Raw genomic sequence first — 1153433 nt, forward strand, 5'->3', positions numbered from 1 at the left:
AAAAAAAAAACAATTTCCAACGCATTCAATGACACTCCGCAAGGCTATGCCAGAGCTAGGAGCTGCTTCCATTGTCACTTGTCACCAGACTAGCAAGTCAAAAAAAAAAAGCGATTCACTCGATTGTACGAAACATGCAGTCATTGATAGATTGACAGATAACGGCTATAATCTTGTAAAAAACGGAGATAGCCGAAATCCACTACGTTTTAAGCAACTGTTCGCTTTCAAACTTAGCCGGATTATACTTCGTTGCCAATCGCCATATTGTAATTACTACAGACTGTTTCAAGTTTATATCAAATCACTGCACGTTTCATACTAGGTAAAATAAATTTCAATTTTTACTTACGGACTCCTTACTGCCTCTTATTACGTAATATTTACATCGTCTTTGCTTGTCACAACAAATAATTCAAATCGGCCATGTCCAATATTTCTTATATAATAGGCTTCAACTCTTTATACTAGGCAATCACGTTTTGTTAAAAAAAAATAGGAAAGGAGGAAATAATCTATTATTTATTGCCTTGATTCCGCTATGGTATGCTTCACTGATTTCTAACACATATAAAAAACAGTCTAGTGATCTTTAATGGTGTATCTACTTGATCATAGTTTTAAAACTCTATAGTATATATTGTATGTCTTTTAAAATACCTGATATTATCTTTGACAATTTTTCTTATTGTACACACAAGCATAAGTTGGCATGTGGCAAAAATTAGTAATGATTTATTGTAACACATTAATTTAATTGAGTAATTAATCAAAAAGGTTTGCTATATCTCAAATATAACTGGTTTATTTAAAAGAAGCTTACAATAACAGTATAAATTATTTCCGAAAATGAGAGATAATTAATTATGTTTACTCGCTATTCATTGGTTCTATAAAGATAATTCGGTAAGTACGTATATCCATGCCACAGTCCGAAGTCAAGGTTAAAGAATACTTTTCTAGGGTATCATGCGCCGGTATGGTGACTTGGATCGGTAATATGGCGTTCGTATGTTGGGATAAAGTCGCTCGCTCTATGCGCGGTATAAGAGACTTCGACGATATGCGATAAGTATTTTCTCCACGCAAAATATGCAGTAACTCTGATGTATTCGTTCCGCCTTCATCTAGTAACATGCCTAAGATTATTTTTCCGGTCGGTGTTTCTGAAAAACAAATGGCATTATCGTGATGTGTTTTAATTCAATTCAAATTCAAATATTTTTATTCAAAATAGGATGTGACATCACTTATTGCAATACAAAAACTACCACCCATTCCAAAACGAATGGCTCAGACCTGAGAAGAATGGGGGCAACAAACTCAGCGGGCTTTTTTTTCATCGAAAAAATATGTTAACAAAGTAATATTGTACAATAAACTTATTATTTAATAGCCTGAGTATCATTAAGTAAGTCATTTATGTTATAGTAACCTTTACCACACAAACGTTTTTTAACAATTATTTTGACTAACATAATACTTTTGTTTTGAACATTTTCTGGGATCTTGTTGTAAAAGTATATACATCTTCCCACAAAAGACTTACTAACTCTACTTAGCCGAGTAGTAGGCATTATAAGTTTATGTCTGTTCTGGTGTTAACATTATGGTTATGACAGTTTCTAGCAAATTCACTTATAAATTCAACATAGAAAAAGATGACCCATTTGATTCTATGCTAAGTGAAAATAGTGACAATACGATCTAAGTTAAATCGCAATACAAAATCATCGTAATAGTCTTTTTTTTATGGAATAGGAGGACAAACGAGCGTACGGGTCACCTGGTGTTAAGTGATCACCGCCGCCCACATTCTCTTGCAACACCAGAGGAATCACAAGAGCGTTGCCGGCCTTTAAGGAAGGTGTACGCGCTTTTTTTGAAGGTACCCATGTCCTATCGTCCCGGAAACACCGCACAAGGAAGCTCATTGAACAGCTAAGTAGTACGAGGAAGAAAGCTCCTTGAAAACCGCACTGTGGAGGACCGCCCCACATCCAGATGGTGGGGATGATATCCTAATTTGTGGCGTGTCGTGCGAAGGTGGAATTCGGCGGCAGGAATCAGGTTAAAAGTCTCCGAAGTTAAAGCATTGTGCTCTTCACACTGGAGTCTTAGAAATGGCAAATTCTATAAGTTTGAATAATTTGTATAAAGCACATATTGATACTGTATACTTAAAATATGAACACACTCAATGATTATCTAATATATAAAATTTTCGTGTCGCGATGTTTGTAGCTAAACTCCTCCGAAACGGCTCGACCGATTCTCATGAAATTTTGTGTGCATATTGGGTAGGTCTGAAATTCGAACAACATCTATTTTTTCATCCCCCTTAATGGTAAGGGTAATCCCTAAATGTTTTTTTATTTTTATTTTTAGATATTTTTTTTTATGATTCAGCATTAAAAATACATACCACTTCAAATTTTCACCCGTCTACGATTAACCCATGGTTTTTAATCACCATTTTTATTTTATTCTATTCCATTCACAAATCCGTTATAGGGTTTCAAGATGAAAATCGAATACAATAATTGTAGTAAGATATATTTGGTAGGTCTGAGAATTGCACGTCAACCATTTTTATAGCCCAAAAATTTTAATTATTGAATTTTTTTTATTACTTCAATTGGCATATAATATCGTATATATGAAAATCATGACCAATTTTGACATTATGTCAATGTGCACCTTAGCAAGTGGCTTAATATTTATAATACTAAGGAGTAAATAATTCTAAGTTTGACTGTATACGAGTTGTCAATGAAATCGGTAACAGTCATAGTAGATTCGCCTTTAGAATTCTTTTTATATGATTTCTAATATAATAGATACTACTACCTCTTCGGAAACAAATGGCGCTCTGAGAGAGAAGAAGCGACGCAAGAAACTCTCGCAGAATTCTTTTTTTGCGCTCTTTTCAATAAAATATACAATATAGTACTGTCATTGTTATTGCTATGAAATAATCATAATCTAGTCCCAGGCTGTCCGATCACTTAGATATTCAGCTGTGAAGTAATAGGATTTACGACAGAGCCATCTTTCAATAAATTTAAATTTATCTAAAGATAATGCCTGAACAGTGGCTGGGACTTTATTATAAAAGTGTATACCTTTACCCTTAATTCTATTATGTATCCCTTATTTCTAGTGTTAATATATTGTAATTCTATGTATATTACTACTCACCAATTAGTTTATCATAAATTTGCATCATGGTTTCCGATGCATACTCCAGTAGTGAGTAACGTAATGCTTTAAGCATTAATTCATTTCTGTGAGGAATTGTTATGACAGTTGTCCTGTAGCATTCACATGCTTCACCGCAGCTACAAGGATCCAAGGGCCATGTTTGTACTTTCGACTGTAGTGTATCTATTGCTAAATCCCAACGAGCCTGTGTCGTTACTTTGATAAAAAATTCGCCCACTTCGCTTCTGAACCAAATCCAAGAATTTCCAACTTGTGTGCTAAGACAAATTAGCTGGAGGTATACTTTTTGCTCTTGCACATCTTGTCCAGTTTCTTTCGGCAAACCGCTTAGTGAAACCTCCTTATCTATAAGAGTCAGACGACGTAAATAGAAACGCGGTTTTACTTCTTCCTGGAACTCCCATGGCAATGTAGGGTCAACGTCCGTTAGGAACAGCTTGAATGTAGCATTCACCTGGAAAGGAGAAGACACCAAGAAATCTACACGGCTAGGACGGTACAAATGACCAGTCACTCTACACTTTCTGAGAGGATTAAGCAGACCAGCGTTACCATGTAGAATAAAAACTATGTACGTGTCGAAAATTCTTGTTTTATTGTACCCATGTACAAGAAGTATAGCTCTTTCTTTCTGGACAAAGTTTGCGGTATATTTTACGCTCAAAAACATTTTCTTCCCGTTTTCTGACGCGGCAACTTTCTCCACATTGAAATTGTTTCTAGTATTGTTGAGAATAATATGGTAGAATGTTAGCGATTCTTGACTTGTTGGACTGATCGCAAGTTGACGTGTTGAAGTTCTCAATATTGGCGGATTGAACTCTACAGTGTCTCTTGGCTTGAACATTGGTAGGGTTACGTATAAATGAATTGAAAAAAATAGCATGAGCAAAAAATTCGGTTGGAGAAAATCTTTACTGCTTATCGGAAAATACAGTCGCAACACATTTATAGCTTCTATTATAAGGCAGGCGTTATTAATGATCATACCTTCTTCGTCAGTCTCATCGATATCACAGAATAATGCAAAATGATTATTCAAAAAAGGGCAGTAATTCATTATAGAAGATATGAAAGCGATACCGTCCGTTAAGTCAGTTGTAATGTTATTAATCACCCTGACTGGTTTGCCCTTACCACGCAACGCTGTATGTTGATGTGCTATATTATCATTGAACCAATCAATGAGAATTTTCAAGACATCTCTCGGTTGGCAACTGATGCAGACACATTCGAAAAAACAACTATCCATCACAAATACTTTGTAGCTTTGCAAAATAAAATCAATCCAGCTTTGTTTATTTAATCTATTAAACAAATTAATATCTGATATCAGCTCCTGGCTTAAAATGATATCAGCGTTAGCCTTGGAAGCTATATTATTAGAATAAATCACAAACTGTTCGTAGCTCAAAAGAAATTTTGCTTTCAAATCCCAAAGATTAGCACCACGTGATCTTAGCAAAATTATTATTTCACGATATGTGTCATGGATTTCCTTGACGTATTTAAATGATTCGTCCATTCCAGTTGCACTGCAAATACAATTTAATTGATTTATTTTTAAAATTTATTATAAAATTTATTACTTTACATTTACTAGCCTTCGCTCCTCGGTTTCGGCTGCGTTCACCAACCGAAAAAAATCTATTAGGCATTCGCGATGGATGAGTGATCGTACTACGGATATTAAGTAATTTTTTTAGGTTCTACTTGAGAAAATACCGTAGTTTTTATGTAAACACAAAATGAATAACTTATTGAGTTGAATGAAAAAATTTATTGAGTTGTCTAGTCAAGACAGACAATCCAGTGTGACAAACACAATTTCTGTTATATGTTTTATGTACTCATATTGTCTTCAAACATAAATTGATTCGATATATCTACATTCTACAGTCATATATAACTGACTATAATCAATAATATGTGAAAATGTTCCAAAACACAATAATATTATAATAATCTGTTTAAATATATATGAATGAAAATTTTCTCATAATGACATCTAAGGGACCTTTCATACTGCTCAGACCATCTTATGTAATAAAAAGGTTGAGAAAGCCGGCGTCATGTTACTGTTCCAAGAGTTGACTTCTAATCGGAGGGACCTACGCTTTTGGCTGTCAGAACCAATTTATTGTACTAATAAAAATTTACTGTACCTGTATTAATACTTACACTACTTTCCTTATATGTTTCATAAGTGGCCCCGCGATTCTTTTAATAAAATTTAGATATGACACATTTATGCCCTTAGATTTCGTACCGGCTTGAGAAGAAATTGACGACGATATTGCGTGAAATGTATCAGGTATAACTGGAAATAAATCTCTTCGGAAGCCTTGTTGAAACATCCATTTTTCAAGAAAATTCGTGCAGGTTTCCATATATTCATAAAATTCTTTTTGTTCCTTAAGAGGATAGAAAGGATAGGGATTTTCTTCTGGTGATACATACAATCTTGAGTGCAAAGTTAGAGGACAGTAGGTAAAAGTAAAACTAACTTCTACGTCACTATAAGATCCACAGCAATGGCTAAAACTTAAGGTTATATTTCGTGAACAAGGTTCGTTGGAGCACACTTTTACATTTACGTACAACAATGTATATGTTAAATCATCAACTGTTATTATTTCAGTGCCCGTAAAGTTTACTGAAATATTTGCTTCTTCTTTTGTACTATATGAGAAATCTTCAATAGGTGACAATAATTCCAGTTTTAAAGTCAGGGTTTGAGTAATTTCTTGATTAGGATAAGCTGGTGCATAAATTAGCCTTGACGGACTTGGAAACATCAACGGGGTTTGCCTTTTTCCAGTGAACGTTAAATTGTAATACGGAATCGTCATTTGCTTGTCTAAATATAATGGTGCAATGGATGTGAATTTTCCATGACTTTTAGGATGAAATCTTAAAACAAACGCTACCGTCATACCTCGATCCAATTCAAATTTTAATTGCGAATCATTACTAACGGTATGATTTTCCTCAAGGCTCAGGTCTAATGAAAAATGGGGCGCCAACTTAGTTGTCAAAATTGTAACATGTAAAAAGTATTTCGATATGTTAGTCATAGTGAACTCAATAAGATTTGAGTGATTGGGAAAGTATTCTATTTCAAAACTATCAACGGAAAATTCGACCCACGGTACTGTAATAACCCCTGTTATACGGCAATAAGTTATGTCCTTGTTCAAGGGCTTTACTTTAGCTTTGGGATTATTTTCATACAATCTAAAAATTATTTTTGATTATATTAGTATTCTTAATTAATCACTCTACTAACCACTCTTTCCGATTCTACTTATGGAATGGAAATAAAGAATAGAATGAGGTATCTCAACAGAAATATGATCGACGACGAAGAGCCGTATCGTTTTATGTTTGCTTTTTTATAAGCTAGTCTGATAGGTTTCCAGCACGTCACTTTATAAAATACCAAGTATTTTTAACTACTTACAAATAAGGTTAAGGTTTTACATTATAGTACAACAACTCACTTCTCATGCTCTCCGATATAATACTGAAGTTCTGTTGATGATGATTCACTAGAAGGTGGTCCTAATAAGTCATTGATTTTGAATGGAATGTACATTTCATATTCTCTTCGAAAAGTATCATATACTTTTATAAGAACAGTTTTTGATTGTCCTGCTTCAACAACAAAGTTGTAAATTCTTTGTCTTTCATTTCCAACAGCAATATAAACATTGAATATATTATCATCACCCATGTTCAATACTTCAACATTTGTTTTTAATGTACTTATATTTTGGAAAACAACTGGTATATACGTTATCATATTGCATGGTATTCTTGACAAGTAAATATTCTTTGGGTGTAGGATGATTTTTGGTTCAACAACATTACCACTCACAGGTAATATAACGTTTTCCTTATTGTTTATTTTCACAAAAATATCAAAGGCAAACTCCAAAATACACGGAATTTTGACACTTATCTGAAAATTAACTATCATTTTTGGCCGAATAGTACCAGACATAGGTTCAATTTTAAACCCAGGAATAAGTGGCTCTACAACATAAAATACAGCTACTTCCCGCGAAGAGTTTTCTAGCCTAGCTTTTTCGAATGTTTCAATATTCAGTGGAATATCCTTAAATAAAATTGCTGGTTGTAAAAACTTTATTGTCAATTTTCTTGTGATAAGACTTAGTTCAATTGGAATAGTAACAGTATTGTAGCTTTCAGATATTAAGTCTACTTCATGAATTTTAGTTTTTGTACATTTGCATATATATAAAACATCACATATCTTACATGAATGTTTGGGTACTGTACCATGTTTCGGTATTATTTCAAATGGTGTATCCAGGAGAAGTTCATCCCATTTAAAGGTAACTGGTAAATTGAAATGATTGTGTACTCGAATCGGCACGGATGTTACAAAGCCCTCCGTTGTAACCATTCCAAATTTCAAACTTCTTTCGTAACATGATAAGACTGGATCTCCAACTTCTAACATGTAGGGTTGGTTCCGTAAATATTTCTGGGCAATCTTGTACTTAAAATTTCCAGTGAATGTACCTTCCTTAACACCTAAGCAATGGACAACAATTTTTTTCTCTGTAAATCCACGAAGGTTTACTTTATGAGTACAATTTTTATTTTGCATATACAACACAAAGTTGTCCTTCAGAAACTCAACACAAAATTCAAATTTAGTTTTATTTTTAATTGTAATTTCATGTTCTCCATAGGTAGATATAGCTACCTTTCCGAAGTTCAGGCAGAAAGGCATAAATACAACGTCAAAGAGGTCATACGCTGTTATCAACTCTACTGGCTTATCACAAAAATTTGGCCGCTGCGTTGGCACTTTGATCGATACATCTGAATAACATCTATCTTTACCAGTACAAAAAGTTTCATGAATCGATTTTTTGGTATGGCATGATTTTGATATTTGCAAATATTTTTTTGAAATTTCTTTACGTTTCAATCGTGTGTCCAACTCCTTACCTAAGTACGTATACAAGTGACTTTTTTCATTTAATTTATGAAGTGATTCTATTTTAACATCAGTGTGTTTCTTATGATATGTAACATTCAAACTAATTTGGACAGTAAACTCAATATAATTATTATTATCTCCTTCAGTATCAATTTTATCGTGCGGATTTCTTATTTGAAATACAATACGATCTTTCATTTTTACTTGATTTGGTTTAACTGATATCTGTATTTTTTTTGAGGAGTTTGGTGGAATGCAAAATTTATTTGGTATTACTTCAAAACCAGATACAAGTGCATACTTAATGTTTGCCGAGTTAAGTTTAGATTTATTCCAAATTCGAATACATTTAGATTTTTTAGTATTCAGCATAATATCACCAAATTCAATCTTTTCTGGCGTATGAGATAATATGCAATAATCAAACTGGCCACTTATGTAATATCTACCAACTTCGGAATGATATTCATTATAACAACATCTGCTTCCATCCACTTTAATTAATCGCAAGTCGAAAACAAACTGATTATCAAAATTTTTATTCCTTTTCGCATTAGAAACGCATTCAGAACTTGGTGTAAATGTGATTTCTACTGATCTTTCGGTATATTGAGTTATTGTAAAGGCTCTATGGAATGCAGATATTTCACGAGCCTCTTCAAATTTCTGTAATTGAAAAGTGTTGTACATGTAAACTTAACTTTGTATGGTTTAAATAATTTGATACAGAAGTAAAAAAATACCACAAGGTTTCCATTACAAATAGTTTTCAAGTAGGCACTTTTGTTAATGTCTGTTTCTACATCCAATACTTGACTAGTGGAGAGGCCGATGAAAGATGTTGGAAATTCCACGATTTTAAAATGTTGAAAAACTTTATCTAGATTGTAAAAACTACAATTATCCATAATTTTATATTATTTAAATACGAAGATAGAAAACTCTTATAAAACAACAATATATCAAAATTTTATAAAAATTCACATCGCTATAATGAAGCTAATTTACAATTAATGTCAATCTGACAATAACAAGATATTGATTCTGACATTATATTCGTGGTAATTTGTGCCAAGAAACATTACTTTTCTCATATGAGAGACATTAAATCTGAGATTCGTATATTCTGATACTATTAATTTAATGTAAAAGTATAAAAATATAAATAAAATGTATACAGCAGAAAAATATATTATTAATAAATCTATACCATAAAGAATAGATAGCATAGAGAGAATAAAGCTCAAAGTATCCAGATTTAAAAGATTTTTTTTTTATTTCAGATTAGGCGAACGTCAAGTGCCAATTCATCCAAACATTGGTATAACCACAGAGTGGGAATGGATACTTATGTATTAAGTATTACGTAATGAAAATTCTACTAGAGTCAGTCTAATTCTACTAGTGTCAATTATTTATTAATAATTACTTAAAATCAATAATTCAATAAATTATTCTATGACAAAGACTGAGACTTTCTTAAGAAAGAAAACGACACGTCTTGTTACACAAGTTAAATTTATAAACGATGTGGGACTGGATTCAAACCTAAAATTTCATTTGTGTAATTAATCCCAGAAGTGAGGGTTATCACTTGAAAAAATATCAAATTGTTTAGATTTGAAAGAGCGACATCTCAAGTCAATTTCCTAATATGTAAATATTGGGATTGAGCAGGTTATCAACTGTAAAGTAGATCCTAAGAAAACAAAACAAGTAGTTGAACAAAACATATCAAGATTTATAAACTTTACGTCACTCGAACGTTTGTCTCGTCGCGGGTCGCGAGTTCGAGTCCCGCATCGTTCATAAATTTTGTTGATAATTTTAATTTGTGTAATTAGTCCCAGAAGTGAGGGTTAAATCTTTTAAAAATAACAAAATGTCTTATTACCTATATCATTTTAATATAGACCAATCTTGGGTTCATATTTTTTACACGACTGTAGAAAAAATAGCACACTTATAGCAAATAGTACTACGACCCTCAGTTGCAGTTCGTGTACAGAACACTAAAGAGGAAACATTGGCTGAGGACTTTTTCGGATTTAAGAATTGTAAAAAATATACCGTCGCGTTAACGCGGGCTGAAACAATCATCAGTGTACATAGGGACAGATACAGCTCCGACTAAAAATCGTGAGTTAAAAACTAAAAAATTTGGGTTTCTTTCTCGGCGGTTTCCTCTTCCAAAAATCTACCAAACTAAAACGAAATTTTGGAAATTTTATCGGTAAGAAATACGTGTCGCTTTTTGCTGTTGGATTTGCGTAATATCAATATAGTAAATGATTAAGCACTTTTTGAAGTACAGTAGCACTTACAAAAACAAAAATATCAAGAAAGACACAGATAATAATAATATTGATCTTATATGAAAATAATTTTGATCTAGGATTTAAACTAAGGTAAAAAGAGTTGAGAACGTTTGTATGGACAAATGGCCACCGTTGTGGAAAATTAGACAAATGTGTGTCTCGCGAACTAAGACTGAAGTAAGATTGAAGTCTGTTTGAAGTAACATTGACAAATAAGTATTTAGTAACTGCGTATTTTGAACATAATTTTTAATTTAACTATGACATTTATAATAATTTTTCTTAATAACGATATGGTCGCTCTTATTTTTAACTTCATGATGCAATTAATTTAATTTAACTTTATTTCATGATGCAATTAATTTAATTTAACTTTATTTCATGATGCAATTAATTTAATTTAACTGTGTTTCATGATGTAATCAATTTTGTTTTATGATGATTATTATGATTTGATTATAATATCTATATGTCAAATATTTGTATGCTCAATAACGGGCACGACTTGGATAGCTAAAATGTATTTAAATAATGTATCTATAATGTATTACCCTAGTCAACAAATAAAGATCTTACTTACTTACTTACTTACTGAGATCTCTAGAGCAAACTTAGACTTTGCTCAGACTTTGCTTACGTAAAACTTAGCTGAGTGTAAGTTTAGTATAATATTTGATCTAAGATTGAAGGTTGGTCTCCGCTGCGCTTCAGCTAGATACCGCACTATCTATGATGATGTGTGCGTGGCTTCTTGAATTCTTCAATGGCATCTTTCAATGTTTGTAACATACGCCTCGTGTTATTTTACAATAATGTTAATAAAATACAAAATGATACTATGTGATCCCAGTGTCTTTCGTATTTCTTGTAGACTTTTTTACAAAGTTTTAGTACGCAGTGTTTTAGTTTCGATTAGCAAAGTTTAACAGAACATGTGGCATGTCAACGTCAGAGACTGGCTCGAGTTCGCTCACTTGGGCGTAGTATTAGTTGCCGTTCTTTGCGACTACGTCTGCGGTATCTAGTTGAAGCACAGCGGAGACCAATCCTTAATCTAATGTTTGATGTCATTTTTATAGTCATTTGGCAGCTAAAATTATACTGAGCTTAAGCTTAGACGGCGCAATGAAAATGTAGAGTTTGCATTTTATCACACTAAACTCAGTTTTACCTGAGTAAACTCTGAGCATATACTAAGTACATTGTATAGATATCACCCTAAGTAGGCCTAAATGACCGCGTCTATTATTTAATTGGGTTGAAATATGATGATAATCTCAAGTTAATTCCTCCACGCGTTGCTGTGAAAAACAATCTTGACAGACGGACAGACAGAAGGTTGGTATCTAAAAATAACGGAACTACAAAGACCTATTTAACTGACTGAAATTGATAATTTACGCCCGAGACAGATACAGATATGGTAGATATATAAAATAAAAATTAAATTCCCTCTTTTTAAAGTGAAAATTTCTTTAGCAGTGTTGAACACTTTTTTTGGGATGGGTATAAAATGTTAAACTCGCGTCAGGACACGTGGCCTGATCAAAAATTCGTAAGACAGTCGTTGAAATTTTGAATGAAAGATTTATACTTCTCACTAATTATAGTTCGGCTCAAACAGTCATTGGATCAGTGGTTGAGTCATTGTAATTGCGAAGACGGAACACCGCGAGGTCGAGGGATCGAATCTCAGTTGTGAAATTTTTTTACAGTTTGTTATGGATGAAAGTTGATTTTTATGAGATATATACTTTTTAATGTAAAATAATGATTGTAATGGTTGTGAAGTGTTAAACTTTTTATGTAATATAAATTGTCAACTTTGTGTCCGATAGCGTAATAAATTAATATTGTATTTATCCACATAAATGCTGGTACTTTTATAATAATAAATAAAGCAATTTGTGCGAAATTATTCCGTAACAATTCCAAAATATTAAAAAATGCACTACGTTAATGTTGAAGTTTTCACTTCTGCCGGCACTCCCGGAGAGCAAACCGTATTTTTTTTATTAGTGACATTCAAAAGTGGCTGTAATGGTCTAATTGAAATAAATATTTTGAGTTTTCGACTTTCGCATAATATATTTTATTTCAATTAAATTTACAGATCTCATCAGATTCCGTTTTTATTTTAATTTTAACCGCATAATTTAAGCCTCCAATAAACGTAAATAACGTAAGGTACGTTGCGGGCGAGGATCGAACCGGGTGCTCCGTGGTGAGAGTCAACGGTTCAACCTATTACGACACCGAAGTATATAAATAACAGTGAAATTTCAAAATCATAATTTAAAAATATTTGTCCTTTAAAGCTACAGTTGAATAGAAACAAAATGCCCTCGCGAACGAGATAACGTGCTAGAGTAATATTGTAGATGGATGTAAGCATCGGGGGTGTGTCGTACGACTCGGGAAAATTAGTTCGGGGCGGGGGGGCCCCGCTGACCCCCTCGCCCGGGGGCTATCCGTTAGGGGGTGAAAACGACATCTCAATGGGAGGGCGGCGCAGTAAGAGCGACGCAGAGGCGGTTCTGGGCGGTGCCGCACGTGGATACAATTTTCCTTTACCACGAAGTGCCTTTGCTCCCCATACTTCACTATCAACCGGAATTTTGTTACCGTCGGAATGTATCCGGGAATTCAGTGTTTACACTGTGATTTAGACACTGTGGTGCATGGGTGTATCTAGATAGTGTAACAAACTTCATGGAAGCAGGATTTCTGTTGGATTTGGAGCGCCGCGACGTGTCAATGGCTTCGGCATTGGAAGCCATGCATCCCCTAGATCCTCCACCGCCCGACGTGCTTCTTGCTTTGCTGGCCAGAAATAAGGCCCTTGAAGGTGAGACTGATGGACAAAAACTTGGCGAGTTTTATAATACGGAATACAACATTTGTTCTTTCTACAAATCCATTATATATATATATATATAATGGATTTCCACGTACGATTACTTCATGGAGTGCAGTAGTCCAATTTGAGAGATAGGATAGTTTCTGTTTCGATTTGGGACCCATAATTATTTTTATTTCGAACTAGCCGTTCCCGCGAATTTTAAAAGGAAATAAATTTAAACAATAAAAAATTAAGTAGCCATAAACCATCTAGGATAAATTTCGCATCGAATGGTGGTAGTTTCATGTCGAAACGATAGTAAAGAGCCTCAAAAAAATACCATTTTTATTATATATATATATATATATATACATTCGTTGTGCATAGATATAATATTTTCTATGAGAGATTTGATTGACGCAGAGTTTGACAGTTCTGCTGTGAAACAATTTCATTATAACAACAGGAGAACATTTTACGAAATAAGTAAGGCATTGACTATTTGACATTTAAGTATGATTGTCGCATCATTTTACATATTATATTGTAATTGAAATGTAAATCGATAGAAATGTAAATCTTGATATAAAAGAGTGGCAATGAGTTTCTTGCTACTTCTCATTAGCTCAACCCTTTACGGTAGATTCAATAAGAAAAATTTTTTTTTGACATTCATAAGTGTCATTTTCGTGACCTACATGAGTAAAGTGATTTTGATTTGATTTGACTTTATATATACTTCATTTATTATGAACAGAACAACGTTTGTCGGGTCAGGTAGTATAATTATATAATAAAACCATAATAAAGTAAAAACTGAAGATTTAATACATGCTGTGTCTTTTATAAACAATACCGAAAACATAAAAGTAGCTTGTACAAATTTTGTCTGTTTATCTGTAAGTATGTTCGGAAAAAACCACTAAATAGATTTAATTAATTTTGCTTCTTTTAATAAGCAGCTAGTACTTACGGCGCCTATTTCTGCCGTGAAGCAGTAATGTGTAAACATTACTGTGTTTCGGCCTGAAGGGCGCCGTAGCTAGTGAAATTACTGGGCAAATGAGACTTAACATCTTATGTCTCAAGGTGAGGAGCGTAGTTGGAGTACTGCTCAGAATTTTTTCAAGAATCCTGAGCGGCACTTCATTGTAATGAGCAGGGCGTATCAATTACCATCAGCTGAACGTCATGCTCGTCTTGTCCCGTATTTTCATTAAAAAAAATTGAAGAGTAACAATGTAGGAATTATATAATTTCAATGGCGGAAACAATAAACGTTATTGATATTAAATAAAGTTCTTGAAGGAGAAATTGGTATGTAGGTAGGTCACAGAACGGGACTGTCATGTGGGGCGATGAAACTCGCTTTTTATTTTAGCGGCGGAAGCTACAATTATGGGCACGTGGCTGCGGCTAGGGCTGTCAATGCACGACAGGGGTGCCGCGTCTGAAGTATTGTTTATATATTTTATCACAAGAACTTTTGTACACTTGTAATTAGAATAAGTGCTTTCGTTGAAACTGCATTATGGATGGTTCATTTTGATTTCGATAAAAAAGATCGATAATTTTATGAAAATCGAATCGCGTAAACATACTAAACTATCTTTTCTAGTGAAGGTTGCAGTTTCGGCGTATTTTTAGACAAAGACTAATAATTATTTGAGGGTATACATAAGTTAATTGAATGATCCGAAAAATGTATTAGGGCAGCATGGAATATATTGAAAAGGAAAAATATATGTATTTGGGTTTTTTATTAGTTACAAAACTGACCCCAAAACAAGTTAGGAAGTTGGCTTAGTGAAAGACGTAGTCGTTTTCATAATAACAGTATTTTTACACGCTTTTTATTAGCTTCACCTGTATGTATGTTTGTTTGTAACCGACTCATTTGGGCGCGATTTCGACCCACTTTAAACGATTTCGTTCAAACTTCGTAGGTTTATCGACGACTGACGACAATACATTAATTTGATTAAATTATTCCACGTAATTATATAATTTTTCTTCTATCGTCGATAAGGCAAGAATTGATGTTTACTTTAAATTTCAACCATTATCTTTTCAAAGCGTGTTTTTTAGTTTTTAAACTGTTTTTGGAGTACGCAATTTCTTTCGGCGTGACTTGGGGGTAACTCAGAATATTTTAAGAAAGTTAAGGAAGTAACGTTAGTACTTCCGGCAGAAAAAATCAATTGAAACAATTATTAACCATTATAATTTAATGGTTTAAAAAATTGTTTCAAATTGCTCAGTAATATTTTCTGTAAACCTTCAAGTGTATTTGTTCATTTATGACTACTTTGTAATAAATAAAAGTTCTCAGTCTGACGTTTGCGACATTCGTTAACTTTTCTTCGTCCATTGGACAGGCAAAAGGTCCGAGCCCATAGAGCCATATTCGTTAATATACAATAACAACGTTATATTGATATGTGTGATATTAATAATTAAATTTTTTTATTCAATAATTTATTAATAGCACGACTTTAATTAATGTAAGTATATATTTAATAGTATAAATTAAATCTTCTTGTCTTTCAACTTTTTAATAATATTTTTTATATTCTACTGGATGTCCTAGAATAGGTGGGACAAACAAGGGCAAACGAAAATAACATATTTTGTCTATGAGCTTTCAGATAAGCAAAAAAAGTATATATACGTATCTGTTAATTATTCCTAAAGTTAATTATAATTAAGTTTTACTTCAATCGCGCGTAAAAATTACACGCACACACTTTTTTATTATTTATCGAATTGCAAATATATTTTTCTTATCATACACATTATTTTGGGGGTCTTTCTTTCTGAGTTGAAACTAACAGCTGCGAAATACCCGGTCCAGTTTGAAAGCCGTGGTCATCACAATTAAAAGAAATCGATTCCAAGTCCGTGGTGAAGTTATCGTGAGAAGCGACAGGATAGATAAAAAAAAATAAAAGACCAAGATCCATATTCAGGCTTTGGTCCTTTAGGTTAGAATAATCGTCGGGGTCAATTTTAAGAGCTTAGTCATCAGTTAAATAGCAATAACAGAGAAAAACAAATTCAAAACACAAATACAAACAGAAGTTCAAATTCAAATATTTTTATTCAAAATAGGATGTGACATCACTTATTGAAAGTAAAAAAAAACTACCACCCACTCCAAATAAATGCCTCAGGCCTGAGAAGAATGGGCGCAACAATTGTTGATTTGTAAGTTGACAATGATCAACAACATAGATGTTGCCAAATAGTAGACGAAAAAATCGAATAAATAAACATCAATTTTCATTCATCTATTTCATTACTTTTAATACTATTATTATTGAAAATTTATTTAAGTAGGCGTTACTTTGCGGAAATCCATAATTATCCAAATGATTTAAGTTTTCTTTAGTGTTAATTCCGCCAACATTTGTTTTTAAACAATTCGACACGTGTTTCGCCTCTACACTAGGCATCCTCAGGACGTGTTGTCTCGCCAAAATCTGGCACGTGGTCTCGCGAACTTAAACGAAACTTAACACTAAAGAAAACTTAAATCATTTGTATAACTATTATTATTAACACTGCATCTAAAGTCTATCTTTATACCAAACTATTATTAACATTTAAACACTTGCAATGTAGAACAGATACTTGTTACTAGATCCAATTAATACTAAACTAATAAAAACACGCCCAATCAAAATAAAACAATAAGCTATTTACGTTATCCTGTTGTTTAAAACCTGTTTGATGACCACAATAATAACACATTATATCGTAACAAATAAATAGATTATTAACCGCTTCAAAATCGATTAAACCAAGGAAATCGCTTAGTAATTAGTAATTGGCAACACCGATTCGTAAACATTCCAGTATGTCGTAACATTATTGTTAATATTGTAAAATATCGCTGCGATATCTTTTTTCTGTATGAAAGTGTAAGAAATTATGAAGTTTTTTTTAGATAAATGTAAATTGCTGGACGTTTTTTTCTTTTAATTCCAGCAGTGAGGGATACCACTTAAAAATAACAAACCGTTTAGATATATTTTATACAATAAACATATTTAAACATAAATACATTATACAATTAGTTAAGGATATATATTTAAAAAATGTTATTATTAGTAACAGCAATAAAGGCTTACTTTATTTTTATTTATTTTACATTATATAAACATCCATAGCTTGGAAACAAACATTAATATTCATCAACAAGAATCCTAAGCGACACTGCATTGCAATGGGCAGGGCGTATCAATTACCATTAGCTGAATGTCTTGCTCGTCTCGTCCCATATTTTCATTATAAATCCAAATTTTTGTACTATCGGGATCCGAACCTGGGACCCCTCAGTAGTCAGGTTCAACACCACTGGGCTATGATTCGTCATTGATACACAAACGTAAATGTCCGCTTTGTTCATAAGGGCTTTTGAACGCATGTAATCAATGTAAGTGCTTTTATTGATTCAATATTGTCGATGGTTCAGTTTGGTTTTGACACGAAAGTATAACAATTAATATTATAACTGTATATCTATCTTTACGAAGAGATCGATACTTTATAAAAACTCTTTAGTCGCTATTTAATTATCAACTTATTGTTTTCATCATCATCAGCCGGAAGACGTCCACTACTGGACAAAGGCCTCGCACAAAGATTTCTACGACGATCGGTCCTGCGTTGCCCTCATCCGATGTATTCCGGCGATCTTGACCAGATCATCGGTCCATCTTGTGGGGGCCTACCAAAACTACGTCTTCCGGTACGTGCTCGCCATTCGAGGACTTTACTGCCCCAACGGCCATCTGTCCGAACTATGTGCCCTGCCCACTGCCACTTCAGTTTCACAATCATTTGGACTATGCCGGTAACTTTGGTTCTTCCACGGATCTCCTCATTTCTGATCTGAAACTCCGAGCATAGCCCTCTCCATTGCCCTCTGAGTGACAATGGGCTTTCTCATAAGGCCCATAGTTAGCATTATAGTAAGTTTTAACCAAAAATAAGGTCCTGCTATGTAAAATAGGCGATAGTCAGTTTACATAACAGAATTATTACATATTATTAAATTTTTCAATTCCTACCTAAAATTTTAGACGTAATCTTATACCTTTAAACGAGCAATTCTTGTATATATATAATCTGAATGTCGAAAATGGCTCCAACGATTTTAATGAAGTTTAGTATACAGGTAGTTTCTGGAGTGAGAAATCAATCTAGCTAGGTTTCAATTTTAAAAATCCGTGTTTTAATGAGAAATAGCTACAATAACATTAGAATACAAAGGTAAATTTCGCAACAATATAAAAGACTATAATAGCTCAGATGGGACATAGGGTGATCCGGAAAGCAGAAGACCCCGGTTTGAATCCAGATGTCCTATTAGTTTTTTTTGTTCGTGTTTTGTACAATCTTAAAAATACGAGCAAGGTCGTCCAGATATTATAATACTTATCAGTGAAAGTATATGAGTGTAGGTTCTTACCGGTGGCGGGGATTGTCAGGCGCGGTGCGAGGGACTACCTCATAATAACTGGCGGTAATTGATAAACCTATACTTTGGCTAACATAAAAACATATGTATATAAGAAAATATTGTGTTTTCGTCAAACTTCGTACATTCCCTTCTAAGTTTGGATAGTCATACCTGAGGTCTGACAAAAAGCCTTATTCAAAGCTCAGACGAACAGCGTGTTCGACTAACGAATTTATATTTAATCCTAGGAAAAAAAGTGGACCATAAACTTAGTAAATAACCGTAATAGACGAACCCTGTGTGAAAGCGAGATAACTATCCATACATAAAAACCTAGGTGTGAGAATGAGACGGATAAGATGAAATCGTTTTGAAACAATTTAGTGTCCATTAGTCTCCTGTCAAATTGGACTGCGTTTTAATTTTGAGTGTTTTTATCGTTATTGTTCTGTGTTTTAACGGATACTAATTAAAAAATGTAATGGTGTCGTGTTCTGTATTAGATTACGTTGTTACTAAATGCATGCTACCGGCCAAACCCAATTTGAGAACAGACTAGTTTTAACTAGGCAAAATTAGTTCACCTTTAGGCGATAGGATAAACCGGTCAAGACTAGGTTAAACTAGTTTCTCCTATCGGCCTTTGGGCAAATCCGTTTAGCAGAGGCTGAACTAGTTGACCCTAACATAAATAAGTACACCACAGGGTACAGGATAGAAGTACAGTCAGGTTTGGCCTAGTTAATACTAGTTTTGCCTCGTTTAGAATCTGCCGGTAACATATTTTTTCACTATATAATTTTCCTAATGTTGATTTAATGCCCTTTTGATAGCTTTATTTATGTACAATGTGTGTGGATTCCGGACTGATTCATCTACATATTATTATCTATAGCTCTTTTAATATTTTTCAAATCATTTATATATTTTTAACTTATTTGTGTAAATTATGACATGTCAGTATATTTGTTGTATCCCGTTACAAAGAAATAATTAAAGGAAAATGTAAAACGATGAACCTATAATGTTTATTTCAAAGAGTAGTAATTAGTTACTTGCTTTAACTTTTGAGATTTATAAGTGCCTATTATCTACTTGACTAAATGTAATTTTATATGATTTAAGTTTTTAGTAATTTTGTTTTTATTGAATATACATTTTATTATTTATTTGACGACCCATAAAGCCGATTGGTTATTAACCCTGACTACTAAGGTAGAGGTCCCGGGCTCGAATCCCGGTAGGTGCAATCATTTATATGATGAATATGGATGTTTGCATCCGAGTAAGTATATTGTATTAAATATGTCGTTGTCTTGTACTCATAGTACATGCTATGCCTAGTTTGGAGCAAGATAATTTGTGTAAAAGTTTAGATTTAAGTCTTGCAGTCTGTAGATTAATAGTGGCGTATTTCCTATTCGGCGAGAGGTACCGGTAGCGTCGATTAATTACGATAAACCATGATTTAATACTCACTTTGAAGAGATTTGAGGAAGTATTTAGTGTAATGTGTAAGGCAGGCGATGTCTCCTATTCTATTATCGCATTAGCGACGGAAGTGGTCACGTGGCGGAGCGCGCGGCGAATCGTTTCCTTCCGGTTTATAATATGATAACGTAAACCCCTCGGTACAAGGTGTCAATAAGCGATTCAGTTCCAATATACACAAGAATAAACAATAACCTTTTTTTTTAATTTTTATTGGTTATGTTTTTAAAGTGATAACCCTCACTTCTAGGATTAATACACAAATAAAATTTGAAAAACAACATTGTTGTCAACTGTAAAGTAAATCCTGTAGATGAAGCCACAAACTGAGAGTTGAACAAAGCATACAAGATTTTATAACGATACGACACTCGAACTGTTAGCTCAGTTGGTTAGAGCACCAGCACGGAACGCCGGTTCGAGTCCCGTATCGTTCATAAAATTTTGTTGTTTTTCAAATTCTATTTGTGAATTTGAAGTACCCTTACTAACAATTTGTCTAAATATGTGTAGTTATACAAAAATTTTCAATGCAGCAATGAAAGTAAGCGTTTTGCAATTTTATTACAGACAGTTAATTCTGCCACAGATCGCAACCTTACTGTAAGTCGTTAAGGAGGAGAGAATTGATCATCATATTCGACTACGACAATAACTTTACCATAAGTATGTTATGGTAGATGACTTAAACATCCTAATAGCATAAAAATATTTGGCCGAGTATCGTTAATTTGCTCCAAAGAATTGAAGAGTTCCCGTACCGTGTCATGGATTCCATAATCGGAAACTCTCATCAAACTACCTTTGAAGTATATCCTTTCCAATAAAAAAAGAATCATCGAAATCGGTTGGCGCGATACTGACTTATTCGTAAATTTATCATATAGGCAGTTAGGCAGTGCCTATCTCGTTATGAACCTAAATAAATATAGCTGTTAAAGTTAATTTAGTTTAATTTGGTTCCGATATTTATTACCAAACTTCTATTGAACACCCACTCATAAAATTTTTCCTTACGCTAGATACTAAATACCTACGGTAAACAATCTTTGCTTATTCCAAAGCTCAACTACGACTAGTTAGATCCACTGTGCCTCTCTTGGTAGAAAATTAATGCACGCCTCTGATCCAAAAAAGCCTTGAGCCATGGGACGATCATAAGTCAAACTTAATACTTAATTGGTTAATATTACGTACTCATACGCACTTTATTACATCTTTATGATGCACGAAAATCGATATGAGTGTGTGTGTGTGTGTGTGTGTAATCGGCAGTTAGTTAGCTAGTTAGATGATAAGTTATCCTGTGAAGTTTGATATCGATCGGACTTTTTTGTTTTTGGCAGTTTTTTGCATGGACCGTAACGTAGGCTATATGTATTCCGGTCATAAGTTTTGCTATTGCATAAAATACGTCTACTTTATCAAGAAATATTATATTATAAAGATCAAGAAGTTATGCATTTGTAGCAGTAATAATGCCTACCCAAATAATATATAACAGTCAGCGTAACTTAAGCTAAGGCCCAAATGCCAGTTTGATCTCGATAAAAGACGAAGTGATTTCACCTACACTAAGGGCTGATTTAACCATTGAAGTAGACCGCGGTTAAAACAATATGAACTATGTTTACGCCTGTGGATGAGCTCACAGATTCAATTCGCGTTCCACGATCACAAACTGAACACGGGTACACCCAAACGCGTTTCATTCCTGACTGCCGTTATTAATTAATTGCCTGTGCAGACATAACGCAATTAATATAAAACTACATTAAAAAAGGCGAAGTAACATCAATAAAATATGGAAATCATTTAAGACCAGTTTGGGTTTTGTACGAAAATGCGTTACTATATAAGTGTGAATTACAGAATCTTATGTCATTAATTAAATAGAATCGTGTTAAATATAACAGTTTTATCGAGCTAACAAGAATTTTATTCATAATGTGTGAAATATTTACTTTGCTCATCCGGGATCCTTATCACTTCGTCCATCCTGTTCATTCGATGGGCATGAGGACTAGGGCTGCGAACCGTAGACTAAAACTTGTATTTAAAAAAAAATGCTTAACCATATCGGCAGGCCGTGCACGCAAAATACTTTATCAACTGCTGGTTTCTTTTTACGTAACATTACTTGAGAACATCTGTTAACAATTTGAGCATACTTTGTTTTTTTAAAGAACAATCTACCAAATTTTAAATTATTGAGTTTATTGTATCGCTTTATTTTATCACTCATAATTTGTTTGCATTATACTTCATAAAATTTGTCTCTGTTCACAAATTTAATAATAAAAAAATTGCACAAGTATGAGTCTATTAAAATATAGATAAGCTTTATGCATAATAAAGACAAAGATAAATTATTCGTTTTTTTTTATTGTTTACGAAGCCTTTGATTTCATTATCGTTATATACATGTGTATAATTGCGTGCGTAAAAAGTACACATGTGAGAAACCTGCATTGTGCACGAACCTGCATATGAAGTCCTGGTACATGTTGCTAGGATGACACATGAATACAATTGCTATGAAAGACATTACTATCACCATGCTTATGTTCTCCTGTTGTCTACATAATAATACGTCGTGCGCATGACGTCAGTATACAGGATGTCCCAAAGTTATGGGACATGAAGGGAAAGTACCTTAAATATCGTAGATAGGGTATTTTACTTAAAGAAGACTTTATGCAATTTTTAAAAGTTAGTCATTCTAGTCGGTTCGATTCCCAGACGAGGCAAGTAATTTTTAGAAAATCTTTGAATGCAGAATTACTAACTTTTAAAAATAATATAAAGTGTTCTTTAAAAATAATGTAAAATACCCTATCTACGATATTTAAGGTACTTTCCCTTCATGTCCCATAACTTTGGGACGCCCTGTATATTAAGGTATATTCGCGTCATACATAAGACAATCTCTTCTTCAACTATGATCGCTTGGTACCAAAACACTGTTTAATGCTTCTTATCTCATTTTACTGTCGCGGTTTTTCGTTTCTACGACTTTTTTTTACTTACACATTTACATTGAAGTTTTCACTTCAAAAATATAAAGTTTCGATTAAATCATTTTTTATCACATTTAAATATCAAACAGCAATAAGTACATTACGATTTTATTCGATACTAATTCTAAATTAAAAAAATGAATAAGTAAATTATTTTATGATTTAACATTATAATATGAGGTATGATGTTATCAATGATAGGGGGTTCGGTTCCCGTTAATTGGTGTTCATCAAACACGCTGCGGGGGACGACATCTGTCTGTCCGCTACTTACCCCATACAATACACATTTACTAATAGTTTTTTGCCTTACCTGTTTAATACGTGGCTATTTCCTATTGAGATTAATATATTTTTACATAAATTATCTTGTCCCAAACTAGGCATAGCCTGTACCATGGGTACAAGACAATGATATATTTATTACGATATACTTTCAGATACATAAACACTTATAAACATCCATGACTTGGAAACAAATACATATTCATCATATAAATGCTTGCAACTACCGGGATTCGAACTCGGTACCTCTAGCACAGTAGGCAGGGTCACTAATCACTGGGCTATATGGGCTGTAAGATCTAATAGTTGCATTTCATTTCTTCTGTAGATACATATTCTTTCTTATGTTGGGTTGAGTTCTTGTGACGTCGTCATGCTCGCTTAAATGACATCGCGAGTCGTTCCGAGGTGAGCCCTACTTGTTTTGGCTATATGATGCTGTCATCGGTACCTTTACTTCACGTTATTAAATTAAAGTTATTCAATATATTAATAGTTATATATAGGGGTATATTACATGTGTGTAATAGTTAATGCGCGCATAATACATATAGCCATTTATTGTATCTGCATTGATCTACTGTACTGAATAGCTCTTGTGTTTTATTTTTTAATTTATTCATATTTATTTTTAACTGACTCGTGTATTTATTGAGTATTTGACGAATGAGTATTTTTGTTGCATCATTTTACATTGATTTTGATTAAGTTTATTTGTAAAATAATTGAGCTTGTATTAATATAAACTGATTTGTACATAATATTATGTAGTCTCGTATGGACTCTAAATCATATTGAGATGGACAAAAAGTTCTGTAGTAAAAAAAGAGTAGGTTTAAGTGGTTTTAAAGTTCTATCAGACCTGAGTTTATTATAATGTTGTTGATTTATTTACTAACATAACATACACAATAATCACTAACTGATTACACTAAACATTTTGTTATGTTTTTGAAGTGATAAACCTCACTTCGAGGATTAGGTAATACACAAATAAAATTTGAAAAGAAAATTTTATGATCGATGCGGGACTCGAACCCAAGACCTCTCGCGTTCCGTGCGAGTGCTCTTCCACTGAGCTAGCCGTTCGAGTTACGTATCGTCATTGCCACGACCTCTGGCGTTCCGAGCCAGTGCTCTAACCAACTGAGCCAAACGTTCGAGTGACGTATCGTCATAAAATCTTGTATGCTTTAATCAAGGTTATGGCTTCATCTACAAGATCTACTTTACAGTTGATAACCTGCTCAATTATTTGCATGCAAGAACCGACTTCAAAAACTGAAAAGTATAAAGTAACTAAAAATTTATTTTAATACACCTTTACTTTTAATATTAATAAAATGCTATTATTTATATGTGCTACCTATTGATAGGTTTTAAGTCGGTTTTTTTTTTACTTTTTAGTGTCATTTAATAATCTTAGTATATATAAATTACGTGACACGTTGTTTGTCCGCGATGGACTCCTAAACTAATGAACGGATTTTAATGGGGATTACTTCATGGAGTGCAGTTTAGTCCAACTTGAGAGATAGGATAGTTTTTATTTCGATTTGGGACCCATAATTATTTCTATTTTCAATATTTGTCTTGTATGGACATATTTTCTATGAGAGAATTTAGTGACGCACGGTTTGACAGTTCCGCTGTGAAACAATTTCATTATTACAACAGGGAAATTACGAAATAATTCTTGATGTTTTGAAATATTATTGGCAAATTCCTATAAAACAGTTTTTTTTATTATGTACAGAACAACGTCTGTCGGGGCAGCAGAGTAATATATAATCAACCTGAATGAAAACTCATAAAAAAGCCGTACATCAAAAAACAATTATATCATCGAAGTAAACAAAAATTTTCATAAAAAATGTTCATAAAATAAAACTACTGGGCCAATTTATATGAACTAAAGAAAATTACGTAAATCGAATCATAAATCTCAGAGTAATCGGTGTACGTACATAAAAAAATTAAAGTTAATAAATCTAATTCTAAGTGTTATTGTACTTCCAGGCAACGACCACATGTAAAATATCACATTAATTTAATTTTATGTGCAACATAAGAACTAATACTAAAATATACCATTACATAATTCGTTTCTATAAAGTAAAGTGAAAATTATTAAACTTGTTAATACTAATAAAAACTTAAAATTACAACAATAATATTAGTAAACAAAATATGAAGTCATATTTAAGTGAACTATTTTGAAGGGAGTCTCCTGTAATTACCAGAATACAAAAGGGCTTCAGAGCACAAAGCGAACTGATCAGCTTTATCCCTTTGTTAGGGTTTTAATCAATCAAAGAGATCCACCCTGCCTCCTGACTGCAAATCATTACATTCAGCAGGCTTCTTGATCTCCAATGATTAATTTTAGCCCATGTGAGATGTGGGTTTTGGTTTTTTTTGACGTAATATTTAACGTTTCCCGTAACTTCATCGTATCATTCCCATTTATAAAACTAATTGTAGATAACCATACAAATGATTTGAGTTTCCTTTAGTGTTAATTCCGCCAATATTTGTCTTTAAAGAATTCGACACGTGTTTCGCCTCTACACGAGGCATCCTCAGGAGATGTTGACTCGCCAAACTCTGGCTCGAGACTGACTTAAATGAGTTTTTTTTTCGCCCAAACAAGGGATAGGGCTACCCTCCGGGATAACGACGGGAGGGAGGTGGTGCTCATGCATACCAACGCAGCCTAAGTTCTCTTGGTGAGAGAGAGGCGCAAGCGGCACTCCCTATGGAGTATCCGCTGAGGTTAAGCTCTTTTATATCCTCGTCCCATGAAATGACGCGCTGTGATTGGCCGGCTGTTGTGACGTATTACTCTCGGAAGAGATACGTAACAATGGTGAAGGGACCAAATTTGTTTGTTCATTCAACAATGTAAACATGTTACTTTTGTGTTTTAATATTTCTAATCTTTTTCTTTTCTTAATTGTGTGTTTAAAGACAAATATTGGCCGAATTAACACTAAAGAAAACTCAAAACATTTGGATAATTATAGATTTCCGTAAAGTAACGCCTACTTCAATAATATTTTTTTTGATAATCATAATGTTAACACCAGGAGCAAACAAACTTATGCCTACTACTCGGTTACGTCGACTTTGTAAGTCTTTTGTTGGGCGATGTACATAATATGCTTTTACAACATTATGTCATAAAATGTAAAAAAACAAATGTGTTACAAATTTATATTGTTACGAAATTTTATAAAAAAAAAAGCTCGTTGAGGTTCTTGCACCCGTTCTTTTCAGCTCTCAGGCACAAATTTTCGACAAAAAATTTTACCTCCTTGGTAGTTTATAACGTTCTATAAGTGATTTTAAGTAATTTTTTGAAGGGCAGTATTTGAATTTAAATTTATGGGAGTTGAAAAGTAAATGGTTTCAAAGCGGAAATAGTTATTAAATTGATACAAAAACGGGTTGCACTCCGGGAGTGACGGCAAAAGTAAAATAAATCGCAAATTAATAATATTTAAAAAAATATGAAAAATTAAAATGTTCTGATTCCCGGAATCTCTATAATTTATAATTCAACAACTACCCCGACAGACGTTGTTCGGTAGATAATAAAAAAAAATCTATTTTATACAAATTTGCCAATAATATTTCAAAAAATCAAGAATTATAATGAAATTGTTTCACAGCGGAACTGTCACACCGTGCGTCACTTAATTCTCTCATAGAAAATATGTCCATACAAAACAAATACTAAAAATAAAAAAATAATTATAGGTCCTAAATCGAAATAAAAACTATCCTATCTCTCAAGTTGGACCAAACTGAACTCCATGGAGTAATCCCCATTAAAATCCGTTCATTAGTTTAGGAGTCCATCGCGGACAAACAACGTGTCACGTAATTTATATATATTAAGATTTGAAGCGGAAAATAGGTCTCCGCTCGGCTGTTATGCCAATCCAATTGCCATACAATTTTACTGATTTTTTGCTGCTTATTCAAGGATTTCCATCTTATCTTTCCGTTTATCTGAGAAAATACGTTTTTAATGCGGAGACTTCTTTTGAAGTTAATAGATGCAGGGGGGAGGGGTGTTCATGTAAGAAAAATTTGCGTAATAAAATTAAATATTTATCTCTCATACTGTAGATATCAGTAAGCTCAGTAAATATTAATTTAGATTTACTTATATTATGAATATAGAAATACAGTGTTAGCAGCGAAAAGGTAAAACAGGTCTCTTTTAATTGTTCTGTGAATGAAAGCATCTGTTTACTTTTTTTATGACAATAAGGGACGAGACGAGCAGGACCTTCATCTGATGGTAATTGATACGCCCAGCTCATTACAATGTAGTACCGCTAAAGATTCTTGAAAATCTCAAATATTATGAGCGGCATTACAACTGCGCTCGCTACGGCGCCCGTCAGTATGAAACTCAATAATGCTAACACATTACTGCTTCGCGGTATAAACAGGCGCCGTTGGTACCCATAATCTAGTCTAATACTACTTAATTCATATAAAAGTTTACAATGAAAGTTTTGTAGACTACTATGTATATTTCAATAAACACACTTTAAATTAATTACAGTTCCGCACAAAAAAATATAAATAGTATAATCATCTACGCAGACAAAGTCGCGGACGAGAAGAAAACTTGTTGTAAAAAAAAATATTTATTATATTGATTCACAATTTACAAGTTACATCTAAGGCATTGAAGTATCGACTAACTGCTATAGCTCTAGCACGAGCTTATATTATGCTTAAGGATTGTACTAAATAAACAATGCTAAGGGTCGTTACTAATTACGTACTGATTAAAATTTAGGAATAATACATAAACAGAGTTATTACGATATAAATGTTAATGTAATTAAGTATTAAGAGTAATTAATATGTATATAAGAAATATTATGTATTAAGAGTAAATAATAGGAATAATCCATAAAAGTATAACTATCGTAAGACAATAACATCGTAAGGCAATACATAACACTATTGTGTCAATCTAAGCTCTGTTTTTTAATTTGAATACAATCTCGCACCTTCCCGCACCTGTTCGTCACTTTAAAGTTGAAACCTATTAATATTCAAGTATAATCAGCTCCTAATTTCACCTCTTAGATATTGTAGAGTAAATGAAAGACATGACCGACCTTTGTTGCTCATTACGCTTCAGTATTAAAAGCACAGACCCTTCTGATAGAATATGTATTTTTACGAGCTCCGGGGCTAAGGCTTGCATGTTTTATGCCAACAATCTCAGTTCCATCGTCGGTACATGCCACCTGAGTACAGCCTGAATAACAGACTGGTAAAATAAATAATAGTACAGGCATTTTATTTATTTTAATAGACACAGCATACAAATCTTTTTACTAATATTATTACTACACTCTTGAATGTCGTAATAATATATATAGCTCTTTGGAACCAGAAATCTGAGTGTATTTTTTCTTTGTTTTTGTATCTTATATCTTCAAACGTGCAATTCTTGTATATATATAATCTGAATATCAGAAACGGCTCCAACGATTTTCATAAAATTTAGTATACGGGGGATTTCAGGGGCGATAAATCGATCTCGCTAGGTTTCAATTTAAAAAAATGTAGTCATATCCGTGTTTTAATGCGAAATTTTACAATACTATAATAGCTCAAATGGGACATTATTTTGGGATATCATTTTTGTTAAAGTTTTGTACATTCTGAAAAATCCGAGCAAGGCTCGGTCGTCCGGGTATTTTATTTTAATAGACACAGCATGTTGTGATAGCTCTGTGGAACCAGAAATCTGAGTGTATTTTTCTTTGTTTTCGTGTCTTGATATAAAGAAGAAATCATATTTACAATAAAAACAGAATCAATTAAAAAAATAAACAAAATTAAATTTTCCTTTAGCTCTTTTATTCATTAATTATGATTTCAATAAAAAAAATATAAATAGTTTTAGAATTTATACATATATATATAAATCCAGTGTCCTAATGTTTATTTCCAGTGAACTAATTTTTATGAGGGTTACTTCATGGATCATAGGATAGTTTTTATTTCGATTTGGGACCCATAATTATATTTATTCCGAGTATTTGTTTTAAATCAAAATATTTTCTATGGGAGAATTTATTGTCGCACGGTCTGTCAGTTCTACTGTGAAAAAATTTCATTAAAACAACAGGGAGCACATTTTATGAAATAATTCTTGATGTTTTGAAATATTATTGAAAAATTCATTAAAACCAGTATTTTATTATGTACAGAACAACGTCTGTCGGGTCAGCTAGTCAATTCCACAAGTGGTACGCTTCTACACGAGGCATCCTCAGTTTCGTGCCAGTGTTTGGCGAGTAATCACCTGTCACATCACGAGTCACATCTCCTCATAACTACTTCAATAAATGTCAATGTTGTACAGTGTCTATGTTGTAGGCTTATACCGTCGCCTGTTGCCATTGGCATTAAAGTTAAACGTATTATTTTAGCATACATTTGTATAGTAAACTTAATGTACGGGTGTTATAATGTATGGGGTTGGGAGAGGGTGGTCGTAGGTTGTAATCAAGAAGAGTACAGTAGTCCCCAAGCGCACCGCCCTCGCTGCGCGGCTTAAACCTGCGCGAACCAACTCGAGGGTAATACCTCAACAACCTCTATTGACTTCATACCGTGAAGAATTTCTATTTTCTTACCATTATATAGAGTTTTTTTATGAAAATAAGGGACGCAGGGGCGTGCATATCATATAGGCAATTAAATATAGTGTTAAACTTAATTTAGTTTATTTGGTTCCGTTATCCTATAACCAAACTTCTATTGAGTCCCCACTCATAAATTTTCCTACTACGACTAGTTAGATCGACAGTGCCTACCTTTCTAGAAAACTAATGCGGCGTGCATTAGTTTTTCATCGTCCTGAAGGGACGAGACAAGCAGGACGTTCACTGCTACGCTGATGGTAATTGATACGCCCTGCTCATTACAGCAGTCAGGATTCTTGAAAAACCTGAGCTGAGCAAAAATTCTGAGCGGCTCTACAATTGCGCTCGCCACCTTGAGACATAAGATGTTAAGTCTCATTTGCCCAGTAATTTCACTAGCTCCGGCGCCCTTCAGACCAAAACGCAGTAATGCTTATACATTACTGCTTTACGGCAGAAATAGGCGCCGTTGTGGTACCCATAATCTAGCCTGCATACTGTGCAAATGAGCCTCCTACTGAGTGTTACACATTTAAATAAAACACTTTTTGAAGGATTCAAACGCGTGTAATTGTAACTGTTTTACGCGTGTCACAACTGCGTTCGCCCTCACTGAAGCAACAACCTGAGAGTTGAACAAAGCATACAAGATTTTATAACGATACGACACTTGAACGGTTAGCTCAGTTGGTTAGAGCACCGGCATGGAACGCCGTGGGTTCGAGTCCCGCATCGTTCATAAAATTTTGTTGTTTTCAATTTTTTTTGTGTATTAATCCTAGAAGTGAGCGTTATCACTTTAAAAACATAACAAATTGCTTAGATTTACAAGAGCGACATCTCAAGTCATTTTCCTACAAATGCAAATATTGGGGTTGAGTAGGTTATCAACTGTAAAGTAGATCCTGTAGATGAAGCCACAACCTGAGAGTTGAACTAAGCATACAAGATTTTATAATAATACGACACTCGAACGGTTAGCTCAGTTGGTTAGCGCACCGGTACGGAACACCGGAGGTCGTGGGTTCGAGTTCCGCATCGTTAATAAAATTTTGTTGTTTTTCAAATTTTATTGGTGTAAGTATTAAATGTATGGTTGTCTTGTACCCATACAGGCTATGCATAGTTTGGGGCAAAAATATGATGCGGAAAAAAAGTTGAAGCGTATTTCGGAGCCGGTTTTACGGCCGTTTTCAATAACGTATCTCTAGTTACGGATACATTGCTGTCCAATGTCCAATATAGTTATAGTCCAATGCTTTATGTCGATAAGTTATTGAAATGTAAGTAAACGTAAAAGGATAGATTTGTCTACCTCTAGTAAGTTAAACTAAGGATAGATAGGTTATTGAAAATGGCCGTTAGTAGATGTCTGTTGGTGATTACTTATCCGAAACCTCTATAGTTTGACTTAGCAATACATTCGAAATACCAATAATTCAGGCAATGACATTTCATACAATACAAATAATATAATTCACTAGCTGACCCGTCAGATGCTGTTCTGTTAATAGAAAAAAAAATGGATATAGTATGTTATACTTAATAGATAGACATATGCCATCGCGGACTTTTCTGTAGATCTATATAAGATACACAATACCACCATGCATCATTTTGTTATATCTCAACGGATTTGGCAGCGTTTTCGTTGAAAGCTCCCAGATGGCTTATTTTTTTCCGACACCTCCAACAAATACCGCTTATATATTCAAAAATATATACAAAAACTTAACAAGTATTATACTAAAACCTTCCTCGAGAACCATGCTATCCATTGGTGGAAACAATATGAAAATCGGTGCTGTAGTTTTTCGGCCTAACAAATAAAATTGGCATAAAGTTATAACTAAGCATGAACCAAGAATATGTAAAATGTTTACAAATAGACATTTTGCTTACGAATGGTTTATTTTGACGTATAACGTTTCCCGCGTTTATTTGCAAGGCAGCTTGTCAACATCAGAATTATCATTGTATTCATAGTGTTGTCAACGATATTGTAAACATTCTGCATATTCTTTGTTTATCATCTGTTATAACTTTGTACTAAGTTTATTTGTAAGGCCGTTTGAGTTTATCGCGAACAGATAGGCAGACAGACGCAACGGTAGACTTTGTTTTATAATACGTATTGATGAAGTAAAATCAATATGCGCATTGTTCTATGCCGATTATAACTTAAATTTACCGGTCAGTATCGCTAATAATAACAAGTTTTTAATAGTTAAACATTAAATGATAAATTGTTAAATTAATATCATGTTTTTTTATAAGCATCGTAGGTACCGATGGCATATAAAAGTATTATTTCGTTTATACAGGATGTAATCGTTAAGAGTGGCGATTATTCCGTAACAATTACAGATATCAAAAATCTTTAATCTGATATCAAAAGTACGTTACCTAATCAGTAAAATGACATCAATAAATAACTTTTTAAAAATCAAACGAGGAGCATCCAAAATTTTGATATTAAACACTTCCAAAATTTTGATATTAAACACTTCCAAAATTTTGACATTAAACACTTCCAAAATTTTGATATTCAACACTATTTGCCGTAGCTAGTGAAATTACAGGGCAAATGAGACTTAGCATCTTATGTCTCAAGGTGACGAGCGCAACTGTAGTACCGCTCAGAATTTTTGCGGTTTTTCAAGAATCCTGAGTGGCACTGCATTGTAATGGGCAGGGCGTATCAATTACCATCAGCTGAATGTCCTGCTCGTCTTGTCCCTTATTTTCATAAAAAAAAATTAATAAACTTCCATATTATAAATAATTTTAGGATGATGATTTGTAGAAATGTCATTGTATCGCACAACAAAGACGTTACCCCGAACATCTGCTTTGAATACAAAAATTTGTAATTTCTTAGAAATATATATTATTCAACTATTAAAATATATCTTTGAGCCGTTTTGTGTCGAGACACTTGGCCCTTGGGGCCCAAAAAAACAAAATTCCCGTTTGATTTAAAAAATAAGTTTTAATGTCATTTTACAGATTAGGTAGCGTATTTTCGATGTCAGCTTAAAGTTTATTTTTTGTATAAGTTTATTTTAAATCGCTTTATAACAATGAAAGTCATCAACGACTACAGCTAACTTTTATAAATTGTTGTAAATTTTAATTAACTTAAGAAATTTTTCAGTTTTACACCAACTGTCTTGATCAAAACAATCTTTTAGGTTGTGGGGAAGTTTACATACCTAATGATTTTTCTGACCGGTATGACTGACAATCATACTTAACGATTACACCCTGTATATCTGCTTGCGTACCTAAAGTTGTGTTTATATCATTTTAAACGTATTTTTTGTCGTCGATCGATTAAGTTTACGTTTTTTATCTTTTTTTTTGGTATTCAGCTGAGTTATATATCGCATAAACTAATAATCATTGAGAATATCCAAAATCTAAACAAATTGTTATTTTTTGATTTGAAAACACTCACTTCTGGGTTTAATTAAACAAATAAAATTTGAAAACAAAGCCACAGCCTGAGAGTTCAATTTTGTTTTCAAACTATAATTACGGTCATTTAGTCTCTCGTATTCAAGATTGTTTCTTTCTTTTTAACATCTCTTTCAACAACAAAAAAATTATGGCATAAATGGCTACCATAACTAATGCCTCTTCATCTCCTCTGGAATTGCGGTCCACTATCCTTATCACTACTACTACTAGCGTATCACTATCCTTGGCTACTATACCCTGGTCCCAGATGCTGTTTGTAATACTCGCGTCAAGAAGATACTACGGTTAGTAAACGCGGCAGGGCTTGACGACGAGCTATAAGTATGAGTGGAAAACAATAGTTAAATTCTGGACGCGGTGTTACTAGGACTCATTAGAACTAGCCAAATAGCCACCCTCTGCAAATAATAGAAACTGTGACATTCATAATGTTAAGACGAGGAAAAAACATAAACTTGTTACGCCTACTACTCGGTTGGGTCGAGTTAGTAATTCTTTTGTTGGGCGATGTATATGCTTCTACAATATGATCCCAGAAAATGTACAAAACAAATGTGTTACGAAATTTTAAAGAAATGTTAAAAAAAGTTTGTGTGGGAAAGGTTACTTTAGCATAAACGATTTTCTTAATGACACCACGGACTGGGAAAAAAGTGAACACCCTCAGGCTTTAATTATAAATGTTTATTGTACAATATCACATTGTAATACATATATTTATATTTAAAAAAAAACCCGTTGAGTTTCTTGCGCCCATTCTCAGGTTTGAGGCAGTCTCTTTTGAATGAGTGGATGTTTTTGATGTTCAATAAGTAATTTTGAATCTTATTTTAAAATAAAAAAAAGAATTTGAAATTTGAATAATCAAACCATAACTAAAACATTTCTCAGTGAATGAGTCATTATTTAATATTTCACGGAAAGTTATTTAATATTACAAGTTCCAGGCCGTTAGGAGGATTTCACTAACATACACATGAGCAGGAGGATTATATTATATGGACGGAATTGAGAATCTAAACCAATCTCAAATTCACTGGAACACACAAAAAAATCATCAAAATCAGTCCAGCCGTTGAGGAGGTACTTCAATTGTGAATCTAAACCATTCTCGAATCCACCTGAACACACACAGAAAGTTTCATTTAAATCGGTCCAGCCCTATTGGAGGAGTTCAGTTACAGCAGACGCACAAAAGAAATATATATATTAAGATATACGGATGAAATTGAGAATCTAAACCAATCTCAAATTCACTGGAACACACAAAAAACTATCAAAATCAGTCCAGCCGCTAAGGCGGTAGTTCAATTGTGAATCTAAAGCATTCTCGAATCCACCTGAAGACACACAGAAAGTTTCATGAAAATCGGTCCAGCCGTTTAGGAGGAGTTCAGTTACGACAGACGCACAAAATAAATATATAAATTAAGATATATGGACGGAATTGAGAATCTAAACCAATCTCAAATTCACTGGAACACACAAAAAACTATCAAAATCGGTCCAGCCGCTTAGGAGGTAGTTCAATTGTGAATCTAAATCATTCTCGATTCCACCTGAAGACACACAGAAAGTTTCATAAAATCGGCCCAGCCGTTTAGGAGATTTCAGTTACAACAGACGCACAAAATAAATATATATGGACGGAATTGAGAATCTAAACCAATCTCAAATTCACTGAAACACACAAACGTTTAGGAGGAGTTCAGTTACAGCAGCCGCACAAAAGAGATATATATATTAAGATTTATAATAAAATGCTTTGGGAGAGTCATTCTTAAACCATATCTACATATGTATTCATATGTGTGTTGAGAGATAAAAGTTGTTTTGTTTAAGTATAACTAAACACATTCGGTCTTACAAATAAACTTGGTATATAGTTATACCTAAGAACACACCAAGATTATGCAAAATGTTTACAAAAAGACATTTTGCTTAAGTTTGATTTATTCTAACGCGTTCTCGATATCGTTTCCCGCGTTTATTTGCAAGGCTGCTTGACATTCGGAAAACTTTAGAATTGTCATTGTATTCACAGTGTTGTCAGCGATATAGTCAAAATTTGCATATTCTTGGTTTATTCTCAGATATAACTATATATCAAGTTTATTTGTAAGGCCGATTATTTTTTGAGGGAAAACTTAGGTATTTACAAAGTCCCAGTTTATAAAAACCTAAAACTTAGCACAAAAACCTTTTAAAATAATCATTAAACATAAAAACACAAAATCATTGAGTGACAGATACGCAATAAATCACTTCATTACAATATTAAAAGACCGGAAAGCGTAATGAATTAAAACTCGAAATAATTATCGGTAAGTCAACATAAAACGCTTTGTAATACCGAACATTTGCGACAACAATTGGACGGTTAATGCATTTCTATAGAACAACAAAAGGTAACCTGTCCGCCTGTCCGACTTGACAGAACGGAATGATTTTAGGGTTATGACTGGCGAGGGAAGCCATGACAATGACAAGTCCCTACAACTTCTGTCAGCGATGCACTTTCAATTCCACAGCAACCCTTCGCTAGCTTTATTCTGGTGTACTAATTTACCCTTTCATACTTCATAGTATTCACCGTGCGTTAGAATGATTTGTTTAATGGTGACAAGTGGCTAGATGAAACATAGGCCTGACCATAGTGATATGTGCAGCTTAGTATAATGCAGTAGCATAGAGGCTTCTTGATAACCCAAATTTCTGGTTAGCATCACGTTTGCGCTCGTCTAAATACAAAAAAGAATATTACATGAAATATAAGTCATGATAATTTAATTTTAGAAAATTAATTGAGATATTACACTACCAATTAACACTAAAAACATTCAAAGCGAAGTGCGATTTAAAAAAAGAGGTAACACTCCGTGTCACCTTACATAACAGTGAGTCACCTAAACAAGCCGGTAAACGTGTAAATACATAGCCCCACGCATACACTTACACTAATACAAGCCGATCGGCCGCCATTGTGAGATTTGCCATCGTCTTTGACAGATCAGGTTGCGTCGCAATAAAATATTTTAAAATTGCCGTCGTGGGTTGCGAAAAAGGGTAAAAACAATAATATAAAAGTATTTCTGGATGTATGATTATTTAAGGGAGAAAAAATTGTGTAACTGGTATACCCCGTAACCACACACACACTAGCATAAAGGTGCTTCACTTGCTAATATCACTGCGCGGAGTCCTTCTTTTTCTACTAGTCCGTGATTAGAAACTAAAATCTTAATATATATAAATCCAGTGTCCTGGTGTGTGTTTTCACTGAACTCCTAAACGAAAGAACGGATTTTAATGAGGATTACTTCATGGAGTGCAGATTAGTCCAACTTGGGAGATAGGATAGTTTTTATATCGATTTGGGACCCATAATTACTTTTATTTCCAATATTTGTTTTTATGGACATATTTTCTATGAGAAAATTTATTGACGCACGGCTTGAAAGTGCTGCTGTGAAACAATTTCATTAAAACAACAGGGAGCATATTTGACGAAAAAATTCTTGATGTTATGAAGTATATTATTGACAAATTCATAAAAAAAAACAGTATTTTATTTACTATGTACAGAACAAAGTCTGTCGGGTTAGCCCACATATTGGTACGATTGTGTGATATTATTGTTAAGTGTCGACGTGTCACTAAAGTCTCAAATCGAGCGTTTAAATAGCGTAATAACTAATACCATTAAGTGATTAATGCAACGACCCGCGTATGAATAATTCCACTGGATGGATACAATGTATGGCTTTCGCTAAACGGCTCCATATTTTCAAAATCCCCATAGAGCAATAATATTCAATGAGGCGAAAGAGACGGATGTATTGTTGTAAACGTTGCGAAGTGAGACGGGAGACACGGAGGGACATCGGATGGCAAATCCTGGAGATTAGCGCGACGATAGCGACATGTGGCCTCCCGGCACTTTGCACTCCCCAGAAGCCCTTCTCTGACATCCCATGAACCATTAAGATCTACTAAATAGTCTAAATCATTCACTCACATTATATTCAAATGTTTAAAATGTAACATTAACTACTGTATAATATGTATTAAACTTACACGGCCTTACAAATAAACTTGGTATAAAGTTACACCTGAAAATAAACCAATAATATTAAAAATGTTTATAAATAGACACTTTGCTTATGTTATTATTAGTTTATTCGGACGTATATCGTTTCCTGTGTTTTATGCAGGGCTGCTTGATATTCGGATAACATTAGAATAATCATTGTATCATTGTTGTCAGCGATATAGTCAACATTTTGCATATTCTTAGTTTATTTTAAGGAATAACTTTTTAAAACCTTTATTTGTAAGGCTGACAGAGTCTAATAAAGAGATAGCAATGTAAAAAAAGTTATTGATACAAGTGTTAATAAATAAATATCTATAATAACAAAAGTATCGGATTATAAAAAAAAAATCACGAGGAAAACGAATAGAAAAAATTCAAATTTTGAAATTTGAAATTCAAAATTGGTGCCTAAATAAACGTAAAAATTATGGCATTCTGTGTGTATACTTCATAATATTATGATATGATAATGTAGATTATACTATTATATGGGCGGTCCATTGAACGAGTGTACCAGACTGTCCGCCAGCAGGGAAAAGTGGAGAATGTTCGTGGGGCGCATCACATCTGTCCCAAAAGATGTCACTTCGCTTATAACCACGACCGCTCTGCAAAGAGTGACACGAGGAGAAGAAGAGAAATAAAAAATAATTGCCTTGAGGCCGATGGAACGCCTCTTCATCTCCTTTGCAATTGCGGCCTCCTAATCCATAAGCGTAACACTATCCTTGGTGACTATACCCTACTCCCAGATGCTGCTTTGCAATATTCGCGTCAAGAAGATACATCGATTCGTAAATGCGGCAGCTATAAATATGAGTGACGAACACAATAGTTAAATTCTGGACGTGGTGTTACCAGGACTGATAAGGACTAGCCAAATAGCCACCCTTTCCAAATAATAATAACGTCACTTCGTGTTGACCACGACCGCTCTGCAAATAGTGACACGAAGAAGAAAAAAAAAAAAAATGATCTCCATTAAAAATTACATATATGTGCTAATTTTCACAGCGACCGCTTGAAAGGAAACATCCATTTTTATTTATAGATCATGGATTGATGTATGAATAATGCGGGCATAACTCTTCAAACAGAATGAAATTGAAAACTTGTTGTTGAGATCTAAAGTGATTTCAAATAGAACACAGTGTCGCTTTAAAGGTGACCACTTGAGCTGTGATACCATCTCGATGCGACAGTGATTGTAAATGTCGAGGTGGAAGCGGGTCACTAGCCGCGGGACTATTGAGATTCATCGGAGCATGACGATCAGACGGTAGGTGCAGAGGCGTCGTATGGTGCCATATGCCACTCGCATTTACTCGCTAGCATTATCGTTTGGAGCTCGACCCTTTGAAGATTGATGACTATTCATTGTACTTATTTTAATGTATTAGAGCATATAAATGTTATTCGTTCATTTTCACTGGCTTAATAATCAATATCTATTATTGATTTTTTTTCATTCGCGTTAAAATGTGTTTGTTTATGCAAAATATTCAGTAAGGTACTAGATAAGAAATTCGTGTAAATGATTACAAATGTTTGCAATTATTTTCATCGATTTTCCAATACAGGCTTTTTTTGTGAAGTTTAATTGATTCTGACATCATTTGTTTTTGATGTTATTCTTCGTTAGGCGCGTTTAGAAAAAATTATGAGAGTGAAATTTTAATGCGTGCACATCACTGTAACACAAAAGTAACAGGTTGTAGTTGGTTCTTAAAATTTTCAAATTTTGCGATATTCGTAATATTTTATTTGCGTTCTTCGTCTGCCGTATTCATTATTCAATAATTGTCAAAGACAAATTTTCAAAATCGTTCTTTCTAATAACATAGAATAGCACGAGTAATAAATAATTTTAATGACTTTTGCTTCGTTAGGCCAAAGAAGTATAACTTCTTGCGTGCACACATAAGTACACGCACACTTTTTTTGAACTGTACCGATGTTCTTAATTCAAATTTGTGAACACGCAATAACTAACATGTCTTGTTTATGAACACAATTATATATGGGATCAGTATTGAAGTTGTATATACCTGTTTTTTTTTTCACAAACAAGAGACAATAAACAGCAGGCAATTCCAAGCATGTCATTCGTTTTTAGGGTCGTTTGCACCCTTGTTATACCATCAAAACACTTGGCACAAAAAGCGTAATGGAGTTTAGTAATGACCCCCTCTGGGCGAGAGCAAAACAAACTCCGTATATTACTTTTGCCTGTGAGCGTAAGTTAAGAGAACTCAATTTGTCAGTTTATAATATTTATTTATTTACTTATTAATGTATAGGAAACAAACAGTATTATGATAAATATTAACAAAAAAGTAAGATAAAAACCACAACACAAAAGTAATACACTTTAACAACTAGTTGCAAGCTATATAAGTTATAGTTATTTTAATATTATAGAAGTATGGCTATAAACTCTGTATTTATAATAAGATTAGCTGATACCCCGCGACGTCGTTCGCGTACATATTTTTACATCTTGGGTCACATTATTGGACTTTTAGTAGGGATCCCTAATTTTTTTGAAAATATAATGTACCCTATATCAGCCGGGGATAATGTAGCTTCTCAACAGTGAAAGAATTATTCAAATCGGTTCAGTTGTTGCGGAGCCTTTTCAATACAAACAAACAAACAATCAAATCGTTCCTGTTTATAAGATAAGAGTACAGATAAAGACCAATTTTTCAACAAGTAAGAACTCAATCTGAATATAAATTTTATTCAGACTGCGACTTTTAAATCGAATACTCCTCTTATATTTTCCTGATAAAATTATATTCTACTAATGTGGTATCATTTAGAACAGGACTTTTTATTAAATCAAATTAAAATCATTTTTTTATGTAGATCAGGGAAATAAGACTTGTGAATGTCAAAAGTTTTCTTTTCTCATTCATAAGTGTCTAATATATAATTACTGTACTCAGTAACTAGAGTTATTGAGTACAGTAATTATCTATATATATATATATATATAATGAAAATTGTATTTGTTTGAGGCTCTTTCACGCCTAAACCACTGATTGTATCGACATGAAACTACCACCATTCGATGCGAAGTTTTATCTTGATGGTTTAAGCCTTTTTATCGTATTTGTAATAAGACGAATAAAATTTAATTTATTTCCTTTTAAAATCCGTTGGAACGGCTAGTTAGAATATATTATGATCAGACCTTACAGGCTTCCTCTTTCGCCAATGCAAGCTGATTAGGTGTTTTAGAAAAATTATCACAGTGAATATAGCCTGTGGAGAATTTGCTCTGAAGCCCCTGAAGATATAAACACGGCCTCTGTGAGGCCATTACAAGTGTTAGAATGGGGTACCTTAAAGTGTCTAAACTTTAAAGAGGATTCACCCCACCTGAACCTTTGAGGATCCTACGCATCTTGAAAGTGATAAGTCTCATGGATGTGTTTTGAAACTCCGGTAAAGGTACTATCGGTCCCTCATAAAAATGCAAATATATGATTAGCTGAGAGCATACACTCAAGCGCTAGTAAGGGCAGAATAGAACCTCCATTTCAAATTCATATAAAAATCATCAACGATAATTTATAAAAGTTTGTAATTTCTAAAAATAAATATTTGTTTGTACTGGCTTATGTCTTAAACGGCTGGCATGATTTTGACGTGAGATTCATTGGCAGACAGCACATGTCAGGCAATTTGTGTCGGACTGGCACTCTGAGGGTCCCGTGCAAATTTATTTATCCCGGCAAACGTTTTTAGAGTTAGACCGTTTCTTGGTCATTGCAACATTACTTTATTTTTCTAAAAAAAAAGAATTTTTCTAAAATAAACGTAGCCTAAGTTACTCCTTATTACATCAGCTATCTGCCAATAAAAGTCCCGTCAAAATCGGTTCAGCCATTTCAGAGATTAGCCGGAAAAAACAGACAGACAGACAAAAATTCTAAAAAATGTCATTTTGGTGTATTTGATGTACCGTGTATATTTTCATATACATGTAGTAAAAAACGGTTATTTCAATATTACAAACAGACACTCCAATTTTATTTATATGTATGTATAGATGTATACTTTTCAGATTTTTTCCCTACACTTGTAGTATATTTGACGATCATATAGCCTAGTGGTTAGTCCCCTGCCCACTTAGCTAGAGGTCCCGGTTTCGAATTCCGGTAGGTGCGTACATTTATATGATGAATATGGATGTTTGCTTCCGAGTCATGGATATTTATGTATGTTCAAATATGTATATTGTATTAAATATATCGTTGTCCATAGTACTGGCTATGCCTAGATTGGGGCAAGATAATTTGTGTGACAGTGTGTCAAAATTATAATATTACTAGCTGACCCAGCAAACGTTGTTTTGCCGATATTAAAATCGCGATATAAAAGTAACTGTTCATCGTAGATGGGTGAAAATTTGAAGTTGTACGTATTTTTTAATGCTGATAATCAAACAAATTTAAAAAAAAGTGTCAAAAAAATAAAAATAAACATTCGTGTGGACCACCCTTTACATTAAGGGGGATGAAAAATAGATGTTGTCCGATTCTCAGACCTACCCAATATGCTCAAAATTTCATGAGAATCGGTCAAGCCGTTTCGGAGGAGTCAATGTTTAACACCATGACACGAGAATTTTATATATTAGACTAGCTGACCCGGCAGACTTCGTAGTTCGTACTGCCTCAATCGATAAATAAAAGACCTTAACTTTTGTATAAACTAAACTTAAAACAAACAAAAGGACTCCTTTTTTTAAGTGTTACCCGTGTTTTAAGGAAGTTTATTTTTTACCTCCTCAGAAAGTTAGAATGATATAAAAATTCTAATTAAGTAGTTATTCATTTTAAACTATTATTTTTATTTGATTTCTGAACGACGGGGGATACGTCGGAGGAAAATCAAAATTGTTGATTTTATATAAAAACGGGGATTTTCATGTATATTCAAACCTCTTAAACCTTCCCTGGACTTTCACAAATAATTCAAGACCAAAATTAGCCAAATCGGTCAAGCCATTCTCGAGTTTTAGCGAGACTAACGAACAGCAATTAATTTTTATATAAATAGATTATTAGTATTAGACGGTATTGCTTGCCAAATTTCATAGTTCTAGGTTAACGATAAAGCCTTGGTATATTTTGATTCTTTTATATGTAAAACTTTTGTGTTTGTATACACGTGGTGCGCTACGCATTTTGACTGCGTTTACGCTTACTAATAATAAAAGTACCAGTCATAAAGCCACATACGAATCAAATGTATCACTAATATTGGGCCTGGGGTGCCCGGGGGAAGATTGACCCTTGCAATTCAATTATCACGCGGGGCTTACATCGAACAGTCGACGCGGGTGAAAGCGATACTTGTGAGAGATTCCTCCATTGTTTTTTCTCGTGGTTAAAACGATACATGGCACACGTCATTGTTATCTTAATATTATTTTCAAACCATTTTTGCCGCTGGCAAAGTTATTTTTTAGGCGTGTAATACAGTTAGTGCCTATCCGTGATTACGAGATTCTTTATAGTGAAAAAAAGGGACGAGACGAATAGGACATTCAGCTGATGGTAATTGATACGCCCTGCCTATTACAATGCAGTGCCGCTCAGGATTTGAAAAACCCAACAATTCTGAGCGCCACTACAATCGCACTCGTCACCTTGAGACTTAAGATGTTAAGTCTTATTTGCCCAGTAATTTCACTATCTACGGCGGAAACAATAATGTTTACACATGAATACTTCACGGCAGAAATAGGCGCCGTTGTGGTATCCATAATCTATCCGGCATCCTGTGCAAAGGAGCCTCCCACTAGTACTGGATACTCTTCTAACTTAGAAATGGTTTCTTATATTTTGTTGAAATCTACCTTTCACTTTTTGCTTTATTAATTCTTAAAATTAAAATAATCAAATTTCGCTCTAAGCATGGCAATATCCAATTATTAATTTATTAGTGTGAGTCATACAAATAATGAATCTAAAATTAATACAAAAATATTAACAGTTAACAATGCTTATGTAAGTTTAATATATATCTATTGGTCAAAGTATTTTGCTTTAGTACCTATGACACACTTTCGGATTCTTTGTAACCAGTTGTTCCATTCTTACAGAGGGGCCTTTTGAATGGCCTCTTGGCACGTATTCACCACCAGTTCAGGGCTTGTAAATCATATTCCTGTAAGCCTACCTAAATCTTCGTTAAATAAAAAAACACCATCATGCCAAAACAAATGATAATCACAAACAAACTAAAATGAAAACGAATCTTGCAGTATTACATTTTCAAATACTGCTATTTTTGAAGTTATACTTCTTTAGGCGCGTTATGAAAATTTGCGCGCGCATCACTGTAACACAGTGTGAAGTTGGTTCTAAGATTTTCTGACGTTTGCGGCATTCGTTATTTTTTTTTGGCTTATTCGTCCATTATTAGGATAGGCAAAGGGTTCAAGCCCGTACAGCCGTATTCGTTATTTAATAATTAATTGCCAAAGCCATCGTTGCAAGTTTAACAAAATCGTTTTTTCTACAAACGTAGAATAGCACAGTAAATAATTTTAAGGATTTTTGCATTGTTAAGCCAAAGAATAATTAAAATAATTCTTGCGTGCATAAATAAGTACACACACACTTTTTTTTTAATGATTGTATTACAAAAGGCCAGTCAAAAACATCCAGTATTACCCTCGTTAATAACTTTACCATAATATTAATCTTATAACGACATAATTTAACAATCAAATGAAAAAGCACCACAGTAAAACTATTCCTTAACCATCTCGAGCATATTCCCGTAAAGATCAGTCAGAAGTAACAAATGAAATGGGGAACAGGTGCGTGTTTCGAGATTCGTTTCGGGTAACGTATTGTTTACCAAATTCAATTACAAAGGAACCGCAGGCTTAGTTTTCCACTTTGATTCCACAATAACCGCGCTAAATCAACCTGCTCGACTTTCGTACCAAAGTTCATTCTTTTTTCGGTATTTTATTTACGTATACGAAGGGTAATAACCTATAATGGTGCTTTATGAGGTTAGATATCGCTGATCTTTGAAAAACGTCCTTTTAATGTAACGACAATTATTATAATATTTTGAATTTTTATTACTTTTGATATGTCGTGTCGGGGAGCTTGTAAATTAAACCACAGACTATCTTTACTTTTGTTTATTACGTTTGTATTCGTGAATTATTACAGAAGTAAGTCTTACTTTTTTTTTTAAATGAAAATAAGGGACGAGACGAGCAGGACGTTCAGCTAATGGTAATTGATAAGCCCTGCCCATTATAATGCAGTCCTCAAGATTATTGAAAAACCCAAAAATTCTAAGAGGTACTACAACTGCGCTCGTCAGCTTGAGACATAAGATGTCAAGTCTCATTTGCCCAGTAATTTCACTAGCTACGGCGCCCGTCAGACCGAAACACAGTAATCCGGCATCAGGTGCAAAGGAGCCTCCCACTAGTCTTTATTTTATTTATACTTACGTACTTATATTTTATAATTTACTAGCAGGCCCGACACAAGTTGTTCTGTACATAATAAATATAATACAGTTTTTTATGAATTTGTCAACAATATTTCATAACACCAAGAATTAATTCGTAAAATATGCTCCCTGTTGTTATAATGAAACTGTTTCTCAGCAGAACTGTCAAACCGTGCGTCAATAAATTCTCTCATAGAAAATATGTCCATACAAAACAAAATATTGGAAATAATACTAATTACGGGTCCCAAATCGAAATAAACACTATCCTATTTCTCAAGTTGCACTAAACTGCACTCCATGGAATAATCCCCATTACAATCCGTTCATTCGTTTATTAGGAGTCCATCGCGGACAAACAACGTGTCACGTAATTTATATATATTGAGATAGCTTACTTACTTATTAGCGAAAGAAAGTAACTCCCACCTATGATATTGTTATTGTCATTACCGTGAAGTACCGTTGAGTCAACTTGATGTAACTAATTACGATTAGAACTGTTTTCCAAGGTTATGTAGTATATGTTTATAAGTGTCAGTATAGCTATTCATGTGATTAGACATTTTAGTGTTTATCCTAACTGTTAAACGTATTGTTTATAACCAAAAATCTATTACTTGTTAATCATCCGATGGCTACCTAGATACCTGATGTAAAGTGATCACCGCCGCCCACATTCTCTTGCAACACCACAGGAGCGTAGCCGACCTTAACCCCCAAAGTGCCAACCAGACATATGTATTATAAACTATATATGTCGTTTTTATAAATAAGCCCAAACACTTCAAAAGCAATAAATTTTATTTTATAACCCGACATTGGCTCGTGCGCCATGCGCGGTGTGGCAGATAAGCACCTCAGGAGTTAAGGAAGGTATACGCGCTTTTTTTTTGTAGGTACGACATGGGTCGTATTGTCCCGGAAACACCGCACAAGGAAGCTCATTCCACAACTTTGTAGTAAGTGGAAGTAAGCTCCGGGAAAACCGCCATACATCCAGATGGTATATCCTAATTTGTGGCGTGTTTTGTGAAGGTGGAATTCAGCGGCAGGAATCAGGCGAAACAGCTCGTCGGAATACTCCCCGTGACAAATGCGATAGAAGATACACAATGAAGCTACGTCTCTACGCAATGCCAAGTGATCCATCCGTTCACAGAGCACTGGGGCTCCGACAATTCGCTCTGCTCTGCGTTGAGCGCGGTCAAATGGATCGAGCTGATATATACAATTTACATTTATACTGTTAACGCACAAAAGAGGAGAAGAAAACTTGACCGGAAATAATTGGTGACTGGGTGGCATTTAAAAAGCGTCGTTGTCGCTGACTCTCACCACGCAGGCCCCGGTTTGATCCTCGCCAGCCACATACCATTGTATTTTCGAATTCATATTATATACGTTATAAACCAAAATAAATATAATGTTAAAATTAATTTAGTTTAATTTGATTCCGTTATTATATAACCAAACTTCTATTAAACCCCCACTCATAAATTTTCCTAAATACCTACGGTCAGCAATTTCCAGGCTCAATTACGACTAGTTAGATCTACAGTACTACTTGGTAGAAAACCAACGCACGCCCGCAGAAGACTCTTACAAAAGAGAGTTTGGGCTGCGGTGGTTCCATACAAATTACAATCCACCTGATTGTCCTCTTCTATTTTTCGAGATCCGCAACAACAGGTGCCAAGAGATGCGTTGTCGAAAGGGACGGTGGGAGTATGCCCTATGCTTGAAAATCCCTAAGTCATAAAAGTAACGCCCTAAAAACAAAACATCACGTAGCCATCCCGGTAAAAGCCACTCGGTCATTAATTGGCAATTATAATAATCTATGACCAATCTTGGCTATTACAGTTGATTTCATATTAGCGTAACGTTGGCGTGTACGATGCTATCTTGTATATGTAGCGGTCAGGGCGCGTCGCCATCTGTCGGGCAGATGTGGCTGACGTCACGCGAAGCCCTATCGCTCCGGTAAGGCACGCGCCCATCTCTAACAGCTGACCCATCCTGATTTGTACGTGCTGTGTTTTATGATTTCCTATTCCATTACCGGTAGTGGTTTCGTGGGTTTAATTACGCTTATGCTCCGGTAAATAATTACATATTGGATTCAGTTCTTTTAGATTTTACCTAAAGATATTTTGAAGTAGAAACTTCTTTAGCCGCGTTAAGCACTTTTTTAATATCTAACGGGTTCCCGTCACCAACATGCTCTTGACTGGCGCACGCGATAACTAAATATTTCAAAAAATAAATATAAATTTATATAGTTAGAAACTTTTTGGATGGATGAAATCTTGTGAGTTTGCGTAACCGAAATGCTTATAGCAGAGTACCTGTAGCTATACAGCTGACGTATTATGCAACATTGATGCTGTGTATATCTTATAAGTGAAATTGAATGGATTTAGTGAAAAGTTCAATGTGTATATAGTATACTGGGCATTGTTGAAATATTATTTTTGTTTTATCAATATGATGATATAATGATAATGTATTATTGAGAATAAGTTTTAAAAATAAAATGAAATTGATAATTTAAATGTTCTAAGTTTTCACTTCTATCGCCAGTCTACACAACTGCCAGTTTTGAAGTGAAAACTTGTTTAGTGGCCTTGAACACTTTTGTTGGGATGGGTATGAAATGTTAAGAGGTAAACTTTTTAATCTAAAATAATTGTTATAGTTCTGAAGTGTTAAATTTTTTATGTCATATAAATTGTCATTTTTGTGTACGATAGCGCAATAAATGAATATTGTATTTAACCACATAATAGATGCTAGTACTTTTATACTGTTAAATAAAGCAATTCGTACGAAATTATTCCCTAACCATTCTTCTCCAGATCTCCAACAGCTGTACATATTAATTTACATCTAACACATGCCTTATAACTAAACATTTGTATGTACTACCAATTATAGGAGAACACATCATTCCATAAAAATAACAGTGGTTAATTTGCATTTAAGGTGACTAAAAACTACTTAAGTATCTTAAAAGTAAGTAATATGATAAGTATTAGTTGGAAGAATATGGTTTTCTGAACAATAACAAATGTTGAATATAATAGAATGTTAAAAACTAATTAATTGGCCAGAGGCTACATTTCTTTAGAAAAAGTGGGAGCCTATCACAACTGAACAACGTTAATGTTCAAGTTTTCACTTCTGCCGGCACTTCCGGAGTGCAACCTGTTATTTTTTTATGTAAGAGGGGGCAAACGAGCAAGTGACTCGCCTTTTGTAAGTCAGAATTGGTGTCAAGGGATATTTGTAGCCAGACATCTTAAAATTAAAAAGAATTCTAAAGGAATAAATTTCGAGAAAATAAATACATTGTATGCCTTTGAATCCTACCAGTATTTACTACATATTATAAAATTCAGGGATTTATAAAGGACAGAACAGTGTCTGTTGGGTCGGCTAGTATCTTAATACTTGTCATTTATCTTAATAAAATTGAATGTAATAATATAATTTGAAACACGTAAACTGCCAACCAACCGAATCATTCACGACATATTGTTCACCCAATCGTTTTTGTAAAACCAACAGCCTTATTAACAGCCTGAATATGAATTTAATTTGAGGAACGAAGCGAACACGCAAAGCCACACTATTAGCTAAAACATTACAAGGACAAATTGATCATCGGGTCATCGCACACTCCTTTGATATAACATACAACCTTGTCGTCATGCTACGAACACCAGCGAACGAAGGTCTTCCTTCAATCAATAAGTGAATTTGCTAGACACTGTCATAACCATAATGTTAACACCCGGAAAAGACATAAACTTATAATGCCTACTACTCGGCTAAGTCGAGTTACTAAGGCTTTTGTGGGGCGATGTATATGCTTTTACAACAAGATCCCAGATTTTTTTTAAAACAAAAGTATTACGTTATTTAGAAGAATTGTTAAGAAACGTTTGTGTCGTAAAGGTTACTTATAACATCAATAAATTTGTTAATGATACCACAGATTGGGAATAGAGCTATTAAATAATAAGTTTAGTAGTACAATATTACTTTATAAACATATGTTTATTTTTTGATGAAAAAAAATCCCACTGAGTTTGTTGCGCCAATTCTGAGGCATTCGTTTTGAAATGGGTTTTGACTTTCAATAAGTGATTTCAGATCCTATTTTGAATAAGAATATCCGAATTTGAATTTGAATCACTCCCAGCGTCGCACGTAGTCTTTCGCTTTTGTTCCATGGTTTTCTGTTTTTCATAGCGATCATCTTCCTTATTAAAGACAAAGTCAAAGTCAAATAAACTTTATTCAAATAGGCTTAACCTAAGCGCTTCTAAATCGTTACTATAAATATTTCTTTTAAGTTACTGAATTTACCATGTGTTCGAAACTCAACGGCCACTCTTTTAAATCTCTCTTCAAAGTATTTTACAATGGCTCTAATATACATAACAGATTAGCTGCATCCAATATACGACTCGTGTTTAATTTATATTAATTATTTCATGAAAAATAAAAAAGAATTAAATGTATATATATAAATTATCGTATATTGGATGCATCAACCTTTAGAGCTTGAACTCATTGTTTGTGTAAGGATGCTTCGTGAACATGATGGCCGTGATTACAGTCACAATTAGTAATTGCATCCAACAAATACAATGATAATTAAATGCATTAAATATGACAGGTTGACCTGGCACCACAAGCGGCACCCAACGAAGACATAATCCGGTCTTACTAACCAAACAGAAAAACTTAAAATCAAGTACCCAACTCTTATGTTCATATTCTTGCTATATATCCTATATGTAATTTTATTTTGCTTGTATTGTAAGCAGTTTTTATTACTTATGATATAACAAAGTTTTTTTCGTGGGAGACTCATTGTATTTTAACAATAATGGGACGAGTCTACCTTTGAATTCACTTTCACTCCTTTCATACATCGTTTACTTAATAAAATTATATTGTAAGTAACATATATTATAGATTGCGCAAATATTTGTGTAGTTGTCCATTCTTTTTCATAGACCTTATATTTATTGATCTGCGTCACCCTGCCTGCTTATTGAAGACTTCATAAACTAGCGTATAGGCATATAGAAGAGCTGACAGCTCGATAATGTGTGTTCATATTTGACCAGAGGACAGGAGGACGGCTAGATTATGGGTACACAATAACATTATCAATTACCAGTGGGAGCCTCCTTTGGATAGGATGCCGGCTAGATGGGTACCACAACAGCGCCTATTTCTGCCGTGAAGCAGTAATTTGTAAGCATTTTTGCGTTTCGGTCTGAAGGGCGCTGTACCTAGTGAAATTACTGGGCAAATTATGCTTAACATCTTAAGTCTCAAGGTGACGAGCGCAAATGTAGTGCCGCTCAGTGTTTTTCAAGAATCCTGAGTACACTGAGGTACTGCATTGTAATGGACAGGGCATATCAATTACCATCAGTTGAACGTCCTGCTCGTCTCATCCCTTATTTTCATAAAAAAATCGAAGTAAAATTAGTCCGTCTCGTCATACAAACAAAAAACAACATCGCGCGTAACCGAAAATCAAGACAACGTTGCAATAAAAATTCTCTCAAACGTCAATAAAAAAGTTTCACTTTAAAAATCCTAATAGTGAACAGAATCCATCTGCATGAGGTACAAATTGAATCAATAAATATCACCATTTATCATATATTATATTTAATATTAATTTAGTTCAAAAAAATGGAGTTTATGAATTTCAAAATTAAGACTTTTACCATTTACAACCACTACGAAAAAGGTTGAGGTTTAACAATAATATTTTATTAAAAATAATGCTGAGAGAGTATCTTACGCCGCTTCTTCGGAGCGCCATTTGTTTCCAAAGCGGTGGTAGTCTTAGAAATGACATCAAAAAGAATTCTAAAGGAATCAATTTTGAGAAAATAAATGCATTTTATGCCTGCTAACATATTATTGTATTCAAGGCCAAAGTTGACACAGGAAAATGTAGGTCGTAACACAAAATCTGCATTCTAATTATACGAGGAGTTATTAGTAGGTTCTGTTCCTGGTACATACGCAATTTGTTAGGAAAATGTTGTAAACGTGACATGTCCGGGGTTTTAATTGAACAATTCGTATAATTTCTGCACATTTTCTGAGTTATTTTTAGACTTTATCTCATAAACAACAAACATAACTGCATTTTGCCCTCTATTTTTCCAACTCGAGTTTATTACTCACAGTTTTATCGTTCCGTGGCGGACATTTTATGTTACTACAAATTTATCACATTCTTTTGATACAGAACTGATTGTAACATTATCTTTATATATATATTTCTTGTGTGCGCGTGTATGTCACTGAACTCCTCCTAGACGGCTGGACCGATTTGGATGAAATTTTTTGTGTGAGTTCAAGGGGATTCGAGGATGGTTTAGATTCACAATTGAACTACCTCCTAAACGGCTGGACCGATTTTGATGATATTTTTGTGTGTTCCAGTGAATTTGAGATTGGTGTGTGTCTTCAGGTGGATTCGAGAATGGTTTAGATTCACAATTAAACTACCTCCTAAACGGCTGGACCGATTTTGATGATTTTTTTTTGTTTCAGTGAATTTGAGATTGGTTCAGAATCTCAATTCCGTCCATATAATATAATTCTCTTGCTCATGTGTATGTTACTGAACTCCTCCTAACGGCTGGACAGATTTTGCAAATTTAAGACGTGTGTACAGGAGAACGTCTGTTGGGTCCACTAGTTAACTTATAAGTTATCAAGTATTCATAGCAAGCTTAGAATAAATACCTTCTAACTGGCTATTTCACTATAAGGCTTTTGAATTACTCGACTTTTCCTTTGGGTACATTTTAATGTTATTGTGTTATGTGTTAAGGCGAAGGATAAGCTGAAAACACTCAAACAAGATGTTTTTAGACAAGTTTTTTGTTGAAAATATAGCATTTGGAGCTATGAACACTATTTTATCCTGTTACACATACCCTTAAGTGTTATTTGTAGGTTCCGAATGCTTGCTGTTGGTTATAGTTAACACTCAAGAACTATTTTGAACTACCACTTTTCTTTGCAGTCAAACAAGTTGTTTCTCAGCATGACGCGTTTGTTTAGTAGTACTCCACTCAGAAAATAATTCTTATAGCTTGTACTTTTTTGTGTAGGTACATTTATTTAGATTAGTTATCAATAATGAAGATTGTAAGCATATAAACTGTTTGCGCCTGTTATCATGTTACGATTTCCAAACAAGAATTTTTTAAATATTGGCTTTGTAAGATAGATGGTGGGCCGGCAGCAGTGAACTCATATCGCTGAAGGCCACGTGGCATTTAGTGTCGCCTTAAAAGGATATCATGTCAGAAAGAAAACTGTTAATTATGCACTGAAAGTTACCCATGGTCTATTTAAGTCGACCATGATTCATGAAAATTTAGATAAAACATAAATGGATTTTTTATTTTTTATCATTGATAATTCAGATGTGGTGATGAGCTGAGCCATTAAGTGAAATATGCATATTATCATGTAAAGATATATGTATATGTGATGTGATGTGATGACATGTAAGGCCGACACTCAATATTATGCGTTTTATTGTACATATTTTAGTACTGAAAATAAGGGACGAGACGAGCAGGACGTCCCGCCGATCGATATTGATACGCCCTGCCCATTACAATGCAGTGCCACTCAGCATTTTTGAAACACCCCAAAATTCTGAGCGGCACTACAAATGCACTCGTCACCTTGAGACATAAGATGTTAAGTCTCATTTGCCCAGTTATTTCACTAGGTACGCCGCCCTTCAGACCGAAAACATTACCTACTGCTTCACGGTAGAAATAGGCGCCGTTGTGGTACCCATAATCTAGCCGGCTGGTAAAACTCTGATTATTAAACAATCGCTTATATTCGAATTACCTCACGACATCTTAGTAGCATATTTAAATTTTAATAAAAACGCTAAAATGAATTCATTGACCATTAATTTCATGTCCTTTGTCCGATAAAACTTCAAGGAAGCGTGACTAAATGCGAGATTTCTGTCGAAGCATGTATTCGAGATTCAATTTCAGCTACCAAACACCATATTCTTGTACGTAAAAAAAGAAGTTTGGCAACTTACGTCAGTCATTCGTCTCTGCTTTCTTCATAATGTAAGTACCTCATTAAAGAGCGAAAACCCGTTCATATTAACAATGTAAAATGCGTTGCATTAAAACCTCATTCCCACATTAAGCGTACCAATCTAATTATGGCATTCTTTTCCAAGCAATACTTGAAACTTTCTTGTCGTTTATAAGAATAAGCGCAAACTTTATGATAATATTTATCCGCAAACAACTGTCCCTACGATATGTCTCTGTACTGTGGAGTGGTAAGTAAACATTGTGGTTCAAAGCTGCGAGAGTCGTTGGAGAGAATTTATTTGTTTAGAGATTTAAATTATTATAACCTCCATTAATTAGCCGGTATGATCTGTATCTATAGATGAGAGATGTATCTGTAGATTTACAACTGTGTTTACGATGTGGTTTGTGTGTCGAATATATTATATATATGTAGGCTTAGATAATACGTGCTTATACGTCCACATAGACAACCGATGAAAATTGGCCAGATTTATTACTTTAGTGTGCGTGACAAGATACGTCGTACACTCGCGATTTGTATGTCACTTAGTGTGTGTGTGCATTGGGTGTGCCAAATTACAATGGGATTACACGGAAAGCACCAGCTTATAGAATTATCAAAATCAGTTCACCAAGTCGAAAGTTTTGAAGTAACAAACATAAAAAAACAAACATACCGGCGAATTGAGAACCTCCTCCTTTTTTGAAGTCGGTTAAAAATAGAGATTGACTGTCATTTTTTTTCGTCGTTTTCACAGCTGTCACAGTCTATCTGGACGTAGAATTGGTCTAAGAATGTAAGTTTCACGCTGTGACAACCGCTTGTCTTGATGACGTCATTTTGTTTTTAAAAAGTAATCACAGAGTAGATCATAGATTTATATTCAAATTCAAATATTTTTATTCAAAATAGGATGTGACATCACTTATTATTTCAAAAACTACCACCAATTCCAAAACGAATGGCTCAGACCTGAGAAGAATGGGCGTAACAAACTCAGCGGGCTTTTTTTTTTCATCGAAAAAATATGTTTACAAAGGAATATTGTACAATTTATCTTATTATTTAATAGCCTGAAGGCGGTCGCTCCATTCCCAATCTTTATCATTAAGAAAGTCATATAATATACTAACGTACAGAAAAACATAGCATGTGTGAGAGAAAAACATCTCTAACGGAGATAAAAGGAGATAGAACAGAGATTTTGAATGAGAAGTCGTAACCAGTCAACTACGCTTGGCATTGACACACACATTGACAAATCAAAATTTATCACACACTGGCTGACCCGACAGACGTTGTTCTGTATATAATAAATAAAATAATGTTTTTATATGAATTTGTGAATAATATATCATAACAATATAACATAACAACAAATATGCACCCTGCTGAAATTGTTTTACAGCAGAACTGTCATACCGCGCGTCATTAAATTCTCTCATAGAAATTATGTATGCACACATCAAAGGAAAAACAAATTTGTTGTTTTTATTTAATTTAGCAGCATTTTCCTATTTATTCACCTTTTAAACCTTCCCTGGACTTCCACAAATAATTCAAGACCAATATTATCCAAATCGGTCCAGGCGTTCTCGAGTTTTAGCGAGACTAACGAACTACAATTCATTTTTATATATGTAGATTATACGCTCGAATATTCTAAGTCTTTGGAGTAGATATAATTATACCATTTTATTCTTCATTGTGATATGATTGCAAATTCACATATTCCAAATTGTTATGCTAATATGCGAAGTGCTTACAGGAGATAGAAATTGTGAAAGTGACATTGAAAGGAGAGTGAAAGTGGGTAATAGGTGTTTATATCGGTATGTTAAGTCCTATGCATGTATGCAGAAAACAGTTGTGATATAAAAGCTCTGGATTGTTAAGTTTAGACAAAGATTAATCCACGAGATAGGAATTTAGAAGTTTTAAGTCAAATGTAACGTTAACGGTAACCGCTGCTTTTAACAAAGACTGCGAAATGTGTTCCACCATCGTATTCCTTGGCGTAGTTAAAGTTAAAGTGTTTTTTAAAAAGTGAAATATCATAGTACAAGAGCACACTCCTAGATTCTGCGGGTATGTGTTTTTTTGATAAAACTAATTTGAAATGAACGTTGAGGGAGAATGCAATGTATTAACGATAGGTTGTAGGCAAATAATTTTAGTATAATTAATTTTCTGATAATAAATTGCAACTATAAGTTTATTTAATAATTTTTACATCGTTTTAAAGGAAATTATGTAAAGAATTAAAATAAAATATGGTATCTAGCTCTCAGCCAGTCGCAACTTTAGGGTTGCCAGGTGTAAATAGGTATGCCTATTATTGTTGATTAAGTGCCTAATTTTTGAATTTAAATACAAAATTGAAGTTTTATATTTACTATTTACGATAAATCTTGGTTGCCAAATTAAAAAATGGCCAATATAAAATTAGTTTTATCAATAAAACACATACCTGCAGAATCAAGCAGTGATATCTTAAGCTATCATGTCAATATCGAATATTTATTTGAAACTTTTGACAGATTGCTATGAACAATAGCTTTAACAGGCGAAGATTGGACTTTTACGGTTAACAGTTAAAATTATGACGTCATCTAATAATTGTCAAATGTTGCAACACATTTTTTGTTGAAGCGGTACTTTATTAACATGTTTTCTATTGCTAAAGTTAGTTAATGCAACCAAGCCTTGGTGATATTTACTAAAAAAGCACACGTAGGGTGATTTAAGTATTGGAAATCGGAATAGAGAAATTGGTTGATCTACTACCATATTTTTTTGTTCATCAAAAATAATTGATAATGAAGGTAGTACGATATTTCGTAAATAAAAATTATAATTAAATTCAGCAAATGTACTCAGCTGACTCTTTCGGCCATTTGAATATTAGCAAGAATCATACTTGGATCTAAATTGACTTACAACTCCAATATTTCCTCGGTGAAACCGAGGTTTGGTTAGCCATGTTTGCCAAATACATTATACCGTTATTGACATAGTGCAATCGTTAATACAGATGAGGGCCCACTTATTAATTTTAATAAGTGGGGTGACTTGCGCTTTGAAGGGGCGACGACAGATCCTTGTTGTTTGTTTTATTAGTTTTGATTTTATGGTTTTGGTTGTTTATTTAGTTTGGAAAACAACGAACAAACGGCAGACATACTTTTAAAATTTAATCATATTTTGGCGCGGAAACTCTGAGTTGAACTTTACCATCTGTGCATGAATTTGGATATCTATTCTATTCTTCGATCGCGCACGATAGCTATTGTGTAGTTGCTTATATTTTATGATTAAGTAACCTGGGAGGCTCCTTTGCACAAGATGCCGGCTGGATTATGGATGGGTACTACAACGGCGCCTATTGCTGCCGTGAAATCTGTTCCGTAAATTTGTGCCGTTTAAATCTTTAGGTAGGTACTAAAAACATATTTAGTTATTTCATAGGGGCTTTGGAATGTTGTGAGATGCTGCGGCGAAATTACTTTATAATGCAACGAACATGTTTCTGCGGTATTCCATTTAAAAAGCATTAATTTTTTGGAGTATTTCTTTTTTCATTCTAATAATCATTCACAGTAATAGCGCCTTGTATGTTTATTCAAGCAAACTTCACATAATAGATTTTAAATCACAGTATAGCTTAGGAAATTTTCATTAATAAATATTTTTAATATTTCGGTACTAACCTAATTATTCTATTACTAACATCTACTGTAGCTTTATTGCTGGTAATGTGGCAACATTCCTACGCTATGACGAAATATCAACTGCCTAACTCCTGTTTGCAGATTTCTTCAGCTGATAGAGTGTTTCACTATTCCCGCCAGTTGGTGGTAGATTTTAACTTTCATTAAGCGATATCATGTGCTATTTTGAATGAAAATATTTGAATTTCAATTTGAATCGTTTTTTACTGCAGTTACTATAGCCATATTAAATAAAGTGTGTGTGTACTTATGTATGGACGCAAGAAGTTATACTTCTTTGTCCTAACAAAGCAAAAATGATTAAAATGACTTATTCCTCGTGCTATTCTACGTTTTTAGAAAGAACAATTTTTAAAAAATCTTTATAAGATGGCTTCGACAATTATTAATTATTAAATAATGAATACGGCTGTATGGGCTTGAACCCTTTGCCTGTCCTAATAATGGATTAAGAAGCCAAAAATAATAACGAATGACGCAAACGTCAGAAAGTTTTAGGAACCAACTTCAACCTGCTACTTTTGTGACACAGCGATGCGCGCGCATCTTAAAATTTCACTCTCATCATTTTTTCATAACGCGCCTAAAGAAGTATTAAAACTTCAAAAATAATAATAGAATTATTAGCTGATTGTACATAAATCACTTCTAAGTTTTCACCTCTGACAGCATTACTGACAAACTGCTGTTTTTTAATAATCAAATTTAAACATAATAATTGTATGAATGCATTGATCTAAATTAATGTCAATGCCTAAGTCAACCCTCACAGATGCAACTACCATGAAAGTGTTGGTGACGCCGCGTGTCGCCCGGGCACATCTGTAAATTACATTTTAATATAATTACAACGCTATATAATTTTTCTGCCTCATCCGTAATCAGATAACAGAGATATTATCGAGTTAAAACCCTCTTCTGAGCAGGCGGGAGGTCAATTCTGTTTGGTGACGATAATTATAATATTTATGACGACACATATAGCCGAATGGTTAGTGAGCCTGACTACTAAACTAGAGGTCCCGGATTCGAAGCCCGGTAGATGCAAATTTTAAATGATAAATATGTATGTTTGCTTTCGAGTCGTGGATGTTTATATGTGTTTATGTATGTCTAAGTAAGTATATTGTATTAAGTATATCATTGTCTTGTGCCCATAGTATTAGAATTTGTGTAAAAGTGTGTCAATATTTATAAAAAAAAACGTTTTTTAACAATTCTTTTGAATATCGTAATACTTTTGTTTTGAACATTTTCTCCGATCTTGTTATAAAAGCATATACATCGCCCCACAAAAGACTTACTAAGTCGTCTTACCCGAGTAGTAGGAATTATAAGTTTATGTCTGTCCCTGGTATTAACATTATGGTTATGACAGTTTCTAGCAAATTCACTTATGTGCCTATGTACATACATTGCATTATCAAGAATATATTGAGAAGCAACAGTCAAGATGTTAATTTCTTTTTGCTCTCAATGATTGTACAAGAAGTGAGAAACTCGTTATCCTATTAGTATGAGCACTTACAAATCATTCTCACACAAATTATAATTCGCATACACTGATGTATCGTACTATATAATTTGTACGATTGAATCCCACAATATTTGAAGGGCCTACAATTATTAGTGATGGCCGCATACGATAACAATTTCCCAGTAACATAATATCAGAGTCGAGGGCGCGGCACGCGTGTCATTGAAAAAATCCTTTGGGGAAACTAAACTTATGGGACGAGCCGGTTTCAACCGGTATTTAGGACCCCGAGTGGATACTTGTATGATATTTATTCATTCATTTTTATTTACTCTAAACGTAAATCTTTAGATTATTTATAAGTATAGATAGAGTCTTGCTGCTAGACAACCGATGAAAATTAACCCTGTTAATTACTTTAGTGTGCGTGACAAGCTACGTCTTACACCCACGATTTGTATGTAGACGTTTTCACAGCTGTCACAGTCTATCTAGAACAGTTAAAATAAATAATAATTATAATATTAACACACTTTTACACAAATTATCTTACCCCAAACTAGACATAGCCTGTATTATGGGTACAACATATAAATATATTATTTAATACATTATACCTTCTTAAACATACAATAAATAAACATCCATGTCTCGGAAACAAACAAACAAATCAAATAAATGTCTCAAGAAACTACAAAATAGTTTTCTTGTGAATCTGTATAGTTATTAGGGGTGCATAAATTACAATAATAATAATTGCTTATAATAATATATGACATGTCGGGAAGAAGAGTATTAATTAATTATATAATCAAGGTCACCCCAAGACTACACAATGCCACCATAATACATAAAATACTTATAAGCTATCATTTTTTAGTTAATTGAAAGCATGACAAAATAAAAAAAATATTTTCTTTAATCATTAAAGAAAATATTTAATATTAATTAATTAACTTACTCATGTGAGGCATTAAGAGTTGCCCTTTGAGTATTATAGTTGCATTACCTTAGAGAACTCTAGAAAGGGATTGCTTGTAACTAATTCTAGTAGGCTCCATAAGATACATAATAGCTTTAAGGGTAAATGTATACACTTTTATGATAAAGTCCCAGTCACTGTTGAGGCTTTATCTATAAATAAATTTAAATGTTTTATTAATAAATGGCTCTGTTGTAAAACTCACTACTGAATACCAAATCTGATTATCTAAGTGATCCGACAGCCAGGGACTAGATAAAGATTATTTTATAGCAATAGCAATGAAAATACAATATTGTATATTTCATTAAAAAGAGCGCAAAAAAAAAGGATGCTGGGAGAGTTTCTTGCGGCGCTTCTTTTCTCTCAGAGCGCCATTTGTTTCCGTAGCAGTAGTAGTGTGTAGTGTATTAGAAATGCCATCCAAAAGAATTCTAAAGGAATCAATTTTGAGAAAATAAATGTCTTTTATGCATATATTGTTATTAAAATGATTTTTAGAAAGACGAAGCTGTAAATTTAAAAGAGTGGCAATCAGTATCACTTCTTCTACTACCCATTACAATACATTGCCACTCAGTGTTCTTGAAAAACCCAAAAATTCTGAGCAGCACTACAATTGCACTCGTCAGCTTGAGACATAAGATGTTAAGTCTCATTTGCCCAGTAATTTCACTAGCTACGGCGCACTTCAGACCGAAACATAGTAATTCTTACACATTACTGCTTCACAGCAGAAATAGGCGCCGTTGTGGTACCCATCTAGCCGGCATCCTATGCAAAGGAGGCTCCCACTGGTAATTGATTCAATTGATTAATGTTATTCTTTCCGCACTTCTTCTCTGCGTAAACTTCCACATTGCATTTTGCTTTAAAAGGGGTGCAATGTATTTCTGCTTGTATTAATAAAGAAGTTTTTCCCGACCGGCTTCGAGTAAAATAGTGCGATAAGACACTTTTGCTGTCAATATAATATAGGCGTTAAAACTATGTTTGGTTCAAAATCCATTTGACTTCTTAAATTAGAACCTTTGATTGATTTTTGCCAATGTATGCGTTAGTTAGTGATTAAATAAACAATTTGTTATGTTTTTAATTAAAGTGATAACCCTCACTTCTGGGATTAATTGTCGCTCTTAGATAAGATGTTACATAAACAATTGTTTTGATTTGAGAGAGCGACATCTCAAGTCAATTTCCATAATAAACTGTAAAGTAGATCTGTAGATGAAGCCACAACCTGAGAGTTGAACAAAGTATACAAGATTTTATGACTATACGTCACTTGAACGTTTGGCTCAGTCGGAAAGAGCGCTCGCACGGAAGACGAGAGGCCACGGGTTCGAGTCCCGCAGCGTTCATTAAATTTTCTTTTCAGTTTTGTGTAGTGGTAAAATAATCAAAATACTATTGCCAAGCGTCGCTGACTGTTTACGACTTATCAATCAAAACTATTTACAGTAAGAATAGACGATTTTTTTTTCCTGCTGTTTTTCCCTCTAGACTGGTTCTTCTCTCCCGTACTCTTAGTTTGTATATACGCTAGTTATATTGTAAGTATATGCAAATTTCCGCGTTGGATAGCACAAAATGCTGTTAGTATTCTTGGTACGCTTCCACGTAATGATAGTTTTAATTTTTAACTGGCTTCAAAATTTTTTTAACAAACAAACAACCGCCTTCAAAAACACTATTCCAAAACTATAGATATGATGTGCACTAAAAAGTATTAAAATAATTGCGTATTTTTATACAATCTAATTAATTAATCTTATTCTAGTTACGATTATTGTAATTTTTGGAGTCGGTGTCATCCAAGATAGGTTTGTCACTACATACATAGTTATAGGTGAGATGTGCTTGAGTCGTGAGGAGGCGAGAGGCGAGAGCGGGTTGCGGCGGAAGGAAACTGATTCCAAAAATAACAGTAATCGTAACTAGAATTAGATTAATTAATTAGATTGTATAAAAATACGCAATTACTCTTATACTTTTTAGTGCACATTATATATATTGTTTTGGAATAGTGTTTTTGAATAGTGTTTTTGAAGGCGGTTGTTTTTTTGTTAATTTTTTTTTATGTAGCCATAGTATTGTAAGTATAGTTATAAGATTTGTTTTGTTTGAATAATAAATACTAATTTAACATTTCTGTATTAACTATTAAAATATGTTCAAAATTACTTATTATAGCAATTTACAATTAAGCCTTATATATGTAGCTCTCAGAAACTTATTTCTACAACCCTATCTTCGTGTTTAGGGATAAAACTTTATTATGCTTAAAACTAATTACATTTGATTTGTGGGGGGATGTCCAAGAAACTGGAAAACGTGGCTATTTGCTATCAAAGAACATATATTTTGGATTGGTTTAATTTATATAATGAACCGCAGGCGTCCGTTTATCAGAAGACTGTGTCTCATAATTTACAATAGTTAAACAGCTGAAATTTTTACAGAGTGTTTGGTAGGGGTTAAAGAATGAAATTGCCGTTTTATAGTAATAGGCACTTCGAATTGACATGAGACCTTCATGGTTTGAGATTTTTGAGTGGAACTTTTTTTCACATGGTACCTTTTAAAAAAGGTGCAATGCAATATTCGATTATCGACTTTCAGTTGTTTTTTTTTTTATTCAGCCTAAGCTGTCTAAACAAGAAAGATGAAATCTTCGAAAATTCGAGTGATTTTTGAATACGAGTTCCGACGTGGAACTAACGCGGTAGAGACAGCTCGCAATATCGATGTTGCGTTTGGAGAGGGGACTGCTAATGAACGCACCGTGCGATCTTGATTTAAACGCTTTCGCGATGGAAACTTTGATTTGAAGGACGAACCACGTCAAAAACCGGGCACACAGGTAAATAACATTTTTTTTTTATATGAGAGGGGGCAAACGGGCAAGAGGCTCACGGGATGGGGAGAGGTGAGGCAACCGCCCATGGACATCTACAACAACAGGTGTATCAAGAAATGCGTTGCCGGCCTTTAAGGTGGGAGTATGCTTTTTTCATGAAGGTCCCTAAGTCGTATCTGTTCGTTAAGACCGCTGCCGGTAGTTGATTCCACAAAGTGGCTGTGCGTGATAAATGCGGTAGAAGATGCAGAGACAACCCACATCTCTACGCAATGCTAGATAATCAAGCCGATCGGAGATGACTTGATCGTCGATGATTCGAGCCGCTCTTCGTTGAATGCGGTCAAATGGAAGAAGCTGGTACTGGGGAGCACCCGCCCAGAGGTGAGAACAGTACTCCATGTGAGGCCGAATTTGCGCCTTATAAAGTTGCAGGCGGTGGCTTTTAGTGAAGTACTGTTTCGCCTTACTGAGTACTTTTACTTTTTAGAGGCCAGTTTGGCCTTCTCTTCCAAGTGACCACGGAACTGAGCGTCGCTCGATATATCAACGCCAAGTATGCCAATACAGGCTGCGGCAGTTAGAGGAGTGATCTCGAATCGAGGGGATACGACAAAGGGAGACTTTTTAGTGGTGAACGCACAAACTTGTGTCTTCTTGGGGTTGAATTGGACTAAATTTTGTCGGAGTCTGTTCCGAGACTTTGCAAAGCATAGTCTCGATTTCAGACACAAGTTTGATCCGGTTTTCGTCGACGCTATCCCGGGACATGTTGGCACGGCCGGTGTAGGAAGCATACCCCGTGCTGTCGTCCGCATAGCAATGAATATTGCTGATTTGCAGCATATCATTGATATGCAGAAGAAACAGCGTAGGGGATAGCACACAGCCTTGCGGGACACCAGAGTTTATGGTTTTATGTCGGAGCATGAACCGTTGATAACAACCTTGATGCTCCGATCAGCCAAAAAGCTAGTGACCCATTTGCACAACTTCTCGGGAAGCCCATAGAATGGCAGTTTCGCTATAAGCGCTTTATGCCACACCCGATCGAAGGCCTTCGCTATGTCCAAACTCACCGCCAACGCCTCTCCCTTCGACTCAACCGCTTGCGCCCATTTATAGGTGAGGTATGCAAGAAGATCACCAGCCTTTAATTAAATTAAAGACAGGAAGCCAATCGGAGCCAAACTACCCAGGAATTAGCGGCATGGTTTAACGTTACCTTACCAACAATATGGACTCATATTCGTCAAATCAATAAAATAAAAAGTATGAAAAATAGGTGCCTCATGATTTGATTGATCGGCAGAAAGAAACGCGTGTTGAAACTTATGTTGCATTGTTGAATCGATATAGAAATGAAGGAATATAGGATCGAAACGTGACATGTGATGAAAAGTGGGTTCTTTACGATTACCGTACGTGAAAAATGCAATGGCTGACCCCAGGTCAAGCGACGCAACAGTGTTCAAAAGCAAAGCTTACCAATAAAAAGGTAATGGTACCTGTTTGGTGGACTCAAAGTGGTGTTATTCACTAAAGCTTTCTCCGATCCGGTCAAGCAATAATGGCAGATGTTTACTGTGCCGAACTAGGAACAATGAAAGCAAAAGTAGCAATGAAGCAGCCCCGACTCATGAATCGATCTTCACCATTATTGCTCCATGATAACTCGAGACCTCATATAGCACGAGAAACCATTATAATTCTACAGGAACTGCAATCAAAAACCATTCGTTACCCTCACAACCCCCCGTATTTGTCAGACCTTTCTTTAACGAACTACAATTTTTTTCGTGATTTGGACAATTTTCTACGTGATAAAAAAATTCCTTCTCAGAAATTCTCTATAAAAATATGTGAAATTCTCACAAACGGAATAGTTTTCACAAGTAAATAGTCTTCAACTGATGGTCGTTTATACGCCCTGCCCATTACAATGCAGTGCCACTCAAAAATTCTTCAATTTGAATCCCAAATGAGACCTTATATCTCATGTCTCAAGGTGACGAGCGCTCAGAATTTTTGTTTTTCAATAATCTTGAGCGATTACCATCAGCTGAATGTCCTGCTCGTCTCGTCTCTTATTTTCATAAAAATATAGTTTTGGTATCAATGGATAGAGCTGCTTGAATGCAAAGCTGTCACGTCCGCTTTGCAGATTATCAAAACGGCAAGAAGCTTTAGCAATGCAAGCTCCGACAACCCACAATTACGCACAGGGAGACACGCGACGCACCACTCTAGGGAATGAACACGCGACCTTCCCCTCACAATTACGATATAAAATGTGGCTACACGCTGCCATAGAATTTTACAATCGATTTTAGGTATGTGTATTATATTTTAAAATCTCGAATGAAGCTTCTAGTTTTATTAAAAAAACGAACTGTGGCGTCATTGATATTCGATGACTGCCCAGTGGTCAGTGATGTTGAATACTAGAATACTATGCTAGTGAAATTACTGGACAAATGAGACTGCACATCTTATGTCTCAAGGTGACGAGCGCAATTGTAGTGCCACTCAGAATTATTGGGTTTTTCAATAATCATGAGCGGCAATGCATTGTAATGGGTAGGGCGTATCAATTACCATCAGCTGACCGTCCTGCTCGTCTCGTCACTTATTTTAATAAAAAAAAGCTATAAGTAGGTTCGAGTCCCATTAGGTGCAAACCTTAGATAATTTTAAGTCTAGATATACTGTCACAGTATAGCTGTGAAAAAATCAAAAAAATTGAGGTTGACAGTACACCTTTATTTTGATACGAATAGCGAGCGTAAGACGTAGCTTATCATAGCACTAAAGTTATAAACCTGGCCTGTTGTCATCGGTTGTCTAGAAGCAAGAGGCTCCATCTAGACTTATAAATTATCTAAGATGCTAATATTATTGTTTTCATGATATAAATAAAAGAAGAAACGTTTGCGGAAATACACAGTGCCACACGATTTACCTCAGGTCGATCTGTTATGTATTAGGGCTCAGATCAAATATTCAAACTTGTTTCGATTTATTGAATCGACTTTACATATTTTATATATGCCTAGTCCCACCATATTATATACTAAAACAAAGAAAAAAAAATTTCTGTTGCAAATAACATTTATTACTTTCACAGTGTGTTAGTTTAATACATAAATATAAAACAATTTAAAATATAAAAAGCTTATTCGAAGTGGTCTCCATTGGCTGCAAGACAGTCCTTTAAATGTTGAGGCCAGTTATCAATAGAAGCATGCACTCTTTCCATGAGAAAATTCTTCACTGCCAATCGTACGGATTGTTCTAGGGACTCCAAATTATCATGGCGTTTAGAGCAAGTCGTACTCTCTAAAACTGACCATAAATCCTAATACAGCGGATTAAGATCTAGACCAGACGACAGGCAGTCTTCAGCTCTGATGAAGTTCAAAACGTTCGTTTTCAACTAAGCCTGAGTAGACCGAGTTTTATGACCCGGAGCCGAGTCTTGCTGGAAGGATTATTGCTGCCATTCTTGGTTATTGAACATGGTGTTCTTAAAGGGCTTCACGACCTTCTCAAAAATGGTATCTTGATACATTTGTGACGATGTTTTGATACCTTTTCCACAAAAGTATGTTTCATTCACTCCTTCATAGCTAATACCCCACCAAACCATCACTGGAGTCGGATAGCGCCCACGTTACTCTCTGTGGACTAATTGGGTCACTTGATCACTAAATACAGTTATTTTGTTTGTTAAAATGTTGCTCAAGTGTAAAAATTTACTCATCCATAAAAAAAAAATTCAATTTGCTTACCGCTTCAGTACTTGTTTCGATTTTACCACCCTATTCTTTTTTAAATTAAGAAATGACCAGTAAGTTTCTTATAGGCTGCAAGTCCTAAGTCATCTTTTAAAATACGCGACATGGTGCTATCTTTATCTCCCGAGATAAAATCTTTTGCTTTCGGACGGAATTTCTTCAAAATATTTTCCTTACTAAGTTACCACTATGATCATCTTTTTCGTACGAACACTACGTGGACGGCCAGATCTTTTCTGTCACAAACAGAGGAGGTCTCATTGTACCTGTTAGAAGCAGGGCTTCTTTTACACAAACATTTTACTAATGCCAAGCGTAGGGAGAGTTTATTGATTTGCATATGGCTCCATACCTCCTTTGTTTTATGCAATCTCAGCTATTCTCTTTATCACCCTACTCCATTTTAATAGCGCAAAATATTGTACAATGTATTAACGCCAAAATGTGAAAACTCAATGAACAATCATAATATAAAAACGACAAATTCTAAATTCAAATGTAGTATTTTGTTTATTTTTAATTGTAACAGTATTTTTGGCCAGGCAGTATATCTGCATATGGTTTTTTTTAAATTATCCAAATACCTACTCAAGCCTTGAATAATTTCATCCTTTTAGTACGAATACTTCGTGGATATCTTTTTCAGTCACAAATAGAGAAGGTACCATTACGCGTTTCAATAGCCCGGTCTATTGAAACTATTCAAATTCAAATTCAAATATTTTTATTCAAAATAGAATTAAAAATATTTAATCAAAACAAATCTTATAACTATATTTACAATAATACGACTACATAAAGTTAAAACTATCATTACGTGGAAGCGTACCAAGAATACTGGCAGCATTACCCCGTTGGATAGCAAGGCTGATCCGTTGACCGAAATAGCTGCCAGCACTTGGGTTTCCAGTAGCCTTATTGAGGCGCGAAGATAGTATTTTGAACATTCTCCGCGCCTCTGGGCCCCACGGGCCAAGTGTCTCATTAAAAATTGAATTAAAATTCAAAATCACTTATTGAACGTCAAAAACTACCACCCATTCAAAAGATACTGCCTCAGACCTGAGAAGAATGGGCGCAAGAAACTCAGCGGCCTTTTTTTTTAAATATGGATTACAATGTGATATTATTCAATAATCATTTATAATTAAAGAGCCTGAGGGTGTTCGCTTTATTCCCAGTCCGTGGTGTCATTAAGAAAATCGTTTATGCTATAGTAACCTTTCCCACACAAACGTTTTTTAACAATTCTTTTAAATTTCGTAACACATTTGTTTTGTACATTTTCTGGGGTCATATTGTAGAAACATTTACATCGCCCAACAAAAGACTTACTAACTCGACCCAACCGAGAAGTAGGCATAATAATACAATGAGATGATATATATTCGAATTCCTACTTTATGTAATGCAATAATCCAGTTCTTGTTATCACCTCTCCATTTTAATATCACTAAAATATCTAACAAAGATTGGCGAGACTATGCGAAAGCACAGTGAATATTCATAAAAGAATTTCCGGAACCTCGACTCCTTACGAATCGCTTTTGATTATATTATATAATTCCATAAGTTATTATCTATATTATTAAGTTCCAAAGATTCAACATTGCTACGGTAGAAGATTAAATGAATATGTGGTGCCAGACATATACGAGATGGCTGAAGAGTGTACTCAAACTTAAAAAAATGCAGTAAAATTTAAACTAAAAAAATACGCTGTTGAATAGCATTAAGGCGAAGAGTAAGCAGAAAACACGCAAACATTGTGTTTTTAGACAAGTTTTGTGGTGAAAGTATAGCAGTTCGAGCTATGAACACTACCTAATCCTGTTACACATATCCTTAAGTCTTATTTGTAGGTTGCTAATGCTTGCTATTGGTTATAGTTAACACTGCCGAGCCTTTTTGAACTACCATATTTCTTTGAAGCTAAACAAGTTTTTTGGCATGGCGTGACGCATTCTTTTGGTACTTCTCTCAGAAAAGTTAATCTTATAGCTTGTACTTTTTTGTGTAGGTCCATTTATTCAGATTAGTAGTGAATAACGTGGATTGTAAGCATATAAACTGTTTTCCACGCAAGAATTTTGAAAATATTGGCTTTGTTACATAGATGGCGGGCCGGCAGCCTTGAACTCATATCGCTCAAGGTCGCTGGCATTTAGTGTCGCCTTAAATAACTGATGACTAACTATTGTTCAATGGTACTCAACAATGCTACTCAGTAATTAAGCATAGCTTAGGTAAATCGTTTCCTTTTTATAGTTCTAATAGTATAGTTTAAAGTAAGTAAGTAGTTGTTAAGTAGGTACCTATACGTAAGTAAATGTATTTTAAGTGCAATAACATTTTTTTAATGAAAACAAGGGAAGAGATGTGCAGGACCTCAGGTGATGGTAATTGATACCCCTTGCCCATTACAATGCAGTGCCGCTTAGGATTCTTGAAAAACCCAAAAATTCTGACTACAATTGTGCTCGTCACCTTGAGACATAGAATGTTAAGTCTCCACTGCCTAGTAACTTCACTTCAGACCGAAACACAGCGATGTTTACACATTCCTGCTTCACGGCAGAAATAGGTGCCGTTGCCGTACCCACAAACTAGCCGGAATCCTGTGCAAAGAAGCCTCTGGTAAAACTTGCCATCAAACTGTTTAATATTAGCAAAGTATATCATTATGTAAAAAGAGTACTTAATTTAAAAAAATATATATTATGTAGAAGTTCAGTGTTAAATTTGTTCAGGACAACCTTATGTCGTTTGGGGTACAAATGTGTTCAAGCCTCGAGTCAAGGGACGGTAAAGCCAGTGATTTACGAGCTCGTAAAGTTGCACACGCGGCTGCCCTCGCGTTCACTTGTATAATTCATAGCACGCAGCGCTCGTATGACCGGCTCCTAGATTTATACACAACTAGCTGTGACTTGCGGCTTCACTCGCGTTGGACTTATAGACAAGTTGTTGGAATATAAAAATAATAATATTGACACACATTTTACACAAATAATCTTGCCCCAAGTTAAGCATATATAGCCTGTGTTATGGGTCACAAGGCAATGATATATTTAATGCAATATACTTACTTAAACATACATAAATACATTTAAACATCCATGACTCGGAAACAAACATCCATATTCATCATATAAATGCTTGCACCTACCGGGATTCGAACCCGGGACCTCTAGCTTAGTAGGTAGGATCGCTAACCACTCGGCTATACAGGTCGTCTCGTCGTCGTTGTCGTAATATTCCTTCAATACTTCAATAATTCTCTTATTTGGATGAAAATTAATTGTATAACATATACATAACATATTGCATAGATTTAGCGACATCTCAAGTCAATTTCCTAATATGCAAATAATGGGGTTGAGCAGGTTATCAACTGTAAAGTAGATCCTGTAGATGAAACCACAACGTGAGAGTTGAACAAAGCGTACAGGATTTTATAACGATACGTTACTCGAACGGTTGGCCCGGCACCGGCACGGAACGCCGGACTTCGTAGGTTCGAGACCCGCATCGTTCATAAAATTTTGTTTTTCAAATTTTATTTGTGAATTACTTACAGTATGTCTTCAAGCTATTTTCCTTCAAAGGTTATTTATGAAAATGTTATATTGAATCTCATCAGTGCCTTCAACATTGACAAACCACCCATATATAATTTCAAGTTCTATATCACCCTCCATAGGTATAGCATAGTTTAGTAAAACGCCGATATACTTACAGCTTCTATCACTTATACGTATAGATAGACTATCGGCTGTTCCCAAAATTCAGTCTATCTCTTACTTCAGATAAAAATCGTAACTATTGTTGACTTTTCTGTCTCAATAAACTTATCGACGGTAACTCACCTTATCCGTACATGCTATCTGTCAATGGGACGAAGCACGTATAAGCTTACCAGCGATAGAAATTTGTATGGAAATTGAAATTTACGCATCCCAAATAAGTCGATAAGAATGACTTATCGGGTATATTAGGACAGCTTCAGACTATTGACAGCTAATTACTGACTGTGACAGTAGTAGTAATTTATCTCTATCTGTAGATAGTATATTGAGAACGGCCGTTAAACATCGCTAATAATTGAAACTAAAATGCCGGGTTGCGTAGTAAAATATTGTGAAGACAATACTACAAGAAATAAGAAAGACACTGGGGTCACCTATCATCAGTAAGTATTTTGTATTTTATTAATTTCAATGTAAAATAATACGAAGCGTATGTTACTAAATTTGAAAGATGATATTGCATGTCAAGATGCCACGCACACAAGCATCAATAGTTGCCGTAATAAAAAAGCTATTGTTCTTAGGTAGTGCGGTATCTAGTTGGATTGCAGCGGAGACCAACCCTTTATCTAAGGTTTTAGAATAATATCTAGGTATCTAGGATAGACCTAGTTATAAGGATGAACGAAGTTTGATATGATATAATTCAAATAAATCGTTAATTTTTTATCGGTATTGTTTTCAAAGATTGGCAATGCGCATGAACGATGTTTTTTTTATGATAATAAGGGACGAGACGAGCAGGACGATCAGCTGATGGTAATTGATACGCCATGCCCATTACAATGCAGTGCCGCTCAGGATTCTCAAAAAACCCAAAAATACTGAGCGGCACTACAATTGCGCTCGTCACCTTAAGACATAAGATGTTAAGCCTCATTTGCCCAGTAACCACTGGATTATTGGCGTCATGAGTTGTAATTTGTAGCAAACTTTTCCGCTAGAAATAAGATAAACCTTCCTAAAGAATTCTTAAAGGTATAGGTACACACGGGATATTCTCATTACTGTGGTAGGCTTGGGTTGCTAATTATTCCATCCCAACGTCTCAAGAAAGCTTCTAACATAACCCATGACCTCAGGGTGAGTCCTCGCTGACCCCAGGCGGTTAGTCCCGTATGTGGCCACACATGTGGTCGATGCAACCAATATATAATTTATCTTAACAAAGTTTCTTTTTATTACTTTTCATGTAATATTTCCTTATTAAAATGCTTTTTAAGATTGAACACGATTCATATATTGGATGCAAGATTACAAATTAATCTGTTTTTTATATTACAGCCATTGTAAAATACACTATTCATAATAATAATAATAATAATAATAAAAATAAATGTTTATTTCAGGCACACATCCATATTGCATAATTTTACAAAATCATAATTACAATCAGTCAAAATTATTAAGAATCACAATTATTTATGAATATTAAGATTAATAGAGTTGGCCGTTGAGTTTTTTGTATGCTCTTCTGACGAGCTCTACTTTTTCAGAACATATGGTAGGAGCAGTAATTTATATAAAATACTAGCTGACCCAGCAAACGTTGTATCGCCATAAAAAGTAAAAACAATTCAATAATTCAATTAATTCGTCATTAATTTTGTAAACCCAAAAAAATTGAATTATTAAATTTTTTATGTTTAAAAAATAAATGACGACCGATTCTCAGACCTATCAAATATATCGTACATTAAATTTATTGTACCTACTGCAATTATTGTATTTGATTGCCAAACCTAGTGAAGTCAGAACAGAATAATATAAAAATCGTGATACAAAAATACGTTGATTGTAGAATCATAATAAAAAAAATTGTAAAGAAATAAAAAAATAAAAATTATTTTGACAATATCATTTAGGTGTATGAAAAATAGATGTTGGTCGATTCTCAGACCTACCGATCGATATGCACACATACATATCTTCAGCACTCCAGGATAATGTGTGTCTTCTGCCTCACATTATCACACTAATATCAAACAGATGCTTGTTAAAAGGTCCGTAGCCTGTTATCGCATGAGTTACTGCACGTAATCTTTTTAACAGAGAAAAAAATTGAGTTATTGTTGTGAATTTAAAATCATAATGATTTACTTACTTTTTGCTTAAGTTTAAGCTTGTTCAGATCAACGCAAAGTTAAAAATCTGTAAAATTTAAATCTTATTACGTAGGTGCTTCATTCCTCGCATAAATAAGTAATATTCGGACGATCGAGCCTTGCTCGGATTTTTAAGAAGGTGTAAAACTTGATCAAATAAAAAACTAATAGGACATTCGGATTCGAACCAGGGTCTATTGTGTTCCGGATCACACAATCCGGATGTTACTAATAATCTGAGCTATTATATTCCTTTATTTAGTGGCGAAATTTACCTTTGTATTCTAATATTAATGTAGCAGTTTCTCATTAAAACACGGATAGAACTACATTTCTTAAAATTACTACTATTTCTTGCCCTCGAAACTACCTGTAGGTATACTAAATTTCATTAAAATCTTTGGAGCCGTTTCCGAGATTCAGATTTTATATACCTATACAAGAATAACTCGTTTAAAGAAATAAGATAGGATATTACTGCTTACTTACTGCTTACTTTACTGGATGAAATCATGCAGAAAATGTAAATTAAACTAGTAAATTACAGAAACATTGTTTCGGCGTTCTCTGACGCAACGTAGGCCTCCTCCAGTTGTCTCTACATTTCGCGGTTCTGTGCCAGTGTTAGTTATAGATTTATCCTTCGTATAAATATTTAAATAGGAGTTTTGCACTTTGAGAATAAGATGGGTACATACCGACCTATATACGTACTTAATATTAACATTAATGTAAATGTACGTTTGTTTTTTATGCTTTTACGCCGGAATCGATTTTAATGATATTTAGTACACCGATAGACTAGAGCTTGCAAAAGGACATAGGCTACATTTTATACTGGAAAAATCCATTAATCCTGCGGGATTTTTTGATAAACTGAAATTCACGTCGATGAGCTTTAACTATACCAATAGTAGGTTTAGTTTGCCATAGCAATCTTCCTCGAAATAAGATTCATATAATATGTCGGGGATGGCAAAAACGGGAACCAAAAATGGAATAGGACATGACGTAATCTTCAATTCCAAACTTGTAAATTATTTTTAAAAACCCTTTATCTACGTGGACGAAGTCGCGGGCATCAGCTAGTAAAAATATTATTAAACAAATTATTTTATTTTTGTTTCTACGCATAATCAAATCGTGTTAAATAATCGATAATCTCTTTTAGTTACCAACTGAGAAAAACCAACAAGGAGTCTAAAAAATATCTCAACTGTACTAACTAAAATCTAACTCAGTAATATTTAAAATAAATACCATAACTTGTATTTGTTTGGTAGGCAGTAGGTATCTGTAAAGATGAATTGAAAAGCAGTTTCATTAGATTGTATTTCAAGAGCATTTGCAGCCGTGCATAACGATCGAATAGGTAACAAATAATTTCCTTCTCTATAAAGAATAGAGTATTGTATACTCTATATTATTATCCAGTTTCGATGTACCAATAACAGCTTATTTGAAGTATTTAGTATATATACAAAAATATTTACTAAAAATTTTTATAAAATGAAAACTACTGGGCCAAACTATGTCAATTTTTTATGGGACCAAATAGCAAACATTCCGCATCAAACAAAAGAAGAATCACGAAAATACCAATCGAATTGAGAACCTCCTCCTTTCGAAGTCAGTTAGAAAGCACAATAAAAGATTTTTCAGTACATTTTTTTCCTAACTTATATCTACACCAATATTAAAGATGTCTGCAAAATGTCAGACAATTCGGTAGCGACCGCACACACAATCACGTCTCGATGAATTTAATTTAAAGAAATCTTATAGAAAGCAAGTTTACTATATAATAAGTAGGTATATAGAGTAATCTCTGTCTTAATGTATGATGAGAAATTCCAATGAGAGCAACTCGTTTGGACTACGAAGCAGCTGAAGTGCAAAATGCTTGATATTATTCGCGCGGAAATGTGAATTTTCTTTAATCGATCGCTGGGTGGTTCTTCATGCTGGGATTGGTTGAGGGGCGTGGTGGTTGTTATCATTACCGGCGGCTTGGCCAATGGTGTGACGACGTTGATAAGGGGTCGGGGGTTGGAAGCTAGGGTGGCGTTAGTGCGGCGACCGCGGAGGACTCAGCCGGTCGTGGAGAATGTTGGCAACCATGATGTTCCCGGGCACTGAGGAGGAAATGGACATGCGCGTGCCTCCGATACAACTGGAGGACCTGCCGGAAGTGTTGCTATGTATGTAGATTTTTGTGAGTGTCAGTGTTCATGAGTGGTTTTAGCTGTAGTAAACGTATTTTTATTTTGATCTTGTGTTTACTTGGTCAATTGTATTGACATAATTCATTCTCATACATCATATGTATGTTTTAGTAAGAATATCATATTAAATATATCTTTGTATTGCACCATAGTACAGGCTACTTTTGGGCAAAATAATTTGTGTAAAAGTGTGTCAATATTTAATATATCGATATATCGAGAGACTGAAATTTATATTGTTTTTGAAGGTTGGGAACTTAGTTATAACAAAATTTAACATTTTTAAAATTTATTTGCCCGAATATTCTCTAGTTCATCTTTATATCATCTTATAATATTATAACTTTATGGCTAAATGTATTAACTCGACTCCTTCGTGCGTCTTATTTAAAGTAACTAGACTCATTAGATGATCAAAGTATGGTCATCGAACATGCGTCACTGTTTTTTAATAATAATAAAGAATAAATCACAAAGTACAATCAACAGAAAAATTAAATTTTGTTCCATAAAAAATCCTTTATTTACTTTATTTGTATACTTACCTACTTACGTTACCTACTACCTACATGACGTTAGTAGACTGTATACCTGCATAATACCTTCCTAACTCTCATTTTGAAACTTTTCTTTTATAGTAGTTATCCATACTAGGAGTAGGAATTTGACGAAATTGGACTTCTAATATATTCATTACTTTTATATTAATTATGATTATTATAGATTAGTTATGATATTTTATACATGTTAAAAGATCTTAGACATGTCACATCTCGTATAGTTGTCACATATGTCTCGTGCCAGATTTTGGCGAGTCAAAATGTCCTGTGCATGCCTCGAGTAGAGGTGAAACACGTGTCGAATTGTTTAAAAGGCAAATATTGGCGGAATTAACACTAAAGAAAACTCAAAACATTTGGATAATTATGGGTTTTCGCCGAAGTAACGCCTACTTCAATAAATTTTCTCAGTCTTATTAGTAAAAATACACCGTTTACTGTGTTTTTGTCTGTAATCAGTAATCTTAATGTAAAACAACTCGTATACAAACCAATTTTTTTTATTTAGCTACCACATATAAAATACACCAGATTGATTGACTATATTATTCGCAATTTTTATATCCATAACAATATTACATTTACCTGTATGCAGGGGCGTGCATATCATATAGGCAATTAGGCAGTGCCTACCTCGTTATAAGCCTAAATAAATATAGCACTAGTGTTACAGTTAATTTAGTTTAATTTGGTTCCGTTATTTATAACCAAACTTCTATTGAACACCTACTCATAAAATTTTTCCTTACGCTAACTAGGACTCTAGTATCTAGATACTAGACTCTAGTATCTAGATACTACATACATACATAAAATCACGCCTCTTTCCCGTAGGGGTAGGCAGAGACCACTTCTTTCCACTTGCTACGATCCTTACATACTTCTTTCTTTTCGTCCACTTTCATTATTCCTTTAATACATGCTCTCCGGTTTAGGGTACTCTTGACCTGGCCTTTTTTCAAGACGTCCCTGATTTAGGTCCCTAGGTCTACCCCTTCCAATACTTTCATTCACACTCGCCTTATACACTTTCCTCGTCAATCGTTCTTCATTCATTCTCTCGACATGTCCAAACCATCTCAGCATACCTTTCTCAATTTTTGTCACAACATCTTCTTTCAGACCACAACATTTCCTTATCTCACTATTTCTTATCCTGTCACTCAGTTTAACTCCTATCATACTTCTCAACGCTCTCATCTCAACTGCATTTATTCTGCTTTCATGTTTCTTCTACCATACCCAACTTTCACTTCCGTACATGAGTGTTGGAACCAACACCCCCTCATGCACAGCCAAACGAGCCTTATTAGACACCTTCTGTCTGTTCATAAAGGAGTGCAAAGCTCCATTCACCATGTTTCCTACATTCACTCTTCTTTCAATATCTTATCTCATACTTTGCATCTCTTGTAAATTTAGAACCCAGATACACAAACTCATTCACCTGTTCAATTTTTTCATCTCCAATCACGATATTGCAGTCTGTCACTACCTTATCTCTTTGAAGCACCATCACTTTCGTCTTCTTTACATTCATCTTCATTCCCTTTCTACCAAAAGCTCCATTCATAGGAGTTACCATCTCTTGCAACTCCTCAGCCGAAGATGCAAGTAATACTTGGTCATCAGCATAGAGAAAACATTTGACGAGTAACTCATTCATTCTCAACCCACTGTCATTCTCTTTTAAACCTGTCAAGCAATTGTTCATGAATAGATTAAACAGCCACGGTGACGCTACATATCCCTGTCTAACACCTTTTTCGATATTAAACCATTCAGTGTATGCCCCGTTTATCCTTACACAAGCACTAGAATCTCTATAAAGATATTGCAATGCTCGTATGAGGACACTGCTCACACCGCTCGCGGACAATGCTGACCACAATTCATTCCTCACCACTCTATCATCTACTACTAGATACTAGACTCTAGTATCTAGATACAAGAGTCCTACTAGTTAGATCCTCAGTGCTTACCTTGCTAGAAAACTAATACACGCTCCTGCCCGTATGTAACAAAATCATTGTACGTGATATCCACTCACTTAAGCCACTTTATACAATATATTTGTGGAATTTTGCAGAATGGCTATTATGTTGGAAGTTGCAGAGATTATTTATGGCCGTTTTCAATAACCTATCTATCCTTAGTTAACTTACTAGAGGTAGACAAATTTTTCCTTTTACGCTTACTTGCATTTCAATAACCTATTGACAGAATTGGACTATATTGGACATAACTATGGATAGATAAGATCTTGTCATTGAACGGTGACAGCAATGTATCCGTAAGTAAAACTAAGGATAGATAGGTTATTGAAAACTGCCGTTAATAAACTTTACCGCTATCTGCCGAAGACGAATTGTTCTTTGTGAGTATTATAAGATATAATAATTAATATATAATTACTGGGCAAATGAGACTTGACATCTTATGTCTCAAGGTGACGACCGCAGTTGTAGTGCCGCTCAGAATTTTTGGGTTTTTCAATAATCCTGAATGGCACTGCATTGTTATGGGCAGAGCGGATCAATTACCATCTGCTGATGCTGCAATAGAAGAAAAATCAAGTTCAAGTAGAAAGTATCTAATATACAAAATTCTCATGTCGCGGTGTTTGTAGTTAAACTTCTTCGAAACGGCTTGACCGATTCTCATGAAATTTTGAGTGCATATTGGATATCCGAGAATCAGACAACATCTATTTTTCATCCCCCTAAATGTTAATTATTTTTTTTTATTTTTATGACATTTTTTTTATAAATTTGTTTGATTATGAGTCAGCATTAAAAATACATACAACTTCAAATTTTCACCCATCTACGATCAACTGTTACTTTTGTATCGCGATTTTAATATCGGCAATACAACGTTTGCTGGGTCAGCGAGTATATTAATATAAATACTTTATAAGTCATACAGTTTTATTTATATTTTTAACAATAGCTAAATGCAATGAATCTCGTTACACAGCCTCTGTAAATCTATGACCATATTTGCATAAAAATAAAAACTTCTATAGGAGTCCTTGACGAATGTTAGTTGTGAGTTCCATTGATAACAGAATTCTCTTTGTTGATCAACGATATGCCCTCTTTGAGCAGTAAACTGAATATATACTCATTGTTTATGACTAGCTAGAAATATAAAAAAATTTAAATCATCACACCATAACTTCAAACTTTGAGAGCCAAAATTAATTTAGGGTAACCTCAATTCGCATGACCGAATGGTTGTAGCGTTAATATTCTAAGGTTGTTATAATGGAAATTTTTCACTTAATATAAGGTAATATAAAAAAGTGAATGACAAGGTTTGTCATTTGATTTTATCTTGACTTTTTGTTTTTTCTTGTGGTTAGATAAGATTTGCTTAATAAAACAAATTGCTGTTATATATAATTGATATAATATAATATATAATAATAATTAATATAAAAACACTAAAATTAAAACGCGGTCCAATTTGACGGGAGACTAATAGACACTAAATTGTTTCAAAACAGTTTCATGGTCTTCATATATTCCGTCTCTTTCTCACACCTAGGGTTTTATGTAAGGATAGTTTTCTCACTTTCACACAGGGATCGTCTATTACTGTAGTATATTAAGTTTATGGTTTTGACCATTGTCATAAATGTCAGTTTTGAATATAGAATAATAGCAAAGTAACGTATTTGTTGAGTTTGCTTCACCTTAAAAAAATACATACTTACATACAAATTAAATATCAAAATTAAAGATCTATTTTGTTAATTTACGAAATTTGTATAAGTTCAATAATTAAAATAATTATTATATTTTTCCCTGTTCTTCTAATGAAATAATGTCATAATTGAACAGTCAAACTAAACGTCAAAATTAATCACATAGAATTATTTATACACAGATATAAAATTAGAAATAAAAAAATAAGCGTCACGAATTCAAATATAAACTATCGCCTATACCAATTTGGATCAAACTGCACAGTCTGCAAATTTTTGAAATCGGTTCAGAAAAATTTGAAGTATATCGCGGACAAACAAAGTGACAATATCGGTGGCCTAATAGCATTGATCTATACCATTTACCACTGGTCTGGCGGCTGTCAAAGTGATTTTGTGCCTGTTTCATATTCGCCATTTTGGCGCTGATGGCCATATATCGAGAGTCTGCGGTATCTACTAAAACTAGTGACGACAACCTCAGCTAAACAAACATCGATAGGAAAAATATTTACAAAAAATTATTGTGTACTTTATTACATTGATTAATGATGTATAAATAACACGGAAAAGTATCAAAATTAATTCCAAATACAATAATACTTCAAAGGACTATACGCTCGCAGCCATTTGTATTATACGTCAAAATTAGTTCACTGGACGCTCGCGAGAGGCGCTTCAAACAGGCTCAAAAAATTTACTGTCAAACAAATGGAACAGCCTGTCAAGTAGTATTTATTGAGGTCAGTGCCTAAAAGGTTGACCAGAGACTGTCACTTCGGAGCCCCCGGTTTGTTCCTCGCAACACACATATGTTTTCGATTTTCGAAATCTATTTACGTTTCCTACGCGTTATACGGTCGGCATCGCTCTTGTGATCACTTACCATCAGGTGATGAGTGTGTATGCTCGTTTGTCGTCCTCCTCCATAAAAATCGAGTATAAAATTATTTTTATGCAAATCATCACAAAAAAATCACTTGAAGGATAGAATTTGGTCTAGGATAAACTAATTGTGTAATAATAAATCTAACTGTAGTAACTGGGTTGATGCATCAAATCTGCGATTATATTTACACAGCACGGACGAGTAAAAAAAGAAGGACTCCGCGCCGTGATATTAGCAAGTGAAGCACCGTTATGCTAGTGTATGTGCGGTTACGGGTGATACTAGTTACACAATTATTTCTTCCTTTAATAATCATGTATGGCCAAATACAAATACTTATATAGTATCGTTTTTACAGTTTTTCACAACGCACGACGGCATTTATAAAATATTTTATTGATGCGCGAACTGATCTGAGACGATGACAATTCTCATAAAGGCCGCCTATCGGCCTGTAGTAGTGTAAGTGTGTGCGTGGGGCTATGTATTTACACGTTAATCGGCTTGTTTTGGTGCTACACTGTTATGCAAGGTGACACGGAGTCCTTTTTTTATACTAGTCCGTGTTACACAGTATAGTGGGTATATTCTTTATTACTTTTTGTGTTTTTGTGTAAATGTATTGTGTTTCGGTCTAAAGGACGCCGTAGCTAGTGAAATTGGGCAAATGAGACTAAACATCTTATATCTCAAGGTGACGAGCGCAATTGTAGAGCCGCTCAGAATTTTTGGGGTTCTTCAAGAAGCACGGAGCAGCACTGCATTTTAATGAGCAGTGCGTATCAATTACCATCAGCTGAACGTTCTGCTCGTCTCGTCTCTTATTTTCATAATGTAAGCCTAATTGAACAAAGTTTATTTGACTTTGACTAGTTTATCGTAAAATCGGGTGTGGCAGGTAACATATACAATGATGATATTTTTTTTAAACCTATAAATAATATATTGCAATCTGTCTAGGACGACATTCATCAATAGGTCATGAATTTATACATATCGGGCTTGTGCGATACTCGTCCATTGACAAGTCCGCTTCATTAAAATCAAGCTACAGTAGAAAATCCTGTGGGTTTTTCCTTTTTAACCTTCTTGTTATGGTAACACTCAGGAGGTGCCCTGCAAGCACCTACATTTGGATGGTGCAAAATTCTTGTATTATAGGCTTTCATTTTGTCAGTTATTTCTTGCTTAACTGTTTTCATGTCAAGGTCATGATGCAATCTGTGGTTTGTGATATACCATGGTGCGTTAACTATCATTCTTAGCATCTTTGACTGAAACCTTTGCAGGATCTCAATGTTTGAGTTTGCCGTCGTGCCCCACAGCTGCAATCCATAAGACATAATGATTATATCGAAGTGTTTTGTTATTTCCTCTTTGTTTTCAATGCAGCCAGTATCCCGAAATGCGGCGGATGTCACGAGATGATCGTAGATCGGTACGTGCTGAAGGTGTCCGACAGGACCTGGCATGCGGGCTGCCTCCGTTGTGTGGAGTGCCGCGCCATGCTCTCAGGGAAGTGCTTCGCGAGGAATAATCAACTATATTGCACTGAGGACTTTTTCAAGTAAGCATCTTCACAAATTATCAATATGAGATGAAATCACTATCACTAGAAGAGAAGAAGGGTTATGAAAAATTTTTGACTTTGACGACCTGATAAATGAACTTGGCATAAAGTTATACTTGAGAATAAACCAAGAATATGCAAAATGGTGACTCTTACTCTGGCAGCACTGTCAATACAATGATAATTCTGAAGTTATACGTCCGAATAAGCCAATCGTTAGCAAAATGTCTATTTGTAAACATTTTGCATATTCTTGGTTTATTCCTAGGTATAAGTTTATGCCAATTTTATTTGTTAGGCCATGAGATTTTGTCAAGATTTGTTGATTTTTAAAAAAAATCTTGGATTTGAAGACAAATAGTAAATTTTTTTTTAACTGCGACTTAACATCTTATGTTTCAACCCCGGTGTATTTATGACGAACATTAATTTAATTATTAATTTATCTTGAAAATGTGATATTTAGTCTCAAATTTCCTTCTAAACAGCCCGTTTTAAGACCGACATCGTCTGATAAAAGTGTGGAAACGCGGCAATACTAACTTCAATAGGCCTAGTCTCCATATAATTTGACAAATATAACATTTAATAAAAACAGTTTAATACATTGATAATTTATACGTCTAGATAAAGTCTCATGCTGTAAGACAACCGATGAAAATCGGCCAGGTCTAATACTTTAGTGTACGTGCATTGCTCAAAATAGTGGTTAACTCTAAGCTCATATTTTTCGACGGTTTTACAGCTAGACGTATAAAATATGATCTAACATATATATATGACTTTCGTTTCGTAGCATTGACCTAGCCCAGGTTTTGATATACCAACACTATCAAGAATATATTGAGAGGCAAGAGTCAAGATGTTTATTTCTTTAAATTTTGCTCTCAATGATTTTTTATTATAATATATAATCTTTTATATATGTCGAGACACTTGGCCCGTGGGGCCCAGAGGCGCGGAGAATGTTCAAAATACTATCTTCGCACCTCAATAAGGCTACTGGAAACCCAAGTGCTGGCAGCTATTTCGGTCAACGGATTAACCTAGCTATCCAACGCGGAAATGCTGCCAGTATTATTGGTTCGCTTCCGCGTAATGATAGTTTTAATTTTATGTAGTCGTAGTATTGTAAATATAGTTAAAAGATTTGTTTTGTTTGAATAATAAATTATCTTTTATATAATATATATAATAACTAATAGTCGATATTAATACAATTTTTGTGCTGCAAAAGAGGGCGACTATACTGCCCCATAAAAATATACCATAGCACATAATAATATGAAAATAACGAAACTAGTCGCGCCGTACTTACGTCAGTTAATTGTCCAATTTTTTAAACGGGTATGCTGCAGAACTAAGTCTATTAGCCAATCCTTCAATATGGGGCCCCATTGTCATTTGGAATCCAGAGTAATGGCAAGAAATATAGCAGATTCCACGGGTTTTATCACCTCTCCGTTTAACAAAACACTCGTATTTGTTACTTGTTGTTTTCTTGCTATTTAACATTAGATTATTAGCGCTAAACCAGTACACGATATCTGATAGAATATAGTTTACTTCCAGTACGTTCCAGTCGCCCTTCGAGGACTTTACTACCCTAATAACTATCTGTCCGTCAACCTATGTGCGCTGCCTACTGCTTTTTCGGTTTATATTGTTCGCAATGATTATGGCTATGCCGGTGACTTTGGTGTGACCGAACGCTTTACTATAAATTTAAGTTATTTGTCACGTTGATAATGTTGTTGTGAATGCGGCTGTTGTCCCAGGCGGTTCGGCACGAAGTGTGCTGGCTGCGGCCAGGGAATCCCTCCCACTCAGGTGGTGCGCAGAGCCCAGTCCCACGTGTACCATCTGAGGTGCTTCGCCTGTGCTGCCTGCGCAAGGACCCTCAATACCGGCGACGAGTTCTACCTCATGGAGGACGGGAAGTTGGTGTGCAAGCCGGACTACGAAGCCGCCAGAGCTAAAGGTTTGATTAAATCTTGGATCATTTATACATCTAGATATCTGTGAAAACGGCAAAAAAGAATTGAGGTTAACAGTCAACCTCTATTTTGAGAAATGTACATAAAGTGACATACAAATTGCGAGTGTTAGACGTAGCTTGTCACGCACACTATAATAATAAACCTGGTCTGTTTTCATCTGTTATCTAGCAGCTAGAGGCTCTATCTAGTCATATAAATTATGTAACGATTAAATATACTCGTATTGCTGACTATTGAATAAAACAATGCCCTTATCCTTACATAATTTTATACTGTAACAACTGTTAGTCTGTTTAACTTCACATTTTGATAAAATATAGTATAAGACGATTTGTTATGTTTTAAAGTGATAACCCCCACTTCTGGGATGAATACACAAATAAAATTTTATGATCGATGCGGGACTCGAACCCACGACTTCTCGTGTTCCGTGCGAGTGCTCTCCCAACTGAGTTAAACGTTCGAGTAATCCTATCGTCATAAAATCTTGTTTGCTTTGTTCAACTCTCAGGCTGTGGCTTCATCTACAGGATCTACTTTACAGTTGATAACCTGTTCAACCCCAATATTTGCATATTAGTAAATTGACTTGAGCCGTCGCTTTTGCTAATCTAAAAAATTTGTTATATTTTCAAAGTGAAAACCCTCACTCCTGGGATTAATACACAAATATAATTTAAAAACAAAATTTTATGAACTAACTAACTCGAACGGTTAGCTCAGTTTGGAGAGCACTCGAACGGAACGCGCGATGTCGTGGGTTCGAGTCCCTCATCGTTCATAAAATTTTGTTTTCAAATTTTATCTATGTAGTATTGAATCAAAGGCAATATACTAACGTATAGATTAACAAGGCGTGTGAGGGAGACGAACATCTCTAACGGAAATACATCAAGATAGAAAAGTAAAGCGAATTCATAGTTTCTGTAACCAATTTTCATTGACGTCGTAGACATTCAGCCATGCTTTACATTAGGTCCTTACCCCTTTATTCATAATAGTCTGCTAACTTAAAGCATTGTTAATTCTCACTCTGTCTTCTTCTATTGACCTAAGTCAGAATGAGAAAAAACACTCCTAAGCGGCTGTTTAAGTAGGGGTTAGTATTTTGAATGTCTAACGCATATAAAGAAGAATCCAAAATTGTTCATTCATTCAGGTCATCTATATAATATACACTATATGTTCTTAGCACTCATCTCTGACACCTACTATATACCACTGGACTGGTGGCTGTCAGAGTACTTTTGTGCCTGTTTGATATTCGCCATTTTGGCGCTGTTGGCCATGTAGCGAGAGTCTGCGGTACTAAAATTTGTGTTGACAACCTTAGCATACATCAATAAATGGTGGGAAACTATTAACAAAAATAATTGTGCTCTTTATTAAGTTGATTCTTGAAGCATAAATAACAAGGAAAACAAACGAAATTAATTCAAAATGCAAAAATACTTCAGAGTATTGTACTTTCCTTCGCAACCATTTGTATTATACGTCAAAATTAGTTCTCTGGACGCTCGCGAGTAGCGCTTAAAATAGGCACAAAAAATTTGCTGTCAAACATATGGAACAGCCTGTCCAGTGGTATTTATACAGGTCAGTGGTTTTACGTCTATAGTACAGACCAGGGGTCTCCAAACATTGAAACCTTAGGGCCAAATATGATTTAATTTTCTGTAAATAAAACCGAGTAATTATTATTTATCATTGTATGTTTTCTTTAACATTATGTAGTAAGAACATTATGACACTGGCTATCGTAGGCCAGATTTATGACACTGATATTCGGCTTAAAAACTGCGCAAAAAAAGAATGCTGGGAAATTCTTGCGCCGCTTCTTCTCTCTCAGAGCGCCATTTGTTTCCGAAGCGGTAGTAATATCTAGTATATTAGAAATGACACCAAAAATAATTCTAAAGGAATCAATTTTGAGAAAGTAAATGACTTTTATGCGTTTTAAGGTGGGCTGGATTTGACCCGCAGGCCGTAACTTGGAAACCCCTTTTATAGACTGTCTGTACCAATCTATGACCTGCCAGTGAAAAATTTTGATCAAAACAGTACAGTGGATTCGGAGATAAGCCGGATTAGTTATAATTAGGTATAAGTCCGTGTGTACAGTTAAGAAACGGTGTTATTTTTACAATAATTTACATGAACAGGTGATGGATCGATTGACGGCGACGCGGCCAGTAAGCGACCTCGCACAACCATCACAGCAAAGCAACTAGAAACCCTCAAAAGTGCATACAGCAGTAGTCCCAAGCCAGCGAGGCACGTGAGGGAACAGCTGGCACAGGACACTGGCCTCGATATGCGAGTGGTGCAAGTTTGGTTTCAAAACAGGTGAGTCTCACAGAAGCAAAATCAATTATGTGTGTTTTATGAAACCGCGATACAAGTGAAACTTTTTGAAGTTAAAACTTCTTTAGCATCGATGTGATTTAAAAGTCGATCAAACGAAAAAGCGACAGTAAGAAACGACAGACACATAAATTCATAAGATTTAACGTGGGAGAAAATGAGATAGGAAGTGAGATAGGATAATAATTGCTCGGATTTTTAAGAAGGTACAAGACTTGAACAAAAAAAAACTAATAGGACATCTGGATTCGAACCGGGGTCTTCTACTTTCCGGATCACCCAATGTCCCATCTGAGCTATTATAGTCTTGTATATAGTGGCGAAATTTACCTTTGTATTCATATGTTATTACAGCTGTTTCTCATTAAAACACGTATAAAACTACATTTTTAAAAATTGAAACCTAGCTAACTTGATTTCTCGCCCCCGAAACTACCTGTTTACTAAATTTCATTAAAATCGTAGTTGCCGTTTCCGAGATTCAGAATTGCTCGTTTAAAGATATAAGATACGATATGGATTTGAAAATTAAGGTACACATATTGTACACAGGTTGACATATTGTATTACAGATTCAGTATCGAGTGACAGTTCACATAAAATCTGGATTCAAAATAATCTTACATATCGACAAGTTTATATATTCGATATAGAGCTGATGATAGAGATGGTAAAGTTGAAAGAAAATAAAAAATAAAGTTGTTCTCAACAGCAATTATTTATTTGGCAATTCATAACTTAAAAAAAGAACTTAAAATTAAAATTGCATTTCAAATAAGGAAGATTAATTAAATGTTATTTCAAGTATTTCTCATTTGATTTCCCTTCTGTGAAAATAACGAAGAAATTAGATACATTTTAAAATTTTATTACTAAATAGAAAAAATGTGTTGCAAGCCGTGAAAAAATACTTTAAGCGTTTTTTAATGAGGCAATTGTGATGTCAAAGATGCTCCTCGCTCTGTTCGCCCTGTTATACGGATAAAATGTACGCCAATTTAAAAAGTAAAATAAAATGGGCATATCTGAACAAGTGGCAATTAATCATTCGGCGAACCAATTCGGAAAAACCAACAAACAGAAAGGAATCCACCAAGCCCTTAGATTTCCACCATTTTCGGCCACTTCAGAATTCTTTGGGCAGTGTCAGATTAATTTCAACGATCCAAATCATCTACCAAAACTATCTGTCGCGTTTTTTTAATCAGATATCCTAAAATAGAAACTACTTTTGGTTTTTTAAGCGTAGTTCTTTTATTCCTCATATTTTAGTGTCATTAATCAGGTAAACTATAAGATTTAGGTGCTTTTTACTGTTATATTATAATAAATAGTATTTTTTTTAAGTAGCTATGCCCGCGCGCATTTGAGGTTCTTGTCAGACACTGAAATATCGTAAAGAACGTTTGTTAGCTATGAATGACAGACAGCCTAAGAACCACTTATCGACAAACGGGTTAATAATCTATATAAATGAATATATATAGAATATATATATATAAATGAATTGCTGTTCGTTAGTCTCGCTAAAACTCGAGAACGGCTGGACCGATTTGGCTAATTTTGGTCTTGAATTATTTGTGGAAGTCCAGGGAAGGTTTAAAAGGTGAATAAATATGAAAGTGTTCGGAATCAAATAAAAACAACAATTTTGTTTTTCCTTTGATGTGCCCCCGTCGTCCGATATTTGTTTTGTATGGACATATTTTCTATGAGAGAATTTATTGACGCACGGTTGACAGTTCTGCTGTGAAACAATTTCATTACAACCACAGGGTGCATATTTTACGAAATAATTCTTGATGATATGAAATATTATTGACAAATTAATAAAAAACATTATTTTATTTATTATATACAGAACAACGTCTGTCGGGTCAACTAGTAATAAAATATAATCAATCTAAATGTAAACTCCTAAAAAAGCACTAAAAATATTCATAAAAATGTTCATAAAATGAAAAGTACTGGGCCAAACTATATAAAATTTTGGGGACCAAATGGCAAACATTTCACATCAAACTACAGAAGAATCACGTAAATCGGATCATAAATCTCAGCGTAATCGGTGTACATTCATAAAAAAATACCAATCGGTTTGAAAACCTCTTCCTTTTCGAAGTCTTTATTTTTTATGAAAATAAGGAACGAGACGAGCAGGACGTTCTGATGGTAATTGATACGCCCTGCCCATTACGATGCAGTGCCGCTCAGCCTTTTTGAAACTCCCCAAAATTTCTAAGCGCTCAACTGCGCTTGTCACCTTGAGACATAAGATGTTAAGTGTCATTTGCCCAGTAATGTCACTACCTATCGCGCCCTTCAGACCAAAATACAGTAGTGTTTACACATTACTGCTTCACGGCAGAAATAGGCGCCGTTGTGGTACAGATAATCTATCCGGCTTCCTGTGCAAAGGAGCCTCCCACTGGTTTATTCGGTTAAAAATTGCCACAACAACAGGATCATGTATATATCACCTACACGATGACAAAAAGTAATCGAGTAAAATGGCTCTCATACATTAAATAGCTTCTGTAACAATTAAATGTACTTATATCTAGTTTGAAAAAAAACCAGAGTTTTCATATAAAATGCGAAATAAATTTTTCGCAACATATTATTTAGAGTTAAGTAAGTATTTGTTTCAGCAACCAGAAAATCAATTTACAAGATCGTTATGCTGTTCCGTTTTTGATTTTTTGTAACAAATCAATTTTCACAGAAACAATCAGATTTAACACGAACGCATTTCATTGGATGCTAATGATGTAGTATTAAATATAAATAAATAAATAAAATAAGCCTGTATTGCTGTTACTAATAATAACATTTTTTTTAAATATATATCCTTAACTAATTGCCTACGATTTTTTAACAGTTTGTCCTTCGACAAAGGCCTCCTCCAAAGACTTCCATCTTTCTCTCTCTCTCGCCATTCTCATCCATTCTGGGCCAGCCACTCTCTTAAGGTCATCCACCCATCCTTTTATTTGTCGCCCTTTGCTTCTTTTGCATTCTCGTGATATAGTATTTAATATATTTATATGTAAATAAAATTAATATTTATTATTATTTTTTGCTAGTATTTCCTTGAATATATCTTGTATGTTGCATTGTCTATGTATTAAAAATTCGTAAATCAATAAAATAAAAATAAATAAATTAAAAGGCTTCATATTTGTAATTTCATTCCGTGATTCTGAAAGTTCAGACTGATATGATTTGCATGTCAAAAAATCGAGGTTCTTCCCATTGCACATGAATTTATTATTAGTAGCGTCCGTTAAATAATGACTTGTGTACGCTAAAATTTTGATACCTTCTATACATCTTAATATATATAAATTACGTGACACGTTGTTTGTCCGCGATTGACTCCTAAACTAATGAACAGATTTTAATGGGGATTACTTCATGGAGTGCAGTTTGGTCCAACTTGAGAGATAGGATAGTTTTTATTTCGATTTGGGACCCATAATTATTTTTATTTTCAATATTTGTTTTGTATGGACATATTCTCTATGAGAGAATTCAGTGACGCACGGTTTGACAGTTCCGCTGTGAAACAATTTCATTATAACAACAGGGAGCATTTTTTACGAAATAATTCTTGATATTTTGAAATATTATTGGCAAATTCCTATAAAACAGTATTTTTATTATCTACAGAACAACGTCTGTCTGGGCAGCTAGTTATATATAAGGTATTACACCTATGTATTGACTTATTACGATATCTCTGGAATCATAAGGCGTAGAACTTGAAATTTGGTAGGAATATTCCTTTCGCCGAGTAGAGGTTAGCTAAGGTTTTACGAAATTCCACCCGCAAGTTTTTTTTTTTATTATAAACAGAACAACGTCTGTCGGATCAGCTAGTTATATATATCATACATTTGTGTTGATAATGTAGCTTTCTCTAGATCGGAAATTAAGATTGACATACATTTTTTTGAGTTGATCCAAAAAAATATACAAAAATTCCAACATGTTTCTTCCTACCATCGTCTAGGTATTTGACTAGGAAATTGACTTGAGATGTCACTCTTGTAAATGTTTTTAAAGTGATAGCTCTCACTTCTAGGATTAATACACAAATAAAATTTAAAAACAAAATTTTATGAACGATGCGCGACTCGAACCCATAACCTCTCGCGTTCCGTGCGAGTGCTCTGCTACTGAGCTAACCGTTCGAGCGACGTAGCGTCATAAAATCTTGTATTGTTATGTGTATGTAATAACGATTGCAACAGTCTTTTGTTAAACATACTCTATGTAATGTACTCTAGGAATAGAGTATAGTTTGTGTTCTCTGTGTTTTTTCTCGGTCGAATGGTTTTAGTCACGGCAACGGTCACGCTCTGCCCTTTGGCCGCGCCTCGTAAAACTGCGCCCGCGTTTTATCACAATGCTTAACTTTTATCAGTATTTCCATTTACTCTTTGATTTGATTTATGATTGTTATAAATAATTATGACTCGTTTTGTTGGTTGAATGTTAACTAAACTTATTATGTAGGTCATATCTTTTGACATTTTCTGGATTTAACTATTGAGGCTAGATTTTGACTAATGACATATGTATTGATTTCTAAGTATATTATATATGTTACTAGCTGACCCGACAGACGTTGTTCTGTGCATAATAAAAAAATACTGTTTTTTTATGTATTTGTCAATAATATTTCATAACACCAAGAATTATTTTGTAAAATATGCTCCATGTCAATGACGTTCTATATTATGTATAGAACGTCATTGCTCCCTGTTGGTAACTGTAATGTAATTATTTCACAGCAGAACTGTCAAATCGTGCGTCAGTAAATTCTCTCATAGAAAATATGTCCATACAAAACAAATATTGGAATTAAAAATAGTTATGGGTCACAAATCGAAATAAAAACTATCCTATCTCTCAAGTAGGACTAAACTGCATTCCATGAAGTAATCCCCATTAGAATCCGTTCATTAGTTTAGGAGTCAATCGCGGACAAACAACGTGTCACGTAATTTATATATATTAAGATGTGCAGTTTTGTCTTCTCTGAAATCATTTAAAAAGCATAGATAAGTGTTGAGACCTCCCGCATGATTTCTGGAAAGCATTTAGTGTGTGGTGCTAAATTGGTGTTGAAATTTGAATCTAAGCGGTCTGGGTATTAGCAATTTTCAGATGAGGCACAAATTTTATAATTAGTTATAAATCTAGTACCTTCCGCTGTGGATTCTAGACAGCTAGACAAAAAGTAATATTTTTTATATTAAATATCTATACAGTTTTGAAAAAAAAATCGTTTATACTGCTAAGCTCGTTAAAATCTACTTATTTATTACCCAGTTAGGCCAGAAATTCTGTAAAAAATAGAAATATATTTATATTTTATGACGCACTATAACACTTATAGGCATTTATTTTTAAGTCTCACTAATAAATAAAAAAATAATTCTATTTGAAGTGACTACCTTGTGCGGGATTGATTTAGATTTACGCACTGTGTCCATAGAAAAATTATACTCTACTTATATCTCTAGAGATTTCTTAAGCGAATCAATGGTGGAGTGTCAATTAGAGCACAGGATATGTCTTATTAAAGATATGGTCTAGATTTTTGCCCTGTGCTTCCCCGGAGCATAAAAAAATAGGGAAGTCCCAGGCCCAAGGGTGTCGAAAGAGGCTACTAAGGGCATTTACCAGTAGAAACCACGTTTGCACAGGATGCCGCCAAGATTATAGGTACCACAACGCCGCTATTTTTGCCCTGAAGCATCAACGGTGAAATGTAAGCATTATTGAGTTTCGGTCTGAAGGGCGCGGGCGCCGTATCTAGTGAAATTACTGGGCAAATGAGACTTCTTATGTCTGAAGGTGACGAGCGCAATTGTACTGCCACTCAGAATCTTTGAGTTTTTCAGAATCCTGAGCGGCACTATATTGTAATGGGCAGGGCATATCAATTACCATCAGCTGAAAGTCCTGCTCGTCTCGTCCCTAATTGCCTTAAAAAAAGACCCATCTTATGTAGTTGGGTTGGGTACAATCGTAATAAAGATATCTCACTCATTAATCGACATCACAAATAAATTAATTTGTCATTACATTCCGAACGAGGATAACGACAAAACGGTCGCTGCATGACATCATTCCTTCATTAACGTACAAGCCACGGCTAACATATTACCTGAATTATGACATGAAACAGGCAATTTAGGGCGTTGTTCCAATAATCCATGGCGGCTATATACGAGCCACGTCCCACTGGGCCGGTGGAGGCACTTTAATTAAAATGGCCCATTGTTAAAAGCTCTCCGCCGGCTTCCCGCTATGCAAACGCACGCAAAACATACGACCGTCCACATTAATGGGGTGCTGTATTTATACTTCACATTAACGTTTTATTTTCTTTAATTGAAAGTAATCGGACTGTGTTCTTGTTTACATTATAAACATACATAGTTTGCACACTCCAATACATAGCTTTATTAATTATGTTACTAAAACGATCAATTAGTTTTAATGATCTTTGGAATTTTTGGAGGTTTTAGCAGCGAGGCAATCTTACCTTATGTTTTGCAAGTATTTATGAGTTTACTCTACAGGCACATAGTAAGCAACCATGTCTGCGTACTATAAGTCATCACTGGCAACACGATAAGATTTTACGGAGCTTCCCGAACGCTGCCCATCCGAGTTGGATTCGATGAGTGACCCTTTTCGCAAAATTGGACCTTTCTTACTAGATTGTTTGTCCGAGGTAGACGTACTCGGCTACAATTTCGAGAGTACAGTTCCCAACTGTTACGGAAGTAGGTCCGACATCCACATTTGACATGATCTTCGTCTTGTCCATGTTCATTTTGAGACCTACTCCTTGGGAAACTGTATTGAGGTCATCGAGCATATGACTTAAGTCTTCCATGGTCTCAGCAATAATTATTATTAATAATTGAAAAAAAAAAAACAAGTATACGAGTAATGGGTCAAAATGACTAGAGATTATTTTCACTGCAGAATTTCTTAGGACTCATTGCAGCATTCTCTTCACAACTACATAATGAATGAAAATGATAGACTTCGACTGGCGTTTCATGTCGAAGATCTACATCGTGCCTATATGTATAGCAGGATTAATATAAATAATAGTATGATACAATCAATTGCACTCGAATTATGGCCATGCCGTGATAAAATTTCTGGACTTGCGACACCTTTACGAGACAGCAGCTATAATGTGTATAACGCGAGCGCGTCTATATAAATAAAATGTAGATATATTACTATTATATTATATTATATTATACTATTCGAATCAATTTTTTTTTAATATTTTAATCATCATGAACCTATAGTTCTATTTTAGATTGTAATAATTTTAATGATAATAATGATGATACAAGAGTTGTCCAATTTGTTAACGATGATTCATAAAAGAATATTAAATGTATTTTACAGATTCTAATAATTAATAAAATACATACATAACCCAATAACCCTAGTATCCATTTAAAAAGTAAGTTTTCACTTCTGTCGGCACTCGGAGTGCAATCCATATTTTTTTTTATAAATATGCCATATACAACACCAGGGCTTAAGAGATGCGTTGACAACTTTTTTTAGTGTACCGCAAAGATCACGTACTTTTGGTCTTTTCTCATGTGCCTGTTATTTGTATGAGTATCTTACTCTCGCATTCTAACGTAGATTTTTATTCAGAAGAGCCAAGGAGAAGAGATTGAAGAAGGACGCAGGCCGTACGCGATGGTCACAGTACTTCAGATCTATGAAGAGTACTGGAGGAAGCTCACCGAGAGACCGGCTGCTAGATAAAGATGAACTCAAAATTGATTTGGATTCATTTAGTCACCATGGTATGTCAATTAGTAAATTAATTAATTAATTCAAAACATATGTAGATGAACATTTTTTTTGTTATTTTGTTGAGTTCTCGTGACAGGCTTCGTCATGCTGCTTGTAGCGGCGTCGTGGGACGGGTCGTTCCCTTCCCTAAAATATGTTAGAGGGAGGCGGTGGCTGGCCCATGTGTCATGCTCGTAAACGGGCGCTACTTATGGTGGCAAGTTGATCCTATTACCAAAACTCTACTTCATGTTTTTAAAATTAAAGTTATATTTTTTTTATCGCTGATAAAATGCTCGCAAATAACTTTATTTATTTACGGTGTGGTGTGGATTAATGCATCTACCATACTCAATAATAATAATAATATAATAATAATATTGACACACTTTTTACACAAATTATCTTGCCCCAAATTAAGCATATATAGCCTGTGGTATGGATTGCAAGACAACGATAATATATTTAATACAACATACTTACTTAAACATACATAAATACATATAAACATACACAAATACATTTAAACATCCATGACTCGGAAACAGACATCCATATTCATCATATAAATGCTTGCACCTACCGGGATTCGAACCCGGGACCTCTAGCTTAGTAGGTAGGATCGCTAACGACTCGGCTATACAGGTCGTCATAACTCTACTTTTTACGTATTAATTTAAATTCACTTTTTTTGGCTTACTCGTGTAAAGCATTGACTATTTGACATATGAGTATTTTTGTTGCGTCACTTTACTGAAATGATTTATAAAAGACTGTTGATTAAAAGAGTAGCAGTGAGTTTCTTGCCACTTCTTCTGATTAAATCATATAAAAGTGAAAAGAAAACTTTTGACATTAATAAGTATAATTCTCTTAACCTACATGGATAAAGTGATTGATTTGATTTGATTTGAAACCCCACTAAGAAACCTTTTAGCACGAATTTTACACTAATCAGTTAACTTATAACACAAAACACTGTTTATAGCTGTATATTTTCAGTCCTGAAAATTCAGTAAACCAAGTTAAGTAGGCTTGGGGTACTTAATATTTATTGGTCATACAACATATAATCATCAATAGATTCCTAAGTAGTAAACTTTAAAAAATAATAATAATAACGATACTTAGAAAAATGAATAGTAAAGTTATACAAAATGGCTCTAGTAAACGAACTCCCTAAAATTCTGAGCGGCAGTAAAATTGCGCTCGTCTCCTTGAGACATAAGATGTTAAGTCTCATTTGCCCAATAATAAGACCGAAACGCAGTAATGCTTACACATTAATGCTTCTCGGCACAAAAAGGGACTGTTGTGGTACCCATAATCAAGGCGGTCCAGTTGTCAATACAGTGCAAAGGAGCCTCCCACTGGTCCCAATTAATTAATTATTCAATAAGGCTTAAACTATGCGCTTTTGAATCGTCACTATAAATATTTCTTTTAAATTACTGAATTTACCATATGTATGGAAACAATAGAGCTCGTGAGAAGAACATACAAGAAACTCAACAGCCACTCTTTTCAATCAATAGAGTATTTTACAATGACTGTAATATACACAACAAATTAGTTTGTAAGGTGCTGCATCCAATATATGAGTCGTATTTAAATAATATAAATTATTTCATAAAAAGTAATAAAGAATAAACTGTATTAATATAAATTATCAGATATTGGATGCATTTAACCTTTAGAGCTTGAATTCATTGCTTGTGTAAGGATGCTTTGTGAACATGATGGTCGTGATTACTGTCAAAATTAGTAATTGCAATTAATTCTTACACAAATTATCTTGCCTTAAATGCAAATAAAGATTATTATTATTATTATTGCCCTAAACTAAGCATAGCCTGTACTATGTGTGCAAGAAAACGATATATTGAATACAATATACTTACTTAAACATAAATAAATACAAATTAAACATCCATGATTCGGAAACAAACATTCATATTCGTCAAATGTCTGCACCTACCGGGATTCAAACCCGGGACCTCTAGCTCAGTAGGCAGGGTCACTAACCACTGGGCTATAGGGGTCATCAATGTGACGTCAATGATGGTCGTGATAACTGTCATATAATTAGTAATCGCATCCAAACTCACTCTTTACTCTTTGGAGCTGATGTATCGATGTGAAAGTACGATTAAATTAATTGTGAACGTGTTTTTTTTAGAACTGAGCAATGATAGCTACAGTACTGCTGCCATGGGGGGTGAGGATAGTTCTCCGGCGGGCGGCGTCACCGCGGGCTCCAGGTTCGGGGCCACACCGCCCTACCTGCGCGCGCATTCGCCCCCCCACGCGCATTATCACTACCCCCCCGACCACCTGGTCTACACAAATATTGGTACAATCTTCTCCCTTATTTTATGCAAACGCTATTCTTTAATAAAACAATTCATACGCTGGATCGAAGGAGCAAACGTCACAAATATGTCGTTTGTTTATGACAATAAGCGACGATCGAATAGGACGTTCAGCTGATGGTAATTGATACGCCCTGCCCATTACAATACAGTGCCGCTCAGGATTCTTGAAAAACCCCAAAACTTCTGCGTGATTGCGCCCGTCACCTTGTGACATAGGATGTTAAGTCTCATTTGGCCAGTAATTTCACTAGCTGCGGCGTCCTGAAAATTCAGTAATTCAGGCCGAAAACCGAAATAGAATAATGTTTACACATAACTACGTTAAGGCAGAAACAGGCGCCGTTGTGTTACCCATAATCAAGCCGGCATCCTGTGCAAAGGAGCCTCTATTGTATAAAGTACTTATTAAGATAAGTCTTTGTGTTGCAACGAGCTACTGGAAATCTAAGAATAGTAATTTTATTGGTAAAAATAAGAAAACAGTTCAAAACTTAAGCTAGACAACTAAAAAAACCCACTAGTAACTATTCCTAACCATGGGGTAAAGCCGCGATTTATTATTTATTTAATGGCATGTGCTAATTAAGGTCTCATTTAAAATTTTGCATAACTAAAAAAGGAAGAAAAGCATCATACTTTAACCATGCTTTAACCAACGAACAATCAAACATACAATTAAACGTATAGAAGTTTTATAGAAACAGATGAACATACTTTAGATAGTGCCTCCGTAGCTGCTACTGGGTTTTTTTTTAATCAGATGGGGCAAATGAACAACCTTATGAAATCAAAATAACCAGCCTATGAACTTTAGGGAAACCAGGGTACGAGAAATGTGTCTCCTTTAAAATAGCATACCTATAGAATTATAAAAGAATGGATCTGGATTACACAATCCTTGCAATATCATTAAATGTTTTTTTTCAAGAGCGCAATAAAAATCTTTAGAAAAATAATTTTCGAACTTCTAAGAATTAATTTTGCGACAAATCGCCGTTACTCAAAATGATTCCTGCCAATCCAGAATAACAGGAGCGTTGCTATCCAAGGTTTTAGATTTTGTTTCGAGATAAAAGAAACATTGTTTCATTAATTGATAGAAATCGATTAAATGAGTTTATTTAATAACTAGCTGACCCGACAGACGTTGTTCTGTATATAATAAATAAAATAATGTTTTTAAATGAATTTGTCAATAATATATCATAACATCAAAAATTACTTCGTAAAATATGCACCCTGCTGTCGTAATGAAATTGTTTCACAGCAGAACTGTCAAACTGTGCGTCAGTAAATTCTCTCATAGAAATTATGTATGGACACATCAAAGGAAAAACAAATTTGTTGTTTTTATTTAATTTAGCATCATTTTCCTATTTATTCACCTTTTAAACCTTCTCTGGACTTGAACAAATAATTCAAGACCAAAATTAGCCAAAACGGTCAAGCCGTTCGCGAGTTTTAGCGAGACTAACGAACAGCAATTCATTTTTATATATAAAGATTTTTTAAATAGTAATACAGTCGCATTGCCTATTTGAATTAGACAAAATAAACTTTGTTTAAAACTACTGATTTTATAAAAATAAGGGACGAAACGAGCAGGACGTTCAGCTGATGGTAATTGATACGCCCTGCCTATTACAATGCAGTGCCACTCAAGATTATTAAAAAACCCAAAAAATCTGAACGGCACTACAACAGCTGCGCTCGTCATCTTGAGACATAAGATGTCAAATCTCATTTGCCATATAATTTCACTAGCTACGACGCCCTTCAGACCGGAAACAGTAATGTTTATATGTTACTGCTTCACGACAGAAAAAGGCACCTTTGTGGCATCCATAATCTATCCGGCATCCCTATGCAAAGGAGCCTCCCACTAGTAACGATCAGTATTATGCTGAATTGAAAAAGTGTGTGCGTGTAATCTTTACGCGCGATTGAGTAGAAATATGCGCCGTTGTGGTGCCCATAACCGAGCCGGCATCCAGTGCAAAGGAGCCTCCCACTTGTTTTAACAAGCCTGTTTTTAACAAGAATAAAATAACGTTTGTAAACTTTCAGATACCAAACAGTAATGGCGCTAGTGTTAGTAAAACAAAAGTATAAAGTGTGTTCCAATTGTTGACTTTTTAATGTATTTATCCAAGAGTGATTTTCTGTTATTGGTTGAGACTTGCGTTGACAACACCAAGCTTCGTTTCTCTTTGTGTTTTCGAGTTATTATGTTAAATTAAGCCACTGATTTTTGCGTACACATATGAAGCCACTATCACAAATTTAGTGTGATGATTTTGCCTACACTTTGTCGCTTTCCATGCGGTTGTTGTGGTTTAAAAATTTTGAGATTATTGTCGGTGATAAAGTCAAAATCATATAACTTGATACAATTTTAATATAGTATTTAATTTAGTATAGGTATAATTTATTGTTCAATAAGTTTATACTTACTATCTCTAAGAAAATTTTCCTCTAAGACTGGATCCAACCAACTTTTCTCACATCAATCTTTAATTGCATTCTGTTTTTAAGGTACTCTTTTTGTGATTTACCCGCAAAAGATAGTTTTTTTTTCTTTTTATGATAATATGGGACTAGACGAGCAGGACGTTCAGCTGATGGTAATTGATAAGCCCTGCCCATTACAATGCAGTGCCGCTCAGGATTTTCGAAAAACCCAAAAATTCTGAGCAGCATTCCATTTGCGCTCGTCACCTTGAGACATAAGAAATGTTAAGTCTCATTTGCCCAGTAATTTCACGCGCTTCGGACCGAAATACAGTAATGTTTATACATTACTGCTTCCGGCAGAAATAGGCGCCGTTGTGGTACCCATAATCTAGCCAGCATCCTGTGCAAAGGAGCCTCCCACTGGTGGCAGTCTTTCTATAAAGCTATAAAGCAATCACACATATCAATCAGATAAGTGATTGGATGAAACTAATACATAGATTTTAACTCAATGCATACGGTTCTTTACACAAAACATAGGATCAGAACTCAATTTTTAAATTTTGCAGATAGTCTGCTAAACGACGTAACTGAGTTTATCAAGACTTTCACTGTCAGATAACTCATCTCAATAATATAATATTTCAGGCAATTTTAAGTTAGAATATGAATGAAGGTTACTTGCAATAAAAAAATGTAGCGAATTTGTGTACAAAATCCAATAAAAACAATGTAGCAGGAAGCTGCATTCATAAGATACATAATAGCTTTAAGGATAAATGTATACTTTGATAATAATGTCCCAGTCACTGTACGGGCATTATATATAAATAAATTTAAATGTTTTATTAAAAAATGGCTCTGTCATAAATCCTACTACTCCATACCTGAATATCTAAATGATCGGACATCCTAGGACTAGATTATGATTATTTTATAGTGAATACAATAACAGTACAATACAAATATACCATATATTTTATTAAAAAGAGCGCAAAAAAAGAATGCTGGGAGTTTCTTGCTCCGCTTCTTATCTCTTAGAGCGCCATTTGTTTCCGAAGTTGTGGTAGAGTTAGAAATGACTTCAAAAAGAATTCTAAAGTAAAATTTTGAGAAAATTAATGCCTTTTTATGTTTGTTATTAATAATGACTAATTATTTATTTAAACAAAACAAATCTTATAGCTATATTTAAAATATTATGACTACAAAAAATTAAAACTGCGCAGTTCGGCGCTGGATTAGCTATCCAGATTGGCTGATCCGTTGACCGAACTAGCTACCAGCGCTTGGGTTCCCAGTAGTTTTCATGGCTAATTGTGTATTGAATTTTACCAGGACAAGCAATGAGCGCGGCGGGCATCGGGCCTGGGGCAGGAGGTGCGTCAGACTTGAGCAGCTCATCATCTCCAGCTGCGGGGGGCTATCCTGACTTCCCCCCCTCGCCCGACTCTTGGCTGGGCGAGCCGCACCACTACTCCCCCCGTGGCTACCCCTAGCGGCGGCCACCGCCGGCGCACACGCATCCACCACTCGTAGCGCCTTGCCCCACGCAGCCATTCCCCCTTCAACCACTCGAGCTGGTCGTCAAGCGTGAACTATGATTGGTAACGAATAACTCAGTTAGCACAAACTTTTGAATGGTGAATTTACATAGTCAGTTAAATAAAATATAAGTCTAAGTGTAAATGTCAGTGATTATCGAATCTAATATTACAGATTTATTTTTAACTTACATTTGCAATAATATAACTTTCTTCCAAAAACTAGTGAAAATATTATTTATATTTCCGAAAACATTTATATCTTAGTAAACTAAAAATTGTATTTTTTTCAGTTGAAGTTGTACTTCAACGAAAAACTAATTGTTGATTTCGTTATAGTTTTCATAGTACAGTAATTATTTATTTAGCTTATTACTTAAATTACCTATATATTTTTTGTTTCTATATTAGTAATAATAAACTGTACATTTACTTATGAATAGTATCGTTAAAAGAAAATTATGTAAATTATTGTAATTAACGTATTTAAGTTACGTGTATGTGTAGTTATTGTAACGTAAGCCTTTAGTGATATATTTACTATAAAATTCGTGCAAAGATTCTAGTCAAGAGATAAATGTTTTAATTACATATACTATATTGTATATAAAAAGGTAGTTAATCAATAATAATACATAAATTATTAAGGCAAGTTTTATTTACATATATCTATATTACATATACTAATAGATTAGCAATATATTAACAATCTTTATAACTCTGTCGTCGCTACGCCCCAATATTGTTGCATCCGACCTTCCAGATCAAGAGATTCCTGTGACTGCGCCGATTTTTCCTGGATAACTGCGAAATCATACTCTAAATGGTACGGCATTAGCCTTTGAAGAGAACCAAAGTATGCAGCATTTGGCCCACAGTTTGGCATTCGGCCTGATCCAAAACGAAATTCTGGCTTTAGGGCTGCACCAAATGATCGTGCACTGCCAAAATGTTTCGACAGAAATGGGAGCTTGCTCTGTTTACCAGCCAATTGCAACTGGGGACTGCTTCCCGATAAACCTTTTATATTTTTCAAACTTCCAGCCTCTGACTTTATTCCTTTTGATAGATTATCTAGCTCTTTGTCAAATATCATTTGCGTATTTTGCTCTAACATATATTCCCAGCACTTAAATTGTTCTTCGGAGGATGGTTCATCTATTTTTTTATTCTCTTCCTTATCTTCTTCCACTCGCACGCGGATCGCTCTAGCAACTCCTCCTCGAGGTTTCCTGTCTGTTGCTTTAGCATGTGAGCGAACACTTGCATAATGTTGTTGTGGATTCATTATTTCACTTAGAGGTTTATCACTTTGGCCACTTGGAGAAGAACGATCACTATTTGATTTAGGTGGAGTAATCGAATGACAGCACGGTTCTAAGCGAGAGCAACAGCAATCAGGACGACACGATTTTGTTGTATTAATTGTTTGGCGTAATTCTTTCATTAACATGTCAAGATCGGGCCTGGCAATGTCAAATCTTATAACAATAACTGATATACAATCTTCAACACCATAGCTTTGAGCTAAATCTTGTAATCTCTTAGCTGCTAAAACTGGATTGCGTTCAGTTCGCACTTCAGATACTGCAGTATCTACAGTGATAGCATTCCAAAATCTTCCATTACCTAAAATTAAGAATTCGTCATCTTCTTTGATTATAGTCTGGACAACGTCAGGATCTGGAATGAGATGTGGATATCGCGTGGAATAGCCCAAACGCTTGTTGTTCTCAGCACCTAAGCACAAAGGACCATTTCGCCGACATAAAATTGCTTTAGTATCGCCTACATTTGCCAACCTTAAACTGTATCGTTTGTTTATGTTACCGAATGCATTTTCTGAAGATTCTACTGGAGATAAATGGCACATAATAAGACTTGCACCCTTTTTTTGTCCTTTTTCTTTCAATTCCCTGTGAGCTGATAAAACAACATACTTCATGTATTCATTGACAGTTTCTTTAATAGCTTTTTCTTCCAAAAGTAACCCAGGTAGGCTTGTCTGTAATATTTTTGCAACTTCTGTATCATTTTCACCATCAATTACCGCAAATAAACCCTCTTTATTACAAAATGATGGTAACCGTATTTGAGCGCACGATAATTGCAATTGCTTATTAGGGCATTCGGAAAAACCTAAAGCCCATGGAGTAGTCGCCTTAAACTCCTCATGAAAACCACTTTTTCGAGACCAGCTTTGATTATTATGCCCCGTCACATCAACCAAACTCAGCGGGCGTTGAGATTTATATGCAATGAATTGTGATGGGTTCATTTGTAACTTTTTGTTACATGAAATGTCTAAAAATTTTAGTTGCTTTGGTGCTAAAAGACGTAGATCAATACTATCTAATTCGTTGTGTGCAAAATCTAATACTTTCACTGAAGCACTGCAGGCAAACATTGGTATGGATCGTAATCTGTTTGAATGCGCGCGAACAATTTTGATATTATTGAGCTGAGCTAAACTATCTGGAAGTTTCGTCAAAGAGTTTCCAGACACTATGAATTCTTCCATATGTGGCCAAAAGTTGCAAAAACTTTCAGGCAAACTCGTAAGGCAATTATAAGCGACGTGCAGAATTTTAAGTTCTCTAAAAGTTATGATGACGTCAATCGAGTCATCGTTTAAGCAATTGGCTGTTAAATATAGTCGTTCTAAGGAATGTGAAGAAACACCTCTTATTCTGGGTAGACGACTTAATCTATTGTTGGAAAGATTTAGAACACATAATCTATCACAAACCGAGAAAAAGTTTTCTGGAAGCGCTTGAATACAGTTTTCATTCAGGATAAGTTCTTTTAAAGGTGATCTTAGCCTCGGCATTGATGGTATAGTTGATATTTTATTGTGACCCAAGTGCAAATGGCTGAGACTAGATAATTCGCTGCAGAACAAATGATCAGGGAGTGACGAGAGTTGGTTATTGCTTGCGTAAAGTTTTGTCAAATCTGAACAGCCACTGAGCCATTGTGGTAATAAAGTAAGTTTGTTGTGCGATAAATTTATTTCGACCAAGTTTATCGGGGGTACTGTTGTTGTTAAGCTCTCCAAATCTGAAACAATAATAAGTGAAGTTTTAGAGATTAAATTTAAGACATACTTTCTAAAAATATTCAGTGAAATTATCTATTGAGTTCAAGAATAAAAATGTTTTTATTTAATAATTTATGGTTATACAAAAAGCCTTTATTATTGAGAAAGCTGAATTTCTAATAGGTTATTGTAACATTAATTTTACTTAAACACTATAATACCGTACCGTAACATTACGATTAAGATTTACTCTCTTTACTAATAATGATGCACTTTAAATAGGCATCAACCGAAACGAAAATAGAACTTTATTTATAAAGATTTTCATTTCATAGATGAACTGATCGAAAGTGGCACATAAGAATTTATAGAGAGTAGAGAACAAAGCATAAAATACGATTTAAAAATAATTTATAGAAAATAGCGATACTAAGCCCAGTTAGATTTTGAAGTGAAAACCTTTTTAGATGCGTCAGGCACTTTTTTGTAGGGGAAAATCTTATTTTCGCGTCATTCTCATGAATGGCGCACGCGATCAATCTCATTAAAAAAATATAAGTATATTATAAAGTTAGACACTTTTTGGATGGATCTTGGAATCTCGTGAGTCTCTCCCATCATCGAAATGGTTATAGCAGTATACCTGTAGCTATACAGGTGACGTAAGCAACATTATTGATTATAATTAAGTGAAAAGTTCTGCATTGTATATACTCTGCATTGTTGAAATTGTGTATGGGCAGTCTCTATAACTGGCAATTTTTATTTATTTTAATTATATATATAGCGTTCTCTCTCTATAGCGCTGAAAAAATTTTCTCCGGTATTTGTGATTTTATCGTCAGTCGGAGACAGCGCTTTAATATAATTCAAACTGCTTCAGGCCCAAAAAGGGCTCAACGTGCAAAGAATTTTCACTTTAAAAAATTGTTAGACGTTTCCTGCTGGTACAGAGTTTTCTCCTCAGCGGGTAAAAATTAAATAAATTTTCCGATTGAAGACCACTGCTACAACGAGAAATATGATAAAGAAGCCTCGTCCTTTTACAACCACTTCGTAAAGGTCGGTACCTTGACTGGGCGGTCCCAGTCATCATCCTGCATCAGTCATGGTATGAGTGTCTTATCAAGGACACAAAGTAACATTTTTGTGAGAAAAGTGTTACATTAGTTTAAATGTCTCAAGACACAGTTTTAGATCAGCAAGATTCAGGTCACAGGGCACGAACTGAACAAGCGAAGCAATATGAACTTCCAAGGAGTTATAACTCCTATGATAAATTTTAGAGGATGGTCTTTTCTAAAGGAAAGGCCAATATTGAGGCTTTCACGAAATTACTAAGAAAAAGCAGTAGCTAACTTTCCCTTTTTTCCTTCGTGTGATCCCAGCCTATAATAGGATAGTGACGTTTTAGTAAAAAGGTATAAAAGTCATATAAATCGACAAGTCTTATTAGATTAGACGTTATCGAAGCTATGAGCAATATAAATCGACAAGTCTTATTAGATTAGACGTTATTGAAGCTATGAGCAAAAAGATTGATCGACGATTTTGTTCAAATACGAGATGAACATGCATCATTATCATTTTCAGCCGGAAGACGTCCTCTGCTCGACGAACGCCTCCCCCAAAGATCGCTATGACAATCGGTCCTGTGCTGCCCTCATCCAACTTATTCCGGCAATTTTGATCATAACGTCGGTCCATCTTGTAGGGGACCTACCATCATATCGTCTTCCGGTACGTTGTCGCTATTCGAGGACTTTACTGCCCCAAAGGCCATCTGTCCGTCGAGCTGCCCACTGCCATTTCAGTTTTACAACCATATGGTCGGTGACTATGGTTCTCCTACGGATCTCCTCATTTCTGATTCGATCTCGCAGAGAAAAGTTTTCTCTAAGATCTCAACATTCGTCTCGCGTTTAATCTGCGTGAACCAAACCTAGTAAGTACATTGGTGAGGGCGTTTATAAGTTCACATAAGGATCATAGAATATTTAGTTATATTCTTTACTCAATTTAAATTAACCACCAACCATCGCAATATGGCAAAACAACGTTTGCCGGGTTAACTAGCAATTATAATAAGAATGTAGCCCCTATATTGCCTGAACTCTTTACATCAAAAACACCAGTTTACATGGTCCTTTATGCCACATTGAAAAAAGCTCGTCTGCGATAAGAAACAGATCATAAGAATGGTGAATGGTGGACAGAACAGAATCTGATTGAAAATCGAGTGTACTATGTAGCGAATAGTATGAAATTGGATTGGTAAACCCGAAGAGTTGTTGAAGTCCATAAAACAAATTTAACTTACTATTGTACGGTGCATGTAGAATTCGTAACGATGCGCCATGCAGAGACATATGCTGTATGGAATTGTTGGCCGCGTATAATTCTCGTAGTCCACGCAGAGCTGATAATACTAACACCTCCACTGTATTATGAGACACGTCCAGTGTCGCCAAGTGCTGAAATTTTCAATGAAATATACGTTACTATGATGTAGCTTGCTATTCTTTAATATCATCAGTAAGTATTTATTCAAACAAAACAAGAGGCGTAACAAGAATACTGGCACAATTACCGCGTTGGATAGCTAGGCTGATCCGTTGACCGAAATAGCTGCCAGCGCTTGGGTTTCCAGTAACCTTGTTGAGGCGCGAAGATAGTATTTTGAACATTCTCCGTGCCTCTGGGCCCCACGGGCCAAGTGTCTCGACACCAAACGGCACAAAGATGTATGACTCACAAGACCAACAACATATTTGAGACGCTTGATGTATTCAGCAGTTGAAGAAGCAGCCTCAGCACCAGCTAAAGTAACTTGGACATGAGAAGGAGCCAGAGTGTCGATGCAAGTCGCGTCCCACACCAGCGCCTTTCCCCGTGCCCAAGCCACCAACGTTATTTCATCAGAACGCTTGCCATCGCGGCGGGTAATACCATTTGGCTTTACAACAGCTGGCCTATTAAGAGCGGCAAATGCCTTGCGGATGACTTCATTAATCCTGGCGTGACGACTGATACGGCCTGCCGATTTTTGGCAGAATAACCCGTAACGCCCAAGAGCATCTACCTGAACGCCACATCTACATTGATGTGGTTCATTCAGTTTTATACCTTCTTAAATTTATTTTCACAATTTTCCAGAATTCTTGCAGTTTTATAGATTTGCACAGATTTAGGTTTCGGGTTATATTATTAAGAAAGGCTGGATGTATAGTTAGGTTTTTATCAAATTCCTTTACAATAAATCATAGATAAAAGGGCACTGAAGTGTGAATAGCCCGGTCTAAGGTTGTAAATCTCCCCAGAACTCGAAGTTAAAATACTTATCGTTTGTGCTTATTTTAGTGATTAGATTTAATTCTAATGGCGCAATTGGCGAAATATTACTAGAGTGATTCCTTTGGACGCATCGTGAAGTTAGGCGATAAATATCCCTCTAGTACAGTATGAAATAATATCTGTATTCAACTTTTTATTTAGCAAATAACACTGATAATACACATTAACAAGTATAAATTACGAAAGCATGAATAAAAAAGTACATAATACAGAGATTTGTGTAAAATAGTTTTAACTTTTTATGCTGTGGCCACATTGTTGCGATAAAACGGAGAATAGCGTTGTCGCGACAGGTAATATATATCTACATTTAAAATATTATTAACCCTTACCCTTTACCCTATTATTATTTCGCTATCAACTAATTATTACTAGATGATGTAATTTTACAAGAGTAGAATGGGTAAACCCGTATTTCATACCGTGTGTTGATTCATCCGCAAATTAAGATTTAGTAAGAATGTAGTCGCTGCATATTAACTGAACTCTTTACATGAAGCACCAGTTTATTAGGATCTTTATGTCACCTTGAAACCAAAGATGGCAGAGTCGCCCTGCGATGAAATTGAGAGATAGATTTTTGAAAGAACTATAACTAACGTGTGTATTGTATATATACTATACGTATGACCTTTACACACACCTTTCTACACTTTGAACTTCCTCTATAGAGTGCGATAGGGACAACTACATCTGTGACCGTTTATGACTGCTAAGATTTGACGAGGTTGATGTTGTTTTCTCGTCCAAAAATCAGTAGATTTAATTATTTTTGGTATTGAAATTTTAAGGAATAATAGATCCAATCTCTTATTTTTACTTAAAAGTATTATAAATTTGTCTGGCAATCGTCTAACCACGACAGTAAAAATTAACCATATTTTTTAGAAGATTTTTTTTCTGGTAATTAATTATTTTAGGCATGTCTACATAAGAACTTGAATGCTCTGGAGCTATTACCCAGGAAGAAGGAAAGGTAATAAATAATACATTAAGGGAGACTAAGAATATTATTGATAATCATGACATTGTATCAACCAAAAATTATACTAAGCACCAGGTACTTCTTTAATATAACTACATGTATCTTCCTTAAACAGATATTGCAATCTTCATCAAGATATATCCAAAAATGTATTAAAGTGAAAGTTAAGGAAATGAAAACAATTTCCATAGACACCTCAAAAGTTTCTGCTACCAAATTTAAACTAGATCGTAAGGGCGCGTTCCCACCTTGTCGAAACGATTAGTTTATCGGTGGACGACGTCGTGTCTAGCTGTTCCCATTAATACGATTGTTTGTTGTCAATTTTTTTTTATCTTTTAGCGACTATCGTATCTAGCTGTTCCGATTGGATCACGATGACATTTTACCGTTTCACGGCAGTCACTTTGTCGTTTACACATCATTAGCAAGCTACAAATGTAGATATTTTTATCGTTTTACGACTGTCATGCTAGCCGTTCCCACTGTCATGACAATCTGTTGTCACTGCAAAAAATGTTGTAGACGACAGTAAATCGTGTCGTTCTATATGTGAGCACCTGCGTTTAAACATATAATCTCTACACTTAAAACTACACGATTGTCTGTCGTCACGACAAAGTGCGAACGCGCCCTAAGATTTACGTTTAACAATAAAAGTTAGAGGCAATCACAATTTGATTTATTGTGGGCAAAACTATGTGTATTGAACCCAAATACAATATAATAGACGATTACTAACTTCGTAATTACCAAGTACAATGCTTCCTTTAAGTCTATTGTGGCGGAGATCGACATTTGTGAGTGGAGCGCGGTGCTCACATCTGTTTGAATCGCTTGCACATGTCGACCGCGAACTGTTCACCTGTAAATAAAAATTGATTCAAATAAAGAACAATAATTTATACAGCAACTTACTTAAACCTAGTATACAAATAGATTTATTGAAATAAAACTTCTTTAGGCGTGACTTGGGGGTAACTCAGAATATTTTTCTGACGGAAGCAACGTTAGTACTTCCAGCAGAAATAGAAACAATTTTTAACCATTATAATTTAATGGTTTAAAAAATTGTTTCAAATTGCTCAGTAATATTATCTGAAAATCTCCAAGTGTATTTGTTCATTTATGACTACTTTGTAATAAATTAAAGTTCTCAGTCTGACGATTGCGACATTCGTTAATTTTTCTTCGTCCATTGGACAGGCAAAGGTCCGAGCCCATAGAGCCATATTCGTTAATATTCAATAACAACGTTAAATTGTTATGTGTGATATTAATAATTTAGTTATTTTTATTCAATTATTTATTAATAACACGGCTTTAATAAATGTAAGTAGGTATATATTAAATGATATAAATTAAATCTTCTTGTCTTTCAACTTTTTAAGAATATTTGTTACATACTGGATGTCCTAGATGGGACAAACAAGGGCAAACGAAAATAACATATTTTGTCTATGAGCTTTCAGATAAGAAAAAAGCGTATATATATGTATGTATCTCGTAATTATTCCTAAAGTTTAATTTAATTAAGTTCCTTCAATCGCGCGTAAAGATTACACGCACACACTTTTTCAATTCAGCATAATACTGATCGTAACCGGTGGGAGGCTCCTTTGCATAGGATGCCGGATAGCTTATAGATGCCACAACGGCGCCTATTTCTGCCGTGAAGCAGTAATGTGTAAGCATTAATGTGTTTCGATCTGTAAGGCGCCATAGCTAGAGAAATTACTGAGCAAAGGAGACTTAACATCTTATGTCTCAAGGTGATTAGCGTAATAATTGTAGTGCCGCTCAGGATTTTTGGGTTTTTCAGGACAGTGAGCAGGACGGTCAGCTGATGGTAGTTGATGCGCCCTGCTCATTACAATGCAGTACCGCTCAGGATTCTTGAAAAACCCCAAAAATTCTGAGCAGCACTACAACTGCGCTCGTCACCTTGAGACATAAGATGTAAAGTCTCATTTGCCCAGTAATTTTACTAACTATGGCGCCCTTCAGACCGAAACACAGTAATGCTTACACATTACTGCTTCACGGCAGAAAAAGGCGCCGTTGTGGTACCCATAATCTAGCCGGGATCCTGTGCAAAAGGAGCCTCCCACTGGTATTTTTGTAAAAAGTTTATATCTCATTAAAATTATTAAATTAATACAAATAATTATAAATAAAGTTATCAAGTATAAATTTAAATAAATGACTTGTTAGAGTTAATTTATTAACTTTCTATTCACTAATTGTATTATTCACTATGTTAAAATATGCTTACATAAAACATAGTGGATTTCAAATGAAACAATATCACTACATAGTATAAAACAAAGTTCTTCGCCGCGTCTGTCTGTCTGTCGGTCTTCGCGATAAACTCAATAACTACTTATATATAGATGCTATGTAATGCGTAAAGACGTTGCTTTATTTTGTGTCTTCTATCGCATTTATCACGGGGAGTATTCCGAAGAGCTGTTTCGTCTGATTCCTGCTGCCGAATTTCACCTTTGCACGACACGCCACAAATTAGGATATCATCCACACCATCTGGATGTGTGGCGGTCCTCCACAGTGCGGTTTTCAAGAAGCTTTTTTCCACGTACTACAAAGCTGTGGAATGAGCTTCGTTGTGCGGTGGTTCCGGGATGACACGACATAGATACCTTCAAAAAAAAGTGCGTAAAAGGCCTTCCTTAAGGGCCGGCAACGCTAGTGTAATTCCTCTGCAAGAGCATGTAGGCTCATTCGTCGTCCTTTTCCATAAAAAAATACTAGAAAGTTATAAAAAGTGTTAAAAATAGGAAGTATTAACCGTAGAATTTAATAATGTTCTACATACATAGTGTAACATTCTTTGAGATACAACAAAATATTTGTGTAAGCATACAACACTAATTACCGCATTTGTGATGTAAGAAAAGTAAAAAGCACTCGTTCGATTATGGCAGTAAAACTGATGTACCGATTAGATAGGTACGAGTTACGGGCTAAGATGATATAATATACATTGTTGTGCCATTTGAAATTTTACATATGTATATATATAATAAGACCAGGGTCGATAATTTTTTAATCAAAAAAAAAAATAAACATTGAAGAGAATATAACAAAAATGAAAGGAACAATAGATTTTGGGCGGATCTGAGGTCGGGTGAAGAAAGAACAAGTGTAAAAAGGGCGCTACTTATGAGTATAAAACGGTTTATCTCGATTTCCGGCAAAACTACAAGTCCTACTTGTAGGAAAAAAATCAAATGGCGAAGGTGTAGGTAATAAAAAGATCTACTACTTTTGTTTTCACACATTTTTCACATAACCTCAAAACTTATATGAAAAATTCAGAAAACTAAGTTATTGGTTTCTTATTTTTAACTTTACTGGTCTAAATATTCACGAATCGAAAATAATTTTAATGTGTGTTGAAACAACGGGGTGTTGAAAGACTTAACAAAGGCGTATGCATTTAAAAAGCGCTACCAGAGAAAGAGATGGCCGCACTCGTCATTCTGGAATGTGGGAGTGTGGCCTCATACCGGGAAAAAAACCTTGGGTCACTGAAGACTCTATCCGCGTTCATGGGTGACATCAGAGGTTTATAAGCCAACTTAAGAAGTTGCGGTGGCCAGATTAGCCTCAACCCCACCTTACATAAAAAACTACGTATAAAAAACTTCAAAAACTCAAAAGTATAAAATTATTACATTAATCAGGTAAATATTAATAAAATCAGTCATATATTAAAAAGTTTTTTTAAGTAGGTATAGGTAGGCCTACGAAAGGTTCCGCGTGCCTTAAGCAATATAGACATATTTGACGTTCTTATGAGACACTGAAATATAATGAAAAACGTTTGATAGCAATGACGTTCTATACATAATATGGACATATCATTCGCAGTCAGATAACGGAACGGCAAAAGTGAGCTCATAGACAATGTAAGCACACTTTTCTCCTTAGTCGTGTGTCAAATGTGTGTAAATCAACAAGCCTGAATGTGCTATAAAAAGTGCTTAAATAATACATTAACGACTCAAAAAAAAGATGGTGTGACTTATCATCGGTAAGGCTATTTTATTATATAAGATTCAATTAGTAATTTCATAAATCGAACATTTTTTCATTAAATAAAGTACAATATTATTGACCAGTCCCCAGATAAGACCCGCTTGTCGGAATGGGACAGATGAAAGGATACACTCAGAAATGTATAGACATAGCAGTCGAAGGTTATTATGGTGTCATTTTTGGCATGTGTCATATTTCGGCTTTGATTTTGTATGAGTTGCATTGTCTATATGTATAGAACGTCATTGTTTGATAGCTATGAATTACAGGTAGCTTAAGATCCACTTTTCGGCAAAAGGGTTAATAATAATAATATATAATCAAACTTAATGAAAACTCCTAAAAATGCAGTACACAAACTGTAATAAGATCATCCACGTAAACAAAAATATTCATAAAATGAAAACTACTGGGCCAAACTACGTCAGATTTTTATCGGACCAAATGACATACATTCTGCATCGAACCAAAGAAGAATCACGGAAATCGGATCATAAACCTCAGCGTAATCGGTGTACATACATGAAAAAATACCAATCGAATTGAGAACCTGCTCCTTTACGAAGTCGGTAAAAAATAGGCGCGTTTTAGCTGTCGAGTTGCGGATGGTAGCCTGTGATTACCTATACCTATATCTATGTATAAGTATTTTGTTACATGGTACATATACCTATTATAATTTAAATGATTTGTAAAACGATGAAGCTGTAAGTATATATTTAAAAGAGTGGCAATGAGTTTCTTGCCACTTCTTCTCATTACAGCTGAACCTTTTCCGAAGTGGTGGTAAATGTAAAAAGAAGAAAACTTTTGACATTCATAAGTGTCATTTTCTAGACTTATATGAATTAAGTGAATTTGATTTGATTTGATTTATCGCGCTGTCTTATGCCGCTTAGAATTTTTGTGTTTTTCAAGAATCCTGAGCGGCACTGCATTGTAATGGGCAGAGCGTATCAATTACCATCAGCTGAACATCCTGTTCGTCTCGTCTCTTATTACAATAAAAACGTATTAAAAAGTTGTATTGTATATTTTATTCGATGCCCTTAATGAGTGAGTCCGACACACACTTGACCTTAGAGGTGCATAAACCTAAGAATCGGGAAACGCATGTATAATTATTATCAAGGAAAAAACCAAATAATAATATGAATTATATGTTTAAAGTAAAGGCTGTGACCCCGTTCGTTAAGATCCAAAGTAACACCGACGGAAATTGTGAAGGTGCATATCTAATTAGTTTAAATAAATAATTTAATATCCGAACGTCCGAGCCTTCCTCGAATTTTTAAGAATGTACAAAACTTGAACATAAAAAAACTAATAGGATATCTGGATTCGAACCGGGGTCTTCTGCTTTCCGGATCACCACATGAGCTATTAAAGTCTTGTTTATGGTGGCGAAATTTACCTTTGTATTATAATGTTATTGTAGCAGTTTCTCATTAAAACACGGATAAAACCTACTTTTTTCTTGAATTGAAAACTAGGTAGATAGATTTCTCGCCCCCGAAACTAACTGTATACTACATTTCATTAAAATCGTTGGAGCCGTTTCCAAGGTTCAAATATATATATTATATATCTTAATATATATAAATTACGTGACACGTTGTTTGTCCGCAATGGACTCCTAAACTAATGAACAGATTTGATTGGGGATTACTTCATGGAGTGCAGTTTGGTCCAACTTGAGAGATAGGACAGTTTTTATTTCAATTTGGGACCCATAATTATTTTTATTTTCAATATTTGTTTTGTATGGACATATTTTCTATGAGATAATTTAGTGACGCACGGTTTGACAGTTCTGCTGTGAAACAATTTCATTATAACAACAGCGAGCATTTTTACGAAATAATTCTTGATGTTATATTATTGAGAAATTTATAAAAATAAGTATTTTATTTATTATGTACAGAACAACGTCTGTCGGGTCAGCTAGTAAATATATATATATATACAAGAATCGCTCGTTTAAGGTTATAAGATATGGAGAACATTTATTATATTATTATACAATAACTCTTGTCAAGTCGAGTGACTTTTTGTAAACTTTAGCCGTACATTCTTTTTTAAATTTACTGTTGAAAAAAAATAATATATCATATTTTTACCTATTATCTAGTTACATACCACGAAAACCCCGAAAGGGTTTATCTGGCAAATTTGTCGCTTTCGGCTGTACTAATAATCATCGCTTAGATTTAAGGATTGGTCGCTACAACTAGATACCGCACTACCTAAGAACAATAGCGTTTTTATTACGGAAACTATTAGGTGCTTGTGTGCGTGGCATCTTGAAACTCAACGGCATCTTTTAAATTCTGTAACATACGCTTCGTTTTTTAATACTTCTATTCATATCGTAACTCTATGTTATTTATCACTGAAATTAATAAAATACAAAATACTTCCCGTGTCTTTCTTATTTCTTGTAATATTATTTTTACAAAGTCTTACTACGCTTCCGCCCATTTTAGTTTCAATTATTAGATAGCAAAGCTTAACAGAACATGTACGCCAACTTGAGCGTAGTAGTTGCCACACTTCACGACTACGCCTGCGGTATCTAGTTGGAGTCCAGAGGAGACCAATCCTTAATCTAAGTGTGGTACCTTATTATATTATGTATTCATGTATATCAATTAATATCGAAGCGGTAATGCAGCTTGAACTTTTTCATAGTTTACCATATCAATTTACAATCTATACTAACAATACTAACGATAAAAATTGATTGATATTTCATTGGGTTTAATCTTCTATAATATATAAAATTCTCGTGACATGGTGTTAAACATTGAACTCCTCCGAAACAGCTTGACCGATTCTCATGAAATTTTGAGTGCATATTGGGTAGGTCTGAGAATCGGACAACATCTATTTTTCATCCCCCTAAATGTTAAGGGTGGTCCACACGAATTTTTTTTTTAAATTTTTTTGACATTTTTTTTTATATTTGTATGATTATGAGTCAGCATTAAAAAATACATACAACTTCAACTTTTCACCCATCTACGATAAACAGTTACTTTTCTATCGCGATTTTAATATCGGCAATACAACGTTTGCTGGGTCAGCTAGTATATATATATTCTAGGAAAATACGTTAATGGTTGGAACGAAAAAGTCAGCCGATGTCGGGGAGATATCGCCTTCTTATAGACGATCCATCTAGGCGTATAAATGATATAAGGTAAATCCTTTAGAATAGTTTATGCCAATTACTAATATCGCTTCAGAAACAAATGACATGCTGAGAGAGAAAAACCTATGTAAAAAAACTATGCACGTGTCTTACTTATCCTACGCATGCAACTCTAATCCTAGTTCGGACGGTTGATTGCACTTATTTTTTATATTTATTTCTATCAATTATAAATGTATTGAAGGATAAGCGAACAGACTTAGTTCTGTAGCATACGTGGTTAAAAAGAATAGACAATTAACTGAGATAGATATGGCAGTATACTTTAGTTATTTCCATAGTATTATGTCCTATGGTATATTGATATGGGGAACACTGCCAATATTAATACAATATTTGTGCTGAAGAAGAGGGCTATTCGCGCTATTTATAACCTAGTTCCTAAAGAATCATTGAGAGCAAAATTCAAAGAAATTAATATCTTGACTGTTGCTTCTCAATATATTCTTGACAATGTTTATTTAGGGAATTTGCTAGAAACTGTCATAACCATAATGTTACACCAGAAACAGACATAAACTTATAAGGCCTACTACTTGGCTAAGTCGAGTTAGTTCAAAACGAAAGTATTATGTTAGTCTAAAGTTAATGAATTAAAGATTTGTTAAAAAACGTTTGTGTGGTAAAGGTTACTATAACATAAATGACTATCTTAATGATACAACAGATTGGGAATGGAGCGACCGCCCTCAGGCTATTAAATAATAAGTTTAATTGTACAATACTACTTTGCAAACATCTATTTTTAATGAAAAAAACGCCGCTGAGTTTGTTGCGCCCATTCTTCTCAGGTCTGAGGCTTTCGTTTCGGAATGGGTGGTAGTTTTTGACTTTCAATAAGTGATGTCACATCCTATTTTGAATTAAAATATTTGTATTTGAATTACTTACTCCAAAATTTGTGATCATATTTCGTGCTGCTACAATAGTTCGGAGACGTGGAAGCTGCAGAACACAATCCAGAGATTTTAATTCATTATCACTCACTTGAAGTTCTTCGAGTCTGGAAAAGAATACATTTATAAGTGTTTATGAGAAAATAACAAATAGATGTTAACACGGGAGTAATTAAAATATGAAGGCTTAACATTTCATATCTGAAGGCGCACTTCTTTGAGCGCGATCCTTTCCTCTCTGGTTCCTTCCTAGCTAAACTGAAGAACTGAGCCAACCGTTCGAGTTGGAAAGAGCGCTCGAGAGGGTTCGAGTCCCGCATACCAAATCGTCTTGTATTGTAGTAATTTCGATATTTATCGAAATGGGCACGATGATTCTGCCACAAACAAACAGGCGAAGATACTAACATTGATGGGAAATAAAGAAGCCCGCTGAGTTCCTTGTGCCCGTTCTTCTCAGGTCTAAGGCATACTTTTTCGAATAGGTGGTAATTTTTGACTTTCATTAAGCGTTTTTCAAATAGTATTATGTCCTATTTTGTGATAGATATATTTGAATTTGAATATCTAAACATGTAATAACCTGGTTACAAAGTAATAACATTTTTTTATTGCTGTGTGTTTGAACAACAAAAAAGAGTGAAAAAAAAATTTTACGTATAAATCACACTAGATGGACACATAGTATTTAACGTCCACGCAAACGACATCACGGGCAGCAACTAGTCTTTAATAATATATTTAAATTAGAACATATTGTGATATACTGCAGTTTGTGACGTCATGCGTAAATAAATAAATATAAATACAGATCATGACAAATCAAACACAAACATAATTCCAATTTTTACCAGTGGGAGGCTCCTTTGCACAGGATACCGGCTAGGTTATGTGTACTACAACGGCGCCTATTTCTGCCGTGAAGCAGTAATGTGTAAGCATTGCTGTGTTTCGGTCTGAAGGGCGCCGTAGCTAATGATATTACTGAGCAAATGAGACTTGACATCTTATGTCTCAAGGTGACGAGCGCAGTTGTAGTGCCGCTCAGAATTTTTGGGTTTTTCAATATTATTGAGCGGCACTGCATTGCAATGGACAGGGCGTATTAATTACAATTAGCTGAACGTCCTGTCCGTCTCGTCTCGTCGTAAAAAAATTTTAACTAGGTAATTTTACCCCACCAAAACACACCGAATTACATTGAGCAACGCATTTAAAACTTTTGAAACCTTCGTAAGTTGCCTAATTAATTTTTAATGAATAAACATTATATTAATATCTTTCGGAAACAAAGTGACCAGTTGACCACATATACATTGTGCCAAAAGCTCATAGAGCGTAAATAACGCCTTCAAGACATTGTTTCGATGATTTCATTAACCGCGTTTTATTTTAAATGTGATAGTAGTAACTTGCATATATGCTAAATGCTAAATAATTGATGCTTTGGAAACAGGAAGTTTGGGGATTACGAGTATAAGGAGAAGAACATACTTATACAAAAGAACGTAGTTGTTAGCACGGACGAGTAAAAAAATAAGGACTCCGTCTCACCTTACATAACAGTGCAGCCCCACGCACACAATTACACTACTGCAGGCCGATAGGCGGCCATTATAAGAATTGTTATCGTCTGTGACAGATCAGTTTGCGTCTCAATAAAATATTTTAAAAATATCGTCGTGCGTTGTGAAAAAGTGTAAAAACAATAATATAAAAGTATTTGTGAATATATGATTATTTAAGGGAGAAAAAATTGTGTAACTTGTATACCCCGTAACCACTTGCTAATATCACGGCGCGGAGTCCTTCTTTTTTTACTAGTCCGTGGTTGTTTAGTAGTTTAGTAGGTTTAATGTCATCACCACGACTACAACAGAAGTTAGGAAAGTTTAACGTTTGAGCAGTGAGAAAGACAGAGAATAGAGTGTAAAATGAAGATACTAAAGCGAAAATGGGAGAAATAGGCCTATACGTCAAGATGTTCGAAAAACAGGTCCACAACACAAGGATTGGAGGACTACAACACAAGTTAGGAAAGTTTAACGTTTGAGCAGTGAGAAAGACAGAGAATAGAGTGTGAAATGAAGATACTAAAGAGAAAATGGGAGAAATAGGCCTATACGTCAAGATGTTCGAAAAACAGGTCCATAGGTCTGTTTAAAGCTCAGATAATTGAACGCACTTAGGAGCGTAACGTATACATGACCTTAAAGAATGCACGTCTGTCTAGACTCTAGAGCTAGACGAAGAATATACGTATAATTAAAAAATCTGTAATACATATACCTATTAATATATATTTTGAAAATAAAGAACTAGAATTTTGACATACTCTACTAAATAGTCGATATTTTCGCACGAATAATATAACATTGAAATAGTTATCGAATATCTCAATTTAAAATCACACCTTACCAGAAATGAGCGGGAGATTTTTGAAACTAAGGCATATTAGTAATGAAATTCGTCAAACAATACCTAAATTATTTTTTCACTAAAATTAAACCAAAAAAATCTCAATCAAACTCAGAGTACACAATATTCATACTCACCACGAAGACGACAAAATCATGCATTCTGTGCTAAATATCCTTATCGCTTTCAACAAATTCTAGTAACTATTTAATCGAACTTCAACACGTATTAAAACAAGAATTTCACCATGAAGCTAGAGGTAAATGATCAAAGTTGTGTAAGCATAAGATAAGACTGACCAGTGAAGACGTTATTCGTTAGGCGTCAGCTAACTTCGCGTCTCCCCACTGCCTACTTCTCGTCTTTAGCAACAAAATGTAATACACAATCGAACTAACACTATGCATTACTGCAATGCATATCTTCACATTACATCTTTGCAATCATTTCAGCTACCGTAGTTTCCTTCTATTCTACAAGTATTACAATAGTCGACAGATTTGTTTGTTCAGTTTTAGATTATTGTATGTGTGTCCATTTAATATTATTGTTATTATACACTTTATTACAACTTAATCTTATTTCCTATATCTTTAAACAAGCGATTCTTGTATATATAAACTGAATCTCGGAAACGGCTCCAACGATTTTAATGAAATTTAGTATTCAGGTAGTTCCAGGGGCGAGAAATCGATCTAGCTAGGATTCAATTTAAAAAAAAGGAACCGTGTTTTAATGTGAAACTGCTACAGTAACATTAGAATACAAAGGTAAATTTCGCTAATACATTTTTTTTTATGAAATAGGAGGACAAACGAGCGTACGGGTCACCTGGTGTTAAGTGATCACCGCCGCCCACACTCTCCTGCAACACCAGAGGAATCACAAGAGCGTTGCCGGCCTTTAAGGAAGGTGTACGCGCTTTTCTTGAAGGTACCCATGTCGTATCGTCCCGGAAACACCGCACAAAGAAGCTCATTCCACAGCTTCGTGGTACGAGGAAGAAAGCTCCTTGAAAACCGCACTGTGGAGGACTGCCACACATCCAGATGGTGGGGATGATATCGTAACTTGTGGCGTGTCGAAGGTGAAATTCGGCGGCAGGAATCAGGTTGAACAGCTCTTCGGAACACTCCCCGTGATAAATGCGGTAGAAGACACACAATGAAGCGACGTCTCTACGCAACGCCAAGTGATCCAGCCGTTCACAGAGTACTGGGTCCCCGACAATTCGAGTTAATCTGCGTTGCACGCGGTCAAATGGATCGAGCTGATACTGGGGTGCGCCAGACCAGAGATGACAGCAATACTCCATGTGAGGCCGGACCTGCGCTTTGTAGAGCGCTAGAATGTGGGCTGGCTTGAAGTATTGCCGTGCTCTATTTATGATGCCCAGTTTCTTTGAAGCCAATTTGGCTTTGCCCTCCAGATGGCCACGGAATTGGCAATTGCTCGAGATTTCGAGACCCAGTATTCCGATACTAGGCGAGGCTTTAAGGGAAGTGTTCTCGAAGAGCGGTGATACGGCAAATGGGGTTTTTTTTAGTGGTAAACGCGCAAACTTGAGTCTTCTGGGGGTTAAATTGGACAAGGTTCAACTTACCCCATTCCGCGACCTTCTCTCGAGAGGACTCGATAGAAGACACAAGTTTCTCCCGGCATTGGTCGACGTTTTCCCGAGAGAGACCTGCATGGCCCGTGTATACGGCATCACCAGTGCTGTCGTCTGCATACGAGTAGCAATGCATGTTGGCGGTGTCCAACATATCATTGATATGCAGAAGAAACAGCGTGGGAGATAGCACACAGCCTTGGGGCACTCCTGCGTTCACGGGCTTGGGATTCGAGCAATAACCGTCGATAACGACCTGTATGCTGCGCCCAGTGAGGAAGCTGGAGGTCCACTTGCATAAGCTCTCGGGAAGCCCAAATAATGGAAGTTTTGCGAGGAGCGCCTTGTGCCATACACGCACAAAGGCCTTCGCTATATCCAGACCAACTGCCAGGCCTTCCCCCTTGCTTTCAATAGCCGCCGCCCATCTATGTGTTAGGTATACCAGAAGATCGCCAGTCGACCGACCATGGCGAAAGCCGTACTGCCGGTCGTTGATCAACTGGTGACCCTCAAGGTATACCAAGAGCTGGCGGTTAATTATGCTCTCCATGATTTTGGAGAGTAGGGAGGTAATAGCAATAGGCCGGTAGTTTGCCGGATCCGAACTGTCTCCTTTTTTTGGGATCGGATGGACAAGGGCTGACTTCCATGAATCAGGGACTACGCCTTTTGAATAAGAGTGCCAGAATAAACGCGTTAGCACCGGCGTCAACTCAGGGGCACACATTCTAAGCACGATTGGAGAAATGCCATCTGGCCCGCTCGACTTCCTGACGTCCAACGAAAACAGAGCTCGCCTAACAGTTTTCTGTCGGAACTGTACTTCAGGCATGGAGCTCTGACACCGCGGGATGGTCGGCGGTGTTTTTCCGTTGTCGTCAAGAGTCGAGTTGGAGGCAAAAAGAGTGCACAAGAGATCGGCTTTCTCTTTTGCCGTATGGGCCAGGGTGTCATTCCTCATGTGCAACGGCGGCATGGACGGCTGGTTGAAGTTACCAAGAGCAGCTTTCGACAACGACCAGAACTTGCGTGTTCCGGTCGGGTAACTGCAAAGCTGCTCGCCAATTTTGACGACGTGCTTCGATTTCGCACGGGCGATTTGAACCCAAGTTCGATACGCCTGTTTTTTGCAGTCAGATGCTGCTTTAACTGACGCATCGAACCAGGGCTGTGATCTGGCACGGATGGGTACTACAGACCTTGGTATAAAAATATCCATGCCCTATATCATCATGTATCACATCGGCTACTGCAACGGCGCAGGCACTAGGATCATCCGAAGGGAAACAAACCCTGCCCCAAGGGTAGGATGCAAAAAAGGAACGCATCCTATCCCAATCTGCTGACTTGTAGTGCCAAACGCGGCGGGTCGATGGTGGTCTGCGACGTTGGCGTCGGATTGGCACTACACTTCTGACCAGGCAATGGTCGGACGTTCCGAGAGGGGCGTCGACAGAGACCTGGTAACCATCGGGATGTGTAGTCAGCAGAAGATCTAATAAGGACGGCATGTGGCTATCCACATCCGGGAGCCGCGTCGGCGAATCAACCAATTGGGACAGACCATACGCCAATGCAGATCGCCCTGCGTAGTCCAAGCCATTCGGCATTGTGCCCGTTGAAATCACCCAAGACTACGATTTCAGCAGAGGGGATCTGAGCAAGCACGTCATCAAATGCCGCTTGAACGCAGCCCATGAGGTGATCCGTTTCTGCGTTACCACTATGGGACCTGTAGACACACGCAGAAATGCGGACGCGGTCCTCTTAATCTACGCGGAGCCAGAGAGTAGACAGGCCCCTACCCTCAAAATTGCCGAGACGGCGACAGCAGATATCCTCCCTAACGTACACACATACCCCGGCATGAGGCATGAAATTATGCTCAATTTTGTACCCGGGGTACGTTAAATATGACGTATCGCTAGGTCGAGATATCTGCGTCTCCGTAAGGAAACACAAGGCCGGCTGCGCCGTCTCAAGGTGGTGGTGGACGGCGTTTAAGTTGGAGTGAATTCCCCGGATGTAACAAAAGCCCACATTAAGCGTGGAGCGGGGTGCCGTGGTGTTGCTGCCCTGTTTGTCCTGTGACAAACGCGGTACTGTGCCCTCCCCAGAATACGAGGGGCAGCCCGAGCGCGAATGCTCGGGGAGGGATTCTCCGGCTCTACAAGAGCCGGTACCCTCCTGGGGTAATTTCTTTTTTGGGACCGCTCTCATATTTTGTTGGGGGAGGGGGGGGAAAGGACGGGGGGGATGGCCTCCGGTCCTCGACACTAACCTATGCGAAACATAGCGGCACTAGGCCGCTACTTCACGCCGGTATTCTGTGCGAGTGTGGTAAGTAACCCGGACGAGTCTGGCCCGATTGTGCTGACGTCATAAGACAGCAGCGTCACTCTCCCACTTTCAAAAAGCCCGTAGTCGCCTCTTACGACACCCTTGGACCTGGGACTACCCTATTCTTTTTACGCTCCGGGGCAGCACAGGGCAAAAGACAAGACTATTATAGCTCAGATACCTTCCAGATGCCCAGCTTGGGTGATGCGGAAAGCAGAAGACCCTGGTTCGATTCCAGATGTCCTATTAGATTTTTTTGTTCAAGTTTTGTACCTTCCTAAAAATCCGAGCAAGGCTCGGTCGTCCGGATATTTTATATTTATAACATATAAGGCGTAGGTTTACTACAATTCCGCCGGTGGTTAGGGTGACAGACTAAGGAACTTCCGCACAATGCATGCGGATTCCAAAATAGCTAGCTTCTGTAGCTGACTCTTAATCCAGTTATTTAGCGAGAGCCTCTTGAGATGATGTTCGAGGCTCTTTGCTATAAGACCGTTCACGGAAACGACTATCGGGACAGTTATTGATGAATCAACATCTTACATGTCAGTAACCTCGTGTGCTAGGTGCTATATACTTCGAAAATTTGTCTATTTCAGCTTTCACAAGGTTATTATTATTATTATTATTATAAAGTACTATTTGTATATCTCTTCAGGGTAACCTGAACGCAAGCAAAGCGAATGTAAGTAGTGTTAATATATTTTAGTTTTAAGTGTTTAATTAGCGATTGCAATATTGTGTACCTGAATTCAGAAAGTGTTTTTCGATGTAGGCATATCGTCCATCTAAGCGGATGTTTTTCCTTCCCATTAATGGACGTTTATTAAATTTTTATCTTGATAATACAATGCAATTCTATCAACGTATACAATTGAATGAACGGATGTCTAAGGCACAAATTTTTCATTCATTTGTTTTTATTGATAGGTACTAAGATTTACTGAACCTACTTAACGATGTAAATGCTGAATATAATAATTGAATTTGCGAAGATGTGTTCCTACACAAAATCATAACCGTGTGTGTAACATAATCAGGACACGGTTTAGGATGGCCTTACATCGTCGTGATTAAATAATAAATCTATACTATTTTCCGCTAAGGCAAAATATTTGGGGCTCACATTAGACCAAAAACTTATCTGGGATAGCCAAGTGGAGAGAATTGTGAAAAAGGCACAATGTTCCTTAAGCAGTTGTGGTCTTTATGGCCCTTTGGCTATACAAAGCTATTGTAAAACCACTTATATCATATTATGGCTGTGGTCTGGTGGATAGACCACCAGAGGTGGCTGCTGTGGGCTGGTGCAGAAAAATGACCAAAAAACCGTAATTACTAGGTAGCCTTGAAAGAACTGCATGCGCTAGATATATACAGGAGCCAACACGTCCACGCCGGGAGCAGATCTTAATGAGTTCCTGAACCTGCCGCTCCAGCATGCATAGACTACTGATATATATAGGCGTAAGAACTGGTTTTCAAATTAGCTGCGCCTATTTGAGCAATCCTTGTAACATCCCTTTGGGAAGACCAATTATTCAACAACTTGAGATGCGTCAGATCAACGCAAAAAATATTATAAGCTTCATGAAAGAACCAATCTTAACAATGCTACCATACACTGTATTAAATCAGCCTTACAAACCATGACTAAAATAAGAGGAATAATTTGACCTGATTCCTGCCGTTAAATACCTCTGCACACCAAGTTATAAACATTGATATCATCCTCCAAATCAGGATGTGTGACACTCCTCCACAGCTTTCAACCAAACTATGAAATGAGCTTCCTTGCGCGGTTTCTGCAGTATGATATAAGATGATATATTTAACGTTGAAAAAATTATCCTAAAGGGTTGCAACGCTCCTGTTATTCCTCTGGAGAACCAGAGAGTATATTAGTTAAAATTGTATTTTGATGATTTAAGGTTGCTTGTGGTTCAAAACTGGATCGGGATTATTTGTAAACGAAATATAGGAATAATGCTATATAGTAAGAGATTTACAACATGATCCAAGACTGTATCTTGATACACTTTGGCTGAAGTTTTCACTCCTTTTTCACAAAAATGTAGTTTTGTGACTCCTTGATAAGACACGCTCCACCAAACCATCACTGAGGCAGGATGATGACCACGTTGTACCTTTCCGACAACTTGAGCAGCTTCCTTAGAACTGTGAGCGTACACTTTATCTTATTGTAGTATTCTTCAATCGTGAAAATTTTTTCACCGGTAAAGAGGATATTTCTGTGCTTTTCACCTGCGTATCGCGACAGAAGGCGTTTTGATCGATCCACTCTCTTTAATTATAAAGATTGATTTAGGGCATGTCCTGTATATCGGCGATAAGCACCGAGCTTCATGTCTTGTTTTATAATACGCGACAGAGTCCTAACGGGAATCTTCATTTCTCGCGATAAGATTTTTTGCTTCCTAATATGGTTTCGATGAATTCTTTAACAGCATTAACAGCCTTTGTAGTTCTAACAACACGCGGCCGCCCCGATCTTTTCTGGTCTTCGACAGACGAAGTGTTGCTGTATCTGTTGACAGTACGATATACTAACATACGGCTGATACCAAGCTTTTGAAGTGTCCGAAATATGATCGACGGCTCCATACCCACTTTGTGCAAGTAGATCACTGCGATCCTATTTTCTTTAACACCCCATTCCATATTGTAATTTGATAATGAACACGAAAAAAATATGTAAAATGGCGCAAAATCGAAATAAGTTTTTAAAATAATATACGTGTTTCAATTTCAAAAAAAAGAAAAGTTTTTATGCAAAAGTATTTATGGCCAGACTAGTTATAATACTACCATTACCAGAATATAAACAGGTACATAATCATTAGATACATGAGGGGTTGTGAGTAGCAAGTGAAGGCAACTTCCACGCTCCGGTGCATTGATCAAGATAGCCCACTACCCGAGCGACGCACGGCACTCATACAAAAAATTGGCACACAACGGAAACCCGCCGTCAATTACCATCTTACAACCGTTGAGCGTGATGTAATGTGTGCTGTTGGTACTGACCTATATAGTCGTAACAAATACTACTTATAGAGCTCGGAGACTCTCTGCATAATCCTGTCCGCCTAGTAGATAATCTACGTTCATCGCGCTTCTTTTCGAAATTTTTGAGATAAAATTTCACTAATTTGAATTAACAAACAGAGAGACAGAATAACATATTGCCTTTCACATTTATAACATTGCAATGGATTGTTGATTGTTGGATATAACAAATTACAATATATTTAGTTAACATGTAGTAAAAAAATATGTTTGTTCTGTAATACTTCCGTACTTAATATAGAACAAGTTAGGAATGTATTAAGGATCATTATGAAAAAGCAGTGATTTATTTATGAATTAATAAATAAAACATGCAATGCACTGAAACTGCAGCAGCTTGTCAGCTTCCTTTGTTTATGACGGCTATTGGAGAAATAGACAAAGTATGTGGTTTTACTCGTGAATTAGCAGATCTTAAAAATTCAAATTAATTGCAGTGCGTTTGATGCAATTTAAGTGAAAATCAAACATTAAATTCCTAGTCAAAATAGCATATCAAGCAACATTTTCTTACAGTAAATACTGTATATAATATATATATACTGTATCAGAATCGCTGCGCATTTGTTTGATATTTGAGCAACACGCGGAGGCTGTCGTGTGGTACCTTCCGAATGCAACGCTTCGCTAACCGACCGTTAAGAAATAGATACGTAATAGCCGAGTATAGTGTATCTACTGGTTGGAAACTTACACTCATCGAGATATGAATCACTATAACTATTTAGGAATGAATAACAATTCATCACGCTTGCCTTCCAGAACAGTTATCCCGGTTCTGATACACATCCATGGCTTCTCCACTTTATCATACACGCTTAGTTCTTTTACTTGAGCTGGTCCTTTTCAGAACAGTCTTAGTTCGATCGTGAAAGATTTATTTTTTAATGAAAATAAGGGATGAGACGAGCAGGACGTTCAGCTAAGTGTAATTGATACGCCCTGCCCATTACAATGCAGTGCCACTCGAGATTCTTGAAAAACCCAAAAATTCTGAACGGCACTACGACTACGCTCGTCACCTTGAGACATAAGATGTTAAGTCTCATTTGCCCAGTAATTTCACTAGCTACGGCGCCCTTCAGACCGAAACATAGTAATGCTTACACATTACTGCTTCACGGCAGAAATATGCGCCGTTGTGGTACCCATAATCTAGCCGGCATCCTGTGCAAAGGAGCCTCCCACTGGTAGACGACAAGGTTTAACTTTTTTTTATATATCAGAGAGGGCAAATGCGCAAGAGGCTCCCGTGATAAGGAAAGGTGAGGCGGGCGCCCATGGACATCCGCAACAACAGGGGTAAAGAGATAAGTTGCCAACCTCTTAGATGGGAGTATGCTCATTTCTTGAAGGTCCCTAATTTGTATCGGTTCGGGCAAACATCATCCGGGAATTTATCCCACAAAGTGGCTGTTCTAGGCAAGAAATTTCTTGAGAAACGCGCGGTTGTCCCAGACATCAACGTGTTGCGGGTGGTTTTTAACATTTTGACGTAATGTCCGTTGGTGGAATTCAGCCGCTGGTGTCAACCCCAGCATCTCGTCTGAACACTCCCCGTGTAACTACAATAGATAACTACGGTAAAAGATCCAGAAGGAACCCGCATCTCTACGCAACGCCAAAGAATCAAGCCGATCAGAGATGACTTGATCGTTGATGATTCGTGCCCCTCTTCGTTGTATGCGGTCAAATGGAAGAAGAAGGAAGCTGGTACTGGGGAGGGCCCGCCCATAGGTGAGGATAGTATTCCACGTGAGGTCGAATTTGCGCCTAGTATAGTTGCAGGCGGTGGATTGTAGTGAAGTACTGACTCGCTTTACTTAGTACACCAAGCTTTTTCAACACTTCTATTTTCCATCAATTTTCATTCTTAATCAAGGAAATTCTATAGCTATGCTGTTAGGCTTCTAGAACACTAGCTTTTCAATGGTATCGGGCGCCCGCTGTATTGTAAAGCTTGTCCTAACACTCCAGAAGTGTTGCCTTGCCAGAAAATAAGCTGTTCTTAATGTATCATTCAAGTATCTATAAAGATCACATTTCTTTCGGTGTTGTTTCAAAGTTTATACGCAAAGGACTTCATGTGTTATGAATAGATGTGCCCAATTTAGCATGCTCAATTGCTATAATCTATACCAACATTATACCTAAATGTGAAAGTAAAGACATGGTCATGTCTTTTTGTCTGTGTGTTTCTCTTTCACGGCTAAATTACTAACAATTTAGACTAAAAATGCTTAGTCCAGAAATCTTATTGTTCCCTAAGGGGACTTATTCTGAGACGCTTCTTAAAGCGTGATACAGCTGATTTCCATGCGGAAAAAATCTGAGCAGAAAATTCAAATATCATAGAAAAGAATTATAACTTACTGTAGTAGCCGGCACATTTCTTCAGGTAGTTCGCTGATCTTGTTGTCACTTATATCCAGATGCGTCAAGGCAACTAATGAGCACGTCTGTGATGGCAGATAGTTTAGTGAGTTCCCTCTCATGGACAGTACACGTAGAGCAAACCCGTCTGATCCATGTTGCGCCAGAGCATTCTTGAGACAAGTCTTCCCACCACCACTCAGGTCCAGCACATTTGGTGGTTGCGTACTTTGGATTGCCTATAAAGTTAATAATTGTGTTAATTCTTTGAAACGGGTTGGCATATTATGGCTTAATAAAACAAATAAAATTTGAAAACAAAATTTTATGAACGATGCGGGACTAGAATCCATGACCTCTCGCGTTCCGTGCGAGTGCTCTTCCAACTGAGCTAACTGTTCGAGTGACGTATCATCATGAAATCTTGTATGCTATGTTCAACTCTCGGGGTATGGCTTCATCTGCAGGATCTACTTTACAGTTAATAACCTGCTCGACCTCAATATTTGCATAAAAGGAAATTGACTTGTCAATTGTTTAGATTTACAAGAGCACTCGCACGGAACGCGAGAGGTCGTAGGTTCTATAGATGGAATACTGGGGAAATACATAAACTGAGGCCAAAAGTCCAATCCGCACTTCACAGACTTGGACTCATCACCGTCATTCCTGTTTGTACGAACGGTGGTATATTAGTTTATTGGAAGGAGAATCCCATATTAACGGAACCGGTGCGCAATCAGAATATTCATAGCGCTAAGAGTAGAATTTGAAAGACATGATAGTACTTTGTAAGAAAAAAAAGCCCGCTGAGTTTGTTGCGCCCATTCTTCTCAGGTCTGAGGCGTTCATTTTGGAATGTGTGGCAGTTTTTTGACTTTCAATAAATGATGTCACATCCTATTTTGAATAAAAATATTTGAATTTGAATTTTAGACAGTTCTCTTGTTTTTTTATATTCAGTATACAGTTAGCATAGAGATCTTCTATGGTACTGCCTGAAGAGAAAATTAAGAGCATTACATGGCGATTTGAAATCCGGGGGTCAGACATCACACCATCATATCATAGATATAAGTGACAGAATAAATATTCTTAGATAGTAGCTGATGACCCAGTAATCATATTCAGAGAAAAGCTAGACATAAAAATCTCTCGTGGAAAATGTTTTTCGCATCAGATTCTAAGGAGAGCTGAAGAAGTGAACCGGACGCAAATTTTACTAATTAAGCTGCGCAAACCGGCCGGCTGATACCTTCTGTTGAATTACACTTTCTACCAAGAGAATTTAATATTAGATAAACTTATGGCCTATATAACTAACTTATGGTTACTTCGTCCGCGGGGACTCCAAAATCGGTCCACGATGACAAAATTAATTATCATGTATATCAATATAGGTTAATATGATACGCAGCCTGCGTTACCAATTTAAACTGATACCAGACTATGCCTTGTGTCTTTAAGATTTGCAGCTGTAGTTTATACAGCTATATGGAGTTCATCATATAAGATATATGTATATAACATATATCTATATAAGATATTACATTACTAGAAAGATTCACAAGATGAGGAAAAGCGGAATCTTCACCTCAAAGCCTCATATCTTATTTTTTTTATGATAATAAGGGACAAGACGAGCAGGACGTTCAGGCGATGGTAATTGATACGCCCTGCCCATTACAATGCAGTGGCGCAGGATTATCGAAAAACCCAAAAATTCTGAGCGGCACTACAATTGCGACCGTCACCTTGAGACATAAGATGTTAAGTCTCATTTACCCAGTAATTTCACTAGATACTGCGCCCTTCAGACCGAAACACAGTAATGTTTACACATTACTGCTTTACGGCACAAATAGGAGCCGTTGTGGTACCCATAATCTAGCCAGCATCCTCTGCTAAGGAGCCTTCCACTGGTAAAATATCTTATTTGTATAATAAGCATGGCATTACAGTTATATTATCACAAAATTTAACGGCATAAGAAGTTGATATTTTCATCAAAAGCAAATAATAAAGTGAACTATATTTCAAAGTCAAATGTCTTTGTAATTTGAATCACTCTCTGGCAGTTTTTAAATTCGCAAAAAGGCAATAAAAGGCAATAGTATAGGAAATAAATGTGTACCAACCCAATCAGGACATTTTGCTTTAAACGTAGCCGGTTCCAAACTGTCCAAAAATATATCCTCGGTCTGCAGCGAAACATCCAGACTACCAGGATTATCTTCTCTTATCATTTTGCCATTTAGAAATACAACACGAATCCCGTAAAATAAATCGTTTTAAGTGACTAAAAACACGAAAGCATCCGTTGGATTGCATATATTGCATGACGACGAGGCCATAGAACTCAAAACCATTGTTATTCACGAAGTCGCTATATCCCTTCGTTTTTACATTCTGATCACGCCTTCTTTTAGTTGATAAATTCAATAAGACCTTGGTTTATTCCGCGAACTTTGTTCTACATCACAAGCTTACTAGATCTGAGTCCATATAATTTATTCGCGAACAACAAAAGCACGACTAACCAATTGCTTAGAACTGTTTTGACTGCCTCGTGGTTACTGAACTATCTTACGCTCCGGTTACAGTGCTCTATGCATCTCGAGCGTGACATTTTACAGGGTTGTGAGCAAAAGGTATTTGCAAGCTTATTGAGATGATATTTTTATTATTTCAATGCATGATGAATACCTATGTCACGTGTAAATCTTAATATATATAAATTACGTGTCACGTTGTTTGTCCCCGATGGACTCCTAAACCAATGAACGGATTTTAATGGGGATTACTTCATGGAACGCAGTTTAGTCCAACTTTAGATAGTTTTTATTTCGATTTGAACCTATAATTAGATTGTTTTCAATATTTGTTTTGTATGGACATATTTTCTATGAAAGAATTTAGTGACGCACGGTTGACAGTTCCACTGTGAAACAATTTCATTATAACAAAAGGGAGCATTTTTTACGAAATAATTCTTGATATTTTGAAATATTATTGGCAAATTCCAATAAACAATTTTTTTTTTTATTATTTACAGAACAACGTCTGTCGGGTCAGCTAGTATTACTATATTTTACCTGTTACCGTCGCATTACTTTGTCCGCATTTTTCAACCATTTTTTTTTTTTTTAATGTTTCTAAGGGACGAGACGAGCAGGACGATACACCCTGCCCATTTCAATGCAGTGCCGTTTAGGATTCTTGAAACACCAAAAATTCTGAGCGGCACTACAATTGCTCTCAATTGACACATAAGATGTTAAGTCTCATTTGCCCAGTAATTTCACTAGCTACGGCACCCTTCAAACCGAAATACATTAATGTTTACACATTACTGCTTCACAAGGCGCGATTGTTTTGCCCATAATCTAGCCGGCATCCTGTACAAATGAACCTCCCACGGGTATTTTCTCCGACTTACTTTGCAAATGCTACTTTTAAAAACAACACTTCTAAACTTCTTTTTTACACGCTTTTTATTAGCTTCAACTGTATGTATGTTTGTTCGTAACCGACTCATTTGGGCGCGATTTTGACCTACTTTAAACGGCCAGATTTCTTTCAAACTTCGTAGACTTATCGTGAACCGATGACAATACACTATTTTGATTTTTAATTTTCAATTTGCAAATTAAGATTTTTGATAATTTATATATTTTTTTCATTTATCGTCGGAAAGGCAGGCATATAAGGCAGGAATTTATTACTACTTTTATTAAAAAGTGTATTCATTGTTCGGATTAAATATTATAGTCTGCCATTCAAAAATAATGTGGCTTTCTATTGGTGACAGAATTTTGAAAATCGGCGGTTCAGAAGACTTAGTGATTATCCCCGACAACCTCACAAACTCAAAATTTTTACTTATTTATAGTCTTAATATAGATAACGTATTTGAAGTTATTATTATTTTTTCATTTTTTTAATAGTACCCTTGAGAATTCTTAAGATATCCAATATGTCAATTCAATAGTAGCGTGCGCTTCGGAAACAAATGGCGCTCTGAGAGAGAAGAAACGGCGCAAGATATCATCTCAGAATTTTTTATATTATATATGTATATAATATAAACACTTAACTAATGTTGTACATAAGTAATTGCCTTAAGATTGCTAGCGCCTCATAGTTTAGCTAATCTTCAGTCTTAGATCATATATACGTGTAGATAGACTATGACAGTTGTAAAAACGTCAAAAAAATTTGTGTTTAGAACTAACCTCTATTTTGTGCAATTCATGCACACTAACACAAAGTGTCGTACACATAGAGTGTAAGACGTAGCTTGTCACGCACACTAAACTAATATTCCTGGCCTGTATTTATCGGTTATCTAACAGCAAAAGACTCTATCTAGACGTATAAATTATCTAAGTCTTTAGTTAACTAGACTAGGTTGACTAATAAGATTTACAATAATTTAGAAATGAAATTCTCAATAAAACTTTTTTAAATATCAAGTTTAAACAGACTGCGATTTCATTATAGAAGTTTATAGTTTCCCTTAATATTTTTTTTGAGTAGTACTGTGAGAAGGATAACTAAAGTATAATCTGTGGTAAAGTGGCCAATGAACTAACATCACCTTCACTCAAACAACAAAACAGCAAATCAAAGACGCAATAAACTTCACGAACGCTGTTATTATTAAACCAACTTTAAAATAATACTTAAATTTGGTTTAATAAATAAATTTAATATTTAAATTTAAGTTATTCTGTCCATCTTTATATTAATTATATCTCTATATTTCGGGAACTTTGAAGATACAATAATATGACGTTCATTTATTAATATTCAATTATAAGTCAAACATATGAGTAAAGGATTATAAAATCTAAAAAAAATCTATTATTTATTTTAATACTTGAACAGACCTACCCGATATGCATACAAAATTTCATACAAATTGGTTCAGCCGTTTCGGAGGACTTTGGTAACAAACACCGGGACACGAGAATTTTATATATTAGACTAGCTGACCCGGCAGACTCCGTACTGCCTCAATCGATAAAAGACCTAAATTTTTGTATAAAATAAACTTAAAACAAACATAAGGCATCCTTTTTCAAGGAAGTTTATATTTTACCTCCTGGGAAAGTTAGAAAGATATAAAAATTCTAACTAAGTTATTCATTTTAAACTTTTATTTTTATTTGATTTTTGAATGACGGGGGACACATCGAAGGAAAATCAAAATTGTTTTTATTTTATTTCATTCCGAGTATTTTTATATTTATTCAACCTTTTAAACCTTCTCTGGACTTCCACAAAAAATTCAAGACCAAAATTAGCCAAATCGGTCCAGCCGTTCTCGAGTTTTAGCGAGACTAACGAACAGCGATTAATTTTTATATATATAGATTATAATATACTTTTATATTTTAATATATATAAGATTATAATGTATATTAGATTATAATATTATTTTGTATGTATAGATTCGAAAGCGTCTTATAAAATATGAGCACATCTAGGTTTACTAGAAATGATACTGGAATGATAATACGACAATGACCCAAAAGATTACTAGAAATTTGCAAATAACATCACTAGTAGCGGTTCGTTAGCTTGAGAATTGTACCGGAATCAATTTGCCAATCATCTGCTTATATCCCGTTTGGCGATGCGAATCGATAAACGAACATGTCTATCTCAAGAACTTATATTTGAAACAACATTGTACAAGTTTACGTTAATTCTCAAGAACTTTTTGACGATACTTACATCGAAAAAAGACACATAATAAAATGAGTTAAAAAATACAAATGACTTAAGTTTTCTTTAATGTTAATTCCGCCATCATTTGTCCTTAAAACAATTCGACACGTGTTTCGCCTCTACACGAGGCATCCTCAGGACGTGTTGTCTCGCCAAAATCTGGCACGGAGTCTCGTGCGTGTTTTAAGGACAAATGTTGGCGGAATTAACACTAAAGAAAACTTAAATCATTTGTATAATTATGGTTTTCCGCAAAGTAACGCCTAATTCAATACTTTTTTTTTGTGAGTTAAAAAAAACTAATAATTTGTATCAATATAAATATTTGAAAGACTTACCTCTTTAAGCCAGCAAAACCACATATTTCGCTCCCAAATTGTGCTGAATCCCAGAAACAAATGAGTCGAACCACCCTCTATTGAGCTATTGCTATGGCAACGGGGCTTTAGGCATAATACCAATCGCTGGGCTTTTGGTTGGCATAACTCTATATAACCTCCACTTAACTCTATCATTTCCATTGCCGTTCCTAAAACGTATAAGGATATAGGTATATAGATTGCATACCACAGTAATATTAAATCTTCCGTTGATTGTTGAACTTACCACAAAAATGCAACTGCGATCCAACAATGTGAGCCGGTCGCGGTTTCCACTGCGGAAAAACATGTCCTTTTAACACGTATAGCGTTCCAGATTTGATAACACCGCCAGATCTTGCAGCTGGACCGGCACACCATCGTAATATGTGTCGTAATTCCGGATCAACAGCAAATCTCAGCTGACGGGCCTGCGAACGCCATCCTAACTTTTCTAGAAACTGCTTCTGTACACATAAAGGACGTTCGCTCAGTTCTAACCTTCTAGATTGTTCCCCTCCGATTTGCAACCAAAGCGTTAACTCTTCATTGAACCCGAGCAGCTTGTTGATATCTTCGACGGTCGTGTTATTGGAAACTTTTACTAGTTTACTTGGAGCGTCGACTGCGAATTGATTGAATCCTTCAAAAACGCGTATCCATGTGTGATCGTTTGTTTTGAAGCCACGTGTAGATGCGAGTCGGCGAAGAGATTTGTGCGGAATAGTGGGCGATGAAGCGTGCAGTCCGTCGTCGCAGACCATAGCGATGGACGTGAAGCACGAACGCTCGCGACGTTATGTCCACAATCCACATGTACACACTAACACAGGCCGGAGGCAGCCGTTGCATGACAATTAGGTTAAAGAAGTGGGGGTGGGAAACACCGACGTTCATTCGGGAACACATAACGCAAATGTTTTAACTCATCCTTATCGCATACTAATACCATTGAGTTACATTTACAACTTGGGGCTAGCTTTGGCAGTTTAATGTTGCACGGCTCTTTAATTTGAATGAGACAAAGGATGCAGTAATATAACTTGGTTCCGCATCGGCAATCACCCCACCTGCTGAGTCACCTGCTCTGTTCGAACACCATGAGCCCTTCATAATATTGTTTTGAAGAATTAGATTTCGAAATTGTTATAATAATAAAAATACTTCGTTTGTGTGGATATCAATGATATTAATGAACTGCTGTTCGTTAGTCTCGCTAAAACTCGAGAACGGCTGGACCGATTTAGCCAATTTAGGACTTGAATTATTTGTGGAAGTCCAGGGAAGGTTTTAAAGGTGAATAAATAGGAAAATGCTGCTAAATTAAATAAAAACAACAAATTTGTTTTTCCTTTGATGTGTCCATACATAATTTCTATGAGAGAATTTATTGACGCACGGTTTGACAGTTCTGCTGTGAAACAATTTCATTACGACAGTAGGGTGAATATTTTACGAATTAATTTTTGATGTTATGATATATTATTGACAAATTCATATAAAAACATTATTTTACAGTTACAGAACAACGTCTGTCGCGTCAGCTAGTTTAAAATATTTATTTATCAAAACTCAAGCATCATTTACCCGCGACTTCGTCCATGTTGAATAGTTACTTTGGGTATCTTTTTTTATCTTTTAGGATACTTATCAAATAATACACATACAAACTGCTCTTTCCACTGCTGGCAGCGATCTTCTATGCTACAGCGTATATCCCTTGTCATTTTGGAGAGTCTCCTATTTCATCCCCATGTAGTTTAAAGTTTCAAAAATACTCGAACAAATATTTTTAAATTAATTCTCATCAAGTACCTAAATACGAAGTTTAATGATTTTATCTTCGCTAATGACGAATTTCCATACAAACTACCATCCCCCTTTTCAACCCCACTATTTATTTTTTACAATAAAAGGTATCCCGTGTCCTTTTTCAAACTCTAGTCTATAGCTGTACATGTGTAAATTTTATCAAAATCGGTTCGGTGGGTTAGGCGTAAAAGCGTAACAAACAAACTTACATTCACATTTATAATATTAGAAGGTATAATATTGATCCATTTACGGCCGTTTTCAATAACCTATCTATCCTTAGTTTTACTTACTAGAGGTAGACAAATCTATCTATTTTACGCTTACTTACATTTCAATAACCTATCGACAGATAGCATTGGACTACAAAACTAAAAACAAACTATATTGGACGTAACTATGGACAGATAAGATATTGTCATTAAACGGTGATAGTAATCTCTCCGTAACTAGAGATACGTTATTGAAAACGGCCGTTAGTGGATTTTTCGTGATTAATTTAATTTTTATGTCTAAGTATTTTATTTACATTTTGGTTACCGAGAAGAATGCACTTCAAGTTTTTTATGTTTTTGAATGGTATTCATAGTTACATTCGTATTATTATATCATTAATTACACATTCTCCCCATGTTTATAATTAGTTGGATAGTTTCTTATACTATAACTGTTATCTTCTTACAGTTACCTACTTATGAAAGATTATGTGGAGGATATCTTGTGAATTTTGTATAGATTTTAATCCTTTACTTTTTTTATGAAATAAGGGACGAGACGAGCAGGACGTTCAGCTGATGGTAATTGATACGCCCTGCTCATTACAATGCAGTGCTGCTCAGGATTCTTGAAAAACCCCAAAAATTCTGAGCGGCACTACAACTGCGCTCGTCACCTTGAGACATAAGATGTTAAGTCTCATTTGACCAGTAATTTCACTAGCTACGGCGCCCTTTACACCGAAACCCAGTAATGCTTACACATTACTGTTTCACGGCAGAAATAGGTGCCGTTGTGGTACCCATAATCTAGCGGGCATCCTGTGCAAAGTAGCCTCCCACTGGTGAAAAGTTTTATGGAAAAGGATTGAATATAAGCATACCCCTGATGGTATGTAATAACACCGCCCATAATATGATGACGACAGCTCTCAGAGAGGTAAGCGGTATAACGATCCCTCTTTTTCCACAGGGGTGAACAGATTTTATCAGACTTCTTGGTTTTCTGAAGTACAGGCACCCAAGTCGTATCCTTGAAAATACCCCAATATGAAGCTGACTCACCTATTGAAGATCAAAAAAGTTTGTTCTCTTTTAAAAACAAACTGAAATCTTTTCTATTAGAGAAACCAAAGTGTTCAGAGGAATAAAAATAATAAGAACCAGAAAATAAACAGCTTTAATAAATAAAAAATCAAAATATATCCCATTTAGTATTATAATAAAAAAAATCTTTTAAAACTCCCATTAGAATTCAATCATTTTAGTTTCTTCTCTTTTTGTACTATTTTTAGACGATCACTTTTAAAACCTTTTACAAAAGGAACCGTGTTGTTTAACGGCCGTTCCCAATATACTAAGCTGTCAATAATCTGAAGCTGTCCCAATATACCCGATAAGTCATTCTTATCGCCTTATATTGGGACGCGTGAATTGCAATTTTCATACAAACTTCTATCGCTGGTAAGCTATACGTCCTCCCATTGACTGACAGCATGTACGAATAAGGTGAGTTACCGTCGATAAGTTTATTGGGACAAAAAAGTCAATTGTATTTAAAACCCAAAAAACCCTATCTGCTATTATGAATATATAAAAAAAACATAAAATGGCAACATTTAATACACTTCTTTAAATTACAATAATATAATAATTACTAGTTAATTGATAAAATAAAATTACACTTACCTATAATAAGTGTACTTTATTAAGTACACTTATTATGTAAAAACTATTAGGTATTCCTAATAGTTTTTAACACACTTGTCGTAAATTGAGCCTTATTGCATTGTTCTTAGGGCCTTAAACCGCACTATAACACACACGTGCATAATAATATTACAAACTCGTGCTAGAATTAACCTTACAAAGTTATGTTAGTACTTAGCTACAAATTATATGAGAGTAAACAGAGCATTTTCATTTAGCCGGGTGATACAGTTTTTTTTTGTAGCAACAAAGAGGTTTTATGCCGGTGATAAACCACTTACATTTTTTGAATAAATAAATTTATCCCTAATTAAGACGAAAAATCATTCTAAATTAAGAAATTATTTGTAATTCATAATCAATTGTTATAAAATATATGCATTTTATGACTAAAATTATAATCAATAATAATAATGCACGTAATCAATGAACTTACATTTAGCATGTGCAAAAAAAAACTTGCACACCATTTCCCATAATTTTCATATTTTGTTTGAATAGCATTTGTTGATGTGTGGTATATAATTTTATCTACACCCATGCTTTAAATCCTCTATTAAAGATTCTGAAACAGTTAGCTTATTGCCAACATTAAAACACCCAATGTTCTAATAACCAAAACATTACATCATCCAAAAGAGTGTTGTAATGTTGTACTGAATTTCATAACAACACTCCTACGTTTTTTTTTTATCCCTTCATGCGCAAAGAGTTTCAACATACAGCCACATTCTTATTGCTCGATGCGTGGTATCTGTATGAATTTCAATAAAAGAACATTTTCGTTTACGCGCGCTCCACACTCCCAGAACGTCGCACGCCGTAAAAAAAAAGTAGGTTATTCGAATCCCCGCCATTTTTTTTTCGATATTTTTATTGTTTTGTTTACAAAAAATGAGCGATTCATTTTAAACGCTGCAAAAGAACATTGTATTCGAGTGAATTTTAATTATTGTACTATACAAAATGTAAATTACCACTAAAATAAATAATTGTTTCATTAATACTTAGTTTATTTGTATATAATCAGTAATGAATGATATTAGGTAAGTAAGCTAACTGTTCCAGAATCTTTTAGAGGATTCATATTCTGGGTGTAGATAAATTCTTGTATGCAACTGTTGATGATTAGGTATTAAAACACTCATGTGGTACTATTATCACACTCAGCTTCGCCTCGTGAGATAAATCCACATTCGTGTTTTAATACCCCTTATTACACAACAGTTGCATAAATAACTATTAAAATGTCAAGTTTTATCAACAATTCAATATGGTTTTGAAAATTGTACATTCACCAACTGTTTTAATAACCAAGCGATGTTTATTTTTCCTCGAAAATGTGTTAAAAAAGTGCGAATGAAACTCCTAAGCAACTTGCACACAAGACACTCGGCTGATTTACGCCCTCGCATGCGTCTCGGGCTGCAACCCACAGCCTCGTGTATAATCAGCAAGATGGCTCATTTGAATCATACTATACTAAAGCAGAATTTTCTCAAGCTCAAAGTCTACCAGGGATAATTTTTATGCAGCCGTTTGCTGCCACAAGAGCAGGTAGCGTTGCACATTCCTTGCTGACAAGCGTTACTTATTTTCACAAGATCATCACAGTTCGAGAAGAAGTCCTTAACTGGACACGAGTTAGCACATAACGCTCCAGAAATACAATTGCCTTCACAGTCTTCGCACGACTTTCCAATCTTGTAGGGATACTGTATTATCGTATTGATATTGCCCCTGCGAAAAACAAAAACATTTTAAAAATTGCTCTGTGATGACTAAAAAGTTATAGGTAAATATATCAAGGGGAGTGCTCCGAAGAGTAATTTGACCTAATTCCTGCCGCCGAATTCCACCTTCGCACGAAACACCACAAATTAGGATATCATCCCCACAATCTGGATGTGTGGCGTTCCTCCACTGTGCGGGAACTTTTTTCCACTTACAACCAAGTTGTGGAATGAGCTGCCTTGTGAAGTGTTTCCAGGACGATACGAGAGGCGCATCAATATTATTATTTTCTGTGTTATTCTGTTTTGATTTGCTTTTTTTTATTTTCTTGGATTTAAAATTGCTAGAGTATTCAATCAAATTCAATTCAAGAAGAAAGAATAAACTGTACTTGTCGTGTAATAGGTTAGCTCCCTAGCTGTGAGAAGGGTAGCCGTCTCCCTCATAGGTCTTGGTACTCAATTCTACAATAAAATACCTGATAGTATATTAGAACTCTCTGAGAGCAAATTAAAGAATTATAGTAAAGCTTCTATGATAATGAAGGTTTACTATAGTATAGCAAATTACATAATAGGGCTTAGTATAGTTTAGCAAATTATCTACATAGTCAGGCTTACTATAGTATTGAATGTGCGGAAACCATCCTAAATAAAGGCTACGTCGGCAAGTGTATTTATATGCACACAGATAGTCAGGCGGCTCTGTCCACTATAGACTCCAACAGAACAGTCTCAAAGCTTGTAGACAACTGCCGGAATATACTGAATACTCTGAGAGGAATAAACTGGATGGGTGGTGGAAACACTTCGATGGGTTCCAGGACAAGCAGGGATAGAAGGCAATGAATACGCCGACGAAATTGCAAGAATTGGTGTAGTACTCAATTTGGCCCTGAACCCTTCTGTGGTGTCCCAAGGAGTTTTGTTAAATCAACCCTTGACACATCATGTTCACAAGAGTGCATTAAACTCTGGAGGAACACTCCGGGCTTAACCCATTCCAAAACCCTAATCCAAGCCTTCAACAAAAAGGCTGCGAATGAGGCACTAGGGCTAAGTAGAAAAAACTTACGCATATTAACCAGGATGTTAACGGGGCATTGCAGATTAAACAAATACCTCTCGATCTTAAGTCTTAGAGATTACAGAGCGTGTAGATTCTGTAGTAGTGCAGATGAAACCCCGCTACACATTCTCTCTTAATGTGGTCCTTTAATGCGTAAACCTAGAATCTCTTTGGGAAGTCCAATCCTTCAACCATTTGAGATACGTCAGCTCAATGTAAAAAACATAATAAGATTAATGAAAAGAATCAATGTTAGCAGTGAGCATCACAATAGATGGTTACAGTGAAACAGGGCTGAACTGAACTGGATCAAAGCCACTTTATAAGCAAATAATCTTCATAGTAAGGCTTACTATAGTATAGAAGATAATTATGCATGGTTCTTATCTGGTCGTGCGCAAGTCAACTTAAATTGTTTAGTATTATATCAAGTAATCTACGAAATTTTGTTATTTTTTGATTTAAAAGTATAGGCTGAGAGTTATTCTTAAATATACTTAAAACGTATATGTATATAAACAATAATCAAACCCGCAACCACTGCGTCACTGCCAAAGGCATACATGTGTGCCACTCGATCAGGGGTATCGTCGATTCGACTCCCTTACTTGTATTTTCCTTGATTAACGCGAGTGTTGCACATTTAAATAAAACACTTTTAAATGATTAACTTCCTGTTTGCTCACGTTGCAATATAGCAAGGCCATGAGACCACCGTGTAGTACGCTGTTATGAAGTTAGCGCACACGAAATTAAAACGCGTGTAATTGTTATTGAATTTACATACTGAAAACAAGATCTGAAAAGGTCTAGAAACGTCGGGTTAACTAAAATAAAAATCTAACTTTAACGCAAAAATCTAATCTAAAAATAGTTTCAATTACACGCGTTTTAATCCTTTAAAAGTGTCCCTTACTTCTGACAATTATTAAGAAAAACACGCGCTCCGTAAGTCGTAAAGATATATCTACAAATTCTCGTGCAATTGTAAGGTTGCATGTAGGTGAAACTTAAAACGCCTGAAGGTTTACAAGAGCAAGGATACAAGATAATGCACGTTTTCTTTGCTCAATCTGTAGAAACCATCTTATTAATTTGTACAGTAATAATAGTTGTGTTTACAATAATGAGTACGTCATATTTAAACACAAGGTTTCCAAATAGACTCATAAATCCCATTCTTTAGAACTGCAACTTTTAGTAGAAATTGTTACAGCATGGCTATGAAAATATATAGATAATACATTTCCTAATGAATTTAAATGTTTACGTTTCAAGGTTTTTAAAAGAAGAATGCATCAGTGGTTAATAAATAAGTGCTTCTATAGTTTAAATGATTTTTTCAATACAAAATGGTATTATGAATTAGTCTATTTGATTATAATATATGTACCTAAATTATTTACTTTTATGACATTGAATTTGTTAACATTATACATAGGTACTAAATGGATTATTGAATTACTTACGTCTTATATTAAAATATCATTAAATTTTAATTTTGTAAATATTAATGATAGCATTGTAAAATCCGTCATGTTGCAGTATATCAGTAGTGTGTATGTAGACAATTTTTTAACATATTTTGCATGTCAATTGACGAAACATATTGGATTATCAATAATATTATGTTAACATCTTAAGTGCAATGTTTCTTGCAAATAAATAGTACTAATGTGATGCATATAGATTTTATTTCAAAACAAAATTTATTGAAGTAGGCGTTACTTTGCGGAAATCCATAACTATTCAAATGTTTTGAGTTTACTTTGGTGTTAATTAGTAAGTAAAGTAAGTAAGTTAAGTTGTCTAGCACAAGACTCATGAGTCTCGTGCCCGAATTTGGCGAAACATGTGTTGAATTGTTTTAGGAGAAATATTGGCGGAATTAACACTAAAAAAAATGAAAACATTTGGATGTTTCAAAACAGGCAATTATCGGACTTGAAGAATCTTTTTAGAAGTAATCCAAATCTGGGGAATTGGAAGTGCCACATCAACTCGAGCCAAGAGTAAAAATACTTCTAAAAGTATTTTATCAAATTCAAATAGTTTTATTCAAAATAGGATGTGACATCACTTATTGAAAGTCAAAAACTACCATTCCAAAATTAATACCTCAGACCTGAGAAGAACGGGCGCAACAAACTCAGCGAGCTTTTTTTTTCATCGAAAAAATATGATTACAAAGTAATATTGTACAATTAAACTTATTATTTAAAAGCCTGAGGGCGGTCACTCCATTCCCAATCTGTGGTATCATTAAGAATGTGGTTTATGTTATAGTATCCTTTACCACACAATCGTTTTTTAACAATTCTTTTGAATAAAGTAATACTTTTGTTTTGAACATTTTCTGGGATCTTGTTGTAAAAGCATATACATCGGCCCACAAAAGACTTACTAACTCGATTTAGCCGAGTAGTAGGCATTATAAATTTATGTGTGTTCCTGGCGTTAACACCCTTTTAAACCATTAAGCTTGGAGAATGTTAAAAATAATTAAACATTTCAAGTTAATGTTTCATCGGCAGATTTATCAAACATTTAATTAGAAATATATCTGAGTGCTTGCAGCTGCACCAAATTGATAACAAATAGGTCACTCTATCGATACGATCTGATTCTACAAAATCTACATCTTTGGTTTGGCTGTTTCGCGATTACCATATAATATCTGTATTCAAATATTCTTTAATTAATAATCGATTAATAAAATCGGTCGTCTACATTTTAGTGTTGGGACAAGTGTGGGCTTATTCCGCAGCATAAATCTCAGCTTAGCTTGGCTTGGCTTGGGCTCGGTGCTACTAGAGATACCATGAAAACTTCTGTAACCATCATAACAAAAATCATTTCTTTAATTAATATGTTATTTCTTTTATAAAAATCATTTCTTTTATGTATGTTTTTTTAATGAAAATAAGGGACGAGACAAGCAGGACGTTCAGCTGATGGTAATTGATACGCCCCACCAATTACAATGCAGTGCCGCTCAGGATTCTTGAAAAACCCAAAAATTCTGAGGGGCACTACAATTGCGCTCGTTTGCCCAGTAATTTCACTAGCTACGGCGCCCTTCAGATGAAACACAGTAATGTTTACACATTACTGCTTCACGGCAGAAATAGGCGCCGTTGTGGTACCCATACTCTAGCCGGCTTCCTGTGCAAAGGAGCCTCCTAATACTACTTACTATTTTATCCTTAGATCGCGAATCAAGGCAAAAAAGATTAAATAAAATATGATTCAGCCCTTATTCCATAATGAATTTTTTAATAGATACTAATATTTCACATAGGGTAAATTGTAATTTTCTTGCAAATGCTGATGTCATTAAATCTGTTTTCGTTTCTACTACCCTACAAATGAGATTGGCTAAATTGCGGTGGCACTCCTACGAAAGCCACTATAAAAAGAATAGAATAGATTCATATGAAATACAAAATTTGTCGATTATGCAATCAACATTCCCGTATACACAGTACTAACTTGTTCGGTAGTAACTCACAACACATAGTACATAAATCGTTGAAACTCATTGTGAATATATAAAACCATAAGATAAACGCTTCAATTTGTATTCTAACGTAGAATTCAATAGGTTTCCTATAAATATAAGTACCTATTTAAATTCTTAGTCTACATTGTGATGGTTAAGTTACTTATATGTATTTATAGGCTAGTGAAGAAGTTCAATAGTGTGTTAATTTTTTGACTAAGGTCCTGAATGGATGAGCATATTCAATTCTTATTATCTCGAGAATATACACATAAAAAATTGCAATTGTTACTAATAAATTATGATAAAAAATTATGGTACTCCATTTTGAAGTAATAACTCAAAAAATATTGATATTGAAATTTTAGGAAAGGATCCATATAGAGGATGAAATTTTCAGTTAAAAAGTCCCGACTGCCGGAACAATACTTCCCTCACTAATAAATTTTATACAATACCTTGTTTATTTTTAACCGACTTCAAAAAGGAGGAGGTTATCAATTCGATCAGTATTTTTTTAGGTATGTACACCTCTTAATCTGAGATTTATGATCCGATTTACGTAATTCTGTTTTTGTTCGATGCCGAAATGATTCCGATTTTGTTAATTCCGAATAGAATTTGTTTTATTATATTTTAATTAAATAAATATATTTAGGTTATATTAATATTACATTATTTAGTATTATTTAGTACATTAGGTCATAAAAAAGATTTGCTATAATATTTGTAACACACCTTATGGCCAGAGTAAACATATATTTACTTAGTGGTGTATATACCCAGCTCAGCAGTAGTCAGTAATGTATCCGTACCAATTTACAGGACTTCGCACATGTTGTACATCATGAAAATCAGTAGTATATATTATTCGTTTTTTTATGTTCGAATTGTATTACTAACAATTCGAAACAGTAGGCTGTTAAATTTATTTCATTATATAATAATTATTATAAGATATAAGAGGTCTTTGTTTTAAGATTTTCATTGATAACTATTCATTAAAGAAGTAGGTATTTCACGTATTGCAGCCTTGAAACAAAGCAGTATTGTTCTTTGTTTGAAACAAAAACTAGAACACAAAACACCTAGCGTCATACAAAAAATGTTTCAAGGGAGTAAGTAATATTACCGGGTCAAATATGAGTCGCGTTATACCTAAGAGTCTTAAGTAAGTAGGCTACTTTCCAAGAAATAGCACAAAAACCTAGTTCCGCACTAGGAACCAATTCTAAGTCTCAAACGTCACGGGGTGCTCAAACGTCACGGTCGATCGAAAAAAAATCCGATATAGAACTATTCATGGATTTTGTTTTAGGTAACTAAAATCCGTAATTACGTACTATCTTATGAAAAGTATGCTCAGGACATGCATGTCCTGAGCATACTTTTCATGTTGAATCTGCATGACACTGCAGTGTCATGCAGATTCAACATCCAAAGTCATCAAGCCATTTTGTAAGAACCAATAAACTCGCAATTTTAAATAATTTTGAGTTTTTTTATAGACATTTTAGAGCAGACCTACACTTACCTTGACAAAAAAATGCATATTATTGTGCGCAATACTAATATCTATGTCATCGTGACACTCTACCTAGACGACAATCCTTCATCATACATACTTGAAGCATCTCAGAATCGATTGATCGTAGTCTAACAATTTTGAGGTAGATCGCCAGCAGTTCAAGCTTGAGCACTTATGTTATAAGTATACTAAAAGATCAGAAAACGTACGTGCCTTTTGGATTAACGTTTCATATGTTACTCGAAATCGTGAGCATTTTTAACATCGAACATCGATGCATCAAGCGTTGAATTGAATAAAGTCAAGAGACATCGCTTTGGGTGTCATCTATCGTATTTATCATGCGGAGAGTCCCGAAGAGCTGTTTACCGCCGAATTCCACCTTCGACACGCCACAAATTAGGATATCATCCTCAGCATCTGGATGTGGGGCGATCGTCCACAGTGCGGTTTTCAAGGAACTTTCTTCCACATACCACAAAGCTGTGGAATGGGCTTCCTTATGCGGTATTTCCGGGACGATACGTAATGATACCTTCAAAAAAAAGCGCGTACACCTTCCTTAAGGGTCGATAACGCTCCTGTGATTCGTCTAGTCTTGCAACAGAATGTGGGCACTTAACACCAGGTAACCCTACGGTACATATCTTACATGGAAATGGTTGAGAAACTACTCTAGTCTGTACTTAGTATTTACATTAAGCTATTAATTCAATACTTACGCTGGACAATAGTGACACACGTAATTATAGAAGTGTCCCCAAGGACCACCGGCACAATGAGCGACGCCGCAACCAACCTTATGGCTGGTAGCCCAAACCATCTGAGTGTAATGTCCCACAGCCTTCAAGTTGCGAACCGGAGCACCGTATGTGAAATTCTTGTATTCTAAGAACCACGTTTTTGTTGCGAAAAACCTGATAATAATATTTCACCATTTAATAAATTCATTTAAACAAGACATTAAATTAAAAATTTACATTACGGGGAAGTACCAAGAATACTGGCAGCATTTCCGCGTCGGAAAGCTAGGCTTAGGTTAACCGAAATAATTGCCAGTGCTTGGGTTTCCAACAGCCGTATTAATTATTGTATAAATAAAATGTACCCAATATTGGTAAGCACATGTTGGACTCCGCAAAATGTGGGCCCAGTTAATTCTGCCAGTAAATTTAAATACCTTCATAATTTAATAGCATCTTTAAAGAATCGCTTGTTGAACATTGCAATATTATATCAATTCATTTAATTTCCCAATACAATCAGAATTGTTATTAACAACTTAATTTTTATTATCATAACGCGAAAGATCACTCTTGTTATTGAGTATAATACAACAGCATGCTACCTCACGAATTTTAATTAGATGTACATACATAAAAAGTTATAGGAAACAAACATGATGATAAAGTTAATTATTTAAATAATATATCTCTGTTAGCTATAATGGTGTTATTGTATTTAGGTACCTATTTGTTACCGAACAACGTCAAGAGGTATTTGTAAGCTTCTAGACCATTCTAATGGCTATTGTTACGCCTGCTCCCAGAGGAATTTACCACGGTACAGAAAAGCTCTAGTCTCGTACGATGCCGGCTAGTTTGTGGGTGCCACAACGGCGCCTTTTTCTGCCGTGAAGCAGTAATGTGTAAGCATTATTGTATTTCGGTCTGAAGGGCGCCATAGACATAATTTTGGTAACGTTCAGAATTTTTGGTTTTTTCAAGAATCCTGAGCGACACTGCATTGTAATAGGCCGGGCGTATCAATTACCATCATCTGAACGTCCTGCTCGTCTCGTCCTTTACTGTCATAAAAAAAGTACAACTTCGATACTGGAATGTATTCTAAGTCAACCCTTTCCAACTCTTTTATCGATATTCGCTTTATAAATTTTAGCAATTAGCATAATTTTATCCACATTAACATTCCCTTTTCGATAACCCTCACTAAATACTATATAGCTCACATCGCTATCTATTTCACTATTTCTCTAACTAATACCAAAGATACTACGAAATATTCTTATTTGTACCAATTTTATCCTCCTTTCATATTTAGCATTTTGTTGCAAAATACAGGTTCGGTACAATACAAGTATTTGAGGAGGAAGGGGCGATTTTTAATGTTATATTATGGATTAGGAAACACTAAAACAAATTAAATATTTCAATGCATTGTGCAGGGTAAAATACAATTCATATAAACCAATGGGAGGCTCCTTTGCACCGGATGCTGGCTAGATTATGGGTACCACAACGGCGCCTTTTTCTGCCATGAAGTAGTAATGTGTAAGCATTACTGTGTTTCGGTCTGCTAGTGAAATTACTGGGCAAATGAGACTTGACATCCTATGTCTCAAATCAAGGTGACAAGCGCAGTTGTAGTGCCGCTCAGAATTTTTGGGTTATCATGATTGGGCATATCAATTACCATCAGCTGAACGTCCTGCTCGTCTCATCCCTTATTTTCATAAAAAAGAGAGAACTTTTGATAATTGGAGTGATTTTGTTTTAAAACATCTTATAAAATCTGAGACAATTATTGTAAGGAAACATCTCGACAAAGTCAAGATCCTTAATTGGATGCTCACGAATTTTCTGCCATCCGGCAAGTGAGTAGTTGAGGTCGTAACGTTAACTACAACAGAGTACAAAGGATTAACTAGGAAATAGGGAGATTAACAAAAAACACTGCGAATGCTGAGATATTTAAGATCCACCTTTAATTTATTATCTCGTTTACGACACAGCAAAAAACAGAGACCCTTACACATGGAAGTTTTACGTTTGAAATATTTTGTACAATGCATTCGTGGTTGCTAATTATAAGGAATTCATTCTTATCTATCCATTGATCTCAGTATAATCTAATGATAAATATATTATTGTCTTGGTGAGTATAAAGGTATTAAACAGATTTACCTTTCTGCGTTACGACATTTTGTCATTAAAACACTTTATTTTTATATAACACGTGGCAAACGGGCTCAAGTGATGGGAAATGGTGAGACAACAAAGATAATGAGAGATGCGTTTTCAGCCTTTAGGTTGGGAGTATCTGGAAGGTCCCTAACAGCCGTTCCCTATATACTATCTACAGATAGAGATAAATTACTACCTTTTACTGTCAGTAATAAGCTGTTAATAATCTGAAGCTGTCTCAATATACCAGATAAGTCATTCTTATCGCCTTATATTAGGACGCGTGAATTGAAATTTGCATACAAACTTCTATCGCTGGTAAGCTATACGTCGTCCCATTGACTGACAGCGTGTACGGAGAAGATGAGTTACCGTCGATAAGTTTATTGGGACAGAAAAGTCTACGCTAGTTACGATTTATCTCAAGTAAGAGATAGACTGAATATTGGGAACGGCCGTTAGTCCTATCAGTTCGGGAAAACTGCTGCCGCTAATTCATTCAAAAAGTGGCTGTGTGTTTTTTCGCAAAACGGGTGTTTGTAAACGTCAACATGACGGGATGGAATTAAGCATTTCGACATTATGTTCGGTGACGGAATTCTGCAGCCGACCTGAATAATAACTTTCCTATTATCATTATATTTAAGAGCCCTCAAAAGGTTTTATTTAGACCCTTAGGTATTTTATTTCGTTAAAGCATGAAGGAATAATTTAATTTATTCATAATATGTAATGTACTTACCATGGCGTTTTCTGCGATGCAACGAAAAGATTCTGCCCACAGGATCCAAGATATGGCACAGTGTTCTCTCGAGCGTCATTATGTTGTAGGAAAATGCAACGATCTGCGTAATTTTGTGCCTGACGAGCGGCGATTGGGTGCCAAGACTGACATAAAAACAAAGAAAATATATAAACATGGTTGGAAATACAAATATTTTATCAAAATCGTGTATATTGTCCCTATAGTTATCCCGTCGGATTCTCTTGGATTATTTCATCATAAGGTTATCAGTAATGAAGGCTTAACAATCTGTTATGTTTTTAAAGTGATAACCCTCACTTCTAGGATTAATACACAAATAAAATTTGAAAACAAAATTTTACGATCGATGCATGAGAGTTGAACAAAGCATACGGGATTTTATGACGATACTTCACTCGAATGGTTAGCTCAGTTGGCAGATCACTGGCACAGAACGCCAGAAGTCGTGTGGTTCGAGACCTCGTTCATAAAATTTTCTAAACAAATTTTATTTGTGAATAAAGGCTAGTTGAAAAATAGCTGTGATAGAAGTTTTTCTGTAGACGACAAAATAGTATTCCCTATGTATTCATAACGCAATAATGAACTAATCGAATTCACTGAAGCAAAACTGTAAACTGTAACTGACTAAGTGCAGATGTAATTTCAGTCATTTACTTGTAATGCAATCTACATCTTACATTGACTTTATTTCTTTGTTACTTTACTTCTAAATTGCTCCTGTTTCCAACATATAATATGAATCTTATTTCGAGAAAGAATGCTATGGCAAACTTAACCTACTATTGGTATAGTTACAGCAAATCGACGTGAATTTTAGATTTTATCAAATCCCGCGGGAACCACTGATTTTTCTGGGATAAAATGTAACCTATACCCTTTCCCAAGCTCTAGTCTATCGCTGTACCAAATTTCATCAAAATTCGTTCAGTACCTCCGGCGTAAAAGCGTGACAAACAAACTTACAATTATAATATTGTGTTTGTCCTTATCCCTACTAATCAACTCAAAAATTGAATTGATTAGTAGGGATAAAGACAAACACGAATTTATTTTGTAGCGAAGCAAAAAGCTGTATTTTTAAGATGGGAAAATCGCTCTTGTGTTTGTAAACGGCACGACCAAATAATTATAGAGTTACATAGAGCGCAGTTTTAAGGTCACTGAGTTATACAACTAACGATTTTAATTATTTATATCATCTGAGGAATACCTACCGATAATTTTAAGCCCCTTTTAAGTTAACCCAGGGGATACTCCATAGGGAGTACCCCTTACGGCTCTCTCTCCCCAAGAGAACGTCGCCTTCGATGAAGGCTTAGAGGGAACTTGGCCAAAGCCAACCTCAGGTCGTGTTTAGTGGGTTGGCATTTAGGTTTTACGTGTGTCCCACATAACTAACGCAGACTTAGGCTGCGTTGATATGCATGAGCATTCACCATCCCCCTCCCGTCGTTATCCTGGAGGGTAGCCCTTTCCCTTTTGTCAGGGCGCAAAAAAAAACTTTTAAACCCAGTATGGGTTATACAATTTTTGTCTGTTGTTATGTTAGTTTGGCGAATTACAATATTAAAATAAAAATAAACTTAGATTTTTGTTAAAAACAGAAAACAAAATACGCATTGCATTGCATATTAATAAAAATTTGTATTTTCTATTAATAATCAACTTGTCAATTCGTTAATGAAAGCGCTTAAAGGCCGGCAACGCTCCTGTGATTCCTCTGGTGTTGCAAGAGAATGTGGGCGGCGTTGATCACTATAGTTTCGTCCTCCTATTCCATAAAATAAAAATGAAAAAAAAGCTCAATGCTGCATAGAAGGCATCAATCATTATAGGCGGTAATTATTTTTTCAAATGATTTTTTATAATTTCTCTTCTGTGCCGTGTAGAGTGTCAAGAATGCAAAAACAGAGGGGATTTCGTTTGCTTTAATATTTTTTTTTAATGAAAATACGGGATGAGACGTGCAGGGCGTTCAGCTGATGTAATTGGTAATTGATACGCCCTGCCCATTACAATGCAGTGCCGCTCAGGATACTTGAAAAGCCCAAAAATTCTGAGCGGCACTACTATTGCGCTCGTCATGTTAAGTCTCGTTTGCACAGTAATTTAACTAGGTACGGCGCCCTTCATAACGAAACACAGTAATGTTTACACATTACTGCTTCACGGCAGAAATAGGCGCCGTTGTGGTACCCATAATCTAGCCGGCATCCTGTGGAAAGGAGCCTCCCACTGGTAATGTATAATAATATAGTGTACGTTTGACTAACCATTAGCAACATGTTAGACGCTGTAGGTCGAACCTTGGTGCGAAAGAAGTTGTGATAGAGAACTATTTTTCGTCTAACAACTAAACGGCGCGGACTCAGGCCATCTTCAGGTATTTTACTGGACGGAAATAATTCTGAAATTCAATTACTTATTTATTATATTATATTACATTATTAAAATATATTATTTTAGTATATTAGGTTTTTTAAAATAATAAGCAAGTTTGGAATTGAAGATTATCTCATGTCCTATTCCAGTTCCGGTACCCGTTTTCGCTCCCGTTCCCAGCATATTATATGAATCTTATTTCGAGGTAGATTGCTATATTAAACTAAACCTACTATTGGTATAGTTATAGCTCATCGAAATGAATTTTTCACAAATCCCGCAGGAACCATGGATTTTTCCAAAATGTAGCCTGTGTCCTTTCCCAAACTCTAGTCTGTCGCTGTACCAAATTTCATCAAAATCGGTTCTGTACCTCCGGCGTAAAAGCGTAACAAACAAACTTATATTCACATTAATAATATTAGTATCGATTATATTAATGTATAAATTATCACATATTTTAAAAGTAACTTACGTTTTTCATCCCATTTCTTGGCACACTGCAATTCAAGAAGTGTGTTATAAAATATAAACATGAAAAGCCACACGCCTTTTTGCGAATACATTATAATAATATTTGTGTAATAAAGAAACAGATTCTGTAAAAAAAATGTTAAAGTTACAGTTTGAAACGACAAGGTGACGTCATAATCTATATTCACAGTATTACTCTACATACAAGGTAGAAGGCATGGGCATATGAATGTATCAGGGTTTGTTATTTATTTACTTTCCTCAATGAATAAACAATTTATTTATTTGGAGCCTTCCTTTAAAACAAAAGCAATTTATTTTTTCGTATTCTGATAGGTTTTTCACTTATCTTTCGAACATTATTATTGAGAATATTATATAAAAACGAAATACGAAAAATAAAGCAAAGTAGTAGAGACCTTTGCACGCAAATATACTTTATGGAATAAGACATGTGTTTTAAATTAGGTTTTTGTGTAAAGGTAACCATTTTTACACCCTTTTTATTAGCTTCACTTGTATGTTTGTTTGAAACTGACTTCTCTGGGCATGATTTTGACCCACATTAAACGGACACATTTCATTCAAACTTTGTAGATTTATCGAGGACCAATAACGATACACTTTAAATACATTTGATAAAATTATTCCATTATTCAATTTGTTAATATTTATATAACTTTCATCTATCTAAGGCACGAATTGATGTTAGTTTTAAATTTTAATTACTTACCGATTTGTCTAATATTAACAAATTTTCGAACACCAAAGAGTTTTTTTAATTTAAGTTAAATAAGCAAGAATATAAATATACAATTTTTGAGGCTTTCCTCAACAGTCGAACAAGGGGTGCTTTTAAGATATTTTAGAAATGATAATCGTCAATAAATTATTTATACTTATTTTTACAATAAATGTCATTTTTTTTGTCTTATATACATTATTACTTGTTAATGTTTATTAAAAAAAATTACTGCTGCTCTTTTTTCAAATGAATTAAAATTTATAATAATATTTATAAAAGGGTGGTTTTACTTTATTTTAAATTACTTATTATTTATTATTTAGCATTATATAAGCCCGAACTTTTGTCACCTCTGCAGGATGACGTTTTCAAGCGGACTAAGTTAGTATGCTATTGATATTAATATGTAACAGTCGTGTTAGTTAAAGAAGATACGCATTTAATATTATAATTATACCCAAACTCAATAGGTGCTTCTTAATTGCAAAAAGCACTTTTACTTTTCAATCTTCTACTAAACCTCATTCACTTCTATGAACGTTTCACTTACTGGAAAATCAACGAAATGTCGGGATAAAAAAACAAGGTCTGTTTAACAAAATAATGAATTTGAAAATTCAAATAATATACGGATTTTAAAAGGCATACAAAGGCATATAATATCTCAAAATTGATACTTTTAGAATTCTTTTCGATGTCATTTCTAATATACTAGTTATTACTACCGCTTCGGAAACAAATGGCGGTCCGAGAGAGAAGAAATGGCGCATGAAACTCTCCCAGCATTCTTTTTTTGCACTCTTTTTAATAAAATATGCAATATTGTACTGTCTAGTCGCAGACTGTCCGATCACTTCGATATTCAGCTGTCGAGTAGTAGGATTTACGACAGAGCCATTTTTTAATAAAACATTAGAAATTGTTTATCGATAATGCCTGAACAGTGGCTGGGACTTTATTATAAAAGTGTATACATTTACCCTTAAATCTATTATATATCTTATAAAGCCTACTAGAATAAAATACAAGCCATCTCTTATTTCTAGTATAATAATGAAAATCACTGTTAAGAGCAAAAAGTTGACGACTTTTGTGAACGTATATTAAATTTTCATTAATGTACTGACAATGAACAGTCATAATATTTAACCCTTCTATAGTATTGTATTTATTAAATAAATAGATATCTAATAGCTTACATACCTGTGCTGTTAACACGTGCACTTACTTTTAATTCACAAGTCGAATCAAATTATGAATAACTACTCGGAAACTTTTATTTATTTTTAATTTTTTAACAACGCGTAAACGTATTTAACAATTTATGCATTAGTCTCGGTGCCGGCCATGTCATGTGAATGTTTGAATTAAAATAAACGAACGCTGAACACACTGTTATCGACCGCCAATCGACCGTTCATTGCCAAGCTTCGCAAGTACGTGTTTTTTAACCGACTTCGTAAAGGAAGAGGTTCTCAATTAGATTGGTATTTCTTTCCAAATGTTTTGAGTTTTCTTTAGTGTTAATTCCGCCAATATTTGTCTTTTAAACAATTTCAGACGACCGATTTTGGCGAGTCATCATGTCCTGAGGCTGCCTCGTGTAGAGGCGAAACACGTGTCGAATTGTTTAAAAGACAAATATTGGCGGAATTAACACTAAAGAAAACTCAAAACATTTGGATAATTATGGATTTCCTCATAGTAATGCCAACTTCAATAAATTTTCTGGTATTTTTTTATGATTACGCTGAGATTTTTGATCCGATTTTCGTGATTCTTCTTCAGTTTGATGCGGAATGTTTGGCATTTGGTCCCATAGTTTAGTTTTAGTTTAGTATAGACTTAAGCCCTATCAGGCTAATAATAGGTAGCACATACAGATAATAGTATTTCATTATCATTACAGATATAAGATTTGCATAAGAGGTGTACGAAAGTAAATCTCTGTTAAGTTATTTTATACTTTTGATTTTATGAAGTTTTTTAAACTAATATTTTTTTATCGAAAAGGAGGACGAACGAGCGCACGGGTCACCTGGTGTTAAGTGATCACCACCACCCACATTATCTTGAGGAATTACAGGAGCATTGCCAGTCTTTAAGGAAGGTGTACGCGCATTTTTTGAAGGTATATAAGAATATAGTCAAAATATTCTTACTTATAAGTAATCTTTTGGGCTTTAGAAATAACTTTTAATTTAAAGAAATATACGCCTCTTAATTTTAAGTTCTATCCATTATATTTATAACCAAAACTTATGGAGTATGCGGGACTCGAACCCGCGACATCTCTGGTTCCGTCCTAGCGCTCCAACTGAGCCTATAAGTTCGAGTGACGTATGGTTCGTAAATCTTGGTATCTCTTATACAACTCTCAGGTTGTGGCTTAGTTGGAAGAGGGCTCGGACGGGACCCGAGAGTATTTCAAAGTCTAAACCGACTTTTATGCTAAGCTTAGTTGTAAAACCTGGTAAATTGAAAACATTGATTTAGTTGTGGTTAAGTTAACCACAAGTTTAATACGTAATCAATTCAGATATTGCTTTTATCCTACCCGAGTAAACAAATGATAATATTATCAAAATGATCATATTACAAACATCATTTACAACTACAACTAGTTTTAATTATGACAGAAACACTATACTTAGAGAAAATTAAAAATGTATCCCATGTTTCTCTTGGTTCAAGGTACAAATACTCCTAATAACTCCAATTATTAGCAGATGTAGAGCATGATAGCTATTAATAATATCATATTAATTCTCAAGATGTAAGTCATTCAATTAAAACCGGACTATGATACGGCGTTCATTTCAATTGATACGTTGTTGACGCCTGTCTAATCAGTAATTTGCGTTCGTTGGTCAAGAAGTAATGATATACGAGGGGGTTTTGATTCCTGCATAAGTATTACCCGCGAATTTACTGCTGGCCAGAAGAATGAACAAGTTTGTTAGAAAATTAATATTTTAGACTGTCCAGTTACGTATCACTATTTCAACTACTAACACACTAACTAACTCTAAGTCACTGACATAGTCCAAATGATTCCAAAACAGAAGTGGCAGAGCCGTTGGGACAGTAAAGATCGCCGGAATAGTTTGGATGAGAGCAGCGCAGGACCGATCGTCATGACGAGCTTTTGAGGGAGGCCTTTGTCCAGCAGTGGACATTTCAGTAGGAAGACCCTACTGAAATGATGATGATGTTGATGAACTAACACGCCCCTTGGGTTCAAATTTCGGCTGATGATAATTGAAATAATAAATTGCAAGATATTGTACCTAGGAACATAAATGCTTATAATTAAACAGTGAATCTTATCAGTAGTTAATTTAAAAATTATAACGACATACGATATTATTGTTTCTAGGGACTGGGAATAAGATCTTACATCTACAGCACCATCTGAGTCGCTTCATCATTGAAACTTATTGCAAACTTCATCGCATTCTATGACTGTATCATGTTCGTCCAAAAAAAAAACAACCCAAAAATATTTCATACATATTACTGTATTCGATGACTAACTTAAAAGTTAATAAAATCGAATTCTCTGTCTAGCTTCAGAGTGAGAACCAGAGTTTCTTCTGAAGAATCCCAGCTTGCATTAGACGTGTCGGGGTTAATAGCATGAGGTAGCCCTAGTAGGAGATAATGCTGCGATGAACTGACAGTCACTCTGCCCGTCTCCACGGATAAATCAACATTCTCTTTCTTGTCTCCTGGCATTTTAATTCTGACGATCAAATTCTCGCAACTTGCAGACCCCGTCGTCTTGGGACCAATCTGGAATACAACTTTTTATTACACATTTATTAAAAGGATCTGTACTTAGAATAGAATTGAAATGTACACTCAAGAACAAGGAGACTATTCAGATTTTATACTAACTTGGGCCCATATAATCAAAAGTGCCGGCCAGTAAAAAAATATACCCAAATTGGCCACATTAATTTGATCATTTGATAAGAAGACACCAATATCCAAAAATCAATATTGTATGAGCTGTCTAACAAATATAGACGTGTTTTTTTCAGTTCAAGTTAAAAACAAAACGGACCCATATATTTTTAAAATACTTTTATCTAGAGATGCATGAATTTAATTTAATATAAAATTTAAGGGTAAATGTATACACTTCTATAATAAAGTCCCAGCCACTGTTCAGGCATTATCTATAAATAAATTTAAATGTTTTATAATAAAATGGCTCTGTCGTAAATTCTATTACTCCACTGCTGAATATCTAAATGATCGGACAGCCTGGGACTATATTGTGATTATTTTATAGCGATAGAAATGATTGTACAATACTGTATATTTTTATTGAAAAGAGCGCAAAAAAAGAATGCTGGGAGAGTTTTTTGCGCCTTGTTTCCGAAGCGGTAGTAGTTATTAGAAATGACATCAAAAAGAATTCTAAAGGAATCAATTTTGAGAAAATAAATGCCTTTTATGCCTTTAATTCATAAGCTTTCCGACGTATAGCAAGCACAAAACGTACTGTGCAGGAAGCTACATACATATACAAAATATGTTGCTTTGCAAATATGCCTTAGTAATAAATGTATAATTAATATATTAACACCTGAAGAAAGACATCCTCAGCGGTAACGGCTTGTTGGTAATTCATCGTATACACAGGAGTCTTTCTGTCACTTAACCCAGCGCCCACTTGACCTAGTTTCTCAGCTTCTTCAGCCTCTTGAGCTTCAAACTCTTCAATGGTTTTCGGAGTCTTAGTACAACCTTTTTGTTCATTTGGAACTTTGTCTCTGTTCGACGTTATTTCGCAACCTGTGAATTTGCAATAGGTTTATACTACTGTTAGGTATTCTATTAGAAGATATTGATGGATTTATAGGGGGAAATAAAGTGATTCAGGTTACCTAAAGTTACGTGAATAACGCCCATTTTCTCAAAACGATTTTAAGATTACTCTGGTATTTAACTCTAGAGGAATTACAAAAGCGTTTAATTTGAACCTGTGTATTATCTAAAATACGAGAGGAGGTCATCTCACAGATTGGATGTAGGTACGTGAAAGAAGTCCCTCGACAAATGCACTGTGGATGAAGTCCACCAACTTAGATGGTGAAGATAATGAATGAGTTTCTGGTGTGTGATGCAATGTACGAGTGCAGATAAATCTATATTTTATAATTGATATGTCTATATCTACACATATATATATAATGAAAATGGACAAACGAGCGTACGGGTCACCTGGTGTTAAGTGATCACCGCCGCTCACAATCTCTTGCAACACAGAGGAATCACAGGAGCGTTGCCGACCTTAAAGGAAGGTGTACGCGCTTATTTTGAAGTTAACACCGCACAAGGAAGCTCATTCCACAGCTTTGTAGTACATGGAAGAAAGCTCCTTGAAAACCTGAAACCTTTGAAACTTGAAAACCACCACTCTACCAAATGGTGGGGATGATATCCTAACTTGTGGCGTGTCGTGCGAAGGTGGAATTCGGCGGCAGGAATCAGATTTAACAGCTCTTCGGAACACTCCTCGTGATAAATGCGGTTGAAGACACACAATGAAGCGACATCTCTACGTTGCTCTGGTTTCCCGACAATTCGAGCTGCTCTACGTTGCATGCGTTCAAACGGATCGAGCTGATACTGGGGATCGCCAGACCAGAGATGACAGTAATACTCCATGAGTGGCCGGACCTGCGCTTTGTAGAGCGCTAGGATGTGGGCCGGCTTGAAGTAGTGCCGTGCTCTTTTAATGATGCCCAGCTTCTTTGTAGCCAATTTGGCTTTGCCATCAAGATAACCACGGAGTAGGCAATCACTCGAGATTTCGAGACCCAGTACTCCGATACTAGGCGAAGCTTTAAGGGAAGTGTTGTCGAAGAGCGGTGATACGACAAATGCTTTTTGTTGTGGTAAACGCGCAAACTTGAGTCTTCTGAGGATTAAATTGGACAAGGTTCAATTTACCCCTTTCCGAGACCTTCTCAAGAGAGGACTCGATAGAATACACAAGTTTGTCCCGGCACTAGTCGACGATTTCCCGAGAGAGACCTGCCTGGCCCGTGTATTCGGAATCACCAGTGCTGTCGTGTGCATAGCAATGTATTGTGGAGGTGTCCAACATATAATTGATATGCAGAAGAAACAGCGTGGGAGATAGCACACAGCCTTGGGGCACTCCAGCGTTCACGGGCTTCATTCAGGTTCGAACAATATCCGTCGATAACGACCTGTGTATGCTGCGCCCAGTGAGGAAGCTGGAGCTCCACTTGCACAAGCTCTCGGGAAGCCCAAATGATGGAAGTTTTGAGAGGAGCGCCTTGTGCCATACACGATCAAAGGCCTTCGCTATATCCAGGCTAACTGCCATGCCTTCCCCCTTGCTTTCAATGGCCGCCCATCCATGTGGTAGATATACCAGAAGACCACCTGTCGACCGACCATGGCGAAAGCTGTACTGTCGGTCGTTGATCAACTGGTATACCAAGAGCTCGCGGTTAATTATGCTCTCCATGATTTTGGAGAGTAGGGAGGTAATCGCAATAGGCCTGTAGTTTGCCGGATCCGAACTGTCACCTTTTTTTCGATCGGATGGACAAGGGCTGACTTCCATGAGTCAACTACTACGCCTTTCGAATAAGAGTGCCGGAATAAACGCGTTAGCATCGGCGTCAACTCAGGGGCACACGTTCTAAGTACGATTGGAGAAATGCCATCCGGCCCGCTCGACTTCCTGACGTCCAATGAAAACAGAGCTCGCCGAACTTTTCTGTCTGAACTGTACTTCAGGAATTGAGCTCTGACACCGCGGGATGGTCGGCGGTGCTTTTCCGTTGTCGTCAAGAGTCGAGTTGGAGGTGAAAAGAGCGTACAGTAGATCGGCTTTCTGCAGTTCGGATCCTTTGGGCCCAACCAACAGGCGTAGCGAACTTGGACTCAAGTTCGATACGCCTGTTTTTTGCAGTCAGGTGTTGCTTTAACTGACGCATCGAACCAGGGCTGTGATCTGCCACCGATCGGTACTACAGAGCTTGGTATAAAAATATCCATGCCCTGCAGTATCACATCGGCCACCGCAACGGCGCAGGCACTGGGATCATCGAAAGGAAACACCCACTGAGCTGATTTTTTTGGTTTCGGGTTTGTAGCAATATATCCAGCTTTCATCACCTGTGACAATGTCAAATACAGCATTTGAGTCACCGCCGTTGAACTTATCTTATATTTGGCGACACCAGTCCATGCGAAGGTGTTTCTGGTCGTCGGTTAAAGTATGGGGAATCCATCTGGTACAAAGCTTCCTGACTCCTAAATGTTCGTGTAATATTTTTTGAACTTGACTGATACCAATGCCTAGGCTTGCCCGTATCTGCTGATAGGTCACTCTCTTATCTACCTCTATCATGTGTCGCACAGCACTGATGTTATCTTCAGTAGTCGCTGTTAAAGGACGTCTCTCACTCGGATCATCATTGAGATTGCTACGTCCACGCTTAAACTCAGCATAAAAATAAGTTTGCGAATAACGTGTAAGGTCCCGGAAATTTGTCGTTTTTCATCAAGCAACATTATACGTCCTAAAGTAAGAAATGAGTTTTAGAATACCTCAAATATAGAACTGATGACGCACGCGGACACCATGCGGTACGGATCCACCTTGTGGTTTTTTTCTCCGAAAATTAAGAGAGGCATACAAGCCCCTAAGAGGCGATTATTGCGTTCCAAGATGGAAGATTGGACCAATGGAGAATGCAAGTGAGTTAATAATGTAGATATAACTTTTTTGAAAAACAATAAATGTTTAAATTTCTACGCCTAATAAATTACTCTGATTGATTTTTACCTACTCCGAATTAACCACTGTTTATAACACAAATAATTAATATTTAGATGCATTTGTATTACAATTATTACCTTTACTCGGCAGATCATCTCCCTGCAAGACATCTGGCTCGGGTGTCCTTAATAATTCTGTTAACTTCTCTAACTGCATAGGAGTAAATTCAACCATCTCTGTTAAAATTATTCGAGCACGATTTGTTATAAAGAAAATAAACAATGAAAAAGATGCTGTTATTATGTTGCTAGGTAACAATATCCGGCTTACCCCTCGTTTACACCAAGGTATTATACACGTACAGGATGGACCAAAAATCCGTTTATAATTGGAATGATGATTAAAAAAAACTAATTACAGTAGATCAAAATTGTTTATTGTTTTCGATAGTATACAAAAGGGGAATTTATTTCTTAAAAATCACATCATCCATATGCAATCCTTCATTATTCTGGCATTGCTGCAATCTAGAGCGGAAATTTTCGATGACAGCTTTACATGTGTCTGTTGAGATGTTTTGGATTTCTGTGCGAATACGATCCTTTAATTCGTCAAGAGTTACTGGGTTGGTTGGCTGGAATGCAGGGGTTTTTGATCACCATGACATAGTGTCACTCCAATAACGACAATTTGTCTTTTAACATGCCCATTTAGGTGGAAGTGTGCCTCGTTGAGAAAAAAGTGTTTGTAGAACTGGTGAATCGCTCTACCATTTCGTTCGCAAACTGCAACCTAGTGGCATGGTCCTGAGGCCTTAATTCCTGCACCATTTGGATTTTATAGGGATGTAGACTTAAATCTTTCTTGAGAATGCGGTTTAACACATCATTATTTTGGCACGTTAAGGACAGCAGACCGCTTTCGAGTTGAAAGTCCAGGTTGGTCACGAACAGACGATTTTACTCGCTCCACGTTTTCGGGGTCCCTCGACGTTCTAGGCCAGCCAGATCGAGGTAAATCCATTTGAACCCCTCTTCTCAAACTTGAGCACCCATTTTTTAATTAATACACCTGATGGAACTTGATTTTTGTGTCGTATCTTGTAATGATTGCAAAACTTTCGTTGAGCTAAGGTCGCAGAATCGTTATTTCGATAGTACTCGCGTACACAAAACGCACGTTGACTACCGCTGAACGACGCCATGGTACTAAATTTCCATTGGCCGTTCTTGCAATGCGTAGCCTCTCCACCTCCCACCGCCGCCGCTGCTAGACGCGGCAACCGATTCAAATGTTAACGGACTTTTGGACCACCCTGTATTTGACAAGTTTCATGCAAATTACAAAAATAAGTTGTATGCAATGTTTTCAAAATACAAAAACATAAAACTTGTGGTAGACAATATTTGTTGATAATAATAGTTGTTGAGGAGACGACAGCAAGAAGGGGCCTATCGTTCCTTATTGAATGAATGATTTAAGAATAGAAGACAGAAGCGGATTCATAAATTTTCTTTGAATGAGACCAGTAAATTTGGAGAATTTGCTTCTAAAATTGCACCATACTTTTCTTAGCAGAATTCACAGTATCGAGATGCCATCACTCCTGCAGGGCAATTATTGTTTTTTATGGAAAAGGAGGACAAACGAGCGTACGCACGGGTCACCTGGTGATACGTGATCACCGCCGCACACATTCTCTTGCAATACCAGAGGAATCACAGGAGCGTTGCCGGCCTTGTTTATTTGAGATTTCTAGCTACTGGTGACTCATATTCTTCTTTGTATTTGCATCGGATATCAAAGGTAAAATGTAGTTAATGCAATACTCATGCTTGCGAGACGATTATAAAAGTATCGAAAGAATATCTTAATATAAGCCGAGAAAAATATTGCTAATAAAGCTTATGTCTTTGATCACTCCATTTATCTTCTTCTGTTCCACTTAAAAAAAAGCGGTCTGTCCGGTAAATGTTTAAAACTTTATCCACCAAGCATGGATAGAGGATAAAGATTGTTTTAAATAAGTATTATACATAAACTTCAATAAAATTAACATCACTTATAATAAACATGTATGTTTTACGTTGGTGTGAACGCTGTGAAGGTATCAGACTGTATCAGACATGTCTCAGATCTATATGTGAACGCAAGAATGTATCAGACAATTGCAATACATGTTAAAAACAAATAAATATGTCTTGACAAGTATTCTACAAGTTTTGTATTAAACAAGTTTTTGACTTCTTTCTTGGTGTAAACGAGGGGTAACTTGTACAAAATAATTTCGATGTTTCACATTAGCCAGGCGTCCCGTGACGGCTCACAATTTTACTGAATTAACTTAACTTACCAAACTTTATAAACTCATCAATTAATGTTTCTCCATTAAAAATAAAGTGGTCTGTCAGGTAAATGTTTAAAACTTTATCCACCAAGCATGGATAGAGTATAAAACTTGTTTTAAATAAGTATTATATATAAACTTCAATAAAATTAACAATACTTGTAATAAACATGTATGTTTTACGTTGGTGTGAACGCTGTCAAGGTATCAGACCGTATCAGACATGTCTCAGATCTATATGTGAACGCAAGCATGTATCAGACAATTGCAATACATGTTAAAAACAAATAAATATGTCTTGACAAGTATTCTACAAGTTTTGTATAAAACAAGTTTTTGACTTGTTTCTTGGTGTAGACGAGGGGTAACTTGTACAAAATAATTTCGATGTTTCACATTAGCCAGGCGCCCCGTGACGGCTCACAATTTTACTGAATTAACTTAACTTACCAAACTTTATAAACTCATCAATATTAATTTTATCTTAATGTTTCTCCACTAAAAATAAAGCGGTCTGTCAGGTAAATGTTTAAAACTTTATCCACCAAGCATGGATAAAGTATAAAACTTGTTTTAAATAAGTATTATACAATAACTTCGATAAAATTAACATTACTTGTAATAAACATGTATGTTTTATGTTGGTGTGAACGCAGTCAAGGTATCAGACTGTATAAGAGATGTCTCAGATCTATATGTGAACGCAAGAATGCATCAGACAATTGCAATACATGTTAAAAACAAATAAATATGTTTTGACAAGTATTTGTTTTTGACTTGTTTCTTGATGTAAACGAGGGATAACTTGTACAAAATAATTTCGATGTTTCACATTAGCCAGGCGTCCCGTGACGGCTCACAATTTTACTGAATTAACTTAACATACCAAACTTTATAAACTCATCAATATTCATTTTTATCTTAATGTTTCTCCACTAAAAATAAATCGGTCTGTCCGGTAAATGTTTAAAACTTTATCCACCAAGCATGGATAAAGTATAAAACTTGTTTTTAATAAGTATTCTACATTAACTTCAATAAAATTAACAATACTTGTTAAAAGTATGTATGTTTTATGTTGGTGTGAACGCTGTCAATGTATCAAACATGTCTATGATCTATATGTGAACGCGAATGTGTTTTATACTTGTATAAAAACTTGTTGGCAACGCAGTGTGAACGCAAGAATGTTTCAGACAATTGCAATACATGTTAAAAACAAATTATTGTGTTTTGATAAGTATTCTACAAGTTTTTGTTTAACAAGTAAACGAGGGATTACACATACAGAGCGGATTTTAATAATAGCTTAGATTAAGGATTGGTCTCCGCTGCGCTCTAACTAGATATCGCAGGCGTAATCGCAAAGTGCGGCAACTAATACTACGCCCAACTGGCCCAACTCGAGCGAGTCTCGAACAATGTGTGACATTGATGTGCCACATGTTATGTTAAACTTTGTTAATAATTGAAACTAAAATGACAGGTTGCGTAGTAGAACTTTGTAAAAATAATACTACAAGAAATAACAAAGACACTGGAATCACGTATCATCAGTAAGTATTTTGTATTTTATGAATTTCAATGTAAAATGACACGAAGCGTATGTTACAAAATTTGAAAGATGCCACGCACACAAGCATCTAATACTAGTTGCCGTAATAAAAAAAAGTTATTGTTCACAGGTATCCAGTTATATATATATTTATAAATAAAATAGCCTGACGGCGGTCGCTCTATTTCCAATCTGTGGTACCATTAACGCTCCTTGATTCCTCTGGTGTTGCAAGAGAATGTTGGCGGCGGTGATCACTTAACACCAGGTGAAACGCACGCTCGTTTGTCCTCCTTTTCCATAAAAAAATAGCATTATACATAATCCCACAAAAGACTTAGGGACTAGCTCGACTTAGCCGAGTAGTAGGCTTATTAAGTGTTTGTTCCTGGTGATTATGGCAGGCAATGACAGTTTCTAGCAAATTCATTTATGTGCCTATGTACGTATTATATTTGGATAAAGTTATGTAGATAACATAACATTGTCCAAATAGGATTACTATTTGTACTCTGAATTAGGTGTCTAGTACCTACCTAGTAGTTACACTTCAAAAAATGTAACTAAAAAAGTAACATGAGATTGAGTTGTGTTAGGATCTCCAGAAAAATGATATTAACGTAACGCAACAAAAGAAATCGTGTTACGTGAAAACTATTGATGATAAAAAACAGGCATATTTTTTATCCGAAGTAAAGGTGTGCCATGCCAATAGTTAAATTGAATGTGTATGCTTCTTTACTCTCAGCTCCAAGGCACACAAATGATCATTTTATGTTCCATCACATTTCACATCTGTACGTCACGTAATTCTGCAGTGACAAAGGTAAGATATAGACACGAAGTATTAAATTTTGATTTTTTTATGAAAATAAGGGACGAGACGAGCAAGACGTTCAGCTGATGGTAATTGAAACGCTCTGTCCATTACAATGCAGTGCCGCTCAATAATATTGAAAAACTCAAAAATTCTGAGCGGCACTACAACTGCGCTCGTCATCTTGAGACATAAGATGTCAAGTCTCATTTGCTCAGTAACATCATTAGCTACGGCGCCCTTCAGACCGAAACACAGTAATGCTTACACATTACTGCTTTATGGCAGAAATAGGCGCCGCTGTGGTACCCATAATCTAGCCGGCTTCCTGTGTAAAGGAGCCTCCCACTGGTGAACTTTACTTTACATTTTATATTGATATTAATATCACAGCTAGTGCTCTTAACAATAAATCATGGGTAGGTACATCTTTAATATGTACTTGACAGGAGTGATCACCTATCTACAAGTAACCTAATGTAACATTTTATAACTGATTAAAATTAATTGTAATATGATATTTTGATTTGGCACAATATGGTTTTCCTCCGATCAAAATATTTTGTGATGAGAATGGGAGTTCCGAATATGAGTACCTTAAAAAAGTGGATCGACTTACATAGAACCGGCACTGCTCCTGTAGTTACAAAAGAGCCAGGTCACATACCATCAAGAGACCCAGACACTTGTAAGTGAGATCTGGATACAGATAGATCTAGAGACTCCACTCGTATTAATATGTAAGAAAAAATAAGAACAAGAAAATTATCTATATTTATATAAAAATGAATTGCTGTTAGTTAGTCTCGCTAAAACTCGAGAAAGTCTGGACCGATTTGGCTAATTTTGGTCTTGAATTATTTGTGGAAGTCCAGAGAAGGTTTAAAAGGTGAATAAAAATGAAAATGCTTGGAATTAAATAAAAACAACAATTTTGTTTTGTTTCCTTTGATGTGTCCCCCGTCATCAGAAATCAAATTGAAAGAAGTTTAAAATGAATAACTTACTAGAACTTATATCTTTCTAACTTTCTCACGAGGTAAAAATCTGTTGGGTCAGCTGGTAAAAATTATAGCCAATTAATTTATGAGAATCAAAATCTTAACAATAGCAAAAGTAGGTTCAATGGTAGCAACGAAAACATATCATTAATTGACGAAATTAAAAGAAATTGAATTTAGTAAGCAGGTCACTGTCTAATCGCTTCAGTGATTAAATAACTGCATTAAATTGCATTGGATAAAATAAATAAAAATAAGGTTATTGACATTTTTAATACATGAAAAAGAAAATCTAGATTAAACATGAGACAATAAATCATCATATAAAGAATATTTAAGGGAAGCCGTCATCATCTTCTTCAGCCATCTCCTTAGCAAGTTCAAGATCTTGCTGTTCTCTCTCTCTGCGCTCTTCAGCACTCTCTAGCTCCTTGCCATAAGACTTTGGAGGGTATCTCATAGCCTTCACACTCTGATTATGCAATTCCAAGCAAAATGATATACGCTGATGAAAAGCCAACTGCGGTTCTCTAGTACAATATAAGTCTGAGCTCTCTTTGTTACTCATGTAGCCCTTTTCTGGGTCAAGAGTAGCTTCAATAACTCCATCTCTTATAGCTTTGGCAACTATAAATTCTGCATCTTCAGCAGAATCCAACCCCAATTTCCTGGCAATATCTTTAGGTGAAATACGTGAGTATGAAATACCAATAGATCTAATTGCTGTTTTAATGACATTTTGCCTTAGACGAAGTATTAATGTAAAGGTATGATCAACACGGAATTGAGGGCCATAGTTTTCCAACACCTCACCAAACCTTTGTAAATTTCCCAATCGGACTGCCTGAGTTAGTTGGAAATATGGAGCCAATGCCTTTCTCAACTGAGCTTGTCTAAATATAGCCCTTTCTGGAATATCTCCAAGTAGTAACTCCACAACGATAGCTAGTTTTTGTACAGTTTGACGAAATCCAACAGCAGCTGTCTGAGGAGCTTTTCTCAGAGCTTGAACTAGATGTTTGTGAGCATCACTATATTCTAGACGGGCTGCTTTAATTCTCCCTAAGTAATAAAGGAATCTGGCCCATTCATTGTTACTGGCATTTTCAGGGAAAACTGACTTACTAACCAACTTATCAGCTTGATCATAAAGTGAATAATGAAGGTAATTTCTCAAAAGGCAGTTAATCAAGACAGCCTGGCCTTCGTAATCATTCCGGAGAGTAGAAGTACGGAGACGAGCATGTAGAAGGCCTCTAATGAGGTCCAACTTATTAGTCAATTCAAATACACGTGAATGATAGAAGTAGCATTTTGCAGCAATAAGGTCTAAAGTCCTTCTATTTTGTGTTGTAACTTTAGTTATAAGTTGTTGCGAGCACTCTGTTGCTTCCTCCAATCTGTTTGTATCTAATAAGCGCACCAATACCAATAGATGTAAGTAAGCATCTACCTCAGGGCATGGCAACTTTGGAGTGCTACGGGATCTCGGAGCCTCAATTTCAACTGCACTCGGCAACGGACTTTCAACAAACGTAATAAGGCTATCCTTTTCGGTACCAGCAGGATAAAGCTGATTGATGAACGCTCGTAGCACATTCCCATTCAACTTTCTTCTGGTATTAGGGAGGGACCTTAAAACACGGAGTGCAAATCTAGGTTCCTTAGAAGTAACTGCCTTATCGATTTGTCTTGCATGTTCTCTCAGATCTTGAACAGTAAGAACATCAGCATCCTTTTTTACTTCAGTTACCTCGATGTCACTAGCAGGGCTATCTGCATTCTTCATTTCAACATCTTGTTCAACTGGTGCCATTATGAAAGGCTTAGTAAATTTCAGTTGACTGTGTTTCGAATCACTCGTACTAAATTAGAATAAACCAATAGTCAATACCAAATTCATCAGTAAGCACAAAATACAAATCATGCAGACCACTGACTAATCACTAATGTCAAAATTATGCCGAGTAACTTTGTGAAACGTCGACTAGTGACAATTGACAGATTATGTAATGCTACCGTACCTAGGTACCTACCGTACCTACTTGAATTATACCAGACTCTTTGATGATAGTAATAATAATTAGAATTCATATTAATCGTAAATTCGTATTTGTATTATGTCCATATTTGCATTTAGACCAATATTTGATTTAAATATGAATTTTGAATTTTTAGTGGCCTATCTTATTACATTTTCTTTTTATGTAAAGTGAGAAAAACCCTGGTAAGTCGCTGCCCTAAATTTACGTAGTACTTGTGCCACCTTCTCTGTACATTCCTGTTAGTATAAAACTAGCACCGATTGAAATAACTACCTAGAGTCGATAGGTGTTTTGTTTCTAATATTTTAGATTTTTGTAAAAAATATGCATAAAAAAGAATAAAACAAACAAAAATATTTTTTAGATTTCCTTAGAGAAGAACTAGCAAGAAACTCTAAGGTTGCTCTTTTCAAAACAGAATGGTATTACAGGTTCTTATATTCAATTTAATTTTACAAATCTTATCAATTCAATTACAATATAAGCAAAGTGACACAACAAAATACACAAACGTCAATTACTAGATGCCTTACACGAGTAAGTCACATTGAGACTTATGGCGCCCTTCAGACCGAAACACAATGATACATATAGATTATCCTACCACTGGTAAATTTAAAAAATGACGGAATAATAATCCAATACCGGTAAGTTTCTATTATTTCTATTATATCGTAAGAAATGAAATATCACGTAAAACATTTATTTTTGACGGTGCTTTCCAGCCATTTTTTCAGTGCTGCAATTCAATCAAATTCCAAACTCCCCAAATCAGTACTAGTGGAATATGACGATTGTTATTGTAAGATGGTAGATATATTTTTTCGCTCGACTACGGATGCAGGTGTTGAACTCATCAGAAATATTTTTGAGGCCTGGGAGGAATCACAGAATGCACTTGGTATCTTCTGTGATTTATCTAAGGCATTTGATTGTGTTCAGCATTCAACGCTGGTCAGGAAGCTATGCCACTATGGTATAAGAGGATCTGCACTCGATCTTCTGATCTCATATTTAAATAATAGGATTCAGAGGGTCGAGGTGAATGGCAGGAGGTCTCCTGGGACTCCTCTCAGTATGGGGGTACCACAAGGGTCTATTCTTGGACCCTTCCTCTTCCTAATTTATATAAATGATCTACCTAACCTTGTAGAAAAAAAACACAAGGTGATATTGTTTGCGGATGACACTTCACTTATATTCAAAATGAAACGAAACCAAGTTTTGTATGACGAAGTAAACAATGCTCTATCTGACATCGTGTACTGGTTAAGCGCCAATAACTTATTGTTAAATAATCATAAAACCAAATATATTAAATTGTCAAATGTCAAAAATGTAGATGCGAATATTTTATTAAATGGAGAGGTGGTAAAACCAGTGGAATCTGCTATATTTCTTGGCATTACTCTTGATTCCAAATTGCAGTGGGGCCCCCATATTGAAGGATTGGCGAATAGGCTTAGTTCTGCAGCATATGGGACGGTTAACTGACATAGATACGGTGAGATTAGTATACTTTAGTTATTTTCATAGTATTATGTCCTATGGTATATTGTTATGGGGCAGTGCGGCCGATATTAATACTATCTTTGTGCTGCAGAAGAGGGCTATTCGCGCGACTTATAACCTAGGTTCTAAAGAATCATTAAGAGAAATATTTAAAGAAATAAACATTTTCTCAATACATTTTCGATAATGTTTTGTATGTTCATAAGCACATTGAGGAATTTTCTAGAAACTGTGACATTCATAACACGAGGAACAAACATAAACTTGTTATGCCTACTACTCGGTTGGTTCAAGTTAGTAAGTCTTTTGTTGGGCGATGTATATGCTTCTACAATATGATCCCAGAAAATGTACAAAACAAATGTGTTACGAAATTTAAAAGAATTGTTAAAAAACGTTTGTGTGGGAAAGGTTATTTTAGCATAAACGATTTTCTTAATGACACCACGGACTGGGAATAAAGCGAACACCCTCAGGCTCTTTAATTATAAATGTTTATTGTACGATATTACATTGTAATCCATATTTGATATTTAAAAAAAAAGCCCGCTGAGTTTCTAGCGCCCATTCTTCTCAGGTCTGAGGCGGTCTCTTTTGAATGGGTGGTAGATTTTGACGTTCAATAAGTGATTTTAAATCCTATTTTGAATAAAAATATTTGAATTTGAATTTGAATTTGAATTAGGAACGAAGTTCACTATAGGGCGTTGCGGAGGGGTACCCTAGACGGCAAAAAACGTCCGTAACGTTAAAAATAGCATTAGATTGTTATGTATAGTCTATGTATGATGGCTAAACTGGCTATCAAAGAGTATAATATTAAATTGGGAAAAAAGAGCCCTCTCTACGCAGTATGAGCTGTCTATTTGAAAACTAGCGTCATCTGGAGATTGGCCCCGAAAATAACAGCTATATATAAGCTCGAAATTATAAAATTCATTTTTAATGTTGTGACGCAATTACATAACTAACTCTACTTTTTAATGTAAATATTGCAATTTTTTAACATGTTGAAATTGCCCGTAGAGTTAGTTATTTAATTTTGTCGCAACATAGAACATACAGGATAGATTTAGTAGTGTAAATATGCAAAATGGAACACGAGAGCTACATACATGCGCAAACGCTAGAAGTAGCCGCCATTTTATGACCAGTGGGCAGTAACACAAATAAAGAAAAGTTGAAAGGTTTCATAGCGACTAAGCTTTCATTTTCGGGCCGACTACGTGTACGTGACTACTGTTATTTAATATTTTTAAACAATCTTTTGAATATTTTTCTTGGAAATATATCTTTTGAAATAGTTTTTTTTTTAATTTTGCTTTGAAATAATTTTATTTGAAATATTGGTGGAAAAGTTTGAGATATCAAAAATTTGTCCGTTGAAGTTTCACTTCTAACACAGTTCCCTCATAATTTTACCCTAAAGTGATCCAACGAACATGTCTAGACAATATATGTACAGACATAGCCATCGTTTTGAATATGAATTTGACATTTGAATATGTCATCTATTTTGAGATCCAAGATGGTGGATGAGATTTTTTTCAATAAAAACAATATGGGTATAATTTTAGAGGTTTTAAGAATTGTCGATTCCAAATTTGACATCTGCTTTGAGATCAAAGATAGCAGATGTGTGATCGGGCGTGCGAGGTTTTTCAATTTTCAATAAAATTAATATTAATTTTATTCAAAAGTCACATCTGCCATCTTGGATCTCAAAATATATGTCAAATTCTGAATCGACGTCAGTAACGTCTATTAAAAACTGATATCTCCTAGTAATATACTCGATTGAATGAGAGTTCGATTTGGAATTACCTTAATAATATTTTATAAAAGTCACACTACACATAGTAACACCCCACCGCACGATTCTGCAGGTACGTGTTTTTTTAATTAAACTAATTTTAAATGAACAAAAATGCAAAAATGTTGCAAAAAATTACCAAGTATCTGTAATTATTTAAAATATAATTAATTTTCTGATATCAATTGAACCCATATTTTTTTAAATAAATTGTAGGTAATTTTAAAGGAAATTAGCCGCAAAATATAGGTTTCCAGGTGTAAACAGGTATATTTTTGTTGATAAATTGTAGTCATCTGTTTTTTTAATAATGTTAGTACAAAATTGAAGTTTTATCCTATCCTACTATATTTAATATTGTAAATGCGAAAGTTTATGAGTGTGTGTGTATGTTTGTTACGTCTTCGCGCAAAAACTTTTGAATGGATTTTAATGAAACTTTACACTAATATAGCTTACACATCAGAATAATACATAGGCTACAATTTATAATTATATAGTATATTATTTTATCAAAAAACGTCGAACACTAAAAATACTTTATATGGCAAAACAACGTTTGCCGGGTCAGCTAGTATTTAATAATTATGATAAACCATGGTTGCCAGTTAAAAAATGGCCGTAAGTAGAGGCTGCCATGAGTTTAATAAACGTATCATATTTTAACGTGATCTTTGCTATATTCTATAGTTTTACCTCTATTATCTATGGTATATTATAACAACAACAAGGCTTACAGTAAAAGAGTACAATTTTTTTTTCTACGTTACAAATATCAATAAAAATTATAGTTTAAAAAGTTGAAATCAAAAAGAAAACTTTAAGTTTACATTAAGAACCGTATGCAAGCAGTTGTGACGGGTAGTGCTAGAAGTAACTTTGTCATAATACCCTCAGGAGTGGGGTACTGCTGAGGTCCATTCTAGGTCCGCTTTTATATAAAGCTTACCTATTTGATATTGGAACCACTGCTTCCACCTTGCACAGTATTTCATGTGCGCTGACGACAAAAAAGTATTTGTCAAAGTACTTTCACTTGAAGATTGTCATAAACTACAATTGAATTTGACTACAAAATTAACGGCACATGCATACCCAGAGTGACTGCCGTGAAAGACCTGGGTATCCAAATCGATGCTAAGTTTTCAATGAATGAGCACGTTAATAATGTAGCAAATAGAACCTTCAGACAACTGGGTTTTATATAACGAGTGACCCGTTCCTTTCAGTTATCTGGAATGTATAAAAGCATTATACTTTGCGTATGTCCGGAGCATAGATGTCAAAAATGTTGAAATTATATATTATTAGTTAATAGTTACCTGATAAAAAATATATCGATAATTTAATTGGTTGAAAATATTAGTTAATATTATTTGTCACATTTGGTTATTGTTTGATGTTGAATATTTTATATTAGTTAAAAGATAACTGATAAAAATATCGCTAATCAATTAGGTACAAGATATGGTTTTTGGTTGATGTTAATGAAGTTGAATATTTTTTTATATTGTAGCATATAATATAAATGTTATTAGATAAAATTAAATAATTTTTTCTTCATACCTGAACACTTTAAAAAATACGCTTAACAATTGATTACCTTCCTTATAAAATAACGACTTGAAAAATAAAATTAACAATAATAAGTCACTTACTAATCGCACTATAGTTATTTATTTAAAATATCACTTCACTTTTTTTCGAATAAAAATTTCGCATACAGCAAATCACTAATCGCAGTATAGTTATTTGTTTAAAATATCACTTCATTTTGTTTCGAATATAAATATCGCATAAAGCAAATCAGCAATTCAAACACTATAGTGACTGCAGTAAGGACAACAATAGAATGAAGCTAACATGATAGGTATACTTCAGTCCGGTAGCATAATATTATATGAACGTACGAAAATGTTGCTTATCACTTATAAATTAAAGGTTAAATTTCAAAGCATTCAATTTAGTTCATTCGGAAACCCAGGTTGAATTGATATTATATTTTTATTCAATAATTGTAATTGTTAATTTTATTTATTGAATTTTTTTCATTTATTACTTACATTTTTGTACTTATTACAGTTGATAGGTTGAAATGGTTGAAGTTGATATGATATTCTTATTCAATAATGTTAAATTTATTTATTGAATATAATGGTTGATTTTAAATATTAGTTAAATTTGTTGGTTGATAGTTATAGTCATCATATCTAGTCCGAAGTTTTCTTCAATATGCATTAATGTCTGGTAACCCCAATATATAATACATCTACACAGACTTGAAACCATACAGAGACAGTTTATTAAATACTTAACTTTAAAAGGTTTTAAACAATTCGACAGTTATCCGAGGAAGCGTGTTCTCACTATGCAATCGACACAATGGAACAAAGAAGGAATCAAAGTGACATGTTACTACTGTAAGCAACTTTTAGTGGCTCGTTCGACTGTCCTAGTCTACTTTCAGCCTTTTCACTAAGCGCTCAATCTTTAGGATCGCGTCACACGCGCCTTTTATATGTTCCCAAATCTAATGCAAATTATGCCCAAAATTCCATAATCTGCGTCTGTAACGAACTTATATTAAACAGTTCGCGAGTTTGATGTATTTCACTTAAAAAAAAATGAAGTTTAAAACGGAAATAATAAAACTTCATCGTATAAAAAAGTTTAAAATAGGTAACGCATAAAATCGCAGTATTCACATACTTCACTTTTCAACACACGCTCTAAAAGAGCTCTTTTATTTGTCAGTTTATTGTATTATTTTTAAGTCTATTCTGTTAATATAATATGATTTATTTTTATAATTTTAAATTTAGGTTTTCTTTTGTTTCTTATGTAAAACCTAGATAAAGATTCTTTGTTGCGTACGATACTTTAATAAATAATTAAATAAATATTTATCGCGGCGTCATGTACATTATAATATTTTATATATATAAATATAAGTTAAAAAAATATATAAAAATATCAACGTTATGTCCTTTTATTAATAATATTTTTTGTAACGGATAACTCTTCACCTACGCCTTTATACTCTACACTCTATTGTAACTTTCCCACTATCCATAGAGTATAAACTAGACAATTCCTAATAGCATTTCTCGTAGTTGCCTAACCAACCAATGTACTGTATCGAGGAAATAATCTGAAAAGATTTCAAGTTTTCTATTACTAATGTTACAAACGACAAAAGTTGGAAAAAAACTATATCGTCAGATAAGGATCTTGTGCCAAAATAAATAAAATACAGAGGCGCCACGGCACAAGGGACCGGTTGATTATTTTCATTAAATATCAATGTGTTCTGGAAATGGTTTGCAAAGAGGACGTGGTATCATGGTTTAAAGAATTGGAAAGCTATAAACGTATAGACGCAATGTGTACATTACTAAACATGTGTTTACCATTCGAACTACGTTTTATTGGCACATACTTGGAAGAGCTCGGTAAACGAGACTTCCAGGAGTTGCGTGGTGCAGAACTAAGAGCAAATAACCCTACAGACCTCGCTGCAGATATTGGAGGAGCAGACACAGATTCTAGAACGCGCCGAAAAATGGCGTTATATGTATCTTTACTCAGGTCATGTAATTTTGCTTGTGCTACCACATTGTACAATGCTATGGTAAATTTAGAACAAAGTGGTCTGTTAAAAGGTTTGTATGGAGATCTCTTAGAGGAAATATTACTATTGTACACAATGGCTTTGCACCATCCAGCATTTACATTTGACCAGAAATCACATTTTGGAGAAATTCTTGATAAATTGAAATTAGAAGACCAGCAGATACATTTTCACGAACAGCAAGAGCACATAAGTGTTACACCAGTGAGCAGCTGCCACACACAGCCAGGTATCACAGAAATGATAAGTGGTACACAAGTGAGTGGCTGCCACACACAGCAGAATATAACTCCTAATATGTCGGTGCCTCCACCAAACCTCACAAATATAGGACCACCACCAGGTCTCATGTTTGTCAAATCACCCAGTATACAGGTAATTTTATGAGAATTTTTTAATAATATTTGAGTTGAGCTTTATGATCAATTAAGTGTATCAGTTATATAGAGTATGAAAAACAAATAAATTATATGATGCATAATGTGATTTTTAAGTACTCAAGATTCATATAATTACAATATAAAATCATTAATATAATATCAAATCAGTTTATAGGACAACTAAGTCATACAGATACATTGATTTAATAATATCCCATCAAAAATTACACACATTATTTATAGGAATATAAAACTAACATTTTTTTATCAAGTGACCTATTTAACATCTTGCAATACTAATAAGACAATATATATTAACTGGCTTCACTGTTACCAAATTTTACTTTAATGCAAACATTTATTCAAAATGCATAATGAAAATATACTTACATCAATAAATATATAAAAAACACAATCTCTATCTAAATATATACATACTAGCTGACCCAGCAAACATTTTATTGCCGATATTAAAATCGCAATACAAAAGTAACTGTTGATCGTAGATGGGTGAAAATTTGAAGTTGTATGTATTTTTTAATGCTGACTCATAATCAAACAAATTTAAAAAAATATGTCAAAAAAATTAAAAAAAAAATCGTGCGGACCACCCTTAAGATTTAAGGGGATGAAAAATAGATCTCCGATTCTCAGACCTACCCAATATGCACTCAAAATTTCATGAGAATCGGTCAAGCCATTTCGGAGGAGTTCAATGTTTAACACCATGACATGAGAATTTTATATATTAGATAAAACTAACATTTTTTTATCAAGTGACCTATTTAACATCTTGCAATACTAATAAGACAATATATATTAACTGGCTTCACTCTTATCAAATTTTACTTTAATGCAAACATTTATTCAAAATGCATAATGCAATTATACTTACATCAATAAATACATGAAAAAAAATCACAATCTCTATCTAAGTATTATATATATATTTCTAGTGTAATTTTTTTATATAGTCATAATATAAAATATATTACAAATACTAGTAATGTGAATTATTAAAAATCCCATTATAAAGTATGATCTTTGGACAATTAAAGCTTTGTATCTATATGGGTCTATAGAGACCAGATAGCTACAACATGATGATACTATCTCTGTCTTATTTTATTATTAACTGTCTACTTATACTACCATTGTTCTTCTAAAAAGTTACAAAATAAATATTTAGTAAGAGTTAAGAGTGTTTACTTTGAACAATTTATATTACATATATCTGGTTACATTTGTAGTATTATATTATTAATAGTATTATTACAATTAGCGATAAAAAGATGTAAATACTTAGGATTATGTAATAAATTTAAGTTATTTGCAGTGAGTGTAAAAAGAAATGAAATAAAGTATTATTATTATTACATTGAATACTGTATGAATTTAAAAACTAAATTGGAAAATTTTATTTAAATTACATTAAATTAAAAAAAAATTAAACCAATATTTGAAATCCCTTATTTATATGCTGTTTATAATTTCAGCCAACAAGTTCAGATCCAGTACCAGAAATTAATTCGCCACCAGTTTTAAGTGGACCTAGCGGTCTACCAATGATGGCAGATGTGCCACGACCACCACCTGGGATACCAATACCACAGTATAATATAGGGGAATACATCACCCCGCACACATGGCCTGCTAATATAATTGTTGCTCCATTGAATCAACCATTAGAGGTAATCTGCCAGAATTGTAGTAGCACTAAAACTAACTGTAAGGTAACTGGCAACACTGCCAGATTGGACTATTGTATTCTGGTCACATAAAATTATAAATTTGATAATTGTTGTATTTATGCCTTATGATTGTTTGGTTATGTTTAATGGATTATCTTGTCATTTATTTGATGCTATTAAATAAATAAATTAATCAAAATATTATCAGTCAAAATTGCCGTGCTTACTGGTTAAGATTTTCACATTATGTTTCCCAAGGATTTAAAACCTCAATTATAAAATAATAACAATTCTTCGATTTCGATCTAAACATATCATAAAATTCGATTGATTTTTATGATATGTTTGGGTTAATTTATTTGATGATGGAATCATTAATCAAGTAGGTAGTTCACAGTAACATTTAGTTAATTCACAACTTGAGCTTAAAAAAGTTTGATAATTATGAAACTGTTGGTTATGATTATGAATAATGTGAAGTACTATAATGTACTATAAGAAGCAATGTCAGCTCTTGAGCCTACTCATAGTACAGGTTGTGGGTGATAGGGTAGTAAAGTATAGAATAAACAATACTTACATAACACCACCACAGCAGAAGTCACACTAATGAGCCTCTTTATTAGAGGGTAAGGTTATTAAATAAATTATTTTATTTTATGATTTGGTTAAAAAAATTTAGGTAATTTAAAAACCGCCAAATCTGTACGTGCGTTGGTATTAATATGTAAATACCGAATAAACTTTGAATATCATTGGCTACTTAATTAAAATTGATAAAGAAGGTATCTGTAAAATGGATTTTATGTATAGATATAGATAAGTTTAATTAAATATTCAGTCTTTGTGAGTTTCCAACTGAAATATTATTATAACGAATATTATGACATTTATATTTTATATGCTTAACCCGCACACCTATTTGAACAGTTACATATATATATTCTGTTAGCTAATTTACTTTTATTTTTGTGTGATTATTGATCTAATTCAAACTCAGAGTACAAAACAAATGATTAGGGTCTATACTCTATGATAACATTACAACACAGTAGTTAGTCTAGCTGGGCTGTTTACACACTTAGCCATTGTCTTGATTGGGCCATTGTGTGTGTTTGTTTGTCCTCTTACTCCAACTAGCCCAGAGTGTTCCAGAAGTCTTTTTAAACGTTTGCAGGCATCAGGGAATGATGCTGGAGTTCTACCACACTCCTGCATTCCATAAGGACATGTTCTGGTGTTTCTTCTGCCTGCATGCATCCTCTGCACAAATGACTGTCTGTTACACCTATGATAGATAGATGCTTGTTCAAGGGACAGTGACCGGTGACAGCATCTACTATTCTATGTTTTTTGTCCCTGTGTAGTCTCATGCGGGGGAACCTCTTTGAGGTTACCAAAACCGCATTCTTTGTTTGCCTGCATATTTTGCTGTTTCTCCATTCTGTTAGGTTCCATGTTCCGTGTTTTTTTGCAGCCACTTTTTAATTTGGGCCCTTAGGCCCACATACCTTAGTATGGGTAGCAGTAGTTCCGGTCCATATGCTACAGAACATTACAATACAATACATTAATGTGATGATTTTTTAACCTATTTTAGCTAATTTTGCTAAAAACTGATAAAGTAGGGCTTTTTCAGTTAAAATTATTTTTTTTGTTTTAATAATGTATTTTGTCATGTAACATTACAAACTTTATGACAACTCTACTCTTGGGTACCTTTCTTGACAACTTTCGTCTTTGTTATTTAAGTTATTTATATACATGACGTAATCTACAGGTAATAAATTACCAGCCACCGGGTGGAGCACCACCTTCACCATTAGTATCATCTCCGGGAGACAGTCGTGCAGCCTCTCCTCGATCAAGAAGACGCCCCTCAAGAGATAGATCACCACCATTGCCTACAGAACCGTCTATGCCTCATCTCAGCGCCAACTTTGAAAATCTAACAGTAGGAGAGGTAAATAGTCATTTAATACATTTTCCCAGCACGCATCATAAGTATGACTTACATTATAATATGAATTAAATTTTTTCTTTATTACTTATAAAGCAACACAGACCACCAACTAAAACTGTGACTGACACACATAAACAATACTTGTCAGTTACTATGAAACTCACAATCATATGTTACAATTACAGCAGTACAGCTCAAGCTTGAACTGCTGGCGATCTACCTCAAAATTGTAAGACTACGATCAATTGGCTCTGAGAGGCTTCAAGTATGTGTGATGATGGATTGTCGTCTAGGTAGAGTGTCATGATGACATATATATTAGTTTTGCGCAAAATATGCATTTTTTTAGTCAAAGTTAGTATAGGTCTGCTCTTAAATGTCAATGAAAAAACTCATAATTATTATTCAAAATTGCGAGTTTATTGGTTCTTACAAAACAAACGCGTTCTAAATTTCTTAGCTTAACTAAAGAGTGACTTTGGTTGTTGAAGCGTGACACTGCATGTTCTGAGCATATTTTTCATAAGATTTTAGTTTATTATACCGGATTTTTTTCTCGAGATCGACTCAATAAGCACTCGCGATCGACCTGTCGATCCCAATCAAACGTTTGAGCACCCCTGACTTACAATGTCACAGACACATAGATAAATACTGTGTTGTAACAGGGTTATGAAACAACTACATTGATGAATAATCTAAATATTATTTATACCTGATGACTATAATTCAGCCGCGACTTCGACCGCATTAAATTCGTGATCCCTGTGCTTTTATACCTAAGCTATAAAAAAATTTACAAACAAGTAAAAACAATGGTAGCCGTAAACAGAGCTGATTTATAACAAAAAATTAAAATATTACTCGACGTGTGATTTGGAACGAATATATATAACTAACTGTGTAGTTAGGCGTAAAACCATAACAAGCGGATATAAATCTCATGCATATTACATTTTTTTTAAATATTTTTATAAAATTGAGTTCCGCTTTGCACATGAATTTCCGAACCAGTCTGTGCAAAACAAAAAGTTGTGCCCACTAAGAAAATAAATTCCTCTCTTGGTATCTAAAATCAGAAAACTAGTGTCTGGTACATGAGAAAATTAGTGTTTAGTACATGAGATTGCGTAAATGATAGAATTTATTATATGATGTTGGCACACAAATAATGATAAGATTTTTTTAATTCTCTCTCTTTCTCATTTTTTTTTCATTATGAGATGCTTTGTGTGTTCCGTTTTGGGTATGATTTATATCCGATCTAGGATATATAAATCAGTCTCATTAAATCTGTTCTTATTTGTAGGTATATCAAAATATATTATAAGTATGTAAATATATATAAAGTGAAAAGAAGCCAAGTTTTATATGAATAAGTTAACAATGCTCTACCTGACATCGTTATCGCCAATAATTTATTGTTAAACAGTCATAAAACTAAATATATTAAATTCACTGCGCCAAAAATGTAGATGCCAATGTTTTATTAAACAGATAGGTGGTAAAACCGGTGGAAACTGCAATATTTCTTGGTATTACTCTTGATTCCAAATTCCAATATTGAAGGTTTGGCGAATAGGCTTAGTTCTGCAGAATATGCGGTTAAAAAAATTAGACAGTTATGGGCCGATTGTATGTTATGAAAGTTCAGTAACGAGAGTCCCTTCGGGTAATAATAAAAATGATGACACGCAATAGAAGCGGTATCAACGTATTAATATCGGTACACGTCGTGATCACAAATCGGATCGACGCCCGGTGCTTGAGAGGAGCGTGAACGTCTCGCACGCGAGAAATGCGCGACGCGTTCCGGCTTGCGGGCCCTCACGTTAAAAATCTTAACAGAGGGAGACCGTCGAAGCCCAGTCGGCGTAACTGACGGCCAGTTAACTTTAGTTATTTTCATAGTATTATGTCGTATGGTATATTGCTATGGGGCAGGGCTATTGCAATACCATCTCTGTGATGCAGATGAGGGCTATTCGCGCTATTTATATCCTAGGCCCTAAAGAATAATTTAGAGAAAAATTTAAAGAAATAAAATCTTGACTGTTGCATCTCAATATGTTCTTGATAATGTTCTGTAGGTTCATTAGGACATTAAAGAATTAACTAGAAACCGTGACCAATCATAATGCTAACATGAGGAAAAAACATAAACTTATTATGCCTAATGCTCGGTTAAGTCGAGTTAGTAAGACTTGTATATGCTGCTGCAATATGATCCCAGAAAATATACAAAACAAATGTTTTACGAAATTTAAAAGAATTGTTAAAAAGACGTTCGTTCGAAACCCTCAGGCTCTTTAATAATAAATGTTTATTGTACATACATTACATTGTATCCATATTTTTATGAAAAAAGAAAATCCGGATGAGTTTCTTGCGCCCGTTCTCAGGTCTGAAGCAGTCTCTTTTGAATGGGTGCTAGTTTTTGACGTTCAATAATTGATTTTGAAAAAGTAAAATATGCTCCCTGTTGTTCTAATGAAATTGTGTCACAGCAGAGCTTTTAAACCGTGCGTCAACTAATTCTCTCATAGAAAATATACAAAAAAAAAATCCTTAAATAATTAAGGTCCCAAATCGAAATTAAAACTATCCTATCTCTCAAGTTGGACTAAAATGCACTCCATGAAGTAATCCCCATTAAAATCCGTTCATTAGTTTAGGAGTTCACTGGAAACAAACATCAGGACATTAACATTAAGATTTATATAATTACTTATATAATTTCCCATTTAGTTTTAAGCCTGTACAGTTTTCTTGAGATTATCTTAGGCATGAACCCTGAAAAGTCACAAGGATAAACTCTTTCATGTAGATATGAGTGTCAGTTGCTTGATTTATAAGAAAATGATGTCAAATAAGTTTTCTATGCAAATTCATGCATACAGATATATATTCATAAACGCAGGTCATTATCGAATCTAAACAACAGTGGTGTAAAATGTTATACTAATGGATGAGTGAAGACATGTTGTGTTTCGTAAATAAACATGTGTTCAAACAAATCAATCCGAGTGCTCTGTGAACTCACTTGGCGTTGCGTAGAGACGTCGCTTCATTGTGTGTCTTCTACCGCATTTATCACGGGGAGTGTTCCCCAAGAGTTGTTTCAGCTGATTCCTGCCGCCGCGGCCGAGTTCCACCTTCGCACGACCCGCCACAAGTTAGGATATCATCCCCACCATCTGGATGTGTGGTCCACCACAGTGTGGTTTCTATAATATTTAATTTTTATATTATATATAATTCTTCTGTACGTGTGTTGACAGTGTACTCCTCCAAAACGGCTGGATAAATTTGAAAGGATTCGAGGATGGTTTTGATTCACAAATGAACTACCTCCTAAATAGCTGGATTGATTATGATGATTTTTTTTAGAGTGTTACAGTGAATTTGAGATTGGTTTAGATTCTCCAAACAGTCGACATATAATTCTCGTACGTATGTTAGTGATCACCTCCTAACGCCTGGACCCATTTTTCAAATTTAACACGTGTGTACAGGACAACGTCTGTTGGGAGTGCTAGTATTTTATAGAATTTAAATTATATACATATACCATGGGTAAATGGCGACATGACATGGCGCTGATCTCATATCTGTTCAAAGTACTAAGAGGGAGGGTGCATGATGCGGAGATATAGAGTAGACTGTATTTTGTTGTTCCGGATGGGTACGTATGACGCCGACGTCGGCCGCCGTTGCTAATGGTACCGTCCGCGCGCACCAACTTGTTAAGTCAGGCAGTGGTGACGCGTGCATATCAATACAATTAATGAAAATTGAAATGATCTGAATCTGAGAATGGTCTGTTTTGTTGCACTCAGGGTGAATACACGAGAGTAGCCTTATTGATTATATGTTATAAAATTCAAGGATGTACCTCTATTGCATTGGAATTCTGTAAGTGTATTTTGATAAAATAAATAAATAAATTTCAGTTGAGGCATTCTATTGGCGAGGAGAGACTACGGGAGATCAACGCGGTGCACCAGCAGTACCGGTCGTTAGAGAAACTGAACGGAATCAGACGGCGGGGCGGCGCCTACCTCCCGCCGCGCTCGTCGTCCGACAGCGGCTCCAGCGCGGGGTCGTCGCCCCCGGGCACGCCTGCACCGCATCGCAGACACGCCCCGGGCCCGCCGCTGCCGCCGGTGCCCTACCACCAGTACCCGCGCCCCTACCCCTACCAGACCCCCCCGCCCGGCTACCGACCCCCCCCGCCGCCCTTCGCTAACGGAGAGCCTCCCCCCTACCCGACTCCGGCACCATACCCTGGCTTCGTTCCCGTTCTCTACGCTCCGCCCAAACTCTCCTGTTGGAACTGTGGCGCCGCCGGCCACGCGGGACACGAGTGTAAAGAACCCAGCTTAGAAGAAATGACCCGCGCGGGAGGTTATCAGTTAGACTTCGGTGGCAACCCACCCCCAGAGACAGCTGATAAGTAACATTAAACTGCGGTGGTCTATGGTGTTACAAGGAATTGTCACTCAACGAGGTACCTACTACATATAAATTATCTCACAGAGTTTTTAATGATTATGATTATCCAATAAGTTGAAAAACATGGGTTAGTTAAAACATGGTGTAGAGTTGGCTGTGTGAGCTCTCGAGGTGCCGTTCAACAATCATCAATAATTTGTGATTGAAATGGAGTGTATGTAAATTGGTCTTGTTCCTGAGAGACTAATATTATGCTCAGGTATAGTGAAATTATTTTATTTGTAAGTACCTAATTTCACTTTGACTGATCCATTGAAAACCAGTGAATCAATGTTAGGGTCGGATTAAAGTTAAAATACCTTTGAAACTGTAAAGTACAAAGTATAATTATTACGTCCTCTTATTATTTAAATAAAATCATGGATTTTATTGGGAATTCTGACTGCTAAATAATTTTACACTAGATGTGGTAATATTCTTAAAATTTTTTGAACTGTTATTATAAAAAAAAGTTTTGTGCCATAAAAGTGTGTAATTACTACAAATTCACAGAAAGTATTTCTGCAAAACAATCTGTTAGGACTGTTACATTAAGTTGATTCGATAATACTTTTTCTTATGAATAATTTGACATAGTTCCTGAAAAACGTTATAAGCCACAAACATCACATTTTAAGGAATTCGTGTTTAAAGTTTAATAAATATTAGTGTGTTCCATTCATGTGGGTTGGGCTACTAAGTCATGATGTCATTTAAAGAGTGATAGTAGGGCTGCCATTTTTTGTCAATCATTTAATATGAATCACGTGACCAGTTTTGTGTTCTTAACTCAATTTCGACACAATTGTGGTTTGGAACGTTTTTCTGGAATTACGTCCAATTGTGATCAGATGGTTTTATTTTTGCTTAAGATCACAATTATAAAACATAGTACAGTAATACTTCGAAGTTGCGCAATGGGTTGAGCGATAATGGCGTAACTCGAATTCGCGTAAATAGCGGTGTAATTACTTATATTAATACATACATACAAATTATTATTAGCACAGGCAGGATACTAAAGAAAATAATAATTATGAAAAAATCAATATAAAATAAAATTTCACAAATAAAACTGAAAACAAAATTTTATGACGATGCGGGCCTCGAACCAGCGACCTCTCGCGTTCCGTGCGAGCGCTCTTTCCAACTGAGTCAACCGTTCGAGTAACGTATCGTTTATAAAATCTTGTATGCTTTGTTCAACTCTTAAGTTGTGGCTTCATCTACAGGATCTACTTTACAGATATTTTTGTTGCATTCGTACTGCAGAGAGAGACCACGGGATTTCATGTTTGCGCTAGCCTAAAACCGTCCTCCATAATATTAAAATTGTTAGGATGCTTTTTAATTTCTATAGAGCTCTCTTCTCTAACAAGCCGTGGGATGTATTTGCGTTCAGCAGAAATCACTCGTGGGTTGTGTAGTTCGATCCAATGGTCGGTACCGGCTTTAAGCAAGTGTTCGGCTATTGCAGATTTTTTAGGATTGTTATTTTTGACTGCGCTGATGTGTTCCTTAACGCGTTGAGAAATATCGAGTTTTATTTGTCCGATATAAGAGCTTCCGCAGCTGCAGTCAACTTTATAGACCCCGGAGCACTGGTATGGAATACTGTCTTTTGGTGAACGTAGGTAGGAACCACTTTTTTGAGGGGTTGAGAAATTGTTTTAATGTCATACTTCCTCCTCAAAAAACTCGCCCTTGGCGCCAAGTGGATAGATTAATGTACTATAAGTGTCAAGTGTTTCTCGCCGCCTCCACAGTTGATAACCGGCTCAACCCCAATTTTGTGTTCAGTTTTATTTGTGAAATTAATCCCAGAAGTGAGGGTTATCACTTTAAAAGCATAACAATTTGTTTATAAAATGAAATCTTAAACCAAATACATAATTATTGGAAATCGAAGTTGTAAGCTATAATCTAAAAATGTCTTCGGACAGCTCAATTTATCTTTTTCACTGCAGTATGCTGTATAGTATCTCTGAAACAAAAGACAAATCGATTAGATTATTACATTCGCGTAAGTTAGAACTTAACTCGATGTTTACTGTACACTCTATATTACATCACACATATTTTTGTTTAACATTAATCTTAGGTTCAGACGGAGTTCCCTATAATTACCAATTTATATTTTGTTTAGTTCTGTCTTAAGATTTAATTTGTGCTAAATTCAGATTCCTGTTTAAAGTTGTATAATTAAATAATTTACACATTCACACATGCAAATAAGTTATCATTTGAATTTTCATGACTGTGATAGCTTCGTACCAATTTTTTTCAATAGATTTCCAAATAATAATATGTATTAGCAATACATATCTTTGAAAATGCAATCATGCATTGTACCTTGAGACTACAATGTTACATTTAAAGTTCTAATTCCTTTTGCCCAAGACTGAAGAATTATTACCAAAATTTTTAATTCAATACAATCAGCAATCAATATCCTATCGAAAATGTCACACTCAGACTGAGAATGAATTTTATATATTGAACAATCATTTTACTTTGATCAAGCTTTTGAAAATTTAGCCTTAAATAATTTATATGTCTCGATAGAGTCTCTTGCTGTTAGACAACTGATAAAAACAGGCCAGGTTTATTACTTTAGTGTGTGAGACATGCTACATCTTGTATGACACTTTTTGCTCAAAATAAAGGTTAATTCTACACTCAATTTTTTTTGACGTTTACACAGCTGTCATAGTCAATCCAGGCGTATAAATGATCTAAAGAAAATGTAATGCTCTTAAAAATAATGAAATTAGTGTTACTTATATATTATAATAATTGTAAATATGAATTATTACAAATGTGTACATTGAATTTGGTGTGCGACGTCAACATATTTTGTAAATATTTTCATTTATATTGTTACTTGATATATCTTAGAGATTTGTATATAGTTGCTGATGATAGTTTGGGTCATGATCACTGTCACAAATCAATAAGTCAAAGGTTTAAATAAAAGGAAGGCTGTAATTGTTTATCGCATAATGATATTTTATATTGGAGTGACATGTCATGCGCATCGGTGGGACAGAGTGTGATGTCTCTGGGGAATGTATTAGTGTTACTTATTCCGGATCAATTAGTCCAGTCTGAGCACAACATGTAAGTTAAAATGTAATAGACAAGTTGAAAACCATGCAAAGCACAATTTCAAATGGAAACCAGCTAAATGTTTCCCATTTTTCACTTGACTGCTTTAAACCGTATACACAAACTTTTGGTTTTGTTTGTTAGCTTTATTTCCCTGTCGTTTTCTATATGTGGACCCATAACACAATCTGCTGAGTTTGCTGCAGTCTCATATTGGACTTCTTGTTTTCTCTTACTGTCCACAGTGATCACATGTGTTTTTTTAATAGTTCCTTCCGAACAGAATGTATTACATTATTAGTACACGGTCCTTCGTCACATGCTAATTAATAAAAAAAAAGGATGTTAATGTTTAACATATTATTATTGATTATATATGATGAAGATTTGATTTGGCAATTTAAATGATTCCCAGAAGGCCTTCGTTTATTTAATGTTTAACGGTAGTGAAAAATTTTTTGTTCAGTGTGTTTGTTAAGTAGATCTTTCTAAAGTATAGGTTTTAGTATATCGGGCTACTTAAATATTGTTGTCCTTATGTAAATTGTGTGCACAATAGGTTTGTAATTGTATATAAAATAATTTTGTTATTCGGTAATTTTATAGGTGTTTGGAAGTCAAAAATATTGCAATTGTAACTTTTATATAGCTGTGCCTAATGGGACTGTTATTGTAGCGTAGAACTCCTTGTGAAGGTTGTATGTCCAGATATTTTGTTATTTATATCTTAACAATTCTATTGTAATAAAACCGTTTAAAGTTAGATAAATACTATAAAGATTAACTTAACAACATTATCATAAGTATATCTCCGTAGCTCTGCAGTGAAATAAACACTTCAATTTAGTGTTTAAAACTGTCATCATATCATTTTTTTGCATGTCATTGTTCTATTAATATTTAGCTAATGTTTGATGCAAACATATTATCCATTTCTACTTAAAATTACACTAGAAATTAAAAATGTAACGGCAAATTAAGCTGTTGAATTCTTTTCATGCACCATTTATAATTTTTTTTTGTTTTAAACACAAAATTTACTATTGTTCTTTTAAATACTAACCCCCTTATTCATAATAGTCTGCTAACTTTAAGCATTGCTAATTCTCACTCTGTCTTCTTCTATTGACCTAAGTCAGAAAAAACACTACTAAGCGGCTGTTTAAAGTTAGCGGACCATTATGAATAAGGGGGTAAAAATACAGCTATGACATATTACATCTGCCAGAATCACATAACGTTTATATATATATATATATATATTTAAGTATTATAAAAATCTGATTAACTAATACATGTTTTTCTATCCTTATCTGTGAATTAGAATGATGCTATTCCGTAGAACTCTACAAGTGCTTTACTGAATCATTTTGCTTTGAATTAACTACAGCACGCCGAATTGGTTTTATGGAAATGTACTGTACCTATGTTATTGACTATTTTTCCCAATTTTTTTATGGCTTTTATGGTCTCATTTTGCTGATGATTGCAGGGCTCAATCAATGGTTGTGAAGAACCATAGATAAATCTTGCTCGAGTTATACTTAAAAATCCAAACAATGTTTAGTATTCTTGTTGCCTCAAATACCTCAAATAATACCTAGCAAAGTGAGAAATGAATATGAGTAATTATGAACACAGAACTGATATATGCTGTGATTTATACTTTGTGACATGCGCATCTTTTATCACATTTGTTTTATCTCTTCGGTTCTGTTATATACTTTATCAAGCAGGGTATTGGTTTCTCCTTACATAATTTATCTTATTTATCGTCTAGATAGAACCTCTTGCTGCTAGACAACCGATGACTATAGCCCAGGTTTATTACTTTAGTGTGCGTCTTACACTGGCGCTTTGTATGTGCACTTTGTGTTAGTGTGCGTGCATTGCTCAAAATAGAGGTTGACTGTCAAAGTCAATTTTGTCGACGTTTCCACATCTTGACCAACCGTGACGGTCTATGTAGACGTATAAATAATAATAATATTGACACACTTTTTACACAAATTATCTTGCCCCAAGTTAAGCATATATAGCCTGTGTTATGGGTTACAAGACAATGATATATTTAATACAATATACTTACTTAAACATACATAAATTCATATAAACATACATAAATACATTTAAACATCCATGACTCGAAAACAAACATCCATATTCATCATATAAATGCTTGCACCTACCGGGATTCGAACCCGGGACCTCTAGCTTAGTAGGTAGATTATAAATGATCTAATAGTTTCTCTTTGGCTCATGGAAAGTCATATTCTATCAAATGCTGACTCTTTTCACACATTTAGTGATAAAATACAACGAATGTGTTAACGTCTAAGCCCCCGCGTACTATCAAACACGCAATTTTTTCTATCGACGCATTTTGATGTTAAATTATTTTGGATGTTCTGAAAACATCTATACTGGGTGGGTGCTGTTATCTAAATACCGAGATCAATTCCATTCGTATGCGTTTTGTAGTGCCCCGAGTCAACCATAAAATCATATTTAAAAAAAATATGGGCTAGTATTTGACATTCACACATTGACGGCATGTCAACAACTTGATTCACAACCGATTATAAAAAACTCGTCAAAAATCCTTAAAACTTATACAGATAGCTAAAACATTCATTCAAATTAACACCTTATTTCGTGGCAGTAATGTTCAAAGTCGTATTGTATACGCTCTTAAGACGCTCATTGATTATGGTGCGAAATGTGCGAGAGACAGCAAAATGATTAAAAACGTCATGTTAGTTACATAATTTTGTTAATGACATTTACCTGAAATACGACACTCCAATCTTTTCAAGGTTGGATATGCTGTTATTTGAACAGTTTTTCACTGAACACTATGTCAATGCGTGGCGTTGTATTCAAAGCGCGGTCGAAACAAAAACTCTGCCTAATAGATGCGTAGCAGAGTTTTGCTCCAGACAATTTTTGAGCGAGATTGTGAGAGTCTAGTTTATTATTTTACGTCAATACATTATAAATCCCCACATCCTAAATAGTACACAGCTCTAGATAGGTTGATTGATAGCCACTAAAAGGGAGCATTACTTTTAGTAAATCACGTCAGGTCTTCATAACATAAGTGATATTCACAAAGAGTTTCTGTTATTATAACTCGTGGCTGGGGTTTCGGAAAGAAGTATATTTAGCCGTTGAATCATTAGTGATGTACGTTTATTAGAAACTTTATAACAAGGTGTTACAAGAGTTTATCGGCCGTGTTTGAACCATCTTTGTATTACAATATCAAGGGGTCACAAATATATCAAATCAACACCTTATATCTTTGTTATTTAATATAATATAGGTCCACGTATCTCAGTGTCTCTTATATACTAATAACATTACATTAAATTACTGGGCAGAAAGGTAACATCTTATGTCTCAAGGAGACGAGCGCAATTGTAGTGCTGCTCAGAATTTTGGGCAAGAATGGGCAGGGCGTATCAATTACCATCATCTGAACGTCTCACTCCTCTCGTCCCTTATAGTCGTAAAAAATTGTAGAATTCGGACATTACAATACTTAAAACCGATTTAATAAGTTATGCATGTTTTATTGTTTATAATATTATTCTTCATTTACTAACTAACATACATAACAAATAACTTAAAATATGAAATCCACATCATCTCTCAATTAATTTGTTTATAACAATATATAATAGTTTATTTTAAATAAGATTTTAGATGTGTTGTAATTTTTTGTATTTAATTTTATATTTTATTAAATCTTAGTAATACATCTCCACTCATTTTGTCCTTGCGATATTAAGTATCATTATTTGAACGTTTTAGTTAAAAAATAGTGAACATCTGAACTATTTCAAGTTACTTAACTTACAGTGCAGGGTGTGTTTGTATCAAGCATTATAAGCTGTTAATTACTTAATACTCTGTTTTACAGTGGGAAGTACATAATTTAATGTTAATTAATAGTTTTTCGTACAAAAAGGAGAATAGGGTATATGCATATGGTTCGAAAGAGACTTAAGAACAATTATGACTACATTAATATTTTTTATAGTATTGTTTTTTAGCAGAAATTATTTTTTTTATAAATGCGATGTCACCGGTGGCAGTGAATTGGACGTAAAAGTTTGACAATAAATGTTAACTCTCATCATATCCTTTTGTTTGTTCGTTCTATGACGTCATAGTTCATGTCCACTATGCGTCCGAAAATTGCACGTCTTTAAACTTTTAAAGGGACTAGCGGTGTATGACTACTTTCGTTATGTCGAATGAGTGTTTTACTTAACCATTGTGCCTGCATTTATATTTTTGATACAGTCCTTACCAGAAATTATTTTTTATATATTACTAGTTGACCCGACAGACGTTCTGCATATAATAAATAAAATGTTTTTTTATGAATTTGTCAATAATATATCATAACATCAAGAATTACTTCGTAAAATATGCACCCTGCTGTCGTAATGAAATTGTTCCACAGCAGCAATGTCAAACCGTGCGTCAATAAATTCTCTCATAGAAATTATGTATGGACACATCAAAGAAAAATCAAATTTGTTTGTTTTTATTTAATTCCGAGCGTTTTCATGTTTATTCAAACCTTTTAAACCTTCCCTGGACTTCCACAAATAATTCAAGACCAAAAGTAGCCAAATCGGTCCAGCCGTTCTCGAGTTTTAGCGAGAATAACGAACAGCAATTCATTTTTATATATAAGATGTGATAACTCCGCGAAATTGAAGTATAAGATGAGCGACGTCACTGATGGCAGTGAATTTGACGTAAAACTATGGCATTAAATGTAATCTTTAATCATATCCTCTCCACTTGTAATTCTTATGAACTATGACGTCATAGTTCAAACTCAACGCCTCCGAAAATTGCACATGTTTAAACTTTTACCGGGACTAGCGTTGTTTGACTACTTGCAGCGTTTATTTTTGAGATATTTGAGAGTTTTGTAATCTATCGATTGAAATTATATGCATATTCCCTATTGCAAGCTATCTCTGCGAGTGTAATGCAGCATTATTTTGTACTAGTATAAAAATATTTTTTTTACTTTGTACAGGACGTTATGAATGTGATAATTCTTTTTTTTTGTCATAATTAGAAATTGTGATTTAGTAAGGTGTGTACCTAGTTTAATAGTCTATAAAATACCAATTGCTCGCTTTACTAAATAAATTATACTACTGCTGATGAGCGACGTATTTGTATCGTTTTTTCCCATTTTTGTATTTGGGTAGATAATATTATATGATGCTGTTGTACTTTCTTCTAATAAGGATCAGCATTTCAGGCGAATGAGTGTGTCGACCCAGTGTTTAAGACCTCTGTAACCCACCAATGCTGTGAATCGTTTGCTTCCTGAAAATAAACAACAAAATCTTTTTTTGGTGATTTTCTTCTGTAGATAATTCTATTAAGATACGTAGGTCACACTAAAACTTTTGCGTAACTTAAAAAAAAAACATGTTATAACAAAAATATTATGTTTTTTGCTTTTCAAAATACCCTCCTTTACATTTAAAACATTTTTTCATGCATTTGAACTATTTTTTAAAACAGGAGGAACACAGATCTGAAGGCATGTAATCTACGTTCTGATTGAACGCTATCACTGCCTCTTCGGAATGGGTAAAAGTGAAACCTCTCATGAAATCTTTGATTTCGGGGAAAATACAGAAATCACAGGGTGCTAGGATGGGTGACGAGTTGTACTTTTTCGGACTATTGGGTTGTAGTTGGACTATTTACCTATTTTTTCACCTGATGTCTGCCGCCGAATTCCACCTACGCACGACACGCCACAAATTAAGGAAATCATCATCCCCACCATCTGGGTGTGTGGCGGTCAAACACAGTGCGGTTATAAAGGACATAAACATGTACAACAAAGCTGTGGACTGAGCTTCCTTATGCAGTGTTTCCGGGACGATACGACCTTAAAGGGCGGAAACGTTCATGTGATTCCTTTGGTGTGGCAAGAGAATGTGGGCTGCGGTGATCACTTAACACCAGGTGACCTACGCTCGTTTGTACTTCTTTTTTTTATCCAAATTAAAATCAGCATTCAAACTTAAAGCAATGATAAGTCTATGTCTTTCTTTGTCAGACAATATAAATTGACAGAAGAGTTTTTGGCAATTCATTTATCACATTGGCCGTTTTAGTGTTACCCACAGAACAGTTAGAAGAGTTTAAACTGTTCTGTGGTGTTACCAACTGTCAAGTTTAACGTGAAATTGGCTAACTTGTGGTTGTTATAACTTCCACAGAAGCCACAGTAGGAAGAATATAATAGAATAGTTAATCACCCTGACCGTAAGTCATTTGTGAACTAAAGAAAGATTCAGATAAGTTAAGAAATGTATATAGATGTTGATTGAAAAATATACTGTTTTGATTAAAATTAATTATAATAATAAGGAGGAGAATGGCAGAGAATTATTAATTATTTTTAAAACTCAACAATAATTTTAAAGCTCAGCGTCTGCCCATGGACTAACCAGTGGGAGGCTCCTTTGCACAGGATGCCGGCTAGATTATGGGTACCACTGGCGCCTATTTCTACCGTGAAGCAGTAATGTGTAAGCATTACTGTATTTCGGTCTGAAGGGCGCTGTAGCCAGTGAAATTACTGGGTGAATGAGATTTGACATCTTATGTCTCAAAGTGACGAGCGCAGATGTAGTGCTGCACAGAATTTTTGGGTATTTCAAGAATCCTGAGCGGCACTGCATTGCAATGGGAAGGGCGTATCAATTACCATCTGCTCAACATCCTGCTCGTCATAACCCTTATTTTCATAAAGAAAAAGACTGACAAATGACCGACTATGAGGAGGTTTTAAAAAATTATCACAACTGCTTTCACAAGCGATAGAATATTGGCCTATAGACTTGCATCCCGTGCCACTAAATAAATAAAAAAAAAACATAGAATAATGCAATAAAATCCAATGAATAACGAATTAAATATAAAATAGAAAACCCACATACGACCAAGTGAACTAAAAGAGGTTAAAAATACTCACTCTTTTACTTAGAGCGATGTTGAATTTGGGCATTCTCCTGGATTTCTCTTTATGTCGGTATTTTACGAACACAATCTTTATTACAGTAATATAATAAGGTACACAACTGTATTTTAATAAATCTACTTTGAACTACGCGCGAAAACGCTCGTAAATGTCATGGTGGCCGATACGTCTTCTGCCTCCGCTATAAATGAAAACGCGTGATGTAAAAAACGTAAATTTCAAGCGATGTTGTGATGATTATTGAGAAGTGAAGTCATTAAATTAAATCAAAATAAATTAAATTTTATTAAATTAGTTAAGTGAATTGAATTGAATTAAATTATGCAATGTGAAATATATACAAACATAGTTTCAACGAAATACTAACACTTATCATGGGCCAACAGTCTATTTAAAATGACAGTTTGAATAAAGTCACCGCCATGCTGGTGATTGACGCACGCGATTAACAAACAATTAAAAAATATATATACATAGTTAGGAACTTTTTGGATACCTAGGTGACATCTCGTGAGTTCGCATCACCGAAATGCTTATATCAGTATTCCTATCTGTTGCTATATCTGGCGTATTGTGCAATATATTTAGTGGTGTGTACATTATATTACTAGCAATGCCCCGCGGTTTTATTCGCGTAGATATCGATTACATAATTTAGTCATTATAAATCGTAGTTGTGTAATCATACAATAATAGATAGAAACTCTAATATAAAATTTCTTGCAAAACAAATGTAGACGGGTTTCGACTCGTGTCTCGAAAAATGAAGGTAATTTTATGTTTAATCAAACTTCGCCAAGAATAATTAGGTGTAGGCATGTAATAAGTTATGTACTTACATAACTTTGTATCTTTATAAATGTCTAGTTCATAGTTTTTATATAACTTTATCCATAGAGGAACATTTAACTTGAGTGAGAGACCCAATCTTGAATCCCAATTCTAAGTTGACGAAGCATACTGTTTAATGAAATGCCAATATTTAGGTATGAATGTAGAGACTATAGATCTTGGATGCTGTTAAACAACCGATGAAAACAGGCCATGTTTATTTCCTTAGTGTGCGTCACAAGCTACGTCTTACGTGCCAACCTCAATTCTTTTCGACGTTTTCACAGTTGTCAAAGTCTATCCAGATGTATAAATGATCTAAGGTATAGACTATCGATTGACGACCGTTTTCAATAACCTATCTGTCCTTAGTTTAACTTACTAGACAAATCTATCCTTTTACGCTTACTTACATTTCAATAACCTATTGACAGATAGCATTGGACTGTAACTATATTGGACATAACTATGGATAGATAAGATCTTGTCATTAAACGGTGATCTGTAAGTTAAACTAAAGATAGATAGGTTATTGAAAACGGCCGTAAATCTCTGTCAATTAACACTGTATTACACCTGTCAACAGACAAATGGCGGTAAGTAGGAACCACAGAACAGAAAAAACTAGTCTGTTCCGTGGTAGGAACCTATATCCTTTTCACTTGATATACAGAACTAGCAAATGTGAAATTCATTCGCTATCAATATGTTTATGAACCATAGAAATCTAAATAAGAAATTACTACATGTTTACATAAGTAGACCAAGTAAGTAGTGATTTAGTATTAATCTCAAGTCGTAACGGTGGACGTGAGAAGACTTGTAAATATGGTGTAATACGTACCTATATCTTACAGCAAAAACTCTTCCAAAACTCCGTATTCGTCACACCTTGTTCCAAAGAACTACCATTTTATTTATTTATTTATTCAGGAACAAAACAGTCTTTTACAATAGTGAGTTACAAATATATATAAACTAGAAGACAAAACAGTTCCATAAATTAAATACTAATTATGTTTACAATGGACAATAATGCAAAACAAAAAACAACATAGATATTTTAAACCAAAAGTAAAAACTACAAAATTACAATATACAAAACGAAAATTTAAACAGTTATAAGATTATAGTTAAGAACAGGACACAACAACAATGGTTTCATTATTTAGAGTTACAAATTTTACACCTACTATTTTCTTATATTTTTGTATATTTAATGAAAATATATCATTTTCAGTCAGATGTATATTGTAAAAACTACAAGAGCGCCTCACAAATGTACTTCCTGCATAATTGCTTTTATAAGGTGATACATAAAATGTAATCTTAGAACGAGAGGAGATTCGCGGTGTTATAAATTTAATTAGATTTAACAAGGATGCTGAGTTAAGCTTACTGTTAATAATTTTAAATAGAAATATTTGATCGACATAATTTATTTGATTTCAAAAAAATTCTACGTGATATAAAGTTTTCTTCTCGGGAGGTAGTACAAAATGCTTTCACACAGTGTCGAATATCTAGATTCGCCACAGTTCTATCACAAAAGCATAAATGACCTTCCTATTCGATGGCAGCAATGTATAGATAACAGTAATTATTTCGATTAAATAAATATGTTAAATTAAAAAAAAACGCATTTCAATTTTTTTGTACAAATCGGCAATTTCATTCCCCTAATATTATTTATGTACTTAACAAAATTGCTGTTTTTTTTTAAATAAAATATGAAGATAATTTTTCCGGACGAGTTTCTTAATTTATTCAAAATGCCGTCATTTTACACATCATTTTCCCCTCAAGGTAAAAAGGCGAGAGATAGCACATCCTCAATTAGCACATTATATATAACATTTCTATTCTATTCATATACCTTCATATTTAGATTTAATTCATAAGTAAAATGAGTCCCAAATATATTGCCACGGTAATGTCATTGTGTATCTTATTACTTGTAAAATCTCACTATATGTTCTTCTTCTTCTTCGTTGTCCCCTCCCTGCTGAGGATCGTGTCTCCGTAGACTGTCAACAGCACGCTTCTATCGGTTACGGTTTGGTGCGCTACGTTGACAGGAATATCCAGATGTACTTTTTTGACGATTTTACCAGTGGGATGAATGATGGCTCCTTTGCACAGGAAGCCGGCTAGATTATGGGTACCACAAAGGCGCTTATTTTTGCCGTGAAGTAGTAATGTGTAAACATAACTGTTTTCGGTCTGAAGGGCGCCATAGCTAGTGAAATTTCTGTGCAAATGAGACTTAACATCTTATGTCTCAAGGTGACGAGCGCAATTGTAGTCCGCTCAGAATGTTTGGGTTTTTCAAGAATCCTGAGCGGCACTGCATTGTAATACCATCAGCTGAACGTCCTGCTCGTCTCGTCCCTTATCTTCATAAAAAAAATGTTCGTATATCTGATCCGACCATCTCTTCGGACTTCGGCATCTCGGTCTTTTTCCGTCTACCTCCCTCTTTCTTCTTTCCTTTAGTCTTTCGAGACTATCTTCGCTTATTTTTTATGACAATAAGGAACAAGACGATCGGGACGATCAGGTGATGGTAATTTATACGTGACCTTTACAATGCAGCGCAAAAATTCTGAGCGGCACTATAACTGCGCTCGTCACCTTGAGACGTAAGATTACTACGTCATTAGCTACGGCGCCCTTCAGACCGAAACACAGTAATGCTTACAAATTACTGCTTCACGGCAGAAATAGGCACCGTTGTGGTACCCATAATCTAGCCGGCATCCTGTGCAAGCACTACTTCAATAGCATCAGCAAGAGGCCACCAAGACTATTTGATTTTATTTGTGGTTTATACTTTATACCATAGGATCAAAATGAGACATTTTTAAAAAGAAATATGTAATATATACAAACATAAAATACCCTATTACAGTCGTTACTTTGACACATAACTATAGGTACTAGCGGCACACTATGATGGCCGTTTCGACATATTATAATAGTGATGTGAAATTTATTCAATTTAACAAATTTAGTCAAATTATTCGTTTAATGTAATAAATAAATTTTGTGTCCTAAAATTATACATTCGATAATTTTTTATGACTAACTGCACATCACTATTGACAATAAAGAACAGTAATTTGCTCCTTCCATTGAAGTAGAAAATTACTGTTAATTACATTTAACTATAAATTAATACGAAACTTCATGAGTGGACAAACGTCAAAACGGCCACCATAGCGTGCCGTACCTATGTATAACATGATAATATCATTAGCTCTGTACTTTCACTAGATATAGCGCCTTTCAACCGTATCATAATAATTACAGTACTTTACTTCTTCACCTGACTTTAAGCGTCCTTAAGACGCTGAAACAATCTAATTTGAAGTGATTATTATTATAATTAAATTATTATTAATGATAGCTACCTATTTATTTCTAAGTAGGTTTGAGTATGTTGTGGAACACCAACGCATACATTAACTATCTGCAACTAATGTAGGTATGATAGCGAAAGAATATTGATTTAAAATAACGATAACAGACCTATTTGTATTATAGAAATAGCTGAGCTATTCTTATAAGATGACCTTATACTGGGTATGTACTGTTTAAGGTAAAGTAGTCAACCCTAATGGCGTTAGAAGAGGTAAGAGTCATGTGATAGAAAGAGAGGCAACTTCTAGGTGAATAAAAATGTGGATTAGTAGCGATGTGTGAACTGAATTACACCTTATTGTATGGCCGTAGCCTATTTCTTTAATTGATTTTGCGGAGTGAGTCTTCTGTACTTGTACTATTACATATTCTTTGCTTAGAGTAAATAGCTTGAACCACTTTGGCAAGCCGTGGAATGGCATCCGCCAAGTGGGTTATCTAATATCTATTGAATTACAAATTGTTCTAGATGACAAAAGAAAATTTTGTATTTCAATGCCAAAATGTTTTTATTTCTTTGTTGGATAATGTTCTAGACAATTTCTTATTTTGAAGTGATCAACCTCACTTCTGGGACTAATGTGCCAAAATTTATGGACGATCGAACCTGCGCCTATGGGGATACGCCCCGGCGCTCTTACCAAATAAGCTACCCGTTGGAAAGTGTGCTAGTTTTTTTTTCAGTTTATAATAGGTAACCTACTTTTTGATCTAACAACAAGTCCTTCGATTTGATTAATCCTTTAAGTCCCTTTCGCTTGATTGGGTATTTGAATGCTACTTCTCAACCAAATAGCTTGACGTATCGGCTCAGAGCTATCCCGTCCATGTGAAGAATAGATTTTTTATGGAATAGGAGGAGAAACGAGCGTACCGGTCACCTGGTGTTAAGTGAACACCGCCGCCCACATTCTCTTGCAACACCACATTTTCATTCCACAGCTTTGTAGAATGTGGAAGAAAGCTCCTTGAAAACCACGTTGTGGAGGACCGCCACACAACCAAATGGTGGGAATGATATCCTAACTTGTGGCGTGTCGTGCGAAGGTGGAATTCGGACAGGTTATGTTATGATTAATTATGTTAATGTGAAAAAATAGATGATAGATATTTTACTATGTTAAACCTTTGCCGCTCTTAATATACCACCTATTTAATAGATAAATAGTACTCGTCGTGATGGAATGACGTGTCCTGGTGGCAAAAAGTGCTTTGGGCACGGGGAAGCGCACTGGTGTGGGACGGTTCACAAATATTTAGGTCTCAGTGAGTCTTACAGCTTTGTGCCGTTTTCAAAAAAATCAAAAATTTATTTATTTAGCATTTTTTGTGCCAACAGTCGACACACTTGGCTGGTGGGGCCCAGTGGTGCGGAAGTCATCTATGGTAATGCTACATTATTACGTGAGTATATCAAATTTTTAAGTACTATGTTAATTGTAACCAGTGTCACCGACATAGCCCGAATGATTGCGAAACTGAAGTGGCAGTGGATAGAGCACATAGTTCGACGGAAAGATGGCCGTTGGGGCAGTAAAGTTCTCGAATGGCGACCACGTACCGGAAGACGCAGTGTTGGTAGGACAAGATGGACCGACGATCTGGTCAAGATCGCCGGAATACGTTGGATGAGGGCAGCGCAAGACCGATCGTCGTAGGAATCTTTCAGGGAGCAGCTTTGTCCAGCAGTGGAGACGTTTTCCGGCTGATGATGATGTTTCTTATATCATAACATCTTAAATTATTCGTCCTGTCTTTTCATTAGGTTTACCAATAAGACAAACATATTAATATAGTTACTGCTTGTTTTGTATAAAACTTATATTAAATACTTATTTAATATATTTATAGTTATGCACAGCATCATAGCAAGTTCGGAAGGAAGGTAAACCATAATACATTATATAATAATAATAATAAAGCCTTTATTAATGATTTTCCATTTGATTTCTACATTTTAGTGTTAGTATGTTAGTACGGTTAGTCGACAAACATGATTATTTTATCATTAACTTTTATGTTAGTAAGTTGTAATGCATGCACTATGTTAGTTTTCTTGATTATTTTCAAATGGATCCCAGTTGGGTAAAGGCCTCCTCCATTCCTTTCTATTTTTTCCTTTTTCGAGCCAGTTAGTTCCGCCAATCTCTCTAATCTCATCGGTCCACCTTTTTCCACCTCCATAATACATTATTGTTAAAAACACAAATGTTGCTATGCTCTGATTATTATACTGATAATATTCTAAACTAAATCTAACTATCGAATATATTTTGATGTTTAAGAGTGCTTTTTTTTATTTTGTAGTAGACTACTTTTGATTTTGAAAGGTTTCGTGATGGTCGCTGTCAAAAATATTGAATGTTAAAGGTTTTATTTATGTTTTATTCCTTTTGTTTGAAAAGTATAAAATACCCTTCAATATTAAGCATGTTTTACATGGTTTTTAGGTTTATACATGACAATACACCCGACAGACGTTGTTCTGTACGTCTGATAAATAAAATTCTCATGTCGCGGTGTTTGTAGTTAAGCTCCTACGACACGGCTTGACCGATTCTAATGAAATTTTGAGTGCACATTGGGTAGGTCTGAGAATCGGACAACATCTATTTTTCATCTCCCTAAATGTTAAAGGCCAAATTTTTATTTTTTATTTTTTTGACATTTTTTTTTAAATTTGGTTGATTATGAGTCAACATTAAAAAATACATACAAGTTAAAATTTTCACCTATCTACGATCAACAGTTACTTTTGTATCGCGATTTTAATATCGGCAATACAACGTTTGCTGGGTCAGCTAGTAATAAATAAACTACTGCTTTTTTATGAATTTGTCAATAATATTTCATAAAACCAAGAATTATTTTGTATAATATGCTCCCTGTCAAATGACGTTCTATATTATGTATAGAACGTCATTGCTCCCTGTTGTTAGCTATAATGAAATTGTTTCACAGCAGAACTGTCAAAACGTGCGTCAATAAATTCTCAGGAAATACCCCTTCCACAGAAGCCACTAGAAAGAATAGAATAGAATAGAATATAGATAGATACAGAAAATATGTCCATACATAACAAATATTGGAAATAAAAATTATTGTGGGTCCTAAATCGAAATAAAAACTATCCCATCTCTCAAGTTGGACTCAACTGCACCCCATGAAGTAATTCCCATTTAAATCCGTTCACAAGTTTAAGAGTCCATCGCGGACAAACAACGTGTCACTTTTTTCGATTAATGCTTCGTCAGTTGAAATATACATTAAAACAGAACAATAACTGAAATATATCGGTGTGTAAAGACTGAACTTAGATTCCACAGAAAGTAGGTCATCTGCGAAGCCTCGCCACTCTTTTCTGTGAAAGAAAAACAACGGCTTTTTCACCAGTTTAATAAACGATATGACAGCATCCGTAGAAAGACATTGAAAATATATTTCCTCAATAACAAGGACTTTCTTAAATATTTTAAAACTGAAATTCTTCACAATCGGCACATTAATTTAAAATATGTAATAGTTAAAACCGAAGATAAAATAGAAATTCTAATATTACGATGATAGATGAAAATTTTATAAATTAACAAAAATCTTATTTTGCAAATTGAAAAATGGAATAATTTTATCAAATTTATGTATCGTCATCCGTCCTCGATAAATCTACGAAGTTTGAACGAAATCTGGCCGTTTAAAGTGGGTCAAAATCGCGCTCAAATGAGTCGGTTACAAACAAACATACATACAGGTGAAGCATGAAAAAAACATGAGCGTCTCGGGACGCCCAAGAAGTGATAACTTAAACTAACCTAAGTTGAACTATTTAATATTGAAATTATTTAACTTGATAAAAGCTTAGGTTATAACTTAAATTTTATGTATATTAATATGATAATCTAAGGAAAATTTATTTATTAATAAAATCTTTTATTGATTATAAAATATACTTTATTCTTCCAACGTGAAAATGCTGCTAGTATTCTTGGTAGGCTTCCCAGTAATAATAATTTTAATTTTATGTAAACATAGTATTGTAATTATAGTCATAAGATTTGTTTTGTTTCAATAAAAAGAAATATTCTTAGTTTCAATCCCTGACTATGTACGTATAATAACCTTGTGTACATTATTAGAATCATTATTTTTCGGAACGAAACAGAATAATCAGCTGCTGCACTGAATCGTATATGTATTCGAAAATGTTGTAGTCGTAAATATTGACGGTCAATGAGTGATTCTAAAATCATTATTTTATAAAAAAATATGAGTTTGAATATAAAATCACTTTTTCACTTCTCATGCTCTGAAATTGCTTATTTGTGCACGATATAGGCTGCACAAAATTGATTTTAGTGCACAAGTGCATTAACGTATCTACTCATAAATGTATCTATATTAAGGCAAAGAAAATGAGCCATACAGCCAAACACAATAAAAAGTTCAGAGTTTTAATTAGTTTTAATTCATTTGCCTCATATGTTTTTTAAGACATATAAGATATAAAAATTAAAATTAAAATACGGTAGGTTATTTAATTAATTAAAAAAATATGTATATTACAAAATTAATTTAATAGTAGGCTGTATAGGTCTGGGGCCCAAGCCTAATATCAATGTCGTAAGATTAAAAAAAAGCGGCGGGAAACAAGTCTTATATTTTCGTGCATTTTTTAATTTTTTCAAATTTGACAGAATTGTTAAAAATATCCATGTTATGCTACTGTTTTATTTCCTCGCAATCGAAATAAAAAGCAGAGTTTATAACTCGTCCACAAAACCATTTTATCCTCGACATTAGGTACTATTAGTCCTCGCATTCGGCTCGGGCTGTTCTCTTGAAAAGTCTCGGATGAAAATGGTTCGTTTTTTGCGCTCGTTGTAGAATCTACTATTAATCGAGTTATTATTATCTTGACGTCTTACGTCACCCCGTTTGTTTTTAACTAAATAGAGTGGATATTATTGTAACCCTTACTGCCGACAAACTGGCGAGGTTTAACGCACATCAATTAACTTAATTGAATGCCATCCGTTAGTGAATAACACTTCTGGAAAACAATTTCGAGTGTGACAATATAAATGAAATTACTTGTGCAATCATACGGCTATTATTAAGTGTATATAAATGGAATTCCTTTTACTTTTTACTCGTGATTGTAGTTCAGAATTCATATGATAGTAGGTCCAAGGTCGAAGAAGACTAAACATACTTTAGATTTTTTTATAATAATCCTGTTGTTTTATTCAAAATGTAGGTATTTAAGTAGTGTAAATAAATGAAATTATTTGTTTGCATACATTTCTATAATATAACTGTCGGCTGTCGAGGATATATAAGAAATCGTAAGCAGCGTGCGGGAAACACACAGCGCGAACAATTGCCGCCCTGCAATGAGTTCCCTTTCTGAGGTACGCAGTGAATGTGTTAACAAAACGTTTGCCCGTACAATTGTACCTACTACATTAGCATAAATTTTCCGATATTTAAGTGAAAAGAAAACCTTTCTAAGAAAATTGCAAGGACAGGAATTAATGGTTGCTTCCAGTGCGATTTAGCCTTTTCATTGGATATCCAATTATATTTGTTCCTAAATATGTAAAAGCATCCGGGTTGCTTAAAATAAGGTTTTATCATTTAAATATTTTAAACGATTAAAACGCATGTAATTGTAAACGTGTGTAATTGAATATTAAATTTTGCGTTAAAGTGACATTTTTGTTTTCATTTTTCATTTTTTGATTCCCCCTGAAAACGAAACCTGGAAAGGTCTTGAAACGTCGAAACCTAAAATAATCTTTCAAATGTTTTGACGTACGCTTCGTGTTATTTTACATGGAAATTAAAGAAATACAATATTATTATTGATGATATTATATGATCCCAGTATCTTTCTTGTAGTAATATTTTTACAAAGCAATTAGCAAAGTTTAACAGAACATGTGGCACGTGAACGTCACATATTGTTCGAGACTGGCTCGAGTACGCCCATTTGGGCGTAGTAAATGTTGTCGCACTTTGCGATTACGCTTGCCGTATCTAGTTGGAGCGCAGGTGAGACCAATCCTTAATATAATGAAAATACTCTAATTTATCATGATGGACACGGAATATTTCGAGAGATTTGTGTTCTGTGAGTAGAGAAATTAAGAGTGAGTAGTGCCGTATTTTTCATCGAATAAGAGGCTAAAATAGCGTCACCTGATGGTAGCTAAGTGATCACCGCAGCCGAGCACTCATCATCTGGATGTGAGGTGTTCCTCCACAGTGCGCTTGTCAAGTAACTTGTTGTCACGTGTAACGAAACTGTAGAAAGAGCTTCCTAGCTCGGTATTTCCAGGATGATAAAACAAGGTATCTTTAAAAGACCGCGCGGCGGTGATCACTTAACATCAGGTGACTAATAAGATTTTTCTCCTTTTCCATAAAAGAGACATAAGAGTAATAGTTTTGTTAGAACCTACAGGAAGAGAAGTGACAGGAAAATTTCATAAATTCCATTAAATACCACAAATTAACCTTTTGATTTGGATTTTTTGGAAAAATAAGTATACGTTTGATTTTATGACTTATAAAAACCTCGAGTATAGTTAACTATAGTTACACACACCTACTACCTATTAGGTAATAGTAGGTGTGTTGTGTCAAATGTTTATAATAATAATATTGAAACACTTTTACACAACTTATCTTGTCCCAAATAGGGTATAGCCTGTGTTATGGGTTGCAAGACAACGATATATTTAATAAAATATACTTACATTCATTAAGGCTACTGGAAACCCAAATGCTGGCAGCTTTTTCGGTCAACGGATCAGCCTCGTCAGGATCAGGATCCAGGTCGGAAATGCTGCCAGTATTCTTGGTACTCTTCCCCGTAATGATAGTTTTAATTTTTATGTAGTCATAGAGTTTTGTAAATATAGTTATAAGATTTGTTTTATTTGACTTATAAATGTTATATACTTAAACATACATAAATACGTATAAACATCCATGACTCAGAAACAAACATATGGATTCATCATAATATAAAAGCTGGCAGCTACCGGGATTCGAACCCAGGACCTCTAGTTTAGTAGGTAGGGTTGCTAGCCACTCGCGATATAGGTCGTCGGTAATGAGAATGAAATTCGGATAGTGGTTAATTTAATAAGCTAACATGATAAATGTAAGCTGAACTTATAATAAATAGGTACCTAAACGAGACCACAGCGAGAACACAGTCGCGCCATCTTCACAATAAATTAAAATTTTAATTAAACTAGTAGTAGTTTCGTAATAATATTATTTGATAAACGTTCCCGATTTCTCCACGTTGAAGTAATTTTCACGTTTCAAGTTATAGCTGAGGTATCTACTTCTTAGAACATTTATACGTCTAGATAGATTGTGACATCTGTGAAAACGTCGAAATAAATTGAGGTTGACTGATAATCTCTATTAGAGTAATGCACGCACACTCACACAAATAGACATACGTATCGCGAGTGTAAGACGTAGCTTGTCACGCACACTACATTTATACGCCTGATGATATAGATAGATATAGATATATGATTTTTTTTTATGATAATAAGAGACGAGACGAGCAGGACGTTCAGCTGATGGTAATTGATACGCCATGCCCATTACAATGCAGTGCCGCTCAGGATTCTCAAAAAACCCATATATTCTGAGCGGCACTACAATTGCGCTTGTCACCTTGAGACAAGATGTTAAGCTTCATTTGCCCAGTAATTTCACTACCTACGGCGCCCTTCAGACTGAAACACAGTAATGCTTACACATTCCTGCTTCACGGCAGAAATAGGCGCCGCTGTGGTACCCATAATCTAGCCGGCATCCTGTGCAAAGAAGCCTCCCACTGGTATTGGTTGTCTACAATCAAGAGGCTCTATCTAGACGTAAATTGACATTTGACACTGATAGTAGATATCTATCTCTCTAATAACAATGTTCAAGTTTGGCGATGATAAAAGTTTAAAATCATAAAATACAAACTTTTAACCTTAACATAGTGACGGGTAGCACACATTGAACTGAGTTTGCACATATACATTTGTACCATGAGTTATAATCAATTAATTTTTTTTATTAGACTTAAGCATAATGTTACAATTTCTACAGAGTTACGATCTCTTCCAGTTAAACTGAAGGTGTTGGGAGGTTTTCATTATATCTAAACGCATGACTAGGCAGTAAATCAACTAGAATAGACGAACAACGTGTAAAGTAAGATATTCTTCAATAATAATAACATTCACATACTTTTATAGAAATCTTGCCCCAAACTAGGCATAGCCTATACTAGCCGGTACAAAACAAAGATATATTTAATATAATACTTACTTGACGACCCATATAGGTCCCGGGTTCGAATCCCGGTAGGTGCAAATATTTATATGATGAATTTGGATGTTTTTTTCCTAGTCATGGATGTTATCTATGTATGAATGTGTTAGTAAGTAAGTAAACTGATCCGATAGAAGTTGTTCTGTACATAATAAATAAAATACTGCTTTTTTATGAATTTGTGAATAATATTTCATTCAAATATGCTCCCTGTTATTGAAATGAAATTGTTTCACAGTAGAACTGTCAAATCGTGCGTCAATAAATTATCTCAAAGAAAATATGTCCATACAAAACAAATATTAGAATTAAAAATAATTATGGGTCCCAAATCGAAATAAAAACTATCATATCTCTCAAGTTCGACTAAACTAAAGTCAATGAAGTAATCCCCATTAAAATCCGTTCATTGGTTTAGGAGTTCACTGGAAGTAAACATCAGGACACTGGATTATCTATAAGCTATAATAATTGCCTATAAACTATAATAATTATAAATTAAGCCCCTTATTCATAATGGTCCGCTAACTTAAAACAGCCGCTAAAGAGTGTTTGTTCTCATTCTGACTTAGGTCAATAGAAGAAGACAGAGTGAGAATTAGCAATCCTTTAAGTTAGCAGACTATTATGAATAAGGGCGTAAACGATTAGTACTACAATTTCACATATTATTTATACACTAATAATTTTATATTATATTATACACTAATAACCTTACCTACCTAACCCAAGGGCAAAGCTATTGTCAAACTGTTATTGCGAGATCGTGTGACATCTGGCCAAGCTAATTTCTCATTTATAAAATAATCAATACTATAATAGGCTTCCTTATTAAATTTCTTTTAATATAAAATTTAAATTGATGGAATGATAGCTCTGTAGCGTTTAGTAGGAGTTTATTGTAGATGCATAGTTTTACAATCGATACTCTGTTATGTTATATTACATTGTAATCCATATTTTATATTAAAAAAAAAGCCCGCTGAGTTTCTTGCGCCCATTCTTCTCAGGTCTGAGGCAGTCTCTTTTGAATGTGTGGTAGTTTTTGACGTTTAATAAGTGATTTTAAATCCTATTTTGAATAAAAATATTTGAATTTGAATTTATGTATTCTTGTATCTTGTATTAATTATCTATATCTCTTCTTTTCATTAGATTGCCTTTGTTTCTTTGCGTATACAATAAATAATTTTTATTTTATTTTATTGTAATTGGAAAAATTACAGCTAAATACAATACTATTTAGGAAACATTAAAGGCTATTCAAATCAAATCAAAATCAGTTTATTCACGTAGGTCAAGGAAACGACTCTTATGAATGTCAAAAAAAAAAATTTTCTCATTGAATCTACCGCTACTTCGTAATGGATTGAGCTAACGAGAAGAAGTAGCAAGAAACTCATTGCCACTTTTCTTGCTATTTACAAGCTTTCACAGATATTTACTAGCTAATTACAAAATAAAGATTACTAGATTAATTAAAAAAAATCTAAGATAAGAAAATCTAATCTAGCGACATGGTAAGTAAGATTAGTTAGTTTATATAATAACTAATTGACCCGGCACACTTCATACTACCTTAATCGATAAATAAAAGACCTAAACTTTTGTATAAAATAAACTTAAAACAAACAAAAGGACTCCATTTTTTAAGTGTTACCCGTGTTTTAGGGATGTTTATTTTTTACCTCTTTAGAAAGTTAGAAAAATACAAAAATTCTAATTAGTTATTCATTTTAAACTATTATTTTTATTTGATTTCTGAACGACGGGGGACACGTCAAAGGAAAATCAAAATTATTGTTTTTATTTAAATCCGAGGATTTTCATGTTTATTCAAACCTTTTAAACCTTCCCTGGACTTCCACAAATAATTCAAGACCAAAATAAGCCAAATCGGTCCAGCCGTTCTCGAGTTTTAGCGAGACTAACGAACAGCAATTCATTTATATATATATATAGATGTTAATCTATTATACATAAAAATTTAGTACATAAACGGACGTACATACACGCACGTCTTCAATAAAGACTGACATTTATTGAATACTACACGTATATTGCTTATTCAAATACTCTTTAGAGTACAATATATTATATTTAATAATAAATATATATAAATTCTAATTTGACTTATTATTTTTTATAAATGTTTATTTTAACTTTGACTTGTTGTCGATATTATTCGAAATATTTTTTGCTGAGCTGGTGTTTTAAATTCGTTACTGTTGTATCAAACGAATCTATATCTATGCTACAGTCTCTAAGAATAAACATGAATATATTGACAAGTTACTGTTAAATTTTTATTATTAATTAACTTTTTTTATTTTATTTCAAAGATATATTATATTTCAAATTATTTACATATGAGTAAATAATTAATAACGCTATTAGATAATAATAAAATAAAACTTATATAATCTAACAAAATTAATTAATTACAAATAGAAAATATCATTAAGATCGCTATCGGCAGGTAAGGTGCCCATGAAGCTGGTAACGTTACCTCTTTGAATAGCCAAACTTATCCTTTGACAGAGGTACGTACCAGATCTTGGGTCACCTGTTAAATCGGTTAGACGCTTGGATAGCTCTTTTACGAGTTTTTGTGCCGGTGAACCCCAAGGACCCATCGTCTCCAACACAAAGGGAACAAATATGTATCCATCACCGAGTGATGCATATTTCCTCATATATACATATTTAAGAATTGTAATTAAGAATAAAATATATTTTATAATCAATATAATATTTTATTAATAAATAACCTTTCCTTACATTATCATATTAATATACATAAAATTTAAGGTAAACCTATCTTATCTTTTCTTAATTAATACCTAATCTCTTCTCAAGTTAAGCAATTTCAATATTAAATAGTTCAACATAGATTAGTTTAAGTTATCACTTGTGTCCGGCTACTAAGTTTTTACTATCTGATGCCCGCGACTTCGTCCGCGTTGATAAAGGGTTCTTAAAAACAATAAGCAAGCTTGGAATTGAAGATTATCTCATGTCTTATTCTAGTTCCGGTTTCCGTTTTCGCTCCCGCTCCTAACATATTATATGAATCTTTTTTTGAGGAAGATTGCTATCTCAAACTAAACCTTCTTAAGTAGATATAGCTCATTGACGTGAATATCAGTTTTTTATAAATCCTGCGGGAATCATGGACTTTCTCGGGATAAAATGTAGCCCATATCCTTTCCCAAGCTCTCGTCTATCTCTGTATCAAATTTCATCAAAATCGGTTCATAACCTCCGACGTAAAAGCATTACAAACAAACATTTATAATATTAGTAGGGATTAAAAATTCTATAAAAGTATTATATTGTTAAATAATTTAATTTTAATAAAGTAATTTAATAAAAAATTTCAAATCTGGTGTATCATTAGAGAACGCATCAAAATTATATAAATATATGTCTTTTAGATAAAAAGATATTATAAATACAGAAAGATAAAATTCTATATCCAATTGTTAACTGTGTGCAATATTGCAGACACACAATTTGCTCTCACAAGTGTCCATTGTCAGCAACGGAAACGATACGTGACAAGAATATCATTCCATCTGGATAATGGTTATACTCTATTTTGGGATGTTCTAACCCTACCCTAGTAGGGTTAACTAAAGTAAATGTACTTACTCAATGGCGGGAATCATCAAAAAGTTTAAAAAAATAATTTAAGTTCAATATTTTCATTATCTGTGTCTCTCTGTTTTTCTTTCTGCGATATTGTTGTTTTAATGTAAGTTCTAGAATAGTTCAAAAAGTGCTTAAAACGACTGAATAATAAATAATGGCCGCAACGAGAGGCTTAGAATACAAATGCGAAAACAAAAGCGATTTTCCTCTCCAAAATATAATTTTAGGAGGGGAAAATCGCCGATAACTAAACTCTATTCTTTTTAGTTTTGAACTCAGTCACGACTTTTAGTCGGAGCTGCAGTTGTCGTTATCACACTGACGATTGTGGAGACAATCATGAGAGTGGAGACCCGCGTTGGCGCGACGGTATATTTTTTACAGTTATTAAATCTGAAAAAGGTATCAGCTAATGTTTCCTCTTAAGGCGAAGGGTAAACAGAAAACATGCAAACAAGGTGTTTTAGACAAGTTTTGTGGTGAAAATATAGGATTTGGAGCTATGAACACTACTTTATCCTGTTACACATACCCTGTCCAAAGTCTTGCTGAAATGCTTATTGTTGGTTAAAGTTAGCACTCCAGAGCTATTATGAAGTACCAGTTTTCTTTGCAGTTAAACAAGTTTTTAACAACTCGGCACGATGCATTTGTTTAGTATACTGCTCTCATAAAAGTTGTTCTTATAGATTTTACTTTTTTATGTAGGTACATTTATTTAGATTAGTAATCAATAATGAGGATTGTAAGCAATTAAGCAGTTTGTGCCTGTTAAAATGTTACATTTTCGATCCAAGAATTTTGAAAATATTGGCTTTGTTACATAGGAGCCGTGAACTCATATCGCTCAAGGTCGCCAGCATTTAGTGTCTCCTTAAGGCACGGCAAGGGGGCGATTACTAGTTCATCCACCATGCTCGTGAACAATCGCTGAGTGTAATGATGACTAATCGATCCCACCATAGAGAATTTTAAGTAAATATTGTAAAAATTTTTGAATGAAAAAAAATTAAAAAATATTGTATATGTATACGAAATATATCTTTGTATGTTATATTTTTGGAAGTTTACTAAATGATTTATCACAACAAATTTTTAAATGAAGTTACGTTCTTATAACATAATCGACTATAACAATTACCAGCTTATACAAAATATCTTAGATCATTTATATATTAGATTATATTTAGTGAGAGCTGTGAAAAATTGAGGTTGACAGGTAGCCTCTATTTCGAGCAATTCACGCACACTAACACAAAGTGACATACAAATCGCGAGTGTTAGACGTAGCTTATCGCGCACACTAAAGACTCTATTTAGATTCTGGACGTATAAATTATCCAAGGAAAATATATTCAGCGAACATTTTCTTCGCAAGCCTCACGCATGCCACATACTGTCATCATAACGTTACGTCAAAACATGTTTACAATAGAATGTCGTTTCCTTGTTCACTTCGAGAATAAATTATAAGTATTTTACAACGACATCATGCACAAATTTGATTCAATTCTTAGTTGTAAAATCGAATCAAATCAAAAATGTTATGTCGTAGGTAAATTGAAATATGTAATTTTTCTTCAAACAACTCACGAGAAGAACGGGCAAGAAACTCTAAGGTTGTTCTTTTCAAAACAGAATGGTATAACTAGTTCTTATTTTCAATTAAATTTACAAATCATTTCAATTACAATATATGCAAAGTGATGCAACAAAAATACTCAAACGTCAATTACTAAATGCTTTACACGAATAAGTAAAAAAAATTAAATTAATAAGTAAATACATAGTTATAGTTATTGAGTACATACTTAAAGTACAATACAGTAGATGCATCAATCCACACATAACGTAAATAAAATAAAGGCATTATGCGAGCATTTAATTAGCTATTATACATAAAAAATATATATTAACAGAAATTTAAAAAATAAATAAATAAAATAAAAGAAATAACATGAGGCAGAGGAGAGAGGATCATCCAGCCACCACAAGTAGCGCCCGTTCACGAGCATGATGCATGGACCAGCCATCACCTCCCTCGACCAATATGGTCTTAGAGAGGGGAACGACCCGCCCCTAGTCGTCGCCACAATAGAGCATGACGATGCCTGTCACGAGAACTCTACTAAAGAAAAAAAAAAGTTCATCTAGATATATTATTATCTACATGTATTAGGAATCATTTTACCAATCATAATATTGCAATTTACAATTAAAATAAGTCCAAATACTAGTCTGTTTGTTAATAATATTATAATATTTTTAATTATCAAAGGAGCTGACACGTATTCATTTGTGGTGTACTTCATTTCATAGTAAATATCAAATAAAGATTATTCAATTAGGCTAAGCACTTTTGAATCGTCATAAAAAATATTTAAGTAATTTGAATCACTGAATCTACTATAATGTTCGGTAGCAGGTAGAGCTAGTGAGAAGAACATAGAAGAAACAGAAGTTTCAATCAAATTGAGTACTTTACAATGGTTGTAATATACAAAACAAATTATTTTGTAATGTGCTTAGTATTAGCGATTCACAACTAGAGAGCCCACGGACCTAAAAAAAAATTTCGTCAATAATATTCAGACAAAAATTTATCAAGATTAACATATTTTAAGTATTTCAGCTTTTTCTCTAGAATATTCTTTACAATATAGGATTGTTTTTCTTTAACTGATAAGTAACTTTACTTACGCAGTTCTACCATTTGTGTTAGGTGTTTGATCTTTCAAAAAACATATATTCAAATTTAAATTCATATATCTTTATTCTAAATAAAATTTTTCATATCACAAATTGAATTGCAAAATCTACTTATTCGAAAATTTATGCCGCGTGAGAAGAACGGGCGACAGATACTACAGATACTATAGATATTAATAATTGTATGTAGGTATAGAATTTAATGTTAAGATTATATTTATTCTGTAAAAAACTGAAATAAGGCGTAAACTAAGATAATGCATTGAGGACAAACCTCTGTGGTTTTTACAATGTATCTAATTTGTTCACATTTTCTAAAATATGTACTTCGATAAATAAAAAAAAGCTTAGCGCGCTTATTATTTCTTTATTTAAGTTACAATAAATTTATTAATTAAATAAAAAAAGGTGGTCTAATACTAATACTTATGTTGATTTCTCTTACTTTTTAAGATATATTAGATTATTTTGATGAGTAGGACCAAAAGTTTTAAACAGCGTATATCACAATTATTATTAATTCAATCAAATCAAATCAAAATCAGTTTATTCAAGTAGGTCACGAAAATGACACTTATGAATGTCAAAAGAAATAAAATATTTTTCTTATTGAATCTACCGCTACTTCGTAAAGGGTTGAGCTAATGAGAAGAAGTAGCAAGAAACTCATTGCCACTCTTTTATATCAAGATTTACAGATCATTTCAATTACAATATAATATGTAAAATGTAAAATGATACAACAAATACACTCAAACGTCAAATAGTCAATGTCTTACACGAGAAGTCAAAAAATAAATAAATGTAAATTAATACAAAAGTTATTGAGTACAGTAGCTGCATCATCCACATACACCGTAAATCAATAAAGGTATTCTGCGAGCATTTTATAAGCGATTATAAATAAATAAACATGCATATATCCATACATATATATGTATACACAATAACCTTAAATTAATCTGAAACCGAGTCCCCGGCAACAGGATCATCCCGCCACCACAAGCAGCGCCCGTTCACGAGCATGACGCATGAGCCAGCCATCGCCTCCCTCAACCATATTTTAGGGAAGGGGACGACCCGTCCCATGTCGCCGCCACAAGCAGTGACATTTAAGAGAGCATGATGAAACCTGTTACGAGAACTCAACAAACAACAATAAAATAATCCTAATACATCCATATAATCCTACATATCATGCAATACTCACCAAATACCTCTACTTACAATTTGACAATTCTGCTTAAACTTGTAATTAATATTATATTTTTACTAACAGTAATCAAAAGCAATCCTTTAGGGTAAACTTATCAAATCACCTTATTCAGGCAGGTCAAGGAAATGACTTTTCTTTTTATATCCACCTCCTTTGAGGGTTGAGCTTTAATAAGAAGTGGCAAGAAACTCTTTGTGGCAATCACTCACAAATCATTTCAGTTACAATATATGTAAAGTGATGCAGCAATAATAATCAGACAACAAATACTCAAACAAAAATGTAAATTAATACGTAAAAAACAAGAGCTATTGAGTACATTCACGGCCGACTACTACTGTATCAACAATAATACCAGGTCATGGTACAGTAGATGCATCAATTCACACACACCGTAAATAAATAAAGGTATTTAGCGACCATTTTATTAGCAATTATAAAAAATATAAAAAAATTAATTTTAAAACCATGAGGAAGAGTTTCCGGCTACAGAATCATCCTACCACCGCAAGTAGCGCCCGTTCACGAGCATTACGCATGGGCCAGCCATCGCCTCCCTCTACCATATTTTAGGGAAGGGAACGACGCGTCCCACGTCGCCGCCACAAGCAGTGACATTTAAGCGAGCATGATGAAAACTGTCACAGGAACTCAACCAAATAACTAAAAACAATAATGTTCATCTAAACTATATTCAACAACACTCACTAAACACCTCTACCTATAATCTGACCATTTTGCTTTTAGTATAAATTATCAATTTTTCAAAAATTATTCATAATTATAAATAAAAATATAAATGCAAGTATTGTAGCTTCTATTTAAAAATTCTACTTACACGGTTTATATTCATAAATTAATTTAAAAGTGTACTTACGTTTATTTTAATAAAATTTTACATGGATTTTACAACCGCCAGCTCTTGGGATATCTAGAGGAGCACCAGTACGGTTTCCGTCAAGGTCGCTCAGCTGACGATCTTCTTGCATACCTCACCCATAAATGGGCGCAAGCGGTTGAGTCGAAGGGAGAGGCGTTGGCGGTGAGTTTGGAAAGAGCGAAGGCCTTCGATCGGGTGTGGCATAAAGCGCTTATAGCGATACTGCCATCCTATGGGCTTTCCGAGAAGTTGTGCAAATTGGTAGCTAGCTTTTTGACCGATCGGAGCATCAAGGTTGTTATCAACGGTGCATGCTCCTATTTAAAACCCGTAAACGCTGGTGTCCATCAAGGCTGCGTGCTATCTCCTACACTGTTTCTTCGCATGTCAATGATATGCTGCAAATCAGCAGTATTCATTGCTATGCAGACGACAACACAGGGTATGCTTCCTACACCGGCCGTGCCAACATGTCCCGGGATAGCGTAGACGAGAACCGGAACAAACTTGTGTCTGAAATCGAGACTATGCTTTGCAAAGTCTCGGAATGGGGCCGACTAAATTTAGTCCAATTCCAATTCCAAGAACACATAAGTTTGTGCGTTCACCACTAAAAAGTCGTAGTCCGTTGTCGTATCCCCTCGATTTGAGATCACTCCTCTAACTGCTACAGCCTGTATTGGCATGCTTGGCGTCGAAATATCGAGCGATGTTCAGTTCCTTGGTCACTTGGAAGAGAAGCTTGGTGTACTCAGTAAGGCAAGACAGTACAACGCTACCGCTTGCAGCTTTATAAGGAGCAAATTCGGACTCACATGGAGTACTGTTTTCACCTCTGGGCGGGTGCTCCCCCAGTACCAGCTTCTTCCATTTGACCGCATACAACGAAGAGCGGCTCGAATCATCGACGATCAAGTCATCTCCGATTGGCTTCATTCTGTGGCATTGCGTAGAGATGTGAGTTCGCTCTGCATCTTCTACTGCATTTATCACGGGGAGAGCTCAGAGGAGCTGTTCGGGTTGATTCCAGCGGCTGAATTCCACCATCGGCGGTCCGGACATTACGTGTAAAGTACCATCCGCATTACGTAGACGTCTGGCATTCCACAACCGCGCGTTATGTTAGAAATTTATTGGCTTTTTTGTGGAATCAATTACCGGCTGCGGTTTTCCCGAACAGATACGACTTAGGGACCTTCAAGAAAAATACATACTCCCACTTTAAAGGCCAGCAACGCATTTCTTGACACACCTGTTGTTGCGGATGTCCAAGGGCGGTTGCCACACCTCTCCCGATCCCGTGAGCCTCTTGCCCGTTTGCCCCCTCTTATATATATATATATAAAAAAAAGTGAAATGTGAAAGTGCTAGTTAACACCAGGAACAGACATAAATTTGTAATGTATATGCTTTTATCTACACCCATGCCTTAAATCTTATATTAAAGGTTCTGAAATAGAGTTAGCTTATAACCAACATTAAAACACCCAATGTCGTAATAACCATTACATCATCCAAACGAGTGTTGTAATGTACTGAATTTCATAACACTCCTTGGTTTTTTTTCGATCCCTTCATGCGCAAAGAGTTTCAACAGCCACATTCTTATTGCTCGATGCGTGGTATCTGTATGAATTTCAAAAAAAGAACATTTTCGTTTACGCACTACCAGAACGTGGCGCGCCGTAAAAAAAGTAGGTTATTCGAAACCCCGGATACCTACACACCGCCGGATATTTTAAACGCTGCAAAAGAACGTAATATTCAAGTGCATTTTAATAATTGCACTATACAAAATATAAATTACTACGAAAATAAATAATTCTTTCATTAATACTTAGTTTATTAGTATATCATCAGTAATGGATGATATTAGGTTACTACTAGGACTGGCTGTTATAATGTTAGTAGTAAGCTAAATATTTTAGAATCTTTTAGAGGGGTGTAGATGAAGTCTTGTATGCAACTGTTGATGATTAGGTATTAAAACACGAAATTGGGTTTAACACACGAGGCGAAGCCGAGTGTGATAAAAGTATCACACGAGTGTTCCCTTCCCTTATTACACAACAGTTGCATAAATAACTATTACAACAACATCCCAGAAAATGTTCAAAACAAAAGTATTACGATAATTAAAAGAATTGTTAAAAAACGATTGTGTGGCAAAGGTAACTATAACATAAATGACTTTCTTAATGATACCACGGCTTGGGAGGAAAGATAGTATGTGTAATTCATTATTATAAAAAATATAACGGTCAGTACTTTTGTCTTTACTAAATGGGCAATCTCCTTTGTGGTTCCGAGTTGTTCAAAAGCTTTAAACTTTTCACTTACGTATACACTAGAACCAGATTTGCTGAACGGGAATATCAAATAATATTAAATTCATCGTGTTTGCTCTGCTGATAAAGCCTCAGTTACTGAGACGTAAATTCATTGCTCGATAGGTAGCATTTCAGCATTTTCTATGCGGTATTAAAAAATTAAGTGAATGCTTGCAAATGGAAATCATTTAGCCGAATACAACGTATGAAAAAAGGATTAGTTTTTCAGATTTGAGTCTGTACCAAATTTGGGTTACAATGTAAATGCTTTATACGTGGGTTACACTAAAAGTTTTGCGTAACATAAAAAAACATGTTATAACCAAAATATTATGTTTATTGCTTTACAAGATACTCTCCTTTACACTTAAAATATTTTTTCATGCGATCGAACCAATTTTTTAAAACAGGCGGACCACAGATCTGAAGGCATGTTTTCTACGTGCTGATTGAACGCTATCACTGCCTTTTCGGAATTGGTAAAAGTGAAACGTCTCATCAAATCTTTGATTTTGGGGAAAACACAGAAATCACAGGGTGCTAGGTCGGGGCTATGTGCAGGATGGGTGACGAGTTGTACTTTTTCGGAAAAAATGACTTAGTTTTGTTGGCCGTGTGTAGATAATACCTGAACCATCTAAATCTTAATAATAAGGCACTATTTTTAAGATTTCTACCTGAACAGTGGCTGAGACTTTATTATAAAAATATAAACATTTACCCTTAAACCTATTATGTATCTTATGAAGCCTACTAGAATTAGATACAAGCAATCCCTTATTTCTAGTGTTATAATAATAAAAATCACCACTAAGAGCAAAAGGGTGCCATATAATTAAACAAATAAAGAAAATATTTCATGCTCAGTATTGTGTCTGTGTTTTATGTTTTTCTCTAATACAAAAACACATTAATTTAATAAAAATATACTGTAACAAGTCAGTCGAAAAACTAGTAAGGTTGTTTTTAAATTTAATACAACTGCATTGACTGAATTTTCTATATGAATAAAAGCTATTCAAACCTGATTAAGCATATTTCATTGAAATAAAATTTATATATTTATTTGCTCTTGGAAAATATATATGAGAGATTTAATGGATTCAGTGAGCTGCTAATTCGACTTTTTGCTGTTGTTCAGTCTTTATAAATATGCATATTATATTATCGTCTCGTTTTCTTCCAAGTCATTTATGAATATGAAACGAACATCCTCTTAACGAGCACTCTGTGTTTCGCTATCTCAAATGAATATAGTGAGTTTCATTCATTCTTTTGATGTGAGGTCAGAGCTATCAGAGGTGTACTGAATTATGCTTGTATAATAAATAAATAAATAAACTTCGTTTATTTCAAAGATTGCCATTATTTTTACAAAATTTATTCCAATTTTACAAAATTTATTCCTTTAGAATTCTTTTTGATGTCTTATTTACTAGATATTTCGTTCTTATACTACTAGATACTACTACCGCTTCGGAAACAAATGGCGCTCTGAGAGAGAAGAAGCGGCGTAAGAAACTCTCCCAGCATTCTTCTTTTGCGCTCTTTTCAATAAAAATATACAATATTGTACAGTCATTTCTATCGCTATAAAATAATCACAATCTAGTCCCAGGCTGTCCGATCATTTAGATATTCAGCAGTGGAGTAATAGGATTTACGACAGAGCCATTTTTTTTACAAAACATTTAAATTTATTTAAAGATAATGCCTGAACAGTGGCTGGGACTTTATAATAGAAGTGTATACATTTACCCTTAAAGCTATTATGTATCTTATGAAGCCTACTAGAATGAGTTACAAGCAATCCCTTATTTCTAGTATTATATTAATGAAAATCACTATTAAGAGCAAAAAGGATTTTTGTGAACTTAATTTGTGAATATTAAAGTTTCATAAATGTACTGACAATGAACAGTCATAATATTTATTTCTTTAAATTTTTCTTTGAGAGACTGTCTATAAGCAAGCCGATATATAGCACGAACAGCTCTCTTTTGCAGAGCAAACACTATATCAATGTCAGCAGCATGACCCCATAGTAATGACGTACGGTAGTACGTCATGATTTTGTGAAAATAACTGAAGTACACTAATCTAGCGGTCGCAACATTCGTGTACTCTCTAATCTTTCTAACTGCATATGCCGCAGAGCTGAGTCTATCTGCTAGATGGCAATATGTGGACCCCACTGAAGCCTTTTATCTAACGTGATACCCAAGAAGATTGTAGTGTCCACAAGTTCCAATCTCTGGTCATTTATAAGTACGTTGGTTTGTACATCCACTATGTTTTGGTGTAATGAACCGTAAACACTTTGTTTTTTACTGTTTAAGTGCAGATTATTCGTCTCAAGCCAACGCACTATCTTTGAGAGTGCATTGTTTACCTCGTCATCAATATCCGCACGTCGCTTCACTTTAAAAATAAGTGAAGTATCATCAGCAAACAATACAATCTCATGGCTATCATCTACCACAAACGGTAGATCGTTAATATATATAAGAAACAAGAAAGGACCGAGAATAGAACCCTGTGGAACACCTTTTTCCCACAGGTTTACCCGAAGACCGTTTGCCATTTACATCGACTATCTGAACTCTTTCGCTTAAATATGATTTTAACAGATTTAGCGCTCTATTTTTCACTCCATAATGTTTTAGTTTTAGGAGTAAAGTTTCATGGTGGACGCAGTCAAATGCTTTGGAAAAATCACAAAAAATGCCCAATGCATCCTGTGACTCTTCCCAGGCGTGAAAGATGTGCTCAATAAGTGTAGTACCCGCATTAATTGTTGATAAGCCCCTAGTGAAACCAAGCTGATTTTTGTTCATTAATTTACAAAAATGCATTTGTAGCTGTTGAAGCAAAATTTTTTCAAAAATTTTACTAAAACAGGCAGCACTGAAATAGGTCTGAAATTAGCAGGGTCAAAAGAACTGCCCGATTTAAACAAAGGTATAACTTTGCTGTATTTCATGAGGTCAGGGAACACACCCTCATCTATGCATTCATTAAATATTATTGCTAATTCAGGTGCTATAATGTCAAGTATGTATTTTACAATATAAGTCGAATGGCCCCATAGTTCTTTTGTATTTTTTAGGTTAATTAATTTGAAGATTTTTATTATACCACTACCTGTAACATACTTAAATTACAAATCAGTGGAAGATACTGGTACGTGTAAGCATATCATATGCTGCTTTTGGCGAAGAGTTAAGGTCTTTGGTCGTGACAATCGGGATTTCGGAGAAGTATTTATCAAATTCGAATTTGAAATAAATTTTTAAGATTTAATTTTTAACAATTGGCCGAAGGTTCAAGCAAGTTATATTAAAATCTCCACACACTACAATTGACTTACCTTGTATATTCTGGAATATATTTGGTGAATGTTGCCTATTTTGTATGATATTGCAAGAGTTGTCCTCACTTGTCAACTAACTTAATTTAAATTAATTGAAGAAAAATCTTCATTGTTATATTTTTGTACATTAGTACTAATACATTCCCCAATAGAGGCTTGTTTGTCGATTATTTTACAATTTTGCCCAATAGAGGCATGTTCATTAAATAATACTACAGAGGAAGTAGTTTGTTGACTAAGACTATAAGCTACTAAAGTAGCCAGCTGTCACTTAACTCTAAATGGTAGGTATAGGTTACCATTGGTTATTTTCAGTTTATAATTAATAAATTTATTTGTGTCAAATAAAATTAAATTTTCATTGTTGTGGAATGTCGCATTATACAAAGTTGTATTTAATTTAAATATTTTTCTATTTTGCTCCTGTGTCAAATCCGAGGAGTATGGAAATGTACACATCATCACTTTAGATTTTGTGTTATTGGAAATATTAATTAATTTTTCTATATTTTTAATTAGGTCCTTATTTCTAATATTATGAGAGTTATTACCGAACATTATACCTATGATCGTTTTTTCTTTTAGATTTATTTTTGGTATGGAATTTATGAGGTTATTGAAAGTTACATTGGGTTTACATATATTTATCACCTCACAATTCTTTGCAACTGCATTATTTAATATTCTATTTAATAAAGGTCCAAACCCTTGGCAAATTTTGTCTGAAAATAATATAAACCTTGATGCACTTGTATCCATACTTTGACTAGTTTTTAATGGGGATACACTTAGGTCTGAATAATTTTCAAATGAATGTTTATTAGTTGTGCTGGAGCAGTGGCACATATTTTTATTATTGTTTATAAAGGATTCAAAGCGTTCCATGTTTTCATTGCCTAATTTAATTAAGCATATACAATTGCATATACAATTTAGTGGGTCTTGAAATCTCGAGCGATTGCCAATTCCGCGGCCATCTGAAGGGCAAAGCCAAATTGGCTTCGAAGAAGTTAGGATATCATTCCCACCATCTGGATGTGTGGCGGTCCTCTACAGTGCGGTTTTCAAGGAGTTTTCTTCCACGTACTTACTACAAAGCTGTGGAATGAACTCCCTTGTGCAGTGTTTCCGAGACGATACGACATACCATTTTAGGCTCATAGGCTTTTATGAAGGCACCCTTCAAAAAAGCGCGTACACCTTCCTTTAAAGGCTTCCTTAGGCCGGCAACGCTCCTGAGATTCCTCTGGTGTTGCAAGAGAATATGGGCGGCGGTGATCACTTATCACCGTACGCTCGTTTGTCCTCCTTATCCATAAAAAAAGTGGTTGAGACTTCCCAGTAAGTTGTCTTAGGACATTTGTATTGGAAATATCTCGCAAATTCCATAGCGGGTTCATAATACTTGGTAAACAATATAGAAATATACAAAAATGATTAAAAACCAATTTTACAATCATCGCACAATTAAAACAAATCTGAAAACTGTGTGTGTGTGTTTTTGTGAGTGAGTGAGTGTGTGTGTGTGTGTGCATGTGGGTTTGAGTTTGGACCTTTCATTGGGTTCCATCGTTAGACTGCGTGTGCTTGTAATGTCAGTCTGATCAGAAGATTTTCCACTTCATTATAGGTAAGATAAGATCGCCAATCATTTCATACTTTTTTTTGCAAAGATGTAATGTCAATAATAATATGAATAAACTTAGTTTTTGTAAACTATTTTCTAGATATGTGATATGTCTTACTACCTAATCAGACCTAAAGATTACTTTAAGAAAAAAATACAAATACATTAATATATACATAAAATGAATTATATTTGCCTTGTGTTCTGCAAACAAAACCGAATTGTGTTTCGGTCTGAAGGGCGCCGTAGCTAGTGAAGATACTGGGCAAATGAGACTGAACATCTTATGCTGAGCCAGTAAGCTTTTTAATCATGAAGTCCAATATATTATGAATAATTAAAAAAATTTAAAAAGTTTAAAACATGTTTTTTTCATACATTAATTAAAATCTGTATAACTGTAATATTAAGAGGGGTTTTCACTGTCCGAGAACACTCGTACGAGTTAGATGTTATAAGAGTAGGCATCCGAGGGCACTTTGTCCGTGTGTAGTCGGACAGTGAGTATCCAGCTTTAGGTTATAGAATTGTCACAAAGTAGAAGCATCAACTTCCAATAGTTAACACGTAAGTATCCAGCCCTGCTCTGTGGCAATAGTGAAGTGATGAATGATAATTGATATATTGATATCGCGTGTCAAAAAGAGGAAAAAGAAGAGTAATGCTCTTCCTTTGACGCTGTTATTTTATTTTTTATTATGATTAATAATACATTGCCGATTTTAGTAATAAGCAATACCGACTATTGATGTACTGAAAACGTCAACTAATGATGAGGTGAGTGTCTAAACGTTAGGCTCGATGCACTGGCATTTTTAACGACCTCACAGTAGGTACCAAAAAGGGCACGCTTGGTTTTCATACAGACGGAGGGATTTGCGTTATCTGCTTGGATCTGTCTGTGGATGGATCAGTTACTACAAGCATTTCATAGATGATAAATATTACTAGAATCCCATTATTATTCCATGCGACTATCTGATCATTACTGATGAATCCTCGGACGCTACTCGTATGGTGTACGTGCACAAGTGCACTTGGATGACAAGCTCCTATACCAACTCATACGAGTGCACACAGATCGAGTGAAATTATATCGATTATTAAAGAGATTATAACAATAGTTATAAACTGATTATTTTGATCCATATTCAAAAATAGCTGTAGGTGTCTAAAAAATTTGATAAACTCAACCATCCTTTGTCAATAATAGGTGGATCAGTTACCACAGGCATCTCATAGTTGATAAATATTACTAGAACTCCATTATTATTACATGCTTCAGTTATAAAGTGTACATATATAATATTACACCACTATTGCTTATAATGTGCTGTGCAATCATAAGGTTCAATTGCTCGAAATATGATTTTATCTCGACAAATATACGCCCTACAGCGCTTTTAATGCCAGTTACTAGTCCTCAGGGGCTAGCATTCGGTGGAACTCGTAACATGCGAAATATTTAAGTGTGTTTCACAGCATAGAATGATAAATATTCTTGACAAACAATTAAACATGTGAATGCTCATGTGAATAAAGGCAAGTAATAGGGGTTAAATTATGAAATTGCCGTTTAATTGTAATAAGTAGTTCGAATTGACATAGAACCTCCATGGTTTGACATGTTTGACTCAAACTTTTCACATGGTACCTATGGTTATAGTTTGTGAAGTGGCATTGCTACAGTTCAGTGCCGCTCTGTATGACTGCGACCAGTTCGATCTATTGTGATACCCATTTGTTACTATAGCTCACTGATAAGATTGATTCTTTTCATGAATCTTATTATAATCTTTTGCAGTGAGCTGACGTATTTCAATTGGTTAAAGAATTGGACTTCCCAAAGAGGTGCTACGTGTACGCATTGAGGGACCACATTCAGAGAGAATGTGTAAAGGGGTTTCATCTGCACTATTACAGAATCTACACGATCTGTAACCTGCATGTAACCTAAGTTTGAGAGGTGTTTGTTTAATCTGCGGTGCTCCATTAGTGTCCTGGTTATAATGCGTAAGTTTTCTCTACTAAGCCCTTATGCCTCATACGCAGACTTCTTGTTGAAGGCTTTATAAACCTTTAACCCGAAGTATTGCTACAGAGTTGAATCCACTCTTGTGAACATGATGTATCAAGGGTTGATTTTATAAGACTCCTTGGGACACCATAGAAGGGTTCAGGGCCAAATTGAGTGCTTTTAGCAACAATTCTTGAAAGTTCGTGAGCGTATTTATTGCCTTCTATTCTTGCATGTCCTGGAACCCGACGTAGTGTAACTATGTTTATTCCTCCAGGAGTATTCAGTATAGTCCGGCAGTTGTCTACAAGCTTTGAGACTGCTCTCTTTGAGTCTTTAGCGGACAGAGCCGTCTGACTATCTGTGTGGATATAAATACACTTACCAACGTAGCCTTTATTTAGTATGGGTCCACATTCTATTTTGGCGTAAACCACCGACTGGAAAACGGAGGCAAAATTTCCCAAGTTGATAGATTTGTCAAATTTGGGGAACTCTCCGCAGATTCCACAGCAAATGTCAGATCCCGAGTGAGATCCATCGGTGTACCATTTAAGGCTCCCTTTTTTCCAAGTAATTTGATTGCTTAACCAGTCCTCTTTTTAAATTTAATATAATTTCATTGACTGAATTTTTTATTTGAATAAAAGCTATTCAAACTTGATTAAGCATATTTCATTGAAATAAAATTCATATATTTATTTGCTCTTGGAAAATATACATGAGAAATTTAATGGACTCACTGAGCTGCTAATTCGACTTTTTGCTGTTGTTCAGTCTTTATAAATATGCATATTATATTATCGTCTCGTTTTCTTCCAAGTCATTTATGAATATGAAACGAACATCCTCTTAACGAGCGCTCTGTGTTTCGCTATCTCAAATGAATATAGTGAGCTTCATTCATTTTTTTGATGTGAGGTCAGAGCTATCAGAGGTGTACTGAATGCTTGTATAATAAATAAATAAATAAACTACGTTTAGTTCAACGATTGCATATACAATTTAGTGGGTCTCTGGATCTTGAAATCTCGAGCGATTGCCAATTCCGCGGCCATCTGAAGGGCAAAGCCAAATTGGCTTCGAAGAAGTTAGGATATCATCCCCACCATCTGGATGTGTGTGCACAGTGCGGTTTTCAAGGAGCTTTCTTCCACGTACTACAAAGCTGTGGAATGAATGTGCGGTGTTTCCGAGACGATACGACATACCCTTTTAGGCTCATAGGCTTTTTTGAAGGTACCCTTCAAAAAAGCGCGTACACCTTCCTTAAGGCTTCCTTAGGCCGGCAACGCTCCTGTGATTCCTCTGGTGTTACAAAAGAATGTGGGCGGCGGTGATCACTTAACACCGTACGCTCGTGTGTCCTCCTTATCCATAAAAAAAGTGATTGAGACTTCTCAGTAAGTTGTCTTAGGATACTTGTATCGGGAATATCTCGCAACTTCCTTAGCGGATTCATAATACTTGATAAACAATATAGAAATATACAGAAATTATTAAAAACCAAATTTTGCAATTATCGCACAATTAAAACAAATCTGAAAACTGTGTGTGTGTGTTTTTGTGAGTGAGTGAGTGTGTGTGTGTGTGTGCATGTGGGTTTGAGTTTGGACCTTTATTTGGGTTCCATATTTAGACTGCGTGTGCATGTAATGTCAGCCTGATTAGAAGATTTTCCACTTCATTATAGGTAAGATAAGATAGCCAATCATTTGAATCTTTTTTTGCATAGATAATTAATAATAATATGAATAAACTTAGTTTTTCTAAACTATTTTCTAGATTTGTGAATTGTCTTACTACCTAATCATGACCTAAAGATTACTTTAAGAAAATAAAACAAATACACTAATATATACATAAAATGAATTAAATTTGCCTTGTGTTCTGCAAATAAAACCGAACTGTGTTTCGGTCTGAAGGGCGCCGTAGCTAGTGAAGTTATTGGGCTAATGAGACTTAAAATCTTATGTCTCAAAGAGCCGAGCGCAATTGTGGTACCGCTCAGAATTTTTTGGTTTTACAGGAATCCTGAGCGGCACTGCATTGTAATGGCAGGGCGAATCAACTACCATCAGCTGAACGTCCTGTTCATCTCGTCCCTTATTGTCATAAAAAGGAAAAAAAACATTATAAGCAATGTATCTTAAGTGTTGAGTAATATACCTGGGTCGTATCGCATTGCGTTACTCCACAGAATGTTTTGTGATGTATCCAATACAACAAATATATAAAAAAATAATGGGTAGGTAGGTAGGTAACTAAGTAAGTACTTTTGTTCTTTTCACAGCAAGCAACTCGTCCTCTACCTGCGACGATAAATCTATCGATACTTTTATCGATAGATTTCCTTAACCATTAACAATAAATTTTGATTTACCTTTATAAGTCTCATCTTGCTTCGTCAAGGTAACACGTCAAGTAAGCAAACATAGCATCTTTATGACACGTAGTACAACAAAAGTGTAATTTGAAAGTGAGTTTAGTGTTAAATTCGTTTAGTGCATATCAACAATAAATACAGTTGATAAAATTAATTCATTTACATACTAAATATTGGTAAAATGTATCAAATATCTAAATTATCATCATTGCTTAAAGTGAACGTGTGAAGTTAAAGGTGTACGGTCAAAACGCGTAAGCGACGTGTGTTGCACGGCGCTTAAGACCTTTTGGACGAGAACTATTAACCTGTTGGTATTACGAGGTTTGTTATTCTTACAATTAACTTAACTTCAATATGAAATGCAAAGAATGTGCTAGACCTATAAACACAAACACAGATAATTATCTGAAATGCAAAACTTGCACTGAAATTTTTCACTCCCTTTGTGCCTCCATAAGTGACACTGAGTTCTTTAAGATTTTGCCTATGAATAAAGCCAAATGGAGGTGCACTTATTGCAAACAGAGTGGTAAGAAAGGGTCAAGTTACATCTCAGAGACTCCAGTAGTTGAAGGAGACATTAATAAAAATAAAACGGAGTTCACCTATGATAACTCACCACAGTGTTCACCACGCGGTACCTTAAATGAATCATTATTAAATAATATAAGTTCATTGATTGATACGAAGCTTGCACCTGATTCAAAATTCATGCATAATTTAAAAAGTCTTCTTAGAGAAGAGGTTAAAACTATGATTAAAAGTGAGATAAATCTGGTCTTGCCCATACTAAAGGAAGAGTTGCTAGATACACTTAAGAACGAATTCACTGAATCGACAGACTTCTTGAACCACCAACAATGTGATCTCAAGAAAATCATTTCAGACAAAAATGAAATTATTAAGAACTTAGAATCTGAACAAAGCCGTTTAAAGTCTGAGTGTAATGGGATACAATACCGCTTAATTACCTTAGAGAAAATTTCTCGTGATAATAATCTGGAAGTGCAAAATGTCCCTGAAAAGAAAAACGAAAATGTCCAAGCTATCTTCTTGAAATTATGTAAGGAATTGCAAATCAATTTGGGTGACAGTGCTATTCGAGCGTGCCAAAATTAACGCTACATCCATTCGACCACGCAATATTCTTATAACACTGTCTTCGCCTCGTCAAAGGGACACAGTATTATCTGCTGTGCATCGCTTCAATAAAAATCACACACAAAATAAGCTGAACACTACTCATCTGGGAATCCCTGCTAAATGCTATATTCAGATACTAAAATTTTGTTACCTTTGTAAAAAGCATACTGTGCACGCTATTAGTGAACTACAATACAGATATGTAAATACATATATATTATATATATACAATATATATATAAGCTAAATTAATTCTTTATTTTCAGAAGAGCCAGTAAGCTTTTAAATCATGAAGTCCAATATATTATGAATAATTTAAAATTTTTAAAAAGTTTAAAGCATGTTTTTTTCATACATTTATTAAAATCTGTATAACTGTAATATTGAGAGGGGTTTTCATTGTCCGAGAACACTCGTACGAGTTAGAAGTTATAAGAGTAGGCATCCAAGGGCACTTTGTCCGAGTGTAGTCGGACAGTGAATATCCACCTTTAGGTTATAGAATTGTCACAAAGTAGAAGCTACAACTTCCAATAGTTAACACGTAAGTATCCAGCCCTGCTCTGTGGCAATAGTGAAGTGATGAATGATAATTGATATATTGATATCGCGTGTCAAAAAGAGGACAAAAAGAAGAGTAATGCTCTTCCTTTGACGCTGTTATTTTATTTTTTATTATGATATATAATACATTGCCGATTTTAGTAATAAGCAATACCGACTATTGATGTACTGAAAACGTCAACTAATGATGAGGTGAGAGTCTAAACGTTAGGCTCGATGGACTGGCATTTTAAACAACGTCACAGTAGGTACAAAAAAAAGGGCACGCTTGGTTTTCATACAGACGGAGGGATTTGCGTTATCTACTTGGATCTATGTCTGTGGATGGATCAGTTACTACAAGCATTTCATAGATGATAAATATTACTAGAATCCCATTATTATTCCATGCGACTATCTGATCATTACTGATGAATATTTGGACGCTACTCGTACGGTGTACGTGCACAAGTGCACTTGGATGACAAGAACTAACTCATACGAGTGCACTCAGATCTAGTGAAATTATACCGATTATTTTTAATCGTGTAAAGAGATTAAAACAACAGTCATAAACTGATTTTTTTGTTGCATATTCAAAAGTAGCCTAAAAATTTTAATTATGTAATAGGTGGATCAGTCACCTGAAGCATCTCATAGTTGATAAATATTACTAGAACCCCATTATTATTACATGCTACAGTTATAAAGTGTAAATATAGAATATTACATCACTATTGCCTATAATGTCCCGTGCTATGTATAAGGCTAAATTGCTCGAAATATGATTTTATCTCGACAAATACACGCCCTACAGCGATTTTAATGCCAGTTACTAGTCCTCAGGGGCTAGCATTCAGTGGAACTCGTAACATGCGAAATATTAAAGTGTGTAAAGTTTCATAGCATAGAATAATAAATATTCTTGACAAACAATTAAACATGCGAATGCCTTTGTGAATAAAGGCAGAGTAATAGGGGTTAAATTATGAAATTGCCGTTAAAGGTAAAGGTACTTCGAATTGACATAGAACCTTCATGGTTTGACATTGTTGACAGAAATTTTTTTCACATGGTACCTATGGTTATGGTTTGTAAAGTGGCTTTGCTATAGTTCAGTGCAGCCTGTTTGACTGCGACCAGTTTGATCTATTGTGATACCCATTGGTTACTGTAGCTCACTGATAAGATTGAATCTTTTCATGAATCTTATTATATATTTTGCAGTGAGGTGCTACGTGTACGCATTGAGGGACCACATTTAGAGAGAATGTGTAAAGGGGTTTCATCTGCACTATTACAGAATCTACACGCTCTGCAATCTCTGTGACCTGAGATTGAGAGGTGTTTGTTTAATCTGCGCTGCTCCATTAGTGTCCTGGTTATAATGCGTAAGTTTTCTCTACTAAGCCCTTGTGCCTCATGCGCAGACTTCTTGTTGAAGGCTTGGATTAGGTTTTATAATACGTTAAACCCGAAATATTGCTACAGAGTTTTATCCACTCTTGTGAACATGGTGTATCAAGGGTTGATTTTATAAGACTCCTTGGGACACCATAGAAGGGTTCAGGGCCAAATATAGTGCTTTTAGCAACAATTCTTGCAAGTTCGTCAGCGTATTTATTGCCTTCTATCCTTGCATGTCCTTTGCTTTGAGACTGCTCTCTTTGAGTCTATAGCGGACAAAGCCGCCTGACTATCTGTGTGAATATAAATACACTTGCCAACGTAGCCTTTATTTAGTATGGTTCCGCATTCCATTATGGCGTATACCACCGACTGAAAAACGGAGGCTAAATTTCCCAAGTTGACAGATTTGTCAAATTTGGGGAACTCTCCGCAGATTCCACAGCCAATGTCAGATCCCGACTTAGATCCATCGGTATACCATTTAAGCCTCCCTTTTTTCCAAGTAATTTGATTGCTTAACCAGTTCTCTCTTGTTCAATACTAAAGTTGCTGATGAAGTCAAATTCCGGCAGCATGGCGTCATACACCGTATATAGGACTTCTCAGTAAGGATTGCTCAAATAGCCGCAGCGAGTTTGAGAGCCAGTTCGTCCGCGTCTGGGTCATACTCTATGCATGCTGGCCCTCGCCTGCTTTTGTAGATATAGGTTTAGGGGCGGCAGGTTCAGAAGTGAAGCTCTCGTCGTGGACGTCATGGCTCCTGTTGTTATCGCGCATGCAGTTCTCTGAAGGCTTCCTAACTTGGCAATAACGGCCTTTTGGGCAATTTATATACACCAGACCACAGAACCATAATATGACATAAGTGGTCTTACAATGGCTGTGTACAGCCAAAGGGCCATGTTGAGCTTTTTGGCTTTAGGCTTTAGGCCCCATTTTTGGCCGACAAGATGAATACAACTACTTAAGGCAAATTTTTCCTTTTGCACAATACCATCCACTTGACCGGACTGAAAAATTGAAATTGTTTTTTTTTATTTAACATATTTATTTAATTAAAATAATTACCACTATTATCGCTGCCATCTAATAGGAAGGTCATTTATGCCTTTGCGATAGAACTGTGGTGATCTAGATCCAACAAACTGTGTTAAAGCATTTTGTACTGCCTCCTGAGAAGAAATCTCTTTATCACGTAGAAAATTGTCCAAATCAAGAAAAAAATGGTAGTCCGTTGGAGCAAGGTCTGATGAATACGGAGGGTGACGAATGGCTTTTGATTACAGCTCCTGTAGAGTTACAACGGTTTTATTGTGCTGTATGAGGTCTCGCGTTATCATGGAGCAATAATGGTGAAGATCTATTCATGAGCCGTGGCTGTTTCACTGCTAGTTTTGCTATCATTTTTCGGAGTTCACACATATTTTATTAATTATATGTTTATATGACTATATATATATATAGTCATATAAATAATAATATAAATTGATAGCGAAACACCACCTACCCACTAAAACCTCTGTGCTGATAGCCCAAAAAGCTTTTACAGCGAAGCCTGGCGGGGAACTTGGAGGCCGAGAAAAATCTTTTAATGAAGTGAACGCGTGTACGGTGCAATCTAAGCGCTGTAAAATGAGGATTTACTTACAGTCCATTATTTGTGAATCTCAATATAGTAATAATGTTAAAGATGTTCGTGAGCATGTATTACCCTCTTTGTATCTTAAATTCAACGCAATGAACCGTGACAAGTTCTCTTTATGCTATCTCTGTACCAGTTCACAAATTTTTAGTCTTCAGTGGCTGTACCTGTCGATAAGCAGCCTTTAAAGGTTTATGTAGAGCAGCTCGATATCCAATGGGTGTATTCTCGTTAGGGTATTTGTTACCTATAATCAGATAGGTAACAGTGTAACTACGTGATTGTGTAACATTGAATTTTATCATATTATTGTATTTTGGGTCTATACTTATACTATAGCTGCTATCAGCTCGAATTGTCGGAGACCCAGTACTCTGTGAACGGCTGGATCACTTATTGTTGCGTACAGTTGTCGCTTCATTATGTGTCTTTTACCGCATTTATCACGGAGAGTGTTCCGAAGAGCTGTTTCACCTGATTCCTGCCAGCGAATTCCACCTTCGGACGACACGCCACTAATTAGCATATTATCCCCACCATCCTCCACAGTGCGGTTTTTAAGGAGCTTTCTTCTACGTACTACAAAGCTATGGAATGAGCTTTCTTGTGCGGTGTTTCCGGGACGATACGACATGGGTACTTTTAAAAAAGCGCGTACACCTTCCTTAAAGGCCAGCAACGCTCCTGTGATTCCTTTAGTGTTGCAAGAGAATGTGAGCGGCGGTGATTACTTAACACCAGGTGATGACCCGTACGCTCATTTGTCCTCCTTTTCCATCAAAAAAAAAAATAGTTACACTATCATTGAAACTTACAGAAGAAATTATAGAATTTCTGATAGAATAAAGCGGGGTTTTCACTATCTGATCATTACTGATGATTTGATGAATATTCGGACGGTACTCATAGAGTGTACGTGCATAAGTGCACTTGAATGACTATAAATCCACTCAAACCGAGTGAAATTATATCGATTACTATATAGAGTTATAAGCTGTTTTTTTTTTATGAACATTCAAAATAGCTGTATGTTTTAAATAATAACCAAAACAGTTCATTAACAATTCAGAATTCAAAAACCTTAGATAATTTACTTGTCTTAATCCAGCCTCTAGCTACTAGAATATCGATAAAATCAGGCAAGGTTTATTATTTTAGTGTGCGTGACAAGCTTCGTCTTACACTCGCGATTTGTATGTCACTTTGCGTTAATCACATGTATTGCTCAAAATAAACGTTAACTGTCAAACTCAATTTTTTTTTGACGTTTTCACAACGACGTTTTTTTCAACATATAAATGATCCAAGTCCAATAAATTAAGATTTATTGAGAACTTCTTATTATATGAATTGCAAAGACTGTTGAAATAAAAAAGACAATAATATTTTTTCATACTTTATTCATTCTTTTATGTAATTTCAGAGTTGTACAACTAAATAATCACAGTAGAAATGAAAATAACTAAGTAGGTATATAATTAATGTCTAAATAAAATAACGCTCACAAATCGGGGTGTCAGCTTTCGACACTGGCCATCTTATACAATGACGTCACTTTCACCTCGTTGTCATTATTTGTACTGGGATTGTGTGCTCTGCAGTCTTAATAAGTGTACATTTTATTATTATCAAAATCTAGCGAACATTTTACACGATATTTTAGTAAAAGCAGTAAGGACAAAGTATCAGCTGGGTCATACTTCACACATGGTGCATAAATTTTAATGCAAACATTTTCGTAACGACATTTTTGTGGAGAAGTGGAAACATGAAAGTGTACATTAACAGAAAAAGAGAGCTGTTATTGCTAAATATCAGCTTGGTTATAGACAGTCTCTAAAAGAAAAATTTAATGAAATAAATACTATGACTGTTCATTGTCAGTACATTTATGAAAATTTAATATACGTCACCATTTTGTTCTTAAAAGGCATAAAAAGCATTTATTATATCGAAATTGATTCCTTTAGAATTCTTTTGGATGTCATTTCTAATATAATAGATACTACCGCTTCGGAAACAAATGGCGCTCTGTGAGAGAGAAGCGGCGCAAGAAACTCTCTCAGCCTTCTTAATACAGACTAAATCTAGTAGGCTTCATAAGATACATAATAGCTTTAAGGGTAAATGTATACACTTTTATAATAAAGTCCCAGCCACTGTTTAGGCATTATTTATAAATAAATTTAAATGTTTTATTAAAAAATTGCTCTGTCGTAAATCCTACTACTCCACAGCTGAATATCTATGTGATCAGAAAGCCTGGGTCTAGATTATGATTATTATAAATACAATACTGTATATATTTCATTTAAAAGATCGCAAAAAAAGAATGCTTCTTTTCTCTCAGAGCGCCATTTGTTTCTGAAGCGGTAGTAGTATCTAGTATAATAGAAATGACATCAAAAAGAATTCTAAAGGAATCAATTTTGAGAAAAAAAAAATGCCTTTCTATGCCTTAGCACTTATCATTCGTATAACAAACTCGTTATATTACTGATTGTACACGGTTTAGACTGTGCAGAGCTAAACTAATATCAATTTGTGCATGTCGGAGCACAAAACTGTCGTCAAAGTACCATGTTTATTATAAAAAAGTTTCAAAAAACTTAACATACATTATTGTTTGTATACCACAGAAATATAAAATCGGACCAAACTATCATAATTCGTCTATATATACGATTACTGGCAGTGTAACGATACAATTGTAAATGAACGATAAAACCTAGAATATTTAAATCTCGGGCTAAAGTTTAAACTTCTACTTACACGTATAGTAATTAACGAGAATTGCTTTATTTATTTATGAGATTATCGTTCTGAGTGCAAACTAGAGTGTTCTTACAGTAGGCAATTTGAAATCTATAATTAAATAACCGAATCTACACAATCTTAGGCTTTCAAACGCATAATAAAAATCAGTCATTTTAACACAATTTAATATATTCTAGAAATTTACACTGATTCTAATTCGATGTCAGAGCGAGACAGCGCAAGAGGGATCGGTGACAATATTGTTTAATTTGCTATAAACTCTTAAAAATTATATTTAAATTAGTGACTGCTATCGCCTCAATAGCTGTCTCGCCACAAGATCGGTAACATAAATCTAGCACAACACTCTTAGTAAGTTATTGATATTTTTCTAGGTGCGACTAAACTTACACGTAATTATACATGAATAAATAAAGTGCAAACACTTAACGCTAAGGTTCATAACTTAGCAGCAATTATGCTAATAAAATTGGCACTGTCCCACTCATAACTGTGCTATAGTGCCATGACTGTCAATACTCATCGTGCTAAGAATTACCCGACACGCGTGTTGCAAAGCAGACACGAATAATGACGTCAACAATCGCACACATGCATGCACAAAACTCTCATTCATTCCACAAATATCAATAATAATTACGCATCTAATCACATCGACAGATAATTCTTCACAATCAAAACTATTAATTAGTTCATTCGCCTAATAAACGACATTAGAATCGTTTCGTGTACTTAAACTATATTCAACAACCAAACGCTACCTGGGTACTTGGGGAGGAACACCAGTTACTGTACAATTCAGATATAAAGAAGATTGACCAGTGAAGTATGGGCTTTGGTTTCACATTGTACCATGATGTGCCTTCATGAAACTAACCTAAATAGTAGAATATAATATACATCCTTAAAATAATTAAATCTGTACTGTCTCGCCGTATTTCCGAAATACAGGCTAAGAGGTCATGATAAGTTCGTATTTATTTTTGACAAATTTGAAAAATATTACCTGATTGTAGACCGATTCGTATTACCATTAAATATTTTTTGTTTATCGGGTTTTTATCAGAGAATACATATTAAGTATTACATGGTTATAACTTAGAATACCTTCGTCTGACCCTCGGTTATATCTACTAGGTTAAACTTGAACTGAACTGGTTAAGCCTTAAATGAGTATAATAATTAAAAACATAATATTTTGTAAGCCCTTCTTCTTATTATTAAGAAAGGTATAATATTTGGTGTCAATTTAAACATTGAATTTAAAGGAAATAACAAAATCATTTATAGTGATTTTTTTATACAATTTTGTTTAAAAAAATATAAATTTTTTTGAAACTAGTTACCATCTGATACAATGCGAAACCATATTTGGTCAATCCCCTTTCGAATTGAATTGTGAAACTGACATCAGGGGACTATGAATTATGTATTTACAACCCCCGGTGAATTACTCCACGAATCGAATGAGCATTATAGACTCGATGTCCATCAAACCTTCATTTAATAATATCGCTATTGTTATTATAAAATATCATACTTCTAAAGTACATAGTTATGTTGAGTAGTTACCGAAGGGCCATAACATTCAGGTAAAGCTGTGGACTTACAAAATACTCGTATAAATTATTCACATTTATAGCACACTATCTACAAACCCATGATCCATATTCGCTCAGGACCCTCCTGCACTAATCCGCTTACAATCAAAATTTCGGTACAATACTGACTCATATTAACTATTATTAATAATAAAAACTTATATCAAATATTTGGTGAAGATACACGTTTTAATATAATGACGTTATTAAAGGTTAACGTCTGTAAAGATACGCACTAAATCTACAATGATATTATAAATTATACAAATAAATAATAGTAGAGAGGCATCACTCTCTGGACACGGACGAGTAAAAAAAGGAGGACCCCGTATCACCTTACAGAACAGTGAAGCACCAAAACAAGCCGGTTAACGTGTAAATACACAGCTCCCGCACACACACTAATACAAGCCAATCGGCCGCCGTTAAGAGATTTGCCATCGTCTGTGACAGAACAGTTTGCGTCGCAATAAAATATTTTAAAAATGCCGTCGTGCGTTGTGAAGTGAAAATCTAAAAAAAATCTATCAGAATTTAAACAATCGGAATAAAAAGTCATTGTTACCATATATGACTAATTTATGGGAGACAAATTGTGTATTGGTATCCCCCGTAACCGCACACACACTAGCATAAAAGTGCTTCACTTGCTAATAATATCTAGGCGCGGAGTCCTACTTTTTTATTTGTCCATGTCTCTAGATATATAAGGTGCGTTACCCATTATCCAAAGAAGAAAGGCCTGTAAGTATTGTGTCAATAGTACACAAATGAATTACAATAGAAGTTGAGGCAATTGACTGGAGGAAATGTGCTGTGATTGTTAAATCTACAGTTGTTCGTCGAGGTCCGGTCCGTATAAGTCCGCGAGTTTGTCGAAACGTGGACCCCAGGCTCCGAGATAGTCGTAATCGTGGGTTTCGTCGTCCGTACCTGTCAGTATAAATTGATCATTATCATCTTGATAACTGCCTATTCAAGTATACATGGTTAATTTTTGAGATGGGTTCGTAAAACAAAAAGGTTAAGTAATGTGAAATAGATGACTAGTGATTTTTTCAAAATGTGACCTGTTGATGTATTTTATTTTATTGAAAACGAGGACAAGCGAGCGTATGGGTCACCTGATGTTAAGTGATCACCGTCGCCCACATTATCTTGCAGCACCAGAGGAATCACAGGAGCGTTGCCGGCCTTTAAGGAAGGTGTACGCCCTTTTTTTATGCTAATACGGGACGAGACGAGCAGGACGTTCAGCTGATGGTAATTGATACGCCCTGCCCATTACAATGCAGTGCCACTCAGGAGACATAAGATGTTAAGTCTCATTTGTCCAGTAATTTCACTAGCTACGGCGCCCTTCAGACCGAAACACAGTAATACTTACACATTACTGCTTCACGGCAGGGGCCGTTGTGGTACCCATATTTTAGCCGGCATCCTGTGCAAAGAAGCCTCTCACTAGTAAAGTGGTAAACATTACAGGAAGACTAGACCTCGAAAATTTAAAAATAAATTTAAATAATATTGTAATAAATAAACAAATAAAAAAAATATGTTAATAAAAGACGCTGAAACTGAAAAATTTATTATTTTTGGACATAGGCATACAAAATCTAAAAATATTGATATAAAATTAGTACCCGATTCTGACTAAGCGAATTTAAATTAGACGTAGTTCCTGAAAAACGTTCCAAGCCACATTCATTACAATTTAAGGAATTCGTGTTTAAAGTTTAATCAATATTAGTGTATTCCATACATGTGGGTTGGGCTACTAAGTCATGATGTCATTTAAAGTGTGACAGTAGGGCTGTCATTTTTTGTCAGTCCGTTAATAAGAATCACGTGACCAGTTTTGTGTTCTTAACTCAATTTTGACATGATTGTGGTTTGGAATGTTTTTCTGGAATTACGTCCAGTTGTATCAAACATAACTTTTGAAACCACATTGTGTTTGTTTTTATGTTATTCAATACTCAAACACATAATATATTCTGAATATATTGTTATTTTTTCCTTCCAAGCTACTACTAAGCAAACACGAATATTTCATATCAATATTTTACCGCGTAAACTTTATGTGGCCATTTGTATGAAAATAGTCGAGTTCATCGAACCTCGCCAACAGAAGTATAATATTTGTTTTCGCGCTTGTTCATTGCTTGATTTAAATGCACTTTTGTAAGTTACAGAGAGTATTGGTAACGATACAGAAATTAATTGTTATGTTTCTGTTTAAAAGGTCGAATAATAGGGTTCAAAAAAGTGAAATAAATAATTAAATATGATTTTATGATTAAAACTACAATAAATAATAGAAGATATGATTATTTAATGTAAAATTTATAAAATTATTTTACCTAGAAAGCTATAATATCAGTGAGTAACTTGGACTCAAAATGTCCCTACGAAAATTGCAATAAATAAACCAAAAGTATCAAAAATTACTATAAGTATAAGAGTTTATAGTTTTTTCTATCTACAACAAACAAATTCTAACCGGGTGAAGTCGGGGCGAATTACAAGTCTTAAAGTACAATAAATTTTTTATCTATTTTAAATACAAGAATACTTAAATGATGAGCAAAGTAAATTATTTAAAGAGTTTTTATTAAGTCATTATATAGGGTGGGTAGGTTAAATTTGAATCGGCTATAAAAAACTTTTGATTATTTTTCACAAATTTTTGTTGTTTTATTTGAATGGTTGAACTTTGTCATTTAAGAAAGGAAAACAATATCATTCATATGATCAACACGACTGGCTCGGCAGTACTCCATCCGATCCACCCAATTTTTAAATACATTTTGGATTGAATTTCTTCAATGCAACTTCGATTCCACGTTTCAATGGTTCAATTGTCTCTGGATGGTTTGCGTAACATTTTTCGTTAATGGTTTGTTAATGATCAAAAACTACCCATTCAAAAATTTAAAGTAAGTTTTTAATATTTGCCAATTTTGTTCGAGCTTAATAATATACTGTTCCATTTTGCAAATGTCAAACATTAAACTAATTTACTTTCAAAAATTAATGTTATTCTACCTTTCAAAGTCAAAGTAATCGGTACTTCAAATTTAAAACACTAGATGGCGCACCCTTATAATATGTTCGCAATTGAAAAATACTCTAATAGTTCTCTTTACGCTTAAAGAGTTCCGATTCGTTCCTAGTTATTTTAATTTATAAAGTTATCGCAAAATATTTCAAGATGGTAATTTAAGATTATAGTACACACACTAATGAACTGAATAACGGCAAAGCTGGCTAAGAATTAGTTATTTCACCAGTGGGAGGCTCCTTTGCACAGAATGCCGGCTAGATTATGGGTATTACAACGGCGCCTATTTTTGCCATGTGTAAACATTATTGTGTTTCGGTATGAAACGCGCCGTAGCTAGTGAAATAAGTAGACAAATGAGACTGAACATCTTATGTCTCAAGGTGACGAGCGCAATTATAGTGCCGTTTAGAAATTTTGGCTTATTAAAGAATCCTGAGCGGCACTGCATTGTAATGGGCATGGCGTATCAATTACCATCAGCTGAACATCCTGCTCGTCTAATCCGTTATTTTCATAAAAAAACAGTTATTGCAAAATATGTCAAGCTGGTAATTTAAGATTATAATACACATACTGATGAACTGAATAATGGCAAAGCTGGCTTAGAATTAGTAACATTATCGCGTGTTACTCATGAAGCTAGATCTCATGTTGGCTCTGTGGAATCTTAACTAAAAGTAACAGGAACGGTACTCACGATACATAAATTGGAACTGAAAACAAGCACCAGTAATGAGCGACCGACTTATTAAACATACCTATTCATAAATTTAGAATTACTTTGCTTTGAGTAAGGCAAACAAACATAGGTAACTAGCAATCATATCTTCTCCATACCTTTTGCAAGATATAGTAGCTAAAATTTATTTAGTATTAACTTAATCAATAACTTAAATAACTGTTAACAAAATATTTTATGATAGTTCGTGATAGTCTTTTTTAACGGCAATAAGGAACGATACGAGCTGGACGTTCAGCTGATGGTAAATGATACGCCGTGCCCGTATTGCAGTGCCGCTCAGGATTCTTAAAAAAAAACCCAAAAACTCGTCACATTGAGACTTAAGATGTTAAGTATATTTCAAGTTACCAGATGCAAGGGAGGACAAGGAGCCAGCTGTGCTGCCGCCTCCCTCGTAGGCGTAATTCCTGAGGTCATCAAACGGTGGAGCATTCAGATCGCTGTCAGCCCGGCGCTTGTGGTCTTCAATGAACATCCCCACGTTAGTCTCGCCGCCCATTGGTACACCCAACGGTGGTGCAACACCCACTGTCATAGCTCCAACGCCAAGTCCGACGCCAATTAATGGATCTGGAAAAACATCTCATATTATACAAGGCCAGAGCTAGTTCGAAGTACAAGAAAATAGACGGACATTTTGTTGAATAGAACTTTCTGATTTTTAGCCCTTGGGGACTCATTTCTCGAAATCAGTGGTTAGAAGGGGAGAACGAAATTACTGGAAAGAATACAAACTTATCTTTAAACATAAAGTTTCTTCAATTTCGCTGCAAAATATTCTTTGAATTGGAGATCTTAAGTCTAAATAAATTGTTTAAATCGACCATTATCTGCCATATATTAATTTCTAGATGTATCCTAATAAGAGATCAATTAGTTCTAAGCAGGTTTATTTATTTGTTAATATAACAAGTTTCATGTGAATATACCATATTTAAATATCTCTAATTTTGCTAACAGAAGTTGGAATCAATATGAAGATTAAATTGAATAACTTGTATTTTAAGTTATTATTATTTAATTATACTTATCAAGAAAGCTTAGGCATAAAGGCATTTATTTTCTCAAAATTGATTCCTTTAGAATTCTTTCTGATGTCATTTCTAATATACTAGATACTACTACCGCTTCGGAAACAAATGGCGCTCTGAGAGAGAAGAAGCGCCGCAAGAAACTCTCCCAGCATTCTTTTTTTGCGTTTGACCAATAAAGTTTATTAAAGTTTTAATTATTACTGAAACATCACTCCCACTGATTAGCAATTTCTTTACACACTAAAAAAACAAAGTCACTTTCCGCTGTTGACCTCGCCTAAACCACGCAACGGATTTTACTACACCACTACCACTTACACCACTATTTACCAGTGAGAGGCTCCTTTGCACAGGATGCCGGCTAGATGGGTGGTAGTTTTTGACGTTCAATAAGTGATTTTAAATCCTATTTTGAATAAAAATATTTGAATTTGAATTAGATTATGGGTACCATAACGGCGCCTATTTCTGCCGTGAAGCAGTGATGTGTAAACATTACTATGTTTCGGTCTGAAGGGCGCCGTAGCTAGTGAAATTATTGGGCAATGGAGACTTAACATCTTTTGTCTCAAGGTGACGAGTGAAATTGTAGTGCCGCTCAGAATTTTTGGGTTTTTCAAGAGTCCTGAGCGGCACTGCATTGTAATGGGCAGGTTGTATCAATTACCATCAGCTCAACGTCCTGCTCGTCTCGTCCGTTATGTTCACAAATAAAACTACTAGGGCGATTCTCCACGAAATACTTATATATACAATATAACACGAAATTAAGCTTTTATGTGAGTAAAAAGTGGAGGCGACATTTTCAATATTACAATTTAAATGAGAAAGTCATGAAAGGGAAACGCACAAAATAAGCAATACCGCTTTGTCACCCTACAAACAGTTCCGAGAAAATTACGAGGAATATTTATAAAAGCATCATTTTGATTGCCGAGAACGCGGAGATTTTTACTTGTCTCCTTGTCATTCACGGTTCACCGACGGGAATGACACGAGATAACATTTATTAATGTTTACACTTAGTGTTTATACTTTATGGCAACAAAACATTTCGCTCTTCGCGGGAACACAACAAAACGTTTAGTGAAATTCGAACCGTTTCTATAGAGAAATACATCAAAATTAATAGAACAATAACGTTTTGTACTCTCAAAAACAATAAATCAGATATAGGCAGACGAATTCCATGTTATTTTGTGTGAGATGAGTCGGTTATATTAAACAATAATATTGGAGAGCTCTTCTACTAGTTATTATATACAAGCGAATGCCTTCGGCTTTTTCCCCGTTGATTTACAATCTTATAGTTAAATTAGATTTTGCTAGAGCCCATTACGATGGGTTTAATTTTTGCATGGAACACTAATTCAAATTCAAATATTTTTATTCAAATCACTTATTCAATGTCACTTATTGACCACTTACTACCACCCATTCCAAAAGGTATGCCTCAGACCTGAGAAGATCGGGCGCGACAAACTCAGCGGGTTTCTATTTTTGTACAAATGATTTGAGTTTTCTTTGGTGTTCTGATTTTGTCTCGTGCCAGATTTTGGCGAGACAACACGTCCTGAGGATGCCTCGTGTAGAGGCGAAACACGTGTCGAATTGTTTACAGACAAATATTGGCGGAATTAACACTAAAGAAAACTCAAATCATTTGTATAATTATGAATTTCCGCAAAGTAACGCCTACTACAATAAATTTTCTTTTTTTGTATAAAAATATGGTTACAATGTAAACTCGTACAATTAAATTTATTATGTCGCTCTATTACCTATCTATCACAGATTATTAAGAAAGTCATTTATGTTATAGTAATCTTTACCAAACAAACGTTTTTTAACAATTCACTTGAATTTTTTTAATACATTTGTTTTGAACGTTTTATGGGACCTTTTTATAAAATTATATACCACTCCGCACAAAAGACTTACGGCCGTTCCCGATATACTATCTACAGATAGAGATAAATTACTACCTTTTACTGTCAGTAATTAGCTGTCAATTATCTGAACCTGTCCCAATATACCCGATAAGTCATTCTTATCGCCTTATTGGACGCGTGAATTGCAATTTTCATACAAACTTCTATCGCTGGTAAGCTATACGTCGTCCCATTGATAGACAGCGTATACGGATAATGTGAGTTACCGCCGACTAGTTTATTGGGACAGAAAAGTCAACGATAGTTACGATTTTTATCTCAAGTAGGCAACAACCGGAGATAGACTGAATATTGGGAACGGCCGTAAATAACTCGACTTAGTCCAGTAGTAGGATTTATAAGTTTATGTTTGTTCTTGGTGTTAACATTATGGTTAAGAAAGTTTCAAGCAAATTCATTATGTGCCTATGTACACAAATAACATTATCAATAATATATTGAGAGGCAATAGTCAAGATGTTTTTTCTTCTTAATGATTCTTTAGGTAGGTCCTAAATAGCGGTAAATTTCGCCCCCATTCTCTTGCAACACCAGAGGAATCACAGGAGCGTTGCCGGCCTTTAAGGAAGGTGTACGCGCTTTTTTTGAAGGTACCCATGTCGTATCATCCCGGAAACACGGCACAAGGAAGCTCATTCCACAGCTTTGTAGTACGTGGAAGAAAGCTCCTTGAAAACCGCACTGTGGAGGACCGCCACACATCCAGATGGTGGGGATGATATCCTAACTTGTGGCGTGTCGTGCGAAGGTGGAATTCAGCGGCAGGAATCAGGTTAAACAGCTCTTCGGAACACTCCCCGTGATAAATGCGGTAGAAGACACACAATGAAGCGACGTCTCTACGCAAGTGATCCAGTCGTTCATAGAGCGCTGGGTCCCCGACATTTCGAGCTGCTCTGCGTTGCACGCGGTCAAATGGATCGAGCTGATACTGGGGTGCGCCAGACTATATAATATTATGATAATAACTAAAGTAATCGCCGTATCTTCATCGGTTAATTATCTAATAGCATACCTATCGAGTAAGTATTAGGTGAAAATTCCACTGCAGGTCCAGTTTCGGATATAAGTCTCAACAAAAAATTCAAATATATTAAAAATAAAGTTCCACCAACCACAACTAACAAATATTTCATCTAATTGGACTGAAGTTCGGCTATTGAATAACGAGAATTTTTCCACTTAACTGTTTTTTCCCCTAAGAATAAAACAAACGCTTCTGGTGTTTTTGGTCTGCGAAAAACCGCAATATATTCCGTTAAAATGTCAGATGTATAATTTTTAATCCAACCTCACATCTCATCGGCTGGTCGTTATATTTAAAAAAAAATATTAATTGTTCTAGCATTTTTAAAATGTAGACCTGTGTGGGGTGAAAAAGGGGGATGTAAGTTCTATAGTTGGTAGCTTATAAATATTAACCACACCAGTTTGTAGAGTATTATTTTTTTACCTGTGGGAGGCTCCTTTGCACAGGATGCGGGCTAGGTTATGAGTACCACAACGGCGCCTATTTCTGCCGTGAAGCAGTAATGTGTAAACATTACTGTGTTTCGGTCTGAAGGGCGCCGTAGCTAGTGAAATTACTGGGCAAATGAGACTTAACATCATAAGTCTCAAGGTGACGAGCGCAATTGTTGTGCCGCTCAGAATTTTTGGGTTTTTCAAGAATCTTGAGCAGCGCTACATTGTAATGGGCAGGGCGTATCAATTTCCATCAGCTGAACGCCATGCTCGTCTCGTCCCTTTTTCATAAAAAAAAATTGCAAAGTGATTATATTAATAAAAAAAAATCTGCCCAAAGTAACTATTGCACGCGCACGAAGTCGCGGGCTAAAGCTAGTATGAAATTTAAAAAAAACAATGTCTTTAGTCTTTACTTTTCTCAAGAGATGAACGCCGGACGCTACTTCAATTTACTAGGTCAAAATTAAAGTAAATAATAAATTATTTCATTCTTGTCGTTTATTGTTTTAAGTTTTGGAGTGTTTGAACAATAATGCTATGAATTTAAACGAAGTATAACACAGGAAAGAATTACTATCTTATAAAATTCTAGTGTCCCGGTGTTTGTTACCAAACTCCTCCGAAACAGCTAAGCCAATTTGTTTAAAAATGTGTGTATATCGGGTAGCTCTGAGAATCGGCCAACATATATTTTTCATACTCCTAAATGAAACGGGTGGGTCACCCCTAAATATATTTTTTTTTATTATGAGTCAGCATTGAAAAATACATATAACTTCAAATTTTCGCCCTTCTACGATTTACAACTATTTTTATATATAGATGTTTATATTATTCTGTTCCATCCACAGATCCGCAGATAGGGTTGCAAGATGGCAATCGAATACAATAATTGTAGCGCGATAAATTTTATGTACGATATATTTGGTAGGTCTAAGAATCGGTCTCCATCTATTTTTTATACCCCAAAAACTTTTATTATTGAATTTTATAATATGGCAATACAACGTTTGCTGGGTCAGCTAGCGTATAAAAACTTATTTTAGCTAGTTAACTAATAAAATAAAATGTTAATAAAATAAAACTTGTGTTACTAAATTAAATTACCGCAGTGTAGATATATTGTTTGAGTAGATATTCAAGAAAATAAGAGGCGGGAAAGCCTTAGTAAAAATTGAAATTTAGTTTAGTATGAAACGTGCAGTGATATGACATAAGTTTGAAATAGTAGTAATTACATTATGGCGATTGGCGAGGAAGTATAATCCGGCTAAGTTTGAAAGCGAACAATTGCTTAAAACGTAGTGGATTTCGGTAATCTCCGTTTTTTAACAAGATTATAGCCGTCATCTGTCAATCTGTCAATGACTGCACGTTTCATACAATCGAGTGAATCGCTTTTTTCTCAGACTTTCGCTAGGCTGCTTAGGATTATTCTATGCCAAGCTGGAGTCCGATGCACTTCAGTTCACCTAAAAAAAAAGGCAATTCGACCGTTCAAAAGATAAGAATCAATTCCTCTAGCGCCACCTATCCGGCGTTAGCGTAACTATGGCTGTCGAAGTAGCATACCTACATTCACACATATTTTCATTCTTATAAATAGATTAAGTTTAACTTTTTTTTCACTTTTAGCTTACCAGAAGAGCATCGCATCATAATTGTCTATAATTTTTTACTTTAAATGATTTTGTTATATTTTTAAAGTGATAGCCCCCACTTCTTGGACCCACCATAACTGTAATCGCCTTATCTTCACAGTATGAAAAATAAAAGGGACATTAATATCGGGAAGATAAATAATAAATATGTTCATGTTCCGAGCATAAATACGATGAAATAATATATAGTGTGAGTACATGAAAGATATATCAAAGTACACAAATAAAATTTGAAAACAAAATTTTATGAACGTTACGTCAATCGTACGGTTAGCTCAGTTGGAAGAGCACTTGCACGGAACGCGAGAGGTCTTGGGTTCGAATCCCACATCATTCATAAAATTTGTTTTCAAATTTTATTTGTGTACTTTGATATATCTTTCACGTACTCACACTATTTATTATTTCATCGTATTTATGCTCGAAACATGAACATATTTATCTTCCCGATATTAATGTCCCTTTTATTTTTCATACTGTGAAGATAAGGCGATTACAGTTATGGTGGGTCTATGTAATAGGATAGCAATTATTTTTATTCTTTACAATAGCTCTTGGTAATAAATTTTCTCTATTCCTTGACAAAAATAAGAGTAATGTGAAATAATAGAAAGGTTCTTCGGGTAAGGTTTTAGTTTCATTTCTTATAATATTTATTGAAGTGAAAATTTCTTTAGGGACGTTGGGCACTTCTTGTGTGGGGAAAAAGTACTGAACTCATATTAACGATATATTTAAAGTATATTTTAGATGAAGATATTAAAACACTCAATACGGCCTAACATATAAACATGATATAAAGTCGCCCTTTACCTGAAAATAAACCAAGAATATTCAAAATGTTTACCTATAAATTGACATTTTACTTTTAATTGGTTTATTCGGACGTATAACGTTTCCCGCGTTTTTTTGCAAGGCTGCTTGACATTCCGAAAACTTCAGAATTATCATTGTACTAGCTGACCCGGCAAATGTTGTTTTGCCATTTAAATTATTTTTAGAGTTAGACCATTTCTTGGACATTGCTTTATTTTTCTAAAATAAACGTAGCCTAAGTTACTCCTTATTACATCAGCTACCTGCCAATAAAAGTCGCCGGATTAGACGGAACAAACAGACAGACAGACAGACAAAAATTGTAAAAAAATATTTTGGTGAATGTATATGTATTCATAATATACATTTAGTAAAAAACGGTTATTTCAATATTTCAAACAGACACTCCAATTTTATTTCAATGTATAGATAATTCACGCAATATTTTTATTAATATATGTTATTTTGGTGTGTAAGCTATATTATTGCAAAAAGTTTCCGGCCAGTGGGAGACTCCTTTGCACAGGATGCCGGCTAGATTATGGGGTACCAATAACGACAACGGCGCCTATTTCTGTCGTGAAGCAGTAAGGTGTAAACATTATTGTGTTTCGGTTAGAAGGCGCCGTAGCTATTTAAATTACTGGGTAAACGAGACTTAACATCTTATGTCTACTAAAAAAAAATTAAAGAATATCTTAAACATCCTTAAAATATGTCCAACCGATACATTTGATAAATTTTGTTTCATTTGTATTTTTGTGTACTTTTTTCGCCTTATGTTTAATTGTATATGAATTCGTTATATTTTCTATTATATTCATTCCTACTTTGTTTATATTTAAGTGGAAACTTTATTGGTTTGTGTAATATAAATTATGTGTTACAATGTGCATATAACTTAAGCTTTCCAATATTATATATTTTGTTTTTATTATTATTTATTATATTTTTTTTTACTATTATATTTTTTGTTATCCAATAAATAAATAAATAAATGTCTCAAGGAGACGAACGCAATTGTAGTGCCACTCAGAATTTTTGGATTGTTCTAATATATTTCTAGATATTAATAATTCCCAAAAATTCTGAATTAATAAACTACGTAGTAATAAATCACTATCGCTTGACGACATTTTTGCACCAACTCAACCAGACATTATTTGAAATTTTATCATCATCATCAGCCGGAAGACGTCCAGTACAAACAGACAAAGGCCTTCCCCTAAAGATCTGCTCGACGATCGGTCCTGCGCAGCGCTAGGATCTTGAACAGAACGTAGGTCCATCTTGTGGGGGCCTACTGACACTGCGTCTTCCGGTACGTGGTCGCCATTCGAGGACTTTACTGCCCCAACGGCCATGTGTCCGTCGAACTGTGTGCCCTGCCCACTGCCACTTCAGTTTCGCAATCATTTGGGCTATGTCGGTGTAAAGTTTATAAGTAAACCAAATTCTTATCAATAACATCTTTTCCCTTTTTTTCTGTTCTGCCTTCGAAGCAAGGTCAATAAAAATGTTTAATTTTTGTATTTAAGATCTCTTTACAAAGACTTATCATTATTATTTTCACTATTTTACCAACTATACAATCCTATTTTTTATTATAATGCACCTAATCTTAAATTACCTCTTACCTCTTAAAAAGGAATATATAATGTATTAATAAGTCTATATTTTTATTATAACCACGCAATCCCTAATTAGTATGGATTTCAAGATTGGATGGAAGAAATGATTTTCAATATTAAAAGTAACCTTGAGGTTATAACATTTAAATTTTATACTTACAAGGTAATTTAGTAGGTACGTGATCAGGAAGCGGCCCTCCGATAGGTATCTGGAGTGGAGTGATATCGAACGCTGTCATGTCATCTTCACCACCGCCTTCGTCGTCATAGTTTATGATATTCTCCCTGACGTCATCATCCGGCCCAGGGTATTTGATATGGGCCTCGCGACGGCGGTTGTAAACCACAAACACTAGCACCAAAACTGAAATATTTTCATACATTATAATCTTGCAACTAACTGAACTGTTTCGATGTAAATTGTAACAAATATGTGATACGAAACTAGCAATTAAAATAAACATGTGAATGATGAGATAAGCTTTTATAATATGCATGCATGGAAAAAAAAAGTGCTCACCTAAAAGCAAAAATAAACAGACAATGATAGCTATAATAAAATCTCTGGAGGGCATGATGATTCCTGAGGCGAGGAGCTCCAGCTCACAGTCGTGGCCGGTGTACCCGAATGAGCAGATGCAGTCGTAACGTCGTGCTGGTTCCCGGTCCACACAAGTCCCTCCGTTCAGACAGGGACGGGCCATACACTCGTTGACGTTGACACACGTGCTGCCCGCTCGCATGGATCCTCCCGGACACCTAAACACAGTGCGCTTTACCTTCTCATCTCGCAGATGTCGCGCGCACTGAGTCCCCAAGCATGCACTAACATCAACTAGCTACATATATGATTCTAATAAATAAACTAATGATATGTGCTGTGGTGTAGTGGTGAAGGATGACGACGAAAGCGCGGCTAGACTATGCTCACTCATTATTATTAGCAGACAGACGAGGATGGCTGCTAGTGCGCCCATGCTGAGCTTGAGCGTTCGCCCTTCCTGGACAAGTTCGCAGTTCTCGCCCCAAAATCCTTCGGGACAGTGACAGCGGTAACCGGGCTCTCGATTGACACAGGTACCACCATTGCGACACGGGAAGTAGAGGCATTCGTTCTTGTCTACGCAACCTTTACCGTCCGGTGATAAAACCAAACCCTCACCGCAACTAGACACCATTTTGATATATTAAAATATATAGATATAATTTCAAATATACGCAAATACATAAATTATAGTATAACACATAGATAATTGTTATTAATAATAAAAGCTAGATAGGTATTATTATAATGTTAGTAATATTATGAAGCACGATGAAGTAACAATTATTGCACTGTTAGATATAGTTATTATATTAACGTAAAATAATATCATTATATCATATTATATACTGATCTTAAACTCAGTGCGCGCAAAATTATAGTTGAATGATAAGTAAAAAATTCAACAAATTATTTATTTATTTATTTCTTATATTGTAATAGCAATACTCACGTGCACTCATATTCGTTCCATAGATCTACGCATACAAATGGTTCTGTACAGTGGACATTAATACATGGGCTATTCGATGGGCAATTTCTGTCTAAATTCCTTGCCATTGTTGCTTGACCCCACTGAGTTCCGTTCATTGCTGGAGGTAATGGAAGGTGTTTTCCTTCTAATCGTATATCATCTAAGCAGCCTTTTTGGAAGTCTGCGTATACCTCAAACGTTCTAACACCTGTATATTCAGCTTTACCACCTGCATACACCCCTTCCTGTTTATCAACTAAGAGCCACTGATGTCCTTCAAAAGTAAAGGTCTCATTATATCTTCTTCCTTCTCCACCATCAATTTCAAGAGTTGCAGCACTACCGTATCTGCTAACACGTGCTATATGCCATTGACCATCGTCAACAGCAACAGAATTCAGCCAAACATCTCTCTCTTCCGTGCGTAATGAGTTTAAATTAAATCTAAAGTGTAAACGAGAATCTTTTACTTCTAGAATACCATATTCTCTGTTGTGCTGGTCACTGACTCTGAATAGTTCACCATGTGGTTCTCTTGTTCGAAATCGAAGTTGAATTTGAGTACTAAATCGATCGGGCTCAAAGCTTAAAGCAAACTTTACATAACTTTGAGGCCTAAAACTTGTTGGAGTTGTAGGTAAATTACAGGAGGGTCCTGTCCAACCAGGTTGGCATTGACATCTCGCTTCAGAGAAACTACCAACACATGTACCGTGTTCCCAACACCGTGATGTTGTATCCGCTTGGTTACAAATTTCCTCAGTTTGTGGACATCCAGCAACAGAATTTCGTGACAATCCTGGATGAGCTAAATCATAGAGTTTGCTATTGTGTAACAAGTTTCTTATACACCCGTCGAAACCTTTACCAATTGGCATATATTGCCAGTGATATTGAGTGGGATCAAAATGTTCGATAAACAATCCTCCAACTTGCAAAGGGGAATTAACATTTAAATATTCATTAAACGGAGGAATTGTTCCCGTAGCTTGACATGTTGTATCATCAAATTCTGGTGGTGTTCCATCTTCCATTTCTTGAATGTCAGCAGATTTACAATAGTCAACTATCATTCTTACATTTTCTGTGTCCCAAAATATATCTAAACGATGCCATTCTCCGTCATCTAATGGTTTCTTAGTTTTTACTCGTAACTCTAATGTACCTGACCCAAAATCAATTAAAAGGCGAGGATTCCCTCTTTCTAGTTCAACGGAAATAAAATCAGATACCATTATTTCTTCCGGTTCTGGGGGAACTATAGGTCCATTGTACAATAAAACACCTTCTGATTTTCGTGTTATAAATTCAAAGCTTAAATGTGAACTGTCACACATCTCCAACGCAGGATACCAAGCCCAACCTGTTCCTCTAAAGCTTCTTGAAGTCTGTTGGCATCTCGGACCCATGTAACCAGGTGGACACGAACAAGACAAACCGTATTTACCCTCAATACATCTACCTCCGTTATAGCATGGTGAATTACGACATGTCTCAGCTTGCGTAAAGTTTCTCGCACCACAAGTACATTCAGCAAGAACATCGACACGAACACCAACAAGAGCTGTCTTATTAGAATTGACCATATAAGGTAAATTACTAATATCTAGTACGTTCGTACAAGATCCTTCACACATTTGATTTTCATAAAGGCATTCGTCTATTCCAACCATTGTTATATTTATACCAACCGCTCTCTCGATTTCTTCTCTGTGCATAAGAACAATGCCATTTAGTCTGATTGGTTTATAAAAATGAGCACCATGAGCTGAAAACCGTATATCAGTTATAGGCGGATGTTTTTTCCTCAATTGAACACTGAATATGTCAATATTTTCTCTCTCAGTATTAAGTAAGTCAGCCAGTTTATCTTTGAAAATATCCAACTTACTCCTTGAAACACTCAAAGTTTTATAATTCCATACTCGTATAAAGTCTTCATCCGATATACCAGATATTCGAATCGATCCAGAGTTTATAATAGCTTCATGGGATATCTCTTTAACGTATACAGTGACATTCGCAGGTACATCCGTCTGCGTGTGCTTACGATCATATACCTTAAACTTCAAATGATAACGGCCTTCTCTCGTTTTATGCTTCATTTGAATCATACCTGTTTCTTCATTCAAAGTAAAGTTGGGATGTTCTGAACTTTCCCAGAAGAATTTCTTGTCTGGCAAATCCCAATCGTCCAGATCATAAACATAAACTCTACCGATTTCAGTGTCGGGTGCTTGACCTTGATAGTTATATACAAGTATTTCTTTAGTACCTGGTTGCATCTTGTTGTCATTTACGTCACCTATGATGACAGTTAGCGTACTTGTTCCAGTCATTGCTGGGTTTCCATGGTCCTTTATGATAATAGGAATCAGATATTCTTTTTGTTGTTCCCTATCAAACGATCTTAAAGACGAAACAATTGCCATACCATCTCCATTAGCACCCTTTTGGTCTTGTTCTACTTTGAATGATGCTCTTATTATGTCATCAGCACCAGGATCCAACCTGAACTGGAATGGCGGCCCATTGCTCTTAGACCTATCGTCGTCATCGGTAGCTAATATTTCAGCAACTTTTTTCGGAGTGATATGTTCAGTTAACACTGGTCTATAGTCCTTCAAAAACGTTGGGGCATTATCGTTTATATCTTGAACAATAACGGTCAATGTAGCAGTGGCAGTTCTTGGAGGTAAGCCATCATCAATTGCTAATATTTTTACTTGATGTCTGGGTGTATCTTCCCTGTCGAGAGACCTCTGTATACTTACAGTACCTTCTTGATTTATTGAAAATTGCCTCTTTCTATCTGAAGATCTATCAATTGCGTAGGAAACTTTACTTTTACCTCCTTGATCGGGATCAGTTGCCTTAAATGTTTCTAGGCTTTTCCCGACTTCAGCATTTTCATATACAGAGACTTCTATATTCGCACGTTCAAACTGTGGTTTATTGTCATTTATATCTCTTAACTTTACAACAACCCATGAATATGCTACATGATACTTATCGTTGTCATTATCTTCACCTTTATCATTAACTTGAATCCTAAATCTAAAACCATTACTTTGTAATTGATCTTCATAATCTAAGGGCTGTACAATTTTGAGCGAACCTGTACCATCATTATTTCTAACCATAGTAAATTTATCAGCACCGTACCCACTATTTTCAATGACTTTATATTGAAATTTATTAGTTTCATCTTCATCATGAACAGTTACTGTAAGAATAGGCATCTCAGGGAGGTTTGTACCATCAGTTTCATCAACTTCGGTAAACCATTCATCTTTTGTAAACTGAGGTGGCATATCATTTATGTCTTTAACCCGTATAGAAGCAGTCCCCGTCCCTTTTAACCCCCCGCCATCGGATGCCACTATTTGTATAGAATAATCTGGCGTTCTTTCTCTATCCAAACAACATACAGCTGTTTTAATAACACCAGTTTCAGGTTCGATTTCAAAAATGGGAGATCCCGTTTCCTCTTCAATAACATTTTTTTCAATTGAGTACCAGAGTTTTGCATTATTACTTTCCGCAGGATCGTCGTAGTCTATAGCTGTCATAGTCATAACGACCATTCCAGCTGTGCCATTTTCGGTTACATTTCCGAAGTAAACACCTTGTGGGAAAATGGGTGCATTGTCATTTATATCTTTGAGATTAACTTGAACATCCGCATATCCAACAAGACCTTCACCACCCTCATCTTGAGCGAAAACAGTAAATCGCCATTGTGGTCTACCATTGGGTTGATCACGGTCTAACGGCTGCAAAATAAACAGACAGAAACAATTATATTAAAATTCAATGTAAGTATTATTGTTGAACTTGTAATAAAACATGCGTAATTTACCTTAAGGACAAATATCTCCCCAGTGGTTCTATTGATGTCAAATTTACTATTTGAAGGATTATCTGGGTCGATTCCTTGTCCTGTTAAGAAGTAAACAATATTTTGTTGCCTATCCTTATCACCATCTGTGGCAGTCACCTAATAATAAGAAAACAAAATTATATTAAAAAACGATCTCAAATTATCTTCAAGATAGAAAACAGTAATAACTACGGCTTTTATAGAACTGATAGCGAACTGAAACTTGGTCGTTGTTTACTTCGTTAGTATGAATAACGAGAAGTAGTCAGGCTAATTCATCTTGGCAGGGTGTTCTACTTTTTACTCGAAAACGCTAAGTAAAGAAACGAAGTAATTAAAGCATGAAATACTCAGTTTTTCACTGTAACAATATTTCTTGAATTAATGAGCTCAGCTAAAACTATCATCAGTCAGTTAAAAACACATCTTTTCGAGTTTAAATAAATTTAACGTTGTAAAAATCTGGGATTGCATAAACCTAGATTCGTTTGATAATTGTTCAAAATGGAGTGTGTAAGCTAATATATAATAAAATCACAATCTAGATAATGAACAATCCAGACGAAGCGCACATTAAATGTATAAGCTGAAATTGCCATTAAATATATGAGAACCGGACTCTCCAATTATGTCGGACCTGCTGGAGTTAGAGAAATGAAGAGGGTCGACGTTAGCGTAATTACGGGGATCATTTGTGAATAACACTAAAAATAAAAAATGTGTCGGTATAAAAACGACTGTGAAGTCTTCAACGTTTTTTATGACAGAAACGCCCTTTATTAATATTTTCCATTGGGATTGACCAAAAGCAAAATAGTTGAAGTAATTTTAAATTTAGTCTCACCTTCATGAGAAGAGTGTTTATAGTCTGGCTAACGAAAGTTGAACCTAGCAAAAGGTGGCAAATTTAAAAAAACTTAATAGTATGGTACTAAAGTAGGACTAAAATATTTTGATACTTTTTCTATTTTTTTTTTGATAATTCCTTACCGGTTATTATGTGAACACCTACTTTAAACACTTTATTACATAAAAACCTACTTTTATTACAAAAAAAAAATACAAAATCATTTATTTCGCACTTTACATATACAAATTAACATTGTATACTAACCCCCATACTAGGCGTTGCCTGTCTCGTGGGGGAAATAGTAGAATTAGCAGATAATAAAAATATACCAGCGGCCAGTGACAACAAGCTGATTACTAAAATTTAAAAAATCAAACCAAGAATAAGCCTCAGCGATGACGCTGAGGAAACATGGAATTATATATGAATATAATTCCATTTTTCCTCAATTTATTGATGTTACTTAGCTACCTATTCCTTTGATGGCTAACCTATATAAGGGATAACGCAATTTGAAGCTTCAAGACTGATACAAAACGACTAATAATCAAGTAAACCAAATAAACAAAGTCCAAGTCTCAGTGATACTGTATTTACTGATTGAATAACGAAGGTCCTGGTATTTCTTGGTATAAACAGAAGGATAGAAGGATGCAATGTCCCTCAGTTATTACACTGTATTTATTACACAGTATTTAGGAGCATAACGTTACTTGGAATATTAATATTGTGGAAGTAGTAAAAGAAAATTACATAGAAAATCTAAAAACAACAGTCTTCTATTCGGAAATCAGTCATAATAAATCTAAATCATTTATAACCAATGGTGCTTCTAAACGGGCAATAGTATATTGAAAAAGGTGCATTTCCAAAATGTAACTGATGTATTTTTGATTTTATTTCTATGTCAGAAATTTGCTATGATTAGTCACTGTAATATTTAGACAATAACTATATACTATATAATAGTTTACAATAATGTTGCTTCATTATAATGTATACATAATGCTATAGCCCGTTTACAAGCCCCTAAAGCAAAACATGCATTAAACCAATTCAAGTCACTCGTCTAAAATTCTAACATTCGCTATACCCGCGCGGTTATGTTACTTTTCCAGAACTTCAAATGGTTATATGGAAATTGGCTTTGTATACTCAAGTACTTAAATTAGCTCTTTTCTGTTCTGTGTCTACTTAAATAAATAAAGCAACATAAGCGCATTGGCTAATGAGTGCAAATTAATTAAAATCGACATCTCAGGCTAGCTGGATAAACGGTCGTTATGAGGATTTTAGGAGAAGGAAAAATTAAATAAACTTAACATAAATAACGACGGTACCCGGCTAATTAATATTTATATAATATGCGCAGAATTGCATAATAATTACTGTTTTATGAGATAAATTATCATCATGCTTAATAAGAAGAACAAGAATGATTTTACTAAAATGAAAAAGATTAAAATACATATTTTTATTAACTTTAAGCAAAATTAATTTCCGCTTGCCAAAATTGATTGTTTTTGAACCAATTTTAATAAGTACTGATGAAATATATTTAAAATACATGTTTGTAGTTGTGTCGGAGACTCATAGCATAGGTTCTACCTATTTTGAGCTCCTGTCTCCCAACTGTAGTTTAACATTTTATTATGGCTGTAGGTACTATTTTTTTTTATAAAAATAACAAGGAACAAGACGAGCAGCACGCTCAGCTGATGGTAATCGATACGTCCTGCCCATTACAATGCAGTGCCGCTCAAAAATTCTGAGCGGCACTACATCTGCGCTCGTCACCTTGAGACTAATTAATTATAAAAATAAAAGATGTGTCGGTAAAAAAACGACTATGAACTAATTCTTCAACGTTTTTTTATATATTTTTATTCTTATACCTGATTTATTTTAACTAAACTTACTACATGTTGGAAGAAATAATCGTATTTGTAATTGCGCGGTATGAATATAAATAATATATACAGGTACAGATTACTCATTTGAGAGAATCTCACTTTGTTCTGCGAAATATAACAAATAAAAAAAATAACCATAAAAATAAAATAACCAAAAAAAACCTGAGTAAGGAAGTGTGGGTAAGGTCCGGTTTCCTCTAAAGCCTGCGTGATATAGACGCTGCGGGTGAAACGCGGCGGGAGGTCGTTGATATCAAGCACGTGCACCACGACGCGGGTAGAGTTCTCGTTCCGGCCGTCGGACGCCACCAAGGTCAGCTCGTACTGTGCACACTCACACATTAACCACCATGCTCATGCAGATACTACGGGGGGCACCACAGTACGAAGTGACCGATTCGTGTCAACAGCTGTCATAATCACTTTATTTACGAACCTAAAGAGATTCTGCTTTCCAATCAAGAAAAACACTGATGTATATAGTTAAGATGTTATTTTTACGACAATAAGGAACGAGACGAACAGGACGTTCAGCTGCAGGTAATCGATTCGCCCTGCCCGTTACAATGCAGTGCCGTTCAGGATTCTTGAAAAACAAAAAAATTCTGATCGGCGCTACGATTGCGCTCGTCTCTCCTTGAGACATAAGACCGACCACCAATAATAATAATAATATTCACACACTTTGGCTTTGCTATGGGTTGAAAAACAACGATATATTTAATACAATAAACTAACATAAACATACATAAATACAAATAAACATCCATGACTCGGAAACATACATCTATATTTATCAGTTCCGGAACGGCGCCTATTTCTGCCGTGAAGCAGTAATGTGTAAGCATTATTGTGATTCGATCTGAAGGACGTTGTAGCTAGTGAAATTGCTGGGCAAATGAGACTTAACATCTTATGTCTCAAGGAGACGAGCTCAATCGTAGTGCCACTCAGAATTTTTTGGTTTTCAAAAATCCTGAGCAGCACTGCATTGTAATGGGCAGGGCGTATCAATTACCATCAGCTGAACGTCCTGCTCGTCTCGTTCCTTATCGCCATAAAATTTACATAATATATTTTAAGTATCAATGGATTTGATCTAAACTACTCTCATTGTTAGATACTTTGCTTTATAAACCCTTGACTATTATCTTCACTGCTTGTAACAATAACGAAATGTGACAACAATTAAATGATGAGATGGAAAGCTGCAGCAACAATATATTTTTAATGGATTACATCTTTGACTCGTTCAGCGCATCGAGAATGAAAGATTGCTCGTTAAATACCGCTTTAAAAGATTGGGTTTCGTAAATCACACCTAGGGGTCTATTGCAATACGTGGACTTTGCGATGCACCAATTTACGTTAATATTTTCTTATTCTTATATTCTTTATATATCAACAACTTGCTCCAGTATTTACAATTAAATTACAAAAAATATATGAAGTTTCAGCAACAAGAGCAAAAGTAAAAATGAGGGTGAAAATATCGTTCAATATTTTTAAGACAGCAGTGTTTTTGACATCCTTACAGACATTCTATAGAATTCTACACCACTATTTAAGCGTGTTTATTTCATTTTATGTATGCTTTAATAACAGCGTATTATTATTATGTGCATTAACTCGTATAAAAACAATAGAAAATAAAGCTTATTGGTGTCTTAATAAGTTATACTTATTTTTTTTCCCAATTATATTAGTAATGCCAAGTGATCCAGCCGTTCCCAGAGCACTGAGTCCCCGACACTTCGAGCTGCTCTACGTTGCACGCGGTCAAATGGATCGAGCAGATACTGGGGTGCACCAGACCAGAGATGACAGCAATACTCCATGTGTGGCCGGACCTGCGCTTTGTAGAGCGCTAGTATGTGGGCCGGCTTGAAGTATTGCCGTACTCTATTGATGACGCCCAGCTTCTTCGAAGCCAATTTGGCTTTGCCCTCCAGATGGCCACGGAATTGGCAATCGCTCGAGATTTCGAGACCCAGTATTCCAATACTAGGCGCGGCTTTAAGAGAAGTGTTCTCGAAGAGCGGTGATACGACACATGGGTTTTTTTTAGTGGTAAACGCGCAAACTTGAGTCTTCTGGGGGTTAAATTGGACAAGGTTCAATTTACCCCATTCCGCGACCTTCTCGAGAGAGGACTCGATAGAAGACACAAGATTCTCCCGGCACTGGTCGACGATTTCCGACCAGTGCTGTCATCTGCATAGCAATACATGTTGGAGGTGTCCAAAATATCATTGATATGCAGAAGAAACAGCGTAGGAGATAGCACACAGCCTTGGGGCACTCCAGCATTCACGGGCTTCGGGTTCGAGCAATATCCGTAGACAACGACCTGTATGCTACGCCCAGTGAGGAAGCTGGAGGTTCACTTGCACAAGCTCTCGGGAAGTCCAAATGATGGAAGTTTTGAGAGGAGCGCCTTCTGCCATACACGGTCAAAGGCCTTCGCTATATCCAGGCTAACTGCCAGGCCTCCCCCTTGCTTTCAATAGCCGCCGCCCATCTATGTGTTAGGTATACCAGAAGATCACCTGCCGACCGTCCATGGCGAAAGCCGTACTGTCGGTAGTTGATCAACTGGTGACCCTCTAGGTATACTAAAAGCTGGCGACTAATTATGCTCTCCATGATTTTGGAGAGCAGGGAAGTGATAGCGATAGGCCTGTAGTTCGCCGGATCTAAACTGTCTCCTTTTTTTTGGATCGGATGGACAAGGGCTGACTTCCATGAGTCAGGGACTACGCCTTTGGAATAAGAGTGCCGGAATAAACGCGTTAGCACCGGCGTCAACTAAGGGGCACAAGTTCTAAGCAAGATTGGAGAAATGCCATCCGGCCCGCTCGACTTCCTGACGTTCAACGAAAACAGAGCTCGCCTAACAGTTTTCTGTCTGAACTGTACTTCAGGCATAGAGCTCTGACACCGCGGGATGGTCGGCGGTGTTTTTCCGTTGTCTTCAAGAGTCGAGTTGGAGGCGAAAAGAACGCACAGGAGCTCGGCTTTCTCTTTTGCCGTATGGTCGCCTGGAGGCACGGTTATATTTCCTCTTAAGAACTTTGCAGTTCGGATCCTTTGTGCCCAGCGCCGCAACCCAATTTCGATACGCCTGTTTTTTGCAGTCAGATGCTGCTTTAACTGACGCATCGAACCAGGGCTGTGATCTGCCACCGATCGGTACTACAGAGCTTGGTATAAAAATATCCATGCCCTATATCATCATGTATCACATCGGCTACTGCAATGGCACAGGCACTAGGATCATCCGAAGGGAAACAAACCTTGCCCCAAGGGTAGGATGCAAAAAAGGAACGCATCCTATCCCAATCTGCTGACTTGTAGTGCAAAACGCGGCGGGTCGCTGGTGGTCTACGACGTTGGCGTCGGATAGGCACTACACTCCTGACCAGGCAATGGTCGGACGTTCCGAGAGGGGCGTCGACAAAGACCTGATAACTATCGGGATGTGTAGTCAGTAGAAGAACTTATAAGGACGGCATGTGGCTATCCACATCCGGGAGCCGCGTTGGTGACTCAACCAATTGGGACAGACCATACGCCAATGCAAAATTATGCACAGATCGCCCTGCGTAGTCTGTGGTACGTGATCCAAGCCATTCGGCATTGTGCCCGTTGAAATCACCCAAGACTACGATTTCAGCGGAGGGGATCTGTGCAAGCACGTCGTCAATTGCCGGTTGAACGCAGCCCATGAGATGATCGGTTTCTGCGTTACCACTATGGGACCTGTAGACACACGCATAGATACGGACGCGGTCGTCTAAATCTACGCGGAGTCAGAGAGTAGACAGGTCCCTACCCTCAAAAATAAAATACCCCCGCCGAGACGGCGACAGCAGATATCCTCCCTAATGTACACACATACCCCGGCATGAGGCAAAAAGTTGTGCTCAATTTTGTACCCGGGGTACGTTAAATATGACGTATCGCTAGGTCGAGATATCTGCGTCTCCGTAAGGAAACACAAGGCCGGTTGCGCCGTCTCAAGGTGGTGGTGGACGGCGTTGAAATTGGAGTGAATTCCCCTGATATTGCAAAAGTCCACGTTGAGCGTGGAGCGGGGTGCCGTGGTGTTACTGCCTCGTTTGTCCTCGGTCATGCGCGGTTCAGTGCCCACCCCAGAATACGATGGGCAGCCCGAGCGAGAGTGCTCGGGGAGGGATTCTCCGGCTCTGGTAGAGCCGGTACCCTCCTGGGGTAATATCTTTTTACGGACCGCTCTCATATTTTGTTGGGGGGGGGGGGGGGGGGGGGAGGGAAGGGATGGCTTCCGGTCCTCGACACTTACCTATGCGAAACATAGCGGCACTAGGCCGCTACTTCACGCCGGTATTCTGTGCGAGTGTGGTAAATAACCCGGACGAGTCTGGCCCGATTGTGCTAACGTCATAAGACGGCAGCGTGACTCTCCCACTTCTAAAAAGGCCTTAGTCGCTCTCTTACGACACCCATGGGCCTGGGACTCCCCTATTCTTTTTACGCCCCGGGGAAAGTACAGGGCGTATATATCATAAACATTAGAAACAGCATTCCACCATCCTTGTCGAATAAAAACGCAGACTGTGTTTATAATATCGTCTGCTATCTATCCGCAAATATATCCATATAACCCGTTTTTAAGGCGTTGAGAGCAAAGAACTGCGGTTTAGATGAGCTGGTGCGAGCCACAGTATCCTGACCGACCGTGAAGAAATTTTATGGGATACATACAAGGGTAGCACCCATATGTGTATACGTTTTTAGGACCTGAGACATAATTTTTGTTCCGATTCGAGACGAAGTGCATAATTACTTTCACGGGGATTCTACAAACAAGTAGAAATCCACACACAAGTAACATGTGTGGAATGTTACTTGTGTGTGGATTTCTAGCTTGGTATGCACTAAAATACCTCATAATAAGACTTATGACCCGTTTCTAAACCTAATTTTCTATAGGATTTCGGAGAGAGATAGCGAATTGAAATTCAAATATTTTTATTCAAAATAGGATATGGTATCACTTATTGAAAGTCAAAAACTATCAACTATTCCAAAAAGTATGCCTCAGACCTGAGAAGAACAACGCAAAAAGTGCAACAAACTCAGCGGGCTTCTTTTTTTCATAAGAAAATATGGTTAAAAAGTAATTTCGTACAATTAAACTTATTATTTAATAGCCTGAGGGCGGTCACTCCAGTCCCATTCTGTGGTATCATAAAGAAAGTTCTAGTAATCTTCACCGCACGAACATTCTTTAACAATTCTTTTGAATTTCGTAATACATTTGTTTTGAACATTTTCTGGGTTGCACATACATCGCCTCATAAAAAACTTAATAACTCGACTTAGCCAAGTAGTAGGCATTATAAGTTTATTTCTGTTCCTGGTGTTAACATTATGGTTATGCCAGTTTCTAGCAAATTCACTTATCAAGCGAATTACTACTTATTTTGTAAAAGAGGGGCCAGTGTGGATCCCTGACTAGCCCCAGACCACGTGTGATAGGTACTGGATTCGAAATAACTAAGCCAGACTTATTACAGACATTCACGCAAGTAGTTCGTGATTAATTCTTAGATTAGGAAGGTTCTTGGTGCACTTCGTTTCTACAACAATATATTATTATTAAACCTGTCAAACGCTTTTTGGGATTCAAAATAATTTGAGGCCCACCATCTCGTCCGCTAGAGATAAAGTCAGTGTCTATAGCTTAAGATTTTTGGTCTAATATCGTGGCAAGACAGTATGACGAGATTTGTTTAAAATGATTTTATTTTTGGATTATTCGTTTGTCATACATAAATCCTAGTCACCTCTTTTCAGTTCATCCGTACAAATTTCCTTCCAAACTTTGCTAGCCAAAATGTAGAACGAACCTTAAAGCACTATGTTAATACATAAGTGCTTAACTTTGTTTATGAATATTGATGTTAGCACGAAATGGAAGTCAAGTTTTGTATTCAAACAGTTTATCGATCGAACATAGCATGTGACTTCAGTGAACTATGTTCTAAACTTCTAAATTAACTGGCTCTTAAGTTACACCATAAAATTTAAACGATTACAATAAACTTGATAAAATCTTAATAGCAGTAGTGGTACAATTTAACACTGAAAACGTTTTCGAAATAAAATGAATTATCCCTTAGGATAAAAAGTTTAAACGCTTTTTTCACGATCTCCTCAACTGTAGAAATTTTATTTTATGCCCCCTTACTATAAATCATAAAGTTTATGAGTTGATAATGAAGGTGAACAGAGACCTTTTATGCGACATTTTGGCACAAAACCACATGGACATTATAATCATAGATAACAATTAGTAATACCAAATATTGTGGATTTTATTCCAGAATTCTACCCGCTTTAGACTTACACAATGCAAAAATAGACAAGAGATGCACATCTAAATAACACTAGCAATCAAACGAAGCTAAATAAACGAAAATAAAATCATCATATAAAACCATGCCATGCAAACGAAAATCTATATTATCAACGCAGATAAGAAAGATATCACCTCATACGATTCTTTTCAAGCTATACACGGAAATCATAATGCGAGATTCAACAAAGAACTTAATAAGAATCGAATGAGGTCCCTCGATTGTCTCAAAGCGGACCTGTAGTACACGTTTGGGAAGATTGCGGTCATCTTCTTCTGTAATTTGTGTTCTGTATGTGGGCCTTTCAAATACTGGTGGATTATCGTTGACATCCTTCACGTGAATAACAACTGTAGTATAGTTTTCCTTCAAGTTGTCCGACGCAGCCAGCTTCAGCTCGTACTGTCGTTCAAAGGAAGAAGGACGACTTAATAATAATCATAAATAAAATAAGAAATATAATATATGAGTCTTTGTGCCGTTTGGTGTCGAGACACTTGGCCCGTGGGGCCCAGAGGCGCGGAGACTGTTCAAAGTACTATCTTCGGGCCTCAATAAGGCTATTGGAAACCCAAGCGCTGGCAGCTATTTCGGTCAACGGATCAGCCTTGTCCATTATCCAATGCGGAAATGCTGCCAGTATTATTGGTACGCTTCCACGTAATGATAGTTTTAATTTTATATAGTCATAGTATTGTAAATATAGTTATAAGATTTGTTTTGTTAAAATGATACACTCTATTTATAGAAAAAAATAAATATAATTATCTGATTACCTTCTTCTTACAATTCCTTAAAGTTGTTTGTCAATATGTAACTGGCGATGCATTGGCGATGTGATTTAAAGAAATTATAAAAGTTAAAGTACTTGTTAATAACTCAAATAAAAATGAAAAATGTACAACATTATAGTTTAGTTTTACTATGTCGTTATAAAGAGCAACCTTTATAAGTAATTGATACAAAGTAAAACATTTAAAGCTCTTTCCGCCACATGTTTCAGCAATGAAGTGTTTCTCGGAATATTGTGGCTGGGACCGAGTTATTGGTATAATCAGTCAGTGTCACTCAGTAATTTCCACGGCATGGCAGGAAATGTTTGTTTCAAAAGTCATCTCACGCACTGCAAAGTTTGAGAACGACAATTTCCTTTTACAGATCTTATCGTTTCGATTTACAAACGATTTAGAAAAGTGTTTTGTGTGAAAGTCAAAGAAAAATATACAAATGGTTCTTTTCTTCTAAATGAAGCTCCTTTCGTTGATGTTAATAATATTAAAAAGTTTAAGAATTTGTTTTTTTGTTTGAATTTGAATAATTAGTTTGGAGATAGTAGCCTGACTTATGAGGTGAAAACGATAATATTAAAGGCTATTAATTTAGGCTTTATACAACTGTCTTAGCCTTAAATACAGATTATTCGGTGTAAGTCTGAATAAAAAGCGCTCCTTAACTACCTACTCTTTGCAGTGTCGCATCGTTTGTGATAAGTAAAAATAATATTCTATAGAACTATTGAGCATTAGAACATCTAAAAATCAGTGCTATATCTATTTCTTATTTATATCAATAGGTATTTAACGACTTGAAATATAATAGGCGAAGTGCACAGCTAATCTATATTTTAAAGAGATTTCGAGCTAAATATTGATTCATCAAAATATCTCTGGAACAATAAGGCGTAGAGACTTGAAATTTGGTAGAAATATTCCTTTTTTAGCGACGGATTTTTCGATCCAAGAGTTTTTTTTTTATTATGAACAGTCCATCGTCTGTCGGGTCAGCTAGTCATTAATAAAATTATTCAAATTTGATTAAGCTTTCCATGTAACCTCTTTATAATGCCTAGTTTATTATAGCTTCGTATCTCTAAAATAAACCTCACTCTTATTTAACAACAGGGGCATTAGCAACGCGTGGACAAATCAACGCAATCAATAAGTACGCCTACTGAAGCCTAGTTTTCTCACATATCGTTAAATCAAAACCTAATGTATATTTTCCCATATATTGGTGAAATTTGGTGGACAATTTTATGTTACATTCAAAGAATAAGCAAAGAAAAAGTCACCTATCTAAAAACTCCAATAAATCTAAAAAAATCGTATTTCACTTTGCTGGTTGGAAAGAATGAACATATTGCAAACGCATTTTTCTAACAAAGAGAACTAAAATTAAGTACATTGACTAGGAGTCCTATTATTGGACTAATAGTATCAGAAGTATTTCATTATACCACTGAGACTAGGGAAGCAAAATCATATTAATTGGATCACAAGTCAGCAATTTCAATTGTTTGCTTTGTAAATTAGATTGCGTGATCAAATTTTCGCTACTAGACAAAATTTCCACGTGATATGGTGGGGAGCCTATCAGTGTAATGGAAGGCATTTACCCTGCATTAACAAGGGACTATGTGAAGAAGCGCTTCTAAAATAAACTGGTTACATCAATTTAATCCCTGTGGGATCTACAATTAAATAGCAATTCGAATGTAGCAATTCTCGCAGGCTTGTTCAAATTGGTATTAAAAATTAAATTATTTATCTCGCGGAAAGTTCGACAAAACTTTCTCTGCAATAATAAAGAGCTCTCGGTTCGTGAGGCTCGGCTCTAGAGTGGATTTGACCAACCTATATTCATCGTATAGCCAACGGGCAAACACTTTGTTTCACAATTTAACCAGCTCGTTTTAGCGCGAAATTAGTTTTAGGGATTGTTCAACAGTTTTTAATTACTATTATGAACTGTCCGGTGGACCAGAGACAAGCTAATGAGAAACTTTATGTTCATAAGTTATTTGTTTTCATTTAGAATTGTTTTATGTTTAACAATTCACTGCGCCGTTAGCGAATCTTTTGTGAAGACAGTAAATCATAATAATTTCTCGTGCCAGAGTTTGGCGTGTCAACATGTCTTGAGGATGCCTCGTGTTGAGGCGAAACACATGTCGAATTGTTTGGAGACGAATATAGGCGGAATTAACACTCAAGAAAACTCAAAACATTGGGGTCATAATAATTTTTTAATAATGATATTTAGCTTAATAGTTATGCAGGTAGTACTTAAAAACATGTATTTTTTTATGGAACAGGAGAAAAACAAGCATACGAGTCACATGATGGTAAGTGATCACCACAGCCCATACCCTCTTAAAACACTAGAGGAATTACAGGCGCGTTGCCGACCTTATAAATTGTCTAATAAACGTACATATGAATTCGAAAACAAAAAACACTTTGGTACGTGGCGGACGAGGATCGAACCGGGGTTCAATATACTGCGCCACTGAGCTTTCAAAGAATATATTGTGAAAGATTGGTGAGACAAAACTTTATTTATTTAAAACTTAAATCGGCTTATTAAAGATTATTCGGCGTTGGTACCGACTAGTCCCAGACCACTTGTAGGTTCTTAATCTTCAGGTGTTTAACGCCTGCAAGGGTGAGTGTGGTGAGTTCACTCGCAAGCTTTTTTAAGCTAATGAAATCTAAATGGCTTTTTTAAGCTAATGAAATATAAATCTATGTTGTTAAAAGCATCTCAGAATAGGACCTATAATGTCGATCACTATTTAGTTGTCATTGAAAATACAAAATACGAGTCATTACCGCCAGCGCACTATGAGCGAATATTCGTAGTGCTAGACGGGGCGCGACTGCAAACTCACAACTCTCACCCTGATGAACGACCTGTTAATAAAATAACACATACTGAAAGGCTCCTTTCTTAAGCACCACACATTTTTGTATTTAAAGTTGTTTAATTTTTTGTTAATTTGTTAATTTGTGTGTGTGTGTGTATAAATAAATGTTTTTCTTTCTTTCTTTCTTCCTAATAGTCTGAAACTAGCTCGTACCCACACAGAAAAGCTGTGAGTAGAGCCGATTAAAATAAATAAATAAATTTAATGATATATTTATATGATACGTTCATTATTGAATTTGTGACATTCGAATTTTCGAAACCTAAGTTAGATATAAAAGTGGTATGTATTTTTACAATATATAATAAAACTTACCCTCTTCCTCGTTTCATAGTCAAGTGCCCCCGCCACATAGATGGCGCCAGTCATATTCTTGACGGCGAAAGCGCCACCTATGTTCCCGCTCGTGATCTCATATCGAATACGCGACGCTGAAACAAAATTGATATTGTGACATTGTGATTATACTATTTCTGCCGTGAAGCAGTAATGTGTAAACTTTATTAAATCAATGATTACGGACGATTATCAACGATTAACTTGCCGATAACAGACGATCATACAAGTAATGATAATCGCCGATAGTGAAGAGAAGGCATTATGTCTCAAGGTGACGAGCGCAAGTGTAGTGCCACTTACAATTTTTAGTTTTTTATAGGAATCCTGATCGGCACTACATTGTAATAGGGCGTATCAATTACTAAAAGCTGAACGGCATGCTCGTCTCGTCCGTTATTTTCATAAAAAATTTACATATTGAAAATTTTCCAAGGTAACATTCATCTTCACCCTTTCTTGTATTGCGCAGAGCTTTCAATATTAAAAATATGGCTTTTAAATCTGAAGCATAAATCCTTAAAGTAAGTTTGGAAGTGCATACTTCATCGAACAGAACAGGTTGAAATATTATACCTCTTTCGACAGGAGACGTATGGTCTGTGGTACAAGGAGATTGTATATTGAGTGGAAAAGTGAAAAATGGATTTTCTACAATTTATAAATGACTAGCCAAACACCCAGACTATGAGTGGGCTAACATTGAAAGATGAAAATTGATAGGAATTAAGAATGCTTTATTTTCTATTTGATTCAATCGCCGAGGTATCTTTATATGAATACGTAAATCGAAAACCCTGTTTCTTCAAATTGCGCGAACGAATGTACGTGAAATTTAACACACATAAAGTTTATATGGAGAAGAAGTGCATAAAGTTGCTATTTTTTTTATAAAATATCTTACAAATACATTAAATTAATTAAAATAAGTATTACACATACTACTGCTTGTATGTCAAACACATACATTATAGAGGTTTTTTAGTCTTTTACAAATAAACCCTAAATAATTGGAGGTAGTTCCTAAAAAACGTTCCAAGCCACAAACATCACGTTTCAAGGAATTCATGTTTAAAGTTTAATAAATATTATTGTATTCCATACACGTGGGTTGGGCTACTAAATCATGATTTCATTTAAAGAGTGACAGTAGGAAGGGCTGCCATTTTTAGACAGTCCGTTTATATGAATCACGTGACCAGTTTTGTGTTCTTAACTCAATTTCGACACTCAATTGTGGCATGGAACGTTTTATTGGAATACGTAATTCCAATTTCAAACTTATTAAAAAAAAAAAAGAATTTTGGTCGAATTCTCTGGTCGTTCTATTTTATGAATATGTATATGAGTTTGTTTGGTAACATTTCGGAACTTAACTAATCGTCATGAAATTTTGTTCACATAATGTCAGGGGTACAGGAAACGATATAGAAAACATTTTATACGGAAAATTAAAAGTTTTCGAGGGTGCGAGAAAATACCGAAACAAACAACACAGCAATTATATCTTAAGATCAAATCAAATCAAGAAAGAAATTGTTATTACAAATTATTTTAAAAGTAATAAAACTGCTCTGATTTTCAATTAGAATATTGCCTCCATTTTGCTTTAAAAAATATGAAAATCGAAGATATTTGTATAGCGTTATATTAAGCAGTTATTGCAAAGTATTTCTCAAAGACAGAATCTAAGGTAGTCTATTCACGTCTATCGTTATCTTGTTCAAATAGCAATTGCAATTCCATTACTAGTAATAGTCTGGGTTTGTAGGTAACGGCCAGTTAGTAAGCTTAGCCTCCTGGCTGCCACTTAAGGCGGTGGATAAGCAGAAAACACACAGTCAAGGCGTTTTAAGACAAGTTTTGTGGTGAATATATAGCAATTGGAGTTATAAACACCATTTTATCCGGTTAGACACACCCTTAAGTCTTATCTGTAGGTTGCTTATGCTTGCTGTTGGTTATAGTTCACATTCCAGAGCTATTTTGAACTACCACTTTTCTTTGCAATTAAGCAAGTTTTTTCTCGGCAATCAATAACGAGAATTGTAAGCATATAAACTGTATGCTTTGTTACATACAGGGCCGGCAGCCGTGAATTGAGTGTCGCCTTAATGCACCATTACTGGCCGATTTGAGAGCAGACATAATTTCATCCACTACTTGATAATCTTTAACGAAAATATTGTGTTCATTTAGCTCAGGGTTTAAATAGACTGTTAAACTTGGTTTTACTTATGAAGGTAGATAGGCAAGTATTGTTGTTTGAAGAGAAATATTCTTAAGCGGCGTTAAACATTTATCTTGGGAGGGGTATTAAACTCGCGTCAGGACACGTGACCTGATCGAAAATTCGTAAGAGTCGTTGAAATTATTGATGAAAGTTGATTATTCTGAGAGATAAACTTTTTAATGCAAAATAATTGTAGAAGTTCTGAAGTGTTAAATTTTTATGTAATATAAATTGTCATTTGTGTATACGATAGCGCAATAAGTGAATATTATATTAAACTACATTAATACTAGTGCTTTTATACTGATAAATAAATCAATTCGTGCGAAATATTCCCTAACCATTCCAAAATATTCAAAAATGCACAACGTTAATGTTTAAGTTTTCACTGCTGAGGGAACTCCCGGAGTGATACCCGTTATTTTTTAATAATAATAATAGTAATATTGCAACAATTATACACTAATTATTTTGCCCCAAACGATGCATAGCCTGTTCTATGTTTGCTAGACAACGATATATTTAATACTTAAATTAAAGCCAATCTTTTTTAAAAGATCGTTAGTAGATTGAAGAGTTAATCTTAGGAAATAATAAGTTAAATATTATGCACAAATAAAACAAGGGTTACGAGATGAGACGCTAAATAAAATATCATGAGTTATAAATACGAAAAAATTTGACATTAATAAGAAAAAAATAATTTCTACTAATCCTGACTGCAGGACACCGACAAAAAAATTTTACCACTGTCCGAATATTTGTATAAAAATGTAGACCTAGAAGCGATAACTTGAGATCAAATTCAGTAAAATTCGTGATGGAAGCTGTAAACCATAAAATACAAATAAAATCTCCTAACTGTCCGTAAAATTCAAATCTCAACTTGAGACATATGTGAACTCGGTACAAAGTCATCAAATATTTGATGGCACGTAAAAAAGTTATCTTACCACACGTATTCGCTAAATACAAATACAAAAGTCGAGTAAATAATTGTAGACACGTGGTGCCCAATTTCGCAAGAGTAATGGAACTTATTCATGTTCTATCTATCTATAAACACAATGCAACGCATCGCGTACTGATCAAATTGCTTAAAGCAGGCGTATACACTACACACCGCAACTAATTATTACGTGTCGCACCCAACGGCAAAACCTTAATAATCCTCAATAATATAGTATCATGTACACAGACATAATATAACCGCTTTAAACATAATACAGTAACAATCAAAGACTCGCAGCATCAAACAATAGATACTTTATAAACATAATCCCCCTTATTCATAATGGTTCGCTAATTTTAAACAACCGCTAAGGAGTGTTTTTTTCTCATTCTTACTTAGGTCAATAGAAGAAGACAGAGTGAGAATTAGCAATGCTTTGAGTTAGCAGACTATTATGAATAAGGGGGTTATATTTTCGGAGGGCCGACTATACTAACGACCGTTTTCAATAACGTATCTAATGACAAGATCTCATCTATCCATAGTTATGTCCAATATAGTTATAGTCCAATGCTTTATGTAGATAGGTTATAGGAATGTAGTAAGTAAAACTTTCACTATTGTTATCGTCCGCAATGTAACACGTATCCCCAATTTAATGGAAATTAAGTCATCAAATTATCACATACTTTATGAGAAGAAGCATTGAAAACAATACATATTATTTTAGTTGCACTGTGATTGATAAATGAGAGACAGTAGTTATCTTATATGAAAGTTGCACTAATGTTGTACAAACGAATATTGTAAGGCATTGCCGGAAATCTTATAAGAATTTCAATTTTATATCTTTCGTCATATGGAAATTATCATCTACCCTCTTATAGATTAATAGTCAGACATATAGTATACTAGCTGATGCCCGCGACTTCGTCCGCGCACATAAAGGCTTTTTAAAAATAATAAGCAAGTTTGGAATTGAAGATTTTCTTATGACCTATTCCAATTCCGGTTCCCATTTGTTTTCGGAAATGGAATAGGTCATAACCCCCGTTCCCACAGGAACGTTCCCAACATAATATATGAATCTTATTTAGATGAAGATTGCAATGGCAAGTAAACCTACTACTGGTATAGCTAATCGACGTAAATTTCAGTTTTACACAAATCCTGCGGGAACCATGGATATTTCCGGAACAAAATATAGCCTATATCCTTTCCCAAGCTCGACTCTATCGCTGTACCAAATTTGATCAAAATCGGTTCCGTAGCTCCAGCGTAAAAGTGTAACAAACAAACTTACATTCACATTTTAATATTAGGTATGACTAGATCCGACATTAAATGTAACTGCTGATGATAATGTATTGATTATTGCAACGCTATATGTATTCTAAAGTATAATTTTATCAATTTTCAAAACAAGTATGACAAATAAATCTATAAAGGTTTTTGTCAATGTTAGTTTGTTTTCCCGTCGTAATTCGGATGGATATTGAATACGGGCCTTTATGATATATTATCAAACTAATTATGTGCTTATAAATACTAACACCCTCTCACTGGCTTCACACTAGAATTTAATTTGGCCTGACAAAACCGCATTTACTGTAATTAATAGCTCTCATCGCGAATTTACGTTCCGACATACAATAGTAAAATATGGAATGAAATAACTTAATTATATTCTCCTGAAGGAATGCGAAAATTGCCTGATTATGGTATGTTTTGTGACATAATAATTTATGTGTATTGAATAATTTTCAGGAATTCTGTACTGCATAGGTATAATTCTAATAATAATTTAGTTTTATTGCATCGTATTTTAGATTTGAAGACGTGGGTGGAAATATGATAATTGTGCACAAGCCTGCAAGGATCATGTGAAAGTTTATTTACTTATTATGGCAACTAACAAATTACACTCCCTACATGCCACCATTTTTTTTATAAAAATAAGGAACGAGACGAGCAGGACGTTCAGATGATGGTAATTAATACGCCCTGCCCATTACAATGCAGTGCCGCAAAGGATGCTTGAAAAACCCAAAAATTCTGAGCGGCACTACAATTGCGCTCATCACCTTGAGACTTAAGATGTTAAGTCAAATATCAAGTAAGAAATAGGCGCCGTTGTGGTACCCATAATCTAGCCGGCATCCTGTGCAAAGGAGCCTTCCACTGGTAACACACTTATATAAATAGTAATTATATGAATAGTTTATATAGAGGTACTAGCTGACCCAGCAAACGTTGTACTGCCGATATTAAAATCGCGATATAAATGTAACTGTTGATCGTTGATGGGTGAAAATTTGAAGTTGTATGTATTTTTTAATGCTGACTCATAATCAAAAAAAAATAAAACAAAAATTCGTGTGGACCACCCTTAACATTTGGGTGATGAAAAATAGATGTTGTTCGATTCTCAGACCTACCCACTATGCACACAAAATTTCATGAGAATCGGTCAAGCCGTTTCGGAGGAGTTTAACTACAAACACCGCTACACGAGAACTTTATATATTAGGTATTATTATTTATTGTAAAAATCCTACAAAATTTTGATACTATCAAAATATTTCAGTGAAAAAAGGACTGTAATATATCACTTGGTAAAGAATCTAAAGTGGCTGAAAAGAGCCAATGATTTACAACGTACTTCACCGCTTCTACATTATTGAAAATTCGTCTTATTGAATGAAAAATTGCGCTTTGACGTCTCCCATTAGATTTTCCACTACCATTAATACGATTTAATATGTCACAATTAAATCCAGTCCGTTTTCTTTTATGTTATAGAGGAATTTTTATAGGATGATAGAAATCGGGACAGTTTAAAGATATCGTTCTTTTTCTGTTCTGTTTCCTTTCTTCTTGATCAGATGTAAACGAATTTAACGACTACCTTGTGTGGAATAAAGGTGAAATGACGCCTATCTTCCAAAAGGTTCTCCTCTGAAAGAGAGTGCGAGAGAAAATGAATCCATGATTAAATCACAGTTCTTACATGGAAGTCTCCATAGATCAAGTCAACTCTTTCATACAGGCTCTCCCATTACTTATTTTACTAGTGACTACACGAGTTACGCTAGATTATGGCCGTTACTTATTTTTCAAAAATCCTGAGCGGCACTGCATTGGAATGGGTAGGGCATATCAATTACCATCAGCTGAACGTCCTGCTCGTCTCGTCCCTTGACACACTTTTTTACACAAATTATCTTGCCCCAAGCTAAGCATATATAGCCTGTGTTATGGGTTACAAGACAATGATATATTTAATACAATATACTTACTTAAACATACATAAATACATATAAACATACATAAATACATTTAAACATTCATGACTCGGCAACAAACATCCATATTCATCATATAAATGCTTGCACTTACCGGGATTCGAACCCGGGACCTCTAAGCTTAGTAGGTAGGATCGCTAACCACCCGGCTATACAGGTCTATCATGGCCGTTAGTTATTTTTCAAAAATCCTGAGCGGCGCTGCATTGTAATGGGTAGGCCGTAGGGCATATCAATTACCATCAGCTGAACATCCTGCTCGTCTCGTCCCTTATTTTTATAAAAAAAAATCTAGACGTATAAATTATCTAAGCGATACTCCTATAATATGATTTATATAGAACTACTAATATTCAATATTAATTATTGTAATGTATATATTCGTATTGTGTCTCGGTTGAAGCAGGATGTTAACACGTATCAGTTCGGTGAAATACGGCATTTAAATGGTAATAATGTTGAGCGAAATACAATCTAATTTGAAATTATCTAAACCTCATTGTGGAACATTTACAAATTTTACATTATGATAATTTCACACACATTAACGAATATATTTATGTATTATATCACAGATTTATAGTTTATCGTGAATCATGTATTTGTACAATCTTTGTTCCAAAAATTAAAAAATATAAAGCACTTTGTTATTTTTAAAGTGATTCCCCCACTTCTGGTATTAATCACACAAATAAAATTTATGAACGGTTGGCTCAGTGGAAGAGCGCTCGCACGGAACGCGAGAGGTCGCGGGTTCGAGTCCCACATCGTTTATAAATTTTGTTTTCAAATTTAATTTATGTAAATATGCAATACTAAATACATTTTAAGCTCCTTATTTGCGCTTTCTTCATTCACTATAAAGGCCGGCAACGCTCCTGTGATTCCTCTGGTGTTGCAAGAGATTGTGGGCGGCGGTGATCACTTAACCTCAGGTGACCCGTACGCTCGTTTGTCCTCCTATTACATAAAAAAAACTATTTGCGGATGAAAAAAACGCGACCGAATGCCTATATTCGTCCAATGGCTAAAGATTTATTTATTCGTGGATCCATCTAATCGGTACATCGGTAGATACATATTTATTAATAAAAAGGAATCCAATTGGTATCCAACCCAATATCCTTAGTAAACGCGTCATCAAATAGCCTAATAAAAAAGTAAAATAGACCTTATTACAACCAACTGAAGGAGTTTTTAAAACTACCAATCAAGAAAAAATCACAAAATCTCCCGGCGTGGTTCAAGGAACCACTTCATAAGCCGGAAGATAATCTATAGTAAATATGGTCAAAAACTTCAATTACTTTTTATTATATATTAGTTCTTTATTTTGTCACCTACGTACATATACACAGCGAAAAAAGAGTTTTTACTGTATAAAATATTACTTTAATGTGAGGCTAAAAAGCCTACATACGCAATTTAGCGAGAATTCTTTTAAATGAAGGGTGCAATTATAGATCTGTAAATCATATTGTAGCGCGATTAAATTAAAGAATTAAAAGCTTTATTAAAAGTGAAGCCAAATACGGAATTAATATGCAGCCGAAGGTACCAAATATTTTTTTGGTTTCATGCCAATATGAATGGAAGACTGTACAGAAATTTTTTGAACAAAAATAATATAATATTTTTTTTTAGAAAATAAGACAGGACGAGACGAGCTGGACGTTCAGCTGATGGTAATTGATACGCCCTGCCCATTACAATGCAGTGCCGCTCAGGATTCTTGAAAAAACCGAAATATTTGAGCGGCACTACAATCGTACCTTACTACAATCGTCACCTTGAGACATAAGATGTTAAATCTCATTTGCCCAGTAATTTCACTAGCTACGGCGCCCTTAAGACCCGAAACACAGTAATGTTACACATAACTGCTTCACAGCAGAAATAGGCGCCGTTGTGGTACCCATAATCTAGCGGACATCCTGTGCAATGGAGCCTCCCACTCGTAGGTGTAGAAAAGGTACTTAAGTTTTTAAAGAAACGCTTGATGTTGGTTTTTGTTTTGTTAAAAGCTATGTAATTTATAACTGATTTTTTTAACAAATTTAAATTATGAGAACACAAGTAAATAAAAGATCAACAGGGCGTTCATGTTCGTAGGAAACAGAATCTCGTTTATTACAATTTATCGTAGTCTTAAAGCGAAAGATTGCACTGGCGACAGCTGCTTTAAGCGATAAGTCTTGATTACACTATGATATATTACGTAGGAATATTATACAGGCTGTTTAAATTTTAATTTAATATAATTCCTTCTAAGAATATATTGCCTTATTACATTTTTTGAAGTATGATTTCTTTACGCACGTTTGACTTGAGTAAGATGGTGAATGAGTGACGAGATCGTTACGAAAAGTGTGATCGGGCGAGTGGTTCGTTTGCGAGTTATTCATAAAAAAGTTAGTTATATAACTTGTTTGTTAAATAGAATATTAACGGCTTATCTTTTATGATAGATATTGTTTACTGATGATACATGACATTCTCATAACTTATTAAGTATAGTCATAGGAATTTGCAGGCTATTTACAGCAAATCGACGTCTACGAGAACCAAAGTCATCGACATCGCTTAAATGATTGCGAAGCTGAAGTGGCAGTGGGCACGGCACATAACTCGACGGACAGATGGCCATTGGGGCAGTAAGGTCCCCCACATGATGGACCGACGACCTGGTCAAGATATACATGCCTCAGACCTGCGAAGATCGACGCTCTTATTCTCTTTTATTCAAGTTTCATGAGGGTCCTTTGCACCAATTTTTGGGTTTTTCGTTTTGCATGGTAATGGCAGGGCGTATCAACTACCAGCAGCTGAACGTCCTGCTCGTTCTGTCCCTTATTTTCATAAAAAAGAAATATACATTGTTTGTTATTCTATTATAGCGGAAAATCTATCCCAGAAAATATATTTGGTAAATTTAAGGGGTTGACTTGTTGATTTAAACGTTTTCGAAACTTTTTGCCAAAATAGTCAAATAACAGCGCTGTTGGAAGAACGCCAGGAATCAGGATAAATGTTGTTATCATGTTTCTATATAACTGTTTTATAATGGTTATAACGGGATTATGAAATAAATAGTTTGAATTGACAAGTGGACTAGTTGTAAATACGTCTGCTGGAGGACCGAGGTATAACAACTTAGGTTCAAACTAAGTAATAATGAAACAAAATTGTCTTCTGTGTTTTTTAATTACATTAGGGGACGAGACGAGCAGGACGTTCAGCTGATGATAACTGATACGCCCTGCCCATTACAATGAAGTGCTGCTAAGGATTCTTGAAAAACCCTAATACCCTGAGCGGCACTATAACTGCGCTCGTCACCTTGAGACATAAGATGTTAAGTCTCATTTGCCCCGTAATTGCACCTGCTACGGCGCCCTATAGAACCAAACACAATAATATTTACACATTTAGGCTTCACGGCAGAAATAGGCGCCTTTGTAGTACCCATAATTTAGCCGATATCCTGTGCAAAGGAGCCTCGCTTTGGTAAAACTGTGTTTAATAAGTCTTTTACTGGAGTTAAGTAGAATAAGAAGTAGCTTCCTTTAACAAGTAAAGCTTCCACTTATCCGATGAATTCATTGGAAACTATCTTAGAAGTAAGCTGAAACTTTTAGGTATTTTCAACGCCCGACCACTCGCTGTACTGTAATCCCTGCAAATTGCTAATGCACGCAGTCGCCATCTTAGCTACACCGCGTAGTGCAATGTTTAATGACATACTTAGCGTGACGTCACCAAATTTCTTCCTTCTTGAAGGTAGCTACTGAAAATCAATTGGTCCAATGGAAGACCAGAGTTGGATTTCACACCAGCAAACATGCTGAGTTGAGACCATTTTTGTAACTTATAGGTAGTATAAATGTTTCTGATTTAGTTTGTTTTTTTGTTTGTCTCTTTCATAAGTTTGACGGCGCATCCGCCAACGTTGGACGTCAGGTTGACTTTTAGCTGTAAAAGTCAGCCTAGCGAAGCGTCATTGTTGATGGCAGTGCGGGCGGACATCTTGACTTCACTTTTTGTCCGAGACGCTGCCCGCACACCACGCTTGTGACGAATCGCTTTGCATCCGATTGATAGTTTAATCTAGTGTTAAAATTAAGTTAGTTTTCGTGTTGCTTAGACTGTACATTGTTCATTTGACTGTGTATTTCGATTATTAAACCCTGTGCTGATTAAATGACTGTGATTGTAACAAGGACTTGAGATTTTTCTGTTCACATCCACATGCCTGCCTACCTACCCACATATATCACACAAGATGAGTTCTGATGCAGGCCCTCCTGCCTCTTCAAGTTTTATTGTGTTATTTGTATTTATGTGTACTATTTATGTGTCAAATAAACATTTTTTTCATTTTAAAATTTATATTCTTTTTAATTATTGTTCCGTTTCCTTAATTATTTCTTAAATCAAATACACCTGTATTTTATTTGCAATTGTTGATGTTTATTATTGCTGATATATTTTTTACAATGAGCATGAAGATAATAAGTAACCATGTGTATTTATTATGAAAGTGTTTGTAAACATTGGTTCCGCGGTTATAATTAACACAGAGTCACTTTCTTATTTAATAAATTCGTAGTAGGTATTTAGGTCGTATTAGGTAGGCTAGTAGGCAAACAGACTCATGGAAAATAGAAACGGAGATCCGAGCTCGCATAGAAATTACTTGCGCATCTTTTATGAAGATGAGAAAAGTTCTCTGCAGCTGTCAAATTTCTCTGAAACTCCGTACCAGACTCCTGAAATGCTACACTTGGCCCGTTGTTTTATATGGTTGTGTGGCATGGACCTTAGTGGAAGACTAACGTAAAAAGATTAAGTAACGTAAGAAGCCTTCGAGATTGTTACATAATAAGTACTGGATGGAAGTAAGTGGGTGTAGACAAGCAAAAGAAGCTCTACCTCAAATAGACCCCAAGCTCTCTCGCAAGCTAGTAAATCTTCCACGACCTAGGTTATGGAAAATAACTCATGTACTAACGGGTCACGGCCCTTTTAACAAACATCTGTTTAATATAGGTGTCACCGACAGTGCACTGTGCAGAGCCTGCATGGAGGCAGATGAAACAGCCGCACACGTCATTCTGGAGTGTAGGAGTGTGTAATATATACATTAACCCTTAATTAGTTAGTTAACCCGACAATCTAAGCCTAACGATCCTTACATAGCCGACGGCACAGTTGTATTTAATACCCACAAAATTAGGTGTTCAACCTGCCTGAACAAGTTTTCTCATCAACAATTTTCCATATTAATATACAGTACGAAGTTAAAACGTAAACACCAAAACATTTTCAAATGTATATAATTATTTATTCAGTATATTTCACTGACATAGCAAAGTTTTATTATTACAGTTGAACAATTATTGTAATTTTAGCATGCATTGTGTTGATGGCTCTAATAATTAGCCGTAACTTTGATATCTAACATTTGTAGGAAGCACAAATTTGATTAAATGAATTCCGTTTTACACAAATAATAATTATTATACAATCTATCATTTTATTATAAAATGATTATAATAAACTTTATACTATAATTTTAAAAGTAATAATTAATTTAAATAAACAATAACATTTTGTAGTAAGAAAGGATGCTGGGAGAGTTTCATGTGCCGCTCTCAGAGCGCCATTTGTTTCCGAAGCGGTAGTAGTATTTAGTATATTAGAATTGACATCAATAAGAATTCTAAATGTATCAATTTTGAGAAAATAAAAGCCTTTAGTAGCTGTGGGATTAGAAGTGCAGATGATGTCAAGTTGAATGCGCAATATCATAAATCTATATATATAACAGAGAATGTATGTTTGTATGTTCCCTAATAACTCCTAAATAATTCGACCGATCTCAATGAAATCTTTTGTAATAGATTCGTTGAAGCTTAAGGAAGGTTTATATATATAGTTTGTCGTGTCAGGATCCCACCCACGCATTTACCATATCTCTCGAACCGTTTATTGACAGAACAACGTCTGTCGGGTCAGCTAGTAAGAGATATTAGAAGAATATGGTAACATTAATTAAATTGCATAATTTGCTTATTACTAAAATTGTAACACTCCCTATTAGCTAAACGTATTTTGAATTTGTTCACCAAGTAAATTAAAAAAAAAACAATCAAGAATATTGGTGTAGGCATAATTGTCAAGTAATAAATATGATTAAAAAAATATTTACCAATTCTTAAAATCATATGCAAAACCCTAATATTATGTTCGTGGAGTGCAGTATGTCGGTGATTTTTTTGAAAGAAAATGATAGAAATGTAATAAGTGTTAATTTCTTACGCGACAATTGTAGCCTACATACATTACATTCCTGCGTACGCTTACAAAGTTTCAGCATATTGACCGTCTTGTGAAGCAGTGGTCTGCATAATGACTGCATTACGAATAAATTATAAGAAAAAAAAATATAAAATAATTATATTTTATTTAAAAAGCAGCAGTTCAGTTAAAAACTTACTGAAGCAGCAGTTCAGTTAAAGCCTTATTCATAATAAAGCCCTTTTTGGAGGTATAAAGCTATATTAAAACGTGTTTTAAGCCTATCGAACGTTCGATAAAATTCCTTATTCACATTCGTTAGATAAATCTCCCATAACTAATACATCACTAAAGTACTCAATGTTGCCATTTCGTACAGAAAAACATGATTTTAACTAATTTAATAAAAAACTGTCAATGGAAACAGACATCTTTTCAATGTCATTGGTTTGTCAGTTGTCATACGTCGATCTCAAAACAATTTCAAACTTCAAAAATCAAAGTTTTGAAGTATGTCGGTTGTCAATCTATGACGGTTATCCAACAACTTTGAGCGGGAAGCTATATAACACATTATTTAACGAACAGCTGATCGATGTCGGCCATGTTTTTTTTTGCGTTCGAGTGCTTAAAATAGGTTTATAGAAGGGTCCTAGCTACTATAAGTCACGTCAGCCTTATCGAAGAGATAAGGAGCGTTTTAGCTCTAATATGCGATTATGAATACCATTATTTAACAAGCGTATATTAGAGATGCTTTAAATCTCCGCTAAGTCATTATGAATAAGACAGCAAGTGTTACAGTTTCATATACTAATTTCTGTATATTGGTTATATTTACGCTTAGTTACTAAATCAAAACTTATTCGCTAGTGGTACATAAGTCACCAGTAAGGCTATATGCTTAATATGACACTTCTACTACCTTCTTGATTAGATTCTTTCATTGATCCCCAGCGAAGTGCAGCTGAGCTTAGCTTGATTTTACTACATATTTATAGAGCTAACTACTTTATAATATAACTAGCACTAACTGCTAACACATCTATACATGGACTGATTTTTTTTTAATGAAAATAAAAGACGAGACGAGCAGGACGTTCAGCTGATGTTAATTGATACGCTCTGCCCATTACAATGTAGTGCCGCTCAGGATTCTTGAAAAACCCAAAATTTCTGAGCGGCACTACAATTGCGCTCGTCTCCTTGAGACATAAGATGTTAAGTCTCATTTACCCAGTAATTTAACTAGCTACGGCGCCCTACAGACTGAAACACAATAATGTTTACACATTGCTGCAGCACGGCAGAAATAGGCGCCGTTGTGTTACCCATAATCTAGCCGGCATCAAATGCCTCCCTCTAAAATAAATAATATTATATTATTTTAAAAATGTTTATAATAAAGGATTATTATCATCTCATATAAAAAATTCACTGCAATTAGGGCTAAATACCTTTTTTGGTAGCTTGTGTATTTGTCTGTTGTTAAAGTAATTAATATAAACTCGTCCGTGAAGAACCTCTTTTAATTACCACCCGAAAAGTAAATAATTTTAACCGGTTTTAACGTTACATTACAAAGAGTTTATCGCGCGTTGTAAATGAAGATTTTCATATAAATTTGCTTAAGCCGTGCAATTGGCTTTTAATATGCCTCTAAGCATTCTGCTGTATCGCGGCGAGCAATAAATGTGACAAACAAAGTTTAATTAAATGGTTCACTTATTACATATTACACGGTGCTTCCTAAAACAATTACAGATAGATTATAATCTAATAAGAGTTTGTTATGTTTTTAAAGTGATAACCTTCACTTCTAGGATTAATACACAAATAAAATTTTATGAACGATGCAGGTCTCGAACCCACGACCTCTCGCGTTCCGTGCGAGTGCTCTTCCAGTTGAGCTCGTTTGCTTTGTTCAACTCTCATTTCATTTTTGTGTATTAATCCTAGAAGTGAGGGTTATCACTTTAAAAACATAACAAATTGTTTAGATTTGCAAGAGCGACATCTCAAGTCAATTTCCTAATATGCAAATATTGGGGTTGAGCAGGTTAACAAATGTAAAGTAGATCCTGTAGATGAAGCCACAACCTGAGAGTTGAACAAAGCATACAAAATTTTATGACGATGCGTCACTGGAACGGTTAGCTCAACTAGAAGAGCACTCGCACGAAACGCGAGAGGTTGTGGGTTCGAGTCCCGCATCATTCATACAAATTTGTTTTCAAATTTTTTTTGTGTACCTAATAAGAGATAGATGGATTTTCTTTGATTACGCGAGTGTTACACTTAAAAACAAAACACTTTTTTCCAGTCCCCCTGAAAACGAAAGGTCTTGAAACGTCGGGTTGAATAAATAGTAATAAAAATGTAACTTTCACGTTAAATTTAATGTAAAACAGTAACAATTACACGCGTTTTAATCCATTAAAAGTGTTTTATTTAAAAGATATTATAAGATTCTCATGCGGTATGAGTGCGTGTCAAGTTACAAGTAAAAGCTTTTCTCTGTATCTAGATGGTTATAATGTTGTGTTGTGTTAATAAATAAATCGCCATGGAGCAACGATCCACGTGTTCCGTGGTAAAACCGCAACTGTATGTTTCGGCTTCTCTATACAATCGCTCACCCCTCCAAAACTGTAACGTATCCTTCTAAGGAGAAATATATATTATATATGATATGATATGACCAATTAAATCAAATCAAAATCACTTTATTCATGAAGATCAAGGAAATTACACTTATGAATGTCAAAAGTATTGTTTTCTTTTTACATTTACCATAACTTCGGAAAAGGTTTAGCTTTAATGCGAATGCCGCAGTATAAAAAAACTGTTAATTTATATCATGTCTTGACAGTGTTACTTAGTAAATATATATCTTAATTGATTCACTACACATTATACTAGACGGAGATTTATCGACCATTTTCATGGGGTCGGAAAAAGATGACGCAGGCATCCTCAATCTAAAGCCTCCTCTCCACTATCGGCGATAATCGTTACTTATATGATCGTCTCTCATCGGCAAGTTAATCGTGGATCTTCGTGTAAGCATCCACACGATCGTCTGTGATCATTAATTGAGCGACAGTCCTTCAAGAGGGACGTGGAGTTAATAAAGTAAATAAACCTATCCAAGTAAATTTAAATTATTACGTAATCCTAGTTACTAGCTTCGCTCACTGTTTAGTGTGTTCCAGTGAATGAATGACCGGCATTCGTGTGGGCACGCGCATGCAACTACACGCGAATTCCCTTTGATGCGTGCCCGAAAAACCGACAAGTCACCGATCATCGCGATCAGTTTGACGATTATAGACGATGAAACAAATAAGCTCTCCACACGATCGTGCTCGCGTGTAATCGTCTTTAATCGCCGATTGTGAAGAGGTGCCATAAGCATTTTTTCCAAACTCGCCATAAGAATTATAACTTCAAAAACCAAGTGAAAAAAGTTTCTTAAAGAGCCATATTCACAAAGACTGCGATAAAATATCGGATTATTTGGAAGCTTAAAAGCTTTTGACGAATATTGTACCAAGACAGACAAATACGATGTTGTTATTTTATGAACAGTTCGTGACAAAAATCACCCAAACATTAATAAGCCCAGTTGGCTGTTTTTCTTCGGGAGGAATCGCTGTAATGAGTAACGTGTCAAAGTTATTTTTGGAAATTCTATTGAAATAAAGAGTTTTTATTGCGAGATCGAATCAGAAATGAGGAGATCCGTAGGAGAACAAAAGTTACCGAGACAGCCCAGATGGTTGCGAATCTGAAAAGACAGTGGGCAGGGCACAAAGATCGACGGACATATGACCGTTGGACAGTAAATTCCTCGAATGATGACCACGTACCGGAAGACGTAGTGTTGGTAGGCTCCCCACAGGATAGACTGACACTCTGGTCAAGATCGCCAGAATATGAGCGCAATGCAGGACCGATAGTCATGGCGATCTTTAGAAGGGGCCTTTGTCCAGCAGTGGACATCTTCCGACTGAAATGGTGAATGATGATTTGGTGGATGATGCGATGTTTTATAGACAGATATCCTTTCCTCAAATATGTGCGAAGGGAACGATGGCTGGTCCATGCGTCAACTCGTGAACGGGTGCTGCTTGTGATGCAAGGTCGACCTGTTTGTTAATAAATCATTGTATTTGTTGGATGCAATAACTATTGTGACAGCAATCACGACCATTATGTTCAAAAAGCATCCTTACACAAACAATAAATTCAAGCTCTAAAGATTGATACATCCAATATACGATAATTTATATTTATACACTTTATTCTTTATTACTTTTTATGAAATATTTAATATTTTAAACGCGTTTAAGTTTGAATACGATTCATATATTGGATGCACCTTTCAAACTAGTTTGTTATGTATATTACAATCATTGTAAAATATTCTGCTGATTGAAAATAGTGACCGTTAAGTTTCTTGTATATTCTTCTCACGACCTCTATTTTCTCCACACATATGGTAGATTCAGTAATTTAAAAGAAATATTTTTAGTGACGATACAAAAGCGCTTGGTGTAAGCCTAATTGAATAAAGTTTATTTGAGTTTGACATCTTAAAATCATGCTTTTCAAACCTTCTAACGCGAAAGAAATATTGTCTTCTCTTTATTTACGCTACAAGCTTAAATGATATTGTCAAATATTGCATGAGAACGTCTTTAAAATATATTTTACTAGCTGACCGGACAGACGTTGTTCTGTGCATAATAAATAAAATACTGTTTTTTATGAATTTGTCAATAACACCAAGAATTATTTTGTATAATATGCTCCCTGTCAATGACGTATATTATGTATAGAACGTCATTGCTCCCTGTTGTTAACTTTAATGAAATTATTTCACAGCAGAACTGTCAAACCGTGCGTCAATAAATTCTCTCATAGAAAATATGCCCATACAAAACAAATATTGGAATTAAAAATAATTTTGGGTCTCAAAACGAAATAAAAACTATCCTATCTCTCAAGTTGGACTAAACTGCACTCGATGAAGTAATCCCCATTAAAATCTGTTCATTAGTTTAGGAGTCCATCGCGGACAAACAGCGTGTCACGTAATTTATATTTATTAAGATTAAATTTACGGTCGTGATCTTTTTAGAAAACCCTTTCATTTGATACCCATATCACGGGGGTTCATTAAAAATGTCTGTTGTTAAGCGTATCGGAGTTCGCTCGTTTGGACAACCTTGTTCACAGTTGCCTTGTTATATAACAAATAAAATCAGCTTCCATTATCAAATGCGTACACAAATTACCATATTTGTACTGATGACTGATGAAGAGTTCCTTAATGTAGATCCAATTCTGGATGCGTGCAATCTTTACGCACGGTTAAAGTAACACTTTTTTTATTCGTTAGCTATTTTAGTGTATTTGTCGTAACCGCTGTCGAAATAACCTTCTATTACAATAATAATAATAGTTATTTATGCAACTGTTGTGTAGTAAGGGGTATGAAAACACGAATGTTATTTAGTGATAATAGTATCACATGAGTGTTTTAATAACTAATTATCAACAGTTGCATACAAGATTTTATCTTTACCCTTTACTTTATAATATGAATCCTCTATTAAAGATTCTGAAACAGTTAGCTGATTGCTAACATTAAAAAGCCAGTCTTAGTAACCATAATCAATCATCCAAAGAGTAATATAATATTATCCAAGGAGTATTATTTTGAAAACGGATGATATAATGTTGTACCGAATTTCATTACAACACTCGTTTGGATGATGTAATGGATAATAGGACATTGGGTGGTTTAATGTAGGCAATATGCTTACTGTTTTAGAATCATTAATAGAGGATTTAAAGCCTGGGTGTAGCTAATAATATTGCACTTTAACATAAACTATCTTGCCTCAAACTAGGCATAGCCTGTACTATGGGTACAATACAACGATATGTAAATACTTAAACATACATATATGGTTATAACCAGCCATGACTGGGAAACAAACATCCATATTCATCATATAAATGTTTAGATTTGAACCCGGGACCGAAGTAGGCAGGGTCAGTAACCACTGGGCTATATGGGTCGTCAATATATTAACAGCAGCATTGGAATTCTTTTACCTACAATAAAGCTAATAACACACAACTATAATATTATATCTAGAATAAAAAAGTGAAGGTTTTTATATATTTTACTAAGAAATAATGAAAGAGGCTTTATGTTAATAAAATACAATAAACCCATTTTGTACAAGTCATCATTAGTTGAGGTTGTTGAGTTTTTATTTTTTTATTCATAAAAGAAATTAACTGTTCCTGGGATTCTGCCATTTGAATAAACATTTTCACTTCACAATTTAAATAAAGCTCGTTATTACTACTACAAATAGAATATATATTTTTTAATTTTTTACGCCATATTTTTTATCCAAGTAGGACCATATTTTTTTTTATTGAATTAGGCGTTACTTTGCGGAAATCTATAATTATATAAATGATTTATGTTTTCTTTAGTGTTAATTCCGCCAATATTTGTTTTTACAACAAATTCGACACGTGTTTCGCCTCTACACGAGGCATCCTCAGGACGTGTTGTCTCGCCAAAATCTGGCACGAGACTTAGGATGCCTCGTGTAGAGGCGAAACACGTGTCGAATTGTTGTAAAAACAAATATTGGCGGAATTAACACTGAAGAAAACTTAAATCATTTGAACAAATTTTTTATAAATTTATAACTTTAAACACGGGCCACAGTGAGGCATGCCCGGGTTAATTAGTAAAATATGAAATAGAAGATTGAGTTAGCCCATGTCAATACAAGCTTGTTAATAAAGATACTATATGTATCAAATATACTCAGATTCTCATTCCATTGTGTTTTTTTTTAAATAGCAGAATCTGCATCAACAGACAATAGAACACTATTTCCGGACGAAGAATAATCAGAGTTACTCTCAATTCGCGCCTATTTGCCTATGCGGGAAATACAATTCTTGAACAACTTGAGATACGTTAGCTTACTGCAAAAGATATAGTAAGATTCATGAAAAGATTCAATCTTAGCAGTGAGCTATCACAATAGATCACATTGGTCGTAGTGAAACAGATCTGCACTGAACTGTACTTTTTTTTAATGAAAATAAGGGACGAGACGAGCAGGACATTCAGCTTATGGTTATTGATACGCCTTGCCCATTACAATGCAGTGCAGCTCAAGATTCTTGAAAAACCCAACAATTGCGCTCGTCACCTTGAGACATAATGTGTTAAGTCTAATTTACTTAGTAATTTCACCAACTCCGGCGTCCTTCAGACCGAAACACAATAATGTTTACACATAACTGCTTCACGGCAGAAATAGGCATCGTTATGGTAGCCATAACCTAGCCGGCATTCTGTGCAAAGGAGCCTGGTAAAGTACTGGTTAGTACTAAATCCGCTTTACAAACCATAACCATAATTCGCGCCTATACAAGTTTTCTTAAAAAACTTCTCAAACGATTGAGGATAACAGGTTCAAAGTTCAGTTGCAACTTTGACCCGATCAAACACACAATTATTGCAAGTAAAATAAACGATTGATATTGTAATTGGCACAGTCATATTTCTAGTAGAGAGCCTACTTATGTTTGATATAACTATTACAATAAGTGGGTTCTAAATTATGAAGATAGTGCACGGGGAGGCTATCCAAATTTCACGCGAAGTGTGAAGGAAGCGAGTTTGTGATTTATGTCGATTTTGGGTTTGTGCTATTTGCAGAGCGGCGTATGGCAACAGTGACGTCACAATACTTTTAGGGTTCCTGATTAATGAGCCGTGTTCCACCGAATTGGCAGAGGAAACCCATTACGTATAACTTTGCTGTGCGTGTCGCGTCGTTAGTTTTTATCTGTTCTCGTCCCACATTCCGTCAGATATTTGCAATACATTTTGCATTATTTATCCGGAAATTTTAGTTGTAATGCTGTTCTAGAATTTTTGTGTTGTAGAATAATGAGCTTATTTACATTTTTATTTATTTAATAAACAACACTACATCTATCAAAACAGGTTTGACTTAACCTAATGCGATAGTGTATGGAACAGGTGGTCGCTGCCGCCGTCCTACGTACTCGTCCGGGACACATAGCTGTACTGACTCCAGGAGCCCATGACTGTGTATCTTACCTCTAATTGATTTTTAACCGTCGAAAATCAACAAGTGCCGTACGACACACCATGCCCTGACCAAGTTCTGACCTTTATTTTGTTTATTAGATGGTTTATTTTGCATGTTCTTATAGTTTGTTTCAATAGCTTTCTGATACATTCACTTAAATCATCCTAATTATAAGCTATCCATTAATACACTTAAAATAATACGCATTGTCAGACCGCTGCGCGCGCGACATAATCACACCGGTCTAAGGCATACCACGGCGCGGGGGCATTTGCTATTCTAACCTCAATATTGTAATAACCCACCATGCCTAACAGAAACAAAGTAGGATACAACAATGGGTAACCCGGGTATATGAATCAAATGAACTTATTCTGTATACGTTCGAGCATAAATTTATATTTAACCTCATGGTGAGATCAATTCTCAGAATTACATTCCAAATGGCTTCTAACATGTACATATTACTATTTACATATTTTATTAATATATAGGTGTATATATTACTGTTGCGGACTAATTTTCAAAAGGGAAGTTTTTCCAAATAATAAAAAGAACTCAATAAATAAAAATTCCCAAAATTTATACGTCCGATCTCTTAAAACAGAACGAACTTGGCAGTCATAGTCCAAAGAAGGAGCGACCTCATTTTGTCCCTTGTGACGGGAAAGAAAATTTGCCAATGCGGTAGGTAAATAAACAATGAATATTACCTTCATCAAATGGACTGTTCAATTTATCATAACAAGCACCTTTCCGCTGTGTGTAATCTGCTTTACTTACATATATGATAACCAAATGAACCTCCTACCACTCAATGAATTATTCAAGTGTTTATAAGTGTAAAGGCGTGTTCACAAACACTTTAATATCCCTTTAATATTTATATTATTGTCGTACCCACGAAAGCAATTCCACTAAATACACATTTCATTCCACATGACAAACAGACTTACTGAGTAACACACACCCGGATTTAAAATATAATGAATAAAATAATCATTTTGAATAAATTCATGTATAAATTACATCATGTACTGTTTTAATATGTCACGTTGAAATGTTATTTATTCGTCGCTGGCTTTTGGAGTTTTTAAAATATTGTGTTGTTTGTATGACGCGCTGTTCGTACTCATTAAAGATAATGTAAACGAAAAATAATTACAAAGAATAATAATGTCAGTATACTGGCATTTCCTGTACTGTGTATGAATCTTTTTATTTATTGTAGAGACGCTTTTTCTGAATATTTTTATTCACTTTTTGTATGTGTTTGTTCCTTTTCGTTCAAGACAACAAACGCTAATGCGTTTATAGATCTTGCTATGCTAATAGTTAATACTATTGTGATGATATTTACGTTTTTTTTTTTATGAAAATGAGGGACGAGACGAGCAGGACGTTAAGCTGATGGTAATTGATACGCCATACGTATTAAAATGCAGTGCCGCTCAGGGATTCTAGAAAAACACAAAAATTCTGAGCGGTACTACAATAATTGCGCTCGTCACCTTTACACATAAGATGTTAAGTCTAATTTGCCCAGAAATTTCTGGGGTCAGCTAGTATAATATAAAAACACAGTTACAATTACACGCGTTTCAATCCCTTCAAAATTATTTAGTTTTATTTAAATGTGTTAACACCCGCGTTAATCAAAGAAAATACTTAACGCAGGTTTACCAAATCAATCAAATCACACTGAGAATATTATGCAAATCAAAACAATTTTGTTTTTAAATTCTTGAGTTGGAAGCTAGATATAGGAATGTGTCACACAACACTCGAATTATGGGAATGTATCACACAACACTCGAATTTTACGTGGCATGACTCGAAAGCAATCATGACACGTCGACCACAAATTACCTTCAACGATGCTAAATTCCTAAACGTTCTGCCAATAATATGAGACCAAGCTGACATTGCACTTATCAAATGACTGCATAAATGCCGACCGGAAGTTGTGCGGTTGTATATACTTTCTTTTTCCGTTTATTTAAGGTCGCTTTTTAATTTATACAAGGTCATTAGCGACTACGGTGTTTTACAAATATTTATATAAATCTATAATTTTCAAAAATTCTAGTGTTCTTTTACATCCATCGTGATAGAAACAATCTTTTATATTATTTGAAAGATTACACTTAATTTTTAAAATCGTATGATTTTTAAAACTTGGTATGCGATTGAGATTTATGATGAATATGATGAGAATAATGAATTTGGCAGAGACATACATTATCTGTGGGCAGAGATGATGTATAAAAAATATATTTTATTATGAGAATAAGGAACGAGACGAGCAGGACGTTCAGCTGATGGTAATTGATACGCCCTGCCCATTACAATGCACTGCCGCTCAGGATTCTTGAAAAGCCAAAAATTCTGAGCGGCACTACAACTGCGCTCGTCACTTTGAAATATAAGTTGTCAGGTCTCATTTGCCCAGTAATTTCACTAGCTACGGTGCTCTTCAGACCGAAACACAGTAATGCTTACACATTGCTGCTTCACGGCAGAAATAGGCACCGTTGTGGTACCCAAAATCTAGCATACATTCGGTGCAAAAGCCTCCCACTGGTATATAGTATGATAAAATTCTGATAAACTAATATTTGGCAAAATAACAAGAGATATAATTAGCTGCTTAAAACATAACAAAGGCCTCCTGGAGAGGTTTCATGGAATAAATAATATTTTATAAGTCCCTCTTATAATTCGAGAGTACTTTGTAAAATGAAGTTATAAAGTAACATCAAAGATAAACAAGCATTATAAAACAAAACGAGGAAGAAAAGTTCAGAAACAAAATAACAAACGGATAAATTCCACTGTTTTGTAAAACAGAAACAATAATAAAATTGATACTAAGAGTATGTTTACTTTTATTTACAAGATTATCATTGGCGTTGCGTAGAGACGTCGCTTCATTGTGTGTCTTCTACCGCATTTATCACGGGGAGTGTTTCGAAGAGCTGTTTAACCTGATTCCTGCCATCGAATTCCACCTTCGCACGACACGCCACAAGTTAGGATATCATCCCCTCCATCTGGATGTGTGGCGGTCTTCCATAGTGCGGTTTTCAAGGAGCTTTCCTCCTCGTACTACAAGGCTGTGGAATGAGCTTCCTTGTTCGGTGTTTCCGGGACGATACGACATGGGTACCTTCAAAAAAAACCACATACACCTTTTTCAAAGACCGGCAACCTGATTCCTCTTGTGTTGCAAGAGAATGTGAGCGGCGGTGATCAGTTAACACCAAATGACCCGTACGCTCGTTTGTTCTCCTATTCCATGAAAAAACAGAAACAATAATAGAATTGATACTAAGAGTATATTTACTTTTATTCACACGATTATCATCCATTGAAATGAAGCTACTTTTAACGGATTAAACCGTGTTCGTTATTACACACGCTCCCGGAAAATTGTTTGAAACGTGGTCGGGATATATAAAATGGAAATCCGCAGAGAACCATCATGTGCGTCACTGACACAACAGAGCAAATTGTAGGAAGACCTAATGAAGTGTACCTATAACTTGAACAACGATTTGAATAAATAAATACAGTCTGTAAGAAAATCGAGTCTGTCTAAAGACGATTCCTGCGAAGACTTTTATTTAAATTTAACAGAAAACTTGTCAATTTCTCTTATGACGATAAACTTAAATATTTTAAACTTGAACCTCAATGCTTGCGTCGTGTGCTGCTTGAAACGATGCTACTTCATAAAATAGTTAATCATCAAACGGATACTTCATTATTACCAAAAAATATTTTGAATTGTAAAATCCCTAAACGTACACTTTGTACCAACAACATATTTAAAGATAATCGAAGCCGTACTAACCTTGCATATCACTCCTGCATCAATCGTATTTGTCGACAATTTAATACAGTTTCTAAAATAATCAGCAACTCAATTTATTTAATTCCACATCAACCTGCTTTCGTCATAATGTCATTGACTCCCTGCGTAAGGGAGCTAATTTGTAAAAATTACTATTATTTTTGTTACACTACTTTAAATAATCTGTATATCTCTAAATCTTTTGTACATGCCAGTTATTGATATTTTTGCTATGTTTCTTTTCGTTTTAAGTCTCCTTGTTGAGATTTTTACATTTGTGCATTAATATTGTTGGTTTGTCGAATAAATTTATTTTAATTTATTAAATTAAATTAAAAATTAAAAAAATAGTTGATTTAAGCCCAGGCTCACAAATGGGGATCAGATGAACAGTTAACAATTGGCTAAAGAATGAAAAATGCACGAATGCATCTACTACATGTAAATGTTGTCGAAAAAACGAAGAAATGAAACGATGAGTATACCAAAGATTCTAAGCATCAGGATTCTTGAAAACCCCAAACATTCTGACCGGCACTACAATTGCGCTCGTTTTCTTGAGATAAGATGTAAAGTCTAATTTGCCCAGTAATTTCACTAGCTACGGCTCCCTCCAGACCGAAGCACAGTAAAGTTTACACATTGCTGCTGCACGACAGAAATAGGCGCCGTTGTGCTACCCATAATCTAGCTGTCATCCTGTGCAAAGGAGCTTTCACTGGTCATATACAGTCAAACATAGATGTGCATAAAACTTTTTGAATCTATTGGATTCAAAATGGGTTGTGGTGCTTGAGAGGGGTTGAGAAGGCTTTATGGGCTTTCTGCTTGAGTTGCGAGAACGTTCCAGAATAAAATGGAACACAATACAGCTACATTTAATGTACAATGTATATAACAAGATGGACGAATTAAGAAAACAGTTAACAACAATTGGAGGTCAACGCGCTGTCCGTACAGTATAAGAATATGGAATAAAAATGTATAAACTCGGTTTATGAGAAAACTTTACAGTAGAGAATACGAGCACGCACAAACAAAAACTAAATTTTAATATCAGACTTTTACAACCAAAAAATGCTTACAATCGTGGTTTTTTACGTGACTAAGCATAAAGTCATTCGCGACTTAAAAATTGCACAGCAATTCGCTTTGCATTTTAAGTGTATTACAAAATAACTCCATGTTTCATGAATTGCAGTGTAATTTAAAACGGTTAAATCTTATATTTCAATTTCAAATTTTGTCGAGGATTGTGTCCTACACGTGAATACCTGTGTTTTGTTAATGTATAAAGTGCAGTCACTTAGAGTGGGACATTAAAGGGATGCTTTTGGCTGTATACGCCAAGTTCCATTACAAGTGAACTCATGGAAGTTAAGTGCAGTGTCTACTCGCCATAAATCGTCCACAACTTAACATGCTCAACCGTTATATCCAACGTACAGCATTTTCCGTTTTGAGTTTACCATTCAGCTTTAAAATGCAATCGGAAATTGAATGCTATAATTTGGGTCACATGCCATTTGAGTATTGTATTTAATTACGAATCCCTGAATAAGCTCATAATGATCGCTTTTGAAATTAAATCGATTTTAAATGAAGTGCTATTGCATTTGTGTTTTACTAAATAATATTTGAAATAGCGGTTGAATTAACTGTTATATTTGTGCATTTTATATCCGAGGCAATACTAACACAACATATTTTTTGCTGTTGCCGACTGTCGATTTGAATCCTGTAGGTTCCGGTGTGACTATAGGCACATTCCATGTAAGGTATGAGTGATGAGATGGAAGTTATTTCGCATTACGCTACGCCTTTGGTTATTTGATGCGTTACGAATTAATTTTTCTCTGTTATGTGCAGATGTTGCTACATAATATCAACTGAATGATACGTCTGGCTTCATCAACAACTCCAATAAATTAATATATAATATGATTGTAGACTGCATATTTAATTTTTTTTTTAATTTTATTTTAATTATACTTTTTACAAAATTTCAATGTCTATTTAATACTATACTAATTACTACATAACTTACATGGTTTTGTTTGTTAATTAACAAAACTCCTAAACAGTTTTTCAGTGTGATCAAAAAGGGGTTCATAACCCTGAAACTAGTTCTAACTTTATCTTGGGATAACTTTATCTTTAACTTTGAGCTATGAAAAGTACAATTATATTAATTATTAATTACACTTAAATAAGCAAATATATATTTATAATATAATAGTTATTACTATTGTGAATATGTGTAGTATACTACACATTATCACTAGACGACTTGTTCGAAGAAATACTCTTTTATTAAGATTCTAATATTTGAATTAAATTAAGATAAGAGTATTCTACAGTCTGATAACCTCAACCAAAAATAAATAAATAGATTATAACACTGTCGATGGAAATCCAGGCTTTCTGTTAATCCTAATTGACTCTACGATATGATGAACGAAGCTTTAAAACTTTACAGACAATGAGAAAATGGAACAAAAATTGTTTGAATTAAGTTGATTAGAGTTGATTTTTGTTTTTATTAAATATTTTTATTTAATAATGCAATAAATGTATTGCTTAACTAGACCTTGTTCTGCAGAAAACAGCCATAAAACATTTTTTCAGAAAATGAGTTATAAGAACAGCCATGCTAATCTAGACATGGCGTAGTTTTTTCAAAATCACCCATATCGATATCTTTGTTAATCTCGCAAATTATAAGCTGTCAAATCCATCCACTTAAATACATCAATTTCGTAAAAAACAGTCAGTTCGGTGTGAAATGCAGTAAAATTATGACATTAACTAAAATACTTATATTGCAGAAGTAAGCCTACCCGTGAGGCTGTTTTTTACAAATCTCAAAATGTTAGAAGAAGCAGTTTTCATATTATGTAAAAAGTTACTTATTGTTATGATATATATAAGTGTAAATTATAAACCTAGTTTGACCAAATGTTCTGTTACAAATACAAATACATTTATTTTTTAAAACGTAATGTAATGTTTATAAAACTTAGCAATACGTCTTGATTTATTGAAGCCACAGCAATAAATAAATAAAAAATAGTTTAATATGCAAGGGTCGTATCACTTGCTATTGAGCAATTATTCCTATCGCATCCGGGATAATGCGTGAAGATCCTATTAAAATCCATACGTACATATTTTCATGCTTACGCAGAAGGGAAGTAACGTCAAATTACGTTTGTTTAGTTTTCTGGAAGCAAAACTTCATGATACCGGTTAAGGCGATCACCATAAGGCTATTTTATGAATTTAATATTTAAAAAAACATGTGACCAGTGGGAGGCTCCTTTGCACAGGAAGCCGGTCAGATTATGGGTACCACAACGGCGCCTATTTCTGCCGTGAAGCAGTAATGTGTAAACATTACTTTGTTTCGGTCTGAAGCGCGCCGTAGCTAGTGAAATTACTGGGCAAATGAGACTTAATATCTTATGTCTCAAGGTGACGAGCGCAATTGCCGCTCAGATTTTTTGGGTTTTTCAAGAATCCTGAGCGGCACTGCAATGTTATGGATAGAGCGTATCTATCACCATCTGAGCTGAACGTCCTGCTCGTCTCGTCACTTATTTTAGAAAAAAAAAACTATTTTAAAAGGACATACTTGTTGACCTCATGTCTGAGATATATTTGCAATTCATATAAATATACAGTATTCAGCCATATTTATCACGGAGAGTGTTCCAGAAAGCTGTTTGACATGTTTCCTGCCGCCGAATTCCATCTTCGCATGACACACCACAAACTTGGATACCTGCCACCATAGATGTCTGTTTGTTCGTCGTTGCTTCCTGGGTTTTCAAAGAACTTCCACGTACAACCAAACTATAGATATATAGCTTTTTTTTGCGGCTTTTCCAGGACGATAACACGTGGGTCAAAAATACCCGAAAACGTGTCTAATATTCCAGGAGCGCTCCTTTGATTCCTCTGGTGGTGCAAGATAATGTGGGCGGCGGTGATCACTTAACATCAGGTGAAGCTAGATTGTCTTGCTGTCCAAAATACCATACATTTTGACCCTCATGAGTGGGTCTTTCCATTTTATAAGTTCACCACCAATGGCTCTTCATAATGACAATTTTTGTTATATTACAAAAGCAAACAAACAGGAAGATGCTGTTTTCTCTGTGTATTCAGAGTATCGAAGTCGAGAGATTGAGATTGTCTAAAATATTCAGTGGGTAAGTATTCGCTCCATTGAAATATTACAGGTCTCGTACGTAAATTTAACTTATTTTGCCCGAAGAATACAAAATTCTTATTTATTACCAATTCTAAGCATGATGTATATTCACAACTACAGTTACTCGGTAAATATTTCGTTGAATAAGAATAAGAGTTTTCAAGGCACAAATAATAAACTGTTTATTCTGTGTAGACGCTTCTTATAATAATATTGCATGAAAATAAATGAAACCTACTCTCATAATAACAATTATTCAAATATACTTTTAGCATCTTCGGGCGTAAAATGTTGTTTTCCCTAATAACTTTCCTCTTACATTCCATTACTTAAGATACAGAGTTTCCAATATTTTCAATAAATATATTATTTCTAAATGTTATATGAGTTAATAACAATTATTTTATGTATCTCTAGCTACGAATACATTACTGTCTCCGTTTAATGTCAAGATCTCATCTATCCATAGTTATGTCCAATATAGTTATAGTCCAATGCTATATGTCGATAGGTTATTAAAATGTTAGTAAGCGTAAAAGCATAGATTTGTCTACCTCTAGTATAGATAGGTTATTGAACAGGCCGTAAAACGATGTTTTATGACAGTCTTAGATTAAGAATTGGTCTCCGCTGCGCTGCAACTAGATATCACTACCTAATAACAATAGCTTCTTTATTGCGGCAATTATTAAATGCTTGTATGCGTGGCATCTTTCAAATGTTGTAACATACGCTTCGTGTTATTTTACACTGAAATTAATAAAAAAAATTAAAAATAATTTAATGAACGATACGGGATGACCTCTGGCGTTCTGTGCCAGTGCTCTGCCAACTGAGCTAACCGTTCGAGTGACGCATTGTCATAAAATCTTGTATGCTTTGTTCCACTCTCAGGTTGTGTCTTCATCTACAGTATCTAATTTACAGTTGATAACCTGATCAACCCCAATATTTGCATATTAGGAAATTGACTCGTCGCTCTTGTAAATCTAAACAATTTGTTATGTTTTTAAAGTGATAACCCTCACTTCTAGGATTAATACACAAATAAAATTTCTTCTTGTGGCGTTCCGTGCCAGTGCTTAGCATAACAAATATAAAACCAACCTCAACTTCGCTCAAGGTGATTTTAAAAGATCAATATATTTTGTATATACTGGGTGGCCGAGAAGTTGACGTCCAAAGCTAAAATTTGAATTTGGCTAATTTTATTGGCCAATGTTCTGCGAAGTTTTTAAAAATAGTTAGAAGCCATAGGCTTCCCATTTTATATTTTTTTGATACCTTGAACATTTTCATGAATTTAGCTAGAGCAGTTATCTTGAACTTACGACTCAATTCTAAACTAGTTCCGCATTGCCTAAACTATTCATAGTTTCTTATGTGGTTATTGCAACTGTAGTTAATAATTATCAACAATAAAATTAACTAAAAGTGTTCAAAACAATAAGAAAAACGTCCTAAGCCACAATTAGGTGAAAAAAGCGGATAAAAGGAGAAAATAATTATTATGTCCTAAACTACGCAAAATCGTAGAACATACATAGGGGGTGATTCGGATACTCATTACCATGAGGCTTTCAAATTTTAGCTTTGGACGTCAACTTCTCGGCCATATAAGGGAAAATAAAGACTATAAGGGGAAAAAAAGGCTATAAGGGAAAAATGTAGGTATTATGCCTCGAAATTTGAATAAAATAATGCATGTGAATTTCACGTTAAAGAAGTCTCTATTTATGTAACCCTAGAATCTTTCATCAAATGATAATTACACAGCACTCTTTTTTTAACTTGTAGCTAACTTAAATATCAGATAAACGATATCCTTACTCATATTATAAACGTGAATGTAAGTTTGAAGGAGGAGGAGCTACTGAACCGATTTTCATGAAATTTGGTATAGCGATAGATAAGAATTTTATCCCGGAATAATCCATGGTATCCCGAATAATATGTTGGGAACGGAAACCAGAAATCTTCAATTCCAAACTTGCTTATTATTTTTAAAAATCCTTTATCTACGCGGATAAAGTCGCGGGCATGAACTAGTATATTATATATCCTGATATACATTGTATTGATATAGAGTACAAGATGACTTTTAATGTCATGAATATTGTAACAGGTTACAATTGCATAACATATTGGTATCTTTGGCCTCAAGCCAGCAATACGAGCCACTACCTGCGATAGCTTCCATTTAATCGTGTTACTGCCAGCTTTTACTCGAGGATGCGTGGCACATGATTCTTAATATGGAAATATTTTGGACATATATTTTTTTATAAATAATAATAAAAAAATATTTAATTAGGCGTTATTTTGAGGAAATCCATAATTATCGAAATGTGATTATTGTGTGTAAAATCCGTTAAGTTTTGTTTTTAATCAATTAGACACGTGTTTCGACTCTACACGAGGCATCGTCAGGAGATGTTGACTCACCAAATTCTGGCACCAGACTGACATTGTCGTCGATCTGTCTAATTGATTAAAAACATAACTTAGCGGAATTTACATTCGATAAAATCATAACATTTGGATAAAATAATCAAATCCATAACTACAGCGTTACACTGACATATTTAAAAAAATATTAAAATTAAAGTAAATAATTTAAATTTTCAAACAATCATATTATAAATTTTTACCATCCTTGGGCGTTCTTCGCCTACGAGTTCTGAACGGCTACGGCCCGGCGTAGGACAAGTAGGTGTCGATGCCTACGCTAGTGCGCGACTACTGCACTACTTACAGTAATGTTCCGAAATGATATTATGGAAATTGATTTATTCAGGTGAATTATGTTTTAACCGACTTCAAAAAAGGATGAGGTTCTCAATTCGTGGGTATGTTTTTTTATGTTTGTTACCTCAGAACTTCAGAACAGTCCAGATCTGACAATGGCAATCACGAGAAAACCATGAAAGTCTTAAATTTTCTAGCTTTGCGCCAACCGATTTCGATAATTGTTTTTTTATTGAAAACGATATACTTCAAACGTAGTTTGGTTACATTCTGATTATGGGATCCATGACAAAGTAACGGAAATCTTCAATTATTAGGAGCAAATTAACGATACTAGGCCGAATCTTTTTTATGCTATCCGGATATTTGAGTCGGTGTCAGTAAAGGTAGGTTTGTACATACACAGATATAGGTGAGATGTGCTTGAGTCGCACGTGCGACGTGAGGAGGCGAGAGGCGAGAGCGAGACGGGAAGACAACGATTTCAAAATTAACAGAAATCGCTACTAGAATTGAGATTGTATAAAAATACGATAATGAACTTTGAAATTATCTTTCGATTTTTGAAAATAATCTTCATTAACATGTATTAATGTGCGATAAATAGGTTAATATAAAGAAATAGAAATGGCAAAATATCTGTAAGACAATAACTCTAATACAACATATGCATTAATAATTATTGGTTTTTATTTGACGAATACTGTTTAAAGGCTTCAACCACAGAATAAATTAAAAAACAAAACAGCACAACTTAAACAGAAATTGAATAAAAACATAGAAACGATCGAATGATGCGTGAAACGTGCGCAGTCAATGGTCTGTGATATAAGCTTCTTCTGACCGGAATAATTCTTTTCATATCCAAATTCAATTTGCTGGATTTGCTGCTTTTTGATAATATTTTATTCGAAGTCCACAGATTTAAAATTATTAGCGAAATTGTCTTTACCCGTTATTCAACTACGATGGAAGGAATTTCATTGTGAAGGTAAAAGTTATTGTTCACAGATTCGATTACAATCTTAGCTGTATGTTTTTGAATCAAACAAACTTGCAAATGAGTTGTGGTATGCCTTCAGCGCCGCATCAGCATGCCGGTGCATACAATTTAAAAGATTTTACTTTACTTTTCTTTTCATTTACTTACTAGCCGTTCCCGCCCGCTTCACTGGGCAAATTTTAAAAGGAAATAAATTTTAATAAATAATAATAAGTAGCCATTAACTATTAAGAATAAATTTCGCATCGAATGGTGGTAGTTTTATCTGGATACGATCAGTGGTCTAGGCGTGAAAGAGCCTCAAACAAAGACCATTTTCATTATATATATATAGATTAGGGGCAACAAATAGTGATACATTAGATCTTACTATCTAACATAACATTATCCAAATATTGTCAGTTTGAGTGTAAATTCCGCTATGATTTGCCTTTAATCAAATCGACACGTGTTTCACCTCTACACGAGGCATCTTCAATCCGTGTGCTTTAACCCGATGCTTCGTGACCTTTTCACAGCACTTACAAACCATCAAAACAGAGCAAACACAAAAAGCTAATGTAAACACACATTTACAATTATACGCGTTTTAATCCGTTAAAAAGTGTGACATTGCAATGTTTTAAACTTCGATTGTGATTTTTTTTAATGAAAATAAGGGACGAGGCGAGCAGGACGTTCAACTGATGGTAATTGACACGCCCTACCCATTACCCACCTTGAGACATAAGATGTTAAGTAATTTCACTAGCTATGGCACCCTTTAGACCGAAACACAGTGATGCTTACACATTACTGCTTCACGGCAGAAATAGGCACCGTAGTAGTACCCATAATCTAGCCAGCTTCCTGTGCAAAGGAGCCTCGTACTGGTTGTTAAGTATAGTTATATATTTGTTAAGTAAACAATAGGAATAAGAAAATAACCAACCGTACAATAATAATATAAAAGTAAAAAGATTCAAAGAAAAAAGATTCAAAGAAAAAGAAATCAATGGATGAAGTAAGATTGTCGAGCAAAAGTTCAATTCTAAAGAGATAATATGAAGATTGTAGTGAATCTGTTGTGAACTGAATAAGGCTCTGTGTTGTTTAGCTTGGACTTAATTAAAACGCGCTGTGTGATTATTATTGGAGTGTTACAAAACTATTCTTTAAGAGATATTCCAATTTTTTTTTTATGAAATTAAGGGACCAGACGAGCAGGACGTTCTGCTAATTGATACGCTCTGCCCATTACAATGCAGTGCCGCTCAGGTTTCTATAAAACCCCAAAAATTCTGAGCGGCACTACAATTACGCTCGTCACCTTGAGACATAAGATTCATAATCATTTGCCCAGTAATTTCACTAGCTACGGCGCCCTTTAGACCGAAACACAGAAATGCTTACACATTACTGTTTTACGGCATAAATAGGCGCCGTTATGGTGCCCGTAATCTAGCCGGCATTCTGTGCAAAAGAGCCTCCCACTCGTGTAGTCTTAACGAGATATTCCAATAAAATATATCTACACCTAAGAGATAAAAACGTGTGTAATGTCTATCCTTCATAGAATAATATTACAGACTTAAATTATTGTATCACTTCGGGGGCCACCAATTTGCCTATCAAGTGATTGGTGAAATGAAAGGCAATTGTGATATATACACACATACCCGGCAAACATTGTACTGCCATATAAAGTAATTAAAAAATTAAATAACTAAAATTTTTGGGGTATATAAACTAGGTGTCGACTGATTCTCAGACCTACCAAATATATCGTAGATAAAATTTATCGCAGAATAATATAAAAATCGCGATACAAAAAAATAGGAGTTGATCGTAGACGGGTGAAAATTTGAAGCGATCTGTATTTTAAAATTTTTAGTCAATAAAACAAAAAAGAGGTGGGTTCCTTATCATTTGGGGGTATGAAAAACAGATGTTGGCCGATTCTCAGACCTACCGGATATGCACAGAAAATTTCATACAAATCGGTTCAGCCGTTTGGGAGGAGTTTGGTAACAAACACCGCGACACGAGAATTTTATATATATAGTATATGTTTAATTTATAATATTAAATTATTGCGACGATATTACAGTGCTAAGTTGGAATGGCGACTGGCGACAGAAAATATACAGATACTGCATTGTAATGGGCAGGGCGTATCAGTTACCATCAGCTGAACGTCCTGCTCGTCTCGACCCTTATTTTCATAAAAAAATCAAAGAGAATACTATGATTCAGGTAACTTTTATACAATTCTCATCTCTCTCGTTCGATTTCTAATCTCTATGTTACTGACTGAAAATGTTTATCAAAAGTTTTACTAATTTAGGCATGACGTTTTACAGTTTATCCAGTACAAATTAACATACTAAACTCAAATCTTAGAATATTTGCACAATATTTGTTTACAAACATTCACGATTATAAATTAATGAATTCATATTTTATAAATAAATATAAAACAAGGTAAAACAGTACCCTAACGTGTTATGCTTTTACACAATTAATTAATATAAAATTTTAATCCTGCAATATTTTTTAATTATAACTGGTTTAAGTCTAGTGCGCATCGCTTTTTAATTAATTGATCTTGTAGAACACTTGATTCTAGAGGAGAATCTTCCAGAAATTTCCCGAGTGCCAGCGTCGCTTACGAAACACGCTATTTTCTCAAGTTTAGACGTTGCAATATTGGAATTTACCTGTACTTAAACATTAACATGCTGTAACTATCATTTTAATTACTTTAAAACTTAATATAATATTGTCAATAAACATACCTACGATGTATATGACGATTAATGGCACATAATTTTACCTTCGAGCATTGAAAATCCTACATAATTTTTAGAACTAGATTTTTGATTTAAATAAACTAAAATATTAAAATGAGTGTAGATAATTTCATGTTAAAGTTATAATTGAAAATTTAAATAAACAAGACGTCATTTAACACAATTTTCTTATATAATTTGTTATGTTTTTGAAGTGATAGCTACCCTCACTTCTGGGATTGATACACAAATAAAATTTGAAAACAAAATTTTATTAACGACGCGGGACTCGAACCCACGACCTCTCGATTTCCGTTCGAGTGCTCTTCTAACTGAGAAAACCGCCCGAGAGTGACGTATCGTCATAAAATCTTGTATGCTTTCTTCAACTCTCAGGTTGTGACTTTCTTATATAATGTTGGCCACTTATCTGAAATAACTAGATGACAATTCCAATTCGTAAGTTCATATTGATGTTGGCTTTTATTTGATTTGAATATATTTATAAAGACCAGGTTTTAATTGTAAGGCTCTTTAAAATGCACAGACACGAGAAACTAACCCTTAGCAGAATTAATATTAGTATATTATATTAAATTGCGAGCGAAACTTTCCAGATTAAGCCGAGTTTAGTTTAATTTTGTGATAATTATTCATTTATGCTATCCACTATAAAGATGACATCTTCTCACATCTTCAGTGGAGCATGAAAATTTACAAGCAAAATTACAAAAAAGAGGCCACCCGTGGCTTCACTCGCGTAGATATTGTTAATAATTTTGCAAGGAAATATTCGAAATTGATTTGGTATTTCACTTATTAACTTTAAATTTTACTATACCAAGTTGACGTTAAATTTGAGTTTAACCTTAACTATAACAGTTAATATGATACAACCCAGATATAGGAATTAAATACTTTAAGAAGGATGTAATTGTGATTTTATGAGCTAAAAGAGCCAAATTTTTTTTTTAAATTTGTATCCACCTGTTTGTACACCCTAATCTTAGAACGTTCTAAACCGATATCAATGTAGTTTTCATTTCAAATGGTTTACGTACAAATAAGTTTATCAAAATAATACGCCAAATACGAAATTATTTTACATAATTTAATAGTAATAACAACATCTTAAGTCGAATTTTTATGCTATTTGAAAAAATGTGGACAATGATACAAATACTAATAATATAACATAATATGTATACTATAATATTCTACTAAGTAAGGCTAAATCCGCAAAGGAAATGAGATATTCAGTTATATTAAAAGATCTCGTATGCAAATTGCTTAACTGCCTCACGTTAAGCTTAAAGCTCTACGTATCGCGAGAATTATTAAAAATATATATTAAACTTAATCTAGCGAAATAAATATGCATTAATAGTGGTACTTAGCTAAATACCCTATCTCTGATCTTGGAAAATATAGTATATAGTATGCTTCACAAACAAATGTATCTACATACGTATAATAAAAATGACGACCTAGATGAAAATGTTTGTTTCCGAGTAATGGATGTTTATAAGTATTTAACTATGTTTAAGTGAGTAATATCTGCACGACCGAGCCTTGCTTTAATTTTTAAGAATGTACAAAAGTTGAACATAAAACTAATAGGACATCTGGATTTGAACTGGTTTCTTCTGCTTTCACCACCCATCACCCAATGTCCCATCTGAGCTATTATAGTGCGAATACAGTGGCGAAATTTGTTTTCTAATGTTTTTGGTTTTTTTTCTCATAAAAACACGGATAGAACTACATTTTTTAAAATTGAAACCTAGCTAGATCGATTTCACTCCCCCGAAACATAATTATTTTATGAAAATCATTGGAGCCGTTTTCGAAATTCAGATTGTATATATATAAGAATTGCTCGATTAAAGATATAAGATATCGTATTAAATATATCGTTGTCTGGGGCAAGATAATTCGTGTAAAAGTGTGTCAATATTAAAAAAATGTACAAATGCGTCTGAAACGGACAGGCCACTATAATCGGCCAAGAGTGAGTATAAATGTATGAAACAAGTGAGGCCAAGAGACCGGCAGTGGAACTATGTGGCGGTAGCAACGTAATCTATAGTATCGACACTATTAACAATATTGAGAGACAGACCATATTATACTATACAGGAACTCGTTATATAAATAACTTTCTTTCTTCCTGTCTCGTGGAGGAGTTTACTCTAAACGGATGGTAGAAGCTTGTCTCTCAAGCGTATGTCTCTGAAGCTGTGTATATCTAAAGCTTGTGTCTGAAGTGTGTAAAGGAGGCAATTTACTACTTAAATTGCTAAAATGGACACATCGTAAAAAATAAGTAACTGACCGCATCTGCACATCTTTTAAATGCTTTCTAAATTAAATTTAGGTGACTGTAAACTATGACACAAACAATTGATGTTAAGACGGCCAATATTAGGAATATTTCTACTAATATTAGATCTATACACTAAATACCCGACGAAACCCTTTCAGCTGTTGAGTAAGGACATTCGAACGTACAGCAATATTTGCATCCTGTACAACGTCAATCGACCCTAGTGCTCACAACAATTCTATTAGATTTCATGTTCCATTTGATGTGTAAGGCAGAAAATTTTAGCAGAGTTGCGAAAGCGGACAAAGATAATAGATTTGGTGTCGGGACTGGGATCCAGATGCAAATTAATACACGTTTCTGGATGGCCAACATGAATATGCATGCTGAGGGTGAGGATGGACTGAATAATATTAGTTCTTGATGTAGAAACTACAGCGTGATTCCTAAAACCTTGACATGTATCATCTTAACAATATCTAAATAGCGTAGTTTAACTCTCGTCTCTTTTCTCTAGTCTGGCCATAAATATCGTAACAATTAGAAATAAAGAACATATTACATTTGAATTTGGAATCTGTCATTGTTATATGATTGTCCATTTAGTTAAAGTTAATAAAGAGAACCAAATCGCTGGTTGCATTACACAAAGTAGATATGGACCCAAATGCAATTATTAAAACTCTCCATCCGCTTGATATTTGTAAAATGTTTGTGTATCGGGCTATTAATAGGTACAATGAGGCCTCCTCTGTTTGTGACATGTCCACTACTCGAATAAAGAGAGCTATAGAGATAGTTTGAACGAACTGTCATGTCGCTATCCTATACGGATGAGTCATATTCCTTGAACTAGCGCCTCCGAAAGAAACATAAAATTCGTAGAAAATATCAAAAATATAAAACCCACGTGACTTCTTATAATAACAAACAATTAGAGCTCAATGCCAAAAACTGTACCAAAAATGTTTTGAAGAGTACAGAACAAAAATAGAAACCAATATATGTAAAATCCCAAATTCATTTTGGAGTTATATAAAATACAAACGTAAAATGAACTCGACAATACCATCCAATATGATTCTAGCGGATTCATCTGCATCTAGGGGTGTGGAAATTGCAAATCTTTTAGCAACTCATTTTAAATCTGTTTTTTCTGAACCTGCTCTTAAATATACCATCTTGCAGTAACACCTTAAGCAATTTACATTTCTATGAAACAGACATACTTAAGGCAATAAGACGTCTTGACTCTACTAAAGGATCCGTCCAGATAAACTACCACCACTATTTAGCAATATAGTATAGAGATAGTGTTATATGTAATTATTATATGTGTGCACTGTTGATGTATCTTTTAGAATAAATAAATAAACTATATAGACAGATGCTATCTACATGGAACCACTTTAATGATATTATAAAAAAGCTTTAAAATAATCTGTGTAAGATACGCCCCTGACATGGTGACCTACATCGAGGACGAAACCTGAAATAATGAGAACATACTAATTACAGCAAAATACGTTAGTCAACAAAATTTCTACTCACGCACTAAAGAAACATCTAAGATGATTTTAAATATGAGTAACTATCAATGTACGAACATGGAAATGAGGAGATTCGTAGGAGAACCAAAGTTACCGACATAGCCCAAATTATTGCGAATCTGAAGTGGCAGTAGGCAGGGCACATTTTCGACGGACAGATGACCATTGGGGCAGTAAAGTCCTCGAATGGCGACCACCTACCGGAAGACGTAGTGTTGGTAGGTACAAGATGGACCGACGATCTGGCCAAGATCGCCGGAATATGTTGGATTAGGGCAGGACCGATCGTAGTGGAAATCTTTGGGGAAGGCCTTTGTCCAGCAGTGGACGTCTTCCGGCTGATGATGATAACTTAAAAAATGTAATTATTATCAAACTAATATGAAATAATCTTGTTATTTGGATCTTGTTGTAAAAGTATATACATTACCTAACACAAGACTTACCTACTAAGTTCTTGGAAACTCAATATTCTGATTGACACTGCGATTAATACTCATTAGCCCAATAATTTCGCTCGCCATGGCACCCTTCAAAACGCAAATAGTAGTTAAAATTTGCGCCACTTTGGTGGGTACCAACTTGACGGCATCATGTTCTAAGAAACCTCCCACTGATAAGTATTTTAGTTGAGAATAACTGTTTTCTTTATTTAAAGCACTCATATACAATATACAACTTGACTCACAATCGCCTATTAAAAGGTCGTCAAAAAATGTTCGAGCGGCGTTGTATGTACGTAAACATTAACGTAACAATAAAAAATTCATTCAAATTAAGACGTTATTTCATGGCAGTTATGTTCAAAGTTTATTATTCTAAATACTCATTAGAAGTATTAACACTACGTCACGCGCGAGACGGACGCGAACACAAGGCAAGAACGTTTTGTTTTAGCAATTGAAATGTAATTATTTAGTAAAATTATTAAACATGTCAAGTTATTTACACAATTTTGTTAATTTAAAGGGATTTAACTGAAATACGACAACACATCATTTTTAAGTTTGATTATGCTGATATTTTGACAGTTTTTCACTGAACACTTTGTCATTGCGTGGCGTTGTATTCAAAGCGCGGTCGAAACAAAACTCTGCCAAATAGACGCGTAGCAGAGTTTTGCTTCAGAGAATTTTTGAGCGTGATTGTGATTTCAATTCTTTATCGTACGCCAATGATTTAAAGTAATTAACTTAATAGTTAGAATAAAATGCAAAAAGTATTTACTGTAATGAAATGGTAACATTCACAGTATGCGAGTATAACATAACATTAAACAGCTTTTCCTTAATTTGCTCCTTTAGACATAACGGAGAATGGCTTACCCAACTATTGTGTTAAAACATAAATAGAATAACTGGGCTTAGCCTGCGTAATCAAGCTACGACAACGGCCAGAAAAATATGAAAAAGAATCCTCTAAAGTGAATATTTCATCCACGGCGTCCTACTGTCTTTGTATTTTAACGTTCTTATTTAAAGATACAAGCTCTGTTAGCTAACTGAAAATCTGTGCTAATTTATGCGAACAATTTAAACCAGTACAAAAATATTTAATATGCATTATTTTACATATTTTGAAGACGCTTATGTTTCAACATCTACGTACAGCTGAGAGTAGAAAACATTTAGGTATAATGGAAGGTTGCCAAGTTTCAGTAGCAGCTACATTTACACTGCTGCTTCAATAATGAACTCTTGAAAATCTAAGAGCTGGATACTTACCGGTATCTCCTATCATTTGCATATATTAACATTGGGCATATTTCTGAAAAGCATTTCTGAGAATAAGATCTAGAGATTTACGTATTTTTAGTACGGCTGCGATGAATTTTCTTAATATTATTTTTCTCATTATTAAATTTAGTTTGTAAATATTGAAGTCAAAAGGCTTTTTACATTATTATTATTTTAAATAAATTTAAATCTCTCAAAAGTTTAATATAATTAAAAATCATTTAGTCCATAGTTAACGCCCACGTCTGCGTACCGTAAGTCATCACTTTTTTTAGTAAAACTAGTTAAACTCTTATTTACTGTTAATTCAAAAATGTGAGTTTATTTAGCACAAATATCTATAGCCGTTTTCGACAATACAGCACTACAATAGTAACTGCTAATTAGAACTGCCACGTGGTTATATTTACTTAGCACTTAACAGACTAAAGTAACGTTTATGCTATCGCAAGTAAACACGCTGTTTAACATCACCAAAGTTATATATAAACTCCCTCTGTAGCGCGATGTGGCGCAAATATGTCGCCTCCGTATCTCAAATCTCAACTCATATGCCAGTTACTGTTCGTAATACATACGAGGAATAAACGGTTTTCTCTATCTGTGCTACTTCAAGTGTTAAATCCGTTTACCGACTACGCCGTGTTCACATTGCAACTACTTATATACTCTTTTATGCGGGTAACTCGCAAATGCCTATTTTCTTGCAGATTTGTATGCGTAGAGCTGTTCTGTTACAGGCATAGCTTATTACGTGCTTTTGTTTATGCTATATAGAACGTGGTGCGTGTTTTAAATCTTTTTTAAAACTATCATGATATTTCTAAACTATATTAGTTATAATCATTTTTTACTTCAAACCTTAAGATTTCAAACTAATTGTAATCTCTTGACAGTTAGGAAACTTTATGTACTACACATAATTTAAGCCATCCACAATTCACTTCCGCTAGATCACGCGAAATTGATCAGTAGAAAAAAATTATAAAATAGCTCCCAACATTACTGTCCGCACTACTTTCGCTGAACGACAGTTTGGCTGTCAATCAGTGTACTTATATAATAAAATAAATCGTGACCTAAAAATATATCCTATGACATTACATTTTTGCAAAAAAAGCTATACATCATTGGTTAATTTGTCTTGCTTATGATGAAGTGGAAAATCATCTGATCAGACAGATATGACAAGCACACGCAGTCTATAGATGGAACCCAATTTAAGGTCCAAACTCACACACACACACACACACACACACACACACAGTTGTCAGACTTGTTTTAATTGTGCGATAGTTGTTAAATAAGGTTTTTAATCATTTTTGTTTATTTCTATATTGTTTATCAAATATTATGTACCCGCTAATGAAGTTGCGAGATATTCCCTATACAAGTGTCCTAAGACAACTTAATGGGAAGTCTAAAATGTATATGCAATCTTTGAAAAATTATCTGATGATTCAAAAGTATTTAGTTTGAACCATAAATTTGGAATAGCGAATAGACGACCTGATGGTCCAATATCACGTGACCAATTTTGATTCCTCAATGTAAGCTAGTGGTATAATATCCAAATTACTTACGGCCGTTCCCAATATACTATCTATAGATAGAGGTTAATTACTACCTTCTACTATCAGTAATTAGTTGTCAATAATCTGAAGTTGTCCCAATATACCCGATAAGTCAATCTTATCGCCTTATATTGGGACGCGTGAATCGCAATTTCCATACAAACTTCTATCGCTGGTAAGCTATACATCGTCCCATTGACAGACAGCGTGTACGGATAAGGTGAGTTACCGTCAATAAGTTTATTGTGACAGAAAAGTTAACGATAATTACGATTTTTATCTCAAGTAAGAGATAGACTGAAAAATGGGATCGGTCGTTTGGCTGCTAACTAGTTGACACGACAAACACTGTTCTGCCTCTAGAAAAACAAATTATGTACATAAGACCAGTAGTAGGTAGGTAGACAGTAGACTTACCTAAATTTTGGGGAATAATGTAGTATAAAACCATGGGTTAATTAATGATTTTATTATTTTATGTAGTAAAAAACTGCTAGAGATTAAAATCTTAATTGTGTAAACAGTTTTTGTTATTAGACTGGATATAATATGTTATCCTTAAGAGGTAGACATATGCCATCGCGGACCATAAATTATTATTTTTATATCTCAAAGGGTTAAGGCAGCGTTTTCGTTGAAAGCTCCCAGACGGCTTATTTCTTTCCGACACCTCCAACAAATTTCTTTAATGTATATAAAAATATATACATAAACTCAACAAATTATAAACTAAAATCTTCCTCGAGAACCATGCTAGTTTTTTGAGTTTATCGCAAACAGACAGACAGACCTGGCGGAGGACTTTGTTTTATAATGTGTAGTGATATCATATTTTCTTGATTTATTACATAAAAACATCAGACATTTTCAGCTTTCATTTTTTTAATAATATTGTATATGCATAATCAATAATAAGGAAACCTCAGTAATTTTTTAAACTTAAATTCAGCCACTTTCCACTATCAAAACAATGTAAAAAATTTAACACATAGAGTCACAAGATTTCATTACATTTATAGAAACCCCTTCATCAAACAAAATTTCGCTCCCAACATGAAATACGCTTAAATCTTATATTAAATTTACAAGACATTTCATTGACTAAAACATTTCGTTAGAAGATATCAGTGTGTTGTAATTAAAGTTGATTTTTTTACTCTTTGGGCGGAGTTGGGTTCACTGGTCCTGTATTCATTACTCCTCGAGGCTCCACATGCCGATGTTCAGTTTAATTAGTTTTTGTTACAATCTTCTATTCCCTCAGTATTGCTGAGTTAATACCAAACGCTTAGGTATACAGTAATTAAATTTACTCATGCAAAGGTTATCAACACAATGAAACCAATTGACCTTTTGTGGGTCACAGTTTTGCTTCTCCGTAACGTTACGTCACCTATATTTAACCGACTTCAAAAATGGAGGTTCAAGTCAAGTCAAGTCAAAAAAATTGTTATTCACTAAAACTGTATAAGTTATTTAGTGCAAGTCAGGATGAAGTACAAAAGTTACAATAGCATTCAAATGAGTATAACAATATTCATTAACAAAATTAAGAACATTAATTCCAACTATCTTTATCATTCAAATAATATTTCACATTATAATAGGCCTTAGATGTTAATTTATTTTCTACGATACATTTAAATTTATTAAAAGGTAATATTTTAATTTCATTTGGGAGTTTATTATAAAATATAACACAATCCACTTTAAAAGATTTAGCAATAGCAAAGTAGATGGAATTGCGAGTTTATGTTTATTTTGAGTATTGACACTATGTACATCACTATTCCTTTTAAATTGGCTTAGTTCTCAAATCGACTGTTTTTTTATGATTATTACCTCTGAACTTTCGACTGCCTTAACCGGTTAGCAATTGTCAGCCAAGTTTGTAACCACATAGTTATTGGTGAGATGTGCTTGTGTTGTACGATGTTACGAAGCGAGAGCGGGGCTGCGGTGGGAGGACACCGACTCCAAAAATAACAATAATTGTAACTAAATTATGAATTGACTGAATTTTTTTAACCAGTGAAGTAGTTTTTAAGTTTATTCATTTAAAGAGGTACATACGTACAAACTTACATATCACTACTGTTAGTTTTGTGTAATAAAGTGGTGGAAAGCTATTTTGAACAGGATGGACAGACGGATAGGTACTACAGGGGCGCCTGTTTCTGTTGCCAAATAGAACAAGCACTATAATGGATTTCGGTTTAAAGGACGCTTTAATTGGTTAGCTTACTGGGGCGGACTGAATTAAGATCGAATGTCTCAGGATGAAGAGTCTTAAAATATATATCCTGAACAGCACTGCTACGCGAATATCTTGCCATTTTGCAATGATAACTTTTTGTGGTAAACCGTAACGTAACGCGTTACGGCGCCAGTCTGTCTGGCTTCCCTTTCTCTCACGCTTACGGCAGCGGTGGGCAGGCTCCTCTCTCACTCTATCCAATTGTTACTTTTATATGATTAAATAATTATACTAATAATGTTCATATACAATATTCTAATGTTCATATTCAAGAATTGTTTATAAGAATAAAATATATTCTTTAACCAATAAAAGATTTGATTAATAAGTAATCTTTCCTTACATTAACATATTAATATACATAAAGTTTAAGTTATAGCCTAAGCTTTGTCAAGTTAAACAATTTCAATATTTAATAATCGAACTTAGATTAGTTTAGGACGAAGAGTAAGCAGAAAACACGCAAACATGGTATTTTTAGACAAGTTTTGTGGTGAAAGTATAGCATTTCGTGCTATGAACACTACTTAATCCTGTTACACATAGCCTTAAGTCTTATTTGTAGGTTGCTAATACTTGCTGTTGGTTATAGTTAACACTGCCGAGCCTTTTTGAACAACCACTTTTCTTTGAAGTTTAACAAGTTTTTTGGCATGGCATGACGTATTTTTTTGGTACTTCTCTCAGAAAAGTTATTCTTATAGCTTGTACTTTTTTGTGTAGGTTCATTTATTCAGATTAGTAGTGAATAACGAGGATTATAAGCATATAAACTGATTTCCACCCAAGAATTTTGAAAATATTGGCTTTGTTACATAGATGGCGGGCAGGCAGCCGTGAACTCATATCGCTCAAGGTCGGTAGCATTTAGTGTCGCCTTAAGTTATCACTTCTGTCGGGCGTCGCGTAACGCACGCGGTTTTTTTTTATAATATAATAATAGAGGGTATTTATATAGATATTTTCAAACCGTGCATTCAGTCCAAAGATTATGAGCAGATGATATGCTTATGTGGCAGTAAAACTCCCAATGGGAAGAACTCCATAATGTTTTAAAGATTTCTATTGAATTCCAGTCTGTAGGATATTGATAACTTTATGTATTCTTATCGTTAAATTTTTTTGATCCTAACTTCGATAGTTTATGTGTAATCAATAGATTGAAAACTGAGTTGAGTTTCTTGTATGTTTTTCTCACGATCATAAAATGAGAGATCCAGTAATTGAAAAAGAAATATTTATGTCTAATTGATTAAAGTTTGTTTGACTTTGACTGTATCGGTTAGATAAGTGTGGGTAAAAAGAGTTGCGTCAAAAGATAATGCTTAGCTCAAACGACACTAATTAGTCATATCCGTGTCATCTTGGGAAATATTTAATTAAATAAATTTAATCCAGTGAAAGAGGAAGCACAAGTGAATCGCGTGCGAATAATTAGGCTGCAAGTTGAGCCCATTCGACATTCGCTTGGAAGAATTACTTTTTAACGTTTGTTCTGAGTTTTGGCGGCAACTCGATGTCATTTATCACAGAGTACAGCGCGGAATGTTTATCCAAAATGAAGATTTTATTGTAACGACATAAATTTTGTCGTAAAGACGCGAGGTAATTACGAGGGAACGAAATTTCAAGAGATTTCGTGTGACATCTTTGCGTAATTGATATTTCAGTGGTTATTTGCGTAAATCTTAGATTTATCAAACATTTACCAGTGGGAGGCTCCCTTGCACAGGATGCCAACTAGATTATGGGCGCCTATTTCTGCCGTGAAGCAATAATGTCTTAACATTACTGTGTTTCGGTCTGAAGGGCGCCGTAGCTAGTGTAATTACTGGGCAAATGAGTCTTAACATCTTATGTCTTAAGGTGACGAACGCAATTATAATGCCGCTCAGAATTATTGGGGCTTTTAAAGAGTCCTGAGCGGCAGGGCATTTTCATTAATATTTCATAAAAAAATGGATATTGCTCTCGTCAATTTCTCTCTCTATGCAGTTTGCTTCCATGAAATTGCCATAGAATATAACTCTAGATCGGAGCGCAATTTTATTAGAATGACATTCTGATATGTGGTAATAACCTTCCGTTTTCACGTGAAATTCTTCCAGATTCCCTGAGATATATTCAAATTACAGTGTAGAAGCGTCTGCTGAATTCGATCGATAATATTTTTATGGTACGTAGTGATAAAACTGTAAAACCGTAAATCCACAGAGCGATTCAATAGCTTCTCTACGCAACAATTTTTATTGAAAAGATAAAACCTTGATAGTATTATTCATTATACACCGAAAAAATTTATCTTTGTAGGTATTTAGTGATCGTAGTGCTTTCTCGGCATACTCCAAACGTCTGAACAGGAAATATGCTTCCTGTTGGCGATTTCAGCAAATATAGAATATATGCGTTTTTATGAGAATAAGGGACGAGACGAGCAGGACGTTCAGCTGATGGTAATTGATACGCCGTGCCCATTACAATGCAGTGCCGCTCAGGATTCTTGAAAAGATGTTAAGTCTCATTTGCCCAGTAATTTCACTAGCTACGGCGTCCTTCAGACCTAAACACAGCTTACACGAATAGTAGTACTTTATGCTTACTATAAGATTTAAGTTACTATTATGAAATTTTAAGAAAGTTAACCCTACGAAGTGTTCCCTTAAAATTATTCCTTCATCAAAATTGAATATTCTTCAGGGATAAAAGTTTTTGATTTTTATATGAACAATTGGGTGGTATACGACTCTCTTAACATTTATGTTTATCTATTATCATAAGAACAACTTGCTAAAGCATCGCATATAAAATTCACAATAAAAAAAAATTTTTTGCATGTTTTACAAGATCTAGTTATAAATGCGCCCTTCAAATTGAAGAACAATGCGGCTTGCAGATTACTACGGCAGAAAAAGGCACCGCTGTGGTACTCATCCAGCCTCCATCCTATGCAAAAAAGCCTCCCATCTAAGATAATTTATACCTCTAGAAAGAGCCTCTTGCTGTTAGGCTACGCATGACAACAGGCCAGGTTTACTACGTAAGTGTGCATGACAAGAACTTACACTCGCGATACGTATGTCACTTTGTTTGAGTGTGCGTGCGTTGCTGAAAATAGAGGTTAACAGTTCACCGCTATGTTTTTCGACGTGTTCACAGCTGTCACAATCTATATAGACGTATAAATTATCTAAGCCTAATTGATAAATTCACATTAACTAATATAGTAACTATAGAGCGAAGAAGTACCTAAAGAGTAAATATTAATTTCATGTATCGGTTAATACTTATAGGTCATTAATAACAATGTCCATAATCCATTAATTATTATAATATCTGATGTGCGTGATAAATATAACATTAACATCATTAGTTATATCTGCTGCTGGGTGTATTAAGCAAATGTATAATATAATAATAAATAACTTGTGAAGATTAGATCTATCCACTTATAGAACTACTGTAGCTTAAGTAAATAAGTTAAAATATACTACTATGAAAAACATAAGTGATTTTTAGATTTAAATACATAAATTGCCTCCAGAACTTTTTAAAGACCGACCAAAGTGAAAAAACATTACTTTCTACTCATTGTTTGAGAAATATCAAATTTCTGTTGAGAATCGTTGTCAATTGAGAAAGAAGAAATGATAAGTTAATATTTCTAATTCATCTTATAAAACGTATTAAACGAATAACTTGCCCCATTAAGATAAAAGAATACAAATTTCGGCGTATGCAACAGAAAGGAAACGAACTTTATCACTTAGCACAACACGCTTTATAAGTTAAAAGTTAAGCTCGCAAGCTGTTGAGTTCACTCGACAACAAAATTATAACGTAATTTGTCAAACGTCATGAGGTAGATATAAAAGTTATAGTTATTTATGCAACTGTTGTGTAAAAAGGGGTATTAGAACACGAACACACGAGTCGTAGCCGATAGTATCACATGAGCGTTTTAATACCTTATTATCAACAGTTGCATACAAGACATTATCTCCACCCATAATATGAATCCTCTATATCTAAAAGATTCAGAAACGGTTAGCTTACTGCTAACATTAAAAAGGTCAGCCCTAATAACCATAACATCATCCAAACGAGTGATGTAATGTTGTATTGAATTTCATTACAACACTCGTTTGGATGATGTAATGGTTACTAGGACATTGGGTGTTTTAATGTTGGCAATAAGCTAACTGTTATAGAATCCTTAATAGACGATTTAAAGCATGGGTGTAGATAAAGCAGATATAAAACTCTATAATTAGGCCAGTGAATCGATCACGGAATAACCTACTAATTTACGAATAAAAACCACAGTATCATATAACGAAATAATTAGTGAACTCTAATTTTGTTCAATGCATTGTGCTATAATGGATTAATAGTTAATTAGCTTAAATTATTAAACCGCTCGTGATATGTTGATGAAATAATAATCTGGCACACTGTTTGTATGTGAAGCATTAATCTGACCCACTGTTTGTACGTGAAGCATCTATCATTCGATTCGGACACAGAAACTCAACAGAATAGAAAATTTCTTGATCTATGGTTATCGTTTGTTGCAACACGCAGTTGTTATGATGAATACATTTACCATTATAAATATAGTTTTAATTTTTATGCTGTATTCCGTCAAACTTTTATATATCATTCTTTAGCTTAGCGTTTAAATATTATGAATACCTTGGGTTTATTACTTTACTAGCTGACCCGGCAGACGTTTTTTGTGTTCATAATAAAAATAAACTCTCTACTTAGCAAAAGGAATATTCCTACTAAATTTCAAGTCTCTTCGCCTTATGGTTCCAGAGATATTGTGATGAGTCAAAATAAAGTTCGAAATCTCTTATATTTATTATGACTATATTATATTTTTAATTTACTGCACTCAATAAAATAATTATTTTGTATTTAAAAGTGTATTTCCTTTGCGATAATAAAAGAATAAAGAAAATTGAACTACGTGAACGAATCAAAATTGCTGATTTAAACAATGTGACATTACCGAAATGAAAATCTTTGAAGAATCAGTATCCCTATGTACGAGGAAAAACTCAGAGTCATAAAGGAAGTGTAAAGATTGGACTGTTACGGTTTATATAAGTAGCTACACTGGCATTTGTCACCAGTATTACTCTCAGATCACAGATATCACACTCTTTTCTGTTGAAAAACATTAAACAAAGGACATAACATTCCTTATTTTGTTGATATTCTGAGAGGCCACTGATCTCTATTTTCGGTGAATAAGCTATTTCCACTAATATGTTAGAAAAAGGTCGATAAGAGGTCATAGTTGGAGCATTATAAAGTTTGAAAAGCTTTTTTTTATGGCAATAAGTTTCGAGACCAGCAGGACGTTTAGCTGATGGTAATTGATACGGCCTGCCCATTACAATGCAGTGCCGTTCAGGATTCTTGAAATACCCAAAAATTCTGAACGGCACCACAACTGCGCTCTTGAGACATTAGATGGCAAATCTCATTGGCCCAGTAATTTCATTTCATTTAGCTACAGCTCCCTTCGGACCGAAACACAGTAATGCTTACACATTACTGCTTCACGGCAGATATAGGCACCGTTGTGGTACCCATAATCTAGCTGTCATCCTTTGCAAAGGCGCCTAGCACTGGTAAATTTGAATGATAGTAAGTAATGTTCTTTCGAATAGTTGAATTTTTGTCTGATGATTATTCTCAACCGACACTTTGAAATGGCGATAATCTCCTCAAATATATAACAAATTCTCAGTAGAACAAATAAATATATATATATGCACGTGAACACAGGGGTGGAATCTAGACATTAAAGTATGTGTTACGTCAGTATGTACTGACGTAGGTGACGAATTATAAATTATTGAATTTCGAATATATCTTGAAACATATTTTTGCCCTGTGCTGCCCCGGGGCGTAAAAAGTATAGGGTAGTCCCAGGTCCGGGCTTTTTGAAAGTGGGAGAGTCACGCTGCTGTCTCATGACGTCAGCACAATCGGGCCAGACTCGTCCGGGTTACTTACCACACTCGCACAGAATACCGGCGTGAAGTAGCGGCCTAGTGCCGCTATGTTTCGCATAGGTTAGTGTCGAGGACCGGAGGCCGTGCCTCCCCGTCCTTCCCCCCCCCCCCCAACAAAATATGAGAGCATTGGTATTTAAGGAGAAATTACCCCAGGAGGGTACCGGCTCTTGTAGAGCCAGAGAATCCCTCCCCGAGCATTCGCGCTCGGGCTGCCCTTCGTATTCTGGGGAGGGCACAGTACCGTGTATGTCACAGGACAAACAGGGCAGCAACACCACGGCACCCCGCTCCACGCTTAATGTGGACTTTTGTAACATCCGGGGAATTCACTCCAACTTAAACGCCGTCCACCACCACCTTGAGAAGTCGCAGCCGGCCTTGTTTTTCCTTACGGAGACGCAGATATCTCGTCCTAGCGATACGTCTTATTTAACGTACCCCGGGTACAAAATTGAGCATAATTTCATGCCTCATGCCGGGGTATGTGTGTACGTTAGGGAGGATATCTGCTGTCGCCCTCTCGGCAAGGGTTTGAGGGTAGGGGCCTGTCTACTCTCTGGCTCCGCGTAGATTTAGAGGACCGCGTCCGCATCTATGCGTGTGTCTACAGGTCCCATAGTGGTAACGCAGAAACGGATCACCTCATGGGCTGCGTTCAAGCGGCATTTGATGACGTGCTTGCTCAGATCCCCTCCGCTGAAATCGTAGTCTTGGGTGATTTCAACGGGCACAATGCCGAATGGCTTGGATCACGTACCACAGACTACGCAGGGCGATCTGTGCATAATTTTGCATTGGCGTATGGTCTGTCCCAATTGGTTGAGTCGCCGACGCGGCTCCCGGATGTGGATAGTCACATGCCGTCCTTATTAGATCTTCTGCTGTCTACACATCCCGATGGTTACCAGGTCTCTGTCGACGCCCCTCTCGGAACGTCCGACCATTGCCTGGTCAGGAGTGTAGTGCCTATCCGACGCCAACGTCGCAGCCCACCAGCGACCCGCCGCGTTTGGCACTACAAGTCAGCAGATTGGGATAGGATGCGTTGCTTTTTTGCATCCTACCCTTGGGGCAGGGTTTGTTTCCCTTCGGATGATCCTAGTGCCTGCGCCGTTGCAGTAGCCGATGTGATACTGCAGGGCATGGATATTTTTATACCAAGCTCTGTAGTACCGATCGGTGGCAGATCACAGCCCTGGTTCGATGCGTCAGTTAAAGCAGCATCTGTCTGCAAAAAACAGGCGTATCGAACTTGGGTTGCGGCGCTGAGCTCAAAGGATCCGAACTGCAAAGTTCTGAAGAGGAAATATAACAGTGCCTCCAGATTTTTTAAGCGGCAAATCGCCCGTGCGAAATCGAAGCACGTCGTCAAAATTGGCGAGCAGCTTTCCAGTTACCCGACCGGAACACGCAAGTTCTGGTCGTTGTCGAAAGCTGCTCTTGGTAACTTCAACCAGCCGTCCATGCCGCCGTTGCACATGAGGAATAACACCCTGGCCCATACGGCAAAAGAGAAAGCCGATCTCCTGTGCACTCTTTTTGCCTCCAACTCGACTCTTGACGACAACGGAAAAACACCGCCGACCATCCCGCGGTGTCAGAGCTCCATGCCTGAAGTACAGTTCCGACAGAAAACTGTTAGGCGAGCTCTGTTTTCGTTGGACGTCAGGAAGTCGAGCGGGCCGGATGGCATTTCTCCAATCGTGCTTAGAACGTGTGCCCCTGAGTTGACGCCGGTGCTAACGCGTTTATTCCGGCACTCTTATTCAAAAGGCGTAGTCCCTGATTCATGGAAGTCAGCCCTTGTCCATCCGATCCCAAAAAAAGGAGACAGTTCGGATCCGGCAAACTACAGGCCTATTGCGATTACCTCCCTACTCTCCAAAATCATGGAGAGCATAATTAACCGCCAGCTCTTGGTATACCTTGAGGGTCACCAGTTGATCAACGACCGGCAGTACGGCTTTCGCAATGGTCGGTCGACTGGCGATCTTCTGGTATACCTAACACATAGATGGGCGGCGGCTATTGAAAGCAAGGAGGAAGGCCTGGCAGTTGGTCTGGATATAGCGAAGGCCTTTGATCGTGTATGGCACAAGGCGCTCCTCGCAAAACTTCCATCATTTGGGCTTCCCGAGAGCTTATGCAAGTGGACCTCCAGCTTCCTCACTGGGCGCAGCATACAGGTCGTTATCGACGGTTATTGCTCGAATCCCAAGCCCGTGAACGCTGGAGTTCCCCAAGGCTGTGTGCTATCTCCCACGCTGTTTCTTCTGCATATCAATGATATGTTGGACACCGCCAACATGCATTGCTATGCAGACGACAGCACTGGTGATGCCGTATACACGGGCCATGCAGGTCTCTCTCGGGAAAACGTCGACCAGTGCCGGGAGAAACTTGTGTCTTCTATCGAGTCCTCTCTCGAGAAGGTCGCGGAATGGGGTAAGTTGAACCTTGTCCAATTTAACCCCCAGAAGACTCAAGTTTGCGCGTTTACCACTAAAAAAACCCCATTTGCCGTATCACCGCTCTTCGAGAACACTTCCCTTAAAGCCTCGCCTAGTATCGGAATACTGGGTCTCGAAATCTCGAGCAATTGCCAATTCCGTGGCCATCTGGAGGGCAAAGCCAAACTGGCTTCAAAGAAACTGGGCGTCATAAATAGAGCACGGCAATACTTCAAGCCGGCCCACATTCTAGCGCTCTACAAAGCGCAGGTCCGGCCTCACATGGAGTATTGCTGTCATCTCTAGTCTGGCGCAGTATCAGCTCGATCTATTTGACCGCGTGCAACACAGAGCAGCTCGAATTGTCGGGAACCCAGTACTCTGTGAACGGCTGGATCATTTGGCGTTGCGTAGAGACGTCGCTTCATTGTGTGTTTTCTACCGCATCTATCACGGGGAGTGTTCCGAAGAGCTGTTCAACCTGATTCCTGCCGCCGAATTCCACCTTCGCACGACACGCCACAAGTTAGGATTTCATCCCCACCATCTGGATGTGTGGCGGTCCTCCACAGTGCGGTTTTCAATGAGCTTTCTTCCTCGTACCACGAAGCTGTGGAATGAGCTTCCGTGTGCGGTGTTTCCGGGACGATACGACATGGGTACCTTCAAGAAAAGCGCGTACACCTTCCTTAAAGGCCGGCAACGCTCTTGTGATTCCTCTGGTGTTGCAGGAGAGTGTGGGCGGCGGTGATCACTTAACACCAGGTGACCCGTACGCTTGTTTGTCCTCCTATTCCATAAAAAAAAACAAACCAACGTACACACATTAAGTAAGGTCCAGAAAGGACAGATTGCATATTTTAGGCCCTGTTGGTAAATCGCCACAATTCTAAAACTTTTAATTTATTGTACTGTTTTTCATAAATACTAATAAATATCATTTTAATTATACAAATAAACAAATTTAGAGATATACAAAAATTTTATAAAATAAAGTTAATTGTATTTTGATACATACCAATAATTCCAGGCGCAAAATTTTCAAATACCATTTGATATTATCAGTCGATATTTTTTTTTACGATAATATGGGACGAGACGAGTAGGACGTTCGGCTGATGGTAATTGATACGCACAGCCCATTACAATGCAGTGCCGCTCAGGATTCTTAAAAACCCATAATTCTGGGCGGCACTACAATTGCGCTCGTCACCTTGAGACATAAGATTCATTTGCTCAGTAATTTCACTAGCTACGGCGCCCTTCAAACCGAAACACAGCAATGTTTACATATTACTGCTTAACGGCAGAAATAGGCACCGTTGTGATACATAATGTAGCCGGCATCTTGTGCAAAAGAGCCTCCCACTGGTAATGGATTATTAATTACTGCATGGTTCCCAAATAATAATAAGTAATAATGTAATGCAATCGAATATCGTATCTGGAAGCGATATTGGAGTCCTTAATAACCGATAGAGCTCATTGGATCGAATGGCACTCATAAGACAAAGCTGGAGGCTTAAGCGTTGATTAGAATGTCGCGCCGCTCGGAATGAATTAACAGAACAATCATTCAACAGAACACAGAGCTCGGACATGGAGCGGACATCACTCGTCCATAATTAATGGTGAACTGTTCTTCACACGACCGGATTAATCTATCTGTCTATTTTTTTTATGTAAATAAGGGAAGATACGAGCAGGACGTTCAGCTAATGGTAATTGATATGCCCTGCCCATTACAATGCAGTGCCGCTCAGAATTATTGAAAATATCCAAAAATCCTGAAAGGCACTACAACTGCGCTCGTCACCTTGAGACACAAGAAGGTCCTGGGTTCGAATTCCTATATGTGAAAATATTTATAAGATGTTTGTTACCGAATCCTATATGTTTATATACGTATTAATATTCAGTGCATAATTTAGAGGAGTGTAAATAGTATTAAATATTACTCATATGAAGAATTTTGCTCTATTTTTAATTTTATAAGTCTGTGGTAAAGTAAATAGCTTCAGCCCTGGCCTTCGTTTCTTTTTAAATTTGCAGCGAGCTACAAAAATCTCTGTATGAATTTTATATACCAGATTAAATTGGACTCACAACAAAGCCTTCATAAAGAATATAAGAATTATAGTTCGGCTATTTCAACTTAATGATGATTGGACCAGTGGTTGAATCATTGTGATTGCCAAGCCGAAACACCGCGAGGTAGAGGGATCGAATCTCAGCCGTAAAATAATAATAATAAAAAAATATGGACACGCTTTTATACAAAATTATCTTGCACCAAAATAAGCATAGCCTGTACTGTAAAAGACAACGATATATTAAATACAATATAATCCATGAGTCAGAAACAAACATCTATATTCATCATATAAATATTTTTACAGTTTATTATGGATGAAAGTTGATTTTTCTGAGAGATAAACAAATATAAAATAATTGCAAAAAGTTCTGAAGTGTTAAACTTTTTATGTAATATAAATTGTCATTTTTGTGTACGATAGCGCAATATATGCATTATATTATTGTATTTAACCACATAAACGCTAATACTTTTATATTACTTTACTGATAAATAAAGCAATTCCAAAGAAAATAAAGAAATTATTCCAATGTCCAAGTTTTCACTCTTGCCGGCACTCCCGAAGTGCAACCCCTATTTTTAATCTTATCAAAGCACTACACGCAAAAAAATCAAGAAAAAAGTATTCAGAGTAATACTAATTTAATGTGCAAATTATGTCTCAATGTCAAAGACGGTTTGTTCATTGTTATTCCAAAACTTGGTTTGAATAAGTATGAAAACTAGTGCTGATAAAGTTTCTACAGAGTATCCTCATTAAAGTTGGGAGATTTAAAATACTTTCTGTGTCCAATCCAATCATATAGTTATTCAGATGGTAAAGCTTTTATAAGTTCTCTGTGTTGTCGGGTACTTTTTAGAGTTTATACTATCAAGCGTCTTTATGCAAACTATATTTTTATTTTTAGTTGTTTAATGAGCCTGTTTTGAATATTATAAAACCTATTTCATTTAAATATGATTGACGCACAACATTTAACACCAGTATGAATTCATTTATTTTTAATCAAGTAACAAGTGTATTATGACCAGGATTTTCAAACGAGTTTTTCAACTTAAGGGACGCAAGACTAAGATGAAAAAAATGGGGTTTGTGTAAATTGTTTCTTTACGCAACGCTAAGTGACCCAGCCGTTCACAGAGCACTGGGTCCCCGACAATTCGAGCTGCTCTGCATTACACGCGGACCAGACCAGACCAGAGATGACAGCAATACTCCATATGTACACTCCATACATCGTTTTCTGTACCAATGCAATACCAGACAGTACACTAGGACTCACTGTGCAAAAATTTTAGAATGAGATGAGATTTGTGCTTCTTTGACAGAGAAAACTTTCTAAAGTATAGTAGATTACAGAATAGTTCTTGTCTGGTTTTGCGCAGGTCACCTAAAATTGTATCTATTGTATAAAGTAATTTTGTTATTATTATGATTTAAATGCTGCGCTGGGTAGTTACTTATTAGTTAGTTCTTCTCTCCATGCCAAGCCCCCTTTACGAAACGACGTAGAATCATGACGTTTACCAAGTGTTGTTGAAATTTTATGTTATGCTAAGTCCCTGTGGTAAGTATATATACTCGTATATAGCTCTTAAAACTTGTGGGTAAAATCTAAACGATGATCGCTTGATAGGTTTTTTATACTTATAGGAGGGGGTCAAGTAATGAGTTTTCGGCTTTTAAGTTGCTAAGAGTATGCTCTGCTAGGACAGTGCCAGTGGGAGGCCCCATTGCACAGGATACCGGCTAGATTATGGGTACCACAACGGCGCCTATTTCTACCGTGAAGCATTAATGTGTAAGCATTACTCTGTTTCGGTCTGAAGGGCGCCGTAGCTAGTGAAATTACTGGGGAAATGAGATTTACCATCTTATGTCTCAAGGTGACGAGCGCAGCTGTAGTGCCGCTCAGAATTTTTGAGGTTTTTCAAGAATCCTGAGCGGCACTGCATTGTAATGGGCAGGGCGTATCAATAACAATCAGCTGGACGTCCTGATTGTCTCGTCCCTTATTTTCATTAAAAAAAAAGTAACAAACAGTAAAATAAATTTATAATGTCAGTATTAAGTTAGTTAAGTTAGGATTAAGTATAAGCTAATGCAGATCCTACAGAATATCGCATCAGTGCAATAAAAAGCAATGTATCTTATTTGAGAGCATATACAATTCCGACGTTATCTTCAGGCTAACGATCATATATAGTAATTATCGCTGAGTTAGCAGATAGCTGATAGACGATTTAGATATCGACACAGTTTCCAGATGCCTCGTTAAGCACTACGATGCGATAGATAAGTAATTATTCAACGAGTCTTCGTGCATTGAGGATCATCATTTAGGGACGTCTGAACGGTGTACTTTGAAATAATTTATCACCTATATATTCAGGATTACTTAATTTATTAGCAGTAAAGGGACCGCCTTTGTAGGCTGTGCTTTGGTAAACTTTAATTAATTCAGGAATGGTCTTTACAGTGAAAATAATATTTATGAATAAACAAGCGAACTACTTCGTCTACGTTAAACTAGTTTCGCGGTTCCTCCCTCAACTCCTTATAATAAATTGGCCGTCACGAGAAGCCCAGTAGATTTTTTTTATTTATTGTTCAAAATATACAACAAACAAACTACTAAACAATTTAAGCCATCCTCATGAAACTTAAGAGTTTATGTGAGGAATCGCGAGTTTACTTATTCTAAACTTAAAATATTTTAATATTAAATAATTTTTATTCTAAAATTATTCAATTAAAGTTGTAAAATTTTAACATATAATAACATGACTGAATTAAATAGCAAAGGAGACAAAGCTAAATAAAAACATAAGAAAAACAATAGAAATATTGAAAAAATGAGACGCCCAGGCTATGCTTATTAGTAATAGGCATTTCCTAGAGTATGTGGCCATGACCAGCGGCACTCATTCTCAAGAAATGTTTCTTACATCAACCTAAAAACAATAATTTTGTATTAGTGGTATCTCTATTAGAATGTGGCAAGTCATTTACGATTTTGGGTATGGGATTGGGATATAAAACATTTAAGTTTATACACAAACAAACCAAAAACCAATAACAAAAATTATGAAGTATAATTTAAAAAAAAAATATCTGATCTGACTGATATGATTGGCTTCGAATTTGATATACCTTAACCAATGACGTTCTATACATACATATAGATAAATCGCGACGTATAAAACAAAGAAAATATGTAACATACCTCAAATTACACCTTCATAAGCTTCGATTGCTGTATCTATTGACATTGACGCATTTACAGTAGTTTTATGTTTTAAATAAATATATAAATGCAGTATGTACCAGTGGGAGGCTCCTTTGCATAGGATGCCGGTTACATTAAGGGTACCACAACGGCGCCTATATCTGCCGTGAAGCAGTAATATGTAAGCATTACTGTGTTCCGGTCGGAAGGGCGCCGTAGCTAGTGAAATTACTGGACAAATGACATTTTACAACTTATGTCTCAAGGTGACGAGTGCAGTTGTAGTGCCAATCTAAATTTTTCGGTCTTTCAATAATCCTGAGCACTGCATTATAATGGGCAGGGCGTATAAATTAACATCAGCTGAAAGTACTGCTCGTCTCGTCCCTTATTTTCTTAAATAAAAAAAATAACCTTCTAATTTTATTATAATTGTATTATATTAATATTTGGTTAAAAAAGGCCTGAAGTGCTTCGAGAAAAGGATGGTACGGTTGTGCCACTTGTGCTTGCTTTGCAGATTAAAAGTGTTCAATGAATTTCATTATATTTTTTGCCCGTTTCTCCTACATTGTAACTCAAACTATCAAACATTATATATCAAACTTTTTTTGCGTAGCTCCAAGTAGATTGAAATATCGATTAGCTTGATTGATTTTTTGTCTCCAAAAAAGGCGATCAATCGCCTTAAACGATTACTACTTTTACAATATTAAAGTCACTTAAATTAGTGCCTTGTCTGATACACAAATTAGTGGTTGTGTACGGTATCATATACTAGGGAAAGCTAAAATTAATAATATTTTATACATTGCCTATACGGTCGAGGAATGTAGAATTATACCGGATTATACATATTGCCAATAACATATATAATATATATTTTACGCATATTATGTGGCCACGAATCACGTTCGAAATTAAATCATTGTAAATTTTCTAGAAAAATGCTTAGTTTAGCGACCTATTTATCAAAGAAGCCATAAAGGTTACTTTAAACTTATGAATTCAATATAAGTCATTCCATAATTTATATCATGGTTAAGTAATACTCGGAAAATTCATTTTCCGCCTCAAGAGGTAGTTGATCTGTGAGTTGGATCTTAGATCGTTTATACGTCTAGATAGACTATGACAACTGTGAATACGTCGATAAAATATGAGTTTAGAACTAATCTCTATTTTGAGCAATGCAACACTAACACAAAGTGTCATACAAATCGCAAGTCACGCCCACTAAACTAATATTCCTGGCCTGTTTTTATCGATTGTCTAACAGCAAGAGACTCTCTAGACATAAATTATCTAAGAGGCAGATAAACTTAGGAAAGATTAAGTAAACCTATAAGTACGTACGATAACTATTTATACAATAATATACTTTATTCAAAGAAAATATTGTACATAATATATTTTATTCGGACTCAGTGACCCAACACGCACTTGACTGCCTTTCATTATTATGTGTTTTAATATCACGGTTGAAATTATTAAAGATGAAATATCGTTACGTATTTTGTTATTATTTTTCACTAACTATTTGATATAATAAAAGACATAACATGTGTGTCTTCTACCGCATTTATCACGGGGAGTGTTCCGAAGAGCTGTTCAACCTGATTCCTGCCGCCGAATTCCACCTTCGCACGACACACAAATTAGGATATCATCCGCACCATCTGGATGAGTGGCGGTCCTCCACAGCGCGGTTTTCAAGGAGCTTTCATCCACGTACTACAAAGCTGTGGAATGAGCTTCAAAAAAAGCGCGTACACCTTCCTTAAAGGCCGGCAACGCTCTTGTGATTCCTCTGGTGTTGCAAGAGAATGTGGGCGGCGGTGATCACATAACACCAGGTGACCCGTACGCTCGTTTGTCCTCCTATTCCATAAAAAAAAAGACATAACAATACTAATCTATTTTGATGTTACCTTTATTGTGTATTTAAATTTCGAATATGTTATACCTGGATAACGAAAATAATAGTTTACTTATATGATTACCGTTGCGTAAATATTTTTTTTAGTACAGCCTGGCGTCAAATGAAACGCTTGCTTGGTGAAGATATTTAATTTTTCATAGGAGCAGATTACAATTTATTGCTTGCTTTGTAACAAATCATTTTCTGCATAACAAAAATGTGAATCTAAATGCCCCATTTTTAAATTGGGTAAGATAGTATTTTAATAAAACACGCGTGTATTTGTAACTATGTTTTTACACTTGATTTTTTGCGTAAAAGTAACATTTTTATTTTAGCTAACCCGACGTTTCAAGACCTTTCCCTCTCGATCTCGTTTTCAGGGTGACTGAAAATATCTAATGTAAAAACACAGTTACAATTACACGCGTTTTAATCCTTTAAAAGTGTTTTATTTAAATGTTACACATTTAACTCTCGTGTTTATAAAAGAAAATAGTAAATATTTGTAGTAATAATCGAAAATTGAGAAGTTATTAATACGAACGCAAAAAACGCAAAGAGGTTGCTTCTTCTGCAAAGAGATGGTGTGCTGTAGATGCAGTACATTAACCTTCAGTTCAAACTCTTTTATAATCGTTACACCTGTTTAATTTAGCCGTTTAATTGCATTTCAGTAGTTTGAAAAAACGAAATCAGTTGTAGTCGAATCGCCCTTATACATACATAATTAATATATACTATTGTAATAACATACATGCCTCTCACGGCTATGCCACATGCAGGGAAAGTACCTTAAATTTTGTTTGTGTAACAGTTTACTGAAAGAAGACTATTTTAATTTAAACAAACTATTTAAACTGCATTCATAGATTTTTAAATAATTTTCTACTTGAACCGGGTATACGAGAACAAAAAAACACCTTGTAGTTTTATCATCTACAATATTTAAGGTACGTTTCCCTTCCACTGGGCACAGCCGTGGGACGCCCCGTAGACGTAGTTAAGGAATAGTTTAGTAATGTTTATGATTTATAGCTATAATTAGTTAAATTTTACTTAACAATATTCCAATCTAAACAATTTGTTATGTTTAAAAGTGATAATACTCACACATTAATTGTACAAATAAAAATCTTGTATGCTTTGTTCAACTCTCAGGTTTTATCAACGATACGTCACTCGAACGGTTGGCTTAGTTGGAAAGCGCTCGCATGGAACTCAGAGAGGTTGCGGGTTCGAGTTGTTCATAAAGTTTTATTTTAGTTATATTTGTGTAATATTCCAATCCTTGTTTTGTTGGAAATATGCTCTCAATTCTCAAATGTAAGCCCGGCACTTGATCTAGAACATTCCAGCTTAAGTTCATGAATTCCTCAAAGCTTTTGTGAACTCAACTTATTAAAGGTTCATGAACAAGTAGGTTAATTAAAACAATACGCAGAAATCTGCGCTGGTGACAATAAAGGACGAGACGAGCAGAACGTTCATCTGATGGTAATTGATACGCCCTGCCCAGTACAATGTAGTACCGCTCAGGATTCTTGAAAATCCTATAAAATCTGATCGGCACCACAATTGCGCTCGTCTCCTTGAAACATAAGATGTTAAGTCTTGTTTTCTCAGTAATTTCACTAGCTACGGCGCCCTAACACATTACTGCTTTACGGCAGAAATACGCGCCGTTGTGGTACCCATAATCTAGCCGGCATCCTGTGTAAAGGAGCCTCCTACTGGTAGAACTGGTATTTTGTGTGTGTTATAAAAAATTCCTAAAATTTTCTGACGTTTGCGACATTCGTTTTTTTTTTTTTGGTTTCTTCGTCCATTATTAGGATAGGCAAAGGGTTCAGGCCCGTACAGCCGTATTCGATATTTAATAATTAATTGTCAAAGCTGTCGTTGCAAGATTTTTATAATATTGTTCTTTCTACAAACGTAGAATAGCACGAGGAATAAATAATTTTAAGGATTTTTGCTTTGTTAGGCCAAAGAAGTATAACTTCATACGTGCATACACACAATTTTTTTTTATGGAAAGGGATGACAATCGAGCGTACGGGTCACCTGGTGTTAAGTGATCACCGCTACCCACATTCTCTTGCAAAACTAGAGGAATCACTACCACTATTATATAATTGAATTAAGTAAAATAGGAGGAAAACAACACAAGCAGTCTGCCGAAAACAAACTTAGACGATGCGGTTAAATGGTGACTTGAACTTGCATCACTTGCAGCTAAATAACAGCAACAATTTAACAATAGCTTACCAAAGTTGGGACCACGTACTTCTCCAAATTGTTCACCCGATTAATTCACTTCTACGACTCGCAACAAACGCTAAAAACACAAATATTGCAGACGTCCTGCTTTGTAATTTCGTGTAAATAAATCTCGGCCTCTCGTTTATTTCGACAGTTGAATCCTGAGTGATTAATAGGAGAAACGGTCACCTAATAAAGTGTAACGGATAAAAACTGCGCCAATTATCTTGAAACACTTACGTAGGCTTTATAATAATATGTAGGCTTATTGAAGTGTTGTGTACCGAGATTATAATAAGTTATAATCTTAATATCGATTCCGTATGTACAGGATATAAATATATGAGATAAAAAAAGTTTATTGGCTCATAAAACATAGCCTACAATAAAATCATGTATCATAAAGTTGACAATATTCAAACTGAATTTAAAACTTGTTAACTTCAAATTTATATTAATGAATAATAAAGTATGTTTTTTCATGTCGAAACAAATGCTTATAATTGATTATAAATAATTTTTTACACGTTTAACTAAAAAAATGTGTGGCTCGGTCTTTTCCAGCTGATCTTAATGGCTGGACCGAATCAAACGGGACTTTCGCCGGCAAAGACAGGTTATTAACAAAATGGATTGATGTTCAATTACCATGTAAAAACTTATATAATATTATAAGAATACTAGCTGACCCAGCAAACGTTGTATTGCCGATATTAAAATCGCGATACAAAAGTAACTGTTGATCGTAGATGGGTGAAAATTTGAAGTTGTATGTATTTTTTAATGCTGACTCATAATCAAACAAATTTAAAAAAAATGACAAAAAAATCGTGAGCACCACCTTTAACACTTAGGGGGATGAAAAATCGGTCAAACTGATTCGGAGGAGTTCAAAGTTTAACACAATGACACGAGAATTTTATATATTAGAAGATTGACATTTTTTGACATAAATGATCATGGACCAATGTAGACAAAGCTTATAAGGTGTAAGACAATCGATCTATATGGAACATCTTTATTCATCATTTACATGCTTGGATTTACCGGAATTCGCACCCGGGACCTCTACCTCAATGGACAGGGCCAATAACCACTCGCCTATGTGAATTCGTTGCCGCAATTAGATGCTTCTATTTTTCAAATAATTATAAATTTAATAAGGTGCCTCAATACTATGTAAAAGTTTTGATACAGTTTTTTTTATTTCTGTGTATAAAAGAGATAAAATACACTTGGTCACTGATCACGCGTTGACACGTAATCTGGAAGGGATATACGGGTATACGGGTCGTAATACGGGTTTAAGATGCTTTTACTTTACATAAGAACCAGACACTTTTATTTTATTGGCCACTTACTTGGCCACGCTCCACCATGGCTATTTCCTTCAAAATTTCGAACTACCCACACTAATTTAACCTCAAAGGAGTATAATTTTGAAAAAAAAAAACTACTACCGATTTAAAATCATTTGTACATCTTACTTTGAAAATCATGCCCTTTCTTATACGTTTAGGGGTTTTTCTTATAAAAATCCCTTCTTACGTCATTTAATTTCAGATTTTTAGTTCATATTTTCAGGTTTAGGCACTGCGTTGATGAGTCATTCAGCCAGTGAGTACAATTACATAATATTATGTATAATAATAGTTATTTATGAAACTGTTGTGTAATAAGGGTATTAAAACACGAATGTGTGTGTGTGGCGAAGCCGAGTGTTTTAATAGTATCTTATGAGTTTTTTAATACCTAACTATCAACAGTTGCATACAAGACTTTATCTACACCCATAATATGAATCCCCTATAAAATATTCTGAAACAATTAGCTTAACATTAAAAAAGCCAGTAGTATGAAAACGGATGATGTAATGTTGTACTGAATAACTTTACAACACTGGTTTGGGTGATGTAATTATTACTAGGACATTGGGTGTTTTAATGTTGGCAACAATTTAACTATTTTAGAATCTTTAATAGAGGATTTAAAGCAATGGGTGTATGTATGGATGAAGATAGATAAGTAATTTGAAGGTAATGTTACAAACATCAGTGAGTTATTTTTATCAATCACAATAAAAATGTAATTATAGTTTCAGGAAAATAAATTGCGCGACGGTAGCAGCAATATTTATGATGCAACAGGAAATATTTTATTAAAATGTTGACAGTGTGGCTTTCAATACCAGTCATTGGAGAGCTTAAAAGATTAATCTCTTTCATTTTCATATTTTTGCTGATTGCAATAATTCAAGTGAGTAAATAATTGTTGTAGATGGTTAAGCATTAGATCATTTATAGCTCTAGATTCTCAACCTTATTTGGCTCACCGCCCACTTTGAGAATATATTTTTTTCTAGAGTATTTTCGTGCATTTTTTGCCTTTTTAGACTATATTTTTTAATCTACCCACGCCCCATCTGCGCCATCTCAATGCCCCCTAATTTTCTCTGGGTCTTCTACTGACCCCCGAAAGTCTAAAACGCCAGTTGTGACAGTTGTGAAATCGCTGAAAAAAATGAGGTTGACTGTTGACCTCTATCTTCAGCAATGAATGCACAGTAACACAAAGTGACATACAAATCGCGTGTGTAATTAATTGAAGACATAGCTTATCACGCACACTAAAGTAATAAACCTGGCCTGTTTTCATCGGTTGTCTAGCAGCGAAAACTATCTAAAGTATTGGTATAAACCAATAAGATTAATAGCAAATCAATAATCTTGCTCTGACCTCCTTAACAATGCCTGCACTAATAAGGCGATAATGATTTCAGCAAGGCTTGGCCCCGGTATTGAATTTAACGGTTATTACCGGCTAAAATCGGATTGTATCGATTATTTTGTTCGAAGTGTAACCGGTTTGGAAGTCTTTAAAAACTTTTACTAACTTTACGAGATTTTTTTCCAGTTTCTTGCCTTATTATGTACACCAAGCTGATTAAGGCCAATTTGGCCTTCTCTTCACTTCTCGTCAATTCGAACAATTACTAAAAATGACACTGATTTAGACATCCCTGTTAATATTATAATATGGGAATGTAAGTTTGTTTGTTAGGCTTCCAAGCCTAATCCACCGAGCCGATTTTGATAAAATTTAGTACAGAGATAGACTAGAGTTTGAATAAGGACATAGGCTACCTTTATTGCAAAAAAATAAATAAATGAAGGGTTTTTAAAAGGGGATGGCACTTTGTATGGAAATTCGTCATTATCAAAGATAAAACCATGAAATTTGGATTAAGGCACTTGATAAGAAATAATTTATAAACATTTGTTCGAACATTTTTGAAACTTTGACCTACACGGGGAAGAAAGAGAAGATTAAAGTTCACAGGGAAATACTTTTAAAGAGACTGTCCACAATGACAAGGGATACCAGTGGGAGGCTTCTTTGCACAGGATGCCGGCTATGGGTACCACAACGGCGCCTATTTCTGTCGTGAACCAGTAATGTGTAAACAAAACTGATTTCGGTCGGCGCCGTACCTATTGAAATTACTGGGCAAATGAGACTTATAATCTTATGTCTAAAGATGACGAGCGTAATTCTAGTGCCGCTCAGAATTTTTGCGTTTTTCAAGAATTCCGAGCGGCACTGCATTAGAATGGGCAGGGCGTATCAACTACCATCAGTTAAATGTCCTACTCGTCTCGTCCCTTATTTTCATAAAAATATGGGCTGTTTTATAGAAGAACGCTGCCAGCAGCGGAAAGAGCAGTTTGTATTATTTGAAAAGTATCCTAAAAATAAATGCACAAAGTAACCATTCAAAGCGGACGAAGTCGCGGGTAAGAGCTTTAGTTATGACATAAGTAATATTCATTCGGAATGTATATACTTAAACTTGGTTACAAATCATATGTTGCACTTCTCGGATAGTTTCTGTATGCGGAACACTCTCAGCGGAGATGACAGGAGGCAGTAAGTTCTTAATATCCTATCTGTGAGAAAGTTACACTAACAGATGTGTACATACGTCTAAACTCTTTGACAGTCCTCTTGATATTTTGACGTTACAATGTATAGAAATTCTGTATTATTATTATTTATTTACCAGGAGGCTTCCTTGCACAGTATGCCTACTGTCACTGCCACCCATAATCTGTCCACAGGCTCGATTATGGGTACCACAACGGCGCCTATTTCTGCCGTAAAGTAATGTGTAAGCAATGTTGTGTTTAAGTCTGAAGGGCGCCGTAGCTAATGAAATTACTGGGCAAATGAGACTAAACATCTTATGTCTGAAGGTAACGGGCGTAATTGTAGTGTCGCTCAGAATTTTTGGGACGCCTGAGCGGCAATGCATGTTTCCTACATTGTATATACGTATTATATTTGTAGAATACCGTTGAAAATTTACAACAAAAAGTCGTCAGTGTATACCCTATTTTCGTTTTTATTAAACAATACATACGAATTTCGGCTGTTTTCATACGTAATAAGGCATTAAATTACTTGTTCTTAGCATGAAAAAACTAACCAAATGTTTCTGGCAACAGCTGGGATCCTCGTAACGCAGCAGTTATCTCGTATGTAAGTATAATATTGTTTTTGCTATTCCATTTAACTGCTCCAATATTTTTATTCCGTTCAAGATAATAGGCGACGATGTGAAAAGTATTCAAAAATTTTTTTTGCGAAAAAATATTTTTTAAACCTTTGAAAATAAACACTTAAGGGCTCTATATTTCACCGGGACACCACGGTGGCGCCACAAGTCAGACACCGCTACCAACAAAATATATTTGTTGCATCACTTTACAAAATATATTGTAATTGAAATGATTTGTAAAACGACGATAGTGTAAATCTTGATTTAAAAGGGTGGCGATGAGTTTCTTGCTACTTCTTCTCATTGGCTCAAGCCTTTACGACGTAGCGTAGTAGATTCAATGAGATTTTTTTTTACATTCATATGTGTCGTTTCCTGTGTCCTACATGAATAAAGTCATTGTGATTTGATTTTATATTGCTCTATAGGATGTTACTCATGTCTTTTGTAACGCTTATAAATAAATATTATCTTTATATTATAGTTAGCGAATGAAACTGACACGTCACGCTCGTATATGTAACGCTCATATATGTAACGCTCGTAACTTAGCTAAAACAAATTTTCACATCAGAAGACATAAAAAACAATCATTACTTACATTTTCCTATAAGCCTATACAGACGGGATCAGAATATTTCAACGGAATTGGTTTACGATAAAACTGTTTATAATACTGAATTAGGCTATTTATGTATCAATAGGGATTTAATCAAATTCAATGCAGATTGAAAAATAAACGAACAATGGCTTTGGGGAATCACAATAGATGTTTTGTGTTACAATAGCGAGAGAAATCCAAACCGAATAAATTGTTGTATAAATAAATCTATACGTGTGTATTATATTGGTCACCATCTTTGTTTTTGTAGTACAAATAGTTATGTGCGCTTTATACCATAGTACCTGTAGTATACTGACATCTAGTCTTAACAGAGTATGTGTTAACTATCATTGTCACTGTCACGACATCGATAGTGACGTTAACCGTGTGACGTTGAGTGCTTAATAAGGAATGCACAGTACAGCGGAAGGCCTGTTCTAATCGGCTGTTGGTTGCGTGCGGATGTGTCCGGTTGTAGTGCTACATAGTAAAGTTGTTTCAATCGTGTGCAAACGATGAACATTACAGTACCGTATTTTTATTTCCATTTGACAGTTTATAAGTTGCGCATTAGTTTTCTTTTATTAAATAAGGAAATTATACATAAACTGCCTTATAAATAAACTTGGTACATAAAGTTATACCTGAGAATAAACCAAGAATGTGCAAATTGTTGACTATTTAATAATTATATAATATAATATATTCAAACACTTTTATACAAATTATCTTGCCCCAAACTAGGCATAGCCTGTACTATGGGTACAAGACAACGATATATTTAATACAATATACTTACTTAAACATACATAAATACATATAATAAAGATATTCATCATATAAATGACTGCACTTACCGGGATTCGAACCCGGGACCTCTAGCTTAGTAGTCAGGGTCACTAACCATTCGGCTATATCACTGACAACACTGTCAATACAATGATAATTTTGAAGTTTTCCGAATGTCAAGCAGCCTTGCAAATAAACGCGGGAAACGTTATACGTCCGAATAATTTTACATATACTTCGATTATTCCCAGATACTTTTTACCAAATTTATTTGTTGGGCGTTTAAAAAGTTTTGTTGTAAGTATTATTTTTTAAATAAACATTTTTATACCGAAACTAAAAATTTATCCGCTGGGATTGATGTTTAATTATCATTGTTTTTATGTAAAAACGCGCAAAGTTTTAAAAACTTTTTTACTGAAAAATTTAGGATGTAAATGTATTTTAATTGCAGGATTATTTTAATGCTTAATTTGCTGGATAAATCGAAATACAAGGCTGAGTTTGCATTCTTTGTGTCTATAAATGTGTAAATTCCGATTTAATGAAATTTCGATCCAATCAACAGGTGAATAAAGTTCAATCTAGTGTTTTTAAGTCTGTTGTATGTCCATACAATGGCATGTTGTACCGACGATTAATCTGCAGTTCCGTAGACGTCTACAGCAAAAATTCACTTTGAATCTTTTCTCATAAAAGTACTTCAAGTCAACACGATGACTTTTTACCAGTGAGAGGCTCCTTTGCACACGATGCCGGCTAGATTATTGGTACCACAACAGCGCCTATTTCTGAAATTACTGGGAAAATGAGACTTAAAATCTTATATCTCAAGGTGACGAGCGCTATTGTAGTGCCGCTCATAATTTTTGGGCCTTTTAAGTATCCTGAGCGGCTTTGCAATGTAATGGGCAGGTGAACATCCTGCTCGTCTCATCCCTTATTTTCATACAAAATGATAACTTTTTGAATTGTAATTTGCACAAAATCCTGATAGCATTCAATTTTAATAATAGATCTTATTATTGCGGTTAATGATTTTTATGAGAAAAAGTGACGATACGACCAAGAAATCAAGTCCACTGGTCACCTGTTGAGTGAAACGACCTGCCAATATAATATAGAGATATATAAGATTAGCCTCACTAATCCAATTATTTCACTAAGCAGCGGCGACAAACCAGAATACAATAAAATTTGCACATTACTTCTTCACAGCAGTAATAATTATTATCTAGGCGATTATCTCCTTTCACTGATATCGTAATTAACCGATTACAATAATTTTCAAAAAAAAAATTTAGACTTCCAATCGCCTATTAAAAGGTTGTCAAAAAAATTCTGAGCGGCATTTTACACACGTATACTAATACAGTTAACATTAAAACATTAAACATTAAGACGCGAACACGAGGCAAGAACATTTTGTTTTAGCAATTGAAATGTAATTATTTAGCAAAATGATTAAAAACTTCAAGTTTGTTACACAATTTTGTTAATTTAAAAAGGCACTTTACTGGAATACGACATTCCATCCTTTTTAAGTTTCGATATACTGTTATTTGGACAGTTTTTCACTGTACATTTTGTTATTGCGTGGCGTTGTATTTAAAGCGCGGTCGAAACGCAAGTGAACGAAACAACGGCGTGAAAAATTGTGAGTATAGTTGTTTATTGTACGTCGATGTATGAGTAATACATTTTATGTTCATACTTGTTTATGAATATGTAAAAATTTACAATACAGCTAAAACTCGTACCAGAATAATCCATTCACGAGCTTATTCATGGAAAATAAGTTAAGTTTTCATTCAAACGCTGAACTATGTAACTTTAAGAATACTCCAACCTACTTGAAAGGCCTTTTATTGCGTCGTGCACGGATAAACATACGAGTATATGTTAAGCATTCATTCTTATTAAAGGAATATTTTGTATTACATTTGTAACGAAAATTTATGAACGATGCGATCTTTAGTCAATTTCCTAATATCGTAGATCCTGTAGATGTAGCCACAACCTCAGAATTGAACAAGACATACCAAGATTTACAAACGGTTGGCTCAGTGAATGAGCGCTCGGACGAATCCGAGAGGTCGTGGGTTCGAGAGCAGCATCGTTCATAAATTTTGGTTACAAATTTAATTTGATTAATCCCATTAGTTAGGGATATCACTTTAAAAATAACAAATCATTAAGAATATTTTGTAGTAATACCTAGTTCTATGAAAATTTAATGAATTAATTTAAATGTATCACTTTGTGCATAGATACAGTAAAACCATAAAGTAATCTTAACAGAGAATTAATATTTTTCCAGTATTAATTATCATTATAATATTACTTAGCTACTAGTGGTATTAATAAAATAATTGTCATACGCTTAGATTAAGGATTGGTCTCGTAGGGCGTAGTATTAGTGGCAAACTGCGGCAACCAATACTACGCCCAAATGGACGTACTCGAGTCCGTCTCGAACAATGTGTAACGTTGCCGTGCCACATGTTCTGCTGAACCTTGATAATAATTGAAACTAAAATACCGGCTAGCGATGTAAAACTTCGTTAAAATAATACTACAAGAAATAAGAAAGACACTGGGATCACATATCACCAGTAAGTATTTTGTATTTTATTACTTACAATGTAAATTAACACGAAGCGTATGTTGCAAGATTTGAAAGATGCCATTGAGTGTCAATATGCCACGCACACAAGCACCTAATAGATGCCGTAATGAAAAAGCTGTTGTTCTTAGGCAGTGCGATGTATATAGTTGGAACGCAGCGGAAACGAACCCTTAATCTAAGGTCATAATACTTTAAAAATCGTTTTATATATCGATATGTGTCTATTAATGGAATCAGTTCACTTTGTGAGTAACGGCATTATATTAAATCAATCAGCACATTCATTAATTCATTTCCCAAATAGATCAAATTGAAATTGCGCGTTCTCAGCAAAACACAAATTACTTACCAACTTATACAGCCAGTGATTTCTAAAGTGTTCCCATTTAGTAGAGGAGATGGATGAAACTAGATTGACAGCACTGTGAATGGATGTTGGGGAAGGTCAAATATATTTAAATATAGTCCAATATTTCCCCGTGTTAATTAAGAGATTATATAATTATAAAATTTATTATAAAAGGTTTCACTAGTGGGAGGCTCCTTTGCACTGGATGCCGGCTAAATTATGGGTACCACAACGGCGCCTATTTCTGCCGTGAAGAAGTAATGTGTAAGTATTACCGTGTTCCGGTATGAAGGACGCCGTAGCTAGTAAAATTACTGGGCAAATGAGTCTTGACATCTTATGTCTTAAGGTGAAGATCGCAGTTGTAGTGCCGTTCAGGATTTTTGGATTTTTCAATAATCTTGGGCGGCACTGCAATAATGGGCATATCAATTACCATCAGCTGAACGTCCTGCTCGTCTAGTCCCTTATTTACATTAAAAAAAAATTGTCAATCTCAACGTCATGACGTCACTGTTTCTTTACACTCTCATGGATTATCCTAACGCATAGATGACTTGACAACCCAGTAATGCGTGTTCAGTAAATATTTTGTCGATAAAAATGTAACTTCTACGCAAAAATCAAATGTAAAAATACAGTTACAATAACACGCGTTTTTATTCTTTAAAAGTGTTTTATTTAAATGTGTAACACTCGCGTTAATCAAAGGAAATACAACAATTATTGATTTGCTTTCTGTTCTGTATTATGAGATTATTCTTCTTTACTATTATTCTTCTCTCTTGCATGCTTCTTTATGTCTATACGCTTCTAGTACAATAGTTAGTCTATGGTTATGACATGCCGTAGATTTTTTCTCGTAAAATATATAGTGTGTTTAGTATCGGACCATACACTATGGCTACTCCCCTCTGGTGTGACGGTGGTTCATGTAGCTCTAGATATCATATTATCGGTACTAATATGTAGATAGAATAATTATCTAGATACTTAAATTGATATATACAAAGAATCATCGATTCCAATAAGTACGAACAAACTAATCGCATAATAAATTATTGGGCATTTAAAGACTCAAGTTTTATTAATAGCATTAGGGTAAAGCTTCGCCTAATTTCCATACCAAATTGCTTAAGCTATCTCTTATGTCAAATATGTTATACTATTTAGCACTTGGTTGAAAATGGTAGTGATTAGAATGAAATTTAAGCTTATTGGCGAAAAACTGATTTAATCAAGTCTTATCTATGGGAAATCTCAGTTTTTTTATGACAAAAAAGGATTCTTGAAAATCCCAAAAATTCTCATCGACACTATAATTGCGCTCGTATCCTTGAAACATAAGAAATGTTAAGTCTCATTTGCCCAGTAATATCACTAACTACGGCGCCCTTCCGACCAAATCACTATAATGCTTACACATTACTGCTTCGCAGCAGAAAAAGGCGCCTAGTATATTTTTTGTTTCTTTGTAAACCATGTGCAAAAAATACAATTTTTATGCTGGCATTTAAAAGAAAATATGTTACATTAACAGATAAATAATTCATTTATACATTGCTTTGTAAAACGCCTCTTGTCGAGTTAATAAAAAGCAGCTCATTATCGATTGACACGAATCAACAGACAAAAGCAAGTTCCGTCTTCAAGATCATAGTAATAATAATAATAAATCCGTATTTGTTTGCAAAAAGAAAATACAGTTTTGCTTAACATTACCCTGGACCCCCAAACTAGGACTCTTCCGAGTTGTGCAATGTAAAATGTCAAAATAACAAACATCAACATATATTAAGATGCTATTACTCACATTCATCGTGATCTTTGGCGGTGACTGTAAGAACAGTGTGCTGGATATCTTCGTTCTCGTCCACCTCAGCCTCGTAGAGATCCTTGTCGAAGTATGGCGGATTATCATTCTTATCAGCGATGCCAATACGAATGAACTTTGTCACTGCAAAAAAAACATAAATGAGTTTTTGCCTTAATATTAGACATATTATGAAGTCATTTTGACTCTACAAATTATTTCTATATTACAATCACCGCTGCTTAAAATATAAACATAGTTTTATATTTAAAATTTTATTTACATTTTCCAAGGCCCGCAAATACTTGTACAGCTCTCTTTGAAGTTATCAAATTATGGTATTTTAAGGAGTTAATGATGAAGCAATCAAAATGACCGTATCTTGGTATCACAAGATAGAATAAATTCTCAACTTTTTTATTTGGAATCTAATGTTACTTGCTTAGTTAGTTAATAATTTAGTGCATTTCATCAAGTTAGATCGTAATAATTCTTTCATTCATATATTATATTTAAATAATATAAAATTTTATAGCTATGTAGTGTTTTATGGAGGAAAAACGAGCGTACGGGTCACCTGGTGTTAAGTATTCACCGCCGCCTACATTCTCATGCAATACGAGAGGAGCAACACAAGAGCGTTGCCGGCCCTTTAAAAAAGTGTACGCCTTTTTTTTGGAAGGTACCCACAAACGCCACACATCCAGTTGTAAGCATAATTAAAAAAAAGATTAATTCAAATATTATAATATCTTGATTGAAATCATATTCAAAATAAATTTAAAAGAAGCAATTGTTCAAAAACTTAATGAACATAATAAAATTATACCCTCGTTATTGGAATGTTACTCTTTACTGGGTTCAAACCGTTGCAAGATATCTGAAGATAAAGTTCGCTATGCAAACTTTCAACATCTACAATCAAGTTAAGAGTGGATGCAGTAACAAACTTTATTATTACATTATTACCCTGGCACCTGATTCAATACGCTTTAATAAGACTCACCCCATGGAAGCACTGAGGAAATATTTATAGAAGCAATAATATGTTAGTTAGTTCATTTATCATTTCATTTTATCTTAGCCGTTTCGTTTACATATTGCGTGGGTCAAAGGTCACAAGACAAAAGATAAATAAGTTTTATTTAATTAGGCTGATGAGAAGCTTAGTCTTCCCAATCTTCTTATATGGTGCAGAAACGTGGTCGGTGCGCCTGAAAGACCGACGCAAAATCGACGCACTAGAAATGTGGTGCTGGCGGTGACTGCTGCGAATTCCTTGGACTGCGTTTTGGACCAATGTTTCGATATTGGAAGATCTCAAGGTGAAGGAGAGATTACCGTCGACTGTACAAATACGAATCCTCAAGTACTTTGGGCACGTTACACGAAACCAAAACTCCATGGAAGGACTCGTCGTCCAAGGACGAGTGGAAGGCACGCGGTCACGAGGTCGGTCACCTACGCGTTGGACGGACCTGATAAAGGCTGCGACACAAACCACCATAGTTTTTTTTATGCAATAGGAGGACAAACGAGCGTACGGGTCACCTGTTGTTAAGTGATCACCGCCGCCCACATTCTCTTGCAACACCAGAGGAATCACAGGAGCGTTGCCGGCCTTTAAGGAAGGTGTACGCGCTTTTTTTGAAGGTACTCATGTCTTATTGTCCCGGAAACACCGCACAAGGAAGTAAGCTCCTTGAAAACCGCACTGTCGAGGACCGCCACACATCCAGATGGTGGGGATGATATCCTAACTTGTATCGTGTCGTGCGAAGGTGGAGTTCGGCGGCAGGAACCAGGTTAAACAGCTCTTCGGAACACTCCCCATGATAATGATAAATAGTCCAATGTTCCCGTAACGCTGAAGATCATGGCAAGTGGAAGCGCATTGTGAGGGCTGCATCATCCACCACAGATAAGTCTTGTGTGTACCTACAGTCTCATCATGCAACCACGACCTTTCTGTCAAGAGTGAACGAGTGAGGAGGAGGAAGCTAAGCAATTTGAATCGTCGCTATAAATATTTCTGTTAAATTAATTTAATCTACCATATGTTCGGAAAAGAAGAGCACGTCAGAAGAACATACAAGAAACTCAACCTCCACTGTTCTCAATCAAATATTATATATTTTTACAATGGCTGTTATATAAATTTAGGTTGTAAGGTGCTGCAATATATGAATCATGTTAAAATAATATCAAATATTTCATAAAAAGAAATACAGAATAAACTGTATAGATATAAATTATGATATATTGGATGCACCAATCTTATAGCTTGAATTCATTGTTTGTTCTAACAATGCTTCGTGAACATAATGGTCGTGTTTACAGTCATAATAAGTAATCGCATCCAACAAAGGCAATGTAATCTAAGATAATTATCTCGACGTACCAAAGTTAACAGATTATCAATATATGCTGTAGTTTTAGCGACACTTGGCCAACCTTCACTGAGACTTATTTATATTGTTACTTAGAATTAGCGTTTATATTATAAGTACTGTTTTAAGAATATTTGATTTTGACTACGCCTATAACACCTTTGTTAGAAGAAAGTTGATGAACTTTCATCATAATTAGATAAAGCAGCGCATTAAATTCAAACCGCCATGAGAACCTAAGAGACTCGTACACTAAACTAGAATGCTTCTGTGATTACTCAGGTGTAGTACCTGAGACTACAAAGAGTATAACTATAAAGGTGTATAAATAACTTATTAAGAGAACGTATGTTATATTCATTTAGCTATTATAATGAATGTCACATCACTATGGTTGCGTCCCAACTCTATTTATTGGCTAGTCTACATTATATCTGCCTAATGTCAATGTATCTAAGCTCTAACTGTCACACACTGTCAAACATTTCATTGGTCTCTTGTATTTCAATTAAACTGAGTTAGAAGACTTAAAAGAATTATTATTATTATAGACCCAGCCAAGCTAAACTCTCTAAGAAAAAAGCAATTTTCTCGATTGTATGAAATGTGCAGTCATTGATAGATTGACAGATGACGGCTTTAATCTTGCAATAAACGGAGATAGCCGAAAATCACTACGTTTTAAGCAACTGTTCGCTTTTAAACTTAGCCGGATTATACTTCGTCGCCAATCGCCATACTGTAATTACTACTATTTCAAACTTATGTCAAATGACTGCACGTTTCATACTATACTAAATAACAATGTTTACTTAGGCAGTCCCGTCTCTTATTACGTAGTATTTGCATCCTCTTTGCTTAGATCATTTATGCGTCTAGATAGACTATGAGAGCTGTAAAAACGTCAAAAAAAATTGAGTTTAATGTTAAGATACTCTATTTTGAACAATGCACGCACACTAACACAAAGTGTCCTGTACCTAGGTTGTCACGCACACTAAAGTATTAAACCTGGCCTATTTTAGCCTAAGAATGTTAATATACAAAAGCTTAAGTGGATTTTTAAGCTTTTTTGTAATAATTTAAGATGTAATACTGTGCAGTTACCCGAGGGACACAAAAAATATGCGTTAAGAAAATATCCTTCTTGGAAGTAACAACGCTTTTTACATGTTGGCCTACCAACGATGATAAATTAGAAACCCAACGAGAAAATGCCCGCCGGGTTTATATACAAACACTTTCCGAATTTTTTGCCTTAATCTACTCCATATGTTGTAGTGATAAAACTTATATGGTCGCCTTCGCTTTGTGATAATTTAATAATATATTGTTTTGGTTGGATATTTTCTATTCCTTTCACTTACGCTTTTTCATTCCAATTTACGCCTTATCATAAGGAATAATCTTGCTTAATACAAATTAAAAATACAATACAAAAAATACTAAGCAAACAATTCAAAATCCAATTCAAATAGTTTTTTTTAAATTACAATTTAAACCATTAGGTTCTCTCCCATTCGAATAGGGGGCGATTGCTTTAACCGTTGAACAAGACATACAAGATTTATCAACGATACATCACTCGATCGGTTGGCTCAGTGGAAAGAGCACTGGCACGGTACGCGATGGTGCAAAACATTTCGCAGTCTATGTTAAAGTCAGCGTTACTGTTAACATTAAATTTGACTGAAACCGTAACGATAACAGCAAATATTATGCAATCCAGCCTTAGTGTTTGTTGAAAACGTAATTTAATAGAAATGGTCGGTGTTAAAAAAGTAAAAGGCGACCTAACGATGGCACGGACGCTAAATCAAGAGACGTTTAGAGAGAACCGCAGAATATTTGGCTGGAAAACATTTCTATTCCACGAAAAATTTTACTATTTTTTCAGCAATTTGAAATGACATGCAGAGCCGTATCCATAGATATTAGGTTTCAAATTCAAATTCAAATACTTTTATTCAAATGGGATATAATATCACTTATTGAAAGTCAAACACTACCACCAATTCCAAAAGGTATAAGACCTGAGAAGAACGGGCGCAACAAACTCATTGGGCTTATTTTTTTTTTAAAAATATGGTAACAATGTAAAATCGCACAGTAAAATTTATTATTTAATATATATTAATCACGATTTACTTAAAGTAGCGTTATTTTGTAACTATTATTATTATTATTTTTATGAAAATAAGGGACGCAACGAGCAGGACGTTCAGTTGATAGTAATTGATACGCCCTGCCCATTACAATGCAGTGCCGCTCAGGATACTTGAAAAACCCCAATAATTCTGAGCGGCATTACAACTGCGCTCGTCACCTTGAGACATCAGATGTTAAGTCTCATTTTCCCAGTAATTTCACTAGCTACCGCACCCTTCAGACGGAAAAACAGTAATGCTTAGACATTACTGCTTCTCGGCAGAAATAGGCGCCGTTGTAGTACCCACAATCTAGCTGGCATCCTGTGCAAAAGAGCCTCCCACTGGTAAGTATGTTGTTTAAATTTGGTAATTAATACATGTATGTTATTTTGGAACAAATAAATAAATAAATATTATATTATTCATTCAGAAAAATATTTGTAATAAATAATCTATAATATTTGAAACTATCCTATTTAATGTTTTATATATGTAGGCATATTTATTAAAAACTCATAAACGTCCTATATAATTTATGAACACAACCGATAAAGATGAGAGACAGTTTTGATACTTGTCTTTCCAACAATGGCAAGCCATATTGAAGTTGCCTGTAGTATGTAGATACCTCTAGCCTTCATCGGATAAGCCGAGAAACTCTTAGCATACGTGCATCTCACTTCAATAAGCCCATCTCAGCTTTACTGCGATCGTCCTATCACGATGCTTACGAACTACTTTTAAAGATAAATGGCTATTCTTTCCAGTCAGTAAACGAGATTGAGAACTTCTTGTTGAATTTCTTTGTTTACAACACACAGTTTATACCTTTCAGTCGCGGCGGCGTGGTCTGCCGGGTTAGCACTTTAAAGGAAGAAGAGAACAAACGAACGTACTGGTTTTGATTTACGGCCGTTTTCAATAGCTTATGTATTTACGGCTGTTTTCATTAACTTACTAGAGGTAAACAAATCTATCCTTTAACGCTTACTTACATTTCAATAACCTATTGACAGATAGCATTGAACTATAACTATATCGGACATAACTATGGATAGATAAGATCTTGTCATTAAACGGTGAGAGCAATGTATCTGTAAGTTAAACTAAGGGTAGATAGGTTATTGAAAACAGCCGTTTACTGATTACCGCCGTCCACGTTCTCTTGATACACAAGAGGAATCACAGGAGCCTTGCCGGATCAAATTCAAATATTTTATTTTTCGAAAACTACCACTCATTCGAAAAAGTATGCCTCAGACCTGAGAAGAACGGGCGCAAGAAAGTCAGCGGGCGTTTTTTTTATATGGTTACAATATAAGTGACAATTTTAAAACTTACTTTACTTAAACTCGCTTCTACGTCTCTTCTTTAAAATAATAAAGAATGATTGTCATAATTATTTTGCAAAGTTGAAGTAAAATTGTAAGTAAATATAACAAACTCTATATATTTCCCAGGTGACTATTGCCGCTTACAAAGCTGACTGTCCCTCCAGAACACTTTATATAGAATCCCGCCAGGAGCGTGACATTGGACCATTTCCATTTCTCATATCACTGTATGACAACAATTTATGAATATCGTTGCTCGAAGTCAACCGTACCGAACTATTTTATATCGTTTCGCCCCATGTTAAATTTATTTTGTTTACCAATCTATTTTACTCTAGTATCAAAAGAATAAAGCCTTGGTGAGGGAAATAAAAAAATAATTTTAATATAACCCTGTTTGTGTTCGGAAAAATATCTAATAAATGCAAATAGATAGTTAAAAAAATTGCAATACACTTTGTTACTAACGGAAGAATATCTCTGCGAAAAATCTCCGTCGGTGGTTTGGCAAGAGCGTCTGTTCCTTGTTCAAAGTCACAGTATCGAAATTGCAATATCTTAACGACCACAAAACTTCGAACAATGTGCCAAATTATAGAATAAGTTAAAAAAATCTTTCATGGTACTATTTAAGCAACAAACCATATTTTTTATACGACCCAACAAAAATTTTAGCAATAGAGACTAGATTTCTTTCAACGAATAGTACCTGAAGTCAATGAAATTAAAATAAAACATCCAAATTTGAACAGAGAAGACGGGCTAAAATTATCCAACACCTGGGATCCAATAATCTCGAAACCAAAACCAAAAACTTCACGTATCAAAACAGAAGAGGACACTGTCAGTAAATTTTGCCAAATCCATCTACAGGTCTACAAAAACTACCACCTCCGAAGCTATAAATGGCGCTAAACTTCACAATGACAACTATGACTCACATTTACGATGACAAAGTTTTCTTTTCTGGAGGCAGTAAAAAATGCTTTCACACAGTTTGTCGAATCTAGATCACCACAGTTCTATCGGAAGGCATCAATGACCTTCCTATTAAAATAATATAATATTAAAATAAATATGTAAAATTAAAACGAATTTCCATTTTTCAGTAGAAATCAGCAATTTTATACATTAACCCATAAAACTTTTCTTGACTCCTGTCAACCACAGTCCCCCTGAAAACGTTGTTTGCAATGGTCACGAAACACGTTGCGGGTTAAATAAAATAATAATAGATTCAAATTCAAATATTTTACATTACTTATTGAATTTCAAAAAAAACTACCACCCATTCCAAAATAAATGCCTCAGGCCTGAGAAGAATGTGCGCAACAAACTCAGCGGGCTATTTTTCATCAAAAAATATGTTTACAAAGTAGTACTGTACAATCAAACTTATTATTTAATAGCCTGAGGGCGGTCGCTCCATTCTCCAATCTGTAGCATCATTAAGAAAGTTATTAAACCTTGTAACCTTTACCCCACAAACGTTTTTTAACAATTATTTTGAGTAACTCAATACTTTTCTTTAGAACATTTTCTGGAATCTTGTTGTAAAAGCATATACATAGTCCCACAAAAGACGTACTAACTCGACTTAGCCGAGTAGACAAGCTTATGACTGTTCCTGGTGTTAACATTATGGTCATGACAGTTTCTAGCAAATTCACTTATGTGCCTATGAACATACAAAACAATAAAAATGTAACATTTACGGAAACACGTAATGTTAAAAATACAGTTACATTTACACGCGTTTTAATCCTTTAAAAGGTATTTAATTTTAATAAATACATTTTAAGCTGTGTATAATTCTTATCAGAGTAAATTACTCATGTGGTTTTACTGAAATCATCGCTGATTCTGCCTATAGAACACGTTATACAAAATCCCGGTGGGAGCGTGACATTGGGTCCAATTACCATATCACTGAATAACAAAATTTACAAAGCTTGCGTGAAGTTAGCATGTTTCTGCATGCATAACATGCGGAACTATTTGGTTACTTTTTTCTGTGCCCTGATGAAATCGATAAAATAACTCATTTAAAAGTTAATGCTATATTTTTTCATACACTTAGTGATTGAAAGCAATTAAAATTTATTAATTGCTTAAAATGATAGATATGAATATGAATTTGATTGAAGTTTACGAACCTGTTTTTATTAACATGTATAAAATACCCGTTTTAACGTTTATAAATCATACAAATTAAATTAATAACAAAATTTATGAACAATGCGGGATTTGACCCCCTCGTGTTCCGTGCGATCGCCAACCGTTCGAGTGACGTATCGTTCACTATCCGAGTGACTTATCGTTGATAAATCTTGTATGTCAAGACATTGAACAAGTTGAACAAGTTCAACTCTCAGGTTGTGGCTTCATCAACAGGATCTACTTTACAGTGGATAACCTGCTCAATCCCAATTCAAATTCAAATTCAATTATTTTTATTCAAAATAGGATGTGACTTATTGAAAGTCAAAAACTACCACCCATTCCAAAATGAATGCCTCAGACCTGAGAAGAACGGGCGCAGCAAACTCAGCGGGCTTTTTTTTTCATCGAAAAAATATGTTTACAAAGTAATATTGTACAATTAAACTTATTATTATTTGAATATATGGAAATTGACGTGAGATGTCGCTCTTTCAAATCTAAACAATTTGTAATATTTTAAAGCACACAAATAAAATTTGAAAATCCTGAAGTGAGGGTTATCAATTTAACAACATAATATTTCAAAGTGATAACCCTCACACCCTCACTTCTGGGATTAATTACACAAATTAAATTTATAACCAAATTTATGAAGTGACTTCACTTTAAAATCGTGTGTTCTATCTATCACTTTAAAATATTACAAATTACTTATAAATCATAATCTTCGTTAGATATCATATAATAATATTTTTCATTAAGTAATATTTACACCCAGAAACGTCCAAATTTCCACTTATAAAATATTAAAATTTCTATGTTATGATCATGCCAACTTAAGTGATTATATTATACTAATTGCACTAAGCTATATTTGACAATAATATCATAATAGACTGTAGAATTAGTTCTTGTTTCCGAATCACCTTCCATTATCTTGTGGGTATGTGTTTGAATACAGAACTAGTTTCGGGTTAGCAACGTCCATTTATGTAGACAATCTCATCCCGTTACGTTTAATGCTGTGGGAGATAATTGACTGAAACCAACTACTAACAGGGGCAAATCCCTTTCCGGCCTCGATCTTTGCTATTATAATTTACTCATGACATACAGGGAAATATCTGCAGTTGTATATACCTATCTTTATAAACATAAATTATGTGACACGTTGTTTGTTCGCATCTTTATGATATTCTTGGTACGCTTCCCCGTAATGATAGTATTAATCATAGTGTCGTAATATTTATATATGCAACTGTTGTGTAGGGGTTTTAAAACACGAATGTGGGTTGGTTGATAATAGTACCACATGAGTGTCTTAATACTTAATTATTAACAGTTGCATACAATACTTTATCATAACCATAATATGAATCCTCTATTAAAGATTCTGAAACAGTTAGCTTATTGCCAACATTAAAACACCCAATGTTTTTATAATTACATCATCAAAACGAGTGTTGTGATGAAAACGGATGATGTGATGCTGTATTATATTTCATTACAACACTCGTTTGGATGATGGAATGGTTATTAGAACATTGGGTGTTTTAATGTTGGCAATAAGCTAACTGTTTTAGAATCTTTAATAGAGGATTTAAATCATGGATATAGATAAATAATATTACAAGTATTCTATATGAAAAAAAAACAATGTACAGTTTTTAATATGTAACGATTTTATTAAATTTATAAATAAGATTTGAAATTCAGTCTTAAAATACACTCTATCCACTTATTATAAGCACTTAGCCTCGAGAGGATGTAAAAAAGCAATATTAAGAGCGTTATCTCGGCGAAAGCTATGTTATTAAATATCCGGTATATTTAAATAACATGGATTGCCGTTATTAAGAGCACTTCGTGTTTACGAGATAGCCGGCAGTTCAATGCAATAATAATTAGTAGTGATTAATATTGCTTTTCAAATTTTATGCACACATACTTCCGCTGTATAACAATAGACAAAGCGGCTACAAAATTAGTTTTCATTGATGGAATTGATTGTATGTTTTAATCGTTGTTTTAGTAACGTGATAATCATAATAATATCTACTAAATATTGAACATGATTGGATTGTATACTTACTAATACAAATAATACTGTATGGTTTTTTGATGTTTTAACGTTCTGTAAGTTTAAAAAAAATTACGTTTTTGTGTCATTCTTCAGATAAACTATAAGATTACGTTGCTTTTTATTGTCACAGGCATATTAAATCGATTTTTTTAAGTAGGGCAGGGCTACGAAAGGTTCCTCGTGCATTTAACAACATAGCTCCCCTATTTCACGTTCTTGTGAGACACTGAAATATCGTGAAGAACGTTTATTAGCTATGAATGATAGGTAGCCTAAGACCTACTTGTCGGTAGCCGGGTTAATAATAATAATTTATAAGCAAACTAAATGAAAACTCCCAAAAAGAACAGTACACATACTATAATAACATCATCCACGTAAGCAAAAAATCATTAAAAAATTATTATTTACATAAAAAAAAAATAAGCCAGCTGAGTTCCTTGCGCCAATTCTTCTCAGGTCTGAGGCAGTCTCCTTTGAATGGATGGTAGTTTTTGACGTTCAATAAGTGATTTTGATTCCTATTTTGAATAAAAATATTTGAATTTGAATTCATAAAATTAAAGTTACCGAATGAAAGCCAAGTTTTAGATTTTGGGATTCATTTGTAGGTTTAGTAGGTACCTAACAATAACGTAGTTTAAATCCTTTTCTATTACAAGCTTTAAGTTTTTTCGTTTTCTCTAATGGTTATATCATATAAAGAAGCTTCCTTCTAGAATAAAAATAATAGTAGACTAATGACTGATGCGACCAATTTTGAATATCGAATACAGGAAATTACCTCAAACGGAACAGTCACGCACAAATCGAATTTCACGGTTGTAATTCGTTGCGCTGTCTGAATTATTTAGTATATTCTATAAGTATATACACTTTCAGACGGAGCTGCGGTCGAATATTATATCTCGAATGTGCCAACATAATATTTTCAATGCACATGCTTTTAATAACCTACCACTAGAAATAAAACCTTTTTGGGCAAAACACTGCACCCGTAACTTTTTTTTGTTTTAATTATAGACGTAAATTAGATTTAAATTAGGCATGTATAACTAATATGTTCATATCTAGGTAAGTTTGTCAAATTTTATTCATATTTGTTTTGGCATATTTTGTAAATGTTTCTCAGTAGTGTTTGTTCCAAATAAACATAGATATACTTTAGATATTAATATATCATTGACAATAACTTAAATTTATTTATATACAATTGACAATACCTTAAGCTTATTTTTTGAGATAATGATATAAAAATGTATATTTACTTTACAGATAATATATTTTAATCACCTACAATTGACATAGCTGATAATTTTATAACTCTCACACTAAATATCAGATTTAATTATAAATTTACTCCTAGTATATCTTTCTTAAAACCCATTTACCTTCTATCACATTAGACTCCTAATGCACTTACCTATATTAAATTATATATACAATTACAACAACACGTAAAATAATAATGATACACGCAGTACACCGCCCACACTGACTCACTCACATACACACACACACACACACACACATACACCCCCTCCACGCCCCCCCCCAAACACACATAGTTTTCAGATTTCTTGTAATAGTGCGATATCTATCAAGTTGTATGTTAAGCTAAGGAAGTTGCGAGATATTCCCAATACAAGAGACCTAAGACAACTTACTGGGAAGTCTCAACCACTAAAACGTATATGCAATGTTTGAAATAAACGAAATTTATTTATTATTAATTAAGATGAAAGATTTTTTATTCCTATTCTATAATATCGGTACACATCTACTATTATCTATAACAACTTGATTTCAGCAGTAAAATACATTGTAATTATTATATTTTTTCAATCCACTCTCAATTACGCGCGAAAACGCTCGTAAGTGTCATAGTGGCCTATTGTGACGTCACTCTTCAGAAATCAATGGTACCGTGTAATATAAACATCCAAAACTTCAGGCGAAGCGGTGCTTGGTGAATAATGAGGTGTGACGTCATTCATGTTTCAGTCAACATGGCCGTTTGCCGTATTTTATACTTTTATTTTATTGAATATCTTTTTATTTCCAATATTTATGTAAATACTGTGTCATTTTTTATAATTCTTTCATCATATTATGTTATTTTCTTAAAACCATCTATACTGAGACTCTTTTATACTGTCATGCCCATTCAAAGCCAAAGTCAAATAGACTTTATTCAATTAAGGTAAGACTAAGCGCTTTTGAATTATCACAACAAATATTTCTTTAAAATTACTGGATTTTTCCATATGTTCGAAAAATATTGAGCTCGTGAGAAGAACATATAAGAAACTCAAAGGCCACACTTTTCAATCATATAGAGTATTTTACAATGGCTGTAATATACATAACAAATTAGTTTGTAAGGTGCTGCATCCAATACATGAGTAGTATTTAAATAATATAAATTATTTAGTAAAAAGTAATAAATAATTAAATGTATAAATATAAACTATCGTATATTGGATGCATCGACCTTTAGAGTTTGAACTCATTGTTTGTGTAAGGATGGTTTGTGAACAAATCGTAATTGTTCACTTAATAAACACAACAAATCGTAATTGGTCAGGCAATAATCAGAACTTATCGTAATTGGTCAGTTAATAATAGCAACAAATCGTAATTGGTCAGTTAATAATCACAACCTATCGTAATTGGTCAGGTAATAATCAAAACATAAAGAAAAAACCGCTATTGGCTATTGTGGATTTATTAAAGCTCTGTTTTCTTAAAGTAGCATCCTTTATTAGGCGTCACTGGGTAGTAACAGTGAAATAGTCTGCAGTTGTAAGACGAAATCCAGCAATAAAATTTGTAAGGGAAGTCTGAAATCGTGCCGAATCATGAGAATATTATACGGTTGTCATTTCATTGACACGCTCTATCCCGAGGGATGAATGGAGTGAGTAGAGTTCTTAACAAGATTTCCTACTTTGAAGTTTGCGAGAATTACACACAGATATTAATGAATTATTCGTATAAAATGAGATATACAAGTAATATTTTGGATAAATGAACAAAGAATGATATCATACAATAGTGAAATAGTGTTCCAGTGTGATAAAACAATTTTATTATTATATCTGCTTCTTATTAATCTCCTAAAATAAATAATTTTCTAATTGATGTACCAACTTAGCATTTATGACCGATGGATGGCTAAACAAATGCAGATACGACATTAGAAACACAGATCTTACATAAACCCAGAGTAGCCAGTAGCGATTGTTTACGAAATGTCGTGATCGTTTTCTGACCAATTAGCATTCAGCCCACGCCCGCTCACCTCAGTTGTTTTAATGAATTATTTACATTGCGAACATTATACAAATATAAGGAGTCTACTGTTTTATAAGGTATTCCGTAGTTTAATACAAAATTTTCTTAAATTAAATGTTTGTGCAGCATTTTATATATTATGTCATATTTTTTACACTAAAATTTTGATAACAACTGAATAAATTACGATTATAGTACTTGTATAAAGTTTAATGCATGGATACATTTAAATGAAATACTTGTAAATCCATTTAAAATATTTAAATGAGATTGGTAAGCGCTTCAAGCCTCAGAGTTTCTTGCTCGTTCTTCTCTAAGGAAATCTGCCTTCCGAACGAGCTGTATGAAAAAAATTAGGTATTTCATGTATAATGCAATTTCCCTACGAAATAAAATATTTTTGCTTTGATTGGATTTGAAAGTGACACGTTATGAAACAGGACGGGACTCTTTTACTGCGGAATCGCGCTCGTCAATTTATAGATATAAGTTATTAGTTAAGTCTCACTAGCCTTGTAAATTCACTTAAAATGGCACCTCCAAACCGAAAGAATAATGCTAGCACATAATCCTGGGCAAAGAGGCCTCGCACCCCTATGCTAAGAGATAAACAGATGTAGGTTTATAAATAAAAAAAAATAAATAAAATAGAATTAAAACAGTATCATATCATATAACAGAAATCCAATACCATACTGACAATACTACGTCTAACATTATAGTTACATAATCAAATGGAAACTTCTCAAGCGTATCAATACGCCTCAACAGATAGTTCTGTACAAGTTATCTAAGAAACTATATCACAGTATCGATCATAATAAAGAGAAATATTAAAAGAAAACAGTGCAAAGTCATAGAATAAGAACTATAATGAATAAACTATTTAAACAAAATTAAAGTGTATGCTTTTTTTAATGAAAAATAAGGGACGAGACGAGCAGGACTTTCAGCTGATGGTAATTGATACGGCCTGCTCATTACAATGCAGTGCCGCTCAGGATTCTTGAAAAATCCCAAAAATTCTGAGCGGCATAACAACTGCGCTCGTCACCTTGACACATAAGATGTAAAGTCTCATTTGCCCAGTAATTTCACTAGCTACGGCGCTCTTCAGAACGAAACACAGTAATGCTTACACATTACTGCTTCACGGCAGAAATAGGCACCGTTGTGCTACCCATAATCTAGCCGGACCCAGCACCAGAAATCCAATTTTTTTCGCGGCTGCTCAATTCTTTACAACTCCTAATATACACACACATATTGGTAATTGTACTGAAAGTATTGTTGTAATACATTTTAAATACACAGACAGAATTTTTTAGTTGTTTACACTTAAAATATTCTCCAAAACAACACCGCTAATTAAAATTATCAAAATTCCCGTAAAATGCGTGGGTGCTTGACATAGTTTTACAACAATAATTTACCAGCTTCCCCTTATGGTACGTTTCAGAATAACTGTAATTACATTCAGAGTTAACCGCATTCTGAATACTGCTGATATTTAATATGATAAATTAAAGTCGCATGCAGTAATGACATAATGCGCATGGTTGGAATAACCGATAACGAATGTAGCTGATTATAGTTAATAACGTGATAAACAAGTACAAATTTGATATATTTGTGTAATTTAATCCAATGAGTGTTCTTAATGGAGCCATTTGGGCTTCCTTCATAATTGGGAAGTCAGATTTTGTTCGATTATTCTTTTTTTAAAAACTTCAGTTATAATTTAATCTACGTATTTATCTGTACATATATATTGAAAATAGTTTTAGTTTGAGGTTCTTTCACGCCTAAACCGCTGATCGTATCGATATGAAACTACGACCATTTCAAAATTTATCCTAGATGGTTTATGGCTACTTATTTTTATTGTTTAATTTATTTACTTTTGAAATTCGGCTAGCGAAGCGGGTGGAAACGGCTAGTCTACTGTACTAATTCCAAATACTCTAATTTGTAGAAAGTTATCACTGGCGGACAATCTGCGCTGCCCTGATGGTTATCCAATTAATATAAATAATGTTAGTCATTATTAGGTCTAAAAAAGTAATGCCTATCATATTATCAAAACTTGACTGAGACATATATTTTAAACGGATAGTTTCGGATCTAGTATTATTTACTTTAACAGAGACGTGGGACAGGCCGGGCCACCTATTTGGAATCGAGTCTTGTTGAACGCTTCTAAAAATAGGGCAAACTCACAATTTAATAAATATTATTATAGTCATTATTTTGGGTACACTTTGAGCACCCGTCCAGAAGTGACATAAATGCACTGGCATGGCTCGGAGTTACATGCTCAAGCACGTAGTGTAAGATTGGGCGCGACTGCAAAGTTACCTCACTCACCCTGATGAAGGACTTCTGATTGGTCCGAAAGCCAATATAACTTTATGTAAAAATAAGAAAACAAATGTCAATAAATAAATAAGAAATTTAGTTGCACTATAAACCTATATAAAAAAATGTTCTTAAGAATCAACAAAGTATATAATATACTACTATATAAAGAGGAACAATATTATCTTATGATATAGAAGAAACGAAGGTCATTCATTGACTACGTACAGTCTCAAATACTTCCTAATATCTTAACTTGAAATTTGGCACGTACCTACATAGTTTACAGATAACAAAATATGCGCACAAAAAAAAGCTTTTTTGATCCTAAAAACGATTACGAATTTGTAAGGAGTAAGGTTGCGAAAAAAAATAATATAATATGTAAATGATATACACCATAACAGTCTGAAATACTATATACAAAAATATATAGTCAAAATAGAAAATATATAGGAATCGTTCTCAAAGAGAAAGCAAAAAGAGAAATTTATCGATACGAAAAATGAATTAGTGTATTCCTAACGAGCAAAAGGACGAAAGCTTAAAAACTAGCAAATGGTAGACTAGCAAAGTAGAAAAATATGCGAAGCCTGTTAGAAATGGTGGCAAATCGTGCGAGACAAAGTGGGGAGACGACATCACAATGCTCAGGATGAGTGAACGAATTAATGAGGGCGACTGCACGATTAAATGCAGACATTTTACTATCCAAAGTATTTACACTGCATTATCACTCATCTAATAAACTTATGAATATACAGTTTTTTACTCTTGCGTTCTAAAGCTTAATGAAAAAGATTCCTATCATCGCTGCATCCAAATATATAAATAATAAAACGATAATACCAGAGAAATTTGTAACAGCCCCTATGAATGTTAGCTAGAAAATTAGTATAGAATAGCTTAAGGGCATTCAGAATACGATTCCTTATAGTAGCGAATGTAATATATGTGGTGTTAATTAGAAAGACAGAATAGGAAGAAACAATGACATAAGAGAGGATGTTGAGTAAAATAATAAGTAGTGACAGTGGTTAGAAAATATTGGAAAGGTTTCGGATCATGTAGACCATGGGTGAAACTATATTGAAAAATGAAATGAAAATGAAAAATGAAAAAGAAATGCAAAAAGCTAATACGGATGAAAAGATGTGTAATAGGTGTACAACCCGCGATTGCATCAAGATACATACATATTAATATTTGAAGATTTGATGGTAGTGGAAGAAGACAAGTAAGTTTGTCAGGACCTAACAAATAGTAGGCCTAATTTCTTTTCATATATTATACACATATATATACTTATATACTTAGAAAATGCACAACGCATCTATAACTATTATAAAGATGAGCACAAAATTATTCATAGTCTTTATTGCTACTATTAATACCATAACATTATTTAATTATGAGTAATTCCCTTATTTTTGTCTCACGAAAATTCATATAAATGTTATCTTCTAATGCCGTTAATCGAATTAGGCACGGCACGAGGTCCTTTGAGATTTAATTTCCCTTCTTTTGGCTGCATATAGAAATTATATTTTGCGATTATAAGTTATCAACTAATACGTTACCGTAAACGTTCCACGTGACCAGTGGGAGGCTCCTTTGCACCGGATGTCGGCTTGATTATGGTTACCACAGCGGCGCCTATTTCTGCCATGAAGCAGAAATGTGTAAGCATTACTGTGTTTAGATCTGAAGGGCGCCGTAGCTAGTGAAAATACTAGGCAAATGAGACTTGACATAAGTTATGTCTCAAGGTGACGAGAGCAGCTGTAGTGCCGCTCAGAATTCTTGAAAGACCCAAAAATTCTAAGCGGTACTGCATTGTAATGAGCAGGGCGTCTCGTCCCTTATTTTTATAAAAATATTTTCATAAAAAAAAACATACCACGCTTCCACTGGCAAACGGCAACCATTCGCTGTCCATAATCGTTAGATGTGTTATTCGGAGCTGCCATAAAAGAAGACCCTAGAGCTTTCGCGTGATTCTTACCGAGGGACTAACAAAATGAGAAATGGTGCAGAAAGCTTGGAAATGTACGAAATTATTAAATCGCAAAGTAATTTATCATTGGAGGATGTCGTAAACAAGCTATACTGGCAGGATTCTTAAATTGCTTTAATCCACAGAATATTAATGAGAAAGTTTGGGAGTTTTGCTAATTTTTGTTTTGATTAGGTATATCTTTTGATTGATTAATGAAGGAAGTGGTAGTAAAGAGTTGGTAAGTCGCTGATTGGATTTGTTAATCAGCACGAAATTGGTATACTAATGACCTGACGACTCAATAGGTATAACAAACTTATTTTTGCAGTCGTTATATGCCTGGTGAGTGTACCAGTTTCAAGGTAATTATTTTTATTATAATTAAAAAAAAATAGCACATCACAGCACAGTTGAGCTAAAGCATAGAGATGTCACTTTTAATCCGGCAGACTGAAAACTAAAACACAAAAAACATCGCATGGATTTTTTCCAAAATTAGTGTTTAAATCTACAATTATAAATGTTTGAATACTTTCAAAAAGCATTTTTTTTAAATATGTTTCTCTTGATTATCTAATAAAATAATAATAAATTAAACTATTTAGTGGAATATTATTATAAATGTACGTCCTATATCGCTGATACTATCTCATTAAAAAGTAAATGTTAAAATTTATCTATCATAAATAAAATCTAATATATCAAGTCGAAAATATATTATGTCGTGTTTGGGAGTTATTGTGCTACAAATGATATATCGTATAACAGCATTTTATTATGGTTTTGGTTTAAATTTATAGCTCCCACGTGATTTAAATTGAGTATGATGCATATATTTAATATAAGTCTTTTCTAAAGTTATTCTCACTTTCAGCAATCGCTTGCAAAAGAAATCTTAATGCGGTTCTCAGAATACATATTCTTACCAAGTTTCAACAGTATAGTTCTTATAGTTTCGGAAAAAAGTGGCTGTGACATACGGACGGACAGACAGACAGACATGACGAATCTATAAGGGTTCAGTTTTATGCCATTTGTTCAAATTCAATTCACATATAGGTAGCGATTAAGTTGAGCGACTGTTGTTAATACTATAACCAACCAAATTTGAAGATCTTACGAAAATGGTAGCAACAAACATCCCTGAGAATGAAGCCGGCAAAGCCTTTAAATAGTAAAATATTAATAAATTATTATGGCGGAAACGATGAGAAGGTTTGCATTGAAATAAAAATTATAAGAAGCATTAAAATGATCGGTCGCTATCGATTGCATTTGCATTTGCCAGTCGTTTATCCGAGGGGAGAAGGAGATTGAGTTATTGTCTCATCTGTACTTCGCAGCGGTCGCTACGTCGCCAATCTGTCTGGCCCCAGGTGCGCCATTGCATCGACACGACATTGCAACCACTCGCTCAAACTGTTATGGCATTAGTCGTTTGCAGACTAAGAGATTTTGTATTATGAATCTAGAACGGGTCAGTTCAGATGTTAATACTTAAGTCATAACATTAAAATAAAACACTTTTAAAGGATTAAAACGCGTGTAATTGTAACTGTGTTTTTACATTAGATTTTTGAGTAAAACTTACATTTTTATTTTTATTTAAGTTAGCCCGACGTTTCAAGAGCTTTCCAGATCTTGTTTTCAGGGGGACTGCACTTGAAATGAGTCAAAGATAGTATTTTTCATAGTTGTCATTATGAAGTTTAGGGTCATTTATTGCCTCGGAGGTGGTATTTGCTGTAGACATAAAACACTTTAAAAGTGTTTTATTAAAATGTGTAACACTCGCGTTAATCGAATAACATATCTACTAATTCATAATCAGTTTTAATATATATAAATTACGTTTACTCAGAAAATCAAACGATGTTTTTCAAAGGATTTAAAAGAAATAATATGTAATTAGATATGATTTTTGTGCAAGCAATTTAATATAGTTTTATTTCGAGAAACATTGAAAAAGTGAAAAAAAATTAATTAATTAAATAACTAACAATCTTAAAATCATAAACTTTAATTATGTGTTTTATTGATTTAGTGCTATTTTATCAATATTTTTAAAGAATACAGCTAGAGAAATGAAAATTAATAAAGATAAATACTAAACCTCTTTTTAATTCACTTATTGAAAAGCTAAATAGAGTTGAAGAAGAATAATACAAATTTAATTGACATAAAATGACAAATAGTAGAAAACAATATTTTAATTTATTTTTTGTTAATATCTTCAAGTATATTTACAAAAAAATATTATTGTAATAGCTAATACTATACTCAATTAAATAGACACCATAAATAGAAGTATAAAATATACTCTTTGTTTAATATACTTGGAACGCTAGCTGGCGTAAAATTCGTAATTAAGAAATGTTGTTGCCCAACTTCTTATGATGTACGGCGTTCGAGTTAATATATCAGACGGTCATATAGAGAAATTTTGTTATCACTCAGAACCAGTTTTGTTTTCTTCATAAAATGAAGCACTATGTTCGTTTCTGTACCCCTGGTAATTATTTCCTTTAGAATTGATATCACTTCAAAAAATACCACCGCTTCGGAAACAAATGGCGCTCTGAGAGAGAGCTTTCAGCATGCTTTTTTGCGCTCTTTTTAATAAAATATATAATATTGTACTGTCATTGTTATACATATAACAAACTTACGAACGCATTGATATCATAGTTCAGATGTATTTTTTTTTTGTGTATATAATATTGACACACTTTTACACAAATTACGAAAACGATATATTTATTACAATATACTTACTTAAGCATACATAAATACAAATAAACATCTATGACTCGGAATGTACCACTAGGAGGCTCCTTTGCACACGTTGCTGGCTAGATTATGGGTACCACAATGGCGCCTATTTCCGCCATAAAGCAGTAATAATTAAACGGTCAGAAGGGCGCCATTAGATCACTCGAACGGCTCAGTTAGATAAAGCGCTCGCACGGATCGCGGGTTCGAGTCCCGCATCGTTCATAAAATTTTGTTTTCAGTTTTATATGTGCATATTATATATATATATGTAATTTAAAGTATTTAATCTTCATAATGCTCTACTAACTTCACAAGCGAGTTTCAATTTGCGCTCAAACTTAAATATGAAAGCGGAGTTTACAAACATGAGTTATTGTAACGAGCTTTATTCGTCTCCATAATTTTCAAATACAAAAGATTTGCATAATGTTGAGGTTAGCGTAGAATTTTCAATTTCAACAACACAGTTGAGCTATAACAGTTTCTCAATATATTACTGTGCAGTGTTCTAAATTTCGTTTCGCTGTTTTATTATTCTGTTCAATGTGAACTCTTATATCTTGAGCCCATTGTTCGTAATTTTCTCCCCAAATAATTGAATGAGACTGTAACGGGTTATTATTTATACTTTCCGGATTAAGTCCAAAAGAATCATAGTGTACAGTTATAAAATAAGTGTTGAGTGTATAAAAAGGCATAAAAGGCATTTATTTTCTCAAAATTGATTCAATTGATGAAAAAAGAATTCTCTTTGATGTCATTTCTGATTATACTAGATACTACTACCGCTTCGGAAACAAATGGCGCTCTGAGAGAGAGGAAGCGGCGCAAGAAACTCTCCCAGCATTCTTTTTTTAGCGCTCTTTTTAATAAAAATATACAATATTATACTGTCATTGCTATTGCTATAAAATAATCATAATCTAGTCACAGGCTGTCCGATCACTTAAAAATTCAGCTGTGGAGTAATAGGAATAATAATATAATAAATATATATATATATATATTTTATATATATAATTTCTCACAGTTAAAATAAATGATTTTGGTAGAAACGAAGTACCCCCTAAAAGTGATTAAATCATCCTTAAAAACATCAAGAAATATTGGTAGAAAATACTTTTTTAATATAACAACGCTAGTGTTAGAACACAATATAAAGCTAGGCGAAGCGATAAACGTTTATTAAAAATCTTTGAAAGTCACATGCCATAACATTTTATACGAAGCATGTATTGTAGAATTATAAAACGAGATGAAAATTCTTTATATCTCAACTCTTGCAAGAAAAACTGTTCAAAACCTAGCTAAGATTATGAAGCCACTTGCCTATTAAGATATCGCGTCAAATTGCCAAAACTTTTCTTAGCTGCTGCATCCATTAATTTACAGATTACACTTTTGTCAGAAACAAATGCCACGTTTCTTGGAAGTTACCTGCATAAGTTTCTGCACTCGAATATTATAACAAAGTATGATTCAACGTGTCAAACTTTCCTTGTATAGATAGCTTTTTACATATTATATATATGTCGTGTTGACTTTCTTATACTTATCTTACAAACGCTCAAACGTGACTAGGGCGTCATAACACATCCTTGTTTGACAATATTCATTTAGAAGGTATCCAGTGGGAGGCTCCTTTGCACAGGACGCTGACTAGATTATGGGTACCACAACGGCACACATTTCTGCCGTGAAGTAGTAATGTGTAAGCATTACTGTGTTTCGGTCTGAAGGGCGACGTAGCTATAAAAATTACTAGGCAAATGAGACTTAACATCTTATGTTTTAAGGTGACGAGCGCAATTGTAGTGCCGCTCAAATTTTTTGAGGTTTTTCAATAATCCTGAGCGGCACTACATTGTAATGGGCAGGGCGTATCAAATACCATCAGCTGAACGTCCTGCTCATCTCGTCCCTTATTTTCATAAAAAAAAATTAATATCTATGCATACAAATTCTGTTACTCGTACTCTACAATGTCTGCTCATGGAAGATATTTAAGAAAAGTTATTGCGGGAGTTTTCAAAAAAATCATGCAATTGATATTATAAGGCTGTAGTTGAGACTTTTGTCTATTTATCTGTGCGTTTCTACCCGCTAATTTCATGTATTTATTGAATGGATCACGCAAGAAACTGTCGTCAGTGTTAATGCTTACATTGCATTATTTATTAAAGGTAATCACAGCATTTTTTTTTATGGAATAGGAGGACAAACGAGCGTACGGGTCACCTGGTGTTAAGTAATCACCGCCACCCACATTCTCTTGCAACACCAGAGGAACCACAAGAGCGTTGCCGGCCTTTAAGGAAGGTGTACGCGCTTTTTTTGAAGGTCGTCGTTTGTGATGTCGTATCGTCCCGGAAACACCGCACAAGGAAGCTCATTCCACAGCTTTGTAGTACGAGGGAGAAAGCTCCTTGAAAAACGCACTGTGGAGGACCGCCACACATCCAGATGGTGGGGATGATATCCTAACTTATGGCGTGTCGTGCGAAGGTGGAATTCGGCGGCAGGAATCAGGTTAAACAGCTCTTCGGAACACTATCCGTGATAAATGCGGTAGAAGACACACAATGAAGCGACGTCTCTTCGCATCGCCAAGTGATCCAGCCGTTCACAGAGCACTGAGTCCCCGACAATTCGAGCTGCTCTACGTTGCACGCCGTCAAATGGATCGAGCAGATACTGGGGTACGCCAGACCAGAGATGACAGCAATACTCCATGTGTGACCGGACCTGCGCTTTGTACAGCGCTAGCATGTTACAAAAATTATGAATAAGGAGGACTAAAGAAAAATATTGTATATATTAGTAAATTACGAGTTATATATATTAGTTATAGTTCTGTGAATGAAATATTCCAACCAATAAATTTATTTTTGACTACCTAAGTATTATATTCTGAGGCTGTCGATATATGACACTTTATAATCTTTAATTTAAAGTTGTTAAGACTATCAAAATTAAAGTCAACATTTGGACTTTTCTTTCTTCGTTATTATAACGACTATTTCAGGAATAGCTTAACCGATTTCAATATAATTTTCACTGCAGTAATGTTAACAAAATTTGGGGTATAATTCACTTCAATTAGCTTCAAATAAAGATATTTCTAACTTAATAATCCCCATGAACCTAGTTTTAAAGTCGAAGCATACTATTTAGCACTAATCTAAAATACTAAGTTAGTATATTTGGATCTAAAAGCAGCTTAGAAAGGGTTAGGAATTTGAGTATAAATTTACATAATATTATCGGATAATACATCTTTAACATTATATATTGGCTATAAACTCCTTCACCTAAATGAAATACTGAACAATGACATATGTGTCAAACTTTCTCAATACGTTCGCCTTAATATACTGCTTAGAAATTGCTAGAACTAACGGAACAACCAACACAAGATCTAATAATAAGTACAGTACGTCTTTGTTTTAAAAATAATTAATTTCATTCTACATACATACATATTCAATTCAAATATTTTAATTGAAACTAAGATTAGTTATCAGTTATTGAACTTCAGAATCTACGGCGTATTCGATAATATTATTTGTTTCCCTTTTTTATATGACAATAAGGGACGAGACGAGCAGGACGTAATACGCCCTGCCCATAACGATTCAGTGCAGCTCAGGATTCTTGAGAAACCAAAACTTCTAAGTGGCACTACAATTGCGCTCGTCACCTTGAGACATAAAAGTCATTTGCCCAGTAATTTCATTAATTGATTCATTTAGTTGTGGTACCCATAATTTAGCCAGCATCCTGTGCAAAGCAGCCTCCCACTGGCGGATTTCAAATTTAATTTGATTAATCCCAGAAGTGAGGGATTTCACTTTGAAAAATGACAAATTGTTTAGTTTTGAAAGAGCGAAATTTTTAATTAATTTCCTGATATGCAACTATTGGAGTCCAGCAGGTTATCAACTGTAAAGTAGATCCTGTAGATGTAGCCACAAACTTAGAATTGAACAAGACATTCCAAGATTACTGAACCGTAGGTCACTCGAACGGTTGCCTCAGTGGAAGAGCGCTCGGACGGAACCCGAGAGGTGGCGGGTTCGAGTCCCGCATCGTTTATAAATTTAGGTTACAAATTTAATTTAATTAATCTCTAAAGTGAAAACTAGAGCCAAAACTAAGTCACTTTAAAAAATAAAAAATTGTTTGTTTATATTTCTCTAATATTGCTTTAACTAAATTAATTAACTAATTTAATCGCGGTGCATTAGTCGTCCTTACTCAAATGAGCATAACATATCCAAACATGACAACTCGGTCTCATTATAGCCACAAAATAAACTGTATATCACATCTAAAGATATTTCCATCTGAAAAATACTTATTAATTATTAACACGATAGTTAATATATTATATAGTTGTTAACACTACCGTCTTCTGGGGTATCACGTTCGATAAAAAGCTTCAGTAGGGTCCCGATATTGCCCAACATACAGAAAAAAAAAAAACTTTAAATTTCATTGTTTATTTTATACCATTATCTTATAAAATTATAGTATGCATAATAATAGCTTATATTTCACATCTACAATAAATTAAAATTTCTATTTATCTATATGTATACATGTACCTTTATATATTTATCTTTAAAATTTATTATCTTTAATACTTTATTATACATTATTACTTTAAAAGTTCAAAATAAACCCAATCAATAATACCTTACTATATTATTATATGAAAATAGCCCAAGTCAACAGTCTTTGTAGTCAACCCAAATGTTTTTAAGTATACCCTCAATTTTATTACTGACCGCTCAAGTACTAACCAGTAATATGTATGATAGACAAATGTTATTTATTTTCTCGTAGAACTGTTAAAAATTTTTTTTTCCATAAGTTAAATTCTTATATACGCTTTTATGTATTGAAGTTATCTGTAAAAAACAATGTATCTGGAAGTAACTAGTATTAAAATACAGGCCCGGCCTAGTTTAATGCTAGTGACAACTAAAATAATATAAAATATTTTAATTAACTATTAGAAACACTACTTATCCTACGGGATTAGTGGTGCGATTATTTTCAAAAGCATTGTGAATATTTGAAAATTATTTTGATGTGTTTGGTGTTGTTTGTCCAGAAAAATATCGTGTATGTTCCATTACTTGTATTGTTATTATAGTATAATAATATTAAGCAGAATTAAGTGAACTAAGTAATGTATTTATATTTGTAACCTTTAAGAGAAATATTATAATTAAATACTTCAACGATGGTAAAAAAAAAAAAAAAAAAACTTGCAGACAGACTCAGCTCTGCATCATTCGCTGTTAGAAAGATTAGACACACGAATGTTGCTACCGCTAGATTAGTGTACTTCTCTTATTTTTCATACAGTACAGTACAATATTGTAAATTTCATTTAAAAGAGCGCAAATAGCTGCTGGGAGAGTTTCGTGCGCCGCTTCTTCTCTCTCAGAGCGCCATTTTTATCCGAAGCGGTAGTAGTAGTAGTATTAGAAATGACATCAAAAAGAATTCTAAACGAATCAATTTTGACAAAATGTCTTAATGCCTTTAATAATGCTCATTCATAAGCCATGATTTCGTTTAACAGTGAAAATTTGGTAGGCTTTAGAAGCCGGTGCTTTAGGCTAACGAGGTTTAAAATTAATCTAAGCTACTAACCAAATACGGCTGGATTATACAGGACTCTAGTTTTAGCTAGTTAAGCAGCAAACGCGTATTTAATTCAATAACAAAATAGAAACCACCGAACAATAACTCCAAAATAAAAATATGTTTGAAAAATACTTCGTGGAAAATATTGAAGCAAAAACACTTAGCGTTCGACGTCCCAACCTATTTGTGTTTGAATCAGAGAGTGAAAATAGTGTAAATAAAAAAGTAGAAATTGAAGGTAGCTTTTGTAGTAGTGTTTTATAATTCAGTAATGTTTGGGCTTGTTTTAATAGTTTTAATAATTAGCTTGCTAGTGAAATCTATATTAAAACTTGATTTTTTTATGCAAAAAGAGGACTAACGAGCGAAGCCACCTGGTGTTAAGTGATCACCACCGCCCACATTATCTTGCAACACCAGAAAAATCACAGGAGTGTTGCCGGCCTTTAAGGAAGTTGTACGCGCTTTTTCGGAAGGTAGCCATGACGTATCGTCCCGGAATTAAGATTAAGACGTCTTTTTTCTTAAATTGAGAGCGCGAAGTAGTGTGAGATTTGGCATTTTAAAATTTAAGATAGAAAATAAGTACAGAAAGATAAAACGAACGAAGGTTGTCATTAATTCAATTCAATTTAGAATGTCGGGTAAATGACAGTTGTCAAAATCCAGTATTAAACGAGTATAGAAGTAATTATCCACTGCTGTAAAAAGGCATTAAAAGGCATTTGTTTTTTCTCCTAATTGATTCTTTTTCATTGTAGATGATTAAAAAAAACTCATTAACTTTATAGATTCACAGTTTTATGAATTATAGTCAAATAACGACCTACACACGACCTCTAGTAATTATCTTTATTGCAATAAAATCATAGCTGTTTTTGACACAAACATTCAAAACGAGATAACTGGCATATTAAATTAAATGGATCTACAATAACTTAAAGGAATAACCCAACATGTAAATTTGACAGTTATTGATAAGTCTTTGGTAATCCTGGGTAAATTAACATCCCTTTTGATTACCATTTATACATGGCAAGTAAAAGTAATTAAGGCAGTAACGTCGCATAAATTAATATTCGCGGCTTCTAAATATATTCAAAGTAAAGACTTGAATGATTTCATATACAAGTTGTCGCATATCGTGAGCGTTTCCTCCACAAACAAGGGACGGGGTGGGAAATGTGTGAAACTTCTCAAATATCGAATATAGAGCTCTCGTAGTGGAAACACAAATGAAACCCCAAAGTATTGTCGTGATTCTGCCATTCAAGTAGGAACTGCGAAGTATTATATAAAACGTCTCCCTTAAGAAAGGGATGTATCTTTCTATTTACTGCACACTTACTAGTTAAGGAGAGTAGTGATGAAGTCCTTGATCCGTTTTTAAGTATTTTTTGGTTTCGTTTTATGTGCCGTTTTTCTAAACAAATGCGAAATAGTTGAAATAAAATTTCAATTAAAAGCCAATGCGTTTCGTTTTCACTGTAGCGTATATAGAATTCATTGTTCCACAGAATTTTTTTAAGTACAATCTATTGGAATACAAATTCATATATTTTTATTCAAAATAAGATGTGATATCACTTATTGAAAGTGAAAAAGTCAAAGTCTGAGGCATACCTTTTGGAATGGGTAGTACCATTCCAAAAAGTATGCATCAGACCTGAGAAAAACGGGCGCAACAAACTTTCTAACGGCTTCTTTTTCTTTCAGGAAAAATATGATTAGGAAGTAATATATAAGTAATCGCTCCATTCCCGATCTGTGGTATCATTAAAAATTAATTTATAATATAGTAAACTCAACCGTAACAAAAAATAATCTTCACTGATTGTAAAATTACGTACCCAAATAGGTACTGTTTGTCAGTACCCAAAATATTTTCAAAGGGTCGACCATATCCACTTAAGCAATGAAACAGCACGGCGATTCACCGCATGACCTCAAACTGTTAGCATATATACACTCACATATTACATACTACACTCATAAAACACTTGACACTTGGATGAATTTTCACTTTAATAAATTTCGACGTGTTTGGCATTGGGGCGGTAAAGGTTTATGGGATAGAAGAACGCGTGAGACGGGCGGGCGGCTCGGAGGTCTAAACGCAACTGCCGCGGTTCTGTAGCTCACCCTACAGGCTTCCCCGCTGAACAGCCTTCATATTGCATATGAAAAACAACAAGGCCTCACTTGTTTTTTATTTTTAATTATAAAACTTTTTAACTTATTGTTACTGTGGTTTACATTAGATTTTGCGTAAAACTATCATTTTTATTACTATTTCAGTCAATCCTCATATCCGCTTGCCCCTCAGAAATCACGAGGCAAAATTATTTTTTATTTTTATCTTGTAATACTTAAGTGTAAAATACAAATTTATATTAAAATTAAAAATCATTTTATACCTACACGACGGCGATAAACTACTGATTGGATTATTTTATTTTAAAATTCTATATTCCTTTCATTATATGAAATTCATAATTTTAAAACTTTGCAACGTTTCATAGAGCTAAATAAAACATATTATACAAAATTAGAATAACAATATAAATTCAAGGAAAATTCAACGTCAAAGAAGTAAAGGACAAAGCCATTTAGCCTTCACAGCAAAAGCCCAAAGTAATTGAATGCTCAAGTGAAAATACGAAAACACTAAAATATCGCTATATAGTAACTCCTGATGCTGACTGTTATATACAGTAGCATTAACTGAGTTACGACATCCTTAAATTTAACATTAAATAGGTTCTGCTTCTTCATGTAACGCAGTGCGAATTAAAAAATTCCTAAGCAAGAATTTCGCTACCAAGAATTCTCCTATAAACAAATGTGAATAATTCTTGTTAATCGGGCTATAAATATAAGTGTTTGCTAACTTCAGCTCGTTTCGCTTCCATTAAGTGATTGATAAGTTTTGTGACTCTACAATTAATGTCAAACGATTACAGTCTCTATAACGCCATGCTTATAGATTATATTATATTGATATATTCGATTGTATTCGACTTTCAGTCCCGAGAACTGACGTTGACTATCAACGGCGCTTTTCACGTCTGACTAGTTTTGTAGCGGACAAAAATGTTGTTCACGAAAATGTTCTATTTATTGTACTTGCACTAGTAAAAAATAGAGGTATTCTACGAAATTTCTGACATTTAAAAAAGGGTTAGTGGCGCAGTTGGTAGAACCGTTCATTCAACGTTTTGTTAGGTTAGGAGCGCTCTTGTTATTCTTCTGCTATTCCAGAGAGTATCATCATCATCGTCATCATCAGCCAGAAAACGTCTACTATTGGACAAAGGCCTCCGCCAAAGATCTGCCCTCATCCAACGTTTTTCGACGATCTTAACCAGATCGTCGGTGCATCTATTACCAACACTGCGTCTTCCGGTACGTGGTCCCCACCGGCCACATGTCCGTCAAACTATGAGCCCTGGCCACTGCCATTTCAGTTTTGCAATCATTTGGGTTATACCGGTGACTTTCCTTATCCTACGGCTCTCCTCATTTCTAATTCGATCTCGCAGGAAAACTCCGAGTATAACTCGAGAAATCATGGACCGCGGAAATCACGTACTATCCTCCTCTACTAAATAAAAGTACACATCGGTCGGCAGTCACGACTCAATGTTTAGATCAACCGTTAGACAAATATATCAAAAGCTATATCGCCAAATTGATAAATGGTTAACAACAATTTCCAATGACCTCAGGTCTTTTATATTGATCAATAACTGTTAACAGCAAAAATAGTGATACAAGGTTTTAATCAGTAACTGCTTATTTGAAGTGTAAAAAAATATTGCATGTATAAAGCATAATCATAATGAGTTCATAAATTGCAGTAAAAAGCGCAGTTCCTGTAATTGGACCGGAGTGTTATTTTATATCAAAGTAAAGTCAGTTCAGTGGCTTTCCAATAAAACCTTAAAAAATTGCACTATTTGATGTTAAGCTTTATGGTTCGTATATTTACTGGCATTTGTTTTTTATGAAACTAATCCGGAATTATAATTACGTAAAAAATATATATTTTAAAATCAAAGAAATATGTTAAAGATTATCTAAGTTATTATGGATTGTGTATCTTAAGATTATATAGAATATTATCAGTTCTGATTATATCACAATAGATCACTGTTTATGAAAAAAAAGGACAAAATATGAGCTCATGGGTCCCGGGTCGGCTTAATAATAATATAAAATAATGGGTAATTGTGAGTGTAAATTCCGCTAATATTTGTACTGAGTCTTTTTTTATGGAACATGAGGACAAACGAGCGTACGATTCACCTGGTGTTAAGTGTTCACTGCAAATCTCTGACAACACTAGAGGAATCACAGGAGCGTTGCAGACCTTTAAAGGAGGTCTATGTATTTTTTTTTCAAGGTACCCATGTCGTATCGTCCCGGAAACACCACACAAGGAATAAGTATGTAAATCTGAGTCTCGTTCTAGAACTTGGCAAGTCGACATCTCCTTAGGATGCCTCGTGTAGAGCCGGAAACACGTGTCGAATTAGTTGAAGACAAATATTAGCGGAACTCACACTCAAAATAACTAAAAAATTAGGATATTATTATCCCAGGATTTCTGCAAAATAACGCCTTTATCATCAGCCAGAAGACATCCACTTCCGGACAAAGGCCTCCCCCAAAGATATCCACAACGATCAGTTATGCGCTGCCCTCATCCAACGTATCCGGCGATCTTGACCAGAATGTCGGTCCATCTTGTCCAATCCATCCTACCTAAATAACCCCTAATTAAATACATTTTCTTAATAATAATAGTAAACCAATTAACAGTTATCCTGATTCATATGAGATGAATAGGGATTACAGATAATTATCATTACTATTTCACCGTAGAATTGCTCATATCAGAGTAATTAATTGGCACCTTTTGACTCGCTTGTCTCTCAATAAAGTTGATTCGATTGGAGAATTCTAGGCAAATCTGATAAGTTTATTATTGATGATTGAGTGGATTGCGCTATAAGAGCCTTTTACGACTGACGGTAGCCTTCCCAGTTTTATTGGGGTCTATCCATAAACAGGATTGGAAGAATAATTAATAGAACTTCAGATTTATAAATGACTTTGTGTAAATAGAATTTATTACTTTACTTTATTTTAGTTTTAATAAACAAATTTTATCTCTCGTTAACAGAGTTCGTCTGTTCTTTTCTATGTTTTACAATTTATTACGGCCGTTCCCAATATTCAGTCTTACTTGAGTTAAAAATCGTAACTATCGTTGACTTTTCTGTCCCAATAAATTTATCGACGGTAACTCACCTTATCCGCACACGCTGTCTGTCAATGGGACGACGTATAGCTTACCAGCGATAGAAGTTTGTATGGAAATTGCAATTCACGCGCCCCAATATAAGGCGATAAGAATGACTTATCGGGTATATTGGGACAATCTCAGATTATTGACAGCTAATTACTGACAGTAGATGGTAAAGAGTAATTTATCTCTATCTGTAGATAGTATATTGGGAACTGCCGTAAGAGTTCTAAACATGTATCGCTCTTATTCCATTAGATTTTTTTCAGCTTTGGATGTGTCCAGATCAATTTCATCTTTCACATTCAAAGTTTTATAGAAAGACTTACTAAAATCCGGAATATTCATTTTTCAAAGCTAAAAGCATTTCAGAGAATATACACAGCGTGTACCAATTTTTAGATATCAACCTATTTTTTTTAATGTGTTCTAAAATATTCTTTGCTGGGAGACTTTCTTGTGCCGCAACTTCTCTCTCAGAGCGCCATTTGTTTCCGAAGCGGTGGAAGTGTTAGAAATGACCTCAAAAAAAAATTTAAAGAAGTCACTTTTGAGAAAATAAATGCCATTTTGACTTTTTATTTTAACTTTTTCATATACTGTTATTAAACTAAGTTTACCGGCTTTTACATGATAAAACTTTAAGTTTAAATTTAAGTTATAAAATTGTTTTCTCGAAAAGTGAATTTTTAAATTGTTATGAGAATTAAATTCTTTAATCGTTAAAACCATTTTTGTATTTAACATTGCAATGTTTAAAAATGACCACTGTGGAAAATTTAAATGCAGATCTTGAAGCGAAACATCGCTTTGAAAACTTGAAACCCTTTCATGTATAGCAATTAATTAAAAAGATCAACAATTCGAGGTAAAGGCCGAGAACAAACGAACAATTTGAGAAAATCAACACAAAAAAATATTAGCACTCTTATTTACCTACCATCATGGAATGATGATTACTTTTCGTTATGTTATGTAACGTTAAGAAGGCGTTAAATTAATATCAAGTATGGATTCATTTTTTTTTTCAAATTTTAAATTAATATCCGCTCGCGTCTATAATTAATTATTAATGAAAGTTGTTGAAAAAAATGAAGTTAATTAACCATTTTTAAATTTATTATGTTATTTTTAAATAAGTCTCAATTCTTATTTTAGTCTTGTATTGTTTGAATAAATTAAACGCGTAAAGATTTTCAAATCTTACTGATTAAAATAAAAATACTAATAATTAAGATGAATTTTGTAATATTTTTTGTGATATAAGTTTAAAAAAAAATATATTGTATTGTTATTCAGTTTATTGTGCATGTTAAATTAGCCTGTAAGTGAGTTATTTAGCTTCTATCATATATATAAGAAGTGTGTTTTAGAAGTAAGGATTAGAAGTGTGCAAAAGGTTGGCTTCCTATTAAATAATAAAATATTGGCTACACTCCGGCAGTGACGTCAGAAGTGAAAACTTGAACGTTGTGCATTTTTCAATATTTTGGAATGGTTCGGGAATAATTTCGCAAGAATTGCTTTATTTGTTAATATAAAAGTACTAATCATTTATGTGGTTAAATACAATATTCATTTATTACAATATTCATTTATTACAATATCGTACACAAAATAATGATAATTCATATTACATAAAAAAAGCACTTCAGAATTACTATTACAATTAATTTACAGTATAAAGTTTATCTCGCAGAAAAATCAACTTTCATCCATAATAAACTGTAAAAATATTTCAATGCCGAGATTCGATCCCTCGACCTCGCGGTGTTTTGGCTTCGCAATCGCAATAATTCAACCATTGATAAGTATCTTAAAGTTAAAATAGCCGAACTATAATAAGTCAAAAGTATGAATATTTCATTCATAACTCCAACGACTGTCTTACGAATTTTCGACCAGGCCACGTGTTTAAAATTTTATAGCCATCCCAAGAAAGGTGCTCAACGCCGCTAAAGAAGTTTTCACTTCAATCAATAAATAAATACATAAAATTAAAGATGGACTAATCAACAATGAAGAAGAGCCTACTCCCACCAAACCACATAAAATTAACAAAAGATCTGCTGAACACATATTACCAAAATACAAAGATTTATAAGGTTTAAATGAAATTAATGAACAAAATAAATAAATGCGACATTAAAAAGAATGTACTGGATCATAACAAACACTAAAATATTAACAATTCAAATTGTAGATCTCGGCAAATGGTCGACGGTCTGCGAGCTGTGATTGTTTGCAAAAGTAATATTATATATTTACAGACACATTTCCTTTTTACGTCGTGCAAACAAAATCGCTACAGTATTGACTTTCTCGTACTTATGCGGAAAATGTTCGGAGTGAGTGCTACTTTCTCATAAAATTTAAGCACTTTTCCTGGAATATTGTTCCACGCTTCTTAACATCAGAAATCAGACAAAGCTAATACCGTTATAAAACATCCGTTGGTCCGTGGTATTCTTTAACATAAGGTGAAGCTTTCGTCCAGTATCAGTTTGGTATCGCGGTCGCTTGCTCAAATCATAATTATTTACTTAATCTATACATATATTTTTATTCAATGCAGGCTTTCTGTCAATCTTGTCTTACTGATGAACGTCAAAATCTAAATTATTTACGGCCCCAATATTCAGTCTATCTCTTACTTGAGATAAAAATCGTAACTATCGTTGACTTTTCTGTCCTAATTAACTTATCGACAGTAACTCACCTTATCCGTACACGCTGTCTGCCAATGGGACGACGTATAGCTTACCAGCGATAGAAAATTCTATGGAAATTGCAATTCACGCGTCCCAATATAAGGCGATAAGAATGACTTTGAATAACGGTTTTATTGGGACAGTTTCAGATTATTGACAGTTAATTACTGACAGTAGAAGGTAGTAATTTATCTCTATCTGTAGATAGTATATTGGGAACGGCCGTCAATGGATGCCTTAGACCTGAGAACGACGAAGGGCACAAGAACCTCAGCGGGGTTAATTTTCTTAGTAAATTTTTTTTACGGTTAATTTTATTAATTAAATAGCCTGAAGGCGGTCGCACCATTCCCACTCTGTGGTATCACTTAGAAAGTGATTTATGTTACGGTCAACTTTACTATATATTTTTTTGATACGATATGTCATTGTATATTATTTCATAGCAACAGCTGTTCACTAAATGCATATGAATGTTTATACAATACTAATAACAGATTACCAATTTCAGGTATTTGTCACAAACGTTTGGGTTTTTTGACTTTGGTTCTCTTGTGAATTTTTTTTATAAGATTTGATTTAACAAGTTTGCCGTATGCGAAATCAATGCGCGCGAAGTCGGGGTATTCGAAATTTAAAAGCTCACTAACTGTCAAATGCAACACATACAACTAATATATGTTCCATATTATAACGCTCATTTGCGGCATTATGTTTACAAAGTCTATTTCACCAACGACGCAGTTTGGTCGGAGCTGTCTATCGTAGATAACATACTTTATTGTAACAAAGCTATGTTGCAGCCACTGCCAAGTGCTAAAAGTAGGAAAGTCGGTGAACGTTGTGGGCGGCCAACTCTCGACTTCCGGTTCCCGTCCCACCCAACACACCCAAGCCGTTAGCTGAGTATTTATACGGCGAACAACTTTGAGATAATTAATATGGTTAGACGTTAATACGTGTTACTTTACTAAGGGCTTTAACTGAGGACGGTGTTGTGATGATGACGTTATAAGATTAAGAGCAAAAGATTTGATAAACGGGTAAACATTTATTCAAACAAAACAAATCTTTTAACTATATTTACAATACTATGACTACATAAAATTAAAACTATCATTATGTGGAAGCGTACCAAGAATGCTAGCAGCATTTCCGCGTTGGAAAGCTAGGCTGATCCGTTGACCGAGATAGCTGCCAGCGCTTGGATTTCCAGTTGCCTTATTGAGGCGCGAAGATAGTATTTGGAACATTCTCCGGGCCCAGAGGGGCCCCACGGGCCAAGAGTCTTGACACCAAACGGCACAAAGATGTATGACTCACTGAGACCAACAGCGACGCTTGCCGTCTTCGGCAGTCGAATCACAAAGATTTGATTTGATTTGTGTGTTAATTGTAATGGATAAACTCAAAAACCTATTAACTGATAACAAAAATTCAAAAGTAGAAGGCAACAAAACCAACGATGTAGTAAACAATAGTTATTGTGGCATTTACAAAATATTAGAGAATTTGATGAGAGATACACTAGAAATCTACAAATTCTCATTTGTTTTAGTACTAGTAGTATGTAAAATACTTATTCTATAGCTTTTGTTAAATGTGACTGATGTGAAACAGTAGGAATCAATGATTTTTGAGTTTTCTATTATTAAACACCTTTATTTAAATATAATCAACATTGCTCAAGCTTAAAGTTAGCCATGAATTGGCAAATGATTCAAAAATTTGTCACTTAAGTTGATTAGATTTCTAATTTAAATTGGTATGCAGCATAGAAAATGAAATTGCGTCAGATAAAATAACGACTTTGCTGCTTTTTAACAAACGAGTAAATTTAAATGCATATTAGAAGCTAGCTCGTTCCAATTTTAATCTTTATTAGGAAATCTCTCATACTTATAATTGGGATTAGAGAGACAAATAACTACTAGTAAGGACCGCCTGGTGGTAAATTATTGTCTTCATGTGATGTAGCTACACTTGCAAAATTTGTCGTGTTGTTATAAATGTCATATCAAAATAACAATAATAGCCTATTTTAACAACTCTATGTTTTTTTCATTGTAAGTAGAAATATTTCATGACTATTCATGATATATTTTGCTTTGATAAAGTTTCATTGGCAGGCCTTGTCATTTTAGCTGATTTCTTGTGTTGATTCATCCTAGATGATCCTAGAATAGTTCATCGTTTCCAACACTTTTATCCACATTAACTTCATAAATTTATGCAGTCAATCCAATTTCACACATTTTCTTAACATAATCAAACCAACCAAAGATTTTCTTACCAGTAACCGGATTTACCTCTTCTTTTACTCCACATCGCTTTATTACCTCACTGTTTCTAAATCTGTCTTTTTTTAAATTCATATAAATATACACCCATGAATCGAAAACAAATATTCATTGCTCATTATCATTGTAAGATTTGCACCTACTGGAACCTGGTACCCCATTCGCTGGCTTGCGACAGGGATACTAGCCATTGGGCAGTATTCTTGTCGAAAGCCTACTTTATTATTACCAGAATGGTTTGTTTGTTGCTTAAAGATATCTTTAGGTTGAAGTTTAAGCAAATTGCCTAATTTGTTTATTGCATACAAACTTTGTTATTGGTTTACGGAATAATAATGGGCTTACTAAGTAACTTTATATTTATAGAAATATGCTCTGACGAGCTACAAGATTGTAAGATCGTGCCATGAATAATAATTTCATTATTGACTAATAAGTTTAGTCCGGAGCATCTCGGCGTTCATGCACAACAAACCACAGAACAATTACGAAGGGTAAGGCAATAAAGTTGTGGAACTAGAGGATTTCACAAAAAGCTAGTGTCTGATTTGAAAATGCTTGTTTGGTGAGTTACGTGCATAAGAAGTTTTATAGTGAAGTTTGCGATATATCTGAGACATCGGTCTATCTCAATATATTCAGAGAAACGTATACCCAATTGTTTATATAAAGAACATTTTAGTATCCCAAAATAATATACAATTTCTATGATTTTGGGTAAGGAAATGATTTAGATGATAGAAAACTAATTGAACGTAATTTTTGCATATTTTAATAAACAGCTCAATTTTTGAGTCAGCATAAATAAGGTATTTTTTTTAAACAAACAAAGGTATTTTTCGAAAAAAACATAAGTCTAGGTTATATTCTGGTCAAGCGATTGATATCGATGACAAAGCATTCTAATATGACTAAGTGAAATGAGATTTTTCCCAAACTATTAATTTCAGTAAAAGTATTCCGAAATTGCAAACGGGCTGCATCTTTTCCGTTTGCACGATGGGGGAACGCCGAGATAGTACAAAAATACATTCAACGTCTTAAAATTTAAAATTTTCGGCATGTAATACCTAATAATTAATTAATTTTAATAATAATCAGGGAACTGCTGAAGAACCCATGGTACGGCCAATTTAATGAATATCCCGGGTAATGAGTCATAGCAAATCAATTCAAAAATTCAAATTAGGAGACGACCTTTTGCTCCCATGAGATCTAAGTGTGTTTAAACCTAAAAAAGAAAACTCAGTCAATTCTCTTTAGCCAAGCCAGGTTAAATCTTATTATTTACAATTTGTAACAAAATAGAGAATAATAAAGATATACCCCTCATCATTTGAGACATTTTTGCATTATTGATTTGCTGTTGTTGTTTTGGCCCCACAACTTTATGAGGGTAAATATTTGAATACCCCCAGGGTTTATTGTTTCCGATCAAACATCTGTAGAAGTAATAAAAGTAAGTTCCGATTTTACAATAGTTGATTCACTATCACTAAATTTATCACACTGTATTCATTATCTGTGTATCATAAGAATAACAACGTTGTTTTAAATAACTTTTCTAACATTGCCAATTTTTACCCTAGTACAAAAAAACTACTGGGCCTAGAAAGCTCAATTGTGGAACATTACGTTAATTTTATAACGTAAGCATTAAACAATTAAGAAAGAATTATAGGAAATTACAGCTTCATTAATATAAATTCTGTAAATAGAGGTCTTTGTTTGTATAAGCACTAGATATACTGATGAGCCATAATAAACTATTTAGATTCTTTTTGATATGAAATTTTGTATCGAAACTACCGTTCTGCTTAAAATCTTTGTAAATTAATAATAATCTTATCTTTCTGACAGCTAGTCCCGTATGTGAACCACAGTACAGAATCAAACGGCTTATATAAATCTTAATTAAGCTGCGTGCGTTACTTATTTGTTGGGCATTGAATAAGACTGATCTATCTATCGCTTCGCTATGCCACAAAATAGAAAATCTTCAGTTCCGTGGGCTATGCAACACTCGTTCTGGTAAGTTCAAGTTGACTAGAGGGGAGCGATTAGTCGAAGGCAAATTTATCAGAATTCACGATCATAATAATTAAGTATAGGTTGATAAATGTTAATACTCTATAAACCACAGAACAAAAACAATTGCTATAATTGTAAAAGTATTTTGTTTTATTAACCCCGCATTAGTGAAGGTTTCACTGAAATCGTATATTGTCTTAAGCACACACGATTTTTTTAGTACTAAGCGATTTCAACTAATAATTTACAAGGAAATGTTATGTTCATTAATATGGCGTGACGCGGCAATATATATCAGCAATCTATTTAAATATCATGCCACCCTTAACTATATACATAAGAGCACTTTAGCTCAACAATATCATTAATAATATTAGCAATGTAGTGGCCTTACTGTCTGTGCTAGACATTCTCACTCAGAATAAGAATCTAACAATACAATGACATCGCAATCTTAGAATAAACAATTTTGTTATTAACATAGAATAAGTAAGCAGTTTGCTAATCTCGAAAGAGTTCTTTGTTATTGTAAGAGCCAGTTTTTTATTAAAATAAGGGACGAGACGAGCAGGACGTTCAGCTGATGGTAATTGAAACCCCTGCCTATTACAATGCAGTGCCGCTCAAGATTATTGAAAAACCCAAAAATTCTGAGCGGCACTACAACTGCGCTAGTCACCTTGAGACATAAGATGTCAAGTCTCAATTGCCCAGTAATTTCAGTAGCAACGCCCTATTCAGACCGAAACACATTAATGCTTCACGGCAAAAAAAGGCGCCGTTGCGGTACCTATAATCTAGCCGCGATCCAGTGCAAAACCTCCCACTGGTAAAGTTGGTGTAAACAGAATGAATAAGTTTATTACTAACAACAGAAAAAGTGTTTTAATTTTATGTCTTATTATTAATTTCAATGTGTTTCTTGTGTCTACTCATTCAGAGTTAAATTTACGAAGAGTTTAAGATAAAAAAATTATTGAATCGGGCGTTTATTTACGGAAATCCATAATTATTCAAACAATATGTTATGTTTTTAAAGTGATAACCCTCACTTCTAGGATTAATACACAAATAAAAATTTAAAAACAAAATTTTATGAACGATGCGGGATTCGAACCCACGACCTCCGGCGTTCCGTGCTGGTGCTCTAACCAACTGAGCTAACCGTTCGAGTACCGGCTCGTTATAAAATCCTGTTTGCTTTGTTCAACTCTCAAGTTGTGGCTTCATCTATTTGTGCATAATTATTCAATTATTGTGACTTTTATTGAGTGTGAATTCTGCTAATTTTGTCACGTGTTTCGTCTCTACACGAGGCACCCTCAGGAGATGTTGACTCTGAGATTGAAAGTCACTTATGAAGGCTTAAGAACGCAAATCATGTCTGTATGTTATTTATTTCTTCCTTTTGATACTTTGGAAAAGGCCTCTTTCCACATTGGAAACTAAGTATCTGCTGAAAAAGTGCGATATTTTATGTTTTATAAACTGAAATTGTAATTAAAAATAATCAAATTGTAAAACGAATTAAACGAACTATGAAAAAAAATACGAAATACCACCCATGAGATACTGTGCGCGGAGTTTTCATAAAAATTAAATTGAGCAAATTACTTTTATCTATACTAATATTATAAAGCTGCAGTGTTTGTTTGTTTGAACGCGCTAATCTCTGGTACTACTGGTCCAATTTGAATGATTCTTTCAGTGTTAGGTAGTCCATTTATCGAGGAAGGCTATAGGCTATGTTTTTTTTTTTCAAAATTAGGGATCCGTAATAAAATTGCTATTTTGTAACACAAGGTGTAAAATCGAAAACCTATTTTTGCGTGCGCTGCAAAAACTGTTGACAATAGAACAAAATGATGTACAGGCTATAATATAGGCAATATTTTATTACTTATAAAACTATCGCGTGAATTATACTTTATATGGCAAAACAACGTTTGCCGGGTCAGCTAGTGTACGATAAAACCGTTTAACTAAGAAAGAACTCTCGAAGCTTAGTTATAAAACTATACATCAAATACTTTCGAAGAGCAGATATAACTTAATTTGCATATTACATCGGGAACAGAATAGTAAACAATCTATTCGATGTTCTGTCTGAGATATTTTGCCAGACGTAGTTGACCAAAGCATTTATAGAACATCGTCGTCGGAGAGTGCACTGAATGCGGGATAACGAGTTGTATGTCCTTGTATACGAGTATGTAGAACACTGAAATACTATGAGATTTGTATTTCATAAGAACAATATACCATCTTAGGACGATCTTAATAGGCGACAAGTTTCTTAGGAACTTGTTGGTCAAGTGGCTTTGCATGTTAATTATTTCACTGTTATTTTTTTATGTTTTTGAATAGTTTTAGGTTACAACCTAATCAGTTATTATATTTTATTTTATACTAGCTGACCCGGCAAACGTTGTTTTGCCATATAAATTATTAGAGTTAGACCGTTTCTTGGACATTGCAACATTACTTTATTTTTCACAAATAAAAGATTTTTCTACTCCTTATTACATCAGCTACCTGTCAATAAAAGTCCCGTCAAAATCGGTCCAGCTATTTCAGAGATTAGCCGGAACAAACAGACAGACAAAAATAGTAAAAAATGTTATTTTGGTGTATGTATACATAATATATTCATATACATGTAGTGAAAAACGGTTATTCCAATATTACAAACATACACTCCAATTAAATTTATAATTAATATAGATTATCTTTAAGGCGACGTTACCAAATGGCCCAACGGAAGACCAGCGCTGGTTTTCAAATCATCAAACATGCTGAGTTGGGACCACGTTGTGACGTATAGAAAATAATATTCCATAATCTTGTTTACGTAGAAATTTTAAGTTTTTACTCTTTGAGAGTTTTGTATTTTGTTGTTTTTCTTTTTTTTAATGGAATAGGAGGACAAACGAGCGTACGGGTCACCTGGTGTTAAGTGATCCCCGCCGCCCACATTCTCTTGTTACACCAGAGGAATCACAAGAGCGTTGCCGGCCTTTAAGGAAGGTGTACGCGCTTTTTTTGAAGATACCCATGTCGTATCGTCCCGGAAACACCGCACAAGGAAGCTCATTCCACAGCTTTGTGGTACGTGGAAGAAAGCTCCTTGAAAACCGCACTGTGGAGGTCCGCCACACATCCAGATGGTGGGGATGATATCCTAACTTGTGGCGTGTCGTGCGAAGGTGGAATTTACTGTAATTATTAATTTAATGTACTGTACTTTAACGCTACAAATAAAAATTTTTCTTTCTTTCTTCTTTCTATTGTTTCATATCTGGATATTTATTTCAGTATTATCAAGATATAAACAATTTATAATCTTACTGCTGGGATTAATTACACAAATTCATTTGAAAACGAAGTTTATGAACGAACATGAAGCCACCACCTGGGAGTTGAACAAAGGCATATCAAGATTAAAGAATTTTACGTCACTCGAACGGTTGGCTCAGTGGAAGAGCGCTCGCATGGAACGCAAGTCACGGGTTCAAGTCGGGACTTCGTCATCATCATACATCGTTCATACATTTTGTTTTAAAATTAATTTGTATCAAGATAGTCGTTTGGACGGAGTTGTTTTACATTTATAAATTAAATTCCAATTTGTCTTTTCATATTGTTTCATATCTCTTTTTTTTCATAATATAGTAAAATTAAAATGTAAATCTAATGATATAAAAGAGTGGCAATGAGCTACTTGCTACTTCTTCTCATCAGCTCAACCCTTTACGAAGAAGCCTTGAACAAAGGCATATCAAGATTTATGAACTTTACGTCACTCGAACGGTTGGCTCAGTGGAAGAGAGCTAGCACGTAACGCGAAAGGTCGCGGGTTCGAGTCTCGCAGCGTTCATAAATTTTGTTTTCAAATTTATTTGTATCATCAAGATAGTCGTCCGGGCGGAGCTAATTTTTGCATTTATAAATTAAATTCCAATTTGTCTTCAAAAACTCGTTCACTTCCTCAATAAACGTATCCAATTTGTCTTCGGCTTAAAAAACGATGTTATTTCCAGTGATGTTCCTATTTTAAATGGCTTCCTATTCTATTTCGTTAAGAATGTACTCTTTGTGTTTTTTTAATCAACTGTCTTTGATCTATTTTAAGACTCTTCTATTTTTGGAGTACTTAAGCTCAAAGTTTTAAGCAATAAAATGAAGTTAACTAACGGCCCTTTTCAATAACGTATCTCTAGTTACGGATACTATCACAGTTTAATGACAAGATCTTATCTATCCATAGTTATGTCCAATATAGTTTTGTCCAATGCTTTATGTCGATAGGTTATTGAAATGTAAGTAAGCGTAAATGGATAGATTTGTCTACCTCTAGTAAGTTAAACTAAGGATAGATAGGTTGAAAATGGCCGTAAGTAAATATGGATAATGATATGTTTTCAATTAGGTACCTACATTTGTATTTATAAATAAAAATAACACTTTATGGTAAGACTATCTTTCAAAATTAATTTTTTCAACATCGTATAAGTAATGTAACTAAAACTTAATAGTTTATAAACACTGTTTTAAGTTTTTACAGTTACACGTTAAGTTCAACTACTTGTTAAGTTATTAGTTAAAAGTTCTCTCAGTTCAAGTATCTAAAAGATTTTTTTTTAAATCTTCGTTTATCGTTCTATTCAAGTCTATTGTAGTGTAAAAACAACCTTTTGCATCAATTTTTAATCACAATAAGAGACGTAAGGAAATTGATACGCCCTGCCCATTACAATGCAGAAACGCCAAAAATTCTGAGCGGCACTACAATTGCGCTCATCACCTTGAAACATAAGATGTTAAGTCACCTTTGCCTAGTAATTTCACTACCTACGGCGCCTTTAAAACCGAAACACAATAATGCAGACACATTTCTACTTCACGGCAGAGATAAGCACCGTTATGGTACCCATAATCTAGCCTTAAATATAATTAACTGTTTATTTATATATTTCACTGTTTAATCTCTAATAGCCTTTAAGTCTTAGTCTATTATGTTATTATATAATGCGGAACCCTTAATGCGCACACAATATGTCTGAATTTTGTTTCCCTTACATAATATTGCGGGAAATATCAAGTATTGTATAATAACTCAGTAAAATATGGAATACAAATTACGAACGTGAATTTTTCATGTTCGCAAACATACCTATAGAAGGGTTACGTAAACATATCTTTCCATTACTGACATATCGAACATGAGATAATGCTGATGTGATTAATGGTGCCTGCTTGAACTAGTTTCGAGCCCAAAAAGACGGCTCAATACGAAGCCATCTAAATTTTGGAGAAATAACAATGTTGTTAATCCAATACTTTACTTGTTCGATGAATTACTACTCGCAGAGATTTGGGTTGCGCGGGTTTGTGATGATTTAAATCGCTGATTTAAATTCCTAATATATTATATACGAATAAAAAGTACATAATCTTATGGTGGCTGCCAACTAAAAAGCAAGTCCTTCAGTTAGTATGCTAAATTGTTACTAGACCTATTGTAATGTTTTACTTACTATTAAGTGTACCTTCACATTTGTTTATGCTCTTTTCAAAATCGAGAACCTGTAACTGCTTCAATGTTCCCTTAGCTCAGGATTGTATAAATGTCGACTCTCAAAACTCAAAAAAACAAATAACATTTGAAAACAATATTTTATGAACGAAGCAGGACTCGAACCTGCGACCTCTCGCGTTCCGTTTGAGCGCTTTTCCCAACTGAGCCAACCGTTTGAGTGACGTATCTTGTATGCTTTGTTCAACTCTCAGGTTGTGGCTTCATCTACAGGACCTACTTTACAGTTAATAACCAACTGAACCCCAACAAATTGTTCAAATAAACAAATTATTTAGAAGTTAAAACGTTTTCCTAGTCCAATAAAACGCAATAAAAATATAAATAAACTAAGGATACTACAAGTAAGGAGAAACCAAGGAATAATGCCCATATTTTTAAACATCTACTGGTACTTATATCGAATCTAATTAATATTCTTATAGATTTCCTTCCTCTTTTGGGGGTATTTTGGGGAAATTCATTGCTATTTAAAATGTGTTGTTTTGTTTTTTATTATTTCTTATTCTTCCAATACACTTTTAAAAGCGTCGGAGCTATTTATAAGTAGTATTCATATCTAAGTTTATTCGACTCTTTATAAGATTGGCAGGTCAATAGCTCCTGAAGATGCCTCGTGTGGAAGCGAAACACGTGTTTAAAGTGATTTTGTGGAACTTAGCGTCATTAAAACTAAAGACACTAAATCAGTTTTCGCCCCAAATCCGCAGAGTAGTAAATTTCTTTTTCTAGACCCGCAAAATATGGGCCCAAAAGTATATTAGTATAAGAATTACTACATATATAAGAAATATAGATATAAGTTAAATGGTTCAATGTAAATAATCGTATGGCTCACATATCCATAAAGATTGGAGAGGATTACCAAGTCACAAGCACTGCGATCTTTTTACATGTCGAATATACGAGAGTATTCTAGAAAATTTTGATAGAATTTGCACTATATTACCTTTGCTTTCCAAAGCCAAAGATATTGAGCTTAAAAATACATTTAAAGTTAAACTACAAAGTGGTATAGTAGCTTGATTGAGTCTAGCTTTATGTAGGTAGGTATACAGAGCGACAACTGGCAACGAATTTAATTGTGTAGTTGGGGAAGTCGATACAGTGAATGAGAGTTTGTAAGTTGGTTATACGTTTAAGCTTACAGTTCATTTAACTTCTACCATTCACGTTGCGTCTCGATCTCTGTTTCAGCATGGCAGGATAGTTGGCTAATTTTATGGCCTATTTACCTGCGATCCATCTCCCCTTGCCATGCTGTTTCGTAAACGACTTTATCTTGGATCACTAAGCAATAATTACATTATTTATAGTGTATTTTGTATGATTTGTTTTGTTAGTGTTTAAATCCCCACTGTGGCGATATGCCCGGGTCCCTCCGAGCGTCTGTCGGTGGTAACTTTACGAGCTGGTCATAGGACAACGCATAAATGGCTATTATATTATTGCTTTCATTCATCGAATTATGAAATAGGCCTGTATTATTGATTGATTTATCTATTTTCATTCCTTTAATAAAACTAGAAGTCGCGTAGTAGTTTTTATTCATTTTTTTTTATTTTTTTTTTCGTAATATCTACAGCACATTACATCACAAATTTTTAACTAGATAATATATTACAGAATATTGGCTTAGCTTAAAATAATAGCCGATTTGTGATAAAACAGATAGAAAAAAGAGAAGAACATAGTACTTACGCATATCATGCTTAGGTACTTCTGTGTATGTCAGTTTGGGTGGGTGTGTGGGTACGATTATGTTATATTATTATCAATTCAAATATAATAATAATATTGACGACACACTTTTTACACAAATTATCTTGCCCCAAGTTAAGCATATATAGCCTGTGTTATGGGTTGCAAGACAATGATATATTTAATACAATATACTTACTTAAACATACATACATTCATATAATCATATATAAATACATTTAAACAACCATGCTCGGAAAAAAAACATCCATATTCATCATATAAATGCTTGCACTTACCGGGGTTCGAACCCGGGACCTCTAGCTTAGTAGGTAGGATCGCTAACCACTCGGCTATACAGGTCGTCGTATAATCGTTTAAATTTAAAATATTTCTGTATTAATATTAAATAGTAAAATATAATGATTTTTAAAATAAATAAATAATAAGATTTAAAATTAAAAAACGACATTGGAAATGGAGAGGCAAAGTTAATATTTGAGTGAATAATTTGAAAATTGGATTGTTAAGTGTTTTTTCTTACAAATTTTATGAAATATTTTATGAACTACATTTCAGCATCTACTTTGATGGCAGATCTGGTTTTTGTTAACTACATCAATATGGACTAAAAACTGAACAATACCGACTGCAAAATATATATCATATAAAACAATTTGCTAAAGTGAGTATCTAAAGAAAATATTTCCTCTTTAACGTTTTGTTACCCCTTACAAATAAAAGTGATTCCATAAACGACGGAGATATTAGATAATCAAGCATACAAAAAAAATCCCAGCCCTTATTCAAATATTGCCTCTAAAAGAATTAATAATTTTATTAAAATCAATTAAATTTAAATGGACTTTATTAAAAAGGTAGCTGTTTCAAAACATTTCTAGTGATGTTATTAACATCAAAAGATTCTCAACGAATTAATTGAATTTTTTTAATTAGACTTTTATCTAATATAAATTATTAATTTAATATCTAATTTATTTAATATTTTTATTTGATGAATATTGATGTTTATTTCCGAGTCATGGATGTTTAAATGTATTTATGTATGCTTATATGAATTTATGTATGTTTAAGTAAGTATATTGTATTAAATATATCGTTGTCTTGTAAACCATAACACAGGCTATATATGCTTAACTTGGGGTAAGATAATTTGTGTAAAAAGTGTGTCAATATTACTATTATTATTATCCATCTATTTAAGGCTTTCATATGGTATTATCTTTTCGCTCTTGCAAAAATCTCTTTATCAAAAACTTACAATAATTACAACGTTATTTGTAAATCTTAAATGGCGCTCTTAGAGGGAAGAAGCGGCGCAAGAAACACTCCCATTTGGATGCTTCTTAATATCTACTCCAATATCTCAATAAAAGGGTGAAAATTTGGAGAGGACGTGAGAGTTCTTGAGAACTTCGAAGGCATGCGCAACTGTTACTGATGCACGAAATAAATGTGGACGGCCGAATTGTTCCTCTTGAAAAGTTCTGAATATAGTTTACGAGTACGTTGTCGAACTACTAAGATAAACTACCATTGCGTCTTGTACAGTTTCAAAAAACCAATAAAGCCGTAAAATGTTTGATATCTTATTTATATCCAGATAACTTAACAATTATGTCAATAATGTTAAATATTTTGAATATAATTATATATATATTTCTTTTTCATCTTATGTCTCAAGGTGACGAGCGCAGTTGTAGTGGCGCTCAGAATTTTTGGGTTTTTCAAGAATCTTGAGCGACACTGCTTTGCCGCATCAATTACCATCGGCTGAACGTTATGCTAGACACGTCCCATATTTTCATTAAAAAAAAAATCATACTGAGCTACTCCATAAAATATCTTTCACCGTACCTTCGATGTATCCGTGTAAAAGTATTCATAATACATTTAGCAGACCTCTCATAAAATCAAATTAAGGACTGAACTCCCCAATTATCAGAGCTGGTGAACAATATGACTTGCTTGTTAGAAAACACTCAAAATTCAATGACTCTCTTGGCTCACTTAAATATAAAATACTAACATTATTTTAAGTCGAACTATAAACTAACTATAAAGCTAGTAACTTAAATTAATTTTCACATTTACTTTCATTGTTCGATGCTGTGAATTTCTCTAATAAGTGTACATATTAGAATTATTATAAATAATGTTAAGTTTATATTTGTAAATGTATTAATATGTATTCTGTTTATGTGCCTAATACATCAATAAATAAAACATAAAGTCTATAAACCACTAACGTATAAACGAGATGAGAAAGAATGGATCTAACACTAATCAATAATTAATATTGTTTTGTTTGTTTGCTTATATATTATAAAAAAGTTAACATTTCCTGATAATGTCTCGTGTAGGCGATACACATATCGAAGTGTTTTTGTGTAATTTATCGGAAGTGACGTTTCCACTGAAGGCTTCTTTAAAACCTTATACCAATTAGACCTACCGGAAAGTACCAGCGAACGACCTTACAAAGGAACATTAACGGCCGTTTTCAATAACCTATATATCCTTAGTTAAACTTACTAGAGGTAGACAAATCTATCCTTTTACGCTTACTTACATTACACTAACCTATCGACAGATAGCATTGGACTATAACTAATAATATAACTATATCGGACATAACTATGGATAGATAAAATCTTGTCATTAACGGCTGTTTTCAATAACCTATCTATCCTTAGTTTAACTTAATAGAGGTAGACAAATCTATCCTTTTACGCTTACTTACATTACACTAACCTATCGACAGATAGCATTGGACTATAACTAATAATATAATATCGGACATAACTATGAATAGATAAATCTTGTCATTAGAGGATGTTTTCAATAACCTATATATCCTTAGTTTAACTTAGTAGAGGTAAACAAATCCATCATTTTACGCTTACTCACATTTCAATAGCCTATCGACATAAAGCATTGGACTATAATTATATTGGAAATAACTATGGATAGATAAGATCTTGTCATTTAACGGTGACAGCAATGTATCCGTAACTAGAGATACGTTATTGAAAACGGCTGTAAGTCACATACAAAGAATACAGGTCTACCAACCTATTTAACTGAATAGTTGACATAAATATTCGCAAGCAGAGCCACAATTATATAAATAACAATCATTTGGCAAGTAATACAATTGCGAAACACTATGACGTCGTCAAATTTCTATTAAAAGCGATACAATGAGAGTGGAGTTCATCTTTGTGTATTTCTTGTTGCCGCCGGGGCAAGAGTACTTGAATAAAAGATTCGTATATTATCCCAGGCTCGGTTCAAACACAATGGGAAAGCAACGGCGCCTACTATAGGTCAGTCGGACCGCTGTTGTAACATTATGGCTTGGGCATGCATAATTCGTGAATCCAATATATAAATGCAGCCAGTAGTTTAATGTTATTTGAGTCTACAGATAGAGATAAATTACTACCTTCTACTGTCAGTAATTAGCTGACAATAATCTGAAGCTGACCCAATATACCCGATAATTCATTCTTATCGCCATATATTGGGACGCGTGAATTGCAATTTCCATACAAACTTTATATTACTGGTAAGCTATACGTCGTCCCATTGACAGACAGCGTGTACGGATAAGGTGAGTTACCGTCGATAAGTTTATAAGGACAGAAAAGTCAACGATAGTTAAGATTTTTATCTCAAGTAAGAGATAGACTGAATATGGGGAACAGCCGTAAGCGTACACAAAATATACGTATAACATTAGAGTACGTAATAGGATTTGTCAAAGTACTTTCAACGTAATGTAAGCTGCTGAAATGTCGCTTCATTGGAAATCTTCAAACGCATTAATCAATTGATGCCACATGAAACCAAATAGCGGAATATACTTACTAGTAGTAGTCTAAAGCCATTGAAAATGTGAAGTTATTGAGTTATAAATGAAACAAAAAGGTATTTCAGAATGATTGTATAATATTATGTAGTAATAAAATGCTAACAATTAATATCGTATTTGTGTGGAAAGCTTTTACATTACCGCCTAATAATTGCCAATTTTTTTAAGTATTAAAATGCATATAGTATTTTATCCTTAAGTGATAGACAAATTCAATCAAGGACTTTTCTGTAGATCTATATAAGAAACACAATTCCACAATAGATTATTTTGTTATATCTGTAAGGGTTTAGACAGCGTTTTCGTTAAAAGTTCCCAGGCGGCTCCAGGAAATATCGTTAATATATGAAATATGTACACACTAAATTATATACCAAAACTTTTCTCAAAAACCACGCCATCCATTGGTGAAAACAGCATGAAAATCGGAGCAGTAGTCTATGAGTTTCTAGCGAATAGACAGACAGACGCGGCAGAGGACTGTTTTATAATATGTAGTGATCTGCGCGTTGTTTCCTGGAGCCCTATTACCAAAATTCAAAATACGAAGTTTCGGTTGACGCATTACGTACGTAGATTTTCCTATATGTATGGTAGTGATGATCATTTAACATCCACTGACGTAACTACGCTTTTTTGTTCCCCGTCATATTCAATACGGACAAAATAAATCGCTCAGCGAGTCTTAAGAAGATAGTTCTTTTATGATTATTATTCATTGGATAGTAAGTATTATGCCCTGCCTATTACCTAGTCAATATCAACCAGTGCCATTTGGCACTAGATCTTTCATATACACCAAAATCGGAAGTGCCGTTTGGCACACTTCGCCATGAACAAGTTCTGACTCTCATTTTGTTTATAAGATAGTTTATTTTGTTTGATATTATAGCTTGTTTCAATAGTTTTCTTATATATTCACTCATATTATCTTAATTATAAGCAATCTATTAATGCACGTGAAATAAATGCGCTAAAACCGCCGCGGCAAGATGACGCCAATCTATGGCATCCCGAGGCGCGGGGGCACTGTCCGATTGTGGAAGGTTACGAAGCAGTGCCGCTTGGGATTCACATAAAATGTTAGGTCTAAATAGTCCAGTAATTTCCATAGCTACGGCGTATTTCAAAAAGAATCTGAATAATTCCTGCACAGTTCTGCGTTCTTAGCTGGGACCAGAAGCCTATCCCACTTTTTAAGCCCCACAATTTTAAGAGTTTCAAGCAAGCCCCCCACAAGATGGACCGATGATCTGGTCAAGAACGCCGGAATAGGTTGGATGAAGGCTGATTAAGAGCGAATGTAGTGGAGATCTTTGGGGGAGGCCTTTGTCCAGCTGTGGACGTCTTCCGGCTGAAATAATGATGCTCACAACACATCATTACGCTTGAGTACTACTATATATGTGCATAATAATATTTACGGAGAGAAATAGGTAAGCAAAGATCGATATATAAAAATGTATATTAAATTTCAAAATGAATAAGAAAAAAAGACAAATTTCTGCAGCAGTCCCTTGCTAGTTAGTTAAGAGAAGAATATTTTATGTATATGAAGAAATTTTACAAAGTACTGCCAATAATATCCCTCTTCAAAAGTAAAAGAGTTGCCAATGTCTTGAAAAATATAATATGTTTGTATTTGGGATGATATAGAAAGAAATGTCACACACATGTTTTATTGGCTTATTACAAAGTTCGGGGTGCAAAGAAATATTTTCGCCGGCGGTCAACTTTCAAAGTATTTAGAGAAAAGAACGAATAATGGAACGGTCACAAAAGGTTCTGGAAATATATTGTAGTGTAATATTGGAATATTGAAAGTTCCTTTTCGGGTGAACGCTTCGAAAATATTTTAATTAATTAAAGATCTTTTATCAAGGAGAAATATGCAGAACAAATTTTTTATTCAAGAGGATTTTTTTATGACAGTAAGGGACGAGACGAGTAGGTCGTTCAGCTGATGGCAATTAATACGCCCTGCCCATAACCCAAAAATTTTGAGCGGCACTACAATTGCGCTCGTCACCTTGAGACATAAGATGTTATGTCTCATTTGCCCAGTAATTTCACCAGCTACGGCACCCTGCAGACCGAAACACAGTAATGCCTAAACATCACTGCTTCACGGCAGAAATAGGTGCCGCTATTGTACCTATAATCTAGCCGGCGTCCTGTGCAAAGCAGCCACTGGTAATATAAATGAAAAACGAGTGTACTGGCAATCTGATGGTATGTGATAATCGCGGCCCATATACTCTTAGAAGACCAGAGGGATTAGAAGACAGACTTAATGAAGCTTCAAATGAAAATATAAATAAATTCGAAAATTGTGAACACATTGATACATGGCGGGTTAGGACTTAACGACCGAGAGTTTCTAATCTATTGAAATACCGACGCCTTTTTATATTTCTTTCTTCACACCATTTTCAATAAACTGAGAGATTTAAGCAAATTACTCTAGACAATTTAAACAGTAAGTACCACGTTGCCAAAACGTTATTCGAAATTCTGATACACTTTTGATACCGCTTACGAGTTTTTGAAGTCGTACATCGTAGTTTTACAATGCGCACGCACATCGTCACGCAAATTCGACACCCTGACGATACAATTTCTAATACAATTACAGATACAATTTTTAAAGTGAAAACCCTCACTTCTGGTTTTAATTACACAACTTAAATTTGAAAACAAAATTTATGGACGATGCGGCATATAATTTTATGAAATATGAAAAAATTGGCCTTGGGCAGGTTATCTGTAAGTAGATCCTGTAGATGAAGCCACAACCAAAGAGTTGAACAAGACATACAAGATTTATCAACGATACGTCAAGCGAACGGTTGGCTCAGTGAAAGAGTGCTCGCATGGAACGCGAGAGATCGCGGTTTCGGGTCCCGCATCCTTCATAAATTTTGTTTTTAACTTTTTTTTGTGTATCCTGACGTTAGCTACTGGTCAATTAGACCATTTGTATCATACTTCAGCTACCAAGCGTCTTGTTACTCATATTATGTCTACTGAACCACAACCAATGGACGAGAATTAAATATATTTCTATTTATATACAAGTTTTAAAATAAAAGAAAATTCTCTCTAGTAATATTAAAATAATTAAATGATATTTACACGTAATTTAACTAAATTATGCGGTATATATTCATTAGTTGTATTTAATAATACCTTTTTTATTACAATATTATTTCTTCTACAAACGTAAAATAGCACGAGGAATAAAGATTTTCTTGCGTGATTACTTTTTTTTAAAGGCAAATTGAGATCATCATGAAAACATTTAAAGTCACGCGTCACTGACCTCGCGTTATTTGTCAAAGTGGATCGAAAGCAATTTCGTCTAACTGAAGACTATTTGTCACACATAAAACGTGATATATGGAGGTCTTCCGATACATCCCTTGGCCGCGGCGGACACCGGAACTAATGTTGATGGACTTGTAAATTATATAGTCTCAACCGTAACTTAACTTGATTTTCATGAGATTGATTCTATTTATTTGATCAAAAGAGTAGTCGATTATTAGAAGAATTGTCGGTCTTTCTATGTAATCTTTATTCATGACATATTGTTGTTTCATTCAAAAAACGTAAAGCGATAACTTCGATTTTTTTTAAGTAATTTGTGGACAAAAAATATATCGACCAATATATACCTATATATACAGACACGCCTGTTTTCAAACTGAATAGTTTGCGCGAGAGACACTTCCAAAGTCGTAAAAATATATGATATAAATTACCATGCAAACTTCCAGCGAAAATTGGTGTGAACGAGATCTAGTAAGTAACTTCAAGATCTAGTAATGAACTACAAGATTTTTATATTATGTTACTTGCTGCTACGGAACCATACATGGGCAAGTCCCACTCACACTTGGCCCCTTTTATTATTTTTTATCTTTTCATATTATAAGCTTACCGGTGCCTGGTGCTGGTCAACAAAATATGTCCTATGACGTCTTACGCGACTGACAAACCTACACACACGCTTATAATATATTTGATAAGTCATACTTCCTTCACTCTTTCGCTCCACGTGTCCAAACCATTTCAGCATTCCTTTCTCAATCCTTGTCACATCTTCTTTCAGACCACAGCGCGCTCGTATTACCGCATTCGGAATTCTATCAATCAGTCTCACCCCAAACCTACTACGCAGTGATCATGCCTTTTCTGCCATACCCAACTGTGACTTCCATACATCAAAGTGGGGTCAACCACTCCATTATGAACCCGGTTACGCTTCTTTTGATCCAGTCTAAGTTCATAAAGGCAAATTATACCAATTATACCGAGGCCATTCGAACAATAGTTTACAAATTCCCTAAACTTATTTAAATAATTCAATTTTTGGAATCGTTCTGGCTAACAGAGCCAATTTAGATGGCACAGACAATAAATATTGTATTTAATTTTTTCAAATTTAGAAGATGCAAAAATTTTGTACTGTGGTATAACAATTTTATCAATAAAATATTATTTGTTCCATCATCTATATCTTTAAAAAGTAGTGTAAAAATAAAGTTTATTTAAATTTTAATTTACAAAAAAAAGCTATTTGTAAAATAGTGTACCTACACACATAATCTATTATGTTTTGAAGTGATAACCCTCACACAAATAAAATATGAAAACAAAATTTATGAACGACCATGCGTGAGTTCTTCTAACTGAGCCAACCGTTCGAGTGACGTATCGTTGATCAATCTTGTATGCTTTGTTCAACTCTCGGGTTGCAGCTTCATCTAAAGGATTCACTTTACAGTAATTGTAAACCTGCTCAACCCCAATATTAGGAAATTGACTTGAGATGTCGCTCTTGCAAATCTAAACAAACAATTTGTAATGTTTTCAAGTGATAACCCACTTCTGGGATTATTATATATATATATATATATATATAATGTACATAAATTTCAAATTTTCTTTGTGTAGTGAACACAAATTTATATGTCTATTTTATTACCAAAACAAAAAGTTAACATAATTGTCAATATTTGAGTACCTTATAGGCGAGTACTGATTGGTGGCTCTACACTAAGCAAAGTGCTTGTGACACAGAAGCCGAGAAACCCAGTTACTAGTTACTTCCATTTGACTCGCGGAACATAGCATGGAGATGAAAGAAAGAGTGTGTGTGTCTGTACCTGTCTGTGATTGTGTGTGAGAGTTTCAATCCTTCATATCAAATTGTCTGAATGATATTTTCAGTTTCTTGATAATCTAGTCTAGATATGTAGAAAGATTCGGGTTGATTTGCAATCGTTGTAGAACCGTATGAAAAATAGAGCAAGAAATCAATTACAGTTTCCCAGGTCACGCTGACAAACGATACCTTGGGAGTATCGAGGAGCATTCACGTTGGACATTTTCCATGTGCCAGTCAACAAGACTTGAAAATAGTTTTTGTGCACCGAAGCCGGGAATTTCGTTTGCAAATAGAAAATTGGATTGCCTTCTATCTCGTGGAAACAGTGTTAAGGTGTTTGAAGAGAAAACTCGATCGCGCCGATACAATGCGGTTTGTTCCTCACAGAATATGAATGGTTTTATATCTATATATATATTTATGAAAATAAGGGATGATACGAGCAGGACGTTCAGCTAATGGTGATTGATACGCCTTGGCCATTACAATGCAGTGCTGCTCAGGATTCTTAAAAAAACCCTGATTCTGAGCGGCACTACAATTTCGCTCATCACCATGAGACATAAGATGTTAAGTCTCATTTGCCCAGTAATTTCACTAGCTACAGCGCCCTTCAGATCGAAACACAGTTATGTTTACACATTACTGCTTCACGGCAGAACTAGGCGCCGTTGCGTTACCCATAATCTAGCCGGCATCCTGTGCAAAGGAAGGCTTCCCAATGGTAAATATTTACAACAATATGAATGTTTTTTATGTAACAAATATCACAAGACGAGCGAGACCATAGAATATAATAGAAATATGTTTATTTACCATAGGAAATGACAATAACATAACATATGTCATATTGAAACAACACTTGGTAAAAGTCATGAAGTTACATCAGTTCGTGCAGGGGCTATGACATGGCGAGAAGAACTGATAAGAAACTCAACACGTCCTGGGGATGGCTAGTGAAGAGGCGAAACACGTGTCGAATTGTTTAAAGAATATTGGCGGAATTAACACTAAAGAAAACTCAAATCATTTTTATAATTATGGATTTCCGCAAAGTAACGCCTACTTCAATAAATTAACTCCCAGCTAATCTTTTAAATCATATAACAACTTAGCCTATTTAATATACGATTTTAGTTGGCCGGCGCAGAACCAGACTATAACCATGCATCATTATCCTCTATATAATCATAAAATATCATTTACATCTTCATAGTTCTACAAATTATTTTAATAATAACAATATAATTTGTATAATGATACAACAAAAATACTGAAACGTCAAACAAATACTCAATGGCTAACACGAGTAAGTCAAAAATCGTAAATGTAAATTAATAAGTAAAAACACAAGAATTATTGAGTACTTTAGCGCAGCAGAGTGCATCAATCCACACACACCACAAATAAATGAAGGTAAAATGCGAGCATTTTATGAGCGATTGTAAAAAAATATAATTACTTTAATTTCAAGAAGCAAGCACTAGGAGCACTCAGGCATCGAAGAATACGTACAAAACCTTATCTTAATATATTATATATATATATATTTGTTTTGTGCGTAAGTTGTAACTGAACTCCTCCTAAAAGGCTGGAACGATTTTAATGAAACTTTCTGTGTGTCTTCAGGTGGATTCGAGAATGGTTTAGCTTCACAATACTACCTCCTAAACGGCTGGACTGATTTTGATGATTTTTTTATGTGTTCCAGTGAATTTGAAATTGGTGTGTGTCTACAGGTGAATTCGTGATTGGTTTAGATTCACAAATGAATTACCTCGTAGACGGCTGGACCGATATTGGTGATTTTTTGTGTGTTCCAGTGAATTTGAAATTGCTTTAATAATTCCGTCCATATAATATAATTCTCCTGCTCATGTGTATGTTAGTGAACTCCTCCTAACGGCTGGACCGATTTTTCATATTTAAGACGTGTGTACAGGACAACGTCTGTCGGGTCAACTAGTATTATATAATATCTAATACCCTGTTTATTTCATCTATTGAGCCTTCAATAAAAACCTGAAACTAATGAACTACACACTAGCTACTAAGTCTAACTTTCGCATACAGAACCAAAACCATACGTTGAAGTTTAGTTTACTAGAACTTGTCCATTGACCGGTACATGCTTCATACTAGTTTTGTTGAGATTTTAAGTTATATATATAAATCCTTATCATAGTTTGTTTCCAGTGAACTCCTAAACTAATGAACGGATTTTAATGGGATGACTTCACGGAGCGCAGTTTAGTCCAACTTGAGAGATAAGATAGTATTTATTTCGATTTGGGACCCATAATTATTTTTATTTCCAATATTTTTTTTGTATGGACATATTTTCTGTGAAAGAATTTATTAACGCACGGTTTGACAGTTTCTGCTGTGAAAGAATTTGATTGTAACAACAACGAGCATATTTTACGAAATAATTCTTGATGTTAAACAATATTATTGACAAATTCATAAAAAAAATATTATATTAATTATGTACAGAACAATGCGTCTAATCTACTCAATAGCTGTAGTGGTTTCGTCGGTTAGTCATGACGTTTGAGTGTTTTTTTGCATCCATTTACATAGATTAAAATTAAATTTATTTTTTTAAAGGAACAATCTGTGAATATTGATAAAAAAGAGTGGCACTGTCTTTGTTGCCACTTCTTCTTGTTAAGGCTGTATTCTTGTTAGTGCATAACTTTTCACATCCATAACTGTCGCTTCTTTGACATAAATAAATAATTAAAATTTGATTTGCTTCACAAACACGCAAGTCTAACAATAATATATTTGTAAAGAGCGTAATATGATAAAGTTTGTAGAGTTGTATTATATTGAAATTGTAAGAACCGAGCCGCGATGGAATAAATCAAAGGGAACATATGGTGATAATTTAATATTTGAGAGAACAGAGCGAGATAAAAACTCGTATCAAGTGAATTTTAGAAATTATTCGAGTTCGTTTGGTGAAGCAAAGAGACTAAAATAAAAAAGCCGGTTTCACATTAGTAGTAACAGGCACGTGCTGCAGACTATACTCTAATAAAGATCGTAAATTTTTCGATTATTTTGCAATCACACAAGACAAATGTTCTAAGGTTAGTGGAAATTGCGAGTTATTACAGATTATCCTTCAAAATTCTTTTTGATGTCATTTCTAGATACTACTACCGTTTCGGAAACAAATGGCGCTCTGTGAGAGAAGAAGCGTCAATAAAAATATACAATATTGTACAGTCATTTCTATTGCTATAAAATAATCATAATCTAGTCCCAGGCTGTCCGATTACTTAGATATTCAGCTGTGGAGTAATAGGATTTACGACAGAGCCATTTTTTATAAAACATTTAAATTTATTTATAGATAATGCCCGAACAGTGGCTGGGACTTTATTATAAAAGTGTATACATTTATGTGTATATGTGGCAACCAAATACTTTTATGTGAACTTTAAAATGAAAAATTGGAATTTTTTTCATTTTATATGGTACAAGCTTAAATAATTTATACGTCTATATAGAGCCACTTGCTGCTAGATATCCGATGAAAACAGGCCAGGTTTATTACTTTAGTATGCATGACAAGTTACGTCATACACTCGCGATTTGTATGACACTGTGTGTTAGTGTGCGTTGCTCAAAATAGAGGTTAACTCTCAAATTAAATTTTTTTTCACGTTTTCACAGCTGTTATCTATATGTATATCTAGACGTATATAGTATCTAAGAGTGCAAATGGTTATTTTTTTATAATTTATAGTTATTTACGTTAATCATCTTAAAATAAACTTGGTATTAGGAAATCTCCAATTTAATCTGGACTTCTGATAATCCAATAAAGGAACAGCAAACTCAGTAATATTAATTCAATATACCCTTAATGCCTTAACCTTTAATTAGCACTTTGATTAAAGATTTAAATTATTAATGGATCATCTGAGGAAGTTGAAAGAACAAAATATAACTAGACTTCGGTAGATAACTTAAGAAAATATTTAAGTAATTTTCGTACGACCCACCCTATACTAATATAATTTCAATCCTTTTTCCTACAAAATCAAACCGCTGTCATAATTCGCAGACAGAATTCGATAAATTTCGATTTACAGTAATTGGAATCTTTGCATTGCGCTTTGGACGATATAATTATTTAAGTTTCCAACATTAATATTTTCTTAGATTAACGCGAGTGTTAAACATTTTTTAAAGGATTAAAACCAATAAAACAGTGTACAACAAATACCACCTCCAATTCAATAAATGACGCTAAACTTCATAATGACAACTATGACAAATAATATCTTGACTCATTTCAACCGCAGTCCCAAAGAGGATGTAAATACTAATTAATAAGAGGCGTTACTGCCTAAGTAAAAATTGAAATTTAGTTTAGCATGAATCGTGCAGTCATTTGACATAAGTTTGAAATAGTAGTAATTACAGTGTCGCGATTTGCCACGAAGTATAATCCGGCTAAGGTTAAAAGCGAACAGTTGCTTAAAACGTAATGTATTTCGGCTATTTTCTTTTTTTGAAGATTATAGCCGTCATCTGTCAATTTGTCAATGACTGCATGTTTCATACAATCGAGTGAATCGTTTTGTTATTAGAGAGTTTCGCTAGCCTGTACAGTTCTACTGAAAATGTTATCTGGAAAGGTCCTGAAACCCCAGGTTAACTAAATTAATGTAACTTTTACGAAAAATCTGGTGAAAAAACACACTACTAATTACACGTGAAAAAACACACTACTAATTACACGTGAAAAAACACACTACTAATTACGCGGTTTTTCAAGAATCCTGAGCGGCACTGCATTGTAATGGGCAGGGCGTATGAATTACCGTTAGGTGTACGTCCTGCTCGTCTCGTCCCTTATTTTCATCAAAAAAAATAACTCAAGGAGCTTAATTCAGTGAATTTAATATTACAGTGAACGAACTCAGAAAATAAAGCAAACTATGAGTTTAGTAGATGATATTCATTTGAAGTGACAAGAAAAACGATATTTGATATTCGATTGGTTCTTGAATGTCGAATATCACGTGGGTGTTATTGTCAGTTCGAGAATAAATTTATCGGAAACTAAACAGAAGCGACACGATCTAAATTGTTGAGGCGTTAATTTGGACAAATTTATATGATCGTCGTTAATCACGTAAGAAAGATATTCGATAATATCTACAATTTATAAAATGCATTTATTTTCTCAAAATTGATTACTTTAGAATTATTTTTGATGTCATTTCTAATATACTAGATACTACTACCGCTTTGGAAACAAGAAATTCTCCCAGCATTCTTTTTTAATAAAATATACAATATTGTACTGTCATTGCTATAAAATATTCATAATCTAGTTCCAGGCTGTCCGATCAACTACATATTCAGTTGTGGCATACATGCTGTGGCTGTGGGATACTGTAGGATTTACAACAGAGCAATTTTTTAAGAAAACATTTAAATTTATTTATAGATAATGCCTGAACAATGTCTGGGATTTTATTATAAAAGTCATATACATTTACTACGTATAATAGAAATATTACATTCGATTTTACACTTCTTAAAAGCCATAACAGACGATGAATACCTACGTTAATGTTTTCAAGAAGATTTGTTAAAAGTAAAACTAAATTTCAAATTGCGATTCTTGAAAATAAACTAATTACTTGCGAGTGCCACTACTCGGAAATTCTGCTTCGAGGGCGAAATATTAATGCTTTAAAAACTTTGTTTCAACGTTATTTTCTTAAAATTCAAAGAACAATGTGGAATATAAAATACTTTTTCGCGTACTGACCTAAGAGGTTGAATAGATACTTCTTTATTGAATTTCGCTTTATTTTGAACATTCATGAGAAATGTTTTTTAATATTTATAAATTATCGACGGGCACAGGCTCACGCATTGGTTGCGTCAGGATTTTTAAATAAAACACTTTTAAAGGATTAAAACGCGTGTGAAATAAATGAGTTTTTCATTTAATTTTTGCTTAAAAGATAATGTATCTTTTACATACAAGCAAAAATCTATCTATAAATCTATCTATCTGTACATATATCTATCTATATGTATATATATATATATATATATCTAAATGTGTAACACTCCCGTTAATCAAAGAAAATACTATGCCTCAGGATGGGCAAAGACGTCGAGGCAGACCTCGAAAACAATGGCGTTACGATCAAATTCAATTTCAAATTCAAATATTTTTATTCAAAATAGGATGTGATATCCAAACGGACCCCATTCCAAAACGGACGCCTCAGACCTGAGAAGAATGGGTGCAACAAATTCAGCGGGGTTTTTTTTCATCTGATGATCTCGATGCCTATAATAAAACCTGGTCGGAGCTGGCACAGGATCGAGATAAATGGAGTAAAGCAGGGGAGGCCTTTGCCCAGCAGTGGGACCCGATAGGCTAATAAAAAAGAATTATTGTCATTTCATGTTGTTCGAAAACATTTAAAAATTTAATGACATGGCTAGGGTAGGGTATACATATGTATACCCTAGATATTTACTCCTTCTTAGTTACATTACTTCCTTACATAATTTAAACATCTAGATAAAGCCTTTTGCTGCCAGTTTTATAAGTTTAGTGTGCGTGATAAGCTCCGTCTTACACTCGCCATTTGTATGTCACTTTGTATTAGTTTGCGTGCATTGATCAAAACTGAGGATAACTGTTAACCTCGATTTTCAGTCTATCTAGATCATAGTTTCTCAACCTTATTTTGCTCACCGTCTACTTTGAGAATATGTTTTTTCTAGAGTATTTTCGTGTATTTTTTGCCTTTTTAGACTATATTCTTTAATCTACCCACGCCCCATATGCGTCATCTCGATGCCCCCTAATTTTCTCTGGGTCTTCTACTGCCCCCCCGAAAGTCTCAAACACCCACAAGGGGGCGTGATCGCCCACGTTGAGAACCTATGATCTAGATGTATAAATGATCTTATCCTAATTCCAACAGTTTTGTTGGTCTATGCCATCTAACATTAGCATGTACATAATGGTAGTTAACGTTCTGCAGAGAATAGCAGATGGATACGTTTGTAGCGAATGGTATCGGCGAGTGTGACCCGCAAGGCAAATGTGCACAGGCTGTAGCTCATTAACGTTGATAGTCGACCGTCAATCAATGTTCATGCCATTATGTGAGTGTCAGTCTCGATCGACCAACGAACTTACAAATGACATCGTAAATCTGTGATTTCGCTTTCCTCGCGACCTCTATTTATACTATAGATAATTTATACGTCTCGATAGAGTATTTTGTTTTGTTTTGTATTAGTTTAGTGTGTTAATTTTCCAAGCTATATATGGATTTGAAAATTCGGATTGTAATACAAACAGATTTAGTAACGAATGACTGCTGATATTATACTTAAATTATATGATGATATTATACTATATATACAACCGGATATTGATAACGCCTGTATCACTAAAAAATTCAAACTTTGGTTATATGAAGTCGTTGAAAAAGCATCAACTACAAAAGTAAGGAATATGAATGAAACGGGAAAATGAAAATAGCTAAGAATCAATAACCATGAAACGGGAAATAAAGTTGGATCGCTTAGTATCTTAGTTGGCCACCGAAGGCTATTAATATTGATTCCTCCCATGCCTACGAAGATACGTAAATCATTGTTAGGCAAGTCCTGTCAACGGCTATAAATAGCTAATAATACTACGGAGGAGTGATTACTAATGACTTAATAGTAGGTGATCAATTACGCTTAGTCCGGTAAATTTACGGCCGTTCCCAATATTCAGTCTATCTCTTTCTTGAGATAAAAACCGTAACTATCGTTGACTTTTCTGTCCCAATAAACTTATCGACGGTAACTCACCTTATCCGTACATGCTGTATGTCAATGGGATGACGTATAGCTTACCAGCGATAGAAGTTTGTATGGAACTTGCAATTCACGCGCCCCAATATAAGGCGATACGAATGACTTATCGGGTATATTGGGACAGCTTCAGATTATTGACAGCTAATTACTGACAGTAGAAGGTAGTAATATATCTCTATCTGTAGATAGTATATTGGGAACGGCCGTTAGACATTCGAAGCTGCATAAAATCCCAACAAGCTGAAAATTAGTAAAAACTGTTCAAAACATAATAATAAATAAAAAGATTCAGTTCCCCATTATTCCCTTGTATGGAAAAAAATTTACTCGGGGTCGAAGGTCAAAAAATGGGTTTTTCGCTATTTTCAGCAAAACAGTAAGTTCTCGAACGTCTAAGTACTCGGAATAAAAATTGTAGATCATAAAATTATCTATAAAAATGTATCGCCACTTTTTTCCTACGAGCCACCGTTTCTAAGATATAACGATTCAAAAAGTAAACGCGCTAAGTACACTACCTATGACGTACCTCATTGCCTATTATCAATTATATCTGTAAATTCAGTTAAAAAAGCATCAACTACAAAAGTAAGGAATATGAATGAAACGGGAAAATGAAAATAGCTAAGAATCAATAACCATGAAACGGGAAATAAAGTTGGATCGCTTAGTATCTTAGTTGGCCACCGAAGGCTATTAATATTGATTCCTCCCATGCCTACGAAGATACGTAAATCATTGTTAGGCAAGTCCTGTCAACGGCTATAAATAGCTAATAATACTACGGAGGAGTGATTACTAATGACTTAATAGTAGGTGATCAATTACGCTTAGTCCGGTAAATTTACGGCCGTTCCCAATATTCAGTCTATCTCTTTCTTGAGATAAAAACCGTAACTATCGTTGACTTTTCTGTCCCAATAAACTTATCGACGGTAACTCACCTTATCCGTACATGCTGTATGTCAATGGGATGACGTATAGCTTACCAGCGATAGAAGTTTGTATGGAACTTGCAATTCACGCGCCCCAATATAAGGCGATACGAATGACTTATCGGGTATATTGGGACAGCTTCAGATTATTGACAGCTAATTACTGACAGTAGAAGGTAGTAATATATCTCTATCTGTAGATAGTATATTGGGAACGGCCGTTAGACATTCGAAGCTGCATAAAATCCCAACAAGCTGAAAATTAGTAAAAACTGTTCAAAACATAATAATAAATAAAAAGATTCAGTTCCCCATTATTCCCTTGTATGGAAAAAAATTTACTCGGGGTCGAAGGTCAAAAAATGGGTTTTTCGCTATTTTCAGCAAAACAGTAAGTTCTCGAACGTCTAAGTACTCGGAATAAAAATTGTAGATCATAAAATTATCTATAAAAATGTATCGCCACTTTTTTCCTACGAGCCACCGTTTCTAAGATATAACGATTCAAAAAGTAAACGCGCTAAGTACACTACCTATGACGTACCTCATTGCCTATTATCAATTATATCTGTAAATTCAGTTAATGTAGGATTTTACACTGAATTAATCAAATACAGTCATAATATGAAAGACCACTTCGTATGAAGCCACCTACAACATCCGTTGACTAATTCAATTGACCTCAATAATGCATAACGCTATAGAATGACATGAATCGTATTTTAGTACGCTACTTCAGTTAGACTTATTAAAATGTATGTTTTTGTATTTGTTTTTTATGTAACCGCCTATGGACATCCGCAACAATTAAGGTGTCAGGAGATGCGATAAGGCGGGAGTATATTTTATGACAATTAGGGACGAGACGGGTAGGACGTTCAGTTGATGGTAATTGATAAGCCCTGCCCATTCCAATGCAGTGCCGCTCAGGATTCTTGAAAATCTCAAAAATTCTGTGCGGTATTACAATTGCGCTCGTCACCTCGGGACAGACGATGTCAAGTCTTATTTGCCCAGTAATTTCACTAGCTACGGCGCCCTTCAGACCGAAACACAATAATGCTTACACATGACTGCTTCACGAAAGAAAAACGCACCGTTGTAGTACCCATAATCTAGCCGGAATCCTGTGCAAAGAAGCTTCCCACTGGTAAATGTCCTTAGTCGCCTCTTACGACACTCTTGGGCCTGGGACTTCCCTATCCTTTCATGAGGAATGCTTAAGTGCTCCTAAGTCGTATCCATCTGGTAAACTGCAGCTAGTAATTGATCGTGCTCTTCTGAACGAATCAGTCGAAAATATTCTATATTTAATAAATTTTTACTTTTGACAATAACCATAGTGGACAGAATAAAGGTAAATTCAATAAGAAACAATATTTATATATTTTTTTTTTGTCATTCATAAGTGTCATTTTTGTGACCTACATGAATAAAGTGTTTTTGAATTTGAATTTGAATTTGAAAAGTCTGTCCGGGCAGCTAGTACTAAATCATTTCGCATCAGTTTGTATGTATATTTATTAAATAGGATTTCCAGAATTAAGTGAAATACATTCCGTTACACACGTCATAGTTCATAATAATTATAAGATCGTTCAAATATAATGTGAAGCATTTAATTTATAGTAATGTTAGTTTTGAGCAAAGGGTCGGCGTTTCAATTTAGCTCAGTTTGATGAAACAAATATATCCCCTCTCTACGTATGCGTAATTATAACGTAATGGAATATGTAGAATGTAAACAAAATACTGTTTTGTAATAAGACCACTGAGATACAAATTGTTTCATAATTATGTTGGTGAAAAACGAAACAATAATGCGTGTTAAATAGAATACAAGTAATGCTTTATAAATATGATAATTCTGAGCAAATTTAACTGATGTATATAATACTAGCTGAGCCAGCAAACGTTGTGTTGCCATATAAAGTAATAAAAAAAAGATGAAAGAAAAAAAATTAAGAAATATCCTTTACTTATTAATTAGTCAATTATTATTATTATATGTTTCGCGAAGTGTGATTTCTCCGGATGATTATTTCTTAATGCGGCAATATGTTCCTTTAATCTAATTTCGAAATTTCGACCCGTTTGACCTATATATACCCCATTACAAGTGTCACAACTTATTTTATAAACGACGGATTTCCTTTAAAAATCCGTAGGGTATAAAATAGCGGTTTCCGGCTCATTTAATTCAGTTTCGTGCCAGAGTTCGGCAAGTCAACATCTCCTGAGGATGCCTCGTGCAGAGGGTAAACATATGTCGAATTGTTTAAAGACAAATATTGGCGGAATTAACACTTAAGAAAACTTAAAACATTTAGATAGTTATGTATTTCCGCAAATTAACGCCTACTTCAATATTTTTTCAAATATTTTTTTTATTTTTATATATTTTTTTAAATATAATATGTATATATTTTAGAGGCCCTTAAACTCTACGACATACAGTATAATACCTTCAAATGAGAACCTTATACGAGTTGGTCGATAAAAGTAAAAGTTATTGAAAAACCAAAAGTAAAGTGAAAAGGGTTATTATCAACAGAACAGTTTCCACAGCCTTCAGTGCAAACAATGACCGCAGACTTCTCGCAAGTCCGAAAGCTATTTCGCCAAGTTCAAGTAAAAAGAAATTCAAAGTTTCCAACTTTGGTAAACTTCTAAAGTACATGATATATGTGCCTAGTTTAGAAATAATCTGATAAAGTTTTCATTTTATATCTTACTAGAATATTCTCAGCGATTTTGTTTTCTTAGTAGACATTTGAATGACATGTAGTTGTGGGGTCACCGTCTCGATAATTCTTACAACTAATTAAACCCCTGAGGTTAATTTGATATATCTAGTTAAATTACTGGGCAAATGAAACTTAACATCTTAGTAGTATCTGTTATGATAGAAATGACATAAAAAAAATCTAAAGGAATCAATTTTGAAAAATAAATGCCTTTTATACTTTTTTATGCCCTTAATGTTTCAAGGTGACGAGCGCAGTTGTAGTGCCGCTCAATATTTTTGGGGTTTTCTATAATCCTGAGCGGCATTCCATTGTAATGGGCAGGGCGTATCAATTACCAACAGCTGAACGTCTTCCTGGTCTCGTCACTTATTTTCATAAAAAAACCTGTTTCATCAAAATAAAATATGGCCAATTTAAAACAAGTTCACATTTTTATTCTAGGTATTTTATAATTTTGCACAAATGGTCTCTTAATTATTAAGGGACTAAATAGTATACAGGGCAGAGCCGAATGCTGGCCAGTGCCCACTCAAAGAGCAGCATGAAAATAAAGTACACTGCTCAGAGATGAAGATGGTCAGGTGGTGTAAGGGCTGGATCAGGTCAGAAACACACACATAAGACACTTTCAAAGTGAGACCTATCGCAGATAAACAACAGAGAGCCGTTTGCGATAGTACAGACACGTTTTCCATCCAACGTGACCAGAAAAGTGCAAGATATAGAAATTAAGCCCCAGGCTAGGAAGACCACGAATCATATGGTTGTCCGCAGTAAATAAGAAGCTCAAAGAAGTCCAAGTCAACAAAGAGACGATCCAGGATCGAACTGCCTGGAGACACATGATACGGAGGGGAACTAAAATGGGAAAGGCCCAGGCAAAGAAGAAGGTCTCTTAAATAATTAAGCTTTATACATTAGCATATTGCATCGTATAGGCCTAAAAGGCTGGCTACAGTCCTGTAATCTATATGGTGTACTGGCATCGAAGATCAGGTTAACCCTGATTAACTCTAATTATTTGACTGTTTGTTTGAGTGGTTGCAGTTATTATTTTAGCATTTTTGATCTAGGCAAGCAACCAAGCTTCTTGATAGAATGTTAATAGTGGAGACTATAAAAATATTAACATGACCCGACCAACGTGAAAAACAGCCCCGAGACATATTTTGTGTCTCGTGGGAAATTGAAGTTCGGTCATGCATTATAAAGATATGTATCGGTGGCCATAACTCCAGCTAGAATACCTTTACCCACATAACTTAGGATTATTGATTTCATAATATCTGTTAGTTGAAATATGAGACCTAAACATCCCTGCTAATATTATAAATGTGAATGTAAGTTGGTTTGTTACGCTTTTACGTCAGAGTTACTGAACCGATTTTGATGAAATTTGGTACAGCAATAGACTGGAGCTTGGGATAGGACATAGGCTATATTTTATCCTGGAAAATGCAATGGTTCCAGTGGTTTTTCTGAAAAACTGAAATTCACGTCGATGAGCTATAACTATAGCAATATTAGGTTTAGTTTGCCATAGCAATCTTGCTCGAAATAAGATTCTTATAATATGTTAGGAACGGGGGCGAAAACGGGAACCGGAACTGGAATAGGACATGAGATAATCTTGTTATTGTGTTGCTTATTATTTTTAAAACCCCTTATTTACGCGGACAAAGTCGCGGGCATCAGCTAGTATTTTCTATAACAGTGTAATGTTAAATATAGGGCTCACTTAATCATAATAGGTTCCCGATATTAACATTTATAAGGAAAAATATGTTTTTTTATGGAAGAGGACAAACCAGTTATGTTAAGTCATCACTGTTGCCCAATCTCTCCTGCAGCACCAGAGCAATCACAGGAGATTTGCTGATCTCTAAGGAAGATATACCCACTTGTTTTAAATGTGTTTTTTTTTAAATAGGAGGAACACGAAGTCACGTGTCACTTCATGGTTAGTGGTGACGGCGCCAGTACTCAGTTGCAACATGTATGTATTTTATAAATAAAATAATAAACAGTCTCGTGCCAGATTTTGGCGAGTCAACACGTCCTGAGGATGCCTCGTGTAGAGGCGAAACACATGTCGAATTGTTTTAAGACAAATATTGGCGGAATTAACACTAAAGAAATTTGAGTTTTCTTTCATTTGGATTTCAAATAAAATATGTTAAAATTTTATAATTAATATATTTATGTATTTCCTAATTAAATTATAATCAGAAATTTTATCTTGTGTGTTGTTTGCTCTTATTATAAAATCATTCAGAAATACGTTTTTGTTTCATTTTTAAAATTAAACTCATTTAACTTTTATTACACATTTCCGATGGCTTTACACTATATTTTACCTGAATACTTACATTATTTTTGTCAGCTAGTACAGTATTAAATAGGCAAAGAGATTATCTCGAAGAATATCGATATATTTCAGCACCTTTGAGACAAGATTGAATAAATGCAATAAGCAATATTCCAAGCTCAAAAGGAATATATGGTTTATGATGACTACCAGGAAGCTTAGAGAATTTAAAGACCTCGTGGTAATTTGAAGTCGGTGGAAATAATTATGATCAATCCAGAATCAATGTGGGCTTTTAATTTTGAGTTTTAAAATAGTAGTAGTTAGTGAAATTACTGGGCAAATGAGACTTAACATCTTATGTCTCAAGGTGATGAGCGCAATTATAGTGCCGATCAGAATTTTGGGCTTTTCAAGAATCCTGAGCGGCACTGCATTGTAATGGGCAAGGTGAATTTGTAAACATCAGCTGAAAGTCTTGATTGTCTCGTCCCTTATTTTCATTAAAAAAAAAAACACTTTAAAATAAACCCTGTGCAAAAATGTTTCAACGCACGAACTATCAAAGGAAAAGAGACAGTGAAATGACAAAGTTTAAATACAATCAGCAAAAACAGTCCAAAATATAGTCATCTGTTAATAATCTTATTTACCCGGCATTACCATAAATTGTGGTACAAAATATTAAAATAATTATTAACATATTATTTTTTATAATAAGTAAATTTTCAGTAAGCTATTGATAGATTCCGATAGTTTTGGTGATTATGTTTAAGAAAGTATTTAAATGAAAATGTCTGAAGGTATAATGGTTCATGTAAGTAATTGTAACAATATAATACTAGAGATACTTGGCCCTTGAGTCACAGTACAAACACTAATATGAATGTAGTTGGACCATCGCATCATCATATCAGCTTTAAGACGTACAAGGTCTTGCAAATTCTTGCACTACAGTCTTACATTCTTTTTTAAAAGCTTTAACGTATTCTATTTTTACAATCAAGATTTTGCTCAACATTAAAATGTAAAAATAATCTTGCTTATAACTGATATGATAATGGATATATTAATAGAAGGTATAACATAATGGATAAACGAAGACATGCATGCTCACTGTGTTCAATAACATAATTTACATCACATTTGCATTGCTGTTATTGTACAGACGTCATACCAACCACAAATATTTCCATCAATGGAATGAACTGTGTATATTGTTTTACTTAGGCTAAGATATTTAATGCATTCATAATCACACTTTCGAAATTATTAAATCATTTAAAAATATGAATTATGACAACACAATAATGAAGCACTCTCATGATACACATATAACTTCAGAACTTCAATAATAATTACAGAAGTACCATGGAAACAATTCAAACAATTTGGACCAAATTGTGTTTTAAGATGGGGTTTTATTTTATGTAATACTATCTAACCCGACAGACAATGCTCTGTAGATAGTAAAACAAATACTGTTTTATAGGATTTTGCCAATAATATTTCAAAACATCAAGAAAAATTTCGTAATAAATGCTCCCTGTTGTTACAATGAAATTGTTTCACAGCGGAACTGTCAAACGGTGCGTCACTAAATTCTCTTATAGAAAATATGTCCATATAAAACAAATATTGGAAATAAAAATAATTATGGGTCCCAAATCGAAATAAAAACTATCCTATCTCTCAAGTTGGACCAAACTGCATTCCATGAAGTAATCCCCATTAAAACCCGTTCATTAGTTAAGGAGTCCATCGCGGACAAACAACGTGTCACGTAATTTATATATATTAAGATATACTGATGAAAACGATACAAAAATCATTTTCTAAGAAGTATAGTAAATATGTTAGAAGCACTTTTAATACTGCTATTGGATAAACTTAGGTTTGTACAATCTTAAATATCCACGGTGAAAGGACTATTCAAGAGATGGTATTAATAAATAAAGATCAAAACTAATCATCGATTGCCACGGGAGTAAGACTCCGACTTCTAAGTTAAAAATAAAATTCCAATGAGACGAGAATCTTCGGTTCACTGATCGCAAATTACAAATTTACTCCCGCTTAACAAACTCTGCTTAATGAGTCCTGTCTTATTATAAGATATTATTGAATTTTCTACTTTTGCGGTTTGCTATTCCAGTTGTATTTAAAGTCATATCTTCCAAGTTAAAACTTCTTTAGCATCGTTGTGATTTGAAAGTCGATGAAACGAAAAAGCGAAGTAAAAAGACGACAGATACATAAAAATTCATAAGATTTAACGTAAGAATGAGATGCATTATACAGTGTTTTGGTACCAGGCAATCATAGTTGCAGAAGAGATTGTTTTTGTATGACGCGAGTATACCTTAATATATTCTGATGTTATCCACCAGGACTTCCATCAAGAGAATATAAATATTGTAGCAGTGATAGTAATGTCTTTCATAGCGGTTGAAATCAAGTGTCATCCTAGCAACATGTACCAGGACTACATATGCAGTTAAGAGGCTCATGCACAATGCAAGTTTCACTCCTGACATGTGTAATTTGTAGGCACACAATTTTTTTTTTACCATAGCAATTTGATTGCGATAAAACTTTAGTTCTTATCTCAAATCTAATAAGTTTTTTTATATGAGTACTTGAAAAGAAGTAAAGGTTATTTTTGAAAGCAAAGCACGTAATGTTTCATTAGATGTAGTGCAGCGTAGATTGAGGTGAAGCATATAATATTGCGCTTGTTGCGGCATACGTTGAAGGAAATTGATATTTTGAACTGAGTGCCGACATCAAGCGAATGCGGCGCTGTGCACTCAAGAGACAATTGTTCCACTATTAAAGTCAGACATTGCGGTGATGTGAAGTGGAAAAATTAGGTCATATGATTATGTGTATACAGTATAGTATTATATACTACTTGCTTTTACCCGCGACTTCGTCCGCATTGGTATAATAGGTATTTGGGCCATTTTTTTAGGATACTTTTCAAATAATAAACACATTAACTGTTCTTTCCGCTGCTGGCAGCGCTCTTCTATGATACAGCACATATCCCTTGTCATTGTAGACAGTAATACTATTTCCCTGTGAACTATAATCTCCTATTTCCTCCCAATGTAGATCAAAATTTCAAAAATGCTCGAAAATATTTCTCAACCACAACTTAATTGTGCCTAAATACAAAGTTTCATTGTTTTATCTTCGATAATGACGAATTTCCATACAAACTTCCATCCCCTATTCCAACCCCTCCATTTATTTTAGATTTTTCAAGCTATTAAGCTAGTCTATCTCTGTAGCAAATTTGATCAAATGGGTTCGGTAGTTTAGGCATGAAAGCGTAATAAATAACCTAACATTCACATTTATAATATTAGTAGAGATTTTATATTATAAAGGCAACAAAAGTTTTTAACTGTATAACCCGTTCTAGTTATTATAAGAATTTTACATTTTCGTAGGATACGCGAAAATTTCTATTGGTACTACTAATCCACAGTAAAAAATTGTTAGAATTATAGAGCATTTATTTTCTTAACCTCAAGGGGTAGTTAAAAGAGACACATCATATGCTAAATGGGAAGACGAAATTATTTAGTCGTATGGTAGTAATTGGTTTCAGCTAGCACAAACCAGAGATGACTGACAATCCTTGGACGAGAACTTCACCTCTGGAGGGTTCTTGCAAATATAAATAAAAAAACAAACAAACATAGAGAAATATAATACTTTAAGTTAGTACTTACTTAGTTTATGCAAAAATTACTAACCCTAGCAATTAAAATTTGTAACTCTGTATTGCAAGACATGAAATATTTATTTTTGCTTTTTCTTCCAATTTGCTGTGACGATTTCGAAGACGACCATTTGCCGACGAAGATCGGCTGGATTACCAGCTTTACAAACTGGTAAGCGAGCCAATCTGTATGTATTCTACCTTAGGAATACTCTCCGTTTAATACAGGTTAGTGGATTGGTTCTTTTATGGGTTGTCTCCATAAATTACACGCCTATATTTCAAATTTCATTCCCCGCGTTTATTTACACAATAACATAACAACAATTATGTGTAGGTTTTATACGCCCACATCCTACTACCAAACTTTGGATTTAACTAAATGGTAGTATTTTCAGGACGATACGATTGATAACTTCAAAAAGTTCATCCACTTAAAAAGCCTGCAGTGCTACTGTGTTTTTTTTTATGAAAAAGGAGGACAAACGAGCGTACGGGTCACTTGGTGTTAACACCAGAGGAATCACAGGAGTGTTGCCGGCCTTAAAGCAAGGTGCACGCGCTTTTTTTGAAGGTAGCCATGTCGTATCGTTCCGGGAACAACGCACAAGGAAACAACGCACAGCTTTGTAGCATGTGGAAGATATCTTCTTAAAAACTGCACTGTGGGGGACTGTGGTGATATTCTTCTGGTGTTTCCAATGTGGCCAGTGATGATAACCACCAGCTGACCAGTGCGCTTTACTTCCTTCTATACTTAAAAAATAGAAATTGAATTACAAAAATATCTAGAGATTCCAATATATTTTAGTAGGTCGCACTGCACACATAGCTTTTTTAACTGGTTTAGACATATCCAATGTAGTTTCTCCGTCTAAAGTCTTAATTAAAGCGGCCACGTGAATAATGCTTTTAAAAAATGAGAATCATTTGGATCGTCGCTTAAATCGCGCGTTTAATGCGATGGCAATTTGCCGGCGATCATGAATTGTGAGGAAATCATTGAATGAAAAGAGAAAAATTAAATCTAGTTTTGAGAATTGTTTATGAATTTTTAACTAATTTTTAACTATAATTTTTATGGTAAGCTAAGCTAAGCATAGGATGCTGTGAAGTACGCTTTTAATTCGTGGGCTGTTACTACCCAATTAATTTTTATTAGACATATTATTAGCAACACGAAATTGGTAATTTGAAACCATGCTATTCACATCAATTTTATTTGTGTTTAGTCACTTACATAATTATAATCCATGAAATATTTTCAAGATTCACTTCGATGGCAGCATGTTTAAAGTCATAGTGCAATCATTTATATGATGAATATGGATGTTTGTTTCCGAGTTATGGATGTTTATATGTATTTATGTATGTTTAAGTAATTATATTGTATGAAATATATCGTTGTCTTGTACCCATAGTTTAGGCCATGCCTAGTTTGGGGCAAGATAATTCATGGACCAAGTATAGTAACTAGACATCGGTTTGGCGTGGCCAACATGAGACAGAAAATATATACCCTTGTGTTCTTTAACTATCACTTTTACATCATAAAACACAACATGGCACCATATTTCCTTCGATTCTACATAAAATTGTCACTGATGTTCAATAAATAGTGGATATTTCACATGTTTCACAACAATAATAGCTTATTTTTATAGACGCAAATAAAAGTAAACTAAATATCTGTGCAGCGCTGTCAAGTTTGTTTAGCACACCAGGTGTGCTGTGCTGACTATGAAAAAACCGGCATGCATGGCGAAACAAAGAATCTAATCACTCTCATCTCATTTCTTTACATAAGACTCGCATAAGTTTTTCTTTTTCTCGTATGAGTGAGACGGAAGCTATCAATTAGTCAAGATACTATACAAGTATAGTTTTTAATAAAGTATACTTTTACACAAATTATCTATCTATATATAATTTGTGTAAAAGTGTGTCAATATTATTATTATTATTATTATAGTGCTTAACTAGTAACTATTCTCACGATACTGATGACCGGTATTCCAAAACCACGAGACCTACAATAAGCTGCGTAACCAGGTGCAATCAGCTGGCAGCTACAATATCCGAAACGGTAAGACTTTGTGACATCTAAGCCAATAGTATAGGTAATCTCTTTTAAAAGGGACATTGAGCTTCTAGCGAAAGCGGGATGAAATCGGGAAAGACTTTCGCGGCTTTTGTTAGGATGGACGTAAGGTATTCCTGTATTAATATTTAAAGCTGGGTTGCACCATGTTAAAGTACCGGACAAGCAAAAATGTGTTGCAACATTTGACAATATTTATATAACGTCATAGCTTTAACTATTAACCGTCACCGTCCAATATTCGTCCCTAAAAGCTATTATTAATGTTAAATAGATAAATTGCAACCTGTGTTCAAATAAATATTCGATATTGTTTTGATATTTCACTTTTAACTTTAACTATGCAATACGATTATGCATGCAACACATTCCGCATGCTATGTTAAAGTCAGCGTTATTGTTAGCGTTAAATTTGACTTAAACCTTAACTATAACAGCTAATATGATGCAACGCAGCCTTAAATATAAATTGAAAACTTCGAGTTAAAAATCAAGTCGTTTTGTTATTATTTAAAATTTGCTGACCGTTCGTTATTACGCAGTACAAAAAAGTTTAACTTTATTTTTACCCGCTTTATATTAGTTGGATCTATATCTAAGTATCTGTGTAACAAAATAGTTGGACACGATTTCAACCACTTTTGAATGATGAAAAAATTTCCGTCCCATTTTTTCTTATCAGCATCTTCAAGATAAGCGATTTTTTATATCCAATACCCGGTAGTGTGTATTTTTTTCATGGAAAAGGAGGACAAACGAGCGTACGGGTCATCTGGTGTTAAGTGATCACCGCCACCCACATTCTCTTGCAACACAAGAGGAATCACAGGAGCGTTGCCAGCCATTAAGGAAGATGTATGCACTTTTTTAGAAGGTACCCATTTCGAATCATTTCTGAAACACGTGCGTAGAAGATAGCTCCTTGAAAACCGCACTGTGGAGGACCGCCACACATCCAGATAGTGAGGATGATATCCTAACTTGTAGCGCGTCGTAGGTGGATTTTGGCAGCAGGAATCAGGTGAAACAGAGCTCTTCGCAACACTCCCCATAATGAATGCAGTAGAAGAAACATATTGAAGCGACGTCTCTACGCAACACCAAGTGATTCAGCCGTACACAGAGTACTGGGTCCTCGACAATTCGAGCTGCTCTGCGTTGTAGGCGGTCAAATAGGGTACTGGGGTGCACCCACAGACATAGATCCAAGTGGATAACGCAAATCCCTCCGTCTGTATGAAAACCAAGGGTGCCCTTTTTGTACCTACTGTGACGTCGTTAAAAATACCAGTTCATCGAGCCTAACTTTTAGCCACTCACCTCATCATTAGTTGAAGTTTTCAGTACATCAATAGTCGGTATTGCTTATTACTAAAAGCGGCAATGTATTATAAATCATAATCTCATCATAATAATATCATCATAATAAAAAATAAAAAATAAACTTCAAAGGAAGAGCATTGCTCCTCTTTTTGAGACGCGAAGTACATAGACTCGCGGCATCTATTTGAATCCATGTCTGTGAGTGCACCAGACCAGAGATATTCTATATTCTATACATGGATTATTAGTTACTAAGACATAACAATGTTTCAAGACTAAAAAGTAATATAAGTAATAGATAACAAACGAAAACGGATTTCCAAGAACGGTTATTGTAGAAATCCATGGCCAAACAGAATAAACTTAACATTTTTAATCAAAATGAAAAACTCATAAAATGCTCTACAATACTGTATGATACTGCGATAATATGGATCTTAATATCCATTCAAATATTAATATCTTATTATATATTAATATCTTAGAATTGACGTCTGAACTCGACATATGAAATACGAGCGAGTTTTTCAACAATCGAGCGGAAATTGCAACAGCCAGTAAGAAAATTGAGATGTTCCTCGTAAAATTGAACTGAATAAGTTTTTCAGCTGATGTAGTTTATAAATAGATTTTATTTACACAAATACTTTAAATCCTCTATTAAAGATTCTAAAACAGTTAGCTTTTTGCCAACATTAAAACACCCAATGTCCTAATAACCATTATATCATTAAAACCTTTGTGATAAGGTAAGTTTAGTGAATTTATTTCTCCAACACAAATAAGTAATCTGTGGATAACGTAGTTGATTATACATCTATTTATATTGTAAGAATTGTAATTATTAAGTAAGATGTCATGTATAGTTGTTTGTTGGTCCCAATAAATAAAATAAAATAAAATAAAATCATCCAAACGAGTGTTGTAATGAAATTTAGTACAATATAATATCATCCGATAGTATTCCTTTGGATGTTATTATGGTTACTAGGACTGGCTTTTTTAATGTTAGCAGTAAGCTAACTGTTTCAGAATCTTTTATCACCAGGCAGGTTTGTCTTGCTCTATTGTGTCTAAAATTGTTTTAAAATTAAAATAAATAATATTTTTACAGTCTCTATCGAATGAGTTATTTTTCTGAATAAAGTTCTAATTGAAACATTTCCATTGTTCGATGAAAATGTTAACTAATTAGAAGGCACAGGGTACGAAAATCTATCTTTGAAAAACTCCTACTTCCTTCTCATGTAGAAATGACCAACTAGCCATTATTACTATTACACTAGACTTAACTGTATTACACCTGTTAGTTCAATGTAATTCTTATTTTAATGTAAAGTTAATTGTAATCTTCCGAATAATATTAAAGATTGTTTAAATCAAGATGTATGTATAAGTACACTAGAATTTTTGAAAATTATTCATTTCTATATAATATGAATGTTTGTTTCCGAGTCATGGATGTTAATATATATTTTTGTATGTTTAAGTAAGTATATTGTATTAAATATATCGTTCTCTTGTACCCATAGTACAGGCTATGCCTAGTTTGGCGCAAGCAAAGTAAAATAAAGTAAATAAAGTGTTGTTTTTAATTTGCTGAAAAAATAATATTATGTTCATAAAAAACTGTGGAATGAACTTCCTTGTGCGGTGTTTCCAGGACGATACGACATGGGTACCTTCAAAAAAAGCGCGTACACCTTCCTTAAGGGCCGGCAACGCTCCTCCTCTGGTGTTGCAAGATAATGCGGGCGGCGGAGACACCAGGTGACCCGTACGCTCGTTTGTTGCTCTTCCATAAAAAAAAATAAAACGAGCGGCTTTAATACTAGAAGGAAATATTATTCCGAATTTATTTACCACCGCTAATTTTGAATTACCATTAATTTTTCAAAATTAAAATTAAAATTTTTCAAAAAATGTGATGAACAAAATCGTACCTTAAACAGCTGATTGTAATATAAACCCAAAAATTAAATATATTTAAACATCTCTCTCACAATGTAGCTACGAACTAATTAAAAAGTATGTGGGTTTTTTAACAATTCAAATTACAACGTATTTGCATTAGCATGCATAGCCTTAAACAATTCCTGAGAGAGTAAAATATAAAACGTGACGTAGCATCATCAGATACGAAGAGTTGACTCTAACGGAATTTAAAACTGTCAAGATAAGCGCACTAACTCACAATAATGGCTACCAGCCGGTCACCATGGCAACTGTCATATTGCGTCATATGTTGCCTCAACCCCGAACCGAACAGTCTGCCGTCGTAAATTTTAAATTTTTACAAAATTGGGCAGATAAATGCGAAATAGATCTTTTATTTTTTGGAATTTAATTTTAGGGAATGGAACAGATTTTAAAAATGATTCTCCCCAACAGATAAGTTAGCACACACATTTAGTTTGTATAACAAAGCATGTTTAACTAAGTGACGTCATTTTAAATCCAATATGGCGGACCCGCTAAGATGTTGGACTTATTATTTTTACGCTTAGATAATTGATACGTCAACGTTGAACTGTTGCTGCTAGACAAACGTTGAAAACAGGCCAGGTTTACTTTAGTATGCGTGCATTGCTCAAAATAGAGGTTGACTGTCAACCTAATTGTTTTTGACGTTGTCACAGCTGTCGCAGTTCAACCAAATATAAAATCATAAAAAAGTGTACGTTCGTTGTAATATTTATGATAAGAATCCATAAAAAAGTCCATACAAATTGTACCTTTGTAACCATTGTAATCACGGTTCACATTTTTCAAATAACGTTCTATAAAAACGGCTACATAACTATCAAGTTGGACGTATTTCTTCCTTCATTACTCTTAACAGATGTAATCTCTCCCATAAAGAGAAATGTCTACCTATGAAGACATTATATATTGTAATGTTTCCAGTTTAATAGTACGATAGTGAGAAAATCGAATATTTAAATATATGTGTATATTACATTCTTATCTTATATCTTTGGAATACTGCGTCAATTACTGTTTTTGATCTTGTTGTTAATACAGTGCAAGTGCTGCACATTTTCAAATAAAATTTGGCGTCTATTAAATCAATAACGGAATAGCTGTATCCGAAGCAAAATTTAGATTAAACCTCTAAACTGCATATGAAGTCCTAGTACATCTTGCTATGACACATGATTTCAACCGCTATGAAAGACATTACAATCACCGCTACTATAGTTATGTTCTCCTGGTGTCTATGTAGTTATACGTCATGCGCAGGACGACAGAATATATAAGGCATACTCGCGTCATACATAGGACAATCTCCTATCCTATCGTCACATCGAGTCTAATTGGTATCACTTCAGTTTTTCCTCCTCTACCATAAAAAACCATAACAATAGACCTTTAGGAAGGAATCCACCAAGAAAAAGCCCCAGTTTGTAACTAACTAAAGTACAAATTAATCCGCAATTTATATGCACAATGTTACAATTTTTATATGAAACAAACCGTGAAGGCATAAACCTTAAACAACATTTTCTTTATATTCATGACTGGTTTCATTCACGACGACAGCATATAATATGTTCTCAGTAAACATACACTCAACAAATGCTTTGTCAACGACTTCACGGGAACAAACAGGAAACCATTTGTTCCCGTTTATCTTATCGTTGTATCAACAGTAAACGCTACCTACTAAATAATTGTAAGTATAAATTATTGTTACAATTATTATATCTAAGAATAATATGTTATCCACTTTAAAAAAATAAAGAAGAAAGTAAAACATCCAACACACACTAAAAAAAGAAAACTTTACAATACTTCTGTACTTACTGTATTGACCTATGACTATCAACTTGGTCGCCGACGCAAACACAGATTAAAAAAACTAAAGACTTTCTAAAGAGCCATGGAGAGGAATATGCGGAATATTAATAAAACAAATAAAATAAGAAACATAGATATAAGAGAAACAACAAAAATAAATAATGCCACTTATGCTATTAGACAATTTAAATAGTGCTGCATAAGGCACACAATTCGGGGTACACACGAATGGAGTAAATCCATCACACACTAGTATCTCAGAAATCTAAAAAGGAAACGGGGAGGACAGTACAGGAGATGGTCAGACAAAATAAGGACGATAGCAGGCAAGACATGGTCTAGGACACCTAAAGGTAGAAAAGAGTGGAAGAAGTTCGAAGAGGCCATTGTCAATAGACAAACAGATAGGTAAGGATAGTATAAATATAAATGTTAATTTTAATATCTGAGTAAAGGGCTTATATTATTATCGTTAAGAAAAAGACATGGCTCACCAAAAGGAAAGTAAGACCACCTCATTTACACCACTATAATACAACTGGTATGAGTAATGCGCTGCCAGTCTAGAGAACTGGCACATTTAAATTCATATTTTCATATATTTTATTTATATTTGGGTAATATTGAATTAATAATACAACAAATTACTTGATTATATTATCAACAGATTTCACTGTTAATTTTTATGTTATTTTTAAAATTGTAGAATTAAAAAATATTTTTCGTCAATAGCAGCAAATAAGCTTTAATATGCCGATTGAATTATTTAATGAATAAAATATATGGAAGTTATGGCGTAAAAAATCGTTTGAGTATGTTGAAAGAAATAGTTTATCCTATAAATAACATTAATACACTAAAAATATTTATCATTATTATAATACACCAGGAATGGAAAGTACAATAGTAGTTTTCTTAATAATCTGAAAAGAAAATCAAAATATTGGTATTTAAAATAGTTTATAAACAAAATAAACCATTGAAAATAAAGTTAATTAATCAGAACTAAGGAGTGACCGGATTATAAGACATCTTGGTAATTAAATCTTATCTATGTTTTTTATTATTACATTGTGTTCCTCTAAATACTCAGTTAACGATAAATATATTTTATATTTTTACTCAGCAAATAGCACAAGTGTTTTAACACAATAAAACACTACAAATGATAAAAAACCCATTTATTTTCCCGCACAAACCATTGGTTTATCACATCCTAAAAGTGTTCATAATAATATATGAAGCTTTTTGTAAAAGCAGTCGATTTTAAATTCGTTATTTTTACTAAAGCTCTATAATTTATGATCTGTGACATTTTTTATTTTGGCTTTTCAAGTATATAAATAAATAAGTCTCTGTGTATATTAATATCTATAAATAATAATGAAGCTATTACTAAATATATTAAATGAATATTAGCACAAAACTCAAACCAGAATAGCAATCCAAAAATTACTGATTGCTCCTCAGACACGACTGGATTACTTTTGATGAGATACCCCGTGTGAATTAGCTAGAATACTTCTATTGTTAGAAAATTATTGGTTTTTGTAATGATATACGTATATTATAAAACAGTATATTATAAAACAAAGTCTTTCGCCGCGTCTGTCTGTCTCTCTGTTCGCGGTAACCTCAAAAACAACTGCACTGATTTTCATACTGTTTTCACCAATTTAAAGCGTGGTTCTCGAGGAAGGTTTTAGTATTTTTAATTAATTTGTTAAGTTTTTGTATACATTAACGATATTTGTTGGAGGTTGGAAAAAATAAGCCTTCTGTGACTTTTCAACGAAAATGCTGTCTAAACCCTTTGAAATAAACTTGACTAAGTTCTTATAGAATTTCAAAGTGAATGATAGTAATAAATCCATTCATACCCGAAGCTGTAAATAGAACCTAATACATTGTAGACAGTTAATGAATCAATGGTTTATAGGATAATGCAGATAAGTAAGCTGGACGTGAGATTTTGGTTGTTGCAATTACACAGTTTTGCATCGTCAATTCATGTTCCATGCAGCTGAACGCAATAGAGCGATTTTAGATACTATTATTATCTCCAATAGCCACGGTACGCTTTCGACATGTTCATTAAACTAGTAGTTAGGATACATAAAATAGGACATATTTCACAGTATACTGATAATAGAACAATACTAACAACCAGACGGAGAAGAAGAAAATTAGTAGTTAAAAGAGGTGTTGAAAGAATCTCACACTCCTCTCAGACAACAATAAAATCAAAAGATGAATATTTACGAAAATTCTTAATAATCAATAACTTTAACGAGATGGGCTTATAGGGTGAACTTCTTTTTGTGTAATTTTTTGTGGAAGAGGTGAACCTGATGTTAAGTGCTCAACGTCGCACACATTCTCTTACAATAACAGGGGCATTACAGGAGCGTTGACGGCCTCTAAGGAAGGTGTACGCGCTTCTTTGAAGGTTCCCATGTCGTATCGTCCCAGAAACACCGCAAAAGGAAACACATTCGACAGCTTGGTTGTACGTGGAAGAAAGTTCCTTGAAAACAGCACTGTAGAGGTAAGCCCTATATCCAGTTGGTGGGGATGAGATCCTAATGAGTGTGAAGGTTGAATCCGGCAGCAGGGATCAGGTCAAACTGCTCTTCAGATCACCCGTAATAGATGTGGTACAAGACACACAATGAAGCGACGTCACCCCAACAAGTCAACTACTGCGTTGCGCGCGGTCAAATATGATAAGCTGATATTGGGGTGCGCCAGGGCAACATTTTTAGGGGGATTATATCAGAAAATAAAATTCAGTTATAATGTTTCTCATCGAAGAAGAAAACAGACGTAAATTCACCTCATAGGTTACTAATACAATGTGATCACCATGTCCCATACTCTTTTATTATACCAAAAGAATCACAAGAAAAGTAAAACAAGCATAAAATACAATCACAAAATAATATGATTTAATTACATACTAACTACACATAATATTTAATTGAAAACAAAATTTATGCACGATCATTTAATGTGCTAAATTCGTCGTTCAATGCTTGAGATCATTTATCTAATGTTTCAGAGAATCCGACGTATATTTGATGTTGTAATATTTGCGAGTGGAATGCAAAATGACATTCTCAAATAAAAGCTTTATGTTCACTGCTTTCATGTTCCCTACTTCTGTGAAAATTATTACCGCATACGATGAGCGTACTGCAGTCTCTCAACACAATGCATTTCAGCAATTATACGAAAAAGGCCAGAGGCTACGTAATGAAGGTATCAGACTGCACTTTTATTCTAATAGCAAGGTTTCCTTTGCGCTAACAATGGTTAGGTTATGATTTTTGAATAGAAAATCAAATGCCTGAAAAAATTTAGTATATATTTATCTTTCAGTATTTTCTTTGTCACCGCGAATGTTACACATTTAAGTACTTTTTAAAGGATTAAAACGTGAAGACATTAATATTAAAATATACCAAAATTTGAATAGAGAAGACGGTCTAAAATTATCTAATACCTGAGATCCAATAATTTCTGAATTAAAACCCAAAACTACACATACCAAAAAAGAAGAGGCAGTAAACTTTGCCATAAATCATCTGTCTAGTGTCTATAACAGCAAATAACACCTCTGAGGCAAGAAATGGCATTGAACTTCATGACAAATACTATCTTAGCAATCTGGAAAGGTCTCGACACGTCGGGTTAACTAAAATAATAATGAAAATGTAACTTATGCAAAATCTAATGTTAACACAGCTACAAATACACACATTTTAATCCTTTAAAAAGTATTTTATTTAAATATTTCTCTTTGGCTTTTCGGAGTCACTAAATGCAATCGGCATTTCGAAGAAATTTGCAGAAATTACTAATTGACACCCAATATCAATGACAATAATAAAATATCAAAAAAATGAATTGAGAGGTTATTCCAATAACAGTTTTAACAATACAGTAATAGTATTATAACTTCATTCTAGAACAGAAATAATTCATAGTAGTACAGAAAAAGATGAAAATGATCGCTAAATTTGTAAGAAATTTGAGAACGCCCGATACAAATGCGTACAAAGTAGAAGAAAAGCTAGTAATTTATAAGTTAACAATAAAAACTTCCACAAGAACACCGAACCATGTCCATTACCTATTCAAAACTGTCACTTGCGTTGTTACACTTACGTTTAAGAGTTACGGCTAATATTACGCGCTTTTTATTGGCTTCACCTGTATGTATGTTTGTTAGTAATAGAGTCATTTGGTCGCGATTTTGACCCACTTTAATCCTTCAGATTTCGTAGATTTATCGAAAACCGATGACAATACATTGATATGATAAAATTATTCAATTTTTCATATTGCAAAATGAGATTTTCAATTTAAATTATTTTCATCTATCGTCTGTAAGGCAGGAATTGATGTTAATTTTAAATTTCAAAAAAAAAATTTCTATTTTTTAGGTTTTTCAACAAAAAACTTGTTTTATAGTTTTTTTAACTACTATTTAATACACATAATAAACAATCGTTTTTAATAAAATCAATGTATTGTGTAGCAATTACCATTTAGTTTAATCCAATAACTAATGACCACTGGAAGAATCAGTCTAGATTGGCCCCGTTTTAGCCTCATTAGCAGAAAAATGTTTTTAAGTGATTGAAGCTTAGATCTATCTACTTATCCTTTAAATCTTGAAACAGAAAGAAATTCAATCGACTAAAATTGGTTGAGACTTGATATTGTTTATATATTGAGAGTATTATAATGTCAGTTATATAATATTATATTTTTCAAATAAATAAATTGTACCTTTATACTAACGACCGGTAAACTTTGTACCCTACATGTTTACATCTGTTTTATATTTTGGCATACAAACTTTTCCTATGCTTACTCCAAGCAAAACTTAAATAAATCCCGTGTCAAAATATATTGCAAGTTGCGGTGTTCAGTAACAATTAATTAGTAACTACATGAGTCAGCCATGAGACTGTCATAATGTCATAATCAGCGAAAATAATCACTCTTTCATTAAAAAGCAGAAGTTTCAATTAAGAGCAAATAATTAAAGTAATGTTCAAAATTTAAGTCGTTGGCACAAAGAAAGTGACACTTGAAATTAGCGCAACTTAATTTTCATTACGTCTTCGACACTCGCTTGGCAATTATAGAAAGTTCTGGAGCACAAAGATCGACTTTAATAAAAACTTTGTACAACCATGTCATGGCACCCTTTGTTTGTTTTGAAGGAAGCATGAACGAATGTTGATTAGTTTTTTAAACGTCTATTGCCAGACTAACTGTTATTACTGTACTAACAGCTATTTCTATTAAATTAAAATTTATCGGAAGCGTTCATTTAGTTGCCCTTGGGCGTCACGGGCAATCTTGCCTTAAATCGGCACACCGTATCAGTCGCCACGCCAGCATTAATGAAGTCATCCGCAGGGCATTTGCCGCTCTTAATATACCAGCTGTTTTAGAGCCAAATGGTATTCATGCCCAAGTTACGTCAGTTGGTGCTGGGGCTGCTACTTCTACTGCCGAAGACAGCAAGCGTCGCAAATATGTCTGTCTCAATGAGTCTTACATCTTTGTAACGTTTGGTGTCGAGACACTTGGCCCGTGGGGCCTAGAGGCTCGGAGAATGTAAAAAGTTAGCTAGCAGCTATTTCGGTCAACGGATCAGCCTAGCTATCCAATGCGAAAATTCGGCCAGTATTCTTGGTACACTTCCCTATAATGATAGTTAATGATTATTTGAATGTAATCATAGTATTGTAAATATAGTTTTAAGATTTATTTCCTTTAAATAAATTGTTATATCGGAAGAATATTTTAAATCCATGAGCTAGATTACACTGAATCTCATCACGAAGTGACCTCTTTAAGCCAATAAAAACAGTTAAATCGTTGAGCGAATCAGAATTTATATTCAACCATTTTTGTACTGGTCATGCTTACTACGAATATTAATTAAGTTTTGAAAGAGCGCCGCTATACGTCCGGAATAAGGGGAAAATTAAATTTCGGTAGTTGCTGCGTACTTTACAACCAATAGATTAACGATTTAAGCGAAGAATTTTAATTCGGAAATGACGTTTATGCGGCTGAAATTGTTATGTAATAAGCGATCATTAGTGTTGATTAATAATGGGTGCTTACGTAATCTTCTAAAGGTCTCTCTATTTTTTTTTATAGAAAAGGAGAACATATCAGTATTGCCAGGGGTCATCTGACGGTGTGTGATCAAAAATCGTTGCCGATCTTATAAAGCTGCGGATAAACAATTCCAAAACTGAAAACACATTAAATTACTAAAACATTCCTCAGACATTGTAGCTTTACATATTAACAGAGCGTGGAAACTCATTCTCCAGTTTTTGCCGCAAGTGTGTCAATTCTGACTCAATAAATTGCGAATCGCACAAATGAAGTGCGCGATTAATGAGAGTGCGTTGTGCAGACGACAAGTGCCACGGATGGTGATGGGAATCTGCCTTTAGGTACTGATTGGTATATGTCTATGGGATTTCTATATACCGTATGCACCGAGCTGCCGCTAGATTCAGTATTTAGATCGCGTTTCAGTGCTTCCGTGCTCGTCATCACTATCAGCGCACCCCGCGTCTTCCGCCATGTCAAGCCACGCACTACGAGCGCACATACATAGTATGAGACGGGAACTCTCGCTGCACTCACCCTGATGAAGGACACAATGAAAACACACGTGGTGGACGAGGATCGAACCGGTTGCTCTGTCGTGGGAGTCAACGGTTCAACCTTTTACGGTAAATAACTGGTGTGATATTAGTAATCCACCACACTCTCTTCATTAAAAATGATGTCCCGACTATGGTGATGAGCCGCCTTCGTCACCGGACGATGACTGTGTATCACGTAAAATGAAATAGACAACTAATTAAATAAAAATAATAAAATAGAAATCCTAAGCCGAGGTTTATAGTGTGTCAAGGAATCTAGATAGTTCTTTGAATGGAAATACAAATGCACATCGCATCAAAATTGGAGTAACAAAAAAATCATAAGGCGCTTATCTGAGAGAGACATAATTTAATAAATTTTAAAAATCTGTATTTCTTTCCTGATGATATTCGCAGATTTTCTTTAACCAAAGCAGTTGCTATTGAACTGATATATCAGATGTATGATGATATTGTATCTCAATTAATGTTGACATTAATAGTATCATCGATAAAATTGATTCGAGACCCACTTTGCTGATAATTCTTTTAGAATAATATAAAGACACACACACATACTCACGCCTTGTTCCCGTCGGGGTAGGCAGAGACAATAGAATGCCATTTGCTTCTATTCTAACAAACCTCACGCGCTTCCTCTACATTCATTACTCTTTTCATATATGCTCGCCGGTTGCGGGTGCTTTGGACCTCTCCTTTTCTCAAAACGTCCCCAATTTGATCGACGAATGTTCTACGAGGTCTCCCGCGACCAACTTGCCCACACACACTTGCCTTATATATTTGATGCGTCATTCTTTCTTCACTCATTCGCTCTACGTGTCCAAGCCATTTAAGCATCCCTTTTTCAGTCCTTGTCACAACATCCTCTTTCAAACCACAGCGCGCTCGTATTACCGCATTCGGAATTCTATCAGTCACACATACTACGCAGTGATCGCATCTCAACTGCGTTAATTCTGCTTTTATGCTTCTTCTGCCATACCCAACTCTCACTTCCATACATTAACGTGGCGACAAGCACTCCATTATGTACAGCCATTCGCGCTTCTATTGGCACAGTCTGACCGTTTATAAAGGCATGCAATGCTCCATTCACACAATTTCCCGCAGTCACTCTCCTTTCAATATCACCTTCATGTCTTCCGTCTCTTGTAAACATGCTACCCAAATATACGAATTCTGTAACTTGTTCTACCCTTTCATCTTCAGTCGTGATAGTACACTCAGTCAACCTTTCATCCTTCTCAAATACCATCACTTTCGTCTTTCTTGCATTTACTTTCAAATCTCTCTTTAAAGCTCCCGTTCAAGCAGTTAATCATTTGTTGCAACTCATTTACCGATGATGAAAAAATGACTTGATCATCGGCGTACAATAGGCACTTAACACACAACCCTTCCATATTGATTCCACATTGCATTTCTCTCACATCATTCATGCATCTATCCATGAATAGGTTGAACAACCAAGGCGATGCTGCACAACCCTGTCTGACACCTTTGGTGATATCAAACCAGCCCGTATAGGCACCATTAACACGAACACAGGCTTGAGAATCCCTGTACAGAGATTTCAGAGCCCTTATCAGAAAATTGTCCACCCCATACATAGATGATACCTTCCATAATTCCTTTCTATTCACCCTATCATATGCCTTTTCCAAGTCTATGAACGCGCAATATACTTTCTGGTTTTTTGCCAGACATTTTTCAGTGATGCAGCGTAAGGAAAAGACTTGATCCGTACATCCCATTCCCTTCCGAAATCCCGCTTGCACATCCCATACTTTGTCATTAGTCACATTCATTACTCTTTCAATCAATATTCTGGCATACACTTTTCCAACAACACTAAGAAGGCTGATCCCGCGATAATTTTGACATTCCTGCTGCGAGCCTTTGCCTTTATAAATTGGGACAATCACTGCCTTCGTCCAATCGTCTGGAACTTGGCCCTGTTTCCAACATAAATTAAATAGGCGATGCAGCAGGCTCACTATTAGTCCATCGCCAGCCTTCAACATTTCAGTCGTCACTCGATGATACCCAGCAGACTTTCCTGACCTCATATATATAAAGAGTTAGGTTTATATTATTTGCACGGAAAATATTGTATGACAAGCAATGTTATTATGTTCAAGCCAATTTCGACCTAGTTGTTTATTATGACTGTACGAAAATCACCACGGGCTGTCATTCACATCATCTTTGTAACCTCAGTATGATGACAGGTACTTTCCCATCATTATTCAAGCAAGCGATAGTTGTTCCAATTTATAAGAGTGGTGATAAGCTGTCCATCTCAAACTACAGGCCCATCTCACTATTAAGAGCCTTGAGTAAGGTATTGGAAAAGGTGGTTAATTCAAGACTAATACGCTACCTTGAACAACATAACCTGATAGCAAGTAACCAATATGGTTTCAGGGCTAAAAAATCTACAGAAGATGCTGTGATCTCCTTTTCCAATACTGTCACCAAGCACTTGGACCAAAGAAACAAATGCCTGGGAGTATTTCTTGACCTCAAAAAAGCGTTTGATACCGTGTCCATACCTCTCCTACTCCGAAAAATGGAAGGCCTTGGTATACGAGGAATCGCACTTGACTGGTTTAATAACTACCTATTTGGAAGGACGCAAAAAGTAAAAGTAGCAGAATACTTTAGCAAGAACCTAAATGTGACACACGGCATTCCACAAGGTAGCACGTTGGGACCGACGCTTTTTTTAGTATACGCTAATGAAATTTGCAACATAAAACTAGATAATGCCCAACTTATTGCCTTTGCCGATGACACTGCCATAATATTTCATGGGAGAACGTGGAATGAGACCCGCACAACAGCTGAAATTGGACTCAGCAGGATCACAAAAACATTGGAAAATAATCTACTCACCATAAATGCTCAAAAAACCAAGTACATTTGCTTTAGCATAACGCGAGTCACCCAGCCCCCTTCTAATTTCAAACTTAAGTTACACACGTTTCCCTGTAACAAATTAGAAGTCACTCCTAATGACTGCTCCTGTGAAGTACTCGGTAAAGAAGTAACCATGAAGTACTTGGGAGTTGTCATCGACGAAAACCTAAAATGGCATCCCCACATCACAGCACTTGCTAATAGAGTCAGGAGGCTAATCCCCGTATTTAGAAACCTCCGTGACGTTGCTGACACCAAATTGATAATACAGGTTTATAAAGCACTATGTCAATCTCTACTGATCTATTGCATATCCGCATGGGGTGGAGCAGCCTCCTCACACTTTATTGAGGTAGAAAGAGCGCAAAGAGCTATCATAAAGGTGATGCTCGGTAAACCTCGTAGATTCTCTACTGAGGAACTATACAAAATCACTGAACTTCTTACGGTACGTCAGCTGTATATAGACAGAAGCGTTACACGTTACCATCGGATGCACCGAATCCCACCACTGGACAGTACCCCCCGACGTCGACCTGTAATACACATTCCCCGAACAAAAAGTTCATTTGCACAACGCCAATATAACTATTTGGGACGATTACTTTTCAAAAATATTAATACAAAACTTAAAATTATGCATTGTAATATATATGAACTTAGACATAAACTCAAGAACATGTTAAGAAACCTAAATTACGAAGCTACTGAAAATCTTATTCGATAACCACTACTTAATCCAGGTATAGCATTTGAAAATAAAAAGCTAAACACATACTCACACACACACATACATACACACACACACGCACACACACACACACACACACATATACACACACACATACACACACAAACACACAATACACGCCCTAAATAATATATAAAATAGTTTCTGTGTTCATAATTTGTTGCATAACTTCCATTGTTAGACCTTAAAATATGTTGATGTTTGTTATTTGACATTTTAGAATGCACAACTGGGAAGAGACTGACCCCCATGTCACGGGCTGTCCTAGTTTGGGGGTCGAGGGTAATTTTAAGCAAAATTGTATTTTTTTCTTTGCAACAAATAAAGATTTATTATTATTATTATTATTATTAATAGAGTGAGCCGAAGGCGAGGATTTCTAATTTAGAGTTCGAGAGAGTAAAGTTCGTAGAGTTTAGAGAGATCTAGTTTCGAGTTTGCGATAACCTACACACTCGTGCATCACATCACATGCGTTTTTCAATACAGCTGTGGGAAATGTAGTTTTTGACATTCAATAAGCGATTTCTAATCATATGATTAGAAATAGTTGAATAAAAATATTTGAATTTGAATTAGAATGGGTAAAAAACAATGGCACTGGCCTGTTTTTACAACGAAATTTGGCGAGATCAAACGTGTATGCAGACTATTAGCTTTTTGACATAAACAACAATTCAGAAGAATTTTGAGAATTCAATGCTAAGTCGTACGGACTCATACATTATTCCTCGTATAAATTCTATCCGATTTTATTCTATGCATGAAAACTCCTTGCTACTAATCTTTTTAAAATGACTCATAAATCTAAAACTGTTTACGATCGAGTTCGTAAAAGAAAGATAACTTATGCAAAATATTTGTTTTTCAAAACTTAATTATAGCCTTGGAATGTATGCCATGACAAAAAAAATGTCTCTGTCGTAAATCCTACTACTCCACAGCTGAATATCTAAGCGATCGGACAGCCTGGGACTAGATTATGATTATTTTATAGCAATAACAATGAAGAGCACCAAAAAAAGAATCCTGGGAGAGTTTTTTGGGCCGCTTCTTGTCTTTCAGAGCGCTATTTGTTTCCGAAGCGGTGGTAGTGTTAGAAACGACATCAAATTCAAAATCATGAGTAATCTGCATCCAGTATTGCTTATTATTTTTTAATACAGTTACCCAATTGTTTTGAGTATTCTAGAGTGTTTATTCCGCCAATATTCTTCTTCAAATAATGACATCACAATCAAGACACGTGTTTCGCCTCTACACGAGGCGAAACTCAGGAGATATTGACCCGCCAAACTCAGACGAAGTCCAAGACGGAATTAATACTCATGAAAACTTAAAACATTTGAATAACTGTATTGAAAAATAATAAGCAATACTGCATGCAGATTACTCAGGATTATTTCATGAATGAATCCATTAGCTGCATTATACAACTGAATTATGTTTGAAATTAATTCACAAATTTATATTAGCAACGTCGAGTACTGGGACTTGAATGGAAAGTTTAGATGAAATTAATTTCTCGCAGTGTTGTCATAAATATACCATTTATTAATTAACGTTTTCTTTTACATTTTTTTACTTTAAAATTGCGACCAGGTAATCTTTCATTACTATACTGTAAACCGAGTTAATTTAAATTCTTGACAGATGACTGCTATAGTAAAAAAACGGAGATAGCCGAAATCCCCTACATTTTAAGCAACTGTTTGCTTTCAAAATTAGCCGGATTAAACTTCGTGGCCAATCGCCTTATTGTAATTACTACAATTTCAAACTTATGTCAAATGACTGCACGATTCATACTTAACTGAATTTGAATTTTTACTTAGGCTTCCCGCCTCTTATTACGTAGTATTTACATCCTCTTTGTTATAACATCTTGTATGTCAAGGTGACATAAAGGCATAAAAGGTATTTATTTACTTAAAATAATTGATTCATTTAGAATTCTTTTTGATGTCATTTCTAATATACTAGATACTACTACCGCTTCGGAAACAAATGGCGCTTTGAGAGAGAAGAAGCGGCGCAAGAAACTCTCCCAGCGTTCTTTTTTTTACGTTCTTTTAATTGAAATATTCAATATTGTACTGTCATTGCTATTGCTATAAAATAATCATAATCTAGTCCCAGGCAGTCGGAACACTTAGATGTTCAGCTGTGGAGTAATAGGATTTACGACAAAGCCATATTAGATAAGGCCTGAAACGTGCCTGGGACTTTATTATGTATCATATGAAGCCTACAAGAATTAGTTAGAAGCAATCCTTTACTTCTAGTGTTATAATAATGAAAATCACTATTAAGTGCAGGGTGACAAATGCATATGAAGTGCCGTTCTTATTTTGTAGGTTTTCAAGAACCCTAAGCAGAACTAATAAATATTATCATCACAAAATCATAATATATGTAATCTTCAAAAAAAAAAATAGTTGAGAATGTGTATTTAAATCGAAAACATAAAAAAAGTCTTATAAATGTATAAATGCTTATCACCGTGCTGTGTACAAACCTTGTATCTTCATTATTGGTGACGCATGAATATTTTAAATCTTACCTGAAACAAAGAATTTTTACCATATCATATCAGTTGTTTACACATTTGTTGTTAAACAATTCATTCCATCACTGGTCAGTGCTCTGATTGATGTATCAGCTCTAGATACCAGTGGGAGGCTCCTTTGCGCAGGATGCCAGCTAGATTATGGGTACCACAACGGCGGCGCCTATTTCTGCCGTGAAACAGTTATGTATAAGCATTATTGTGTTTCGGTCTAAAAGGCGTCGTAGCTAGCGAAATTACTGGGCAAATATAATTTCAAGACTTAAGATCTTATATCTCAAGGTGACGAGCGCAATTATAGTGCCGCTCAGACTTTTTGGATTTTTCAAGAATCCTGAGCGGTACTACATTGTAATGTGCAGGGCGTATCAATAACAATCAGATGAACGCCCTGCTCATCATGTCCCCTATTCTCATAAAAAAATACCACAGTTATTCAAGTAACTAAGTTAGATTTAAGGAACCAAACTGATATGTTGAGCCATTTGCGGTATCGCCTTAATACGGCTACCACTGAGACATGCATGACTTAACCTTTGAGATAAGCATATTATTACTCATTAGATACCAAGACTTTATGTTGCCTCACATTCTTGATAATGTAATGTTACACACATATTAGCGAACTTTCTAGAATCTGTGATAATACCAATAAGTAGGAACAAACATAAACTTATTATGCCTACTACTCTCTTAAGTCGAGTTAGTACCTTAGTCCTTTGTTAAGCGATGTACATATTGTATGCTTTTACAAAATGATCCCATAAATGTACAAAACAATTAGTGTTGCGAAATTAAAAAGAATATGAAACCTTTTTGTGGTAAAAGTTATAAAAACATAAACTGTTGAGTTGCGCACTAAAGAGCCATCTATCGAAGACTTTTTGAACTTCAATTCGTACTGTAAACAACAGTTCAAGTTAAAAGACGTTCAGTAGCATTTTTTACACTTCAGAACCTTATGATTATAAATTCAATTAACAATGATTGCTATAATTGGCATAACAAGGTGATTTCTTTATGAAACTCAACGTTCCTAAGTACCTACCATTGCCAAATACAAACTGGCTTTGTAGCGCCATCTCCATGAGGGAGTCGTAACTTGTATACTTCTTTCCTGAAAGCGAACTGAAAATGCACAGATGGCAGCACTAGTTGAATCTAAAGTCTGAACCAGTATCTGAACCTTCGTTTTAGAGGTCTGGTTTGGGCTGAAGTCTGTAGATGGCGTTTTACGCAAAAACCTTATAAGATTTTAGGTCACCTCAAAAAATCTGTAAATAATTTTTGTAGAGACTTATATTTTAATTTTGAATTTGTACGTCATCATATTAACATAATGCTATTTGATGCGATGTTAAATTAAACTAAATTTCTTTTCATGACATCACCTTAATAATACCTACGAAGTAGCAATGTTAATTCTAAGCTGTCCAGAACAATAATTGAAAAATATATTTCAAAAATCATACATAGCCGTTACTGACGCAGGCAGTAGCACTGAAACGACAGCCACAAAGCGTTATCCTCGCATTTGTGGTTTCCGCAGGCTCAAATTCGGTAGGTAATCTTCATGAATTATGTCATACGCATGTTAGGTTATTAGGGGCTATTTGGAATAATGAATTAGACGTATCCTACGTTATAAAACCATTATCACAGCTAACGATACATTACAGCCAATTTGAAGGAATTAATTATATCGACAACCGGTATAGCCGCTAGAGGTCACGGGTTCGAATCCCGTTAGGTGCATATTAATGTTTGTTTCCAAGTCATGGATGTTTATATGTATTAATGTATGTTTAAGAAAGTATATTGTATTAAATATATCGTTGTCTTGTACCCATAGTACAGGATATGCCTAGTTTGGGGCAAGATAATTTGTGTAAGAGTGTGTCAATATTATTATTATTATAAATCGTATTCAATGTCGATTATCTCAAAATATTATATCCATTATTATAGTTCACTGGCCTATTTTATATGTAATAATTCGAAAGTATGGTTTTCTAAAATGTTACTTTAGATTTATAGATTAGGTCGAGAGTTCAAACTATTATCTAGGTAATAGTTATAACAGATAAGCTGTTATATTTGTGTATTAAAGTGAATCTTTTATTACATCGTCTCAAACTTTTTCGTCTGTGTGTTGCATGTCGCGTGACGGTCGGGCGGCGCCTATAGCTCGCAGCAGCTGACCGAGTGTTGTATAGACTCATTTGTGCAGGTGCTCCACGCTATTTTGTTTGTTTTTGTCAGTGTTTAATGTAAATGTTGTTATTTATTAAAGTGAAACTTTTAGTTAAATGTCTATAATGTGAAAAAAAAGTTTCACTTTTACCGTGGTTTCATAAAACCACACAATTTTATATTAAGGAACTAGAATGCCTAAAAGTTTCGGAACGATAAAACTACACAAAAATTAAGTTACACTTTATGTTACACAATTAGTAAGATACACAATCTACATTTTGCCATCAATTTTACTATTGATGATACCTTAGTGGATTGATCTCACTCTCCTATAAATAAACAAAAATTAACGAATTTTTGTGAATCCTCAGACCTTTTTGTGAAAGAAGGTAACTTAGAGGTTTTAAATTACCTTTGAAATACTAGGCGGGCCTTTTAATATAACTACCCTTTAGTAGATTGAATTAGAAGGTTTACTTTTCAACTTCAATGGACCTCAGATCTTAGCTTTCTGTTGTTCATTTCAACTAAATTCGGCCACACGTTTTCTGCTCATCAGACAAAAGGGCTCTTAATAGAATATAAATGAACAAAGCTGTGTCAGCAATATTATTATATTGATAAGTTAATGTGTTAATAAGCGCTACCAACGTCATGGAGCCATAAGATATCCCCTATGAATAATTAAATTTATTTAACTACTGTTATTCATAACGGTCTTACGGCCGTTCCCAATATACTATCTACAGATAAAGATAAATGACTACCTTCTACTGTCAGTAATTAGCTGTCAATAATCTGAAGCTGTCCCAATATACTCGATAAGTCATTCTTATCGCCTTATCGAAAAGTCAACGATAGTTACGATTTTTATCTCAAGTAAGAGATAGTCTGAATATTGAGAACGGCCATAAGTAATGCTATTTTATATAATTATCACTGTGATTAGAAATATCTATAATGTCATATAATATTTAGATCCTTAGTTAACTTGATTCGTTTAAGTTATTTGGCGCTACAGCAGTGCCAACTAACAGTTGGTAACATCATCACAGTAGATGGTTGTGCCTTATATAAGCTAGAGTGCTAAGTTAATGGCCAGGTTTTCCTCAGTTTTCCTGGACTCTTTCCCCTAAGACCATAATATTGTATTAGCCTATAAGTTAAGGCGACACTAAATGCCAGCGACCTTGAGCGATATGAGTTCATGGCTGCCGGCCCGCGATCAATGTAACAAAGCCAATATTTTCAAAATTCTTGCGCGGAAAACAATTTATAAGCTTACAATCATCGTTATTCACTACTAATCTGAATTAATGAACCTACACAAAAAAGTACAAGCTATAAGAATAACTTTTCTGAGAGAAGTACCAAAAAAATGCGTCACGCCATGCCAAAAAACTTGTTTAACTTCAAAGAAAAGTGGTAGTTCAAAAAAGCTCGGCAGTGTTAACTATAACCAACAGCAAGCATTAGCAACCTAGAAATAAGACTTAAGGATATGTGTAACAGAATTAAGTATTGTTCATAGCTCGAAATGCTATACTTTCACCACAAAACTTGTCTAAAAACACAATGTTTGCGTGTTTTCTGTTTACTCTTCGCCTTAAATTAAGTCTGATCCCCCAACTCGTAGATAGGGTTATAGATGTAAGTTTTCTGATACCTACATTTATGGCTTAAATTGTTAATTGCTTCTATAATTAGATAGTAATTATATAGCATAATAGTAAATAAAGAAATCTGTAATTTGAATATTTTTCGAGTATTCATTATCCATTGTCATTTTTAAGTGGAAACTATACAAATACATTAATTATAAGAATTCTGTGTGTTCAAATTACCAACCCCTTCTACAGATGTGATCCAAATAGTGGTTAATAAATAAACCATTAAATAGGTTAACTCTAGATTATTTTAATGTTATCATATTTCTACGGAGAAAATGAGCGTACGTTAACCTCAAACGACTTCACAAAGGGAAGTGTGCCAGCCAACCAAACTAAATTAAATAATGTTCTAAAATGAGACATGGATGTGAGAGCCTAGCTTTACTTGTGGCTTGGCGTTCAAAGGGCACATTATTATTCGACATTTTGGAGACATTTAAAGTAACCACATTTCTGGTATTTAATTAGCTGTTCATATTACATAAGTAACCGCTGATGAACAGTCCATTTACTCCTCTGCCTAAAATATAATAAGAATGATATATGAGACATATGGGAAAATAAATAATGCAAAAAAATATTTGAAATTTACGGAGAGGAATTTTTGTTGAATTTAAACAAAAAAGCAATTGTGTGTTCCTCGGCCAACCTGATGGCCGGCCATTTCACGGGCGGTAATGCGAAAGAAGCACGAAATAAAATTTAAGCGATGCAATAATAGTTTTACTATAAGAAATACATTCAAAGCTTTGGGTTAATTTAAAGAGATATCAAGTTGCAAAGAAAGCAAAAACCTATTTCGAGCTCAATATCTGTAGTAGCATTTCTGTGCTCAGGTATATTGACGAATGCAGGCCTTAGGTTAGAGCCTCTCCGTGTCATTCAGCAAAACATCAAAGCCTGTTTCATCAACTGGCACATGACAATAACTAGATACAACTCAATTGGCGATGAAGCTATGAATTATAAAGTTAACAACACCATTACGTAGAGACGCGTATTGTCAATTGTACGTGAATGGAGAGAAATATTTCATTTTTGCAACTGAATTAATAGTGACGTGATTAAAATAAAAACGACGAAGGCTGAATTGCGGGTTTGCAAAATGAATTGATTAGTTTGACGATGCTATTTTTATTCATTTTGCCCAGGAATAATTTGGTGGCATTGTATGAAGTTAGTTTATCTGCACAAATTTATTTATTTACTTTATTGGAGACAAAAACAGAAACAAAAGATTAAATAAACATTCAAATTATAACAAAAATAATAACAATTGTTCCCGTGGAACGTCTCACTGAAAACGTAGATGTTTCAGATAAAAGCGACATTTGCTTAGGTGCAAGCATGCACGCACAATTTACAATAAAAGTAAATCGCAGCAAAGGTAAGTAAAACTTAGCAAAAGTAAGCTATATCATTGCAAAATCAAAATGATATAGAAAACAAAAATAATAAGATTAAAGATTTATGTTGATTATAGAGATAAATGGGATATAATTTGTATTAGTGTGATAAAGTCTAATATAACATGATGACTTCGGTAAAAGGCCAGAGCAACATAGTCAAATGAAATAAATGGAGGTCCATACTGGTATCCAAACAACCATATTCAATTACTGCAACTACAAACTTTAGAAAAGATTTTGTTATAGCAGATCTCATTATTACAGAACTACAAGACAAAATTCATGGAAGCACAGGATCGGATGGAATCAAACGCATAGAAAAACGAGACGGTTTCATAGTTGGCGGGGACAAAACAAGTTAAGCAGAACTTTAGCCATATAACGCGACATGATAAGAACCAGCTGCTCAACTAATCAGGGAAAGACTAATCGGAAACAAACATCAGCTAGAAGGCGGAAATCATGGCAAAAAATATTGAGAAAGTGGTTTGGATTTTTTCAGTGCATTCAAGATGAAATTAAGCATGATGATCGTCAACACAGAGAAGAACAAATAAAGAAGAATCGAGAGCCAGTTGGAAACAGCAAAAAGGTTTAGTGTACGATTGTGGATATTCTGAAAACTTCCAGAAATAGCACTTCTCTTCCACGCTTTAAAATTTGTTACCGCAACCAACAAGTTGACCTCAACGATACAATTAAGTTGCTGCACCGAACGTAGCAATCGAAACGAAGAGAACTGAAAACTTTGTCAATCACCAAAACTTGTATCTAAGTCTGCAAATGTTCTTAAAACTACATGAATGTTGTCAGAAATAACTCATTACAAGTTGCTATTTGCTAAAACTCTGACATCGGTCTTGCTAAATAAGCTCAATAGCTTGTATTTTTTTTTATTTAATTGTAGAACAAAGAACGTTCATGCAGCATCAGAAGTATTACAGCTGATTTTTTTGGAAGGTACTCGTATGCGAACTTTTTGCTGGTCATTCTACGATTTGGTTGTAAGTGGAAAGATCCTTGAAAGCCGCACTGTGGAAGTTTCAAATTTACTTGGAACATATTGAAATTCAAAATATAATAAATTAAGTTATATTATTTCGCAGGACTCGTTCAAGTAACTTGTTACGATTTATCATGTAAGATTCGTCTTCTTTTAAAGAATAGTGAACTGGAATGTATACGGGTGCAAAAGGAGCCAAGGGGATCTCTATTTTCTAATTGAAATTTCGTACAATAAAATTAAATAGGTCGCTACTTTCCTAAGTTGTGGAATCACTAAGAAAGTTTTTTTAAAACCTTTACCACACAAACATTTTTTAACAATTCTTTTGAATTTCGTAACACATTAATTGTTTTCTATTATATATCATATTCTGTGATCATGTTGTAAAAGCTTAGATTATGGATTGGTATCCTCTGCACTCCTAGGTACCACAGGCATAGTCGCAAAGTGCGGTAACTAATACTACGCCCAAGTGAGCGTACTCGAGCCAGTCTCGAATAATGTGTGATTTTGACGTGCCACATGTTCTGTTAAACATTGCTAATAATTGAAAATAAAATTACGGGTTGCGTAATTAAGAAGAATTAAGAAAGACACTGGGATCACATATAATAAGTAAGTATTTTGTATTTTATTAATTTCAATGTAAAATAACACGAAGCGTATTTTCCAAAATTTGAAAGATGCCATTGAGTGCCAAGATGCTACGCACACAAGAATCTAATAGTTTCCGTAATAAGGAGGGTAAAGGCAAGGAGAATCATCTGTGTATATAAAAAAGTATGCGTCAAAATGCATAAAATTAGGTTGGCGCTACAGTCGCATCAGGGTTAATCTTAAAAGAAGAGCCAAATATAAAATAATACTAATCAAACATTTGCCTATAATAATTCTTTAAGGATATATTTACTACATTATTTTGTTACAACGTAAGTTATTAAAATTTAGAATAATAATGAACTACTTTAGTCGACATTGAAATTGTTAACTCGGCATACTTAAATTTGTTCACTTTTGCTACATTCCCGATACTTCATACCATACCCTGTGCCTACACAGCGCCATTGTGGAAGTTTTTTGAACTGTTATTTACAGCATAAGCTGGACACTTTTTCAACTTTTCTCCGACTGATTCTCCTTGCCTCTACCCTCCATAGACAAGAAGAAGCATTGCGCTAACACACTTAAATTTTATAAATGCGAAATAATTTTGACTTATGACTGTCTTCTTAACTATTCCTACACACATTTTTCTTCATTCAAACCTTTTCTATTATTATGAAATTCTTCAAATCAAATTAACAAAGTGAGGTCTTATGGAAACTTGAACCTGTAGGAGACATTTAGCTGCAAGGCAAACATTATCCTATACAAACAAACAGAAGTAGAACAGTAATATTAATAAAGTTACTGGACTCCACCGTTATTACCTTGAATTTCATATGAGAGGACACAATATTCAAACACAAACAGTAATTGCCCCAAGTTGATCTGTTCTGTGAACTTGTGTAGCAATTAGTTTTATACGCTTTGCATTACTTGTACCTGTTTTTATCTATGTATAGATTTAATGGTTTAGTTCCGACGTTAAACCCCTCACATAATTTATAATAAAAAATAAAAAAACCTTATATTTCTTGCAAAAAAAAAATAATAAAAATTAGGGACGAGACGAGCAGGACGTTCAGCTGATGGTAATTGATACGCACTACCCATTACAATTCAGTGCAGCTCAGTATTTTTGGAAAACCCAAAAATTTCTAAGCGGCACTACTGTTGCGCTCATCACCTTGAGCCATAAGATGTTAAGGCGAAGAGTAAGCAGAAAACATGCAAATAAGGTGTTTTTAGACAAGATTTTTGGTGAAAATATAGCATTTCGAGCTATGAACACTACTTAATCCTGTTGCATATATACGTAAGTCTTATTTGTAGGTTTCTAATGCTTGCTGGTTATAGTTTTCACTCCAGAGCCTTTTTGAACCACTACTTTTCCTTGCAGTTAAACAAGTTTTTTGTCATGTCATGACGCATTTTTTTAGTACAACTCTCAAAAAAGTTATTCTTATAGCTTTACATTCTTGTATTGGTATATTTATTCAGATTAGTAATGAAAAACGAGGATTGTAAGCATAAAAACTGTTTACCACGCAAGAATTTTGAAAATATTGGCTTTGTTACATAGATGGCGGACCGGAAGCCGTGAACTCATATCGATCAAGGTCGCTGGCATTTCGTGTCGCCTTTAGATCATTTGCCCGGTAATTTCACTAGCTACGGCGCCCTTCAGACCGAAAAACAGTAATGCCTACACATTACTGCTTCACGGCAGAAATAGGCGTTGTGGTACCCGTAATTTTGCCGGCATCCTATGCAAAGAAGCCACTGTTACTTATTTCATTCATATACACACACTTATGCACAGTAAAGCCTAACTTAGTAGGAATGTCTGATGAATAGATGACTTTAACGAAAGTCTCCAAAAATCTTTTGTATATAAGCGGCAAAATAAACGGAGGATATCATTCGCTCTGTCCATATTTTACGGAAATATCTCACGCAGTGCGATGTTCAAGGATACAAAGGGAAAGGCATCAACATTCCGTGTTCGAGAGGCTTTGTAGGGCGGTAGGGCGGGTTTTATTAAATATGGCGTTACGTTACGCCAGTGACAGCCCAACGGACCCATGTTCTCCTTGGACTCAATGACGATTGCCACGCAAAGTGCTCTTAATACACGCACACAAAGGCACCAATTACATGCTCTCCGCCATGATAGCTCTTTGTGTACACAAAATTGGGCTGATGAAGCCAAACAGCAAACAATGCATTAGGACTTCATAAAGGCTTAACAATACACATAAATAAATTGAGATAACTATTTTTATATGTAACGGGACAAGTAGGACTTTCAGCAGGTAGTAATTGATACGCCCTGCCCAATACAGTGCCGCTCAGGATTCTTGAAAAACCCAGAAACTCTGAAAGGCACTACTATTGCGCTCGTCACCTTGAGGCATTAAGATGTTAAGTTTCATTTGCCCAGTGATTTCACTAGCTACGGCGCCCTTCAGACCGAAGCACAATAATGCTTACACAGTACTGCTTCACGGCAGAAATAGGCGCCGTTGTGGTACCCATAATCTAATGGTATCTTGTGCAAAGGAGCCTCTCACTGTCAAACGAAGCTTCTACCATAAATATCTTAATATAGTTATTTAATCCAGTTAACGTATGGACCGTTTTTTAACGAAGATCTAACACAAAATCCAAATCAATGCCCAGTTTGCAAAGGTTTGGTAAATGACCAACGCTTGAGAATTAGTAGTACCATAGTAATGATAATATCCACGGCCAGTATTCTATTTCTTAAATAGCATAAGATTTTTACTAATTGATATAATTAGAATATTTATAGCTTTATTATATATTACGTCAACTTATGATTAAATAATACATTAAGTTTATTCCTCAACGCATGTGGAGAAAATTTTCTGAAAAGCCAAGAACTTAATGTTGCTTCAACTACAGGTTCGAATTAAAATTCCCGCAAATATTAAATTATCAATTTCATAAGTATAAAACGCAGCATATTAAAAAGTATAGCAGAAAGAACCTATTGCTTACATGTCAAATTAAAATAAGCTTTTTTCAAATAGGCTTGATCTAAGCTCTTTTGAATCGTCATTCTTAATATTTCTAACCTCATGAGAAGGACATAATGGAGGTAAGATTATATGGATTTGATTCTTGAAGAGTATTCCAATATAATATAATATAATAAATAGAAAAATAGTCCTTCAAGAAGATATAAGGCTGTATCTATAAATTGACGTGAACAAAATTGTTGTCTATTACATTGCAAGTAGGCACGTAACAATCCTCGAATCTGACGTGCTTCATGACCAAATCAAAATTGTATGGTTGCAAGAAAAAAAAAAATGGTTAAAATATCATTTGCAAAGTTTAAAAAATATTAAAGATAACTTACAGATTTTTTTTTAATTTTAAATTGCACCAAGCAAAATTCTAGCAGATATTAAAGTAAATCTATATTGATATTATAAATAGGAAAGATTTTGTTACTCGTTCACCTAATTCGAGTATTGAAATTGAACTTTGCAAATACACAGTAAACCTTTTGTAAACCCACACAGATTCTATAAATGTGAAAGTCGTGTTATTAGATGAAATCTAACTGAAATCGTTTGCCTATAATACTGAAATTATGGCAAAGGTTTTTGAAACATAATACTAAATAATAATTGAATGATATTTTGTACAGAACTTGAGGATAAGTTAGGAATGAATACTATATTATAAATGCAATCTCAGGAAGCTTTTTACAACCAAATATCACGGAACATATATATTATACAACTCTGAAATGTTGTGTTAAGAAAATTTACTTAAATTGCAGAGTTGGAAGTTTAATGAAAGGCAGTGTAAGATTTCGAAAGGTTTTCAAAAGGCAGTCTCAGGTAAGTTGGGTCGAGGGCAAAGGCTCTTGACACGGCGCCATGGGACCACGTCGACAACTGTGACCCTTCCCGCTCACTTTCTGCTTATAAGAAATGTCTGAGTCGCTAATATTGTCAAGGTTCACTGTTATATACTTGGATGTATGAATAATTTATTGAAGAAAGAAGACGTAGCTTGTCACACACACTAAAGTAATAAACCTGGCCTGTTTTAATCGATGCTCTAGCAGCAGGAGACTATATCTAGACGGATAAATTTTCTAAAATTGAAAACTCATCTTTTAAAATAAAAAAAATTGTATCAAGTTTTTTGTTCGCAATTTAGTCCTAAACTAATGAATCGAATTTTATCAAATTTTGCAAAGTGTGTGCAGTTTAAACCAACTTTAGAGATAGGATAGTTTTTATTTCGATACACTACTTTTTTGTTTCAAATTTTATTTCTGTATTTCTGTTAATTATCTGGAACATATTTTCTTTCAACCTGCTACACAAATATCAAACCATATAATATAACTATTTTGTTAAGAGAAAAATGTTTTATAATTCATAATTATTGTAAATTTGTATTTCTTTTATTCATTTCTGAACGCACCAAATTACTAAGGTTTTCTTGAACGCCCATAAAAGAATCTTTTTGAATAATAATTAACAAAGCTACCCCGAAACACTCATTAAAACCCATCATATTTCTCATGGCGAATCTGGCTATCAAAAAATATCCGATATTAGCACGTCCAAACAAACAAACATAAACCTCATGTTCCTCCATTGATTAAGAAGGCGGAAGGTATTGAGGGAAAGGGAAAAGAACTGCCAATGCTATTACTAGAAGAATTACAAAAGCTTCTCCAGACTTAAGTTGGTCTTTTTATACATACCCAGGTCATATACAGTTAGGCCGCAATACAGTTTTAAAAACTAGTGCGGAGGGTAGTTTCAAATCTTTCTGTAGTACTCAATTTAATAACACTTCTTTTGTAACGGGCTTAGTAACTCGATCGGTTCGTTTATTATTTAAGTGTAATTGTTTTTTCTAGTGAATATTTGCAGGTAACAAAGTTTTAGTACCTTTTACAAGTAATGTTTTAATGTGATTTCTTAGTCTATATAAAAAACTGGGTATTGCATTGTTTAGTACTAAAGCAATTAAAAATGTTACGCTAGTAAGAAAGATATAATATTGCAATAGTGTTAGTGTTATAAATTAATAAAAATACTTGTAGTAATTAGGTCTGGTTGTCGAAATACAGGTGACTCCTTGATTGGCTCCAGATGCTAAAACATTACATTCATTACATTTATTTGCTTTTTAATTAGAATATGTACTTTTTGTGAAACAATTAAAAAATAAATATAGAAGTTGATCCAGAAAATCAGAAGAAAGTCTATTCCATGATCTGGAAGAACGAAAGTTGACTTCAAAATATATTTTTACGTAACATTTAATCCATCTATGAGATTACAATTACGTGTTTAAATATAAATTCAATATTTATAATAAAAAATGAAAAACTCATAAACAATTTTAAATGTTGTCTTTATTTTATCTTCAATGTAGAAAGAATTTGTGGGATTTCGTAAATCTACAACGTGGCGTATTTATGGGTTCCCAGAGACAAGCGTACGGACTGAGATAAGAATGGAGTAAGGTTACGAAGGGTGAAGTTTTCAGGTAGACAGTTGACAATATTTGTTGTAAGCAAAAACGGCTAAGAATATTTGATATTTAGTCGTGACCTTAAAGGGATTCTTTAATATTAGTAACTTTACTTCTTTGATATAAAATGAAATGAAATGATGTATTTGTATGAATCGTGGTAACATAGTTGTAAACAAGTAAAAGGTGTACAGCACAATTCGCCAATATATCGGCATACAAATATTTGTCATATATTGGAATTTTTATATTTATACGTCATTACTACACATTAAATAGCTTGATTCGATAATATAATATAAAATAAACATTAGTTTGTAGGAACCTCTCAAAATAACATTTAAATACTATTATTTTTGGCTAAAGGAATTCTTTTAAAGTATAAAAGCCAATATCTATTAGCCATAATTTTAATTTTTTATGCATTATTGTTTTAGGCATCTCTCTAATATTCTTTGGAAGGTGGTTATATTTATTGAGATTTTTTTAATATAAATTAAAAAAATCTCAATAAATATAACATTTAAACTGAAATAAAGTTGTTGATCAAATTTATGTTATTTTAAATATAATTTGATATTTTATTTATTTAAATCGGCTTTAATGACGATTCATCGGTGTTGGTACCGACGGGTTATGAACCAGTCAGTGGAAGTATACTCCTTAAGCTTAAATATCATTAAATTCTACCGGTTAGGGAGTAACTTATAATATTTACTAAATAATACATTATTTTAAAGTGACATCCCTCACTTCTATATTGATAGTGGATCGTAAATCTTGGTTTGTCTTGTTCAACTCTCAGGTAGTGGCGCCATCTACAGGATCTACCTTACAAATTTAATTTGAATATTTATTAAGTTTAATAAGCTATTAATCCACAGACATACATTCACATTAGCATATTTGAGATTCATTACTAAGTATAAATCCCTTCTGAAAGTCCCTACTCAACGCGCCTAAAAGTTTTGCTTCAATAGTTCAAAGCCATAATTAATCCAATACAGTTTGATTTAATGTTTTAAGCTTATAAAATCGAACAAGTTCTGGGAATGAATAAAATAAAATATTAAAACTATTAAAATATGCAACGAGGAGCGCGTAGAACAATGAACACGGACCGAATTAAAATATATTTATGGTTATTGATTTACACGATGTGGAAATTTAAAGTATTCGTTTACATTTACGCCAACTGAATATAAATTATTTTCCTGTTTTAATTAACAATATAAAAACGTTTAATACAAAGAATAGGCAATCAATTGGTAAGTATTGTTTTGGTTAGCGTCCTTCAAACCGTATCACAAAAACGCTTGCTGATTTCCCCCTCATAGTAAAACAAGGCACCCTGGTATCCGGTATCTTACACAAAGAAGTCTCCCACTAGTAAAATTTAATTCTATTTAAATTATATAACAAATTTGATGATAAAAGATTAAGGATTTTCATTATATAATCGCCTTAGGCTATTTAGAGACGTCGCTTCATTGTGTGTCTTCTACTGCATTTATTAGGGGGAGCATCCCGAAGAGCTGTTTAACCCGATTACTGCCGCCTAATTCCAGCTTCGCACGACACGCCACAAGTTAGGATATCATCCTCACCCTCTGGATGTGTGGCGGTCCTCCACATTGCGGTTTTCAAGGAGCGTCCTTGTGCGGTGTTTCCGGGTCGATAGAACATGGGTACCTTCAAAAAAGCGCGTACACCCTCCTAAAGACTGTCCTGCTGTGATTTTTCTGGTGCTGCAAAAGAATGCAACACCAGAGGTACATACACCACACGTGTGTGTAAATTTTAGAATGACTGGTAGTTTTTTTAATCACCTTGTTTCATTTCATCATTCAAAAAAAAAGAGCGGCAATGAGTTTCTTACTACTTCTTCTCATTAGCTCAACCCTTTACGAAGTAGCGGTAGATTCAATAAGATATTTTTTTTTGACATTCATAAGTGTCATTTCCGTGACCTACGTGAATAAATAGATTTTGATTTGATTTGATTTGTATAATATGCATGTTTGAAGTAGATTTTTTTTGTAATTTTTTTATGATTATATTCGTAACTTTTACGTTAATTATTTTAAATAATTATTTATATATAAGATAGAAGTAAGTAGTAGAAATTTAAATCATATTCGCAAAAATAATGAGCAGATGTAGTTAAAAAACACACATCAAATACCACCTGGAGGGTGGAGGATGTCAAAATTTGAAGCCAACTTAAAATTTCTAAACAAAACCGTATAAAATTTTGCTTTAATACAATTAGCTACGTTGAAATGCAATGCGACCGGAGAGGTACAATGTTGTAACCGTTCCACTCAGAAGAAGATCTAAATGGCAAATTAAATATAAATGTAGTTCCATCACATAAAGGAATCCTGCCATTTGTTAAGCGTACACATCACACGACGCATTAGGAAGATTAAAACTTGTAAAAGCACAGAAGCAACTGCTTTCATTCTGTCAGTTTCCAACGTGGCTGAAGAATAAGAAATTCCGACACAATTCTTCCGCAGTTGTTACAAAAGGCAACACATACAATACAAATAAATGTGGATACTGTCGAACAATGCTCAAATACGTACCAATAAAACGATATTTAGGTGCTAAGCTATTGCAAAATACAATTTCGACCGTTCGCCTATATTCTGATAAGTATCGCAGACATAGTAGGTTTTCTCGGTATAGTAGGTATAGGGTATATTTTTTTTAATAAATTACAATTTTTCTTAAGCACAAATCTTCTTTTGGACAAATATAAGTAGTGTGCTAACTTTACTATGTTCAACTTCTTATAAAATTTTATGCAATTTATTTGTATTTTGTGTTGTTGTCAACGGTGCATACTTCGGCTTTTAACCCATAAGCACCAAGGCTATCCCCTACACTGTTTCTTCTGACAGCACAGAGTACACTTGCTACACCTGCCAACATGTCTCGGGATAGCGTCAACAAGAACCGAAACAAACTTATGTCTGAAATCGAGACTGCTTTGTAAAGTCTCGGAATAGGGCCGACAAAATTTTGTCCAATTCAACCCCAAGAAGACACAAATTTGTTCATTCACCGCTAAAATGACTCCCTTTGTCGTATCCCCACTATTCAAGATCACTCCTCTAACTGCCACAGAACCGATACGACTAAGGGACCTTCAAGAAAAGAGTATACCTTAAAGGCCGGCAACGCACCTCTTGAAACCTGTTGTTGCGGATGTTCATGTGCGGTTGCCTCACCTCTCCTCTCTCCTCTATGAGCTTTTTGCCCGTTTGCCCCCTCTTATATAAAAATAAATGTGTCTTTTTACATACAATACTGTAGTTATACGTCTGGCATTCCACAACCGTGCGTTTTGCGAGAAACTTCTTGCCTCGTACAGCCACTTTATTGGATCAATTACCGATGGCAGTTTTCCCGAACCAATAAGACTTAGGAACAAACTTAAAGACTGGAATCGCATCACTTGACTTCTGGTGTTGTGAATGTGCATGGACAGTTTCTCTTTAAAATAATGTAAGCATGAGAAACGAAATGAATGTAGAGGAAGCGCATGAGGTTTGTAAGGATAGAAGCAAGTGGCGATCTGTTGTCTCTGCCATCCTGACGGGAAAGAGGCTTTGTGTGTGTGTGTGAGAAACTTACCAATGATAAGCCGAAACAGGCTGGCGGCAAGCAAGCCAAGATCTGGAGAGTTAGCCATCAGTTACATTCCCGTATCCAACCCAACTTGGAACAGCCATCACACATGCTCCAACTCCGAAAAGGTTCAACAACACTAATCCATCGGTTCGTCACACTCAGCACTGATTCTAAATTATAGTCATGATCAAAGATGGCCTCGTTATTGAGTAAATAACGATTTAATAATACTATTATCAAGTTTCACGTACAACTGGTACGGTGTATGTGGATTGATGCATCTACTATACTCATTAAGTTTGTATTTACGTATTAATTATAACATTTTTTTTTTACTTAATCACACGCGTTGAGAATTTGACGTTTGAGAGAGTTTTGAACTGAAATGATTTGTAAAAAGATGAAGCTGTAAATTTTGATTTATGAGAGTGGCAGTGAGTTTCTTTGCGCTTCTTCTCATTAAAACACACCCCTTTACGAAGTGGCAGTAGATATAAAAAGAAAATAAAACTTATTCATAAGAGTCATTTCCTAGACCTACTTAAATAAAGTGATTTTGATTTGATTTGATTATCTGATGGAATACCTTACAAGCCAATCTTGAAACCGATAGATAGACAGTCAGCGATATTACTTCTGCACGTTCTAGAAAATAATACGAAATGTGTAATAAATCGTGTGAAGTCAGAAAAACTTTTTTAATTTAATGTTCAGCTTTATAACTTTGGATTCCTGATTTATGCCCCAAGGCACTCAATTGTTATTAATAGACAATTTAATGTATTCCCTACTATTTCGAACACTTCCTGTATTTTACAAAATAAATAGCTTTCTAATTCACAAATAAAATTTAAAAATAAAATTTTATGAACGATACGAAACTCGAACCCACTACCTCTCGCGTCCCGTTCGAGTGACGTATCGTCATAAAATCTTGTATGCTTTGATCAAAAATTTTATTTGTGTATTAATCCTAGAAGTTAGTGTGATCACTTTAAAAACATAATAAATTGTATAGCATTCTTGCCCAGTTGATTTTTATTTACAAACTCATAAACAACCTTATAGACTGTCCAGATATTCTTCAAAATATTGGCATTTGTGTACCGTCATTTAATTGTCAAATAGGTACATATTCCCCAATATTTATTAAATTTTATAGAAATAACTACGGATAAAACTCTCCCATTCAACTCATATGTGTTATCTATAATAAAATATTTAAATTAGATCATAACATCGATATATTTTCAAATATTAACTTTTATAAAAAACAGGTTTCCCTGTCGTTAAAAGGCTTAAATATAGATTAGTAACTATGTAATTAGTATTAGTAGTAAATTCATTATTGTTATTTTTCTAATTTGTTTTTAGCATTAGTTTTTTAGTTTAGTAACGATGTGCATACCTTTAATTCAGATATGTTAATATTATTAATGTTTATCTTATTCGTATGTGTAAAATTATGTATCTAGTTGTCAAGCCTTAATAAATAAATAAATAAATTCTAATTTTATTTCAGCTGTCGAGATGCAGTTGAAATAAGCGACTGTTAAAGACGAATGATTGTCGAGCTAAGACACGAAAACGAGAAAAAGTTAAGCTTGGTTGACAACACAAAAGACACAGTGCACGTAATTGTGACTCGCAGTCGTTATTAAGAAAAATACGCTCCCTTTTGAACGGCTCAATGTATAAGAAACACTGCGGTTGTGATACCATTGACCCAGATAGAGACTAAAATGCAAATTTTAATACTTTGTTCTTAAGATATTTCTAAGACAGACTAAATAGAATGTTTACAACAAATTAATCGTACTATAATATTATTAACGCTAAAATTTGAAAGAATGCATGGATTTATGTTTGTTACAGTTTCACGCAAAAACTACTGAATGGATTATGATGAGACATCATGTCAATGTAACATATATATAATTTAGAAGAATAATATTGTGTGAATTATACAAAATACTAGCTGATATTAAAATCGCGATACAAAAGTAACTGTTGATCATAGATGGGTGAAAATTTGAAGTTGTATGTATTTTTTAATGCTGACTCATAATCAAACAAATTAAAAAAAATAAAAAAAAATCGTGTGGACCACCCTTAACATTTAGGGGGATGAAAAATAGATGTTGTCCGATTCTCAGACCTACCCAATATGTACTCAAAATTTCATGAGAATCGGTCAAGCCGTTTCGAAGGAGGTTAACTACACACCGCGACATGAGAATTTTATATATTAGATAAAGTTAAGTGTCAAGTAAGAAGCAAAAAATCTGCGAGCTATTCTGGCGTGCGCCGTAAAAACCGTTGGATTTTCACGTAAAAAATGTATTTAAGAAATGTATATCTTAAATAGTCGTAATAGTAATATCTATCTTTTATGTGTAAGCCATTATCGCCGAAACATTGAACCGGTGAATCATAAATACAGTAAAATTTTATCATTTATTTTAATGCACATTGGGTAGTTTCAAATTGATTCTTATATTAAAATAGACACTTTTCTCGCTTCTAATTATAATCATATTAAACTACATAAATTTTGTTTCACGCTACATCAATTGGACAAATATTTTAATAGTTATAACGATGACCAACCAACTGCACGAAACAATGGTGCGGTACGGCGGCGGGCGAACTGTGAATAAGTTTAATTCAAATTTGCAATTTTATCAAGAGGTCGGGACAGCATAAAGGCTACGTCATATTGTCATGTATGCTAGCATATAAATATTATTTTTACTTTAATTCTGGATGTGTGGCGGTCCTCCACAGTGCGGTTTTCAAGGAGCTTTCTTCCACGTACTACAAAGCTGTGGAATTAGCTTCCTTGTGCGGTATTTCCGGGACGATACGACATGGGTACCTTCAAAAAAAGCGTATACTCCTTCCTTAAAGGCCGGCAATGCTCCTGTGATTCCTCTGGTGTTGCAAGAGATTGTGGGCAGCGGGGATCACTTAACAGGTGACCCGTACGCTCGTTTTGCCTCCTATTACATAAAAAAAAGCGTCCACGCGGACGACCTCACGGGCAGCAGCTAGTAATACATATATAGATAATTGTCAAGATCGGATTACTGTAACCATAAAACGTATTCGGTAGGTAGACGAAGCTATAAAATTAATTCAAAATTTGTAACAACCTATCCACTGTATCGATTTTGTTGAGTGGCTGTAGAACTTTACGATGAAATTGGCAGGAATTTTAGTTGGGCTTTTTTTCATAATGGCGTTGTATGAAAGAGAATTAGACTTAACGCAATTTTGAAAGACGGACTTGGGCTAGCAACAAATTAAATTAACATAATGTATTGTGGGATATTTTAAATTGCGAGTCTCCGCTTTGGAAAGTATACGGCTTTGATAAAAATGAATTTACAATTTAAATGATTTCTGTAAGCAACACCGTGTAATAAATGTAAATTTTATTTGAAATACGCAGTTCTTTGAGGTGCAAAATTCATTAGGTGCACATTATTTTGTGGACATTGAATAAGATTGAACTGTCACGCTTGGTTATGTAACTGTTTCAAGTCAGATCACTCAGAGTAAACTTTACCAGAGTAATTGACAAACAATTACAATTATATATTGTCCGTTTAGTTAATTATAATTTTTAACTGCAGTTTGCATTACATTATATAAATTTCCACAAGTTCTAGTTTGGGGAATATGATATAAACATTATTTTAGTGTTATATCTGAACCAAACTTAACATATTTTACAGTTTTATTAAATGTTGTTATAACAGAAATATACTCTGTGAAACTTTCAGTTATCTGTACTAGCGTCTTATTTATGACTTTAAATGGTACTTTGTTTATAGTTTGTTGAGTTAGCAACACAGCAAGTTATTCATGAACGGTTCTGCTGATGCTGATGAAGTTATAACTTTTTTTTTATGGAAGAGGAGGATCACCGCCACTCATTTTCTCTTGCAATACCAGAGGAATCACAGGAGCATCGCTGGCCTTTTAGAAAGATGTACGTGTTTGAAGTTACCCATGTCGTATCGTCCTACAACCACGCCCACAAACTCAACAGCTTGGTGGTACGTGGAAGAAAGTTTCTTCAGAATCGCACTTTGGAGAAACGCCACACATCCAGATGGCGGAAATGATATCCTAATTTGTGGCATGTTAAACAGCGATTCGGTACACTCCACATAAATTCGGTAGAAGACACACGATGTAGCGACGTCTGTACGCAACGCTAAGTGATCTAGCCGTTCACAGATCACTGAATCCTCGACAATTCGAGCTGCTCTGCGTTGGATCGAGCTCATACTGGGATGTGCCAGGCCAGATATGACAACAATACTCCATATATGGCCGGACCTGCGTTTTGTAGAGCGTTAGAATGTGGGGCCGGCTTGAAGTATTGCCGTGCTCTATTTATGACACCCGACTTCTTCAAAGCCAATTTGGCTTTGCCTTCCAGATGACCGCACAATTGGCTATGGGTTGAGATTTCTAGACCAAATATTCCGATACTAGGCGAGGCATTAAGACTTCTTGAAAAGCAGTGATACGAATTATTTACTAATTTCTGTTCAAAATTTATTCCTACTATTACTGTCAGACTTCTATTAAACTGTTGCGCAAGGGTCAAATTAATTTATCAATATTCAATACAATTTCAAATAAATAAAATTTGCCAGTATGGCTATTTATTCAAGCACTTCGCAGGTCCTTTTGTATTGGTACCCTTAAATCTAATTCCTTTCCCATCTGAACGAATTTGTACGAAATAATATATTCAAAAAGTCCGTGCACAAAATACAAATAAGTTAGGGTTGTCTGAAGTAGCGTAGCATGAAAACTCTCAAACTGAACGACGCAGAACTAGCTTAATATTATGAGTACTTTTGATTTATACCCAACAAATAGTAAACTTTGAATGTATTATTATTTTGCGGGAAAGCCATATCAAAGTACTTTATCCTAATAGGGATAAAACAAGCAGTACGTGTATCGGTAAACAACATTCAACTCTAATGCGAAATACAAGATAGGAAGTATTATACAATGGAGACGAAATTTATTGGAGTATAATATCTCCAACGAATTGGAATAAATCTAATCCAATTCTTGTATATATTATTACAACGTCCACGGAACGAAACTATTGGATTTCACATGACTGAACCGGAATAACAGAGGCACGTCAAATACTAACACGGAACTTAATTCTCTTCAAGATTCTGAAAAGTTAAACATTTTGTTATGTTTTTAAAGTGATAACCCTCAGTTCTAGGATTAATTCACAAATAAAATTTGGAAAACAAAATTTTATGAACGATGCGGGACTCGAACCCACGACCTCCGGTTTTGTGTTTTTCAAATTTTATTTCTGAAACGGAACTTTAATTTTTTTTTATGACAAAAGGGGCGAGATGAGTAGGACGTTCTGCATTATAATAATACTCTTTTATGTCAGGCCAATTACGTCCCATAGTTAAGATTAATTCCTTATTCTAATAAAAAGTAAACTGAAACACTAGAAATCCATCAGTGTATAGGGGTTTGGTGTCCAAAGTATAAAAAATCATATTATTCATTACAAGTCCAATTTATGTTTTGTTGTTCTCCACGTGAACAGATATCCATCGTTTATACATAGGGCTCCTGATATCGTCAGATATAGCCGTGAGGATTTTATTATTTGAGCTGCGCAATCGACTTCAAAATGTCGCGTTTCTCGTTCTTATTACAGCGAAGACCCCACCATCAACGAACATGCCTGATGCGCTGTAGAATCTCGGAAGATTCATAAGGGCCCTGTATATATCATTATACTGGACCCTTATCCTTCTAAATGCTTTGTGTGTAAATGTTACCCACAGCAGACAGGTTTACATGCCTAGGCAGAGGCTTTGAAGAGGGTAGTCTTTACATCCCTACTGCATTTGCACACTGTAATTGATACGCCCTGCCCATTTGGTCTGCCGAGAAAAAGCACTATACCTCAAGAATCCCTCAAGAAGCAAGACTTTCCGTCTTCTGTTAAGTTATTTGAATTAATAATTAGTTCAGTCGGAATTCGGTGGACAATTTAATTATTGTCATTTGAATTAATTAACTTCTAGCATCTGATTCAAACTTTATCTTTCTACTTTTTCTCAATATTTGGGTCGCTGCGTTTCACCTGAATCAAATGCTAATTAGTTTCACAGATGGTTTATTATTAAAAAAACCGAAAAAGCGCGAGTCGGACTCACCTACTGTGAGTTCCGTACATTATTTATGATACTTTATTTATGACGTAAATATTTAGTTTTCAGATTTTTTTATAACAGGGTTTACTTGCCACATTTAATAGTTCAACGGGACATGATCCCATGACGGTTCTTTTGTTTCTTTTTGAGGTACGGAAACCTAAAAGAAATGTATTATAGACAGTAAAATGATATTTATTTTCTGTCGGATTAATATCAGCTGGAGATTTAAATGAGATATTTTCGATACCAAGTTCGTGTCAAATAATTCCACTTTTTTATTTATATCTTCTCCTAAACGGTTATATATATACGACCCCTATAGCCCAGTGGTTAATGACCGTGCCTACTGAGCTAGAGGTCCCGGGATCGAATCAATCATTGATATTATCATGAATATGAATGTTTGTTTCCGAGTCATGGATGTTTATCTGTATTTATATATGTTTAAGTAAGTATATTATATTAAATATATCATTGTCTTGTACCCATAGTACAGTATTATATATATATAAAGTTCCCAAACTGTGTAGTAGTGTAAACAACAACCCAACTTTCGTGTGAGAGGCATTTTGGCATTACAAAAAAAAAATCACTTCAATACTAGCACACCGAAAAAACAGCATTCATTAATTTCCAAATAATTGGCAACAGAAATACAGCAATTTCAATACAAAATAATTAAAAGCAATATTTCACTGCTATTTATCTTATAATAAATATTGTTATCATAAATCAAAACTCGCAATGGTCTCAGAGATAGATTTGTATTTAATTGAAGATAAATTTAATTTATGTTTCAATAAACAGAGAAGTTCTATTTATACTAAACAGTATAATTAGTCGTTTGGTTAATTAGTACCGGCAGACACTCAAGCTCAATAAATTAAAAATTCCTTTGCGTCTCTATTAAGTATTGAACGTCCGAGAAAATTCTCTAGAAATTATTAAATTAAATTTGAAACCAAAATTTATGAACGATGCGGGGCTCTAATGTTATATTACTTTAAAAATAACAAATTGTTTAGATTTGAAAGAGCGACATCTCAAGTCAACTTCCTAATATGCAATTATTGCGGTTGAACAGATTATCAACTGAAAAGTAGATCCTGTAGATGGAGCCACAACCTGTGAGGTGAACAAGACATACCAAGATTTACGAACCATGCGTCACTCGAACGGTTGGCTCAGTTGGTATGAGCGCTCGGACGGAAGCCGAGAGATCGCGGGTATGAATCCCGCATCGTTCATAAATTTTGGTGACAAATAAAATGTATGATACTTACTAGAGAATTTTCTCGTTCAATACTTACTTAATGATAATGACCTTGAATGAAAATTATTACTATGTTTAAAATTAAAATTTAATATGAAACCATCTATTTACAATACGTAAAAACACAGTTACAAAAACACTCGTTTTAATCCTTTAAAAGTGTTTTATTTATTAATATAATTAATTCCAGAAAATGAGGGATATCACTTTAAAAATAACAAATTGCTAAGTATCATGAAAACATGTTTCTTTAATAAACACCAGCAACAAATTAAACATTCCGACGATATCATAGTTTTATGTTCCAAAAAGCTCTACGAGACACAAAGCGAAGTACGTGTGATATTTATCACACGAGAGGTGCAATAAAGTGTGGCTGATAGCACACGGTACCAACAACTGTTGAAATATGTTCATGTTTCCAAAAGTGCTTATAGAGGTTTTGTTTTCTGGTAATCACTACATATTATCAAACAAAATCCTTCGCCGCGGCTGTCTGTTTGTCTGTTCGCGATAAACTCTCAAACTACTGCACCGATTTTCATGATGTTTTCGCCAATAGATAGCGTGGTTCACTAGGAAGGTTTAAGTATATAATTTGTTAAGTTTTTGTATATATTAATGATATCTACTGGAAGTCTTAAAAAAATAAGCCGTCTGGGAGCTTTCAACGAAAACGGTATCAAAGCCCTTTGAGAAATAACAAAATAAAGTATGGTGGAATTTACTTCTTTATTACTACGGCTTTACTCAATAATTTACGAATAATTTACACAAATTATTTTGCCCCAAACATGGCATAGCCTGTGTGGGTACAATACAACAACATATATAATACAATATATTTAAACAAGCATATAAACACCCATGACTCGGGAAAAACATCAATATTCATCATAGAAATGTTTGCACCCACCAGGATTCGAACCCGGCACCTGCTCAGTAGGTACAATCACTAACCACTGGGCTATATAGGTCGTCTATAATAACTATAAACTAGATTACTTTCAACTAAACAGTACGATATCCTAAGTGTGACATGAAAACTATATTAATTGTTAATTTTAATGAATTAATAATGTTTACAATTCATAACAAATTATTAGTAATCATGCTATTATTATTAACTATTAGAACAATATTTGCTTTGTTCCGTATCCGTAATTACTGGGACCGCAGTTCAAATATTACCGTTACGCTTGTGGTCCTTTCAAAATCATTGTTATTGCTTTTAAGTTCTGTTTCACGCACATGTGTGTAAATGAAAAGCGCAGGTACACAATATCGTGTTACGTAGCACAATACACAGCGTATCCTCAAAGCCATTGTGTAATTTGAATCTGCACTGAAAGTATCAATAACAAACTGAGCTGATTTTCAATCGTTACACATTTCATTATCATATACGATATTAATTCAACTGTAAATTTAATAATGATTGGTTGAAATTTAGTTTAGCAGTAAGCAAATTTTTCGCAAATGTTTTGAGTAAATCGAATTGTTTTGGGACACATTCATGTTACTATAACACATTAAAAAGCGGCCAAGTGCAAGTCGGACTCGCCCATGAAGGGTTCCGTATCTTTGCTCAAAATCAAACAGTGCAAATGAGGTATATTCTCATAACATTAAAATCATTTTTGAAGACCTATTCAAAATTGTATTGAGTTTCAGTTCTAATTATGGGGAACCCCCGAAATTTATTATTTTTTTCTATTTTTGAATGTTAATCTGGTTCACAGAATACATCTATTTACCAAGTATCAACAGTATAGTTCTTATACGTTTGGAAAAAAGTGGTTGTGACATAAACGGACAGACGGACAGACATGATGGATCTATAAGGGTTCCGTTTTTTGCCATTTGGCTACGGAATCCTAAAAATTATATATTGCGGCAATAGTCATAGTAATGTAGTATTTTTAAGGAGATAAGGAGATGACAAATGACAAGAAATGCGAGAAGTTCTCATACTCCTGATGAATGCTCAGAATTAAAAAAAAAAAAAAACAAAATTCAGGACAGCATCGCAATTCCACAAAATCCACTTTGAGACAAGATGATAATTGTCATTTATCCAGTAATTTCACTACCTACAGTCACCTTTAGTTCGTAACACGATAATGCTTAGTAAATGTAAGCAGCAATGGTGTTATATTATATAAATTTTATCTTTTTCTCTGGGGTTGGTCCCTCATGTCTGATGATCGTAGTCAGGTCATGGTTGCATCCGGAGAGGAAGATTTGTCTCCACATGATTCTGTGTTATATTTTTTTTGTGTTGAGCACTATTTTTATTGGCAATGTAGTACTTATAGCAATAAAATTATATTATTTTGCACATTTAATACTTTGTAACTTTCATCAAATTAGAAATTTTATTGTGGTATTTAAGAACTCTCACTTATCCAAAACGAGTGATACTAACGAAAGACAGTATTGAACATTTGTGATGTGCAAAAATTTTCATTTTTTGCTTTTGAAGTAAGTCAAATTGTAAATTACAATTTAAGTTTCAGAGAGCTAGTCTATCGCTATAGCTGGCGACAAAAGTATAACAATACAAAAATGGGAGGCTCCTTTGCACAGGAAGCCGGCTAGATTATGAGTATCACATCGGCGCCTATTTCTGCCTTGAAGCAGTAATGTGTAAACATTACTGTGTTTCGGTCTGAAGAACGCCGTAGCTAGTGAAATTACTGGGCAAATGAGACTTAACATCTTATTTCTCAAGGTGACGAGTGCAATTGTAGTACCGCTCAGAATTTTGGGTTTTTCTAGAATGCTGAGCGGCACTGCATTGTAATGGGTAGGACGTATCAATTAACATCAGCTGAACGTCCTGCTCGTCTCGTCCCTTATTTGCATAAATAAATAAAAAATGAATGATGAAATAACTGAAAAAAGAATCACTCCTATACATTTAACTTGAGCGTGCAAAACATTTAACTTTTCTGATATAATCGCCATATTTGAATTCAGCAGAGGAGGCAATAAATTTCCCATTGACGACGAGACGAAGAATTGAACAAAAACGGCTCTTGTTGGATTCAAAGTCCAACAATGGATAATTTATCGTGGTCGGCTCAAGTACGCCATTTTGCACACTGGTAGCAAATCAATTAGATTTTACTCTTGTTCATGTATGAAGTCGACATGTGGTTTAAATTTATAAATACATTTTAAGTACAGATTAACATACGTATTACGAAAACTTTCAATTCTTGTTAGCATATAACGACAACGCTCTTTTTAGCAGTAGTCGTTATTGGGAAATTACTCGAATAAATTACAGATAGTTACACAACAAAAAAATATTTTGATAGGATTTTTTATAATTACATTTTTGGGACTTATAATATTGCAAATATTCCAGGACCGTCTTCTCTAAAATCATAGCACGATTATTTTTCATGCAATTTAATAGTTCTTATAATCCTCCTCTTCACCTTTACCAGTGGGAGGCTCCTTTGCAAGAGACGCCGGCTAGATTATGAATACCACAACGGCTCCTATTTCTGCCGTGAGGCAGTAGTGTGTAAACATTACTGTGCTTCGGTCTGAAGGGCGTCGTAGCTAGTGAAATTACTATAATATCTTATGTCTCAAGGTGATTGATGAATTTTTGGGTTTTTCAAAAGTCCCGAGCGGCACTGCATTGTAATGGGCATGGTGAATCAATATTACTCAATCAATATTATATTACAGGCGCCGTAGTACCCATAATCTAGCCGGCTTTCTGTGCAAAGGAGCCTCCCACTGGTAAAGAAGTAATAATAAGTAATAAAGTATTTTATATCGAAGTATTTCACGTAGGTACGTAATTCGTTCAAATATCACTTAAAGACTAAGATAATTATTAGCATTCAAATTCCTAGTACACTTGTGGTATCATGCACTTTTTATTTTCTTAAAAAATGGGCCCAACAAAGTTATTTTAATTAATTCGACACCGTTCCTAAATACAGATAAATTATACTTAAGACATTAAAATTAATGTCCTCCGTCTTTTGGCCGCTTCGCTTATAGAAGTGATTCAACTTCCTTTTTACAATCCGTTCTGATAATTTAAGCTTTTAGCCGACCCTCGTTGGTTTATGTAATTCATTTAAATTAATAATTCTTATTTTGTTGTGACTAAAAGTTGGCTTTGTTTTACCCGCAAATTGTTTGATAGCTGGTGACAAAATCACGTAATAATTTTTGAATTTATTTCTCGAAATTATAACATTTATTTGAATTATTTTATTACACGCTTCTGTATTAAGCCTAGGTAGTATGATTTAAAAATGTTTTTACAACCGATTAAAGTAACTTTGCTCTCATGTTTAGTTGGATTTACTTTCCCAGATTGGCAGTGCCCCAGGGCACAAAAAACTACTTTTTTAGATACACCAAATCCGAAAGTGCCGTACGGCACCCTACTCCTTCACCAAGGGTTAGAAACCCTTGTTTATAAGATGGTTCAATCAATTGAGCTACCGACGTTAATAAATAGAGGTCTAAAACGGAATTCAGTAGCTGGCTGCCAATATGCCTCTTATTAGAGCACGCACACTAACACAAAGTGTCATACAAATGGCGAGTGAGACGCAGCTTGTCACGCACACTAAACTAACATTCCTGGCCTGTTTTATTGGTTGTCTAACAGCAAAAGACTCTATCTAGAACTATTTTTTTAAGTTGGTGGTATAATTAGAGGTAAAGTAACAGATGCGATACAATGTGGTCATATCACGGTACGCTACCCCTTAATTAATGCTTTATGAATTAGATCATAATAGTACATCACCATGTCACCGCAAGGAGCATAATATGATGCTGTTGCTAACAGGTAACAATCTACTTCTGTCACTTTTTTATATAAGACTAGCTGACCCATCAAACGTTGTATTGCCGATATTAAAGTCACGATACAAAAGTAACTGTTGATCGTATATGGGTGAAAATTTGAAGTTGTATGTATTTTTTAATGTTGACTCATAATCAAACAAATTAAAAAAAAATGTCTAAAAAATTAAAAAAAAAATCGTGTGGACCACCCTTAACATTTAGGGGAATGAAAAATAAATGTTGTCCGATTCTCAGACCTACCCAATATGCACTCAAAATTTCATGAGAATCGGTCAAGCCGTTTCGGAGGAGTTCGGTCCCGCACACCGTGACACGAGAATTTTATACATTAGATAATGCAAACGGATAAGAGTTTCACCTAGGACATGGGAAGTGATGAAGCCCATGGAAATCCGCAACACCATGGGTCAAGAGATGCGTTTCCGGCCTTAAAGGTACGGGAGTATGCTCTAAGCATAGAGGTCTGCAGCTGATAATTGACTCCAAAAACTTCAGCATAAAATTCCAGCTGCCATCACAAAGAAAAACAATACAATATGATAAAAATTAAAAATAATGTAATATTATGTTTGTTTATGTGTTCAATAAGAATCGTATCAGCAACACCTTTTTATAAACTCTAAATCGTACAAATTTCGTAAAAAGTATAACTAAGATTTTAATTTTGTTTAAAAGAAACAGAAAAGTAATAAAATGCGAATAGTAAGAGAAGAAAAAATAGCAACACGACAGCTACTTGACCTGTTATACTTCTTATGCGACGTTTCATATTTTAGTGCACAATATACTTTTATAAAAATACAAGTGTTCAAACAGAATGAGGTGAGCGGCGAATTGTTGAATTTCGGTGTTCATATTTGGTAATAGCAAGAGCCTACGACATTACACGGCTGATAGACAGTGTATTACACATAACTTAACTTTTTCGTTTGTGAACTAACGGCCGTTTTTAATTAACTATCTATCCTTAGTTTAACTTACTAGAGGTAGACAAATCTATCCTCTTACGCTTACTTACATTTCAATAACCTATCGATATAAAGCATTGGACTATAACTATATTGGATATAACTATGGACAGAGATCTTGTCATTAACGATCCTTCCCAATACACTATCTACAGATAGGGATAGATTAATATCTTCTACTGTCAGTAATTAGCTGTCAATAATCTGAAGCTCTCCCAATATACCTGATAAGTCATTCTTATCGCCTTATATTGGGACGCGTGAATTGCAATTTCCATACAAACTTCTATCGCTGGTAATCTATACGTCGTCCCATTGACAGACAGCGTGTACGGATAAGGTGAGTTACCGTCGATAAGTTTATTGGGACAGAAAAGTCAACGATAGTTAGGATTTTTATCTCAACTAAGAGATAGATGAATATTGGGAACGGCCGTATGTATATGGTGACAGCAAATGTATCCGTAACTAGAGATACGTTATTGAAAACGGCGGTAAATGAATTAAATCATACGCTAGATATTACCGGAAATGCCACAACATATCAGTTACGACTAGGGTTACCATATTTCCGGATTAATCGGGACACGTCCGACTTTAAGACTCTAGTCTGGATTTTGTACGGCTCTCTAACTTGTCCGGATTTTTTTCGATTAGATAGAAATTTATAATAAAACTACATATTAACTTTAGGAGAATCGAGATCTAAACGAGATCAACTAAAAAGTCCGGACTTTTATTGAACTGTCAGACTTTTCAAATTACTAAATGGTAACCCTAGTCACAACCGCATTAAAATCAGCGTAAAATATCTAGAGATTAACGTGCACAAACAAACAGATATAACTCTGAATATATTTTTTTTGAATTAATATTCAATGTGCAGATAGATAATGTGTATAGATATATGTTTAATTGTTATAAATGTTTAATATTGTCAATATTCTACTGTCTTCAATACCAGCTTTACGATAGATGGATATTAGGTCCGTTTTAGGGTGCCCATCTGCTCGTTTTATATTTTGCAATAAAATGAAAAGTTACAACACCAATTAATAATTGATATGTGAATTACTTAACGGTACCTCAATCTTGTTAATACTATTTGGTTATGCTATTTGTTACTCGCGACATCTTCCGCGTCCGCGTCAACGCTTTGAGCATCAAAAATACTGCAATATCTGTAACTCTATCTATCTATTTGATGTCCCAAAGTCTTTAATATTCACGAAAAATTTAAATTAAATCTTTAGATTAGTTTGTGGGTTATGCCCGGACATTATGTATGTCCGGGCGAGCAAACAAACAGAAGAAATGTTTAATAACTTACTTTTTTTACTTCAGTCATATTTGTAGAACACATTTTTTACTTACTCAGATATTATCATTGTGATATTATCATTTGGGAGTCCATAAATAGTATATGATAATAGAGAATAATAGAGTTCCGAAATTTCCGAAACTGGGAGTAAAAATACGAAAAAAGTAGTGCAAAACTGAGTGCGAAACCCTAAAAATCAATCGACTGTAAACGCTTAATATATTTTCAGTGGACTCTAAAACGATTGGACTAATTTTGATAAAAACAATTCAAATTTCAGATTAGCCGAGCGAGTAATATGTGGCAAGGTTGTTGGCCTGCTATTTGATCCTCAATGTGGATAAACATTCAAGTTTCCTGAAGACTGTGCTCTACTTTCACAAGTAAACCAGGCATTTTTGTATGAAAATACGGGACGAGACAATGAGGACGTTCAGCTGACGGTAATTGTTACGCCCTGCCCATAACAATGCAGTGCCGCTCAAGATGATTAAAAAATCCAAAAATTCTGAGCGGCACTATAAATGCGCTCGTCACCTTGAGACATAAGATGTCAAGTCTCATTTGCCCAGTAATTTCACTAGCTACGACGCCATTCAGACGGAAACACAGCATTACTGCTTTCACGGTAGAAATAGGCGACGTTGTGGTACCCATAATCTAGCCGGCATCCGGTGCAAAGGAAACCCACTGGAAAAAGCATAAGTTAATAAGAAATTAAACGCATTTTAGTAACTAACACAAAATATTTCATAAGCATTCCCTATTTGACAATATTTATAATATGGTTGCACGGTAAAATTCATAATACTCAGCTTTAAGCTATAATATGCCAAGAATGGCATAAAGACTACAATGGCATGCGAAATGCAACTGAGCATGCGAAAAATGCCTTAACCAGGGCACGCTCACGATGATTTGTTGGACTATTATCGCGATACATAAGAGAAACAGTTTTATATTTCACTACGAACTTCTTGTGGGATTGTATGTGATAGCGTGTTGATCAGCTATAACAAATACTAGTCTGAACAATTTGTTATTGTTTTTTAAAGTGATAACCCTTACTTCTGGGATTCATTAATACACAAATTAACTGTTTATCCTGATTCCTGCCGCCGAATTCCACATTCGCACGACACGTCACAAGTTAGGATATCATCCCCACCATCTGGATGTGTGGCGGTCCTCCACAGTGCGGTTTTCATGGAGCTTTCTTCCACGTGGAAAGCTTCCACAAAGCTGTGGAATGAACTTCCTTGTGCGGTGTTTCCGGGACGATACGACATGGGTACCTTCAAAAAAAGCGCGTACACCTTCCTTAAAGGCCGGCAACGCTCCTGTGATCCTCGGGTGTTGCAAGAGATTGTGGGCGGCTGTGATCACTTAACAACAGGTGACCCGTACGCTCGCTTGTCCTCCTATTCCATAAAAAAAAATTATAAATAAAAATTTATGAATGATGCGTCACTCGAACAGTTGGCTCAGTGGAAGAGCGATTGCACGGAACGCGAGAGGTCACGGGATCGAGTCCCGCATGGACTGGATCGAGGGAATCACTCTTGCATCGAAACGAAATCTGATTCGATTTTCAAATCGAAATAGGTCGTGGGTAAATTTTTTATTTAATATAGCAATGATGTTCGTATAGGGTACATTTTTTTTATGAAAATAAGGGACGAGACGAGCACGATGTTCAGCTGATGGTAATTGGGTAAATGATACGCCTTGACCATTACAATGCTCAGGAATCTTGAAAAACCCAAAAATTCTGATCGGCACTACAAATGCACCTTGAGATTTTAAGACTCATTTGCCCAGTAATTTTACTAGCTACGGCGTCCTTCAGACCGAAACACAGTAATGCTTACACGTTACTGTAGGCGCAGAAATATGTGGTACCCAAAATCTAGCCGGCAGCCTGTGCAAAGAAGCCTCCCACTGACAATAGACAAATCACGTCGTATAAACACCATAATAAGCTTCGACTACTATACATTTACTCCACTTTTTTAAAATATTCTTGGTCAATAAGCAGCAATGTAAAAAAATTATTCAGTTTAGGATACGTAAGTTAAATTTAGTGACAGTTACACAGGACCAAGGAGAAGTGTGCTTACATTGTAATTAAGCACACTTTTGCCGTTCCGCTATCAGACTGCGGATGATATTATGTCCTTAGATTAAGGATTGGTCTCCGCTATGATCCGACTAGATACCGCAGGCGTAGTCGCAAAGTGCAGCACCTAATACTATGTCCGAGTAGGCGAACTGTGTGCCGTTGACGTGCTACATGTTCTGTAAATTTTTAAAACTTAATTTTAGTAAAACTTTGTAAAAACAATACTACAAGAAATAAGAAAGACAATGGGATCACATGTCATCAGTAAGTATTTTGTATTTTATTAATTTCAATGTAAAATAACACGAAGCGTATGTTACAAAGTTGGAAATTTGAGTGTCAAGAAGCCATGCACACAAGCGTTTAATAGTTGCCGCAGTATAAAAGCTATTGTTCTTAGGTAGTTCGGTATCTAGTCAATAAACTAAGGATATGTCGTTATATATGTATTGAACGTCATTGCAATATATGAAGTCATTTAAACTCTTTCGTATAGCGATAACGCTGCATTCTTTGCCCACACTATAAGAAACCCGACGTGTCTAAAGATGTTTTCACTTCAAAAACACAAAGAAAGAAAAGAAAGAAAGAAAAAATGTTTATTGACGTCATTATACATTCTGATAATAGTTCTTAAAGTTATACTAATCTAATTATGATCTAATGACGCCAATGGACCCCCAACTCAGCAAAGTTGTGGTTTTGAAAGAATCCACAACGCTGGTCTTCCGTGGAAACCCAGAGAGCGCTACTAACGCACAGTCTTCTCACACGAAGGTGTACAAACTATTAATTCTCTATGAGCACAAAGCACAAAAAATAGTCATTTTAAACAGTCATTTTAACTATAATGTATCTCATACATCATACTGGAAGCGGTAACATTTATATAAAAAGCGTATTAAATATTAATAGATGACGCTATTTCAAGCACTTTATCTTAATCGGATCGGACAATCTTAAATATCATCTTATTCACGATGCTTACAGAACATTAAAGAAATATACTTATGGATGACAGAGACGCATGGAATACTACTTTATTTAACAACTAGCTGACCCAGTAAACGTTGTATTGCCATATATAGTAATAAGAAAAAATCAATAATTAAATTAAAGTTTATTTTTTACCTCCTGAGAAAGTTAGAAAGATATAAAGATTCTAATTAGTTATTCATTTTAAACTATTATTTATATTTGATATCTGAACGACGCGGGACCCATCAAAGGAAAAACAAAATTGTTGTTTTTATTTAATTCCGTGCACTTACACATTAATTTACCTTTTAAAACCTGGACCTTCACAAATAATTCAAGACCAAAATTAGCCAAATCGGTCCAGCCGTTCTAGAGTTTTAGCCAGACTAGCAAACAGCAATTCATTTTTATATAATATATAGATTTTTTTATTAAAAATTGAAGTGTTAATACCATGTGCTACAAAAGAATGTATTCGTGCTATTTATAACCAAGGTCTTAAACAATCATAGAATAAGAATTAAACCTTTTTAACGATTGCCTCTTAAATTATTACTGATGATTAAGCTCTTATCACTGAAGTCAACTTGATTCAGTAGTAAATAAAGATGATAACCATAAAAAATACCATGCATGAATATGAGATAAAAAAAAAATTCGTATACTAGAACAATGAACCTAAAACTAAAAACCTTAAAAAATATAATTTAATAACTAAAATATATTATTAAAAGGAGTCTCTTTAGGCAAGGTTCCGAAGATACTGGCAGCGTGCCCCCTTTGAATAGCTAGACTTATTATTTGTATGAGATAGCTGCCAGCTCTTCGGTCTCCTGTGATGTAAAATATAATAAATGGTTACAATAATATACATCCCCATAAAATGGTTATAACAAACATAAAAAGCGCAGACTGTACTATTATTCTGAACACACATTGCGACAAATTCCAGCCAATTTCAGCTTAATTCCTGCACAGCACTGAATGTCCCTAAGTTTTCTCAGCTGGATCGCTCAGATATGAGAACGCATAGATACTTAGTGTGGTTGTTTAATTAGAGAGATTTCTATGAGCTTCAGCTTCAGAACAAGAAATTAAATATACTTTATAGTATATTACTATAAAAAGGCTAGTTTATACACACAAAAAATTAGCACTTCTAAGGATCTAAACTATTTGAATTTCGAATGTTATATGTTTTGAAACGTTGCAACCTTCTTAGTAATAAAAAAAACGGGAAATCATTTGTTAATTGTTTTTTTTATCACACATCAAAGTTCTAATGATGGATTAAATGGAATTAAGTCGAATAGATTTTAGAGCGATGATTTTTTATTATTTTAAAAGTTCTCTCTCTCCACAAGACTGAGCCGCTTCTTCAAAAAGCTTTTGTGAGATAAGCACCTTGCTTGAGCACCGTGAGGCGATGGTTTGCTGAATTTGAGAGAGGTCGGGTTTCTTTACATGACGAATTTCGTGAAATACAATTATATTCATTTTCTACCGTGACCTCATATACATTATAATATTTACCTTTTTAGTTTGCCTCAACACGGGCTCTGTTATTTTTGATACCAAATCTAATCCAAAGCAACAACGCTCCTGTAATGCCTCTAATATTACAGGAGAGCGTGGGCAGCGGTAATCACTTCCCATTAGGTGACCTGGACGCTAGATCATCCTCCTCTCCATAAAACATGCTTTTTATATGAGTCTGTTAGTATGTTTATCTTTAATTTCGCCTTAAAAAGCGATCATAAAGATGGGGATGATGAAAGGGCAGTAAGTAAATGGCTATTTATTCTTGTATTCTCGAATAAAATCGATGTCTTCACACCAATATTATTCGAGGGAAACAGACGTTGAAAAATTACTCCACAACTTTGCATAAGGTAAACGTGCTGCAAAATGCTTCGTAGACGAAACTTAATGTGAAAGAATCCCGTATATTTGATTATGGAATTTTAACATATTCATTAATTTACAGCCAACCCCTTTTTGAAGACTATCGTAATTGTAAATATCGTATTTGATATAAATAATAAAACATTCTTATTGAAGGCTCGCTAAGTATCGTTAAATGATCATCTTTGAGGGCCTAATGCTCTGCAATGAGTTAATTGGGAGATCCAAAAAAATATATATGTTAGGGCCTGTAATATTAGCATCAATCCAAACGTTTGAAAATTTTGTAAAACGTAAAATACCATGTAACAAAAATTATTGAAATGAAGCTGTCTGCAACTTAAAATTTTCTACTGCTTCTAAACTACGGGTGATATTTTATCGCTCTAACAAGAGAAAATAGCTATTTTATGTATCTAAAAAGCGAACGTTTTAAAAGTTAAAAAAAAACATATAACTTGGACTTGATACTATATTCACTACAAAAATCCGTCCACGGGTCCGTGTGCGGTCGATTGAAGGCAGTGTGCCACTGACTTTCACACGAATTATATTTGTTTGGGATTTGTGTGCGCGCATGAATCGAAAAAGTTAGCTCCACCCAAACGCTGAAGGCCGTAGGCGTGATCCAAAGCCTTGAACATTAGTTTGAAAATATTATCAGACGAGAAAATAATTAATAATTTGCTTTCCAAGAGGTAAAAAATTTAAGCGTAGAATATACACCTAATCGGCAAGATTCATTATTATTTGAGGCCAAAGCACATAAGCTTATAGCAATCATAAGTTAAATATATTCCGCAATTTAACTTCTATAATAAATTGATCTTGAACATACCGCAAGAAATACATTCGTTCCTGAACAATAGCTAAGAAAATAGAAAATGTAACAGGAATATAGGATTAAAGAGAAAGTTTAACATAATTTAACGGAAGACTTGTCTGTCGCGTGGATACGAGAGTGCGTTCAATTCTCCCCGCTATAACGCCACGATAAAAGAGATTGAACTTACTTCAGCCGTAATAAGTACGCCCTGTTCCACAACTTAAGTATAAGTGAGATTCGTTTCACAAATTTAGGCTTGTCAAATAAGTGGTGAGAGTTTCGTTACAGGAAAACATAATTTGCATCAATATTTATTTCTTGTTGCAAACATAATACAATCAATAAGTAGATGTAGGCTGTCACTTCCTTTTCACTTTTCATTATTTGAATAAATCCTAGCTGACCAGACAGATGTCCTTCTGTACATAATAAATGAAATACTGCTTTTAAGAATTTGTCAATAATAGTTCATAACATCAAGAATTATTTCATTAAATATGCTCCCTGTTGCTATAATGAAATTGTTTCACAGCAGAACTGTCAAACTGTGCCTCAATAATTAATTCTCTCGTAGAAAATATGTCCATACAAAACAAATATTGGAAATAATTATGGGTTCCAAATCGAAATAAAAACTCTCTCAGCTAAACTGCACTCCATGAAGTAATCCCCATTAAATCCGTTCATAAGATTAGGAGTTCAACTAGAAACAAACATTAAGACACTGAATTTATATAAAGAAAGATAATGAAATAGGTACATAAGATAATGTTTAAAAGTAAATTAAATTAAAGTGAATGGCGGCATCTGCCCAGCTACAGGGGTCTTTTTTACTGCGGGGGCAGTGTGAGGTTAGGCGATAAGGGGCTGCTTGGGCAGTGATGGATACTAACAAAATCCAATTGACGATTTGATTTAGAAGCGATTTTGACGAAGGTTAAAAATATTTTTTAATCGTAATAGGTTAAAACAAAATAGTTCGGTACCTTTTTTACACGCTTTTTATTAGCTTCACTTGTATGTATGTTTGTTTGTAACTGACTCATTTGGGCGCTATTTTGTCTCAGTTAAACGGCCAGGTTTTCTTCAAACTTCGTAGATTTATCGAGGAATGATGACAATAAATTAATTTAATAAAACTATTTTATTTTTAATTTGCAATATAAGATCAAATTTTTTCATCTATCATCGATAAGGCAGGAATTGATATTCATTTTACATTTCAACTAATGCGTGTTTTTTAGTTATGTTAAACTATTTTTATTAAGTAAGTTTTGTATGTAATAACAAAACTTATACTGTAAATCTATCATATATAATTTAATCTATTTACAAATCACAAATGCAATTAATGAAATCATTCATTTATTTATAGATAGCTGAAATTCTTTGTTTGTTTATGTTTATATGAAGAAGATTATTTGAGGATTTTATTTTTTTTGGTCTGCCTGTATAATAAACTGTGTTGGTCATTGTTTTGTACTTTGATTAAGGATTGATCTCCGCTGCACTCCAACTAGATACCGGAGGCGTAATTGCAGAGTGCGGCAACTGTGAACAATGAGTGACGTTGACGTTGACGTGCCACGTGTTCTGTTAAACTTTGCGTGCCACATGTTTTGAAACTAAAATGTCGGGTTGCGTAGTAAGACACTGGGATATCATCAGTAAGTATTTTGTATTTTATTAATTTCAATCTAAAATAACACGAAACGTATGTTACAAAATTTGAAAGATACCATTGAGTGTCAAGATGCCACGCACACAAGCATCTAATAGTTGCCGTTATAAAATCTATTATTCTTAGTTAGTTCGGTATCTAGTTTGAGCGCAGCGGAGACCAATCCTTAATCTAAAATTTTGTATTTTATTAAAAAAAATTAATTAGAAGGAGAAAATAAACTAGAAATTGTTGTCAAATAAATTTAAAATATTTGATAGCATAATTGCATTGACTATAACATAGTATTTGATCAAAATACTTATAGTAAGTTAAATACTATTAGTAATCGCGAGTGAAAAGGTAAATAAATTTCTAGAAAATGTTTGTAATAATTGAAAAGCCTTCATTTCACTTTACATAAATAGATCGGAATACGGGACCGGCCTATCAATACGAAATTATATCAACAGTTCGTCGGTAACATTTCCCGATAGGTTCAATTATAGATTTTCCTCTTTGCTTAATATTTTTTTTATGAAAATAACGGACGCTCAGCTGATGGTATTTGATACGCCCTGCCCATTACAATGCAGTGCCGCTCAGGATTATTAAAAAACCCAAAAATTCTGAGCGGCGCTACAATTGCGCTCGTCACCTTGAGACATATGATGTTACGTCTCATTTGCCTAGTAATCTCACTAGGTACATTACCCTTCAGACCGAAACACAATAATGCTTACACATTACTGCTTCACGACAAAAAAGGCACCGTTGTGGTACCCAAAAGCCGGTTTATTCTTTCGGTTATACAACAAAAACTACTGAACCGATCGGAATAATACTTGTACTATAAGATGCAGCGTTTTTTTGGAGAAGATTATAACGTATATATGTTGGTGATAGTTAATCCGGGACCTATATTTTTTTGACTCAGAAGTACTTATATATTCGTAGTAGAAATAATTTAGTCAATGACAATTCATACAAGGATCGGGCGCGGGGTACTAAATTTATATGGCAAAACAACGTTTGCCGGGTCAGCAGTTGTAAGTAAATAAAGTCAAAGAGGATGTAAAAACTACGTAATAAGAGGCGGGGCTGCCTGAGTATAAATTGAAATTTTGTGTAGTATAAAACGTGCAGTGATTTGACATAAGTTTGAAATAATAGTAATTACAGTATAGCAATTGGTGACGAAGTATAATCCGGCAAATTTGAAAGTGAACAGTTGCTTAAAACGTAGTGGATTTCGATCTTACAAGATTATAGCCTTCATCTGTCAATCTATCAATGACTGCACGTTTCATACAATCGAGTGAATCGCTTCTTTCTTAGAGTTTCACTAAACGTATTGTCATATTTGCAGTTTTGAGACATCAGAAACAAAAACAATATTAAAAATTTCTCTCTGATTTCTGAAGTTAATGTTTTAGCAAATCTTTCTGTAAAAAAAATAGTTATAAAATGAGCTGGGATTCCAAACAATAGAATCAGAACCTTACTAGATTTCTTTGATGTGAAAACATAGTTTGAAACAAACAAATTCCTTTTGCAATAGCGAATAAAAAGTTTTATAAAGTACATTCTTTACAAATTATTGTCTAGATCTTAACAATTTTCTTGAAGAGTAGAAAGACCTGCAATTTCTCAGTTTATTAAAAATACTGTATTGAATATTGAAAATCTTTAATTAAAATGATTCAAAGCGTCAAGTCAAATGTAAATTTAGTAAATTAAAAGTATTGTATACAAGAATTCCAAAAACATATAATTAAAAGGCATAAAAGGCATAAAAGGCATTTATTTCATCATAAATTGATTCCTTTAGAATTCTTTTTGATGTCATTTCTAAAATACTAGATACTACTTCCGCTTCGGAAACAAATGGCGCTCTGAGAGAGAAGAAGCGGCGAAAGAAACTCTCCCAGTATTCTTTTTTATGCGCTCTTTTCAATAAAAATATACCATATTGTACAGTCATTTGTATCGCTATAAAATAATCATAATCTAGTCTGAGGCTGTCCGATCACTTAGATATTCAGCTGTGGAGTATTAGGATTTACGACAGAGCCATTTTTTATAAAACGTTTAAATTTACTTGTAGATAATGCCTGAACAGTGGCAGGGCCTTCATTATAAAAGTGTATACATATACCCTTAAAGTTATTATTTATCTTATGAAGCCTACTAGAATTAGTTACATGCAATCCCTTATTTCTAGTGTTATAATTGTTAAAGTTGTAAAAGATTGTTACACAGGATGGATTATTTCCTTTTCAAAGCACTAATCAAATTAAAATGTATTTATTTAAGATATTTTAATCTTAAAATGGAAACAAAAGATTGTAAGAACATTGAATCTCTGCTCTAATAATGAGAATAACTTTACAATACTACATCTATTCATTTCTTTTTCGAGCTTTTGAATTAAATTATACTGGAAGAACTCATAGATTATGTTTTATAAATCAAAATACATTTATAGTGTAAATTAACCCTTCCAAAATGAATATGTTTGAACGTGTATTGTATATTGTGTATTTGGATACGTGGAGCGAATGAGTGAAGAAAGATTGACCATTGAATTGATTCCGCTTAATATAATCGTATAAAGCTTGCAAGATCTTTGAGTGCATACTTCGCGGTATTAATGTCTTTTAAAAACTATTTTGAATTTGAATAGCGATATCAACCAATTACGATGGATAATGGTCAAAACATTTAAAAATATAGTCAATGGTAAATAAAACATTTATACTAATTTCTGTTTTTGATCACCTGGTCCTACCAAATACACCCTGCTAGTGATTATCATGCATTTCTATTAAAGTGCTCAGTAGACCAAAAACTTCAATTGACGCAATGATTGCCAATTACTGCATAAAAATCCCAATGTTCCGCTTTTTAAATTGAAAAGAATATCTTCTGAGTAGACTCCCTGTCTACTTTTACTATCTTTCAACTCTTTACTCGCATTTTGGTTTTTAGTAACACAAATGGTGCCAATCAGTCACCAGTTGCTTCATAAAGGGCAGCTCCTTAATTCTTACTAAGTCTTTATAAAAAGAGACTTGTAAACTTGTATCGATCACAGAAATCAACGAAAGACTTGCTTCGTATGTGTAGGTTCTGAAAATTATATAAAAATCATAACATACATCAAGTTGCGCGTTATTATGGACAAATGGCTCAATCTCAAAACAATCAAATTCAAACAGACCCATTTAAGCCTTTACCTTCATTCAAATCATCCCAACATTTTTAATCAATCAACTTAGTTGCCTTGTAAAAATTTTTGAAAAAAAAAATGAGGTTTAATTTAAAAACAAACAGAATCCGTGTTTGATTTGATAATTAAACCAGTAATTGACGTTGTACATATTTCAGAGAAGGACAGAAGTAAGTTGCTGAAATTCTGATATCGAAATTGCTTCATATGGTTAGCCCCAGATAGTACAGGAAGAATAATGGGATCTTAATTACTTCAGCAGCTCATCGAAGGGCGTACCGTAAATAGCCTTTATTCGGATGATACAAAAGACTTTAAGTAGGAACATCAGATATTGAACTCATATTAGAAAGTTCTTGTTCGAGTGAATTCTTTCTACTCGCAAAATGGAGAGATCTCGAAACACGCTATGGGTGATTTTAGTCGTAAAAAAAATAAGAGGATATTGATCTAAAATAAGTTATTTTCATGTACCGGGAGCCTTATATGTTGATCCTATCAATGATATAAAATCTGAGTCACAATATAAAATAACTAATTACACGACAAAAAAAATTGGCGGTTGTAGAGACTGTCGATAGAGGTGAAAAATTAGGACTTTAGGTATTAAAATTTTGAATTTCATAATAAAATTATTAATTTCAATATATTTCTAAAACGTATTAAGCTATTGCATAGCTTCTACCGCTGGCCTTGAGCGTGGAGACCGAATCCAGAAATTCAACACTTACTAGATGTATATAGATATTTCGGCACGGTCGTTACAGTTGCCGGGGAACAGCGGTTATCACGTATGCTTTTTTGCAGAAGGTCCCAGGTTTGAGCCTGGGGTACATCTTGATTTTGTTTTATTTCTTTATTTTTTTATCACGTTTTTTTAATTTTTATTATTATGTCAAGCATTTTTATTTAGTTTCATCTGTCCAGTAATCTGTCTGTAATCAAATCTTGCAAGTTAAATTTTACTCACTTCCCGTTTGCATTTTTTACAACTAATTTTATCAAAAAAAAATACTGCTTAAATAAAATAAATAAATAATTATAATTGCATAAGTGGATAAAAAATGCTATGCAATAGCTTCACCGCGGCAGTCCTCGAGTGCCACACGTCTTTTTTTTTTCAATTCACTAATGTTGCACAATACGTCAGCGGTATAGCTACAGATATACTGCAATAAGCATTTCGGTGACGCGAACTCACGAAATTTCACTTCAAAAAATATCATACGTTTTTCCTTGAGAAATATAAGTTGAAAAAAATTCAGTTGTCGGATTCTACTTTATACATATTATATTTTATAAAACTACATCGTACGAAGAGTAGGCAAACATGTTTTCAGCTTTACGTGGGCTGATTGTAGGTTAAACAAAGTTTAATAAGTAAAGTTCGACGGCGGCTTTCGTTACTTTCAAAAGTGACATTTAATTTTCACATAACTACAATATTTTATGAAATCGTGACTTGCAATTTAAGGATTTGTAATAAAATTATCGCTTATTTTATATTAAATATATTTTTTTTTATCTACATGAAAACACTCGCACAGGGTTAATTTTATTGATGTATCATCTCTGGGGGCGTGATTATTTTATCTTGCCTTATATTTTATGTAATAAATAAAAATCTCAAATCATGATGTGTTCAGAATAAACATCGAAACTTCGAATTCAATTTAAACGAAAATTTCCATACTGAGTGCAGTTTGGTTCAACTTGAGAGATATTATAGTTTTCTATTTCGATTTTTGACCCTTAATTATAACTATTTCAAAATTTATTAAAATAACAAGCATATATGCTGATATTTTTGGGAACAAACCCTTTCATGGAGCAAAAACCGTAAAATAACCCTCATAATATACAAACAAATAACGGATCAATAATTAAACCCTGTCAAATCGCTACGAGAATTTTCATTTAAATTCAAATCTTGCTTTAATAATTGCGTACGTAGGAATGCTTCCTGTGAAGGGTTATCCATCTAAGCGTTCCCACGAAGTACATTCTTATCTAATCACTTCGATGATTAAATTATAAGCTCTACAGCGTAGCCAGTCCTCATATCGACCGTAGCATCAAGTAGTAGGATTGCACTTAATATACAGTGTGTTATGAGATAAGCGATACATACCATCAAATGTAATTGTAGCACCTATCAATACAATAAACCTATTACGGCCGTTCCCAATATTCAGTCTATCTCTTACTTGAGATAAAAACCGTTGACTTTTCTGTCCTAATAAACTTATCAACGGAAACTCACCTAATACATGCACGTTGTCTGTCAATGGGATGACGTAGTACCAGCGATGTAAAGTTTGTATGGAAATTGCAATTCACGCGTCCCAATATAAGGCGATAAAACTGACTTATCGGGTATATTGGGACAGCTTCAGATTATTGACAGCTAATTACTGACAGTAGAAGGTTGTAATTAATCTCTATCTGTAGATAGTATTTTTTTAATGAAAATAAGGGACAAGACGAGCAGGACGTCCAGCTTATGGTAATTGAACCGCCCTGCCCTTTACAATGCAGTGCCGCTCAGGATTCCTGAAAAACCCCAAAAATTTTAAGTGGCACTACAACTGCGCTTGTCACCTTGAGACATAAGATTTTAAGTCTAATTTGCCCAGTAATTTCACTAGCTACGGCGCCCTTCAGACCGAAACTCAGTAATGTTTACACATAATTGCTTCACGGTAAAAATAGGAGCCGTTGTGGTACCAATAATCTAGCCGGCATCCTGTGCAAAGGAGCCTCCCACTGGTGATTGGGAACGGCCGTTAGTTAACCATAAACTTTGTATACTAGCTTAATAGACGAACCCTGTGTGAAAGTGAGATAACTATCCTCACATAAAAACCTAGTTGTGAGTCAGACACCATGAAGACCATGAAATCGATCATGAAAACAATTTAGTGTCCATTAGTCTCCTGTCAAATTGGACTGCGTTTTAATTTTAGTGTTTTTATCATTTTTGTTCTGTGTTTCAACGGATATTAATTAAAAAATATAATGGTATATAACAACAATCCAGCGAAAGAAATATTTCACAGATAATTACTGATTCTTCAATAGTACATTATTTTCGTAGAACATATGCACTAAAATACTAAATATTACATTTTATATGCGTAGTAAAAACTCTATATTCTAAAGATAATATTTATTAAAAAAATATGTGTTAGAAAATAAAATATTGTATATGTGAATATGACGCTGTTCGTCAATATTTTGTCATAGGGATTGACTATACTATCTATAGATTGTGAGATAAATTACTACCTTTTACTGTCAGAAATTAGCTGTCAATAATCTGAAGCTGTCCCAATATACCCGATAAGTCATTATTGGGACGCCTGAATTGCGATTTCCATACAAACTTCTATCGCTGGTAAGCTATACGTCCTCCTATTGACAGACAGCGTGTACAGATAAGGTGAGTTAAAATTAAAGCGTCGATAAGTTTTTTGGGACAGTAGAAAAGTCAACGATGGTCACGATTTTTATCTCAAATAGGCCACAACCGGAGATAGACTGAATAATGGGAACGACCGTAACTCACTAACACATCTGTACACACACACACACGAACATTTTAAATTTGGTCTCGCCGTAATGAGGAGGAAGTCAACACGATGCACTCAGGTTTTCAGAATAATTCCACAATAAAATTTTAAATGATAAACCAACGCGGCTGTTCTGCTCAATGTTTATCATAATATGTGGTCATTTCACAAAGACATAAATGAAAATAAATGGCGCGGAATAATCCAGAATGACGCCAGTGACGTGGAATATAAAAGCGCCAACGAATTTCAGTGAAAAGATTTACATAAACCACCGCATATTTTCAACGAACCTGTTACCTGGCTGTGCAGTTTTGTTGCTACCGTTATACTGTTTTTACTTTAAAACAAAATAGGTTTCACTCCCGAGTGCATTCAGTCAACCGCCAATATCTGAGCAAATAGGAAAAGTGTTACTTTTATTTCGTTTAGGAACAGTTTCAGAAAAGAAACATCACAGTTCTACGCCCGGTTGTGTTGCAATAAAGGTTTCAATAAATCCAATGGGATGTTTCGCCGCCTCGACGGATCTCTGCGCGTTGAAACATTGCATTCACAAGTGCGAGTCTAAACTTAATCTAATTCGGATAAACCCGGCTGTGCTCCGTGTCAAATTGTGAATGGATGTTGAAATAAATATGTCGGATTGAATTTAATGTAGAAATTTACATCTTTTGAACGTTCAATTTCAATAAAACGAAGACTACAAAGCCCTTGTCTTTGATCGGCCACTTCAACGAACCAGGTTTAATACAAGTGTGCCTTTTTAGCTGAATATAACCAATCACAATTAATAAGCCTTTTGATCAAACGGGAATGAATATTTGGATGAGGACCTGTTTACTACAGGTGTGAGGTTATGGAAACACCACTGCAAAAAGCTTACGGAATGCAAGAGTGAGGCTGGTTAACGGGATCGGATTCTGCAACATCCAGCATCGTTCCCCAAAGGCTGCAGTAGTCTAGAAAGGTCGCTTACTGTTTGTGACGGCCTGTGTTGATTGAAGTAGAGTTAAGTTAGAGGACAATAGGGAAATAGTTTAAAATAATTGGATTCAATGATGAAATGGAGAGGGATAATTACCTACAAACAAAAGGACATAAAACAAAAAAAATTTTCTATAATGCAATTTCAACGGACTCTGTTTAAAACGTATCTCTGTAGCTTCTCTATAAATATTAAGCTGTCTACATACATGTGTACACACATATATAAAACATTATGTAAATACATAAATAAAATTTGAATAACATTTAATGACCGATGCGGGACTCGAACCCGCAGCCTCTCGCGTTCCGTGCGAGAGCTCTCACCAACTGAGCTAACCGGCCGAGTTACGCATCGTTGATAAAATCTTGTATGCTTTGTTCAACTTTCTTTTCAAATTTTATATGTGTAATTAATATCAGAAGTGAGGTTTATCACTCTATGAACATAACTAATTGTTTATTGTATAAATATTTTACAGTGATGAGTATCAAACTTTTTTTTATGATGTACCTAGTTACTTTAGATCTCGGATTTATCGAAGTGTTAACGCCTTGCATAATATAATCTTTGACGTAAATACTGTTCTCGTGGAACAAATTAGAGCTGAGTAAGCGGAGACTTGGAAAATAGTACACATTTTACTAGTCTGTCCATTAAACTGGTTTGAACGGAGTGTGCAAATTCAAGCTAAAAGCAGAAAATACAGTTCTCATGTAATGTAGATGGCTTTGCAGTAATTTTACGATTTTCGATTAAAACTCTTTCCTTAACAATATGGGTATAGATATTTATGTATAAGCCTTAATTGCGTTAAGTTCTTATTAGATTTAATATCCTCTTCTGAGTCAATACAGGTCATATAATATTTTCTTTGTTTGACACTTTGTAGGGTTCCATAGCCAAATGGCAAATAACGGAACCCGTAAGGATTCGTCATGTCTGTCTGTATGTCTGGCTGTCCGTATGTCCAGCCACTTTTTCCCGTAACTATAAGATCTATACTGTTGAAACTTAGCAAGTAGATGCATTCTGTGAACCGTGTTAAGATATCACACAAAAATAGAAAAAAAAAAAACAATAATTTAGAAAAAATAATTTTTCAACAAACTGTCTTCAAAAATGATATTGAGGTTTCTAATATCATATTTTTTTCTACTCTGTATAGTTTGCACGAAGACAATTACAAGTAGTAAGATGTATCCCCCCCCCTGTTACTTCTAAAATAAGAGAATAATAAAACTAAAAAAAAGAAGTACAAAACCATGCAAACTTCCACCAAAAATTGGTTTGAACGAGATCTACAAGTAGTTTTTTTTTAAATACACAATTATTAAAACATCGAATAAAGTTACAAGGAACTACAAGAACTTTTATATAATGTTAATTACTGCTACAGAACCCTTCATGGGCGAGGCCGACTCGCACTTGGCCGCTTTCTTTAAAGGATTAAAACGCGTGTAATTTTTACTGTATTTTTACATTCGTTATTGTTCATATTAAGTAAGTTTTGTATTAGAATTAGTACTGAGACTCATATTTCCTTGTATAGAATAAGGTGTGGTACAAATCTTTACAGGACATTAAGTATTTTTATATGAAAATATGGGACGAGACGAGCAGGACGTTCAGCTGATGGTAATTGATACGCCCTGCCCATTACAATGGAGTGCCGCTCAGGATTCTTGAAATGCCCAAAATTTCTCAGCGGTACTACAATTGCGCTCGTCACCTTGAGACATAAGATGTTTCATTTGCTCAGTTATTTCACTAGCCACATCGCCCTTCAGACCGAAACGCAAACGAATGTTTACACATTACTGAAATAGGCCCCATTGTGGTACCCATAATCTAGCCGGCTTCCTGTGCAAAGGAGCCTCCCACTGGTAATGATTGCTAAGTACGCAGTTGGTACAAAGCGCAAAATAAATCGAAAATTTTGCGATTGGATAAAAATTGTACAAAAATTCAATAAATCCTCATGCATTTGGCTGCAAACTTTAAACCAATTTCACACAAAACGAATCAATCGAAATTGAATTCAAAAATAGCACTACACAATTGTTCGAGTATCGTAAATGTATTATAATTGAAATGTGGCCCGAGACGGACAAAGAATGAATGAAATTCATGAGATCTTGTGTAACACTTCTCAGCTCCGAGTAGTCAAGAGCTTTCCGTGAATGTGAGTAGTTGTGAGTGGTTTATAAGAATGTATAGTGAGACGCCTGTCTCTCACACTTTGCCGTCGACTTCATTTGAGCTGACTTGGATTTGTAACTTTAAAAAACTCACGTACCAAAATATTACAATCCTATGATTACCGTAAATCATTTCGTTGCTATAAAATCCAACAAAACACAATATTATGTTCATTAGAAATAATATACAAGAGGAATATAAGTTGTAAGAAATAAAGAGTTCCGCCGCGACCACGATTCATGCTATTGGATTGAAATATCGGCACCAAAATAATAAAATTTATATCGTGAGTACCCGTCATAATAATTACAATTACAAAGAATATAAATAAATCTTAAAATCACTTCGTTAGCTTCAGAAATAATGTAGTATATTCTATTAATTTATAATAACAGTACATATTATAAAACAAAGTCTATATCTGCGTCTGTCTGTCGGTTCACGAAAAACTTAAAAAATATAACACCGATTTTGTGCTGTTTAGACCAATGGATAGCGTGGTTCTCGAGGAAGGTTATAGTATATACTTTATTAAGATTTTGCATATATTTTTGTATATATTAACGATATTTGTAGGAGGTGTCGGAAAAAATAAGCCACCTAGGAGCTATCAACGAAAACCCTTTGAGATATAACAAAACAATGAAAATGAAAAAAAATGTGTATCTTATGTAGTTCTATAAAAAAGTCGGCGATGGCATATGTCTATCTTTAAAGCATAGCACACAATATATTATTAATACTTTAAGAAATTGACAATTATAATGAAGCGGTTACATAAAAGCGGTTTACACAAATACGATATTAATCCATATCAATTTATAAACAACAGTGTCTGTTGGGTCAGCTTTTAATATTTTATAACATACTTGTTTGGCTATTAAGCCGATACAATTTTGTTATGTCTAAAACGGCACCAAACATGCTACGAAATAGTATTGACTTAGCTGTACACGGCTAAACGATTGTGAAACTCAACAGCTCTAATGGTCTAGCACTTAAGACCTCACTTAATGCGATTTAATTTTTCAAGAAGTCCTCTGACGTCTGTTTCCTTTTCCGACTCCACTAATGTATTTTACAGTTCAAGCTACAAATAGATCTTATATAATGCTCGCAGTACTCAGCTTTTTGTGCCACGGACACCGTATTAGTTTCATCAAAGTATCATTGGGTATGGGTATAATGTAAGATTTTTTTGATGTGAAACTTCTTTAGAATCGTTGTGATTTGAAACTCGATGAAACGAAAAAGCAAGACGATAGAAACACAAGCAGGTAAGATAAGAAGCACTATACAGTGTTTTCGTACCAGGAGATCATAGTTGAAGAAAAATTGTCTTATGTATGACGTGAGTATACCTTAATATATTCTGACGTCATGCGCTCGACGTATTACAACATAGACACCAGGAGAATATAAATATGGTAGCAGTAATAGTAATGTCTTTCATAGCGGTTGAAATAATGTGTAATCCTAGCAATATGTACTAGGACTTCATGTGCAGTTTAAAGGTTTAATATAAATATTGTTTCGGATAAAGCGATTCAGCGAAGCATGGACATTACTTCAGCGGATGATAGCACAAATCGGCTGTGCGAGGAAATAATTTCTTAAGAAACACACGAATGTGTAATGTAAGACGCGAACGGAATGCGGGTGAAATTACGTATTTTGAGGGAATGTGTGCTGGTGAAATTTGAGAACTAGTATCAAGTTGAACAACCTCTCCGAACACTACCCGTGATATTTTCCCTTATACCTCAACGCAAAGCCAAGAAATCTGGTTATACTGTTGATTTCATAATTTCAATGGGGTCGCCACATTCTTGTCCCAGTTTTTTCAGGTTTGAGGGATTATTTCGTTGATGATTCACTTACGAAGGAGGGAACTTTTCGAGTGGGTCGTTCAGTAAGTGATTTAAAAACCCATTTTCATATAAAAATTTTTTGTTTAAGTTTCAAGGATTGACGAATTAATTGAAGATGATGAGGATATTAGGGTTCGTAACCGAGAAGTGAAATGAGATTAGTAACAAAACGCGAATACTTATTATAATAATACTTATCATAACAATTTGTTAAAGTGATTCACTTCGGGGATTAATTAAACAAATTAAATTTGTAAACAGAATCTGTCGCGTTCCGTGCGAGCGCTCTTAAACTGAGCCAACCGTTTGAGTGACGTATCGTTGATAAATCATGTGTCTTGTTCAACTTACAGGTTGTGGCTTCATCATGTGTTAAATTACAAAACTACATGATATAAATCCCTTATAAATAATTTTAAAAATAGTTTAGAACAAAGGACATCGCTCCATTATAACAAGAACTATTTGATATATTTCACAAACAAAAACTCAATCCATAAAATGTCTCGTCCCTTGTTTTCTCCTAACATTCAAATCGAACGTGGGATGAATAAACACTATTAAATTTCAATGTTGGGTCTGTACACATGTAATACATTACAGAGAGAAAGAAAATGTAGATTATATTCATATCTCGTATATGACATATAATTTATTAATATTGAAAACTATTATTTCCTTATTATCATTTAGTATTTATTAGCAGAATTTTTAAGTTATTTTTATAACAATAAAGGACGAGACAAACAGGACGTTTAGCTGATGGTAATTGATACGCCCTGTCCATTTCAATGCCACTGCATGCACCGCTCAAGATTTTTGAAAAACCCCAAAAATTCTAAAAGGCACTACAACTTCGCTGGTCACCTTGAGACATAAGATGTTAAGTCTCATTTGCCCGGTAATTTCACTAGCTACGGTGCCCTATAGACCGAAACACAGTAATGCTTACACATTACTGCGGCGCTGTGTGGTACCCATAATCTAGCCGGCATTCTGTGCAAAGGAGCCTCCCACTGATAAACATGGTGACATTTTGGATTGATAATGTTTTTACCTCCACAGTCCTCAAACACGTAATTTAAAGTTAACCGACACGGTAGCTTAGACACGTGCCGAAAAAGCTAGTTACGAAAACAGAACAAAGTTATATTCCGCTCGAATAATAAATCCCCCGTACCATAAAACGAGAACTGTCCCATGTGTCGCGACGTACTTTTAATTGTCACACAGTCAGTGAAAATATTATTAGACTTCATTTTCGTTTTGCCTCACACAAAGGTACCGTGCCGCAGCTGTGCACAAAATTGCTATCTACAGCATTTGCAGCGCAAAATGTTATTATATTAATTTATATAATGCATCAAGTGTCTTAACATGATATGCTTACAAACCTTCATTTACTTAGAAAATGTTATATGAATATAAATTTTACTTAAAGTTTTTTTAACTACTTTATATTTAACTAGCAGATATAGCAGAAATAGCGACATTTCCATTATTTTTTTTAAATTAAAGAACACTTATATAACACATACTGTAGCCGCTAGTGCGCACGCGATGTAAATAATATTTTAGGTAATTTTCTTACACCTTGGGTTAAATTTAAATTATTGGAATTTAAGCAAGGATCTCTAAATTTTCTGAAAATAAAATATGACCTGTTTTGACACGGGGATAGTGTAGCTTCCCAACAGGGAAAGAATTTTTCGAATAGGTTCAGTATAATACTATTAAATGCAAATTAATAATAATTTTAGACAAATTAAATTTGAAAATATTATAGTAATGAACATTGTTTTCAAATTTAATTTGTGTAATTAATCCCAGAAGTGAGTGTAATCACTTAAAAAAGTAACAAATTGTTAATAATTTTACTTAAACAACCATGATATTAACAACCTTTGGTTAAATCCTATTGAGGTCTGATGTTGAGAAAACTCATCATGTTTGTTTAGATATATAAAGTAATTTTAAACATTTCCAATTAAGTTCCCAACTCGTAGATAGGGTTATAGAAATAAATTTTCATATCTGATCTGATCTGACATAATTATAAGGACTAATTAATTGTTAAATGCTTTTATTAATTAGATATTAAGCTCCTTTGTAAATATTTAATAGTAAATAAAGAAAATTGTAATTTTATTATTCAATTAAGTATTTTAAATATAGTCATAAGCATTGATCCAATATAGTTTAAAAAGGAACTTATTCAAGGGTAGAATGTTAATAACATTTATCATTTCTATTAATAAAACTCAGTTCAAAAATCACCACTATTATTAAAAACTGACCAAATAAATAAAATACGTTTTATTTAAGTGATTTTGTTTCATAGCCACAAATAACCAAAGAAATAAAACTGTACAAGTCTCTACATTTTTTTCAACAAAAATTGATTAGCTTTGTTTTGAAGAAGTCTCCATGGTGCTTCGGAAAGTAGTAAAAACTGTGTTTTATTCATTCCTAAGTCCGTAAATCAGATAGAAAATAGCTGTGATAAAACCTTTGGAGTCACTCAGTAAATTAAACTTACTTCCGTTTGTCAACAATGTAACAAGGAATCTAAAACACTTCATTTGAATTGCTTATAGCCTTTGATTAGGGATTGGTCTCCGCTGCGAACTAGACACCGCAGGTGCAAAGTGCAGCAACTAATACTACGCCCAAGTGGGCGTACTCGAGCTAGTCTCGAACAATATGTTACGTTGACGTATCACATATTCTGTTATACTTTGCTAATAATTGAAACTAAAATTCCGGGTAAAACTTTGTAAAAATAATACGACAAGAAATAAGAAAGACACTGGGATCACATATCATCAGTAAGTATTTTGTGTATAGATTTCAATGTAAAATAACACGAAGCGTATGTAACTAAATTTGAAAGATGTATTGAGTGTCAAGATGGCACGCACACTAGCATCTAAGAGTTGCCATAGCGTGATTCTCAAGAAAGGGTTTGAGAGTATAATTTGTTTAGTTTTTCTACATACTTTGTATACATTAACGATAAGATAAGATAAGCCGTCTGAGAGCTTTCCACGAAAACGCTGTCAAAATCCATTGAGATATAACAAAATACTGTATCGTGGATTGTGTATCTTACATGTAGTTCTACGGAAAAGTCCGCGATGGCATATATCTATCTCTTAAGGACTGCATAATATATCCATTTTAATATTATAAAAATTGGCAATTATAAAGTGGACATGTAGAAACTATTTACACAAATACGATATTAATCCTATCAGCATATTACTACATATTATAAAATCATTAATTTCCGATGGCTTTACTTACTACATTATTCCCAATAAGGTGCTTGCGAGTCAGCGAGTATATTATATTTTTAGAAGGGTCGGTAGATTCCGACTATCAATAACAGTCGTTTTCAATGTACTATCTATAGATAGAGATATATTACTGCTACTTTCAGTAATTAGCTGTCAATAATCTGAAGCTGTCCCAATATACCCGATAAGGCATTCTTATCGCCTTATTATTGGGACGCGTGAATTACAATTTCCATACAAACTTCTATCGCTGGTAAGCTATACGTCGTCCCATTGTTAGACAGCGTGTTCGGATAAGGTTAGTTACCGTCGATAAGTTTATTGGGACAGAAAAGTCAACGATAGTTACAATTTTTATCTTAAGTAAGAGATAGACTGAATATTGGGAACTGCCGTAAGCAGAAATGTGAAGCATTGAACAAAATATTTGAATAGGCATAGAAATTGAATATGATATAACATTAAAATACTATAAATATTGCAGAACAGCAGAAAAAAAGACTTTTACAATGTTTGCCTACAGGAGAGGCTCATTTGTTGCAGAAAGCGCTTGAATTTATTTGCAACTTTTTTACAAAATAAAGAACAGTAGGGTCTAGGTCTATTATGCTGAGAATACAACAATATTTATGTAACAAAACAATAGTAGACCTACGTTAACATGACTTAACGTTAGAACAAACACGAAATAGAGTACAAACCGAAGTCGGCCATTATTAATTCATCTACAGTTACTAAGTAATGTACATTAGAAACGTTAGCAAATGGACATGACTAATAATATGTTTAAGGCGCAGACTGACTAGGATTGTAAATGGTACTTTACCAGTGTGAGGCTCCTTTGCACAGGATGCCGGCTAGATTATGGGTACCACAACGGCGCCTATTTCTGCCGTGAAGCAGTAATGTGTGAGCATTACTGTGTTTCGGTCTGAAGGGCGCCGTAGCTAGTGAAATTATTGGGCAAATAAGACTTAACATCTTATGTCTCAAGGAGACGAGCGCATTTGTAGTGCCGCTCAGAATATTTGGGATTTTTCAAGAATCCTGAGCGGCACTGCATTGTAATGGGCAGGGCGTATTAATTACCATCAGCTCCTGCTCGTTTCGTCCCTTATTTCATAAAAAAATGCTACAACCAACCCTTCAATATTTGTGTTGATGCAAATGGGCATTTATTTTACTGATTTTCTTTTGTTTATTCAAAATTTACGTATTAAACTCAAATATTTGAAGTTTTATAAAAGTACTAAATCTATTAAATTCTTTAAAAAAAAAGAATGTTGTAATAGCTGAAAATTGGGAGATTTTTGACTTCAAAGTTTATTTTTGGGAAGCAACTTCCAAATTTTTTGTTGGATATTCCAAATTATATATAAACATTCTATTCGGTTTAAAATTTTCTTTAATTCGTTCTTTGTGCACTGTATTTTTTGCGTCGGAATATTTTCATTTCTTTATATTTTAATCGACTCTCTAACGGCCGTTCCCAATATACTACTACCTTCTACTGTCAGTAATTAGCTGTCAATAATCTGAAGCTGTCCCAATATACCCGATAAGTCAATCTTATCGCCTTATATCGGGACGCGTGAATTGCAATTTCCATACAAACTTCTATCGCTGGTAAGCTATACGTCCTCCCATTGACAGACAGTGTGTACGGATAAGGTGAGTTACCTTCGATAAGTTTGTTGGGACAGTAATGTCAACGATAGTTACGATTTTTATCTCAAGTAAGAGATAGACTGAATATTGGGAACGGCCGTAAGAAACAAATTTTTGTGGATATTGAGTTATGACAGCGCCTTAATATCACAATGAAAACATTCGTTCAATATTATAAGTTCAGTGGTAACGGAAACAGCCATATTGGTTTAAAGAACGTTAACAATAATGTTTATTCAGACAATGTAAATAAGAGATTCGGAAGCAGCTCTCATTGGTTGCAAGTCAATAAAACGATAATTACATTCCTTTAATTGTTTGGCAAACTGCACTGTTTGTAAGTAATACATTTTATTTATATCGGCTTTTTTATTGACATATATTATTTATCGACTGATTTTGACTTTATGGACTTTAAGCGACATAGAAACAAATTAAAAATGATTATGCTGATGAAAATATTTCATAAAATATACATATAAACATCCATGACACGGAAACAAACTTTTTAATTCATTCTATTAATGTTTTTAACTACCGGGACCTCTAGCTTAGTAGAAAGGGTCACTAACCACTTGGCTCATAATTTCAGCTGGAAGACGTCCACTGCTGGACAAAGGCCTACCCCAAAGATCGCCACGACGATCGATCCAGCGCTGCCATCATCCAAGTTATTCCGGCGATATTAACCAGAGCGTCGCCATATGTTGTGGGGGGCCTACCAACACTACGTCTTATGGTAGGTGGTCGCAAGCATCTGAACTTTGTCGGTTACTTTGGTTCTCTACGGATCTCCTCATTTGTAATTCGACCTCGCAGGGAAACTCCGAGCATAGCCCTCTCCATTGCCCTCTGAGCGACAATGAGCTTCCTCATGAGGCCAACAGTTAGCGACCACGTCTGCCTTCCGTAATTTATCACTGGCAAAACACACACTGGTTGAAAACCTTCGTCTTCAGATACTGTGGTATTTGGGACGAGAAGATTTTACGGAGCCACTCGGCTATCGGGTCGTCAGTTACATTACGTCATTCAAAGGTGATTTTAAATCCTATTTTGAAAAAAAAGTGTGTGTGTACTTATGTTTGCACGCAAGAAGTTATACTTCTTTAGCGTAACAAAGCAAAAATCCTTAAAATTATTTATTTTAATAGCTATTCTACGTTTGTAGAAAGAACGATATTGTAAAAATCTTGCAAAGATGGCTTTGACAATTAATTATTAAATAACGAATACGGCTGTATGGGCTTGAACCCTTGAACCCAAAAAAAAATAACGAATGCCGCAAAAGTCAGAAAATGTTCGGAACCAACTTCACCCTGTTACTTTTGTGTTACAGTGAAGCGCGCACATCTTAAAATTTCACTCTCATAATTTTTTCATAACGCGCCTAAAGAAGTATAACTTCAATAAAAAATATTTGAATTCGAATATAATTAGTTAGTAAAGTTTACCGCTATAGTATTATTATATTTGTGAGTGTACATCCAACATTGTTACCATTAGTGCTGCCGCAGATTCGATACAAGTGGACCATGAAGAAGTAAACCCAGTCAGTCTAATTAGATCTAGTAATAAGCCGAGGAAAAGTGAGCCTTTTGTTGTACACATTCACAATACCCTACCTGAGAATGAACAGTCTCGTATTAAACACAATTTACTTGCACATATAGCCACAATCTCCTTCCACCCAGCCCAATTACTGGCGTCTAAATATTAGATTACTACATTCATACACTGATATGTTGCTTTCAAGTAAATTAGTTTACTTAGGATAAAATTAAATTTAACCTAACTTAATTGTAGTCTGGGACATGGCAATATTTAACAGTAATATAAGTTATTTTATTATACCTGTTCTTCCATTTTTGGATTTTGGCCTGTTTTTATTATAAAAAGGGAGGTTACTTAAGCACAATCACTGACATATTATAGAGTATAGATAAAGTTAAATATATTTAAGACTCAACAATTTAATATTTTTAAAGTGACTCTCCTAAAGTCCCTTACTTCTGGGATTATTTGCACAAATTAAGTTTGTTGCCAAAACTTATGAACGATGCGGGACTCGAACTTCTCGGATTCCGACCGAGTGCTTTTACCAACTGGACGAGTGAGGCATGTAAATCATGGTTTGTCTTGTTCAACTCTCAGGTTGTGGCTCCATCTACAACCCATCTACGGGCTAATACCTTATATAAAGTAATTCAAAATATTCAATCAGTTTTATTATAAATGATAATATTATGATTTTGAGTTTAAATTAGTGCACTACTAGTACGAAGTATCACATAAGCTCAAATCAAAGTTTTGAAGCAATATGCAGACTAAAAAACAATTTAATTAAATTTTTACCAGTAGGAGGCTCCTTTGCACCGGATGACGGCTAGATTTAGGGTACCACAACAGCGCCTATTTCTGCCGTGAAGCAATAATGTGAGAGCATTATTATGTTTCGGTCGGAAGGGCGTCGTAGCTACTGAAATTACTGGGGAAAAAAAAAGTGACGAGTGCAGTTGTAATGCTCAGTTTTTCAAGAATCCTTAGCGGCGGAATAAATCACCATCATCTGACGTCCTGCTCGTCTCCTCCCTTGTTGTCATAAACAAAAAAGATTATTTGTTTGATACTGATCGATAATGGTAAACCAGATTTGCTTCGAACTCATACCGTCTTTTTTTTGAAGTCGGTTTAGTACATTTTGATAAAACATTCAAATTGTCCAGTCCAAACATTGTTTACCTCATGAGAACCATAGCCAATTGAGAACTAAATCATGAAGTTATATTAAACTTCTACGCCAATGTATGTACATACGTTATTTGAGTTGGAATATAATATGAAATGTGTGGTCAACTTCATAACCCTGTCGGCTGTCAGAGCGTCCACGGTCCCAACGCGACATGATAAAGTATGAAGTACGGACAAGTCTGTGTAATATCACCGCGAATATTTTACCTAAACTCGCCAAATATTTCTGAAGTAAAAACTTCACTTCACATTGGCACTTTTTTGGTAGGGGAAAAACTTATGGGCTCGCGTCACCGATATACATGAAATAAAAAAATAAATACTTATAAATATATTATATAGTTAGACACTTTTTGGATGAGTGAAATCTCGTGACTTTGCGTCACTAAACTACTTAAAGCAGTATATCTGTAGCTATACATCTGACGTATTATGCAACAAGACTGCTGTGTATATCTTATAAGTGAAATTGAATCGATTTAGTGAAAAGTTCAATGTGTATATTATTATACTGTGCATTTTGTAATGTTTTTAAAGTGATAACCCTCACTTCTAGGATTAATACACAAATAAAATTTGAAAAACAAAACTTTATGAACGATGCGGGATTCGAACCCACGACCTGCGGCGTTCCGTGCCGGTGCTCTAAATCACTGAGCTAATCGTTCGATTACCGCCTCGTTATAAAATTCTGTTTGCTTTGTTCAACTGTGTAATACTGTACATTGTTGTAATATTGTTTATTGAGAATAAATTTTAAAAAGAAATTGAAATTAATAATTTTATTGTTTTTAAGCATTATGTTATTTCAAATTTTTATACTTTAAGTTTTCTCTTCTATTGGCAGTATCTACAGCTTCCAATTCTTTTAAATAAAATATCAAATCCATATTATTATTTATTATAAGACGTTATCTGCTGGTAGAGTATAAGTACTCGTCTATATAAGTTTCGTCATATAATAAGTTATATGACGAATATTTGAAACTACTTCGAACTAGATAAATGTGGTTCAAGACGAATCAATCATAATCGAAGCCATCTATCATAATTCATAAGAGCATTTTGAACCTCAGCTTCCCGCGCTGGAAGTACAATATCTTGGCAAAACTAAAATAAAGTAAGACTACAGTACATTTTTTACTAAATACTACGTAAATATACATAAATGAAAGTAGTAAAAGCTACATAATAAAAGGCGAGACTGCGTAAGTAAAAATTTAAATTTAGTTTACTATGAAATATGTAGTGACTTGACATAAGTTTGAAATATTAGTAATTACGGTATGCCGATAAGGCTTAAGACGTGGTGGATTTCGACTATCTCCGTTTTTTACAAGATTATAGTCGTCATCTGTTAATCTATCAATGACTGCACGTTACATACAATCGAGTGAATCGCTTTTTTTTTAGAGAGTTTCGCTTGGCTGGGAATGGAGGGCAACGATATAGGTGTCACTTGATGTTAAGGAATCACTACGACCCTTACTCTCTTAGAATATTAGAGGAATCACACGGCATAAGGAAGTTCATTGCATAATTTGTTGGTACTGTTATGCGGCTCTCACTGGTCCAGTCTACAAAAAACTAAGACGTAACTATACACTTTTTATTTTCCAAAATGTGAAATACAATATTTAGAAGGACCTCACTTTTCACTTCTTGCCGTTATGGAATTTTGAATTCAACTCTCCACGCGACGCCTAATATCGGGGTTTTTGCCGGCAACGCTCCAGTGATTCCTCTGGTGTTGCAAGAGATTGTGGGCGGCGGTGATCACTTAACACCAGATGACCCGTACTCTCGTTTGTCCTCCCATTCCATAAAAAAGGAAGCATATTTTACGAAATCATTCGTGATCTTATGAAATATTATTGACAAATTCATAAAAATAAAGGACAAACTTGCAGTTAGTGATGCTAATATTTATATTTGTGACATGTAGTACGTGAACAAGTGTACAAGTTGTTAGTAAAAAAACCGATAGTCAATAGTAATAGTTGTTCATTTGCTAACGTGTAAATTTTGTTCAAGACCGCATATATTCCAAGCCTCTACGAGCAAAAGTACTAACCGTTGTAATTATAAGAGTTCTATTGTATCGCCACAAAGAATGCATAGTGTACTATTGTCTTGCTGAATGGCGACTAATTACTGATAGTTTGTAATTGCTGTGAAACTAACAATATCATTCTTACTAATATTATTATTAACTCGCAGACAATAAAAAAAGAATGATGTTAGTATTCGGGATTAAAGTTAATAAGTGAAAATTGAAATAAAAAACGTATTTCACGGTATTTTTATAATATGTGGTAGGTACTTAATAAAATGGATTAATATCGTATTTGTGTTAACAGCTTTTACATTACCGCTTTATAATTAAATTTAAAATAAATAAAATTTCAAATATTAAAATGGATATAGTAGCTTATCCTTAAGAAATAGGCATATGCCATACCCGACTTTTCTGTAGACCTATATAAGTTACAGAATTCCACTATACATTATTTTTTATATCTTAAAGACAGCGTTTTCGTAAATATATAAAAAATGTACAATGAGTTTGCTTGTTTTCAGTTTTGTCAAGCTTTTAATCCGTCAATACTTTATTGTTTATGGTGATTTTTTTCACACACCTTGGCAGGGGTACAGATGAATGAATTGAATTAAATGCGAAAAAAAACAAAATATATGATATTAGGCAGTCATCATCAAGTAAACAACTTTTTGTAAATGGAGTACAAACAGACAGTCTCTGAAGGGCGCAACCTTCGAGTTATATTTGACGAATCCTTGCGATTTCAAAACCATATTCTTGGTGTCGCCAAAAAATTGTTTTTATAGGCTAAAGTTACTTTACCGAATCTTCAAAAAAACTTATACAAAGGGTACAAAATGCTTGCACAAGATTTTGTTACGATGTTCTTTACCGCGCACACATAACACCCTTTTTGAACACCAACAACATAATGAAGATGGAGTTTCGTAGGCAGCTACATTTTGCCTCGTTACTTTTTAGTGTGGTTAAATATAGAATACCATTTTACCTATATAAAAGGCTTAAGTGGTTGTCGGACTCAAATGAGAGTTATCAGACGCGTCACGGTAAAATTCTCCTCGAAGTGCCTCTACACGGTACAGCAGCATTTATGGGTAGCTTTAAATACAGCGCCTCCAAATGCTGGAATGATTTGCCGCCACCTCAGCTACATTTTGCCTCGTTACTTTTTAGTGTGGTTAAATATAGAATACCATTTTACCTATATAAAAGGCTTAAGTGGTTGTCGGACTCAAATGAGAGTTATCAGACGCGTCACGGTAAAATTCTCCTCGAAGTGCCTCTACACGGTACAGCAGCATTTAGGGGTAGCTTTAAATACAGCGCCTCCAAATGCTGGAATGATTTGCCGCCACCTATTAAACATCAAAAAAGTTTGTTCTCTTTTAAAAACAAACTTAAATCTTTTCTATTAGAGAAACAAAAGTGTTTAGAGGCACAAAAATAATAATAATCATAATAAATATACAATACATATAAATATATATAAATAAACAGCTTCAATAATAATAATAAAAAAAAACAAAATATACCCTATTTATTTTGATAAAATAAAAAAAAAATCTTTTAAAACTCCCGTTAAATTCAATCTAGCTTAGTTTAGTTTCTTCTCTTTTTGTAATATTTGTAGACGGTCACTTTTAAGACCTATAAATAAAGGAACCGTGTTGTCTACAGCTGCTGTCAACAGGTCGACTTGCTAGGTACCTACTGAAAATCAGTGTTGGAATTGGGGTGATCCTTATTTCAATTCCAAAAAATGCTGAGTGGGTGTATTTTTAAATTTGTTAATTTTATTATGTATGTAACGTTTTGTGTTGTCATGAATAAATTAATACTTTACTTTACTTTAGATGAAAACATAGGGTATATTTTATCCCCGAAATTTTAATATCCCTTTACCCAGCTATTGAAAGAAATATTTCATTTCAAAGGTTCACGAAATATCAGACTGTGAATTGCGTAATTTTTAAAATCCAAGATGGTCAAAATTATCAATGTAGCAAAGTGAATCTGTCCATGGTTCTCAGGGTTGCAAAGAATGAATTTGGTATCATTATTGAAATCAGAATTTGCCGCTGTGCTTTTATCAATATGGATATCATATCCTATTATTATTATTATTTGGCTATTTGGCTAGTCCTTATCAGTCCTAGTAACACCGCCTCCAGAATTGAACTATTGTGTTCGTCACTCATATTTATAGCTCGTAGTCAAGCCCTGCCGCATCTACGAACCGTAGTATCTTCTTGACGCGAGTATTACAAACAGCAAGGTGTAGTCGCCAAGGATGGTGTTACGCTTATGCATTAGTGGGCCGCAATTGCAGAGGGGATGAGGCAAAATCTACAAGTTCTTTCATTTTTTATTCCAACCTTACTGAGGTGCTTATTTAGGCGACAGTGCCCAGTTAGCATCCTGCTAAGTATGCATAGGGATTTTGATTATGATGATCGATTGAGTAATTTAGGCCTGGAAGCTTAACAAATAAACACACAACTTCATATTCACATGTATAATATTATTTATTAAGCGCATAATTTACCAATTGGTATTTTAAAATCTAGTTGTTAACTTGATCCAAAAATTTAACTTGTTAACATCCGGCTCTAATTTAACTACAGAAATTTAAGATATTGTGTTCGAGTTTGTAGGATTCCAAAAATGGAATCGCCGATTAAAAAAACTTTTATTAACTGCTTTTACCGAATTTTCCTTTCGCTGATTGACCACCAGAAGTTGAACTTTTATTCGTATGGAAGGCAAATAATTTTAGCACTAATAGTTTATTGGGAATTTGCATTTCACATCGTTTACTATGAAGGATTTTTCACATATATTTATTTACCAGTAGGAGGCTCCTTTGCACAGGAAGCCGGCTAGATTATGGGTACCATAACGGCGCCTATTTCTGCCTTGAAGCAGTAATATGTAAACATTCCTGTGTTTCGACCTGAAGGGCGCCGTAGCTATTGATTTTACTGGGCAAATGAGATTTAACATCTTGTTAACAATATGTCTCAAGGAGACGAGCGCAATTGTAATGCTTCTCAGAATTTCTGAGTTTTTCAATAATCCTGAGCGGGACTGCATTCTAATGGGTAGGGCGTATCAATTACTATCAATCCTGCTCGTCTCGACCCTTATTTTCGTAAAAAAAATCCAGATTCAGATCCACTTTTACACACAATATTCGAACTGCATCGAATCGTATTAAATAATATGACATAATAAGAATTTCTTAGTAATGTTGTGTTGTTAAGTTTCCTCATGTATTTTTCTATTGGAAATGGACGACTGAGACGGAAATTACATTTAGAAATCGATTGAAGCTTTATAAAGGAGAAAGCTTGACTTGCAGGTTTAAATTAATATATCGCAATATCACTAATTCTGTGTGTAGACATTCTGTAGATTTAATTTCTTGAACTGTTGTTTATAGAAAGTTGTGAATGAATGAATGAAGCCTTTTTTGCAAGCAAATAAAAAAGATTCATTTTTTATTTAATATACTAAATGATTATTATTATATTATATATAACTAATATATACTATATCTAATGCTAATCATCGCTCGCTTGCCCGCCGACATAGGCCTCCTCCAGATCTTTCCACATTTTCCTGTCGTAAGTTGTTCTTCTCCATGTCCAGCAATCTTTTTGAAATCATCTTCCCATCGTATCGTTTGTGTTCCTCTATTCTTTTTCCATATCTTGGATATCACTCTATAATGTCTTTTGTCCATTTATCTTGTTTGCTTCTTATCACATGTCCTGTACAACGCCATTTTAAAGTGCCTAATTGTTTTTCCACACTACATTTTTGTTTTCTTTCTTATGTTTGTTATTCTTACTTTATCTTGCTTTCTTATTATTAACATAGAAGTTTGTAACCTTCTATAAATTGAAGGTATAATCAAATGGCAACTGATATTTTCAAATAAATAAAACATTAGCTTTTATACACATTTAATCATCTTTTTAACTTTCCTCGGCGTCGAATAATAATAAAACCGGTGTAAGTTCTCATCTGCTGTAATGTATAAACGATAGACTAAGAATAAGGTAGCAAGTAGACAACCCGACAGCCCGATAATGAATGGCAAATGTTGATTTGTGTTTGTCGTTTAATATTCAAAATTATACTAAGTAACTAATATATACTAAGTAAGTAATACTTTTTAAGACATGTCCATCAAAATCCGTTACAGAAACAATACATTCGCTTTTCCTTTCTATCTCTCTTGAACGCAATTTAAGTCTAAGCAATAAACTATCTACCTACACGCTACCTAGTATCTACATTTAGTAGATTCATCGGTGTCTATCTTGTGACTATTTTAATTTAAAATTTTTGAAGTGAAACTTCTTTAGAATGGTTGTGAATTTAAACTCAATGAAACGAAAAAGCGAGACGATAGAGACACAAACAGGTAAATAAATGTATGGGATTCAGCTGGCGAGAGAATGAGACAGGAATTTATGTGTCATAAATTTATAAGATTTAACGTGGGAGAAAATGAGATAAGAAGCATTATACAGTGTTTTGGTACCAGGCGATCATAGTTGAAGAAGAGAAGAGAAGTATGAAGCGAGAATACCTTAATATATTCTGACGTCATGCGCACGACGTATTACTTAACAGACACCAGGAGAACATAAATATGGTAGCGGTGATGGTAATATCTTTCATAGCGGTTGAAATCATGTGTCATCTTAGCAACATGTAGCAGGACTTCATATGCAGCTTAGAGGTTCATGCACAATGCACATCTTAAAATTATTCGTAACTTTTTTAATATCCGTCATTCTATATCCGACAGATTCGATAACTGCAGTAAATATTGATTTTGCGGATTGGGTTCCAAAAACAATCATACTAGTGTAGGATCTAAGGGAATTATATTATGAAATTATTTAAGTATCTGTAAATAGAACGGAAACAAGTTATAAGCAGTTATTTCTGTTAAAAGTGAATACGGAATCAATTAAACTCTCTTGAGGAAATGGCACGCAAAAACCAATTACTTATACGAGCTAGATTACATTTTTGTCGTAATGGCCAGGGCTTACGTCAAGGAATCTTTTAATATAATTAAATTTTATCGGAGTTTTCTGTCCAGAAGCAATTGCTCAGTTTTTGTAAAGTTGAAATCTATCGATATTGTAATGTAAATATTACCGGACAAGCATTAGGCTTATTTGATGGTAGGTGTTTTAGTAATGTATCGCCGCGGTTTATAATTAACTTTAATGGCGTTTAGTGTAACAAAGGCAGAAATCAGCCATGCGTTTTTCCAAAGTATTTTTCATTTGTGAATATTGATAGAAATTTAGTTAATAAACTTTCTTACCACACGGAATTACAACAATTACACCTTGATTCGATGACGACCCCTAGCGACCCTACCTACTGAGCTAGAGGTCACGGGTTCGAATCCCGGTAGGTGCAATAATTTATATGATGAATATGAATGTTTGTTTCCAAGACATGGATGTATATATGTATTTATATATGTTGAAGTAAGTATATTGTATTAAATATGTCATTGTCTTGTACCCACAGTACATGCTCTCACCGCCCCCGTTCGATTCTCATTCACCACGTACGAATGTGTTATCGGTTATCGAATTTATATGTACGTTTATGTGATGCTTCATAACATCGGCAATACTTTGTGATTCCTCTGGTTAGAAAAGAGTATGGGCTGCGGTGATTACATACCATCATACCATTTGTCATCATCTGCCATTAAAACTAAAAAATCACTGAAGGCATGATGATTGAATTTTAGATTCAATCTTACGGCAAAGACACTCAGCGAATATACAAAGATTTTTTGTAGTTCCCCGCAACAATGTTTATCTTATCCCACGAGTTTTTTCCTTATTTCCGCAATCCAAAACCGCCCCAACATCTTATTCTGCCTGAATTGGACGGAATCATTACTTCCCATGCAGCTGTTACACTTTACGGCCAAACTTATATTATGTTCTTAACGTCGTTACAAACTTGGGCACACTACTTAGTTATAGCTATCGATGAAACGCAACTTTGTAGATTATCTCTGTGTAATAACTTAAAAGTTGAACTTTACTGGTGGCTATAGTAAATTTAATATTACAACTCATATGCGGCAGCGTGGAATCAAAGATAGATTTCTTGACTATAATTTTCATCGAAGTTGAAAATGGATTCTTCAAAATTATTGATAAATTTCACACATCTAGACGTTTCAATAATTATTGTCTCTATAATGGATTCAGAAGCAAACATAAACTTGTTATGCCTTCTACTCGATTAAGTCGAGTTAGTAAGTCTTATATAACATGATCCCAGAAAACGTACAAAACACATGTGATATGAAATTAAAATGAATGGTTAATAAACGTTTGTGTGTTAAAGGTTATTATAACATAAATGATTTTCTGAATGATACCACAGACTAGGAGTGGAGCGAACACCCTCAGGCTATTTAATTATAATTTTTTATTGTACGATTTTACATTGCGATCAATATTTTTATACAAAAAAGCCCACTGAGTTTCATGCGCCCCTTCTTCTCAGGTCTGAGGCGCACTATTTCGAATAGGTGGTAGTTTTTGACAATCAATAAGTGAAGTCCTATTTGGAAAAAAATGAATTTGAATTATGCTAAATCTTGCAAACCATACAATATAAGTGTGGAGTTGCCTCTATAGTGTGGCTTTACATGTTTTTTTTATAAGACGGCAAAGGTATTACAAATTTCATAACCTCACATGTTGAGATGACATGGATATTTTCAACTACATATATTGCTGGTGCTGAAAGATGGAGTTACTGATTACTTACCGTTGTTCTAAATGTTTCTCAATGAAATCTTAATCGGTGACCCTAACCTAGGGGTCCTTCTAAGCCCTTTAGATGAAATATTTGATTCCGATCATAGATAGATGTGATATAATATGGTTGTATATGTGTAGTATAATTACACTGAATCCGGTTGAATAAAGTTTAGACTTAGATCATTTATATGTAAATAGACACTGTAACTGTTTTAAGACAGCTGTGAAAATGTCGAAATTGAGTTTAGAATTAACCTCTACAAAGTATCATACAAATCCCGAGTGTAAGACGTAGCTTGTCACGTACACTAAACTAATACTCCTGGCCTATTTTTATCGGTTGTCTAACAGCGAGAGACGTATAAATTATCTAAGAGTTTAGATAAATTATAACAGCGAGTGCATTTTCTAAGGAATGTGTATAAAAATATATTATTATATGCAGAATTGTATTATCTCACATGAGACATGCTATTGGCGTAATCATCAAATACAATTTATTTATTCAACGATTTTACTGGAATTAGATGCTTGTGCTCGTCTGACACTAATAAACCAATAAGGGCCCTTTCATGTTGCCCAGTCCACTGTATGAAATCCGATTTTATACTTATGTCGATAACAATAGGCTTTGTTTCCTTTGAGAATGTCATCCTATTGGGTCGTTGTGTAGTTCTTAGATTTTTTTCTTAAACTATCGTATAATTATTTATGACAATTATGGACGAGACGAGCAGGACGTTCAACTGATGGTAATTGATAAGCCCAAAAATTCTGAGTGGCACTACAATTGCGCTCGTACCTTGAGACATAGGATGTTAAGTTAAGTCATTTGCCCAGTAATTTCACTAGCTCCAGCGCCCTTCAGACCGAAACACAGTAATGATTAAACATTACTGCTTCACGGCAGAAAAAGTAGCCGTTGTTGTACCCATAATCTAGCATTCTGTGCAAAGGATGAAGTGGGGTTCAAAATTTCATTTTATTTATAAACGTGATATTCTTTCGTTCATAATTTCCTAGATACAATATTTTGCGAAAAACTGTTATTAATATTCTGAAATAACGGTAAAAGAATTTTCCATAACAATTTATAGAAATAAGAGAAGCAAAATTAACTGCTGCCAATAGAAGCTACCTGATCCTGTTATGATCCGTGCAGCCGTTTTGGATATTAATTCGGAACAAACAGATTGCTAGAATATTTTCGGATACATTTATAGACGACCTCTATAGCACAGTGGTTAGTGACCCTGCCTACCGAGCGGTTCGAATTGCGGTAGGTGCAATCATTTATATGATGATTATGAATGTTTCAGAGTCATGGATTTTATATGTATTTGTGTATGTTTAAGTAAGTATAGTGTATTAAATATATCGTTGTCTTGCGCCCATAGTACAGGCTATGCCTAGTTTGGGGCAAGATATTTGTGTAAGAGTTTGTCAATATTATATTATTATATATTTATATTGCGTAAGTATCCATTCCTACTCTGTGGTGTAAGCATTCATATGCCGTTAGTAGGAAGCTGTTATTTTGACATTACAAACAGGCACTTCAATTTTATTTATATACTAGCTTATGCCGCGACTTCGTCTGCGTAGATAAAGAGTTTCATTTTTAAATAATAAGCTAGTTTGGAATTGAAGATTATCTCATGTCCTATTCCAGTTCCGATTCCCGTTTTCGCTCCCGTTCAACATATTATATGAATCCTTGTTATTAATTAAATTAAATTATAATTCGAGGAAAATTGCTATGGCAAACTAAACCTACTATTGATATAGTTATGGATCATCGACGTGAATTTCAGTTTTTCACAAATCCCGCGGGAGCCATGGATTTGTCCTGCCTATTGCCAGTTCATTTTTAGTGCATGTTCTAGGACATCTGTTAGGTTGGTTTTTTCACTGATAGTTTTGTTACAGATTTTATGTATCTTTCTGAGCATCAATATATTTCTCTCCATGGGATGTTGTGTTGTAAGTAATCAATGTTTAATTTTCTTTGTGTGCACCCATGTTTGGCTAACATAACATATTATATTGTATATAAATAACTGCTGTTAGATCCATCCTATAACTTAACAAGCACTTCATGTGCTGGTTAACACTTATTTAATACTATTTATACATTGTGAAACCAAACTTTGTCTTTATTCGATAGATAAGTCGCAAGTAGCTTATTCGTAACTTAACTTGTACATTGTGAAACAGGGCCTAAGTCTTACAAACTTAATTTGTACTGTTTAATATAAATGTCTTTGTCTTATCTAAGCTAAAATAATATTAAATTTTTAAGACTATTTAGTTAGTACACATGGAAACAAAGAATTAGTCCAATTTTCTTTTACAATTTGTAAAAGGACGCAAAGGTTTTTGCAAAGGCACATCAAAGCCGTTACTGGATTTCATCAAAATTATTAAAAATATAATTAAGAATGATCCAAGTGAAAACAAAACAAAAAATAATAAAACAGCGATTGACGAAGTTTTTTAGATTTTCAGTAAAATATATTCAATCAAAAGTAATTTTATAAAATTAAAATTTATTTTTTATCTTGAATGGCGGGTATTTCTGAATTCGTAATTTTGGGTTGCTTTTCATTATTTTGTGGAAATACTTATAATAATTAATATACTAGATGTTAAAATATCATTTTTAAACTGAAACCTTTATTACATCGCCTCTAATTTTTTCGCCCATCTATCGCATGTCGCATTACAATCGATTGTAGAAGGGGTGAAGTTGTATCATTAATTTCAACTACAGCGTTCAAGTCAGTTTGGCCGCGTGGTCTAAGGCGCCAGTTTTAAGATCTGGTTTCCGAGACAGATAGTAGGTTCTAACCCATGACCTAGGTTTTTTACATTTTTATAAGAAGTAAAGCATTCTGAACTATTTGTTATTTTTTATAGTGATAACCCTCACTTCTGGGATTAATTACACAAATTAAATTTCTTAACAAAATTTATGAACGATGCGGGACTCGAACGCGACCTTTAAACCTTAGAATTATCCTGAAAGTATTAAATTATTAAAGAAGGGTCACTACTTCATGTAAGCGACACCTAAAACGCTCAACTAAGAGGCACGTCTCAATTTACGAGAGTTATCTAAGGTATAGTTCATTTAGGGGTCCTTTTATTTAAACAGGCACATAGTTAAGTAATGACTTAGGGATTCTTGGTGACTAAACATGCAAACAACTACGAAGAAATTCAAAGTTTGCTAAAATTGACTAAATTGCCCTGGTCTTGAAACGGCTTAAAGCCAGGTTGTTTCTTTTATGGAATAGGAGGACAAACGAGCGTACGGGTCACCTGGTGTTAAGTGATCACCGCCGCCCACAATCTCTTGCAACACCATAGGAATCACAGGAGCGTGACCGGCCTTTAAGAAAGGAGAACGCGCTTTTTTTGAAGGTACCCATGTTGTATTGTCCCGGAAACACCGCACAAGGAAGCTCATTCCACAGCTTTGTAGCACGTGGAAGAAAGCTCCTTGAAAACCGCAATGTGGAGGACCGCCACACATCCAGATGGTGGGGATGATATCCTAACTTGTAGGCGTGTCGTGCGAAGGTGGAATTCGGCGGCAGGAATCAGGTTAAACAGCTCTTCGGAACACTCCCCGTGATAAATGCGGTAGAAGACACACAATGAAGCGACATCTCTACGCAACGCCAAGTAATCCAGCCGTTCGCAGTTCACTTTGCAATATAGACACACAATACACATCGACTTGCGGAAAATTGCCCGCAAAAACCATAGCATTTAATCAATTAATATCTTATCAATTGCCATGGGAAAAGCAAATAAACAGGAAGCAAAACATGGTCTTGCATTCATATGTCACTTAAAGAAAAATATATTAATTTATTTTATATGTACTCCTTCATCAGTCTGTAGTTAAATCCATGTGAATACCCAACCGATTAACAAATATATTATTAGGAGTACATAATATAAGGAGGTAGGTAAGTTCTAACACATTTTTTTTTAATACAAAACGAACTTAAAGCGAAGTGGCAGGCAGAAACTAGTTGCATATAGAACATAGGTTATACACATTCTCATGTCCGCCTAGTATTAATTAGCGTCTGTATCAAGTAGCAATTATGGACATGAGTGATGAAATAATTAAGTAATCATTTATCAATCAACAGTTGACGGCTGACAAATAGCTATTAATGTCCTGAATCCGATCAGTGAGTGCACTATGTGCTCAATCGTTAGCACACGGGTTTATATTGAAAACGTAATCAGACTCGATTCAACTGAATATTCAGTTAATTGGATACAACTATGATTTTTTCACATCAAATCTATTTAATTCAGATTAAGAGGTTTTTATATAATGATTATCAACATTATATTTTTCATAGATTTGAGTGAAAAATACTATTCAATGCGCGTGTCCAATCCAAATCAGCTTAATATAACCTTTAGGAAGTACCAACTTTAAGTCTGACCTGAGAAGAACTGGCGCAAAAAACTCAGCAGGCTTCTTTTCATTTTTTAATTTTGTTACAATAATATTAATATTTAAATAGCCTCAAGAAAGTCTATTGCCAATTTTCTGTATAACTAGCTGACCCGGCAAACGTTGTTTTGCCATATAAAGTATAATTCACGCGATAGTTTTATAAGTAATAAAATATTGCCTATATTATAGCCTGTACATCATTTTGTTCTATTGTCAATAGTTTTTGCAGCGCACGCAAAAATAGGTTTTCGATTTTTTCACCTTGTGTTACAAAATAGCAATTTTATTACGGATCCCTAATTTTGAAAAAAAAAAGATACATAGCCTATAGCCTTCCTCGATAAATGGACTACCCAACACTGAAAGAATCATTCAAATCGGACCAGTAGTACCAGAGATTAGCGCGTTCAAACAAACAAACAAACAAACACTGCAGCTTTATATATTAAAAAAAAAAGTATAAATTAAGAAAGTCATTTATATTATAGTAACCTTCATCAAATAATCGTTTCTTACCAATTCTTTTCAATTTCGTAACACATTTGTTTTGTACATTTTCTGGGATCATAATGAATATCATATACATCTCCCAATAAAGGACTAACTAATTCGACTTCAGAATTTGATAAATAAAAATCACAACATTTGAGTATTTATGGATTTCCGCAACATAAAGCCTAATTCAATAAGAATTCAAAGAATGTTCAAAATTTAGACTAGCGTATATATTTGTATGTATTTCTATTGACCCTACTCTGTTCATAAATAAAACTCGCGCTAAAAAAAAAACCAGCAAAAGTAATTCAGTAAATAGTTATTTCCGTTACAGCTACAAAAATTAAGTTAAACATAAGTACTACTATTCATGAAAGAGTTTCGCGCTAAATAAATTCAGGTAAATTGCGCATGTTTATTTAAATAACTGAGTGAGCAAACATTTGAAATAGGTGCCAAAGATTCAGATTCAAGTTGCTTCAAAGTTTTTACTAGCATTTGCATTTTCAGGTGGCGTGGCGTATCTTAAAATTATTATATTCTCCGTTTCAGCATATACGCCAACTGCAGACATTCGATGGCTTTCCAATAAAATACTTATTTTATTCAATTTTTACTATCATTGAATAAAAAGTAAATCTAGACGAGAATCAACACCACTTCTGAAGTACTATTTTTAAACTGGGTAGTATATTTAAACTTCCGACGAAGTCTGTTGTAAGCCCTTAAAGATTTTTTTTAATGAAAATAAGGGACGAGACGAGCAGGACGTTCAGCTGATGGTAATTGATACGACATACCCATTACAACGCAGTGCCGCTCAGGTTTCTTGAAGAACCCAAAAATTCTGAGCGGCACTACAATTGTCACCTTGAGACATAAAATGTTAAGTCTCATTTGCCCAGTAAAATCACTAGCTGCGGCGCCCTTCAGACTGGAACACAGTAATGTTTACACTATTACTGCTTCACGGCAGAAATAGGCGCCGTTGTGGTACCCATAATCTAGCCGGCTTCCTGTGCAAAGGAGCCTCCCACTGGTCCCCCTAAAGATACCTAATTCATTTATATACAGAAACACTGCAAAAGCTCACAAATGCTTCATTGGCTATTTAATACAACGTAGCTAATGAGGAAATAATTATATCTCCAGCTATTCCTGTATTACGGAATCTTAATTTTGTTTTGATCGCAAACGGAATAATAAAAGCAATCATTAATTTTTTTCTGATTATTTTTGCTGGAAACGCCCTTCATATTCAATCATGCAAGTTAATAACCATTTTCTTTTCTCACATAAAAAGAAAAGCGAATTTTCTTTTTCTCGTTGATTACAACCTTTCTTTCGATAATCTCGTGTTTGCTTACAAAATTTATGTTCGATGTGTCTTCAGAGTTATGTCTAAGTTATTTTAGTTATCTAATTCATTTTGATTTTATAATACTAATTACAATGTATTTTAGAAAGTTTTAAATATGAACAATTACGTTGCTAGTCTTAAAGTACATTTTAATTAATTTAAGGTTAGATAGGGTTAAGGGCTCCTTCACAGGTCTTTCCAATCTTTTCTATTCAATTTTACAATAAAACACCAAATAGTATACGAGGACTCGCTCAGCACAAATTCAAGAAATATATAAAAGCTTCTTAAACAATGAGGACTTACTACTCTCACTTACGGGCTGTTTTTAAAAGTACAAATGTCTCATCGCATGGAATCGCAATGGAGCACCGCACAGGGAAGCTAATTTCACAGTTTGCTTGTATCAAAACCGCATCAAGACAACATTCATTTGTGCAACATTATAAAGATCAAGATTTTTTAAGCTAAGACTGTGACAGTTGTGTAAACTTCGAAAAAAATTGAGGTCGGCAGTTAACATTACAAATCGCGAGTGTAAGAGCTTATAGTAGCATAGCTTGTCACGCACTTTGAAGTAATAAACCTGGCCTGTTTTCATCGTTTGTCTAGCAGCATTACGCTCTATCTAGACGCATAAATCATCTAAGACTACAACGTACGTGGAAATGCGTCAAAAAAATTAGATATGACCAAAGGTTGACGAATAAAATCATTCAGCGATGTAACTCTGAATGACACTGTATTTGGTTACGAATGAGAAAACGGAATGTTAGCTTAAAGAATGTCTCTAGTTCTCAACTAATGTTTAACAATAGTTAGCAGTGAAACGGGTGTAAAGGAATCGTACCTCCAGACAGTTGGTGAATCAGGATCTATCTCTCTTGGGATGCAATGTCTAAGTTATGATATATGCACGTATGGGATATAATAATATACGAAATTTAGAGGACCTTTTATATCTTCTTTCTTATACATAGAATTTTCGTGTCCCGGTGTTTGTTACCAAACTCCTCCGAAACGGCGAAACCAATTTGTTTGAAAAATTGTGTGTATATCGGGTAGGTCTGAGCATCAGCCAAAGGGTTACCATGCCTAAATATATTTTTTATTTTTTATTTACAATTTTTTAATTATTATTTTATTATGATTCGGCATTCAAAAATACATATGATTTCAAAATTTCATCCGTCTACGATCAACTCTTATTTTTGTATCGCGATTTAACAATATTCTATTCCATCCACAGATACGCAATAGAGTTGGAAGATGGCAATCGAATATAATGATTATTGTAGTACGATATATTTTATGTACGATATATTTATTAAGTCTGAGAATCGGTCGTTATCTAATTTATACCACTAAAATTTTATGTATTGATTTTTTTTATTACTTTACATGGCAATATAACGTTGTCTGGGTCAGCTAGTTATATTATATAACTTAACAATTCACATATCTCTTCAAATTAATAAAAACGAGACTGCCGGTGTAGGAATGCGGAAAATTATAAATTAACTATCGAAATTCAATTCAGCAGAGGCTGCAATTTTATTTCAATTGTAATGCCAAATTCCTATTCACGTTTATCGGCCGTGATAGTCAAATTACCATCATTTTTTAGTTTTTCTGCGTTATCTGTCCTGATGTTTGTTTCCATTGAACTCCTAAACTAATGAATGCATTTTAATGGGGATCACTTCATGGAGTGCAGTTTAGTCCAACTTGAGAGATGGGAGAGTTTTTATTTAGATTTGGGACCCATAATTATTTTTCTTTCCAAAATTTGTATTGTATGGAATTCTTGTTGTTATCAAATATTGACATATTCATAAAAAATTGTATTTTATTTATGACAGGTAGTTCAGTTATAAGAATCCTAAGAATATGATCCACTAATAAAGATTGTGTGATGTTATTAAATTTTACATCTTCTGTTTTTATTTAATGTGTGTATTTAGTATGCCTTACTTCCTTATTTTATATCATTCTTTAACATTATTTCTTTATATATAAAAATCAAGTCATATTAATCTGATATATTATTATTTGCAATACTCCTCCAAAACGCCATGATAGATTCTTATGAAATTTATATGTGTATTTGGTAGGTATGAGAATCGGTCGAAGTCTATTTTTTATACCCCATTTTTATTGCAATTTTTCATATTAATTGACATGGCAATACAACGTCTACCGGGTCAGCTAGTATGTTTTATATATTATATTGTATTTATTTTGTTTCCCTTATAAATTACAATATACCAATAGTACGCAGAATTAGGGCCGATTGTAAAATAACAGAATATATAAAAAAGGTTATGTCGCTAAAATGTACGAATAAACTAAGCTAAGAATCTTTAAAAAGCTAAGTAAATATTAAACGGGTCGTAAGTAATCGCCGGCAGGCAGAAATCTTATTTCTTTCTTCAAACTGGATTCGAAAGCATAAGAGCCTGAGTACAAATCTGCTGTATTTACCTCAGCTCTATCGCCGAGCTCTCGGTGGTTCTATTGGTTTGTATGTGGAGAGGTTTATGTCGGTGGTTTACTTTAATCTTGTAACAATACTAGTATCTGAGCCATAATTTATGCATGCGATTCGTTAAGCTGCACTATGCTAACTACTCCAGCATCGTGTATTTAATTCTAAAACTAATATATTCCTCAAATAATCTAGTTTATATTTATTCCTTGTTACACTACACAAAATTCTTCGTATCTTTTAATATAAAATGAAATCGGTCTAAGGATTTGGTTTTTTTTATGAAAATAAGGGACGAGACGAGGAGGATGTTCAGCTGATGGTTATTGATACGCCCTGCCCATTACAAAGCAGTGCCGATTCTTAAGATGTTAAGTCTCATTTTCCCAATAATTTCACTTAGCTATGGCGCCCTTCAGACCGAAACACAGTAATGCTTACACATTACTGCTTCACGGCAGAAATAGGCGCCATTGTGGTGCCCATAATATAGCCGGCATCTGTGCAAAGGAACCTCCCACTGGTGAATATACACAACAGCAGTGTTGATCAATCTGTGGGTCGCCAGCAGAAAGAAAAAAGGCAATAAGCGATTGGATTGACTGAAAGAGGTGTTGTCAAGTTAAAGTACACAAGACTCTTGATGCTTCGTAGCTTAAATGATGACCGATTGAGGAAGTATTGCTTACGAATAAAAGAATCGCTCAAAGGTAGTATTGTCAACTGTAAGAATTCTAGACGAGAGGGACAAAAAGATTGATGATCCCGGGTCTTTGCACCCGGTTGCCTTTAGTTATCCCCATTCAAGTATTATATAATATATATGGTAAATTTCTTCATATTGCATTATTGCCAAGAGATTGCTTGTCCTAATAATTCTACTTTGGCATATGGCATGAATACCAGGGTATTATGCCAGTATTATTAAAAAAACGCACACATACATACACGGTTTAATAACCTACTCCGACTTTTGAAGTCGGTTATTGAACCGTCGGAAAACAATTTGTCATGTTTTTAAAGTGATAACCCTCACTTCTCTGATTAATACACAAATAAAATTTGAAATCAAAATTTTATGAACGATGCGGGACTCGAACCAACGATCTCTCGCGTTCCGTGTTGTTTTCAAATTGTATTTGTGTATTAATCCCGGAAGTGAGGGTTATCACTTTAAAAACATAACAAATTGTTTATATTAGCTATTTCCTAATATGCAAATATTGGGGTTGAGCAGGTTATCAAGTGTAAAGTGGATCCTGTAGATGAAGCCACAGCCTTACAGCTGAACAAAGTATACAAGATTTTATGACGATACGTCACTCGAACGGTTACTTCGGTTGGGAGAGCACTTGCACGTTACGCGAGAGGTCGTGGGTTCGAGTCCCGCATCGTTCATAATATTTTGTTTTAAAATTTTATTTGCGTTTTGCCCATTTATATTTTGATTTTAATGCGCGTTATAATATCAATATACTATAGACTAATTTGTTTGTTTATAATATAATCTCCGATATCAAGTTTATCTGATTAAATTTCACTAATTGGGCTTATTAGTAGACTATAGGCTTAAAATTGAAATGTATCATTTCAAATCACGCAATGATATCCAATAAATGAACAATCACAACATTATAACATTTGATTTATATTATATTCTGTAATGAAATATATTACACGTCGAATATCAATAATTAATTAGAGGATGCTGAAATTAATCCATACGACATTTCATTTAGATATTCTTACGACTATATTGACACTAAACATATTATTAATATTTAGAAAACTGTAAAATATCTAAAAGATCGTACAATCACTATATATTATACAACAAAGTTCTTCGCTGCGTCTGTCTGTTCGCGATAACTCTAAAACGACAGCACCGATTTTCGTGTTATTCAGACCAATGGATAGTGTGGTTCTTGAAGAAGGTTTTAGTATATAATTTTTTAGTTTTTGTATACATTTTTATATAATGATATTTGTTGGAGATGTCGGAAAAAAATGAGCCGTCTGGGAGCTTTCAACGAATACTCTGTCTAAACTCTTTCGGAAATAAAAATGATGTATGGTGGAATTGTGTATCTTATATAGATCTACAGAAAAGTCCGCGATGACATATGTCTATCTCTTAATGATAACAGACTATATCCATTCTAATACTTTAAAAAATTGGCAATTATGAAGCGGTAATGTAAAAGCTGTTTATACAAATACGATATTAATCCTTATCATTTTATTAAGGACTATATATTATAAAATCATTCAGAAATACATTTTTGTTTCATTTTTATCTCACTTACTTTATTCCCGAATACTAACATCATTTTTTTCTATTAACAGAACAGCTTCTGTGGGGTCTGCTAGACATATAATGTGTATAACATAGTAGTTAAAAAAACTAAAAAAACACGCATTTTATAGAAAATCGGACTACAAAATAGAAAAGAAATTTAAAATTAACATCAATTCCTGCCTTATACATGACTGATGAAAATTATATAAGTTAACAAAAATCTTATTCTGTAAATTGAAAAATGGAATAGTTTTATCAAATTAATGTATTAGCATCGGTCCTCGATAAATCTACGAAGTTTGAACGAAATATGGCCGTTTAAAGTGGGTTAAAATCGCGCCCAAATGAGTTGGTTACAAACACACATACAAACATGTGAAGCTAATAAAAAGCGTGTAAAAATGAAATAATTTCCTCATCTTTAATGTTCTTGTTTCTAATATGATAGAAATCAATTAAAGAGCAGGGATATTTTTACATATCAAACTTGACATTTATTTAGATAGATTCGCTTAATATTAATACAAAAATTGTATTTTATTTATTTATTTTCATTCACATTCAAATGGCTGCAGTGTAAATTGAGTTCAAAAACTATTAATTATCATTTAAGTAAGCGACTTCATAATAATTACTGACCTACATAAATCCGAGTTACCTACTTTCATAATGAATCCCAAACAACAATCACACAAAAAAGCACAATCGCCTCACAATAAATCACACAGATATTATACAGGGTGTTCTCGCGGACGCGGGATCTAAAGTTAGTTCGGAGTGAGCCGACAGCGCGTGGATCGGAGGCTGTTCCGACTGTGACTGGGAGGCTTTAGTTCCGCCCGCCCGCCACCTCTCTTCCCGCCCAAGCGCAATGACGATTCAACTCACTAATAATACAACTATTTGCTTCAATAAACAAATTCAAATTCAAAAAAATCTTTATTCACTGTAAAACTTTATAAGTTATTAAGTGCAAGTCAGGATGACGTACAAAAGTTACAATAGCATTCAAATGAGTACATGATGATGATAACAATATTCATTAACAATAAATTAAGAAACATACATTCCAACTATCTTTATCATTCAAATCATCTTATATTAATTTATTTTTTACAATACATTTAATTTGTTTAATTGGTAATATTTTAATATCATTTCGGAGTTTATTATAAAATAAAACACAATCCATTTTAAAAGATTTAGCAATTTTACGTAGCCTAGTAGATGGAATTGCGAGTTTATGTTTGACATTATGTACATCACTAATCTATTTAAATTGGTTAATATGTTTATGAGCGTACAGGAGGTTCTCGTATGTGTATTGTCATAGTGTCAATAAATGCGTTGCCGGCCTTTAAGGCGGGAGTATGCTTTTTTCTTGAAGGTCCCTAAGTCGTATCTGTTCGGGAAGACCGCTGCGGGTAGTTGATTCCACAAAGTGGCTGTGCGAGGCAAGAAATTTCGAACAAAATGCACGTACTTTGCACGTAATGTCCGGAAGTGGAATCCGGCCGCTGGAATCAACCCGAACAGCTCCTCTGAGCACTCCCCGTGATAAATGCGGTAGAAGATGCAGAGAGAACCCACATCTCTACGCAATGCTAGAGAATCAAGCCGATCGGAGATGACTTGATCGTCGATGATTCGAGCCGCTCTTCGTTGTATGCGGTCAAATGGAAGAAGCTGGTACTGGGGAGCACCCGCCCAGAGGTGAGAACAGTACTCCATGTGAGGCCGAATTTGCGCCTTATAAAGTTGCAAACAACTGCAACATGTCCTGGATGTTAGCTCATGTTATAAGGAGTAATATAACTTTTATTTTAGAAAATAAATAAGGTTTCCATGCAAAACAAATTAAAGAAATATGATATTATATTAAAAGCAATTCAAAGTCAAATAAACATGATTCACTTAAGCTTAAGCTGAGAACTCTTAAATCATCATTATTAATATATAATTTTAATTACTGAATCTACCATATTTTCGGAGAAAGTAGAGGTGGTGCGAAGAACATACAAGAAAATGGCCAATCTTTGAATCAAATAGATTATTGTACGTTGGCTGTGAATATACATAACAAATTAGTTTGTAAGGATTATTTATAAGGTGCTGTTTGCAATATAATATCAATCATAATCAAAGTTAAAAAGCGTTTTAAATATGAAAAATTTCATAAAAATTAATACAAATAACTTTATAAATATAAACTTTGATCTATAAACATTGAATGCATCGACCTTTAGAGCTTGAATTCATCGTTTGTGTAAGGATGCTTCGTGAACATGATGGTCGTTCTACCACGCGAATTCACATTATTATTTTATATGACATGAATTTTTGTATAATTAGTCTAAACATCTCACCTAGATTTAAATATTTACTTTGTGAGGGAAATCGGAAGAAACTTAATGGTGAGATACAATGAATTTCATATATATAATCAAAAACAGTAAATTTTTTTTGTATAATATTCCTATTACCGATATTTTAATTTTATTGCAACATTACTATGTTGTCTGTAATTGTAACACATTAACAAACAATTTACGAAATAGCTAGAGAAGTTGGATCAGTATCGAAGTGTCGTAAATAATCAGAAACTTCAATAGGATATTATGTTCTATCGTAATATGAAAGTGCTGCGGCGAGGCGAAAAAATAATGTCAACTATTCTTGTAACGTTCATTCGAGTTTGAAATATTGTATTTATTAGCTAATAATATATTTATGAACGAAATGGAGTAGGAATGGAGCTTATTTAACGGTTGAATAAAAGTCAGTAAGAGATGGCCAATTCATTTTTATTTGTACTTCGGGCGTTGATATTATTAGAAATGGATTCTGAATACCAACCCGTACTATGTGGTTTTCATACTTAGATTAATAAGGCTTTGTCATTGGTGATACCGTACTACCTAAAAACAATAGCTTGTTTATTACAGTAAATTTATATTGTAGTGTGTATTGGCTATTTGCAAAGATGCTTGTGTGCGTCGTGACACTCAATGGCATCTTTCAAATTTTGTAACTTACATACGCTTCGTGTTATTTTACATCGAAATTAATAAAATACAAAACACTTAAGTACTGATGTTATGTGATCCCAGTGTCTTTCTTATTTCTTGTTGAATTATTTTTACAAAGTTTTACTACCCAACCCAGCATTTTATTTTCAATTATTAGAAAAGTTTTACAGAACACGTGGATATTCGTTGCCGTACATTGCGACTACGCCTGCGGTACCTAGTTGGAGCGCAGCGTAGACCAATCTTTAATTTAAGCTTTCATGGTGGTAAATTTCATCATAAATGGTGGGTGATATCTCATCAGAATTGGATATTTACATGTTTCGCTCGGCCGGATAATGCTTTATGTACCATACGTGACAATTTTGAAACGAATACTTCATTGCGCTCGTTGAGCATTTTCCAAAGGGGAAAACAATTGAGGTTCCGTCACGTACATTCTTATGTAATTCTCTCTCGGAAAAGCTTCGAGTTGTTGTGAATAACTAAACAGCTTATTAATCTGAGACATATTGTATAGATAAATAATTTATGCGGTTGTCGAACTCAAAATAATCTACCTTCACTTTGAGCGCAGTTGCTAAACCGATGATCTTAATTTTAACTCGATATATTGCAGTAGATTTTTATATATGTCGCAGGTATATTATCAAAGCCATGATATTATAACTTCAATAGTGATATTATAATTAAACGTTGGATTGTCAATCGACTTCAATTCTTTAAGGGCCTGGTAAGCAATGATATTTTGACAATTTTACTGGTCGTTAGTTTATGACCCCGTCTCTGATTGGTCTCTTTCTTTTATTATATATAATATTAGAATTATGTCTATTCATACTACTTTAGTAGAATTTGGTAAAATTATCTGTCTAACCTATTTTATAATGACAAATTTAAAGATATTATACCTACATCTGATTTACATATTAATTAATAATAGAAGGAGATTTTCTTTGTACGAATATATACAACGTGTATTAATAATTGTTTAACTAGCAGATATGAACACTGTTAGTAAATAAAAACAAAAAACGACTATATAAACCCGATACGGAAAACTAGGCACCTTACATCGTATCATAACAAAACGGTCGTCAACGAAACATGGGACTGTCGTATTATCGTAAAATATAATGATAATACCGCAGTAAAGTACCGTTCAAAATATTATTTAATCCCATACTAACAATATGAATAGTACATTGTACATCTACAATATACTATAATATGTTTAATTATATATTGTTTACAAGGATTTTACTTGATAATACCTACGACCTCAAATGGTGTACGTGCCTGTTTGCAGATCTATGGATTGCGGGTTAGATCCCCTCTCGAAATATTGTAAATATTGCAATAAAAAATATCTCTGTCGTTAATTTTACTACAACCGCGCGTTTTGGTAGAAATTTCTTGCCTTGCACAGCCACTTTGTGGAATTAATTACCGGCTGCGGTTTTCCCGAACAGATACGACTTAGGAACCTTCAAAAAAAAAGCCACCTTAAAGGCCGGCAACGCATTTCTTGACACACCTGTTGTTGCGGATGTCCAGGGGCGGTTGCCTCTTATATAAGCGATCGGAGAGCCTGGGACTAGATTATGATTATTTTATAACAAGAACTTTTGTAATAATTGTATATTTTATGAAAAATGTTTCTTGAGCCGCTTCTTCTGTCTCGGAGCGCAATTTGTGACCGAAGCGGTGGTAGTTTTTGATCTGACATCAAAAAGAATTATAAAGGAATAAATTTAAACGCCTTTATATTTTTCTATGTATTCATGTTATGTTGTTTCATGAGTATGATCCGCGAAGAATAAACTAAAAAGAACAATGTGGCAAGAAAGCTGTGAAATGTGAATTGCCCGTTTCAGTTTGTAAATCTCCCCAAATCGTCGCATTTTATTAGCGGGTGCCCTCGACAATTCTCTTTTAAATTGCGACGTAATTCTTCAATTAACTTTACTTTTTTGGGTTCCGTACCTCAAAAGGGAAACACGGAACCATTATAGTAACACTTTGTTATCCGTCCGTCTGGCTGTCTATCTATCAACCCTCTTTATCTCGTGAACGCGTGGAGGTATCGAGTACGGCCGTTTATCCAGATGCCTGTTGATACTTCGTTCTAGTTTCAGATGAATATTGGTATTAGGCTGGGCTCAATGACCTTTATTCTTTAGGCTTAGCTAAGAAAACTTGAATAAACCTATCTTAAATTCGTCACAATGTGTAAAAAATCACGTGGTGTCACGGAACATCCAGTAGGAACATAGAACTATTTGACAAATATTATATTATTTATTATAAATTTTGGTTAAGATTGATAGATTTTTTTTTATGGAATAGGAGGACAAACGAGCATACGGGTCACCTGTTGTTAAGTGATCACCGCCGCCCACAATCTCTTGCAACACCAGAGGAATCACAGGAGCGTTGCCGGCCTTTAATGATAATATAGATGCGAATTTCTTGTTTTGGTTACCATAGCTACATTTATTATGTATTGAAAGTGTCACTTTATAAAATATCTCTCTCCGTCTCTCTCTCTCTTTCATGTTTCAAGTTTTTTACTTGTGAAATACCCTTAGATCATTTATACTTCTAGATAAACTATGACAGCTGTGAAAACGTCGAAAAGAAATAGACTTTAGAACTAACATCTATTTTGAGCAATTCACGCACACTAACACAAAGTGTCCTACAAGTCGCGAGTGTAAGACGTAGTTTGTCACGCACACTAAACTAATATTCCTGGCCTGTTTTCATCGGTTGTCTAACAGCAAGAGACTCTATCTAGATGTATAAATTATCTAAGGAAATACCTGTCGAACAACGTGGCATTAGGATCTTTGTTTTTCGTCAGGAACTTAATTGTTTAAGATAGCAAGGCGACATGACACTGACATGATATGACAGCGACAATGACATTGACATGTGTGGCACAGATATAGATAGGTTATTTCGCCGATAGTTAAATTATATTTAATTAAAAACAGTAACGATTTGAAAACCATTGACATAAGCTTCAAGTTGTATCTTTTTTACAACAGGTATTTATATAATTCAAGAGAAAAACTATAATTTCCTTTACAGAAGTTTTTTATAAGTTACTAGCTACTCCGACAGACGTTGTTCTGTAGATAATAAAAAAAACTACTGTTTTATAGGAAATTGCCAATAATATTTCAAAACATCAAGAATTATTTCGTAAAAATGCTCCCTGTTGTTATAATGAAATTGCTTCACAGCGGAACTGTCAAACCGTGCGTCACTAAATTCTCTCATAGAAAATATGTTCATACAAAACAATTATTGAAAATAAAATAATTATGGGTCCCAAATCGAAATAATAATTATCCTATCTCTCAAGTTGGACCAAACTGCACTCCATGAAGTAATCCCCATTAAAATCCGTTCATTAGTTTAGGAGTCCATCGCGGACAAACAACGTGTCACGTAATTTATATTTATTAAGATATAGTAGTATGATATTAACTAAATCAACCTAATCTCATTAAATCTTATTTTCAAAAATATTTTAACAATTATTTAAGCAATTTTATACACTTTAACATGGAAGATTGCGCAAAATATTTAATGTACGATACTTGGTGCATTCCCAATTACCATTACATACGATCTGTACTTAAAGCTCTCGTGTTTTTGGCATAAACTGAATTCACACTATAAGCCAATGCAGATTACTTTTTAATTATGAAATATTATGAGTGTACAATGTATATGCTGAATATTATAGTAGTTTTGATTAATAAACTCTTACGGCCATACAAATAATCTTGGTATAAAGTTATAGCTAAGAATAAACCAAGAATATGCAAACTGTGTACCAATAGACATTTTGCTTATGATTAGTTTAATAGGATAACGTATCCTGCGTTGAAATGAAATGAAGTGAAATTTTATTTGCAGGAAACATTGTACTTAAGTTGTTAACAATATAATGGATAATCCAATATGTTTCGTCAATTGACATGCAAAATGTGTTACAAAATTTTCTAAACACTACTCGTACTGTTATACCGAAACATGTCGGTTTTCACAATGATATCATTAATATTTATAAAATATAATTTTAAGATATTATAATATGAGACGTAAATAACTTAATAATTCATTTAGTACCTATGTATAATATTAACAAATTCAATGTCATAAAAGTATATTAATTTACATATATTATTATCAAATAAACTAATTCATTTTGTATTGAAAAATTCATTTAAACTATAGAAGCACTTATTTGTTAACCACTGATGCAGTCTTCTTTTAAAAACTTTGAACGGTAAATCTTTCAATTCATTGGGCAATTTATTATATATTTTCACAGACTTGCTATAAGAATTTCTACTAAAAGATGCAGTTCTACAGAAGGGCATTTATTTTAAAGGCTCGGAAATCATTTAATTGTCAGTGTCGTCAGCGATATATTCAACATTTAACTTACAACATTGAACAGTTATAACTTTACACCAAGTTTATTTGTAAGGCCGTTAATGTTATTACGTCGAAATTAATATCGCTATGTTGTTCTATTGGAGAATTGGGCACACTAGGAACAAACATAAACTTGTTATGCCTACTACTCGGTTAAGTCTAGTTAGTAAGATTTTTATTGGGCGGTGTATATGCTTCTACAATATGATCCCAGAAAATGTTCAAAACAAATGTGTTACGAAATTTAAAAGAATCGTTAAAAAAGGTTTGTGTGGGAAAGGTTACTATAGCATAAAAGATTTTCTTAATGACACCACAGCCTGGGAATGAAGCGAACACCCTCAGGCTCTTTAATGATACATGTTTATTGTACGATATCACATTGTAGTCCAAATTTTTATATTAAAAAAAGCCCGCTGAGTTTCTTGCGCCCGTTCTTCTCAGGTCTTTTTCTAATAGGTGATAGTTGATGTTCAATAGGTGATTTTGAATCCTATTTCGAATAAAAATATTTGAATTTGAGTAATATCAAGTATATTTTCTTTCCGACTCAACTTAAGTTCTAAACAGAAACTGACAGGTAAGATCCTTCAGTTTCACCTGTTGTATTATTTATTTTGTTAACACTGTGAAAGGCTTTCGTCCAATGTAAATAGCATTCCATTAGACGCAACGGTCGCTTGTCAGAAGAACACTTCCTTTACGTGAAACAATGTAGGTACACTTTAAACACAACTGGACATTGTGCTAACCGAGCTTTCAAAGAGTTGTACACAACGAGATGGGTATTATAGCTGTTATCAGCTTTGTTGATTGAGGGAATAGATTACGTTTCACAAAGATGAATAAATAATTGGCAAACTTCGTATCTGGCAAGTAATTTTCGTGGAATTAATTAACTTTGGGTTTCACGTAACGCTCAAAACCACTAATGAGACGCTAAGCTGTAAATTGATATACCAGAAGTTTCCATCTAATAGTAAGTAGCTATTGATTTAGAGAACCAGTAACCTCTCACATAAGAAGATTCCTTGTGTTAAAGGAAATATTCATGTTAATCATATAAAACAAAAAAAATTCGGGTTGCACTCCGGGAGTGCTGGCAGAAGTGAAAACTTTAACATTAATGTTGTGCATTTTTGAATATTTTGGAATACTTAGCGTTTATGCAGATAATACAATATGCAATTATGCGCTATCGTACACAAAAATAACAATTTATATTGCCTTAAGAAATTAATCTCTCAAAAAAAAAGAAAAACTGTAAATATATTTCACGGCTGAGATTCGATCCCATGACGTCGCGATGTTTCGGCTTCGCAATCACAATAATTCAACCACTGGTCCAATGACCTTATGATCGATAAGTTGAAATAGCCGAAATTATTTCAACGACTGTCTTACGAATTTCCAATCAGGCCACGTGTTTCTTCGCGAGTTTAACATTTTATCCTAAGAAAAGTGCTCAACGCTGCTATACAAGTTTTACTTCACAAACACGTCATATTCATTAAACACTTCACTTTTTATGAATTTTCTTTATCCATATTTTATTACCTGGCGCCATAGAGTATGAGTTTATTGAATCATTTAGGAAAGTATGTGTATATAAGTTTCCGCAAATTGACGTCTACTGTAGGATACATATTTTGCATGAAAAAATAATGTGTTCAAATTGATGAGTCTTCAAGTGATTGAAGATTAGAGGCAATGGCATCAGCCTTAGCGCTTTCGACATTCTAAAGTTCACAGAGCAGCCTTGCCTTTAAATATTTTGGTCAGTTTATGATTTAGAAAATACAAGCATTGAATTCCTTTTTAAGCATTGCTACTGTGAAGGTGTGCCGTGTGTATGTGAGGGGGTGAATCACGTCGGAGAAAAAGTCACTTCAACATGCATTTTGGTCTCAAAACTTACATCCAAACTTTAAAGTTATATTCTTAAGCAAATGTAATTTCAAGTTAGAAACTTATGTAGGTCAATATAGAAAAATAGAGTTGCAGTTTAAGCATTATACTTTATTACTTAGATAACCAAAAACGGAATGATAGTAAAAGTAAAGATGACTAGAGTATTAGTAGCCTTAAATAAAATATTATAAATTGTTGATTTATGTTATATTTCATAAAACTGTGATTTTAAGCAATATTTTGTTTTTTAAAGTCTGACTTCCGCGATTAAATACAGAAATTGAATTTGAAAACAAAATTTATGAACGATGCGGAACTTGAACCAGCGACCTCTCGCGTTTCGTGCGAGCGCTCTTCCACTGAGCAAAAACAAATTGTTATGATTGAAAAGAGCGATATCTCAAGTCAATTTCCTAATATGCAAATATTGGGGTTGAGCAGGTTATCAACTGTAAAGTAGATCCTTTAGATGAAGCCACAACCTGAGAGTTGAACAAGACATACAAGATTTATCATCGATACGTCACTTGAACGAGTGGCTCAGTGGAACAGCGCTCGCAAGGAACGCGAGAGGTCACGGCTTCGAGTCCCGCATCTTTCATAAATTTTGTTTTCAAATTTAATTTGTGTACAACTAGGACTACTTATTTATAAGTCCAACAACGTGTTTCATAGTTTAAATTAGGGTAATTTCAAACATATCCCAACGCACGAACAAAGCGACAACCATTTGAATAAACTTATAAATATTCATAACTATTTCCGTGATAAAAAGTTTTGTTTTAACAATTAAACGTCTCGATTTTACCATGTTTTTTATATAATGCATGCAGAATAGGAAGCGATGATATACGCTGGGCTGTCAGTCAACAGTATTGAGGTTACACGGCTTAGCTGAAAACCTTTTTTGGCTTGGCATCCCGCAGACCCTCACCAAGCTCAATACCTGTCGTGTAGACGGCGGTTAACGTCCACAGTTTAACATCTATTTCACTCACATGACCGTAAATTTGCCGGATATTTCAGTCGAAATGTGTATTAAGTTGAGGAATTCCTGAACGGAATTTCGCTTGTCGTAATTCGTAATTTAAGATATAAATTTTATACTCACATACAATGGTATTCTTACTTCAATATGGACATACCTGAAATCAATAAATTTATAGTATTAAGTTTTGTATTATGAGAACATTTAAAAGACTACCGCGTTACTTGAGAATAACCAAAGAATATGCAAAATGTTGACTATATCGCTGACAACACTGTCAATACAATGATAATTCAGAAGTTTTCCAAATGTCAAGCAGCCTTCAAAATAAACGCGCGAAATACGGCTGAATAAACCAATCATAAGCAAAATCTATCTTTGTAAATATTTTGCATATTCTTGGTTTAGTCCCACTTATAACTTTATACCAAGTTTATTTGTAAGGCCGTTAAAGATTATCAAGTAAATATATCATTAACAACAAAATAATGGTTCTAGATGACACGATCATCTAGCCATTACAAGTAGCCCGTCACGCACGTTCACAAGCATGACGCATGGGCCAGCCATCGCTTACCTCGACCATATCTTAGGGAAGGAAATGACCCGCCCCATGACGCTGCTACAAGCAATGACATTTGAATTATATATATATATAATACAACACTATGAATCTATGAGGAGATCCGTAGGAGAACCAAAGTCACCGACATAGCCCAAATAATTGCGAAACTAAAGTGGCAATAGGCATGGTATATAGTTCGAGGGATAGATGGCCGGTGGGGCAGAAAAGTTCTTAAATGGTGACCACATACCGGAAGTTGCAGTGTTCTTAGGCCACAAGATAGACCGACGATCTGGTCAAGATCGCCAGAATACGTTGGATGAGGGCAGCGCAGGCTGATATCGTCGTGGAGATCTTTGGGGGAGGCCTTTGTCCAGCAGTAGACGTCTTCCGGCTGATGATAATTATGATGATGAATCACTTTCCTGCCTCACTTCAACTTAAACAATGTAGCTTCACAAGACGAAAGAAATAATAAAAACGATGTTTTTTGTATTTGCATTGTATTTCAATAACCTTCGAAATTTACATTTGGTTAACAGATTGTCCATACCCAACTAAGCATGCTGACATATAAACTACAAACAACATAAACATACTCCACTCCATAAGTAATGATAGTATTCAATCATATTTGTGATAAATCAAATTTATGGAGAGAACTTAGTGAAGTGTACCGCCGGATATTGACTCTACGAAAGATATCAGATACGGAAGAACGCCATATCGTCTCTTGATATGACGTCATAGTTCTCGTTTGAAAAGCTAACAAAGGCTAAAATAGTGCGAACATCCAAATCATTATTTATTGTTTCGTTAACGAGCAAAGGAAAGCAACGTCCGTAGCTCAGTGACCCCGGATCTAGAAACAGAGCAATGTGCCGTATTTTGTCTTAATCGTAATCTCGTAACCCGTAATTTGGATACTCTACTCCGGGATAATTACCCTAAGTGCTGAAACTTTGTGTCTTATCTAGACCTGTAAAACTCAGTCTCATTCCCCAAATTGGAAATAAAATTTATGTGGTAAAATACAATCCTACAGTAAATTATAAAATTTAAAAATATCTGTACAATTTTTATATATATATTTATAAATATATATATACAAACGGTATATAAAGAACTAGTTCATTTATAGAAAATATCTTTTTCAAGAACTACAAGACTACTGTAAACAACTGTAGATTGTTTTTGTCTGAAAACTAGGTCGAAAGTTTCTCGGCACCCAAAAAGACACTCCGCGTAAAAAGTTTTTCAATTAACAATTAGTTAATTAAAAACGTACTCGCAAGTCGAAGCACATGAGTCACTTTACGAGGGTTGTAAAAGCGTTTTATACGCAATGAGATATAGTACAGGGTCTCCGATTCACTGAAGGCTATCTTCAAGACCATCAAACTTCGTAAATATCATGACTCACGCAAAAACGGTCGCAAACTTTGAGATTGTGTAAGAAAAATACTTTGTGTCAACAGAATATAATGACTATTATCGTACGTCTAATACTATCTGATAGATGAAAGATATCATAATGCTGTTGTTGACAATGAAAATAGCATTGTTTTGAACAATTCTAATTAACTTAACGGTCTTATATTTGTTCTTACGTCTCTCATGGATAAAATATGTACCGATACGATAGCTTAGTATGTTTTTGTTAGCGAGAGTATCGCACACTATATGACAGGAGCTTTTTACTTAGATTCGTGTCAACCACTGTTTAAAGAATAACGTATTCTCCCACTTCCATGTATATCTATGTTATATGTATCTGGGTCAAACAGCATGATGATCTAATTATAAAAGCAAGAGATATATATTATTTATCCGAGGTATACATGAAACAGTTACAGACTGGTGATTTCCAGTGGGAGGCTTCTATTCACAGGATGCCGGCTAGGTTATGGGTACTACAACGGCGCCTATTTCTGCCGTGAAACAGTAATGTGTAAGTGTGTTTCGGTCTGAAGGGTGCCGTAGCTAGTGAAATTACTGGGCAAATGCGACTTAATATCTTATGTTTCAAGGTGGTGAGCGTAAACGTAGAGCCGCTCAGAATTTTTGGGGTTTTTCAAGAATCCTGAGCGGCACTGCATTGTAGTGGGCAGGCCGTATCAATTACCATCAGCTGAACGTCCTGCTCGTTATTTCACTAGCCTTCAGACCGAAACACAGTAACGCTTACACATTTCTGCCTCACGGCAGAAAGAGCCCCCCACTGGATTACATTGATACTTTAAAATTGTTTTCACCTTGTGTTACTAATTCGTGTTTATTATTTGTTACTAATTTGTGTTCTGGCAAAATAAAGGATTATAAAAAAAAAGAAGGATGATAAAATACTTTTTTTTTAATAAATTTACCCCAAAAAGCTGACTTTTCCATATGTGTCTAGGGTATGGAAAGTTATTCTTGTCCCCACAACTGCTTTTTGTTTTCCTTCTGCACATATCGTCTAAATACGTAAAGGATTTTGTAATCAACAACGCATATTGTATGAGCAGTGATCATAACACCCTATAACTCGCTCGTATAATAAATACCATTTCAGGAATAATCATTTTTTTTTATTTCTACCAACAAAGGATCATAATGTGTAAGTAACTTAAAACCGAGTGTTAGTACAAGATATCTTAAAATCTAAGCCTTCCTAACCTTCAGACTGGACCGACTTATCAGCACATGTATCATACAGTAGTGGTTCAGGTTTTTTTTAAATAATGGAATAGGAGTACAAACGAGCGTACGGGTCACCTGGTGTTAAGTGATCACCGCCGCCCACATTTTATTGAAACACCAGAGGAATCACAAGGGCGTTGCCGGCCTTTAAGGAAGATGTACGCGCTTTCTTTGAATGTACCCATGTCGTATTGTCCCGGAAATACCGCACAAGGAAGCACAGGTACTGACAATCGAACCTGTGCGAAAATGCCCTTATACTATAGGGGCTAGCCCGGACCCTACACAACAGGGATATACACCGCTTACGCATAGTCGCGTAAACACAATCTACGCGCGCCTCAGCAAACATAATAATATTGTAAAAACTTTCCACTTTTATTTTATTAATTCCAATTTGGAATACTTTATGTTATAAACGTTCATCTATTCTCGCCATTTAATATACTTTTTTCGAGGTTAATATTAATCACATTAATGGAATAGGGTGCTAATGTTGTTATTGAATTTGAATTAAGAATATAGTTATTGCTTATCGGGTTCAAATTATTAAAAAGTTATGATGTGATGATGTTTCTCGTTATAACGGCTATTCGGAAAATGTAGATAACATTTAAATGCTACATATAATAAAAAGTAGTTCATAATACGATCAGCGTTTTGCCAAGTTAAATTTAAAACTTTAGCTCCAATATCCGCAGGATCGTTAGCACAATGCTGTTTTATTAAATCTAACCGTTCATAAAGCGAGAATTGAAATTATTCCATCGACCGAAGCTATCATTTTTGCAACTGTAGGGGAATTCGAATCGTTCGCATACATGATAGCAATATATCCTTGTAATGTAAGAACTTATATTTTTCGTATTAAAGACGACCCGTCTTTACTGATGGTAAGTGATCACCGTAAAACAATAGGAATCACAAGAGCGATGGCAATGCTTTTTTTATGAAAATAAGGGACTAGGCGAGCAGGTCGATCAGCTGATAGTAATTCATACGGCCTGCCCATTACAACGCAGTGCCGCTCAAGATAATTGAAAAACCAAATAAATCTGATCGGCTTTACAATTGCGCTCGTCACCTTGAGACATAAGATGTTTAGTTTAATTTGCCCAGTAATTTCACAAGCAGACCAAAACAGTAATTCTTACACATTACTGCTTCACGGCAAAAATAGGCGCCGTTGTGGTACCCATAATCTAGTCAGCACCCGGTGCAAAAGAGCTTCCCACTGGTAAAGAGTCTTATCTTGAAAAGAGTGGAAAACCGTGCATATGAATACGAAAACTGAAACCACAGTGGTACGTTGCGGGCCAGAATCGAATGGGGAGCACTGCGGGGAAGAGGTAACTAAGAGTAAATTAAGATTTTATGGTCCATAGCGTTAGTCCATTTTTTGTGGTGTGGTAGATATTTTAAAACATTCGTTACTTGCCTTTAAAGACCTTGTTACGAGATTGTTAGGTACCAAATGACTTAAGCAATATTTTTTTTTATGAAAATAAGGGACGAGGCAAGCAAGACGTTCAGCTGATGGTAATTGATACGCCCTGCCCATTACTTTGCAGTTCCGCTCAGGATTCTTGAAAAACCCAAAAATTCTGAGCGGCACCACAATTGTGCTCGTCACGTTAATCTCATTGGACCAGTAATTTCACTAGCTACGGCGCCCTTCAGACTGAAACACAATAATGTTTAAACATTACTGCTTCAAGGCAGAAATCTGATCCTGTTACGGGAAGCTCTGCTTCTCTAATTCTCAAAAGGTATTATATATTTTTTTATCGTTTATAAATTGCTCGCAGAATTCCTTTATTTGTTTCTTCTCATTAGCTCAACCCTTTACGAAATAGCGGCAGTTTCAATAATGAAAAATTTATAAGTCTACATAATTGGTGGACAGTATTAGTAATATATAATTTTTGACTTTATTATTTAATATATTACAAGCACTAAGCTTAATCAAAAAAATCTCGAAAGAAAGAAAACACCCAACTAGATTTTCAACCCAACAAAAAAATGTTTGAAACTAAAATTTTAGTTGGTAGACTTGTATTCTACTAGAACTTTTCAATTAATTGATTAATTATTGATTAATTGGCTTTAGTTAATTATACGTTGGTAATTAGCTACAGCTTTAACGTGAAAGTCAGTGGAGCCGCACCCATTTTGAATCTCGAATACTTTCCAGTTTCACAAAAGACTAAATAGTCCAATCAGATTTTTTTTAATGTAGGGGATATTTATTACCTGTGGTTCAATTACCCGCCAGAATTTATTAATTGTGTATATATGGAATAACATCAGATGTAGTACGCAGTGTTCCCAGCAAGGATCAAACATAACCTGTTGTTTGATAACGATAACACAAAACACATTGGACTTGCATAGACTAGGTTTATTTGCTTATACAGGCTTATAATTATAAGCTTTTATAGTTTAGGATTTTTATAATAAACTTATATGAGTTAGGATTTTTATTGTTAACTAACACAGTTTAAACTGTATATTATAAGCTTATATATTTTGAGTTTTATTATAAGTATAAAAAATTAAGGCTTATTATTATAAGCTTTTTTAGTTTAGGATTTTTATTATAAACTTATTACAGGTTAGGATTTTTATTATTACTTATACAGTTCGGGTTTATTATTATAAGCTTTTTAGTTTAGGATTTTTATCATACCGTTACACATGTTAGGATTTTTATTATTAAGTTACACAGTTTAGACTTATTATTATATGTTTATATAGTTTGACTTTTATTATCAGTACAATTAATGGTTATTATTATAAGCTTTTTAGTTTAAGGTTTTTATTATTGAGTTATACAGTTTAGGATTATTATTATAGGTTTATGTCATAAGAGTTTTATTATTAGTACAATAAGGCTTGTTATAATAAGCTTATTTAGTTTAGGATTTTTATCATAAACTCACACAGATTAGGTTTATTATTATAAGGTTATATATGTAGTTTAGGTAGCTTAAGCTTATTTTTTTTGTATCGACTGGACGGACCGTTACATACTTGAATGTGTAATTGGTAATCTTATTTTTCTATGATGTAATTACTATTTAGTCAATGGTGCATTATTTATAAGTCTCGAAATTAATATAAAATATACAAAGTTTTATAATATGCAAATCACTTATGTGCTTAGTACATAATTCTCAGTAAAAAAATCATTTGCGTGGATTTACAGAGTGTTTGACTCAGAATAAATCTCTCTTGTTTAAACTGGTTTCAAGTTTCAAGAAGGTTGTGCTGTATAAAAAAGAACGACTCAATCTTATTTTCAGCGAACACAGCTTTTATTCAAGAAAACGCAATGAAAAAGTGAATTGAGTGGAATAGCCCTCAGCAGTATTTTACCTCTTTCACAGATTTTAAGTCATTTATCAAATAGATATGTCAATGGGGTAAAGAAGCGGCGATGATGACGCACGCGCGCCGCCGCCTGCTCTGATAAATCGTACTCGAAATGAATTTATCTTCCATCGCAAACTTATTTTGATATTTTCCTTTGATAACATACAATTCATTTGACTATCTGTGTTGATATAAATGGGCGCCATACATCGCCCGCGTACATTTATTTTATGAGAAAATATAACAGGACGGGTAACATGTTCACGATACCCATTACAAGGCAGAGCCGCTCTTCAAAAACACTAAATTCTGAGCGGCCTCGATTGCGTATACTTAAAGACAAGATGTTAAACCTCATAAGACCAGTAATTTCATTAGCTACGGTGCCCAGGAACTATTGACGTATCATAAAAAACAAGACACTAAGTCACGCTGCAAAATTGTCTGAAGCACATCTCTTACTTCGCGTCTATTAGGCAGACGTTTCAATTAGTTGTGTTTCGACCGCGCTTTGAATACAACGCCACGCAATAGCAAAGTGTTCAGTGAAAAACTGTCCGAATAACAGCATATCCAAACTAAAAAAGGATGGAGTGAGGTGTTTTTGATAAGTGCCCCTTTAAATTAACAAAATTTGTGTTACTTGACATTTTTTATCAATTTGCTAAGTAATTACATTTCAATTGCTAAATCAAAATGTTCTTGCCTCGAGTTTGTGTCCGAGCTTCAAATGAGCGTATACAATAGACTTTGAACATTACTCCCACGAAATAAGGTGTTCAATTGAATGAATGTTTAAATATTATCTGTATAAACTAATATATACATACTAGCTGACCCAGCAAACGTTGTATTGCCGATATTAAAATCGCGATACAAAAGTAACTGTTGATCGTAGATGGGTGAAAATTTGAAGTTGTATGTATTTTTAATGCTGATTCATAATCCAACAAATTTAAAAAAAAAGCTAAAAAAATTCAAAAAAAAAAATTCGTGTGGACTACCCTTAACATTTAGGGGTATGAAAAATAGATGTTGGCCGATTCTCAGACCTACTCAATATGCTCACAAAATTTCATGAGAATCGTTCAAGCCGTTTCGGAGGAGTACGGGAACGAACATTGTGACACGAGAATTTTATATATAAAGATATACAATGCCACTGGGACATTTTTGACGAACGCTTAATAGGCGATTGGAAGTCTAGTTTTTTTTGTACGTCAATGCTAGAAACCGAGAAATAATAATGCTTGCAGATTACTACTTCATTTCAGAAAAAAGTACCGTCGTGGTACTCATCTTCCTGTGCTGTGCATAAAAGCCTCCCACTGATAAGATTAATTCTATTTAAGTCAAATTAAACCGGTTTTATTGTAAAAATTTGCACAGCCGTTTTTGAACTTAGCCGGAACAAACAGAAGTAGTAGCCCAATGTACATATTTTTATATATAGATGTCATATATAACAACTCTATCGTGGCTACGTACTCTTTAGCATGAGCTCTACATTTTCTCCCAAAGTTTTGAAGAGTTTTCGTTTCAACGGCAAGGTCACAAGCAGTATCGTTAAAGTTTGTGTGTTTCTTGTTGTTTCCTATCCTGAGCACAAAACCAAATGCGTATTTTCATCCGGAAAAATAAGAAATGCAAAGTTTTAAATCATAATAACAAACACGAAAGAAAATTATATTTCATTAATTTGTAGAACCTTCATTTAAATTTAAGATACCTCTTAATTAACCAATTTTTATGTTGAAACTGTTAGTAGTGGCAGTGCTTTCATAAATATTTAAAGAAAGTCCCAAAAGGATTCAACTTTAGCTCGGGAAATATGCAGCGGACTTAAATATGAATGTAATGTAAATTATCCGTTTGAAATTCATTACGTAGTTAAGTCATTGGCAATTATTATAAATAACAGATTAATTAACCATATATTTCGCAATTAACCACATATACGTGAACATATTTTACGTAAACAATGAAACGAGCAATTTGGTTATTCTTTTCCTTCAAAGAAACTCACATTGATAATATAAATTAGTTGTGAATCTCATTCATTCTCAAACGAGCAAAACGCTCGTTAACGGTTCATCGGCTTCGATTCCGTCTGATTATTTAAACGTTTTTATAAGTGGGAGAGTTTGAAGAGAACGTGTTGTTGTGTCGATGTTTTTTAAGTGATAGCTTCGTATGTGAAGGTCAGCCGCTTCGTAACGTAACGCGTTACGGCGCCAGTCTGTCTGGCATCTCTTTCTGTCACGCATACGACAGCGGTATGCAGGCTCCTCCTCTCTCACTCTAACCAATTGATACTTTTATAGGATTAAATAATGAAACTAATTTTCTACACACACAAACTTATGATGTACATATTATTCTGGAATAATATAATAAGAGTAACTATCTTATAATCAATAAAGGATTTCATTAATGAATAAACTTTTCTTTCATTGTCATATTAGTTAGTTAGTAGGTAGTTAGTATCATGGTAGGTAGCTAAGCAATTTCAATATTAAGTAATTCAACTTAGATTAGTTTAAGCTATCACTTCTGGGCGTCCCAAGACGCACACGTTAATTTTTATATGTTCAGGCATTAATTTTTAGTTTAATTTCATATGTTAGTATCTCGTTGTTTCTATCTCTTTCGCTTCTTTCGTTTCTATATCGTTTGTAATTATTTTCCGTTAGAATACACCTAATATAACTTAACAAGCAGCCAAACTACAATTTGTCATTCGTACCAAACCCCAGTAGTAATTGGATTTATAGTCAACAATTCACCTTCAATCAGTATATTAAATAAAATGCACTGTTGTATTCGAAACAAATCTGCAATATCCACATCTGTTACTCTAACATGTAGCCAGTGATAAAAATAGTCATTGTTTTCTAACGTGACAAATTGGCAAGTTTCAACTGAGCTTTTTTGAAATTGCATCAACATTTTTATATCTAGATTGCAAATCCATTTACCTGAAAAAAAAAGCTTTTTCTAATACTCACTAAATAAATCGGTGTAAATATTAATTATATAGCTAACTATCTTTGCAGTGAATTTTCTCTCGCATACAAACGGAAAAAATAGAAAGAATTCATTAAAAATATTAAAAGTATGGTTTTTATTTCGTTACGGTTTAATTATAATATGTATAAATTTTACTTACATTAAGGTAAATATAATAATAACTGAGACTATGTAGAAATTTATCACACTATCATGTTTATAACTAAAGAAATTGATGGCAACTAGGCTATAACATATAAAAATAAAATTGCGTGCGTACAAAGTACACATGTCAGAAGTAAAACCTGCATTGTGCATGAACTTCTAAACTGCATATGAAGTCCTGGTATATGTTACTAGGATGCCACTTGATATCAACCGCTATGGAAGACATTACTATCACCGCTACCGTATTTATGTTCTCCTGGTTTCTATGTAGTAATACGTCGTACGCATTACGTCAGAATATATTAAGGTATACTCGCGTCATACATAAGACAATCTCTTCTTCAACTATGATCACCTGATACCAAAATATTACATAATGCTTCCTATAAAATTTTCCCTTATGTTAACTTATGAATTCATGTGTTTGTCTTTTTTTACCGTCACGCTTTTTCGTTTCATCGACTTTCAAATCACAACGATGGTAAAGAAGTTTTCACTTCAAAAATTCATCTACGACAAAAGGTAGCCCGTGCGATTAGATTTAATAAACAGTACAATAACAGTGCAAGTTTATAATTTTAGCAAAGATATAAGACTAGATAACAAACTTCAAGAGAGGGTCTCTTCATTTGTTTCAGGCCAATTACAGGAATTAATTAATAGAAGCATACTCACTGTTAGTTGGACCACTACTCATGCTGTATCTTACAAGATAACTCGGGTTTGTATACATAAACTATTGCATTAAGTATAATTTACACACCAGTAACATAGGTAGGTACAGGGAATGTACTGAGAGCTTTCTTAATAGTTTAATTTTTTAGATTTAAAATTAACAGAAAATCGTTTTAATTTATATTAAAATATTGCTTGGCTACTTCTTGGGTGTGTTCTTTATTTCTGAAGGTCCATCTTCGTGTCCATATTGAAAGGTTTTCGTATCATTGGTCACTAAAGCCTTCCACTCATTTCGGTCCTCGGCCGATGGTAGGCCAGTGAGTGTCTTGATCTGGTCCGACGAGCGAATAGGTGATCGGCCCCGTGGTCTTTTGGCCTCCACCTTGCCTATGACTATCAGTTTGTCTTAATTACTGGGAAAGCATCGGTTAATGTGGCCAAAATACCCCAAGATCTTTTGATAGCAAATTCTGAACAATCGTGTGCCAATGCGAAGTTTCTCCAGGATAGACTTGTTCGTTCTCTTGGCCGTCCATGGTATGCGAAGCATTCTTCTCCAACACCAATTCTCAAACGAGTCAATCTTTTTTTTATTGAAATTGAAAAAGATTGCGTAGCCAATATTTACTACAAATAAATATTTTTGGACTATTAATGAAATTAAACAGACTATTGCACATTCCCACAATAAAGCAAAAAAAAAATCTTATCTTCAAAAATATTGTTTATTTTTCCTCAAGTAAAAAAAGTTTAAAATATAAAAAGCGTTATTAATTAATTAAAATATATTTATCTGTGAAAAAAACAATAAATCAGATTGCGACGTTTGTTACAGTTTTACTACGAAACAAGGCAATATTTAGAAGTTAAAATTAAGTAAGACTTGTACTATATTTCACAAAAACTTAACAAGAAAATATTTTCACTCAATTTATTAATATTATAATTGAAAAAAATGCTTTATGGCGCTTGCGTGAATTGCTTTTGTACGTTTAAGCCACGCCTATGAGATTCAATATATTTTCAAGCTATACCCTTAACATAGCTCTTAAATATAAATTAGTTTTATTTGCGGCCACTTGGTCAATATATCAAGATTTCGTTTGTTTGTATTCTTCAATATCTATATGATTATATTTTATTTATCTATTTTCGCAACATGTTTTACTTAATTCTTATATATTTTTTTTTAAATAATCATCGTTGAGGTAATATCTTGAATAAATCATCGTAAACAGTAAGTAGGGCTGCTATCCGAAGAGATCGCCAAAATAGCGTATAATGGAAACCATTTCTTGACGATTTATATAAAGCTTATATTTTTACGAAAAATAATTATATATCTACACAATATGAGACGAAAATTATTTTTTTCATTACATTTCTATTATAGACAGTGCGAAAAAAATCACCAAATTATCATTCAATCTAGATTAAAATTGTAGGAAAGTTTATTAATTGTACACCAAAACTATTTAACATGACATAGTTTTGTTAGTTTTGTAAAAAAAATTGTATTATATTTGTAATAAATTAAAAATGCTTTAAATTCTGAATTAAAACTATGGCGATCTTGTGCGAGAGAGTTATCTTAGCTCCGCTCGATTTCTCAAGGCCGTTGGGTTGTTCTCCAGCCTTAAGCGGTAGCACGTCTTGTATTCGGCAAATGTCAGTATAAATTGTGGAGGTGGAAGATGGGACGGCCACGACAGCCGCTCACACCGACCTGGACCGTATCGATGACACATAACGCGCGGGCCGATATGACCTTAATTGATATTGCTCTACTCAAGACGAACTCGTCGCTACAGTGTTAGCTACGATGTGTGAACTGGACAAATGATAGAAAGTCATTTACAGTATGACTGACAGTTTTAGCTTCTTTTCTTATAAAACACTAAGTATAGCCGTTGTAAGAGACATGATCATAGTGACTTCCCTTAATAGATTCATTAAGGAAAGTCTTAATGGACACGTTTAATTTAGTCTAACAGCATTTTTTTTATATAAGAAAATAAATCTGTTTTGATTCTGGGCACCGGTCATTATTATAATCACTTATAAATTCGTTTACACCGATCAAATGACACACTCTAAGCTTGTTGGTCTACTGAAACGTGACATTGGCGAGTTGTGGTGCCCCTTCCACAGAAGCCACTAGAAAGAATAGAATAAAATAGACTATGTAGATGACTTTGGTTCTCCTACGGATCTCCTCATTTCTGATTCGATCTCACACGGAAACTCTGAGCATAGACAGAGGGCTAATGGAGAGCCCTCTTAGCGACCATGAACTTCCTCATATCAATAATTTATTGTAAAAACTTTTAAAAATTGTACTTACACTACAGCTAATTAATTTCCATCGACAAAGTCTTTAAACTTTGTTGTTTGAGTTTGCTATTTAAACAAGTCAAAATTGTTTGTAATACCGAAAGTACTAAAGTAATACAAGAAAGCTTATCAAGCTCGCCTAACCGCTTGTTGCTCGACGAATACTGTAATAACATACATATTTTTCTTTGTATTATATATTATATTAGTAATAACATAAGTAATTAATCAATAAATAATAAATAACCGTTGAAGCTGGCACTCGGAACATGATGCCAGCAACATTTATCTAATATATAAAATTCACATGTCGCGGTGTTTGTTGTTAAACTCCTTCGAAACAGCTTTACCGATTCTCATGAAATTTTGAGTGCATATTGGGTAGGTCTGAAAATCGCACAACACGCCAAATTTTTTTTTAATTTTTTTGTATTTTTTTTATTTGTTTAATTTTGAGTCAGCATTAAAAAATACATAGAACTTCAAATTTTCTCCCATCTACGATCAACAGTTACTTTTGTATCGCGATTTTAATATCGGCAATACGTTTGCTGGGTCAGCTAGTATTTAGTATATAAAGGAAATATTTTGCGTGTCTCGAGGGTCTCCCCTAACTGAAGATCATTTTTTAAATGAAAACTTCTTCAGGCAATGAATGAGATTAAGCCGTCACGCTTGGCTATGTAACGCTTGTTCGGGTGAATACATCTCTAATTGAATTTAGACTCGAGAGGACACGCGTTCCCCTTAGCTAGCATTGGAAGCATTAATTTATTGAAGTGAAAACTTCTTTAAACGCGCCTAATAATTTATTTAGTGCGTGTTGAATCTATCTATATATATATAAATGAATTGCTGTTCGTTAGTCTCGCTAAAACTCGAGAACGACTGGACCGATTTGGCTAATTTTAGTCTTGAATTATTTGTGGAAGTCCAGAGTTGAATAAATAGGAAAATGCTGCTAAATTAAATAAAAACAACAAATTTGTTTTTCCTTTGATGTGTCCATACATAATTTCTATGAGAGAATTTATTGACGCACGACAGTTCTGCTGTGAAACAATTTCATAACGACAGCAGGGTGCATATTTTACGAAGTAATTTTTGATGTTATGATATATTATTGACAAATTCATATAAAAACATTATTTTATTTATTATATACAGAACAAAGTCTGTCGGGTCAGCCAGTATGAAATAAAACATGTTTTTTATCACGATATGTCACCATTGTTTGAAGTAAGGTTCACTTTCACTGTATGAAAACACAATGCCTTGTTATTAGGTATACTTATACATTATTATATGCTTTATGTCTCCTAGAATAAGATACATTTTAATTTGTTACTTGATTCAACGTGGACCTACACCGTTGCATATTATTTTACAGCGAAGCAGATTTCATTAAAACCACTGCATAAATTGACTCCCGTCAAAGGGTATTTCGGTTTTCATTTTTGAATCAGAAAATTGAATGGACTTCATGTTTTCTGGACATGAGTTCGAATTTAATATTCAATCGATGCTGTCTCGAATATATTCGTCAACAGATTATTTAACTATATGTTGATTACAATGACTCAGCATAAATATTTAATAATAATAAATGTGTAAAGTAAGGACTTAAATAATAAAACAAACAACCATATTGTTTGTTTGATGAAAATACTAGCTGTTACACGCAAAATCATCTACGTGGAAGCTGTAAAATATTTTTTTTAAAGTGATAACTATCACTTCTGGGTTTAAATACACATATTAAATTTTGTTTTCAAACTTAATTTGTATAGCTGATTCTGTGTTTTTTTTTGTTTTCTAATTTAATTGTGTCGCACGGAAGCATTAGGTCGCCGGCTCGATCCCGCATCGTTTATAAATTTTAATTTCAAATTTAATTTGTGTTTATTAAATAGCATTTATACTATGCCTGTATAATATATGTTGTCTCGACCTTTTGTTAATATAAAAGCAAAATTTTTAATTAAATCTATTCAATAGTTTCTGCATTTTGGCCGGACATCAGATAAAAAAAATCTATAAAGTACATTTTGGATTTTATATTGTTTGTAGAAGACACAGCTTTTTTATATTAAATGTACAGTTTTACTTTAATGATACGATTCTATTATAAAATGTATAGATAATAAAATAATAATCTCGAAGCAAGTAAATACTACCAACTTTTGACTATTATTATTACTTCAATGTCTCTTCGCTATTAAATAAGATAAAATAGAATAAAATAAAAATGTATGCTCTCGAGAGAAGCGGGAGACAGGACCCAATCAAGTAAAAGTCAAGAGCCTGACTTAATACAGACATGCGACTATTCCATCTCAACTATAAATTAAATTTTCCTATTTCGTTGTTATAGCATAAACAAAAATACAGTTTTCAAAACTTTATATTGTATAACTAGATACTGAAGTAAATACTACAAGTCGTAATTTCATTTGAATTTTTTTATAACGTATAAGAATTTTGTTTAAAATTAACTTGAAGTGGGCTTAAGAAATATTTTTTTTAAATAAAATATAATAAATCAAGTTCACAACACCTTTCGTACTGATGTGATGAGCTGATACGAGTATTGTGAAAAAGATCATGTACCAAGTCTATATTGGTAGAACGAAGTAAATGGTAATAAGACTATCTTCTTAAAACCGAGAAGAACCGATTCAAAAGTGAACAGTATCGATTCTGTATAAAACTCGTGTGATCCACTTACTATTTATTATATTATGATCGCGCGGTATTTGAGGAATACCTCAAATCGGCTTGATTTTGGTGCTCGCGCAGCACTCAGTCAATGCGTATTATTCTACGTGTTTTAATAGATTGCTTATAATTAGGATAATTTGAGTAAATGTATACGAAAGCTATCGAAACAAGCTATAGGACCATGCAATATAAGGGTCAAAAACAAAACCTATCATAAGTAAAACAAGGGTCATAACTTGGCGAAGGAATAGTGTGCCGTACGGCACTCTCGGTGTTAGTGTATCTGAAAAATCTAGTGCCCTGGGGTATTGCCTTACAAAAATGCTAGCTTATTCGGATTTAGCTTATTAAGCCATTATTGTGGTGTAAATTTATTTCAATCTCAAGTAACCCTCAATCTATAAAATGGTCATTATTGTAAATATTTATAACATTTACGTCTTGAAGACATTCAAATTGTATTTATCATAGACGAATATAGTATATTATTAAAGGCGATAGCCCCATTATGCGCGGCCTATTTTGATTTGTCATTGTGTACGTTAGCTAATCATTTCAATATATATAAGCGAGGGCGGGGAACCAGTACATACGAGTCGTATTTCAAGGATAAAATAATTATTAATTAAAATTAACTAAAAAATATATATCACGATTTAATTTCCTTTTCTGCATTATTGGAAACAGAATGTGTTGCGATGTGAGCCGCATGCGAACGTAGCAATTAAAGACCCCACAAGCGTTTTTTTAATTAGATATATAACGTATCGCATTTAATATTTTTTCTACGACTTGGTAATTTCATTTATTAAACAAACAAATACCACTATGAGAAAAGTATTTTAAACAAAGTCTCTTGTAAGTGGTTTTATTTCAACTTCTTGGAACGGCAAAGATTCACACCCATACAGCCAACGCGGGACATGTGAAAAACATAGAATATCTCACAGCATCTTGGCAAATTATATTAACAAGTTTTTTTTCTAAACTTGACATTAAAATGTTTAAATACATGGATATAATATAGGATGTAATAGGTATAACCTAACATTTCTATGAACCTACCATACTTAACCTAGATTTAGTTGTCTGTGGCACCTCAACAACTGTGCTTTTTTAGGCCATAGAGTATAGACTTTCTCGAAGACTCAATAGAGTATGTACTTATATTGCTGATCGTGGCTGTATAAAAGACAGATAAAAGTAGAGGAGTAGAAAAATAATATAATAAGTATAGACTTATACGACTATAATCTCTATAAATACCATAGGGTATTTATAGAGATTATAGTCGTCAACTATAACATCTTCATCTTGGTTAACGATACATTCACTTATGTCACAATAAATCCTTTAGCGTCGCAGTAATATGGATTTACTGTTGAGAGTTGGCGCTTTGACTTCGTGTTCATTATAAAGAAATCTGGTCTAAAACAATGATACGAACTTTAAACTTATCTGGATTTTCATTTTATTACCAACCAACTTTTCTTTGTTAATATTGCTCATAATTCGCTACTTTCTTGCCTTAATATCAAACTTTATAATGGTTGCCAAGCTCAATACGATTTTCTTGCTTACAATATCTGTTAATTACGAGGAGAATTCGAGTAGCTTCGTGTTGTTTCTTATTAAGATTTCTTCAAAATAATATTTACACCATAAAAATATTTTACCTCGCTCAAAAAGTATATTTATTTTACAGAAAATTATTAGCAACGTTTTGAGTAATATTTTTAAAGCGCCGTCTCTATCTTAATGTTTTCTTAATGTCTATTTATTTCAACATTATGTTAACGAGTTGGTCAATTTATGAACAGAAATTTCAATGTTTAAACGGAATGTTGCTATCGTGTCATTCTTAATTCAAATTGTTTCTTTTACGCTGCAGCAATACTAATTATTCATAGCCCTGTAGATCGCGATAAAGCACGGCAGAATCGCACGAACGGATATCACACAGTGAAATAACTCTTAAGAATGTAAGTACAATACATTTATATATCCTACAACCTCATATTGTCGTCGAATAACAGTAATATAGCACCTTATTTATGAGGTAACCTCGCGCCAACCAACTGTTTACGAGTTGGCGATAATTTGGGGCGGGAACGGCTAACAGAAATTTATGACATGTGGCGGAAATAGTGTCAAAGGCAATGACCAAATGCCAAATGAATACTTCTATAAACAATTTTATTCCTCGCTTTCTCGGGCAAAAGAAAGAAAGTTCAGACAATACTTTCAAATAAAAATTATTTCAACAATTTTATATCTTGAATACTTTTAAAGTAGTTTGAACTTTATAAGTTATACATATTATCCGTAATATTTTCAAAGTTTTACTGAGGTACTTTATTTCAAGACAGAAAAACTTATTGATATAATATTACGTGATACTTATCCGCGACACAACCATTTAGTACTCGATAATCTAAATTATTTGTATTATTTCTAATAAACATGCTTAAATATTTATAAACAAGAAACAAAGCTTATAACAAGCAATTTGTTCGCGAGTAATACAATTATTTTCACGTCGACATTCTGATTTCCTTGTAAAGTCTATTTCTTGCGTGTCTCCTGTACAAAAGCGAGCCAGGAGACATTGTTATTTCCTTGTTAATAAAGTTTATATCAACCCTATTTATAGCAATAATATCTAAGTAAGCAACGGATAGAGTGGCATAAAATACGGGGATAGTTAACTGGAGTTAATTTTAAAATATTAAACTGGATTATACTTGGTCTAATTATAATTTAATTAATGCATTGGCCCAACCCTGAGATAACTCTCTTGTGACTACGCCGCCAGATGGTGACGGTATAAAAGCGATGTCTGCTTGATGAAGATCAAAATGCATATTGAACAATGTGGAAATGGTTTAAATTAAGATTGGAAAGTTATTTCCATCTCAGAAATTTTCCCTCGAGTAATATTGAGAAATCAGAAAATTGTTACCCGATGGATCTTATTAATACTGTTGATAGTGTGAGAATATTTAACTTTTAGCCTATTAAAGACAAAAAAGTGCGCTTAAGCGGCGTAGCCTAACAAAGAATACCAGGTTAAGTGTTAGGAAAAAGAAGGTAGATTACTTTGGCGTCATATTTTGCTACTCGGTAATATATTAATTATTTAAGTTAAAGTTGATTTTCGTTAAAGTTAAAAACTTAATCTTGAACTTCAAATATGTTTTAAAGGTTATGCAAACAGTTACTTCGATATTTTTTTTAAATAAATTTATTTATATCGTGTTGTGCGACTCGTTAAGTTTAAATATTTTAATGTTTAATATAATTATTTTATTCAAACTTTACAACAACAAATATTTATTTAAATAAAGCTTTTGAAGTGAAACTTCTTCAGAATCGTTGTGATTTGAAACTCGATGAGACGAAAAAGCGAGACAATAGAGACACAAATAGATAATTGTATAGGATTCAGACGGCGAGAGAATGAGACAGGAAGCATTATACAGTGTTTTGGTACTAGGCGATCATAGTTGAAGAAGAGATTTTTCTAATGTATGACGTGAATATGCCTTAATATATTCTGACATCATGCGCTCGACGTATTACTACAAAGACATCAGGAGAACATAAATATGGTAGTGGTGATAGTAATGTCTTCCATAATCTTAGTAAATTTTGCATCGGATACAGATATTCCGTTGATTAAGCTTTTGGACGCCAAATTAAATTTGAAAATGTGCAGCAGTCGCACTGTATCAACAACAAGATCAAAAAACTTTCCATAGAAAATTGTCATATGATACGAGAGTGAATTAAATCATACAACATAATACTAGGCCTTGTGTAATATTTGAAATTCATTTTGATTATTATTGAAATCTCTTGTGGTGTATAACGGGATGTATTGGAAGCCTTCCCTCCGGGTTGCACCTCTTTACAGCTAAACGAACCTCATGTGCTACAAAGCATTAATCCGGCTATACCTACCCTATCAATATTCATGACTAAGAGTTCAAGATACAGTTTGACTGCACATTATATAACTATAGTTGAATTCTATAGAGCAGATCCTGACATGCTGTAAAACAAACATGAACAATGTAAAACAATATAAACAATCATATAGGTAATAGTACTTTATAAGTAAGTATCTACCACTATGCTGTGGGAATGCTTTATCATGTACAGTTAACACAACTATCTTTAGCCAAATTGCGTCCATAATAAATAATAAAAATGAAATTTATTTGATAACTGATCAGGACATGTCTTTAATTTATGTATTTTTTTACTATTAGTTCTATTAAGCTTGATCTATATGTATTACGCATCTGTTGTACACCAATGACAATACAAAAAGTTTCTAAAAAGATTTAAAAATAATTATACTTTTCCATTATACAATATCAATGTTTAGGATTTCCTACTTTGTAGCACAATTATTTTCTGTTGAAGCAATTGATTTTAAACTATTCTATCTATTATCTTAGAAAAATATTACAATTGAAGGTTTGTTAACTCCGTTATTTTCGAATATTTTACTAAAAATTTGGACCCGTATTAAGAATTTGTTTTCTTTCAATATATTCCATCTATGTATCTAGGACACATAATTGTTAATAAAGAATGCATGGGCAAAGAGCTGGAACGCAGGATTACAAATACTTGATAAAAAGATACTGGTCACGTTCAGAAGTAATGAAAAATAAAAACTTAAATATGAAGTATTTGATGCGTGTGTACTACTATGTATGACTTATGCTTGCCAGGCCTGGGCACTTACTGACAAACAAGAAAAATAATTAAAAGTATGCCAAAACAGTATAGAAAGAAGTGTTTTAGGTATTCGATTAAAAGACAGAATAAAACAAGAAGAAATAAAGCGCAAAACCAAGTTCAGAAATGCCATTAACTTTAGCAAGTGACAAAAATGGAAATGGATAAGACACTTAGAAATAAAGGGGAAAAATAAACAAAGAAAGTTACATACCATTTTACGAAAAAAGATGACAAGGAAGACAGTTTAAAATATGGGAGGGGGACGTATTGGTCAACATAGAATGGAGTGGAAAATGCTAGAGGAGGACTACGTCTAAGGACAAGCGTAGTGTAATAGAGTAATTTAAAACATTGTTATACAGCAATAATGGCTATTATTATTATTATTTGAAAGGTATATATAGGTTAAAAATTAATTTTCCTTAATGAAAAGAATAAAGAGACAACGCGCCTTAAATCACGTCGAGTTATACCAATACAGACACGAACTGCAATACGCCAACGGCGATACAATACCCCATTAAAGTTCGAAAATTACACTTTAATTTATTCTGAACGTGTTTCGGCATTGCGATCGCAATAACCAGCTAAAACAATGCCATTTAATGCCACGAGTCAGCTGATCTCATTAAATTTTTCGATCGTACTTAGAACCGTCGTTGATTTGGAAAATTCCTAACTTAACCATGTAAACGTTAGCCATCTTGCAAGACGGGATAAAAAGGTTTATTAATGTACTGTCGAATATATATTATAATATTATCTAGTAGATTTTTTTTTTGACAGTAAGGGATGAGACGAGCAGAATGTTCAACTGATGGTTATTGATACGCCCTGCCCATAACAATGCAGTGCCGCTCAGGATTCTAGAGAAACCGAAAAATTCGTAACGACGTACACCACAATAATTGCGCTCGTCACCTTGAGACATAAGATGTTAAGTCTCATTTGCCCAGTAATTTCACTAGCTACGTCGGCCTTCAGACCGAAACACAATAATGTTTTCACACGACAGAAATAGGCGCCAATGTGGTACCCATAATCTAGCCGGCATCCTGCCGATGCAAAGGAGCCTCCGACTGGTCAATTATTGTAAAGTTATAAATAAATAATCTTTTACTAGTCTAAAATCATATTTTTTAAAAATGATGCAAATCTCTAAACATAGGATTTCTTTCTATGGGTAAGCACAGATTTATTTGGTTATAGATCTTAAAAATAAATATTTAAATACGTCATGAAAAACTTGGAGTATCTCCAGTATAATTATAAATGTTAGGACATTGCAAAAGCAAATAAATTTCCGAACTAGCAGAAATTATTTCCGACTGACTACAGCAACAAAATTGTAGAAAATTGAAATGGCGGAGCTTTTTCAACGCGTCAATAGATTAGACTGAACACCCGTTAAACCATCATTGGAAACGGAAAGGCTTTTACTCAACATTTTATGTAAATTGTTATTGTTAATATGTTATTTATAAATCTAAGAAAGTTTCTTTATTATAACCAAACCAGGTGACTCGACCAACGCTGTTCTGTTGTAATAAAATGATGAGGATTAATATAGTATTTGTGTAAACAGATTTTACATCACCGCTTTATAATTGCTGATTTTTAAAGTATTCAAATGGATATAGCATGTTATCATTAAAAGATAGACACATGACATTGCGGAATTAGAATACATCTGTAGAACTATATAAGATACACAATTCCGCCATACATTGTTTTATTATATCTCAAAGAGTTTAGACAGCACTTTCGTTGAAAGCACCCAGAAGGCTTATTTTTTTCCGACACCTCCAACAAATAACGTTAATATATACAAAAATGTATAGAAAACCTAAACAAATAATATACTGAAACCTTCTGCAAGAACCACTCTATCCATTGGTCTAAACAGCACGAAAATCGGTGTTGTACTTTTTGAGTTTATCGTGAACAGACTGACAGACAGACGCAGCGAAGGACTTATTTTATGATGTGTATAGTGATGATGGTGAGTGTTATTTTTATCAATCACTATTCATTAACCAATAATTAATTTAAATGATTCACTCAGTACAATCAAGCAGCTTTGAAGGAAACAATTACGAGCCCTTAGAAATTATTGAAACTAAGATAACATCACAAATGTTTGTGAATGTACAGCTCAAATCTTACAAGTCGCGTACAATAACCGCTATTACTTTTAGTATTTTTCACAAAAGCCACTGTGCAAACAATGTTTTGGACGAGTGGCACTCTATATGGGCTTCGATAAATAACAATATTATGCCTCTTGAGTAGTGAGCATAAAACGTAAACATAATAAAAACGATACAAACTTTCTATTTTCAGTGTTTAGCCATTGAGAGAGAAGTAAACTACAACATTTTATGTATATTATATGGAGCTAAGACTAAGAGACAAAATTAGTATCACAATAATAGAGAAAACCATAGAAAAATATATAGCCTTATCTGTTCTTCGTATAAAATGGAAATGGGCTGGACATATACAAAGAACAAAAATCGAAAGATGGTCCAAAGTAGTATTTAACTGGTAATCTATGAATAGAAACGAAATCGAGACAAACCTAATAAGAGACAGAGCGATGACATATTAGAAACAGCAGGAAAGATGTGGACAAGAATTGCAAGAGACAGGAACGAGTGGAAATTAATGGAGGAGGCTTTTACCGCTAAAGGCGGTCCTTATATTGAAAATAATAAATAACAATACTTATAAAATACTTTTATTTAAAATAGAGTAAATTTACATTTCAATGCAAAGAAAACCCTCTTAATTTATTATTTACTAGCTATTACCCGCGACTTCGTGCGCGCGTAATTCTTACTTTGGGCAGTTTTTTTTAATATACTCACTTTGCAAATAACACACTACAACCTGCTGTAGTTTTATATTTTTATAAGCTACCAATTATAGAACTTTCATCCCCCTTTTTCATCCCCTGGTCTGAATTTTAAAAGTGCTAAAACAATTAATATTTATTCATAATTTATCAATTACCTAAATACAATGTTTCATGGTGTTATCTTCAATAGTGACGAACTTTCTTACAAACTTCCATCCCCTATTTCAACCTCGCCAAGCCTTTTATTCGCGATATAAGATACAAGAAACGCAACGACCATTCTTTTCAATCAAATAGAGTATTTTACAATGGCTGTAATATACATAATAGTATATAATAATTAGTTTGTAAGGTGCTTCATCCGTTATATGAATCGTGTTTTGATAAAAAGCGTGTAAAAAGAAGATTGAAATCGTCGGGACTCAGAATGACCACGTGATCCTTTACGTTTTGTTAACGTTTGATTTTTTGTACCCATCAAATCAATTCAAATCAAAATCAGTTTATTCACGTAGGTCACGGAAATTACACTTATGAATATCAAAAATAATTAAATTATTTTTCTTATTGAATCTACCGCTACTTCGTAAAGGGTTGAGCTAATGAGAAGAAGTAGCAAGAAACTCATTGCCACTCTTTTATATAAAGATTTACATTTACATCGATTTACAAATCATTTCAATTACAATATAATATGTAAAATGATGCAACAATCTATTTTTCACACCAAAAAACTTGCTTCTTCAAACCACACAATAATTATATTCAAATGAAGTAACACATAAAGGAACTGAAGAAACATGCCGCGGTATATATCAGCATTTTCACTTAGAAAAGTAATTTCATTCACGCTTGTCATTCAACAGTCGACAATAACATAAACCAAACAACAAAGTGAATTCAAGATAACGTTTTATAACTATTCAGATACTTGCTGGATGGAATACGATATTTACGACCAGGGCACGGAAATACAAGGAAATATAATACAAAAATCTCATAGACATTTGTGTGACTATGTTATATGTATAGATAAATCAACTTGTTTTTAACCGACTTCAAAAAAGGAGGAGGTTCTCAATTCGTCGGTTTGTTATTTTTTTTATGTTTGTTACCTAAGAACTTTCGATTGGGTGAACGAATTTCGATAATTCTTTTTTTATTTGAAAGCTAGTGCAGCAAGTGGTCCAGACCTGACAATAAGTATGTGCGCGATAATTGTACGAATATCTTTATAATAATAACAACCGAAATAACAATAATCGTAATTAGAATTAGATTGTATACAAATACGCAATTATTTTTATACTTTTTAGTGCATATTATATCTATTGTTTTGGAATAGTGTTTTTGACGTTACTTGTTTTTTTGTTAAAAATTTTTAATACAACTTTTCCGTTTTTTAGCAAATTTATTTTTACAAAAATCATAATTGACTTTATGCTATTTATCTATGTCTGCAAAGTACAAGTACACGTTTTTGTGCATAGCATAATAATTTTCAAGCCTTATGAGAAGCTTTTTATTTTTGTTAAGCCATTCATAGTCGTTCATATACTGTGACGGCGATATCAGATTAACAAACTCTTCATCGACTTATATATTCGTGACAAATCTATAAAACGGTCACGTTCGTGTCAAACACGCACATCTCGAGACCAGCACCGGAATCAAAAAATCATACATGCATACGATAGTTTGTAAATATGAAAGATTCCTTTAGTATTTATGGTTTTCTTTTCGTGACTCCGTAATACATAAAATTATTTATTCTTCGCGTACATCAAAGAAAAAGTATTCAAAAATATAATACTAAGTTATTATGTTTGATGAATTGTTAATTAATTGGGTCACTTCGCGCATGCTTCAACTTCTGGGTGATTGCTACCGCCCATCAATGAGTCGCCATGGTAGATTTATTTACCTTAAAGCACAGGGGATAGTCACAATCTGGGTCGAAAATACAGTAAATCCAAAGATTGCGACGAGTGTAAAATTATGATCAAATAATACAGAGTTTTTTTTCTTATGAAAATAAGGGACGAGACGAGCAGAGCGTTCAGCTGATGGTAATTGATACGCCCTATCCTAATGGGCAGATTGCCCATTGATGCATTGTCATCAATGCAGTGCCGCTCAAGATTATTGAAAAACGCAAAAATCTAAAAACACTACAACTGCGCTCATTACTTCACCAGCCACGGCGCCCTTCAGACCGAAACGCAGTATATATACAGCTTACACATTACTGCTTCACGGCAGAAATAGGTGCAGTAATTAATATTAACATTATTACATAAAATTAGAGATATCAATAGACTGGGATACTTGAAGAACTTTACTTGGAGAACTTTAGTTAGAAATTCGAAAAAAATAAAGCATTAATAAAAACCTAACGCATTTGAATAAGCAGTACATTCTGTATATGCAACAAGATAACTTTCGTTTACAATTGAAAAGCCTGCAAATCCAGGAGAATGATATAATAGGCTCCAACGTACTTAAAAGTCCTTTAAGAGTTTCTAACTGGCACGACCTATATTTACTATGTGGGAGTGTATATACCAGGCACACTCAGTACTAAACTCCATTAACAACGTTTTCTTAACTGAATAACTCCTAGGTCGACAGAGAAACGCTAAAGACTTTAATGTATTAACAGTCTGAGTAGATTCAGTTTTAAAATTTCAACTTCTCTTTATTTAACATTTAATAAACCTTTTCTTTATGAGAATTAAATATCTTACTACATTGTTTTTCTTTACGAAGGCAAACGAGTGAATGAATCACCCAATGCTAAGTGATCACCGCACGCACATTCTCTTGGAGCACAAGATCGTACCCATGTCGTATTATCCTCAGAACACTACGCAAGGAAGGCCATTCCTCAGTTTAAGGTTATAGAGTTTTTGTAAGACTGGAAGAACGCAACAAATGGTTGGAAAAAGATGTTGAGTTAAAATATTTGAATTTGAATTTCCCAGCAATAGAACCCGCGACCTTATTGTATGATATATTTATGAAGATAAAAAATATAATTGTTAAAATCATAATTTTATTATATATTTCTAGCATTTTATTAGGAAATTGATAGCGACGTAGGTATAGGTTACTAACTGCTCAAAATTACCCTGTTCTGTTGTACAAAATCGCGTTAATATCGGCTGCATTGCCCCGTAACAAAAAACCATGTCATATTTTTCCAAACGTTGATAGAATCCGCGATCCTCTAATCGATGGACAAATGTAGATAATCAGGCTAAACGTATCAAATGAATCAGTGGAATTATTATTAATAAATAACATAATTTTATTATAATTTCCCGGAATCTATTATAAAGTTGATAGCGTACAGTTGCGTTTAAGTTCGACGTTATTTGTGTTAATGAATTACAAATGGCGAGGTTGAGACGAACCACCCAAGTAAAACTTGCTCTATTGCTTCGAAACTATCTACAAGTAAATCAACCGAGATTTCTTACGTCTCCTTGTAAATTTGAAGATTTCTAAACTTGTTTGTCTTGCTAATTGATGTCAAATAAATAAGTGCGGTTGTTTGTAACAAGTTATTATTAGTTACATTAAGATTTTTGAATATCTAAACAAGATAATAATCGCTGACAACACTATCAATACAATGATATTTTTGAAGTTCTCCGAATGTGGGAGTGGAGTGGAGGCTCTTTTGAACAGGATGTCGGCTAGATTATGGGAACCACAATGGCACTTATTTATGCCGTAAAGCAGTAATGGGTAAGCATTTTTGTGTTTCGGTCTGAAGGGCGCCGTAGCTAGTGAAATTACTGGGCAAATGAGACTTAACATGTGATCTGTCAAGGTAACGAGCGCAGTGTTAGTGCCGCTCAGAATATTTGATGAAAATAAGGGACGAGACGAGCAGGACGTTCAGCTGACGGTAATTGATACGCCCTGCCCATGACAATACAGTGCCCCTCAGGATTTTTGAAAAACCCAATAATTCTGAGCAGCACTACCATTGCGCTCGTCACCTTAAGACAAGATGTTAAGGGGTTTTTTAAGAAAGCGGCACAAGAGATAAAAGAATGGCACTGCATTGTAATGGGCAGTTCAATTACCATCAGCTGATCATCCTGCTCGTCTCGTCCCTAATTGTCATAAAAAAATAAAATAACGGGTTGCACTCTGGGAGTGGCGGCAGAAGTGAAAACCTGAACAATAACGTTGTGCGTTTTTGAATTTTTTGGAATGGTTGGGGATTGCTTTATTTAACAGTATAAAAGTACTAGCATTTATGTGATTAAATACAATATTTATTTATTGCGCTATCGTACACAAAATGATTATTTATATTACATAAAAAAAATTACACTTCAGAATTATTACAATTATTTTAAAATAAACAGTTTATCTCACAGAAAAATCAACTTTCATCCATAATTTCAACGACTGTCTTACGAATTTTCGATCAAGCCACGTGTCCTGATGCAAGTTTAACATTTTATACCCATCCCAAGAAAAGTGCTCAACGCCGCCAAAGAAGTAGTATATTATTAATATAGTTGTATTACTTAAAAATAAATAATCTCTGTTTAGTAAAGAACATACATTCAACATGACCTGCCTAGCGATATAAACGAGTTATGGCCACAATAAGTTGAAACATCCTATATTTTAAAAGGATTACGGGGTCTTGAGATTCCCAATTTATCTTCTGAACGACTTCCGCATATGACGCGTCTTTCGGGGCAGACATAATTTCGCGATACCTAAGTAATATGCGGTATACACGGGTATACATATTAACGTATCCGACCCACACGCTCACCACTCATGTTTGTCGTCATTTTTCATTCCGACATGCATATTCAACGTTATAATAAATCATTCAAGCTATAACACCGCCAAACGAAATATCACACAGTGTCCTAGCGTGAACCGACAAAAATATAGCACACAAAAAAGTAAGTATAGAATGATTAGCCAGCCCGTAGTGCTTGATAAATTACCGCATTATTATCACGCAGATGTACAAAAAATTGTTGGCTGTATGGCAAAGTTACCGGCAAGAATATTATTACAACATCCTACATTATTTTGTAGTATTTTCTCATGGATATTTCATTCTGCGTGATTAATAACTGTGAATGAATTCATGACAAATTTGACCCATTCGGTTTACAAAATTTGCTGATTGAGGTTATACCTGATAGTAAGCCAAGAATATGCAAATTGTTGAGTATATCGCTGACAACACTATTAATACTATGATGATTCGATGCCATGCAAATAAACGCGGGAAACTTTCTACGTCCGAATAAACCAATCGTAAGCAAAATGTCTATTCGTAAACATTTTGCATATCGTCAGGTATAACTTTATACCAAGTTCATTTGTAACGCCGTTGATATTTTTTTTTATTTGTTTATTATTTAATCGTTGGGGGAGGCATTTGTCCAGCAGTGGACGTCTTCCGGCTGATGATAATGATGAAGATGATGTTAAACCAGACTGTGATGATGGTTGATTGCTGATGTTTAATATACTTTGTATGCTTTAAAATTTCGAAATAATTACAAAGGAAACAATTTTTAACAGATAACTGAGCATGCTATTATGGTTGGTAAAATATAAATAAATAAATTATAAATAAAGTTTTCCGGCATTTCAATAAATTTTTAGAGTAAATGTTAAAATTCACTTATAATTCTCTCTCTTTCTATCGTAATTTAAATGTTTTAAAAGCACTTATGAAATAGTAGATTATAAATTTCAGAAATAAATAAAAAATTATAATAAAAAGCTTTTTTACTATATCCCCTATATTTGTTCCCAACAATATAATATGTTCATATCACCTACTAATTAGGCACAGTACCAAAACCGTTGAAATATGTTAAGTAACAAATATGTTGGCCAGCACTTGGCAATAATATCCAAAATACGAAGGGTAATACTTAAGGCACGTTAAAAAACTTCGTTTCAAAAAGTATAAAAGGCCAGAAAAATTTAGCGGGAACGAATGCAGTTCTACATAACCTTGTTAAATCTCCTGTCATATTGTACACCCTACTAATATTATAAATGTGAAAGTTTGTATGTCTGGATGTATGTTTGAACTTCTTTAACGCAAAATCTACTGAATAGATTTTGATGAAACTTTACAATAACATAGCTTACACACCAGAATAACAAATAGTCTATAATTTATAAAACTATAGTGTGGATTATACAAAACATAAAAAGTGTGATTGTTACTAATGAATACAACTAGCGCCATCTCTTATCAACTAGCAAGGAAAAGATCAATACAATTTATATGGCAAATCAACATTTGCCGGGTCAGCTAGTTGTATTATAATTTCAATTCATACACATTTATCTATTTGTTCTTAATTTAAAAATCTGAGAAGAATGTATACACTTTATGTTACCGTTGCATGTAAGTAAGAATCAAATTACATTACTAGTATAATTACATTCAATAAACACATTCCCGAAGTTTCGATCAACATATTTCATGTGAAGTTCTAATCCCGCATACCTGCGCCATGTATTAGTACCTCGTGACACTGAACATGTGCTGTATTTAGTGCAGTATTAATTATATTATATAACGTTTATGAGCAAATAGATACATTCCCTTGTTCTTGTACTAGATATCAGAATATTTATTATCTCAAAAATAATACAAATTCACTTACAGAGATACTTAAACTAACATGATACACATATTGAGCGGCAAGTCGTAGTATATATACTATACATAATTTTAGTCGTAATATTTAAAGTGACAATAAATACCTATTAAGAAAGTTATTTTTTTTTTTATAATAAAACAACCGACTTCAAAAACACTATTCAAAAATAACAGACATAATATGCAATAAAAAGCATAAAAATAATTGTGTATTCGTATACAATCTAATTAAGTAATCTAATTCTAGTTACGTTTGTAACTACATACATAGTTATAGGTGAGATGTGCTTGAGTTGTGAAGCCCACTGATCATCATATTCGACTACGACAATTACTTGACTATAACTATTTTATGGTAGATGACTTATATATCCGAATAGCATAAATAAGATTCGGCCGAGTTTCGTTAATTTGCTCCTAAGAATTGAAGAGTCCCGTTACTTTGTCATGGATTCCGTAATCAGAACCTTACCTTAATCTCACCAAACTATTTTTGAAGTATATCCTTTCCAATAAAAAAATAATCATCGAAATCGGTTGTACGATATTGAGTTATTCGTAAATTTATCATCCACTTCGCTAAACGTATATATAGCAAATTTAAGACTTTTATGGTTTTCTCAAGGATGCCATTGTCAGGTCAGGACCAAAATACAAAGGGACCAAACGGGAAGCACCAGCTTTCAAATTAAAAGAGAATTATCAAAATCGGTTGACCCAGTCGAAAGTTTTGAGGTAACAAACATAAAAAAAAACGTACCGAAGAATTGAGAACCTCCTCGTTTTTTGAAGTCGGTTAATAAATCCTAAGTAGAAAGATACATTAATAACGAAACAGGTGGGTAACGTATAAAATAAATGTTTACAGTAATGAATGAAATAGCTACACTATTTTATTATTTGTTATAATGACAGCTATGAGGGTATTTGTTTATTATTATTATTATTAAAAAAGGTCTCGTTCATAGTCATAGCCGGAAGCGGTCTAACAAATAAGTTATGAGAAATCTTTCAAAATGTGGTGTTTTTAAAAATATTTAATGATTGTAATTGTACTAATTAATATAAAGATAGATTTTTATGCAACTTACTTGAATTGTAAATGCTGATATGGTTAATATTATATTAATTGCAAGTACACTACACTAAGTAATTTATAACAAGCGTACACCTTCCTTAAAGGCCGGCAACGCTCCTGAGATTCCTCTGATGTTGCAAGAGACTGTAGGCGGCGGTGATCACTTAACACCAGGTGACCCGTACGCTCGTTTGTCCTCCTTTTCCATAAAATAAAATAAATAATAAGTTATTGTTATAATCACATAATAGACTGTTATCGCTTTATTAAAGGGGTTTCTGTAATCAAAGGGTTTTCAACAGGGGTGCCACAATGGCTCCACTATTCACCGCTCGTCAAACTGTCAGTCCATCTATTTATCCGCGGGCTCTAAAGCCACAATCATGGCTACAATAAATAGAACATAGCTAAAGCTTTGACAGAGTGTGTATTATTATAGCTGCTTCAACAACAAGTAATTAAAACAAAGATGGTGAATTCACAAATTTTAACAAATCATTAAATAAGCATAATTTTGAATCATGTTTCATAATACCCTTAACCCTTCGTGTGCGGGTCTGACTCACACTGTACCACTACTGCAAGTGCTAAGATTTCAAAAATCGTCTAAAATTTCACACACGTCAAAATCATTCTGTCACGTCATCAAAAATGGCAGCAATCTCGGTTTTTTTTGTGAATTTTAACACAGTCGAATGAGTCTCTCTCTTAATCTAATCTGATACTTTATAGAAAGGTTTTTAAAAAATTAACTAAATATTTATTTAAAAAAAAAAAACAAATTTGAATGGGCTTCATCACCCATTCCCATTTATCAATGCGAGGCTCCTTTACATAGGATGCCGGCATAACTGGGCAAATGAGACTTAACATCTTATGTCTCAAGGTGATGAGCGCAAGAGTAATGACGCACAGAATTTTTGGGTCTTTTAGGAATCTTGGGCGGCACTGCATTGTAATGTGCACTGTGTATCAATTATCGTCAGTCCTACTCGTCTCATCCCTTACTGTCATAAAAAAATATACTTTTTAGTAGGAATTTTCTAAGAACTTTTCCTTCTTAAATTGTTTCAACTACTAAGGATTTTTGCTTCGTAAATAAAATATTTTATTTTTTTATAGAAAAGGCTTTACCCTTTTTGCTACACATGATGAAGGTGTACTGTAGACTAAATTTAGTGCATCAATGGTGATTGATTGTTCTGTATACAGTGGACACAATGTCTATCATTTAAGTTTGAATAGTGAACACGTCCAATGTGGAAAATTTGTGTCACTCAAATCGTAAATTGATTAGTGTCACGCATGCAATTTAATAACTCTACAGAATTGTCACAATCCTGCAGACTTCACGTTTAAAATTTTGTAATTGAAATTGCGATTGCTCCGTTGATATCATTCTGATATGAACTGTCTCAAATTGCGTTTGATTTCAATAACATAAATTGAACGTAAACGAATGATAATTATACATCAAATAAAATAATTAACGAATTAAAACCTAATTAACCGAAATCATAATAAATAAATCCGAAGATAAAAAAAATATAAAATTTTATAATTTCAAACAAATAACTTACGTGGGCGCTACTTACCTACGAGTTCCGAACGACTACGGCCACGCGTGGGACAAGTAGATGTCAGTGCCTACGCTAGGGCGCGGCTACTATATTTCTTACAGGATGTTCCGAAATGATATTAGGTTTAAATAACTTTATTCTCATTAAGAACTATTGTCACTTACATGAGAAATTAATATTTTACAAATTAAATTAGGTACTTAACAACAATGATTTTGGTAGGTACAGAATGCAATATATAAATATTATGGATAATTGATATATTTATTTGACTTATTTGTGTAAGATATTGACTATTTGACGTTTCAGTATTTTTGTTGCATCACTTTACATGTATTTTAATTGAAATGATTTGTGAAACTGCAATCGTATTTAGAGTAGAATTAATCAAAGAAGTAATTATAGATCAAGTTAATCATTCAAGTATAGTAAGGATTATTGTTATCAAAACAAATACATCAAAGTGTAACGCGGCATTACTATAACGACTTCAATAAATTCAAGTAAGAGTTAGCATACGCAAGTGCTAAAACTTACAGAAAGTTAGTTACGACGCGCTGTTGAAGGTGATTCAGCGAATGTAATCTTAAAGTAATGAGCCGTGACTCTACCTGTGCGTAGTTCGAGCTATTTGTTTGCGAAAACGAGGCCATATCCTCCCAAACTCTTCTTAAATGGCAACATTTAGTAGACGATAGACCATTAGTTACGCAGTTAAAACAAACGTAACAGAAATAATTAATCTCAGTATCGCTAAAATAATATGTTAACGAATAATAACTGGTTCAACAACATTTAGTCAAGATACGACTAATTATGAAGTGCTTTTAAGCCGGTATAGTTTATCCAGCTTCTTTATGTCGGAACTAGGTTAGATGCCTGTTCACTTTTATAAAAAATGTCATGCATAACAAAGTCTTGAAAAAAATTTTAATAGCGCTAGAAACTAGTAGTTGAAAGCCAGCTGGATCTCATAAAGAATTCTTCGTTTCGTTCAATCGCTTTTAGTTCGTTTAAATTTAATTAAACTTGGACAAAGGAACAGAAAGATTTACATAATCATTCGTTCTATACGACACAACTACGTGTGCTCGTGAAATGATCGATTGGAGTGAAACCATTTAGATTAAAACATGGGATCGGGAACAAGTTCAGATGACCTGCAACTGATCCGATCTCGGAAATGTTCACGGCAAATGTTGACACTAATTTCAATGCTTATGTGATCGGAGCAAGAATGATAACATTAGGCAAAGGATTTCAACGATTTTGCAAAAGGTTAAACTATACACCGTTATAAATTGAATGATTGAAATTTTATTCAATTTATATTTCCAGAAAACATCAAAAAATCTTAAAATTTAACAAGACAAGTCATTATTAAGGAAGCAATAATTTAATTTGATTATTCTTAGGCGTTAACTTTCTTTGTTTATTCTAAATGCACAACGAAACTGAATATTAAACAATTTTGGTTGTAAAAGATTACGTAATTGCAATTTAAAATTAATTATTTCAGTGAAACTGTTTAATTAATCTGAAAATTTAGTATTTTCAATGATCAGGTTGAGAACAATATTCATTTTTAAAGCATAAAAATCACTACAAGCAACTTAAAGGTCGTGATTCAAACATAATGCATAAAATTTGAAGAAATATTTAAAAATTTAATGGAAAGTTTCATTTAAGTATAACGTTTTTGCTCTTACCATTATGAATAAAGACTTGTTCGAACTAGGTTGGTATTTAAGTCAAGTAGCGAGTAATTTATTAAAAATAATTTAGTCCAGTATGTTTAGAAAATATTTGGTCGAATCAATGTATTTCGTTCCTCTTCTCTGGCAAGTGACGCTTCCATCTGATACATTTATAGATATGAGTTTCTTGCTACTTCTTCTCATTAGCTCAACCCTTTACGAAGTAGCGGTAGATTCAATAAGAAAAATATATTTTTTTTGACATTCATAATTGTCATTTCCGTGACCTACGTGAATAAACTGATTTTGATTTGATTTGATTTGATTATATATACAAATATATAATCGTTAATGTAATGCTCACATAATACCTTTATACCTTTTTTATTTACAGTGTGTATGTAATAAGCAACTCCTGTACTATATAACACTTTTTTTTATTAATGTCGCTCTAGATGTTCATTTAAAGGAGTGGCAACGAGTTTCTTGTTACTTCTTCTCATTATAACTTAAACTTTCAGAAGTTCTTGTAAATGGTAAAATATACCTATATCTTTTGTCATTTGTATAATTTCTTGGACCTTAATGAAAAAATTGATATTGTTTTGTACTGTACATAATGCGAAAATTTTTAGGCAGTAACAAGTGGTTTAGCTACTGTAATACTCACTAGACTAGAACACTACTCTGATCTAAACAAGCCTTAAGTGTTTCTAGATATAGAACGTAATAATAATTGAACAACTCCTGATGACTCCTGATCCCTACGCTACTTTGTACATCAAATAAAAAGAAGTGCTCTGCACCACACAGCAAAAACTAACATTAGTTTCAATCAAAACCCTCAAAATGAAGTGTTCATTTTTAAACAAATTTTCACTTGGAAAAGGCTTTAAAAGTATAATATAATATATTCTATATCAATTTAAATAGTCTACATTTACTGAAGAATAATATTCCTTATCTAATATTTGTTGTACAGCGAGTAAAGTTAAGAAGGCACAAACATTTAAACAAAGTTAACCAGTTTTAATTGGAACGCCCGCTTTGCTCCGACTGATACACGAAATAAGCGGTTGGGTACTGGTAAGGAAACATCCGCCTTGGCTTTCTTCTAACTAAATTACGTCAAACCACAGTCATTCTAGGTTCAGCCGAGACTTAAAGTCTTATGAGCTCATTGAATAAATCAAATGAAACTTTATATTACCACGGATTCTTACTAGATTAAAGATAGGTTAGTCTTTATGATAATAAATGATTGTAAAAATATATAAAAAATACTAGTGGACCCACCAGATGTTGTCCTGTACACACGTCTAAAATCGGTCCAGCCGTTAGAACGAGTTCACTAACATACACATGAGCTAGAGAATTATATTATATGGACGGAATTGAGAATCTAAATCAATCAAAACCATCAAATTCACTGAAACAAACAAAAAAATCATCAAAATCGGTCCAGCCGATTAGGCGGTAGTTTAATTGTGAATCTAAATCATTCTTGAATCCACCTGAAGACACACACCAATCTTAAATTCACTGGAACACACAAAAAATTTCATCAAAATCGGTCCAGCCGTCTAGGAGTTCAGTGACATACACACGCACACAAGAAATATACATATAAAGATATGATTAGTATAACATGTGCCTGAATAATATAGCATCTAATATATATCCATATGAAATCAATGTAAATTTAGATGATTTATGACCTTTTTTACCATAGTGATATATCAGGCATACGTAGCGAAAATGTTCAATGCACCCTTGTGCGTTGTCCTTTCTGAAAGCCTATATGGAGTTGATTTTTTAAATTACTATGCAGCTATCTACACTTTGGTACGAGAGTCAGTACTATGTCTCCTCTGCGTGATGTTTTTCTTAGTTTATAGCTATGCAACATTCAAATAAATATATATATGCTCTCATTTATTATTTGTGCATGATCAAACTCAAAAATTAAATGTACACATTTAATCAAAAATACATTTCACTGCGTATAATAAACATTTAATGCATTGTAGAGCTTGCTATCATTATAAAACGTTTCACAGATTCATAGGCTTAACACTTTCATTATAATTAATGGTACCGCATCAACGGACAATATTCACTGTCATTGGACACAGATTAATTATGTAAATTTGGTTTGGGCTGCAACAGCCGATAGCTCGCGAAGTGCTTACAAACGACACAACGCAAAATCGGCGACATCACTCAATCACTTCATACTTTGTTCCACTTCTAAAAGTACCCTCTAAATCAATCTTGCAATTATTGTCGCAATCTCAAATTTATACATAGGTGTATTACCTGAGAGTTAGTGTCATATATACATTTATATACATACATGAAGCGAAGAACTCTGTAGCTTTTTTAGAGATGCATAAGTTTTGACATAGTGAAAGTTGCAAAACAGAAAAAGTGCAGACAGCTAAAGAAAATTAATATCATCGTGGAGTGTTTTAAAAATTATTATTAATCAAAAAGAGCCATTATGTCAAATAGATAAAATTCAGTTTGTACTGAACAGTTTTGTAACTGAGGCTATTTTTCTCGGCTATTGATAAATAAAAAACATTACTTCATCATTACTACTTAAAAAAAATGTTTACTATAATCATAATGGATCTTATAGCAATGTGCAATCATTCGTATCTTAAACCATTAAGTCGTTATATAATTATTAACAGAACCAACATTATTGAGGGTATTTGCATATTTAACATATTATACTGAGCAATCTATTTCCGTATTATTCACTGAAATTATAATACAATTGACACGTTACAACAATAATAATTAATCTATCAAATAATCCTATTCAATTATCAGTATATCAATTTTACCATACAATTATTATGTGGTCAATAGTACAATGGTGACGTAATTCATAGTTATAATAAAATACAGCTATACGAGCACCTATATCATATTATAATCTAGCGTCCGCATCTGCGTTGGGTCGAATGGAATTAATTCTGACATTCCAGAGGTCGCCGACGGAATGTTTCCTAAATTGAGGTGACCAATCAAGGGTCCATTGTAATTTCGAATGTACGTTAGACTCGAAATCGTCTACGTAAGAATTTTCAGCCAGCTTAGTTTCTATACAATACCAACTTTAAGCTTTGCTACATCATTGAGTATTTTGTTATAATGTAAGCCTCAATCGTACTTAGCTATTGTACAAGCATTTTGTATACAACTATTTTTTAAATTACTAATACCTCTATGATTTTATCCGTAAATTATTATATTTACTGGATATTCTGTTGTTGTTTTACATTGTTATTTCTTTTGTGTGTATTGATTTGTCAACGATAAAGTCAATTATGTTAGAATAGAATTTACAGTTATCTAAACAAATATAAGAAAATACCGGGCTTATCATTTATTCTGACATGGCTAAGCAATCAAACCTGATCTGAGGTAACTTATAGATCTGATGAACATAAGCAACAGAACCCCAAAAATTTTGTAAGGGAATACGATATAACTTAATATGTTTGAATTTGATTATTAGTTTAAATTTTTTTACTCGTCTTGAACATAGATTACTATGATTACTTGTACGTCTAGATAGACTGTGACAGCTGTGAAAACGTCGAAAAATGCATGCACACGTAATAAACCTGGCCTGCTCTCATCGGTTCTCTAGCAGCAAGAGGCTCTGTCTAGACGTATAAATTATCTAAGATTGACTATATGACGTTTGAGTATTTCTGTTGCATAACTTTATAAATTATTATAAACGATGAATCAATGAGTTTCTTCCCACTTCTTCTCATTAAAGTATAAAGTATTCCAAAGTGGTAGTAACTAGTAAAAAGAAAAAACTTATGACATATCATAATTGTCATTTCTTTGACCTACATTAAAAAAGCCCTATTTCAGTCCCTATGCAAATTTCATACTTTCATGTATTCAAATTGCATAGGGACTGAAATCGAGAAATACTGGCATTTTGGCTGTAGCGATACTTATATTATATAAGTTTATATCCTACTTATCTTAATATATATAAATTACGTGACACGTTGTTTGTCCGCGATGGACTCCTAAACTAATGAACGGATTTTAATGGGGATTACTTCATGGAGTGCAGCTTAGTCCAACTTGAGAGATAGGATACTTTTTATTTCGATTTGCGACCTATAATTATTTTTATTTCGAATATTTGTTTTGTATGGACATATTTTCTGTGAGAGAATTTATTGACGCAAGGTTTGACAGTTCTGCTGTGAAACAATTTCATTATAACAACAGGGAGCATTTCTTACGAAATAAATCTTGATGTTTTTAAATATTATTAGCAAATTCCTATAAAATAGTATTTTTTTTATTATCTACAGAACAACGTCTGTCGGGTCAGCTAGTAGATATATAATATCTCGGAGATTTATTTGGATTTAAAATCGAGCGTCACGGTGTTGGTATCCACCATGTTGTTTTAAGTCGATCAGTGCGCACAACCGGCGCGGGCGCTAGCTTGAAGCCGACTGCGACTTCTCAATGAGCACTCTACTGATGGACAATAATAACTAATTTCAATCACGTCACCTACAGTGACGTACACAGTGAAAACTTCAAACACACTTTGAAAGATGACATTCGCCATCAGTTCAGCCCAATACACAGAGTAGAATATAATCATACAGGCCATATTACTTTTATATTCTAATTCTCCGACAGATATAAAAAGATAAACACCAACCACGAGTCAGAGCCGGCTTGTTTTTATATAATTGAGATGACTAATTGAACAAAGAGAAAATATTTGCTATCGCGATAAGAAAATACCTCCGTTTGATACAATCAAAACAGCCAAACCAATAAAAGGAAGGTAAATCTTCGCTGGCCTGGCTTCGTGTGAGTACTTCAGCTCCACTTGAAACCTGAGTGTAAGCCGCAGTAAAGTAAAACACGACCAGTCTTAAGTGCTTACATTTTATCAAAGGAAACATTTTCACAAAAATATAATGTAAATCATAATAGTCTCGGCATAGCATTACAAATAATAAATGCATTAATGAATTATTTTACAAAAAAAAAACTCTTATTGAGACAAAAGATATAAAAGAAGCCAAGTATTTACGAACTTTAAAAGAAATGTAAAAAATAAAGGGTTAAAGGATTTGTTTGTGAACGCACATGAATAAATTCTATTGTACATAAAAAAGATATGTTGTTCTAAGGAAGTACTTGTTGAGATACTTTGTTTTTATTTTCTATTTTTATAAGAATTTAATTTATTGAAGTAGGCGTTACTTTGCAGTAATCCATAATTATACAAATGATTTAAGATTTCTTTAGTGTTTTTGTCTTTCTGGCACGAGACTACTACTACAGATTTTGGCGAGACAACACGTCCTGAGGATGCCTCGTGTAGAGGCGAAACACGTGTCGAATTGCTTAAACACAAATATTGGCGAAATTAACACTAAAGAAAACTTAAATCATTTGTACAATTTAATTTGTGTAGTATATAATGTTTTTTCATTTACTGCAAAAGTACTATCACAGTAAGTGAATTTATAATTTTGAGATAATTAAAGTTTCTGAATCCTGATAAAAAATTTACTTTCCATTAGAATTATTAGCAAAACTGAAAATGATGCTTGCTCATTGTGGTAAATATTTTAAGTATCCACAATATTAACTTTACATACGCTGAATTACCTAGATATGTGCCATTAAAGCCTTTTCACAAATCTATGTATATCCTATGCTAATTTACCACATATCCTCTAATTTGAATTACAAACAGCTTGCTTAAAATAACTAATCTAATGAAAAAATAACCAAAAATATTTTATTATAACACGCTTCACCTTAAAAATATGTTTTATTAATGTTTATTAATTTAAAAAAAATGTAGAACTTTAATCGTTACAATCGTTTATTCGTTTTCCCTGTTCTTGTAATGAATGTCACAGCAGAACTGTCAAACTGTGCGTCAACAACTTATTTCATAGAATTATTCATAGAGAAATAAAATATTAAATCAAAAAATATTATGGATCACGAATCAAAAAAAACTATCCTATCTGACAAGTTAGATCAAACTATATAGTGTGCAAATTTTTATTAAAATCGGATCAGAGAGTAAAGGCATAAAAAGGCATAAAAGGCATTTATTTTCTCAAAATTGGTACCTTTAGAATTCTTTTCGATGTCATTTCAAATATACTAGGTACTACTACCGCTTCAAAAACAAATGGCGATCTGAGAGAGAAGAAGCGGCGCCAGAAACTCTCCCAGTATTCTTTTTTTGCGCTCTTTTCAATAAAATATACAATATTGTACAGTCATTTCTATCGCTATAAAATAATCATTATCTAGTCCCAGGTCCGATCAGTTAGATATTCAGCTGTGGAGTAATAGGATTTACGAAAAAGCCATTTTTTTTTATAAAATATTTAAATTTATTAACATATAATGCCTGAACAGTGACTGGGACTTTATTATAAAAGTGTATACATATAACCTTAAAGCGGACAAACAAGATGGCACGTAACTTTTATATATCAAGATTACCATAGTCTGCCGACCCACTCCTTACCACGCAGCAACATCAAATATACGCACAGTACAACCATTTCAGGGATATTACGACTAGAACATCCCTATTGATGTACCGGTGCCCGCAGCTCGTCCTCATTGTTCCAAGTACAATGATGAACAATACTGATTGATCAATCAAGAAAAAAATTGGTCTTGTGTTATTCTTACCTTCTCTTAACAACAGAACTATTATGTGAAAGTTTTATATTATTGTTCTCAAATATTGTATTCGTAAGTTTTGCAAGGAACTCTTATCTTTTGTATCTGAAGGTGAGCGCTATTGTCTCCGAAACAGCATTTGCTTAGGAATAAGTATTGCTCCTTATTGTTTTCGTTTGTTTGTAAAATTTTCTTTCTTTTGTTCGAAAGTTAAGATAAAATCATGGAAATTTAACTTGATTTTGTGACTATCTATTTTTTTTATTATTAGACTACGATTAACTGGAAACGGTGCACTATAATAATACACATCATCAGCAGTCTAGCTCAGGGTTGTGGGTTCGATTTCCGCTGTGGACATTACATATATAAATAACTTTTTTTGTAAAAATAAGGGACGAGACGAGCAGGACGTTCAGCTGATGGTAATTGATACGCCCTGCCCATTACAATGCAATGCCGTTCAGGATTCTTGAAAAACCTCAAAAATTCTGAGTGGCACTACAACTGCGCTTGTCACCTTGAGACATAAGATGTTAAGTCTCATTTGCCCAGTAATTTCACTAGCTACGGCGCCCTTCAGACCGAAACACAGTAAGTAGCTTACACATTACTGCTTTACAGCAGAAATAGGCGACGTTGTGGTACCCATAATCTAGCCGGCATACTGTGCAAAGGAGCCTCCCACTGGTTTATCTATGTGAGTATATATATTCATCATGTCAAAGCAAACCGAAGTACGGTTGGTGCTGTGGCTGCTCCTTTGACTGCCGAAGACAGCAAACGTCGCCAATATGTCAATCTCAGTGAGTCTTACGTCTTTGTTCCGTTTGGTGTCGGGACACTTGGCTCTTGGGGCCCAGAGTCGCGGAGAAGCGAGCAAGAGGATCAATCTAACAATCCAACGAGGAAAGACCAGCTAGTAGTCTTGGTAAACTTCCTCGTTATGATAGTTTTAACTTCATGTTAAGTATTGTAACTATAGTTACAAGCATTTTTTTAACTTGAATAAATGATGTTAAATATTCCGTTATTCGTCTTAAGTTAGTCTTAAGCTATTACTAAAAAAGAAAATGAAACACCTTCCGGTTACCTACAAGACATCGTTAATTAGAGATAAGGTTGCCTAATTGTGCAACTGTAGAAATTGCGTTTTTTTTAAATGTAATTCGTATTTTTCAAAGACTGAGTGTATATGTTGTTATTGGAGTATAATACCGGATGAAAGGAATGTTTAGTAATTAAATTCGGCTGAGTCCCATATGCAGCGTTCATAAAAGTAAAGGCCCGTGTGAGGGTTGTAATCTTTGGGACTTAGTTTGCGGGTATAACCTATATTCGAAATTGAAATCAAAACTTGAGTGATTGTTCTTTATCCCGATATAATTGGCGATGATCATATCCAAATTCAAAGTCAAAAACCAAAGCTTAACTTAACAAGCACTTGGACGGTTGGCTAAGTTGGTAAGAGCGCTCAGATGGAATCCGAGAGGTGCAGGTTTCAGTCCCGCAATGTGAAATGAAATTTGATACTAATTTCTTTTATTCACAGCTATGTTGTATAAGGTTTCTTCGATTGTTTCATTCACCGTAAGAGCATGGAATAACGTAGGTATGGATTTGGAGAACCGATAACACATCGGTACGTGGCGTGTAGGGATTGAACCGCAGCTGGTTGAATAAAAGGCAACTGCAATAACCTTTGGACCCACTATTTCAATAAAAAAAAAATCAGCGGGAGTTCAACTTGAGACACGATAAAGATTTATATAGTGTGAGAAACAGCGTAGTTCATTTAATAATGTGTTGGTACAATACACGATATCAATCATGGCGTGTTAGACACGTAGTGGCATTCGACTACGCCGTAGCAAGCTACGTACCCATTCATCACACTTCGAGCGTTCTTAAGTGCTTTAGCGTTCGTCTTGGACAACTCCTTATATTCTACCCGTCCACTTCATAAACACACTTCAAATAAATTGATTACTTTATGGTCATTGCCCACATAGTACCTATAATAGCTGAAATGTGGCCATAATTCTAAACTTGTCCATACATAATATCAGATTTTCGCATCTTTTATCCCCTCCGATGGTGACTCCGCGACAATTGATGGTAGGTGGGACACGTTCTTGATTCACTTGTCTGGTTAGTTAGGTGCTCGATCTCGTAAAAAGCAAATCCAAGAACAAAACACTAAATAATAATTCCGTTTTAAGTTTTTGATTTACAAATCCGTACATTATAGGAATCCCTACAGAACATCGATCGATCGGTTATTTTTTAATATTTATAAAACGGCATTAAACATATTATTATTATACGCTAAGAGATCTGATTCTTGACGTATAACAATATGGCTATGGCGTTGCGTAATGCGATATCATCTTGATCCTATTCAAAATATAATGTACAGGATCATAATCATGCTGTGAGAGCTATCTACATAATATTTTAAAATAAGCAGTATATGAATACAAAAGAATACATAACCTGACCTCGTAATAACTACTGCAACTGACTATTTATAGCGAAGTAAGAACAAGTATACAAGTTTCATAGCAATGAAAGCAATGCCGCTTAACAGTCACATTCTAACTAAAGTTCGGAAAGCCACAGTTTGTTGATGTGACTTTACCGAGCCTGCGATATCTCACCGCTGAATAATGGCTAAGTAAAACAATTTACAAGCAGGAGATACAAAGTCAAACGAATGACATGATAATGTCAGCGGCTATAAATGTTATCCAGTCAGAATTCAAATATATATTTATAATAATTCAATTTATCATATTCATATAATATTATTTATAAGCCAAAAGCGACTATGAACTAGAACAGCATAATATTTTTATTGAGGCGTTACCGCCCGCTTCGTTGGGCTAATTTTAAAAGGAAATAAATTATATAATAAGTAGCCATAAACCATCCAGGATAAATTTCGCATCGAATGGTGGTAGTTTCATGTCGATACGATCAGTGGTTTAGGCGTGAAAGAGCCTCAAACAATGACCATTTTCATTATATATATATATATATAATGAAAATGGTCATTGTCATAATACATACATTTGATTTGAGAATTCAGTGATAAACTTAAGAAAACATTAAAGTTTTTATTAATATTATATCCTCTTTCTATTATATTCAATTCTTCCTACTATGGCTCCTGTGGAAGGTATACCACAAGTTTGCCAATGTCACGTTCAGGTAGATTACTTACAGCCAACAAAATTTAGAGGGTATAGAAAACAGAATAGATACGTCAATTAAAAGGAAAACAAATAATAGTTCAATAGTATGTGAGAAAATTTCTAATACTAAGTAAATAAAGAACCTACAAGAAAAAAATAAGAAGAAAGAAAAGAAAAAATCATTAATAATTATATTATTTCAAAAGTTCAATTAAATACATTTCACTACATATCTAACGGTAAAGGAAAAATATCTTAAAACCAAATGACTTTTATTTAAAATACTCCGTCTTGTATCTCGATCAGTGCACAGCTTTCATTTAATTGCAATTCAGAGTTCAGAGTTGCCCAACGATCGCCACATAAGCCGGCTCATCACCCTCCTCTGTCCAGGCTTAGATCATGTAACCGCTGCGTCCCAACTAGGCACTACAAATATTCCGTTACACCGGATCCGATCCAATTCTTATCATTAAGGAATTTCTGTTTCCCAATTAGCATGAAAATTTAATGCGTCGAAACTTAGGGCCGCAGGTGACACGTAATGGGAAAACGCATTAAGACTTTTGCGGAAGCCACGCAAATGAGACTGGAAATAAAATGTACTAATGATCTCTTCGTCCGCTATATCCACCGAACTGATAACATTTAGGTACTGTTTGGTATTGTGGAAATATTGAAGTAAACTGCTTCACCACTTTACTTCCACGTACAGCAAAGATACGACATGGATTCCTTGAAGGCTGACAACGCTCCTGAGATTCCTCTAGTGTTGCAAAAGAATGGGGGGTGGTGATCACTTATTATTATTATTGGGAAGATGAGCAATCAACTCTGTAGATCTATTGTGCCCCCTAACATGTGCTAGGACGCACACCATAGCGATGACTATGCTCGTTGTGCGATGTGTGATGTAGGTGATCACTTACGCGTACGATTGTTTTTCCTCCTCTTTCATAAATAAACGTACGATTTGTGACTCCAAAGTAATGGAGCCGATCATCAACCGCCAGCTCTTGGGATACCTAGAGGGGCACCAGCTGATCAGCGACTGCCAGTACAGTTTCCGTCAGGGTCGCTCTGCTGGTGATCTTCTTGCGTACCTCACCCATAAATGGGCGCAAGCGGTTGAGTCGAAGGGAGAGGCGTTGGCGGTGAGTTTGGACATAGCGAAGGCCTTTGATCGGGTGTGGCATAAAGCGCTTTTAGCGAAACTGCCATCCTATGGGCTTCCCGAGAAGTTGTGCAAATGGGTCACTAGCTTTTTGGCTGATCGGAGCATCAAGGTTGTTATCAACGGTGCATGCTCCGACTTAAAACCCATAAACTCTGGTGTCCCGCAAGGCTGTGTGCTATCCCCTACGCTGTTTCTTCTGCATATCAATGATATGCTGCAAATCAGCAATATTCATTGCTATGCAAACGACAGCACGGGGTATGCTTCCTACACCGGCCGTGCCAACATGTCCCGGGATAGCGTCGACGAGAACCGGATCAAACTTGTGTCTGAAATCGAGACTATGCTTTGCAAAGTCTCGGAATGGGGCCGACAAAATTTAGTCCAATTCAACCCCAAGAAGACACAAGTTTGTGCGTTCACCACTAAAAAGTCTCCCTTTGTCGTATCCTCTCGATTCGAGATCACTCCTCTAACTGCCACAGCCTGTATTGGCATACTTGGCGTCGATATATCGAGCGACGTTCAGTTCCGTGGTCACTTGGAAGAGAAGGCCAAACTGGCCTCTAAAAAGCTTGGTGTACTCAGTAAGGCGAGACAGTACTTCACTAAAAGCCACCGCCTGCAACTTTATAAGGCGCAAATTCGGTCTCACATGGAGTACTGTTCTCACCTCTGGGCGGGTGCTCCCCAGTACCAGCTTCTTCCATTTGACCGCATACAACGAAGAGCGGCTCGAATCATCGACGATCAAGTCATCTCCGATCGGCTTGATTCTCTAGCATTGCGTAGAGATGTGGGTTCTCTCTGCATCTTCTACCGCATTTATAACGGGGAGTGCTCAGAGGAGCTGTTCGGGTTGATTCCAGCGGCCGAATTCCACCATCGGACATTACGTGCAAAGTACAATCCGCATCACGTAGACGTCTGGCATTCCACAACTGCGCGTTTTCTTCGAAATTTCTTGCCTCGCACAGCCACTTTGTGGAATCAACTAACGGCACCGGTCTTCCTGAACAGATACGACTTAGGGACCTTCAAGAAAAAAGCATACTCCCACCTTAAAGGCCGGCAACGCATTTCTTGACACACCTGTTGTTGCGGATGTCCATGGGCGGTTGCCTCACCTCTCCCCATCCCGTGAGCCTCTTGCCCGTTTGCCCCCTCTCATATACAAAAAAAAATATTTTTTTGACGAATTTAAACCTAAACTACAAAAATAAATCCTCTGACGGTCTAAGCTCAATGTGCATCAATTTGCTAATGTTTTTTGTAAGTTCACTGTTGATCTCTGTGTTGTCCGTATATGAAACGAAAAAATGGTTTCAATAACCATTTGAATTGATTGATTGCAGACAAACGTTGCAATTGGTGCAGTAAAAATATCACCAGAGTAACAAAACCATTACGGAACTATAAATTGAACAAGCCGCGTCAGTATTTTGTACTTCGGCCAAAATACACGATAGCATTCAACATTGCCTGCGAATGTAAAACCTATCACTTGTGCATGTGAAAAAAATCATAATAATATTTTTTGGAAAGGCTATTATGAAGCTTATTCAATATTAGAGTTAATTCAATTGTTACATATTTTTGAGAAGAGATTTTTTAAATTTGTAGTGGAAAGAACTTCTTTTACGCATATGAATTGACTGTTTAGTTGCGTCAGCCGTAGCATAGTCACTACACTACATATTATAAAACTAAGTCCTCCACCGCGTCTATCTGTCTGTCTGTCTGTTCGCGATAAACTCAAAAGCTACTGCACCAATTTTCATTCTGTTATCACCAATGCGTGGATCTCAAGGAAGGTTTTAGTATATATTTGTATAAATAAACGATATTTGCTGGAGGTGTAGGAAAAAAATGCCATTCACAGAACAGCGTAGGGTCAGCTAGTTAAGATATGAAAATCTAATCTTCCTTTTTTTTGCTATTTAAAAAGTATATAGTGTTATATTTTGTGCGACGGGGACGGTCTGGAATCTATCATGGATTTTTTATAAATTTATTACAAAATATTTTGCCTAAAATCTAAATAGAAACTTTTGCTTTTTATTATTGAATTTATAATTGTAAATTACAGAAAATGAAAAGTCAATATGTAAAAAAAAAAGTTGCACACATGATTATCAGGAATGAAATTGATTTTAGTTGAAAATACGTAAGTATCCATGCCTACTCTGTGGTTTAAATAAATAAAATATCAATATCAACTTCCATATGGAATTGAAGAAAAAGCTTGTACTTCGTTACTCACAGTGGTTTCGTAATTACAGTCAAGCAACTATAAACATTGCTACAATATATTCAAATATTCAAAATATATTTATTTTCTCTCACAATCACAGTACACAGTTTAGTAATATCTATATATGGACATTGTTTAAATTGTGGGTACCTGTGCTACAAGTCACCGGGCCCCCAAAGCACATGATTATATTAATGGAAACGATATACAAAAATAAATATATTATAATAAATCTTAGTTGAATAAAGAAAACTTAATTAAATTACAAAAAGGCGTCACTTTCAGGAAATCCATAATTATCCAAAAGATTAAAGTTTTTCTTTAGTGTTAATTCCGCCAATATTTATCTTTAAATAATTCGACACGTGTTTCGCCTCTACACGAGGCATTCTCAGGACGTGTTGTCTTGCCAAAATCTGGCACTAGACTCATGTAGAGTAGAGTACACACACGTGAACAGGCGAAACACGTATCGAATTGTTTAAAAATAAATATTGGCGGAATTAACACTAAAGAAAATTCAAATCGTTTGGATAGTAAAAAATTAAATGCAAATATAGCATGTGTATAATATGCATGTTAAATAAAAATTCAAATGTGCTAAGTTCTTCTTATCCATTGTTCTATCGTTCTAGAATTAATAGGAAGGCGGTGTTTTACGCGATGGCTCGTAACAACATGCTTCGCTTGGCAGAAACGAATCGACAAATTTGATAGAGAATACAAATAGAAAATCGAACTGTTAGGTATTCGTTTGCAGCGCCTTTCTAGAACATTCAATTCGATATTTTCGCATTTCTTCAATAACAAATAACTACATATACAGGATGTTTTATTTATTTGTCTAGTTTTGTTTTATTTATGAAAATAAGGGACGAGACGAGCAGGACGTTCAGCTGATGATAATTGAAACGCCCAGGAAATTACAATGCAGCACCGTTCAGGATTCTTGAGAAACCCAAATATTCTTAGCGGCACTACAATTGCGCTCGTCACCTTGAGACATGAGATGTTAAATCTCATTTGCCCAATAATTTCACTAGCTACGGCGCCCTTCAGACCGAAACACAATAATGTTTATACATAACTGCTTCACGATAAAAATAAGTGCCGTTGTAAAACCCATAATCTAGCCGGCATGCTGTGCAAAGGAGCCTCCCACTAGTTGGTGGTAATAGCTAAAGACCAGGCGATTATTCCGTAATTATTACAGATATCATAAAAAATTTAACCTGATATCGAAAATACGTTATCTAATCAGTAAAATGAGCACAATTTTTTTCCCACATTCTCTCGCAACACCAGAGGAATGACAGGAGCGTTGCCGGCCTATAAGGAAGGAGTACGCGTTTTTTGAAGGTACCCATGTCGTACCGTCCCGGAAACACCGCATAAGGAAGTTCATTCCACAGCTTTGAGATTAAATTAGTTAATAATATATGTGTTACAACATTCAATAAACACTAATTTGAGTGGTACTATTTATAATAGTTTATTAATCATAACTTTGAATAGTTTCACGTATTGAACATTATTGTAACTTGTGAAAATTTTGCTTTAGATATCTTATGATTATATGTTTAATTGAGTAGTTATTCGTCACATTGTAGTCGATTGTAAAAGATACAAAGTGACTAGCTAGAAACTTGTGGAAATGACTAATCCTGAGGTTTTCCTAGTGTACGAAGGTGTCACATGGCTGGATAGCTTTGTCTACAGGTGTGTGTTGAGGTTGCTTTGAACTCCGAACCGAACCGTCAGAGGAAATTTTCACAGAGTTTTGGGAATACAGATTGATAAATATCTCAACTGCACTCATCAAAGTCATATTGACAAAGTTTGTAACAAAATTAATCGTTTTGTCTACGTACATATTTAATAGGTTAAGAAGAATTGGGTCACACAAGCTATCCCTTAAGGCCTATTATGGATACGTTGCATCAGTTTTACTCTATGGACTGCAAATATGTTCATATGTTCAGCGAGTTTTTGTTGCCAAAAAAAAACTTATGTGAAATAGTAAGGCCACGGCACTCTTACAAAACGCTCTTTAAAAACATATGATGGTTTAGGCGTGAAAGCGAAACAAAGTTACATTCACATTTAAAATTCTAATAATTTATTAAAACAATAGAGTATACACTATAGACGATATATCATGGCGTGTATGACACGTAGTAGCATACGACTACGCCGTAGCAAGCTACGTCCCCATTCATCACATTCGAGCATTCTTAAGTGCTTTAACGTTCATCTTGGACAACTCCTTATTTAATACCCACCCACTACATAAACACACTCCAAGTAAATAGATTGCATGGTCGGCGCCACTATAGTTGCAATAATAACAATGAAATCTGGTCAGGTTTTGAAAGTTGTCAACACAAAATCAGTTTTATCAACAAATAATCATTAAGTATAATATTATTCATAACTATACGGAGTCTTATTTTGTGCATTAATGAAATAATGCAACACGCGATTTGTAACTAAATAACAACAAGTAAACAAGTTTCACGGCAATAAAGGCTATCCCGTGTAATGGTCACATTTAAACTTTAGTTCTGTAAACCACAGTTTGTGTGACTTTACCACGCCACGATATTTTACCACTAGAGAAACAAAGTGTAAATAATGTCGAGATTGCGTCAGATTTGATTAGGATTATATTCTTATCGTGACTCTGAATTGTGAAAAAATTATCTTTATGACTTCCGTACGCTTCAGACCAAATTGTTTGGAACACACGATCACTCACTTCACGTACACGTGATAAAAATAACGTATCAACATATGTATTTTATTGATTTTATAAATTATTTAATTTTTTTCTTTATTAATTATAATAATAAATGTTGTGGACTCTTCTATGTAGAAAGTATTAAAAATATCTTAACACCAATTGACTTTTATTTAAAACACTCTGCATGGTATCTCGATCAGAGCAGAACTTTCATTTAATTGCAATTCAAGGTTTAGAGTACGCCCAACGATCGCCACATAAGCCGGCTCACCGCCGCTTCTGTCCAGGCTTAGATCATGTAACCGCTGCCTGCCGACCAGGCAGTAGAAATATTCCGTGTTACAGATTCAATCCAATTATTTTCATTAAGGAATTTGTGTTACCCGATTAGCATGAAAGTTTGTATGCCTTGAAACCTAAGGACGCAGGTGACGCGTAATGGGAAAACGCATTAAGCCTTTGCGGAATCCACGCAAGCGAGAATGAATTCATATGCACTAATGATCTCTTCGTCTTCCATAACTACACTGAATTCATAACATTTATTATGAAAATATTAAAGTCTAACTGCTGTACTAAAAACAATCGCTGTCGTTTCAAATGAATATTTTTTCTATTGAACACTTCGAAGGTAAAATAAAATCTAGTCATGTTTCGGAAGTTGTTGCATTCTATTACACTGCTGCCTTCAAGGTAGTTTTAGTAATATTGCAACTAAGTGCTGGAACAATGTACTATCAAACTATGTACTATAAAGATAAAGTGATAACCCTCACTTCTGGGATTAATTACTCAAATAAAATTTGATATCAAAATTTTACGAACCTGAGAGTTGTACAAAGCATACAAGATTTTATCAACGATACGTCATTCGAACTGTTGGCCCAGTTGGAAGAGCGCTCGCACGGAACGCCTCTCGCGTTCGAACGGATTCGATTCCCACATCGTCCATAAAATTTTGATTTCAAATTTTGTTTGTGTAATATACTACCACTTTTCAAAGCCTCCTTGTCAGTTAATTTCGTTTAATTAAAAATGAACGGATATCTGTTAAATGAATATCAAAGTCAGTATCAAGCCTTAGTTGCGTTCAAAGACACTAGGAACTTTTTATTTTATTATTTGTCATTATAACTAGGTATTAATTATAATTTATTTTTATAATATGTATGTTTGTTCTTAAGGAATATCACCAAAGCTACTAAAGTTCAGTTAGTAAGATCTCTAGTGTTTCTCATACTACTATATGGTGCCGAAACATGGACAGTCAAAGAACGAGAGACACAAAGGATTGACGCACTAGAAATGTGGTGTTGGAGACGAATGCTACGAGTATCTTGGACACAACGCCGCACAAACGTCTCGATACTTGAAGAGATCAAGGTGAAAGAAAGGCTTTCATCTATAGTCAGAGCCCGTATCCTCAGATATTTCGGACATATCACGCGACGTGGAGAGCATGCCATAGAGAGACTTGTTGTTCAGGGAAGGGTCAAGGGCAGTAAGTCAAGAGGATGCTCCCCTATGCGCTGGACAGACCAGATCAAAGCCCTAGCCAATACTCCCCTCAACACATGTGCCAGAGAAGCAACAGCCAGGGATAACTGGCGTAGAATCGTTCGTCGTTCGACGTGACCACGACTACTCTGTCAAGAGTAATCCGACGAAGAAGAAATGTTTGTTCTTGTTTTTAAGGTTAGTTAGTATAGCCATAATTAAATTCAGGCGAGGTACCACCCTTAGGGTCATGTGTCACGCGGGGGCTACAGAAGATCAGCGCTGCAATACATTTGTGTTGGAACACATCCTGAGTCCAACAATCCTTTTTTAAATACCACACGTTTTTAATAATTTTAAGTTGCTTCCCTTGTGTTATTTTGTGTCTTTCTTTATTTATGTTTTTCTTTGTTTCTATTAATAATCATTAACTAAATATATTCATAACTATACTGAGCCTTATTTTGTACATTACATAACTAAATAACAACAAGTAAACAAGTTTCACGGCAATAAAGGCTATCCCGTGTAATGGTCACATTTAAACTTTAGTTCCGAGAACCACAGTTTGTGTGACTTGACCTCGTCACAGTATTTAATCACGAGAGAAAACAAATCTTAATAATGACGAGATCACGTGAGAGTTGACTGGTGTATCGTCTTTATTATGTTTCAGACCAAATTGTATGAAACATATTTATATTTAATGCCATGTCGTAATTAAAACGGACATTGTTACAATTATGTTCACATTCCTTTATACTACTCGATACTCTTATCGATTCAAAATTAATACAATGCATGTCAATCCCCAAAAAAATATCCCATTAGCTATATTAAATTCAAAAAATTTGGTAATATTTGTTTAATTTAAATCACATGACTGCTTATGTATAAATGGAAATAAAATTATCTATCTATACTCAATGTGCAAATAATACACATTCAAACTGCTGTGGTTATAAATTAACTACCAACTATAGAATTTCATTTCATCTCCATTTTTCATCAGCACACAGGTTGAAATTTAAAAAACGCTAGAACATATATATTTTTCTTTCTTATCAAGTGCCTTAATTCACAATTAAAAAAGATTCACGGTATCATCTTTGAAAATGACGAACTTTTACCCCCTATTTCAACGCCAACAAGCCTGTTATTCGTGATAAAAGGTAACCGGTAAAAGGTCCTTTCCCAAACTCTAGTCTATCGCTGTACTTAATTTCATCAAAATCGGTTCAGTGGTTAAGGCGTGAAAGCGTAACAAACAAACTATCATTCACATTTATAATATTAGTAGGGATAGTCTGTCTAGTATCTTAATCATTGCAAAACTGACATTTAAATTGTAATTCAGAGTTCAGTTTCCCAGTTTAAGTAACTCTTTATTTAAAAGGTTGTGGACTCAACCATTGCACAAGTTGTTTTAATTATTTCACTGTATACGTAAAAAGTATTAAACATATCTTAATACCAAATGACTTTTATTTAAAGCACTCCATCTGGTATCTCGATCAGTGCAGAACTTTCATTTAATTGCAATTTAGAGTTCAGATAAACCCAACGATCGCCACATAAGGCGGCTCACCGCCCTCTTCTGGCCAGGCTTAGATCATATAACCGCTACCTCCCGACCAGGCACTACAAATATTCCATTAAACCGGATCCGATCCAATTCTTCTAATTAAGGAATTTCTGTTTCCCAATTAGCATGAAAATTTAATGCGTTCAAACTTACAGACGCAGGTGGAACATAATGTGAAAACGCATTAAGCCTTTTATAGGAACCGCGTAAACGAGACTCGACATAAAATGCACTAATGACCTTCTCGTCCGCCATATCGAACGAACTGATAACATTTATTATGGAAATATTGAAGCCAAGCTGCCATCATTTAATATACTGAACGATCGTCGACCGCAGTGAAACAAAATAGTTTTAATTTCAGACTAGGCATCTTTTTTCTTTAGATTCTTAACGATTAGCGGAAATGGAATTCTAAACGTTGTTCGTGGACAACGTAGCAAGGACTGCCGGCTTAAGATATTGCTTATTTAATTCACGTCAGCTTTATGAGAAAATCTTAGGGAGATGAAAAAAGATTATCGAGTGCTTTTTCCGCTCATTTGCTATTACAAAAATGTATAATTATGATGTTATTATAAAGGATTCGTGTAAACTTAATTAACTCAAGCCAAAACGTTCAAATATTGAAGTGAAAACTTCTTGAGCACTTTTCTTGGGAAGGGTATAAAATCTTAAACTCGCGACAGGCCACGTGACCTGATCGAAAATTCGTAAGACTAAAGATAAACTTTTTGATTTAAAATAATTGTAATAGTTCGGAAGTGTTAAATTTTTTATGTAATATAAATTGTCATTATTTGTAATATATTTGTAATTAGTGTATTTTTTTTGTGGATGAGGAGGACAAACGAGCGTATGGATCACCTGATGTTAAGTGATCGTCGCGCATATTCACTTGCATCATCTGAGGAGTCACAGGAGTGTTGCCAGCTTTTAAGGAAGGTGTACGCGCTCATTTCGTATCTGACTGTCAGAGCTCAGAGAATGTAATGTTGATGTTTTTAGTTTGGAATGTGCGGTACCAATAATAATTAAAGAAACATTATATTAATATTCAGATATGAATACAACTACACCGGAATATTCACAATTTATAAAAATATAAATACATGAATTAATAGTATCGGTATTGCCGCCCAAGTACAAGTAAAAGCATTAGATATAAGAGTAACATTTTGAATGTACTATTTGGAATCTTTAAAATCACGATTTTTGTAATACGAAGAAATAAAACGTTATATCCTTGTGGTTTTCATGGTAAACTCATGGTACATGGATGATGTCAAGTGGTCAAGTTTCAACGTTAATGAGATTAAGTTTATAAGAACATTGTCATATAACATTTAAAATTATTTTACGACTATTATACAGTCAAGTGAGATGGCGTTTGAAAAAAAATTAACTAATGATTTATTTTCCATAATTTTTAATAATATTAATATACTTAATGACATGAATAAGTACAGCGTGTTGTATCCTAAAGATACTTAAGTAGGGTACTAATTAACTAATTAATTAAGGTTTTTATTAAGGTAATTAATTAATTATGACGATACAAACACGTCAAAGCGATCAAAGCGCACCCATTTGGAACGAATCTATGTAGATTGTGAATCATCTCATGTGAGATATACCTTACCGTCAACCTTTTTTTTTATTTATTCAAGTAAGTAAGAAACATTAGATACACTATTAATCTTACACTAATCATTAATTAATTATTCCAAACTTTAAAAATAAAAATTTTGCAAATTTAATACGAACAGCTGAACTACAAAGTACAAAGATAATAAAAAAACATAATGCTAAAGCTGTGGAGACGTTATATTATGAATGTTATTTACTTAGTTATTTACAAGAAATAAGCGTAAAACGAAAGTAATTATACTTTTACATAAGTAGAGCTTCTAATAATTAATTAAAATATTTTTATTTGTCACTAGCATTAAACTAAGCCGGGCCTGTATTTTATATATATACTAGTTACTTCCAGATACATTGTTTTTTACAGTTACTTCAGTGCATAAAAACCTTTGTTTATTAGTATGTTTTTTTTATATACAGGGTGGCCGAGAAGTTGACGTCCAAAGCTAAAATTTGAAAACCTCATGGTGATGAGTATCCGAATCACCCCCAATGTATGTTCTACGATTTTGCGTAGTTTAGGAGATAATAATTTTTTTCCTCTTTTATCCGCTTTTTTCACCTAATTGTGGTTTAGGACTTTTTTCTAATTTTTTTGAACACTTTTAGTTAATTTTATTATTAATAATTATTAACTACAGTTGCAATAACCACATAGGAAACTATGAATAGTTTAGACAATGCGGAACTAGTTTAGAATTGAGTCGTAAGTTCAAGATAACTTGCTCCAGCTAAATTCATGAAAATGTTCAAGGTACCTAAAAATAAATAATATGGAGCCTATGGCTTCTAACTATTTTTAAAAACTTCCCAGAACATAAGCCAATAAAATTCAAATTTTAGCTTTGGACGTGAACTTCTCGGTCACCCTGTTTTTGAAGTTAGTTGTAACATTGTTAATTAAGGGCATACTATCAAAATAAATTGAAACAGCATAAACGTGGCCACACCGCGTGGTTATCCCTTTCGCTCCGATACCAGGAAAAGGAGCCAAAGCGGAAAACCATCCAAAAGCAATTAATGTAAGCGCGTAACATTTTCCTTTCAATTTGTGGTAATAAAAATATTTTCGTAAAGTTTTAGTAAGATACCGAACAAGTCTACGAAACTTAATTTTAACTTGAAATATTACGTTAATTAGCAGTAAAACGGTAAGAACTGCGCAAATGTCTACTTACTTGTTTTGTTTCGTCCACTTATTTATTGTAATAGTATTTCGGCCCTAATTATAATAATAACTAAAATCCACACTTGTCAGTAAAATTTATGGGAAAAAGAAAAAATATAAAAATCACACGTGGTAAAGGTGAAACCTTCACAATTTTGGCTTCAAGATAATGAGACGAATGTAAAATTTTGGGAAGATGATAATTGTAATGGGCGACTTATCGCATATTTCTATCTATTTATGTATTTACATTAATTCAAAAAAAAGGCAATAAAAAGGTATTTATTTTCTCAAAATTGATTCCTTTAGAATTCTTTTTGATGTCATTTCTAATAACTACTAGATACTACTACCGCTTCGGAAACAAATGGCGCTCTGAGAGAAGAAGCGGCGCAAGAAACTCTCCCAGCATTCTTTTTTTGCGCTCTTTTCAATAAAAATATACAATATTGTACAGTCATTTCTATCGCTATAAAGAAATCATAATCTAGTCCCAGGCTGTCCGATCATTTAGATATTCAGTAGTGGAGTAATAGTAATTACGACAGAGCCATTTTTTTATAAAACATTTTAATTTATTTATAGATAATGCCTGAACAGTGGCTGGGACTTTATACCAGAAGTGTATACATTTACCCTTAACGCTATTATGTATCTTATGAAGCCTACTAGAATTAGTTACAAGCAATTGTCCTGATTACGTTACTTAATTACAGAACTAATAAACATTATCATAAAATAATTTATTACCTATTTATTATAATGATTTTAAGCGCTATGAAAGACATTACTATCACCGCTACCATATTTATGTTCTCCTGGTGTCTTTGTAGTTTACGTCGTGCGCATGACGTCAGAATATAAATTAATTATATTAAGGTATACTCGCGTCATACATAAGTCAATCTCTTCTTCAACTATGATCGCCTGGTACCAAAACAGTGTATTATATTATGCTATATTATTTCCCACGTTAAATTTAATGATTTTTTATGTATCTGTCTCTTTTTACTGTCGCTTTTTCATCGACTACAATGCTAAAGATGACGACTACATGATTACAACGATGCTAAAAAAGTTTTCACATCAAAAACTTCACGTATAAATATTATAATAAAAAAATGTAGCAACTGCTATATAAATATTAAAAGTAAATTTACAATTTTAATAAAACCCACATAAAAATTTCCGCTGTTGTTCAAAACTCATTACAGATTAAATTTCAATAAATTACATCCATATTTCCGTAGTAAGGTTTTCGCTCTTCTCTTGTCTGGTTGTCAAAAGAGCGACTTCGGTGAATTTTAATAAATTGTATTACGTGCATTTACATAAACGTGGTGTAATCATTGAATGCATCAGTTATCTGTAACTACTTATTTTATAAGTTTTATTTAACGAACTTGACTTATGTATTCTTGATAATGTCATGCGTACATAGACACATAAGTGAATTTGCTAGAAACTGTCATAACCATAATTTTAACACCAGGATGGGACATAAATAAGGCCTACTACTCGGCTAAGTCGAGTTAGTAAGTTTTTTGTGGGTCGATGTATATGCATTTTCAACAAATTCCCAGAAAATGTTCAAAACAAATGTATTTCGAAATTCAAAGGAATTGTTAAAAAATCTTGGGTGTGGTAAAGGTTACTATAACATAAACGACTTTCTTAATGACACCACAGATTGGGAATGTAGCGACCGCCCTCAGGCTATTAAATAATAAGTTTAATTGTACGATATTACTTTGTTACTGTATTTTTATGAAAAAAAAAGAAGCCCGCTGAGTTTGTTGCGCCCGTTCTTCTCAGGCCTGAAGCATACTATTTGGAATGAGTGGTTGTTGACTTTATATAATATATCACATCCTATTTTGTAATTTCATCTTCATATTATAAATTGATATTATATATGTAAGTTTCATTAATTCCAAAATTTCACGTGATTTGTAGCATGTATCGTCATGGTGACTGGATAATTTACTGACTGTAAAAATACAGTTTTAATTACACGAATTTAAATCCATTTAAAAGTATCCTACTAAAACGTACTTTGCAAATGTATGTGCGTGTTCTGCCTATAAATGTGACTTTACTGTGATCCAATAAGTTGGGTTCCAAAAGTGTGCTTCATTGTTCCTCATAAAAAAAAACCATCAATTTATGATTCAATTGATAACACACTTTCTATAACTATTCAACTTTTTCACAGCTCATCCAAAACCATTTGAATTTACAGCAAGAGGAAGTTACAATTGGCGTTGTAAAAAATATCACTGGAGTAACAAAACCACTATGGAACTATAAATTTAACAAGCTGTGTCCGCGTTTTGTGCTTGCCCCAATATTGACGATAGCATTCAGTATTTCTCACGAAAAAATGTCGAATAAATCTTATCTCGTGTTTAATTAACTTACTAATTAAGTTATAAGTCTTTTAACATCAAATTCAATTTTGTTGACAAATCCATTATCAAGTTTTACTAAATATCTTCGGATAACTTAAATTTTCCTGTCCAGGGACGACGACCTCTACGACCATTGCGTAACTTAATAATTTACTTTCAATAAATATTATTATAACACAAATTTAGTAAGCATTTGTTTTAGTATATATCTTAACAATCCCGAACCCTTTATTACTGAGGAATAATATTGACGTACTAAGTTATTTAAATGTAAGGAAATATACGATAGAAAGTAGAAAAATATAAATGTTATGTAGAAATTCGAATATGGGCACTATGTTCTTCTTATGCATTGCTCCATTGTTCTAGAATTAATAGGGACTCGGCCATTTACGCGTTGGGTCGTAACAACTTGCTACGCTCGGCAGAAACGAATCGACAGATTTGATAGAGAATACAAATTGAAAATCGAAGCTGCTAGGTATTCGATTGCAGCGCCATTCCGGAACATTCTACTCGGAAATTTTACATTTCTCCAATTACAGTAATAGTATGATGTAAAATAAGCTCTGAATAATAATGCAGTAAAACATTTAAGTCCTAAAGAGCTTATACGTTTGGAGTTCAGCGGGGTTAGTTATTTAACTACGATGTTATTTAAATATTTAATTTAGGATGGATTAAAAGACTGTATAATAATTGCAACAGAATGAACAATATATAAAATTATATTAAACTAACTTTTATAAATCTATTATCGTAGGTTTCTAACAGGTTGCGTATTTCGATAAAGTCCGGTGGTACTATTTTCAATAAAATAAAGAATATTGTATAATTAAAGAACACAAAATTAAATCTTTATTGAAAACGTTTCAATAGCTCTCAAAAAGATTTGAACAGCAATATAGAAACTCAAGATTATTCGATTTGTAAGGTAATTTGCATGTACGAAGATGACTCGAAAGTTTTCCTAGTGCTAAACTATTAAACGTGATATAGATTCCCTGCCTTAGACGTAACATTAAGCCTCACAAGACATTAGTTTTGTGAAGACGTGAGCTTGCGTTTTCACCGCTAAAGAAAATCGCGGACATTTTACAACCTCGCAAAAATACATCGTTCTTGTTGCTAAATGGGTGCCTGTATATTGTAGTTTATCTGGACTAACATAACTATTTATTATTATACATACATAAACTCACGCCTTGTTCCCGACGGGGCAGGCAGAGACAATAGAATGTCACTTGCTTCTATCCTTACAAACCTGACGCGCTTCCTCTTCATTCATTACTCTTTTCATACATGCTCGTCGGTGCTTCAGACCTTTCCTTTTCTCAAAACGTCTCCAATTTGGTCGACGAATTTTCTACGAGGTCTCCCGAGACTGACTTCCCCACACATACTTGCCTTATATATTTGATGCGTCATTCTTTCTTAACTCATTCGCTCCACGTGTCCAAACCATTTCAGCAATCCTTTCTCAGTCCTAATCACAACATCTTCTTTCAAACCACAGCGCGCTCGTATTTCCGCATTCGGAATTCTATCGATCAGTCTTACCCCACACAAACTACGCAGTGATCGCATCTCAACTGCGTTAATTCTGCTTCTATGCTTCTTCTGCCATTCATTTATTATTATAGTTATAGCATTTTAAAATTAACAATAACTAGTCTATGATATATATCTGTCTGTATAGCAAAATTGAATAACAGTTATATTTAACTGGGAATATTTATCCAAATAGTACTTTTATTGCACAAATAGTTTTGAAATTTATATTATAAGTAGCAGTACCCTGCGCGCGATGCTATAAATATTCAATTTATTTTGAGACATTTTATTGATTTTGTTCATTTTGAAAAAAATCGTACCAACTAAGAAACCTTCGTGCTCGTGCACAACACTTTGCTGAAGATTATCACATGATCAAATGCATAGTTTACGATTCTATAAAGGACATACAGATACACATTCATTTATATCTTTTAATATATATATTTATTTTGTGCGTCTGTTGTAAGTAAACTCCTCCTAAGCGGCTGGACCGATTTTAATAAAACTTTCTGTGTGTCTTCAGGTGGATTCGAGAATGGTTTAGATTTACAATTGAACTACCTCCTAAACGGCTGGACCGATTTTGATGATTTTTTGTGTGTTCCAGTGAATTTGAGATTGGTGAGTGTCTTCAGGTGAATTCGAGAATGGTTTAGATTCACAATTGAACTAGCTCCGAAACGGTTGGACCAATTTGATGATTTTTTTGTGTGTTCCAGTGAATTTGACAATGGTTTAGATTCTCAATTCCGTCCATATTATATAATTCTCCTGCTCATGTGTATGTTAGTGAACTCCTCCTAACGGCTGGACCGATTTTTCAAATTTAAGACGTGTATACAGGACAACGTCTGTCGGGTCCACTAGTATATATATTTATATAGATTAGGTGGCATAATATAGCATTATTCAGGTCAAAACTTTTACAGTAGGACCTATCTGACAGTGTAGGATCTATAAAATTGATATGAATCAAAAGTAAAGGACTTAATGTTCGTATTACTATAGAGTTTCAGCACAAAGCAGGCACTAATGTAACGCTACTTAGATATTTACTATTGGTTGTGAGGTGAAAGACCAATTTGTCAAGGGCAAATGTACCGAAGTCACACGTAATCATAATTTTCTATACCTAATTAGTGTCTTGGTGGTACCTCAGTGCAATCTTTACGTATGCTTTACCTATAGAAAACTTTTTTAATGATCTTCAAACAGAATGCTTGCACACTGCTTCTAATTAAACTGTATTAATGTTGTGTTGGGTTTTTCTTACTTACTTAATTTCCCAGTAGATATGAAGTGTTGCCATTAACTGTCATAGATGTAAGTTTCGGTTTTCGTTTTTTTGTTATTGACAAACCCAAGTGGCCCTTTGTGTCCTACGGGTAAAAATAAATATCTTTGTATGAATCTCGCGACAGAAAAAGACCGCTTTGTTGTCGACCATATCGAAATTTAGTGATAAGCTCACCAAACCACAAATGTACCTATATAAATCTGTCTATAATCGCTAGATTTTTGTAGTTCATCCATTTCCATCCACCCTGTCTACATGACCGATCCAGTCCAAGTAAATAATTATTATACTGCATAAACTTTACTGGGCAGTTTGACAAGACCAGACAAGTAATTTAACTAACATCCGGAATCCGATGATAAGCTCTGCCGAACGCTGCTGTTGACATTTCAAGGAAAACTTAATGAAAATTACAAATTTCCTTTAAGATCTCTAAGCTCGTTACGTTGAGTCAGACTGTTAATTATTTTTCCCAACAGTGATTTGCAGAATCAGACTCGTTATCCTGATGAAAATTGACAGTGTTGCCAGAGAGAAACAGTGACAAATTGTATATCTATCTGAAATTACGATCAAGGTCGAATACAGTACCGAGTAATTTCTGATATAGAACTTTGACCTTGTCTCGATGGTATCATCTCAATCTAAGGAATCAAATACTAGTTAAAACCTCACCACGCTCCACTGTGGCTTATGTGTGTAATGTGTAGTTAGTGTAAAAAAAATGCTCCTATATGTAATAGTAAATATATTACAACTTTTCAAAACGATCGGTTAAGAACTTAGGGAGATTTGCAATTTTGGATAAATGAAAATTATTTTTTTATATATTTACGGTAAGAGAAGTGAGATACATTGGGATGATTATTATTATCTTTTAATATATGTAAATTAAGATCAAATGTTTGTTCGTAAATGAAAACATAAGGTTTTTGCTAAAGGCATAATATGTATGTTTACACGATTATAAGTACATTGTATTTTTCTGTTTATTATAGATGTAAACTCAAATAATTCATATCAAATGTATTCACTTCCGCGGAATATGCTATGAATTTCAGGTTAATTTCCCAGGAATACTGGTTGTACGATAGCGTGCTGTTAAATTTTAATCAGTAGTTAATGAGCACGTGTCACCAATCAATTTCACGCGGTTTCCGAGAACGCTGGTAGCACTCGGTATATTTCAATAATAAATTTCATATGAATAACTTGCAAGCACACAGGGCTGAAGTGGAAGTGAGCAATTTAAATGCGTGACCCGCCATTAGGCGAGCCGCCTGGGGTGTTCCCAGGGCAGTGGGGTGTTCCCAGGGCCGTGGGCTGCGGGCCTGATCGAGCTACATAATGGGCTCGCATAATCGGCCTGTTAAACTAACCCCCCAAACGCACGTTTGCTCATTTACTTTTATCGTTTAATAGATTCAGAACGCAACCTTTGCCGATCGCTTCGAACATCTTAATACACTAAGAACGACTATAAAACTGGTACTTACGAGATTTTGTAGACTCTCTTATATTATATTTGTTGACTTACCTGTAACAAACAGAATGTGGTTAGTAAATGAGACATTTATATTACACATAATAGTATGAAGAATATATTTTATAATTTTAATTTCGTTTTATAACAGGTGAAATTCTTTAACGGGCGGCAAAGTTACTTGATGATGAGTGATCAGGAGATCACTCATCATCAAGATTTCAACAGATGAGTAAGGATACTCATCTGTTGAAATTCCAAAATTAGTTGGAATTTCAACAGATAGTGGATATTTTGTTATACTTTAATGAAAGAATACTGACGACGTTTTACTTAGAAGCACATTTAAATACTCGAAAAAAATTAAGATTGCTTATATGATGGACAATCTTAATAATCCATCTGATGATAATCCATCAGCACTTATTCTCATAATAAAGGGTTATTCCTCATAATAAGACTGGCTTTGTAAAATAATATCTTATAATTATAATGAAATTTTAAGAAAGTTTTCACTTTAAAAAATATTTTTTCTTTCCCAGGCTAAGGTTGGCATCGTATAATTAATAATAGCTGTACATTACATTTTATCTGCCTTTTCAAATGAGCAGATAATAATGTAGTAGTTGCAACTATCTCCGCAATACCCACTAAATAACAATGCGTATTTCAGAGTATTTAAGTCACACGAGTAAGCTGAACCAATCTTCACCAGTAATGTGTAAACACTACTGTGTTTCAGTCTGAAGGGTGTCGTAGCTAGTGAAATTCAAATTCAAATATTTTTATTCAAAATAGGATGTGACATCACTTATTGAATGTCAAAAACTACCACCCATTCCAAAATGAATGCCTCAGACCTGAGAAGAATGGGCGCAACAAACTCAGCGGGCTTTTTTTTTCATCGAATAAATATGTTTACAAAGTAATATTGTACAATTAAACTTATTATTTAATAGCTTGAGGGCGGTCACTCCATTCCCAATCTGTGGTATCATTAAGAAAGTCATTAATGTTATGGTAACATTTACAACACAAACGTTTTTCAACAATTCTTTTGAATAACCTCATACTTTTGTTTTGTACATTTTCTGGTATCTTGTTGTAAAAGCATATACATCGCCCCACAAAAGACTTACTAACTCGACTTAGCCGAAATTACTGGCAAATGAGACTCAACTTATGTCAAATTCTGAGCGCAATTGTAGTGGCGCTCAGAATTTTTTAAGGTTCTTCACAGGATGTGCGGCACTGCATTGTAATGGGCATGGCGTATGAATTACCATCAGCTGAACGTCCTACTCGTCTCGTCCCTTATTTTCATAAAAAAAAAACTTCTGTAACCTCTCAACGATCATTAGATAAGGTAAGTCGGTGTCCCATACGAGTATCACACAGAAAATACATTCAAATATCCACCTGAATATCTAGGATTACTCTTGACCTACGATTTATAATTCCCTGATTGGCTTCATTCAACGTAGGCGGAAATAAGAGCCTCCCACGGGAATCAGGAGCTTATTGTACAATCATTAAAGAGATTGGAGTAGAACAAAGGGCTTCAACAAATTGTGAGCTATAGATACCGACACAATAATTGAGGCATTAATAGTAATAGTGAGGTAATGATGATGATAATATCTTTTTGACCGACAGTATAATATAAATAAGCATTATATATATAATAAATAAATTACAATCAAAATAAAAAAAAAAACACATATATTTTATGATTATTAACCGAGATACAATAAATTAGTGTGGGAGATAGACGCAAAAACATAAAACCTCGGTTTAAAAAAAACTACAACAGCTAGACCCCCCTTTAAACAATTTTTCTCGATAATTTTGGATCTTTTTCATAATTTTACAGGCGATCACATGTTACTGAAAGATATTGTATAATAAATTTAACTTATACGACCGCGTGCTTAAGCATCTCAGTTAACATATTGTAGGACTTATAATATAAAAATTGTTAGCCTCACATATAAATGAGCACCTAATGTAATCATGAAACCATCTATAGCAGCACCTGAGCTTGGGATGTTAAAAAATATTCAATGTGTTCCCAAATGCTATGTAAATACTGCTAACGTACGGTATTCTGCTTGAACACTTCAACGAAACATGAAGTTATTGCGTGCACCCGGTGCCGGAGAAAATTCTTGTAATTAAACATTATTCTCATCGTAAATTGTAACAGGTTGTTGTTACAAAAGATTCAGTAACAAAAAAGATTCGCCGAAAGGTCGTAATTTGCCCATAACATAACAGATATCAAGGATCTTGCTATGTTGCGTTTATGTCCTTAAACATTATGAAATTCAACCCGTGATTGATACCTTGTTTTTAATATTACATTGTGAAATTCAACCTTTGATTGAACTTTGTGGTTAATATTGAAAAATTATAATATATAATATTGCGGCTCTGATTTGTAACGGACAGGGCGTATCAATTACCATCAGCTGAACGTCCTGCTCGTCTCGTCCCTTATTTTCATTTGAAAAAAAAAATATTAGTTCGTTTCTTGGTATTATTTATTTATATTTACTGTATGTGTACCTGCGTTTAAATTATAATATGTATATCGATAATAGCACCTAAGATAACAGATCTTATCAACTTAAACTATTTCAGTACAGGTTGCCTGGAAGAAATCGCTCTTAAGCGATAAGGCCGCCTAGTGCTTGTTATGTATTCTCGATTTTTATTATGTTCAATGATTTTGTGATGTGCAATAAAGATTTATTTCATTTCATACATGTATTAATAAATAGATTTGCATATGCAGCTAACCAAATGGAAAATTCCAAGCCAATACAGTCTATTTGGATTGAAATTGTTTGTAGGTAACCGTTGAACCATGTCTCATGTGAATTTCCGGTACAAATAGCAGGCCAATATTCAATCGCAATCCTACAAGGTGTGCGTGTCACGTAAGTTTATTGTTATGCAGCACATAAGAATAGCGCTGGTATGTGACTCACATATTTAAAAGACCACGGCATGTGATTTCGTTTATCGAAACCGCAATTTTTTTCAATAGCATTAACAATTATTTTGCTCTAAAAACAGATTTTAATGTTTAGCTCCCAGACTCACGCACTTCGCAAAATCTTATATATAACATTCTCGTGTCACAATGTTCGTTCCCGTACTCCTCCGAAACGGCTTGACCGATTCTCATGAAATTTTGTGATCATATTGAGTAGGTCTGAGAATCGGCCAACATCTATTTTTAATCCCCCTAAATTTTAAGGGTGGTCCACACGAAAATTTCTTTTTTTAATTTTTTTGACATTTCTTTTTAATTTTTTTGATTATGAGTCAGCATTAGAAAATACACACAACTTCAAATTTTCACCCATCTACGATCAACAGTTACTTTTGTATCGCGATTTTAATATCGGCAATACAACGTTTGCTGGGTTAGCTAGTATCTATATATATAAAAATGAATTGCTGTTCGTTAGTGTCGCTAAAACTCGAGAACGGCTGGACCGATTTGGCTAATTTTGGTCTGAATAAATAGGAAAATTCTGCTAAATTAAATAAAAACAACAAATTTGTTTTTCCTTTGATGTGTCCATACATAATTTCTATGAGAGAATTTATTGACGCACGGTTTGACAGTTCTGCTGTGAAACAATTTCATTACGACAGCAGGGTGCATATTTTACGAAGTAATTTTTGATGTTATGATATATTATTGACAAATTCATATAAAAATATTATTTTATTTATTATATGCAGATCAACGTCTGTCGGGTCAGCTAGTAATATTATAAATTTTGTCACCAGATTATCAGTTTGGGAGGCTCCTTTGCACAGGATGCCGGCTAGATTAAGCACCATAACGGCGCCTATTTCTGCTGTGAAGCAGTAATGTGTAAACGTTATTGTGTTTCGGTCTCAAGGGCTCGTGAAATTACCGGGTAAACGAGACTTAACATCGTAAGTCTCAAGATGACGAGCGCAATTGTAGTATCGCTCAGATTTTTTTTTTTTCAAAAATCCTCAACGGTACTGCATTGTAATGCATGCAGCGACTACGACAATTACTTGACCACAACGACATTACGGTAGGTGACTTAAATATCCGGATAACATAAAAAAGATTAGGCCGAGTATCGTTAACTTGCTCCTAAGAACTGAAGAGTTTCGTTACTTTGTCATGGACCCCATGATCAGAACCTAAGCAAACTCACACCCAACTACCTTTGAAGTCTATACTTTCTTTATATATATAAGTATATATTTTCCAATAAATAAAAAAATCATCGTTATCGGTTAGTGCGATATTGAGTTATTCGTAAATTTGTCGCGCACAAACTTATAGCAAATTTAAAACTTTTTTGTTTTTCTCATGGATGCCAGTGTCAAATCTGCACCAAATTTCACCAGCTTTCAAATAAAAAAAGATCACCGAGTCGATAATTCTGGGGTAACAAACATAAAACAAACGAATTGAGGACCGCGTCCTTTTTTGAAGTCGGCCAAATAGGTGGCCTATGTCCTTTCCCAAGTTCTTGTGTATCTCTGTGCTTAATGTCATCAGAATCGGTTCTGTGGTTTAGACGTGAAAGCGTTACAAACAAACTTACATTAACATTTATATTATTAGAAGGGATATGTAAAAGGTACTTTACGATTTCCTGTATATAAATGTACATAAATATAAGCCTATTTGTGATGGCACCTTAAGTTTTTTACCTCCCGAAAGTGCTATACACACCTAATGATGTTTAACTTCAGAAATATAAAATTAAACATATTATGAATGGGTGAAATCTAATCACAACAACTTTAAAAAAAAAATATGCGGTAAAATTACTGCTACGAAAAAGTACGATTACTATAATAATGGGTTGACTTCGAGGGTAACGTAATATAATGAAGCCGTTATATTTCTCGAGACTCATTGTTCCTTAGTCACGTGCAGACTGGCAAACACCGGCGTACCTTGTCCACACCTGTCCGAAGCAGTTGTCACAAGGGACCCTTCACTTCAAACTTTGCCATTGTATTTCCGCTACGTAATAAGTTTCGAATTTTCATTTTTCTCTATCCTCTAAACAAACAGAATGAATCTTCCCAACAACTCGACACGAAAGCCTAAAAATAAATCGCAGCGTTCCAACGTTGTAACGTCACAATGCGATTATAATGTCAACTTTCAGAAAAGTTGGTATTATGGGTCTCGAGCGTGCAGCGTTATGCATTTCCAGGCAAAGGATACCAGACAACTGAAGCAGAAATAAATTAAAACGTTTTAAAAGTCTCTCTTTACATTAAAACTCAGGAATATTTTCATTAAAAATCCAGTAACAACTGAATATGTTACTCGTAGGTAGAGCATCTCGTATTTCAAAGAGTACCGGCTTTAAAATGAGACTTCGAATGGATATTTTGTATAAAGGAGAGTGTATTCACTTCCTTGTTACTTAAGTTACATGTTTTGTATTTTGGCTATATATATTTCGGCTTCATGTACATATTATTGACGGAACATAAGTAAATTTGCGTTTTTTTATTATGAAAATAAGGGACGAGACGAACAGGATTTCAACTGATGGTAATTGATACGCCATGCCCATTACAATGCAGTGCCGCTCAGGATTCTTGAAAAACCCACAATTTCTGAGCGGCACTACAATTGCGCTCATCACCTTGAGACATAAGATGTTGTCTACTTTACCCAGTAATTTCACTAGGTACGGCGCCCTTCAGACCGAAACACAGTAATGTTTACACATTCCTGCTTCACGGCACAAATAGGCGCCGTTGTGGTACCCATAATCTAGCCGGCATCCTGTGCAAAGGAGCCTCCCACTGGTAAAAGTGTCCTCCCACGTGAAACTTCCAAACAGATGACTCGTAATCAATCATAAGCAATTCAAGGACAACAAAAAATCAAACAACATATCCCCTTTGAATGATGGCTATTCCATAAAAAAAGGACGAAAACCTTATCAAATTAAATTTGAAACGTTTTAGACAATAATTCAAATTTAAAGCTTAAGTTTATTTATTTGATGCGCAATATCCCAGCTAGTAAACTACATTACGTGCCATGACGGTGAGAACAAGGTGTTCTGAAAAGGTAAAAGGATTACAGCAAGCTTAGAGAGGGTTGAAGTTGACACACACAGAGTCGCTAAGACGACGTACACAGCTACTTTACCGATATAATATTTGAGACGCGATACACAAGATTTAGCAAAGTACGAGATGAAAATTTTACAATTTCGACACATTCATTCGTAACTGAATTGCTTTACAAAAAACATGTAGCGCTGCGAATTACGCATTGTGTCGACTATTTTGTTTATTTTTACGCAGGAATCGTTCAAAGCATGTTTTACATATTGTGGACGTCATAAAAGCCATAAAAGGCATTTATTTTCTCAAAATTGATTCCTTTAGAATTATTTTTCATGTCATTTCTAATATACTAGATACTAATATACTACTACCGCTTCGGAAATAATGGCGCTCTGAGAGAGAAGAATTGGCACAAGAAACTCTCACAGCATTCTTTTTTACGCTCTTTTTAATAATATATAGAATATTGCTATTGCTATAAAATTATCATAATCTAGTCCCAGGCCGTCCGATCACTTAGATATTCAGCTGTGGAGTAGTAGGATTTACGACAGAGCCATATTTTAATAAAATATTTAAATTTATTTATAGATAATGCCTGAACAGTGACTGGGACTTTATTATAAAAGTGTACATTTACCCTTACAGCTATTATGTATCTTATGAAGCCTACTAGAATTGGTTATATATTATCTAGGTTTAGAAAAAATAAATGTTGTTTTTTTCAAAATCACCAATATTTTGTTATCTGTAGAAACTTTGTTGGCATTAGAACTACTCATATATGTTTTATAATATAATTATTTATGGTACACTTTGTTTCCCTTTAAAACAAATAAATACAATCTTAAGATATTTCTTTTGATTTAATTTGGATGGAAAACGTTTTGAAATTTTGCCATATTGTTGTAACAATTGCACATAATAATTATCTTGGCTTTATATTGGGTAGGTAAATACAATTTTAATAGATTTTGTTGGGTTTTTTAACGTAAGTAATATATAATTCTGTGGACATTATTTTGGAAAAATAATATTCATGGGGACAAAGCACCTGCTGCGAAAATGTAATCCTTCAATTATAGATGATGTGGCTACTCTTATATTCGGAGATCAATTTCAACCAAGACATATTGTTCTTTATCGAAAAATAATAACCTTAATAACGGTTCTGTTCAAACCGTTTTGTAGGGTAACGTTAGCTTAAAAGATTATTTTTAAATGATTAATAATATCGATTTTTTATATAAGAGAGGGCAAACGGGTAAGAAGTTCACGTGAAGGGCCATCTTGGCATAATAATAATACTTTATGACAAGTTGATCAAGTAGATAAAAGTACGAAACATTGTTATTTCACTTAACCACACAACCAAACGAACTGCAGTGCGATAAAATAAACAATAATAGAAGACGGATATCAAACCACCCCCGACGATAACAACATATTTTTATACATAAATGTCCCATTCCTGATTTCATATAAGCAATGCGTTGGCTTTACGACTTTAAGAACGTGAGAGGAAAGAAAGCTTCGAATCTACGTTTATTACAATTTTTGTTAACGCTTCACATTACTTATTCTTTATTCTCATTCAATTTATATATTTTCAAATATTCTTTACAAATTCTTGATACAGTATTTTGCAAAAAACTAGGTCAAGCCTGGATCTTTAGCTGAAGATTTTGTATTTTTAGAAACTGTTTTGAAACGAATACTTCTTAAGCATCCTTGTGATTTGAAAGTCGATGAAACGAAAAAGCGCGACAGTAAAAAGAGACAAACCACATGAATGCATAAGATTTAACGAGGAAGAAAATGTGATAGAATGTTTAATAAAATTCATAATACAGTGTCTCGGTACCAGGCGATCATAGTTGATGAAGAGATTGTCATATATATCTTACTATATTCTAACATTATTCGCATGACGTATTACTACATAGACACCAGGAGAATCTTGCTTTAGGCTTCAAGTTTCTAACCTAATCGTCATGATATGGGTATCTTGTGTTTGTCGGGTAAGCTGAGTAGGCAAAGTACACTTATCTAAAATTTTTAATTTTTAATTTTGAATAAAGATTTGTTTTTGTTCTATTCGATCCCCTTTTCCAATTTAAATTGAATTAAAATAAATATATTTGCAAGTGACTATATCAAACTTTAAACAAATAAGAAGATAATAAAATTAATTACTTATAGAAAAAAAAGTTTATCGATTTCCAATTAGTCCTCCCAACCCAACAGATCTCACTAACAGTTGAATTATCTCAATACATGAATATGATAAATGGCTTAACTAGCAGAATATCTCCATTATATCAAAATACAATAGCAACGGTTCATTCGCACGACATAAATCAGATAAAGGAAAGGTTAACTTCCTGAATATATCGTCAACTGCTATATTAGTTTTCTGCAACGAGATTTATATAAAAAGATTTTCTGATGAGGCTGATTCATGTGAGTTCGTTCAATGTACGGCCATAAATCGATCCAGGACAATATCAGAGAGGCACTAGCGGTCGTGAAATAGCATTGGCAGGGTTGTCGCACGCTGCCAAACTTGCTCATAGCCTCATAACAAGCGAAAAACCATAAATTCTGGATCAACGCAGAGGCATACGTTAAAAGTAACAGCCAGCGTAGGGCTACTAACGTAACCGAAAATTAGAAATTTTGTTAACTCCAATATTGATTCATTCTCGTAGGATTAAAATAGACACATATCTACTGTGTGTTTCTGTGGGAGGCCCCATTGCACAGGATGCCGGCTAGATTATGGGTACCACAACGGCGCCTATTTCTACCGTGAAGTAGTAATAATGTTGTTGTTAATGCTGAGAGTTGAACATGCATACAAGATTTTATAGCCATACGTCACTCGAACGGTTAGCTCGGTTAGAGCACCGGCACGGGACGCCGGAGGTTCGAGTCCCGCATCGTTCATAAAATTTAGTTTTTCAAATTTTATTTCTGTGTCAATCCTAGATGTGAGGGTTATTACTTTAAAAACATAACAAACAGTAATAATGTGTCAAAATTACTGTGTTTCGGTCTGAAGGGCGCCGTAGCTAGTGAAATTACTGGGCAAATGAGACTTAACATCCTTTGTCTCAAGGTGACGAGCGCAATTGTAGTGCCGCTCAGAATTTTGGGATTTTCAAAAATCCTGAGTGGCACTGCATTGTAATTGGCAAGGCGTATCATTTACCATCAGCTGAACGTCTTGATCGTCTCAATATAATATAATATAATATCATTTTAATACGCCAACTGTACGAACAATAGACTAAGAAAATACCAGCGTAAAGAAGACAAGACAGCCCGATAATATATGACCAATTTGTAATGTGTGGTTTAGCCAGTAGTTAGCTACTTAATATTCGGATCTATCGGTCTATCACTATAAATGTATACACTGCTATAATAAAGTCCCAGCCACTGTTCAGCCATTATCTATAAATAAATTTAAATGTTTTATAAAAAAATGGCTCTGTCGTAATCCCTATTACTCCACTGCTGAATATCTAAATGATCGGACAGCCTGGGACTAAATTGTGATTATTTTATACCGAACTGTACAATATTGTATATTTTTATTGAAAAGAGCGCAAAAAAAGAATGCTGGGAGAGTTTCTTGCGCCGCTTCTTCTCTCTCAGAGCGCCATTTGTTTAGTAGGTACAGGTAGTAGTATCTAGTAGTTACTAGAAATGACATCAAAAAGAATTCTAAAGGAATCAATTTTGAGAAAATAAATGCCTTTTATGCCTTTATATACCTTTTATCGATCGATCAATCGTATCTCCGTCAGAGACGTTTTCTCTCTCACAATTTGTTTGTCTAAACGCTAGTATAATGTAAGTTGATGGTTCCAAGTTCCAACACACCATTTTGAGAACTTAATTTAATTTCACTTTATATTTACTTTTCGCTCGTGTAAAAATTACGAGTTTCCAAAATATCTTTTAGGTAAAATAATTTGTTATTGTTAAGTTATTTGCTATTTTTAAAAGTGATTTCACTTCTGGGATAAATCACACAAATAAAATTTGAAAACAAATTTATGAACGATGCGGAACTCAAACCCGCGACCTCTCGCGTTCCGTGCCTTTCCTTTGCGTTCGATGAAGCCACAACCTGAGAGTTGAAGATACAAGATTTATCAATGATACGTCACTCGAACGGTTGGCTCAGTGAAACAGCGCTTGCTCGGAACGGCTCGAAATAAATTTTGTTTTCAGATTTAATTTGCGTATTTGTTAAATTAATTTAATGGAATGTTTATTTATTTATTGCATATATTTTATTTATAAAAACCTACTTATACATGTTTAAATAAAACAAAACATGTATTTAATCGTAAAATTATATAACGCATGAAGTACTAAATACTATTTAAGAGGAAGTATGCCTTTTCATTAAAACTGACCTACTTTCAAAAGTATTTGAATTCATGAATACTCAGATTCGTGATGTGTTTTAGAGGATTATTTAAAAATACGACTGAATTTTTAATAGTCTCTCCCCTTATAGTAAAATAACTTTCGTATCTGAATTTATGTCAATATTTCCTGAAATGTACGAGCCGAGCTGATTATTTTCAAACAAAATTCATTTAAAATAAAATTTATATTATTGTTTTATTTCGGATACATTATTCTTTTTTGGGCTGTGAAAGATGCATATATACGAAAGTCCTCTTAAGGTAACATCATTCATCCTTAGACCATTTATACATCTGGATAGTCTGTGACAACTGTGATAACGTCAAAAAAGATTGGGGTTGGCAGTCCCGATAACCTGGGACTAGATTATGATTATTCTATAGCAATAGCAATGACAGTACAGTATTGTATATTTTATTAAAGAGAGCGTAAAAAAAAAGAACGCAGCGAGGGTTTCTAGCGCCTCCTCTTCTCTCTCAGAGCGCCATTTCTTTCCAAAGCGGAAGTAGTGCCTAGTTTATTAGAAATGACACCAAAAGAATTCTAAAGGAATCAATTTGAAGAACATAAAAGCCTTTTATTAATTATCTAAGTGTTCATTAATGATATTTCCTAACTTGACTTAACTTAACTAACCCTTGATAGAAAATCTGATTGATGATCATTAAGGTATGGTAGGATATTTGCGAGCTATTTTCTATAACACAACATCTACCTACCTAAGTCTTTAGTTGGGTGATGTATATGCTTTGATAACATGATCCCAGAAAATGTACAATACAAATATGTTACCAAATTAAAAACAAATGTTAAAAAACGTTTGAGTAGTATATATTACTATAACATAAATGACTTTAATTAATTATTTTACGAAATTATAGTGTTGTATTTTACGAAAAAAGAAGCCCGCTAAGTTTCTTGCACCTGTTCTTTTCAGAACTCAGTCATACTTTTTCCACACACATCCAGATGGTGGGGATGATAGCCTAATTTGTGGCGTGTCGTGCGTAGGTGGAATTCAGAACAACGATGTCTTACAAATGGTGATTTTTAAAAAATCATACTAAAAGGTTCATTTTTGTAAATAAGTTTAAGATCTTAAATTTTAGTCTGGGCTTTATTTTTTTAAAACTTACCGTTCCAAAGAAATTTCTAATTCGTGGTACTTTTAACTTACACTTTCCTTTAGTATTTTATTTTTTGTTTTTACAAAGAAACGTTTTTACCTGAATCAAAATTTTACTGCCATATACCCAATATATCATTGTCTTTAGAATATTGAGCAGTGCTGCGATTAAAAAAAAATATATGTGTATTTTTATTTATGGTAAGAGATAAAAGATTATAAAAAAATCCGAAATAATAAGACACTTCTATTACCTGGCTTGAATCAGTTCAGTTCAGAATTCAGTCTTCCTTAGGGGAGACTGAAGATATGCACGCTACGCTTCGCTAAGTACAATATTTATTTTATAAGAATTGCTCAACCCTTTATTATTCTTATTTATTTATTTGGAGGAAAAAACAAAACAATTTTCTTATATAAGTGGCTTATTATGCTAAAACAATTGTTCTTTAGAAATTTCTCTCTAAGATTTAAAGTTTCGAATGTGACAAGAACAGTTTAATTATTTAACGATTACTGAAAAAGAATATTGGAGGAAGAATAGGAGAAATTAAATAAATAACGAATGTATAAAGATTTGGCCAAGAGTTTTAGCTGGTAATAAATATTCAGTAGTTTTGTGTTAACTTAGCTCCCGTTATCGGAGTGCAATGAAGCAGCCTAACTTTTTGCTCCTAAAGTTAATGGGAAAGAGGGATAAAAGTGACTCAAAGTTCAAACGAGAAATCCCGCGTCATTTTGAGATTATATTTATAAAATAATATAACTATTCTCTGTGTTATTTATTTCTTTCTTGCCACTCCTGTTTGCCTTACTCGCTTTGAGTGCGTTTTTATTGTATTATTTATAGCGGGATGAAATACCGTTAGTTCCACGAGGTTGCAACGAACGAGAAATACACAGTAATGGAAGTTCAAACAAGAATGTTTATTTAATCAAATTATAAGCGTCGCTCTATAATAATATTAATTACATTTTAAACTTTTTTATATTGCACACGGTTTTGATAATAAGTTAAGTTGTGCAGCGATAACATAATTTTATATATTCGAATAACTTTAAGAATAATAATCGACTCCACACACAATGTGAAACAACCACAATGATTATTTGACGTATTTTATGTATATTTATAAATAAAACGTATACACCCAAATACATTAATTAAGCTGTGTTTCCTGTGATGCTACAAAAAAGCACTTGCATTAGTTATCACTTAAATAAAAACAATAAATCGCAATTTTTTTGTATAAAATAAGGGACGAGACGAGCAGGACGTTCAGCTGATTGTAATTGATACGCCCTACCCATTACATTGTAGCAGCTATTCATTGTCTTAACGAGATTTTTGTTGTTGTGTTTGTTAAAACTTTAATAGGCATTCCTTGTTTTTCCTAGCCTCTCAAAGTTGTTTTAGTAATTCTCATTATTGAACATTAAATCAAACGCCAATCACTGTACATTTCCGTTGTATTATCATTTATTAATAAAGAATTTTGAAATGAAATGTGATATGAAGTGTACTTACTTATACAAATGGAAACACCACAATGAAGATAACTAAAATAGAAGTGGATCTTGTACGTTCAAATGTAATGCGTTGAGTTACTGAATCTCGTTCACTTATTCCATTAATAAAGTATACCACAGGTTGAAGGCTTCTTTGCACGGGATGCCGACTAGGTGGCAACCAAAGAATAGTTTAAAGAGATATCTTTTACCTGTACTGTGCACAAGTTTCATTGTAAAGGTCGCCGTAGCTATTGAATATGTCGCAGGTATGCAGAATGGTTTTTTATGAAGGGCGGTGATACTTAGAGAAAAGTCGTGAAAGGAGTCATGCCCTCGATTTATAAAAAACCAATAACTGCACATGTAGTTTTTTAAATCGGATTTTTTTTTGTATGAGTAATTTTGTGTATTACTTTAGATTTTATAGCATAAAATTTAATCTAAAATTCTATAAATATAGGTTAAAAAGAGTAGCAACGAGTATCTTGCTCCTTCTTTTCAAGAAAGCTCAACATTTCCGAAGTGTTAGTATAATCTTTGACATTCATAAGTGCTATTCTGAACAAATTGAAATAAATTATTTTTTCTTTCAAGTCAACATTTTACTCATCTCGTCACTTTTACTCATAAAAAAAATCTAAACTCCATCATCCACATTATAAAATCTAGAATATCTCTTCTCTTTCATCTACAGGATCTACTTTACAGTTGATAACCTGCTCAACCCCAATATTTGTATATCAGGAAATTTATTTGAGATATCACTCTTGCAAATCTGTTTCATTATCAATTTGTTATGTTTTTAAAGTGATAACTAGAATAATCATAATCCAGGTCAACGGATCAGCCTAGCTGTCCAACGCGGAAATGCTGCCAGTATTCTTGGAACGCTTCCACGTAATGATAGTTTTAATTTTATGTAGTCATAGTATTGTAAAAATAGTTATAAGATTAGTTTTGTTTAAATACATTGTATTATATTTATTTATGTTGCTAGATATTCCCCTTCGTATAGAAAAAGCGTGCAAAAAACAAACTCTTTCCTTATAATAACAGCATAGAAAAGAGCCGAATATCAAACAATTTAAATAATGTATAACAAGTCTCCTCGAACCCATTGCAATAAAGACAACTGCGTACTTAACTCTGCTTTCTCCGCCATCGTGCCAAGAGATCTAGTAATCTAAAAACATGGATCAAGAACAGCACAGATTTATAGAATTAAAGTGCTTTCTTTAAATGAACATTTATTATCTTTTCGTTACTGAGTCTTTGTAAATCAATACTCTCAGCTCTGCCCTACTAAAAGTGAATTATATCAGTGTTATATGTAAATAAGATTTTTTTAAATAAAAATAAGGGAAGTGACGCGCAGGACTATTGATAACCTAAAAATTCTGAGCGGCACTACAACTGTGCTTGTTACCTTGAGACATAAGATGTGAAGTCTCATTTGCCCAGTTATTTCACTAGCTTTAGACCAAAACACAATAATGCTTACACACAGTAATAAAAGCGTATAAGCAGTTGTTTCACGGCAGAAATAGGCGCCGTTGTGGTACCCATAATCTAGCCGGCATCCTGTGCAACGGAACCTCAACCTCAACCTTATCCCACTGGTAAAACTCTTGTTAATCGAAAAAAATATTATATTTATATTAAATCAATATAAACGAACTGAGAAGTCAGTTCATAACAAAATTTAATAGTAACTTAAATCATAAAGTTGTCGTAAACAGGGCACTGTTACGTATAGCAACCATGCGAAACTCACTTCACACCTTAAATACAATTTGAATAGAATTAATTCATTACAACTATCCCGATTGATGCCAAGTTCATGCCTCTCTTTAATTGACGCGTGTGATTTATCTTACCAACGCTGGTCTAGTATTAATGTGTTGCGGAAATCACTAGTGCTCTCCACAAATATATTCTACCGTCTGGAAACGAGAGAAAACCGTTCCATTTCACTCAATTTCATTAGCGGGAGATATCGCGAAAAAACTTAATTAACCTTTTTCATTCGCATTTGTCTGTTTAATTTCTTTCGGTTTTAAGTTGTCTGGCACGAAAGATATAAACTATGAATGTTAATTGTATACAAATGTATATGTGTAAAAGCTGTTTATGTTATTTTATTGTATATATATAAACATACATTATATTATACTACTAGTTGACCTGCCAAACGTTGTTTTACCATATAAATATTTTTAGAATTAGACCGTTTCTTGGACATTGCAACATTACTTTATTTTTCTAAAATAAAAGCATCTTCAAATATAATTGTAGCCTTAGTTACTTCTTATTACATCAACCTAGTTACCTGCCAAAAAAAGTCCCGTATAAATAGGTCCAGCCATTTCAGAGATTAGCCGGAACAAACAGACAGACAAAAATTGTAAAAAATGCTATTTTGGTGTAAGTACCATATATGCTCGTTTATTCATATACATCTAGTAAAAAACAATATTACAAACAGACACTCCATTTTTATTTATATGTATAGATGTATAAATGAGAAAAAGAATTAAATTTGTATGTTTCTCTATTAAATTTGTATTGTCTCTTTCTTGTCTCGGAAATAGCAAATTATTTATAACCAAAACCTGTGTGTCAAAATCTGTGTGTGATTTTATAAATAAACTAGCTGACCCAGCAAACGTTGTATTGCCGATATTAAAATCGCGATACAAAAGTAACTGTTGATCGTAGATGGGTGAAAATTTGAATTTAATGCTGAAGCATTAAAAAATACATACAATTTTTGATTACAATTTAAATTTATTAAATTACAATACAAAAATTTGATTATATGAATAATCAAACAAATTAAAAAAAAATGTCAAAAAAATTTAAAAAAAAAAAACATTTTGGGGGATGAAAAATAGACGTTGTCCGATTCTCAGACATACCCAAATATGCACTCAAAAATTTCATGAGAATCGGTCAAGCCCGTTTCGGAGGAATTCAAAGTTTAACACCATGACAAGGGAATTTTATATATTAGATTATCAAAACAACACTGAAATAGGTAGTAATAATCGTCAACAACATCGAAAACAATAAACTTGTACAGTTCTTACACTGTAGTTAAGTTAATGTTCGCATTTAGACGTCTATTAAAAGCGCACGACGTTGTAAAAGTACAATTTACTGTTGATACTAGCACCGGCATTGTGCTGGAACAATTTCAAGTACACATCGGTCGGGTAGTGGTACGTATAACGCTAGAGTACGTGACTTGAAACTACTAGTGAAATGGTAAATTGAAGACGCCCGATTCTCCTATATATTTCCACACCTGGTGCAGTAGGCGGTCAGCTGTGAAATTCAATGAAATTAACTGATTTTTATCGGGAATATTGAAATCGTCTCGCCGTCGCTGATGGAACTTTCTGGAATTTTTACGTTTTATTGTATCTGACTGATTATTAAAATGGTATACCATTAATGAATTGGAAATAATTTTAACTAATGATTTCTGTTTTTATATTAACAAAAGCATAAGAATTATGATATTTTATAATGATTGCGGAATAAGCTTGACTACGTTTTTTACTTTAACTTGTTCCGGTTATTTTAAGACTTACTATAAATACCTAAAAGTATTAATAAACATGTATTTATAAAAGAGTTAATTGCATATAACGTTAATTATAATGTTATCTATACAGAATAAATTGTATCTAATATATAAAATTCTCGTGTCATGGTGTTAAAGATTGAACTCCTCCGAAACGGCTTGACCGATTCCCATGAAATTTTGAGTGTATATTGTACCCAATATACACTATATATATAATATAGACCTACCGGTCTGAGAATCTATTTTTCATCCCCCTAAATGTTAAGGGTGGTCCACACGATTTATTTTTTATTTTTGTTGAAATTTAGTTAAAGTTTGATTATGAGTCAGCATTAAAAAATACATACAACTTCAAATTTTCACCCATCTACGATCAACAGTTACTTTTGTATCGCGATTTTAATATCGGCAATACAACGTTTGCTGGGTGAACTAGTATATTTATACAAGTATTAATTACATATAACGTTCCGATACATATAGAATTTTTCCTGACAATATTACCTATACAGCATAAATTGTATATTATTATAGTATTCAGCATAAATCGTATCCCAATGAAAAATTTTAAAAAACAGGACTTCGTTATGCTACAAAAATTAGAAACTGTTTTCAGTACATATACGATAATTTAAGTTTTCACAATAGTAAATGTTATGAAGACATAACAAATGAATAACCAGTAACATAGTTAATTTGAAAGAAATAAAAATGTATTGAAGTAGGCGTTAATTTGCGGATATCCATAATTATTCTAATGTTTTGAGTTTTCTTTAGTGTTAATTCCGCCAATATGAGACTCATGCCATGTCTCGTCACTCGTGCCAGTTTGTCGAGTCAACATCTCCTGATGATGCCTCGTGCAGAGGCGAAACACGTGTCGAATTATTGAAAGATAAATATAGGCAGAATTAACACTAAAGAAAACCCAAAACATTTGAAGAAATAAAAATATTCAAAGAAATACTCAAGCAGTAAGTTAAACGACACGCCAAAAGCATAACATAAGTAAATACACATAGCAAATAGCAAATATTAACAAAAGCCTACTGTTTTTACATTAGGATTATCAATCATACTATTTTCACATGACATAAGTGGACCCTCCTCATACTAACTCCAACTACCATTACTCACGAAGCCCCGCCCATGCCTGATTCCTTCCATCTGGCATTTCAACAATAACCTTGTAACATTTTCCCTCGGTTTCGAATATCATCTATAGAAATGGAGAGAAAAGAAATGACAATGTAATGAATATTTCCCCTGGATGTTATCTTGAAACACCCGGAAAATTAACTGACTCGAAGCGACTGACGTTCATAATGGCCTCCATGTTTGCTCTTAAAAGAAAATATAACAACACAGACATCACTATTAGAGACTAAATTATCATTATATTTATGACAGCTCACACATTTCTCGCGTACATTTTATTTAAGTGATATAATCATGGTTTTTCAGTGTTTCCTGAGGGACCCTAATATTACGTATTATTCGAAGATTCGTACAAACAGTAAGATTTAAATTTTAAAATTGGTTCCGTCGAATTAAGCACAATGTAATTGAGAATTATGTATTTAATAAAAAGCTCTTATTTTTGACATTACAAAAATTCTCTAAAGTTTTAGTTGAGTATACTAATATAGATAGATTTTTACACTTATATATAGATCTCTCTCTCTCTCTCTCTCTCTGTGTAATTTATATTTTTTCTAACTATTAAAATAAGACTTTAATTTAAAATTTTAAGAAAAATACTTAGTTACTGTGATTTTAAAAGTTGATAATGAATACTAAAGAAAAAAGTAATTATTCACAATTTCCCACAATCCTTCACTATCTGGACATCGTTAGAATAAATAAGGCACCCTATCATCAGCGTCGGTGAAATATATAAATAAGAAAATGGCGGCCTCGGCTAGACAATAATTTCTGAACTATCAAAATGTACCCCACGAGACTGTTTGTGCCAGAGTTTGTCGAGTCAACATATTCTGATGCCTTGTGTAGAAGTGAAACGCGTGTCGAGTTGTTTTAAGACAAAACTTAGCGGAATTTCGGAATTTATGCTCAGTAAAAGTCACAACATTTGGATATTTTTTCGCAAAATAACTCCTAATTCAATTAAAAATATCTGAACTACGCACCAAACACGGCAAATCGCTTTTTCGTTACGTAACGTTTCTAATCAGTCAACTCAACAATCGCAAGCATATTTTAATAACTCCGTTCCAATAAAAAAAAAAACAATATTAAAAAAAACTCACAACACTGGGATACTTATGGATTTCCGCAAAGTTACACCAAATTAAATAAATTTTCTTAAATATTATTGTCATGTTTGATCTAAGCTAACCGTCAGCAACTATAAACTACCCCGAATTCGTTGAGTGAAGAAAATCTGTTATCTGCCTTCTCGTCACGTGACAATTTCTATGAACTAACACATACCGCAAACCGCGTTTATGAACTTCATTCAAATAACGATATATATAAAACTATACGCACGCAAATTTATTGCTAAGCAATTTGTTATATTTAAAGTTAAATCCCTGTCTTCTAGGATTAATTGAATTAAATTTGTAACCAAAATGTATAAACGATGCGAGACAAGAACCCGCAGAGGGCTCGGATAGAACGCGTATGTATCATAAATCTTGGTATACTCTCAGGTTGTAGCTTCATCTACAGGATCTACTTTACAGTTGATAACTTGCTCAACCCCAATAATTGCATATTAGGAATTGGACTTGAGAAGTCGCTCTTTCAAATCTAAACAATTTGCTATTTTAAAGCGATATCGGAACCCGAGTTCATGTCCCGCATCGTTCATAAATTTCGGTTACAAATTTAGATTAAAATAATCCCTACTAATATTATTAAAATGAATGTTAGTTTGTTTGTAACGCTTTTACAGCGGAACTACTGAACCGATTTCGATGAAATTTGGTACAGCAATAGACTAGAGCTTGGGAAAGTCTAAAGGCCGACGTCGATGAGCTATAATAATACCAAAAACAGGTTAAGTTTGCCACAGCAATCTTCCTCGATATAAGATTCATATAATATGTTGGGAACGGAAACGAAAACGGTAACCGGAACTGGAATAGGACATGAGATAATCTTCAATTAAAAACTTGCTTATTATTTTTAAACCCCTTTATCTACGCAGACAAAGTCACGGGCATTAGCTAGTCATCTATAAAATAAAATGTAAATTGAGACTCGTAAGAAGCTTGAAATGAATGCTTGTCTTAAGTAGAAGGTAGTTTTAGTATTGTCGATGTTGTGCCCTATAAATTGTTATACGCACGTTTTTAATTAGCGTTAGCGTCCCTTTATTGAACTGTCTGTTGGCATAAGGCGAGCAATCGACCGTACAGTTCAACGGTATGGTTCTGTTTTAATTAAACAGCTCGTCGACAGATTATACCGCTTTTGATTCGAAAACAAAATCGTAAACAGTATTAGAAGATTAAAAGGCATAAAAGGCATTTATTTTCTCAAAATTTATTCCTTTAGAATTCTTTCTGATGTCATTTCTAATATACTAGATACTACTACCGCTTCGGAAACAAATGCCGCTCTGAGAGAGTAAAAACTTCGCATGAAACTCTCCCAGCATTCTTTTTGTGCACTCTTTTCTATAAAATAAACAATATTGCTATTGCTATAAAATAATAATCTAGTCCCAGGCTGTCCGATCACTTATATATTCAGCTGTGGAGTAATAGGATTTACGACAGAGCCATTTTTTTATGAAACATTTAAATTTATTTATAGATAATGCCTGAACAGTGGCTGGGACTTTATTATAAAAGTGTTTACATTTACCCTTAAAGCTATTATGTATCTTATGAAGCCTACTAGAATTAGTTACAAGCAATCCCTTATTTCTAGTATCATAATAATGAAAATCACTATTAAGAGCAAAGATTCCTGAATCATTAATTATTGGATTAAGCTATAATCATTTACATTTACGAGATACTGTAAGGAAACATCTTATCTATTCCAGGAATTTCGTTAGGTGATTTTTACGTATCTGAAGAAGATTGTTCGTGAATCGTGAATGTTATAGCATCTATAAACCCTTGTTTCGAGCGGACGTTTTAAGAAAATCATGCCGTTTTTATGCTTATTTATCACATAAATTACTGAAATTTACTGAAGTAACGTATTTAGTTCAAATTACACAGAAAATTTTACAATGAGGTTGAGCTTTGTGCAAACCTGAATCAAAATTAATGAGAGTTTTGGAACATGCAATTTTTTTCATTAAAACTATTTATTGCGATATTTTTCGATAGTGTTCACTAAGCATCATATTTTTAAACGCTTAATAGGGATCTAAAAAACCTGACATAAAAACTTGACATCTCTAGTTTTCTGAGAGAAATGGTCTTGACTCCCTCTCATACCCTACCCATTACCTGTACTATAGGCGCGATACAGTGATTAATTATTTACCCAATCCTATCTAGTATATTAGAAATGTCATTAAAAGAAATTCTAAAGGAATTAATTTTGATAAAATAAATGCCTTTTATGCTAACACAATATACATTACACAGACTACCTAAATCGTTATCAAATTTCCATGTCTTAATTTCCAGTGGGAGGCTCCTTTGCACCGGATGCCGGCTAGATTATAGGTACCACAACGGCGCCTATTTCTGCCGTGAAGCAGTAATGTATAAACAGTACTGTGTTTTGGTCTGAATGGCGCCGTAGCTAGTGAAATTACTAGGCAATTGAGACTTAACATTTTATGTCTCAAGGTGACGAGCGCAATAGTAGTACCGCTCAGAATTTTTGGGTTCCTCAAGAATCCTGAGCTCACTAAGAGGCACTGCATTGAAATGGGCAGGGCGTATCATTTACCATCAGCTGAACGTTCAGCTCGTCTCGTTCCTTACTGTCATGAAAAAAAACTTTATACTAAACATTGATATTCTTTATACAAAGGTTTGTGATACGAATTACATTGAATTTTATACTTGAATATTTTGTGAATGGGAGGACAATCGAGCCTACAGGTCCCCAATGGTAAGTTATCACGCCACCTAAGAGAACCACCATCAGAGAAATCACAAGAGAAAAAAACGAGAGTGCTTTAGACCACATCAAGACACTAATACGAGACACTGAAGTAAAACAAAATATTAATTTATAAAATTGTCCAAGAACGAAATGAAATTACGAAATAGTTCGTAACGATCTCGTAACGCGTTCACCACCTTATTGCCCAAGTCTAGAAATTACCGTTCGCGTAACGCTAGCGTTCGTTCGTAACGCTTTCGTCACGCATTCGCCAGCTTACTCCCCAAGTCAATTAGTCACCGTTCACGTAACGCTAGCATTCATCCGTCTCGTCACGCATTCACCAGCTTACTGCCCAAGTCAATTAATCACCGTTCGCGTAACGCTAGCATTCGTTCGTTTCGTCACACAATCTCCAGCTTACTCCCCAAGTCAATTAGTCACCGTTCACGTAACGCTAGCATTCATCAGTCTCGTCACGCATTCACCAGCTTACTGCCCAAGTCAATTAATCACCGTTCGCGTAACGCTAGCATTCGCCCGTCTCGTCACGCATTCACCAGCTTACTGCGCAAGTAAATTAATTACCGTTCGCGTAACGCTACCATTCGTTCGTTTCGTCACACAATCTCCAGCTTACTCCCCAAGTCAATTAATCACCGTTCGCGTTACGCTAGCATTCGTCCGCCTCGTCACGCGTTCACGTAACGCTATCGTTCGTTCGTAACGCTCTTGTCACGCATTCACCAGCTTCCTCCCCAAGTCAAGATATCACCGTTCACGTAACGCTAGCGTTTGTTTGTAACGCTCTCGTCACGCATTCACCAGCATACTCCCCGAATCAAGCGTGCATAGAAGTTTTACTTCAGAACTATTTTAAGATCAGCAGTATAAGACTTTGTATACAGTAGCTTAACAAAAGTATTCAAACGAATATATACTGCAACTTTTACCTAATCCTCGGACCGAACTCATCACAAATTCTCGAGGGCTGTGTTAAATGTAGGCCACGAAACTCTCGCTGCGATAACCACGAGCGTATTGCTTTGTCACTTGGCGACATCAAGCCCGCCTAAGCCGAAGTAATTGGAAATAGTTGAAATGCAAATTTAGAGAAACATTGATGCGCTTAATAATTGCAATTGTTTCAAAGTTGTTACACCTTGTGTACATTGTAGTGAGTTTCATCTCCCGAATGTATTCTCATACACAGTAGAAAGTGGCATTAGTAAGAGCATCGAGTTTTGAGGTAAATTCAATAATAAAATTATTTTCATTTTTATATTTTTCTTTTAAACTATTTATTTGGCCGTTGGGGATTATTGTGAACGGAAAATTTTGAGTGTTACAAAGCAGAGCATAGCAACAAGTCGTAGGTACATTTACTTTACACGTGCAGAACCTTCTGGAAACAATAATGCTGATGTACCAATTTACTTACTGTGAAATAAGTTATATGACTCTTTTTGTTAGAATAAGCTATATAAAGTTAGTTTCCATAAAACTAAGTATTCTGTGTTTAGTCTTAGCTCCGCGAACATTGTAAATCCGGTTTATTGAATAAAGTTATTTTTTTATTAAGTTACCATTCGGTTATTCCTTGACTTGCTCGTCTCTAATAGAAATAAAAGCTTAAGACTTTCTTTTTGGAAAAGGAGGGCTAACAATTTTATTAATAATAGTTGAATAGTATGTGACAAATTTTGTAATACTCCATAAAAAATAAAAACTTACAAGAAAAGAATAAAAAGAAAGAAAAGAAGAAATCATTTATAATTATATTTGAAAAGTTAAATTTTTCATGGAAAAGGAGAACAAACGAGCGTACGGGTCATCTGGTGTTAAGTGATCACCGCCGCCTACATTTAATTGGAACACCAGAGGCATCACAGGAGCGTTGCCGGCCGTTAAGGAAGATGTACGCGCTTTTTTGAAAATACCTATGTCGTATCGTTCTGGAAAGACCTTCGTGTTGATTTGAGCCAATTGAGCTGTCGAAATACATGTAAAAGAGTTTGGATGATAAAGGGTCACCATGTGTGACTCCTCCTCCAAAGGAAGAAGTAATCTCTCCCTTTTCTTGCCTTTTTGGCCCCTCTTAAAAAAAAAATATAGTCATGTATACTTTATAAGTAACTCGCTTGTTCCTCTACGTGTGACTATATATATATATTGGTATATAGCGTTTCTGGCCTTTAAGGATTCTGGATAAGGACGCGCATTTTTGAGGTTACCCATGTCGTATCGTCCCGGAAACACTGCACAAGGAAGCTGGGTGAAGTAAATCTGGTAAGCGCAAAAAAAACACAGAAACAATTACACGCGTTTTAAATCTTTAAATAGTGTTATATTTAAAAGAAAATGCAACTCTTATTTAATTTTTTTTAACTTCTTACTTATCATACAGGTCTCCATTAGACGTGCATATATTTGTGTGCATTATGTGTTTTTGCCATGAAAATATCCCTTATAATAAAATAAAACTAATCAAAAAATTCACTGAATGAATCAAAATCTATTCAAACAACATAGTCTCCATTTTTACTTCAATTTGTTAAAAACAACGGTAGGTTCATAATATAAAACAACTGCTGGTTTTAACAAATGAAATATAAAATTTATTTCTTTCGCACAATTAAGTAAGCCGTAAACGGACACAAAATCGTTGAAAAAGAGCTGAAATAAACAATAAATGCGGTATAAAAGCTTACTTCTGTAATCGTAACAGTTTTATGGTATACTAACAATGTTAATCCTTATAAAAGACAGTAATGCAAATAGGGTACGCTGTCCAAAATAATTAATTAACAAGGACGTACAGAAGACACAAAAGTGATGAAAATTATGACATTACGAGTATCTAAGTTATCGGACAGCCTGGAACTAGATTATGTTATAGCAATAGCAATAACAGTAGGTACAATATTGTATATTTTACTAAAAAGAGCGCTGCAAAAAAAAGAATGCTGGGTGAGTTTCTTTCGCCATTTCTCTCTCAGAGCACCATTTATTTCCGAAGCGGTAGTATCTAGGATATTAGAAATGACATCAAAAAGAATTCTAAAAGGACTCAATTTTGGGCCTTTATTTAATAGCCTTAACACATGGTCGGATTTGGTCATCGCTATCACTCACTGGTAGAACCGACCGAAACTCAATAATCCTGCTAATTCATTAGGTGCATAGAAAAATATTCAGTAGATGAAAAAAAATTATCATTATTATAAGGTCATATTTGCCTAAGGCCCATTTGCTTTTAATTCCACTATATGAAAATCTATTATAATATAATATTAATATTATATTATATTACATTATATTAATATCATATAATTAATATTACATTATATAACTATTTTCGGAATGTCCCCTGATAAGGATCGGTCAACAAATTGACGTCAAACAACCTATAGAGCAGGCTGGCTTCAGACCAGCATTCTCCACCATTGATCACATCCATGTGCTATGCCAGGGTGTAGAGAAATACAAAGAATTCAATATGCCTCTATACCTGGCTTTCATTGATTATAAAAAAGATTTCGACTCTATCTCTCACAGCGCTATAATTATGGCACTTAAGTATCATGAAATCGACGACACATCCATCAATATAATAATGAATATTTATAGTAAGTACAGAAGTAGAATAAGGTTAGACTGAAAGGGCCCACTTATAATACACGATATAAACTGGAAAAGGGGAGGCATCAATATCAGAAATAAAAGGCTAACATTTAAGATTCGCAGACGACCTGGTTTTTCTAAGTAATACCACTAGAGACCTACAAGACTTGCTGACAGCACTACATCAGCACAGCGAGAAGGTCGGTCTCGAAATAAATTGACAAGACAAAAATCATTACAAACTATACTAAACCTACTCTCAGCGTCGAAGGCGAAAGAATAGAGTACGTTGAAGAGTACACATATTTAGGCAAACTGGTTTCGTTCAGAGAGATTGACTCGGGGGAAATAGATAGGCGAATGGCGCTGGTATGGAAACGATACTGGTCCCTGAAAAATCTTCTTAAATCTAAGCTACCTATTGTTCACAAACGGAGACTCATGGACTCTATTATTGTACCTACACTAACCTATGGCAGCCAGACCTGGTCTTTAACAGAAGCTAACGCAAATAGACTGTGAGTATGCCAAAGAGCGATGGAGAAAAGTTTCCTAGGGATAAAACTTAAAGACAGGGTCAGAAATGAAGAAAGTCGGAATCGTACCAAAGTTAGAGATGCTATACAACATATCAGAAGACTAAAATGGAAGTGGGCCGGTCATGTAGCGAGACTTGAGGATGAGCGTTGGACGAAAGTGGAAACAGAGTGGAAAGGACCAGGAAGTGGAAAGCGCAAACAAGGTCGTCCGTTCAAACGCTGGTCATATGACATACGCGAGGCAAACACTGGCTCGGATTGGGACAAGATAGAGGAGGCCTTCACCCGCACGGGGGTTCCTATGGAAGAAATCAAATGAAAATTACCTTAACTGATAAATACTAACAAAAATTACTTTATTTCATTATAATTACTAATCCACTAAACAAAATGTTACTTAGTTCATAGGAGCAAATAAATAGGCTTTTTTATTTTATTTTATATGAAAGTCTAATATTTCGGTTTCAATTATTTTCAATAGCCTAATCAAAAATTCAGTTCTATGTTTTATATGAGTTCACTGGATTTATATTTTTCTTCGAATAAATGCAATTTGAGTGCTTAGCTGAACCTTCAAATATCGGCCCCCAATGAAAGATTTTACTTTTATTAACTTAGTATACTTACTCTGTATGAATGTTTTGAGTTCGAATCATATTAAAAAGAGGGAAGATGTGCTACTTACTCGCGGCCTCGGGCTATATCTTCACGATACAAAGCTAGTAGGGAAGATGTTCTACTTTTTCGCGGCCGCGGGCTAAACCTGCACGATACAAAGCTAGTGGGGAAGATGTTCTACTTTTTCGCAGCCGCGCGCTAAACCAGTACGATATAACACTAGTAGGGAAGATGTTCTACTTTTTTTTATATATTTATTTAAAACGTTACAAATTTATATAAATATAACAGTAATGTAACCAGTGGAATAGTGATAAATCTTTAATCTTCCCTAATGGTAAGCGTCTGTAATGAAGTAATAAAATATTTAAGTATGATTATATTTTTATAAGTACCCGAGGCATTCATAATTTTACCAAAAAACACTAAACTTTACACCACTCGTAAAATACAGTTGAGTAGCTAACACAAAAACCATTTAAATAATTTTAGAGAAGTTTCTTCATATGTCCTGGCCCAAAAGTTTTAGCTGAAGCCATATGTAAACAGTACTGGTATATGTAAAACCAACATTTACTTTGTGCTTTTAGGAGAAATTGGCAGTGTGCACTCGCCTTTAGTTCTAATCAGTATGCGAAACATGGATATACGCGCTCCTAATCACGAATGTGCTGCCATACGTTGAAACGGAACGTGGCTATTGGTCTTATTGTGATCGGAGCTGCACGAAACAACGAGAATATTCATAGCAGCAATTGTAAATAGCGTATATTGTATATTTAGGCATTTTCTTAACGTAGGCAATGTACCCCACCATATAAATCTTGGTCTGTTTTATAGAATACACATTTAAGCGGGAAATATAAAAAGCTTTTTCTTTCCATAAAAAATATCGAATTTTGATGATTATTAAGAGGTGATTATCGTAATAGAAAAGACGTGTTAAAACTTTGACATTGTAATGATTTTTTATACATAATTAAGCCATTAATATCAATTTTGATAAGATTGAGTAGGTTAAAAGATTTTTCTCCCAAACTGTATTCTAAGATCTTACTATATGAAGTGCTCAGTGAACTAGATTGTGTTCAAACACACGATATTATTGTATTATATACGTCACACAAACTTTATTTCGTCCCCGTACCAGCGCGCGGGACTCATAAATGTTTATTACAACACAATTTTAGCGGAACATAAATTATCGTGGCCATTTATGACGTAAACAATCAATCAACGATAAATAAGAGCTGGATCGAACATCGGCCCGGAAGTACGAACTCGGCGGTCCATGTTTATATTCGCAGCCATAAACAATGATAACGGGTATGGATTTTACGATCGGAATGTAGTTAGTCCCACTTTTATTGTGTCGTATAGATTCAACATATTCATGATACATCAAGGAAATTGTACAATGCGTGGAACCAAGTAGGCGTCGAGCTTTCAATTCTCAGTACAGGCTAGCGAAACTCTCTAAGAAATAAATTATAGTTTAAAAAAAACTAAAAAATACGCTTTTATAGAAAATCCCACTAAAAAATAGAAAATAAATCTTAATAAATTTGAATTATATATAGTGTAAGAAAAAATGATTTTATTGTAAAACAAGCGCGGGGTGCATGGTATCAATAGTTATAAATATTTTATGAGCATATATGAGTAGAAAGGTTATTTTGAATATCCTGAAAAGCCCCAAACTTTTCTTTTGCAATAAAGGCATTTTTTCTTACACTATTTTTAATTCAAATTTATGTAGATTTTTGTATTTTTAGTGGGATTTTCTATAAAAGCGTATTTTTAGTTTTTTTTTAAATATTATTTATTTTTCATTTTTTTGTGATTACTGAAATGTCCTCCATCCTTAATAAGTACGGCAAATTTCGAGTTAATCCGACGTTTTGATGGGTGTCAAAATCATGTTCACAGATTCCGTTACATACCAACATACGTATGAAGCTAATAAAAGCGTATTTAAAAGCGATTCACTTGATTGTATGAAACGTGCAGTCATTGACAGATGACGGCTATAGTCTTGTTAAAAAAAGGAGATAGCACTACTAGGAGAAAATCCAATACGTTTTAAGCAAGTGTTCGCTTTCAAACTTAGCCGGATTATATTTCGTGGCCAATAGCGATACTATAATTACTACTATTTCAAACTTATGTCAAATGAATACACGTTTCATACTAAACTAAATTTAAATTTTTACTTAGGCAGTCTCGCCTTTTATTACGTAGTATGTACATCCTCTTTGTCTCAGTATTGTCACGTAAGCGGTGAGACAGATACAAGTACGATACAGCTTAGTCGGATTAAGCCGGAGGCAACAGTTTATTATACTGGCTCTTGATTTACGATGACGTCACACGGCAGTTACGTTGGTCTTCAGCAGTACAGCCTCTAGCTCGACAGCTAATAAATGTCTTGGTAATCAAATGACTTAGTGTGACAAAATTTCGTGAAATATTACGGTATTATCTCACGCCTCGATGAGGGTCGCTAGGGAGTGGGTAGTAAAATAGCCCTCGCTGAAACTCAACGGACAGTAAACCTTCGTCTTAAGATGCTGACTTAAGAAAAATTTGCCATTAGAATGCGGGTCAGAAAGTATTAAGCCTGAAACCGGTAAGCTACTCACTGACAGTTTGTCGCTAGACTTCCACCATTACAGCGCTATTACACATATATATTTAAAAGGCGAGATTGTGAATAAACCACTCGACGTTGACAGCTCTCGACCTTCGTAAATGTCGACGCTTTTATCATTTTATATTTAAACGTACCTACTTAATCCCACGGACGAGTAAAAAAAGAAGGACTCCGCGCCGTTATATTAGCAAGTGAAGCACCGTTATGCTAGTGTGTGTGTAAGGTTACGGAGAATGCTAGTTACACAATTTTTTCTCCCTTAAGTAATCATGTATGGCCACAAATACTTATATAAAACCGTTTTTACACTTTTTCACAATGCACGACGGCATTTTTAAAATATTTTATTGAGACGCAAACTGATCTGCCACAGGCGATGACAATTCTCATAATGGCCGCCTATCGGTCTGTAGTATTCGTAGTGTAAGTGTGTGCGTGGGGTATGTATTCTTGGGTGATTTCAACGGGCACAATGCCGAATGGCTTGGATCACGTACCACAGACTACGCAGGGCGATCTGTGCATAATTTTGCATTGGCGTATGGTCTGTCCCAATTGGTTGAGTCGCCGACGCGGCTCCCGGATGTGGATAGCCACATGCCGTCCTTATTAGATCTTCTGCTGACTACACATCCCGATGGTTACCAGGTCGACGCCCCTCTCGGAACGTCCGACCATTGCCTGGTCAGGAGAGTAGTGCCTATCCGACGCCAACGTCGCAGACCACCAGCGACCCGCCGCGTTTGGCACTACAAGTCAGCAGATTGGGATAGGATGCGTTCCTTTTTTGCATCCCACCCTTGGGGCAGGGTTTGTTTCCTTTCGGATGATCCTAGTGCCTGCGCCGTTGCAGTAGCCGATGTGATACTGCAGGGCATGGATATTTTTATACCAAGCTCTGTAGTACCGATCGGTGGCAGATCACAGCCCTGGTTCGATGCGTCAGTTAAAGCAGCATCTGACTGCAAAAAACAGGCGTATCGAACTTGGGTTGCGGCGCTGGGCTCAAAGGATCCGAACTGCAAAGTTCTGAAGAGGAAATATAACCGTGCCTCCAGATTTTTTAAGCGGCAAATCGCCCGTGCGAAATCGAAGCACGTCGTCAAAATTGGCGAGCAGCTTTCCAGTTACCCGACCGGAACACGCAAGTTCTGGTCGTTGTCGAAAGCTGCTCTTGGTAACTTCAACCAGCCGTCCATGCCGCCGTTGCACATGAGGAATGACACCCTGGCCCATACGGCAAAAGAGAAAGCCGATCTCCTGTGCACTCTTTTTTCCTCCAACTCGACTCTTGACGACAACGGAAAAACACCGCCGACCATCCCGCGGTGTCAGAGCTCCATGCCTGAAGTACAGTTCCGACAGAAAACTGTTAGGCGAGCTCTGTTTTCGTTGGACGTCAGGAAGTCGAGCGGGCCGGATGGCATTTCTCCGATCGTGCTTAGAACGTGTGCCCCTGAGTTGACGCCGGTGCTAACGCGTTTATTCCGGCACTCTTATTCAAAAGGCGTAGTCCCTGATTCATGGAAGTCAGCCCTTGTCCATCCGATCCCAAAAAAAGGAGACAGTTCGGATCCGGCAAACTACAGGCCTATTGCTATTACCTCCCTAATCTCCAAAATTATGGAGAGCATAATTAACCGCCAGCTCTTGGTATACCTTGAGGGTCACCAGTTGATCAACGACCGGCAGTACGGCTTTCGCCATGGTCGGTCGACTGGCGATCTTCTGGTATACCTAACACACAGATGGGCGGCGGCTATTGAAAGCAAGGGGGAAGGCCTGGCAGTTGGTCTGGATATAGCGAAGGCCTTTGATCGTGTATGGCACAAGGCGCTCCTCGCAAAACTTCCATCATTTGGGCTTCCCGAGAGCTTATGCAAGTGGACCTCCAGCTTCCTCACTGGGCGCAGCATACAGGTCGTTATCGACGGTTATTGCTCGAATCCCAAGCCCGTGAACGCTGGAGTGCCCCAAGGCTGTGTGCTATCTCCCACGCTGTTTCTTCTGCATATCAATGATATGTTGGACACCGCCAACATGCATTGCTATGCAGACGACAGCACTGGTGATGCCGTATACACGGGCCATGCTGGTCTCTCTCGGGAAAACGTCGACCAGTGCCGGGTGAAACTTGTGTCTTCTATCGAGTCCTCTCTCGAGAAGGTCGCGGAATGGGGTAAGTTGAACCTTGTCCAATTTAACCCCCAGAAGACTCAAGTTTGCGCGTTTACCACTAAAAAAACCCCATTTGCCGTATCACCGCTCTTCGAGAACACTTCCCTTAAAGCCTCGCCTAGTATCGGAATACTGGGTCTCGAAATCTCGAGCAATTGCCAATTCCGTGGCCATCTGGAGGGCAAAGCTAAACTGGCTTCAAAGAAACTGGGCGTCATAAATAGAGCACGGCAATACTTCAAGCCGGCCCACATTCTAGCGCTCTACAAAGCGCAGGTCCGGCCTCACATGGAGTATTGCTGTCATCTCTGGTCTGGCGCACCCCAGTATCAGCTCGATCCATTTGACCGCGTGCAACGCAGAGCAGCTCGAATTGTCGGGGACCCAGTACTCTGTGAACGGCTGGATCACTTGGCGTTGCGTAGAGACGTCGCTTCATTGTGTGTCTTCTACCGCATTTATCACGGGGAGTGTTCCGAAGAGCTGTTCAACCTGATTCCTGCCGCCGAATTTCACCTTCGCACGACACGCCACAAGTTACGATATCATCCCCACCATCTGGATGTGTGGCGGTCCTCCACAGTGCGGTTTTCAAGGAGCTTTCTTCCTCGTACCACGAAGCTGTGGAATGAGCTTCCTTGTGCGGTGTTTCCGGGACGATACGACATGGGTACCTTCAAGAAAAGCGCGTACACCTTCCTTAAAGGCCGGCAACGCTCTTGTGATTCCTCTGGTGTTGCAGGAGAGTGTGGGCGGCGGTGATCACTTAACACCAGGTGACCCGTACGCTCGTTTGTCCTCCTATTCCATAAAAAAAAAAAAAAATGTATTTACACGTTAATCGGCTTCTTTGGAGTTACACTGTTATGTAAGGTGACACGGAGTCCTTATTTATTTACGAGTCCGTGCTTAATCCTTCTTATTTTTTATTTTTCAAATAAATAAATGTAATAACCAATAAAGGAAGAATCCTACGAAAATAATTGAGGAATCAAATGTTATTGGCCATCGTTATAATAAAACCTCATTATATAATTATTATATAATTTAAAAAAAAAGAATTTAAGTTGGTAATGGGTAGGTACTTAGGCGCTGTCACAATGCAATCGTTTTGGGATCTAATATTAGTTATATTGCTTTTTTATACTCATACTATAAGTCTTTTTTTTTGGAAAAGGAGGACAAACGAGCGTACGGGTCACCTGGTGTTAAGTGATTACCGCCGCCCACATTCTCTTGCAACACCAGAGGAATCACAAGAGCGTTGCCGGCCTTTAAGGAAGGTATACGCGCTTTTTTTGAAGGTACCCATGTCGTATCGTCGCGGAAACACCGCACAAGGAAGCTCATGGCTGTGTAAGCTTTGTAGAACGTGGAAGAAAGCTCCTTGAAAACCGCACTGTGGAGGACCGCCACACATCCATCATAGATGGTGGGGATGATATTCTTGTTTATGGCATGTCGTGGGAAGGTGGAATTCGGCGGCAGGAATCAGGTGAAACAGCTCTTTGGACCACTCCCCATGATAATATAATTATTTGATATAATTATTCTTTTTGTTTATGATAATCAGATGTATGAGGATTAATCTTTAATTATTATTAATGATTAATTAGATGTAAAGGGTTTAACCTCTCAGCTGTTCTTAAAATTTGGTACAATATTAAATACATACAATCAAAAAAAAAACACAAAATGAAGTGTTCAAACTGTCTACAGCACTTTTCACTTTAAAAACACACTAAGATTATTTATGTAATTTAAATAGCTCCTTACAAAAAAAAATTATACTAGACGATTGTAAAGTGTTCTAGAAGTTTCTTCATGTTATTTTATTTCATTTAATAGTTATTATTATTCATATAATAGTCGATTAAACGAAAAACAAACCGGTCATGTACAAGTCGAACTGGCAGAGGAAGAGTTCCGTACCATCGCACAAGATGTAACAACACAAGGTTTTTCTTTTCATTTATGTAAAGCAAACATTATTAATAAATCAGCATGGCGGCCATTGTTTTGATGTTGGTAGTAATATTGCCAATATTAGCTGCTAGCGGCTATTACATCTGGATAATATAGATTGTAGATTTTTATGTGACTAACGCGAGTGTTTCACACATTTAAAACATATTCAAATAAAATACTTTCTAATTATTTTAAATTTAAATTTTAACTAATTTTTTTTTCTGATTATTATTATTAATCTCCTATTATTCCATTTTTAATTTTTTTAATAACTAATGGCTTTCTCTATTATAAATAATTTAGGATGAATATTAGCTGCTTTTAAAAAGGATTAAAACATGAAACTTTTGAAATCAAAACAACCGAATTTCAATAGAGCAAACGTGCTAAGATTTTCTAACAAATGGGACCCAATAATCTCCAAATTAAAATCCATACACATACCTAAAAATAAGAGGACACTGTAACAAAATTTTGTCAAAAACCATCTGTCTACAGCAATTACCACCTCCGAGGCAACGAATAGCGATATACTTCACAATGACAGCTAGACAAATACTATCCCGACTCCTGTCAACCGCAGTCCCCCTGAAAACGTGCTCGGCAAACGTGACGTGAATTTGTCTTAATTTAAGACTCTTAAATGTATTAATCTACATATATAAAAATGAATTGCTATTCGTTAGTCTCGCTAAAACTCGAGAACGGCTGCACCGATTTGGCTAATTTTGGTCTTGAATTATTTGTGGAAGTACAGGGAAGGTTTAAAGGGTAAATAAATAGGAAAATGCTCGGAATTAAATCAAAACAACAAATTTGTTTTTCCTTTGATGCGTACCCCGTCGAATTTATTGACGCAACGGTTTGACAGTTATGCTGTGAAACAATTTCATTACAACAACAGGGTGCATTTTTACGAAGCAATTTTTGATGTTATGAGATATTATTGACAAATTCATATAAGAACATTATTTTATTTATTATATACAGAACAACGTCTGTCGGGTCAGCTAGTTATAAATAAAAAAGTACTTAAAAAAACTAAAAAACACGCTTTTTATGGGTTATAATTTTTTTATTTTTAGTTTGTTTTATTTATAACAGCGTGTTTTTATAGTTTTTTTTAAACTTGCACTTAATTTGCATTATTGAATCAACAATTCTCTTTCGTATTCGAAAATTTCCTAATCAGATAAATCGGTTAAAGATGATGGTTGAAATTTTTAAATTAAGATCAATTCCTGCCATATAGACGATAGACGAAAATTATATAAATTAAGGAAAACCTTGCAGATATGGAATAATTTTATCAAATTAATGTATTCTTACCGTTTCTCGATAAATCTACGAAGTTTGAACGAAATCTGGCCGTTTAAAGTCGGTCATAATCGCGCCCAAATGAGTCGATTACAAACAAACATACATACAGGTGTGGGTGACTTATCGCATATTTCTATGTATTTATTTATTTTACATATTTATACATGTCCAAACAACCATAAAATATTTAGTTATCTAGTTATTATATTCACACATACAAAAACAATATAATATTAAATTCACAACAAACCCGCGCGATATCCGTAGTATGTCTGAATTTGTGTTGAATGCGCACGCGGCGCGGGGCGATCGCTCGCATTCCACAGTAACCGGTAATCATTAGCTAAACGGTCGAACGCCAGTCGAGATTTAGTTAACCTGCGCAGAGCTAGTGTCGTTTGCTCCTTGTAACAGCCTTAAGTATCGTTACGTGTTATTTCTTCGTATATAATATATATTTGTAGTGTCTTCTATTTACAATCTGGACTTGCTTAAACTAAATTGCTCTTCTTATACTATTTATACTCCTTCTATTAAATTGTTGCGTTGCTTGTGTAATTAAAAGTGCTTGTTTCTAAACTGGATTTTCTCTTCATTATCTACTATCACTGGCGCTTTAACTTCATACCACCTTACAACCTAAACTGGTGACCCCTGTAGACACGAAAGAAAGAGCTATCATGTCATCCAGTGAAAGTGACACTGCAAAATCACACGTGAATACGGAGCCTCGAAGATGTCGCAAGACGAGTACGACCCAATCCGGGGTAGTAAACTCACCTGGTCAGATGAGAATACCACCGTTTTGGCCTGAAAAGCCGGCTATATGGTTTGCGCAGGTGGAAGGTCAGTTTGCAATAATGCACATAACGGATGACGCCACTAAATTCTACCACGTGCTTTCAACTTTGGATAGACAGTACGCAACTGAAGTCGAGGATATTCTCACCGGTCCAGCCGATTACAAAAAACTGAAAGCGGAATTAATCAAACGACTGTCCGTGTCCCGGGAAAATAAAGTGAAGCAGTTGCTTATGCATGAGGAACTTGGCAACCGTAAGCCATCTCAATTCCTGCGACACTTGCAGCACCTTGCAGGACCGAATATGCCTCCAGATTTCCTCAAAACAATCTGGACGAGTCGACTGCCGACGGCAATGCAATCCATCGTCGCGTCCCAGCCAACGTTGCCCTTGGACGACCTTGCGGAGCTAGCTGATCGGATTAATGATATAGCGACGCCGGTGCAACACGTTGCGGCAACCACGTCATCTCCGATTGACCAGTTAGTTCAACAGGTAGCTCAGCTGACTAAACAAGTAAGTGCATTGACAATGCAAGTGAACCGTGAACCACGAGAACGGCGACGCACGGAACGACGACGAGAGCGCTGTAGCCGTTCGTCATCACAGCGCTCGCAGTCAAGCTACCGCCGGTATCCAATCTGCTGGTACCATAATAAACACGGAGGTAAGGCGCAGAAGTGCATTAAGCCATGTAATTATAGGTCGGAAAACGCCCCAGGCAGTCAGTGATGGCGACGGATGACTGCCGAAGTTCTACGGGTCGCCTATTTATTACAGACCGAACCACTAAACTACAATTTTTAATAGACACTGGAAGTGACATTTGTGTGTTCCCAATATCTGTGCTTCGCGAACCTCGTAATAAAACTTCATTTCAACTCTGTGCTGCCAATGGTTCAGTTATCGACACTTATGGTTTTATTCAGTTAAATTTAAACCTAGGTCTACGACGAGATTTCCCGTGGCGTTTTATTGTTGCTAACGTCACAAAACCTATAATTGGTGTCGATTTTTTATCATTTTACCGCCTCATTGTTGATGTTAGTCAACAAAAACTGATCGATGACTTAACCAATGTTAGCAGTGTAGTATATATGTATAAAAAATGTTTGTCTGTCACAAGTGTAAAAATTTCGACTGGTGGTAATAGTAGGTATGACAAGTTATTGTCCGAGTACCCCGAGATAACACACCCCGCAGGTACTACGGATATTGTAAAACACAACACTATACACCACATACGAACTACACCTGGACAGCCCATTTCATGCTCACCACGACGTCTTGCCCCAGATAAGTTAAAAATTGCTAAGCAAGAGTTTGAAGCTATGATTGTTGCAGGAACCGCACGCCCGTCGGATAGTCAGTGGTCATCTCCGCTTCACCTAGCAGCCAAGAAAAATAATGGCTGGCGTCCGTGTGGCGATTACAGGTTACTGAATTCTAGGACTGTACCAGATAAATACCCAATTCGTCATATACACGACTTTTCGCATTGTCTGTCCGGTTGTAAAATTTTTTCAGTTTTAGATTTAGTAAAAGCTTATAATTTTATACCAATCGCAAAGGAAGACATTCCGAAGACTGCTATCACTACACCCTTCGGACTATATGAATTCCCTTTTATGACTTTTGGATTGCGGAATGCTGCACAAACTTTTCAGAGATTTGTCGATGAAATGACACGTGGCTTGGATTTTTGCTATGCGTATCTCGACGATTTTTTAATTTTCAGCCGCACACCCGAAGAGCACGAGGATCACCTGCGTCAGGTATTCACTCGTATGAAAAATTATGGCGTCCTGGTGAATAGTGCCAAATGTGTCTTCGGAGCCTCTCAGGTAACATTTCTCGGCTACCAAATTTCTGAAAAAGGCACGAGACCGCTTGAAACGAAAGTTCAGGCTATTTCCGAATTCCCGCTTCCAAAAACAGTCCGAGAATTACGTAGATTTTTGGGAATGATCAATTTTTACAGGAGATTCTTGCCTAACGCTGCTCAAGTCCAAGCCCCTTTACACGCATTGCTGACTGGATCAGTTAAAGCATCGCATCCAGTAGACATAAAGGGGGATTCACTTCAAGCGTTCGAAGATTGCAAGAAGGGTCTCTGTGATGCAGCTCTGTTAGCCCATCCTGACCCACAAGCCAAGTTAGGACTAGTGACTGATGCCTCTGATACGGCAATAGGTGGAGTCCTACAACAGCTGAAGGACGGAGATTGGCAACCTCTAGCTTTCTTCTCGCGGAAATTGAGCCCAGCACAGGCGAAATATTCACCATATGATCGCGAGCTTCTCGCGATCTACGAAAGCATTAAATATTTCCGCCATATGCTGGAGGCAACACATTTCACTATATATACGGATCATAAACCACTGTGTTACGCATTCCATCAGCGAAAGAATAACTGCACACCTCGTCAGTACAGACATTTAGACCTAATATCTCAGTTCTCAACTGACATTCAACACATCGCGGGAAGAGACAATGTTGTAGCCGACACACTCTCCCGAGTTGAAGAACTGCAGATACCTGTCGATCTGGAAGTCATGGCTAAAATGCAATCCACAGACCCAGAACTAGCTGAGTATTTACAAAATGAAAATTCTTTGCGCCTGGTAAAGATGAACATCCCAGGTAGTCGTATTGAGTTGTACTGCGATGTAAGTACAGCGACTCCTAGGCCTTTCGTCCCTAAGCAATTGCGTGAGCAAGTATTTAAGTGCTTACATTCGCTCAGTCATCCTGGCGCTAACACATCAGCCAAACTCGTTGCCCAACGCTTTGTATGGCCATTAATTCGCAAAAATTGCCGTGAATGGTCTAAGACGTGTTTAACTTGCCAGCGCACGAAGGTGAAAAGGCACGTCACTTCACCTGTAGGTACGCTAGATTTGCCTTCGGCGCGTTTTAAACATGTTCATATAGACTTGATCGGACCATTACCACCCGCTGGTAATTATCGGTATTGTCTTACAGCCGTCGATCGCTTCACGCGATGGCCGGAAGTTGTACCCATTACTGATATCACCTCCGAAACAGTGGCCAAAGCTTTTATATCTAGCTGGATATCACGGTACGGTTGTCCTGCAGTGATCGTTACTGACCGCGGAAGACAATTCGAGTCAGCACTGTTTCAACAGCTGTCGAAGTCCATAGGTTTTGATCATCGTAGAACAACCGCATACCATCCACAGTGCAACGGTTTGGTTGAAAGGTTCCATCGACAGCTGAAAGCTGCAATTACTTGCCATGCAAATGCTGATTGGATCGAGTCACTACCGCTCGTACTTCTGGGCATAAGAAGTTCAATCAAAGAAGACCTTAAAGCATCATCAGCGGAGCTCGTATATGGAGAACCTCTTCGTCTCCCTGGAGAATTCTTTGATCCTAATGTCGTGAATTGTACCACTGATATCACTGATTTCTCTGCACGAATGAAATCTTTCGCCGAGAACATCCGACCAGTGCCAACACAACACCACTCCAACAACAAAGTTTTCGTCTACAAAGATCTTGCTTCGAGTAGTCACGTATTCCTCAGGGAAGACGCACTACGAAGATCGTTTCAACCCGCCTACACAGGACCGTATGAAGTTCGTAAAAGAGGTAGCAAAAACTTCAAAATTGTCATCAAGGGTCAAGAAGTCACAGTAAGCATAGATCGGCTTAAGCCAGCCTATTTACTACACGACCACATAACCACAACACACAACAATACTACTCCACAGATTCCACAAGCACATGCCACTCCACCATCAGCCAAAACAACACGTTTTGGAAGAAAAGTACATTTCCCCGATTATTATCGACCTTCCTAACTCGGTCTCTGGAGGGGAGCGATGTGGGTGACTTATCGCATATTTCTATGTATTTATTTATTTTACATATTTATACATGTCCAAACAACCATAAAATATTTAGTTATCTAGTTATTATATTCACACATACAAAAACAATATAATATTAAATTCACAACAAACCCGCGCGATATCCGTAGTATGTCTGAATTTGTGTTGAATGCGCACGCGGCGCGGGGCGATCGCTCGCATTCCACAGTAACCGGTAATCATTAGCTAAACGGTCGAACGCCAGTCGAGATTTAGTTAACCTGCGCAGAGCTAGTGTCGTTTGCTCCTTGTAACAGCCTTAAGTATCGTTACGTGTTATTTCTTCGTATATAATATATATTTGTAGTGTCTTCTATTTACAATCTGGACTTGCTTAAACTAAATTGCTCTTCTTATACTATTTATACTCCTTCTATTAAATTGTTGCGTTGCTTGTGTAATTAAAAGTGCTTGTTTCTAAACTGGATTTTCTCTTCATTATCTACTATCACTGGCGCTTTAACTTCATACCACCTTACAACCTAAACAGGTGAAGCTAATAAAAAGCGTGGAAAAACATAACTTTTACGCAAATTCCTTATGTGAAAAATACAGCTACAGTTACACGCAATTTAATCCTGTAAAAAGTATTTTAATTAAATATTTACTTATACATTTCGCATGGTAATTGGTAACAAATGTTGGTAACCAACTCTTTTTTTTTATGGAATAGGAGGACAAACGGGCGTACGGGTCACCTGTTCATAAGTGATCACCGCCGTCCTCAATGGCCTCCTGTCCTCGACACTAACCTATGCGAAACATAGCGGCACTAGGCCGCTACTTCACGCCGGTATTCTGTGCGAGTGTGGTAATTAGCCCGGACGAGTCTGGCCCGATTGTGCTGACGTCATAAGACGGCAGCGTGACTCTCCCACTTCTAAAAAGCCCTTGGTCGCCTCCTACGACACCCTTGGGCCTGGGACTCCCCTATTCTTTTTTTGCCCCGAGGAAAGTACAGGGCAAACTCTTCCTGTTCGGAACTCAGATAACGATTAAATCAAACTCAAAATACGACTGCTTAAACAAAATCCATCTTAATAATAATTATATACATTATTTTAGTAATCTTTAATAATATATGTGAGGAACCTGCATCATAATGCAACAGCTTATGACGCACGTAGAAGTTATTCATATTTGGCGTTATAAGACGAAAATTCTTAAAAAAAAATTACTCGTGCTATTTTACCTTTGTAGAAAAAAAAATGTAATAAAGAAGATATTAAATACAACCAATGAAAATATTGTTATACCGCATAATTTAGTAAAATAGCAATTTTTAAACAATTAGAGAGAAATGCTTTTTTATTGCAAAACTTGTTTATAAATTGAAATTATATATTGGAATTTATTTAATTCTCGTCCATTGGTTGTGGTTCAGTACACACATGAGTTACAAGAGGCTTGTTAGATGAAATATGAAACAAATCAGGCTAACGAAACTCTCCAAAAAAAAGCGATTCACTCGATTGTATAATGCGTGGAGTCATTGATAGATTGACAGATGATGAATATAATCTTGTAAGAAACGGAGATAGCCGTAATCTACTACGTGTAATCCAAATGTTCGCTTTCTAACTTCGCCGGATTATACTTCGTCGCCAAAATGTATTAACATCATCTTTGATACGAATGGTCTAGTTGACAGGTAAGTAATATAATTAACATCCATATTAAATGTAATAACTCTTACCTGAATTTGGTTGGTTGTCGGAGTTGGGTCGCGCCGACGGTGCCCCATCTCTAGCTTCAACTTCCAACGCGTACGCTCCCTGCTTCTCCCTATCGAAGACCACCTTCGTGAAGATCTCTCCTGTCTGCATGCTGATCTCGAAGTAGTCTTTGCCCTCGTTCCGCGGAGATTCAACGATATAGTAGTACACCTAGGAAAATAAAATTCATATTTTAATTATTGTTTTATAAAAAAAACAACTGCTGACCTAACTAAATTAAGTACCCCACGCTCGCTCATTGTATGCATTGTCATAGGCTTAGACAATTTATACGTCTAGATAGAGTCTCTTGCTGTTAGACAACCGATAGATAGATACTAACTAGAGTAATATTTTTATTGTGAGTTATTTAAAAATCTTAATTTTAACACTAAAATAGTATAGACTTAACATATAAATACACCATACTACAACTATTTGAAAACAATTACAAAAATACCGTTGCAATACGAAGCCACTACCGTAGTCTTGCAATGACTGAAATACCTACACACATTCCTAATTATAGATACATGCATTGAAATATCTCCGTGACTTGCAGAATTTGGGTTAATAAACACCTCACCTAAATCCAATTACTTGATACGGGTTGCTTCCATGTTGGCTAAGAACGCTGGTAACCGAATTAGTATCAAATATTCAAAATCTCTCAAGATCCATAGCCTTGTCTATGTAAATGAAAGGTGCACTCAGTAGCTTCGTGTAAGCATATTAGCAAATCTTGTCTCACATAAGCAGCTTATGGAAGTGAGCGAAAATCTTTAGACGCTTTGGTTAAAACATGAACTGCGGCTTATGTTGATCGTTAAAATGTTAAGCACAAAAACTTTTTCAATCACATTTAAAATCAAAATCACTTTATTCATTTGTGGCAAATAACGGACAATTTTGAAAGTCAATTTTCTTTTACTAGTTACCACTTCGGAATATGTTGAGATTTAATGCAGGCCTTTCAATCCCGCGGGATCTCGGTATTTGCGGGATCCCGCATATTGAAAATATTCACATTTTAAAACAATGAATTTATCAACTCCACATTTATTTACGTACATATTACTATTAAATTGAGATCAATCAAAATACACTGTTTTTTTTTCACAAAAAAAAACAATAACAAATTCTGAATAAAAAGCAAATCAAAACAAAACAAAACGTTGACTGAAAATGCCCTTTCTGCTTCCACACTTGTGGGCGGTAATAAAAGGATGTGTCAGTAAACTTCACGAAAATACGAAACAGTTAATAACTTGAATTATTAAGAATAATATTTCACGCAGATTATCCTATTATGCATCGCATGCTATTTTTTCATTCCCGCAATTCCCGCGGTCCCGCACCTCGCGGGATCCCGCAATACCCAGATATCGGTATTGCGGGATTGGAAGCCCTAATTTAATGAGCAGAAATGGCAAGAAACTCACTGCAACTCTTTTAAATCAATATTTACAGCTTCATTTATTTTTATTACAATATAAAGTAATGGAATAAAAGTGTCAAATTCTCAATGCTTTACACGAGTAAATCGAAATAATAAATAATAACAAGTGTTACTGAGTGCAGTAGATGCATTATTCACTAACTGTTATCTGTCATAAATAAGGGTTATAATTGTGCGAACATTTTACTAGCGATATTAAAAATATATAATATTACTAGCTGACCCAGCAAACGTTGTATTGCCGATATTAAAATCGCGATACAAAAGTAACTGTTGATCGTAGATGGTTGAAAATTTGAAGTTGTATGTATTTTTTAATGCTGACTCATAATCAATCAAATTTAAAAAAAAATGACAAAAAAATAAAAATAAAAATTGGCGTGGACCACGCTGTCCGATTCTCAGACCTATCCAATATGCACTCAAAATTTCATGAGAATCGGTCAAGCCGTTTCGAAGGAATTTAACTACAAACACTATGATATAATAGAGGCTTATCATCAAAATATGTAAGAAAATATCACTTTAATAACACAAATGCTAAGTTTCAACGAACATTCTCTCTCTTCTCTCTCAATCATTCAACTTCAAAAAAGGTGGAGGTTCTCAATTCGTCGGTATGTTTTTTTAATGAATATCTCTAATCAGCTATTTTATACTGGTAGGGTAGGGCGCACTTATGTTGATTCTCTTCCAACATCTAATATTGTTGAATTGCGAACAAGAGTGCCTCAGAGTGATGGAAAGTGATAACCCTGATGATGCCCCGTTGCGTAATCCAATCATATTATTTATTGTTGCTACGGAACCAAACCATTTGTTTCTTGATATTTTTTAATATTATATGAATACTCATGGATAAGTAATTAACGAAGGACTCCGCGCCGTAAGTGAAGCACTTTTACGCTAGTGTGTGTGCGGTTACGGGGCATACCATTAATACAATTTTTCTCCCTTTATTAGTCATATATAGACACAATTACTTTTTACACGTCTTCTCTTTTTACACGTCTGTGTTATATTATAATGAAGCTGATTTTGTGTTTGTTGCAACGCGCTTATATCTACTAGATTGACTGCAATATGTTTTTTTGGATATTAAAGTATATCAAGAAGAAAATATCGATTAGATTATCTAATATATATATAGATTACATAAGTGTACATCTCTCAGCTAGATAGCTAGTTAGTTTCTTCATTCTCACGTCTGAAGAATATATTTGTATCGAATGGGTCGTAGCTCAAAGATGTCAATATTTAAGACTAAAGGCTTAGATTATTTATTCAAGTAGATAGAGTCTCTTGCTGTTAGACAACTGATAGAGACAGGCCAGGAATACTAGTTTAGTGTGCGTGACAAAGTACGTCTTACACTCACGATTTATATGACACTTTGTGTTAGTGTGCGTGAATTGCTCAAAATAAGGGTTAGTTCTTTTTTTCGACGTTTTCACAGCTGTCATAGTCTATGTAGGCGTATAAATGATCTAAGAATATAGGATTGATGGTTTTAGATTTAAAAAATGATATTATGAACAGTATAATAAGTAAGTAAGTATCTAAAAGTAACCCAGTGTTTGTTGTATTAAGATTAAAAAGATAAAAACAGGACAAGTGCGGTTCCGTACATATATTTATTAGATACCTTCCTACCTACATTAATAAAGAATGGAAAAGGTTTTTTTTCATACTTCGTCATAAACCGAAAACGATGATAGATAACAAAAATAATTAAAAATCTGTTTAATATTGTGCCAATGAAGCCCTTTCATACGATACACCGAATGACACGGTTAACTTAATTGAAATTTTGGACAGCCGTTCCTTCCATAAACACCCTGTTTCTTATGATTTAATTACAAATGTATTGCTTTTAGATTTTTTTTTTCCTATACTTGTAGTTTAAGACGATATTATTTGGCGAGACTCAAAGTCTCGTGCCAGATTTTGGCGACTCAACATGCCCTGAGGATGCCTCGTGTAGAGGCGAAACACGTGTCCAATTATTAAAAGACAAATATTGGCGGGATTTACACTAAAGAAAACTCAAATCATTTGGATAATTATGGATTTCCGCAAAGTAACGCCTACTTCAATAAAAATTTCATAGTTCTCGAGCAACAGAAAATAGCGTGTAAATTTTTGATTCCCTTGAGAGTGTCGAACCTTGTTTGCATTAACTCAAAATTTTTTTTCACAGCTTTAAGAGGCTATAGATTTGAGTATATTTATAATTTCAACTAGATCCTCCATGTGTTCCTTCCTAATTTCCTAGTAAGCAATGATTTGGGTTGAGCACGTTATCAACTGTAAAGTAGATCTGTAATATTGGCCAGTTCCTGATGAAAGGTAAATTTTGAATAAAGAACTCTTTGGAATGTTGTAGTCTATATAATGTCCTATACTGACTTCATTATTCCTTTGTTTATACAAATTGGCGACTGTCTAACTTAACTGTTGACTTACAGCCGTTTTCAATAACCTATCTATCGCTTGTTTAACTTACTAGAGGTAGACAAATCTATCCTTTAACGCTTACTTACATTTCAATAACCTATCGACATAAAGCATTGGGCTATAAACTATATTGGACATAATAATAGTATTATGTCCAATATAGTTTATATATCCATAGGGATAGATATATATATCCATAGGGATAGAAAACATCTTTTCATTAAACGGTGACAGCAATGTATACGTAACTAGCGATACTTTATTGAAAACGACCGATAATTGTTAAATTACGAGTTGAATGATTTTTCACCCCATAAATTATTAAAATAATTATCACTCAAATGTTTTAAGTCTTCTTGAGTGTCCATCCGCTAAGATTTGTCTGTAATCAATTCTACACGTGTTTCGCCAACACGAGGCATCCTCACGAGACTCGTGCCAGAATTTGGCGTGTCAACATCTCCTGAGGGTATAAATGTCATCATTTGGATAATTATGGATTTTCGCAAAATAAAGCCCAATACTTTTATTAATATAATCGTTATTCTATTAAATACAATTACTCTATAGGGTATATATAAGATATATCTAAGACTAGCAATGCCCCCGGTTTCACCGGCGTAGATACCGATCTCGGGGTAATGGAAAGTCTACTAACGGCCGTTCCCAATATACTATCTACAGATGGAGATAAATTACTACCTTCTACTGTCAATAATCTGAAACTGTGCCAATATACCCGATAAGTCATTCTTATCGTCTTATATTGGGACGCGTGTATTGCAAATTCCATACAAATTTCTATCGCTGGTAAGCTATACGTCGCGTCGTCCCATTGACAGACAGCGTGCACGGATAAGGTGAGTAGTATATTGTCGATAAGTTTATTGGGACAGAAAAATCAACGATAGTTAAGATTATTATCTCAAGTAAGAGATAGACTGAATATTGGGAACGGCCGTAAGTCGGAACCATAGATTTCTTTTTGTTAACATAAAAGTTTAATTTCATTTAGTTACTATTTTATTATTGCATTATTTTCTTTAGATAAACATTTTTAAATTCGTTATTTCTTTTGAATGGAATTTCTGTTTTAATAATTACAAAAGTATTTTACAGGTATTGCAACGGTCTTTAATATTTAAATAAAATATTTAATTGGATATGGATTAATAGAGAGGTGAATAATATAGATGTTTGTCGGCACTTTGATCAACTTTTAAAATACAAAAAGTAACTTAAAAAACTACAGTAGTTGGACATATGGTATTACGGACTTTTTGTAGATACGACAGACGTTCTATTATATATAAAAAATATTCAACAGTTATATATATATATATATATATATATATATATATATATATATAACTGTTGAATATTTTTTTTCTATCATCACTAGTTTCCGCAGCGCACGCGATGACAACTTTTCTGATGACAAATTTTTCTTAGTTGCAATTTAACTAAGGATCCCTATTTTTTTTTTAAAATGTTATATAGCATATGTCATAGCATATATGGAAATCATTGCAGACATACATACAAAAACACAAATGTTTCCAATTTATAATATTAGTTTAGATCAGAAACTTATGGCAAAGCAGTATTTCGTGTCACTATAATAAACAAAATTTATAACTGTTCAGTGCGATAATAGAGTGACGTAAAAAAATCTGATTAAAATGAAACAAATATCCAGTTGGAGTAAAAACATGGTTGTTGAGTTTGATGCCCCAAATTATGAACGTGAAAATTATAACGCTCGCGACTAAGTGCTGAGTTAAAAATTGTCACCGACATTGATAACTATAATAATATAAAATATAGTTAAGAGCCTCAAAGGTTTTTTTTTATGAAAATAAGGGACGAGACGATTAAGGCGTTCAGCTGATGATAATTGATATGCCCTGCCTCAAGATTATCCAAAAATTGTGAGTGGCACTACAATTGCGCTCGTAACCTTGAAACATAAGGTGTTAATAAGACCCGTAGTGGTACCCATAATGACCCACAACGGTGCCTATTTCTGCCGTGAAGGAGTAATGTAGTAATATTATTGTGTTTCGGTCTGAAGGGCGCCGTATCTAAAGAAATTACTGGGCAAATGCGACTTAACATCTTATGTCTCAAGGTGACGAGCGCAATTGTAGTACCGCTCATAATTTTTGGGTTCTTCATAAATCCAGAGCGGCACTGCATTGGGCAGGACGTATCAATTACCATCAGCTGAACGCCTTGCTCGTCTCGTCCCTTATTTTCATAAAAATAAGTTCACTGAAAACTGTAAACTCTATTAAGCCAGTAAACATATTTTATATTTACAGTTTACTTCGATACTATTCATTTTCTTGTCTTTCGTCCGTTTTTTAAACATGAAACGATTTACATATTAAAGAATAATTATATATTTACATACTTAATTGAATAATATTTTACATTTACTTAATTATTCAATGTCATAAATTATAATCCTAACTAGCCCGGGCACAGGCCTGGTAATACAGATTAATGACGTATTGTTGACAACCCATATAGCCGAAAGGTTAGTGACCCTGACTACTAAGCTAGAGGTCCCGGGTTCGAATCCCGGTAAGTGCAATAATTTATATGATGAATATGGATATTTGTTTGCGAGTCATGGATGTTTATATGTATTTATGTATGTTTAAGTAAATATATTGTATGAAATATATGGTTGTCTTTGTACCCATAGTACAGGCTATGCCTAGTTTGGGGCAAGATAATTTGCGCAAAATTGTGTCAACATTATATTTAAATGCTAGTTTGTAGTTCTAGACACATACTTAATCAAAACGCAGAATACATAAAACTTTAAATAACAATTATAGATTAAAAAGCGATAGGTGGAAGAAAGAAAATCATGGAAATAATCCCACGACATTAAATAAGGTTAAGAGGTCGCCAAAGAAAAGATCGGCAAACCTTTTCATTAAAAGGTTGGGATCGTACGGGATGACCAAAGCCAAAGATGGGGACAACTGAAAAGAGTTGGGGGAGGCCTAGGCCAAATAGGCGAATATTTCGTGCATTCAAACCGTGAGTTCATATTGTAATATTGTAAAATAACTTAACTTTTTTATTTAAATTGTGTTATCAAATGTAGAATGTATGTGTTTATGTAGTAGTATCTAATTTGGCCACGTGCAACACAAAGCTGCTAGAATTGTCGAGGATCCTGTATTCTGTGAACGGTTGGATCACTTGGCGTTGCGTAGAGACGTCGCTACATTGTGTGTCTTCTACCGCATTTATCACAGGGAGTGTACCGAAGAGCTGTTTCACATGATTCCTGCCGCCAAATTCCACCATCGCACGACACGACATAAATTAGGACATCATCTGGATCTGGCTGTGTGGCGTTCTTCCACAGTGGGGTTTTCAAGGAATTTATTCCAGATACCACAAAAGCTGTGGGATAAGCTTCCTTGTGCGGTGTTTCCGGGACGATACGACATGGGTAGCTTCAAAAAATGCGCATACACCTTCCTCCATGACCGTCAACGCTCCTGTGATTCCTCTGGTGTTGCAAGAGAATGTGGGCGGTGATGATCATTTAATACCAGGAGACCCGTACGCTCGTTTATCTTTCTTTTCCATAAAAGAAACTCTTACCTGATTATTCGGGAAGGTCCCATCCTTGTCAATGGCATTGACCTGCGTGACCTTGGTCCCGATGGGTTCTCCCTCCAGCACAGTCTCCTGCTCTCGCTCCGTGAACAAGGGGATCTCGTCGTTAACGTCCTCCAGCATGATGTAGACCGTTGCTTCTGATGCCAACTGCTGAGCTCCGTTATTCTATACAACATGAAATTATATATTTAAGTAATCTAATCTAAATAGCCATATAAAATTGCTACTGTTTTATTTCAAACAAGTTAAACATGTGTTCAACACTTGCTTAGCATTAAACATATTCATAGATCATAGATAGATTATATTCATAATATGAAAGATTTAGATTATATATTGATGACAGATAGATGTTAGTTGACAACACTTCAGTTTATGGTGTGCTTAACGACGTTTTAGTTAAACACAAGCTAAACACTGTTTGTAATAGAAAAAGATAAAATCCATTTAAGACGTCGTTATTGTTAAAATAAGGTCACTGTCTAACAAAACACGTGTCTAAGCCCATTTTAAATTAATGTTTTGTAAAAAAACCACTAAGGTTTAATAGATTTCTTTTAGAGGAATGATTTCGCTGAATTTTGCAATCCTTTTCAACGTTCTAAGCTTTGAAATAATAATTAGAAGTAAATTTTGTTTTTTTTTTAATCAGATAACACCAGCAACGCTCGTAAATAAAGATTATAATCAGCCCAAATACGTCCACAGCTGAACATAAGCCTCCCCCAAAATTTCCAGAATAGTTCCAGCTAGCTTTATAAGACCATCTTGTGGAGGGCTGTCTCCCACCCGTGGTCGCAACTCGAGAACCTCCTGAACCCACCAATTATCGTTTCTTCGAGGTGGCCAGCTCATTACTACTTTAACTCACTAATTATTTGCACAACATTGGCCAAATTTGTTCGTAACCGTACGGATTATATCGCCAAGAGAAATTTCGAGAATTTCTCTGATAGATATATAGAAACATATGGAGGAAAATCTTCAACAATACTTTCGACAAAAGAAAAGAAAAAACTTCTACAAAGAAAACAAGTACTTTATACTAATAACATAATAATATCATTATGGCATTCGAGAGCATGGTCTACCGCTGGTAAGTCATATCATAAAAGCTCAATTTCCACGAGTATATATTATGAGCTTGGGGTCAATAATTACTAGGGTGATAGGACTATTAAAAAACCCCAACCATATTTACTTAATATTTTACCCGAGGATATTAGAAAGGAGCCTATTAAAACAAAATTTTAATATATTTGAAAGTATACCCCAGGAGGGTACCGGCTCTTGTAGAGCCGGAGAATCCCTCCCCGAGCATTCGCGCTAGGGCTGCCCCTCGTATTCTGGGGAGGGCACAGTACAGTGCGGTTTTCAAGGAGCTTTCTTCCTCGTACCACGAAGCTGTGGAATGAGCTTCCTTGTGCGGTGTTTCCGGGACGTTACGACATGGGTACCTTCAAGAAAAGCGCGTACACCTTCCTTAAAGGCCGGCAACGCTCTTGTGATTCCTCTGGTGTTGCAGGAGAGTGTGGGCGGCGGTGATCACTTAACACCAGGTGACCCGTACGCTCGTTTGTCCTCCTATTCCATTAAAAAAAAAAAAAAAAAAAAAGTAAATTGCTAAAATGTTTACGTGTTGTTACAAAATTTTGTATCTAGAGTTTGTAAGTTAAAATAGTGTGACTGTTCTTTCCTGCTATCAAATCGTCCAGACGCGTTAGGAAGGTGTCTATTTAAAGTATAATGAAATTCAAAAGAACTGTTACATTTATGTGGTAAAGGTTACTATAACATAAATGATTTTCCTGATCATACCATAGATTACGTGCGAAGCAATCGCCAGCCGTCAGGTTGTTTAAATTATAAATTTGATTGTATCGAAATTTCATTAAAAAAAAAAACAAACAAGAAGCCCGCTGAATATCTTGCGTCCGCTCTTCTCAGGTCTGACTCTGACGCATTCATTTCGGAATGGGTAGTAGTTTTTTACTTCAATAAGTGATTGCATATCTAATTTAGAATAAAAATATTTAAATTTGAATTAAGCAAGTGTATAATATACTTAATAAATATAAAAAGGTAGACAAATTCCTACTAATATTATAAATGTGAATGTATGTTTGTTTGTTACGCTTTTACGCCGGAGCTACTGAACCGATTTTGTTGAAATTTGGTAGAGCGATAGACCAGAACTTGAGAAAGGACATTGGCTACATTTTATCCCGGAAACATCCATGACTCCCGCGGGATAACACGGCTGAAACTCACGTCAATGAGCTAAAACTATATCAATAGTAGGTTGAGATTGCCATTGCAATCTTCCTCGAAATAAGATTCATATAATATGTTGGGAACAGGAGCGAAAACGGGAACCGGAACTGGAATAGGACATGATATAATCTTCAATAAGGAACTTGCTGATTATTTTTAAAATTTTTGTCGCGGGCATCAGCTAGTAAGTCATAAGACTGCTAAGGGTCTTTCAATCGTAAATGATGGAAAATAAACAAACAAAATAACAAGTGAGTTTTTCAATAACATAGTCTAACCTCTACTCGAATTGTCAGATTATATTCCTTGATGCTTTCGTAGTCCAAGGGATGATTCACTTTAATGTCGGCCCAAGTAAATCCATTGTCAGCCCTTTGTTGCAAGTAGAACGTGTGGAATTTGTTAGTCTGAGCCGTTGAGCCGGGCATCAGACGGTAGAACACGGTTGGGTTGTTCTCAATGCCAGAGCTAAAACATAAGAGAAAACAATAATACCCGACAGATTCTCACATCGCCGCTAAAACGATACGACATCGAAAATGAAATATCTATTGAGTTGAACTATCACAAAACAACAGTGTGATCGTAAATATCTTTAGAACGTCTAAAGGCCTGTTTCACTGTCATTAAATATATTATCGTAATGCCCGAAAGTAACAAATTTTACGACATTCAAAGGGTTGAAGTGAGGTCCTAATTCCTTTAGCTTTAGTAAAATAAGGCAGATTATTAAAAAAAGGCATTTACTTTTAACAACCACATTTCTTATTATTATAAACAATATAACTTATTAAATTTTATCAATAAAATTGTCTCAACACTGCGAGTGTCACTAAGCTCACATCAATATTAAACATAATTTATTATGATACGAGCAGGCACCAGCTTTTTGCCCGCTTGGATTAACTTAACTTTTTGTATGTTAACCGATCGGCATTAAGCAAACATGAAATCTTACGGGGAGCTTGCCACAATACAACGAATTTCCGCATTTAAATCGGTTTAGCTGTTTCTGAGATTTGCGTGCATAAACGAACTCACAAATACAGTAATCTGACAGATTACTAAAATACTGTCAAACTTTCTGCTAACCGACGCGGACGTCTATTGTGCGCCTATTCTACCTCACACATTGCCCCGGGTGCTTTCAAGCCCTTGTGAACCCAGTGTCAGTTGTAAATTTTACACACAACCTCTTTTCAATAACTTCGCAGGTGCTAATAGGTTTCCTCACGTTATTTTATTTCAACTTAAGTGTCGAATTGACGTAGGTACATAAGAATTAAAAAAAATCTAAAACACATTCCTAAGTGGCCTTTGCGCGACCAACGCATATTTTTTGGAAATTCTATAATTATAAAATGTTCCTCTATTACTCGCCAAAAGTGGTAAAATTTTATCTGAATTAATTAATTTGATAAAGAAGTATGAAAGTTATGGCATTACGATAAAAAAATCTTTAACATAGTTTATTGAGCAAGAATTTCTTTTTGATTTATGTACGATTATATATATTGAGAAATGTAATACTTAACGCATTAATTCAAAAATATTATTTACTAAGACGAAACTAGAATATAATATAAAATTTAATATTTTTTGTGAAACAAGCCTTTAGTCTTAAATATGAAATGAAATGACTCAAAATTATCCAAGTACGTTAAAATTCTAAATCTAAGTCTATTCGTTTTTGGTAACTAATTAAAAAATATATTAAATGTTAGTAATTCAATCATAAAATGAACCGAAACTAATGTTTATTTTTAAAGTATTCGGTTTTACACAAGTAAAACGGAAAACAAAATTTTATGAACGATGAGGGACTCGAACCCGTGATATTTCGCGTTCCGTGCGAGCGCTCTTTCTAACTGAGCCAACCGTTGGAGTGACGTATCATTTCTAAAATCTTGTATGCTTTGTTCAACTGTCAGGTTGTGGCTTCATTTTCTACTTAACAGTTGATAACCTGCTCAACCCCAATATTTGCATATTAGGAAATTGACTTGAGATCTAAACAATTTGTTATGCACTCGCACGGAACGCGAGAGGTCACGGGTTCGAGTCCCACATCGTTCATAAAATTTTGTTTTCAGTTTTATTTGTGTAATTAATCCCAGAAGTGAGGGTTATTACTTTAAAAATAAAACAAATTGTATTAGGTTTTACACCAAAAAAGAACAGAGATCTCAAACTATGCACTATGAGTTAGTAAGGTGAGTTAGTTTGTCTTTGTGTCAAACACGTCAGTTTGAAAGTGTGATTTAGAATGATCAGAGAGACTCAAGAAGTGAACCATGGACCGGCACTGTGTTCATTGATGCAATATGCAATGCAATAATAATAGTTGCAACCAACAACGATTAGTTACCTACAACATTCATTTTAAATATATCATTTTAATTGTAACGAAGTTATATTAAGAATTACAGTACCGTGATAGATTTTAATTTCTTTTTTCCGTTGATTTTTTTTTATATTAATAGTTTTCAATATTTATGGCAATAGTGGTAGGATGAATTTAAAGCCAGTTTTAACGACCGAAAGGCTTTACGCCAGACAGCAACTTAAGCCCAAGCAGCAATTGCTTATTACCTTGAACCACTTACCTTACAAACCTTTACGTAATCTTTCAATTAAGAGTTTATTAAATGTCAAAATAACAGAAAATAGGGAAAACAATAACACACCAATAAGAAATCAGTTACATAAATAAATAAAAAATATGTCAGTAATAAGTAGTCTAATCGGAATTTTACGTATAAATTCTGATTGAAGATACTCTTAGAAATTAAATAAAATTGCCTTCTATAAAATATACCTAACAAGACGAATAAATTATGCCGCAGAGTATTATTATATGGACGTATTAACGTTTACTAGATTAGACGACACACATAGCCGAATGGTTAGTGACCCTGACTACTAAGCTAGAGGTCCTGGGTTCGAATCCCGGTATCAATCATTTATATGATGAATATGGATATTTGTTTCTTTATATGTATTTATGTATGTTTAAGTAATTATATTTTATTAAATATATCGTTGTGATATACTTATAGTACAGGCTATGCTAGTTTGGGATAAGATAATTAGTGTAAAAGTGTGTAAATATTATTATTATTATAGATAAAGCTTTTTAGTAGACTGACTGAAATAAAAAACGTGGACTACTATAATATTTTGATTTTGGATTATCATTGCGAGCTCCACCTGGATGCAGCCTGAGCACCTGGATGGAGGATATTAATTGAGGACGGAATAAAGTCATTAGGAACATACTCAAATATTTGGAATTAGAATACTATAATTTACTGCAGTACCATATTAGTTACATAGATTTACAAAATATCTGTTACAAAGTATACGTTGGTTTAAAGTAAGTAACTTTAATTTTACAAGTATTCTGGCCTCACACTAGGATTCCCTGTGTCGATGTTAGAAATCAGTAAAATTAATATTTTTATAATAAGGACTACGTCCCTATACGTCACCACACGGTTTTTTTTTTGTTCTCATTAAATAAATTTATCAATAAATTTATTATATTAGAGATCGCCTTAGGGAGCTTAACAAGCATTATATAATCAAACGTGACAGCAGACATTCGACACCCATAAAATAAAGTGTTCGGCGCTGCTAAAAAGTTTCCACTTCAATAAATATTTACTACCAATGTTTGTAAAATAAGTGGTTCGCTTATATAAATGGATGAATAACTACATAAATTCTGGCAACGGTTGCGTTGATAATGGCTTATACTTTATGGATTTTAATGTACCTATCTCGTATTTCGTACATTGATTTAGCACTTACCTGATTTTTGATAGTACCGTAGCATGTTACGCCTTAAAGAAAATGCAATAGTACTTTCACGAGATAATTGTAGACGCTTTCACAATAAAGATGAATTTATATTATTTCGAACAACGAAAAAAATGCTAGTTTCACTAGATAATTCAATTGTTTTTTATCTGATAAAACTACGAGTAACTGTCATAATACAAATTAAATGAGAATACAGCCTACATGCAAATACACATTGGACACAGATGAATTAATTACCTACCCAAATGTTCAAAAATATCTCTTTTTATTTTAATTATTGTATTGAGTTTAAATTATTGGATATTTTTGAACATATTGTTAATGTGACCCCATTCCATGTAAGCAGTGAGCCCGCTAAAATGCACTTGGTGAACAATAACTTTGTGGAGATGCATTAAATATAAAATGTACGGATGTCACAACAACTATAATAATCATAGTCATCGGGTAAAGACGCGCGCACGAATCTCGTACTTATGTTTGTGTGGCTTACAATCAAAATCGAATTCACTCATTAGGTTTTTTTGTAAAAACGTGTCATCACGAGCAGATGTTATGCTTGATGTCATGCAGCATAGAATTTCAGTGACAATTTGTTCTGAGCCCAAACGCAATGACGTCATATAGCCCGGATCAAATCGCCCTGATATTCTTGTGTTCGATGTTGACGGTAGATGCGACAAACACAAGTAGGAGATAAGGCAGCGGCCACACTGCGTGCAGGGGGCTGCGTGCGGTGCCCGTGCCGAACAGTAAGACACGCACCTTGCTTTAACGGACACCACTTTGGCACCGACGGGCAAATTTTCTCGAATGTAGATTGGGCCGTACACTGTGTGGTCCCACACGGGGGGATTGTTCGCGCGATCCACTACGTCTATCTGGACCTCCACGGTTCTGGACAAGGGTGGGAAGCCCTTGTCTTGAGCCATAGCCTCCAACTTGTATGTCTCTCGCTATTGGGAAAGAGTCGATGGAAACAGACAAAACCACGTCGTTAGTAGTGTTAAGGAGTGGAAGGGCTGCGGGTTCGGCCCGCGGCACCTTATACCAACCTTGCTTTGACACTCGTCACTACGGTACCCACTGTGACATTCTCTTTGATGTGAACGGGGCCATACGTGGACATGTCCCAGATGGGAGGTTTATTGTTCCTGTCTACCACGTCTAACTCAACGTCCACGTCTGCGGAGGAGGGCGGCTCCCCTCGGTCGGAGGCGCGCACGCGGAGGCGATACCTGTCCCGCTACAGATACACGGGTCAGAGGTGAGCGGGGACAAATAAAAACAAAACAACTCAAATAATAATCATAAAACACATAAGTATTCCACGCTAATAAACAATTAAAACAAAATAAATAATTAAAACAATTTCAACTTTCATATACATTAACTCACGTTAAGTTTTAATTCAAATTATATTATGTAAATAGAAACACGACATTCAATCTTCGCACTTACATTCTGAAAGCCAAACTAAATAATAGTAAAAGATTAGATATCATATACTTCAAGTTGTGGTCCAGTCACGACGTCTTCTTACATACCAAGAGCTCGTTCGTGCTAGCTTACGGAACAATGCATATTAGCCAATGTAAGAGGGTGCATCAAAATAAATTGGAAAATAATGTTTACCGTATTATACAATTTCCGTTCTGTACAATAGGAAAAAAGATTAACTGTATATTAATATTACTTTGTACAATAAAATTAACTAAACTAATGTTTAAAAAATAAAACATAACGAAAAGCAGGCAATGCATGCAGCTCTGCATACAAGACATGGCGGAAAGGTCAGTTTGTCATAAAATGGTTTGGTGACCTGGTACGACTACAACAATACGACACTCATTGTAATGGATATATTACAAACGATGGACGTTACGGTTAACTGTACAAATTGTTTTCGAAACGTTGCCCCTTTCACAGAAGAAATAATGTCACAACTGGTCAGGTAGCCAAATCGCCCTAGAGCGATCTGGCCACCACAGTTTACAACTAACATGATTATAAAACAATATTATTATGTCAATACATACTGGCATCCTGGAAAAAATTAGCATTAAGATGAATATATAATAAATAATGGATTTAATAATTATTGTTTGAGTGGTCGTCTAGCTTACAACTACACAAGGGGACAGAATCGAACTGCCTCTGTATCAATATCCCTGATAGAGATTAGTAAAAAAACATGTACATACATACATTATGATAGGTTTTATAAGCAATAAGCTTCTGAAATCAATCGATTAATTACAATAAAATAAACTTCAAACTATTTGGTGCGAAATGTACAAAGGTGCACATACAAAAACTGTACATGTTTTAGAACTAAACATAGTTTTAACAGTGAAATATTTACAGCGGTATCAAGTTGGTCAATAGATATTATACACTAGTCATATTTATCGTTAAGGTAGGTTAATGCGAGATATGTGCGGAAATAAATCTTAACGAAGATTGAGTGCTGAGCCGGCGCTGGCGGCAACTGAAATTAATTGTGCTGCAAGAAGAATAAGCGCCGCCGGCCGCGCCCCGTCGCCCGCCGACGTTCAATGGACAACTACTCCATATAGCCAGGATTTACCCACTCCACAGCAATTTACAGCAGCATTTAATTTAGAACTATTTACAAGAAAAAACTTATATAAGGTGCCAATTGAATCCTAGGGCTTTTAGGTAGCACTCATCCACCAAACTTTATAGTAAAGTTGACTCTTTCATACATCTTTCTTTTCACAAACACCTATTGTTAAAGATGGCATAGAAGCAATACTTACGTCTAACGGTTTCTTTAAAACAATCCAACCTGATTCAGGTTGGATTTCAAAATATTCAATATCTGCCGGATTATAAGGAGCACTTAAAGTATACACAATAGCTCCATTATTATCCGCATCTTCATCAGATGCCGATACCCTTAATATATTTGTGCCAATACTGGCATCTTGTTTAACGTTCTCCACGTATTTCTGTAAAATACATGAGATATTATTACGAAGGAGATTTAGCTGAACAGTAAAAATGCTTGCAGTATTTAAAAGCCCTAGTCATGCAATAAATGGTGCGATTAAATATTTTCAAATATTTACCTGTCGATCAAATAGTGGAGGATTGTCATTTACATCTGTTATTTCAACAGTAAAGGAGCAGACACCTTCAAGTGAGGGATCTCCTTGATCTGTAGCTTTAACGGTTACTGAAACAAATTTACCATCGTCGCCTTCCCTATCAAACACCTTGTTAGTTGACACTTCGCCAGTTTCTTCGTCTACAGTGAATTTCGTTCCTTTTTGATTCGGTTGTTGTACTATTGAATATTTTACTTGACCATTGACACCTTTATCTTCATCAGTTGCGTGAACTTTAATAACAGGACTGCCATTTGGAGCTCCTTCTTCAACTTTAGGGAAGTATGTAGGACAATCTTTAAAAATAGGCTTATTATCATTAACGTCCGTTATGAACACCACTACAACAGCTGTTGATGTGTGTATGGTAGCATCACCGTTGACGCAACATGCACCATCGTCCATAGCAGTTACGTTCAATTCATACTTATCACGATCTAGTGATATAGCTTTATTGTGAAGACGAATCACACCAGTTATTTCTTCAATTACAAACTGTCCAGAACTTGTACCGCCCCCGACAAAACCAAATCGGACATTATCACCATCTTTATCAGAAGCGACTACAGTAGTAACCAATGTGTTTGGGCCTGCATTTTCATCAACATTTGGTGTATATACTTGTTGGGAAAATTTGGGTTCTTCGTCATTCTTGTTTTTGGTATATACTCTTACTGTTGCAGTTCCTGTCTTTGCTGGTTCGCCTTTATCTTTGGCCGTAACAACAAACTCATAATAAGCATTGTTGTTGTCGGCATCCAGTTGTTTATTATTTGTGATGATACCGTTAGAATCAACACTGAAGTGGTCATCTGGAAAAACGAATGAAAAATATTTATCATTATATTTAAAAGGATGATTTTGTAAAACAAAGTTCTATTACCTTATTAATAATAAGTACAGTAATTTGAGAATTGAAGATCGGATTTCCGAGACTATAATATCATGTTTAATTATAAATGCGTGTGAAGGTGTTTTGAGGTTCCTAAGAGGTAAAATTTGTATAATATTCAACAAACTCTCTCTCTCAAACAAATTCTCATATTCATGAAGTAGGAAAATTTATTTATTTATTTGGAAACAAAACAGAAGCATCACTTAAAGAATAACATGGAAGGGAAAGAAAAGAAGAATTTTTTACGAAATATAAAGAAGTAAAAAAAGTCTAATTTCTAATCTATAATAATATGTAATATGATGTTTCCTTAACTAGTTGCACTGAGAACATTTTATAAGGCAATGATTGAAGCGTGCTTAACGCCAACGATCTAACCCCTATCAGGATAAAAATATATCTATCTATATAGGTCATGTCAAAATAAATGGAGATAAAAAAAAATAATCATAGCAAATATACATGACCATACAGTACTTAATAAAAATATCAATGAAATAATTAAATTGAAAAAAAAGATATTTATATTCAAGATTGGGATAGTTATTTTTTTTTTTAATTCACACTTGTACCTTGAGGAAGAGCACGAAAATATATCCACTTAATTCAAAAGTTAGATAATATTATACAATTTAGTAGTAAACCTGTCAACTGGAGTTTAAAATGAGAAGGGGTCACGGGATCCTCCTTATTTAGGGTGTTACGATAAGAATACCCTCAGTTATTCCACCTAGAAGGCGTAATATGAAGTATAATCGAAAAATTACCAACGTGTCATGACAGGTTGTTCATAAATCAATCTATATGCTTACAATGGAGTTAATTGAAGTGGAGTTGGTTTTGTTTGTACAAATGTTATAAGAATGGTAAAAACCAGTGGGAGGCTCCTTTGCACAAGATTATGGGCAATTGATTATACCACAACGGCACCTGTTTCTGCCTTGAAGCAGTAATGGGTAAACATTATTGTATTTCGGTCTGAACGGCGCCGTAGCTAGTGATATTACTGGGCAAATGAGCCTTAACACCTTATGTCTCAAGGTGAAGAGCGCAATTGTAGCGCGCTCAGAATTTGAGGTTTTTCAAGAATCCTGAGCGGCACTGCATTGTAATGGGAAGGGCGTATAAATTACCATCATCTGAACGTCCTGCTCGTCTCATCTCTTACTGTCATAAAAATAGTAATAATAATGACCTGAAACTAAATATTCAATTTCTGCATTTTTTCCCGAATCAGCGTCCATTGCTTTTACTTTGAGGATGCTGGTTCCCAAAGGTATGTCTTCGTCAACGTTGTGCGCCTGGTAGTCAGGAAGCTCGAACTTGGGAGCGTTGTCATTTACATCGGTGACTCGGATTGTTAGCTGGAATTGAAAACAATTATATTAATAATAAACTTATGACTCACAAACCAAAAACCGACCATCAACAAAATTGTTATTTTTAATTTTAACTTTTTAAATAAAACCTTATTTAAGTACTGAGCACCTTATTTTTTAGGGATTTAATTAGACTGAGCCTTCATGATTAAATATGTAACGCTTGTTCGGGATACAATCGACTAAGGAAGAGTCGCTCGGTGACCTAAAGAGTATTGAAAATAATTATATTAATAATAATCTTATGACTCACAAACCAAAAAACCGATCGTCAACAAAATTGTAATTTTTAACTAAAACCTTTTTTAGATACTGTGCACTTTATTTTGTAGGTATTGAATGAGACTGAGTCGTCACGGTTCGCTATGTAACGGTTGTTCGGGCTACATTTGACTAAGGAAAAGTCGCTCGGTGACCATAAGAGTATTATTCATTCGTATTATTAACCTCGTCTTGATGTAGTTTTCACATCTGTCTTATGGCATTAAAGTAGGCCCCTTTTTCGTAAGTCAACAATTCTACATACAAAATGATTGATAGTAAGTACCTTTGTAAATATTTATTTATGATAAGTTATTAAATATCAATAATTTTACTATAATATTAAATTATGTCATACGCGAATTCAACTGGAAACATTGGCATTAATTACACAAATTAAAATTAGACACAAAATGTATGGATGCGGGACTCGAACCCGCGACCTTTCGCGTTCTTCGAGAGTTGAACAAGACATACAAGATTTATCAAAGATACGTCACTCGAGCGGTTGGCTCAGTGGAAGAGCACACGCACGGAGGCCCGCATCGTTAATAAATTTCGTTTTTAAATTTAATTTCTATAATTAATCCCAGAAGTGAGGGTTATCACTTTACAAAGAATAATAAATTGTGTAAACATTGATTTACTTGGGCGACTATTTAATCTTATTACGGCTAGCTGTAAAAGTCAAAGTCGTGGTAGGCCCAACTCTAGCCTTTTTGTGCTTAACCGTTACTTTAACATGTTTGTTATTGTTAACGTTAGTTGGTGCAATCCAGCCTTAGTATTAAATACTATTCTATACTATTAAATATATCTTTTCATAAAATTGCTAATGTCTGACAACACAGAGATAACGGACAAATAAACAACAACTTGATTTTTTTTTATTTACGGATTTACCAATATATTTTTATTTTAATCTCTACTTTTCGAAGATCCTAAATTTAGAATGATACTGTGGATAAATTTTATTTTTAAGAAATACTTATTAAAAATACGAAAATATTGTATTGTCATCGGTGCAAATTCTAAAGTAAGTTGGTCGTCTTGATATTTGTGTAAATTTTGTACAATCATTGTTTTACATATATAGACTAGCTGACCCGACAGACGTGGTTCGGTACATAATAAATAAAAAACTGTTTTTATGAATTTGACAATGATATATTTTCATAACATTAAGAATTATTTCGTAAAATATGATCCCTGTTGTTATAATGAAATTGTTTCATAACAGAACTATCTAACCGTGCGTCAATAAATTCGCTCATAGAAAATATGTCCATACAAACGAAATATTGAAAATAAGAATAATTATGGGTCCCAAATCGAAATTAAAACTATCCTATCGCTCGGGTTGGACTAAACTGTACTCAAGTAATCCCAATTAAAATCCATTCATTAGTTTAGGAGTTCAGGAGAAACGAACATCAGGACACTGGTTTATATTACACGCTTTTCATTAGCTTCACCTGTATGTATGTTTGTATGTAACCGTCTCATTAGGGCGCGATTTTGACCCACTTTAAACGGCCAGATTTCATTCAAACTTCATAGATTTATCGAGGACTTATAGGAGGATTAATATGATAAAATTATTCCATTTTCAATTTTCAAAAAAAGAGTTTTGTTAATTAATATAATTTTTTCATCTATAAGGCAGGAATTTATGTTCATTTCAAATTTCAATAATGATCTTTTCAAACAAAGCGTGTTTTTTCGTTTTTTAAATATTAAGAAGATACACGCGAAGCTTATATAAATGTATACATATACGCACCTCAACGGATGTCGAAAACCCTCCCGAATCTTCAGTCGCAGTAACAACCAATGAGTAAACATGTGGCTGACGCAGATCCTCGAAGTCCAGTTCCTTAGCCAGCTTCACTATGCCGGATGTGGGACCGATGTTGAACGTCCCGGCACCCTGGCCCTGAGCTTTTAATGTGTAGCGTATCTCACGATCAGCGAACGACTTGGCTTTCACCGATATTATGCTGAAAATTAAGTTAATGCTGCTTTAAGTTCGTTCAAATACATATGTATGTATGTAGAAACTTTGAAATTATAATGGAAAAACATTCACATGGGAAATTACGTGCTACTTGTTGTAATTGGATGATCGTACCGTTGAAAATCCTGCTTTCGTTGATAAATAAACCCTTTTTTTATATTTCAATTTTTGAAGTGAAAATTTTTTTGTGGTGTTGAGCACTTTTTGAGATGAACATAAAATGTTAAACTTGCGTCAGGACACTTGACCTGATCGAAAATTTGTAAAACAGTCGTTGAAGTTGTCAGTGAATATTGATTGAGATAAACTTTTTAATGTAAAATAATTGTAATAGTTCTGAAGTGTTAAATTTTTTATGTAATATTAATTGTTAATTTTATGTACGATAGCGCAATAAATGAATATTGCATTAAACCACAGAAATGCTAGTACTTTTATACTGATAAATAAAGCAAATGCACAACGTTATGTTCAAGTTTTCACTTCTGCTGGCACTCCCGAAGTGCAACCCTTTTTTTTTAATGTCCACATAAACCTTTATTTATTTGCAATGTGTGTGAGTAGATACATCTACTGTATTCTATCTCTTGTGGTTTTTCATCATTTTTATTTTATTTTAGTTACTTATTTACTAGTTCAAACGTAACAGTATTTTTTAGTACCAGTTTACATAGGTTGTTTGTAAAATGAATTATTAAATAAAAAGTACAGTAAAATGTAATATAATGCTTGCGTAGAATTTCCGTAATTCATTAAAATTTTGCAGTTATTATTTGCTAGTGGGAGGCTCCTTTGCACAGGATGCCGGTAACGGCGCCTATTTCTGCCGTGAAGTAGTAATGTATAAACATTACTTTGTTTCGGACTAAAGGGCGCCGTAGTTAGTGAAATTACTGGGCAAATAAGACTTATCATCTTATGTCTCAAGGTGACGAGCGCAATAATTGTAGTGCCGCTCAGAATTTTTGGGTTTGTCAAGAATCCTGAGGGGCACTGCATTGTTATAGGCAGGCCGTATCAATAACCATCAGCTGAACGTCCAGCTCGTCTCATCCCTTATTTTCATTTAAAAAAAGAAATCATATTTTTTTTGCCTAAAAATATTATCATTTGTAAAAATCTAAATACAATATTATAAGGATCCAATTATGAACGGGTTCCAAAATAATCATCCCAAGGACATACGAAATTAGTTGATGAGGTAAACAGATGTTGTGTTAGACCAAAAGCACTCCAATTCCGTGACATAAATCATCGAATTTATAACACGTGTTTTAACACTATTTATAAGTAAAAACTCTGCTTCAGATTCTTAAAAGTTATTATATTTGTTTTTTATAATCGCGTATAAAATGCTCGCAAACCTTTATTTATTTACGGTGTGTGTGGATGATGCAGCTACTGTACTCAATAACTTTTGTTTTGTATTCATTTATATTTACTTTTTAGACTTACTCGTGTAAGGCATTGACTATTTGACGTTTGAGTATTTTTGTTGCATCACTTTTTACATTTATTGTAATTGACATTATTTGTAAAACGACGAAATTTAAATGTTGATTTAAAAGAGTGGCAATGAGTTTCATGCTAGTGGCAAGAACCCTTTACGAAGTAGCGATTAATTAAAAAATTAAATATATTTTTTTTTTTGAAATTCATAAGTGTCATTTCCATGACCTACATGAATAAAGTGATTTTGATTTGATTTATAGAATAAACGCTGAAAAATAAAGTGTGTGTTTACTTATGTATGCCCGCAAGAAGTTATACTTCTTTGGCGTAACAAAGCAAAAATCCTTAAAATTATTTATTTTAATAGCTATTCTACGTTTGTAGAAAGAACAATTATGTAAAAATCTTGCAAAGATGGCTTTGACAATTAATTATTAAATAACGAATACGGTTGTATGGACTTGAACCCTATGCTTGTCCTAATAATGACGAAGAAACAAAAAAAAAATAACGAATGTCGCAAAAAACGTCAGAAAATTTTAGGAATCAACTTCAATCTTGTGCTACAGTGATGCGCTCGGATCTTAAAATTTCACTTTCATAATTTTTTCATAACGCGCCTAAAGAAGAATAACTTTAAAAAAAAAGTTACTTAAATCTACTCTTTAAACTTACTCTGAATCTTTCTTCTGATTTTCAGCAATTTCAGCTTCATAGCTTGGCAGGTAGAACTGTGGCGCTCGTTTTCCACCCACTATGCTCAGCCGTTCTTCTGGTGTTGATTGGAAACGTCTTTCGTCAACGCGGCCGCTCTGAAAATATTATTTAGATTATTATTAAACGAAATTCTCAGTATATGCTCTGAGCACCCAGAGAATCCTATACTCCATTACTGGCTTTCGGCGCATCGAACACACATTAACCGGAAATAGTATTATTATCAGTATTTTTGTACGACCCCCCTTTTGGGCAATCTTAGTTTTTAAGTAATTTTATTAATTACTGTCGTGTATAATATTTTATTGTTAAGTACGTCTTATTCTTTTTTATTCAATTTACTATAATGGGTTTAAAATGCCTGAAATAAATGACATATTATTATTATTATATCAATTCTATAAATAATATGAAACAAAGTGAAAACATATCAATAACTGCACTAAAGCTCAACCTTTTCCGGAGTGGTGGTTCTTTTTAACATAAACAAACTTTTGACATTCGTGTGTTTTCCTTAACATTTACAAATTATATTTACGACTATCGATAATAATAAATAAGGATTCCTTCGGATTTTACCAATGTAGTTAAGGGAAAAATGTTTTTTATTTGACTTTGATTTTGAGACTTTATTCTAGGTAGATGCTCATGGGCATCGTCCTGGCATGGCAACCTTCCTGATGGAATGACGCTGGTGGCTTCGGCACAGGAAAGGGCGCTGGTGTGGGACACGACTCGCGTCGACACTCTGGCTCCTTCTCATGTCCAAGTTGTGGGTGCTGGGGCTGTGTTTCGACTGCCGAAGACAGCAAGCTTTGCAAATATGTCGGTCTCAGTGAGTCATACATCTTTGTGCCGTTTGGTGAGACACTTGGCCCGTGGGGCCCCGAGGCGCAGAGAATGTACAAAGGCATGAGGCGCGAAGATTGGATTTTGAGAGTCAATCAATTCATTGGAGGTCTATGAAATGGCACTATTATGAATGAATGAAGATGTAATATAACTATTTAATCACCTGATCTTCAGCCTTCACATACAACACGTATTCCATATCCAGTTGGAAGGGGTCGGTGCCTCTGGTGCGCACAACGCCTGATCTCTCATCCACCTCAAATCTGCCTCCCGTCCTGTCTCGTACGATGAAGTAGTGGATGTTATGATCGGTGTCAGGGTCTCGTGCTTGTAACGTGAACACGGGTGTGTTAGGAGCTGCGTTGAGCTGAACTACGGTCTGCATTGGCAAGGGTCGGTTGATGAAGTATGGCGGCTCGTCGTTAACATCTTTCACGTGGATTATCACCCGCTGGTTATCCGTATCTGAAATTTTGACATAAGATATATAAGACTTGTGAGTTATATAAAATTGCGGGTGATTGGCGTTTGGTTAATCTATGGTTACTTCCATCACAGATCAGTGAAAGGCTCCTTTGCATAGGATTCCCGCTAGATTATGGGTACCACAACGGCGCCTATTTCTGCCGTGAAGCAGTAATGTGTAAGCATTATTATTATTTAGGTCTGAAGGGCGCCCTAGCTAGTGAATTACTGAGCAAATGACTTTTAACATCTTATGTCTCAAGGTGACGAGTGCAATTGTAGTGCTACTCAGAATTTTTGGGTTTTTCAACTGCATTGTAATGGGCAGTGCGTATCAATTACCATCAACTGAACGTTCTGCTCGTCTCTTCCCTTATTGTCATAAAAAGACGGAATATTTATTTATGTATAATTTTTTTTTATTTTTTGGGATGCAGTAAAACAAACAATTATGTAACTGAGTTATGTTAGAGTTTTAGAGTTATTATATACTAGCTGATAACCGCGACTCCGTCCGCGTACACGCAGTGCTCAGTCACACCTAGTGCTTATAAATCTTATTCATCCATTTGAATTTAATTATCCGTGAGACGCACCTTCGACAAGCATCGGCACTTGTTTGATTATAACGTTTAACGTTAAACAACCGAAAGACACAGATAATACAACTTTTTTAAAACAAGTGTTCAACACATGTTTAACTTTTTTTAATTACATTCAAAATAGAAATCTGATATTAAAAGCGATCTAAAGTGCATTGACATCAGGATCGCAAAGTGCAGATGAAGAAGACTTGATATTTGGTTGGTGACAAATGTTTCCAAAGATATAACAAGTCCTCATTTCAATCTCTTCTAAGTCCAAGATATTTCCATATTATGTTACTGTCTACTACAGCATTTGTCATTTCATTTCTGTAGAAGCATAGCTTCAACCACTTTTTATAAAGACAATATATTTTCCCCGGATTTAAATTTTTATACAACCCTTGTATGTTATTATACCACAACCCATATGGCCCAGTGGTTAGAGACTTTGCTTACTGAGCTAGAGGAGAAAATATATTGTTGTCTTATACCCATAGTACAGGCTATGCCTGGATTGGGGCAAGATAATTTGTGTAGAAGTGTTGCAATATTGAAGGATTGGCGAACAGACTTAGTTCTGCAGCATACGCGGTTAAAAAGATTAGACAATTAACTGACATAGATACGGTGCGACTAGTATACTTTTGTTATTTCCATAGTATTATGTCCTATGGTATATTGCTATGGGGCAACGCTGCCGATATTAATACAATATTTGTGCTGCAGAAGAGGGCTATTCGCGCTATTTATAACCTAGGTCCTAAAGAATCATTGAGAGCAAAATTTAAAGAAATTAACATCTTGACTGTTGCTTCTCAATATATTCTTGATAATGTAATGTATGTTCATAGGCACATTAGTGAATTTGCCAGAAACTGTCATAACCATAATGTTAACACCAGGAACAGACATAAACTTATGATGCCTACTACTCGGCTAAGTCGAGTTAGTAAGTCTTTTGTGGGGCGATGTATATGCTTTTACAACAAGATCCCAGAAAATGTTCAAAACAAAAGTATAACGTTATTCAAAACAATTGTTAAAAAACGTTTGTGTGGTAAAGGTTACTATAACATAAATGACTTTCTTAATGATACCACAGATTGGGAATGGAGTGACCGCCCTCAGGCTATTAAATAATAAGTATAATTGTACAATATTACTTTGTAAACATATTTATCCGATGAAAAAAAAAAAGGCCGCTGAGTTTGTTGCGCCCATTCTTCTCAGGTCTGAGGCATTCATTTTGGAATGGGTGGTAGTTTTTGACTTTCAATAAGTGATGTCACATCCTATTTTGAATAAAAATATTTGAATTTGAATTTGGAATTTGAATTATTATGTATATCGTCTATTATTTTTCAATTATATTTATTGTTAAACTGATTTTTATATTTCTAGTCACTTTAAGATATAATATATTAAATCTCAGTTAGGGCAATTGTTATTTCACTAGCTACGGCGCCCTTTAAACTGATGGTGAAAACACTGGTACTTCTTTAACTAAAGTACTCCGAGGGCCTTTTCAAATAATATTTAGTTTAAGAATTTATTTATAATTTCATGACCAAGAACAAATAGCACATTTCAAGCCTTCTTATTAGAAAAGATTAAGTCTGGAAATTATGTTTACAATCTCCCATTATACGGCTTAGTGTAGCAAACAGACCTCGTTAGAGAGATTCCATTACCGATTACGATATCTGATCGAACTTCAAGTAATACGTTTAATTAAATATAAATAAAACTGTTTAAATAACAGTTATTGCTTGAATAATATTCATTTGAGCAAGAGGAGTTTCAAACGTCAATGTCGCAGGTGACTTACTGTTTTTTTACACGATTTTTATTAGCTTCACCTGTATGTATGTTTCTTTGTAACCGACTCATTTGGGCGCGATTTTGACCCACTTTGAACGGCCAGATTTCGTTCAAACTTCGTAGATTTATCAAGGACTGATGACAACACATTATATGTGGTAAAATTATTCTATTTTTCAATTCGCAAAATAAGATTTTTGTTAATTTATATATTTTTTTTTAATCTATCGTAAATAAGACAGGAATTGATGTAAATTTTAAATGTCAACCATTATCTTTTCAACCAAAGCGTGTTTTTTAGTTTTTACGTTTATTTGACAATTCTCTTTATTATTCGCGAGAGTAGTGAGTGTGGGCCGCGGTGATTACATACCATCCGGTGATCCTTATTAATGCTCATTCGTGCTCCTGTTTCCTGTTATCGACATACTGTTATAATATATACTATTATATATATTTTTATGACAATAAGGGACAAGACGAGCAGGACATTTGCTGATGGTTGTTACGCCCTGCCCATTACAATGCAGTGCCACTAAGGATTCTTGAAAAACCCAAAAATTCTGAGTGGCACTACAACTGCGCTCATCACCTTGAGACATAAGATGGGAAGTCTCATTTGCCCAGTAATTTCAAGAGCTACGGCGCTCTTCAGACCGAAATACTAGTATTGCTTGTGCATTACTGCTTCACGGCAGAAATAGGCGCCGTTGTGGTACCCATAATCTAAGCGGCATCCTGTGCAAAGGAGCCTCCCACTGGTAAAATTTTATGGAGTACATCATAGAACAGCAACACTTTTGTAATATTGCGTTCCTACTTGAAAAGTATAGGTGCCTGTATCATTAAAGGCTATGATCGCTTAATCTTTAAGGTTAATTAGTACTCTAGAATCTAACATCATTTATACATCTAGATAGACTGTGACAGCTGTGATATACGTATCGCGAGTGTACGACGTAGCTTGCCACGCACACTAAAGTAATAAACCTGGCATGTTGTTATGCGTTGTCTAACAGCAAGAAGCTCTATTTAGATGTATTAACTATCTAAGCCCAGAATATGTCTCTAATACGTAATCCTTTATCAATTATTTTGCGGCAACGACTCTAATCATAACTGTGCACAAAAAAGGTAAAGTTCAATTGAAAACGGCTGACGTCATAATATCTTATGGCATCACGCTACACCTATTTACTGTGGTATTACTTCCACTGACCTCTACTATATACCACTGGACTGGCGGCTGTCAAAGTGCTTTTGTGCCTGTTTGATATTCGCCATTTTGACGCTGTTGGCCATGTAGCGAGAGTCTGCGGTACTAAAACTAGTGATGACAACATCAGCAAACATCGATAGATGGGAAACTATATACAAAAAAATGTGTACTTTATTACATTGATTCTTGAAGCATTAATAACACGGAAAACGAACGAAATTAATTAAAAATGCAAAAATACTTCAGAGTATTGTACGTTTCATCGCAGTCATTTGTATTATACGTCAAAATTAGTTCTCTAGACGATCGCGAGTGGCGCTTGAAAAAGGCCAGTGGTATTTATACAGCTCAGTGATTACTTCTAAACATTGTCACTGTTATGAACAGATGCTTAACATTAGGTGGGTCGGTCTTCTGCCCTTTTCTTTCCTTATATTAATTAAACTAAAGCATTTGTATAGAAAATTCATAGAAAATTAAGAAAATCTATTTTAATACTTACATTTCAGTGCCACTGGTGAGCGTGAAAACAAAAACATGATTAAACACTCGTCTTAAACATTAATCAATCTCACGAGGATAAAGGTCAATCTCAGGAGAATAAGAGTTCTTAGTGTTAAGCAATATAGTGTTAGAATTAAGGAAAGGGTAGAATAACGCAAATACATTTTAGGAATTTATTTTTAAAAAGGCATACGTATAAATTTAGATTACTTATATTAAATACTTATAGATAAACATTAAAATTTTAGGTATGCAAAATTATTATGTAATTGTCAAGGAATTCGATGTATAGTCCTAGAGCGACGAATCATGGATTTATTCATATGAACCTGAAAGAAAACATCAGTCAGCAGTTTGGGTCTTCGAAGACGAGGTCAAACCAATGAAAGTGGTTCTCTCCCGCAGCGTGTCAAAGAAAATGGTCGCTACGTTTGTCTCGAAAAAGGGGCATGTTGCTATAATTCCTTTTTTAGGAACGCAGAACGGTTACCGTTGAGTGGTATATCACGGTTTGTTTGCCAGAAATGATAGCCGAACTCCGAAAAAATAACCCGAAACGTCGCATCACCTCACATCACCATAATGTGAGCTCCCAAACGGCTCGGAAGACAAATGATTTTTTGAAGCAGGAAAACGTTGACCTGATGGGCCATCCTCCGTACAGTCCTGACCTGAGCCCAAACGATTTCTTTACATTCTCTAGAATGAAAGATTTATTACGCGGTCAACGATTTGAAGATCTCGAAGCTGTCGAAGCGTACAAATCAGCCATTTCGTCAAGATCAACTTCAGACTGGAATTACTCTTTTAATGATTGGTTTGTACAAATGGAAAAGTGCATTAAGTTGAACGGAGAATACTTCGAAAAATAATAAAATACAATTTAGCTATACTGTGCATGTGGCTTTTCTTATTCCCGATCATTTCAGTGTGCCCCTTGTACAATAAAAAATAAGACCGGTTTCGTATTGATTTTAATTTAAAACTTGCTCCACATTAACATTTTACAATATTGATCATATAACTGTGTGTTACTATTCGCGCTAAGTTATTCGACTCAATCCAAACTATCCGCACCAACATAACACAACCGAGAATGACAGGTCAGCATCATTAAATACCCACAAAAATAAAGTCCTCAGCGTGCCTGTAAAGAAGTTTTCACAGTGAAGTGTTAATTGAGCCATCTTAAAAGAGACTTTGGCAACGAAAATTGTCTTTGGTAAAAACTTATAATATCTTCTACCAACATTATCAAGACATACAATTATTTATGAAGTCAGTAATGTAATAATATTTAAGAATAGGAACCATAAAAAGAATATCACTTTGTGATAACACGGCTGCATACATAAAGGTTAAAAATGCATTATCATATCATTTGACCTTATATACTTGATTGCTCCACTATGGCTATAAAAGTAAAAATATTAGATACTTATTCCTGCCCGCTACTTCGTCTGCTAAGACGTCTTCAGAAAAAGATAAACATATTATTTTTGTTGTATCAACGGACGATTAGAGTGGATTCGATTATTATTTCGATAAATGAAACACACAACAACTTACGTATCTTGCAAAATTTCGTATTGCATGCCGTACTTTTGGAATTTAGCCAATATAATACGTACATGGGTATGTAACATTAATATTTTGTTTTTGTTTGTTGTTCCATGTTTAAATTTTTAGATACGAAGATAGTCTGGGTCGGCGCCATCTCAATTTATACTTTTTACAGAATAATGGAATATTAATATCAACTATAGTGTTGTACCGACTTTTGCTTACGGCACAAATATAACATCAAAATTTGGTGATAAAAATAATTTCGTACATAATATTCTAATAAAGCCGAAATGGTCTAGTTATACTTGTATTATAATTCATAAGATACATAATAGCTTTAAGGGTAAATGTATACACTTTTATAGTAAAGTCGAAGCCACTCTTCAGTCATTTTCTATAAATAAATTTAAATGTTTTATTAAACAATGTGATGGGACAGCCTGGGACTAAATTATGATTATTTAATAGCAATAACAATGACAGTACAATATTGTATATTTTATTCATAAGACCTCATAAAAATAATTCTGGCAGAGTTTCTTGCGCCACTTCTTCTCTCAGAGCGCCATCTGTTTCCGAAGCGGTAGTAGTATTAGAAATGATATCAAAAATGATATAAAGGAATAAATTTTGAGAAAATAAATGCCTTTATGCCTTTATTCCTCTATAAGTAAAGGATTAAAGAAATAGATTTAAAGGAGATTGCGTGTTGTAAGAAGACTATCTAAAATCATTAATCACGTAAGGTTAATGTATTTTTAAGTAAAATTTAAAGAAGAAAGAAGTAAATTACCAGCAAATATAGCAAATACTACGAGAATGAAGAAAATAAAGAAACTAAACACACTAAAAAGTATGTTTTTATATAATAAAATTTCATTTGAATCACCTATTCATAATATGAACTTCACCTACAAAATTATAATTTAAATTTATGCTGACATTATAATATTAAGGCTGTTTTCGCCGTGTGATGATGGCTACCACTATACCTAGAGTAAATTTAAAACTATATGAGAAATTGAATATGAGGAATATATAATAAGTTTTTAATATATTATTTAAAGTTAACTTGATCTATTCTAAAAAGCAATGAGATGAACCCATTCAGGTAAAGTTATATTAAGAACTGGTCAAATGTAAGCTGGATTCGAGCACGAAGGGTTCTGTGCTAATAAATATTGACGATTCAAAATAATTAAATATGATATCAATGAATAAAGATATTTTGACTTTGACTCTATCGTACAGGATACCTATAGATAGTACATTTTCAATTGTACACACTTGTAAAATAATTACGTTTTAAATTTAAATGGCGGCAATTTTAGAATTCGCGATTTAGGTGGTAGCTAGTATTTGTTTTAAAGGGGCAATATTAATTTATTATAATAATTACATACTCAGATAAAATTTTATCGGTACAACTTTTTAAAATTTACAATTTTTATAAATACCTAAGGGCGCCGTAGCAAGTGAAATTACTGGGCAAATGTGACATCTTATGTCTCAAGGAGACCAGCGCAATTGTAGGGCCACTCAGAATTTTTGGGATTTCAAGAATCCTGAACGGCACTGCATTGTAATGGGCAGGGCGTATCAATTACCATCAGTTGAACGTCCTGCTCGACTCGTCCCTTATTTTCATAAAAAAGAGGCTGGCGGTCCCTGTCTTAAAAATACGATGTCCGTTGGTACGAAATTCGGGTACGAAATGATATAAACCGATAAATTTTATTTCGATATATATTTAAAAGAAAAAGAATAATATATACGAACGAACGGCAGCGGAAATAGATTTAACATTTTAGAAGGAAATATTATAATACATACAATTTCCCCTGCAATAGATTTTGGCAAGCACCGAACTAGCAAATACGCGTGAATCTCGTCTCTGAGATACGCTGTAGAGCTCGTCCGCCATTTTACATATTTTGGCAACGGTCCAACATCCATTGATAACGTCGGGGTCCGCGTCCCCGCAGTCGTCATGATAAAAACTTTCTTCGGAAAGGCAGTCGTGTTAACTGTCTTCTATTATATTATAATCGTAATTGAAATTAAATTCACGGTTTAATTGCATAAAAGGGAAGCGGAATTCGGGACGGATTTATTTAACCGGAAATCGTAGGATTAATTGAAAAGATATTGTTATTTTTTTTAAAGTGATAACTCACACTTCTGGGATTAATTAACTCGGTTAGTTCAACGGTCAGGTTGGCTTCTCGCGACATATACAAGATTTATCAACGATACGTCACTCGAACGGTTGGCTCAGTGGAATTAAGTAAAGTAATTAATAATTTAATTTGTTTAATTAATCCCAGAACTGTGGGTTATCACTTTAAAAACGACATCTCAAGCCAATTTCTTAATATGAAAAGATTGGGATTGAGCAGTAGTAGATCCTGTAGATGAAGCCACAACCTGAGAGCTGAACAAGACACATATATAAGATTTATGAACTATACGTCACTCGAACGGTTTTCTCAGTGGAAGAGCACTTGCACTGAACGCAAAAGGTCTCGGGTTCTAGTCCCGCATCGTTCATTAATTTTGTTTTATAATTTAATTTGTGTAGAATTAAATGTATTAGGGTTAATACACTCTACACGAGACTCGTGTCTCGTGCCAGAATTTGGTGAGTCAACATCTCCTGAGGATGCCTCGTGTAAAGGCGAAACACGTGTCGGATTGATTAAAGACAAAAGTTAGCATAATAACGTCCAATTCAATAATTAATTTTCTAGGACACGATAACTAAATCGAATTTAATTGACCAAAGTGGTCTGATCTCAGTTTACTATAACATATTGATTGAGAAATAGGTTTTCAATTAGTAAAAGTATTATCAATACAGCTTTTAGTAGTGCTGGTAACTATAGTAGGTTCTAAGAAAATATTTGATAAATTGTATGATTTTAACAAATCTGAATCTCATACTAGAGTAGTGCCAACTAACAGTTGGTAACATCATTACGGAAGACACCCGAGTCCGACATATGGGCCCCGTTTCGGGGTCTTCAATACGTAAATGTATTTTCCTCCTCCCCAACTTCTACGGGGTAACGCTGCCCTAATTTTTTTTTATTTTTCGTCTAATTTTTAATAATAAGTTAGTATATTGTAATTCTAAGTGTGTAAACTTTAAAATACAGATGTAATAGTTTTATTATGTGCGTTTAAATTACCGACCCTTTCTACGTTATTTATATTGGAACTGGCGCTAATTTTTTTTTATGGAATAGGAGGACAAACGAGCGTACGGGTCACCTGTTGTTAAGTGATCACCGCCGCCCACAATCTCTTGCAACACCAGAGGAATCACAGGAGCGTTGCCGGCCTTTAAGGAAGGTGTACGCGCTTTTTTTGAAGGTACCCATGTCGTATCGTCCCAAAAACACCGCACAAGGAAGTTCATTCCACAGCTTTGTAGTACGTGGAAGAAAGCTCCTTGTAAACCGCACTGTGGAGTACCGCCACACATCCAGATGGTGAGGATGATATCCTAACTTGTGGCGTGTCGTGCGAGAGTGGAATGATAATTAAAAATTAATAATATTATATTAATATTAATGATAAATGATATTATACCATGACATTGTTCTCGGTCTCATATCAAATTTGTTCGAACTTTACAAAATTCGGGGTACATTGGTAAGAAAATCATTTAAGTCTTTACAGGATCGTTTAGATGGAATAAAAGGCAGATTTCACGGTAGTTGGTGTGAGGTAAGCAGTATGAGGTAACAGGAGGAGGGAGGGAGGCTTACTCCGAAGGCACTTGTGGAGACTCGTACTGCGCATGCGTACTACGTGGCGTGCTCTCCTCGTGGTCGTGGCCTACAGATTGAGTTAAATTAAACCAAAGCTTGCACTCGGTCGAAATACTTACACAATGTTACGTTAACCTCAACGTGATCCAGTTGGAAATTTATAGAATTAAATCTTATATGACGACCTATATGGCCGAGTGTTTAGCGACCCTACCTACTAAGCTAGAGGTCCCGTGTTCGAATCCCGGTAGGTGCAAGCATTTATATGATGAATATAGATGTTTGTTTCCGAGTCATGGGTGTATTATATGTATTTATGTATGTTTAAGTAAGTATATTGTCCTATTAATATTATAAATGTGAAAGTTTTTGTCTGGATGTATGTTTGTACGTCTTTAACGCAAAAACTACTGAATGGATTTTGATGAAACTTTACAATAATATAGCTTACACACCAGACTAACACATAGGCAATTATTTATAAAACTATCGCGTGAATTATACTTTATATGGCAAAACAACGTTTGCCGGGTCAGCTAGTATTAAATATATCGTTGTCTTGCAACCCATAACACAGGCTATGCCTAATATGGGGCAAGATAATTTGTGTAAAAGTGTGTCAATATTATATGTTAGATCATTGTTACTGAAGTAGGTAATCTTTACGATAACAGCTACTAACTAACTAACTAACTAACTAACTAAGAAATAAGTCTTGATTTCCATTTCAATAGAAATAAATTACGAATTTACGTTTTAACTGTATTTTGAATCATAAGGCAATCCATATAGTACAAAAATCAAAAAGTATGCCGTTGTCAAGAAGTCTAGCTACGAGCGAGTACGAAGATGTTTCGGTACTCGTCTTGTCTCGGATGTAACCAGCGTGCGGTGCGAGTGCGTTTGAGATCGGGCGCCGGGCTAGCGCCAAACAGTGAGTCGGGGAAGAACAATCGAGCAAGGCGGTTGTATCACATGTATATGCCGGGAACACCACTTTCTTATTACGTAATCTATTATAGCTGTAAAGTAAAAGCTTTGTGAAGAGAAACTGTCGTATTAAGCGGCCACAGCAATGGACAACTATGAGGATCCTGACCATTTGACCGGACTTACCCCATCATATATTATGTCTAATATATCAATTTCTCGTATCCTAGTGTTTGTTACCAAATTCATGGACCGATTTGTATGAAATTTTGTATTGCGTTTTTTATATTATTCTGTTTCATTCACAAATCCGCTATACGGATGCAAGATATCAATCGAATAGAATAGTTATTGTAGTACGCTATTTGGTACGTCTGAGAATCGGTTGCATCTATTTTTTATACCCCAAAAAATCAATTTAACAATTGATTTTTTTAATTACTTTATATGGCAATACAACGTTTGCTGGGTCAGCTAGTATTAAATATATCGTTGTCTTGCAACCCATAACACAGGCTATGCCTAATATGGGGCAAGATAATTTGTGTAAAAGTGTGTCAATATTATATGTTAGATCATTGTTACTGAAGTAGGTAATCTTTACGATAACAGCTACTAACTAACTAACTAACTAACTAACTAAGAAATAAGTCTTGATTTCCATTTCAATAGAAATAAATTACGAATTTACGTTTTAACTGTATTTTGAATCATAAGGCAATCCATATAGTACAAAAATCAAAAAGTATGCCGTTGTCAAGAAGTCTAGCTACGAGCGAGTACGAAGATGTTTCGGTACTCGTCTTGTCTCGGATGTAACCAGCGTGCGGTGCGAGTGCGTTTGAGATCGGGCGCCGGGCTAGCGCCAAACAGTGAGTCGGGGAAGAACAATCGAGCAAGGCGGTTGTATCACATGTATATGCCGGGAACACCACTTTCTTATTACGTAATCTATTATAGCTGTAAAGTAAAAGCTTTGTGAAGAGAAACTGTCGTATTAAGCGGCCACAGCAATGGACAACTATGAGGATCCTGACCATTTGACCGGACTTACCCCATCATATATTATGTCTAATATATCAATTTCTCGTATCCTAGTGTTTGTTACCAAATTCATGAACCGATTTGTATGAAATTTTGTATTGCGTTTTTTATATTATTCTGTTTCATTCACAAATCCGCTATACGGATGCAAGATATCAATCGAATAGAATAGTTATTGTAGTACGCTATTTGGTACGTCTGAGAATCGGTTGCATCTATTTTTTATACCCCAAAAAATCAATTTAACAATTGATTTTTTTAATTACTTTATATGGCAATACAACGTTTGCTGGGTCAGCTAGTAATATCATGTTTTCCTACAATCTGATATTTCCGTAAAGTAAACTCGATCATCGTCTATTGAGTGTTATAAAATAAGATCTGTGTTTAATTTAAAACTTCTGCTTATTACATTATGGAAATCTCAATTTGCACTGTGAAACCTAAATTATAGCAGCGTAGCCACTTGAGTCAATCCGGAAAGTTAAATGTGGTCGAAGTTCTGATGTAAATAGAACCCAAGTAATACCCGCTTTGTTAACGATGTGCCCCTAGATCAGGATTTATGCATTGAAGCTGGATTCAACTTATCAAAGTTTCACTGCTCTATTGTTATACTCAGCGCGAAGTTTGCCTCGGTATTTTCCACGTTTTTAAATTTAAAAACAAACCTTATAACTATATATGATTACATGAAATTAAAAATATCATTACGTGGAAGCGTATCAAGAATACTGGCAGCATTTCCACGTTGGATAGCTAGGCTGATCCGTTGACCGAAATAGCTGCCAGCGCTTGGATTTCCAGTAGCCTTATTGAGGCGCGAAGATAGTTTTTTTTAACATTCTCCGTGTAAGCGTCCTGATGGAATGACGCTGGTGGCTTGGGCACAGGGAAGAGCGCTGGTGTGGGACGCGCTTGCGTCAACACTCTGGCTCTTTCTCATGTCCAAGTTACGTCAGTTAGTGCTGGGGCTGCTGCTTCGACTGCCCAAGACGGCAAGCGTCGCAAATATGTTGGCCTGAGTGAGTCTTATCGTCTTCTCGTCATCTTTGTGACGTTTGCTGTCGAGACACTTAACCCGTGCCGCCTAGAGGCGCGGAGAATGTTCAAAATATTATCTTCGCGCCTCAATAAGGCTACCGGAAACCCAAGCGCTGGCATCTATTTCGGTCAACGGTATAAAATTTTTAAGAAGCCCGTAACTATTGTACTTCCCCTAAATGTTGTGTGTTAGAAGAAAACATAATTTATCAGCTGTGGTTCCTCTGTAGTTACATCCATGTGTCATAAAAGACTGTCTTATGTATAAGAAATGGGTAGCGGGTTTTCTTCAGATGTGATAAGGATAAATATTTTCGTGCCATTACTCACCTAACCGCTAGGCCAATGCATGCAGAAAAAAAAGTTCACAAGCGCTTTTTCCCCGGTTTTCTGCACAAAAACTAATTTTTAAGGTCAGAAAATCAATATTCTCGACGAATAAAAAAAGCATATAGTTTTTTAAACTGATCGCTTAGCATCAGATTATTTGTACGCTCGTTTGCCTTCTCTTTCATAAAAAAAAAATCTTGCTGGCATATATAAAAAGGAAAATTTAATGAAATCAGATCGGTATTTAGGGACTGGCGCTTGAAGGAAACAAAAACCTCATCAGCTTTGTAAACTTCATAGCGTATTATTACGCGGTTCTGCTTAAATTTCTTAGACATAAAACCAGATTTTTTTAAATACATAAATACAGTAGAACTACCGATTTATATAATTTTCCTTGATGAAAATAATTTTGTCAATATACTTAAAGTATATAAACTATATAAAAACTAAGCACATACGTATAAGAACAAACAAGAAAATCTATATTTCATCAAACGACGGGTGAAAAGTTGTTCAATTGTAAAATTTAATAATTCACTGCCGACGGTATTTACTCAACTGAGATCGGAGGTAATTTGCTACCCAATTCTAAGGCTCATAAAATCGAATCGCCCCCATCCAACATTTGTGCATGCTGTAATTTAAATGAAGAAAATTGAATGTGATCTGAAACTGAATGCCCTGAGATCTCGGTCTGCCGGCTTTTTAGAGTACCTTGCTATGAAGATACTAAGATAGAAACGGTTCGAAAGTACTATAAATTTCAGTTGATTCCACAAAATGAGTTGTGAGAGATAAGCCGATTTTTGCAAGAAGCACGTGGGGTGGGAGAGGCATTATTCATTGTGTCAAGTCCTTTAAAAACTATTCAAAAATTTAGTCCTACTATTTGTTCTTCTTCTGCCATGAAGCAGCAATGTGTAAACATTACTGTGTTTTGGTCTGAAGGGCGCCGTAGCTAGTGAAATTACTGGGCAAACGAGACTTAATATCTTACGTCTCAAGGTGACGAGCGCAATTGTGGTGGCGTTCAGAATGTTTGGGTTTTTCTTAAATACTGAGCGGTATTGCATTGTATGAGGCAGGGTGTATCAATTACAATCAGCTAAACGTCCTGCTCATCTCGTCCCTTACTATCATAAAAAAACCAACATTAAGGCAATTAGATCAAGATTTTTAATATCACTATACAAGCTCGTTGAACAAGAACATAACAGGCGATCAAAGCCATCGATCGCGACACGTTTAACGTTTTTGTTCAAACTAACGGTTTTCAATTACTACCCGCGTCGAGACACGTGCTCGATATGCAGAGCAAACCATATTCCAATCAACCTAAAAAAGATTGCTGCTTTTATTTCCCTCGTGGCAGATTTTCATCGCCATGTCGGTTCAAGTGTTCGTTCAGCATCATAGGTAAAATATCGATGATATTCGAGTGCTAGATGTATGTTCATAGGCACATAAGTGAATTTGCGAGAAACTGCCATAGTCATAATGTTTACGCCAGGAACAGACATAAGCTTATAATGCCTACTACTCGGCTAAGTCGAATTAGCAAGTCTTTTGTGGGGCGATGTATATGCTTTTACAACAGGATCCCAGAAAATGTTCAAAACAAAAGTATTACGTTATTCAAAAGAATTGTTAAAAAACATTTGTGTGGTAAAGGTGACTATAACATAAATGACTTTCTTAATGATAACACAGATTGGGAATGGAGCGACCGCCCTCAGGCTATTAAATAATAAGTTTAATAATACAATTTTACTTTGTTACTTTGTAAATGTTACTTTAATTGTAAAACATATTTTTGATAAAAAAAGGCCCGCTGAGTTTGTTGCGCCCATTCTTCTCAGGCCTGAGGCATTCATTTTGGAATGGGTGGTAGGTTTTTGACTTTCAATAAGTGATGTCACATCCTATTTTGAATAAAAATATTTGAATTTGAATTTGAATAACACTTTTTGCATTTTTTATAATATAACAAGCTGACCCAGCAAACGTTGTATTGCCATATAAAGTAATTTAAAAAAATTCATTTACAAAAATTTTTGAGGTATAATAAATAGATGCAACCGATTCTCAGACGTACCAAATATATCGTACTAAAGTTATTGTATTCGATTGCTACCTTAATATGTAAAAATAATAATAATGTAAAAATAGCGATACAAAAATAGTAGAACTATTTTCGATTCGATTTATCGATCATAGAAGGGCGAAAATTTGTAGTTGTATGTATTTTTCAATGCTGAATCATAATAAAATAAAATAAAAATTGTCCAAAAATTAAAATAAAATGTTTAAGGGTGAAAAACCCTTTTCACTTAGGGGTATGAAAAATACATAGTAGCTGATTCTGAGACCTACTGAATATGCATATAAAATTTGGTAAAAATCAGTAAAGCCGTTTCGGAGGAGTAAGGTAACTAACATTGTGACACGAGAATTTTATAAATAAGATATACCTCTACAATATTTAAATTTCATAATTAAAATGAGTTTTATAAATAACATAGAATAATTATCTATTTCGTCAAATGTATAAGATATAAGCATATAATCTAGATATAAATAAAATGGATGTTTGTATTGTTCAGTGACTATGAAATGTGTATGTAAGGAACTCAATTGTGCTATCCTTTTTCTTGCAGCTGGTGTTACAAACAATTTGTATCCAAAACTGATTTCAAGTACAAAATGAATAAATTTCTGTGCAGCTTCTGATGTATATATTAAACAATTGTTAAAATACTTTACTTATTTTCCTTTTGTTTTATTTTAAGGATTTGTTAGGATTTACATCAATATCAATTATCATTGTATGCCTAAACTATTTAAGTATTTGGCAAAATTTTTATTATTCGATCACCATGTTATTTCTTTACATTGTTATCTACAAAAATTATCCAATTTGTTCATCTCATATTTCACGAGGTTATCATTTATTGAGACGGTGATATCAACAAGGCACCCAACACTCCATATTTTATTACCATTCATTCAAATTTTAATCATACAATCCATACAATAATATACACATACAAATTGTTACTGTCTGGATAATCCTACCTGGCTTCTTCCACAATCGTCAAACCTTACACAAATGCACTGTTATTCTTGGAAAGAGTTCGAACCTGACCTGGTGCCTTCAATACACCATCGACATGATCTTGAAATCTACTCGTAAGTAACGCAGACGAGGTCGCTAACTTCATAAGAAATCTCATGGACCCCCAGAGGGCAAAGGAGAGGGCTATGCTCGGAGAGTACCTGAGAGATCGAATCAGAAATAACGAAATCTGTAGAAGAGACATAGTCACCTACATAGCCCGGATGACAGGGCACATAGTTTGTAAGACATAGCCATTATTGTTGCAGTAAAGTACTCGAATTGCAACCACTACCGGAAGACGCGGTGTTGGTAGACCCCCACAAGATGGGCTGACAGTTTTTTTTTTATGAAAATAAGGGACAAGACGAGCCAGACGTTCAGCTGATGTTAATTGATGCGCTCTGCCCATTACAACGCAGTGCTACTCAGAATTCTTGAAAAACCCCAAAAATTCTGAGCGGCACTACAATTGCGCTCGTCACCTTGAGACATAAGATGTAAAGTCTCGTTTGCCCAGTAAAATCACTAGCTACGGCGCCGTTCAGACCGAAATACTGTAATGTTTACACATTACTGCTTCACGGAAGAAATAAGCGCCGTTGTGGTACCCATAATCTAGCCGGCATCCTGTGCAAAGGAGCCTCCCACTGGTAAAATCTGGTTAAGCTCGCCGATATCTATCGAATAGGTTGGATGAGGGTAGCACAGGACCGATCGTCGTGGAGATCTTTTGGGGAGGCCTTTGTCCAGCAGTGGACGTCTTTCGGGTGAAATGAAGACACGAAAGTTGACCATTCTCGACCTTTCTACATGATCAAAATCATATTAGCACAAGAATGCGAATATTTTGTTTAGTTTAAAGTTAGTTTTATGGTTAATTGGCTGACTCTAATACTGTGTAAAATTATATAATATAATTCACTATATTTTCAATATAACACGAGATGATGTATTACGATATTGCTTCATGTCATAAACATGCGGTTCCTTTATTAAGGAGGGCTTCCTTCCAAGAATACGACGTATAGTTAAATTTCAAAATGGCGGCCACCAATACAATGATGACTAAGCGACCGTTGCTAAAAGAAGTATGTCGTTTTTACTTTACATTCAATAAAATAGTGACACAAATTTAAATGTAACAATTTATAATTGCTCTATTAAACTTTCTGTTTTAATGAATCCAATTATTATGACCCCATTTTATTCGCAAGCGACATTGGCGCCAATTATAAATTAACTATTCGGTACAAGTGTTACCAGCCATTTTGTTTTCACTTTGTCATTTTGGAAATGGAGGACAAACGAGCGGAAGGGTCACCTGGTTAAGTGTTAAATCACCGTTACCCAGATTTTCTTGCAATACCAGAGGAATCACAGGAGCATTGCCGGTATTTAAGGAAGGTGTATGCACTTTTTTTGGAGGATATGGGTCGTATCGTCTCGGAAAAACCGCACAAGGAAGCTCATCATTTTATGCTAAAGTACCTTTTGCCACTTTCAACTTTTTGACTCGCACAGCCACTTTGTGTAGTCGTCTTTCAAAACGCTAACAGATACGACTTTAAAGGCCGTCAATGCATCTCTATATCTCTGGTATTGTGGACATTATATTAAAAAAAGAGAAGAAGATCTGTGATGAATGCCAGTAGATTATTAAGCATTAGTTATAATCATCCCATCACCCAATATGTGATATTAGTTATTATATAGATATACAAGAATGTAGATTTATATATCTACCAATGCATACATACATATAATCACGCCTCTTTCCCGTAGGGGTAGGCAGAGACAACTTCTTTCCACTTGCTACGAGCTATCTACCAATAACTACCAAATACTTGCTAACTTAACTACTTCAGTCAACCATTCAGTTCTGTTCAATAACTTGAAGATATCGGAAAATCTTAAAAATCCTTGAGTCGTGGCAAATGTCCCATTCTAATAATAGAAATATAATATAAATTATTTATAGTTTTCTAAGCTTTGATAGTATAGAAATACATGTGAAGCGCTTGTTTTTGGATTATCGCTTTACGGCCGTTCCCAATATACTATCTACAGATAGAGATAAATTACTACCTTCTACTGTCAGTAATTAGCTGTCAATAATCTGAAGCTGTCCCAATATACCCGATAAGTCATTCTAATCGCCTTATTTTGGGACGCGTGAATTTAAATTTCCATACAAACTTATATCGCTTGTAAGCTATTCGTCGTCCCATTAACAGACAGCGTGTACGAATAAGGTGAGTTACAGTCGATAAGTTTATTGGGACAGAAAATTCAACGATAGTTACGATTTTTATCACAAGTAAGAGATAGACTGAATACATGGTAACGGCCGTTAGTCCACAACCCGAGTACTTGGAAGCCGCGGCTCCAAATAAGTAGAATATCTTCTCTTAGAGCGTTGATTTACGCAGGTTTAGTGCGAGGTTGACAGCGAGGCACGCATATGGTTGTGAATATCGCATCTACGAATAAATCTTCGATCATCTAAATCTTAAATCTTAAATCTTTTTGTTCAAAGCTTCACTTGTAAAAAGACACGTAAGCTTCTGTGATTTTGACATATTTTTTAAAAAATAATAAATAATTACTTAATATTGGCATCTGCCAATGAAACAAAATAACATTATTTTTCAAAGTCAAAGTCAAATAAACTTTATTCAATTAAGCGCTTTTGAATCGTCAATATAAATATTTCTTTTAAATTACTGAATTTACCAATGTTAGGTAAACGTTGAGATCGTGAGAAGAACATCAAAGATAAGAAGAAGAAGAACAAGAATATCAAAGGCCACTCTTTTCAATCTAATAGAGTATTTTTTACAATGGCTGTAATATACAAAACAATTTAGTTTGTAAGGTGCTGCATCCAGTACATGAATCGTGTTTAAATAATATAAATTATTAAAGGCATAAAAGGCATTAATTTTCTCAAATTTGATTACTTTAGAATTCTTTTTGATGTCATTTCTAACATACTAGATACCGCTTCGGAAACAAATGGCGCTCTGAGAGAGAAGAAGCGGCGCATGAAACCCTCCCAGCATTCTTTTTTTGCGCTCTTTTCAATAAAATTATACAATATTGTACAGTCATTTCTATCGCTATAAAATAATCACAATGGGCAATATGTGGACCCCCCACTGAAGCTTTTTATCTAACGTGATACCCAAGAAGACCGTAGTGTCCACAAGTTCCAACCTCTGGGCATTAATGTCCACAAGTTCCAACCTCTGGGCATTTATAATTTATAAGTACGTTGCTTTGTACCTCCGCTGTGTTTGGTGTAATGAACCGTAAACCCTTTGTTTTTTTACTGTTTAAGTGCAGATTATTCGTCTCAAACCAACGCACTATCTTTGAGAATGCAGTGATTATTTATGTGCTAATATTTGAATTTCATAAGAAGCAATCAAGAATAAAGTGTATAAATATAAATTATCGTATATTGGTTGCATCAACCTTTAGAGCTTGAATTCATTGTTTTTGTAAGGATGCTTCGTGAATATGATGGTCGCTATTACTGTCATAATTAGTGATTGCATTCAACAAATACAATGATTTTATTATTAAATTATTTTGATTTATTAACTCAGACTTGCTGTCCCCTACTGCTCAATAATAAATACACTTCAATGGTCAGATAAACAAAATCAAAGCGGTCAAAGTCGCCGGTATTTTATCCGATTGGTATTTTTTTTTAAATTCTGTTCTGTGACATCCTATTGAACCAAAAGAAAATGGCAAAAAATAATCGTTTAAAATTAATATGCTTGCGCGTTTCAATTTTGTGAGTCTCATTAGAATAATGACAGTTACTTTGTATCTGCTTTTTTTTTTATGGAATAGGAGGACAAACGAGCGTACGGGTCACCTGGTGTTAACTGATCACCGCCGCCCACATTCTCTTGCAACACCAGAGGAATCACAAGAGCGTTGCCGGCCTTTAAGGAAGGTGTACGCGCTTTTTTTGAAGGTACCCATGTCGTATCGTCCCGGAAACACGCACAAGGAAGCTCATTCCACAGCTTAGTAGTACGAGGAAGAAAGCTCCTTGAAAACCGCACTGTGAGGACCGCCACAGATCCAGATGGTGGGGATGATATCCTTACTTGTGGCGTGTCGTGCGAAGGTGGACTAAGAATATAACAAAATGGAGACATCCCTCGTCAATTTAGTTTCAGACTTCAAATATTATATGATTCAACAATCGCGTGTTGCGGTCAATTTGTCAGCTCCATTCAGCTGTTGTGCGGAATACGGGCTGCACTCTGAGGGCAATTAAAACAATAATGTAGGGCTTCATCAGTCACGACACAGGCTTCAATACCCCACATTCCAATATATTAATGTTCACGATAACTAGGTTGTAGCTGCCTAGATACTTATCAACTCTACTATTAAAAAAAGAACAATATCCAGTACATATCTCTAATATACAGGGTGAATTTATCAAGTAGGCGTGGATTACCTAATCAGGAACAATGGAATTGTGAAGAGTACTCAGATGAATCTCGGATCTAATTTTGTTGACAATTTAAAGAATATAATTATTGTATTTTTCAAAAACCGATATTGCTAGTCGAAACTCAAAACCGTTGATTTTGAAAAAAAAATTTAGCCGTTACGTTACCTATCTAACCTTTGCCACAGGAAGCCGGCTAGATTATGGGTACCACTACGTTGCCTATTTCTGCCGTGAAAAAGTAATGTGTAAACATTACTGTGTCTCTGTGTGAAGAGCGCCGCAGCTAGTGAAATTACTGGGCAAATGAGAATTTTCGGGTTTTTCAAGAATCCTGAGCGGCACTGCATTGTAATGGGTAGGGCGAATCAATTATCATCAGCTGAACATCCTGCTCGTCTCATCCCTTATTTTCATAAAAAAAAACCCAAAAGGTAAATCCCAAACACTTGAATACAGGAATTTTATATATAAAAACATGACCACAGATTGTTAGAGGCTTTTACAAAGAGACTAAATATATTTAAATATTTATATTTAAATCCTTTTTAGGTTGTGTTTTTTAGGAAAACAAAAACATTCGGACAATAGCAACCCACTCATACAGAAGTCCTGAAAAAACGTTGAACTGAAGCACTTCCATTGTCGATCAACATTAACGTTACAAAAGGGACATTAGTATGAGATTGTCACAAAAATATACACAAAAATGTTTATTACAATACCCCTTTTTACCTCAAATGTCATAAAATATGTGTTCTTAGAATGGTACACTTTATTGGAGACAGTTTGCATTACATTTTGTATATTTAATAATAACATTAATAATAGTAATTTATACATATGCACAGAAGTTCCTATTTAAATAAATAAGTCCTAATTATAAACATATTTCGTAAATGCCTGCCCTTTGCCTTGTGCTTGCACGGGACATAAAAAGGAAAGGGAAGTCCCAAGTCCAATGGTGTCGTAAGAGGCGACTAAGGGCATTTTTAAAGCTATTATGTGTAAGCATTATTTTGTTTTAATCTGAAGGGCGCCGTAGCTAGTGAAATTACTGGGCAAATGACACTTAACATCTTATGTCTCAAGGTTACGAGCGCAATTGTAGCGCCGCTCAGAATTTTTGGGTTTTTCGAGAATCTTTACCAGCACTGCATTGTAATATTTTTATATTATACAGACATAATTTTTCTGGAAAATCTGAGGTTTGCTGCCAGAATTGTAATCATACGACAATATTAAACTGACACACGCAATCCAATCTAGGATAGAAGCTCAGATTACAGATTCTTCTGTATTCTGAGGATAGAAGTAATATGAGATAGTTTCTTGGGCCCTTTTTCAGAGAGAGCTTTTTTTCTAAAGACGGTAGAGGCTCAAATATAATTGGCGATACTCATTATTTCTTTATTAAATATATCATAATATAGGCATGGATTTCAATTGAAACTACACGGTGAAGGGAAACGTGAGGAAAGCGAAATGAAGGTCGACCAAAAAGACGGTGGTCTGAAGAAATTTTTGACATCTAACTGATGAAGCTGGGAAAAGATACGAAAAGAGATGGAAGTCGCTAAGGCTTACCCAAAGGGTAAAAAGGTGGACCTTTACGCAAAGGGGGATTAATATCTTGGAAATAGTAGAAAACATAGAATACATACTAACATTCATAACTTAAACAATACTAACAAACCTTGACATATTTTGAGATTTAGATATTTGATACAAACAGGCTTATCAATTTAAATAAAACACTTTCAAAGGATTAAAACGCGTGTAATTGTAACTGTTTTTACATTAGATTTTTGCATAAAAGTTACATTTTTATTTGAGTTAACCCGACGTATAACAAGACCTTTCCAGATCTCGTTTTCAGGGGGACTGCAGATGAAATGAGTCAACGATTTAGTATTTGTCATAGTTGTCATTATGAAGTTTTGCGCCATTTATTGCCTCGGAGTTGGTATTTGCTGTAAACGGGATCTGACTACATTTTTATTCTACTGTTTTATTTAAATGTGTAATACTCGCATTAATCAAAGAAAATATTACAAGCTTATTAATTTAATTATATATGCTAGAACATCAGGGTAACATAATATTAAATTACATACTTCAATCAGGCTTAGGTTCAGTATAATCCAATGACCCGTATAGCCCCGTGGTTAGTGATACTGCCTAGCTAGAGGTCCCTGGCTCGAATCTCGGTAGGTGCATACATTTATATGATGAATATAAATTATTGTTTCCGAATCATGGATATTTACAAGTATTTATGTTTATTTAAGTACCTAAGTATATTGTTTTAAATATATCATTGTCTTGCACCCACAGTACAGGCTTTGTCTAATTTGGGGCAAGATAATATGTGTAAAAGTGTGTCAATATTATTGTTTTTTAAATCCGTCCATTTTACGTCTATTTGACCCTTTTGACATAAAAAAAATCAATGGTGTGAAGTTAGTTAAAAGCTATACTGTCCCAATTGAAAAAAGTCAATCATCGCCTGACATTATAAAGAAATCAACACGTATGTGTTAACAATATGTATGTTACTCATGTGAAAATCGTATCAGTTTCGAATAGATTGCATTGTAAACGGCAGTCTCACAACAGCTGTGTCCAGTTCAGAGTTCAATGTCCGTTGTCTCTATTAATAGGTATCACACTAGCGCTCGTAACGCACGTGCGGTACTAACAATACCAGCTCGATACGAATCAATACTAACATTATAAATCAAATCAAAATCACTTGATTCATGTAGGTCAAGGAAGTGACACTTATGAATACCAAAAGTCTTTTTTTCTTTTTATATACATTTTTTTAATGAAAATAAGGGACGAGATAAGCAGGACGTTCAGCTGATTGTAATTGATACGCCCTGCCCATTACAATGCAGGGTGGCTCAGGATTCTTAAAAGAACCCAAAAATTCTGAGCGGAACTACAACTGCGCTTGTCACATTGAGACGTAACATGTTAAGTCTCATTTGCCCAGTAATTTCACTAGCGGTGGTGCCCTCCATACCGAAACACAATAATGCGTACACATTACTGCTTCACGGCAGAAATAGGTACCGTTATGGTATAATCAATTGCCCATAATCTAGCCGGCATCCTGTGCAAAGGAGCCTCCCACTGATGATTTGATTGATTACTATGAAAAGTACAAGATGAAGAAACGCTGTCTCGGCTAATTTACGACAAAAGAATAGAAACTTCATCAAGGATATATTTATGATTGTGTATTAATTACTCTGACAAATTATTACTCTGTCATCGCGCTCCCTCAACTAAGACTCATAAATACCAACAAAAGAAAGTGCTCAACGCACCATTAGAAATTTTCACTATATAAAAGGGAAGGGACAAATTAAACAGCTATTAAAGAACCGCTGCCGATAATTTAAATGTTGACGAAAGTTTGGCGTATAAAGGGATCCCAATAACAGGGCCGTAGCTACCGCCGCGCCGTATCTATTATACGGGGACCCTGGGCTACGGGGGCCCCCGACGTGCGTAAGTAAGCAAAAAATAATAAAAACTTTGGTGTTTTTTTTTTGGAAAAGGAGGACAAACGAGCGTATGGGTCACCTGGCGTTAAGTGACCACCGCCGCCCACATTCTCTTGCAACCAGAGGAATCACAGGAGCGTTTCCAGCCTTTAAGGAAGGTGTACGCCCTTATTTTGAATGTGGTATCATATCACCTTACGTGTCGTATCGTCGTGGAAACACCGCACAAGGAAGTTCATTCCACAGCTTTGTAGTACGTGGAAGAAAGCTCCTTGAAAACCGCACTGTAGAGGACCGCAACACATCCAGATGGTGGGGATGATCCTAACTTGTGGCGTGTCGTGCGAAGGTGGCATTCGGCGGCAGGAATCAGGTGAAACAGCTCTTCGGAACACTCCCTATGATAAATGCAGTAGAGGACACAAAATGGAGTGATGTCTTTACGCAACGCCTAGAGATGGTCCAAACAAGGCAAAAAGGCAAAAAGAGTGTTTATTTAATTTTAATTGTTTGTAAAAAATTTGTTAAAAGTAACATACAGATAATTATGATGAATAAATGTTTTTTTTAAATTATATCTAAACAAGAAATTTTTTTTTTCTTTTGTGATAAATCTTCATAATATCTTCGTAATTCCCTTCATAAGGGTCTCCACGCAAATTTTTATACGCCGCTGTCCAACAATATTGTTATTGTTATTATATGTATAACAATGATTGATGGTAGTAAAACTTTTTCGACTCCTATTTAACACTCAAGAAATAATGTACTTCCCAGATAAAGCTGAAAGTATAAACAATTAATAAACACAAATATACGAAGTGTAACTGCGAGCCTATTTAACAATTTTACACATTTAATGTTAACAGTAACTCTGACTTTAACAAAGACCAGTGGGAGGCTCGTTTGCACAGGATGCCGGCTAGATTATGGGTACCACAACGGCGCCTATTTCTCCCGTAAATCAGTAATGTGAAAGCATTACTGTGATTCGATCTGAAGAGCTAGCTAGTGCAATTACTGGGCAAATGAGACTTATCATCTTGTCTCAAGGTGACGAGCGCAATTGTGGTGCCGCTCAGAATTTTTGAGTTTTTCAAGAATTCTAAGCGGCACTACATTGTAATGGGCAGGGCGTATCAATTATCATCAGCTGAACGTCCTGCTCGTCACGTCCCTTATTATCATAAAAAAAACAATAACTTAGCTATTCAACACTAACAATAGCATTAACCGGCGAAGATTGGACGGTTACGGTTAACAGTTAAAGTTATGACGTCATCTAAAAACTATCAAATGGTGCAACTCATCTTTTGCTTAGCCGGTACTTTAACATGTTTGTTATTGTTAAAGTTAGTTGGTACAAATTCCAATATACTTTAACGGCTAGAGAAAAGGTAATTTCATTTCTTTCCCCTTAAATTTCCAGTCACGTATTGGACTAACTCTTAATGACGCTATTCAGGTCATTAGCCCAGTACTCGAGAAGTGCCGTTGACGTAGTTATAAAGTGCAATGAAAATTGCTTGCAAGTTACCTGAAAATGCATTATGAACCTTATTTCACATAGCTCATGTTTCACATTAGCATAACTTAATGGAGTCTGGTATTGTCGTTATAAATCTTAAAAAGTTCGTGTGCCTGAGTTTCTTATTATAATTAAACCATTTCAAAAATCACAATATCAATATGTTTCGTATTATAATTTTGTTTTACATCGAATTAGAATGTACTAGAACACTCTATGAGATCAATACAGATCAAATCAAAAATATTTTATTTCGTAGGTAAATTGCATTACACTTGAAATATGTAATTTTTTCATACAGCTCGTTCGGAAGGCAGATTTCCTTACGGCCGTTCCCAATATACTATCTACAGATAGAGATTACCTTCTACCTTCTACTGTCAGTAATTAGCTGTCAATAATCTGAAGCTGTCCCAATGTACCCGATAAGTCATTCTTATCGCCTTGTATAGGGACGCGTGAATTGAAATTTCCATACAAAATTCTAGCGCTGGTAAGCTATACGTCGTCCCATTGACACACAGCGTGTACAAATAACGTGAGTTACCGTCGGTATGTTTATTGGGACAGAAAAGTCAACGATAGTTACGATTTATCTCGAGAAAAAGACAGACTGAATATTGGGAACGGCCGTTACTGAAGAACGAGCAAGAAACTAAGTTTGCTCTTTTCGAAACAGAATGGTATTAACGTTCTTATTTTCAATTCAATTGAAAGTGATGCAACAAAATACACAAACGTCAATTACTAAATGGCTTACACGAGTGATCGGCAGATTTTATTTTTAATAAAAATAAAGAATAAATAGCTTTGTTGAATTATATTCCTTTCTGAAAAAAATATCAATTTCCACGCACACTATTTTTGATGTGAAACATCTATAGGCGAGGGTAAACCTGATTGTTAGCGTGGCCACGCTATATGATGGAATATACTATACATAGTAGTGTGAATTACATACATAGATACATACATAGTACATTTCACCAAATAAAGAAATAAATTATGTCATATCATTTTTACATGAGAGATTATTTCCGTTAAAACTTTGGCCGGTCATTTCAATCTAAATTAGACGAGACGAGTGGAACGTTCAGTTGGTGGTGATTAATACGCCCTGCCCATTACATTGCAGTGCCGTCACCTTGAGATATAAAATGTGAAGTCTAATTTGGCCAGTAATTTCACTAGGGACGGCGCCCTTCAGACCGAAAAACACAATAGTGCTTACACATTACTGCTTGACGGCATAAATGGGCGCCGTTGTAAGAATGAATCAATGTCATTCATTTCAATTTCAACTGGAAATTAAAAATAATCCAAGAGAATGTACTACAAGATATGGAACAACAATAGATGCTGTATAGTTTATTAGATTTCTTGATAATGTTTAATACTTTTGTAACATATTTCAGTTATCATCGACCAATTGTCAATTTCAATACAAATATTTTGTATTAGAGGTGGCAAAGCTTACATGATGGTTAGTAAAAAAACCCGCTCATGGAGCCTACGCCCGCGTTGCCCTCTCTCGACCTATATCTTATCATTATAAGACCTTTAATCCCTTTAGACAAGAAATGAAAGGGCCGCAATTTGATAGCAAATTTGCATCAAATCCGGGCACAAGTCCCTTTTCGAAATGAAAGATGGAATGCCTCTCGTACCAATAAAGTGTTTTCTGTTAAAATTTATGCCAGATACTCCAAATAAAATGGTATGATTTACTAGTTCGTAAATCTATCCAAACGTTAGGGACGAGTCGAGCATCAACTGATCGTAATTGATACGCCCTCCTCATTACAATGCAGTGCCGCTCAGGATTCTTGAAAAGCCCAAAAATTCTGAGCGGCATTACAATTGCGCTCGTCACCCCGAGACGTAAGATGTTAGGTCTCCTTTGTCCAGTAATTTCACTAGCTACGGCACCCATCCTACTAAGTCTCCCACTGGTAAAAATAGTCGAGTATTACTTGACAATTATTGGAAATTTTTGGCATTTTTTTTAAGAATTTTGGTAAATTTTGGCACATATTGCGAATTTTCGAAAATTTTAGACAAATAGACCCATATTTTGTTAAGAAGATACAGGAGCATCACAATGAATGTATTCACTCAAGCTAGAGAATCAGATTTTAGTTGATGTATTTGAAACAACAATTACTCCACTCTCCACTCTACCAACTAAGTTAACTTGCGACGTAACGATCGGCAGTTATGGTATCAATTAAAACAATGAACAGGATGGGGAAGGTAGGAACGCGGTTCTATAGAAACTCGGCCTACACGTTGAAAGGATATTTAATGCACAAGTTAGCGTGCCAACTGCGCTGAAATCGATAACTTCGTCTCAACACAACCGCGAGTTTCCTTCTACGGCCCAGTTCAACGAACAACGCTTCTAAATCAATTATTGTGTGGCGGTGGAAAGCATAAGTTAAATGAAAATTTGTTGTTATTAAGGTTTATAGTCAAATACATCCTGTACTCTCTTTCAAACGAAATAATAATAATAATAATAAATCATTTATTTTCAGGCATTTCACCCATAGATTTACAAACAATATTTACTTAAATTACATTACATTACATATAAAAAAAGCAAACGATATTGTTAAGTGTTCCTAATTATTATAAATGCACAATAAATACCGATTTGTAAGAAATGGCAATTAAAAACATAGTCACACTCGTTACTTATGACTTTAGCAGTGGGAGGCTATGCACAAGACGCCGGCTAGATTATGGGTACCACAACGACGCCTATTTCTGCTGAAGCAGTAATGTGTAAACATTATAGTGTTTCGGTCTGAATGGCGCCGTAGCTAGTGAAATTACTGGGCAAATGAGACTTAACATGTTATGTCTCAAGGTGACGAGCGCAATTGTAGTGCCGCTTAGAGTTGTTAGGTTTTTTTCGTAGTGCTGAGCGGTACTGCATTGTATCTATCGGACAGGGCGTATCAATTACAATCAGCTGAACGTCCTGCTCGCCTCGTCCCTTATTGTTATTAAATAAACTTCTGAGCGCAGCAAAATCGTGAGTTATTTGTTAGTTCATTCGAAAAGGGCAAGACACGACCGATAACCAAGGTTAAGAGCAGTACACGATTAAAGGTAATTAGTTTTGGTGAATGTAAATAAGTAGTTATGGTTCTAATTGTTCACGGTTAACATGTCACTTGATTCACAGGGCTCAGTTCAATAATGCTTAGTCTACATAACACCGAGGTTAACTTAATATTAGGGTCATCCCTTCAGGCTTCAAGTATCCCTTTTATGAATAGCTATTTATAATCCACTATGACGCTACCTGTTGGACGACGCACATAACTACTACTAAAGAATAATTGAGAGCAAAATTTATAGAAATAAACATCTTGACTGTTGCCTCTCAATAGAGTCTTGATAATGTTATCTGTACATAGGCACATATGTAAATTTGCTGTAAACTGTCATTACCTGTTAACACCAGGAACAAACATAAACTTATAATGCCTACTACTCGGCTATGCCGAATTCGTACGTCTTTTGTGGGGCGTTGTATATGCTCTTACGACAAGATATATTACGAAATTCAAAAGAACTGTTAAAAAACGTTTGTGTGGTAAAGGTTACTATAACATAAATGACTTTCGTAATGATACCACTGATTGGGAATAGAGCGACCGCCCACAGGCTTTAAAATAATAAAGTTTTTGTACGATTTTAAAGAAGCTAGCTGAATTTGTTGCGCCCGTACTTCTCAGGTTGAGGCTTACCTTTTGGAATATTTGACTTTCAGTGATTTTATATTCTATTTTGAATAAAAAGATTTGAATTTGAACTGTTTATTTATCTCTGATTACAAGAAGTTCATGTAGGCTTTTTTCCCCCCAAGAAATAAATATGATTCCTGAAAGGGTTGGATATTGTTTTGCGTTTGCTGATCACCAACTGTCAATCTAAGCGAACAGATGCCATGTAGTAAAAATAAAGTTCATTTGCAACTGAACTTTTCTGTTCAACACCTTCATTTTTTTTTCATTTATTTCAGACACAAAATTATATTGCGACATATCTATTCTGCCAAACTGCGCAGAAGTTTCTCGGCAGCTCGGAGGGTCTGCAGCTACGACGTAAGTCGGTGTGTGGCCCTTAAATTTTTTTCACCCATCTATCGCATGTCACACTAACGCCTGTTCCCAATACACTATCTACAGATAGAGATAAATTACTACCATCTACTGTTAATAATTTGCTGTCAATAATCTGAAGCTGTCCCAATATACCCGATAAGTCATTCTTATCGCCTTATATTGGGACGCGTGAATTGCAATTTACATACAAACTTTTTGTCGCCGGTAAGCTATGCGTCGTCCCATTGACAGACGGCGTGCACGGATAAGGTGAGTTACCGTCGATAAGTTTATTGAGACAGAAAAGTCAACGGTAGTTACGATACTTATCTCAAGTAAGAGATAGACTGGATATTAGGAACGGCCGTATATCAGCAGCGGTACTTCACGGCCGATTGTAGTGTGAAGTAGCGTCTATACTTTCAACTGCTGTCTTCAAGTCAGTTTGACCACGCGGTCCACTTTTAAGCTCTGATTCCCGAGAGAGAGAGAGAGTAGGTTCGAACCCCACATGTGACAAAGGTTTTTTATGTTACATTCACTTGCGTAGTGGTTTTTATAAAACCACATAATTGATTTTGAAAATCATTTAACGTCCAGACACAACACGCCTATTATTTTATTATACGCATAGATATTTATGACCATAAGTATTCATATGAATCACAATAAAGAGAAAAGTATATTGCAGACGTGAACATTTCAGCTATCTTCAATATATCTTATAGAACAAGTTTCAAACTCATCAGAGGGTTTGGAAGCACGTTCCCTGGTTTACTTGGGAGAAAAGTTGCTTATATCATTCTAATTTATAACTTTTTCTTCACTGTAACAAATGGTTTGATTATATTGAGGAAAAAATATACTACCAAGTCCCAGGCTGCTTCCGCAACTGACCAATCGCGTTCTCTGAATCAAAAACTTCACTAGAATTTTCGATTTCTTATAGACGAATGCGATTTTAACAGACAATATTTTTAAGGATGGTCAGGACCTACCGGATATAAAAGATAACCCTATACCATATAGGTATTAAAACTGGCTTATATGCAGTTTTGTCTAATTTTATCCTACACTAGACTTTTCGATTACTTATAGAGAAATGAGTTTCAAATTTCAATATCTTCAAGGATGGTCATAGTCCCACCCGGATATAAAAGAGTTAATATGCCCATAAAGCTTAAGACTTGCTTTAATTTTATGGAATAGGAGGACAAACGAGCGATACTAGGCGAGGCTTTAATGGAAGTGGAAGGGAAGTGTTGTCGAAGAGCGGTGATACGACAAATGGGGTTTTTTTAGTGGTAAACGCGCAAACTTGAGTATTCTGGGGGTTAAATTGGACAAGGTTCAATTTACCCCATTCCGCGACCTTCTCGAGAGAGGACTCGATAGAAGACACAAGTTTCTCCCGGCACTGGTCGACGATTGAATTATAATTATTGATTAGCTTGAATGCAATTTTGTATAACAAAATATCCTAGACTAGACTTTTCGATTACTTATAGAGAAATGAGGTTTAAAGGTCATAGTGGGAATTCCTCTTCTTCATTCTTGAAAATGGTCATAGTCCCACTCGGATATATGAGATTTAATAAGTCATAACTCGCTTACAAACAATTTTGTTATGAATTATCATTTCCCTTAGGAACTACAAAACCAGTTTATCAGTGGGAGACTAGATTATGGGTTCCACAACGGTGCCTATTTCAAGCAGAAATGTGTAAGCATTACTGTGTTTCGGTCTGAAAGGCGCCGTAGCTAGTGAAATTACTGGGTAAATGAGACTTAACATCTTATCAAGGTAACAAGGTTTTTCAAGAATCCTGAGCGGCACTGCATTATATGCGTATTAATTACCATGAGCTGAACGTCCTGCTCGTCTCGTCCACTTTTTTTTATTTAAAAAAACGTTGTTAGCGTAGACAAAAAGTATGAGTACACGAAGTTCCTAGTATGAGGTACTCTTATGTATAGTTCAACGTCTGTCATTTACACCCGAGGCGACGCGACAGGTCGGGGTAAAGACTCGAATTATGATGGGGGATCTCGTTTCACTCTGACCCTATGTAGATTCAGATTGTTGTACAAAACAAACACAGACAGTTGTATAATCTACATAAAGCGCTGGACTTACAGGTGAGGATTCACATGCAAATAAGATGGGGAATAAAGGAAATTATTTGTATGAATATATTCAAGATTTTCAAAAATTGCACGAAAGCTACAACTTAAACTCCAGTTTCTACATAAATTGTACCGTACACATACACTGCCTAGTTGTTTTAAAACTTATACTTATTTTATTTAAACTTTACATAATTTAACATTTAGTAATAAGAACCTTGTAAATTAGCATAATTATAAATGTAATAATACCACCGGTGAATCTAAATAAATAAATAAACTCTTGTTAAGTATCGAAGGCCGAGATCTATAGAAGGTACTAAGACTTTGCTAAGACTTTATTTACGTAAAACTTTGCTGGGTGTGAGCTTAGCAAGATCTTTGATATCGTTTTTATAGTCAAATGACAGCTGTAATTATGCTGGGGTTAAGCTAAGACAATCCAATGCTACTAAAGTCAAGTTCACATTTTCTCATTCTCAGCTGAGTTTTCTTCTTCTCAATCGGTCACTCTTATCAGAGTGGTCGTGGTTGCTAAATTGATGGAACATTAGTCACCGTTGGTCTCCTTAGTTTAGGGTAGCACTGCCTCCCTCGCGATGCTCCTCCACTTTTGACAAATTGTAGCGGGAGCACTCCCCCACAGGTGTCTGGGTTACTTCTTTGACAAGATCCATCCATCACGTGGGTGAACGTCCTCTCGTTCTTTTCCCCTCCACCTGGCCCTGCACTATCGACCCCTCAATCGATCCTTAATTTCTGGAGATGTGACCAAAGAACTTCAGGATTCGTAGATGCACAGTCGACGATAGCCTTTGTTTTATCTTCAGTTCTTTTAAGATGGAATTGTTGGTTCGGAAAGCCGTCCAAGGGATCTTTAGGATTCTCCAACACCACGTCTCTAAGGCATCAATTTTGCGGCGGCCCTGCAGTCTAGGGCACCAGGTTTTAGCTCCGTAGAGGAATATTGGAAACACAAGACACCTCATACGTCGAAACTTGGTTGTTTTGGTGGCTCAGCTGAGTTTTATGTAAGTAAAATCTGAGCAGTCTAAGAACGCTTTACAGATCTCGGTCTGAGACTCAATAATCAAATTAGAATATTATATTATTGTACAGTGAAGTAGATTTTATCGCAGTTCGTAGATTCTATTAAGATTAAAAAGCTATAAGAAAGTTTATTTATTAAGAATTTTTAAATGGTTAAAACTCAAGTAATTAGACTGCATTTTTACATATTTCTCTACATTTTTTGATATTATTATAATGTTTTAATAAACAATTATTTTAAAAGAAATGAAATTATTTAATCATGCTGCGGTTTATCCCTACTAATATTATAAATATGAATGTATGTATGTTTGTTTGTTACGCTTTTACGCCGGAGCTACTGAACTTAATTATTATAAATGCACAATAAATACCGATTTGTAAGAAATGGCAATTAAAAACATAGTCACACTCGTTACTCATGACTTTAGCAGTGGGAGGCTATGCACAAGACGCCGGCTAGATTATGGGTACCACAACGACGCCTATTTCTGCTGAAGCAGTAATGTGTAAACATTATAGTGTTTCGGTCTGAATGGCGCCGTAGCTAGTGAAATTACTGGGCAAATGAGACTTAACATGTTATGTCTCAAGGTGACGAGCGCAATTGTAGTGCCGCTTAGAGTTGTTAGGTTTTTTTCGTAGTGCTGAGCGGTACTGCATTGTATCTATCGGACAGGGCGTATCAATTACAATCAGCTGAACGTCCTGCTCGCCTCGTCCCTTATTGTTATTAAATAAACTTCTGAGCGCAGCAAAATCGTGAGTTATTTGTTAGTTCATTCGAAAAGGGCAAGACACGACCGATAACCAAGGTTAAGAGCAGTACACGATTAAAGGTAATTAGTTTTGGTGAATGTAAATAAGTAGTTATGGTTCTAATTGTTCACGGTTAACATGTCACTTGATTCACAGGGCTCAGTTCAATAATGCTTAGTCTACATAACACCGAGGTTAACTTAATATTAGGGTCATCCCTTCAGGCTTCAAGTATCCCTTTTATGAATAGCTATTTATAATCCACTATGACGCTACCTGTTGGACGACGCACATAACTACTACTAAAGAATAATTGAGAGCAAAATTTATAGAAATAAACATCTTGACTGTTGCCTCTCAATAGAGTCTTGATAATGTTATCTGTACATAGGCACATATGTAAATTTGCTGTAAACTGTCATTACCTGTTAACACCAGGAACAAACATAAACTTATAATGCCTACTACTCGGCTATGCCGAATTCGTACGTCTTTTGTGGGGCGTTGTATATGCTCTTACGACAAGATGTATTACGAAATTCAAAAGAACTGTTAAAAAACGTTTGTGTGGTAAAGGTTACTATAACATAAATGACTTTCGTAATGATACCACTGATTGGGAATAGAGCGACCGCCCACAGGCTTTAAAATAATAAAGTTTTTGTACGATTTTAAAGAAGCTAGCTGAATTTGTTGCGCCCGTACTTCTCAGGTTGAGGCTTACCTTTTGGAATATTTGACTTTCAGTGATTTTATATTCTATTTTGAATAAAAAGATTTGAATTTGAACTGTTTATTTATCTCTGATTACAAGAAGTTCATGTAGGCTTTTTTCCCCCCAAGAAATAAATATGATTCCTGAAAGGGTTGGATATTGTTTTGCGTTTGCTGATCACCAACTGTCAATCTAAGCGAACAGATGCCATGTAGTAAAAATAAAGTTCATTTGCAACTGAACTTTTCTGTTCAACACCTTCATTTTTTTTTCATTTATTTCAGACACAAAATTATATTGCGACATATCTATTCTGCCAAACTGCGCAGAAGTTTCTCGGCAGCTCGGAGGGTCTGCAGCTACGACGTAAGTCGGTGTGTGGCCCTTAAATTTTTTTCACCCATCTATCGCATGTCACACTAACGCCTGTTCCCAATACACTATCTACAGATAGAGATAAATTACTACCATCTACTGTTAATAATTTGCTGTCAATAATCTGAAGCTGTCCCAATATACCCGATAAGTCATTCTTATCGCCTTATATTGGGACGCGTGAATTGCAATTTACATACAAACTTTTTGTCGCCGGTAAGCTATGCGTCGTCCCATTGACAGACGGCGTGCACGGATAAGGTGAGTTACCGTCGATAAGTTTATTGAGACAGAAAAGTCAACGGTAGTTACGATACTTATCTCAAGTAAGAGATAGACTGGATATTAGGAACGGCCGTATATCAGCAGCGGTACTTCACGGCCGATTGTAGTGTGAAGTAGCGTCTATACTTTCAACTGCTGTCTTCAAGTCAGTTTGACCACGCGGTCCACTTTTAAGCTCTGATTCCCGAGAGAGAGAGAGAGTAGGTTCGAACCCCACATGTGACAAAGGTTTTTTATGTTACATTCACTTGCGTAGTGGTTTTTATAAAACCACATAATTGATTTTGAAAATCATTTAACGTCCAGACACAACACGCCTATTATTTTATTATACGCATAGATATTTATGACCATAAGTATTCATATGAATCACAATAAAGAGAAAAGTATATTGCAGACGTGAACATTTCAGCTATCTTCAATATATCTTATAGAACAAGTTTCAAACTCATCAGAGGGTTTGGAAGCACGTTCCCTGGTTTACTTGGGAGAAAAGTTGCTTATATCATTCTAATTTATAACTTTTTCTTCACTGTAACAAATGGTTTGATTATATTGAGGAAAAAATATACTACCAAGTCCCAGGCTGCTTCCGCAACTGACCAATCGCGTTCTCTGAATCAAAAACTTCACTAGAATTTTCGATTTCTTATAGACGAATGCGATTTTAACAGACAATATTTTTAAGGATGGTCAGGACCTACCGGATATAAAAGATAACCCTATACCATATAGGTATTAAAACTGGCTTATATGCAGTTTTGTCTAATTTTATCCTACACTAGACTTTTCGATTACTTATAGAGAAATGAGTTTCAAATTTCAATATCTTCAAGGATGGTCATAGTCCCACCCGGATATAAAAGAGTTAATATGCCCATAAAGCTTAAGACTTGCTTTAATTTTATGGAATAGGAGGACAAACGAGCGATACTAGGCGAGGCTTTAATGGAAGTGGAAGGGAAGTGTTGTCGAAGAGCGGTGATACGACAAATGGGGTTTTTTTAGTGGTAAACGCGCAAACTTGAGTATTCTGGGGGTTAAATTGGACAAGGTTCAATTTACCCCATTCCGCGACCTTCTCGAGAGAGGACTCGATAGAAGACACAAGTTTCTCCCGGCACTGGTCGACGATTGAATTATAATTATTGATTAGCTTGAATGCAATTTTGTATAACAAAATATCCTAGACTAGACTTTTCGATTACTTATAGAGAAATGAGGTTTAAAGGTCATAGTGGGAATTCCTCTTCTTCATTCTTGAAAATGGTCATAGTCCCACTCGGATATATGAGATTTAATAAGTCATAACTCGCTTACAAACAATTTTGTTATGAATTATCATTTCCCTTAGGAACTACAAAACCAGTTTATCAGTGGGAGACTAGATTATGGGTTCCACAACGGTGCCTATTTCAAGCAGAAATGTGTAAGCATTACTGTGTTTCGGTCTGAAAGGCGCCGTAGCTAGTGAAATTACTGGGTAAATGAGACTTAACATCTTATCAAGGTAACAAGGTTTTTCAAGAATCCTGAGCGGCACTGCATTATATGCGTATTAATTACCATGAGCTGAACGTCCTGCTCGTCTCGTCCACTTTTTTTTATTTAAAAAAACGTTGTTAGCGTAGACAAAAAGTATGAGTACACGAAGTTCCTAGTATGAGGTACTCTTATGTATAGTTCAACGTCTGTCATTTACACCCGAGGCGACGCGACAGGTCGGGGTAAAGACTCGAATTATGATGGGGGATCTCGTTTCACTCTGACCCTATGTAGATTCAGATTGTTGTACAAAACAAACACAGACAGTTGTATAATCTACATAAAGCGCTGGACTTACAGGTGAGGATTCACATGCAAATAAGATGGGGAATAAAGGAAATTATTTGTATGAATATATTCAAGATTTTCAAAAATTGCACGAAAGCTACAACTTAAACTCCAGTTTCTACATAAATTGTACCGTACACATACACTGCCTAGTTGTTTTAAAACTTATACTTATTTTATTTAAACTTTACATAATTTAACATTTAGTAATAAGAACCTTGTAAATTAGCATAATTATAAATGTAATAATACCACCGGTGAATCTAAATAAATAAATAAACTCTTGTTAAGTATCGAAGGCCGAGATCTATAGAAGGTACTAAGACTTTGCTAAGACTTTATTTACGTAAAACTTTGCTGGGTGTGAGCTTAGCAAGATCTTTGATATCGTTTTTATAGTCAAATGACAGCTGTAATTATGCTGGGGTTAAGCTAAGACAATCCAATGCTACTAAAGTCAAGTTCACATTTTCTCATTCTCAGCTGAGTTTTCTTCTTCTCAATCGGTCACTCTTATCAGAGTGGTCGTGGTTGCTAAATTGATGGAACATTAGTCACCGTTGGTCTCCTTAGTTTAGGGTAGCACTGCCTCCCTCGCGATGCTCCTCCACTTTTGACAAATTGTAGCGGGAGCACTCCCCCACAGGTGTCTGGGTTACTTCTTTGACAAGATCCATCCATCACGTGGGTGAACGTCCTCTCGTTCTTTTCCCCTCCACCTGGCCCTGCACTATCGACCCCTCAATCGATCCTTAATTTCTGGAGATGTGACCAAAGAACTTCAGGATTCGTAGATGCACAGTCGACGATAGCCTTTGTTTTATCTTCAGTTCTTTTAAGATGGAATTGTTGGTTCGGAAAGCCGTCCAAGGGATCTTTAGGATTCTCCAACACCACGTCTCTAAGGCATCAATTTTGCGGCGGCCCTGCAGTCTAGGGCACCAGGTTTTAGCTCCGTAGAGGAATATTGGAAACACAAGACACCTCATACGTCGAAACTTGGTTGTTTTGGTGGCTCAGCTGAGTTTTATGTAAGTAAAATCTGAGCAGTCTAAGAACGCTTTACAGATCTCGGTCTGAGACTCAATAATCAAATTAGAATATTATATTATTGTACAGTGAAGTAGATTTTATCGCAGTTCGTAGATTCTATTAAGATTAAAAAGCTATAAGAAAGTTTATTTATTAAGAATTTTTAAATGGTTAAAACTCAAGTAATTAGACTGCATTTTTACATATTTCTCTACATTTTTTGATATTATTATAATGTTTTAATAAACAATTATTTTAAAAGAAATGAAATTATTTAATCATGCTGCGGTTTATCCCTACTAATATTATAAATATGAATGTATGTATGTTTGTTTGTTACGCTTTTACGCCGGAGCTACTGAACCGATTTTGATGAAATTTGGTACAGCGATAGACTAGAGCTTGGGAAAGGACATAGACATTTTATCCCGGAAAAATCCACGGTTCCATGAGCTATAACTATTATTATTATAATATAATAGTAGGTTTGTTTTGCCATAGAAATCTTCCTCGAAATAAGATTCATATGAAATATATAAACTGGAACTGGAATAGGACATGAGATAATCTTCAATTCCAAACTTGCTTATTATTTTTAAAAACTCTTTATCTACGCAGACGAAGTCGCGGGCATCAGCTAAAATATGTATAAAACGATGCAGATTTTTTTCAGAATTAAGTACAGTAGATCTTGGGAATGAGTGACACTGATCATGGCCACATACTCTAGGAAATACCTATTACTAATGAGCATAGCCTGGGTGTCTCAATGTCTCATTTTTTTATTATTTCTATTGTTTTTCTTTGTTTATGTTTGGCTTTGTCTCCTTTGCTATTTAGTTCAGTCATGTTTTTACAAGTAAAATTTTTCTACTTGAATTGGATATTTTTAGAATAATAGTTATTTAATATTAAAATATTTTAAGCTTAGAATAAGTGAACTCGCTATTCCTCACATAAACACTTAAGTTATACTTAAGATACAATAATTAAGAAAAATAAGATAAACAACAAATTTTTTAATGTGTCTGACTTCGTAACATGTAGATACGACTCGAATCTATATATGACGCTCAGAGTCAGACATCTTGAAAGGGTGTTTTGATGCTCTGTAGTGGAAACAACGAGGGAAGACGTAACCCTCGTATCAGAACCCTCCAAGTGAAATCAATGCAAAAGCAATCTATGATTATTTTTCTTCAAAACGAGTAGGACTCGCATATGAAGAAACACGTAAAATTTTTAGTATTAACGGTCTAACTAACTAACGGTAATATTGTTTTACTTTTTAAATAATCAAATCACTTTCTTAGATAATTTATACGTCTAAATGTATAAATATAGAGCCTGCTAGACAACCAATGAAAACACGCCAGGTTTATTACTTTAGTGTGCGTGACAAGTTACGTCTTACACTCGCGATTTGTGTATCACGTTGTGTTAGTGCATTGCTCAAAATAGAGGTTAGCTCTAAACAAAGTTTTTATCGACGTTTTCACAGCTGTCATAGTCTATCTAGACGTGGAACTAACTTCATAAGTTATACGTTTTACCAATTACCATCGTTACGGAAAATGTTGAGCTTTTCTGAGAAGAAGTGGCAAGAAACTTACAGCCTCATCGTTTTATAAATTATAATAATAATAAGTAAGTACAATCTGTGTAAAGTAATGGAATAAAAGTGCTAAATTATACTAACCACATATTCATACGATTTCCTGTAGAAAGAAAATACATAGAGATATAGACGCATTGTCATCTGACAGGTTAATCTAATGACAGTTGTCTCTTGCGCCGCATAATATAACCAAAATTGTCACCAAGCAACACAGTTCGCAAGCAAATCGCAATATAGGCATAATATACGTTTAATATAATAATAAGTAGAGACTTCGTAAGTGATCAAAGACCTAATCGCCTCGCATAAATCCTTTTCCTACTCACGCCGAGATGAAGTAACACGCACCTTACCACCAGGAGTTCCTAGAAGATTAGCGGGGGCCCCAGCTGCAAACCATCGCGCCTCGGAAACTCAGATATGTCGGCCTATAATTATGTAGCCATAACTGATTTTGCAATTTTAATAATATGTTTTCCTACGCACGCGCTGATACAGGCGCCGAAGCTAGATATATTTTGCCGAGACTCTCGGTCACTTTAGTTGCTAATATAACATTGAAACCTATTTCTAACAAGGGGCCCGCGACGACGTACTAATGGACGTCATCAAAAGGGAAAGCGAAATTGGCTTCGAAGAGGCTGAGTGTCATAAATAGAGCACGGCCATACCTCAAGAACCTCAAGGGGTCTGGCGCACCCCAGTATCATCAACTCGATCCATTTGACCGCGTGCAATGCAGAGCTGCTGGAATTGTCGGGGACCCAGTGCTCTGTGAACGACTAGATCACTTGGCGTTCAGAGAGGTCACTTAATTATGTGTCTTCTACCGGATTTATCACGAGGAGTGCTCCGAAGAGCTGTTTGACTTGATTCCTGCCACCGAATTCCACCTTCACACGACACGCCAGAAATTAGGATATCATTCCCACCACCTGGTTGTGTGGCGTTCCTCCACAGTATGGTTTTCAAGAAACTTTCTTCCACGTACAACCAAACTAGAACGATACGACATTTTCTTTGTACAGTTTATAATTTGATACGATTTTATTATATATATAGATTTACTGTTTATTTTCTAATTATTTTTTTACTAGTAGGAGGCTCCTTTGCACAGAATGCCGGTTAGATTATGGGTACCACAACGGTGCCTATTTCTGCCGTGAAGCAGTAATGTGTAAGCATTACTGTGTTTCGTTGTGAAGGGCGCCGTACCTAGTGAAATTACTGGGCAAATGAGACTTAACATCTTAGTCTCAAGGTGACAAGCGCAGTTGTAGTGCCGCTCATAATTTTGGGTCTTTCATGAATCCTGAGCGGCACTGAACGTCCGGCTCGTTTAGTCTCTTATTTTTATAAAAAAAAGACTCAATAGTATGTATTTTAAAAGGTCATTGTCACACACAAACCTGACATTCGCCATTATTGACGTTTCTAACTCGGAAGAATGCGTATATACTCGTATGTACACATATTTAATTAATACTTCTTGCATATCTTATCTAGTAGGTATAACTACTACTAGCAATAGTATACCAGGAAAGCATCAATATGAAACAGTCTAACATAAATTTCATTATTAAAATCATAATTAAAAATAACTTGAAATTGCTCGTTTGAAATTTGACGAACAAGCGAGCATGTTTCAAGTTAGTTAACGTTGAGTAATTCCGAGTTTCAATTTAATTTCCCAAATGTAGGTAGTTGGAAATATAGGTAACAAGCAGAATTTGTTTGGCATGGCGTTATTAATTTGAATCGTTTATTTAGCGATGCAACATAATATCTTATACTATTGTGACGAATTCTCACAATCAAGTGACTGGTATATAATAAAACTGCTTTCTTCGTAAAAACATTATAATATTTTAATCACTCTTCTATATTCTTCCACAATTTCTAACAATTGCATAGCTTAATATTCAACGTCTATCTGCGACAAGACGCTCGATCAGAATGCCTCACTTTTTTCAAAGAATCTAATATATACCTTTCGTTCTTTATAGACTACCCACATAACGGCATTTCGAATCGAATAACTTACTAATATCGGTTAAAACATATGAATCAATTACAATTATCGAATAGAGCATTATAAATTAAATATACATAATAAAATTAATCTTGATTTAACTGACTAATTTCTAAAACAATAATAAATAATCAGAACTTATTACACTAATGAATGAGCAATTGTTGTAAATATATTTCATACGTCTCAGAAAATCCTCTAAGCATTTTGGAGAAATTTACTGCTGGATTTTTTGTGCTGAAAAACCGATCTTTTTTTATGGTGCCTGGTGTTGAGTAATCACCGCCGCCCACATTCTCTTGCAACACCAGAGGAATTACAAGAGCGTTGCCGGCCTTTAAGGAAGGTGTACGCGCTTTTTTTGTAGATACCCATGTCGTATCGTCCCGGAAACACCGCACAAGGAAGCTCATTCCACAGCTTTGTAGTACGTGGAAGAAAGCTCCTTGAAAACCGCACTGTGGAGGACCGCCACACATCCAGATGGTGGGGATGATATACTAACTTGTGGCATGTCGTGCGATCTAGATGAAAGAGATTGAGAAAACTTGATTAACTGAGGTTTTAAGCTCTATCTCTCTCTTTGTCACAAAACATGGTCTCCTCCACTGATTTGGGTCAACTTCTTTTCTGTCGCAACAAACTCCTATTAGCCCGTTAGTTATAACGAGCGAGGCTTGGTTATCTTAGTATTAATTTATATTTATAAACAAACTAGCTGATCCAGCAAACATTTTTTTGCCATATAAATTGTTAAATAAAATTGCAATGAAAAAAAATTGGGTGTAAAAAATAGATGTTGGCCGATTCTCAGACCTACCCGAAATGCACACAAAATTTCGTACAAATCGGTTTAGTCGTTTCGGAGCAGTTTGGTGACACGAGATTTTTATATATTTGATATATAAAACTGAATTGTTTGTTGCTAACGTCAAAATAATAGTTTCATTTCGCTTGAGAATATCAAATTTAACAATAAATAACATTTACAATATATTTTATTATATCTGTTATAAATATGTATATTTAACTCTGACTAATCGCCCGCTCTTAGTCAACTCGAGCTAACTCTAGCGGAACGAGCGTTACAAGGCGTGCGTGACAGTTAAGTCTTACTCAAAACTCACAAAATATATTGCTTACCGTACCTAGAGAAGTTTTCACTTTAACAGTTCATACCATGGATAAATTAATTAAAAATAAAATAAGATAAATAATGTTTGTGTTTCGATAAAATATTTTTTAATTATAGGTACAATAGATTTTAGGACCACAAAATTGAATGACCTTGGCATGTAAAGCACAACGTAAGCTTCATCATGTCATTAGTTTTTTTTTATGTAATAGGAGGACAAACGAGCGTACGGGTCACCTGTTGTTAAGTGATCACCGCCGCCCACAATCTCTTGCAACACCAGAGGAATCACAGGAGCGTTGCCGGCCTTTAAGGAAGTTAAGTTTAAGAAATTAGTCTGACTATGTGGTCCAGAAACTATATGCGAAACACAAACAACTTCAATAATTAGACCTCAAAATCTAGCGCTGTCGTACTAAAGCGCAACTACGACTAGGGATCACATTTTGAGCATTTAATTAATTAATTGGCAAAAAAATACCCACTTAATGGACTACTTTCCTTTAAAATACTATGTTACTTAAGAAGAGTTATAAGTTTTTGGCCATTCTTTCGATTGGTATCATAAAAGTAGGGGTGGTTTTTTTTTTACATTCAAGTCGGTTCGATTCCCAGACGAGGCAAGTAATTTATTGAAAATCTTTGAATGCAGAATTACTAACTTTTAAAAATAACATAAAGTCTTCTTTCAGTAAAATAGCCTATCTTCGATATTTAAGGTACTTTCCCTTCATGTCCCATAACTTTGGGACATCCTGTATATTATAGTGCCTACCTTGCTAGAAAGTCAACCACGCGCCTACCTAACATCAACCTGCTAACGGCCGTTCCCAATATTCAGTCTATCTCCGGTTGTGGCCTACTTGAGATAAAAATCGTAACTATCGTTGACTTTTCTGTCCCAATAAACTTATCGATGGTAACTAACCTTATCCGAACACCCTGTCAATGGGAGGACATATAGCTAACCAGCGATATAAGTTTGTATGGAAATTATAATTCACGCGTCCCAATATAAGGCAATAAGAATGAATTATCGGGTATATTGGGACAGCTTCAGATTATTGGCAGCTAAATACTGACAGTAGAAGGTAGTAATTTATTTCTATCCATAGATAGTATATTGGGAACGGCCGTAAGTAAATACAAAGAATAACAGTTAAGATATTTATTGAAGATGATTTAAGACTAGATTGAATACATTTATTATAATATAATTTCCTAAAAAAACAGGGCCCCAATGATAAAGTCGTTACTATCGATTTTAATGTCGAGAACAATTTATCCGCAAGCAATCGCCGTTACAGCTAAATCAGCGACATCCGCCCGCGTCCTCCGCTCCCCTATCGTGTCCAACTCTACACAGATTTAACGAATAAGATATCTAGCATCGCAGAATCGAGGCAAAGAAGATGTAAATACTACGTAATAAGAGGCGGGATTGCCTAAGTGAAAATTGAAATTTAGTTAAGTACATGCAGTCATTTGACATCATTTTGAAATATTATTAATAACAGTATCATGATTGGCCACGAAGTATAATCCGGCTATGTTTGAAAGCGAACAGTTGGCAATCTCCTTTTTTTTACAAGATTATTATAGCCATCATCTGTCAATATGACAATGACTGCACACTTCATACAATCGAGTGAATCGCTTTTTTCTTAGAGAGTTTCGCTAGGCTGAATAGAGGAACTAAATGCAATGCTTTTCGGTATCGTTTTAAAGTAATTGTTTTAGTTTTTTATCCTCTATAATATTTCTCATCTATCACTTATTTTGTAAAATTTAAACTTGTAAAAGACTCACCCCCTTATTCATAATGGTCCGCTAACTTTAAACAGCCGCTAAGGAGTGTTTTTTCTCAATTTGACTTAGGTCAATAGAAGAAGACAGAGTGCGAATTAGCAATGCTTTAAGTTAGCAGACTATTATGAAAAAGGGGGTAAATAAAAACACTTTTTAAGGGATTAAAACGCGTGTAATTGTAACATTGTTTTTACATTAGATTTTTGAGTTAAGGTTATATTTTTATTATTATTTTAGTGAGCCCGACGGACGTCTCAAGACCTTTCCAGATATCGTTCTCAGGGGGACTAATGTAATGTAAAAACAAAGTTACAATTACACGCGTCTTAATCCTTCAAAAAGTGTTTTATTTAAATGTGTAACACTCGCGTTAATCAATGAAATAAGTTAATTCAAATATTGAATGTTAGAACCTAACTCATTCGAAAAGAAAATCACATACTGAGAAGAACAGCAAAAGCTCAGCTGGCGTTTTTAAAGATTTGCATTACTACATTTATTTCAAAAAGCATGACATCAAAAAAATTTGAAGAAGGAATCAATTTTGAGAAAATAAAAGTCTTTTTTATGCCTCTGAACGAACCATTTTCAAATATGGTTATCAATTATCAGAAAAATGTTTAAATCCAAAGCTTACTATTAAAAATAATGTAGAACTCGCAAGTTGCAAGTCCGACTAATCGATATTAAATAGATTGATCGGAAACCCCGAAATATATCGGACTAAATGCATCTTTTGGGGTAACATTCCCCACTATCCCAGTGCCGTGTCCTTTATAAATCCAACTGCCCCGGTTGACTTGATTAATTTATGTTTAGTTTTCTATTTTGGCATTACAATAAGTTATCTTAACCAGCTTTTTAAATAATAAAGCCTCCAATTATGCAACTTCAAATACTAGACTTTTTATGAGAAACACATGACGAAACGAGCAAGATGGGTCTCCATATCGTAAGTGCTACGCCCTGCTCATTACACTGAAATTCTGAGCGGCATGCATCGCAATTGCAAATCGTCACTATAAGACATTAGATGTTAACTCTCATTGGCCCAGTAATTTCACTAGCTACGGCGCCTTTCAACCGACACACTCAGAAAAAAGCGAAAATTGTAAATATTTCATCAAAATTTTAGAACTAAGTACTATTTTCCATCGCCAAACACCGATTATCAACGTTACATCTTTAAATCTACTTTTACCACAAGATACAACTTAAATCTATAAAATTAAAGAAAAATCATAACGATCTACGAAATAGTACATCAAGAATGCGCCCCATGCATCAATATTGCACGCAAACTTTGCAGGCAACGCTAGTCAGAAACAAAGTGCAGATATGAAGTAACAATAGAATGTCTAGCGCCGCAGAAGTTGAACTGTGGTTGGCTATTGCCTGAGCACTGAGCAGTGAGCCCTATAGAACTGCACTGTCTGGCTTATATTATTCTATAGGCAACCCCATGCAACATGAACACTGCATTGCGGATCGAGTACTATAACTCATTTTTAACGCAACACACCCTTTGTACAACGCGGGCATCTATTGTGAAATACATTATGGCGAGATTAACTTCGCGTGCCATTCCGATTTGTTTTGGTATTGATCGTCTTTTTTGTTGGTGATTTAAAAGTACCACGGCGTACGACAGTTTTAACGATGTATGGACTTTCAACAATAATTCAGTATTAAATTATCTATATATGACATCAAGATATTTTTTTTATTACTGGTGCTTTCAAAACGGGACGATACCCTCATTTTTGAAAAACAAAAAGGTTTGAATCGGAAAAAGCAATTGTTTTTATACAGTGTTTATATCTGTCAATCGTAAGATATTTATACCAGTGGGAGGCTCCTTTGCACAGGATGCCGGCATGATTATGGGTACCACAACGGCGCCTATTTCTACCGTGAAGCGTGTAAGCATTACTATGTTTCGGTCTGAAGGGCGCCGTAGCTAGTGAAATTACTGGGCAAATGAGACTTTACATCTTATGTCTCAAGGTGACGAGCGCAGTTTTAATGCCGCTCAGAATTTTTTAGTTTTTTAAGAATCCTGAGCAGCTCTGCACTGAAATGGGCAGGACGTATCAATTACCATCAGCTGAACGTCCTGCTCATCTCGTCCCTTATTATCATTAAAAAAAATTAAGGAAGTTAAAGATCTTCCATTACGGTCGCTTTTTTACTTACTCACGAATTCAGCATCAACGGATAACCTAATCTTTAATTTTGTATGATAAAGTTCTCTAACACTTTAACACACAAAGACAGATCTACAATGATTTTAGTGGATTAATTATGGAGCTACTTATTTGGATTACTATTAGAATAGTATCATTTATGATAACAGACAAATGAATGTGTATTATATGAACATTAGTTTCGCATTAGATGAAACCAACAGATAATAAAACGAGAAAATGATACAAGGCTCTCCAGATTCATTGTTGGAATTTATTGCGTGTCTGAAATACATTTCAAATAAAATGCTATTATACCAGAGCTTGTTCAACCTCGTCACATACATACGATATTGTATTTTGATCTGGTAATTCGTATAAGGATTCTGATCTATTTACCATAATACTGACCTGTTTAAATACCACTTGACAGGCTGTTCCATATTATGTTTGACAGCAAATTGAGCCTATTTGAAGCGCCACTCGCGAGCGTCCAGAGAACTTATTTTGACTTATAATACAAATGGCTGCGAAGGAATGTACTCTGAAGTATTTTTGCATTTTGAATTAATTTCGTTCCTTTTTTTCGTGTACTTTATTTAGTACAATTTTTTTTTGTAAATACTTTCCCACCAGCTATCGATGTTTGCTGAGGTTTTCTTCAATAGTTTTAGTACCGCAGACTCTCGCTACATGGCCAACAGCGCCAAAATGGCGAATATCAAACAGGCACAAAAGCACTCTGACAGCCGTCAGTCCAGTGGTAGTAGAGGTCGGTGTACCATAATCAATTTATGTGATAATTAGCTTATTTTATTATAGATAGCACAGGTATCGTTAAATTATATTCTCTAGTTTACTGTTGCAAACATCAGTAATATGCTTTCGAATATAATTAAACAACTTTTTAAATTTAAAAACTACTTGAAGCGCCTTGAGCACATGGGAAAGGGGGGGATAAACATTAGCTTATTAATGTCAATGTTTATTTTTAAAAAGTGATTACTTCTTATGTACACCGCTTCGTAACGTTACGCGTTACGGCGCCAATGGTTACAACTTACAATTATACGCGATTTTTCCGATTTCTTGGGATAGCGGCCTTAAGTAGATAATAAATCATCCTTAGATCGGTCTTAATATATCGTGCGTTTAATAAGAATAACATTTGACAGACATTGGCTTAACAATATTAGTCACAAAAATATAAAAAAATCTAAATATTATTATGTTTTGTTCACAAATTGTATGGATTTTTTTTTCACGTAAGCCCATTTTATTGAAGTAAAAACCGCTTTAGTATCGTTGTGATTTGAAAGTCGATGAAAAAAAAAAGCGCGACAGTAAAAAGAGAGAGACACATAAATTCATAAGACTTAACGTGGGAGAAAATGAGATAGGAAGCATTATATAGTGTTTTGGTACCAGGCGATCATAGTTGAAGAAGAGAATGGCATATGTATGACGCGAGTATACCTTAATATATTGTGACGTTTGCACGACAACATAGACACCAGGAGAACATAATTATGGTAGCGGTGATAGTAATGTCTTTCATAGCGGTTGAAATCATGTGTCAGCCTTGCAACATGTACCAGGACTTCATATGCAATTTAGAGGTTCATGCACAATGCAGGTGTCACTTCTGAAATGTGTATTTTGTACTCACTAATTTTTTAAATAAAACAGCCGTAGTACTGCTTTGAACATGGTCTATCGGTTATTTAAATAACCTTTATTTGGTGCATGTCACAACCACTAAAAAACAGACACAAAGACAAAAAAACTAAAAAATTGGGTTCCTTATAGACACTTAAATTTGATTTAATTATTAGATAGGTAATATATTTATTCGTACTTGATTACAATAAGCAAAGGAACGCTACATTAAAAAGAACAAATTCCAAACATCCTATTAAAGAACTGATAAGGAAGTTGAATCTATAAAAGAAATAAAGTAATTAAACGTATTCGTTATAGAAGTTGTGCGTGATAAGGGCTATTAACTATTAACGTCTCTATATGTGTCTTAAAGGGCTTAACATCTTATCGGCAAGGAAATATTGTTCCCGAAGCCAAGCCACCCCATGATCTGTTACTCCCCACTGAGACGGGGGCGAAGGGGAGAAGTGAAAGGGGAGAGGGGTGAAGGGGAAGCGGAGTAACAAAGCTACGGCCGTTGACACGAATCCCCGACACAGTGTTTATGTATCCTATTGGATTTTTTCCGTATACGTTTGTTTCGGAGAGATCAGTGTGCTGACAAATGGTTCGATTTGTTTTTAGAATCGACACAATAACATTTGAGATCGGTCAGTATCTATTTGAGTGCACATTGAATTAGCTTCCTGGAGTGATCGAATATGTACACGATGCAACTGAGGTAGACATTGGGAATAATGTGAATATTTTTAAAGTATTTTTAATTTAATAACGCCGCCTGTTTGTTGCTTATTGATTCTGTTATAGCCTTTTATTGAAGTAGGCATTACTTTGCGGAAATCCATAATTATACAAATGATTTAAGTTTTCTTTAATGTTAATTCCGCCAATATTTGTTTCACTCTACAAAAAAGACTGAGTCTCGTACTAGATTTTGGCGAGACAACACGTCCTGAGGATGCCTCGTGTAGAGGCGAAACACGTTTCGAATTGTTTATAAACAAATATTGGCGGAATTAACACTAAAGAAAACTTAAATCATTTGTATCTGTTATAGCTATTGAACTATTTTATCCCTCTCTGTCAATTTCAAATGATGTTTGATAATTGATAGATTTAATAAACGGTTGGTATAAATATTATGAATATACTATGACTATTACTGATATAAGATAAGACTCAGATTATGTGTCACTACATAGAAACAACAATACTCCCAATTTTTTTATGAACGATGCGAGACTCTAACCCACGACCTCTCGCGTTCCGTGCGAGAGCTCTGCCAACTGAGCTAACCGTTCCACTGACGTATCATCATAAAACCTTGTATGCTTTGTTCAACTCTCAGGTTTGTGTATTAATACTAGAAGCGATGGTTATCACTTTAAAAACATTCTCCCATAAAATTTATAATTTTTCATTACGTCAGGAAATTGTATAAGAATAACTAAATCAAACTCAGGTTTTTGGTGAGGAAATCCAACGAGAGGAGCAAGAGTTTACCTGAAGGTAAGTGATAAGCCCTGCCCATTACAGTTTAAAACGCAAAGTTATGAGTGGCACCGCTATAATTGCGTTCATCAATTCGAGACATATGATGTAGTCTCATAAGCCAGTATTTTCAAGACCTATCAGACTGAAATCCAACATTGCTTGCACTGCTTGACGACTGAAAAAGGCGCTGCTATATATATTTTTTGTTTCATTCACTGGTTTTGTTAATTTTATTTTCATAGTTAAATAACTTATCAGTACCTCTTGTAAAGTATAAAAATATGTTTTTTTTTTCAATTTATTTAATTATAAAAGTATGCACACTTGGTTCTTAACTTTTATATCTCACCAAACTGTTGCAACAGTTTGTTGGCGAGTTTACGCTCTTGTACTATACTATCTTTTTTTTATGAAAATAAGGGACGAGACGAGCAGGACGTCCAGCTGATGGTAATTGATACGCTCTGCCCATTACAATGCAGTGCTGCTCAGGATTCTTGAAAAACCCCAAAAATTCTGAACGGCACTACAATTGCGCTCGTCACCTTGAGACATAAGATGTTAAGTCTCATTTGCCCAGTAATTTCACTAGCTACAATACTATACTTTACTATACTAATGTGCATCTATAATAAACTTTCACTTATTTATTTGTTAAACTATACTATTACTAATATAGGTACTATACTATACTATATTTTGACGACCTGTATAGCCGAGTGGTTAGCGATCCTACCTATTAAGCTAGAGGTCCCAGGTTCGAATCCCGGTAGGTGCAAGCATTTATATGATGAATATGGATGTTTTTATCCGAGTCATGGATGTTTAAATGTATTTATGTATGTTTATATGAATTTATGTATGTTTAAGTAAGTATATTGTATTAAATATATCATTGTCTTGTAACCCATAACACAGGCTATACATGCTTAACTTGGTGCAAGATAATTTGTGTAATAAGTGTGTCAATATTATTATTATTATACTACATATTATCACACTTGCCCTCCAAAGGGTTGGGCGGAGGATACGGATTCTAATTTGCCACAGACATACTTATAAATAAATTTAAACATTTCAAATACCCTTTCAAATCAAATCAAATCAAAATCACTTTATTCAAGTAGGTCACGAAAATGACACTTATGAATGTCAAAAGAAATAAAATATTTTTCTTATTGAATCTACCGCTACTTCGTAAAGGGTTGAGCTAATGAGAAGAAGTAGCAAGAAACTCATTGCCACTCTTTTATATCAAGATTTACAGATCATTTCAATTACAATATAATATGTAAAATGTAAAATGATGCAACAAATACACTCAAACGTCAAATAGTCAATGTATTACACGAGTAAGTCAAAAAAAATAAATGTAAATTTCGCCACTGAGTTTGGTATAGGTCTATTTATCATTATAGGTACTTGAGTAAGAATAAACGATGACAGAGAATGAAGATTTAAGTTATGATCGTCTCGGTTCCCAGTAATGTGTCTGAGCTGTGTAAATAATTAAGCAACATTTATGAGTGCGGGTTGTTTTGTGCTTATCCAAATAAACAAAATGAAGAGACATACTGTGGGACAATTGAACAAAGTGTTTTAAGAATGTCTCTCGCAATTCTTTCGGTATAACTTTAATATAAGTCGGTATAAGTTTCTGCTTAGGATGCCAGTTAGCTGGCTACCACTTTCTTCTTAGTAGTTCTTTGACTGTCTAGGGCATAGTTTCTCAACCTTATTTTGCTCACCGCCCACTTTGAGAATATGTTTTTTTCTAGAGTATTAAGAGTATAAGAGTATAATCTACCCACGCCCCATCTGCGCCATCTCAATGCCCCCTCTGCCCCCCCCCCCCCCCCCCCGAAAGTCTCAAACGCCCACGTTGAGAACCTATGGTCTAGGGTCATGACTCACATTTTTTTATGGAAAAGCTCATTCAACAGCTTTGTTGTACGTGGAAGAAAGTTGTTTGAAAACCGACATGACATTCTTATTTTTTTTTATGGAACAGGAGGACAAACGAGCGTACGGGTCACCTGGTGTTAACTGATCACCGCCGCCCACTTTCTCTTGCAACACCAGAGGAATCACAGGAGCGTTGCGGCCTTCAAGGAAAGTGTACGCGCTTTTTTTGAAGGTACCCGCACTTTTGCATACTACGTACATACATACATAAAATCACGGCTTTTTCCCGTAGGGGTGGGCAGAGACCACTTCTTCCACTTGCTACGATCCTTACATACTTGTTTCGCTTCGTCCACTTTCATTATTCCTTTAGGGTACTCTTGACGCTTACTTTTTTCAAGACGTCCCTGATTTGATCTTGAAACGTCCGCCTAGGTCTACCCCTTCCAACACTTTCATTCACACTGGCCTTATACACTTTCTTCGTCAATCGTTCTTCATTCATTCTCTCGACATGTCCAAACCATCTCAACATTTTTGCATACTGTACTGCTGTATATAAAATATATACATGTGTGAGGTCTCTAGTCCAAAATACATACAACTATCTACATCACTTTACTTGTTTATTATCACGTACATATTTAACCATGTGTGTTAACCGCTTTTGTATCTCCAAGCTTCACACCTCCGAGCTTTGATGGTATCTTATAACTACCTGAAGACGTGTTTAACGGTCGACCTACATTTAATAATGGAACATTACGTCGCTAAGAAAAACGTTGTTATTTCAATTATATAATAACCCATTTGTATTTTCAAAGACCATCTTGTTGTTTTTCAATCATTTCGATTTCATTTTATGATTACTTTTTTTCATGGAAGTAAGCAAAGAGACGAGCAGGTCGTTCAGCTGAAAAACCCCAAAAATTCTGAACGGCACTACAACTGCGTTCGTCACGTTGAGACATAAGATGTTAAGTCTCATTTGCCCAGTAATTTCACTAGATACTGCGCCCTTCAGACCAAAACACAGTAATGCCAACACATTACTAATTCACGGCAGAAATAGGCGCCATTGTGGTACCTACCCATAATTTAGCCGGCATCCTGTGCAAAGGAGCCTCCCACTGGTAAACTATTTTAGCAATTTAGAAAAAACTATTTAACAGCTTGGAGTCTTCAAATTTATATTTTATTTGAAATCATTCTTGCACCGGTAATGTGATATAGCTAATTATTTTGCAAATACTAGTATACGCCACATGCTGTTACGAAGGACAAATTAACTCAATTGAGTTCACTGCATTTAAAAAACCATTCAAAATTATGTACAATAATCACGTTTGAATAATGGATGAATTAGATATGTTATCAAATAAAGTATCTAAATATATATATATTATACACCAAACATCAAATAACAACTCTACTCTAGTAGTTTTGGAAAGGCCAATAATTGGGCAACTTAACGGAAGATTTAAGAAACAAATTAAACAAAAATGTAACGTGTATTTAAAAAATACAGGCATTTATAAACTCTTCTACAACTGCGTCATAAACTATGATAAATAAACAGATAATCTTATTTACAATTAAAGTACTCACGAAGATGAACCAGAGTGGCAGTTGGGGGCTATCGTTTCGTTCATCAGCGCGCCGGTCACGATCCCCGCTCTTGTGGGAACTATTTGATCTTATCCACACTTTAATATGATACAATTGACCGGCTAAACATTTACCTTTACTATGTGTTACGTTTGTACGAATGAAGAGTGAAGATCATTGTGTCTGTTTGCGCTTAAGTTTGACATCCAAATCGATCTGATAGATCATCTTGTAGTTCACTAACCTGTATAAATAACACTGTACAGGTTGTTCCATATGTTTATGTTCCTTAAGTTTGACATCAAACTTTTTGTGCCTATTTGAAGCGCCACTCGCCAACGTCCAGAGAACTAATTTTGACGGATAATACAAATGTCTACGAAGGAACGTACTCGTCCTCTGAAGTGTTTTTGCATTTTGAATTAATTTCCTTCGTTTTCCGTGTTACTTATATTCAAGAATCAAACTAACAAAGTACACATTTTTTTTTGTAAATAGTTTCCCACCATCTATTGTATGTTTGCTGAAGATGTCATCACTAGTTTTAGTACCGCAGACTCTCGCTACATGGCCAACAGCGCCAAAAAGGCGTATATCAAACAGGCACAAAAGCACTTTGACAGCCGCCAGTCCAGTGGTATATATTAAAGAGAGGCCAGTGTGTAGTTTAATTAGATGCTTGCGATATTCTAGAGCATTTTCTGCTTAATAGATACAAAGCGTCAAAAAAAACTACTATTACATAAATACTTATTGGAAGCGAGCTATATGAACTCTTCTCACTCAAGTTATTATTTATTTATTTAGAAATACCAATATTTGTTTACATTGATGCATTATGTATTACGATATTAACAAAATATATTGTAGTGAATTAATAAACATTTACTTACCACATGCTTCAATAATTTTCACAAACTAGATATTAGTTAGTAAAAGAACCAAATATGCTTAAGAATTAATAATTAATTGTATTGTTATTAAACTTTTACAAATATACTTGGTATAAAGTTATACATTAGAATAAACCAAGAATATACGGCCGAATAAATCAATCATATAAAATAAATAAATCATTTAAAATAAATTTGCATATTATGATTTATTTATTCGGACGTATAACGTTTCCCGCGTTTTTTTCAAGGCTGGTTCGGATTCGGAAAACTTCAGAATTATCATTGTATTGACAAAGTTGTCAACGATATAGTCAACATTTTGCATATTCTTGGTTTATTCTCAGGTATATATTTATACCAAGTTAATTTGTGAGGTCGTTATTATGAAAGACTAAGAAATATAATTATGCATACATTTTACTAGCAAAGTTTATAAATTATGCACCTAGTCGTGTGTACGTTATTTAAACTTTTTTAGCGTATTCAGACCAGGGGCGTGCATTGGTTTTCTACCAAGGTAGGCACTGTAGATCTAACTAGTCGAAGTTGAGCATTAGTCAAACCGTACGACATAATTTGTATGTAATTATGTCGTAATTTGTTGTATATGCCATCTTAATAGTGCCTACTAAATGCCTAATTAGTTAGTAAATTAACTTTAACACTAGTGCTATATTTATTTAGGGTCATAAAGAGGTAGGCACTGCCTAATTGCCTATATGATATGCACGCCCCTGATTCAGACTGTGTTCAAGATACGTGTAAAATAAAACTAGCGAATTAAAACCAATAAATTGACAGATCAGTAGAGAGAGGTATTGATTGATTGATTTTTATGTTCCGGTCTGTTGATTGAAGGGTTTGGCTAAACAACCGGAAGGAAACACGTCGCATTCATTTGTACTTGATGTAAATTATACTTTGGCATTTATGAAAATACAAGCAGATGCCCGCGACTTCGTCCGCGTAGATAAAGGGTTTTAAAAGGAATAAGCAAGTTTGGAATGGAAGATTAACTCATGTCCTATTCCAGTTCCGGTTACCGTAACAAACTAAACTAAACCCACTGTCGATATAGTTATAGCTCATCAACGAGAGTTTAAGTTTTTCACGAATCTCGCGGGAATCCTTTATTTTTCCATGATAAAATGTAGCCTATGTCCTTTCCAAAGCTATATTCTATCGCAGTACCGAATTTCATCAAAACCGGTACCTTATATTTTAACAAGATACTATATAATAGTACAAAAAAAGTGTGTTCGTGTAATCTTTTCGCGCGATTGAAGTTAAACTTAATTATAATACACTTTAGGAACAATTAACAGACACATATATATACTTTTTTTTGCTTATCTAAAAGCTCGCAGACAAAATATGTTATTTTCGTTTGCCCTTGGTTGTCCCATCTATTCTAGGACATCCAGTATATAACAAATATTCTTAAAAAGTTGGAAGACAAGAAGATTTATTTATACCATTAAATAAAATACTTACATAAATAGAAGCCGTGTTATTAATAAATAATTGAATAAAAATAATTAAATTATTAATAACACATATCAATATAACGTTGTTATTGAACATTAACGAATATGGTTCTATGGGCTCGGACCTTTTGCCTGTCAGATGGACAAAGGAAACTTAACGAATGTCGCAAACGTCAGACTAAGAACTTTATCACAAAGTAGTCATAGATTAACAAATACACTTGGAGATCTTCAGAAAATATTACTGAGCAATTTGAAACAATTTTTTAAACCATTAAATTATAATTGTTAAAAATTGTTTCAATTGACTATTTTCTGCCGGAACTACTAACCTTACGTCACGCCTGAAGAAGTTCTACTTCATATCTTATATTCTATAATAGAAAATCAATATTTCAAAAGTATAATTTTTTAATGTATTCGTAATATTATTTGTTATAATTAGTAGAACCTTGTAGCAATTTAAAATGAAAAAGCTCTAGAACTTTTACCTCGGAAAGCTCTCACTGGAGAGCGATTAAAAAGGTTTTAATTCAAACCTATTAAACTAAAGCTGAAGTTCGAATGAGTGAAGCCCCTGCAATTCAAATTTTATTTTGGCTTCAGATAAAGTTACCTTTAAATAATTCTAGAGCTTAAGAGATAATTATATCTCTTTAAATTGTGTGTATCCCTACTAATATTATAAATGGTCAAGGAAGTTTGTTTGTTACGCTTTTACGCCGGAGTTACTGAACCGATTTTGATGGAATTTGGTACAGCGGTAGACTAGAGCTTGGGAAAGGACATAGGTTACATTTTATCCCGGAAAAATCCATGATTCCCGCGGGATTTGTGAAAAAGTGAATTTACCGTGGATGGGCTATAACTATACCAATAATAGTGTTCAGTCAATATAGCCATTTAACCTTTAATATTTATTTAATTTAAAAAGGCACGGTGTTCTTATTTATATCAAATTTAATATTCATACTAGGCACATAATAATTTAATCCTACCATGTTCAATGTTTAATGTGTATGCGTGCCTTTACAATGTAATGTAATGTACCTTTATATTGTGACAGTTATACTATGTCAAAACGTGTCTACTTAATTTGTGTTTTCTCACTTGTACTTTCCGCAGCGGCATGCGGGCCGCATCTCTGATATATTAATTAAGTTAATTTTGGTATAAATCAATAAATCAGTTTTAAAACCATTCAAGTTTCATTCGAGACTTCTCACCGCGTAAGGCAGGAAAGGAGAAGGCCAAGTGGTCATTACGTCAGCGAGTAGGTTTAGTTTGCCAGCGCAATGTTCCTCGAAATAATATTCATATAATACGGGAATAATATGGGAACGGGTGCGAAAACGGGAACTGGAACTGGAATAGGACATGAGATAATCTTCAATTCCAAACTTGCTTATTATTTTTAAAAACCATTTATTTTCGTGGAAGAAGTCGCGGGCATCAGCTAGTTAAATATAAGCTAAGAAAGGTGACGAGCTCGAAATAGATTTCAGGATAATGTCAAGGATGTATGGAAAAGGGATCAGGTCAAGGGTTCCAAACAATAGGAAAGCATTTATGAAAGGTTTGATGGTGGTGGATGAAAAAGTCCTTCTTCTGACAGGAGGCAGAGGGCCTCCCTCTCCCTCTGTCTACTCTTCTGGAAGACAGGGGTGATTGTATGTATGAGCATTCAAAAACCTAACGTTATCGAGTCAGCGAATCACGATAGATTTTTTGTGTATAATCCATCATCATAAATCTATTTTTATCCATTGATTTTGTTCGATGAAAGAAGGTTTAATATAATCCCATTTGTAAAATTCACTCTACAAGAAAGAGTTTGTTTTCGTTCATTGTTAAACCGCAGAAAAACTTTAGACAATTTGTGATCTTATATCTAGAGTCTAGAATTTTGTAGTAAGCTATTGGTTTATAAAGCTTTATTACACAAGCGCTTTTTCGGAAAAAGTTGTTTTGCCATATAAGTAAGTAATTTTATAAGCGTTATTGTGTTTCAGTCTAAAGAGCGCCGGCCGTAGCTAGTGAAATTATTGGGCAAATGAGACTTGACATCTTATGTCTCAAGGTGACGAGCGCTGTTATAGTGCCGCTCAGAATTTTGGTTTTTTCAATAATCCTGAGCGGCACTGAATTGTAATGGGCAGGCCGTATCAATTATCATCAGCTGAACGTCCAGCTCGTCTTGTCCCTTATTTTCATAAAAAAAAATAAAATTACATATTCTAAAGCGAATGTTATCTATGGTACACGACTATGTTGCAGTGCTATTATGTCAATCGCTGCTTAACCCGGGGCGACTTCGCCAGTGACATCGTTCTTGCTTTTAAAAGCCTTTTTGACGGGTCAAAGCGTTTGTGGGTTTGTTTTTGAAATCCTATACGGCAATGAATATGAGCGGTAAATAACGGTAAGCGAACATTTACACAGCTTGTTAATATATACATATTTTTGATAAATAGAAGTTAATCTCCAATTGTGATTTTATTTGTGTGTAAATTCCGCTAAGTTTCGGCTTTAATACACTTGTTATGCTTACTACGCGGTTGAGTCGAGTTAGTAAATCTTTCATTAAAGATGATTTTATAGAAAATGTGCAAAAAACAATGTGTGTTACGAAATTTGAATTTTTTGATTGTTTGGGAAAGGTTATTATAACATAAATGATTTTCTTAATGATACCACAGACTGAGAATAAAGCGGACACCCTCAGGCTCTTTAATTATAAATGTTTAGTGTACGATATCACATTGTAATCCATATTTTTTTTAAGAAAGCCCAATTTATTTTAAGAGTTTTAAATGGGTGGTAGTTTTTGACTTTCAATAAGTGATTTGGAATCCTTGGTAAAAATATTTGAATTTGAATCAATTCGACAAGTGTTGCGCCTCTTAACACCAGATGACCCATACGCTCGTTTGTCTTCCTTTTCCATATTTTTTTTAAGTCAACATCTCACGAGGATTCCTCGTGTGGAGGCGAAACACGTGTCGAATTGTTTAAAGACTAAACTTAGCGGACTTCACACTCAATAAAAATTACAACATTTGGATAAACTATTGTTTTATGCCTATTTCAATAGAAGTTATTTAGTAATGTAAACGTGCATGTAACCTTTTTGGGGATGACATTCATTTAAATTTAAAATCATCAATAACTTTCATAACACGACAAGTTGAATACTTGAATAGTACAAGATGCACACTCAAACAAACATTTACATTTTTATAACATCATGTTGAAGCACTTGGATGTCGAATAATTCAATTTATTCCTGTTTCACAGACGACGGTACAGCGCTCGCTCATCTGTCCATGAAAAATAAATGAGTAATCTCATAGCGCTATGAATAAGTTATCACTTAGCATTCCATTAATAAATGCTGGCTTGTATAAAGTAAATGCTTTGAAATTTATACTAGATATTTTAAAATTTAAGTGTTCTAAAAGGGACCGCCATTTTCATTGCGCCAGTACACTTTGCGTCACAGAGATAGGTAATTTATATAAGAAACAAGTTGACCCGACAGACGTTGTTCTGTATATAATAAATAAAATAGTGTTTTTTTTATGAATTTGTCAATAATATTTTATAATATTAAAAAATTTTTCGTATAATATGCTTCGTGTTGTCATAATGAAATTGTAGATGAAGCCACAACCTGAGAGTTGAACAAGACATACAAGTATTATCAACGATACGTCACTCGAACGGTTGACTCAGTGGAAAGAGCGCTCGCATGGAACGCGAGAGGTCGCAGGTTCGAGTCCCGCACGTTCATAAATTTTGTTTTCAAATAAAATTATGTAAAAACTCACAAATTTATCGTTTTTTGACCTATGTAGAATGTCACTTCACCATATAAATAGTGAGAGCTCTATTTTATTGAAATGAAGTCGTCTTGAGGAGCGCTGAGCTCTACACATCGTGGTGTATTAAATGAGACTGAACTGTCACGGTGAAGTAATTGACTGTGGCAGCGCGATTAGTTTAAAAAAAATCATGTGTGCAATGCAATTCACAATTTTGGCTTCAAGATGGTCATTACTTGTATAATAATTTTAAGATGTGCATTATGCATGAACCTCTAAACGGCATATGAAGTCCTGGTACATGTTGCTAGGTTAACACATGATTTCAACCGCTATGAAAGACATAACTATCACCGCTACCATATTTATGTTCTTCTTGTGTCTATGTAAGTAATACGCGCATGACATCAGAATATATTAAGGTATACTCGCGTCATACATAAGACTCTCTCTTAACCTATGATCGCCTGGTACTAAAACTCTGTAAAACGCTTCCTATTTCATTCTCTTGCCGGCGGAATCCTATATACATTTAACTGTTTCTATCTCTATCGTCTCGCTTTTTCGTTTCGTCGAGTTTCAAATCACAACAATTCTAAAGAAGTTTCACTTTAAATAAAATTATTACAGTAATTTATACACGGTAAATGTTATTAATTTATGAATGAGGAACAATAAACTTACACACCGTTTTTTTAAATAGAATTATAACTCACACACTTTGCCGACAAATGTCATATTTTTGGGTGTACGCAACGATACCTAATGATTATAAATAATAGGATATATTTGATTTTAATAGACAACAATTTTCATTTGTTTTAGGAGAATAACTGAATAAGTTATCTTACAGCTTAGATATAGGTGGTAACGATTTCGGAGTTTTCTTAATATTTGGAGTAAACAGTTATATATGCGAGGATTTGTCACAAATTAAATCCCTACTAATATTATAAATTTGAATGTAAGTTTGTCATGCATTCACGCCTAAACCACCGAACCGATGAGGGAAAAAAATGGAGGGGTTGAAATTGGGGATGACAGTTTATATGGATATTCGTCATTATCGGTGATAAAACCATAAGTCTTGTAATTAGGCACTTGATAAAAAATAATTAATAAACAATTGTTTGAGCATTTTTGAAACTTTGATGGGATAAAATAGGAAATTAAAGTTCACAGGGGAATACTATTAAAAAGACTGTCCACAAGGTATATCCGCTGTATCATAGAAGAGCGACCAGCTAGCCAACTAAGAAATAAAAAAAGTATACCTAAAGTAACTATTCAACGCGGACGATGTCACGTGTTAAAACTAGTAATGTATAATGAATTCTTTATTTTGAAACTTTCAATAATAATGAAGAGAAATACAATAAAAATTTTATTCCGTCAAAACTAAAATAACCAATAAGGGTTTACGTTCCGGCATCTAATAATGCGAGAGGCGCGCACGTGTTGCACACACATGCGCAAGCGCCCCTGCCTCTCAAACAGTCCGCGTCCTATCTATCATTGTTCGGAACTTCACGTTCAATATAAATCGTAAATATTTGAACAATAAAGGGCGAACCAACAAAGGACCAAAAGATATCGCATTAAATGAAATCCACCGAACACAGATAACAATCTGATGTTCATTATTTTTAATCTTTAGCTCATCTCAAGAAGATTAAAACAAAAGATGCTATAGTTCCTACGGGCGTGGCCTCATATGCGGCTTTACAATATCGCGAGGCATTATAACCCGGCAAAATAAGGGAGCCATATTTGTCGCACACACGTGCATCCGCTCGAACTTTGCAAAGTTATTTTTAAGAAAATGTATCATTTAAGAGCGACGATGTATTTTTATCGGAATCTAAAATGGGAACTTTCAGATTCTTGAACTAAATTCTATTGTTCATTACACATTTATAATGTCTCCAGCTGAACTTTACCATTACCAACTGTTACCATGACCAGCTCGTTTAAACTTTCAACCTCTACTTGGTAAATATTGTTAAACGTATGTATAACAGTCTGTGGAATTTTATGAACCTTATTTTTAACGTGACAGATATCCATTCAACCATTCATTCATTATTTTGGATGACCACTTTCCAGTAATACAACAAACACTATTTGAGGAACGTTTTTGAAAAAAAAAACAGTTTCTGTTCCCAACTCTGTCTTAATGACTAACTTAGTAATACAATATTAAAACTCCCAGTTCCGTTACTTCTAAAAGACCAGCAACGCTCCTGTGATTCCTCTGATGTTGCAAAAGGACGTGGGCGGCGGTGATCACTTAACATCAGTTGACTTACCTTACGCTCGTTTGTCATCCTCTTCCTTTTTTTTCAAATGGAATTTCAAATCAAAATGAATTCTGGTACCTTAGATTTCCTTTTTAATATTAATGTGTGACATTCAAAAGTGTCCGTAATGGTCTAATTGGAATAAATTTTGACTTTGTCTTAACTTTGACTTTGTACTACCTAATAAAATCCTGTTAATTTTTTCATAATCTAAACTTGCTGACAAATCTTAATTTTGGATATATTTTCTACTTTATTATTTAAAAATATTACAAAACAGATAGAGATTACCAAAACATTGATAAAATTAAAAAATTCAAAGTTACAATAAGTTAAGTTAACATAATACTGTATTTTACTGTATAATTAGTTGTTAGTTTATTCAAATAAGACATTTATTTTCTCAAAATTGATTCTTAAAGAATTCTTTTTGATGTCAGTTCAGGCGCTCTGAGAGAGAAGAAAACACGCAAGAAATTCTCCCAGCATTCTATAAAATATACAATTATAAAAAGAGTTATTGCTAATTGTATTGAACTTTGCTTTTAGACGGTTTATTCCCTTATTACCTACCTACTTATCTTGACATTGAGATAAAAAGGCCATTTCGTTTCAATCTTGACTATTGGACATTAATACCACAAATTATATCTCTTCATCTATTCAGTGAGAATAAAATGCCATAACTTCTATAAAACTTTAACGGACATTCATTAACGATACGTATTATAATCCATTTATAGCCGTAAGATAAACACTATCCCCTCGCTATTCGGTGTTCATCTGAGCAGTTTTAATAACGATATCAAAAGCTGCTTCGTCAGACTTGCTACTCTTTGTCCCGTGCCCTGTCTCTTTCAAACACGTTGCACTGGAATACCAACTGCATCCTTGACGTCAGCGATTAGGCACGAATGTATGCGCCGCGTCGTTTTTACCGTCTATTCAGTGCTGTCACTTTAAATGACTACTAATTTCATATATGGCAACGAAATGGTGTGATGACATGTTAATATTTAATGTGATATTGTTAAGTCGAGTCGATTGTGTAGCAGTGGGCTTTATAATTAATATGTCATCTATAAATCTAAACAACATACATATAAATAAAAAGAGTATTTTTCTAATACTACTATAGTAGATTTTGTTTATTTCTTTATCATAGAATTATTATTTGTGTGAAAGTTATTAACTATTTCACACATATTTTTTTCGCATGTGGAATTCACATTAAAACGTTAATTTTGCAATAAGACCTCTGTAACTTAGCATTATTATAAATGTAATAAAAGGCATTTATTTTCTCAAAATTTATTCCTTTAGAATTCTTTTTGACGTAATTTCTAACACATCCACTGCTTCGGAAACAAGTGGCGCTCTAGAAGAGAAGAAGAAACTCTTCCAGCAAGGTTTTTTTTGCGCTCTTTTTAATAAAATAAACAATATTGTAATTACCACCGGTGAATCTTAATAAATAAACAAATAAACAGGTTTGTAATAGATCCATATAACATTTTTAATTATGGACTGTAAGTACCTATACTAAAAAACTATTTTTATGGTTGCGTGTTCGAAGGGTTACCAACGGAACCCCCTTAAGTAAGACTGTCTGTCCGTCTGTCTGCATATCATTTGTATCTCATAAACCACAATAGAAAACTTCACTACTAATTATCTGATTACTATTGTCGCTATTACAACAAATAATAAAAGTTAAAGTACAAGATGGCGGATTTCTTTACCAAAGGATTTAAAAATTTAATAGTATCATATGTTTAAGCGAATTGAAAAGTATTTATAAGTTTACGTATGTACTTAAAAATTGTATAGTTTTCTATGTTTTTTGTCTCTGTATTTCCGCTTATGTCCAAAATAATTGCACCGATTGGATTGGCACCCAGATTTCACATGATAAATCATGTTATAAAAGTCAATATGGACTACTTTTACTATAAAAATTATTTGAGAATTAGTAAACAGAATCCAATATAATGGTCAGATTATCACGTAAAGGAAATCCACGCGGGCATAGTCGCGGGATCGTCATTAAATATAATTGTATAGCAGCGGGCTATAGATTGATAGTCTGTAATATTTGAATATGTCGGCGGGTTATTAAGGCTCAATAACAATGTATCAATCAATGTTCGGCTCCACGTGTAGGTTATGCGTTGCGTGTAATGCTGTCGACTTGTACCGTGAGAACTTCGAATTTGATTCCGAAGAAGCGGCGGGTTCGTGCAGGAAAATGAAGTGCAATTTTACCGGAGTCTGGGATTGAAGTTAGATTCCGAAGTGATTGTGAGGAATAGTCATGATCTCATTGGATTTCTTTCCATAAGGTTCCATTAAATTATAGAATGGATGGATTCTCAAGTTTGTATTGTTGACTATTGAATTATTATTGGTGAATATATGATAAACAGGCTAGCGAATACAAAAGCGATTCACTCGATTGTATGAATCGTGTAGTCATTGACAGATTGACTATATTGGCTATAATCTTGTAAGAAACGGAGATCCGCTACGTTATAAGCAACTGTTCGCTTTCAAACTTAGCCGGATTATACTTCCTGGCCAATTGGGATACTGTAATTACTACTATTTCAAACTTATGTCAAATGACTGCACGTTTCATATTAAACTAAATTTCAATTTTTACTTAGGTACTGCCTAAGTAAAAACCGCCTCTTATTACGTAGTATTTACATCCTCTTTGGTGATAAATATTAGCTTTCGATTATTCAACTGATTGTTTTTTTATGACAATAAGGGATTGGGCGAGCAGGCAATTGAGCTGATTGTAATTGCCAGCAGCAATAGATAATTTAGTTATTTATTTATGATATTTTATTTTATGTTCACTACCAGAGATAACTTTTGTTTTGGAATGTGAATGAAGTAGAAGACGAACATGATTTCAATTTCTGCATACATCGCTTGAATTACATTGTTAATGGCCATGCAAAATATGAATGAATGATCAAAATTACAATTAGAAAGGCTCAAATTCTTATATCGAGTTGTAATGGCCGTACGTTTCACCATAAAAAGTAAGTATCGAAATCAGCCGTAACGACCACAACGACATTTAGCTAGGCTTTCACTTTGAGAATTTAACCATTTATAGAACAGAGACGGCAATTTAGACGTCACATAACGTAATATAACAAATTGTTTAGATTTGCAAGAGAGACATCTCAAGTCAATTTCCTGAAATGCAAATATAGGATAATATTTGAGCAGGTTATCAACTGTAAAGTAGATCCTGAAGATGAAGCCACAACCTGAGAGTTGAACAAAGCATACAAGATTTATCAACGATACGTCACTCGAACGGTTATCTCAGTTGAAGAGTACTCGGACGGATCGCGAGAGGTCGCGGGTTCGAGTCCCGCATCGGTCATAAATTTTATTTGTGTAATTTGGACGTTGTTCTAAAAAAACAGCTTAGATATAACATATATTAAGATAACTCATGACATTTAGATAATTATGGATTTCCGCAAAATAATAACTTAATCAATAAATTTTAACATGGCATGACAGATGTGAAAATTTCATTAAGGCGCGGTTAAGCACGACTACATTTATATTTGAATATGACTGTGTATAAATTATTACCGCATTTTTAATCTGACTTATCGTCATCTTACCACAATACCACAATATCGCACTTTATCCAAATGAGCTTCACATAAAAAGTTTGCAAATCAGAATTGCAAACCTCTCCCATAAAAATATCACTTCAACATCTCCTTGTAAGTAACATAAGTTTTTTTATTAATTCACGCACACACCGTCTCCTATCAGTTAAATACTCAAAGAGTTTAACAGTCAAAAGAGTTTATAATCACGCACGAAATCACCGTCACTCACCGTTATCCGAATTTACTTTTTCTACACCTGTTCTGGACACTGTGACAAACTAAACACATTTACCTTATGCATAAATGCGTTTATTAGGTAGGTACTAGTCATAGCTTAATGATCTATTTTTAATTTATTGTTAATTCCGCCAATATTTGAGTCTCGTGCCAGATTTTGGCGACTCAACGTGTCCTGAGGATGCCTCGTGTAGAGGCGAAACACGTGTCGAATTGTTTAAAAGACAAATATTGGCGGAATTAACACTAAAGAAAACTCAAAACATTTGGATAATTATGGATTTCCTCAAAGTAACGTCTACTTCCGTAAATTTTATTGATCTATTTTTGACTAAGTGATATCGTAGATAGTTATTTAATATTAGAAAAAGAACAATCCCCCGCGTAAAACTACGCCGAAGTTGGCGTTTTCGAACCAATCTCATTGTAATAGTTCCTAATAAAAATAAGGCCCGAACATACACGCAGACAAACGGACAAAAATCTGTAAGCTACCTTTTTTTTGACATCAGTATTGTGTCAAGAACACACAGCAAGTATTCTTTTAAAAAATATTAAGTGTAAATTTTTTATTATATATACAATACAGATAGTAATAAATCTGAGTAATGTAATGCAAGAAACATGTCTTCTTCTTCCATAAAAAAAATATTTAGTAGCCGTATTCACGACACCAAACGGATTGATATAAGCACAAGCACCGCTCTGGCCGGCAACGCTCCTGTGATTCCTCCGGTGATCACTTAACAACCCGTACGCTCGTTTGTTAGGAGGACATTTTTCCATAAAAAAAAAAAAAAAAAAAAAAAACAAAAAGCGCGGACATTTACCATAATTGTCAATATAAGCCTGTAATTGCGTAACTTTGATGTAAAAAATGAGAGAAACATCAACACCTCCATCATCCATCGAAACATGGATAAGGTTAACAATACCTTTCTTTTTAATAAACTTTGCAATTAAAATAAGCAAATTCAGCTTGAACGAGACTGGACGAGCGTATAATGCAGGATAAAAAACCAAACGACGACAATCGCTCTAACAATGGATTAATTAAGGAGACTGTTACCAAAGTAATCGAGTCAGATTATTGCCAAGTCCTTTACGTTTTCATACGACAGGGATCAGTGTAATAGAAATGTAAGGAGATATCTGTACCTACATACTTTTAATTAAAATTTGCTTAATTTTTTAGAACTTTAATCTAAATAAGTACATGACTATTATCATCCTATGTAATTCCATCAACGAAGAAGAATCTAACGAAGATAAAGATAGATAAACAGAGTTTACAAGTAGAGCACCGTTCCATTAACCACAACGTATCCCAAAAGGCAACGTCTATGATGCGAACGCTTGCAAAAGCCCCGAGGTACACTAAATCTTAATAAAGTAGCGAACAATTTTCCCGTACTCACACACTCTTAATAAATTACACAGGAGAAGCAATAAACCATGCTCCTACAAAGACGGGGTCCTGGTATGTTTGCACTGGCAATTTGTAGCGGACCTATATGTACGTTGATGTTTCGTTGTCCTAGATTATGTTGGAATATCATTATCGTCAAATCAATATAGCTACTCTGTGATTTATGTCACAACTTTTGAACTTCACAATTTTATTATGTCAGAAACTTCGATCCATTTCCCACAATATCACATATTTCTTTCGAGGCTTATATTACACCAAAATATATCATATTATATTACAAATTATAATACAATTAACACTTTTATTAATACATCCCTAAGCTAACTTTAATTTGATCAGTAAAGGTCCCGCGCTTTTATTTAATAGTGACATTATTTAAACGTTTAGTATTTTTATGTTTTAGGGAGTATTTTACTTTAACCATAATTTTATGATACTAACTCTGTAATTGTTTAGGACAAAAAAATACTTATTGCGTATTTACGACTTTTAACTGTTCTACATTGCCCGATTTTCGGTAAAGATTGTGGTTTTATGTATAAATAATTTTTGATTTGATAACATTTTTCATTTCAAGGAGAGCCAAAGACAAGGGTACACAAATTTAAGATTAATTTAATTAGAACTATAGTAAAATAAACTATTACTCGCAACGTCGTCCGCGATAAATGTGTGTCGCGCTCAATAATAAGCTGTTTAAAAAAATGGATTGCACTCCGTGAGTGCCGGCAGAAGTGATAACATGAATACTAACGTTGTGCATTTTTGAATATTTTGGAATGGTTAGGGAATAATTTCACTCGAATTGCTTTATTTATCAGTATAAAAGTACTGGCATTTATGTGGTTAAATACAATTTTCATTTATTGCGCTATCGAACACAAAAATGACAATTTATATCAAATTAAAAATTTAACATTTCAGAACTATTAACATTTATTATTTTACATTAAAAAATTTATCTCTCAAAAAAATCAACTTTCATCCATAATTTCAACGACTGTCTTAAGAATTTTCGATCAAGTCACGTGTCCTGACGCGAGTTTAACATTTTATACCCATCCCAATAAAAAAACTCAACGCCGCTAAAGAAATTTCAATTCAAAAAATATAATTTCACGATCACCGGTTAAGGAGTGAAATTGTAAATGAATTAAATAATAAATAAAAGAATCTCACGTATGCATTTATTAATAAAGAGCTTATTGCGAAAGTCTTACTCAGTACAATGTCCATAGTAAATAGACTTAAGAAATATTGGTAGGGACTAATAAATTGTCACACACAAAAACATTGTATTGGTTTGGAGAGAAATATTTATAATATGCGAAACACGATAATTACTGCAGAATAGTATGTATACATCGCTATATAATTTTGTTTCTGAAATAAATGATTAAAAAAATTATAGTAGTAAGAATAATGTGAGTAAGGATTATATGTAGAATAAGAGTTACTACAATTTCACACTAGCTAAGCGTTCAAAATTGTAAGCGTATATAGAATCTACTAGAACGTAAAGCAACACGTACGTGGATAGTCTATAATTAGAGAGACACGATATTTGGTCGTAACTTTGAGAGCAGACGAAACACTCGCCCTCCGTGACCCTTACACCTCTTAACTGTGTCTACTTGACGTGTTCTTAATGATACTTTAACGGTAAACAAATACTACTAAAGTTACTTTGTAAATGCTGTACTATTTCTATGAAAATAAATCACAAACAAAACGGCGCAATATGTTTAGACATGTTAAACATTTCCGAGGTATATTAATAATTGGTTTCCTGTTATTTTCTATAAATAATAAAGGTTCCGTTTTCTATAACTTAAAGAGTTTTAGTTTACATTTTTTCTTTTACGACAAATGCTAATGGAGTAAAAGGGTGAATTCGCATGTACTCTGAATGCCAATCAGGGTTGTGAAGAGCTCTCGAGTTGGCAACCCACGGGGAACAATATAGTATGAAGTGGTGTACAAGCCAAAACCACTATTACATGACTTCACATACTTTCGCCTCTTGAGCCTTACTAAATTACGCATACGAAACTTGAGCACTAAGCAAAGAAGTTGCGAAACTTCGAGGTGCGGTGTTCTAAATATATGATATTATAGTGAGCGATAATATATTCATTTTGTATTCTTACCCCCTTATTCATAATAGTCTGCTAACTTAAAGCATTGCTACTTCTCACTGTCTTCTTCTATTGACCTAAGTCAGAATGAGAAAAAAACACTCCTTAGCGGCTGTTTTAAGTTAGCGGACCATTATGAATAAGGGGGCTAATATTTGCACTCACTACAGAATGGAGTATCGTGTGTTCTTATCATCATTATAAGTTCTTTCTACTACACTACTTTACACGCTTTTTTACTCTCTACTATTTTTACACGCTTTTTATAAGCTTCACCTGTATGTAAGTTTGTTTGTAACCGACTCATTTGGTCACAATTTTGACCCACTTTAAACGGCCAGATTTCGTTCAAACTTCGTAGATTTATCGAAGACGAATGACAATACATTAATTTGATAGAATTATTCCATATTACAATTTGCTAAATAAGATTTTTTATTAATTTATGTAATTTTTTCATCTGTCGATAAGGCAGGAATTAATATTCATTTTAAATTTCAACCGAAGCGTGTTTTTTAGTTTTCTTTTTTAAACTATTTTTACCATCTATTGTTAAAGTGTCTTTAGATGTGTTCACGCTCGGATATGTAACACTCTTTCGGTTAAGCTCAACTCGAGTTGATCAAAGGAATATAGAAAAAAAAATAAAGATTGATTTTTGAAAAATGTTATATGATGTTAATATCTTTATACAGTTTGAACTCTACATAGCATACTTACGAGATTGCGCATTTGATTTCGTTATTCAGACTGGTTGTTAAAAGGAATTAATAAATATATTATGTTTAAATAAAAAACATTTTAAATAATTAAAACGCGTGCAATTGTGTTTTTGACATTAGATTTAGCATAAAAATAACATTGTAATTATTTTTTTATTTAATCCAACGTTTAGTGACCTTTCCAGAGCACGGTTTCCGGGGGACTGGAATATCAATAATCAGAGAAAATACTATGTACATACATAAATAATACATAAATATCAGTAGGAGGCTTCTTTGCACAGGAAGCCGGCTAGATTATGGGTACCACAACAGCGCCTATTTCTGCCGTGAAGCAGTAATGTGTAAACATTACTGTGTTTCATTCTGAAGGGGTGCCGCAGCTAGTGAAATTACTGGGCAAATGAGACTTAACATCTTATGTTTCAAGGTGACGAGCGCAATAATTGTAGTGCCGCTCACAATTTTTGGGTTTTTCAAGAATCCTGAGCGGCCCTGCATTGTAATAGGTAGGGCGTATCAATTACCACCAGCTGAACGTCCTGATCATCTCGTCCCTTATTTTCATAAAAAAAATATTGTTTGGTACCCATAAAATAAATTTCCTACTCAGCGCTACTAAACAAAATATGCTAACTTCAAAAACGAAATAACTTACATCAATGCGTACCATACGAACATAGGCACATTGCACAAAAGAAAAAGCAATTAGTAGTACTATAAATGAAACCACAATTATCACAACGATAATTAACAGCACGAAACTCAATTTCGGATGAAAAGCAGCGCTATGAGTAGCCAGCCGTAGATGCAATAAAACAGATGGAATCGTGATCAAATAACGGCCGCCATCTTGTGGCGTGTAAAGATTGTTCTCCAACCGTCATTTAGGAAGATGTACAAATTACCTCAATCATAGCACAATCAGAGGAAAGCACAGTTTCGAGTTTCCAGTCATGCGTTTGCTATTTACTATTTTTCGCTGAAACTTTATTCATCTTCTGTTAGCTTTGAAAAAGGTCGATTTGTTTTAAGTGTTGGCCGAAATCATTAATAATAACTGTAATCAGATAGCAGATGTGTGGAGGTCCTCCACAGTGCGGTTTTCAAGGAGCTTTCTTCCACATACTACAAAGCTGTGGTATGAGCTTCCTTGTGCGGTGTTTCCGGGACAATACGACATGACCTTCAACAGAAACGCGTACACCATCACTAAAGGCCGGCAACCCTTTTGTGTTACCTCTGTCGTTGCAAGAGAATGTGGGCGGCAGGGATCACTTAACACCAAGTGACCCCGTACGCTCGTTTGTCCTCCTTTTCCATAAAAAAAAAAGATATTTGCCTATCTGTGGATCGACCAATCCGCGTCCGAATAACGAAAAGGCTCAAATCATCGTTGGGATATCCATAGATATCCTTTCCCTATTTGGCCGTTAAGTTGTTTGTTTTTAAAAAATAATCGAGTACATGAAATAAAATTTGTAAATAGAATTTATGATGCGATGATGATGCGGGACGCGAACCCACGACCTCTCGGGTTCCGTCAGAGCACGCATCCAACTGAGCCAACCGTTCGAATGACGTATGGTTTGTAAATCTTGGCATGTCTTGTTCAACTCTCAGGTTGTGGCTCCATCAACTATTTTGGTTTTAAATTTAATTTGATTAATCCCGTCAGTGAGGGATATCACTTTAATATTAACAAATTTCTCGAGTTTTTTATTTGTAACTAATATTTGTGTAATTTAATATTAGTGTAATTATTTATATAATTACTTTTTACATCGATGTATTTATTGGGCTAACGAATATTTATATTGATTATATTTTTGATGCATTCCAGCAGCTAATTAACAAAAGGTAACAATCAGGCGTGAGAGATAAAATACACTTTATCACAGATTACCTTTTCTTTAATAAGGAATATAAGAGAGAGAATATAACTCGGGCTTTTCATGAAGCCTGAGCGGCACTGCATTGTAATGGGCAGGGCGTATCAATTACCATTGCCTTGCTCGTCTCGCCCCGTATTTAAATAAAGAAAAAGATCATTCCGCATTAAAATTTCAACCCGTGATATTAACAGATAATGTAAAAACTCTATCGCAGCAAGGTAAATGATGTGATATTTAAAAAAAATAAATTTCCTTGATATATTCGTGTGTAGTGGTAATACGATACGGCCAAAAAAACTGGGCAAAGGAAACTTAAGTCAAAGCTTCACGCTACATAAATATAAGTTATAATATACAACGTTATAAAATGCTAAATACGATCGAAATCAGAATGGGATACGATCTTTTGGAACTGACGGACGCGAGATCCGGCATCCGAGTTTTGTTGTTTTGGTCAGTTAATGTGCGTTGGAGAGGTGTCGTTTTTAAATTAATTACTTTATTGAGTGCGATATACTTAAAAAATATTTCTCGTAATATTTTCAATAATATTGACCATATTAAATAGAATAAAGACATAATGAGAATTTACTATAACAAAATCAAATCAAATCAAAATCACATTATTCATGTGACTCACGGAAATGACACTTATGAATGTCAAAAAAAAATACTTTTGTTAATAAATCTACCGCTATTTCGTAAAGGGTTGAGCTAACGAGATGAAGTAGCAAGAAACTCATTGCCACTCTTTGTGGTTTTGACTAAAACTTCATTCATAACTTTCTCTTTATAAGTATTCAATATATATGTATGCATATAAAAATATAGTTTAATATACATACTTTCTGAAATAATTACTATATGTGTGGTAAAAACAGGGGCATACAAGCAAATATACATTAACCTTGAGTTCACATACGCACCAACATTAATAATTACAAAGCCAGAAATTTAGGAGAATTCCCCTAAATTTCAAATCCCAGGAGGCTGTGCCCTAATTAAGATGAATTGGAAGGGCAAGTAAGTGATATTACAAAAGTGATCAATACAACTCTACTTACACCAACAAGACGCCAATTATTTTTATTAAGGAAAGCGTTTTTGGATTTTTTAATTCAGACATAAATTACTACTTATAAATTATTATTGATCTTACTTATACACATGGATTAAGTTTAAGATAGATAAAACGAATATAAAGAGTACTTATACTATGTGATAGTAATGACAATAAAGAGTAAATAAAATGACAGTAAAGTGTACATAAATTATGTGAAAGTAAATGGTTTTTATTTAGTCCATCACTGGACTCCATTGGATATCAAGTCATCATTATTTGGGACATAAAGTCCATTTTTATCTTCTTTTTTGTTTTTATGGCGATATAAATTCAAAGAAAAAGAGTATTCCTTGTGCTTTTTACGTGTGTAGAAAAAACAATATTTTAATAAAGAAGGTATTAAATACAGCTAATGAAAATATTCTTAATGCATAATTTAGTTATATATCGTGTAATTCAATATCATAAAATTATTTTTATGCAACTGGAGAGAACTTTTTTTAAGCTTTGGTTGTGAATCAGTACACATGAGTACCAAGAGGCTTGGTAGCTGAAGTATGATACAAATGGTCTAGTAGACCAGAAGCTAACGTCAGTGTGTCGAATTTGCGTGACGGGGTGCGCGCGCATCGCAAAAATTCACTTTTATAATTACTCCCTAACGCGCCATAATAATTATAAACTTAAAAGTTTCTCATGAACTAATAAACCTCATGCAGACATCAAATTGTGAACGAGTCCACGCATAAAACAAAAAAGTTGAAACAGATGTGAGTCTCCGAGTTAGGATCGGAAGTAAGCACATGTAATTGTGGCTAGCGGCCACCGGTCACAATGAGGGGAACTGTCCAGTGATTGTTGTGCGACCAACGACCGCTCTCATTGGCCAATGATTGAATGAATGAGTAAATTTAACAAAACAGTATTGCACAGACCATGCGTAACCATTTTGCGCGTTCATGTTGAATTACAATTCATTGTAAGTTATTGGTTTGGTAGTCATATCATCCTAACCATGTTTTATTTAGCCTTTTTTATGTTAACTCAAATTCAAGTCTCATTTGTTGGTTGGTAATCAGCACTGCCTTTTATCAACAGTTTATTGATTTATTTATAGCTTTTAAATTGAGGAGACAAATATTTTGTATGTCGCGTTTAATGATAGCAATTTCAAAATTCACGGAAACATTCACGCCACCCAAAAAATGCAGAAAAACCCGTACTTGCGAGACCTGGTCCACTCCGACTAATATCTATTAGCGATTTGGACAATTTTTAGACACTAAAAAATTTTCCTTGTTGCCGTGAGATGGTAGAAATGTATAGGTACTATACGTGGGTAAATACCTTGATTGAACAAATATATCTTTTTAAAACTTTTAATTAAAAGAAGGTAATTTCATAATTTAACCCCAAATAATAGCAATAGAAAACAATAAAGTTTTTTAAGTACTGAATCAATTTATATCGTTATCAAGCGAATATTAAAAAATCTTTTAAAATGCATTGCACTTATCAATCAAAAATTTATATTTGTAGTTAATTTTACGTACAAGTATTTATTAGCAGTATCAATTTTAACGTGTACCATAAACAATATTATTCGCTCCAAATATTGATGATGCCTCGCCAAATTAATTTATAAGGCTATCACATCAATTGCGGTCTATTTACCGGGGTCACAGACAAGCAATTCATTTCTATCCCTACTTATAATATTATAAAATGAGAATGTAAGTTTGTTTGTTACGCTTTCACGCCTTAACCACTGAACCGATTTTGATGAAATTTGGTACAGAGATAGACTAGAGCTTGTAAAAGGACATAGGCTACTATTTCTTGTAAAAAGAGATAAAAGCATGAAAGGTTGTATTTGGGCACTTGATAAGAAGTAATTTATAATTCGCTCGAGCAATTTTGAAACTTTGACCTACATGGGGATGAAATAGGAGAAAAAAATTTGAAGGGAAATACTATTAAAGAGACTGTCCACAATGGCAAGGGATATCCGCTGTATCATAGAAGAGTGCCACCAGCAGTGGAAAGAGCAGTTTGTATTATTTGCAAAGAATTCTAAACAATAAAAAATGCTGCCTAAAATTACTATTCCACGCGAACGAAGTCGCGGGTAAAAAAGGCGCGCTTTAAACTTGACATATAGAATGAGAAGTAATGAAATAAGAATGATATGAATTTAAAGAAGAAATGACGAGGATTGATGACGTAGATTCTCTTCAGATATTTGTAGAGCGATTGTGAGCTAGGCAAATCTAAAAAAAATTATTGAAGTAGGCGTTACTTTGCGGAAATCCATTATTATCTCCCGTCCCCCAAAGATTTCCACGACGATCAGTCCTGCGCTGCCCTCATCCAACGTATTCCGGCGATCTTGACTTGTCGGTCCATCTTATAGGGGGCCTACCAACACTGCGTCTTCCGGTACGTGGTCGCCATTCGAGGACTTTACTAGCCCAACGGCCATCTATCCGTAGAACTATGTGCCCTGCCTACTGCCACTTCAGTTTCGCAATCATTTGGGTTAGTAGTAAGGTTAGTTAGTTTTTTAGTATCTATCGTAAGGAAAAAATTAAATTAGTGGGTGTTTAATAAAAGTCTAGTTTTAGAATAACGGAACCAAATTAAACTATTTAAACTTTAACACTAGTGCTATATTTAGCTAAGTTCTTAAAGATAGGCACTGCCTACTTGCCTATATGGTATTCACGCCCCTGGTAACAATATACGATTACTTGCAAAGTGAACAGTACATTACTTGTCACCAGTGTCTTGGCAAGGATATCCCGCATAAAGCAATCTCAACAGCACGTCCGCCGCTTGCCAGCAGTGAACGTCTCTCTAGCTATCATACTCAATTATCGATTTAACGCTCAGATATTCTTGACAGGCAATGAGACACGTTCTACTTTACGGTTTGATCTATGAATCAGATTTAGGATCAGAAAAATTTATGACATATGGTTATCCTAATCATTGATCAGTGCTTAGTGACCTTGTCTACTCTGAGGGGTCCCTGTCCGAATCCTGATAAATGCAAACGTTTACCAGTGGGAGGCTCCGTTTCACAGGAAGCCGGCTATATTAGGGTACCACAACGCCTATTTCTGCCGTGAAGCAGTAATGTGTAAACATTACTGTGTTTCGGTATGAAGGGCGTCGCTATTGAAATTACTGGGCAATTGAGACTTAATATCTTAAGTCTCGAGGTGACGAGCGCAATTGTAGTGCCACTTGCATTGTAATAGGTAGGGAATATCAATTACCATCAGCTAAACGTCCTGCTCGTCTCGTCCCTTATTTTCATTAAAAAAAAAACGTTCGTAGGATATATACGTATCTTTGTTTCAGAATGCGGTCTATCGTTGAAGGGTTCCCATAAGCTATGCATATATTAGATGGGCTATTAATTAAGATTATTTGTGCCAAAGTGCATAAATTATTACTGTACAAGTCTTTTTTGATTGGTTATTGTTATTGACACACTAGTTATTAGTTCTAGCAGCTTATTTTATCGAGTCAAAACCATAAACTAACCTGGTTCTTATACCTACTCTATGTATGGTACTTATCACAGACTAAATTAAAGTTAAACGACAAAATATGAGTTGCAGTTATATGGAATTAATTCTTTTAGCTAATTTAATAGGCAAAACCTTTCGTACTTATCTATAGACGTACACCTATAAGTTAATTGAAGGACTAAAACTAGAGCGTCTGTTTGTAATGTACTAACAACTTTTTACCGACTGCATTACGATTACAACAATTTTTACAGGACTCTAACAGCTCATTTTATAAGGAGTAACTTAGAAATTAAAATTAGAAATTAAAAAGGCATATAAGATTAGATTAAAAGATCATTAATATCAGGGAAAAAACTTGAATAATACAATGATATGAAGACTCCAAAGATCTATTAGACACTATAACAAAAGGAACTCTATCGAATCGCAAATGTAATTTTCCATTTACGACGCGCATGCCTCAATGATAACGAATCTGTTAAGTAAAGATGGCATTCCATATAAAGATCGTTGTCGTGATGGGATCGGAAGGCGTATAGAATCGCCGCAACAGAGACCGTGCGACAGGTCTCCGATTTTCAACGCATTGAGCATCGCGTCGGCAACCTGTCAAACCTGTGCCTCAATTCGATCAGAGGTTTATTATTGTAATGGGAATTCTGAGAGTAATGCTGTCCCGTGCTATTTATAAATAATTAGGACTTGGCGCTATTAGTGTCGCTTTGTGTATTAAACGAAGCCGTACAACTCTTGATCCACAGATAGATGATATGTGCGTAGGTATTTAGCGTGCGTTTATTAAAATTTTGACTTATATTGCCGGATAAAATTTTTTGTTATGGGATAGGTTCAAAGCCACCCATGCTTTTTATATACAAGAAAAATAACAGGGGCGTTGCTTGTCTATGGCGTGTACGCGCTTTTTCAAGGCGGAAAGTACATTTCACAGATTCCATATTCAAATTCAAATATTTTTAAAGAAAATAGGATTCAAAACCTACCACCCATTCAAAATAGACTGCCTCAGAACTGAGAAGAAACTCAGCGAGTTTTTTTTATAAAAATATGGATTACAATGTAATGTCGTACAATAAACATTTACAATTAAAGAGCCTGAGGCTGTCCGCTTAATTTCCCACATAAGCATTTTTTAACAATTCTTTTATTTTACCTAATGATCTTTCATTCTAACTAACTCGACTTAACCGAGTAGTAGGCATAACAAGTATAAACATACATTTCACTGTGCACGAATGCTACACAACCAGTTGGTCAGGATAATATTTCGTTTTGTGGCGCTCCTTGTGGTTTAAATGTAGTCGAATATATTGCCATTTCGCCGCAAGATTAAAATTGACTTGAGATTTTTATAATACACAATGTAAAAATACAATCAGTACCAACGAAATTAATGATTTGACCTGAAAAGTATGTTACCTCAAGACTCGTTAGTAATAAAATAAAATATAGAAGCGACTCTCCCAGACATCATGCCAATCTCATAAAGCCGTATTACCATGTCGTAAAATAAAGTTTAGTAGACCTCGTAACGTTTTTCATATAAATTTTACGTGTAACACTTGCATAGTGTTTTATATCGTCATACTGTCATAAAAATTAAAAAGTTGTCGTCTTTTATAATTGTGCGTTTCAGTAAAAGAAATGTAGTATTTGTTTTCTCATAAAGATTCATAAGACAGGACGCTATTTTATAAATGTCGTTTCGCTCATATCTTTTTTTTTATATGGAATAGGAGGACAAATGAGCGTACGGGTCACCTGTTGTTAAGTGATCACCGCCGCCCACAATCTCCCGCAACACCAGAGGAATCACAGGAGCGTTGCCGGCCTTTAAGGAAGGTGTACGCGCTTTTTTGAAGGTACCCATGTCGTATCGTCCCGGAAACACCGCACAAGGAAGCTCATTCCACAGCTTTGTAGTGGAATATTATATATCTATTGAGTTATTTAAATAATGTGGAATCGAATCGAGTTACTGTCCATTTTAGGGGTATTTTAATTTCGTAGACTTCTTCTGCTTGTATCAGATTCGTAAGAAGACCTCCAACAGACTGATTGCAATCTTTTTGAAAATTCGTTCATGTTACCTGCGTTGAATACTAATCTACAATTTATTTCTATTGAACAAGATTTGAGTATAACAGCACCTTAAGAAATAGTAATAGAAACTAGTAAAAACTGTTATAAATAAACAGAACCCGAAAGTACCTAAGCATCACGTTTTAAAACACTATAGAATGCGCGAAAGACCCCCCGGAGCTTATAAACTGACGTACAGTTAAATGGTTGAATGATCAATTCGATACGACAGGTGGGAGTCACGCGTGAGCTTATGCAATTAAGTTTTACCTAGAGTACACGCCACACGATGAAAAGTGTAAAAACATAAGTCACTGTTGTGTAGTTTTAAAACGAAAATTGTACAAAACTGGTGAATGATTTTATGTGGACTTCGATTTAAAACACTTATTACTAGGGCTGACAACTGTGTTTTCTTAATGGATTATTGTCCTTTTTTTTCTTAACTATAGGTTACATTGATAGAGTATGCTAATACTGTTTTTAGAAATAGTGACTTTTTGGCATTTGCCAGCTATACTCATTAACATAACACAAAGAGACCTACTAGCTACTTAAAAATAGCAGAGTTAAAAATAAAATATGGACGCTAAATGTAACAAATTGGAAGATAGCTATAGGGAAACCCAAGAGACGGTGTGTCAAAAACATACATGCGAGAGCGGGAAAGGAATGGATGAAAATCTGGCTAGGTTTGGGAAATATGGAGGAACTGAAAAGAGTCCGTATTATATCAACAAGAATTAACTTTACATGGTTATTAGCAGAAAGCTTAAAATCTAATTTAAACTAAAAAAATGTAGAGCTGATTCGGAATAGATAAAGCTTTTTTTATTGAGTTAAATATACTGTTTGGTGGTACCAAAATTAAAACACCATTAAATTCAGGCTTTCCAAACGCAGCCACATTTATTCAGGTCAAAATGTAATGTTAATATGAAAAGCTCGTGAAGGTAAAAAACGTTTTTTAAATTTATATATACGAAACTCTTTTAATTACTCTGCATTATTTATTGATTCCTCTGAAATCAGTCATACTCTATTTCAGAAAAATTTGGCAACCCTACTCATAATCAGAAGACTGACCCTGAATTATTTTTAAACTAAATAACCAAATCTAGATTTAACGAGCGTCACGTCGTAAATGGAATTAAAGATATTTTATGCTTCATATATTTTATGGAGTCGGGTAAAAGACCGTCTAGCAACCTGAGATTAACCTCAATTATATGCCTTAACTGTAGTCTTAGATGAACGTAATATTTTTTGAAACTCACCTCCATTTCCAGCATTGGTTATTGTCACCCAAAAATCGATTGTCTTCTCTGGTCCTAGTTCTTCATAATCCCACTTCTTTTTAACTTTCACAACACCACTTGGTTCAACTGTAACCCACGGATTTTCATCCCTTATTTTGAATGTTTCTCGGTCCGTCTCTTTTTCCAGTGTAAATACAGCACGGCCTTCGACCTCGCCGTCAGCTTCAGTGAACTCGATTCTCTTCGTTGGTCGTACAGCTCGAGTAACGCGGCGTTTTTCACGGTGAAGTATTGGTAAATCTTTTGTTTCGCGAATAATGAAGTCTAAGAAAACCTGAGCTGGTTTACTCTTTCTAGGAGGGGTGCCAGTGTCATGGGCTATTACCAGCACCTCGGCTTCATAACTATCTGGTTCACCAGCTAATATTAACTCTCCTGTTTGAGGCACTATTACAACCAAGTTCGAAGGTGTCTTCAAAGAGTAGTAAACACGATCACCATCTGCATCATTTGCGTGAACTTTTCCAATATTAGTAAATCTTTTCCACTGTGCGGTGCCGTTATTAACATTTGTGTCAAAAGTTCCATTCACAGCAAAGTAATAAATATATTGTTCAAATAAAGGTTCATGGTCATTTTCATTCATCACGTTAATTATTATTGGTAAGTTCGCTTTACTTGCTCCATGCAAATCTGTTGCTTGGACAACAATGTTAAAGGTTTTCATTTTTTCTGCGTCCAAAGATTGAAGTGCAACAATTTCTACATCACCCTCAGTTACAACTGATTTAACATCACCACCATGCTGGTAAGTCTTTTCTCGTAATGCAAATACTGAATCCTTATTACCCTTGACAATTTTATAAGCAATTGGGCCAACGTTTATCAGCGCTGTAGCTCTTATAGGCGGAAGATCAACAACGGTGCCAGGTTGTGCATTTTCTGGTATCTCTCCTTGTAACCCATTCACAGTAGCAAAATTTAGCATGGACTTTCGATCCATCACCAAAAGATGCAGCGAATGCGCCGAACTGCTGTATGGCGTCTGTTCCAGTACAGCAAGGTTCAGCGGCCGATCGACAAGGGGTGTTAGATCAGATGTCGTCATTAAGAGGCCATCGTTTAGTAATGTGAAGTATGATGTGAGTTCTGGTTCGAGAAGGGTATAGCGGGAGTGGTTCCCAACAAAATGTCGAACTGCATGCCCGGGTCGTACATCGTGTGGCAAGAGGATAAGCGCGCTCGATTCAAGCACTATATAGACGAAACAGAGCAGCGCTCCTCTCGCCAGCACTGAGTGCGCCATAGCTTAATTAGCTATTGCACTTATCCCAACATTTCCTCCTACGAACAAATGAAATAAAATGTATTTAATCATAGTTATATCGCGAAAATATGGTAAATTACATAGGAAATATACTTAATGTTATTGTTTGTTTCATTTAGCACACAATGATTCATATTAAAAACGATTTAAGATCGAAGAAACATAGACCAAGTGGCCGCGACGAACGAACGAATTTCTAAAAAAATTATAGAGACCGCAAAACAGTCTTTATAGTTTATTCCGCTTCAGAAAAATAAAAAAGACGTATTAATAAGAATGAATTTTTAAGACGTTGGCCCTACTACGGAACTAAGCTTTAGTTGTAAAATGATAAAGGCATTCGCGCGTCTAAATTATAATTTACCTACTCCACATTTTGCAATTATAAATTACTTAAGGGCACAACGCAGTGTATCTATCTTTAAATGATCATATTTTATATGTAATTATATCATCAGTTAGTACCTAATATATGCCTATACCATTACAGGCACTTCTATACACCTACAAAGCTCGTATAATTCAGATAGTTATTAATTTGTAGGATGTTGATACAGACCGTAAGAAAATTTAATGTGTGTAGGTATAGCTATGCACAAGAAATGTCTGTAAGCATGGAATGGGCATGAATTCATGAAAGCCCAACTAATGTTCAGCGTAGGGCGGCACACATGCAGAACTTTATTTAGGCGGCCACTAGCATCGCCGGCGTCTCGCCGCTCGCGAGCTGTCGTGGCTGCCGCCGATCAATAACCCGCGCCGCCGCGCGAGCAAATTTCAACTGTATGTACCTACTCATTTAACGACACACCATCAAATATTTAAGAGCACATTTTACAAAAAATCTTCAAGTTTAAAATTGTATCTCAGATTCGATATTGACGTTGTAAAATAATATTATCAATTTATAATAAATAGCTATTATTTACACTAAAAACTTTTTCAAATAATTTTATACAAATGAAACCCATACACTTTATTCACTGCTATTCATCCGAATTAATTATTTTAATCACTAAAGTATTAAAATCACTCGTTCGTTACATAAAAAATTAAATAGAACTATTATATTATGTGCTAAATGTAAACAAACAGAAAACATATAAATAATCGATTATTTATTAAGCCGTAAATTGTTTCATTTAAATAATGAGCACTAAAAACACACGTGGTTCATAAGATACATACATGTAAAAGAATATTTGTAAAATAAATCGTAATCGTTCCCGAGAGCGACAATACAGACACGCGCGGATGTCAGAATGCGACTGGCTTGGAATTTGGACGTTAGCGCGCGCGCGTATCGAGCGCACTACGCCCGAGCCGTGACATACCACCCCCGCCATTTTGCAACCCCTACACGCTCAGCAGTCAGTCTATAGAAAAAGCGGGCGTTGGAGATTGATACGAGCACGGAGCAAAGTTCTATACTTTATAGAATTTAACAATACCTAAGTTAACACAATGCCACTGTTTAAATAGAATGTTTCGACTTCTTGATTGGATTATATTGTATCTAACCCAACAAAACGTTGTATTGCCAAAGTAGGCAATTTAAAAAAAAAACAATAATTAAAATTTTTGGGTTATAAAAAATTGATGTACAATGGGTATAGACTCAGACCTACCAAATATATCGTACTACAATTATTATTGTATTCGATTAACATTTTGCAACCCTATAGCTGTTTTGTGGATGGAACAGAATAATATAAAAATCGCGATACAAAAATTATAGTAGATCGTCGAAGGGCGTAAATTTGAATTTCTGTGTATTTTTAAAAATAAAACAATTGGCAAAAAAATAAAAAATATATATTTTGGGGTCACCCTTATCATTTAGGGGTATGAAAATGATCGATCGATGTTGGCTGATTCTCAGACCTACCCGATATGCACACAAAATTACATACAAATCGGTTCAGCCATTTCGGAGGAGTCAAACACCGGGACACGAGAATTTTATATATTAGATTGTATTGACACACTCTTTACACAATTTTCTTGCCCCAAACTAGACATAGCATGGGTACAAGACAACGATATACTATTTAATACAATATACCTACTCGAAACTCTCGGAAACAAACATTCATATTCATCATATAAATGATTGCCACCTACCGGGATTCGAACCCGGGACCTCTAGCTCGGTAGGCAGGGTCACTTACCACTGGGCTATAGGGGTCGTCTATGGATATTATTATTGTACTTATTTTTTTTTTCTTTTACACTTTGTTATGCATATCTGAAATCGGACTTTCGGAAATCTGGACTTTTAGCACAGTAGGTAGACATATGTATCTTTTAGTCCGTCTATTGACAATTTCAAAAAGCCAAAGCACGAACACCGCGATAATTGGTTTTATTAAAGTGTTCCGAAGCCTTGGTGCACCTTCCGGCGTCATCTCCAGTTCAGATTAAAAGGGTGGTTGAACTATGATTTGAATCCCTTCAATTTTTCTCTTTAAATATATATTTTTTTTTTATGATAATAAGGGACGAGACGAGCAGGACGTTCAGCCGATGGTAATTGATACGCCATGCCCATTACAATGCAGTGCCAATCACAAAAAACCCAAAAATTCTGAGCGGCACTACAATTGCGCTCGTCACCTTGAGACATAAGATGTTAAGCCTCATTTGCCCAGTAATTACACTAGTTACGGCGCCCTTCCGACCGAAACACAGTAATGCTTACACGTTACTGCTTCACGGCAGAAATAGGCGCCGTTGTGGTACCCATAACCTAGCCGGCTTCCTGTGCAAAAGAGCCTGGTAATATAATATAATATAATCTGGTCGCAATTCAAATAAATTTAATTCAATGAGGCTTAAACTAAGCACATTTGAATCGTCATTAATAATATTTAAGTACGTAATTTGAATTTCTGAATCGGAGAAAGTAGAGCTCTTCAGAAGAACGTACAAGAAACTCAACGGCCATCAATTCATCACTTGTGTAAGGATGCATCGTGAACGTGATTAGTCGTGATTACTGTCAGGATTCTTGGCATCCAACAACTACAATGATTTATTAACTTTAACATGCCGACCTGGTATCACATAAGCAGCACCCGTTCACGAGTTGACGCGTGGACCAGCATCATTCCCTTCGCACATATTTGAGGGAAGGGGAAGACCCGGCACACGATGCTGCCGCAAGCAATGCCATTTAAGTGAGCATGACGACCTGTGCTATGTATACCTACGCATGTTAATAATTAATGCTCTCAAAGCCCACAAATGATTCTGTATTTTCCAATTACAGTGGATATATAAACCGAAAGCATATTTTCTATTCATGTTACATTCATAAGATATGAAGAATTATAATTAGATGGACCACGAGCATCTATTTTCCATACTTCTTTATCCTCTATATATTTTTAATCGTATAAGAATGCTTTTTTAAATTGGCGAATCTTTTTATTTTTTTTTACTTACCCCTAAGAAAATTTAAAATTTTCAAGTAAAATTTTAGGTAAGTTTTGAAGCTCTGGTTTTACCCAGCTATGCAAAAATGAAATTCTCACCAGATCTCGACGTTCTGAGTTCCTAGGAAGCTTCCCTAACTAATCTCGCGGTGTCGCTATGTCTGTATGTATGTGTGTGTGTTTGAAAACCTCCAAACTTTTGAAAAGTTTGACCGATTTCATCGCGGTTGGCGGTATTCAGTTACAGTATACGCAGTTTTTTAATCCTCATATAGGATCTTTATGTTTGAATTGATCGAACTAGGAATTTCGGAGTAATTCGGAAAAAATACTAGCATTCACAAGCTATTGCAGTTTGAAATTTCAATAAATAGTGTTATATATTTATATAACTTTTGTCAGACTTTTAGGATCGAAGAGCCCAAAAGCATAGAACAGCTAACTTTGTAACCGACTTCAAAAAAGGATGAGGTTCTCAATTCGTCGGTATGTTCTTTTTTTTATGTTGTTACCTCAAAACTTTCGACTGGGTGAACCGATTTTGATAATTCTTATTTATTTGAAATCTGGTGCTTCCCGTGTGGTCCCTGGTCATTTAATTTGGTCCAGATCTGACTGTGGCATCCATGAGAAAACATGAGAATAAATTTGCTATACATATGTGGATGATAAATTTACGAATAACTCAATATCGCGCCAACCGATTTCGATGATTCTTTTTTTATTGGAAAAGATATACTTCAAAGGTAGTTTGGGTGGGTTCTGATTATGGAATCTATGACAAAGTAACGGAACTCTTCGATTCTTAGGAGCAAATTAACGATACTCGGCCGAATATTTTTATGCTATTAGGATATTTAAGCCAGCTACCATAACATAGTTATGGTCAAGTAATTGTCGTAGTCGAATATGATGATCATGACAATGGGACTCCCTAACGACTTACAGTAAGGGTGCGATCTGTGGCAGAATTAACTGTCTGTAATCAAATTGCAAAGCGCTTACGTTACACATATTAAGACAAATTGTTAGTTAGTGTACATCAAATTCACTAAAAATAAAAAATTTGCAAAAAAACAACCGACTTCAAAAACACTATTCCAGAGCAATTGATATAATATGCACTAAGAAGTAATAATTGCGTATTTTTATACAATCTAATTAATTAATCTAATTCTTGTTACGATTATTGTAATTTTTTATAGATCAAGTTCGGTTGTCGATGGCTACAGCGAGAGTTAAAAAACTTTCAATATATGCTCTCTTGGAACACCAAAGGAATCACAAAATACTGCATCGCCAACTTAAACATAAAATGATGTGGTTAACTAGCTTTTGAGAAGGTACGCACTTTATATCCAGTAAATGGAAACGTCGCTTCGGCCTGACAAATTGGTAAAACTTAAAAATGAAAAAAAAAGAGTTGGGTGGAGACTTAGCCTTTACACATTACTTACGTAAAATTTTGCTGAGTGTTATAAAATGCGAATTTGACTTTGCATTGGGCTTTCTAAACGTGAGCCCAGCATAATTTAATCTGTCAAATGACTATAACAACGAAATCAATGATTTTGCTATGCTTATACTCAGCTTAGTTTTACGTAAGTAAAGTCTAAGTACGCTCTATAGATCTCAGCCTTAGGATCGGTCATTGAAATTTTTCTATTTTCCTAGCTCTCTCTTGTCATACACACGCACACAGCGTTGCCTGATAGTACCAACCTCTCGTAAGCTTTTGCGAGACGAACATCTTGGATTACAAAAATAACCCCAAAATCGATCTGCTACCCCGACAACCTTAGAATCTGTAGATTAAGCGCACAGCTGATGCGTCCTTCATGGCTGACATCCTTTCGGCAAATGATTTACTACCATCTGTCGGACAAGACTGCTAGATTATGGTTACAACAACGGCGCATTCTTCTGCCGTGAGATGTAATGTGTAAACATTATTGTGTCTCGGTCTGAAGAGCGCCGAAGCTAGTGAAATCACTAGGCAAATGAGACTCAACATCTCATGTACCAAATTGACAAGCACAATTATAGTGCCGCTCAGAATTTTTGGGTTTGTCAAGAATCCCGAGTGGCACTGCATTGTATGCAGTGCTATTATGCTACCAAAGTCACCGACATTGGTTCCCTACGGATCTCCTCATTTCTGATTCGATTTCGCAGGGAAACTCCGAGCATTGCCCTCTCCAGCCTCTTCCCTCTGCGCGACCATGAGCTTTCTCATAAGGTCACGTTATAGTTAGCGACCACGTCTGCGTACCGTAAGTCATCACTGGCAACACACACGGGTTGAAACTTTCGTCTTCAGACACGGTGGTATTTGGGACGAGAAGATTTTATGGAGCTTCCCGAACGCTGACAATCCGAGTTGGATTCGACGAGTGACGTCTTTCGCGAAATTGGACCTGCCTAACTGGATTATCTGCCCGAGGTTGAGGTACTCGTCGACAATTTCGAGAGTACAGATCCCAATTGTTATGGGAGTAGGTGCGACTTGGACATTTGACATGATCTTCGTCTTGTCCATGTTCATTTTTAAACCTACTCCTTGGGCTGTATTGAGGCCAACGAGCATATGGCTTAAGTCTCACATGGTCTCTGCCATGTTTACGATATCGTTTGCGAATCGAAGCTGTTGATGCCCAGTCCGTTCCAGTCCAGAAGCTTAAAGATATCTTCCAACGCAGCAGTGAACAGCTTCGGCGATGTGACATCGCCTTGTCTGACTCCCCGCTGCAGTCGGATAGGCTTCGAGATCTGATCCTCTAGACGAAAGTAAACATTATTGTGTCTCGGTCTGAAGAGCGCCGAAGCTAGTGAAATCACTAGGCAAATGAGACTTAACATCTTATTTCTCAAATTGACAAGCACAATTGTAGTGCCGCTCAGAATTTTTGGGTTTGTCAAGAATCCCGAGCGGCACTGCATTCTAATGGGCACGGCCGCGGCGTATCAATTACCATCAGCTGAACGTCCAGCTCGTATCGTCCCTTATTGTCATTTAAAAAAAATTTGCTCATAAAGTAACATAAATAGATCTTCGAAACACTCCCCGTGATAATGCCGTAAAAGACACATAATGAAGCCAAGTCTCTAGGCAACGCCAAGTTATCCAGCCGTTCGCACAGTACTGGGTGCCCGACAATTTGAGCTACTCTGCGTTGCACGTGGTCAAATGGATCAAGCTGATACTGGGGTGCGCCAGACCAGGGATAACAGCAATACTCCATATGTGGCCGGACCTGCGCGTTGTAGAGCGCAAGAATGAGGGCCAGCTTGAAGTATTGCCGTGCTCAATTTATGACGCCCAGCTTTTTCGAAGCCAATTTGGGTTTACATTCCAGGTGGCCACGGAATTGGCAATCGCTCGAGGTTTCGAGAATGTCGTTTAATATCGGAATACCCAGTATTCCGATATTAAACGACGCTTTAAGGGAAGTGTTGTCGAAAAGCAAATGAGGTTCTTTTAGTGGTAATCGCGCAAACTTGAGTCTTCAGGAGGGGTTAAAATGGACAAGGTTAAATTTACCCCAATCCGCGATCATCTCGAGAGAGGACTCGATAGAAGACACAAGTTTCTCCCGGCACTGGTCACGCATTCACGGGCTTCGGGTTCGAGCATTAACCGTCGACAACGACTTGTATACGACCATGGCGAAGCCATACTGTCGGTCGTTTATCAACTGGTGACCTTCTAGGTCACTAGGGAAGTCTTAAGTCATCTTTTAAATTACGCGACATGGTTTTAGATGCTATCTTCATATCCCAAGATAAAATCTTTTGCTTTCGGACAGGAGTTCTTCGAATTCTGTCCCTTGTTGCTTTGACCACATTTTTCGTACGAACACTACGTGGAAGGACAGGTCTTTTTCTGTCACAAACAGAAGAGGTCTTATTATACCTATTAATAGCCCGGTACACAAAAACTAATACCAAGCATATAGAGAGTTTTACAAATTGAATTTGGCTCCATACCTACTTTGTATAATGCAATCACAGCGATTCAGTTCTCTTTAACACTCCATTTTAATATCGCAAAATATTGTGCAATGTATTGTCGCCAATATGAGAAAACTTAATGAACAATCACATAAAAATTACAGATTCTAAATTAAAATGTAATATTTTGTTTATTTTTAACAGTATTTTTTTATGAAATAGGAGGACAAACGAGCGTACGTCACCTGGTGTTAAGTGATCACCGCCGCCCACATTCTCTTGCAACACCAAAGGAATCACAAGAGCGTTGCCGGCCTTTAAGGAAGGTGTACGCGCTTTTTTTGAAGGTACCCATGTCGCATCGTCCCGGAAACACCGCACAAGGAAGCTCATTCCACAGCTTAGTAGTACGAGGAAGAAAGCTCCTTGAAAACCGCACTGTGGAGGACCGCCACACATCCAGATGGTGGGGATGATATCCTAATTTGTGGCGTGTCGTGCGAAGGTGGAATTCGGCGGCAGGAATCACGTTAAACAGCTCTTCGGAACACTCCCGTGATAAATACGATAGAAGACACACAATGAAGCGACGTCTCTACGCAGCGCCAAGAGATCCAGCCGTTTACAGAGCACTGAGTCCCCGACAATTCGAGCTGCTCTACGTTGCACGCGGTCAAATGGATCGAGCAGATACTGGGGTGCGCCAGACCAGAGATGACAGCAATACTCCATGTGTGGCCGGACCTGCGCTTTGTAGAGTGCTAGAATGTGGGCCGGCTTGAAGTATTGCCGTGCTCTATTAATGACCCCCAGCTTCTTCGAAGCCAATTTGGCTTGCCCTACAGATGGCCACGCAATTGGAAATCGCTCGAGATTTCGAGACCCAGTATTCCGATACTAGGCGAGGCTTTAAAGGAAGTGTTGTCGAAGAGCGGTGATATAGCAAATGGGGTTTTTTTAGTGGTAAACGCGCAAACTTGAGTCTTCTGGGGGTTAAATTGGACAAGGTTAAATTTACCCCATTCCGCGACCTTCTCGAGAGAGGACTCGATAGAAGACACAAGTTTCTCCCGGCACTGGTCGACGATTTCCCGAGAGAGACCTGCATGGCCCGTGTATACGGCATCACCAGTGCTGTCGTCTGCATAGCAACGTATGTTGGAGGTGTCCAATATATCATTGATATGCAGAAGAAACAGCGTGGGAGATAGCACACAGCCTTTGGGCACTCCAGCATGCACGGGCTTTGGAATCGAGCAATAACCGTCGACAACGACCTGTATGCTGCGCCCAGTGAGGAAGCTGGAGGTCCACTTGCACAAGCTCTCGGGAAGCCCAAATAATGGAAGTTTTGAGAGGAGCGCCTTGTGCCATACACGATCAAAGGCCTTCGCTATATCCAGCCGCCGCCCATCTATGTGTTATGTTATGTTATGGAGCTCTGACACCGCGGGATGGTGGCGATGTTTTTCCGTTGTCGGCAAGAGTCGAGTTGGAGGCAAAAAGAGTGCACAGGAGATCGGCTTTCTCTTTTGCCGTAAAGCCAAGGGTTTCTTTCCTCATGTGCAACGGCGGCATGGACGGCTGGTTGAAGTTACCAAGAGCAGCTTTCGACAAAGACCATAACTTGCGTGTTCCGGTTGGGTAACTGGAAAGCTGCTTGCCAATTTTCACGACGTGCTTCGATTTCGCAAGGGCGATTTGCCGCTTAAAAAATCTGGAGGCTCGGTTATATTTCCTCTTCAGAACTTTGCAGTTCGGAGCCTTTGAGCCCAGCGCCGCAACCCAAGTTCGATACGCCTGTTTTTTGCAGTCAGATGCTGCTTTAACTGACGCATCGAACCAGGGCTGTGATCTGCCACCGATCGGTACTACAGAGCTTGTTATAAAAATATCCATGCCCTGCAGTATCACATCGGCTCCTGCAACTGCGCAGGCACTAGGATCATCGAAGGGAAACAAACCTTGCCCCAAGGGTAGGATGCAAAAAAGGAACGCATCCTATCCCAATCTGCTGACTTGTAGTGCCAAACGCGTCGGGTTGCTGGTGGTCTGCGACGATGGCGTCGAATAGGCACTACACTCCTGACCAGGCAATGGTCGGACGGGGCGTCGACAGTGACCTGGTAACTATCGGGATGTGTAGTCAGCAGAAGATCCAAAAAGGACGGCATTTGGCTATCCACATCCGGGAGCCGCGTTGGCGACTCAACCAATTGGGACAGACCATACGCCAATGCAAAATTATGCACAGATCGCCCTGCGTAGTCTGTGGTACGTAATCCAAGCCATTCGGCATTGTGCCCGTTAAAATCACCCAAGACTACGATTTCAGCGGAGGGGATCTGTGCAAGCACGTCAGCAAATGCCGCTTGAACGCAGCCCATGAGGTGATCCGTTTCTGCGTTACCACTATGGGACCTGTAGACACACGCATAGATGCGGACGCGGTCCTCTAAATCTACGCGGAGCCAGAGAGTAGACAGGTCCCTACCCTCAAAATTGCCAAGACGGCGACAGCAGATGTATGTGTGTACGTTAGGGAGGATTAACGTACACACATACCCCGGCATGAGGCAAAAAATTATGCTCAATTTTGTACCCGGGGTACGTTAAATATGACGTATCGCTAGGTCGAGATATCCGCGTCTCCGTAAGGAAACACAAGGCCGGCTGCGCCCCCGTTGGAGGGATGGCATCCGGTCCTCGACACTAATGCGAAACATAGCGGGACTGAAACCGGGACCGAAACATACCGTATATTCTGTGCAAGTGTGGTAAGTAACCCGAACGAGTCTGGCCCGATTGTGCTGACGTCATAAGACGGCAGCGTGACTCTCCCACTTTCAAAATGGCCCGACTATGTATATAAAGCCTGTGTCCTGGGTTTGATCCCAGTGAACTCGAATGAAAATTAATACTTTGTGGAGTGCAGTTTAGTCCAAATTGAGAGATAGGATAGTTTTTATTTTGGTTTATGACTTACAATTATTTTTATTTCCAATATTTGTTTTGTATGAAAATATTATCTATTAGAGAATTTATTGACACACAGTTTGATATTTCTGCTATGAAATAATTTCATTATAACAATAGGGAGTATATTTTACGAAATAATTCTTGATGCCATGAAATATTGACAAATTCATAAAATGCAGTATTATGTTTATTATGTACAGAACAATGTCTGTAGGGTCAGCTCGTGTAATATAAAATAAAACAAACATATGAAACAATATGTAGTGTATTGAAACAGTATAGACAAGACTAGTATAAAAATAGCCAATGCTAAATTGCTGAGCAATTAATAGTTTTATTGTGACATTAGTTTTTTTTTATAATAATAAATAAACAATTATAATTTTATATAATAAAATGTGTGCTTAACTAACAGGCAATTAGCACTCTGTGCTATGTATATAATATATAACATTTTGTAGTTACTACATGTTATGAGTGTATGGTTTTGCTGCAACTGTACTATCATTTGAGTTCTTGTATCTGATTTCTTTAATTGTCAGCTGTTTTCCTTGGTGAATCCTTTGAAGATGACTTCTCATGTCGTAAGACCTTGAAAATGATCGGTGGCAAACAGGACATTGAGTTTTTCCAGCATGTGAGTCCTTGTGAAGAGTCAGTGAGGTGGGGTGCTTAAAGCCTTTTGGACATAACTGACAGCGGAACTTTGCCAAGTCTGATTCTGTAAAACAATTTAGAGATTTTTTAAAGCTTATTAAGCAACAAAGCCCATGAGTTTGATAGCCTCATAGATTTCATGACACTTTTCAGGTATATTTTGATAACAATTTTATAAACTCTAAAACTTTGCAAACTTAACAAATTCTAAAATTAATTAATTGACTTTGAATTCAAAAACTTCCAATATTAATTTGGCAGTTTTAAGGACAAATCAAACAAGCAATTGACAACCCATAATGAATGTATTTTTTGCTAGCTCATAGTTTAGGGTTTGGCCATCAAGTGTCCTTCTGAAAGATTTATCTTGTATAGCACATACCACAAGGACTGATAGGTTTCAAACTGGTATAAATATTTTCTGTGAAAAACTGTTAATTTGTGTTTTTACCAAACATTTGATACTAGCAAACATGACCTACTCAAAAGCTGTTGATATGATCTGAAAAGTTTGATTTCACTTCATAACTAACATTACTATTATGGAATAGGTGAATATAATATATATATATAATAACATAATATATTATTTAATATAAATGCAGTGCTACCGTCTTTACATTTATAAATAGTTAATCAATTAAGGGAAGGCCAAAATAATTTAAAGAATTTTTGTGTATTTGTTTGTACACTCTGATCTCAGCTTAACCTATTAAGTAACTCACCAGAAGTGTTTTTCTCAGATAGATCCTCAGTAGATGTAGATTGTATATCAATTTGCATATCCTCCCCAGGTGCTGGCACAGCACTAGATTTGATCTTAACATTACTTGTATCTCTACTTTCATCTAGCTGCACTTCAAAGATGTCACTATCTTGCTCTTGTACACTTGTTGATGAATCATTTACTACATTTTCTTCTCTGCTAGTTTGTAAAGTTGCCAAGTTAATTGGTTCATCTAAAGTAGTTTGATGTGGCTCCACATTATCAATTTTCTGTTTTGAACTAAGGTCTAATGAAGAGTTCTCACCAAACTTGAGTAGGGATTTGTAAGATTCATCCTCTAGATTATCAGTCAAACCTTTAACCTCTAAAAGTTCAGCTGTGTTAAGAAATGATTCTAATTGTTCCTGAAAAATATTTACTTCACCATGGTACATGAAATTAACTATAGCATTCAAGTCTTCATACTTAAAGTTCCTAAATATTATGACAGGATGGTTGCAAGGGTTTTCCTTAAATATTTGTTTAAAATAATTGCTGCAGGCTGACAGAAGCATTTTATGGGCTTTTATTTTACCACCATCACAACATAACGTCACGTCAACCAATTCATGTTCAAATCGTAAAATATTAAAGGCTCCTGTTACGTGACTGACGTAATTATTCCACCGTAAAGAAAATTGTGGTGCATTATTCATTCTCTGATATTTTGAATAAACTGTATCTTAGATCTTATATTATATTCTAATTTCTAATAACGTTAACTTTCACTAGCAAATACAAAATGTATACAGATAAATACAAATAGTACATCAGCCATCAACTTAGTACATACAACATTTACTCGTATAGTTTATTCGATATTGTATCTTATACTATTCACTTTACAGTTCAGTATTGTACTATGAAGATTGAAAATATCTTCTCAAGTTCTCAATTCAATTCAATTTTTGTTGGCGTGTGGCTCCAGTTCTCAATGTAAATCGAAATTTGACATATTAATACCCATTTTTTAATTTTGACTTTGTCGCAAACTCCAACGAGTAATTCGAGATCAACAATGAAAACAAGGAAATGTCTCTGTCAAAATGACAATTCAGAGATAATCAACATTTTTCTAGGTAGATTAATTAAAAACTTATTTTGATTTGTAATACATAAAACATAATTACGTAAAATATATGCTTTCTTTACAAATGTCCTTATTCCATCATATTTACCAAACAAAATACATAATTTCCATATTAATATTCGCTCTCTGATTTGGGGTCTCATAAGCTTGATGACGATGAATCGGAATTAGTTACCCTTATTATAAACTGATCCATCACCGAAACAATAAGGTGGTCAAGTTCACATATTTTGTTGTCTTCTCTTAATACTTGTTCGATAGCACTCCACTCCTAAAATAATTTTCTCAGATCATTTGGTTGGAAGGTTTTATTCTTTCTGGTGACGTACCCTTTTAGCTGTGCCCAAACCAATTCAATGGGATTGAGTTCACAATGATAAGGGGGTAGTCGTAGGATGGTAACGCCATTTTCCGCAGCAAAAGTTTGATAGTTAGATTTTTCTTTTTTATGTTTTCTAATAACTGAGCTTTTATCATAAATATTTTTTGATATGAGCCATTCAAGAAATTTTCCTCTTTTTTCGAAAATCCAAGTGTGGGGATCGATTCTAACCTTCTGGAGTCAAAAAGGCATTATCTAAAACGAATACCGAATTGGTTTTTAGCTTTGGCAGTATCCCCTTTAAACAGGCTTCAAAATGAGCGGCATTCATTTCCTGATGATAGTCTTCTGTGTTTTTTTTATTTGAAAGTTTTTAATGCTCCATTTACAAAACCGTCCTCGCTGCCTATGTGAGATATAATAAGACGCATTCTTTTTCTTGTTGGAGCTTGCCTGTAGTAATCCCCTCTAAAAAAGCTAGTTTGGGAGTTTTTATTTTCTGTATCAAACCACATTTTCGATGTTGTGTGTCCTGTAAAACTATTTACCGCTATTAACTATAATCATATGAATCCCCATATTGTATAAAATCACAAAATTTACTTTCCAATTTTCTCCAAATATAAAAAAAAACAAGTAATGAAGATACTCAAAAATACGCTACATAAACGTGTTTTGCTACTTTTACCTTCAATGGTTTTAATTTTCATTTACTATTTTGTAGACGTGCTTATAGGCATTCATTAACATAACCTTTTAAGACACAGAAATAGTAGTGCGTTGTCTCTTTTTTGGCGGTGATAGAATGTCCTGTTTGTTCGAAGAAACTGGCTCAGCATTCATGATCTAACAAAACAATTGTTAAGCCAACAACAAAATAAAACAAAATAAGGAAAACTTAACAATAAACAAAAACTTAACAAATGCAATCGGAAAGCAGGAAGAGCACATTCAATTACGACGAACGTCAGAAACCGAATGAATAAAACAATATGGCGACCAGTCATACCAATCCTTAGGACCAATACATTTTTATGGAGTATTATTAACGTTTTTCTTCTTTAGACGAGCCAAATGTTTAAAGCTTCTATCTTATTGACAGTGTCAGCGAAAAGTTTGCACAAAAAAAATACAATTTAATGTTTGGATGTATTTTTTGGTATTTTATATAAAGAAAACGTTGTTTATATTTATTTTTATGTATTTAGACTATACTTATAATTTTAAAACGATATTTTAGGGAAACGAAAAGGATACAAAAAATTTTTAGTTGGCAGCACCATTGTATACATTTTTGATCTCGAATTATATTTCTGAGTATAGCATTATATTATATTTAACGCTTATTAATGATTTAAAGATGTTCCCATATACGTGGTATTTCCAGGATAAAATAACGCATAAAGAATTTCCAGGACTATATAGATTGATTGTACATGGAAGAAAAATCCTTGAAAACCGCACGGTAGAGGAAAGCAAAACATCCAGTTTGTAAGATTGACATTCGAGTTTGTGGCATGCATAAATATATTATTCCACTGATGATAGTACATTAGCAATGCAAATCATTGAGCTAGACAAAATCTGATTGCTTGTCAGTGTGTAATGTCTATATGCATTTTAAGTGTTGGGTAACTAATGCTGGAAATGTTACCGATCAAAATAACGACACAAATTATATCTTCATGATAAATTTGTTCACTTAGTGAAGATATTTTTATCGCTATTGATCTGCATCAATCCAATCTGCACCGGCAATAAATTTAATAGGAGCCCAAAAATTAAAATCGCCAATGCGCATTGTACGGAAATGGTCTGTCTTTCTCGCTCTAACACACTCTTATACTATTCCTTTACTATATGCTGACTCTTTCGCATTGACAATATTTCAGTATAATTGTTATATGAGATAGAGCAGAGTATCAGCAGTAGACTATGAGCAAATCAGTGCATTCACCATTATTTAATATAAGAAAACAATTTTATAAATTAATTACAACTTTTTATAAGCATGACAACGTAATAACTGCTTTGTAGTCATAGTAACCAAAAGTCACTAATTTCTTCTTTTATGAGTAAGACCTCTATGATACTCCTCCTCACGATGACCTTCAGGTTTGAGTGACGCCTATCATCTTTAGAAGCTTTAACAATCTTGGTTGTGGTAATGCCTTTGTAAAAAGGTCTGCCTCCATATGCTCTGTGTCCTTGTAACGGATGGTCACTAATTTCTTCTGGACACAATCCCGTATAAAATGTTCCTTTATGCTGATATGTTTCGATCTCTTACCAGTCATTTGATTGTTTGCTAACATCTGTCTAGCCAAATTATCATTATAGATCGTAACAGTTTGTTGAAAAACTCCAATATCTTCCAACAGATATTTCAAGTGTAAAGCTTCCTTCGTTGCTTCTGTCATTGCCATATATTCGGCTTCTGCTGTTGACAAAGCCACTGTTCTTTGTTTCTTTGATGCAAAACTGATAAGGCCACCACCATACTTAAAAATATAACCGGTATATGAACGACGGTTAACGGTACATGCCACCCAGTCAGCGTCAGCCATGCCTGTTAGTGCCATTCCTGATTGTTTATCTGATGGTTACATTCTTCGTTCCTTTTATATAACGAATCACCCTTTTTGCAGCTTGCCAATGTGTATTAACAAAACATGTATTATATTGGCTCAAATAACTAATAGCAAACATTATATCTGGTCTTGTGGCTACAGCGAGGTACATTAGAGATCCAATTAACATTTGGTGTGGTATATTCTCCATCTCTGTGAGTCCATTACCCTTCTCCAGTTTCAGACCAGTCTCCATGGGCGTTGACACTGGCTTACATTCAGCCATGTTGAACTTATTTATTAAATTTTCAATATAATTCTCCTGTGACAATGTTATTTCTCCCCCTACATGGGTGAATTGTATGCCCAGGCAATGATGGAGTGAACCCATATCTCGTAACTCAAAAACTTTTTGCAGTTTTGTTTTGACTTCTCGTAACAACATTTCTGATTTATATGCTAGTATTAAGTCATCCACATAAATGTTTGCAAACAGCTTTTCTCCTCCTTTTTCTAATATATACAAGCAAGGATCCGCTGAAGAATTCTTAAATCCGATTTCCAACAATTTCTCATGTAACTTTAAGAACCATTGTCTTCCTGCTTGTTTTAAACCATATATGGCTTTGTTTAGTTGACATATTCCATTATTTTTATATCTATTTATATCTAAAAGCATTTCTTTTGCTTTTCTAATCAACTCTATGTCTTTTCCATGTGTAATTATGTATTTTAAAATTTTTTCCAGATTTTTCGGCTTCTTCATATAAATTTGTTCATCTAAATCGCCGTTTAAAAATGCAGTACACACGTCTAGTTGGGATAACTTAAATTTATTTTCAATTGCATGTGCAATAAGTATTCTAAGAGTACTCATTTTTGCAACAGGTGCAAATGTTTCAGTGTAATCAATTCCTTCTTTCTGATTAAACCCACGCGCCACAAGTCGTGCTTTTCGTCTATCTATTTCTCCCATTGCATTATATTTATATTTTAAAATCATTTTACTATCAATCAAATTTTTGCTTTCGTTCCTGTGTACAATTTTCATAGTATTATCTTTAAGATGAGATTCAATCTCGCTTATTATTGCATCTTCCCATTCATCCATGTTCTCGTCTATTTCACAGAGGAATGATTGTTCAGCATCCATCTCATAATCTTGATGCCATGCTGGTGGTTTTCTCTGTCTTTTATCAGTAGAACTAGTCGGATCGATTTCATCTGTTTCTGTATTTGCGTCAACAAATATTTCATCATTGTTCAATTCCTGCTCAGTTTCATCAATTTCATGTTCTTTCAAATCTTTATTATCTTCTACATTTTCTTTTTCAGGAGAAAATATAATTTCTATTTCCTTTTTATTAACTACATCTTGTTTTTGTTCTCCTTTCATCTCGTTTTCATAAAACATTTTGTCCAGTATTTTGACATCTCTTCTAATCATTACCTGGTCTGTTTTTGTTTTGAAAATCCGGTATGCCTTGTGATTTTCCGAATATCCTACAAAAATTCCAGGTGTCGCTCTGGCTTCAAATTTTTCATTTTTCTTTCTATTTTTATGTACAAACGCCTTAGTTCCGAATATGTAAAAATGTCTTACTGACGGAACTCTCTTTACCCATTTTTCAAATGGAGTCACGTTATCAATACTTGTGCAAGGACTACGGTTTGCCAAGTAGTTAGCTGTATTAATAGCTTCAGCCCAAAAAACTTCTTTCATATTGGCGTCTATCAACATACATCTAGCTTTATCAAGCAATGTCCTATTTTTTCTTTCTGCTAAGCCATTCTGTTCTGGCATGTATGGTGCGGAAAGTCTCCTTTTGATGCCATTCTCCTTCAAATATTTGTCAAAATTATTGTTAATATATTCTGTCCCATTGTCACTTTGTAAGCATACTATCTTCTTTTTGGTAAATCTTTCAGCCTCATTTTTGAATTCCTTTAATTTTGATAGAGTTTCATCCTTAGTTTTCATTGTATATACTCTTGTATATCTTGAATAATCATCTATAAATGTGATGAAGTATTTGGAACCCCCTTTCGATGGCTGCCTCATGGGACCACATACATCAGTATGCACAATTTCTAATCTTTCCTTTGTACGTTGCTCATTTTTGGTGCATTAAACGGTAGTTTTGTTGCTTTGTCTTTAGCACAACTTCACAGTCTTTAACTGTGTCACTTTTATTGAATTCTAAGCCTTCGATAATTTTCTTATCAAGTGCTATTCTCATTTGTCCTTCATTTAGATGTGCTAACTTTCTATGCCATTGCTGCATTTTGCTTGTTTCGCAGTAATTAGCTTTCTCTTCTATGTTTTCTTTAACGTAGTACAAACCGTCTGAATGTCTCTCTGCTTTTAACAGAATTTTATTGTACGATAGCATTTTTTTGTTTAAATAAAACTGTTCCACCTTTGTCTGTTATTTTTCCAACTGACATTAGATTTGTAGTCAGCGATGGTACGTACAATGCTTCAGTTAGTTTCAGATTTGGTATTTTATAGGTGTAAAGTTTTGCTGGACCTCGTCCTTCGATTTGTGCAAGACAGTTTTCTGATGCTAACCTTAACGTTTTGTTATCAGCTTTGTCCATATTAATGAATCTTTTCAATTCATGACTCATATGTGACGTACATCCGCTGTCAAGACACCATTTCTTAATTTTTTCTTTATTATCAGACGTATTTAGGCATGTTTCTTCTAAGCAACATAGACTTGCATTATTTTTATTGACTCGGTCCACTTTTGACCAGCATTCATGAGCTTTGTGTCCTTTCTTTTAGCATTTTAAACAATTAACAATAAAGTTTTTATTTTTGCCACGTTGTCTACTATACAGCGCCTCTTGTTCAGAGTTTTGTTCACTTGTACTAGCTATATTTTTTCTTGCCTCAGCTTCTTCAATTATCTTTATTTTCAAGTTGTCTGGATCTGGTAGATCATCCCTGGATTCTATTGCAATTCTAAAATTTTGAAAAGATTGAGGTAAGCTGTAAAGCATCATAATACTAAGAACATCTTTATTAATTGGTATGTCCATATCTGCTAGTTTATCGACGATATCTATAAATTTATTCAAGTTATTGACAATATTATCACCATCTTTCATCTTCTTCAATTCTTTTAAAACTCTTTTAATAGGCTTGCTTTTCTTGCAGGACCTTTGCTATAATATATGCTTTCTAGCGTATCCCAGACATCTTTACTTGTTTGACAATTTTTAACTTGTTTTAATTCGCCCGGTGATATTATGAGAAATAGCTCGGCTAATGCTAACTCATCTTTTTCCATATAGTCATTCAATGCATCACCTTCTCGCGTTGGTCTCTTAATTTTATTTGAAACATAGCTCCAAAGGCCAAGTTTTAATAGTACGGCTTTTGCATGGATCCTCCGTGTATCGTAGTTTTCTCTTTTCAATTGTACTATGTGCACGTGACTACTCATTTTTCTCTTTTATTCCCGTTTCTGGGCCCATAACCTGTTATATGAGATAGAGCAGAGTATCAGCAGTAGACTATGAGCAAATCAGTGCATTCACCATTATTTAATATAAGAAAACAATTTTATAAATTAATTACAACTTTTTATAAGCATGGACAACGTAATAACTGCTTTGTAGTCATAGTAACCAAAAGACACTAATTTCTTCTTCTATGAGTAAGACTTCTATGATAATAATACACACAATGATATATCTATGGTGGTGTGTGATACGGAAATGGAATATGGCGCAGTAATCAAGGTGAACAGTTCTACCAAACACGTCATAAATGCGGTAAAAGAAACACAATGAAGCTACGTCTCTACGCAACGCCAAATGATATAGCCGTTCATAGATAACGGGATTCCTGATAATACGCGCAGGGTCTCATTTGCTATTTTGTCATATTTGTATTTTGTTCATTACAACAAGCTTGTAAAGGATAAAGATTTTTTTGGCAATAAACGTAACGGAGGTTATTCTTGTAATCGAGTATATTGAAAACTTCTTCTTTTGGTGATTTAAATATGGTATTGTTACCAATGCTCTATATAAATAAAACAACAACAAATAATAGTGTTGCTTGAAATGACCGTTCTGCTTTTATTTCCTCGCTTTTGTCTTTAAAAATACTATTAATATAAATGTTTTATAATTTTTAAAATTCCTTTTCCTTCTGCAATTTCTGTCCTTTTATCATTAGCTAAAATTCTATATACATCAATATTTATATTAATAAATATTGATGTATATAGAATTTTAGCTATCTTCATTTTTCATAACAATATAAAATTATAACCATTTAAGTACTTATATACTAAATTTGCTTGATCCTTTTCCAAATTCCGTTCCAATTCCCAATCCAATCAAATAAATCCTATAACACACTTCCTAACCGTTTTGCAAGGCTGACGCACAAACCGTGCAGGCCAAGAAATGGGAAAAAAAAAAATTGCTTGGATTCTGCATTTTTTTAATATTTATCACTTTTGGTTATATGCTATTGATATTCGTAGTAATTTTGTGCTTCAGAATACATATTTTGATTCATTTTGTATCTGCTTTTAAGTTTGAATTTTGAAATAGTATTATATTAAATAACCCATTATAAGATTATACTGGATGTTGTCTATATAAACTGTCATTAATTGCAATAAGTATTTTTATTAGAAAAAAGAAATTAATATCACTATTGTTGACAAAATATTTAATAATGGTATGTAAGGATATATATTTAATGAATTATACTTTTTATATTAATTATAACCAGAGTTGATTGGTATTATATTTACTTTGTAGCACGGTAGACTTAAAGTTCGAACTTCTGAGGAAGAGAAATATAGGAAAGATAAGGAGAGACAAGAAAAATTAAAAATATTTCAACATGCCATGCGGAAGATTATAAGCAAAGTAAGATTTTAGTGTAGTATGGTTAGCCTAAGCTAAACACTTTACCTGCCAACAGCTAATGTGTTGGAGACTCTAGTACATTGTTGTTAGACTGTTGAACAACAGTTGTCTAGAGATGTGGTTATGAACCTCCCATCATCACTCCATAAATATTGGTATAAATTTGTATATTTAATACGAGATGTGGGAGAGATCACTTAATAATTACAAAATGTTATTATATTTGAAAGAGGAACATCTAGTCAAATTTCTAATATGTAAGTACAGGATTGAGGAAGTTCTCAAATATAAAGGACACCCTCACCCTTTTGTCCCTTTATGTCATTTTCTTCATCACAAAGATCTTGATGGTATGAATAAACTGGTTTTTTCTATTTAGACAACATCTACAAAATAAAATTAGTAAGGTATGTAATTATCTAGTAAAGAGGTAGATAAGTAAAAAAGCATCAATCAAAAAATGTTTTTTACTATCACTTAAATCATATTTCTATTCCTATGAAAAAAACAGCACTTCAGTGTAATACACTATTCTGCCAGAATTATATTATATTATGAGCATAAATACCTAAGATTTATTAAAAAGAAAAAATATTAATGATAATAAATGTAATTCTGAAACAAAATTAGCAGAGAAATCAAAACTACTTGTTTGTTTCGAAGGAATAAAACTATACGTATGACATGCTATGATGGCCGTTTTGACATTTGTCCACTCATGAAGTTTCATATTAATTAATAATTACATTGAAGGAGCAAATTACTGTTCTTTATTGACAATTTTCGAGAATAAATTGACATGTCACATCACTATTATAATATGTGAAAACGGTCATCATAGTGTGCCACTAGTATAGTGTATTTCTTGGCATATAAGTTTCAAGTGTTGTGACTAATTTTCATGTCCTCAACACTGCACCCAATTAGATCACTCCTTTAGTGAGAGGAGTTTAAATCTTCTCCAAGTTATCTTCCATTTTAATGTGCAAGTCTTAATTTTTAATATACTTTTTCTTGAATAACTATTATTTATTTATTGCAATTGAGTTTGTTACTTTGAGATATTTTCTTAATGGAAAAGGAGGAGAAATGAGCATACATGTCATTTTGGGTTAAGTGATCACCACCACCCATTATCTTGCAACACCAGAGCATTCACAGGAGCATTGCAGGCCTTTAAGGAGGGTGTACATAGTTTTTTGAAGGTACCCATGTTGTATTGTCTCAGAAAAACTGCACAAGGAAGCTCATTCCCTAGCTTTGTAGTACATGGAAGAAAGCTCCTTGATAACCACACTGTGGAGGACCACCACACATCCAGATGGTGGGGATGTTAATTTGTGGTGTGTCATGCGAAAGTGGAATTCGGCGGCAGGAATCATACTCCATATGTGGGCAGACCTGCGCTTTGTAGAATAGTGTGAGGCTTACACATTAAGAAATGTGTTTGGACTACATTATTTTGAAATATGGTATTCTCAGAAGCGGGGCCTTAATATATAATGACTGCAGGTTAAATAGGTTTTTAGTTATCAATTGTATGAAAGCAGCTCAAAATAGTTTTTCTCTTAAACTTTGTGTTGCACATTGCCATATGTCGATATGTTTATAAGATTTGAGGTTTATAGAGAAAACAAGGAGAAAAAGATGTTGAACAATTAGAATTAACTGGAAAAGTTTTGGCAAATAATCCGGATATTTATACATTATGGAATATAAGAAGAGAAATCATCGAACATTTAAGGTAAAATTTTATAAATTATAGCTGAGTTTGATATCAGAAATATAGAAATTGATATTGGAAATACACACATCAACAGAATCTAGGGATATCTTAATTTTAAATAATTTACGACTATGATTTTTTTTAAGTTTCCATGAAAAGTATAATATAAACTTTTCATGGAGCCTCTTTTATTCTATTTTCAAAATTTAAAAATAAAAATAAACAAGAAAAAAAATACGGCAGCAAAACTGTTAGTAATTTAATTGATAAAAAGGGATTTTATTGGTTTTTTTTTTTGTGTAACATGACGTGTGAGCTTTAAGAGTCATGTCACGACGTCATTTGAGTCGAGATGAAATGTTACGAGCAGTGGGCATGTTAGAAAATGGTGCTTTTTAACACATTGTGGCTGAGGCTCTTCACACCAGCCTAAATCAAGGTTGTGGTCACGTTGTCGCAGTACTAGGGATGTGGCTGAACAGCACACTTTCTTCATTTGACTGCCAGTAGACAACCCAATAACACAGATGCAACTAGTACAGAGGCTCCAGGCGGACCACCACTGCTGGTGAGCGACCAAACCGTGCGTAGGAGGTTGCATGAAGTTGTTCTTCGTGCTCGTGCTCGTAGACAGCTACGTGTTCCAGCATTGCGACGTGGCAATCGCGGTCGGCGGCTTTCGTGGGCCCGGGAGCATTTACCATGGATTGGTGAACAATAGTCTTTGGTGCTGTTCACCGATGAGTCCCGGTTTGGGTTTCATCCGGAGTCAACGAAGAACACGCGTTTGGAGAACTCCAGGGAGAGTTACCCTCAGGAGGTCGACTCATACCAATACGGGACAATCATGGTGTGGGCAGGCATTTGTCTCGGCGGACGAACACAACTCGTTTGGATCCAAGGTAGCATGACTGCACGAAAATAAAACGAGGAAGTAGTAGAGCCTGTTATTATCCCACACAGAACTCAAATGGGAAAGGAATTTGTAATCATGCACAATAATGCTCCTTCCCATACCGCGCGGCTTGTGTCTGCCGCTCTTCTAGACCATGACATCCAAGTTTTAGATGCCTGCACAGTCGCCAGACTTAAATCCTATCGAGCAAACCTGGGACATGTTACAACGAAAGGGAAAGACATGGACAGACGACGGAACAACAGCTTTTCGAACACTTGCAGAGAACATGGGACCTCATACCGCAGCAAGACATTGACAATTTAATTTTTAGTATGAACAATCGATGTGGGTGTGTAATTACTGTGAGACGCAACACTGACTATTTTTATAAGTATATTAAATAAGAATATTTTATAATTTTAATTAAAATTTAAAGTTTTTTAAGAAGAAATAAAGTTTTTTTTCAAACTAATTTTCTAAGGCAATTAAAAAAATAACAGTTTTAGGTAAAACAAAATAATCACAATTTTTTTTTTTATTTTTTATAAAAGACTTTTATATAGCCTATCATTCTTCCATTTAGTATATTGGAAAATTCTTCATAGATTTTTAGTTATTCAATGAAATATAAAATATTCCTAGATTTCGTTGATGTGTGTATCAAATGGGGCTCATGTTAGTATATTTCTGATTGATAATTGAATGTTATTAATTTGACGGCCATGTTAGAATTTGTTTACCATTGTTATAATATATTATATATTACACATTTTGCTTAATATCAAATAAAATGTTCTCTAAGAATTAATAGAAATGAAAATCCATTACTATTTAAAATGTGATAAATTATGGTATTTAGTATTCATTCCTCTAAGTTTTGTTTATTCACTATGACACGTTTCGAGACAAAATATACAAGGCATCTTCAGGAGCAGTTCACTCGATAAAAACTGGAACAAAAGTGAATTGAAGAACTTATCGGAAGCAACACAAAAGATGATAATTTATAATATTTTAAATAGTAATGGATTGTTGTTATGTTGGGTTATATATACTCTTACCAAAACAAGTGATGAATGAAGCTTTTAGAAAACCTAAATATGTTAAGAAATGTCATTTAGTCGTAACAGTGACATACACATTAGTGTGTACCTAAGGCTGTTGGAATGTGTCCGGCTTGTCACACAGTTTTCCAACCGGTACTTGCAACAAGCTCCTATTTTGCAGCAGAAAATCTGTCTGTATTTTATATTTATTTGTTCTACTTATATCATTCTATTTTTAAATTTTTCAGAAAACTTCAGTCAGATGAAGAACTGATAAAACTCTGTGATTCAGAACTGAGCCTGACGGAATATTGTTTAAAGATGAATCCAAAATCTTATTGTGCTTGGCATCAGCGAGAGTGGATTCTAAAAACAAGAGCAGACCCAGATTGGAAAAAAGAGCTAGAGTTGTGCAATACATACTTGAAATTGGATGAAAGAAATTGTTAGTAATAATATATTTAAATATTTTTTTAAAGAAAAAGTGTTGGAATGAGCAGATGACTCTCTGTGTCTGTAATCTGTGACTTAAGGGTCATAGTTTCTAGTATATACAAGCTACTTTCCGTAACTTGACGTCTACTGTGTATTTCGCCCTCGGTTCAAACCTCTTAAGCTCAGTCTGTTGAATTTCTACGCAGTTGTCTGTTAGTTTCCATACGATGTGTTTTTCCACCGTAAGAGCATAAATAAATCTGAAACACATTGGTATGTAGCGTCCTGGGAACGAGCTGGCGCCTACCGCATGAAAGGCTACGGTATGCGCCATTGCGTTACCGACCCTCTCACGCTGAGATCTTCATGTATCAGTAATTAGACAGTACCTACCTCCTTTGTTTCCAATGTCGTATGGAGTAGATACCATCTGCTTTTGCGACACCTGTTTTGTATCAATGTTGCTTGGATGGTGGTCTTCTTGTATGTCTCGCTCATAGATGGAAGTCAATTAACGATCAATATATCCCGAGCCTATATATCAAAGGGACCTTAGAAGTTAAGTGTAGAGCATATTCCCATCTCCCAACTTCTGTTATTGCTTTCATTAAATAAAACCTATAAATAAATACACTAAAAGGAGTTGTAATAATTGTTGGTGATCTAAATTTAAATCCCATTTACAAATCCTGTGATACGACTATTCTAAGTTAGTTAGTTATTTACTAAATGTTTGTGGACACAATGAAACTAAATTCACAAACTCTTAATGCAATTTTTTGTATTGCTAAATTAAAATATTATACTTAAAATAAACGCAATACTATGAAGTTATAAGTAATATTGACAGTCTTCCAGTAATTTGCTACGACATTACAAATTTTTTTTTTCAATTTATTGCTATCTGAAACTTAAAAAAAAATATATTTGGTGCTTACAAAAAGTCCTTTTATGCGGTTTTGCGCAATTGCTTATTGTGGGGAAAAATATTACCATCCACGCCCATGCGATTACTCTATCTCTCTGACCATGACACAGGCTTTTAGTAGAAGCCATTTTATTAAGGCTGCTCTAAAATTATGTTATACACTTTGCTCTATTTTTGTTTCAAGATGTTAAATAATTAAATAAAATACTGTTGTTTTAGTTCACACTTGGGATTACAGAAGGTTTGTTGTGTCTCACTATAGGCCGCCTTTGCAAGAAGAGTTTAAATACACAACTGAGAAACTACATGATAATTTTTCGAATTATTCTGCATGGCATTATAGAAGCAAAATGCTATTGGAGCTTTATCCAGATTTAGATGGTAATGTATATATTATTTTATATATATATATATATATATATATATATATATATATATATATATATCTATATAGAGATTTTATGTAAGAGATTTCCACGTATATAGTCACTCATCACGATATCTCTGGAACCATTAGGCGTAGAGATTTTAAATTTGGTAGGAATATTCCTTTTGCCGAGTAGAGGTCAGCTAAGAACGGATTTTACGAAATTTCACCCACAAGAGTTTTTTTTAATATGAACGTCTGTCGGGTCAGCTAGTTGTTATATATTATAATATTATAATTCCAATATAGTTTATCACAACCCTAGCACCCATTAGCACACTAATATTTATCATCAGTTTCGCAACTGTATTGCTTGTTAAATTGCAATGAGAGTTCACTTCTCTAGCTCTGTCACTAATATACAAAATGCATGCCTCGTATTTGAATCTTTCTATCTCTAAGGATTATTCTCGAATGATGTCATAAAATGTAGTAACTAAATAATTAAAATAAACAAGTAAATATGCTGTTTATGCAAGCAAGTGATGTCATTCTAGACCTTAGCTTATGAGACATAGGGTCGAGATTCTCTTAAGCTCACAGGTAACCTATTGAGTTTTATGACACGTGTGAAATTTTGACGTAACGCTGGTAATATTATAATTTTGTCTTATTTTTCGTAGTCTCCTCGGCATCCAACGTGTCACGAAATAATTTAAATTTTTACGTTGTGCAATACCATTGTCCACAACAGGAAACTTTTTTTTATGGAATAGGAGGACAAACGAGCGTACGGGTCACATGGTGTTAAGTGATCACCGCCACCCACATTCTCTTGCAACACCAGAGGAATCACAAGAGCGTTGCCGTCCTTTAAGGAAGGTGTTAGCGATTTTTTTGAAGGTACCCATGTCGTATCGTCCCGGAAACACCGCACAAGGAAGCTCATTCCACAGCTTTGTAGTACGTGGAAGAAAGCTCCTTGAAAACCGCACTGTGGAGGACCGCCACACATCCAAATGGTGGGGATGATATCCTAACTTGTGGCGTGTCGTGCGAAGGTAGAAACTTTCGGAGACCAATCAATAAGTAGATTAAAATGTAAAGACATTACTCAGTTCCACACTAAATCCATGTTTAAGTTTATAGTTGTCTCTTTTACATAATGGATGGATAACATGTTGAGCCTCTTTCTGGTTTATGGACCTTAAAGTTAAATTTATATGTATAACGACTTATCTGCGTTTAATTAAATTTCAGGTGGACGACCCATACAGGATAGTCACCACAAACACGAATTAAAGATGGTAGTAAACGCAGTTTTTACAGACCCTGACGACACAAGTGCCTGGTTTTATCAAAGATGGTTGTTAGGTAAATTTGCTTACATAATATTTAATTTATTATTGAGATTCTTGCCGACTCTTCTCAACAAAGAAGCTTTACGTATCAGTGGTAGCATAATAAATTGACTACTTTCTTTGACTTCAATCAATACAACCTTAAATTTGTTATAATAATATTAAACTGAAAGGTTGCAAGCAATCTTCAAATCTTCTAAGAGTGTTCCACAAGGTTTTAATTTCAATATTGTGTGATGAGTTTGTTCGGTGGTGATACTACTCTAGTTTTAAAAAAAAGTGACACACAGATAGTAACTTCCTTGTATAAGCCATTTTTTACAATTACTTCAATCCACTAGATTTTGGCGAGATGGCACGTCCTGGGGATGCCTCGTGTAGAGGCGGGGCACGTGTCGAATTGTTTAAAAACAAATATTGGCGGAGTTAACACTAAAGAAAACTTAAATCATTTGTATAATTGACTATTAACAACTAGATCGCGTATTTAAAATGGCCGAGCCGCGTTTTATATACATTATTTTTACAGATAAAATTAAAACAATCACCCTATTTTGTGGCAGTAATGTTCGAAGTATATTGTGCACGCTCATAAGAAGCTCATTCATTATAGTGGTATTTCGTCGGATATGTATATTGATTAAGCAATTGACTTATAACTCAAAAAGTCTAAGCAACATGTACTAATTTAAATTTTAGGATGGTTTTTCACATTATAACAGTGTATTTTATGTTTATAATAATATTTTAAGGGTCCTATGATGTAAAAATAACAGCTGTTGTCTTTATAAGTTCTTTTAATAACAGAAATTAACAATATTAGAATATACTGCAGAAACTAAGGTACATAAGCAATTAAACATTTTTTTTTAACAAAATTAAATTTCTAAAGAAAATGAATTTATTGTGAAAGAATAGGATAATTTAATACAAAGTATGGCCTCCTCTGATATGCAGAACTTGTCGGCAACGATTATTCATTAAATTAATGAGACTGTTTATGTCATCTTGCGGTATTCGCTCCGAATGGAATTGTTGCAAATCCTTCAGCTGTTGGGTTGTTATCACTCCGTCCAAGTCCTTCAAAACACGTCTCTTCAAACACGTCGAAGCATGTTCCATGCGTGCTTGATGGGGTTGAGGTCTGGCGATTGTGCAGGCCAGGGCAATACCCGGATGTTCTCCGTTGCCAAGTATTGATTGGTTCGCCGAGCTGTATGTGAACGCGCATTGTTATGCATTAACGTAAAATTGGAGCCAAAGGTCTGTGCAAATGGATGGACATAATGTCTGAGAATATCCTCAACGTAATTTTCAGCGTTCATGTTTCCATTTACAAAAAACACAGTTCGCCTGTTCTTCATAATACCCGCCCATACCATCCACTGTATGGACGAACTTCCTGAATGCACCTGAGCCTTTCAGTATTTCGGGGCCGACGGTACACTCGCACCCTTCTTGTATCAGGCCTAAACCCGAATCGCGACTTATCGGAAAACATAATTTTATTGTTCTTGGGTCCATGTTTTGCGTTCTCTACACCAATTATTTCGACGAGCGCGATTCCCGTGACGTATCGATGGTCACCTAATTGGGCATCGCGCTCGTAGGCCGTACTCATGCAGTCGATTTCGCACAGTTTGGGGACTTACATCAACACCACTTGAATTTAGTAACCTCAAACTTATCTCTCGAGCGGTTAACATCGGCTGGCGTCTTGCAGTCAGTTGTATGTACCGGTCTTGCCGAATGGTTGTACTCCTTTTACGGCCTGAATGCTGTTCAGCGGGTTCCCTAGTATTATTAAAGCGCTGCCAAAGACGACAAATAACACTTCTATCAATGCCAAAATGCCGAGATACATGAGATTGATTACTTCCCGCTTGCAACATCCCTATAGCTCTTTGCATTTCATTTGCCGTCAAATGGCGTCGCTCCATGACGTAAAGAATATCTGAAAATTCAATTTTGTCGCTAACTTTAAATAAAGTTAGCGACAAAATCGAATGGTTGGTAAAATTATAAAATCAAGACTAAACGTAGAAATAAAAACGCACTTAAATTCAAACAAATTCCCTTTCATTTAATTTTATGAAAAAAACAAAACATAATCGAATTTTTTTTTTACAACCAGCCAGTATGCCATCCATAACAAAAAAGGTTTACATACCTATGCACTTTGAGTGAATAAAGACTTAGAAATTAATTAATATAAATTGTAAATTTGTACTATCATGCAAGTTGCTTAGACTTTTTTGATCTATGTATGTATTTAGGAAAATGATGAAAAACGTCAAGTTAGTTTTGTTAATTTAATAAAATAAGTTAAAGTTAAATTAAATTTTTTACTGAACACTTTGCCATTGCGTAGCGTTGTATCCAAAGCGCGGTCAAAACACAACTGAACGAAAACTCTGCCTAATAGTCGCGTAGGCAGAGTTTTGCCCCAGACAGTTTTTGAGCGTAATTGTAAGTCTAGTTGTTTATTGTACGTCAATGCAAAACGGGGGTCTACGGCGCTTATTTCTATCGTCAAGTCTAATTGTGTAACCGTTTGTAGGGTACCGTAGCTAGTGAAATTACTGGGCTATTGATACTTAGCATCTTTGTCTCAAAGTGTCGAGCGCAATTATTTAGGTGTCCCTCAGTTTTTTTTTCAAGAATGCTTAGTGGCACTGCATTGTAATAGGCAGGGTGTATAACTTGTATACAGTTAGGAAATATTACTACTTATATTTACGAATCTAAAATTCTACTAAAGTAACCTAAGCCCAAATTAACTGCCATCTTGTTTTGTTTCAGGTGCTGTTAAATCAATTACACACCTTGTTGTGTTCACTTTGACACCAGTTAGAACGACAATTGCTTTCAATTGCCATGTAGATAAACCCTATTTAAATGCTTGCATACAGTTATATATAAACAATGAGTTAGTCAAAGGAGAATTTGTATCAACTGGGAATTGTGAATATGATGATTTGTGGATTTACAAACACGGTTATCCAATTGATGACAATTTACATGCTATAAGGGTAAGTATCTTAATACCTAGAATGTGTTAATTATCACAGATAATTTTGATGACCGAATGATAAGAATCGGATTAGATCGATTTTCATTAGAACAAAAGAGAAAAAGAGCAAAAGAGAGCTGTTCGTGCTATATATAAGCTTGGTTCTAGACAGTCTGTCAAAGAAAAATTTAAAGAAATAAATATAATGCCTGTTCATTGTCGGTACATTTATGAAAACTTAATATACGTTCACAAAAATCGTCACCTTTTTGCTCTTAATAGTGATTTTCTTTATTATAACACTAGAAATAAGGGATTGCTTGTAACTAATTCTAGTAGGCTTCATAAGATACATAATAGCTTTAAGCTATTACTCCACAGCTGAAAATCTAAGTGATCGGACAAACTGGTACTAGATTATGATTATTTTATAGCAATAGCAATGAAAGTACAATATTGTATATTTTTATTTAAAAAAAGAATGCTGGGAGAGTTTTTTGCGCCGCCTCTTCTCTCTCAGAGCGCCATTTGTTTCCGAAGCGGTAGTAGTATCTAGTACATTAGAAATGACATCAAAAAGAATTCTAAAGGAATCAATTTTGAGAAAATAAATGCCTTTTAACCCTCTGGTTGGTTATAGTCGCACATTTACGCTGTCGCCACCCGTGTAACAATTACCTACCAATGAAAACTTTCAGTGGCAATTTTTTGCGCTCATTTAGTTCACCAAATGATATATCTAATATATAAAATTCTCATGTCGCGGTGTTTGTAGTGAAACTCCTTCGAAACGGCTTGACCGATTCTCATGAAATTTTGAGTGCATATTGGGTAGGTCTGAGAATCGGACAACATCTATTTCTCATCCCCCTAAATGTTAGGGGTGGTCCACACGAATTTTTGTTTTTTAATTTTTTTTACTTTTTTTGATTGTGAGTCAGCATTTAAAAATACATACAACTTCAAATTTTCACCCATCTACGATCAACAGTAACTTTTGTATCGCGATTTTAATATCGGCAATACAACATTTGCTGGGTCAGCTAGTACTATACTATACTTTACTATACAAATACGTTGTTTGTTGTTTATAAAAGCATATAATATATTGTCTGTCTTATCATCTAAAAAAAATACTGGATTAATTCAATTACTTATAGATCTACATCATCAAGCTGATTTTTTTACACAATCTGAAAGTTTTTTTTAAATCGAAAAACACTTGAACGACGAAGGTGATGATTTTGTAGACGGTTTGATTGATTAGTTGAGTCTAATTTAATCTTTATTCCTTTCAGATAGACCACACTATAAGCAATACCGAGACTGAAACATTATATTGTGAGAAATATATGCCTTGTTTTTATGTTGGAAAAAATAAAATAAATTTTCAGCACAATTACGCTGAGCCGGTCTTAAAAGAACTCAAAGAGCAGTTAATTTCACTACGTCAGTTACAAGAGCTGGAACCTGATAGTAAATGTGAGCAAAATAATATCTGTCATAGTTTTGTGTTGTCAAACCCGCTCCACATTCACCCGAATGTGGAATTGATTCATGTTATATTCATAGGTTCGCTTTGTACTCGGATTTTTGTCATGAACAACTGCAAAAAACCAGAAGCTGACCTTTGAGGTCAGACTCTGCTCGAAGCTTGGAAGTCCTAAAATTGTATAAAATTAAATGTTTCAGGGACGGTTCTCACAACGACATTCTTTTTGTGGTGCATCAATAGCAGTGAACACCATGAAGAGATTCTCAAAAATCTGACCACATTGAAAAGAATAGATAGTCAGCGAGCTGGTTATTACAGCGATTTGATTACGAAGTGGAGTATGGAGAAGTTACTCCCAAATTATTTCGAACAGAAATGCCTTGATTATAAACTTGATTGCGACTATAAGATAACAAGTCTACCTCACTTACAGTATTTTAGTTTCTGTGTGAATGTGGATTTGTCTAATCAGGATTTAACTTCTAACTGTCTACCAAGCCTTATCAAACTACAACATTGTAAGGTAATATATTTTTAATTCCATTTCGTGATTTTCTTAAACGATAAAACAGAACCATTCATTCCTACAACCAGTTTGGTTTCATCCAGTGCTTTTGTAGTAACAGTTGTAAAAGGAATTTGATGCAAAAAATAAATTAATATAAAAACTGTTTTGTTTGGTAAGTAGGTAAGTCAATTTTAACAATTACTCATTATGAAAATTTCTTAAATTATTATTAATTTAATTTATTACTTTGCGGAAATCCATAATTATACAAATTATTTAAGTTTTCTTTAGTGTTAATTCCGCCAATATTTGTCTTTAAAACAATTCGACACGTGTTTCGAGACTAGACGAGCAGTCTCGTGCCAGATTTTGGGAGACAACACGTCCTGAGGATGCCTCGTGTAGAGGCGAAACACGTGTCGAATTGTTTTAAAGACAAATATTGGCGGAATTAACACTAAACAAAACTTAAATAATTTGTATAATTACTCATTATGACAAAAAATAGGGTAACTTCAATTGAATTTCTTCCTCTTTCCACTAAAAGTTACAAACAATAAAATAAAAAAATTATAATATCGAGTGTGGCCTCCACTGGCTGAAATAATTGCTGCAATTCTTCGTAGTATGCTTTGGATGATATTTTTTATGAGTTCTTTGGCAATACGCTCCCATTCGGCCGTAATAAATGCATCCTCCGAAATGGCTAAACCGATTTGTATGAAATTTTGTGGTCCTATCGGTCTGAGAATTGGCCAACATCTATTTCGCAGACCACTTAATGATAAGGTAGATAATTTTTATTTTAATAATTTCAACATTAAGAAATACATACAACTTCAAATTTTCACCCGTCTACGATCGACATCTATTTTTGTATCGCGATTTTTATATTATTCTGTTCCATCCGCAGATCCGCAATAGTTGCAATATATAGATAATATTTGTGGTACGATAAATTTTCATGTATAGTTTATAATAACAATTTACTTTAATTTCTTTTTTCTCAATTTAAATTAATATACATCCCTCATGAGAACGAAGCCAGTCTCTCATACACTTTTCATATTTTTTTGGTTTTATTTGTAAACAAATGAATAGATTTTAATGAAACCTTATAATATAGCTTACACATAGGCTGTAATTTATAAAGATACACTGTGAATTATCCAAGATTATACGATAAAATCCCCTCCGCTGAAATCGTAGTCTTGGGTGATTTCAATGGGCACAATGCCGAATGGCTTGGATCACGTACCACAGACTACGCAGGGCGATCTGTGCACAATTTTGCATTCGGACAGACCATAGTCTGTCCGAATTGGTTGAGTCACCAACGCGGCTCCCGGATATGGATAGCCACATGCCGTCCTTATAAGATCTTCTGACTACTCATCCCCATAGTTACCAGGTCTCTATCGACGCCCCTCTCGGAACGTCCGACCATTGCCTGGTCAGGAGTGTAGTGGCTATCCGACGCCGACGTCGCAAACCACCAGCGACCCGCCGCGTTTGGCACTACAACTTACCCGCGTAGATTTCAGGGTAACAATTCAAGCAATGCCGTAACAGGAGCAGGGTTTATAGTGTAATGCAAACTTTGAATCCGGATTGTGCCGGACAACTATTCTATTGCAGCTGTTCGTTTCGATTCCAGCGGCCGAATTCCAACTCGTCAACATGCCAAAATACCACCCGCATCACGTTGACGTTTGGAATTCCACAACCGCGCGTTTTGCAAGAAATTACCACACCACTTTGTTGAATCAATTACCGGCTGCTGTTATCCCTAACCGATACGACTTAGGGACACTCAAGAAAAGAGCATACTCCCACCTTAAAGGCCGGCAACCCATATCCCTACACTTGTTGCGGATGTCCATGTATGGTTGCCGCACCACTCCCATCCCGTGAGGCTCTTGCCTGTTTGCCTGCTCTTATATAATAAAAACTCTGCCATTTCTTGAATTATTATTTACTTTATTTTCTCTTGCTTTGATATATTTAATATATTTAAACTATATATAGCTATAGGTCTATATTGGTATTGTATTCTGTACTCATTTGATACCCATTAATTATTAAGAGGCTTGTAAAACAATATTTATGTAAGTAGGTAACTACAGTGCCATCTTGCTGATGGCTATATTGAATTAGGGATTTTTTCAAAGTGTTCTCTATTCTTCTAGCCAAGCTATCATTTGATACCTATTCATCATCAGTACCGATTAATATCATATTAATTTATCAACAGGAGTGGGCAAAATTATAAACTTGACCCAAAAAAACAAATAGGATGAGCTACATAAAATTATTTAATATGTAACATAATATGGTCTTAGTTTTTAAAAAATATTATATTTTTTATAAATAGTCAATTTTGGGATAGCAAAAGCTTCATAAATGTTCTTGAATAAGTCAAATAGGTAGGGTACCTACCTTACTGTTGATTCTATACAAAACATATATATTGTATAGATGGAATGTGAAACATTTATGCTGCAAGGATCAAGTCTTAAGAAAAATGTTAAAAGCCTAAATAAACATATAAAAAGTTGATGTCATTCAGTTTCTTTTTAAATATGTTTTCAATACTTATTTAATGAAAATCTTTTTCAGGTCCTCAATTTATCCAACAATAAATTAACGTCAATAATTGGATTGCCAGAATTGAACTTAGAAGAATTAATTATTACAGGAAATGTTCTGAATATTGAAGAGGTTGAAATGTACCAATTGGAACACTTCAGTATTATGATTTTCTTTTAATTACATGAAAATGCTTATTAGAAAGATTTTTGTACTTTTATGCATATGTTTACCAAATATCTAAAACTATTTATTATTACATTAAAAGGTATATTAGTGCACATAAGTTTTACTTTTGTATAGTTGATTTATTACTTATTCTATGTAAATAAAATATAGTATTATATATTGTTCACTTATTTCTATCTACAAAAAGTCTATAACCTTAATTTAATTTTGCTCACTGAGATTCAAGGTTTTTAATATAAGATTTCTAATAAAGATCATTCCAACATCTCCATCCCATTGAAATTTACCACAAGTATCACACAGAAGACAATATTTGTCACTATTGGATTGATAATACTGCAACATTTGGTGAATGTTATCCATATCTATGACAGTACCTTTGTCTGTCTTACATTGTGGTTTTTTACTTGGAATTGGTTTATGTGTGATGTATGCCTCATCACTGTCTGAATCACTTAAAAAGATATCCAAATATTCATCTTCACTGATATGTGTTGGGTGGTCAGATGAAGATGCTTCTACTTTAGATTTGTGATAAATATCAGCAAGCTCATTAGAATTCATTTTAATATGATTGATACCATTGCATTGAACACACCGTGTTCCTAAATCCGATTCGTAAATATTAACTTTAAATGTGGTTATAATTCTTTTTATTTGATCTTGAATGGTTAGTTTTCCTATATTCAATATAGAATTTTGTGAAAATTGTGGTTTTGATGAACATTTTAGTTTCACAGTTAATATAATTCTATCTTCTGCCAAAGCAAAATCATTAGCTTCATGCCACAGCATATTAGATGGCATAACTACTGTATCAAATCCACAATATCTTAAATAACTCAGCAAATAGGAAAGCTCCCGCTCCACTAGAATCTTTAGATCTTTCACTTGTCTTTGTTCTATATTTGTTGGTGGAGGAAGCCCTGCCGTTTTAGATTTTTTAGAATGTTTTGATTTCTTATCAATCATAATGTCATTACAAATAACTTCAAAATCAATATTTTGTTCTGCACATAATTTTTTAAAATATGTATAAATTTCTAAGAGAACATAAGCATCAAGGGCTGCATAATTTATTTGTGTGGTCCTTAGAGGCCTTAGCTCCCAATTTGAACATTGTTCTGATTTTTCCAGTGGTACACCAAAACAACTCTCAACAAGAGAACTTAAACCTTTACCACTCACATCATTAGACCTTGGTAAAATAAGACCAGCATCAACAAGACCTTTCCATAATCCAGCCAGATCCAAAAAACCTGCTCCTTTAGTTTTGATGTTTTGTAATCCAACTATAGAGACCTTCATTTCTTTTAAATCTTGCTCAATACCAAATCCTAATTTTATTATTTCATCATTGTCTAGAAAGTGTTTGTTGAATGTGTACCAAAAACTTGCATATTTTTTATCATTTAAAATTAATGTGTCTATTAGATAGACACAGGAAAATGTTGCCACTTGAATGAGGGCAACCTGTGATTGGGCAGCCCCAAAAGATGGTTTCCACTCACAATCAATACTGACCATTTCACATTTTTCTAATGTGGACATAATGTCATAAAACTGTTCACCATCACTGACCATTATAATACTATTTGCAGATAGTGGATATTTATAATATTGTTTGGTAGCAATTTCTTGTGACTCCCAAACTTCTTCTGTGGTTTCTAGAATATTTTCTGGTATGACTGTAGGTCTTAATGTTGAAGGTAAATCATTTTCAGATATGTTTAAATACTTTGCCCATTTCAATGCTTCACTCTGGTCAAACTCCATCAACATATATATAAAGTCAATTCCAAATCCTTCACTATTTTTTAAATTATCTTTTACTAAATCATCCCAAACTGATGCACTTACTTTATGCTCTACATATTTTTGATTTATTAAATATTTTAGTCCCCCAGCTGTGCGATTTCGACTCAGGTTCTGGCATGTTTCAATTGGAATATTGAATTTGTTACATAGTCTGGCAACATACTTTCCCAATGGTTTGTAATGAATTTTATTGTATTTAATATTATTAACTTTATTATTTTCCAAAAATATTTGCACATAATTACGAATTTTACAATTCCTATCCAAAAGTGAATCAAGGAAATGTATAAGTGGAAGAACCTGACTTGGAGAATCAGTGAGATATTCATTTATAACACTCAAACGATCCTGTAAGAAGAGTGGGAACAGTAATGTCTCAATTGGGATGTCATCATATAGTTCTAAGTCACTTACAATCTGAATTGCTTGTTTGCGATTATCTTTCTCCATCATTTCATATATAATTGGTAAAATTTTATCCTTAATTGTTTTCAGATGAAAAGTCTTAATAATTAAACCAAGAAAGTGTCGGTTCTTTTGCATAATAGCAATGTGAAAAGCAGGTAACTTAAATAAGTCATCAGGTGCTTTACTAAGTGTTTGAGACCACTTGAACACAGATTCAATTATGAAATAAGGCAGACTCATGGGATTACTATCCTTATATTCTGGGCATTTAATCACACAAATTAGTGCTATTTTATAAGGATTGTCAAAATCAAATATTTTTTTGAAAAGATCATCAACAATTGAGCTCTTCTTCCATGGCTTCCAAGTTGTTTGGAGGTTTTCCAACCAATTTTGAACACTTTTATCAATATCTACATCAAAACCAAATTGTTTTAATGAATCTTCCATTGAAGGCACTATTTTTATGGATTGATTGTTGCTTGCTAGCTGACGTAAAGTCATCTCTAATGTGAATATTTAAGGAGTATGATATGAATAAAATAACTATCCCAACCTCCGGAAATTCTGAATGTTCAACAATTTCCGTAATAATAAAACAAAACAATGTAAACTATTATTCACCTATTTGACGTTATTTGTTAAAAAAAATAATTTTGCTAACTCAACACAATAAGTACATAATGAATGTTCGTAGTAGTCACAGAAGTCAGAACACTTAGAAGAACGAGTAGTATTCTCTTTGTACCTAACTATTGTTTCATTTTTTTCTATACGCCTATATACATAGACCAAGCACAGTAACTAGACTAATTGATAGCTTCCGTCTCACTCACACGAGAAAAAGAAAATCTTATGCGAGTCTTATTTAAAGAAATGAGATAGAGTGTTTAGATTTTTTGTTTCGCCATACGTGCCGGTTTTTTCAAGGTCAGCCCCGGTGTGGTAAACAAACTTGACAGCGCTGCATAGATATTTTGTTTACTTTTATTTGCGTATATAAAAATAAGCTATTATTGCTGTGAAACGTGTAAAATATCCACCATTTATTTAAAATCAGTGACAATTTTAAGTAGAATCGAAGGAAATATGGCGCGATGTTGTGTTTTACGATGTAAAAGTCATAGTGAAAGAACACTTGTGTTATATTATGTACCTATTTGTATAGGATATTATGTGTCTCATGTTGGCCACGCCAAACTAATGTCTAGTTACTATACTTTGTCTATGCCTTTAAGTAGAGTCTCGACTCTAGACCGTTCACTGTTTATATTCTCTTTGGTTCAGGAAAAGCGCGGGAACTCTTGGTTGCTTAGGGCGGTCTTTTTAACTATAAAATTAAATATTTCTATTATATTGTATATCATCCTCATATTTTTGAAAAGTATCTAAGTATTTGTATATGTTTATCATTTAATTTGTTTAGTATAAGTAAAAGTCTATATATTTAGTGATTTAGGTTTGTGCTAAGAGATGTCGAAAAGGCGGAAAAAAACCAAGCCGGAACGAGATAAAGGTGAGTCTATTTTAGATTCCAACTCTGAAAGTTGCGAATACTCAGATTCGCGTACAGCATTGGAAGACCACAAGAACTTTTATTTGCCATATAGGGTGGCCGACTATTGTCGCCGATATCCGGAAGACGCAGGTGCCGGTCATGAATTTATAGTCTTCATAGAGTGTCACTGAACAGCCATTATCAGAACATTATCGCGTTTCATTAAAGGCATTAAATATCTTAAGAAACTCAACAAATATAAGATAGGAGTAGTGTTTGAACGACCCAATTTGGCTAATACATTCCTAGACAACACGACATTTTTAAGGGAACAAAATATTAAGGCGTCCATCCCAGCTGATGCCACTGAATTGTCTGGAGTGATTTCCTCCGTACCCATTGATATGTCCAACAAAAAAATTTTCAAATCTTTGTCAAGTACAAAAAAATTATTTCTGTTCGGCGTATAATGAAAAAAAACAAATCCGAGAGTGGTTTTATATTACAACCTACACAGGCAGTCATTATTACCTTTGCGTCATCTACTTCACTCCCAGATTACGTTCACTTAAAGATGTGGCGTCTACCAATGCGACCTTATGTGCCGCCAGTTAAGCAGTGTTTCCGATGCCTTAGGTTTGACCACTTGGCTAAATTCTGTAAGAATACTCAACATTGCTCAATCTGCACTGAAAATCATTCATATAAAGAATGTACTATACCTATTGACAAAGCAGTATGTGTGCACTGTAAAGGTAACCATCTTGCAGTATCTGGTCAATGCCCTATAAAACAAAAAAAGGTATTGGATAGTAAAAATAAAAGTAAAACACCATTATCCGATTTATTTAAACATCCAACAAACTTTCCATCACTCAATAAGACAGAGAACACACGAGACATCATTAATTTAATTTTATCCAATCCAGCAGCAATGTACCTAATCACAGAATCAATAATCAAAGTCATTTCACTAAATAAAACACAGAATCAAAGCATTAGCTCACACGCAATTAGTTCAGCTATTAAAGATACCATACAAATTAAAAATAAAACGTCACATTCAACTGTCACAAACTTAACATAGTACAATGCTCAAAGTCTGTTGAGTAACAGACTTGAGCTTCAAAACCTTCTTTATGAGCAGGACATACACATAGCACTTATATCAGAAACTTGGCTTAAACCAAATATACAGTTTTCTATCAGAGGTTCTACAATACTAAGAAATGATTGTGGTAATGATCACAATGGTGTAGCAATTTTTGTTAGAAATGGCATTTATTTTCAAAAGTTAGAAACATTTTCTGATGACTCCTTGCAAAATGTAGCAATCAAAATTAAATACAAACAAAAAGACATCTCAATTGTTAGCTTTTATAGTCCTGTCCTGGCAACAGTGTACCTAACTTTGACAAATCTAAATTTAATAGACTGTTGCATAGTATTCCAAAACCACTAATAATTGCTGGTGATTTTAATGCTCACCATACCATTTGGGGTTGTAATAGAACCAATTCTAGAGGTAGAGACATCATGGATGTAATGGACGATAATGACTTAATGCTCTTAAATAATGATCAACCAACTACAGTGGACACTAATTCTTGGAGACCAAATGGACTAGATCTAACAATAATATCATCTTCATTATTCCTGTGCTGTGAATGGCAAGTTCATCAGGACTCTTTGGGCAGCTATCACTTGCCTACAATCACAAAATTTTCCATGGTAGTGTCGGAAACTGAATCTTCTTCAATTCCATCCAACATACCTCCACACAGTAATCTGAAAATAGTAAATTGGGACCAATATGAGAACTTAGTAAATGACTTGTTAAAACAATTTGATATAAATAATTGTAATCTACAAGAAGTCTTACAATAACTTCTGTTCCATAATTCTTAGAGCGGTAGAAAATTCAGTACCTAAAATCAACTACCACTGTAACAATATTACTAATCTACCTAAAAGAAAGCGACAACTTCCCTGGTGGAATGGGCAATGTACTAAAGTGGTAGAAGATTGCAAACAGGCTTATCTGTTATTCAAATCAAATTGCAATATCCAAAACTACATTCATTTTAAGCAAGCTCAAGCAAAGAAAAAAGGAAATTAAGACTTGAACGTCGTAAATCCTGGACAGATTTTTGCTCCACCATAAATAGGTTAACACCAATGAAACAGATTTGGACAAAAATGAGGAAATTTAAGAATTTATATTCTAATAATAATTGTTTCTCTAGCAATAATTGGATATCCAACTTTTTACACAAATATACTCCAGATACAATACCAAATTTGACAATTATTCACAATAATCATCCTTTAAATAGCATCAACTCTTTTATGATCCCCCCTTTTACTATTGAAGAATTAAAAGCTAGTCTATCATCAAGAAAGGACTCTGCATGTGGTTTGGATTGGCTCTCCTATAAAATGTTTAAACTCCTAAACTCTTCTAACTTAAATAAGTTTCTAAAAATATTAAATCTCCTATGGAAGAACTACTATTCCAGAAGAATGGAAAACAGACTGTCTAATTCCAATTTTAAAGCATGGGAAAGATTCTAGTTCAGCTGATTCATATCGTCCTATCACACTAAGCTCGTGTGTTGGTAAAATTTTTGAACAATTAATAAAACAGAGATTAATATTTTATATTGAAAGTAACAACCTCTTACCTAATAATCAATTTGGATTTCGATGTGGTCGTTCTGCTTGTGAGAGTATACGGCATTTATGTCTTGACATCCATAGTGCCCAGATTGACAATAAGATATTGGCTGGTGTTTTTTTGGATGTTGTAGGAGCATTTAATTATGTTGATTTAGAACAATTATCATCCATTCTTCTATCCTTAAATGTCCCTGAAAAAATAGTTAGTTGGATATTCAATTTCTTGCATGGTCGTAAACTTTATGTTAGAGTCAATAACCAATTAATAGGTCCTCGATATTCAAATGGAGGTGTATCGCAGGGCGAAATTTTGAGTCCATTGCTCTATATAATCTACATAAATCAAATAAATATTGTGTTGGGTAAAAGAGTTTCTAACCTCCAATTTGCTTATGATCTAGTAGTGTATAGTTCAGGACTTAATTTATCAAATGTTGTGTTAGATCTTAATGTAGCACTCAAAAAATTGGAGCTTTATTTTCAATATCTTAGTCTTGAGGTCAGTATTGACAAAAGCAAAGTAGTAATATTTTCAAAGCATTCTATAAGAATAAGAGATGCAAAAATATATTATGGTACTCAGGAAATTTCAATAGATAATTCAATAAAGTTTTTAGGAGTTACGTTTTTAAGTAATTTTAGATGGCACAAATATGTTGAAGTATTAGAAAATCGAGCATTAAAGGCCTGCAATATTCTGAAATCATTAACTGGTACATATTGGGGTGCAGACCCACGCATCTTGCTAACACTATATAAGTCATTAGTTCGTAGCCATTTTGAGTATGCCTTCTTTTGTTATGGTGGAGTAATTACATTAGTGAATAAATTAGAAAAAATACAAAATAAATGCTTAAGGATCATAACAGGCGCTTTTAGGTCTACTCCTATTATATCATTACAAGTAGAATGTAATATTCCCCCACCAGCTCTTAGATTCAAATATCTACAAACAAAATTCTTTCTCAAATTAACTTCTATTAATAATCATCCACTCCTATTAAAGATACAGGACTATATTAACCAAACTGACAATAATTCCTACTATCAAGTAGAAGGCATCTCTGACTTGTTACATTTTTCTTGTGATCATAATCTATTTTCTAGTATTCTTTGGCCATGTTATTTAAATTGTTATAATTCAAAATATACACCTATTAAAATAATTATTAATGAATCATTAAAATATAAGGAAGATGTATATAGTATGCTGTCAGAGTGACAAAATTATAACCAACTTTATACTGATGGATCTAAAAGTAATACTGCTGTCTCTATGGCAGTTTATGACATACAACTGCGGAGTGGGTTTGGTCATAGGTTAAATACCTTGGCTAGTATATACACAGCAGAATGTGCTGCCATATATGCTGCTCTAGAATATATTGGAGAACAGTCATATAATAATTGGATTGTTATAACGGATAGCATGAGTGTTTTATTTTTATTTATTTATATATTTAGAAACAAACAGTCACATACATATTCAGGTTTACAAAGAAATGTTAGTACTGAATTAGACCTACAGTTTCCTTAAAATTAATATTTTATGACAATTAAGACTAAAGTACAGCAGAGAAAAATAAGTTATACAAAATAAAAATAAAAAGAGGCACTAGTAAAAAAAAATGTTAATAATAAACTAAGATTTACTAAATTACTTACTTACTTATTTACTAAATTATAAAAAAAAAAATGTTGTGGTTAAACAGTTATAATCGTTCAAATCTCACTTTTTCTTAGCACAGTTAGTATATTCTTTTTAAAACTGGACAAGGTTTCTTTAAAAATATCTAAGTCAGCAAGTTTTCCATTAAGAAGTCGACAGGTCCGCCTTATATAACTATTTCCAGCATAGCATGTCCTACTTTTTTTAACTACGAACAAGGGTTTACTTCGACAAGTACGTATATTTCTTTTGGGGACTTGAAAACTAAAGGCCTGTAGTAATAAAGGAGCATCAATGTGGTTATTTACGATTTTATAAAGTAGCATTGCATCAAAAGAGTTTCGGCGATCACTTAATTTGACAACATTGGGAATATAACATGATTCAGCGTAGCTGGAGTACCTAGAATTACTATTATAATCGAGTGACTTTACAAATTTTTTTTGGAGTCTTTCGATTCGGTTGGTATGGATAGTATGGAAAGGATTCCAAACACTACAGGCATACTCGACGTGACTCCGAACGAAACTATTATATAAGATTTTATACGTGGAAGGCCTTTTAAATGGCTTTCCAACTCGTAAAATAAAACCTAACTGTTTATATGCTTTGCTTAACATTTTATCTATGTGAGGCAAAAAACTTAGCTTTGAATCCATGATAACTCCTAAATCACGAATTTGAGTAACTCTCGTCAATTTTTTACTACACAATTTGTAATTGAATATAACTGGTAATCGCTTTCTACTAAAAGTGATGACAAAACACTTATCGGAGTTCAAAAAAAGATGGTTGCTATAACAAAAAGATTCAAAGCTACTCAAATCTACTTGAAGAGAATTACAGTCTTCTAAATTTCTGATAACTCTAAAGATTTTTGTATCGTCAGCATATAAAAGTAAGTTAGAATTTTTTATATAGTCACTAATATCGTTAATATATAATATAAATAGTAATGGTCCCAAATGGGACCCTTGTGGAACTCCAGAAGGAATAGATTTGTAACGCGACGTATAACCACCTAAGACAACAGCTTGATAACGATTCTCTATGTAGGATTGTATCCAACGAAAAAGATTGCCGTGTATACCAAGTCGATAAAGCTTATGTAATAAGGTCTTATGGCATATTTTGTCAAAAGCTTTAGCAAAATCAGTGTACACAGCGTCTACCTGTGCGTTATCATCCAAAGCATCGAGAATGAGTTCACTAAAACTAATTAAATTTGTGTCAACACTTCGACCTTTATAGAAACCATGTTGATGTGGAGTTATATGACGCCTTACAGCCCATGATAGTTGGTCTGTAACAATTTTTTCTAGTATTTTTCCAAATTGGCATAATTTTGATATAGGCCGATGCTTGTCAATAAATTGGCTAATATCTCCTTTTGGTATCGGAGTGACCAGTGCCATTTTCCAAATGGCAGGGACACGGCCTTCCCTAAATGATTTCATAAATAAAATGGTAATTGGTAACGCTAAGTTTGTAGCACAGTTTCTTATCAATACTGGATGAATACCATCCGGGCCAGCACCCTTGGCTACATTTACAGATTTAAGATATTTGTAAACAATTTCTTTGGATATATGAATAGAATTTATATTAAAAATTGTATTGTTAGCCAAAGGAATTTCAGACAAGTTAAATGAATTTATGGTTGAGTTTTCGAAGACCGAATAAAAATGTTCGTTAAAGAAGTCGCATATTTGCTCACCATTTGAACTCGATCTGCCTTTATAGTACATAAGGTGGGGTAAAGCAGTTTTTGATATTGTTGATTTAATATAGGACCAAAAGCACTTAGGTTGTTTGTGAATTTTTTCTTCAATATTATTAATGTAAGAATCATAACACTTTTTTTCTAGTTGTATTGCTCTTTTACGCAGTGACTTAAAGCATTCAAAATCTAATGGATTTTTATACGTTTTCCACAGTTTATGATACTTTTGCTTAGTATTTAGCAATCGTCTGAGAGGTTTAGTATACCACGGAGGCTTATGGTGCGATGAACGTAGTGGACGTTGTGGAACAAATTTATTTATTAAATTATTTAAAATTTTATAAAATTCAAGAATACACTCTTCTAAACTCAGAGGACTAAAAATATTACACCAATCTATAGCACAAAGCTCATTATTTATTTCCTGGTAGTTTGCATTATAAAAACAGTATACCTTACAAGGGGCTGGTTTCAGTGTGTGCATGTGTGTCAGCCGTAACTCGAATTGAAGAGCTTTGTGGTGAGGGTCTTCACTTGTTAAGGGAAAATCACTGGATGATACTATGCAACGTTCACTGCACAGGATTAAATCTAGTATACGTTTATTAGCATTAAAAATATTGTTACACTGATACATACCGGAGAAAGACATAAATTCGCGCAATATTTGAACTAAATAGCTGTTGTTAGCATTAGTTGGTAGGAACATATTATGACAGTCAGATACAGGCCACTGCGCTTCTGAAATATTAAAATCTCCAGTAATTAAAAATTTATCATTCGGATTGTTTACAGCTAACTGTCCACAAATATCAAAAAAGTTCGTTAAAGTGTCCTTATGTAAGGGACCATGCGGAATATAAATGCAACATATATTTAAATATTTTTGAATGTTCTCTCTATCTCTTGATAACGGCACAGAAACCCAAACACATTCTGACGAGGATCGAGAGGAGCAAGGCCAGACTCGCTGCATAGGCAAGTATTTACGGCGCACAGCTACAATAACTCCGCCTCCCCGTTCAAAGCCACTCTCTTCTACCGATCTATCGCAGCGAAAAACAATATAATCATTATTGAAAAATTCACCATCATAGTAACTTGAGGTCAACCAGCTCTCTGATAAACAAATAATGTCATAGTCTGACTGTGATACTTGGGAATGGAAACTATGCGACTTTGTGCGGAGACCGCGTACATTCTGATAATAACAGCTAAATGTTGTGTCCGTCATGACTTATGCATATATACCTACATATACATTTTATAAATTCAAAAGCAACCGGCATGGTTTGGTAAGTTAATTTTAATTCATAAGGTAAGACACATATGGTTGAATGTGCAATAATATATTTGCTAAGATAATAAAAATAGACAAAATTCAATCTTACATGCACATACTTACGGAATTTTATTCGACTTAGCGGTGCATTGCTCGACCTGATTACCTGCCGAGAACAATAGGCGCCCAATAACTCGTTAGTTAATGACTTGTTTTTTCTAAAGGCGAATTCTTTGCAATAAGCTGGAAATTTTTTAGGTATCAATTGATTATTGTCTGTAATGTAGAACGAAAGTAAGAAACGACTATAGAATATAAAAATACATGCACGTGTTTCTTTGTTACGGTGACATTGAGTTCTTAATATTTTAATATAGTTAATGGATTTATAATTTAGAAATGAGATTTGAAGGATTAGAACATCGATAAAAGTGAATAACTTGATTTTAATTGACAAAATTGAAAAGGGCAATATAAAACATGAAAGTCAATTGATTCTACTAAAGTCGAAATTGTTATTAATAATCATCACTTTCGACGAGTCAGTTTTTCGTGCTAGTATTTTGCAGTCTCGCACCCAGAGATGAGCAATCTTTCTGTCGGCCTTGAGTTGTCGTGCCCGCTTCAATAGCAGCTTATTTGCCGGGGTAAGGTGATCGGTCAAGAACAGGTTTAGGGCTGGACCTGTGAGACCTATGTTAGCTGTTGTAAGACCCCTACGCACTCGCACTGCTGATAAGAGTTCATCTTTATATATTCGGCGGGTAAACTTAACTATGATAGCGGGAGGTCGTGGGCTTAAAGTAGCTTCAATGTTTTTATCAATGCCACCGGTGTTCGAGTCGCTTTCAATGTACCGACGTACGCGATGTATGCTGTCTATTATTGTCGGTTCAAAGTTCAAACCCACAGCATTGTGAATATCACAGACGATGTTGGTTAAGTTTTCTCCTTTCTTAAAAGGTATGCCGGATATCTCTAGATTGTTCATTCTGCTGTATTGGTCACTTGCTTCAATTATGTTTTTTAAAGTTGAAATAGAGAGCTTCGCCACCTCGAGGTCAGATTGCACTTTGGTTATTGTCTTTGATTTATTTTCGACTTGAACTAACCTGTCCTCTAAAGCCGAGAACCTTGTTTCTAATTCATCCCAACGGGTATTGAGATTTGAAATACCCGTTGAGCATACTTGTAACTCATTTTTTAAGCTGCTTAAGTCTGATTGCACTGCACCAAAATCGATTCGAAGGGATTTTATTTCTTGTAGCACCTTTGCGATGCCCTGTTGGCAAGTAGTCTCATCGGAAGTAGTTCCGGAGCGTGAGGCATTACGACATCGGGCACACCGCCACACTGCTTTCTTTTCAGTGCCCATGCGCCGATAGGTACCCTCTGTGACTCCAGAGCATCCAAAATGTAGGGAACCATGACAGGCACTACACACAACGGCATCTATTACCGCCTCATTACACTCGATACATTTCATGTTTATAATTTATTTTAAGCTACTGCACACAAAATATGAGCCTTAAGGTCATAAACTTTGGGTTCAATATTCTTCGAAGCACGAGATGTTAACGCGATTAGGTAATAGAGTGTTTTAAAAGCTTTACTATATCCTAAATGTAATGTTACAACTAATTTCATCATTTACAATATTAGAGACAAATATCAATGCTTATCTCTAACAAAAGATATTGTTTTATTCTGGACTCCTTCACACATAGGCGTGGAAGGAAATGAACAAGCTGATTTTTTTCATTTTTTTTTTCCGTGTCGGCTGTCAAGCAGTAACGTTGCTATTGTCTTGTCTTTGAAATTTGAATTATTTAAAGTAACTAAATATAAAAAGAACTAGTATAAAGTGTAAATTTATATTATAATTACAACTGTAAATGTTATCCATTTGAAATAGTGTTTGTTTGTGTGTAAAAAAAGTGATTAAAGAATCCGGCAATCGATCAGCTGATGGAACTACCTTCAAGGTTTGAAAGTTAAAACGCTAACTAACTGTTTACGAATTTTGTTCCGTACTTTATTTTATTTTAATTACATTAATTATTTTTATTTGATTTTGAACACTTTATCAGGCCAATTTCACTAAATAGGGACAATTACTTCATAATATTATTAAAAAATATAATAAATTCAGTGGAGTTTGCTTTAAAGTGCCATCTAGTGACACCTGAGATATCTAACTGATACGAAATCGACACGGGTAATCGTTGACCACATCACAATGACCAACAAATGCAACACGTGTGGAAAATTCTTCGCTAATACAGATGGCGCTAAATGCAACAAATGTAGCGAAACGTTTCACAAGCAATGCCTTAAGTTAAGCCCTGATGCGAAAACGAATAAGCAATGGATGTGCACTACATGTCAACCCAAGCCCTGCAGACCGGTACAGAAAGATCGCGTCAGAGACGAAGACCTGTACCTGGATTCGGAGCAGCAAGAGTCGTCCTCGCTTGTCCAGGAAATTAAATTACTTCGCACCGAGCTGACCGGCTTCAGACAGGACATGAGTCGAATATCGTTACTAGTTAACGAGTTCAGTTCGAGACTCGATAGTATCGAGACGCGACTTTCTCAGCTAGAGTTGAATCGCGCAGCAGTACAGGTAGATGATTATAGTGTGCAAAATCAAGAGCTTACTTGTACTTTAAATGAATTAAAAAAGAAATTGAATGATTCCGAGCAGGAAAAGTTATTGAATGACGTGGAGATTACAGGAATACCTGAGACCGGCAATGAAAATTTGACGCACATAGCAATTACCCTGGCTCAAAAGGTCGGCCTGGTCATTAACGATCGCGATATTGTTCATACGGCGCGGCGCGGTCCAAAGCGTCCGGTGGAAGAGGGGGGGGCTGCACGGTCTCGTCCGCTTGTGGTCTGCCTGACTCGACGACACTTACGTGACGAATTGCTTCATGCTGCGCGGGTTAGGAGGGGAGCTGACACTAGCGGGACTGCAATAGGTGACCAGGCGCGACGTTTCTATATCAACGAACATCTAACGTACGAAAACCGGAAACTATTCCATCTTGCTCGTGAGCAGCTTGGCCGTAATAAAAACTGGCGTTTCGTCTGGACTAAAGGCGGACGAATTTTTGCTAGAAGAAATAGTACTTCCAAATCCTACCAAATCCGTTCGGAACAGGACTTAAAAAAGGATTTTGTCTGAAAAATTTATTGGTTTTCATAATGTGTCATAAATTATTTTTAAAAACGTTTTTGTATGGTTTTACATTAGTATATATACATTTAAAAACTTGTATACATTACACATATTATAGTACTTTAATCTATAAATACGCTGTTTATATATTGAAAAATAAATACATTTTTTTGTTATCTTTATTCGTATTTCATAATAAAAACGCACAAATTTTGAGATTCATTCATTGTAGCATTTACTATTTTATATTGTATTTTATTTTAAAACTATGTTCTGTATTTGAGTTAATTTTCTTCATTTATTATTGCATTAACTATAATTCGTTTTGTTTATTAATGAGTAAATATAATGTAGTAGTAGTCCTCGTTTCTTTTATAGAACTTCGTATGTTATGTTTACGAAATGAAAATGAAATCATTTCGAACTATGACAGCAGCGCGCTCCGCAAAAGAAATATTCATTCGTTTAAATTAAATTTATTTAGTTTATTAATTAATCAAATTGAGTTAATTATTAAGTCGTATAAACTAACACAAAAGGGAAATAGTCATTTGCCTATCATATATGTTACACGTCTTGTCTCTTATATAGGTATGTATTGTGATTATTTTATTTTTATTTTTTATTGCCATTTTGTAGCATTACATCGTTTCGGTCATATATGTATTGCAATGGGTATATATTTTCATTATATAAATGGGTCCTAAGAGAATGAAGGTTGGTCTAATCAATCCTTGTTCACTGAGTACAGGACATGAAGACTTTGTGGCTGGGTTACTACGTAATGATTTAGACGTATTGGCTGTTAATGAGACTTGGTTAGGAATAGGAGAGGAAATGCGAGCTCCACGTATATCTGGATATCGCCTTCGTCACATTCCTCGTCCTTCAGAGGTTCGCAGTCGGGGTGGTGGAGTTGGATTTTATATTCGCCGGGAAATTAAGGCACATGTTATTAAGCATCCTATTGTAGCTTCAGTTGAGCAAATGTGGATAAGCGTTCGCGTTAACTCCAGGAAAATAGCCATCGGTACAGCTTATCGCCCACCCTGGTTGTGTGCATATACATTTATAAATGCCCTATGTGATACCATCTCAACTCTATCACAGCATGACTACATTGTTCTACTCGGCGATTTTAATATTGATTTTCTAAAAGTAAATGAGGCAAAACTTCTGGCTCTGCGTGACCTCTTGGCCAGCTTTTCTCTTCAACAGTATGTTACTGAGCCCACTCACTTCACTACCCACAGTGATACCCTATTAGATCTTATCTGTACGGATGCAAATGTGTCACAGGTTTGGGTCGATCACATTCCTTCTCTCAGTTCTCATGCATTTGTTGCGTGCGAACTTGATGTGCCCAAACCTAAACGTAAAATTAAACTTATTAAGTATAGACCCATCAAAGATATAGCTCAGTTGCATAGCTGCATGTCATCTATTAACTGGAATGAGGACGTGCCGTCTGGTGTAAATGAGTTTGCTTCCGTTATTACCTCAAATCTGTTACAGGTTTTTAACACCATTGCACCAATTAAAATAGCTAGAATTAAGGAGCATAGCTACCCCTGGGTCACATATAACATACGTTTAATGATGAAGCGACGTGACGAGGCTTATAAAAGGGCGCATTTAAGTAAACATCCTGGTCATTTGCTGTACTATAAGGATCTTAAGAAAGTTGTATCGAACGCATTAATATCAGAAAAACAGGCATATTTTAATTCATATATAAGCACTCATATAAATAACCCTAAAACTATGTGGACACACATTAAACAAAACGTGATGTTTGAGAGTAAACATGACGAAATTCTTTCCCCCAACTTATGTGACCCAGAGGCTATAAACCAATATTTTTTAAACGTTCCGGGAGGAGAGGGTATATCTCGGACATACATAGATTCATTCAATATGAACAGATTCGGGTCTTATTCTTTTACTGTTCAACCTGTAACAGAGGTTGAAGTTGCAAATACCTTTCGAAAATTGCAGTCAAACGCAATTGGTCCCGATGGAGTCTCACTGAATATGCTGTTGTTATCTCTTCCTTATACACTAAGTCCACTTACCAAACTAATTAATAAATCAATTGCTTCAGATATATTTCCGGATATTTGGCGTAATGCACTAGTAAGGCCTATCCCCAAAAAAAACGACCCGCTCGAAATTAACGAATTACGACCCATTAGTATTTTGCCTTGTGCTTCCAAAATTTTGGAGAAGATTGTACATAGTCAACTTCTGACCTATTTAGAAAAAAACAATATTCTACCTACATTACAGTCAGGTTTTAGGAAACAACACAGCACAACTACAGCCCTAATAAATGTAATAGACGATATACTTTCTTCACAAGATAAAGGGGAAGCTACTGTTATGGTTCTATTAGATTTTTCCAAAGCATTCGATTCCATTAATTTTGATCTTCTCTTAGCTAAATTGCGATTCTACGGCGTAGAAGAAAGAACTTTGCGGTGGTTTTCGAGCTACTTACGTGACAGACATCAATTCGTTGAAATTACTAACCATGACGGAAATGTGACCACTTCGCGGCCTCTCCCAATTAAAAAAGGGGTACCTCAGGGGTCTATCCTAGGTCCCTTATTATTTACTCTGTACACAGCGGACGTGGTTCAACATATCAAATATTGTAAATTTCATATGTTTGCTGATGACATACAAATTTACCTGTCTTTCAAGCCGTATGATAAGGAAGCCTTAAATACAATCACCTCAGACCTTAATCGGATCTTCGACTGGTCGAAATCCAATGGATTGCTATTAAATTCGAAAAAAACGAAATGTATGGTTATAGGTACTCGGCATCAAGTTAAAAAAGTAGTAACTGGTAAACCCAACATTAAAATTAATAATGAACAAATAGAGAGGGTAACCGAGGTCCGAAATCTTGGCTTGCTCGTAGACGAAAACTTACGTTTCGAAAAATATATACTTCAGATTGTTCGTAGTTGCTTTTATAGACTGAAAGTACTATACCGAATCAGAAACTCAATAAAAAAAGACCTACGTGTACTCCTCTGTGAATCTTTGATTCTTTCCAAATTTAATTATATGGATGCAGCCATAGGTCCACGCTTATTGGAGCGTACAAAACGTCTCATACAACGTGTTCAAAACGCTTGTGCAAGATATTGTTTCTCCATTCCGCGGCGAGACCACGTTACCCCTTATTTAAATAGAGAGTCATTATTAAAAATGGGGAGTCGTATGAAATTGCACTTTGCTACCTTACTATTCGGTATAATAAAGAACGAAATCCCTATTTATCTATTTAAAAAGTTAAAATGGAGAAGTGATGCTAACATTCCACATAAGACCCGCGCTTCGCACGATTCTTTAAATATACCCATCTTCCACACAACCGCATTTCATGGTAGCTTTCGCTACGCAGCCACTAAGTGTTGGAATAACCTGCCACCACCACTTCGAAATTTGCACTCAAAGGAATCTTTTAAGAATAACTACAAAAAGCTATTATTGCAAGAGCAAAAACTAAATTAAATACATCGACTGTAGTGAGGATGGGTATCATAATGGATATATTTTATCTATATAATATTAAATTACTCATGCATTTTTTATATATATTTTTATTATATACTTGTCTAGCTAGTGGGGATGTACGTAAATGCGTGTATACGCATCACTACTTGATATAAATATTTTCTTTTCAGATTTATAAATTTATTAAATTCTGAGCTTTGTTTATTAGATAGACGATACGATAAATATTTAAATATTATAATTATTTGTTTCACTCATTACTGCCAAAATAGCTTTCACGGAAAAAAAAATATAGGAAGTTCATAATATCAGTGTTAGGAAAATACGTCCTAACGTTTGCTGAGAACTTTCCTTTTTGCGAATCGCGCTGCTGCCTGGTCTGTTATCATTCTACATAGTTAGTTTTAAAGCATTAATATCTCTTTCTTTATTGTTTTTTAAACATTTGTATTGTTATTTTTCCTTTCTTTATACAATGTTAATTGTCATATCTATTGTACTTGTAAAAAATTTGGTGGCAGTTTTTCGCAAATAAAAAAATTATTATTATTATTATTATATTATTATTATTATCTTGCTAAATCTATTGTGAATAGTAATCAGATACATACTGCTTTGAACATTCCCATACCACATACAGATGCACTGTCTCATTTTAAAGGTACATTCTTGCAAGATTTTCAGAATTATTGGCAACAAGTTGTTCAAACAAAGGGCAAATGGTTAGCCGACATTAAAAACGAAATCTCTCCTCCCTGGTTTGTTAAAAAGAAAAAATACTTACACAGAAAATTTTACACCACAATTTGTCGGTTACGTCTGGGACATTCTCGTAGTGGTGCTCATTTATTTAGGATCGGTGTTTTAGATTCTCCAACTTGTCAATTCTGTAATTTATCCATCCAAACTCTTGATCACATTTTCTTTGACTGTCCCCAATATAATCTTTAAAGATTTACATTGATAGACTGCCTCTTGGATATTTATAAGAATACTGAAAACATCCCGCGCTCACTTCAGCAGTTATTGAAAACTTATGACTGCTTCGTGCCGCTTTACAAATTTATAGTTTCAACGGTAGGCGAAATTTGAAAATACGGCTTGGCTTTTGACACAATCCCTTACACAGACTTAAAACATATTCGTCCATAAATTATTATTGGACTTGTGTTTATAATGTAAATTTTAATGCATAAATGTAAACAGTATATTTGTAGTTATACCTTAAATTAGTTTCATATTATCTTATAATTATTATATTCAACTAATATTCATCATTATTACTTATAATTCATGTATAATATATTTCTTATAACGTTATATGAGATTTATATTTTAGTATTATATCATAAAAGTTTATTATTATTAAACCCGTCCGGGGTTTAAGCTTGATCTTCATTGGAACAAGAATATTATCAATAAAAGACTTGGCTTCGGCCTTTCATGCGAACCTATATGTATATGAAGAACATGAAACATGAAGAACACGAAATACTACTTTTATGTGAAATTGTACTATTTATGTTTGAAGATGAAGATGATAAAAGACTTAGCTTGAGTTTGAACAAGCTGTGTAAAGTGAAGACTGAAGAATAGAAAAATAAAAATAAGACCTGGCTGTATGGGCTTTTGACCCCTTTGCCTGTCCAGATGGACGAATAGAACCAAAAAAAATCTCTTTGGTTCACCGTACTAAAATTGTCAAATCATTCGCTTGAAACCGTAAATCGAAATAGGTAGGTACTTATTCAGGTTATTTCAAAGCTTCGAGTATAGTGATTTTACCCATCTCTACTTATTTGTGTTTACTGAATTTACTTACAATAAAGTTTTGCTATTCAATAAGTTATATACAGCCAATTATTAAATTTTCTAAAGCTATTATAAACTGTAAGAAGCACCATGGAACTCACAGCAGAAGGAAAAACTCCAGAATATATGGCCTTAGCTGGTATAAAATTTAAACTCTCTTTGAGCCAGTTTAAAAATGATCCACAATTGAAAGATCAGTTACTACAGGGAATTAAAGCAGGGAATATGGCTCCCTATTATAAAGAAGTTTGTTCAGATTTGGGTTGGGAGTTCAACCAAAAATTGTACGATGAGATGACTAAACAAAATGAAGATAAACTCTCTAAGTTTGAACAAGATGATTCTGAAACGCCGGTATGGCAAGATCGGTAAGTTTCTTGATAATTGATTTGAATGTATTCTGTCATTTAATTTTGTGCTGTAAGTTTTTAGTTTTTGTTTACTATGTTTAACAACACAGATTATTATTTTATGACAATAAGGGACAAGACCAGAAGGATGATCAGCTGATAGTAATTGACACGCATACTATATTGTAAAACATTTTCAATAGAATTTAATAATTAGTGACACATGTTACATCTAAATAAAGATGAATTTGACCTCTTTTTTTTAAAAAAAATGGTTGTTCTAGTTTTTTTATTGATATGTATTTATGATCATTAACAATAATTTAAGGCTTGATTACCTATGCTCAATTGGAGACAAAGAAGCTGCAACAGCATTGGCAGTAACTAAGTATGAGGATTCTACCTTAACAACCAACAGAAGACTGGAGGCTGTGTTTGCGTTGTTTAGAATTGCCTACTTCCATGGATGTAATGTTAAAGATATGGGAAAGGCTGTTACTAAGGTATATTATCTTTTTAAATTTACTAAAAAAATCATCATTTTCATCCTCACAATGGAAACTTCTTATTAGAAAAAAGTATTCTATAGAAATTAGAAAAAAGTATTCTATAGAAATTATGTGTTTTTTTTTATGAAAGGAGGATAAATGAGCGTACAGGTCACCTGGTGTAAAGTGATCACTATAGTCCACATTCTCTTGCAACATCAGAGGAATCACAGGAGTGTTGCCGGCCCTTAAGGAAGGTGTATGCACTTTTTTTTAAAGGTACTCATGTCATATCCTCCTGGAAACACCGCACAAGGTTTAGTTTTGTAGTATGTGGAAGAAAGCCCTTTGAAAACCACACTGGAGGACACATCCAGATGGTGGGGATGATATCCTATATGTCTGGTTTTTTATAAACTTAAACATTACAATTAGAATGTTTGTGAAGTCCATATGAAATATATTATGAACTATGAAGTCCTGTGGAGGAGTATTAGATTACCTAGTGTTATATAATTTTTAAGCTATTTTTGATGTAAATTTTTATTTTCATTATAATTAAATTTCTTAAATTTGATATTAATGTGTTTGAAAGTCTAGACAAAAATTTGTAATAAAAATTAAATAAAGAGCCTCTGTCTTGGTGCGGCCATTTTGTGCCAAATGTCAATAATTGGCAGAGCTTCTTGTGGGTGTTCTCAGATATGAAGGCTTGTATTATTAAAAAAATGATATATCTAAAGTCTTAAAAGGAAAAAAAAAATCATGCCAATAAAATATTAGACAAAATACTTAACAATAATTGTCAATATAGTAGTCTTGTCAATATTTTTTCTTTCTACCAATAATCATATAGATAAAAATAACTTACTCAAAAATCTAAAAAAACATTACTTTTATAGAAAACAAAACAAAATAGTACCAAATTATTTTCAATAAGTTTAAATTAGGATTATAGTATTGTGATAAACAATAAATGTACTTTACTGTAAAAAAGCATGGTGCTTGATTTGAAGTGGAGGCTATATGCATCCAAGCTCTTTTTCAAGGAAGTTGATTATTATGACTTTATAAAGATTGTTTCAATTATTATCATTATCAGGAAGAACATATAATCATATTATTAGAAAAATTTATCTTTTATTACAGGCTCATGAACTTGTTGATAAAGGTGGAGACTGGCGTTCCAGGAACAAACTAAAGGCATATGAGGCACTTTATTGCTTAGCAGTTAGAGATTACAGCCGTGCTGCAGATCTCTTCATCGATTGTGTGTCCACATTTGAATCATATGAATTGGTTGATTTTGGTAAGTTAATATAGGTGCCCTTTGAGGTAAATTTTAAGTTATGCAAATGGAAACTGAAACTTAAGACATAATATGTAACATATCCCTATAGTAGAACTATGGCGTAAGAGACCAACTGCTCTTAAGTTTTAACAGCTTAATTTGACACTAAAAGGTTTAACTATGTGCAATTTAATGTATGAACTTTCTTGTAGAATTTTAATAATTACTAAAATTGATTACAAACAAATGATATCCATTCATGCATGAATGACAGACGAGTAAAAAAATAAGGACTCTGTATGACACCTAACATAACAGTGACACATAAAAACAACAAGTTAACATGTAAATACACAGCTCCACACACACACTTACACTAATATAAGCCGATTAGCCACCATTATGACATCTGCCATTGTCTGTGACGGATCAGTTTATGTCGCAATAAATTATTTTAAAATGCTGCTGTGTGTAAAATCAATGATAGGATACAATAAAATGTCAAGGAATTACCTTTCACAGATAGAATAGTTTTATTAGACTATTTTATGGTCTTTTTATAATACAAATTAATTCGATTTTTGGGACACAAAACCTCCGCTACGTATGATAGTAACATCCGGTGCGACCGGATAATAAAAAGGGACCTTACGAGAAAAATAGGGTAATCCATTTAATTGTTGGTGTCCTAAGCACATAAATCATTGTGTTTCAAGATGCAATGATTTACGGTAACAGGTATGTCTTTACCAACATTTTTTTTAAAGTAGTGTGTAACACTACTTCAATACGAGTATCATTCTCATCTTTGATCTGGTACATCTCAGTATCAGTTCTAAACTTTAAATCTAATGCAACACAGAGCTACTCGAATTGTCAGGGATCCAGTACTCTGTCAAAATTTCCATCACTTGTGTATTTACTTAACAAACAAATAACTATAAAGCATATAGTTCTATTCTATTCGTTCTAATGGCTTCTGTGGAAGGGGCACCACAAGTACTCTAAAGTGTGTCATTTGATCGATGATGTGTGTGATTTGTAAACGAATTTACAAGTAATTATAGTAATGACCGGTGCCCAGAATCAAAACAGATTTATTTTCTTTTTATAGAGGATTCATATTATGGGTGTAGATAAAGTCTTGTGTGCAAGTGTTGATAATCAGGTATTCAAAAACTCATGTGATACTATTATCATACTCGGCTTCGCCTCTTGTGATAAACCCACATTCGTGTTTTAATACCCTTTATTACACAACAGTTGCATAAATATCTTTTTTACTTTCAGGTACCATAATCCAATACTGCGTCCTCGCTTGTGCTCTTGCACTGGAGCGCCACGCATTACAATCCGCATTGAGACGGCAGGGCGCCGCTGTTCAGGCACTGAGGTCGCGGTTCCCTGAACTTCGTGAATTGGTAGAGTCTCTGCATGAGTGCCGATATGCAGATTTCATGAAGAGTCTTGCATGGGTAAGTAGCATAGTTCTTTGTTTGTTTTTAAGTCTTGGTGACCTGAGGTCTTTTCGGGGCTATCTGTTCTGTCACCATGTATGGTGACAGAGCTTGTAAGCTCTGCACATAGAACTGTCAGTGACAACTATTTTAAACAGATACTTGTTAAGGCCCATGATCTATCGAACGAGAGAGCGTGCCAGTTTCACCAGTGTTCGCAAAAGCTTGTGGCCCATTAATAACTGACAATAAAAGGATCAAACAGATAACGAGTTAGAGATGATTGAAGTAAGATGGTTAATCTATGTATATAAAAATGAATTGCTGTTCGTTAGCCTCGCTAAAACTCGAGAATGGCTGGACCGATTTGGCAAATTTAGGTCTTGAATTATTTGTGGAAGTCCAGAGAAGGTTTAAAAGGTGAATAAATAGGAAAATGCTGCTAAATTAAATAAAAATAACAAATTTGTTTTTCCTTTGATGTGTCCATACATAATTTCTATGAGAGAATTTATTGACGCACAATTTGACAGTTCTGCTGTGAAACAATTTCATTACGACAGCAGGGTGCATATTTTACGAATTAATTTTTGATGTTATGATATATTATTGACAAATTCATATAAAAACGTTATTTTATTTATTATATACAGAACAACGTCTTTCGGGTCAGCTAGTGATATAATAATTATACCAACTTCTAGCATAGAAATTTTGTTACATCAGCATCATTTAATGAATTTTAAATCTAGTGTAACTAGTAACTAGTAGAGTTTCTAGTTAAGTTATAACATTATAACTTCTAACTCACAGTTCCATATCATATAAACACTATCTGTGTTGTTTAACTTTAAATCATCTAAATAGAGTCCACTTCACCACCCAAAGTACTATCATACAAGTACCAAATATTAAATAACGGTTCTTCAACATAACTACATATAAAATGCAATGAGGCAACAATATGCAAGGCAACATAATTAACGTATTATAATAAAATTAAATGTTTTTAAATATACTATGGTGCTTATATATAATGTCATACTGAAAATGGTCCAATGGAATGGAACTATGGGGCTCAGCATGTGCCTCTAATAAAATGATTATACAAAGGGCGTAAAATTGTATTCTTAGGCAAATCTATAATGCACCATGGTATATCACAACAAAAGAGATTGACGAAATCCTACAACAATCAATGGTCAACGAAGTAATTAAGAACTGCAGCTCCAGATACAAGTCACAGATTCAAAGACACCCAAATCTTTCAGGACAGCTGACTATACCTTAACCCACTCGTCGTCTGAAAAAATTACGTAATATATTTGATTAGTTAGCAGCCTGCAATAGATTAGGCTGACTATATATACATGAAAGAGTGGGCTCCATAGGAATTCAGCACTCTACATGCCATATTGTCAATATCTCATCTGCTTATAGTCTTCAAGATACAATATATATATATCGGCGTGGGTTCATCAAATCGACGTTAAATTGAACGATCCCTGTCGCTCTCTTTACCACGTTTTACTTGCACACTGTACGAATGAAAATAGATAAAAAGCGCAGTGAGTTCTGCGTGCGACTCCGCCAACGGCCTCAACACGACTGACTCCAACCTAGGGGTGGGACAGTTATAGTGACGTTTTCAGAAGACTGTAGTGCCATCTGTTAGTTGGCCCGAAAACGAAAGCTTTGTCAGCTTTCCTCGCTTTGAAATCTTTCAACTTTTCTTTATTTGTGTCACTCTCACTGCCCACTGGTCATAAAATGGCGGCCACTTCTAGCGTTTTCGCATGTAGGTAGCTCTCGTGTTCCATTTTGCATATTTACACTACTAAATCTATGCTTTATGTTCTGTTCTATGTTGTGACAAAATTAAATAACTAACTCTACGCGCAATTTCAACATGGTAAAAAATTGCAATACCCATATTAAAAAGTAGAGTTAGTTATTTAATTGCGTCACAACATTAAAAATGATTTTATAACTTCGAGATTATACGAGTATATAGTTATTTTCGGGGCCAATCTCCAGATGGCGCTAGTTTTCAAATAGACAGCTCATACTGCGTAGAGAGGGCTCTCTTTTCTCTATATATTATTATACTCTTTGCTCCAACCTATTCTATTATTTATATTGTGGCTTTTGTGGAAAGGTCACCACGACTGAGCCAATGTCAGGTTGAGGTAGGCTACCAAGTAATGAGTAAAGGTACGGTGATGAAGAGCATTCCAGTTTTAATGCCAATGATCAGTGTTTATATACAACAGTTTTATTATTTTATGTTAAATCTGAAATAGTTCTATCATCAGTTGATGAACATGAACGCTATACCATTTAATTATCACCATTCCATGCGAAAGTTATCCTAGATGGTTTATGGCAATTATTTTCGTTCGAATTCCAACAACCTTCATTTTTGTCATTGCTGTTGTACTTTTATGAACACTTATCAAAGGATAATAATAAAAATATCAATATGAATATTTTTTTTTTATTCGGGCGGGAACGACTAGTAATATTTAAAACAATAATATGCTATGGTATTTTAGGTGGAGACCCAGATTTGCGTGGACCCGGTGTTCAGGCCTCACTACCAGCACTACGTGCGCGAGGCTCGCATTAAGGCCTACATGCAACTGTTGCGTGCGTACCGCTCGCTCAGTCTGGACAACATCGCCGAAACATTTGGTGTGACAAGAGAGTTTGTTGAAGACGAGATCTCTAAGTAAGTGAATAGGTAACATGCTACCTCTCTCGCGTTCCGTGCGAACGCAATTCCAACTGTGCTAACCGTTCGAGTGACGTATCGCTGATAAAATCTTGTAAGCTTTGTTCAACTCTCAGGCTGTTGCTCAACTACAGGATCTACTTTACAGTTGATAACCTGCTCAACCCCAATATTTGCATATTAGAAAATTTACTTGAGATGTCGCTCTTGCAAATCTAAACAATGTGTTATTTTGAACGGATAACCCTCCCTTCTGGGATAGATGATGACTGGAACCCGCGACCTCTCGCGTTCCGTGCGAGCGCACTTCCAACTGTGGCAACCGTTCGAGTGGCGTTTATAAAATTTTGTTTTAAAATTTTATTTGTGAAATTAATTCCAGAAGTGAGGGAGGGTTATGAGACGAAAAATGTAACCCATGCATAGACACCCACACAGATTTTAAATGGTGGCAGGCCTGTCTCACTTAAATCAAAACAAAATCACTTTATTCATGTAGGTCAAGGAAATGACACTTATGAATGTCAAATAAAATATATTTTTTCTTATTGTATCTACCGCTACTTTGTAAAGGGTTGAGCTAATGAGAAGAAGTAGCAAGAAACTATTTTTGTAGGTAATATCTTGGCGGTAATAATATAATACCTAAATGGACGTGTGCAAGTGTAGCTTGCTTCGTGGTTCTTTTCAAGGTCGTATATACCTACCTATTTAAATAATTCTTACCTTTAAAAGGAAAAATGAACTATGTAGTGTGGTCTTCCAATACATACATAAATTTTTTTCAACAATTTATGTAGATATGACAACAAAAGAATATTGATCTCAAATTACGATTACATAACTATTTATATCATTGAAAAAAATGAGCTATTTTTATAAGATGACAACCCTAACGTTGTCAGAAGGGGTAAGAGTCACGCGATAGAAAGAGATGCAACTTCTAGGTGAATAAAAATGTAGGTTAATAGCGTTGTTTTCTGAATTGCACCTTATTGTATGGAGTTAGTGTCTATTTCCTTACTTGATTTTGCTGAGTAAGCCTTCTGTACTTATACTATTATTCACATATTCTTTGGTGGTGGGCGAAAATAAAGCGGAAGTATACAGCTGCATGATTTGATAATCCACTGTACGTCAACGCGGGATGAAAGCTGATTGTGTGTTCTGCGGATGTCGCCAACGCGTCATCTCCCAGTAGTACCTGTTACAAAGTCCCAGTAAAAAAATAACTCTGTCGTTATTCCTACTACTCCACAGCAGAAGTGATTAAAATTAAATATCTAATCAAAATTTATGAACGATGTGGGACTCGAACCCGAGACCTCTCGGCTTCCGTCCGAGCGCTCTTCCACTGAGCCAACCGTTCGAGTGAGTAATGGTTCGTAAATCTTGGTATGTCTCGTTTGATTCTCAGGCTGTGGCGCCAACTAAAGTGTTTAGATTAGAAAAAGCGACATCTCAAGCCAATAATATCCTAATATGTAATTATTGGGTTTGAGCAGGTTATCAACTGTACAGTAGATCCTGTAGATGGAGCCACCTAGAAGACCAGTTTGTATGTGTATTATTTGAAAAGTATTATTTCTCTTTTATGAAAATAAGGGACGAGACGTTCAGTTGATGGTAACTGATACACCTAGCCCATTACAATGAAGTGCCATACAGGATTCTTGAGCGGCACTACAAATGCGCTCGTCACCTTGAGACAAGATGTTAGTTAAGTTTTATTTGCCTAGTAATTTCACTAGCTACGGAGCCCTATAGACCGAAACACTATAATGTTTACAAATTACTGCTTCACGGCATAAATAGGCGCCGTTGTGGTACCCATAATCTAGTCGTCATCCTGTGCAAAGGAGCCTTCCACTGGTAAAAAATTAACAAAAAAATGCACACAGTAACTACTCAACGCGGATGAAGTTGCGGGTAAAAGCTAGTATATAATATATAAATAGGCAAATTGTGTTAAATTGCTCGTGAATACCTATTCGTATCTAATATATTTTCGTTAACAGTTTCACCGCGGCGGGTCGTCTTCAGTGCCGCATCGACGCGGTGGGCGGGTGCGTAGTGACGGGCGCAGGTCGGGGCGCCGACGCAGACCGCTCGCACCTCTACCAGGCGACCATCCGCGAGGGAGACTTACTACTCAACCGTGTTAAGAAACTCGCCAGCGTCATCAACTTCTAAATCCACATTATTGTGTACAGATTGAATTGAAACTATCAACATTTACCAGTAGTAACCGTGCATCCAAACCGTAGTTAACTTTTGTGGCTACTTATTACTATGCGCCACAAATATTTCCGCAAAATAATTTTTTTTACGAAAATAAGGGACGAGACGAGTAGGACGTTCAGCTGATGGTAATTTATACGCCCTGCCCATTACAATTCAGCGCCGCTCAAGATTATTGAAAAACTCAAATATTCTGAGCGGCACTACAACTGCGCTCGTCACCTTGAAACATAAGATGTCAAGTCTCATTTGCCCAATAATTTCACTAGCTACGGCGCCCTTCAGACTGAAACACAGTAATGCTTTCACATTACTGCTTCACGGCAGATAAAGGCACTGTTGTGGTAACCATAATCTAGCCGGCATGCTGTGCAAAGGAGCCTCCCACTGGTAAAAAACGTAGTATGGTAAATGTTCTCCAACTAACATATTCTAACAATATTATGGATTGTTTTATAGAATGTCGACTGTTTTCCGCAACGTTGCTTACATATTAATAATAATAATATTAACACACTCTTACACAAATTATCTTGCCCCAAACTAGGCTGAGCCACAAGACAACGACATATTTAATATGATATACTTAACTACTATATACTAACTTAATAAATAACTTTTTGTTTTCGGATGTTGCTGAGTAGGAAGTACACTTGGAAACGTTGAAAGCAACTGCGGTGTGGATGCATGGTTTAACACAATTTATAATTTAATGTTACATTAAAAAATTGTGCGATAATCACGACTTCTGTGATGTTTTGTGTTTTTCGTTTGCTCTGTGATTATTTAGAATATTCTGCAATATATTTTCCTTCAAGTGCGATGATTTTATCGTTAGGCAGTCATTAATGTCAATAGTAGTTTTTTGTAATTTTGACAGAAAATCGCTCTAGAAATTTAAAACACACAATACCTTTTAAACTGGTCCCAAAATTGTATTAAATCAATGTTGTAAGTTTATAATAAATTTTAATATTATGCTTTGATTTTTTATTAACCTTCTTTCTAACATTAATAGTCCGGTTAATGGATACAAAAAATCACAACTATCTGAAAATTGGATTGTTCAAAACACCATCATAAATGAAATCACAGAAAATGTCACGATATTATTTGTCTAAGAGCCACCGTTTTTGAGATAAAAAGTATAGGAGTCGTCATAATATGCACACGTTTCCATGCTACCTTTGAAGTAGTGTACCGTTCGACGTTTTTTTAATGTGGTTTCCCCGGATGTAGGACTTTTCTTCCTTTTCCACGGATCTGTTGTGATTCTGTTTTATCTGAAACTTGAATAATTAACGATATTAGTAAGGATTGCTTCCTCTTCTGTCTTGTTCTTCTTTATCCTGGGTGCCAGTAAATTGCCCGTATAATTACGCATAGAGGAGACATAGGTACCTATGAACATAAAAACAAGACGGGTCCTGGCAATTTGTACATGCTATAGATTAAAACGTTCTAAAAATGGACAGCTTTCGGGAGGCCCCGGAAATCTTCTCGACCAAAATATCACAATGTCTGAAGACGGAGGTTTATGTTGTGTGTGTGAGTGATGACATACGGAACGCAGACGTAGTCGCTAACTATGGGCCTTATGCGGAAGCTTATTGTCGCTTATAGAGCAATGGAGAGGGCTATGCTCGGAGTTTCCCTGTGAGGTCGAATCAGAAATGAGGAGATCCGTAGGAGAACCAAAGTTACCGACCCAGATGGTTCCGGATCTGAAGTGGCAGAAGGCAGGGCACATAGTTCGACTAACAGATGGCCGTTTGGGCAGTAAAGTCCTCGAATAACCACAAAAAGGAAGTCGTAGTATTAGTAGGCCTCATAAGATACTTTAATACTTTATTTCATTTTCTTTTACACTCACTCCAAATTACTAAATGTACAATATTTATTACATAATACCAATTATTTACATCTTTTTATCGCTAATTGTAATAATACTAACATTGAAAAACGGTTTTGCAGTGATATTAAAAGAGGTTGACCTCTGACCCGAAACTAGTTAAAACTGTATCTTCGGGGTCAGTGATTTCTCGACAAATGATAATGACAAACGAAACAAAGATGGATCGATGATCTGGACAAGATCGCCAGAACACGTTGGATGAGGGCAGCGCAGGACCGATCGTCATGGCGATCTTTGGGGGTGGCCTTTGTCCAGCAGTAGACGTCTTCCGCCTGATATTATAGATTAATACAGTCCAACTTATGCAACTAAACTAAGCTCTACATCCCTTTTTACAGATGTTTTTACTGCTGCTGCAACTAGAAAAACTTTTCCGGCGAAAGTAGGAGTAAAATTTGAGCTGGTTCTAATGTGTTGTACAACCAACCAACTTCCAACCCCAGTATTTTGAATCTAGTTAATAACCTAGCCACACTTGATGAATTTCACACGTGTAGAGAATGGGCGGCGGTGATCACTTAACACCAGGTGTCACATAGGCTCATTTGTCTCCTCCTCTTCCATAAAAAATAATTCAGAATGTTAATTCCTCCGAACATTATTAGGATTTCGATTTTGGATTCAAGTCACAGTATTTTAGATAAAGAGTTATCCGAATTTTTAACATCTTTCTCAAGTTTTAGAACACGTAGCTTAACATCTTGATTAAGTTTGTTAGTAAAATCTATAGAGATTTGAACATCCCCCATTTCTTAACACAAAGCCTCTTGTTTCTTACTTAACTGCAAAACCTCCTCACTGGTAATCTTTTGGTCATTACGTAAAGAACACAGCTCTTTCTTAAACTTATTCATTGATGCAGACTATGCGTCTAATTCCAACCGGATATTTTGAGTATTCTCTCTTATTTTTGATATTTTGATGTCTAATCTGACATCGCCAACATAATACAAATTTAAGCTGAATGGTCAAATTGTAACTAGAGGTATTTAGTGAGTATTGCATAATATGTAGATGAAGATTATTTTTTTGTTGTATGGTTGAGTTCTCATGATAGGCTTCGTCATGCCCGCTTAAGTGTCACTGCTTGTGGCGGCGACATGGGACGGGTCGTTCCCTTCCCTAGAATATGGTCGAGGGAGGCGATGGCTGGCCCATGCATCATGCTCGTGAACGGGTGCTACTTGTGGTGGCTGGATGATCCTGTTACAAGAAACTACTTCAGATTTTTAAAATTAAAGTTATTATACTTTCTTATAATCGCTAATAAAATTCACACAAAATACCTTTATTTATTTACGGTGTGTGTGGATGATGCCACTACTGTACTCAATACCTTATGTTTTGTATTAATATACCTACATTTATTTTTTGACTTAGGTACTCGTGCAAGATATTGACTATTTGACGTTTGAGTATTTTTGTTGCATCACTTCATAATCAATGTATGTATGTTGTAATTGAAATTATTTGTAAAACGATGAACTTTTAAATGTTGATTTAAAAGAGTGGCAATGAGTTTCTTGCCACTTCTTCTCATTAGTTCAATTATTTACGAAGTGGCGGTAAATTTAAAAAGAATTGTTATTTTTTTTATATTCTTATGTGTTATTTCTGTGACCTACATGAATAATGTGATTTTGATATCTATACTTATTTGAACTTTATTAAGTATATGGAGTTTACGGGTAGAATCAGCCTCAGGATTCCTGAGAAACCCAGTATTCTCAGGGGCATCACAATGGCGCTCGTCTCTTTGATACAAAATGATCAGTGTCATTAGCCCAGTAATTTGACTAGCTACGGGGCGGTGATCACTTTGGTACTATCAAGTGATTACCTAAGTATAGTAAAACGGATAATTATGACAGTAAAAATATTTTTTAAAAACAATTTTTTGGCTTAATTCGTATTAAATGAAAACAAAAAAATGTAAATATAAAAATAAAACAGGAAAAAGGTTAGGATAACAAAAAAGAAAAAAGAAATCAGTATTATAAATGTTTTTTTTTTAAATAATTTGAATACTTTTTGGACATTTACATAAACATTTAATAATTTACAATATTATTGATTAGTTATATCAACATGGACATGAAACATCATATTCATATAGCGTCTATCACTACTCTATCTATCTGCAACATGAAAATTAAGTCGTAGGTGCTATGAGATTATTTATTCTAGACAACTAAACTGTTCCGGAGACCTATCGCCTCGCAAGCTTTACTTCGATTCTATTAGTATCTACGGGTAAATGGCTCGGGATTTTTGAATTTTCTGACATTTTGTATTTCTACTATTACTTTTTCAGTTGCACAAATAAAACTGAAAAAATAAAATACAGTGATAACCCTCACTTCTGGGATTAATCACTTAAACACATAACAAATTGTTCAGATTTGCTAGAGCGACATCTCATGTCAATTTCCTAATATAGAAATATTGGGGTTGAAAGGTATCAACTGTAAAGTAGATCCTGTAGATGAAGCCACAACCTGAGCAAAGAATACAAGATTTTATCAACCATACGTCACTCGATCGAGTGGCTCTGTTGGAAAGAGCGCTCGCACGGAACTCGTGAGGTCGCGGGTTTCGAGTCCCGCATCGTTCATAAAATTGTGTTTACACTTTATTTGTGTTAATCCCAGAAGGGTTTATCACTTTAAAACATATCAAATTGATTTTTTGGTCTTGAATGAGATTCAGCAGTCACTCTCGAATATGTAATCGCCCGAGTCGACAGTGACTGAACGTGCCGTTAACCGGCAACATAACAGTAGGTGACAAGACAATTTGTGTCCAGCCTTGTTCAGATCCAAAGAAAGACTACAACTGGCGTCCTTATATCATCTCTACAGCCAATATCCGATCAGATTAGGTCTCAGTGCCTAAGCGCGGGGTCCACAGCAAATTTTTATAAAGAGCCCTTGATCTATATTAGAAATAATCGGTTACGGAGTGACTGACTTATAACAAATAACTTGTAATACTTTTATGCAACGCATTGGATTTATTTGATGTCACAAAAACAGGAATCGATGTTGGACCAGCATACAAATTGAATTATCTAGTATCATCTTTCACTAAGCTATTAAATGTTCTTTTCATTTATAATAAAATTTGGAATGAATTTACACATGGGAGTGGTTATCGTGCGCGTATTTCTCAATATATCAGCTCTTCAAAAATGTCGTGCCATTTAACCCGAGCCAAAAATATTGCATGATTAACATTTAGAAGATATAATTTACTAAGCGGAACTCAACATATTTTATACAAAAAAATTTATATATAATACATTCCAACATAACGTGTATAAATTTAAATATTTTGATATCGAAATGCACTTTCAGAAATATTAAGTAGGGTACATATATAAATAGATCAGTCTGTAATTAACAAAAAGGGTAAGGTTGAATTACCAGTCGTATTTTACAAAGATATGTTGAAATATTCTAAAGCAATGTTACAATTAAAACTATGACTCTACACACTTAGGTACCTAAATCTATGTAGACCTCAAATGCAAATAGTTTTTAATTTACATGATATGAAAATGTCATCAACCATTGTTATAATAATTAATTATTATTATAATTGAGTACTTAGAGCGATAATAAATTATTAATGTAAAATACATTGTAATATTATGCATCAACCATAACTTATATAGAGTAAATTTCGTTGCCAAATGAGATTCTTATAAATATTTTGCAGTAGCTAGGTATAGTTACCCATAAATACTTTTTAGGGTATAAACGAATAATTGATACACGCTTTTCTAAGGAATCTCTTCACTTTGGAATGTGGTATTTAACAAAATCTTGCATAGTAGCGCATACCATTCGAGACATTACATAGATGTAGCATAATTATAATAATTCACTAGTAATTTACTTACACTTCTACTAATATTATACATTTTATTTACAATTTACGATATATATTTATGGATTTAATTAATTTTTGGGATAATTTATAATTACTTTTGATGTTAAGCACAATTGACTGCATCCAATATGTTTGATAGCTGTCTGCCTCTTCCCGTGCATACGACACAGCCTCTATGTGCACTATCACAGAGTAATGACGTAATAGTGGGACTCTCACGAGCCCCGGATTGCCCCAGGCCCATACTCGTGCATAATTTACTTAAAATACTAGGCGTAATAACTCTTGGAATAACTCGATATCTGCTATCGATAAGCTAACGCGCCAACTCACTATACTACAACACTATTCATCTTCAGTCCCTCACTTGATTACTATACTATATATTATCTTTGTACACCCATAAGTTCTACTACATGAAGATTTCATCCTGTAACGCTTCCAGTTACTTTTTCAAAAAATGTTCGAAAGTACCCTCCAAATTCCTGGAGATGATTTAGGAACATTCATCAATTTGTCATCATGAAACGTACTTAATTCACGTTTGAATAGCGATTCATGAGTCGCCTGTGTTAGACAGTGAGTCCTTCAGTCCTTGCTGGTGGTGGTAGCGAAGCCAGTGGGTGTGGGTGTGGGTGATGCTGCGAGGGCGGCGAGGGTTGCGCCGAAGGAGGGGGCAGTTGCGAGTGCGCAGGCGGTGAACGATAATGCTCACTCTCCTCACGCATCTGTCGGCTTCTCTCTGCAAGCTCTCTGCCTCGTTCAGCTAGTTCCCGCATCGCAGCTTGTCTCTCATCACCCTCCAGTGACGGCGGCCGTTCCAGAGGTGACGTGGCCCCAGGTCTACCAACGCCGAATGCACCGAAGCCTAGTAGCCCAGGGAACTTGCCAGCAACGCCGTTCTGGCTGGCACTTTGTTGGATAACCGATATTTCGTTCAGCTGTGGACAAATTAATCATATCGTTTAACATAATATATGTATTTACACTATTTTAAAATAACCTAGCAAAAAACTGGTTTCACATTTAACAGGTAGAAAATTAAAAAAATAGAATACCAAAAAACTATCGCACGAATATAGCAAATTATTGACAAATTTAAATTTTCTTGGCCACGTGTTATTTACCTTTTCCCCTCCCTACCACCGTAGGATTCCTACATTAAGGTAACTCTTCACAGACTTACTACGTTTTACATGCGTAAAACTTTGTAATTACAGTTGAGCATATAATGTAGCCGATAGCCGTTATAAAAGTGAGATTGACTTTTCCAAAACCTTAGATCGACACATTAACATTAACGTTTAAAAAGACAATTTAGTTCGCAACAGAGCGAGCTTGTAGACTAGGTATAAATTAAACTGACCGATTACTGAATTTTCTGAAAAGGCGCCATCTACTTTACTTCTTTATCACACCTAGAAATCTCGCATCCCTTGCCACCAGGCTAATTAGCTAAGAACTCCGAAAAGTATTGTGCACCTGATCACCTTATTCAGTCAATACGGTTTGTGAGTTATATTTACCTTTTGTTGCATGCCGTTCAGAAATGGCGCCGGAAGGTAGGGATAGAACAGGTCAGGTCGTCGCAGCAGTTCATGGGGTTCATGCAACGGACGCGGGGGCAGCTCCAGAGACATGCGGCGACCTCGTCTGGAGGCCCCACCACTCCACATGTGTGTACCCATATGGACCTGGGGGGGATATAATATAATTAGTTTAAATGTCAGTCAAAAAATGAGTACTCTTAATTTAAGCTACCTTTAAAGACTCATGGTTTATACCGTGCCTCATAGGTAAAACAAATTACAAAAAGAAATTCAAACGAATCATTATCATCATTTCTCAGCCGGAAGACGTCCACTATTGGACAAAAGGCCTCCCTAAAGATCGCCACGACGCGAAAAAAGGTCCTGCGCTGCCCTCATCCAACCTACTCAGACGATCTCGAACAAATCATCGGTCCATCTTGTGGAGGGCTTACCAACACTCTGTCTTCCGGTACGTGGTAGCCATTGGAGAACTTTATGGCCCTAACGTCCATCTGTCCGTCGAAATATGAGCCCTGCCCACTGCCTCTTCAGTTTCGCAACCGTCTGGGATATGTGGGTCAAACGAATGATAAAAATTGATCGAGATGTTGTTAGACCTTTTCCATCCTAAGTAATGGTACTCATATACACAATCTATCAAAGAAATCCCCATTAATATACTCTTCTCATTAAGAAGCTCCGTACCATCGTTCAAGATATATATCTTATATCAAAATAGGCGGCCGCAATATATATTGTTAAAAATTCATTACCCATAAGATGCAACTCAATTGACAGAAGGACGGAATGTAAGCATAATAACACAATAATAGGGTAGTCGTTCTAAGTTTAGAGATTTTTGATACGAAAACCCCAAACCAGCCAAGGTTCAAATAGAACGTTGCATTAATATATGACGAAAATAAGCTACTAATAATAACTTAACGTATCAATGTATTACAATAATAATACAGGTACCTTAATACCTTATATTAAAAATAACTTGGACTTCAAGTTATTTTTAAATAAATTTAAGCTTAGGCAAAAAACAAAACAATATCTGGTAACCTCTAAGCTGACACTGTTAAAAGAATCATATTTATTTATAAATTATACGAGTATCCCGTGTTTTGGCTGGATCAGTCACAAATCAAGACAGCAATAATATGACACAAAACTGTAGATATAATTTACAAGTTTGTGCCTGCAAATTCCTTCATATTTGCTCGCTTGGGATTCTGTTCGCGCTTTCTAGGAAACTCTTGATGATCGGCTAAAAGAATACCAAGCTAAAAAATTGCATTGATAATAAGTATTACTGGTATACTTTATAGCGTAATAGCTGTAGTGGATTAATACCTTAAGGTTGCCTTTGGTTGTGAATGCTTTTTGGCAGACAGCGCATCGGAAGGGTTTGTCTCCGGTGTGGGTTCGCATGTGGATTTGAAGAGCCGAAGACGAGGAGAAGTTCTTTCGGCAGACCCCGCACAGATGTTTGGAGGAAGCAGACTGGGGTTGATGTACCGGCGCACTGGGAACTGAAAAGAGATGCATGTTATAATAAAATATATATAATATTGAAAATGTTTCTTATTATTACTTTTACCCTATTTAGATAGCGTCTACTGCCATGGGCCAATTACAATAAATATTTATACCGATAACGTAAATACTTTAGAAAATTTAGTTATTGTCATGATCTGCAATAAAAAAGAAATAAAAATAAATCTTAGTATGCCCTTACCATAAATATTCACGTCTATTTGTCCAAATATATATTTTCATATTATACTCTTTACTTTTATAATATTACATTAGGTACCTAAAGCTACTCTTAATATAATATATTTAATAAATAATATAATATTGACACACTTTTACACAAAATATCTTGCCCCAAATTAGGCATATATAGCCTGGGTTATGGGTTGCAAAACAACGATATATTTAATACAATATACTTACTAATAATAATATAAGATCGCTATTATTATTGTATTTTAATAGTTAGGTATCATTTATTTAACTGACAGTTTTCTTGTAAGTTTTGTAGGTATTTGTTATAATTCTGATGTGTATATACCTAATATACACATAAAATTAAAATACATAAATGTAAATAAATAATATATACCTTCCAAAGGGCTAATTGATTCATTGACCTATCCATAGTAATTATTATTTTAAATTTTTATTTTTATTTTATTTATTTTAAGACCGCAAGATACTTGCAACTTAGTACGTAAATTAATTAACAGTTACCAACAGTATTGTTTCAGTGTGTTAGGATATAGGTCAAGAGCCCGTGGACCCCAGACCTACATTATTTTATAAAAGCTGAAAGTTTGTCAGCGCATATAACTGGTAACCACTTGTAAGAGCGATTGCCAAAGCCACGTCTGGCAAGGGGTTGGATCTATCAAAAGTGTCTGGCGAATGAGGAAACATCATCTACTTATTACCCAAGTATTAAGTATATATAAAAATCAGCTTTGGTACTATGGCGTAAGTAAAATTATAATTTCATGTACATTAAGGGTGTCTGGCAAGGGGTTGCCACGATGTTAAGAGTTTGGCAAGAATAATGTGATTTTTAATAATATTCTGATGGTAATACCGAAAAATCGCACTTTATTATTTGATGTATTTAGTTCGGTATTTTACACACCTTTAGTACCGTTTACCTGCCAAAGCTACTGTAACCCAAACTCCATAATGGCCCATCGTTCTTACCTGTGGTGGGAGCATGCGCTGACAAACTTTCAGCTTTTATAAAATAGCGTAGGTCTGGGGTCCATGGGCTCTTAGATCAATATGTTTGTGTAAACCTCAATCGATTTGTAGGTGTGAAGTAATGTTACTCACCAGAAGGTCGCTTTGGGAGCGGTGGCATATCAATAGGAGGTGGATGATTCATGATCGAGGGTGGAAGTGCCGACGGCGAACGTTTCAGATCCAACTTGTCTGGCGACGAACGCCGCTCAGGACTGCCTTCTCTCCCATCTTCGCTCCCCGGACCCGAGAGACCCGAGCTCTTATCAAAGTTCGGAGGCATATCCCTTATCTTATGTGTCAACATGTGTTGCTTCATATTTCCCTGCAAAAGTAAAAAACGATAAGAATGGTAATCAGAGGCTAATACTTTTGTTAAGCTGTGAGTAAGCAACCTTAAATCATTTATACGTCTAGATAGAGTCTGTTAGACAACCGATATAAACAGGCCAGGTTTAATACTTTAGTGTGCGTTACGAGCTACGTCTTACACTCGAGATTTGTATGACACTGTGTTAGTGTGCGTGCATTGCTCAAAATAGAGGTTAACTCTAAACACAATTTTCGACTATCTAGACGTATAAGTGATCTAAGTAAGCAACTTGAAATTCTAGTTTATTCTATTAGCATATGCTTATAATCGAGTTCTACATAAACTGTACCACTATTCTTATTAATAACATAAAATACAAGAGTCCTGAATAAAGTTTTTAATTTAAATTGAGGCAGATAAATGTAATAATAATTAATTGATTGGAATGATATACCTATATAATATAAATATCAGTTGATTGAATGGAAAAGTGAATGTTAGTCAAAGTCGTGACATACCTATATACAAAACATTATTAGGTACATAGACAAGTTTCTATAAAAATGGATAGTTTGGAGATAAAATAGACTGGTAGGAATTTCGGTTGTTCCGTATAACCTTCAAGATCGGAAAATTTACGCGGGTTTAAGGGATGAAAAAAATTTTTGGACCCTATATACAGAATATAACATAAGTGGGGTTACGTTGGTAAGTTTTAAGTAAGCGATAATTAATACTTATAGATATAGTGTGAACCCAGTTTTGACGGAAAGTGCTCGAACATTTGTTAAAACTAATAATAAACAGCCATATCGCATGCAAATAGAGATGAAAGGAGTGTGGAACACAGACTTACTTAGTAGCGTATAGACGAACAAAATGTGCGAGAGAGGAAGTTATCTCTTACGGAGATACAACAAGATAAAAAAGCTAAACAATTCTATTGTCTATGTAACCAATTTTTTTTTCACGTCATAAGCAGTCAGCCACTCCATTTTGACTTGTCAATGTGTGAGTTAGTTATTACCAAATAGCTAATGTGTGCACATTGACAAGACAAAATTAGGCACCCATTATCGGACTATATAGTATATTGTTAGTCATTGGTGTGGAATGATCTAAAACAACTATAAGTGGGATATTGTGAACTCTATTTGAATACAATAACGTTGATATTGGGTTATCTCATGAAACGTATTCGAGCATTTCCGACTTATCTGAGTTGCACAGGTTGAGCTGCGTTAGTGCGTGTTATATGATAAGAGAGGTCGCTCATGCGTCGCTCATCCATACCGGGTAGACGAAGGCGTTCCAGAGATCCAAAGCAGTGGCGTGCGGCGGGCGAGGTAAGCGAGCGCGCCTGTCGCATTGGCAACCGCCGCCACTGCTCTGGAACCACAAACAAACGCATATTTTACACACAGGCACACAGTAACACACAAACATAGCACCTAAATGGGATTATTAATGTACCTAATACATATAAACAGTTATAACCCAAACACATGATCAGATTTGGTACGGCTAAACCATCGGACAAGGTCTGGTAGCGGACTAGATTATAACGCATTGTCCATCAGACCGTCCGATGGTCCGGCCGTACCAAATCCGACCATGTGTTTAACCTATAACTGTTAAATCTTATATTATAAAAACTAGCAATTCTTATATAAATAGGTAGTTACGGCTAGAAGTATGTGTGAACATGAACTTAAGATTCGCCGGCTAAACTTTTATCTTCGATGTGAGTACTGTTGTATCGATATTTACAACGAACCTACATCTGATTATAGATAATATAAATAACATAGATGACTAATACCTAAACAAATTAAATATTACACCAATATTTAAGGTTGAGTTATTTTAGTTATGATGTTATCGAACTTTAGCTAAGATAAATCTAACTGTAGCCGGCTAATGTTAAGTTTATATTCACACCTACCTTGAGCCGATACATATATGTACGTATATAAATTTATTGCAAAGTAATATTTAAATTCTTAGTTTTAAGAACTGATGTTATGGGAAAAAAATGTCAAGAAAATAAAGAAATAAAAATAATAATAACAAGTAAAATATTCCTAAATATTATAAGCTATAGTAACTGAATTCATTCGATAATTACATAATAATTAATATAATTCCATTGCTTGGAGATATGAATGAATGTAAACTCATAGCTGTCTGTATTTTAAAAATGGAACTATCTTTTACTCTGAAGATGGCAACCAAGGAGGTAACGTATCAAAGGTTTTATTTAAATTTCGAACTAGCTTGCAAATAGAAAGCTTTTTATTGATTGTTTGTTTTATTTTTTAGAGTATTGGTAACAAGACTATCAGCTCAAACCAAAATACAATAAAAGAAGAATATTTCAATCATTTTTCAATAAACTCGGTAACAACAATAATCGGGAAAAATAATTGGTGTTTGTTGTTCGATATATGCATAATACTTTAAAATTTTTCAGGCGGCAAGGGCCGTTTAGATTTAATTTCCGCGTATTATTTGAGAAAAGTACTTTACAAGCCGAGGAACACTTATGTAAAAAAGAAGCCCATGTTTCTTGCGCCCGTTTTTTTTCACGTATGAGGCATATATTTTCGAGTCGGTGGCAATTTTGACGTTCATTGGTGGTGATTTTAAAAATTTTGAATCAAAATATTTGAATTTGAGCGCCATCTTAGATTCTTGAAGAAGTCTCAATGTCTACGTAATCCGTGATCTATGGTGTTGTCACTGTCTTCATAACTGTGCATAAAAGAGACAACAATACAATTGATCATTGTACTAGATACCTACGTATTGAGACTACGTTTTATCTTATCAGAATTTATTTCCATAATTAAATATAAGAAAAAGTTCATCAATACATCATTATCTACAGAGTAATTATTAAAATGCCATTCCGGTAGGTATTCCAATGCTTTGTATTTTAATTACATAATTTTTGCGCAGGAAATTAGTTTTACTAGTTCATAGTCTTAAATAATAATTAAATATGCATTAAATTCTCTTTATTTTCTCTATTTTATCTACAAAGCAACAAAATAAATTAGGTAGTTATTAAAAGCAGATAAAATAAAAAGGTACCTACCCACTTAAAGGTAATTTTTTTCTTGTAAATTTATGGAAGAGCAAATAAACAAGTCTACTAGTCACCCGATGTTAAGTGATCACCTACCTCACTCAAGTCGCAACCTACACTCTTTCTTCTAGTACTTAGTAGAATAAGTATAATAAAACCTTAGGTAACTACAGCGTAGGTAAGCACTTGCTAACTAAATAAAATAGTGCCTATACGAATAAAAACGGTCATTTGCCATAGAATTTTATTAGTTAAATGTATGTATGTATACAAATACTTAATGAACTTGATAAAATACAAGTAGTTATTATTTGATCCAATATTATCATGTTTTAAAATGTGATATTATTAATATTAATGACGATATAATGTGATTTAATATAAATATTCGATTCAATAACCGTAACCATAAAATATAGTGATGCGTGCATGATATCTATCGATATCGATGACAAACGAGGTCACTCGTTTCTTAAACAGGTAAGTAACACAGATTACTTAACATATATTATTAATCAGGCAATTCCTATGCTGTGACGATATATTTATTTGTGTTACACGACTTATAAAACATAAAATTGTGTCATTTTTATTTGTTTATTAATATACTATCAACAATATAGCCCAGTGGTCAGTAACCCTGATTACCGAGCTAGTGGTCCCGGGTTCGAATCGCGATAGGTTGAAAAAGTTATGATACTTATTTATTTTTATTTTATTAAATAATCTTTGTCAGGTAGGTACCCATAGTACACGCATAGATAATTTATACATTTAGACAGTGACAGCTGTGAAAACGTCGAAAAAAATCGACGTTGACAGTTAACCTTTATTTTGAACCATACGCACACTAACACAAAGTGATATACAAATCTCGAAAAAAATAAAAAATCGAGTAATCGAGTGTCACGCACACTAAACTAATATTTCTGGCCCGCTTTTATCGGTTGTCCAATACCAAGATATCTAGACGCATTAATTATCTAAGACCTAATGATTATGCTATTATTCTTCAAAATTATATTACCGCTTAGGTAGGTACATATTTTATCTGTCAATACGTATGGCTGGAAAATTAAGCAGGTAACTATATATATTATTCTTGTTGAACGAACAAGACATAATTAAGTGTTGCAAATGGCTTGTAGGTAGATAATATTATTAACAAATAAAACGTACCGAGTACGACTAAAAATTATGGGATAATAAAATTAAAACGCACTTAAACAAGGTTTTGTCACGAAACCTTAGTTGGTAATTGACAATCTATTTTAATTAATTTTACTTAATAAATAGTCGTGATAGTAGTTCTATTTAGTATTTAGCTACGTAGGTACCTACATACCTACTTGGAAAAGACGAAGTTTCTGAGTACGTACTGAATATTGTAGTTGACTAATATATCTATTATTATCACGTAAAATTGAAATCAGATTGGGCTTGTTATCAGTGGGAGGACCCTTTGCACAGGATGCCGGCTAGATGCCTATTTCTGCCGTGAAGCAGTGATGTGTAAGCAGTACTGTGTTTCGGTCTGAAGGACGCCGTAGCTAGAAATTACTGGGCAATTGAGACTTAACATGCTACGTCTCAATGTGCCGAGCGCAATTATTGTAATGCCGCTCAGAATTTTTGGGTTTTTCAAGAATCCTGAGCGCACTGCATTGTAATGGGCAGGTCGTATCAATTACCATCAGCTGAACGTCCTGCTAGTCTTGTCCCTTTTTTTCATAAAAATAATTTAAGAAGGTATTTGGCGCAAAAGCTTTAGAACAGTAACACTTGGGGATATGCGCCCAAGCTACAATATTCAGTATGTACCTACTAAGAAACTTAGTCTTGTACCAGTAGGTATGTAGGTTCCTATCTTAATACCAAAAAGATCTACTATCATGACTGTTTATCAAGTAAAAGAAATTAAAATAGATTGTCGATTACCAAGGTAGCGAAGCGAACCAAAATATGCGATGCATTTGAGGTCTTCCGTGAAATATTAACATATGACAGAGATACATGGCACTAGTTTAAGTGGGTCTGTCTACACTATTATGTTAGAAAAAGGCTAAAAAAAAATAAGAAGAGAGATTAGAATCAAAACACTGTAAAAAGTTCATATAAAAGTTTTTCTACTTAATAACAGATGGCGCTCGTTGCATTAGTTTTACTATTGAAACTTTCAAATTTTTATTATTATTTTTAATAATATATAGTAAATATACAACGATGTCTGCTTGATTAACGAGTTTAAAACAGAGAACATTAAGTAAGTTGCTATTTTAAAATTATAAGTTTTTTGTAATATTGGTTTTCTTTTTCACATTAGAAACCTTTTTATTTTGAAAAGTTAACTACCATCTCTTATATGTGTGTTTAGCAAATATCAAAGTAGAACATTTGGACAAATTAAATCACATTATTTCATATTGACAAGAATCATCTAAGATCAGAGATATGCAGGTACTTTCTCCATAAGAAGAAAATATTAAGTGTAAGTTTATTCAAACTGAAATGCTCCGACAATCGATAAACGGCGAAGTCCCGTGAACTTTGGTTGGTACATAGATAGTTTGTGCCCTCGAGACTTATTGTAATTTTAAATGTGCTTATAAGCAGGTACTAGGCGATAAGGCTTCAGCTTGTTCCTCGACACAGCCTACAACTGCTCCGACATTCACATTTTGTTTCGTCGCTATAATATACTTTATGTTTTACGGTTATTACACTTTGTAACTTACGTAATATTATTTATGCAATTTTATCTTGCAGACAAATTCTTTAATTGGTAACAACGGCTTACTTTCCAGACATATGGTCAAAATAATGTAGAGTTTCATTTTGAACTTGAAATGAAAATAATGTACAGTGTTAACATTGCATACTGTATATTAATTTTATATTTTTACGACTTTAAACTAATCTTAATATTTATAAATTACGTGACACGTTGTTTGTCCGCGATGGACTCCTAAACTAATGATAACTTCATGGAGTGCAGTTTGGTCCAACTTGAGAGATAGGATAGTTTTTATTTAGATTTGGGACCCATCATTATTTTTATTTTAAATATTTGTTTTGTATGGACATTTTTTCTATGAGAGAATTTAGTGCCGCACGGTTTGACAGTTCGGCTGTGAAACAACTTCATTATAACAACAGGGAGCATTTTTTACGAAATAATTCTTGATGTTTTGAAATATTATTGGCAAATTCTTATAAAAAAGTATTTTTTTTATTATCTACGGAACAACGTCTGTCGGGTCAGCTAGTTATAATATATATGTAAGGACGCTTTCACACTTGAATACTTTAAGCTTTAGATTCATATTTGATTTATGACCTGGCGCTAAGAATTATGATTGATAATAACATTAAACCTTTACAATCAAAACGTAGGCGATATAAAACCTTTAGCACCGATAAACTATTGTTGGGGTACGTAATAATCAACATTTTTATTTGTACTGCACACAGTAAGTGTTATTATCAAAGACAAGTTTTACGATTACGTGAATTGTGGCGCCATTTTAAAATTTGGTCATAATTCATTGATAAGACTCCCGCATGGACAAACCGGGGGAAATATTTTGAAAAATGTCTTCTAAGTCGGGCATAAATAATCTTTTTATGACGAGAAGCGTAGGTAAAGGCTCAAGGATTTATAAGTTATAAATATTTTACGACATGAATTAATATTCGGATCGTTTTCAGTGACGTTGTTTTGACGACTCATACAGCCCAGTGGTTAGTGACCCTGCCTACTAAGCTAGAGGACCCGGGTTCGAATCCCGGTAGGTGCATACATTTATATGATGAATATGGATGTTTGTTTCCAAGTCATTCATGGAATATAGTATCTATAGGCTATGCCTAGTTTGGGGCAAGATAATTTGTGTATGAATACGGTTATTAATCGTATCTTATACTAAATATATACTATCGAATATTACTAAATGAGAGGAGTGTGAAAATAAATTTATTTATTCAAAAATAAAAAAAATATATTCTAGAACAATGAACTTAACTAAACTAAACTAAACGAAACTAAATACTTTAAAAAATATAATATGATAAGTAGAATATATTATTAAGAGGAGTCCCTTAAGGCAAGGTTCCGAAGATACTGTCATCGGGGAACTTCGAATAGCTAGACTAATCTTTGTCCGAGGTAGCTGCCAGCTCTTCGGTCTCCATTGATATCGATGAATCTTTTTGCTATTTCCTTAAAAAGCCTTATAGCGCTAGGACACCACGGATCAAGGATCTCAACACAGAATGGGAGAAAAATAAAATTTTCATGCTTTTTATAGTATAAATTATATTTTATAAGTTATCATTTTTGTTGCGACCACTTTGGCCAGAGCACTGCGCCCGCACTGCCTGAGCAGAAATGCTTGAAATACGGCCTGAATTTATTTAAATACTTGATTTGCCATAACAGCAAAGTAGAGAGCCTATATTAGCATTTAATTATGGCCGCAGTTAAGTAACGTTTTGATTATTAACTAACGGATTTATTATATGTAGGTACTTATATTATGTCATATAGAACCTAATTTTGACACATTTTTTTATGGTAAAGGAGGACAAACGAGCGTACGGGTCACCTGGTGTTAAGTGATCACCGCCGAACACATTCTCTTGCAACAGAGGAATCACAGAAGCGTTGCCGGCCTTTAAGGAGGGTGTACGCGCTTTTTTTTTAAAGTACCCATTTATTATTAATTATGATGTAAAATATTTTAAGCTATAGGTACCTAGTTGCGAACTAAGATAGGGAATAGTGATGATAAGTAAAAAAAAAACACAATTAGCATATAAATAAGCTTTACAACATTTAAAAGTCAGAACCAGCAAAGAGTTAAAAAACTGCTACGTATTTTATTCATAAAACTCTAACAATTATAATCTACGAATACGAAAAAAAAATAAACGGGTTATTTGAGAATGAATTGAATGAAATTCATTATTCTTTATAATTAGGAAATGAAGTTGCTTGAAATGATAAGGATAAATTTTTGGTTTCCTTTTGATAAATAGTACTTTTAGGTACAAAAAAGTTATATTGATCATTCAAAGTTTACGTCGTTGAAACATGAAAAATTAACATCGCAACGTGAAAATTATGCTCAAGGAATTAAATAAACTAATTACATTTTTATATCACAGAATGTAATGTTAAGTAATAGATCAAATTGTTAACTACGTAATATTTAATTCATTGCGTAAAGAATCAGATGAAAATAACCGGTTTTTATTAAATTATTGTAAACATCTGCCTAAGTCTGGAAACCTAAACAACTATTTATTGAGTAGGGTAAACTACCCTATCTGTGGACCACTTACAGTTTTAACACTTTTAATTGCCTACAATTAAAAAATAAGGAGAAGAAGATGAGATACGATTGCTATTTTTATAAAAGATAGGTCCTAACACATATCGTATTTTTTTGATAAAATTACCTAACATATGTAAACTTTTTGGTTAAAGGTAACTGATTTCGTATTTATATTATAAACAGTTGATTTTGAAAATCTCAAAGTAATTAACATAGGTACTTATAGGTTGTAGATGGAATATTAATATTTTATCAAATACAATATTGATTTAATTAATTTGCGAAAATCTGGAGAAAGCATACACCATAATTGATTGTATAGACTAAAAGATAATACGTCTAAAAGATTGGAAGTAATCAAGTTTTTAGTTAATCCTCAGCGACCATTTCCAAATTTTGCCACCGAAAACCAAATCAGACATACTGAATGATATTTTATTATATTTAGAACCTTGCTATTTCGAGGCAGATCCAGTTACGAGTTATTTGCTCAACATAACACAATATTAATCTGTGTCGGTGTATTTATTATACAGTGAGTATTTAAATTGCATTTAATATCAGCGCGCGTCAACTTACTACGGCTGGAACTACCATTAAAGGCTATCAAATTATTAAGCTTAGTGTTTTAGTACTTATAGTAAAAGCTTTTCGCCTCAAGAAAGTTTAATTCTAAACATAATTGATGTGTCGTCGTATTATAAAACTATGGTTGAATTCATTTAATTGTGTAAACATCATTTTACAAAACTACTTGATTATTATTTACTTATGTTGATCAATACGAAAAAAGCTTACATTCCTACTAAAATCATGAGTGTAGAAGTAAATCTGTTTGTCTGTCTGTAAGATACTTACTATTAATTTTTATGAACTATTTTGATCAAATTTAATTATTCGTTTTTGGTAACAGGCTGAAAAACTGAATTTTACCCCGTAAGTTATCTTTAAGAGTTAGCAAGCAAAGGAGCCTACGGGGACATATATTATAAGTAGGTTAATTATAAGAGTTTCTTGCTACATCTTCTCATTAGTTCAACCCTTTACGAAGTAGCGGTAGATTCAATAAGAAAACATTTTTTTTTTAGTTTTTAGTGTCATTTCCAAGACCTTCATGAAAAAAAGTGATTTTGAATTTGTAAATTGAAAATAATTTAAGTTACATCATGTTATTAAATATAATGTAATATTGCTCTACTTACATAGTCATTGGTACATGCTTTCGTATGGAGTTCAAAATATAAAATATGTATTTGAATAAGAAATTTTATATTTATAGTTACATAATGAGCGTATAATCGATCTAACTCAACCGTATTAAATTTAACCAAGATGTAATAGTTATACGACAATGAAAATCCAAGTCATAAATACCGACAAACATTACACGCTAATAGAATGTCTTGGATTAAATCAAAATGAACGGGCCTACAAGTTAGTAAAGTTGCTCGTCAATTAGTCAGCAAGTCTGGTATTCTGGTGGAAGACAACGAGTAACGACCCAAACTTATGTGAACTGGAGGCGTCGACTTGCGACTTGTAATTACTGGCTGCAAAATTAATGCACTGAAACTTGGATGAAATGAAACCAGAGAATGCAGTCTTGTACCAACACGGAGTTGCTTTTCGACATCACATACCGTACAATTACTTTTGAAATATATCTCCGTTTTTAGATGAATTACGAACTCATTTAATCTTTCATTTATTATATTCAGGGCTTTAATAACTTGTAATTAAAATTCAAATTAATAACACAATTTCGGGATTACTTCTTTTGTTAGTTACACAATATTTTCTCCCTTAAATAATCATATATCCACAAATACTTTTAAAGTATTGTTTTTACACTTTAATACAACGCACGACGGCATTTTTAAAATATTTTATTGCGACGCAAACTGATCTGTCACAGGCGATGGCAAATCTCATAATGGCGGCCGATCGGCTAGTATTAGTGTAGGTGTTTACCGGCTTGTTTTGGTGCATCACTGTTATGTAAGGTGACACGGAATCCTTTTTTTACTCGGCCGTGGTTGCTAACACTTAAAAGATAATTCAAAGTGTGTAATATATAAAATCTAGAGACAATTATCTATTCTTCGTGATTTTCGAACTTACAGAATTATAAGAATCTTAAATATTATAGATATTTTGTAATGCTACATATTATATCTATATTTTAATTTATGTAAACGTTGTTTTTCTGTATCTAAAAAATCTTACGTATTTTAATTGAATGATGTGCTTGCCTGTCGTTATCAGTTTTTGAATATATCAACTAGCTGTCGCCTGTAGCTCGAAATTTAACCATAATATAAAATTTTAAGATAATATGCCGTGACTTATGTTAATAATTAATTATATACCCGCTGAAGTCCCCCGTTCAACCTCCGTTAAATGTCTCCTCTCCCTAGCTTACACTCCTTTTGTAAATATTTTGTGTAAATATATTAAAATAAATAAGATTAAGTTGTAAATATTATTTTAGTACTTATATTAATTAATTATTTAAGTATTTCTATTTGTGTATGTCGTTTATAGTCTTACAAGCATGTATATTATTTGTTTCAGATATTATTAAAAAATTAAACTTTATGTAATCTGAACACCGATTATTACCGTTAAACATAGAAGACACATACTCAAAGCTTGGTAGTCTAATCTAACGTGATTCTGGCAAATCTGTGGTATATCTTCCACAGAAGCCACAGTAGAAAGAATGGATAGAACCTTTCACCTACTTCTTTTCTATGCCAAGAGCGTTCCCAACAAGATTCTTGAAAAGGCATTTATTCTGTTCGCATTGTGTGTTAATACGTAAATATATATGTTTTAATTTCTTTTCATAAGTGTTTTGGCCTTAATAAATGATCTGTAGATATTGACAGATACACCAACTTCTTTGGTATATTTATTAGCTTATTGATAGTAAAGCATTCGATATGTTGTGGAAATGAGAGAAAGCGTCGTAAACGCGTAGATATACGTGTTGCTATTTGTGTAACAATAAAGTATAAACTGGCTCGAAGCCAAAGATACTCGATCGCAGTTCATACTATTAGAATTAAGGAAATTTGTTTAAATACGTGACGCTTTGCAAATGTTAACTTTTTAAATATTTATTTGTAAAATTGGTCTTATTAGTAATTGGTTAAACAATAATTATTTATTTACAATATCGAACAAATCTTGACTGAGTTTATTACATCGATAAATAAAAGTGTAATAATGGGGTCTAATCTTTCAAAATTAAGATGCTTATTATACTTAATAATATAAAGAAAAATATAAAAAAGGTCCATATAATAAAAAATGGGTATTCATATATAAGTCATACTTAAAAGGAATGATGATGTTAAAGTGTAATAATAATAATAATAAGTGTAACTCACCTTCGTAGAGAAGCCTCGGTCGCAGACAGTGCACTTAAAGGGACGCTCTTTGGTGTGACTTCGGTAGTGAATTTCCAGCGCAGAGTTGCAAGCGAACGTTTTGTAGCAGATGGTACACGTGGTGTTGCCGCGCACTGCACACAATCGTTATAATATTTATCAGTATGTTCGTCCTTTACACACAAGTATTAGAATGTTATTACAATGTTATCAAGTCGTTAAGCGCCCGGTGTGTTAGGTCAGAACAATATTAGGATTAACAAGAAGGATCGGAAAAGCGGACGACCGGGGCGGGCGGTGGTAAGTCCCGCTAGCCATACCTGCGGGAGGAAAGGCGAGTCCTAGCGGGCTGAATGGAGACCCGCCGAGTGCCCCGAGTGCGGCCAGTGGAGCGGGCGCGGCCGCGGGCGGAGACGGCAGCGGAGAGTGCTGCGCCCGTCGCGGCGACGACAGCGCCGCCGGAGACAGCGACGGCGACGCGCGCGGGCTGCGGCCGCTCTCCGAACCTGTCGCCGATGGGAGGGAAGCCGTTGTGGTGACAGTTTTTACTTCACATTCGGACACCGACGCGAAGACAGAGAGCGGCGAAGTTCGACGCTCCTTTAGGTCAGAGTCGTCGTCGAACTCCCGAGTTGTACTCTCGCGATAATCACGGCCGCTCTCATCGTCACTTTCGCGGGAGTCCGCCCTTCGGTCGCCGGGAGTAGACGGAGTTGGGAACGTGGGAGGTGGGATTGTGCAAAAGGGGGAATAGTCACTGATTTCAGAAATACTCGTGTTACTATTAAATGTTTGGTTATTGCTAATATCGGGAATGCCTAAATGATTCATAGGTATAGAGGAGCGGTCGCTTGTGTGCCAGCGCACATGCTGGTGCAGTAGGTTTGGATCAGAAAATCTTTTATGACAGACAGGACACTGATGTAGCATCTGAGAAGGAGGCTTTATTCGATGGACACCCATATGGGTCTTTAAGTTACCTTTAGTTGTGAAAGCGCGACCACATAATTTGCAGCGAAACGGTCTTTCCCCGGTATGAGTCCGATAGTGCATTTGTAAAGCACTTTTGCACGAAAGAACACGGTGACATACTATGCATTCATTAGGATCGGATACTTTATTGTCTATATTATCAACTAATTGTTGCAATTTTGATGTTTCTGACGATTTTGTGATTTCTATTAAATTTTCCCAAGAGTTATCATTGCTTCCAGGTCTAGGCAATAGAGAATTAAAAAACACTGGGTCGTGTGAAATATCAGATTCATTAGGAACATGAGAAATATTGTTATAAGGAGTTACACTACCTGAAGAAATACTACTGGGAGGAGAATGCGGAAAAAGTGGATAGGATGGGAAAGTACGAAGTCCCGTTGCTATTGAAATTGGTCCAGATATCGATTGATTCTTACTTGATAGATTCTCCGGCTGATCTGGATCTGGCTTCATATGCGGGCTTTCTCTCCCAATTTGATCTTCATTACTATATTTGGAATCCATACTGCATTCGTCATACGGTGAAGTTGAAGGATATCGGTCGGGTTCGGGCTCCTGCACGGGCTCGTTCTCATCAATTTCTCGCTTAGGAGATATTCGGTCTGTTTCTTCGAAACTAGAATCTCGCTGGCTCTCTTCATCCTGCGGTTCCGACTTGAATAAATCAGATGAAGGTCGAGTTGGACTATACGTCGAAGGTTTACTGAGGTCAGCGGGTGCGTCTTGTTCTTCTCGCATTGCAAATAATGGATGTTGTGGATGAGGTTTATCATTGAGTGGTCGAGGGGGAAGCAAGTCATGATGCGATGGTCTAAACATTGGCAAACTTGGCGGAAATGGAGCAGGCGCACCAGGATTAAACTGAAGTGGATGTGGTGGCATTCCAGGTATAGGTCCCGGCGAAAGCTGTGCTAGTAGGGGTGGGTGATATTTATCTAAATGTTCCGGCACTGGATTAGGGTTCATTTTTACGTGAGGAAACTTTGCAGTGTGTCGCTGGAAATGGACTTTAAGGTTTCCTTTTGTTGTAAATCGAGATCCACACACATTACATTTAAAAGGTCTTTCACCTGTATGCGAGCGAATGTGAATTTGAAGTGCTGAATCGCTTCCAAAAACTTTTCCACAATATCTGCATCTATGCTTGAAAAATGGTTCATTTCTTCCTCCACTTTTTCCGTCATATGGTGACATTTTTCCTGATTTTCGAAAAGCTAGTTCATCTGCTAGATTATTGGCTAGAAGGCCTTGTGATGCATTATCAAGTACTTCTTGAGCTCGCTTTTGTAACATTTCGAGTGTATTTGGTTCATTCAACGATGGCGGAGGATCATTGTTGGTGATGATTGCAGATGCTAGCGATGATGATATGGAACTATAAAGTGGATGTGTCATCATAGATGGAGAAGAGGTTGGAGGTTTAGGAATGGAAATCGGCTCCATTTTAGGTGTTATGTGTGTATGGGTCGATGGCAAGCTTTGGCTAGTAGGAGGAAGGGGCTCAACAGGGGATGGCTCCCGTGGCGGACGCGGCGGCGACGGTGATCGGACTGGTGTGGCGGGAGTAGTTGGTTCCTGTTCACTCGGTGGCGGACTTATGTTTTGATCATCTTTTCTTCTCGTCAATGACAACTGGGTTTGCAACTGTCGAATCAATTGTAGTTGAAATACTTGTTGGTGTTGCAATGTGAATAACGTGCTTTGTAATACTGCCAGTTCATGCAATGCAGCTTCATTATTTGCGTTATTTGCCATCGCTGTTGCTGCAAATTGTGCTACAGCAACTTTTGTATTTTGTAAAGCTTCTAGAGTTACATGCCCAGCAACAGGAAAAGGTAATCCAACTGAAGGAACATCAGCCTCTGGCACTTCAGCTTCCCCATCTTCAAGGCTGTTATTATTTTCAGCATCTTGACGGTGTCTTCTGACCTGCTCTAGTCTCTTTGTAGGGCTATCCATTTCTTCGTCCCCCGAAACAACCATGTCTTCCGGATCAGAGTGCATACGCTCTTCCCCCATCTGAATTGCTTTCTCATCACAAAGCCTCTTGTGAAATAAGAAATCGTGCAAGTTCTCAAATTGCTCCTGGCATCGAGGACACATATGCGTTTCTGGACGATCTCTGCCATCTTCAGGCATAACATTGCTTACGTCTTCCTCAGAACAAGACCCCGAACTGTCACCTGAAACAAAACAATAATATTTAGAACACGCTCTCAAACCATTAAATATTTTTGGATTAATTTCGAGCATGAGAATGGAATCCCTATCTCCATCATATAAAAAGTTAATTTCTATAAATGCTTCAATACTATTAAACGGTTCTGTTTTAATCTATTTAATTTATATGAATACTAAGTATCGATCACTTTAAAATATATCTACATTCTTTCTTATCATTTACCGAAATCTCATAAGAATGATCCCAAAAAGAAATCATATTAGGATCTGAAACTAAATATTAAATGTCCTTCTACTAAATACCTATATTGATTAATGAGTTCATATAGCTTGTTTCACATAACTTCACTAAATTAGAAAACCCATTTAAAGCCTAATGCAGAACTTATGCAAAAATGTATTGGCATATGTAGTACAGTGTTATGTAAATATCTAAGGAGTGCAGAGTTGTTTTAATTTTTGCCTACTGTATTAAGTTATTAGAATATGCAACTTTTGATAAACTTTTTAGATTCTGTTTCAAATTGGTATAAGTATATACACTTGATAAGATAGATGACTTCTTAAAATTGATCAAATTCTATACGTAAATATTATTTGCTTTACAAGTTAAGAATATCTTCCTAATGAGTTATAATGATATACAATATATACAAACAGCTTTTTATCACGTACCATATTATTAATTAGCACAATGTTTAGGCTACGTATACCTTATTAGTACTCTATAAATGAATTAATTGCTCTTTGGTATTAACTTTCAGCACTACATTCTAAGTACTTCAAATAAAGTATCAAGTTTATTATTTTTTAATTTATTGCTCCTAGCTATGAGCTCAAATACAATTTCCTAATTACTAACACTAATCGTTTTAGTTTTCACCCCAATTAAGTTGTAAATAGTCATCAAATTTTAAAATGGACATTAACTCGCCCAGAAACAGAGCAATAGGTTTCAGAAAATTGATATTAAAATATAATTCTAATTGAAAAATTATTGAATTAGACAAGAGATGAATTAATTCAAGGGTAACAACATATTTTTTTGTAAATAAGGGACGAGACGAGCAGGACGTTCAGCTGATGGTAATTAAAATTGATATGCCCTGCTCATTACAATGCAGTGCCGCTCAGGATTATTGCAAAACGAAAAAAATCTGAGTGGCACTACAACTGCGCTCGTCTCCTTGAGACATAAGATGTCAAGTGTAATTTGCCCAGAAATTTCACTAGCTACGGCGCCCTTCAGGCCGAAACATAATAATGCTAACACTCCTCACACTGGTCAATTACTACAAATTCTTATTAATATTGGCATTTTAAAATTTTAAGTACTTAAACATATATTACATTTATTAACTGCTCATATATTATAATATTTAGTGATTTTCTATTGTTTTTTATGTATATATATCTTGAGATAACTTTTTATATGTATACGTACGGGATTTGAATATATTTTAAAAAGAATACCGGCCAGATTTAAACCGCAGCGGCCTTTTTCTGTCGGCAAGCAGTCGTGTTCGAGTACTATTAATAATGTTTCGGTATCAAGGTCCCGATAAAAATTGACAGTTATTTCACATTTTTATGATTAAAAATACCATGGGCGGAATCGACCCCACCCATCAACTAAAATGAAATTTAGCTCAACTGCTGATATGTGTCTACTATGACGGCATTGCACAAATGCTTGGGGTTCTCATGGTATTTTACGTTTAAACAACACATATCTTTGACGTTTTATCGACGAGTAATTCTAAAATACCAACTCATTCAGTCATTTATCTATTCATTAGTGGACAGCGGAGGGCGGCGCATGCACACTATACTTTGAGCATTGTAACAATATACTTAAATCATTTGTTACAAATGTAAAATAAAATACACGATAATTGATAATTACAGAAAGGATTTTAATCAAATAGGGGCACCTTAAGGAACACATTGGTATCAGTTCCATGTGTGTAGTAGTCCTTTGACCTGATCCCTGATGTCGAATTATCTAATATATTTCATATATATAATCATGTATAATCACAATGCATCAGTTTTCTTGGAACTTTCTTTGACATACAACCAAACAGTGGAATTACTTTCCTACCGTGGTATTTTTAGGCAGGTATCATCATCATCTCAGCCGGAAGACGTCCACTGCTAAATAAAGCCTCCCCCAAAGATCTCCACCATGATAGGTTCTTCTCCTTAACCAACCTATTCCGGTGATTTTGACCAGATCGTCGGTCCTTCTTGTGGAGGCCTACTTACACTGCAGCTTCCGGTACGTGGTCGCTATTCAAGGACTTTATTGTCCCACCGGCCATTTATTCGTCGAACTATGTGCCCTGCCCACTGTCAGTGACGTTGGTTCTGCTATGGATCTCCTCATTTCTAATTCGATCTCGTAGGGAAACTCCGAGCAGGTAAATGGTATGACATGACCAAAATAAGTGCGTTAACCCTTAAATGTCGGAAATGCTCTTGTAATCAGCAGCGATCAAATACCAAGCCATATCGCATCCAAAATTTCTTTATCGCAAAATAAGTACCTACTTTATATAAGTCGGTTATACAACATGGCTTATCAAGGGTAATAAATAAGTTTGTATGTGAAATGTGACAAGTAACACTGAATACTTAGTACTGCACGGTCGGGCGGTTGTCACGCAATGGCATAATATCATTCACTTTAGCGAGTTGCATAGTTTCATACATATCATTACAAGAATTTACTGTATAAAGTTTATAATACCTACCTCGGAGTTTATTGTATTTGTTGGTAAATCTAATTATATAAAGACTATATTGAAATGTAGATTTTGGTTTGGATTTTTATAGTTTTTTTTAGATATCACGACCTTAAGAGAGCAAGCGGCCCATAGTCATTTAATTCCTTTTTGGCTTTAAGTATTTAAGTCTCATGGTTAATTTTTACTGCCCCGACATGACATTACGGCTGAATTTATATTATGTTTAACAATAATTATAAACAAACTACATAATATATTTCACTATCAATCTATAAGAGCTCTGCATCTCAATTTAATTCATATAATTTGCTGTGAGTTTACATTATTTAGATGCATATGTATTTGTTTGAAACATTTAAAGTGTATAAATTTCCCTTTTATTAGAATTCATTATATTATGTACTTGTTTTTTGTGAATATATCGATTTAAATACTACTTCTGTTGTTAATAAAAACATAAATATTCACGCCTTTACGCAGTATTCGAATCAATTAAGTGGTTTCGCTGTTGTAAGAATTCCCATATTCACAAACGATATTGCAAAAAATGTGTTTATAATCTGTATATATATTATGTGAAACTTTGAAAGATAAACAGAGAATTGATGATGTAATAGTATTCTTTTATTTCAGGCGATTTCGTCCCATAGCAAGCTTATTCTAATTAAATGTATACTAGAAAACCAAAACGTATAACATCCGAAATATAAAAATTATAATATTTATAACAATAAGTCTAAGTTAAGTTTCGTTGTTCTCCATGTGAACAGATATCCATCGTTTTGTGACTGGCATTCGGAAGAGATTGCTGAGCTGGTAGGATGACCGCTTCTGCATAAATTTATAGAACGAAATCAAATTCCAAACATCTATTGTATGTCACAAAAACTACATAATACCTAGGTTGTACAGAGCTTGGTGACCGATAAGTAATATATGACGTACGGACGAACGTGTAATAAAATGTAAATCGATTTATTGCAATTTTTACATAAAAATTGTTTTAGTGGCTCAGGGTGTGGATTTATAGAGTTCGCATGGCATAAACCCCTTTTACGATAACTTCTGAAACTATTAATTTTTTTTAATCTATTTTTGACTGTCACTTATTGGGTCGTTTTCAAAATTATTATTTTTATAAACATTTCTTACAGACATAAATTTTTGACATTAAACAATTCTAAGATATTGTAATAAAGTTCCAAAACCAAATTCTTTATTATAAGTGTTTATAAAATACTCAGGATTTTAATAATTATAATAATAATATTTTTTATGAAATCAGAATTATTGTTTTAAAAAAATGCGTAGAAGTATTTGTTGTTCGTAAATCCAATGAAATTACTATGGTAAAGTAAAGCGCCATCTAGCGGCGAGTAGATGAACGAATGATCTCAAAGAATGGGAAAGGGATCATCACTGGTTCTCGCCGTGGTAATGCAGGGTCACAAAAAATACAATTATGTGATAAAAATTACAAGATTTTAAGCGTGTTTTTTTTTTTTAGTTTTTTACAAAGTAAAATACACCCTTCTTATTTTGAGTAGCTCAAAACTAATAATAGTCTTTATTGTATGGTGATATTTATATGATATACTCATTTGTGTCTTTTGCGTATAATTCCGCTACAGTTATTTATTTATTTTTCTAATTTCAAGGTATTTTATTTAATTTCAACCATCCAGTGGGCGCATATAGGGGGTACGTTAGGGAAGCCTATCTGGCTTCACTTAAGTTTGTGATTATGAATCACTGTGTTATTATTTTACATGAAAAATTGTAGTACACAAGTACGTACTATAAAAATAGGAAATAGAAAATCCACATTTTTTGGGCCTTCTCAGACATATCAATATGGATGTTGAATTGAATAAAAAATACAGGTTTAAAATATTATAGGTATATTTATTTTAAGAAGATATATACGCGTTAAATTTTAAATGTCTTTAAAAATGATGTTTTAATTTGGAAAGGGTCTCAACCAAACAACAAATTGTATTGTTTAATTCATTTGCTTTTAATAACACGCACTTGTTTTTAATGAATATAAAACAATATTGTTTTGTTGTTTTATAATTAACTTTTATAGGCTAAAAGTGGCACTGGAATTTAAGTGAATGTAGCTACGTTTTTCAGTAGTTACTAATTCTGTGTTAAAATTACTTTTTATAACGGCTTAAAGAAAAAGTGTGATTAGGAATGGTTTATTCTCAGTATAAAATTATTTATTCACTTTGTGGAAAAATTTTCTTCAGGAAATGTTAACTTTTGGATTAGGCTAGAACAAAATTTATAAGACAAGCGTGATATAAGTAATTGATAATTGTAAAGATAAGAATTGCTATTATATAGATATTATCTCTCCAAGTTATTTACCTATGTTCTTCATACATGTCGTTAATATTAATTGAATTCACTGTGTTATATAAATATGATTTTTAAGAGCAATTGTACAGATTCTCGCTTATTATTTTCAACAAAAGCGATGACGATTTGAAAGTATTAATACTTGAGTTATTAATTGACATTAACTTCAGTATCCGATAGAAATTATTTTAAAGCCATTCAAGATATTTACGTTATTACAGTTCGGCCGAGTTTGATGAAATTATCATTATTAGGTAGGTATCTTTTAATATCCTAAATAGTAACTTAGGTAAATATTATATTGAAAATTTGAAAACGACGAAAATATACTATTAAAAAACAAAAAAAAGCTAAGTGAAGGTACTAAAAATGAGGGAAAAATTTCTGATGCATTAAAGGCTTTTCCTAAAGCATCTTTGGCAGTTTCTATAATTACCTACCTATGTGTGGGTTTGTATGTATGTACATATGAAATAAATTAAACAACAACTGGCTAATTTCAACACAATATTACCCAAATACGTATTAATATTTCATTGATCCATTGATCCTAGAGGTTAGGTACTAGAATTACAATTAAATGATATTTTAGTCATTTACGAATGCTAATTGTGAATTCATATTAAGTATAAGATACAATGTGTTGCGGCGTTGAACCCGCGACCTTTGTATCGGATCATCACTAATAGTCTATTGTTATAATTCAAACACAACTAAATATCTATAACACATGAAAATTGATGAAACGACAGAGCGCTCGCTGACTCGCTTAAGCGTTTGTCATTTCGTTGTTGCCACATAGCACTTGTGGCAACAACGAAATGAACAAAAACAAGTGAACTATAATTACATTGTTTATAAGGATCTAGTTGGACATGTAGGATACTATCTATATCTCATTTGCCCAGTAATTTCACTAGCTATGGCACCCTTCAGACCGAAACACAGTAATGTTTACACATTACTGCACGGCAGAAACAGGTGCCATTGTGGTATATCGTATGGCCCATAATCTAGCTGGCATCCTGTGCCAAGGAGCCTTCCACTGGTAAAACCTTCCTAAGACCTGCTTGTTACGCACACTAAAGTAATAAACCTGGCCTGTTTTAATCGGTTGTCTTGTAGAAAAGGCTCTATCTAGACGTATAAATTATCTAAGGTAGGATATTAGAACGTAACGTTGAGATGGTTAGGTCAAGTGTCGTCGTAGGACTTAGGTAGTCCCTAAAAGATACTCGAAGGACACAAAGTCTGGACGATTCTATCCATCCTGATCTTTTAGTTAAAGTTATACTTTATTTCAGGCTAGGGACCGAGCCAACCGCGTTGAGGAATCGAGCGGAGCTAGCTTACCTCTCTGGTACAAGATCGCCATAGTTTTAATTCAGAATTAGAAGCATTTTTAATTAATTACAAACATTATACAATTTTCTTTTCAATAATAACAAAACCACGTCATATCAAATAGTATCGGTAAACAGTAAATAATTTTTCATACAGTTTTTATCTAGATTGAATGATTAACATGGCTCCAACTGAAGAAAGAAGAAATGAATTTTCTTCTCATATTCTGTAGACATAATTATTTTAGTAAAAATAAAATTTATTTGCGCTATTTTGGCGATTTCTTTGGATAGCGGCCTTAAATACTTCAGATGTTTATAAAAATGCAAGCACAATAACTGAATTGGTGCATCCACTGAACCTACTCAATAACTCTTTGAAGATTTTTATGATGTTTTTACTTTATGAATTCTTAAGGTGAAACAAGTATGCATCACTTAACATAGATTGTAATAATTATATTTGTTGAGTCGTACAATTTGATTTAAAAGAGTGGCAATGAGTTTCTTGATACTTCTTTCAATAAAGCTCAACTTTTCCCGAGTCATGTTTAAGACTAGTTTTTTTTTATGGAATAGGAGGACAAACGAGAGTACGGGTCACCTGTTGTTAAGTGATCACCGCCGCCCACAATCTCTTGCAACACCAGAGGAATCACAGGAGCGTTGCCGGCCTTTAAAAGTCATCGTAAGTTGTTTAATTTATAACTACTTCATCAGTGTTTTTGAGCGATATGAATAAATAACGTTAGAATTTATGTCGAGAGGGTTTGGTATATCTGAGGAGAATTATTAGTCATTATTAAGAATGTAATTCTGTAGATCTTTATAGCGTTGCTTAACAATAAAAATACTATGGGGGTTTAACTAAGGTAGTAGTAGTAGGTAGGTGATCACCTATATTCAAATATTTTCATTGTGTGTTGGATATTTCTATCAGTTATTGAAGGTCAGCATCTGGCACCACTTCTAAAAGCTACGCCTTAGACCCGAGGAAAATGAATAGGTAGGCAATAAATTCCTCAATTACTTATAAATATCTAAATTTATAATTATAAATAGAATATTTATTCACTCCTATGTATTATAGTAATATAAGTACGCCTTGACGACCGTATGGTACCTGGTACCTACATGGAAGAGTGATGATACCTATATACCTGTGGTATCATGGAAGAGTGGTGGTACCTAAGTGTGAGCTCATAAGTAGTAATATGAAAACCATTATTATTGAATAATTTAATAATCAAATAATTCATTCATTAATTTAAATTTCTGCGCCTCTATATCTTTTGCCCAAAATCTCACACTTAATCATGTTTTTCTGTATACTTCAAGAGTTAGGTACCAATTTTTTTTAGATGGTACCCATGTATAATCTATTCCATATTCGGCGGCTATTTCGGTTGGAAGGGCGTCGTAACTAGTGAAATTACTGGGCAAATGAGACTTAACATCTTATGTCTTATGGTGTCGAGCGCAATTGTGGTGCCGCTCAGAATTTTGGGGTTTTTCAAGAATCCTGAGCGGCACTGCATTGTAATGGCAGGGCGTATCAGTTACCATCAGCTGAACGTCCTGCTCGTCTCGTTCCTTATTTTCATAAAAAAAATCTCTGCGCTTCGAAGACATTTTATTAAAAATTATACCTCTTTATAATAAGAGTAAGTAGATAAAAAAATATTATTATTAGCAAACTGAATTAATATTAGATGGTATTAAATTAATTATTTACTAGTTATTTATGTAAATCGCGGAAAGAAAATATAAATTAAGATTATAAGACTGTTTCTTCGACGACATTATCTTAACAAGACTTGGAACTACATAAAAATATAGAATTATTTACATTAAATCTACAAACCTATGTATGTTTTCGTTTTTACGACTGAATCATATCAACTGATTAAAATATTTTACATGAAAACGAATACATTTGCTTATCACATTGATTTTTCAACTTTCACCACGTTTTAATGTCTATTTAATGGCGTTATTGAGTAAAACTTTATGGTTTAAAGCTAAGTTTCGTAGCAATTTCCATAAATGTTTTCATTGAAATGCGAGCTAGACCGTTACACAAAACATTTGTAATAATCCCGGATAATCTTGCGGTAAGAACTCTAAGTGTCTCATTCGAAGCAAGCTAGTTTGTAAGAAGAAGGATTAGTGGTGTCTGTTTGTCGCAATTTTGGTGTGATTTCTATGCACCGCGGCCGCATCAAAGCAAATCGCAAACAAATGACGCGCGCCTTACGCAGAAACTTAAAAAAAAATGTTTGCAACAAACAAGTCTCAAACCTTTTCATGTTTCATGATTATATTCATAGCTTCGCCACACGGATGTCTTTTTAGACTTTGTTTATAAAGTAAGGTAAGTGGTAAGTTATGTCTTTATTAAGAAAACATAACACAAGGCTGATTTTTGAGAGCAAAGTTACGAATTCGTATATATAAGTGCTCGACAATAATTATCAAAAAAAATCAATTTGTCACTGTTTTTTTCTCATGAACCTATAGTATTAGGTATTTAATTTAAAATAATATAATAATATGTATTTTGTACCTTGAGACATAAGCCAAGACATAAGTCTTATCAGCGTGATAATTTCACTAGCAACTTCAAATAATGCAAAAACTTTGTGCTTATATACTACTGCTCGGCTGAAAAAAGCGCCTCTATGGATATCTTGTCAAAATCCTTTTCAAGGTATCCCGTCGGATATTTATTTTAAATACAACTGAACAAAACTTATATTTTTCAAGTTAATAAAAAATTATTTATCGAGTATTGAGGGCTCTTGAGTATAATAATATCCATAATATGAATATTTATATTTAATATGAAAATAGATGTTAATTAATACATTTACAGAAAGTATTCAACATTAACACCAAACGTAGTTAATTACTATTCATCATTCAAGGTAAATGGACGGCAATTATTTATAGTTACTAATATTTCATTTGAATAAAATATAGCTTTTAAGTTGTTTTTGATAAGACACTAAAACAAACACAAGTTTTCAAACGCTCTTCGCTTTAATCAGTCACAGATAAAACGCACAGAAATTTTAATAGAGCGACCATAACGAGTGTGCCGGTCATATTAATAAAATTTGACTTTGTGTCCTTTTTGACCAATAAATAATATACAGGCACTTAAGTTATATCTAGTTTTTTATGTAATCGTAACAATAAGTTATATATGACTTTTATTTATTCGAATCTGACGGTAAATTGAATAAGATGTAATATTTGAATCTACTTTGATATATTTGCTGTTTAATATAAATTATTGAGACTTATATTTTACGAGAACAAGGCTTGATCTGTCTTCATTCTAATTTATTTGTATTTCAATAATATATTAGTTTATTTATATTTATTAAGAGGTCTAAGTTAAATCTTTTCAGTTAATATTTATTAATACGTTACTGTTAAATAACTAAATAACAACGCTTAAATGATCGCTATCTATGGTATTGTGACAAATTTAATGTTATTTTATATTACGACGAAAAAAAAACGAAAAACAATGACATATAGGGAGTGTGCATTTTTCTGCTTGAACAGGAAACAAAATCTCAAATCAATTTATTTAAAGCAGTTGTAAGCTTTCTTTCATCAGAATTTTAGTGTTCGGACAATGGACTTGTGAGATTTGATTTTTCTCACCAATCAAAATGCAATCATGTAACGATTGTTTTAATTATATTAGATTGTTAATTGTGTTTGATTTTTGATCGAGATTTTAGTTGAAATTTTTGATTGTCAAGATTGAAAATTAGTTTTAGTTTTAAGAAAGAGATTGTATATTTCTGAAAATTTTCTCTTTTTCTTTAAAGAATGAGTTTTAAGAGGACTTTTTTCGCTTATTATGATGAACGCTTCATTAAGTCACACAACACTGTACTCACCGCGCTGCAGACGTAATTCTAAGTTACGATATTTGTACACTTTTTGCTGAATGCCAAACTTGGCAGCCGATAACTGCATCATTGCGATATCAACCAAACTTATAGAACTATAACAACACGGGCTGTACTCCTGAGCCGAGTGTGGCCGGTGATAGGACGTGAGGTAAGTGGTAAGTACCGATGGAGACGCGGCGGACGCAGGAGGGTTTGACGCGAGGCATGGTGCTGTTGGCTCAGTGGTCGCGGCGCATGGCTCGCTGCTAGAGGCGCGGGTCACAGACACTCGCGGGGCCGGCTCGGGCCGGTGCGTTGCGTACGGGTCGCGGGCGGACACACTGCGACGTGCGCTCTTCTCGCCGTCACAAGCGGGACTGAGCGAGGCTAGGCGGGTGCTGCGAGAGGGGGGCGCCCGGCGGGGGTCGGGGGGGACGCGCGCGCGCACCAGGTACTCGGTTATGACAGGGAGGCGGGGCCCGGCGCTGCTCATAAATCAAACTTCGCCCATTCGCACGCGCTCACATCCCCCCCTTCGTGATATTCCATATTCGGGGCGGGGCATATTTCATAATCATAACGCCTCATATTCATAAGTGACGTGAGTGCAGTCTCTCGCGAGCCCCGCGGCCGGTGGGCGGGAGTCCGCCCGCTAGATGGCGCCCCTCACTCCGCGACACGGCGCCCGCGAAGCCTCCCACACGCGCTAATTGAAGCTACACTTTGTAAGTTATAATGCTTTGTTTGAGTATAACTTTCCTACACGTTATGCCTTCATACAGCTAGCTCATAATAGAAGGTATTTTTTACAAAGTTAAGTAACATTGTATAGGGAATAAAATTATTAGATATTATTTTTTTTTATAATCTATCTACTTTAAGGCGCCTTAAACCTTCAATGAGTAACACCAAACAAATACTTTACCGACTTTTTTTAATAGAGGCAACTCTACCATAAAATTGAGAAAAAATAAACTAACAAACTTTAGCTGAAAATATCCACGAGACACATTTTCGAGTTCACTGCAAACCAAGCTTTTTGTTAATCATGTTTAACTTGAATTTCTCTTTTTAATTGTAATCAAACCAACCGTTACCATTCAAACGGAGCGCAAAAACCTAATGCCAGCGGAGCTCAATAACAGACCGTCGAAAAAATACATCCAATTAAAATAATAAGAAAAAAAACACAGCAAGATTTTACTGAGTCATTAAGAGACAGCTGTATCTAATACCACAATGACAACTAACTAGATAGCTGGCATCGATTTTAATTTTAACAGCGCGAGTTACACCAAACAGCGGATGCCGGGAGCCATGTCAATCGCTTTGTGTTGTTTAAATTAAATAGATATAGGAACGGTGGTCCCGGGGCGGCCCGAATCCAATATTAATGTGATAGAAGCAATTTGGACGAATCTGCCAGTCATTGCAACTCCCCAGTAAAACGCTACCCGCTTTATAATTGGACCTATTTAAGTTTAAGCGGCCGAAACAAAGTTGTAGCTTTTTATCCGAGCTTATCATCGCACTGCTTTTGATATCTCAAAGTTAAAACGTATAATTTAGAACTCTACTTAATGCTTAGAAGGTCTCTACTAAAATGATCTTAATATACTAAAGCATGGATAATACTTACTTAAAATACAGAAAAAGACGAGAAGATAAAAACATTCAGCTGATGGTAACTGATACGCCCTGCCCATTACAATACAGTGCGCAACACTCATTTGCCAAGTAATTTCACTTGATACGGTGCCCTTCAGACCGAAACAGAGTAATGCTCCACGGCAGAAATAGGCGCCGTTGTGGTACCCATAATCTAGCCGGCATCCTGTGCAAAGGAGCCTCCCACTGGCCCCTACTTTTACGCTTAAGTATATGATTTTTGTTCATTTGTAAAATGGATTTTGATTTAATTACAATTTTCAATGCTGAATTCCACTCAAAAAAAGAGGCAGGAAGAAGCTTGTATGTAATCTAAACCGAGAAACGTCTGAAGAAAGAGATATCTCTACGTCTGTTTGTCATAGCTTAACTAACAATTAACCATTTTAGAACATTCTTGTATTACAGGAAGCCACATTATCTATGAGCTGGAAAGATTTATTTTAAAACATTGAAATTCTTACAATTATTTCAATTACTTAGCCGAAAGTTAGAAAAGTTCAATGAAAACTATTTCTAATATAAGCAAGTACAAGGTTATATGGTAGAAAGTTCGCCTGAAAGCTTTTTTATGGAAAAGGAGGACAACGAGCCTATGGATCACCTGTTGTTAAATGATCACCGCCGCCCACATTGTCTTGCAACAGCAGAGGAATCACAGGAGCATTGCCAGCCTTTAAGGAAGAAGTACGCGCATTTTTGAAGGTACCCATGTCGTACCGTATCGGAAACACCGCTCAAGGAAGCTCGTTCCACAGCTATATAGTACTTGGAAGAAAGCTCATTGAAAACCGCACTGTGGAGTACCACCACACCTAGATGGTGAGAATAACATCCTAACATGTGCCCTAAGGTGGTAAATAAAACTTTTTTTTTTCAAATAGTTTTAAAAAAAACCTTCGAATCGTCAATTACATTTTTAACACTAACACCGCTTCAAAAACTGCTTAAATAAGAATCGACAGGAAAGTCGACAATTGCACTTAAAAATATCGTATTTATATACTTAATACGAGTACCATTTCATACAAATTTACTTTGTACGAAAATTTATGAACGATGCGGGACTTGAAGACGCGCCTCTCGGGCGCTCTTATCAATGAGCCAACCTATCGAGTGACGCATCGACCGTAAATCTTGGTATGTCTTGTTCAACTCTCAGAATGTGTATGTATCTACGAAGTACCTATTTGTAGGTACCTATAGCACAACTTAAATCACAAGATCTGCTATTGTTTAAGTAAAATTTGTTTTAAAACAATTCAACTGCGAATAGGTATCCAGTTTTATATCAAATTCAAATTCAAATATTTTTATTCAAAATAGAATTTAAAATCACTTATTGAACGTCAAAAACTACCACCCATTCAAAATAGATTGCCTCAGTCAGACCTGAGAAGAATGGGCGCAAGAAATTCAGCGGGCTTTTTTTTTAATATATAATTTGGATTACAATGTAATATCGTTCAATAAACATTTATAATTAAAGAGCCTGAGGGTGTTCACTTTATTCCCATTTACTCGTGACAATTAAATAAACAAAATATTTAGATTGCATAGTGACTATTAGTTGTGTGGAACTGTGATAATCATAGTGTTAACACGAGGAACAAACATAAACTTACTATGCCTACTACTCGGTTAAGTGGCGATAGTAAGTCTTGGGGCGATGCAGATGTAGGATATGCTTTTACAGAATGATCCCAGAAAATATACCTATTCATTGAATTTTATGATTATAAAAACTTTGTTGTACCTACAGTAGTTATATATTGATAGTTATTAGTAGTTATATGTTGATTTATAAATACTGTGTTCTGTGTGTGTGTGTGATTATCTAGATAGTAAGAACCTCCTTCAGTAATAAATTACATCAAAAACTTACTTGAATTATTTATTATAAATTATTGTGATTGTAATCCTATCCTAATACCTAATACCAATCAACGTGTTGTAGGTTTTGGATTATTTTGGTTTTGAATTATTAATATAATGCGGTGCCAAAAAAGAGCAAATCTTTGATCTTTGGAAAATCAAAAAGGGGAATAAATTATTATCAAGTACCTTCGGTGATTCATATGCTTATTTTTATTTCAAACTTTCCTTACTGAATAAGCTGACAGAATCGTCAACGGTTTAAAAAAATAAAAAATATTTCGTGTGAAATCTGATAAACAGGGTGGTTTTTTGAGAAGGGCATTCCGACTTGGCACTGCCCTTCTCAAATAACCACCCTGTTTATCAAATTTTAATTAAGTTTAGCTAAAACATGAAGATAGATATAAAATCACTCAAAATGGTAAATAAAAATTATACTTATTTTGAGGTTACTTAATTTTAGTTTGTGTAGGCAGGTACATCTTTTTTCATAAAAATTCTTGAGTTAGTGAGACGGCATTGTGTATTCTATCTGATAGGAATCAATTAAATAAAGTTTTAATTAGCGATCGACATCGAGACACTTTTTATATTGGCCTGTATGCATTGAATATTCATTGCACCAGTGCGGCGCGGGACTTTAATGTCAACATGTGTGCACCGAGCTTAATATTTATAATGAAAAGAATTTGATCGAAAATTTTTGTCACCTTTCTTATACGTGCAGAATTAAAATTTATTTATCTTATCATGGGAATTCTTTGGCGGCAATATTTAGTCTGTGGCCCGACTGAATTGTCATCAAGAACGCAAAAATTAATTTATTATTTTATTAAAAATTTCTATTATCTACTAGTACTATTAAGTACCTACTAGCATTTATGTGGTTAAATACAGTATTCATTCCGCTATCGTACACAAAAATGACAATTTATATTACCTAGATAAAAAATTAAAATACTTCTGAATTATTACAATTATTTTAAATTTAAAGTTTATCTTTCAGAAAAATGAACCCTCATCCATCACAAACTGAAAAATTTTTCCCGGCGGAGACTAGATCCCTCGACCTCGGGTTCGCAATCACAATAACTCAACCACTGGTCAAATGACCGTATGAAATAGACGAACTTTAATTAGTTAGGAGTAGATATATTTTTCATCTTTCATTCATAATTTCAACGACTGTCTTACGAATTTTCGATCAGGCCACGTGTTCTGACGCGAGTTTAACATTTTATAAGAAGTTTTCACTTCAAATACGAGTAGATATAAGTTACATAACATTAATGATGTATATAACTATGTACACTTTATTAAGCGCGGGATTTACATCAATATAGAACCGACAAAAAAGTATTAAATATAATCAATATAAACAAATATTTCATTTAAGATTCAACGAGAAATAAAAGAGTTGTTATTTAAAAGTGAGGTAGGAGTTCTAGTGTGACCTTGACCCTCTAAGCAATCGAATTTGTGACCCCTTTTAGTCAGATGCGCGGTCGTCACGTATTGCCGCGCATTTGTAAGTCAACATATATAAACAGGAATTGCATATTATACAAATACAACATTCAAATACAATTTATTCAAACAAAACAAATTTTATATTTACAATACTATGTTACATTAAATTTAAGATATCATTTCGTGGAAGCGTACCAAGAATACTGGCAGCATTTCCGCCTTGGATAGCTAGGCTGATCCGTTGACTGAAAAAGCTGCCAGAGCTTGGGTTTCCAGTAGCCCTTTCTTTACGCGTGTAAACACAAATTATCTTGCCCCAAACTAGGCAAAGCCTGTACAATGGGTACAAGGCAACGATATATTTAATACAATATACTTTCTTACACGTACATATTTAAACATCCATGACTCGAAAGCAAACATCCATATTCATCATATAAATGATTGCATCTACCGGGTTTCGAACCCGGGACCTCGAGCCTAAGCTGTCAGTCACAGGAGTCAGGATCACTAACTATTCGGCTTCTATTCATATGGATATGGGTTGTCAACTGAGGCGCGAAGATAGTTCTGGGCCCCACGGCCCAAGTGTCTCGACACCAAACGGCATAAACATACCATAACATTCAAATTAAATTAAGTATCCTTTTTAATATCATAAAAAACGTGAATGCAAGTTTGGTTTTTGATTTGTTTCTTACGCTTTAACGTCTTAAATCCTCAACACATCACCATGAAAGTTTGTATATACGTTGTAAGGGAGTAAGTTTATCGGGCTCCTTTGCACAGGATGCCGGCTAGATTATGGGTTCCACAACGGCGCCTATTTCTGCCGTGAAGAAGTAATTTGTAAGAAGTGTTTCGGTCTGAAGGTCGCTAGTGAAATTACTGGGCAAATGAGACTTAACATCTTATGTGACGAGCGCAATTGTAGTGCATTGAACTTGAGGCCAAACATACCAGTAAGGTGTTTTTAATTATTTTAAATAAAACTAAATTATTGTTAGTATGTAAGTAATATTTTAACCTTAGTTACTAAGTTAAAGATAATTAATTACAGTTAAAAAAAAAAAACAATTTGAAATTTTAATACTACCTACTCATGTCGATCAGCCTAGTGAGACTCTCTAAGAAAAAAGAGATTCACTCGATTATATGAAACGTGCAGTCATTGATAGATTGACAGATGACGGCTATAATCTTGTAAAAAAACGGAGATAGCCGAAATCCACTACGTTTTATGGCCGTTTTCAATAACCTATCTATCCTTTTTTTTAACTTTCTAGAGTACTTTAGCTTAACTTTCTAGAGGTAGACAAATCTATCCTTTTACGCTTAATTACATTTAAATATCCTATCGACATAAAGCATTGGACTATAACTATATTGGACGTAACTATGGAGAGATAAGATCTTGTCATTAAACGGTGATAGCAATACATCCGAAACTAGAGATACGTTATTGAAAACGGCCACTAAGCAACTGATCGCTTTCAAACTTAGCCGGATTATACTTCGTCGCCCAATTGTAATTACTGTCAAACTTCTGTCAAATCTCAGTGCACGTTTCATAATAAACTAAATTTAAACTTTTACTAAGGCAGTCCCACCTCATATTACGTAGTATTTATATACCCTTCTATGGAACTGCTGCCTGGTAAATATGAACATTTACCAGGCAGCTCGTGGGGCCAACTTTTTTAGTTACCAAGAGCCCTATGAATTTATCGTGCACAAAGTCGCAGGCAATGACTTGTTGTAAATATTTTGTTTTAAATTTTAAATATTTAGTTTATAAGTGTTGTGTTGTTGTGAATAAACATTTTTCACAACCAATTAGTTGTTTACTGCGTTACAATAATTTCTTGAACAACAAATTGTAACTTATAATTAATTACAAAATACCTTTACTTATTTATAATATTATGTTCAGCCTTTTTTTGTATACTAATTGACACATTGAATTAAACTGTTAGTGATTTTATTATACCTACATGTTGAACTTGTTTAACAGTTAAACCTAGATAATTTAAACGTCTAGATAGAGTCTCTTGCTGTTAGACAACCGATAAAAACAGGCCAGGAATATTAGCTTAGTGTGTGTGACAAGCTACGTCTTACACTCGCGATTAGTGTAAGACACTTTAGACACTTTGTGTACGTGTGTGAGAATTGCTCAAAATAGAAGGTAGTTCTAAAGTCAATTTTTTAATTTTTTCGATGTTTTCACAGCTGTCATAGTCTATCTAGATGTATGATCTAAGCAGTTAAATAAAAAACATTTCTGTTTTTGGTAATAATTGATGGTCGTATCGTAGTTTATTTTTGTTTGTGGTGCCAAATTCAAATTCAAGTTTAGATTATGTGAGTATATTAATATGAGTTTTTATTCAAAATAGAATATATATAGGATATATTTTTAAGTTTGTACGAGTATATGCTTTTATTTAGACAGTTTTTCACTGAACACTTTGTCATTGCATGGCGTGCTATTCATAGCGCGGTCCAAACACAACTGAACGAAAACTCTACCTAGTGACGCGTAGGCAGAGTTTTGCTATTGTCAATTAAATAAAAGCTTATCACTCAGGTACCCTTTGGTCAACAACTTATTTATCTCGTTACTTTTCCTTGTTAAAATTCTCGTAGTAGGTAGGTAGGTACTATACTTATAACTCTTTAAAGTTATTCATAATTTTTAATATACGTAAGTAAAATAAGTAGTGGCTAGATTACTTATGTATGTCAAAACCGATTATCGAGTATTTTTGTTGAATTACTTTGCATCGATTTGTAACAATATTTAATAAAAATAGATTTTTATTATTAATATAATATCTAGGTCAGTTTCATCTTTCAAATTGTATATGATGAAAGGATATGATGAAAAGATGATAAACATGTATATTTCAAAATGTGTATATGTAATGTAAATCATGAAAGTATGTTATTTATAGTGTTTTTGCCATATGAAATGCAAATTTAATACTAATTTATTAATAAATTTAATACTTCCGAATTATTGATGTTTTCAAAATGAAAATGTGACCGAAAACGCGGACCACCATTTTGTGACGTCACTGTAGCAGAAACAATTTGATTTTAGCAATATAATATATAATATAATAATATTTAAAACAATTTTCCTTAGCATAAAGTGGAATTATTTTGAAGAAATAATAATACCAGTTGGTATTAGAATATCTTATCTTTACGATCATTTTAGAAAATATTAAAAAAAAATAAGAAAAACCTATTCAAATCAAATCAAATCAAAATCACTTTATGTAGGTCACGGAAATGACACTTATGAATGTCAAAAAAAATATTTTTTATAATTGAATCTACCGCTACTTCGTAAAGGGTTGAGCTACAGAGAAGAAGTAGCAAGAAACTATTGTTCACTTGAACACGTCATTATAATCAAGTAATTTCCTCCGGTAATTAAGTAACGTTATTTTTCCCTCAGTTGCTCAAATAATTCCTGTTTATGATGACACCTAATCCCAAATGAATTAATGTGTGTTCCCAGAACGGTATACTGTTATTTCAGATCAGAGCGGCTGTTAAACAGAAATAGATTGAGAAACTCTAGTCATATACGATCTAAATACACAATATTTTGGAAACGTCTGTTTGTTTAAGCAAAACCGCACTCTTTTCCCCCGAATTCCTACAAATGTGTTAAAACTTTCCGTTTAGTATTTTTACTTTAGGAGAATTTTCGATACATCTTAAATTTTATTAGATATAAACGAAACTAATTATCAACTTTTAACATACAGTTATGAAACCTTAGATAATTAAACAATTTATGCTTAGCATTAAACATTTTTGCACTTCGTAAAAGTTGAATGGATTATTTGTTTTGACCGTTTAAAAGTTCTTGTTGAATAAATGCGTCACAATGCAAAACAATGAAATATTTTTATTTCATATAATTAATGTGCGACAGAAAAGTTGTATGAAAATCCATTTTTAATAATTATTAAATAAGACATATAAGATTTATCAACGATACGTCACTCGAAGTGTTGGTTCGGTTTGAAGAGCGCTTGCACGGAACGCGAAAGGTTGCGGGTTCGAGTTCGGCATAGTTCATAAATTTTATTCTCCAAATTTAATTTGTGTAATATTAAATAATTAATTATTAATTCATACATTATTGACACCATCAAACTATAAAATGCATTAATTAAATCTCAATAAAATTATGATAAGACAAATGACTTTTATAACTCCTAGTTTGTCGTCAAAGATTAAAAATTTCAAACAACAAACTCAATATTAGGTATAATACTTCCTTATATTACTTATATTTTATTACTTAATAAATATTTTTAAGATTCAACCAATGCGTTTAATTAAAAAAAATGTGAATCCCGGTCGAATTGAGATACAGTCTAGGTATCTACTAGTAGGTAGCAATCAGCCTAGCGAAACTCTAAGAAAAAAGCGATACACTCGAATGTATGAAACGTGCAGTCATTGATAGATTGACAGATGACGGCTATAATCTTGTAAAAAAAGGAGACAGCCGGAATCCACTACGTTATAAGCAACTGTACTCTTTAAAATTTAGCCGGATTATACTTCGTGGCCAATCGCAATACTGTAATTACTACTATTTTTAAATCACGTAAAATGACTGCACGTTTCATACTAAACTAAATTTCAATTTTTACTTAGGCAGTCCCGCCTCTTATTACGTAGTATTTACAACCTCTTTGGTACCAATAATACGTCTATAAATTGTATTATCATAACGTTATTAGGAAACGGAAATAGCGACAACAACAGTGGCAGCAGTGTATACATTAAACATAATATTGTTTATCTAAAAAGCGGTTACTCGGTTGGCAGAAGTACGGCAGCGTTATGGACGCGTTCATAAATTTGAATATGGAAGTGAGTTCTAATGGCGTCGCTGTGTATTTTTACTGCACCCCCGAACCTCCACGGTCGAATGCGACGCCGAATTTATTTCCATGCATTTTAATATCTCCCTCTGAAAGCTAGTGCCATTTTCACGCGGTTTTATTCGCCTGATATCCGTGTTGTTTAGATGACAGATTGCGATGGACGATGTAATTCGATGAAGCCGTATAGCGGCATACCAGTATAATTATTACAACGTCGTGTATTGAAGCGTCAATAAGTGGGCTGGCGAGTCGTGCGTTTTTATGTAATTTGCGATATGAAGCGATCTCTGCGGAAATTCAGGGGCTCTTGTCATAATTAAGTTATTATGTTTGGACAGTGAGTGGCGCGGCGGGTGCACGCACGTCTTGGATCGCTTACCAGTTATTCTAGTAGGCTTTTACGTGATAGCTTTACTGCAACGTGTTCAACAGTTTTATTTAATCAGTTTATTTTAAACGACCCATATAACCCAGAATGAATATGATAACTCTGGTAACTGGGAGTGGGCTGGCCATGTCGCCTGCAAGCATGGCTCGTGGTGCAAGGCAGTAATAGAATGGAGACCGTGGGGTGAGAAACGCCCGAGAGGAAGACTGCAGATGCGTTGGTACGATGATATCAAAAGACTGGCGGGAGCAAAGTGGTTGGAAACTGCTCAAGACCGGAAAAGATGGCATAAGATGAAGGAGGCCTACACCTTAGAGGTTGAGAACGGCTAAAGAAGAAGAAGAAGTAGAAGAAAGAATATGAAAAAAGATATCGAAACTGAAGTGGCAGTGGGCAGGGCACATTGTTTGACGGACAGATGGCATTTGGGGCAGTAAAGTCCTTGAATGGCGACCACGTTCCGGAAGACGCAGTGTTGGTAGGCTTGTGGGGGACAAGATGGACCGACGATCTGGTCAAGATCGCCGGAATACGTTGGATGAGGGCAGCGCTGGATCGATCGTCGTGGAAATCTTTGGGGGGGGCCTTTGTCCAGCAGTGGTCGTCTTTCGGCTGTTGATGATGACATAGCCCAGTGGTTAGTAACCGTGCCCATTAAGCTTGAGGTTCAAATCCTAGTAGGTGCAAACACTTTTATGACGAATATGGATGTTTGTCACCGAATAATGGTTTATATGTATATTTAAGTATGTAAATCGTATTGCACCCACAGATAATTTGTGTAAAAGAGAGATTCTACCGACAACTCTCTAGGGAACTCTTCAAAATCCCGGGATAATGTGTAGCCTATGTCCTTCCCCAAGCTCTAGTCTCGCTGTACCAAATTTCATCAAAATAGGTTCAGTAGCTCCAGCGTAAAAGCGTAACAAAAAAACTTACATTCGCATTTATAATATTAGTTGGGATAGTAGGGATTCTAAGATAGTACGTCAATATATTGAGTTTGGACCCCCGTGCCATCCAGTCTCGCTTCGTTCAGCGACCTGCGGTGCGTACTCTAGAGGGCTTCCCTCCGCACTCACGTAGCTTAACGCCTTCCTACTGTTTACTCGAAGCCACCTCTAAAAGGGTTATTGTCATTGTTATTTTACTTTTCGATTATTGCTGTTTTTGATACCGAATCGTTGAAATAAATGACTGTTTTAAGAATGGATAGGGGTATACGTAAATAATATTTGTGGGATAAACAGCCCAATAAATGGTTATATTATATCGAACGATATACTTTTATTGTCATTGTAGATAGACAAGACTAGATAAAAGAGGCTCGCTCCAAAACAAAGCGACGTCATCTTTGATGCGTGTCCCATAAACGACAGGACTCGTCATTATACGATTGGTTTGGCGAAAATGGTCTGGCATCGAATGCTTTGATTATAGAAATGTGTAGCACACACTAGCCGACATTATACGATCAAATTTTGTAATCAAGCAATCGCTTTTCATTACGCCTTATAACTCAACTTTTCTAGACCGTAATTTTTATTTTCTTTTTGGAAGACGAGGCCAATCGATCATACGGGACACTTGATGGTGGGTGATCACCGCAGTCCATACTATCTTGTGACAGAGGAATCACAAGAGCGATGCCGACCTTATAAACGTCAAATAAACGTACATAAAAGACATAAAAGGCATTTATTTTCTCAAAATTGATTCATTTAGAATTCTTTTTGATGTCATTTCTAATATACTGAATACTACTACTGCTTCGGAAACAAATGGCGCTCTGAGAGAGAAGAAGCGGCGCAAGAAACTCTCCCAGCATTATTTTTTTTGCGCTCTTTTTAATGAAATATACAATATTGCACTGTCATTGCTATTGCTATAAAATAATCATAGTCTAGTCCCAGGCTGTCGGATCACTTAGATATTCAGCTGTGGAGTAGTAGGACTTAGGGCAGAGCCATTTTTTTAAATAAAACATTTAATACATATGAAATCGAAAACGGAAAACATATTGGTGGCCGACGGGGATCGAGCCGGAGGCACTGTGGTGAGAGTCAACGGTTCAACCTATTGTGCCTATTTGACGACCCATATAGCCGAATGGTTTATGAACCTGACTAATAAGCTAGAGGGTCCAGGGTTCGAATACCGGTAAGTGCAATTATTTATATGATGAATATGGATGTTTGTTTCCAAGTCATGGATGTTTATTATTATTTATGTATGTTTAAGTAAAGTATATTGTATTAAATATATCGTATGTACCCATAGTACAGGCTATGCCTAGTTTGGAGCACGATAATTTGTGTAAAAGTGTGTCAATATTATTATTATTATTTGGCGAATTAAATTCAATATAATTACATCGTTAGTTTAATATAAGTAAGGTAATACAAAATGGGATAAAAAACAAACAGTAAATCCTCAGTTCAGTTGACATATATCGTGATACATGAGCTCTGTTGAAATATAAAAGAAGGCATCGGGCACTCAGAGCGGTCAGCCAACGTGGACTCTCATATTTTGTTATTTTATTTATATTAAAAGTAATGGCGGGGAAGTCTCTAGCCGTTTGCTACATTTATTTTCGTCCATCCACTACACTTAAATGATACAGTTCTTAGAACTTTTTGCAATACAACCATATCGTCTAAGCATTAATGCCTTTTTCGTTTGACTTATCACTTCAAGCTGTATAAATATGTTTTTCTACATTGCAATGTATAAATACTTGCACTAAAACTGTACCGTTAATGTATAAGTATGGTAGTAAACGTAATATTTATGATATCATAAACAAGATGTACTTCACTACGAGTAATATCATCCATGTTGAAGAATCCGAGCGTCTGGTGTTTTGCTTTAAAGCGTATGCAATAGGGGTGAAGTCTGTGTAAATAGTGGTTATAAGTCAGCAGAAGCAAAACTGTTGTCGGGAGATTTCTGTTGGTTGTTCGTATGAAGCGTGTGTTGGCTTAAGAGGTCAGTTTAGCTCGACAGGGTGGTTGGCGAGTGCCGCGGCGGCAACGGGCTCTTCCGGGAAGGTTCTGTCTGGGCTGGAGAGAGGGGGGGAGAATCGCTGGAGCCTCCCCCTCGTAAATAACACGCTGGCGAGCCGGCGAGCAACCGTGCCAGATTCTCCAGCTAGAAACAGTTAAACGCTCATAATTCCGTTCTGGTTAAGCTTATCTTAGTCTCACATACGGCAGTTGCCTAAATACATATTTTATATGTTTCGGATGCCCAGGGTAAAGTTGTAATTGTCGTTCGACATACCACTGCAGCGTCTGCATAAAGTTACTCCGCAATCTCAGCATTGTTGAGATAACTTCCTTGAGTTAATGTTCTAAGATTGAACTTCGTGTAAAGTTTAATAAGATTTCAAGTTGACCTGTAGCTGAAATTATTAATCCATTGCAAAACTTCTCCAGCTAGAGAAGATGAATAATTGTATTCGTTTTTTAGATTATATTTAAATCAAATCAAAATCACCTAATTCAAGTCACGGGAATGACACTTATGAATGTCAAAAAAAAATCTTATTGAATTTGTCGCCACTTCGTAAAGGTTTGAGCTAGTGAGAAGAAGTGGCAATAAACTCATTGCCATCCTCAGCTATGTACGTAATGACCACGCGGGTCAATCGCTACATCCATTTCTGTCATTGAATTACAGTTATATTTCTGTGATCCGGTTTGAAGGATATGGGTACCGATTTGATTACAGACACACATTCCAAATTCAATTAGGCCTCTGGGTGACATCGCAGTATGCTGCGCCATAATTCATTTTATAACGCGTAACGACTTAGGCTACTATCTATTCGTTCCATAACTTATTTCATGCAATAAAGCTGAATATTTAAGTGATCGGACAGTCTGGGCTAACTAGATTACGATTATTTTATAACAATAACATTGACAGAACAATGTTGTATATTTTATGAAAAAGAGCACAAAAAATAATGCTGGGAGAGTTTATTGCACCGCTTCTTCCCTCTCAGATCACCATTTGTATCCGAAGAGGTGGTAAGGTTTGAAATGACACCAAAAAGAATTGTAATGGAATCAATTTTGAGAAAATAAATGCCTTTTTATGCCTTTTAAAGTCGATTTAAAATTATTGCTTAAGATATAGGCATACGGTCTTACAAATAAACTTGTTATAAAGTTATATGGAAAATGTTTACAAATAGACATTTTGCTTATGATTGGTATATTGGGACGTTATAACGCTTCCGTCTGACATTACGAAAACTTCAGAATTATCATTGTATTGGCAGTATTGTTAGCGATATAGTCAACATTTTGCATATTCTTGGTTTTATTATCAGTTATAAATCTAAACCAAGTGTACTTGTAAGGTTGGTTAAGGTTTATAAGTGTCGTAGTTCAATAAATGTACCAACATATTAAGTACATGAACAACTTGCATAAGTCTTATAACTTTTCACGTAGATATACAGAACTGGCGTGCGATAGTGGTAGTGGGGGCGAAAGGGGGTGTTAAGTCGGTATCATCCCGCTTTATCGCAGCTTGGCGGTTTCATAATAATTTTAATACAAAACTCGGGTTCCGCATACTTTATAAGCGTTTCTTTCCTGAGGATTCAAACTGTCACCCCTTTCCCTCAATCTCGGTACTCCCTCGAAAACACCCTTGGGGTTTTGGATTTATTTTGACGTTTTGTATAGTTTATTTTTTCGTTGAATCTTCTTTTGGGATGTATCGTGCGAGTTATAAAAGGTATTATTTTATTTGTATTTTTTTATCATAATAAAGGACGAGCCGAGCAGGACGTTCAGCTGATGGTAATTGATACGCTCTGTCCATTACAATGCAGTGCCGCAGAGGATTCTTGAAATATCCAAATATTCTGAGCGGCACTACAACTGTGCTCGTCACCTTTAGACCTAAGATGTTAAGTCTCATTTGCCCAGTAATTTCACTAGCTACGGCGCCCTTCAGGCCGAAACACAATAATGCTTACACATTACAGCTACCACATTTGACGAAGTAAAACGAAACTCAACCAGCTATAAGGCTCATTCGACAACTCACCCCAAACCAGTTATCCAGTATGCTCTTGCAGCCAAATCAGATTAGCAGACTGAAGAGAGCCAATGTGCTACCTAACTATGGGGAGATGGAACTGTGGCTACACCTCTTGCAACTCACTTGATTATAGTCTCGAAAACTGATCGCAGCTCTAAATGAGAACCTTAAAAAAATATTACTGCTTCACCGGAGAAAAAGGCGCCCTGCGCTACTCATAATCTAGACGACATCTTGTGCAAACAAGCCTCCTACTGGTAAATGACCTAAGTCGCCTCTTACGCCACCCTTGGGCCTGGGACTTCCCTATTCTTTTTATGCCCCGGGGAAGCACAGGGCAAAAAGTTGAAAATAGAATAATAATATTGATGAAAATATGTTCGCATAATTATTCAATTAATTGTCAGTACAATGCATTGCTTCTTGCCCATACTTGTGGCAAGAGCAATCATTCTGCTAATGAATGATACGAGATCGAGCAATCCGCTAAAATGGATATAATAAATGACAGCCGTAATAGAGGTACTTGAGTGGAACATTAATAGAGAGGCAGGTGGGGTGCGGAGGGAGGGGGGGGGGGGGAGGGCTAGAGGCTAGGTGAGGGGAGGCTAACGAGCGTTTTTATCCAGGGCGGGAGGATGATGAATGAAGTCACTTCCGACCCCGTCCGCTACAGTCCGTGTTTATCAATATCAATGTCCTGCGGTAAATATTAATAGCCTCTTTATACAACCATTGCCTTCTCCAAGATTATTCATGTACAAAGCACAGCTATATGTGCGAATATAATTTTTGAAGTGAAAACTTCTTTAGCCGTGTTGGGCATTAGTTATTGGCCATTCTTTCGATTGGAATCATAAAAGTAGGGGTGTTTTTTTTTAAATTTAAGTCGGTTCGATTCCCAGACGAGGCAAGTAATTTTTAGAAAATCTTTGAATGCAGAATTACTAACTTTTAAAAATAACATAAAGTCTTCTTTCAGTAAAATAGCCTACCTTCGATATTTAAGGTACTTTCCCTTCATGTCCCATAACTTTGGGACACCCTGTATATATAGTTCGACACTTTTTGGATGTATGAAATCACGTGAGCACGCGTCACCGAAATGCTTAGAACAGTGTACCTGTACCTATACAGCTGACGTATTGTGCTGTGTATATCTTATACGTGAAGTTGAATGAATTCAGTGAAAAGTTAAAGAAATTATTAATAATGAATTGTTTTTAAGCATTATGAAATTTCAAATTTTAATTTCACTTCTGTTGAAAGTCTTTACAACTACCAATTTTTTTGTGCTGTTGTTAGAAGTTTTTCATTCATGGTAAGCAGTTTTGCCTGTCAATATGAAATGTTAAATAAAAATATTAATAAAAAATACCTTCCACATACAATCTGGCGAAAATGTCGCCATTTGTAATCATTATAAGACTATAATGAGTTACACTCGATTACAGAACCAACTCTGGATGTCTTACATGATTTATTTTATACTATTTACTTTCCTGATGGAATAACGCTGGTGGCTTGGGCACGGGGAAAGGCGCTGGTGTGAGACGTTACTTGCGTTGACACTCTGGCTCCTTCTCATGTCCAAGTTACGTCAGCTGGTGCTCGGGCTGCTCTTCGACTGCCGAAGACAGCAAGCATCGCAAATATGTTGGTCTCAGTGAGTTATACATCTTTGTCCCGTTTGGTGTCGAGACACTTGGCCCGTGGGGCCCAGAGGCGCGGAGAATGTTCAAAATACTGTCTTCGCGCCTCAATAAGGCTACTGGAAACCCAAGCGCTGGCAGCTATTTCGGTCAACGGATCAGCCTAGCTGTCCAACGCGGAAATGCTGCCAGTATTCTTGGTACGCTTCCACGTAATGATAGTTTTAATTTTATGTCGTCGTAGTATTGTAAATATAGTTATAAGATTTGTTTTGTTTGAATAAAATTATTAGTTATCTTTTATAGTTATATTACTTAATAGGAGGCATTATTCAACGTCAAAAACTACCAACCTTTGGTTTTGTGTCTGTCGCAGACATGAGAAGAACTGGCACAAGAAACTCTGCGGGCTTCTTTTTCAATAAAATTATGTCAAAATATGCGTATTACAATCTGTTTTTTTTATTTTTTTTACGAAAATACGGGACGAGACGTGCAGGACGTTCAGCTGATGGTAACTGATACGCACTGCCCATTACAATGCAGTGCCTACTACAATTGCGCTCGTCATCTTGAAACATAAGATGTTAAATCTCATTTGCCCAGTAATTTCACTAGCTGCGGCGCCCTTCAGACCGAAACACAGTAATGACTACACATTACTGCTTCACGGTACAAATAGGCGCCGTTGTGGTATCTATAATCTAGCCGGCATCCTGTGCAAAGGAAACTCCCACTGGTAAAACGCAACGCAACTGGTGGAACGCATAAAAGTGTTTTATGCGTTCATCTATTTTCTTCCAAATTTTACTTCTCAGGGTACAGGGAAAACTTCAATAAAGGATTACTCGTAGTGTGAATAGGATTTGTTTAATAAAGTACCTCATAAAGGAATTGTAGATCTTATAAATACCTGATAACAATTATCACCCTTATAGCCATATAAGTTTATGGTTGATTGTCCCTCATTATTGGGCACTTAATGACGATGATGGTCTTCACATCATAACGCCAGAGACGGGACCCGTTCAATTAATGGTTCCGGAATTGATAGACTTGAGGTACGAATTGTTTTATTAGTATCCTCTAATGAAATATACAAATAGTAGTTAATTTAAACATAATTTATTTAATTTATTGAGGACGTTTTGATAAAATAATGCTTTTAGGATCGTATTGCATTATTGGTTTTGTATTTTGTAATCTGAAATGGTATTGAAGTCTTACTGTAGAAACAGTTTAGACCACAAATTGGATCCATTTTGGGTGCAGTGTTGGACAGTTATTCCGAATAGTCCAGTTCCTTCTAGAAGTTTCAAACCATCCTGGGATTGCATCCTTTCGGGTGAACTCCTCTTTTCAAGGGTTTTTGCCCGTTGTTTTTTTTATGAAAATAAGGGACAAGACGAGCAGGAAGTTCAGCTGATGGTAATTGGTACGCCCTGACCATTACAATGCAGTGCCTCTCAGGATTCTTGAAAATCCCAAATATACTGAGTGGCACTACGATTGCGCTCGTCACTTTGAGACTTATCATGTTAGTAATTTCACTAGCTACGGAGCCCTTCAAAAAAAAATGTTATGTTTTTATAGTGATAACCCTCACTTCTAGGATTAATACACAAATAAAATTTGAAAAACATAATTTTAAGAACGATGCGGGACTCGAACCCACGACCGTGCTTCCGACCGACGTTCCGTGCCAGTGCTCTAACCAACTGAGCTAACCGTTCGATCTTGACGTATCGTGATAAAATCTTGTATGCTTTGTTCAACTCTCAGATTGTGGCTTCATTCATTCCTCAATTAATCATTCAAATTTTATTTGTGTCTTAATCTTAGACGTGAGGGTTATCACTTTAGAAACATAACATATTGTTTATAATAATCCTCACATTACGAATTTATAATTGTTTTATAATGTGTCAATGCACATGGTCTGTGAACGGTGCAATTCAATGCGCAGGGATTTTTTTTTAAAGGACAAATGAGCGTTAATAAACCTGAAGTTAAGTGATCACCGCCGCCCACATTATCCTGAAATACCTTTACTTATACCTTTTTTGAATTCATTAAGCGCAGAAATAAAAAGTGCTTATTGACTAAGAGGATATCCATACGCTGAGATCAAACCGACCAGGATTCATTAGCGGCCGTTTTCAATAACGTATCTCTAGTTACGGATACATTGCTATCACCGTTTAATAACACGATCTTATCTGTCCATACTTATGTCCAATATAGTTATAGTCCAATGCTTCAGGTCGGTAGGTTATTGAAATGTAAGTAAAAGTAAAAGGATAGATTTGTCTACCTATAGTAAGTTAAACTAATGATAGATACACAAATAAAAGTTGAAAAAAAAAATTATGAACGATGCGGGGCTCGAACCCACTACCTCTGGCGTTCCAACTTGTTTAGATTTACAAGAGCGACATCCCAAGTCAATTTCCTAATATGCAAATATTGGGGTTGAGCAGGTTATCAACTGTAAAGTAGTCTTGTAGATGAAGCCACAACCCGAGAGTTGAACAAAGCATACAAGATTTTATGACGATACCGTCACTCCAACGGTTAGCTCAGTTGGGAGAGCACTGGCACGGAACGCCAGTGGTCGTGGGTTCGAGCCCTGCATCGTTCATAAAATTTAGTTTTCAAATTTTATTTGTGTACTAATCTTAGAAGTGAGGGTTATCACTTTAAAAACATAACAACCTGTAAGGGTAGATAAGTTATTGAAAGCGGTCGTAGAAAATTCAATTTCATTCGACACGTATATACTCTATTAGACTCGTGAGAGTTAGTTTCGTTGAGAACTCCAGATTATTTTTATTCTGTGTACAATAACGTGTCATCAAACACACCGTGTGCTAAATACTTTTAATAAGGCCAAGTTCTTTAAACGAACTAATTAGATCATATCATTTATCAATAACCAATTAAAATTAACATGTGCCTTATAAGAATCATTCGCTTCTATAACATGAAAGGCATTGAAGTCCTATGCAAATAAGAACACGCTCAATTATAAGAAGTAAAATAATTTATATTAGAATATGCGTGGACATTCAATGCGACCCAACTAATTACAGAATAAATCAAAATTATATCCAAGAATATCATCCGTATTGCTTGCGAGTAAAGGCTCTTTTCGTTTGCGTTGTCGATGTAAGTTACAACAAACTTGGTTGGCCCGGCATCGCTAAATACTTACTGCTTAATTGAATTTATATCCACGTCCTCAAATGAATATGAGAGGAACGCTCTGTGTTTTATACTTAATGATGGTGTATTAAGTATTCATTGTGGCACCGTAGAACGGTGAGAACCTCGTAACATAAATTTTGCGTATTATTTATGTTGACAAGTGCTGCGTTATGAAATTATAATAACATTATTGGTATTCTACAGAGTCATGTCCACGGCTCGCCGCTTGGTACATACGAATGTTAACACGATTCGTAATGTGCGCGGTACCACAGTTCCCATGAACTAAGTGGGTTGTTTGGTGAAAGACATTGTTAGAAAGGCCTAGAAATACAGTAGTAAAATGCTTTTATGTGTCTCATTTACATGATGCTTATCACTGTTATATTGATTTTTGTAGCTGTACTTTTTCGTTGTATAGGCTGAGTTTTTATCAAGATCCTGTTTATAATGTTAGTTGGAGAGACAATGATTGGGCCAATAATGGTAGGTCGCTTTATACGCTCGCTTAATATCAGCGTTGAATTTATACTATGCGGTCTTTCCATTTTGAATCTGTAGGAATTTCGGTGCCTATTTCTGCCGTGAAGCAGTAATGTGTAAGCATCACTGTGTTTCGGTCATAAGGACACTGTAGCTAGTGAAATTACTGGGCAAATGAAACTTAACTTCTTATGTCTCAAGGTGACAAGCGCAGTTGTAGTGAAGTCAAGTTCAAGAATTCTGCGCGGCACTGCATTGTAATGGGCAGGGCGTTTCAATTACCATCAGCTGAACGACCTGCTCGTCTCTTCTCTTATTTTCATAAAAAAATGTAATATATACCAAATAAGTGTGCCATGACAGCTCTAAGAAATTGTCAAATTTAAATATGACGTAGGACATTTGAATCTGCACAACCATAAAATTCTTCACTATAATTAAATTGAAAAGATGTTTGACAGGTGGCATCAATAATTGGAAACTAGAGTAAGATTTTTTAAGAATATTGTTTTAGGAATATTTTTTACAAAAAGAGGAGTTCTGAGCAACTATTAGTAAAGATAATATAGACTGTCAAAGTAAAGAAAGTAATTTAGTTATCATCGAAGTATTGCTAAAGATTGGAAGTTGAGAAAGATGAATTTGGAAGAAGTTAAAGTAGAATGTATCCTCTGTGACTCTAGAATCTACCTTTTTTAATTTTTAATTTTTTTGTTATGGTGTTAAGTGATCACCACCGCCCACAATTTCTTGCAATCTTGCTCTTCAAATCACGCTTTTTTTGAAGGTACCTATGTCGTATCGTAAACACCGCACAAGGAAGCTCATTCCATAACTAATGTGCTTTAACATAGCAGGAGCATTATATTGAATTATATTATATTATATTAGTAGATAACTAATTACGATTTGATTAGATGGAAAGATGAAACAAAGTTATTTTATGAGCTAGTTTTGGGAACAGATTCGCGCGAGTCGAAATAAAGCGAGCCAATCAATATTAACACGCCGCAAACAGCGTAAATTGTTGCCTAATGCCGTACACACACACATGTGTAGCTGATCCGTCCATGAAATGAGACACAGTTTATACAGGTTGCTCGTAAATTGAATTAATAGAAGATGTGCTAAATGTTCGAAAGGGTCGCATTGCAAATTACTTTACTTATTATTTCATTGTACTTACTTCAAATACATGAAGTTTTTAATATTTATTTTCCGTTTTTTTAATTAATTTCTGAGTTTTTAAAGTGAAACTTTTATTACATCGTCTCAAACTTTTTCGTCTGTGTGTTGTATGTCGCGTGACGATCGGGCGGCGCCTATAGTTCGCAGCAGCTGACCGTGTAGTGTATACTATTATTACTCATTTGTTCCAGTGCTCCACGCTATTTTGTTTATTTTTATCAGTGTTTAATGTAAATGTTGTTTTTTTAATATTTAGTTAAATGTCTATAATGTCAAAAAGAAGTTTCACTTTTACCGTGGTTTCATAAAACCACACAATCCTTTTTTTGAAGAGAAAACTTCTTTAGCGGTGTTGAGCACTTTTCTTTTGATGGGTATAAATTGTTAAACTCGCGTCAGGACACGTGACCTGATCGAAAATTCGGAAGACAGTCGTTGAGTTTATGAATGAAAGTAAATTTTACTGAGAGATATACTTTTTAATGTAATATTAATTGTCATTTTTGTGTATGATAGCGCAATAAATGAATATTGTATTTAACCACATAAATGCTAGTACTTTTACACTGATAAATAAAGCAATTCGTGCGAAATTATTCCCTAACCATTCCAAAATATTCACACCTTCAAGTTTTCACTTCTGCCGGCACTCCCGGAGAGCAAACCATTTTTTTTTAATTTAACTACCCTCTTCAACATTCGCAAAACATTTTGTGGGTATGTCTATCTATATTTCCTAAATAGGCAGGCAGGAACACAGTTAAATTTTTGGACTGTATTTAATATTTATCCCAAGATTTAATCAGAAATACGCAATGAGGAAATTAATGACTTCAAAATAAAAATATTATCCAAATATAATAATATAATTATGTGTCAGTATTAAATAGGTCGTTACCACTGTATATGCGATTCATTTAGCAATAAGCATGGGCTCTAAGTGTGGTCATTAGTTTAACACCCTGTATAAGGCGTTATTACATTGACACAAGAAGCTCACACGGACACGGCCATCGTTTCCGTGTGTCTCACGCACACATAGACGCGCCCGGCCTGTAATAACTCGGAACCACAATAAATCAATGTGATTAATGTCATTAAGCACTGTGTGCCGGCCTCTCTATATTCCGTCAATATGCACTGTTTTACGACACGACGCGCCACGATAATTAGTCAGCTTTGTTAGGACCATCCGTGAATTTGTTACTAGGTATACACACACCTACTTACGTCCAAACTACCACACTTATAACTATAAAATTTGAAAACAAAATTTTATGAACGATGCGGGACTCGAACCCACGACCACGACGTTCCGTGAGAGTGCACCCCACTGAGCTAACCGTTCTAGTGACGTATCTTCAAACAACTGTTAAATAGATCCTGTAGATGGGGCCACAACTTGAGAGTTGAACAAAGTATACATGATTTTATGACGATAACATTAACTCATATTAGTTCGAACTTGTAAACAATAAAATTCATCTGAATAATATAAAAATCAAAACTCTTACGTTGGGATCTGTCTAGTGTACCATTACCTCAGAACCCAGCTTCTATTAACACCAAATTAAATTGGAAATTGATTAGCTCCATCTGTAGGATCTACTTTACAATTGATAACCTGCTCAACCCCAATAATTTCATATAAGAAATTGACTTGTATTTAGGCTCTTTCAAATCTAAACACCAAATAAAAATAACACATTGTATTTTATGTGTTTTTTCTGACTGTATCTGGGAACATGTGAGTCTCCTTACTACAATAAGTATAAATTGCACAAATAAAACTGATAACAATATTTTATGAACGATGCAGGACTCGAACCCGCGACCTCTAGCGTTCCGTGCGAGCGCTCTTCCCAACTGAGCCAACCGTTCGAGTGACGTATCGTTGATAAAATCTTGTATGCTTTGTTCAACTCTTTGGTTGTGGCTTCAATCAACGAAGAGAAACATAACAAATTATTTAGTATAAATTGTTTTATAAAGTCAACTATAATCATCGTAAAGCATACTCATTCATACCTGTCAGAAATTAGCTCCAGCCTATAACTAAATGATCAAAATAATACTTATAAACAGCCTGTGTGACATGTTTGAAGATCAAAGCCAGACAAATTTATAAAGATATCACGACAGTGAAAATCTCTGCTTTTTCTCAAAGTAGTTTTATGTTTCAGTATGTAGATTGCTAATAATTATTTAGCAGAATCTAGAGGTATATTTTTATGAAAATTAGGGACGAGACGAATAGGACCTTCAGTTGATGGTAATTGATACGCCTGCCCATAACAATGTAGTACCGCTCAGGATTCTTGAAAAACATAAAAATTTTGAGCGACAATAATTGCGCTCGTCACCTTGAGACATATGTTAAGTTTCATTTGCCCAGTAATTTCACTAGCTACGGAGCCCTTCACACCGAAACACAATAATGCTTACACATTACTGCTTCTCAGCAGAAATAGGCGCCGTTGTGGTACCCATAATCTAGCCGGCGTCCTGTGCAAAGGAGCCTCCCACTGATAAATATGTTTATCAAACTTCTGATTGATGTATTTGGTTTTAGTTTTAACTTTTAGAAGAGGACAGCGAAGACTAGTTGGTTTACATTTATCGTAGATTTGAATCTTCGATGACAGTTTTCTAATGCGGATTTGTTCTTAACAAGCAGTAACAAAACTTACCAAACTAAGAAATGGATCTTGAGCAGTAAGTAATTTATTTTGATGTTGAGTAGAAACGTGAGTTAGTTCTGCACTTGTTCCCTGCGGCTCCTGCCAGTGACACCGTTTTAGTTATCGTATGTTTCGCTTTATAATTGCGTATTGACTTTGATTCCCAACATTTGAGTGGACATATTATATATTCATTGTATAATAAACTCGGTTAATCTCAAATGAAACACTGTACATTTCGACCTTCGCTATATTTTTATATTACGTTTTAGCTACACATCGGTTTTTAAGAGCTCTTTCTGTAAATATAAAGATGTTTATCAAAAGTGATTATGTAAAGATCGTTTGGATTTTTATGTTATGTGTATTAAATATGCTGCTTATTGAATATATTTCTACATCAAACTCTTACATGATTTATACATCTCGAAAGACTGTGACAGCAGTGGAAACATCAGAAAAATTGAGGTTGACAGTTAACCTCTATTTTGAGCAATGTACGCACACTAACACAATATGACATACAAATGGCAAGTGTATACGTAGCTTATCACGCACACTAATGTAATAAACCTGCCGTGTTTCCATCGGTTTTCTAGCAGCAAGGAAGAGGCTCTATCTAGACGTTTAAAACTCTACATATTATCTAAATAGTTCGTTTACTCTTAATTTTTTTTGGATAATTAACCCATGATAGAACTTTAGTGATCTGAGTAAAACACTTTAAAGTGTTAATTTTATTGCCAAAATTGTATCAACAGACGATATAGTTTGAAGCTATTAAAGTATATAACGGTTTCTAATTCCCGCGTCCCAAGGGAGCCGTCTGGTAGCTATTGTGGTGGTCGCATGGATGCCGATGACCATTTCGGTTGCACGGCTGCGCTACAGAGTTCGCAATCAAATAAATATTTCGGCACAATTAAGAAAACGCCAGAGTGTAGCACTCGTGACATTGAGCATAGGGAATACCATGGAGTGTCCGTTTGTAAAAATATGTTCCTACCGTTTTGCAATTTGATCGAAAAATATTAAATATATAAATTGTGTTTAATATTTCTTCTATATCATAAATTCTTTATATTAAGTGCCTAATAGCAATAACAATAACATAAAATGTCAAAACAACTGTTTACGTATTATTTAATTATAAAGATGTGCCATTAAAAATAAATATTTTTAGTATTTTAAAATATAATTAGGTTTTACATTACTATTGGTATTGTAAAAGGCTACTGCAATTGCGCCTACCAAAGCATTCGTTATAAATATAATTTGCCCTTTATAAAAAATACATTAAAATTTTATAGATTTATTAAAAAGTGAAAACAGAATGTTTTATTTTATAATACATTAATTCCAGTGATAGAATTATTAAACTATGTGTTGTATAGATATCATGTATATATAAGTTAATGACTATACAAATTATTAAAAAGTTTTGAAATCTGAATATAGAATCCTAAATGCGTTTATATTTATAATGAACTCAAGACCTCTCCGTACCTTTCTCTATTCCACGCCTGCTCTGTCCACATCCGCTGAAGTATTTTGTTTATTGCTAATGCGATTTTATTTTTTATTGTTTTTTATTTATCTTTATTCACCGATTGCGGTTTATTGTATTAAAATAAATAAGAATTCTTGCCTTTTTAATTTTATTCTTGAGGGAGTACAAGACAGCGCCGCGAGCAGAGAAAGAAATAAATTTTAATAAGCGTTTCTTTTTTAAGGCGTGATTCCTCAGTTACAAACAATTTATTTTTGTATATAGGCTTTAAGATAACCAGTTTTCATTAGAGATCGGCTGGAAAGGTACAAAATAAACAAAACACGAGCTTGGTATTGTCGTTAATCAACCCCTTGGCTCGCTGTTGATTGGTTGTGTATTTCCCTTCATCACTCATTGTAATCTAATTAAATATTTATTTAGAAGCGGCCATTTTTACTTACTATTCTGAATGTAACTGATCCATTGATTAGATTGTCCTGTTCTACAAATATATTTTAAACTTCGATCGTCTAGATAGACTATGGCTAGAACTAACTTCTATTTTGAGACATTCACGCACACTTACACAAATTGTCATACAAATCGCGAGTAAATAAGTAGGTCTTTGTGGCATAGGACATGGTAATTCTTGAGTATAAATAAGTATTTCTTAGTATTGTACTTTTTAAATTTAATCTTAACTCAAAGTGGCTAGCAATGTTTACGTAACATTTTTTTTTATTGCAGATACCTAGGTACTTAATAATCATAATAGTAAAAATATATACCTAATGCTTAGATCATTTATACGTCTAGATAGACTATAACAGCTGTGAAAATGTTGAAAAAATTGAGTTTAGAACTAACACCTATTATGAGCAATTCACATACACTTAAACAAAGTGTCATACAAATCGCGAGTGTAAGACGTTTTTATCGCAACAAGAGACTCTATCTGGACATATAAATTGCCTAAGATTTTATATTTTACCTATTATTTTTACCCTAATCGTGGGTAATATTTGCTGTAAAAATATATGCCGTATACTGGTATCCTTGTATGTTTGCATGTGGGTCGTGATCGCTCATTTGAATTCAATGTACGATCTCATGCAGGTTATTACTTGAGTACAAACGTGTGTCTATGTTGAAGCTTCGTTTTCCCATATTAGGTGAGTAATAAGTTAATATTAGTACATATATCATTGCTTTCAATTCAATTTATAGATTCTGATACATTATCAGCTTTTGTCTAAAATTTTACTAAAGTTTTAAACTATATTTAAACAATTAGATTAATAGGAACATCAATTATTGCTCTATCAATAAAAAGTTGAATTAAGGATATAAAATTTGTCTTGGGTAGTATGTTTAAATCACGGAATATTGTGGAATTAAATTTCTTTTAACCGACTTTAAAAAGGAGAAGATTTAGGAGGAGGAGGTCTTAAAACCTATCAATATGTAGCACATACAAATAATAGTATTTTATTAATATTAAAGGTAAAAGTTTGCATAAGAGGTGTAAAACATTAAATTTTTAGTTATATGATATTTTTCAGTTTTTGAAGTCGGTTTTTAAACGTAGTCTTTTAGGATTACAAAAAACGAACAATAATATAAAAAAGTAACCAATAACCCAATAATAATTTATCTAAATATAGAATTGTAAGCAAAACTAATTATTATTAGTTATAATTTTTAGTTGTGGACCTTAAAATAGTAACTAACTAGTAACGAGAGAGAAATAACGGAAGTGAATAAATAATGTTTATCGAGCGCTCATCTCCGCCCGTCGATCATAGATTTACTGCCTCCGACGTCATTGACGTAAGCTAGATCCCAATAAAAAGCAACATTCACTATTCAAAGTTTATATCAAAGACAATAGATGACAAAAACGCGGCGCCCGCTCTCGATGGTAGTCCCGGCGCCAACTGCCAAAACTCTATCAGGCTCGCGTAAATTACGCCTTTTTACCTGGATTCCTGTTTTGACATATTTAAGGCATTAGTAATAATTATGAGTGCTCCTAAGCCTGGGCGACAGTGAATTTTGACACTATCTTAATGACAAGTCTGCGGCAATAAATATGGTGTTATCGTGGCAGCATATTTAGGTTTGAATGGTAACCTGCATGAAGCATTCCCCCCCCCCCCCCTTCGCCCACATATCTGTTACTAATTGCTCAACCTATTAAAGTATAATAATACTTGCAAAGTTATTTAGTCGATCATGTTCTAGATTCGGGTTTACTTGTTAGTAAGCAGTTCTCGCAGTGAAATTCATTATTAACCTTTATAAGGTTCTGCTTCTCTTTGTTCTATCTGACTTCAGAGATATTATGCGTGTTATTCCGCAAGAAAGTATATTCATCAAATAGACGCTCAAAATAAAACAATAATTCCACCAGGGTAAGGTACGACCACAAGTTAAAGCCATAAAGGATGATGCTGTGCTCGTATGATTACAATTTAAATTACGTGAAGTAATTTTATAATGAAGAAACTGAAGAAATCATAAAAAAATATTTCTTAAATAGTGGTAGTGGTGCCATAAACATACGTTGTGCCTGAGTTACTACTTACTGTGGGTTACATCGATATAATCTAGGAATATAAGTGACATTTCGAACGCATATGTACCCAGTACTGATTGCTTATGTCACCGTGGACACTCAGGCTGACTGTCATCTTTATGACACTCAGCCTGAGTGTGTCTTTTTCATTGGGCTGAAGAATCTTAGCTCAATCATGGTTAGTTTAATTTCAGCTGTCAAATGACTATCGAAACGAAATCAAAGTTTATGGAGCTTACAGTCAGCTCTATTCGGGAAACTCCGTAAAATCTTCTCATCCCAAATACCACAGTGTCTGAAGACGAAGGTTTTTGACCAGTGTGTGCTGACTTACGGTACGCAGACGTGGTCACTAACTATAGGCCTGATGAGAAAGCTCATGGTCGCTCAGAGGGCAATGGAGAGGGCTAAGCTCGAAGTTTCTCTGTGAGATCGTATCAGAAATGAGGAGATTCGTAGGAGAACCAAAGTTACCGACATAGAACAAATGATTGAGTAATTGAAGTGGCAGTGGGCAGGGCGCATAGTTGACAGACAGATGGCCGTTGGGGCAGTTTTGTCCTCAAATGGCGACCACGGACCAACAGACCTAATGTTGGTAGGCAAAATGGACCGTCAGTCTGGTCAAGATCGCTAGAATATGTCAGGTGAGGGAAGCCTGTACTATGGGTACAAGACAACAATATATTTAATAGAATATACCTACTAAAACATATATAAACATTTATAAACATCCATGACACGGAAACACACATCCATATTCATCATATAAATGATAGCACCAACCGGGTATGGTAATGGTATAGGGCTCCTGTTTTCGCAATTAAACCACTAGCATGGGTCCATTTTGCGTGCAGTAATGGCCGGTTACTCCAACCAGCCCAGCTCCTTCCAGAAGTTCAGAACATTCCTGGGGTGTTCACAGACTTCTTGGAGCGACCTTGTATTGGTTAAGGTTTTTGCCCGTTGGTTGGCCACCCCCGCACATTCCAGGATTACGTGAGCGACCGTTTCGCCTTCGGTCAGACAACCTCTGCACTTAGGACTGTCCGTTACGCCGATTGTGAAAAGGTGTTTGTTTAGTGATGTGTGACCCGTTAGGATGCCCACCATTATACGGATGTCATGTCTGTTGAGGCTCATAAGTCTACGTGTCAGTTTGGGCGATAGTGCAGGTATCGCCACCTTCGACTGTCTACAGCTTGAGACATTCATCCATCGGCTGTTGTGTAGGTCGTTGGTGAGAGAGCGTATCCATGAGCGCATTTGGCTGAAGGGCAGTGGCAGAAGTGGCAATGGACCAGACACTGTATTTGCCGATGCCCGCCTTGCAAGCTCATCCGCTGCATCATTACCCAACGAACCACTATGTCCCTTGATCCATTGCAGAGTTACCTAGTTATAAGAGGCAACTTGCTCCAGGGTTTGGTGACATTCGTGTATTAGTGCTGAGTTATGTGTGGTACCCTTCAGCGCTGTTAGTACCGCCATACTGTCAGAAAGAAATCTGATGTTGTGGCCATGTACCTTTCTTCTTAATATAGCGCTGGCGGCTTCCTTGATGGCTACGCACTCACATTGGAAGATGGAGCTGTGTGTGCCCAAGGGTATAGAAATGTGTATGTTTAGTTCCTGTGAAAATATGCCGGCACCAGTTCCAGTAGCCATTTTCACCAACCGGGATTCGAACCCGGGACCTCTAGCTTAGTAGTCAGGGTTACTAACCATTCGGCTATATAGTTCGTCAATATAATCGGCTAATTGCATTGATGGGGTGTACAGTTAGCGTTGTGATTAACCTCTTCCATAAAAAACTCATGAAGGTACCACTTGCTATCAACTGGATCATTTGCACGTATCGGCATTACCACAATTGTATATTATATACCCAATTCCATGGCCACCATCCTGCACGTATAGGGCTGTTATAATGGGATGAAGACTGACCTGTATAAATACAACTCGACAGACTGTTATGTGTTTGACAGCAATTTTTTTGTGCCTATTTGAAGCGCCACTCGCGAGCGTGAAGAAAACTAATTTAAAAAAACAATAGCTGCGAATGAACGTACATATACTCTGAAGTATTTTACATTTTGAATTAATTTCGTTCATTTTCCGTATTAAATATGCTTCAAGAATCAACGTAATAAAGTACACATTTTTTTTTCTAAATCGTTCCCCACCATCTATGTTGCCCACTAGGTTGTCATCACTAGTCTTAGCACCGCAGACTCTCGCTACATGGCCAACAGCGTCAAAATGGCGAATATCAAAGAGGCAGTAAAAGTCAGTGGATGAAGGACACATTGATGCACAAACGTTTCATTCAACGTTTTTAGAAACCTATATCAAAAATACCTCTTACCTCCCTATATAGTGAATATTAAATGTGCATATGTATACTATGTATAAAAATCTTTGTTAGTCCTAAAAATAAGGGCATCAACCAGAAAAATTAATAATGTTTAGTCAACATACATATAACAGGATACCTATAGCAGCATTCCATGAAAAAGTAATTTACGCAGTCTTAAATCCTTTATACGTCTAGATTGATCTCGAAAAAAATTCAGGTTCTAATTTGAGAAATGCACGCACACTAACACAAAGTGACATACAAAACGCGAATGTAAGACGTAGCTTGTCACGCACACTAAAGTAATAAGCCTGGCCTGTTTTCATTGGTTGTCTAGCAACAAGAGGCTCTATCTAGATAGACGTATACATTATGTAATACCGCAGTAATGCTGGGACAGTAAAGTAAAAAAAAATGCAAGCTCTTGGACCCTCACAGTCCAAAATCTTGGGCAATGAGCGTAAATGCGATGCAATGAGATCATAGGTTTGGGCAAGTGTGATGAAAGTCTTTTTAATTTTTACTTCTTCCGCCGTGATGGATTTGGTCCTTACATAAATTCTCTCTCATAGTCCAAAATTTTGGACAATGAGCGTAAATGAGATGCAATGAGATAAAAATTTGGGTAAGTGTGATGAAAGACTTTTTATTTTTTATTTCATCCGCCGTGATGGAGTTGGTTCTTTCTATCAACCTGCAACGACCCTACAGTTGTTACAGAAGAGTTTAATGAAGAAGGTAAAGTTTGTTGACAGCGTAGGTGACTGCAATGATTGGGGCGAGGGTGAAGGGTGAAGGGTGAAGGGTCGCATCAGCTGCAGATGTCCTCCCACGCGACGCAGCTATATTAACAAATTGTTCTTGTTTAACTTGTAACACGATATTTACCCGTGCTATACAAAGATAGAGATTCAGTAACACTACTATCCATAGGGCCTGAATAAAATATTTTATAGAACAAAATATTTTTATTAAACAATTATCAAAACTAGAATTAGAAGAAATGATATAAATTACAATATCATCGAAATTCTATGGGGTTATAATTAAATTCGTGATTATATATTTTTTTTTATGGAATAGGAGGACAAACGAGTGTACGGGTCACCTGTTGTTAAGTGATCACCGCCGCCCACAATCTCCCTCAACACCAGAGGAATTACAGGAGCGTTGCCGGCCTTTAAGGAAGGTGTACGCGCTTTTTTTGAAGGTACCCATGTCGTTTCGTCCCGGAAACACCGCACAAGGAAGCTCATTCCACAGCTTTGTCGTACGTGGAAGAAAGCTCCTTGAAAACCGCACTGTGGAGGACCACCACACATCCAGATGGTGACGATGATATCCTAATTTGTGGCGTGTCGTGCGAAGGTGGAATTCGGCGGCAGGAACCAGGTTAAACAGCTCTTATATTACATTTCATATATTTTCAAAAAACTAGAATTATTTTTGAAGTTTCTTTATGTTTCTGATGTTATGTATGTACATAGGCACATACGTGAATTTTCTAGAAACTGTCATAACCATAATGTTTAAATAGTAGGTATTAGGAGTTTACTGTGAAATAAATTCTATGTCATAAGTAGCTTAATAGGCGGTAGAGTTAATAATTGTATTTGTCGAACCTTCTTTTTTATGGAAAAGGAGGACAAACGAGCGAACGGTCACCTGCTGTTAAGTGATCACCGCCCACATTTTTATAATATAATAATATAATAATAATATTGACACACTCTTACACGAATTATCTTGTCCCAAACTAGGCATAGCCTGTACTATGGGTACAAAAACAACGAAATATTTAATACAATATACTTACTTAAACATACATAAATACATATAAACATCCATGACTCGGAAACAAACATCCATATTCATCATATAAATGATTGCACCTACCGGGATTCGAACCCGGGACCTCTAGCTTAGTAGTCAGGGTCACTAACCATTCGGCTATATCGGTCGTCAATTCTAATGCAATACCAGAGGAACCACAGGAGCGTTGCCGGCTTTTAAGGACAGTGTATGCGCTGAAAAATATTTACATTTGACGGTGACATTGAAATACTGATCACAAAGAAATGTAAATATGTATTGCGTAATATTTCGTTATCATATAATTTTCTTCAGTTAAAGTGAGTTTAGCACGCGCGCTATCACAACACATAATTCGTACGAAAGCATAAGATGCGCCTGCGCAAGTAACAATTATTTACTCAGTAATTTAATATAAAAGTTATGAAAATCATTATTATTAAAATAATATTTATTAAATTATAACTGAAATCTAATCGGAATTCACATTCATTCTCTTATATAAGTTGTTAATTCCATATATAAATTCCTTAAACATTGTATTTTACAGGAAATTATTTTGTTTAAATATATATTCTGAATCTGAAAATTTATTCAGCCGAAATCAAATTTAATTCCATTTTGTAGTATTTAATTAATATCTGAGATCAGCTGAGACTCAATCTTGATTTTTGTGATGTTACAGGAAACAGAGTCACGATGTATATATAATATTCAACTGATATTGTACCAATCCATAAAAACAGCGTATTCCGATTTCCAATTCCAAAACTTTTACAAGACTGGCAATAAATTACCCTAGTTCCGACCCAAATGGTATCATTTTTAAAATTTCCCATAAATAATGGGAGTATCTGGACGCGATGTTATCTCCACTTGTCAACTCCACGGATGGTTGTAAACAATAGAACACTTAATGAGTGAATGAGACATCGTAAACCTCATAATATTTACGCCCGACTCTCCGTTGACTCTTCCAAAAAGGTTTTACTGCGGGAGTTTTACCCCTGATCGTGGCTGTATCTGATTTATTCATACCACCCGCAAATGATCGGTTTTTCGTATTGCAGATATTTTGTTATATTTTTTACTCGAACCGCCACTTACAAATGCAATAATAAATTCACGATATATTAATTGAGTCGTGTGCTAAATGTACATTTTTCATTTTATCGACGCGTCAGCCCTAATTGAATCGTGGAAAATTTTAATTTATTTTCCATTCAGTTAACAACCGCATTGGCATATGACGTGTGGACATTGCAGATTAACATCTCTCAGTAAAATGGAAGTTAAGTCAAATTTCAGTAGCAGTGAACCTTCAATATATTATATCTACTTTCACGCTATGTTATCTGCACAACATTACTTGTACATTTCTGTTCTGGTTCAAAGGCAACCAGAGAAGGATTTATCATATATATTGTAGCGTGTGGGTCCTCCCTCACACGCGGAATCGTTGTTCAATAAAACAAACTTATATATTCTGTTTTTCTTATATTCTTACCCCCTTATTCATAATAGTCTGCTAACTTAAAGCATTGCTAATTCGCACTCTGTCTTCTTCTATTGACCTAAGTCAGAATGACAAAAACACTCCTCAGCGGCTGTTTAAAGTTAGCGTTATCATTATGAGTAACGGGGTATTTCTTTCCCTTTCTATTAAATATATTAATTATAAATATTAAATATTAGGCCGAAGGCCGACCGTTCTTGTTTTACTTCATTCTCTAATCTGTTATCTGTCTATTTGATTGTCTCTTATTCGCGTCAATCTTTAAACTTTGAATCATTTCTTATTATTTAGCTTTACGGCTAACCATAGAACAATGAGTTCTTATATGTGGATAAGAACTCATTGTTACAGTATTTTCTTTAAATATCCGTGAAATTTTACAAAAACGCGGTCTGTAGTTCGCGCGTTTTTAATTTGATTTCTTTTTTTTTATTCAGCTGGTGGCGTGATTTTGAGCAGTCGTACCAGCCAGTCTTTTTTCAAACAATATTTGCGTTCGATTTCTTTGGCGCTGAACACTAAGATGTTCCAAATTCAAAATATGCGCGGCAAAGATAATTGAGGCGCACTTATAAAGAGGATTAAAAACTCATTACTGCTAAAAGTTTTTTATAGAAAACACCACCTTAAAAGCGAACCAAGTCGTTCTTTTCGAATTGATGGGATGAAAAAAAATGTAACCGTCAACGTTTTATTAGCTTTTGAGAGTAAACATTCAATGGTAAAATTTCATATGTACCTGTATATAGATTTCGAACTGTGTAGTTTATATATTTGTCTATTACAAATGAGAATAATTTCTTTCAAAACCTTTGTGACATCTGTTTGTATGGAGTACCTCATTGTATCTTGTATGAATGGGCCGGATTGAATTATAAAACTAAATATCCGTAAGCCATTCAGAATCATAGGAAATAAAATCTATACCCCTTAATAGGCTTCGCAGAGACAAGGGTGGTTGAAATACGGTTAATGATAAATCCACAAATGAGATTTGCCGGACGCCTGGCCACTCAAAACTCCATTGTCACTTACCTTATATCTGCGTATTCGAGCAATGCATAGGATGTATAACTTTTCGACGAATATTATCAACTATGGATTTTGTTATGGTATGGTGTTGTTGTGTCAGGTTTGCACGGTGTACGAAATCTAATCTATCTACAGTAAGGATTACAATTTTTATAGCATATTGCCATTCTTTCTTCACCTGTAGCTTGTGGGTTAACACGCAGAGGGTATACAGTGAACTTCATGTGCAATATAATAATGCACTCAGGGTACTGCTGGGGCTGCAGGGGCGTTGCAGTGCATCAGGTCTATTCGAGGAGGCGTCTATTGATGGATTCACAGTAATTATAAGAAAAAGATGCACATCTCTGCTTCCTCGAGTTCGCGGTAGCACCATCACTCTCCTGAGTGCCTTTGCAGATCGATGGGAGTCCCTCCTTTTACAAAGAGGGATGTGGCTTGACACCAATATAAAATAATATTCATTAGGTGGATATGGCTTCACACAAGTATAAAATATTTAATTTTCATTTACTAACATTAGTTTTTAAGTACAACAAAGTTCAACTAACAGAGAGGCTATATGGATCTAGTCTGAAATAATAATAATATTCACACACTTTTACACAAATTATCTTGCCTCAAACTAGGCATAGCCTGTACTATGGGTACAACGATATATTTAATAAAATATACTTACTCAAACATACATAAATATCCATGACTCGGAAACATGACTAAAAACTGGGCTGTATGGGTTTAAATAAAAAAATATTTAATTATTATTATTATATTGAAAGCGTTTTATTTTAGTGCGTCTTACGACAATTATTGTAAGTGAATGGAACGGTAGATGGTTTTAGATCATCCTGTGTATGACACGGTGTTGTAGGTGGCGACTGACAATGTTACAGATGGACGCGGGTCAGCAGCTGCGCGGTAATTAAGAGGTGGCTGAGAGTGGCATGCGCCGGCGCACAATGCGGTTCAATTGAATGACAATAATCTTTGCACCCACGCTTCCTTTGTGCGTGGGTGGACTACTGACCATCGACCGCACTATCGGGAAGTAACTCTACTTTAATTTAATTTTTAATTTTTATTTTATCGTGCTAGTGTTCACAATTTTAATAGTGTTATAAAGTGAATTGAGTATAATTATTATTTTCCATCGAGCAACGATTTGTAGGTTTTTCTTGGTCTTAGTTCAGAGATATAAAGTGTGTATCTACGACAGCATAAGTTTCGTGGTTATCCGTTCATAGTCAATATAAAAGTAATTATTATTATATATTTTTTATTTATATTTACATAGTTAGGTCTTAAACTATTTATTTAAGATAATGAATCAATATCAAATATATATTTAGTTTTATAAATTATATATTTACTAACCTTGTACCGTACTCAGGCATATTTTACTATGGATCTATGATATTACATTAAAATTCTTTCCATTTTCCCTGACATTTATTTAACACAATAAAAAAATTTATATACACTTTTTTGTCACACAAAACCTTAGATAATTTATACGTCTGGATAGAGTCTCTTGCTATTAGACAAACGATAAAAACAGGCCAGTAATATTTGTTAAGTGTGCTTGACAAGCTACGTCTTACACTCGCGATTTGTATGACACTTTGTGTTTATGTGCGTGAATTGCTCAAAATAGAGGTTAGCTCCAAACTTAATTTTTTTCGACGTTTTCATAATAATCAAAGCAAAAACGTTAAATTTTGAATTTCAAATGTACATAATATTGCGTACTAGATCATCACAGCACTAAATAATATTAAGTTTGTAAGTAGAGCATACTGTCAATGATAGATTGAACATAAAGTAAACAATTATTGTAAAAATTGCCTTAATGATAAATTGGTAACCGTTTCTAATGGCAGTGGGGTGAAGTATAGGAGATGACCCGTGCCAGTCACAACGTCCTCAACACACAATGGCACACTTTCTATGATTTATGTCTTAATTGTAAGCTTACATACCGTTGCTCGCTTTTATGTTTGTGAAACTGTGATGCGCAGATATGACTTAATACATAATAATAAAACAGAACACTTTAAGAGTAGAATTTGTTAAATAATACAAAAATTTTATACATTATTACTGTTAATATTTTTGACACGGTTTTTATTCAGCTTCACCTGTATGTATGTATGTTTGTAATCAACTCAGTTGGACACGATTTTGACCCACTTTAAACGGCCAGATTTCGTTAAAACTTCGTAGATTTATCGAGGACGATACATTTATTTGGTAAAATTATTCCATTTTTCAATTTGCAAAATAAAATTTTCTTCTATCGTCGATAAGGTAGGAATTGATGTTCATTTTAAATTTTAACCAAAGCGTGTTTTTTATTTTTTTAACTATTCTTATAAGGTTCATAATAAGTCGTATACATGTTGAACACATTTAAATAAAACACTTTTAAAGGATTAAAACGCGTGTAATTGTAACTGTGTTTTTGCATTAGATTTTTGCGTAAAAGTTACATTTTTAATTTTATTTTAGCTAACCCAACGTTTCAAGAAGAGTCCCCCTGAAATCGAGATCTGGAAAGGTCTTGAAACATCCGCGTTGGGTTAACTAAAATAAAAATTAAAATGTAACTTTTACCTAAAATCTAATGCAAAAACACAGTTACAATTACACGCGTTTTAATCCTTTAAAAGTGTTATATTTAGTCGTTGTAATACAAGTTCAGTGGACCAATAGGTAAGTTGAACCGTTGACTTTCTCTATCGAGCCCCTGGTTCGATCCCTCACATATCATATATCCGACGCGTTATACGGTCAGCAACTCTCATCCTCTGTGTCACTAGAGAGTAAGGGCTGCGGTGTGATCACCATCAGATGACGCACGTAGGCATTCGTTTGGTTTCTCCTCTAAAAAAAATCAAATAAAACTAAAGTCCATCGGTGCAGGTTTTCACTATCAGTCAGTGGAAGCATGTGTCCGTTCCGCTTGACTTTTGTTAAATTCATTTACTTTTTATTGGGATAGAACAATATCTTAAGAAAGTCCTCGAATGGCGACCACGTACCGGAGGACGCAGTGTTGGTAGGCCAGGTAGTCTTGATTGACTTGATGGTCATAATATGTAAGACCTACTTCAACTACTACTACTCACATTTGTAAGCGGTGGTTCGTTGCCCCGGTGGAATCAATTAATAATACATTCCTATCACCTGATGAGAAACTTCATGGTTACTCAGAGAGCAATGGAGAGGGCTATGCTCAGAGATTCCCTGTGAGATCGAATCAGAAATGAGGAGATCCGTAGAAGAACCAAAGTCACCAACATAGCCTAAATGATTGCGAAGCTGAAGTGGCAGACATAGTTCGACAGACAAAAGGCCGTTGGGGCGGTAAAGTCCTCGAATGGCGACCACGTACCGGAAGACGCAATGTTGGTAGGCCCCCCACAAGTAGACCGACAATCTGGTCAAGATCGCTGGAATACGTTGGATGAGGACAGGTAATCTTCCGAGGGGGCCTTTGTCCAGCAGTGGACGTATTCCGGCTAATTATGACGATGATATCTTAAGAAAAAGTCTATCACAACCGACGTTTTTTGTCAAATATTTCATATTTTTACCGCCCAGTCAATGCTGTTAGTGTTCACCATATAAAAGTACGTCGCCTTAAGTACAAACCTTAAAAAACAGACTCGGAGCGATCGCTGTGCCAACTAATCGGTATTCGGGTCGATCTTATCTCCGCGGCAGCCTGAGATGGTTATCATGACAATTATTGTTAACATGTATTACAGTTTTAAGAATGTTTTGTAAAAAATATTTTTGCGAATATATTCGTATACAACAAAAACATAATGATATTTTATTGGTTATGTGTACGTATTTAGCAATGGCAAAGATATTTTTATAATAGCATTGTATGATGAAGACCTCATGTCAGAAATAAAAGCTTTAGTGACATTATAATAATATAAAGGAAATTATAATTGTGTATATATTACTCTGGTTAATTGAGCTTTAACTGATCGCACTGTTTGCGCCGTCTCGAGCCGCCATAATCCGAACGACCGTTACATAGCAGAGTGTCACGGCTCAGTTTCATTATATTCTCACAAAATGAACTATTTAGCGCACTGAAGGATGCCGGGTAGATTATGTGTACCACAACGGCGCCTATTTCTGCCGTGAAGAAGTAATGTGTAAGCATTATTGTATTTCGGTCTGAAGTAGCTAGTGAAATTACTGGTCAAATGAGACTTAACATCTATTGTAGTGCCACTCAGAATTTTCGGGGTTTACAAGAATCCTGCGGCTTTGCATTGTAATGGGCAGGGCGTATCAATGACCATCAGCTGAACGTCCTGCTCGTCTCGTCCCTTACTTTCATTAAAAAACATGTTGTAACTTACAAAAACATACAACAATATTGACATGTTAAATTATAGTAGGAAACTTATGTATTACGAGGTTTTGGTTAACTCACGAATTTAAAACAAATATGCGACATTAATAATAGAATTTTCCAGTATTTTCAATGTATTTATAAGGAGTTTGTTTTTTAAAGCTCACAGTTGTTACATAATTATGTATAAATATATCAACTTTATATATATAAATAAATATTTCCACTTGTACTTGAGGGAAAAAGGGAGGTCGAAAAACAAAATTTACAAATTAAAATAAGATAATTAATTATTTTTCTTCAATGTCAAACAATCATTAATTATTTTAGGTCCAAATTTTGTCTCTTACGAAATTTATATAATTTATAAGTAAGTGGAAGTAAGCCGTGCAAATAACAGTATAAAGTACTTTTGATTCGAATGTATTACACCTTCGTGAAAGGCCGACAACGTTCCTGTGGTTCCTCCGGTAAATTACCAGTGGGAGGCTCCTTTGCCCAGGATGCCGGCTAGAGTATGGTTACCACAACGGCGCAGCTATTTCTGCCGTGAAGCAGTAATGTGTAAGTATTATTGTTTCGGTCTGAAGGGCACAGTAGCTAGTGAAATTACTGGGAAAATGACACTTAGCATCATATGTCTCAAGGTGTAGTGCCGCTCACAATCTATGGATTTTTCAAAAATCCTGAGTGGCACTGAATTGTAATGGCCAGGGCGTATCAAGTATCATCAGCTGAACGTCCACATCGAGTATAAATAAGTAAATGGAAGAGAGTATAATAGGTGATCACTCTTAGGTGAGCCAAACGCTCGTTTGCTCTCCTAATTTAAAAAAAAGGAATATTAACTTAATAGTATCAAGCTATATGGTCATTGAGGAATCGATGCCGCCTTTCTTGGGTTACGCCTCGGCGCTCTCACTACTAACTGAACCATAATGCATAAATCTTAGTAAGTGTCTTCAACACCAGTTGTGGCTATCATAGTAATGGTGAGGGAAATACCTTGTAATTACAAAATATCTTCGTTGTTTGTAAAAGGCATTTATTTTCTCAAAATTTATTTCTTTACAATTATTGTTGATATCATTTCTAACACTACCACCGCGTCGGAAACCTCCCAGCATTCTTTTCTTGCGCTCTTTTTAATAAAATATACAATATTGTACTGTCATTGCTGTTCCTATGAAATATCATAATTTAGTTCCAGGCTGTCGGATCACTTAGTTATTCAGCTGTGGAGTAAGATTTACGACGGAGCCACTTTTTAATAAAAAATATATATTTATTTATAGATTATGCCTGAACAGTGACTGGGACTTTATTATAAAAGTGTATACATTTACCCTTAAGCAAGACAAGTCGGATTTTAAGATATCTTGTACTAACACTAGGTTTTAAGTTTTTTTTTTATGGAATAGGAGGACAAACGAGCGTACGGGTCACCTGTTGTTAAGTGATCACCGCCGCCCACAATCTCTTGCAACACCAGAGGAATCACAGGAGCGTTGCCGGCCTTTAAGGACGGTGTACGCGCTTTTTTTGAAGGTCGTATCGTCCCGGAAACACCGCACAAGGAAGCTCATTCCACAGCTACTTGTTACTTTGTTACTTACACATTATGATCCTTTGTGGGTCGAAATAAATAATTTATTATTATTATTATTAAAGCTATTAAGTATCATGTGAAGCCTACGAGAATTAATTACATGCAATCCCTTATATCTAGTATTATAATAATGAAAATTACTATTAAGAGCAAAAAGGTCACGATTTTTTCGTACGTATATTAAAATTTCATAAATGTTCTGCCAATAAACAGTCATAATATTTATTTCCTTCAATTTTTCTTTGAGCGACTGTCTATAAGCGCCATACGTTTTGAAACAAGGTAATAAAAACACCAGTCCCCGCAGGTACAGGGAGGTAGACGACACAGCACGTGTATTATGCCATGGGAGATGAACGTTGCAGCCATTGTCAATACGAGTTGTAAAGAAAACTAATAGAGATTTCCTTCCTACAGCGTTACGACTGTTTTACCGTTTTATGCTTGCGTCGTGTGTTGTCAACCTTTGGATTCATTTCTAAATATTATTAATAAATTATTTAGATATAATATAGAGCGTGGCGCTACAAGGGCGGCATTAAATAAACTCACGAATAGAAATACTGAACCATAATCATAAAAACTAAATATTCAAAAATAAAATACATAATACATTTAAATTTCATAAAACTACTGTTAAATATCTGGTAGCCGTGCCCTAGCGTAGCCTGACTACACCTACTTCGTCTTAAGCGATCACGTAAGGGTGATTAAAATTTTGTTTATCTTAATATATATATTTCTTTTGTGTGTCTGTTGTAACTGAACTCCTCCTAAACGGCTGGACCGATTTTAATGAAACTTTCTGTGTGTCTTCAGGTGGATTCGAGAATGGTTTAGATTCACAATTGAACTACCCCCTAAACTGGCTAGCTGGACCGATTTTGATGATTTTTTGTGTCTTCCAGTGAATTTGAGATTGGTTTAGATTCTCAATTCCGTCCATATAATATAATTCTCCTGCTCATGTGTATTATAGTGAACTCCTCCTAACGGCTGGATCGATTTTTCAAATTTGAGACGTTGTACAGGACAACGTCTGTCGGGTCCACTAGTTAAATATATAATTTGTTTGTTTGAAAATTTCAATTGTTTAATTAAAATTTTAGAATCATCTTTTTACAAATAAGGTTAGATAGCCCTACCCGTGTGTTCATTTAATGTCACCATCATAGCGCCAGGCTGTATATAAAATAAATATTATCTATATTAAGTAATGAGTCCAAAGAGTAAAAATATTATTCCATTAAAATCTGAGCAGGAGAAGTTAGGCAAGTCTAATAAAATATTTCATCAGTTAAAATCATGCAATTTTCGCAGCCTTAGGAACCATTTGCTCTTATTTGGTGGAAACAATTTTGGCATAGTTATTTTTTATAGTCAAGCGCGAGTTGTCCATAAACATGAGTTATATTGATAATTTTTTTTAATGCGGACCGATTCAGTTTTATGTGAGGATTATTTCATTGTATGTATAGTCAAATTTAATAGAATGTCTTATCAGTTAATAATACACACTGTAAATATAGTTATAATAATAATATATAGAATCTGAAACATTTACTACAATTTATACAAACTGTTGACAAATTGTTTTGAACATCTGAAACCGCCGTAGGCGTATGGGGTTGTCGTCGAACTATCGATATCAATACGAGGGAGAACTTTAATATTACAGATATTTATTGTAAATCGCTTTCCTTCCCTTTTGTCATGAAATAATATTATCCATCAACCGAATGGTTATACTTTCCTCATATGTACAGTTTAGAAAAAGAGTTAAAGTATATTAGGCATAATGCTTTATTATAGCTACTCCTGTTTTTATATATGTTTGTATGTAAGGGACGTTTCAACGTGATATTAAGAAGTCAGATTTACTTGAAAATCACGCATCAAGGATCGATGACAAAACGATTTTTTGTATATCATTATATCGGCTTCGATCATCGATTATAAAAAAGTATAATAACTTTAATTTTAAGAAAATGAAGGAGAGTTTCTGATAACAGGATCATCCTGCCACCACAAGTAGCGGCCGCTCACGAGCATGACGCATGGGCCAGCAATCACATCCCTCGACCATATTTTAGGGAAGGGAACGACTCGTCCCACCTCGTCGCCACAAGCAGTAACATTTAAACACTAACAATATTTGTGCGATATTTAATTTATTTTCTTCATAATATATTAAATATTAAATTAAATATTGACACACTTTTACACAAATTATCTTGCCCCAAACTAGGCCTGTACTTGTACCCATGTACAAGACAACGATATATTTAATACAATATACTTACTTAAACATCCATATTCATCATATAAATGATTGCACCTACCAGTATTCGAACCCGGGACCTCTAGCTTAGTAGTCAGGGTCACTAACATTCCGTCTATATGGGTCGTCAATATATATTGATACAGTCTAATTTGTTTACATTCAACATAATAAATTCTACTATAATAATTTACATAATATATTCCGAACTAATGTATCTCTTTACAATTGCCAGATTTAATATTGTTAACCATTTAACGTATTCATATTTAAATGTGCAAGAGACCCAGAACAGACGTTACGAATGATGTCAAACGCAGGGGGAGCCGTTTGCTGCGGACTGCGGTATGAATAAAGATATTCCCGTTATTTGTACTACAGATGTCATGTAATTTTATTGTGTCGCAAAATATTTAGTGTAAACAGACAGGGTGATTCCCTCAGGACGCGATAAAATCTCATAGTTCCGTTGGATTTCGCGTCTACCTATTAACAGTACATTTTTATCCTGTCACAAAAGATTTTCGTTGATAATAACATATTTATTTTTCGTTTTTGCGGTAATATAAAAGAGATTAGCTGTTAATTCGGAATGGCGAATATTCTCAGCGTGACAAAAGAATGATTGTGATATTGATGTTGTCAGTGGCTTTGAAAATTATTGTCGTGGTAAAAATTATCATAGGAAATATGAATTTGGTGTGGAATATTCGGGTGACGCTTAGCACTTCCCTGCACTAATCTTTCGTTGGCGTATACGAAATCGTACAAGTAAACTAATCATTAATTTAGTTCCCAGTGAGTGATATGGATTTAATCGTAAAACCGTACCGGCAAACGGTACATTATCCCGACTAATATTATAAATGTGAATGTAAGTTTGTTTGTAACGCTTTTACGCCGGAGCTACTGAACCGATTTTGATAAAATTTGGTATAGCGTTAGACTAGAGCTTGGGAAAGGACATAAGCTTCATTTTATCCCAGAAATTCACTTCGATGAGCTATAACTATACCATTAGTAGGTTTAGTTTGCCATCGCAATCTTCCTCGAAATAAGATTCATATAATATGTTGGGAACGGGAGCGAAAACGGGAACCGGAACTGGAATAGGACATGAGGTAATTTTCAATACCAAACTTGCTTATTTTTGTATAAACCCTTTATCTACGCGGACGAAGTCACGGGAATCAGCTAGTACCGAATAAATGAAGGCGTATAATTATCTATCGCAGATTTGTTCTGCGCGGTAACGTATGATATTTCTACAATGTGTTGGCACCGTAGTGATGTGACCTGGCCGTTCCCTCCTTGGTACTTATTTGTTTATGGATAATAAATATTTAAGTAATATGCTTAGATAGTTTATACGTACAGATCTTGTTGCTGCAAAACCAATGAAAACAGGCCAGGTTTATTACTTTAGTGTGCGTGACAAGCTACGTCTTACACTCGCGATTAGTGTGTTGTGTTAGTGTGCGTGCAAAATATAATAATAATAATATATTATTGACGAACTTTTACACAAATTATCTTGCTCCAAACTAGGCATAGCCTGTACTATGGGTACAAGACAATGATATATTTAACACAATATACTTACTTAAACAACTCGAAAACAAACATCCATATTCATCATATAAATGTTTGCACCTACCGTGATTCGATCCCGGGACCTCTAGCTCAGTAGGCAGGGTCATTAACCACTGAGCTATATACATGGCTCAAAATAGAGGTTAACTGTCAACCTCAATTTTTTTACGACGTTTTCACAGCTGTCACAGTCTACCAGGCGTAGTAATGATCTAAGGTAATATGTGTAGAAGAAAGTGGTGAAATTATTGTTGAATCATATATTTATAGCACAGATTCGATTATAAAGAATAGAGATTTATTTGTGTAAAAATATTATATTTATGTAGTACAAGAGACAGTGCTAATGACAAACACTTGATGATTTTTTTTATCAATAAATGAAAAGTGATTGTCACTGGAAAAGAGAATGAAGACTGAATAAATTTTGATTACAGAAGCTGCAAAAGTAAACTATGTTAGGTGAAAAAGTATTGCATTAATATTTTTTCCAGAATAATCGTTCATTGATAACGCGCTTAATAAAGTGACGTCACTCATAGGGAAGAGCAACAAGCCCGGTGAACATGAGCCCTCCATTAAATGATAATCCCTCCAATTTATCGACACAGCAAAAAATATACGCCATTGTGTCCCGACTTGTCGAACACGAAAATTATTTTATATAAACACATTGGATATTCCCGGGTCGCGACCTCCATACTGCTCGCAGATTATTCCCCATCTTCCCCTGCCCTTATCATCATCCCTTGACATAATTTTTTAAAATGGGGCGACGCGTAATGGAATAATAATATGCTGGAATTTATTTTTTGGTCATCACGAAATCAAACAGAAAGGGGTGTGAACACATTTCTGCTTGACAGATTTCATTGTACTGAAATCGACCAATGCTATAATCAAGGTTTGAAATAAAATGGAGTTGAGCTCCTGAGCTATTTGTCGCATGTTTGTCAGCAATAACGGGTGCTCGACGTACAGCCATATGTCGGTCATATCAAATTTATTTCTATTATATTATTGGTTTGGCCGATGATTGCATTCATTACCTTTATTGATTGTCAAGGAGAATTCAAATTTATGGCTACCGATAGCTTGATGACTCTAAAAGTGAGTAAAGTAATAAAATTGTTGCACGCAATCGCCCAATTTATATTGATGTTACTTCTCAAATTTATGAATGATGCGGGACTCGAACCCGTAACCTCTCGCGTTCCGTGTGAGCGCTTTTCCATTGAACCAACCGTTTGAGTGACATAAAGTTCATAAATCTTGATAAGTCTTTGTTCAATTCTCAGGTTGTGGCTTCATTTACAGGGTCTACTTTACAGGTGATACCTGCTCAACCCCAATATTCAAATCAAAACAATTTGTTATTTATAAGTATTAATCTCTGGTATTAATTAAACAAATTAAATATTAAAACAAAATTTAGGAACGATGCGGGAGTCGAACCCGCGACCTGTCGCGTTCCGTGCGAGTGCTCTTCCACTGAGCCAACAGTTCGAGTGATCTGAATTAAAAATAACAAATTGTTTAGATGGTACCTCTTGTTAAACATTATAAGGACACGATTTATTTCGCTGGATTCGCAGGTTTTCAAATATGTCCCTTATTGTTGAATGTAACTGTATTAAAGTGAGACAACAATAGCAGTATCAGCGGAATGGGCTTAGAATCATCCATTTAAATGACGATTTTAAATAAATACTGCGTACATAATAGGAACAATGTAATATTTTGTCAACTGCCGACTCCGGGCCACGAGGAGTGCAAGGCTGCGTGAAGCGGAAAATCCTCGGGACTGTCGAGGACATTTTTTTGTGGGTTAATATCCGCACGACATTGTCAACCAGCTATTTAATACATCGTGTAACACAATACTTTAAATACGACTAGATTTGTGCAAAATTTGAAATTATTACGCTGAGTGAATTTCTCTATTAATATGAGATTAATGTCTCCCTTTGGCATTTCGAGTTTTGTTGATATTTGGTTTAGATTTAATAGCTTTTATGTCGGAGACAATAATAAAGTAATGTTTTTTACAGAAACTGATATTAGGAAATTCGAAAAATAAAATGTTATCAAAATAGCTTATAAGGTTGAAATGAAGGTTTTTTTCCCGATTGATGAGACGAGAAGATCCACTTGAAATCAAATTCAAATATTTTTATTTAAAATAGGATGTGAAATAGCTTATTGAAAGTCAAAAACTATCACCGATTCTAAAACTAATAAACGGGCGCAACAAACTCAACGGGCTTTTTTTTCATAAAAAATATGGTTACAAAGTAATATCGTACAGTTATTATTTATTAGTCTGAGGGCGGTTGCTCTATTGTGTCATCTGTGGTATCATTAAGAAAGTCATTATTGTTATAGTAACCTTTACCACATAAACGTTTTCTTACAATTCTTTTGAATATCGTAATACTTTTGTTTTGATCATTTTCTGTGATTTTTATGTAAAAGCATATACATCTCATTCCACAAATGACTTACTTACTCGACTTAGCCGAGTAGTAGGCTCTTAATAGTGATTTTCATTATCATAACACTAGAAATAAGGCATTGCTTCTAACTAATTCTAGTAGGCTTCATATGATACATAATAGCTTTAAGGGTAAATGTATACAATGTCATAATTAAGTCCCAGCCAATGTTCAGGCATTATTTATAAATAAATTTAAATGTTTTATTAAAAAATGGCTCTGTCGTAAATCCTATTACTCCACAGCTGAATATCTAAGTGATCGGACAGCCTGGGACTAGATTATGATTATTTTATAGCAATAGCAATGACAGTACAATATTGTATATTTTTATTAAAAACAGCGCAAAAAATAATGCTGGGAGAGTTTCTTGCGCCGCTTCTTCTCTCTCATTGCGCCATTTGTTTCCGAAGCGGTAGTAGTATCTAGTATAATAGAAATGACATTTTGAGAAATTTTGAGAAAATAAATGCCTTTTATGCCTTTAGTAGGCATTATAAGTTTATGTTAAATTAAATTGTTGAATTTAAAAAAATAGAGCGCAGTCTCTACATATAAGTGATACAAAAGTTTTTATACTCGCGCTAAGTACTGAAAGCGGGTACATAGAAAAAGCGGCATTCATTGATTTAATTTCAATAACCTCATAAGACGAGGAACAGCCCCCCTATCCCCTGTCCTATATACGTCGCATCAAACTCAATAGCATTACAGAACCGTCGCTCGTAATTCTCTATTGAGACGCAATAAAACAAGATATGACAAAAATATCAGGTTTCATAAAGCTTTGGTTTCATGATATATAATATTATATTTAAGCGATATAATTATGTTTTTTGTTTGTCACAGCGCTCCAGGTCTGAGTACAATTGTGTTGGATCACACGTCATGGTTCTGTACATTGACGAGAATAATAAATTAATTAATGTGGTTGAAATTGTGTTTTGTCAGTAACATCCGCATTTTATTAAATTTACCTTAAAAGAGTATCGTATTGGAAAAATTACCTTCAAGCTTAAAGCATTTTTCCACTTACCTTACCTGATGTAAAGGAATGACCTTGAGTGTTTTTTTTACTTTCATCAGATGGACCACTTGATATATATATTTTAATTAACTTACAATAGTAACTCTAAATAATCCAAATATGTTTCCATTACAATAAATAAAAAACAAGTGCGCAAAAGCGTAAACAACGTAAAATATTACCTTTTTAGTCTGCTTCCTCTAATGAAGATGTAACATAATTCCAGCTCGATTGATGCAAAGAGGTTTTTTTTTGTGACAGTCAAGCTTTTTATTATTATTATTCATCTAATCGTAAGTGATCACCGAAGACCATGCTTATTTACAGAACCGGGGGAATCACGAGATCATTGCCGGCCTTTATACATTCCCGGTTTTTTGCTGTTACTCCTGTCTTATAAACCGGAAACACGGCAACAGTTAATTCGTAGCCCTCAATCATAATTGTGTTATTATATTAAGAAGAAAAAATTATTAAAAATGTAATGTATGTAAAAGTAAAAAAAAAATATTTATTTGTGTACCTGTTAAACAGTTTCGGTAATATATTAAGTCGTGGGAAACAAATATACGATATGGGTATCGTATGGCCAGTGGCAATACTTGCAAAGAGATTGTAATCAAAATAATAGTAAATTTAATAGGTACCATATTAGTAACATAATGTACCATAAGTACCTACAGAATACATATTATAATTCAATTAACATAGAATTCATTAACTGGTCTAAAATATATATGTTTATTAAAATTTTTGTGTTTTTGTTTAAAAAATGTATCTGTTGGTAGTACTATACTACTTATACTAACAATTAATATACAAACGCTCGAAAATAATCAAAATTCTTACCAATATTACGCATAAAGTAATGTAGTAGTATTTCTTTTTATTTGACAAAACTGCCCAGGATAAGTTGAACAAACAGAATAAAATAAAGCAAAAACAAATCACCCCGTGTGGTTCTTATTCACGTATTTTAATTGGATCTGAGAAAATATTACTGAAGAGAGCTTTGCGTCAATGCAAAGGAAATAATTCAACAATTGAATATGGGAAACTTTCTTGACAAAAGCGACATTTTTTATGTTTGGTTTTGAAATTGATTATATCTCGTGAATTTTTTATGTATTCGTTGGAGTATTTGGTCGTATGTATTTTGCGTGGGTTGGCTATAGATTGATTGATTTAAAAATATTGCACACTATACTAGTGGTATAGACTTGGACATTGGTGGTTTTATGAACGATTATTGGCATCTTGACACTCAATGTCATCTTTCAAATTTTGTAACATACGCTTCGTGTTATTTTACATTGAAATTTATTAAATACAAAATATAAACTGGTAATATGTGATCCCAGTGTCTTTCTTATTTTTTTGTTGTAGTATAGATTTTACAATATTTTTCTACGCAATCCACTGTTAGTTTCAATTGTTAGCAAAATTTTACCGAAAATGTCGCACGTCAACGTCACACATTGTTCGGGACTGGCTCGAGTACGTCCACTTGGGCGTAGTATTGTTATATATAGTTGCCGCGCTTTGCGAACACGCCTGCGGTGTCAAGTTTTTCATTGTTTTCTTTAATTATTACTAAAAATTCTTAATCGGATGAGCGATATGACAGCACGCTAAATACGAACAAACACTGTAACACACAAAATACATTAGTATGTATGAGGTGACTAATGGTTTAACCTTTCCTATTGCGATGCATAAATTTGTTTTATAGCTTTGTTTCAATTTTATATTTTAGAATATATAATAACTAACTTATACCCACGACTTTTTTTATTTTTATGACAGTAAGGGACGAGACGAGCAGTAATGCAGTGCGGCTCGGGATTCTTGAAGAACCCAATAATTCTGATCAGCACTACAATTGTGCTCGTCACCTTGAGACATAAGATGTTAAGTCTCATTTATCCAGTAATTTCACTAGCTACAGCGGCCTTCAGACCGAAACACAGTAATGCGTACACACTACCCCCCTTATTCATAATAGTCTGCAAACTTAAAGCATCGCTAATTTGCACTCTGTCTTCTTCTATTGACCTAAGTCAGAATGAGAAAAAACACTCCTTAGCAGCTGTTTAAAGTTAGCGGACCATTATGAATAACGGGGTACTGCTTCACGGCAGAAGTAGGCGGCGACTTCGTTCCCGTGCAATTACTCTGGGCAGCATTTTTTTATATTTAATATACTCGCTTTACAAATAATACCCCCACAAAGGTCTAAATTTTAAGAATGCTAGAACAAATATTTGTTTATTTCGTATCAAGTGCCTAAATACAAAGTTGCATCTTCGATAATGACGAACTTTCATACAAACTTCCAACCTCTAATTCAACCTCGCCAAGCCTTTTATTCGCGATAAAAGTTAGCCTATGTCCTTTCCCAAGCTTTTGTCTATCTCTATACTAAATTTCATCAAAAACGGTTCAGTGGTATAGGCGTGAAAGCGTCATAAACAAACTTACATTCGCATTTATAATATTAGTAGTGATAAGCAAGCATCAATACATCTAATATAGAAAATTCTCGTGTCATGGTGTTAAACATAAAACTCCTCCGAAACGGCTTGACCGATTCTCATGAAATTTTGAGTGCATATTGGGTAGGTCTGAGAATCGGACGACATCTATTTTTCATCCCCCTAAATGTTAAAGACACGAGATTTTTTTTTTTTAATTTTTTTGACATTTTTTTTTAATTTGATTGATTATGAGTCGGCATTAAAAAACATACAACTTCAAATTTTCACCCATCTAGGATCAACAGTTACTTTTGTATCGCGATTTTAATATCGTCAATACAACGTTTGCTGGGTCAGCTAGTAATAATATAACATTATTATATACCTAATTAATGCTTGTATTTTGACTTAAGTATAGTAATGCGGGGTTATAGCATTGTATTTTGTCTATGAATCGAACAGAATTGTAAATATGCGCCATAAATGGAGCACTTAAGTTGATAGTAATTACTTTAATTTACTACTTTTTTATATTTCCTTCATTACTAGGTTCCTCATATCTATCTATCGGGTGCCTGATAAATTTTAATTTCATGAACGAGTTACAAAAACTTTTTTTTTATTATTTACCTAATATCCTTGTTATCTTACGTTTTGATAAAAATGTAGTTAATCCGCAATAAATTGGGTACACGATTGGGTTACTATGTAGGGTATATTAGCGAAAATTTACATTGAATTGAAATTTTTCTTATGGACGAAGCGTACGCATTACTGCTTCACGGCAGAAATAGGCGCCGTTGCGGTACTCTTAATCTAGCCGGCATCCCGTGCAAAGGAGCCTCCCACTGGTAAAACATGGATTAAACGTTTAACGACATAATTAAGTCAAGAATATATAATTTTTTCTTCACAAGTTAATCTCACTCAATTACGTTTTAATGAACAAGATTGTAGAGCAATCGATTGGACTCCAATAAAATTGTCGCATGTCCGAGTCACTTATGTCAAAGCGGAGATATAGCGGGCCTTGTTACTTGTTAGTTAACTTCTTACAACTTGTTATAACGTGCTCGTAACATGCGTGACGCCCAGATATCAAGGCATCTGGCACGCGAGCCTTACACCCAATCAATGCCTTCATACTTACTGCCTGTAATAATAAATCCAGCGGACTCTGCCTACGTGTGTTATGGTATGTCGCAATCAGCCGTGAAGTGTACAAAAATATGTTATTAATATATATACTAGCTGACCCGACAGACGTTGTTCTGTTTTTTATGAAATTGTCAATAATATTTCATAATATCAAGAATTATTTCGTAAAACATGCAGCCTGTTGTTATAATGAAATTGTTTCACAGCAGAACTGTCAAACCGCGCGTCAATAAATTCTCTCACAGAAAATATGTCCATAGAAAACAAATATTGGAAATAAAAATAATTATGGGTCCCAAATCGTAAATCTAAAATAAATTATCCTATCCTATCTCTCAAACTAAACTGCACTCCATAAAGTAATCCCCATTTCAATCCATTCATTAGTTTAGGAGTCCATCGCGCACAAACAACGTGGCACGTAATTTATATATATTAAGATATATACATTATGATAACAAATTGTTATTTTGAAATTTTATGAACGAACGCCGCTCTTCCACTGAGCTGACCATTCGAGTGACGTATTGTTCATAAATCTTGATATGTCTTGTTTAACTCTCAGGTTATGGCTCCATCTACAGAATCTACCCTACGTTGATAACCTGCTCAACCCCCACAATCATAACTTGAGAGTTGAACTCTACACGTAAGGCACAACAAGAACCACAGCTCTTCGAACGGTTGGCTCAATGGAAAAGTGGAATTCGAGAGGTCGCAGGTTCGAGACCCGCATTCTTCATAAAGTTTGGTCACAATTTTAATTTGTATAATATGTTTGAGTGTTGTTTTTACATTATTTAGTAACAAATCAAGCCCAATAGTTATAATAATTATATTATCTACTGCAATTAACATCAAGTGTATGCAAACTACATACTAGCTCAGTCACATGCCTTGGCTTGTATTTTTTTCATGGAAGAAGAGAACTTAAACCACTGACTCACACCACGGGGCTCCCGGTTCGGTCCTTACCCGCTACGTACCAATGTATTTTCGGTTTTAAAATTCATATGTAATTCCTCCGGTGTTATAAGATAGTATGAGCGGCGGTGATTACTTACCATCAGATGACCCGTATGCTCAAAGTACTTAGATTAGCAAATGTATAAACGGGGGTGCCGACTTCCACATTTGTAAAGACAGTGTTGACACTGTAAGATATATAATATTGCGTGAGGCTGCTGCGTGAGACACGAACGTTCGACTCACATCCCGATCTAATTAATATGAGATCTCAATTAAAATGCGACACATACAGAGGAATGCTATTTCTTATTGAATATTTTCGATATTCTGATAACTGCCACAGCGTACAAACTAAAGCAGGTGCATATTAAAAGTAGGTAACTAGTTAGGGTGCACCGTACATCGTACCCTCTGTATGGTGTTCATAATAGTACTTTATACTACACCTACGGGAAAAAATTAAACGTGAAAAACTATTTACTATCTTTATGATAGATTTAAAAATATTTAGGTGATCGCAAAGCTGGTATCTATATATGTAAACTAGCTGAACCAGCAAATGTTGTATTGCCGATATTAAAATCGCGATACAAAAGTAACTGTTGATCGTAGATGGGTGAAAATTTGAAGTTGTATGTAGTTTTTAATGCTGACTCATAATCAAACAAATTTAAAAAAATGTCAAAAGAATTAAAAAAAAAGTTTCGTGTGGACCACCCTTAACATTTAGGGGGATGAAAAATAAATGTTGTCCGATTCTCAGACCTACTCAATATGCACTCAAAATTTCATGAGAATGGGTCAAGCCGTTTCGGAGGAGTTCAAAGTTTAACACCATGACACGAGAATTTTATATATTAGATTTTAATTGGCGAGTGTCGACCTCTGTCAACTAATTCGATTTTAAAATAAAAAAAACGAACATAGATCAAATTGGAAATAGATTTTCATACAACTCTTACGCCCGCAGATGTAGGTACGTAATCAACGACGCTCTTTAAGCCCAGTTGTCACATCAGAATCATCCAGCCACCGCAAGTAGCGCCCGTTCACGAGCATGACGCATGGACCAGCCATCGCCTTCCTCGACCTTATTTTAGGGAAGGGAACGACCTGCCCAATGATCCCGACCCGATCAATATTTCAAGGACGGATTCCAGGTGCTTACAGAAAATATAATAAAATATCTTTTATGTCTTAACCTATAAAAAAAGCTTTAAAAAAGTGCGTACATTTTTCTAAAAGGCCGGCAACGCTCCTGTGATTCCTCTTCCACTTACGACCGTAAACAGGAAGGCCGAGGACCGAAAGGAGTGGAAAGCTTTAGTGACCAACGTTACGAAAACTATGAAGTACGGACATGACCTTCAGAAATGAAAAATGCGACCAAGACGAGTAAGAATATTATACTAAATATGTTTTTACATATCCAACCCACACATCTCTTAATTTATACAGATTTTTAATAAGCCAGCTGTATATCAAAGCACTTAGTCACAAAACAGAAATTCTTTAGATTATGATGCCTCGTTCAATATAAAAAGAACACAACACATTAATTTCCAACTCGGCTTAATTGACATTCGTTTATTATGACTAAACAAATAAAGTATTCGAAGCCGGGTTATAAATGGTTACTTTTTCCTTTAATGGTATCCAAAGTTACTATATTCGGGATATAAGCTCTTGACCAACTTTGAATCGTAATATTTGGGGTTCAGATTACCGGAGCAGATAACACTTCATCTCACCTCTTTCCAGGGTCGAACTTAATGCCTTTCTAAATGAATGGATCATTTGGGATTACTGTAATATAGTTTTATTTAGAACAAGAGGATCGGTTCTTCTGAAGTCTGAGGTATATCTGTTATTCGAACAGAATTATTGAAATTCCTATTTTGAATAAAAATATTTGGATTTGCATTTAAATATATTTTTTTTTATGACAATAAGGGACGAGACGAGCAGGGCGTTCAGCTGATGGTAATTGATATGCTCAGGACTCTTGAAAAACCGACAAATTCTGAGCATCACTACAACTGCGTTCGTCATAACATGTTAATTCTCATTTGCCCAGTAATTTCTCTAGCTACTTCCGACCGAAACACGGTAATGCTTACACATTACTGTTTCATGGCAGAAATAAAAGCCTTTGTGGTACCTATAATCTATTCGGCATCCAGTGCAAAGGAGCCTCCCACTATTATTACTCATACGATATAAATGGTTAGATCAAATCTTGTCATTATTTTTATCTCTTTGATAATTAATCTACAATAGATTAATTATCAAAGAAGACCATAGCTATAGTTTAGATAACCTGTAAGTATTAATTAGTATCAAATTTTGTTTGACTTTTAAAAATAGGCTGTACAAAAGAGGTTGTATAATAAATAAACTTAAGGTCACATTACGGGTGTAGTTTAATTGCTTTAATTATGACCAATTTAAGTCGCTCAACATTTATAATAAGTTTAATGTCACTTCTTCATGACATGAACTTTCCTTTTCGTAACAGCCCAATAATTACATAGTAGAAAATAAATGAAATTTCGTAACATTTCAAAATTAAAACGGTCACTGTCTTAATTTTGAAATGTTACAAAAATATAAATACACACATATAAATTAACTTTTACATTATCTTCACAAATTGTTTTGATGATAGCTTCAAATTAGTTCCACCCCTTTCAAGTTCAAATTTGTCATTATTATCATAACTAAACAATGATGTAAAGATAAACGAGACATTAATACACATAGTAATGAATACGATTGTTTTATTGAAGTGAAAACTTCTTTAGCATCGCTGTGATTTGAAAGTCGATGAGACGAAAAAGCGACACATTAAAAAGAGACAGACACATAAATAGATTTCGTGGGAGAAAATGAGATAGGAAGCATTATACAGTGTTTTGGTACTAGGCGATCATAGTTGAAGAAGAGATGATCGTATGTATGATGAGAGTATACCTTAATTTATTCTGTCATCAAGCGCACGACATATTACTACATAGACACCAGAAGAACAAAAGTATAGTAGCAGTGATAGTAATGTCTTTCATATCGGTTGAAATCATGTGTCATCCTAGCATTGGTACATGTGTACCAGGACTTCATATGCAGCTTAGAGGTTTAATGTAAATTTTGCATCGGATACAGCGATTCCGTTGATTGAGTTTTTGGACGGCAAATTTAATTTGAAAATATGCAGCAGTCGCACTGTGTCAACAACAAGATCAAAAACAGTAATTGACGCAGTATTTCAAAGATATATTTAGCATATTAAGACCAAAATATTTATTTCATACTTTAGTTACCATAAGCCTCTTGTATCACTTATCAAAAATGTGAGTTCTGAGACTAAATAAATCTACGTAATATTATATAAAAATAATTATAAAATCACTCATCTCAATCAAACATCCTCTAACCGAAATTTTACATTCGTCACATTATCTTGAAGCCATAATTTTTTAAGTTTTCACTTCTACAACGCGAACTGCACAATTTTTTCTTTTAAATTTGAATCCGTCTCTGTCGTGGCAATGGTAGGCCACACGCGGTCGAAGCGAGCCTGAACGGGGAGTCAGTGCGGGGAGGATTCATTCATGTTGTTAGATCGACCCGCTCATAACTTAACTTCTAATTTATTCTTCTCCACACAATCCAGTTTCTCGAGCCAACCCCGACGCTTCGATATTTGTAATTATATGCATAATTTACAAAATACATAAGAGATAGTCCCAGTAATGAGAGTTAATTGGATAAAGCTTGTACCTCTACCTACCTTTAAATACATTATGTTAATTGTTTTTTTATTGATTCACGTTGATATTTATGTTATGTTTATATAATTATATGTTTTATTCTTACTTTTCCGTTAAATAAAACGCACGATCAACTTGAGCGAATGCAGAAAATCCGTGACCCGAAAATTTAATGCAATTAAGGAAATATTTAATTTGATGTGAACATAATATATCGAGTCAAATACATAATATAATATATTGTATAGTATTTGAGTACCTTTGTAATGGTGGGATTATTTAAGATAACGAAGATATGTTGACAATAATTGGAATGACCGTAAATAAATGTCTAATGAAAAACGTCGATTCTTAACACTAAATTAGAGAAAAAACTTTATCAAGCCGTTGTTACTAATATGAAATACATTTTTTTACTTGTTTTATATTTATATAATAATAAAATATATATACATATAACGTATATATATATATATATAAACGGATCGCAACTTTAACAGAACGAGCGTTGCATATCCGAGCATGACAGCCAAGTCTCATTATATCCACAAAAATGCTCAGCGTGCCTCAAGATGCTTACTCTCCAAAGCTAAAGGAAAATTTTATTTTGAGTGAGGTATAAATTATCTTCACGCATCTTATCTAGATCTTAAAACCTGCTTATACTCTCAATGTGGTTTCATTCATAAGATAGAATTGGGGTTCCAACGTCCAACCCGTAACGCGACAATGAAACGCCTACGATTCAGTTCTTAATATCAAGTTTCATTCCAATCATCAATCGGAATTGTGTGTGAAAGGCACTCACTGGCTTGAGTTAATGTTTTTTCTCTTATATTTATGTTTGTCTTTAATTTTTACTTCTTAGCCGCTGTCCATTTAATATTGGACGCGGGTCGCGTTAACGATCAATATATAAAATTTTATTTCATCGCATCTCTGTACTTCTTTTTTGTTTTCGACACATCGTTGATTTTACTTTTTATTAATCGCTGCTTTTTATACAAAATATACTCATGTTGATTGTTTGTCGATAACGCTCACAATTCTTTGATTCATTTATGTAAATTAACGTAATGATACAGGCGGAGAATTAATATGTTAATTCTGTTGAGAGACAATAATGTTAAATTGCTGCGGAGAGACTTTATGCTATGCAATAGCGTGTAAATTATTTCAAAAGTTGGCTGAACACGGCTCTACGTTGCGTTGCAACGGTGTAGAGCGAAATAAAGCGAGGACGCTGAAGGTCGCTGAGATTTACTCGGTGTTTGTGAGAAGCGATACATGTAGGAAGAGATAGGTAATATCAAGTGCGCGTTTGGAAGTCGCGCGACCGCTCGCAGTCGGTAACGTTAAGGTGGCTTTCCACTGTGCGTGATTACATAGACTTGCAATATACTAGAGTTTAGACAAACAAAGCGTGATACAGAGAAGTACATCTCCAATGTATATAAAGCAAGGTTGAAAAAACGCGAATCTATTTTTACTAGCTGAACCAGCAAACGTTGTATTGCCATATAAAGTAATAAAATAAATTCAATAATTAAAATTTTTGGGGTATAAAAAATAGATGACGACCGATTCACAGACCTACCAAATGATATATCATAATTTATCATACATAGATACATATAAATGTACATAAAATTTAGCATACTTCAATAATCATTAAATTCGATTGCCATCTTGCAACTCTAGTGCGTATCTGTTGTCCGATTCTCAGACCTACCCAATATGCACACAAAATTTCAAGAGAATCGGTCAAGCCGTTTCGGAGGAGTTAAACTACAAACACCGCGACACGAGAATTTTATGTATTAGATTGTCATTATTAAATAAACCAATTTAAATTGTGCCACTATTTTCAAACTTTTACCCATTAAGTAGCATTATAATATTGTTTCATATTGCATGTTTATGATTATTACAAATTGTATCTAGTGTATCTCGGAAATGCCTGAACTAAAAAGAAATTACTTCAACTGTAGTCTACACACATCTATTGTAGGCAATTAATCATATTTCGTGCTGGAAATTAATATTATAAAATTCACGCACGGTGGAGAGCCACCTTTATACGCTTATATTATTTTAACATCATTATACTTCGTTATAATTTATTGAGAACCATAACAAGTTTTCGAATCAAATGTGTCGCCCATAATTTCGTTCGAGGCCAGTAACATAAACTTAATAATTTCTATTAAATTGTTTATTTTAAAAGCAATGTCAGAACTAAATGCTCTTTTATGTCATCAGCATAAGAATTAAATCTCTCCGTTAACTTCTCGAGTTAGCTTCGATTGTGACCAATTTGGTCAAGAGAACTCAAAGGGTTTCATGTGCAGTCTCGCTTTATATATGAAATATTTCTTCCATTGAATAAATTAAAGTCTACAATCCAATTTCTTTGTGTTGTTTTAAAGATCCGACGTTGAGAAAGGAACAGAGAGATTGAAATTGCCGTGAGAGTATGGTAGAGAGAATGATAATAGAAACGTGTGCGAGGAGGGGTGTCGGGTAATTCTTTATTGTTTATGAGTGTGTGAGCTCGTTATCTTAAGATGTGGATCTGGATATATACGCATGTGTGCATAAGTATTTGCGTCAATGCCGTACAAAGGCAACCAAAGGGTCTTCAGTTTTGTTGCGTACTAATGCTAAGGATCTATAGCGTACTTGGAATTTGCTCAGTCTTTACTCATGTAAAACTTAGCATAGTGTAAGCTTAGAATATCTCTGATTTCGTTTTTATATTCATTTGACAACTAAAATTATACAGTAATCTTACTTAAGCAAAGGAAGCCCAATGTTAAAGTCAAGGTCGCGTTTTATCACAGCTATGTTTGACGTGAGTAAAGTCTGAGCTTATATGAACGTTGCGGGACTCGAACCCGAGACCTCACGTTTTATCGTTGATAAAATCTTGTATGCTTTGTTCAACTCTCAGGTTGTGGCTTCATCTACAGGATCTAATTTACAGTTTTTAACCTGCTCAACCCCAATATTTGCGTATTAGGAAATTGACTTGAGATGTCGCTCTTGCAAATGTTAACAATTTATGTTCATAAAATTTGGGGGTATCATTTTAAAAACATAACAAATTGCTAAGAATGGTAGTAATTACCAGTGGGAGGCTCCTTTGCACAGGATGCCGGTTAGATTATGGGTAACACAGCGGCGCCTATTTCTGACGTGAAATAGTATTATGTAAACATTGTTGTGTTTAGGTCTGAAGGGTGCCGTAGCTAGTGTAATTACTGGGCAAATGAGACTTAACATCTTATGTCTCAAGGTGACAACGTCACTCAAAATTTTTGAGCTTTTTCATGAATCTTGAGGAGCACTGCATTGTATCAATTACCATTAGCTAAACGTCCTGTTTGTCTCGTCCCTTATTTTCGTAAAAAAAAATAAAAATACAAGGGACGATTCATTGTCAGGAGAATTCCATCTGCATAGACTACAGACTATAGTCGGATCAACATACGGCATCGGCAGATTGAACGATAGTTCCCGAGGAACTGGTTATCGTTATGGGACGACTGGCGGATGAAATTTATTGGCAGCGCATTGGAGAAATGTAGCGAGCGGAAGGGGCCTGCGATTTTAATTAGGTAATGAATGTCGATGTTGATCTGCATATCGCTTTCCAGATAGATTTATCTGTGTGTTGGCTGTCTATGTCTGAAATAAGTACAACACGCCAAAGTCCCGATCAGCCTAGTCTAGACTTGGCTAACTCTAATGAGAGATACACACTTTTGTATGCATCAATACAATCTGCAGCATATCTGATACATGTGACAGAGAAGTGAGCTTGAAACTGTGTAGCTATTTTGAGTGAGGATACAAATCTTATAAATAATATGAGAAGAGATCATGCGGACGCTACATTTCTCTTCGAAATTGACGTTTTTTTCGTAAACAGTTGGTTTTTAACGTTTTAATTAGGGGCACACATTACGGCGTGCCGGCACATTCGCCCCTCGCTCCGAGCCCGACATTTTTGTATATTTCAGTCTATTTGGAGAATATTTTATTTTTCGACAAATGTGATCTATTTTTATATCGCGTGCAGCCGGCAGTGGGATGCTAAATCTCGCTGGAATACTTCTTAACGATTATTGTATTTATAAATTATAAACGAAACGTATCATGTGCAATAATACTACTTTATAAAGCGGAGCTGGTTTATTTATTTATACTTGAATAAGATAGTAAAATAAAAAAGGCTTTATTTGTAGAAAAAAATTTGTATTACTTAAGATATTAAATTAATCATATTAAATATTAGCTGACCCGGCACACGTTGTTTTGCCATATTAATTATTTTTAGAGTTAGACCGTTTCTTGGACATAGCAACATTACTTTATTTTTCTAAAATAAAAGAATTTTTCTAAAATAAACGTAGCCTTAGTTACTCCATATTACATCAGCAACTGCCAATAAAAGTCCCGTCAAAATCGGTCCAGCCGTTTCAGAGATTATCCGGAACAAACAGACAGACAGAAAGACAAAAATTGTAAAAAATATTATTTTGGTGTATGTACCCACCCGTATATAATATATTCATATACATGTAGTAAAAAACGGTTATTTCAATATTACAAACAGACCCTTGAATTTTATTTATGTGTTTGTATAGATTAATTATTACTGAATTAACTATAGTAAATAAATTAAGTAGTAGTTGCCTCTTCGTCTAAGGCCTCGCCTAAATCTTTCCAATACTCTCAATCTCTGACTCTTCTCATCCAGTCCGGTCCAACTCTTTGAGTAAAAATATCCCACCATCTCCTCTTTTGTCTTCCTTTTTGTCTAGAGCCTTCCCATGGTATCCATTTCGTAACTTTTTGCTTCCATCTTAAATCATCTAATTTAATCATTCTTATGATCCTTGCTATGCCATCAATGAGTTAAGGTTTTCTCTGAAACAGAGATAAAGATGGTAATACCTATTTATGGATTTGCTTGAAATAATATGTATTGATTTTTATATCGAAAAACTGGGTCAGTTGGGCATTTTATTTTTTGAGGAATAATTTACAGTATTTTTAATGTTATATATACAATAAAGAAATTTAAACTTATTCTTTACACAACAGCTTTGTATAGAATACTTTTAACACCTAAAAAATCAGCTACTCTTACACTACATACATCACTACTATAAAACAAAGTCCTCCGCTGCATCTGTGTATTTGTTCGAGATAAACTCAAAAAATATAACACCGATTTTCATGAAGTTTTCACCAATGGATAGCTTGGTTCCCGATGAAGGTTTTAGTGTATTATTTTTTTTAAGTTATTGTGTACATTTTTATTTACATTAACGATATTTGTTAGAGGTGTCGGAGAAAAATGAGCCGTCTGGGAGCTTTCAACGAAAACGCTGTGAGATATAACAAAATAATGTATGGTGGTAATGTGTATCTTATATAGGTATACAAAAAAGTCCGCAATGACATATGTCTATCTTTTAAGGATAGCATACTATATCCATTAAAAAAAACAAAAAACTTTATTACTACATATAATAAAATCATTTAGAAATACGTTTTTCTTTTCATTTTAACTTTTTAACTCAATTACAGAGTTCCCATGGCTTTAGACTACATTATTTACATTATATTTTTTTCTATTGATAGCACAGCGGCAGTCGGGTCAGCTAGTTCTTCATTAAGCAAGAGAAATTGAATAATTTCTTTAATACAAATCTAGCTGTTCTATAAATAAGCCCGTAGTTCGAGGAGGTATTGTGACACGTGACACGTCCCTCGTACGTCACGCCGCGTCACGTCACGTCATTTGTCGTCGTTAGCGATGACGCATGGCGCCGCTGACCCCACCCGTGACCTGCTCCATCATTCTTTCGTCAACACATCATCTATTCTTCTATCCTCATCCACTGTCTGAGCTCTTTTTATCATCTTCTGAGCGTATATGGAAACTCAGACATGTTTTCAATGTAATAAATATTCTTCATTAACTTTTGCTTTTCTATTGTAAATATATTTTTAAATAATCAAATCAAATCAAATCAAAATCAGTTTATCCACGTAGGTCACTGAAATGACACTTATGAATGTCAAAAAAAAAATTGTTATTGAATCTACCGCTACTTCGTAAAGGGTTGAGCTAATGAGATGAAGTAGCAAGAAACTAATTGCCACTCTTTTATATCAAGATTTACATTTAAGTACATCGATTTACAAATCATATCAAATTACAATATAATATGTAATATGTAAAATGATGCAACAGACACACTCAAACGTCAAATAGTCAATGTCTTACACGAGTATGTCAAAAAAGTAAATGTAAATTAACAACATGATAGATAATTAATATTATCTGTTTTTAGCAAATAGACAAAGCTTCCGAAAATTTCTTGGCCTTCAAATTCAAATATTTTTATTCCATATAGAATGTGATATCACCTCTTGAAAGTCAAATACTACCCATTCGAAAAAGCATGCTTGAGACCTGAAAAGAACGGACGCAAAAAACTCAGCGGGCTTCTTTTTTCCATAAAAATATAGTTTCAATGTAATATCGTACAATAAAATTATTTAATTGCCTGTTATCGCTCCATTGCCAAACTGTGGTATGATTGAGAAAGTCATTTGTATTATAGTAGCCTTTACCACACAAAGGTTTTTTAACAATTCTTTTAATTTCGTTTTGAATTTGTTTTAAACTATTTCTGGGATCTTGTTGTAAAATAATATACATCGGACCACAAAATACTTATTAACTCTGTTCATTAAATAAACTTAGCCGAGAAGTAGGTATAGTTTAATGTCTTTTCCTGGTGTTAACATTATTGTTATGAAAGTTGCTAGCATATTCACTTATGTGTCTATTTACAAACATAACATTATCGAATCAGTATATACATATAACTGGTATTTTTTTTGATAAATATTAAATATACAGAAAAGATTATATTACATTATGTATAATCTAAACTAGTCTGAAAACTGTATTAGCAATATTTCTACAAATGCACAATATTTGAGCACAAATGAGACATTAGAAAACAAGCAGGTGACAGAACCATATTCATTTCTATAATATGCTTTCTTTTCTCAGAAAATATTTGCGAAGATATTTCTAAAACCACCCACAATAGTTAGGAACGTGTACAAACAACAGAAATCTATATTTGTGTAATGATCTTGCTTTGAATTCGACTGCCATTCAGTTTTTTCTTCGGGTTATTTATGGCCATATGCAAGTGCAATTTGACAATAGATTCTTTTTGACTTACGATCGTCCCAAAGTTGATTTCACTACCCTTTATAGTTTGAAACAAACCCTTTGAAAACGGGGTAATAAAATTTTATTATTATATTTGCAATAGCTAACATAACAATTTTGTCTTGCGCCCCGTAGCGAGTGTACTAAAGCAGTTTCAATTAGTCATGTCTGTGTACCGTTTGGTTAGTAAAAAAATATATATTTATATTGCTATTGTTTCAACAAAAAATGACATTTTAGAGTTTAAATTTATGATGGATTAATAGGTCGATTTTTTGTAAGAAGCCATAAATAATGAATTGTTTTTTTTTTTGCGTTTGTCTTTACTTATTACATGCTATTATCCCTATGTACCTGTATTTCAAAGTAAAAGACATATGTGTATTATTAAAATACATATTTAAGACGACCACGAATTGAGGAAACAAAGGAGGTTCGCAATTCGACAGTTTTTTAGTTTTGTATCTTAGGAATCTTCATCCCTCTGCAGTTTATGGTTCGATTTGAAATATCTTTTATTTTTTTGAATTGGGCATACCCTCAGATAGAACACATTGTAAAAATATATCCGATGCTGGAAACTATGAGGAAACTCCTTCATATATAAAGGTCAACAAAAAAATAATTTGTATAGAAAAAGAATCATCTAATGAACTAAAACTGATGAGGTAAACCACTAATGGCTGACGGGACTATTACGTAGTAAATATATCATCACCATCATCAGCCGGAAGACGTCCACAGCTGGACAAAGGCCTCCCCCAAAGATTTCCACGACGATCAGTCCTGCGCTGCCCTCATCCATCGTTTTCCTATATTTATTGTAAGTTAATTTTGTATTTGTGTAATATATTTAAGTATATCTATGTGTGAACTTAACAAAAATAAAGTTTTACTACAATATTTTGATGCGGTATATTTATTATGAACTATTTATATATTTTTATAGTAGATAAATTTGTGAGCGAGAAATACGCTGAAATTTTGTTAAATTTTGAAAACCTCAAAAAGTTAGTAAATCATAATTTACATACAATACATCTTTATTCTATTACATACATATTTACTACATGATACGATGAATGGTGTGTTAAAGAAAACAATTTCTCTTAACTTCTCTCTCAGCGCCATTTGTTTTCGAAGCGGTGGTAGGTGTTAGAAGTGCCATCAAAAAGAATTTTAAGGAATCAATTTTGAGTAAACAAATGCCTCTATTCATGCCTTTTTATACTAATTAAAATATAAAAACCTAACATAACTTATATACATGTTTTGGGCCTAAACAAAAATTATATTTCCTGTTGAGTTTTATCTCTTATAAAAACTTGGTTGAGGTGTTTTACTGTCGTTTTCAACAACGTATCTCTAGTAACGAATAGATTGCTATCACCGTTTAATGACAAGATCTTATCTATCCATAGTTATGTCCAATATAGTTTGTTATTAGTTATAGTCCAATACTATCTGTCGATAGTTTATTGAAATGTAAGTAAGCGTAAAAGGATAGATTTGTGTTGTTGATACATAGGATATTGAAAACGGCCGTTAGTGAATTTTGGTATATAAACTACATATACATGCAGTAAAATTTTAAATTAAGTGATCCCTTATGCTAAGATTAGAAAAGTACAGTTCAATGCTCGGCAGTGACTAATATTGTTAGTTAGGCACGCGTCAGTCATTCGATATGACATTATACTATTTCTATTTAGCTGAGCGGTGATCGGCTCGCGGCGGTGGGTTGCGCTCGAGTGCTCGCAAATGGTGCGTACACACCGGAGATATTTGACGCATTCTACGATCGGTGAGGACGCTGCCACGGGGAACTCCACGTCTCGTGTACGTCTTGCATCTTGAAATGTGTTAACATGATACTAATTATTGATCAACGGCTAAAACGTTTGCGGTATGATCCGTCTGAATAGACTTACCGTAACAGTGGGCGGCTCCTTTGCACAGGAAGCCGCCTAGATTATCGGTACCACAACGGCGCTTATTCCTGCCGTGAAGCAGTATTGTGTAAAAATTACTTTTTTCGCTATATTTTTAACAAAACAACATTGTTACCCCGACATTTATTTAATTGATAAAAGTCAGAGTTAAATAATTTTCACTAATTTTCCACTGATTCATAAAGCTTTCGGCAATTGCACTTTTAATGATTAATATTAGTACAAGTCAATTAAAAAATTCAATTGGTCAGTATATTTATATAATTATGACATTATATTGTATAATAATATTATGTACCTAGTCTTAGATAATTTATACGTCTAGATAGAGTCTCTTGCTGTTAGACAGCAGATAAAAACAGGCCAGGAATATTAGTTTAGTGTGCCTGACAAGCATCGTCTTACACTCGCGATTCGTATGACACTTTGTGTTAGTGTGCGTGTATTGCTCAAAATAGAAGTTAGTTCTAAACTCATTTTTTTACGACGTTTTCACAGCTGTCATAGTCTATCTAGATAGGTATAAATCAAAGAATCTAGTATTACGAGTAAACCTATTATCGATAACAAACCAATAATTAAATCAATTTATTTTATAAATTGAAAGTTAAAGCTATTTAAATCCAAGTCCGAGCTTTTTTTTTGTATAGTTGTGATAACACCTTCACACCTCAGCGAGGTAGGTAACCGGCAAGTGCCTATGACTTATTGACATTACTGGATTGGTTGAACAGCTCTCATATATTATATAATACTAGTGGACCTGACAGACGTTGTCCTGTATACACGTCTTAAATTTGAAAAATCGGTCCAGCCGTTAGGAGGAGTTCACTAATATACACATGAGCAGGAGAATTATATTATATGGATGGAATTTAGAATCTAAACCAATCTCAAATTCACTGGAACACACAAAAAAATCATCAAAATCCGTCCAGCCGTTTAGGAGCTAGTTCAACTGTGAATCTAAAACATTCTTAAATCCACCTGAAGACACACACCGATCTCAAATTTACTGGAACACACAAAAAAATCATCAAAATCGGTCCAAACGTTTAGGAGGTACTTAAATTGTGAATCTAAACCATTCCCGAATCGCCCGGAAGACACACAGAAATTTTCTTTAAAATCGGTCCAGCCGTTTAGGAGGAGTTCAGTTACAACAGACGCACAAAAGAAATATATATATATTCGGATTTATTTTTACATCTTGTTCTTAAAATGTGAGTTCAAGACCTTTTATTATAACTGTCTCGTTTTTACGTGCAATATAATCGTTAATGAAAGTGTTAAGTTAATAATACAGTAGTAGTCATGTTTATTTCTTTTAGTAATTATGTATTGAAAGATATAAATAATGATGAAATCATTAAATTGCTAGTTTTCAGCGGTGACAGATAATTAAATCAGGTAATTATTCAATGTAGTATTTATAATTAATAACTAAATCTTGCGCAAAAAGTTTTTTATAATTTGCAAGAAAACAAGATTGTCATGCTATCGATTGATAGTATGATTCTTTGAACCAAATGGAATAATAATATTAAGTGATTATTATTTATTTATTTATTATTATTAGTTAATTTATTTTCATGTGTAAAGGGATCTTACGTCATTCCGACGTTTAGCTTAGCGGTTAAAGCGTTGGAAGCGTGATTTTCTTAGCCGCGGGTTCATCGCGCATCGTTCATAAATATTGGTATAATTTAAATTTGTATAATTAATCCCAGAGTTGAGGTAAATCTCTTGAAAATAATTAACAGTAAAAATGGAGTTTCACAAAAAACGTAAAAACACAATTTTTGATGTTTATTGAAAAAAAACCGATAACTGAACAATTCATCGAGTTATAACCGGAAGAATAACTATATAATACTTAATATGTTAAAGAGTTGCATAAAAACTTCATTAATTGCAAGACTTGTATAAATCCCTACTCAATCCTCTTGTCTCCTATCTGTTTTGAGTTCTAACATTTATTTTAGGTAAAATTTATCTAAAAATTAATACAAATTAACCGAACTTTCTCTTTATACATATCTTTATATGAATTGTCTCTAATAATATATCAGTTAAATATTTTTATATTATACTATAAAGTGCCTTTTGAAATTGTACCAGGGGGACATACATACACAAGAGATTGTCACCAAATACATTAGGAATGTTAAATGACAAAACTTAATACAGTACAAAGTTGAAATTTTTAATGAAATCGAACAACGTTTTCGGGTCGACAAGTTGTTACAATTATTATTGGTCAAAACGCAACGAAAGCAAAAGTGACAGATATTTAATTTATTTTTGCAACCGTTTTTTCGGCACAGTTTTGCACAAATGACTTTTTGCAGAATGCGGTTAATATTTCACAAGGGTGAGTAGACTTTTGTCTCGTAACAATGATCTGGTCATTCCTATTTTATTGTTTCCAGATTGCCTGCGGTTTTAAACAATCACGATATCGGCGCAAGACCAGATAACTAGTTTCAAATAAATAAGTGAAAGTGATATGTTCCAAGTCCCATCTCATTGTTATTCCAAATTGTCATCTTTGTTATGCTAATGCCCTACAGTTTTACAGCATTTCTGCTAAAGGGCTGACAAAGTTATTGTTGAATTATAAATACCATAAACGCTTGCATGTGAAGCATACTTGGAATTGGTTCGGGGTGTAGTATATTGGAAGTCTGTCGGTAGAATGCAAAGGGTACTTATTGTGAATGTCCACGGAGGTGATATTGTGGCATAGGGCACGGGTAATATAGTCAGACTGGACACTGGACGATCGGTAGCGTTCGCGTCGACCGTCTAATGAGCAACCGTGTTCGTTTCAATTGCACAAACCACTCTTATTCACCGGCAATTTATTTCAATTTTTGCTTCTGATTTTGCCTTATTGAGCGCCTTTTTATCTTTTTGCCTTCGTGGGACTATACCCATTCTGTAATTTGCAAATGAGACGCGCTAGTGTTTCTATCGCTTGCTGAGAAAGTACAATGAAATAATTAAAACTTACTATGGGAATAATTTCAACGTCTCAATTGCAAAACAACGAAAATGTAATATTGAAAATTGTATATAATTATCAAATGATGACATTTATATTCCAAAGGGGATATAAGACATTGCGAACAATAATCATATGAGTAGAGGCATCATTTCTATAATAACAATTCCTGATATGATGCCAAGAAGCTGTCAACTGGATGAAAAACAGTGGGTTGATCGTCGGAATAATAACGTGCTTAAATATTATAGTGATGTTTTTATTAAATCTATTTATGAACCAACAATAAGAAAAAAATGTTTGACATTATTCTTTTTCGTACAATTAAGATTCTCTAGATCTACCTACGTATTGACACACGTATTTTTGCTTGTTTTTGTAACATTTTATTACGCTCAGAACACAGGGGTAAAATCGTAAATTAAATAAAAGATCCATCAGTTCGGGAAGGAGTAAATCAAGACGGACGGATTGCCCCTAATAAAAATTATAAGAGGCACAATGGCTCCAATGTGAGCTGAGTCCGTCAGGAGCAGTAAACTCTCGCTATGTTTGTTTATGATGCACTAAAATATATAATAAACTAGATAACTATAATCTAAATAAACTTATATATAATTAGTGCTATAATTTAATGTGTACTTTTGTCAAGTCGTTAGGGATTGACTCAATTAATTTTACTTTAGTTTGTGTAACCTCTTCAATCGGTATAATTTTCCTCTTAGATAATTTATGCTTCTAGAAAGAGTCTCTTGCTGTTAGACAGCAGATAAAAACAGGCCAGGAATATTAATTTAGTGTGCGTGACAAGCTACGTCTTACACTCACGATTTGTATGACACTTTGTGTTAGTTTATTTTTTATGACAGTAAGGGACGAGACGAGCAGGACGTTCAGCTGATGGTAAACGATACGCCCTGCCCATGACAATGCAGTGCCACTTAGGATTCTTGAGAAACCCAAAAATTCTGAGCGGCACTACAATTGCGCTCGTCACCTTGAGACATAAGATGTTAAGTCTCATTTGCCCAGTAATTTTACTAGCTACGGCGCCCTTCCGATCGAAACACAGTAATGCTTACACAAAACTGCTTCACGGCAGAAATAGGCACCGTTGTGGTATCCACAATCTAGCCAGCCTCCCACTGGTATCGTACATGAATTGCTCAAAATAGAGGTTAGTTCTAAATTCAATTTTTTTCGACGTTTTCACAGCTGTCATAGTCTATCTAGACGTATAAATGATCTAAGATTTTCCTATCAATGGCATGACATTATAATGCGTTTGAAGTGACGTCACAAATCCAAAATGGAGTAGGTAATTCTAAACAATACTATTGGTTGAGAGAGAAGAAATAATGTACGGTAATATTTCTTTGTTCGCACAAGTAATGGAGCGAGTCTGACATTGACGTGGCTTGCTTTTTGTTAAGTTCTTTTAATATTTTTTGGTGGCATTTTTTGGATGATCTTATTTGTTGAATACGCGGTCGTAAATTTATATGGACGTATGGAATATGTGCAGGTGCGTTAACCCTTCCCCGTTTCTTATTATTAAGACATATCTGTATAGCCGAGTGTTTAGCGATCCTACCTACTATGCTAGAGGTCCCGGGTTCGAATCCTGATAGGTGCAAGCATTTATATGATGAATATTGATGTTTGTTTCCGAGTCATGGATGTTTATATGTATTTATCTTTGTTTAAGTAAGTATATTGTATTAAATATATCGTTGTCTTGCAACCCATAACACACGCTATATGCTTAATTCGGGGCAAGATAATTTGTGTAAAAGTGTGTCAATATTATTATTATTATTATTATCTGTAACAGATTCAGGTATTTGTATAGTATCCATATATTTATTATAGCCAATGATATAACAGAAGGTATCCAGGTTTGTTATAACTGTTCTCATTAAATCCAGCATCGATTTTAAACGCGCGTACCTCCGATCTATTTTCAGAGTAAATTAATTTTGTATTTAGAGGATGCCCCATTTATTACATTCACAAATGTAAATGAACGCTTTCGAGTTACACGTTTACGTGAGAATATTTGTATTTATTTTATTTATGGGTAGAAGTGTGAGGGAAATGAGTTGAAATATCTTGAGATTTAAATGAAATTAAATTAGAAATCTGTAAGTTGGATATTGTTCGTATATAGTATATTTGAAGAATTCCTTGAACTTTATTTAGCTAAACACTCTTATTACTGTATTATTATAATTTTGTAAGAATCAGAACTGTTTAAGAGTTAAGTGTCACGAAAAACATAATATGTTTGAACATAATCAAAGTAGAATGAATTCTTAACTACTTAATATGTTTTTTCAGGTTTTACTATTAATTTCGCAACTAATTAGAGAAAATCTAGTTTATGTACTGTGTATGTTGTGTTTTGTGTATGTTATGTGTACTGTGTTTGTTGTGTACTATGTATGTTACTTGTACTGTGTATGTTACGTGTACTGTGTATGTTATGTGTACTGTGTATGTTGTGTACTATTTGTGTTACGTGTACTGTGTATGTTATGTGTTTTGTGTTTGCTATGGGTACGGTGTGTCTTATTTGTACTGTGTATGTTGTGTACTATGCATGTTATGTGTACTGTGTATGTAATGTGTACTATACGAGCATATTTGTTTTTTGGTTTAGGAGGGCGCTTTACTTAGTGAAATTGCTGGGCTAGTTCGACTTACCATGTTATGTTTCAATGAACGCAATTGCGTTGTTCAGTTATTTGGCATCATTCAATCGAGTATGAAATTTTTATTTCTCATTAGAAAGAATAATTTCATACCGATTCCATTGAAATTTGCTTAAATGGAATTGTTAGAAAACAGCCCGTTATTTTAGACATTTACGCTGGAATGCGATGATAATATAGGAGATATTTCATATTCATTTCTATGTAAATGATAATAATAATATTATACTTAGTGTGGAATTAATTGTGTCCTCACAAAAGCTGTCATTCGAGTTGAAGTTGAGCTATGGCCATATAAGAAGCTCTTTGAATTGTCAACTTTAAAATTTAATGCTGTGAGTAACTGTTGGTATATTCACGATGATTACATGCGCGCCAACGAATTTATGTCTCACTTGTCTTAAGCGAACTTCCAGCGAAGCTGAACGTTTGAAATCAGTATTTTTGGATGTTTATTTGATTTGGAAGAGCCGCGAACGAGCTTTTGGCGACGCTTATAAAGCGCAATTCAAAAAGAAATGTGTAACCACGGAAAGTTTTATTTTTATGTCAGCGATTGAATAATTGATTGACATTTTAACACTCGCCTCTGTAGACTTTAATTTACTGAGGATTCCCGTTATAAAAGTGCTGTTGTAATGCCCAAAACAATTAGAGTACGGCGTTGATATGAACCTTGAGCAAGATTCAACATTTCTGATGAGTGTTCATTAACAGACGATTCAAAGCCGCCTGCCACTTCGTAAAACATAAATATTATCGTTTGGAAGGCCGTTCCCGATCGAACTTATTTTTCTGACTGCCGACATTTATTTCATATAAATTAATGGCGCGACTCGTCATGGCACAGACGCTCATTTCTATTTATACATTGACGAATGGGATCCACGGGAACGCACGCGAACGCTTTCTATCATTAAATTATATTAATACGAAGTAGCAACACTATTATATTGAATGATAGCCGAATTTACTTCAACTGGGATGTATTTTATTTGTAGCAACACTATGGTTTATGTTTTGGAAAGTTGAAATAATTATCAATTGTTTAACTAAGCCCAGTTTGTTTATAATTCGTTGCGTATTTCTACTGGCCCGAAGAAAAGACAACTTGTCAAAATTCGTATTGTAGTTAGGTGATCATTTTGTATGAATATAAAACTTGACGAGGTAGGGACGAGACGAGCAGGACGTCCAGCTGATGGTAATTGGTAACCCAAAAATTCTGAGCGGCTCTACAATTGCACTCGTCACCTTGAGACATAAAATGTTAAGTCTCATTTGCCCAGTAATTTCACTAGCTACGGCGCCCTTCAGACCAAAACGCAGTAATGTTTACACATTACTGCTGCACGCCATCCTGTGCAAAGTGCGCCACTCCTACTTCATTTCTGTTTCATAAATAAACCGTTATACTATCAATACACATACTAATACAATTTCATATCTCCCTAGTAACCTAGTACTTACCTCGTACGATTGTAGTCAATAGGAAAACTGGCACCGTCCTTCTATAATTAGGTCACCAATGAAATGCTGTTTTCAGTTAGGTATAATTTCAGTTGCGCTCGTAAAATATAGAATTATGAATTATGAAGTCCATGCTATCCATCTCTCTTACACTTAGGAAGATAACGCGAGAGTGAGTGAGACGGGGGCCGCGCACGGCGCCGTGTCGACTTCAGAAGGGTTATTATATATGAATTATGATGACGCCGCAGTACCGCCGACGGTAATATCGTTATGAATATGCTGAGCTCTTCTCGCCCATTGGCGGAATGAAAAGCCGCCTCGGTTTAAACGGAACCGCCTCCGGTGGTCGTTTTTTATCTCTTTATTGACATTCAGATATGCACGATCCAAGTGGCGTTCCGCAAAATGTAATATTTCGCCTGCAGGAGATAGGTTTGGCAAGCGGGCGTTGGCCGTAGCATTTGGGATGCAAATATTCTGTCGTATGTAAACGAACTTATGCTACTCATGCGGCATGGGCGCCCGCTATGAGACCCACTCAGACGTTTCCTGCATTATATCAATTTGCATTTCAGTTGGGTCGTCGGTGACACTGTATACCTATCGTAATCTACATCTACTCGATACTAACACTTCATTAACGGCAGACGTTCTAACAATACAGCGGAATGTATAATATTCTTGTTTCTTTTGTGATGTTCTTTTTGTACTTTAAAAACAATTGACTCGCATGTCTATGGACGGTTTATAGGTACCTACTTACGTTAAAGAATTTCTCGTTCTGACTATATTTGAGTCGAGGTCGCTATCGGTCTGTGGCGTTTTTAATACCAACCTGAAAATATTAATTTAAAGCTTGGATGAACGTTGAAGATAGTTCGTTGGTCAAGTATTTGATTTGTTAAATAACGCATCACGGACTCTTGTAAAAAATTGATCAGGCGCGCGCGGCATTTTATATTGTTTGTACTAAATGAGACTGAGCTGGCACTCAGGTATGTAACACTCGTTCGGGTAGAATCAGCTCAAGTCGACTAAGGCAGTACGATCAGATAGATCACAGTCAGGAAAATATTATCAAAGTAATATACTTTTAATTATAAATATTGTGAATGTCATTACTTTATGATTACATAATAAATAAAATATAAATATTTTGTATTATTACATTATTGTTTTTTTAGCGAAAAAGTGTTTGCAAAATAAATTTTAATGGGGCATAGATTATACAGGTTACATGTGCATTAATTAAGTGTAATTCAGCAGAAGTTTATGAATATACTCGAAATAAAAAGATACAACAATATAATTCATGTAGGAAGCGATCATCACCCAACAAGTGAGTCCCTAGCTCGATCATTATGATATATATTATATCAAGAAAATAATTATATCATATATTATATTAGGGCCCAGCATGAACCTTGGAGAGTGTCATTAAAAACGCAAAAGTCAAAAAATCTCCATGGCGCATGCCTGTTAATTTCACTCACACTTATTATTATTTAATACTTATTTTTAAAATTATTCTATTAGATTGCCAAATAAAACTCACACTTGGATGAGTCTGCCAATTATTATTTAAGTACCCTTCCTTTACATTATACGAATGTCAGTGCTAATTAACTAAAAGGCGTCTGTTAGGTCCAAAAGTGCGGCAGCGGATTCCAACCTCATTTAATGAATCACACCAATAATTTAAATAAAAATAAGAATAACAGTACAATCCACTTATAATGACTATCCGGTTATACTGATGCTATTGTATTGCGAAGTTTCGCTACACATAAAATTCTATGAAAAAATCGATCTCGTCTTTTTTTGATGAACAAGTACAAGTATTTGATTAAAAAATGCTAAGTAGAGAGATTATTATTAAGGCTTACCAATAGAACACTAATTATAAATTATCAAAAGTAATTTTACTTATTTAATAATATAATATAATATTGACACACTTTTACACAAATTATCTTGCCCTAAACTAGGCATAGCCTGTAACATAAATGGGTACAAGACAACGATATATGTAATACAATATACTTACTTAAAAATATACGTAAATACATATAAACATCCATATTCATCATATGAATGTTTGCACGTACCAGGATTCGAACCCGGGACCTCTAGTTCAGGAGCTAGAGTCACTAACCACTGGGCTATATAGGTCGTCACTTTATTATATTTGATATCTTTTTATAGAGAGACTAGCTGACCCGGCAAACGTTGTTTTGCCATATAAAGTATAATTCACGCGATAGTTTTATAAGTAATAAAATATTGCCTATATTATAGCCTGTACATCATTTTGTCAATAGTTTTTGCAGCGCACGCAAAAATAGGTTTTCGATTTTACACCTTGTGTTACAAAATAGCAATTTTATTACAGATCCCTAATTTTGGAAAAAAAAAACATAGCCTATAGCCTTCCTCGATAAATGGACTACCCAACACTGAAATAATCATTCAAATCGGACTAGTAGTACCAGAGATTAGCGCGTTCAAACAAACAAACAAACAAACAAACAAACAAACAAACACTGCAGCTTTATAATATTAGTATAGATGTACAAGGTAGAATTAACTTAATTATAAGATTACTTTCAAAAGACAAAAAGTTTACGTTTATAACAATTAAATTATTTAAAGTAGTGTAAGTAGAAAAGATAATAACATAATAATCATATCAATGGTTATAAATTTATTAAATGAATATAATTCTCTTGAATCTATTTACTTAATGTTTCGCTAAGAATATCGACATTCTTGTTATTCTTTTTTTTAAATATATGTTTCATTTAGAGGCGAAACATAGAATTTTAATGAAATACTTCTTTCAATGATTTTTTTTAACAAACAAATTATGTTCAGTTATAGTGACTAACATTTGTTTTGTATTATTTTCACTTTCACTGGATACTGGGTGCTTTCCCGTTCTTCCTCTGGTATTCGTAATGCTTTGCTTTGTTCTGATTTTACCAATTATACTAGATATTGTAAAGAAACTGTATCACAATTAGAACTAAAAACACTTGCTTTAAAAGCAAGCCCAAATACAAAACAATGTTAATTAGTGCGAGTTTCTTGTATAGTGTAATAAAGTACATAAATTTGAAAAAATATCAATTTTTGCGATTCCGTTGTTATCGAGAGGCTTGCTTTTTTACTTGTTATTGTTATTATGTAATCGGACCTTGATTTGTTTGCAAATTTTCGAATTTACCATTTCTCCTAAGTTAGTTATAATAGTCAATCTAACGTACGTATTATAATCTCTCTTCATTGAACTTATTTTAAAAATATTATGTTCATAGGATATTATAGTATTCGTGTCTCCTTTAAAACTATTTAAAAGTTATTATTCTTTAGTGTTCATCCGCTAGTCAGTTTTGTTAGTCTCCATGCACTATGCACCACCCGCCCGCACGTTCTAGTCTTTGCCTAGTGTTAAAGCTATTGTCTAAAATAGAACATTGAATTAAATTAAAGAGATTTTGTTTATTTATTGCATATACAGATTATATAGTTAAGTTACCTACTGAGGAAATTTTGTTTTAAAGAAAATAAGTATATTTTGAACTTACAAATATTGCACCTTATACATACGTCTATGAACGTTACTTATTATCTTATTTTTAGCAAATTATTAAGTTTTTATTTTCTTCTTTAGGCTACATTTCAGGAGGATAAAAAACAGGTCCCCTATTATTAATATTCAGATGTTTAGTCTGTCCGTTTGTCTGTCAGCGGTCTGTGTTTCATAAACTGCGTTAGACAGCTAAAAATCTGACAGTGTACAACAAATAATTAAATCCAAGTTGGTGAATATCAAAACGGGTGCTTGCCATCCAAATTAAAAAAAAAACTCTTTTAATAAAGTAAGAAGTACATAGTGATATAATACCTTGTTATATAGTACGGAACCCTTCATGTGCATTTCGTTCTCATCCTCGATCTGCTTTTAAGAGCATCAATTATACTACATTTCTAACTCTGCAATCTATAAGTAAAATAATCGCTCTATAACATTGTAATCTGTAACATTGCCGTTTATCTTTAACCAAAAACCAGACCACCTAATATAATATTTCAAATATTTTCTTAATGGATCACCAACGTAAGTAGTGTTAATGTTTAGGTACATCGCATTATTTATAAAATCTAACTTTTCCTACGATCAAAGGTAATCACAGCTTTGTGTTACAAAATTTATGAATAAGGAGAAATCAAGAAAAATATTGTAAACAATATGTTATATTTTTTTAAAGTGATAACCTTCACTTCTAGGATTAATACACAAATAAAATTTGAAAAACAAAATTTTATGAACGATGAGGGATTCGAACCCACGACCTCCGGCGTTCCGTGACGGTGCTCTCAGGTGAATGAAGCCACAACCTGAGAGTTGAACAAATCAAACAGAATTTTATAACGAGGCGGTACTCGAACGGCTAGCTCAGTTGGTTAGAGCACCGGCACGGAACGCCGGAGGTCGTGGGTTGGAATCTCGCATCGTTCATAAAATTTTGTTTATCAAAATATTGTACATTTTAGTAAATTACGAGTTAGATAATATATTAATTACAGTTCTGTGAATGCATTATTCCAACCAATTAATTATTTAAGACTACCTAAGTATATTTCGGGTTTGTTGATATGTCACACTTTATGAGCTTTAATTGAAAGTGACTATCAACATTAATGTCAATATTCGGACTTGTCTTTGTATAGTCGTCCTAGATCGGTGTAACAGAAGTAATATTGACGAGTGAATTTGCCGTGTTAGTAATTAATTTGAGTTTGAAATGTTCAAATTTGGAAATAAGTAAATATTGATAGGCACACATTCTTGAAGGACAGCGGTGTTTCCGTGTTGGGTAAATTGGGTTGCGTTCCGAGTGCGTGGCTCCCGTGGCATTCACCTTGTTGGCGACGCTCCAAATTCCCGCTCCCGTGTACCGCGTAGGTTTGACTGTATGTAGTTCCTCTAGTAATTTTCGATTGTTATCACATTGTAATAAGTACTATATAATATTTAGTACAAGTAGAGCTAACTGGATATGCTGTGTTCATCCGGCAACAGTGGCACCACACCCTTTTTCTGTCAAAAACCATTCGTGCATTTGTAGTGTCGTGTTTCGCTATGAAGAACGCTGTCTGGTAATAATAATAATATAGCTTCACGAGTTATGATCGTTAACACCAAAAAAAGGAAAACTGAAAGAATTACGTATTTATGGCGACGGCGTTGAATAGAGTTTTTTCTTACAGATTTCCCCGTGGGAGGCTCCTTTGAACAGGATGCCTAGCCGGCATCCTGTTCAATTATGGTTCGATTATGGGTACCACAACGGTGCCTATTTCTCCGTGAAGCAGTAATGTGTAAGCATTACTGCGTGTCGGTCTGAAGGGCCCTGTAGCTAGTGAATTTACTGGGCAAATGAGACTTAACATCTTGACAGATTTTTGATACACATATCAAGGTGATGAGCGCAGTTGTAGTGCCGCTCATAATTTTTGGGGATTTTCAAGAACCCTGAGCGGCATTACTATGATTACTTTGTAATGGGCAGGGCGTATCAATTACCATCAGCTGAATGTCCTGATCATCTCGTCCGTATTTTCATAAAAAAAATGTTTCGTAAAATTAATATTTATAATAATAATAGTCGTAATAATCGCATTATATATGCTCATATTCATTACAAATATCTAAAAAAAAATATAATCTGTATCAAGATGATAAGAAATGTAGTAAAGTGGTTGGATGATCCTTTTCGGAAACTTTTTAGTTTTTGTATTTTAATTAATAAAATGCTCGCATAATACCTTTATTTATTTATAGTGTATGTGGATTGATTCGATGCATCTAATGAACTATAACTCGTGTGTATATACTTATTAACTCAAATTTATTTTTTGACGTATTCGTCTGAGGCATTGAGTAATTTGTGAAACCATGAATCTGTAGATGTTTACTTAAAAGTGTGGCAAAACGTTTCTTGCCACTTGTTCTCATTCTAGCTCAACCTTTTCCAAAGTGGTGGTTACTGGTAAAAAGAAAAAAAGATGTCATTCATACGTATCATTTCGTTGAACTATATGAAAAAAGTGATTTTGATTTGATTAGTTGATACCAAGGAATGGCAGAAGATTCAGAGGTGAATCAAAGTCCAGTATAAGACAAACGTCACCGCGTCGTAAGTACCTCATCGAATAAGAAGAAAACCAGATACCGTGACGTATATAAAGCCTTGTAAAAGGTGCGCGGAGCATCTTAATTTGTTAATTATTTCGCTTCGGACACGCCTATTTGCTCAATACAAAACAAAAACTTATTAGCGCCTTTATATTCATTACACACGGGTTATAATAAAGCTATTCTACGTTTAAGAATTCAGTGTAACCGAAATCTTCTGTTCTTGGAAAGCTGAGAATTTGTCAATATTAAAATACAAAGGCTCCGGCTCTCATGAAATGTAATTAATAAAAAGCGGTGAGAGGAAATAATTGGGCATTGTTGGTGCGACGGCGCTGCGCAAATGGTGGCATGAGGGCTGCATGGGAATTGGGAACGCTTGTACCTAAATGTAACTGATCTTTATAAGTTAATGTATCGCCTTAATAATAATTCGTCTTAGTGAACAAACTACATACTGGCATCCGTGCCAGTATGTGTTTGTTTATTGAAAATATTACTTTGTCCCATCTAATAATTTTCTTGTTGTGAATCGTATGTCTCGAATATAGTTCTAAGGAAAATAATTTTACACTTAGCGCTAAATTATTTATAGAAAGTAAAAGTAAATTACATTTTATTATTTTCGAGCTTGACTATTACATATATGAATCTTTTAAGATTCTTGTCACATTTATGCTTAAGTTAGTAATTTCAAATAAGAATCAGCTAACTGAAGAGATTTTTTGTTTATTTGAACACAATAATCTCTGGATTCTGGATGGCAGATTCTTATAATTAATAATATAAATCCTGTATCCTGGTGTTTCTTTCCAGTGAACTGCTTAACTAATAAACGGATTTTAATGTGGATTACCAAATGGAGCTCAGGTTATTAAAATAAATAAATTTGGATACAATGTTATGTCAATTAGAAGCCACACGAGATATTTTATCTTGTCTTGAGAAATTCACGATGTGCGGGTGAAGTTACCTGCACCTAATATTGTATTCGTCTCATTTATAATGATAAGTTTCAGCCCGAAATTTGGTGAGACTGAGAAACAAAAGTGGAAGTTCTAAAAATACCCACAATATAAAGATAAGCGCACCTTTTTGTGGGTTTTGAATTAGACTGCTTTCACACTTAGCTACGTTACGCTCGTTTAGGTAAAGTCAGCTAATAACATTATGAAAATGGAAAAAAAAATATTTCTTATTAATCTTGTTATGAAAAAGTTTTCAATTCTGTCGTGTGACAGCTTCTTTGTCACAGAGTCTTTCGTTAGAAAAATAATTATCTTCATTAAATACCTAATAAATCGATATACTCAGTAGTTGCTTTAACACCATTAGATTTTAGTAACAAAATGGTCAGATATTTTTAATAGAATAATTTGGTTATAGTTAATATCATCATAATAGCATCATTGCGGAATAACTAATACAAATTACATTTTAGGTATGACTATAGATACACATTCTTATAAGTATTACATGTGCTTATTGGAAAAACTGAAATTTCACTTTAGGTTTTACTTATTAATGATATATTTATAATAAATGTAATATAAATTGTTAATGGGTATCTAAATGTAACGTGGCAAGTGTTCGGAACGATTCGACTAGGGCGATGGTCTGTCGGAAGTTAGCAAATTATCACTGGCTCGTAAAATTAACGCTTCTTATCGATCCAGAAGTGAATTCAGAATTAAAACTTCACCGGAAATTGGACATTTCGTTATACGCAGAAGGAACAAAGTCGCATGACGACTGCGAAAGGCATCGCTAAACTTATTTAAAACGTAACAAAATGTTTTCAATTTTATTGCTGATTTTATGTTGAATTCTTTAAACATGTACGATAGGGTGCGTGTGTCTCGTTCGTATTCGCACACACACAAGTATAATCGTAGTTATCGTATGCAGTAGTGACCTTTATTTCGATGGTAGCAAGAGGTGTTATTGTAAGCATTTTGGGGTGGATCTCAAATTTGCCTGCTGGAAGTGGCAGTTTAAAGATAAGATCGCACGACGCCGTAATAAAAAGTGCTCGTAGCTCGTACGTTGTGTAATGTGCATTCAAATTGCATCGTGCGAAAACTAATTTGATTTTAGACAATCCATCTGTTTCTATAAATATTTCATCTGATTGAACGGCTTATGTCCTATTTATAAAATCTTAATAGGATTTTACCGGTAATTAGTTTCACTAATGAACACATTTCTTATTAATAACTGTAAGGAAATATTTTAATTATTTAATTCAGTGTTTTTCGATCTATGAGCCGCGAAGCCTTATTTGGGGGGTTGCTGGCAGACGGAAAAAGGCAAGACAGACTACAAAAAACACACGTGTCACGCTCGGCTATGTAACGCTCATAAAGTCGGCTCGAGTCAACTGTGAGAGTTCGATCAGTTAGTGCAATATTTTCCAGAGTATTCCCTCTAATCTTACAAATCAAATCAAAATCACTTTATTCATGTAGGTCACAGAAATGACACTTATGAATGTCAAAAAAAAATTTCTTATTGAATCTACCGCTACTTACCCTTTGGTTGAGCTAATGAGAAGAAGTAGAAAGAAACTCATTGCCACTCTTTTAAATCAAGATTTACATTTCCATCGTTTTACAAATCATTTCAATTACAATATAATATGTAAAGTGATGCAACAAACACTAAATTATTATTTTATGAATAGAACAAGCTTTCATTATTCTTTTAAATTCTACTGCGTAGACATAAGCGCCCTTCTTATTACCATTCATTTTTATAAAAAATAGCGTAAGTTAATCCTTATAATCGGTACAGAAATCTCCGAGAATCGTCGAAACAATCAGTCAGATAAACAAACAACTTTAACGTTAGTACATTTACGTACTATGAACAGACTCTCAAATTTATTTTAATAAATATTTTTTTTTATAAATATAATCCTACATGGTTCAGCCTTAAAGGTAATATCTCTTACAATTGATCTATATTACTTGTAATTTTAACAACGTCTTATATAACGCGTGAAGACACTTTATATCAAGATAAGAGCATGACAAAAGCTATTGTTCTATGGACCAATTACTCGTGGATCGCGAATTACCTAAGCCTCATAATATAAATTAACCGACGGCAAACAGCGGAAAGATTTCTCTAGTTATACGCCAACACAACAATTATTCGTAAATCACTTTACTATATGTTGAAATTTACGAGAGTATGAGTATAGGAGGCGCCAACTCACGCTTTGCAGTTACAATTTTGGCAAGCGATTTTCATCTCATTCACAAGCAGCGTAAGGCTTGGTTTTATTCAAATTGTTTTATGTTTATAGGGAACACAAAATTGTGTAGCGAAAGAGAATATGCATGGCGATTTCGTGATGAATATTCATTTCCTACGGGGCATGAAATTTATTGTGTTTTACATTTATATTCAACTCAGCTGTCTTATGTTACGGTAGCGGAGCAGGATTAGCGAACGCTTATAACATTATAGCCAACCTTTTTATTATTAAAAAAGCCTTAAATGGAAACCTTGCAGTGAATTATTTTCACAATTGTGAGTTGGTTCCTCTTATTGGACTTGTTTTTTGCATATATTAGAGGGTAGCAAGGAGAGTCATCCTATTTCGGAGAAAAGTTGAAAAAGTGTCAATTACAGTTCAAAAAGCTGGCACAATGGCGCTGCAGTCTGATCGTTTAGATCTTCTGCTGTGGAGTAGTAAGTAGGATTTACGACAGAGCTATTTTTGAATAAAATATTTAAATTTATTTATAGATTATGCCTGAATACCGATTGCGGCTTTATTATAGAAGTGTACCTCTAAAGCTTAGCCCCTAAAGTTAAGCAATCCCTTATTTCTTGTATTTTAACAATGAAAATCGCTATTTAGAGCAAAAAGGTATCGATTTTTGTAAGCATAGGTATATTGTATTTTCATAAATGTATTATGTGGCTGTCTATAACCAAGGTGATAATACAACGAACAGCTCTCTTTTGCAGCGCAAACATCATATCAATGTCAGCAGAATGACCCCACAGTAAAATACCGTACGTAATGATCCTGTGAAAATAATTGTAGTACACTAATATAGCCATAGCAAAATTCTTGTACTCTCTAATTTTTCTAACAGCGTATGCAGCAGAGCTGAGTCTATCTGCTAGTAGTCAATATGTGTACCTCACTGGAGCTTTTTATCAACTGTGATAACCACGAAGACTGTAGTGTCCACAAGTTCCAATGTCTGGCCATTTTTTTTGTTGTTTAAGTGATGATTATTCGTCTCTAACCCACGCACTATCTTTGAGAGCGCATTGTTCACCTCGTCATCCATTTCCACGTCGCTTCAATTTGACAATAAGTGAAGTATCACCGCAAACAATACAATCTCATGGCTATCATCTACCATAAACTTTAAGTCGTTAATATATATAAGAAACAAGAAAGGACCGAGAATAGAACCCTGCGGAACACCTATTCCTACAGGTTTACCCGAAGACCGTTTGCCGTTTACATCGACTATCTGAACTCTTTCGCTTAAATACCATTTTAACAGATTTAGGGCTTTATTATTTACTCCATAATGATTTAATTTTTTCTTCTTTCTGCTTTCCTAAAAGGAATAGTTTCATGGTTGACGTTTCATGATGGACGCAGTCAAATGCTTTGTACAAATCATAAAAAATGTCTGATGCATCTTTTGACTTCCTCCAGGGGTTAAAAATTGTTACTGTATTCATAAACGTTTATAAGATGTCAATAACATTTGACAGATTTTCATGATATTCTGTTAACCGTACTGAGCCCACGAACCTATTAACACAAAGGAGATATGGATAATTCCGTCTATTAGCTATGTCTCATTTAATTTTTAATTTTTCCGCCATCTAGCGATAAACAGTGATAATGCAATCGCTATGATTTACTCTACTTACTTTGATTTGAATTTTAAACTATTTGTGCTGATTACTAATGAAATTGAACTGGGTTCATAGGAGCGCGATATGGATGCATGGTTCAAGAATAATAAATTAGTGCGGCTCAAATAATTTGACATTTGAAATATAATTTGGGACATTGTTAGTCATCAAACATCTCGATCGGCACACTTGGCACCTGTCGAATATTCAACACATAAATCCATACCAACGCGCGCTTCGATCAAGTCTCTCTCCTCATGGAATCTGCGCTATATTTAATCCTCGTCGCGAATCGCCGCCCGCGACGCATTGTTCTCTCTATTAGATTGCTGACGCGTCTACAGTCTATGCCTGCGTTGTTATCATATACTTAATATAAAATATAGCATAAACACGATCTGACAGTCTGATAGTGCATGACCAATGTAGATATATATATGTCAATGTGTGCGAAATTTAGTGGTTAGCTTGGTTAATATTCAAAATATATCTAATTTCCTTTCCGCATAGTTATGAAGACAGAGACAACAATATACGTTTTGATCATGAATAACATATTGAGACTCTATCTGAAATACTAACCTTAGTTGCGCTAAGAATCGTAGCAGTCGTTATTTCAGGCTAGCGAAACTCACAAAGAAAAAAGCGATTCACTCGATTGTATGAAACGTGCAGTCTTTGACAGATTAACAGACTACGGCTATAACCTTGTAAAAAAGGAGATAGCCAAAATCAACTACGTTATAAGCAACCGTCACATACACAACATAATATATTATAATAATGCAACTTTAAAACAAAAACTTATTTAAAAATGCAGTTATATTTCACACGCATTTTAATACTTTAAAAAGTATTTTTTCTACTGTTGTGTATTCTGCAAGTTTTAGGATGATCCATACATCATACATACTGAATAGTACATCATCAATACAGTTGACGCTTGTGCGTTGTTTAGTGCGGCAACGGCGGCGGTGACGGCGTTTGATGTCAGATTTAGGTGTCGTAGTGAAACCGGCTTCTGATTGCAACTGCAGCGGCCGCCAAACAATTGATTAGTCGAATAAACTCGGTTTGAAGCGCTAACGATGCATCATGCGCTCGGATAATTAAATTGTGGATTAGGTTGCTTCTACCTAAGCTTGGTTGATGTGGTCGACTCCACAAATACAACTGGGACCTAATTTTCTTTACATACGACATGAGCTTTGATATTAATGATCAGCTGATTATAAAAAGTTGTGGATTATGATAGATATAGATGTACATCCAATTTAAATGTCATATGTTTTTTTACAAATCCAATTTTTGTGAAAACATCTTTTGGCGCACCGCATACACATATTTGCTTAGGTAGTAGGTTAGGCTCATCCGTCACGCTCTGAGGTGAAAGGCGCGATCGGGTGAATTCGGGATCAAGTCAAAGTCAAAGTCAAAAAATCTTTATTCACTGTAAAACTTTATAAGTTATATAGGGCAAGTCAGGGTGAAGTACAAAGGTTGCAATAGCATTAAAATGAGTATAACAATATTCATTAACAAAATTTAGAACATTAATTCCAACTATCTTTAACATTCAAATATATAGATATAATAGGCCTTAGATGTTAATTTATTTTTTACGATACATTAAATTTTTTTTATAGGTAATATTTTAATATTATTTGGAAGTTATTTATAAAATAAAACACAATTCACTTTAAAAGAATTAGCAATTTTACGGAGCGACGAGTGTACCCGATTGAGAAAGATACCGTCAGCTGTTGTCGCTATGTTTAGTATATATTCAATTAAAAGTAATATTTGTCATTATTAATTTAATTGTTATTTTTGGTACGTAATAATTACAATTTTAACAATTATTTGGTTTACATTGTGAGGTTGGAGTATGTGTAGTTTACCGTGCTAATATTACCTAGTCCTGCCATAAATAGAGAAACAAAGAAATTCTTGCGCCAAACTAGGCATAGCCAGCACGACGATATATTTAATACAATAAACTTACTTAAACATGTTATATAAATACAAATAAACATCCATGACTCGGAAAGAAACATGCTTATTCATCATATAATTGATTGCACCTACCGGGATTCGAACCCGGGACCTCTAGATTAGAAGTCAGGGTCACTAACCATTCCGCTATATCGGTCGTCGAAAAATGACAGTTATAAAAATGACAGATTCCAAATTCAAATGATCCGAAAAGCAAAAGACCCCGCTTCGAATCCAGATGTCCTATTAGTTTTTTTTTGTTCAAGTTTTATACATTCTTAAAAACCCGGTCGTCCGGATATTTACTTTTGAACGTGAAAATTGATAATATTATATTCATAACGACGAAGTTACTACTAAAGCAACTGATCTGAGAAGTCTGCAAGAAACTTAACCAGGTATTCTTAACAATACAAATATTGTGAGCATTTACTCAAATCAACGTGTATGGAATATTTATATTATGAAAGCGTATATGAACTTATATAAGAAATGAAAACCAGAACACGGCGTGCCTCACATAATAATAAATTAGTTTACTCAATATAGGAGGACTTACTTCTTGCAATGTGTGTCAAACAGATCCGCAGGCCGTACATATACAAATATATATAAATACTAGCTGACCCAGCAAACGTTGTATGGCCGATATTAAAATCGCGATACAAAAGTAACTTTTGATCGTAGATCGTAGAATTTGAAGTTGTATGTATTTTTTAATGCCGACTCATAATCAATCAAATTAAAAAAAAAGTTAAAAAAAATTAAAAAAATAATCTCGTGTCTTTAACATTTAGGGGGATGAAAAATAGATGTCGTCCGATTCTCAGACCTACCCAATATGCACTCAAAATTCCATGAGAATCGGTGAAGCCGTTTCGTAGGAGTTTAACTGCAAACATCGCGATATGAGAATTTTATATATTAGATTATATATCATTGTTGAACACCAGATAAGTAAGCAGCTATGACATAGTGTGCTTTAGAATTCATAATTAATTTCTATTCATAATAAGGTTTAAAATCACCCATTGAACTTCAAAAACTACCACCTATTCAAAATAGTATGCCTCAGACGAGAGAAGAATGAGCGCAACAAACTTAGCGAGCCTTTTTTTTAAATTTCGTTACAATATATGCAATATCGTACGATGAAATTTATGATTAATAGGCGTAGGGTGTTAGCATTCTTTCTTTATTCCCCAGCCTTCTATCATAAGAAAATCATTTATTTTATAATAAAGCTGGTAAAGGTACCACAAATATGTTTTATAACAATTCTTTCGAATTTCGTAGCGCATATTTTGTTTTGTACATTTACTGGGATTCTTTTGTAAAAACATATACAACGCCCAATAAAATAATTATCAACTCGATTTAACCTAGTAGGCATAACAAGTTTATGTTTATACCTCGTGTTAACATTATGATTGTCACAGTTTCTAGTCAATACATGAATGTACATATATGAACACAGGAATTTATTGAGATGTTAGTCTAGTCTCTAGCAGCTATTGAAGTAACTTTGTTAAGCTCTCCCGTTATTCCCTCTCCTAATGAATATCCAGAGCTGATGTCATTAACGGCACTGACAAATAAGTCAAAATGTTTGTTTCTTTAAATTTTTCTTATAATCATTCTTTATAAAAAATATGTTCGACTATCTCGATGGTTGTAGTTGCCGCAATTCCAAACAACTGTGAGTTTTTTTTACTAGAGCGATGTTGCTTTAAGAGTAAACGCGAGAGGTCGCGGGTTCGAGTCTCGCATCGTTCATAAAATTTTGTTTTCAAATATTATTTGTGTAATATTTAATAATTTAATTATGAGAAACAAATTATATTTAAGCTAAGAAAAAAGGCATAGATGGCAATTTACTCTAAAATCGCACACGATTAAAATCAGATGACAAAGAAACACTATACAACTTCCGATTCCTATAGAGTTACAGGATATAACAACATAAAGTACATTACGTTCCCGCGCGTGCTGATTGCGAAAAATTCAATCTTGTTTCATTGAAATTTAATTTAACATACAAAATGAAAACCAGCGCTCGATATGAATCGTAGTCGGACAGTCGACTGCTCGTCTGTGTTTGTGGACTCGCGATAGTGCCGTGTGTGCATATTGTAATCAATTGTCGAACTGTATCAATTTGTACTTTCAGTTTGCAATTTTGACGGGAATCCATTTATTTGTCAGTGCCGTTAATGACATCAGCTCTGGATATTCATTAGGAGAGGGAATAACGGGAGAGTTTAACAAAGTTACTTCAATAGCTTCTAGAGATTGACTTTTAATTTTGACTTGGTCTTTTTGATGTAAAGTGACATGTTTTAAAAAAAATGATAATAAGGGAAGAGATGAGCAGGACGTTCAGCTGATGGTAATTGATACGGCCTGCCCATTACAATGCAGTACCCATCAAGATTATTGAAAAATCCAAGAGTTCTGGGCGGCACAACAATTACGCTCGTCACCTTGAGACATAAGAGATTAAGTCTCATTTGCCCAGTAATTTCACTAGCTAGCCGTGAAGCAGTAATGTGTAAGCATTAAGCTGAAATAGGTAGGCGCCGTAGCTGGTGAAATAACTGAGCAAATGACACTTCAAATCTTATGTCTCAAGGTGACGAGCTGTAGTGCCGCTCAGAATTTTTGGGGTTTTTCAAGAATACCGAGCGGCACTGAATTGTGATGGGCAGGGCGTATCAATAACCATCAGCTGAACGTCCTGCTCGTCTCGTCCCTTATTTTCATAAAAAAAATAGCTTAGACACGTGTTATGTTAGACAGTGATCTAACTTTATCAACGCCACTGACCTATTCATAACGAAGTCTAAAAAGGAGTTTATCTTTTTCTATTACAAAACAGGGCTTAGCTTGTGTTTAACTAAAACGTTGTTAAGCATAAACTGAAGTATACAGGAACAATTAATGGAACAGAACGCAATTTTTGGCAGCTGTCATCTATCTGTCATCATATCTTCCTCATAGTCTCATCCACAGATACACCTAAGAGAAGCTTCGACTCGTGTTTAAATAAAAGCAATGTCTAAAGATTGTTGAACGCTAAACAACAGAAAGACACAGATTAGTAATAGGACTCTTTTAAAACAAGTATTCAACACAGTATGTTTAATTTTTTTGTAATAACACAGAAGATAGTTAGCTTCATTAGCATACTTCATTCATACCAGTGGGAGGCTCCTTTGCACAGGAAGCCGGCTAGATTATGGATACCACCATTGCGCCTATTTCTACCGTGAAACAGTAATGTGTAAACATTACTGTGTTTTGGTCTGAAGGGCGCCGTATCCAGTGGAATTACTGGGCAAATGAGACTTAACAACCTATGTCTCATAGTGACGAGCGCCATTGCCAGTGCCGCTCAGAATTTTTGGGTTTTTCAAGAATCCTGAGCGGCACTGCATTTTAATGGTTAGGGCGTTTCAATTACCATCAGCTGAACGTCCTACTCGTCTCGTCCCTTATTTTTATAAAAAAATACCCCAGGTATTTCTTGCTACGGTGCAGTTCAACCTGAAACATAATGCTTGCATTTTACTCTTTGACGGCAGCCTCCACCTAGCAAAGAAGCCCCTTACATCACAAACTTAACTAACACTTTAAAGTAACACTACATTACTCTCTATATTTTGTGATTCAACAACGGTTGTCTATTTATAAATGTATTCGTTGTGATTGATTGTCATTAGCCGCATATCTGCGACGCCCGTCGCCCATAAAATATATTAATAGCAGTTCGACGCACCTATGGCCAGAAGAATTCGCGTCCGATCCTGTCAATAATCATTAATAGACATATCAGAGACAATGCATCGAGCTAAGTATAGCTGGTACTGACTGAACCAGCCCGTCTGGACTGCAACACGCATACTCGATTCTCTTGATCTTATTATATTCACAATATTTATTTGTGATGGACCGCTTGACAGACGAATGTTTCGTCTGACTCTCGCAAACGCATACTAATTATTAAGAGTATTCTGTTCGGATTAACTCATTAGCCATGCTGATTTGTGATAAAATGCTTTATTAGGTAAGTAATTAAAGTTCGACCGAAGCTATAAATTACATATTTATTTAATTGACGAGGTCATTTTGAATGTTTTGAGGTTATGTGATCTAAATATATTATTATTGCCTCATATTACACTACAATAGACTAATAGCATAGTTATACTTAAACATTTTTTAATCATTAAAGTTCTGTTTATCACTTCAGTCGTTATAATATTTGATGTATCTTCTTTTGGTAATTTCAAATAGTTGCAAGTTGTTGAACTTGAACTAGAGATTGGCGATCCGAGATTGCAAATTTATTATTCCACCAATCTATGGAACATTTAGGTGATTCTTTTTTTCGTTCGCAGTGGTGATCTAATGGTATGCTATATGTATTTGGAAATTAAGATTGACACATATTGAAATGCAGATTCAGATTTTATAGGAGTACGACACAAAATCTGGATTATATCTTACATCAGAGATAATGAAAGAAGCTTAAGTCATTTTAAATTTAATATTATTTACGAATACGAACCGAATTGGGAAATAATTTCAATTATTCGATTTAAATATATTAACTTCAAATTATTAACTTTTAAATGAACAATTTATACACAAAACCACTTCCTCAATTAATCCTTAAAAATTATACACGCAATTTTGACACTAAAGTCATATGAACATATTTAATTTCCAGTCGAATTTTGCGTCACCGGATTAGCATCTTATTTGTGAATGTTACGTAGTTATAGCCTATCTATTTCCGATCTTGCGATAACAATGGCAGTTTATGAGATGATGCTTCGGGTGTGAGAAAAAAATTGCCATTTCTCATGGCATATGTTAGCAGGCGTCGGAAGTCGTAACTCACTATTATGAAGCGAACGACACCAGTTTCATAAACATTGTTTTTCTTCGTTTCGCCCCTAATATTTATATTTATCAATCCATCTACGCGTTTATTTATAGTATCTACAATATAGCGAGCTTCTTGGGGTGCCCCCGAGCCCCGGGGCACGCTGTCATTACAATTTATTGTTTTCTTTGGCCAAAACTTGGACCCCATTACAGGATCCTTGAGTGCAATATGAGTGCTTAAGAATATTATGAGTTTCTCAATACGCGGTGCAATATTTCATATTCCCATATCTTTAAATCTATTTCTGTATTTTTTTGGAATATTTATGATTATTATTTTTCTTTATTAACAGCATTAAATGTACTTGAATGCAATATTACACGTGACCAGACAATTATAATTCTATAGTTGTAAAACTATAGAATTATTTAAAGAGCACAGTAAAATAATGGGAATGCTATCTCGTTTTGTCTGGTTTTTTAGAACGTGATTTATTCCTGGAGTGGACCATTATTATTTAATTAATAATAATAATACCTTGATAATTTATATGTCTAGATAGACAGTGACAGCTAGGAACTCGTCGAAAAAAATAGCGGCGACCTGTTAGCCTCTATTTTTAGCAACGCACGCACCCCATATACAAAGTGACATAAGTATCGCGAGTGTAAGACGTAGCTTTTCATGCACATTAAAGTATTAAACCTGGCCTGTTTTCAAGCGTTGCCTGACAGCTACAGGCTTGATCAGGACCAATAAATTATCTAAGTACCTAATAATAATTCAGTTCTAGCAGTTGTTCTACTGCGGAGTTGCTATATTTTTCTGGAATGACTGATTTGCGAAGGATAAATTAAGAGAACAAATTAAAAGAAACGGAGTTTCCCTGTGAGATTGAATCAGAAATGAGGAGATCCGTAGGAGAACCTAAGTCACCGACATAGTTCAAATGATTGCGAAACTGAAGTGGCAGTGGGCAGGGCACATAGCTCGGCGGACAGATGGCCGTTGGGGCAGTAAAGTCCTCGAATGGCGACCACGTACCGGAAGGCGTAGTGTTGGTAGGCCCCCCACAATGGACCGACGATCTGTTCTTGATCGCCGGAGTACGTTGGATGAGGCCTTTGTCCAGCAGTGGACATCTACCGGCTGAAATGATGATGATGATGATGATGAAATTTCTTTTTTAAGTTAATTTCAGTTAGTATTTTATAAATAACTAGCTAACCAGACACACGCTGTTCTGTCAATAGAAAAAAAATGCAATTATTCGGGAATAATGTAAGTAGTTTAAAGCCGCCATCGGAAATGTTTTATAAAGATTAATAAAGAAACAAAAACGTATTTCTGAATGATTTTATAATATGTAGTAATAAAATGATAGAGATTAATATCGTATTTGTGTATACAGCTTTTCCATTACCGCTTGTATAGTAAGTTACCCTTAAGAGATATGGCATATGCCATCTCGGACTTTCCTGTAGACCTATATAAGATACAAAATTTCACCATATATTATTTTGTTATATCTCAAAGGCTTCAGACAGTGTTTTTGTTGAAAGCTCCCAGAAGGCTTACTTTTTCCGACACCTCCAACAAATATCGTTAATGTATAGAAAAATGAATAAAAAACTAAACAAATTATATACTTAAACATTACAATATCCATTGCTGAAAACTGTATGAAAATCGGTGCACCCGTTTTTGAGTTTAGAGATACTAGAGAGGTTCGAAAGTAATTGGAAACATGATTAATATTCCTTGGCATGTAAGCAAGAAACTGATGTACGCAGATATAAAACTGGAAACTATAAAGCAAGAAATAGATAAATTCAGTAGGAGTTACCAGAGTAGACTTAACAGTCAATGAAACAAACTTGCTATTCAACTTTCAAGGTCCTGGGAGCCTTAAATTCACTAGGCTAAAGCACCACAGTATTCAGGGACTAGCAGCGATTCGTGGACAAGGATTGATAGACTTCTCACTGGAAAAGCCTCTCTAAATACAACACCAAAATACAATCATATTCAGTCAGAATATTGTATCATTGTTGAAAGACAGATTGCCAAGACTTTTCTGTTCTGTGACCAAGACGCAGAATACAGAAAGAAAAAAAGTTTTTGAGTTTATCGCGAACAGTCAGACGCGGCAGAGGACTTTATTTTAAAATATGTAATGACTATCACTTATGTTGTAAAATATCTATCTTCAATATCAAATTTCAACACACTAGATATAATATCACAATATTGTTAGGTCCGCGACAGCTGTTTGAAATTCTAGCGCCATATGTGCGCGTGAGTCTATCGATCGATGACGACCTTTGGTTCAATGAACTTTAGTGGCAAAGTAGGTGGGAACCTGATTGTGAAAATAAATTGCAATTTTATTTATTTATGTTTAGCTTATAAAGATGGAGCAGTATAGCAACAAACTGGTACCCTTTAGACGCCAAAAGAAGAAGAGGAATACATGGTAGTAGATGGAGAGACGATGTGGTCCCGCACAACACACAATACGGACGAATGGAAGAAAAAGGGGGAGGTCTTTGCCCAGCAGTGGGATGATATATAATATATTGTAAATAAATAAGTAATAGTTTTAATATTGTTATTGGCCTTAATAAATAAATAAAATAGTAGTTTTATGATTTGGCGTGAAATGACAAATAATAAAAAAATCACATCAATCTATCTTCGCGTTTATTTATGATACACAACAGCGAGGGAAATCCTTTTCGCTTCTCGATGTCAAATAAAATCACCTTTATTCTATTAGGCTTAAATGAAGCTCTTTTGAATCGTCATAATAAATAATTCTTTTAAATTACTGAATTCACCAAACATTCGGAAAAAGTTGAGCTCGTGAGAAAAACATACATGAAACTCAACAGCCACTCTTTTCCATCCATAAGAGTATTTTACAATGGATGTAATATACATAACAAATTAATTTGTAAGGTGCTGCATCTAATAATATAATCGTATTGAAATAATATTAAATATTTCATGAAAAGTAATAAATAATAAATTGTAAAAATATAAATTTTCGTATATTTGATGCATCAACCTTTAGAGCTTGAATTCATTGTTTGTGTAATGATGCTTCATGAACATGATGGTCGTGATTACTGTCATAATAAGTTATCGAATCCAACGAATACAACTATAACAATTAACAGGTCGACAAGCAGCACCCGTTCACGAGTAGGCGCATGGACCAGCCATTCTTCGCACATATCTGAGGAAAAGAGAGAAATAATCAAACAACTGTTTTTCTGACCTATTTATACTATTGATGTTCCAAGGGTTAATATTATACAGAGTAAAGTATTTTATAGAGAACAGAAAACAGTTTTTTTTTATATTTTCATCATTATTTGTTAATTACACTTGTATAAAATCAATGTTCTTATAAGCATTAATGTACACTTAAGCATTAATGACAAGAGACTTGATCCTGCAGTCAAACTGTCCAAACAGATTTCCGGGACTATGATAATTTAAGATTATTTCTGTAAATGATTAATAGAATAAGTAAATAAATATAGTCTCATTGGCTCAAAATTCTCCTCAAACCCAAAACACACTTGTGCTTACACGATATTGCCTGATGTGAGAAGAAGGCTTTGCATGAAGCTAAAATTTCAAGTCTTCATACATCAAACGTCAAACATATCGTTTCAATGTGTATATGTATATGTATGTATGTCAAAGCTTTAAAATTATATTTTCTTTTCGATTTTTTTAGAATCACCTGTGCAAGAAAAACTAACGTTTAACTATTATTACTAAACTAAATATTCCTTTTTGCGGTCTTTCAATGATACCTACTTAATATGCCGTAATTTTACTAGTGGGAGATTGTGTTCCGGTCTGAACGGAGCGTAGCTAGTGAAATTACTGGGCAAACGAGACTTTATATCTTATGTCTCAAGGTGACGACGGCAATCGTAGTGCCGCTAAGAAGTTTTGGATTTTTCAAGATTCCTGGAGCGGCACTGCATTGTAACGGACAGGGCGTATCACTTACCATCAGCTGAACGTCCCACAAGTCTCATCTCATAATGTCAAAATAAAATTTTAGGCTAGGTATCTGATCACTTAGATAATCTGCAGCTAAGTAATATGATTTACAGCACAGTAATTCTAATAAAACTTTTGAATTTATTTTAAGATTAATTAAATATTGGCTTGAGTTTTATTATAAAATGTTATACATTTATCCTTAAAAGGATGTGCATTTATGAACCCTAGAGTAACTAACATGCAATTCCCAATTTCTCGTGTTATAAAGTAATTACTTGTAGCAATGAAACTTAGAGCAAAACTCTGGCGATTTATTCCGTTAACGGAATGTAAGAAAGGCAACACACAAAACACAATCATCTAAGTATTTCATCTCTTAGCTTGAGTTTGTACTTTGTATAAAAGTGAAATTAAAATTAAGATAAGTTAAACTAAAGTGAAACCCTCCATGGTTAAATTCCAAATATTAGTTTAAATATCCATAAAATAAACATTCACGGCAATTGGACTTATGCGTTTAGGAATTTGGAACTCCCGGGGGAACAAACATTAAACAGCCACGTACGAGGTAAACTATTTTTATCTTCAAAAACAAATCTCCGGAAACGCAAAATTGTAGGTGTCAAAAATACTATTTGACTCGTGCCTTCACTACAGTTACTACACAAGTGCGATTGTGTAGAGTGGCTGCAATGGTTTGATACTTTTAATAAATATTAGCAGCATTAAAAACTAGGTATCAGAAGTAAGTGAGGAACAGAACATCATCTGTTTTTCAATTTTACATGTTAAACTTTAGTAAAGTTATCAGATAAAAGCGATATATAATCTGAAATATATAATATTTCTGCAAATTAAAAAAAGACCGTCACATCCGTTCAAAAGTTTTACATATTGTAATTTATGTTTTTACTATTCCAATTGTTTTATTATGGAATATTAAGCAATGTATTGTAAACCTTGAAATGTAATATTAATATGTATTTATTTCTTGATTATATATATTCACTAGCTGACCCGACAGACGTTGTTCTGTTCATTATAAAAAAAAACCTCGTGCAGGTGGAATTTCGTAAAATCCGTTCTTAGCCGACCTCTACTCGGTGAAAAGAATATTCCTACCAAATTTCAAGTCTTTAGCTCTAATGGTTCCAGAGACTTCGTGATGAGTGACTATATACGTGGAAATCTATTATATATATAGATACAGAAGATTATTATGTGTTACACTAAAATTGCGCTATCATATTTTGTTTTTCTAAAGTTCTTAGCCAATTCATCGTTTTTCTATTTTCCAAATAGAAAAGGCAAAATAGCACAAGAGGCAGGATGAAACATCAGCAGCAGCTAGGCTAAATGTATTTTTTCAATATAAATCGCAGTATATCACATTTCAAAGTACTAAGTATTAAAATGGATATCAACGATCAAAATTTCAAATCCAAAAATTAATACAAACTCAGTCTTCTCAATAGTTGACATATTTATGTACACAGTAGGTGCAACACGGGGACATATGGCGAGGCAATTTATGAACCCGGGGGCCCATTACCATTTTAAATATTATTTTTAGGGAATTCTGTGACAGATCTCACTCGTCGGCCGGCTGCATATTAAGAGATTTGATCCTGTGATTAACTCAAACGACTCTTTAACTTAGAGTGCATTGTAATGTACTATTTAATGAATGTTAGCTTGGTGAGCATAATGTTGTATTTATTATTTGTAAGAACTGAAGGAGCCGGGTACCCGATTATGAAATTCCTATGGTAGTAATCAAAATTCTATTATTTTACTCAGGTAGGTATTCCTACGTGCAAATTAATATGTGTGTGTATATATATATATATATTACATTTACAATTCACACACACACATTACATTTAATTTTTCATTTATTATAATTATGTTTCATAAAATTGCTAAGATTACTGTTATAACATAACTGGTTTCGGGTCAGGGTCCACGCTTTTTGGTAACAGTTCGCAAAACAGTTATTTAATTTTATCAATATTAACAATAAAAAATGAACCAGTGGGAGGCTGGCGGCTCCTGAGGCTGATGAGACTTAAGATCAAGGTCTCAAGATGACAGGCGCAATTTTAGTGCTGTTCAGAATTTTAGGGGTTTCTCAAGAATCCTGAGCGGCATTGCATTGTAATGGGCAGAGCGTATCAATTACCATCTAAACGTCCTGCTCGTCTCATCCCTTACTGTCATATAATAAACATGTAAATAATAAACTAGTATAGAATATAATAAACCTAATAAATTTTGTATTTAAGTTATATGCAGTGAGTATGAAGAAATAAAAGAGTATTTGATTATTAATTCGCTTTGATTATAATAATGTATGCTCTGTAATCACACCAACGAAAGAATCCGTATTTTTTCGGAACAAGTCTGACAATATGGAACCAAACCGTCAAGATAAACACAGTAACTAAGAACAATCTCCTAACGTATTGGCTTCTACACACAAACACTGATTGCAATAAAGTGATTAATAGTTAACCAGAACGACTGTAAATGGTACAGTTGTGAGCTTGAATAGAACAAACAGAGCTGGGTCAACCACGCTATTAAAGTTTATGAAACGGAAGCAGTCAGCCTCCGCGACATGTGCGCTGCGTCCTTCGATTTGTCAATAGCAACCAATATGCGCGCACGCACGCGCCAGTTCTCTATCCTAAACTTACTTCAAAACAAATCTCACTCTTATGACACCCACACACAACATATTTTAGAGAAATTCTTATTCCGTGTTGATATTGTTTAATGTTTTAACAGGATCATTGTTTATCTTAACATGTGGTGAAATAGAAACAATTAGAGAGTGTTAAAAGTCAATACATCGATGTATTCTATGCATAATGTAAGGTTTGTTCTGTTTGTCGAAGATAATGATTCAATAATTAAATTATATATAAATCTTTGGAGGATTGTGAAATGAAACAAACTATTAAACAAACCCGGAGTGCAATTATGATGATGATGACTTTTGCTTAAGTTATTCATTGATTAATTGATTGTTTTTGTAGGTATGTTAAAGTAACAACATAAATCAGTTCAGATAATGAATGATTTATTATGTTGAACATTTTTTAATCTATGGTCACCCTGCAACAATTTTTTTTAGAAGAAGCGAAAGGGTCACTTGGAGTTAAGTGATCACCTCCTCCCACATTCTCTTGCAACACCAAAAAATCACAGGAGCGTTGGCGGCCTTTAAGGAAGGAAGAACAATAAGAAGAAATACATAAACAGCAAATAATCAATAAGAATATGTACTTATAAATCTGTCTAATATTTTGTGAAAGGCTCGATTCCTTGGCGTTGTTTCACTGAATGCATTCTTCAACATTTACCACGGGAGTTTCCAAAAGAGCTGTATGATCTGATTGAATTCCTCCTTATGCCTTTTTTCCACAGTGCGGTTAGTAAGGAAATTTATTCCAATTCACTTTAAAAGACTAGCAACACTCATGTGATTCCTCTCGTGTTGTCAGAGAATATGGGCATCGGTGATCACTTAACTCCAGGTGACCCTTTCGCTTCTTCTAAAAAAAATTGTTGCAAGCTGACCATAGAGTAAAAAATGTTCAACTTAGTAAATAATTCATTATCTGAACTGATTTATGTTGTTAATTTAACATACCTACAAAAACAATCAATTAATCAATGAATAATTGAAGCAAAAATTGTCACTGAAATGTACAAATTTCACTTGATAAAGTAGTATATTGGACGGAAATTGATTATTTGTTTAACCTTAACACGTCCACTACTTACCAAAATATCGGAAAAAGTCTTACAAAAAGCAATTAACGGTAAATAATTTTAAAGCAAGGTAGGTGAAGTATTTTTATTAATTATACTTACATTTTGTTTACTTTTCCTTACAACTGTGTTAATTTTAGGGTTCCATATGAAAAAGGTAAGTAACTGGAATTCAATAGAATTCCAGCAATTATCATCATAAATCGCTGGAATTAGCTAAAATTTTGTCATATTGCGAATTCCTATTGCCGTTATAACATAGAATAATTATAAGAAAAATATTGATTTTTTTTTAATATTGTGTTACAGTACTCGTTGGAAGTTGGATCATGGAAGACTTAAGCCATATTGCCCGATGGCCTCAATACAGCTTCCCAAGGAGTAGGATTCAATATGAACATGGACAAGACGAAAACCATGTCAAATGTCCATGTCGCAGCTACTCTCAAAACAATTGGGAGCTGTACTCTCGAAATTGGCGACGAGTACGTCCAACACGCACAAACAACCCAGTTAGGCAGGTCCAAATCCGCGAAAGAGGTCACTCGTCGAATTCAACTCCGATTGGCAGCGTTCGGGAAGCTCCGTAAAATCTTCTCGTGCCAAATACCATAGTGTCTGAAGACGAAGATTCTCCGGACCGACGATCTGGTCAAGATCGCCGGAATACGTTGGACGAGGCAGCTGGTTTACTATGTATTTACGGTATCCTTCGTGGCAGAGCGCGACTCGCACTTGACCAATTTTTAAAATTTTAAGTGAAAGTACCATTTAAATAAAATACTACGATATTTTTATCTTGGTAAATGACAAATGACTGTAAATCTTATTATGTTGAAGGTGTTAAAAGCATAAAAGGCATTTATTCTCTCAAAATTAATACTTCTTGATGTCGATTAAATTACTATCACTGCTTCGGAAATAAAGAAACACAAGGAACCCTCACAGTATTCATCATGCGCTCTTTTTTCAAAAATAAAATACGTATTTGTACCATATTGTCTTAGATCATTTATAGGTCTGTTTAAACTGTGACAGCTGTGAAAACGTCGAAAAAAATCTCTATTTTGAAAAATACACGCACAATAACACAAAGTGACATACAAATCGTGAGTGTAAGACGTAGCTTGTCACACACACTAAAGTAATAAACCTGGTCTATTTTTATCAGCTGTCTAGCAACAAAAGGCTCTACCTAGACGTATTAATTATCTAAGCATATCTTACTATATCGTGTAGTGTAGTGAAGAGGTGGTAGTGTTTGGACCGACATCAAAAATAAGTCTAAAGGAAGCAATTTTTCAGAAAATAAATGCCTTTTATGTCTTTGATAAAAGTCAGGGTTTTGAATCTCGAGCTCTACAAAACGCAGGGCCGGCCTCATGTATAGTATTTTCAGTGTCAGTGTCAACTCGAACCATTTGACTGTGAACAACGCAAAGCTGTACGAAGTGACCCAGTGCTCTGTGAACGGCTAGATCACTTGCCGTTGCGTAGAGACGCAGTTTCATTGTGTGTCTTCTGCCGCATTTATCACGGGGAGTGTTCATCACGTGATATTTGCCACTAAATCCACCATCGCTAGACTCACCACAAGTTTGAATATCATCCGCACCATCTGGATCTGTGGCTTTTCTCTACATTGCGATTTACAAGGAACTTTCTTCCACGTACAACCAAACTATAGAACGAGCTTGCTTGTGAGGTTTTTCCAGGACGATATGACATGGGTACTTTCTAAAAAAAAGCGTACACTTACCAATTTGTTATGTTTCAAAGTGATAACCCTCACTTCTGGGCTTAATTAAACTGAGCACTCGCACGGAACGTGAGGTGGGTTCGAGTCGTGCATCGATCAAAAAATTTGTTTTCAAATTTTATTAGCGTACACTTACTTAGGGCTGACATTGCTCCTGTAATTCATCTGGTACTGCGGCAAAATCTGGGTCGCGATCACTTCATATCTGATCACCCCTACGCTCGTGTGTCGTGCTCCTCTCAAATGTTTTCGAATGAGGAATTTCAACCCCCTAGAGCTGCTCTGCGTACTCTGGAGGGAGCTAAACCAAGCTGACTCAGGGCAAACGGAATAGGATTCTAAGTTTGAAGTGGACTTCTGTAATATTAGAGGCCTTCCTTCAAATGTAGATGCAGTCAGTATCCATCTGGAGATAGCGCAACCATCGTTGCTCACTTTTTGAATGAACACAGACAATAGATATCCTCTTTACGTCATACTTTTTTTTTATGATAATAAGGGGCGAGACCAGTAGGATTAGGACCCATTACAATGCAGTGCCACTCAGGATTGTAGAAAAACCCAAAAATTCTGCGCAGCACTACAACTGCGCTCGTCACCTTGAGACATAAGATGTTAAGTTTCATTTGCCCAGTAATTTCACTAGCTATGGCGCCCTGCAGACCGAAACACAATAATGCTTATACATTACTGCTTCATGGCAGAAAAAGGTGCCGTTGTGGTACCCATAAAGCCGGCATCCTGTGCAGACGAGCCTCCCACTGGTAATAAACCTTCTAATTATCTAGAGCAGTTATGATTATTAACCTTTCGTTTTTCAACAAAATCAAAACTAAATCTACTATTAAGACACGTTTGCGTTCCCAATAATGTTTAAAAATTAATGCAAATCTACATTGATATTACCAATATTGTAACAAACGAAAAGTATTATATTACTTGATTTACTCCGATAAGCTACGGTTTTATTACAATCAAGATAAAAGTCGTGTCATTAATTTATGATGTTCTAAAAAGGGATGACAAGAAAAGCAATTAAGTCAGCTATTTTCGTAGCACGCACAAACGCTCTTAATCCTATTCATAATGCATGCAGCAATGATAGAAAAACCACGATATATTTATCGTGAATTTCGTCTTTAAATTTACGTCGATATCCAATAATTATCGATCGGTTATCCAGAAAGGTATGTTTTAAGAATATGGGGATACATTTTGGTGTTGAAAGTAGGTACATTTTCGGTTACATTTAAAGTTTAATTTAGTTCAGTTGAATTTAAATCGTTATGTACAATGGGAACTGTAAAAAAGCACGCTAATTTAGGTATTAATGCAGCATCCTTTTTTATAAGAATATAATATTCTACTGTATTGTATAAGACTATGAATTATATAAAGTTCTTCTTAAAAAATCTTCACGACGATCGGTACTGCGCTGCCCTCATCCAACGTATTCCGGCGATCTTGACCAGATCGTTGGTCCATCTTGGGGGTTTTGTTGGCGCTCTTGCATAAGGTAAGGTAGTTTTCAAGATCTTCTGTTTTTTTATTTATGTACTTGATGATATCAAATGACCCAACGGAAGACCAGCAAACATTCGGACTTTGTACCGCTTTATAGTTTCCAATTAATTGTTTTTATGTTGTATTATTTTGTGTTATTTAGTGCATATATTGTTATTGAAAAACATGTTTCATAAGATATAAGTAATAGAAGCCATAATTGGCGAGTTGAACATACAACAAATATTTATGGATCATGCATCATCATGTCGTATTATTTTTCAATAGAAAATTATGAATGACTAGCTGACCCGGCAGACTTAGTACTGCCTCAATCGATAAATAAAAGACCCAAATTTTTGTATAACATATACTTAAAAGTGTTATTAACCGTGTTTTAAGGAAGTTTATTTTTTACCTCCTGAGAAAGTTAGAAAGATATAAAAATTCTAATTAGTTTTTCATTTTAAACTATTATTTTTATTTGAATGACCGGGGACACATCATAAGAAAATCAAAATTTATGTTTTTATTTAATTCCGAGTATTTTCATATTTTTTCAACCTTTTAAACCTTCTCTGGACTTCCACAAATAATTCAAGACCAATATTAGCCAAATCGGTCCAGCCGTTCTTGAGTTTTAGCGAGACTAACGAACAGCAATTCATTTTTATATATATAGAAATATTCATTATAAAAGCGTAAATTACATATGAAGGTTGGCGGTGAAGAAATTTTGCAGATTGATTCTTCTTTTACATATTTTTAGTAGAAATATTTTGAATTATTGACTAATAAATCATTTAAAATTTATAGAGATTTGATAGTTAAAGTGATTTGAAATACATTATTATCTTATAAATATTAATTATCGACGGTTATTAGCACCGAACTGGTTTCCTCAAATGGAACACGGCCTAAGTAATAAAGAAACTTGGGCTTCAGTAAGTAGACCCAAGTGGTCATAAGGAAAATGAGATCACTAGCGAATCGACGATCATCGTAGGACAATTTAATACGTAAGGAGTACAATATTTTTATTTTTTTTATAAATTTTTTGGAATGGTTGAAGGTTCGTGCAAAACGTTTTTTACTAGTGGGAGGCTCCTTTGCACTGGATGCCGGCTTGATTATGGTTATGGTTACCACAATGGCGCCTATTTCTGCCGTGTAGCAGTAATATGTAAGCATTACTGTGTTTCGGTCTGAAGGGCGCCGTAGCTATTGAAATTACTGGGCAAATGAGACTTGACAACTTATGTCTCAAAGTGACGAGCGCAATTCTAGTGCCGCTCAAAATATTTTGGGTTTTCCAATAAACCTTAGTGGCATTGCATTCATTGTAATGGGCAGGTCGTATCAATTACCATCAGCTGAGCATCCTGCTCGCATCGTCCCTTATTTTCATAAAAATCATAAAAATAAATAAAAAAGATAATCTGCTAAATCTACGTAAGTACATTTTTAATGCTTGCAAATTTGTGTGTTACGACAGATATCTTTTCACGTCAGCTGTTGAGGTGAATGCTAGAGCAACAAGACAGCCGCATAGATTGGTTTTGAAACAAAGTCCTAAAATAAAACTTTTTCTTAAAAATAGCCATAACATGTGTATAAAATTATATAACAAATTGCCTGTGGACTTGAAAATACTGTCAAATAAAATGTTTATACCAAGACTCTTAAAATGGCTGCTTGAAAATATTTTTATAGCATTATTGAATATTTAAATAAGTGTTAAGTTTTTGCATGCTTTTAATATAAGCTGGATAGAGGACACATTGTAATATTTAAGATCTGGACATACCCTATTCTAAAGCAAAATAAATAATTTCATTTCATTTCCTAATTTCTTTTCTATACTCTTCAAGGAACTTTCTTCCACAGAAAAACTATCGAATAAGCTTTCTTGTGCAGTCTTACCGGGACAATACGACATGGGTACCTTCAAAAAAAGTACACCTTTATAAAAGTCCGCCGCTCCTGTGATTCCTCTAGTATTGCAGGAGAATATCGACGGCGGTGATCACTTACCATCACGTGACCCGTACTATCGTTTATCCTCATCTATAAAAAAGTGGCTAAATTTCGTCCGCTGTAGTTTTAGTTTAGATACTAGTTATGTACTAACAAACAAAATATAATAACATATATAAAAAATATGTCGAAGTAACTGATAGACGATAAATAATGCTGGAGACAGAAAGATAATTTTATATTAAATTTAGAAATAGTAGTATTTCTTTATGTTATTTATACTTGAAAGTTTTATATCTTATTTTTTATATATTGTAATTTTTTCTTTAAGAATGAAGTCGAAAGTGAGAGAGACATGCCTCCATGCCTCTTTTTCTATGTATTATGGACGTAAGTAACGCTTTTCCTTATATTACGATTTTTAATATCAATAATAAGAATGTCCATGTCAAACCGAATTAAAATAAATTACAAAATTAAAATAAAGGTGTGATTAACATCGTATCTGACGGTGGCCCCATAGGTTTTTTATAAGTATATCACATGTTTTTATGGTGTACAGGATCCAGAGTGATGGAGCATTATAGTGTAATCGAACGCTACTCCATTGGTCTAATGTATTGCGTTAAGACTCATAAAGCATTGCCAATTATATGAGCAGGTAAGGCCACTTAACATCAGGCAGGTCATCTGCTCGTTGCGTCATTTATGCTCAAAAAAACTACGCATATTTTTAGATACATAAATAAGGCTTGAGGTTTAAAACAGAGTATGCGGTGGGCCATGACAATAGGCCGGACATTGTGGCTGCTATCGGCACCTTGTTCATCAATGTACAGTCGCTAACATAATCTATATAAATGAATAATAATATTCACAAACTCTTAAACAAATTATCTTGCCCCAAACTAGGCATAGCCTTTACTATGGGTACAAGACAACAATATATTTAATACAATAAACATACATAGATACTTACAAACATCTATGACTCTGAAACAAACTTTCATATTCATGGTACAAATGATTGCACCTACCGGGATTCGAACCCGAGACCTCTATATATTTATTATTTATTTATTCATATTTATAATAAAGATAAAGACCCCTTAACCTAGTGGTTAGTGATCCTAACTACTAAGCTAAGAGCCCGGCTTCGAATCCCTTGAATTAATCTTAATCATTGATATTTATAACTAGAAATATTAATATCTTACTCAGTATGAATGTGCTATATCGTCACTTGGCACCCATAGTATACAGGCTGTAATCGTTAAGTATGACCAGGATTAACCAAATTATACCGTAACTAAAACATATTGATGTCATTTTACTGATTAGAATACGTACTTTCAATATCAGTTTGAAAGTTTTTTGATATCTGTAATAGTTACGGTAAAACGCCTAGTCGAAAGGATGACACCCTGTACATGATGATATATTTAACTTAGGGTGCGATGATTTGTATAAAAGTTTTATTCTCGTCAATACACAAGTCTATATCATTTATTTTGTTAATGAATAAAATTGTTATTATAATTAATGGTATTATTTGTCGGAAAATTTAAAATAAATCCCTCGATATTGGCATCAGGCTCTCGACCAAGATGCTTGTACGAGAAGAATAACGAACAGATATTGATAATGCAACTATGAAGATGGTCTTGGTCTAATGGTCTTACTGCTGCTCGCGATATTTTACTTGCATCATATATCACAGTCATATTGAAAATGAAATATGCATAACATGAAATAAACATATATATGTTTCAGTGACACGATTAGTTTTATAAACGTAAATGTATTAATTAATTAAATCTCACCTTTATGATGTCTTTACAACAGCTCTGATCGTACTCAGCGTACAACCACTGTAATTCATCTAATATTGATTTACGGGTCTTTACACCGCTCCATTTATGTGCCGGGGTCAACACCTCCAAAATTTTATACGTAGTTATCTCGATTAAAATCTCAATTAAACGATTCACTGTATCCATGTCAGGCTGCAAATTCAATGTTGGAATGTCACAAAATTTGATACAATTATACATAGTATATTTTTTGTGTGTGCGAGTGGCATTGTCAGATCTGGACCATATTGCATATGGACAATGGGACCACATGGGAAGCACCAGCTTTCAAATAAAAAAAGAATTATCAAAATCCGTTCACCCAGTCCAAAGTTTTTAGGTAACCAACATAAAAAAACCGAGGAATTGAGAACCTCCTCCGTTTTTGAAGTCGCTTAAGTGTGTTAACTAAAAGGTTTTGCTATTAGATACGTATAAAAGTTCTATAATAATTATGACTAGTTCTATAATATTTATTGAAAAAATTAAGAATATTTGTCGGTTACTGTACTTAGTGTGTTATAAACAAGTACAATATCAAACGGAAATATCGGGTTCGTCAACGCCATTATATTCATACAACAACAAAGGTCACTGCTTATTTTACTCGAGGATATTTCATTAGTTATATCGTCGAATATTTGGTGTAAATACAGGTTTTTACAAATTTATCACTCACATTGACTCGAAGCAAAAATGTTGTATTCGTTGAAAGCCATATTTTAAGAAAGGTTGTTTTGATAACCTATGTCACAACAAATCAGAAAATATTAATGGTTTAGAAATCGAAAATAAAGAATAAATTGAGTGTGATAATAAGACAGAGATATCTCTTTTATAAAATTCTTGTGTCCTGGTGTTTGTTACCAAACTCCACCGAAACGGCTAAACCAATTTGTTTCAAAATGTGTGTGTATATCGGGTAGTTCTGAGAATCGGCGAATATTTTTTTCCACCCACCCCAAATTTTTTTTGACATTTCTTTTATTATGATTCAGCATTAACAATCCATACAATTTAAAATTTTCACTCGTCTACGACCAACACCTATTTTTTAATTTTCTATTCCATCCGCAATAGAGTTGCAAGATGGAAATCGAATATAATGATTATTGTAGTACGATAAATTTTATGTACGATATATTTGGTAGGTCTGCGAATCAGTCGTCAGCTTTTTTATACCCCAAAAATTTTAATTATTGAATTTTTTTTATTACTTTATATGGCAATACAATGTTTGCTGGGTCAGATAGTTTTTTATAATATTTGTTTATCAGAATTGATGCCACTACTCTCTAGCCGCAATGAATTTAATCTTTTGTTAATATTACAAAAAATATGTAATATCAATTTCATATTCGAAGTAAACAATTTGTAATTGTTTTTATACAGCAACACAAATTACTTGATAATTATTCAACCTACATTACTTATTTTTAATTTGATGTTTACAATAATAAGTTTTTTTGTTGAATGATAATGGCGTTATAATTTTAAGATCTACTTATTATTATTATGAATAGATAATGTACATAATGATATTTACAGTAGATAAGGTAATATAGTAGCCTAATGTAACAGAGTCATTCTTTTTAAATTTTTTATTTATTAAGAATTGTTTCACGTCATTTACATTACTATCACCGCTTGGGAAACGAATAGCGCTCTGATAGAGCTCTGAGAAGAAACAGCTCACTCCTAGTACTCTTTTCACTATTACTCTCATCAATTACTCTCCTAGTATTCTTTTTTGCATAAGACAAGAAGTAATAAATTACTTATAAATTAAGATTATCATAATCTAGTCCTAACATACCTCATCGCTTACATAATCTGTTGGTGAATAATATGATTCACTTTAAATCAATCTTCAAAATTTATTTGCATAAAACATCTGAATATATTGTAGACCTTTCGCGCGTATAATTTTGTTATTATGGAGTGTATTAGAATTAGTAACCAACTATAACTAGTTTCTCGTATTATAGCCACGAAAATCATTATTTTGACCGATTATTTTTGTTAGAACAAGTACGTAAACTTCACTTACAGAAACACTTCAATAAAAAGCTTCAAACAATTCGCCATTGTATATCTCTAAAAACAATAATCGCGAGCGGAGAGCAAACAACTTAACATCGCCAAATAAATTTACAGGGAAAGCGAGCAACTTTTTGTGAATAAATAATGGGTATCTTTTGGCGGCGATATCAGTCAAATCAAAGGAAATATAAATGGTGTCCAAGGGCGAATGTGCGGCAGTCCCTCACACAAAGTGGGTAAGACGACGTGAATTTTTAATATTACTCTCAGACGGTTGCAAGCCGTAACAGTTTTCTTGTCATTGCTGGAGTGAAGATGTGAGATAAATTTTGTAGAGTGGCCCCATCTTTTCGGTTTGCATCAATTATTAATATGGACACGGTATACACGTGTTATTATATCACTGTCAGTTCTAATGAAGGAGAACTGATGTATTCCTATTGGGTTGAAGTATTTTCTTCGTTTGGATTGGTATGATAATATGTTAAGGTTTGGCTAATCTAGATTCTTTATCATAAACAATTTGTTATTTTGAAGTAATATCCATCGCTTCTCGGATTAATTAAATTAAATTTGTAACCAAACTTAATGAACGATATGGGACTCGAACCCGCGACCTATCGGGTTCCATTTGAGCGCTCTTCCAACTGAGCCAATTGTTCGAGTGACGTATGGTTCGTAAAACTTGGTATATTTTGTTTAACTCTCAGGTTTTGACTCAAGATGACTTTACAGTTGATAACCTGCTCAACCCTAATATTTTAAAGTAGATCCTGTAGATGAAGCCACAACCTTAGAGTTGAACAGGACATACAAGATTTATCAACGGTTACGGGTTCGAATACCACATCATGCATAAATTTTGTTTTTAAATTTAATATCTGTAATCCAGAAGTGAGGGTTACCACTTTAAAAAATAACAAATGGTTAAATTATTATTTGGTTAATATCTCAGCGTCATAGGATGCATAAAAGTTTTCACTCATTTTAAGTCCCTTTATGGAATCTGAAAAGCAAGTGGAAAAGATTTTACAGCATAGGTCTTATATATTATATTATCATAACAAAGATTTTTCTCATACAGTACAACGATTACATCTTGAATCTATAAGTCCTTCATGTTTAAATATACAACTTCAAGGAGCATAGGATACCAGTGGGAGACTCCTTTGCACAGGATGCCTGCTAGATTATGGGAACCACAACGGCGCCTATTCACGCCGTGAAGCAGTAATGTGTAAGCATTACTGTGTTTCAGTCTGAAGGGCGCCGTAACTAGTGAAATTACTGGGCAAATGAGATTTAACATCTTATGTCTCAAGGTGACGAGCGCGATTGTAGTGCCTCTCAGAATTTTTGGGGTTTTCAAGAATGCTGAGTGCCAGTGTCTCGTCCCTTATTTTCATAAAAACAACTTCAAGGAAAAACTTAATAATAATGAAGCAATTGAGATGTTTATAATTTCATGAAACAGGCCATGACGAAATATAAAACAAAATGAAGAGTTTCAGTATTACGATCAATATTAAATGTAATTTAACCTTGGAGTTGAGTCAAGCTTCCTCATAGCCTAGCCTCCGATAATAATGACATATTTAAAACAATAAAACAGCCAAACTATTAGTTTTTATTTATCGCTTTAATTGAAGGTTGATTTAACAATACAAAGATCTACGCAGCCAATTGTTTCATAGGAAGTATATTCTATTTATCGTGTTTTTGTTAATTAATCTTAAGGTTTGCTTTTCTAGTTGCATGGGGCTCAATTGATGGTATATCACACACACCCATTATATCTACCTTACACTACTGAGTAACACATCTAATGACAATACGCGCATTTTAAGAGTAAACTGACAAGACGAGCAAAAATTTCACCAAATTGTAAGTAAAAAAACGTGCCCGTAACGCTGAAGATCGTATCAAGTGGAGGAGCATTGTGAGGGCTGCATCGTCCACCACAGATACGTCTTGTGTGTACCTACAGTCTCATCATGCAACCACGACCACTCTGGCAAGAGTGAACGACTAAGGAGAGAAGTAAAAAAACCCTGCCCCTTAGGGTTATTGATTAAAACCATTATTCTAAGCGGCATCACAATTACTCTCGTCAATTTCAGATATAGGATCTTTAGCCTAGTGTTTCAAGTTGCAAGGATAACGTAGCTAACGTTATCCTTGCAACTTCAACTAAATATGGCGCCATTATTGTACCCACCCGGAGGGTATCTTCTCCAAAGAAGTCTCCCACTGATGGATCTTAAAGTTCATTAATTCTTCTACTTGTAGTAAGAAATTTCAAAGGCCATCTTGTTTTTTTCTCCAGTACTTATCACGTAGAATGGTAAATGAAACTCAAAATTTTTATTTGCATAAACATGTTTATGTTACATATTTATTATTAACTTGTTTGCTATATTAATTTTAATCACAAAAATATCAATTTAATTCAAATTTTAAATTATTAAATTATATAATTTTTATTATTCTTTCGGCGCGTTATGAAAATATTAAGATGCGCGCGCATCATTGTAACACAAAAGTAACATGTTAAAGTTGGTTCCTATAAATTTCTGTCATTTGCGTCATTTGTTATTTATTTCGATTTCTTCGTCCGTCATTAGGATAGACCAAAAGGTTCAAGCCCATACAGCCGTATTCATTATTTAATAATTAAATGTCAAAACCATATTTGAAACATTTTTACAAAATCGTTCTTTCTAAAAACGTAGAATAGCACGAGGAATAAATCATTTTAATGATTTCTGCTTCGTTAGGCCAAAGAAGTATAACTTAAGTACACACACACTATATACTGCTTCATCAGTTTCTTCTTTTATTCTACAGAGATCGAAATGTGTCTCATATCATCAGGTAAATACGTTTCTCCTTCTTTCAATCAACGAACTTATCACAATACCCTGCTTCTTATCTTAGCAATTATGACTAAAATTTCCTGGTTTTTTCTCTCATTCAAATTAATTTGTAGATGATCTGTTTAGACGTTCAACTGTGACCGCTTCCTCGATAGATTGTTGTTTCTTTTTAAATAATTTGTTTTTATATTTAAACGTAGACAACACTTTTTTGGTACGCTATTATTCAGATGACACCTGCCTGGAGTTAGAAATGAAAGCATTACAATTATTACTAAACGACTTTTTGTGAATGTTTGAACGAAGAGCAGCTCAGTATACTAGCGGCTTACCGCAACTTCACCTGGGTAGGACAGTGATAATTTTTACTGTCTGCCTTATCTGTCTTGCCTTGCAGAAGAAAGAAAAGGAATCGGAGATTTCATTCAGTTACGTTTTCTCTATGAAATCACATCATCATTATCACATTCTGAACGATCTATGTAGTTTGTTTCTATCTAGTATGTTTATTGCATCATTTTACATATTATTTTGTAATTGAAATGATTTGTAAATCGATGGAAATCTAAATCTTGATATAAAAGAGTTGCAATGAGTTTCTTGCTACTTCTCCTCATTAGCTCAACCCTTAACGAAGTAGCGGTAGATTCAATAAGAAAAATATTTTTTTGACATTCATAAGTGTCATTTCCGTGACCTACATGAATAAAGTGATTTTGATTTGTTTTGATTTGATCTTGTAGACATATGACTTGTACCCTTTGTTAACTGTCTCTTTATTAAGGTAGGCCTTTACACGTTAAAACCGGTCTAGGTTCTCTTTGTACTATATATAACTTATTTTTAACGTGTAATCTTAATTTTTAAGAGGCATCTTGTATCTTGAGCTGCGTTGAGTGAAATATATGCACAACTTGAAATCGCGTAAATTGATATAGTGCTACTAATTTTAATACTTACTAGTAACTAAGAAAAAGTCCCCCTGCATGCACGGCAGTGAGATCCTATTTCTTTTTTGAAGTGAAAACTTTTTTAGCATCGTTGTGATTTGAAACAAAAAAGCAACAATAATTCATAAGATTAATTAACTCTTAATTAATAAATAAACGTGGGAGAAAATGAGATAGGCAGCATTATACAGTGTTTTGGTACCAGGCGATCATAGTTGAAGAAGATAATGTCTTATGTATGACGCGAGTATACGTTAATATATTCTGACGTCATGTGCATGACGTATTAACTATTACTACATAGACACTATAGCGGTGATAGTAATATCTTTTAAAGCGGTTGAAATCATGTGTCATCCTAGCAACATGTACCAGGACTTCATATGCAGTTTAGAGGTTCATGCACAATGCAGGTTTCACTTCTGACATGTGTACTTTGTACTCACGCAATTTTTTTTGTAAGAGAAAGTGGTGACACGAGTCAGATGATCGCCTGATTTAGATTCTCTCTGCCTATTAAAATGCAGTGCCACAGAATTATTGACTGAAACTAAAAATACTAAGAGGGATCGCAATTATTGCGCTCGTCACCTTGAGAAATAAAATGTTAAGTCTTATTTGCCCAGTAATTTCACTAGCTTCAAACCGAAACACATTAATGCTTAAGAGCGGTCAACCCGTCATATTTTTCATACAATCACTCTAACGTGATTATAGGGTTTTAACCCATCTTTCTTAAAAAACATTACTGACAGGTATCTTGTGCATTGAATCTAGGTTTCTATTGAAGATAAAATACCAATTTCAAGAAACAAATTCATAAGGAGGGTTTTAGTAGTTTTAAATATCTGATTTTTTATTACAAATTTTACCTGAATTTCGAGCGTTCATAAGGAAATCATAAATTGTAAAAATAAAGAAAACATTGCGATAGAAAATGGAAGATGTAATGGAGATTCTATACCATAAATAATTATTTCAAAAATTTCTTAGGATTACTCAAAAGCACGTAATTAATGATAAAAGTTTTATGGATTTTCTACACATTATTTTTTGTTCCATGTTATCGTTTTCTTTTCTTTGTCGTCGACAGGATGGTTGGATGAAACAACATGCTTTTCGACCAGGTTCGCGTTGTTGATAGGCAGGACTGGGAACAGCCTTCTTAAGTGGACTAAATAGGCCATTTAACGAAAATAAAATACTTTATTATTCATTATTCATTCTAAAATAAAATACTTTATAAAGGATTAAAAGCGTGTATTTTTTTTGTGTTTTTACATTAGTTTTTGGGTAAAAGTTACATTTTTATTATTATTTTAGCCTACCCGAAGTTTCGTAACCTTTTCACAGCATGTTTTCAGAAGGACAAGTCCACTTACAATTACACGAGTTTAATCCTTCAAAAAGTGTAATTAAAATAAAACAAAAAGGTAGTTCTGTATAGTACATGATATGTACTTGAATGTTTTACGTCATTGTACATAAGGAATTTAATTTGCTAGACACTAGAGCAGCTTTATTGAAATTTCTGTTTAAAAGAACAAGAACTACAAAATTCAAAATAATGTGAAGGCGCACTCCACCATGGCTCTACGAAACGAAATTGTATTAAGGCGCAGACTGCCTAGGATTGTAAACGCTACAACCAACCCTACAATATTTGTGTTGAGCATGTGGCTAAGCATTTATTTTACTGATTTTCTTTTGTTTGTTCTCAATTTACATATTAAATTGAAAAATTGTTCGGTTTAAATTTTAGAAAAGTACTAATTCTATTAAATTCTAAAAATTCGGAGATTTTTCTCTAAAGTTTATTTTCTGGGAAGCAACTTCCAAATTTTATATTGGATATTTCAAATTATATATAAATATTCTATTCGGTTCAAAATTTTCTTTAAGTCCTTCTTTGTGCACTGTATTTTTTGCGTCGGAATATTTTCTTTGCATTGTAATCGACTCTCTAAGAAACTAATTTTTGTGGATATTGAGGTATGACCGCGCCTTAAGTTTTGCCATATGAACCCTCTTAACGCCAAGAAAGGGCCTCTGTGATACTTACCTGGCCGGCATCCTCTGTCATGAAGCCTCCCAATGTAAAACAAATACGATTGCCAAAAGGCCATATAAAAGGCATATTAACATATAATGTAGAACAAAGTAGCAACACTTTTACACCGTCAAAAAACAAACATTAAGTAGAACACACGTGCATTGTACCAGTTTTAAGATATAAAATATGTACTATTAATGGGTCCGGTATTCGGTCAACTGTTAACGCTGTCAGTAAATTATTAATATTTTATTTTTATGGTCTGATATCCAAATTTAACGACCACTTTCCGGTTATACTTAATGGATATTGTATTTAATAGCGTTGATATTTAAATACTTATATTTGTATAGTGACGGCTTTTATGGTAACGGCATATTTTATCGAATATTTACATGACAAGGTTATCATGAATAATTACTTGTAGTTGAAATTAGTGTAACCCACTATAAAAGTGGGCACTTGTGATATGATGCAATATTAATACTTAAACGTTGCATATCTATATTGTTTGCTCATTTTGGTCTTAATAGTGATTTTCATTATAATAACACTAGATATAAGGTATTGATTGTAACTAATTCTTGTAGGCTTCATAAGATACATAACAGCTTTAAGGGTACATTTTTATATGTATACATTTTTATAATAAAGTCCCAGCCACTGTTGAGGCATTATCTATAAATAAATTTAAATGTTTTATTAAAAAATGGCTCTGTTGTAAATCTTACTACTCCACTTAATATCTATGTGATTGGACAGCCTGGGACTATATTATGATTATTTTCTAGCAATAGCAATGACAGTACAATATTGTATATTTTATTTAAAAGAGCTCTAAAAAAAGAATGCTCGGAGAGATTCTTACACCGCTTCTCAGAGCGCCATTTTTTTCCGAAACGGTAATAGTATTTTAAATTACATCACAAAATGCCTTGGCTGTTGCAGAAGCGAGCGTCCTGACGGTGGTAATTACCTGATATTAAATGACGAACATGCTCAGTTGCATGGTATTCATGATAAAAATAATTAAAAGCTTGAAAATATTATTTAACATTGCATACTTATCACTTGCATAATCTCGCTAAAATCCCATGTATTTTTACAAAGTCAAATAAACTTAAACTATTGAATACTACTTACTACTATACTTTTGAATCGTCACTATAAATATTTCTTTTAGATCACTGAATCTACTATATGTTCGGAAAAAGCTCGTTAGAAGAACATTCTAGAAAGTCAACGGCTACTCTTTATATTCAAATAGAGTATTTTAGTATGGCTACGTTTGGGTTTTCGCAAAGAATGCCAAAAAAATTAAAACTGACTAAACATTAATTTTGAATACTTAGGGTTCATTTGAGTAGGCCCACGGTGCTAAATTGCACTAACTGGTGCTATCTACAGGCCTAGACAATTTACACTCAACACGAAGTCATTAAATTTATTAAATATCTTGCTGGGTTAAATGACACTCAGGTTTATCTCCATAGAAGCTAATTTTCAATGAATATTGTCAAATTGATTTCCACGAGTAGATTACAGAACATTAAGATAGCATGTTTATTTATTTACATATACGTTTTGACACTTGTACCACAGCTTTTACTCTTGCGTGAGAGCAATAATTATTAGTACTCAAAAAATAATGGTATTTGTCAGGCCTTCCAATTTAAAAAAACGAGCAAAGAGTTAGATGTCAGCAAATCAAATTCAAAATTATAATAAACTAGCTGACCCGGCAAAGTTCGTACTGCCTCAATAGAAGACCTAAGTTTTTGTATAAAATAGACTTAAAACAAACAAAAGGAATCTTGTATAAGTGTTATTTACCCGTGTTTTAAGAAAGTTTATTTTTTACCTCCTGAGAAGAGAGTTAGAAAGATATAAATTATAGTAAGTTATTCATTTTAAACTATTCTTTCAATTTGATTTCTGAACGACCGACGGGGGACACATCAAAGGAAAAACAAAATTGTTGTTATTATTAAATACCGAGCATTTTCATATTTATTCACCTTTTAAACATTCTCTGGACTGCCACGAATAATTCAAGACCAAATTTAACCAAATCGGTCCAACCGTTCTCGAGTTTTAGCGAGACTAACGAACAGCAATTCAATTTTATATATATAGATTATCAAATCAAACCAAACTGAATCATCTTTATTAGCAGGATAAGGATTACTTTATTATTTATTATTAAATAAGGTGTCATTGGTTTATAAGAATTGTGAAAAAACGTTTGTGTGGTAAAGGTTACTATAACATAAATGACTTTCTTAATGATTCCACAAATTGGGAATGGAGCAGCTCTCAAACCATTAAATAATAGGTTTAATTCTACAATATTACTTTGTAAGCATATTTTTTGTTGAAAAAAAAAAAACCCGCTGAGTTTGTTGCGCCCATTTTTCTCAGGTCTGAGGCATTCCTTTTGGAAAGGGTGGTGGTAGTTTTTGACTTTCAAAAAATAAAGTGATGTCTCATCCTATTTTGAATAAAAATATTTGAATTTGAATATAATGTGCTCAAATATAACAGGTGCTCTAACCCATAAGGCTGGCTTAAAACTTATACTGGAATACAAGGAACTGGAACTCAGTTCACGTTTTAAATCTGTTACTATTATAATATACTGTACTAAAAAAATATATTATCCCAAGCAAACTTAATTTAATGTCAATCATGCAATAATTAAAATATCATAGGCATATTCAATGTCAGTTTTATTATCAGTAAAGAGTTTTTCCAGCTATTAAGTGGCGTAAAAGGCATTTATTTTCTCGAAAATTGATTCCTAACTTTTTGATGTCATTTCTAATATACTAGATAATACTACCGCTTCGGAAACAAATGGCGTTTTGAGAAAGTAGAAGCAGCGCAAGAAACTTTTAAATAAAATATACAATATTGTACTGTCATTGCTATATAAACGCGTTAATTTTTGCATTTACAAGTCGGATTCATATAATTATTTTTTCTAATAAATAATAACTATAATATATAATATATATAATACTATTGACACACTTTTTACACAAATTATCTTGCCCCAAATTAGACATATACAGCCTGTGTTATGGGCTGCAAGACAACGATATATTTAATACAATATACTTACTTAAATATACATAAATACATATAAACATCCATGACTCGCAAACAAACATCCATATTCATCATATAAATGCTTGCACCTATCGCTAATGCATGCTATTGCCATAAAAAAATCATAATCTAGTCCCAGGCTGTCGGATCGCTTAGAAAAGTGTATGCATACAAAATGTATACAGTGTTCAAGTTTTGTATCTGCATATCACAAAGAAGCGAATAACAAATAGAAGCTCACATGAAAACGGAAGAGTTGAAAATAGTTGAAATCAAAACACTCTTCGAGCATGATGTGTCAAACTTATCCCAAATGTCAAGAGGGTTGACAAGGGACCGCGTTACGAGCTCTACCTAAAAACAAATCATTAATAATTTTGAGTTACCGTGTATTGCACAAATATATGTTTTAACAAACGAAACACTTCGATCTATTTTGATTAAAAGTCTCCTTCTGCTACATACTACACTTTAAAATTGAGATTCTATACAATTACCTCTTTAGCAGATTAAGCATGTTTCAATACAACTTGAAAGTAAGACTTTCCGACTGCAGCCTAAGTATTATTTTCGTTTGAACATCCCATTCATCTTCCTATACGGAAGGAACAGCTCAATGTGTGGCTGTACATTTGCGTTATTAAATGATTTATGAAGGTGGATTTCGAGGACTGATATAGCGGATTGGGAAAATGGTAACTGGGTGTTGGTAATAGTGTTCAAAGTGCGTCGATGAGATTAAGAGTTAATCATGCACAGTAGTCGCGTGTTGATCTCTATGTAATTGAGTTAACTGACACACAGATGACTTATTTGACGTGTGTTTTACTATTGCCTACTAGCGCTGTCATGTCTTCCGTTATGGATTACGTCTAAATATTTGTAGACTGTTAATGGTTTGTTTGAAAATTTAATTCGGTCGGTGATTATGATCATGTTATATTTATTTGATTTGACTTCGTTAACCTTTCATAGTGAATAAATTATTGCTCGGCCTTTCATAATTTATTGAATGTTTTAAATTTTAATTAATAACTAGAATGAGTTGACAATTAATATACAGTGTTTTGATACCTGAATAATTAGGATTAAGAGGCTATAGAATCTTTATTTTTTATGAAAGAGAAGACAAGTATACCAGTGGGAGGCTCCTTAGCACAGGAAGCCAGCTAGATTATGGGTACCATAACGGCGCCTATTTCTGCCGTGAAGCAGTAATGTGTAAGCATTTCTGTGTTTCGGTCAGAAGGGCGCCGTAGCTAGTGAAATTACTGGGTAAATGAGACTTAACATCTTATATCTCAACGAGACGAGCGCAATTGTAGTGCCGCTCATTTGGGTTTTTCAAGAATCCTGAGTGGCACTGCATTGTAATGGGCAGGGCGTATCAATTACCATCAGCTGAACGTCCTGTTCGTCTCATCCCATATTGTCATAAAAAAAGACAAATTAGCGTACCTGATGTTCCTTTTATTCTTTTGCAACACCAGTGGAATCACAGGAGCGTTGCCGGCCATTTATAAAAGTGAATGCGATTTTTGGAGGAACCCTAGTGGTAATGTCCTGCAAATACCGCAAAAGGAAGTTCATTCCACAGCTTTGTAGTACGTGGAAGAAAGTTCCTTGAAAACCGCACTGTGGAGGAACGCCACACATCCAGATGGTGGAGGTGATATCGTAATTTTTGGTGTATCTTGCGAAGCTAGAATTCGGCGGTAAATTAAATAGGACTTGATAATAATAGATTACATGCTTTTAATGTATTTCATTTAATTTTCTACATTTAATTCCTGTAATTGTTTCTCCTGTAAAACCTGTAATTTCCCAGCTTACCTTCGGTGTTATACCAGTGGGAGATTTCTTTGCACAGGATGCCAGATAGGTCGGTGCCACAGGGCACCTTATTCTGTCATCCAGCAGTAATGTACAAGCATTATTGCTCTGGTTTGAAGGGCATCGTAGTTAGTGAAATTGCTGGCAATTTTGAAGCCTCTCAGATTTCTCATTTTTCAGAATTTGGTGCGAAACTGCATTGTAATGGGCAAGGCACCATCATGTCATCTTCTGCATTTCATTTCTTATTCTTATAAAAAAGTCTTAAACTATTCGACATACTTAAAGTTTTCTATCCTGAAGTAAACTACATCACTTAGCTTTTGACATTTTGACTATATATATCATTAGTGTTCCCATATCTATAGACTTATATATTAATCATGGTTTACTTAAACTAGTGTTATTTTGTAATGATTAATACATGTATGTTTCTAGGAACCAATAAATAAATAAATTCAATAGATTCATTTCGTAATTGAAGTAATAAATAATGCTCAGAAAATGCGAATACGTCGCGAAAGCACAACCAAGCATTATCGATCGGGCATCCATCGCGGGCATTATTTCCCAGATCGAGATATCAAATTGATAAGTGAGGCACATTCGCAACGGGCGGCCAAGGCATTATGAAATTGGCCGTAAGTTAGACGCCGTTACTTCCGATAAAATATAACAGGGCGCGCGGCTCATATCTGTCGGATGAATGTTCCAGTAACCGACTCACGTCCGTTCAACTATCACTTTTATCTATTCGAGACATCAATTATTTAATAAATTGCGCCGATATAAACTATATTTTACAAATTCTGCTGAATTTGAGATATAGTACCCAGGCATTACAAGATTATTGATGACCTTTGAGGATTTTGTATCTAACTGGAAACATATCAGATTAGACCATCATTTTTTTTGTATTTTAGACAGTGATTTTTGCATTCATGGCTGAAGATTTCCGTACTGTCGTACGAGATATAACAGCACGTACATTTTAAATACTTTTATAAATGTGTCTTTGCTTCATTTTGCATGCTGGCAATTTTGTTTTTTATTATTTCGTGTAATAGAGGCGATTATTCTAAGCTCTCCCATAATCCTACAAACTTTCAGCTCTCTTACCTTTACGGTTTATCACTACATATAGGGCGTTGAAAGACAGAAGAACAGACACACACACATTGGAGTATTAATAACAGTGAAGTATCCATCCCTACTCTTTGGTCATAGGCAGCCTTTCGGTAATGTATACTTTTAAAAGATCTAGACTAGTTTGCTATGATGATGCACAGCAGAGAAGCAATCCAAATATTTCAAAATACACGCATATTGAATTAATCTTAGATAATTTATACGTCTAGATAGAATCTCTTGCTGTTAGACAACCGATAAAAACAGGCCAGGTTTAATGTTTTACGCTCCATGACAAGCTACGTCTTACACTCGCGATGTGTATTCCATTTTTTTCGACGTTTACACCAGCCTAGCGAACTCTCTAAGATACCAGCGATTCGCTAGATTGTGTGGAATGTGCAGTCATTGATAGATTGACAGATGACGGCTATAATCTTAGAAAAAACGGAGATAGCCGAAATCCACTACGTTTTCAGCAACTGTTCGCTTTCAAACTTAGCCGGATTACATTACCTCGCCAAAACTGTAATTATTACTACTTCAAACTTATGTCAAATCACTGAACGATTCATACTAAACTAAATTTAAATTTTTACATAGTCAATCGCGCCTCTGATTACGTAGTATTTACGTCCTCTTTGGTTTTCACAGCTGTAATAGTCTATGGTATTTATTTAGTTTGCAGCAAGGAGGCACATATTAATAAAGTAATAAATTAAAACGCTTGCACAATGTATGCCGTTTGTTGCATAGTTTTAAGTTGGAAACTTCACTGTATCGTATGAAGTGTAACGAATATGCTTCAATTCAGGAGCCGCTATCGTATCTTTCAGAACACGCGATACGTACTCAATAGGGTTGCCACTCGTAGAACTGAACTTATAAACTAACATGGCTACTCAATTTTCAATCCCTTAGAATTCACCTTAACACAGCATAATTCTGAAAAGGTTTCTAAAGTTGTGCGTGTAATCTTTACGCGCGATTGAAGTAAAACTTAATTATAATTAACTTAAGGAATAATTAATTAGATACCTACATATAAATACTTTTTTTTGCTTATCTAAAAGCTCGCAGACAAAATATGTTATTTTCGTTTGCCCTTGTTTGTCCCACCTATCCTAGGACATCCAGTATAAAACAAATATTCTTAAAAAGTTGAAAGATAAGAAGATTTAATTTACACTATTAATTATATACTTACTTTAATTAAAGCCGTGTTATATAATAAGAAATTTAAGATTAAATTGTTATTGTAAAACATATTAATATAACGTTGTTATTGAACATTAACGAATTTGGATGTATGGGCTCGAACCTTTTGCCTGTCCGATGGACGAAGAAAAATTAACGAATGTCGCTAGCATCAGACTGAGAACTTTTATTTAATATTTATAACAAACGTAGTCTTAAATAAATTATTTTTTTTAAACCGTTAAATTATAATGGTTAAAAATTGTTTCAATTGACTTTTTTAAAAATATTCTGAGATAGCCCCAAGTCACGCCTAAAGAAGTTTTACTTCACATACACATGTGTGCAAATCACAGGTGGTAGAAGTAAAACCTTAAAAAATTTTGGGCTTAAGATAATGAGACGAATCAGTATGTAAAATTTCGGGAAGAGGGTAATTCTAGGTTATAGTGATACAATGTTTGATAATAATTTTACATTTTATTCGTATATATTACATAGATTTATTTCAGACTCAGAGCTGACATTTTCGATAAATGATACAAGAGGCTTATGGTAACTAAAGTATGAAATAAATACTTTGAATCTTAATATGCTAAATATATCTTTGAAATACTGCGTCAATTACTGTTTTTGATCTTGTTGTTGACACAGTGCGACTGCTGCACATTTTCAAATTAAATTTGGCGTCCAAAAACTCAATCAACGAAATCGCTGTATTCGATGCAAAATTTAAATTAAACCTCTAAACTGCATATGAAGTCCTGGTACAGGCAAGATTGATGCATCCAATATACGATCATTTATATTTTTTATGACATTTTATGAAATATTTGATGTTTAAAACGCTTTTAAATTTTAATTATATAATATATTATTTAACGCGGCTCCTTTGCAGAGGATGCCGGCTAGATTACCTAACAACGGAGCCTATATCTGCCGTGAAGTAGTAATGGGTAAACATTATTGTGTTCCGGTCTGAAGGGCGCCGTAGCTAGTGAAATTACTAAGCAAATGAAACTTAACATCTTATGTCTCAAGGTGACGAGCGCAATTGTAGTGCCGCTCAGAATTTTTGGGTTTTTAAGAATCCTGAGCGGCACTGCATTGTAATGGGTATCAATTACCATCAGCTGAACGTCCTGCTCGTCTTGTTCCTTCTTGTCATACAAAACACAATTAATTTAACTATAATATTTTCAGATTTCTTACTATTTTACAAAGGTAGGATTAATTATTCATTGTAATGTGATATCAACTATAAAGGGAGGGTAGTTCTAAAACTCTCTATGTCGTTCGACATGTTTATAGTTTAAAGTTCAACCCTAGACGGCTAGTAGTTCTGGGCGCAGGCGGTAACCTCTGAGATTTATGTTCTCATAACGCGCCGTTCCTCGCCCACAAAACGTTCAGACTTATTGATTTCATTTCAAAATTCATTTTAAAATACGATTCTGACCTAAAATACCTTACAAGCTCTTTAATCATTTTATGGATTTATGCTTAGATAAGTTATACGTCTAGATGGAGCCTCTTGCTACTAGTCAACCGATGAAAACAGGCCAGGTTTAATAGTTTATTGTTCGCGACAAGCTACGTTTTACACTCACAATTTTTATGTCAAACTCGCAGTTTGGGTTAGTGTGCGTGCTTTCCATAATATAGAGGTTAGAGTCAACCTCCATTTTTTGCGACATTTTCACAGCTGTCACATTCTATCTAGATTCTAGACGTATAAACGATCTGAGGATTTATTAAAGTTTCTTCTGGTTTTATAGGAAACCTCTTTATCGAATGAACTACGGCGGTGTTTGGTGGCTCTGTATTTGTCCTGTAATTCTTCGTGTATTGAATATCAGAATTTCTGCTCGATTGCCTTTATATTTCAAAAGAAATGAGTGCGTATTACTCCTTTTCTTGACCTTTCTTATAACTGACCAAACTACACCACAATTCAAGCTATCCGAAACGAGCGAATTTGGGTCATTCTATTGTTATGTTGCTCCTGCATTGGTTAAGGTCACAGCTACACATTACGGGTTTTTAGGAAGCTAGCAGAGTGTTCTTTAATTTAATTTAAATAATATTCGGCGATAAAATTAAAATTAAAAAAAGTTGCAATCAAAATGAGAAAGGGGTGTGCGAAAAGGGTCTCCCGAGTGTATCTAGATAGAGACGACTGGTATAAATAACTTCATCAAGGGTTAATAATTAGAAATCCATTATAATTTGTTTTATATTAATTTCAATATTGTATATTAAATATATTTGTGTAAATATTAGTATATTTGTGTATATATCACTAGTAAATTTAAAAAAAACCCGTTGAGTTTCTTGCGCCCGTCCTTCTCAGGTCTGAGGCATACAATGAGTGATGGTGATTTGAATTTGAATTTCTATCTCTATCAATTTTAATCGAATCTCAGTCAACTTTTATTTTCGGTTTATTGGATAAAACAGAACAAATACACAACTATTTATGAAATAAGTACCACGATAACCTCACGGGTTTGTCTGGGTACGTAGAGCCATTCAATTCATTTTTAATTTTAAATTTTAAATTGTTCATTAAAAACCTATTCTTTTTCTTTCCGAATTTACCCGCACGAGTGTTATATATTCGAATTTAACATATCAGGCTTATTCAATACCCTAAGTAAGCCTAAACAAGTTGTCATTTGAAAAACCTGTATATTGAAAGCCAGCTATTGTTAAACCTATCATAGAGACAATGCCACTATGCCGGATTGTCTTGCTCTCCAACAGAAAGGAGTACGATTTGATCCTTCATTCCTTCCGTGATTAACCGCAAAAATAAGAGGCATCTTATTTGCAGGAAGTCATGCAAGAGAACAATATTATTTTAATTTTAAATTAGTGGCTAATAAAAAACAACAATCATATCACGGACGAGAAAAAAAATAAGGACTCCGTGTCACCTAACATAACAGTGAGGCACCAAAACAAGCCGGTATACGTGTAAATACATAGCCCCACGCATACACTTACACTAATACAAGCCGATAGGCCGACATTATGAGTTTTGCCATCGTCTGTGACAGATCAGTTTGCGTCGCAGTCGCTTTGAAAATGCCGTGGTGCGTTGCGTGTGGTGTAAAAACAATAATATAAAAGTATTTGTGGATATATGATTATTTAAGGGAAAAAAATTGTGTACTTGGTATAACCCGTAATCGCACACACACTAGCATAAAGGTGCTTCACTTGCTAATATCACGGCGCGGAGTCCTTCTTTTTTTACTAGTCCGTGAATCATATATACAGATTTGTAATCACAGTACCGAAAAAGAGTATTTTTAACCGACTTCAAACAAGGAGGAGGTTGTCAATTCATCGGTATGTTTTTTTATGTTTGTTACCTCTTTCTTTCTTACCGCTCTTGAACTTTCGACTGGGTGAACCGATTTTGACAAAACCTTCAATTTGAAATTCATTAGATTGTATAGAAATACACAATAATGTTTTTAAGTTTTTAGTGAATATTATATAGTGTATTGTCTTAGAAAAGTGTTTTTGAAGTCGGTTGTTTTTGTGATAATTTTTTTTACACACTTTATATGAGCTTCACCTGTATGTATGTTTGTTTGTCGGTTACAAAGTCGGTAACCAGTCGGTTACAAATTGCGCCCAATGGAGTCCCTTTGGGCGCAATTTTGATCCACTTTAAGCCTTCTTAAACTTCGTAGATTTATGACTGATGACAATAAATTAATTTGATAAAATGATTGCATTTTCCCATTTTTCGTCTATCGTCTATATGGCAAGAACTGATGTTAATTTTAAATTGCAACTATTTAAAAAATCTAATATTTGGAGATTTTCGATTACCAAAGAGAATTTTTAATTCAACAATGCAAATTAAGTGCAAGTTTAAAAAAAAATAAAAAAACTCGCCCTGCGTAGACATAACTTGACTAGATCCCTGTTATTGTTAATTGTTTCCCTTTATTTTGAAATGCGTTGTAAAACTTTAAGTACACACAGAGCCTGTGTGTTCCCCAGTAATTAACTCGAAATCGCTCTGTGCACAGAGAGGACTCGTGGCTATCGCGAGTAACTAAAAAGGTGTCGTTAGTAATGGTTTTTGAAACATCATAAAGATGTCAGCCCGGCTGTTAGCTGATTGTGGCTATCAGGACAGTATAATAGTGAATGCGTAAAGCCGCGTGATCCTGTGTACAGTCGCCATACGGCTAACCAATCAGGGATTGCTTTTAATCGGGCTAATATTACTCTGTATTTTCTATCTTCTAATATATAAAATTCTCGTGTCAAAATAGTATTAAACTTTGAACTCCTCCGAAACGGCTTGACCGATTCTCATGAAATTTTGAGTGCATATTGGGTAGGTCTGAGAATCGGACAACATCTATTTTTCATCCCCCTAAATGTTAAGGGTGGTCCACACGATTTTTTTTTTTTATGTTTTTGACATTTTTTTTTAAATTTGTTTGATTATGAGTCAGCATTAAAAAATACATACAACTTCAAATTTTCACTCATCTACGATCAACAGTTACTTTTGTATCGCCATTTTATTATCGGCAATACAACGTTTGCTGGTTCAGCTAGTATCTATATAATTTTTGCAATGCTTTCGCTTATGGTTATTTTTATTTTGATATGTTTAACGGATGTTCGAAGTAAATCCATCGTAAAGCATTATATTACTACAGCTGAATATCGAAGTGATCCGACAGCCTGGGACTAGATTATGATTATTTTATAGCAATAGCAATTACAATACAATATTGTATATTTTATTAAAAAGAGCGCAAAAAAAATGTTGGGAGTTTCTTGTGCCGCTTCTTCTCTATCAGAGCGCTATTTGTTTTCGAAGCGGTAGTAGTGTCTAGTCTATTAGAAATGACATCAAGAAGAATTCTAAAGGAATCAATTTTGAGAGAATAAATGCATTTTATGCTTTTATTACACATATTGCTTAGTAGATATAAAATTAATTACGTATAACCATGTTGTTGCCATCGGTAAGACAGTATGCATATAACCTTTGATCAGGCCGGTCCGAGTAAATATTTTAACCATTGTTACCAATACAGAGATCCGCGTACTCACAATTAAAACCATTAATAATAGTTATATAACAAGTGTCATAGATTACTTTGATACTTTAAAAAAATAAATATGATAACCATAAAATCACTATATTAGAGTATATATATACGTGCACCCCTTTTGAACGGGACACTGTGTGATTAATAATAATAATTATGACTATTAATATTTCATGAATTAAAGAAAATGACGAAGCATGTGTCTACTCCTTAATTTATCACATCTTTAGCTATATATATATATATACGTATTTTGAATACTCTGGGATGTTTTACAAATTTAGTAGTATAGTATATATGTGACGTCACACGAAATGGAAGAGAGCGCCATCTAAAGAATATAATATGAAATATTAAATTCTTTTCTTTTCTGAAAATAAGGGACGAGACGAGCAGGACGTTCAGCTGATGGTAATTGATATGCCATGCCCATTACGATGCAGTGCCGCTAAGGATTTTTTTAGAACCCAAAAATTCTGAGCGGCACTATAGTTGCGCTCGTCACCTTGAGACGATAGAAGCCCGTCTCATTTGCCCAGTAATTTCACTAGCTATGGCGCTCTTTAGACCGAATCAAAGTAATGTCTACACATTACTGCTTCACGGCAGAAATAGGCGCCGTCATCAGCACAGAGGAGGTTTTTAGTCGGTACATCCGAGCCCGACATATGGGCCCCGTTTCGGCGTCTTCAATACGTAAATGTATTTTCCTACTCTCCAAAAAAATAAGCCTTTAGGGCTCTCAGCACAGAGGAGGATTTAAGTCGGTAGAGGGTTTTTACACCCGAGCCCATCATATGGGCTCCGTTTCGGGGTCTTCAATACTTAAATGTATGCGTAATTATTACCTTAAAAAAAGGTAATTATTCAAGGCAGACTCTGGTTACTTTCAACACTAAGTATGGAGCCTCTTAATAAGGGTTTATCTTCTTTTGACAATACCTACTAGTCATTCCAGATTTTTTGTTCAGCACAGTGCCGTAAAATAATAGGTATATATAGTAAAAAATGTGCCAATATTGTTGGTACACTTTAAGTAATTAATATATTATAAGAATAACAACATAGTTATCTTGTAAACTCACTTACGAACAGTTATTTTATCAGTTACAAAAAGATCAATTTTAAATTCAATTTGTCAACTTGATATCTCAAGCTCGAAGTTAATTCAGTCAAGGGTGTTACTTTTATATTGACTTCATTAAAATTACGTATTCGTTTTCTGTAAACAGCTTTCATGGTTATTGGCTACACTCACATGGCTTCGCAAGCTTGCGACATTTCGGCACTATTGCAAGCCCTATTATAGCATTTTCTTTTTATCATTGTCATATAACATTAAAAACCTAAAAAGAGATTTTATCTCAACTTTTTTTTTAAATTATGGAAAAGGAGGACAGACGAGTGTACGGGTCACCTGGTGTTAAGTGATCACCGCCGCCCATATTCTCTTGCAACACCAGAGGAATTACAGGAGCGTTGCCGGCCTTTAAGGAATGTCCCCATGTCGTATCATCCCGGAAACACTGCAAGTTCATGCCTCAGCTTTGTAGTACAAGTAAGAAAGCTCCTTGAAAACCGCACTGTGGAGGACCGCCACACATCCAGATGGTGGGGACGTATGGCTCAGTCAAAATGTAAAAAAAAAATACAAACGAAAACATTTACAGTATTTGCGAATAGTTTAACACAGCTGAAAAATACAAATAGATTTGCATTGACCTAAATATCTTGTAGAATTTGAATTTTTAAAAAAAATAATGAGTTTACACTGTGTGACAATTTTGTTTTGCCGACTGTACTTTCTATTATGACTTCATAAGTCACCGGCGAGCATTGTCATGGCTTATCTTGTAATTTTTGATAGGCCATGGTCACTTAACACTTCAAATTGCTTCGGATAGCTGTTTATTTATTTTAATGGCAGTGTCGACTTAAAGAGCATTCCACTAATGAACTCAAGTGCATTGAAACAATGAATATTATGACATATAGTAAGTAATTGATGCGAGAGTAAAACGTACTAAACAATCACTATTTTATCTTTTTGAAAATTTAATGTGACTGATTTATTTACAAATAAGGATTTATGTCTTCTTTCGGAATGATTTATACTTGAAAAGGTGTTAAATGTAATTATTGAGAGGTACTTAGGTTATAGTGTAGTAGACTTCTGCATTCATAATAATTTGTTATTTTTAAAATGATAATTTTCACTTCTGGGATAAATTAAATATAATATGTGGCATTGTTGATTAAAATGCAGAAATTATCAATTAAGTAATTAATATAAATGAATCCGTTACTAGTGAAATTACTGGGCACCTTCCTACCTTCGCACGACACGCCACAAGTTAGGATATCATCCCCACCATCTGGATGTGTGGCGGTCCTCCACAGTGCGGTTTTATAGGAGCTTTCTTCCACGTACTACAAAGCTGTGGAATGAGCTTCCTTGTGCGGTGTATCCGGGACGATACGACATGGGTACCTTCAAAAAAAGCGCGTACACCTTCCTTAAAGGCCGGCAACGCTCTTGTGATTCCTCTGGTGTTGCAAGAGAATGTGGGCGGCGGTGATCACTTAACACCAGGTAACCCGTACGCTTGTTTGTCCTCCTATTCCATAAAAAAAATCGTTCATAAATTTTGGAAACAAATTAATTTCTGCTGTCTAATAAATAATACGACATATTATGTTTTTATATATTTATTATTGTTTCTCAAAGTATATTCGTTCATTCTTAACACAGTTTTTCATTCATTTGGAACCATTGTATTTAGCAGTTCTGCCAATCCTCCTGAGGAATGTCTTGAATAGCCTCTTGGAATGGATTTATCGCCTCTTCGGGACTTGTAAATCTTATATCTGAAAGAAATAAGAAAGAATAATGTTTGCATGTAACGTATAGTGCCTATATGTAAATATAAAACATAAATATTAAAAGTACCTAGTAAAATTACTGGTATTACTGGTACCAGCTAGTAAATCATCTTATGTCTCACCGCGACGAGCGCAATCGTAGTGTCGCTCAGAATTTTTGTGTTTGGCAAGAATCCTGAGCGGTACAGCATTGTAATGGGCAGGGCGCATCAGTTACTATCCGCTGAACGTCCTGCTCGTCTCGTCCCTTAATGTCATAAAAAAGTTGTTTGTGAAATATTATTTTCTATAAGTCACAAAACCAGCGATGGTCTTCCGTTCTATCTGTGAATTCCCCTTTATTTTTTAGAAAATAAATCACTTGATGGTGGTCACATAAGCTTATTATATACTAGCGTATAGACAAACGAAGCGTTCGAGAGAGAAGAGCATCTGTAGCGGATAAATAAGATAAGAAAGGTAAGCGAATCTATTATTACAGTAACAGATATTGATTGACAATTCTTAAATAATATAATAATATTAACGCACGTTCACATGAATTATCTTGCCCCAAACTAGGCAAAGCCTGTACTATGGGTACAAGAGAACATATAACATACTAGCTGACCCAGCAAACGTTGTATTGCCGATATTAAAATAGCGATACAAAAGTAACTGTTGATCGTAGATGGGTGAAAATTTGAAGTTGAATGTATTTTTAATGCTGACTCATAATCAAATAAATTTAAAAAATTAAAAAAAAAAAATTGGTGTGGACCACCCTTAACATTTAGGGGTATGAAAAATAGATGTTGGCCGATTCTCAGACCTACTCAATATGCTCACAACATTTCATGAGAATCGGTCAAGCCGTTTCGGAGGAGTACGGGAACGAACATTGTGACACGAGAATTTTATATATAAGATATAAGTGTCAGTCTTAGTTCTATTTCATTAATTATTAACATTAAATAAAATTACATAGCAGACGGTAATCACTGGTTGGCTCTGCACAGGGTTTCCTAGTGAGCCATCCAGAGGAATTTAATTTAAAGGTGCCTCTTTGTTTCCGTTTTTGAGACTGAGACTGTAAATTTATAATAGGCATGAAGAACAATGTATTTAATTATAATTAATAATAAATAAATGAAATGAAATGAAATATACTTACTTAAACATACATACTAATCCTAACTGCGCCTACCAGTTTAATAAAATAACTTAATTATATAATATTGACACACTTTAACACAAATTATCTTACCCCAAACTAGGCATAGCCATGTACAAGTACAAAGCTGTACTATGGGTACAAGACAATGATATATTTAATATAATATACTTACTTAAACATACATAAATACATATAAACATCCATGACTCGGACACAAACATCCCTATTCATCATATAAATGATTGCACCTACAGGGATTCGAATCAGGCCCCTCTAGTTTAGTAGTCAGGGTCACTAACCATTCGGATATATGGTTCATCAGCGACGGCGACGCTTCGAATTAGCTGCTTAATATTTTGAATATTAAACTAAATAACCTCTAACTAACGCGCACATGTTAAGCATAATCGGACTGTTAAGTCGTTCTATTCGAAATGACTGTCTTTAACTTTATTGTTGGCCTTCAATCTGATCACAAATTTAAATTTACATGAGTGAATTTAGCCCCTGCTTGATCTAGAGATTCTAATGCAACTCGGAGTTTCGTGCCGTCTAGAGCAGGCCGTCTTCTAAAACTATTTTTATAAAGTTGTAAATTACTCTGATATATTATGCTCTGACTAATCACACTTCTAACGTTTCATAGCCAAGCGTAATAGCTCAGTATCATTCAATTCCCACGAACAAAACTAGTGCTCAGAGGGCGTACCATCAACTTTTAATAAGCGAAGCGATTCCGATGCAGTTAGATTTAGGTACCTAAACTGAATCGCTAAAAATTCGTACCATGAAGTGCCTTTTACTGAATTGCGTTTGGATCCCTTAAGAAGAATGAACGAAATAATTTTTTTCTGTGGTGAGAAAGAGATAAGTTTGTCTCTCTTACTCGAACCATATGCGTTGCGTTTCGAAACCTAAAATGATATGATTTTAGCGGTTTTTTTGCGTACAAAATACTAAAATAACATTTTAAAATTGCGCTTTATAGCGTCAATTATAAACCATTAAGTCTTTTTTTCTTCTTAAATAATAGTAATATAAATAAATATAGTTCTTTGAATTACAAATTAAATGTTTGTTTAGGTGTTTTCGTAAAAATAACGAGTTATGAACGCACCTCCATTGGTGTTTGAATTGACAGGACCACAGAGTAATTTTTTTTAATTCGTTCGTGCGCACAGGCTATAGTCCGGGCCCTTACTGCCTCGTCTTTAGTATTTTCATTTTTGGTATTTATTTTCAGTATTTTGTTTAAAAAAAAGTCCGATAATGTATTCTCACCTCATCTTTCACCAATAAAATTTTCCTTTTCTGTATGTTTTCACTATTTTTAAAAGTTATTAACAACACGATTCACTTTCCTTTAAGGAAGTAGGAACTTTTTCGAATCGCACACTTTGACACAATAGTTATCCCGTTTCGGTTGAAATATTACCTCATGGTACGAATGAATGAACGAACTAAATCAGTTTGCGATTCAGTTGATATCATTTTTGACATTCAATTGACATCATTGCGATTTAATCAGTTGATTTGACGTCAACCTAAATTAGATAGCTCTAATCATGTCGTGGTACGAAATAGCAAAGCAGTTCATTTTAGGTTGTCAATAAGAGTTCATGGTAGGCCCCCAGAACGCCAAAAGAAGTATTCACTTCGAAAATATTGTACGTTTTCCTTAACTAAACAATAATGTTAAAATAATATAATCTTAATTGCAATATATATAAGTTACTAATGCACGTATTTTAATGGGCGCATTACTTCATGGAGTGCAGTTTAGTTCAACTTGAGAGATAGGATAGTTTTTATTTCGATTTGGGGCCCATAATTATTTTTATTTCCAATATTTGTTTTATATGGACATATTTTCTGTGAGAGAATTGATTAACGCACGGTTCGACAGTTCTGCTGTGAAACAATTTCATTATAACAAAAAAGAGTATATTTTACGAAATCATTCTTGATGTTATGAAATATTTATTGACAAATTCATAAGAAACAGTATATTATTTATTATTATACTATAACTAGTGGACCCAACAGACGTTGTCCTGTACACACGTCTTAAATTTGAAAAATCTGTCCAGCCGTTAGGAGGAGTTCACTAACATACACATGAGCAGGAGAATTATATTATATGGACGTAATTGAGAATCTAAACCAATCTCAAATTCACTGAAACAAACAAAAAGTCATCAAAATCGGTCCAGTCGTTTAGGAGGTATTTTAATTGGGAATCTAAACCATTCTTGAATACACCCGAAGACACACATCAATCTCAAATTCACTGGAACACACAAAAATCTCATCAAAATCGGTCCAGCCGCCTAGGAGGAGTTCAGTGACATACACACGCACACAAGAATTATATATATAAAGATATTACAGAACGTCTGTCATATCAGCTAGTTTAAAATATAATATTGACACACTTTTACACAAATTATCTTGCCCCAAACTAGTCATAGCCTGTACTATGGGTTCAAGACAACGATATATTTAATGCAATGTACTTACATACATAAATAATACCATTGCTATAAAACAAGAACTATAATAATGTCTCAATGTCGTAATATAATATGATTTATTGTCAATAACTACGCCGTCTTCATGGATTTATTTTATTCCCCTAGTAATAATATTTATGCTTGATTTGTTCGAGCCATCGACAGGCGGAAATTTTAATTTATTCGCTTGAAACTATTTGTTTTTATCATAAAGAAAAACTTGATTTCATTCAATTAAGGAAGTTACGGCTAGCTGGTAATATTTTACATGAATTGTCAATTGTTTGACTTATATCTATCGATACTTTCATTTCCTTTGAACCATTTTGTAATGTACTAGCTTTGTTAGTATTGAAATTTAAATGGAAATTTAGTTTAAAACTATAGCTTCTATCTGTAATTAATTTTTATTTTTCAATAAATATGAATATTTTTTAAGTTTTCTAATTCATATTCAGTTACTTCTATAAATTGTCTGTCAGTTTACTCCAATATCAAGATCAATACGACATATTGGCGACATTTAGCCCAGTGGTAAGTGACCCTGCCTAATGAGCTAGAGGTCCCGGGTTCGAATCCCGATAGGTGCAAGCATTTATATGATGAATATGTTTGTTTCCGAGTTATGGACGTTTGTATGTATTTATGTATGTTTAAGTAAGTATATTGTATTAAATATATCATTGTCTTTTGTACCCATAGTAAAGACTATGTTTGGGGGAAAGATAATTTGAGTAAAAGTTTGTCAATATTATATTATTATATTACAAGCTGACCCAGCAAACGTTGTATTACCGATATTAAAATCGCGATACAAAAGTAACTGTTGATCGTAGATGGGTGAAAATTTTAAGTTGTATGTATTTTTTAAGGCTGACTCATAATCAAACAAATTTGAAAAAAAATTAAAAAAAAAATTTCGTGTGGACAACCCTTAACATTTAGGGGGATGAAAAATAGATGTTGGCCGATTCTCAGACCTACTCAATATGCTCACAAAATTTCATGAGAATCGGTCAAGCTGTTTCGGAGGAGTACGGGAACGGACATTGTCACGAGAATTTTATATATCAGACGAGAATTTTATATATAAGATATTATTAAACTGGTAGTTTAGTAGTAGTATGGATTAGAGTCTAAACTTAACTTACTGCGTTTCCGTCCACACCAATAAAATTGTTGTATGCAATGTTTGTATTTAAATTTTTTTTAATTGACATAATATTGCACCGGTTCTTAGAAAGGTACCAACTGACTCGGCTGAAGTCAGATAAAACTTCCTGTCGTTTTCTGTAAAGGGAAAAGAGTCGTCTATCGCTGAGGACAATCGAGGCAACACCTACCTAAAAGGCGGGATCACTCTATGATTCTGCTGGTATTGATGAAGAGTATGGATGGCGCTGATCACTCACCATCACGTTATCCGTTCAGTCATTTTAAGGATGAATAACATTCTAAGAATATGCTAGTTAGTACACACACCAATGCTGGAGTATCCTATCCATTAAGTACCAAGCTATGGGCGCTGGTACGCGGCACTATCCAATTAGTAACACAGCGGGACGTGGTCGCTACTTCATGTGGGTTTTCCAAGCACTTATCTAATTGCATCTGACAATTTTTCCTGTCAGTTACTAGTGTGACGCTTCCCCATTAAATAGATGCCTCTTATGACACTCACCAGCCTGGGAAGTCCCTTTAATTGTACAGTTTGACATACTAACATAGACTTAATAAAAAAAACACACACACACGCAAACACATACACACACACACGCGCACACAAATATACCACTTTTTAGTGAGTTTGCTAATTACATATAATAATGTATAGCCTTTCGGAAGGACCTTGCCTCTGCAACTCAGGGTATCCTACCGCAGAGGGTAGGGCACAAAACATTCTGAACCCAATAGTCTTGAATAAATGATGATTATTATTACATGCAAGGATTGAGTAGCTACCATTGAAGTACAATAAATAACTAGACTCACAACCACACTCAAAAAGTGTCTGAAGCAAAACTCTGCCTACGCGTCTATTAGGCAGAGTTTTATACAATAGACATTGAACATTACTTTTACGAAAAAAGGAGTTTAATTGACAAAAGAGACTGTAAAGTAGATCCTATAGATGAAGCCACAACTTGAGAGAACAAAACATACAAGATTTTTAAACGATACGTCACTCGAACGGTTGGCTCAGTTGGAAAGAGCGCTTGCACGGAACGCAAGAGGTCGCGGGTTCGTGTCCCGCATCGTTCATAAAATTTCGTATACCTACATAATTTTTTTTATGGAATAGGAGGACAAACGAGCGTACGGGTCACCTGGTGTTAAGTGATCACCACCGCCCACATTCTCTTGCATCACGAGAGGAATCACAGGCGCGTTGCCGGCCTTTAAGGAAGGTGTACGCGCTTTTTTTGAAGGTACCCATGTCGTATCGTCCCGGAAACACCGCACAAGGAAGCTCATTCCACAGCTTTGTAGTAGATGGAAGAAAGCTCCTTGAAAACCGCACTGTGGAGGACCGCCACACATCCAGTTGGTGGGGATCATATCCTAACTTGTGGCGTGTCGTGCGAAGGTGGAATTCGGCGGTAGGAATCAGGTGAAACAGCTCTTCGGAACACTAGCCATGATAAGTGCGGTAAAATCTATATCTTATAGTGTAAGCGGGAGAGTTACTGTACATAATAAGGCACTTATATATTTTCTTCATTTTTGAGAAGTCATCAATCTATTCAATATCTGGAACTGATTATAATGCCCATAACGATTTGACACGCTTGAGGAATTCCAATCTACGAACAGTGACTGAGCACAAACCTCAAGTCCTTCGGATGATTTTGTCCAATTATCAAAAACCATTTATCTTTTCCATGATCCACAATTTAATAGAAAATTGAGCTAATTAATTGAGATATACACCTTTTCTTGCGAGTTTCTTTCTACAGGAAATGACTTGAATAACGATGACTACAAAACAAAGTAACCAAGTGAAAAGTCTTTAATTCTTATACCTCTATCTATCTTATGATGATTGTGTTTTATTTATGGTATACCTAGTAAAACAAATGAGTTTGTGATCACCGGTCACCATGTTTTTTTTTTCAAAACGAGAGAAATCGAAATAGCTATCCCAGTCTTCTAAATCTCCAAAAAATCTGTTTTTGTTCCATTTCATTTCAAGTGGTCTGCTGACAGGCAGATAACTCGCCACGTAGACGCTAAAAAGTACTACGTCTGCATCTAGTGATATATATAATATATAGCCTATATGTAGTGCCGGCCTCTTGTTAATATTTATGATGGATTTGAATTTATACTCTTAAATTATTTTACCAATAAATCGGCAAAGGGACAAACAGACAAAAATTCTAAAATGTAGATACTCATTTTAGGCACTCTCTCTCTTTTTTGTAGGCTTCTCTATTGATAGTAGAGCACACAGCAAGAATTATACTATTAAAACTATATTTGTGCATTAAATATACATCGACATATTGATACATTTGCCGATAATTCTTTTAAAATTATATAACATGTTTATATTTACACGAAAATAAAGAAAAAGGGGAAACATAATATTCCAATTAATGTTGTTTTAAATGTAAGAGGGGGCAAATGGGCAATAGGCTCACAGCATGGTGAGAGGTGAGGCAACCGCCCATGGACATCCAGAACAACAGGTGTCAAGAGATGCGTTGCCGGTCTTTAAGGTGGGAGTATGCTTTTCTCTTGAAGGTTCCTAAGTCGCATCGGTTCGGGAAAACAGCAGCCGGTAATTGATTCCACAAAGTGGCTGTGCTAGGTAAGAAGTTCCTTGTAAATGTGATAGTTAGTAAGTAGCCTGATTGGCCTAGATATGGACAGATAGTGAAGGTTTGCCAGGTATATTTATCTTGGAAAATTGAGATTGTTTTTTAGAGAAATTGAGAGGAATCTTTTTTAAATATTTAAATAAACTTGTGGATTTAATTCTTAACCCGGCTACTTGATCCTCCGAACAACATAGAAGAACGTTTGGTTGTATAGATGCTGTGCATCCAGATGATGGGCTTTTCCAACTTCCCCTCGTTACGAAAGCGGTAAAAGACGCTCAATAAGGTAATGTTCAATGTATAAGTACTGCTAATATTTTTAAGATATTGCCATTTGAAATCGACTTCAAAAAAGGTGATAGTTACAAATTCCAGAAGGCTACCAAAGCTGCGCCTTTTTTGTATAATGTATATATGATGTTGGTGTTTTTTTTAAATATTTAGAGAGTTAACTTATTTGTTCAGTGTTTGTTAAATTAAGCTTTGTTAAATTAGCTTAATGTTGTTATTATAAGTTATTAGTTTGTGAGCGATCTGAACAAGACTATAATACCTAAGTTATATTCGACAGTGTTCACAACAAAAACAGCTTGTCATATTTTTTATTGAAAAGTTAGTAGCGATATCGATTGTTTTTAGGACGGAAGTTGAAATTTGATGCCATAGTGATGACTGGACCGTGACTGAACACAGTACTATAGAACTGTGGCTCTCGCTCAACTTATTATTATTTAGTCATGCATAAACCTAAAGTATTTACTGAAAGGAGACGCCATGCGCATTGAAATGGGAACATTAAAGGCATAAAGGCATTTATTTGCTCAAAATTGATTCCTTTAGAATTCTTTTTGATGTCATTTCTAATATACAAGATACTACTACCGCTTCGGAAACAAATAGCGCTCTGAGAGAGAAGAAGCGGTGCAAGAAACTCTCCCAGCATTCTTTTTTTGCGCTCTTTTCAATAAAAATATACAATATTGTACAGTCATTTCTATCGCTATAGATCAATCATAATCTAGTCCCAGGCTGTCCAGGCAGATTTACGACTGAGCCATTTTTTAATAAAACATTTAAATTTATTTATAGATAGGTAATGCCTGAACAGTGGCTGGGACTTTATTATAGAAGTGTATACATTTACCCTTAAAGCTATTATGTATCTTATGAAGCCTACTAGAATTAGTTACAAGCAATCCCTTATTCTAGTGTTATAATAATGAAAATCACTATTAAGAGCAAAAAGGTGACGATTTTTGTGAACGTATATTAAATTTTCATAAATGTACTGACAATGAAAAGTCATAATATTTATTTCTTTAAATTTTTCTTTGAGAGACTGTCTATAACCAAGCTGATATATAGCACGAACAGCTCTCTTTTGCAGATTGTTGCAATTAAATTATATGCCATAGATTACTAATCCATAGATTATACATTAGAAAAATCCAGTGATTTAACGATGTCAACTTACAACGTATGGGTTTCCCCAGTATTTTTGCAAGTGAAACACTAGCTTCCTGGGATATGCGCAGCATTTAGGTCGTTCTCGATTATTACTCAGACCCAGTCAGTCCCGGAATCCAATTCCGAGTAGCAATATGTTTTGGAATAATATCGGCGAATAATTTTATATGGGCTTTAAGAAGTGTCGTAAGTTTAACCACTACAAAAATCCTATTTTTGTATTACTGCTCTTCGATAATTCTCCTCTTTATGCCTCGCCAAGTATCGGAGTACTGTATCAGGGGGTTGAGGTATGGCTAGTCCTATGCAAAATCGGTTTTGAAGAAACTCGGTGTCATCAAAGGAACTAGACAATACTGCAAGCCAGCCCAAATTGCAGAGGACTACTTTATTGACTGTTACAGACCAACAGAGTAATACAGTCTGCAGAACAACTCGTATCGCCGGGGAGCTGGAAATCTGTGCACAGCTCGATTACTTGACATACTTCGCTTCATTGTAAGTCTGAACGCAATAATCTGTGATTATCAAAGATAAAGATATCAAAGAATTGTATGACAGGTCATACAATTCGAATAGAATTCTCGAATAGAATAGGATCAGGATCCCTGCCATGAAATTCTAATATATTCCATCTGGATGCTTGTTGGCCATGATATGCCGATGCGGTATACTAACCCTTAAGAAAGGCGTTTGCACTGCTAATACGACTGGCAAACTTCTTGAGATTTTTTTTGATGCCTTAGAGTATATTGCTCATTTCCCATTAATTGACCCGTATGCTCGTTTGTCTTTATATTCCATAAAAAACTTCACCAATCATTATCTTTGTTAGCTATTTAAAAAAAAGAAATTATTATGTTAGTCGTATCTTTACAATAAACTAAACGCAATAGCAAACATCTATCCCCTAAATTATATTAATTGTAAGAAGGCTCTTCATGAAGCACTTCAAAATATGTCCTATGAAGATACAGAAAAATTGCTAATAGTGTTAAAATAAACCTAATATTTTATTTGTATTAGTTAATAGTCATTACTTTGAAGACATTGTTGATCTTTTTACTTTATGAAGTTTCTCTTTTTTGTGATTATTTAGTTTTAATATAAGCTCTTTACGCCTGAAATACAGGTTTACCTAGGTTCAGGCACAGTGTTAAATTGCTTTTAAGTAAAACTTGTATTATTATTCTTATTTTGAATTTTAATAATCTCTTCATAAATAAATTGAATTGAATCGAAATTGAATCTCAATCTATAGAAGGTATTTGCCATGAAATTTAGATGCTGTGTAGGTGAACAGGTTTTTATTTTTGAAAGGGTTCGAAATGTTTCACGTTGTATAATACTTCTGTTGTGTCACACCTTTAAATACGTAACATACTGCAATGTATATATGCAAGTCAGTTCGAAATCCTCTTGGTCTATTGGTTACTAGGACACTCACTATTATGCTTTATTGCCGCCTCCATTTCGTTAAATACTCTTAGTTCATAAACAAGCAACAAGGTAACTAATACAGGTCATATTTTGAGCTTCAGTAACTATCGTAGATTATTCATAGATTTCATGCACTTTTTTGTATTAATTTATATCAAAATTTTACTTTTCTCTCTCTGGCTATTAACCTACATTCATTTAGGATGATAACGCTTTTCTTATTACAAAGTGCTTTCATTGTTAACATTAAACAGTTTTTGCCACAAAATTAACTGTATTAGAGTTGGCTGTAAAAAGCTAGGCTTTACAAAGTTATACACTGTTAAATTAGTACGACTTTTTTGTTTTTATACATTTACGACTTTAGTTGTTTGAAATTAAATTGGCATGTGATTTTATTCTTATTTTTAAAATGGAAACTCAGAAATTGTCGCATGCCTACGCAATGATGATAGTGATAATACCACATTTCATAATCAATGAATATTTGAATAAATGAATTAAATTCATAATCGACATATTTTAAAAATAATAAGTAATTTTATTGTTTATTAAAGTCTCGGCAATTTTGGAATGAATAGTTCTATTAGAATACCAAGAATGCCTGGAATCTATAGATTTATGCACTGTTTACTAAGAAAAGTTTAGGCACTGCTTTTGCTAGAGTTTTTTGCGTGCCGTTTAGAAGAGGTCAAGTACTCTTAATTTAAATTCATTCAAATTTTTTATTGAAAATAGGATGTGAAATCACTTATTGAAAGTCAAAAAAACTACCACCGATTCCAAAATGAATGCCTCAGGCCTGAGAAGAATGGGCGCAAGAAACTCAGCGGGCTTTTTTTTTCATCAAAAATATGTTTTACAATTAAAGTAACATTTACAAAGAAACATTGTACAATTAAACTTATTATTTAATAGCCTAGGGCGGTCGCTCTATTCCCAATCTGTGGTATCATTAAGAAAGTCATTTATGTTATAGTAACCTTTACCAAAAAACTGCCCATAGCTTGCATTCCAAGAGATTTTGATACAGGTCGGATGAGTGCCAGTCTACAGTCATACTAAACTTCTTAAGGTGCGTTGAGCATTTTATTTGGATGTAATAAATTATACCGAGCCGTTAAGCTCGCCGATGTAACGTTTGTTTGGGTAGTCAGCTCGAGTCATACTTACACATGACATCCTACAGTATCAATTTACACATAAGTAATTATAATTACATTTTTTGGTGTTTCCAGGACGATACGAAATGGCTAACTTCAAAAAAAACGTGTACACTTTTCTAAAGTGCCGGCAACGCTCCTGTGATTCCTGTTGCCCTGCAAGAGAATATGACGTGATCACTTACAGCCAAGCCTGTACACTCGTTTGTCCTCTCTTTCATATTTTTATTGAAAAAGATTTTTCTCTTAATAAACAACAAAAAATACTTTATGTCGTAATATTAATTTCGTCTTAATTAATACTTACTTCTGTAGTTGGGACTTTTAAGCACACACTGTTTTTCCTCAATAGATTATTTTCTTTACATGCGTAGATCACAACCATAGCAGAATCAGTTCGTCCGTAAAAATGATTATAGTGCGCGTTTATACACTGCTCACCGCTCAAGATCCCTTCTGTGTTCTATGACTTTGATAAGTTTTGAACAACTCAATACATGAATGAAGTAGTTATTATGGTACGCAACTCGCAATCGAATGGTTATTTGTAATTATTATTTGTTCTAATAAACATTTATAAGCACATTTTTACTGCATTCTTATCATATTTAGTTTACGAATTACTGTATTGGGTACTACATATGCGAAAAGTTTTTTGAAGTAATACTCCTTTAGGCGCGTTATGAAATAATGATGAGAGTGAAATTTTACGATGCGCGCGCATCACTATAACACAAAAGTAACACGTTGAAGTTGGTTCCTAAAATTTTTTGACGTTTGCGTCATTCGTTATTTTTTTTTTTTGGTTTCTTCGTCCATTATTAGGACAGGCAAAGGGTTCAAGCAGATGCAGCCGTATTCATTATTCAATAATGAATAGTCAAAGCCATCTTTGCAAGATTTTTACAAAATTGTTCTTTCTAAAAACACTATTCTATAGCACGAGGAATAAATCATTTCAATGATTTTTGCTTCGTTAGGCCAAAGAAGTATAACTTCTTGGGTGCATACATAAGTATACACACACTTTATTAATTTATTTCTAAGCGTTGATATTATTATAACTAAGTAAGAAGGATCTGATGTTTAACACGAAATAAAAGACTTAAAGCGTGTCTTTACAACATTTATCTAGATCTGTGTGTTCCGAGAACAGAACTGAAGCTACCAAATATCATGACTGCCGTCTTACAAATGAGAAAATTTCGCTCTAATTATTTATGAATGTGTTATCGTCATATCTCGAGAACTCACGACCCGGCGTCTCTGGCACGACATGAGCAAAACCGATGGTAATTAGCAAATGTGGCTCTCTTTGTTCTCATGGCACGTTTTGCATTGATTCCCCATCTATTGCTATAAGACGAGCAGTGTGTAGAGGAGTCCGCGTCATTAATAAGCCTCCATTACTTTCATTAAAGCTATCGCGGACTGAGTTTCTTGTATCGCGACGTACCATTGCTATAGAATCGACCAAAGAGAATGTAAATACTACGTTATAAGAGGCGGGACTGCCTAAGCAAAAATTGAAATTTATTTAGTATGAAACGTGCTGTCATTTGACATAAGTTTGAAATAGCAGTAATTATATTATGGTAATTGGCCACGAAGTATAATCCAGCTAAGTTTGAAAGCGAACAGTTGCTTAGAACGTAGTGGATTTCGGCTATCTCCGTTTTTTACAAGATTATAGCCGTGACCTGTCAATCTATCAATGACTGCACGTTTCATATAATCGAGTGAATCACATTTTTCTTAGAGAGTTACGCTAGGCTGGAATCAACTTAATGACGACAACGAAATTAAGCGAAGGATACCTAAGTCGCAGCTCAGAAGCCATAGACAAAATTCTTTTTGATAGATGTCACGCTATGAAATTACTATTAAAAATTATACATTTTACATTTAGAATTAATACATTCTCATATATATTATATAATATTACGAACGCATTAAGCAAATTTTGAATGTTTTATATGAAACAATGGCACTAAAAATCTTAGTAATAATTCTAAGATAATTATTGCTTGTAACTGTAAATTTAATACATGTAAAGTTATGTTTGACATTGACATATTTATTTTGACAGCAAGACATATTAAATATGTCATTTTAAATGTATTGCAAACATTTTCAGCAAAGATGATGTAAATAGTGTGTAATACAAGGCGGGAATGCGTAAATAAACATTGAAATTTAGTTTAGTATGAAACGTGTAGTGAGATTTGACATAAGTTTGAAACAATAATTACAATATGGCGACAAGTATATTCCAGCTGAGTTTAAAAGCAAACAGTTGCTTAAAACGTAGTGAATTTCAGCTTTCTCCGTTTTTCACAAGATTAAAGCCGTCATCTATCAATCTACCAATCCCAGCACTCTGCATACAATCCCTTTTTAATCAGAGAGTTTCGCTTTTATACCTGACAATAATTTATTAATTACAGAATTCAATAAAAACATTCGAATCTGCAGAGCAATGATCTCGAATAATTCCGTGTAATGCTAAATCTCGTTATGGAAATGACTGGAATACCTAAGCAACTATAATAAATTAAGTTTCAGATTATCGTATGATCCAATCGTAAATTAAGACAAGATACATAATTAAGGCGAATAAATAAAATGGTTGGCATTTGGACGGGAGCACGTTTGATTCAGCGGACGATATAATTCTCCATTTTGAGCTATCATACCCTTTAATAAAGTATAATTTGATTCGATACATTTAATTGCGATTCAATCGCCAACAATATTGCAGGAGGCAGAAGTGTGTGGAGGTGGGACGGGGTCCTGAATGTCACGAGAACATTTTTAATTACGGCCGAGATATCATCTAACTGAACTCGAAGCCATAAGTTGGAGACATATCATGAAATTACAATTCATTAATGATAATCTTTTGTGCTACTAATTAGAATTTATGTAGATTTTAATAAGATGACGAGTCTACAAGCTCGTTTCTTTTTCTGTTGGGACAACATTATTGTCAGTCTATATATCTATCTGCCAAAGAGGATGTCAATACTACGTAATAAGAGACGGGGACTAAAATCGCCTGTAAAAATAAAGACCGCCTGAGTAAAAATTTAAATTTAGTTTTGCAGTTTTTTTTTATTTTTTTTTGAAAATAAGGGACTAAAAATTTAACTTTTACACAAAAATCTAATATAAAACCGTTGCAACTACACGCGTTTTAATCCTGTAAAAGTGTTTTATTTGAATTTAGTTTAGTATAAAACGTGCAGTCATTTGACATAAGTTTGAAATATTACTTATTACAGTATGGCGATTGGCGATGAAATATAATCCGGCTAAGTTTGAAAGCAAACAGTTGCTTAAAACGTAGTAGATTTCGGCTATCTCCGTTTTTTACAAGATTAAAGCCATCATCTGTCAATCTGTCAATGACTGCACGTTTTATACAATCGAGTGAATCGATTTTTTCTAAGAGAGTTTCACTCGCCTACTATCTGCTGTCAATACTTACTTTTTCACAGTCAAGTGAAACGAAAAACAAGTTCCAAATTTCAAATCATGAAACTGTAAAAAAACTTAAAACTTCTAAATCAAATCATTCACAAGATATAAAAAAAATCCAATAGGGAATTATTATTGGCTAACATAGAATCTGGAAATTTATCGAATATAACAATATTTTATTAATTTGTTGTTACAAAATTTGTGTTATTAGAAAACCAAGGTCCTTAAGCACTTAAATAAATTGATATTAAGTTTAATATTAAATGATTAGTGCTTAAAAAAACTTCTTTAAGCTAAATCGCCCATTTTAAAATATTTTTTGGTATTAAATCAACATAGAAACAGTGCAATAGACGGATTCGCAGTTATCCAATAATTTAACTTCGGATCGGTATTGTTCTAGGTTAATATTATTCTACAATTCTTACTAGCAGATAGGCAGTAGGAACTTAATAAGCATTAAAAATATTTGTAATTACTGACTCTTCTTACTTCATAGTTCGCTTTATCTTAGCAGTTCAATTTGCCGATGCATTTTTTACTACTTAAAGAGCCCTATCCAAAAAGAACCACGTCAAAAAGAAACTGAATTTTGTAACAAAAATCTTGTAGTTGTAGGTAAGATAATTAACTACCCGGATAACAACGTTGTTAATAATTGAAGTGAGAGATCCAATTAGACAAAGTTCTTCGTTGGAACTGGCATAAAAATACTCTAACACGTATAAGCGTTTGTGCTGCAGAAGAGGGCTATTTATAACATAGGTCTTTAAAATTCATTGAGAGCAAAATTCAAAGAAATTAACATCTTGACTGTTGCTTCTCAATATATTCTTGATAATGTAATGTATGTTCATAGGCACATAAGTGAATTTGCTCTAGCAAAGTTTCTAAACTGTCATAACCATAATTAACACCAGGAACAGGAATAAACTTATTATGCTACTCTACTCTAACTACTGGGCTAAGTCGAGTTAGTAAGTCTTTTGTGGGGCGATGTATATGCTTTTACAACAAGATACCAGAAAATGTTCAAAACAAAAGTATTACGTTATTCTATATTATATATATAAAGGTTACTATAACATAAATGACTTTCTTAATGATACCACAGATTGGGAATGGAGCGACCGCTCTCAGGCTATTAAGTACTAAGTTGTGTAATTAATAGTACAGTGTTACTTTGTAAATATATTTTTTTGTGAAAAAATAAAAGCCCGCTGCGTTTGTTGCGCCCGTTCTTCTCAGGTCTGAGGCATTCGTTTTGGAATGGGTAGTAGTTTTTAATTTTCAATAAGTGATGTCACATTCTATTTCGAATAAAAATATTTGAATTTTAATTTGAATAAGGGCAAGCAATCCCTGTGACTTTAATTCATATCTTTTCGTAATTGAGTAACAAACATCCAAATAAACTTATCCGTGAACGGCTGGATCACCTGGCGTTGCGTAGAGACGTCGCTTCATTGTGTGTCTTCTACCGTATTTATCACGGGGAGTTTAATGATATGCCACAAATTAGAATATCATCCCCACTATCTAGATGTGCAGTGTGCATCCACAGTGCGGTTTTCAAGGAACTTTCTTCCACGTACTACATAGCTGTAGAATGAGCTTCCTTGAGCGGTATTTCCAGCGTGGGTACTTTCATACAAAGCGCGTATGCTGTTTTTTTTTTATGGAATAGGAGGACAAACGAGCGTACGGGTCACCTGTTGTTAAGTGATCACCGCCGCCCACACTCTCTTGCAACACCAGAGGAATCACAGGAGCGTTGCCGGCCTTTAAGGAAGGTGTACGCGCTTTTTTTAAGGTACCCATGTCGGCTTAAAGGTCAGTAACGCTCCTGTGATTCCTCTGGTGTTGCAAGAGAAGGTAGGCTGCGGTGTTCACTTAACATCACCTGCCCACTGTCCTATCATTTGACCCCTTACACTTCATGGTTCGCTTTGTCTTACAAGTTCAAGTGGTACTCCTACTTTTACAGTTCAATCCACCTATGCACGTCTTTACTTCCAGAAGAATCCAAGCCTAAAAGAACCACGTGAAAAAGAAGCCCAATTGATATAGTGTTGCTCTGCAAAAGAGAGCTGTTTGTGCTATATATAAGCTTGGTTATAGACAGTCTCTCAAAGTAAAATTTAAAGAAATAAATATAATGCCTGTTCACTGTACATTTTTGAAAATTTTATATACGTTCACAAAAATCGTCACCTTTTTGCTCTTAATAGTGATTTTCATTATTATAACACTAGAAATAAGGGATTGCTTGTAACTAATTCTAGTAGGCTTCACAAGATACATAATAGCTTAAAGGTTAAATGTATACACTTTTATAATAAAGTCTCAGCGACTGTTCACGAATTATCTATAAATAAATTTAAATGTTTTATTAAAAAATGGCTCTGTCGTTAATACTCCTCCACAGCTGAATATCTAAGCGATCGGACAGCTTGGGACTATATTATGATTATTTTATAACAATAGCAATGACAGTACAATATTGTATATTATACTAAAAAGAGCGCAAAAAAATAGGATGCTAGGAGAGTCTCTCAAAGAATTTGTTTACGAAGCTATAGTAGTGTCTTTTATACTAGAAATGAATTCAAATTCTAAAGGAATCTATTTTGAGAAAATAATTGCCTTTTATGCCTTTTAATTTTTTTAACGGTACGTTGTTTGCCCTCCTCTTTCATAAAAAAACAACATGGTTACGTTCATTACATTTTTATCGAATAGCGTATATTTTAATCAGGTAATGTTGTCGAGACAGTCTCCAAAGTATACGTGTATACAGAATATGATCTCAAGTTTATTTTCGTTCATGTAATGTGTCCCCGCAGTCGTTCAACGCACAATTAAAAATATAAAAAGTGTCTCAGACATTCATTGTCTACGTTATTAATAAATTCATTTTAGTGAGTTGAAGTAGACATGTATATTTTATTCGCTTTAAGTGGTTTCACATTGTTTTTGTATTTATGGTCGGCTATTTTCGGCGGACACATTATAATACGGTTTGTGTAGGGAAGACGTGAAATGACTGTTACTCCATTAGAGATATTTGAAACCTCCAAAGTGCATCGTAAATTGTCTTTTGTAGTAATAACCAGCCTACTGAAGTTGTCCAGCTTAAGCTGAATCTAAATAACATTGCTAATATTTATTATTTACCAGTGGGAGGCTCCTTTGCACAGGATGCCGGCTAAATAATGGGTTTTAATGTATTTCGGTGTGAAGGGCGCCGTAGCTAGTGAAATTATGGGCAAATGAGGCTTAACATCTTATGTCTCAAGGTGACGAGCGGATTTGTAGTGCCATTCAGAAATTTTGGGTTTTTCAAGAATCCTGAGTGCCACTGCATTGTAATGGGCAGGGCGTATCAATTACCATTAATTGAACGTCCTTCTCGTCTCGTCCCTTATTTTCATAAATAAAAAAAGACCTATTTAGCCCAGTGGTTAGTGAACCTACCTGAGCTAGAGGACCTAGGTTTGAATTCCGGAAGGGTACAAACATTAATACGAGTGATGTTTATTTCTAAGTCATGGGTGTTTATATGTATTTTGGGCAAGATAATTTGTGTAAAGGTGTGTCAATATTATATTAAAACAAACAATAGTGAGAAAGAGGTGATGAAAATCCTCATGTGAGTTTACAAGAATTGGTGGCGGTGATTACTATTTACAATCGGATGATATACGTTTCTTAAAAAAAAATATTAGACTAAGGATTGGTCTCCGCGGCGCTAGAACTAGATACCGCACTACCTAAGAACCGCTTTTGTATTACGGCAACTATGCTTGAGTGCGTTGCATGTTGACACTCATTGGCATCTTTCAAATTTCCGCTTCGTGTTATTTTACATTGAAAGTTATAAAATACAAAATACGTACTTATAGTTAGTAGTAGTTTCGATTATTAGCAACGTTTAGTTTTTTTTTTTTTTTTTTATTGAATAGGAGGACAAACGAGCGTACGGGTCACCTGGTGTTAAGAGATCACCGCCGCCCACATTCTCTTGCAACACCAGAGGAATCACAAGAGCGTTGCCGGCCTTTAAGGAAGGTGTACGCGCTTTTTTTGAAGGTACCCATGTCGTATTGTCCCGGAAACACCGCACAAGGAAGCTCATTCCATAGCTTTGTAGTACGAGGGAGAAAGCTCCTTGAAAACCGCACTGTAGAGGACCGCCACACATCCAGATGGTGGGGATGAAATCCTAACTTGTGGCGTGTCGTGCGAAGGTGGAATTCGGCGGCAGGAATCAGGTTAAACAGCTCTTCGGAACACTCCCCGTGAGTGATATCCCTCTATTGATGACGCCCAGCTTCTTCGAAGCCAATTTGGCTTTGCTCTCCAGATGGCCACGGAATCGGCAATCGCTCGAGATTTCGAGACCCAGTAATCCGATACTAGCACGGCTTTAAGAGAAGTGTTCTCGAAGAGCGGTGATACGACAAATGGGGTTTTTTTAGTGGTAAACGCGCAAACTTGAGTCTTCTGGGGGTTAAATTGGACAAGGTTCAATTTACCCCATTCCGCGACCTTCTCGAGAGAGGACTTGATAGAAGACACAAGTTTCTCCCGGCACTGGTCGACGATTTCCCGAGAGAGACCTGCATGGCCCGTGTATACGGCATCACCAGTGCTGTCGTCCACATAGCAATGTATGTTGGAGGTGTCCAACATATCATTGATATGCAGAATAAACAGCGTGGGAGATAGCACACAGCCTTGGGGCACTCCAGCATTCACGGGCTATTATTATTATTATACTTGGGCGTAGTATTAGTTGCCGCACTTAGCATACCGTAGTATTAGCTGGAGCGCAGCGGGGACCAATCATTAATCAAAAAAAATATATTTAAATAAAAATTTTGTTACATTTCTACGCTTATTATCCATACGAAAACTCTCAAGTACTTTTGTTTTGATTACAATAAACTTTAAATCGATTCATAAGTGATTAAATTTTGACGTTATACAGAAAAATGTTAAATCACATGAATTTAGAGCTTGTTTAAATTGGGTTGGTAATTGTAGTATCAAAAATTAAAATTTGACTTTTAGTTTTAATTTTGTGGGTATTAATAAGACTGACATTTCAGTCTCAGGTTAAGTAAGTTTGAGTCGATCGAGGAAGCAACCAAGCCAAATCACCAGAGTTATATATACACAGTTATATACATATATATTGTACGGTACTGCGTGTCGATTAAGTTTACTCATTTTTCTAGTGATGGTGCGTGCGCACATCGATTTTTTTTCAATTTAATACTTTATGGTAAAATATCTATTAAAGTACTCCTTTCAAATGATACGTAATGTATTATATACTTGGAGACACATGGCCATGTCGGTGACGCAATCTTGATTTTCCAAATTACTCTTCAAAGGGCTCTGCTCCTATGCGCCGGTGGCCCAATAAGTTGAACAGTTGATTCTCACCACGTAGCCCCGGTTCGATCCTCACCCGCTACGTACCAATGTGTTTGTTCTACGTTTAATAAGGTAACTAATTTCTCGTTTGTCCTCCTTTCTTATTAAAAAAAAAAAGAAAATATCTTAACACACGATATCGTCAGGAGGTGTTATAAATATAAACACATATCATTAAAGGTAGCTGTGTGGTGGCGGTCGTAGTAACTGACAGTAGGCACGTCGCAGTTCCATTGCATTTACTTTACAACTCCGATATTTTACAGAAGAGCTCTTAACTTCATATGTCCGCTTTTATAGTCTGCCGGCGCGTTATGGCCTCATGTCACGAGATCCTTGATTTGAGGCTTTTACTGGCCAGCAAAATTAAATAGACCGAATCACGTACATATAGCGGCGGTGTTTCAATATTACCATATTCAATTAAGCACTGAATAAATTGTAATTAATTATTAAATGACAATTTTATATTTAATTATTAATAATAAAAAAAATGTAGACGAAGTGTGTAGGCTCCAAGATGGACGGTCGATCTGGTTAAGATCGCCGGAATACGTTGAATGAGGGCAGCGTATATCGGTCATCGTGGAAATCTTTGTGGGAGGAATTTGTCCACCAGTGGACGTCTTCCGGCTGATGATAATAATGACGAATATGACAGTCCCTTCAATAAATAGTAATTTTTGAGTAATCTCCGTTACTTCTCCATTTTCGGCCCCATTTACAGGATCTAAAGTATTATTATAGCATAATATAAGGAAAATGACTTGAGATGTCGCTCTTTCAAATCTAGAAAATTTTATATTATCAAGTAATATACGCTATGATATGACTATATTATAACTAGATAATACTATCACGCAAAAAGCACTAAGGTAATAAATACTCTGGGTATTCAAATGTACATAGTTTTATACCTATACCTATATATATCGTGTATCGGTACTAAATCTGACGCTCTCGTGTAACGCTAAAATCTGACCCTTAGGTCGACTCGAGCCCGCGCGGCGTTCAATAAGTGATTTTAAATCCCATTTGAATTAAAATATTTGAATTTGAACTATAATCAAACGCAAATTAATTTGGAATCGAATCGAAATATTCTTGAAATATTTATTTACATTCCAACTTATTAATTTCCAACAAGCCTGTTTAACTTTCAAATTGCATTTTAGAAATATTGGTCATAAAATTTTTATTATTGATCGACCATACGTAACTCATAACCATAAATTAAACAAATGAGGCACATCTACAGAAATTCCCGCAAAAAATAGCAGAGGCTTCGCAACAAAGTGAAACAAGATCCACTCTACTAATCCTACAAAAGCGAGCCTTGTTACCCTTCAAATTTATTTATAAGAAAACTCTCGGACAAGTCGTTAATACCTATAAAGTAGGGGCGAGAGAGGCGCGAGTGAGTTTATAACTCACGTACCGAACTTTACTCGCCGACACATAAAATAATAGGTGTAAAAACTTACACGGGAATGTACTCAGTGAACGGCCGAGCCTCACAGCCTGAACTAAAGCCTCACATTGTGAGCTTCGTTCCTCCCGGTTTCAACACTCTTGTACCCGCGGTATGATGTAGGTAAATAGATTCATAGATAATAGAATAGGAATGATAATGGAGCGACCGCCCTCTGGCTATTTAATTATACATTTTATTGTACGATAATACGTATATTGTAAGTAAATAAAAAAGACAGTACTAGTAGAAATAAAGTTCTCGCGCCCGTTCCTCTCACGTCTGAGGCACACTATTTCGAATGGGTGGTAGTTTTTGACTTTCAATAAGAGATTTTAAATCTTTTTTGAATAAAATTTTTAAATTTGAATAAAATTGGATACATCATCTTAATATATATAAATTACGTGACACGCTGTTTGTCCGCGATGGACTCGTAAACTAATGAACGGATTTTAACGGGGATTACTTTATGGAGTGCAGTTTGGTCTAACTTGAGAGATAGGATAATTTTTATTTTGATTTGGGATCTATAATTATTTTTATATTTATTATTTGTTTTGTATGGACATTTTTACTATGAGAGAATTTAGTCACGCACCGTTTGACAGTCCTGCTGTGAAACAATTTCATTATAACAACAGGGAGTATTTTTTATTAAATAATTCTTGATGTATTGAAATATTATTGGCAAATTCCTATAAATCAGTATTTTTATCATTATCTACAGAACAACGTCAGTCGGGTCAGCTAGTTATAATATATGATTCAAAGTACAACTCGCCTAAATACTGTCAAAATCTCATGCATTAGTTGTTTTTTGTAGTTATAAGAATTGACGAGGCGAGCGAACAACTCAATAGAAAAGTGGTTCTTTTTGAGTAATAGTATGGACCAGCCGGGCGACCAAGGAAAACATAACCTTTGAATAGTTCGACATAATCGAGATAGGTAATTAATACTAACCTCGAAAGGAAGGATTATTTACAAATTATTTCAACATTTGACAAACACTGACTAAAGTTAAGGCTAGTTCAAGAAAACATATTTTATGTGGTACACTGTCTTTAGCAGTAGTACGCTCGTGTCGCTACGGCCGCGCGGAGATATATTTGCGGTGTTAAATTAAAATGATAAATAATAGAGGTAGAGGCCCGGGAGTCGGAACTTTTTATTGGAAATTTTCTCGTTTAAGGATCTAAAAATTCATTTTTTTTAATTATTATTATTAACGAAAAACAAAACAAATCATATAACTAAATTTACAATACTATTATTACACTAAATTTAAACTTTCATTACGGGGAAGCGTACCAAGAATACTGGCAACATTTCCGCGTTGGATAGCTAGGCTGGTCCGTTCACCGAAATAGCTGCCAGTGCTTGGGTTTCCAGTAGCCTTATTGAGGCGCAAGGATAGTTCTTTGTACATTCTACGCGCCTCTGGGCCCCACGAGCCAAGTGTCTCGACATCAAACGGCACAAAGATGACTCACTCAGACCGACATATTTGCGACGCTTGCTGTCTTAGCAGTCGAAGCAGCAGCCCCAGCACCAACTGACGTATGGATCTGGAGTGTCGACGCAAGTCGCATCACGCATCAGCGCCCTTCCTCGTGCCCTAGCCACCAGGGTCATTCCATCAGGACGCTTGCTATCGCGGCGGCGAATACTATTTGGCTCTAAAACAGTTGGTACATTAAGAGCAACAAATACTCTGCGGATGATTATTAATGCTGGCGTGACGACTAAATGATATCATTTTTATCCTCAATATTTTAACAACAATTAAAATTTTTGATATATTATACTTTCGATACAATTCTTAGTGGAATTACCACTTAAGCCAACATTTTGGTATATATATATATATATAAGTTAATTCAAACCTTATACAGTTTGTACCACGAAACGGTTTAAAAGAACTAATTGCTACCGAGCTTAAAAAATCTTATCAAATTTCGTGAACCGTATTCCAAATGTTTATCGGTAGACACAATAGGGGCAGCACAAGAAATATTATCTTGAATAAATCATGGTAATGAACACCTTTTGCTTTATATCGTTTAATTCAGATATCAGTGCGGAAACAAACGTCGGTTTATCCTCCATCTGTGGTGCAAGCGCGCGCCGGTAATCGTTAACCCCGAGGTGATATCATTTTGAATATTCCATTATAATTATATTCAAATCGTTGTTAAGGGGGATGCTATGCAATGTGGCCGGTAGTTCAAACTAATGTACATAATATTATATGTATAATATGCAAATAAGAACAACATATTTTTAATTTGCATCTTGCTATGGATCAGATAAGTCCACAATGTTACTAGATCGACTTTTCTTTGAGCAACAAGAGAACAGCGAAATGATATAAAATATTGATAGACAGACAGATAACACAAGCTTAGTACTGATACCTGATTAACTGATTTATATTTTAATAAGAATCAAATAATATATACTGAAATGGGCAGTACGAAGTGCCTCCTGAGAAGAAAACTTTTTATCACGTAGAAAATTGTACAAAGCACGAAAAAAATGGTAGTCCGTTGGAGCAAGGTCTGGCGAATACGAAGGATGAAGGTAGAATGGTTTCTTCTTTTCGCAAGAATACTTAGCGTACTGCATTGTAATGGGCAGGGCGTAACAATTACCAACAGCTGAATGTCCTGCTCGTCTCGTCCCTTACTGTCATAAAAAAACACTGTTGCGGCGATTAACCTGGGGTCAGCCATTGCATTTTTCGCTTACGGTTATCACAAAGATTCCACTTTTCATCGCATGTCGCTGTTATAAAATATTCTTAAAAAGATTTTGAATGTTTGTCGTTGGTAACGGTTTTATAATATGTTATTTCGCCTCAGTGCATTGCATTCCCCTTAAGGGTTGGTTATAGGGTCAGTTTTCGTAACGTTATTGTTGTAAGATGTATGACACACATTGGAACAGAGGCCGCGGGCATGGGACACGTGCTGTGATGCACCTTGCACTACATTCATTTATCTGACTGTACAGAATTAATTTATGTTACTTTTTATTGTAAATGTTACATTTAAAATATTCGTAACTTTTATTCTACACGTTGGTAAACCAATTGTAGAATAGGTCCTATCTCTGAGGACGTATCACACTCTGAGTGGAAGGAAATTTAAAATTCCAAATTGCAAGCACTAATTCCACTTCCACACAGTAAGAGATAAGAAGAGCGAATTGCACGCTTCAGTCTTAGTACTAGGGGGTGGGTACACAGGATGCCTTCTAGGTTCATGAAGCAGGATTAATAATATTATAAAATTGGCACACTTTTAATGCCCCAAACCAGGCATAGCCGATACTTTACCAGTTGGAGGCTCCTTTGGACAGGATGCCGGCTAGATTATGCGTACCACAACGGCGCTTATTTCTGCCGTGAAGCAATAATGTGTAAACATTATTGTGTTTCGGTCTGAAGGGCGCCGTAGCTAGTGAAATTACTCGGCAAACGAGACTTAACATCTTATGTCTCAAAGAGGCGAGCGCAATCGTAGTGTCGATCAACAATCTTGAGCGGCATAATTCAATAAATTTTCGTTGTGTTTCGGATTTCTATCATTGACTATCACAAAATTTGTGCATTCATAACTCTAGTCATTGGCAACACTATTTACTTTTCTGTTCTGGCATATTTGACCGAATTTCTGCAATTACGCTTAAGGATTAGGCAAAGATTACAGACTTGAATCTTCCTTGGTTTAGCTCATTATCACTATTCTACTACTACTCATATCACATTCACAAACCATCTCAACATTTTCAGTACATTGTTTCAAATTTCACAGCGCTCTATTTTAATTGTTTCAATACTGAGTTCGAAAAAGGAAATTATATTTAGAATTTATAATTGTCAGAACGAGTCGATGCAGAAGAACTTTTCCGGAAGTCTATATATTTCATCTTATTATCATGTTTATAAATTGTTTTGTTTCGTTCCCTTTAGACTTCCATGACTCAAAATCTAAGTCCTATAAAATCCAAGTAATCACTTCAATCATTGTTAATTATATACTTTTGTGACATTAAATTTGTTGACATTATACATAGGTATTAATTGAACTATTAAATTATTTACATTATAATATATTTAAATTTTATTTTTATTAATATTAATGGTGGCATTGTTAAATCCGACATGTTTCAGTATGACAGTAGTGTATTAGTACTTTGAGCATAATTCAATTTACCTAATTAGCAAAATTTTACAAAAAAGGAAAGTAGGTATTCTAATTACTAATAAAGATCATGTAGGCAACTGTAGATAACATATTGCATGTCAATTGACGAAACATATGGGATTATTAATAATATTATGTTAACATCTTAAGTGCAATCATCATCATCATCGTCTTCAGACGGAAGACATCACACACAGCTGGACAAAGGCCTCTTTCAAAGGTTTTCACTACGATCAGTCCTGCGCTACCCTTATCCAACGTATTCCGGCGACCTTGACCAGATCATCGGTCCATCTTGTGGGTGGTCTACCAACACTACGTCTTCCGGTACATGGTCGCCATTCGAGGACTTTACTGCCCCAATGGCCATCTGTCCGTCACACTATGTGCCCTGCCGACTGACACTTCAGTTTCGCAATCATTTGGACTATGTAAGTAGAATGTTTCTTGCAAATAAAATAATTTCATTTCATTTCAATCCAACAAGAATTTTGCATACATGTTTTACTTCCACAAAACCAAGAATGTAATTCACCTCCCTAGCTCAAAACTTATTAAAATGATTCTAAATATTTCACTGTATTTGCATTCGTCGCGAGCAGTTATCCTTCGAATGACCGAAGTCAATTAGTCGAATGTTGGAACAATAAATATCTTTTAATAAGACACAATAGCGTCTTTTTACTTGTTTTGATATACAAACTAAAGAAATTTAAATAAAACACTTTTATCAGATTCGACAGGTGGAATACTTTTTCTTATGCTTTTTGTCGCCGCTGTAGGTTACGGATTAACCGATACCTAATCGATTTCTGATAGAAGACCTCTCCATTGACTCCTGATGTAGTTGTTTTTATTTTATATTAAAATTACTTTTCACGCCGTTAGATTAAAATGATTGTTGAGTCAGCTGCGTTACTACTGGTTCACTTAATACTAAATTCATAAATGATTTTTTTATGCTAACACGCCTTTTGTTGCACACACGTTTGCTTTGACGACACATACATATAGCCCAGTGGTTAATGACCTTACCTACTGAGCTAGAGGTCCCTGGTTCCAAGGTAGATGCAAAAATTTATTTGAATTATATGAATATGGTTGTTTGCTTCAGAGCCATACATGTTTATATGTAATTATTTATTTAATTGGCCTATGGGGCCCAGAGCGGAGAATGTACAAAGTACTATCTACACGTCCCAACTGGAAATCCAAGTTCTGGCCGCTATTTCAGCCAATGGATCATCCAAGTCCTACCATAACCATATCTATAGAATTTGTCGTCAATGCAATATCTCAAAAATAATGATGTGCCTGACATCTACAGTTCATCTGTCTGTAAATGAAAATCTAGTTTGAATAAATTCTTTAATTAGTTTTAATTATTTAAAAAAATCGTAATATACACTTACCATAATTATTCACGTCTATTTGTCCATTGATTTTAATTTCCCTCTATTTTTCTTTTACATTACCTTAAGCTATCTTTAGAATTGCTATTATTATTGTATTTTAATAGTTATTTATTTCTGCTAAACATGCTGTGTACACACCCTCGTGGATATGCATCCTATCTTGTATTTAGCTGATAGTTTTTTTTTGTAAATTATGTAATTCTGTTGTATGTACCTTTTAAATAAATAAATATGAACCTTAGTACTTTCCAACATTTTTCAGTGATTGCTTGCAGAACAATAATAGTTTCTTCCTCCGTTTCTTCTCTCTCAGAGCGCAATTTATTTCAGAAGTGGTAGTAGAGTATATAGTATATTAGAAATGACATCAAAAAGAATTCTAAAGGAATCAATTTTGAGAAAATAAATGCATTTTATGCCTTTTATACCTTTTAATACGATTTGTATAACCGTTGCAAAACCAAAGCCGCACAAGATTTAAGCATATGTAATAATTGCATGTCACGATTCTAAACACCATCAACATTGAACATGAATATTAATGCCGCCATCAATAAAACATTTAGTCGTGAAAGCAAACAAATGACTACCTAATCTTGTATAAATATTAACTAAGTATGCACAGGCCACCCACCGTCCTAGTCAATGCAACTTGCACCGTTCTATTCGCCATCAGTGTAACCATCACCATACTAATTTACCACAGCACTGTCTACCAATGGACTATGTGCAATAAATATTTAAGATTAATCTGATTAGAGTCGTAGCTAGTTAGTTTTGTGAATACTAACGACCAGGGTTTCGATACAACAAGCAGGTAGCGACATATTTATTTCATTTCGCAGTTTCATTTCGTTTTATTGATTCGAAGTATTCTTTATAAATGGCGGGTCAATACTACACCGCTTAACATATTATATGAACAAAATAATAGAACGTAGGAGATCTCAGAGTTTGAAATTTGCATTCTTCTACATATTTTAACTCGTGACAGTCATTGAATTCGATAATCAGATGAGGCTTGAGCTCTAAAGTTGAAGTTGTTATTGATTTAACCGAGATAGGAATGCAGGTATTTTGGGTTCAATTTTTTCTATAAGGATAGGACAATCAACTGCCCCAGAATCTATTTTAACCAGGTAAGTAAGATTAGCAATCTCGCGTCTTTTAACTAGTAGAAGATGATGATGACGTTTACATAGACTTTCATTATCAATAGAATTAATTTTGTCAAAGACGATGGCATAGGAACTTTAATATTTTTTCTTTTGCGTATTCTCTATTATAGTAATTTGACAGTTGTAGCGCTTTTAGGAAAGTTTGCTGAGGCATGTGTGGACGGTTTCCATGCCATAATGCGCAAAAAAGCGGTCTCCATGTTGCAGCATCTACGTGTAAGCAGTAACAGCATCCTAAAGATGATTGCTGCCAGAGCTGACTGTTCCTTCCAGAAACACTGGATACAGTTAGCTCTAGGTTTATAAATATATTTCACTAATAATACTAACGTAGTTCTTAATAAATATTGTTACTAATACATTTACTAATATATATGGAGATGTCTCTGAATTAAATAAATAAATAAATAAAAAATACGGATTCTACACTTGGGAACAATATTCAAGATTATTTTTTACTAGGGCACAGTTATGTATTTTCAATGTCTTAGTGCGACTGAAATTGATTTAACTTCTCATAATGAAACCTAGCATTTTTGATCCTTGTTGTATGAATAAATTTATCGAAGATTAATTTACTGTCGTGTACAACACCTACATCACGAACACATGAGTTTCTTGTCAGAAGCTGACCTTTAATTTGATAATTGAATTGAGTGATATTTTTTCTGCGGGTAAATGATGAAGTAAAACATTTAGAAGGGTCAAAGTCCAGTCTATTGCTAGCACAATTTTCTTCAGGTCGATTGAGATCAGCTTGAAGGCTTAGTACATCAGAAGGAGAAGATATCACGGAAAAAAAATTCATACCAGCGGCAAAGTAGAAAAGATGAGATAAGTGAATAAACAGCACAAACAATAAAGGTCCCTGCAGAGATCCTTGCGGTACACCGCTGGGAACGTCTAACCAATTATAGGCGAAGTTAAGTTATTATTTAAAATATATTTTTTTTCTTAGCATAACTTAGTAGTGTGTTAGTATAAAACTACTATTACTAATCTGTGTATGGAAGACCAAATATTTATGGCTTTTAACTTATTTAGCAGTGTGCAATAGTTCGGTTTCCATTAGGTTCATCAAAAATTATAAATTAACTTAATATTACTCAATCTCAAATAATCACGTATGTTGACAACGAAATAATTCTCGATTACTGGATACTTTAACTTGTATATAATATTTAAATATGAAATAAAAATAATCAAAGTATTAAAATAACCTAAACTCATTGGAAATAAGAAAATATTGAATAAATATCATAAACAGAGACATGGTGAACTAATACTTAGTTAAAATATAATTAAAGTTGGTTTGATTTCAAATGTCTAATTAGTAATAGATATATTCAGCAAGATAACCAATTAATTAAAAACAATAAACAACTCATAAAGTATTTATTACTGTATCTATTTTGTAAGAGCTTTTGAAAATAGTTTTGAATAAATCATTGAGTCTAAATCAGTCACAGATAACATGCAAAATAGCGAACATAAGACGGCAGGCGTACTTTGTATCGTCTGATTTGTAGGACTTTGGGTGCCTATCAAGTTACAAATTGTATATCTGAGATCGATACGAGCGTAATGAAGAGGGCTCAGCATTTAAATACATTTGCATATTAGAATGCGTTCACTCTATCAGGCGAGGCAATGGTTACTGGTAGCTGGCGAGCATACTGACTGTGTGCCATTTTGCATACTGAACTATCAATTTTAAGTCGGTATTATCTTATGAGTTGGCATTAGAAGATAACTGTAGACTTGTCAACATCGTTATGTTGAGTATTATTTATACTAAGACCAGAATTATGCCACAAATTATACTGTTCCAAGCTTTGACTGCTATATCTACGAGTATCATCATCGTCATTTCAACCGGAATATGTCCAGCTGCCTGCCTGCTGCAGTATGCCTCCTGGACAAAGGCCTCCCCCAAAGATTTCCATGGTGATCGGTTCTGCACTGCCCTCATCATCTGGAGTAAATGCAGCAAAATATATATAGCGATATATATAATACTATACAGAAGGTTACGAAACTGAAGTGGCAGTGGGCAGGGCAAATATGAGATGGGCGATCATATAATGGCAATCGCCGGAATACGTTGGATGAGGGCAGCGAAGAACCGATCGTCATAGCGATCTTTGGGGGAGGCCTCTGTCCAGCAGTGGACGTCTTCCGGCTGAAATAATGATGATGTTGAAATTTTAAATTGTATTATCTTATGAGTTTATATAGTTAATTAGATCGATATAGTAGTGTTGTAACATTTAAGGATTGTGAAATATATTTATTGGTAAATAGTTATCGAGTTATGATTTAATTAACTCGAATTTTAAGATTGTATTATCTTAAAATCTATAATACGAAAGTGTTGCAGTATGTAGTGAAGGTGAAAATTGATAACGTACTCGATAAAGTCATAGCCTTGTGTAAATTAAAAATATTTCCATTATATGTGTCAAGTTGTATTTGATACTCACTACTACTACCACCACTACGTAGTCCACGTGGAGCTTTTCAGTGTGTTTATTATAAGTTATCATTTTCTAATTAACATAAAGATTAAAAACTCATGATTAATTTTTTTGGAAGAAAGGAGCGTACGGGTCACTGTTAAGTGATCTCCGCCGCCCACATTCTCTTGTAACACCAGAGAAATCACAAGGTCGTTGCTGGCCCTCTGAAAAGATGTACGCTCTTTTTTTGAAGGTACCCATGTCGTATCGTCCTGGGAACAACGCACAAGGAAGCTCATTCCACAGCTTGATTGCACGTGGAAGAAAGCTCCTTGAGGACCGCACTTTGGATCAACGTCACACATTTATGTGGGGATTATATCGTAATTTCGATCTTATAAAGCGATAAATAAGCGTATGGACACACATAGCATATGAATCTGAAAACTAATAAAAATTGTTTGAAATAACTAAAAAAACACGCTTTGGTTGAAAAAATGATGGTTTAAATTTAAATTTAACATCAATTCCTGCCTTATTGATGACAGATAAAAAATATATAAATTAACAAAAATCTTATTTTGAAAATTGAAAAATAGAATAATTTTACCAAATTAAATATATTATTATATTGTCATCGGTCCTCGATAAATCTACGAAATTTGAACGAAATCTGGCCGTTTAAAGTGGATCAAAATCGCGCCCATATGAGTCGGTTACAAACAAACATACATACAGGTGAAGCTAGTAAAATGCGTGTAAAATCCCAAATGGTGAGGACCGAACCGGGGGCATCTAGGGCTAACCCCAGTTGATTCTAAAGTCAACGGTACTACCTTAGATAATTTATACGTCTAGATATAGGTCGCTTGCTGATAAAAACAGGCCAGGAATATGCGTTTAGTGTGCGTGACAAACTACGTCTTCCACTCGCGATTTGAATGACACTTTGTGTTAGTATGCGTACATTGCTCAAAAAAAGGTTATGTCTAAACTTTTTTTTTGACGTTTTCACAACTGTCATAGTCTATCTAGACAAATAAATGCGTTTTATTGCGTCACCGACGCGCTTTAAATTGTTAATAAATAAATGTTTATTAGCAGACAGTAGTTTCATAAATTCTATTCTGTTAATATTACAAGCGTGTTGTTAATGTTTACTGTTATTGTATTGTATATTGCACTAACTTAGGATTGTTTTAGCTAACTTATTGATTGGCTGATTGGTACACACAGTTATCTCTATCCGATCAAGTTACAATGATTTCACAGTAGATGCTAATTTATTAAGCAATCTCGATATTACTTCATAGTTTAGAAACGCACCATTTATTGTGTAATATATTTAAATGTCCTGTCACGTATTTAACGTTTATATTACATTGTTCAATAACTTTGTAAGTTTTGCTTTATGTGTTTTGTTTTTAAAACCTTAGATAAGGGATTGGTCTCCGCTTGCTCCCACGATAATCATGCATCGCACTACCAAAGAACAATAGCTTTTTTATAACGGCAACTATTAGAAGCTTGTGTGCGTGGCATCTTTCAAATTTTGTAAGATACGCTTACGATACGTAATGATAATATGTGATCACAGTGTCTTTCTTATTTCTTGTAGTATTATTTTTACAAAGTTTTATTACGCCATGGCATTTTAGTTTCAATTATTATCAAAGTTTAACAGAACATTTGTGAGACTGGCCCAAGTACGCTCACTTAGGCGCAGTATTACTTGCCGCACTTTGCGACTACGCCTGCGGTTTGTTGGTTTGCGCCTTAATCTAGGTTAAAAACATTTTAACAAACAAATTAGTAAAAAAATGCTTATTTTTATTATATTTCAATTATAATATTTGATATTACATGTCTTAATGCTCTTGTATGATCATAAATTTAACGTCGTTATGATTATGTTAATACGTGCCGAAATGAAATAATTTTTATGATCAAAAGTATATATCTATAATATTTAATAATTCATATCTTAATGCAATCTCATGTTCATAAATTTAACTACATAATGATGATATTAATATGTGAGAAATGAATATAATATGTGAGAAAAGAAACATTTATATTTATAGAGTATTATTATTACTAGTGGGAGGCTCTTTTGGACAGGATGCCGGCTAGATTATGGGTACCACAACGGCGCCTTTTTCTGCCGTGAAGCAGTATTGTGTATGCATTACTGTTTCGGTCTGAAGGGTGCCGTAACTACTGAAATTACTGGGCAAATGAGACTTAAAATCTTATGTCTCAACGTGACGAGCACAATTGTAGTGCCGCTCAGAATTATTGGGTTTTTCAAAAAATCCTGAGCTGCACTGCATTATTATGGGCAGGGAATATCAATTACCATCAGCTGAACGTCCTGCTCGACTCGTCACTTACTGTCTAAAAAAAAATTATGCCTATATAATATATCAGGATTTTTTACTTTAGTATATATTCATACATATATAAAATCTCTTTTAACACCTCTACGCCTAGACATTAGAAGAATACTTATATGCCGGTAATTACCTAATTACCTGATTACTACGTACGGGTAGGTACCTATAGCTATAGAGGCATTAAGGGCGACCCATATAGCCCAGTGGTTAGTGAACAGTCAACTGTTGAGCTGAGGATTCCGTGTTTGAATCCAGTTAGATACAAGCGTTTAAATGATGAATTTAATGTTTAATCGTGTTTGGCTCCGATAGTAGAAAATCTGTGTCATCATCATCATCATCATCAGCTGGAAGACGTCCACTGCTGGACAAAGGCCTCCCCCATAGATTTCCACGACGATCGGTCCTGGGCTGCCCTTATCCAACGTATTCCTGATCGTCCGTCCATCTTGTGGGGGCCTACCAACACTGCGTCTTCCGGTACGTGGTCGCCATTCGAGGACTTCACTGCCCCAACGGCCATCTCTCCGTCGAACTATGTGCCCTGCCCACTGCCACTTCAGTTTCACTATCATTTGGACTATGTCGGTAACTTTGGTTCTCCTACGGATCTTCTCATTTCTGATTCGATCTCGCAGAGAAACTACTCAAAAAATTCCGTCGAAACGTTATTTATTATAACTATCCGCAGTATAATCTCATTTTGTATGTGTTATATATTTAATCATAAGTGAACTGTAAAAACAAAAGAAAAAACCTAATTAAACTAACATCGTCGGGTGGAGCGCTGTGTAACTTGAAAGCACACACATACGCGTTATGTCTGTGTGTGTGTTACGTATGTACTTCACATATGCAGGTCGTACGATGCGCTCGATACTACTAACAATTAATATGCAATGTCGTAGCACTCGTAAACTAGTCACGAACATATGCCAATATGTTGGTGCCGTCTGTACTCAAGCAATTTGTACCATACGGACAGTTTATTAGTTTCCAGTTAGGTTCTATTGCAACAAAAAGCTCAAAGGTATCGTTTGATTCTGTCTCCGATTGAATATGAAGATCACGGTTTTTGGGTTTCAAATGCTAGATTCAGACAAGTTTATCAGTGGGAGGCTCCTTTGCACTGAAGGCCGCTGTAGCTAGTGAAATTACTGAGCAAATGAGACTTGACATCTCATGTCTCAAGGTGAGGAGCGCAATTGTAGTTGGTTTTTCAATCATTCTGAGCGGCACTTCATTGTAATGGACAGTGCGTATCAATAGCTTAACGTCCTGCTCGTCTCGTCCCTTATTTTCATAAAAAAAAGAAACAATCAATTTCTCCGGAGTTTTAAATTGTCTTTCATAAATGTTAGTTAATTAGTAACGTTCCATGAGGTATAACAGATAGAGTTGGATAAGGCTTGATTTTAGAATTTGGTTTGAATTTGCTTTCATTAGAGTATGCCTAATTTTTTTATATCATCATCATCATATTTATGTACGTAAATATAGAATATTCTCTATTTTGACGTACTTATATATGGATACAAAGAACCACATCCAAATATAATTCATATCAAACCATTAAGCGACCAAGCCAGTCTAATGAAAGGCTACATTCTCCTTATAAGCTTATTAGATAGAAAAGCATAGTGCTTACATTAGTAATGGTTAATCGCAGATAATGAGCGCGGTGCGAACGGTATGTTAATACTGCTGTATCACAGATCGGCTGGCTTCGTTGAGTCACAATCGCAGATCGCAGGAACGGCGCCAGTACACTACGCTTTATGTCCTGCCTTGTTCTGTAGAGAGAATGAAACTGTAACAGATAAAATTATTATTTTTTTGTTAAATGGCTAGCGAATATGAAGTAATGCTTCGTGCGCATGACGTCAGAATATATTAAGGAATACTCGCGTCATACATAAGACAATCTCTTCTTCAACTATGATCGCCTGGTAACAAAACACTGCATAATACCACAAATTAGGATATCATTCGCTGGCCCCACCATCTGGATATGTGGCAGTCCTACACAGTACGGTTTTCAAGGAGCTCTCTTCCACGTACTACAAAGCCGGGGAATGAGCTGCCTTGTGCGGTGTTTCCGGGACGATACAACATGGGTACCTTCCATAAAAGCGCATACACCCTCCTAAAAGGCCGGCAACGCTCCTGTGATTCCTCTGAATCTTATGACAGCTGAATCCTATACATTAACCTGTTTGTGTCTCTATCATCTCAGTTTTTCGTTTCATCTAGTTTCAAATCACAACGATGCCAAAGGAGTTTCACTTCAATAAAGTAATTTCTGGTTTTATTTGTTTATGAATTGATATGAAAATCTTAGCTTACTTAAGCTTTACGGGAAATGGGCAATTCACATTAAAACAGTCAAGGACGTGCGATGGACAAAGATAAGCATACGAGTAAACTGGTACCTTACAAATGAAGGCTACGAGGCACATCATGAAACAGACTTCTCAGATATGGCAGGCAGGATGATCCTGTTACGTCTGGTAACTGTTCTCTGCCCTATGTTGTTATAATTAAAGTTTTTTTTTATAATCGCTTATAAAGTGCTCGCAAAATACCTTTCTTTATTTACGGTGTATTTATGCATCTACTGTACTCAACAACTCTTGTTTTGTATAATTTACATTTTTTTGACTTACTCGTGTAAGGCATTGACGTTGGAGTATTTTTTTTTGCATCAGTTTACATATTATATTTTAATTGAAATGATTTATAAAATGATGAAGGTGTAAATGTTGATTTAAAAGAGTGGCAATGAGTTTCCTGCCACTTCTTCTAATTAAAGCTCAACCTTTTACGAAGTGATGGTAAATATAAAAGAAAATTAAACTTTTCTCATTCATAAGTGTCACTTCCGTGACCTACATAATCAAAGTGATTTTGATTTGATTTCTTAGCTACAGAACTGGGAGGTCAGTCCAGTTCAGTCAGAAGAAATCGTCCTTTAATTAAGTAACATATTAAAATAGAATATCTAACTTTTTTTTTTGTATGGAATAGGAGGACAAACGAGCGTACGGGTCACCTGGTGTTAAGTAATCACCGCCGCCCACACTCTCTTGCAACACCAGAGGAATCACAGGAGCGTTGCCGGCCTTTAAGGAAGGTGTACGCGCTTTTCTTGAAGGTACCCATGTCGTATCGTCCCGGAAACACCGCACAAGGAAGCTCATTCCACAGCTTTGTAGTACGAGGAAGAAAGCTCCTTGAAAACCGCACTGTGGAGGACCACCACACATCCAGATGGTGGGGATGATATCGTAACTTGTGGCGTGTCGTGCGAAGGTGAAATTCGGCGGCAGGAATCAGCTTGAACAGCTCTTCGGAACACTCCCCGTGATAAATGCGGTAGAAGACACACAATGAAGCGACGTCTCTACGCAACGCTAAGTGATCCAGCCGTTCACAGAGCGCTAGGTCCCCGACAATTCAAGCTGCTCTGCGTTGCACGCGGTCAAATGGATCGAGCTGATACTGGGGTGCGTGACAGCAATACTCCATGTGTGGCCGGACCTGCGCTTTGTAGAGCGCTAGAATGTGGGCCGGCTTGAAGTATTGCCGTGCTCTAATTATGACGCCCAGTTTCTTCGAAGCCAATTTGGCTTTGCCCTCCAGATGGCCACGGAATTGGCAATCGCTCGAGATTTCGAGACCCAGTATTCCGATACTAGGCGAGGCTTTAAGGGAAGTGTTCTCGAAGAGCGGTGATACGGCAAATGGGGTTTTCTTAGTGGTAAACGCGCAAACTTGAGTCTTCTGAGGGTTAAATTGGACAAGGTTTAACTTACCCCATTCCGCGACCTTATCGAGAGAGGACACGATAGAAGACACAAGTTTCTCCCGGCACTGCTCGACGTTTTCCCGAGAGAGACCTGCATGGCCCGTGTATACGGCATCACCAGTGCTGTCGTCTGCATAGCAATGCATGTTGGCGGTGTCCAACATATCATTGATATGCAGAAGAAACATCGTGAGAGATAGCACACAGCCTTGGGGCACTCCAGCGTTCACGGGCTTGGGATTCGAGCAATAACCGTCGACAACGACCTGTATGCTGCGCCCAGTGAGGAAGCTGGAGGTCCACTTGCATAAGCTCTCGGGAATCCCAAATGATGGAAGTTTTGCGAGGAGCGCCTTGTGCCATACACGATCAAAGGCATTCGCTATATCCAGACCAACTGCCAGGCCTTTCCCCTTGCTTTCAATAGCCGCCGCCCATCTATGTGTCAGGTATACCAGAAGATCGCCAGTCGACCGACCATGGCGAAAGCCGTACTGCCGGTCGTTGATCAACTGGTGACCCTCAAGGTATACCAAGAGCTGGCGATTAATTATGCTCTCCATGATTTTGGAGAGTAGGGAGGTAATAGCAATAGGCCTGTAGTTTGCCGGATCCGAACTGTCTCCTTTTTTTGGGATCGGATGGACAAGGGCTGACTTCCATGAATCAGGGACTACGCCTTTTGAATAAGAGTGCCGGAATAAACGCGTTAGCACCGGCGTCAACTCAGGGGCACACGTTCTAAGCACTATTGGAGAAATGCCATCCGGCCCGCTCGACTTCCCGACGTCCAACGAAAACAGAGCTCGCCTAACAGTCTTCTGTCGGAACTGTACTTCAGGCATGGAGCTCTGACACCGCGAGATGGTTGGCGGTGTTTCGTTGTCGTCAAGAGTCGAGTTGGAGGCAAAAAGAGTGCACAGGAGATCGGCTTTCTCTTTTGCCGTATGGGCCAGGGTGTCATTCCTCATGTGCAACGGCGGCATGGACGGCTGGTTGAAGTTACCATGAGCAGCTTTCGACAACGACTAGAACTTGCGTGTCCCGGTTGGGTAGCTGGAAAGCTGCTCGCCAATTTTGATGACGTGCTTCGATTTCGCACGGGCGATTTGCCGCTTAAAAAATCTGGAGGCACGGTTATATTTCCTCTTCAGAACTTTGCAGTTCGGATCCTTTGAGCCCAGCGCCGCAACCCAAGTTCGATACGCCTGTTTTTTGCAGTCAGGTGCTGCTTTAACTGACGCATCGAGCCAGGGCTGTGATCTGCCACCGATCGGTACTTCAGAGCTTGGTATAAAAATATCCATGCCCTGCAGTATCACATCGGCTACTGCAACGGCGCAGGCACTAGGATCATCCGAAGGGAAACAAACCCTGCCCCAAGGGTAGGATGCAAAAAAGGAACGCATCCTATCCCAATCTGCTGACTTGTAGTGCCAAACGCGGCGGGTCGCTGGTGGTCTGCGACGTTGGCATCGGATAGGCACTACACTCCTGACCAGGCAATGGTCGGACGTTCCGAGAGGGGCGTCGATAGAGACCTGATAACCATCTGGATGTGTAGTCAGCAGAAGATCTAATAAGGATGGCATGTGGCTATCCACATCCGGGAGCCGCGTTGGCGACTCAACCAATTGGGACAGACCAAACACCAATGCAAAATTATGCACAGATCACCCTGCGTAGTCTGTGGTGCGTGATCCAAGCCATTCGGCATTGTGCCCGTTGAAATCACCCAAGATAACGATTTCAGCGGAGGGGATCTGAGCAAGCACGTCATCAAATGCCGCTTGAACGCAGCCCATGAGGAGATCCGTTTCTGCGTTACCACTATGGGACCTGTAGACACACGCATAGATGCGGACGCGGTCCTCTAAATCTACGCAGAGCCCTCTGGACTTAGACAGGTCCCTACCCTCAAAATTGCCGAGACGGCGACAGCAGATATCCTCCCTAACACATACCCCGGCATGAGGCATGAAATTATGCTCAATTTTGTACCCGGGGTACGTTAAATATGACGTATCGCTAGGTCGAGATATCTGCGTCTCCGTAAGGAAACACAAGGCCGGCTGCGCCGTCTCAAGGTGGTGGTGGACGGCGTTTAAGTTGGAGTGAATTCCCCGGATGTTACAAAAGTCCACGTTAAGCGTGGAGTGGGGTGCCTTGGTGTTGCTGCCCTGTTTTTCCTATGACATATGCGGTACTGTGCCCTCCCCAGAATACGAGGGGCAGCCCGAGCGCGAACGCTCGGGGAGGGATTCTCCGGCTCTACAAGATCCGGTACCCTCCTGGGGTAGTTTCTCATTCAATACTGCTCTCATATTTTGTTAGGGAGGGGGGGGGGGAATGGCCTCCGGTCCTCGACACTAACCTATGCGAAACATAGCGGCGCTAGGCCGCTACTTCACGCCGGTATTCTGTGCGAGTGTGGTAAGTAACCCGGACGAGTCTGGCCCGATTGTGCTGACGTCATAAGACGGCAGCGTGACTCTCTCACTTTCAAAAAGTCCGTAGTCGCCTCTTACGACACCCTTGGACCTGGGGCTACCCTATTCTTTTACGCCCCGGGGCAGCACAGGGCATTCATAATAATATCACAAAATGCATATTATACTAAACATACAGGGGATGTGATATGAGGAAATAAAAATGGCGGCTCATTGAGTTTGTACCGTTAGCATAATATGTTCGTTTAATTGTACGTTATATTTCTTTAATATATAGTGCCTTTAGGTTAGGTTAGGTGCCTTTGAATATAGACGGTGAGTCACAAGTTAATAAGGTTAACGTCATTTATAACCCTTTCTTAATCCGCCCGCCTAGGTAATTGTGGATTTTTTTTTAAAACTTTGAGTTTATGTGTTGTAAGCAAAGAATCAATTAAAACTATTTTATTATTTACTTTTTAATTTATCTGCTTTTGTAATCAATACAGCTTCACCAATTAATTCAGTCGTTCTGGTGGTTGAGTGTTGCTAGTGCTTTTAATGCAGGAATAGCATTCTGGTACTTATACCATGAAAATATTTATTTGTAATGCACTGTCATTTTGTTTTATTTAAATGTGTGTATGATGAAAGGTTATCCAAAATATGAAAATGTAGTGTCAGTCATAAAAGTGTTTATTTGTTACGCTATCGTAACCTTACAAATAAAAATGTTGATAACATGAATTATCCTGTGTTCGCTATTAATTGCTGTATTTGTAAGGCTCATTTGGTTTAATTGTTTAAATATATTTGCAATAAATGAACCCAGTAAGAAAAAGGGGTAAAGAACCTTTAACTTAAACGGTTTCATTAGATTTTATTCAAAACACTGAAGTATTGGAACCCGGAATACAAAGTTAGTCAGTAATATATGGCTACCCACAATACCAGCATACTTAAGATGACTAAGGATTACATTTACAATACCAAAAAACTAGCAAAAGATATTCAGTCAATACGGTTTTGGTGAGCAATACCCCATCATCAGGAATTAAAGATTGATGATTGATTATAGTTCATACATGATTTCATAATAATTTAGTTTCATGTAATTGTATTATATCGGAAAGGATGGTGACTGTTCTCGAGACCTCTGCGATATTTTTTTATTAATACTTCTATTATCTTTTCTTCTCGTAAGCCATCTTTATTTATTTACAATGTCAATTGAGTGATGATTCTACTGTACACGATAAAATTCGTGGTTTTTTATTATTTATGTTTTTTTTTAACCTACTGGAGTATGTTGTGACGTTTTAGTGTTTTTGTTGCATCACTTTGGATAGATTGTAATAGAAATAATTTGAAGCTGCGAATATTGATATAAAAAACAACAATGTATTGTAATATTTATTCTCATTAAATTTCAACCTTTTTCTGAAGTGATGCTAAATTGTAAAATGTTGACTTTTGATTTGAATGTGTCCGTTTATGACCTACGTGAAGAAATTTTGATTTGAAGTGTTAAAAATGCCATGAGAGCCGAAACGTCTTACAAATGAATAAGGCATACAAGATTTTATCAACGGTACGTCACTCGAACAGTTAGCTCAGTTGGAAAGAGCGTTCGCACGGAACGCGAGAGATAGCGGGTTCGATTCCCGCATCGTTCATAAAATTTTGTTTTTAGTTTTATTTGCGAAACATCTATTTGAAAAAAAAAACCTAAGAGAAAAGCTACATAAACATAGCTATAAAAAAAGGGTGGATATTTTCACTATTTAATATAATTGTAGTCTGGTCACCGGCCGCGAGTCGTGCTGTGAATGTTGTCGAGTACGGGGTAGTAACAACGTTAAGGTTCCGCCGTACAGCATAATAATTAGTCATTAGAAGGTAAGGAAGTAGGGGGGACGGTGGCAGTTGGCAAGGGGTGGAGCTCGTCTATTTCAGCTTATTAAATTGAATGATGAATTACATCTTTTATGTGTATCCGTATTATTTCGCGCTGCACCGGCTGTGGGTTCCGTCGGCTGGATACAACGATGATACCGTCAATTTTCAACATTATCGTCGTTGCTTTTATGAGATTGTTCTCGCTTTTAGTTGGATTTTGATATCTTTAGATAAGTTGTATAAATCCTCTTCCAGATTTTATCAAAAAATATTATGTCAAGTTATATTGCGCTACTTAAAATCTTATTTTTACTAAAGCTTATTGTTTGATTCATCCGACAATTGAGTAAAAATGCAAATAGCTACAAATTCAAATTCAAATATTTTTATTCGAAATAGGATGTGAAATCACTTATTGAAAGTCAAAAAAACTACCACCCATTCCAAAATGAATGCCTCAGGCCTGAGAAGAATGGGCGCAAGAAACTCAGCGGGCTTTTTTTTTCATCAAAAATATGTTTTATAATTAAAGTAACATTGTACAATTAAACTTATTATTTAATAGCCTGAGGGCGGTCGCTGCATTCCCAATCTGTGGTATCATTAAGAAAGTCATTTATGTTATAGTAACCTTTACCACACAAACGTATTTTAACAATTCTTTTGAATAACGTAATACTTTTGTTTTGAACATTCTCTGGGATCCTGTTGTAAAAGCATATAAATCGCCCCACAAAAGACTTGTTAACTCGACTTAGCCGAGTAGCAGGCATTATAAGCTTACATTACTAGATCCTACAGAAGTTATAGTGACTTGTTAAATGAAGTTGATCTAGATATATTTTCTACATCTAACTGACGACCCATATAGCCGAATGGTTAGTGACCCTGACTACTAAGCTAGAGGTCCCGGGTTCGAATTCCGATAGGTGCATTCATTTATATGATGAATATGGATGTTTGTTTCCGAGTCATGGATGTTAATATGTATTTATGTATGTTTATGTAAGTGCATTGTATTAAATATATCGTTATCTTGCACCCATAGTACTGGCTATGCCTAGTTTGGGGCAAGATAATTTGTGTAAAAGTGTGTCATTATTAAAAAAAATATATATCTAACACCAAATTTAAAATAACCTTATCTAATAAGTTCTTCCGGTGTAAATAATTGTACTTAAGCTAGTTTTAAAGCATCATATTAAAACATTACAAAAGTTTTACATATGTGTATGTATGTGGAAACGTTAGCCATCATTAATTTTTATTATTTCCTAAGTTATGATTGTGAGCTAGCTGTAAGTTTAAATAAATTAAAATAAAATAAATTAAAAATGGCTTGCGGGTTTGATCCCGTTTGTGAACATTCTACATCTATCCACGTTACTGTTTGTTATAACTAGAGAGTATAGTGGTAGGAGGATCTGTTTTTAATTATTTTATAATAATTAAATCACGATAATGCATTGAACCACCATTCACAAATATACTCTTTAAAGCCATTGCTTGTCTTGCACGTTCTTGTGAATCCTCCCAGTCTCTTCTTCTTTTCTTAGTCGTTACTTCACTGCTGGGGATCGTGACTCACATTCAATTGTTCAAAGAGCTGTCTCGATTAGTCTTCCTAGCATCAAAGTTGTGTAGCCATTCTCTTTTTTAATGTTCAAACGTAAATCGCTGTACATTTCTGTTGTATTATCATTTATTAATAAAGAATTTTGAAATTAATGAATGTCTCGATTAGTTTCGTTCCTTCGCTTGGTAGATTGTGGCACTTATTTAGAAGGGTCTTTAAGTTTTCGGAGATTTGAGCCGATCACGGCTTAGGACTGCGGCCTCTAAGTCTTTTCCCGCCTCGATTATTCTCTTCGTCATCATTTCAGCTGAAATATGTCCAGTACTGGACAAACATCTCCCAAAAGATCTCCACAATGATCGGTCTTGCGCTGCCCTCATCCAAGCTATTTCGGCAATCTTGACCAGAATATCGGTCCATCTTGGAAGCCTCCCAACACTGCATCTTTCTGTACGTGGTCAGCATACGAGGACTTTCTATCCTTCGACCAATGTGCCACTCAAAGAATACCATAATAGAGGACAACATCATTGAATAATTAACATAAAAACATTGATCAACATTTATTGTATTTATTATATAAAATATGAGACGTAAGTAGAATGCATCAAGCGTGTAATTGGCTTGGGAAAACTTCGTAATACAAAGGCACAATCTACAACAAAACAAATTCAGTGGAGTTAACTTGAATTCATAATCAAGTAATTTATGTGCACGGCGAATAAATTAAGTGCCGTTGCCCGCGCGCCGCCCATAACTTACCCCAATAAATTGCCCAAAGCGGGCGAACTTCATTTTATCTCCAAATACTAATAAGTAGTACCAACGTTACGGCAACTTTGCTCCTACTATTTATACTGAACTGGTAAACACCGCTTTTCACCCCGGTATAACATTTTTATGGTCAGATTATGCGATAACTGTAATGTAAATCGTAAGCAAGCATTCATATATTAAGTTTTTACATTTTATAGGTTATGAACCTCTTTTTACAAAATGTAAGGGCTAATTATACGTCATGCCCTTAGGTGGTGAAACTTTCCAGTAGTCAAAGTCGTAGACAATTGGTTTCGTACCATGGTAAATATAAATATTATGGTAATAAAATAAACTGCCCGATTTGGCTTCAATTTTTAAAAATCCCTATTGTGACTAGATAGAATTATCTATTTGGGATTTTTTTGCCTTTAAGTAGAAAATATATATACAATCAAGCATTTTATATTCTTTCATGAGAAATAAATTTTTCACAATTTAAAAAATTATCTCGCAGCAAAAATGTTTGACGCCTGGTTTGGCGGTATGAAGGATGTCGTAGAATTTCGGGAAATTAGAGTAGTAGAGATTTTCTCGAGCCTTATGAGGTGAAATGGAGATGATCAGCCTACGAATCGGGTCGTCTCGCGATCATTCATATAAGTTCAGTACAATAGACATTGCTTGAGGAATCATCTTCTACATCACAACATCTGAGGAAGCTGTAGTTAATTACAACACGCGCTTGCGCAGTTGGCTTAGCCAATACCTAATAGATATACTTTTTTTTCCACTTTCAATCAATTATTGTATGGCATCATAGTTACCTATAGATCTTCAAGACAACTGAACCAGGAATACACAGAGCTAGGAGATAATGCCTCATCACAAAATGGCGACTGATTTCTCTGGTAACATTTTTGTCGACGTAAGCTACAGCGAAAATCATTAAAAATCATGAGGCGTATATTTTCTCGAATTATATTAATTGCACTCTCACCGTACCACCAATTTTTAAAACGATGACACAATATTAAAACAATTCGTTATGATTTTTAAAGTGATAACCCCCATTTCTGGGATTAATTACACAAATAAAACTGAAAGCAAAATTTTATGATTGCTGCGGGACTCGAACGCGGACCTCTCGTACGAACACTACGTGGACGGTCAGATCTTTTTGTGTCACAAACGTAGGAGATCTCATTGTACCTACTAAAAGCCCGGTACACAAACATTTTACTAATAACAAGCGTATGGAGAGTTGTAAGAATTGCATTTGGCTCCACACCTACTTTGTGTAATGCAATCACAGCCATTCAGTTCTTTTTATCACCCCACTCCATTTTAATACCGCAAAATATTGTACAATGTATTAACGTCAAAATGAGAAAACTCAAAGAACGATTATAAAAATGACAGATTCCAAGTCCAAATATAATATTTTGTTTATTTTTAATTGTAACAGTATTTATGGCCAGACTAAGTATATTAAAATATATCTAATAAACTTCTATCAGTAATTAAAAAAAATGAATAAAAATATTCGAATATAAGATATTCAAAATAACTTTATCTTGGTTAATTAGTGATTAATAAATTCTATAAAATGTCACCGAAATGTTACAGATTAGCGGGCTTAACACGTAAATACAAAGCTAAGTTCGCGTGACACCCCCATTTGAAACTCATAAAGAGTCCAAAGCAAAATAAACCCGTAGATAACACGTTGGTTTACGTCTGTGAGCCTCCTTCTTGCCAAGTTGAGACTAAGTCACGCGGGAGGGTCAACTTTAACAAGTTTATTTAACTTTCATGTTATTTATAATTCAATTAATGGTTTAATTGGGTTTGGGAATTGTTGGCGTAGATTATATTTCAAGTATTAGTGGGGTCATTTGTTTATTTTTTAAGGTTTTCGTACACACATGTTGACGGTAACTGATCTAAATGCAGATCATTTATACGTGTAGATAGACTATGACAGCTTTGAAAACGTCGAAATAAATTGAGTTTCGAACAAACATATACTTTAAGCAATTCACGCACACTAACACAAAGTGTCATACAAATTCTGAATGTAAGACGTAGATTCTCACGCACACTAAACTAATACTCCTGGCTTGTTTTTATCGGTTGTCTATCAGTAAGAGACTCTATCTAGACGTATGAATTATCGAAGCCTAAGCCTTCATATCACGACGACCGTCTAAAATTTTCAGTTTTTTTTTTATTTCGACCACACGCTCCGTCAAACTGAAAACAAAATACTTCCAAGTATAATAAAATAAAATATACTCTAAATATTTAAAATTGGAATTAATATTCCAGCTTTACCATCCAGTATTTACTTTCTTTGGCTCCAAGGAGTTTGCTTTTCATTCTCACTATTTATTAAAGACCCCTTATATATCTCTGTACATCAGCTGTTTTTACATGGTGTTTTGTCACTAAAGGAAATACAATTTGTACATTTGTGGTATAAATATACTAAAATAATTACAATTAAAAAGTTCTTTTTTAGTATTCTCTTTACGTTTATTGTTTTACTAATAACCTTTTATAGGTAGGTCTTAGGTTTACCAGTGGGAGGCTCCTTTGCCCAGGATGCCGGCTAGATTATGGGTACCACAACGGCGCCTATTTCCGCCGTGAAGCAGTCGTGTATAAGCATTATTGTGTTTCGGTCTGAAAGGCACCGTAGCTATTGAAGTTACTGGGCATATGACTTCTTATGTCTCAAGGTGACGAGCGCAATTGTAGTGCTGCTCAGAATGTTTGGGTTTTTCAAGAATCCTGAGTGGCACTGCATTGTAATGGGCAGGGCGTGTCAATGACAATCAGCTGAGCGTCCAGCTCGACTCGTCCCTTATTGTTTTCCCTTCTTATCATAAAAAAGGTCGAAACTGTAGAAATTTTAGATATTTTGCGGTGGCATGTACAAAGATGAACTTTAAATATATCCTATATGTCAGCTGTACAAAATTCCATATTTCATAATGGTATGATAATAAATATACTATTCTGGTTGTTTCTTACTAAAATGCAAACCAATTCATTCCAACATGCGCAAGTAAAATGTAATACTATTTTCCACAATACCAATTCTTATTGTTCAATGATAAATTGAAATTGCAAATCTTCAATTCATTCAAACGTTGTATTGTCTTACCGGAGTTGCTCACGCTTTATACATAATACAACCGAAAGCCTTATGAAAGTGTCCATTATAATAGGCACTTTAAATTTACATAACATTTTCTGTCATTTGCCTATCGCTCACATGACAAGACTTGCGCACCAAACATGAATATATTTGACAAATTTTAGATGGAGCGCTCGATGGCAATATTCAGGAATGCTCGTAAGAAAGCCAAATGCTGCACAGAGACACGGTTGAGACTATAAGCATTTGAATAATCGTACCGTGTTCGAAGCCAGGGTATTATGTGATAATAATTTCACGCGCTACCGAATCTCACTGGGTGCCAAGTGTTAACCAACCATCAGCAGGCTGCATCGTTTCTAAGGAATGTGTTATATGTAACTGATAACAATTTAAACATTAGTCATCAACAATCCGTCACGCTGTTTGACGTAACGGTAATACGGAGCCGCCGATAAGGTACCTGCTACTATTCAATATTCCTCCCCACAATTTTCTTTAATTAATTGATACTACAAACGTTAAAAATCGGTGAAGTGTTAAACACGCTACGGAGTAGGGAGGGTCGCTGCGAGGGGAAAATATCAAATTGCCTAGAATGAACGATTATGATTACACCGAACTTGCGGGTACTCTGAATAAATGTTTTGAAGTCAATCACCAATGAACGAGTGGGGCTCACTTGGAGGTTGGGCCACTGCTTTACGTGATAATAGATAATCATTAATAATTCGCCATTTATTGTTTAATACATGCGTTTAAGCAGCGGTGGAACTCATAATATAAATAGCTGCGTGATGTCAGCAAAGGGTACATCTGCTTTTTAAAGTGTATTTCTGCACCTAACGTCACTATGACATCACTGAGATGGCGGCGGTTCACCATCTCAATACGCGGAGATTATCACTTTAGCGTCCTTGGAGTTACACAAAATTAAACCAAATCTTTCCTACCAAATAAAACATTATCTACTGCTGTTTTTTTATGACAATAAAGCACAAGACGAGCAGGACGTTCAGCTGATCCTTATAGATACGCCCTGCCCATTACAATGTAGTGCCGCTCAGGCTTCTTGAAAACTCCAAATATTCTGAATGGCACTACAATTGCGCTCGTCTCCTTGAGACATAGGATGTTACGTCTCGTTTGCCCAGTAATTTCACTAGCTACGGCACCCTTCTGACCGAAACACAATAATGTTTACACAACAGCTTCACGGCAGAAATAGGCGCCGTTGTGGTACCCATAATCTAGACGGCATCCATTACAAAGGAGCCTCCCACTGGTGAACAAAGAGATCAACGACAATCGGTCCCTCGCTGCCCTCATCCAACATATTCCGGCGATCTTAACCAGATCATCACTCCATGTTGTGCGGGCTACCATCACAGCATCTTCCCGTAGCTGGTCGCTATTTGAGGTCCCAACGACTATTTGTTCTTCCAGACGTGTGCCCTGCACACTGCCACTTCAGTTTACCAATCATCTGAGCTATGTCCATGACTCTGGTTCTTCTACTGATCTTGTCATTTCTGTTTCTATCTCGAAGGAAAACTTCGCGCATATTAGATTATTTTGAGTTGTCGCATTTTCACTCTCAAAGTGAAACATACTTGAAAATATAATAATAATTAAATTATAAAACAAACAGTTTCTAATTCCATAGCAGCAGTAATGTGTGAAGCTGTTAAATGAACATAACATAGAGTAATAAACATAATACATTATTAAACGGACATCATAAAATTTGTAATTCATAGAAGTGTTTCTAGATTGCGTATCAGTTACGGGAATGTTGTTAACTTGTGCTTGTAATTATTAATTTGTTCATAAAGTAAACTAACACCACGGTGGGTGAACACACGCGGTCCTTTTACAATAACTAATTCTGTTTCGTTACAGTCAAACTTTTTATTAAGGCGAAGAGAAGCAGAAAACACGCAAACATGATGTTTTTAGACAAGTTTTGTGGTGAAAGTATAGCATTTCGTGCTATGAACACTACTTAATCCTGTTACACATATCCTTAAGTCTTATTTGTAGGTTGCTAATTCTTGCTGTTGGTTATAGTTAACACTGCCGAGCCTTTTTGAACTACCACTTTTCATTGCAGTTAAACAAGTTTTTTGGCATGGCGTGACGCATTTATTTGGTACTTCTCTCAGAAAAGTTATTCTCATAGCTTGAACTTTTTTGTGTAGGTTCATTTATTTAGATTAGTAGTGAATAACGAGGATTGTAAGCATATAAACTGTTTTCCACGCTCGAATTTTGAAAATATTGGCTTTGATACATAGATGGCGGGCCGGCAGCCGTGAACTCATATTACTCAAGGTCGCTGGCATTTAGTGTCGCCTTAATATAAATCCAGTGTCCTGATGTTTGAACGGATTTTAATGGGCGCATTACTTCATGGAGTGCAGTTTAGTCCAATTTGAGAGATAGAATAATTTTTATTCGATTTAGGACCCATTATTATTTTTATTTCCAATATTTGTTTTGTATGGATATATTTTTTGCACGGTTTGACAGTTCTGCTGTGAAACAATTTCATTAGTTCAATAGGGAGCATATTTAACGAGTTTTACGAAATAATTCTTTATGCTATGAAATATTATTAACAAATTCATAAAAAAACAGTATTTATTTTTTAAGTACAGAACGTCTGTCGGGTCAGCTTTAATCAGTATATCTCACACATTACTAGATATTGTTTTACAGTTTAAAATAATAAACAACTTAAGCGTACATATATCTGTATAAGTATCAATATTATTCTGTCCCTTTTTTATCAATAACTAAGGTGGAATGTCTTTTGATTTGAAGATATTTTTTACACGCTGCTGTCATCTGTCAATCTATGAATCACTGCACGTTTCATACATTCGACTGAATCGCTTTTTGTTTAGAGAGTTTCGTTAGGCTGCTAATGCCAAGCGTGGCTGACTGTTTAAGATTTGTCAATCGAAATCGGTTACAGCAAAATATATTCGCTTTCCTTTTCCATCTTGATGTAGCTCAGTTAGAGATTATCTTTTCTCTTGCATGATTTGTATGTCTATTCGCTTGTTTATTGTTAGTATTTGTTTTTATTACAAAAAGGGACGAGACGAGCAGTTCAACTGATGGTTATTGATACGCCCTACCCATTTCAATGCAGTGCCGCTCAGGATTCTTGAAAACCCAATAATTCTTAGCGGCACTACAACTGCGCTCGTCACCTTCAGACATGCTAAGCCTCATTTGCTCAGTAATTTCACTAGCTACGGCGCCCTTCAGACCGAAACACAGTAATGCTTACACATTACTGTTTCGCGGCAGAAATAGGCGCCGTCGTGGTAATCTAGCCGGCATCCTGTGCAAAGGTTCTTCCCACTGGAATATGGTTGGTACAAAACAATTAATGTTTTACTGGCAATTTCAAACATACAAACGACTGTAGAAGTCGTACAAATTAAATGAGTTATGGGCGATCAGTGAACATTTGCATTCGTATCATAAAAATGCATACAAAATATACACACAAAATGTCCTTGTAATAAATTTCACGGTTCATAGATATGGTAACCCATTTAAATGATGATAAATGCTTGATATGCCTCCGATATGCTTAAGTAAGGTATAAATAAAATATATGCGCTTCCTTTAACATTGATAAAAGTTACCCTTTGTAGCACTAATGCATCTTTGAAATATGTTTGGTAATATATATCTTTAATTAAGTACGGACGTCATGCATCGGTAAATAAAGACATTTGTTACACTACCATTACTACTCACATGGTTTTTCTACTTATATCCTTAGCATGATTGTTGGTAGTAAAAGTTGGTGGTAAGACTCATTGGATGAGACACAGACAAAATTAAGTAAGTAGCCGTTAACAGTGTTCAGAAATAGTGAAGTTTGAAGGATTTGTTACTTGTACATTGTAATTATTATGACGGGTACTCACGATGTATATTACATTGATTTGATGCCGATATTTCGATCCAATTGCTTGAATCGTGGTTACGGCGGGATTGCGGAGGCGGCGAAGAAACCCTTGACACATTGACACTTGACACTTTTAGAACATCAATCTGTCCACGTGGTGCCTAGTTCGATTTGGTCTTTGATTCACTAGTTCACACACACTACTGACTACGTCCACACTTTCGGATCTTTTTCGGATTCCATGTTTGCGCTAGCCTAAAATCATTCTCCCTATTAAACTATAGCTATTCTATAGCTTTTCTATCAAGCCGTGCGATGTATTGTCGTTCAGCAGAAATCACTCGTGGGGTCTAATGGTTAAAAAAAGGCATAAAAAGGCATTTATTTTCTCAAAATTTATTCCTTAAGAATTCTTTTTGATGTCATTTGTAATAATTACTAGATACTACTACCGCTTCGGAAACAAATGGCGCTCTGAGAGAGAAGAAGCGGCGGAAGAAACTCTCCCAGCACCGGGGTTGGAGGTTGGTACCGGCTTTAAGCAAGTGTTCAGATATTGGAGATTTTGTAGGATCGTTATTTTTAACTGCGCTGATGTGTTCCTTAACCCGTTGAGAAATAGCTACTTTGTTCTGTCCGATATAAGAGCTTTCGCAGTTGCAGTCAACTTTATAGACCCCGGGACACAGGTATGGAATACTGTCTTTTGGTGAACGTAGGTAGGCGACCACTTTTTTGAGGGGTTGAAAAATTGTTTTAATATCAAACTTCCTCCTCATCCAACCTATTTTATCAGTGACCACTTTCACGTATGGTAGATACGCCATTTGCCGTTCCACCGTTGCGGTGCGCCTCTGTGATACACTTGTTAAAGCCGTTTTGTGCCCGTTTTGACACAGTACTCTATTGACGTGTTCAAGTTCCTGCGTCAAGTGATCACCATCACACAGATCATATGCACGTTTTTTAATGATCTAGCCACTGATGCTAGATGTACAAGATGGTGATGCGAGGTGCCGTGAAGGTATCTGTCAGTGTGAGTGGGGTTTCTATAAACACCATGGCTTATCGTGCAGTTAGGGCGAGTATCTAATGTGACATCTGTGACTTCCTTTGTCCTCTTGTTATTTCTAATATCATTTTAACGCGCAGAATCCTTGTGTATCCATGTAGGTACGCTCTATTATATTCTTTAACGACAGACAAGATAATGTTTGAATGTATAATTTGAATATATATTTGTTGTTTAATTTTAATGACATGGGAATGGGATGCTGGTTGGTTTTTTAATTTAAAAAATAATTTTTTTATATGCCAAACTTAAATATAGGTACATAACCTTTCAGGTAATTTTAAAATTTACAAATGAGTGCATTATTTTCTGACACTCAAATCAGAATCATTTTTTATGTTCTCTGGTTGATTCATTTGGGAAAAATTAAAACGTCGTTTTAATTAATATTTTTTGCTTAGAAAAAATATTACAATTATTTCAAATACCAGAGTAATCACTAGAACAAAAATACATTGTTTTTTATTTTATTTAATTTTTATTCTATTCGGAAAACTTACAGCTAGGTTATTAACAAGTAGGTATGTAATTAAGTACTGAAGGCTATTTACAAATATTCACTAATAGATATACTAATAAGATTAAAAATTAAATCAACAGAATTAAATTAAAATCGCCAGGGAAGTAACAACTAAAATAAATTTGTTGATTACGTATCATAATAGTAATAATTAGTGGTTTTATCACTTATGTTATAAAATAATTAATTATATTGAAAAAAAATTTTGCTTATAAGTTTAGTTATTCATGCACGTTTAAAAAAGTCGACATCTATTTCGTTAGATAGGTTATTATAACATCTGCATGCTCGTAACTTTAAAGTATTTTTTCTATAGTTGCATTTTACGTTAGGGACATGTAGAAAATTGGGCCCTCTAAGGGTGACACCAGAAGTTCGACGTCCAATCTGACCTAATAGTTGTCTCTTTTTAACCGACTTAAAAAAAGGAAGAGGTTCTCAATTCATCGGTTTTTTTTAAGTTTGTTATCTCAAAACTTTCGACTGGGTGAACCGCTTTTGATAATTCTTTTTGATTTGAAAGCTGGTACTTTCCGTGTGGTCCCATTGTAATTTAGTCCAGATCTGACAATGGCATTAACGAGAAAACTATAAAAGTATAGCAAATTTAAAAATTTAATACTAACGTAGTACATAATAAATATTGTTACTAATACATTTACTAATATATATGGAGATCTCTCTGAATTAAATAAATAAATAAATAGCAAAGTGGATGATAAATTTACGAATCACTCAATATCGCGCCAACCGATTTCGATAATTCTTTTTTATTGGAAAGGATATACTTCAACTGTGTACGTGTGGGTGTACTCCAAATTCACTAAAAATCAAGAATGATTTTTTTTTAACAAAAAACCAACCGACTTCAAAAACACTATTCCAAAACAATAGATATAATATGCACTAAAAAGTATTCAAGTAATTGCGTATTTTTGTACAATCTAATTAATTAATAATTGTTTCTAGTTACGATTATTGTAATCTTTGGAGTCGGTGTCATCCACGATAGGTTTGTAACTACACACATAGTTATAGGTGAGATGTTCTTGAGTCGTGAGGAAGCGAGAGCGGGTCGCGGCGGAAGGACACCGATTCCAAAAATAACAATAATAGTAACTATAATTAATTATTAATTAATTAGATTATATAAAAATACGCAATTATTTTAAAAATTTTGAGTGCATATTATATCTATTGTTTTGGAATAGTGTTTTTGAAGTCGGTTGATTTTTTGGTAAAAAATTTTGTTTGACAATTTTATTCTAGTTTTTGTAAATAAGAAATTACGTACGAAGAATTCATGTAAAATTAAGTCTTGACATTTTAAAATGTAAATAAGATGTGCATGGGGATAATGTGTCGCTAGTTAAGTGTACACATTAGTTGAATTTATCTGAGTGTGAGATAAGAGTGCAGTAGAAACAGTGTTATGACCAGTGTTAGGGTTAACCACGTGTATTCATAATAATAATAATAATAATAATAATAATAATAATAATAATAATAATAATAATAATAATATTTAAATGTAAGAAAACAAATCTTAATACATATAAATCCAGTGTCCTGATGTTTGTTTCCAATGAACTCCTAAACTAATGAACGGATTTTATATATTACTTCATGGAGTGCATTTTATTCCAACTTGAGAGATAGGATAGTTTTTATTTCGATTTGGGACCCATAAAATTGTTTATTTCCAATATTTGTTTTGTATGGACATATTTTCTATGAGAGAATTTACTGACGCACGGTTTGACAGTTCTGCTGTGAAACAATTCCATTATAACAACTAGGAGCATATTTTACGAAATTATTTTTGATTTTATTCATATTCAGTATTTTATTTATTATTTTCTGTCGGGTCAGCTAATGCTTTTATAATTTATATCGTATTACAAAAAACCTTACCTATCATAAGCTAACCAAAAGCTAATTTTACCTCATATTGCGAAAAATAAGACAAAATTTCTTGATTTACTTATTTTGTGGCGAAGTTTCCCGAACAATCCTAAGAAATAATTACAGATTGTTCGCTTGTTACAGTGTTTTTGTAGATATCAAGATGTAATTACGGGTTGAGCAGCGATTAACATCTGTCGACTATTAAATAAACTGAGATTATAAGGGTTCAATCATTGCAAGTAATTATTCTTATCCGTCGGATGTTCTCAAAGCGCGCCTCGACGTATGCACCGATATAATTTTCTCGTGATTCGCGAGCAAATCAAACCGAACCCTTGTATTAAGCAGTCACATTGACATTGACTGCCTAATGTTCCTGTCTATCTGTATAGTCTGCCTGCCCTGTCTATCTAATCACAATTGCGTTGTAATCGTCTAAGGTGTAGTACTGTAGAATTGCATGAACAATTGAATGATTGACTATACTGAAAAATTGCCTCAATTTAATGCTTACATTTTATTATTGTCAGACTCAATTTAAATTTTAATACTTGTATAAGAAATTCTTTGTGCTTTTGTAAAGACAAAAAAAAAGAAAATCTTCAATTGTTTTCTGTATAGCAAGAGTTAGGAAATTCACAAACTGATGACACATAGGTAAAAAAAAGTCAGTAGGCTTATAGATAGAAGAACTATTCTTTATTCAATAATAAAAATCACAAAATTGAGTTAATATACTTATTTTCGCCACATTTGCCTTTTAGGAGGGGGGCTGCAATTATCATCTAGTTAGATATTTTATATTGCTTTTGTAAATTTTTTGTGTTAATTTCTTTTATATAGTGTTTGTTTTTACTTTCCTCTTACCTCTATAACTCTTTTATTCTTCTTCTGTGTGGTTTATTTTAGTAAAATTTTCATTTATTTATTTATGTTGCAGGTATATTGTCAAAGCCGTAATATTATATTAAAATTATAACTAGCTATTACTCACTATTTCTCGTATGAAATTGGCCCTTGTTCACTAGTAGGTCTCAAAAAGTAATTCACACTATATTAATCGCAACGTACGAGCCGAGCGTAGCGTGCCGCGGCAGCGGCCGGCGATTGCACGAACCGAATTGACCCTTGTTCACTACTATGTTAACAATAATTTCGGATGGAAAATTTCAGACATGCTCCAATGTTTAATATTGTTGATTTGCAAATAGCGTAAGAAAAAAAAATACCAATCAGAACGCTCGACGTCTCACACTGCTAACTTCATTCGTAATATACCTAGATTTATTATAATATCACCATAGTATACCCGTGACCGTCATAATGTCACTAAAACCAGGCCGTTAATAATAAATTCAAATTTTACAACTATGTTGGCACTTGTGTGATTTTTGCCTTTTGAGTATTTGGTAGGTACATTATGATTGATTGATTCGATATCGGTATGAATGAACGAATACATTCGAAAAAATATTTTTTATCATCAATAATTGGGTGTCATGCAAGAAACGGAACAATACTTCACAGAGGCCCACAGACCAGCGTTTTAAAAGGCACAGATCCACTACATATTATGGAGTAATGCCATCTTCTCTGATTTGGAGCACTCCATCACTTGCTGTTCGACCGCGTCTAACGCAGATCTGCTGGAGACATCACAGATCATGTATCATGTGATCGACTTGATAATATAATTGTGTTGCATAAGGACATCACTTCATTGTGTATCTTCTAAGACCTCAATCAAGTACAGCAATTGTTTCTGTTATCTTAATTCCAGATTCGCATTCAAATCAAATCATTTAATGATTTAAAAGCTTAGATCATTTATACGTCCAGATAGACTGACATTAAAAACAAAAAGGAGTTTATTTAGTTTAAACAAAAACACTAGAGTAATTCAGTATAGTAGATGCATCAATATATACACACTATAAATGAACAAGGGTATTATGGAAGCATTATATCTTTAAATATAGGTATTAATTATAGACGACCCCTATAGCCCAATGGTTAGTGACCCTGCCTACTGAGCTAGATGTCCTGGGTTTGAATTCCAGTAGGTGCAATCATTTATATTATGATGAGTATGAATGTTTGTTTCAAAGTCATGGTTTATTTGTATTTATGTATGTTTAAGTACGTATATTGTATTAAATATATCGTTGTATTGCACCAGTACAGGCTATGTCTAGTTTGGGGCAAGATAATTTGTGTAAGAGTTGTGTGTCAATATTATTATTATTATTATAAAATTAACAAAATGAAACGAAGTTCTCGATAAAAGGATCATCCGGCCACTACAAGTAGCTCAATGTAACTCTTCGCAAATTTAATAACTGGTTTATATCCTATCCATACCATGAGATACCATACCACAAAAATACTAACCTGATTTTGTATACTCCTAATGTATCGCCAATAAAGCATGCTGTTTTAACCCGACAGATTGTAGCTATTTTCCCCGCAGCTTATCTCCCACAGATCTAGTTTATATTTCCAATAAACTCGACCACTCTTGGTCAGAGAGTGTTACGAACGCGTTCAAACCAGCCGCGGCGGCGCATCGAGCTCTGGTAAAAACAACTGTTGCTAAGAGAACGATTATAATATATTAGTCGCTCTTTAATTGCGATATAATTACGCTTCGCCGCCAATACGTGACGATATCCCGGCCGTTCTGCCCACGCTGCGGACTGCGGAGATATTAAGAGGAATAACTCGCGTTACCGATTGAGCGTCTCGCGATAATGAGAGCCTTGAGTGTCATTAGGAAGTCGTAGCAGAATGCGCTTTACTCATATTGTATTTCTTGTTCATGCATTTTATTTTGTATGGGACTTGGATTTAGTTAGAAGTAGGAAAAATATATTTCATAGAAGAAGATAATTTATCTTTATTGATTGATATGAAAGAGAGTGGTTCTAGCACAGGTATACCACTTAATAGAAGGTTTCATCCAGGTATGTTTGTACCATTTTTGTTACTGAAATAGAATATAATTTTTTTAATATCATACAACTTTAAACACAAAACAACCGTCTACGGACTTTGAAACTTGGTTAATTGAGGATTAAAGTATGAATGGATCAGATAGGGAGTAATTCATTGTAATGTGTTATGTGAAGTGGGAACAGATAAAATAGTTACTTAAAGTGATGTTTCTTTGCAACTCCATGATTTATTCGAGTCCTTCAGCAACTACTCAATTTGCTACCTTTTGGACAGATCTGTGTTCGACCCAGTCGTGGTGGAATGCTCCAGACCAAAGTTGATAGCAATACTCCATGGACAAAGGCGTCCCCCAAAGATTTCTACGACGATCGGTCCTGCGCTGCCCTCATCCAACGTATTCCGGCGATCTTGACCAGATCGTCGATCCATCTTGTGGGGGGCCTACCAACACTACGTCTTCCAGTACATTGTAGACATTCGAGGACTTTACTGCCCCAACTCCCATCTGTAAGTAGAAATATGTGCCCTGCCTACTACCACTTCAGTTTCGCAATAATTTGGACTATGTCGGTGACTTTGGTACTCCTACGGATCTCCTCATTTCTGATTCGATCTCGCAGGGAAACTCCGAGCATAGCCCTCTCCATTGCCCTCTGAGCGACCATGAGCTTTCTCCTAAGGCCTATAGTTAGCGACCAAATCCAAAAAGTTGTGGGTATGAAAATTTTGTGGTACACAATATCTTAAACTGCCGGGCGCAGGTCTATGTTCTTTCGCAGAGATCTAATGCTGTTACTCTACTGCAAAATAGATTATTATTGAAAGGAGAAACAACATCAATAATATTGAATTCTTATAATCTTCAAAATAATATGAAATGCTTTTTAAATAAGGTAAAGGCGCCAGCATTACAAAGAAATGCATACATATCATTGTGTACTCCAATAAGGATAAAAATTATGAATTAATTCGAATACGGCGGCACCTCTGAGACGCGCGACATACCTCGTCCTGATAAGGGAAAACCGTCGCTGGCTTATAAATGACTCTTTATTAAACGTGAAAGCAGCGACGTCGGCTAATGGGACGATCATGCGCTCCCATTAAAGATTATTTAATATTCAAAAGCAGCCGACAATAAATCACGACAGCCATGCTTCTCGACTACAGCACTTTTGTCCAAATATTCCGCGCAACTTATTCTCAATGCGCGCAATTAATAATTGTATTCTGAGACTGCGATGTGTGCCTTTAATAAGTTTTAATCAATTTGATAAGGATATTTGCCGCGATAAAGCTATTCCTTTATTCGTATAAAGTTGAAAGTCATGTCGGCCGTAATGTTATCAGATTACCGCTGGTGTCAACTAGTTTGTTCCTGGGCTAGTTATATGGTGGATAATCGATTATATTCTGTGTGTGGTCGAGGTATTTTTATCTGATAATCTGCTGCGAATTCACTGCACGTATTATAACATGATGTAGATAACTGATTAGTAGATCCAGTCCATCTGATTTCAATTCTTACTATTCTTTTATGTGTTGTACTTTCTAGTATCTAGTCATGAAATGATAACCAAACTCGCATCTTGCTAATATGCTATGGAGAGAAGTATTCTGAACGTGAAAAGATCAGACAGACTAAAAAACCGCGGCATCAAAAGTAAAACAAAAGTCATCGATGTCAAATCCAAAATTAGAAGATTCAAATGGAGATGGGCTGGACACATGGTAAGAGGACATGACAAATGGAGTAAGAAAGTGATAAGATGGTATCGCAGGGAAGGGAAAAGGAAAAGAGGTAGACCCCAGAAAAGATGGGATGACGATATCAGGGAAGTGGCAGGAGTAACGTGGAACAGAGTGGCTAAAGGAAGACACGAATGGAAACGGTTGGAGGAGGCCTTTGCCGATTGGCAAACAGATCCATAAAAATAAAAATAAAATACAAATACTAGAATAAGTTATTTTGTTTCTAATATTTATGTTTGTTTATAGTATTGTTAGTTATCTATGTTAGTTAAGATCTGAATAAAAGCTATATTATTATTATTATACTTTATAGTTTACCAGGCTAGATGGCTATACTTATTACTTCTAGGCAAGGTGAACCATTTTCGTTTCGGTTAATTAAAATTTACTGGGCTAAGGTGATTCATCTTGTGTCTGAAGATATAGAATGTTTTACAAATTCTGATCCTGAAATCTTGGTGTGAAGTCCTGGTCAACAATTATTTCCTGTATTAGGTTTTACGATCTTTTGTGACGAGAAAATAAACAGATATATTATTACTATTAAAGACGTGACGAGCGCAATTATGAAAGCCGTTCAGAGTTGTGGGTTTTTCAAAGAATCTTTAGCGGCACTGGATTATAATGGACAGGGCGTATAACTTATTTTTATTGAACGTCAGTCTCGTCTTTTGACTAAATCTCATAAAAATTGTAGAAAAGATCAAAAACGCCAACAAGTTCGTTAACAAATGCCATTTACTATCAGGCAATCAGCAGTGTAATCCAATTTAATAAAACACCACTATTCGAAGTATGTGTCTAACAATAAAAATATCATAAAACATTTATAATAAGAACAACCAAAGCAGTTATCTGGTGACGAAATCCAAAACAAATGTGAAAACGATATCTACCCTCCGAGTGTTGCACATAACAATAAAACAGAAAGGCAAGAGACACGGGTGCCGGTTCAATCAGCAAGAGTCAGATTTATTTTTATGAAAATTGGCATAAAATCGTACGGGTCAGCAGGGTACATGGGCCCCGCGAGACCTGCCGCCCGACCGTTTACTGCATATCGTTTCCTACTCCACGCCTCGAAATATTGCCAGCGGTCATAACTTTTTATATGCACCGATGACATTGCAGAAAGCGGCGGTCGATTTTGTTGAGTCGTTACATCTCGATTCAATCACAACGTGAGATAGCTTCAGCTACCTTTTATTCGAAGCGCTATAAATAGCTGTGTTGAATTGTTTCACTCTCTGTTCTATATCTTTACTTATTTTTAGGGTTGTATTACTCCGGCTATGCTATGAAGAGCAAGAAGCACATGTTAATACAACATATTAAAGTTTCACCAGAACCACGGATTTTTATTTTTATGTTTTATGAAAATAAGAGACGAGATGAGCAGGACGTTCAGTTGATGGTAACTGATACTCTTGCCCATTACAATGCAGTGCCACTCAGGCTTCTTGAAAAACCCAAATATTCTGAGCGGCACTACAAATGCGCTCGTCACCTTGAAACCAGATGTTATGTCTTATTTTCCCAGTAATTTCGAAAGTAATTGGATTTGAAAAGGTATATCTTTAACGAGCTTAACGACAGTAGAAAATGAAAAGACTGTTATAATGACAGTGTTCAATTCAGAAAGAATTTATATCAAGAAGAAGAATCAACGAAAAGTACATTTTTAATTTAACGTTATCTTTTAGCACTCTATAAGATGTATTAAAAATATGTAGTTGAAAATGAATCAGAAGAAAGTCCACCAAACTCTCGAAATATTAGACATGTTCGCATAAAATATGCAGTTACTTAGCATTCAATACGGCTATTCGTACCCCGCGGGAGTAAATCCAAATTTTCAATCTCGCTGGTTATCATTTTACCAAAAGCTTGGCTCCCATAATATTTGTTCACGCGAGCGAACTCTTCGAATTTCATATTTATTCGCGGGAGCAAACATCGCGGCCCGCACCCACACGTTACCGGAATTGATATTATTGTGCATTCCGTATAATATTGTTTGCTACTTGCCACATTCTCTGTTTGTTTTCGACTTTCATACGAAAGGGGAGCTATGATGCGCAAACAAATTGGTAAGGACTTACAATTTTGTACTAGAAAACGCTATTAGCAGTAAAATTCTTATATTTTATCCTTCAGCATCTGCAAATGGATATTCTTCAAATCTTTTTAAGTTGCCAACGAGATATTACATATCCAACTGCCATTCGGATTATCTTGATATTCCAGTGACGTATTTCATTTGTATCAAAATAAGGGATGAGACGAGCCGATGTTTAGCTGATTGTAATTGATACGCCCTGCCCATTACAATGCAGTGCCGATCAGGATTGTACTACAAAGTGAAGCTAAAGAAGCATTTTGAAGGATAACATAATCAAATAACATGCGGCATACTCAGAGATAGAGTAATGCATATTTATCGTTAGACTCCAACCGTCACCTAATCTGCTACTCGTGGATGTAAAAGCAGACACACACGAATCGTACAATAGCCTTTTTAATAGTTTTCCTTGTGCACGACAGATCATACGAAGTAAAAGATGCAAAGATTGTATGTTTGGTATTATGAAAGAGAGCAATCCATTAAATGGAAACGAGACCTGAATAGAGGAGACGCGACTTTGCCTCTGATAACCCATAATACAAGGATATTTTGCGTTGCTCATATGTCGGAAGTAATGGTTCGTGTATACTACACTGACAACAACATATGGATAAGCATTGCGACAAAATATATGATTCCGTAAAATTAATTTTAATAACGCAACGAGTAGGATAGGATAATTTTATAGTAGTACCTTTTTAATTATTTTACAAGATTATTATCTTAATTGAATAAGGTATTAACTAACTAATTGAATTAGGTATAACACTGTGTTAAAATGCCAGAAATGTCTGATTGAATTTTTGAAGAATAGTCATCGGTTCTGCAGACGTCTGTGCATTTGTCTACTGTAAATGTGGTTCTTTAACAGGAAAGAAAAATCCAATTATAGTAAAACATATTTTTAATATAATTTGACTGGAGACCGGAGATAATCGTTTATATGCACTTCCGGCAAAACGAATGTTTTAATATTAGAAACTAATAAAATGAAGCTAATTTTCAACATTTTAATAAATAACAGTTTATAATAAAAATTGTGCGTATTATCTGATCTTAATGTGATGCACACACTCATGGTTGTATTAACATAAATAAAAATCATCAAAATTAAATTGTATGTTTGATTTCTTAAATAGTTTTTAGGCGATATACATGTCCATACAATAGTTTCTTGTGAAACGCAGACCATAATATATTATATTTGGCATATAAAAAGCTCGCTTATCTAAGGGGTTTGACTGGAAACGAACATAAAGGGTGATCCTCTGTGACAAATATCGTGATATACAGACCGACAGTCGTTGGGGTAATATTTTTATAAGATGAAACATTATTATTTTTAGGGGTAGCGAGATCAGGCGTCAACATTACGAGCTAAATCTCAAACTATTTCTATCGAAATGTTAAATCGTATTTTGTGTTTATAACGTTTGATGGCATAGTCGAGATGTAATCAAATGAACAATTATTCTCAATGCGTTGATTAAAATAGCTGACAATGGAAATGCGCGGTGTAATACAGTTTCAGAACAGGAAACGGCTTAACTATAAACTGTTAATAAAACAAATTAATGTCCGTTAACACTAAAATTGGACAAGTTGAATACAGAGGTCGTTACCACTATAGGAAATATCCCGTCAAGTATTAAACGTTGAAATCTGTTCGTTGTATTGTCATTATGTGGGAAGATGATGTGACAGGGAATTGTGTTTTACGAGTTGGTAACTAAGGGTGAATTTAGATTGGGATTGTGGTGCGAGGAAATCAAAACATACAAGGAGCATATTGATTCCGAGAAGTGTCGCTGTTAACGTGAAGGCTGAAGTTGAATACATTAGCCAGCGGCGTAATGAAGTCTCGTTGGTTGTAAACAAACATCAGCACGGGAGGAGCAGCCGGCAGCGAGGAAGGCGCGGTGGGGCAATGTGGCCCAGGGCGTAGCACCCTGCCGTTACAGGAATTCTATTTCCACGACAAGCGTCATGTGTTAATTAACTCGCACCTACAATATTGAGATATCTCCGAGATGCGACTGTTGTTATTAGCTGACGAGAACGCCTTATTGCTGAATGTTCCTCTATCCGAGCTACCTTTGACACATTCATTGTTAGTGTTTGCTATGCGCTCTCTGACAATCTAATTACGTTTACTCTCATTATTTTGTAGTTTATACCTCTTTCTCAATATGTATGAGAAATTGATAAAAGCCAGTTCATTCAATAAAATCGGTCAAAGATTGGCAAAATATTGATTGATGGGATTCTTCTTATGGCATGACAAAATGTAGAGTCATTTTTCTTATGACATGAACTGTTTAAGCGTTAGCCACTATGTCTCTCGCTTCACATAAGAGATAGAGAAAGTAGTACGTGTATCTGCACAGTACTTTTTTGAAATGAGTACCAGGCAAACATAAGCGAAGTAGGGATAGCGTAAGAAGAAAATTTTTATCAATTCTTTGTAAACATTCAGCTCCTTATGCTGTGGCTATATTATCTTGATATTTTTTTGTAAATAATAAATGTATATAATTTGTAATAAATGAATATTTTTCTAAAATATTCTCTTTTATATTATTCGATACGATTCGATTTTCAATGATAAAATCGAAAAATAATGTTAAGAGATTATGCCCAAAGAAAGAAATAGTGAGTGCAAGAAAGAGAAAAGTGCAAGAAAAAGAAAAAAAATTAACGAGGAAGACATAAAGCTTTTTCCATGAATCACGAAATTTTATAAATATAAACAAACGTATTCATACCAGAACACAATCGAAATTGAAGAAACACCGTGCCGAACTTCGTTCCTGAAGTGCTCCCACGGTTGAACACTTTTTATAAGTGAGTTTTTCTATCGCAAATCTGTAGTATTAGCGTTGTTATTATTATCATTAGTAGAGAAAAAGAGTTTGTTGGTCACCTCATCATCGTCACTCAAGTTCTCCTACACCAACACCAGCAAGAAAAGGGCTAGCCTAAGAAGTGTATACATATTTTTTGGAAACAGCATTATTTTAAAGGCCACATTTCCATATTAGAATGAGGTTGGTATGGACAATTTTAAGTTATCGGGCCTGCGAATGCATTTCTGTTTTTGTGGGCTTCTTGCGCCACTTCTTCTCTCTCAGAGCGCCATTTGTTGACAAAGCGGTAGTAGTGTCTAGTATATTAGAAATGACATCGAAAGGAGTTCTAAAGGAGTCATTTTTGAGAAAATAACTACCTTTATAGTTGAGGTGCATAAATTAGATATTTTTTAATTGTTAAATAGCCTAGGTTTTAGTTTATTCCTCACCATATGATCTCATCTCATCCTTAAACTATGCGGGATTTAATTTCTCCACGAACCCTACGACCCTAACTTCAACAGGTGTCAAGTTCATTAAAAGCGTTTAGTGCTTCTGACACTTATTAATAGAAATGTATGATGAGCGTTCCACTTAAGTAAATAAACAAGATTATTAAAGGAAGCTGTTCTGAAACCACATAAAGTGGAAGCCAGCTGCCACTCACCGCGTCTTTATGATGAAAGAAGGTAATTCTTAAAACACGCCGGCCACTATATCATGTTTCCTGTTATGACTTTAGTTTTTAATGAGTCTTTTGTTAATCCCATTTTATTATCAACGCGTGCAGCTCTATATATTTCCGTGAATAATACATTTAATCTACCTTCTCAGTTATCTAAGTCAATTGCTTTGTTTCAATATGCTTACGTTTTTATTAATGACTTTTGTGATGTCTGCTATCAAATTACATTGAGGTACAGAGCAAGGTAAAGTAATTAGTTATATGCAACTGTAGGTATTAAAACACGAATGTGGGATAAACACAGGAGACGAAGCCGAGTATGATAATAGTATCACATGAGTTTTTTAATACCTAATTATCAACAGTTGCATACAAGACTTTATCAAACCCATAGGAAACCTCTACAGAAGGCATAAAAGGCATTTATTTTTTCAAAATTGATTCCTTTAGAATTCTTTTTGATGCTATTTCTAATATACTAGATACTACTACCACTTCGAAAAAAAAACCTTCTGAGAGAGAAGGAGTGGCGCAAGAAACTCTCCCAGCATTTTTTATGCGCTCTTTTTAATAAAATAAAAGAAAAGATCTTGAAACAGTTAACTTACTACTAACATTAAAAAAGCCAGTCCTAGTAACCGTAATATCAACCAAAAGAGTGTAATTATGAAAACGGATGATATAATCTTGTACTGAATTTAATTACAACACTCGTTTGGATGATGTAATGGTTATTAGAACATTGGGTGTTTTAATCTTTAATAGAGGATTTAATGCATGTAATGTATGCATGTAATGCAATATACTTTTAAGAATCTTCAAATAAATAATAAATGCATTTATTTTGAGTTTTATTTTCAAATTTGATGAAATACGAGTAATTGCTGCCTATTTGGTAATATATTTGGTAATTTTGGTAGTATTTGGTAATTTTTCATGCGTGGATAAAAATCTACTTTTATCGTATATAAGCCATATTATACAATACATTTAGATTTTTATCCTATTGTTGCTTTATAAACTTATGAATGAACAAGGTTATGATTGTAATTTCTATTCAGTCTCACCCTTTCTGTATGGAAATATTGATTTTAAATGTTTTTGGAAATACAACGAAGATGTGATCACTAATTATGACAGTAATCACGACCATCATGTTCACGAACTTACACAAACAATGAATTCAAGCTCTAAAGGTTGATGCATACAATATACGATAATTTATATTTGTACAGTTTATTCTTTATTACTTTTATGAAATATTTTATATTATTTTAACACGATTCATATATTGGATGTAGCACCTTAGAAACTAATTTGTTTTGTATATGAAGCCATTGTAAAATACTATGCTTAATTGAAAAGAGTGACTGTAGAGTTTCTTGTATCTCACGAGCTCTACTTTATCCGAACATATAGTAGATTCGGTAATTTAAAATAAATACTTATAGAGATTATTTATGAGCGCTTAGTTTAAGCCTAATTGAATAAAGTTTATTTGACTTTGAATTTTTTTTTATGAAAATAAGAGACGAGATGAGCAGGACGTTCGGCTGATGGTAATTGATACGCCCTGCCCATTACAATGCAGTGCCGCTCAGGATTCTTGATTTTTCAATCAATGTGGTTTTCCCCACAAATTCTGAACGGCAATACAACAGCGCTCGTCACCTTGAGACATAAGATTTTAAGTCTCATTTGCCCAGTAATTTGACTAGCTACGGCGCCCTTCGGACCGAAACACAGTTATGCTTAGACATTACTGCTTCACGGCAGAAATAGACGCCGTTGCTGTATCCTTAATCTACCCGGCATACTGTGCAGAGGAGACTGACAAGATTTTGACCTTAAAAAAAATTTAATGATTCTCGCGTGACCAGCAAATTGTTCCAATACTTCTTTCTACGTTCTAATATAGGGTCATATATTAAACTATACTCACATAATAATAATAAATAAAAAGCCTTATATTTCTTTAAAAATTAAATAATTTGTACATATTCCTTAAATATTAACATATTATATACAAAATAAACTTATTTCTATAACTTTTGATTTAAAAAAAAATATAGTAAGAACCCATCGATGGTGAAGGCCTCCTCTATAGATTTCCAACTATCCCTGTTCCTTGCAGTCTCCATGTACTGTTCACCGGCCACTTGTATGATATCATCAGACCACCTGGTTGATGGTCGACCTCTGCTTCTAGGGCCTTGTGGCCCTGTGGCCCTTTATACTGACATATTATAGAGCCATAGTTCAACAGATACATATAAAAATTTCGTTTTGTATTTATTGTTTTAAAATCGGTTATGCACTTGGTTTATAGCAGGGAATGTCATATAACTATACTTATATCGTACAAATGGAAATGTGCGACGAATGGATCGTAAAATGTGCTATTTGTTTTGTTTACGATAACCGTGGTTTTATAACATTTTATCACCGTTGCTGGCATTTCATGAACATCACCAATTTGATGTCAGCTTCATTGTGTTATGTTATTAAAATAGAATTATCAGGCGAATGCTTAAGAGTCTCAATATTATCTCATTTTGCTCTATATCGATTTTAATTCCAAGAAAACTATTAGGATACGTAAATATTGTCTTATGACAGAATTATATTATTTTTGTTCAACATCATCATAAGCCGTAAGACATCCACTGCTGGACAAAGGACTCCCACAAAGCTCTTAACGACGATCTGTCCTGCGCTGCCCTCATCCAACGTATTCCGGCGATATTGACCAGATTGTCGGTCCATCATGTGGGGGGCCTGCCAACACTGCGTCTTTCGGTACGTGGTCGCCATTTGAAGACTTTTCTGTCCCAACGGCCATCTGTCCGTCGAACTATGTCTGCCACTTCAGCTTCGTAATCATTTGAGCTATGTCAGTGACTACAGACTACAGATCTCCTCATTTCTGATTCTATCTCGCAGAGAAACTCCGAGCAATAGCCCTCTGAGCGACCATGAGCTTTTACTATTCATTAGCTATTAATTTAAATCATTGTCATTAACATATTTTAGGCTGAAGATCTACCCACAGCGCTATTGATATTTTCATGCAATACTGATGCGCTCCTGCTGAATGTTTTATGCAACTTTGACATTAATTTTCCATTTGGACCCTTAAAATTTCATATTAAAGTTTAACTCGAACGTAGTCGGGTCGATTGCTAGTGTAATTAAAATAAAATATACAGAAATAAAAATATGTGCATTAACGACAATTAAATAATTAAGAAGTCAGGTATGACACACTAAAAAGTGATCACTTGAACCGTAGCCTACATACATAATAATTTGTTTGAGTTTCGTTTAATTTATGAGCAAGCATTAAGAGGAGTTGATAATTATAATGAATTATTTTAGTACCAACTAATTTGAACTATAAACAATAAAAAAATGTTATTTATTGAGAGTCACCACATGCATTGAATTAGTCAGTCTGGCAGCGTTTCAAAGTGATTCAAATTAAATTACATATAGCTCTTTCTTGACTACAACTATTGTTTGAAACGATCAAAATCGTTAATGTCTCGCGTAGAGAAATTTAAAAATGCGATGGGACTCATTAAATATATTCATTTTAAACAATTTGTAACGATACAGAGTACGTTGAAATTATTATGTTGTTAACATTCCAGTGGCGATGCGGTTGATTTTTTGGCACAAAAATTTATATGGTTTTCATTTAAGTGTCATCAAGATAAAAGCTATATGACATTAATTGATTAGAGAAACAGCTGTTTAGTTTGTTTGAAACGCGAATTAATTACGACATTTTTCGTAATTAATCTAAGAATAAACAATTTAATCAGTAAAAATTATTTAAGCACGTGTAAGACATAATATGACTTTCGTGTATGTAAAAATATTTTTTATGGAAACAGTTTTCCGTATGATAGATACACTGTCATACTCTCATTGTCGTAATAATTTTGAAATATATGTAAAACTAGCTGACCCGTTGTTCTGTAGATAATAAAAAAATGTTGTAATAATTTTATAATGAAATTGTTTCACAGCGGAACTGTCAAACCGTGCGTCAATAAATTCTCTCATGGAAAATATGTCCATACAAAACATATATTGAAAACAAAAATAATTTTGGGTCCCAAATCGAAATAAAAAGTATCCTATCTCTCAAGTTGGACTAAACTGCACTGTATGAAGTAATCCCCATTAAAGTCCGTACATTAGTTTAGGGTCCATCACGGACAAACAACGTGTCACGTAATTTATATATATTAAGACAAGCTGACCCGACAGACGTTGTTCTGTAGATAATAAAAAAAATACTGTCTTATAGGAATTTGCCGATAATATTTCAAAATATCAAGAGAAAATTGTTTCACAGCGGAACTGTCAAACCGTGCGTCAATAAATTTTCTCATAGAAAATATGTCCATACAAAACAAAGATTGAAAGAAAAAATAATTATGGGTCCCAAATCGAAATAACAAAAAAATAACTATCCTATCTCTCAAGTTGGACTAAACTGCACTCCATGAAGTAATCCCCATTAAAATCCGTTCATTAGTTTATGAGTCATTATTAGATATTCAGTCGTTCATTAGATATTAAGATTAATATAATTTAATACCTATATCAAGTAGGTCTTTTAACATAATATCTTAACAATCACATAGCAACTAAAAAACTCAATAGTTATTGTTATTTTTAAAACAAACACAATCTTACCACAGGTATAACTATAAAGACATACATAGGTTGTTTGCTTCATTGACCTACCATCAAGTGAGACCTAAACTCAAAAGATGATTATAAACATGAAAGTCTATTCAAACCGTTGTAGTTAAATGGTGTTTAAAAATAGAACATGTATTATGTAATTATTATTTTGAGTGGACAGTAATACGTTACGTCTGCTCCTGTGATTTCTCTGATATTGCAGAGCATTGTAATCGCATAAAGTCAAGGGACCCGGACGGTCGTTTGTGCTCCTCTTCCCCAAAAAAGGATATGTCCAATAGATCGTTGAACGTCATAAGTTAATTAACGGCCGTTTTCAATAAGCTATCTATCCCTAGTTTGACTTACTAGAGGTAGACAAATCTATCCTTTTACGCTTACATACATTTCAATAACCTATCGACATGTAGCATTGGACTATAACTATATTGGACATAACTATGGATAGATAAGATCTTGTGATTAAACGGTGATAGCAATATATCCGTAACTAGAGATACGTTATTGAAAACGGCCGTTAGTCAAATGGGGTTAATTATTAAAATATTATCGCCCGTCGTTTATTCAATTCCTTACGCACGCTCACCAGAAAACTTTCATCCAACGAATCGAAATTATAACATAACTAATCAGTTTATTAGTAACACAAATCTATTAAGTCGCCATTAAAATGATTCATGGCACAAAAAAGGAAACAAACACATGAAGGGAATACTTCTGTATCACGACTGTTCCGATCATAAACACATCTTAATTTTCTGAATAGTCGACTATTAAAATGGAGTCTTAAAATATTGTATGTCACTTTTATTTATGTTCATACAATTTATGGTGTATGGACTCGGGACGTCTCATACATCGCGAGGGAGGCATGAACGGCCGACTCGTTGACACGTGTATGACAGTGTGTTGATAGTTATATATTTTTCATACGATTTATTATCATAAGAGTTCACTGTATGCTATTAATTCGCTCTCAGAGTCATAAATATTGATGATTTTATTTTGATGTCATACACGAACTGTGATGACATGCATAATAACGTTCCCCTAGCTTAATTAAAATACTTTTTAAAGGACTAAAACGCGTGTAATTTTTTAATGTGTTTTTATATTAGATTTTGCGCAAAAGTAATATTTGTGTTACTATTTTAGTGAAATAGTGTGTGCATCGTATAAATATATATCTAGGTAACACTGAAAATGTTTAGAAAATTAGAAATGGTTTAATGTAGAAAGTTACCAATACTTTTATTTTTTTTCGAAGTAATCTCCGTTCCTCTCTACACATCGTCGCATTCGATGGAACCACTGAGAAAAGCAGTGGGCTCATTCTTCCTTTAGGATGACAGATCACACGTGTATTTACATTAGATTTGCCGCCAATTCACAAAAACAAATGACAAATAAATGCAATATACTACATTAGGTTACCAAAGAGTTCTAAAATTGAAATTCAAAAAAAGTTTTCATTTGCAATGTTTTTAACTGGCCAGTTCTAAACATTTTATGTGTTACCCACGTATAACTCTAACAATAATAATAATATAATTGTTTCAATAGTTAAGATGAGTTAAAGTAATAAATAAAGCAAAATAATATTTTCATTGATTAACCCAAATGTTACAACATTTAAATAAAACACTTTTTAAAGGATTAAAATTGTTTTTATAATAGTTTTTGGGTAAAGTTTACATTTCTATTATTATCCCGATATAGTAGTCCCTGAAAACGAGATCTGGAAAGGTCTTGAAACGTCGAGTCAACTAAAATAATAATAAAATATTTAACTCTTACGCAATATCTAATGTAAAATACAGATACAATTACACGCGTTTTAATCCTTTAAAAAGTATTTCATTTAAATGTGTAACACTCGCGTTTGTCAAAGGAAATACTATGTTTTCCTAGCTATCCTGTGATTCCTCTGGTGTTGCAAGAGAATGAGGGCAGCGGTGATCACTTAATACCACTTGACCCGTACGCTCGTTTGTCCTCCTTTTCTATAAAAAAATATCCCAGTCATTATAATACTTGTAAACTATTCAGAATTATATTATTAATAGCAAGGGCTGCCTCTGGTAGTTGAGTGTGAATAAATTTGCGTTTTTATTTTTGTGATCCGCTAATGAAGCGGATTTATGTGTTCATTTGTCACAAATCAGATTCTTAATTGTAACCTATATTCTTGACGTAAATTGAACCTCATTGTTTTCAGTTGCGACGATGTTATAAAAGATTAGGGGACAGTTTCTTAACGTGAAAACCTGCTTATATTTTGTATTGCGTAAGGTGTGATCCAAAGTATATATAATAATATTTTTATGAGGAACGTTTGCATGTTTGTGCATGATACTATCTGCCATTACAATGTAGGACCGATCATGATTCTTTGAACACAAAGTTCTGTGCGATATCTTAATTGTACTCGTTACTTAGACATTAAAGTTCGTATCATTCCTAATATTGGTAGAATCTGCATACGGAACGATTTAAATAAAACTCGATACACGCTTGGCACTTTTTATTATGATTGTATCACATCAGTGGTTGAGTAAAGTCATTGAAAGAGTCGAAAACAAAGCCAAATTCGTGTGCAAATTGAAATTATTGAAGTGTGTAAATACGAATGGCATTGTTCATCAAAGTAAATTGGAGAGCAGCCCAACCTTAATTATCGTCTTTGGCAACTTTGAAATGTATATTATGTGCGTACACACATACATTCGCCTAAAAATATTGAGTTGAGCCATTATTGAGGTAATTTAGGACACGTATTCTCAATAAAACACTTTTTAATCCTTTAAACGCGAGTAATTGTAACTGCTTTTACATTAGATTTTGCTTTAAAGTTAAATTTATATTATTATTTTAGTTAACCCCACGCTTCAAAACCTTTCCAGATCTCCTTTTTCCCTAAAAAGTACTGGACTGGGGGACTGCAGATGAAATGAGTCAAGATAGTATTTGTCATAGCTGTCATTATGAAGTTTAGTGCCATTTATTGCCTCGGAGATGGTATTTGCTATAGACAAATAGTTTTTAGCAAACTTTACTTCTTTTTTGGTATATGTAGGTTTGGGTTTTTATTAAGAGATTATTGGTTAATTTTAGACCGTCTTCTCTATTGAAATTTGGGTGTGTTTTAATTTCAATCTTGAAAAAACTTTAAAAAGTGTTTTATTTTATCAAAGAAAATACTACGCGTATTCTGGTATTACTTACAATTTATTTGTGGAGTTATAAAATCGAAACAAACTTATAGTTTTGGAAATTACTATTAAATAATGTATCAGAATTTCGAAGGTTAGCATAACAGATTATATTGGATATTCCTATTGTAACAAAGAACATTGGATATTTTAAAACAATACTTGTATTGTGTTCTACAAGCAAATAGTGTGTGAACCGTTTAATAATATGTAACTCTAATAATAATAATATAATTGTTTCAATAGTTAAGACGAGTTAAAGTAATAAATAAAGCAAAATATCTTACAAAGTATTTTCTTTAATTAACGCGAGTGTTACAACATTTAAATAAAACACTTTTTAAAGAATTAAAACGTGTTTGTTTTATTAATATCCCCTTATATTAGTCCTCACGAAAACGAGATCTGGAAAGGTCTTCAAACGTCGGGTTCACTAAAATAATAAAAATTTAACTTTTAAGCAAAAATCTAATATAAAAACAAATATACAATTACACGCGTTTTAATCGTTTAAAAAGTGTTTTATTTAAAAATATCTCACGTTTGCCTTTTTTATATTATAATAAGGATACACATAATTCATATATTAAATTATTATTTTTTCCCTTACACTCTATCCGATCAAATTTAATAAATATTATAACAATGGATAGTAAAACTAAAAATAATAAAATGTTAAATGATATCGTAAATAGTGACTGATAAAGCATATTTCATATCGCGTAATGGAGAATTTACAAGCCGTCGGATCGAAATGACTCCCAGAGGTGGTTGCGACTCTCACCACTGAGAGACTGCACTTACGCTTCAAACGAATAAGGTGTAACTGAAATTTTTATACCAGCATTCTACTTTTAAGTAGACTTTCTTTTAAGTAAGTTAATGTTTAATCACAATTTTTAGAAATTCTGAATGATACAAAAGTGAACATTTTAAAACTTTGAGTCTAGAAACTTAATATATCAGCAGGCTTTTTGGTAGTCAGGTCTGTATTTTATTTGTTTCAAATTTCACATATCTATAATAATTTTATCGTATAAACCCACAGAATAGGTAAAAGATATACTGTTCTGTGTATAAACCTGATTTCTACATATTTCAACAATAGCTTTTTGCGACATTTGTCTATTGTTTTTTATACCATTGAGAAGCTCTTCCAGTAAAACAGTGGCACTTTTATACTCAGAAAAAATGTGCAAGCGTTATTGTGTATTGGAGGGGAGTCGTATTTTTTTTTATTTAGAGGAAGAAAATATACTTTACGTATTTAGACCCTGAAACAATGCCCATATGTCGAGCTCGGGTGAACCCCCTTCCTACAACACTCTCCTAAGACTAAAAACCTCCCCTATGCTTGTAGCTCCAAAACTTTATCGACGTAATCCTTGGAGGCCGCACCTACTACTCAAAAATAGTCGCTCGAACCTCGGGTTCGAGTCGAGTCGAGTTTTGCAGAAAGGTGTCATAGCTAGAGAATCGAAGGCTGATAAGTAAGAATTAATATATTATGTCTCAAAATGACGAACGAAATTACGATACTGATCAGAAAATTGGGATATGGGCGTGGCGTACTTTACCATCAGGTGAACGTCTTGTTCATCTCGTGACTTTTTCACTTAAAAAAATATGATGGAGACTTTGGTTCATATGTCAATAAAAAGTTGATATATTTTTCAGATGCTTTATTCGGATGGAGCGTAAAAAGAAAGACTTTCCCCAGTTGTCCAGTGAGTGGGCAACATTATTATTTATGCCCTCGAGAAAAGTACATTTATAACAATATTACGCCTGACCGCGCCCGCCCTCGGAAAATGATTTTCCTATTTTCTCAAGATTGCAGGTGTATTATATTTCATGACTGTTATTTATGGTGAGACTTTTATTACAAATGCGTGCAATGTCTCTATCTGTTTTTTATTGCGGTCCAAATATTTGATTCACGATATCGGCTCACAGTTCGGATTTATTACATGTCAGCTATTTATTAGGACGCTACTTTTTATTAAAACTCTATTGATCAATTACAAATTAAGATATAGAGACGTATTATTTTGTTGAGTGGTATATGGTGATGGCAACAGTAGTATTTCCTTCTTTTTATTTCTTTTATGTTATAACAATTGATGTAATTTTTAGTTTATTTTTATGAAAATAAGGGACAAGACGAGCAGGACGTTCAGCTGATGGTAATTGATACGCTCTGCCCATTACAATGGAGTGCCGCTCAGGATTCTTGAAAAAACCCAAAAATTCTGAATGGCACTGCGCTCGTCACCTTGAGACATAAGATGTTAAGTCTCATTTGCCCAGTAATTTCACTAGCTACGGCGCCCTTCAGACTAAAACACTAATGCTTACACATTACTGCTTCACGGCAGAAATAGGCGCCGTTGTGATACCCATAATCTAGCCGGTATCCTGTGCAAAGGAGCCTCCTCCACTGGTAAAATCTGATCTGTGTACTGTGAAAATATGTCCGTAGTGATATATGAACAGGGGCGTTCACTGGTTTTCTAGCAAGGTCAATCTAACTAGTCGTAGATGCGCTTTAGTCCAACAGTACTAAATTTTGAAGCCTAAATATTGAAATTGTGTATCGAATATGCAATCTGGAGACTGCCTACGGTAGGTATTTATTATCTAGTGTAAGATAAAATTTTAATAAGTGGGTGGTCAATAAAAGTTTGGTCATAGATAAGAATAACGGAAACAAACTATACTAATGGCCGTTTCCAATATACTATCTACAGATAGATATAAATTTCTACCTTCTACTGTCAGTAATTAGCTGTCAATAATCTGAACTTTAAAAATTGAAACTTCTATCGCTGGTAAGCTATGCGTAGTCTCATTCACAGACAGCGTGTACAGATAAGGTGAGTTACCGTCGATAAGTTTATTGGGACATAAAGGTCAACGATAGTTACGATTTTTATCTCAAGTATGATATAGACTGAATATTAGGAACGGCCGTAAGTCTTTAACACTAGAGCTATTTATTTATACATACATACATACATACACTCACGCCTTGTTCCCGTCGGGGTAGGCAGAGACAACAGAATGCTATTTGCTTCTATCCTTACAAACCTCATGCGCTTCCTCTACATTCATTACTCTTTTCACACATGGTCGACGAATGTTCTACGAGGTCTCTCGCGACCGACTTGCCCACACACACTTGCCTTATATATATTTGATGTGTCATTCTTTCTTCACTCATTCGCTCCACGTGTCCAAACCATTTCAGCATTCCTTTTTTCAGTCCTTGTCACAAAATCCTCTTTCAAACCACAGCGCGCTCGTATTACTGCATTCGGATTTCTATATATATTTATGTAGGTACTTAACCAGGTTAGCACTGCCTTATTGCCTATATGGTATGCACGCCCTGGTATATGAAATAGGTTATATATAGTAAGCCCATCTATTATTTTATCAGCCCCAAGAGTCCCATGCTAATAATACAATAGTCACGTTTGCGTAGTTATCGTGGATAGAGTAGCTTCGATGTCTTTGACAACGTTGTATATTATTTTATGTTTATTACAGGTGATCATCATCGTCATCACCGTTAGCCGGAAGACGTCCTCTGCTGGACAAAGGCCTCAATGATTTCAATGTCGATCGGTCCTGCGCTGCCCTCATCCAACGTATTCCGGCAATCTTAACCGTCGGTCCATCTTGTGGGGGGCCTACCAACAATGCGTCTTCCGGTACGTGGTCGCATTCGAGGACTTTACTGCCCCAACGGCCTTTTGTTTGTCGAACTATGTCTGCCATTTCAGTTTCGCAATCATTTGAGCTATGTCAGTGACTTTGGTTCTCCTACGGATCTCCTTATTTCTGATTCGATCTCGCAGGAAACCTCTGAGTATAGCCCTCTCCATTGCTCTCTGAGTGACCATGAGCTTTCTCATCAGGTGATACTGATGTTTTATTAATTGATTCCACCGGGGCAACGAACCACCGCTTACAAATGTAAGTCGTAGTAGTTGGAGTAGGTATTACATATTATGCCATCAAGTGAGTCCTGTGTTCAAGCATAACTGCTATCTATGGAAAGTGTTATAACCATAGACTAACAATAAACTAGTGTAAAGACGAACAAAGCGATCAAAAGAGAATATTTCTGACGGAGGTACAGCAAGATAGAAATAGTAATCTAATCTATTGTTACCGTAATCGATTTTGACTGACAAGTCGTAAACAGCCAGCCACCCTTGGAATAAGCTCCTTTGATAATGTAATGTATGTTCATTGGCACATAAATTAATTTGCTAGAAATTGTCATAACAATAACCAGAAACAGACACAAACTTATAATGCCTACTACGTATTAGGCATTATAAGTTTGTGTCTGTTACTTGGCCAAGGCTAAGTCGAGTTAGTTAGTCTTTTGTGGGGCGATGTATATGCTTTGCAATATATGCAAAATCCCAGTTCTCAAAATAAAAGTATTACGATACTCAAAAGAATTGTTAAAAAACGTTTGTGTGATAAAGGTTATTATAACATTAATGACTTTCTTTATGATTATTATTTAAATTTGGAATGGAGCGACCGCCCTCAGGCAATTAAACACTAAGTTTAATTATACGATATTACTTTGTAAACATATTTTGTGGTAAAAAAAGCCCGCTGAGTTTGGTGCGCCCATTCTTCTCAGTTCTGAGGCGTTCTGTTTGGAATGTGTATTATTTAATTATTTTGTTTTTGACTTTCAATAAGTGATGTCACATCCTATTTTGAATAAAAATATTTAAATTTGAATATTAAACTGAGCGTGAACGATGTATGGAATGTGATCACACGACATCAGTGAAAAAGTCATTAAAACGAGGTTAATATTAAGAAATAGAATTGAATAATTCAAATTTTTATTTTATTTTATAAAAAGATAAAAATAATGATGTACATTGAAAACAACATTGAAATCAAACAAACAATAATATATATGGATATCTTTGGCTTATCAGAAATATTAAAAAAAAATTAACTTTTTTATTGATCCTACCTACTAAGCTAGAGGTACCGGGTTCGAATCCCGGTAGGTGCAAGCATTTATATGATGAATATGGATGTTTGTTTCCGAGTCATGGATGTCTAAATGTATTTATGTATGTTTATATGACTTTATGTATGTTTAATTAAGTTTAACTTTACCTTTATTAACTTTACTTTAACTTTATGTAAGTATATTGTATTAAATATATCATTGTCTTGTAACCCATACCACAGGCTATATATGCTTAACTTGGGGCAAGATAATTTGTGTAAAAAGTATGTCAATATTATTATTATTATTATTATTATTGTTTGTTCTGTTTAGGTCTTTTTTCACTTAATTTGTTATTAAATCTATTTTCAAAAATTAATTAAATTAAAACAATATTATAATTCGAGTATAAAACCCAATAATTCTCACCAAGTAAGTCTCTCTCTTTCCTCTGCTCTCTGCTTTCCCTCTCTCTCGCAGGACCGATCGTCGTGGAAATCTTTGGGGGAGGCCTTTGTCCAGCAGTGGAAGTCTCCCTTAGTCGACTCCAGCCGACTTTAGCCGAACAGCGTTAAATAGCGGAGCGTGACGACTCGATCTAAAAACAAAATAAACTGTTTTCACTTAAAAGATTGAACATGATGAATTATTAACCTCTTTCCCCTATATTCTCGTTGTTGGTTACTTCAGATAGCATCATACATAACATGATTTTGTTGCCACTTATTCTCATTAAATCTCAACCTTTTCCGAGGTGTTGGTAAATGTAAAAAGAAACAAAAATTTACACTCATGTTAATTCAAGTGTCATTTACTTGAACTACATGAATAAATTGGTTTTGATTTGATTTGATTTGACAATACAGTTTACACATTTAAGGAAATCTATGCACGAAGATTTTAAAATGCTACTTGTAGGAAATAATATATATACATATATATTTTTGTTATGACATTTAGGGACGGGACTAGCAGGACGTTCAGCTGGTGGTAATTGATACGCTCTGCGCGTAATAATGCCGTGCCGCTCAGAGTTCTTGAAAAACTCAACAATTCTGAGCGGCACTAAAAATGCTCTGGTCACCTTGAGACTTAAGATGTTAAGTCTCATTTACCCAGTAATTTCATTAGCTACGGCACCCTTCAGACCGAAACACAATAATGTTTACACATTACTGTTTCACGCCAAAAATAGGCGCGGTTGTGGTAACCATATCTAGCCGGCATCCTGTGCATAGGAGCCTCCCACTGGTAAATCTTTTATCAGGGATATTTTTCCAACAACACATCACATTAATTTACATTAATGACTTACCAGAAGTAACATCCCACAAAGCGGTCCTATTTGCGGATGATATATCTGTTATTGTTACCACAGATAAACGAGATGGATTACGTGTCCATGAGTCAGAACTTAATAACACAATAAAAAAAATATTATGGCTTAATCAAAATAATCTACAGATAAATTTTAATAAGACGACATATATACATTTCAATAAAAGAAATAATGATATTGACAATTCCGATTCGATGAATTTACATTTTGACCAAAATATATAGAAAGTACAAATTTTCTTGGTGTGACTATCGATAGAGATCTAATTTGGAAACATCAAGTAAGCAAAGTTTGTAGAAAAATAAAAAGTTTCTCCTTTGCACTTTATAAGTTGACGAAAGTTAATTCGAGACAAACGGCCTTAATTACCTACCTATAGATATGGCACAGGAAAAGTGCATCAGATCAATCTGTGGTATTAAGTCTGACGTTTCATGCAAGTCCTTTTTCAAGTCACTGAAATTATTGACACTGCCCGAACTATACATTTACGAGATGTCAAAATTTGTAAAGGAAAATCACAGTGTGCTATACTTACAGCAAATGCATATGACCCACTGTATTAGAATACTTAGGAAAGCTGATAGGTTAGTGACTAGAGTCGTTCCGCATAGCACTTTATTTTAGAAAAATTGCTTCTGGGGCATGGGGCATGCATGGGCATGAAAATTTTCAATAAGATCCCTGATTCATTTAAGTTGTTAACTTTTTCAAGATTTAAAGTATCCTTACACAGTTGGCTTCTTTAAAACACATTTTATTCAATAGAAGAGTTTTTTGACCACAAAGAGTAAAGGATTTTGACATTGCATTGTAAGTGGATTATTCTATCTTGACTTTAATATTTTTTTGTATTGTATAAAATTATAATTTTGTGTTATATAAAATAAATTAATTTATATTATAAAAAAAATTTTGCCCAAGACCAGGTTTGCATGCTATTGGTAATGGCTAAATAGGAGATACTTTAAGCTATTGTAAGACCAAATTTGTACCACCCTATTTAATAGCAAATAAATGAATATGAATATGAATGAATATGAATTGAAAGAGGAGCAGGGAAAGATACGGTTCATCTGATGGTATGTCACCACTGCAGCTCATATTTTCTTGAAGCACCAGAGTATTAACACATCGCTACATGGCGAACGAGGATCGAACCGGGAGCTCCGTGGTGAAAGTCAACAGTTCATCGCATTGCGCAGTCGATACGCGTGGATGGACGCGTCTTTCGGTGATATGTAAACTTTGAGTAACATTATATTTTTTATTTCTATCGGTCTTAAATTAAAAAATAAATGTGAAATCGAATTGAAATTACATCCAGCAAAACAACGATGGTGAATGTTATTTTGAGACATATATACCGAGTTTTGTTATGGACAATATTTTCAATTCGATTTCAATTTAATTAATAAGAGATAAAATTGCAAAATAAGAATAGTAATACAAGTTTTACTTAAAAGCTAGATAACACTGTGCCTGAACCTAGGTAAACCTGTGTTTCAGGCGTAAAGAGCTTATATTAAAACTAAATAATCACAAAAAGAAGAAACTTAATAAAGTTAAAAGGTAAAAATTAATCTACAGGTTAAGTGTATAAGTAAACAATATCTTCAAAGTAATGTTTATTTTAACACTATTAGTAATTTTTCTGTATCTTCATAGGACATATTTTGAAGTGCTTCATGAAGAGCCTTCTTACAATTAATATAATTTAGGGGATAGATGTAATATTCGAGTTAGCTGTTCTTAAGATTTCAGTATGTTATAGTACGTGTTTGTGATAGCCCTCAGCAATTTATAATTTGGGAAAGGGCCGAGTATTCCCTGAAGATGGATATATCCGTCAGACGCTGCACCCCCGGTGTTTGCGAAGTCCAGTTACGAGTCTCACGGGAGCGGCGCGTCGCTCAACTCTCTCTATAACCAAAAATCGTAAATAATCTACCTATATTTATACGTTACATACCTTTCTATCACTTGTTTCTAAATTTTTGTACATGTTAATTTGTACAATATGTTATGTTTTTAAAGTGATAACCCTCGCTTCTAGGATTAATACACAAATAAAATTTGAAAAACAAAATTTTATGAACGTTGCGGGATTCGAACCCACGAGACCTCCGGCATTCCGTGCCGGTGCTCTAATCAACTGAGCTAACCGTTCGAGTACCGCCTCGTTATAAAATTCTGTTTGCTTTGTTCAACTCTCAGGTTGTGGCTTCATCTACAGGATCGACTTTACAGTTTTACAGGGTTATCACTTTAAAAACATTACATATTGTTTAGATTTACAAGAACGAAATCTCAATTCAATTTCCTAATATGCATATATTGGGGTTGAGCAGGTTATCAACTGTAGCTCAGTTGGTTAGAGCACCGGCACGGGACGCCGGAGGTCGTAGGTTCGAATCCCGCATCGTTCATAAAATTTTGTTTTTCAAATTTTATTTGTATGTTAATTTGTAACATTATTATGCTGAACTAAAGTATGCTACAGATTCGCCTAGATACCCCTGGTGCTATGATTCTGGCCTGATGTGACTCCTGGGTCGGCGTCAATTATTTCGTACAAGTATTACTAAAGTGTCCTTTATTTGTTTTGATAATTAAATATTCTTACGTAAAACGACAAGCGAATAACAATTCATGTATTAATACTTAGGTAATTTAAACGTTTAGATAGACTATAACAAGTGTGGAAAAAATCAAGTTTAGAACTAAGCTCTAGTTTGAGCATTTCACGCACACTAACACTGTCATACAAATCGCGAATGTAAGACGTAGCTTGTCACGCACACTAAACTAATATACCTGGTCTGTTTTTATCGGTTGTCTAACAGCAGACTCTATCTAGACGTATAAATTATCTTAGTATTAATATTGTCATAGCAAAAAAAATCAGCTAAAATTTGATAGTTGCTATTTATTTGGGAAAATAATAAAACATCTTGTTATTTTTTCTCCTTAAATTATCCTTTACTAACTACTATGTATCTATTACTCGGTTGAAGGTGCGATTCCACTAATCGGATGTTCGGAGGCCCTCGGCTTCGTCTCTTCCATAGAAGCTACGGCCTCGTAGGAATCGCTAACATTCCCCTTGATGACTATCGTCACTTGTCGTCTCAATCGACCATGTTTTATGTTCTAGGCACTACTAACTTTGTTGAATTCCAGGTCTTTTTTGTATTGTTATAATATATTGTTATAAATACTCTCCTGATTTTTTTTATAAATTTATGTAGTTTTTTTATATTTTTCGCTTACTCATGTCAGTCATGAAATTAGAGTATGTATGTTGCGTCGATCCTCATGGATTGTTACTAAAATGATTAATCTGATAATATTTGAATTTAAAGATTGGCAACTTTCTGTCTGTGTGTGCGTGTAACAAAATATAAAAAAAAAACTTAAAATTTCAACATATCAGCAACAAATATTATGTTCACTTTTATTTAAATTTACCGTTATTAAAAAAAATATATTTAATATTACTGAACAAATGTATAAGAAAAAAAACAACGTTAAATGAGTACCTACCCCACATAAAATAGTTAATCGTTAAAAATAAAATAGGCGGAGTTTTTGAAAACTAACATAATAACAATTACACCAGTGGTTACACCTTTGCACAGGATGCCGGCTAGATAATGGGTACCATAATAGCGCCTATTTCTGGCGTGAAGCAGCAATGTGTAAGCATTCCAGTGTTTCGGTCTGAAGGGCGCCTTAGCTAGTGAAATTACTGGGCAAATGAGTCTTAACATCTTATGTCTCACGGTGACGAGCTCACTTGTAGTGCCACTCAGAATTTTTGGGGATTTTCAAGAATCCTGAGCGGCACTGCGTTGTAATTGGCAGGGCGTATCAATTACCATCATCTGAACGTCCTGCTCGTCTTGTCCCTTATTTAAAAAAAAACTAAACTTTAAACGTTGCAGGTGAGTTTGAGTGGGTCCAAGTATGACATTATTTAATAGACCCCGTATGTGACGCTGCGATTCGCTACCTACCAACGTATTGATGAAACTTTTGTTTAGATAACCAGTACGTTATAAATAAGTTAAAGCAATGCTTTTTATATTATATTACAATTGTGTGACCACGTACTGGAAGACGATGTGTTGGTATGCCCTCACAAGATGGACCGATGGAATAGGTTGGATGAGGGAAGCACAGGACTGATCGTCATGGAGGTCTTTTTGGGAGGCCTTTGTTATTTGATGATAATATAAAAATCACTTCTAGGTTAAAAATAAAACAAACAGATATAAGTTAATATCATTAGTTAAAGTATTGTGTTCATAACTTTATTGTATATAATCTAGATTATAAGTTTCAAGTCTCACAAATGTTATACCTTGACTAAAGTGTAAAAGATTGTAATTTTTAGTTAATTATCTCCTTGTGGAGGCTCATAAACTTTTATAACCTTTACTTATATTAAAATTTACATTTAACTCTAAAATTGTGGCTGTCAACCCCCTAATATAAATAAATAAATAAAGATTGACTACCCAAAAGATACTCCGCCATATTGATTTTTTACAAGTCGTTTCATTGAATACTTTCTCAAACACCTCTAACCAATTCGTTTATTTTGTCTTTACCTGAAGCCTGCGGTCCCGCGCATCTCTCCCTATTAAATTTTGTTTGCATTTATTTTAAAGGTGCGACGCTCGAGGACTTGGTATGTGAAAAATTACACTTCAGTCCAATATTTATGGACGATATTCGGCAGCGGTCCCTTTGTGACATGAACGAATATAAATAACACCTCTTATCGCGTGGGAGCTAACCCCTAAATTGGATTTATTATAATTGTATATTAATGTAAACATAACAAAAATTAATACCTTAAAGAACGGTCTTAACAATTATACAATATTATAAAAAGGGCTTAAAAGATATTTATTTTCTCAAAATTGATTCCTTTAGAATTATTTTTGGTGTCATTTCTAACACTACCACCGCTTCGGAAACAAATGGCGCTCTAAGAATTAACAGTAAAGATATCATGAATTCATAAAACGCATTTATTTCCTCAAAATTAATTCCTTTTGAATTTTTTTATTACATTTCTAAGATTGCTATAGCTTCGATAACAAACGGCGCTCTGAGAGAGAAGAAGCGGCGTAAGAAACTCTTCCAGCGTTCTTTTTTGCCGCTCTTTTTAATAAAATATACAATATTGGATTGTCATTGTTATTGCTATAAAATAATCATAATTTAGTCTCAGGCTATCCGATCACTTAGATAATCTACTGTGGAGTAGTAGGTTTTACGACAGAGCCTTTTTTATAAAACATTTAAATTTATTTATCGATAATGCCTGAACATTGGCTAGGACTTTATTATAAAAGTGTTTACATTTACCCTTAAAGCTATTATGTATCGAATGAAGCCTTCTAGAATAAGTTACAACTCATCCCTTATTTCTAGTGTTATAAAAATGAAAATCACTATTGAGAGCAAAAAGTTGATTTTTGTGAACGTAATTTTCATATATTTTTAATTTTTTTTTTGTGTGACTGCAATATATTTTGCAAGTGTTTAGTGTACGTAAGAGGAAATATGGGAATGAATTGGCGAAATATTAAGCATGTACGGCCGGGGTTCGTTAACGATACAAAAAATAAACTCATATTGATTTATCTAAGTTCATTTTATCGTTGAGTGCGCCCGTAATCTCTATTTCTTCAAGCTAGCGTCATAAACACATCGGCTTTATCTGTACGTTTACCTTTACTCTTAAATAAATAAATTATGAGCGCAGAGAGTTACGTCGGTTATTTTTATCTATAATCGCGGAGTATGAACATAAATTAGTTCTATATTTAAATGCGAGTTGTTTTGCATACAAGACAAGCCGTCTGCACTCTGCGCATGCGTGCGACATCCATCTCAATTCTGAAATATTTTTAAGTCCGTCCCTCTATACAATGCGACGGACTCTTTCTTTAGTCTTTATGCTATATAGTTTTAATATGTTGCACAAATACATTATAATATAGTCAACTCAGTCGGTCAGAACAAAAGTTACCGACAAAGTCCAAATGATTGCGAAACTGATGTGGCAGTCGGCAGGGCACATAGTTCGACGGACAGGTGGCCGTTGGGGCAGTAATGTCCTCGAATGGCGACCACGTACAGGAAGATGCAGTGTTAGTAGGCTCACCAAGATGGAACGACGATCTGGTCAAGATCGCTGGAATACGTTGGATGAGGGCAGCGCAGGACCGATCGTCGTGGAAATATTTGGGGGACGCCTTTGTCCATGGAGTATTGCTATCAACTTTGGTCTGGAGCATTCCACCACGACTGGGTCAAACGCAGAGCTGTCCAAAACGTAGCAAATTGAGTAGTTGCTGCAGGTCTCGAATAAATCATTGAGTTGCATAGGAACATGCAACGCGTGGAAATCAATTTACATTTACATGAAGCATTACAAAAGTCACAGACAGTATGGGACTGCTGGTTGAGTGTTATAAGTTTGCCTACTGAGCCATAGCTTGTTGGAGCTGTTATTAGTACAGAACTGTTTATAATTTATAAAATTTAATTAGCTAGATGGAGTAACGTGGTTTTGACAATATGAGGTATATCGAGAGACAGAGATTAAGAAAGGCAATATTTACACAAAGCGTCAAAGTGAAGGATGCATTCAAATTCAAATATTTTTATTCAAAATAGGATGCGACATCACTTCCTATTGGAAGTCAAAAACTAGCACCCATTCCAAAGAGAATGCCTCAGACCTGAGAAGAATAGGCGCAACAAACTCAGCGAGCTTTTTTTTAATTTATTAAATTATATGTATACGACACATATAACATTTGACCCCTATAGCCTAGTGGTTAGTGACCCTGCCTACTGAGCTAGAGGTCCCGGGTTCGAATCCCGGTAGGTGCACACATTTATATGATGAATATGATTGTTTGTTTCCGAGTCATGGATGTTTATATGTATTTATGTATGTTTAAGTATGTATATTGTATTAAATATATCGTTGTCTTGTACCCGTAGTACAGGCTATGCCTAGTTTTAGGATAATTTGTGTAACAGTGTCAATATTATAAAAAAAAATATAATAAAGAAATTGCAACGATCCTCTGACAAATATAAATATTTTCCCGTTTTGATATACGAGTATTTACCGGGTGATCTCATTAATTACATTGTTAACTAACCACAGGGTCTCTAACTCCCAAATTAAGAGGCTCTATAGCACAAACACTATTGCAATCTTGGGAAGATCCCATCGAATTTCCCGTGAAATTTCGGTGTAAATGTACTCAATTATATCAAAATTGTATGGGGATTTACCCGTGGAACATAATAATGCAAGTTCATCTGATTTTTCTGATGGTTCCTTAAAATGCTGTTAATTTTTGAAGAACCCCGTTAGAAGCCAAAGTTATGTACAGTAGTTTACCAAAGACTGAGTGAAGTATCAAAATATTGTAAAATCTAAACTTCAAACCAATTGTTTTGAAAAAAGCTCTGTTACAAATCTGTGTCGTTCTGTTTTTTAGCGTTCAACAATCTTGAGACATTGCTCATATTTAAACACGTGTCGAAGGTTGTCTAAGGTTTGTCTAACGGACAGATCATATTATTATGGATGATTTAGATTATTGACAAAAATTGCGTTCCGTTCTTAATCGTTCCTGTACACTTCAGTTTATGTTGTGCGACGACATTTTAGTTAAACACAAGCTAAACACTATTTTGTAATAGAAAAAGATAAACTCCATTTTAGACGTTCTTATTGTTAGATCACTGTCTAAAAAAAACACCTCTCTAAGCCATGTTTTAAATTATTTTTTTGTAGTAACATCGCTATTATTCAATTGAATAATATATTTACAGTAAACACTAAAATTTGTAGCAAATAAGCTATCATATTTGTATTTTTAACGTAACGTCAATCAAGAAACAGACAAGGCTTACGTAGTGGAATAATAGAACAATTATTTCGCATACGGCGTAAGTTATAAATTGCAGCGGGTACATGTTATATTTGCTTTTAAAAAGCTAATATAACATGTACCAAAACTTATATTTTTGATGATTTGAAAAATTTTAATCTCTCTTACCGCCTAAAATAACTGTCCGAATAAGCATGATCAGTATGATAAGCATTAACTTAAAGCTACAATTTATTACAGCTGTAGTGTCTTCCCTTTCAGATTCCAAACATTGTATTCACCACTCATTCAATGCAAACATACTTCCATAATTTCTTTGAACAACAACAATTGCCATATCATAATCGTCAGAATACTCATAGAACTGCTGGTTTTAATTTATTAATAGCGTTAGACTTTTAAAATCTTGATAAAAATAACGAACAATAATTTATTATGGACATATATTCATAATAAAAATATCTTCGTTTACATACACTCTTAAGTTTAGTTTTGATTACAGAATTTTAGTTTCGAGTTAATGATAGTTTCATGAACTCATCAAGATTACATTTATAGATAAGTAAGTGTTAACGCCGAGGTAACACAAGGATTAAAAATAACTGTTTAATATTTGTAATATATTAGCAATAAGCTTATAACATGAGACACAGAGTAAATCGCACGTGATCACGCAGAGGGGAAATGATTGACGGCATCGAGAAATTTCATTTTGTGGCTTGTTGAGGACATGTCGATAACTCACTGAGGATCCACTACACTGCTTGATTGCTTTCTCGAGAACTTTCTCTTGTCACTCATTCCACTTCTATCATACTCCATTCCAATCATTTTAACACATTACTTTCAGTTGGATAAGAACTCTAGTGTCTCTCTCTTAGCTCCAATTTGTTCTCCCTAGATCTGCTCGTGTTCAAACACAACAAAACCAAGCACCCAATTTTGTTATAATAAAAAACTTTCGTCGACATTTTTATGCTCATTCAAATGTCATATAATTTTGCATACAATATTTTGCCGGTTGAAATGAGAACGGCCAGTGACAGCGGAATTTAATAATGACAAAATAATACAAGGTAAGTTTAAGGGCAGCCCTTTCTGCTGTCCATCATATGGAGCTCTATTCATGCACATAATAATATTTCTGAGATATTTGCCGACCGCCTAACGACTGGCTAATTTATTCGCCCGTGGTAGGTAACCTTCTCCGATATGTTTTATAATAGTTGACATATCAACTAAAGAAACATGGCGCTCAGATGATATTGAATAATGTGATTAATGATTTAATTATGTGAACTCATATAACTACGTGATAATTCAATTGATCAGACACAATAAGATAAGTTGGACAAAGTTAATCGTGGGCATGATGACAAATGAATATCGCTTCATCTAAAGTGAGAGATTAATGTTAGAAAGCAAGAGTTGCTAGACAATACAAACTTACGCCTTCGCTCGCATAGGTACGCGACAATCAACTAATTCGACCCGTGACTGGTTTAAAAGCCAAACGACGATTCTATTCTCTAACCAATGTCGCTTATTATTTATTCGTTACAACCTTAACACTATCTTGTACAACTACTCTTTGCTGGGGTAATTTCTAACTTATATAGTGATATTTTAAGTTATAAAACCCAATGTGTTAACATTGATGTAGATACGACGTTATTACTGGTGTTGGACGTGAACATAGACAATAATGACGTGATTTAATTTAAGAACTATAGCTGGGCTAAAATTAGGTGGGATGAAAGGGAATATTTGTGTTATACAAAAAATATTATTAGAAATGCAGTGGTTATTGTTTGTGAGCGTTCTTTGTCGCGGTATGACAATGTGGGCACTGCATTCCGCTCGATTAAAGTCATAAATGAGATACATTAATGATCAAATGTATAACAGGTGTGTTCCATTGTTACAATTTGTCATTTGACTTTGTGTAGATTTATTGTGATGGAGAATATAATGCTGTTATTTATTGGATCGGCATACTAATGGCTTCGATAAGCATTGTTGGTGACAAATTTATAGTAATTATGAAGGCTAAATCAGTTTTTGAACTACAAAGACGAATTTTGCTACAGTGACAGAACTACAATAGGCTGCCATTGAGCATATTTCTCTCTATCTGTCTCATATATTTTTCTAATATTATATAATCTATATTTACCAATGCGAGGCACCTTTCCACAGGATGCCGGCTAGATTATGGGTACCACAACGGCGCCTATTTCTAAACAGTAGCTTCACGGCAGTAATGCTTACACATTACTATGTATAAGCATTATTGTGTTTCGGTGTGTAGGGCGCTGTAGCTAGTGAAATTACTGGGCAAATGAGACTTAACATCTTGTGTCTTGAGGTGACGAGCGCAGTTGTAGTGCCGGTCAGAGTTTTTGGGATTTTCAAGAATCCTGAGCGACACTGAACGTCCTTGCTCGTCTCGTCCTTTATTATCTTATGATAATAAACTTAAGTAAAAAAATAAGATTCCTTTTTAAAAACTTCGCCGGGCATAATGTGAGATTTGGCAATGTGAATAGAATAATATTGTGATATGTGTTTGTGTTATTGTGTTGTGTTATTCAATAGTTTATTGTTCAACAAGGGTCAAAGTAACAACATAATGCTATAAAGGTACATGATGAAGTCGAGAACCTTAATACAGCTGAGCAGTGGAATATAACTTTTCCTCGAGTTACGCATAGTCTTTTATACCTACGAGGAAAACAAAAAACAAATTTAAGCAAATAAATTACAAATATTAATTTCGCAAATAATTTAACACTAAAAGCTATTTGTTTGATCTTCTTCTTCTTCTTCTTGGTCGTATCCATCATGTTATTCAGGTTGAGGTTTGAGGTTATAATCCAGACTCAAATACATTTCCGGCATCAATTTCCTTTCCATATGATTTGAGGTGGTGCACTCAGTAATGGTCAAATGAGGGCGCGACTGGTGACTGACATAATAATAAAGGATTAAGTATTACATATTTCAAAATAAGAACGATTTATTATTTAATCATATAATTTCATACTATTAACAATAAATAAATAAAATATTAAGTATAATTATTTCGTTTTTGCCTTGAGAGGATAAAAATAATAATAAAATTGTATATTTTGTCAAACAAGTATTAAGATTATACATTAATGATATTATATATTAATATTATTATATAAAATTATTATTACGACATGGGTACCTTCAAAAAAGCCCGTACACCTTCCTTATAGGCCGGCAACGCTCCTTTGATTCCTCTGGTGATGCAAGAGAAAGAAGGCGGCGGTGTTCACTTAACACCAGATGACCCGTACGCTCGTTTGTCCTCCTTATCCATAAAAAAATTAAAATGGTATATATTCGAGAGTAGTAATAGCGAAAGATCACGAAATGTGGTATGTATATAATTATTTTTAATGACAAAAAATTATACGTAGCAGCCACATAAACGCCCTATATCATGAATATATAAAAAGATTTAAATATTAACAACCGTTTAACCTGATTCCTGCCGCCGAATTCCACCTTCGTACGACACGCCACAAGTTAGGATATCATCCCCACCATCTGGATGTGTGGCGGTCCTCCACAGTGCGGTTTTAAAGGAGCTTTCTTCCACGTACTACAAAGCTGTGGAATGAGCTTCCATGTGCGGTGTTTCCGGGACGATACGACATGGGTACCTTCAAAAAAAGCGCGTACACCTTCCTTAAAGGCCGGCAACGCTCTTGTGATTCCTCTGGTGTTGCAAGAGAATGTGGGCGGCGGTGATCACTTAACACCAGGTGACCCGTACGCTCGTTTGTCTTCCTATTCCATAAAAAGAAATACAAACCAGACATATTCTAATACAGCATTAACTTCAAAATTCCGACTACCTGCTAAAACTAAGTAAATGAAATAATGCAATTTAGATTATGTAAATCGGTCAGCGAAAGGGCGATCAATATTAAATGACGTTCGAGTAATCCCAAGCTGATCAGCGTGCTGTTCATATATTGTTTCATGATTACGTCCAAACAAATATAAGAGATTGTCCCTTGAATGACAATTACTTAACATAATCCAAATCTAAACGCCACAACCAACTGACGGAATATAAATGTAGGATGATCCTGGTGGCTTGTGAACAGCGGACGTGATGCCTTGCTATTAAGAAGCGTGCATTATTTAAATATTATGAATTTATTATATCTTTAGTGTTAGCTCCACTGTGTTTTGCTAGAAAATAACGGAATGTAAGGGGTAACACGCGTCATTCACTGGATTCTGTTGAACTGTCGATTGAACGACCAGGTTAATTGTTGATCTGAAACCCTGCTGAAATAAATTCAAGAACTTAGAAGTTTTTGACTCACTAAACACTGGAAGGAGAGATAAATATGCAAAGAACTTACGGACTTACGATAGCCTTCCGAAAGTTGATCGAAGTTAGACATATTTAATGATAAATTCTCTGCTGTATAAACTTCGGAAATTGATATGTAGTTAGAAGGGAATCTAATTTGCTATTAAACAAGAATTATTCATTTAATTTAATATTTTTGTTCTGCCGTATTTAAAAAATATAAGCAAAATAAGTTTTCTTCATTTGAATTAATTATAATCCAAATCTAAACGCCATAAACACCAGACGCGACAGCAATTGACGATATCTTTAGTGTTAATTCCACTGGGTTTTGTAAGGCAGTAACGGAGCGCAAGGGGTAACACGCGTGATCCACTGAAGAACGGGATCTCGTTGAACTGTCGATTGAACGACCAGGTTAATTGATGATCTGAAACCCTGCTGAAATAAATTCAAGAAACATCCTCACGAGTTTTTGACCCACCAAACACAGCGGGGGTACAAACTAAAGTATTTATAAATGACCAGAGATTGGAACATGTGGGCACGGTCTTCTTGGGTATCACGTTAGATAAAAAGCTTCAGTGGGGTCCACATATTGCACCAACTAGCACATGGACTCAGCTCTGCGGCATACGCTGTTAGAAAGATTAGAGAGTACACGAATGTTGCTATCACTAGATAGTGTACTTCAGTTATTTTCACAGCATCATGACGTACGGTATTTTACTATGGGGTCATGCTGCTGACATTGATATAGTGTTTGCTTTGCAAAAGAGACTTTTTTTATGAATTTAAGGGACGAGACGAGCAGGACGTTCAGCTGATGGTAATTGATACGCTCTACCCATTACAATGCAGTGCCGCTCATGATTCTTGAAAAACCCTAAAATTCTGAGCACCTTGAGACATAAGATGCTAAGTCTCATTTGCCCAGTTATTTCACTAGCTACGGCACCCTTCAGACCGAAACACAGTAATGTTTACACATTACTGCTTCACGGTAGAAATTGTCGCCGTTGTAGTACCCATAATCTAGCCGGCTTCCTGTGCAAATGAGCCTCCCACTGGTACTTGACTTGTTCGGGCTATTTATCAGCGTGGTTATAGACAATCTCCCAAAGAAAAATTTTAAGAAATAAATATTATGAGTATTAATTGTCAGTACATTTATGAAAACTTAATATACATTCACAAAAATCGTCAACTTTTTGCTCTTAATAGTGATTTTCATTATTATATCACTAGAAATAATGAATTGCTTGTAACTAATTCTAGTAGGCTTAATAAGATACATAATAGCTTTTAGGGTAAATGTATACACTTTTATAATAAGTCCCAGCCACTGTTCAGGCATTATATATAAATAAATTTAAAGTTTTTACAAAAAAATGGCTTTACCGTAACTCCTCAGCTGCATTATGATTATTTTATAGCAATAGCAATGACAGTACAATATTGTATATTTTATAAAATAGAGCGCAAAAAAAAAAGAATGCTGGGAGAGTTTCTTGCGCCGTTTCTTCTCTCTCAGAGCGCCATTTGTTTCCGAAAATATTAGATCAGAAATGAAAACAAAAAGAATTCTAAAGGAATCAATTTTGAGAAAACAAATACCTTTTACGCCATTTTTATGCCTGGATACATATGCAAATAATTAATTATGAATTTCCGCGGAATAGCATCTAATTCAATCAAAGAGCTAAACTTAATCATAAATATATATTTAACTAACTCCATGCACGTGGCACGTTACATCTGACCACTGCCATCTTCCGTTAGGCATCTCCTTAACTCGATCACGTAATCGTATGTGGAAATTTTTTGGCCCATAACTACTTACATTTTACATTTTTACGATCGAGACGTATAAGAATTCCCGACCGCCGCGGTGATTGACGATTGTTATGCTTTTTTAGTGTAGATTGTATGTTCAATTCCATTTGGTTTACGTTTGGTTTATTGAAACTAAGATAATGAATCGACAATTACGACATTATAACGTTGGATCAACCGCTGTGAGCGCCGCCCTCGGTCCCTCTTTAGTTCCGAATGTCTCCAACAATAAATCGACAGCAGCGCTCCCCGCGGTCGCCACGTCCGATTAATATTCACATTTATACACATATTGCTCCATATATGTTTTTATTATTGTAAATATAAAGATAGAATCGAACATTTCTTGAGCTGTTTCAGCCCAAGCAGTCTTTAGTAGCTATAAAAATTAGCATAATTGTATGTTTCTTGTTGTAAATACAAATAATTTGGGCGTATAATACCGAATCGTCTTTGTTTATGTCGTTTCGATAATGAAACGTAAATGGTGCGCTAATAAAATTCAATTCAAAATATTGTGTGGGCGATGAGTAACCGTGAATAAAATGTGACCAAATGGATTGTGGTAGTAATTGTTTTTAAATATAATTGTGTTTGTAAGTAGGGCGAGCACTGGGCTGCTCAGAGCAGTGGGCGGTGTGTAGTGGCAGTTACACGTTGATCTGATAACATAGTCACAAGACGACTTCCACCACTTATCTGTGGACGTGAAATCAATTTAACCAGCGGATTATCGCATTACGATGCCAACTTATGCCTAATTGGACATTTCCTTGCATGTTCTTCTTCCAAAAGCTCTTAGTATTGACTATTTATAAACAAAATATAATGCTCAACATCAACCGTATGGAAACATTTTAGTGTCACGCCTATAAAATGATGCGACAGAGAATAACAACAGAAATATAAAAGTCTTTATATCACAATTAATCACCATTTAACTGAAGCTCAATATTTTTCTGTTTCATTTGCTACACTATTCACGACCTAAGTGTTATAGAAATAAGGCTTTAAATTCTCGCATTGTCTTTGTCATACGGTAGCAGGAAATACCGACGTGGCGTCCGTCGTGTCAACAAAAAAAATCTAAAAGCAAGCATTACGTTGTTAACTGCGAGTTAACTCATTTCATATTTAAAATGACTGCTGTGAGACTCCACTTAATTTTATCGCGTAATTTATGAGATTGGCTTCAGAAGTCGGGCTTTGAGTATCTTTGGAATAAGAGGAAAGCAAAATTATTCTACAGGAGAGTAAGTAACATTGGATTCCTACTGTTGGTTAACATTTTGTTCAATGCTAAATGTTTTTTACATAGTTTGATTTTTCTGCCATGTCCTTGCGAATATTTTCCTGGTAATTATAACATAGTCTAAAAAATAGTTATTAAAGCGTGTGGAAAATATGCCAGTAGATACTTTGACAATGTATGCTTAGTCTCATTTGCCCAGTAATTTCATTAGCTACGGTGCCCTTCACACCGAAGCACCTAACTGCTTCATGGCAGAATAAGGCGCATTTGTGGTACCCATAGTCTAGCCGGAACACTTTACAAAGGAGCCTCCCATTGGTAAATGTTTTTAATCGCCCTTAGGCCTGGGACTTCCCTATTCTTTAAATGCCCGGGGGAAGCACAGGGCAAGGCATGTGATCACGCAGCTCATAATTTGTTGTAATACCTACAGAGCAATCACAGAAGCGTTGCCTATCTTTTAAGTATACCTTTCTTGAAAGTTACTATAGAATTGGCCTGGAAATACAACAGGAGGAAGTTTCAAGTCCAGTTTCAATGCACGTGAAAAAAATTTCTCTGCTAACCACATTGTGGATTAACAAACATGTAGTAGATGGAGATTATATTACAGTTTGATGAATTTTGATTAAAGACAATGTTTGCTTTTAAAGCTTTTAAGCGAGTCAGTATTTTGTTAATTCATAATCAGAGGTATTGACAACATTAAATGCAAAAATGATTTACTCTTAACTATCACATACATTCCGTTAATAATTCTACACAAGTGATTTTTTTAAATGAAAATCAGGATCGGGTCGAGCAGGACGATCAGCTGATGGTAATTGATACGCCCTGTGCACAATGCAGTGCTACTTAGGATTCTTGAAAAAACCAAAATTTTTGGTCGGCACTACAATTGCGCTCGTCACCTTAAGACTAAAGATATTAAGTCTCATTTGGCCAGTTATTTCACTAGCTACGGTGCCCTTTAGACCGTAACATTGCTGCCCTTACTACATTAATGAAAAATTTATTGAAGTAGGCGTTACTTTTCGGAAATAAATACTTATCCAAATGTTTTAAGTTTTCTTAAGTTTCGTCTAGTGCCAGATTTTGGTGAGCCAACATGTCCTGAAGATGCCTCATGTAGAGGCGAAACACGTATCGAATTTTTTAAAGACAAATATTGGCGGAAATAACACTTAAGAAAACTTAAAACATTTTGATACATTGATGGAGATTATATTACATATTGATTAGAGACAATATTTGCTTTAAAACTTAAGACAATATTGCCAAAATTGAATGCAAAATTTTGCTCATAACTATTACATACATTCCGTTAATAATCCTACAGTAGTGATTTCGCGAAGTTTCTACACATTGAATCGATTATCTTACAGTGGTAATATCAGTGGCCGCATTGAAAATGTATGAGGCAACCCTTTTAATATTTATAAAGTGACAGCCAAAACGTATCAAACGCAAATATGAGACTTGGCCTTAGTATTCATTTCCATATAATTCATGTTGTTGACATTAGATGGGGTATTAACCTGCGGTGACCTTACAGTTACATAAACTTCGCGTATAGGTTATCGAGCCCGTGAATTCATGTTGAATTCATTTTCGAACACAGAAAAACTTGAGAAAGGAATTGATTTTTCATAAATATTGTGATTTTAGATCTTAATACTAGATACTTGTTGTAAGTAAGTAATGTTATATTGTTATTTAATTAATTTTAATCATCACAGATGAGCATAGGGATAACTTGATGATCACTGATACAAGGCTTTGATTCGATAGAAATCTGGGAGGTACTTCAGTCTCTCCAGAGGTGCCACATTGATTGCCGATATATCGAAGCATTGAAGTGTTTGTATGGAAACGCCATCATGTCAGTCCGTCTCCAGGATCAGTTTTCGAAGCCTATCCGACTGCAGCGGGGAGTCAGACAAGGCGATGTCATATCGCAGAAGCTGTTCACCACCGCATTAGAATTTGTCTTTAAGCTTCTGTACTGGAACGGGCTGAGCATCAATATCACCGGCAAATACATCACTCACCTTCGATTTGCAGATGACATCATAATCATGGCAGAGATAAAGGCCGGCAACGCTCTTGTGATTCCTCTGGTGTTGCAAGAGAATGTGGGCGGCGGTTATCTCTTAACACCAGGTGACCCGTACGCTCGTTTGTCCTCCTATTCCATAAAAAAAAAGAGATCATGGAAGACTTAAGCCATTTTCTCGATGGCTTCCCATGGAGTAGGTCACAAAATGAACATGGACAAGACGAGGATCATGTCTAATGTCCATGTCACACCTTCTCCCGTAATAGTTGGGAACTGTACTCTCGAAATTGTTGATGAGTACGTCTACTTTGGAAAAATAATCTAGTTGGGCAGTTCCAATTTCGGGAAAGAGTTCACTCGTCGAATCCAATTTGGATGGGCAGCGTTCAGGAAGCTCCGTAAAATCTTCTCGTCCAAAATACCACAGTGTCTGAAGAATAAGGTTTTCAACCAGTCTGTGTTGCTAATGATGACTTACGAAACGCAGATGGACCCACAATCTGGTCAAGATAGCCGGAATACGTTGATGAGGGCTGCGCAGGACCGATCGTCGTGGTGATCTTTGGGGGAAGCCTCTGTCCAGCAGTTGACGTCTACCGGCTGATGATGATGATGAATGAGTGACACAATAATCTGCCATCAATCGAGTTTACATTTTCTCACTAACTAGGGTCAAATCATGCATTCCAAATTTCAGATACCTTTTTTTTATGGAATAGGAGGACAAACGAGCGTACGGGTCACCTGGTGTTAAGTGATCACCGCCGCCCACATTCTCTTGCAATACCAGAGGAATCACAAGAGCCTTGCCGGCCTTTAAGGAAGGTGTACGCGCTTTTTTTGAAGGTACCCATGCGTATCGTCCCGGAAACACCGCACAAGGAAGCTCATTCCACAGCTTTGTAGTACGTGGAAGAAAGCTCCTTGAAAACCGTACTGTGGAGGACCGCCACACATACACATACATACACACACACACACCTTACATTTAATTCGCTACACTCACACTTCGTCAATGTTTGATGTATGCTTCTGATCTAAAATAAATAAAATAAATTTAGATCTTATAGTGAAGGAAAATTCATTTATATCATTGTATTTTAAACATACTATACGCAATCGATATCAATCATTATCAATCAATACGAAGCATAGGAATATATCAAGGATTTTCCATTGCAAGCTTCCATTTATATATTCAATTTTTCTTTTAAATCCACATATGCTTTAAATAAAAATACAAAGTATAATTAGTTTGAGCGTTCCCAACTATGCCAGCCACATTCACTTTAAAAAATGTTATTTATTTTCATTAAAGAAAGTATGTCAAGGACATCATTTTTCACCCACATCTACTCTATAAAACTCGTCACATCCTAAAATTATAAAAATGAGTACCTAGGTTGACCGTTCCCATCTTTTAACCATATTCACTATAGTAAAACCCGTCATTTATTATTATTAAAAAGTATTAGGGTTGATATTTCCCAACTTTTTCATCCACATTCGCACTATAAAATTTCATCCAAATTCACACTACATAATTTCATCCACATTCGCACTATAAATTTTCATCCACGTTCGGTCTATATAATTTCATCCTCGTTCGCAGTATAAACTCTGTCAGTTCTAACCATTCAAAAAAATAAACAAAAATCGACCTATTTCATCCACATTCACTCTACAAAACACGTCACACTGTAACCCAATAAATAATCTGTATTTCTTAACCTTTTCAATCTTTATTATTCGTTATACAAAATTTGCCACTTTCGTCAGTTATTTTTTAATAATGTTAGCTTATACATACAATTAAAAAGACAAAATCCACCTTTTTCAGTCACATCTGTACTACTTTAATCAATATACTTTCATAAATTTTCTCGATAACGAAACTAACTCTAAATATTTGCCTCTTACTCTCATAAAGAATCTCGCATGTTCATTAATCAACAGTGACATAAAAACACTAGACGCTAAGAACATGTCCAATTATTACTCTCATTTGGTAAGTTATGTGTCCAATGACGATGTATCATATAGTTTTAAAATTAACTAATTCAAGGTGTCACTATAAATTAATCTTTTGCTGTCAGATGCATGCAGTGCAACGGCAATTAAATGGTCGAAAGAAATTACCACACAATGTGCTCTGTATATCAAGAGATGACATGTGTCTATTCTACACTCTTCAGATCGGATGGGATGCTCATCTCATATGAGATCAATTAAATAAAAAACACAAGATGATAGTGAGTAATGTATGAAAATTATTTGTCAGTTATGCAGGCATCTTCGTCGGGCCTTTTTATGGTATAACAAATTCTTATAAATTATAAAAATAGGAATTAACAAAGGAACTTATCATTGCGGATTTGAAGCATTTTTTTAGTGCAACGGATACTCTCGTGTGTCGAAATTTCAACACAGCTACATTTTAATTAATTATTTGATAAAATATAAACAACTAACCCTTTAATTAACTAACTTACCTTAATTAAAAAATAAATAATCCTTGCTTGAACTATGTTAAATAAATCGATGTCAAAATTTTCATGTAATTGTTGTGGATATTATAGCGCGCTATAAAAGGCGCTACAAAACATATTTATTATTAGTATAATATATTGTTAGCTAGTAAGTATCAACAAATTTAAAATTTTATAGTTGTAAGCTGACTTTTCAGAGTAGATACGAAACTTATGAACAATATAAATAATCTGAGAAATATCTAAGTATTTTTTTATAAATTGCCCTCGGTTGTGCAGTATAGGTATGGTTATGGTAAATCTTTCCCAAAGAGGGTATTCCATACGATGGCGTTGATACCCCAAATTATGACATGAATACCTACTCTTTGCTCTCCTTCATAAAAAAGTACAAGAAAGATGGAGGGCTGAAAGGTATGTTTTTGAAAGGAACGTAAAAATATTGTTTCCCATGTCTTACAGAAATGTGGGAAGCTCCTTTGCACAGGATACTGGGTAGGTTATGGGTACTACAACGGCGCCTATTTCTGCCGTGAAGCAGTAATGTGTAAACATTACTGTGTTTTGGACTGAAGGGCGCCGTAGCTAGTGACATTACTGGGCAAATGATACTTAACATCTTATATCTCAAAGTGACGAGCGCAATTGTAGTGCCGCTTAGAATTTTTGGGTTTATCAAGAATCCTGAACGGCACTGCATTGTAATAGGCAGGGCGTATCAATTACCATCAGGTGAACGTCCTGCTCGTCTGGTCCCTTATTTTCATAAAAAACCTGTAACCCTGACTTTTGCAAATCTAATCACCAATTTGAAAGGGCATAACATTAGATCGAAAGTCGGAATATTTAGAAACTTACTTAAAGTTATGTTGATTTATTTGGTTCACAATATTGCAAATGGAATTTATTTAATGAGACCACAGATAACTTATACAGTACATGTTTATTTACACTTTTTGGAATCTCATTCATTCCCCCTCGGCTACTGTAGAAAAGAAGCCCTATATTAATTAGCGATACAGCGCTTCGTGTGATTTATTGCTTCAAAAAGATTTACTATTCATTCATTGTTGAATTATACAAATATTTGTATGTTTTATTACTTAATAAACTGACTCTTGGAATATTAAGTTGTCAGTATTGAACAGAATAACCATAGATTAGTATCTATGGTTGTTCTGTTCTAAGATTAAGGATTGCCAGGCGTAGTCGCAAAGTACGGCAACAAATACTACGCCTAAGTGTGCGTACTAGAGCCAATCTCGAGCAATGTCGTAACATGCCACATGTTCTGTTAATCTTTGGTAGTAATTGAAACTAAAATGCCTAGTAGCGAAGTAAAATGTTGTAGAAATAATTCTACAAGAAATAAAAAAGACACTGGGATCACATATCATCAGTAAGTATTTTGTATTCTATTCATTACAATGTAAAATAACACGAAGCGTATGTTACAAAATTTGAAAGATGCCATTGAGTGTCAATATGCCACGCACACAAGCATCTAATAGATGCCGTTATAAAAAAGCTATTGTTCTTAGGTAGTCCGGTATATAGTTGGTGCGCAGCGGAGACCAATCCTTAATCTAAGTTATTAGTATTGAACAGAATAACCATAGATATAGTAAAAATGTATTGCTAATGTATTCGAATCAATGTTCAATGACTTCAAAATAGTCCGTGTAAATTGTGAACGCAAATCTTTATGATAATTTCTGTTATCGAAGCGGATACAGATTCATAATAAAATGATGTCCATGCATTTGTAAAATAATGATATTTACAAATTTTCACGTGGCAGAGAACGTGCCTCGACAGAAATTCATATTAATGTTGTTTAAATTTATTACTGAATATGAGTACGCATTGAAGGATTATTTCGTAACATCGATAGGAAATCTACAGGATTCTACATTTTGGCATATGATTCTGAATTAACCATAAACATCATTTACTTTTTTAAACTGGATTCATCTAGAAATTCCCTTTAACGTCAGTTTCAAGGCAAAATCATTACTTACCTCATATTTGGAAAAATAATGGCGCTCTGAAACTGTAAGAGAAACTTTGCCATGACCTAGGTTGTAATTATTTTTCATATTTTCTTTTTAACATAAGATATTATATTAGTAATTAATTTTACGCAATACTTATTAAATGCAATAAAACTGTTTATCTGTCTGTCTTGACCGGGCTTTCGTTTACAAATGTAAGTTTAGTTAATTATATTAATTAACGTTCATTTATTTTCGATTGCGAATTAGGCTGCTGATTAAAAAGGATCAAAAATATATGTATTTATTTTTTCGGATTGCCATTTTAACGAAAGCCACTTAAGTCAAAATAAATATATAGTAAGATGTATTTTTATTTATGAAAAAAAAGGACGAGACGAACAGGACATTCAGCTGATGGTAATTGATACGCTCTGCCCAATACAATGCAGTGCAGCTGAGGATTACTGTGCTCATCACCTTAAGACATAAGATGTCAAGTCAATTTCACTAGCTACGGCGCCCTTCAGACCGAAACAGTAAAGTTTACACATTACGGCTTCACGGCAGAAATAGGCGCTGACATATTAGACATATTTTGACGTATTCCTATTTATAGGTATAACCGTCAAAAGAATATTAAGTTAATTCTTGTATTAGTTAGATTATACTTGGTTGGAACGAAAATTTCTTACATTATAGAAACGAATATTATTTTTACAATATAAATTAACAGCTGATAATTGGATAGCTACAAATTAATTACTTTATTTACATCGGTCACAGCAGAACGCTTTAAAATAGAAAATTAATTAAACATTTATAAGAAGTGGACAAGTATTCACAACGTAATTAACTCATTTATCACGGCTTGATGGAGACATTGATGAGTTCATAGTCAATTATATAATTATAAAAATTGTTGGAAACGTATCTGTTTATTTTTACTCTTTGTATATTAGGAACATTTAAAACAATAAAAGATACAATTCGCTCAGAATTAAAATTGTTGAGACAGTGATTGTGGTATATGTATTTTATTTTAATACTGGCTGAATATAGCTTTTCATTGCAGTGAACGACATATAATCTATAGAGGGTACATGTCACGGAATATTTTAAGTGTTTTTTGTACTATTACGTACAATTTCACAACGGCGCCGCGGTATTTTTGCCGTGAAGCAGTAATGTGTAAGCATTATTGTGTTTCGGTGTGAAGGGCGTCGTAGCTAGTGAAGTTACTGTGCAAATGAGTTATTTATTACTTCCTTAAAAACTTTTGTCTCAAGGTGATGAGCGTAATTCTAGTGTCGCTCAGAGTTTTAAGGGTTTTTCAAGAATCCTTGGCGGCACTACATTGTAATGAGCTGGGCGTATCAATAACCAGCAGCTGAACAACAAGCAAGACTTGTCTCGTCCTTGAACGTACTTCAGCTGATGGTAATTGATACGCCCTACCCATGACAATGCAGTGCCGCTCAGGATTCTTGAAAAACCCAAAAATTAATTAACGATATATTTATATTTAACGATATATATATTGTACTCTGCAGTCCGGGTCACTGATCATTGTGCTAAAAAATCATCAAAATATATTGAAACGAATGCGGAAGTACAAAGTCGCATACATTGATGTGTCAATGTCATATGCGATCACATATCGCTATAGCAATCGTCAATGATTTAAGATTAGTACCACCATGTAAGATTTTATACATTTACTAGCTGACCCAGCAAACGTTGTATTGCCGATATAAAAATAATTACTGTTGATCGTAGATGGGTGAAAATTTTAAGTTGTATGTATTTTTTAATGTTGACATAATCAAACAAATTTAAAAAAAAATGTCAAAAAAATAAAAATTTCGTGTGGACCACCCTTAACATTTAGGGGGATTAAAAATAGATGTTGTCCGATTCTCAGACCTACCCAATATGCACTCAAAATTTCATGAGAATCGGTCAAGCCGTTTCGGAGGAGTTCAATGTTTAACACCATGACACGAGAATTATATATATTATATTTACTATCTCTTAATGCATCATCGAGATCGCAAGCTCGTTTTTTTTAACTAAAAAAAAGTCATGCTGCTATCCCTGGGGTATTGTATTTCATATAATTAAGAAATTCTAAGTTAGCTTCCTTGTGACCGCATATAGTATTTTCCGAGAAACACCGGTTTCTCGGAAAATACTATATAAGAGTATATACCTTCAAAAAAGCGCGTACCCCATTCTTAAAGCCCGGCAACGCTCCTATGAATCCTCTGGTGTTGCAGTCGCCATGTTTTCATTTTGTATAATCCGAGTATACTGAACTCACCCGCCACGTACTAATGTGCTCCCGATTTTCGAATTCAAACGAATGTTTATTGCTTCTTGCCTCGAACAGACACTTTCTGGAATCATTTACCGGCTACAGTTTTCTCGAATCAATATGACTTAGGGACCTTCAAGGTTAGAGCACACTCCCAACTTAAAAGCTGGTAACGCATCTCTTGTCTTCTGGTGTTGTAGATGTCCATGGGTGGTTGCCCAACCATTGCCCATTTAGAAACCTCAAGACTAAAAAAGGTTAAACCCTTATATAAAAACAAAATTCGACACTTTGTAAGGTCGGCCTCTGGTATTATAAGAAAGTATGGAACGCAGTTAGCAATAGGAGACCCGTGTGCTCGTTTGTGCTCCTCTTCCAAAAAAACTAATTCAAACAAGTATATTAAATTGATCATAATGTAACAATTTCAAGACGACTGTCATAGACAAGGTAACTAGGGATGCACAAAGTAAGCAACACACAAAACACATTTCGCTGGCCTTACATTTGTGAAGTTTCATCATCATCAGCCGGAAGACGTCCACTGCTGGCCAAAGGGCTCCCCCAAAGATCTCCATGACGATGGATCCTGCGCTGCCCTCATCCAACGTATTCCGGCGATCTTGACCAGATCGTTGGTTCATCTTGTTGAAGGCCTACCAACACTGCGTCTTCGGTTATTTGGTTGCCATTCGAGGACTTTTCTGCCCCACCGGCCATCTGTCCGTCGAACTATTGCCTGCCCGCTGCCACTTCAATTTCGCAATCATTTGAGCTTTGTCGGTGTTTTAGGTTCATTTTGAGACCAACTTACTCCTTGGGAGTATTGAGGCCATCAAGCATATGGCTTAAGTCTTCCATGATCTCAGCCATGATTACGATATCGTCTGCGAATCGAAGGCTAGTGATGTATTCGCCATTGATATTGATGCCCTGTTTGCTTGTGAAGTTTAAATGAAATTTATTAACTAAATATTCCAATTTAATAGATTATAGTTGCTCGAAAAACAATGGTTACTCGGATGTGTCATAATCTTAACAACCTCATCATAATTGTTAGTAAATAATAGTTAAGTAAAACTATGAAACACGCTAAAAAGCACATAATTCCTTTTTGCTATTCGAAAATTTCCAAATATTACATAAATCGGTTAAAGATAATGGTTGAAATTAAAAATTAAAATCAATTGCTGCCTTATAAACGAAAGATAAAAATTATATAAATTAACAAAAATCTTATTTTGCAAATTGAAAAATGAAATAAAGTTATCAAATTAATGTATAGTCATCGCTCGATAAATCTACGAAGTTTGAACGTAATCTGGCCTTTTAAAGTGGGTCAAAATAGCGTCCAAATGAGTCGGTTACAAACAAACATACATACAAGTGAAACTAATAAAAAGAGTCTAAAATAGTATTTGGATGTATAATAAGGTGCTTACTATTCGACTTTTACAATTGTATGCGTTAATTTCATCATTTTAGGCATGTTGTTCATATCAAAAGATCGATTTTATTGTACATGTTGACGATATTAATGTGCTCAAGCCCGCACACCACGTACAAACGTTCGTCCAGAATTTTAATTTGATATAGTTGTAACACATTGTCTAATGTCAAACAAATTGACGTTAAAATTACACAATGTTAAACTGCTTTCTACATTTTTTAATACAAACTTGCTAACCAGACGCTGTTCTGTGAATAGAAAATGTGAGGATTAATATCGTATTTGTGCAAACGGATTTTATCTACACCCATGCTTTAAATCCTCTATTAAAAATTCTAAAACAGTTAGGAAACTGTTTTAATGGAAAGTAAAACATTGGGTGTTTTAATGTTGGCAATAAGCATATTGCCAACATTAAAACACCCAATGTCCTAATAACCATTACATCATCCAAACGAGTGTTGTAATGAAATTCAGTACAACATTATATCATCGGTTTTCATAATCACACTCCTTTGAATGATATTATGGTTACTAGGACTGGGTTTTTTTGATGTTAGCAGTAAGCTAACTGTTTCAAAATATTTTATAGAGGATTCATATTATTATCGGTGTAGATAAAGTCTTGCATGCAACTGTTGATAATTAGGTATTAAAACACTCATGTGATAAACCCACATTCGTGTTTTCATACCCCTTATTACACAACAGTTGCATAAATAACTATTATATTACCGTTTCATAATTGCCAATTTTGAAAATATTAAAATATATATAGTTTGTTATCTTTAAGAGATAGACACATGAAATCGCAGACATTTATGTAGACCTATATTAAATACACAATTCCACGATACATTATTTTGTTATATCTCAAAGGGTTTACACAGCGTTTTCATTATACGGCCTTATTTTTTCCGACATCAAAATTCATAAAATGCATTTATTTTCTCAAAATTGATTCCTTTACAATTATTTTTGATGTCATTTGTAACGTACTAGATACTACTACCGCTTCGGAAACAAATGGCACTCTGAGAAGAAGCGGCGCAAGAAACTCTCCCAGCAATCTTTTTTGCACTCTCTCTAATAAAAATATACAATATTGTACTATCATTGCTATCATGTCATATCCAACAAATTCCGTTAGTATATACGAAAATGTATATAAAAACTTAACAAATTATATTCTAAAACCTTCCTCGAGAACCGCGTGAGGATATGTGCAGTAGTTTTTGAGTTTATCGCGAACAGACAGACAGACAGACGCAGGTTGAGGTCTTTGTTTTATAATAATATGTTGTGATATTCACATTTCCTTAGACGCAAACCATAGACAAGTAAACGAAACACGCACTATTTTTATTACCCTCATGCTTCTAAATGGCCCTCATTTTGTTTAAACAAAATTATTTATATATTACTTGTTTCTTAATCGTCTAGCTATTGACCTAAATGTAAGTTTAGTGGTGCGTTGACAAAGCGATTTTATCTTTGTTATAGTTTGTATTTGTTTACGTATGTTTATGACATTTCCCTAAATCAGTAAATTGTAAGAAATACTAGATAATATGTAACAAAGAAATAAAATATAAATTTAGAATTTAATATCACGCATTTAATTATTGTTGCAACAATTTTTAAAGTGTTCTTTAGAATGAAAAGAAGTTCTTTAGAATTGTTTTTTTTTGAAACCCGATGAAACGAAAAGGCGAGACGATAGAGGTGCCGTTCCCAGCTATATCCGAGGTTGTCTAGCGTGCAGAGAACGAATTTGGGATCATTTTTTAAATCCATGATCCTGCAGCGACTGTGGCTTCGTCATTTTCAAATCTCTGTCTTCAAAAAATACTTGAATAATAATAATAATATCAATCACTGGGGAATAATTTTGGGTAAATGTGGATCTTATGGTCCTTTCTTTATGTAAGGCTTGTATACATACAATAACTATAAAGTATTATTTAAAAAAATACGTGCGTAAATTTTAAATATGAAAATGAAAAAAAAAAATGTTTGTTTTTTGTAATCGAATTAAAACAATTTTCAGAAATGCGTGAAACACACAATTGTGAATGAAATAAAATAATTTCTGCCCTCTTAGTTGTATCAATTTGATATCAATTAAATAATAAAATGGTTGATAAACACTTTAATGGCTATAAAACTAATGGCTGCAATTGCACATCGAGAACAATTGTTCTTTAACAAACAACAATTTGAAATATAGTAATAGTGTGACCATTATTAAAAACAAGACTTGGTAATTTAATTTTATTACTTTTATAAAATATCTCAACATCACTGTTGCCTCTCCATATCGTTCAATTTTTAGGGTTCAGTATTTAAAAAGTAACCAAAGAGTATGTAAATAAATACTACGTAATATGAGGCGGGAGTGCCGTAAAAATTGAAATTTAGTTTAATATGCAACATGTAGTCATTTGACATAAGTTTGAAATAGTAGTAATTACAGTTTGACAACGAAGTATAATCCAGCAAAGTTTGAAAGCGAACAGTTGCATAAAACGTAGTGGATTTCGGCTATTACCGTTTTTTACAAGACTATAGCCGTCATCTGTCAATCTATCAATGACTGCACGTTTCATACAATCGAGTAAACACATTCTAAGTGTTATATCTTGAACGATGGTGGGTTCCTCCTTCATCTTACAGTCTAAATCACAGTTTAGCTTGTTATTTTAAGTTATTTTATCATATTCTGGCTACCATGATTAATGATCGAGCCCCAGTTATTATAAAAAATGTATTTGTTATGTAAGTTAATTTCAAATTGTTTTATTTAATAAAATTAAATTGCTTATTTAACGTCTCGTTGTATTTCCAGAACAGAATATGTAAAATAACTATATAAAAGATTATTTGTATACCATAGCAAATCCCGTGATAACGGATTATCCAGAATAACTAGACAGACAATAAAATCCAAATTGGTATAAGTACCGTGCATTACTTCATAGCTATGATATTGACTCCCAAAAAGGGTCATTTCCTTCAATTCTATTTATGTATTATATTGTAGATAGATAAAGAACTATTTTCAATAAATTGAGGCAGTTAACCTAATTATTAATTATTGATCTGCAATTATTTGTAAGTAAATGTAGCAAAACAATGAACGTTAACACTAAATTATCGACATTTCGATGTTTCCTACAATTGATTGAGCCTTGTTGTAATCGTTTAAGTGCAGTTCACCAACGCAGCTGTTAAGAAGTTGATTTACGTCGGCATAGAGCATCTCCAATTATCTTATTATAGTCCAATTTACAATTACTAATTACGTGTATTACAATTCGTATATTGTAATCGATTAGATTACTAACTTGTTTTAATACTCATGGCGATATACTTAGAAAATGCTGTTGAAAATGCAATTCTAAAAATATATAGTCTAATACAATGCCATTAAACTTATATTTAATTATGTTTACACAATAAAAAAAAAAACAAAAAAATAACTTCAAAAACACTATTCCAAAACAATAGATATAATATGCACTAAACAGTATAAAAACAATTGCGTATATACAATCTAATTAATTAATCTAATTCTAGTTACGATTATTGATATTTTTCGAATCGGTGTCCTTCCGCCGCGACCCGCTCTCGCCTCTCGCCTCCTCACGACTCAAGCACATCTCACTTATAACTATGTATGTAGTTACAAACCTATCTTGGATGACACAGGTGTACAATGGGACGACACGGGAAGCATTAGCTTTCAAATAAAAAAGAATTATCAAAATCGGTTCACTCAGTCGAAAGTTTTGAGGTAACATATATTAAAAAAACCGACAAATCAAGAACATCCCCCTTATTTGAAGGCGGTTAAAAATTAAATGCATTTTGCATGGTTTGCAAAGCCAAAAAATATAACTTTTCGTTTTAAACACTTTTTTATGGAAGAGGAGGAAATCAAACGATGTCGGGTCATCTGGTGTTAAGTGATCACCGCCGCCGACATTCTCTTGCAACACCAGAGCAATCATAGGGCCATTGCCGGTCTTTAAGGAAGGTACCCATGTCGTATCATCCCGAAAACACCGCACAAGGAAGCTCCATTTCACAGGTTGGTTGTACGTCGGTGAAAGTTTTTTGCAAACCGCACCGTGGAGGAACGCCACACACAATCCAGATGGTGGGGATGATATTATATTTTCCAAAACCTTTGCTTAGATGGAAGTAACTCATGTTCACATAATTAAGTCCTAAAATATGTGCGGGTCAATTCGTTATACTCTGACATGTTGTTACAAAATATCGTGGTTATCGCCGCCGCTTCCGTTGGGGAAATTCTCTATTATAATAAATATAATAAAGAGTAACTTATCGTGTTTTTTTTCGTAGTTTTTTATGGCATATTATTTCACAAAAAGTAATTCGCTTTTTTAACAATGTTCTGGAAAAACAACGAGACCTTGGATAAGCAAGTAAAGACGATCGTTATAGCCGAACGGTTAGTGACCCTGACTACTAAGCTAGAGGTCCCGGGTTCGAATCCCGGTAGGTGCAATCATTTATATGATGAATATGTTTGTTTCCGATTGATGGATGTTTATGTGTATTTATGTATGTTTAAAGTACATTGTATTAAATATATTGTTGTCTTGTTCCCATAGCACAGGCTATGCCTAGTTTGGGGCAACATAATGTGTGTAAAAGTGAAAATTTTATAAAAAAAACTATTTTAAAATTCAGTTACATAACAAATACATTTATATAATAACGGTGGCTTGATCATTAATAATAAAATATTTCATTTAAAAATAATATGGTGCCCAAAATATGATAAAATAACTTAAAAAACAAGCTAAACTGTTATTTACAACTGTTGAACCTACCATCGTTCAAGATATAACACTTAGAATGTACCTACTTTTTAAAATGCTATATAAATGCTTTTTGTTGGTTTGGCAGCCATTTTTGAATCTTGAATTAATAAATCGACTCAATAATCATGTAGGACTCTCTAGTGGGGAGCAGAACCTCAAGATGATTTAATTTACGCGTTCACTATTAAAAAAACTGCGACTGTCGTACATCACCCCTCTTCGACAATACACTTCTTAGAGCTTCTAGTATGGCAATAATGGGTCTCGATTTTCAAGCCATTGTCAATAACGTGGTTATTTACCAGGCTCCTTTGGACTTTCCACAGGAAGCCGGCTAGATTACGGGTAGCACGGCGAATACTTCTGCCGTGAAGCAGTAATGTATTAACATTACTGTGTTTCGGTCTTAAGGGCGCATTAGCTATTGAAATTACTGGGCAAATGAGACTTAATATCTAATGTCTCAAGGTGACGAGCGCAATTACTGTAGTGCCGCTCAGAAGTTTTGGGTTTTTCAAGAATCTTGAGCGGCACTGCATTGTAATGGGTAGGGCGTATCAATTACCATCAGCTGAACGTCCTGCTCATCTCGTCCCTAATTTTCATAAAAAAATTAGGAAGGTAATCTGGATCAGACTTACACATTACTTACGACGCGGTGACGTTACGTAGAGACATCATCGTAGAACTCCAATAGGTGTTAAGACACCCAAGTTAAATCTTAAATGAAGTGAATATTAATTTGAATGAAGGGACAGTTAAATAACTATATTTGTTAAATAATATTCAACTCTTAAGCCTATTTTATCATCACACAAACGTTAATATTATCTCACCTTTTAGATAGGAACTTTCCCATACGTGCAAAAAAACTATTGAATGTCAAATATTTTACCACCACTTCTGGAAAAGTTGAGCTTGAGCTTTAATGAGAAGAAGTGGCAAGAAACCCATTGCCACTCTTTTAAATCTATATTTACAGTTTCGCATACACTGTTAATAAGAACCGACGACAAGACCGACCAGGCAGCACAAGTAGCGCCGGTAGCAAGGACTAGCCGTCGCTTCCCTCGCTCATATCTTAAGAAAGGAACGACCCGCCCCACGTTGTCGCTACGAGCGAACCATTTGATCACTCGCCATTCAGTTACCCGTACGATCATTTGTCTTCCTAAAGCATTTTGATTCGACCAACAATATAAATTGTCATCAATACGTAACGGTTCATTAACAAATGGAATATATTACGATGTATTTGTTTAGATTCCACGGAATACGGGCGCCGGGCGGGACATGTGGCTTCAATAATAATTTCATATTAAGTGCGGAGTGCGCTCACTGACCGTGCCGGATGAACAAGTAACTCTCTGTGGCAGTTCTGTGAACAACGATTACCATCGCACCATGTTCACATGCATCTACAGTTTACAAAGAAATATAACAATTTTACATGAATTACTATTAAATGTTAATCAACGCCAGTGGGAGGCTCCATTGCACAGGATGCCGGCTAGATTATGGGTACCACAAGGGCGCCTATTTCTGCAGTGAAGCAGTATTGTGTAAGTATTATATTTTTCGGTCTGAAGGGTGCCGTAGCTAGAGAAATTACTGGGCAAATGGGCAAATGAGACATAGCATCTTATGTCTCAAGATGTGAGCGCAGCTGTAGTGCCGCTCAGAATTTTTGAATTTTTTCTAGAATCCTATCCTAGAATGGACAGAGCGTATCAATTTCTATGTATCAAGGTGTACGCGCTTTTTTGAAGGTACCCATGTCGTATCGTCCCGGAAACACCGCACAAGGAAGCTCATTCCACAGCTTTGTAGTACGAGGGAGAAAGCTCCTTGAAAACCGCACTGTGGAGGACCGCCACACATCCAGATGGTGGGGGTGATATCCTAACTTGTGGCTTGTCATGCGAAGGTGGAAAAGTTTAAAAATAATTGCATATTTTTATACAATCTTATTAGTTAATCTAATTCTAGTAACGATTATTGTTATTTTTGGAGTCGGTGTCATCCAAGATAGGTTTGTAACTACATACATAGTTATAGGTGAGATGTACTTGAGTCGTGAGGAGGCGAGAGGCGAGAGGCGAGAAGCGAGAGCGGGGCCGCAGAGGGAGGACACCGATCTCAAAAATAACAATAATCGTTAGAAGAATAAGTTTAATTAATTAGATTGTATAAAAATACGCAATTATTTTTGTACTTTTTAGTGCATATTATATCTATTGTTTTGGAATAGTGTTTCAGAAGTTGGTCGTTTTTTTGTTACTTTTTTTTTATTTAAGTATAATAAATAACATTTGTTGAACATTAGTGAGACTCAATGATTTTTCAGTGCAAGAATGAAGTTTTTTGTTTAGAATCATTATATATTATATTAATATATAATGATTGGGAGAGTTTCTTGCGCCGCTTCTTCTCTCTCAAAGCGCCATTTGTTTCCGAAGCGGTAGTAGTATCCAGTATATTAGAAATGACATCAAAAAGAATTCTAAAGGAATCAATTTTGAGAAAATAAATGCCTTTTATGCCTTTTTATAAAATATGCTTGGTCATTTCGCAAAATGGTCTCCTGATGTCTTATCAGGGACTTCTAACCAAACTTCAGCTGCTATTCACTCGTCTTCAGACTTTGTAAGCCTTACTTCCTAACTACCTTTCTTATATAATTCTGTATAAAATTTTAATCAAAAACTCTCCAATTACCTACATATCTACTAAATTAATTTGTTGTTTGCAACTAACATTTTAATACAATTTAAAAGACTGCAATAATGAAGTATGGTTCATTAACTCACATTTGATATTAGAGAACATTTCTATCTATAATATTAATTAGACTTTAAAATACTTTACGTATTTTCTACTCATATTATTTTTAATAATACAACATACCTATAAGAAGGCTTGTCTGTTCATAAGATTATATATTATATAGTTTATTATTTGCGTATAGTTTAGAACCATAATACATAAATAAATAAACATCATCAACAAGACGTCCTCTGCTGGACAAAGGCCTCCCCCAAAGATTTCCACGACGATTGGTCCTGCGCTGCCCTCACCCAACGTATTCCAGCAATCTTGACCAGATCGTCAGTCCATCTTGTGGGGCCTACCAACACTGCGTCTTCCGGTACGTGGTCGCCCTTCGAGGGCCTTACTGCCACAACGGACATCTGTCCGTCGAACTATGTACTCTGCCCACTGCCACTTCAGTTTCGCAATCATTTGGCCTATGTCAGTGATTTAAGTTCTCCTACGGAACTCCTCATTTCAGACTCGATCTCGCAGGGAAACTCCGAGCATAGCCCTCACCATTGACCTATAAGCGACCATTGCTCTCTCATCAAGCCCATAGTTAGATAAATTAAATAAACATAATCAAAAGTAATACATATTTGAATTTACTTAAATACATTATTTATATATTATGCATGGGGCCCCGTATCACTAAAGTTTTCTCAACTTTACACATGACTGCTTCCATTTCTCAGACACAATAAAATATTACGATTATATCGTCGGAGCAACCAAATGAATCTATTAGCATTGAATACACGCACCCACAATAAAAATGTAAAGGAAGAATATCATAACTGTTCTAATGAATTATTATCCAAATAAGTTTTGATATTCAAATGGCAGTGGGGACTTCCGCTGGGAACACAGTGGGTTCCCGTCAAAACAGGCGGATCTCTCAAACACTCGTATTTTACTGCTACAGCCTATCTGAATAATAACACGGTACATTAGTTTCCCATTATGCCTTCGAGACAATAAAATTTGCTCAATTTTACGATCGCATTAATAATTTTATGAATGGAAGCAAAACGTTTTAAATCCTTAAATGCATGTGAATAAAAGTATCGTGAGGTCGATTGAGGTCATTGCAGTATTGTAAATGGTTTAAAGTTGATTTAAAATTCGCACAATTTGATGACTTACCTTTTTTTGTGAAATAGGAGGACAAACGAGCGTACGGGTCACGTGGTGTTAAGTGATCAATGCCGCCCACAATCTCTTGCAACACCAGAAGAATCACAGGAGCGTTGCCGGCCTTTAAGGAAGGAGTACGCGCTTTTTTTTAATGTACCCATGTCGTATCGTCCCGGAAACACCGCTCAAGAAAGCTCAATTCACAGCTTTGTAGTACGTGGAAGAAAGCTCCTTGAAAACCGCACTGTGGAGGACCGCCACACATCCAGATGGTGGGGATGTTATCCTAACTTGACTTATCTTTGCTAAAGCATTCGCTTTAATGCAGCGCAAGTAGCATGAGGTAAATGGACAGAGACCAAAATTCCTAATAACTTATTACCTTATTAGAACAGATTTTTTTTTTAAATGGTTTTTCTCCACAAGTTGTGTCGGTAACTCGAGCGATGAACAAGATGTTATTTGGACGGTTGGTGTTGGTTAACGGCCGTTTTCAATAACCTATCTATCCTTAGTCTAACTTAATAGACGTAGACAAATCTATCCTTTTACGCCTACTCACATTTCAATTACCTATTGACAGATAGCATTGGACTAACTATAACTAAATATGTCCATAGTTATGTCTAATATGGACATAACTATGGATAGATAAGATCTTGCCATTAAACGGTGACAGCAAAGTATCCGTAAGTTAATCTAAGGGTAGATAGGTTATTGAAAACAGCCGTAAGTTGTCAAAGCACTTCGGCGTCTCAGGATACGAAGATTTCAATCACGTATCGTTTATAAATTTTGATCTGTAAATTAAATTTATAAATATGAACACAGGTAAATTCGAATCTTAGTGACAGGCATTATTAATAGGCGATATTAATAGTTAATTATATTTTCATAAGGATGATATATCGCTCGCATCATCACGTTTGTTAAATAGAAAAACGTATATCATATATATCATATATACGACCAGGACATGGAACGGGAAAGGCGAGCCCTGTCAGTACGGTGCAACATGCTCGCGCGGAGGTTCGCCAAATGTAATGATCAGGTTAAACTTACTTTGTTTACAACTTTTTGTCAAAATTTTTACACCTGTCAACTTTGGTCATCATATAACAGAAAATCATATAGCTCACTCAGAATACAGTACAATAACGCTTTTCGAATATTAATGAAAAAACCTCCCTACTGTAGCGCATCGGGCATGTTCGCCGAGGCAGGAGTTGCCGATTTTTTTGCGATAAAGCGTCTCCGCATCGAGTCGTTCTGGAGTCGTCTGCGCGGCGCTCAGAATCGTATCCTTCGAACCATCGGTGATTGCCCGGATAGTCATTTCTTCAGGCATTGGTTGTCCGTGTACCACAGCGAGAATCAAATATGACTGTGTGTAATTTTATTATTTTTAATTGTACACTTTTGTTTTATATTTTATATCTTATGTTTTAAACTTCACTTATATTTAAGTATATCTTATTTGTAATTTTATTTTGTGATATGGACTTGCTCTGAAATAAATGATTTATTATATTATTATTATATTATATCTACTAGTGGGAGGCTCCTTTGCACAGGCTGCCGGCTAGATTACGGGTGCCTATGCCTGCCGTGTTCTACCGTGAAGCAGTAATGTGTAAGAATTACTGTGTTTTGGTCAGAAGGGTGCCGTAGCTGGTGAAATTACTGGGCAAGCGAGACTTACCATCCTATGTCTCAAAGAGACGAGCGCAATTGTAGTGCTGCTCAGAATTTTTGGGTTTTTCAAGAATCCTGAGCGGCACTGCATTGTAATGGGCAAGGCGTGTTAATTACCATCAAGCTAAACGTCTTGATCGTCTCGACCCTCGATCTCATAGTACCTATTACATATTAATAAATTAAATCAATTATTGATCACGTTTCTATTCTAACATAATATTACCCCCACTTGACCAAGAGTTAAAAAAATTACAAAATTAATGCATAAGAAAACTCATAATCGTAAACGTCTTCTCATAAACATGTTAAAAATTATGAGTTACAATCGATTGACTGTGAAATGACTTATTATCGATCTCAACATAATATCAATATCTTAAAACTTAAAGTACATTTATTTGTTGTTAATAAATTAACGAGGCTTATCCGTAAGCAAAAACCAAAGTATCAATATAATCATCCGGTGAATGTGCAAATGATACCCTGGGAATGGGCCGTCTTCCGCTGTAGGAACCGTGCGGTGACTGCCTGCTCCCTGTTCCCTGTTCCCCTTACACAACTTGTATTTTGTTTATTCAAGACGTCGACTGACTCGGCTTAACAGTAATAAATTAAATTTTGTTATCATTATATATTTAAAAAAGCGCATAAATACGAAGATTTTTTTTTAATAAGAAGGCCTCGATGCACAGCGCTCGATATTTTATTTTTATTTGGAAAACTTACAGCGTTACAATAACTAATTACTATACAATAGTGTGAACATTTTACACCATTTAATAGTTTTCGCATATTGTTTCTAATAACACATAGCAGAATACGGGCACATCTTTTTTTTTATACAAGTATTATATATAATATGTTAATAATTACATAGGTATTACATTTATTATGTTCAAAGATAATTTAAACACTAAGTTCAATCTTGCTTATATTAACAGTTAGGGAAACACATCAAACCAGTTTGTAGTCAGTTTTAATATGCTAGAATTTGTTGATAAATTAAACAGGTCAAACTCAGGAAAGCCTTTAAGGTTATTTATGTAGCGAGATACTTTTGATATATTTATATACTTTTAACAGCTGATTTTAAGTGATCACCAGCGCCCACGTTCTCTTGTAATACCAAAAGGAAAATAAGACCGTTGCCGACCCGTTAAAAAAGTGTGTGTCACACTGAAAAACCGCACAAAGTCAAAGTCAAATATACTTTATTCAAAAAGGTTTGAACTAAACGCTTCTGAATTGTCACTATAAATATTTCTTATAAATTACTAAATTTACTATAATATGTTCGTAAAAAGTTGAGCTCGTAAGAAGAACATAATATAAGAAACTCAACGGCCACTCTTTTCAATCAAATAGAGTATTTTACAATGGCTGTAATATACTCAAATTCATTTGTAAGGTGCTGCATCCAATATATGAGTCGTGTTTAAATAATATAAAATATTTATTGCATAATTAATACAAATTATCGTATATTGAATGCATCAATATTTAGAGCTTGAACTCATTGTTTGTGTAAGGACTAAGGATGCTTCAAAGAAGCTCACTCCACAATCGGTCGTGCGTGGAAGAAAGTTCCTTGAAAACCGCACTGTGGAGGAATCACAGGAGCGTTGCCGGTCTTTAGTAGTCACCTAGTTCCATATGTATATTAGGATAGGACATTCAACACCAAATGTAGGGAATAGTATAAGTCTTTACTTGAGGCTCAATCACGGATAAACCACTGATCGTATCGACATGAAACTACCACAATTCGATGCGAAATTTATCCTAGATAATTTATGGCTACTTATTTTTCGAATTCCAACGTTCCTTCCTTTTAAAATTCGCAAAGCGGGCTAGTGTATATATAAATGTAATATTAGAAAGTAAGTATTATTTCTAAATTTAAATTGTGTTGTGCTACTATCGAAACAAATATCAATTGTAAATTATTATTGCATACTAATTTGTTTTTAATAATACAGAAATTAACAAATAAAGTGTAAGAAATTAATTACGATATCATAATGAATAACAAGACAAAAACAAATGACTAACAAAGGTAATAAAAAATTTGGTATGTAGTTATTAATAATTGTGAACACCAAAAAAAAATTACATATTCAATGTTAAAATAATATTTAACGCTATACAATAAATGAAACTTGATGTAGACACATCAGATTAGATTTATTTTAATATTTAACTGGGACTTTTTTTTTTCTTTATTGATTCAGGGGCTTTTATACGTATGTACATGTCAGCCCCATTATAATCTAAGTACACTAAAAAGACAAAAGAAAAACAAAATTCTTAACTTAACAAACTAAAAAAATAAAACGAATAGCAGGTTATATCTATAAATAAATAAATAAATAAATAAATAAATAAATAAATAAATAAATAAATAAATAAATAAATAAATAAATAAATAAATAAATAAATAAATAAATAAATAAATAAAAAAAATAGCCTTTATTGCAGCAACTACATTACATTTAAATATATTGCATAACTTAATTATTAAAAACTTTTCTTGCTGCGTGTCCCTCGACATAGGCCTCCTCTAAATTTTTCCAATTCGTTCTATCTCTGGCTAGACGAGTCCACATGCTTCCGACCAAGTTTCGGATGTCGTCCTCCCATCTTTTGGATTGCCTGCCTATTTTTCTTTTTCCGTTTCTGGGGTACCACTCCGTCACTTTTTTCGTCCATTTTCCAGATTTGTCTCTGATCATATGGCCTGTCCATCGCCATTTTTGCTTACATTTTTAAATTTTATTTTTTCTTTGATGTCCTGCAGCTTCATTCTGTCTCTCAATCTAACACCTAGGACGCTTCTTAGTGTTCAACAAATAAGACTTATGGATTCAAACAGACTTATAGCAATGAAAAAATTTAATATTGTTTGTCTGTTTACTCAGCAGATAGATCAAATTACGCATTAGAAATTTTACTCCTCAGTAACTAACTACAATAGGAACAGACCCCCATAATATAGGATACGACTTTTTTATGACAATAAGGGACGAGACGAGCAAGACGTCCAGCTGATGATAATTGATACGCCCTGTCATTACAATGCAGTGCCGCTCAGTATTCTTAAGAATTCCAAAAATTCTTAGCGACACTACAGCTGCTCTCGTCACCTTGAGACATATGATGTTAAGTTCTAAACTTAAAAGTTCAGACGGAAACACTGTTATGTTTACACATTACTGCTTCAGGGCAGAAATAGTCGCCGTTGTGGTACCCATAATCTGCAATCCTGTACGGAGCCTGCCACTGGTGATCAAAATTTTTTATTACCAACCACAGTAGGACGTACATATTCCAATATATCCTTTTCAGGATCCTCAGGATCGCAATGCAGATGCGCTATGGATGCCCTCCGTCCCAACTAGGGCTTCAGTAATTCAATGGCACAAATAATTTCATCATTAATAAAATAAGGACATCATAACTGTACTATCATCATTATAATAGTAAAGTTATTTATACAAGCTGAGGATGTGGTGAATAAGTTTATCAAGTTACGCGAAACTTAACCGCAGAATCACTGCCGGCCACAAAACAACGGAAGTCACTTCATAGGGGGACCCTCAGGTCTCTCACACACCTTTGACTTATCACCGTGTCCTCGCTTGACACTGGTATTACCGCCTGTTTACTTGATATTATCCATTACACTTCACATTACAAACGAATAAATAGAGATTAATATTCGGATGGTAACAGTAAAAAATGTTTCTTACTGAATACAAAACATGAATTATTCGACACTTTCTACATAATAAGACAAATTGATAAATCTTTTGTTTATTTTAAGATGAGTTTAGTGGGAAATTCACTGACACATATTTCTGTGAATTTCACTCTATATAAATAATATAGTTAATGTTTTATGGAAGTATTAAGACCATTTTCTACTTATAAAATAATTAGCGTTATATGTAATAACTAAAGTCACCGTCATAGCTCAAATGATTGCGAAACTGAAGCAATTGGCAGGGCACATAGCTCGACGGACAGATAGCCGTTGGGGCAGTAAAGTCCTCGAATGGCGTCCACGTACCGGAAGAAGCAGTGCAATTATTGGATGAGGGCAGCGCAGGACCGATCGTCGTGTAAATCTTTGGGGGAGGCCTTTGTCCAGCAGTGGACGTCTTCCGGCTGATGATGATGATATGCAATTAAGCAAATAAAACTGTTCTCGAAAACCGACTCAACAACAGAATTGTTTCTTTTCGATTAGTCACCCACACATACACTGCCTATCTACTTCATTTGGTTAAACAAAAAATGTGATGTAAAAGAAACGTGAAGACAACATTTAAAAAAATATAGTAAAAAGTGGCGTCACTATTACAGCCGAATTTGTATAAAACGTATCCGTATATAGTAAGTATAACTAATAACTTTCTAGCTGGTGATCTTAACCTAGACAAATGCATACATACTAAATTACATATAAAGAAACGAAATTGGTTAGTGAATTATTTCAACAATTATCATATTCTACAGTTACCTACTCACTAACGGCCTTTCCCAATATTCAGTCTATCTCTTACTTGAGATAAAAATCGTAACTATCGTTGACTTTTCTGTCCCAATATGTTTATTGGGACAGAAAAGATATGTTATCGACGGTAACTCACCTTATCCGTGCACGCCGTCTGTCAATGGGACGACGTATAGCTTACCAGCCAATGACGTTCTACGTCTTGTTACCGGCGATATAAATTGCAATTCGCGCGTCCCAATATAAGGCGATAAGAATGACTAATCGGTTATATTGGGACAGCTTCAGATTATTGACAGCTATTAGTGACAGTAGAAGGTAGTAATTTAACTCTATCTGTAGATAGTATATTGGGAACGGCCGTAAGTATTAAACAGACACACACACACATTTAATTTCTATTTATTATTAATTATTTCATTGTCATTTGTCGAGGAATCCTCCTCCTCGCGTCGTTTTCCTCATTACTGAGGGTCGTGACTCCCCCGCTGCATCAGTTTCTCCCGTACGATTCCCCTCCATCTGCTGCGATCCTTAGCCTTATGAAGGGCATCATGGAAGGACTGCGTCCTCTGGGACGCCTGCCATCTACCTTGCCTATCATCATCAGCTGTTCCAGATTATGATCCTAGGTAGTCGAAGTCACTCACGAGTTCAAGGTTCAGCGGTCCCGTTAGTTCAGGGCTGTTGGTACGAGTTGGTTCGAGGAATCACTGACCCCGAAGATACTTTTACCCTTTTAATATCACTGCAAAACCATTTTCCAATGCTATTCTTATTACAATTAACGGTAAAAAGATGTCATAGTATTATACAATAAATATTTTACATTTAGTATATTAAGTTACGTGCAGAGAGTGTAAGAAAAAGATGAAATAAAGTATTATTATTTTTAATTTTCCCTTGTTCTTGTAATGAAATGATGTCACTATCAAACTGTGCATCAAATATTTATCTGATAGCATAGTTCATACAAAAATAATTTTTTTAATTAAACATATAAATGCTCATTAATCGAAATAAAAACCATCCTTTCTCTTAAGTTGGATCAAACTGCTCACAGTGTGCAAAATTTGAATAAAGACGGTTCAGTACTTTAGGAGTTCTTCCCAGACAAACAGCATGTCACCAAATCCTATTAATATTATAAATGTGAAAGTTTGTATGTCTGGATGTATGTTTGAACTTCTTTAACGCAAAAACTCCTGATTGGATTTTGATGAAACTTAACAATAATATAGCTTACACACCAGAATAACACATAGGCTATTTATTACTTATAAAACTATCGCGTGAATTATACTTTATATGGCAAAACAACGTTTCCCGGGTCAGCTAGTTTTATATAATTAAACAAACTCCTACCATTTAGCTCCTGTCAATAAACAGTGCGATAAGCAGACATAAATTTATTAAAGTACTAATAATAATACTTTTAATTTTTTACTTAGCATTAGGCTGTATGGGCGTTTGTTAAATTGAGCAAATTAATCTGTTGAATATAAAATAATAATAAATCTGTCCAGATTTATATATTTAACTTTTTGAAGTTATATTTCTTTAGGCGCGATAAGAAAAACTGATGAGAGTTTTTAAGAGAGAGTAATTAGTAATTTTAAGATGCGCGCAAAACAGGTTGAAGTTGGTTTCTAAAATTGTCCGACGAAAAATAACGAATGACGCAACATTCGTTATTTTTTTTGGTTACTTCGTCCATTATTAGGATAGGCAAAGGGTTCAAGTCCATACAGCCGTATTCATTATTTAATAATTTATAGTCAAAGCCATCTTTGCAGGATTTTTACAAAATTGTCCTTTCTAAAAACGTAGAATAGCACGAGGAATAAATCTTTTTAATGATTTTTGCTTCGTTAGGCCAAAAAATTGTAACTTCTAGCGTGCATACATAAGTACACATACACTTTTTTTTAATTCACTTGTTCATTATTATTTTATTTATTAACAAAGTTTTATTTTATTTTAATAAATAACTTAAATATTAATTAATATATAGCCTTAATGTGGCTCACAAAAGTCTTATTTAATTCATTATTATTGTTTAGCATTTTTACTGGGTATGCTGCAAGGCATACCCACATTACTTACATAACGAGTATGAAATTGTTTATTTGTAAGGCCCGTTAAATTTAAATGTTAATTGAATACATCAAATCTATTCTTGCATAAAACAAACGCTTATTTCAGAATCTGATCCAAATTACAGATATAAAAGTGTCACCCGTTTATAGCATTATTTGGAGGCATATCGAATCAGCCGCTTTCCATATCGCAGTCAAATGCGGGACACTTTAAATGCACATATTTGAATGATTGAATTCATACTAAAATAAGCAAGATCATATTTAAAAAAGCAGTATTTACGGGAGTTCTGTTACCTTTTGTGAACGCTAATAGATACTGAAATTAACGCTTAAATTAATTCTAACTTCAGTTTTCAGCTACTTATGAGCCAGCTATACACTTTTGTCTAGTATACAAGAAAAATATTAAAAGTGAAGTTAGTGAACATATTTATGAAAATTTATGTATATGAATTTATTACTAAAAATTAAATAAAAATATACAATTTATTAAAATAGATTACGAAGTGGAAGTCATCAAAAAACACTAAAAATCATTTTTTTTTAAAATAACACTTTTATTACATAGTGTCAAACTTTTTCGTCTGTGTGTTGCATGTCGCGTGACGGTCGGGGGGCGCCTATAGTTCGCAGCAGCTGCCTGTGTAGTGTATAGACTAAAACTCATTTGTGCCAGTTTCACTTTTACCGTGGTTTCATAAAACCACACAATCCTTTTTTTTATCAGTGGGTTAATATTTTTGTCCGCAAGTGTAATAAGGAGTTATAGGTTTCATTTGCGGGCTATAGACGACAATATTCAATTTTCTTGCGCGTGCATCCCATTTGAATATTTTAATTTAGGGGGCGGCGCGACTATTTCAATTTATTTTATGAGCCCCGACCCAGAAGGGGTCCGTGTGACGCGACGCTTCAGATTAGTCAATATTTGATTACTTTATAACGTTATTGCTTTCATGTAAATGTACCACTCTATAGTATCAACCCTATACAAAAAATAATAGTTAAAATATTTGACGATAGAATTTTATAACTTTTTATGTTGACCGTATCTGACAGTCCCTTTGATCGAGTGATATGAATGTCAAACCTATCGAGCTAGGTTGCGAGTTTAACTCCGCTGGGATCATTGACTGTTTTCTGATTTTTACCAAGATTAAGTATATATTGTGTTGTTATTTTTGAATATAGCAATTAAAAGGAATGTTTAATTAATAGATTCCGGGGCAACGAGTCATCGAGCTTTTTATAAATAAAGTAAGTAAGGTGATGAATAAAAATTCTCAAACGTCAAATACTCAACGTCTTACACCAATAAGTAAAGAAAATTTATACGTAAAAAAAGAGTTATTGAGCACAGTAGATGCATCAATCAACACACAACTTAAATAAATAAAGGTATTTTGCGAGCATTTTATTATAGATTGTAAAAATATAATAGATTTAATTCTAAAACCATGAAGCAGAGTTTCTTTTTACAGAATCATCCTGCCACCACAAGTAGCGCCCGTTCACGAGCATGAGGCATGGGCCAGCCATCGTCTTGACCATATTTTAGGGAAGGGAATGACCTTACGTCAGCACCACAAGCGCTGATATTTTAAGCGAGCATGAAGAAAACTGCTCAGATAATTTATACATCTAGATAGACTATGACACTATCCTCCACAGTGCTTTCTTCCACGTACTATAAAGCTGTGGAATGAACTTCCTTGTGCGGTGTTTCCGGGACGACACAACATGGGTAGCTTCAAAGATAACGCCTTAAAGGCCGGCAACGCTCCTGTGACTCCTCTGGTGTTGCAAGAGAATGTGGCTGGTGGTGATCACTTAACACCAGATGGCCCGTACGATTGTTTGTCCTCCTTTTCCATAAAAAAAAGACTATGACAGCTGTGAAAACGTCGACAAAAATAGACGTTAGAACTAACCTCTATTTTAAGCAATTCACGCACACTAAACTAATATTCCTAGCGTGTTTTTATCGGTTGTCTAACAGCAAGAGACTCTGTCTAGACATATAAATTATTTAAGGAAAACTGTTATAATATTGTTTTAATATGGTATTAATATATATTTGTAACAATAATTTTAATAACAACTACATTATTCGTAATACTCATTTATGATAACACAAAATTTACATAATATTTTTGGAAAATTACTCAATGTCTTTATTTTTTATGCATACATTTAAATTTTAATCAACCTTCATTGTTATCTTTGTTATTTATAACTCACTGTATGAAAAGATGTATTAGTAATTTTATATTGGAATAAAAAATGTGTCGATGACTTGCTTTGAGTACAGTTGTACTGAAGATCATAAAAATTCTAAATGACATGAAATAATGTCAGTCAACCCTAGTAATGTGTCAAATACTTCATTGTAACAATGCTCTATCTGACATTGACACTGATTTACTGACACTGATTTAGCGCCAATAACTTATTAAATTTACGGCGCCAAATGTCAAAAATGTAGATGCGAATATCTTATTAAACGGAGTATTTCTTGGCATAATTCTTGATTCCAAATTACAATGGGGCTCCGCAAATTGAAGGACTGGCGTATAGGCTTAAGTCATCTACCATAAAATAGTTATGGTCAAGTAATTATCGTAGTCGAATATGATGATCAATGGGACTCCTTAACGACTTCGGTAAGTTCTGGAGTCAGTGTCATCCAAGATAGGTTTGTAACTACATACATAGTTATAGGTTAGATGTGCTTGAGTTGTGAGGAGGCGAGAGGCGAGAGCGGGTCGCGGCGGAAGGACACCGATTCCAAAAAGAACAATAATCGAAAATAGAATTAGATTAATTAATTAGATTGTATAAAAATAAGCAATTATTTTTATAGTTTTTAGTGCATATTATATCCATTGTTTTGGAATAGTGTTTTTGAAGTCGGTTGTTTTTTTTTTATATTTTTTTTATCAGTTTCAATCATTTGTTATGTGGTATCAATATTAATTTCAGCAAATACCGTAAATGGTTTTTAAATGAATATTATTATAAATAGTCAATACAAAAACTTTCAGTATTAGCAACCACAGCACACTTGTTTTACACTCTTTACAGTTTTGGGAAACTATGCCTTAAACATTAAAACAACTGTATTTGTGTGAAACATTATCATGTCCAATAAGTTACTCTTGGAAAAAAGTTAACTTCTATTCTATAAATGAAAGTACGTGGAACAAAGCTCCTTGAAAACCGCACTGTGGAGGACCACCTCGCCACATCCAGATGGTTGGGATGATATCCTTATTTATGGCGTGTCGTGCGAAGGTGGATTTCGGCGGCAGGAATCAGTTGAAAGTTCTCTTCGGAACACTCCCCGTGATAAATGCGGTAGAAGACATACAATGAAGCGACATGTCTATGCAACGCCAAGTGATTCAGCAGTTCACAGAGCACTGGGTCCCCGACAATTCAAGCTGCTCTACGTTGTCGAATGGATCAAACTAATACTGGTTTGCGCCAGACATTCTTTTTATGAAAATAAGGGACGAGACGAGCAGTACGTTCAGCTGATGGAAATTGATACGCCTTGCCCATTACAGTGCAGTGCAACTCCGGATTCTTGGAAAACTTGTTAAACGTTTAAGCTTCTGAGCGGCAGTAAAATTGCGGTCATCACCTTGAGACATAAGATGTTAAGTCTCATTTGCCCAGTAATTTCGCTAGCTACGGCGCCCTTCAGACCGAAATACAGCAATGTTTACACATTACTGTTTCAAGGTAGAAATAGGCGCCGTTGTGGTACCCATAAACTAGCCGGCATCCTGTGCAAAGGAGCCTCCCACTGGTAACTAGAGATGACAACAATACTAGTCATTGCTATTCGTTACGAGGTGCATGTGATAATTTAGTACTTACTTCAATTTTGTTTAGTAACTATGTCGCATGTAACGCAATTTAAATAAATAAATTAATGTTATAATAATCGATGCAGAATGGTAGTAAAACTTGTATTTATTAACAAATAATAATCCATTATTCATAGATATGTACTTCTGAATGACTCGCGTTGCAATTATATTCTCTGGGCCAATTATTCACTTTAGTGGTTTTAGTGCAATTGTACTTACAAGGTGACAAAAATTAATATTCAATTTTTAATTACCTAACTTACATAATAATATGCAAAAACAATATAACAATTATTTTTCTTTAATAGTCAGACACATGAATATGCAATAATAAAAATATATTACATCAAAAATAGAAATAGAATTCAACAAAAAAGGTTTCAGTATTCTTGTTGTAGATAATACTATTGCGTACAGGCCAAAAACATAAATAAATCCTATACAAAAGAAAGTTTTAGAATTGTTTTTGAAGTAATACTTCTTTAGGCGCGTTATGAAAAACTGATGAGACAGAAATTTTAAGATGCGCGCTCATCACTGTAAAATAAAACAGGTTGAAATTGGTTTCTAAAATTTTCTGACGTTTGCGTTATTATTATTTTTTCATCGTCAATTATTAGGCAGGCAAACGGTTCAAGCCCATACAGCCGTATTCATTATTTAATAATTAAAATTGTTCTTTCTAAAAACGTAGAATAGCACGAGGAATAAAATATCATTTTAATGATTTTTACTTCGTTAGGCCAAAGAAGTATAACTTCTTGCGTGCATACATAAGTACACACACTTTTTTTTTTCGGTTTTCATTATTGATGTATGTTAATATTGCGTATGTAGTGTTTTTCCGTACAACGAAAATATTCGCAACTTTGAATTTGAGTTTTTTTTTTTTAAGTTTTTCCTTGATTGCTTTGTTTATCGTATTAAGTGCAAATCAATACGGCAAATGAACTAAGAACGACAGATCTAAGTGCCACTCAAATTGCTAGGGATGTTACGTTAGTTGAAACTAGGCACACCTTCAATCATACCACAACTGTATACAACCATATAATATATCACACCAACGGCCGTCTATCTATCCTTAGTTTAACTTACTAGAAGTAGACAAATCGATCCTTTTACGCTTACTTACATTTCAATAACCTATCGACATAAAGCATTGGACTATAACTATATTGGACATAACTATTGATAGATAAGATCTTGTCATTAAACTGTGACAGCAATGTATCCGTTATTATAGATACGTTAATGAAAATGGCCCCAAGTTAACAAGAGGTATCGCCAGACTGGACAGCTTACAAGACTAGAAGGAAAGCGACATAAACAGAAAACTGTGACTAGACATGACCGTTTTATCATCGGCAGAGTGCTTAGAAACAGAACCTTGACCTCTTCTGGGGTAAGAACGAAGCTCCAGTAATTTCCAGGTTTTACAGTAACGATCTAATATGATCGGATAGTCCGGTGAACTGAATTTGACAACAAGAGATATTTTTGTACAGTAGAGGAATTACAATTACGTATTGATGACCCTAAAACAGGACCCATATGTCGGAAACGACTAAAAACCTCCTATAGAAGAGTATAGACTGTCAGCCCTGAAGGCTTTTACAGCGACATAGGACGTGGGCCATGGAGGCCGCAAATACTACGCAACAATAGTCGCGGGGCGTCTTTTAAGGAGACTCGGACCGGCTGTGTACTTGTGGGAAGGAGCAAAGGTCGCTTACGATCTAATACGATCTGATAGTCCGATGGACTTTTGATAAAGTAGATATCACACTCGCTGGCGAGTGCGGTGATGTATTGTGTAATGTATGTGTGTTTTTATGTGTGTATGTACATACATACATATATTTATGATTGTATATGTGGTGTATGTCAGTCCGTCTGTCTACACCACGCGAATGTGAGTGAAGTGAAGCGATTATAGAACGCGGACTATGGTCTAGTCGGATATCAAAACAATGTATGAGCTTGGTTTTTTCTAATTTGCGGAGCGCTAGCCATTGTTAGAGTGACGAGTGCCAGCCGTTTGCTGTACATGAAAAACTTATAGTAGGTATATATTGTATCTAACGTACCCTTGCATTTAAAAATGGAAACTGTTAGTTGTAATCCCAAAATTCTATAAGTATAGTTAGAAAGTAATATCACGCTTCAATACAATCGTTAGTATAATGCGACACATACATAGCTGCATTCGTATGAATCCTCCCCAATGCATCCGGGCCCCGGTAGCTGTGTTTAACCTCACATCGCAATGTTTCATCTAATAGAATTGCGAGCTCGTTATCTGCTCAGATTAAAATATTCAGTATTTGAGTGATTTCACGAGCGAGTGAGCGGCAAAGGGTTAGTCGTTTCGCTCGCTTTGAACACTTGTGGGGAGGCGTGCTTTGGGCTAGCTTATCTACCTAACAGCTTCCATTTATACACACATGCAAACGCCAATATTGCTTATCGTTTTCCCCTACAAATGTATATAAGGCTAGCGGCTAGTGCAAATTTGTAAATTGAATGATATTAATAAGGAAGAGAATACTAATTAAGTCCATCTTAATTTGTTTTATTTTGATTTGTAGGAATAAACTCATTTTGCCAAAAAATCAAGTTCCTTCGATTCACTTTCTCCATGATTTACTAAAAGTTACAAACAATAAATAAAGTTAATTCGAGTATGGCCTACACTGTAATAACTGCTGCTAATTCTTCGTGGCATGCATTAGACGAGATTTTTCTAGAGTTCGTGGGGTATATATTCCCATTCGGCCGTAATAGCAAATTTAGGCTCCAGATGTTTTGTGCTGGGTGTACAACTCTAACACATAGTTTAATAAAGCTTCATAGATGCTCAATGGGATTGAGGTTAGGACTTGCAAGCCGTGAAAATGCTTATTTCCGTATAGAGGTGAAAATTGGAAAAATAATGTAATTAATACTTTTGAGGTTATAAATCGATCACATTTTTTATGAGAATAACGGACAAGACGAGCAGGACGTTTAGCTGATGGATATTGTTACGCCCTGACCATTGCAATGCAGTGCCGCTCTGAATTCGCAAAAAATCAATAAAATTCTGAGTGACAGTACAATTGCACACGTCTCATTTATTTATGAAATGTATTTATTGCTTTGAATACAGTCTATAGTATAGAACTTAAATTTATTGTTGCATCTTTTATTCGGCTAATTTAAATTATCATGCAAAAAGTCTACTTAAAATTGAAAAAATCCTTAACACTAGTTACGCAGGCCCAACACGGCTAAACCTGCATACGTTGCCACCCCGTACCTCGACGTAGTGCTGATCGAGCACCCATTGTCTTTTACATTTCTTTAGCTTAATTATAATATTGTTTATTCAGTCTTGTTCCAATTTTTCTGTGAGTAACATTAAATATTGTGCTTTTTAAAAACTTAATTCCCGACGCCCGATACATAACTGGCGCAGTCGAGTAGTCTCGCGGTAGCTTCTTTTCGTCGGTATAAAATCTTCCGAGTGTAAAGTAGCTGTGGTTTTCGAGCCGCTTAACCGCAAGAATTAAAGAACCTCGTCGGTCGTTGGGACATCATCATCAACGCGCACGAAAACCCGGAACATTGGGAATTCATGACAGCAGATTCAGGACAGCAGATCCAGGTGCTGATTTGGTGAGTACTCTCGCTATTCAAGTATCCTGCTATATTTACTGTCCTAGTATTATATATATTTTATTATAAAAGTTAAAGAACGTTGCGTAAAGCTAATATCGCTAAATAACGGGTTACACTTACTTAGTGACAAGAAAGGTGTATCTAGGTGATAATTACCGAGTATTAGAACAATAGTGTAATCCGAAACGCAATGTCTTTCAATGAATGTGATAAGGATTTTAAATTCCTTGCCGATTTACTACCACGGTATGATGGGAACCCAAAGTTATTAAACTTTTATATTAGAGAAGTAGAAAATATTATACAACTTTTAAGTGAACCCTCCCGGGTTCACCCAGCATTTATATGTTTATTGAAAAGTAAGTTAGGAGGTGTCGCTATTGATGCGATAGCCTACGAAGAGTCGTTAATAACGTGGGACTCCATTAAAAACGCTCTAATTAGACGTTTAGGAGAACCGCGCAACGAAATCCAGGTGATGCAGGAGCTCACGCGGACCCGTAGGAATAAATACGAAGATGCGGAGACATTTGGCAAACGACTCCGTGAGTTGTTAGATACTCTTTACTCGGTCGGTAAACACGGAGACCGTTCGTACTATGAGGAAATGGTTATAGAGCAATATACTAATCAATTAGATATCAATGTTTCGTTAGGAGTTAGAATAAGTAAACCGTTAACATTAGAGTCAGCAATTATGGCAGCAAGGCAGGAAGAGGCTAGGCTCGTACACAGTAAACCTTTTTATAACGGGTCACCTACTTCCTATTTTAAGCAAAAGGATGCCCCTAGAGTTTCGCAACAACGGAATATTCCATCAAGGAATTTTATAGGGACGCAACCTCAGCACCACCAGCCTTCAAATATCGTAAATCGTCAAAATATGTCTATACCCCCTACACCTAATTTCAAGAGAAACTCAGGTAATTTTAGGAATAGTAACAGCGCGAATTTTACTCAATTTAATGTACCGCAAAGACAGGTAACACCTAAAATAAGTTCCGATGTTACTATGCGGTCCGTGAATAAACCGGATACGCCCCAGTATGCTGCTCAGAACGTTTTCTATACTCAAGGTCAACCAGTATTATATGGCAATGAATGCCATAGCAACTACAATGAAGGTGAGTACCCATATCATGTAGTACAGGAACCTGAAGAGGAGTACCAGCAGGATTTTCCTCAAACCCAGGAGATGCCAGACCAGACCTAGTGAAAATAAACTTGTTGGTCAGGGATCACCTCCCTTACATAGAAATACCCGAATTAGGGGGTAAGTTTCTTATTGACACTGGAGCAAGCCGAAGTGTGATTGCTTCAGATGCTATTTTTAATACGTATTATGAACCTTATGTGGAATATGAACCTTTTGAAATATCAACGGCTCATAGCGTTTCTCGTCATAATTATGTAATAAACCTACCCTTACCACCAATTTTTAATATTAATCTTAGTCATAAATTTCTTATATTTGATTTCGATCTAAAATATAGAGGTCTTATAGGTTGTGACTTATTGAGGTCACTAAAAAGTACAATAGATTTAAATAAAAATATATTGCGCACATCGGCGGTAGATATCCCGATGTACCTAAATAAACCAATTAGGAAAATTAAAATAGGTCCTAAATGTGAAAAATTGGTTCATGTGAAAACACATCACATCGACGGCCAATATTTACAAGAAAAACTTTATTGGTCGGAAGACTTAGAGTCACCCGCAGCCTTTGTGACGGTAAAAAATGGTTCCTTCAGAACCACGGTTATAAACTATAATAACGAAAATAAATTTATCCCAGTTGTAACCAATATTAAGTTAGAAAAATTATCCGAAAATCTTGAAATAAGTAAAATAAATTCGTTAAAAGTAAATCCAGACGTGGACAAAATATTAAAAGAAAATTTAAATCAAATACGTACAAATCACATGAATGAGGAAGAAAAAAGGGAAATAACAAAAATATGTTATCAATATCGTGAAATTTTCTATTCAGAACACATACCCTTAACTTTCACTCATGCTGTGAAACACGAACTAAGATTGACAAATAACAACCCTATCTTTGTTCGTAACTACAGACAAGCCCCTAAACAACGGGACGAAACAAAGAAACAAATTGATAACTTATTACGACAAGGTATCATAAGAGAGAGCATATCACCTTGGTCGTGTCCAACTCATATAGTACCGAAGAAACCAGATGCGTCCGGTAAAGTTAAGTGGCGTCTTGTTATAGATTATAGACGTCTTAATGATAGAATAGTAGAAGATAAGTATCCCTTGCCTAATATACATGACATACTTGATAGGTTAGGAAGAGCCCAATACTTTACAACATTAGATTTAGCTAGTGGGTACCATCAAGTGGAAATGCACCCTAATGATATAGAAAAGACAGCATTCTCTACAGAGAGAGGGCATTATGAATTTTTAAGAATGCCCTTTGGCTTAAAAAACGCACCAAGTACGTTTCAGAGGCTAATGGACCATATACTTAGAGGCCTTAGCAACGTTTATACGTACCTTGATGACGTAATTATAGCTTCTACATCCCTTCAGGAACACATTGACAAACTTAGACAGGTATTTGATAGATTTAAAACTCATAATTTAAAAATACAACTTGAAAAATCTGAATTTTTACAAAAACAAGTGAACTTTTTAGGGCACGAACTAACGGACGAAGGTCTTAAACCAAATAAAGACAAAATAAAAGCCGTATTAAACTTCCCATTGCCCCAAAGTCAAAAAGAAATAAAAGCTTTTCTTGGACTTGTAGGATACTACAGGAAGTTCATAAAAGATTTTGCTAAACTTACAAAACCAATGACACTTTGTCTAAAGAAAAAAAGTAAAGTTACACACAACGCTGAATTTATTGATTCTTTTAATAAATGTAAACAAATCTTAACAAATGCCCCAATCTTACAATATCCAAACTTTGATGAACCTTTTATATTGACAACAGATGCATCAGACGTAGCTCTTGGCGCGGTTTTATCCCAAGGAAAAGTGGGATCAGATAAGCCGGTAGCCTACGCATCACGTACGCTTTCCGACACAGAATCGCGTTATTCGACTATTGAAAAAGAATTGTTAGCCATTATATGGGCAACAAAATATTTTAGACCTTATCTATATGGTAACAAATTTACCATTTACACAGACCACAGACCACTCACTTGGCTTATGTCATTAAAAGACCCTAATTCTAAGTTAACTCGCTGGCGTCTAAAGCTTGCTGAGTATGATTATAACGTAATATACAAGAAAGGACGTCAAAACACTAATGCAGATGCATTATCTAGGGTTAAAATTTTCCATAATAGCATAGATTCCTTAGCTGTAAATTTTGACGATAATTACGACGATAATATAATAGATAGAATTTTTGAAAATGCACGTAGAGAAAACGAGATGGAGCAATCAGTCCAAAATAATGTGGAAGAACCTGAACCATCCACAAGTAACATTAACTTACCAGTACCTGTACTCTCTCAGGCTGAATCAGACAGCATGAGTGCAGTCACAATTAGTGAGAACCAGTTAATAAGTACAAATCATACCCAACCTGATAATGAAAATGCAGGCATACCAATACTGACAGACGCAATAGACAGACAATTGAAGCAATTTCACATACGATCAACCCCTGGTTTCGAATATAGAGTCGATAATCGCTCTACAAACTCTAAAACAGTCATCAAAGATGTTTTTATTCCAATTAATAATACGGAACAGGAAATTATACGTTTCTTAAAAGAACACACTATAGCAGGTAGAATATTCCATTGCTATTTCTATAATGAAGAGCTATACTTGGCCTTTTCTAGAGTATATACTACAATCTTTAACGATAGAGGCCCTAAATTAATTAGATGCACAACTCGCGTCACTTTAGTTGAAAATAAAAATGAACAACAAGAATTAATAAAGAAATACCACGAAGGAAAAACAGCCCATCGAGGTATTCAAGAGACACATAAGCAGTTACACCGAAATTACCATTGGCCTAACATGTTACTTACGATTCAAAGATATATTAATCAATGTGACATATGTCTTAAAGCGAAATATGAACGAAATCCATTTAAACCAGCTTTAGCATTAACTGATACACCCAGAAAACCAATGGAACACCTTTACATGGATCTGTACTCGACAGGAGGAGTTACATTTCTAACTATAATTGATAATTTTTCTAAATTTGCTCAAGCTATTCCCATCAGTGCATGTAGCAGTGTTCACGTAGCAGACGCACTGTTACAAGTCATATCGACATTGGGACTTCCACACCAAATCACAACAGACTCAGACACAAAATTTGATAATGATGTAATCAAAGAAATTTGTGCATTACACAATATTCATATACACTTCACAACACCGTATAACCCTAATTCTAATTCACCAATAGAACGGTTACACTCAACTCTTTCAGAAATAATTAGAATTCAAAAGATGACAAATAAGGAAGATACAACTGAGACAATAATGAAATACGCACTCATTGCGTATAATAACACTATACACTCAGCTACAAATTACACTCCACATGAAATTCTATTCGGACACACAGCATCACGAAACCCTTTAGAAATTTATTACCCCAAAGAGTTTTATCAGGATTATGTAATAAAACACAAGATGAACACCGAGGCCGTACAAGAATGCATAGCAGCTCACATGTCAAAGAACAAGGAGGCTGTCATCGCCAAGCGCAACCAAAACGCCGAAGAAATTGCGCTCAAGGTAGGTGAAATAGTATATAAGCAAGTAGCTAAGACAGCAAGAAATGATAAAACTAAGCCCGTATTTAAAGGTCCGTATAAAATTATTCATCTTCACCCTAATAACGTAGCGGAAATTATAGGTAACCACCCTAACTCAAAATCAATCAGAGTACACTTCAAGCTTCTACGAAGACCTCATCTTGTTTCAGGATCCTCATCTCAGGAGCAATCGTGCTCACAACAACCGCCGACGTAACGCTTGTCCCTATAAATGATGAGAACGGAATCCTTTTGCTTAAACAGGGTCAAGTACTACGACAAGTCGATTATTTTAATCTTGCATGTGTCTATAATGTCACGTACCTACATTTAACATCAATTAAACTTTTATCTTTATTCGAGAGTGTTAAAGCTGCCGAAAAAGATACATCAATTGGAGACAGACATAGATCGTATAAAGATCAAATAGTACATAGTTTATCTCTTATAAGTAAGAAAATTAGTTTTATTATTCCGCACACAAATAGAAGGAAGAGAGGCCTTGTAAATGGTTTAGGCTCTATAGTAAAATCAATTACAGGAAATTTGGATAACGATTATGCACTTAAATTCGAAGCAGAAATTTCTAATATTCATAATAAAGTAAATAATATCGCGAGCACCCAGGGCAAATCCCTGATACTTGCCGAAAATACCATTAAAGAATTTAGCCATCAAATTGAGAAAATAAATTTAAATCAAAATAAATTGCTTCTAACCATCCAAAATCAATCACGGATTAGCGATAAGATTGCCAACCATTTACATTTCTTAGAGATATACGTAGAAATAGATTTTAGCTTACAAATTATTTTAGATAGACTAGAAATTTTAGAAGACGCAATGACGTTTGCGCAATTAGGAGTAATGCACCCCAGTATTATAAGTCCATACAACCTTTTAAATGAAATTTCATTAATTCATAAAAAACATAAGTTTTTGCCAGTAGCAGATATAAGTTTAAATAAGATTCATGAGTTGGAAAAATCTATAAAAGTAAAATCATATAGTACGGAACATTCTTTGACTTTTATCTTAGAAATCCCTTCCATTGATTCTAATATATATGACCTCATCCACATGTACTCCATTCCTAACTCGTCAAACCTAACTATTATTCCAAAATCCAAATACCTAGCACTTGGTAGCGATGAGTACGAATACCTAATGGAAGGCAAATGCAGAACAATCAACGGAAACACGCAGCTCTGCGAGATGTCCAACACAGCATCCACGAGGGCATCAGAAGATTGTATTATATCGCGAATTCAACACCGCACGTCAAACTGTACATACGCGAAAATGCAAATTAATAAAAGTATAGTGCAGAGGATCAAGGACAATACTTGGATAATTGTCCTGAGAGAAGAAACAGTCATCCACATCAAGTGTTTAGCAAAATCTACATACAAAAAGGCTTCAGGTACATTCCTACTTACCCTTACAGAGGAATGCCAAGTTGAGATACTGAATAAAACATTAAACTCAAACCGCAAAGAGATTACATTTAATGAAATTGTTCCACTACCTAGAAATATTGAAAAGAGTGTACCAGTACAGTATCATATAAAATTGGAAAATATAGAACTGGACAACCTGCAGCACCTTCTGGAGACAGCCCAAGACATATCTGTCACGGAGGAACCACACTGGACCACCATTATGGCAACACCAAGTTGGACTACCCTTATCCTATATGGCTTGCTGATTGCTGTTGGAGTCACAAGGATCATTAGCTGGAGGAAGTCGCATGCAGTCAAGGACACCGCTGTACAACACAGTGAGGACACACAGGGAGTTACGCAGGCCCAACACGGCTAAACCTGCATACGTTGCCACCCCGTACCTCGACGTAGTGCTGATCGAGCACCCATTGTCTTTTACATTTCTTTAGCTTAATTATAATATTGTTTATTCAGTCTTGTTCCAATTTTTCTGTGAGTAACATTAAATATTGTGCTTTTTAAAAACTTAATTCCCGACGCCCGATACATAACTCACTATATATTTTTTTTTTGTCATTTAACCATTTAAACAGGAGTCCAGTAAATCGTTTCTTTGGTAAGTTTTTTATTTCTAGAGGTAGATAATTAATAATTTTATAATATGTTAAATCTTGTTTGCCCAGTAATTTCAGTACTTACAGCGCCCTTCAGAACGAAACACAATAATGCTTACACATTACACATTCTTGTGCGGCATCATTTAGTGGTCCCACTGAAAGATCAGCGCTGGTTGCGACAGTAATCAGCATTATGCTGAAGTGTCACCAATTTGAGACAAACACTCCAATTTGTAATTTGTTTTATATATATGTTTTTTCTATTATACTATGTAAATATTGTGTTTGCTACAAATAAATATAATTCTTTCTTTCATTACAGCTTCACGGCAGAAATAGGCGCCGTTGTTGGTACCAATAATCTAGCCGGCATCCCACTGCTACATTATTAAATCATTCAATCTGCAATGTTACAATAGCTTTAGGATACATAGAGCAATCAGTATCGCTAATATTCAAATAGGCGGATGTTATAGATAAATACTGCACTCCACCCACGAAAGGCTAATTTTATGAGTGAAATTAGTTATTCACCTGTTGTTGCCATTTATTGATAATGGACACAATGCTAGCATCGGCTCGGCCGCGCCTGCCTATTATTTGCGGACGCATCAAAACCAATTTGTCGATTTCATATTAAATACTGACGATGGCTTGATAATCAATGTGTACGTACACATTTGATAATGTCTGCTGCTTTTTAAGCGGTTAGGGAAAAACAACCACAGTGAATTTTTACGATGTGCGCGCAAATTCGACACACTGCCATTAGATGGTTAACTAGACCATTTGATTAGCGCTTTGCAGAATGAAACCAGTCCAGTGCAAACTAAGGTAAGGTATTTGAGGTCCAAAGTCAAAAGATAGTTATTGTTTTGTTTTGTGACTTTTTGTATATTTTTTGTGGATGTGTTCAATATCTTTGCTACAAATACGAGAAGCGAACTGGTTCCTTTTTAAATTAGAAATATCGGATAAGTATTTTTTATGATTTTGTGGACTGGTTCCTTTCTGCTAAGCGCTAGCCATTTGTAAACAATTTGTTATTTCATAGTGATAACCCTCACTTCTAGTATTAATTACAGAAATTAAATCTGAAAGCAAAATTAATGAACGATGCGGGACTCGAACCCGCGACCCCACGCGTTCATTCCGTTGCTTCACTTTGCATTAATTGTAATTGTTTTGAAAAGAGCCACCTTAGAGTTTCTTGTTCGTTCTTCTGTATGGAAATCTGCCTTCCGAACGAGCTGTATGAAAAAAATTACATATTACATTATTACATAAAATATTTTTGATTTGATTTGATTTGACTAACGTGCGAGTGCTTTTCCACTGAGACTGCAGCCAGTAATAGATTCTAAAAAGTGGCTGTGCGAGGGAAGAAATTTCTCGAAAAACTTGCGGTTGTGAGATGCCAGATGTCAATATGATACGGGTGGAATTCCGCATTTGACGTAATGTCCGGTGTTGGACTTTTGCTATAATTTTATGTGTATTCGTGTTTTCATTTCTAGTTTCAAACCTTCGGACAGATTTCGGCACTACTACCGCTAAGTCGATTCATAGTAAACTATGCAATCGAATGTCATTCCGATGTCAATATATTATTTGTAATCTTTGGGTTTCAGCTGCTGCATCAAAACTTTGAATAATAAGTTACTGGTAATGGAAGTATATGTACTTACTTGACAACTTGTAAATATGGTGTATTAAAATCAAAGCCTAATAAATATTTATTCGTCACATGAACATCCACGAATCTCGTATTTTATGTTAAAGTTTGCTAATAATTGAAACTAAAATGCCTGGTGCGTAGTAGAACTTTATAAAATAATACTAAACGAAATAAGAAAGACACTGGGATCACATATTATCATCAGTAAGTATTTTGAATTTTATTAATTTCAATGAAAAATAACACGAAGCGTATGTTACTAATTTTGAAAGATGCTATTGAGTGTCCAGATGCCACGCACACAAGCATCTAATAGTTGCCGTAGTAAAAAAGCTATTGTTGTTACGTAGTGCGGTATCTAGTTTGGGCGTAGCGGAGGCCAATCCTTCATCTAAGGTTAGTATTTTGTTGAGTGCAGGTAGGTACGTATAGTATAGTATATGTAATGTGTTGGTTGCTTGAATACAATGCTATTTTCGGTGAAAAGTAGGAGATAGATAAAATTCAACAGTCAATATTTTTCTAGTTTTGTTACTTCATATTTACGGCGTTTATTTGAAAAAATATTTTTCGTTGAAAATTGGTTGTACTGTAATTACTGCCAGATACCAATATATTTCGTATTGTTATAACATTAGGCGTATAAAACGAGTATTGAGTATCAAGTGGGAGGCTACTTTATACAGGATTCCGGCTAGATTATGGGTACCATAACGGCGCATATTTCTGCCGTGAAGCAGTAATGTGTAAGAATTACTGTGTTTCGGTCTGAAGGGCTAGTGAAATTACTAGGCAAAGGAGACATAACATCTTATGTCTCAAAGTGACGAGCGCAGTTGTAGTGCCGCTCAGAATTTTTGGGGTTTTTCAAGAAACCTGAGCGGCACATTGTAATGGGCAGGGCATATCATTTACCATCACCTGAACGTCCTAAAAAAATTAAAATTCAAAATGTTGCAGGGGAAATGTACTTTTTATTTTTTATTTACATCGTTTTGAAAAAGTAAATCCAACCAAAAAAGTAAAGTAAATCCGATGATGACAAACATGAAAAAACCACAGTTTCAAGTTCGAGCAAGTATCAAGAGCTACACAGATCCGTAATCAATCTATAGACTCGTGAATTACGTGACAATAGTTTTTTTACTCAATGGAGCTGTGCGTGATAATATTCCTGCCAACAGGTACTCTGTCACTAACATTGAATAAGGTGCACGTGCCGCTACAGAAGAATTGTTTCTTCACGAGATAGCAGACAAAAAATTGTTTCTTGTTGATCTGATGAACATGGAAAATTGTTCAAACAGTCTGCTTTTATTTAAAATGCTAAGACGGTTGAGTTTGTATCGAATCGAACTCTTAAATCGAGTGTTCCGTACCACAGTTGCACACAAAAATGAATAAAAAAACATAGAAATCTAGAACAATAATAGAAATCTATTAGAAGTGACAGCTAAAAATGTCGCAAGAAAGGTGACTTATTGTAAGTGATCATTACTTAGCAGTGATTTTGTACTAATCGGCGTGGAACAACGTATGTGTATTTCAGAATATCTTATTGTGGAAATTCTTCCTCAAACTGCACCTATATTAATCAATATATATTTAATATAGAAAAGGAGTATCTAAGTCTTTATCTAAATTTATTATTTATAATCATTGAGAGCATAATTTAAAGAAATTAACATCTTGACTGTCGCTTCTCAATATATTCTTGATCAAGTTATGTATGTACATTGGCACTTATGTAAATTTGCTAGAAACTGCAATAATGTCATAAACTTTTAATGCCTAACACTCGGCTAAGTCGAGTAAGTTAGTTTTTTGCGGGGCGATGTATATGCTTTTACAACAAGATCCCAGAAAATGTTCAAAACAAAATATGTATTACGAAAAGTGGTAAAGGTTACTTATAAAATGACTCTCTTAATTATACCACAGATTGGGAATGGAGCGACCTATCAGGCTATTCAATAATAAGAGTAATTGTACGATGTTACTTTGTAACCATATTTTTCATGAAAAAAAAGAAGCACGCTGAGTTTGTTCCGTTCGTTCTTCTCAGGTTTGAGGTATACTTTTTGGAATGGGTGGTAGCTGTTGACTTCCAATAAGTGATATCACATCCTAATTTAAATCAAAATATTTTAATTTTGAATTTATTTCGAAAGTAAACTACATGCTTTTAAATAAATTTCATTGCGATCATTTTTCACTATGAGGTTCTTAATTTATTCGTATCGCCATCATCTAAAAATACCATTGTTATACAAGTGCCTTAATATCAGAAGCATTGCAAGCATACGTAGTAATATATCGTATATACGAGGGCCGTTCAATAAATATTGGGGAAACAGGTGCAAACTCTCAGGAACTAAAAAGAAAGTAAATTCTGGCTGGTAAAGCTTGAATACTTATTAAATAAATAAATAAAGTTTATTTTCTTTTTTTAAGAAATGATAGTCTTGTTTTCTGTTTGCCGAAGGGTGTTCTCGAAAATGCATAAAATTAATATTTGTGCTGTTATTAAAGAAGCGAAGAGTAAGCAGAAAACACGCAAACATGGTGTTTTTAGACAAGTTTTGTGGTGAAAGTATAGCATTTAGAGCCATGAACACTACTTAATCCTGACCTAACACATATCTTTAAGTCTTATTTGTAGGTTGCTAATGCTTGCTGTTGGTTATAGTTAACACTGCAGAGCCTTTTCGAACTACCACTTTACTTTGAAGTTAAACAAGTTTTTTGGCATGGCGTGACGCATTATGTTGGTACATCTCTCAGAAAAGTTATTCTTATAGCTTGTACTTTTTTGTGTAGGTTAATTTATACAGATTAGTAGTGAATAACGAGGATTGTTAGTATATAAACTGTTTTCCATGCAAAAATTTTGAAAATATTGGCTTTGTTACATAGATGGCGGGTCGCTGACATTTAGTGTCGCCTTAAGTATCAGTCTCGCCGTAGGTATCCTACAGTTGCACGTTGGTGGGCGTATTTAAATTCAGAAGAACATCCACTGAAGATGACTGGTTCGGATATTAGAACAAGCAGTAACCGAACAAACGGTAATTAAAGTTGAAAGTTCGTAGTGTCACTCTATGTAGAGTTGTAACATGTGTTATAGATTTAGAAATAGAGATTTCGACTCGTACTGTGTATGACACGAATGCGTCGGGATGAATACCTTACCGCACGGTAATAAAAACAAATTTCATTAAACATTTCTCGAGCATGTTAAGAACATTGGTAGGTGCAATCATTTATATGATGAATATGAATGTTTGTTTCCGAGTCATGGATGTTTATATGTATTTATGTATGTTTAAGTAAGTATATTGTATTAAATATATCGTTGTCTTGTACCCATAGTACAGGCTATGTATGCCTAGTTTGGGGCAAGATAATTTGTGTGAAAGTGTGTCAATATTATATTATTATTATTATTATTGATCTTGAACATTTCTTATATTCATTTATAAAACGTGGTTAATCAACTTAAAAAATCTTAATTTAACCTCACTATATAGTATTTACGAAATTGCATTATTTGTAAAACTAACCATGATATCTTAGATTAAGGATTGGTCTCCGCTGCGCTACAACTAGATACCGCAGGCATAGTCGCAAAGTGTGGCAACTTTTACTTTGCGCATTTGGGCGTACTCGAGCCAGTCACGAACAATGTGTGACGTTTACGTGCCACTTATTCTGTTAAACTTTGCCAATAATTGACTCTAAAATGCCGGGTTGTGTAGTAAAACTTTGTAAAAATAATACTACAAAAAATAAGAAAGACAATGGGATCACATGTCATCAGTAATTATTTTGTATTTTACTAATTTCAATGTAAAATAACATGAAGCGTATGTTACAAAGTTTTAAAGATGCAATTGACTGTTAAGATGCCACGCACACAAGCATGTAATAGATGCCGCAATAAAGAAGCTATTGTTCTTAGGTAGTGCGGTATCTAGTTGCAGTGCAGCGGAGTCCAATCCTTAACCTAACCATGAAACATTCGTCAGAAAATCTGAAATCCACAATATAAATTTGAGAAGCAAGAATAGATTACGTTTACATGGTAGCAACACAGCTTCTATGTGAAATAGTGTTCTTGAAATGACACCGACAATATTGAACAAGTTACCAACTAATATCACAGAACTTAAGATGACATTTTTTAAAAAGAAACTGTTTAATCTTCAACTGACAAAATCATAATTTTCTATAAGACTTTCTTTTCGGTTGCTTCACTGAATTGACATTTTAAAATATCATTTACTTAATAATTTGACATTTTATCATCCAATTTCAATTATTTAGATATCAATTTACTGATATTGATATACTCATATTTCTTTTACAACTTGTTATTAAAAAAGAATGAATTAGGCGTTACTTTGCGGAAATCCATAATTATACAAATGATTCAAGCTTTCGTTAGTGTTAATTCCGCCAATATTTGTTTTTAAAACAATTCGACACGTGTTTCGCCTCTACACGAGGCATCCTCAGGACGTGTTGTCTCGCCAAAATCTGACACGAGATTGATCTAATCGGAATTAACACTAAAGAAAGCTTAAATCATTTGTATAACTATTCAAATTATTTGTACGCTACAGCATGAGGGCAAGGAATGGAGAACTTTAACTGTGATTTGTAACATGTTGTACACCCATGACTACAAATAAAATAATAATGATGATGGCGTCCCTATTACAATCCAGAAACAGAATTACACTATATTACCTCGAACAGACTATAAACATTTATCAAAAAGAAGTTTAGAACGGATATAATAAAACATCATCGTAAAAAAAAATAGGTAACTTATGAAATCGTAGTACTCCCACACTCTAACTCTCTCTCTCCCTCTCTCACTCTCTCTTTCTCCCTCTCTCACTCTATCTCTCTCTTGCTCTCACAAACACACACACACACTTACACACACGTTCTTGTAATCTTTTATTTTTCAGTATATTATATTATTTTTTAAGCCTATTCTGTTAATATATTATGATTTCTTTTTATAATTTAAAATTCAGGTTATCTTTTGTGGCTTTATGTAAAAGCTAGATAAAGATTGTAATTTTTTTTGTGAACGCTGTTGATTACTTTAATAAATAAATAATCTTCAATCGTAATTGAGAAAATTAGGTCAAATCGTGCGGCTGGAAAGAATATGGACTCTCTTTTCTGCATCTCAACCATGGAGCTACTGTTACTAGATGTTCCTTCATATGCAGAACAAATAAAAAAACTGGGTAACGAAAGTTTTTGAAAAGCGGCGAGACAAACTAGAAAAAGTTGTTTTTTTACACCAAGATCATGCGCCGGCTCTGTTGAGAGGCTTCGAAATACTTGAACATCCTCCATATTAACCCGACCTAGACTCCAGTAATTTTGGAAGTTAAACTTCTTTAAGTGTAACATGGGGGTAACTCAAAATATTTTTCTGACAGAATCTTGAAAAACCCCAAAAATTCTGAGCGGCACTACAACCGCGCTCATCACCTTGAGACATAAGATGTTAAGTCTCATTTGCCCAGTAATTCCACTAGCTACGGCGCCCTTCAGACCGAAACACAGTAATGCTTACACATTACTGCTTCACGGCATAAATAGGCGCCGTTGTGATACCTATAATCTAGCCGGCATCCTGTGCAAAGGAGCCTCCGACTGGTTGTGTGGTCGCTCCATTCCCAATCTGTGGTATCATTAAGAAAGTCAATCAATTAAGAAACTATCTCCTTCATAAATGGTTCCTACCATTATTACTTAAGGAGATAAATTTTACTCGATGCACAATTCCAACTCGAATTAAACAGTAATTTTTTGTTTAACACCATAAGTAATAAACGATAGTTCCAGTGAATGTACTTAAAATTAACTTTTATAAACTTGTAAAGCATTTATGCTCGAGTCAAATCGATTTAGCCGCGCTACCGGGTAATGCGAAGACGTCGTTAAACAGTTCATACAATACTCTGATTTATATCAATTGAGTCAAAACTTAGTTTTGAATACACATATAAAGATAATTTCGTTAAAGCTCAGTGAGTAGACAGTTTTCTTCAGTAAGCATTACAATATGCAATAAAATCTTTCTAATTATAGGATTTTATCTGCATTTTAATGCTTTTTATTCGACCTGAGGCCATTACACGATGTTCTGACACTATGTTGACACTAATGACACGAAACGGTATATAATAAAAATGTACCTAACGATGTCTGTATATAGAAGATAGTTTAATAAAATACCGAGAATATTTAGTATACAATAGATCCGATAACAATCGCTTATATTTTTTCTGTTTGTCCGAAGATACCGGGAATCTCAGAAAAGTCGTATCTGGTGTGGATGATTTAAAAGACATGCTAATATTGTTATGAGCGTTATTTTATCTTAAGTGCGTGTTTTATTTAAATCATTTGAGTTACAGAATAAAGGTCTGTCAAATATTTATTTTTCCTATTATCGTGCGCAAAGATCGATTTTGCGCATGCACTTGCGTTCACAAAGAACCACTTTCCCACACGTTCACACGAGCGTGCGGGAATGTAGCTGAGCGAACGGGAATGTTTGAAAATAATTATAGTGGTCGAACTTTGCGCAACTTAATAGGAAAAATAGTATACGATACTCGTGCGCACGTAGGTCATCCTGCACTCGCTTCACTCGTGCGGGAACGACCTACTTTGCGCACTTGAATCGTAACGTTATGTATTTTATTTTCATTTACAACAAGTATAGAGTACAGCTTATAATTTTAAGGAGATGCATAGTTTTTAAATGATGTAATAATAACCGTAAAAAGATGCTTAAGGCTGGGGACCGAGCCAAGGGCCGTGAGGAATCGAGCGGAGCTAGGTTACATATTTCGCACAAGATTTTCTGTACAAAAATAACAAAACTATGTCATGTTAAGTAATATTGGTAAACAATTAATAATTTTTCATAAATTTTTATCTAGATTGAATGATTAACGTGGCTCCAACTATAAAAGTTTGGTTACTTTATTTTCGCTATGTGTATTAAAAATAGAAATGTAGAGAAAAAATGAATTTTCTTTTCATATTCTGTAGACACATTTTTTTTAAATAAAAGCTTTATATAAAACGTTTAGAAATGGTTTCAATTATGTGCTATTTTGAGGATTTCCTGGGATGGCGTCCTTAAATCTTTATGATTTGCAGCATCTGGATGGATTATTCTTCACCCAACAGTGTATAATATTTAATTTATCAGAAATTAATTCTAACTCAACGCAAGTTTTAATTATTTATTAGTGAAAAGAAATTTCTAATTTATTCGAGAAAAAAATGTAAAAAATAAGCTCATTTTAACTATTAAGATTCGATATAATTAATTCTCAAAAAACCTAATTAACGAAGAATAACTGATGAATTGGAGAAGTCAATAACATGATGACAAAGAGTATGAATGCCAAACTGTCTCGCTAGCGATTGTGGGCCACAGAGTCTCGTAACTATTCCGGTAGTGGGTATGCACCGTGACAGCTACCATTATAAACGATTTTGATCATTGAATTACTTTTTCAACTTTTAATAAGTGGCATATTTAGCTAGCATTTTATAAGAAAGTAGAATCATTTATTCAATCAGGTCAATATCAAAGATACCATCAATTCGATAAAGATGAGCTTTAATGAGATGAAGTGGCAAGAAAATCATTGCCACTCTTTTAATCTGTATTTACAGTTATAGTATATCACATTATATTTTATACAATGTATGTAAGGTGATGCACTAAAATCAATCAAACTTTTTGACTTAATTGTGTAGAAAAAGAAAAACACTCAAAAGAGTAACGAGTTTAGTAGTTGTTTCGATTTGGATACTTGTAAATAAGTAAAGGCATTATATTATTTAAGTTAAAAGTGTATATCATCAATATTAAAATCCCCAAAGACAGGACTGATCAGGAACCACAAGCAGCGCCTGTTCATGAGTATGACGCATGGTTAAGCCATCGCTTCCCCACGTATTTTAGAACCCACCCCACGAGACCGCCACAAGTAGTGCCATTGAAGCGAGCATGACAAGCCCTGCCTCGGTAATTCAACTACAAAAACCTTAACAGTTAAACACCAAAAAACTTAACAATCACCATGGCCTTACTAACAGCACTAACTAACTAGTAGCACGTTGATTAACTAATAGTTATTGTTTATAAACATGCCACTATATAGTGCTTCTGAAATGTTAGCTGACGCATCTGCGGATGATTTCCATGCCATAATGCGCAAAAAAGCGTTCTACACGTTGCAGTGTCTACGTGTACGCAGTAACAGCATCCTAAAGATGATGGCTGCCAAAGCTGACTGTTCCTTCCAGAAACACTGGATAAAGTTAGCTCTAGGTTTATTAATATATTTGACTAATAATACTAACATAGTTCATAAGAAATATTGTTACTAATATATATGGATATCTCTCTAAATTAAATAAATAAATAAAAATATAAAAAGCGATTGTGTGGTTTTATGAAACCACGATGCAAGTGAAACTTTTTTTCATAAAATAATACAGATATTAATATCGGCATAGAAAAAAAAACAAATTTATATATTATGCTTTACATTTTCATAAAATAAAAAAAAAACTTTATCAAGTGTCTGGGGTGTCGAACCTACTCTTCCACCCGAACGTAATTGCATCCAATATGCTATCTATAGGCGCCGCCCGAAAGTCACGCGACATGCAACACACAGACGAAAAAGTTTGAGGCGTTGTATAATGAATAAAAGTTTCACTTTAATAAATGAATAGTATGCATAAACTTATAAAACTGTCATGATATTGTGAGATTAAAAGGGGCTTCTGCCAATGATGTAGGTATTAATTCGTGTACACAGAAACGCTACAAACGTTAAGCCTCAAGAATATTTAGTTTTAAGTGACAGTAAAGTCTCAAAATTTTCTCATCGCTGTATATTGATTTGTAGGTGAAGAAAGGTTATTATTTTCTGAAGTATGGTCATTAAAATTTTTGATTAACAACATTTGATCCGTGTCGATTAGATGACGCTGCAGTAGTCCTTTCTTCGGGCCGTAACTAAAAACGTTCTGATATAATTTTTTATTCCTTATAAAGACGTTGAAATGCTTCTGTGAAATATCAAGAATGCAGTTTAGTTCCTGCTCGAGGAAATATTTTGTTTCTATAACGATTTGGATGGATGGTTTAGAAAAAATATATCATTGGAAGAATCTTTGTATTTATTAAATATTAATATAGTATAAAGTTGCGAAAACAGAGTAAATGACCGGGGGTTGTTTTCATATTAGATGCCATTGAAATAGAAACTCATTTGTAAATGATATCAGCCTAAGTTTATCAATAACGCTAATGCTGCATATATCATTGTAAGGAAGTGGTCTTTGCATATATTAATAGAGTATCAAGTTGCGAGAATAAAGTAAATTACCGGGTGTTATTCTCATATTAGATAGCGTAGAGACGTCGCTTCACTGTGTGTCTTCTACCGCATCTATCACGGGGAGTGTTCTGAAGAGCTGTTCAACCTGATTCCTGTCGCCGAATTTCACCTTCGCACAAGCCACAAGTTACGACATCATCCCCACCATCTGGATGTGTGGCGGTCCTCCACAGTGCGGTTTTCAAGGAGCTTTCTTCCTCGTACTACAAAGCTGTGGAATGAGCTTCCTTGTGCGGTGTTTCCGGGACGATACGACATGGGTACCTTCAAGAAAAGCGCGTACACCTTCCTTAAAGGCCGGCAACGCTCTTGTGATTCCTCTGGTGTTGCAAGAGAGTGTGGGCGGCGGTGATCACTTAACACCAGGGGACCCGTACGCTCGTTTGTCCTCCTATTCCATAAAAAAAAATATATATACTTTAAAATAGATTGCACTACTCAAATATGAGTTTGGGGTTCACTTATAGTTCTTCATACTTACTGTAAACATAAATATAAAAGGCATACATTCCCGTGAGAATTGGTACATTGGAAGTTCGATGAATCCATCCAGAAGATCAAAAGATTAAATAAGTATCTACAGATAAGATAAAATGGTCTTTATCTTTCGGACTTCCACTTGATTTGCATTAAGACTTATAACTCACTTTTATTCACAGATATATTCTCTACAAAATTGTTATCACTATTATTTTAGACACATAACAACCATACATTTATTTTTTATTTTTTATAACTGTCTTCCAAAAATAGTTTAAAATAGAGTTATATAAGTTACTAGCTGACCCAGCAAACGTTGTATTGCCATATAAAGTAATATAAAAATTCAATAATTAAAATTATTGGGGTATAAAAAATAGATGACGACTGATTCTCAGACCTACCAAATATATCGTATATAAAATTAACGTACTACAACAATCATTATATTTGATTGCCATCTTGCAACTCTATTGCGTATCTGTGGATGGAATAGAATAATGTTAAAATCGCGATACAAAAATACGTGTTGGTTGTAGACGGGTGAAAATTTGAAGTTGTATTTTTTAAAAATAAATAAAAATGCCAAAAATATATTTAGGAGTAGGTGACCCTTATTTATTATTTCATGTAGGTTGTATGTTGGCCGATTCTCAGACCTACCCTATATACACACAAATTTTCAAACAACACCGGGACACGAGGATTTTATATATTAGATTTATTCACTTGTAGTTTATAAATAATAGTTTATAAATTTCGTTGCAATTATTTTTGATGTAAGTTAACACGCTATCACAAAACTTCATTACGGAAACAATTGGAGAAAAGAAACGGCGCAAGGAACCTACAAGTTATAGTATCTATGAGTATTTATGCCATGGAATTTATGTGACCCAAATACGATGTTGCTTAATTAATTTTGAATTTAAATTTACAATGCCCAATTACAGAAATTTAAACAAAAAAAAAATTGCAAACTTAACAGTCTTGCAAAGGTCTAAAATATTATATTATAATATGTAGTTTAATAGAATTAGGTGGATTGAAATGTTATAAATAATTATCCTTGGTATTAGTATTAGATTTACAATATTTTATAACTTTACAATGACTTAAGAAAATATATGAAAGACTTGTACCAAATTATCAAAATATTTACAACACAGAATCCTTTCGACGTGAGTTCGATTCGCTCTCAACCTAATTTTATGACCGCTTAAATTCAAATTCAAATATTTTTATTCAGAATAGGATGTGACATCACTTATTGAAAGTCAAAAACTACCGCAAAATGAATAAATGCAGCCTAACCCATATTACGAGTACCAATTTACAGTAATAATTCAAACACAAATGAACACCGAGGGACAATGGTAGCTCTGCCCAACCTTCCAGCACGAGCCATATAGAAAGCAACAATTTATCATTCATTATTCACGGCCTAAATTGCACAACTTTAGAGCGCCATTTCTAAATGACATCTAAAACTGTTATTGTATTAACATTGTGAATAAAATTCATTCAATCAATCTACATAACTGTCCGTGTGTTCGTCCATTAGTCAACGGAGCATAAAGGACACACGCTCCACTCGTAAATCAGCCGTATGTACTCGGATTGAGTCGCCTTACCCAAAATAATCGCATGGGTATAAGATCACTCCTCATATGTAACAATATTTATTGCATATATTGTTTAATTGCTAAATTTATGTAATGAATACCAGGAAAAATTTGGGTACCAAAATGGTTTGCTGTCCAGGATGTGTGGTGAATACTACAACTGTCACTCTAGACATTTTTTCTGATTCTTTAACTAAATGTAAAAGTAATTTGTATTAAAAAGTTTCTTAATAATTATTAGTCTTCCATATTTTTATTAATATTTAATCCGTATCTATACCGAGCGATATTGTTTTAAGGCGCTATAGTCCTTAAAAGTAATATTTTTGAAAATCTGCTTAAAATACTTCTACAAATACTACGGTTCCAATATTTTGACATGTTTATCTTCATTTCTTTATCTAAATTATTGCAGTTTCGAAAACACGATTACGAAAAAAAAAACTTGATAATACAATATACTTACTTAAACATACATATATTCATAAAAAACATGCATATAAACATATATAAATACATTTAAACATCCATGACTCGGAAACAAACATCCATATCCATCATATAAATGCTTGCACCTACCGGGATTCGAGCCCGGAACCTCTAGCTTAGTAGGTAGGATCGCTAACCACTCGGCTATACAGATCGTCATTATAGGGTCTGTATCTCTATTTATAATATGTATGTGAATTCTGGTGGTAACTACGATGTAAACCTGTTGGCAAACCTTGTAAATAAATAAATGAATAATTTAAATGCCATGAGTTCTTCTCTTAAGTTTGACAACAGTTATGAGGTTTTTCAACCGTTTTAAAATAAGAAGTTAGTACCTCATGTACTCAATTCGCTCTCGTACCTATTTATATGGTGATCAAAAGTGAGTATTTTTCAAAAAAGTGATTGGTTTCGTGGGTTTTAAATGAGCTTCTTAAACGATAATGGTGGCTGGGTGATCAGGGGTACCAGGAAGTCTGCTTCATGTTTTGAGCTTCTATCTTCTTCTTCTTCCATTATGTAATAGTTAAAAAAATGCTCACATATTGCCTTTATTTAATTTTAAGTATGTGTGGAAACTCTTTTGTTTTTATTTATTCATTTTCATTTTTTTTGACTTACTTGTGTAAGGCATTTAGTATTTGAAGTTTGAGTATTTTTGCTACATTTACTACTTGCTACACAACAAGAACTTGTTCTACCTAATCTGTTTTGAAAAAGAGCAACCTTAGAGTTTCTTACTCGTGCTTCTCGAAGGAAATCTGCCTTCCGAATGAGCTGTATGAAAAAATTACATTTTTCAAGTGTAATATGATTTACCTATAAATAAAATATTTTTGATTTGATTTGATATAAATGTAAGCTATTAGTAGAGCATACGAACACAGATTATCAATATTTTGTTGATGACCAACGTTCCATAAATGCCAGTACCAGTTTAAAATATTACAAATATGTGTTATATAAACTGATATTAACATTAATTATAAGAAAAACTAATTAATTCATTTTTATAACGATCAAATATATTGATTTATTCTCTGTTGTAATAGATATTTTGAATTATTAGAATTAAACGAATCTTTAGAATTAAATTTCATTGGCAACTTAATCTTATTTAGTTAGTTTGTAATCAAACGTTTATAATCAAGAGATATCCAAATAATTTGAATTTTCTTTAGTGTTAATTGCGACTTCTTTCTTTCTTCCGACAAGACTGTCTCGTGCCAGGTTTTGGCGACTCAACATGTTCAGAGGATGCCTCGTGTAGAGGCGAAACACGTGTCGAATTGTTACACTAAAGAATACTCAAATCATTTGGATAATTATGGATTTCCGCAAAGTAACGCCTGATTCAATAAATCAAGAGATAGTTACTATTCTGTTCTTTACCACCCATCAAGTAAGTAATCTATATTATATCAGGTACATCAAATTAAATAAGTCAAACTCTTAATTAAACAACAAAGAAATATATACAATAATAACTAAAATCCATAAAGCAGTAATTAACTCGACTACAGCAAACAATTATGTATTTAAATAAGATTATCAACCATTTTGTCGGACATAAATTGGATAATTATTCAAATTGTTGCCTTAACACACCCTAAACGGTTATTAAGATATTAAATATTACAAGAGTGCCGTGTTTGTCCGTCGCAGGCGAGCGGCGCTGCGGGACACAGCGGGCGGTACTACCGAACGCACGCGCCTCGACTGCATCAGCTAATTGTTACAATGGATTTACTAATACTTATACAGATTTATGAGTTACTAACGTTTATCTTCGGATTTGCCTGCTTAAAATTTTATTGAATGTTGTGTGCTTGATTAATGTAACGGAATCTTTCACCACGTATTTATGAAGTTATACTTCTTTACACGCGAATGAAAAAATTATGAGAGTGAAATTTTAACACAAAAGTAACAGGGTGAAGTTGGTTCCTAAAATTTTCTGACGTTTGCGACATTCGTTATTTTTTTTTGCTTTCTTCGTCCATTATTAGGATAGGCAAAGGGTTCAAGCCCGTACAGCCGTATTCGTTTTTATTAATTAATGGTCAATATTGTTCTTTCTACGAACGTAGAATAGCACGAGGAATAAATAATTTTAAAGATTTTTGCTTTGTTAGGTCAAAGAAGTATAACTTCTTGCATGCCTTAATAAGTATACACACACACTTTTTTTAACAAGATCTATACCATGAAATTTTGCGCGGTAAAGTTCAACAGTAAGTTCATTATAGTTAGAAATTTATAAAATCAGTACACATGGGATATAAGAAACAAATTAAAGAAACTAACGATGCAATTAGTAAGAATTATATAATATATATTTTTTTAATATGAATCATTTTAATATAATCCAATATTTTCCTTGAGCTTGCCGTATTAGGCCTATTCTTTTTTTTAAATCAACTGGTTGGATTTTTGGCTTGTAATCTAAACAGCTGTTTATTGATTATTCAAATATACAATTATACACAGTAATTTTTGATCAAAATTGGACTCAATATTTCTTTAAGTACCTACTTTTCGCTATTCCTATAGTATTGGATTATCCACATACAAATTCGTCCTGTATAATAAATATACTTTAGTTTTTATGCTATAATTAATTTAGAATATGAAGACTTTATATATATGAATACTTGAGGAGCTGATCAGTAAAGTCTTGATCCTAAATACCAGAGTATTCACAAGATTTTTCTTAGTTTAATAAAATATGGCTGGTTTTTAGGAAGTAGGTATTTTGTTTTATTTGTAGTGCCTTGTATAGTTTTCTTACTTAGTGTTTTTTTTTAATAAAAATAAGAGACAACAATCGATCGCCAACTTGGTGTAAAAAATTATCCATCCATAAAAAGGGTTTGCGTGAAATCTTTACTCGCGATTGAAGTAAAACTTCTCTGACATTAGCTATATTAAACAATTTTTTATGTTTTTAAAGTGATAGCCCTCACTTCTGGGATGAATTACACAAAAAAACTGAAAACAACAATTTATGAACGATGCCGGACTTTTCAGTTTTATTTGTGTATTAATCCTAGAAGTGAGGGTTATCACTTTAAAAACATAACAAATTGTTTAGATTCGCAAGAGCGACATCTCAAGTCGATTTACTAATATACGAATATTGGGGTTGAGTAGGTTATTAACTGTAAAGTAGAACCTGTAGATGAAGCCACAACGTGAGAGTTGAACAAAACATTTAAGATTTTATAAACGATACGTCACTCGAACGGTTGTCTCAGTTGGTAAGTGCACTCACACGGAACGCGAGATTTCGCTGGTTCGAGTCCCGCATTGTTCATAAAATTTGGTTTTCAATTTTATTATGTAATATTATTGTGTAATCAGCTGTACTATGAGATAATATTATCTGGAATATTCACAGATTAATTGGATGTAATTCTAGAAAAACGTTCCAAACCACAATCATGTCGAAATTGAGTTAAGAACACAAAACAGGTCACGTGATTCATATTAACGGACTGACAAAAAATTACAGCCCTACTGTCACTCTATAAATGACATCATGACTATACACTAATATTTATTAAACTTTAAACACGAATTCCTACAAATGTGATTTTTGTGGTTTGGATCGTTTTTCAGGAACTACGTCGAATTATTGGAACAACTCGGTGCTCTAAACACATAAACGATCTAGCACTATTATTATAATTTTATGTGTGTTACATCATATAGCTAGTATTCATATTTCTTAAAATCGCGATTCCCAGAGATCTTATCTTAACATCACCCATAACTCATTCTGTGATATTGTAACTTGATACTCACACGTTTAGTATCACTAAAAATATGTTTATTACACGCATATAAATTAAATACGTTGAAATAACGATATTATGAATCGTCGAATCATCGAATGTCAAAATATACTCTCAAGAATCGAGTTACAACCGATTCTTAGTAGAGTTTAACGTGTTTTTGTCGGTGTATTTAAAGAACGATTCGAGGTGGCGATATCAGCTTTTATATTGAACATATTGAATATCAATCTGGGGAAATAATGATTATCTAGTAGATTATGTATACTTAATGTAGTATTTGGTAGTATTAATTTTACGCTGACCACATGAATCTTAATTTTAGTTACTTTTCTGCCTATTTCCAGTGATGTGTAAACATTACTGTGTTTCGGTCTGAAGGGCGCCGTAGCTAGTGAAATTACTGGGCAAATGAGACTTAACGTAAGCGTCTCAAGGCGAAGAGCGAAATTGTAGTGTCGCTCAGAATTTTTGGGTTTTTCAAGAATCCTGAGGGGCACTGTATTGTAGTGGGCAGAGCGTATTAATTACCATCAGCTGAAAGTCCTGCTCATGTCATCCCTTAATATCACAAAAAAACATGAAGCTGAACAGATATTTGCCAATGCAAATCAAACTTTTAATACGGACAATTCATAATATTTGGTGTAATTCTGAAATAGCTCTTGACATGTTAAAAATAATGATTCGAAATAACTGTTGAACCTTTTGTTCGAGTGGTGAAGAAAATACCTATCGAGTAATGGGTTGCGGGTTCGATTACTGATAAAATAGTATATTTTTCTGAGTTTAGATGTATGTATAATTATTAAAGCATATTCGGTGAGGTATGTTTTCACCATGGAGTATGATTTCGCGTTAGAGCTATCGCCAATCTTTCTAGTAAAGTTAAAGCATTGTTTATAAAATAATAGGTGCCATATATACCATGTACGCTGTACCTGCCATCAAGTGATCATCGTCCGTTAATGACTGACATAATAATACCAACATTATTCAGTACTAAGAACTATCTAACATATGTATATGGGAATGGGATAACTAAATTTATATCACGTCACGTGATTCACGTGATTAAAGTGACGCAACTGAGTGATAATATTCGATACTATTAACATACGAGCATAAACAAACGAAAATTAATTTTATTCTTAGCAGTTTCATATGAGATATGAGGATATGTTAAAGTATCATAGCAAACCATCATAAAGCAAGTGAGTTTGGTATCGACGTCCTAACATTAGATGCCGCGAGGTGATAGTCGGCTCCAAAGCCCGCTCAGCGCTGCTATCATTTATATCATTTCATTGCGGCCCGGCTGTTCACATTTCATTCATAAATCTATTAACCATAAATCCTCCAAAATTATTGTTATTTTATTCTAAACACTCATTTTGGTTTTTTGACACATTGATCTTGTTGATGTTGTTTACAAACGGGGCGCTGTTACCACAGCATAAAAAAGGGACGTAAAATTTCCTTACTCTGTCCGTTTTTTTTTTCAGATAGGGGCAGAAGGAAGCATATGGTTTATTATTGGCACACCAAAATATTCAAGGGAGAGTTCATAATTATTTAGCGACATAAATTCTATGCGCAAGATGTACAGACTATCCATGTTCAAAACTAAAACTGTAAAATAAAATACTCAAAATATATATAGATATGTAATATAACATGTTTCGCGTATTAGTATTATAGCGCATTAGCGTCTTAGGTGTGACTAATCTCTAATTAGCAAATGAGTTTTTGCATGAAATATGTTTATTAATAATTTATTCACATTCGTACAAACTTGGGTCCGAAACGATTCGAGCAGCTCCGCGTTACACGCAGTCATTTACGAGATTTCAAGGCACAGTATTCTGATACTAGGCGAGGCATTAATCCAATTTTGCGTTACCGCTATAGGACCTGTAGACAGACATGCAGATGCAGTGCGTTCCTCAAAAGAGCCAGAGAGTAGACAGCAGATATCTTCCCTAACGAACACACATGCCCTGATTTGAGGAATAAGTTATGCTTTTTTGTACTGTGGTTAATATGCTGTATCGCTCGGTCGAAATATCTGCGTCTCAGTAAGGAACAACTATGCTGGCAGCATTTTCACAGAGCCTTTTAAAACGCAAAACATAAATAATGCTTGCATACTTTTTCTTGGCTGCTGATAATGATGCCACAAGCCTCCCATCGGTAGATATACCCAAAGTCTTATGATGGGTAGATATGGATATTAAATTTAATTTATTCATTAATTTAATCATTAATTAATTATTCTATACTTTAACAATAAAATACAAAATAAAAATAAAACATAATATTATAGCTGTGAAGATGTTATATATATATGTTATCACAAGTAATAAGCGTAAAACGAAAGTATTTATAGTTTTATATAAGCAGTGTTTCTAATAAGATATTAAGATGGCAATCATTAAAAATCTGTAGAAAATCCAACTCCATAGTTTTCACTATACCCATAATTATAGAGTTAATATTATTTACCACAGATGTGACGGAGAGCTCTATGCAAACAATGCGTGGAGGCAGAAGAAACTACATAGAAAGTGTTTATAGAGTTCAGGAGCGTTGCGGAACAACGGGCATAAATTATCCCATATTCAGTATCACTTCATTTTTTATTGAATTAGGCGTTACTTTGCGGAAATCCATAATTATACAAATGATTTAAGTTTTCTTTAGTGTTAATCCCGCCAATATTTGTTTTTAAAACAATTCGACACGAGAATGATCAGTCTCGTGCCAGATTTTGGCGAGACAACACGTTCTGAGGATGCCTCGTGTAGAGGTGAAACACGTGTCGAATTGTTTTAAAAACAAATATTGGCGGAATTAACACTAAAGAAAACTTAAATCATTTGTACAGTATCACTTCCTTAAATCTGCTGCAATCTGAAAAGATTGTTAGACTTCTTGGACAGCTTCAGCTGGTTGGAGTAAGAAGACGATCTGATATGGAAAACGGCCCAATGAAACTAACTGCCCAGTCGAATGACCTTCGGGGTCATCTACGAGAAAAAGTTTATCAAGTAATTAAAAAATTCGGATGATAAATGTTTACATTTTGTTATGTTTTTAAAGTGATAACCCTCATTTATCGGATTAATACACAAATAAAATTAGAAAACAAAATTTGATGAACTATGCGGGACTCGAACCCACGATAACAAGTTATTTAGATTTGCAAGAGCGACATCTCAAGTCTATTTCCTAATATGCAAAAACTCGGATTAGGTTAGGTTACAGGTTATCAACTGTAAAGTAGATCCTGTAGATGAAGCCACAACCTGAGAGTTGAACAAAGCATACAAGATTTTATGACGATACGTCACTCGAACGTTTAGCTCAGTTGGAAGAGCACTCGCATGGAACGAAGAGGTCGTGGGTTCGAGTCCCGCATCGTTCACAAATTTTTTTTTCAAATTATATTTACGTATGATAAATGTTCTGTAATATGGATTATCTACAATAATGCTCTCTAAAATAAATCGACATGCGTTATATTTTTAAATCTCGTCCCAACAAAGTAAATGTTGTATTTTTTTCATAACTCCAACACTGCTCGACGTGTCATAAAATAAATGTTTAATTATACCAAAATTTTACAAGTTTTATAAACCTTACGTTGCAAATTAAAGCCACAGAACAATCTCGACTCAATAAACTATAAACAAACACGCTGGAAAACATTTATTTGGTCAGGAATGAATTAAAATATGAATAAAACTGACCGGAGGTAATATTATAAAGTGTCGTATTCGTTTTGTTTTAATAAGCCCTTGGCGTGTATATGTCGCCGAAGCTCGCACGTTGCCTTTTATTTATTGACCTATTAGAGATAACATTAAGATCAAGATGCACGGCCAAAGACCTTTGTTATAAAAATGTCTGCCTCATTATTCTTAAAAAATTAACTCTGTCTTATTGTGGATACGACTTGAATAATACAGATTAAACATTATTTATATCAATTACTTCATTGTTATAATAGAAATTTAAGAGGTCAGGATGTCACAGATTTTCTCGAGTACTTTAAGATTATAATATTAAACTTTGACTTATTTTGATGATTTTATGTCCTATTAATTGTCTGTTAACAAATGTCAGAGACTTGAATATTCTAATATCATCTGCTATATTTGAGGTTACTAAGAAGCAAAGTCATACCTATCACAGAAAAAACATATCAAATAAAAATGATGTTATCTAAAATATGAGCTACGATAGATAAAAGATTGCTTCGAAAAATCTTGCATACACTTAAACGAGAGCATAGGTGTTAAAATTGTCTTATAAATTTAAGGTCTATTTTTCAGAAAGCAGCTCCATTCATTTTCAATTTTGTCTCTTACGCACCATAATAAAGACAATGACAGCTATAAATACTTGATCATGGAATACGCATTGAGACGTCTTCTGGAATATTTTTTATGCTTGGCATGTCCATATTATTCTTTCTTTTCTCGTGTGATTGGCGGCGTCCTCTTATTATAATTTTTCTCAGATTTTTAATCTAAGCAATTTAAATCAATACTCGTTATAGGTTTCAAGGGACACACAACTCGATTCTTTAACACAGCAACACTAAACTTGTTTTATGATTATTATTTAAGGCATTTTTAACTTTATCGCCCTCGTCTTTTATTAATTTGTAATACAAATACTCTGTTGTTTCAAGAATTAATTTTTATTTGGTACTTAAATCAGTTAATAATTCAACATTAGGTACTTACTTTGTGTGGATGTGTTTATTATTATGACTTAGGTACCATTTACAATCTAAATATAGCAAACCAGATAAAATAATATCGTTAAATAAGACATTGTTTTATTATAAATTCACGTTAAACACAAGTTAACACAACAAGTGGTCAGTTGTTAATAGGTAAGCTAGCCAGGTTTGCTTGCCCCGTGGTTTCCTGTGTCTCTATGTCTTTTTTATGACAATAAGGGACGAGACAAACAGGACGTTCTGATGGTGGTAATTAATACACCTTGCCCATTACAATGGAGTGCCGCTCAGGATTCTTGGAAAACCCAAAAATTCTAAGCGCCACTGCAATTGCGCTCGTCTCCTAGAGACATAAGATGTTAGGTCTCATTTGCCCAGTAATTTCACTAGCTACGGCACCCTTCAGGCCGAAACACTGTAACGTGTAGTGTGTACACATTACTGCTTCACGGCAAAAATAGGCGCCGTTGTGATACCCATAATCTAGCCGACATCCTGTGCAACAGAGCCTCCGACTGGTATGTATCTCTATGTCTAATAAATCTTGTCAAAATGTTATAAGTCACCTTAACTATTAATTCCGCTAAGACGAGAGTTGTTCTCTCTCTTTCCAGACTCTCGTCCCAGAATTTGGCTAGTCAACATCACCTGAGGATGCCTCGTGCACAGGCGAGACACGTGTTGTAGCAAAGCTTACGTTGCAGATAAACCCGGTCGGGGTTCAACGTGGGCCGATTTTCAGTTGAGGACGCGTGTAACTCTAAGCCATTCGATTGGGCTTTAGGTGCATCCTCAATGATGTTCTATACATAATAGATAATTCATGTCATAAAAAAAAGCCAAAATATAGCACATGCCATAAGCTCCGACGGGCATATCCATACATTTCTGCGTTTACTCAAGTCATTTAAAATATTATTGGTCAATAGGCAGCATTGTAATCATTTTTTTGGCTTAAGCTGCGTATGTTGATTTTAAAACCCGATTTGGACAGTGACATCAGTGGAGTAGCAGTAAGGTATTTCCTTAAAGCCTGACGAAAAAGAGTTTTGCTATAAGTTTATGTTTGTCAGTCCGTCCCTATTTTTTGATCAAGATCTGTTCAGGCACAGGTTTTTACGTTTTAAATCTAAAATCACACTCATATTATAAAGGGGACAGTTTGTATTTTTATTTATTGGTTTCTGTGCATATTTGTTACTCCTTAACGTTATTAGTGGATTTAGATTTAATAAGTTAAGGAAACCTATAATGAGAAAACCAAACACTCAAACATAATATTTTTATTTATTTTAAATAATTTGGTAAACTGGTTATTAAAATTTTAGTTTTCCAAATTAATTTAAATTAGTTAGAACTTGTCTTTTGGTATTAATGATGTAAGCGGACATCAACTTAACTTTGTATGACAGCTATTGTCAAATTACAAATATGGCTAAATTGGACTTTTGTGTGTGAGTCAATTTGACTAAATATATTGACAAAGATTTCAATACTTTTAATGTAAATAATTCTTTATCATACTAATATATTTTTTAGTAAATAAATTCATTGGAAAAATGCTCGCATAGGTACTTATTTACATCGTTTTGATGCATCGTCTGTTCTCTTTTGAGGTTTTTTATTACTTATAAACTTCTTTTATTAATACAAAAAAATAAGATAAGTAATTCGAAACGTTTGAGTATTTTTTTACAGCACATTGCATACAAATGAGACCTAACATCTTTTGTCTCAAGGTGACGAGCGCAGTTGTAGTGCCGCTCAGAATTTTTGCACTGCATTGTAATGGGCAGGGCGTATCAATTACCATCAGCTGGACGTCCTGCTCGTCTTGTCCCTTATTTTCATAAAAAAAAGTGTATAATAGTCTTAGATAATTTATATGTCTAGAGATAGAGTCTCTTGCTGTTACACAACCGATAAAAACAGGCCAGAAATATTAGTTTAGTGTACGTGACAAGCTTATGTCTTACATGTTAACTCTAAACTCAATTTTTTTCAACGTATTCACAGCTGTCATAGTCTATCTAGAGATATAAATGATCTGAGCATATACTATAGAAAAATGCCCTAGTTGTAAATTTTGAATTAAAAGAGTGGCAATGAGTTTCTTGCTATTCTTTACAAAGTTCAACGTTTCCGAGGTGCTGTTAAATTGTAAGATGTAGGTACATGTATGTATATGTATGTACATATATTAAAAGTTATGATAACTCACGAAATTTATGAGTATCGTTTTTTTAACTTAATGGATTTTTTTGGCTTACAGTCCTCAATTCCATTTTTTGTGATAATTAGGGACTAGACGAACAGGACATTCAGCTGATGGTAACTGATACGTCTTGCTTTTGATAATGCAGTGCCACTCAGGATTCATGAAAAACCCAAAAATTCTGAGCGGCACTACAAATGCGCTCGTCACCTTAAGAAAAGATGTTAAGTCTTATTTACCCAGTAATTTCCCTAGCTACAGTGCAGCAGCACGGCAGAATTAGGCGCTGCCGTGGTACCCATAATCCTTCCAGTGGTAAAATTTCATTAATGGGGATAAGTTATGTGTATGTTTCTGAGAATTGCAAAGACTCCGTAAGCATCAAACCTGCACTTATAGTTCGACAAGTATAAGTATATCAGAATTTTTGATACAGCAGGCACGCTGGTGGTCCAGTTGTATACAAAAAATGTGAACAATTTTAAGTTTGCAGTTAACTGCTATTTAATTAAACAACGTGTATGAATATACATTAAACAATAATTCGGTCCTTTTGCAAAGTAACTGTTCCATTATACATTTTTGCGGCAATTATAATTCATTAACTTTTTCAACGATCCTGTATAATTATTTTATTATATTAATTAAGGCTGAGAATGAAAAGTGTTTAAGTTATTAATTTGAAGAATCCACCGAAATATATTGTTTTAATTGTGGCACCGAATAATTTTTGTTTCAATTAGAAATTTGACATCTTAGATTAAGGATTGATCTACGCATCGCTCCAACTAGATAGGTACTGTATGACCTAAGAATTTTGAGAACAATAGCTTTTTTATTACGGTGACTATAAGATGGCGTGGCATCTTGACACTCAATGGCGTTTGTAACATACGCTTCGTGTTAAATTTTACATTGAAATTAATAAAATACAAAATACTTACTGATGATATGTGATCCCAATGTCTTTCTTATTTCTTGTAGTATTATTTTTACAAAGTTTTAGTACGCAACCCGGCATTTAGTTGCCACACTTTGCGACTTCGCTTGCAGTATCTAGTTGGAGCGCAGCGGAGACCAAACCTTAATCTAAGTTTGACATATCTATAATAGTTATGTAAGTCAACAATACTCATCGAATATAATGAAAATTTCTTCAATGTGCCGCTATTTATTTTAGGCCAAATGCTAAAATATTATCATGACCAGACGGTAGTCGAACCTTGGATACGTTAGATGAAAGACAGACATTCCACTACTTGGTTAGCGAGCTCAGCATAGCTCGGAATACGATAAATAAAAATCTTTTACAAAATGGCGTACGTTTTTTGTAAATAATAAATTCTTATTCAAAGCCCAATTCGTTGAATAAAAGTAAGTAACGTAATAAATATTCAAGCAAGTTATTTTAATTTCTTTCTTAAACAACGCAGATCCAGACACGGAAAAACTTTCTTGTTTTCATTTTCTTTAAGAAGTCCATTTGTTTTTTCCATTTATTTGCAGTAAAATAGTCTGGAGGCTTTCTTAATTTTAAAATGGTAACTCTACAGTAAGCCATCTTTATTGTGCCAAATTGAGCTCTATGCACCTGATTTTAACTTCCATTGCTTGATTTTAATCTAAATTTATATTTATAACTTTTTAATTAGTTTTCAGGAGGGAATTCGCTTCAAATTCTTTTACTTCGTATGAGGCTATTTTACTGTAGTAAGAATTCGCGTTGAATTTTTTATTTTTTTGGAAATATGTTAAAAAAGTTATCATGGGAAATGGGCTGTATGATTGTATTATATGGAGATCAAATCGTAACTAAGGGTTGGGCCTCGTTAACATATAGGTAATACTTTTATCAAGTGCTCATAAAACAAATTTTAACAAAAAAACAACCGACTTCAAAAACACTATTCCAAAACAATTGATATAATATGCACCAAAGAGTATAAAAATAATTGCGTATTTTTATACAATCTAATTAATTAATCTAATTCTAGTTACAATTATTGTTATTTTTGGAATCAGTGTCCTTCCTCCACGACCCGCTCTAGCCTCTCACTTCCTTGAGTCGTGACTCAAGCACATCTCACCTATAACTATGTGTGATGACACCAACTCCAAAAAATACAATAATCGTAACTAGAATTAGACTTTTATGGTTTTCTCATGGATGCCATTGTCAGATCAGGACCAAATCACAATGGGAACCACACGGGAAGCCCCAGCTTACAAATAAAAAAAAATATCAAAAAAATATCGAAAATTTTGAGGTAACAAACATAAAAATTGAACATACCGATGAATTGAGAACTTTCTCCTTTTTTGAAGGCGGTAAAAAACGTAAGAAATGATAGCAATGCCTTCTCTGAAGTAACAGGAGGTAGAGCTTACCGTTAGTAGAATCATAACATGAAAAGGGCAAACATAACTCGCAAGCCATATGATGTATTTCAAGTAAACATGATAAATCGATTGCCGGTACGAATGAGTCCGTTGCACAAACATATCAGATTGGTATGTTGGCCGGGAAACCGATCCGACAATCACCGGGAATATAGGAAATATGCCGGGAATTCTGCGGGCATGCCTTATCACTCCCGACCATTGTGCTACAGCCTCGACCAGGATGATACGAACGTCAACCACAATATTCCATTCCGCTCAAAGCAGATTCATGATATTAGCAACAGGATGAAGAGATATTACTCAGCTATATTAGGTACCAATAAGGGTATTCAAATTCAAATTCAAATATTTTTATTCAAAATAGGATGTGACATCACTTATTGAAAGTCAAAAACTACCATTCCAAAATGAATGCCTCAGACCTGAGAAGAATGGGCGCAACAAACTCAGCGGGCTCTTTTTTTCATCGAATAAATATGTTAACAAAGTAATATTGTACAATTAAACTTATTATTTAATAGCCTGAGGGCGGTCACTCCATTCCCAATCTGTGGTATCATTAAGAAAGTCATTTATGTTAAAGTAACCTTTACCACACAAACGTTTTTTAACAATTCTTTTGAATAACGTAATACTTTTGTTTTGAACATTTTCTGGGATCTTGTTGTAAAAGCATATACATCGCCCCACAAAAGAACTACTAACTCGAGTTAGCCGAGTAGTATGCATCATAAGTTTATGTCTGTTACTGGTGTTAACATTATGGTTATGACAGTTTCTGGCAACATCACTTATGATCTATCATCATGTTATTTCACCGTACAGAATATTTTATTCTAATAGCTCCAACCATATATCTAAAATTCAGCTTTCTCGTTATCTGCTAATTCTCCAGTGACAATCGATAGTGAGATCATATATTGTTAACCGACTTCAAAAAGGAGGAGGTTCTCAATTCGTTGGTATTTTTTTTATGTTTGTTACCTCAGAATTTTCGACTGGGTGAACCGATTTTGATAATTCTTTTTTATTTGAAATCTGGTGGCTCCCGTTTTGCCCAGATCTAAGAATGGCATCCATGAGAAAACCATTAAAGTCTTAAATTTGCTATAAGTATGTATGCGAAAAATGGACGAATAAGTCACTATCGCGCCAACCGATTTCGATGATACTTTTTTTATTGGAAGGATATACTTCAAATGTAGTTTATGGGATAGATTATGGGATCTATGAAAAAGTAACCGAATTCTTCAATTCCTTGGACTAACTACTCGGCCGAATGTTTTTATGTCATCCAGATATTTGACTCACCTACCTTAACATTGTTATATTCAAATAATTGTCGTAATCAAGTATGATCATCAATGAAACTCATAAGGAATTACAGTAAGGGTGGGATCTGTGTCAGAATTTTTAACTGTCTGTAATCAAATTGCAATGCGCTTATGTTTATTGCTGCATTGCAAAATTTTGTAGATCTTAGTCGGGGACCCAGTGCTCTGCGAACGGCTGGATCACTTGGCGTTGCGTAGAGACGTCGCTTCATTGTGTGTCTTCTACCGCATTTATCACGGGGAGTGTTTCGAAGAGCTGTTTAACCTGATTCCTGCCGACATCTTTGCACGACACGCCACAAGATAGTATATCATCCCCACCATCTGGATGTGTGGCGGTCCTCCACAGTGCGGTTTTCAAGGAGCTTTCTTCCTCGTACTACAACGCTGTGGAATGAGCTTCCTTGTGCGGTGTTTCCGGGACGATACAGCATGGGTACCTGCAAAAAAAGCGCGTACACCTTCCTTAAAGGCCGGCAACACTCTTGTGATTCCTCTGGTGTTGCAAGAGAATGTGGGCGGAATTAAATTAATAAATTAGATTAATTAGATTGTATAAAAAATTGCAATATTTTTTTTACTTTTTAGTGCATTTTTTATTATTTTTTTTTAAATAGTTTTTTTTAACAACGGTTGTTTTTTTTTTATTTTTTTTTTTTGGAAATTACATTTCTTATATTTGGTTTGGCATCTAGTACTTTGTGAACGATAAGATCATTTCGAGTTGCCTAGAACCTTCTGAGGTAGAGATTTAATTATATATTAGTAGTTTTACGAAGATATTGACTTCTGGCGTTTTAAGTAAAATGACGTGTTTGCAGTTGTGTTATGTGTGACCATGTCGGTGACGCGAACCCATAAGAAATTCCCCTACCAAAAAGTGCCCAACGTTTTCTTTCAACTGGCAGGCACAAGAAGAATCCGAAGTTCATGTGTTAAGGTCTGAGCTTGAACCCAGGATAGGGAAAATACTTGCATACAATATTTGATGAAAATCGTTTGTGAGATACTTCAAAATAAATTTATATAACTATATTTACAAGGCAATTTAAAGTGACATTCCTCACTTCTGGGATTATTTATACAAATTTAAATTGCCACAACCTGAGAGTTGAACAAGACATACCAAGATTTACGAATCATGCGTCACTCGAACGGTTGGCTCGGTTGGTAAGAGCGCTCGGACGGAACCCGAGAGGTCGCAGGTTTGAGTCCCACATCGTTCATAAGCTTTGGTTTATTTTGTATAGTTATTCCCAGGATATCACTCTAGCAAATTATTTATATTTGAAAGAGCAACATCTATAATCAATTCCCTAATATCAAATTAGTGGGGTTGAGCAGGTTATCAACTGTAAAGTAGATCCTGTAGATGAAGCCACAACCTGGCCCAGTTGAAAAGCGCTCGCACGGAACGCGAGAGATCACGTGTTCAAGTCCCGCATCGTACATAAATATTGTTTCCAACTTTAATTTGTGTAATTAATCCCAGAAGTGATGGTTGTTACTTTAAAAAATAACTAATTGTCAAGATTATTCTAACAATGATTGAGTAGCTGATGTAATGGTAAAGACTCGTCCCACCAACACCACAGTCACAAGTTTCAGATACTCGATGATCGAAAGGAACGCGAGAGGTCGTGGGTTCGAGTCTCGCATCGTACATAAATTTTATTGTCAGAATACTCTTGAATTATGAAGCATATCAGAGATGGGTAAGATTATTATAACACTAGAAATAAGGGATCGCTTTTAAGTAATTCTAGTAGGCTTCATAAGATACATAATAGCTTTAAGGGTAAATGTATACACTTCTATAATAAAGTCCCAGCCACTGTTCAGGCATTATCTATAAATAAATTTAAATGTTTTATAAAAAAAATGGCTCTGTCGTAAATCCTATTACTCCACTGCTGAATATCTAAATGATCGGACAGCCTGGGACTAGATTGTGATTATTTTATAGCGATAGAAATGACTGTACAATATTGTATATTTTTATTGAAGAGAGCGCAAAAAAGAATGCTGGGAGAGTTTCTTGCGCCGCTTCTTTTCTCTCAGAGTGCCATTTGTTTCCGAAGCGGTAGTAGCATCTAGTAGTTATGAGAAATGACATCAAAAAGAATTCTATAGGAATAAATTTTGAGAAAATAAATGCCTTTTTTTATGTATAACATACGCTAGAATTTTGCTGTCAAATCACTATCTTTACATAATGTATGTTCTAATGCCATACACACTAATATTAATTTTTAATCTGATGTTATATCGTCGGTAACACAAAGGGATTCATAAAAAAAACGGGCCGTGTTGACGGGCGGTCCATTTATCATCAGGCCAGTTATGACACAAAATAAAGAATATTAATAGCCGACCCGAGACTGAACCACTCCGCTAAGGTGTGCTATAAAAAACTGATTCTGTTATAGTTTGCGAAAGCAATTAAGTTATAAAACTCTGATTCTACTCTTGTAATGAAATATTCCACGATATAACTTTATTATTGATGCTTTTAATGAGCGAGCGATTGGGGCCTGTTGTTAGATCTCATCTTTTCTGAAAATTGCTTAGATTTACTGGTGCAATAGAATGTTTCTTTGGCATAAATGGAAGTTTAAATCCTAATATTATTCCTTTAAACGTGCGGTTCTTGTATTAATATAAAATTAATCTCTGAAACGGCTCCAACGATTTTAATGAAATTTAGTATACAGGTAGTTTCGGGAGCGAGAAATCGATCTAGCAAGGTTTCAATTTAAAAAAAATGTATTTTTCCGTGTTATAATGGCATAGATTCGCCATTGCCATTATATACGAGATAATAATAGCTCAGACTATTGAGTGCTCCGGAAGCCATAAGACCCCGGTTCGAATCCAGATGTCGTATTAGTTTTGTTTTGTTCAAGTTTTGTACGTTCTTAAAAATCTAAGCAAGGCTCGGTCCTCCAGATATTATAAATCCAGTGTCCTGATGTTTGTTTCCAGTAAACTAATGAACGTTTAGTGTTGAGTGCAGTTTAGTCCAACTTGAGAGATAGGATAGTTTTTATTTCGATTTAGGATCTTTTAGCTTTTTTACGAAACAATTCTTGGTGTTATGAAATATTATTGACAAATTCACAAAAAAATGTATTTTATTTAGTATGTACAGAACAACGTCTGTCGGGTCAGCTAGTATAATATAAGTATCTATCGTATATTTGTTTTTGTTATGACAATAATATATTGATCTTAAGTCCTGAATTGACTGTGAATGGCAAAAGTTCACTCTAGATAAAACTGTTTTTCTCTTATGTCATATCAGTAGTTTTCATTATTATAACACTAGAAATAAGGGATTGCTTGTAACTAAATCTAGTAGGCTTCATAAGATACATAATAGCTTTAAGGGTAAATGTATACACTTCTATAATACAGTCCTTCCCAGCCACTGTTCAGGCATTATCTATATATAAATTTAAATGTTTTATAAAAAATGGCTCTGTCGTAAATCCTATTACTCCACTGCTGAATATCTAAATGACCGGATAGCCTGGGAATAGATTGTGATTATTTTAAAGCGATAGAAATGACTGTAGAATATTGTATATTTTTATTGAAAAGAGCACAAAAAAAAAATGCTGGAAGAGTTTCTTGCGCCGCTTCTTCTCTCTCAGAGCGCCATTTGTTTCCGAAGCGTTAGAAGTAGTATCTAGTAGTTATCAGAAATTACATCAAAAAGAATTTTAAAGGAATCAATTTTGAGAAAATAAATGCCTTTTATGCCTTTTAGTAGTTAGCCTTAAAAATTGTATAGTGTGTGAATATATATTTTTAATATAATACGTCGGATGATTGTTGTACTTTATAATTTTTCAGATCACATGTTGTAACTAAAAAATCAAAAATTAACATTGTAATATTTAGTTTAAGCCGAAACGTTCGGCAAATATTAATCCAGAGCTTTCTTGCACGTACTACAAAGCTGTGGAATGAGCTTCCTTATTCGGTGTTTCCGCGACGATACGACATGGGTATCTCCAAAAAAAGGGGAGCGAAAGATGACGTTAACCAGTCTTTGGGTAAGTGGCCAGAGTCATAAACAACGTTCAAAAAATTTACGAGGACATCAATATTTTCGAAAAATGAATTTTATTAAAAGGACGGTAAGAAGGAATATAGCAGCTGTTTTTTATCTTAGAACTTTATATTTAAGCTGTAATATCTATAAAGATGACAAATTGCTATATGACACCATTTTAAATGAGGAATGAAAACATAATAAATTATATGTATATTGTAAAAAACAGTACTATCTGTATTATCTGATAAACTTGGTAATTTGCATTTTATAGCGTAAAAACATCGTAGCCAACAGTCACGCGTGATAAAATAGGACACAACAGGTGTGGTCCCTCTTTATAATTATCGACCAGTGTAATTTACCAGTGGGAGGCTCCTTTGCACAGGATGCCGGCTAGATTATGGGTACCATAACGGCGCCTATTTTTGCCGTGAAGCAGTAATGTTTAAACATCACTGTATTTCGGTCTGAAGGGCGTAATAGCTAGTGAAATTACTGGGCAAATGAGACTTAACATCTTATGTCTCAAGGCGACGCGCAGAATTTTTGGATTTTTCAAAAATCCTGAGCGGCACTGCATTGTAATGGGCACGGCGTATCAATTATCATCAGCTGAACGTCCTGATCGTCATCCCTTATTTTCATAAAAAAAAATATTATCCTGAGTATCCTTTCTTAAGTTATATATATATAAACCTACACAAATAAAATTTGAAAAACAAAATTTTATGAACGATGCGGGATTCGAACCCACGACCTCCGGCGTTCCGTGCCGTTGCTCTAACCAACCGAGCTAACCGTTCGAGTACCGCATCGTTATAAAATTCTGTTTGCTTTGTTTGATCTCATGTTGTGGCTTCATCTACAGGATCTACTTCAGAGTTGATAACCTGCTCAACCCCAATAGTTGAATATTGGGAAATTGACTTGAGTTGGTGTTTTTCAAATTTTATTTATGTATTAATCCTAGAAATGTGGGTTATCACTTTAAAAACATAACATATTGTTTATATATAAACCTAACAAATTTAATTTGTATTCGTCCCAACATGAGCTTGTATTTGCCTTCACGTGGAGCCTTATATTATACATATATTATACATACAGGGAGCGATTAAAAGATGTCAAAGAAGTAAGAACGCACTTTTCCAGCACAGCTAATTAATGAAAGCACCGAGAACATAATTAATTGTCGGCTGCTCGTGAAGTGCACATGAAATATTTATAAAATTCATAACAAAGCCAATAATGAAATGTCAACGCAAGGTCCTTACGCCACCCGCAGACTATCCGATCAGCAACAATAATTTAAAGATATTTCTTGCGATTGTTTTTGCTTCCCATATCGACCGGTATGGATTAACTTAATCATATATTGTTTTTGTTGAAAATCTAAATGCGTCGGCGGGTATGCAGTGCGTAATTGCGGGTACGGTGAGCTCAAAGGAAATACCTATATGTATAGAAATTTTAATAGCTGTTATTTAATCATTAGAGAATGTATTTAGCTTCAATGTTGATTTGTTGAGGAGAAATCGATAATTATGGCAATATTTTTTTAAAAGGAAATTCTTTAAAATATTGACTTTATATTATGAATCGTGACGTACAAATAATTTATAAATGAGACTTTAAAAATGTCAAAAGAGAATTACTTTTGGTTAGAAAATCATGTTCAATCTTTGAATCATCTTTCGTATTTTGGAAATCATTCGTAGACGTATTGTAACACACTCAAAATATCCGATTAATTTGAAATATTGCACACATGCACACAGGCCGATGAAAGGCACCGACTATATCTCTGTGCCGAAGTCGATACAATACTATCATCGTTCTAAGGTAAAAAAAAACAATAATCGTAAAAAAAACTTTAAAAAACACTGTAATTGAAAACCAAACAAATAGATGAAAATAATTTTCTATGAATATCCGATAATCATAAAATAAATATAAAAATAAAAATAAATAATAAAATAATCTTCCGAAATCAGTGCTTGCAGCCTCAGCAATGCTCCAGGGTACTAGATTTTTCAGATAAACCAAAACCGAAAGTGCCGTACGGCACACTATTCCCTCACCAAGTTCTGACTCTTATTTTGTATATAAGATGGTTTATTTCATATGGTACTATAGCTTGTTTCAATAGCTTTCAGATACATTTACTCAAATCATGCTTATTATAAGCAATCTATTAATATACTTATAATAATACGCTTTGGCATAACGCTGCGCGCTCACCAAAATCACGCCGATCTAAAGCATACTCAATATGTTATTGATAATGATATGTTTGGGCATAGGCACATATGAATTATTAATTTTAATAAAACTGATAATCATAATGTTAACACTAGAAAAAACATAAACTCGTTATGCCTACTACTCGGTTACGTCGAGTAAGTCTTTTGAGGGGCGATATACATATATATGCTTTTACAATATGATCACAGAAAATGTTCAAAAGAAAATTGTTACAAAATTCAAAAGAATGAAAAAAGACGTTTATGTGGTATAGGTTACTACAGCATAAATACCTTTCTTAATGATACCACAGATTGGGTATGGAGTGACCGCTCTTAGACATTTTAACAAACAAAATGACCGTATTTATGCTCAAATTCTAAGGAAGCTTCCCAATTAGTCGACAGAGTGCAACGTGGGCACTATCCGACTTCAGTGGCTTGGTAGAGTATTAGCTATGAAGGAGTGACTGAGCCATACTTTTGTGAAAAATTATTAAAACATTAGCACAAGTGTATCAAGATACCATTCTCGAAAAGGTAGTAACGCCCTTTAACAACACCATGTTCAATAACCAAGAATGGTCCTTCCAGCAAGACTTGGCGCCGGGTCATAAAGCTCGGTTTACACAGTCTTGGTTGGAAACGAACGTTTCGGACTTCATCAGAGCTGAAGACTGGCCGTCGTCTAGTCCCGATCTTATTCCGCTGGATTATGATTTATGGTCAGTATTAATTATCGGCTTGCTCTAAACGCCATTAAAATTTGGAGACCCTAAAACAATCCGTACGTTTGGCAGTTAAGAATTTTCCCATGTAAAGAGTGCATGCTTCTATTTTTAACTGGCCTCAACGTTTATAGGACTGTATTGCAGACCACTTTGAATAAGCTCTGTATATTTATGTATTTATTTTCAGTATTTAATTCAAGACTAGGTATATTGATAGATCACTTGAGGCAAATTTAAGGAAAATACATTGCCTTAGAATAATCACTATATTTTAGTACATTTGTTCATAGTTTTCTCTTGGACGACGACCTAATATTTGATCAGATGTAACATTTTCATTAAACATACTGATGTGGATTATTCGATTTTATGTAAGACTAGCTGACCCAGCAACGATGTATTGCCATCATAGTTAACAACGGTGGTTAATCTACCAAGTATAGGTAGCTAAAATTAAGTTTGTTTTTTACCTCCTGAGAAAGTTAGAAAGATACAAAGATTCTAATTAGTTATTCATTTTAAACTATTCTTTCCATTTGATTTCTGAACTACGGGGGACACATGAAAGGAAAACAAAATTGTTATTTCTATTTAATTCCGAGAATTTTCATATTTATTCAAAAACCTTTTAAACCTTCTCTGGACTTCCACAGATAATTCAAGACCAAAATTAGCCAAATCGGTTCAGCCGTTCTGGAGTTTTAGCGACACTAACGAACAGCAGTTCATTTTTATATATATAGATTATGACTTTTGATTGATTATTTAACTTTGTCCTTTTGATTTTGACTTTGTTCTAAACAAACACTAATCTGAAAAGTTTTATCTCACTCATGTAAAAGGTATTTGAAGCGCAATAAATACCAAAATAAGACATTATTTTTTATATATATTACATTGAATAGGTTCTCAAAAAGATAGAAATATAAAATAATAGAATTAGAATTTAATTAAGAATTAAGATTTAAATTAAGACTGCGAAATCCACACTGCCAATTAATTTATATTTTTTTAAACTCAGACTGATAACAAGGTTACATCATTTATAACAAATCATAACACTAGCTGACCCGGCAAACGTTGTTTTGCCATATAAAGTATAATTCACGCGATAGTTTTATAAGTAATAAAATATTGCCTATATTATAGCCTGTACATCATTTTGTTCTATTGTCAATAGTTTTTGCAGCGCACGCAAAAATAGGTTTTCGATTTTACACCTTGTGTTACAAAATAGCAATTTTATTACGGATCCCTAATTTAAAAAAAAAAAAAAATAGCCTATAGCCTTACTCGATAAATGGACTGAAAGAATCATTCAAATCGGACCAGTAGCACCAGAGATTAGCGCGTTCAAACAAACAAACAAACACTGCAGCTTTATAATATTATTAGTAAAAATTTGTAAATTAGTAATTAGTATATTAGTATTAGTATAGATTAGGATATTGGAATTATATAAGTAAATAATAATTGGTTGTCATATATCGTATTTAAAAATATAGTGTTTTCTGCTTATTAGAGTCAGATTTTCACAACTTTTTATTAGCTTCACCTGGTAATCGACTCATAAAGGGCGCGATTTAGACCCACTGTAAAGGGCCAAATTTCGTAGATTTATCGAGGACCGATGACAATACATTAATTTGATAAAATCATTCCATTATTCAATTTGTAAAAAAAGGTTTTTGTTAATTTATATAAATTTCATCTATCGTCTATAACGCAGGAATTGGTGTAAATTTGAAATTTCAAAATAATAAGCATGTTTTTTATTTTTCTTTAACGACTATTTATTTAATTATCTCACATAAATAACAGTCATCAAAATATGATAGCAGTCCAAACAATTTGTAATCCTAAATCAAGAGACAGCAGCCATCTGTATTGGCACGAATAAGGCGAACATTAAAAATTTATCGTTAAATTAGTATGACTAAAGAAAGAAATCAATTACTTTATGTTTTGCCGTTGACTGGTTTCGTCCAACTGCATTCCGCTGTTCTGGAGCCGGGATTGATATCACACAAGCTCATTGCAATGACATAGTATGGTTTTATATGCATATTTGAAAACGACCCCGAGTTTTTCGGAGTCAAACATAAACATGTTTGAAACGCTGTGAATCTGATTACGTATGGTTAATGAGTTTATAAATTACGGTGTATTTGCATTAGAATTAGTACACTTTAATACATCTATGTATTGGGAATTGCTTATTTCAAGAATGCCCGTTACTCCCTTAAAAAATCTGTGGGTTAATTTTTATCACATACTAGCAAAGTATACATGTCTCCTTGAAATCTTTTCCAAATTCCAAACAGACGAAGTCATCCACAATGTCTATAATAGTTCGAGCTGTTTATAAAGTTTGAAGAGATGTCTAGATTTTGATAACAATAACATCTTATGTAAACGTATGTAATTAGACTTTAAAATGAGTTCAAATAGCATATCCTCTCATAACTTGCACGGTGCGTTTAAGATAACTCACACCCTGACTGCCAAGTCCAAATCTTATTAAATAATATCTTTCATTTCTAGAAGTTATTTTATTGAAGTAGGCGTTACTTTGCGGAAATCCATTACTATACAAATGATTTAAGTTTTCTTTAGTGTTAATTCCGCCAAAATTTGTTTTTAGACTCGTGTAGAGGCGAAACACGTGTCGAATTGTTTAAAAACAAATATAAGCGGAATTAACACTAAAGAAAACTTAAATCATTTGTATTTCTAGAAGTATCTAATTCTTTATGGATGAACACAGAGCTGTTCCATCCTTATATAATAATAAAAATAAAATTGACACACTTTTAAACAAATTATCTTGGCCCAAACTAGGCATAGCCTGTAGGTACTATGGGTACAAGAAAACGATAAATTTAATACAATATACTTACTTAAACATACAAAAATAAAAATCCATGACTTAGAAACAAACATCCATGTACATCATATAAATGATTGTACCTACCGGAATTCGAACCCGGGACTTCTAGCTAAGAAGTCAGGGTCACTATCCTAAGTTCGTTTCAATTCTGACCTGCGGTTCTTTCTTTTAATAATAAAATAACCAGGTATAAAGCATTACATTTAAATTGTATTTCAGAAACCGCAGTGTCCCGCTTTGAAATTCATAAAAGAGCAGTTATTTTCGAGCCATGAATAAACTAGAAATATTAACGTTAATAACGCATCAAATTCAAAGAATTGATATGTACAAAGCAGAGATTTATTGGAATAAAATCATAAATTGCATTTTTCATTGACTGGACTAACTTCCTAAATAAGAAAGACATGTGGCCCGCTATGTCCTAATAAGTGGACTGTAGATATAAATTTAGGCCCCCCGCGGAGACAGGAATATATCAGTGTAAAATGAGTGTTTAACAATGATGTGACCATAACTGGAGTCAATGTTTGTAAAAAGTTTTAAATAGTTATGATCTCGAAGCGGTTCTTTATTTTATTTGGGATATTGCGTAAAACAGTATCAAGAGGTTTATTTTCATATGTAGTAGTCAAGAACGACGAGCCAAGAAGTGAGTATGAAGATGATTCGGTATTCGCTCAGGTGTAATCGGCATGCGGTGCGAGCGCGGGCGAGAGCTGGCGCCTGGCGAGTGCCGGGTGAGCGAAAAGCACACAGTCAGGGAAGAACTATCTAGCGAGGCGGTTGTGTTGCAACGCCGGCAACTCCACGTTCTTATTATGTCATATTATAGCTGTGAACTAAGTAAAAGCTTAGTGAAACGTTTCTTTCTTAGTGTTATAAGAGTGTGTTTCTGGCGTGCTTAATGCCCACAAGAGTGGAGTTTCTTGCTACTTCTTCTCGTTAGCTCAACCCTTTACAAAGTAGCAGTAGATTCAATACGAAAAGAAAATTTATTTGACATTCATTTGCGTCGTTTACGTGACCTATATGAATAAAGTTATTTTGATTTGATTTGATCTTGATTACAACCACCAATATCCTGATATGTGACCGACCTTGCACATATATGTGACGATATATATTTCATTTTATTATATTTAAATAAGCTATTGTTATGTTTTAGTGTGAGGGAATAATGTGGTGTAAAATAAAATATAGCGTCACACGTTTTGAAGACAGTTTTAAGAAAGTTGGATTAACTGCATAAATTTATGACATGAATGATGCAATGATTGGGCATGGTCAAACTTAGCGTACGTTCTAAGAAAAGATCAGAGCTGTGCGAATTGTAGAGGATCCTAATTCAAATTCAAATTCAAATATTTTTATTCAAAATAGGATTTAAAATCACTTATTGAACGTCAAAATCTACCACCCATTCAAAAGAGACTGCCTCAGACCTGAGAAGAATGGGCGCAAGAAACTCAGCGGGCTCTTTTTTTTTTAAGTATAAAATATGGATTACAATGTAATATCGTACAATAAACATTTATAATTAAAGAGCCTGAGGGTGTTCGCTTTATTCCCAGTCCGTGGTGTCATTAAAAAAAACGTTTATGCTATTTACCTTTCCCACACAAACGTTTTTTAACAATTCTTTTAAATTTCGTAACACATTTGTTTTGTACATTTTCTGGGTTCATATTGTAGAAGCATATACATCGTCCAACAAAAGACTTACTAACTCGATCCAACCGAGTAGTAGGCATAACAAGTTTATGTTTCTTCCTCGTGTTAACATTATGAATGTCACAGTTTCTAGAAAACTCCTTAATGTGCTTATGAACATACAAAACATTATCAAAAATGTATTGAGAAGCAACAGTCAAAATGTTTATTTCTTTAAATTTTTCTCTTAATGATTCTTTAGGACCTAGGTTATAAATCGCGCGAATAGCCGTCTTCTGCAGCACAAAGATAGTATTAATATCGGCCGCACTGCTCCATAACCATAGCCGCATTTGCTGCAGAACTAAGCCTATTCGCCAATCCTTCAATATTTGATTGCGATCTTAACACATCGGTGTAACAGCCTAAACGCATGTTCGGATTTGTACGTCTGGACCAACGGACGCGGTCTGGTAGCGGACCACAAACCGAGTACGATTCCGGACCAATTAATTGGTCGGTCCACCGGACCGTCCGATGGTCCGGCCGTACCATATCCGACCATGTGTTAAGGCTAAAATGATTGAGAAGTTCTATAAAAAATGATATTCTAAGAATATTACATAATGTATACGTCTCGATAGACTGTGATAGCTGTGAACACGTCAAAAAAAGCACGTACACTAACACAAAGTGACATACTTATCGCAAGTGTAAGATGTAACAATTTTTTAAGTTATAATTTTGGCGTGTCAGGGAAAAATTATCAAAGTGAATTTTTACGACGCGTGCGCACACCGTCACGCAAATTCGACACCCTGACGTTAGCTGGTCAACGACACTATTTGTATCATACATCACCTACCAAACCTCTGGTTACTCATATGTTTACTGAACCACAGCCAATGGACGAGAATAAAATAAATTTCAATATACAATTTAAAATTAAAAAAATAATAAATAAATTCTCTCCAATTCTACAAAAATAATTTAATGATATGCAATATAATGTATAAAGTGTAAGTGATACATCCTACCGACAATGTCTATGGATTGTAATTATACATTTAAAACAAATCCTAAGGCATGCAAAGCCATCAAATTTCCGATCAAATCATTTTCATTCATGAACAGGCCATGGCTTGTTCAACATATAATATGGATCTATCAATAGGAATCGAAAAGAGATACAGCAACTACGACATTTATGACGAGAACTGTTCCCAACAACTGCTTCACGCGATTTTTGCCGTTGAATTCCACCACCGTACCACACGCAACAAACTTGGATATCATCCCCACCACCTTGATGTCTTGCTTTCCTTTAGATGCGATTTTTATGGAACTTTCTTCCACGTACCAAACTGTAGTAGTAACTGTGTACTGTACTTTCAAAAAATACGTTTACACCCTCCTAAATAACCGGCAACTCTCCTGTGATTCCTCTGGTGTTGCAAGACAGTATAACAGCAACTATTCGTATAAAACTATTTTTATGCAAAATAGTAAAAGGCATAAAAATGCATTTATTTTCTCAAAATTGATTCTTTAAGAATTATTTTTGTTATATTATACTAGAAACTACTACCGCTTCGGAAACAAATGGCGCTCTGAGAGAGAAGAAGCGGCGCGAAAATCTCTCCCAGGATTCTTTTTTTTTGCGCTCTTTTTAATGAAATACACAATATTGTACAGACATATCTATTGCTATAAAATAATCATAATCTAGTCCCAGGCTGTCGGAACATTTAGATATTCAGCTGTGGAGTAGTAAGATTTACGACAGAGCCATTTTTAATGAAACTATTAAATTTAATTATAGATAATGCCTGAACAGTGGCTGGGAATTAATTATATAACTGTATACAATTACCCTTAAAGCTATTATGTATCTTATGAAGCCTACTAGAATTAGTTACAAGCAATCCCTTACTTCTAGTGTTATAATAATGAAAATCATTATTAAGAGCAAAAAGGTGATGGTTTTTGTGAACGTGTATTATATTTGGATTTAATTATATGGATTTTAGGAATACCATTTTGGAATCACCCCAATCGATATTGTATGATTTGAAAAAAAACGGGCGGAATAAACCCAGCGGGCCTTTTTTTTAAATAACGTTACCATCGGTTGACCCGTATGTTCGTTTGTCCTCTAATTACCCCTCTTGGAAAGATGATCATGCAATGAAACTTAAGTAATCACACTGTACACAATATATTTATCTGTATTCACAACGCAAAAAAAAATAGTTATAGGTATTAATTAAATTTTAAATTATTAATAAATGCATTCATTTAGGATATGACGATGACGACATATATACATATAAACCCCTATAGCACAGTGGTTAGTGACTCTGCCTACTGAGCTAGAGGTCCCGGGTTCGAATCCCGGTAGGTGCAATCGTTTATATGATGAATATGAATGTTTATGTATGTATGTATAGTGTAATGTATTTATGTATTTAAGTAAGTATATTGTATTAAATATATCGTTGTCCCATAAGTACAGGCTATGCGTAGTTTGTTCCAAGATAATTTGTGTAAGAGTGTGTCAATATTATTATAATTATTATTTCAACATTATGAAATACAGACTTACCCACCCGAAATACCATTACCAAATTTCTTGACAACATTACTATATCTTTAAAATTTAAATTTTACCTTACGTTATCATTTCCATAACTATCATTAAACTTAATCTTTACTTATCTGTTTGATGAGATAAATAAATCTATTTAAGATAACGAACGGTTTTAATACGTTATACCAACTACTAATACTTTAATAGTCATAGTAAGAACTAGACAGTTCGATCGATAAATAAAAACAAAAGTACCGTAAAATATCTTCACAGCTCTCCGATCCAATAAAGGCTGCCAAGAAAAATGTACATCGACGCGACAAGAGTCGAGTTCTGCATACATCGAGTGGACACCTTACATCAAAACAAGCGATGTAGAGGGGGGAGGGAGTCTCGGCGCGGCGAAGGGGGGGGCTGCATGGGGGGGCGGTTCGGAAGGCGTTCGGTGCACCAGACCCGTGGCCTCCCGCTTGCATCTCGCACCTCACTAACGATCTGTATCATAACGTCTTACAACTACACGCTCCAGTACATAGCTCTTAATAGCTTGTACTTATAATTCAAATTATTTACTCAAAATTCAGCTAAAAAGTCTTTGAAAAATCTATAAATAGCAATCAATTTATATTATGATGGTATTATAAACATCACACATTATTAACGCCTTAGAAAAGTTTAAAGCATGTTTTTACTGATGTTTATAGTTCTAAAAAATTTAATTAATAATATAACAATTGTAGTTTTGTGACTCAATCGCTACACAAAACAATAATATAATTTATTTGCCTGACAAAAATATCTCATATAGAAAGTACTGCTAGCGCCATCTATTGGGAGATAGCGGTAATAGACTCACATGAATAAAGCGACTGAACTGGAAATATTTATACGTAATATTATATATATACATATTTATATTCATAATTATTAATATGTGATATTCTTTTTACTACAACTACAACTCTTGTTGTATTGGGGTGATATAAATATTTAAATGCGTCTGAATAAGGCGAGAAGAACCAAATTATTCTATAAGTATTTTTGTTGTAAAATATTTACTATTAGAAATTATTATTTAGATAGTTGAGAGATTTAGTTGGTCTAACTGTACGTGCAGTGTTGGTCTGGGTCAGTACTGCCTTACGTGCGGTAGAGTTGCACTTGTAGTTTTGAGGTTCGGTAGAAGTGGGACCTGGAGAACTTTCATGAGATACTCCAAGTGCCTTAGTGACGAGTGCAGCGTGGTGTGATCGGGGTTACATATCCTACGACTGTGTAGTTTCATGTCAATTAGTCCTTTAAAAATATCAGATCAATCACAATTCATAATTCAATCATTAATCACAGTTCATAAGTTTTTATATTTGTAAAACATCCACGCAGTGTTGTGATTCATTAAAAACTTTCAGATTATGGATTCATTAATGTACTTTTTTGTCCCTTAAACATCACAGGCCTTTAAACATTAAAGGCCGTAAACTATCAGCTTCTGAACTCATCACAAATGAAACCTGTTATTGAATACAAATAAATATTCTACAAACTTATGGAATAAGCAACATCTTACACCAAAGTATTTGTACCTATCTGCTGTACTTACTAAATGACGAAAGTAATAAAACTACGAATCATGTTGTTACCGATATAATAGTTATTTATGCAACTGTTATGTAATAAGGGGTATTAAAACACGAATTTGGATGATAATATTATCACATGAGTGTTTTAATACCTAATTATCAACAGTTGTATACAAGACTTTATCTACACCGATAATAATATGAATCCTCTATAAAAGATTCTGAAACAGTTAGCTTACTGCTAAAATAAAAAAAGCCAGTCCTAGTAACCAGAATATCATCCAAAGGAGTATTATTATGAAAATGGATGATGTAATGTTGTATTGAATTTCATTACAACACACGTTTGGATGATGTAATTGTTATTAGGACATTGGGTGTTTTAATGTTGGTAATAAGCTGTTTTAGAATCTTTAATAGAAGATTTAAAGAAAAACCCTTACAGGATTGCAATCTTTCAAATATCTACACTTCAAACTTATATCACACAACTAATGTCAATACAAAGTAACTTAAACATAATGATCACATTAAAATAAGACTCGTTTAGAATCATAATCATTAGTTATTACTTTCACAAACTGTGCGATAAAAAACTTCACCTCTGTAAAGATTACCGAGCTCTAATATAAACCTATATTATATAATCTTAACATATCTTAACACACATATTTCATGGAATCTTACATTACTCTATGTTCAAAAGCTAGTCCGATTAATTTAGTTTTTTATGAAAATAAGGGACGAGATGATCAGGAGGTTCAGCTGTTGGTAATTGATACGCCCTGCCGATTAAAATGCAGTGCCGCTCAGGATTGAAAAACCCAAAAATTCTGAGCGGCAATACAATTGTGCTCGTCACCTTGAGACATAAGTTGTCAAGTCTCATTTGCCCAGTAATTTTACTAGCTACGGCGCCTTTCAGACCGAAATACAGTAATGCTTACACATTACTGCTTCATGGCCGAAATAGGCGCCGTTGTGGTACTCTTAATCTAGCCGGCATCCTGTGCAAAGGAGCCTCCCACTGGTACTGTAAGTGTGTGTGTACTTATGTATGCACGCAAGAAGCTATACTTCTTTGGCGTAACAAAGCAAAAATCCTTAAAATTATTTATTCCTCCTGCTATTCTACGTTTCTAGAAAGAACAATATTGTAAAAATCTTGCAACTTGCAATTAGCTTTGACAATTAATTATTAAATAACGAATACGACTGTATGGGCTGGAACCCTTTGCCTGTCCTAATAATGGACGAAGAAACCACAAAAAAAAATAACGAATGACACAAACGTCGGAAAATTTTAGGAACCAACTTCACCCTGTTACTTTTGAGTTTTGTGTTATAGATGGACGCACATCTTAATGTTTCACTCTCATCATTTTTTCATAACGCACTGAAAGAAGTTTAACTTCAAAAGGGTATAAATATTTCCTTTATTATTCGAAACACACTCAATTACATAACAATATAATACTTAACACCGCCGACGACCATTTTATCTAAATTGTTATGAAAAGCTGCGGTTTATTTCTTTATAACCTAAAACACGTTTGCGTCGATAAGTAAACTTATAAACGCCATCAAAATTGGCTCGTTATCAGGAAACAATATTATTATATGCATTTATTGAGCCCAACGCGGCCCGTTTATAACTGTGACGATGAATATAACAATTTGTAATCGGAACATCCGTGAACAAACTTCATTTACATGCAAATACATTGGCGATATTACTAAAACTGGCATCCTGTCGCCATTCAATCGATTTGCATATTTTTAATAACATATCATGAAATATAACAAAAGCATTAATTTATAAAATGAACGACATTCTATTGTCAACGCGTCCGGCACAAAGGTGAATTATTCATAAAATTAAATCAAAGCGTCGGTAATTACCTGCCGTGGATGACACGATACCATTATTATTCAAACATTAATATTTCATTACACTGTTCCTGTTTAATTTTCGGCAATAGGCATGATCATTGTGTAACGAATATTTGTATCATAAGCTAATTTAATTAATAATGATATATCTAAATTACTTTTAATTCCGTTGAATGTATGAATGATTTATTTATTCAACAAAACGCAGATACAACACATCGAAAATAATTTCTGATGAGCCTTATACATTTTACCAGTGTAACTGGTGTTTGAATATTACATAAAATTTAATTAAATAAAGAAACAGAAACAAGATAGGATTAAAAAGTTAAGTTATGTATCAAATTTATACAAACAGAGCATAAAAATAAAACAATAGTAATGATTAAAATGTCAACATAATTAAAGTCCAAATCCAATTATTGTCAATAACTTTAAAATATCCTTAACCGTTAGGTAGTTCTTAATTTAAGATAAGATTATCATTATAGAATTCTTAAATATTATAATAGTATTTGTTTATGAGCAACTCATGAGTTCTCCTTATAAATTTATTAAAAGTACTGCTTTATATGCGTATAGTCGTCAGGAAGTTTACTATACATAGTTATTGCCATGTAGTGTGTACTCTTTCCAAACATCTGTAGCCTTTTAAGAGGCAGAACTAGTGTATCTTTTTCATCATAATATTAATTCACGATTTATAGTCTCTAGATTAGTAGGTCTCTCTATATACTACCACCTTCTTCTTTTTATATTTATGTCGTTATAATCAATTTTCTAATTTAAGTAGCTTGAAGGCGATCGCTCCATTCCCAATCTGTGGTATCATTAAGAATGTAATTTATGTTATAAATGTAGGTATATCCAAGAGTTATTTTATAAGTCATTTTCATGTGCATACAGTACCTAATTTATGTCTTCTTTAAATACTATGAGTTCGAGTGATTATGGAAATATTGTAGATACATTTCCGAGCTTCATTTACTTCTATTTATAAATAACATAAACGTATTGATAAAATAAAGTTTTTCCTTTCTTGTCAATTGCTCCCTACCATTTGCATACAATATGAAATATCCATAGAATAGGTCTCTACACGGTTAATATATTATATTATTGTCTTTTTATTTTTTTATATTGTTTAGAGATCAATAAATAAATTAATGTAACTAAAATAAGCTTAGGTTTAGATTGCATGGCCACCATCGAAAAAGCGCGTGCACCTACTTAAAATGATAGCAACGCTCCGATGTTACAAAAGAGTGTAATAGCTGGTGATTGCATACCATCACTTGATCTTTTTCTTATATAATAGGGGGCAAACTGGTAAGAGATTCACGTGAAGGGGAGTGTAAGGCAATCACTCATGGACACCCGCAAGCCCAGGGTTCAAGATGCGTTGCCGGCCTTTAAGGTCGGAGTATGCTCTTTTTTTATGGAAAAAGGAGGACAGACGAGCGTACGAGTCACCTGGTGTAAAGTGACCACCGCCGCCCACATTCTCTAGCAACACCAGAGGAATAACACGAGCGTTGCCGACTTCTTTTTTTTAAAGGTACCCATGTCGTATCGTCCCGGAAACACCGCACACAGAAGCTCATTCCACAACTTTGTAGTCCGTGGAAGAAAGCTACTTAAAAAGGCTCTTTTGTATGTAATTAGTTCTAAACAGTGGCTGTGCAAGGCAACAATTTTCTTCCAAAACAATAGGCGAATACTAGAAGGCAACGTGCAGGTGGTATTGATTACTTTGACGTTATATCCGGTGGCGGAATTCGGCCTGTTGTGTCCACATTTTACAAAATACTTAACACAAAACCTTACAAATATGCAAAACACATTTGTTTATTTAGATTAATTGTTAAAGATAATGAAATACCCATGTTCTGTCTGCTGTCATAATAATATATCAAGTTAAACTTAGCATGCAGTCACACCTAGAATACACAAAGAACGTTTCACTTCGATTCCCAAGTTGTAACAGAGGGCCAGTGAAACAATTATTGTGTTTTTATGTAAATTGCTTCCAAAACGTGCGTACTGGCGATGCGTAAATAAATAAACAGTTGTACTTACCTATGCATTTGAATACAAATTGTATCTGATTAGTAATTACGGCGTTTGATTAAAATGAATTCATTTTACTGTTTTAACATAGATAAAGTACATTGTTAGATATTAGATTTTCTAAAGCTCCTATTAATTTCAACAAAACAATTTAAATTATTTTTATTCGTTTTTTTTTTTAATGAAAATAAGGGACGAGACGAGCAGGACGTTCAGCTGATGGTTATTGATAGGCCCTGCCCATAACAATGCAGTGCCGCTCAGGATTCTTGAAAAACCCAAAAATTCTGAGCGGCACTACAATTGCGCTCGTGGCCGTGAGACAATATGTTAAGTCTTATTTGCCCAGTAATTTCACTATCTTCGCGCCTCAATAGAGCTACTGATAACCCACGCTGGTAGCTATTTCAGTCAACGGATCAGCCAAGCTATCCAACGCGGAAATGCTGCCAGTCATATAGAGTATTGTAAATAATAAATTTATTTTATATACAGATACGAATAGATTACCTACATTAAAGACTTCACTAGTCTCAGTTCCAAAGGAAACATTGAATGCTATATAGAACAATAAAGTCTCACTCTTAGTTTAATTCGTTCGACAATTATCACGAACGACATCATTAAGCGGCGACAAAAACCGCATTGTTAATGGAACACTTTCATCAAACACGGAATTATCAAATTTTAGTAACGCGCAGTAAATTAACTTCAATACATTATCAATTACAATAGTAAAAAATGTGTCTTGTAGATAATATCGCGCGCAGCTCACCTGAACGGAAACCGAAACATTGTTCGCTACACAAAAACTACATTAACTTAGTTAAAGCTAATTTATATTTCTACACTTACATGCTTTTCGGTTGCATTATCAAAATTAGTCATATGAGAACGATAACGGTTTTGTGGCAGCAGATTAGGAATAAATTATTTGGAGACGGAATTAGGTTACCCCAAATTGATTTTCAGTAATGTAATGTGACCTATAGTATAATTAAACATACCCATATATATATTTGTTTTGTATCTTTTTAATATATCTTTACTTTGTTTATACCACAATACCAATTTATGAAGTGAAAATTTCTGTAGCGATGTTGAGCACTTTTCTTGGGATGGGTATAAAATGTTAAACTCGCATCAGGACACGTGACCTGATCGAAAATTCGTAAGACAATCATTGAAATTATGTATCAAAGTAGATTTTTCTGAGAGATAAACTTTTTTATTTTAAAATAATCGTAAATAAGTGTGAAATTAATTTTATAATATAAATTGTCATTTTTGTGTACGACAGCGCCATAAATGAATATTGTATTTAACTACATGAATGCTAGTACGTTTATACTGATAAATAAAGTTGTTTGTGCTACGTGAAATTATTCCTTAATCATTCCAAAATATTCAAAAATGCACAACGTTAATGTTCAAGTTTTCATTTCTGCCAGCACTCCCGGAGATCAACCCGTTATTTTTTTGTCAGTCTGTTTGTTTCATCAAAATAAATTGTATTCATTGATTTATTCAATGGTCTCCTCAATAATGGACTGCACTAGACGACAGTTTCTGGAATGAGGTCATTCCATAAGTAATAACAAATTTATAGCATAAAACAATGTGAACAAAATTATATTATTAATAGTCTGATTACCAGGTAAATAAATTCTCGTATATTATTCGTATCATAGAAGACAGACGAAACAGGAGCGTATCATATAAGTTTTAGACCTCTCCCCTCTCTCCTTTTGACCCATTTGAATATTTCAAACCTACAATTGAAAGCTTCTACACTTCAAATAGCACCGCCGAATATCCCATTCTAGGAAACTTACTTGAGAAAAAACTTATTAAAATAAATAAAAATAAATAATAAAATTATCGTCAATATAGTTGTTGTATGAAAACAAGTGAACCCCTTATTGCTTTTCATCAACTAACCATCAAAATAGTTCATCCTATCTAGGTAGATAGGATGAACTATACTATAACTGCACGTAGGTACGTGCATAATCAAATCTACAGTCACATTCATAATGTCAGAAAATAACCACTAACTGCTTATATGCATTCGACGAATAGGTACTTTCAAATAAAGTTTTGTCAAATTTTGTTTAACAATATTAAATATGTTTAGATATTTAACTATTTCAATTGTATAAACATTTAAACAATAATGTTAAAATAGTATTTTCATTATCATTATTTGCTTATTATAAATTCTTCCAAGCACATTTCTGCAAATATAAAACTTAGACTAAAAAGTTAGCTATAAAGCAGTAATTAGAACTTATAAAAATCAACATATAGCCAAAACTAAAGTGTATATATACATTGTTGAAGTATCCGCCAGCTATACGCATTCAATACTTTCGAACAACAAGATATTGGCCAGATGTTACGAAGCAAAATAATTTCACCTGCAGTAAATCTCATTTGAAATAAAGTATTCATGTATTATAAACATCTGAATCAGTAAAAACAGGTGAATCAAATTGCGAAACGTATATTATAAATACCAGAAACAGAAATTCAACAATCCACAAAACTGATTTTATAATTGATTCGATATCGTAAAATATTTGATAAACAGGCCGTGTTTACTTTTTGTGAAGTTAAACATTCCTGTTGAACAGTCGTGAAATGAACAGAAATAATCGGAACAATCCGTTATATGAATCTATTCGTATGATTCTTGCGTTCTCTCGTACATTGTAAGCTCACTCACGATTTTATTGCAATGCTAGGACGTTCTTGCGTTTTCCTACTTTGAAAGTCACTTAATCGTTAATTCATATAACATTAGATACTTCATTACATTTGGCAAAATAGGTAGGATATTTAAATTAATTAGCATGACAATTGCCTATGTACATTATGTTTTGCCTGTTAGCATTGCTGATGAAGTTTGAACTGTTTATGCAAAAAGGGAAGGACTACAGTAGAGAGCAAAATGTCATAATATGTAAAGAATAAAATTTTAGAATATCTACGTTTCAAAGTGATTTTTGGGCATATTTTTATGTTGTTTTTTGTGAGAGCGAAATGAGCGTCTAAGACCTAATGACAATATGGTCAGTTAAGCTCATTGTCGCTCAGGGGGCAATTGAGATAGCTTGGAGTTTCCCTGTAAGATCGGATCAGAAATTATGAGATCCGTAGGAGAATCAAAGCTACCGTCACAGCCCAGATGGTTGCGAAAACTGAAGTGGCAGTGGGCTGGGCACATAGCTCGACGAACAGATGACCGTTGGGGGAGTAAAGTCCTCGAATGGCGACCACGTACTAGAAGATGCAGTGTTGATAGGCCCACATGATAGACCGAATCCGGTCAAGATTGCCGGATTAGGTTGGAAGAGGGTAGCGCAGGACCGATCATCATGGCGATTTTTGGGGGAGGCCTTTGTCCAGTCTTTTTCTTCCGGCTGAAATGATGAGAATGATGACAATATGGTTGGGACAATATATACGCTACATCATTATCACACTAATGGAGATTCTGGCTTCTTATAGGGTCAACGCGGACAACATCGAGGGCAGCAGCTTGTTGAAAGTATAGTGTTACTGGCCACTGTATTTTCTGTCCAAATATTCAAAATACAAACTAAAAAACGAATGAAAAACACGTTGGTAAATGATTACCATACAACTTTATTAAATAAATGATGAGCTTCGATCAACACTTCGGAAAGTTGTAATATAAACAATATTTATTGGTACTGCTGTGAAGATAAGATAATTAGAGAATTTATGTTGGTTCCAATACTACAATCCATCAGGCTTTTATTCTTCCCATCACTCATTTCATACCAGATCTCTTAGTATTTGTAACATTCAACCTTTTCCAACACTTCAAACCTAATTCGGTCTATAGATTTATTCAATCAATTTACTTTCATTAGTTTTTGCTACACAATGACGCTCTATACATATGAACATTCACCCCAATATTTAACTTTTGTGAGTTGTTATTTTGATATTCGTTATTTCTTATATATGTTATAGCTATTTGTCAAAGCCGTGATATAACAATTTCTCTAGCGATATTATAATTACACGGTAGATTGTCAATCGACTTCATTTCTTACAATTTAACCACCTAGTTTTAGCGATATATATATTATTTTATATGTCTCATGCCTTAGTAAACTTTATAGTAGCTTTTTATAAAATTTATTGAATTAGGCGTTTCTTTGCGGAAATCTATAATTATACAAATGAATTAAGTTTTCTTTAGTGTTAATTCCGCCAATATTTGTTTTAAAACAATTCGACACGTGTTTCGCCTCTACACGAGGCATCCTCAGGACGTGTTGTCTCGCCAAAATCTGGCACGAGAGTCTCGTGCCAGAATATATATTGATAGTAGCTGTTTAAATATAAAACCGTAAAAGGTGATTAATGCGATATTTCCTGACCGCCCTTATTATCATGTGGGATGATAAGAAAACAGTGATCAAAATAACATGAATGACAGGGGGAGGGGGGCGAGCAAGCCTCCTAGCACCCCGTGGCGTGGCAAAGCTCCAGGGACGGATTTTTGAGAGTCGAGCTCTCGAATTCAAATACGAGTGGTCGACATTAACTTTCTCATTACTACATTTTTCACAATTATTTGAACCCGATTTAAAGTATTTATTATGTAGGACAATTAGTATCAGAGAACATGCAGAGAGTAATTGATAGATGAATAGAAGAAGACCACATGGAAGAAATTTTGGTTGTTATGTGAAATAATAAAAAACAAATAGATGCCAATGCCAAAGAAACTTTAGTTTAAAAACTTTGAAACTTAGGAAACAAAGTGTTTAATGCTTGCATCCTGCCACGTTTGATATACACATGCCTAACTTGGGCCTTAACAGAACAGCAACAAAATAAAATCAATATATGGCACAATGGGATAGAGAGAAGCGTATTGGGAGTAAGAAGAGGAGTAAGAGTACAGATAAAAGAGATCACGAAATTCAAAAAAGTAGAAACAGTATACAGAAAATTGATATGTGTTTAGAGAAAGAAAAGAGAAATGGACCAACATTTTAACGGAATGGTACCCCAGAGAAAGCAGGCAAAGCAGAGGAAGACAGACAAAGAGATGGGAGGGTGATTTTAAGAAAGCAGCTGGCCCAGAATGTATACGTATAGCAAACTATAGTGACAAGTGGAAAGCCTTAGAGAAGGCCTTTGTCGAAAGACAAGCTGTTGCAAGGGTAGAACAACCGAATGCCAACGATAGCACCTAGTCACTTTACGTTAATGATATTTTGTTACCACTATCAAACTTTTAATATATTATGTTAATTTAGTTAAAAATAAAGGCTTATTTTAGTATTTATTATCATGTATAAGTATTAACAATAATATAATAAATGTTTACTTTTGGTTATAAGTGAAAATAATCGCGAAAAACGGACTTGTGTGACATTTGAAGTCGATCAGCCGTCTTAAAATTCGAGCGCTCGAAACTCAAGGATAGCCCCCCTGTGCTGCAACTTTTTATCCAGACATACTGGGCTCGTGTCTTTTTCGCTCTTCTCAGTCGGAATTCGTTACGAAATCACCGCCGCCGGTGGCAGACGTCATGTGACATGTCACCAAGTGTACGTGCATTGCGTACGCGGCAATTAAATATCGATCTCCGAACTGCATCGGACATGAAATCATTCTAACGAGACTTGTCGTTATTCGAGAAGCGAACTTGGAGATGTTTGAACACGAACCATGTTGAATGATTTCTGATTCTTCATGATGAGAAAGTATGTTAACATCTTTATTTAATTAATGGCTTTATTCAGCTTTAATCAATGATGTATTACTTTTTTATGGAGGACAAACGGGCACACATGTGATTGCCGCAGCCTATACTCTCTTGTTATATCAGAAGACTTACAAGAGAATAAACATTGTGGTAGGGGATGAACAAAATGAAGGCACCGTCGTGAGAGTCAAGGATTTTATCTTACATTATATACACTGATGTTGTTTTCCTACTATAAATCGTAGTATAAAGCAAAACAAAGAAGAAGACCTAATAACGAAACAAGAGAAGGATGCTGAATGAACTGGAGGAAAATGCTTGGAGTCTCGTGGACCGAGCTTCGCACCAACGGCGACGTTTCCATTCTCCAAAAACTTGGCATACTAAAGTGGCCAATGCTTGTGAGGCGAGTCACATATTCCCCAAAACACGTTACTTCGTAATGGCCACGACTGCTCTGACAAAAGTGTCACGAAAAAAAAACAAAACAAACAAACTTAGTATCTCAAATTTTTTGTAAGCAGTTTTTGTGGTACCAAAATTATTAAGATACTGGCGTCCTAAACAATAATCATTTAAATAGGCGAATCACCGAACATCAGCTCATGTGAGCGTGCTCTGAAATTGCTTTACAACGCTCTGGTGCGCAGTAAAATGGAATACGCCGCTTGCGTCTCGAACCCGCATGAAGCAAGTTACTCACTACTCTTAGAGAAAGTGCAAAAAACCTTCCTTATGTACTTGTATAAAAGACGCTACAACTAGTATCCTTTTCTTCATCCAACCGCTTTTCTTCTGTTCGGTTGTCTAGGATACATCTCCCTGGAAGTAAGAAGGAGTATAGATCAGATAGCGACAGCCTATAAAATTTTACATGGACGTATCGATGCGCCTGATCTCCACAACGATCTGTTACTGACAACTACTTCGGTAATCGTAATCATAAACTTTATTTTGTTTCTTTGTCTCGTACTGTTGCGCAAAGTAAGTTACCAAAACCGCGCATTCTCACCATGTCAAATGCATGATTTGTTATCAATCCTGAGATATATTCGAAAATAGGTAAAGTGTTTAATAGAAGTGAAACTTCTTAAGAATCGTTGTGATTTCAAACCGGATGCAACGGAAAAAACGACAGGTAAGAGACACAAATACAAAAATGTGTAGGATAAACCCGGCAAAGAATGAGACAGAAATATACATACTATTTTATTTTGATGTATGACGCGAGTAGGTATACCTTAGTATATTATTCTTATGTCATACGCTTATAACTGCATAGACACCAGGAGAACATAAATGTGGTAGCGGTGTTAGTAATGTCTTTCATAGTGGTTGAACTCATGTGTCATCCTAGCAAAATGTACCAGGACTTCATATGCAGCTTAGAGGTTCATGCACAATGCAGGTTTCACTTCTGACACGTGTACTTTGTACACATGCAATTTTCTTATGTTTTTTTTTCTTTCTGTGAAAATAATTTAGTATATTAGTTTAATTTATTTGATATCTTTCATTAGTGTAACTGGTTTACGCCCGTACTTCTTAAAGTAAAATAAATAAATAAATGAGTTATATCAGGTGCTCTATCACTCTAAGCCATAAAACATAAAATATCAAACAAGGAACAAATGATAGCCATACCAATAGCGAGTAGTAACATGATCCAAGTCGGTTCAATCCAGCTATTACCAGTTGACATGAAACCATAAGACTTGTGTTAAAGTTCAACCTGTATAATATTGTAGCAATTATGTAAAAGTGTATCGAAGGTGTCGTGAGTCCAGTTCACACCTACACTTGTTACTGACTACTTGTATAATGCTCTTAGGGCTACTCTCTTGATGTTAACAAAATAATAATTTACCAATGCGGTATTTTATTTTGTCGCAGTATTAAGGCATGCCTTGACGAATCGAACGGAGCTAATTCCTCTCTCACACAAGATCGCCATAGTTTTAATTTAGAATTAGAAGCATTTTTAATTTATTACAAACATTAAACAATTTTCTTCAAAACTAAGTCATGTTAGTATGGTAAACAGTTAATAATTTTTCATACAATTTTTATCTAGCTTGAATGATTAGCATGGCTCCAATTTTAAAAGTTAGGGGTGTTATGGTTGTTTTTTCGCATGACTATTAAAGATAGAAAAGGAAAAATTGAATTTTCTTATCATGTTCTGTAGACATATAATTATTTTTTGTATAAATAAAAACTTTATATAAACTGTTATGAAATGGTTTCTATTATGTGCTATTTTAACGATTTCTTGGGATAGCGGCCTTAATATCATTTCAATGCTTAATGCGGCTGAATTCATCATAATATGAAAACTAACTTCAATTATATTTTGTAAACAAGGTCACTTTTGTGTAACCCATATTCTGCCATATTTTCTACTCTTAATTCTACATAAAATTTATTAATGAATTTTTAATAATAATAACTAAGATATATGCTGACAAAAATTTAAATATTTTCGAAAATCGGTACAAGTTGGCATAGAGATTGGTAAAAGCAGAACCTCTTTATTTTTGACGTTGATAAAAATCAGTCTGAGCAATGATTGGTAAAAGTAGTGGCCATCATATTATTATGTCGTCAAAGATATTTACGTCATAAAAATAAAATACTTTCTTAATTTTGTATTTCTTTCTTGACCTGTTTGCACTTTGGTCGTTAGTTACTAACAAATAAATTTCGCAACGCGGTTTCATAAAAATCATCAAATTTTAATATTATTGGAATTAGCCTTCGAAGCTTATTAGCCTAAAAAGTGTTATTGAAATTCAGCGACAATACTATAAAAAAAAATTGATTCCCTTTTTTTAATGTTTGGTTTTAATAATCGCTTTGTTAAATCTTGTAGTTAATTTTATTATTTTTATACAAAAGTAAATTAGTATTTTATTTAATATATTAGTACGCTTACAATAACGCTATTATATTACACTAGGCTACGATTAAATTACATTTTTAACCGACTTCAAAAAAGGAGGAGGTTCTCAATTCGACCTTTTTTGTATGTTTGGTACCTCAAAACTTTCGACTGGGTGAATGGATTTTAATAATTCTTTTTTTATTTGAAAGCTGGTGCTTCCCGTGTGGTCCCATTGTAGTTTGGTCCAGATCTGACAATGGCATCCATGAGAAAACCATAAAAGTCTTAAATTTGCTTTACATTAATAGCAAAGTAATAAGATAAATGTACGAAAAACTCAATATCGTGCCAACCGATTTCGATGATTCTTTTGTAATAGTGTTTTTGAAGTCGGTTGATTTTTTGTTAATTTTTTTTTATAAGTATTGCAGTGTATCTCATCACAGTTCGTTGCTACTCAATATAATAAATATCTATAATAATTGTCATTGTTACAGGCACGGGCCATACTGCTCGTACTGTCACGCACACTCACAAGAAATTAATAAATAAAATATTTTGTAGTTGTCCCAAAAAA

The 1153433-nt window shown here is 34.6% G+C and overlaps 14 protein-coding genes, 1 long non-coding RNA gene and 1 other non-coding gene across 35 annotated transcripts; 4 read left to right on the forward strand and 12 right to left on the reverse strand.

Annotated features, from left to right (window-relative positions):
* Window positions 1-778: 778 nt before the first annotated feature.
* On the reverse strand, window positions 779-9129 carry LOC126968884 (cilia and flagella-associated protein 47-like). Of its 5 annotated transcripts, none has more exons than XM_050814015.1 (5): window positions 8947-9129; window positions 6729-8869; window positions 5407-6138; window positions 3202-4760; window positions 779-1166 (listed from the first exon to the last, which is right to left on the reverse strand). In XM_050814015.1, exons 1-5 carry the CDS (start codon window positions 9109-9111, stop codon window positions 871-873), a joined length of 4893 nt encoding a protein of 1630 aa, XP_050669972.1. In that variant the 5' UTR covers window positions 9112-9129; the 3' UTR covers window positions 779-870. The 5 variants fall into 5 exon arrangements, with proteins under 5 accessions (XP_050669972.1, XP_050669971.1, XP_050669973.1 ...); XM_050814014.1 differs by having other exon boundaries at window positions 5407-6462; XM_050814016.1 differs by lacking the exon at window positions 8947-9129 and having other exon boundaries at window positions 5407-6462; window positions 6729-7189; window positions 7510-7602.
* A 3995-nt stretch (window positions 9130-13124) lies between these two features.
* Window positions 13125-100097, forward strand: LOC126968961 (LIM/homeobox protein Lhx3). Of its 4 annotated transcripts, none has more exons than XM_050814209.1 (7): window positions 13125-13369; window positions 81082-81256; window positions 83032-83240; window positions 85422-85605; window positions 93337-93491; window positions 95660-95833; window positions 99648-100097. In XM_050814209.1, exons 1-7 carry the CDS (start codon window positions 13234-13236, stop codon window positions 99806-99808), a joined length of 1194 nt encoding a protein of 397 aa, XP_050670166.1. In that variant the 5' UTR covers window positions 13125-13233; the 3' UTR covers window positions 99809-100097. The 4 variants fall into 4 exon arrangements, with proteins under 4 accessions (XP_050670166.1, XP_050670170.1, XP_050670168.1 ...); XM_050814213.1 differs by lacking the exon at window positions 13125-13369 and adding an exon at window positions 74381-74518; XM_050814211.1 differs by lacking the exon at window positions 13125-13369 and adding an exon at window positions 74386-74504.
* Window positions 100098-100493: 396 nt separating this feature from the next.
* LOC126968891 (protein phosphatase PHLPP-like protein) lies at window positions 100494-134128 on the reverse strand. 4 transcript variants are annotated; one of them, XM_050814034.1, is made up of 7 exons: window positions 133586-134128; window positions 133318-133508; window positions 127244-127482; window positions 115400-115511; window positions 107975-108097; window positions 105214-105367; window positions 100494-102913 (listed from the first exon to the last, which is right to left on the reverse strand). In XM_050814034.1, the coding sequence occupies exons 1-7, from the start codon at window positions 134100-134102 to the stop codon at window positions 100566-100568; spliced, it is 3684 nt and encodes a 1227-aa protein (XP_050669991.1). In that variant the 5' UTR covers window positions 134103-134128; the 3' UTR covers window positions 100494-100565. The 4 variants fall into 4 exon arrangements, with proteins under 4 accessions (XP_050669991.1, XP_050669992.1, XP_050669993.1 ...); XM_050814037.1 differs by having other exon boundaries at window positions 102769-102913; window positions 107986-108097; XM_050814035.1 differs by lacking the exons at window positions 133318-133508; window positions 133586-134128 and adding an exon at window positions 129382-129714.
* A 2842-nt stretch (window positions 134129-136970) lies between these two features.
* LOC126968993 (cysteine-rich venom protein 2-like) lies at window positions 136971-153595 on the reverse strand. 2 transcript variants are annotated; one of them, XM_050814257.1, is made up of 6 exons: window positions 153430-153595; window positions 151458-151581; window positions 150874-151007; window positions 148574-148719; window positions 145630-145824; window positions 136971-138815 (listed from the first exon to the last, which is right to left on the reverse strand). In XM_050814257.1, exons 2-6 carry the CDS (start codon window positions 151546-151548, stop codon window positions 138587-138589), a joined length of 795 nt encoding a protein of 264 aa, XP_050670214.1. In that variant the 5' UTR covers window positions 151549-151581; window positions 153430-153595; the 3' UTR covers window positions 136971-138586. The 2 variants fall into 2 exon arrangements, with proteins under 2 accessions (XP_050670214.1, XP_050670213.1); XM_050814256.1 differs by having other exon boundaries at window positions 153405-153594.
* A 2106-nt stretch (window positions 153596-155701) lies between these two features.
* On the reverse strand, window positions 155702-177493 carry LOC126969012 (dynein axonemal assembly factor 6). Of its 3 annotated transcripts, none has more exons than XM_050814278.1 (4): window positions 177351-177493; window positions 160116-160214; window positions 156799-157007; window positions 155702-155996 (listed from the first exon to the last, which is right to left on the reverse strand). In XM_050814278.1, exons 2-4 carry the CDS (start codon window positions 160210-160212, stop codon window positions 155739-155741), a joined length of 564 nt encoding a protein of 187 aa, XP_050670235.1. In that variant the 5' UTR covers window positions 160213-160214; window positions 177351-177493; the 3' UTR covers window positions 155702-155738. The 3 variants fall into 3 exon arrangements, with proteins under 3 accessions (XP_050670235.1, XP_050670236.1, XP_050670234.1); XM_050814279.1 differs by lacking the exon at window positions 177351-177493 and adding an exon at window positions 165317-165347; XM_050814277.1 differs by lacking the exon at window positions 177351-177493 and having other exon boundaries at window positions 160116-160294.
* On the reverse strand, window positions 165953-167650 carry LOC126968930 (probable 26S proteasome non-ATPase regulatory subunit 3). Its single transcript, XM_050814138.1, has one exon. It carries the CDS (start codon window positions 167512-167514, stop codon window positions 166033-166035), a length of 1482 nt encoding a protein of 493 aa, XP_050670095.1. The 5' UTR covers window positions 167515-167650; the 3' UTR covers window positions 165953-166032.
* On the forward strand, window positions 174198-191723 carry LOC126968924 (uncharacterized). The gene is made up of 4 exons (XM_050814127.1): window positions 174198-175074; window positions 176576-176770; window positions 178551-178733; window positions 182687-191723. Exons 1-4 carry the CDS (start codon window positions 174385-174387, stop codon window positions 183191-183193), a joined length of 1575 nt encoding a protein of 524 aa, XP_050670084.1. The 5' UTR covers window positions 174198-174384; the 3' UTR covers window positions 183194-191723.
* A 40573-nt stretch (window positions 191724-232296) lies between these two features.
* On the reverse strand, window positions 232297-732173 carry LOC126968881 (neural-cadherin). 2 transcript variants are annotated; one of them, XM_050814008.1, is made up of 21 exons: window positions 732101-732173; window positions 729604-730929; window positions 649528-649829; window positions 648471-648607; window positions 646110-646326; window positions 643882-644050; window positions 641753-642603; window positions 641441-641632; window positions 639423-639613; window positions 635111-635300; window positions 632541-632723; window positions 624973-625162; window positions 340005-340148; window positions 266251-266366; window positions 262467-262631; window positions 253042-253179; window positions 249159-252955; window positions 248183-248421; window positions 247823-248026; window positions 239450-239671; window positions 232297-236225 (listed from the first exon to the last, which is right to left on the reverse strand). In XM_050814008.1, the coding sequence occupies exons 2-21, from the start codon at window positions 730889-730891 to the stop codon at window positions 236122-236124; spliced, it is 9039 nt and encodes a 3012-aa protein (XP_050669965.1). In that variant the 5' UTR covers window positions 730892-730929; window positions 732101-732173; the 3' UTR covers window positions 232297-236121. The 2 variants fall into 2 exon arrangements, with proteins under 2 accessions (XP_050669965.1, XP_050669966.1); XM_050814009.1 differs by lacking the exon at window positions 248183-248421 and adding an exon at window positions 248594-248829.
* On the reverse strand, window positions 478986-479059 carry Trnas-gga (transfer RNA serine (anticodon GGA)). Its single transcript has one exon. It is a non-coding gene; the product is annotated as a tRNA-Ser (tRNA).
* Window positions 732174-741528: 9355 nt separating the features above from the next.
* On the reverse strand, window positions 741529-743630 carry LOC126968971 (zinc finger and BTB domain-containing protein 14-like). The gene is made up of 2 exons (XM_050814229.1): window positions 742662-743630; window positions 741529-742000 (listed from the first exon to the last, which is right to left on the reverse strand). Exons 1-2 carry the CDS (start codon window positions 743356-743358, stop codon window positions 741744-741746), a joined length of 954 nt encoding a protein of 317 aa, XP_050670186.1. The 5' UTR covers window positions 743359-743630; the 3' UTR covers window positions 741529-741743.
* Window positions 743631-750472: 6842 nt separating this feature from the next.
* On the forward strand, window positions 750473-766298 carry LOC126968922 (geranylgeranyl transferase type-2 subunit alpha). 2 transcript variants are annotated; one of them, XM_050814122.1, is made up of 10 exons: window positions 750473-750706; window positions 751476-751586; window positions 753215-753330; window positions 755505-755701; window positions 756839-757000; window positions 758247-758360; window positions 761150-761379; window positions 762659-762842; window positions 763053-763378; window positions 765983-766298. In XM_050814122.1, exons 1-10 carry the CDS (start codon window positions 750704-750706, stop codon window positions 766130-766132), a joined length of 1593 nt encoding a protein of 530 aa, XP_050670079.1. In that variant the 5' UTR covers window positions 750473-750703; the 3' UTR covers window positions 766133-766298. The 2 variants fall into 2 exon arrangements, with proteins under 2 accessions (XP_050670079.1, XP_050670078.1); XM_050814121.1 differs by lacking the exon at window positions 750473-750706 and adding an exon at window positions 751120-751392.
* Window positions 765661-769012, reverse strand: LOC126968903 (exonuclease mut-7 homolog). Its single transcript, XM_050814062.1, has one exon. The coding sequence runs from the start codon at window positions 768869-768871 to the stop codon at window positions 766343-766345; it is 2529 nt and encodes an 842-aa protein (XP_050670019.1). The 5' UTR covers window positions 768872-769012; the 3' UTR covers window positions 765661-766342.
* A 6051-nt stretch (window positions 769013-775063) lies between these two features.
* Window positions 775064-778468, reverse strand: LOC126969181 (uncharacterized). Its single transcript, XM_050814500.1, has 3 exons — window positions 777342-778468; window positions 775500-776677; window positions 775064-775078 (listed from the first exon to the last, which is right to left on the reverse strand). The coding sequence occupies exons 2-3, from the start codon at window positions 776643-776645 to the stop codon at window positions 775064-775066; spliced, it is 1161 nt and encodes a 386-aa protein (XP_050670457.1). The 5' UTR covers window positions 776646-776677; window positions 777342-778468.
* A 7172-nt stretch (window positions 778469-785640) lies between these two features.
* Window positions 785641-795289, forward strand: LOC126968963 (26S proteasome non-ATPase regulatory subunit 6). Its single transcript, XM_050814215.1, has 6 exons — window positions 785641-786116; window positions 786427-786601; window positions 787736-787895; window positions 789168-789352; window positions 791890-792065; window positions 794087-795289. Exons 1-6 carry the CDS (start codon window positions 785839-785841, stop codon window positions 794259-794261), a joined length of 1149 nt encoding a protein of 382 aa, XP_050670172.1. The 5' UTR covers window positions 785641-785838; the 3' UTR covers window positions 794262-795289.
* A 2923-nt stretch (window positions 795290-798212) lies between these two features.
* LOC126968894 (homeotic protein spalt-major-like) lies at window positions 798213-830471 on the reverse strand. Of its 5 annotated transcripts, none has more exons than XM_050814041.1 (9): window positions 830293-830471; window positions 817970-819736; window positions 816878-817063; window positions 816558-816691; window positions 806029-806124; window positions 804516-804747; window positions 803010-803188; window positions 801645-801812; window positions 798213-801059 (listed from the first exon to the last, which is right to left on the reverse strand). In XM_050814041.1, exons 1-9 carry the CDS (start codon window positions 830333-830335, stop codon window positions 800691-800693), a joined length of 3174 nt encoding a protein of 1057 aa, XP_050669998.1. In that variant the 5' UTR covers window positions 830336-830471; the 3' UTR covers window positions 798213-800690. The 5 variants fall into 5 exon arrangements, with proteins under 5 accessions (XP_050669998.1, XP_050669997.1, XP_050669999.1 ...); XM_050814040.1 differs by lacking the exon at window positions 830293-830471 and adding an exon at window positions 830115-830250; XM_050814042.1 differs by lacking the exons at window positions 806029-806124; window positions 830293-830471 and adding an exon at window positions 830115-830250.
* Window positions 830472-959542: 129071 nt separating this feature from the next.
* Window positions 959543-1016983, reverse strand: LOC126969036 (uncharacterized). Its single transcript, XR_007730333.1, has 2 exons — window positions 1016816-1016983; window positions 959543-959717 (listed from the first exon to the last, which is right to left on the reverse strand). It is a non-coding gene; the product is annotated as an uncharacterized LOC126969036 (long non-coding RNA).
* Window positions 1016984-1153433: the final 136450 nt, after the last annotated feature.

Source organism: Leptidea sinapis, chromosome 17 (assembly GCF_905404315.1).
Source record: "Leptidea sinapis chromosome 17, ilLepSina1.1, whole genome shotgun sequence".
Lineage (NCBI taxonomy): Eukaryota > Metazoa > Arthropoda > Insecta > Lepidoptera > Pieridae > Leptidea > Leptidea sinapis.

What these genes read in the sequence shown, in the direction of transcription:
- LOC126968884 (XM_050814014.1), bottom strand. Translation starts at nt 9,111, where the DNA reads ATGGATAATTGTAGTTTTTACAATCTAGATAAAGTTTTTCAACATTTT. An exon ending in TTTGTAATGGAAACCTTGTG is followed by an intron (nt 8,870 to 8,946) that starts GTATTTTTTTAC and finishes TTTCAATTACAG; the next exon opens with AAATTTGAAGAGGCTCGTGA. An exon ending in AATTTATGATAAACTAATTG is followed by an intron (nt 1,167 to 3,201) that starts GTGAGTAGTAAT and finishes TTTGTTTTTCAG; the next exon opens with AAACACCGACCGGAAAAATA.
- LOC126968961 (XM_050814209.1), top strand. Translation starts at nt 13,234, where the DNA reads ATGGAAGCAGGATTTCTGTTGGATTTGGAGCGCCGCGACGTGTCAATG. An exon ending in CAGAAATAAGGCCCTTGAAG is followed by an intron (nt 13,370 to 81,081) that starts GTGAGACTGATG and finishes TTTTCAATGCAG; the next exon opens with CCAGTATCCCGAAATGCGGC. An exon ending in GGATTCATTTAGTCACCATG is followed by an intron (nt 93,492 to 95,659) that starts GTATGTCAATTA and finishes TGTTTTTTTTAG; the next exon opens with AACTGAGCAATGATAGCTAC.
- LOC126968891 (XM_050814034.1), bottom strand. Translation starts at nt 134,102, where the DNA reads ATGGTCTGCGACGACGGACTGCACGCTTCATCGCCCACTATTCCGCAC. An exon ending in ATCGCAGTTGCATTTTTGTG is followed by an intron (nt 133,509 to 133,585) that starts GTAAGTTCAACA and finishes TATACGTTTTAG; the next exon opens with GAACGGCAATGGAAATGATA. An exon ending in GAAATGTGCCGGCTACTACA is followed by an intron (nt 115,512 to 127,243) that starts GTAAGTTATAAT and finishes ATTCTTTTCCAG; the next exon opens with ACTCGAAGAACTTCAAGTGA.
- LOC126968993 (XM_050814257.1), bottom strand. Translation starts at nt 151,548, where the DNA reads ATGTATTCGCAAAAAGGCGTGTGGCTTTTCATGTTTATATTTTATAAC. An exon ending in CAAGAAATGGGATGAAAAAC is followed by an intron (nt 151,008 to 151,457) that starts GTAAGTTACTTT and finishes ATTGAATTTCAG; the next exon opens with AATTATTTCCGTCCAGTAAA. An exon ending in GTGTGTCACTATTGTCCAGC is followed by an intron (nt 138,816 to 145,629) that starts GTAAGTATTGAA and finishes TGTTTTTCGCAG; the next exon opens with GGGCAATATCAATACGATAA.
- LOC126969012 (XM_050814278.1), bottom strand. Translation starts at nt 160,212, where the DNA reads ATGGTTGAATTTACTCCTATGCAGTTAGAGAAGTTAACAGAATTATTA. An exon ending in AGATGATCTGCCGAGTAAAG is followed by an intron (nt 157,008 to 160,115) that starts GTAATAATTGTA and finishes GCAAATTCACAG; the next exon opens with GTTGCGAAATAACGTCGAAC. An exon ending in CTGAGGATGTCTTTCTTCAG is followed by an intron (nt 155,997 to 156,798) that starts GTGTTAATATAT and finishes GTTGTATTCCAG; the next exon opens with ATTGGTCCCAAGACGACGGG.
- LOC126968930 (XM_050814138.1), bottom strand. Translation starts at nt 167,514, where the DNA reads ATGGCACCAGTTGAACAAGATGTTGAAATGAAGAATGCAGATAGCCCT.
- LOC126968924 (XM_050814127.1), top strand. Translation starts at nt 174,385, where the DNA reads ATGGTTTGCAAAGAGGACGTGGTATCATGGTTTAAAGAATTGGAAAGC. An exon ending in TCAAATCACCCAGTATACAG is followed by an intron (nt 175,075 to 176,575) that starts GTAATTTTATGA and finishes TTATAATTTCAG; the next exon opens with CCAACAAGTTCAGATCCAGT. An exon ending in AAAATCTAACAGTAGGAGAG is followed by an intron (nt 178,734 to 182,686) that starts GTAAATAGTCAT and finishes AATAAATTTCAG; the next exon opens with TTGAGGCATTCTATTGGCGA.
- LOC126968881 (XM_050814008.1), bottom strand. Translation starts at nt 730,891, where the DNA reads ATGGCGCACTCAGTGCTGGCGAGAGGAGCGCTGCTCTGTTTCGTCTAT. An exon ending in TTTTAAAGAAACCGTTAGAC is followed by an intron (nt 639,614 to 641,440) that starts GTAAGTATTGCT and finishes CTTTCCCAATAG; the next exon opens with CGAGAGACATACAAGTTGGA. An exon ending in GTGGTGTCCGTTAAAGCAAG is followed by an intron (nt 635,301 to 639,422) that starts GTGCGTGTCTTA and finishes CTTATGTTTTAG; the next exon opens with CTCTGGCATTGAGAACAACC.
- LOC126968971 (XM_050814229.1), bottom strand. Translation starts at nt 743,358, where the DNA reads ATGAATAATGCACCACAATTTTCTTTACGGTGGAATAATTACGTCAGT. An exon ending in ATCTGAGAAAAACACTTCTG is followed by an intron (nt 742,001 to 742,661) that starts GTGAGTTACTTA and finishes ATTGTTTTACAG; the next exon opens with AATCAGACTTGGCAAAGTTC.
- LOC126968922 (XM_050814122.1), top strand. An exon ending in TGCGGAAGATTATAAGCAAA is followed by an intron (nt 751,587 to 753,214) that starts GTAAGATTTTAG and finishes TGAGGTTTATAG; the next exon opens with AGAAAACAAGGAGAAAAAGA. An exon ending in GAAATCATCGAACATTTAAG is followed by an intron (nt 753,331 to 755,504) that starts GTAAAATTTTAT and finishes TAAATTTTTCAG; the next exon opens with AAAACTTCAGTCAGATGAAG.
- LOC126968903 (XM_050814062.1), bottom strand. Translation starts at nt 768,871, where the DNA reads ATGACTTTACGTCAGCTAGCAAGCAACAATCAATCCATAAAAATAGTG.
- LOC126969181 (XM_050814500.1), bottom strand. Translation starts at nt 776,645, where the DNA reads ATGTTCCTACCAACTAATGCTAACAACAGCTATTTAGTTCAAATATTG.
- LOC126968963 (XM_050814215.1), top strand. Translation starts at nt 785,839, where the DNA reads ATGGAACTCACAGCAGAAGGAAAAACTCCAGAATATATGGCCTTAGCT. An exon ending in TGGGAAAGGCTGTTACTAAG is followed by an intron (nt 786,602 to 787,735) that starts GTATATTATCTT and finishes CTTTTATTACAG; the next exon opens with GCTCATGAACTTGTTGATAA. An exon ending in TCATGAAGAGTCTTGCATGG is followed by an intron (nt 789,353 to 791,889) that starts GTAAGTAGCATA and finishes ATGGTATTTTAG; the next exon opens with GTGGAGACCCAGATTTGCGT.
- LOC126968894 (XM_050814040.1), bottom strand. Translation starts at nt 830,196, where the DNA reads ATGATGCAGTTATCGGCTGCCAAGTTTGGCATTCAGCAAAAAGTGTAC. An exon ending in TCAGCCGGAGAATCTATCAA is followed by an intron (nt 817,064 to 817,969) that starts GTAAGAATCAAT and finishes CATCGGCGACAG; the next exon opens with GTTCGGAGAGCGGCCGCAGC. An exon ending in ACCGAGGCTTCTCTACGAAG is followed by an intron (nt 806,125 to 816,557) that starts GTGAGTTACACT and finishes TTGTGGTTCCAG; the next exon opens with AGCAGTGGCGGCGGTTGCCA.